Here is a 975,175-nt window from a genome sequence, read left to right as displayed (position 1 = left end):
CGCCACACTTCTACACACGAAGGGAAACGAAAGAATATACCGAAGGGAAATGCCAGCAAACTGTACGAATAAAAGCGATAAACGAACCGTAGTAGTCCCGTGTATCCGCGATTTACGACTAAATAGTTTGCAGGATGTGTAACGCGTCACGGTGCTTGCCAAAGATAGAGAGACGTCGCGTTTGCGAAAAAAGGACACGTCCCACATATAAACAGAAGGGTAAACTCGTGTCTGATTCGGCCGCTCTTTGTTTCTCTACTGCGGTAACGACCGAGTGTTCGAAAATAAACTCTAGATGGCATCCTAATTTACAGGAACTCTATTAGTCGAGCAATAGAACCGCACATTCTTCTGAACCTGATTATTTAATCGTATACACACGGCCGCGAGCCGATATCCGACACACACACGCACTCGGCCCAACATCACAGTCACACGTAATATACCACACCACGTACACACACGCGACGCGTATCTCCACGCACAAGAAAGGGGTTAAGAAATAGAAGGGGGAAAGGTTTCAGAGAAAAATGAATGACCATCTTACAAAACAGGGGAAACGTTTTTGATCGCTCAGTGTCAGGATTTCTTTCGACAGATTCTCTACTCTTTCGTTATGGAAATGAAAATTGAAACTCGGTAATCTTGAGCGAATGACATCTGTTACCTGTATTGTAATGGTATGGTAAGGGAATGGAGCGTATTAGAGCGAAAGAACTGGGGAGAAAGCGAAGAGAGGAAAGAACACATTTCAGAAACAAAAATACACTAAAGGTGAACACATAATATGCTATGTGACAGACAGGTACAACCGCGCGTTCACTGTAAATAGAGAGAATACAGCATTAATTATACGGCAAAGTTCATCTTTATTATCATAACCTGTAATATATTTATTTGTCCGATCGTGAAAATATTTTACATAGTTTAAGAACCGAGGCTTCTGTTCCGTTTCTGAATTAGCCGCTATCGCGTACTGAGAGGGAGGCATTAGTCGCGTGTAACTAGAGACGAAAGAGCGCTCTTGTTTTGGTACGACGACAAATATTTTTCCAAGCGCTGCGAATACTGTTGTAAAAGCGTATACATGTAGCCTCTCCGACTAGTGCCTCAGGATAATTAGGAGCAAAATCGGAATAGGCGACGTCACGCTTTCGCGATCGATGCTGATCGTAGCTAATTTAGTATCAATTCTTTACCTGCGAATTTTTGGTTATCCTCTGTCAGCCTCGATCACGTGATCCTGCGGAGCACAACGAGCGTCTAACCTGTCTTCGTTCCGTTTTCAATATCTCGATCGAGTCGTTCGAAATGCATTGCGGTCTAGTGAAAGACGCTCGTTGTCCAAGGACGTCGACAAGCACAGTTTCGTTGGAGATAGCGATGCTTTATAGAATTATTATTGTTTTTATTTACGTTACACGAAGTATTTCTTTTTTTTTTTTTAAGTAGATAGTCGAGAATTGATTAAATCGGCAACCCATATGCGAATAACTGCGCGCGTGTCCTTTACCAGAGACACTCAAGATATGTGTAATGTACCCGTGACGAATTGCGAAACGACGTTTGTTTTCCGTTAACTTCCGACAACCTCGGTTATTACGAGGCTTTCAAGAGAATAGTTTATTTTTAGTCACGGATGCAAAGAAAAACCCTACCACCCATTAAAAATTCCTCTTTTATTTATTACCGATTAGCATGTAAGATGACGTTCTACCGACATATGCTATAATTATAAATACACCCTATATATAGTGGAGTAAGCGTTACATTACCTACATACCTACCTACCTATCCGTGCTTGACGGGTGAAACAAACAGATGAATCACGCAATCATACATTTAAGTTGCTATTTGGCACGTATACCTAAGTAATATACTAACATAAACAGTATGCAATAATAAATATGAGAAATTAAACATGATCTGTTTTACTCAGTCGTTCGATATAACATCCTCCCCCACATATGTCATATTTTCTGCGAAACGTAATGGCCTCTTATAGTCGTACAGAAGGATGAAGAATCGTTAGGAAGAGAAGGTATCAAGAGAGATCATTTCTATTCTTGGAAATAGGGTTTTATTTCAATTTCATGATAAATAAATTAACTGGCTTCGAGTGATAAACGCAGTAATAAAAACTGTTTGTAGATGTCTATACGAAAATACTGAAATCGTTTTATAGCAAAACATGGAAACAGATATGAAATATATTACGAAGCGAAGTTTCATGAACATCGAAGACATAGTTTAGCAAAATTTCATTCGGTAATTTTCAATCAATTTGTTGGTAATCTCAGACAGAAGACCGGAAATGACGTCTTAATGACTATTCACTGAAGGTTGCTGCACAGAAGCTTGTGCAGGAGATGGGTTTGACTGACTTGGACTATTTTGTTGTGGCACAGCGTTATTGTGAGCTGTCTGTGGTACTTGATTCACGACATTTTGTTGCTGAACAGGAGCTTGTGCTTGATTATGTTGAAGTGGAACTTGTCCCTGAAGGGGAATTTGCCCTTGTTGTTGTACTGGAAGTTGACCTTGCTGCTGCGGCATTTGCACCTGCTGATATTGCTGATTAGGTGGAACTTGACCATGGAATTGTTGCTGTTGGTAATGTTGTTGAGGCATTTGTCCATGAACTGGTTGGACTGGGACTGACGGATGCTGCTGCTGGGGAACCATAACTTGCGGTTGTTGTACGTACTGCTGTGGATGATCTTGGTCTTGGAATTGTTGATGATGATTTCCAAGATTCTGATTTGGACCTCTTGGGTCGACGTATTGTTGAGGAGGAACCGCTGTGTGTGCGTATTGTGGGAACTGCAAAGTATTAAAAAAGTTTATACCATAGGTTTCTTAATTCTTGGAAATATGCTTTTTAAAAAAAGTCAAACACGCTAAAAATATAATAAGAAACTCTTTGAAGGCTTAAAAATGATGCGTACAGATGTTTACAAGTAGATTCTGAATAAAATACGATTTGAAACATTACAATTACTTACCGCCTCGTGCTGTGCAGGTATATTACCTGGCGGGGGTGGTAGCTAACAACAGCAACAAAAAGTGCACAAGCTAATTATTGTCAATTACAAAAACAATACAAACAGCACATCTTACGGAACGAATAAAATAAATAAAGACTAATTACCAACAACATACTAACCTACGACATTTCTATCTATGAACAAAATAAACACGAGAATACTATGCTGTTAGAAATAATAAAGTCAAATTGTAATTGTTAAATACGTAAACTGGGCAAAAGATGGGTGTCATAACTAATAGCAATTAACATTTTCACTACACTTCACGTACTAACTGTTCAAATTGCAGGTTATTGTTAGTGTTAAACATGCTACTTATGAACTGTGTACTAAAGCATTCAGGGGATCAAAGACAATCAATATTCACTAAGTATATATAATCAGTAAATATTTTTACTGATGAAAAATAATCTCCTTTTAATTTTAGCTAAATTACAATACTTACCATTCCTTTTGCAATCAGTTTTTGTATTTCCTCTTGCTTGTGCCTTTCAAAAGCCTCAAATTCTTCCTGAGTATAAATCTGTTGTTCATCTAAACTCTGCCAACCTTCATCTCGTTGAAAGTCTGGCTTTTTCGTTTGCTCTAAAAATTCTTCATAGCTAAAATAATATCATAAAATAATGAAGATTATCTACAATGTATAATGATGATAAATACACACCTAATCAATCCATCTTTATTGAGATCAGCCTCATTAAATACATGCTCTCTCATCCTTTCCATCTCTTCAGCACGTTTCGTCAAATCATCTTGTGGCATTCCTTGGGCATAAAGTTTATCTAATTCTTTCAAAAAAAGCGTTTTGACTTCATCTTGATCCCATACTCCGTTACCATCGATATCTAAAATATTTGTTGCTCTATACTATTTAATGTTATAAAATATATCAAATAGTAATTTAATTTACCATGTAAGAAAAAAAATGTTCTAGGATTAAAATCTTCAGCTTCCATATGATCTTGTTTTTCCCATACTTCCTCTAATTGCTGCTTGCTACCTGGATGATGTACCTAAAAACCCAAAAATGCATTAATTTAATGAATATAAATAAAATGTATCCTGTAACTTACAGGTTCATGATGTTTCTGTTTTTCTTTCAATGCCTCTAATTCTTGTTCATATTTTTTCTTTTCTTCTTCATTCATTTCTATGATATGGAAAACAGAGTGTTATAAATCTACTGTAATCTGAAGAAATATGGATTTACATGTAATTTCTTACTTCTTAATTTTTCTTGTTCTTCATATTTCTTTTCCATTTCATGCTGTTTGAATTGTTCTCGTCGTTTTCTATCAGTTTCTGCTAAATCTTTTGTAGTCTATATTAAACAATAATCAAAAAATTACTTTTATTTATTGACCGTGAATTTGTTTGCTAAGACCCTTTGCCTACCTTTGCAATTAACTTTTTAAGATCTTGTATTTCAAATGTCCGCGTATTTGTGTGGTCGAGATGTTCAGGAATCTTTAAGTGATCAATGTCTAAATCATTTTTTAATTCATTCTCCTTTGTTGCAAGATGTCTCAATCTTTCTAATTCTTCTCGCTTTATTTCATCCAACCTTGACCTGACATTATGATTAACAAACTGTAGTTCTTCTGCTATTTTCCCTGTCTAGCAAAATAATCATTTGTGAATAAATATAAAACCGAAGTTTATGTTTGAGAATCAAGAGACCCTCCTTGCCATAACTTACACGTATATCTGCTTCGTTGGCTTTCTCCAATTTTTCACGGAAATCTGGATCGCTTTCCAATAGTTGAACCACTTCCATTAGGTACCTACGGTACTCCATGTCTGCCTATTTAAAATTACATGCTGTAAGTTTCGTTAATAAAATGAAAACTTCTTTCTTTTCTTCAAAATCATACCCCTTCATCCACATCTTCAATTTCATTTTCGTGTTCTCCATCCTTAGCCTTCGAGTTGACAGGTGGTGCAACGCATAATTGCACTGCCGCACTTATTAATGCAAATAGTAGGAAGTACTGCATAATTCTGCAACAAAGAGTTACACAGTTGTGCAAATAAATATCCACATGCTCTTGTAACAATCTTGAATAAATATGTAAGAATCAAATAAAGAAATATAAAATTGGTATGTAAGAATTATATTTCACCACTATAATCCATTTATCTCAATCCAATGATCTCATGAAAGTGATCTTATCTTATTACTGTTCCCTATTTTTCATTGATTGTATTCCCGTCAAAAATATCGATAAGAGTACTAATAAAGACGGAAATGAGAACAGATGTTCTACTAAAAAGAAACAGATGTTCTATACCGCCAAAATTATTACGAGAAATCTCGTCGAGGAGTATATGCGTTTTAAACATACTATCGAATGCGCGTCAATAATTTCAACAGCTGACAAAACGATGCAGAAACATGTGGAGTGAAACTTCATGCAATAATTATACGTAGAGAAATGCGACAATGTTTCCCCATGAAAAATATTAATAATCCAATGATTAAAAAGGGTATCGAGGAATTTAAAGTCGAACAAATCGAATGAGGTCACGTACAAAAAAATACACATACAAAGAATTCTTGGTTTAATATCAGGTTTACCGTTATTTCAATTACTGCGGTGAAAGTAGTAGAGATGTGTGAATTTTCACTCGATTTACAACAGACGGCTCGCTATTCTCACTTAAAATCTAACCAATGAAAGTAGACCTTCATGCACGAGTAAGTAATCGTAATCGTATTCAATAAACTTACACGATTGATGATCAGTCGCGCGCAAAATAGTAAAGTGAAAGTACAGGAATACGCACCAGAAGGAAGTAAAAATAGTCTGTGGAAACGTTTCGGTGACGATGTATTCACGACGAACGAGCAGAGACTGTAACACGCGGCTACGACGTTTGTTTCTGAAATGAATAATGACGTGTACCTCGGGAACAGAATTTTTGTTGGACAATAAAAGATCCACGGGTTTTCCCCACTCGTCGTACTGTCGGAACTAACCACTAACGTATGTCCGAGATTGATATGGAGTGACGTCAAGACCGCAATAAAAATTTAGAAAATGCAAGGGAAGCAATACGTGGAGCGGTGGTACTGATCAGTACCGGTCAGTACTGATTGGTACTGATTTATTCACGATATTCTGTCTCAGCTACTCGTCGTCATTTCGTTTGTACTCGACTGGATGTTGCGTTACAGAACTTACGCCATTTTTGTACTAGATGGCGCAAGACGTGTCTCAGTCGCGTCGAATTTCCCGCTTTTATCGGTGAAGTATGGGTTCTAAATTGTGCAGGGAGAGAGAGAATACCTGTTTAATTGATGGTGGAGCACTAGGTATACGTGAATTAATAAGTTTAGAAATGGAAGTCTACGCAGATAGTGAAAGGATCGAATTCACGCTCACAGAGTAGAGTGTATATGGAACCAAGCCTATGACCACACCTTTAATCGATGTAAACTACCATAGAGTAAAAGAAACTTGCTCTCTTCGCAATCGTACTGCGCAAAGTGCAAGCTAAAGATTGAGAATAATTCTATACCCAAGCGCCAACGTAATTCAAGTCCTTTTTTGTTATTTTTCAGGAGAGTTGAATACCAAATGTAGTTACGTACTAATTTCATAACATAGTATTTGAAGTAATTTATACATACTATTAAATTTCTCTCACCTATAACGTAACTTAACTAAATTCCTGTTATTCTAAAAAAAAAACGAAGGAGAAACCAGTAGAATCCTATAAAAAACATAATTTGAAAAAAAACTGACTGGAGTTAGTCTGACTCTCAAGTACAGGATTAATCGTTTTATTGAAAGCATAGAAAAGCTTGCGTGAATATTACATCCTCATTTAGCAATAGAAAGGAAAATTGCTCGCGGTAAGACGCCTCTAAGACATAATTTATTGGACAATGTCGAAAGGGAAGATTTACTTTACTCGAGAGGGCGCAGAAGATAAACGAAAAGGCGCATGGGAGAAAGCCAGTGGTCCGGAAATACCGTGACGCGTAATCGTGGTCTCGCGCGCGGCTTTCAAGAGGAAAATGGCAGAGGATGGCTCGTGAACGATCGCGGCCACCCCAGCGAACACTCGAGAACCCGTGAACCTTTGAATTCCTCGAACGGTCATTAGGACGAAAGTATACCTGTGTCTACGATCCCTCGTAGACCTGTTACCCTGGGACAATGCCCGCCCCGACAAGTGTTTTTCGTATCTGATTGACCCATCTTTGGACGGAACACTCCGACAAACGGCTAATTTTTCTTGGATCTAACGACCTTCGTATACCTGACTTACTCCTCCCTCCTTCGTTCGCCCCCTTTGTCTTTTCGACTTTGTCCCCCTTTCGCCTTAGGTAACGTCTCCCCCAGGACTGCAGAGTCACGTGTGCACACCACGGAAGCAACTCGATCTCTTACTCATCGCTAGACCTTTTCAAACTTCGCTTCTCTCTTTTCTCTCCTATGCGCAGTCAATTATTTCGCCCCGTCGAACAGGATGAACTAGTTCCACGTGAACCTTATTTGTTCTCCCTTGCACTTCTGTCTTGCGTGGGCGTTGATGTCTCTCCCCTTGCACGCGGAAAGCTGGCGAAAATTCCCAGTAATCTGTGTACAATGTGTACGTTACAGCGAGAGAAGGCTGCTGGGAAACGGGTTCCAGGGAGCCGTTGTCCGAGTGTACGAAAAAATTCTCGGTATACGTCGGGATATAACGGAAGCAGCTAAATGCTTAAACGCTCGAAATTCAGGCTTAAATGCCGCTGATTACAGTAGGAGGGAAATGAGAGGTTGCACGACGGACGGACTCGTGCTAGTCGCGTCTCGCGCTTCGCGGTAGAGATCGTTGGCAAAGGCAGCCGCGCGTACTGGTTTGAATCCTTCCTCGAATCGGCCCGATAGATGATCACTCTCCTTTCGATCGTGCTGGACAGACGCGGCCCGTTTTCCGATTCGAAAGCTTCGCCTTGGCTCGATCGTTCGCCATGACACGAATCTCGATCACTGGCAGGTTTCGTTTCGTCTCAATGCACCGTGTTTTCATATTTCCTCGCAAGTGTCAGTTCCCTTCTCTCGATCACTTGTGAAGAGAAGAGCATTCTTTTGGTTCGAGGAAACCACTGTATACTTTGTACTTTATGGTGATTAGAGTCTTATTACTCTATTAAATGTATTGTATTAATAGTCATACATGTGAACAGGTTTTGGAAATTGGTTGACGTTCTTGGCATACTGTTTTAAAGTATTCTAAAGAGTTCTTAAAAGTTAATAGATGAATTGAAAAGATAATCTGTACGAGAAGCGTCATGGATTCTAAACCGAGGCAACAGTTGCGTGATGGAAAGCAGAGATCATTACGGAAGAAATTCAAATAAACCATTCCCGATCCGAGGCTCTTCAAGAGCGTAGAAAAGCGTGAAATCGTCAGCGTAACCGGAGCTGTAAACGAGCGTTTAGGATATCTATGGAAGATCTCGGGCAGAGAACAAGCAATTGCTTTCTCGAAAGAGTCGTTGCCATGAAAGAGATTTGAAGGACAGTCTGAATGAATTTCAGCGTGCTTCCTCCCTGCCCAAACGTTTTTGCACTAAGATGCTTGCGATATCCTCGCTCCTGGATCACCGACACCATCGATGAAGATAACGCACTGAACTCGTGCGTTAGTTTGATCTTCGCGGTAAGGATGAACCTCTACTCATATACTGCAGAAGAAGAAAAGAAGAAGAAGGAGAAAGACAGTGGAGGAGCTATGAAACTAAAGAAACGATTATAAATCAGGAAGCAAGAGAAAGAAAGAAGGATCCAGAAGGTGAAAAGGCAGCGGTACAGGTAAAACAAAAAGATTGGAAAAAATTGAAAACCAGTCTCGCGCGGTTGGTAGCTCGGAGTCTAGCAGACTGCGAGTGGACTCGCTCTCTTCTCTTTTTCCACCACCATCTTGCTATCAACAACCACCACCACCACCGTGTTCGGTAACGACTTACGGTAACAACGGCTGCAGCAGCAGAACCACCACCACCACCACCACCACCACGGGCTCGCTTGGCTACCAAGGCCAACACCTCCTTTTCCTCCTCCTCCTTCTCTTCCTCCTCCTGCTTCACCTCTTTCCCTTTCCGCTTCTCCGTTTCTCTCGGTCCACGTCTTTTCTTAATTCAGTCCAATGAGAGCCGCTCTTCGATTCGTCGCACCCGTCACAGATCTGTCCCTGTCGTCGACTTCCAGAGGATACCTTTTCCTCTCCTTCGTCGCTCGAGTCGACCTCGCGACCAGTGTGCCGCCGATCTCTCGCCTCGCGCCATCCTCTCGTCCACTCTGGGATTGGAATTTCGCGAACCGGTCCGAGCGCGACGCAAGGAACGCCCAGAAGACGATCGATGCACCGAGAAAGTGTTCGCTAGCGCGATCGAGTTCGTCAGTGGGTACCGTGGCTGAAGGATACTGTGTCCTGGACGAGTGACGTTGACGTTGGCGCTCCCCCGTGAGAACGTGGACAGGGAGTACTTTTCGAAGAGAAGAGGCAGGAATCTCTGTCGCGAAACTTGCAGCTACACGAAGGATACAGCTTGCGGAGGAAATATGTCTCGTAACAGTCGCAACGCCAACCGGTTGCGCGCTCTTAAAATAGTTGCCCGCGCATAGGTTTACCGCTCTATCCGCCGCGCCGCTCGCTTGCTGGATACACGTCGCAAGACTGCCAGGTAAATATCGAGGAACCTTCCTCGCCTTATTTCAAGCGAGAACTGGAGATTGCTACTTTGAAGCTGGGTATCTGGTCTCGTCGAACTAGTCCATCAAGGGGACCGATCCTCCTCACCAATTTATTCGCAATTGTGCTTTCAATGTTTCCATTCTTGCCACAATCGACCAACAATAGACTGTAATGGGCTATAAATAGAAAGCTTCTTTCTCTTCGCTGTGACGCTGTCTAAGTTAGGTTGTACTGGATTTTCTATGTCCTTCATGATTTGTGAAACATTTTCCTCTACTAGTGTTTGAAACATGTCGAAGTTTCGACACTGAAGGAGATCCATCCATGCATTTCGTAACACACACACTCTCTCTGTTGCTCCGTTCCCAGGCGATATCGGTTTCTCGAGAAACATTTATCTTGTCCGCGAGCACGCGCTTATGGTCAGCCATTTCACGATTGATCAAGTCCTCCTTTTCTAGTGCTTCCAAGAAGCAAAAGGAGGATGAGTCGAAGCGATGGTCCACCTCTGTTGCGTTTCTGGATAAACTGCGTCCATTAGAAGCTCGTCGATAATAATGTGAAAGACTGTTTTCCACGAACTCTCACGCAGTTAATGTATTGAGTCACTTGAGTCATCTGCCAGTTTCGACGAGATGTTCTTCTGAACTGAAAAAGAAGAAAAAAGAAGACAGATGAAGTCAGGTGGGGGAAGTAAAAGATTCGAAAGCTCTGTCGATGGCGAGGCGAACGTAGGTAGACGCCACGGTGCCTACCACGAAGGCGATTGCCGTTTGTTATTGAAGCTATTCCATCGCCTCGGGCCAGAACAAGGCGAGGCTGTAAGCACGTCTGTCCCTGGACGATGACGACCGTTTACGTTTCAATCCAACTGGAATTTTTCTAAAACCATTCCGTTTGTAGTCTCAATACGCGAGAGCGTGCGTGCACGCACGCGGCGCCTCCATCGTGATTCCCTCGTTGCATAGGACATCCACTGCATTCCAATTAGCTGCTCCAAGAAATAAAAATTGCAGTCTTCCCTGCGGAATCGCAACGACGTGATTTCGACTGGGCAAAGACACTGTCGCGACTTTCTTTTTTCCTAGGGAAAACTAGAGAAAAATAATTCAGAGTATATGGGGCGAAGCGAAACTCGAAAGATCCACCTGTTGCGACCGACTGAGATCCACTAACCAGGTCGGTTGACTCACTTAGTGGTTCAGGGGGGCGAAAAGTAGAGATTTAATGAAATGGCGCTTAGTCCAAGGGTGGTATAGGATTAAACGAGAAGCGACAAAGAGAATGGGCAACAATTACCTGAAAGGAGTCATCGTAAAACCGCTCCGTGCGGCACTCGTTTATGGCTGCACCTCTCGAGTCCTAAAGTGAGGACACCGCGTGAAAAACCAGGCTGGAGTCCTCGATCCTGTTAGTCGGCTAAAGTTCAGTTGCGCAGGACAGGTGTCGGCGATAAGTCGCGCGAAGACGCGCCGACTCAAATTTTCGAATTCTTTGCGTGGAACATAAGACGCAGTAGTGTGCAGATTCTGTTTCTTCGAGTGCATTACCGTCGTTGTGTTTAACGATAACAAGAGTCGCCAAGTGAAGTATTGACACAGCGAATAGAGGAGCTCGTAATAGCTTTTGCGAGGTAATGTTCGAACAGAACGCAATTTTTCCCGGTTCGACGCGCATAACGGGTCATTGGAATGGAATTCCTTTCCAATAATAATACATTCGAACTGTCGTAGGACGTAATTATGCAGGATATAAATAGCTGGCTGATTGGCGCGTTCGAAAGCTGTAATTACGACGCGCGCGCAATCATTTTGCATCGAATTAGCGTGCATTGCGTCTTCGTGGTTACTTCTGCGTTAGATCGGGATGTTATATCGATAACGTGATAATCACTTGCACAGGGAATTAAAAATTCGTTCTTCTCATCAGGCTCCTCTGTCAGCGACATTCTGACTCACATTCATGAATATTCTTAATACCCTTAATCGAGCTTCATGGTCGTAATGAATGTACGCGATTCACGATCTTCCGTAGACACGTGTCTTCTTGCTTCTTCGCAGCGTCGCATTGTTGTCAAGAATTAACACTAATTTATGCCCAATTCCCCTTGGAGGTCTAAGTTCAAGGGTCAGCCTCAGACACAAATCTATAAGGTGCAAACAGAAAGCATCACGTATGGCTAATAAAGAAATCTGTTTCCTCAGAACACGATGACGAGTTGGAGCAGGACACTGGCCGCAAGTATCATTGGAATCTTCCTTGTGGCGGCGATGAGGAAGTACACAGAGGCTTGCAACGAAGCGATCTGCGCCAGCGTCGTGAGCAAGTGCATGTTAACGCAGAGCTGCAAGTGTGATCTCGTCACCTGTACCTGCTGCAAGGAATGCTTCTCTTGCCTCAGTTATCTCTACGACGAGTGTTGCTCATGCGTAGGTGAGTCTCGTGGAGAGTCTCTCCAGATTTTCTCCAAAATAGTTTCATGACTAATGCCCTATGTCTCGGTGCTTCCAGACCTCTGCCCCAAACCAAACATTACGGACAATCCGCTGAGCAAGAAATCTCACGTGGAGGATTTCAGCGAACCAATGCCTGGCCTCTTTCAAGCGTTGACCGCTGAACCTGATCCTCACGAACGCTGGCTCACCTTCACGTTTCCGGTGGACTTCGACATGTCCCTGTTCACGCCGAAGCACGAGAAGGAAATGAAGTACCACATGCGTGCGTATCGCGATCTCTATGAATACACCATGGCTGGAGTCTGAAAATCAGCTGAAACTGCTAACATTGCTAAACTTGTATACACAGTCTTACATGATGTATATAGTATGTAGCAATTTTAGCAGTCTCATTTAATTTCGGACTCTCGCCTGTGTGTACAGCTTCATCAAGTATTAGCAGCTTCGGCTGAATTTCGGCTCTCTTCTTGCAGAAACCACCGAGGAGGAGGTGCACCCGCTGAAGCCCAACGTAATGACAGTAAATTGTACCGTTGCCTTCATGGCACAGTGTAACTCCTGGAACAAGTGTCGGGCGTCTTGCCAAAGCATGGGTGCCACCAGTTACAGATGGTTCCACGATGGTTGCTGCGAATGCATAGGAGACACTTGCATCAATTATGGTATCAACGAGTCGAGATGCATACACTGTCCGCTGGATAAGGAAGAGGATGATCTGAAGGACCAATATAATGACTATGGTCAGGACGAAGATGATCTAGCAGACGACGAGATCGATTAATGTCATCAGTTTTGACGTTATGGCAACGTTTGCGCTTATCGAAACGAGATATATGTATATTATGGCTGCGCCAACGTGCGTGAATTCCCGGTGACAAGACTTTCATCGAATCAATTACGAACTTACGACACTTGTACTCGCTCGTGAAGTTTGTGGATTCAACGAGGCGTTACGGAAACGTTTCGTTCAAGGATTTGTTGAAATGTAGATGATAGTAGTGGTGAACCAAGCTGCCTTGAAAAGGGCTTTGTTCGTTAGGAGGTGCAATTAAATTGATAACGTCCGAAGTGGCTTAAAGCCATTGATGCTCGACGTAAATAGTGATATCGTGTCGGTATTTTATTAAGACGCAGTAAAGTGTCGGCCAGATGCAGAGGTCTTTTAAACTGACTGACTACAGCATGACTTTAACGTCGTAGCGATTGAAAAGTCATCGCTCGTTCTTTTTAATTGTTACATATGTATGTAAGTAGTTTTATAGTGTCAAACGTTTTATTTTTTGTGCCATATAAGTGAAGTTGTACATGTATCGGTTTGACCAATTGACACGCATACTTTGCCCGCCGACTATCGTTTGAATATGGTTTAAATGGTAAACGTTGTCCGTATTCCTCTAACGTCTTGTTCCTACCACAAACAGTGAATAATGCATGCCCCAAGAAAAACAGAGAATATATTTAAACAAAGTCGAAAGGATAGTCAGAACGCGCAGTTTAGAGGAGCATGGACGATATGTACCATTACTGTTGTATATATGGATAGTTAGGTCGGAGGGAATTATAGTTTATATGATATGGTTTAATACTGTACTTGATTATGCCAATGCACAATATTGAGACAATACAAAGGATTTGAATAGGAATATCCGAAATTTCCAATCCATGCAGTTAAATGTAAATAACAACATTAGTATGTACGGACACTTAACACTGGAAATTTCATTAAAATTTTACGGTATTGAAGCGAAGAATAAAACCCGAGATTCCAATTTCATTATAGAAATAACAATATACTGTTCTCCCCTGCAAATTACTGACGGACTAGAGAGGGAAAACGGTATCGGTATCGAGTAATTGTTCGTCGTTAAATTAGTGTAAACAATTAAAAAAAGAACGCTATAATGAACTTTCATAAATAACTTCATTCTGTGGTACGTTTCATTTTTCGAATGATTATGTACCGATATATCGCATAATATGATATAAACACACTCATTCAACTCTACTTTGATATACTGATCGTCGAATGCCGCGTTTCACGCGGTCTCTCAACGATCACATGCATTTAATGGATAAACGCACTATAAATGCGCGTCATTGTGTCACGCTTATAAATATAATTAATGAACGATTTTGATCGTTCCCGTTTATAAACGACGACTGGATTCAAAAGAAAGCATAAATTTTGGCCCGCAAATTCTAAGTATTTATACAGGCGGATGCTCATCCTGTGTTTCACTGCTTTCCGGTAGTTTAATAAAGGGTAAATCACTACCACTCCACATCGAATACAATTGAGATCTTGCGCATTCCTGAAATGATCGAAGTTGTAATGAGCAATGAATACGTAACGATAGCTCTTAAATTAATATTCTACGATGATAATAAATATATAGTCTAATCGTATATTACCCCACCACCAGCACCCTCGGAACCAGAACGACTATGGGCTGATATGCAGGAATCTGTTGAAGAACTACTTTTACGAGATGGCAGTATATCTACGGTACCTAATAGAAAAATGATAGAATATTATAGGCAATCATCCTCCTTAATAGGTTTAACGTACACACTTACCATGCTCGACATCTCTATGATCACTATGCGAATGAATGCTATCTTTACTGTCTCCGTGACTACCACTGGCTCCACTTTGCTCTACACAAAATACAATTAACTTATTACAGTACTAAAACAAGATAGTTAAAATCGTACCTGAATCTCTTTGCTCTCCGCTGTGCGCACTTTGATCACTCTCGCGGCGTCCAGACTGATCGGAATGATCACTCGAATGAGAATCGTGCGGCCAACACCGAGAAGAGCCTACTTTACGAGATCCTGGCCAAATGGTTGAGTCATAACTCGAGTCGAAATTGCACGTTGTTAAAGTAACACCCGGAATATGCTGATTGGTGTAAGCAGATAGTTGATTTAAAGGTCTAACTCCTGTGTAGATAATAAATAACATTTATTCTTGCAATAAATAATGGTAACAGATAGCATTCTCTCTTCTTATACATACCTGGCTTGCAAGATAGCAACTGAATTGCCTCCTGTAGACCATCCTGACTAGCCATGGTAGATGTTTTCCATATAGTATCAGGTGTAGTGGACCTACTTCTATCTTGATGAGGAACTCTTAAACGCGATCTTACGTCTTGCCGCGGCCAGTCTGTGATATTTCTACAATCCCACGGCATAGACCATCTTCTCATTGTATTCTCTAATACTTCGCCTGACATTTCTGCTGCTGCTGTTTCAGACCACCTCCTCTGAACCTGTGTAGAAAATGAAGCATTTGCAGAACGTCAATGATGATTAATATTTACTTCAAATACGAGTTTACCTGCAGAGGAAATAAAGGATATGGTAAAGGTGACCTGTGACAATTTTGCACTGACTGTTGCGTTGATGATAATGATACTGGTGGTGGTGAACTATATAATCTTTCAAAACATTGCTGGAGAGACGCAATATCACACTCTGCCGTACCACTTTGAGAGCAAGAACATTCTGCCATTCCACCTATGGCAACCATTTACGAAGCATTATAAATGGAAAGATAGGTGACACAAAATTAACTCCTCTTTCCTTACCTAGGCATTCGCAGCAAGCCACACAAAACTGGTATTGCAGATTAATGAAAGTTAATAGATTATCTCTAAGTATGTCCTGAAAATGATAATGCTATAAACAATATAAAATAACATCAGGTATAGTATGTCTATTGTTACATACATGTTTATCTCCTTCGTGTTCTCTGGTATCGTGGTCTTTTAATGCTGAAATAATATGATTCTTCACTGTGTTACTTGCTATATAAGTTGCTCTTGTAAGCTCTTCCCATCCAGCAAGACACTGTCCTGTTAATCTGCATTGTGCCAATGTATCATGAGCAGACAAAAGAGTTTGTAAAGACTGAGCCAACTTTGTACCAGCTGTGCATAGGCCATTGAGCGTCTATTTTAAAGATAACCATATATTTCTTGCCTTCACGATATTAAAGGTAAAGGATAAATATGAGTTACAAACCTGTAAGTACACGAGCCAATGGCCAAGACACTCATTTACCTCCAACTGAAGTTTAGATACTTGATTGTCATTGGACTTTGGTTCTATTCCGCCTTCTGCCATATTAACATTCTTAGATTTTGGATTTTGGAGTAAATTTAGTCACCTATGGATACAACGAAACACTAACACCCCTCATTTCTGTTATTTAAAATTAATTTAGGAAGTTGTACACATAATAGAAGATGGTGAACATAAAACGATTAGCTGACAGAAAACAAGAATAAATGTAGCAACAAGAACATCTTGAAATAATTTATTCCATTCTAAAAGAGTGAACTTTTTAATAAAAAGTATTGTAAAACAGCCACTAACATGTTTTATCTTTGTTGGTGTATTCTCTGGGGTCAATTAACGTGCGAAAGAGGAATCACAGACGCGTCGGCGTCCAAGCACATTTACCGGCACCATCGTAACCCGGCTTGTGCATACCTCACCACTTGAAATCAACGATGCAAGAACCGAAATGAATCCGCGTACGCGGTTGCGCTCATCTGTGGTTGTAATCTTTTACGAGGACATTTAATACGAAATATCTTGACTAGATGCCGCCCACTGATCTGTATATACGTGTTGGAAACGGTATTCGGCTTCCAAACGTAGGAAGACTCTGTGACTAATTGAGTCGCGCCATTTTGTAGCATAAACCATATGCACCATCTGAACGGAGTCAATGGTACTAAAATTTTTTAAATTCATATCACAGTGTGTGTGTACTTGTCTATGTTTATATGCATACCTGTCACCACATTCGATGCTAGTTAATTTTCTATTTTTATTCAAAATATTTAATATCGATTAAAAAAATCGATAAAAACGAGACTAGCAAAATGATTTTTTTCAAATATTCAGTGAATCTGTAGCTTGAACTAGTCTGTGCATTCTCCAGTCACTTTTTACTTTTACTCTTTTTATCACCATCGCATTTACATACAATATGAATTGTATGGATTAGTGAAATTCTAATTTGGTATAAGTACATTCTACCTGCATTGTATATTTAATTCGACTTTCTCTCAATTAATGTAAAATCAGGGAAACAATTAGCACGGACAGAAAGTCCTCAGTCACTCCGCAATTTTGGATCTATATCAATCACGTGCTCGTTTGAACGCTTAAATTTGATTGCTCATCTTTTCGCTGTTAGAGCGAAACGTCGTGTCTTTGTTTCTTTGAGAAATCGAAAGAAGACACGAGGTTCGTCGAGGTGAAAGGGGCCTGAGTGTGGTACTGTGACGCAGCTACTGATAAGGAAGAAAAAGACAGAACAAGAGTCTGAAGGAGGGAAGGAGAAAGTTGTAGGAGAGAAGGAAAGAGGCGGGAAATATTGAAAGGAGAGAATCGTGGAGTGGAAACGCGATCGCGAACGAGGAACAGAGAGCTGATGAGTGAGAGACAAGTGGGGAGACCGATGTGGTAAGAGACAGAAGGGAGGAGCTTAACGGTAAAGTTGGTGTAACCTTATAGTGGTGTTTTTCAACCTTTTTTCTCTGCTGCTACCACCCTACGTTCGGATATCCCTTTTGCGGTATCCCTGTTCAGATAGACGGGGCACTCGCGACACGTGCTTCGTGTGGGAATAACGAAAACAATAAAGAAAGTCCATACGAACGCGCGCATGGAACAGCATTGTCTGTGATTTCCAGACTTTTTCTCGTATTTTAACTATTTACTTACCTTTAACGAAACTACAATAGAGGACAGATATTTACTCTCCGATTAAACAGTCGCTGACGCAAAAAGTCCACGAATTCTGCAATCACACGATTTGTGATAGATGTTCGTTATTACATATACTTTCTATGTTATTGGGAAACATCATGAAGTATAAATAGAGCGAGGAGAATCAGGAAGCGATGGCAACAGGAGGAAAGCGGCACATTTCAATTCTATGTGCTCTTGTTAATTTTAATTCGTGAATCGGTCAAAGTAAGCGAGATATTGGTCCAGTCAGCAATGCAAATGAGGGAACTGCGCTTCGAATTCGCTCCTTTTTCAATCTTGAAGGAACCTGATGACTGAGAATGGGGAGAGATGGAGCCTTAGGAGCAGCTGTTCCAGCAAACTTAAAAAATGAGAGTTTCGCGATTCACGACGGTTTCGAAACTGTCACAATTTCACCGCCACTGGCCACGGCTGTTACCTCTTCGAAAGGAAGAACACAGAACACGCGCAGTTGGCACACGAAAATGCAGAAAAATAAATTACTTCAAACCCTAGAATTACCCATATCCCACCGCGATATTCAGCAGAGCGATACAAAATTGGGTTCCAATTCGATGCAACAGTTGATATCTCTAATGTCATCTGTCTATTTATTCTTATACAGGAAGCAATTACCTTCGCTAAGATAATCGTTTCCCACTAACGCCCGACTCTCGTAAAAGTGACCGAGTAAAAGTCTCCATAGCCACTTGCATGTACACTAGTGTCTCACCTTGGAAATATTACGATTACGCATACAGGTACACGATCATAAGGCGCAATAAAAGTGCGTCATGGACAATCGAAACAATTTCTAGATCTCGGATCACAACATTGGACAACAAAGTTGTAAATAATCCCACCTCTGCCCATCGACTGTCTTTGAACCTCTACCTGCAGATCGTCAACCAAGGATATTTCGTCAAAGTAATTCGTAACGCGTGCATTATGTGACACTTTGGCTCGTGGACAGAAAAAGGATAAAAGACACCTCTAAATCAGGTGGTAATATTCTTGTCGTCGCTCAGCGAAGACGAAAAGTAGAGAAGAACGTAGGTTCCCCCGTAGAAGCCGGCTGAATGCACGGTACATGCAGCACAGTGTACCGTACTTTCATAATGTCGAAGGAGTAAAGGAGACCTGGGGCTCGTGGCACTCGACGGACGGCTAGTGAAGGGAACGGATCGTCATACTTGGTCGATACTCGACCAAACGGTCACCGAAAATGCCGTCTGAAAGTCGCGCTTAAAGGTCTCTGACAGACCAGATTCAAAATTCCCGCGAATCGATTGAAACTATAGTAGTGTTTCGAAAACATCCTTTCGATAACAGAGGGGACAGGAATCTGGAGCCGCATGGGTAACGAGAGACTCGACGCCGACGCTGAGAATCATGAAGGATCGAAAAGGATGCTGTGATGGAAGTGCCGCGCATGATTTCGTTCAGTGCTGAAATCGAATGGATTTAAAGAAACTATGAGAGGAGGATTGCGCGTCGATTCGATCGCATACGGTGGCTAGAGACTTATACGGTGAACAGTGAAAAGGCTACCACTTGGCGCGTATTTGGTACAACTTTGGGACACGAATTTTCTGTAAATATTCCTAGTTGAATCGGCGAAGATTACCTGCTGGTGAGGCGAGTTTCGTCGGTGCCGCGCATCGAACAAAGAAACTTCTCGTGAAAGTTGTGAAGTACGCGATTACGAGTGTTCTCAGGAGCGGTAGGTGCTCGTGGATGATCGCTGGATCGGAATTAGTGTGTTTTCAATGTGATTCACGCTTTCCACTCGAGGACTAGAGAACGACACATCGAGGATGACGCGAGAGATTCTCCTGTCCCTTTTGGGGATCCTCGTCGTGGGTGCAGAAGGCATGTATCTATGTATAAACTATTTGCTTCACCAACACGTTAAGTGCTCAATTAACCGCGCGACCGATGATTGCTCAAGACGTTTTAAGTTCATGCTTCGCTCGTCGTTCGTTTCGTTCGCTGTAACATAAAGAATATACTGGTCACATATTTCGAACTCATACGATATCTACGATTTTGTAATTATATATTACGAAATTGTTACAAAATGAGCGAAAAGACTTACAGTCTTTTGAACTTTGGATTTCATAAAATACTTTTATCACGCATCTAAAATGCGCTTCGCCTCAAGTGAGAAAAAATTGGCAAACAAATTGGAATGGATCGACGAGCGCCACGATCCTCTCGAAGTCCATTGAACCGCGTGATCGAGGTCGCAGTAGAAAGAATCGAGGCGTCAATTTGACTTTTCGAAATCCAGTGGTCGCTCGTTGTTTTCCATCTGTTCTTCGGTCTTGTCCCCGACACCAAGGAAACGAATACAGGCGCAGAAAACAGGTACCGCCCACTCGATTCTCGTCCATGCGGATTTTCTGGTGTCTCGAGGTCACCTGGTGTATCCGCTTCAAATGAAACGCGCAGGTTCCCCTCGCCTTGCATCTTGTTTCCCCGAAACCTTGCGGATTCCAGCCGAATTTTTTCATTCTTCTTCCTCTTGATGAAAAACATCTCCCTCGTAACAGTTATTTTCGTTCAAGGACACGCAGACGAGCAGTAAAAGTGATACGCGATCGTAGCGCCGAAAACGAAATCGCGAACACAATTCGGAAAGCAGCGGACCATTCGAAGGTGCTCAGTGACCGTGCAAACCGGAAGTAGGGTGCATTTGGCTTCACCCTTTTTGGCTGTCGCCCTACAGGCTACTCGAATCGACCAAACTCTGTCTTTCACTAGGACAATTTTTGCCGGTTTCCTCGATTTTAATTTGGCTGAGACTGGTCGAGCAACGTTGAAAATAGGACTCGTTCGCGAGGCGGTTGTTCGAGGCAAGTTTTGCCTCTTGTAACTCTTATTCACTTAGCTGACCTACATCAGATACCTTGGTACCGCGATCACCATACTCACTCTTGTATGCATACATTAAGAAGCGCGCCTAATATTACCTTGCATGGTAGCTAAACAAAAAATATGATCAGTGTATTAACAACCTCTGAAGAAATGCATTAAGTAACGAAGGATACCTATTTATTTTTTACCACGTGTCAAAAAGGCTTGATTACATCGACAAAAATTTCCTGCACCTGAATATAGTCCGACGCGTTTTACGTCATCTAGGCGCAAACCACAGGCCTTTCCGTGGCAAGTAGCGTTCGCTTGAACTTTCATTCGTGCCGAGTAAAAACGCGTAGGAAGGACATTTCATTGGCGTAAGAATAATTATGTACAACAAGAAAATTACACCTGCGTCATTCATAATTATTTCATAATTATACAGCTTTCGACTAGCGGTACTAGCCTCTAGAATTACTTTCTATCTAATAAATGCAGTTTTTTAGAAGAAGCAAATAGTTATTTAACAAAAACGGCTATCTAAATATTCTAAATCGATATCTCTAATGATAACTAGTATCTACTTAGGTACTTCGAATATTAATTGACCCTCAGAGTAAACAGAGCTGCTAGAAAGATAGAAATAGTATCCATATAAGTAAGAGAGTGGAACTCCCACGGGTTTAACTAGGCTCTAGAGTCTCCTATACACTATTGGCGTGAAAAGTATAAGGTGATAGGTCGATTCGCGGATCGGTCGGCCGATGGTCAGAGCGTAACGCGTCGAAGCTCGCGCCAAGGTGGGGAAGTAAAAGCGTCCTCGGGATACTAGGTGAGCGAGCGTTTTTCTTTCGTTCGCGCGAAAGAGGAAGCGTGTTGAACGCTATGGACTAGAGCGCGCGACTCACGTTTCCACCCAGCCGAGCTGAGACAGTCGTAACATTTAGCCTAACGACTGGCTAGCGCTGACTGGGACCTGGAAGCACGCTGAACTCTCGATAACCTACGTCTGACTTAGCGTAGCTGGCCATTGGGTGGGGCACCGAGCTTCCACGCCCGACACAGGTGAAATTTCGAGCGGGAACGTGGTTCCGCCGAACCACGCCAATCAAAATGCACGATCGATCGTACTCGCGTAGTTTGCTCGCGATTCAACGTTACGCCGATTACACAATCGGACATGAATTTCGCTGGAAAGTTTCTTCGAATGTTCTCAACTGCCTTGTGCCTGCGATCGTTCACAAGACGATTGAGCTACGTCTACATTAGACAAGTTTTGGTCGAGCAATTGAGTTGCTCTTCTGGTCGGTACCAGAAGTTGATTAAACTTGTCACTGTGAACTCTGATTTCAATCAAGTTGAAGCGACAATTTTGATCGACTTTGGGTTGAGCAACTCGGTTGTTCAACCAAGAGTTGTCTAATGTAAATATAGCATGAATTTTAGTTATACTATGCTACTAAAAAGTCATTAATAATTTTAACACATTGTCTGGCACCCTGTTTGCCACTGGTTATGACTGTGAAAGTATGCACGCGTGAAGATTTCGTTTCCTGACGCGTTGTGGGTGTCGCAAGTCATCGTTGATCGCGATGACAGCTGCGCCACGTGCTCCAATCTTTCACACGATGTGTTAGGAGACTGGCGGAAGAAACTCTCTACTGTTCGCCACTGATAAAACCAGCAATTGATGTTTCTTTTCGATAATACGGTCGACTTGAAATTCGAGGACTGAGGGCTTACGTGGCACAAATACCAAAGTGCCAGCGCACCGTCTGTCGCTTCCAGTCGATTCCTCCTCGTAGAACCGAATAACGATGTTAACCGGTTCCTCGATGGCCTACTGTTACACCACTGGTCGGTAGTAAAATTCGCTCTCAGTGCGTCTCGTTTGCGTAAACGCGATAACACGTAATATCTGTAATATCTGCTCCGTTTTCAAGATCAAGAAGGAACAGACGCGATATCGACGCTTGAAAAAATGTTCATCTGAAGATTATTGAAGTCTCTTGTGGAATTTGCAGAAGTAGATACCTACAGACTTAACTTTGATAGAATCAGTAAGAGTCGGCTTTGTAAATTTAACAAAGCAGCTCTTACTTTATTCAACCTACTTTTAATTTTACAAAGGTCTCTAACAGATCCTACAAAAATCTACCTTGCTTAAACCTACTTAGAAAACTTTTACAAACTCTACATGACCATTCCTTTATGTGGATTTTAGATCGACGAGTAAATGTATAATGAATAGCTTGGATTAAATTTTACTTATCGTCACGATCGATGAAAAAACCGAAAAACAGTGGAACTCGAGGAAAAAGTTCGAACCGAATCTGTCTCTCAATAGCGTCGACTACAGGTGTATCCTTGACGATCGATCTCTCTTTTTTTCTGTCAGATAGCAGTTGACCACGCCTACCTTCCAACTTCCTGACAATCGCTTTTGTACACGAGCAATACTACATCGGTTCGAGCCGACAGAAACGTGTGCGTTTCTGTTTCCCTCCCGCCGCGATGCATGCACATGGACGTAGTCGTTGCAAGAGATTCGCGTGGAACGAACCGTTCTATTTTCAATGTTCCCTCCAAAGCGGCGAGCCAGCTGGTCAAAAGCAACGTGGCTAGCGTTCGCTCGTAGATGGAGCGTGTCCAAGTAAAAATCATCTTCGGTCAGGTTTAATGACGTATTCATCGTAGCGAAGATAAGAAATATTGCAAGAGAACGACCTACTAATGCAGCAGGGGAAATAAGGATAGAATTCGAAGATAATCTTAGGCAGGAGAAGGGAACAATTGCGGAGCCTTAGCGCGGTTGTTTTAGAGTCCAACGGCAATAAAAAAGGTGAATGGCGAGATAAACGTTCCCATGGTAGGACACGTAAGATATAATCCTATCGAAAGAAGTATCTTTCATTGGCGGTGCAGGAAGCTGATAAGGAGCGACGAATTCTTGTGAATAATGAACGGTTAAGTAATACGCAATTACTTGAGTAATATCTAGAAAAAGTGTGCACATTTTTAGGATGGAAGAAAAAAAAACAGTCGTTTAACTCGAGGGAACCTGTGAACCGTCGTTTCGCTGGGCAATCGAGAGGAAGATAAAAGAAAATGGCGATAAAGCAAGAACTGTACCGTGACACGCTTCACTGGTAGTAGTCCCGATCCGAAGTAGCTCCATGTCGTACCGTTATTTCGGCTTTAAAGTTTTGTAACCGCGTGACCCAGACCCACGAGGCGATCAGCGAATGCCAAAGACTTGAGGCTAAAGCTAGCGACATACGTACACGCACGCAACCGATTAACCGCGGAACTCTCCTCCTCTTCGTCCCCTCGATCGCACAGAACCTGTCTGTCTTTCAGTCGTTGACGATACATCTACTGTACAGAACTGGTGAGGTTGCATCTAGAAAAAATCTGGATCCATATGGTTACACTAGACATAATCACCATATTTCACATGCACTTTTAGATGTCGCGTATTATCGACCAAACTGATCATACGTATCAACTGAATCGATATATTCCCTCTACACAGAAAATTCCTACGTAAAAATGTCTCGAGTGCAACCTTATCAGCTCAGCACAGTACCTCGCTTATTTCTTTCGAAGTTATACTTCCACTCATCCTTCCAGCGTCGCTTAGAGAAATCGTTAATCCTATTTTCTTATGAATTATTAAACAGACCAAAAAGGAGAAATGATATTAATTGCAAAGGAAAGGAGGTACGGAAGAATCGGTCGAACGCGTTCCAAAGTCTTGTGCGTTTGAGATCGAAATAATCGCGTAGCTGTAGTATGCGCGTGTATACTCGGTTTAATTAACTCGTTCGCACGAAACGGTAACTCGGTGTCCCACGAGAACGGGGCCTTCGCCAGACTTCGAGCCGTCTAAAGAGACAACAGAGGCTTTCACCCCGCGATTCAATGCTCGCAGACTCTCGCATTTAAATTAACGGAGCTTTCGCGGCTGGCAGGCTCCGAACGAATCGGCGAACGCGCGAGCCCAAGGGGAATGCAAATGAGGATCGTTAAGATTTTAGAAAAGTCAGAGGCCATCTACGCGTGACCGACCTTGGACAGATCACCGGAAACGTTATTCCACGGAGACGCGCGGCTGAGCTCGGCTAATCGTTCTTACGATTCTATCGCCTGCTTAACTGCATACTCGACGGATCTGGCATGCAATAATGTTACCATCGTTGCCTACTTCCAGCTTGTTAGAGTCCTTGTATTCCAATAGTCAGGCGATTTATTGACCGTGAACGAATGTCTGCTTATGCAGAAGGTTGATGTCTTGGCCGGAATCTGGACTTCAAGTTTAATAGACCAAACTGAGACTGTGTCTACACTGAGGCATCAACAGGGAACAGTTTCTCGCCTCTTGTGGGAAAACGAAGAAAAACGTGGGTTCTAGAGCACGATTTTTCAACCTTTTTTGGTTGTGTCTATGATCCTCCTCTGTCTTTCTTTTTTCCTGTCCATATTATTGTTTTCTGGTCTCGAGAATTTGGTATAGGAACCTCTAGAAGGCCATGTCACCTTTACTGAAAAACTCTGTTCTAGATAGAGACAATAAGGCAATAAGACAAGAGTTCAAGCAAGATTTGAACATTTACTCCATACTCCTATTATCAAGGTCTTGGCTTTTTAGTAGGAAAACTAAGAAATGGGTAATTCAGGGTTTGTGTGTCGATATCCCCGCAATACGTAGCAAGGAAAAAGCAAATAAATATTTTTTTGCGGTCGTAAAGAGGCTGTATCGTTTCTACTACTCTCGCGAAAATAGTCTGCGGGGAATTGCAAGCCGCGCGTGCTCAAATATACTCGGCGGTTTCCATTGCCTACCGCTAGGCTTTTCACTTTAAGAAAAAGTTTCTCAAGCAGCCGATACACGTTCCAGGCGTGTAGGGCTGTCCATAACTGTATGGCTTAATAGCTGTTCCATACTAGACCCACTAATGTCGATCCTTTTGCGGCCTATAGAAAATCCACCGCGCACGACTAATTTCCCGACTCAGAGAATTCGAATAATGGCACACGCGTGGGACTTTATCCAAGGTTTCTCTTCTCACCTCGCGTCGATGCTATTGTCCAATTTACTTTCAAAACAATTTATGGACGAGGGACTTCTAAACTCGATCGTCAAACGTAGAACCAGTCGCGCCCTTGACACCTCCCTTCTATGCACTTAACGACAGGTAGATGTTTATGCAATGAAAGTTGAACGTTTCCTTCAATGGGAGATAATTGCGGCGTGAAAATTTCAGGCGTTGTGGTTTTCCTCTTAAATCTGCCACTGTCGATATTTCTGCGAATTCAATCGTTAAAGTACCTCGTAAAAAGACTTAGCAAATTTCATTTCGAGCCATCGACCTGTAAACGATCAAAATCGCAAGTCTATTATTAAGGAAATATTAAAGTGGAAGTAGCCTATTCACCAGAGGAAGTATCCCACAAAATTGAATCTTTGGCTTGAACAGAATAAAACAGTAAAACCATCAACGAATATCTAATCCCAGAAATGCACGACATCGAAAGATCGAGCGGTTAATGAGTTTGTTCCTTTTCAAGTAAAAGTTGCTTCAAAAGCGTCTCGACTTAGTCACAGTAATTTTCTTAAACACAGGATTGAAGTGCGGTCATCCAGCGGTGCCGATGAACGCCAAGGTGTCGTTGTCCGATGAGACGTTAGAAACTGGCAGTTTGGCAACGTACACCTGCGATCCCGGATATGAGTTATTTGGGTAAGTATAACTAGCACTGCAAACATATTCCTGCTTCGCGAAACATTGATCACTGGCTTTGAGGAATTTAAATTGGAAGGAAAGTAAACGATTTACGCGATGGTACGTTGAGCACATATGTTCATAATCTAGATTGATCACTTCAATAAATCTGTTTCTTCGTATTTTAGGGATTAACTTGACTTTTTTCTATGTAGTATGTTCATTCAAACGAAATCACAAGTATGTGTATGAATCAGAGAGCAGTCACGCTCAAGCTTCACCAACGATCGTCAGCCACAGATCAAATTTCAAACAGGGAAATGACATATTCAGTATGGTAATTATATCTCAGAAGTAACTCATAGTAGATAATTTGCGAGTAACGTTTGATACTTGGTCGATGGCTGTTGATCGGTGATGATGTTCCAGCGTGACCACTCCCTTATGCAAATATTCTGATCTCTAGGGAGAGGGTTTCCTCTGTGAGTGATTCTGAAGTAAGAATATTATACATATTTTAGAAACTGCAGCCTTCGTGGATTGCTATTTGAGCTTCTACGTCTCTCTTAGACGATGCTCTAACTTAATCATATCTTTAGATACAGTAATCAAGTCTTTCACATGTGACTTGGAAGCAGGTGACCGCTCCTTCAGAGACAGTATTTTTCTTGCTCACTTCTGTACTTAGTCGCGTCTGCCCTCTGCTGTACCGTTCACGTTTGGTATGACAGTGGTCAACGGTACAGCTTATTACAGACTTTCTCCGTGTTCATACGGTTGACGATATCTACTCGCGTGCCTATCGTGCGCATCGTTTACGACAAACTAAGGAATCTCGATCATTTCATGAGGCATTTGATTGTTCAGCAGCGGCAGCCTGACGTGCAACGCCCGAGGGAAATGGCAAGGAGACCTACCATTTTGCGGTAAGCGACCTGAACTCGAATTCAAGCCATCTTTCACGGCGAATTGTAATTCCTCTACCGATGCGTTCGATAGCTCGTCTTCCTTGACAACGAGATCGGCTTTCTCCTCGCTACTCGTTCAGACTCTTTCGGAACCGCTGCAATTCGTGATCGAAGAAATTCTGCTCTTCCCTCTTAAAATGCAGCGGCGCTCGATAGAAAGCGACGTCGCGTATGTCGCGAAGCAACGTTCAAATATGCCTCTGAGCAACAGAGAAAACTCGAATTACGCGAACCGACCAGCATAACATCACTGCTCGTCAAGCCTAATATTGTGGCTTTTTCATATATATTATCAGTCCTTAAAAATGTGAGCTGAACGTATAAATTTGGAACAATTTGTATTTTTGTGTGCATAATGTACAGCAAATAAATCTCTGAAATATGTCTCGGTATCGGTCTCACCGTTTTTCTCATTCATCGCGGCGTTTCGCTTTTACTCGCGCAAAATTGGCCAAAGACGGCTGTCGAAAGAAAGTTGAATGGGCTCGTTAAAACGGGTTACGCAATCTGGGATTCGTCTTGTGACAGTCGTCAACGCAACAGCGATTGGTCGCCATCGTTTTGTGCAAACTGTCCCTGGGAATGCGGAAAAACGGTAAAACAGGAAGATTCCGAAACCAGGTGTAGGTGCAACTCGGTGAAACCAGCTGCGACACCAGATAATCGTTTCTCTCTATTACTAAACGCATCCTGTAGCTAATGGACGTTTTGTTACTCGGTCATAGTCGGCAACACCTTTCTTCCACGTTCCAAGCAATTTGCTTCCCGCCAGTTCAATCCTAGCCACCTGAACCGACTCTTTCCTTCGAGTTTCTTGTACAGGTGGATTCAGAAAGAGAGATCATAAAGAATGGAGTTAAAGTAGTGTGCGAAGCTGGTAAGGTTGCATGTGGTAGATGGAGGCCTGACTTCACACGCAATTTCAGATACATATAGAACGATGAAAGATGTTTAAACAAGAATCTTAGATATTCCTTACATATAAAAAATTACTACTATGTCAAAATGTATCCCGAGCGCAACCTTACCAGCTCTGCACAGTACGTAGTAAGAAGCTAATCCTATGCGTAATGCAACAGGTACGAATGTTGCTTTCCGCAAACCAACAAATCAGTCGACGACTGTGCGAGGCGGGGATGCCAGTCACGGGAACGATGGCGATTCGAGTACAGAACATGACGGGAAAAGGTGCACGGAGACTCAAAGTGAGCCTAGTCCTTGGTGGAAGGTCAACCTTCTGAGGTCGTACTCGGTGAAGGTTGTTCGAGTGACAACCAGAGGCTGCTGCGGTAAATTGTCCTTTATTATTATTTACTATAAACACGACGAAGTATCATTAATGTAGAAAAACACGTAAAATAATACATAAACTAGAGTTAACAAAAGTACATAATACGTAATTTATAAGGGAACGTGTTATATCACTTGTCAGTCAGAAAGAGTGTTATGTCAATCATTGCAAGGTTCTATTACTGTTGCTAGGTCACCAGCCCTTGCAAGACATCGAGATTCGCGTTGGTAACAGCAGCGTGGAATTACAACGGAACCCTCTGTGCGCCTGGTTCCCTGGCACGATCGGTAAGCAGATGGGAATTTATTCAAACACACTGTCGTGTCCCTATTTGACCGAATGGCTTCGTTGCAGAGGAGGGAATTACGAAGACTTTTGTGTGCGCCAGAGCCCTGGTCGGGCAATACGTGTTCCTGCAGCTAGTCGGAGTCGAGGGTAGCCTGAGCCTTTGCGAGGTAGAAGTATTCGCTGTTGACGGTAAGTCGAAAGTTCAACAGCGCGAATGTTCACTGGCGCCTGTCAAATAAAATTCCTGTAGAAAAGTTCTACTCGGTTCTTCGCAGAGTTCTCGACGGACAGGTGCGCCTCTGCTGGCACTCCTGCTGACGCAGACCTAGCTGCCTTTAATTCCACCTGTTACGAATTCGTGGTGAAGAAGGGAGGTTCCTTTCAGGAAGCAAGGAATTACTGTCGGGCGAGAGGCGGTGACCTTGTTCACGGCTTCAAGGTTCATATCTTTTCACAAACCGGAGTGGACTAAATTAATATTTTCTCAATTTAGATTGTGTAGTAATCCTTGTTCACCATTAATCGCAGGGTGCATCGCCAGTATACATATTGAACAATCTTGAAAGACGGAAGGATAAACTGAAAACGCAGCTGGTTTGGATAGGCGCGCAGAAGGAGCCGCTGATAACGGCGCGAACATGGCGATGGGTTGACGGTGAGTGTCCTTCTCATTTGAATCTTCGTTTCATTATTCATCGACCGTAGCACTGATGGCCAAACCCTGTTGTGGCGGTAGTCATCTTCCGCTTATCACATCCTCCATTAGAACAGTACTTCTTATTACACATTACAATTAAAGAATCACTAATGTTGGGCCCAAAGATTGTCATTAAGCTGCTACCACTTCGTGAAAAAAAGTTATAGAGCAATAAGCATGGGCTCAATTTAAAGACCAAAGCCTCTATTCTTCTAAATTGAATTTTTTCGAAGACCTTTTTATACTCGAATGTAGGGGTAGGAAAGTGGTGGTGGTTTGTTTTCCCTAAAAATTGTCCTAGGAGGATTTCCAAAACCCAAAAGCCACGCTAGGTCTCTACAAGAGTAACAGAGAGCTATAGTAACAGGGCATAGTTCAGTCGACATTTTTCCCTTCTCACGATTTATCGACAGTCCATGGGAACCAGGGCGGGAGTCGTGGTTAAGAAACGCTGATTGAGATTCGTCAGGCAAAGCCAATCAATTGGCTTGTCGATTACGCGGCAATTACAGCTCCGCTTCTGCCATCGTAATTTGCAAAGTTCGAAGCGTTTGGAAATTCGTTCTCTCTAAAGTGACTATAGAGGCCTGCGAAATCGAAGGATGACTGTCGGCGCAATCGCACGCGCTAATAAATAGAACGTGAAAGTTACCACAGTGAGGAAATCAACGGGAAGTTACACCCGCGAGCGTCTGCTCGAAGGTATAATCTTAGCTAATTGTTTGTTGCGTCTGGGTCGAGCAGATGAAAAGATTACCCGTTAAGTGATAGGACGTTAACGAAGGGATCACAGACCTCTTAACTAATGGGATAGATTACATAAAGATCCCAGGGCTAGACAAACAGAAACACAGGCTGTCGTAATAGAAGCGTGAAATAAAATTATTCGCTGCGCTGTTTTAGGCGAAGTCGTGCAGAAGCCATCCTGGGGAAAAGATCAACCAAACAATTATAACGGCGAACAAAATTGCGTGGTGCTGGATGGCGGACGTAACTGGCTCTGGAACGACGTTGGCTGCAATCTCGATTACCTACATTGGATATGCCAAAGCAGTGAGTGTAATATGCAATCTTATCTACATATAAATACTGAATGCTTACCGAAGAATTTACTTCTTGTGCGCCTTTACAGGACCGCCAACCTGTGGTAGTCCAGAGAAATCAGAAAACACGACGATAGTGGGGACGAAGAGGACCATAGGATCCACGATCGATTACGTTTGTCCAGACGGGTACATGCTGATTGGCATAACGAGCAGAACGTGCGAGCCAAGCGGATTTTGGAGCGGCGAGCCGCCCTCGTGCAAATGTAAGCTTAATCGCGCGCGTCTGTACGCGAGTCGCATAACTGTGTGGAGAAAATGATGCAGCTGGCTATTCTTAATCGCCACGCGTCTCAGAGTCACTTTTTAAACGTTCACAGTCGTTGACTGCGGCTCCCTGCCTGAACTGGAGAACGGCGCGATCACGCTCGTCGATAAAAGGACGACTCACGGTGCCCTCGCCGATTACGCGTGCAAGGAGAATTACACGCTGCTGGGTGATGCCAGACGTAGGTGCGGTGATGGGGGTATCTGGAGTGGTCATCAACCTCAGTGTTTATGTACGTGACAATTCTTCACGATAGCTTTGTGCCTTATCGAACAGATTTACAGTATATTATTTTATAGTTGACTGGTGTCCAGAACCACCTCAAATCAACGGCGGAGTGGTGTCTCTTACTGGCAGAAGAGCGGGCTCGACTGCCACTTACTCCTGCCAGAATGGCTTCATTTTATTTGGCGATAACGTAAGAGACTCAGAAATTTCTCTAGCCCTTTCTCTTGATCATTATTCGCGGAACGTTTCAAGCGTAAACTCGGTTGTGTCAGTTATTTATAAAGATTACGAAATACTTGCCTAAGTAAATGCAGTTTATTTAAACTGTCGATACGAACGGAATACGAAATAACGCTAACGCGTGTAATGGATTCCAAAAGGTTCTTACGTGCGACGTCGGCGGCGAGTGGTCGGGCAAGGCACCCCAATGTCGATTCGTCGATTGCGGGGCACCAGCTCAAATCGAATTCGGCTCCGTGTCCTTACTTAACGGCACCACTACTGTCAAAAGTCTCGCGTTGTACACATGCCAAGAGGATTACTGGCTGGTTGGCGAAGCGAAACAGGAATGCACCAAAGAAGGGAAATGGAGCCACGATACGCCCTCCTGCGATTGTAAGCAACATTTCCATTAAATTCGACGACGAACGTGTTGCAATAAGTAGGAACAGAACATTTCAATTCGCTTTCCATTGTAGTGATTACGTGCGAGGAGCCAGAAGTGCCGACAGGAAGCTACGTTGTTGGTTACGACTTGAACGTCCACAGTGCCATCGAATACCATTGCGACGCAGGGTATTTGCTTCAAGGTGAGGCCAGGCATACCTGCGGAAAAGACGGTGAATGGACAGGAGATGTACCCACTTGTGAATGTAAGTTCACCTATTTTACATTTTTAATTAAGACAAATGTCCCTGTATCTGGACACTAATGCTAATTTTATTTAATTTTGAGTTTAAATTCTCATGTACCTAATAAAAAACAATATCCACAGAACGAAAAGGGTTTCTTAAAGTACAGGGTGATCCTCTGGCTTGGAGACTCAATGACAGTGCCACCACTATAATGTGTCCAAGCGAGAGGATCACTCTCTAGAATATTCAGCTATTAGAATGCAATTCAAATATCAGGACATACAGATTTAGATTCTTTATTTACTGGGACATATATCTTAAGCGTTCAGGTATCAGGTCATTCACCTTATGCTAAAACAAATACGTATAAAAATAACTTTTCTCTGTCTCATAGACGTTGACTGCGGGAAAGTTCTGCCTGTCTTGAATGGTGCTGTGGAGTACGCGAATGGGACGACTCACCTCGGAAGCGAGATAACTTACAGCTGCACGAGGAACTACAGACTGAATGGGGTGTCTAGGCGATACTGCTTAGATAATGGTCAATGGAGCGACGCGACTCCAAAGTGCGAAGGTAAATGAACCATTCAAGCGTCCTGCTGCTCCTGCAACACGTTCCACATTTGCACAACCAGGATGTGCTTCTTTCGTTTACAGAAATTCGCTGCCCTGAGCCTGTTTACGCGGAACATGGTATTTTATCGGTGACAGGGAACGACCGGATGTATGGAAGAACGTTGATTCGTACTGGTACCCCAGAGAACTCTAACACAGGCGCGACTTCGTATAAAATTGGCGCCTTAGCGAAGTATCGATGTGAAAGAGGGTACAAGGTTGTCGGTGAGCCTCTGTCCACTTGTGAAGACAATGGAAAGTGGAGCGGCGAGGTTCCACGATGTGTTTGTAAGAAATTTGATCTCCTATGCTACCTAAGCAGTCACTGATGTTCGACTTACAATAAAATTCAACTTTTTCAGACGTCGACTGCGGGAAACCAGAGCAGATTCAACACGGACGATACACACTGACGTCGAATGCTACTTATTATGGAGCAGCTGCTCTCTACGAGTGTGACAGTAATTTCGAACTGGATGGATTTGCCAGGAGACTGTGTCTGGAAAATGGCACCTGGAGCAGCGACACTCCTGTCTGCAAAGGTACTAGTCTCGATAGGAACTGTTTTAATTATTTACTCATACATTATACTATGTTCCTATTGTACAGAAATCAGGTGCAAGGACCCTGAGAAAGAGGGGGTGCTTTCCACCCAAGTTTCGACCCACAGCGTGGGTGGAGTGGCTCACTATAGCTGTCCACGTGGATACTACATGGAAGGAAATGAAACCAGAATCTGCTTGCAGAACGGATCCTGGAGTGGCAGCATACCTGCTTGCTTCTGTAAATACGTGATCTTTCTTCCTTCGAACTTCAGTCTATAAATATATTATAAATTTGATTTTAAAATTGAAAATCTTGTTACACAGCCGTCGAGTGCAAGCATCCAGGACCTATAGAAAACGGAAGAGTGATAGTGGTGAACGGAACCACAACGTATGGTGGAACCGCAGAGTATCACTGCTTGCCACAATACGAGAGAGCTGGCCCATTTCTGAGAAAGTGTTTAGATACTGGCTCGTGGAGTGGAGAGGAACCCAGATGCGAGTGTACGTGGTTATTTCGCAACGCTATTATTCGAAGTTGAATCGATCATAAACATTTCCATTCTTTCTACAGTAATGCTGAACGAAGTGGCGGAAGCGCAAGGCGTGGGCACCAGCGTTGGCATCGGTGCTGGAGTAATCATATTTATATTAATTATTCTTGGACTCGTTTACTTAAGACTGTACGTGATAGTTGCTATGGTATCGTTTATAAATAGACTGAATGAGGAGTTTTCTGAAATAGTATGTTTTTCAGGAGAAAGGCTACCCCCGTGAAGAATACGGAAAACGTTCAAGCAGCTGAGAGAAAGGAGGATCAGAATGCAGCTGTGATGTCTTACGCCACTCTCAACGATGGAACACCTAATACCATGTACGAAAATGTTCCAGAAGACGGGCTTTACGATAGCCCTTACAGCTTAAGTGGAAGTACTTACGGGTAAGTTCGAGTATTATAATATTCTTCTCTAGACACTCCAGATAGCACAGAGACGTCTTAACAATGTCCAGTAAAGTCATAAAAAAATGTTAAAGGTACGTTTTAAGACGATCAAATTGCATCGTAAGACGTTCAAACCTAAAATGAACGTAAAATGGACGTCCTTAAGACGTCATGTGTTATCTGAGACGATGACTAACAGTATTAAAAAAAAATCGTTTCTGTTGGAAAAGGTATGGCACGAATATGAGAAGAGCCTACGGTAGATCAGGTCACTACGAAGCAGAACCAGTTTCAAGTAGAAATGGTATCACTATAAACGGGGTGTCTGTGCGATAGTTGAAGATCTAAAGGTTAGAATCGAGTTGCCTCCTAAAATCAGGTATTATTTATGTACAGGATAGAACAGTAAGAGGATACCGATAAGCGAAATATTGTTGTCTTTATTTATGTTATTGTATTCGGCGCATCGCCGATTTATGTGTAAATAAGTAAAGAAGAGAAACGCGAAAATTAAAGGTTAATCGAATCTGCATGTCAATCGTAAACGCACGCGTTGCACCAACGAATGGTTACTCGTACTTCTCTTAACATTCGTCTTCGAAATTACTCGAGATTTTCTAGTTCGTGTATCAATATGTATATAGAATGTTCGCATAATTTAGAATTATTATTTTTTAAACGTCGAATGACACGCATGTAACATAAATTCGTAAGTCCATTGGTTACACAAATAAAGAAGACCAATGCTCTTGTTTTATTTTATACTGCAAACTGCTTTCTTATAGAATCCTGCATCTCCTTTCACTTCTTTCAGTTGGACATGTCAAAATACATAAATGTAAGTAATCTACAAGCTACCTATACTGTGAAATAAAAATCATACGTTTGCCTCTTAAAAAACACCGCTTTCTAACACTTCTTTCTATTTATAAGACGATGGAAATATTTAAAATGGTTAAACGCGACACCTTATATATCAGGCTCACTTATATCCTTATAAGGCAATGATTTCTGTGTCAACAGACTGTTCCAAGTATGGTACTCGTAATGACGTGTTCTTTCGAGGGTAAGTAGGTACGTTTTCGTAACACGAACTCAAATTTCGGAACTGTTGCTTCCGGTTAAATTTATCTGTACTCCGAATCAAGAACCAATCACTATAAATCGGACAGTATTTTTTTTTGTCTCGATGTGGCCTAATTTTTGGGTACGTCTAGAAAAGGCTCGTACATTTGGTCGATCAGAGGTTCTCAATTCTTTTACGCGTCGACCCCTTTCCAAAATTAAATACGTGAACTCCTTTCTGCGATTCAATTTTAACAACGCAATTTGAGGTCGCAAACTTTGACACATTAACATTTATAGCCCACGGCTTCCTACCATTAAAAATCATTTTCTCGTCCACTTGTGTATGACAATAATACAAGCACGTATGAACGTAATAAAACTATTCACCTATTGACCTTCAAACAATGCATAGGCCTGCTTAGTTTGTCGACCTCCAAATGAGGCGATTAACCCCAGAAGGGTCATTAACGTGAAAGTTGGGAACCCCTGGAGAAAACCATTTCTCGGCAGATGGCACTACGTGTCCGGGTGTGGTGAATAACCATACAGTGACGCGTAACGTGAGTCACAGTGGTGCACGAGTCTCTGTGCTGTTCCGTAGCTTGTTATTTTTTTACATTCAGAACCTAATACTAATCAGGTTGGTATAAATTTGTCAATTTATCTTGCCGCTTCTACCCCAAAGCTTCTAATTATTAATTCACTCTTAATAAAAGTGAGATGGAAAGTGTGAAATATTTGACAGGAGTCGTTTTGCTTGCTGGAACGGCCATTGTTATTGTGTCGTCGCTACGAACAGTGTACTTCTTTTCGATACTCTTCCCGGTTTGATAAATGTTATCACTTTCGTTGTTGCTAACCGTTGGAATATCTGATTTCATGGGTTTTACACGGGTGCTATGTGTTCCTCGAAGCAAATGTTGTCAGTAGGCAAATATAGCCTGCACCAATATAGCCAACCAAAGGTTTTAAGACAATGAGCTGTAAAGTAAAATTAGAAATTACTTTCTAACAAAAGTTTATCCAATTTCGTGTGAGGGGATTGTATGAAACATGTACGATATTGTATATTATTGATTAATAACATATTAATAGGAAATACTAGAATGTACAATTGTTTCACTTTTCTTTCTGTGGTGAAGTTAACAAATAAAGCTTAATTTCGAAGACAAAAATTCATGAGTTAGTATTTTTACAACCATTTTATTTCATGTTGCACATAACATTCCATTTATCGAATGGTCTGTAATAGCTAGTCACATTTTACATTCTAGTTTTAGTTCCTTTATAATATTGTAATCAAATTGTTTACAAATAAACTAATCCATGGTATAAAAGTGTCCTATATAAAAAATTGTACTTATTTATACTTCTTAATGTAACCTCTGTTTTTTTAATTTTCTAACCTCTGCCTTTACACACTATTTTTCTGTTGCTTAATTTGTTTTTGAGTTATTAACTTTTTCAAAGAATTTAGAAACAGTGGCACGAAAGTAAATATTCATGAATGGTTAAAAAAAATGTACAAAATGACAAACATAATCTGAGTTATGTCTTTATTTATAATTCCAGGGCTACCAACATGTCTTCCCGTAAAACAGCTCGTCGTGCGACGACAAAGAAGCGTGCACAGCGCGCCACCTCGAACGTCTTCGCGATGTTCGACCAAGCTCAAATTGCCGAATTTAAAGAAGCTTTTAACATGATCGATCAAAATCATGATGGTTTCATCGACAAAGAAGATCTTCATGATATGCTTGCCTCTTTAGGTGAAATATTGTGGGTTAGACGTATATGACTTTTGACAAATTTTAGATAACATTTATTCTTTGATAATTCCAGGCAAAAATCCTACAGATGATTATCTGGAGGGTATGATGAACGAGGCTCCAGGGCCAATTAACTTTACAATGTTTTTAACCTTGTTTGGAGAAAGGCTTCAAGGTACAGACCCAGAAGATGTAATAAAGAATGCTTTTGGCTGTTTTGATGAGGAGAATACTGGGCATATTAACGAGGAACGCCTTCGTGAATTACTTACAACAATGGGAGATAGGTAACTTACATAAGTTTATAAAATGTACTATGTATTTTCTAGAGATAAACAGTGGGTTAACTTTTCTCCATTTTTGTCGTTCCAGATTTACGGACGATGATGTAGACGAAATGTATCGCGAAGCGCCAATCAAAGGATCGATGTTCGATTACATAGAATTCACACGAATTTTGAAGCACGGAGCTAAAGACAAGGACGAGCAGTGAGAAAACGTTGAATCATCCTGTACTTCGTGTTTGTGTGATCGAGCGCGTAAAGCGCTTTTTATATGGTTGCAATTGTAAAGTTTGAAATATTTACTTGTATTTTGTATCACCCTCTATTAATGAGAATAACTGAGAACCTAGGATTTATATTATTTTTAAAAGAACTGCCTCGTCTCTAGGTCCTAAAATACCTGAGCTCTGAAATCATGTATAAGCATTTACAGTATTTATTTGAATGTGTAAACAGTCGTGTACAAGATACGCGAAAGAAGTAGTAACAAGTTTAATTCATATTTTGCCAGGGATTATAATCATTGTAAAACGATGAAAGAAACATGTAATATACATATACATATATTATATGCTATATCAGCGTGTAGTTGTTGGAAAGTTGGCATTTATATTTTAATATAATAACGTATCGTAAAAAAATGTGATGTTTATCTTTATATCCAGTCAGCTTGACCTGTTATCAAACTTGCCTAGAACAAATATTAATACCTAAAGGCTTCAACTTAATGACAAATAAATCTGAAAGTCGTTACAGCTAAGGTATTAGTCACACCTAGTTAAGATTCTTTTTCAGGCTCTGCTGAACAGGAACGACCTACACTACTCTCAATTATTAATATTTCGTTATATTTACATTATACAAAATAATTATAAGTATAAATATATTATACAAAATAATTGAAAAGCGAATAGACGTGACCGACAGAGCCATAATAGAATCGCCTCGCGTCTGCGCGTGGCGTTCCTGTACAGACTATGCACAGCACAGGATAAAGTCCCACGAAGCCGCAGTATCATTTCCACTGGTGGCAGAGTGGGGTGCGCTTCGCGTTTGCTGATTCGGTTTGCTCCTGCCGCTGGCTTTCCCTGTCGCGTCCTTTCGTTCGGTCCGGTGATTCGAGTAAATAAAACAGCGACGAGAACACCGCCTATCAGCTACGTGGTGCACGCGTGGCGTCCGGGAGCATCGGCTCCAACCGATCCTCCCGCGTACGCGACCAGAATTGACGATCACGCGATCGCGAGTGTCGCTCGATGATCCATCGCGACTCCCCAGACGCAGCGTGTTTACCGAATCGGTGGCTGTCACCGCGCGTACGCAGTGAACCAAGGTGTTCTGTGTAGTCTGCTGGCTGCATGAGCTTCACGAGCTTCACCTCCATGGGATTTCCTCGAGTGTCGAAATCACGGTGGCAGAGAGAATGAGAGGCGCGATAGGGTCCGAAGCAGAGGCTGCCAGCCGCGAATTGGGTTACGTCCCATTCGCCTGGCAACGATACATGACGCAACGACCACCCCTCACGGCTAGCCACGATCCTCGTAACCTCTGCGCGCCGCTCTAACAAGCGACAGGACATTGTGTTCGAGTACCATCGCGAGTGGAGACGCGGAAAGGAAGCCCAAGGTGCGTTCCATGCGACCAGCTATCCCCGCCCCGACCTCGCTCTCGCGTCCACTCGATTGCGCAGCCAGTTTTGGAGGTTAGCCGATCGCGATTCAGAAACTCCAACGAAAGCGACACCCACCGAGCTCTGGCTGATCAGCTGTTCCCAGGACGATCCTTCGACCACTATACCTGGTGAGTCTGCACGCCTTTTCTAAGCTCTCGCATTCGTCGCGCCTTCGCCGAGCTCATTTTCATGCATTCACCGTGAACCTCGATACGCGCCTGTTTCGTTTCGACTCGATTTTGAATCGATCGCGAATCTAGTCGAACTCGCCCCGTTGCTCCCAATACTTTCAGAAACTGTTCCTGTTCTCTCCTAAGCGCGAAATTTACGTTTTATATACTCTCTCGCAGACTTTGCTTAGCGATAGGTTGCTCTTTGAGCGAAACGTATTAGAATTGTAAATTGCCAGCGTTCAAGTGTTATGTTTCGATGTTAAATCGAGCGTGTATTTTAATATCGGGTGACAAAGCGTAGAGTGTCAACGATATATCGCGGTGAACATATTCGAGCACGTGACTGTGAATGACAACATTGTCAGACGAAGCAACACGCTATGCCCAGCGACACGAAAGGCTCCTTTTCTGTGTCTCGATTCTCGAGATGATAATTATGAAAGGATAGAAGTATCCATTAGAATATGTATACTGTACGTACATAGAGACCTCTGTTATTATGCTCCTATAGTCTAGTCACGTTAAGTCTACACCAGCGAACAGTTCGTGAACACTGTTCTCAAACTCTTCATCACTGTTACTTAATTTTTCCACGAGTACCAAAATCAGTATACCAACAGAGACGCGAACAGTTGATTTCTAGGAAATTCAGTTTTCATACTGTCTTCAAACGAACACTTCGTGAGCTCTGGTGTATTTGTACCTTTAAAGTCTGTTTCAATTTGGGAAAACTGAGGGGCCACGAATCGAACGATGCGTTTTATCGAGTGGCGCGTGAAAAGGTAACCGTGCACATTGCGTATGTACGACGTAATGTGATCCAACGCTCGAACCGGTCGTATCGTTTTAATATTGCATAACCTGCCCGTACGACTATAGAAGAATATTAATGCAACAGTGTAACGAGCTGCCTCGAAGTCGGGCGAATTTAATTTGTTTACTCTTAACTCGACAACGAATTTTATCGTCAATTTGCTCCGACGATCTCGTTCATTTTCTGTAATTCGCCGTCGAAACTTGGAAAGGTCACGCTCGTCTACTCGACCGCGCTTAATTGAGAAATTACGCGCTAACTTGCTTCCCGGAAAACTCTGGGCCCTCCTATCAAAATATTTTTCATTAAAAAATGGAGCAGAGGCTCATGGTTTATGGAGGAACCCAAGGGCGTCGTTAAACTATTCAGGGATATTTATTACTACAGGAAATGGAATATTTGGCCATGTTTCTGTGCCTTTGAATTAAACTCATTTATAAAAAAGGGATTTTTATATATAAACTGAGGAATTATTCCTTTTATTTAAGCGTGCTCTTGAACGTGTAAGATTAAAAAAGAGTAGTACACTTTTAATAAAAATTCTTTTTTTGAAAATGATTTTAATGCAGAGGCATAGATTCATATTTCTATATGAATGAATATTCTAGTCGTGCTGGTCATGAGAGGATAGGGTTTAAGTGGCGCAAGAAGTTTAAGAGAGCTCTGTGTAACTAGGAAATAAAGTCATTGGGCTCGTTTTTGAACGGCAGCAATCGCAAACCGGCTTTCGGTCAAAAAGCACGATGGGAAACGACGTTAGTAGGCTAATCACATCCGAGTCAGGGACGTCTTTAATACGCAGCCATGTTTTCAAACAGGTTGCTCCAGATACTGCTAGGTAATACGTTAAATCTGTTAAGCGATTTCGCGGTCTGTGCCATACGAATCCTCGTGTCTTTGCGCACCACATTGTTTTCTTTCTCGGTAGCCACTTATTGAGGATAACATCTGACCTACACGCCTAATAGATTTATACAATTATCACTTTCTTGCGTAATGCTGTTCGACACTCGATCCCATCCTCACCTACATTTCTATAAATTTATTTGGATCGCTCGAACGTTCTGTTTCAGAAGACCTTTAGGCTCCTCGGTTCTCAGAACAATCGTGTCTTTATTTCGTAAACAAGGAACGCCTTTGCAACTGGTTACCTGTTTTATGGTCGATACGACCTTTGCCTTTTCTAGGGCACAATGAGTGCAAATGTGTTTCTCGGCAGTCGTCGTAAGAGCAGGAACACATTTGGCGGTTGACCTTTCTATGGAGGAAATCATTCGGTAATTTCAGAGTCTTTTCAAAGTGCTCTCGATCAGATGGGAATCTCCTGCCCTTGCCTCGGCTGATAAGCTCGAAGTTGCTTGTTATTACCCTTTTGAGTCTATCGCGATTAGTGGACCACCGCGTAAACATAGCGTTGTCCATTTCAAAGCACCGATAAGCAATTGAAAGGTCGCGGATATAGCTGCTGGCGAGTGCAGAAAAACTCACGCGTGAGTAACTGATCGCGTGCTGATCACGCGAATGAAATTACCCAGAATGAATGATAGCTTACAAGCAACTACGCTACGTTACACGCGGACAAACAACTGGAAACGTTGATCGACATTCATGGTAGATTGAAGCGACGTCCCTTCATTTTCCTTGAGTAAAATTTGTAAACCTGTGCAACTTGTTTTAACCCTTTGTCGGTGACATTTTTATTGACGATTTTTGTATTTTAAAAATTCCACAAAAATTCTTAAGTACTCTTCCAAGTTTCTAGAATATCATACAATAGTTTTTATTAGTATATGGTATTTTAATTCCTTTGAAACAAGGAGAAACTTCGAGAACAAAAATGGTTTGGATCATAAATGACCTAGGTTGTCGTAAGTACTCCTACTTGTTTATTCCCCGAATTCATTACAATATCAATCACTCCATTGTCAATGAAAGCGAGAGCGTCAGAGGAAAACGTTTGTACTCCCACCTAAGTGAATTGACATTCCTTCAAGGACAATTGACATTCTTAAACAGCACAATACATCTTGACATTTCTCAGCCCGACTTTGTGCGCAGAAATGTCGCGATTATTATTACAGAAGTAGCTGATCTGTTAAAAAGATACGAGACGAAACGACTTACTCAAAGTCCTCGGTAGATAAAAAGTGATAAGACTCAGCGAAAAGACCAGGTAACTCTAAACTTCATAAATCAATATTTTCGCAACGATGCAATCTGGAATAGCTCCTTAATACATTTCTTCTCCTAAGATTCCCCTTCAGTGCATAATCCAATAACAGAGCAGGTGATACGTAGCTCGCAAAAACTTTCCTCAATAGGACAGCCCTCTAGCTGATACTCGAAATCGATAAATCTTCAATACGCGTTACGACCGTGTCTAACACCCGAGTAGGATCATAAGGAAGAAAACGTAGCGGTATAGTGCTCCATAATTAGTTCCGTGGAACTCGCGGCGTTCTAGCAAAGCGTTGGACGATTCTCCAAGACGCTTCGGACGCGTCTAGTAATACCCACTGTCCCGAGCCAAAATATCCGGGTCAGCCGTTCTAGAGAACGAGTGGGTTAAAGTTTGGTGTGTCACGGGGCCGTCTAGACGACGTTAGGCGTAAGCGAAAGATCGCTGTTTGCCGAAAAGCTGACTCCCCCTCGGGGGTGTATCCTGGCTCTCGTTCTAAGGCACGCGGGGGATGGCGTTTCTGTTGGCAATAAAACGCCGCGAGGTAGCTGCGACGGGGGTGCTCTCCGTTTCGATAACGAACGCGACCCGATGTCGGGGGATGCGAGAACCCCAGCTCAAGCAGGATGAACGACGATTCCAGCGGGGTTGGATACGGAGGCGCGCAGGCGTCGTATCGATCTCTTCCTTTGCCTTTGCCGTGCGTCTGCACGCGAAACAGCCAGTCGACCGTCTCACGACCATTCCCTCTACCATCCACCGACGGTCACTATCGCGGGGGATGCACCGAGGCAACCTCGAGAGAATAGAATCGTGGGGGCGGCTTGCAGCCGCGAGCTTCTTGCGGTTATTGCATCGGTTCACCCCTCGATCTTACGATTCTCCCCGTTTTTATTGCTTGAAACGTTAGAGCTGAAAGCAGAGGAACAGAGGGGATGACCCTCTGAAAGCGAAAGTTAGCTGGTTCGAGCCTTGGGCTGATAAGCCATATGGTTGGCTCTTCGCGGAGTTGCCATGTTGTACTGGGTACTCCTGTTCCGTGAGAAGTCTCATGGAAAGCATTGCTTCTGATGCTTTTCGTGAGACTTCTCGTGAGACGCGAGTAGTAGGAACGTAAATGCTCTCGAATTACCAGTTTACGTGGTAGTAATTGTTTTTCTGTTTAAAATCGTTCCTGCACACGCGAGCATAGAATTTAGAGGCACCTTTCAGGCTTCTTGTCGCCATTCCCCTCGCTAATTGAAGCTAAATCTCGCTAAAGATTTTCTTCCGGCTCGTTAACCGACGAATTGGTCGAATTCAGTGACAAATCGTGCCACACCTGTTCGCAGCGCGATCGAACGTCGAGGATTTTGAGGGTGCAGTGACAATGAAATTCGATAGTCTCGGATAACCCATCCCACGTGTTCGGTCGACCAGTTTACGGGTCAGCAGCGTCGCGACAATGCCCGAAAGCCGGACAGGGATGGTCGACGAGCAGAGAAGTGGAAGGAAAGGTATGGAGGATGAGTCGCGGCTGGGGGAGGAAAGTGTGGCGATCTTTGTGTTAAGTGCTTGAAATTCAATGCATCCTGCTTATCCTGTCTCTCTCTGCTCTCGAAGGCTCTCGGATTGTTGTGTCGTTGCCCCTGTTGCGCGCTCGTTCCGTTTCACCTACGTGCAATTCGATCGACCGACTTACTAAGCTCGCTACATTCATTAACTTCCAGTAACTGGTAATCTTCGGTTCGATATGGAATCATTAGCCTTTTGGGACCTGCGCTCCAACAAAAGTGCAGGAAATTGTAGAATAGTTTGGCGATCGAATTATCATAAAACTGCTCTGGCGAAACGAAAGAACGATAACACTTTTATGGGGTTTTGTATACCCCAGTAGCTAAATGAGACCTATCATTTATGAAGAATATTTTTCCAAACTTTGTTATCGATACACATCACGAATAAGGATTAATAATTATTAATAATTCTTTTTGTGCCACCTTAGATTTTTTCGCGTCCTCAAGTGGAATTAGCGAGGAACGCTCAGTTAAGGAATAAGGTTTCAGTCGTTGAAATTAAAATAATGAATTATTCGCAAAGTTTATCGTAGTCGACTGCAAAGTAGTGTTGTGAGGAATTAGCGAGAAACGCGGCAGCGCTCAAAATTAGATTGAAAAGCGAGCAGAGCGGTGTGCACGCGGATGACGCGTTACATAAGCCTACGAAGACGGAAGCGAGTGCAGCCGAGTAATCGTACGAGGCGATTTCGATGGCTCGATAATAAAAGAGAACAAAGGATCGAGGGGAGAAGGCTCTCGAGGCGCACAGTAGCATCGTTAGAAGTTGGTGGTGTGCGTTGGAAGGTACATACCTCGTTAATAACTTAAGGGAGGAAGAAAGGGTGAAAAAGAGTGGAAAGAAGGGAAACTGAGGAGCGCAAACAGGAGATAACTAGAAAATAAAATTGTCGCGACAAAGAAACAACCTTCATGACCATTACATTTCTATGTCCATTGCATCTGAGCGCTTCTTCTCAAACGAAATCTTCTTCCTCGAGAGCGAATACTTTCGTTGAAATCTCGCGCCTCGTCACACGTATAAAGTTTACATCTCGATCACATGCACGCATCAGATTTTAAACTCAGGCGTCCATCATTCGCTCGTACGTTCTAATTCTGGCGAATGACTTAACTCCACGGCGATGTATGTACATTAGTATACCTACGTGGGTGCACATTGTGTGTACCCATTTTGCGTCGTAGTTTTGCTTCACAGTTTTCCTCGTGACGTCTGTATCGATCAAAATGTTTGCCCTTGACGAGAAAGATCCGCAGCCACATGTGTTGGATCGAACTTTGCACCGTCTCGTTTTGCCCGATCAGCTTGGCGATTTATCCTCGAACCATCGGCGTTCGCGACTTCCATGCGAAAGCGAAACATGTTCGCCAGGAATCAGTGGAAAACGACTCCAAAGCGGACTCGCGGAGGTTTTCGAGGAACGTGGCTGCATGCAGAGTATATACATAGATAGAACCGAGGGTATGGGAAGCATGCTATGTTGTACGCTTCCACGACCGTAAATTAGGCGTAGCGCGAGCTGAATTAAATCGTTGAAGTATGTAGTACATAATGCGAAGTACACTCGTTCGATCTCAGTAACTTGATACACCGATAAGATTGAGATGCATGGATAAGATCGCGAGCGAAGTCTGTGTCGCTGTACTTTCTTTCTCCCTCAATTTTCGCGCGAGACAAAATCGATGGTCATCGCAGTCTAGGTTGGGTTTGTATGCTCTTGACCTTGTGTAGCTTCGATTTTTCCCATTTACCAACAGTGTTGCGCTCTTCAGCGTCTATTCCCAGCACTTTCTAGAAAACGTGACTCTCGATTGACAAAATACTGAAAGAAAATTGTCAGGAATTGTAGTTTACAGATTCATCGTCCAAGCCGCGATCAGTTTACTTGTTACTCTCTGCTTTTTACCATCAACAACTCGCTAAAGCGATCATGAAGCGTTGTTCGTAACAGCACTTGCTCTCCTCCTTTCAAACGCAACCTGCAATTTGCGCGAGTCTATCATCACTGCACCGTCATTACGTTCCCCGATCGTTTTTGCGAATATTTTTCAGAGTCCTTCTTCAGCCCTCCTGGCGAGTTGTGAATGGACTCTCGTCAATGCCTGACTCATTATCAGACGCTTTCCGCAATTATTCCGTTAGGCGTTGCTAGCACGACTACGCGATGACTCATGCTGGTTTACGCATCTTACGTACGAGCTGTATATCAATGTTATTCGCCGACATCGATATCGTACACGATTCACGTACGATAGCTGTTACACGACCCAGGACATGAGACGTTGAATGGGCTACGCTTTGCCGCTGTGAACGATCGAACGCTCCAAACAAGTTGTACTACCGTGCATGTACAACGAGAACTCCATGTGCTTATCTACGATTAAACTCGTGATAATCGATAGGATATTTGTTGAAAAAAAAAAAAAACAAGAATTTTGTTGGTCTAATTAAAGGCCAGTTACAAACTTAACAGAATTTTCTGTATCAATTATCTTCTTATCCATTGAGCTCGTTTACTTTAGACAACTTTTGATGAGAAAACCGAGTTGATCAACCTAAAGTCCCCCAAAATTGTCGTTTCAACTTGCCTGAAACTAGGCTGACACGAAGAACTTTGATTAACTCAGTTGCCTAATGTAGACGTAGCTTTAGATAGAAAAATGATCGTTCAGTCTGTAATCGGTTTTCAGTTAGACCAAGAAATCGTGTCGCGTCTACTTAGGATGAAACATAGGCGACTCAGCGAGACGATGTGCATGTGCACTTAGTTCTGCGTGAAAGTACGCTAAGGGAAAGGAGGCGCCTAATCGAATAAGAAGTAGGTTTTCGCGAGCGCTTCGAAGCAAGGTTCGCGACAGATGGCAATGAGTTTATTGGATTACCTCACCGCGTGGCGCATCGTTGCAACTTGACCCATCCAATTCCGACGGTTGACACGGCAGCGACGCGCCTACGCTCCCCCGAAGCCGAGGATATTCGACGAGCCTCCGGCTGTGTAATACAGTTTATCCGCATTCCAAATTATCCCAGGCTCTCGAAACGCTCGCGTATCATCTACTGTTCAGTAGGGCACCTCCAATCGGCGTTAAATCCTATTTACAATGTTTGAGAACTGTGAATGGGTTCCTACGAGGATCTATTTTCATTAGAAAAATGTTTGAATTAGCAAGACTGCTCAGTTCACGAGATATTACAATTGATCATATTAGAAACATGGCCTTATTTGATACCTTGTCCTTATACAGTATCTGAATTGAAATTTCAAAATTACTACGCAGGAAATACATACAGCAAGAGTATCCCAGTGGTTATAAATCTTTTTTAAAGCATCGATTCAAGGACGTCGTGGGCGTTCCTCGGCGTAGAAGGTACACTAAAGAGATTGAAAAATCTCGCTTTGTCCCGAGCGAATCCCTGAAACGATTCTCGCTGGAGGGGACCGAGCGAAGGGGACGAAGAAGGAAACAGAATGGCACGGTTGAATTCGCAACGTAGCCAGCTGTGGGGAAAAAAGAGTCGTGGGGTCTTGATCGCGCGAACGAGGGCCAGGGAGAATGTCGCGTGCACGCGTCATACCTCAGACCTGCTGGTACGCAATCGCAATCTACCTGGCCCCCTTCGCACCTGCTTCTTCCCCACAAGTCTCCCCGCTAGCTTCCTCCTGCCAGCGAAAAAACATCGTTACGAATGTGAAACACGCGCGAAACGTTTTGCGTGAGCTAATTGATCTCTCCCATTGAGCGGAAACGAAGCGGAACCGAGCCTCTAGCTCTACGCGCACACGTAGTCAAGAATCCGTGCCACGGTTGACCTCACAAAAAATATTGACTCTCAGCGATTCGGTACGTTTGCTCGTTCCCCCAGAAGAGGAATGAAACGATTCAGATATGTGTACTAGAATTCAAATCTATCCTACTCTTCAGAATATTTCAAGTATATTAAGTATTTTACCTAGTCGAATTATCCAGGTCGACGAGTCTCATTAGGAAAGGCTTGCCAGGCTAATATTTGAAATACTTGTCGACCTGATTCTTTGTTTCAATGCAAATTTCTGATAACGGGAGGGAATGATGCTAGTATCTAAGGCAAGGGATCAAGGCAAGCGAAGAATCTGTCATGGAATTTGGTAGAGTAGCCAGTGGCGACGATGGGGCATCGCGAAGAGAGAATTGGAACGAATGCGAGGTGGCGATGGGATGCAACAACGATGGCCGAGCGAAGGGGAAGAGAGAGGCGATGTGTCCCCTGGTCGGGCGCACATCTTCCTGGTTATAATGCCAGCGGACAGCGTCGGGAAGCATAGACGTTCGCTGGCACCCAACCAGCTGCCAGAACCCGTACGGGTTCATCCGTGCAGCGTCGACCTCACGACACGGTACAGTGCGCGGCAAGTAAGTAGACAACGCTGCGGCAAGTATTTCACAATTGCTCGCTCGCTAACTACGCCCGAGAAGATTAATGCCTCGAAGAGGCGCGAGAGGCCAGCGGCGCTTCGAACCAGGATGTTGACATCGCGAATCGCTGCTGAATGTTTACGCGAATGCCACGGGGAAGTTACAGGATTACGTAACGACGTGGTTAAGCCTCGATTAACAGACTTAATTGAGCCTGAGGGAGCTAGACTAAACGGAGACTCCCCTAGACAGACGGAACTTAAGTGGAAATTAACTACGCAATCTTTTCTTTATCCTGGGTCATCAAGACCTATTGTTATATACGCACGAAACATATTATTATAGTTGAGCTAATGAGCGAGATGTGTCCAAGCGCTTAGAATATCTGCGGGACTTGGTACTATTTGACATCCTGATATTTCTGTACACGTGTCAAGCTATTTCAAGATATTTCGCAATGCGGAAAAGTTAGACTCCCCAGAATGTTTTCGAGTAACGTTTGCGCGGAAAATTGAGGCGGCGTTGTCTTTCGTCACGCTCAATAGCGCCTCTGCTACGTAAATCCACGCTTCCTGGATCGGGGAAGTCTGCCGCTGAACAACCACCCCTTGTTCTTTTCGTTCGTCGACCTCCACATTGCAGCGAGCTAATTTGGCGAATATTGTCCATGAAGCAATGTCACTCTCTGGTTTTCTTTGAAGGTTATAAATACGACCTCAGGACCCAGGATTTCTCAGTTGCTTCCCTGGCTTCGTTGAGAATGGACCTCCCTTGGACCCTGGGAATCCTTTAGTTGGGGACAGCAAGGGTGCTCAGTTGCTCGCTTAAGGGACAGGGGTCTGCCTGTCCTCTGACCCCTGTCCTTTCCACCCCCGTAAGGGTGGTCGCTGCTGATCCCTGGCCCCTTCCTAAGAGAGCACATGGAAACAGAAACGCGGATGTGAACCAGTATCTCGAGCCTGAGGGTGAGAAGAAAAATCCAGCGGACTCAACCATGGAGAACGACATCGGATATCTAATTATCCGGAGACTCGTTTCTCTGGCCTATGACTAGAATGAACACACGTGCACGCACTGCGTTCGCTTGTATAGGGTGTAGAGGACGTAAGGCTATGACTATACTGAGGCAACAGCGAGGAATATTCTATAGCCTCTTGTGCAAAAAGTAAGAAAAATTTTTGGAATACTTATAGACACGTAGGATAGGTCCTAGATTCTAAATACAAAGACAATGAAAAACTCAAATACACTTATGTCCAAAAACGCAAATCTTTAGTTACACTCTATAAGCAATAAGAAGTCACAAAATGTTCCTAGTTGTTGCCTCAGTTTAGACATAACTTAACCCTCGAAAAATCGACTATTTAAATCCTACATGGGGTCTAAAATGTCCCTGCGTTTCCTAGGCAAGAGTTAACAATCTTCTTTCTCATTCTTTCGAGATACTCTGCTGATGGGATCTGCGTCAGCAATACTTTATTCTACTTAACAGCGGTGATTTTGGAAAACATTTTCAAGGAATCTTTCTCTATGCTATGGAGATCTGTCTATGGAAATTGGAATCGTTATTTAGCGTTCACACTGTAGGCGAACAACGAGAACGTGTGCAAAGAGCTACACACCGCGGATCCGCAATCCTGGCGACTTAGCGTGTGTCCGAGGATTCTTACTTGTGCGAGAAGAAGCGTGCTCTCGTATTACGGTTCGCTCGGTACTACAGTTACGTTAATACCCGTGATGGCGACATGTCGTGCAGAAAGAAAAAACGCTAAAAAGAAGAGGAAACGGATAGAGAAGCAGGAGCAACAGGGCAGAATAGACGAGGAGACGCGAGAAGGAATATGACAGACGGAAACTCTAACCGATTATTACATTATGCACTCTACTATCGAAGAACAAACTTCCTGCGCTCGGTCAATGTGCCTTAGTTAATTAGCGAACGAACGATCGTTTGCTATCCGCTGTTTGCTATCGACTCGCGTGCACCATTAAGACGTGCCACGCGTGGAAAGATGTCGGGAAAAGAGAGAACAGAGGGGGATGACGTTTCAGAGAGGCATAAAAGAGAACGTAATTTCGCGGGGAACAAAAGAAAGTAAGACGCGGCTTAAAAATTTATCGCCGACTTAAGAAGGAGCGGAAGATCTTCAGGGGCGCGGTTTTGAATTTACGGCGAGTGAATCACGTCGGATGTTACGGGGTTCCCACAACCCGTGAGAAGCGTGCGTTTCCTCTTCGTGTTGCAGATTAGTGCAAGTTCACCGCGAAACAACTTTAAGGAACTCCATGTCGGTACTCCATAAAATTTTGTTGTTTAACGACAGGCCGAGAAGGAAGACTGGAATTACATATCTGTGCTTTTAATTTGCGCGTAGATGTATTCTGAGAAGTCCGTATCTAATATACCCTGGATTAAAGATTTATTTTCCCGCTCGTTGCTGCGCAAGCAGGTTTGAAGCGGCGAAGGTGCAGAACTGTTAGCAGCGGGAAGTCACGTTACCGGAAATCTCGTTCGATGTAACGTTAGATGCTCGTGGCCGGAAATGAAAATCTTTGAATTGTTTCTTCGGTGATGATTTCAAGCGAAAAATGCCAGTTTACGGCATAGGTAATTGGAATGAGTATCAAGTGTTTCGAAATCAAATAACGTTGTATACATATAGTCTGGCCTGCTTTTGAATCGTATATTTGCGGAAGTATTTAAATGACCATCGATCGATTTTTCTGGTCTCGGATGACGGCACGGAAATTGTTGTGAATTTCTCGCATGAGCAAACACCTTAATTGCCTCATATCCTCTGATTGTGTTTGGTTTTTGGAAACTCTTGACGATCGCTGATATATCTACGTTTTCAATATCCGCCATGCTTGGGGAAGTAATAATATAACGAAGATTTCGTGCGAAATTTTATGACCCCTAGAAGCTGATAAAATCGATAAACAAGATAATCGATACAGATAAGACGTTAACTGCTGATTACTGACTCAGAAGATGCAGAAAATAATCTTTAACTGGGAAACGGTAGTTCTTTAAGTGTTTGCTCGCTGCAGTAACGTCTTCAGTTGTCAGTTTTCTTCTGTCAATAGTCGTTTGCATTAATAAGAAACAGTTTAACGGCCCTGTAGAGAGGAACGTAAGTCGTTAAAGTTATATTTAAACCATAGAATGACACATACCAGATTTTTTGGAATCACGAAAAAAATTCATGGACAATAATCCTTTGTTTTTATATTATTTGCGTATCGAAAGCAAGCAAATCAGTTTCGTTTACGCAACAGAAAATTGCTTTTTACTCCAATTGGGAGGCGGCGAGAGTGTACAATAACCGACTCGTTGATTGATCCCAGTTGAAACGAGGCAGAAACTCGATAAAAGGAGAGCTGCTCGAAACGAGCTCGTTGATGACTCGCAAGAAGAGCGGACCATTCCTACGTCGCAGAACCACTGCTGTCCGCGAATAGCGGGTCATGCAAATTTATCAATTTAGTGCCCCGATGCGTCGAACTAGATTGCCCTGTTGTCGCAATCGCGACGCAAGAGCCACCAGTAATTGTTCCTATACTTTCTATTGCGTACAGCCAACGATTCGACAAAATCGATCCATAGGATTAAACTGTGAACAACAGGCAGACGCTCGGAACACGCAAAACTGGAATTATAAAGAGACGAGACGGCAGAACGCACTTTTCAGAGGATCTGCTCGCCACAGAGTTGATTCTGCAGTTTCTGCATCTCCCTGAATCTCAAGAGAGGAGAGCTTATTTAGACAGACGGTCGAAGGTGGTTTTTTCAAGACGACCGCGTCGGCTCCGAGGAAGGTTCTATTCGATGTCGACATTCGTCTGTCGGCGCACCCGCGGTGTTCTAGGAGTCATTGCCCTCCTCGTTCTATCCGGAGGTTCTCACGCGTTTCCATGCACCCGCCGTTTGTTCGTGTTTGTCGTGTCACCTGTCTGCGAAAACAGGTGCCTATTCAACCAGCGAGATCGCTTCCTCCCGCTCGTCCCGTCTGCCACGCCTGCTGACGCATTGCCCATTGAAAAAGAGCGACTCGACCTCGCTCTCGGCCAGGGTTCAACGCAGAACGCGCAGGGAGCATCTCGACTAATGGGCTTTTTAGAATAGCCTCGCGGCTAAGTCTATACCGCGATCCGCACATTTTCTAATCCTCTCCTTCCCTTGTTCCTAGTCGAGATTCCCTGCTGTTGGGCGTTAAGATACCTCCTAATAGTTTAAACGAAGTAGGTCTCGCGACGGGATCGTAAGCGACACTTTAACACGAACCATTGCATTTGTGTTGCAGGTTATCCAAATGCTAGCCCAGCACGGGAGTCTTTTAAAAAGCACCGTCTCAAGAGCTCCTTCTTGCTACCGGCGTAAGTATCCAGACAACGAGAAATGGCAGTCGGTTCTTTCGTTTTTCGTCCCGAATTCTCGAACAGCTTTCATCGAGACATTCTGGATCACAGTGTTTACCTACAATCCTCGTTCGCGTAATTTGATCCACTCGAGATATTGATTTTGGCAAAAACCACTGCCCGATGCGTTCTCCTATAATGCAAACGCAACCCTGGGACGAATTTAACCGCGTGGAAATAATATCGTAAACATGCTCCTCGAAGTATGCCTAATTGCGTCCTTTCCTGCGACAATCAGCCCTCGATCCTTTGCAATTGAAATCTCGTTTGTTTCGTATGCATTTAGTATCTAAAATTAAGCTTCATTATGAGGATGAGAAATTGGATATGTTGAAAATACTGAAGCAATCTGTCCCCTTAACTGTGAGGCATTGTTATACGAAGGGAAAAGCGTCGAGTGGATGTTGCTTAAAGCTAGGGGAAGCGAAAGACCTCGCGCGAGCGTTTAAATGTGATGTACGCGAGTTGAAGTCATGAAAAATGGCGACGCTTAAACTTTAAACTGTGTCTGCACTGAAGCAACAGCGAGGAATGTTTTCTCGACTCTTGTTGCACCTTTCAAGATGTTTCCAAGGAGTACTGACTTATAGAAACATTTTGTCTACACTGAAGTATCATAACTCGAAGAATGAATATTGCCTCTCTGAATAGAAACTGGCGACACGCGGCGACATTTGCTGCTGGCAGCAGAAACACGCAGAAACTAGAACTAGAAAAACATTCGGCAACAAGCGTCGACTTTTCAGGCTACATGAAACAGCAACAAAAAGTTCCTTCTTGTTGCTTCAGTGTAGACAGTGGTGGACTGTGTCCAAAAATATTGGTCGTCAGAAAATAAAGAGCATCCACCCACAACTGTAAGGCTACCACTTATAGTACTCGATAACAGTACTAGAATTTCTATTATATTTTCAAGCCACTGAAAGGTCATTGACATTTTTAACACATTGTCTAATGCCTAAGCAAGCTGACACCTTGGTCAGTCCTCCACTTGATATAGACATAGCTTAAGGTATGTGGCGAACTGTATCGGTCGCGGAATGCGCAAAGCCCTCTCGAGAGTGCATCGGGAAAGCTCGAGCGAAGATTGAAAAGGAGCTGGGGCGAAATTCACGAGCTGCACGTGGCTCTCGCGAACGAAGTGCGCTCTGGATCTGATACAAACGTAAAAGCGTCTACAGGCGCGCGAAAACGCATTTTTGGTAGAGCACAGTAGAACAGGCTTAAGTATAAGCGTCCGAGGCCGCCATTCCTCTAACCTTTGGGTCGGTTTTGCGTCGCGTCTCGCACGACGCTCTCTCGGCCAGTTGCAGTCAGGCCGTTCTCCCGACGAGCGTGCCAGCCTTTCTTCCGCGTTCGATTCTTCCTCTTCTGTCGAGCCCGCCTTTTTTCCTTCCCTCGCCCACGCTCGAAGGGCGCCAAGGTGCACGAATTACGCGCGCCTCGAGACGTAACTCGGAAGGGAAATTCGATCGACGTCAGATGGAAAGCGATCGCTCGACCATTGAATTTTCTCGTGCCCGATGTTAACGGAAACCGAGGAGCAGTTTATAGTGTCGACGAGCGAAAAAGAAGAAGCCGAGGAGCTGAACTGGCGAGAGATACAGTCGGTGAGTCTCGATATCCGTCCTGGTCTTCTCGAACCGCCGCAGAACTCTGGTGTCTTTGTAGCTGCATCCTTTGAGCGCGAACGCGATCTACTGTGGTCAGGCATGATCCAACGTCTTGAATTCCCGTCACGGTTCTCGGGATACTTTGTTTCTTCCTTCTTCCCTCGAACTGCATCTTTCCCTCTAGTGTACACGGTGTATTGCCAGAAATTCAATGGTCGAGAGGCGACTTGAACTCGCTCCAACTTCTTAACGTTCTTGCCTCGAACCTGTGGCGCATCAAAGAACATTCAATCTCCTCGCGGACTTCTTTTCGTGTGATTCGATGTTGATGGAATTTCGATTGACATCGGGGACCGTGTTCTCGAGAGATTGTCTTCGTATTTTCGTATTGTTCGATCGGTTACGAGAAAGAAAACGTTTCGCAGAGACCGGTGAAGCGTTAACAGATATTAACTCACGGCGCTTGGTGTAATTAGTTCCAATTGATGGTTCAAGAGCGACCTCCTTACTGCTCGGTTCGAATCGAGAGCGAAGACCGGATGAACAAAAGTATAGACTCCGACCGACTCGAAGCGCCATCGATTTCACCGCGTCGCGTCGCATCTCGTCGAGCACTGTCACGTGCTTTACATAGGAGCGACGGTGTCAGAGATCTTGGGGGAAAAAGTTAGCCCCTTCGCATAATTTAATTCTACCCCTTCCGCTTTGAGAATACCTTCGTTGCCGATCACGCACCATCGCGTGATGGATCTATATTAAGTTAACGGGAAGCTGTACGGCTGGCAGTTTAAAGTACTCTGACGTTTCGGATCAGCAGTGAAGGTAATAAAATTGCAAAAGAAAATTGTCTATAAAATAGCAGCCACAGTTATACTGGTTTCACAGGGTAAAATTAGTGTTCGAACATTATCGCCACGATTTCTGGCATCCCGGTTATCGTGCGTTGGCGTCGCGCTGAGCCTCGACGATCCTGTTTATTCCACACTTCCGGCGCGAGAATCAGTTCACTTTCTTTTTTTCTCTGCCTGTGCAGGTGAACGGAGGAAAGAAGACGATGCTGTCGTACATGTTGCCGACGGAAGACAAGCCGCCACCGGGAGACTCGAATCAGGCGAGCAACTATCGCGCTAGTAAGTCGCAGAGGAGTCCGAGGGAACGTCCTCCTCTGACGTCCGCCTCAAAGCACACAGTCGCCGTTTCCTCGAAGAGTCGCGCCGACGCGAGCAGAACAATGATCGTTCCTACGAAAATCGAGGAGCACGGTGACCACCAGCATCCCCGACAGCAGCAGGACCATCACCACCATCATGGCCTGCTGCCGAGCGAGAGCTCCAAGCCCAACGGCACTGTCGTCAAAAAGTCGACGCTGCACACGTCCAAGGTCACCAAGGACGACAGCTTGTACAGCATTAACAGCGAGGCCAGCACGGTCGGGAGCGACCGGAAGAACAAGATCTTCAACGGGGCGAAGCACACTAGTCTAAAGAGGTGAGGAGAAACAGAGCGACGATTATTACAGGGAGACTAGAGAACAGTTGTGGCAGGCAGGGGTCGAGGGGAAAGAGTTCAGGGGTCATTCGAGACCACCTTTCTAATTCGGTTCGCTGGGTCTTTAACCTTCTTCCGTATCAAACTCGCAGCATCGATTAACTCTCTCTCGGAGCTATCGCTATTTCTAGTCATTTTCGATCGTCGCGTGTTTTCTTGACCCTGAGTTATCAGTATGGATCGCTGCTTTGCTTTATCGTCGACTATAGATCCTTACAATAGATATACCGAGACGACAGATCATCGATTCGCCTTTGATTCTTCTTCTAATCGCGATACGAGTTATTTGAGCGTATGTTGTACGTTTTATCGTGAAAGAAAAAGTCTATTCCGCGTGTTGTAGGTACGAATGTTTGACGTAAAATGCACCTGGCAGAGGTACGAAGCGGTCGCGCGAAAGCACGCGGAACGGAGTCGTTCACTGTCAAGGTGGCACGTTTGGAAGCGTTACTGGGGGTTAAAATTATCCGCTGCTTCGAAAAACAGCGCGGTATCGTACGTCACCGTGTCTTTTTTTACTTCCTACTCGAGTGACACTTCTCCTTTGACGTTGACTTCAGTTTCGATCAACGATCAAAGCATCACTGACGCGTTGTCCTCGGAACCCGTCGCAATAAGTTTGAGACAGTGATTCATACGTTAGTGCGTCTCGAGTTCGCGAAAATCAACACGATCGAAGAACCCATGCTATGGAAGATATACCATACTGGCTGCGAGCTATCTTTTGCGGCACGTCCCACTGAAACTCCCATGACATTTACATGTTGGGTAGGTCACGGTCATGCAACGATCTTACGGATCGTTGTCGAACGAAGCTTAACATACGACCAGTCTTCGACTCCAGATATATTATACATGTCGAAATGCATCGTCGACTGCATTTATGCAAATCGTTGCTTTAGCTTACTGAGTGCGTTACTAGGTACATTTCAGTTTAAATTTCTGAAACTTAATACTGTGAATTTTGAAAATTAAAATTTTTGAGATTTGAAAATTTGAAATTTGAAATTTAAAAATTTGAAAATTTGAAATTTGAAATTTGAAAATTCGAAATTTGAAATTTAAAAATTTGAAAATTTGAAAATTTGAATTTCTGAAATTTCTAATATCAGAGAATTTTCACAAATTTGTCTGTCGATTCGTTACCCTCCTGAGCACAGTTTTCTTGAGCAGTTGTTCCACTACGCGGCAGCACTGTTCAGTGAATCACTCCAGCTGGGATCAGAACCCTGTTTTAATAAAAAGTACAGAAGAAACTCAAACGTCCTAGATGAATCATTACAGTTTGTTATATCTTACAACATTAGAAGCTTCCTTCATCAATTTCTTCTAAACGACACTTTCGAATAGTGCTCTGGCCTACGCCGCGCAACATATAACATGGACATACTCGTATCAGAGATAGACATACTTTTAATCTCGGCTGTGCTTGATCGCCGTAACCCGATAACTCGATCACAGGATTTCAATTTTGATATCGGACCGCCCGCTATTGCGGTTACCGAGTGTCCGACTCGCTTGCTCCGAGAGCTGTCACGCGATAGGAAATTGAGGTTTACGGCAACTATTTTTTCCGGCTTTCCACGCGGGTGACAACCATTTTTACGCCGACAGCTGTCTCTTTGCCGCATCGAATCCACTTATATGTGTATTTATTAGTATTATAACCGTTAAATTGAATCCACGCGGCGTTACACTTACAGAAAAGTAATATAATGTTTTCGGCAGTGGAATGCCTCTACACAAGTGCTATTAGATTTTTAATAGACGTTTCTTTACATTCCAGAGTTTCCTTTGGCTCGAGCAAAGGATCGATGGTAGAAACTCTGGTATACGAGACACCTGTGCAAGAGGAGCCAGAAATCAGTCGTTTCATGGATCACAATGGACGCTTACCTCCCCTAATTACATCTGTACCTGATACCGAGTAAGTAAACTGATTTTCATCGCCCCCTACTCGAGTGCATGTCGTGCATGTCACAATTTGTTACGCGTCATCTGCTGCGCTATGTAGATACCGATATAACGTTTCTAATCATTCCGTGTATTTAACTGTGCGATCAGATGTTAAAGCTAACGCGTTACGATTATTGCTGATTAGATCATTTCAGTGTTCAGCATAGAAGATAGGGAAGGAATATGTTTTTTTATTAGAACTTCTTTTTTTTTAATTTAAAATCGTAATCCTCAAAGTCATAGTTTAGTACTCGAAGCATCGTCCCACACATGCTTGCTGTCTCTCTAATAGACTTCTATTTATCACCCAGTGCAATCATTATCACGTTTAATCCGCTTAAACGACCCTGCTCATGCATGGAATACTTAATACCCGTGTTTTCGACAGCTTCAATGTCAGGTGCAAGCTCAGGTTTCGGTTAATGCGAAAATTACGACGTTTATTTTTTTTTTCCCTTTCGTATCACGCTGCTGAAAATCCTCAATTTCAAGATAAAAGTAGCACGTTGACATAAAAGGTAGCCAGATTGACATCACTCTCGAGAAGGTTTAAAGCACATACGTTTCTTCAGCTTCAAGATAAGGCATGATGTCATCCAAGAAATTTACACATCCATGAATATGAATGTACATATGTACATAGTACAAATACCTCGCGATACGTTCAACCATTTTGCATACACATATTCTTATAAGCAGCTTCCAAAAAAAAATAAGATTTACTCAGCTCTTAATGTACATATACTAATTCTATTTTACATATTTTAAGAAATATATTACTTTTAAATAAAAAAAGATACCGATGAGGTTAACAGGTGAACATTGAAAGACCAAGATAGAATACAATCAAACGAGTCTTTTGGAAGCACGGAACAAAATATGTAGCGAGAGCAAGCATTTACAGTGAAAAGTTTTTTCTGAAATCTATGGTTATATCTAAAGCAAAATGATCTATGTCATATCCATTTAAAGTCTTCAACTTGAATACACTGTCTCATGGACTTCTGTTTTCTCGAAACCTTATTTTCCCTAGGAAAAATTCCTCCACTGTTTTCTACAAATTCAATTTTCTTCTTACAAATATAACCTCTATATTCTAGATCTTTATTAAGCCCTGACCTCAAACTTTCGAAAAACGTGATACACATCGTTTCATCTCACAACCACAGAGATCAGTGGGTCTCTAGACAAATGGGGCACCATGAAAAGAAGCTGTATGGTACAGTATGGTAGACGGAAGTTTCGCAAAGTCGATGAGAGAGGGCAGCAGCGTCGCGGATTAGTCTAGCGCGTCCTCAGTCCTGGCCTGTTCAGTGTAGAACGCGACCAGGTGGAGCCAAGGGTGGCCCATAAACGCAGGCGTGGTGCCGAGGATTTACGATCGATTCCGCGACTTGTGCGACGAGGTTCACAGGAGGGACGAAGTTTAGTTCGTGTCGTGCTCGGGTATCGGTCAACAGCCTCGCCTCGCGTTTTCGCGAGTGCTGTTCTATCGCGTCTAAAGTGTGATCGCTGATTCGAACTCGATCGAAGTTTAGGGACACAGGACCTTGCATGCCAGGAGTAGCCACGGGAGCATCTCGTCTTCGTTCCCGAGTCGCAGCCCTGGGAAGCTGACGGACTCTCATTCATCAGGTACTTCCTATTCCTTCAACCAGTCGTCTAGACGGTAGATAGCATCAACAGTCGAACGATTTCGCTTCCAATCGAAGTTGCAACGAAGAGTAGAGACTCGGAGCGAATCGAGTCGACTCGAACGCTTTCCTCTCGACGTTCCTTCGTTCGAACTATTTTAAGCGCGCTACGATAGGAGATTAGCAGCGTGCGTTATCAATCGTGTGCCTCTGCGTAGCCTGTATGCTTAGGCCTGGCGAATTACGAGCTGTGCGCGTCGCGTGTATCGTGCAGCCGGTAAATCGATCTGTTTGTCGAAAGGCTCGTAAACGGTGGAGAAGTAGCGTGATGTATCGTAGAAGGTGGAAATGTGTCGCAGTTTACCCGGGCGGGAGAGTAAATGCAAAAGAGACCGAGTACTCTCGCTGGCCAGTTACCATGGCAACGAGCCATCTTGACACACTACCGACCCTTTCTTTCGAACCTTTGAATTCGCCTTTTGTTAACTCGCCACCTACACTTCTCGAGCAGGTAACGCGGCTCGTTTTCGCGTTAACCGACTGCTTCTGTTTTTGCACTTGCTTCGCAACGAACTTAATCTTCTAACGCTCCAACCTCTCAGCTTGCTAATACTAATGCTTTAAAAACGTTTATGGAGCAGACGTGATGGTAGAAAGTGGATGAAAATGAGTAGACTTGCTGTTTGTACTCTGAAAAGTTGGGGATATAAATGAGAGGGCGCCGAAACGGGAAGTTGCTTGTTAACCTCTTCGTCTACAATTTTCTTTCGTAATGTTATCGCTAGACTGGATTTTTATGGAATTTCATGTTTTTGTAAGCACAGTTTTAGATGAGAGGTTGTTTCGTGTCTGAAATACTATCATTTACACCTTCGTTTTCGTACTTTCTGTATTTTTGAACATTATATGCATTCTGTAATTTTGTACACGTTTCAAATTTCTATAAATGCATAGAAATTTGCAGTCTAGTTATCATCATCGCTGCCGATCTGAGACGATAGACTATCCCAAACTGCCAACCACAGAGCTCTTGTTAATTGAACATAGATTCATCACGCGATGGTGCGTGACCGGTTATTTGCGAAGAAGCTTCATCACGCGCTGACGCGTGATCGGCAGCGAGAGCATTATAAAAAGTGCAAGAATCAAAGAACGTGAAGAGGTTAAAAAATATTCTTAAAGTCGTTAAATCTGGTAAATCAATGTGGTTGCATAACTCAGAAGCTCGAACTGTGCAAACTGAAATATTTTTTAGACTTATCACCGGTTAGAATGAAATTGACTCGCTAACTTAACATGTTATCGTTTCTCGACTGATTATGTATCGCCATTTCTCCGATAGTGCTCGTAAACCTATCGAGAACTAACAGTATAATAAATAATGTAACGTTTGCTAAATCGCTTGCATTTTTTCCACAAGTTCCATAATTTTTTTTACCGCGAGCCTACACAGAAAGAATAAAAACTGAGTAAATATCGCGACTGAACATTCCTTCGCGCGTTTATCCCGCTCTCTTTCATAACAATATAAATTTAAGCGCGATATCGACGCTCGATGATAGTCATGCAACAGCAGCGTGTGTGACACATACATCTGCGTAGAATACCCAACGTATCTCATCGCGCAATGTTCTTTTTACGTGCCAATTGACGCTCATTTTTTCAAAACTGAATGATCCTATTTCATTTCCCAAATATTGATTGTCGATAAAAATTTCATCAACGTAAATTCATAATTCTGATGTTAAAACGAAACATTCGTAAGCATCACGCACGTTCGTTCGGTTGTCGCGTCGTTTCCTCGAAAATTGGGCAGAAAATGCGCGGTCAGAGGGGAACAGGGTCAGTTTCCAGTAATAAATTCCTTCCAGTTATAAGCGCAAATTGAAACGGCGGTGAGACGCTTGTGTGGGTGTTGGCGTCGCAGTTCGAGCACTCGTGGCGATTCCATTTGACTTTTCCCGCACCCGTCGTCGCGGCACGACCGATCGGATACGCTATATCGTTACATAAATTCCGACGAACGTAAGGAGTTAAAAATACATCGGAGCAGAAACCGAACAGGCCTGCCGCTCCAAAATGGAAAGCATCGAACAGTGGCGAGAACGTTTTTGCAGTCCGATCGAGCAACAGTATTTATACAGGAAGCTAATCGTCCTCGATACGCCTCTTTCCTACAATATTATAAGCGATGCTCGACTTTCTAATTCCTGGTACAATTCGAAATCCCTTCTCCAGTGAGAAAATACCGAATGCCGCAGAATTTCTTGTGCGCTCTCTTTTTCTGCGACGCTAAAACTCAGTGGCCACGCAAAAGCAAAGCTTCTACGCAGAGACATACAACACTAAGTATATAGAAATTCTCTGATCTTAGTTTTGACTACATACCTCGTCACAGACAATCGTACAAGGTTTAAAACTTTAGAAACACCAAAGGCAGTAGTATTTAGTATCAATTAGTACGAATAAAGAAGAGTATTTCATACATTCCTAATGATCTGAAAGTCTCCAAGTGCTTATGCTGAGTAGAGTCTAGGTACAAAGTGAATTCAATGAAACAAGCAGAGCTCTGTAATCATTCTAAAGTAGATTCTCCTTATTCACTGACCGTTCTCACACAGCGAAGGCAGAAAGCTCGACCTCGTGGGGTTACAGACGCAATGGCGCCCACGTACTCTCGCCGCCCGTCCGCCCTCTACTCGAATGATCGATGCCAATACTCTCGAGTATCTCTTCGGCGTAGCGAAAGACGAATCTGTCTACGCGAAACTGGGTTAACATTTCGTTAAACATTCTTCTGCGTCCGCCGCCACGCACGGTGGCCATTGTTAGGCCTTTCGCCGTCTTTTCACCTCGTATTAGCGTTTCCAGCGTGGATGGAAAGAACGCGGAGATTATTGTTCCCCGCGGCGAACAAAACGTTGAAACGACTACCGATGAAAGCGTTCTGGGGTGGCGTGCCGTGAATGGCACGCGGGTAACAGCTATTAGCAGGCTCGGTGATTCGTAGAAAAGAGAGCATTTGCTGGTCCGCGGGGAGCACGAGAGGGGGAACGATTCGGAATGTCGACGCGACACGGGATGATATCACGGGCTCAAGGTCTAAACTTTAAATCGCATATACAGGAGGTGTTTAACTGGCTGGTGACGTCAGACCCGCGTGCTACTGTGGACGTGGGTGTTGTAGGGAGAAATATGACGCAGCAGGGAAAAGAAGCGTCGCTTGTGGAGTAAACAAAAAAGTGATAGGAGATGAAATATCAGAAATCGATCTTTGCTTGCTGTTCACTTTTGTCTCTTTTCTGAATGGAGAAGCTTAAATACAAATGAAGAGCGAAAATAATAAGGGAAACAAGTTACTAGCCTATATACATGAGACGTTGACAAGGGTGTGTGAGAGAGAGAGAGAGGAAAAGAGTAAAGAAAAGTATTTCGCCCTGGGCCTGCTAGTGGACTCATCAGTAAGGCTACCTAGCAGATCCTGTCTTAGACGCAGGGCTGGTCAGGTCAGAAAGTTGTATTTGTAGGAGAGAATAGTTAGATGACTACTTTCAAGAAAATGGAAAATAGGAGAAAGTACCTTCAATAGCGAAGTATCTTGTGGAGGAGTTGCCACCATATATAAAATTTTTTTTTTAATGGCTCAGACTTTTTGATTTCCACTCTCCAAATCTCGTGGACTGTAAAGTAGCTTATCGAGGATAATCCTTCATTTGCCCTAGCGAATATCTTCTCTCAAGCTTTCGAAGGTTGGATTATGGATTTATGGACACTCTTTTCATGCATGCACATACGTATGCGTACATGCTATCGCTTTTGGTGTATCTCGTTTCCTCCACTTGCGTACCCGTGCATGGCGAAACGATTTCTCTGACTGAGCGCGCGTAACATTCGTACATTATCGTCGTAAGATCGATTTCTTCGTAACCGGCTGCATCGGCATAAAAAGTCGCGTGACCGTGGCACAGTGAAACCGGTTTCGAGACAGACCTCGGCTTCGTTTCTATGTCCTTTCGGTTTCTTTCGTTTTCATTGCGCGAATCTCCCCTCGCGTGCCCCCTTTTTACGTCTTCTCTAGAGCAAGGGTCGAAATCACCCCTATCGATCGCGCGAGGGGATGTCTCCATGCTATTGCGTCTGTTTCTCGCGTTGCAGTGTTTCATTAGGGAATATTCACAGGTTCGAGAAAGCTAGAAAGCTCTTTTCAGAGGTTCGAATTTGTTTCAGGGCTGTTTGAAATTGAATCGCGTCGCAGAGTACTCTTGATGCGAGGTTTAAGTGTTACTTCCAATCAGTGTAGGATATCCTCGTCAGGAGACAGTTAATTTGCTCGACCTTTCCCTATCGCATAAAAGAGGGTGTGTTGCTCCTCTGTGACCCCGAAGGATATTATACACACGAATGTCAGCTACGTCATTGCCGCTTCACTAATAGAATTGCATGTACCTTTTAAGAGGCAGACTCGTTATTCGATGTTCACGTGCATTGGATGTATGCATAAGTAACTTCACGCTTAGTTAACTGTGCATCGATACGAAATATTAGCACGTCCATTTATACTTGGATACATGTATACAAGGTTTACGTGCATTTACTAAATACCTGATATATATTTACTCGAATCGTTCAGAAAATGGCGCTATTTTTAAAGCACCTGTGTAAAAGTAATTGAAAACGTTTTGAAAAAGATTCAGTACACTAGTTGTAGACCAAGTTTCCGCCGATTAATGCTGCACGTATTCGTTTCTCATTCACCTTTCTCGCCATTACATGCTTCTCGCGATCGAACATTAATCTAAGCGACAATCGTACTTGTCAGAAGTATGTACTTTGCAAACTGTAATTTCTAACGTTTTTTGCCACGCAATTGTTGCCGAAAAATATCGATCCAACAGTTTGTATTGAAACGAGCACAGGCGGCTGTTGAATGGTAAGAGGGTCACCGTTTTCCCCGCAGGGGGTGGGATTCCAAGGGGTGGTAGTCTGTCTCGAGGCAAATTCCTCGCTCCACCGTTCCCGAAGGTCGTTCCGTTGTTTCGCATTCATTGGTTTTTGATCAAAGAGCACGGTTACTTTTAAATACTAGGTTCCACAGTACTCATTCAACGAGACGTATTCAGCTGTTCGCGAGCTTCTCTGTCGAGACTCGCGTGCCTAATGAAAACCTGTAAATCCTTATCGAAACTGATGACACTTTTGCGTTCGGTTATCGAGTATAATCTTCTGAATTGGCAAGTGTCAGCACACTCTCTTTGGCACAGTGCCATTCGTGCAACACGTGAGGCCAGTGGAACAGTTAAAGACTGAGGCAACGTCGCGAAAGTAAAAAGTTCAAGACCTTAGCTCTGTTAACCCGTATTAAGTTAATAACGTTTCAGCCACGACTCCCACGACTGACGTAGCATCTGTTTCTCTTTCTTTTCCAGCGAAGGTAGGGAAATGGTACGCGTGTCGTTGCTAGGACCACAACCTTCACCGACAACGCCCGGCGTATTTCAGGTGCAGCCTATCGCGATATCGAGGACCACTCAGCCGATCGACATGGACACCGTATCAGCGGAACTCCTCACCACGCACACGGAACACACGGCTCCCGCTTATCACACGCAAATCAGGTAACCAAAACCGTGCCCTTTCTACTTTACATATACTTCGTTTCGTTCAATTCACTCTCGTCTTGGCCGCGCTACAATATTCCTTCGCTATCGTCGCTATCGTTCATTTATCGATCTTATCTTTCGCGATTGGAGCGCACACAAATCCGAAGATAGATCGCTAATCTGTATTTGCACAAATGCACAGATAGTCTGCAGGTCGTGGTTATTTGATCTCTAAATATGTTCCTCAGAATTGACCACAGATTTCTTTCGACAGCGTCAAACGATTAGAAGCATCGCGATAGAGAAACTATTAAGGTACGTTCTCACGTGATAATAAAAGTCTTAATCGTGTCATTATTTGGAGCGAATGAGAGCCTCTGTCTTTTTCTTATAATTAGCTCCCTACGTGCTACACCGTCGAGCCCCGTGTTGCTCTTAATGGACCGGAAGTGACGTACCATCGTCCCCTCAAGCTCTCCGCTTTCCTCCGTCTCGTTCCCTCCCAAATGGTATCGCGGTGCTATCAATTCGCTCGCGATTCTTGGCGAGTGTTACGCGTGTGCAATACGTGGCCCTCGGTGCAAAGTAAACTGAGTAACCGTTACGCATTCGCACGTGCCTCCAATGTTACAACGCGATCGTTTCATGAATCATTTCTCCGACCGATTGTTCTCCATCTCACTCCGATTTTGCAACTCCTCGTAGCACGTCTCGCCCAGAATCATAGGAGTTAGACGTAGAAAGGTCGAGGAATTGGTACTGGGAAGAACAGATAGGGTAAGAGACCCTATTACTGCGTCTGAATCCATTACTATACTTGAAATCTATACACAGATTTTGATAAAATCTTTACATAGATTTTATATGAAAAGCACAGTAACAGGTTCAGGCACAGCAATAGAGTCTTTTACCCTAGTAGTCCTACGTATGAAGCAGAGGCTCGTAATAATTAATCCCTCAACGTGGGAGCAGTCTGCTGAAGAGCAAGTCGTGCTGCGTGTAATTTCCAATTGGTGGAAAAGTTGAACCCTCCGTCGAGGTCGTCACTATGTAGTCGGTCTGGGAAAGTATTGGCATATTTGAGTAGTATTGTCGACCTGGGAAAGTATCACACTCGAGAACCATTAGTCGTCTCGCTGGAAAAATAAATGTACAGGCGGAGTTGAAATACATACGCCTTCTCCCAATAGACGTTGGGCCCAGCCACTTTCGCTACGCCTCCACTTCAAACGCTTTGACGAGCAGGACTCGTCATTCTGTGACCTGAGCCACTTTTTCTGTGACGAGTAAGACTCATCGAACCACATTGAGGGGTTAAAGACACAGTAATTTTATTAGTCCCTTTAGTATGTCTCCTTCAGCGCGATTGCCGAGAAATCGACACGATAACGCTAGTTCCATGAAAACTGGCGACGCTGTGGAATCTATCGCGCGAACATAGGACGTTCAAGAGCAATACACGCGGTATATTCGACCACCGATCTTCCTGCATCCATAACTCGTCTAGCGCGTATCGTTTTACCGCTCAGCTACTCGTTTTCACGTCTCAGAGCAAGTAGGCGTTGCGTAGTCGTTCTACGCCGAGAGACACGTTCTCGCTGGAGGAAAACTGAAAAACAGGGCGGAAAAGGGGGCAGGAATCGCGCGATCGATATCCCTCGGAGTGCAACGTCCCCTGCCACGCATACCTATGCCACCGTGCCTTTTTCTTACGTGTACCTTGTTTAGATGATACAACGGTTGTCTTTAAATAGCGCGACCCTCTTACGCAAGTCGCGTTGCACGCTTAACAGGTACCTATATCAAACGTTACGAAGGCATTGCGGAGCTGCAAACGCCAGACACGAGCTGTTCGACGTGTTCGGTAATCGCTGCCTGAGGCACAGATGCAGACACTGGGCCATTGAAGGCTGACTGCGCTTTACCATCGCTTAGAACAGAGTCGAACGATGCAGTTCGGAAGTCTGGAAGTTGAAATATTTTACGTTTGGGACAGGGCAGAGTTAGTGGTTCAGGTTCTGTCGATCTACTCGCGCAATTAGCCGCGAGAGGCCTTTTTATCGCGAACGACTTACGTAACTCGATGTTCTGCGTATTACCTGCGCAACAGTCGTTGCGTAGTGTGTACAAAAGGCGAAACGAACGAGCAAGTACTCCGGAACAGCGTTCGCGAGAGTACCGCTTCCGATCATCCTTTTCGTTTCTATTGTTTGCCTTGCTGCGTTGTCACAGCGTTATCTGCGTCAACCACCGATTACGTAATCCTTGGTTCTTGACTACCGCAAACGATCAAGCGGTTCCTTCCGCGTTTCTACAAATTCTCACGCTTCTCCTTCCCTGGAGAACTAAACTGACGCATTAAATATCTCCCGCGGCTGTTTCCTCCTCGAATCGAGTAGAATGGACTCTTCAAATTTAATGAAAGATTGACTTAGTTTTCAGTTCCCAGAGAAACTTATATCAATCCAATAATGTCATAGAAAAAATGTTGAGTCGAAGTTGTTGAAGTCTAACAAGTCTGGATTTAATAGAATCAGTAGGAGTTGACTTTGGAGATCTAACAAAGCTGCTCTTGTGTAGTTAAGCTATCTTTGTTAATTTTGCAGAAGTCTCTGCATAGTCTATCTTCATAAGAAGCCTATCTCTAATTCCTAAGTAGATATGTATAATGGACGACAAACTTATAATAAAATATTCGATACATTAAAATGATATGTAAGCCTCTGAAGAACCAAATGCAGTCTTCATGATCCCCTACATCTCTAATCGTGTCAGAACTTCACCACGTTCGTTCCACTGAGGACACCTAAGCACTTGACACTCGGTAGGACTCCACTACATCCCCCAAAGATTACCTACTTCGGTGGTAGCCGGAATCAGGTCTAACGAGAACCCTCCGAGTCTACTTTGAAGGGTCTCTGTTTCGTGGTAGCAGTGCCAGCGACGTCAAGAGTGTCACTCGCGCTCGTGTAGCCAATGTACAAATAGCACATTGGCAATGGTACTATTAACAGTACCGCCACCACGAGGAGCACTAGGAAGATACTAGAGGCGGTGGCGGAAGAGAGAAGCAGTGGGAGGGGGGGCGAGAGAAAGAGAGCAAGAGCGAGTGAAGCGGGCAGGAGAGGAGGAGAGTCGATCGATATAGCGTGGGTGGATGTGCAGAGGTGCGGTAGGATAGCCGCCAGTTGTGCTGTCGGGCTGCATCAGCGAAGAATCGTGCTCTCGACCGTTTGCCAGTGCATCGCGTTCCACGTCTTTATCCGTCGTTGCGTACCGTGTGTCTCGCGTGCACCAGGAATGCATCGGTTGCACCCCTGATGGGGAGCCCTAGTGATCGCAGCCAATCGGATACGCGCTTGTTCTTTCTCGACGATCTACCCTCGATCCAATTTTCGGCCAATGACGGTGCGACACGTATGAAAAAAAAAAAAAAAAGAATGACACGAAAAGCGTGCAATCGTGCCTCTCGCTCTCGACCTATTGGAGCTGGCGAAATCGCTGGCCGATCCTTGCACGTTGCGAAACCTCTCCCTCGGGACCTGAATTCTTTGACGTTCTACTTTGTTCAGTCACGTGAATATTAAGAGTCAAGGGGTCTGAAAGGTGTTTGGTTCGTTGATCTAGTTATATCCAGGTGATCGAGGAACTGAATAACAGGGCTAGCGAGTGGGTTCATTGCTAGAGTATTTTTCATAGCCAGGAGACAGTCGAATCTGTTTTTACTATTAGGGATTATTGTTGAACAGGTGCGTTGGTAGTTGAACAGAACTGTGGAACGAAAGAATTTCTCTAGCACTGCGTGCGATACCGTTTTAGAGATAACTATGCGTGGCGTTATATTAAAAGATAGGCGCATAGTTTCGAGCAACCGTAAACTCCAGGAGCGGGAACTGAGTTGTGGCTTCTTGAAAATAGAAGCGGACTAACATTCGGCGAACAAGCGGCATAGCTGCGCGTCTCGACGGATACCAAAGATAGAAGCCAAAGAAAAAAGCTTGCCGAGAACCATGACCTATCCTTATCCGTCTGTGAATCTGCATCTCAGGGCGTACTTAAATTCGAATCTTGATCGATTCCATTTGCGAAGCTATTGTCACAGTTTTTCGTTTCTTTTCTCCGTATTGTCACATTTATCATAAAAATCATTGATAAATGTTGCTTCAGATCGTATCTCTGAACGAGCAGCAGGTTGCCCCGCGGTTTCACGAACTAGACGCAGCAAACAAACTAGAATAATGAATTCGTGCTCGATAGTGTCAGCAGGTCGCTGCGGTGGAAATCAATTCGCATGTCGCGACAGTAACGCGAACACAGTACCCTACATGGCGCCGGCTGATCCAGAGTTCACATTCGATGTCTGTGTTTTTCGCATCGTCCCTTGCCTCCTGCCCAAGTGTCCTGGTCACAGTGCACAGGCGACGACGCAGTCGCGGAAACTGCAACCGCAGCTTTACACGAGTCGATGGTGCAATTGCACGCACGCCTTGTGTACCTTCGAAATTTTGCATCTCTTCCTACGTCTCTCTATTCGTATTTACATACGTATTTACATCTAAAGAAACTTTGGCCAAAGTCTTGGAATCTTTTCGCCCATTATCCACATTCGTTTTGTCTTCTTTCTTCCTTAAATTCTTCTTGAAGCATCTTCAGTTTTCTACGAACTTTTTCTCTTTGCTCAGTCAATTTATTAGACACAGCTCATTATAAGATAAATAGATTTCGCCTTGGTGAACTTTACGGATCTCGGTTGATATATAGGTGTATCTATTACACATGCATTTCAGTTGTGCGAAACCAGTTGCTGCGAAGTCTGTCAAGTTGATCAAGGTGAAATCTATTATCTATCGAGTAGTAGTATGCTGACCATGCAGTCGCATAAAATTAAATCTGCTAAACAAGTGTGTTCTAACGGAGACAAAGATCTCTTGAGTCCCTTCGTCTAACGAGAAGATTCTTGCATCATGCTCCATAAAGGAAGCAAAAGCTTCTTTGTTATCTAGGGACAGAGGAAACTAATGGCACAAAAAAAGATACACATTGATGATACCAAAAATCTATGTCTACACTGAGAAACATTTTGCCACCTCTTGTTGCTCATAGCACGTAGTTAAAAAACTACAATCTTTGCATATATATCTCATTACCTTTGTCTCTAGAATCTATCCTCCAGTGTCCCACATTTTCTTGCTCTCTACACAACAGGCGATAGAACGTTCCTCGTCATTGCCTCTACGTAGACACAGCTTAACAGTGCAACATGTTTGCACTTATCTTTTACGCTCGCTCGTCCTGTCCTAGTCCAGCGAATCAGGGTTGAGATGAGGTCCAGCATACGTGTACGCATGTCAGCGATGAAACAACACATAATGCGTGCGGGCAGTGGGCTGGTGGTGTGGTTATCCGAGGAAAGCGGCGTGGCGCGTGCGAGAAACCGCGTATAGCCATGACCTATATACTCACCCTCGTCGCGTCACCCTTGGGCCAACCCCATCGCTGGAATCACGAGCGTACTGGGGGCAAACGAAGCCCAGGCGAACTAAACACGTGCATAAAGGCCGCGACATGTACCTGGTCCTCGTGATGGCAACCGCGAGCGTAGCGAGGTCGTGCCGCTCGTTAATATCGGGATCTTGAAAATGTCACCGCCCGAAATAACAAATTCGAGAAGCTGGGTTCCAGCCACGAACGTCGAACCTGGAGAAATTAGTTTCTGGAGATTAGATTTTTATGTTACCTTCCTTGGCTCTTCGAAGACAGTCCTCAACTGGGAATGGAAGTGTCCAACTTAGGAGTACTGTATTTGACCGCAGTTAAGGAGCAAAGTCATTGACTCACTTTCTCGCGAAGCAGTCTATCTGTTAGTTAGATCACTCTTGCATCACCAGACTTCTTTTTTATAGAGACTCACTGTATTATTATCTTGGTGTGTTGAACTCGCTGTTATTTATAACGACGTCGGAGCACGACTGTTCTAGCCGATAGGTTGCTATCAAGGAGCACGTCGATATTTTTACAAGGGTTAGAATTAGCCCGTTTTCTGGCGGTTCCACTTTCGCCACGAAACCATAGAATCAGTGGGGCAGATCGGGTAAACGAATTGGTTTGTTATCGCGTGCACCTGCGTCGGTGAGAACCGACTTCTGTGGAAGCCATACACCGAGCATGTATCAGTTATGAACAGAATCAGATCGATGGAGCTTGAGGCTGTCGCCCATGCTCGATTTGCGCCGCTGATCTGGAACGAGTTAAAATCTGTTGCTGTTGTTCGATCTATGGATGTGCATGTCTCAGTCTGATCGTGTTCGCGGTGAATCGACCTGTGGAAACATGGCGTTTCGATTTTTCACGCGATCGCCTGTCTCTGGGAAGTAAAACAGCGGCTAGGCTGTAATTTCTCTGGAGTATCGAGACGTGGGAAAGAAAGAATCCCGTTGTCGATAGCACGAAAACGGGCGACGGTAAACAACACTGGGAATCGAAGTAAATAGGTCGAGGCTTTCCAGAAATAGGTCAGCTTCGACTGCCGCGGATCGATGAACAGCTTACGCGTTTCGTTATTATACCCAGCTCTCTGTTTATTTGCTGAACGGAAAATATCGCTGCTTTTCGAAGTTCTATCTCGAGTAAGGGATATGGTGTTTCCTTTTCGTTTTCTCGTATGTCTAGTGTTGCAAGATTCTGTCGTGGCTGGATATACAGGAGGGTGTTCTACAACAGGTGTCAGGTGAAATTTTAAGGGGTAATTTTATACGTCAAAATAGGTCGAAAATGAAGGATAACCAAATTACGTTTCAGAGTCATTAATTACTGAGAAAACTGGTAACCCAAAATGTGTCTGACTTGGGACTTATTCTACTGTCAGAAGTAAGTAGAATAGGTCCCAAGTCAGACACGCTTCATGCGTATTTTAGGCCTTCTTTGAGTAATTAATAACTCTAGAATAGTGTCTAACGTATTTTCGTCTTATTTTAGTTTGAATTAATTTTTCCCTCGACAAGGAAAATTCTTTCTCCGTTGTTATTCTAAGACAATCCTTTCTTCAAATCAACGAGCCTGTCAGAGATTCACGAAAGTCGATACGCGAGAGATATGGGTTTATTACAGAATCTTGGTCTCACGAACGCCACCTGAAATAACGGGTTGCGTAGATGTATCGCGACAGGAGGAGGAAAAAAGGGGAGTCGCGGGGCGCGAGGAGGGGGATGACGCGTAGGAGCGTGGGAGAGGAAGAAAGACGACAGGCGGTAGTTGCAAGGATCTCCCGCCACGATTCCGCTTAAAAATAAAGTCTTACGTTCGCGTTCGAGCGGGTTCGCACGAAATCACAGTCGAGTTCTCTCGGTACGGCAGGGTCGAGGAGGCACTTGAATCGGTAGGGCGAAGTGACGGGGACAGGAAGGAGCGAAAAACCGGAAAAGGGAGAGAATGGACAGTGGCGCGAGTTAATCTCGCTATCGCTGAGCGTGCAACCACGCGCGTCAAGTGTCGCTTCCGCTGCGGGAAGAATAGGCGATTCACCGATTCTCGAGGGTCTTCGGGAGAGATCGAGGCGTCCGATGTTGATATCGAGCGGCGTTGATTCGCGATCGCGAGCACAATGACGACCACCCACGGAGGCCACGTGTATTACGTGATCAAAGTGCCCAAGGACACGGATGGTAATGAAAGGTAACGAGCAAAGGTGACAACCCCCGCCTTGGTAATCGTTTAACTTTCTTCGATAAACCACCTACACGCTACCATGCATATGTTTCTTTCGACTTAGTGGGCGAAATTGAAAACAATTTACGGAGTTTGGTCCGTGATGACAATAGACGTCACAGTCGTTGTTTACTTGAGATTCGTTTCGACGCACCCCGTGAGTCAGCCACGCTGAGTTTCGTCGTCATCGATATCTCGAACATTCGACCCCTTATGGAACTGCGTCTCACAGCGTTCTCTACACCCTGTAAACAATTTGTAGTCTTCGGAGTTCTGTGTTCGTTTCCATAACGCAGTGTGTTTTAACCCCTTCACCCACAATTGAAAAGGGGAAATAAAAAAGTCTGTGTAAATACTAAAATTAAAGTTCCTAGGAAAACAATTTACCGGTATTAACCTTCACATAAACGTCCCTTTTATGGGAAAAAACAATTTGTTTTTAAATGGCACTTACAGACTTTTATTCCCACTCTTAAATTTTTTGTTCCAATATTATTACCTTTGCTGCCGATCTGAAACGACAGGCTACCCCAAACTGCCAGCCACAGAGTTCCCGTTAACTGAACGTACATCCATCACGCGATGGCGCGTGAGCGGTTACTTACAAGCAAACCTCGTCACGCGTTGGCGCGTGATCGGTATTGAAGCTGTTGTAAAAAGTGTACCAATCAGGCTCGTTGAAAAAGGTGAAGAAGTTGACAAATATCTTTTCTTAAGGATTCTCAGAAAGCAATCGCCACGAGTAGGTAATAGACACGATAAACCTTGATGGCTGCACAAATAACGCGACTACTTCCTTTTGTGGACGTGAAATGGTTCCGTTTGTCGTTGACGACTCATTCATCGTGGCCAACACATCGGAACTGCGGACGAACGCGACGGAATGCGATGCGATCCGCGAAGATTAATCGCAGCGGGGAAAGCGAGGGAGCCGGCGTACAGTTTCGCAATATCGAACATTATTAGTCCGCTTGGCTCTGGTCCAACGATTCCGACGAGCCTGCTAACCATTTCGCCACGGTTTCCCTCGTCTCGGCTCGATCGAGTAGCGTATCCTCTTCCTCGTTGCTTGCTCCGTATCTTCCGGCTCACTGTCTTCAACCTCCTTTTTTTCACCAATTCTTTCCCCTTAACTATTTGAAGCATGGAATTTTAGAGAATAAAAAGGCTCAGCTTACTCAGATATTGTATTCTTAACAAATTTAATAAAATAGGTTTATTTAAATTATTACTATGTATATCTAGGTATTAACCCTGGAATGGAACAGTGTTTTTTTGGATATGGCACACTGGATCTTTCAAGTTTAGCGCCATTTTTATGCGTTTTGAATATGTAAAAAATTCTGTGGAAATTGCTTGGAATACCAATGTTGAAAAAATATGCAGAACATTTTTATTATATTACAATAGGTACATTTGAACCAGCGAAAAAACCTCGAGGTCTCGATTCGATCCGCATCGTGTAACGGTTGCGTGCGCTTTTAGTGCAGGCGCTCCATCACTACGCGTCCATAGAAAATGAAGTGCAATTATGTGCAATCCGATATCGTGGTCAATGTCATGGTCCCCAGTTAACAGTGATTATAGTCGAAGATACTTCGTCGTAATATTCCAAGCTCATCGGTAGCAGTAGGAAATGCGTTTAGATCTGTAAGATGAAAGTATAGAGAAAGGTATCAATTTGCAGCACGGACAGTGGCTGGGATAATCCCTTCAGACCGGATGGCGACCTCTCGAGGGAAGCCGATGAGATAGTGGAATTGATAAAAGGCGGGAAACCCATCACACCGACCCCTGGACAAACTGCCCCGCCGTTGCCAGGATGCGACACCGCCAGCAACGCACAGACCACCGTCGACCACGATTCCAGCTCCAGCCCCCTGCTCAAGTCCTCCGCCAACTCGACGAACCGACACGTGAATTCGTCGCCGAAGCCTGGCCAGGAGAACGGAAATGCCCATAGCACTCCAATGAAGTCTGGTACTGGAAACAATCAGCAACCTGTCAACGATAAGGTAAAGTCTCTCTTTTCTTGTACACTCTTTACCTTTCTACTGTACACGGCTGGTAAGTTGGCAGATGGACGAAAGGCTTGTCTACTTAATTGTAGTGAAATGAGTCAGTCTTACTCAGCCACAGAATCACAGAGTTAGGACTTGACAAAGGTAGCAATAAGGTGTATGTCTCAGTATCTAAACACTAATATTAATTTTATTTACTTTTATATTTGACATCTTAAGCATTTAGCTACTGGGACATTTACCTTAGGTGCTACTCCAATCAGGGGTGGTATGAAATTTGCTGTTCAGTGACATCAAGAGCTAGATAAAGAACTTCTCAGGCGTGCTGGGCATTTTAACAATCACTAATTGGTGGGGCAATCCCCACCTCATTCTAGAAGTTCCCTTTCTCCCTCCTGACATCACCGAACAGCAGCTTCATACCATCCCTGGTCCCAACTGCCAACTTACTACCCCTGCGCAGTACTTAATACTAAATTAATAGGTCATTAATATTGGATGTCTTCAGGTTGTCACAGCATCGAGAGCAGCGACTGTGGAAGTGGCTAGAATGACGGCGCAGGGGCCGGGCGACGCTTCGCAGGTCGAACACGTCACCCTGAAGAAGAAGCCTAAATGCAAATGTTGTATTCTGCAGTAATAAAAGCGGGAGAGAAAACAGGAAGGAACGACGAATGTCTCAGCAACCGATCGATATCGTCCTTGACGAGTCCTTGGTCCGTGTTTCTCTCGAAAGGTGTCGACCGCTGCGTAACGACGAGCGCTGCTCGAAAAAACGACGAAGATTTCTTCAGGATTCTCTGCTTCGGGAACTAACTTCCTAAAGGGGACAAGGGAATCGCGGCTGCGAAGAGAAGACGGTGACGATAGTCAGAGGACAGTGGATCCCGTTGCATTCCCTCTTCTCACACAAGTTCGATTTTCATCCAGGGGGAGGAGGACATAATCTCGTCGATTATCGATACGGAGGGAGTTCGAAGCAAAATCGAAAAGGATGAACGCGACTGAAGGAAGATACCTGACCGCGTGTTAAGCACCGAGCCTCTTGATGTAGCCTTCTTTGGGAGACAGTGGAGAGTGTCCATAAAATAATAGACTATGAAAGAAGAGAATTAAAGCAAAAAAATATATATATACACACATGAAACTATATTGTAGATACAGAAACAGTAGTTGTATAGCTTATATGCTTTTACTATTGTGATTAATTACTGTCAAAATTATCGTGATTCCGAGAATGTACGACGCGCGATATCGCTTGCGAACGACGACGAACGGAAGCGTGATACAAAAACAGTCGGATCTTTTATTCACTTGACAGAGTTCATGAGAAATTATTACACTTGTTGGACATCGATATAACACTCTATAGGTTAATAGATTCTCGTTTTTACCGAAACTCGAGCTTCTTCTACGGGCGATTTTTGCGAGAGATTTTTTAACGTCGCGTAGAGCATTTGCCAATCAAAAGGTACTACGATCCTAAGCCACGATTCGCTGAACAGAGCAAAACAGTAAGAAAAAAGGGGGAAAAAAAAAGAACGATACTCGCGTATTTATTTCTCGCGGTCTTCATAATCGCTTTACTTTAATTGCAATACGTTCTCCGTTGCCATTCTTTTCTACGCCTCGCATGAAAAAGAACCACACAGCGCGTATGAAAGGAGGAAAGGAAGAAGCAAAAGAAATATGTTGTAATCGCACCGAGCTGGCGCTCGGCAGTCGAGCCGCGCGAGTAACTATTCAGGATCGTCGCATGAAACGTGTAAATACCGCGATATTTTTTGAAACGTGTGCGTGTCGACGAAAGGGCGAGAGGAAACGTCTCGCAGAGAGACTGCTAGCGAGATTGCTGCCAGAGCACAAAGTAACGCGTCCACTAAAGGGAGAACTAACTCCGTGAGCGTCGATGCATGAACGATCAATTGAAATTTCACGGCCAGACCGCGTGATGTTATGAATTATTTATTGTTTTTATCGAGTAGTTGGTTTCTACCTATTCTTTCGCAGCTTTTTAACCCGTTTTTATTCTATTTCACTGTGCGTACATCAACTCGATGGGTCTTCTCGCATTGCGTGCGTGCATAAACACGACTGAACGGAAGAATGGAAGCGTAAACGCGGCGGCGCGCGTAGCATCGCAGGTATTGGTGTTCGTCAAGCGGTGAGAAGCAACCGTTGATCGGTTCCACGCGTAATTATTATGTAAGAGCCTGAATTTCGTTCTTTTCCGCTGAACGAAAGGCATTGCTTCTCGAAGCTGTTCCGTGCACGCAGAAAAGAACGAAATCCAGCATTGCGTTGAGCGGTGCTTGGGGTCGTGTCTGCTGCTCGTTCGTGTACGTGTATGCGAGTGTGCGTTTTCCTGTGTGGCTGTGTGTGGCTGTGTGTGGCTGTGTGTGGTTGCGCGAGTGAGTGTACTTTTTAATACACATATCCGCGTATTTTTCCTAGATCGCCGGGCAAAATATATTTATGAAAGACTGCAATGGTAGCTACGAAAGGAGAGAGCAGATGAGAAAAAAGAAAGAAGAAATCATGAGACAAAATGAAGAATATGAGATTTTCTTATTTTCGATCCATTGTACGCAGCTGCAATGTATTATATGATATAGAATGTAATATAAAGTTGTAAGTAATAGGACGGATCCTGAATAATTTACTCGCGCCTCCGGATACCATCGGAAAATAGGGAAGTCCCTGTATAATATATAAATGGTCGCACACGCGCCACACACTCACTCAGATACATGCGCACGCGTACACCAAAAAGAGGAAAAATGTGGTTTGTTCAACTGTTTTCGCGAATTCCATTTCGCTTGGTATTTCCTGAGAAAGTAATAATAAAAAGACCTGTGGAAATCTGAGAACATTCGAGTTTCCAACGTAGACATTCTAAGAAGATCTCGTATTTTAACAGTTCCAATCGACGTTTTTCTATTTCAGGATCAACTATTTTCCTCGTGGAAGATATTTAATCTTTCTCCTCGATTGCATATTGTAACACTAACCCTCTGAACATCACTAGAACCAAGAACCTACTTTTCCTTGATCCTCAATATTTGTGGTACTTGTAAACGAAATGAAACAATTCTCAATTTTTTCGAACATTTAAAGTTAAAAATATTGTCACTAGATGGCGCATCTGAATTGTTCAAGTGCGCCACTTATGTAGATGGCACTACTTTCTCACTTCAATCAGCTCTTCATCTTCTCACTGTAGAACTACAATTTATTTTCCAATTATTTCGTTGTGCACCTAAACGCTAATAAAGAGAGAAATATTAACACTAAGGGACGGAGTGGGACAGGGTACTTAAAAAATGGGAGTAACAGAAGGATCAAATTTTAAATTTACACGAAACTTAGCGATGGTCATCTTGGACCAGTCCAGAGAGTTCCTCCAGTTGATCCCCAGGAGGATCTTCACCCGCTGGAGGACCCGCGACGAGTGAAGCATTCGTGGTCCTGCAAGGGTATTTATACTCTCTCGAGAAAGATAGGGTACCAATGGGAGAAGTTCTTGGGGTAGTAGGAATTTCGAGATTGATCGAGCGAAGAATAATTTGCGAAAAATCAATATTTTTCATAAAATTATTGTAGCTACAATTTCTGGTACACATATTGTTAATAACAATCACATACAGTGGCATGTGCAAATTATTAACATTTATAATTGTTAGTTAACGAGTTACAAAGAAATTTGCAACCTTGTAAGTTCGAAATAATTTCCTTGTTCAGCAAGATTTTATACTTCTCGCAATGTTTAATCGTTTATTATATTTTGTAATAAAAATATTTATTGGCAAGCAAATATTATATTGTTTAAATATGCATTTTATAACTAGATTTACTGAAAAATGATATTTTATCGTTGGTTTCGATTTCATAGTAATTATTTCTCTATTACGAATTTATTTAAACAATACTCAGTGTTGAATTGTAATTATTTTCTTCTCGTGTTAATACGAGATCCCCTCTCAAATATTACTGTTTTTATTATTAGCGTTAGGTACGCAACGAACTAAGGAATTGCATCTACTGATATGTATGAAGACTTCAGAAGAAAAATTGGATCAATTATCAATCTGTCTTGTTTAATCGATCACACGAATCTTTCTATTCTTTTGTTCATAGTCTCTAGACTGCGCAATAGGAGACGAAATTAATTCAAAGAATCGTGATTAATGAACATCTCTTCGAAAAATTAAATGTATGTATAAAGACATAAATTTGTCATTCTAACTACGCACGTATTGGCTCTTAAATGATAACACACTGGAATTAACTCGATGGCTTGGATGTACGCGCGTTAACCCTTCCTTCGAAGACATCCAATCCTTTCTCTCTGCTTCGTTTCGAGGAACACGATGTAGAAGCTCGATTATGAAATCGTTACATCGCATCGTGGAATATCTTTCGCGACACACGAAGACGCGAAGAACTCTTGAAGGAAAAATCGAGACTGGTATGGGGAACTCATAAATCGTGGAAGAAGGGAAGAGTTCTGCATATACGGATCAGCTACGAGAAGTTAGAATTACTTAAAATACTTTCTAAATCCATAATCGTAACTACCTCAGCTAGAGGATTAAAAAAATTCTAAAATATATTCGACTACAGGTATATATTCATCGTTCAAGAACATAAGAGACAGAGGTGGAAGAGGAAGGGTAGTTTCGTTCCTAAAACTTCTTGAAGTACCTCAGCTAAGGAAAGAATACTCGACTGCTCTAGAAACCTACAAGTCCTTGTAAGTTCACTAACCGAGACAGGGTTGTCAATTTCTCGAGCACAGAAGTTAACTACATCGCTTTCGTCTAAGTATAGGTTGTCCCAAATTCGAAGAGGTGTACTTTTCAACAAGAGCGCTCCTCCCCGATCGATCTTTGACCACTTCCCAACAATCATCTCCAGGGATGACAACCCAGGTTCATTTTCCAACTGGAGAAATTCAAGAGAACAAATGTTAGAGACTCGAAGGTTTTGCTCTGATCAAGGATCGAGATCGATCGAGAACGAGACGAAAGGGATCATCGTTGATCGGCTACCGGTCACGGAATGCGATGGGTTCGGTGCGAAAGGACGGAATAAAAGGATAAAATGTCAGCGCGACTCGATTCTACCTACGAAAGAGCAAACGCATCCCATTAGCGGTTCAGAGATCGCATTGTTTTGCTCGTGTGCCCTTAAACGAGCGAAATCTCATCCATCGTAACGACGTTGGCCTTTGAATCGCGTGCCAAACGGATGGTGATAAATCCCGTCGTCTTCACGGCCGCGATAAAATAGTCATGAACGAATACGTGTACCACGTTCGTGGCTCTCTTACTCGGCAATCCATCCAATATGTCCGACGCAAGACATACTCGGAGATATGCAACGATAAGTCCATTCCCGATTAAACGTGAACATGTTGCGTACGTTATACGCCCCTTCCGTGGGATTTCCATCTCGTCTCGCGATCCACTCGATCGAGACACCTTCAGACACTCGACTAACTTGCCGCTAGGGGACTGAGAGCAGGATAGATGGAAGCATTACTTCAATTATTCAGAATCTTCATTTATAAATACAAATGGAAAGATCGTATATCATAAAAACGAGTAAACTAGGAATATAAACTGTGGAATTGGTCTAGAGTAGACTAAAATGGAATGAAATTAGGGATCCCAGCTGTACCAAATGCTCTAGAATCTAGGATACTATACTCGTGTACTTTTTAATGTAGAATTATTATTTTTGTTAAGTTATCAGTGTTAACTCTGTTCTACTATATGATTAACATTTCTTCTTAAGAAGATACGAAGAGGATCAAGCGAAAACGAGAACGACGGGACAGGACTCTGGATGGGATTACAATGTTCGATCCCCCGCAAGAGTGCCTAAGTCGTAGACCGATCAGAGGGGGAAAAAACCATCGTCCTACAAAGCGAACAGCATCATCGGATATATAAAAGCTCGCGGAGCGAAGGAGCGCAGATGTTCGCGACTTCTGAAATCTACTGAGTATCGTTACGAGTCGTCTAGTCGCGCGTGTACCTCAAGGGATGCCGCTTCGGATTTCGTCGATGTGACCAATTCTCTAACGACGATGACCTCCTACGGTGTCGTATCCCGATCGCTGGTACGTCTTCGAATCGGTTCATTTCGTATCTACGCGTCACGCACTCGTCACGGGTATGGGTCCAGTCGCCGAGCATTTGAGACTCGTTTTAGCAAAAGGAGGGATGTTACGCGAAGACGCGGGCGATAGCATCGACAGAGGTGTTTTTCAGCAATAGCCTCGGGAGAATCAATAAAGTAGAAAGTGCCCTTTCGGCTGAGACACGCGACCAACGCAAGCGGGTACTAACGCGGAAAGATTGCAAGATCGCAGCCGATTCACGTAACCGTGGGCTCGGGTCAAGAGGTCACCGAGAATCGAAGAACCACCTGAGGCGCATCATTTCTTCGTCCGAAAGGGACTCTCGCGAAAGTCGAACGCATCTGCTCGTAGCCTCCTGAAAATACAGGATCTATTGAAACTGAATTTTTGGATAAAAATTGTTTACCGCTAGAGAATTCTATTTCTGATCGTCTCGTCGGTCTTTTCCCAGATTCCCTGGCTGGTCGTTCTCGTAGCGAGTCATTGCTTCGGTGAAAAATTGTCACCCGATCAGAAAGCCCCTCTGTTTGCTCGTGGCTCAGGTGGACTAATTCTGAACACACCGTTCGAGGATAACAAAGCCAGAAATCAGGCGATCTCGAGTCCAAAGAGTCCCAACGTACAGGACGAGGTGCAGAGAGAGGAGACGGAGATGCTAAAAGAAGTTAACGGTGAACTAGTGCGAACCGTGAAGGGCAGCTTCGCTTACAAAAGTCCTGAGGGTCTTCCCATCTCGGTTAAGTGAGCCTCACCTTTTCGTTTTACTAAATCGTCAGTTATAGTATCAGGTATTGAACTAACGCGCCTTTTGCAAGATACGAAGCCGACGAGAATGGGAACAGAGCCAGTTTCAAATTTGGTACTGGTCAAGGATCTGCTTCAGGCCCTTCCAGTCGTCCTTCAGGGCCGAAAGGTAATGGCGATCGCAAGGGTCAAGGCAACCAGGGATCGAAGGATAGCTACTTACCGCCGAAAAACGCTGATAGAAGCTACCTTCCGCCACAGTAGAATTACCAAACGCTTACCTAACTCATTAGTGAATGCAACTTCTACAAAATAAGAAATAAAATATATTTTTTCACAAATCGTATTAATTTGACAATTTATATCATATTTCGCATAGTCTATAACACGCAATCTACAAATTTACAATTTCACATCCCTTAAGCCAATAGCCCACATTCCATAAACTTACAAACTGAGAAATCAACAAACACACAGAAATTATTGTATATTTCTCGTTAACAATTTGGGTTATAAAAATGTTTATTTCTGCGAAATTCAATAGTTTTCACAAAAAAACCAACGTAACATTTGTCTCCTTCAAGTCTTTGTCAAATATTACAATTTCATCTCTCCGAGCCACGATACGTGGTGTAACCGAATGGGCTTAACAGGACTGGTATGTGATAGTGACCACATGGATTTTTCACGTCGAAAACGATCTCGATAAATGGATACATTGTGTCTATTCTTCTTAACGTAAAGTATTTATCTACGTCGAAGTGAATCTTGTAACGTCCAGCTGTGAAATTCACTTTCATGTTATCTACCAAGTCTACACATCGACCATTCGGACTCGTATTGCTGGAAAAATATACAATTGTTAAAATAAAGGAAATACTTTAATTGCAGATATTAAAAAACCAAAAATTAAATTTTACCTTTCATTTAAAAAGGTCCATCGACCATCCATTAGTTTATAAAGGCTGACTTGTAATCCTCCAACAGGTAGACCTTTACTCGTATCTACAACGTGAGTAGAAATACGAGGCTTTTTCATCACTGGAGATTTGACAGTCTTTAAAAGTACATGCTGAAACAAATGTGTAGCTTAAAAGTTATTCTATACGAACTTTTTCCTAATAAATACATATTTATAAAAAACAATGTTGCAAGTAACATACCTTCTTCGGCATTTGATAACTAGTACTAGCTACAGCTTGATCCTTGCTTATCTGTACGCCTTTCGTGGCGTCATCTGGTTGATTAGCTGTAATTGTAGTTTTCTTATCAGCCATTACGAGCGTAGGAAGTTTACCCTTTAATTTACTCAGAACGTACTGAGTACCAGGTTGGAATGTACCACCTGTTAAAGTCAGAGTTTTACCACCCGATGACAAAGTAATCGTTTTACTTTGCGCAGGTGCAATAGGAATCGTGTTTACGGGTTGCAGTACACCGATCGTATTAGACGTAGATGCAACCGAAGGGTTTATTTGATAAGTTGTTCCTAAGATTGGCAACGAGCATGCCACAAGCATTCCTGAATCCCCTTGTTGCTTATTACTATCATCCTGCTAAAATATTACCATTAACTATAATGTCAATTATACTTAATTAGTTATTGTGTGCTATTTTATTGGATATAATATCTACCAATAATTTTGAGGACTTTCTATCTAATTTACTTTCAGCTCGTCGAACTGTCCTTCCATTTTCTTGTAATTCTTTATGGGATTCTTTATCAGGATCTTCTATGTCAGGTAAAATAGACATCACCTGCATTTCTGAATTACTTTGATCTTCTGATTCTACTACCATTTCCATTTGAACAGTTCCTTGATTGTCTGTTTCCTCTAAATATTCTCCTTGCATCTGGTCCATTGCTTCTGCCAAAGTATCTTCTTCCTAACAAACCCACTTATTATTATTGCAGAATTTATAATTAAATATGTTGAATATTACAATAAATAAAGAAACATACCATTCTCTCCATTTTAATCTTCTTTATAGTGTGTTTTACATCGTCTTCATCCATAGGCATTTGTAAATTTGTTACATCTTCCTCTTCTTCCTCTTCTTCCACTTCTTCAACTACACCACCTTCTTCAGATGGATCTTTGATTTTTGTATCGTCTAGTTCATCATCTGTTTCTAGTCTTTCAACAACATATTCTATTTCATCCTCATTTTCCTCTACTGTTTGCACATGTTCAACAGCCTAATGCAAAAATGCTTGGTCTGATTTCTACTAAATATTTATTACCATGATATTTTATCATTAGCATAGCAGGAATATTGTCTTAAAATTTGACCAATAAGAAATCACAAGAAAAAATAAAACTGAAAAATATAAACCTCAATTTCATCCATCTCCTCAACTTCAACATCCTCTTCAGGATTTTTCTTTCGAGCTAATGCCTTTTTCTTTTCTTCTGCCTCGTGTAATAGAGCTGCTCTCTGATGCTTCATTGTACACGTGTGTTTCAGTAAAGACAGTCGATGTGCATGTAGATTTTTCTTGCAATACATACAGTAAGCACGTGTTGGTTGAAATGGCACAGACGTTAACCATCCTAAAAAAAGGGAAAACAAAAATAATACATGATACAAAAATACATAAAAGTAGTTAAAAAACAATAGCAATTAAACATAACATCCTATGAATCTAAACCTGAACATCCTACTTATTTGTAAGTTTCTAAATATTTAATTTTAAATAACTAAAGCAGAGAGAAAAAAAGCATTACTTAGAAAAAACTGTGCAAAACACATTTGCATCATTTATGTTTTAACATTTTTAAAATATCTTTTACTTTCAACTTAAATATACTTTACAGAAACATACTCTATACCTACCACACATTAGCCTTCACAAAAATTGAATATACTGTCTGATTTGTATTTATTTTAGCTATAATATTCGAATGCTTCTACGAACGCGTTTATATCTATACACGCATTTCATTATTTGCAATTTCGCGCGCGCGCGCTATTCTGCAGAACTGGAAGAACAAACAATTGCGACACAATATCCCGAACGCAGCATTTCACTAAACGCGTTGCAGTCGTATGGTGATATCTACTCGAAAGGCAGTAGAATTACCCAGCAGTGCTTTTACTGGTAACTTATTACCGCTAGTAATATGGTTAGGCCATATAACAGTGAGTAAATGTCACATCGCATACACTGAACACAGCGTATCAGTCTCTCGATTTTCCACGAGGAGAACTGACTGACGTTCAGTCGCATCCATAAAAAGAAACATACGATTAATCATTTGGAAGCTTAATTTACTCGAGTTCTACATAGAGCAGAAATCGTAAGTAGCATAACGAACGCTCAGCGACGATACGCATAAGAGTGAGAAAGCATAAAAGGGCGAGAAGAATGTCGTGTCTGCTCGAGAACGTTGGAAAACAACAGAGAGTTTTCGTCGATCGTCGAATAAGTAAGAAGGAAGAAAGGTCGACGTTACGCAGAAGACGTTCTCTCTAAAAATAATTTACTGCTCGTACGTATCGGAAGCATGATCGTCGAGGCCGTGAGGAGGAAAGATAGAGCGGCCACACGATTAGCGTACAAGGCGGTATCCAGCGTGGCACAATACGACAGAAACGACGCGTCGCAATGATGCGAGGCGTATCGTTCTGCTCCTCGACGACGAGCTATTTTCGAAACAGCGACGAATGGTAATCGTGTAGTACCTTTAAAGTCTGGCATCTGTTCCCATTCTTTACGGTATCGTTGCGTGTAGACACGCGTCTTAGCATGGCTGATTTTCCCTGTTGGAGTAAGACGCTGGCCCGCGGCCGCTAAGAGGTTCGCGGGCAACAACGATTCCCTGCTCGTAATCATCGCAGAGAGCCTCTTCTTCTCCATCACTCGGGCTGATTCGAAATCGCCCGGATCTCAAAATACCCAAAATCGTAACACGAAATCACTAAATAGTTTTTTCCACATCGAAGGAGGGAGGGGGGCACGCGGCGAACATCGAGATCCTCGCCTAGCCTAGTACCGAAGTTAACTCCCTAGCAATGGCGGACAACTACACGCTGCAAAACGACGTCCTGCCCCTAACCCCCTCTGCTCTCTGCGACAGAGCTGCCGCAATTTGCAGTGGTGTAGTCAACGTTACTCTCGCCCCATCCTATTTTCTTCACCCTGAAGAAAAACTCAATTTTTCCCAGGCAATGCCTCTATATTTGACCTGTATTTTAAGTAGAACTAAAGTTTCTTTTCTAGCATTTCAATTTAGCGCTGTGTGACAGTATAACGACATGACAAGAGAAAATAGTAGTCTATACCTATTGTTAAATATAATTGGCGTTCGATTCAGTAGACAGGAACAGATGTATCAGTTTCAATTTTGATATCCTCGAATTAACATTAATGATATGTGGTTAATGAATTAATTGGGACTACTTAATATATGGAGTTCTATTTATTGTTGGCTCATTCTTAAAATTGTCGAGAATTCATTCATTTTCTTTAATAGCGATCTTGTTGATTACATAATTCAAGAAACTTATGGTAGTAGCACCCATCTCTGTCAAACGTACGACACTGTGTGTTTGTACATAATACTTGATTAAATCGATATGCGCGCGCAGACTGCGATATTCCATATTAGGCGGGAAAGATATTAATTAATCTTACGCAAAAAATATACGTTTGTTTCCAAAAATGATATACTTCTTATACGTTTGTTGCGTAAATTGTAGAATTTAAAATCGAATAGTGCGATCAGGAATAATAAAATACTATTAAATATGCTGCAAAAGTCTAGAGCGCCATCTAAACATTTGTGGGTTCGTGAATCAATACTAGCGCTACCCACTACCTTTGCGGGAGAAATGCGAATTAAAAATTATCCAGATTAGGGGAAACTTAAATAATTATAATTATTAAAAATGTTTATATAAAATATTTGTGGATTTAATTAAAAATAACTGCTATCCTACTTTTTTATGCTAATATCAGAAGAATTAATTCAAGAAAATATTACAAAGCACTTTTATGTTTACTTCACTATCGCTGTTCGTAATTTATTTTTTAAAACTTGATTTGAAAATGTCTCTTGAAAAAATATAATGAATTTCCATATTATAAATGAATAAAATAATTAAAGCTACTAGAAAATATAATATATGTATACTTCAAACGAAAAATCAGGGGGAATTAAAACGCCAAGAAACGTCAGGAAAGAAAAGGAAGACCTGTTGGCTTTCAAACAATAGCACTGATGCGCAAAGTAACGAACGAATCAAAACAATTGTTGCATTTCAATTCTTTACTAAAGTTTATTTTTGTGTATTCAAATGCATTAACGAAGATTGATGAAGACTCCAATAAGTTGTCTCTATTTTAAACAATGAAACAGACAACATACCGAGTTGAAGCGTTTATCGTACCGATAGGTAACGAATACTGTACTGATTCTGATCATTATAAATCGAGTAATATGAGAAAGAAACTTCATGAAATTAACAATACGATCTTAAATATCGAAGAAAATGATTCAGATTATACACAAAATGAAAAAAGGCATTTATTTCTCATGGAAAAGGAGAATATGCAAAACTTGAAAAATGACATAATCTCTGAAAAAGTTGAAAGAAATCTAGAAACAAGTACAGTGAACAAAAATAATCCAGTTCATTTTTATTCTACTCTTGACATTCCTAGAACAAAATATAAGGTATTATACAATATACATGATAAGTGCTTTTCTTTTGATGTACCAGATAATATTTGTAGACTGTCAACAATTGCTGAAAAAAATGAAGATTCTGTAGACAAACCTACAGAGATTTGTTATCATGGTTGCAAAAATGGATGTTCAGCAACAGTACCAGCACCTCAACAAGTTACTGAAGAAGTATTTAAAGAAAATTGGTTACAAAAATTGGAAGACATAAAACAGAGAGAAGCTTTATTAAAAAACAAGGAAATTAATTTACAAAATCGTGAGACAATACTTATTAAGAAAGAAAAAGAAATAAAAATCATGGAGTACCTTTTAAAAAATAGATTAAAACAAATAGATTTATACTCTAAAGAAAATAAACACTTACAGGACTTATTAAAAGTGAATAATTTATTGAAGAATACTTCTGGGTCGTGTACTAGTGTTGATTCTACACCAAACGATCTTTCTGTAGAGAAATCAGATAGTACAGTTGTTAATAAATTAAATTTATGTATGCAAACTGTCAATATACAAGATGTGCCTCAATATGAAACTGTACAAGTAAATAAGCATATAAATACTATAGGAGTAACATGCAAAGATTTACAACAAGAGAAAACAAATACCAATAGTTCTTCAGATAATAGTATACCTGAAGAGAAAAGATCAAAGAAACAGGTAAATTTAAAAAGTTCTATGTCTTTAAAGTTATCCTCTTCCAGATTTACTCGTAATAGTAACAACAAATTGAAGAAACCTTGTAAAGTATCTTACGAAGATTTGGATACTACATTATCTGCTGACATAGGAGATTCATCCTTTTTCCAAACTTCACAAAAATTTAATCCTGACATGTATAGGAAACCTTATGCCTTTACAAGAGCGGCCAGTGAACGCCGGGGAAAGTGTATAGCTAATGGGAGTGATACAAATCTTAAAATTCAAATCTTAAGTAATCCTAGAGAGGAATTTCAAGCAGCTACTGGTATAGAACAAAATAAAGTATTAAGAAGAGTTACTCAGAACATATCTGCTTCACAAGACAAAGGTACAAAATTTCAACACTATGGTCTTATAGACCACAATATGGATACAAATAAGGTACACAAATTAGAGAATGAGAAAAAGTACTCATACCTTAATTTAGAGACAAGTAATAGAGTGTACTCACGTTTAAAGTCAATTGAAAGCTCAAAAGGTAGACCACTATCTTGGAATGAGGAAACAAATGAATGGTTACAAAAGAAACGTAAGGCTTATAATATGACAATAAAAAAAGTAATATCAGAGGAAACTGATAAGGAAAATTTTAAACATAATGCTAAAACCAATAAGTCTGATAAAATGGTAATCAAAAATGATATTAAAAATAAAATACTTACCATGTTTCGCTGACTTACAGTATATAAAATAAAATATATAATTAATGTATTGTATTTACACATAATTATTTTACAAGTGAAGAGAATGATTATGTCCAAACTTTCACAGTCTATTTGTACAAATAAGGTTATATTTTTGTAATATTTCTAAAATAAATTTATATTAAGTCTTTAAATGTGTGTTATTATGAAGTAAACTTAATCTTAACCATTTAAATTGAAGAAACAAGAGTTTATTTTTTTATTCGAATTATATATACAAATGACATTTCCAGCTAATAGTTTGTGTATACACAGGTGTACTAGTTTTATTAAATTAACATTATGGCCAGGATGGAGGTTCTCCAGGCTTTAATTCTCTTCCATACAATTTAGATTTATCCCTAAAACGTGTCATCCTCTCTGTTTCAAGCCTATCTAGCCACCATCCAAAGGTACCGGCAGCTGTGAATCCAATAAATGCTATTGCATATGATTTTAGATACCGTGGATCCGCTAACATTTTAATTGCTATTATAATTAATATTCAATTGTAACTGCTTTTCTTTTTCCTTCTCTTCTTTCCACAGTCGAGTGTGATTCCAATCTGCGTAAATTAAACTAGCAGAAAGTAAAGGAAAAGTAGCAACTACCCAATATCTTCTGACAATCTCCTTGACACCCATCAAACTGAAACACAAACCAGGAGGTTGAAAATTACGTTTTATCATTTACAGTATCTACAAATGTATTTTAGAACTTATAAAAAAAATGATATTGATATATCACATAATTTTAGAATTTCATAGAAAAAAAAACAACAAATATATTAAATAATTACTTTATATTAAGAATTCCTTATTTTAATTTCAGAACGAAAAGAAGCAGGTCACTTGTAGAATTCTCTGAAAGAATTCCAAAGAATAGATGACATGGTTATGATCTACGGGAAAAAGGAAACTGCATCGTAACTATATAAAACCGTAATAATTATGCAGATAGAATAAATAAACTAACGTTATCAAGTTAAAGTTATGGTTTAACACTACGTAACAACGTCAAACAGATTTTCTGATTACAAACCTATGCTCGAGACAGCCGACCTGGTCGCGCTTTTACTGGCTTTTACTCTCTTATGGTAAGAGAGCATCTCTTACTGTACTCTACGATATGATGTAATTGTCAGTAGAATACAACTGAATACGACCATTCAACCTTTTTTAATCGTATCACGCAGATCTACTTACAAGGATTGTATATAACATTTACGTAGAAATTTTCTGTAGAAAATTAAGTTCTAATATATTTCAACATTTACTTACTAATTTATGAATAGGATGTGCAATTGATGTATATATGTATTCTTTAAAATATGAATATGTCTTACTTACCTTACAAAGCGAAGAAGTTACGCTTAATTAATTTTGAGATTGCTGTAATTAAAATTAATATGAGAAATAAAATAATAAAATACATTAAATAAAAACAATCTGTATCATTATTGGTTATTTATATGATATTTATTTTTATGAATAGTTTTAGATTATGTATATAATAGTAATAATAATAATAATAATAATAATGTAATGTAATGTAATATTTTTGTAATATTAAGGTTATTAAATGTTAATGTTAAATAAGGTAAAGATATTTGAATTTTGAACACTGCTTGTATTTAATACTTATGTACAATATTTTATGTATGATACTATAAACATATTATTATAGCAAAAACTTTTAAGAGAAACAAAATTTTTTGAACAACTAGGGAACGTAATCGATGAAACTCCCCCTTTGAAAAACTATACACATATTAACCAAAGCATACACCACATTAAGTTTGGAACCCTGCAATTTAATACTATCTTTTTGGAAGATCACTTTGAAAGACTATTAATGTTACTTATTCTTATAGAATTTCCTTAATGGAATGCAAATAAATTCATTGAAATACTTTGATTACATTACGATGTGTGTATACATTGGCTGAATATTATCAACGTAATAAAAATACATAATTTTCCTTTCTTGTTTGTATAGCGTCGTTGCACGAGCATACATTTAATCAAACAATAGGCACTGCACATAAGTACCTTTGCCTTATCGAACGAAGAAGCAAAAGCACCAGTTCTTTGTGAGAAATATCATTATTTATGGTGATTCTTCTTTAAGGAGCCTCGTATCGATATTATTTAAAACATTACGATATATATATGTATATATATATATATCGTTATATATGTCTATATAACGGTATGTAATACTTATATGAAACCAGGTATCGAGCGATCGAACAAAAGTTCAATCAATCTCAGGGTCTATCGACTCTGTCACTGTACAAATTATACCTCGCCTAGCTCGTCATGCAATATGCCAAACAACACGCAACAAAAAACATTTGTGACTGTTGGATTCTTATATCGATTATGCATGAATAACAATTTAAAGAAACCTTCAGTAATAATGTCCATCGAGAATGTCTAAAAAAATTGTATTTTACTTGGATATACCTGTAATCAAAACGCTGGCGACTTGAGAACATACACGTATGCGTCAAGTAATACACTAAACATAGTTGAGCGTCGATTAATTGTTTTCCTTTCTTCATTTCGCACTTATACCCTGCTGTGAAGTGGTAGTTACCCAACCGCCAACGCCATGAAGCACAATTAGTGTGGTCTAATGAAAATATAGGGACGTAATATATACTCTGATCAATCGTACAAATTTATATTGATATGATTTCCTTTGTTCTATTACAATTCCGTATTTAAGAAATAGCGTATCATTTGGCATCCGTTTGTGGTAGTATAGTTTCCGATGGCGTAATCTTTAAACTACACGAGACTTTGTGATCGTTCAAGGGTTTCTCATTTTGTACCGTAGCAGTGGCAAGTTCTGTGTTTATTATATTTTCTCCACATGTAGTTTCCCTATACAGCATGTAATATATATTATATTCTTAATTACATAATAATATAACATATAGTAATTAGTTACCTGCTATTTAAAATTTCATTAGGACTTGTATTTTTCTCAGTAGTACAGACAGAATGTGAATCGTCTTCGGTGCTTTTATGATTTGCTTCTATTGGATTTATATTTTCTTCTATTTGCGAAGAAGTACTGTCAACGGAATCTTTGACTTTTACATCGTCTGCTCCAATAGTGTCCACCATTACCTTGTTTCCCGCTACAGTTTCCATTTTATTTATATCCGGTATAATATCAGATGTCTCTTTCTTCATCTCATCACGTAATTTGTTATCTATTATCACAGTTGATGATGTATCGTTCATGTCGGGTACGTTATCGAAATTGTCGAAATTTGCCCACTCAAGAATCTCAACTGGTTCTGATGGCACACTATCCCATGGATTTACTTCCGGTAGTGCAGTAACAGTGGACAATGGTTCAGTTGCATTCCAAGCTGGTATGTAATAAATATTAATAAAGTTAATCAAGTTAAAGAATCGTATACACTAGCAAAGAAATTTTTCTAATTAAAAAGGACAATGATTGAATTAGTAAAACCTTCATCTTCATCCGATGAGTTAGAATCATTATTTTGTTGCTTCATGGGCCAGTCTTGTTTATCCACCACAGTTTGGAAAGTAAGCTCACCTTCATCACCCCATTCTACTCCTGCGCTGCAGTCATCTAGACCAGCTTTTTGTTTTTCCTGGCAAATCTGCAAGTTATCATAGATATTTCGCAAAATCGATATATTTTAAAAAGGAAATATCATTTTAGAAACATATACCGTACCTTATTGAACATATCCTCCCTTTCTTCGTGATCTTCTTCACTAAGAGTAAAGGCCAACGTTCTTAATTGGTCAATCGAGTTACTATAATAGCATTTTTGTAAAAAGAAAAAAATTTACGAAGATACGATACTAACGTTCTTTTTGTGAATATAGAGATGTGTAATGAATGCACACGTGTATGTATAATTGAATGAGATTATTAATCATGAAATGTAAACACTGAGTTACTTACTGAAGATCACCATCATTGTTAAATTTATTGTCGTAGAACCCAAAGTTTTCAGTCAATTGTGGTGCCATGTTTTCTTCCAGATAATTGGAATAAAACTGTTCATAATATACGATATTATGTAATATAACAATTCATTACAACTCATTTATAAATTATCTTGTACAATAATGTTATGATTTTATATTATAAACATGTAATATAATACTGACTTGCTGAACTCGTTGTTCTTGAAGAAATTTATCTTGGGGATGAGAATTAAATTCGTCTGGATTATCGCTGGACATATTTGCAAATTCTGTATTGCTTCCTCCCTAAAAGTTTACATCAAATATATGTAATTTAATCGTAATAAAATCGTAATTATATGCAAATATGAACATACTGTAGGTGCATAAAGTTTTCTAATTTTTGCCAATTCCGTATTCACAAAATTCTTCCATTTGTTAAGACACTCAGGTGATAAGTTAGCTTCCAGAAATTTATCTAAACCTTCGCCCTCTTTACATTGCTTATCGTTAATATCCTTTGCAATATTTATTAGATGTCCCATATATCCCTGTCTAATTCTATTTTCTGGATTCCTAAATCACAATAATGTCATATTTAAAAAGTTTTCATATTACCACAAAATAGAAACATAATATATGTTCTACAATATATGTTTAACATACTGTTTACTATCATTTTTGTCCCACGCTTCTAATATTCGTTCGATTAATCTGCATTTGATAAATACCTAAAAATGTGTACAATTAGATAAAATGTACATTTCCTTCTATATTTACAGAATAAAAAATTCAGTTTCGTTAAAAGAATACTTACGGTATCATAAATAATGTCTTTTATATCCTTAAAATCACAATTAATAGCTAAAGCCAGGCACAATTGTACTTGAGTATGTAGGAAATTGTTCCATGTATATTTAAAAAATAAATCCTTAAAAAATATAAGATTGGAGCACACACTTAAACATGTTTTATTAATATGTATGTAATTATTATAAACTACACTTACCACTAGTGTTTGGATTGTTCCTAGTTCTATTAAGGTTTCATAAATTTTTACATTATCTGTTGCCATTAATGTTGTGAACAACCTTGCCACATGAATACGTGTATATCCTAATGGACATTCTAATACACCAGTAGTTGTTTTAACAGGAGGTTTCTGTAACATAAATGTGATAAATGTTCAATACTGTAATTGAAAAATGCGTGTAGTTCATTAAAAAGTGTTTATGGGTAATACTTACGTAAGGCGGATCTATCAGAAGTTTATGAAGTTGTTCTAAATAAGGTAAGATTGCGTTCGAAATTTTTAGTTGTTTATCATCTACCACTTCTTCACCAATACTACTGTCATCTCCTTCGTTCAATGCACTGTAAATATAAACATTGTTTTTATTAATATTATATTATCATTTTGCAAAAGGAAATCATGTTTTCAAAATAATTAATGTTCTTACTTGTTAGCCTTTTTGCCTAAAAGTTTAAGAAGTACCTGAATTCCTCCTGTAATACCACTTTCTACTTTTTCTCCAGATAAAATGGTCTCTAACAATAGGGTTACTGTCTCTTCTCTGTAAAAACAAGTGTAATTTGGTTTAGAAAATTACAATTACTTTTTTCATCTTAGCTGTAGTAGCTGTAGTTGTACAATACACGTTTATTCAGTCGTACTTTATATTTATACTTACGATTCAAGAGTGTTTAAAATGGGATCGGGATCAGTGCGGTCTGTAGATGTACGTTGATTTCGTCGTGTAACAACTATCATCTCAAAAAGTAATTGTGCAGCATTTGTATGTTTATTTGGTTCAGAATTAGGAGATAGTAACTTCACCAATCTTTGTACTAATTGTTGACTATCTAGCCACTGTTGAAGCACACATATAAAAATTTCATTTTCCACTTTTATATGCTGTAAACATTGTAAATAATATAACTACTTACATTCAAAATATTCTGTCGCATGTCATTCCCTTCCACCTGAGTAACAAGTTTCAACACTAAATCCATTATTGCAGAAGTTTCTAAATGTTGCAAAAGCAAGTCAACACACGTTTGGCGGCTCTTTAAAAATTCTAATACCTGTAAGCAAGTGAACTGATACGAATACCAGTTCTAATAAAACAGATAAAAATATAAAATTTGAAGGTTCAAGCTGTGTATAAGGAATATGAAAATTAGATTTTATTAAATGCAATATATTAATTTATAATCACCTGATCAGCCTTACGAGCAACAAGTACTCCAATAGTTTTACTAAAAAATGAAGCCAATAAAGGATTTAATGGCTGGTCTGTGTCAATAAAGGAATAAAGTTTTGCCAAAAGTGTGTCATCACCTAAAGATATTTAATTTTGATTAATTATTTATAAATATTAAACTATAGATACTAATGTATGTATGTACACTTAATTTATTCACCTGCTAGTTTCTCATTCATAGCTAATACATTGCAAGTTAATAGTTCACACGCTATATTTGGATATTTATAACGTAAACGCTCATCCATATCCATTGGTGGTTCTTCAGTTATAAGTGTTATTAATTCCTCCATTACATCTGATCTTGTAAGACTGTAAAAAATATTATGTTAGAATTTACTAATTGTAGGAGTTTTAATTTTACTTACTATTCAACGAGCTTTTTATTTTGACTTTTACATTCTTGTAAGATATCTTCATCATCCATTACCTCGTGTAATGTAACATCCTAAAAATATAATCAAAATCAAATCTTTTTAAAACTTAACATCATATTAAATTGTTAAAATCCACAGTTATTCATTTATATCTAACAAGATACATAAAATATAGGTTATTAAAAAATTCTATGATAACAGCTTATAATAGTTCATATTGTTGAAATATAATATAAAACTTTACCAAATTTTTCAGCAGAAATGAAAGAAATCTTTTAAACAGTCAAAGTTATAACACTTTAGATTTGCAATACAATTTTTAAATACGCTTCATTATTATTCCTTTCACATGTTTTATTCTTCTATTAAAAAATCATTATTCTCAAATATTTTTCAACAAATTAACAATATATTTATAATGTAGCTGGTATTAAAAAACAAAAGTTCATACCATGAAATAGTAAATATTGGATGGAATAAAAGAGTAAAACATACACCTTTCATTTATGTGAAATATTAGCATACAACACATTAAATAACATAAATACCAATTTTGATACAGGATCCATAATGGATTACTAAAAATTGAAAGGTACTAGCTAAGGAGATAACAATTTATCCATAAAAAATGATTTTCATACCTCCTTATTGAGCAACTGCTCAATATGAGGTGATGACACGTAATTATTTGCCCAAAACATGATGTGACTGCGTATCACGCCTTGCTCTACTACGATACGATTAATCGGATGCGAAAATAATCACAACATTGAAGTGGCAGCCACTAAAAAAATAACGTAATGCTTCGCAAGAAGGAGAGCCAACTAACATTGCATGGGCACGTATTAAAACTTAACGATGCAGGAATAACTGCAATGACGATCGTCGTTGCTAGACCTAAAGTAACAATCGAAATGAGATCTTTTTTACAACAAAATTTCTTTTGAAAATATCACTTTTCCTTGTAAAAGCAGAAACTCTTGGATTGTTTTAACTTTGACGTTTGCCACAGAAGCGATGCTTTGTAATCGACTTTCGATTCAGCAACTGCACCTTATTTCAGAATATTTGCTTCACAATGAACGAGTTTAAGTTCTGTTCACATAACAAAGAAGTATATAATGATATGTACATTATTCTTTCCTTAGTACTTAGCAATATTTAATAAATAGAAGGGAATTATACCGAAAACAAAAAAAAAACTATTTAATGAATCCTATTTATTCTTCACAAAAAAAAAAGATATTTTATTCGTAAGCACGCCTACAATACTTTTAAAATAGAACACTTGTGTATACATATTTACTATAAAATAGTATGGAATAATTTTATAATAATCTATAATAAAGGATTGATTATACATATAGAAACAGTAATATTTCAAATGAACTGTACTTTGCAGAATTATACAACTAATGCTAATTTTATGCGTTATATTGTATAATTATTATAAGTATGATGAGAATAAAATTTCTGTTTATTGTTTTTAATATATTCATTTATTAGATGAAATAGAAAACTTGTATCTATCAACGTATATAACATTTCAAAAAAGGAATTCGATTACAGAAATGTGTAGTCACGTGGGCTAGATAAGTTCAAAAGTTAAGTTTTTGTTTCTAAAAAATCTTGTAACACAATATGGGTAAAAAAGATAAAAACAAGAAAAAAGTGAGCGGTAGTGCGAAAACTGCACTTAAAACTGAAAAGAAATTAAATGCTAAGCAAAAAAAAGAATTGGCCGCACTTGGTGAGGTTAGTTGAATACATAAAACGTAATTAGTATTGTTTTTTCAATTCTTAGCGTTAATTCTGAGTATTTGAAACATATGTCGAAATAACTGTAAGAAATTTCGTACTCTAAATTGATACTGGAAAAAAATACTTTTTTGTATAATTTTTTTAAATTATTTTAGGATGATATTGAACATGTGATTGCTGAAATTGAAAAGGAAGAAGCTCGTAGACAACGTGTAATTGAAAAGACAGTTGCACCACCGTCTCGACGTGTAAACTTTACTTTAACTGCACATCCTTTCAAAGATGAACTTATTATGCTTGGTGGTGAATTTCATGATGGAAAGACAGTAAGTTTAAATAATCTACTTGCTATCACTACATGTTATAAATTTATACACCATTACTTTTGTTTAGACAGTTGTTTATGGAGACATGTTCACATATAACTTAAGTAAAAATGAATGGACTATTATAAAAGCCCCAGGTGCTCCACCCCCACGGTGTGGTCATCAAACAATAGCAACATCTACTAATAAGGGAGAATTATGGGTATTTGGTGGTGAATTTTCTAGTCCTTCAGAATCACAATTTTATCATTATAAAGACTTGTGGGTTTATCGAATTGGAGAAAAGAAATGGGAAAAAATTCTGTGAGTAAAGGTTTTCTAAACACTATTTATAAGTTTCTTGTTTGCTTATTTTCTTTTCCTTTTTTCAGATCACCTGGTGCACCAACTGCTAGAAGTGGTCATAGAATGGCTCACATAAAAAGACAGTTAATAGTTTTTGGTGGATTTCATGATAATCTAAGGGACTACAAATATTACAATGATGTACATATATTTAATCTTGAAACATATGTATGGCACAAAATTGAAGTAACAGGTGAAGTTATAATAGAAAAAAGGGTATATTTCTTAAGCATTTTTCTATATCAAAAACATATGTTACAACACTTCAGGTACCCCTCCACCACCAAGGTCTGGATGCATAATACTACCGACACCTGAAAACAAACTTCTTGTGTATGGGGGTTACAGTAAGGAAAAGATAAAAAAGGATGTTGATAAGGGTTGTATTCATAGTGATATGTTTCTGATGACACCTGACAGTAAGTTATTTGTTTATAAAATAAAAGCTCAACTTTAATTTACGAATATTACAGAAAATGTTATTCCAGAAAATGATCAGACTGGCTTAAAATGGAAATGGGTATATGTAAAACAGTCAGGGATTAAAATGTCACCACGGTGCAGTACCTCAGCTGTTTTAGTTCAACCAAATTTAGCTTATTTCTTTGGTGGAGTTTTTGACGAAGAAGATAATGAGGAAGAACTTCATGGCACATTCTATAATGATTTAATGGCTTTAGACTTAGAAAAATTTCAGTGGCATGCAGGTGACTATCGTATTTACAACATAACATTTTTTATCTGCATTACTGAGGTCTAAATTATTCAATTCTATTCAGTAACATTATCTGGAAAAAGAGACACAACCATGCGACGTCGGAGAAGGAAGCCAAAAACAGATGGTGAAGAAGATAACAATAGCGAGAGTGACAATGATAGTGACACTGAAATACAAGAACCATCATCTGCTGCTGTTACATCTACAATTAGCGACGATGATGGTATATTTACAGTCACAATAGGGCCAACACAAACATCTAGTATACATAAAAAGGATGAGATACAAAAAAATGTGTTTGTTCCATTTAAAAGAATAAATCCTGGACTTGCTGTGAAACATAATGTTTTATATTTATATGGTGGTATGTTTGAGGATGGAGATCGACAATATACATTCTCTGATTTCTACAGTTTGGGTATGTATAATGTTATTCTATGTGTAAACAAAGTTTACGAAATAAAATTTTACTACTAGATCATTTTGGTAGATTGTCGCAAATTAGATGAATGGAAAACAATAATAGCGGATGACATATCTTCGCAAACTTGGTTTGAGTCCAGTAGTTCAAGTTCGGAAGATGAGAGCACGGATGGTACCGATGAAGATGAAAATAACTCTGAAGTTGAACATATGGAGATTGATGAAAATTAATATTATAAATTATGATTATTTTTACTGAGATGTATTATCTTCTACAGTAAAACTTACTCTTTTTTATTAAAAAGATGTTTATCTTGCCTTACTATTACTTTAACATTCTTCTTGTCACATAATTACACTGAATTATATTTGTTTATGAAGTTTTACATTTTGTTTCTGTTTTGACATTTTATTATCTAAATTCTTTTTAATTTGCGCTAAAACTGTAGCATCCTGAAAGAAAATTTATGTATAGTAAATATCATCAAATGAAATTAATACATAGCTCAATTTAAATAATTACTTCTGTAATAAAAAACAATGTGCAATCAGAAGAAACTGGATAACATATACTGTTTGAATTTTCTGTATATTCACTTTCGAGAAATATACAAATATTGCCAATTTTACTTCCGCCTTTAAATAAATTTATTGTTTCGTTATAAAGATTGAAGTCGTCGTAGTTCTTCGTTGTAATATGAACTGTAAACAAAGATCTGTTATAGTTATTGATATTCTAGTACATGTACACATGCATATGCAAACACGCATACCTTCTTGATGTAACTTTCTACTAATAGCAGCCATGACACTTCTAATTTCTAATATTATATTCAATACTTCAAGTATTTTCCTATCTAAAGTAGTATCTCGCCACTTATTAAACTGTAATGATCATATTAGATTCACAGTTACAAAATTAATTAAAGTGTGTATAAATGATGTTACCTCTTCTGGTACAGGATAAGGTGCTTCCATTAGTGATGGTAGTGATAAAAATTCTGGAAATGTTTTTGACAATCTTTTGTATAGATCATCAGCAAGATATGGCATCACGGGAGCAAGAGTTCGTAGTGAAACCTCTAAACATTTTCTTAAACTATATGTATGACTTGTAATAATGTCTGAATTTTCACTTTTGAATCCCCATTTAGTTGCTTCCTAAATAAAATTTGTTAATATCATATACTTTGTAAAAAAGAATCCTGTTATTATATTCGTACCAAGTAAAAGTCGCAGAACTCATAATATAAGAACCGTTTCAGTGACGCAATAGATTTATGAAAATCTCGTTGTAGAAACGCATCATTGACTGTAGCAATTAATGCAGACAGCCGACTTAAAATCCAGCGGTCAATAATTGTCATACCGTTTGGTTCTCGATAAAGTTTTCCATCTGTCATAATTAAGACATACTTGCTTGCTTGCCAGATTTTATTACAAAAGAACTTGTTCGTTTGGCACTCCATGATATCAAAATTGATTTTTTCATCTGGTCAATTAAAATAATTATTATATTTTGAAAACGAATTATTAAACACATACTAACTTTTAATGTTGTGGCTACATAATGTCATGCGTAATGCATCTGCACCACATTCTGGTATTCCGTTTGGAAACATTTTATTATTTCCGGATAACATTCGTTGGTACTCTGTCTGCGAGAGAACACCTGTGTTACAATTTTCTTTCATTTGTCTCGTGAGTTCCTGTAAAATATTTCATTTAAATAAGTTATATGTTTATTAATAAACATTAATACTTACATTCAAACTAATACCATTAATAACGTTTTCGGGTGAAACAATATTTCCCATTGTTTTAGACATTTTCTTCCCATAAGCATCACATAGAATACCGTGTAAAAGAACTTCCTATATGTATATGGCATAAGTATAAGTAATGTATGAAGATAGAATCAAACATATTACCAACTACATGCTTAAAAATAAAAATTTTTACATTGAAAGGTAGCTGATTAGTTAATTCCAATCCTAGCATGACCATTTTTGCAACCCAGAAAAATAGAATGTCATACCCTGTTTCCATTAATGTTAGTGGATAATAGTTCTCGAGATCCGCTGTCTAAAAGTATATTTATATTAATATAATTCTATCTCTACGTATCGTTCAATTGCAAATAATGTACCTTCTTAGGCCACCCAAGCACAGAAAATGGAAGAATTGCAGAAGAAAACCAAGTGTCTAATAAATCTTGATCTTGATATAATTTAATATCAGGTCCATATTTATTTTGTACAGCAAACTGTGCATCATTTTTAGTTCTGGCAACTATCCACTCAGTTTTATCTCCAACTGTAAAATAATAAGCTGGAATACAATGTCCCCACCACAGTTGCCTTGAAACACACCAATCTCTAAAAAAATATGGTAATTAGAAAATACATGTACAGTGTTTTTTCTCATATATTTTATACAGTTTTTCCCTTACCTAATATTGTTAAGCCAATCATACCATAACTGTTCATGGGTAGCAGGAACTATTTTCAAGTGACCCTGATGTACGGCTTGTAGTGCTTTTTGAGCCATGTCTTTGCATTTAATAAACCACTGCTCTTTTAACATATATTCTATAACATCAGAAGATCGTGAACACCTTGGTATGCTCATCTTATGATCGCATATTTTCTTCAAAAGTCCTCTGTTTGACAATTCATTTAAAATTTTTTCACGGGCTATAAATCTCGGAAGATTCTGAAATATTTTTTATTTTATTTTTAGAAGAAAAGAACTATTAGATAATTTCTACATTATTCAACCTTGAAGTTTTTTCCTGCATCTGTTATATTTCCATATTCATCAATAACTTCAATAATATCTAACTGATGATTTGTAGCAACAACATAATCCAAATGATCATGAGCTGGTGTTATTTTTACTGCTCCTGAAGAAATTTTTTTTATTATGATATATTCAAAAAAATAAAAAACTTTAGTATCTTTTAATAACTGAGTCATATTTACCTGTGCCAAAATTACTATCAACTAAAGAATCAGAAATAACAGGTATATAAGTTTCTCTTAAAGTATGCCAGACCCTTTGACCAATATACTTTGCGTATCTTTCATCATCTGGATGAACGGCAATCGCTACATCACCAAAAAGTGTTTCTGGTCTTGTTGTTGCAACCACTATTTCGTCTTCTGTAAAAAGTATCATTTTTTTATAAAATTTGATAAACACAATGGTATAAAAAATATAGGATATAAGACTTTACTGGAATCTTCAACAGGATAAGCTATGTACGCAATTTCACCAAATGTGATCTTCTTCTTATATCCAGGAACTTCTAATCGTGTTTTCTCATTAATATATAAATGTTCTACTTCTATATCAGATATTGTGCTGCGCAAGGTAGGAGACCAATTAATCAAATCTTTTTTTCTATATAGGAGATTTCTTTCATTTAATGTTACAAATGCTTCTATCACAGCACTGTTATGATCCTAGAATATTAATTAAGTATTACATTATTAAAATATTTTCTCCAGATGTACATTGTACCAAATACCTTGCTCATTGTAAAATATTCCCTTGACCAATCTAAACTAGCACCTAATGCTTTTAACTGAGATTTTATTGTATTTTCTTTTTGATCCTTCCATTCCCAAATATATGAAAGAAACTGTTCCTTTCCCACATCATATTTAGTCATATTTTTTGTTTTCAGAAGATGCTTCTCTATAATCATCTGTGTTGCAATTCCAGCATGATCGAAACCTGGTATCCACATTACAGGAAAACCTCTCATTCTGTGCCTGAATATAGAATACTTTAAGCAATATTGAGAATACCAATTACAAGAATTAAATAACAAAGATTTATAAAAAAATACCATCTTGCTAATATATCTTGAATTGTAACAGTTAATGCATGTCCTAAATGCAATGTTCCAGTTATATTAGGAGGAGGTAAGAGCATTTTTAATGCTTCTTTTTCATTGTTTTTAACAGTAAAGCATTTATTTTTTTCCCAAATATTGTACCAGTTATGTTCTACATCTTTAGATTTATAAGTTGCTGGAAAATCTGAAAAAAATCCAGTAATAGCAGTGCGTGGTATTTATGAATTTAAATTATGAAAAAATTAAAACACCAAATAAACATTAACCATCTGAAATGCATAGATACCTGATAAAACTTGACTAGAATACCTATTGAAATAATATTTACAACAGGTACTGGAACGTAACCGATCATTTAATCGTAAAAGATTCATTATAAAGTAGATAAAAAGACTTAATAAGTTTATTTACACTAGTGCTTAATGAAACATAACCAAAGAAATAGATGAAGGTAAATTATACACTTATGATCATTATAATTATTGACGATAAGTCCATATTATTACATTTTATTAGTAATACATTTCATTATGATAGGTGTCCTGGAAATCGTGCAAATTTATTTAAAATTCAAGTTATTTGTGTTGGGTATAACAACGCTAAAATATAAATTCTTAAACAGTGGTTCTCAACATTGTATGTACTCTTATTGGTGGATTTTTTGTAATTCATCCATTGATCATACGATGACGCTGTAATCTAAACGTGGTAGGTTCCTATTGGTCCATATCCTGATTTCTAACCTTATCTTAATAGGTGCTCAACGTGTTCGACTATCAATTTTATCATCTATGGATTTATAAGTCTATGGTTATATAAAAATGTCATCAGCATATGTGATAAGATGATCAGAAATTCGAATTTGGAACACTAACGATATCAACAATTTTATTTATTGCTATTGTGTCTAATTTTGTAACGCACTAAACGCTTTTAAATTTAGCGGGCAAGCATGTCTAAATTACAGAGCCATCATGTGGGGGGTGAGCGAATTAAAAAAAGTCTAAATAAGTGAACACCCCCCCACCTCGAGAGTTTCCGGGATCGTGTCTAATATCAGTGTAATATATTTATTTATAAGTAATTAACAAATAAGCAGCACATAATAAATAATAAATCTCGAAATATGGTAAACGTTCATCTTTATGAATATCTATTGATACTTTATTACTCGAGGTCAATCAAATTTTGTATTCAATAAATATAACATTCTCCTTCTACTTTGAAATGATAAAAATATAATTTTAAGTAAACAAAATTTTTTCAAGCTTTGATCGTTGATTATTAAATCGAACTTCGATGGAAATGACAAGCGCTTTAAACTGATTGGAGCACATGCATACACACGATCACTTCTATGTATACGGACTGCTTATCGCTATAAGGTGTGGTTTATCGAAAGTGGCGAGTCAAGTTTAGACGATTCGGTTAGAATATAGTTCCTTAAAGAATAAAACTGTAAACGAAACGAAGAAAACACGATGCTCGGCCGTCTTCCCGCGTGTGTAATCGATGTAGGAACAGGGTGAGGAAATTTCGAGTTTAAGAATTATTTAATTCCGGCAAAATAAATAGGCTAGGATGTGACTAATTCCTGACACATGACGTTTTATGCCGTCAGATAAATGCTTCAAAGGGAACGTAATATTTCTTACACTTGTTCGATGATGTTGAGTACAGTTTTTAACTCTCTTTTACTATATTTTTATTTATTGCAAGTGTATTTCAAAAGTGATACAATAAATGCGACTTTAGAGTCACGATTATGAAGCAGTTTGGTAAACAATTCACTGTACAAGTTTGACTAATGTAACTCCAATAGAGTCTATTAAAAAATTTCTTAAATAAGTAACTATAAATCATAAATTCTATTTTATTTGTCAATATTATTTATGTAGTTAATACTTTCTTTCTAAGCTCATGGTTTTTTATTTCTCCTCTGAACATACATTTTTGTTGAATTTTTTTTTGTATGAATAAAGAAACCATGATTTTATATTCTTGTAGGTATACCAAACTAGGTTTTGCTGGCAATAAAGAGCCACAGCTTATGATACCCTCTGCAATTGCTATTAAAGAAACAGCAAAAGTTGGAGATAACAATGCTAGGAGAATCACAAAAGGTGTTGAAGATTTGGATGCTTATATTGGAGATGAAGCATTTGAAGCTACAGGATATTCTGTGAAAGTATGTACTTTTAAATACCTATTTATCATTGATAAAGAGTATGCTAGTTTTTGTGACATATTTTTTAATTGATTTTTACACAAGAATTTTAATTTTGTTTAGTATCCGGTTAGACACGGACTAGTAGAAGATTGGGATTTAATGGAAAAGTTTCTGCAACAATGCATTTTCAAGTACCTCAGGGCAGAACCTGAAGATCATTACTTTTTACTTACGGAACCACCATTAAATACACCTGAGAATCGTGAATATACAGCAGAAATAATGTTTGAATCGTTTAATGTACCAGGTCTTTACATAGCAGTACAAGCAGTGTTAGCATTGGCTGCCTCTTGGACAGCTAAAAGTGTGGATGACAGAACATTAACAGGTGTTGTTGTTGACAGTGGAGATGGAGTGACACACGTGATTCCAGTTGTAAGTGTAGAGAAAAAGGAAACAGAGTTCCTCAGTTTTTCCTTTTACCTAAATAATGTATCAAATTTTCTCATGTTAGTCAATTTACTTTATCACCTAGGCGGAAGGTTTTGTCATTGGAAGCTGTATAAAGCACATTCCTATAGCTGGTCGTGACATTACCTATTTTATTCAGAGTTTATTAAGGGAACGAGAAATTGGAATACCACCAGAACAGTCTCTGGAAACAGCTAAAGCGATAAAAGAAAAGTATTGCTATATATGTCCCGACATTTCGAAAGAATTTGCTAAATATGATAGTGATCCCACAAAAATAAAAAAATACGAAGGTATTAACAGTATTACAAAACAACCTTTCGTCGTAGACGTTGGATACGAAAGGTTTCTTGGACCAGAAATATTCTTCCATCCCGAAGTACGCCCATTTAAATTCAAGTTCACAATAATAGATTTTTATTGTTAAACTTAATTATGCATCTTCTGTTTAGTTCTCTAATCCAGACTTCACGACTCCTTTAAGCGAAATCGTGGACGATGTAATACAAAATTGCCCGATAGATGTTAGAAGGCCACTGTACAGTAATGTTGTATTGTCGGGTGGTTCTACAATGTTTAAAGACTTTGGTAGACGATTACAACGCGATATAAAACGAATCGTTGATGCTCGTTTAAAACTTAGCGAAACGTTAAGTGGAAGCCATATAACGGTATATATTTTTCGTTATCGGATATTTTAAATATAAAAGACAAGAAATTCAATTTTCATCATACTTATTTTCCTTCATTTTAGCCGAAGCCTATAGACGTTCACGTTATATCGCATCATAAACAACGTTGTGCGGTATGGTACGGTGGTGCTTTGTTAGCAAGTGATCCTGAATTTTATACAGTTTGTCACACTAAAAAAGCTTATCAAGAATATGGTCCTGGGATTTGTCGTTACAACCCAGTATTTCACGGTATGGTGTAAAATAAATGAAAATACAACTGATACCAAGAAAACAGCATTTACATGGACCAACGGTCAAAATTTAACGTCATTTATGGCTACGTTAATAATTTATTCGACTTAAAAATTGTTTTCATCGCTCTGAGTGATGGTACATTCGATAAGATAGAATTATTATATAGGGTGTTTTTATTAGACAATTATTAATTGAGAGAGATACAAAAAACGCCCGATACTATGCTAGAATACGCACACAAAGATGTTTCCATGCTCATTGATTACTATACATTAACATGTAAGAAAAGATATTTGCATTTAATAAAGATACAGGGAGATCAATTGACAGAATGAAGTAACCAGAATTATTATACAAAGCAATTGTATAGATCTGTACATAAAATAATTCTATTGGAAAATAATAATTCTTTTTTAATGAATGCTATTCATAGAATAATTTATACTATCCCGTGCAAAATATTAACACTTTGACAACACTTACGAGATAATCGAAGCATATCTGTGCTCAAGTTTTGCAACAATATAGTTTATTCAGTATGATACATATATCTTTCTTAAATATTTACAGTTTTTTAAAAAACAAAATAAAGACAAGATTATTTTAAAAATTTTATGGAAGTTATAATAACAAATACAAGATTGAACAGTTCATGTACAATTACCTACATTGAGTATAATTTGGGAAGATTCCATTCAAAGTTTGTAAAAGAAACTTTACTATTTAAGAAAAACAGAAAGAAAAACTATAATTTTACGGTCATTACTTTTAAACGTTAAATATTACTTGATATGAAATGTACAATATCTTCATAAAAGTTTGAAAAATATGTATGCATGTATATTAGTTCCCATGATCACTACATTGACAGTAAAATTTTTATTACTCTAAATGGTAACGGCACTTCCTTTTATGTTTGTTCGTTGTCTTCATAACTAAAAGTATTATATAGTATTACGCGTTGCAATAATTTTTTTTTAGTTTTAAAGAGTTAGTGTTATGTATACTCACAGTGAATTTAGACCTTCACGAACTGCAACTTCAATTTCTTCATTAAAATCAGGGAATAAAGATGAGATAAGACGGGACAGAAAAGTGAAACGCGATTGATATGTTCTTGCATTTGTTGTAGGTCTTTTATAAATGTCAATACTATCTACGGGTGGTAGAGGATCATGTGAGAGCACCGACCCAACGTTTTGTACCTATGAGGAATTTAACAAGGATATCATATGAATATGCAATGTGCCAAAGTACTATAAAAAGTTTCACGTACCTCTTGAACATTAACAGTAACATCTTTTATGTCAGAGAGTATGATGTGTCTCAAAATATTCTTTGGCATTTTTCCTTGATAACGCTTATTTCGCTTTACTTCGCAATACTTGACATAATCGTCTTTAGAATCAACACGATTTAATACAACATGTACGTTCTCACGTAACCATGGTAAAAGTTCCGTTTCCTTCCATAAGCGGAAACTACGTACCACGTACAGATTTTGTAATTTTTCTAGGGCTGGTGGCGTCGAAACTGCTGCCTTACTGTTAAAGAAGTCGTGGCCCCGCACCTAAGAAATCGTTCTTTGTATCAATACATCTTCAAGTTTATGTTCAATTTCATTTTTATTATCCTCGATAACTGTAATACCAACATGCACTTGAAACTTACCTTTTCATCAGTTTCTATGGTACATTTATCTAACAACGGTAACAATACACCTGGAAACATTATTAAAGCATTCTGTAGAAGTTCACTAGCAGTATCTCGATTATCCAAGTGAAAGTGAGCCAAAGCTAAACTATATGCTATGTTTGGCAATTGTGTCAGATTTCTTGTGCTGTCCCAGAGATTGCAAAATTCAGTGAACCACTCAAATTCTTTTGCTCTTAAGGCATAGAAGTCCAGAGAGAGAACGACAGCGAGCGGGTCACCTTCTGGATCGAGGGATAAGAGAAGCTTGCAAAACTCTAAGCTTGTTCTGAAATACGAAATTTGTTGAAAGAGCTTTGACAAAAAGATATAGCAAACTTGAATGTCTTGTATTTTTACCTATAACACCCACGTCCACCGACGAAATTAAGATGTTTGAATAAAGTTATAAACAGTGCACGATTTTGCTGTTTTCTGTAATCCAATCTACACTGAGCAGTTGTAACATTAAACAGTGGATGGAAAGCATATTCTAAACAATACAGTGCTCGTTCTGTAAATTCTGCTGCTGTTGCTAAATCTTCACTGAGTTTACAGAGTTCAGCTAATTGTAACAATGCATCCACATGGTATGAATGTACATTGATTATATTCTGAAATAAGATTCCAGAAATTGAATTCTCATTGAATAACTTTATCTATAGTGTTTAAATAATGTACAACATACAACAATATCTTCAGGATCTAAGCTTTCAACAGCATCTAGAAATTTTAGTTGAACTTGTCTATAGAAAGGGCTGTGCTCATATACAAAATATTGCACATTAGGAACAGACTGTATGGTATGGTCCAAAGACATAGAAAGGCCAGATTCATTGATAGCTGGCCAGTTATCCTTGGGAGAAACTAAGCAAGTTTTCTTGAGATGACCAGTACGACCTCTATTTCTTCTGTTTCTGCTAACATTAAAGATGAATCAAATGAAATCACTCCTGTGTAACTCTATTTATAATTCTTAATATAAAATAAATATCAGAGACATACTTTTGCACAGCTTGCACAGTCCTACTGCCAAAAATCCTCTTAAGTTCATTATAAGGATTTAAATGTTTATGCTGCACCAACAGAATATCTTCCTTTGACTTCTGTTCTATCCATTGTACATTATTTGTATTATGGGAACTACAACTTGGGAGTGGCTCTCCAAGTAACTTATTCACTTCCCTCACAGTTCTTTCAATTTCATCTATATCTTCTGTCTCTGTGGGCTCAGTAGCTTGCTGAGCTTTGGAGCCTTCAGACTTCTTTAGCCTCTTCTTCTTCTTCTTACGTTTTCCTTCATTCACACAACTTTCTTCGACATGTTTCTCCTCCTCTACATCTTTCTCTTCGTTCTCAGAATTCTCGTTTAACTATGAACAAAAAGTTTCTGTTAAATCTCTGCGCAGAATAATTACGAATATTAAATATCCAAGAATTGAAGAAAGCATTGCAAAATTCTTTAAACCTTGATAAATCCTTTTAAGGAAAGGAGAATCCTTCATTAAAATCATGAAATAATTGAAAACGTACCACATCAAACACATTAAACGTCTTCGATTTAATGTTGCCAATTATCGAATTGTCTATTTCACTTTCATTCTCGCTGTTTTCTTTAGATAAAATATCACTTCCATACACTTTCTTCATATACCGTGTGGACATTTTGAACGAAATTAGCCTTTCTACAGCTGGAACGTTAGAACGACTGTCACAGAGGGAATCGAAAACGCATGACAAACCTCCGATCTAAGGGTAGCAAACTTTTATCGTTGGCTTGCTTTGATGTCTACAAATTTCGAATGAAACGAAATCTTATCACCACTTGTCAATTTTCTAGATCGCGAGCAAACGCACAAGCATAACTAATCGCTGGCACATAGAACACCTACTCATCGCTGTTGGAATGTCGCAACTTTTTCATGCGCGTTTGTTCATCAGGCTTATCCTTTGACTATATAATTATAGACATAGACTGCTATCACTAACTTCAGGTAACTTGTCAAGATCTCAGCGCCGCCAGAAATCAAGTTTCGGTATTGAAACTATTTAAATATGTTCTTTAATATATTATTATTATTATTATCATTATAATTTTACTATTCATTATTGTTGTTATTTATTCATTTACTTGGTTACTACTGTAAAATAATTTTACAATTTCAGTTAAAATATATTCAACTTTCGCGCCAAAAGTATACCAACAGTCCCACGATTTTAAAAGTTGTTCCATTGACAAATTCGAAAATGACACTTGCTTCGTATCTTCGTATTGGCTTTCGTATGCCACGTGCGTTGCGTCTATTGAACGTTCTCAGTTTTGGAATTAAAAAGCCAACGAAGCTTCCTCTTGTTTCGATGCACCGAGATAAGGTAACGTCTTATCGTTTTCGACTAGTTAATATTACTTTCACCCAATTTCAAACTAACATTGTGTTCCTCGCCAGAAGGTGACGCCACGAAAAATCAAGAAGAGTCAGCGAAGTCTTCCATTTTTGACAATTTTATTACCTGATTAATTGTAAAATTGTACAGTCAAAATGACTTTAAAAAACCTTAAGAATAAATTGAAGGATGACAAGTTGGATCTTAGTTTCCAGGATCTGAAGGAAGTGCCTGTTAAAGCGATCGTATGTTAAACGCACCACCTTCAAATAATAATCTGTCAAATTCATTTAATTTACAATTTTTTTGGTTGAACTTTGTTTACATAGTAACTATTGTATTTTGTAATATAATTTACAATTGAAAGCACATAGTGTTGCAAGTAGAAGTCGAATTGAAGTGATGGAATCTGCTTTATTTTTCAGGCAGCTGTTAAGCAGGCAACGTACTTGGATTTATCAAGTAATCAGTTAGTTTCTTTACCTGTGAGTTTCTCATAATGATATTTCTGTACATGTAATATTTGATTGATGAGTGGTGAATTTTTTTAGAGTACTTTTGTCACCCTCAAACAAGTTGTTAAGTTGGATTTAAGTAGGAATATGTTAACAGAAATTCCTGAAAATTTTGGAGAACTAACACAGTTGAAATATTTGGATCTTTATGCAAATCAGGTAAAGTCAATATATTTTATTTTAAATTTAAAGTGTAAGGTATTCAGGTAAATGGTAAATAATTGATTTCAGATTAGCAGGCTGCCACTCAGTCTGAGTGAATTAAAGAACTTGAGATGGTTGGATTTGAAGGAAAATCCTTTAACTCCTGCAGTGGCTAGCGTTGCTGGGCCTTGCAGTAATTTAAGTGAATGTCAAGCTTGTGCTCGTAATATTGTCAGTTATTTGTCAAACGTGAAACTTACTATTAATGAAGAAAAGTTGAGGAGATTAAATAATGCTACAGGTAATAACAAAAAAGAATTATTAAACATTTTTGCACTTTATAGCTCTATAACATTTTTATTTTCAGTGGAAGCAGAAGCAGATCCCTCAGTATCCAAAAAAGGACCAAAGAAGAAGAAGAAAAAGACAGTTGAAAAAGATGGTAAACAAAATATTGATAAAAATGGGTCTAATTCATTAAGTGAAACAAGTAAAAATGAAGTAGAAGCTTCAAAATCAACACAGAGTCATAAATATTCTGCTAAAAAACGTGCGTCGAAAGGTACTACTTTATAATTGTATTAAACTCGGTACATTTTCTATGGTATCTGTATTATATTTATTTAAATGAGTACTATATTAATTCCAGGTAAAACGCGACGGTCTTTTCTGCATTCAGTCGCCTGGATTTTCCTTTTCATTTTAGTACTTGCATCAATGGTTGTCGTTCTACCAATGTACTCCGAACAATCAGAGACATTTGTTAACTACATAGAAAACAACACAGGTGTACCTTTAAAGGCATTTCAGAAGCACAGTGTTGATACATTCCACCATTCTGTACGGACCGCGACTGAGTGGACCAAAAACATTTGTGATAATCTCTATCACACATATGAGAATTTCAAAATGAACACAAACATTGCGAGTGAATAATTGATCTACACATACACAAAACAGAGAAAGTCTCTCGGATTCCTTAAATCCAATAATAGAGAAACGTATATATATCGTTACTGAGATTTAATAAGAGACTTCAGAGTTGTATAGTAAACAGAATTTTATGTCGCATTTACAGTACGCAATTTTATATAATTAAAACGCAACTGACATATTGTTAAGAGTATTGAAAATATTTATTTTGCGAAATGAAAAAGGATTACAAATGCGAAGCATTTTCATGCAATATAAATCTTTTTATCGTAAAAACTAATCTACTATCTTTGGTCTGTGACTGTGTAACTGTTATTGTTACACATTATTAGTTACATTTGTCTTACTCAGCATCATTGACGGTGTTTTCTTGACGGATGCTTTGCCAAGAGAGTTCTCCATTTTACTAATCAATTTCTGGAACGTATTCATTCTTATTAAACCGTGTTGTTGGTCGGGATCATCCGCGTCTTCGATCTCGCTCGAACGTCGACTGTTTGTCTCTGAACTGGTCGAATCGATGACCTTCGATTTTCTCCCATTAACAAATCGACTCTTCGACCTTTTCTCCCAACCAGTCTGCGTTTTCGTGTCATCACTATCCTTCCTACCGAGAACTTCTTTTTGTCGCGCCGTGAAATCAGCAAGTATCGCTATATCGTCGTACAGTTCCTCTTGCTGATCGGTAGGAAGATATTTAGCGGGATCAGCGCGTGGTGTTTGATAGTGTTCGTTATCCTCAAACGCTTGTTGCGAATAATCGGTATTTTCGCATAGTACAAAGTTGTCAGCGTTGTCCCCTCGTCCAGGAGAAGAAACGAAATTCGACTTCTTCGGGGTTCGCTGAGAATTTGTTGGTGCTTGCTTAAAGAAGAGAGAATTTTTGCGAAATGAACATGTGGAATAATTAAAATATAAGTACTATTCGTGTAGTGTAAATACAAAAGTAAAAGAAGTATATAATCTTCAAGAGAAGGTAAGAAATGTATTTTTATCATTTAAAATTTTAATATAGTTTAAATATTTAGAACTTTTACATGTTAAACCCGCAAATTATACCTGATCCACTTTACAGGTCTCCTCCTCCTTGTACTTTTCTCGACACGAGCTAACGTCATCATAAAGTTCTTCCTGATTGACTGCTTCGACGATTGGCGGTGGCTTCGCGTAGATTGGCCTAGGAGGAGGCGGAAAAGTGTACTCCGTCTCCTCATCTTCGATGATTTGTTTGGTTTCTTGAGTATTTGCTAAACCCGACACGTCATCGTAAGTGGTCGGCTCTTGGACGGTTGAAGGAGGTGGCGTAAGAGTCTTGCGCTTCATCTTCTTCTCAGTCTTCTTTGGAGATTCCTTCCTACTCATTACTCGGTTCAGGAACGATTTCTTTTGTGGAGATTTCACTGGCTCCTCTTGGACCTCCGCTTCTTCAATCTTTTCAGTCTCTCGAGTTTTAATTATTTTTGTATTCGGTAATAGATTCTGTGCAGAAAGAAAAATATCAGTTGAAAGATGTATTATTAAACAGAACTGAAGAGCTTTAGTGAAGAAATAATAGAAGAAAAGCTTTAGAAAACTTTAGAATAAATAGGTATTATTTTCTTGTTATTAACACAATTCACTTAGTCTACTGTGTTATAAATATTCTATACAAGTCTACAATTTTTCAGCTAACTAATTACCTTTACATCGTCATAAGACACTATATTTTCTTCATTCCCAACATCCTTCGTCGCAGTTGCAGAAGAGGCGTCATCATAAGTAGTTTCGTTTATTAAATCAACTACTTTCCCCCTAACTGGATTTTGATTTTTGTTTTTTGCTTTCTGCTCAGTCCTACTGTCTTCTTTGGCATTTGTGCAAACGTCATCATAGGTCTCGAGTTCTGGCCCATTATCAACAGGTCGAGTCTCTAAAGCCTTGCCAATGTTCCCATAACAGTGTGCAGGCCCTCTCAACTCTTCTATCCTGTGGTAGATATCATCCTCCTCCTCGTCAGGACATTCGTAGGATGTTGGACCTCTCACAGGCACGGAAGGCAATCTACGAGGAATGCGAGCTGGTAGTGGCGGAGGAGAGGGATTCACGGTGTCAGGAGTCGGTTCCTTCAAGGATGAAGCTACTTCTTCACTGTTATTAACACTGACCACGACCGTGGCATCCTCGGGCGCAGATTTGTCAGTAACTAAAAGTCCCACGTCTTGGTACTGATCCTTCTTGGAGATTGGCTCTGAAGCAGTAGTTTGCGCTCCTTTTGCACAAGTGCTTTCTTTGGTTTCTCGATGAATAATCTTTGGCTGTTTTTTGCTCTCGATCTTAGATCCATTCAACTCGCAAATTTTCGTTACCCACTGTTCCATGTCTTGGGAAGTCCTCGCGACGAACTGAAACAGCATCGAATGGTACTGGGAATCGTTCTAAATCTCTAGCACTTGGGATCCTCTTCGAAGGCATCTCCCCTTAGGCTGATACCTGAAAGGTTCTGTTGCCAGGGCAGAAGATCTCGAAGGTGGCCTCGCTCTTTCGTTGGTCCCGGGGAACAGCATTGGGAGCGGGTCGGGCCATATATCCTCGGATCGGTAGTATGGTGTGAGGACGGGTGTCTCGGTCGCTGTTGTAGATTAGCAGATGGTGTCCAATCAAACCTGAGAGAGTTCCAAAGAAACAGTAATAACAATCATTTACTATTACGATTTCGTATAACGCAAATATAAGTAGATCAAAGATTGACAATCTCTCAGCCACAATTTAGTGATTCTTTAATTTTGTGGACTAGTGTACATAATTTTTTATTGTTTAAGGTTTTAATAGCGACCATTCAAATACTATTGTGAGCCACTATTTCGTAGAAGACTTTTCATAAATGATACAGATGAATGCACGAGGATGTAACTCACCAACCCAGCAGTCCCTGTACTGTTCGAAGACAAACAGCTTCTTCCCCTCCTTCCTGCTAAGAGGCCCACACTTTTGGCAAGTGCCCTTCGTCTGGGTGGCCGCCAGATTCATGTAAATCTCTATCAGCGCGTTCTCGATTTCTTCTTCATTGCTTCCATCTCGATCAGAACTCTCAATCGTGTTGCCCCTAATTAACTCCACAGCTTGGAAGGTCTCGTAATAGTCTTGTTGCTGCTTCTGCGGCCACTGCTCTTCTGCTCCCACGTATTCCTGAAGCTCAGAGTCTGCCTTTAGCACAGCCAGCAATCCACTTCGCCCAGAAGCATTCATGTTCAGGTAGGCCTCTGGTGAACCCGATCTGTCAATCCTCTCCACCGCGAACAGGGTCAGAGTCTCTTTGGATCGCAAGAGTAAGTTGTCTCGGATGCTCTCCAACGTCGCCGAAAGCTTCACTTCTCGGAGACACTCTAGGAATTGCACCACCTCTGCGAACAGACACATTTGATTCTCGTTTTGGTATGTTATTGAATAGTTCTTGTTTAGGTAAGTTGCTTATGAATTTTCTTGACTAATGTTTTGAATTCTTTTGGAGCAGTTGCAGAGTGTTAGTATAACTCGAGGAGAAGAGCATATACAGTGATATTGAAATGAGTGGTAATATTCTGGTAGTGTATGTTACTCTTTCTAAGGATTTTTAAGAAAACTAAAATTATAACAAGGTTTGAATTTTTACAATCTTTTAGAGAAAACCGATCTGTATAGGCAAACCTTTTAGCAGTCGCGCAGAGCTGGTTGCCATGGGTGAGAGGTGGTAATATAAAGTTTAGAGACTAGGATATGGAGGTATAAAAGCACTTTCTTCTTGAAGAGAACAAACTTTTACATTACATGATAGACATGAATATTTACAACAAATATCTAAGTAGACATTTAAAAAAAAATACTACTTATTCAAACCACCTCTACTATCTTTTAAAATGTTTGGCAATTTTTCTTTTGGTTTTTTGTATAGTTAATATAAATGTAGAAGTTGATTTAGGCATTCCAAGAATCACAATTCAAACAAAATATTTTCTGTTCTTTTAAGATAGGACAAAAGTTCATCTACACGTCCCTTTACACCGCACAAAAGCAGTCTACACGAAGATTACTCATGACAGAAGAAATTTACTCTTTTTTTACGCATATCCAACAAAACAAGATAAACTTACCTCGAAGTATACTGGTGAGCTCACTGTCGATACCCATCGCTTTTCCCTTATCTATTCTTATCGCTAATTTTCCAAAAGCACTAGACTTGGCTCGATTCGAAAGCTTATCGGATGCGACACTCAGTTCCCATTGGTAACAAGAGTAGAATCTCTCTCATTGTGCTCATTGCTATGTCACAGGATGCGGTGTCAGATAGGATTCATCCGATAAAACCATTTCCTCCTGGGCGTCGTCCACTAAAAATCGGCCTTAGAATCAATCGAAGTGATTTCTCAATGAACGAACGCCGCACCCATCGTTCCTCCACTTTATACAACCTCGGGATCTCCCGCCTTAACGTATCAGTCTTTTTATCGATTCTACTTCTTAAAGTACAATCACTTTTCAAACTTACAAACTCTGTACTCTGTTTCAGGACACTCAATCGACCCCTACATCGCAGTCTCATCACCATGGATCTAAAAAATTCTCAAGATCCTCGAAGGACCAATAATACCAAAAAATATCACCTGAACTCAAGAGCTCAAGTTAAGCTCAAATTAAACGCAACACAACTATCCTCCACTGAATTAGTTCATCGACAGCTGAGAATCTTTCAACACAACAGCTTTCACAGCGTTTCTCCAAAAATCTGCTGAGCCATAATCGACCAAAGGTTGTCGCACTATCGTTCTCCAAAGCGTCCACTCTCTGTCCTGCTAGCGTTCACGTAATTCGATGACTTCTTTCGAGGTATCCACGAATGACGGTTGATCAGTAGAAGCGACACGCGTAGAAGTGCTCCTATATTACCTCGTTAAGACTCAACGAGGAAAGCCGCACGTGGGAGCAGCTCGAAGGCGTCGCGGCCGACTCCCGCAAAGACTGGTCGCTCGCGGTGACGTTTAACGCTGACGTTGTCGTGTTTCGATCGAATCTTTCGCCTCGCTGTCCCCGACAGCGCTCCTTCTCGATCCTCGTCACGTCTGCGGCATCCTCCACCTCCTCCTCGCGCGCTCTTCCTCCGGGCGGTGATGTTTTAATTGATCATTCCAATTGACGGAGTAAGAAACGGCCGAGAAACAAACAGCCACTCGCATTCCATGTCGCCTGGACGCTGTGAATCTACATACACTGATTCCTTTGGACATTAGACTACTGCGTAGCGTTTATTCGCTGTGTGCAATGAGTCGTTTCGAGCCACCTACGCTCTTCTTTATTCTTCTTTTTTTATTAGTCGAAGATTGACGCCGTAGTAACAAGGTCATTAGCGACGAAGTTCTGTATGTGGCATAAAATTTGATGGGTAGAGATTTGACTCGTTTAGAAATGTAAAAAGACAAAGAGTCATTCCTATTTACAAGTATTCTTCCTCTGAAGAAATAAAACTTGAATCATTGACAAGTTAATTGACTCCGGAAAGTTATATTCTACGTTGCAAAAGCTTATTAGGAGATAATGAGAGATAGTATGTATCCTGTAGCCTTTTATGCGCAGTTTTTGTTTGGAAAGATTATCGCATAACAGGAATTAATTAGTCTCTGATGTTTCCAGGAAATATAATTTCCTTTTAAATTTTCTAGGCTCTATTGGATATCTGAAATTTAGCTGAAGTAGAAAACATGATAATCACGGAGCAGACCTAAAACTACATAAATTATAATTTTGAAATATCCTATATATTTGCCTCATTTCACGATAGTCTCACTTTCACCATTGTGAAACAGTACCACCGTAACCATCGTTAGCCCCTGAAAATTCTGTCGACCAGGCACCCTCGCGATCTTGAATCGTGATGCTCGAATATATGCAGGGAAAAGCAAGAACACCAAAATTATCAAAAGGAGTATGGAATCGTTAAGAAAATCGAGCTCGTCTCCAACGTCGATTCCCTCCGACGAGGAGCATGATCGCGAGGGATTAGTTTTGCTCAAGGAGCCAGGAAGAAAATCTGACGTAAAGGAAACGATATCGATGTTGGAGACACGAGGGAAGAAGCTCTGTTCGGACCTCATGAGCCTCCAGATGGATCGTGCCGAGCTGACGCGAGAAGTTGAGGTCCTCTCGCAACATCTGATGGAGAAGAAACAAGCAGGGTCACTGGGAAAATCGACTGCATGCATGCATCGATGCTATAGACAGTTTCCTGGGTGTGTCAATGAGAACTATAATCATCTCTTCTCGGCGGCTGAAGTAGGACTTGGGTACGTTGCTTATGTAGGTATACGTAATTAATTCAGCAAAGTATTCGAGGTCCTCGAAGTCCTTGAGGTACTCTAGTAGTTGGTGAAGAAATATTCTTAAGTGTGCAACTCTTAAATTATTTAAAAAATCTTGTCTATTTATTTTTAAAGCCCTGACTGGTCGAAGATCTTCACGTGGCCGGATGTTCATTCTTTCGGGATGGTCTCAACTGGGTTGGAAAACGAAATCTTCGGGAATTGCGAGAGGCTGCGTTGCAAATCGTGCTGCCTTAGACGAATGTGTAATCGTGAAGATATGAAATTTTTTAGGTGTTCTAAACTGAAGCGGGGCCGAGCAAGAAATTGCAGTCTTCCAAGTATATTTTAAGTTGTCGACTTAAAACATTACATTTTTATTTATACAATACACAATTTCAGTTCCACGAATTTTCTTATTGTACGCAGTTGAAATCTTAATAATTTGCAGAGATTTCATCGTGTCGATCGTGCAAGCTGAACAGGTGCAAAGGGGACATCCTTTTCCCGACAGAATTAGAAGAATTGTCACCTTTCAGCAACTGCAACTGTACATGTAATATTTGTGCCACTGAGAATCTAAACACTAGAAGTTCCTCGAGTATCTCTTGTGAACTAGAAGCTGATTCTTCCTCTGAATTTCCTGTTCTTGAAAATGCTTCCAACACGATGGAGAATTGGAATTCACTGGAGATTCATGAGGTAAAAATTTGACGAAAGTCCAAAAGAAATCAGTAGGAATCAGAAAAAATTCTTCTATACCTATAGGTTTGCAAAGTAAATCGATCTTCAGAGACTCTAAACCCTCTGAAAAGCCAAAATTACGATCCCAAGGAGTCCTCCACGAACTCTTCTTGCCCTTCAGCTTCTCTATGTTCCAAGGAACCCGCAAAAAATTACATTTCAAGCAACAATAACGAAACCTTTAGCGAGCCTGTAGCTACTGTAGAAACCTTACAACAAACAGACACCACAAAAAATGAAACAATCAGTGAAATGATAGATGACATCAAACGAGAATTGAATGAAACACGTAAATGTTTAGCCGATATCATCTCAAAATTACAAAGCCATGAAGTTGACCCACTAGCCACCATGAACCTATCGAGTCGAGAACCAATAAGCCTACTTCGAGGTGGAAGTCGAACAAGGAACATCCTCGTCGGTCTGTTGCTTCTCCTCTCTTTCGTTCTTCTTGTGTGGTTCGACATTTACAGATACATCAGCCTCGACCACGCCTTGGTTCTCGGTTACCTCAGCCACTGGACACGACACGTTCTCCAATTTCAAATTCCCTTACTATATACTCGTGCTCGACTTCGTTGAGTGTCCTGCTTCCAATGTGCATACACGCGTAAACTTCATTCACCAGCAACCTGTGTCGACACTGTGTTCAAAAGTATTGTATAGACGCACTAATAGAACCACAAAGTTAAACCAGCATCTTTTATTTCGCTCTAAGACAATTGCTCAGATTTCTCGGTGTAATCGAGAAAGAGTTTTCTAATTAATAGTTAGAAGGTAGTTACTTATATAAATCGTTATGAGACATCGCGAATGGATAACCAGTGAGAGGTTCTATGTGGTTGCGCGAAGGCAGTCGAGCGTGCTCGATGGAACCACCTGGACGAAGAAGTCGCGAGTACGTTTTCTTCGACATCCCTTGGCGAATGTAACCATGGGACTGCTCGGGAATATCTTCATCGTCCTCGTCGTCGATCTCCAGTGGAATGGGACGCAGTGCTCGGGCCAAAATGGGCGATCTTAGCACTGTGCTTGATGGGATAGCGTCTCTCCATTCGTGACTATATTTTGAATAGTTGATTAATGCTCATGAAGCAGCCGGCATAGCCTCAAAAATAGAAGAAATATTAAAGGAATTTCGGGCCTTAGAGGAAGGAAAGATATAGAGGAGCATTTCCTTGTGTGGTTCTATTTTTTTGAGGATAATTTATGCAAGATCAGTTCTCAGAAAAAATTGCAAATGTTCCCTCTCTATCTCTCTTCCCTCTAAGTTTCGAGTATAGAAGATACTGAAGAAGTTTGGTAGAATTGTTACCGATTCAAAGGCTGAATGGAGAGCAAGTTAGCCAGCAACACAGACGAAGTCTCCTCTCGCTGCGACTCTGAAGGGCGAGGGGGATGAATCTTCGACGAGTACATCGAATAGATAGCTCTCAAATCCTGCTTAAACGTAATTCGCAAAAGAGTCGTGAATCGCGTGAAGTAACGTCGGCTTGGAATAATTACCTGCCTTTTTTTGCGCTCTTGGGCGAATAGGTGCGCTCAAACGATTCACGCTCTCTCTTTGGATTCGCCACTTGCTTGATAGTGAGCTTTCATTGGAATAGAAACTCTGCGATACCTAAGTTAATGATTCAAAGGATGGAGAAGTTAAGGTGAGGAAAGAGGCTGAGGAATATGGAAGAAGAATGATAAAAAATGGAAGAAGTATCATATGAGTCCTCGTTAGGCGATTATCGAAAGAGTCCACGAGGAATCGGATAAAGGGAACCTGAAGAGTTATTTCATGGACGTCTTTCGACGTCTAGAAGATGATGTCTCTTCGGAAGAATCGAAATCGAGTTTAATTGTCTGTATTTGGCATATGTCGTTTTCCTTATTGTCTTTCTCTACCTGCGATTCCATAATATTTTCCCTGCAAGAGTTATATCGCTTATGTCGAGGACAGATTCGATTTTCCTTTGTGGTTCTGGTTAATGAAGAATGCGTGTGTGCCATTAGTCGGTCTATCTCCACCTAAAGAAAAGAAAAAGCAGCAAAGATGTATGATAAGCCTAAAAACAATTAAAGAATGGCTATAGTAAACTTTGCAAAATCTCATGGAGTTCTTCTCAATTTCTGTTCAAGGAAAAATCCTGTGCAAACACGTGAATCAACGTACAGTATTAAATCAAGACAAACCTTAAATCGTTTAGCTCGTTTGCGAGGCTCAGCCTGCGTGGACCGCTGCAGAGCTCGATCCAGCAAAACCGGCTCACGTTTCTGTCGCTGTTCATCAGGATCGCCAAAGAGTCCCTTGGATTCTGCCACCTTGATCATGAACAACGAATCAAACTGCATCATCTCCTTCCTCTTTATCACTGCGAGGAAGCAACCTGGGTCCAGCATCCTACTAGCGTTCTCTCCATAAATAACGTCGATGCTGCCTATTTCAAAAAGGTCGCTGTCTGGCACCTTTGACGCGTCGAACAGAGGAGGATCTTTTAGCGAGTAAAGAAGTTTGAGCATTTTACTGGATAATTATTCAAGTGGAGACACTCTGGGATGAATCTTACAGTAACGTTAGAATGAATTGTCAGGACTCCATCTTCTACTGACTCGTCAATCTTCTCCTGTTTACCAGGCTTTGAGGATTCTTTTCCTTCCTTCAGGAGTTTCTTCTTCGACTACAGAAGGGAAGGAGAATTCAAAATTTATATATCACAGTATACAGAATATTCGACTATAAGTGGCTGAAAATTTAAGGACTTCAAAATAAGACAAAATTAAGGCTTTTTGTGTTAATTAAATTTTTCTCATTTGTAGCCAAATACTCTGTATGTACGTTTTTCGCAAATGACTGAAAAGAGTGGACAATTTTACCGGATGATCGCGGATATGCTTCTCCAGAGCCATCCTGTTCGCATAATCAACTACCTGACGAACCATCTCCGTCGTCTCTGAAGGGAGAATCGTATGTGCCTCGTATATCAGGAACTGAACATTTGGCCTGGTCAAAGCATACTTCAAAGTGGACATTTGGTCAGCTAAGAGAGCTCGCAGCTGCTCTATCTCACGATTGCAATCATGCTCATCGTTTTGAGTGCAGCAATTCGTCAAAGATTCGAGGAGATCCACGTCTCCTCCGCGAGCTACGGCCAGATCCACGATGTCTCTTACTCCAGTGTAGCTGCAGGGTGGTATCGCTAGTACCACTGTAGCTCTCTCCAATTCAGCTGTTGCAGGAGGAGACACATACCTAGAAAAACATGAATTTTTAGTTGCATTCTTTTTTACTTAAATTTTTTAAGTAAACACTGTATAGCTAGAAAAACTATACGATCAATCATACTTTTCTGAGAACACGCGACACCGCTGCAAAGTGACTCCCAGGTCCCTCAAATATGTCTCATATTCACAACGACGTTCTCCAGCACCAAAAGCCAGGAGTCTGCCAGCATCCTCGATGTCGTCCAATAGCTCAGCCAAGTAGCCAGTGTGTCGAGGCGCAAGGGAGTGCGTAAGAACAATGGGACCGCAAAGACGACTCAAGCGAATAGCTCGCGCGAGAGCAGCCGCCCCAAGACACAGCGATCTCTCCTAATCGATCCGACAAACGAAGGAATGTTCATCGATGAAATCGTTTTATCAATCGACCGATTGATTCTACCTACTAGGACATGGAGCAGAACACTTGTGTTTACAGCAATTCAAAGTGTTTTCAAGTTCTCACGTATTTTCTCGCACACGCTGTACGCGTTTTTTTATCAGACAGTCGCAACATTTTTTGTTACACAAATGCCTTCCACATAGCATGGCCACAAGGTTCAGCTACCTACTAAAAAGATGAAACGGTGGTCGCGAACGAGGGTGGAAAGAGCCAGCGTCTCCCTTGCGCTCTCGTGCAAGTTGACTACTCTCGGGCAAATCGTGTCGAACGTGTAATCTGCCTCATCGAGCTCCTTCGTCTCCTCGTTCTCGCGGAAGATCATATTCAACTTGGACATCTCCTCCAGGAATTCCTCTTTGCTGGCAAATTTTTTGGAGTTCACCCAGCCGGAGGCAATCGCTGGCTCCTCGCCCCAAACGACGCCCTCGATGATACGCAACCGAGTGGGGAGCAGTTCGTCTATAATTCATAATCGAATAGTGAATTATTATTGCAGAGAGTAGATGAGCCTGCTAATTCATCAAATCACTCACTAAGATTGAGAGCCGATCCACGTATACGGAGACGCGAGAAACTCGCTGCAAGGTGTGTCTTCGCCTCCAAGAGAGCGTTCTCTATATCCATTAATCCAGCAGCCTGAAATTTTTCAAACAACACGTGAAATTCTATCCTCTTCATTATTTTGAATGTATTTTTCTGTGAACCGCACCTCGAAGGCCTTCTCACGCTCTTCGACATCAGCAATCTCGCCTCGTCTTGCAAATTTCCGCCCTTGCATGTCGTATAACAGTAACCAAACGATCTTCTCTTGATCTTTGAGCTCGCTGTTGCGGCCCCAAAATCCTACGTCGTTCAGAGCACGGATTAAAATTTTTTTATCTGAGGAGAGGAGAAGAAGCTGGTAATCTGATGTGAGAGAAATTAAGAAGTCTTCTTAAAGTACTGTGCTTTACAGAGATGTAAGAAAATACTGGAAACACTAGTAGAGGTAGTAACGAGTTTGCACCGAGTAAATACTCTACTCTGGGATCTCTTAACTAGAGTCTATTAGAATAGACCTCGCCCCCGCATTTTCCACCTCAACTTCTCTACATCTTTGCAAAGCTCGTAAACAGGAGCTTACATCTGAACACATCATAAACCAGGCCAAAAACTCGACGCATCTCAGCTTCGTCAGAATAAGTGGGACGATCAGGTATACTCTTGAGAACCCTGGCAGCCAAAAGGATATCGTTCACCCTCCACCCTGGCTGGACACACGCTTCCGTCATCGAGCCAACGATAGATCGAATGCTGATTATAGACCCACTGGATTCCTCCTTCCGACATTCTCTTTTTTTTGCTCTTACACGACAGCTACAGACTCTTGGCTCGCATTCCCACTCGTTCTTCTTCTCTTGCTCCAACACAGTCGACTTCAATTCCTTCTCTGTCGCGAACTCTGCTTCCAGTCCAACAGCCCTTCAATTTCACGACCTCTTTAAGTCTTACCATCATTTCCAATTGAGAAGATTAAATACTTCACTTACAATTCCATTATTCTCTGTTTGCTTGATTAACTATTAAATTGTGAGGACGATCGACGCCCAAAGGAGAACCGAGTTTAAAGAGACGAGGGTGATTTTTGGGAACTGAGGACGAGAAAGGGTGGAGATTGGAAGGAAGAGTAATAGGCAGAAGGTTACGTTTTAATAGTTTGCGTCCTCATTGTGTGTATTTGGAGAAGTGTTCTTGAGGTAGGAGAAAAGAGGATCAGAGTCTTTGACTTGGTATCCGAGGGAAGCCTGAAGAAGTGGGAATTGTACACAATAATTTTATTGGCTCGCTTTGTGAAGCGTTGATGGAGTGGGTAATGAGTATCTGGGTTCCAATCATCGGTCTAGATGCGTGAAAACTGTCCTCATTGGATATCGAATAATCGGTTTCGAGTTCGAGACACAAAGTAATACGAGGCGAGACGATTCGAAAACAATAAAAATTTTAAAAATTGGAAGGCTCGTTAATTAGCCATATTCGCATTTAATAAATCATGTGAAGGTAGTCTTTTTTCAGAGTCACCTTTTTCTCAGAAGCTCCGCGTCACATTCTCTCTGCAGCTCGACCAATCTGTAATAGACTCCCTGTCTCCAGTCCTCGTTGCTTGGTAAAATCAGCTCCTCTGTTAGACCCTGCAGCTCTTCGTCGCCAAGTTGCTTGCAGATACCCATCCATCTCGCCAAAACAATGCGGAAGAGCCTTGCGTATCCTCCAAACATACTCTTCCTTCGAGGCACAACATTCCCACTTGCCAAACTTCTCGCTGATCTTTCCGATCTCTTATCATCGACTTGATCCTCTTCTTTATCATTATTAAACAACTCTGTCGCCATTGTCTCAGAAAAGAAGAATCTTTTATGAAATAGAAAACGAAGTCAAGAACTTGAGAAGAAAAAGTTGTTATTTCATTGTTGATTTAGTAAGGTATACAGAAGTGTCTTTTTGAGCTCTTGTTTTTAAGTGAAAAAACTCTTTTAATGCCCTTTCTTTTTTTCGCAACGACGTGAAATAACAAGCTGTAAACTAGCGAAAAAACGTTGGCGCAAGACTATATCTTCAGCGTCTTCAAAAGAAAGTTCTTTCAGACAAGTCAAGGAACGAATGGAACGGTGCTAGCACGAGGTTCCGCCGCGACGTCGCGTGTTTCAGTAACATCTTCCGTGAAATCACGCCCGACCATCTGCGATCGCATCCCCGCGTGGGATAGGGCACTTGCATGATCGCGTTTCCTTCACCACGCCATGCCTAGCGATATTTCTTCGTCGCATTACTCGTCGCCGAAGGGCAGAATGTCGTCGCGTATTACCACAGAAACGATAAATCTTGGGACGTCGCGTGCATTGCTGCGAAATTTTATGCGCGTCCATCGTTGAACCCTGTCGATCGTGGATGATAAGAATCGCATGACTTTAAGCGCGTCTTGATTTATGCAGTAGCAAGAAGGGGGAGGAGGCAAACTGAGGGAGAGACAGTGATGGCTCTCTTTTATGCTTCTTTTGTATCTCGCTGCTTGAAAATTGGCTGTCACGCTTTCTTCTTTCGGTTCTTCTACTGTTCGCTGCTTTCAAGCGTATCGTATAACTGAAATATCATACAGAAGAGTAGACTGTTTTTTAATACTCTTTCGTTATATAATATTGTAAGGTAAAATTATGAAATTTTGAGGATTAGATTTTTAAATCTTTCTCTCAAAGTGACTAAGTAAAGGTTTAAGAACAATAGGAAAAATTTTAGAAAGGTATTTCAAAGTCGATCCATGAAATCGTTAAAGTTAATCATTCGTTGACTTCGTAATATAATATCCTTAGAGCCGTAATTCTTTCAGCAAATGAATCCCATTTACCGAAATCGATACGTAATTACTTATACCATTTGGCAATATTGACCTTATTTGCGTAACGATCGACATACTTCGATGTCGACGTCTTCGTTAACCCTGACATCGAAGGTCGAAGTAAGCTGAAATTGTCAAACGCAGTTTTAAAATTTAAACAATATATTTCAAAATACAAATTTTTACAAAATTTGAAGCTTTAAAATTCAGTTTAAATAACAACGTTGGAAGGATTAGTGTCTCACAAGAGTAATGTGAATTTCTTGAACGTGTTGTCTTCCTCCTCCTATTTTTTCTATCTCCTCTGACCTGCCTACTGTGCTGTTCACTCTATTTTCATACAAAAAATATACTCTTTGGTTAGTACACCAGTAAAGTCGTTAATGGCAGCGTTAATTTATGGCGCCTTGTTACATTTAGCCGACGTCGAACCGTTTTTCCGTTCAGTTGACGCTTTTGTACTTAGTGAACAAGTTGTACAATACTCGTAGAGTCGATTTTAGATCCAAATTCACAATATCTGAAAATAAGAAATTGTATATACATTTATTTTTAACAATTGCTTCACTAACGTACCTTCCGGTCGAGCTTTCGGTTTCGGTAGTCCAATATCTTGCATAATATCGAATGCAAAAGAAACATTATGCACTTTCTGGTCGTGTGAGTTTGGTGTCAAGTGAAAACTACCCAAAGGTACGAAGAAACCCTCGAGAAGTCCAAGTAGAAGTGTCAGGAATACTCCGTCGTGAAATTGTGCATCCAAATCGGTTACCTCCAGGTGTACTTTACTCAGGTGTTTGTTTACAAATGTGATCAACGACTATGACAAAACAAAACCGTAAGTTGAACACTTGCTTAAGTTAATTGTTTTGCATATTAAATGAAAACTTACTCTTTTAACCACAGCCAATTTGTCAGGCTGATCGAAAAGAGCGTCAAAAGCGTCGCGTTCGCAACGCATTCCCAGATCATCATATGTCGATGTAATCTCTTCTCTAATCGTTTTATGTATCAATTGACCACCCTTTTTCCGCACAACTACAACTTGTGCGGCAACCCTTTCGGGCAATCTCACAGGCGCGCGAAATTGCCTCGCCAAACCTACCAGTAAGTGCAAAATGGCAACAATATTCTTAGAGTGAATAGATTCCACGCTCCATTTATATGGAGGATGACAACCTAGCACGCGGTTGGCTGTCGACAATACGACTGCCAATTTCTGTTTCTGACCTTCCTCTGACTGAGTTACTTCGGGAACATCCAACTTCTCCTTAGTTAATTTTTCTAAAAGTAACAGGATAACGTGTTTATTGCTGTTAAGAGTATTATAATGATCAATTGATCATCCTGATGTGTAGACTGTGGATCTTTATGCATTTATAAGAAATCTCAGCAAACAGCAAAGTGCTAGATGAAAAAAAATAGGAATCTGTACAAATATCCATAGTCTACTAATGAGTTCCACAGTATTAGCGTACCTAGAAGCTTCTGTAATACCTGTCCATCATAAAGATCTTCAGCAATATCCTTTACAATGATACGTTGATTAGCTAACTCGTCATTGATCCATTCTATCAACACGAATATGAGCTCTTTAAGCTTTGAGTCCTCTAAGGACCTAGGTTCGATCATGGAACGTTCCTCATTTTCATCCAATGCATACTCCTCTGGTGGCATTTCTGGATTAGCTGCATATCCTGGCGAGTCAATTGCATATTTTCCTTCTTCTTGTACTTCTTGCACTACATTGAACAAATTCAAAATATTATCAGGGAATTCCAAAGATTAATAGATAAGATAGATAGATAAATAGATTAGTAGATCCTTGACTCATTGATGAAGCTACAGTCAATGATTTGGAAATATAAACCACTCATACCATATTAGGAAGTATGTTCCATGGATACAGAAAGAAATGTGAGCAAGGTTACCTTTATTGACGTTACTACCAGACATAATGCAATACCTTCTTTGATACGTTTCTTTCGGCCCAAAGTTCCAATTTTGTCCCAGAAACTTTCTTCTTTCTCATCCTTCTTTGCTGAGATCGGTGGCCGCGGAGATTTCGGGCGAGGGGACGCCATCATTCTATAACTTTACCGTACTGACTACACAACCAAGCAAACGTCATCTCTCAAAATATAAGCTTGCGACCTGATTCCCTGGAGAGACATAAAATCGACATTCCATCTCCAAGTCTTTTTCTATCTTTGCTATTAATATGCAAAAGATCCTTAAAATCTTTTCTTCTTTATTACTAATATTATAATAATAGTACTATCGCTATATGCAATTAAAATGTTAAATAATATACATCATAATACATGGTTGCCCAGATAAAGTATGACGAGTTATTTTCTCAGAAAGCAATGAAGGTATCCACTTCATTCTTTATTAAGCTGAATAAATAATTTAAAGTGACTAATTCTTTAGAGTGAAATAAATTTTTTTGAGTCGATTGTTAGTAGAGAAAAAAAGTATCTCTTGTTTTTTTAAACGAAGGTGGCGCTAATTTTTTGTTATTTGAATATCTCCCATTAAACTGAATAACATTTACTTAAACCATATTTCTGTATTCTGCAGAGTAAATGTATAAACATTTTTGCTTAAGAATAATATATTACTGGCTTCATTTCTAGTTTTCATAGAATCACCTAATTTATATCGATGTTTTTGAACGCGTAATTGAAAGGAACGCTTGGAATCGAACCAACAAGTGTTTACATCACGTACGACAATTAGGTTATTTTAGTTAGAAACACTTTTTATGAATTAACAATAAAATGATATCGTTACTACGACATTGCGAAGGTAGTAATATTCAAACAATTTCAAAGTTTATAAAACTTGGGCCATCATTCTGTACATCAACAAACAGTGGCAATGCTGAAGGTATTTGGAATATTTTTATATAAAATTTTGTTTCATGCTTTTCTCCTTCAAATAAGAGTTTTTATAAGTAATTTTCTTAAATTTCACTGTATTTGTAGAATTTGTTTTAACGTTTATATTATATTGCTTCTCCTCGTAGAATTTCGTGTATTGGAAATATTACCAAATAAAAATAAAAATGTTAAACAATCACAGAAACAGAAATTAATAATAAGACAGCCAAATAAAGGTGATGTAATGCCAACTGATCAAAATTGGCAGGCAATTTGGCCTACTGCACGTACATTTCATCCTAGTACTGTGCCACTTCCTGTACGACAAGGATATAGGCATAATAACAAACAACATCCAGATAAATATGGAAATGCAGAGCTTATGAAAATCCCAAATTTTTTACATTTAACACCACCTGCAGTTAAAGCACACTGTGAAGCAATAAAGAAGTTTTGTACTAAATGGCCGAAAGCTTTACAAACAGAGGAGGCATGCGAAAAACATTTTCCAGTGGAAATAATTTCTTCTGATTATTGTTATTCTTCTCCCACAATAAGAGAACCTTTAGCTAGGATAGTAAGCCTAAGAGTAAAAGTATCTTCTTTGGATTTAGATGCTCATGCCAAAGACAAATTGCTTAGATTGGTGGGTGACCGGTACAATCCTGAAACAGATATATTGACAATAGTGGCAGACAGATGTCCAACTAGAAAGCAAAATTTAGATTATGTATATTATCTTCTTACAGCTGTGTTTCATGTATCCTGGGTGAGTTATTATGTAAACCTTTAAGGATTTTTGATAAAACGTAAAATGGTCTATTCGTTACGTGTATAAGTAATATTCCATATCATTTTAGCAAGTTGAACCATGGGAAAAAGAAAAAGGTGAGGTAGATATGGAATACTATGACTGGGAGAAAAGTAAAAGCAGAATAAATTTAGTAACCATGTACTCTTGGCCCCAACCACCAACTAATTTAAATTATAAACATATACCACATGTAACAGAATACAAGAGTGCAGTTTCTGATTTGATAAACACTGGAGAAGATAGTTTTTCAGTAAACAAGTACAAAGAGGCTGTGAGAAATATATTAAATCTCAAACCTGTTGATAGTATGCAATAAATAGAATTAAGAAGAATACAATTATTTCGTTATAGTCATTTAATTATTAAAAAAACATTACAAGAAAAAGCCACAATAAAATTTATAACTTTCATGTAATAATATCATTCATTTATCATGCTTTAGTGTATATACATTTTGATATAAAAAATACAATTGCTTATAATTTATACATAAACATATCATTAAATATGTATAGCGAGATACATATATAACGTCATTAAATTGAAAACATAATGTGCAGATGCCTTATACATTAGTTACAGAGGAAGCATTCAATTTCGTGTACATTTTATTCCAGAAGCTAAAACGGAATACACTTAGTGACGAATAAGTAGAGCGTGTAATAAGGGTACAAATGCACTACAAAGACTATAAATATATCGGCACTGTCTCAGACAAGTATAGAGTAGAATGGATGTTGAATCTGTTAATAAATCGCTTTAATTCACAACGATTAAATATTTAATAATAACAATAGTAACGTTAAACTTTCTCAGTTATCATTCAAATATTTCTGAAGAAAAGAATGTTCAAATTTTTAGTGATGCTTGAGTTATTTAGTTCCATTTTATGCCGTGCATTGACAAATGCTTCTTACGTGGAAAACAATTTAGAAATCCGCAAATCTTACCCAATTGTTCCTGTAATTGTATGTAAAACATTATCGTGTGTGATAATAATTTTATATCTCAGAAAAATCATTACAAAAAATCATACTTTTCTTACTTATCATTTTTTCTTTAATAGACCCCTGAATATAGCAAAATATCAACAGATATACAAGGAAAAACTTACCATAGTGGATATGGAACAGCGATAACTCCTACTTATCCGTAAGTGGATATTAGTATTGTAGAATTACATCGGCTTAACTATTAGATTTTATTAAGACAAATCAACTACGTTATATTTTTCAGTGCTGTTGATCCTTTAAGCGTGTTAGCGTCGCTAGCTTTCTTAGCATTTTTGCTTCAATCACTCATACCATTGTTCGATCGTTCAAGATCAATTAGATCAGCAACAGCCACTGCTAGGCATTTTATGGAACTCAAAATATTGGCGCTCACTACACAAGTACTTCGTGCTTTAGAAAAATATGTAAGTAAATCGAGAGCTAACAAATTTCAAAAAATGAAGTAATTTAAGAACATCAATATTTAATCTTTATTCGTTATTTTATTTTTAGGGAAAAAATAGTGATGAAAGATTATTGCAAACATAAAAACGTGAGATAGTGTAATTGCTAAAGTAAATAACTCTAAAATGTGTAAAGATAATTAATTATAAAGTTAGATATTAAAACGTTGTAAGTTTAAAGCTCATGTTTTCTAATAGAAAAATCAGCTTGTCGTATTAAATACGCTAATAAAATACATTAGTATCATTATTGCATTCAAATTTAAATGTATACGCTCTTCTTAAAGAAGTGAAATTTCACTCTAATTATTCTGCTTTATACTCGAATGATTTTATTAATCAGTATTAAATAATCAATACTGTATTTTTGTTGCTATTTGATCCCATACTAGTATTTCACGCAATAAACATTTTTTCACACAAAAATTGTTTAGTTTAGAAAGTTATATAGGTAGATCTACAGTGGTGCAGTTCATATTCCTAATTTATAAGCAAGTAATTAAGTTCTTTAATTATTTAATTTTATTATTATTTTCATTTTCAAACTAAACTTATTTTGCATCACTAATGAGCCTCACAAATAACAGAGTGTATACAGATAAACTAAAAATACAGTACATCTTGTTATACATTTCTCTGTGAATCTACAGAATATACATTAGAAAAGATTAGGAAAATAAGTTACTATTGCTAGACTTATCGCTACAAATGTAATTATCTAACTGTAATGCCGAATGAATTGGTCTTGAGCTTGAGTATTTTTTTGACTATTGCACTATAGCATGCAATATCAAGTAAATACCATCTCAAATCGTATCGAAATGAAATTGTTACATTCTCTTTGTCCACTTCATACTCAGTCTTTGAAATAATTTTTGAAAATTCCGTCAACCAGATGCGCAGCACAAATCACGAATAATTTGAGCAAACAACGTATGAAAATGTTTTACATTAATACATTTTCCAAACTCTGTTTAAATAAAGTCTCAAACATTTTGCAGTGATTAGTTTCATCGATATTTTTACACGTCAATTTTTATAAAAGTACGATAACGTTGTTCTATACAAAAGATTTTCGAGATTTTATTTCGTTGCAAAGATATAGCCAGTTCCTTGCATAGTTTTTTACTGACTAAAACATAATTTCTTACGTATATTTATTCTTTGTCACTGCACTACCGATCGCTATTGATATCTCTAATATTTACTATGATGGCATTCGCGACGCAGGTGGAACTGATGCTAATCTGGAATGATAAATGATATTCAATTTTCATAAAAAAATTTTCGAAATTGTAACAGTGCAATGGAATATTAATCTACTGTTACTATTGCTTAATTTATAAAATTAATATCATACGAAAACTCAACTTATTTATACATTTTTCTAACAGTACCATATAATATTAATTTACTGTTATGATTATTTATTCATTGTATACTATATTAATCATTTATCTCTACTTTTTTCTAGTTTCCTATATGTCTAAACATTAGAGTATTTTGTCATATTTACCTTTGTTTAACATTTGGCTTCTGATATGGATGTGTTGTCATTAATCCACGCCTTTCTTTTTCTCTGACTACTTTTAAGCCTCCATCTGTTAGATCTCCATCAAGTTTTTCCCTCTTAAGCTTGTCTGCTTTCAATTTATTTAATATAGCTATACTCTTAGCACTCATTACTGGCTTCTGGACTTGTTTATTTTCTTTTCCTTTAAGTCCTACTGTGTCTAGAGCATCTTTATTTCTTGGGGATATTTTCTTAGCCTGTTTAATTGGTGTTCTTGTGTTTACTTGATTCTTGTCCAAAAGAACACGTTTTTTTGGTTTTTCCTGTAAGCAGTTTCCATTATCATGTTTTATGCTTTCCTTTGTTTCTTTTGTGTCATCATTCAAACACAAGTTTGTACTTTCTGACAATGTAATAGTAGTGTTATGTGTATCAGGGACTTTATCTGTATCTGGACTAGATGCACCAAAGGTTGTATTTAATGTCTCTTTGACACAGTTATCTTGATTTTGATCACAGAAAGGGCTTAATGAATATATTGGTATTTTATTGTTCAGAGGATCTGCTAAATGAGGAACACTAAGGCAAGTCAGGTTGTAAAAGTGTTCTTCATCATTGATTGCTTCCATGTCTGACCATTTAATATTTCTTACACCTTCTAGTAGCTTAATCAATTGTTTGAATTCATTTTTCATTGTATCTGTCATTGTTCCATGCCCCCTCATCATATTGTAATAATTTTGCAATGTTGTACTCATCATTTTAATCATTGAATAATGGGACTGCATTTCACATTGTTGAAGATTACTAATTTTCTTTGTATGTTCGTACTGCACCTGCAACCTAGACTTTTCTATTTCACAAACTCGTATCGCGACTCCATCATCCAATTTCTCAAGCCCTTTCGACTTCATTTCTGCATTCAGTTTTTGCAATTCTGTTTCTATTGAACACAATTCTTCCCATGTTGCCTCCATTTGTATTCTTAAAGAATCTCTTTGACGTTCAAAGTAATGCAGAGACTTGTTAAGACGCGTTTTGCCGCTAGCATTTTGTTCTTCGGGCATTGCAGCATCAACAGTCGCCGTTAAATTATGCAACCTCTCATCTGCTGCTTTCTTGTATTTAATTCTACAGCACAGTATTTTATCAGCACTCTCTATAGAGAGAATCTTTTCATTCAAAATCTTCTTCTTTTGGAGTAGCTCAATCAATTTATTATTCGTCATTTTACTATAATTATCCATTTCCTCATTGGTCTTTGCATCTTTGGGCTCTGGTGATGTATGCATAGATCTACTCTCTAAGGCTAACAATTTCTGTTTCAAAAAGTTTATCTCCTTCTTCTGCTCTTCCACCATTTTTATATATGCAGTTACATGCATTTCACAAGATACAATATTCTTCTTTATGTGAGTCTTTATTTTCTTTGCTCTATCTGCATATCTTAAAGTATTGTAAGTGTCTTCATAACTAATACTAGAGGGTGCAATATTAGCTATCATGATTGTCTGACAATTTCCACCTAAAGAATCTTTTAAAAGACGTGTCAATTTAGAATCTCTGTATGTTATGTGTTTTGCACCATCAGCCAAATTGTTAATACAATTTCCAAGAGCCAATAAGGACTTATTGATATTTGCACCTTCTTTAAATCTTGGTCCTTTACAACCTGTGGCAGAAGCTCTCTCAGACCCTGCTAAATCAATCATTGACAACTTGACTTGCCGCATTTGACCATCCAATTTATTTGTAATATTAATGTAAACTTGAAAGACTGCATGGCTTCTGCTACTTTCCTCATTTGCATCAGTGGGATGCTGTGTACGATTTTTGTTACCCCTTGCCAAAAGTGTTAATAATTCTTCAGCATTCTGAATAGCAATTACCTTAAGACCAGCAACAATCACTCCACATCTACCATCATCTCTCAAATGTAAAGGACCAGATTTCTGCAAAAGATCTTGTACATTCTCATTATAAATTTCTAAGTATGTCACACCCAAATTAAATTCTCTGTGTTCACCCTGCTTTTCTATTTGGGAAAATAATTCTGCAACTGTCCTATACGTAATACCAGGGTCCTCACTGCTGCCAAGCATTGTGTGAGTTTTTCCAGCACCCGTTGCCCCATATGCAAACACTGAACAGTTATAGCCATCTAAGAGACTAGAGATCAGACCTTTGGTACTCCCTTCAAACACATCTGTATTATTAGAAGGCATATCAAATACTCTGTCAAAAATAAATTGCAACTCTTTGTTCTGCTTTTTAAGCAGGTCACGACCCTTTTGAACAACGCCATGGTAAAAGAATGGATTCTCTTCTTCTTTCGGGTCGAAGATTAACATTCTATCGTCGACAATTTTAATGACAGACCTGCAATTGCCCTGGAGCTCGCGTTCATTCTGAGGTCGGACTCGTACAATCACTTTAATACTCGTTTGAGAGCCAGACTCTGCTTGTATCGATGAAGCTGTGCTTCCGCTCGTGCTGGGCTTCGGCCCATTGTTCGAAAGTCGTCTCTTCGTGAGCCGTTTAGCTTTGCTAGGCGAAAATGCCTTCGACAAATCTCTTTTATTAAACACCATAGCAAACACTACTCATTTAGATTCAAACACTCGTCAACGACCGTTGATGGTGGTCCAAGTTTTGAAATTCAAATTGATTTGCTGTGAAATTGTCTTTGAAAGCAGGCTAGCTAGCCAACAGTAAATGAATTTCAGTGGTCGAAAATCTCTATATGTAATACGATAAATTTACCAGACCCAGAAAGAAACTTCCTACAATTTCAAAATTAGAACAAAGGTATTTCTTGACAAACAGAATTTTTTTTATTAGCTATGATGTTATGAACAAAATATAAAAAGAAAAAATGCATAAATTTTCAAGATACATGAATGAAAATTCCAATCTCGTTAAATTTATTTTAATTTCAATTCCCACCATAAAAGCGCTGCAATCTGGTACTGTAGTTTATCGATAACGTTGCAAGTAGCATAAAACTGGCAACAGGATTTTGACCGTGACTTTTGCCATCTTGTAACCTTAGAGTACCGGTTTACAAAAATTTATTGAATGATAAATCTACATGTTCTTTTGATTATAAATAGTCTGTGCTTTTGCTCTGTTTTGTTGTCAATAAGATGCAAAAGTTTATAATTGACATATTGACAAAAATAAATACATATTTTCATTAATTATCTCATTGATGTTATTGAAGCATTGTATAGTTGAAAAGTAAATACATTTTATTTCTGGAACTATTAATACTTAATATAACCTAGAAAAAAATCAAAATGTATTGTAAGACAGAAAGCACGAACACGTGCTAGCAGAAGAATATCAGGAAAACGTAAAATTAGAATGGTTCTGCAGAGTATTAGCAGTACTCTAATCAAAGGTGTTGGTAATGCTTACATTAGGCAAAATGAGCGTAATGGCAACAAATGTGCCCAAAGGTTGTACATGGCACTGCCACGGCTTACACCACAAGAGGTAATTAATTCTTGATCACTTGTCTTTTAAAATTCTATGAAATTCATTGTATATTGCAGGTTACCTCAGTTTTACAAGCTAATGAGTATACTAAAGAGTTCAATGGACAGAGTTCCGTAAAATATTATGATTCAAATCAATTGGCATCTAATAATCCCATAGAAGATACTCGATCAGAAGCACAATGTTTACTCACAAAAGGTACAACAATTGTACAAAGTATTGACAAGGATATCAGTTTGCAAAATGTTTAGGAGACTTATATCTATTTTCTCTCAGAGGCATATACACTGCTACCATTATATTTACAACAAAAGCGCACATTTATTTTAGGAATTTTATTGGGCATATTTGATGGTCATGGAGGTGGTACGTGCGCACAAGTCGTATCAAAAAGACTTTTTCATTATATATCAGCATGTCTGTTACCTACAAAATTGCTTAAACAATACCTGAACACAGTTCATTCAAATAATAAACTGAAACTTCTCCAAATGTTTAATGATAAAGGGGAGTTTGTGTCAGAAATTAAAGATCTTTATCAAGCAAGTTTCTTAGCCTTTGTCAAAGAGTTGGCAGAGATAGAAAGCACAAAAGAATTTCAAATGGAAAAAGCTTTAGAGAATGCATTTCTTAGGTTAGATAATGATTTATCACAAGAAGCGCTTTTAAACTTAAATAATAAGGACACAGCTAGAACTCTCACTGTTGCAATGTCTGGTACTGTGGCTGCTGTTGCACACATAGATGGTCCTCATCTTCATGTTGCTGGAGTGGGCGATTGCCAAGCCGTGCTTGGCGTACTTTCTGGTATAAATTACTTTTATCAAAACTTTAAAGTTTCACCAGAAACAATTGAATACTCATTTCTGTTATGTATTAAATTGTAGAAGATGACGGTTGGTCTGCAAAATTAATGACTGTGGAACACAATAGTGACAATCGTTCAGAAGTCGAGAGAATTTTATCGGAACATCCACCGAACGAAAAGTCGACGGTAATTAAAATGGAACGTCTTCTTGGTCAATTAGCTCCTCTTCGGTCCCTAGGTGACTTTCGTTACAAATGGAGCAAAGAAATTTTACAGCAAGTAGTAGTACCATATTTTGGCGAAGCTGCGATTCCACCAAATTATTATACTCCTCCATACTTAACGGCGAAGCCAGAAGTTAAATATCATAGATTAACACCTAGAGATAAATTCCTTATAATAGCGAGCGACGGTCTTTGGGATTTAATCTCGCCGTTGCAAGCTGTGCGTTTAGTGGGCGAACATATGAGCGGAAAAGTAACCCTAAGTCCCTTGAGATTACCTCGTAAAAATATGAAATTATCTGATATAAATAAAATGTTACTACAACGAAAAGAGGGTTTAAAGAAAAAACCTCTCGACAGTAATGCTGCAACTCATTTACTGAGAAACGCTCTCGGTGGAACGGAGTATGGTATAGATCATTCTAAATTGTCACAGTTATTAACATTGCCTAACGAAGTAGTTCGGTTATTCCGTGATGATATCACGATCACAGTGGTGTACATGGATTCTGAATTTTTAAGGCACTGCCCACCGTAAATAATAAAAATTTTTTGTTACGTTTATATGAACTTCTGTAATTGGTATTATTATTTATCATTAATAACATATTATCGTGTACAGCTTGTTATTTATTTAGTTAACAATAAAAACAATTTACATGGAAATAGTGTTTTGCTTATTTGCAATACGTACACATATATATATAATATGTATATCACATACTACACGTAATCGCGTTCACTCAATTCAACGAACCTTTTAGATCAATTATTTGTAACTTTAATTTACGGAGCAAACGATTATAGGGATCATAGGTGATGCGATTGACATTATCTAAGCACAATCAAAATTATAAAATATACAAACAAATTACTAATCTGTAATTGTAAACATCCTTTAGAAATACTTGTAAAGCCTACATATTATACAGTTAATTTGTTAGGTACAATTATAACGACAATTATAAGACAGTTTAAAAACACGCAGTGTTCGTTACTTGCGTCATGGGCCACGTTTAAACCTTTTCTCGCACTTTTTGATAAAAAACAGTACCGTCTTTTTACCGACCGAAATCCTAACAGTATCTCGTTTCAAAATATATAGTTTACTCTATGATTCTTAGATTAACTTTGACAAATAGTATTTGTGAATAAGCATTAAGCTTAAAGTACAATTGTTATTATGTAGTGGGTGTTAAAAATGAAAAAAAGAAGAAAAGACAGCATCAGGAAAACCTGAGTTCAAGTGTTTCTGTATAAATACTGTATAGTCGTGGCGGTAATGAAATAAGACATAAGGCAAGCGTGTGTAACTGAAACGTACTTTTGGAAGTTTACATTGATTTACTTCCTTATGAAAATTCAAGTATCAACCTTCTTGACCAAAATCTTCTTTGAATTTTTCTAACTTGGTCATGTCCTCTTCGTTCACTGTAGGGCGGGTAGTTGCCAACGATTTCAGCATATCTTTCTAAATATGGAAATAAGACACCAGTGTATTTAATGTGAAAAGATGTTATAATAAAAAAAAATATATATATATATATGCAATATTTACCATAGTGACGGGAGGCTCATACAATTTGTCACCTTCGACTTCCATCCAGCTCATTTCAATGGCAGCTGGATCTCCTGGTGAACACGGTGTAAGTAAATCATCCACGATAACAGATGGATCTTTTGGTGAAGGTCCTCTGACGCGTTTAAAATGTGTTGCAGTTTGGACTTGTCTAACTGGTTGCATCAATGCATCTCGTACAATAATACTAATATCAGCTCCTGAGTAACCATCAGTAGCTGCTGCTAATTTCTTAAAATCTTCCTCTGTTAAACAATGAGAAGTACTTCCTAAATGAAGCTTGAACATTATAGCACGAGCTTGTTCATCAGGTAGAGGAATATAAATTCTCTTTTCAAATCTTCTTCTAATAGCTGAGTCTAACACCCATGGTATATTTGTAGCTCCTAGTACTAGGATACCATCATTGTCTGAGCCGACACCTGACATAAATAATTAAGACAATAATTAATAACGTAACGTTATAAATACTAATATATTACAATATATGTTTCATTACCTTGCATTTGAACTAAAAATTCTGTTTTTATTCTTCTCGCAGATTCCGATTCATTATCGGAACGTGACGAACAAAGTGAATCCACTTCATCAATAAATATGATACTAGGCTTATGTTGACGTGCTAATTCAAATAAATTTTTCACAAGCTTCTCAGACTCTCCAAGCCACTTGCTTACCAAGTCAGAAGATGATACAGAAAAGAATGTTGAATTATTTGCTTCTGTTGCCACAGCTTTTGCTAGATATGATTTACCGGTACCTGGTGGCTGGAAATATTTCAGAATTATTTGAAAAATATTTAAATAAGATTCTTTTCATGTTTCATATAAGAAGTTACCCCAAACAGTAAGATACCCTTCCAAGGGATTCGTTTTCCAGTGAAAAGATGGGGGAAACGTATTGGTAAAATAACAGCCTCTTTTAATGCTTCTTTAGCCCCATCAAGACCAGCAACATCACTCCACTTAACATCTGGCTTTTCAATAATTATTGCTCCTTCTAGTTTGCTTTGAAGTTTCTTCTTCTCAGGATCACTGTCAGTGTCACTATCCCCGCTATCACTCTTTTTGTCCTCAGGTTTAGAATTATCTTCACCTGCTTTCACTGGTTTTTTTTTATTCTTTTTCAGGTAAGCTTTCAGCTTTTCTGCTCTTTCCAGGTATTGTGTACATTTTGCCCTGATGCTTTCCTTTGCTCTGTCTCCTTGTGCTTCATCTAAACAGGTATTAACAATGATAAAGTTGTAGGTGAATCTTCTTATCAGACTATCATGAGTTATACTTATTGTAAAGGAAGCTTAGTAACTCTCGTACATTTAATAGAGTGCAAAAAATATTCAACTGCATGCTCGTACAACCTAAGTGCCTCTTCATAGTTTTTGTTACGGTCTTCTTCTGTCGCTCTGGTAACCAAATCTATGGCTTTCTATGAAATGCCAAATGGATTCATCACTGTAATTGCTATTTTAATGAACAAGTAGATACAATGAGACATACAATGTATCTCAGTGGCTCACCTGCAGTATCGTGCCTAAAGCCATTGTATTGCCTCAAAGTAAACCTAACCTTTACTTTATCTACAAGAGTTCGGATTATCCAGGGGGGTAAGTCCACCGTCACGATAGGACGCGACGTCTCACCAAAACAAAGAGAAATACCAATCGAAATGGCGACAAATCACATCGATGAAATATCCTGCGTTAACCAATTTATTTCAGTATTAAATGCCAAGTTTCCTATCGTTTGATAACCTTCAAAATTCAGTCATCCAACGTCACCGCTTGACATATCACATCCATCACTAACACACTTTCGAAGAAATTCTCTGAATTGCACTACATACTGTATACTGTATAGAAACTATATGCATACACGATATAGCATCTTTAAGTACACACTGTTAAAGCGTGTTCATAGAAACGTTAGATGAGCTGTAGAAAAATTGGTATCTAATACTCAAAGGAATAGTGTGGAAAGCATTTGAAAATTTAAAAAAAAAGTTCCAAATTTTCCCCAAGTTGTAATCAAACACCCTGTATATACACCATGAAAATTTGAGGATTGTTCAAGCTGCGCAGTTGAGAGCAAAAAGTATGGCTTTCGACCTCCTGTCGGCCTCCTCAAAACAGAAGCCGATAAATTGATAACAGAATGTGCCTTACAAGTATCTGGTATTAAAATAAAAATAGTATGTTAATAACTTCGAAACTACGATGAAACGCTAAACTAAAATGAACAAACGCTTATCTGCGATAACGAAATATTATAAATTTAAGTGAATGAGAACCAAATCAGTTATCACGTGATCCTCATCACGTGATTATTGTGTAAGGTTAGGAATAATTGGCAAGTTTGTGTGGTCCACTAAAGTGCAGTTCACAGAAATGTATCGTTGAGAAAATAGACAATGAAAACGCAGCTTACGAACGCGAACGCATGTGCAACAGCTACCTGTCTACGAAGCACCGAGTCCGAAGAGATAAAAACCTCGGGGCTACTCAGGGCTACCGATGGATCTTTTACTGTGTTTATACCTGTTTCTTATTTTTGTTTCAACAGTCGTGCTGGCCTAAATCCTCCGATCGGAAAGTTCGCTTAATTCGCATTCTAACCTAGCGAAATATCGACATAACGAAAAATGCATGCCGCGACCATATGATAGAAACATTAGTCGAAACTAAGAGATTTGGATCACCATCGTACAGTAGTTTTACAATAAGGGAGCCACCGAAGAATATCGTTTGACCTAAGTATGAATCACTTGTTCATCCCTACCTACCGAATTTTCTCGCTCGTTCCTCGTAAGAATCTCGTGCGAAATTAGGGGTGTGGCTGACCGGTTGTTTCTTTCATTATTCTAGGCTAGGTTCCGAATTCAACTTTGTTCTCGGTTCTGTCTAAGGTTAGGATTCCTATGCAGTTAAAAGATTATCTCTCCTTTATTGGATGCAACCGATGTCAGCTCGTTTTCGCTGATTTTCGCCTATATATGCTAATAAAAATTCAAGGTCCGAAACGTGTTCAGGGAAACTCGAAATAATGATCTTACTTTTTTCGTGATTTTTTTTTTTTTTTTACACACGAGCCTTTTCGCAGTTTCGTATGTGATCCTGCTAGCTTGATAAATTGAATTATAATGCGCAGATAGCTAGGCATTAAAAGACTTTGAAATAACGAATTACTTTTATGTAAGTTGGAGTATTTGATATGATCCTGTTCTTTTTGTGTATAAATATTGCGAGCGTATTTTAATTTGTCAAAGATTTTCAAGGAGAATAGAAATATATATTTTATATTTGAAAATTGATGTGTAATTTGTTATTGAATATTTTTATATGTGAAGACTGATACAATTTAGAGATAATATTTCTGCTAAGAAAGAAATTTATTTCTTTTGTCCAGATAATACAATATATCAGACATAGGCCAGTAATGTCTGTCCCTTCTTCATCATCTAGTAAAATAAATGATAATAAACCTGGTGGTACAAGTCCAAGTCCTATAGAAGGTATTGAAGGTGTTCCAGGACCTAGTTCCATAGAACCTATGCACTCTGTCTTACCACAAGATGGAGAATCTGAAGATTATGGTGATGATGGTGAGGAGGAAGATGATGATAGTAGTGAAGAAGAAAGCGATGTGAGTGCAGTTCTTACTTGTTCTTGGTGTACAATCAGAGATTTTGTGTCAACACAGTGATCAATCTGATTTTAGATCAGCGACACTGGGATATTTTGTGATGCAGATTGTGAACCTGATCTCGAAAGTAACAATTGTTCATTGTCTACATCACAATCACAACCTCTCACACAACGAGTACAGAGTCCCATTTTACACACCTGTGTACCACTGGATGTTGTTCAACCCCAAAGGAAACGTAAAAGTGAAACAGAATCAAGTTTACCCTGTAAAAAGCTTAATCCAGAAGATAAGTCACATATGTAAGTATAGTCCATGAAAAGTCATGTGCAAGGCATAGATTTTCAAAGACAGATCTCCAAAATCATATGCTCCATATTACATAAATTCTTTTACTCACAGGATTGTTAAAAAATTAGATGAAAAAAGCAAACATATGAGATGTGTTATTCCAACAAAAGATAATCCTCCACCTGAGATGAGCAATTGGCTTCTTCAATTTCAGGTACAAAGGAACAGCTTCTAAATTAGATACTTCATAAAACCATGTGGAAACTAACTTGGACGTGCTTTAATTACAGAGGTGGTCAAACGCGGAAAGAATGTTAGCTATAGACGAGTTAATCGAACGGTGCGAGCCGACGCAGGTACGGCATATGATGCAGGTGATAGAGCCTCAATTTCAGAGGGATTTCATATCGTTACTGCCGAAAGAATTGGCCTTGTCGGTATTAGCTTTCTTAGAACCGAAAGATCTGTTACGTGCCGCGCAAACGTGTCGCAACTGGCGGTTTCTCGCCGACGATAATCTGTTATGGAAAGAGAAGTGTAGAGCCGCTGGGATAGAAGACTTAAAAGACTTGCATCCAACGAAACGTAAGAACTGTAGAAATCCTGGCAACTCCTCGTCTCCGTGGAAACAAGCGTATATGCGACAACACAATATTAAAATGAACTGGAGGACGAAACCAATTCGCACACCAAAAGTTCTAAAGGGTCACGACGATCATGTAATCACATGTCTCCAATTTTCTGGCAATCGAATAGTGAGTGGTTCTGACGACAATACTCTTAAAGTATGGTCTGCTGTTACAGGCAAGGTAAATTGAAGTTTTATTTATAACTATGACAAGCATCAGAGTTAGTAAGGAATCTTTTCTAAAATATCTTTTTTCTTACGTTTTAATTCAATTCCGCAGTGTTTAAGAACATTGGTCGGGCATACTGGCGGTGTATGGTCCTCACAAATGTCTGGCACTACCGTGATCAGTGGTAGCACGGACCGTACGTTAAAAGTATGGAACGCCGAAACTGGTCAGTGTATCCATACTCTTTACGGACATACATCGACGGTGAGGTGTATGCATCTGCACGGTAACAAAGTAGTCAGTGGTAGTAGAGACGCTACGCTGAGGGTGTGGCAAGTGGATACCGGCGAATGTTTACACGTGCTTGTGGGCCATCTGGCAGCTGTTAGATGTGTGCAATATGATGGAAAATTAGTGGTCAGTGGAGCCTACGATTATATGGTTAAGGTTTGGAATCCGGAACGCGAGGAGTGCCTTCATACTCTACAAGGACATACAAATCGTGTTTATTCCCTCCAAGTAAGCGTTTAACTTAAGCGAGACTAGTACGTCGCGACTTATATGACTTGCTTACGTGTTCATGGAAACTTATTTAAGCGTAAAGTGTTAATACTTATTTAACTGTTGTACATGTAGATATTAACGAGCATCCTTTTTTTTCTTTTTGCCACCATGTCAGTTTGATGGTGTACATGTTGTTAGCGGTTCTCTGGATACGAGCATTAGAGTATGGGAAGTCGAAACTGGTGCATGTAGGCATACGTTAATGGGACATCAGTCGTTAACCTCAGGAATGGAGTTACGCAATAACATATTAGTATCTGGAAATGCGGACTCTACTGTTAAAGTATGGGACATCGTCAGCGGTCACTGCCTTCAAACACTCTCTGGTCCAAATAAACATCAATCTGCGGTCACATGCCTTCAATTTAACAGTCATTTTGTAATTACTTCGTCCGACGATGGCACCGTTAAGCTATGGGACGTTAAAACTGGTTGGTTTATGTTATCCCCTCTCCCTCATTTTTTTTTTGAACTTTTTTCCTCAACTTTTAACCCTCGGTCGGTGATTTATTGCACCGTTCACTGGCCGAGGGTTAAGGAACATTTCTTACAGTTCTCGTTGTGCTTTTAGGTGATTTTATAAGAAACTTGGTTGCTCTGGAAAGCGGCGGAAGTGGTGGTGTTGTGTGGAGGATACGTGCAAGTGATACAAAACTGGTGTGTGCAGTGGGTAGCCGTAACGGCACAGAGGAGACCAAACTTCTTGTTCTCGACTTTGATGTAGAGGTAAAATAGTGCACTTCTTCGCGGACAAAACTGCCCTCCCCTATGACTTCTGTACATATTCTGATTAGGTAGCATAACCGATCTACTGTACAATGATTCATGTATTACGTGGTGTGATTGTGATAAGAATGTATGTTGAAAATCCGAAGGGAGATCGCAAAAGTCAAACGTGGTTCCATAGTTGTTGCAAATGATCTCCGAGATGGTAGGATGTTCAAACCGAAGGCATTAATTATATTAATTATGGAGTGTATTAATCGTGGTGTACAAATATGGAAATTTCAAAGACTCAACAAATTTACGAAGAACGAGGAGCTTATCAGTGTACTATTGTATTATTGCTGTTATGAAATTTGAAAGAAATCGCTAGTAATTTAAACGAAAATCAGCCCTTCATAAGCATGATCACTTAACGATTTATATGGGCGTTTAGGAAAGTATTTTTAAACTGCAGGCAGAAAGATTTCTTACCATATTTGTCAAGCTTATAGATGAAATTGTCGCTTAAAGAATCTCAAATTTTGACAAACAAATGATTCAAATCGGGTAGGCGAAAGAAAGGAAGCAAAACAGAAGAAGACAAAAAATGGTATAAGACAGCAAATTTGGTTAAAATACGGAATGAAAATAACGAAATTCGGTTGTTAAATATTCTTTGTACAATAAGTTCTTCTTCAACTTCGTTATACTTAATCTGGCTTATTTAAATTTTTCATTTTGCGTTAATTAGATTAATTACTATGGGAATTGTGCATAATTTATTGGATGACGTAAATATTTAATAACTTTTTTTTTTTTTTTTTTTTTTTTTTATTGAGATGTACACTGCTTGTCATTTAATCTATTTGGCGTATATTCTTTTTCATACGCGTCAATTTGTATTTCATAGTCTAAATTCTTTGTAAACGAATTTTCTTACGAAATCATGAGATCGAAATTCGTTTCTTACTTTTTGACTTAAAAGTACGTCTTTGAAAATCATAGCGATTTCTAGCATTTCATCGACGCTAACGTTATATTACATTGAAACATGTAATGGTTTCTTATATTAATCGTTATTTGAATTATCAACGAACGTGTTACACGAAGAAAATAATTATTTGTGCTTCCGTTTCGTTATTCGTTACAGCGGGAAAAACTGAGATGTACAAACTTTATCATAATCACTTGATTTACTAATTTAATATACCCATATACATTTATGTATAAACGAAGGCGCTGTTTTTTTATTATTTTGCGCGTTTATCACTAAAGATGAATAGAGTGTATGCATACAAAGGAATATGCATGCAAAGGAAATTTGATGTCAAGAATTTCCACTAAATAATCGTAGAACTTTGTCTATATTGAGTCACAATATAGGTGTCCTGTTGTATCTATAATCATTACATAACTATGACTATAGATTAATGTTATAAACGTGTAATAATCGAAAAAAATTTGCAACATCAAATTATTTAGTAATTAAGTATTTTGAGGTATTTGAATGATTTTCTTCGTTGTGACACGTTCGACAAATCATTCGCTATTTGATCAAACAACCTGAGTTAATCCAATATTCGTGATAGTAATTTAATTGGATCATTGAGGAGTTTATATTTAAATAAAATGTATTAATTTTAACATTAGTAACAAGTCTGGGTTTACTATGGGGCAATAATAAGAGTTGCAGACTTTCCTGTGCAATATGAGCGAATCGATGGAACAATTTGAAATTAGTTGTGCAGGATTCAACAGAAATAACAAACCTGTTCAAAAGTATCATAGATCTTTATCTCAAAGTAATTTTACATACAAGCGCTATCATTACAGAAAGTATATTATATATATATATGTGTATATATAATATAAACAATTTGATTTCAACTGACAGCACATCTTATAAATTTTACTGTCAATTCAGATTGCGATTCGTGTAAATGCAATTTTTATTATTGAACCTAGGGTATTCTAAGAATCGTGTTTTATTTGTATATTGCTCAATAGTTTATATTTGTAATGATGTGTTATCTGTTGTATCATTTTTTATAAGAAATAGAAAATGTTGCTGCATTTTAAATGTTGTCACGTTTTATCTTTTAATTAATTAATTACTATTTCAAACAGTACCAAATTTCTAATTACAGTGTATAAATATCATGTTTCAATGACAATAAGGAAAGTACATTCCATACAAGGAACATGTATAGACTGATTCTTCTCTTGAAGGTATTCCTTCTGGATGTAATACAGACCACCACATCTACATCGATAAACAAGTGTATCTTCATTATCATTTATTGCTTCCAGCTCAGTAACAGATATCCTTGCGTATATTAAAGCAGAATTAGAGTCCAGTTCTTCTTGCTTTTGAATGGCATCGTACTCTTCTCTTGACTTAGGATCACGCAGGACATTCCAAGCTTTCAGTATATGTTGAAACTTTATACTGTCATTTTGTATAGATGTGTTCTTGTCTGGGTGGAACTTTAAAGCTAACGCATGATATGCCCGTTTTATATCTTCAGATGTTGATTCCTTGGTGCAACCAAGTACTTCATAGTAATCTACTGAGTCCATAATGTGAAGTTTATTTCAAATCTAAAAATGAATTAACATAATCGTGCTGTAACTTCATGTATTTCGTACGATGCCATTGTTCAACACAAATGGATAAGAGAAACAAATTCGATTGATCAGCATAACCTAACTAACGTTGAAACCATGATTTCTCCATCTTACAAATCCTTTATCTACATATTTACGTGTTTGCGCACGCGTCGATAGAGAGCGCTGCTCGATTAACAATCACCCGCGAACTTAAATTAAATTGTTCCTCTAATCTTTATCATTAAGTTCAAATTTAACGACGAATGCGCGCCTTGATGACTAGCTTAATCGTACCATATACAGGAGGGTAATATCTAGCTTTTTGATATACCCAACAGTTTAATTACCACGATACAAGATACAGTGAGTCAAAAAAGTATTTGCATACCCAGTTTTTGTTAAATAGAAAATTGGTATATTAGACAGCAGACTCTGAGTCCACTTTGTCTGACATAGAGTTGGGCTTTTCTCAAATGAGTTTTTATTCGAATAAATTTTATACTTAAATTCAATGTACAAATACTGTTTCGACACACTGTACATCACTGCAATCATGATGGACTTCTACTTAAAAAATGTATGTGCACCAAATCAAAAAATATTTTGCGCTATTATTTTAAATACATTACCAATTTAAATAGCAGTGTACAATAAAAAATGAGTATGAGTAATTATAGGTTTCACTTGATCAACATTACTGATTAAATTGATAATGGATTTGTTGTAATTGCACAGAATTTTTTATTTGGTGTACAGTAGATACTTAGAGATTTATATGTCATATATATTTAAAATATATTTAAAATATATTTAAAATATATTTAAATACATATGAAACAGAAAGCTCTGAGAGATGCGCGTGTATAATTATTCTCGTACAATTACGTAATGCTCGTGGTACAATCTATATTGTAAATTCTTAGTCACCAATATTCTGACTTTTATATAAACATATACAAATACCGTTTATTCGTGAAACTTACAGATTCACTGACTTAAAATCACTGTGCATCGTTGATATTTCTATTTATAATACAAGATTATCTTCGAGCAATGTAGCTGTAATAGTTTATAATTCGTAATGAAAATTTCATTGAATGAAAAACTAATTGAATTGTGTTTACGCACAGTTAGATATACTTAAGAAAAAGTTGCAGTATAGTACCGCGATCTATGTAGTATCGTGAATCCATATTTGACAACATGGTAGCAAGAAAATGAAAAGACAGTAAAGATTGTGGATCTAATAAATCAAGATATCATTAAAATGTATTGCTTCATTCGAAGGATACTGATTAGAGAATCAATATGTACTTCACGCTGTCTGTATTTATCATACAGGCACATTCGAAGGAAAAATGTTGCACATTTTGTCTACTAAAGGCTAACGAATTTCATAAAATCTATGCTATAACTATGGAATCAAGATTTCATAAACGAATCAAATCTTTTTAAATTATCAGTATCTTCGAAACTTATCATTTTCATTTAGTATTTAGCACGACGACTATATGACTTAGAGATTTGTTCCAGAAGTAATTATCACAATAAAAATCTATGCAAAACGAGATGCCATGATATAACAGTATTACAAAATTCCTTAACGATATTCTCGTCGAGCTTTCTCTTAAATTTATCGTTACGCCTATCAATGACTACGATATACATTGAAACCTGAAAATTGCCAACGTCTTTCCATGTTTGCTCCAATCCCAAATAGATCTTGTTTAAATACTTGAGGGAATCGTTGCATTAAAGCTTCTACTTCATTCGGTTTGATACCTGGTTCCATCTTTTGCAAATAAGACCACAAATAATCCACACTCGCGCCGAATGGGTGTATATGTAAGAACGTCGCAATTAATCCTAGGATGAGAGAAAAACGATTTTATAAAAGTATTAGATATATTTTGTACAAATCGAACGCTACACTTACCTATAAGCTTGGCATCCTTTTGAGTAATTTGGATAAGACTAGAGGATAAACCTAATTGTTTGGGAGTTCGGGGCTCCTCGTTTATATCATCGTCTTTATCCAACGTTATTATTTCACTCTCCCTAGGTTCTTCTTTCTTCGTGGCATTTAACTTCACAGTTAAATCTTTGATTTTCTGATCGTCTTGTGCTTGTTGCTTCCTCGACTGCATTAACTGTTCCTGCATACCTTTCAAAGTCTGTTGTAGCATCTTCATTTGTTTGTCTTTTGCATCCATTTCGCTTTTCGTCTCAGACTTAAGTAAATCCACCTATAAAATATAAATTTCTGTTTCTAGAACAATTCCTGTATTATTTTTCGAAAATATAACTTCTGTTATTTTGTCTCATAATGGACAAATATCTAATTGATTTCATACTTCGTTCTTGTATGCTTCTAACTGACACCGAAGACTATCATTCTCTTCTTTCAAAACTTGCAATCTGTCTGTATCCTCGTGCGAGTCCAATTGGTTGCGCGCTTTCTTGCGTTGTGGCTCTTCCTCTGAATCAGACACTTCCATTTCCCCTTCACCTTCCATCAAAGTTTCTTCTAGCTGTACCGCTTTGATCTCCTGTTGCCATGAAAAATTACCATCGAGTTACTTTCGATTCGAATTTAATTCGCAAAGTTAACACCAAAAAACATGCCATATATACGTATATATGTATGTACATATGTGTTCTTGAATTCTATACGGATCATATAATAAAACTTTACTCGAAATTTCATCTTACATATAATATGATCGTTTTTGGGAACTTCATGATACACGAAAAGTATATTTTCATCACTATTCGCAAAACACCCTTTCCTACAAAATGAGTATACTTTTTCTAAACGTGTTTTCAACGTGCTTACCTGAGGAAAATTTGATACAAATAAATAAATAAAATTTGAATCACGTAAAAAAATATATTTGTAATTCTTACACAGTATAAACTTTCTTTTCGTTCATAGACATGTCTTATAGGGTACGTCTGTCTTCAAAATGCAAAAAAATAATGTATTCGTGTCGAGTAACAATGTTAAAATAATTCTTTGCACGAGCAGACGTCGGATGAGAAATCCTTTCTTTAGCACGAGTTGCGTTATAGTTTAGAAGTATTTGTATTGTCGGTTACCTGTTAGCTCCGGTCAATGGTACCTGTTTAATTTGAATTAGCGTGGCTACTGATTACCTTTCGCGTTCCAATACTCCCAAAACGTTTTAACATTGATCGTATAGATAAAGCGTACGTGTCTGACCAGGTTCAAAGTCGTTCTGTACATTCTGATATCACTTACCTTCCGTTTTGAAAAAAAGATATTGGCAAAACGCGTGTGCGTGGCATATGGATGAACGTGCGATCGCATAAAGAAGCACTTTGTGACTCGTTAGAGACTTTGCCGGTGATTACTGTTGTCTAATCATAGAAAAAGGTAACGTATTGGACACGCTACTGGCGTGGGAATGCAAATACATACCGAAGATTGTTTCTTCCACATTTCGATGTTCTTCCGTTGAGCCTTTGTGAAGTGATCCCAGACCTTCTTGTGGCTGGCCGCAGTAAAGACGCGTTCAATCTGACTGACTGTTGGTGACATGGTCGCATGTTGCATACAAAAACACAACAAATCTTCTGTTGTATATACCCTGCTTTAAACTCTACGTTCGTTTTTGGTCTAATATGTTACTCGTTAGAGCCATCGCTACAATTTTTAAATACTTTCATTCTTAGCAATAGCTTTGTCTCGACGTCAGCGGTATTACCGAGGATCATCGTTCCCTGCTCATCATTCAGATCCGAACGTTTCCATCGCACATGTATTCCGACATTATCCCGTCACCTACTTGCAATTCGATCACGAGTCTTCTAAGTTATCATCGTGCTAAGGAACGATTCCAGAAAGCTACTTATCCGAATGTAAACACGTTTTCGAATACCGCTTTCACCGTTATCAATCCATTTTCGAGCTGTTCTGCTGCCAATCAGTCTATTTAACATGTCATAATCAGTGCTTATTTTCCTTGAGAAAATGTGCACTAGTTGCCTAACAACTTACAACATGTAGAGGCTTCCAATGTTAAAGATGATCTTAAGCTACGATTCTACTTGATGAACTATCTAGTCGCGTTGAAATATTCTCACACAGTGGTCATGCTTTTGCAATATTTTTTAGTATGGTAGTAAAAATCGTAGCGTAATCTCATCTGGGTAACAAATATTTAGCCCATCACCCATTATCCGTAGCATTGCAAGCATGCAACTCTTAGGTACACTATGTCTCTATGAGATGAATTTTCATGATATTTGTGCTTTCTTGTTCAATCATTAGAGCCTAGAACCGATAGACAGGATTTCTTCACCCACCTTATATATTCTCCTACTGTCTTTGATCCTTCTACCGAGCCTGTCCTGATCGTGCATTAACCACAATACACTCGTTACGTGACAAATTTCTTACGATACACCTGATGCTGAATCTCAATGAGGATGATATTTTTAAGAGACAAAATTATCGTAACTGACGGTATCGAACGGTCGACTATGTCGTTTATATAGAAATTCGGTTTGATCTCGTATATCCTTCCTTAAATAGCAAAAATGACGTACCTTTGTAACTACTATAACAACAAATTCTGTTTTTGTTATAGTACCAGTACGCTTAGTCTGAAAATGTACCAAGTACGAAGAATTTACAAACGAAAAAAAAGAGTACGCACTTTCGTTATTGTAAGACGCGCAAAATTCTGACGTAATCGCATTTTGGCATTTGTTGATTTCGATTATCCAAAGGATAACAGGATCCTTACTTTATGGCAACAAAAACTTACCAGACAAAGCAATATGTATGAAGATTTGCTCTTGTGTACACAAAAAATGTACAATGGTATAGAGCTATGATGTAAAAAAAAAAATGTGTATATGAAGTGTATAAACGTACATTGTATTAGGAGGCCCTGCATCCTGCCTTTCATTAGCTCCTTCGCCTTCTGAAGTTCCTCTTCGTACGCTGCTTTCTCCGTGAGTAACCGTCGAACGTGAGAATTAGTGGACTGGATCATCGAATAGAAGGTGTTGGCATTCCGTTTGGTGCAGTCTCCGCGCTCGAGCCATGTCACGACAACCTGAAATAATATTACGCGTTAATTTGTGGTATTATAAAATTTTCGATGCAATAGCAACTGAATATTCACTTGTACTGCTTTCATAAATGTATCGTCCTGCTTAATTTTTTCACAAATGTTTGAGGCTTCGTGATCCGTATAATGGACTACTGGAGGAGGACTGGATGGTGCCCGTTGCCTTTCCTTTTCAACCCTTTCTCTGTGACGCTGTTCCCTTTGTAGTTGACGCTGTCTACATTCCCACTCATACTGATCATCTCTGGCCTGCATTTCATGTGAATATCAATATATACAGATTAAACAAATTTTGGGCGAAAATTAGCTAACTTTGACTGACGATAACTCCGCGAAAAATCGTCGTAGAGTCATGATTTTTTTTTAAATTAGAGCCTAAAGTTTCTATTTTAAGACACTATGTCTCAATTTTAAGTTTAATACACGCCTATCACTGTATTCCCTTAAATCTGAAGGCATGTTTGTCATATTGAAAATTTCAAAGTTTATGGGTTTGCACGGTCTTATAAGAATTTTTTTCGAGAATGCCATTTATAGCAACATAAAGTTGGAACCTTCCCCTTTAATTTAAAAAAAAAATCAAGTCGCTGCGATTTTTTTTCACAAAGTTACAGCATTTTAAAGTAACCCTTGCATTTTGGTCATGTATAGCCGACATTGATACTGGCCGAAAATGCAGGGATTACTTTAGAGTGCTGTAACTTTGCGGAAAAAAATCGCAGGAACTTGATCTTTTTTTTAAATTGAAGGGGAAGGTTCGAACTTTATGCTACTGCAAACGATATCCTCAAAAAAAATTTGACCAAGTTCATCCATATCGTCAAACTTTGCAGTTTGTCATATTGAAAATTGCAAAATTTGACGGGATGCACAGACTTGGTAAAATTTTTTCTGAGGATGCCGTTTGCAGTATCATACAGCCCGAACCTTCCCCTTCAATTTAAAAAAAAGATCAAGTCCCTGCGATTTTTTTCCGCAAAGTTACAGTGCTTTAAAGTAACCCTTGCATTTTGGTCATGTATAGCCAACAAAGATACTGGCCGAAAATGCAGGGGTTCCTTTAGAGTGCTGTAACTTTGCGGAAAAAAATCGCAGGAACTTGATCTTTTTTTTAAATTGAAGGGGAAGGTTCGGGCTGTATGATACTGCAAACGGCATCCTCGGAAAAAATTTTATCAAGTTCGTACATGCCGCTAAACTTTGCATTTTTTAATCTCATAAACATAGCCTCAGATTTAAGGGGTTGCAGTGATAGAGGTGCATTAAACTTAAAATCCAGATACAGTGTCTTAAAGTAAAGATCCCAGGCTTTAATTTAAAAAAAAGATCACAATCCTACGACGATTTTTCGCGGAGTTATCATCAGTCAAAGTTGGCCAATTTTCGGCCATAAATTAGAGCACAAACCTGTGCAAAGTCTACATGCAATCTGCCAGTATTCGCAGAATCGCCACTGGATCCTATTCTAACTCTGTACCCCGACAAGTAAATAGCTGCGTCGACGCTGCTTTCAAGTACAAAACGTATATGACAAAAGTTCTTCTTAGAGAGACGTAAGGTAGTTATTTCTCCGCAACGTTCAAATATTTCTTGAATTATCGTTTCAGTAATATTTTCTGGCAAGCCTGTATAAAATTTGTAATGTATTTAGGATCTCAGAGAATGTTATAACTATACGATATAAAGCAAAGAAACGGTACCTCCAACAAAAATTGTTCTACATCCTGGAGGCCTTTCTCTAGTTGTTGGTGGTGGAGCATTTGGGTTTGGTGGGAATAAAGTACAACTTTTGCAGTGTATGATTTCTTTGGTACCTTGCGGCGTTGCTGGAGGTGGAGGTAAAGCGCCACTCATAATCTGAGCGGCGTCATTCATTATTTGTTCTGGTCCTAATATTTGTGCTCCTATCATACTACCATCATGTGACATCATTCCCATACCCATGGGCCCATAGCTATGAGTGTGTCCCATGTGTGGGCCAAGGGTCATTTCTCCCATCATGGGTCCCATGGGTCCCATTGGACCCATTCCCATGACTGGATACCCAACTCCCATTCCCCAGACTCCTGTTGCTTGCTCCATTTGTGGTCCCAAGTTTGGTGTGCCACTAGTACTTGACGATGACGCGATTTCATTGCCATTTGAATTGTTGTGACCATTATTGCTATTTGTAGAATTTATACTGTTTCTTTCCTCTGGTCTTCGTTCCTCTCTTCTGTCCCTTTCATTTCTTTCTTCTCTCCTGTCCCTTTCTCTCTCTCTCCTATCATTCCTGTCACTTCTCGATCTGTCTCAATAATAATATACGTCACTGTAATGCTAAGCTAAAGTGAGATTGTAACCAAGCATAATATTGGGCAATTCTAGCAACTAGGCCACATAAAATTTTTCTCCAGCCTAGTTGCCAGAATTGCCCTGTATAAAAACAAGTTAAAAACCTTCTATTGTCACGATTATCTCTATTATCCCTGCTCTCCCTCTCTCGTCTACCATCATTCTTTTCGTTTCTCTTATCATTATTATCTTCTGAGGTTTCTCTAACTACTGGTGGCTGATTTTTATTTGTACTGAACTCTAAAGGAGAATCATTCATTCCAGGCAGTGGCAATGGTGGTGGTAAAGGAGGGAACCCTTGGCCTGCTAATTCCATAAAACCCTGCGGACCTGCAATTGGAGCAAGAGGCCCCATAGGTCCCATACCTAAAAGTATTTATCTTACTCATAATCCAGAAAACTGAAATTTATTTATAATAACATAACACTGAAGTGCTGTATAAGTGCTTTCAAGTGTTGTATAAGAAACACTGAATTGTTCAGTCAACAATACAAGGTATGGGGAACTAATATATGCATGGTTATGAACTTGAAACCTACCTATTGGCGGCATAGCAGCTGCCGGTACACCCGGAAAATTGTAAGCCATGTTCCTCGAATTATTTCACGGTAGAACAGTTTCCTCGATAATTATAATTACAAATGGCAAGTGAATAATAAAGGTGAATTTACTTGCTAAGGGTCCTAGATCATGTCGTTGCAAACTTTGCATCCAATATGGCAGAAGGACGACTGTAACCTCTTTAGTTTCAAAACCTGCGGCCGGTTCATTTTCCTCTAAGATTCCAATGACAACTGATTTTGAATTATGAAGGACAACGAATCTGTTAAAATCGTCGGGACGAACGTTATTCTAGTACCTTACAAAGAGAAACATGTTGAAAGGCTAGTATCATTTACCTCTTATCGATTACCGACACATTTTACAATGACAAAATATCCGCCATTTTTAAATCATTTTTCTCATCTTGTTCTAATGTTGAAACTCGTTCAAATTTCATAAATTGATCACTGTTCTTAATTAACATTATCCATTAACCTGTTACTCTTTTCAAATTTCTTTTTAGGTATCACGAATGGATGAAGTCAGAAGAACTACAGTATCTCACAGGTTCAGAAGCTCTAACATTGGAAGAGGAATATCAGATGCAAAAACGATGGCATCAAGATCAAGACAGTGAGTAACAACGGTTCTATTTTAATTATACCAGTTCACTGATTTTGTATTGGTTTTTGTGTTAGAATGTACCTTTATCATTTTGGACAAAAGTGTTCTCGAAGCAACTGGAAATGAGATAGGTATGCTAAATGTTTTATGTTCGATACTATTGCTATTACTGATGCCAATGAATTTTAGAAGCTATGATAGGGGATACAAATTTATTTTTCAATGAACCTGAACAGCCAGGTAGCGCAGAAGCTGAAATCATGATAGCCGATGTTGCTCATAGGGGCATGAAAAGGGGTTGGGAGGCAATGATTTTAATGTTACTTTATGGTATGCACTTTATACAATACACCAGTTTTTACTTATTCATTTTCTGGTACCTTTAAGTAGCTTTTTCTATCAGGGATCAACACGTTAAATGTGACTAGATACATTGCAAAAATTAAGCTCGACAATGAGAAGAGTATAACAATGTTCACAAAGTTAAAATTCCAAGAGGTAATTTCTAATCTTCTTTGTAAATGACATAATACTGCACTAACTGTTATTAAAAGTTTATACTTTAAAATAGGTAGGAAAGAGTCAAGTGTTTCAAGAGTGCACCCTTGGGAAAACTGTTAGTCAGGATTGGAGGGATTGGTTGTGTTCTGAAATTAAGGGTACCATTAATTACGAGGTTTATAACGAGGAATAATTGTATTGTTTCTGATTTTAACAATAGAATTGGTACTTAAATATTGACACACTTTAATATTTTCGCATTCGAAGAACCGCGAAATTTCGTAAGCGATAAACATTTAACACGGTCAACTATTTTATGATATCGAACAATTCTCCACATCAAAGTTGCTTACAATTGATGTAACTGAGACGTGATTGGTTTTGATTAATCCTAAGTGGTCGCAGTCTGCCACACGTGTATCGCGTACATACATTTGCCGCGGGACACTCTTTCGATCGTGTCGATGCTTTTCTGTTTGTTAATTAATCGAAAATGTATTTATGATAAACTAAAAACGCACGTATATGTGAAATTCCATAGGTTAGTATCTTTATTTGTTTATTTATTTTTTAAACATCGTTTATTTCACTTAACACAAGAACGTCAACTTAAATAGGATGATAAGATGATTTCAAAATTACCTCGAAATGTGCTCTAGATTTAATCAATTAAAAAAACGATGATTATATTAATCAAATAATGTTTATAATCGCGAACTCTAAACAATTATCGCATACCTTTGATACGGAGTGATATGAGTATCTATAGTAAAAACACGTGCATCGATATTGTCCATTCAGTTCGAGCGGAACTATTCAGTTCGAATGAATGATGAAACAGAAAGTGGTTTTTGATAAAATCTATAAATACTTTTCGAATCCCATAAAGTTTCTCTCCTCCATACTCATTATCACGTAGCGAGATAAACTGATCGCGTCTCATGAAATCGTCTCCGAAAGTGTGTATTTTGAATTGTGTGAAGCGCGTGACACTCGATGAAAAATCTAAGAAACGGCAGCATAGCGATTCGAGGTGGATTAATTTCATTCTTACAAAGAAATGTTTGTGATTCGAGGTACGTATTACCACTTAAAAGAAGAGAATACATTTATGTACTCACCTGTGCGCGTTAATTTGGAAAAAAAAATATGAAAAATATTGAAAACCATTTAATACGAATTTTGGTACACTCTCGATACGAAAACTATGAATTATAACTCGCTCTAAATAGATAAAACATTTATAATTTTTATGGGATCGATTCTTGAATTCGTTTCATAGAATTGGATCGTTATCAGTCGTTATCTCGTATCCCTATTAAGTTGATAGCGCCATAAACGCACTATTAGTTCTAAATATATAAAATTACTTTTCCCTTTTCGATTATTTGTCGTATAGGCGTGTAACCTTTGCTCTGTTTTTTCCGTTTGCGAATATTGGCGCATTGCGGTACTCCCCCGTTTCTCTCCCATGCAGTTCCACATAGCTACATAACTATAAGCCACCCTATGCGCTTACACTTGTTGCATTCTAAATGAATTTTTTTAACAGACCCTTCAATCATTCGTCTAACGTGATTATTAATTTTCAGTGGACACGGAGAGTAAAACGAGCAAAAAAAAATAGGAACACTTAGGAGAAGTAATTTAAAAACAATCATGTCTATGTCGAGGATATTCCCAAAACTGAAAACCTATGCGCAGAAGAGGCCACTACTTTTTAATTCCATAATATATGGCTCTTTTTATACTGGCGCCGAATTTGCTCAACAGACCTATAACAAAGTATTCAAGGTAATAAAAAAATATAGAAATTATAAGCTTATTCTATAAGAAAAAAAGGAAGCTACTGTAAAGAAGTACTGTAATGATTTTTTTTTAATTAATTAGTTATTGTATTTATAGTTGTCCACTCCAGCGACAACAATACGAGAAAATGTTAAGGAATCGAATACGGTCGATACAGAGAGGCCGGTTTTCGTTTGGATGAAAATGTTTAACGAAATCTTAGGCTTATCAGACATAGATAACTCAAGACAGTCAGATAGTTACAATTGGGCCCAACTAAAACGATACGCTATCTATGGATGTTTTATAGCTGGACCAGTTCTCCATGGATGGTATATTCGATTAATTATCTTATTCTTTTAATACAACGCTTTTATGTCACTTATCACATATGCTTTTACGTTATATAAAGATGCACCTCTGTATATTACGCGCGCGCACGCACACACATACATTCTTTTTGCTTTTACTGTGAATCGATCAGAGACAAATTGTATATGAAAATATAATTCTATCGAATATGTGCAATGACGATCTTTGGTTTTGACGAACATTTTCTGATATTGATAGTATTTTCATGTTGAGATTCGGAGGAAGTTTTGACTTGTGATTTCATACAGTGTTTCATCCTCTCTAGCACCCATAGTCATTACTATTGCAATATATCTTTGATTTGATTCTGTGGATGTATAAGTTCCAAGTTGTTCAGGTCTTTTCTGTTCATACATGATGAATTATTTATTTGACTGTTATAATAAAGTAAATGCCTATTATGGACACCTTCTACATTATAGACACTGGTATAAACTGCCTGCCAACTGGATGACGATTGCACGATATGCATTGATCGGCACGTTGGTCTCCTCTCGATCTATCACCCTCGGTGAGCTTATTCTGCTTTGCCACTTGTATCACTGCAAAACTCACCTAAACATTCGTTGACGCGTTGCCCACGAACTATTGCGATAAACGATGTAAAAGCTATCGTTGAAAGTTCATTTCTCAATTATTAATTGATCAGCTAACTGATTAATATCAACGAACGCTCGTAAAAAAAATTAACGAATTCTTGTCTAATGTTATTTTCATTAGGTACAAATGGCTGGATGCGTTCTACAAAGGGAAAGCTATGAAGGTTGTTCTGATGAAACTGTTCGCCGACCAATTTATTCTTACGCCGCCACTGATCACAGTCTTCTTCATCAGTTCGTATCTCATTTTCACGTATCCTATATATTTAGTTTCTTCTATGCAAAACAGTACTTCATTTTGTAATACCTTTTCAGGTATGAGCTTGATGGAGGGTAAATTCTCGGATATTTTCGGGGAATGTCGAGCGAAATTTCGTCAGACGTTTAAGGTACGAAGAAATTTGTATTTTTTCAAATGTTTAATTGGCGCTTAATTAATTAATGGAATCTTTTGTTTTTAGACGTCGTGCATGTACTGGTTACCAGTGCAGTTCTTGAATTTCTTATTAATCCCCTCAGCTTTGAGAGTGTCCTTCGTTAGTGTCGCAGCATTCTGCTGGGTGAACATCCTTTGCTACTTGAAAAGCGTACCTCTGCCAGAGTGCGATAAAAATAGTAAGATAAAGTATTAATTTGATCCTACCGAGCTTGGTAAAGTCAAGCGCCCCTGCTTTGCAAGGATATGCAAGCAGGCCAGCTGATAACAAGTATAGTACAATTATTGACATATCACGCAAAAAGAATGCGATTAACATTCTGTTTTATATGAAAACGGACGAAATATTGAATACTAATTTGTTACGCATAGATTATACGTATACAGATAAATTAAGTTTACGATTAAGCGTGAATTATATGTATTACAATTATGATAATATTCATTTTCGAACACGTGAAATATACGTTCTACATCGAATAAATGACTGACTTTACGAGCTAACGCAATTAAATAGCGAATTAACCGAAATTTAATGTCATTTGAATATTCAAATATAACATAAATAACATTAAATTTCGGTTAAAATAAGAAGTGAAAAAAACTTATTACTGAGAGAAAACGATTTACTATTACTCCTAAATTGTGTTTTCAATATGTATAATTGCTGATATTGAAAATATTAAGATCCATCTTCCACAGAGTTAAAATATTTTTATTTTCCCATTGTGTATGTATGCCCGCGTGTATGCACGAATATATTCATGATGCATAGATGCTGACTGTATTGAAGTCTCTTCAATCAACGCAGTCTTCTTGGTGTCGTATGTTACAAAAAAAATCGAATTATTATACAATTATATTACTGTGATAAGAAAGGTACTTCTTATTCTAGGCAATAGAAGATTATAAGCATTCTGTATACCTACAATGAATATTATTCATACAAAAGTTAGAACAGATCGATCGTATTATACGATTCGCATATCACGCGTATTTACAATGTAGAATGTACTATAGAATCCAACTTAGATTTATCGTACTTCCACTTTTTTACAAGCATACAAAAGGTGTAGTTACTAGGCCTCACAAGTTTATTATCTCCATACAGAATTCTTATTATTTGTCGTGGCATTATTACTTATTTCCAAGAATAAACAAATGAACAATATCCGTTAGAAAGAAACGAAAAATACTGCGAAATAGTACTCAATGTTCAGCGTTCAGTATTGAAATGAAATATCTCATAGGTTCTATAGTACTCTTTTTATACATTATAACATTCTTTTCGTATATTACACTACTCAACGCTTACTTAAAAGCTCCCAAAAAAAAAAAAGAGAATTATTACGTATCTTGTAGAATTGCAAGTTTTCAACTATCAGCGAATAAATATCATGTAGGCAATATTATAGTTAAGTAAAAACTTTTCATGATATATTGTATAATACTGTCAGCTTAATTCGACAGCAAGCGAAAAGCATTCCGTGATAAAAGTATCGTCGAAGAGCGTACCATTTTACGTCTTTTCAGTCTTATGCATATATACATATATAGAATACTTTTCTATATATTCGAAACTCAACTTTGACGTTCTTTTAAATATAAATTTTGCACACACGATATATAAAGGAAGTGTTAAAATTTGAATACGTTACACGACTGTTTATGCAAAACCGTGAAAAATCGCTTTTGCATCAAAAGTTTGTTTAGTTAAAAAGTTCATAAAATTGTATATAATATATATGTATAATACGTATACATATATAATATATGTTTGTATATAGACATACATATGCATAAGATACAATGGAACGTGCTTAGTTATATGAATAAATATACGTATATATGACTCGGCGGCGTTGTGCGATTACGACACGTTACCCATTCGCCATGCATGTCGAGTAATCTACTTCCTCGATAGTCTCTTAATACAACAGCTCAATTGGTTCTCGTCTAAGTAATATTCATTTTTAACAATTAGGAAAGGCACCTAAGAGGGATCCAGCCCTACCTTGTAGAAGAAAATATATTCATTGTTCCACTAGCTGTGCGTTTTCTTATAAGACGTGCAGCCACTATAAATATCAAATCCAAAACAACATTACTATGAAAATATTATAAGCCTTATGCTTCATTTTTTTACCAAATTCAGTGACACTTACCAGTTGCATCTTGTGGCGTTAGTGGTTTTTCTATCACCTTTTGAATTACGTTCATCCACTGCGTTCTATCATCATCACTTTGAGCAGACAGCAGATAAGTTCTATCTGGTGTTTCAAGAGTAAACGAAAATCCTTGATCCCTTGCACCTGCAGGTACCCCTGTTTTCACTGCAAAGCCATCTAAACTATGACCCAAAAAGATTTCACCTTTTGGATGTGCATCCTTTAAATTGGCACAAAATGCATTTAATAAATACCATATATAATGGAAAAGAAATAGTGCAATAGTTGTTAAATAGGCATACACACCATGGGATCATCATGGTACATAAGTTTTCTTCCATCTAACGTGAACCACCGTTTTTTATAAGCATCTGTATGTCTAGGTCCAGTTTTCCATAAAAATCCTTCACGTGGAAAGTCTCTAGTAAGCTGGGACAGAAGTTCAGCTTCAGTTGCACCTGGATATGCAACCTGCAATCTATGCAGCTTTGCACATCGTATTGCTAGATACCAGTTCGTGATCACTTCTGGATCTTCATGGTATACATAGATATGTCTTGTTGTACCATCTTTCATGAATGATATTTGTAAACTATTTTGATTGCCAGTTTTAGGAGGAGCAAAAGCTACATTCAATTCTGATATTCTAAGAACAGCTTTGGGTTCCTTGCAAATGAAATAAATTTGAAATACATGTGAGACTACATATACTAATAATACTTAATATCTACTCACCTTGTTCTCTTTAACATGATACTTAAGGGTATCATCTGCTTCGCAAAGGACAAATTTTCGAGGATGATAACGCGAATCTTCTTTACCCCTTTTCATTAAAAATCCTTCCATAAACCCTGAAACATAATGATTCTGCCTCTCTGGATGACAAAACTCTTCTCTCTCATACTTTGCTCTTATCCATTGCTCCACCAATACTCTGTCAATTAAAAAATATTATCCCCAAAGATATTTTCTTCCAATTCTGTGCTTTAAGTTTATATACAAGAACCTACTGTGGTGCATCTGGGCTTGGTCTGCGATAACATGGAGGTACACGTTCCTCATAATGAAGCCTAGCAGCAACATTACCAACTTCTCTCATTCTATTCACTTGTGAATCTTCCCACCTGTCTAGTTTCAAATGTTTAACTTTGGAAATATGTGCACCCATTGATCTATGTATGCCTGCACATCTTGTGCATACAAATATTCCTATGTTATAAGAAGCCCACTCTGGATCTGGAATTTAATTCCAATTATCTGTATAAACATTAATTCTTAATCTTCCTACTTAAATCTTTATTATTTTATCTGTGTACTAGTTAAAATTATTCGTATAACTTTAATTCTTTGTAAATTAAAGTCAAATTCAACATCAATACTTATAAATAAAAAAAGAAGTGTAATAAAATATACAACATGAAAAATCTCCAAAATATATATATATATGTTAGAGAGGTAAATGAACGTAACAAATAAGACAAACTATGTGAATGAAATTTCTTTATTACTATATACATAGTTGTAAATTAAACTTTTATTATTATTCATATCCTTTCATGTTACTTCTACGCTTACACATACAGAATGTGTTCTAAGTTATGATATATCTAGAATCTACAAAACATGTTTGTTTCAGATACGATTTACAAAACGATCCCTTATAATGTTACATATTACAGACTGAACAAAAATATTTTGAGATTAACAATCACAGTATATCGAGATACTAATATAAAAAGCAATTCGTTCGACGAATTTTAGTGAAATTGCGCTAAATAAAAATGATATCATCGTTTATTGCAGTCAACAACATTTTGAATTTTATTTCAACCTTGTTGTACGGGCGATTAAACCGTTTTATATATTAGAATGTAAACGACGATATGAAAACAAAGTTTGAAATGTGATCACTGAGTAATTTAAAATGTAAACAGCGAAATTATTCGCGACTTCTTTAACATTGTAGTACACTAATGTGTTTAAAGGTTTTCGGAAAACCCACTCACTTTTTGCCCCACAATCCGCGCACACATTATTTCCAGGTTTTTTCAGGAGTTCCGCTAATAACTTCTCGTTCACGTCGGCCATGTTGAAACACTGACAAACAGTAATATGTGTATATGCAAAGACCACTCGGTACAAAGAGGATCAACTCATTAGAAAAATATTGTTAACAAGCATTATTGTTAGTTTCCAGAAGTAAATCACTTTAACGAACTCTTTTTTTTATTCAGGTGTAATGTCGCCTTATAAAGTTTATCAGTGACAAAAAAAGAAAGAAAAAAGAGCGAATTTGTCCTATAAGTTTCTTAATTTTGTAAAAAATTAATACTTTTACTTAGAAGAATGTTTAAAGTTTAAAAAACTTAGTTTTATAACTGTTTTCATATTGAGGCTTCATTTTTTAACAAAACTATGTATGAAATTAATTCAAATTGCATAGAATTTCAAAGTTAGCGCGAAAAGTACTGAATCAAATTGAAGCTTGAAAATGATCCATAAACAATTTAATATATATTTTAAAAATATATTAAATCAGTGTATCGAAGAAATATTATTTTAGAATTTGAAAATTAGTCATAAATAATTGCATTTAATGTCTGAAAAATCATGATTTTCCAGCATACTGGCAGCAACTGACAGCGACAAATTAATATTTGCTCTGTACGGTTATTTGAGTTGAATGCTTTTTGTTTCTTTCCCTTCCCTGTGACTTTTGTCACCATTCATAAATATTATATCGACAAGTTAACATCGACGACATTCTGTATCTGATTATTATTAGATTGTGAATTGTTGAGTTATGAGACATGGTACTAAAAATTCATAAGATAGGTTAGTTTTTTAAGTCGTTACTCATAGTCTTGCGATTCGCTATAATTAATGAATTTAAACAATGTAAAAGACGTGTTTTTGAAAAAAAAATCAACTGTCCATCATAGATATTTGTGTTTTCACAGATATGACTAAAAGAAAATGTGGAATATCTGCGTATAATTTTACAAATATCGTTGCAAACCATCATATATACAGTTTTTGAAATTGCTTTCAGTTGTAAAAAGAAGAAACAATAATAGGAAGTAGAAAATCAGTATCAGAAAAGGAAAAAATGGTTATGGCGATTAAGAAGGAACTCTCGAAACGTTTAACAACCCGCATTGCTCTTAAAACTGAATCTCTTTAATAAAGCCGCGACTCTATAGTTCTAATCAAATTTCGTAATTACACTGTTACTAAAGATATTATTAATACAAAATTCAGAAACAACAATTTCGACTTATATCATTGCTATCAAATCAGTGATATACAATATCCATCTATAGAGTGTTCCATAATAAGAGAGCAATAATTAATGGACTGATTCACACCTAAAAACAATGAAAAAAGTTCATATAAACATATGTTCTATTTGACCTTGTTTACAAGATATGTACGTAGAAATACTTGAAATCCCTAGCGTACACAACGCCTGTTAAAAGTGTTAAAATACTCTGATACAAAATTGAAAAAGAATTTCAACAAATTCAGTGAACATCAAGGGGTTTCAGAAGAGTGATCACATCAATGACAAGTCTTCACACCTGCATTCAAATGCAAAAGGTACTCATTTCGAGCATTACGCGTGAAGATAATCAGACACGAAGTGACAAAACCCAAAATTCACCATATCTCGCAAATAAGATGAAATAGGACCTATGTTTATACGAACTTTTTTCATTCTTTTTAGACACTGAATCAGCCCTTGAAGCATTGCCCACTAATTACAGGACACCCCATATATACAAAAAATTATCGTTTAAATTTCTATAGATAGCACGTAAAGGCACTTAACCAGGCGAGATGTATTTTTACAGCGTAGTTTTTCATAACCAATACGTCGTTGCTGTAACTAAATGAAAGAAGGAAAGTAGCAAGTAGCAAAGAAGCAGAACAGTTGACTCGGTCCTACGTAGTGATTTATCGCTCGCGTACGGGGGGCCAACGGGTGTAATAAGCAACGCATTCCGCCAGCAGCTAACCAATTTTGATTCGTTAATAGGTCGACCCGTATGACCCAAAGTGTCGGGGACTGTTAAACGAATTAATTCACCCACGTTCTTAGCGCGTTCGTCCGACGTGTGCCTTTTCCTCGCAAACACGAGATTCTGTTTATCGTTGATTGTGAGACTGCCACTCGGCGAGAGTCATCTTACCACCGCATCTATGAGCGATATATTATTCCGCTATAAATCAAAGACGATATAAAATCGTTTCGAGAATCTCCTCGCGATGTAAATGGATCTCTCGCCAAGCTTATAGCAAATCTATGCGAGATGAAGGTAAATCGATTGAGAGGGATTTATTGAAATTGAAGTCCCGTTTCTCGTATCATTGATCGTTGTTATCGATTGGGGTATAAACATGACAATTCTACGTTCTCGAGATAATTCAATGTTCTATACGTTTCAAATTCTTTTTTGCTGGAAATTTATGAATAGTAGACGATCGGCGGGCTTTTTATTTTTGGTCTGGCAAGTTTTGAAATGTTTTGTATCTTCTTTCTGGGCTTCCGATGTATACTTATGGTCTGGACGCTGATAACGTATTGATAGTAGATTTTCAGTGCCTCCTGATACGAGTATAATTACACGTTTTTGCATGTTAATAAATGCAGTTTTTTTATCGTAAATGTAGAGTACAATATGTCGTATGAGTAACATTTTTATTTGTAGATAAATTTGATGGTGTTTAAGATTTGTTAGAAGTTTATGTTCGAGTTTTTTAAATTTGGAAATATCTGTTTCTTTTGTTAAAGTTTTAGTTGATCTTATAAGAATATAAATTTGCGATATTTTGATGCTCGATCGTTTGATAAGGTTCGAAATCATTTCTTTGAATGTTATGAAAATTGAATATATCCAAGTGCAATAAATTATATTAGATATGTAAATATTTTTCCCATATTGAAGAAAAATTTCAATCTCTGTATTGTTATTAATACGTAATGCAAAATCGTAAGAAAATGGAAATTTGAAAGGATTACTATCTTCATGGTAGATTTAACTTATACAATTTTTAGTCGTATTTTTTATATGAATAACTGTACGAATTAAACAATTTCCGATCGTTAAAAAATTAAGAAGACTTATAATTAACTTAATTTTTTTTTGAACTGAGAAAATATGTGTAATAATCTTTTATTAATATACTTTTCTAATTTTCTTTAATAATTCAAAGTATTTGAAAAAGTATCTTCATTAACACCTTTTTTCTTTTCCAATTTTATACTCATAATAAAAAGTGATACAATATTTGTAATATCATTGAATTGAAACTATGTATTGTAAACTATTAACCACACTCTTATTCTTTTAAATAAATTAAATAAATTTACAGATGCAGTGGTTTGCCATTATGATGTGCTTCTATGCGGGAGTAGCAAGTGCACGGACAGAAGAAGATCAGCAAGCATCTTCAACCTCAATTACAGGAATGTCTGGTGGACTTTTGGAACAATGTTTCCACCAACAAGCTAGCGAATGCCCCAATGTTGAAACAACAGGGTGTTCTTGCAAGAAAATCATTCTTAGTCACAACAATCCTGAGGACAATGCTGTTCTTTGTTGTAACTTGGATATGAAGAACTTTGAATCAGAAATTTTATGCACAGGTCTTGTATTATAAAATTCCCTCATAGTATTATCTGAATACTGTTTTAACTATGATCCTAGATACAGGGTTTATTAAAATTATTCTGCTTTGAATATTACAGGATTTCCATCAAATATCTCTTACGTACATATAAGAAATGCAACATTAGATGTATTGAATGTAAGTGAAAAACGATGGAGAAGATTAAAGTCACTTGCAATTACTGATGGAAGGATTAATCGTGTGAAAGGACAGTTTCGGATGATGACACCAACACAATGTTTAAATCTCTCAAATAATGCTCTCATTGAAGTAGAAAATAACTCTCTTACTCGGTTAGCTCAACTTACTACTCTGGATCTATCTTACAACAACTTGACACACTTACCAGCTTTAAATACAATGAATGGTCGTGAATTTTGGCTGGATATTTCAGGTGAATGGAAAAATTTGTATTTTTTTCATTATTACTACTTTCAACCACATCTAAATAATACAGTTTTTTATGTTTAGGAACCAATACACTTTGGTGTCATGACATCTATCAATACATTAATAAAACAGGAGAAAAACAAATTAACTTCAACCGTGAAAATGAAACAGTATGTTCAGCAAGTAAAACATGGCATTGGTTTAATACCACTGAACAAGTTCCTCTTAAACAAGTTCGATATCTTAGCTTGGTAATGTTTTCAAAATTTATAATAGTGATAGTGTACTACAGCGGTTGTACAAATAATATTTAATTACTTTATCAATTTACAGTTACAAACAGAATGTCCCAAAGGGGATACTTGGCAATGCCAATGTAATTTCAGAAGACTAGATATTGTTGAAGGTAAACCACCAACTTTAGCAGTAAATGTAGATTGCAGTGGTATCCAAATTACTGAATTACCCGAAAAATTACCACGAAATACTATAGCGTTGAATGTGTCGTACAATAACGTATGTAATTTCTAAATTTTTTTGAGGTGACGTCTAAAAAATTATTCAAAAACATCTACTTATGATTTTTCATTACAGATTACTGCATTAGATGACCTCAGTACCAATCCCTGTTACGAAGATATCAGAGAATTTTATGCAGACTACAATAACATATCATCTATAAATAAACTAGAAGGATCCAAATTTTTGGATAACTACGCCTTCCTTAGTTTACGATATAACAAAATTAAATCTGTAAGTAAAAACAATAATAAAATTATCATAAATCATTTATGTGTGTATCTATAAATTATTCATCGAAATTTTTAGCTTCCAACATATATATTAAGTCCTAATACTCATGACAAAAGTTTCATTAGTTCGCGATTCGTGAAGCTAGGAGGAAATGAGCTTCATTGTGATTGCAATACAGCTAAATATTTAAAGGTGTGTATGAATTATTTAAATATATAAACGAGTGTGTGTAATATTTTTAATTATGTTGCAGGTGTGGTTACAAACGCGTATATTAGATTCGGATGAAGTGCTCTGTGAGAATGTAAAAGAAAAAGTCGTTGATTTGGAGCCTTCGAAGATGTGCGTCTATCCTGGTGATTGGACTGACTACATTTACTACATCATTGCTACTGAGGTTGTACTTTTAATAAGTTTAATAGCTAAGGTATCTTACGATTATTGGATCTTTAAAACGGCGGGTTATCTTCCATGGCCTGCGAATAAAATGCCAAAATTGCCTTGTGATTGGTTGTGCGAAACGTAATATTTTTATATATAAATTATTTACTGCAGTTATCTGCAAATATCTGATTACTATTTTTACAAGATAAAGAATTTTTTAATTATTGCATCTGAAACATGCTCCTTTGTAAGAGTCTGTAAAAATAGAAATTTAAAACTAGAAAGCATTGAGAATAATCATTTAAAGTGATTATAGAATTATTATTACTTAAATTATAACTGTATCGTATACAGTTATATAATTGAATTATTTTATACATGGCTGTACAAAGGTGACTGTTCTTGAGATTTCAAATAGTAATTTGATCGAATAGAATTTCGCACATAAGCCAATTTTAGTGCATTTTAAGATTCTCTACAAATAATTACAAGCTCAATTTCAACTGGAGTGCAAGTGATTTATATTTTCATAAGCATTATATTGAGATTTAAACGATGTGGTGACATTTTTCCAGAAACTGTTATCGTTTAAAAAGCAATTCCGTGACTAGTTCTGATTTAAAAACAAGCTATTTTACTAAATGTTAACTTATTATAATTGACTCAAGATATGTGTTCATTAAACAGGGGACATTATCGTGTTTTAATGCAGGATAATAATGCAATTCAAAAATATATCAATTAAGTATATTACTCTTGTGTAGTAAAAATGTGATATTTGTTATTAGAAATTATGTTTGTGTTCAGTATATCATGATCTTCGTAATCAGAATATATTGATAGTATATTTTAAGAATGCTTGTAACACTGTTATTTATTTTATTGTATGTTATACGTAATCCTAAGTTTTTAGACTATCAGAGAATTAACTATCAAATTGGTAAGATTAATTTAATATTTTCGTATTCAAAACCGGTTTGATAATCCTTCCATTCTTTCGTATGGGTTAAAAAATGTACAATAAATATAACATCAAAAAAATATGTCAAAATATGAGTGTTATGTATACATATATTGAGCGTGATAGTTAACTTCTTATAATTGTTACTTTGACAAAATTTTGGTTGCATTTAAGTCTGATATTTGTAATAAATAATCTGTGGTTTTTCGTAACTATTTTACATGTATAAAAAAAGTACAGATACAATTTATTCTGTTAGTCAATGTCTCCGTTTTAATTACACATATAAATCTATACAACATAGTACTGTACTTTACAAGTGATGTAATATTTTACAAGACTGTTACCAATGATAATGTTTTCATAACTCCACAAAAATTTTTCTTATTTCTGTTCCATCTTCTGTACCTGTTCGTGCGCTCTATGTTCGTATGCTCTCACTGTTCGCAATTTTAGATTTTTTAGTAAGCAGCTTGTTTTTTCGTTTCACTATTTTCTTATCTTTGCTCACACACTGTTTTAATACTCCTAATTTTTTCTTCGCAGGCACCATGCTCTTTCTAATCCGTTTAGTTTGTTTCTCTTTATTTTCAGTTCGTTTACTTGTTTTGCCCATTTCGATTTCTGTATTCGTCTTTTCTTTTTTTTTACGTACATTTTTCTGCGGTTTTGCCTCAGAAATATTTACTGGAAGTTTTCTAAATTAAACGTGAAAAATTTTTGATTTATAAAATAAAGAATTTTGTGCTATAAGAAGCGAGAATTTTAAAAATGTTACCTCTTGTTTTCTTTATTGCGCACACGCTTGAACTTTGGTATAGTGGATATTTTTTCTCTAGCAGGAGCTTTACGCTCGAGCTTCCGTCTCTCCTTTTTACTATGCTTTTTCATAGCTAACATGTAATCAGGAACATCACATCCAGACTCTCGCATTACCGCGGCTATACTAAAGAATTAATATTATGCAGTGATAGTGCAATTATTTTACTAATCTAAGAAATGATTGTATTTACCTTCTCAAATTTGTAGTGTCTTGTTCGGTAAAGAAGGTAATCGCTTTTCCTCTATGTCCAGCTCTGCCAGTACGACCTATATTAGACAACCAATGTTTAGCATCTTGAAACACGTACTTCCATAGTGAATTAAAAAATACATACCAATTCTGTGTACGTAAGAAATAGCAGATGGTGGAAAATCGTAGTTAATGACAAGGTTTACACCTTTAAAGTCAATACCTCTTGCCATTAATTCTGTACATATCAATACCCATATCTTCCCTTCTCTGAAGCAACGAACAACATTGTCTCGCTAAAATAACAAACAAAAAAAATCGGAAAAGAAATATTCTGCTTACTAAATCTGATAAAATAAGTAAATTATTAACTAACTAAGAAGTACCTGCGTCTGTGTTCTATCAGCATGAATAACATCAACATTAATTCCATCATATATAAGTTCATTAAATAGTTCTTGAGCTCGTTCTTTACTTTGTACAAACACTAGTACAGGTGGCAGTACTCCCTTTATCAAATAGAATGGTGTAGTTTGTTTTTACATTATTCACAGTTATATATACACTATATCTTACCTTTTGAATGATATTTCTGAGCGCTACGAGTTTCCCTCTTTCTGCTCCTACAAATAGAAGTTCTTGTTCTACTAAATCAGTTGCAGCATTCCTAAAATAGGGAATAACGTTATAATTATGGTACTGAGTACGAATAAAAAAATATTATAAGCAGATACAAAGTAATTCGAACCTGTGACCAACGGTGACGGTTACAAGGCCCTTCAAGTTTTGTCGACACCACTTTGTTACTACAGGAGTATTAGTCGCGCTAAACATCGCTCTTCGCAAATTTTCATTTGTACATGCTTTCGATATTTCTTCTAATTGATCTCTAAAGCTCCGGGTTCCATCTTCAAACAGTTTATCTGCCTCATCTACAATTAGCCACTCAACGCTAAATAGAGTTAGTTTCATGTACTGTATTCAAATATAACTGAGAAACAAACATACAAAATATAAAAAATATTTAATACTTACTTGTTCAAAGAAATAGCTGGAGGATCTTGATTTAAAAGAAATATTATCCTTCTTGGAGTAGTAATTAGTATGTCTGTAAGATTAAATTACATTAATGGTCTTCATGAACTGAATTACATGTATATTTTATACTAACCAAATTTCTGTGAACTTTTAGGTCCATATTTGTTTAATGCCTGATTCACTTTGCTTATAATATGAACTCTGAAATCATATCCTTCACTAAGTCGTACACATTCTCTATATGTTTGTTTAGCTAATTCTCTTGTAGGACTTAAAATAACAGCTCTGAATCCTTTTTTCTGTGGTCCACCTAAATGGTGAATTATTGGCAATAAAAAAGCAGCTGTCTTTCCAGATCCTGTTGGAGCACAAGCTAATATTTGTCTTCCCTATAACAATTTTAATAAGTCAGATAAAAAATGAATGAAGTTTTTTTGTTATTATGAAAAGAAATAATTATTTTACTTGCAACATAACAGGCATAGCCTGCATCTGAATCGGTGTAGGATGTACATAGCCACAATTCATAACATTATTTATTAATTGTTCAGGTACATGATAGACTGTTGACAATTCTATAAATTTTGATATAGGTTCAACTACTCTATTACCTGTAACACTGATACGATGTTGATTTCGAAATTGATTAATCTGAAAAAAGAATACTAATCAGTTAATCTATAAAGCTATTTGATCTATAGTATCAAAATATTTAAAACCTTTTCTTGTTGTAGCTTCAATAGCTTGTCTTCAGTTAGAGATTCTTTACGTTTTTTAGACTTTACTTTACTTCCATCTTTAGGAACAGATATTCCATTAAGTAATATTAACTCATCAGTGTTTTCTGTTTCTTCATCAACTTCATTGTATTTCCTCTTCATTGGCAAACTTGAAGAATCTGGGCTATAGGATATGTCAGCATTTTTTCCCTCATTTTCAAGCGTATTTTCAGTTTTCTTTTTAGCAAGCTATTGTAAACAAAATATTCAGTAAACCACATAAAATCGCTGGAAATGAATATTTTTAAGACTACCTGAAATCTTTCTGCATCGGTTTGAAACCGCTTCTTGTCAAATTTTACGCCAGTAGAAAGCTTTCGAAAAAGTTCGTATGCATCCATTTTCAGTCCTTTTGTCTAATACAAATTGGTTTAATTTTAACGTCATACATGTGCTTCTTCTGTCAGATAACATAACCTTTAGAAGCGGGATCTTAGTTTTTTAAACACACATGTGTATAGAGAATTCTAGGAACTTCTCTGCAGTTGGCTATACAATGAGAAGTATCGCCCATATTCATGTCTAGAAGGCTGCCAATAGGAATGCAAAAATATTCAACGACCCCACCTGTTAAATCGTTAAAATAATGGTTAGCAGTTTCTATTTACCGTCGATTGAGGTAAACAGTAACCGATTTAATTCTTAATTTTAAAAATGTAAAGGATACTTAAGTAATTAACGATATTTTTATTTTTGAGCATTTGTATTTGTCTGTTGTTTAAATGTAGATTTTATTGAAAATACAAAACGATTCATCGCCCTTTCAATGACTCTAAAAGAAGAATTGGCAATCGTTTACATTAATTGATATCGGATGTTTGTTAAAATATATAAAATGAACGTAAGTAATACTTGATAGTATTTATTAAGATTTTGTTATAATGATATACACTTTCGTAATATAAAATTTAATCAAAGTTATATCTCATTATTCTTTGTAATATTTTGCTTAATTTTTTTCAGATCACTATGTAACATTATTATTTATTTTGTTTGTACATTTGTAAATACAAACGGTATGTTTGTTAATACAATTTTTTCTGATTGGTGCGCAAATAAATATTTTATTTTTTATCCACCCTAAACGAGAACCATTGTCAGAAGATATAAACGTATTTTGTTTAATATCTGTTTTCTTTAAATATATAATTCACATAATTTTTAGCAGATCTATTTAAAAAGTTAAAAATATGGAAGGTCATTCATATGTTTCATGTATAAAAATTAATGGAGTTCCTATTTTACCACCTATGGTATGCACATTAATTATATTACATATAATACTCACCATATAATGTTTATTCTATAACAAGATTCTATCATTTTCAGATGACTAAAGATATTAAAGAGGAAATGGCAAAGTATAAACTATTGGCCATAGATATAGAAAAAAAGTTAGCAACATTACATGCTGCTAAACAGTATCATACAGAAATAATGAAAAGAAGATATAGTGATTCACAGTATAAAAATAAAGTTTGTAATTCACAAGATAATCTAATTCCTTCTGAATGTAAAGATGTTCGTTCAAATGAAACTAATGTTACAACTATAGGTGATATATCACCAGAAACTTCTGAAAGTTCCAATGAAAACATAGATAAAATATCGCAGTCTAGCAAAAAGATAAGTACAGATTACAAATCTGAATATCAGATAAACCAAGCTTCTAATGCTGCCTCAAGACCAGGGTCAATAACTACCAGCATCGATGCAGATCCTTGTTTAAACGAAACAAATTCGACGAAATCGGATACTACGGAAATAATGTCAGAGATTTGGAAACCACAAGTGCCTAAAACTTTAGATATTGTTCCATTAACATTAAATAATCCTAGTTGCGAAAAAGATGGAAAATACCAAGAGAATGGTTTGAATACTGTAGAAAATACTCCAAAGTTAGTGCGCCAGGGTTCTTATGTATTAGATACACCAAGTCCTATACTGCTAGCACATATGCAAATGGAAATGGCCAGCTCGACATGTACTTCTTGCTCAGAATACGTTCCAACACCAAGTACAAACACGGCGCGTCGAAAAGAATGGAATATCGCACAAGCCAAAATTGAATGGGAGGACGAATCGAAAAGAAAAGAATTCATTTCGGCAGAATCTTTGGGACTGTTCTCCAAGCATAAAGGTACCAGTCACTCTAATACCAATCGCAAAATACGTAAATCAGTTTCGGTGCAAGCGAAACCTGAACCTACGTATGAAACATATCCATCCACGAGATCTGTTGATTGTATTCAGACAATGTTAGCCAACGAATATACAAGTAAAAATAATGTACAAATAAATCATAATAGAGGATTTGCCATGGACAGCCACAGTGAGAAGAAGCAGAGAAATCAGAAATGGAAAAAATGCAATAGCTTTTCCACTTTCCATTCGACGCATAAACGTGGCTGTTCTTTAGAAAACTTAAGTAGTGTTAATGTGCCACCTTCCAAATCTATCGAGCAGGATCAAATTTCCGCGAATAATAATTTTGCAAAACAGATTTCAAGATATACAGAGACAGAAGACTCTGTTCCCAAATTGAAGTCTTCCATTGCATCTGATAAGCTTTTAACAGTATACAGAAGAGTGCAAGAAATGCATAAGCAGCAAATGGCTGAACTATTATTTAGACAGCAGAGAGAACAAACATTACTACAGAAAGAGTTTGAAAAGCAGCAATTACTTTTATTGACTGAGATTAAAATGTCTTTTCCAGAACTTTCAGCTCCGTTGCTTTCTGAAAATATTTTGTCTACTACTTTTAGCCCAGTTACTCCTAATAATGAACAACCTCTTGAACATGTTGATCATAGTGTTAAAAATATTAAAAACTTAAGTAATAACTCACAGGAAGAGAACAAAGATGATCATTTACAAGACAATAATACGAGGATCATTTCGTGTCCGCTTGATTATATTTATCCAGCAACAGAACCATTGCCTAAGATTGATGATACTCTGGAAGAGAAAAAGGAAGCAGAGGTGCAACTAGATAATATAGGGAGTCACGAGAAGGAATTGATCGAAGAGAATTGCAGGTCTAAACGTTTGAGCGTTAGTCGACAGTTATTTCCTTTAGATAGTAAAACTACTCATGTACCGATTCCTGAAAAGGCATTATACAGCGCCAAACATGTAAGGACTTATTTTATAATTAGGTTTCGATTTAAAGTACTAGTGAACAATTTTTAAATAGTTTTCATACACGTACACATATATGTATATTTAGATAAAAGCAGTAAATGTGATCAATGCATATGTAAGAGGCTATTTAGTGCGTAGAATGATGCAAACAGAACGTGTAATTGCTTTGAAAAATACGTACAAGGAAGCTCTACACTGTATGCTTAAGCTTCACGTTGACGCACCTCTTAATCGATCAGAATTTAATTTCCTGCATCGTCTTCAGTTGCAGGTAAGACTATTTGGTAATATTGGCAGAAAGTTTAATAGTTCATGTAATCAAGTTTTGTTTCATTAGCTGCACAGATACAGTGTAGTGTAGTGTTTATTACCTTTTTTTCGTTTTCTTCATATTTTATAGTACTTAGCTATTAAATAAAACAGAGCAAATAATTTCTACTTGGTAAAGCCTGACTATGTTGTCGTTAATCTTTAAATGTGGCTTTTAAAAGAATAATCTTGAATAAGAAAATATTCAACAAGGCAATATTTAAAGAAAAATTTTATGATTTCTAAAAGTGCGACGCAGCTTCTATGAATATAGTGGAGTTATTTGCCCAAAGTCCCAAGAAAAGAATGCAAGTAATAGCGCAAGATCGTGAAATCAAGCAATCTCGCATAGAACGTCCGACGTCTGCCAGATCGTATTCATTTGCAACTCAGCGGACCTTAGCAAGGAAAAAACTCAAGGAGTATGACTCTGCATAGTATAATTTACTTCGTTTTTCATAGAAAATTCGACAAATGCTTAACATGTAGTTTTCTGTCAGAGTAAAATAAATTATTTCATTATTTGCTGTTACTGTTGCCTTAAGTAAGTTTATTATTGTATTATAGTTTCGTAGATTAGTTTCGCATAATTCACGATTATCTCTGCGCAGCAATACTTTGCGTTCTAAACAGTTAGATAGCTTCTTTTCGTGACGAGAGAAACTTAATCACGAACTTTTGTAAATGCATTGTTTTTATTTTTGTAGTACAAGAACGCTGAAAGTTTCTATTTTTTAACGATTTATTTCTTGTTTTTTTTTGTCCTCTTACCAGGATGGAAGAGTATCAACCATCTTCGTTCGCTCGTTCATGCTCGTCTAGGTCTAGGTGTCAGACTTGGACCTCCGATGTTAAAGAAAAACTTATCTCTCCAAATGTTTTATGTAAGCTATTATTTTTTAACGTGTAGATTAGTTTAATCATTGCAATGTATGGCTATTAAAAACTAAGTATTCGAAACATACACAGATATGTTTAAAAAATAAAGGAAATGGATACAGGCTGCTCTAAGAAAAAAAACACGCTAAATATGGGTTTGTAGATCCTGTGTAACTCATAATGTATCTATGACATTTTTCAAATTCCAGATAACAGTATTAAAAGAAGTACTAGTGCTGGGGCTGTACGGAAACCATGGCGGTGAAACTGTAAATAGTGCCTTCTATTGTCCTAATTTTATTGCATATGCATAAAAATCAAAATATGTAAACACACGCTCTGTGCCTCAATTTTTAATAAAATTGTTTCATATAAAAATAAGACGGTATAATTTTTAATCAGAAAAGGAAAAAAATGACAAAAGCTAGCTAGTTCGTTCCAAGTTCACAAGACTCTAAACATGCAACACTACAAAATAAGCATTGATTCGACCCATATTACATTTAGGCCGGCGAACCTACACTATTCTAAAAAGAACTGTTTGATATCATCGATTGTTCGATACCAACAACAGGACAAGCAGCAACTCTGCATTCGAATCGTCACAGAAATAATACCACCCGACAAACGCACGAAACTACTCCTGAATTATGCATTTACTTCTTCGATTTTCCACGTAAGCACACGCTCAATTTTACCTCGGCAACTATACCTCAGGTCTGAACAGAATTTATTTGAAATAAAATAATTTGACATAAGAGTTTGTTAAACTGAATTAATTACTAAACGTAGAATTCGGAACCTTTTACAATATAATCATATTTGCCTTCAAAATTGTTTACTTAAAAAAAGGAAAAATACAATTATTTCTTTCTTCAAATAGTTTAATAAAAACTCATCTGCATTGAGTATTTGAGGAATTATTTAAAATATTTCACCAAACGAGGCAAAATAAAAAATTATTCTATTTTAAGCTCAAATAACGAAATAGTCTAAAGAAAAATCGTTTGTCTGATCAAAAAAACTGACACCTGATTGTGTCAAATAACATCCAGATTAACTCCAGATTATTTGAATAACGATTTTTCAAATTTACTTCATTAATGCCCAAGCCTGCCCGCAACCCCATCCACACATGCGCCTGTTGTCCATCCACCCGTACACCAGCCGTGCATAGACGCGAGGCGTTCGCAGTTCCAGGCTCGCCAGCGTCGCGTATTTCCGCATCGTAAATCCTTCGAGTGCTGCAGATGGAAATACACATTTAAACAATCATTGCAAACTGTGAACGCCCAGTGGCGTCGCAAATATGATCAACAGATGCGAGCAGAGGATTTTCGCGCATTTCGCCTGTCAAGAATTCTTATTCCCCCGCTCGAAGGGCTAGACATTCTGATCTAAACATCGGAGCCTGACGAACGATGCTGCCGCGCGACGCCTTGGGTGGACGTCGCTGCGACGGATCGTTACGTTTCCGCGGGAGCGAGGAACAAACTCCCCTCGTCGTAATGCGCCGCTGATAAACGTGGACACTAATGACGATGACGATCGGGACTTGTGCGCTTCTGCGAAATGGAAACTCGGGCCAGCTTCCACCGGATGGACGAGGGGAGATAAAAGACGGTGATATGTGCATCAGCTTCAGCTGTGCAGTGGCCAGGAGTGTTGCGATATTCGCTGAGCTCGGGACTGTGAATCGAGGACTGAGTTCAGGGTACGTATCCAACTGAGGGATTTTTTGGACACTTGCTCTTGAGAGTATACTTCAATTGTGTGTCGAGTAGACACTTAGGGCACGTGTACACCTGGCAAGGAAGACAGTTGATAATTGAATTGTATGAAATGTTTGGAGTAGCGAGGGTGAATTCAACAGTTTTTCAAAAATTCAGTTTCTTTATGGATTCGATTTATGGTAACAGACATTCTTATTACTGTTCCAAACGTCTTATATAGATTTTGTTGTATTAACTCGGAGGGTGTACCGCATAATTTTGAATAGATACGTGGCACAATTTCAAGGATACATCTTTTCTAAATTTATGACGAGTTGAATTAGCGATGCTTCAAGGCGCAAAGCATTTTTAACCGATGGCACACAGTATTCAAGGTGCTCTTAAAAGCAACCAGCGCCAAGAACTCTCAGATGGACAGAAGTATGTATTTTTGATAAACTTCTCTGGTGGCTGACCTGAGATAATTATATTTATTATATTTATTATTCAGTGGAAACGTACCCTTAGGTGCGATGATACGCGTGTATTGGTATACCAGGAAAACTTGAGGCCTGGTTACCTATATCTAGCCTTGCCTGGTATACCTATACGGTGACCAACACAGTGAAAAAATCGTTTCCACGTTGCCGATCGCAAGGTAAACGGATTGTTGCTGAACGATGGAAGCCACCAGACACAGTGTGGATCGATCCTTCGCGTGGATCGTCGGCGTACAGTTTCCTGTGTGATGCGACAATCAGAGGCAAAAATATGTGTTAGCAATGTGAATGAGATATCAGCTCAGGCAGTGATTGTTGAACGTCTATCATGTGTTCTTTTTTTATTGTGAAAGAAGCCGTGTTTAGACAACTTTTTTTGTAACCTGACTGACAAATCATTGAGAGTCGCTGATGTAAACAAAATCTCAATAAAAATACTTCGATTGTTCCGATGACATAAAGTATCGAAATCGAAGAAGACCAAGTACATTAGCTTAGTATGCGTTTTAGAACATTTGCGAATTGAGCATCAGTTTAGGAGTCATAGACAAATTGAAAAATTAAACCCAAAATGTACTTGGCGCGAGTCTTTACCGAGACTTAATTTGAATCGAATGTAAACCTTGTAAATAATCTATTTCAGATTGATCTATTCAGCTGTCTAAACAAAAGTTGCTTAAATTGGTGGTTGATCACTTTGGAGCAGTGCACCGATTTTATAATAGAAATATGAATGTTAGCTTCAGGAAGTTATTCTATTCGTAGATTAGGAAGAAGATTTTGTGTCAATACTGTGTTAGAAGTTTGAGAAGTCTGTTCTTCTTGTGACTTTTATAACAGAACTGTTTCATTCGACACTTTGAGAGTAATTCATACGTTCTTGTTTCGCTTCTGCTTTGCCACAGGTGAAAATGAAAAGAAATTTAAATAAAGACTCATTTCTTTTTAAGCTTTGCCTTCAGAATACAAATTCGTTGTCAGTAATCTACTCATGAATGTATGATGAGTGAATGTTATATTTTCATACATCGTTATAATTGTTATCAGTGTGTTCGTGGCAAAGCCATCGCGGGAAAATGAAGAAAAGGTTGGCGTTGTGCTTCAGCTGTGCCATTGTGCTAATCTTCATTGTGATTTCGACGGATAATGATTTTATTGAACACATATCCCCCTTCGTTGACGAAAATGTCTTAAATGATATCTCGTGCTACGAGGAAACGAACTCTAGAGGCTTTCCTGAATTTGATCCAGAATCAGGTACGTTCCTCTAGAATTACATAGTTAAATGTTTCGAATCTCTTGTTAGTTTTCCTTTAAAATATACTGTACAATATACAAACAAGTGATTCCAAAACTTCAACTGATAGTTTAAATTATAAATCAGTTTTTCTGCTTTCTTGTAAAATATTATTTTTATCGCACACGTGAAAATGGAACAAGGATATCGGTATATTTCTATCAAGTTCGTAGAGATAGAGGATGGTCACGAGACTATCATGCAAAGGAGAAACGCCGTCAAAATACATGGTTTTCCCTTCCATTAAAAGCGACCAAGGGGAAAACCAGGAGTAAATTTATCGCAGAAAGCGATCGATGAAGTACATGCATCCCCTGATTTCCGTAGCCGTGTAAAGGGACAACTTTGAATACGAAACGAGTGAAGGTGCTTAGGGGTCTTCATTAGGGAGTGTCACGTGTCTGACCATTTGCGGTTCCTCAGGCGCTGCACGATAATAGCTGAAACGCGGGAGGGTTCGACAGTTATTACAAAGAGAAGAATAAACGTGCACATAATTATTTCAACTGGTTCGATAAACTGAACTCAAAATGTCTCCACTCCACTCCACTGTGTCTCCTTTTTTTCTTTCTAGAAACCGACAAACCGATAGCAGATAGGAACATTTTCTTCCACGAAACGTCCTGCTTCGACGAAGGTGGTTTGGTCCTGAATTCTCGTCAGGCTTGTGCCGTGGAATCCGCAGCGAAAATGAATCCAAACATGAAAGTCTATCTTTTGATCGTGTCCCCTTCGGAAATCTCGAATCAGTCGAGGGAGATTTTTAACCAACTGCAGAGCTACTCGAATATCAGGATAAGGCATATATATGCGGAGAGTTACGTGAAGAAAACGCCTCTAGAGTGGTGGTACAAGAGTGGCGTGCTAAAGAGAAGTGAGTGGCCACGAAGTCACATGTCGGATATACTTAGGTATCTAACGCTGTGGAAGTATGGAGGAATATATTTAGATCTGGACGTCGTCGTCACCGCGTGAGTTCTTTTTTTGATAGTAGTAATATAGAGAGGGCAGTCTAACAGACCCTGGAAGTAAATGGACTTAAAAGTTCTGAATTTTTACGATCCTGTAAGATAAGGGATCTCATATCCCTGTTACTGTCTGCTGACTTTTTATTTTTACATAGATATAACAAGATGTAATACTAACAAACTGAAAATATATATTTTTTTTAATAAAATCAAATAATGGTACATCTTGTTATGCATACATGAAAAGAAGATACGCAGTAATTACTTAGCACACACTAATTAACAGTCCTATCTTTACCACCTTATGTTTGCAATATCTTCTCAAAAATTAATCTTTTCTTTTATCAGATCCCTCGAGCGCTTAAAGAATTTCGCTGGGGCCGAAGACTGGGACGATGTTGCTGCAGGTGTGATGGGATTTGATGTATCACCGCTAGGTCGTCGTGTGATTCACGCCTGTATTCGTGACCTGAAGAAAAATTTCCGCGGTGATATCTGGGGCAACAATGGACCTGGAGTTATCACTAGGACCTTGCAGAAAGTTTGCTCCACGAAAAAAGTAAGAGTTTTGCAGGGCCTCGATGTATCAACTTCCAATGAATTCGATCTGAAACTGAAGTGAACCCCGAAAACGATAAAACCTTTGGTTTTCCATGTAGAATTATGATCCTAAAAGAAGTACCAGCCTTAAAAAATGTTTCAAACTAGTTTTCCATGTAGAACTATATTTCTAAAGGAGACGTCTAACTTTGGAAAGTGTTTAAAACGTTTACACTTTTCTGCTAGACTCGAGACATGACTACCACTCGCTGCCAGGGGTTCAAAGTGTTCCCTCCCTCAGCGTTCTACCCTGTTCACTATAAAAAGTGGAAGATGTACTTCGAGACCACGGACAAGAACGTAACGATGAAGATGGTGGAGAAAGCCATGGCCATCCACGTCTGGAACAAGCTGAGTAAATCTAAAGAGGTCAGAGTGGACAGCGACGTTCCTTACGCCGTCATCGCGAGGAAGCATTGCCCGAAAGTATTTAACAACTGTGGGAAAGTATTCTAGTGAACACTGAGAAACGAGGTACTGTGATCTCCCGTGACGCGCTTTGTGTATATTTTTCTCTTTTTAACTGCAAACTCTGTGCTATCACGCACAACCACGCGGACTCCTTTTTGATATTGTATGATACAATAACTACTCGATATTTTTGCGCAAAGTTAGTGGAACAGAGACCACAGTGGTCGCTGGGACTGAATTAGCGAGGTACAAAACTTGTCGAGTAACTCAAGACCACGACAATACGTAAAAGCAAGAGGAAACGAAAGTAATAAGAGAAACGTATCTACGGGTACAGATACAAGAGGATATTCTTTAGAGGCCATCAATGTCTTCGCTCATTTGCTGAGGTGACCATAAGTTTTTGTAAAAGCGCCGCGAAACTTTAAAGAAGAGCTTTGTTACTTTTTACTAGTAAGCGTGACATACAGAATATTCAAAGCTATGTAAACGTATTGCGAGACTAGCTAACAATTTTGCGAAACGCGATTACGATAAGGGTAAGAATATACAATTATCGCGATTGCGTTGTGTTGAGCTGTAAAAGAGGTTTAACCTTACAGGTATAAATCTTATGCTATTACGTTATTAGATAAGCAAAACGCGAACACACTATGAAAATGCAAACATTTTCTTGTCGTCTTATTGTGCAATCCCGCGGCACGTGGTTCGCAATGGAATCTCAGCTTTAGCGATACCATATTACTTTAACAATAACAGCAACTTGAGTAATACGTACAGCTTTGTCTTTTTTATTTTATGAGAAACGGAAACAGCGATACCCAGATATGTATTATATACAGAAGTCTGAGAAATTATCGAAACAGCACTGTACATACATAGAAGTCAAGAAAAAATTGTAGAGTCTATACAAAGAACTCTTCAAATATAAACTGCAACTTATTTGAATAATGTAGACAAAATTATTTATTAAATTGTAAATAATCAATATTATCCATTCCTGTTCTCTTTATTTATATTATTTTATTTGTTTATTTAATCATTTTCTTCTAAGCTCGTAAATAGTTTCTTACATTTCTTGGAAAATTATACTTGTTTGAATTGTGATACTTTCGAAATAAATGTACGATATGATGAGCGCATAACTCGAAGTCGAATGGTTGTATCATATGCGATTAACACACGTGTAATCATATCCGAAGATATACAAGTTTACGAATCTATGCTCAAGTTATGATGATTGTTGACGGTACAATAAGATTTTATTAGTGTTATCGAAATTAACGTAGCAAGTTCGTACCGAGATCTCACTTTAATGCATTATACGAACGTTTGTATTGAAACGACTGCGAAGATTTTGTTACGCTTCGCTCACGACACATAGATATAATTTAGCATTGTAAGGTGTGAAACGTACTGCACTGGTGCAATAAATTTTTCGATACATTCGCTTTTTATATTCCTAGCGGCATTCACTGATTATCAGAACCCAACGTATCAATTTTATTTAAACACCTAGGTCTATTGTTAAGCTGTATAATATGTAATAACGTGTGTTGTTAAATCGGATTCTATTGGCAATATTGTGTTATAAATAACGTTTCTGCGGCTACAGCACGCATGAAAAGAGTCTCGAACGTATACAAGATGTTTCAGAATTACAGATAGTAAATTACAATTGTAAAAGACAGTATAAAGTTCTTTACCTATGTCTTGAATCTATAATTCTGATACAACTTGTAGGTAAGTTTCCAGACTGACTGATATCACAGATATGGAATGCATATCATGGCAAATGAAATGATCTATAACGTACAAATTGTGAAGACCTCAGCTGTGAGGTATAGTCATTTTGGAAACTGTTGATGTTCTGTCAAGATTGTGCATATCGCTCATTTACTGCAATAACATAAGAAAAAAATCATAGTTTTTCAGGAAAATGAATTAATATCTTTATTTAGAACAAAAATTCTACTTTTTATAATAATAGTTGAAATTTTTGAGTCATTATCGCAGCAAATGAGCGATATAAGTGTAAGTACATTGCAAGTGAGTGTTATATTTATACTGTGATAGTCCTCTATTGTTACTGTATCAGTTTTAGTCCCTCATCTTGTAATAAAGATTACTTGCGGTGTTGGCAAAGTTGTAACAACCCATAAAAGGACTGCGAAAGCCTTAAGAAGGAAGTTTCTCGTTCCATCAACTTATGAGGGAAGGATCTATCGATAAATTGATTAAGATGACGAAAGAAAATTCACAGAAACATACAATTATACTGTGGGTAATTGGTAACGTATGACCTGTTGCATAATAGTTGTCATTAAAACGAAATATTGAATTGAGTAAACTGCGCTGGCAGATATTTCTGAGACGGAAGTATCTTATTTAAACACCGATGCAATAAGTAATATGAAAATTCATATCGTGCTAATTGTAAGCTTTCAATTGGTTACAAATTTCGACGTAATTTTTAATGGAAACGTTTGCTGGAAAATATTGTAAACGAGAAGCGTCTAATGGCTTCTATAGCAAATAGTTTCTACGTGAAAGATATGTATTTAATTTCTAAATAAAAATTTGTTACGAAGGAAAATGAACGAAAAGAGAACATATTTTTTCATAATGCTTTCAAAGAACTGCGCTGAAAAATAAAGATATCTTGAGTATAGTTACATGTGTAATAAAAATGCCAGAGTCTAAAATAATTAAGTCAGTCTGGTGACTCACGACCATATGATTACATAAGTACTGACGTACTTGGAACAATTAATAGTTGATTTTTCTCTTGTTTTACCTTGTCTTGATTAATATTTTCTAGTTTTCATCGAAAATGTAAAAAAAATAGTCTCTTTTTTACGTGAAATATTTGTTAAAAAATGAATGTACTTAATAAATCGATACTATGTGGATGAATTTTATATCTGAACTGTCAAATTAATTCGAGAATTTCAAACTCTATTTGAAGTAGCAAACAATGAATTACAACAATTCGAGAAATTACGAACATTTTTCATAGACAGTGCAACAAATCAACCCTTTTCTGTTCTCAAAAGCAGACCCAGCGAAGGGGAACTCACCCTCTTTTGAAGGGAGCGTGGGTGAGTCTCATTTAGGGTGTCATCAACCCCTCATCCCTACATTACACAGACAAAAAGGGGCTTCAGAAATAGTAGTGTGTAGAGAGAGGGTGATCAGCTACAGGGGAAAATTTTAAGAATAATTCTAAGCCTAAAAATAAGACGAAAATTATTCTCTAAATAGTATAATATATACTTTACACATTTTATATATTTTTCCTATAATATCTGTTCTATATTTTTCGATAAATTCAAGTTTCCCTTAGGTACGTGAATATTCGAAAAAATCCATCTAATTATAAGAGTTAGAAAATCGGTAAGACCGCCTGAAACTTGGCAAACCACCTAACACCGCTGCAAGCATGAATTTTGTAGTAGGAATCAAGCATTAAGGGGCAGTTGCTGCCGCAGCTACTGGCCATCAGGTGACGCAGAATTTAATTTTTAAATATCTACATATAATTACAGTCAGAGAAATTGTAGGTTAACTTACATGCTGGTAGCTCATTCTGATCTCCCTAAAGATTTCCATTTCCTACACATGAAACTTTTCCTGTATTAACTAATCATATAAGTTAATTTAAGAAAAGTTATGACGAATTCATGGAAAAACAGAAGAGTCCAGAGGCCTCTAGTGGCGCCATTGCGTACTAACGCACACTAACGCAGAAACATGGTGGCCGAAGCTAGGGCATCGCACGAATAACAGAAAATCGTAGGAAGAATGGCGGTCGGGTCGACGAAAGTGGTGCAGGTGACCAATATTGCACCTCAGGCGACCAAGGATCAAATGCAAACCTTGTTCGGGTACCTAGGTAAAATAGAGGATATCAGGTTGTATCCTACTATCAGAGACGTCGCGGTACCTGTTCAGTCTCGCATTTGCTACATAAAGTTTCACGACCAAGGATGCGTCGCGGTTGCTCAACACATGACAAACACTGTTTTCATTGATCGTGCACTGATCGTGATCCCATATCAGAATGGAGACATTCCAGACGAACAGAGAGCCCTCGAGTTGACAAACAATGGCACTGTTGTACCAGGTAATATTTGTTTTCACTAACCCATTTGCACCTATCTCACAGTACAACTTGTTTCAAAAAAGTATGTGAAGTACTCACTAAAATGAAGTATCCTTGTTATTAACTAAGTGATAGTAGAAAACATAAACAATACTAGGAAGTAGCTTGTAATGGAATCCGATGATCTTTGATTTTCCTTAAACACATTGTAAAAAGAAGTTTCTGCTACTACTGCAATTTTTTATAAATTTTGTGTCTATTAAAGATTCTAATTATAATGTACATTTGTTTTAGGACTTTATCCATCCGAACCGAAACTGCCTCCAAATGTTGTAAATGCAATCGAAGGAATCCCTCCAAACCATGTCATCACTACGATGGATCCAAAATTGGAGGCAAATGGTTTGCCGCCTTACCCACATTTACCTGGTCACTTGGACAGCAGAAGGATTGAGGAAATTAGAAGAACACTAGTCCTTGCAAATCTAGATCCCTCCGTAACCACAGACCATCTCTTAGATTTCTTTAGTAATAATAATGTGGAAGTCAAATATCTACGCATGTGTACCAGAGATTCAGACACCGAACACTATGCACTGGTCGAGCTATCCGAGCAAGCAGCAGTGGTGTCCGCATTGATGTTAAATGGGAAGATGCTTATGGATAAACCAATTAAAATATACCATTCAACACAAGCGATAGCAAAGCCAGAAGCGAAGAGCAACGAAGCGGCGCAGAAGGAAATAGAGGAAGCAATGTCACGAGTGAAAGAAGCGCATAATTTAATTTCAGCTGCGATAGATCCGATGATCGGTATGTTATCGAAGGACAAACGAAGTCGCAGCGGTTCTCGCAGCAGGAAATCACGGTCGAGGTCACGAGGTCGCAGTAGACGATCCAGATCAAGGAAAAGGTCTCGTTCTCGCCACAGACGATCGCGTTCGCGCCATCGACGCAGATCGAGATCTCGATCAAAGCGTTCACGATCCAAAGAACGCAGACGGAAGTCACCGTCACGTAGAAGAAGCAGTTCCCGTGGTCGACATCGTTCTCGTTCCCGATCTCGACGCTCTCGGTCACGCAGATCTAGATCCAGATCGAAGGATCGCAAAAAGAGGTCCCCCAGACGAAGAAGCCGCTCCCGATCTCGAAGTAAACGATCGAAATCGAAATCCAGGCGGTCCAGATCGAAATCCAAATCCAGATCTTCCAAATCGAAGTATTCGGAGAAATCCAGAGACAAAGATAAAGAGAGGAGAAGTAAAGATAAATCGGATAATGGGAAAAAGAGCGACGGGGATAAAGGCGACAAAGAGAGGAGCGAGAAGAAGTCTAACAAAGAGAAGAAATCCGAGAAGGAATCAAAATCAGATGAGAAAAACAGGAGTACGTCTGAGACTAGCGAAACGAAAGAGAAAGCAGAGTCTGAGAATTAAACCTTGATGAATCGCGGTCTGCAGAAGGTTCACTTTGTTAATTTAATGTTGCGACACACTGTAATGCATTGATTAATAAAAAGTACGGGAATGTATGAGATGATTCCTTAACTTGTGTATACTTATAAAAAATACTAATTGTATTGGCATTCTTATAATAATACACACAGTTCACCCTTGTTTTAATGTGCTACTTTTTTTAAATACAGATTCCATTTAGGAAAAAGCCCTTGAGAGATTCAATTTTAATTAGAATAAGTGCCTATTTATCCTCCTACTTCTATTCTAAGTTGACTCTTACTATTCTTTACTAATCACCAAATATCTTGATACTTTTTTCAGACCTTTAATTAACATGGTTTCGCTTGTAATTTACTCAAACGTTTGAAAATTCGCGCTCTTTTATTGATGGCAGCACCAAGCAGTAATCATATGTAATGTAACAATCGTTGCCAGTTCTTCACACAGCTTCTCAAGTTCTGTAATCATTCGTGAATGATACTGTCATGGTATTAGAATCCCCGAAGTACTATGAATGACAGACAAATGAATTTGGTTAACTCACGAAACTAGAAGACGGAAGAAAACGGGGCAGCTGAAATAGTAAAGTAAAGTGAAATTACTGTATGGTTGGATCGTGTAACGTTGAAAACATATAGTTCGAAGTTGTTACACGTTAGGGAAGATAAAGTAGAAAATATAATTGGTCTTTAAAGTGTTCGTTAAAAATTGTATCGAATAGATAATACTATTGGAAGAAGATCCCCATTCAGGGGAGAAACCTTTATTTTTAGTTTTATTTTCGTTCACTTTTCACATTCAAACAGTTAAATGGTAAAAATGACACCTCAAGACGAAGGAAAGATAAGACAAGGTTTATCAAAGGTAAGTGTTATATATATTTCTAGTCGTATACATCTATTTTGATTGTTATTGCGTTATAATACGTATTTTTTAATTTCTTTTTAAAATAATAACCACTTTGTGTTTTAGTATCAAAATCCAGATATCACTAGAAAACATGTTATGAATGTATTAAATATTTACAAGGGTCTGCAAGGTGAAGTAGAGCAATTTGGTAAGTTTTGTGCTGATAAATTCATTAATTTTGAAGTACTTAATAAAGGAGTGTTTCATATATGTGTTTTGTTCTATTGCAGTGTTCAATGATGGATCGCGCAAAGAATTATTTAATTTGCAAGGAACAATACCTGTTTCTTACAAAGGTAATGTATCTTAACACTATTAATAAAGATTGTACTGATACAATAAGAATAATTGGAACATAATGGTTTCAGGTACTTTTTACAACATTCCTGTGTGTATATGGCTCATGGATACACATCCAAACAATGCACCTATGTGTTATGTTAAACCCACTGCTGATATGCACATTAAAGTTAGTATGTTTGTTGATCACAATGGAAAGATTTATTTGCCATATCTTCATGACTGGCTACCAGTAAGTAACTTTTAATTTTATTGTATACAATCCTATAATACCTTTGCAGTAACTGTATATTTGTATTCTAGCATTCATCTGACTTGCTTAGCTTAATTCAAATAATGATTGTTACCTTTGGAGAACAACCACCTGTTTATTCCAAGCGACGACAAGATACACCACCAAGCTCTACTCCTTATCCTGTACAACGTAAGACTACTTATTTTATTCTTTTTTATACATCAAACTGTGATACTTAAATGAAAATTGGTACAGCTTTCATGCCTATGCCTGGAAGTGGAGGACACATACCAGGTTCTAGTTTCCCACCTTATGTACAAAATTCTCAATACAAGGGTGGAAATAATGTATATCCACCATACATGTCTTCGTTTCCATATCAAGGTTACGGGTCTTATGGAGGCACTGCATCAAATTATCCAACACAAGGTTATGACTCTTACCCTTACCCTTCAACAACACAGCCAGTAAGTTATCAACACCAGTGCCAGAACTGTTGTAACATTCAACTCGAATATTAAACATTTTTTACGATTCTTAAGTCCCCCACAGTCCCAGCTTCTGCTGGTGGATCGGGCACAATTACCGAGGAACACATTAGAGCATCTTTATTGTCAGCCGTCGAGGATAAACTAAGACGAAGACTTAAAGAACAATTCTCACAATTGCAAGCTGAATTAGAAACGTTAAGTCGAACGCAACAAGAACTTACGAGTGGGTCGTCCCATCTCTCCGATTTATTCAACAGATTAAAGAAAGAAAAGGCAGAGCTTGAGAAGAATATAACTATACTTCAAGACAAAGAGGCTGAATTAGAAAAAGAGATTGCGAAACTTTCCGAGAATCAGTCAATAGACGTCGATGAAGCTGTTACGACAATCGCCCCGCTTTATAAGCAGTAAGTATTTACAGAACTGTTTGTTTTTGATTAATTCGAATAACAAATACTTTTGCTTATTTGCTTGCAGAATGCTAAACGCATTCGCGGAAGAAGCTGCCACAGAAGACGCTATATACTATCTTGGGGAAGGTTTACGCTGCGGTATTCTAGATTTGGATGCATTTTTGAAACAAGTACGACAGCTGTCACGTAGACAATTCATGCTCCGTGCTCTTATGCAACGCTGTCGTCAAAAAGCGGGACTGGCTGGTTAAATAATTTGTTTTCGATTTCTATAAAGTTGCGCTATTTAATATTTTATTTTATTACAACCAATGTATTCGAAATGAAGTATATATAAATCCCACGGTAAATAGGGGGATATAAATATATTAAAGATATAAGAAATTATTATTGCAAATTGAGAAAATACTTATGGAATGTATACCGTGCATCAACATATTTTTTGTTTCTTGTTATATACACTTAGTTCAGAACATTATATAAATACAAAGCTTTTATATACAAAAGGAAACAAAGAATATCATATATATATGTATAAAAAGAATTGAAATTTAATTGTATCAAGAAGAAATGACTTTGTTTGATGAAATTATATTTCTAAACACAACATACTCATAAATCTGTAAAAAGAAGTGTAGGTTTTAACCGATTCTTTTTATAATATAAAAACATTGTGTACATCTAGTAACACTTTTAGGTATTAAGAAATACGAAGGCTTTTTCACTGTATAATGAATGTATAAATTAATCACTGCATTGCACATTTTAGTAAAAATACATTGTTTTTATTTTTATGATGTGAAATTGTTATGTAATTACTTAAATGCTGTTACATGTAAGCCTTAGCGTTTATATTTTTTTAACATTGAGAAGTTTAATCTGAAACAAAAAAAAAGTCTTATATACACAATTAAAGACTGATAAAGTATAATATAATTACACTTATACTAAATAACATACCTATACATAAATGCCGACCCAAAGAAGTAAGAACAATACACCAAAACCAGAAAATATTGCTGCCACTAGAGAAATTAACAATTCTTTAAACATATCCCTTGTAAATTTTGTACTAGTAACTTCATATACAAAGAACCATGCTGTAAAGAATATTCCAATTCCTAGTAGCACCACTGCTAGTAATGGAAAAATTGCAGGATTTATGGGGGACACATATCTTGTCATAGACTCGATTTCCACCTAAATTAAATGAAAATAAAATTAATCAAAAAGGAAGGAAGCCAATGTTAACTTCTGGTACTTATTAATAGACTACAGATCTTATGCATACACTTAATTGTTTCGCTTTAATTTGTTTTAATTATTAAGCATGGAAATTAAAAGAAAATATTCGCGTTATAATTGAATGTTAACAAATAAACATGAGGAATATAGGTTAAAATAATACCGGTTTAAAAATCGAAGACAGAATTACACTTAATTGAAACAAACCATATTCAATTCACTAAAACTGAATGGAGAACAATAACCTATGATGTTACTGGTAAGAGTTACAAAAGTAAAACGAATACTACACTCACCATTGTATTAAATAAATATTTTGACGTGGCTCGGGTAAAGAACACGTAAAAACACTTTACCTTCACTCAACACGCGATCAGAGCTGCAATCTTTAGTATAAAAAATACTGCTGTGAACACAGTAACTCTTAACGCAAGTTATACCAATAGTTAAGCTACAAATCACTTAAATCTAATCAAAATTTTGCAGTTCGATTACTATGAAAATGAAACGAAGAAGGGAAAGTTTCCCTCATCAATAGAAAATTATGTTGATTTAGAGCGCGATACATATTTTAAGAAATCAATCGATAATATTAAGGTTGCAACCTCGAAGACGCTTTTAATAAATGTTTCTTTATTAAGTAATTTATTTCGATGGTCACGGGTTTCTCCTCGTTAAATAAACAGTGAGTACTTTAAAATCACGTATCCTGAAACAGTTGCTGTTACTCAGAAAGATGTCTGATGGACATTATAGATAATATCTTTAATTTCGAACAAGTTTGAATTGCGATTCGTTCGGTATCGATAGTGGCAGGTTTGTCACGATGGTATGATTCATAACGGATAGCAGTGCATTATCAATCTTTACATTCCTCGATATTTGTGAGTAACTTTCATGCGTGCTATATACAATTTTTCAATGCCTTGATCATATAAAAACAATAATGTATACTTTTTGTTAAAGTTCAGTGATGAGCTAAGATCCCTGTAGTATTATGTAAACAATCCTTTCTAGTATATAAAATCAAATCATAGCAATCGATATTTCGTATTTATCCGTTTTTACTATGTAAGTTTATTGAAATATGTTTCTGTAAAATTATTAGTTCTTGCAGGTAAACATGACGAATAATATTTTAATGCCAGAACAATTCTCTTTGAAATGGAACAACTTTTTTACCAATTTGTCGTCTGGTTTTTTAAATCACCTCACTGAAAATGATTTGGTTGATGTTACATTGGCTGTAGAGGGTCAGCTGTTACAGGCACATAAACTGGTTCTTTCAGTCTGTAGTCCATATTTTAAAAGTATATTCAAGGTAAGAGAAATTGATATTGTGTATTTTAGATGTATTAAGTTGTTGCACAAGTTCTGTTCGCTAGTTCTGTTATGGTATTTTATAGAAATCTTTGAATTCAGGAAGGAGAACCTCTGAAGTCATTATTTGTAGACAATTACTTAGAAACAATAATATTAATTGATAATGTAAACAAAGTTGCAGGTGGAACTTAAGCAACAACTTAATGTTTATTATGTTGCTGTTGTTCAAATGAGAGCTCTGTAGAATTATTTTATAGGAAAATCCTTGCCAACATCCGGTAGTTATTCTCAAAGATGTGAAGTACAATGAAATCGAATCATTGTTGAAATTTATGTACCAAGGTGAAATTAATATTAAAAAGGAAGATTTGTCTGCTTTTTTAAAAGTAGCACAAACATTACAAATCAAAGGACTTGCAACAGAAAAGACAAGTAATTTACAGGCAGTTAGTAACCAAAATGCCACTCAATTAAGCATCAACTCTAATACTCAAAATGTTGCTCAACCACAGTTCAGTATGGCATACAAAGTCAACAAAAACACAGATACAGTAGAAAAAAGAAAAAGGCCTCATGAGATTAAGAAAAATATTAAGAAATGTAAACAAGATGCACAGCCAGAGGGTGTTGATGATTTACCAAATGAGGAAACAGATGATAAAGATTCTTTAGTAATAACAAATAAAGATACACCTGAACTTTTAAAGGGGGAGAATGATACTGAAATTATTCTTGAAACGCAAGAAGAAGAGGATGATCAAAAACTAAATATTACCAATGAAATTGATGGACAGAGTACAAGTGAAAATGCTACACAACAAGGTATAAAAAATTTACAGAAATAGAATTAGTAGTATTCTTTATTTTGATATAGTAGAAAAATATATAAACTCTCATTTAATTGTATCTAAACGTTAGTTTAATCTTCTTTTTCACGATACTTTTAAATGAAGAGTTCTTTTATACAAATGAAAAAATAGATATTGACGATCATAGTACTAATTTAACGTTACAGCTGTGGAGCCAGTAATTTATAGACTCTCCGCACGAGGCCGACCACAGCTAGTGCATGAAGGCTATGTTTATAATTTAACGTCTCGCTCAGAAGGTTTGAATAGATCTCATTATCGATGTGCGGAACAGCATCGCGGATGTAAAGGTAAATGCGCGGTTATTGCAGAGAGATTTATGCCTACAGGTGTGCATGATCACAATCATCCACCTGGATATCAGTCAGAACATGATTACAAAAAGAAGAAGGGCTTAGATACAGATATTGCTTAAGCTTTAAACGATTTAAATTTATAAAATCACGAACTTTGATAAATTCATTGAAAAAGTTCAAACAAAAAGTCGTTGAACTGAAAAATAATATTATTACAGTATATCAACAGTGAATAATATTCAGTATTTTTAAAATAGAAAATCTTAATTTTTTGTACAGATCATCAATGAACATTGAATTTTTATAATTTACAAATTGATATAAACATATTGTTTATATTGTGAGAAATGTATAATTCTGATTAACACGTTCACTGTCTGGGTCTGTATGGATCCCACTTGCATGTGAGAGATGCAATAAATGCGAGATGGCAGCAGATGCACTGCCTTTTTTACCAAACAATGTGCTGGTGTACCTAATTCGTTGTGTACATACTATGTGTTCTTATGTATAATGAGCTCTATCCAAACAAAGAAGCAATGATATTACAGTAAAACAAAAAGTAGTCTTGTACATTTTAAAACCTGAAGGAAGTAAAGAAAGTATCCCATTAATTCCAGGATTTATGCATTTTATATCAAAAATAGAAAAACGACCTGATCGAAAAGAAGTAAGAAAGAGATGTTCCGGTTGCTATGAAGGTTTAAGAGAAAGTGGTTTCCATTGGGAAGAAGCGTCTAAAAAAGCCAGAAAAGTGAATACCGAATGTAAAATGTGCAACAAAGTATTTTGTATGAAGTGTTTTGAGAAATATCACTCTTTAAAATAAAAATTTTTTTAGCAGAAGAAACCATTTGTACTGAAAATATTGACAACCAGGTACGGACTATAAATAAAAAACAAATGATTTATATAGCAATTTCAGGGTCTGCATCATGCAATCAATTTTGACCCATAGAGGGATCAGAGGATACTGAAAGTAAATTTTTTGTGATCCCTATACAGATCAAAGAACAGTGAACGTGTTAACATATTTATATGACGAGCGAATCGTAACATGTATTTTTATCGTATTTTAATGTAACTGTGATGTTCTTTACTTTGAGATTTATAGAGAAATAATTAGAAAATGGTGATAATCACATTCCATTTAGTATTATATTTAAAGCAAAACAAAACCAAATAAGAATATTTAATTTATGTTATCTATTTACGTGTAGCTTGTTTTTGTCCATATTACAAAATTAATTCATTTTTATAAGTATATGTCAACGCACAGTTGTAAACTTGTAAGTATGTACATATGTACATATAAAACATAATGTTCTGTCTATTTACATTTAAGTTCTTGTAAAAATAACTTATATATGTACGTTCTCAGAGAGAAGTAACAGATTTTATAATATATTAAATTGAAAAGTAAATACAAGGAAAGTAGTATAGATCGCGTTAAAATTATAAAATTTATTTTAATATTAACCTTTTCATTGTATAAGTTTTTTTTAACGCTGAAGAACAGTTATTGCAATGAATATGATAACATCTTCAGAAAGATGTTCACTTTCTAAAAAATTGAGTTTATAATTTATATAAAAATTGTATAAAAGGCAATAATTTTCTTATAAACAAACGTATATGTGTATATATGAAACACAGGCTGAAACAAAGACAGTCTTGTTTCATGACTTTGCTCAAATCTATCCCACTCCCATAATATTCTTAAATATTTATTGAGAATGCATCTATATATTTAAAGAAGATACTAATATCGTCTAGCCATCTTCTTTTCCAATTTTCGTTGTTTCTTCTCACTAATCTCAGGTTCTAGAGAAGGTGCAAAGAACCATGGAGCTAATATTTGTTTCCATAGCATCCAGCCTCCTCTAAGTGGTACCTGTAACAAATACATTATAGTTAGTAAAGAAAGATATGAGAAATTAATGTTATTTCAAAAGATTCTACCATTTATAACACTAAAATATACTATTTTATATTCAACTCATTCAGTATATTAATTATACTTACAAGAAGCCACAAAAACCAAAAATAATTTGATATTAAAGAGAATACTTGTACTCCAGAAGTCAATATGATTAAATCTTTCACATGTCTGGAACAAAGAGAAGAAATGTTATACCCAAAAAAAAGAGCTTAGATCATAATAAAACATTACATTGTTTCACACTGCTATTGAAATAGTGTAGGATATTTACTCTGCTATACCTCCTTCCATGTTAAGATCTATTCCAGAATCCAAAAGTTGTCCAGATTCTGAATATGTTGTTTGAGCTATGTATTTCATAAATTGATAACTTCCTATATACACAATTCCAGAAAATATGGTTAAGGTCTGTAATTATATCATGTAATACAATGTTTTCATATTTCTGTATTCAAATGACCTATAATAACTTGTGTTTTTAAGTGCAACAAAGTCAGAGATTAGTTTATAAAAATGAAGATGTGTCTTAAAGCATTAACTCACTATTGATAATGTTGTGAAGTCAAAAAGTAACATCATAACAGTAAAATATATTCCTAATGCTCCAATAATCATGTTACGATAGAAGCTCAATGTTGTTTTATTTTCTTCAACAATCTGCTTTGCTCCTTTCGTTCCCACTTTCGTCTTTTTAGTCTAAAAAATTAATAAGTAATAAGACTTTGCAATTATTTTATTATATATGAATTTTTGTAAAAAAATCGTTTATCAAATTTATCGCATAGTATCAATCATATGGAAACAAAACTCTAGTATACTTAAATTGATTAAATAGTATTAAGGATAAAAGAAATGTATGCGATAAATAATATTTTATAAAACTTACTGTCATTTTGTATTTATAAATTGCACTCAGAGAAGTACTTAATATGAACTAACGATGAATATTTGTTCGATAATTAAAACATGACACAGACTTAACCTTTCTATAGCTATTCAAAAAACACTTATGATCTACAGAAGCCACGTGAAAGACATCGTGTGAACAAAAGTCTCTAGGTGGTTAACATTATTTGACATATATGCTTCAATAAGAATTTTATAATTAGAGATAATTTACAATGGATAACTTATGAAATTCATTCTCTATTTAATTACTTATTCTCATTTATCTGTCTAACTCTAGTTGATAAATTACAAATCTATAATAACAGATTTGAATAAATTTTATTTGGAATAAAAATAAATAATAATAGTTTGAAATAACGAGTCATTTATTTAAATTATACATTAAACGCTGTATAAATTTTAACTAAATTTTAAATTCATGAAAAATTGTATTTGTAGATATCATAAAATAAAAGTTAATGTAGTGTCTACAAAGGGCGCTTAATTGAAGCATAAAAAGAATTTTGTTTTCTAAAGAAATACATTTTATGTCTCTTTATGTTGCGATACTCCACGTATCTTGAAATTTTGGTTAAAGTATTTTTAATTAACGTCTGATCGTAAAATATAATCACAAAACGATTAATTTCACAACAAATTATCAAACCGTGGAAGCTTATGCAAATTCGTATTTTTATAAGCGCAATTTAAAAAATGAAATTCAAGTAAAGTTTTGTTTCGTCCCCTAAGTATTTTATTAACGTTTACTTTGATATATTTTATGCCATATTTTTACTTATGCATGCGCATTTTATATTTTTTCCATAATTTTCCATAAATCTATAAAGATCAGTAACCTACTGATTATATTTTTGTATTTGTTTAAAAAATGCATGATGAATCATATGTTTTCATATTACTCAACATCCAAGTTTACAAATATAGCCACCGATCAAAATATTCCTACTTAATTTAGCAATGAGATAGGTTATGCAGAGATTCGTATCTAGAATTCGACCATACAAAGCATCGTAATAATTTTTTATTGTATTTGATATTCTAATACGTAATCGATATACACATGTGTGGTCAGAGGCATCATCAGGCATCATGATAAACGTTCGAGTGACAACAAAACAGTAAAATGAATCAGAACAATGAGCTGAAGCAAAGCAATCAGTCGAAAGTTCGAAATTGACAATCTTAAGGAATTTTCAATAAGGGAATTTTCTGTTTTTCGAGATTGTCAGGCATTTATAAGGAGGGAAGAAATTAACGTCTCCATGGAAAAAGACAGAGAACTTCAGGGAAAGTTTATGTGACAAATCACCAAAGAAATGCGATTTATCATTAATCGATCAGAGAAAAACGTTTCTCTGTTTCGTTTCAGTAAAACCAGACGGTCTTAAAAGCACGTCTCACAATCGATAATGATATTCGTCGAAGCTAATACGCCGTAGTTTGTTTCGTCATTGTTTGAAGGATTCGACACTGTGCGATTGCTCGTGGTAAGTTGAATCAATTTTTCTTTGAACGAAACAGTAATAAATATATCAAATATATTCCTTTCACCGAAGTCTTCTCGCATCCTTTTTCTCCTGTAGTCGTCGCGTACGACGATATCTTTCTTTAATCGTGTATTCTCGTGGTCCAGTTTTTTTACCTTCTTTTTTGGGAGTTTAACTTTCAATGTGTTTCCAAAATGATATGTATATTGATATATATCTTTGAATGTGTTTTAGTTATATATTTGCTTTGTAAGTTTATAGAAAATTTCAGTTACCAATTTCTGATGTGATTCAAAAGTTTGTGTTAATGTTTTTAGTTATTTTATTTATCTTGTATTAAAATTATTTATTAGGTGTTTAAATTACTGACTATTTAATTCTTCTATTAATGTGTTTTTTTCAGGTCTCATCTATCATGAATCTATGATGTGATATCATCGAGGATTTGGCTGTACCTCTCAAGATTATGTATACAAACATGTAGAGTCAGTAGTGAAGAAGATGACACCTCATTTTGTAGCTCTGACACCTGTAAGAAGACGATGTTTAATCATACTTTCTGTGGTACTTGTACCGTGCGCCATTTTAAATCTTTTGTCACCATCAGACATCCGCGAAGAAACAGTATTGCAAAATAGCATTGCAGAGTTACAAGCCAAGTTGGAACACTTACATACTAAATATGTTACAAGTCAGGAAGAGATAAATCTGTTGTCTCATCAATTATTGCAACTTATAGAGAATAATCACATTTTACCAGATCTACAATTTCTACTTAACAATGCTACATCAAATGTGACCAATATAAAGTTACCATCTATTTATCATTTTCTTCCTCATTTTTTGAATGACCCTAACAGTTTACGTCCAGCATTTGTTCAAAGTAAAGGACGTAGTGGAGTGAGTATGGTGTTGGGTGTACCAACTGTAAAAAGAGAAGTGCAGAGTTATTTAATGGCCACACTTAAAAATTTATTTGACCGTATGAGTCCTGCAGAAGTAGCTGACACTTTACTTATTGTTTTAGTTGCAGAAGTAAGTATTTACATTATGGTATTAAAATCCTTGAAAGAATTTTTATTAAATTTTGTTATTACTTTTACAGACAGATCTGGAATATGTGACGTATGTTGCAAAGCAAATTGAAGTTCAGTGAGTTCACACTTTTGACTGTTTCCTTTTTTTAAACTTACTTATGTTACATTCATTTTATAATCTTTGTGTTGTTTTTATTTTAGATTTCCCACTGAGTTCGAAGCGGGTGTAATTGACGTAATATCTCCATCTGCATCATATTACCCAGATTTATCGAAATTACGGGACACGTTAGGCGACGATCACCAGCGAGTAGTTTGGCGATCAAAACAAAATTTAGATTTCGCGTTTCTTATGTCATACGCTCAGACGAAAGGAACATTTTACGTACAATTAGAGGACGATATCTTAGCTAAAAAGAATTTTATAACTACAATGAAGTCTTTTGCACTAAAAAAAATTGCCACAAAGGAGAACTGGTTCGTTTTGGATTTCTGTCAGTTAGGATTTATTGGTACAGTATACAAATGCATTGCTAAAAATACTTCTAGATGTACTCCTGTGTAACATTATACTTTTTAATGTAGGAAAACTATTTAAATGCGCTGAACTGCCATGGTTAATACAATTTTTTCTAATGTTTCATAATGATAAACCAGTTGATTGGTTATTAGATCATTTAGTGTCGACCAAAGTTTGTAGTCTTGACAAAGATAGTGTAAGTATGCATATTCTAATAGAAAAATTAGGTTGTAGTACTTACATTATCTTACATTTTAGAAACACTGCAAAATGGCTAAAGCAGAGTTATGGGTTCATTATAAACCCTCCCTCTTCCAACATATAGGAACGCATTCTTCCTTAAAGGGGAAAGTACAAAAGTTGAAGGTACGTGAGAAACAACAAATAATCCTGCAGGCATTTTTTAACTTTTATAAATATTAAATTTAGGATAAACAATTCGGCAAAATAACGTTATATTATGCACACGAGAATCCAGAAGCTATAGTTGAGACGCAAATTAAACCTTACAAGCAATATACTTTACAAAAAGCATATAAAGGTGAATCATTCTTTTGGGGTTTATTGCCGCAACCAGGAGACCATTTAAAGTTCAGATTTTCGCATCCTATTTTTATAAAAAGGTATCGTGTACTCATAGCGCAAACAAATTAACGGTAACATAGCATTCATTATATTTTTTTTGTGTCGCAGATATTTATTTAGAAGTGGAAATCCTGAACATCCATCTGATAGGTTTTATAACACAACGGTAGAAGTGTTAACAGAGTTATCTGCATCTATGAATAGAAATAATAATGATGTTACAGAAGATGGCTATATTGTTATAGGTATAGTAATCTGAAAATTACTCCTTATGTTCTTAGTAGTATATTTTTTAAATCTTATTCTTTTATCAGGAAAATTTGATGCACTGGGGATTGCTCAAGGAACAGTAGATCCAAAACTTGGAAGGATATTGATACTTCGTTTGACTGTACACAGTGAAAGTGAAAATTGGGCAATCTTGTCTGAGGTAATTGCTTGCAAAGAAATCCTTCTATTAGAAAATTAATGAAACATGTAATCGTTTTGTTCATTTAATTTACTTCTGTACTTTTTTTATTCGACAGATTCATATAGTTGAAGACCACCCTAGTTGACCCTCGAACAAGGTATTTCGAACATTTTTTCGGCACCATTTACAGGGATAATATACATAATAAATTAATTATTAAATTATTTTTAGTTTTATCCTTATTTTACTGTGTTGAGTAGGTTTTTAATTATTTTCCTTAATGCCGTCCAGTGCAAGGAAATTGCTTATGTTACGTTAGTAAAAGTAACATCATCGATGCAATGAATCTCCACAAAAGGCATCTAGTTTTTTAAAAAGAAATCGATACGACTCTGTTTTTATACGAGACGATACGATATTACACTCTGTTATCACGAAAACTTTATACTTCTAAGGTCAGTGCTAAAGCAATAATTTATTAAATTTTCGACCAATTTTAAGACTCCTCTAATCGAAACAGTACCTGCGTAGTCAATATGTGTTACTTTGTTTGTTATGGATGAGAATACGGTTTATAACTTTACGTATTTCCTGTATATTAGCAAAAAAGGAAGAAGAAAGAAAACTTTTTTTGTGATGTAGAGCACAAAGTTATTAATATTAGCAAAAGTGCAGCATGTTTAACACCGCAATAGAAGTAAGTGCCAGACTATTTTAAGAAATGAAAGGCCAATGAAATATCTTTTAATATAAAGAAAGTTTTCAATTTATGAAAAGAAAATATATACGTATTTATGATCTGTATAATTATGTGCAATTTATACGATTTTCTGTAATATATTATTAAAGGTACGATATTATAGATCTGTATTTGGATCTTTGTTAAATTTTAAGAACAAAATGGTGATATGAAATTTGTATTGTTCTTGTGTATGTATTTATTTATTTCGTATTGCTTCTTATACATATATGAATATATATACACATGTATTTTCATATAAAATGAAATATATTTTTCTGAACATGAACATGTCATTATTTGTGACTAATGTAGCTATATACACCGTTTTTATATGTTTTAGATCATTTCGTCAGAAGTTTTATTTTCGACAAATACTGAATTCATCTTGATATCTTAAAACTGTGATATAATTATTCTAATAATTATGTTTATCAACTAAACTTATTAAATTAATTAGAAATTCTAATTTACCGTCGTTTGTTTATAGTTATGCTAAATGTGAAAGCGTTGAATTATGTTCTCAGTGAAATTAATGCCCTAAAAGGTTTAGTACCAGCTGTAACACCATCCTGAAAATCATCTCTTGATGGCTTCTGCTCTCCAGGTACCGGAGTAAATGTGAATGACTGCAATAATGACGTTACTATGAGAAATATGTTGCTTCTAGCTAAATTTTCACCCATGCAACGATGTCTCCCTATAGAAAACAAATTTGATGAAATAAAAGGAGAAATTTTATAGACTTCTATAAAAACGTTCTGATCATGCATAACAATTCATTTTATTACAGTTCAGTTCTACATACCAATGCTAAATGGAAAGTACGTGTGTGGCGTAATAATGTTTCCACTTTCATCAATAAATCTTTCTGGCCGAAAATTGTCTGGATCTCCCCAAGATTCGTCCATCAATATTCCATTAAAGTTCGCTATAAGCATTGTGTCCTGCAAAATAGTGAGTTTAATTATCTTCTTCAAAATTTAAACAATCATTTAACTTAAACGAAATATAATACTTTTGGTATTTTATAATTTAAAATATAAGTATCCTTTAACGCTCTATGTGGCACATTTAGAGTCCTTCCCATGAACATTCTTAATGATTCTAGTACAATAGCGTTCATGTAAGTCATCCTGGAACAAAGTAATTTAGATAAATTTAATTCACAATCGTAGATAATTAGAAACAAAATTGGATCGTCAAATTTTAATTACTTTGCCCTGTCTTCCAAAGTGGGTGGCCTATTCCTCCCTATCACTCTGTCTATTTCCTCTTGCGCTTTCTTCTGAACATCCTGAGACAATATTAAGTTCAAGAAGCAGAATCCAAGAGTTTTTGATGTGGTTTCAGATCCTGCCATAAATAAATCCACGCAAATTGCGAGCAGCTGAGATTCTATGAGCATAATACAATATAATTATAATTGATATATATAAATCGTTACATTTTATTTCAGTCGCTATAGCACCTGAAAATGTGTTGCTGCAATCCTTCGTTTTTAGAACAGTCAAGTACACATCCATCAAGTCCCTGGGCGAGTCTGGATTGAGGGTATTTTTATGACTATCCAGCTCGTTCTGGAATAATAACATCTTATGTTAGTAGAATACATATTGTCTTTTCGCAAAGAGTACAATTACCCTGAGAAACTTCCACAGTGGCTGATGGGCACCCAGGAAAGATTTGTAGCCAGACATTTCTGGCGCGAGGAATCTCAATATGGGAAAGTGACCGAAGGGTGCGCCTATCATATCAATTTCGTGCAATAATTTTGTCAAGATTTTTTGCAAGTAAATCAGTTCTTTATCATCGATGTTGTATCTGAAACGAAATTAAAAAGATATTATTAAAGAGATTATTAATATACGATCAATATTTCATGTTACTACTGATCGAAACAGAAATTATACTGATCCTGGATTAAGAAATAACAGTCGCCGAAAAATTCTATGTTAACCAGTGGAAAATTATCAAGAAAATACGATTGACGACCCATTCAAGATTGACGAAATGAATGGAAAGAAGGGACAACCTTTTACCAGCCATCATTCTCCAGAGACTGTTCAGAACTGTGACACCGAACGCATCATGCATTGAAATCACTATTCCAGGAGATGTCTGAGCTATCTTCTTAACTTCGATGTACTCGTTCATGTTCACACACATATCAGCAGTCGTTTCCTCTTTTGGACAAGTATCTATTACTACATCTTCACTGTTCTTTGCGATTTCGCGTGTCTGATCATCATCTTGCTTATTATTATTATTGGAGCACATTTTAGGCGCACAAGTTCGATTATTATGCTGATTATTTATCAATTTCTTAAAATGCTTGACGAGCGATTGGGACTCCTCTTCTATTATCGTGGCCATGCTCTTCCGCCCAAATCCAAACTCACGAAGCTGTTTTAAAACAAATCTTCTTTGCTCGACCCAGAGATTTTCATCGACAACGATCAGACCTTCAATTAGAAATACATATGAATTTTAGTTTATTGAGGTAATAGTTTCTTTCCAATTATTTAATAATAACTTACCTCTTCTTACCCCAAGAGTTCTCGCTTCATAAACAGGCCCAATGGGTCTTCCATCGCAGTTCTCATCGTTAAGCATCGCTTTGATGCTTTCATAATTATTCAGCACCACGATGCGATCCGTGCCGATTTTCAGCCCAACCACTGGTCCATATTTCTTGCAGAGAGCGGAACAGGTTTTGACCAAGTAGCCGGTCTCCTGGCGGAGTCGTGCCACTTCCATAACCGAGCCCAAAATCGGCCACCATTTGGGACCTGATTATGCAACCGAATTTAAGTACTTCCTTATTATTATTTGGGGCACTTTCTTTTTCAAAAGTGAAAAGGTATTCACGTTTGTCACAGCTGACAGTGAAAGTGTTAAGCTCGTGAAAATATAGAATTAAAGGATGAAGGTACCTGGCGGATACCCCTTCGGCTTCCTCGATCCCAGGTACAGCAATAGTAGCAGCACTATTACTAGGAGTATTATAGCGAAGAACATTCTAAAAACGCAACAAGTATAATTATTCATTCTTAAAGTTACTTTATACATATTAGTATTTTTAATAATACAGCATGAGTTTCGATTCTATCGAGAAATAATGCAAACTTCTCTCTAATTATTTAGAAAAAGCCATCTACAAAGTTATAAGATTATGTCATAACTTCCATTGTTGATTACAAGTATATTTTTTGTAAAATCTTGAACCAAGGTCAAGGATCTTGAAGGGCAAAGGGAGTATAAGTTAATTTTGGATAAAAAAAATTATATCAGGCATGCTTCACCCTGTATATAGAATTAAAATTCAAATTATTTGTGTGCTTGTGTAAATTTGAAGAAAAGGCAAGAGAAGCTATTTTTCTTCTATACTGAATGTAATTATTTTATAAAATATGAAGGGTATATTTTTATAGAAATGGTTTCAAAGGATAAACAACCGTAGTTTTTTTCGATTCGAATAATCAGGGGCGAGAATTCATATCCGATCGTTGCGTTCGTGAAGAAGAAAGTGAAATACGCTACGGACGCGCGGAGAAAGTTGCATACGGAAGAACTGAGGCATGTACTCGCTTCCATTACTTCATAACACCTTGCGTAATCCTCAATATATATTTTTCAAGATTTATTGCGATCTGTTTTCTTAACGCAATTTGGTTTCACTTTTTTTTCTTTACCTCTTTTCAATTCTTATTAATCGATCGAAGAGAATGCATGGCCAAATAATAAAACACCACTTTCAGTGAAAGGATTGTTTATGGTTTAAATAAATACTTGTATCACTCATTACAATCTCGACAATTACATTTACTTTCTTCATATAATAATACTAAACAATTTACAATATTAATACTAATGATTTTCAGCACATTAAAAAAAAATTCAATGAAGAAAATCTCTTGTAGAATGTGTATATATTAAATTTCTTTAATTAAAATAAGTGAAATAGAATTTGGAAGAATTAAGATAGGAGTTAAAAAATTTTAAAAGAAAGGGTGGATTGTTTATTAAAATTAGTTGTTAAGTTTCGAAAAATTCGTAGGGACTGTGGATGACCACTTGTCAAAATGAATTTCGATTGCGGAGTGCCGGTATCCCCACTCGCAAAGCATTGAACCAATCTTACCTTTTGCCCGAGAGAAATGCACTCTCCTGTTGTGTAAGTAGAACTGTCCATGGACCAGTCTGCAAACGGCTTTTAAATACCCCACCTTGTCTCTGACGATCTTTTATTTTGCAAGCAAAGTTGTTGAATAACAATCTTTACGAGTAACCCAATATAAAGTCACTGCGACTCTTAAGAAATACAACGCGCGCATCGCTCCAAAATATCTGGCTAACATCTTCTCAATGAAAAGAAAATGTCTTCTAATACCAAAATTAATATTTGAATATCAATTTTACTGTCATTTGCTGCCTACTTTAATTACACGTCTCAGAAATGTACATCGATTTCTACCATTTAAAGAGTCTTAAAAAGTAATAAACGTTTGTAAAATTATATAAATATCACGGATCTGTACAGCGAATTAGAAATATACACATTAATTTATTCTGATTTTTCAGTGTCTGACGCCTCCTCTATTTTGAATGGTAAGCAATCACCCCATTTACTGCTTCTTGCGCAGCGATATGTGTTCCTAAAAATAAGAGACATTGAAATATTTTAATTTAGTAAGATGCAAGAGATTATATTTCAAAAATTTTAAAAATGCATACTTTCCGTTTTTCCATGCAGTAAATATCTGTTCTTCCAGTTTACCAGAAGCTACGCACATGCGACAGATAACGTGTTTGGAACGCTTCAGCACAGGTCTAAGGATACGCGGCCACTGAGGATCCTCTTTGGGACGTTCGCCTAGAACCAAACATATTGATGATATATATTTTTCTTAATTCAAAATCAATAACAATTTCATCTTTTACCTTTTTTAAGCACTACATATGAATAACGTTCGCGTTTATATGCAGAGGTTCCAAAGATAGGTAGCGTTTGATACACGATTTCGAAATTGCAAGGAGTATCGTCCGCCGTAAATCTGGGACATTTCAATTCGTGTGGGCACTGAAACAATTATATAACTTAATATTTTTCAAATGCCAACTACATTAAAGAAACCATTAATTAATCTGAAGATACTGAATACTCACAGGTGAAACTATATGTACACCAGATTTATTTTTTGTGTAATTGAGTACAAAATCTCGAGCTTCGTTAACTAACTGTTTGGAGGGAATTACTCAGTTAAATATATTAACAATAGCGAGAAAGAAAATGATAGAAGACAAAACTCACGTCAAATCCTGCTCTTGTTCCTTGTTCTACAATAATAAGATAGTGCTCTGTTTTGTACCACAATTTCGCTATTACTTCCATACGAGATTTCTGATTTGGTAATTCCATTAAAGAATATGCACTCACTACAATATCATAAGTTGGCTATAATACAAAAACTATATTAAGCATATATGTTGAATATATGTTGATACAAGAAAATTAATATTCTTACAGTTGAAGATGCTGGTAAAAATTGTTTATAAAAAATTTGGTTGGTACTGATTTGTGGATTAGCTCGTTTTGCGAGGTATTCAGAGAGTTCATTCATGTTTGAAGAAATATCAATGCAGACATATTCTCTCAATGATTTGAACCAGAATTGAGAAGCTGCCCTAAATAAAATTAAACTTGTATATCTCAATATTTTAGCATTGTCTTAAATATTTCCATAAATATCTTACCACATCACTGTTCCCACACCAGAACCAAAGTCAAATAATGTTTTAGGTACAAAATTGTTGTCTTTATCTTTGATTTCAGTAAAAATTTTATACAATACACTATACTCAGGTACACTTCTATTAACTAAATATGATAGACTTGTAAGTTTGTCATACAGAATTGGTGACCAGTTATAAGCAAGTTCTTTGTAGAGTTTTAAAGCTTTCTTATTTTCCTGTACGTCTTCTTTATTTAATACAATATCTGTTTTTTCTTGTTCAGGCGTTTGTAGGCGTGATTGAACTTTTTTTAATATTATTTTATAATCTTTTCCTTCTAGAGGAGGATGTCGACCTCTCAAATGTAATTCTACTTTATTTCCAGCTTCATAAAGTTGTTTCGCTGATAGAGTTTCATCTGTAGAAATTAAATTATGAATTCCACATTTACATGATATAACTTTTTATTTTCATTAACAAATTTACTTTAAAATCTAATTTATTCTAAAAAATACACCTTAATCACTCACCTTTTATAATTGTTTTGAGAGATGGCAAAAGCCAACTGGGTTGATCCACTTTCCTAGGCTTCATTATACCTGGGTGCTGTCTATGTTTTATTTCAGCATTTGAAATTTGTTCGTCTATAGTATCTATTACTTTCATTTTCTCTTTTGTGGAGTACTAATAAAAAGAAAAAAAGGAAAAGTAGTAAATAGGAGTTTCTTTAATTCATATTAGAACCATTCTAAACAAATAAATAATTAATAAGAAGGATAAACCTTCTCTGTTAATACAATACACTATCAATTACAAATTCAGTTAATTACCCATCGCATTTGTCTGCATCTCGAAAAAGTTAGTCTTGTTGACATGTTCCTTAACTTTATTTAATACTTAATTATTGTTTACAATCCTTTCCCAGGTAATAATTATAAAGCGCACGCGTTCCTAAAATTAATAAACATCGATTAAAGATTAAAGTAATAACAGTTAATATGAATGTTAACTGACAATTACAAAATATGCATAACGATATCGTGAATGCTGTACAGTGTATCGCATAACCTCAATAAATTCCTATAGCTGCTGATATTTATCGTATGTTCAATTTGTTTTTCCTAAAATAACTCGTTATGATTCCTCTTGATGAATCGTCAGTCTTACTGCTGGTGCTTTGGCGTATTCGTTGAGATACAGTCACCGTTCTCGAGTAATCTGATTTACTAAAAAGATGAAATTTGCGGAGCACTTGAGTGCTCATATCACACCCGAATGGAGAAAACAATATATAAATTATGAGGTACAGTGAATACTCCTGTCTTCCGTATTTTTATACTAATATTCTACTTATACTAACTTTATTGAATCAATGTCATACTTGAACAATATTTCCACAAATAGATAATACAATGTTCAATGAGATTTTAATAGAATAGTAAATAAGAAAACTTAATCTTCATTGTTTATTTGTAGACTGTAATAAACATATCTAAAAAAAATGGGACCTAAATAAAAATTTAATTTTTGTATTTTTTGCATATTATTATGCATTTCTATAGGTAATGTTGTTGCAGTTAATTATTAGAAGCCATATATTAAGCTTTTTAAGATCCTATTTTCTGAATGAAATAAGGTACTTTTTATTTATTAAAATAATGATGTTATGCAGGAAATGAAAGCATTGTTATATGCTGCAGTAGAGCAGGCACCAGCTGCAGATATAACAGACCCACATATATTGGAGCGTTACTTCAATAAATTTGATGAGAAGTTTTTTCATTATTGTGATAAGGAGCTAGCAAAAATCAACACATTTTATTTAGGTAAATCTTATTTTTTTATAGTTATAATATACATCACTGTAAAATATATAAATCTATTGATTTATTGTTGTAGAAAAACTGGCAGAAGCTACTCGTAGGTTTGCAACACTCAACAATGAACTAAGTGAAATTTTGGCTGTTTCTGAAGACAGAAAGGGAAATCACAAAACTCGTTATCGCAATAACATCTTGCAGAAAAAACCAGTCTCAGCACGTAAACTTCAAGAACTGAAACTGGCTTTTTCAGAATTCTATCTTTTCCTCATTTTACTTCAGAATTATCAGAATCTCAACTTCACAGGGTTCAGAAAAATACTGAAGAAGCATGATAAAGTATGAACAATACAAAATTGGTAATAAATTTACATCTTTACTGCTCTTGTTAAACTGTATTGCTTTAGCTTTTAAACATAGATATTGGAGCAAAATGGAGAGCACAAAATGTAGATACAGCATTATTTCACACACGCAAAGATATAGACAGACTTATAGCGGAAACGGAGGCATTGGTCACGCGGGATTTAGAGCACGGCGACAGACAACGCGCTATGAAACGATTAAGAGTCCCTCCACTTGGAGAACACCTTTCCCCATGGATTACATTTAAAGTTGGGCTGTTTTCTGGAGCTTTAATTGTCCTCCTTGTAGCAGTGATCATTTCAGGTATGCAACTGTTACATTTTACATAAAATTAAAGCATTTTCGACAGGTGTAACATTATGTTTTATACTTTATAGGCATACAATACAGAGACAACAATAATTGGCGAGTTTTGTGTCGATTATATCGTGGACCATTGCTCATGATTCAGTTTCTTCTTCTCATGGGTATAAATGTCTATGGTTGGAGATCCTCTGGCGTAAACCATGTTTTAATATTTGAACTCGATCCTCGAAATCATCTATCAGAACAGGTTCTTTTAGAATGTACTTTATCTTTAGAAAATTCATTTTTAGCTATTGACAAACGATTGATTTTCAGCACATAATTGAAATGGCGAGCGTGTTTGGGTTGGTCTGGTCTTTATCGGTTTTAGGTTTTCTGTATAGCGATACATTAGGAGTACCGCGGTTTGTTCAACCTGTAAGTCATACATAGTATTATTGAAAGAGAGATAACTGCAATGAGGCATACGTTTTGATTTCTGCAGATGTTGCTATACACATTGTTGGCTGTATTTTTATTCAATCCAACGAAGACGTTGCGATACGAGGCCAGATTTTGGGCCCTGCGTGTGCTAGGCAGAATATTCTGTGCACCATTTTTTTATGTCGGATTCGCTGACTTCTGGCTTGCCGATCAACTCAATTCACTTCACACTGTCTTCCTAGATTTCCAGTATTTCGTTTGCTTTTACGTACAAAATTCTTCGTGGACAGATGTCACTGGTTTGTGATCAGTCTCTTTAGAAATTTAGAAATTTGCTTCAAAATTGTTGAGAATTAATTCAGAAGTGTTTCACCGTAGACGCCGAAACTTGTATAATGCGTGAACTATCGATGAGACCCTTCGTTGCTTGCTTACCAGCATGGTTTCGATTCGCGCAATGTTTGAGACGATACAGGGATACGAGAGAAGCTTTCCCGCATCTTGCAAATGCGGCGAAGTATGCCACCAGCTTTTTTGTCGTAGTTTTCTCGTATTTACATTTAACTAATTCCAGTAAGTCTCAGAAGAATCATTTGTATAATCTATAAAGCTGTGTACTTCTAAAGATATATCTTCTTATAGAGTATTATATAATGTCTACCGAAAATCCGTACTTTTACTTATGGATAACTGCCAGTATAGTGAGTTCTTGTTTCGCATACACATGGGATGTGAAATTAGACTGGGGACTGTTTGATAGTAACGCAGGAGAGAACAAATTTCTTAGAGAAGAAATAGTATATTCTTCTCCGGTGAGTTTGAAATAAATATTTCTATTTCTCTCAACAGCTAGTGCTCTAATATGTTACTGTGTTACAGTTCTATTATTATTTCGCTATAATCGAGGACTTTATACTTCGTTTTGGTTGGGCATTTTCTTTATCTCTCACTGAAATGGGATATGTACACGCAGACTTAATGGTTTCCATAGTTGCACCACTGGAAGTGTTCAGGTAAGTTAGCAATAAGTTGATGTCGTTATTTAACAAACTATACATTTCTCAAAAGCCATGATTCTGCTCGTACGCAGTACATCCAACGTGTACTGAGTACATACATTTTAAACCGCACAATTTTTGTGGAGTATATCATTTTCAGCGAAGCTTTAATGCGTATTTTCGCTTGCATGATATTTAAGATCATTTGACATTTCAGTTCACGCAATGCCTACTCAAAACGTAATGTCTGTTGAGTGAAACTAATAAATCTTAATAAATGATACCACGTGAAACGATATTTTATTTATTCAATCTTTATTCCTACTTTATTTATTCCTACTTTATTTATTCCTTTATAATTTGTTTACGAGTCGAACATATTTCTTTCGTTTTTAATTTTTCGAATGCTCATTACATTACGCTTCTGTTCATTTCATTACGATTACTGTTTGATCGTTAATTGCATTAACGGTGATTAGGAACCACTCTACTTATACTATAAGAAACATTTATGGTGAATCCAGTTCGTCTTACTAATCAGTTGATAGAAGGTACATATGGAATTATTTTCGTCTGGAAAACGAACACCTGTACAACGTAGGCAAATTTCGAGCGGTACGAGATATCTCCATAGGGCCGTATAGACACAATGAAGACGATGAACCGAAGGCAGCGTTACGTCTTATGGATTGTACGAACGACGACGCCGATGGGCTGACCAAATTCCGTGATCGTTGAAATTCATACCTTGTAATTGCGAGTTTTACCTTCGAATTATTGGCCATACATAACATTACAGGAACACTGTATACCAATTTATTTACTCTATGAAATTATAATCTTTCTTTCTTTTTTCCTTTGAGTCGCACACTAATCTGCACGTTCAGCATGTTCAGCTCTTAATTTACTAACAGATCTGGGTAAACTATAGAGCAAGTTTTCTAGGGCTAGAACTTGAAATATTTTTCAACTTTTTAATTATCGAGTCATCTTATAAATAATATTTTTTGGAGTTGGTTTACGAAGGTATTGAAAAACTATCTAGAAGATGTAAAACTGTTATAAACATTTATATGTTTTTATATATTTTTATATAATAATTTGGTATTCATTTTATCGTTCGTTACAGATTTAAATATTCAAAAATTAGAAGAGTTATAAAGGGTTGAAAACTAAATGACATCTTTTTAATATGTTAAGGGTTCATACTTCTAAGTAACAGTCAAAAAGTATTTCAGATTCTTCAAATGCTTATTAATCGCAAGTAATAAATAATCTTAAAAACTTCACATAAAATAAAACGTACATATTTTGATAAGTTTTTGTTTGAAAGTTTACCCAGTTTTGTCAAACTAGTCCGACGTGTATTTCTAACCAAAATTGTTAGATCCGAAATCAGTCGGACAATACGATAGGCGTTGATCTATCGCGCAGATTGTGATAGTAATCGATAACCCTTTCTGACAGGAGATTCGTATGGAACTTTTTCCGCTTGGAAAACGAGCATCTAAATAATTGCGGGAAATTCAGGGCGGTCAGAGACATATCTGTCGCGCCAGTCGATTGCTCGGACCAAACGCAAATATTAAGAATGATGGACGCAGCAGACGGGGTGGTGAATCGGAAGAAAAAGCAAAAACTACCTGAGAAAAATAAACCACTACGTTCCTTCTCGAAAGGTGAAACTCTGATTTCTGATCTAGATACTTAAGAGTAACGCAGATGAAGAAAATCGAGAACTGTAAGAAAACTGATTAGCAAAACTTTCGGCGGTCTTTCGCCACAGTCCCTTGTTACGTAAAATGAAAAGAAAGTTGATAATCGTTGCTAGTCGTCAAAGTACAAAGAAATGTCGATGTGATCCTGTAGGTTAGGTTAAACGTGAAGATATCGTGTGAGTATACAATTATAAATGTTGAATTGTACGATAATAATTATAATTGAAAGCTTTCACCCAATATCCATTCGAGCACGCAACGCTCGTTCATCGAGGGAACAAAGCGAGAGAATCGAGAATCGTTTCGTTCGAGATATTTCGAGGTGATCGATTTGGCGGGAGTTGCGCGATAAATTTAAATTTGAAAGTCGAATTCTTTATAAAGATATATGCGTGTTTCTCTTCGATGCAAGAAATATTGATGATAAATTGTATTCAAAATAAACTATTTTAATGTTTTTAATGAACTTGTATTATTCTAACCCTTTCTTTTATCATATTGTTGATTTCTTAGAAGGAAATACATAATTTAAGAAAGTAAGTCTCCCAGGAAATGGGTTTGAAATTTTTTGTGATAGAAAAGTAAAAATTATTCAACCACCTGTCAATGAAATTATTTTTTTTGGTTTAAATTGTTATCCTAATTGCGTTATTATACTAGCATACATATGATATGCGTCATTTTGATTTAATTGGAGAGGTTTGGGTGTCTATTACTTTTGTTTCAAAAAAGCAGCCTTCTTATACATAGAAGGAGAAATGAAGAGATGAAGAGATGAAGAGATGAAGAGATGAAGAGATGAAGAGATGAAGAGATGAAGAGATGAAGAGATGAAGAGATGAAGAGATGAAGAGATGAAGAGATGAAGAGATGAAGAGATGAAGAGATGAAGAGATGAAGAGATGAAGAGATGAAGAGATGAAGAGATGAAGAGATGAAGAGATGAAGAGATGAAGAGATGAAGAGATGAAGAAATGAAGAAATATCTCTTCTCAAATATATCTAACTACTTTACTTACTATTAACTGTTTCGTTTTCTTCTCATGTTCATTGTTCTCACTAACAACGTCTATTTCCTTAATGGAAATATACTATACAATAAATTTCAACCGCGTCGACTCCAACCCACTCCTCGACAGTTGGAGTAAATAAATCGCTAGTGGCGAATGCATCGAACGTAATCCACGTCAGACACAGACGGCTCGTTAATACTCTCTGAACAGTCATCGTGAATTGTGTGCTGAAAGCTGTTTGAACAACACTTGTACCGTGTACGAAGTAAAAATTTTGACTTTCTTTCCTGCTTCGGTTTTACCTTGAACTTTGTTCATTCAACCGTAGATGGATAATTACGAGTGACGTTTTCTTTTCTAATTATAGAGGCTCGCGAACTTTTGCGCATGTTGATACATATGTACATGTCTGTAGTGTATAATTGTACTGTGTTGTTGAAGTACAATACTTTTTATACTTGTCTACTTTGCATTTCTTTATTGATAGACATAAGTAGAATCAAGTGAGTGTGTTAAAGTAATAGTACATTGCAGATATGGTGGAAAAAGAATGATGATTTTTTTTTGTTCTTTTTACTTATTTGTGAATGATATTTTTCGGTAATAATTGTTCAAGTCTTGAATATATTTATGTATTCCAAATGAGTTTAAAGACATAGCTATTTAAGACTAATTTCTGCTATTTTTGATCTCGTCGACCCATTATATTTTTATAATTATATACTGAGTGTTCGACTACAGGTGCACACCTAACTGGAACTTATTCTACTGGCTGAGCTATCTCTGACTTGGGTCCTATTCTACTCACTTTGGTATGCCTAACCTGCCTACTATACGTCATCAGTAGAATATGTCCCAAATCAGATACATCTAACACATATTTTAGCCGTTTCTTCAACAATTAATAACTCCAAAACGAAGATATTTTATCATGTAGGATCACCCTTAAAATCTCTGACACCTGTAATCGAACACCCCATATAGCCTCCAAAAATGAACAAACTCATATCTACCAATCTTCCCCTTGCTACCAATGTTGTCCCAGTTCACCCACAATAGAATTTCCCCAAAGATTCGACAACAAATATCCACAATCTCTATCCCAAAACCAAAGTTCATCAGAAACAGCCTCCCAATACATTTGAACCGAGCTGTACAACCCACCCTCCCACACCCCCAAAAGCAGATTCCACACACGTCGCCCTCCACCCCTCAATCCCCGTACGATGAAATCAATTTCTAATTCACAAATTCCTACGTTTACCATATTTCCTTGCACAGAGATCCGTGACCGGCGGACCAGGGATCGTCGTGGCTGGAAGCGGCGTGCAAAAGGGCAAAGAGAAGGCTCGGTGATCGCCGAGACAAATCGCGGTGGAAAGGGTAATGGCGGTATTGATTGCAGCGGAACTTGACCGCGCAAGCTCTCTGTCTGCCCTCAATGAAATGACGTGCTTACATATGGAACCACGACGGACGGGACGGCGATAAAAACCTGTGGATACCACACCTGGCGGACACCTGCCAGTCGCAATAACGCTGATGATGACACCGAACCTCTGCACCTGCACATGGCTGCTGCTACCCTGCTGCGTTCTCATCACTCTCTCCACCGGCGAGCTGAAACCCTACCGAGGTGAGCTGTTCCACGATCAGCTGAAAACATTGTCTTTTTCGGGGGTAATGACACTGTCCAACCAAGTCTATTCCTAGACTGCACACTGTCACTCGATCCCTCTTCCGTCTCCCTCGTCACCTGCAAGAAAATCGTTTCGTTAGCAAGAATTCGGTAGCCTGTCCCAGCAATTCGTCGACGCAGCTTTCTTGCTGCCGCATGTCGGTGCGTTGCAAGGCGATCGTTTTACGCTGAGTTTGCTTCCTCTTTTCAGATGGAGTAATTGTAATTAGGTTCTTAATGTTGCTTGATGGGGTCCATTGAATTTTTTATGCTCGACTGTGGGTGGTAGAGAGATGCTTCGGTTGCATATGCTTTCACATATTGCGGGGACCTCGTCAGACATTTTTGGAGTTCGTTCAGGAAATGAGGGTGCGTAGCTTTGGGGAATCTGAAGGGAGTCGAAATGATAAATAGAATTTTCGTTAGTTTTGGGAAACTTGTGGTCCTGGTATCTAATTGTTCTTGAAGCAGTTCTTATCGTGGTTTTTTGTTCCTTTTTTTGTGACAGTGTGGGTATCGAGGGGATATGATATTTTTAGAGATTCGGTGCGTCAGCATCCGATGAGAGGTCCTCCTGAACGTCTCCTGAACAGGACATATTTTCGATAACAGTTCGAAAACAGCGTAATGTCGCTCCCAAGCAAGCTCTAAACTGTAACGTGTCGGTGGAATCGTAACACGTAGACGAGTTTGTTGACTGCAGGAAATCCACATACGGGCGCTGTTTCGATAACATCAGGAAGTGGAACGATAAAAGATACGCGCTGTACGATTCAATGCCATTTTCTTTTAGCAATTAGTCTGTATTCTTCGCTAGGAACACATCGAGCTCATCTGAAACAACATAAAGCACACATTTTATTGCAGGAAATTGTAAGATTTTTTATTTAATTTAATTAGAAATTAGAATTGGTAAATAGCGCAGAGGAATTTAGGTACACACATTCTACTTTAAAATTGCAAAAATTAACTCTGAAAAAGATTCTTCTTTATGGAACTTAGAATTAAGTAAATATAATTCAATCTTTGCTTAACATAATTTTTGTCAAACTTAAAAAGAGTCTTGAAATTTCGTGGCGACAATTACGTGAAACTCCAAGTACTAAAAATTCTCTATTAGTTTCCAGAGAAGTCTATACAACTTAAAAAATATATTTCTTTAACCCAAACTCTCCTCAAAGTAGTTTTCAAATATTCAAAACTAAGTAAGAAGAAAAGAAATACACGAAGCCACTGGGGTCTAATGAAATAAAGGAAGCGTATTCTACGATGCACTTTAGACACTTATTTCTCCTTAATTGACTTCTGAAATTGCCCCTCAGTGTATGCAACAAGTTGCCTCCGTTCGCCCACACCACCCAAGCTCTCATCCTCGTTCCAGATGAAGCGGAGAAGATCGCGCTGAGGGAGGTGGCCAAGTACGTCGAGTACTTGGCGAGGCAAGCTCGCAGCAAGCAGCAGCTGGAGGAGAGCCTGGGCCAGTCCGATTGGCGGAAGAACAGGGACCTCCTGGACGTCCTGGCCAAGAAGGAGATTGCCTCAGACTTGGCCGAGTTCCACAGGAAGGCGAAGCAGAAGGAATGGAACTACCAACGAACGCGATACAACGAGCCGAGCGACGAAGGAGAGTATTATCTTCCACTTGACTGGAACTCCTATCTGCGACTGTACAAACTGAACCCCTTCGACAGTCCCTTGGAGTACCCCAGTTTTAAATTGCCTTACCCCCGCGAGGACACTGGCCCCCAGGACGAGGGCTACGATTACGATCGCAATGTGCTGGTGAAACAGTTCCCTTTCGAAGAGACCAGAGACCTTGGACCAGGAACCAGGAACCTCGACAAGGGGATGAAAGAGGAGCCGACGCTGGACTTCCATGGGAGCTATGCAAGCTCGGTGAAGGAGGAATCTCAGAAGCAACGCGTGGCCTCGCCAGAATTTAGTTTCAGGTTTGATGGCTCGAATTCGGAGGAGAGACCATTCGCGGTGAAGTCCAATGATCCTAAGTACTACCAGGATACTCCTTTTTCTTTTGGTAGGTTTCTTCTTCTTTTTTGGTGTCGTTCTTCTGGGATCTGTTAAAAGATTATCTGAAATTATATTTCGAGGTTTCACAGTAACAATAAAATGATAATGATTTGACAGGTGGTAATGAGAAGTCGAGTTTCAAGAAACCGCATATGGCCACGCCAGAGTTCACTTTTAGGTTCGATGACTCGAATTCGGAGGAACATCCATTCGCAGTGAAGCCCAATGATCCTAGATACTACGAAGACGCTCCTTTCTTCTTGGGTAAGTTACTCCTTTTTAGGATCTACTCTGTTAAGAATAGTAATAATAAAATCATGATGATGTTTTAACAGGTGGCATTGAGAAGTCAAGTTTCAAGAAACCAGAAAAGAATGAGAGTAAATGGGAACGAGTGAACACGATGGTTGAGAAAACACGTATGATGCAGGAGGACTTGAGGGATATTGAGTCGAAGCTTCTGGAGGCGACGCAAGCTGAGCAGAATCCCTTGTTTGTGCCTGTGACCCATGATTTGAACAATGATATATACTTCATAGGTGAGCAGATATGTTAGTTTAACACGTTGAATGCCACGCATATCTTTCGTTAAAAAAAGAATATAATTTGATAGCTTAATGATGGATTTAGTATTCCACATTATTTTTTTTATCGAATCGCTAAAACCTTGATCTTTGTAAAAGTATATAACTCACAGGAATAATGTTCATTTATTTATGACAAACTGTTTAATCTAATCTGAAGTGTCGATCATTGACTGTGATGGCATTCAACGTGTTAAACTATGTTTTATTTTATTGGAAAATTAGGGAAGAGAATTATTACTTGGAACATGTATAAGATTTCTGTTTTTAACTTTCAGCCATCGTCGCTGGTTGCAGTGCGGCTGCTATGTTTGCTCTTGTATTGATTACTTTAACATGGTGCAGGTAATACGAAAATGAGATAACTGTTGAAGGGAATCGCGTTAGAACCTAGAACAGGAATGAGAATATACAGGGCGGTCGACAATTGGTGTCAGCAATTTTAGAGACTGATCTTACATGCTAAAATAAGGCACAAATGAAGATATAATTCGTTTCTACATAATTGTTGAGAAAATGCCTAAAAGATATGTGTAAAATGTGTCTGACTCAGGACTTATTCTACTTGGTCATATCTGACCTGAGTGATGCACGTCGCCAGTAAAATAAGTCTCCAGTCAGACACAGTGATATCGATAGAATGGGTTCACAAGCCAGACAAGGTGATATCAGTAGAATGGGTTAACATGTCAGACACAATGGTATCAGTAGAATGTGTTCACAAGTCAGACACAGTGATATCAGTATAACGAGAAACAGTTATATCAGTAGAATACTTCACAACAAGTCAGACACATTTCAAGCGTATTTTAGGTGTTTCCTCAACAATTAATAACTTAGAAACAAAGGTCTGAAGGCAATTTGGTCTATCATTATTTGCCTCTTATTTTAGTATATAGATTCACTCCTTAAAATTTCTGACACCTATCATCGAACACCTATGCAGTGCTGATTAATGACTCCCGAATCAGCGATTTTTTGGGTATTATGATTAACGTTTTTGTGCAGATTAAAGAGAGGTGCTAAAGCAGCTGCTGACATAGAATACCCTGCGTATGGTGTGACTGGACCAAATAAAGAGGTGTCTCCCTCGGGAGACCAAAGATTAGCTCAGTCTGCCCAAATGTACCACTTTCAGCATCAAAAGCAACAGATTATAGCCATGGAAAAGTAAGTCGTTTGGATGACATAGGTAGAATATTAATTATAGTTTCCTGAATTTCGTGTATTTCAAATTCAAAAAAGAAACGAGAAATCAGTTACTTCAGTGAGTACTCCCCTTAAACTTTCGAAGGAACCTTCGAAAGATGATACTTTCCTGATTCTATTCTTAATTAGGGGATATCGTTTAAATAATAATTTGTGCAGTCGTGTTTCTGCGTCCAGAGATCCTGGCTCGGTTTCTGAGGCCGAAAGCGAAGAAGAGAACGAAGAGGGAGATTATACCGTGTACGAGTGTCCAGGATTAGCTACTGTAAGTTCCTCTCACGATTATCTTATAAATAGATTGCAGATTTTTATGCAAATTAGAAATTCGCCAGAGACTAATAAAATAATGGAATTAAATAGAAATTTATTTGACTTTCTAAATATTAAGACGTTTGCTTTATAAATTCAAGAAGATTTGCAGTCTAGTTATGAATCCTCGCCACAAAAGATAAGAAAATAAATTATAGAATTATCATTTCCTTTCAAGACTGGCGAGATGGAAGTGAAGAATCCATTATTCCATGACGATCCAACACCAGCAACACCAGCCCAAACCAATAAAGAAGAGGACCACATATAGTTTCAGTAAGAGTACATTTACTTTAAATACCTTTTCTGGTGCTTAGCTCACTGTTAATGTACCATATCGGAGACATTTATCTATATATATATGAATATATAGATATATATATATATTGAATGTATACAACTTTAATACTTATATGACGCAGGAAGTCAAGATATAAAAAGTTAACTAAAGGTCTGACGAAGGGCCAATTTTTGCGTTTTGTGCAAGGGATTTATCATTAAAAAAGAACGATGAACATTCGACGTCGTCGCGAAACTATCGTGTTTGTTTGAAAACACATATTTTTTAACTCCATGATGTACTATAGTTTGTACTTTCATAGCAAGTATGGTTAGCCATATGATTGACATTATTTTTCTACACACCATTATTAACTTGCAACATAGAGTACAGATTGGAGATCATATTATATTATGAAATTCAATATCACTTTATACTACTGAGTCCAATTTTCAACTCTATCGATGATCTTTATTGAAGAATCTCAGTGATGTACTTCCTTTTCTTGAACCGTATTTCGTGAATATTTAATTACCACTGATTCGCGAAGGAAGCTTCTGACTTTGGAGAATCGATAGTGTAAGAGATGGATTTGTATTCGATATCCCAGCTGGATGTGTACTTATAAATTTGTTATATCATTCATAGTATATTTGAGATTGAATTATGCGTACCTTATATGCTGTGTCATAATCCTACAAATTTATATTATAAGAACACATCTACACTACCGTCCAAAAGTTTAGGTACAGCGATATTTTTTTAGTTAAACAAATATCTCTTTGTTAAAAGAGTGAAAGTAACAACATATACAAATATTTTATTCTATATCAGAACTAATTTGCAGAAGAACATCTCTTTTCAATCACATATCTCAAACACTGCTTCTTTTATTAAATATTACGTATATGAGTCTTCCATTATTTTTGTTCTTTTGGACAAAACAAGAGTAATTTAGAAATGATTAAAAAAGGGTTGTCCTTTCAATAAGAACAATCCTTTTCAAACTTTTAGACGATAGTGTGTGTACTATTAGTAGATTAAGTTGGATGTTCCTCGAAAAAGGAAAATGCATGATAGCTGAAAGTTCAAATATTTTAGCGATTGAGAATGCTATCATAAGAAATTTTAATTTTACTTATAAGTCATGAGAGCATATTCAAAGTTTCCATGTGTTTAACATTTTATATGTGTTATTGTTTGTGCAATTATTTTTGCAATCTACGCGAGTAACGATTCTATATACATTCGTTACAAAGGACTCGTTCCTTTATTATATCTACAGTACAAGGGTGTTCGACAGCAGGTATCAAAAATTTTGAGTGATGATTTCACATACCAAAATAGAAAAAAAAAAATAAGGAATAAAATTGCTCTGAGGTGTCTGACTTGGGATTTATTCTACTGCCGCAGTAGAATAGCCAGGTCAGACACAGCCATCGAGGTCAGTAGAATAAGTCAGTACAGTGACTCGAGTCAGACACTATAGGTGTCTTCTAAGGGTATCTTTGACAACTGATAATTCTTCAGCAATGTTTCAAGCACAGTTCGTTTTATTTTAGTATGCAGAATCATCCCTTAAAATGTCTGACACTTATCGTCGAACACTTTGCGAATGAAATTCATTGGCACGAAAGCGATGATGTATTTTATTTTTCTATGATATGTACATCTGTTAATTATGGGACAGTCTTTATGATAAAAGAGCCTATTATTGTAAACAAGATGAGATATAGAAATGACTATTTATTTTGGCAAATTCAAAGCACTTATATGTAATCCTAGGCGCCAACTATGCAACCTACTCAGAATAAGAGTTACTATTTACACTTTTCAATATCTGTGGTGTATACTATACCCGCAAGAGGAAACTGATGATTTCGATGATGACTCGTCTCCCTAAAAGATGAACGTAGATGAAGAGATCGAGACACGTTGACAGCATGACTTTATCTCGTTAGCCTTTCAATGCCTTCACAGCACCGCATCGTCTATTAAAATGAATTCGTTAAATTTTATAGGGGCGACACTATGAAAGGACAATCTGTGTACAAATAGACAACAATTGTATAGCGATTTGTAGCATGATCGTATATGTCGTGAACCGTAGCGTAGGTGCAATGACAGAACATTCCGATTCATGTTCGCGATATGTTTCGTAAACGTGTAACGTTAACCCATTGTTATTTTCGTTCTTCCATTAATCCGAAAACTGGTGTAAAATACAGATGATAAATAATGTATTATTATTTTACTAAATAAATTGTTTATTTTATAAAGAAGTTCCCTATCTCCTCTGTGAACCATGCTTCTGTAATGAAAGAATTCACCATTTACATAATTTTGATCAAGTAGAGATCAATTTGATCTTGTTTAATCGATACTTTAGAAGTTTTTTAATTAAAAATGTATTTTACACTTTAGTGTAAGTCTAAATTAAATAATCGATTTAGAAGGCAATCAAGACATCCTGTAAAAATGAGAAAATGTGTTCAAGAAGTAGAGTAAAGGTAATCACTTTTATTAAATAATAGTAAAACTTATATAAATAAAAATTCAGAGAAATTTAAGTAGTACGATCACTCAGCTTTACATTCTTATTTATAAGTTTAATGAGTCATGGTAACCGAAAGTGGCATCAGTATTAATATTACAGAAATTTTAGTTAAAATTTATCAGAAAACGCGGTAGCAAGTATTTTTCATTAATCCTGAAAAATGTAATTTTCATTATAAGTTTCTGCTCAATAAAGTGTCAGTTTCATTTTTTCAGTATAATTAAAAAGTATCCGTGTCCTGTAATTTTATCTTTTTCCTTTAAATCTGTTCACTTTTATCAGAGTTAATTTTCTTTATTACGCCAAATTAATACTTTCTTTTTTCCATGAAACCTTTTTTTCAATTTTTCCCCTTTTTCGCTTCGTTGTTTTCCTAAAAACATTGACTACCCTTGAAACAGGATAAATTATCTCGAGTACGCATTGTTCACAAGGATTATGAATAAACCTTGTAATCGTCTCGATAGTCAGACTTCGTCCAATGAATTCTTTAAAAATTAAAGACATTCACAACGCATACGACGTATACGTTTTCAAATCACACTGCATAAATTTGAAAACACTTTTTCAGCTCCTACAATTTGTACATACAACGCTCGACGTTTCATTTCTCATCGTCTTTGTAAGATGGATTAGCTGTTCCATTCTTCACATCCATATTAATTTCCTCGACCATGGTATCCTCCTCTGGTAACTGCACGTATTTATAGAATTTCGCCATTATGGAAAATATTATTATATCGACAAGCATCAGTCCAGCAAATAGCAAGAATTCGTAAGTCTAAAAATGCAAAACGAACAATATAATTACACTCTGAGAACAAAATGTATACTAGAGAACTAAAAGAAAAGTTGAACTCCAACTATGAAAAAACATGAACTTCTTTCCTCCTTTTTATATACTGAATTCACCTCTATTGAAACACCCTGTACAAATAAATGCTTATACAAAGAGGCACAGCCTCGGGCCATTTCAAATATAAAAAGTTTGAAAACTTTCATAATTAAAATCGAAAGAATACTTGAACTTCTCATTAAGTCTGCTTACCTGGCTACTGAACCACGATCCCTCTGCAATAATGACCACGATAAGATTACCCAAAGCAACAGTGAGCTGCCAAGCGGCCTGCAGCAAGGACTTCATACTAGTCGGCGCTTGGGTGAACGCGAATTCTAATCCAGTGACAGAGAACATCACTTCACCCATAGTAATAACGACGTACTGTGGTACCATCCACAGTATGTGCAACGAATTCGGTGTGGTGACAGTCACCACGTTAGCTAAGCTGTTCGTCGAATCAACGTAGCCCACGACTGTGTACACTCCGCCCAATTTAAAGGGCACCCTTTCTTGCACTTTCTTATCGTTCACAAAGACATCATACGCCCCTGACTTGATTTCTTTCATCGAATTAACATTGACACTGGAGGAGTTCTGCTTTAGTTCAATGGTAGTACCCTCTTTGACAAGCTTCACGACAACAGAGTTTTCTGTATTTACGTAGAACAGAGCGCGTACCAAAGGATCACCTGACACTGATTTATCTACCGAGTCAAAGTAATAATCGTCAGCGATCCCTTTACTTGTGATGACCCAAGAGGTCGCCTTGGCTTCGTTTACCTTTATAGTTCCTGGGAAGAAAATGTTAATTTGGTAAGTTTCAAATTGTGGAGAATTAGTAGATGACTGTTCGTCAGAGCAGCTTCATTATGAGAATTTAATTTAATCTGAACGCCTTCAGGACTGCAACCTGATTTCCTCCCCTGCATAACTGTACTTGAAGTGTTAGGGTAACTGATGCACAGTGGTGCAAGTAGGTTGCAGCCCCAAAGGGATCATTAGAAAGAGTACTTTACAAGTACAGAATTTTGAGGAAAGATTAAATCAGAAATTGCGAACACACCATGTTGAATGCTGGGATCAGAGGTGAAGTAACCCTTGTTCTTGCATTCTCTGAAATCTGCCTCGTAATTCAGGACTTTCATGCCATTTACCTCAATATGGTCGTTTACCCACATGTTCAAGTTTGGAACAGATGCATGAATATTATGTTCAATGGTCATGTTCACTGTACAGTCTAAAGTATTGAAGACTCTTACTTGACCCAAACCTTGCGAAGGTAGTACTGGATAAGTTTTCTATGGGAAAACAGAGAAGTAGCATTGCTCTATCACATCCTTATAAATGAAATAATTCTCAACTTCCTAAGTTAATAATTTTCAACTTCTTAAATCAAGGAGCGATATAACTTCCTTTACCATCCCCAAGTAGGGCCACTCAAATGTCCAGGAAGTGAAAAATAGAAACAAATATATAAACAGTCTTCGTTTTTTTAATCAAATATATAAAAGACTTTGTAAAAAATTTGTAAACTAAAGATTTGAATATTCCAAAATTTGAAGACCTGGCCACTGGCTTAAACTTAGAAATCTGAAAACTGGAATCAATTCTACGAGAGTTCCTAAGTGGCCTACCATCCCAAATATTACGAAAAGAATTCCTAGAATAAAGAAGTTCCAAGAAAAACAAAGTTCGCCATTTCCTGAACATTTCCACGCGCCAGCGTCCTCAAAAGACCTAATTTTGTATGCCAGGGCAATAGCAATTCGAGGATAGCACGATAGATTAATTTAGTCACGTACCTCGAGCTCGATCTGAACGAAGGCCGATATGACGAAGGACAAAGCAGCGAGCAGGCCACCGACAGAGAGCTTCCTCAGCGGCGTGTTAATCCCTATCTTCGCCAAGAGTGGATAAATGCAAGTCTCGAACAGTGGAATGAACGCTAACACTAGGAAGGGATTGAACACTTGCATTTGGTCGGGTTGGAGCAAGAAGCTGCCGATCTCGCCGTTCATTCTGGACGCCTGGATCGTCCATCGTGAACCCTGCTGATCGTACAGCGCCCAGAAGATCGGAATCGGTATGAATAGCTTCATGACCTGCAGGGCGGACTTGATGTCGTTTATGAATGACTTGTCGTACTGATCCTCCGCGTGGTCGAGCCAGTGCTCCTTCTTTTGGCCCTTCTTTGAGGTGCTTTTGTTGTAAATGGCGTGCTGGAACATCCAGGGTACAAGTGAATATCAATTCGTTAATGGTATTTTTTAATATGTTGACTGACATAATAAAGAGGTGTTCGACGACAGGTGTCAGAAATTTTTAGAGGTGATTCTATATGCTGAAATAAAATAAAAATGAAGGTAGATGGGACTGTGTTTTTGTCTGACTCGGTACTCATTCTACTGATATCTATATGTCTGGCTTGAGACTTATACTACTGACTTTGCTACGTCTGACTGAGGGATTATTCTACTAGCTTTGCTACGTCTGCTTTTGGACTTATTCCACTGATTTCGGCTGTGCCTGATCTGACTGACGCAAGGGCAGTAGAATAAGTCCCATGACAGACACATAGATATCAGTAGAATGAGTTGTTTCACGCGAGTGTCAGACATTTTTGAAATAGCTTAAAAATTTAAAACAAAGCCTCTAACACTATTTCACCATTCTAGATTATTGTTGTATCTTGGTATGTAGAATCACCCTTTAAAATTTCTGACAACTATTCTTAAACAGCCTATACTATTAATACAATATAATACCATAAATAAATGTGATTCAAGAGGGTAGAAAACTTACAGAAATGCATTTGGTCACAAGCACCACGACATTGCCCGAAGGTTTCACTATCTTGTAGAGAGGCTTCCCAAGTAGGAATATCACTGAAGAAGGGAAAGTATATATTGAATTATCTGAATGGTAAATCGATGCAAGGAATGTAAATATTCTTACCAACAGATAGAGTCATGAGAACAGCCGGGACCAAGAATGCCAAAGAGTAGCAAGAGTTTTGGCCGAAGCAGGTGACGTCGCTGCGCAACACTGGCGTGAGGAAGCTCGAGATCAACGAGCCGAAGTTGATGGAAAAGTAAAAGAGAGAGAAGAACGCGGACAAGTATCGTTCCTGTTGAGGTAAGACGAATTGGTCACCGCCGAATGCCGCCACGCAAGGTTTTATGCCGCCTGTCCCGAAGGCTATAAGGAGTAGACCAAGGAACGAAAATTCTCTACAAAGTTAGACGTTTAACAGATGCTATTAAACAGCGATCTACAGGCATCTTCTTTGGGTGCAATTTAACTTAGTCACACCATGCAAAATTGGACAGTTTTTGGAGCAACTTAGATCTTGAATAAACCTCAAAGGGTTTTTCAAAATTTTTACAATTATTGGTCCTACAGCTGTTTCAAGTGGGACACTCATTTCTTCAGAAATTCGTATCTCCTGAACTTATACACGCATGGGAATTAGCTTGTGTGTGTTTATAGTGAAGAGATTAAAGTACTAAGCAAAAATTATTTCACTGGAAAAAAATTGTTTTCAACAATTTTTCTTGTAATTCTTCTTAAACAAATACAGTTTTCTTTTAGTGAACACGAAATTAGAAATCTGAGAAAAGTGAGAATATAGTCCCATTTGTCCTCTTTACAAACAGCTTTTCAAAAGGATTGGCATTTTAAAAATTGGCTCAATGAAAATTGGTTGAAGTTAACGTTGCGTCGAGGTTTACAAAAAGTGTCAAATTTCGCATTGAATGACACGCAAGTGATACCCTAACAGATATCACATCAATCATAGATACTATTTTCATTTAAAGACTGTTACGAACTTTTCGGATATCTTAACATTCTATTGATCAGAAAACTATGAAAAATAGAAGAACAAAACAGAATATCTTACATGGCAGGCAGCCCTATAGGAGGTGCCGCGCTCATTGCAAGAAGAAACTGTCCAATGGCATAAATGATGCTCAGGTAGAAGATAGTGCGAAATTTCCCAAGCAACGAGTCCGCCAGTATCGCTCCCACAATAGGGAAGAAGTAGGCGAACATCGTGAAGATGTGATATATCGCGGTGGACGTGTCATTGCTGTAATTCAGTTGATTCCGCAGATAGAGAGTCAACACCGCTAAACAAACAAATTGTTTGACATTATTCTTCGTTCTTTCGTTCGAAAGGTACCTGCAACAATTACTTGTGAAGATCTTTAAAAAGAAATCCACAAAACTTTATGGCAATCGATTCAACTTTTTACGTACTTCGCATCCCATAGAAGGAGAACCTCTCGCAGAACTCATTGCTGATGATGAAGAAGACCGACTTCGGGTACTTCAGCTTCTGAAACGTTTCGAGAAAATGAATTTAGAAAAATAGAATAAAAATAAGCCAGTAACGTCAACGTCTTCGTCAGTTAGCACAGTTAACTCGTTTTCTTCTATACGGTTTTAAAAAAGGCTCGATCTCGTTTATTGCGTCGGCAATTAGAGAAACATGTTTGACAAGGTCCAATAAAAATGAGAGTTAAAATCGTTTACTGAGTCCAATATAACACTTGCACTTAAAAGCACAGTTAGTTATGTTCAATTTATCGCTTACAGTTACGTTGAATGTGAGTGGCGTTACCACACAGCCCAATTAAGCGAAGAGATAGAAGCTGAACAAGTTTCTAGTAACGATCATTACAGGCAGTTTTAATAATTTCGTGTTAATATGTATTTTCATTGAATGTGAAGTACACCTATCGTGCACAGAGTTGAACAGAGATAGTCGTAGCGTGAATAATTGCTCGAATCATGCGACCTTCGCGTTTTTCAAGAAGAAAAAGCGATTCTTCTCTTAATCATCGAAGTTAAACGGGTCAACACGATCGTGCGACTAATACCGTTTGGTTTTCCCTGAAGATTTCGATATCGGAATCGAGTCTGATATATTTGACCTTCGTTCATTTCAGGCTTGGAAAAATTTGGTTTGAAATTAAAATAAAAAATAATATTTTGAAATAAATTAACAGCAAATCGAAGGATTTGCTCGCTCCTGTAAAGCAGGAGAATTTGATTTAAAACAGTCTGACTCTGAGGTTCAGATATAAAAAATTAGATAAGTGGAAATGTGAATGATCGGCAAAGACCTCGATTGATAAGTCTTCAGTACGACGCAACAAGGAAAACACAAGATTATTAATGAACAGTAATATAAATCAATAATATTTACCTATGATACTATGAATAACGTAATAGTAATAATAATATTTTAACATTGATTTAACAATAACGAAAAATAATATATTTCTCTTTAAAATTCTCAGTACTTTCCAAAAGTTTTCAGTTCTTTAACAATTTTCCTCGAATTATCTTCAGTAAGTTTTACATTGTAGAACTCGTTCAAACGCACGAAAACTCCGAAGCATTATCTCTCATGCATTATTCAAAACCGTACGCCAACTCGAACGTGTTTCTTTGCAATTCCAAAAGCAAGCGGTTGACTAATCCAAATAAGCACGACAAATGTTTCAAAATATTGGGTCTTTTCTGATTAGACGGCGGTCTCTGTCAAGTGGCTAAGATAAACGTTGTCATTAAATTGCATCTAGGAGACTCTGATCTGATATTTTTCCATCGGATAATCAGTGATAAAGGTACAGGCTCTGCTTACCGAAATTCGTTGAAAAGAGTAATAGAAAAAAGATTTTTAAATTTGAAAATTTGAAAGTTTGAAAGTTTAAAAATTTGAAAATTTGAAAGTTTGAAAGTTTAAAAATTTGAAAATTTGAAAGTTTGAAAGTTTGAAAATTTGAAAATTTGAAAATTTGAATTTTATTGAATTCCAGATTTGAATATGTATTTGAATATTGGATCACAGAAAGTGTAAAAAATCTGAATATTTTAACATTTGAAACTTTGAAAATTAAAATCTTTAGGTATTTAGTAACTTCAAGTACCCAAAAATTTGAGTATTTCAACGCTTAATTCACAAGTCACCCAAAAATTTAAGAAACAACTTCAATCGTTATTATACCATAAATGATTATCTACATGCCTCAAAAAATGTGAATCAGTATCATTTTCCTGGTGTTTACAAACTGATAGATCCTCTGTGGAAAGCTAACTCTTGATCTTTCCTCACCGAAATCGGATATTGATTGATTTACTGCACCTCACAATTTAACGTTCTAGGATCTCTCTAGAAATTGGAACAGAACAAGGAAAACTATACCACCTTTTACCTGACCCAAGGCAACCTCCACGACCATTTTGTTGCCTTTCGAGCACAAGCGTCACAATACAACGTAACTAGGTCAACAAACAAGAAATTCACCGATAAAAATTACGTTTCGAGACTCGTCACATGACGATCAAGGATCCTCGACAGGAACAGCGTCCCTTTTTTCGATCGACAGGCCCACGCAAGTGAACAGCGTCATTTCCCTAGTTTTTACAAACTAGTAGATCCTCTGTGAAGAGCTAGCTGTTGATCTTTTCATACAGAAATCAGGCATCGAACCTGCACCACTATAATCCATCTAAGCCTACCATAAAAAAAAGGAAACCAAGTTCTTCCTCCACTTATAGCTTCTAGTTAACAAAAATCCCTTTCACCAAAAGCAAGCACAGAAAACACATGTAAGCTAATCAAACTGACTACCCAAACCGATCTACTCCACCTCAAAATCTAACGATCTAGGATCGACCTGGAAATGGGCACAAGCCATTGGAACAGAAGAAGGAAAATTCCATCGCCTCTTACCTGTCCCGAGGCAACCTCCACGACCATTTTGTCCCCTTTAGATCACAAGCGTCGCGATGCAATGTAACTAGATCATCAAACGAAAGAATCACCGATAAAAATCACGTTTCGAGGCTCGTCACATAACGATCAAGGATCCTCGACAGGAACAAGGCCCTTTTTCTCGATCGACAGACTCACGCACGTGAACCGAGATCGCGAATCCTGCTGCATGGATCGTCGATCAATCGAGACGCCTGGCATCGATATTTCCGCGTGAAAGGCGCGCTGTTCGTCGCGATCGGCAGACGAAACCGTACTGTTAACTTTGTCGAGGCGTACCTACAATATGTAAGCAGGCTATGAAGCCAACGTCACTGGCAATGGAGAGCATTGCCCACTGTCAAGCAGCGGGTATTTGGAATAATGTGAAAGTAGCGTCTTGTGGTACAGGGGAAAGCTACGTGGAAGGAGAGTTTGATGGTTTTTCATGAAATTGGTATTAACAAATGCGCTACTATGACATCTTTTGGGAAAAGAATCTATGATATGTATGATGGTACCTAATTATGAAAGTGGTCCAAGTGAAAAATCTAAAAAAGTTGAATTTATGAGGTATTTGATGAATTCAATTTTTTTCTGTTTCTGAGTAAGACACTGAGGATTAAAGTTTCATATCTTAATTTTGCATGATTTATTTGTATATTACACTTTTCAATTAAATTATCGAATTGTTTGATTAAACCTAGGTACAGTCTTTGTTTAGGCCTGAGAGGAAAACAATTTCCTGTTGTTTAATGAACGACTTAATAACATACACCACGGCATGCGTTGTTGCACCGAGCGTTGCAGCTCCTATCTCTAAAATGCATTTCCTGTTAACCTTGCGCGATTTCCTACGATTTACTCTTAATTATCGCTACGCTGCAAACTGATATCGAGTATTACAGACGTATCAATTAAATCCCCATTTTTTTATAAGCTAGATAAATTTCATAGTAAAGATCATTCGTTGTTAGATATGTTTCACAGTTTCACGATTATCGACATTTGCAACATTGTGTTTCTTATGATGTAGAAGACGTAAAGGTGATAGAGAGGGATTGAACTAGTCACGAATCAATCGATGACAAGTATATCGTATCATATTCGTTTGAAAAAGAATTATTAAGAAATTAATCAGAAGATTTAGTCTAAACCTAGATCGAGTGATATGTAGAAATCATGATTTATCGATTTATCGATTCTTCCTAAATGATTGATTTTTATCAAAACCTAATATGCAATTCTATTTTCATATTATGTGCAGTTTTAACTGTATTTAATATGTGTGAATAATCTCAATTATACTTGGATGAATGACTATCCTTAGAGCTAACAAAGTGGACTATAAAAAAAAGTGAAATCTGTTTCAATTTTCTGGTCAAGGAATTGCGATATTACTTTGTGAAATTGGTTCATTTTGCAGAGGTGTGATTTTACGATGCTTGAATAACTTCAATGGACAATTGTGTGCTTTGCAATCAGAATTCTCATTGTTTCATATAGTACGTTTCAAAACATGTATTCCATTTCAAAATTAAAAAAAAAAAAAGGAATTAATAGAAAATCTGGAACAAAATTTAAAAATAAATTTCGAGAAGATCTCGAAAAAATTTAAAATCGATTTTCCTGGATGCAAAGACTTTTACAGGAAAATTTTGTTACACATTTCAGACAGGCTTACTTAATTCGCATCGTATCTTTTGCGATGCTCTATACTTGACATTTCCTTTCTGAAATAAATTGTCAATAAATATCAATAACCTCCTCGATGGAAGAAGTTCTTATTCCCATAAAATTCAGTTAACTCGGTGAAAGTGCAAGTTTCGCGCTTCGCCAACTACATAATTTATGTTCAAATTGTTCTGAACCTTGTAGCCACGAATTTTATTGGCTAAGTGAATTATTACAGAGAAACGAAAGCAGAAAACGCTCATCAAAAATTGTATTTACAGTTTCACACTTTGAAACTGTAAAATTATTTTGTTCTCTAAAAAGTTATATTTGCAAAAATGCACATTAAAAAGGAATTCTCAATTTGCCTCGTGAGTCGATCTCATCTTTGCAATTCCTTTTCCACACGTTAATGAATTTCTTCACCAAATCAAGTAGGTATATACTGAATCAACAGAAAACTGCGCATCGTTCGATAATGTTTATCGGAATATTCGGAATGCATAACTTTTATGATAATTGAGTAACAGTCTTTGTACGTGACGTAAGCCTTGTCTTTTATCGTAGAATGATCAGGGTACAACAATGTACATGGAAGTAAGTAAATAACTTTTCTACTGTTCACAAATTCTTCCCTGACACAGATAAAAGAGAACTTAAATATTTACCTTCTGATTGTCTTCCACGTTAGTTTCATTATCCGGATGATCTGAAAACACACGAAGACGAAATCAGGTTGATAACATTTCTCTCAATTACAGCGCTCACTCTATTATCCTAACTTTTTTATCTTTCACGATACAATCGTCTACGAGTAATTATTGCTGATCTGAGTTCACATTTTTGATAATTAGGTGTAGTACTCTTTTCAATCTGTGGTTGTGAAATAATATGTCACGAATTTTTTTAATCCTTCGTTTGCAACCTGGATCGTTCTCCAGCGTTGTTGAAAAGAATTAAGGTAATATATAGCAGTAAAAACTATTGGATAACATTTTATAAATTTGAACGAGAATTTAAGAATTTCTTTGACTTCTTTAACATACAAAAACATAAAGAAAAACTGCATTCTGTAAATGAACTTAATTTATGAGAATATATAATTTTATACGCTTTATAATCCAGTATTATCGTCAATCAAAGTGACACAGATTTTTAAAAAAATGTATTCTCAAATCAGTAAATTCTCATGCAATCAGTATGCATACTTTGCATCACTACTAACGTAGTAGGCGATCAGACGTCTCAAGATAACAACGAATAAATTAGCATCGTGAAGGCCACGTTCGTTCAGCGATGCTGGTTAATACATGTTAATGAAGAAAAAAGACAAATCTCTCTAATCCACGGGAGTCGGTCGATCCTCGTGCTAATCACGATTCCAACAGAAGGTTAAAGCACTCTGTGTTGTGTTCGTACGAGGAATGCTAATAGAAAGTAATTCTGTTATATCAACCATTAATATTTAAAAGATGGTATTATTATACATGGCTGTTTGTTACTTCAGAAAATTGGGTCACAGCTCGATTGCCAGCTAAATAAGGAGACTGTCGATTGGACTCTCACCACCCCATCAAATATGATTTGGGCACAAGCCAATTCCGGGCTTTATCGCTTTTTAACTTTGAACGTGAATGAGGTGCAATGTTAGGTCAATGTCCAATAATTTTTGTTTGTTGAACGATTTTTTTTAAGTATGATTTGTGGACTGCGGATGTTTATGCAAATTCCAGGTTTTATAAATGCAATTAGGAGAAGGGAATTTAATTAGAGATTAAGGAGTGTTCCACCTTCTGATGTGAGGATTAAAAAATTTTAATATTTTAATAGAACTTGAGTAGATATTAATAAATAGTTGCAGTGAAATAATAGCGCCTCATTCTGAGAATAGTCTCACAGGATTAGATATTTGATCAACGATAAAATACTGGGGTTTTTTATCGAGATTATCACGTACAATTTGTGACGTCTGTAATCAACTTTTGACTTTAATTAGATAACGCGGTTAAAGTCCCTCTTTTTGAGTAAAGAGACCAAGAATTTCCTGTCTATTATTTTTTTAAGTACTAATGATAAAGTACTGACCTATAAACTACAATAAACTCCAAATTATTTTTAATATTAAGTAGCATGAATAAAATTCGAAGAATAAAAACTAATCTCCATCTAAACTTATAATATACATTTTTTTTACAACACTCATGAATAAAAAATTGAAAACACTCATCATTTTAATTAATTATGCTCCATTTCTGTGCATTCAAAGCGAATAATTGTGTTGTTAATTATGAAAATAGTCTAATAATTAATCATAAATTTAAAAAAATTGAATTCATCACTCATTTAGTATTGCTTCGATTTAAGTTACAAAATAAATGATAAATTCAACTTCTTCAGATTTGTTACTCAGACCTCTTTCATAATTATCAGCATAGTTATCACTTTAGAGTCAAATTTAGTCTTCACTTTCCATAAATATTGTGATTTTTCAACTATCCCTTTCTAAGCGTTTGACTTCTGAAGCCCTTCGAAACAGATATCAAAACGTGAAAGAAATATAAAAGAACCGAATCGAATACCTTGGATTTCTTGGGCAGAAGTCTTTCCCTCGTTCATTGTTCTCTTAAAGCGAACCTGTTCCTCTAACGTTAAGATGGATACTGATCCGTTTTTTCAGTAGTTATCTTCTTATGACTATCTCACGTCTTATCAATCGAAACATAAAGTCGAACAAGTAATTCCGGAGATACATATCGCCCACTCGATAGGGTTCAATTTATTTTTGATACGAAGAGTAAGCAGTCCCGACGTAATTCGTCAAAAGACGAAGCAAAGACTGGGCGAAGACCAATTCTGAATCGGTGCAAGGGATAAAGTAATTGCAGGAGTATTGGGATCGTCAATGAAAATGACACAACACGGGCGGCAACTTTTCTACTCGATAATCCATCGTGTTTTATGTAATCAAAATATCAGAGACAGATATAATAGCGTTACTGTTTTACAAGACGGCGATAAGAGAATTATACACAATTACGATGCAATTTACTGGTCCTAACATTTGTGGTTGCAAAGCAAAAGTGAGTCACGAGTCATATGCTTTTGTTTTCGAGAGTTTGGGGCTTTAAGTTTTCAACTTTAATTGTGTCTTCATCAACTTTGACCCTTATTTATAAGTGACATCATTTTTTAACCTTTTGCATCTGAGAAATTTTGGTAAAAAAGTGATCAAAAATAATTCTTTCGACTGGATCTCTATTAAGGCCTTAAAACTCGAACTTTTTGAAAATCTGACACAGGTCGTTGTAGCTTAGCCACAGATATAATTGATGGAAATATGGAGAAAATTGAAGAAAAAAATTGCTACTTTATTAGGCAAGTATGTTGAAAAAGAAAACATTTTTTCTTAAGTTTGTTAAATATTAATCTGCCTCCACTTCCGGTGAGATATTCTGAGAAAATTAATGAATTTTATCAGACATATTGATGAAAATGAATTTTATCAGCGATAAACGTGTAAAATCGCAAGATAAATTTGTTTTGGAAAACAAAGGAAATATTTAAAGCACCTGGTGGGTTATTTACCGTAATCATCGTTCATACAAAGCCGGAAGTGCGCAACCGAAATATAATTCAGGTCTTTCATCTTTTCGAATCAATGTGCAAATATTAGCTACTGTCAAGGAATAACAATTTTGATTGTATTCGATAAACAGTAGTGTATGATTCAACGATATGACAGTTCAGTAATGTTATAATATGACGAGGTGATAATACGACGAATTTGAAACTTTCATGAATTATTTAACAAACTAATGTAAATTTCGCGGCAAGATGTATACCCGTTGGAGACTGCTTCTGTTATATTTTTATCTTTTCTGCTACTGATAGAACAAGTCTTTAACATAGTACTAAATAAATAATAAGTATAAACTGTCAAGATTTTAATCTGTTCGCGGCCAGACAACCATTTTCGGAGCACTGTGCGCAACGAGTGTTTGGCTTTGAGACTGGACGTGAGGTTTGGCCGAGCAAACACTACAATGATTTACAGGAACGGGATAATCGCGTGCATGTCGTGAACTCATTGAATCTCGGACGAAGGAGAGTACACTGGAGTACAGCCAGGTACACCGTAAAGTGCTCGATACATTTGCGAGAAGTGACTATCAGCGAGTCGCGTGCTACTCGCGGAAAGTAACGGTATACCTCTCGAGCTTTCACGTCGAACGCCATCGAATTTGTGATTCTGGATCCTCAGTGTCTCACAAGGAGAGGCTCGTCACTTTGCGCGAGAGGACGAGTGTATTGTCGCGAGAACGCATTATGGGGTTCGATGTGAACCGATTTCAGGGCGAAGTCGACGAGGAGCTTGTCTGCCCGATATGCTCTGGAGTCTTGGAGGATCCAGTCCAGGTATTATTTCTGTTTCGCTCGTTGCCCATCAAACGCTCTCAATGAACCAGTTTCTTGCGTTTACGCGAAACTAACCTCACTTCTCTCGCCTCCGCGCTCCAACGTCTCGTTTTCGTCAATTAACGCTCGATGGGATTCTAAGCTCATCGTGACCGATCGTTTCTACTTCCCACCCCACATATCGCGGTCTAATTATCGAATAACATTTATTGGGAGTTTTGATCAGTTTCGTAATGTCAGTTGCTCCAATTTTTGTGGCTTACAGTCTGTCAAAATGTTAGTAACTCGGCCTCTGAGGTTGAGCTTTGCAAGTTTGAAGACTTTATACATGAAAGTATTATAAATGTTTTATAAAATGTTTGGTTTGGCTTAAAAACTGGTAGGTGAGCAATATGTTACAGGCACCTGTATGCGAGCACGCCTTTTGTCGGACATGTATCAATGAATGGATAAACAGACAGTCGACCTGCCCCTTGGATCGTACTCCTATTACTTCTACACAGCTTAGGGCTGTGCCGAGAATTCTGAGAAATCTCCTGGCACGACTATGCATTAGTTGTGATAATATCATGTATGGATGTCAAGTAATAGTTAAACTTGACAGTTTGGTGTCACACTCTGAGCAATGCGAATATAATCCGAAGAGGCCTATGGTTTGCGAACAAGGATGTAGTCTCATTATCCCCAAAAATGAACTGAAGGATCATAATTGCGTGAGAGAGCTCAGAAATATTATAAATTCGCAACAACAGAAGCTTACAGACATGAAACGAGAATTAGGTGAACAGCAACTTCAAATAAACGAGCACAAAAGAGAGATTCATCTACTGAAAGATTTCATGCGAGCATTGAGAGTTTCGAATCCTACCATGAGAGCTATCGCTGATCAGATGGAAAGAGACGAAGTAGTAAGATGGTCTGCTACCCTTCCCAGAGCAAGAGTGACTAGATGGGGAGGAATGATATCCACACCTGACGAATTGTTGCAGGTATGATATATTATAAGTAGATTATGGATAATTCTTTGATTCTGATAAATAATGTATTGTTATGTTGTAGACAATGATAAAAAGAACTCTGTCAGAGTATAATTGTCCACCCCATGTAATTGATGAATTAATGGAAAATTGCCATGAAAGGAAATGGCCACCAGGCTTAAATTCCCTTGAAACTAGACAAAATTCTAGACGACAATACGATAATTATGTATGCAAACGAGTCCCTGGCAAACAAGCAGTGTTAGTTCTCTATTGTGACAATACACATATGCCAGAGGATATGATGGTCGAGCCTGGTTTAGTAATGATTTTTGCACATGGTATTGAGTAATGTTCACAATGCTATGCAAGTGCCAAGATGTTTTCGTGTCCAGCTGTTTTGTTGTTTGTTACATTCACCATGATTAATCCTCAAGGTGTATGAAATGTCTTAGTACTTATGTGCAGATATTGGAATATTCGCATAATATATCTTGCAGTTACAATGCAGGATATCTTCTTAAAAGTATTGAGAGGAACAAACGACATATGCCTTTGTGATAAACAATTGTACAGACGCAATTGCCACATACAAAAATCTAATCGAATGTCTGGATTGTTACACTGTGATATACTATCTCATTGAGAAAGTTCCTGAAATTGTGTGATAAATAGTGAACAATTTGTTTTAATTGTCCTCTGAATAATTGTGCTATGTACATTAATTATGTATAAATTCGAATCGTCGATGATACGTGACAAGACAGCTATTTGTCAACTATTTCAGGAAATTTTTTACATTCATAGAAGTCTGTAAGCGTTTTACTATATAATACATTAGACAAGTAAGAAAAAAAAATAGAAATTATTGATATGGTAATTGCTACTACTAAGAATCTGAATGTGTTCTAAAAGATAAATATCGAATGTCGAAAAGCAGAAACTTTTTTCCTTTCTCAATGTTATTTATATGATTTTAACAAAAGATTTCAAAGTGCATATAATGAAATAAATACTATACAACGATCGTTTTAATAAATCTATACATTTTGAGTAAATAATGGCCATAAATATTGTCTACACTTTATGAGATTCATTCTTTTCTTTCTCGAGCAACGCTTTCGCAATACTCGTTTGTGTTGTGTAATTGAAAGGAAATAACCACCGATTAACATGTTTGATTTAAAAAATTAAAAAACCATTTGCTCTTTCAGATATTCCTAAGGAAATGCATAAGAAACATATTCTAACTTTTTTGTTATTGCACAAATACAAAATAAGTTAGCCTTTTAAAATTATTATTTTGTGTAAAGCGTTTTATCGTATACTTTTTCTATTCCTCTACATCAATATTTTGTATATGTTCAAAGTATTTAACATTTCGATCGTGAGTTATTACTGCTTTGTGCTTCACATTTACGCGTAATTGTTTATTTATTTGTTTTTATATGGAAATTTTTTCAGTTATTGAAAAAAATTAGTTTGTAATCTTAATACATTGAGTACTAAGTAGTTAATATATTTTTAACAAATTTATTAAGAGTATAGCCATTGACTTAGACCAAGATAAAAACTTTTTTATTCCATATAAATTTTCGTTATTAATTTGGAGTTTCATTTGTGTAGATAATTTCATTAATCATCTTCCACTTTGTTGTAAATATATTGCATTGTGTATGTAACACGTCATTGATCTCATCTGTACGAAGAAGCGATGAACTCGACGCAATAAAATAATATCGTGAATTGTAAATACAAAAGTATATTTTAATACTATACGTATACACATACTTAGCACTCAATGAATTAAGCTTTTGGAAACATATTCCTTTCTAAAAGCTAAGTATGTCTATTTAAAAATCGTCGACAATTATATACGCAGATTGATAGTTATTATAACGACAACAAATCTGATTTTATGTATTATAAGTCGATTAATGATTGATTTTATTTTTTTGCACTTGGTAATGCATTACATAATTTTCTAATTGTGTGTCACCAAGAGTTATGCAATAAAATTAAACGACAAATTAAAGGGAGCTCTTATTTGCGCGATCCACTTTCTAGTTTTTATTCTTTGGTGTATTTAAATCTCTAAGTTTTATTCAAATCAAAATTCATAGCTTGATTAACAAATTTTGAAGTGCGTAAATTCGTAGATTAGATTGTAGCCTAGTCAGATATCATCAATAATTTTTGTACGACTCTTATTAGTAGTTCACTCATTTGGGTAGCTACTTCATTATTATCGCAGGAAGTTTGCAAGTCCAGTTCTGATTCGAGTAACAGTGGATTAGAAATACTATTGATCATTCTGCAGATTATCATCAGAAAATAAAATCATCGTGGTCTATAGTACAGATCAGAGAACAATAGAAGAGGTTGGTATCAATTAATCTTCGATATTATGAACTCTATATACAGTTACAAGCTCAATAATGAAAATGTACAGTTAAGTGACCCTAGACGACTTCCTTAGCAGGCTAATTCTATCGCTTAAGAAATTGGCTCAAGAAATCTCTCACTATCTACTACTACCATAAAAAAAACGGAGTTCACTAGTTATTCTTAGGACGTAAATAAAATTAAAATCAGCGAAGAAAGCTTGACCAATTACTAACGAGAGACGACTAATGACGCGATTTGTACAGTTTAAATTTCATTTGACCCTTTCAAAAGTGACCAGTTTCAGACGCTGCACGCGCTAAATGCAACCGATGCAGTTCTTCCGTTCGTCTCATATCCTCGTTCAAGGCTTTTATCCTTAATTGCACTTCTTGGATCGCCATCTCGGCGATTTTCACTTTCAAACGTTTCTCCTCGGTCTGCAAAGGAAATGTAAAGTTCTCAGAGTGTTCGAGTTCACCTAGCTAATTAAAAGTTTTATCTACGAACTTCCAGTTGCTGTAAAAGTAATTTATGCTTCAACTGATTGCGATAATCGGTCAAGAAAACATAGCTTCTTGGTCCAAAAGGATCGCCTCGAGTTTCTGAGCCTCTGGTTCTAACGACAGCGTCGTTCTCTTGCTTCTCTGTAAAAGTGAAGGCTCTACGCCTTTTAGAAAAATCTCTGTCTTGTTTCTCGCATACTAAATCGTTCACGCTGCATTCGAACGAATCGCAGTCCTCGATATCTGCAAACATTGTTTAAGCCATCTTTGGAGACATTTAGAGATACTACAATAGAGTCTGGATTAATCGACTTAAAACCTATTGTGGTCTTATCATAAGTTGCTTAGAGATTTGAGTGACTTTATATTTTAAATAATTTCAGGGTATAATGAGAATATGACAAGGAGCTTATAATGAGACAATAGATACTGTAGATATCTGAATAACAGAGAATATAAATAATCAAAGTCCTACCAATCGATGCTCTATTATACTTCTAATTTAGTTTCGCTAATTAAGAAACCACGAATTTAATTAACTTCTCCTTACTTGCATCAAAATTCCCACTAAAATTCTCTTGATTATTATGTTCCTCCGAGTCACAGAAATCGGATGCATCGTCTCGACTACGCTTTTCCCCTTCGACTAGAATAATAAAAAAAATCGTGCACTCTCAAATTGGAAAATTCTTTCAGCAAAAGATTTCCTTTACCTGATTTTTCCGCAGACAATGTTACGCTACTCGAGGATGCTTCAGATGTCTTACTAACAGCACCTCTGCGAGTCTGCTCACTGTCTTCAGGATAGACGATCGATACAGTGACACTGTTATTAGAAATTTTCGCGTTGGATACCACGATACGATTCCTGGTTTTACGATCTACTGCGCTGGTCGACGCTAGCCGATCCTCATTGGTGAAGATTTCTTTTTTCTCATCGAGACTGTCTTCAGGATTTTCACATTCTGAGGGATTCCTTTCTCGCCCGTCGTAATCGATCGACGTTGACTCGTCCTCGATTTTCTCCGTCTTGATTTGCGATAAATCTTAAAAACAATTCTGATACAATAACTCTGATCAACTAAGTTAATTATGGAAAGTAGAACTGATTCTCCAGTTAATTCACGCAGAAATTGAAACAGAGGTCGATTGAAAAATTCAGAAATGTACCCATGAAACCTTCCGACGCATCCAATTTTCGAGACGATCCTTCGTTATCTTCGTAGGCTTCCGATCGACGATCTGATTCCATTGGAGAGGCTCGCGAGGGATCGTGCAGCGACTGAAAAACGCCAGGGACGTCAGAGTACTTGCTGGTCGATCGATTATTAACAAAGATCTGGTATCTGTTCCATTCAGGATTCTCGTTCATTTCCAAGTCTATTCGTTTCTTGTTTTCCTACGATCGAAAGTTCTGTGAGAGATTTCTCTTCTTTAGAATAGAGAAACTTGACCACGATGGAGGAAATCTTTAAAGAATTGAATCAGTGCACAATACTAATAAAAAAAATAATAATTCCACTGAGAAGAAACGAGAGTGACAGATTTCTTTTCTTCAGAACACAGAAACTTGATTACGATGAAGGAAATCTCAACAAAAGAATTAAGTTGATGCATAATAAAAATAATTCCATGGCGAAAAAATGGGATAAGTGATACGTCACGAACTTCAACATCAACTTAATGGAATAAAACTTGAAAACAGAGAAGCGTGGATACCTTGCCCAGTGCTCTGGCCTTCTTGCAGTGGTACTTGTAATTCTGCCAGTATTTCTTAAGCTGAGCGGAGGTCTTCCTGGTAAAGCCCGCCTTTTTGAATTCATCCTCGATGGTGGTCCAGATTTTCTTTCTTGCGAGCGTAGAGGCGCTGTTATCCAACAGAGGTGCATACTGCTTCATTATGCCCAATAAATGAAGTCGTTCCTCCTTATCGAACTGATTTTTCTTCCTGTCAGCCTCTGACAAATTGCGCGGCATTCTGGTTGAGTTCGATCCAGGAAAGCTTGAAGTGGCAACGTAGTCGTAATATATGGATGGTCTGATGCGTTCTGGATCGCGTTTGTAGAGGAATATCGGTCGAAAGCGTGGCTTAAGATCGTAAGATCGTTTAGAGTCGCAGACTATCTTGGCAGAAGTGCAATCACTTTTGTTTCAACAAAACAGATCGATGCGATTCGCTCTTCTTTTCGTCGCGGTCAATCCTTAGTAGTTTTGACTGTCTTTATTCCCCCTTCGTTGCGCTGCTAGAAACAACAGACGCTTGAGTAGTGAGCGATCTTCGTGACACGCGTTTTACGACGATCTTTGGTAGTATCGAGCAACAGTGTAGTTACTTTCTTGTGAAATGGCTGCATTTATTATGCAAGTGCTGGTCAGGTAGAGAATTGCCTCGTAGTAGTATTCAATTCTTCAGGTATTCCATTTTTTAAATATTTGAATCTTCAAGTATTCAGTTCTTCAAGTATTCAATTCTTCAAATATGCAATTCTTCAAATATTCAATTTTTCAAATATTCAATTTTTCAAATATTCAATTCTTCAAGTATTCAAGTCTTCAAGTATTCCATTTCTCAAGTATTCTATTTCTCAAGTATTCCATTTCTCAAGTATTCAATTCTTCAAGTATTCAATTCTTCAAGTATTCTACTTCTCAAGTATTCAATTCTTCAAGTATTTAATTTTGAAAATCATTACGCTTCCAAATCCACAAATCTTCAAATCTTTAAAAACCATTTCTAAACCTGAATATCTTCAAACCCTTAAATCTGCAAATTTTCACTATTTCAAAAAAAAAATATGAGTACAATACCACTCCACAAAATGCCTACAAAGTAAACAAAGCAAGTTGAACATCTTACAGTTACATTTGTAGCCTCAATAACCTGTCAACTTTCCATCATTTAAACTTCGCCGTGTCTCGCCTCTGCATATCGTTTCTTATGCAACATCTACAAGCATCAGCGATGGAAGTCTTAGCGTAATCCACGCGTACAGTTCCCCTCGAGCTGGATCCACGGAAAACCCGATCCACATTGTATGCTCTAGAGAAATGTTGACTCTCGTTTCGAAACGGAGCTAGCACCGAGAGAGGATTCACTCTATTCCTTCATCTCACAGAATTAACGCTTCTGTTTCTCTACTTCAGATCCTCGATCTAAACTTTTCGTCTGTGCACTGGAGACGCCGAATTTCTCGATTGCGAAGGCTGCAAGCGAATTTCTGAAAAAGAGCGTCGCCCAGAAGCGATCAGGTCACGGTCACGCATTTTGCATTGCTAAATAGGAGGCGTTCGTTTGGTAACCAGGTAGTCGAGGCGAAATATATTCGGTCGAAAGATCTCTGGGCTGGGACAAGGCCCCGCCAGGTGGATTTTAATCCATCTTCCAAGAAAACGGAAGAGGGGCGATTCTTCACCACCTGTCGACCGCGTGATTATGCAACCGTGGTAAATAGGATAGACGATGGGGAGAAAATCAGTAATTAATCAGCGAATTTTGTTGCTCAGTCGGGCACGTCGCATAGAGTTTACGACCTTAGACGAACACGCAGAGCGTTGTCACTTTCTCGCGGCGGTTTTCAACGCGAGGGAATAAGTATGACAGTGACCATTCCTCATAAATATTACCACAGATATGGTAAGATGCATAACGTACACGTGTGCGAAGAACAATCAGAGTTTCGAACGACTAAAGTGAAATTAATTTAAGAATACTATTAGTGAGTACTAGAGTACTGATTTTAGAGATTCTTTGCGTTTTTAGTCGCTGGAAAAATTAAATGCGTAGAATGAATTAAAAGAATATCATCCAAAGTTACAGATAGAAGAAAAACAAATTTTATGAGAAGACATTAAATTAGAAAATAATTATTTAAGATAATAAATACTTGATTAATTCAAGTCTATGTTCCCCTATATTTTTACAGCATTTATAGTAAGAAAAATCGCAAAATGACTTCCAACTCCAGCATATATTACGTAATAATTAATTAAGAATGATAAATCGACAGGCTTTTTTTATTCTACATTATTAAATGACCTCAATATCAGCAAGTACAAAGCAGAATAAATTCTAAAGTGATGACAGAATCACTCCAGTTCCTGGTCAACCAGTTCCACCAATTCCCAGAATCATCGATACGATATTACATAAGAGTGACGATTATCATCTTGTTCGCTAAACTTATACAAATGTGACATTTTCAGTCCTTGACCGCCTATCGTGCGTTTCCTGTTTTGATGTACAAAAAATTGTGAAATTTTGAATTATGCACTGGGTGATTATAGAAAAACGACTTGCTTGGGCACATTTTAAATAAAAAACAATCACTTGATATATTCAATTATTTCAAATAATATTTTTGTCAATAAAATGAATCACTTGTTCAATCATTAAAGGCTAAAAAATGTTTTTCTGTCTTTTTATTGGCTATAATAAATCTTGGGTCCTATCAGCCTTATTGGCAATAAAAAATAATTGTAATAAACGCTGGAGAAATAACTAAGAAGTTAAGCTTCCGGCATGAAATAGATATTGCAACTCGTGGATATTATTATAGAAAAAGTTTACAAGTGTTTATAATTACGCGGTCATAACTCGAACGAGATATATCGGTCTCGAACTAAACCGCCATTGCTCAAAATGCTCTACAACTGAGTAACCATCACTTATATCTCGTTCCTCTAGGCTTTACGCAATTTAACATTTAGCACTGTTTGCTGTTTTCTACTACTCTTACTTTTTGTTTAATAGCCTATAATCTAGGATATTTGAGTAAAGAATTATCGAAGAATCGTTAAAAAAAAAGGAAAAAAGAGAGGGGTAGCTAGAGAAACCGCGATTCGATAGAAGTTACTTGGGTGCTCTGAATGAAGGTGGCACCATTGTTCTCGGAAAAGCGGGATGCATAGTTGTAGGGATGCCAATAAGGTAGGACATCCTTCTTATCAACTTTGATTCCACCACTGAAACTAATGCTCCAATATTATTTGTCAATTTTTCTAGTTTCGTTGAATAAAGAAAACCTTGAATCGCTCTTTTCTTGTTTTAAATCGTTTCGACCATTAGACGGAGTCCCCTTCGTTTTTGAAAGCTTGAGGCAACTTAAGTGATGTAACTGGCTCGAATCTTTAGACTCTCGAAGGTCTTGAAACGTTAACATTTCTTGAGCAGCGGTAGAAAGCAGTAATAAAAATAATGCGCTCATTACGATCTTTCAATCGTGAAGAAAGCTATTACAACAGGGACGTTTCCTTTTCTTTTTTTGCTTCTATGGTCTTCATGCGTACAGGATACCTTAGAATCATTAATCACTCAAATTTATTTCAGTTCGAATCGTGTAAAAAGTTAGAAAAGCCAACTAGAGTTCCTTTTCGAAAATAATTCCAATCTCCAGATTTCACAATTTCTTTTTTTTATCATAATGGATTCCAGCAGTTGTAATGTGTTCCTCGCGATGATTTCGTTAACATTTCGATATTAAATGCGTCAGGGTATCATTGCCACTCACAGCAAGTCTCAAACTGTCGTCTTTCCCGCCTCGAGATGGACACGAATCCGCAGGTGGATTTTCTCCAATTTTATACGTAACCAATCCCAATTTACGTGTCGATTGTACCAGGGAAAGCATCATCGCTCCTTGTAAGGGTTGCTATAATCTATCTGCCGCGAGGAACAGGTTCAAGCATTATTAGTATTATCTTCATTATTGTTGAACGTGATTTCGATGACAACTTTCATTCTCCCATTTAAAGCAGCGACTATGAATATTTGACGTAGATATAATATCAGTGATACCTTCTGTTAGTCAAGTACGCATTAGAAGATTTGAAAGGGTATAGAGTGGAAGATATGAGTACTTGACGATTACATGACTTGCTTGATTACTTGGTTATTTGAGCGCTTAAATAATGCTTAACTACTGGATTGCTTGACCACTGGATTGCATGGCCATTGAATTGCTTGACCACTTAGCTAGTAGAGTACTACACCACAAGACTACTAGATTACTACACTACTTTGACTCTTTGCTGTAACTACTTCTTTGACTCCTTAATCAGTAGTCATGTCATGATTTAAATATTTGACGATTAGGACAGACTTTTACACAGAGACTAGCTCCTCAAACACCCACAGTTAACTAAAAATGTATCCCTAAGTCAATCAATCGACAGAAGCACTAAACTTACTTCGATCAAGTCTAAAATTCCACTCGAAACTCCTCAAAAATCCAGGCCTTTCCTTGACATCCCAAAATCGAAACGAACTACATCGGCAGAACTTCTCTCAACCAAACATAATTTCTCTAAGGTTCATAGTACCCTTCGACGATATAATCATGGTGTTCAACAGTTACTTGTATTCGTAGACTAACTCCTCAAAGCCCACAGTTAACTAAAAATGTATCCGTAATCCAATTAACCGACAGAATCACTAGATTTACTTCGATCAACTTTGTAATTTCACTCAAAATTCCAGGTATTTGATCCAGACTTTTCCTCGACGTCCAAAAATCAGAACGAGCTGCTCCACCGACGCAACCTCTCTCAACCGAACATCATTTTTCTAGGGTTCGTGGTCCCGTTGATGATACAATTATGGTGGGCAACAGTGACGGCACGGTCTTTCTACAGACCGGCTAGGAAAGGGGGTACAATACCTATATAAAGCTTGAATGAAGATGCTCCCAGCTATTCACTCTCACCTTTCTCACAAGCGTGCGCGCGCGACCAGCGAACCTTCCGCAGGAATCGCGAGGGAAGATCGATCTCAGCCGTGGCCTCTTGTCGAAAGGATTTCGCTCCGAGGTGAGTCTCGATATTTTCTTCGCCTCTGCTCCAGCCTGCTCCGTTTCGTCTCGACTTCCGGAAGCGCGCCGTGCACCGGAAGCTCGCGTAACGATCGAACATCCCGAGTCACGCGGCACCGAAAAAAATAGACGAGAGAAAGTGATGTCAATGAATTTCGCATTTATAGTGCACTGGCATGGTCTCAGCGAGACCTTCGGTTTTCCATTTCCGCGCGGAAGCTTGGGAAAAATATCGCTTCTGTTTTCCCTTGTGCAAAGCGAATTACAGAATAGAATACTTGTGGATATTACAAACTTTCCAATTTTATCGCTAATTTATTTGTAATTCGGTTTCTGGTTTTTCTTGCTGCAATAAAAAGTGAGAAATCTGATAGTCTGAGGTGCTTGAAGGGTTGCAAATGTGTAGGATAAGGTCACGACTGACTCTGGTACTAATAGAGTTAAACGAAAAACAGTGACACTGCGAGAATCTGATTTTGTACTGGATAGACAGAGACACGCGATGCTGAGGACTCTTTCTATTAAATGCAAAATTGGAGTCTTGCAGTGTTACTTTTCTTCGTTGAACATCGCTGGTGCTAGAGTCGGTTATGATAAGTTTCGAGAGTCTTATGTCCTGGATATCAGATGCTTCGACAATCTTTGTCCACGATTTCACAGTCTTTACGACATCCATCATAAAGGGTGCGTTTCGTAACTTTCTGTAATGATTTTGAATACGCTAAGTGCTCGTCCTTAGACTAGAAACGGAGAAAGCGATCGATTGCGCAGTTACGTTAGTTCTTCTTCGAGAGTCATCTCGATTGTCGCGTGGCAAGGTCCTGTCAGCGTTACGCGAGTGGACCAAGGGAATTACGCGAGGATTTGCGGTAAAAGTCAGATGTCGTCCCATTTCGGGCGCTTGCAAACTGAGATTTCTCATACAAACCAAACTCAGGCTATAAAAATGCACTTCCATGTGAACTGAAATCGAGTGAGGTTTCAAATCAAATTTCCAGATTTCAACTAAATTGTAGAGCTATTTAACGAAGTACAAAGAAGCTACTATTAGTCCACGATAAATAAAAAAATTGAGGATCATCAATTTTTTAACAAAACCATATTTTTTCTTTCTTTGACGTGTGAACACTATAGGCACTAAAATTTAGAAAAATCCAAAAATGCAGTTAATCACTTTGACCAGTGACCTAGAGTCTTGCGCCAGCTTCACGAGTAGAAATCTTCCACACGTAGAAATCTCGAATCACTAATTAATCCACATTGACTTGCATAAAGCTTGATGCACGAAGTCGTGCAACTTTATTAGCCACTTCTACTGTACAGAACACGTGGACGATCGGTCGTGAGAGTTCGAATAATAGAAGAGTAAGTAAGAGCGAGGGTCGATGTTCATTTCGGTGACCGCATCTCGAAGAAAGCGAGTGCATACGCTCTCGTACGCTTAGAAACGCGCGGCAGTATGCATGTGTGACTTCCCCGCTTTGCACTTTCCTCGACCGCGAACTTTTGCACGAGTCGACGCGCGATGCTCGAGTCTTGACGTTGAACTTGTTTCGACGCATGGTAGACAGGAGTTTTATCAGTTTCCTGTTAAAAGCGAGATTGATCAAAGTTTAGAGAAATCGAATGGCATTAACTAACATTGCCACTTACATACTGGCTCTCATCGTTTCTCACCGTCTGTCTTCTGTCAACTATCTGTCAGGGTTTTAGGCGGTTCGTGCTGCTCGTTTAGCCAGAGGCAGGCAATCGCCACGTGAATCCTATATTAGTTACGCAACTTTCAGTGTATAGGTACAGCTGTGCATGCTACACGAGGTACTTGCTTCAAAACTAGAAATGGAGAGAAATATGCAAGGATTCAGGGATGTGAGAATTAGGAACTTGAAGATTTAAAGGATTTCAAGAGTTAAAGATTTGAAAATTTAAGAGTTTAAAAATTTGAAAATTTGAAAATTTAAAAATTTGAAAATTTGAAAGTTTAAAAATTTGAAAATTTGGGAACTCAAAACTTCGAAAATGCTAAAACTAAAAAATTTGGTAGTTTGGGAACTTGAAAATCTGAAAATTCGAATACCTGCATATCAGCAGTAATCTAAGCTAAAAAAGAATCTTAGAAGAAAAGAAAAGAGAACATAATTAAGTCAAACTAGACACAAGGAACACACTAGCCTAAAGAAATACTTTTCCCCAAAGAATTTTCCCATGTCCAGTTCTTTCTTCTTCAATCAGAAAGTTAACAACTGCAGATGCATCCACGTTGCATGCTACACACACACACATTTAAATCTCTTCTTTCCCCTGCGGCCCCATGACATTCATCGTCAAAACGTTTTGCAAGTTACGAAGCGCAAAGAAATATTTGTTTGCACGTCCATCGCCCAATAAAGTGGCGTAATATGCGCGATAATAAAAAAAGATCCAAGCCTTGGATGTCGCAATCCTCCTTCCCTCCAGGTACCAACGTTTCTAGGCGTCGGTGCCATTCGAAGAAGGCGTATCCGAAACGAGGCAAGACGCGTGGCGTTTTTTGATTTATGATCAGCGGCTAGGAAGACCTTTAAAGAAGTCAACGGAATATTTTCGCCGATGCGTTTCGTTTTGCAACGTCCGTCCCACTGCTCTGGACTGTTTGAGTTATCGCAATGCTAGCCTGGTTCACCTCGCGATATTTATCTTCCAAAGTTACCGAGGTATTCGCTAAACCGAGTGCTCTGGGCTTTCTCTATGTCGAAAATGATAAAAAATCTGATCTCTGGTTACCTTCCTTTTCCTTGTTAAAGGATTTATGTCACTGGAAGCTTGCATCATTCGAGGTCAACTGAATCTTTGGCTAAGACCAAGAGGTAACGATTGACTTGATGGCTATATATTTTTTTTAATTTAAGACTGATGGTTTGAATAATTGGAATGATAGATGCAATGAATTTTTCTTCGCGTAAAAATTAGTCAGTACCATTTTTAAAAGTAAAAATTGACCAGCTTTGCACCGAGCCCTTTAATTACTATAATTCTATATATTCAGGAAATTCCTACGATTCTGTACTTTAACCTAAAGAATTCTGTGTATATCAAACTTAACTATTATTTTCTTTATGCAGGAAACGATTCCCAGCTTTTGACCAGTAGTGTAAGTCACTGCAAACAGTCTCTGTTTTAATGTCATCAAAGTGGCGTAACCCCTTAAACGAATTCTGCCTCCACCACGTTTTCTCAAAGACCAAATTCCCAGCCTACGTGCTATACGTATACAATAAATCGTAAATATGTCCACGCAACTAATGAGCTACTCGAAATGCCAAAACCTCGATTCAGCAGGCCTAGACGTTTGCGAATGTGATTCAGCAAGGTTCTTTCGCTAAAGTCGCGAACGATCTTCCACTTGCGAAACACTACTTAAATGTTGTCGTAATTCGTAGAAGAAATCATCGATCCTTGTGTACCCGAATGATTTTTTTTATTTTTTGGAAACTAGGCTTCCAACGCTATTATAAGTATAATAATAACAAAAGGAAAGTAAGTGAGGGATATACAGAATATGTACAGGTTCGATGACAGGTGCCAGAAATTTTAAGAAGTGGTTCTATAGGTCAGAATTCTATGTCTGACTTGGGACTTCTTCTACTTCCTTTACTATGTCTGATTTAGGATTTATTTTACTTACTTTACTACGCCTGACTTAGAATTTATTGTACAAGCTTCATTGTGTCTGACTTGGAACTTATTCTACTGATTTCACTGTGTCTGGTCTGGCCAGTGCACGTACAGTAGAATAAGTCCAAAGTCAGACACACTTCAAGCTTATTTCAAGCATTTTCTCAAGAATATTGATAACTCTGAAACGAAGACAAAAGGAATTTTATCATTCTTAATTTTCACCCTAATTTTTCATGCAAAATTACCCCATAAAACTGAAATAAAAACATCTATTACCGAACACCCTGTATATCCCACTAGTCACGAAAGGGTTAAAAAAAGTAGAGTCAGTGGCTCTGAGAAGAAAGCCTCCACACAATGATCGGTTACCTTTCATACGTTTGATAAATGATTCTTCGCCGTGAGGGATACTCCTAGCGTTCCTCGTCGAAAGTTTTCGACGTTCGGCGTTTTCTACAGGGTACTCTGTCGGGTCTACTCTGGGCCCAAACCCAGAGGGGACTGCAGAGGGCTGCATCTCCGAACGCCGTAAATGTCAAGACCTTAAACCTAAGGACAATCGTTTCTTGCGCGTTTCCTCGAATCGATACTTTCGCCTTATTGAATTCTAAACGAGACGCGTCGTACCTCGAAGAAAGTCGCGAAAACTTTTTCTACCTTGCCCCTTTGTCCTTGTATGGGTTCGACGATGTAAGAAAGCTAATCGATCGTTCGACTTTCGACTTGGATTTTACGACCTTTTCGAATTCTGTACGTGTTACGTTAATACTTTCTGTTTCTTTTTTGCTAGAGCATGTTACAGTGACTTAGAGATTAAAAAGATTGTTAAATCTAATCGAGACGTTGGCATAGTCAACACTGATTATTTGACGGGGCTGGAAAAGTCTGAGTTTGTTTTGACCCGATCGCTTTACCCACCTCTGGCTGACATTGCGAAGTAGAAACCGCGAGCCGCAGCTTTTCTCGCTCGCGACGCATAAGGCAATCGATGTCCCCGTAACCCAGACCTATCGGACGTAACAGTTTTCACTGGCAGATCTTCTCTCGCAACTGTACTTGAGGCTCCTTTCTGATCAGCCAATATTACCGCGGTAATACAGTCGGTTGTGGGCTGAATCAAGTACAATGTTGACTTCGTGCAAATTATAGATATTGTTAAGCTTCGAAATCTTCGCGAGAACGTAACAATTGTACCAGGAAATGACACTGAGAAATTCAAACGTATGGGGAAGATTTTGAAAATATAAATATTAGAAGGTTTGAATATTTCATTTCTGGGATGTTTGAAAATTTCAATTATTTCAATGTTGAAGTAGTTGAAAATTTGAATATTTCAGTGTTCGAAAATTTGAATATTTGAATGTTTGAATATTTGAATATTTGAAAATTTGAATATTTGAATGTTTGAATATTTGAATATTTGAATATTTGAAAATTGAGTAGATTTAGCATAGTCACAATTCTCTCAGCTATTATAAAACCGAGTATTTCTATACCACAGTAAAATCTAGGGACGAGTATATTTAGACAATATTAAATTGGCGTTGCATTTACAATTCATTAGTATCAATTATAGTTCTCAAATCCGTCGAGACAAGAGAGGCTCCCGCGACGAAACGATAAGAGAAACGAAGTTAAGCGTGTAACGAAAGTGAAACGCGACGAGGGTCTAATAAGCGGGTATCTATTCTTCCGACTAACGAAAGTAAACGCGAGAAACCCGGTAATGAACGTATCATCCGCGTTCTTTGAGTCCCCTAAGTCTCAGATGCTCTAGTATTCGCAGGTCGCCTCGAGACATATAGGTCAGGGTAAATTGAACGATGATTTTTAACGATCTTTCCATCAAATCTTTTTTTTAATAGACAAAAATATGTAGGTCTACACACTTTTTATTAAAAAGTTTTGTATTTAAAAAATGTGTAGATCTCGTTGATCTACACTACTAATTATATAGTATCCAGTCGTATCTTCTTACGAAATTTGGCTAATGAACAAGTACAGAATTATTCTTGTTATTAAGCTGTCGCATCCAAACGAAATATAGCAAGTCGAGGCGCAGAAACCCCGATGAAAACCGCAGCATCTCAAGTGCACCCCACATTTGCTTAATCTCGACACCGCAAACAACCACCTTGCAGTAAGCTCTTTGTAAACTTCACCAATTTTTTACAGTCATTATGCGACCGCGTACCTTGATGCTGTCGTACTTTATTTTTTAGAACTGGCAACCTGCTACTTTTAGAACATCCCTTCACTTATGATTCAAGCTCTAAGTTGGTAAATAAAACCAAGGCTCTTTTTATGAAAGAAATTCGATGAGACTAGAATTTTCTAAGTAGTGAAGTTTGATGGACTAGCACAGTATATAATGAATTAATGCTTCTGTAATTAGAAAACGAGGCTCGTTAAGGGTGTGGTTACAAAAGAAGATTAGTTGCAGAAGCAGATTACTCATAGCTGTGATAAACGACCTTCCCATCCATTTCTTCGGTCTACTGACTATACTCTGTTCCACTAATTGAATCGCGATCTCGTTTGTGCAACAGACTTCTCTTCTAATCTCAATCTTCGCGATTTTCATTCGACAGCCTCCGCTCCTTCTCACAGTGCTCCTCAAATCGCGTCCATCTTTAATTAATTACGAGTCTTCAATGCTCAGACCTCTTTCCCTGATTCCGTAAACATTCGTTCGCTTCTCTTAAAATCTAAAAAAAAAAAATTCCTTCGAGTTGTGTCACTTTTGAAACGTGCCAGATACTCGACCATCGCAGGTACATCTCTAATTCAACAACGATAACAATCTCTTCCTCTCCCTCGTCAGATGACCTTCTAATCTAACAATTTTATCTTAAATCCAAATTCGAGCGAGGCAGCATTGTTCGCCGCCGTTCGTTTCCAGTTTAATCGCTGAATTCCGCAATTGGCCACATCCCTTTCGCAACCATCCCACGTGCATAAACGCGTTTAATAATAACGTCGCGTTTATGCAACGCGTTAACTTTCTACATATTTTAATCCACGCAGTTCGATTCCCGCACGCACAGGCCGAATCATCGCGATCTCTGTATCCCTGCGCATCGTTTAACGAACTTCGCGCTATCTTAATTAAATTGAAGCCTCGTTTCTTAGTCGACCAGCAGCCTCTTAGCGTGCTCTTCTCACGCGTCTTGTATTTTAATGACGCCGACGTGCGACTGTAGGAGCGTGTTTGCGCGCGCAATATCTGTCATCTGCCATCGAAGCTGAAGAAGGGCCCACGACTAACGAAGTAGCGTCAGAGAGCTGGGACGAGGAGAAACAAAGAGGGACTATCTGAAGTAAATGTCTCGATAGATGAACGTGTCTTGATATTTGGTCACTGATGTTAGGTTTGGTTTGTTTTCAGGTGAAATATTGATGGAGTTAATAAAATAGAGGAAAATGGTAGCTTACTGGGGCATTCAAGTGCCGAGACATACATTTTTAGTATTTTTTAGATTGTTCATTTAGTGGGACAGCGTTCAAGTATTGAAACATGTATCTTGCTTAGTAAAGAGAAATGAAAAAGATAGTATATTGAGCTACTTGGACACAATTCGAGTATTAAGATATGCAGTTTTAGTTTGTCCAGTTATTGGAACATTCGATATCTCAAACGTATAAGTATGGGGACGTTTACTTTGCTTGACAGTGAAACTGCCAGGGTTTTTGTTATTTTTTAAGAAATCGGACAAATAATTCTGGTCACACGTTTACAATGGATACAGAATGCTCGACAATAGAAATGATTCTGTAGGCCAAAAGGAGAAAAGTCAAAAATGTCGAAAATTCAAGGGTTTGAAGAAATTTGAAGCATTTAAGACTTCATTTCCAAGTTACTAGTTACTAGCAAAATGCCTAAAATACGCGTGAAATATGTCTGCCTCGAAAACCCATTCTACTAATATCGCTGAGTCTGAATTGTGACTTACTAATAACACTTAAACTCTATTAATATTACCTCGATTTTTTCCCTCAAACTGATTTTTACAATACACTATCCTCTCGTCTCTTTTCTCTACTTTCTACACCATAAAATTGATCAATTTTCGTCTCACACATCAGCGACTGATATACGAGTGACATGGCGCTTAAAGTGTGAAAAAGAACGATTACGAAATTCGATGAGTACCTAAATCATCAAGCATTACGAGAGCGATTATCCACTCACGCTGAAGAAAATAGAATCCCAGGCGGATCCAAGAGGACTAAACACGAGTGTAACGCGAGATACACGGAGGCACGAGCGCATATCTCAGCCCGCCGCGACTTTCACCTTTCACCTCGGCCGAGCACGATTCCACGATTGACTTCTCGAACCTTTGCCCAGCCGATGCCGCGAGTCCTTCCGAAGGAAGTGAAGAGGAGTCGAGGCGCGAGTGGGCCAGTACCTCCGTCACGATTCGGTTTCACTGGCCGCTAGACAGCCGCCGATGGAACCGAATCGAACCAGTGGAAAGCGTCTGGGGACTCGGGGTATCCTGCTAGTAACTTCACCTTCGTCGAAAGCGACAGTGTTTCGAGTTTCCCCGCGAAACGCTAACGAGTTCCTCCTTCGAAGCGCTCCTTGCTTTCGGGTATACTTTCTATCTTAACGATTTACGCGGAAAAGTCGGGAACAGATTGATTAATCTGTGTTTCGAATGCTGTGGGATATCTAATCGAGATTGGTTCAGAATGTGTGGCGGTAGGACTGGATTCCTTATTTCAAAATTTCATGAATTTTAGTATTAGATGCCAGGGATAGAATATGGACTAAAACATTTCCATTTTGTACACTTTACACTGTGAAGAAGAGTAGATATAAGTGATATAGAGTAAATAAAAAAGTTCATCTATTTTTGAACAGAAAAGTGGCTCGTGTCTCGTATAGAGTAGAATAAAAGTTTCCTAGGTTTTAGTGGAAATATCAATTACTGACTACTTAGGCAAACAATTGTAAATCTATTTTTAGACATCCTCTACTGAACCTCATACTATTCAGAACTCGAATTTCCTTTTTCACGCCTGTTGAGGCCAATCACCAAGGACCATCAAGGATGGAAACAGAGGCTATTAACACTTGCTTAGATTTATGGACTGAGTTTTAGCACCTAGCCTTCCACAAAGTAACAGAGCTTTGACCCCAGCCTCGACGATTACTTCTTCGAAGGTAGAATTTGGTTCGCTGAAGGCAGAACGTCAAAGAAGACAGACGCAAAGCAGAATTGCGCAAGGGTAATTAACTGCGAATCGGGCTTACATCGTGTTTCGACCGCGGTCCCGAATTACCAGACGAATAAAAGACCAAGAGGATTGCGCCTCCCCTCGTAATCTGATCTGACGAAACGTTGATGTACGTGAGAAGAGGGGAACAATCGTGGAAACGGCCTTTCCCGCCACCAGAAAACTCTTCAGCAATTGTACTCCCCGACTCGTTAAGCTTTCTGTCGAAACGGTGACGAAACAGGCGACGAAAGTCTCGCTCGGTCGTTCGACAGAGGACAGAGATAAATCTGTGGAATGATTCTTAATCAGAGAGTGCGCAGCGGCTGCTGCACGATCTTAGAAAGCTTTCACATAAGGACATTATTAAACGAGACGAGTTTGACAAGTTATTAAATGACAAAGAGAATCTATTGTACATTTATGGAACTTCGGAGGTATGCGTGTACCTATGACACCATAGTCAAGCTATTATATGCCTTTTTTTGTCACTCATTGTATCAACACAATGGTGAAGACTCGACAGATTAGATATAACTATGAAAGAAACTGCTGGCTCTGAATTGTTTTTAATATAAGACAATTTTGATGAAATAAACATTGATTTCAGACCTTCAGAGACTCAAAATTGATTCTTTTAAGCTATTTTGTCTAATTCTGAAAATGAGTATAATGTTAAGCATTCTTTTTAATAAAGTTACAGCACTATAAAAGTAACCCTTGCATTTTTACAGCACATCGAGTAGTGCTAATACATGAAAAAAATGCAGGGTCTATTTTAAGGTATTCAAGTATCGAGCAATCTTGGCACTCTTTTTAATCATAAATTAATTTGAAAAGTGAGCACTGTCCTCACGTTCAGAGAAGTTACCATCAAGAGCCAAGACCTTGCGAGGAATTCCCGACGCGCTTAAGGCACGATTCCAAATTCTCGCAATGCTCCTCCTTAATTAGCCTTTCGTGTCGAAGGTGAGCTTGCCCAGTACGCTTTCCATTGTTTTTGCGTGCTCGGTAAACCGCAGGTTCGCAGCCTTGGAACGTGTGTGCGAGCACTTCAAGGTTCCCTATCTGCGCCTGAGATCTTTGCTACATTTCGACCGAAATGTCTTCGCGAACCGACCGTGCACGCCCCTATTGTTCTCCTTTCCTTCAAGAACAAGGGTTCGAGGAAGGATCGCATCAGTAATACTTTTGTGAAATTCTGACGACGAGTTTTATTGCTCGAGAACTTTGGACAAAAATTGGTCGACTTTGACTGACGATAACTCTGCGAAAAATTGTCTTAAAATCATCATTTTTCTTCTGAATTAAAGCCTGAAGTTTTAACTTTAAGATACTGTGTGTAGATTTTAAGCTTAATTCAGCTCTACTACTGTAGCCATTTAAATCTGAGAGCATGTTTGTCATGCTGAAAATTGTAAAGTTTGACGGGATGCACAGACATGTCATAATTTTTTCCAGAAATACTGTTTACAGGAGCTTATAGTTTGAACCTTCTTCTTTAATTTAAAAAAAAGATCAAGTTGCTACGATTTTTTTTCGCGAAGTTACAGCAGTCCAAAGTAACCCCTGCACTTTTGGCCAGTGTTAACGTCGGCTGTACATGACCAAAATGCAAGGGTTACTTCAAAGTGTTGTAATTTTGTGAAAAAAAATCGCAGCAACTTCATCTTTTTTTTATATTAGAGGGAAGGGTTCAAATTTTATGCCACCATGAACAAAATCATTGAAAAAAATTTTAACAAGTCTGTGCATCCTGTCAAACTTTGCAATTTGTCAGGTTGAAAATTGTCAAGTTTGACGAAACGCACCGATCTACTCAAATTTTTTTTCACGATGCCATTGGTAGTGGCATAAAGGTCAAACCTTCCCCTTTAATTTAGAAAAAAAATTATGTCGCTACGATTTTTTTTCGCAAAGTTACAGGACTTTAAAGAGACCCTTGCATTTTCGTCATATACCGCTATTAGCTGATATATGGTCAAAATGCAAGGTTCACTTTAAAGTCCTGTAACTTGGTGAAAAAAAATCGCAGCGACTTGATCTTTTTTTTAAATTAAAGGGGAAGGTTCCGACTTTCAGGCATTATAAATGGAATCCTTGAAAAAAATTTTGTCGAGTCCCTGTATTTTGTCAAACTTTGCAATTTGTTATATTGAAAATTGCAAAACTTGACGGGATCTAGGGACTTACAAAAATTTTTTTCGAGGATGCCATTTACAGTAGCATATAGATTAAACCTTCCCCTACAATTTAAAAAAAAGATGAGATCACTGCGATTTTTTTTCGCAAAGTTGTATCAGTTCAAAGTAACCCCTGCACTTTTGGTAAGCATTGGCACTATCCGATATGCTATAAAATGCAAGGACTACTTCGAACTATTATAACTTTGCGATAAAAAATCGCAGCGACTTGATTTTTTTTTTAAATTAGAGGGGAAGGATCGAGCTTTATGCTACTGCAAATGGCATACCCGAAAAAAATTTTATCGAGTCAGTACATGCCGCCAAACTTTGCAAATTTTAATCTGATAAACATACTCTCAGATTTAAAGGGTTGCAGTGATAGAGGTGCACTAAACTTAAAATCCAGATACAGTATCCTAAAGTAAAGATTTCAGGCTTTAATTTAAAAAAAAGATCATGATCCTACACTCACTTTTCACAGAGTTATCGTCAATCAAATTTGACCAATTTCTGGCCAAATTTTCTATACCATAATTTTTTTAATCCCTATATTCAAATATACTCAAATATTCAATTATTACCATCAAAGCAATAAAATGAATGGCGTTTCAGGTAGAAAATGAGGGGGACCGCGACGTTCTTCGCCGTGGCTATCCTAAGCATAGCTGTGGCGCAGGAGTACGAAGGAGGTCATGCCCTATTCGTTAGAACGTCACCCAGAGAAGGTAAGAAAAATTCTAATAAAAGCACGTCGCGATTGAGAGAAAAAGTGAACGATAACGTACGACAGCGAGCAGCGAGTTTGATAAAAGCAATCGTTTGAAATTCATTAGCACACTCGAGAGCCCGAAGAGCAGCTCCAGTGTCGCCCGCAGACGTGATGGCGCAAAATATCCTAGAATGGATTCAGGGAATCTACCGACAGGGCATACGTAAAAGTACGTTCTCCAGGAGAGTCTCCTCCTTCTGAATAACCCTTTGACCCTTAAATGCATGACTCACACAGGAATAATGAAACACAGATTTTGTAATTACTAACTTATATGCAGAAGTTCAATGGAAAAGTACTTGCCAAGTAACTGCACTATGCATTTAAGGGTTGAATTTGAGAACCAGGAGCACCTCGACACAACGCTGTCACTCTTATGTGAATAATTATTCAGTCACTTTGGATGGAAACCTTTTTGACTGTGAAAGTTGCTTGGAGACGGTACCCTGATTTGCAGACGAGTCAGTGGCCCTAAACTGGATGTTAATAAACTTTTATAGACCAGTAACTGGAGCATAATTAACTGTACTATTGAATAAATTCACACTAATGCACGCTTATTAATACAAATCCACGACAGATGCTCATCTAGCCTACTGAACTTTCTTTTCCTTTTATTTCTGTCGAAGGCAAACAGGTGCCTTCTATAAACAAATAAAATGACAAAAGACTAATTATCACACTATAAGCTCCACTTGTCACCAAACAACTCTTATTCGAAATACTTGTTTATATAACTAATAATTTACAAGTGAATTCAGGTGGCAAAGTTAAATGACTCACCCTGTATAATATTTCAATTGACTACGTTCTACCACCACCTCTTTATGTAAACAGTCCTCCATTTTAATTCTCACTCGATAACACTCGGAAACACTTGCACCCTCGTCACAATATTATTAAATTAATAAAATCACACTGCACATACGAATGAATATTTTTGCAGTACGTCAACAGTCGGACCCAACAGGATATCTACCACCATACAGCACTCAGAGACCACCAGAGAAGCCCAGACCCTTCCAACCCCCCTCAACAGCCCAGCAGCCCAACTATTCACCCTCCGCGGCCCAGAACGAAGTGACCAGCTACCCTTATCAGAGGCCCCCGACGGGCTTCTCCCCACCAAACGTTGGCTTTGTGCCTGGCCAACCCTCTACCACCAACCAGGCCCCCACTTATACGACCCAGAACCCCACCTACCTGCCACCAAACAATCAATCGCCATATGGCCCACCATCCACTTCCTACAACCCTCGCCCCACGGCGTCTCCCTCTTACTCCAACAGTGGCTCCTCTTCCTTCCCACCATTCAGTTCGACCAGGACCTCGACGACCTATCTCGCACCTTCTGGATACTCCAACACTAGCCCCCAACCACCCTCCTCCACTTTGCAATCGGGATTCCCTTCTGCGGGTGGAGTCTCGACTAATTTTGGTTACTCTACGGTTGGAGGCTCCAGTCCTGGAAGGTTCTCCACTCCAAGTGGATTCTCTTCTACTTATGGCTACTCCACCCAAAGACCGAGTCCTAGTTTCGTTCCCACTGGGGAGGGAAGCGTTTCCAGTGGGGCGTCAGTTTCGTACCCTTCTGGCGGTGGACCTAGCAGTACTTATGGATATCAGACTGAAAGGCCTAGTCCTCCTTTCCCGACGGCTGGTTCTGGACCTTCTTATGATCAGACAGCTGTGGGAGGGTATCCTTCTTCTCCAGGTGTCGATGCCTCTGGGCCAGGAATCCCAGGTCAGGAGACTGGAGGATCTAGTGGGTCTGGGGCTGTTCAGCCAAATATTGGAGAAGGTGTGTTATTCTTTTTGGTATAGTTTCTAAACCAGGGTTTCTCAATTTTTTTGGCTTGTGGCCCTCTTCTGGACATCGGTCATCTCTATGGCCTCCTCCTCTCTTTCTTTGTTTTCTTACCCTCATTTTTCCCCATTCCCATTTTTGTTTTATCTCTTTTTTTCACTCCCACTTTTCTTCTCATCCCCATCTTCCTGTTCGTCACGTGACCTCAACAATTCAATATCAAAGCCCCTAGTGGGCCATAGAGCCTCCACTGAGAAACCCTGATCTAAATCACAGTGAAAACTCATCAGCCTCTTCTATCACAGGTACTACTGGAGGTGCAACGGTAACCGCAACAGGGGCGGAAGACGAAGATGACCTAAAACACCCTCCACACATTCACGCGCTTGATGTCGAGTGTAGTAAGACCATGATGACCATCAATATGGAGTTCAATCGCGTTTTTGATGGAGTTATTTATTCGAAGGTACCTGCACACGAGAAATTAATATTAAACGCCTCAGAATAGTATTATTAATCGATGTCTATATCTGTATAGGGGTTCTTCACGAATCCAGCGTGTAGATACGTTGAACAGAGCACTGGCCAGACCAAATACTCCTTCACAGTCAGCCTAGACTCCTGTGGCACTCAGTTTATCAATGACTTCGAGGGCGAAGCTGGACAAGCTTATCTGGAAAATGTGCTGGTGCTACAGGTAAGCATTTATGGATAAACAAGAATTAATACTTCTCTTTGTACTCTACTTCACAGTGATTCTATTTCCCTCAGAATGAGCCAGGTATACAGGAAGTCTGGGACACGGTGCGAAGAGTACGATGCCTCTGGGAAGGGAACATCAACAAAGCGTTGTCTGTGAACTTCTCTGTGGATATGCTGAGGCAAGAAATAGTAACATTCAGCGGTGACACAGCGGTTGCTAAACTGGACATCCAAGTGGGAAGGGGTCCATTCGCGCCTGCAGCTGATGGACTCGTCAAGATCGGAGAGACGATGACTTTGGTCGTTACTGTGGAAGGAGACCCTGCTTTTGATCTTCAGGTACTTTGATAGGATCCTTTTCTTAACGTCTTCACCAGGCGATAGTAACACTGGGAATATTTTCTATCGAAGAGTTCGCTGTTGAAAAAGCTAAAGAATATTCAAGTTTCTATTTGGTACTGACAAAACGTGAAATTTTCAAGGTTCGCGACTGCCTAGCTCGCGACGACTCCTCCACCAACACGATACAACTGACAGACGAGAGAGGTTGCATATTGAAGCCAAAATTATTCGGGGCTTTCCAAAAAACCAACGACACTGGTAACACTGGAGCCTCCATCATCGCCTATGCATACTTCCAAGCATTCAAGTTCCCAGATGTGATGGACCTCTTCATCGAATGCAACGTTGAACTGTGCAAAACTGACTGTGAGCCATGTCCAAATCCCAATCAAGTGAGTAATCCTGCTTCTACAACCTGAATCTCGATTTTAAAGGTGAATTCTTGAGATCTACATCTCGTGAAACTTTTTAGCAAATCGAACCAGGCAGACGACGTCGATCGGTAACTTATACACCTCCACCAAGTACAAACAACTCGGCAATGTTATTATCAGAACCTATACGTGTTGCTCGAGGCTTTAGAGTCATCATGGTGGATGATCTGAGCGAAGCCAGCAGCCAATCGTTGGAGCATCTTGAAGAGACTGCTGTCGAGGAGGTTGCAAGAACCGCGATGAACGTCTGTATGACTTACAGTGGATTTTACGCTACAATCTCGTTGATGCTAGGCACTATCGTTGTAACGACTATAAGTACAGTCGTGTTCTACGTCAAGTTGCAGAGAGTATATAAGTCGAAGTTTGTACAGTCGTAAGAAACTCGAGTCGTTCCATAGTTTGATGAAACACGAAAAAGTCGAGGTGGCAACTATGTCTTCCCCGCGGTCGATAGTCACTTTTGATAATGAATAAAGTGGCAAAGTCGTCGACGAAGTCGTGAGTACGAGTACAACCAAAAAGATATAAAAATGTTTTGTACTGTATTATTTTTCTATATCAAGTTGCTGGGCTGACGTGTTACGAAGAAACGTTGAGATGGAATTACGAGACTAGTAAAATATGTACAGCCTGAATGTAAAACAACAAATCATTCATTTGCTCTATATATATATACATATACACATTCTGATTTTTTCTGTTCATCAATCGCAAGATTACAGCGCTGACCGACTCACGTGTCGTTCTATCTGTACACTTGTCAGTCGTATGTACAATTTTTTTTTACAAACCACAGTATTAAATTATTAAAAAAGATTATTCGGAGTTTTCAATCTTCCTTTTATCAAAATAATTGTTAAAGCTTCGTTCTTTCTTCGGCAATGGCAAACGTAATAAAAAAAAACTGCTTATCAGTCACTGCAGTTACAATGATTTTGACAGAAAGGAATGTGCAATAGAGATACATATACTGTTACTTAATCTTTCTGAAACGCAAAATGTACAAGTGCTCTCCCCTGATCTTTCTTTCCGCTACTATCTTGCCTACCATACCTAAACCCTTAAAAATACGCAGAATATGTTCTGGACCGTTCTCTTTAATAACTAAGAGATAGAATGTTCCCGTGTCTGAGAGAATATCAGGAATTTTAGGGAACACACGTTCCATTACTTTCCTACCATTCGTACCACCTGCCCAAGCCTTGAACAAATGCCTATCGTTTAATATTTCTTCATCGTCCGTTATTACATACGGAGGATTGAACACCACAATATCGAAAATGCGATTATTACGCATACAACTTAACAAATCCATTTGTACAACATCTACTTTCGCCGAGTTAAGCGCCGCAGTTCGTCTCGTAGCATTACACGCGTGAATGTTAATATCGATTGCAAGGTGGTAGGACTGACAGTGTTTGCTCAATGCCATTGCGATAGATGTGATTACAATACCAGAACCACTGCCTATTTCTAAGCACATTGTGGGTTTCGTGGCTTTTAGAGTCTCTAGATCGGCTTCTAAGGCATCTATTAAGAGGAATGAGTCCTCTGCAGGTTCATAGACTGTATCCAAGTCCTTATCTGACAACTTAATTATAGGTGTATCCATGATGCATCAATGCAAAATAGAATATTTGTATAAAATTTCTCTAGATCAACAGAACGAGGGAGACGTATCACAAATATTTTACAAATGCAGCAATCATTATTCCTGTTCTGCAGGCAGCATAGCTTCCGTTTCTGACTTCGGTTGCTCCTCCTTATCCGGAACACTCGTAGGGTTGATGTACATAGAACTGTGATCCAATAAGGCCTTCCTTTTTGCTGTATTCCTTTCCACTGCTTGATGAATCTTATTCAATCTCTCTTGAGTGTTTTGTAAGATATTACTGACAATGGTAATCTTGTGTTTAGCATTGACCAGTTTCTTCACATAAGAATCCGTTTCCAAAGGGCACTGCAGTGCCTCGTTAATCCTCAGTAATTCTTCTGTCAAGGATTCGATTCGCTGCTTCAGTTCTATCTGACATATTCTACGCAAATAATAATACATGTGAATGTGTGGTGATATTTACATTCGCTATACAATCTGATTATGAAGAAAATTTGCTGTACCTCGTCGCACGAATTCTTTCGTCTAATTGATCTACCGTGGGTTTCAGAAGGCTCATAAGACCCTCTGTCAAGGCATCTCTCGTTGGATTTTCGCAAAAGTCGTCAATCTTGTCATCTATTGACGTATTATCGCTCGCCGTGTCCACATCCATGTTTCTACTTCTTCCTGTTTCGACCACACTACTTTCTTCAGATGGCACCACTTGCCACAACAAATAGTAATCGAATTGTGGCCCAAATCGACTGCCATGCAGATCTCGTATAATTACTCGATGATTGTATATGTAATGGATACAATATTTACATACTTGACTTGAAGCATTTTCTTAGAAATTGTGCAAACTAACGTGTATACCTAAACACTCGCTAAATACTGACTGTAAAATCTACTCGTACACTTAGCCAATGGTTTGTTGTTTTGACCTTCGAAAGGTCGATGTCAGTTTCTTTTTCTTCAGAAAGACATACCTCTCTTTCACTAACAATCTTATGATAATTTCGCGCGAATTTTTTTTAACTACTTATCCTCTTATCAATATCACTAAGATTTATCTGAAAGTTAGATAATATTAATTTCTATGATTTACATACGAATCTGTATCTCATTATTTGTCATTTGTTATTTAAATAATATATGGCTGTAAGAACCTAAAAAACCTTTTTGAGGAAATATAATAATTATTTCCTTGAGATTCTCTTTTGCATCTTGTGCATATTTATACGAAAGTTTACATTACATGGATTAAAATAGCATAAGAGGAAAATTCACGAATACTGATAATGTAAAGATAAAAATATTATTAACGCCATACACAGATCGGATATAGAATATTGGCTATACAATACGAGCGAAACAATGGTGAACTATAATTTTCTAATTAGTATGTATTGGTTAAAAACAGCCGTGAATAAATGAGGCAACGAATCGTATTTTTTGTCGAGTGCCTTAAATAGCCGCCTCTTTTAAATGCGGTATACGTTTTCTATTGTGATCGTGTTGTATCACTGCGTCTTTCGAAATGAAAGTCTGCTGAAAAATGCGCTGATCTCGATCAAGAGATAGCTCGTATGCATCGGAGTGCACGGTGACTGGTAAATGAGCTGACTATTAATACATCATCAAAGAGAATATATTTTTGCAAAACGAACGAACAGTCCGTTAAAACGACGAGATTAAAGATGGCCAGACTCGATACAAACAAATAGTGACCAGCGATGCGCTGGTTTTGCAGCTAGCTCTGCATATAAGACGTGAGTAAATACGATTATCGCGTGTGTTACCCTCGAATGCTTTTCTCTTTCGATTATTCTGACATTTTTGCCAAAAAACACCGTACTTTTTCGACAACTGATCAGTGGAATGCAGACACCTGTCCCCTGACCTGCTCAATAAAATCATTCATTTACGTCGCATTTACGACGAAATATACAATCATTTCGCGTACGCATTTTTATGAGTTGATATTAATATTCGAGCGAGTACATCATTCATGATAACGAAAAAAAGGATTTGATATACGTTGAAAAATGAAATATTTATATATTGTATAATTGCAACTTGAAAAATGAGAATTAGTTTTTTTGTAATATTGAAGCTGTATTTTTGCAAGCTTTTTTCCTGTGATTTAAGGGTACTTTTTGTGTGATTCTGTGGTATTTATAAATTTGTGTAACTTTATAGTGTACCTGGTTTTTATAGTAATGTGTTTTTGTTTATAGGCAGATGCTGAAAAAGTGTAATTTATTATTTCAAAAATGGCATATGATCCCCGCAACATAAAATACTCGCAAGAGATACACAATCATCAACATAACCAGTCTAATATGACTGGGTATGCATACTCTGGACCTCCACCACAACATGTTCAACAAACGGATGAAAATAGGAATGAGAACAATTGTGGGAATAAAGAAGCATGCCCACAGATATCCCATCAGTCCTCAGGGACACAGACTATACAAAAAGTGGATGCAGCAACAATGACAGACCCTTTGCAAATAGATTTTAGACTGACATCTGAGTACTTAGCACGATGTTCTAGTACATTAGGATTACCATATGTAAGTAAATATGAAGAAAATGGTAATAACTCAACGCATAATTGTCAAGAAGTTCGACCTAAAATTGAATTTGAAGTTGAGCCCCAACATATCAATGGTGAGTACTTATATAACATTCTTTTACATGCATATTCCTTTGTCTTATTCATATTTTAATGTTATATTTGTAAATGTTTAAGGTATGTTAGTCTATCATTGTCCAGAGTGTGCATACAGGTTTGAAGATCGTGAAGCATTACACGAGCACCTTGAAGACCACAGGCAACGACCTCATATTTGTAATATTTGTGGTGCAAGTTTAAAACGTAAGGAACACCTGGATCGACATAAACAAGGTCATAATAAGGACAGGCCTTATCAATGTAACATGTGTTGCAAAGCATTCAAGCGCAATGAACATCTTGCCCGTCACATGATTATTCACTCAGGTAGCAAGAATCAAGTTTGTACAGAATGTGGTAAAGCTTTTTATAGAAAAGATCACCTAAAGAAACACCTGCAAAGTCATAATAGTAGCAGAAGCAAAAATCTAAATAGTTCTCAAAATAATCAGAATAGTCAGAATAATGGTGAAGAAGGATTAAGTAGTTTTGCAATGATGATGAGGCAGGCTGGGCCACCTCCATTTTCTATTTTGCGAACTTAAATTTTTACCTTGATCTTAAGTCAAGATCGTTTTATAATTTAGGCGAAATAAATTTAAGAGGTCGATATAGCGAGCTTTATCAGAGATACATTCAGGATATAACAGAATAGTCGTTAACAGTTTTGAATTTTGCAAATTATCTTAATCTCGAGATATTACTTTCACATATAGTACATTAAGAAAAAACAGGCTCTAAAGTATCCTTACAGATTTTATATTTCTTTTTTTAATGTCTCTAACTTGCACAATATTCTTAAAATAAGAGTGTACCTGTTAAGAGCAGTTTTTTCAAATATGTATTAATATATTTACTCCTTACCGCACGAATTTGGAGAATCCATGAGCAATAGTTGACGTCGCTGGCGATTCGCTTTCTTTAAATGTTGATCTATGCTATTTGCTTCCTATCTTCTATTGAAAATAATATATCATACTTCTAATAGTGCTTCTTACACAGGATGACCTATACAATTGAAATAAGTGATGTACTTATTTGGTTGAAATTAGTAAAATATATTTTTAAAAAGTATTTGTACATGGTTCACTTTGACAAATTAAAAAAATATAAAAGGAAACAAATCGTGCGTTAAGGAGCTAATATAAAGAAATTTGAATGCAAGAATGTATGAGTATGTGTATATGTATGGGAAATGCAAGTGTACAACAATTGGAAAAAAGAATGTTCGATTTGATTGATATTGTTGATGCAGTTGTAAGTTGGCAGTGAACAACTTAGACTATGTACACTTTACTCTACCATTTTTGTAACTCTTTCACGTATAGTTCTAAGCTGTCTAGACATTTTCTGGACATCTTTAGTTATTTTAAATGATTTATTTAAACAATATTTATATAAATTATTGAAATTTTTATATAAATTTCGTCAGGTTAAACAATCCCAGTTTCATTAAATTTATTTAGGCTTTATATGAAAGTGTTCAGGGATAATACTTCTTCGAAGAACACAATTTGTTTCTTTATAATCTAAACAAATATTAATGCAGTAATTCAGTATACATTACTACGTAATTCCTAAATTGAGCTGAACTTTTTTTTTAAAAGTGAAAACGCGACAATTTTTAGGTATTACTTATAAAAAAGGATACAAATATTTTGTAATGCAATGCACAAATAATTCTTGTCATATTTAGAAAATCTAAAAATGGAAACATGTGTATTTATTACTATAAGTATTCGAATATGACACATAAAACGAAAATGAAAATATGCATTTTGGTTTTTTGCTAAAATAATTGCATAAACTTTTTGGATCATGTGCCTAAATGAACAGTATAACTTTTATCTTTCCACGTATGTGAAAAACATCATGTGAAGTTAACTTGAAGAGTAATCTGTACTCAATAAGACACAAGCATATATATTTTATTTCAAATCAGAAAGGGACACTGCAAATTCAACGTTAAAAAAGAAAAGAAAATTGACAAATAATATCGTTAAAATTGAAAATTTTATTCAAATTCAAACTATTTCAGTTGTAAAACGAACTAGTCCAAAACCTGAATTTTTGCAGTGTTCATTTCTGTCTAGTATTTAAAAAAAACACGATGTTTAAGAATGGCATATAAGTTGCTACACAGAGCTCAATATCAGAATAAATTTGTATTAATCATTAGTTTCATAGATACAGTTTATGTTGTGCATATATACTATACGTATGCATTTTATTGTATGTGTTTATACATATGTGAAGGCTCGTATATATTATACATTATACGTGCATTTACATACGAAATATTGTTATGTTGATTATCGTCCATTATTTATATTTATTAAGAAGCAGTCATATATCGGATTTATTATTATTATTATTACTATTATTATTATTACTGCTTTCAAAGTGTACATAATTGTACACACAACATGAATAGTTAAAAAAAATCAACGTTTGTTACTGATTGTAGCGATCACGATTAAAAATAATAAATCATTATTATATAAAACTATAAATTATTTAAAAACAGAAAAAAAACTGTGTTTTTTTACTAATAGGATAAGGTAATTTAAGGAATTATGAATAATAACAATCAGCAAATCATTTTTTCAGTCTGACTTTTCATACAATTTCATATATATATATATATATATAGATATATATTATATAGGGTATTACATAAAGCAGCACTGGGAAGTGTCCGAAAAAACGTTCACAAACTTTAAATTTCTATCCTCGCAGCCTAAATTCGTCTGTCTGTATTTATACCTACATCCCCCTTATACATTTCTTTCTTCTCTCATTTCGCCAACTACCATAAGTCTTGTTCCGTACCATTAAACCGTACATTTTTCATCGTCTTTACGTTTCCAGAAGATTACAAGTTTTATGCGCTCTATACAAAAATAAAACGTTGAGATCATCAGAGGGATCGCACAATTATACAGAATTTTTCTCTTATTCTTTTTCGCCCTTTTTTTCCCCCCCATAAACCACATCGTGCTCTCGTTCCTCCTATATCTCTCCACCTCCTATCCATCTCTCGTTTCCCTTTCCTTCGTTTTGATTTACACGGCATGACAAACGTAGTATCTTTATTTACTTTTGCTCTTCCCTTTGTACCCTGGAAAAGTGTGTAGAACGAAATGAACGATGGGCTTCAGAAACGAAAGACCATTCTTCCTGTACGTCTGAGTAAGATGCGCCTTGCAAATGACTATTTCTCTGTTCTCCTTTAACTGCTATCTATCGGATGTCCGGAAAATCCACAACTAGGAACGCGATTCTAATGTCGGACAAGTTGTCGGTAGCGGAAGCACTCGTCGCACCTTCAATTCACGGAACCGCATTTCAGTCTACTATTCGACGCTATTAATTGCAATCGCGGCAGTATCGATTCGTCTCTTGTCCCGCTAGATCGCAAACGAACAGCTAACGTTTGGAAAGGAAGATGAAGAAATGTAATCCGCTACCCAGAACTTAATTTTAGAATCCTTCACGACGTACACCATTGCCTAAAAGTATTAGGACACTTGATCGTATCGTGTGTACTTGAAAGAAAGAATCCCACCTAATGATAAGTATTCTGTTTTGTACCATATTCGAGTATGTATATATTCAATGAGTGATTCACTAAATATTTCATCAAGGACATCAAACACAATATTCATATTGTTCTTCATCTGTGCTTTTACAATTCTGAATATTGATCACCTATATTGTAACATAGATGTTCATTGAGGATAAGTGTCCTAATACTTTTGAGGGTGTACGTGAAATATGCATCGCTCGCAGTACGGCTAAATCTATTACAAAATTACATCGCTAATGTTTGATCGAGCTCAATGCAAGTACCCTACGGTTCACGCTATTTCGAGTGATCTATAAAAACGTCAGCCTTCTTAGTTTCATAAAAAACTGTAAGAATATCTCTCTTACGAATTGTTAGAACTATATTGCGTTTACACTATTATTCTATCATCGGCAGGCGGACAATAATCGCGTGTTTACGATTCGTGAAAAGTGATCGGTGCTTTTACAGAACAAACTCTCTAGATTCGTAACAAGTTCCTTCGTTACATGTTTTGTTTCAGTGGCGGATCCAGAGGGAGTAATACCATTTAAAAAAATTTATTAAATTATACACTCAATGTATAAACAATTCAGGTGAATTTAGCCATTTAGGTTATACTGTCAGGAAAGAGACTAAAACGTGAACTACGAATCGTGTAAAAGAAGATTAAAAAATGTAGATATTTTAAACACTTCATCCCCCCTCTTTCCTCCACCAAAAAAGGGTTTCTGAACCCGCCTCTGTCTTCTTTTTTCAATTCAATAATAATCCTCTTCCCAAATTTGTAAATTAAACGATCATGTCATGGAAAAAGATTTGTGAAGTTATTTCAGAAATGTTTGGGGGCCACCTAAAAGTTGCAGGTTATTTTTGAATACAATCGATTCGTTTTTCGAAAGATAGTGAGGCCTTCCCATTGCGTCGCGGACTCTCCGGCTACTCGGTAGATGTTTATTTAACGCACACGCGGTAGTGAGACTTATCTGTTAAATATGCGTATTTTATAATATTTCCCTAGGCTATTGGAAAAAGAGAAGTTTAAATGCTTTGTACTATGTCGAGAGGAATTTGTATATCTTTCCCATATTTTCCTTCCATTCTGTCGTTACTCGCCTGTTGGTTGGTTGTGCTGACGTCTCTGTTTGAAAAACCGGTAATCGCATTTACGCACACGCGCGCCGCGGCACGCACGCAAAAAACTTCGCACGCGCACATATACATACACGCCACACACCGACGACTGGATAAGCCGAGAAACTAAACCGCGACAGCTGGATTCTCCGATAAAATTACGCGCGCAACGGCGACCGTTGGTTCATGCAAAAATATTTTTCGCGTTCTAACCCTTTACGGTCCCCACGTCCCTTCGTAAGATTCATATTTGAACGCTGAGGATCAGATTAATATCCGAATCCAGAATGTACTAAATGGCGATTTTTCAGGCTTTATAGGGGAAATCAAAAGTGTGGAAAATGGGGATGGATTTCGACTTCGAAAAACATTGGAAACTTGAATCCACTCGAAATTCCAACAGGTTTCGAGTCTCGAGAATTCGAAACTTTACACTTTTTCGAAAATCGATCTAGATTGAAGTAAATAGACTGGATCTATAATATTTTTATGGGGCTTCATATTGCAAAAAGTATTTACTGATTTAAAATGTACTAGAATCAGGAAAAACAGACTTTTGTACTATTTGGCTTAGAATAAAATAGACTTGATATCGTTTCTGCACCGTTTCATCAAAAACTGAACGATTTGAAACATAGTAATTTTGACCATCGGAAAGACTGAAAATTTCGATGCAGAAAACACTTTGAAAAAACTATATTTGATACTCTCTGGCTCTGGAGTCTAGATATGCCATCGACCAAGTCGCTTTTAAACTGTTTTCGAAAATAGGTTAAAAACTCTCCAATTAAGAATTGCTTCCTAATTAATGTTAAATTAACACGTTCACAGCTCATCAAAAGCACACTAATTCAGTCCTATTTTTAACCTTACTTCGATCCACGAATATTTTTTTATTTAGTCATAATTATTTCTTTCAACAGCTTTAAAAAATTAAGTGAGAATCTGATGAAAGCATCGACAGAAATCGTTGAAATTGTCCTAACCCACATATGGGTCATGAGATTATGAACGTGTTAATTACAAAAAGCTCGTATACGTGATGATTCAATCATTTTTGAATTAACACACAAAATTATCTTACCCTAAAAATATAAGCAATCTTACTATAACCACACCCGCGACAGAACTTTTGTTCACTCGAATACTATACAGGTTATTTAAAAAAGACAATTTAGGCAAACTAACAACATGTTCTACTAAATGTATTATAAATTTAGGAATGCAATTTTCGTAAATATTGGAAGTAGTACCTGTATCAGTAGAATACCTCTTGTTTCGATTTGCTATTCTAGGAACACTCGAGAGTAGATACAATCTTTTATACTTCTTTTCCAGTGTTCCACTTTTGCACCATTAACCTAAGAAAGGGACGAAGTTAGACCGTGAAGAATTACACGTGTAACTAGCTGCTTACATCTAGAAGTTGCTTAAAAGAAAAAGCTACTGACTCTATAAAAAATGATGCGCCTCTGGGAAAATTATGTTCACATTTGAAGCTCCTCACAAAAAGTTCGCCTTAACTCTACTCATTCTTCTCGGTTCGTTATTTACAAAGGTATAAGCGTACCGAGGAGGTGTCTCGGCGTTTCTACGTGTATCATTGTACTTTTATCCTGCTTTTCGCATGAACCAACTCTACCTCGAATCCGCCTTCGGCTTTATTTCGATTAGTACGATTAAGAGTTTCGACACTGCGTAGAAAAATATGGTTCTCAATTGTCACCCTCATTATCTCTCAGAGAATCGCGTTTGATTTACAACAAAGTGGTTACTTAACTCTCTCCTTTCTTTTTTAGTTCTTCCCTGTTCGAGCAGTCACCTCCTTTTACGTTTGATCACTTACTGAACAGTCAGTTTCCTTTTTCACGACAACTACTGGTGAAGAAAGGAACCAGTGCTCGAAATTCACTACGTGTTTACAAACTCATCGCTCAAGGTCATCTTTGACTCTAATTGGGCAACGAACTTCGAGCAATGATTACTTTAGAACTTATTAGAGAAGTAAAGTTTACGTATTGAACTGTATCGCTGTAAATAATAGAAAATAGCAACGATAATTATATTTCGTGTAATTAACCCTCTATAGTTTGAAATATCAAAGCAAAGCAGTATTTCTTTTTTAGAATTCACTGTAATCGGTTAGAAAATTATTGTAAAAAATAGTCCATAGAGGGTCAGACGAACACGATTGCAAAATGTTTCGACAAGAAATTCAAAATTCCGTGAAGTGAGTTTCTTTTCGATCTCAAGTACTTCCTTTCATTTTTTAAATACAATTTCGAGACAAATCGCAAAAAAATCGCACGTAAAATATTCCTTTTATCCTTTCACTCGTCGCAATCGCTCTCTCTCTCACTCCTTAGCTCGTGCAACTTAGGCAATAAAGGCCTATTCCTTAATTACTACTTATGCTCTACGAAACGCAATACTTATTTCTTAATTAGTCGCTACTATCAATTACGAAGAAAAAAAGTGTCTCCTGACTAACGTTCGAAAACAGGACTGGAAACCAAATGACTCGACCATGAGATATTTGTGAATCGGTATTTCCCTCTGTACCCCTCTCAAGTGAATTCTGTGCCCTCCGAACTGACTTTAGAAAATCGACTCATTTAACGGATCAAATTTTCCAGGAAAGTTTGAAGTACTCGTGCAAAACTGTTACGAAAGATTGTTTCAAAGACGACGAACTTGTCCCTCCATTTACTAAATTTTTTCAGAAAATTATCCAATAAACGTTAATGTAATGAAAAATTTGAATAATCATACGTAGTAGATATTCTCTGTAAGTACGATTTGAATAACGGCAGAAAAACTGTTCTGTTCACTGTCACTCTCTTTGCCAGCAACGTCTCGAGCCTTTAAAACACACGTTTCCTTTTCTTCTCCCTTTGTTCGATCATTTTCGCGTTATTAAAAAATATTTCATTTGGATTCCTCTCTCCATCGCCCGTTGAACCTTTTTTCCTTTCGTCCTTTAGCTTGTTTGCGGCGCAAAAAAAGCTGGATGACCAAGAAAACGACAAAAAAGCATCCGAACGGGGGACGAAAGAGGAAAGGAGCATACAGGGTGTCTCGAAAAGAGCTACACGCACGAGGCCATTCCTTAGACTCGACTTCAGGTGGAAAAAAGTATGCAGGTGCGGAAACAGTCCAGCGCTATGCAAAGGCACCGGAGAATTGTTATCTTTTCCCTTTTTAAAGACGCGTTAACTATTTTTATTCCTTCCTTTTTTTTTTCTTCTCTCTCTAGGAACACCAACTACGCTCGCACCTCGACGAAAGGAAGCCACAACCTGTTAACTGGGTTGCTTGGCGACCAAGAGTTTGAAATATTTCGGAAAAATGATCAAAAGAAATTTAAGCTCACATATCACTAAAGCCTAAGCTCAATATGTGTAAAATGCACTGTACTATAATCTTATTTAAAAGAATTTTTTAGAATCACTTTTCAATCAAATATAAGCTCCCTAATGATATACTTTTAACCTCAAAATTAAAATAGCACGTTTCTACTAACGTACTATTTTACTATTTTATTTTGATATACTGTACTTCCGTCTTGCAAGTATAATGAAACATTTGGCAACAAGTTAACTCGTTTCGCGAAGCCCAAAGGCGTTTTCAGGAAATGAATTAGCTCATCGTTACCCCAGTTAACGAGTTAAACCATCCGTCTCGTCCAGAGTGGAAATATCATCAGGTTCTCTTGGCTACCCTTCAAAATAGACCGCTTCTTGAGCCACTCATTTGTTTTAATCTCTCGAAAAAATCGTACGCCGAACTTTGAAAAATCTCTCTCTCTCGCTCCCTTTTCCTCTTATAAACTGTAAAGCTATTTCTTATTATTTCATTTCACGTAGTTCATTTCCTGTTCGGGAAAATTTGATATTTCTTTTTCTCACAGTATATATATATATATATAACTACGTACATGTCAACGCTCTCCTTTTTTTTTTCTTTTTTTGTAACTTCTCACCGGCTGTATCTATCTCTTTTTTCCTTTTGTATTATGTACGCAAAAACACGATTTAACACGCGCGCGCACACTCGACACATCCACGCACACCCGATTTCTTCTAGTGACTGGCACACACGTTTTTCTTCATGCTTTCTTCACCTTCAACTTATGCTGTAGTAATTTCTTCTTTTTTTTGTTTTGTATACAAACTTACTCGCTAAACCGTATGACCTAAGGTATACTCTTTCTCTCTCTCTCTTTCTTTCGCTCGTTCTCTCTCTCTCTCTCTCTCTCTCTCTCTCTCTCTCTCTCTCTCTCTCTCTTTCTGTCTCCATTTTGTTTTTATGATTACAAGTACATGGCGGTAGAGTATTCTTTTTATAATAATACAGCTCATTCTTTTATATTTTTTATGTATAATATATATAATATATATTTTTAATACATCCTTATATTTGAGGTCTGACGAATCCTGAATTTTTCATATATTACTTGCTAGAACGTATCACGCTAGAAATATGATGCGGATAAATGAACGCATTGGAAGAAGACTAGCTTGTAACTGATTCAATGGATTTGGGTAAAGAACTGGTACCAGTTTCGCGTGAGAAAGAAACCTGTGTGTATATAAATAGTCACGGTTTAAGAGTTAATTAAAAATATATCAACAATCGTTTTATATCTATGTCTTCTATGTTCATTACAAAATACTTCATCTATCTGTATGTAATAAATAGCGATGAATTTATTGTATGTTAAGGAGAAAAGCATCTGTGCAAAAACGTGAAAGTAAAAAATTCTACTGACTATGCCAATAGTTGTATTTTAGATATGTGTATTCATATATCATACAGGGATTTCGGTGCTAATCAGCGTATACAAAGGAAAATTAACTTTTATTCCAAGGAAATATTCTTGTGAACATTTCGGAGCCACTGTTTAGCTAGAAAATACTATGAACAACTTTTATTCCTATGTTAAGTGACTCTACAGAGTTTTATATTTGTATGATATAAAATTACACATATTTAAATATAATTATTATAACAGAGAATGTAGTCTTTCTTATTTTCACGTCCTTGCTATGCCAATACTTTTGTCCCACACTGTCTACAACGTGTCCTTCTCCCAATGAATACAAAAGATTCAGTTTCCCTTTTTCTCTTTCCCTGGTATTGACGCATCACATTCCTAACTACATTTATACGTTTCCCTTTCTTTTTATTTTTATTTGTATATCACGTGTGAACATATTCAACGTTGTTGCGCGCAACAAATAAAAATAGCGTTGACGATCGTCTTACAGTCTGAGTACTTGTCATTTGTGTGGCAAGAAAAAGGTAAAACGGGGTGAAAAGAGGTTTGCAAAATGGCACAATAGATAATACTAAACGAAGAAGCACATGATTAAAAAAGTAGATAAAAGAACCAGGTCAGACAAGTTAGACAATCGATTCCAAGTGTCATTTTTGTCCGAAACGATCACAGTCCGCGAGGATAACTTCATAATGCGGATAAATTATGAAAAGTACAAACTAATATTTAATTATCGATTACTTGAACGTGTTATCGTATAGTAGAAAAAATAAACAAGAAAAAAAAATCAAAAGTACATTGCGCTCTAACGAAAAATCTTACTAACGTAATCAGTGCTCAACGAAAGTTAAAAAGATTTAACGAAAAATATGTATAAAAAAACAATGTAAAACGATATAAAAAACGATGTAAACTCGTAATGATCTTACGTGTAAAGGATTTTAGTACGATTTTATGAAATCGTAAAAAATATATATATAATATATATGTGTATAAATATATACGCACTTATAATATATAAATGTATACGTACAGGCAAAAAATTTGGAACTATATCGTAAAATATAAAATACTGTCAACTTTGTATAGTATAAATGAAGTGATGTTTAAAAAAGAAAAATGAAACAATTTCTTTACTGACTAAAATATTGCCACAGTTTTAGCTACTGTTTTCTAATGCTCAGTGAAAACATTAAGCAATTTAATTTCGAATAAAAATTTTGTTAAAAAGTAAGTTAAAACTATTTAAAATAACTGGGTCAGTAATTTTTTTTAAAAATGTCGCCAACTTAATAAAAAAATTGAAAGACAATATACATTAACATTGCAGGTCTTCCTTTGCGCAATTTATAAATTTTATATAGCAATCTTGCATAAGATGGCTTCAAAGAACACAATAACAAAATAAACATATAAAAATGCGAACGAAGTTTCATAACTCATTAAAATGTAATAAAAAAAAGAGAAGATAAATTTCTTTCAGGATATTTCTTTTGTCAAGCATAGCAGCTTAGTTGGCTTCTTTGTATTTGACATCAAACCTTCATAAAAATATGTTTTGTTTCTCATAAATACAAGTATGGCAAGACTTTTATATCAGGCTCTAATCTAATGTCTCTAGAGAAAATTACGGTTTCCTTTTCTCGTGTGCATGGAAACACTCTCTATGTCTTCTATTTTTTGATCATATGCGTACATATATGGCACACTTTTGGAGATAAGATCTATGCGTACACGTGTCAAAACAACACCTAAAGTATAGGTAACGAAACTGTGCATACTGTTAAGAAACTTATGTAAAAAGTCACAGCTTTTGCTCTATTGTACTATGACATAGAGAGTCAGCGGCATTATGGATAATTATCATGCTCGTAGAAAACTCACTAAAGCCCAAGTATCATGGAAAGCTGTTAAGAACTCACTGTTATTGGCGCTCGTGTTATTTTCTTAGTGTTACCTCTTGATTGAGGCCTTCCCCTGATCTCAGAAATCTTTAACGTGTCCCAAAAAACTGAGCTCGTGCGCTTGATAATGACTGGACGTGGCGAGTGGTGTGACGCTCGACTGATGAGCTACATTGACGGCCGTCAAATGATGATGATGGAGTGAATGATGAGAAGTATGCGTGTGAAGAATGTTGTTCGGATGGGGAACTTGGAAGTTCCCTGGTGGCGGGGCTCAGGACAGGAGAGGACCCGGATGTCCACCAGAGAGAACAGAAGATGCTGTCACAGCTGTTGTCTGCATATTCGACACGTTATTTTGTTGCTGATTCTGTTGTGTACCTAGAAAAAATATTACATTACTGTAGTAAATAAACACCTTTTTGTTTTCTTTATAATATAGAAAATTTGTAGCCTTACCAGCATTTTGACTGAGCTCTGCTTTCACTCTCCTCGCAATATGGCTTCTGGTATGTTTTCGTAAGTGATCTTTACGATAGAACCCCTTTCCACATTCTGTGCACACGTGACGCTTCTCGCCAGAATGTATAACAAAATGCAGCGTTAATTGTTCTTTCCTCTTGAACGCCTTCAAGCAGACAGTACAAACGTACGGTCGTTCAGGGTTATGACTTTGCTTATGACGCGTGAGGTGGTCTTTCCTTTTCAGACCTGCACCACATATATCGCAAACGAATCTTCGCTCCAACGTGTGTCCCAGCAAATGTTGCTCCAGTAATTCACGTTCAGGGTACGCCATATGACACTCCGGGCAGCAATACAACGTGGAACCATCTAACGCTGTAGTTAAACGAATTTCGCCAGGTTTGGGACGTGGTTTCTTCTCCTTAGGCGCCTTCTTCTTTTTTTTCTTCTTATTATTTGGAGACATCATTATGTTAGGTGTTGTCGTAGTTGCTACAGCTACGGAAGTAGTTTGTGCCATCTCCGACTCCTTCTTTATACTCTCTGCCGAATACTTCAGGAAATGATGCAAACTCAGCGGTAAAGTACTAGCTGGTAAATGACTGAGGTAATCCGCTACGGTGGATCCAGGAGTAGCCAAAGACTGCCACGTAGCAGGCATAGTTGCAGGCGTTTGAGTGTGAGCGTGTTGCTGATGATGCTGGTGCATCGTATAATCTTGTTGGCTTCCATTAGTCGTGCTCTCTCCATTGCGCTGCTGCTCATCCCCCTTCTTGTCCTTATTCTTATCTTTATCCTGCAGGAGATTGCAAACATCTTGTTGATTTATAGTTTCTGTAGTCTGCTGAAAAAGCAAAGTTAGAGTGAACAACGTCAAGCTTCAAATAATTGAAAGCTCAGTAGAAAGTGGTACGTTTACCTGATGGTAAGAACGCTTCTCTTGCATCCCAGGCGAATTGGAGGGTCGCTGTTGAACCGGTTGAGCTTGTGAGTACGGCACATTTGGGTAATGATGAACATTGCTGTTTGGGTAGCTCGCTTTATTGTTCATCATCACTTGGGACTGAGCAGATTGTACGCCGTTGCTTTCAGGACGGTACTTTCCCATAACCGGCACTCCAATAGGAGGCTGGTTGGGAAAATGATTGGCGTAGCGCCCACCCGCACCGCCGGAGCCGTCGGTTGCGAACTGGTGGATACTCGGAATAGTACCGGGAAAGTGGCCTCCGAACGGCGGGAAATTCATTGCAAACCGTCAATCAAATACCTGAAACGCCGAAGAAAATGAGGGTCGACATGATATCGCACACGGCGGCACTTCTATCCATCGCAACAGTTACTCGATCCCAAAAGTATCCTAGTTCCTCCATCAACCGACATCCTTTAACATCCCGTCGACCACTAATACCACAAGACGACCGAAATATCGCTAATACACTAACAAACTCTGCGAAATCTGAAACGTCAATCGTCGGCGTGCGGCCGACATCGCTACCGCCTGAACGAGCCGCGTGCCATTGTCCGAGGAGCAGAAACCGAGGACGCAGCGGCGGACTCCTGGCGACATTGGCGGTGGGCCACGCTAAAGGAAGAAAATTCGCCCGACGTCGCGCGAGACCGTGTTCCAGCGGCGCGTCCAGCCTCGAACGACGCCCGAGTATTTACTCACAGCGACGTCCCTCTCCCCATGTTTCCTCGCCGTGGAATCGAAATCCTTTCCTCGGAGGGGGGTCCCCGAGAGGTGAGAGAGCCTCGCGTAGGGGCAGATTTTTGCAGCACACGAGAGAGGCAAGACAGAAGCACAAGAGAAGCCACCAACACACCGCACCACTGTCGTCGGGGGGGAGCCGCTCGTCGCGACGAAGGACAAACCAGTCGCGTTTCCCTGTTCGATCGCAGATAGAACCGCTGTCCTCGACGCAGGGTTGCGTGGGACCTCGACGACGGGGCAAACTCGGTCCGCGAACGATTTAGACGGCCATAGAAAGGGGTAGAGTACGGAAAAAAGGCATTAAAAAACGAAGATTGTACGGCGGTCGAGGATCGTCGCGACGCGGGGGAAGGGTGGCCTTAGAGGGACGGCGGAGAACGGGAGTCGAAGGACGGGAAGAATGAAGAGCAGGGGGTGGGAAGAGGGGGGTTCGGTGATCAGGGGGATGGGTAGCGTGCGCACAGCGAGGGGAGAGACTCGGAGAGACTTTTCCCCGCTCGGCACCTAGTCGATACGCGCGGGGGCCGAATTCGCACGAAATTCAGCAGAAAATGGCCGTGCGGCGCAGCGTCGGTTTCTTTAGCGTTCACGATTCAGCAGAGTCGGGCTTACCATTTATGCGATCAGCTGCTCGTGCCACGGCCCGCTCGGGATTTTCACGTTAGCCGAGAGTCCGCCGAAAAAACGAGATCCCCCGCTCCTCTCTTCCTCTATGTGTGTGCCGTTGACACCTGTCCCTCAAGTCGGCGCCCCCACCCCATTCCGTCCGCCCTCTACTGTGCCAGCCTCTTAACTATTTTTTCTCTCGTCCCCGGCCCTCCTCGCGGCCGCGCCGGCGAAAATGCCCGAATCCATCGGGGTTTTAACTTCGAATCGCTCCCGGCGACCTGCCATTATCTCCCCCTCTCTCTCCTTCTTTCCACGACGCATTACGGCCTGGGGGAAGTGGCAGATATACAGGGTGTCCCTTTGTCCGGGAGCGATTCGGGCTTTCACTGGAGCGCTAAAGGCTTCTTCAGATTAGAGAAGTTAAATGTGCGAATTCCAGTCACTTGGGTTCTGAGTAGATTTTTATATCGAGTTTGGGATCGCGCTGGTTCAAGTACTTTAAAGGATTGTTCGGAGTAGTTGAGGTAGTTGGGTTTGAGTAGCTTTTGGTATCGGTTTGGGTTCGTGTAAGCTGAGGTACTTTAAAGGATTGTTCGGAGTAGTTGAGGTAGTTGGGTTTGAGTAGCTTTTGGTATCGAGTTTGGGCTCGTGTAAGCTGAGGTACTTTAGAGGATTGTTCGGAGTAGTTGAGGTAGTTGAATTTGAGTCACTTGGGTCGAGTGGCTCGGTATCGAGTTTGCGTTCACACGAGTCAAGTTTATTATACTTGGACTTAGTGTGGTAGTACATGTTAATTGAAATGTATTTGAAGGCAAGGAAGAGTTGAAAAGAAGCTCGACTTCGCTTGAAATGATGTTTTCAAGTAAAGCGGATGACAGATTCACAGTGGTCTAGTTGTTCAAGTAACTTGACTAATCTGGACGAGCCTTAAGGGAACTGACAACGATGCTCGAATGAATGCAGAGGCTGTGAGCTTGCTCGAATTCGCGGATTCTTTTATGGTTCGGTAATCAAGTTGTTGAGTACAGTGGGTAGTTTACTGAACTTTTTGGTCGTGTCTGGCACTTTGTATGGATGACCTTGATGATTATTTTGAAGGCTATTGTATTGGAGTTTTAGAACTGTTCTCGGGATGGGAAGGCTGGATGTATATTGACTGGCTATAGTCATTCGACTTGCGTTAAATTGCAGTTTTGATCCTCTGATTTTGTGATGCAATAGGAATTTCTGCAAGTAGTTGCATTTCGAATTTGTAATGCGAAGTTTTTGTATTTTTTTTTTTATTCTTTGTTGGGATCTGGTAAAAAATTGTAATAATTTAATAATATTTGTATATATAATAAACTTTATCTAAATAGACATTTTTATTAAGTAAATATCTACCCCTTAGTATAATAAAATGCTGTATAATCTATGTACAATCTGAATTCACTTTAGAACCAATCAGAACGTAACTTCAGAAAAATAGCTCCAATTCGAAAAATAAAGTAAATTCTATATTCAGTTCCTGAGAATGTTTGTATAACATTGAACTTATTTTTTAACGCTGTCTCAAAAGTTAGTCGTGTCAACAAAAGAACATTCCATATCGAAGCCGAGAATTAAAATACGGAACAAAACTTAATGAGCAATATTGCTATGCTTTTGTAATTATATATTTTTGTAATTGACAATTAATATCAATTATCATTAATTACAATGGTTGCAGCAAATGACATTTTGGGTTCAGTTTACAAAATTCTCAATCGAACGAGCGAGAGTTGTCATGACGGAAATACGAGTATCTGTAGACAATTATGGAACGATTTTATCAATAAAATTAAAATTGAACGTATATTAAGGTATACCATAGCACTCTTATCGAATAATCAAATTTTGCCTATCGTATAAGTATACAAATTAGAGTTAAAAAATTGTTTAATGTTTCCTCTGTACACATTACCACCAGTTAGTAATCCACTTGTTTAAAATACGTAAGTATACTTTAATCGTTAATAACATTGCACGATTAGTAAATTGACAAATTAAAAATATGAGAATTTATATAGTACAAAAAATAATTCTTAGAATTATTTGGTTAATCAATAGAAATTGTTTTTATATTAAATGTATGTTTTATTTTAGCTTTCTTCTTCTCCAATATTTATGTAAGTAACAATGAAAATGACTTATAGACTATCCATACTGATTATGATAATAATAGCTATAATAATATGATAATAAAATAATAATTATATTTCTTGTACAGCTATTACCCACTGCCTTTAATAATGATACTTACAATAAAAAGTATTCTTTTTTGTTTTGTATACATACATCTTTTTCTAACATGATTTCGAGTGTATCATGATCGATCGATATAAGTTGAGTGTGGCTCGTTCCCAACAACTAATTTGCTGTACCCGTGTCGTGCAAATTATGGTAATAGAAAAAGAACGGATTTCGTTAAGCAAGTTTCAACGCAAAGAATACGATCGCAAAATCTCACGAAAAAATGATCAGTTTAGTAAATAAAACGAATTAAATACTATACAAAATAAGTTATACTCTAACTTATTAAAGTTATAAAATTATAATTAGTGTTTGTTGTAGAAATGCTTCTCTTCCATGAAACACCGAAAATTTAAATGCACAAATTTAATCGTCAATAATATGTCATAATAATTTCAACTATACGATATGCAACGTACGATAAACGTATTATTATCCGATTCATTGGTTTTTATGTCCACAATTATACACGAAACATTAGTTCCCGATAGATTTATGTCAACAAAATGGTCAAAAAATTCACTTTTCCTTTACGAGAACGTAAAAACTGTGACCAATCAATATATACACGTAAAATATCGAATTTTACATTCATTCTCGTACACGACGTAGCATTTCATAAAACGACAGGTGAATTGAATGATTTAACGATACACTCTCTATCTGTGTCTTGATCATGTCGAACAAGTGGAATAAATAGATTTCACTTCGTATTTGCACGACAGTCTTGCCTCCTTCTTGTGCACGGTAAACCGGTTGTATTTACAGCCCTGCTTTGTATATATCATTTGTTACCTTCTGCATTACGTATTTCCATCGTTACTTGTCACCGAGAAAAAAAAGATCAACCTCAGCCGAAAACTCGATTGCCTTCTGTCTGGCGAATCCAGTTCGCGCTTTCAAAAATATATCTTTATATTTATTTATATATATATGTATATATAAACTTTTTTATCTCTAACTTGCGTCATGGAACTGGATTAGCGACAAAAACAGTTTGAATCGAACGAGCTAGATAAACTTATTCGTTTTTTTTCCTTACACGTACGCTATAACGTGTACGCAAAAAAAAGAAACGTATGTACGAACTTTGTTCGTCAATCGATTCAGTGCGTTTTCTTTCTTTTTTTATCATCTTCTGGCAGAATTAATTACAATCATTACACGTTAATCTGGCCTATACGACTTTCCTTTGAAGAAAGCTGATGGTGTACAGACTTTGAAATGCGGCGGCTCGTCGATTAAAGTATCTTTATTTCAAGATACAGTGACCTCCATTCTTCTCAACACCACTACTAGGCAACGATATAACCACCATCAACGAATTTTTCTTTTTTCTTTACACGATACCAATTTAACTATGAGATTATAGAAATCAATCGGCGAGAACGGTTTGTCTCGCGCGACCCCTAGCCTGTTGGTGATTAAAACGGAAGTACCGCCCAGTTTGGTTCGGGGCGGTATGCTGCTGCTAATGCTGCTGCTGTTGCTGCTGCTGCTGTTGTTGTTGCTGTTGCTGCTGCTGTTGTTGTTGTTGCTGCTGCTGCTGCTGTTGTTGTTGTTGCTGCTGCTGATGGAGTATAGCCATTGCCCCAGTCTCCGCCGCAGTGGGAAGAACAACCGTGGATTGTTCACTGACAGCTATTTGATGTATCTGCGCCTGAGAGCCCTGGCCCACTTGTATTTGTATTTGCTGCAATTCGGGGACCGACGATTGCTGCTGTAGCTGCTCCGCCTGCTGCTGCAACTGCTCCGCCTGCTGCTGCAACTGTTCTGCCTGTTGCTGCAACTGCTCCGCCTGTTGCTGTTGCTGGTCTGCTTGTTGCTGAGAATTTTGAGAGGTGTCGGTCGTGTTTAGAGGATCCTCCTTTATACGTTTAGCTAAATGGGATCTGGCGTGCTTTCTCAAATGATCCTTGCGGTAGAACGCTTTACCACACTCGGTGCAGACCTCGGTCTTTTGTCCAGAATGTATGATGAAGTGAAGATTCAGGTGTTCTTTTCGCTTGAAACCCTTCATGCAGACGGAGCAGATAAAAGGTCTGTCCGGGCTGTGGCCGAGTTTGTGTCGTTCTAAATGTTCCTTGCGCTTCAAACCTGCGCCACAGATGTCACAGATGAATCTCCTCTCTATCTTGTGTCCAATCAGATGCTGCTCCAATAGTTCCTTCTCCGGATAAGCCATGTTACACTGGGGACAACAGAAGAGTGTTGTACCATCCAGAGCAGTGACTATGCTCACTTGTCCTGGCTTCGGTTTTTTCGGCTTCGGAGGTTTCTTCTTGTACTTCTTTTTCCTTTTAGGTTTCGCTCCAGGCTCTTGCTCTTCAACAACGTCAGGAATGATTGCCGTTTCTCCGCCAGCGACCGTGATCTGCACTGCCTGCTCTCCCGACGTGGCAGTCCCAGACGTGTCCAAACCATCGGCCCCTAGAGGACTCGATTCGATCGTGGCTTCTCTCTTTATTGTCTCTGCCGAGAATTTTAGGAAGTGTTGCAAACTAAGGGGCAAGGTACTGGCAGGCAACCTGGACAGGTAATCCGCGACGGTTGACCCAGGGGTTGCAAGGCTTTGCCAGCTAGCAGGCATAGAAGTGATGAATTCCTCTCCGCTCTGGTTCACTTGGTTCTTGATGCTGCCTCTCTTTATAAGAGCGACAGGTGTCGTGCCTTCTTTCACGTCTTCTTTAGATTCGTCCATACCCTCGCGCAGAATCAAGTCTTGAGGAATCTGCGCGACTACGGTCAATCCTTCTGGCGCACCTGGGAGCTGCACTGTCTGTTGAATGGTTTGTTGAGACGTGGTGGTGACTGCCGTGGAGGTGCTTTGGGTTATCTGATCGGATCTGGAGTGAAAAAAATCATTTATTATTACTAGAATAACTCTAGACATTAACCTTAGAACTACTGAACCTTCAATGTTTTCATTTTCTTGGTTTAATATAGAAGTTCTAGGGTTAACGTAGAAGACCTTAGTGTATTACAAGTTTTGTACAGAACACTGTACTTCAAATTACCATCTCTTTAACTTAGCAAACATGAACTCAAATATACAGGGTGATCCATATAAAATGTTACAAGCTGTATTACTGTTTTCCCTAAATATCAATTTTTCAAACTTACTACACTCTAACAGAGAAGTCTTCTGTACCATTTTACTCGGTAATTTCAAGTACACCTATTCCTTCAGGAAACCCAATATGATTATCCTTACGTTTGCGTGGTAGCCACAGTGTTCTGCGGCTGTACTTGAATCTGCACTCCATCCGCGCCCTGCTGACTGTAAGCAACGGTGAGGACAGTGGCTGCTCCTTGGGGAAACTGTCCCAGGGAAATCGGTGCCAAGTGATACTTGGGCTGGTCGCCGTTGTTCCCACTTTGCGACACATTGGGATTGACCACCTGGATCTGGACGGTTTGCTGTTGCTGCGTGCCATCTTTACCAGGTACAGTGATGGGCAGCGTGATGATTTGCTGCTGTTGATTGTTGCTCCCCTGAGCCACGGCGAAACCGTTCGGGTCGACGGGCCTCAGGTAATGAACGCCACCTTCGCCACCCGAGAGCACGCCGACCACCTGACCTCCTGGCAGGTTCTGGGGGAACTTAGCGGTGGCGAACTGGTGAACCGTGCCCGTCGGTAGCGAGCCTGTCGTAAAGCCGGGAAAAGGTGTGAAATTCATCTTCCGCGATAATTAAATCTGTAAACCAAAAGAAGAAAATTGTTTAGAAGAAGGCTCGTCCAAATCAATTTTCGTGAACGTTTTATTAATCCTTTGAGTGACATATGTGTATACACAGTGACTTCAGATAATATTTGAGGCTAGAGGAATTTTCATTTCTAGAGTTTGTGTCTTGAATGGAGTAAAGTAGCCAATAATTGTAGTAAGTGTTTGTGCTGTTTTTTGTGTCTGAATATTAATGGAAGGCATTGTATATACAGTTATGTAACCAGTGGATTATGAGCTGTGTGTTGAACACCTATGAGCGTTGATCAATATTCAACTGCAGCGGTTAAAGGGTTAACATGCGGTGATAATTGAAGAACTTGGAAAGTAATTTAAAAATAAATATAACAGTGATATAACAGCATGTGATATTTCGTATTTAGTGAAAGTATCGGTAGACAAATGATAATATAAAATAGTGGCGGATTATCAGACAGGTATGAGAGACTTGAAATCTCAGAAAAGTGCAATAAAATTAATTTGTGATTCTATCCAATAGATATGCAATGTTTTTATCATACTATGTTTCAGTGGAATCTGCGAATGTTTAATCCACCACTGCGAAAAATAATTATAAACTGAAATGAAATATTGCTTAGAAGATATCGATTGCTTTGCCAACAGAAAATCAGGCCAAACTATTAAAATCCACGAACGAAACAGACAAGAGCACCGAATGGGTAAGAGGATAGATAACATATAGACGTATATCAGATTTATAAGTTTGCACTCACTTTGACGCATGAGTGCCGCTGTCGAAGTGCATCGACCTTCGTAACTTCGAAACAGATTCCGTGTTTCACGGAAACTCACAGATACTCTCTCTAATCCTTTAATCTTTCTCCGTCAGACATGCTCCGAAGCAAAGCAAATACACGACGTTTATACATGATCATGTTGCTAAATGCGGAAAAGAAATAGCGAGTCAATATTATAAACTGAACTTGTGCCATGTGTATTAAAATAAACATTTGGGGGTACGATGTGTTAACAACTAAGAACTCTACATTTTTAGTATTCACTCCATTATTCCAGCTCTATTACGTGGTCGAAACACGTTACTATTTTGAATATTAAAGAAGCATAATCTCTATAAAAATTCGAAATTCGTTTCCGCTGGATCTCTAGGTGGGTGTACCCCTTCAGCCTATGAACAGCCACGGTGGTCCACATTTGGGCCAGCCGTGACCAAATATGTGTCAACAGTCCCAAATGTGTGCCACTCGAGCCTCCAAAGCCCAAGCAAATCCCCACATCGAAATTCCCCAAACGCCCAACGCTACCATTCGAAAGCTCCCACAGAATCCCCGATCAAACGTGAACTCGTCCCTCTCCACGTGTCCCGTTCCTCGAGCATCCTCACCCCCCTCCACCCTGACACAGCTCTCGTCGGCGCCGAGCGTTACCATATATCATAATAAATACATCAAGATCAAGGTTGATCTCGGCGACGCATCGAGCCTCCTATTTACGCCGAAGCTATTGTGCTCGGGTACTCCGACCCGTGTCGCGCGGCGCCCCACCCCCGGTTTATCCTCCCCCACGAGCCTCCCCCCAACACGGGTGCATTCCCCCCAGCGAGCGAAAGCGACCGTTCCGCGAAAGTGGCGAGAAGTTCAAGCTCTCGCCCGTCGTCTTGCCATCTCCGCGCGTCGAAGTCTTAACTTCAGACCTCTTGACCATGTGTTGGTATGTGGGGGGTGGGGGTGAGGGGATCCCCACTTCACCCCCGTTCCCCACCTAAAAGGGATCCGGGAGCAGGGAGGATAGTCGTCGAAGTGGCCCAGGATCGCACCCCACTCCACCATGAAGTGGTGTCCCCCACAGGGGTAGGGGGTAGGAGTTCCGTCGAGGGTAGGGGGGAACCCATAGGTGGGAAAACGGGAACCCACCGCGAAATAGACCCCGAGAATTCTCTCTCTCCCTCCATCTCCCTCTAGGCCACACTAACGACACACGGAACATCGCGGCGGCGGCGGCGAGAATAGGACGGGAAGGAACGGTTAGGTCGGCCTCTCTGTGTGCGTGAAGCACCGAAGGGGTAGGGGCATGTCAAGAAAGAAGGGAGACGAACCTCGACGTACACTGGGAACTCCCCGGGGAAGGGGAACGCGAAATATCGGGAGAGAACATACGAAGCAGACATCGCGGCAGACGAAGTGGGACACACCGATGACTCTCGCCCTTGATCCACCCGTGGTAGGGAAGGAACGGGCAGGGAAAACGGGGAAGAGAAAGAGAGAGGTTAGGTTACCCGTCAGCCTCTCCTCCTTTCCACGCACCGAGGAGGGTGCCGTGTTCAACGGGACACGATTACTCCGCGCCAGCGAGCGGACGCGGGTGGTTGCACGTTCCGACACCAACGGAGGAAGAGTAGAAGAAGAGAAAAAAATAGTCGAGAGACTCGAGGCGCGAGACACGCGCGAACAAGGGCTCGCCTCGCGTTTTTCGGCGATCGCGGAATGGCGTGTTTGCGACTGACCGGTCAGCCTCGCCGACGTGGACGCTTTTGCAAGACGCGCATGTCGTAATGGCGCCGATTCTCTTAAGGTTCAACACATCTCTCTCTCTCCTTCTCGCGCCCCGTGTACGCTGTCTCGCTCGTATGCACACGTCGCGAGAGAGCATGTCTCTGAGCATTCGCGGTTTCTAGAGGAATTCTATCCAGATGTCTCGCATAACTGCACGCACACAGCTCGCGAGGACGGGGGCAGCGCACGTAGAACGGAACGGCTCTATTGTGCAATCGGATACGCTTGCTTACTGCGCACGAGACGAAAAGGCGGGCATCGCTTTGAAATGTAGTTGAGAGAGAAATGGAAAGACCTAGTTGAGTAGTAATAGACGGGGAGCGAGGTTTTCGGAGCAGATGGAGGGTACTAAGGGACACGGATATGGTATTGGGATTCGTCGAGCGAGCGAGCTGAGTGGACAAGGTTACCACGTCAGCACGTTCGGTCGCGCTGCATCGGCCATGATGGGGAATCGAGGCACGATGACGCGAGAAAATAGCACGGGTCCGCGAGACCTCGGGCTTTGTTCTCTTCGACGGTTACGTTTCCCTCTCCTCCCTTTTCGCCCTGCGTCCCTCCCTTCCTTCGGTGCTCTTTCGATCGCGCATCGGGAGACATTACGTCGGAGAGGAAGTAGGAAAAAGATCGGGCGAGTTGGCAGAGGCGAGAGCAGGGCAGAGGCGAAACGGAGGACAGAGTAGAGCCAACAGAGGCACAGGCAGGGCTGTTGTTTACACCCCCACCTCGACGGGTTAGAGGCAGCGAGATGCCACGGAGGGGCCTCCGAGACCTCGGCGGGCACCCACCACCACGCAATTTCCAACCCCACCAGCCTCTCAACCACTGTCCGCACCTCCAACCACCCCACCAAAGCCAGCCCGAGCCAAGCCGTGAGCCACGACGAGGGCCCCGCGACGATTTTAGTGTCTTGGGGTGGGTGCTCTGTGGCCACTGTTTCGCGGTTTCTCGTGTGCACGTTTCGCATTAGGAGTAAAAGCGCCGCGGGAGGCCGCGGGAGACCGCCGTCCGCGGCGTCAGCTTTCGCGTACGGTTTCCGGTTGGCGCGCGAAAGAGGAGGCTTCCCTTAAACCACGAGGAGACGCGTGCCCTACTTACCCACGAGCAGCTGTGGTCTCCCTTGTGCACTCCTTTCGACGTACTCTGCTACTGCTGGCTACTGCCTGCCTCTGATCGCCGCGTCGTGAAACACCTTCGCGTAGTACAGAGACCGTCCGCCTGGCTGGCTTCGTCGTTCTCTATCTCTTCACCGCGGCAACAACAACTTTCTCATTTCTACGTACATGGTTTTCCTCGCCACCGACACCACTCTCGGCCGGCTTTAAGAGTTGGCTGCTGCCTCACGGTGCACACGTCATGCGACGAGAGAGACGGGTCACGCAACCGTGGCGTTTTATTGTATATCGGTACGGCAGGGGACGAGGCCCCGCGACTCGTGATCAAATTCGCGCACTACTGGCAGCCTTTCTGCGGTAACGGCGAGCCGCGACGCGCACTCATTTCCGGGTTTACGACGTTCGATCGAGTATGGCCCCCCGTGCGGTAGGCAAGCGTGGGTCTGTGTCCCGAGCCGGCCAACGGGGAATGAATTCGAACTAACGGTACATAGCCACCCGACGGTGGTCACACGTTAACTCGAAGCGCCGCGATGTGCCAGGCCACTCTCCTGAAAACCACGAGCCTGTGAAAGTAGACACCCTCTCCTTCTTCGTTCTAGGGTCCGTTCGGGCCTTTTTATCTTCTACGACCTCGTCCCGCGGTCCACGTCGGGCGCATTCTCGTTCCAGAGGACGTGTGAATGGAGGATCGAAACGGTTCAACCGCCGAAAACTTGCGCCGCTATTAATATTCTATCGGAGAAATATCAACTATGGCGGCGGTTACGCGCGGAGTATATTGTGCGAGAGCGAGGGGAAAGCGGCGCGTGCGCGCTTGCCGATTAAACAGACGATTACTTGTGGTTATCGTTCTATTTGCAGGTACTGACGGTGAAGCTCGATGGTTTACGGGAGCCGCGGATCCTCGAGGAAAATTTCTAATAACGCAAAAAAACACCTGTCCGTCGCTCTGTCCTGCTCTCAGTCACTTCGTTCCTCTACCACTACGGAGCGACACTAACTCTGTGCGCACCTAGCGGAGACTGAAGTGAGGTTAGGTCGAGAATCGATACTTCGAGAGCCGTTCGAGGGCCGCCATGTTTGGGAGCACCGCGCGCGTTATTTGAATTCTTTTCGGGATTCTTCGTCAATATGTGAAAATATTCGATCGCATGCCTTCTCGGTTTCTCTTCGCTTATCGGTGAAGCATGCTGTTGTTGGATAACAGAGAGACAATAAAAGTTGAAATGAAATATGGGTGTTCTTGTTTTATTCGCAGCCTTTGTTATAAAGATCGATCGTTCCGTGATTCCACAGCTCCATAAAATACTTTTGCAACGTAATGTGTATTTATAATAAAAATATAATGGAACAAAGGCAAGTCGCTTGAGAACAGTGATTTTTATGTAATATTTTGTATATTATTCTATATTATATTAATGCGTTATAAATTACCGATTATTATTAAAATTATAAATACAAATTTTAATTCTAAGCCTTGCTGGATTAGCCATTGCCATTGGTGAATGTAGAATTTAATGTTTACTTTTTTTTATCTGTGTGTACAACTGTACTACAGATTCATATTATAATAAATAATTATGTTCTTGCTAACAGAAACTTTCTCAACGTTATATATACTTGCCATGATTCTAAATGATTAAATATCAATAAAAATGTAACGAAAAAGGAATGAAGTAATGACATGCAAAAAATGCTTAGTGATTAAAAACTATAATTTGAAAAGTAGAGATATCAAAATGGTTCTGACGTTCTTTGTAAACGTTCCATGTATAAGGAAAATAGCAACTTATTACTTTCATAATAAAAAGGGTTTTCAACAGCATCAAGATCGGGCTTGTAGTCTGCTATATAGCTACTTTGGCTGGAACTGCATCCATCGTACAATGGTGATCCTTGCGAAGGTTCAGAGTAATTTGGCGATGGCAGGCAATTCCTATTGCTCCAGTCTGTGTCCATGGTTTCAGGTCCATTTTCGTGTATACCTGATAAACTGTTTATGTGGAGATTGTTGATTCTTTTACTTAATGGTGTAAATTCGCTAGATTCCTCTTCCGCATTACGACCCCTTTTTCTAAACATTAAGAGACGCAAATGAAGTAGAACGAAAATCACAAGTGATCACGTACATTAAATAAAACAGTTATGTCACTCTACAGACACATAAACAAAACCTAACCTGTTACTTCGTGTCATATTTAAATCGATCTGACTTCCAGACAGGAAGTTCTAATGTAAATATATTTTTAACCACTGCATATTATAATATCCGTAACTTGTTTTTAAACGGTTAACGTATTGTACCATCCAGCTCACGAAATATATGGTCGTCAGGAAAACAAAGCTTGATTAGACGAATTGGCAAATCCTCGATATCTTGACATAGTAATAGTTCATTCTTTGACTGCTAGAGGGCGTGAGCTACACCATTTCCGAAGCAAATCCATGAAAAGATCTCGTGTAATAATTAAACATTACATTATCAAAAATTGGAGATTATAATTAGCATGAATATATTGCCTATGGGTTGCTTAGGACCTAATTTATGCATACAAATAATAAAAACTATACAACGCGAAAAATAATAATATCGGTACTTGTGAGCTATTAGTAATTTTGAGGTCACTGTATCAAAAATTAAAATATAAAAACAGTAGAAAAATACATGTTAGCATATTACAGATAAACAAAAAATTGCAAATTTGAAGTACAAGAAGAGTAGTACATAACAAATTCTTTGATTAAAATGAATGAAATCTCAGATTTCAAATATGTGAAGTTGTGATTCATCTGCTGCATATGCGCATTCACGTCTGATTTCTCGGTATCTTACGTGTGTTACCTACTACACACCTAATTTCTACTACTAGTATTTTATGAGTCATACTATAACCGTTGATCATTCAATTCCTAACAGGAAGTAACGTATGTATCTAGCATATTCAATATAAGGTTATAAAATATATATGCTTGTTAAAAGTAATAATCACACAATATTCACTTGTCAGCTTCATCGACGTTACGTCAAGTCCAAAGTTTCACATTTCATTTTGTAGGTGCTATCACAGAAAAATTAAGCTAAAGAAAGGACCTCAATTGCTTGAATGAAATATTTTTACAACTATTCAAATAATCATTTCAAGATGGAATATTCTGATGACTCCTAACATAGCTACTCAATTTTAAAATTAAATTATTTTCTTTCATGACTCAACCGATTTCGAAACTTATCTGTATACCTGTTACACACTTGCGTTGACAATTCGCCCTCTTAAATTGTGCTTTTTGTTACCATAATAATCGAATAGTACTCCAATTTATTTCAGTAATTCATCATTCAAATATAGAAAATATACTATTTGTATATTGTCTCTTAGAAAAGATTTACTAACAATTTAGATCGTACGAATTGCCTTGTATGTAGAACAAACGAATTACGTAACAAATCATCGACGATTTAAAAATATTGACCAACGTCATACGCGCGTGATCACGTGACCGTTAAGTAACTAATAAATAAAATTAATCGAAATTCGACCTCCTGAACCATTTAATTAGTATCAAATCCGCGTCCGTTCGTTTCATTCCTGTTTCACGGCGACCATTTTTGTATGAATGCAGCGTAGATAAAATGCACTTATTCAATGTACAAACTTGTTCAGAAACCCTGACATGTATTCTTGTATGGCAAGATACCGAAACCTATACCATATTTCGCTGCGTTGATAAATGGTACGGGATAAAATAAACCTCAAAGAATGTTGCAGTAAATTATACAACCCCAGACCATTTTATATCGTAACTACACACATTTTCAAGTATTAGAAATTAGAGTATTCAAATATTTCGAACGAATAAGCTATCCTGTTCTCTTAATTTTCAAAATCTCAAAAAACCAATATTTTCCTTTTCTACGAATCAAGTATACCATATATAATATAATTACGTCGATAATTATGAAAGTAGTCCAAGTCGAAAATCTAAAAAAACTTGAATTTATCACTCATGTTGTACTGCAAATCGATGCAACACTAAATAAGTGACAAATTCAACTTTTCTAGATTTTTTACTTGAACTACTTTTTATAATTACCGTCATAAATATATTTGTAAATATGTATATATAAAGCTGATGAGAAATAAATGACTGCATATTGTCTGCATCTGCATAGTGCGTCGTTAAGAGGATCGACACCATTTATAGCGAAACATTTAAAACCATCCATATTTGGTGCTCCTACACACGTTCCGGTTGTTACGTGGGTGTGAACGCACCCTCATTAGTTACTGCTCTGACCGAGTCGCTCCAATTACATCGTGATACGCATGTTGACGAGCTTAATTAATTTTAGAAGATCTCCCGATGCACAGGGAGAAAGAGCCTTGAGAGGCTCTATGGTTATTGGGAAGTCGGAAGCATTTGTCGTCTGGGGAAACGTTTATCGCGTAGGATATCGACATCCGTAGGATAACAAGTGTCTTACCAGAGGAAGAGGAAGCGTATTCTCAGTGGACATTCCACTGCCTTATCCTGCATTTCTAATCTCACCAAATTTCCCTACCCATTGTATTACTATGTCCCCATATCCAAAGTAAAAATATTTTATGAATAACACATTTGTTTAACTCCTTCTTTCACAAATTATTTAACAACCACAAAGGAATATTTTGAGCATTTTTGTGTTTCACGAATATATTTCAATATTTTCATATTCGATATTGTTTCTTAGCAGTAGCAAATAAAGATCTCGAATAAGGTTTTGATTTTCATCGATAGTAATCATATAGGGTTAATAGGGTTAAATTTAAGACTTTATACTAAAAGGTTAGAATCACTCTTGTGCTTCGCTTAACCTATAAAATCCATAAAAAATAATATAAGTAGAGACCATCGATTAAACAAGTCTCAATTATTCGCAGTTTCGTTTATTCAACAAAACGTTAAAGTTATTCAATGACAATAAAATTACAGTACAACATCAATTGAAAATTTTTACTTGATTTCAAGTAGTTTACCGAAAATAATACAATTAGTAATCAAAAGTATATTTTAGATTTACATCCTGCGTGTTAAGCTAATTAACCGAAGTCCTACTGTAATGAACGATGCGTGAAATATTAATTCTCAAGTATATTTACGAAAATTAACCTGACAATTGCTCGTAGGCATTCCAATCGCGCGCGCGAGTCTGTCATTCCTCGTAATTATACGTACGTAAGTACTTCCTGGGCAATTTCAGAGATTCCTCGTCCGCCAGTGGGTCAGAATATACTTTCTACTAGAGAACGATTGATCAGCACTTGGAATTGAAATTTACCCGTGACCAGTTTCTCTCAGGACACTCTTGATGGGACTGGCCAGCTATGTATATGGGCTTTTAGTCAAACGGTCGTCCCACTTTAATTCTCGCAAATCATGACAGTGTTTCGTGTATGGGATTGTGATATTGGAAAAGAGACGTCCCTTTGGCCGTTTACTTAGACGGTTTGGCGAAAATACACGTGCAGCGACCTGCATCGAATACGTGTACGACGCGGTGGCCTTGATTCCTAAAGCCGTGAAAAGATCCCGTCGTCGGGTCAATTAAACCAAGCCACGAAGTCATTGACTTCGGGTGCACGGCCAATTTCTCTTCGACAACCTGTAATGTGGCACGTCCCCAAAAAGCTTTCACGTCAAAAGCGTGCTTACATATCGCACATATATTTCAGAAGTCACTGTAAACTCAAAATGTAGGTTTTTTAAGAGAAGCAAAGACTATTTAGTTGTTTGGACAAACTTTTATACCGAAGCAATCAAATTGGCAAAAGAAACCTTATTATGTGGAAATTATTTATTTCAGCTGAACTCGAAATAAAGTTACTTTTTTACGTTATTTCTAGAATAAAAATCGTAAAGTAGTTAAAATGGTTTATTATTCGAAATGTGTGCACGGTTGTTTTAGGTTATGTTTGTGAATATTAATTAACCAATATGCAAATGTGACTTAATTTATGATAGCCACGAATTTTAGTAAAATCTGTTAACATTTAAGTAAATTTGAAGAAGTCAAGGCTTTTGCTGATGTCATTCTTGTGGAGAAAGGAAAATTGGTATGATATATAAGACGAATATTAAATTCACAAATTTTACATTTTTAATTAACCACTTACTAAATTTTTTTAGTCAATTTTATTATGCGACTATAAACGATTTTAACTTTACCACACACTGAACTGCACTGAATTCGATTATGAGTTACATAACCCTAACATAATGATCTCCAAATTAGGAATCGTGGGAGGAAACAGGTTAGTTTTACAGGATCACTTTTGCGAAAAATTTGAATTTATACCTTAATTAAAAAATTGTAACTTTTCTCTTAAAAATAATCTATGTCCTGAAAAAATACCTCGTATTTTATTAAAGGAGCTACTTCTCTTTTCTTTAACAATACTTATTTTTATTTCTGCATAATTTTATTCATGTTTTCGTTGTTTTCGCAAAAACATGGTTATTGACTAGTGCGAAGGTACATAATTAGGGGTCGATCACGTTTTATCTGTCACGCTCGACAGCTCACATTGCAACAACGATATGATAAAGTAGAAAACGAACCATCTCCATTTATGGGCATATACGGACTAATGAAAACGATTGCTCAGCGCGTGAGTAAGATTTCAGATTATTTGGCATGTTTGTTCGTTAAACCCAGACTACCCAGCAACGACAGGAAACTGAGCCACTCCCTCTGCGATCAAGCACTGCTGTCGTATGCATTTTTCAACATTCACGAAAAAGCTTATGCATACAATTCTGTTCAATTACGACTCCCAACAAAAAAGGAGAATTAACAATCAATACCCATCGGGAATATAAATGAAAGTTTAACGTCAATACTTTTTCACATGCATACGCAAGATAAGTTTGTTTCTGTCACTGCTTATTTTTAGCTATACAAATGATAAAGAGAATATTACACTGAAAGCACCATCACTAAAAAATTAATTTAGTTAAAAGAATATTCTGTAAAGGTATTTTACACACTCATTTTTTTAAAGTTTCCATACACAGAACTAAATATACCTATGGTCATAAAGCAAAATACCATAAACCATTCCTATTTTCGAATTACTATTCTCTTCTTACTTCTAATACCTAAAATACATACTTAAAAATAGTCACCCACGCTAAGCCTGAAGCCTGCAATTATAAAAGAAACTGAATAAACCACTTCCCCCAGTCTCAATAATTTCATCCCCCCAGTTAAAATCAATCTCGGCGCACAGCCTGGCGGTCATTGGCCGATTGAATAACGAATGCATTTATTGATCACACAACGATGCCGATTTCACTGGAAAGGAAACAAGACTCGACAATGTGGTCGAGTCGATGAGTAATCGGAAGGACCCCTCCTTGTCCCACCCCCGCGCTCTGTCGAATGAAAATCAAGGCTGCCCCCTGGCCAAATTGGACTAGAGTTGTTGGGTTAGGTCGACGTACGTGATCCCTTGGCGTTGGCCCCGTGTGTCCCTAAGCAAGACGGGACCCGTGACACGTTCCTCGTCCTACGTCGACGTAGGTGAGGGTGAATTTGTACGGTGGTTCGTCACTTTCAATGCCACGTAGCTCAGCGCCACGGGGGTGTCCCCACCCAACCCTGTGCCTCTCTGTATGGGGTGAGTCATGGCGCTCCCTCCCGGTTTGGGCGTGGTGGCCGTTGCAGACGTTCCTCATCGATCTCCCCGCAGCCATGGAACACCATAGAGCTGAAACGGCTCGCCAAGGTGGTCCTTTTAATACCATCGGGGGCCTCCCGTAACGAGGCGCCCTGGCCACGTTACGAAAATATTTTTCGCCGAAAATTGACCCACTCACTTACCGAATCGATTAACGCCGCGAAGCAAACATGTTTGGATTTATTTTAAATGTGACGAGTTCAGGTGGGAAAGTCGAATTTGCAGTCTGGAGTTAATCGGTTTGGTTCGTGAATGGGTCAAGTATGGAACATCACCTGGGAACTGAAAATGAAAGAAGAGAGTGGGGAATGAGAAGATGTTCGTTATGAAAACTATTTTTGAGGTGGTACGAAAGGTTTCAATTGATAAGCTCGTATTTTTTGAAAAGGGGATTTAGATTCGATTGAAAAATGTTCATGTTAAAATCTATACATGTGTAGATAAAGGTGACTTAGAAGTAAATGAAGTATACTTTGATATTGAGGAAACGAAAAGTTGCATCGTAATCATGACGATATCGCATCGTATAGTTATCTGTTTGTTCAAGATAATCCTGAATGAATGATAAGCGGTTTTGAAACCAACAAAATCAATTTAATAGTACCTTAAAGAACAGCAATTTTCTGAGAGTTATTTAACTCTTTAAATTAAACCAAGCTTAAGTAGTCTTGTACTTTCAAATTCAAAATTAAACTTCAGAGAATTGTGATTTAATAGTCCTTTTGTTATGCACACGTAATTAGAATAAATATAAATGGAGAAAACTCTACGTGTGACACGAGCAATTTTAGAATTCCCAAAAATGTATTTTTCACGCGTAATAAGTTCTATGACACGTACTAATCTTATCACTAGTTTTAACAATTAGTTCGATAATATATCATTATCTTCAACCCGCTTCGATAATGTGCAACGCAGTATAGCTACCAAGTTATGCTTATGTAATGCTTAGAATTCTAATAAATAATGTTCTTGTTTGTCAAATAATGGAACTATTTAACTGATACATAGTTAAAGTAATATTGACTATTCCTATATAAAAAAACGCACATTTTGCATTTAAAAAATTATTCTGCTGGTAAGTTTAGAAAGGACTGTGCTCCCCTACGAAGAGTCGACCGCACGTGGTGCAGTTCCATGAAGAACTAATACAAGTGTGGCTATACATATAAACGAACTGATATTCCAAAGGAAGCATCAAACTTGGAATACAAGTTACAGAGTCTATAATTAACTCTAGAAAGACTAAGAGAAGATAAAATGTTCACGAAGTTGTGAACTGCAATTCTTTGTTACGATATAATTGGTATAGATAGCGAATAATATTTCGTGATAGAAAATTATCGTATATAATTATCATAAATGTTCTATAATTGTTCCTGAATATGACCTATCCAAGCAAAACATTATCTATACCTATACAAATTATCACCAAAAAATGTGATTACATAATTTAGTAACACTATGAAGATTTAATGTTTCATTTCTTTCCGAAAATGAGAATCCTATATGCGATATAGGACAAAGTGTATTGAAAGAATAATCTGCCAATAAATGATAGGTGAAGTGATAGAGTACCGTTACAAAAATTGCAAAATCAGTTATTCTTAATCGGTTCGTCGATCAGTCTGGCGGTATCGAATGCTTGAAACACTTTAAGGGATCGCTTCTCTATTTACGCTAACAAAAAGGAGGATCTCAACGTCCACGTACATGCGTTCATAATTTCTAACAAATGGATTAAAAGTTTCACGAAGCGTCAAGGTATTCGAGCGTTGGTATATATAACGGGTCGACAGGTGTCGTGATGAAAGCAGGTTCTCTTCTACAGATTCCCCCTTGGACCTCCTCTAAATCAGTGCCGTATTTCTGCTTTACTACCACAAATTTTTTAGCTACTGAAAACGAGAGAGTATTATCTCACACAATAACTTCACAGAATCTTGACACTATTATACGTACATGTGTGTGTAAAGATTAGATATAATAGCACCTGAACCTGAATTCTGGCTCTGCATACAATTGTGTACAATGAAAGCACTATCATTACTTTATTTTTCATATTAGCACTACTAATTTGTTTTGGAGATTTCCTAATATTATACTATATAACGCTATAATTCTGTAGCACTATGATTAAACTGTGCATGTTTATGCAAATTCATGCCTTTATATGCATAACGAACAAGAAAATGGGAATTAAATGCAATTTTATTTCAGCACATTGTAATGTGTAGCTGTAGTAAGAATAATAATTCTAGTGTTTGTGGATCATACATATGCAAATACTAACAACACCTAATTCTGAAAGAAAATTATATAGGACTTCCCATGCCATAGTGTACACATAATTAGAATTATAGTTTATCGCTATCCAACAGTACAATTCAATACAAAACACAGCTACACATATTTCTCAAAAACTTTTGTAATACACAAACCACAACTGCTATTCTAAATTTCCATTGAAAATCTTCATCAAACATATATGTATATTTAACCTATTTTTATCGCTTCATCTACATTTTACACACATCATATAATCACTGCTTTTACCGTTTCCTCAAAGACAGTTTTTTCCTCAAGCCCATACCACTGCAAGCCAAGTAAAAAAATCCTCCTTTTTCGTGATTTTACATCCGCGTCCCATTAACACAGATTTCGCAGAGCAGACACCACGAAGCCTTGGTGCGTGCAAAATCACACTGCATGTGCATACCTTCGTCTGGAACGTATCGATGAACGAACGTGACGTAGTAACGTGCCTCGCTTACCTGTTTTCGCCGCTAATTGACAATGATTCGGTGGAACGTTCGCGAAGGGAGCCCTGGTCGGATGGTACGCCCCTGGACACTGTCCCTCAAGACCCGTTTCCGTGCTCCCTCGACGTAGCCCCAAGCGATACACGGGGTCCCATTCCGCGCAGAAGTGCAATGTACCCGATAATCCGAGTGTCGGAGATGCGTGCATATCTCACGAACGCAGAAAACTTGCGAGACAATACTCACGCGGGAGAATGCGAATTTTCACCTGATTACAGGAGGGGTTAAAGTTCGCTTCAAGGCACTACAAATTCTTGAGCTTTTTTGCTGTTTAATGATATTGGACGAGGAGAATTCAAGATTACTATTTAAGTAGATACTCTGAAGTTTGGGAGTTCATTCGTGAAAAAGGTTATGGGGTTTTAGAATCTAACCTATATTAACTTTAATCTATTTTTTTCTCGGTATTAGAATACTGTAAAGTTCAAGATAGTTATGAGTGGGTGGGTTGTCTGGATAATATTTTAGGTGTAGGTTATTAGATTAAGTAATTATTGTATTTTATAGGCATTTTAGGTTAGGTAATTAATGCGAAAAGAGGTTAAACTAACTTGGCAAGTATGTAAAAAACTCTAAATTTCGAGTGCAGATCATTTTTTAAGGGATAAATTCCTGGAGTTAAGACTATTCAGTATTTTTGGATTCTACTCATTGTGTACTATCTTCTGGCATAAAAAAGTCAACAATTTTTGGTACCGTAAAACGAAATTTAGCCAAAGGTGAAATTTCCAATATCTGCACATGACTGACGCTGAAATTCAGTTCAGTCAAAATCTTCGTTTGTATAGAAAAAGTAGTTCCTTGTCCCCAAAGACACTTTCGAACTTTGATGTTGCCTCGATTTTGTCATCGTAGTAGTCGTAAATCCTAGAAAAAAAAGAACATGTGGTTATTTAATTAGTAATTTTCGAATTTTCATAACTAGGTACATGATTAGTGTCTCTAAATTTCTAAATATACAGTGACGCAGTAATTCGAACCTAAGACACACGTGTGTAAATAGATAATTTGCAATAATTCATGCGCTCAGCGATCTTCTTTTTATTCATCGAATTGGCCACCGTGCACTTGCACTGTTTTGAATTTATATTTTCTTATTATCGTATCGGTATGCGAACGAGAGGATGATACTGTCGTAATGACATCACATAGTATAAATATCAATGACTCCGATGACCAGAATATTGTTGTATCAGAGAGGCCACATATGCAACCTTTGGGTGTTGTTGCTTTATAAGGAAAGGCCAAGCGTTATACATATTTGGATGCATTCTTTCGGGGAAATTATAGAACGATGATTTCACGCGATTATTATAATAATTACGACGTCTCTGGTTAATTAGTGCCACTGTTGCGACGGTACAGTTAGGATAGTTCGAAATTCCTAGGTCTTCCACTAGATCGCACATCTGTTACATTCGTAAATCAATGAATAATGCAAAAATACTCTTTTTTACGTAAATTGCTTATTTCGACGAACATCCTTTCAAATTTAATGTTTCAAGAGAAAGATCCAATTTATTATAGATTATTTGAACAGAAATTTAAGTCATTTCCAGGAGTGATTATTTGTAATTAAGAATCTTAAAATCATTAATTTATAAAGTATATTCGTGGCCATGAAATTCGTGTGGAAAAAATAATTATTACTGATTTACAATTTTTTTAACTAAAATTTATGATCTATACTCTATTCATAATGTTGATGTACTTTAAAATTTGGTACACTATGATTCTAAGAATCTATTTTCAGAGCATCGATAGAGTAGGTAATATTTATGTAGGTTGAACAAGGGGTGCTGCGAATAGTGGTACCATTATATAAATTGCAACTGATTAATTATGGTACGCATATCCGCCCTTCCCACAGAGTGAAGTCAAAGAAACCAAAGCAAATTCCCAGGCGATTTCCTCTGCCGTCTATTCAGAGCCTCCTCTGGCGTGACCTCTAAATGAACTTGAACTTGGAAAAATGTGGAGTGGTACGCGTACGAGCGTATGCAGCTACATCCGGACTTACACGCGATGGGAGACTATCTAAATCTGACTCTGCTCAAGACTCTGCACCAAAAATAGATATACTCAGGTTACTACGATTTTATAGAGATTATAAATTCATAAAAAACGATAAATAAGAAGAAATTGTTTTTAACCATAAAGTCTACTTATGAATGAATGGCGAATAAAGATCATACTAGATGCACTCACTGTGATCCAGTTGCATCTCATCAAGTATTACTTTCCATTTAAGGTATTTACTCTAACTTCTGTTTCATTATGCACTTTCCGTGGTTTTCATCAAACAATAAAAAAACACTTTTACTAGGATAACTAGGATTTGCATTTCTTTGAAATCTTCCACTAAATAGTTTATCACAGTAAAATACTCTACATTTTTGATTCTTTATTAAAAGTCTAGAGAACAGGATGCGAATCCTGAATTATTTTTCACTTTTAAAAAGAATTCCTTAAAAATGCATCGATGTAACTGCACGAATTTATTAACTAAGTACATTAATTTAAATTCTATCAAGGGAGCAGCATTTAAGCCAAGATGTAATTTATTAAAACGTAGGTGTTGCTAATTATCGGATGTTTTGCAGTGATTACGCAGCCCTACCCTCTGCAGGGGGAATGAATCAGAGTGCATCGCATGCACGCGTTCTACTCCGTAAGTGTATCGACCCTTGCATCTGTCGTGTTCATTATGTGGGGCGAGCTATCGACAAAGACCGTATTACGGATCGTGTATCGAACTCGGCGTCTATTCTCGCAGCGTGCACTCGACAAATTGTCACCTACAAACTCGTGATAACATTCATTTGCTGCAACAATGAGATGACACAAAAATCGTAATTTCTCAGGAAATAAATCTGTAACTTCGCTTTATGCAAGATCAGTTTTCTAAATTAGATATAAATAACTCAAAAACAATTACTCTTTAAGTTCTGTCATCTAATCTTTTCTTTCATTAAAAATATAGATTTTATCTTCTAGACTTTAGTTAAGGAAAAATTCAGATTTACTGAAAATATGACTCATTTCGTCTTCGTCACGCAAGTAACCGGAAATTGAAATTTTTGCATTCATGATAGTGTACTTGGGAGTATGCTATATCTGCACGATACCACGGATTATCAGTTCTTTAAATCGTATTTTTTGCATTGGGTCAGGTGACTCAAGCTGACGAGTTCGTGCGCTAGAAATGAAGAAACGACTCTCATATTTGCTTAAAAATGGTACAACTTAAGGAACGATATTTTGCTAAATATAAGTTTTTTATTTGTGTCACTTCTTAAGCAAATTTGCGAATAAACATAGTGTCTACACTGATACGTAGTATCGAGAGTCGAAGTTGGAATATCGATCGATTATTTAACATTAAATTATTTTTTAAGGGCAGTAAACCATCGACGAGGTGAACCACCGACTCATCCCGCCACTTGGGACCACGTGTTGAGCTCAATTTCTATTCTAGCAGCGCGTTCTAAACTTGGACTATGTACTTATTTGTCTTCCATCATTACCGTACAAGCAAACTTTCTATTATTACCATTTCTCGCGTTCATCCTTCCCGTAGAAGAAAATCGAAAGAAGCGAACACATCGCACGCGAAAAACACCCAACCATGAATAATCGTGTTAAGCCGTGTACCCACTGGCCGAGCAAAATTGTCGCGAAGGTTTGCAAGGTTTATGATGAAGGGGTTTCTGAAGTTCATGTATAAAGGTGATACATTATTGTACAGAAGTGTGTAGCTATGGTTACGCCTGACATCTTCATCATTTTTGATTATTTCCTCAGTGTGATCGATTCTTGACATTCAAACTTAAAAATTTGTGTAATATTTGAATATTCAAATTCAAATATATAAAAATTCTCTGAAACTTTTAAAACGTTCCAATATTCAAAAATTCAAATTTTTGAATTCGAATTTTTGAATATTTTTAAATATTTTTCAGACCAAATTTACTTCCCCCATATTATCTTACAAGACAGAAATATCAAAATAAATCATAACTCAGCTCCTCAACTGCCACTTTAAATAACATCTATCCATTCGATTGATTCACATTAATCTCCCATTCGCGAGATAAATATGTACCTCATTCATAAATCCTAATGTTTTATTACTCACAGTAGCGCCAGTGAGTAATTTGTATTCTTGTAAATGCATCAACGTCGGTACGCGTACACACCTGCAATTACGAGATATATTTGTCATGTTGGTTTAAGGAACACCCTTCAAGGGGAAGCGTTGGACTGCCGCCAATCGCGATCACTTTATTTTACCTCCTTGAACGCGAAACGCTCGACAGCGCAAGACTCGTTAAAAGCAGCTCATTCTCAGAGCGCACACGTTTCGTTCCACTTTCACGCAATAAAATATTCGCCCGACCGTGTTAAGCCGCCGCTCGCGAAATTATAAAAAGCGTAGGGGGATGTGATTCAAATAAGATGAAAAAAAAATTAGGTGGTTTCCTTGTTTTTATAAGGATTCCACAGCTCTGCACATATCCCTGTTTTTCTAAGTAACTTCGTGCAGCATGTATGTACAGTTGGTCAGAAAAGTATCTAGGTCGTTCAACCACTCTAATACAACAGTACACCCTCATCTATTTATTACTCATTTATGTGACAATATACCTATATTTAAAAACAATGCTTCATAGTCTTATTCAAGCATTTATTAAAAATTTGTTAAAAGTAAATTTCAGATTATCTTCCTCTTTATGGATATACTATAATATTGTATATATAACACTTGCTTATAAACAGTTAACGTGGCCAGATATTTGTATGACTGTTTCTACACAGTTTATCTCGCCATCTTTTGTAGAGAATTAAAACACAAAAATCACAGAAATCGAATCGTGTAAATCTCGATCGGTGTTGCAAAAGGTCGAGCGAGCATCGCTGGGAGGCATTAACGGTCCAAACGGGATTAAACCAGACGCTATATTTTTGTGTCAGTCTATTGCGTATGCAAATATGCTTCTGAACGTAAATACCATAGGGCATGGGTGAAGCTCGCTAGTCCATGGTGTCCTAGAGAGGAAATTGAGCAGAGGCTGTATTAGGTTCATCTCCATTCCTACTTTTCTCGAAACTACCGAACCATATGGTCCTATATAAATACTCTCTCCTATTATCTGCTTATGTTTCCTCTAGGTTCCTTATATGGAGGGTGACCACACCATATTGGGACAAAAGCGAAGTATGGAACGAGAAGGTCGGATGTACAAACGTGTTCGTACTTTACAATGACCACACCCACGACAGCCATTATTATTCCCTTGGAATTTTGGTAACTTTCGCTTTTACGCTCTTTGTGTGGACTTCTAGAGTCCATTGTTCAATAATATTCTATTATTTTGAATATACAGATGAAAAAAAAATAGAAACATTAATGTTCTAAATGTAGGTATTTGTCACTTGGTGAAGTTCATTATAATAGCTTCAAAACTTTTTACAGGCACATATTTGTTGTGGTCAAACAAGTGTTTTTATATTTCTTATCGAAGATATTTGTACAGAAAGAATTTCTACGATAGAACACAAACATTCCTGGATCCCAGAGCCAAAGTGCATTAACATATTAAGCTACACAGAAAATAAGTGGACTCAATACATTCTGACTCTAGAATCCAGATTTAGGACGCTAATTTTCTGATAGATTACTTAAATTCCCTTTTCTGTACCACTGAATTCTTCTCCTTCAGTACTTCCAGTCTAAATCAATCGAAAGCTTAGTTAGCCTAACAGAGATCGATTCACAAGAATCTTGAAGCTCTAAACGAGGGAAAAAATCATTCATTTGGAGTCAGTACATAACTGAAAGGATAGGAATACTTCTATGGCTCATGGCGCATCTAGTTGCACGAGAAAATTGCAAAATATGGGATGAATATTTTTCTAGAGCTATTTACAGGTTTTCCTTCGGTCTCGATAACCCGCACGCGGCCTGCTCTCGTGTCCCATTCATCCCAGATAGTCTCGTAATCGTCGAACGATTGTCGCCCGAGCAAAAAATCGGGTTGAATGGAACTGGAACGGAGTGCACGTTCGTTAAGTCGACAGGCAAAAACTGCCGGATGAATGGCTGGGATACAGTGCACAGAGCATCCTTCTCGAACGGGACGAGGGAGTCGCAGACAGAGAAGAAAGGGAGTAGGATCGTATCTGGAAACTTGAAGACCCTTCGCCTACAGAATGCTCCTACAGTCGCGCCAGTCTACGAGTATTTAACGATGGAGTATTTCTTCGATATGGACTCGTTACGTTTGCTTTTACAATATTACACAACAATATTGCAGTGACAAATACCTATTACATAGCAAGCTTGCTCTGTATATCTTTATACATGTATAGAACAACAAATTATTGCAAAAAGAATGATGTATCGATAAAGAGTACGTATTAAAATTAGTTAGTGGCTGTTAAGAGATATAACTTGCATTTATTTAGGAAATTGGTTATTTTTCGAAAATGCATGAAAATGCAATTTTCTTTAAGTGATGAATTTGTTACCATACTTGAAGTATACATTTCCTTAAAATTACAATACATTGAAACTTACAAATAGTGAAAGAGTAGCTTTAAAAAAATTGCAAACGACGAGATACCTAGATACATTGTAATTTGTAAAGATCGAATATTTTCTCATAATTAGATTGTTAATTATTTTTCTCTGCGTTTTATGAAATAAGATGAGGATTAAATTTTAGGAGTATTTTTCTGTTTAAATTGAAATACAAGGTCCACAAAGTACTGTGGCCCTCGTCCTCCGACGAAGCCAAGGAGTCAATCGATCCTGGCTACCTGACGTAGCGGAAATGGCTATTTATAACTGTGAATGCTTCTTGAATTCTTATTTACATCTCATAAGAAAAGCCTGTTAAGGGTACCTAATGTCACGGTAGGAAAAAGTTAGTTTCGCTAGAATCTAATTTGTCTCACTTGCTCAATGCTCGTTTAAAAAAAAACATTGTACGCAGTTACTAAAAATTGTTTACTTAACGAAAAAACCTGTATTCTTTCGTAGAGAACGAATATATGCGATTGAAAATTTGCAGATACTGTATGTCTCCAAAGAAGAGACGTTTGCCAGCAAGAGACCGACCCACATATTACCCACGCATGACTACACCGATAGAGAACTCTCTCGTATGTATAGGGTGATCTAATTGTAACTAACTGCAAAGTGTGTAAGCAATGCCTGCTACGTGTTTAAGCTCTCTTCCGATTAATTCGAGCTCCCTCAGTATGACACAGTTATTACGAGTAACTATGATATCCAGAGGACACAAATTCATCGCACAACGCTACATCTAAACTAAAATTTCAGCTTTCGTTTAAAGTGTAAAAAGATTCAGCAACTGTAACCGCAGTGGTAAGAAATAGAATTTTTATGCAGATTTTAATTTCAAATATAGGGTGGTGAGTAAGTCACTTTTTTGTTTAGAAAAAAGTATGTGACATGTCATTGTGTCTCACAACTGCAGTTGTGTATAGTGAAAGAACCTGAAGTGTGAAATGAGAATTATTCGCGCAATATCATTTTTTGCAACTAAAAAAACATTCAACTAAAAAACATCGCATTTTATACATTTCACATCCCCCCTCTAAAAAAGTAAATACAAATAATAGAAAATAAAAGAAATCTATTCGATCCTTAATCAGGAAAGTGACTTACTCACCACCCTATACAGGGTGTTTCAGAAAAATACGAAATTTCAAAAATCGTATTGGTAACCCAAATATCATCTTTTTCTGAATACTTGCTTTCCAAAATTTCCTGTTTATCTGAGCCACCCTGTACCACAAGCTATCAACTAATAAAAAATAACAACTGGTAAAATTTCAAAGCTGCTTCAATTGTAGGTCATCCCATGGCAGGCATTTAATATTTCCGTCGATGGTAAATGAAACGAGTAGGGGGGCCCTGGTCGAGCAGCATAGGCCTCTAACAAGCTCCAAAGTTGCACAGATAAGGAAAGACCTTGCTTCTCTCAACAAGGACACCAGCCGTCTTGTCGGCGCAGACGACGCTATATAGACGTCCCACTTTCGCATGCAACGAGAACGGTGCACTTGGCCTAACAACTATGCAAGTATGCGCCTCGTACGTAAGCGCAAGCATGAAGTCGAGGCGCACGGATACGTGGAAACTGTGGCGCAGCGCGAACTTCGCTGGATGATTTCTTTCCATTAGAAGCTTTCTTTCGCGAGATCGCCACTGTTTTCTTCGAACGCTCGAGCTACACACAATGCGACGGTGAGAACAGAAAGCGGACGATTGTTTCGGTTTTTGCCCCGCCAAGTTGCTGAAGAAACGGCGAACAGAATGACGTTCGCGAAGTCGAGACTCGTTTGTCTCTCGAAATCGTTCTTTTGTAGAGTAGACTTTGGACGAGGTCTACTTTGGCGTCTTTAGAAGGAAGAAATCGCTACTTGTAAATCGTAAAGCTGCTGCCAGTGAGTGTTGCTTGTAATTATGAAAATGGTCCCAAAGTCAGTGATCTAAAGAAATAGAATTTATCACTTATTTTGTAATATTAATCGATGATACAGCAAATGAGTAATAAAATCAATTCTTTTAGATCTGACTATTCACCTGCTATTTTCTCTAAGCTCGTCGCTAATATTGAATCACAAGTTTATAGTGAGCTTGAGAGTTCGCTGACCTTTGGTGTAAGCTAGTCTACGTTACCAGTTTCGCAGTTTTCATATAGAACATTTTTTATTGGAACGTATTAGTTTCTCTAAAAGGAGCAAGCTGCGACCAGAAGCTGACCATCGTTTCACCGCAAAACTCGACACCGATAGCTATAAGAGGAAGAGTTGGAATGGATTTAGTATGTCGCAGAACAAATAAACTTCTCCTGGAAAGGTGACAACCAGACAGATGCAAGGAGTTTAGAAAAAAATTGGCTTCCATTTTTTCTACTTTTTCAATCTTTTAAGTGATTAAAAAGAATCAGCTACTGTCAATAAAATAATCTAATTGTATTTTAACATTCTTAACTAGCCTTCTAGAAAAACTATAGATACCTAAAGAAGTAAAAAATGGTATAAAATACTTAGGCATATGAATCGTCTGCCATTTCCCTTGAAATTATTTATATAAGCCAGCCAAAAGTCGTAACTTCTGCATTACGAAATTCGAAGAAGAACCTATTCTCTCTAGAAACCTGCTCACATATAATAAACCTCTTTCTTGTTACAGCCGATTACAACACAGCATAATCTTGTCCCTGCAATCTTCACACAAAGAAGCACGCAGTCTTGCGGAATGCACGCCCATTTAAAATCACTATAGTCTAAGAAATATTAACTTTCACGAGTGATCGATGCGATACGCCTTCCTAATAAAAGGATCTATCTACTTCGTCTTACTCAGATTTGTGAACACTGAAAGGGAGTTTCACGAGATTGTTCCTGAAACCATTCGAACGCGTCGATCGTGGGAATTTCGTATATTTTCCCTTCCACGAAGAAATTTAATTGCTACGCCTTCAGAGGAACCAAATAGCAAGAACAAGCGATTAAGAGGAACAAGAATGCAGAAACTTATTGGATCGTGAATTACGCAATTAGTTTAATAACTATTTTCACCTAGAAAATGTTTTCTGAAACGAGCCATTAAATTAGCAAGTGAAATAACACTTTTTTAACACTGTTGCGAATTCCTAGGTCATTAATATTCACTAGTGTCACAATAACTCTGTGTTTCAAAATTCTGATCTTGAGTCACTTGTCAATTAAGGAACTCGTATATACACTGCAGCCCAAAAATTTGGAATCACAAATTTTTATTAAAGTTACACTATTATAGCAACGTATTTCTTACTTGTAGTTAGTACTTTCAATAATAGTCACTGTATTCTTCATCTGAGTACAGTGAAAAATATAATCATAAACAACTGTTTATTGTTACCTGGATTACGTGTTTAGAAAAGAAACCTTCGATTACTTGAGGTAGAAAATGATTCCAAAGTTTTGGACAGCAGTGTATGTCTTGCAAATTGTCGCGTGGCGATTTGAATAAGCGGAAGGACGAAATGGTCGTTTTTGGTAATCCTGGACGACCCACGGCCGTGTCCCAAATCCTTGACTTCGCGTGGACAACGCACACAAGTGCGTAAGAAAACGGAGTCAAGAACGCGAGTGGTAACGTGTACGAGCACATTCGTTTTGCCGGTTGTCTACCTGTTCTGGGTCAGTCGCGTGTGCAAGGTCAAATCCCAAGAATCCCAGACGTCACTCGTCAGAGCCGAACACCGTGGATCTCGCGTCGCCTTGCTGAGCTACGATCCTCGGTCTTACCTTCGATTCGACGATTCATCGCGAGAAAAACACTCATCGTCCATGCTTGTCGACTTGTTTCCTTTAACAATAAGTATTTCTTAAGGTCCTCAGATTTTTTTAAATGAGACACCAAAGAAGGGGCTGTCAACCCTTCAAGACTTGATTTTTTTCGTTACTCGTGAATATAAAATAGTGCAGAGTAGATGACTCAGTTAAAAGACGTTCAGTGACGACTGGTAATTTTTTAGACATAAATGAAGCGCGTCAAGGAAATTATAGCGAGGAAAGAATTCAAAACAATCGTTAAAACATAAGGCATGCGTTATACGACTAATACGATGAATGAATAATAGTGAATTCTGGATTGCAGCTGAATCAATTCCAAGTGCGTTGAGTCATCGAGAAGCAGACTATCAAAGTTTTCGTTGAACGCGCGAATAACAGGTCTACAGTCTGACAATTATCGTTCTCTTTATCATCAGCTGCTCAGAAGAACGTCACTGTTTCTTGATCTGACGAGCCATAAGTCAACACTAAATATAGTGATCGCGTATTATCGCGAGTCTCTGACTGGATTCCATGCATGCTTGACAGTCGCCAATGAGGACTGTTAGTTACTACGACCGCAAATTAACCGTGATGTGGGCTTCACCTCTTACTGGCAAGCTCTTGTGAGAGCTAGGCATTGACAGAGTTGAGAAAAACTTTGAGGAAAAATATTTGAAGCGACATTTTAAATAATGTATAACAGAAAAGATTGTATATTACTGAAATAAATTTTTGTTTAATTTAACAGAAAGTGCAGGTTGACTATAAGAAAAAATTGTTATTTTTGGGAATAATCTAGTATTTGGTAGATAGAAGTATGTTTCTGGAAACTAGAAAAAAGTATTCTGTGGTTACGAGATTTGTAGTACATTTCAGAAATTTGTAATTACATTCTGCTTCAAAGGGAAGCAAGGTATTGCCTCTGCAAAAGGGGAATCTTTTACTTCCCCTGTGGGGAAGGATTCAAGTAGCACACATGAACAGCCTCTTGGCAGTACCTCAAGAAGAACATAAGTGCCTAAGAGCTCCTTTGTTCTCGCCCAGAGAAACTAGGGAAGTATCTATGAAGAATGTGTTACGTGTGATTCAAAGGGAATTAAAGTACTACTTATCAAGTCTCTTGTTTGTATTATCTCGTGGGGATTAGACAAACTCTTCAGTGGTTCACACAAATATTATATATATATTTCTTTTCATAAAGACACGTGTTTAAAAAATTATTCTAGCGGCCACCCTATCACAACATCGAAATTTAAGAATGATTATTCTGCTGAATCTTTTGATGACACTGTTTCAGCAGAATTCACATTCTTCATTCCTGCAAGCAGAAGTTCTGAAAAACCTGCTTTTGCAACGTATATGAAACTAAGCACTCCACGAATTAAATTGTTCTTCACTCTGAAGAAACGTTCATCCCATAATACAGCTTTATCTTCACTTTAATCCTACGTCTGCAATGTATTTTCCACGAAATGCGAACTAAAGGTATAAATTACTATTCGAATATTCAAAATTTTAAATATTTAAATTTTCAAATATTCAAATCTTCGGACCTTCCAAGAAACCCTTACTTTAAAAATAATTAAAGCTACTCGACTCCCTAATCCTAACCAGGTGAAAATTAATTGCAAAACAGTAATTCAAAGTTAAAAAAAAGCTCACGTCTCCAACTCACCCCCAAGTCTCCCCATCTCGCAAGCAATAACTCCCCTTTTTAAAACTAAACCCCAGATTTCATCTCTCTCTAGGAGCTCCACCCCAAAAAAAGTCCCTCCCTCGTCCCCAGAAGATCCAAAGCAGTCATCGGCGGAAATCGTTCCTCCCTCGCTCGCCTCTCTGCGCGAGGTCTTAGAATTCGCGATAGGTGTGTCGGGTGCAAGGTCTTTGACCTCGTTACGGTGATTCCCGATAGTTTCACTGTCTGGACCGAACGCACGCGGAGTAGTCCGATGAGAAAGAGCCTTAAGCGCTCTTCTGGGTGGGTGCGTTGAACTTACCGTCGTCGCATTCCGTATTGATTTCGGTGGCACTGCGCGACCGGAGCCAGACGTTACCTACGGCACGTGTCCGTGTAGGGCAGACACGCCCAATCCCGCAGCCTCCGCGGGACGTAACCGTGGAATCGACGCCGAGGGCCCGCCAGCAGGAAGGAAAACGGCCCCTTGGCTCGTACACGCGTGGAAACTCCGTCACTTTCACTGAAAACGACCGATGACTAAAGCATCGACATAATCGGTTAATCGTTATGCCGACGGCACGGCCAGAGACTTACGCAAGGCCTCGAAGACCTTGAACGGGACCTTATTTGGTAAGCAAGGTCGAGGCTTCGCGAACCATTGGGTTTTCAGGCCGACCACGGTGCACCTTCTGTGCAGACATGCTGAGGTTGCTCCCAAGATGCGTTTTAACCCTTTGGACTCGGTTATCCCTTCTAAGGGGGCAAAATGTGTGGAAAATCAGACAGGGTATACCTTGATTCAGGTAGTAGTTGCGAGTAGTTTGGTCGAGAATACGCTATATTTGAGAGGGCGTGTGAAATTAGGCGATTCTACCTAGGGTACAGTCCGAAATTCAACTTAAACTGTGATACTGATGAAACTGTATACACCGTTTTACATGGTGTATACAGTATTCAGCTGTTGTAGGAGTGTCAGGTAATTTTGGGCTGTAGTAGGATTTTTCTAGATGCAACCTTACCAGGTCTGTACAGCACACCTTAGTCGATGGCATAATTCAGTCGATGAGTTGGAGAACAGTGCAAGTTTTAAATTAAGACGAATTTAGACCTTTCACTTTGGGTGATCATCGTGGATGAATCGTCCTTAATGAAAAGTAGTAATATTCATTATATTCAAAAAGGTTATATTCATCTGCCTTGATTAACCTAAAATCGATATTAATCTAACCTAGACATAATTTTGTACGTTTGTTATTGCGAAAGGAAGTATTCTTAATAGAAACTTGGTGTAATTATTTCCTTCAATAAATATTTTCCCTCTTATATTCGATTTATGGAAAAATGTCTGCGTAATGGAATCTGTGTATGTGTAAGGTAAATGCCCCTTTGCGACCACATCCCTTTTATCGATCGATTGTTTTTATTATATTTTATTAGAAGTGATGAGTAGATGTACCCAGCAAACTCATTGAAAAGCAGAATTAAAGAATATTTAACGATAAACTATAGTCAGTAATAAATTATAGTCAGAGACAGAGACAAGAACTGAAGATAGTCTTAACGATAAATCTTGCAATAAAAAATTAATCATCTGATAATTAAGAAAAAACGTTTATTTTAAATAATTTAAAAATAAAATGAACAAAAACTACTTTATTTGAGATATGTAATTAACATTATTTTCATCCTCCTTTATTTATACGCTCGATATGCTAATTACAGTTATTTAAACAGCTACTTTTATTGCAAGATTTATTTTTCATGTTCTTATGAAGGTAAATTAAAGTAAAACATACGGTTTAAGGGAAATAAAATTGCATCCATTGAAGTCTGTCGCACCAATGTGACAGCTGGGCGCCGGCTCGAACGTTTTGAGGTTAGGTTAGACTTGTCCAAAGCGGTTCATCCACCCATGTGACGTATTATAGTCATCGAGGCGTATTTCAATTTCACATGCGTAACACGTAGAGTCATTGCACGTACAGACAGAAAAACTGATATTAACACAATTTGGCACACCTTCGTAAAGAAATCGATGCACAACTCGAGCATGACTTCTTATTAGACACAAACGATTCACTGTCGATTGTGTCATCGAAATACTGTTTCATCAATGTGGCGTGACAGGTGTATTTATAAAACTGTCCTGTTTCTGTTCTTTGAATCAAACCTGTCGCAATAACGATGCCCCTTTAATCGATTCCTTAAATGAACAGCATTCAACAACGAAAAATAATACAGAGAGCAAAAAATAATACATAAAGATGGCAATTAAACTACAAATGTTTATGTAAATTCATATCTTTCTAGGTTATACATGCTCATCTACCATTTCTAATAATGGATTGAAGTGTTATACATAGAATTTTATCCCTAATCATTAAGGAATTACTTTCATTCACAAAACTCATGCCAGACATTTATTAAAAAAAAAAAAAAAAAGAAGAAGAAGAAATTAGAAAATAGAAAATAGTAATTTTGCAATTGCAATCAATAGGCAATACATATTTTGACAGTAGGATAATTTTATCAGAGAAACAACGTCAGAAGGTGCCGACTTTGACGTTTTCGGCACCACGTGGTTTCCCATCCACGAGCCCTGCCATAGTAGACTACACGCGACCACGCGTATCGATTTTGAAGCAGACACTGCACTGACGTACACATCGGCGACGTCTTCCGTCTGACGAGCACGAACACAGACAGGCCGATAGAATCGTAGCGTAGGGCTCGTGTGACGTTGGTACTAGTCCAGTGCACCCTTACTCGCGCCCTTGAGTCTATTTTTAACTTCCGTTTCACGAAAAAGCCGACCGAGATGACACACGGTACATAAGGTGGGAGGACTTCGTTTGGTCACTCGATACAAGTTCTTCATGCTTTCAAGGGTCGTCGTCTCGTTAACAGTAGCTATCTATCCACTTGCAAGAGTGAAACCTGACGGATGAATATGCATAAGTAATCAGACCTGACCCACTGACTTTTTAAGTCTGCTCTTGTACTCGATACTTTAAAGAAGAATTTGAAGAACGTCGAAGCGAGCAGCGTTGAATAGGGGACGTCAGTTACCGACGTGACTCATAGTCGTTTCACAGGGACACATCATCAATGACGTTCTCGAGCACGAAAGTCGATCTATGAATCGTTCTATAGATATCTGGATATCTGATAAACGACACTATTGAGGTGTCCGACAACGACTTTCTTCTTCTTTTAATATGTTGCTGACACAGAAATTTGAGAGACATGTTTTTTTGTACGTGCTGAATCTCACTTTTAAGAGCTGAAATAGCTTCTTTAAGTTCTCTAATAGCTCCTAGAAGATAAACTGTCACCTAACTGATAGTTTATCTTATAATCCATACTTTTTCTGAAATACAATGTTTTTAAGATACCTGATGCTTACCGAAACAAAACAGACTGTTTTATCTCTTGCAATTGAGATTGTCCACTTACAGAGAAATACGTATCTCTTCCATTTTTGTACTTAACAACATATTAAAAAGAAAAAAAATATGCGTTTGTGAATGTCCCTTATGAGAGCATCTATTACAGAAAATTATCAGCTGGACAGGTTCCCTGAGGTCCAATACAGAGGATCTGTCCTTACGATCTCATATCGAAGCAATGCACAATCAGACTACACTATCACTGCAAAACCTCAACGACATCGTCTCGTTTTTCAAATCCTCCTTCAAACATGCCATTCTATTTGAATGGGGAGTGTTCCGGAAGGGCAGACAGCATTCTCGGAATCACTCGAGCAATAATCATCGCATTCAACGTGAGATAAATTGGTCTACCTCAATAAGACGATAAATCGTTATCATTAACAAGAAGATAAAAATAAAAAAAAATTTGAACAATCCTATACGATCAAATTACGAGAAACAGATTACTCTATATTACAGATTAGAGATAAGCAATGCCATCGAAGAATCTAAAACTCTCTCCAACATTAATTGCCCTGCGTTACATAATTTCTCAATTATTCCTCAATTCCTGAAAAATGAAAATCCCACGAACGCTCGAGTACCGATAAAACCCACTTTTCCCAGTAACACTGCTTAAGCAGCATCTCAAAATGACTCAACGATACCTTACCCAGACTCCCTTTAAGCATCTCAGAAATATTAATCGGTCCAAAGTATGTAAGAAAAGTTTTTCTGACTCATCTTGTACCTACTGCCGGTACCGGGTCGCGCGCGCGAGCTCACACAGAGAAAAACGTAATCTCCGCTCGCGTACGTGTGCCCACCACCACGAACGTGCTCCGACGGTTAGTCAGGAAAGCCCTTACGCTAGTGTACGCTTCCAGAAGGCATTATGCTCCCCGTATCGTACAGTTTGAAGCGGCATTTGGAGAATCTAGCCGGCAGCCGGCCAGCGGACCAATCACCGAGCCTCTTTCGTTTTATGCCCATATATGGCAAGAGCTGTGAATCCGCGTGGTGGGGGAAGCCGGCTGGACGAATCCATTCCGCGCGAGGGGTGTCCCAGCGAGTCGATATTTCGAAATTGCAACTTTAAAAGAAACAAATGATCGTCGATTATCCGACATTTCCATGGATCGTTCGCTCCTCGATCGTTTCCCCCATGCAACTTCGAAAAACAGAACGAAAATACTATGGATATGAACGATGACTCTAAACGTTAGCGGCGTGTATGCCGACCACACCTTCGGGCGAGTCCACACGACACGGTACCGGCCACGATCACGCTCATAGTGCTCGCAACTCGCGGCTCTCGAGTCTCGCATCGTCGTGCCGATAGTATCCTTGCGGTGCCCCTTTGCTAAGCAACCTTCGACCACCTCGTCGCTTTCTTTCTGTACCAAAAGGTAAGTGTTTTCCCACGGTCGACCGTATCTCGCGATCGTTCATCGGTAATTCGACGCGTTTCACGGAGATCTGTCATTATTCGGGAGGAAAATGATCGGGGACAAATGCCGGTTATCGAGCAGCCATGATGGCAGGGCGTTGCTCTCGGCCGTCTCTTTGGGTCCTGTCGACGTGTAGCGTCTGTTCGATTTCTCGGAGGATCGTCGACGTTTCGAACTGTTCGTGGATTAGGGAATAACCACAGGCCACGATCCGACAGGTTGCCGTTGTCAAGTGGTTCCTGACGTGCACGGAGGCAGGTGGTCGCGACGCGTTTATTAATAGCTTTACGCTCGTAGTTGCTACGTTACAGCACTAACCTACGATTATGCCTGAAATAACAGAGTAAATCTGTCGCCGGTTCGAGGGATCTTTGGTGGAGGTTCTTGTAGTTGTAGATGCACCCCGCCTAGAGCTTTTCTTTATTAATTTAACGTATTTGACGATAGAACTATCGAGGTTGCATACGTCGATCTTTAACAAGGTTTTGAGAAAGTAAAGAACTCTCAGGGACGTCTACATATACATTTGTCTAGGATCTAGATTATTATTACTGCTACTTGAGAGAATAAATTCGCAGAGTAAAATGTGCACAAAGACTAACCACACAATTCGTTTAGCCTGCTTTGTTTCATTTGGTATTACACAAGAATACTTCCTTTCTTATTTCATATTACACAAAGACCGCGATTAGAATTGACGTTCGAACTTCCCGAATCTAAGAATCTCAAATTCATTCAAGAACAGTACTTCAAACGCATATTTCAATTTTCTAACAAATCTACATCTGAATATTCCCTCACAATTTTCAATAATAGCTCTCGTAAATTTATCTCCACCTAAGTCTACGCTCCATCTTCGTCTCTCAACTCCGTCTGCGGAATGCATTCCCTTCGTGCCGGAAATGATTATTTATTATTCCGCTGGTAAGGAAAAAAATCAGTTGACATTGACTGGTAATCGAAACAGGCAGCGGTGTAGGAGGGGGTAGGACATTGGCAAGATCGGAGATGTGGTAGTTCGGTCAATTTGGTGGATGCATTCACGAAGGGTGGTGAGACACACTTCGAAATCGTCGGCGGAGGGCGTGAGGGGAAAGGTGGCTAAGAGGGGAGAGGGGGCCATACCCCTCCGCGGCGGAGCACTTCCATATATGGTAAAGAAAGCCAGGATTGGCTGAGGGTGTCCTGCCCTTATTGGCTGATCGCTCGGTGGTGGGGGCACCGAACAACGACTCTGTTCATATAATACACTCTGCGAGCCGGCTGTCAGCTACACTCTGTGTTTGGTGCTAGATCGGTCGGTTCGTGCGGCGGTGTCACATCCAAAGATCCCGAGCTCTCCCTAACTTGTACATACAGTTTTTTTTATACGAAACGTAAGTTACACCTATCGAGTAACAGTGATAGATAATTCGCGACGTCGAGGAGAATTAGTTCTGGGCCGAGGTTATCGCTTCGATCCCGCAGTGCGACGAGTTTTTAGAAAAAAGAAAAAAAAAAAAGTGTGCGTGGGAAACGAGCGCAGACTTGCTCCTGCGTGAATTTCCGAATCGAGAAGTGGGTGGTGCTAGGCTTGACGCTTTGTTCCGTACTTGGTGTGTTCTGTGTCGCGTATCGAGGAGTCTCTGCATTTTAATGCTCGTTTGCCTGTCAAATTTTAAGATCTTTCTTGAGCCAGTGACGGTCTTGCACGTGAAAACCAGTTCCTCTCCCTGGGGAAAATACCGGTTTCTGTTATAGGAGGAATCCTGCGCGTATGAGTTCTGTTCCATCGAGAGAAACATTCATAATTTGCTGTTGGATTATGTTCTCTTTCGATTGGGGAATCTAGATTCGTTCCTCGGGGATTCAGATTCGTCGAATTCTGTGGGAATTTCGATGCTTGAAAGCCTGTGCCGGATATTGACCGTTTAACGCCGGGGAAGGGCGGGGCAGGGTGCGGTTCCAGTAACGGCAGTTGGAGCTAGGAACTTCTTCGATCGATTCTTTTTCTGGAAATTCGTTTTAGTGTCTCAGTATCTGGATTATGCATGGCTGATTTGTTTAAACCATAGGGGAACGTGTAACTTCTTATATTGAATTTTCGCTGACTTAATAGCATAATGCATGCTACGTGTCCCGCGACGCCATCTTAGAAGAATTTGAAATGTTGCTTCTTTAGGGCACATGGGATTTAATAACCTAATTTCGACTGTACGGGAATAAAAAAAAATAATGCAGTAGATTAAGGAAGTTCAAATAACTTTCTGTATTAAATATTCGTGATTTAGTGTTAGAAATAATGCACTGAATTAGTGTGCGTAAATTTTTGAGCACAACTCTCGGCGCTTTCAGTAGAGTTGTATATAGAAAACGTAGATTTTTTAATAATTGGATTCTTTAAATATATTTGAAAAATTGAATTGAATATGAACTTCCAGAAAGTTGAACTTCCCTAGCTCCCTACTATTAATAGGGAATCAATGAAACGCAAAAAAAAGATTGTTAAAAATAAGCAATTGACCCTCGTTAGATTAATCTCGATAAGAATAGTTATAATTGAACATTAGCCACTAGGAAGGCACTCGTAACTAATTGCATTGGTGTTCTTCCAGATAAAACAACAAACCAAACATGTGTGACGAAGAAGTTGCTGCACTCGTCGTCGACAATGGCTCCGGTATGTGCAAAGCTGGTTTCGCCGGAGACGACGCTCCCCGCGCCGTTTTCCCATCCATCGTCGGCAGACCACGCCACCAGGGTGTCATGGTTGGCATGGGGCAAAAGGACTCGTACGTCGGTGACGAAGCCCAATCGAAAAGAGGTATCCTTACCTTGAAGTACCCGATTGAGCACGGTATCGTGACCAACTGGGACGACATGGAAAAGATCTGGCATCACACTTTCTACAACGAACTTCGAGTGGCTCCTGAGGAACACCCAGTCCTCCTCACTGAAGCTCCCCTGAACCCCAAAGCCAACCGAGAAAAGATGACGCAGATCATGTTCGAAACCTTCAATACCCCAGCTATGTACGTCGCCATCCAGGCTGTACTGTCTCTGTACGCTTCTGGTCGTACCACTGGTATCGTTTTGGACTCTGGTGACGGTGTGTCGCACACTGTACCGATCTACGAAGGATACGCTTTGCCCCACGCCATTCTCCGTTTGGACTTGGCTGGCCGTGATTTAACCGACTACCTCATGAAGATCCTCACCGAGAGAGGATACTCCTTCACCACCACTGCCGAGCGTGAAATCGTTCGCGACATCAAGGAGAAGCTCTGCTACGTCGCCCTCGACTTCGAGCAGGAGATGGCCACCGCCGCGTCTTCGTCCAGTTTGGAGAAGAGCTACGAGCTTCCAGACGGTCAGGTGATCACCATCGGCAACGAGAGATTCCGTTGCCCCGAGGCTCTCTTCCAGCCAAGCTTCTTGGGTATGGAAGCCTGTGGTATCCATGAAACCACTTACAACTCCATCATGAAGTGCGACGTCGACATCCGTAAGGATCTGTACGCCAACACTGTCCTCTCTGGAGGTACCACCATGTACCCAGGAATCGCAGACAGGATGCAGAAGGAGATCACCTCCCTCGCGCCATCAACCATGAAGATCAAGATTATTGCACCGCCTGAGAGAAAATACTCCGTATGGATCGGTGGATCGATCCTCGCGTCTTTGTCCACCTTCCAGCAGATGTGGATCTCCAAGCAGGAGTACGACGAGTCTGGACCATCCATCGTCCACAGGAAGTGCTTCTAAGCGCATCTTTGATATTCCTCTTGCATACTATCATTCCCCGAACCCCGTGAGCGGCCTCTGTCTTATTTCGCAGGCGGACGTAACATCAACTTCCGCAATAATTGTCCTTTGGTTCCTCCGGGGCGAAGGTAGCTTTCTTTCGATTCGGATGTACTTGTGGGACATATTGATCACAGAGGCATTCCTAAACATCTCTGCTCCATTCATTTTTCATCATTTAATTAGACACTATTGTAATCTTAAACGTACCCCCCCTTGAAAAAACATCCTAAACATCCTCCTTATCCTATCGAATCCTTTGTATTATATATTCGAATAACATTTGCCTATGGTAGCTTCTAGCTAACCGCCCTCACGAAAAAACCATCTTTTTTGTATATCATATCGCGATGTTTCCACTGTACGATCGAAAACTAGTTATTTCTTTTTCCTCGTCTATGCTGTATTCACCGATTCTATGGATATTCGCGTGTTCGAGTTGATTGACATTGCGTAAATTATTCTTTTCCCCAGTATCGTTCGGTGCAGGGACGATCCGTTATTGTGGATTCTCGCTGCACGAAAGATCCTTTGATTTTTGTATCCTTACGAATGCATTCCGCTACTTCTCTGCTTCGTGGTACATATTTAAGACATTTGATCATTCCCGGCAGAGATATAGGCCTTCGACTTATTAATGGTTTCTTCTTTTTTACCGTTACCAATCGTTGAGGGAAAAAGATGGCTCTTTCCTTTTATTTCTTTCTCTATATATTTTTTTTTTTAATAATGGGGGAGACCGCTGACCCAGATAAAGTATCCCACAAACGCTCGCTCAAACGAATGAAAAAAGACACGGTTTCGACCCCGCAAGCGTAGCCAAAGTATTATAATTTATTCCCATTGTATTGTGCAAGACCATTCACATACACATCTTAAAGACTACTTTAGACTTATGGGATTATAAAATAAAACTCTTAAAAACATTATTGCTTTGATTCTTGTGTTTTTTTTTTAAGATTGCAGTTTTCCAAATACCCTTTCGCCGGATATACTCGTGTCCTTTATTAATTCCAATCTAGTATATATAGTATATATATATAATATACATATACATATATACGTCGTAGTTATATGCGCTAAAAAAGATAAAAAAAAAAGACGATCATCACTTCTCGTTTCATTTAGCATGAATTCTTACATAGTAGTTTTTATACCGCAACGTAGCTTTTGTACCGTTTGGCGTTATTCATTATTGTAACGTAAGATTTGTGGTAAAAATTTATATTACTCTAAGAATTAGGTTTATATTTTCAGTCGAATAAAAATTATTTTCAATCAACTGGTATCTCTTACTCCTGCGTTACTAAAAGATTTCTAATCTCTAACAAATTTGACAAGCTTAATTTCTTTGACTTTTCAATTTGATTTCGGTTACTGTAAAGTTAAATAGCGATTTTGTTAAAACTATAATTTTACATTTCATTTTAGAGGACTGTAGCCTTAGGTAAAGACTTAAAAGTTTAATATCTCATGTACTGATAGAACTCTAACATACTAACAAAAAATCTTTAATATTAACACAGTCTACTACAGTTTGTTATATTCAAGGTGAGACAAGATTAAAAAATCAAGATTGAAAACAATATCTAATTATCTGATTACGTACAAGTATCAGATGTCATATTCTTTTCCAACATATCAATTTTATATTTATCTGACCTATGTTTTTCGAATTAGATCTATTTGAATCTTGCTTAGATGGCAGCACAGGATATTTTAGTTACAAAACTGACCGCAGCGCGTGATGGCCGAAGCAGACAAAATGTTTGATACAAATTTAAATTTAAATTCCGATCAATGTATTTTCCACACGATAAACGAACCGTCTCAGAGCCCTGTTCGACTGATAAGGGAATAAATTCCACGATAAAGTGTGCTGCAATTGGAGGGCGGACAGTAGACGGAGGGAAGAGTAATCTGAGTTTCTGCGGAGGTTTTGTTTCATCTCAGCACAGTTACCCTCGGATGATCACTGGAAAAGTACAAAACGATAGTTAGGTCAATGACATATATTACAGCAATACAAAGGTTCTCGGACAAACTGATTCATTTCGATTTGTAACTTGAATCGAGATGCCCGAGCAAAACTCGAGCGACCAATATTCGACATGGGTAAGCCAATAATCTTGTCTGGGGTTACGGGAATTTTGACATCTGCTATCGCATAACCTTTGCCCGTAAACAAAACTTTTCTCTACTATCTATTAAGTAATTCGCTGTTGTTTTACTATTACTTTCGTTTTTATATATCAGCTGCATTTATGCGATTAATAATTTCAGGTTGGTCTTATATATGTCTTCAACCTAATTGTTGGAACAGGAGCGTTGACATTACCAGCTGTCTTCAGCCGGGCAGGATGGGCTCTTGGATTAAGTATTATTTTAATATTAGCATTCATAAGGTATATCATTCGATTCTGTTTATCTTAATGGAGCCATAGTTCATGAATTTTAATTGTGCGTTAATCCATGTCCATAGCTTTATCACAGTTACATTTGTCATCGAGGTAATGGCATCCGCCAATGCTATAGTAACTTGGCGACACATTCAGCATCGAAAACGTGTATGTTTCTCTCAAGATTCATCTTTCAACGAATCAGAATCTGAGGTTTTTAAATTTTTTTCAATGTCTTGCTGTCTGTATGCATTGCTTTAGTTTTTCTTTCTCATTCTTTGTAATGCTATGCTTTGAAAAGTTTAAACAGAGCAGAATATATTTATCTTTTAGATTAGTTATATAAAATACTGTTGCATTTGAGATTAAGTATTAATCTGTTACTTGTTAATCATAGGTACTTCAAACACTAGGAGAATCTGGTCCTTCTAACTCAGACTCTGAAGATACCCCACTTGTTACTCCCTTCTCAAGTAGCCCCGATAGAGCGGACATGACGTATCGATATTATATCATTCGCGATAAAATAGAAATGGGTCAGATGGCGTCGATCTTTTTCAACAAGTTCGGCACAACCTTGTTTTATTTATGTTTTGCTATATATTTGTATGGAGACTTGGGAATTTATGGGGCAGCTGTTGCAAAGACTTTAGCCGATGTCGCGTGTACTTATCAGCCAGTAAATTTAACATGCAATGACACGATACCAGATACTGAAATTTGTTGGGATAATTTTGCTCTGGATCGGCAGGATGCATATAGAATATTCCTTGTATGTATATGAGTAACAGTAGTGATATATCAAAATTTCAATGACCTTATATGACAATGAATTCTATTTTCAGACTATATTTATTCTCTTGTTGGGACCCTTCGTATTTTTCAATATTCAAAAAACTAAATATCTTCAACTACTAACATCGGCAATGCGGTGGCTTGCATTTACAATAATGATTGTATATGCTGTAAAAAATTTGATCATTCACGGTGCACAAGGAAATCCACCAGCGGCAAATATTGTTGGTAAGTTTTCTTTCTTTTTTTCTCTTTATTAAATAAATGATACGTATATATACACGGCTATGAATATTCCAGGTATTCCTAGTTTATTTGGCGCTTGTATTTATTCCTTCATGTGTCACCATTCTTTACCAGCTTTGGTTGCTCCAATCGCAAATAAATCGACCTTGACTCGATTTCTAGCACTGGATTACTTTCTAATAGCATTTTTTTATCTTCTATTAGCGTTAACTGGAGCATTTGCTTTTGAACATTTGGATGATCTTTACACTTTAGATTTTAGCCCCCGTGGATCTGGAGACTGTTCCAAAAGTAATAATATTTTTATCCTCATCATAGAATATTTTTTGGCACTCTTTCCAGTATTCACTTTGAGTACTAGCTTCCCAATTATAGCTATTACTCTTAGAAATAATTTGCAATCACTGTTCCTCAGCGAGGACACGTCTTACTCGTGTCTTCGTAAAATCGTCTTCCCTATATTGGCAATATTGCCACCGTATATGATCGCTATGAGTACCAAAGATCTATCTATATTAGTTGGAATTACGGGATCATACGCTGGAGCAGGAATTCAGTATTTGATCCCGACATTTTTGGTGTATTATGCCAGGCAGAAAACTAAGGAAGTTATAGGCCTCGGTGTTGTCAATAAATTCGCAAGTCCGTTCTCTAGTAATTGTTGGCTAATTTTCGTAATAGTCTGGGCTATTGCTTGCATGATTTTAGTATCTGTCAATTTTATGCAAATTCATATGCAGAATGTAGAAGTAGATTTATAATAAAAAATGATAAAATACGAAATCAAAAATATAAAAGAAGAAAAGGATTCCATAATGGTGCAGAGTAATTTGCTCTATTGTCAGGATTTCGATGATCTAGTGCATATCCCAAATGATATCATTGAATCTAAAACTGATATACTTGCAGTAGGATGTATAACTGTGATTGTGATATTCATAATTTCAATTTAAATGTTAAAGTCATAATTAAAGATGTGTGAAATTTTTAAGGATAATTTCAGTAACAAATTACCAATGATTAAAACATCTTAAGGAGCTGTCCTGTACTTGTTTAAGATATAAAATAGTTTAGCTATAAAATATATATATATATATATTAGCATAGGTAAATGGTCATTGATAGAATGTGTTAACTTTATCTATTAAACTTGGCACCATTATTAGAAATTATCCTTTTTTTCAAATAGGAAAATATAGTAATAATATTAATAAGAATACTTTGTGGCACAGTGTGTCACAGAAAATTGACAATACTCTGGCACAAGTCAGGATTAATCTTATATGTACAAGCCAATAGATAAACTTAATTTAAGTTTCGAGCTATTTTACAATATATTCTTTATCTTTTGTATATTTTTATTTGATATAAGAAATATGTCTACTGTTGATACAGTTTTTACTGTACATAAAATGTCTTTCATGTAAGTGATATTTGGTGGCCAACTATATTAATGTTTTGTCAACTGTTTAAACGGTATGAACGGTATTCACTTAAAATTATGAATCTGTGGATGCATTTAGTACCAGAAAACTATTGATGGCCTATCCAATGTTTCTTGTTCAAAATGAAATCGATTCTGCGATTTTTAGCGTACATTTTGTTGGGTTTCATGAATGCACAAGAATGTTAAAAAAAGAACTACATGTATAGCATTTACATATTAGTTGAGCAAAGTTGATTTAAACATCGCAGAACATATTTTTCTAAATGATATGCATAAAACTGCCAAAAAAGTATTCACAGTATATGCCTCTCATACCGTGTACCTGTACAAGTGTAGTATACAATAAGCAGATGTATGTATACATATATTTTCTAAAAAGTAAATGAATAAAAATAAATATGTGATTATATAAGCTTAGTTCAATTTATTTTTATATGTTATATACAGATTTCTATTTATTTGTATATCGTAATTAGTTAGACTTACGGGAACAGACTTTAACATGAATAGATTTCTCTGTAATAGTCTAACAACACAAGGTGGCACAGTAAAAGCATTGAATTATTTGAATGAAGTCTTACAACTTTACCAAATATTATTAAATATATAGACTTCATTCTTTTATATTGTAAGACACCACACAAACAACTTTTTTTTACACATTTATTACAATGGATCATTATTTAAAAAATAAGGGTGAGCAAATTTAAAATAGACAAACGATTTTTTTTTTATTTTGTATTCTTGATTTGTAATGAGCAAATGAACTGGCATAAATACACTTTGGGTTACAAAAATAAAAATAAATGTTGAGCATGACATTTATATAATTTATGTGAATTAACATTGTAGTTTTACTATAAAGTACTATTCATAAGAAATTGCATATATTAATATAAAATGATACATTATTTGTAACAAATGTGTGCAACTAATAAATACGAAATTTTGTCGTAGAAAAGAATAGACAAATATCCCAAAGTGAACACGTATGTTGCATAATTGACTGTGAAAGTTAAACAAATTTTTAATCCTTAGAATGTGTTACGTTTGATTTCTTTGGTTGATATCAGGTTAAATTTTATTACCAGATTAAGATTCATTGAATCTCTATCAAGCTGTAAAATGGCACATTATCGATTCTATTAAATAAATAACACGACGTTTGTGTAATGAAAAAGCTTCTTTTTTGTTTGGAGACTTTAAAGCTAAAATGCTTGTACTACTCCATACATCTTTGGTCATCAGTCTTTAATTGTACTACGGATTTTCGGTTAGAACTCATGATAATCATTCGAGTTCTACCTAATTATTTAGTACAGAATACTTTTTTTTTTACAGGAGTTACAGGTGTATCGTTAAAATTCTTCAAAATTACTTTAAATAATAATGAGCTGCGTAAAACGCTGAATTTTAGGATATGTCTTTCTGTTTCTTATTTGTTATAAAATTGAACTTACCAGATAGTCTTGAATCAGCATTTGTGAGTTACGAAATTACGCAAATAAGATTTGTGACAATATAAATGTATAACTTGTCTGCAATATTAAATCGATTAAGAATTTCTTCATACAAACAGTGTAGGAGTCAAACATTACTTTCAGTAACTTCTGTTATTACTTACAACATTTATGATCAACTGCGATTTATATAACTTATTTATTTTACATAAGAGCAGCATTCAGTTTGATTATTTAACGTAAGAATAATTTGAAAGCTTTAACAGTAAGATATCTTTTCATTTCTGTTAGATTAGGTCGTTACTCGTAATTGTTCAAGTATGGACATGGCGCATCGTCATGTCCCACACATTCTATAACAGGATCGTGAGTACTATCCCACATTCCTGGGCCACACTGGCGACAGAGTCCTGCCAACGTGCAAGGTAAACGAACCAGCTGACGAAAATGATGCAGTAGGCCCCTTGCCTTTCTCAATATGAGATTACCATCCATGTACATAGCTAGAGAACTGAAATGCAACAGCATTTCATCTGTTCGAAGATCTTGTGCGATTACATCATCCGCGTAAACGCACATTATGGCAAGGCAAAGAAACAGATGAAAATGGTCTGTTAAATAATTCACCCAACAAGCCTCCCACATCACCAACGCGACTTCCGTGGGAAACTCTCGTTTTAAGCATCTGTAGGATGTATAATAGTTAATGATAGTTATTTTTAAACGGTGAAGTATTAAAGTACTCACAGAAGTATCCATCTGTGGCAAAACAGAAGTTCTAAGGCATCTGTATGTTTTTGTAGATGTGCATAAAAATCTGGTACCATTATTCTAACTAATTCCCTTAAATAGCACAAATTCCTGTCCATGTCTATGTCAGTAGGTGTACATACTGCTACAGATCTTTGCATTAAACCAGCAAAACACCAGAAAGCTTCGATTTCAGAATTAAGCTCAGCCAGTAAAGGAGCTAACAGATCAGACATACCCTGTGTGTATCCCAATCGAGCATTATAAACCGCGTAATTGAGTAGAATATTCCTAAAAATATTAGTAATTATGAATATAAAGAATCAAACATTTTGAATTATTTTGGGTACATACTTCATGACTTCAATATTTGGGTTATCTTCTCCTGCATAATAGGGATTTGCTCTATCAGTACGAACAACATCTTTTTCTATAATGCACACTACATTCCGCCAAAAATGCTCTGCTTGTTCTGGATTCATGCTCAGTCTACGTTTTTGTATTTCCTCGTATTCTTGTCTTCTAATAGCATCAATTTGTTCTCTATCATCATATGTACTTTGATAGGAATAACAATGAAGCAGAAAGGGCCACACTATTTTCCTTAGGGCAGGTTCTAGTCCGCCAAAGAATATTCCTTTACGAAGAGTGAGATCATCTTCTACTTGACCTCTCTCATTCAACAAATCCTTCCATGCCAAAGATGTAATCATTGGAACTTGTCCTTCTTCTGGGTGTAACTCATCTCTGCTTACTTCTGGTCGACACACCATAAAATGCCTGAGAAAAAAATGATACAGATATATATGAAGATATATTTCACACAGCATAGAATTGATAGACTATCAATCCAGTATTACCTATAAGGAAGAGTCTCCTCCGCATCCGTATCTAATCTTGGATAAAGTAACTGATGCCATTGATGTAGAGTCGCAGCTAATCTATCCAATCCACCATGATGAAAATGAAGAATTTTATACTGACTCTCCCTACTTGCAACCACTAACTGGCCAGAGGTACAAGCTGGATCAGCGAAGAACAATCTAAGTGATCTCATCTCACTGAGATCAACCGAAAACCTCCTACACTTGTGTGCCCTTCGCAGAGTCACTGGAGAGGCTGTAGCACTTTCAGGGAACGTGAGGTTATGTTGCAAAGCCAGAAGCTCTGGCGACCTCATCCAAGACGGAATTTCTTCAGCTAAGAAGAAACAAATTTCTATTAACAACAGTTCTACTTTAAATTAAATCGGTACAATCTCGACACGCACCAACAGAGAGGCTACATGTCGAAGTCAACGACATACTCCGACTCTTAAGACTAACATCATCGCATAAATTCCTCGGCTCCTCATCAATGCTCTTCCCATCCTCCTGCGTTCCGTCCTTCGGATCTCTAAACTGCCGATTGTCATCGTGTCTCAAATCCAACGACTGAGAACGCAAGCGGTTCAAACTGATACTCTGATCGTTCCCTTCCTGCCCAGTCCCCGAGGAACTGTCAGCCTGATAATGATTCGTCTGCCGAGCGGTCTCTTTGGTCTCCGATATAAACACAGTCTGATCGTCGCACGAGTTCTCCCTTTCATTTTTCCCATCGTCGCTCCCCCGTTGCGAGCTCCTAGGAAATCCCCCGGAGCAGACACGCTCGCAATCTCCACAATTCACGGGTTCCTTCACTTCCAAGCAGACATCAACCTTCTCTCCGCTATTCTCATAATCGAACTTCGAGTCTCCCTCCTCCGATATCTGGGACTGATGGGAGCTCACGTCGGCCTCCCGCTGGCCAGCGCAATCCGACCTCCTCGCGTTTAAGTTCTCCAAGGTGGTCGGGTGTTTGCGCAGCGTGCTATTTGGGATCCAGCTGAGGTGCAACGTGGGCACGTTCGAGTTTTTGTTGAACCTGCAAGTTATGGCCATGTACCCAGGATGGTGCACCACGTCGGAGCTTTGTCTGGTCAGGGTAGGCGGGTGTACGCAAACGTTGTTCTTGCAGAACAAGGCCTCGCCATCCTGGTACATCGTGCGACGGTTGTCCTGGCTGCAGTCGCCCAAGATGTAACTGCTGGCCTTCCTCAGGATATTCGGCAGAGGCATCTTGCTTTCGTCCAGGTCATCTAATTAATTTTGCGAGGCATCGTGAGCGGAAACATCGAGACTTCCCTCGGGGACTGCGATCAGACACGGGGTTATGATTAGAGAAGAATGACGAGCATCGAGACCATCACGAGGCATCGTGACAGACAATTAGATCTGTTTCTTGGCTTATCGTTAATGGCACAATGATTGCGCGAGAGTTCGATGCTCCGAGTCCACTGTTTTCTTTCGGCGAGTTTGATGAGATTGTTTGATGGTTCTGCAGGGCATGGGAACTGCAGAGGTCGAGCTTCGTCGCGCAGAAGCGCGCGAATGGACCTGCATCGAAACGCTATGGCAAACTGGTTTCTCCTCTCGCGGTTCCCGCTATCGTTTGTTCGTTTAAATATGCAACTGTGTTATCGCGCCAATTAGCCTTGATACCAATACAGAGCTGATAATACGTACACGCATGGGAAGAAGCCGTGCATGTCAATCGCTGACTTCCTGGTCCTTCCACCTGGGGTTACCCTTATGTTAAGAGGGTAACATATCGTTAGGCTTCCGTCGACTTTAGAACACTGATTTTAGAGCTGTCAGCACTGTGTTATGTTTGAGGTTCTTGAGGGAACTTTATCGCGATCATTTTAAATGAATTTAGGAGTCGAGATAGTATCTTTGAACACGTCACTGTTCGTTGTAGGTGTAATCGAACTCTGATTGGGAAAACGAAGTATGTTGGCAAACCTAGAGAGTTTTCGTAGTATCACTCGTAGTTTACTATTGTTATGTGACGCTCATTAGTGAATTTCTAAGGATGAACGAGTTACGAGATCGAGTATCACTTGAAAGTCCGCTCCTCAGTGATGATGTAGTAAAATATGTTTGCCAACAGACGGAACACAGATGCCCCTTATCCAGGATCAATATTTCCATCTGATCGTGAACCTGGTGGTTGGCTTACTATCCAAGCCGCCGACATAGCGTTGCCCCGCGCTCTACATGCTATTTTTATTGATTTTCTTCTTGCCGTTCGTTTGAATCACTTTCCCTCGATTTCGTAATAAATCTTGTATCCTATACACATTTAACAGTATAATTTATTTTGGAATGTATTTTTCGATTGGAAATATTCTCATTTTAATAGCGACTGAAGTGCCTTAAAATTGAATAAAAAACATCATTTTAAATTATCAAACGGCTTACCACGATATTTCAAAATGCGAATATTGTATTTTTGTATTAAAAATATTTATTATCTGTGGAAATAAATTTTTCCTTGGGAGCTAATAAACTGTGACGTTTATCTGAAATGTATATTGTATAAAATTATAAAATTTACAGAGATTTCGAGCATAGCAGTGACTTTACAATTTCGTTCTGTATACTGTCTTCAATAAATACTAGTAAACTATATTATAATAAAAAATGCCTTAAAAAGAGGCATTTGGAGAAGTAAATAAATTACAGTACTTATATTCAGGAACATTCTATACTTCAACATACTTTATGTACCTCTTGAATGACAATATCACAGCCTTATGTAATGTAATTGCATACATTAGTGTAATTCGTAATTAAAAAGTATTCTGTGACTATCATCTAGTGCTAATGCTGCTTTGGGTCCACGTTTCAAATACGATATCGTAGAATATGCAGAAAAATGAAAGTCCTCTTGTATATAACCATTCACAAGTAAATGCCCTACTATAGCTTCACCTGATTGTCTTGTAAATTTGGGTACTGGTATAGAAGATACTCGTAAGGTCGGTGCTCCCTTACCATACCAAGCATCTATAAGCTTCAAGGCAGTCAGTCTTGTTTCACTTTGTACTGCTTTAGTCAGTATTTGATACAATTGTCTACAATACGGCGTTATATTCACTTCTTTTTTCTCTTTAGGCTTTCTACAATGATCACACATTTCCGCACAATCGTTCTTGTCCCAGGTTTCCTCAAAATGAGTTGCAATTAAACTACGCCTACACGAGTATTGATCTAAGCAGTATGCTAATACTTTATACAAATTTTGTAAACCAACTTTATCTTGAAATACCATAGTGCTTAATTTAAATATATCTGGTAGTCTATAGAGCACTATACATACAGACTTTTTTCCATCTCTACCGGCACGTCCACTTTCTTGGTAAAAGTTTTCCATTGATTTTGAAATGCAATGGTGAATAACGAATCGCACGTCTGGCTTATCGATACCTAATCCAAACGCAATTGTAGCGACAACAGCCTGGTATTTTCCAGATATCCATTTAGAATATACTTCTGATCTGTAATCTGCCTCTAGCATCGCATGATAGCAACCAATTTTTATGCCTAATGACCTCAAATCTGTTGTCAATTGTTCTGCATCTTTAATTGTAGTCGTGTAAATTATTCCAGACTTATCCTTAAACCTATCCTTTAATAAATTTTCTATCATGGCTAAACAAGTGTCTTTGTCCGATGGTTTACGACGAACTTCGTAAAATAGATTTGGTCTATTGAAAGTGGCTCTTAAAACTAAACAACCTTGAATATCTAACATTTTCTGTACATCTACAATGATTTTGGCTGGAGCAGTTGCAGTTAAACCCAGTATTGGTATACCTGGAAACATGGATTTCAAAATTCCTAAAAATTTATAATCTGGCCTAAAATCGTGTCCCCACTGACTGCAACAGTGGACTTCATCTATTGCAAAACGATCTAAGTGTTTTATTTCATAAGCCTTTTGTAATTTACTCATAAAACGATTGGATTTTGCCATATACTCTGGTGTTACATAAATTAGCTTAAGGTCAGATTTTTTATCTACCAGTGAATTCATGATAATTTTTACATTTTCCTTATCACACTTTGCGCTCAACATCATAGCCTTCACATTAATCTTTCGTAACCCATGTAACTGATCTTCCATCAGTGATACCAGTGGTGATACGACTATTGTGATACCTTTACTAATAACAGCTGGTAATTGGTAGCATAAACTTTTACCACCACCAGTAGGCATAACTAAAATAACATCTTCATTAGACATAATTGCATTTATACTTGGCAATTGTAATTCTCTTAATTTTTCGATTTTGAAAATATCTTTCAAAGCTTTCTTAAGATCTTTTGACCAACTAAAACTTTCTTTATTCCAATCTTTTTTAGATATAGACAAGCTTTTCTTCAAAAGTGCATCATCCTTCAATTTTTCTTTCCTTTGAGTTAAAATCTTCTTACGATCTTCAAGCTTTTGTATTTCACCCTCGATTTGTTTCAATTCATAATCAATAGCAGCAATTTCATCTTCTTCAACAACTGAAAGAGGCAATGAAATTAATATAATTATATAAAAAATTATATAATTAAAGAATAATATAAAGTTTTTGTAATAACAATTAATCATAAATGTTTTTTTTTAAACATTTATTTTCAGTAGTATAAATTGAATAACAAACCTTGATATTCATCATCGTTTATTATTATAACATCTTTCGAGCTACTCGCAGACATTGTATGCAAGTAAACTACTATTCACATGAATTAAAATATGACTAAAAAATTGTTATGTATCTTATCTATAAACAAATAGGGAATCGAAGTGTTTGAGCAATTGCCGACAATAACATAACATGCATTCATTCACGTAACACAGTGATTTGTGTAAAAGTTATATCCACCAATGTTTACATGTGTTTCACTTGATTCTTGCCGGAAAACTTGAACATTCTCTTACCCAAGTTTATTTCAAGTTTAACCATAGACGTGGTACAGTGTAGATCGATTATCTTATGGGATTTCATGTCACATGGTTTTATTACGCCCTCTATATTTAAAAATTTTGTTTATGAGGATTTTCTTTAATAATACATTTATGAAAATATTTTTAGAAAATAAATTAAACATTCATATACTTTAACAGTAAATTTAGTATATCAGAATATTTTACAAAATATATTCCTAGGATAGAAGTGTAGTGTCAATTTTATATTCAAATTCTCGCGCCATTATTGTCAACACTAGCCAACGTGCTCATTCAAATTGCGCGGGCTGTCAGTCTCTCCATGGACGCGTGAGGAATTGGACGCCTGTATCTCTCTTCGGGTTAAGCGCGTTTATTTTGATTTTTAGCGATTTCTGAGCACTAAAAAAGGTACGTGTCTTCAATTTAAACGTCCTATTACATATTTAATGAAAAATTTATCATAATTTTATTCATTTTAACAATTAATATCTGCTTGAAAAATTTGTATCTTAACTACTCAAATTCTCGATACATTTCTATTCTACATTCGAATAGTGCATTTTTATAGTTTCAGAAGCGAAATTTACTTAATATGCAATTCATTTTATACATTTCTATTGTATTTTGTGTTCTGTCTAACAGTTGGGTGGTGAAAAATTGTTAACGACATTTTTGGTATCATCGAAGATGCGCGCGCAGTCCATTTTAAACGGTTGGCGTAGTAATATGAAGCTCATCGCAAAGGTAAGTTTTCTACTATTTTCTTTAGTATTATCGCGATATTTGTCGAATTTTCGGTTATTTAGGAAATATTTAAGATATTTGTGTGTGGTTATGCAGTAAAATCACATATATGTACATCCCAATATGTTTTTAAATTACATGACATATTCGCGTCTTACTCCCTTAGAATAGAGGCGTAGTAGTCACTTGATTTCTATTGCGCAGGTGCGCTTGCGCATCTAACAGTTTTCTCGCGCCTCTTTGCACGTCGAGAACGTCTCTCGGTTTTCTTTTACTTTTCCGTAGTAAAAACTTTTAATTTTTAGTTATTTAACTTAATTTTAATTTCCCTAATTAGATTTTTTGTAGTTTTGTGTAAATATTGTGTCGGTACATTACATATTATAACTTTAATTCTTACCGCTGGCAGTGCTGCATTCTTAGTTCACGCACAGTTGTTAACGTTGGTAGTGACACCAAAATGGTAATAGGGTTTTGAGAGCCCCAAAATCGCAGATGGAAAAAAGCTTTGCTTGTCCATTCTATCCTTGTACTACGTCGACGATTTCCTAGCATCTTTTTATTTTTCTGATAAGTTGCAATGAACTTTGCTTCATTGTTACATTAATTTAAATTAAATGGTGTACCAATGTATTAATTCTAACGAGAACAGAGATAAGATGAGTGTACATTGTGTAGTAAAACAAATGTAATGAATACAAATTACAAGGAAATTGTCGCGTAAGGAAATAGTTGGCAACTGGCCAAGCAGGATTAAAGACTATTCCGCGTGTCGAGATTAATTGTATTCGATAGCAAGTTTGCATATGAAAAAGGACTAGAAACGGACAAATATTTCAATACAAGCTAGTCAGTTGTAGTTAGAATTCGAATTCTAAATTTTATATTAAATTTTACCTTATAGATTTGAATTAGTTTGTGAATTCCCTCAGTAACGTCGATTTTCTAGAAGAGTCAATTTAATTAATTTCACATCTGAAAAAATTATATATCGTAAGAAAACAGGTATGCAAAAATTAACTTCAAAAATGAGTTTTTTCTATCTCAAAGTGCGTCACTTCTGACCTATGAATACTCTTCATTATTATTTTACTATTCTAATTGAATTATTAGCAGGTTATTTACATACACAGTATCCAGTAACAGTTGATACTGATAAAAAAAGTAAAAAGAAGACAACAGAAGCAGACTACAAGGGACATAAATCTTACCGTGAAATTTAACTGCCGTGAAGAAGGAAACAAATTTATAATTCCTTACTTCTTCACACTGTTATATTGCTTTGGACTTATTCCCTTCTTAAAATCACCAACTCAATTGTAAAACAAAAATAATATTCTTATTACTAAATAATTGAGTAATTTATACTTCACATCCCTTGTTGATACTAGTCTTCTTTTCTCTTCTTCTCGATCTTTTCTTTTCCCTGCCAAAGTCTGCTCCATGTTCAACAAAGACAACTCATCTTCAACAAACAATATAAACAGCGCCTCTGAATCTGAAATTACTGACGCTAACGCATCTATCTGTACATACATTGTTCAACGACGTATTCGATTATTAAACCTAGCCGCACACAACCGACAGTTTTGTCAATTTAACTAAAGAACCGATTACACATTGAATCCTTCTTCTTCTATCCAAGAAGACAATCGATAAAATTCTGTTCAGTCTGTAATTGGCCTTTACTTTGACCGACAAAATTGTGCACACAAAAGTGTGTGCTTAGGCTAATGCAGGTTAACAACACAATTATATTACGAGGCATGCTCTTACGCTCGATAAATCGTGTTGCGCAAGTAATCTGTTCGTGAAATGCTAAGTCTTTAAAATGACGAAAGAATGTATCCTTTGATCCCCTCCTGGCGATTTGGCTCCGCCGAATGCGTCCAGAGAAGTGTATCCCCAGTCTAGTAATTAACAACGAGAGTCGATGCGATAATTTATTCTAAGGACAAAGTATTTCGAGGCTCTTTTCTCCGTTGCTCGACCCTGAAGAGAAGGATGCGCGCGAGGTATCATCTTTGGTGACCGCCTCCCAGAAGCTGAGCGGGAACAATATTTTATGAAGCACGACTGCACATATCGGCGATACGTGATCCGCTTGGGAACTGCTCGTTAGCGAATCTCGAAAGACACCTCATGCTCTGTTACACCTATATAAACTACTAGTGGCCATCATCCAGGGTTTAGTTGATCGATCACTCTAATCGCGTGTGTAGAGGTGGTTGCTTCCTTGCGATTTGTGCCACGAAGGGCTATGATATTCCTATGGTGTTCATTAAGGTGAGATTCGAGGCTGTAAATAAATTAGGGGTTTAGGCTAATGATCAGATGATTTCAAGAGTTGTACAGTGTGTTGAAGGCAATGGAGCAGCTTTGTTGAAGGGACTCAATCTCTTTCTAGTGTTACATTCTAACACTTTTTTAATTTGTTCAATTTTAATACTAGTATTACCAGATAAATATAATTACTACTTATGAATATTTTATTCTGTGAATACAGTATACTTGTTTTTCATTAATATTGATTAAAGCTAAAAAAATGTATAATCGATTAATGTTCCTATGAATTATGTATTTTGTGAAAAACCTGTAATTTCTGCACTTCGATAAAGATAGGCATATGTAGCCTCCATAGTTTTGTTAGTGTTCCATAATTATAGTGCACTGTTTACACTAATTTGAAAATGGAGGAATATATTGGAAATAAAAAACTTTTATGGAAATTATTTTAAGGTCTCTGGAATTGCGAAATATTTATGGAAGATTGGTTATGTGTGACTATATGTATAGTCTTCTAATTGTTTTGAGTTGTGTACTGTGCTAAACAAGTGTGACTTCAATGAACATAGATAATTAATTTTAAGTGCTCAGATTTAGTGAGTTATAGATAATGGCCCATTTCAGGGTACATGACCCAATAGCCCATGAAATTAAAAAATATTGATAATTAAAGTTGGTCACTCCACTTTGTCTTTTTCAGAGACTCCAAAATTAAGAAACTTGAAACCTGAAATATTTGAGTATCTAACGATTTGAACAGAATTGTTTATTAACTGAACAAAAGTGTTTAATAATTTAAAAGTTCCCAGCTATCAAAGCTTTCAAAGACATAAAGAATAATCTTAATTATTAGTATTTCATGAGCTACTAGCTATGCGCCCTCAAAACAGGCTATTGACACGTTACAAGTTCTCGACACAAGAGGTTTCAAGTAATCTCAAGCACTGATCTTTTCCCAACCAGTGCAAACATTACAAATCATCAAACTTAGAAGCAAAATTCCATCTCGCCAAATTCCCGCTCCAAAACGCTATCTCTTTCGAGGCACCTCTTCTCTTTTCACCATAACATATTTTCACGACGAAATGGCACCAGTTCAGTTTAAACAATCGCCACGGTACCAAAGATCCCCCACGAACAATCGATCGAAACTTTCGAAAGGCGCGCCTGTATCTCTTTTCGGCGATGCAATAAGATTAAAGATTGCAGTTTTATTTTCTTTGAAAACACGTGGCGGCGATTCGCCAAATCTCCGTCATTGGCGGCCAAAAATACAGACTGTTCAGCGCCTTAATAATCGTCGATGTTTTCTGAGCACACGGGACGAGTGTATGGGTGCGTGAGTTATGCGGAGGAATGTACGGGGATGAAATCTTCTACGCCTACCTTGATAAAAGGTATGACGTATTCTAAGTACACTGTGGACTTCGAACAAATCTTGAGTGGACCATAAGTATCTGGTGGGAGCGAACGCATAAATAGGCTGAATCCCTATGGACGCGACTGAGTTTCATGTTGCGAGTCTAAACATTTTCTCAAAAGTGTTCCTCTCTAACGGGAGTCCTGAAAGAGTTCGCGCGTACTCGGGGAATATGGTTGTTACTGCTCAACAAATAGTAAGTGCCCTTTAACACCGAATTCGAGTGGAAATAATGTTAATCAAAATTGAGGCGAGAAGTTACACGGGACTGGTGAATTTTTCTGTGCTTCGAAATAGAATTTTTTCAATTCGTCGAAGTGTACGTAAAAATCGCGACACGATAGTGTGATGATTATTTTTTATTTATTATCATTTTTGTTAAGGGAACGTGGTTTTGTTTGGCGAACCTTGCCCTCTCTGTTGTACAACATTATCATTCCATTGGCATGTACACGCGTGCCTATTCAACGCGTTTCAATAAGCCAATTAGTAAACCATACAACTAGAATAGTTAATGAATGTCCTTCGTCGATTATGATCGGGCTTGTTTTCGTATTAAATAACATTCAGACTTGGATCGTATAAATAACGCAAGCTTAAAAATATGATTTTTTGTAAAGAAAATAATTGAAGAACTCATAAAAAATACTATGGTATTTTTTATTGAATTGTGTCAATTGAGCGTTAATTGAGTTTAATTTTAGAAGCAAAACTGGCCAACCCCAGTTTCTGTGAAATTATGGAAGAAATCGTAAAATCTGACAAGGGCTGTTTTTTTTATGAGCTCTTCGATTTACCGAAGTAATTTTAGCAACCGTTTAAACTAGAGACACTAATGCTTGAGTCGGTATTTTTGATGAAAATATTAACATTCACTAACGAGACGTTGTGTACACGGTCCTGGGCGTCTAAATAGGAGTGCTAACAACATTTATTTTTTCGCTTTGTCGCAAACATGCAAAAATACCTAACATGGTAATAAAAGTGGAAACGGTGATGGTGGAAGGAAAATATGCGTCAGTGCCTTTTCTTAGAAAAATTACGAACATAATGTCGAAGCTTGTAGAATCTTCAAGATATTTTTATCACGATTTTTTTGGATTATATTAGACACAATTTAAGTGTATCAGCTATTTCCAAGTTTTGTATCACATCTGCTTATAAAATACAACGACAATGAAGTGTATAATGGTCACTAAAAAATATAATTTACGTGGCTTGCATAATGTTGATCGAATTCAAAATTTCAATATATTGCTGTCGCTGAATTACAAGTACAAACTGTATTAAAAAGTTGTAAGTAGGTATAATATTTAAAAAAAAAAAATGTAGTGCAACTACTTTGCAATTCTATATGCACATGTTTACTTGAACTTCCTTAACGTGTTATGCTTCTAAACACGATTTGTAATCATATTCATCCGAATGTCTGCAATCTCGAATATTACGAATATGAAAAGTGCTCAGTGTCACGCGCAGTACACATGGATGTACTACAAATTAACGATCCAGAAGCTTGATTACCTCTAAAACTATTAATATTCGGACTTTCACTGATACCTTTTTTTCTCTGACGAGTCGTAATAGGTCGTACAGTTCGTACTTGTAATGGCTTTGATACAACTTGACACCCTGTATTTTGCTCACGCGGTCCACTAATTTGCTCATGGGAATTACGCAATGGTTGTCGAATAAAGGATTTTAGAAAGTACCGAAGCGAAACACCATTGTGCTCATTATGGTATATTTTGCTTCGTTAGTGGGACCAAACACCAGGTGGGGTATGGACCTACCTCGTCATTTTGGCCAGCATTTATGTTCTATACATTCTGAAGAGCTACATCAGGTCTGTCGTATTCGTTTTGGGCTTGAGTGGCCCGAAAACTGTGCCCATCCTCGGGAATGCGAACTGTGTTCTTCAAGACAATCGTGAGTAGGGGTGCTCTTGATCTATTAGCGATTCTATGCTATCGAAGAAATTTAATCGGTGAATTGGAGGACTGTAGAGATCCAAATTTGGCTGTTTTCAAATAATATCGAAGCTATAGGTAAAATGCAGTATAAAATATATAAAGCTCTACTTGCGCAAAATGCAATTTTTTGAAGAATCTTGAGATCATAGGTTTCGAAATGCAATTAAAACTTGAGATCACAGGTCTCATAATGCAAGTAGAACTTGAGATCAAGTATCTTAAAATGTGGGTTTTGGACTTGTATTCTTCTTCAACTCACTGATTTAATTATACAGAGTGTTAGGGGTTCGATTACAGTTCCTCGAGAACGGGTTGGTCCTCATGAAAAAAGACAACAAGGATTTTGAGACAACTTATGCCCAAAGTCCAACCGGTTTCGAGAAAAGCTACGAAACATCTCCAGTTTAAACAAAGGAATCTTTTTCCTTTGGAGGATATTTTAGTTGCACAACATTTTTTGTATTATTAATTCAATATTACAGTAAATTATTATATCATCGATTTGCTGAATGAGTGACACAACTCAGAGAAGGAAATACTTCAGAAAAAAGAAATTGTTAATTATTTAGCACTGAAAAATGTGATTCATTTTCCTGGTTACAGGAAATTCTTAAAAAATCGTTAATTTTGGACCCAGTGCAATATGTGTACCTATACACATTTTTTATCCCTCTTTACGTAAATGGACTGCACTAAAATCTCTAACATTCTGTTTTTCATCACAACGAAATAATGGTAAATCGCGTTTAAAGAGATCGTGTGCAGTTCTATACAGATTAGCTCGCGAGAACCAAATCTATGGGCGCTTGATCAGGATTTGGCTGACAGGATTGCCATATGTGATACTCGTGGAACCAGAAGATATTCAGACAGTCCTCAGTAGTAGAAAGCACACGCGCAAAGTATTTTTCTACAAATTGCTGGACAATTTTCTCGGGAAAGGGTTGATCACAAGGGACGTGGAAACATGGCGTACACATCGGAAGTTCCTGCAACCAGCCTTTCACCTTCACATACTCGAGAAATTCACGACTACGTTCGCGGAATGTGCGCATCGTCTGATGAACGAGTTCCTCGAAAAGGCGGACCAGGAGATTAACATCACTAGCTTCATCAACGATTCTGTCTATGATATTTTGAGTGGTAAGCTTACTCATACGATTAATATTTATATTTTTAAGCATAGTAAATAAATAAGTATTTATACTTTTGGTGGCCCTAGATACAATACTATTCTGAGGTCTCGAGAGACTAAATCTATTTCTGTTAATCGAATTCGAAAACGTTTTTTCTTTTGAGTTCATTAAAAGTAAAAGTTGTCCACGTTTGTTTATACATATCTGTCGTACCAGGAGGCTAGGGCAACGAGATTTATTTTGAGGAATTTTATCATTCCAAATAGGCTGTTTTTATATTGTTTGTAAGGAGTGAGGTTTCAAAATGTGGCCCCATATGAATGAGGTCCCACCTTGCGCCTGATGCTATTTAAATAAATAATGAGATTAATGCCGAATGAATTTATGGATTGAGACGTTGATGTTTCAAATAAATTTTACAATCGATCAGTAATTAGTATTCGAGTGTAATAGTTAAATGAAAGAAGATAATTAAACGAGATAATCGTGGTTAAATATTTATGTCGTACAATTTGAATAATGCATAAGTATGGGACTGCATACATCTTCTATCCACAGAAAAAGTCCAAGTGGTCGATCCACCGAGTCGTTTCAAACTATTTATTAGAATTCATATTTCTTTTTTTGACTCTTTTTTAGCTCTTTATATTTGCAAATTACTCATATAGAATCGAGAAGTGCGCATTAACGAACAGTGGCTACTTCTGTTTGTGCTACTAATTGTAAGTCGACGGCGTCTGTTTTTGCTTGATTTTTAGAATTACGTACAAGTGGACTGCTGAGTGTATGAGTAAGAGAGTCAACACTTCCAGGAGCGTTCAATCTTTTGCAATTCTCTCGTCAAAATCGGTAAACCATTCGGGCTAGTTTACAGAGACGTTTCATCACGTTTGCTTATTGCGCGATCCCCTATTAGGGCAGCCGCCTATTAACCCATTTGACTTAAATCAAACAATGCAAATGACCGATCAAATAATTCATCTTCTTGGCTCATTTACATCCGAATCGAAACGATCCACGGGCCGTATTTTTGCCCAATCGTAACGCAAGTGATATTTTTGTAGCGTTTGAAAGGAAAGTGAAAATATTAGATTGAGTAACAAGTTCGTTCAGAATCTGACAGCGTCAGATTTCGAGAAGTACGGTTTTGAAATATTGCTTGCGTGACCTGAGGTTTGTAGACAACGCGTCAGCGAGCAGGTGATTGAAAAATGTTTCGCCTGCAGCGTCGGTTGTCTCTCCTTAAACCTTAAAACAGGCATAAGTTATTGTATAAAATCGAGCGAAAATAATTTTGGGCATTTTACGTTGTTTTATTCTTAGAAAGATATAAGTTCGATTCATTCTCCAAATTGGGACATAAATAAATTTTAAAGGAAAAAACAGGTATAAACCGGAACATCCATCATTGGACAACTTTGAAAGAATTCGCTGGCCAAAAAGGTTTCGTTCTCTGCGTGGTAGAATTGAAAGCCGCCAAGAAAAAAATTATTCGAAGATACGCAAAGAGACTGATGCGTTTGGATCCCACGACAGACGTATGCAGGGAGCTCGAAAGATAATAAAATAGGTGAATTATCTGAAACATGGTGAAAAAAGGTGGAATAAAATTTGGGTCTTATGAGTTGATTGGACAGCCTGCTACGTCACATTCATCAGTCGACGTCAAGATTTCCGAAAAAAGCTCATGAATATGTCGCTATGGGTGTTCAAAAGTCGAAAAGACGAGTCTTCTGTTTTCTCGTATAGGATATTTCCTCAGGCGTCTGCTTTGTAATTAAAAAAGAACGCAAGAAGAATTTGTTATTCAACGCGACACTCCGAGATCTACACAGCTTTCAAACAACCGATATATGCTAACTGTTTCATCGGATTGCAAAGTTGCCACGCTTTCAATATCAATTAGCATATGAATCGATATCAAATACACGCAACTCCTTTGTCGACCTCCCACATTACACAGCGTACAGTGTTTTAAAGCGGCTGTTTCGCTGCGAAAAATGATATTTTATTTTAAGAGTGTGTAAATCGGTAAAAACAAGCTTTATTATTGTTTAAATTATGAGTTTGAATTCTTTGAAGTAAAAATTAAATTATTTAATTGAGGAAGAGGGAGATACAGGAATTGTATTATTGAGAATTTTTCAGGCGCATGACATGTTAATTGTCTCGTAAATGATAGCGCTTAACTACTTGGAAATACTGTTACAGGGACAGAATACTCAACACTAAGTTATTTACAATAGAAATCGTGCCAGTAATGAAATTAACAGTAGCTTTTTCAGGGACGACAGAAAGCCTACATATCTGTGGCTGCAACATAGAAAGACCTGTGTCACATTTTCAAAAAATTCGAATTTAACCTTAATTGAAATCTGAAATATAGAATTTATATTTTTAGGGAAAAGAAAGGACATTAAAAGAATTTTTTTATTCTAAAATAAGAGCTCAGAAGGACACAAGTCCACGAGACGGTATTAAAATTGAAAGAACTATAATAACACCTTCCAAAAATGAAATGACAAAAAGTAGCCGAAAAACTGTCTTTCTTTTACGGCCAGAGAACCATTTCAGAACACTGTGCTGCGAGTTACGACCTCAACGACCATATTTGAAATTCTGCACCCCGCCCACCAACAGTCCTTTTTTCTGTTCATTTTTCAGAGACGGTTTTGGGGATCAACCGAACCAATAGAAAGCCCGATGAGGTCATGGAGGACGACTTGCCTTTTAGAAAGTAAGAAGAATTAAAGCACAGCGATAACGCTTTTCCTACAATCTCCACAAAAACTAAGTTCTGGAATTTCTCCTTCAGGGGTCAAATTATGCTCCTGTACCGCCTGGTCCGACCTTGGTTGTTAATCGAGTGGATCTATCGGCTGACAAAGTGCGGCCAGGAGGAGGAAAAGCAGCGAAGAGATCTATTCGACAGCTGCTTCAAAATGATGAAAGAGAAACGCGAGCAAATGCGTAGCAAAGGTGCCACCATAGACAGTGACAAGGGGGAGACGAATAAAATATCTCTCCTGGAGTACATGGTAGAGATGAACGAAAAAAATCCTTGCTTCACCGACGAGGACATCGTCGAGGAGTGTTGCACTTTTATGCTGGCTGGCCAAGACTCAGTGGGCACTGCCACCGCCATGACGATGTTCCTTTTAGCACAGCATCCTGAGTGGCAGGAGAAGTGCATCGAAGAGCTGAACGCAATATTTGAGGGAGACTCGAGGCGACCCACGATGAAGGATCTCAAGGAGATGAGGTGCTTGGAGATGTGCATCAAAGAATCGCTGAGGCTGTACCCTAGTGTGCCAATTATTGCGAGAATAGTTGGGGAAGACGTGAAAATTGGTATATTATACTTCATAGATTAGATAGATCATCCGAAAAGCTGATTTTTTTTTTCTTTTTGTTTAATTCAAAGACTTTTACTTTTACCCACTTGAAATTGTGTCAAATGCAAATGGCCTATATTTATAGAGTGAAGTACTCGGAAAAACGTTTACAAAGTAGAAGTTAAACGACTAAAGTTGAAATGATATGAAGTTTTATGAATTATGTAGATGATCCAATTATCTTGTGCACTTGAAGTTTGACATCAGTTATTGATAGCTCTAGTGCTAACTATGTAAATTTTTAGGAAAACATGTGATACCAGAAGGCTGTGGCGTGTTCATGTCGCTCTACAGCACGCACCGTTTGCCTCACCACTTTTCAGACCCGGAAGCGTTTAAACCAGAACGTTTCAGCCCAGAGAACTCCGAGAAGAGACACCCTTACGCTTATTTCCCTTTCAGTGCTGGGCCTAGGAACTGTATTGGTAAAACTATGCCCTGAAATACTTAAAAAACTAGATCTGTACAACACATGGCCGATTATTAACAACTGTTCTTTCAGGGTACAAATTCGCGATGCTTGAAATGAAATCCATGATCAGCGCAATCCTCAGAAAATGTCGGTTACAGTCGATCCCTGGTAAGGAAGAGGTCCGACCGAAATTTCGAATGACGATCAGAGCACAGGGTGGTCTTTGGATTAAAGTCGTGGCACGTGATCAAGCTCCTAAATCTAATCTCTAGTTCAGTAATTTCACGCTTCCTACCTGCTTGTTTGTAACACACTTTGATAAGACGTCCTTTAGGATAATCGTACGACTTACTGTATTATTTAGTATATATCATAGTCAAGACATTGCGACAGGTAAAAGCATTCTTTGATAGTTCCTTGTTTAGTAAGAATTAGAAGTGTATGAAAGGTTCGTTCGTAACACTTTCCCATTTCGAGCTGCAATTAAAAATGAAGTATAAATAGGAATGACTGTTTATGAAATATACGTAAAAATATGATTTTCATGGCAGTTGAATGTTAATAGAGTGGGTAGAGAAAATGTGAAGCCGTGGATTAGGCAAGACTGTAATTAGAAACGTTTTTCTACTGTTGAGTTAAGTGGTTGAAAGGATAGTTCGGTGAGGAAGCGGCCGCAGCAGCGCTCAAGGTCACTCGAAGCTTAAGAAAAAGACCACATCTTTCATGTGTCAATAAAAATTTAGCGTTTTACCCGGTGGTAAATGGATAAATTACATGTCAACAAACTCTAGTCCTTTTAATCGTTAAAGGTCAAAAATAAAATGAAATGCTTGCATAATTTATGACTTTGGACTTTCTCTACTGCCGACTATATATTACAGAGTATACTTCATTTGAAATGAAGGATGGATTTAGACTATTGTGACACTTGTATTCGTATATACCGTAGATTTTAGTAATTAAAGTTTCAATCTTTGCAAGTTATCACAGTTAAGTACGCTTACTACATATTTATACTTCACTAGATAAATTAGAACACAGATAGAGTAATTTTGTTAAGATGTTAAGGAATTGAAGAGTAAGGAAATGTACATTAAATCTGGATTAAGTTTTTAAATGAAATTTCTGATTTGAATTAAAGGGTTCTACGGTGTAGAGGCTCGAAAAAGAATTCAAATTTAGAAATTTTGTTAGAAAAAGGTACAGGTATATTTAGTTTAGAAAATTAAACTAAAATTTATATTAATGACATATTAATAATTATCGACCATATTTTTTTGTATTTCTGTAATATGTAGTCTCTTAATTATACTACAAATCTTTAGACGAAGACGATGTAAAACTCGGATATCCTAATATAAAAATTACTCTCTAAGTATTATAATTTTGTAAGATTTAATGTAAATGAATCCTTGACACACCATCTTTTCTTATTTGACAGCTCTCTATTATAGTATTAATGCGAATTATAACTTTCTGTAGCTGTATTGTGAAACAGATTCATCATTTCCCGCGATAGATGATATATGTATGCAAATGTGTATGGCATCATATACTTGAGTAGCACTGCGTAGCACATATACGTTTGTCTGACGTGGTTTTAGGAGCTGTCAGAAAGATTTGAAAACTTTCATTACAACGAAATATTGTTCGTCCAAACGTGTTTTAATAAAATTTGGTACTCGTGTTGCCTGAAAAAGTTAAGCAACAAAGATCTACTACAAATAATTGTGCAAGATGGTTTACATATCAGATGGTAATAAACTTAACCTTAATGTTCTTATATCAATATCTGCTGTGTAATTATATATTGTCAATAACTTCTAGATGGAAGTGTTTTAAACGATACTCCTTGGAGCTTGAAAAGAGTATTTGGCTTCTTCACTGGTATAATTTACATGATCATTATGTTGTAAGTTACTTACGCCAATTCTTACTTTGGTTACTTTTTAAATACGTAAGAAATATTGATTAAGTTGGTACAATTATTTATAGACAGTACTTATTCACATAATACTTTGTATTATTTATAGTTTTAAAACATTAGTTAATCCTGACATGAACAAACATGGAAGTGGTTATACAAGAGATTACAGACCTGGATTTGGGTAAGATATTTGCTGGTTCAGGTCACTGGGAATAATGTAAATTTCAGTTTAAATAAAAATTAATAATATACATTTGTCTGTAGACCACCACGTCCACCAACACGCAGATTGGGAAGACCTAACATGGGAGACACTATGCATATTCCATTTGGAGGATGTAGATCTTGTGCCGGATAAAATAAAATCTGGGAATATATTACTAAGACTGCACAAAAATTATTTTCATAAAATTTTCTATCATACTAAGTACCATATTAGAATGATCAACACATTATTCATTGATATGGAACAGTTTTATTAAACGTATTGGTTGAATTTACATTAGAAATGTTATAAATTATTATAAATATATTATACATTACACATTGGCTACAGAAAGAAGTGAGCATTTTGCAGCGAAAGAATCTTGTATGTACATATATGTTTGTATAAATTAACAAGAACGTCACAATTATGTTAATTTTCACATAGTTTCAGCAATATGTAAATACAATAATTCTAGATAAAAAACAAAATTTCTTTTTATAATTGTAACGTTTACTGCACGAGACAATTTTTATTTAATTTTTGTTACAAGCCCAGCTGCAATAGTTGTGCCTTCTACACGCAGCATGACTCTACCCAATTGTTTAATATCTTTATATAGCTCCATACATACTGGATTTTGCGTTGTAATCTCTATAATAGCACTTGAATTTTTTGGCAAGCATCGCGGTTTCTTCTTTACAACTTCACCAGTAGTTCTGTGAAGCTGGGCTACTAATTTCGTGATAACAGCAGGCTGTACTAAAGACTGTTGATGCATTATTACTGGAAGACCTTTCATGATTGGTATCTTGACTGCAAATATAACTATGTGTGCTTGGAAACAGGTAGTTATAGGAACTGGGTTTTGTGGATTGCAAATAATATCTCCAATTCCAACATTCTGTTGGTCGATTCCTGATAATGTTAAAGCAACATGATCTCCAGCAAATGCGGTTGGTATTGATACCTCGTCAATTTGTAGACCTAAAATTCAGTTTTATAATTTTTAATTAGCAACTCAAACTATGTGGAAACTAAAAAATGTTTAGAGTTCTAAATTTGACCTTTAATCATTGCCATCTCGTTTCTTGGTAGCACCAAAACTTTATCCCCTAAAGACACCATGCCTGTTTCCACGTGTCCAGAAACGCAGAATCCAGATCCAGTACCTTTAAATATGTCGTTAACCGAAAAACGAAACGGTTTATTTATGGGGCGTTCAGGACATTTAAAATTATCGATAACATTAACTAGTGTAGGCCCTTTGTACCTATGCAATTAAAAAAATTGATTAATATCCTATTAGAATAATTAAAGCACATCACTTTTTTAATGTAATAATCATACCAATTGAACAAAGGTTCTTTCGACTTTGTTACTATATTTTCACCAGATAAACCACTGCATGGAACAAATGTAACATTGTCTTTGAATCCTGCTTGCTTCAGAAATACACTCATCTTGTCTACTATTTCGTTAAACCTATCTTTCGACCAATCTACTGTGTCTAATTTGTTAACTACAACTGCTAGCTGTGATACACCTAAAAATGAATTATTTTTAAACATAAAGTGATACCATATATGAATGTCCTACAGAAATAATGTATGATGGTACCTAAAGAACGCAACAATAACGCATGTTCTCTGGTTTGCCCTCCACTATCAAACCCAGTTTCAAATTCTCCCCTAGTAGCATCCACTACTAGTAATGCCACATCTGCTTGAGTAGCACCAGTAATCATATTTGGTATGAAATCCTTGTGCCCAGGTGCATCCAATAGAGTAATAGACTTGGTGTCAGTTTCAAATTTCGAATGGCCAATATCCATTGTTATTCCACGTTCCCTATAAAAGGTATACAAAAATCGTAATTAATCATAAAAAATTCTACACATAATTTAAGTGTATCATAATCGTAATTACCGTTCTTCTCCTGTTTCATCAAGAACCCAAGCATAAACAAATGACTGTTTTCCTATCTTCTTGCTTTCTTGCTGATACTTATGAATCAGTTTTGATGAAACTTGTCCTATGTCACATAAAAGTCGTCCTAGTAAAGTACTCTTGCCTGCATCTACATGTCCAACCACCACTAAGTGTAACTGCTCTTTACTATCTCCTCTTTTATCTTTATATATTTTCAAAGCATCTATTTTTTCTTCCAGTTTAGTCTTAGGATCCGAACTGGGTGTTATGCGTCCAGATACAGGAGATTGGCCTCGTGGGCTGTTTGTACTGGAAGAAATCACTTTTTTTTCTTTCTGTTCCTTTCGTTTTATTTCTGGGCTATTATACTCAGAGTATGGACTTTGAGAGCGAGGACTTTCTATACGAGCATTCAGTTGCTCCGTATTTTCTGTTGCACTTAAATTGAAGCCTTTCACGATAGGCTTTTTTCCAGCAGGAATAATTTTCACGTTTGAAGGTGTTGTGGCTTGAAATGTAGGTTTGGGTGACAATCTTTTACCTATTATAAAAATCTATTGTGAATTAACGTCATGTTGGCATTAAATACTGAAGCAAAGTGAGTTAATATTAAAGCATAAAAATATATTATTAGTCTAAAGGTACATTTTCATTGCGAAAATTCATCAATTTTACTTAAAATGTTAAGAACAATATTTTCATAAAAATAGTATTTTACAATACTAGTAGTCAATATATTCACAAATTATACTACTTTGTTCTATATATAATATAAAGCAGATAGTTTTCTTATATTTATAAGTTCATATAGAGTCATATTCATGAAAATGAATGCACAAATATCACGATTTTAAACTTTAAAAACTTTATACTTAAATTTCATCTGCATATCATTACATTTTCTTAAGTACGATTATTACGACTATATGGAACTGAAAAATCGAATCGTTTCACAGTTTCATGTTGTTGCCTTTGAGATTTAAGAGCTGGCTTCCTTGATTTCCATGTTCTACATAATGTTCTACCAAATAAAGATACATTTTTCTTTGTGTAAGGAAGCTTAACATTTTTCAAGCTACTCAAATTTAGTGTTGTAGGAAGACAAATGTATGGAACCTCGTTATCTCGATTAGTAATGTGCAAATTCGGGTTGGAAATGTTATTTTTACTAGTTTTTAACACATTTGATTTTGTCTGGCTACTGCTGTCTGAAGCTACTAGTGTAGTTTCTTTCAAAGCAGAACTTAGATCAATCATCCAATTATCTGGTGATGGCGTTCGAGTACCATTTACATTTAACAATGAATCCTCCTTTGCTTGTAGATTATATGAATTACGTTTAATATTGGTACAATCATCCGACAGAGCAAGCATATTCAGTATACTCTTTTCAAGTGAATCTATAGAATAATCTTTCTCCTTATCATCTACTAAATCTGATTTGACATTTCTATTATTTTGAAGAATAGATGTATCTAATGTCATATCATTTAAATTATTACTTCTATCCTTTTTAATTGACAATTTTGGTATCACAAAATTTGTACTAGATGAATGTGGTCTATCAGAATTTGTACTGTTCATTATGCTACTAGTATTTTGTAAATGATGTGCTGTTAAATCTGCTAAGGAATTGAATGGCATTGTATTTGAATTAACTTTAGACTCCCTTGTATTTGAAGTTGTTTTGACATGATTAGTTATCAAATCAGATAAAGAAGTAAATTTCATAGGAGAAGTACCAATGGATAAATTTTTAAAACTTTTTAAATTATGTGTCAAAGACATATTTGTGTTATCTTCAATGCTATCTGGCTTCTTAAATGATAATTTAGGTATAATATATGAACTAGTATGAGGCTTAGTGGGTGTAACATCTTACCTTACCGATGGATCAAAAAACAGCACATGAAATAAACAAAAACTATAGGTTAGGCAATACCCGACTAGATTATAAAATTATTGCAAACATATATTTTGAATTTGTAAATACTATTATTAAGTAACATACCTGGGTGATGTTGTGAGCTGTCCTTGTTTGTGGATGGTTCTGAAAAGTTTGTCCACTTTAGTATTTTATTTATGATCGTTATCAAACTAGATATATAATCTACATACCTGATACATTTTTAGGAGATGATTCTTTTAGAACTAAATCTAATGCAGCTTCTGCATCAAAACCTGATTGAATAATTTTCTTTCTTATCTCAGAATCAGATACTGTATCTCCTATAATGTTTTTGATAGATTCCATACAAGACACAAGCTTAGCCTTTTCTAATTCTGTTAGTGCTACATTGTCTTCATTGGAAGGAATTACTGGTTCCTCGCTATCTTCATTATCTTCTACTATGTCTGGCTCCGTAATGAAAGAAGCAATATTCTGTTGTTTGCTTCGATCGAACAAAAACTGCTCAGCTGCAATTGATATTGTTTACATGTTTCCAGATGTTTGTACTCATCAATTACATATTAAGTAAAACTTACCACTGGGAGATACACAGTAGTCATCTTCCACAGAGTGTCCATAAACATCGTCATAACCTTCATATTCTGAATAAAAAATACTGTATTAGATCAGAAAATAACTTACCTTAACTAGGTGAAGTTATGGGAAAGTACAAACCATCTGAGTAATTCATGCATCGTACGTCACGATGACGAGACATTGCTTAACTTATGACAATTTTTGCAACAAAACTATAAAGAACAAATGGTTTTTTATCCTATCTTACTTATGACCTTCCATATTACATGGAAAGTTGCAATAAGTATGTTGGCAACAGCCAATAGCAGAATTGTCAATGATATTTACTCGTGTACTTTCTTTTTATCACTATCCATTAATCATTCAAGTTTATTTGTACAATTTTTTTCATCCACACAAACACAACATACCTATACGTACCCTACACGTATTGGCTTTGTCAAGGCTTATTTGTGATTGGACGATTTTGTTACTAATGTTACTATCATTGGTCACGGTCGACTCAAAAGCTGTGATAAATATGTAAATATAAATAACAGCTAATTCAGTTCAACATATATTTACATCTAATTTTGTAATTGATATACGTGGGAAAAAACCATATCTGAAAACTAGAATAATAGTAATATATTATTTCGATACTATAAAAATAGGGAAAGCAAGAAAGGAACAGTCAAAGAAAGATTAACTTTTATACTGTTAATTTAAAAATTTCATATGGGCTAAGAGGACGTCTATTGCTTTGTACTGATTGGTATAAAAATATTTATCTCGATTTAAAATATTTCTCTACAAACTAGGAACATTATTTATTCATATTCCTTAGTAGAAAGTGATTAAAAAGATTAAAAATACTAAAAAATCAGTGTTGCCTCCTACTGATACTTCTTCAAACTTAACGTACAATATAGACACACCCCTTACTGATAAGATTCACATTTTATTACATGACTGGATAAAAAATATTGTCAGTCTTTCATCTGTATCTCAAAGTGAACATTAACAATTTAATAACTACTACAATGGGCTCAGAACTTCCATCAACTTTGATAGATTTATTTAGGTATTTATAGTAATTTATTTTGTGTGTATAAGAATTTTCATTCAAGTGCATTATCTGTCATACTTGACTTTTTAGATACATTGATGATCATAAAGCAGAATATATAAATAATTTGCGGGAGGCAGTGGCTATAAAATCTGTCTCAGCATGGCCAGATCACAGAAATGAAATAGTTAAAATGATGAAGTGGGCAGAAGCTAGATTAAAAGATCTTGGTGTTACTACAGAATTAGCAGATGTTGGAAAACAGATCCTTCCGGATGGAAGTGAAATTCCTCTTCCACCAGTTTTGCTAGGAACTCTAGGATCAGATCCTGAGAAAAAGACTGTTCTTTTGTATGGCCACTTAGATGTTCAACCTGCATTGAAAGAAGATGGTTGGGACACAGAACCATTTACTCTTGTTGAAAAAGATGGAAAATTATTTGGCCGTGGAAGTACAGATGATAAAGGTCCTGTGCTTTGTTGGATACATGCACTGCAAGCTTATAAAGCTATTGGAACTGATATTCCAGTTAATCTTAAGGTAATGTTTATTATTACTAGTAAATTTTCTACTAATTGCATTTCATGAATTATTTTTTATTACAGTTTGTGTTTGAAGGTATGGAAGAAAGTGGTAGTGAAGGTTTGGATGATTTGCTTTGGGCACGTAAAGATACATTTTTGCAAGGTGTTGATTATGTGTGCATATCTGATAATTATTGGTTGGGTACCACCAAGCCTTGTATTACATACGGTTTGAGAGGTATTTGTTACTTCAATGTTGAAGTAACTTGTGCTGCAAAGGATCTCCACAGTGGTACATTTGGTGGAACTGTACATGAAGCAATGGCAGATTTGGTTTACTTGTTAAATACCTTAGTTGATGTCAATGGAAAAATTTTGATAGATGGTATTTATCATAATGTTGCTGAAATTACTCAAAAAGAATTGGAATCTTACAAGACAATAGAGTTTGATGTAGCTGAGTTTAAACAGTCTGTTGGAACAAATAGATTAGCTCATAATGAGGATAAAGTATGTAATTATAATTTCAGAAGTTACTACTAATTTTTTGTGTATTAACAAATATTAATGTTATTAGACTCAACTCTTAATGCACCGCTGGAGATATCCTAGCTTATCTCTACATGGCATAGAGGGTGCATTTAGTGAACCAGGTGCAAAAACTGTTATTCCAAGAAAAGTTATTGGCAAATTTTCAATCAGAATAGTGCCTAATATGACTCCTGATGAAACTGTTGAGAAAGTAAAAACATATTTGAATAAAAAATGGACTGAAAGAGGTAGTCCAAATACAATGAATGTCAGTATGGGTCATGGAGGGAAGACTTGGACTGAGAATCCTGATCATCCACACTATTTGGCTGGTCGAAAAGCTACCAAACACGTTTATAAAGTAGATCCTGACTTATCTCGTGAGGGTGGTTCAATTCCAGTTACTTTAACATTCCAAGAAACAACAGGCAAAAATGTATTGCTCTTACCAGTTGGGGCTGGAGATGATGGAGCACACTCTCAGAATGAAAAATTAAATATCCGCAACTACATCGAGGGTGTAAGTATTCTTAGTTTAACAGGTTATAATTGTTTTATGCTATTGTAGTAATTGCTCCTTTTTTTTCTTTTAGACTAAATTACTTGGTGCTTACTTGTATGAGGTAGCTCAACTATAATACAAGGACATGCTTGAACAAAAAATTGAGCTGAAGAATGTTTATATAAGTATTATAAAAAGCAATTTTTTTATATGCAATATACAATTATCGTTTTAAGGGGAACAATAAACATGTTTTTCAGTGGTTTACAAATAAGTTTAGTTACTAACAAATGTTTCATTTACTTTTGATTTTTAAAACCCAAGCTGGTTGTCCTTTGTGATATTCTACTGGTAAGAATATAGACACATTGTCATCATCTTGCATCCACTGCAATTTAATATTCTGTAGTAAACAAAAGCCTATATTTATATTGTTTATATTTACTTAAAATGAATTCTTACTTTAATTGTTTGTTTCGATCCAAGTAAAGAAATTTGTGTATTAACAGACACTTTAAGTGATCCCAATTTCAATACACCATCATTTGGCCAGTGAAGGATTGATGCATAGATTTGTTTCTCATTTTTGCTTTGAGTATACCAAACATTATTAGCTAAAGTATCATTTTGTACCATCCAAGGTTTGGTATTGTAAATAGCTTCTCCATTTATTGCCAACCAGTCACCTGTTAAACAAGTAGCTTTTTCAATTAAGTGGTTCAAGCATTAAAATTAATTTTTTTGACATATATTTTAATAAAAATATATATACCCATTCCACGAAGTCTTTCTTCAAATATTGGGGAAATAATACCATCTTTTGTTGGTCCTACATTCATCAATAAGTTTCCCCCACAGCTTACAGTAATCACCAATTCCTTTACTAACTCTGGCAGAGTGAAATATTCTGATAAAACAGCATTTCTACGAAATCCCCAGGATTTTCTATCAATAGTCATACAGTTTTCCCATTTATGTGGTTGAAGTATTCCTAATGATTTTGCATGAGTAAATTACAAAAGAAATACATGTTGTAATTTCATATTACAGTACTTACCAGGATTGTAACGGTCAGTGCATGTATAAAAATCACCATGGTGACATGGTATATTTTGACCCCATCTGTCATTTACAACAACTGTATCTTTTACAGGACTTTCATTATACAACCAAGATAAAAATTCTTTTGATCTCCAATAAGTATCTGATGCTTCCCAATCACCATCAGACCATATAACTTCTGGTCTATATTTCTCTATTAATTCATGTAATTCTGGTATTGTTTTTTGTTTAACAAAAATTTCTGTTGTAAAATTGTTTTCTTTATCAAACAAATAAAGAGGATTGTACCATTCATACAGAGAATGATAAAGACCAAATTTTAAATCAGTTGAACTTCTTATTGCAGCTGCCAATTCACCTGATTTTGAACGTAAAATTATCAATATTATATGCTCAGTACAGTAAAGACAGAGATTAAGTTTAGTTGATACCTATGAGGTCTCTCCGTGGACCTACATCCATGGAGTTCCAACTAAAGGAATATTTTGAAGGCCACAGTGTGTACCCTTCATGATGTTTACTTGTTAATACAATATATTTTGCACCAGAAGCTTGGAATAATTCACTCCATTGGGTGGCATTAAAAAATTCAGCAGTAAATTCACGAGCAAAGTCCTGATATGTAAAGTTAGGTGGGTATCTTTGTTTCATGAAGTCATGGTATTTAGTAGTACCTTGCTCTTCTAAAAGTGATAAGGCAGATTATAACTTTGTCATTGTATTTCAAAGAATACAAAATGAGTTACCTTGCCAATTATTCCAGAACCATTCTGAACCAAAGCTAGGAACACTGAAAACTCCCCAATGAATGAAAATGCCCAATTTTGCATTATCATACCAACTTGGAAGTGGTCTACTGTCTAAACTATTCCAGTTTGGCAAATATTTCACTATTTCTATTTCTTGAGACCAAAAGCTTTCACGACTCTTTCTCTCTGCTGTTATTACCATGTACTGATCTTCTGATGTACATAATATAAGGAAGTTCAACAGAGTATAAAATAATAGAATCATTATGCTGCTTGATCTGCACTGAAAAAGATTTACATGAAGTGTTGATAAAGTATATTATTCAATATCTTCATTATCTAATCTCCAGCTCTATTACAAATCTGTTGAATGAATATTTACAGGCAAGCATTTGAAACAAATTTTAGTAACTGTATAAAATTGTTGCATTTTTATGTTGTAAATTATATAAAACGAAAGAAACACCTATTTAGTAGTTTTTCATAAGTTTTTGAAACAACTTCAAACAGAAATAATTAACAATGTATACAATGTATACTAAACGTTAACAAAAATTATGTTGGCGATTCTATATCTTTTAAAACAAAAAACTAATGGCAAGCTTAAAATATCTTACGTCGAATAAGTTGCATGAAATATTTGAGAAAACATTCAAGAAAACAAGATTCACAGTTTTGTTGTTTTGTGTTTAAGAATCTTATCAGTAGCCAATAGCGTGTCATTGGGTCCTGGCTCCTGAACACTGATATATATATATACTGTTGCGTGTTATTTAGTGAATTGTTCTATTAATTTAAAACTGAAGAAACCTATTGGATTGGAGGAGGAAATGTGCTATTTAATTATACGTCTGGTCTGTTTGAGTTACAATTCTGGAATGCAATGATCTTTTCAATCGTTGCTAACAACTAATATTCCTTTTGTTTTTCTACTGTGTAAAATGTAAATCCAAATATGCAATTATTTAAAATACAACATTATGATTTACATTCATAGTTTATAATAATCGATTCATTTAAATCTCCCTCCAAACTATCTTCGTGATGGCGCAGCTTGAGACTTCTACCTAAGTTCACATAACTTAAACTTCAAGATATAAGAACGCGACAATACTATGAATACGAGATGCTAAGAAACAGATTGATGTGGCTTTACATGCCAGCGCCGGCAAGTAGAGACTGGTGTACTACATTCCCCCGTACTCCTCTTTACCTCGTGGTGTTAAATGCTTCGCCGCTCTTCAAGTGGCGTTGTTCGCAATGCAGTTGCGCGTTAGGGAGAACGATGACTTTGTTTCGTAGCGTAGTTTGGCGTGTTTTGGGAGCGTGTATTTACTGTTTATCGTGGTTTGTTGTGCATATTTGATATTTAGTGAACTTTCGGAGTTAGTAGGTATGTTATCTATGTATAACAATGAAAAAATTATAATAATGTTTGGCAACATTTTTAAATTTACTATTCACTTTCTGCGAACTTCAATAATCATGACTTCTGTTTCTTTTATATTACATTTATAAATTTATTTTATTATTTTCATGAATATCATTTTTTGCAACTAGTTTTTCTAATTTTAACCTTCATACAAACAGTTCTTATTACTCTGCTATATTAATACGCGTCTCTTGTAAATTCAATCTTTCGAATTTCGCACTAGTTCCGTTAGTACATCGGTGTCTAACTTGGCGGCGCTTGCATGTAAAGCCACTATCGATTCGTATCAGTCGCAACACGGCTGGCTTATGACAATCTCGTATCCATAGTGTATATATCAATGGTCCTGAATAATAAGATTTTAGTAAATTTACCGAAGTGTGATAGGGTTATTAATAACATTCAAATAATTCTTCTGTTGTGACTCAACAGCATTTATCGTGAAGAACTATTTTTGTGAAGACTGCGTCAGAAGCAGTCAGAAGTGTTTAAAATAAATTTTAACTTACCGCACGAAGCACTGCGTTTACCGATATTTCAAATTTGGATAATTCATCATGACTTCTTGGATACCATTAGAATCGAATCCAGAGGTGAGGATTTTGATTTAAATTTATATTTAAAAATGGAAAATTTATATGTTTTATTGTATTACTGATCCATTTCTGTTGTTTGTTTTAGGTTATGTCCAAGGTAAAGTATCATGATCTGCAATTATTGCTGTTACCTTTCAATTCTTTTCATCTTTTTTAGAATGTTTGTTTATTTAAATGTTAATAGTAGTCATACAATGACTTTGTATGAGTTAATTTCTTATTTGATAACAAACTTTATAGGTTTGTATTTATCACAGATAATAATTGTATGAGTTAATTTCTTATTTGATAACAAACTCTATAGGTTTGTATTTATCACAGATAATAATGTAATATTTGTTTTGTAGCTATTACACAAGCTTGGTGTACCAAAAGAATGGTGCATTGTTGACATCTACAGTTTAGACTCGGATTTATTGGCACTCATTCCTAAACCAGTTCTTGCTGTTATTGTACTTTATCCTTTGCGCAAAGAGGTTTTAAAACTATAATTATACAGCTATATTTATTAATTATTAATGTTTATACATAATAGTGTATAACTAATATGTTTCTAGGAAGTGCAAGAAGATTCAGAAAATAAAAAGGACGACGATAAAAGTATCTTAGTCCCAGCAGATAACCAGCAAACAGGATGTACTGATCCAGCAGTATACCATATGAAACAGTATATTCACAATGCTTGTGGTACAATAGCTTTAATTCACAGTGTTGCAAATAATTTAGAAACGTAAGTTTATCATCAACGGTTTACAACTTCTTTTACACAGGACATAGTACATTGTGTTTCTTCATTTTTGCAGCATAAATCTTCAGGAAGGTTTCCTGAAAACCTTCTTAGATGACTCGAAAAACCTTCCCTTCATGGAACGTGGAGAACTTTTAATGAATTCCTACGATATCAGTGTTACGCACAAAGAATTGGCACAAGAGGGGCAAACACAGGTATGATTTCTATTTGAAAATATAATCATAGAAATGTGATTGCAAATATTCCATAGGCACCAAGTGAAGAAACACCAGTGTATCATCATTTTGTAGCACTCATACATAAAAATGGATTTCTATATGAATTAGGTAAATATCTGTTTGTTAATGAACTGTCATAATCATCTGTTATATAACTAATCCGTCAAACGTTGGAATTTTCAGATGGACGTAAATCTGCACCTATCAATCACGGTTCAACGAGTCCAGAAACATTTTTAAACGATGCTGCACGGCTTTGTAAAAAATACGTGGAACGAAATCCATACGATTTGGACTTTACGGTTGTTGCTCTCGTAAAAGACGACACTGGAGCGTTTTAATTTAATCTTCAATGTGCGATGTGTACATGTTAATATAATTGTTCAGATTCTTTTGTTTGTATGTTTTATACATACATATAGTCTTCTGTATTGCATTTATTAATATTTGCTTCATACTATATCATATCGAGTACATTCATGAAGTAAGTGTATTTCCACAAGCATTCGTCCCACTGTGTTATATAAAGATATAATTTTCATACATACTTGTAATAATAAGAGCGTGAAATGCATTTTAGAGTTAAGTGAAAATAAGACTGAAATACATTTTACGCGTAAACTGTCACATTTTTCGATGCGTGGGTCGGAACGGTTCACGTTATTTTCTTAGTTCATAGATTTTATACATCTATATGAATTGTCTCGATACAAAAGGTGAACCGATGAAAACGTCCACGGTACTACTCTCTTTATGTATAAGTACTGTAATTTGTAAGTAATTCCAGACGGTCTAAGAACAATGAAGGAGGTAAAAAGGTGGGAAGAATCAACTTTGTAATAATTCACATACTTCAGGTTGGTCAGTACTACTGCAGTGAATACTAAATGAAAAATAGCTTTAAATGACAGATTTCGAAGACAGGCCAGACAAACATTTATTCATTGCTCAAGGGCTATTTGTATTTTATGTACGTACAAATATATACAAGCGTCTCCTACGAACAATTAAAATTTTGCGTATATTCTGTATTACATAAATAAACAAAACACATCGATCTGAAATTACTGATTTCCAAGTAACTCTTATTTTTTAAAGTATCTTGTAAAATTTAATTTTTCACAAGATCCTCAATATCAACAGATAATTCTTTTTTTTTTCAGTGGTAACTAAATATCATGGCTTCCCTTCTAAGATAATCAACTCAAAATATTTATATCCACGCATTAAAACTTCACTCAGCTTTCACAAAGTCAAAAGCGTCGTGAACCATTGCTCCTCTATTTTCTTTGTTATCGGAGGTCGCAAAACTTGTCGGTCAGTGACCAGTAGTTAGCAAAAGGCCTAGTTATTTTCGAATCTCTTCCGAGAGCGAGCATCTTGGCACCACTCTCTAAATAGTTGCTTCAAAACACAAAATAAAACTGAAATCCAGGTTCCCAACCGGTTGTTTATATCTTTTTATGTTCTTTACGTAATACAATAAATGGTGGTGATAAAAGAGCGGAGAATCAAAAACAGGTGCTATCATAATCACCATCGCTTTCGATTCAGCATGGATTGTCATACAGAGAGGAAAAGAGGGGGTTTATTGCTGCTGGAGTTATTAGTCATTGTTTACATCCCAGGGCCCCTTTTGGGACCAAATTTTCCACGAAAATCCATGCTTCAACCATCGTCTTATTTCTAGAAAATTTTCCATGATCCACGCCAGGCTAGCGGTGAATTCTTATCTGAAGAATCTTTGTCAGCTGGCGGATGCACAATTTTTTTTCTGATTTGTAAGAATGGTTCTATTATATAAAAGCTTTTATACCACGAATGGATCCTTGTAAATTATGTGGTTGGGGAAAACACATCGCAGAGGTTGATTAATTAGAGGATAGAAAATAACTTCGAAGGTTTTCTGCGTAATTATTTATTTGTTGCGCATAACTATTGTTCTGGAAATTGCTATTAAAATTATGCAGACGTTAATGCTTTCATACAGATAATGGTAAACTATTCGAGTTATCATTTACTGATTTTTTAAGTATCTGATATATTTTTGTCAATAATTTCCTTATACTGCATAAATAAGATTTTCATCTTTTCAAATCGCGGAAAAATTCTTATTTTCAATCAGGGTGATTCTTTTGTCTTTACATCTGGACTTTGAGAAACCCCTAAATTTTCCATTCTGATAACGCAGGGTAGAGTAGTTCAGTACAGGCACAATTCTTTCCCCACGGTAGTTTTGCACAATATTATCTACTATTAATCGAGTTCGGTTTAGATGGTAACGATTTAGATACTATCAGTATTTATTGATAAAATTCTTTACGCAAGAAATTTGTTAAATCCATGCGCTTAAGCGAGTTAGATTATCAGAAGCTAATCTGCGTTAAAAACGAAGAAAGATAACGAAAACATATGACGTTTCTTCAAAGAAGATTACATTTTATTGATCTTGAATCTTCGTGACAAAGAATGAAGATTCAACTACTAGAAAACTCGTGTAAACTTTATGGAATATTATATTATAAAAAATAGATCTAAAGTCATAATCTTTCTCGTGCAGTATTAAAAAAAAAACAGTCATAATGGCAGTATTGTTTTTAGGTAAATATTTGTTACAAAATGAAAGATGTAATTTTTCCAAAATCAGCTTAAAACAGATGTCAAGTCATTTGCTTATCGTTCATCTTATTTTTCAAATTATTTTAATTCGATTCGAGTTTCGAAAGAGGGAAGTTAACGCAGGAATTTGCCAGCCAGCACTGAAATCTTTTGCACATATCTAATACGTTCGGTAATCTTGATAATTAACATCAGTTAAACTTTGATAACAAAGTTAGCATCGAAATCATATAATTAACAAAACACCTCGTGTACTGGGCGCATTATGTATTCGTCCATGGCTGGTTGAGTTTAAGGTCGTTCCGCACCCGTAAAAATTATATGTACACGTATGACCTCGTTTCCATTTATGGTTTGCAATACATGGGCAGGATAGAGTTTAATAAATCCTTCGTTAATGTCGAATAAACTATTTGGATAATTGATAAATCTAGGATCGATAACTAAAAATGAAAAAATAGTAACGATATCATTAGTATAACTATTATTAAATGGACCATTTATTACGAAAATAGTGTAAGTCCATTTTTAAAAAAAATGAGGGAAAGAATAATTTAGTTGAATTTTTAGAAGAAAAATTAAATAAAGAATATTGGACTAACACTACTCTTGTATTATAATAACAATGTGTAACTGTAGATAAAGATATTTATGTATACAATGAGTAACTATATTTACTACATTAATAATATAATAATCCTACAATTTTTCTTCTCTTATTTTCAAGGTATTTCACAGATGTCAATCTGTGACTTTAAAATGATTCAATAAAAGATCACGTGCTGACAATGAGATAATTAATGGCGAGGATGCAACAGAAACTATTCGCCATTATTTGCACGCAAGACAGTATTTTATGTGGTCATTTTACACGCGATACCACAGCGAACAGTGAACCCATAAGAAGGATTTCCCTGGAGGTCGAACAGTCACTGCTTTATTGCTCACATAGAGTTTGAACGTCCTTAAACCTAAAGTTCTACCGGAAGTATACGCCTCACACTGTCAGCAAGGATACACGCGTTGAATCTTTAACAAATCATATCCCTTTTTGTGTTTCTTAGTTATTTCTTCACAAGCTGTTAGCTGACCAATTGTATGAGCAAAATTCAACCATTTATCCTTAAGTGTTACAAGGATATACTAAATGAGCACGATACTTTTGCCATTCTTCAGGCGTTGTTCAGCTAATGTATCACTCTTATCAGCATTCTTTAAGTTTCGAGTAAAGACTTAAAGTTACTATAAATCAACCATTGCATTAAAATGAAGATTAAATCGTTTTAAGACATAAGAATAATATAAATTTTATTCATTTTTCTCCGTATATTTAAACGTTTCTTTTAGCATATCTATTATGAGAATTAATTACAGTCAGTTATCAGCCTCCATGATAGTATACAATATCATATGTTCTTTAAAGAATTAATACATGATACTTATAGTACTGGAAAAAAGATAACTTTGCACATGTTAATTATACTATTAGTTGATTCAAAAAGCCCAGAGTGTTCAGCTACAGGTGAGAGAAAAAAACTCCAAGAAAACACCTCAGATTTTTTAATAACCAGTTAATCATTTTTTCAGGAAAATCAGGCCCAAGCTAGAAGCCAACCACATCGCTCAACAATCGGAACGAACAACCAGGATGTGTTCATGTCCCAGTCAGAGCGTGTTCGCGAAGACTATGACCGTGACTTCATCCAGTTTTTCCGGAGACCGATTTTCCGGGTAGTCAAACGTTTCCATTGACCCCTGACTGCGGCTTCTGCTATCATTGGTGACGAAATTCGAAGGGGAGTCAATAGTGAGTCGCACTTAGTTGTGTATTGTATGAATGGAAACATTAGTCAAAGCCTGGCATGTATAAAAATTTGCATAATTTCTCTTTCAGGAAACAAAGTATCCAAATTGCAACAGAATTAGGTAGTAGAAATATACAGGGTTGGATTAAGGTATTGTAGGACAAGGACCTGAGCAAGAGAGAGTGAGGGGTTGATACTATACTAAAAAAATGTCCCCTATTTTTTACGAAAATTTTATAAAGAATACTTGTTTTGAATCTTTCAGTCAAAGTAAGCTCAAAAAATCCACACAAAAGCTTAGCACAAAACAGTTCTCCGATTTCTTAAAAAAAAATCCCAAGTAGATCTCGAAAACAATTATGCGTTTAAACCAGAATCCCCACTGAATAAATCGAAAATAATTTTTTTTTTCAAGTATTTCCAGAACTTCACTGTAGCAGATGAAAAAACGAGGCCCTTTTGAAGGGTGAGTCTCAGGATTCCCTGGCTCCTCCTACCCTCCCTCCTGCTCCTACTTCTACCCCTACTCCTACCCCTACTCCTTTCCTTCGTCTGAACGCAGAATAGGAAAAGGGGAGGTAAAGGAAATATCCCAGCTAGATCAGTACAGTGACTCGGTTCCTGCTCGACGATCAAGAGCCAAGGGAGACACGGGTCGAAAGAGGCAAAGTGGCGAACAGCAAGTAGCGAGCGGTTCGGTGGTTGGCTCGGGTGTTCCTTAGTAGCGCGGCTCCGTTTCAGTCGCGCGGAAGCAGCCGACCGTTGCACGTGCTCACAGACGGGACGACAATCGCCGCCATCCATGGGTTACCAGTACCCGCTCACGCATCTGGATACTTTGAATTGACCACGAGAAAGTAAGTCGTTCACCTTGTACGCCTTGCACTATTGTGTTCTGCACTCGAGGCTCCTTTGGGCGCTTGAGTGGGTGTTGAATCTGTAGTTGAGTAGCAGAGCCTGGTATATCAGTCTTTCTTCGAAGTCGAGGTGTGTAGCCTTTGATGTGAGCCTAGGCGAGACCTAGCAGTTTGCAGAAGGGGATTGTTTGGGACTGAGAAAAAGCAAGGTGGTAGTTTATCACATGTGGGTTCACCTGACTTTGAAAGCAGTTTGCTATCTGATTAGAGAGACTCGAGGGAGGGTTTGGGGGTTCAAGGATTCTTTTAGTTCTGAGGAAGTAGAAATAGGTGGTGCTTGAACTTTCATTGGTTCTTTATTGTTTCAATTTTTATTTAGACCTGGAGGAGGATTTTTTGAAGTTACTCGAGTGCTGCAGGTCGCAGAGTAGCTGTCTGCTAGCTCCTGAGGCATTGTTCTCAGGCAGAACTCGAGTGTAGAAGCCTGTCTTCTGTATTATGAAGTATATTCTGATTGTCATTTCAAATTAGATAATTCAGTTCGTGGTACCTATTTAAGCGATCTTTAAGAATGTCTTAAGATTCTCTTTCTTATCAAAACTCCTAGGAGACTAAACATAATTATCTAAGAAATTCTCGAGTCGTTGCAACTCAGGTTTATATCACATAATTAATATCATTAAATCCAGGAGAACATTTCGAGTGCTTACTCCAGATTTCTTCATTGATCGAAAGTGACGATTCCATGTCAACTCGCGTAGCGCTCTTTTGATAACTGTTTGTGTCACAAAAGTCAAGACAGTTACCACGTTCGAGGGCCACTCAAATCCAGCAGAGGTTCGCGATCCAAAATTGAGGCTTAAGTACGGAAGGGTGCACAATATGCTAATCTACTTGAACAGTGCCGCGATTCAATCGTTCATTGCACGCGTGTCGACTTCGAGGATAGACCCTCGACGAGGGACGCGAAGCAGAGTCTGTTAGTCAGCTTGAATTACGGCGGGCTTTTAAATAAACTGGTTTGTATTTGGGACGCTCCGATTATATGGATAAATGGTCGCTTTTTGTTGGCGTTATTTATGCATCTCGCCTGGTGGGATACTGAAAAGTGATTAAGTGGCATCGAAGATCCAATGATATTTCAGTGGATCTACGTCTCTTGTCCACAGTCAACGTGCTCCTAAAATACACTGCTTTCGCGCTGTTTTCGTTTCCTGTTCGCGCCACTTCGTGTTTGTATACAGCTTCGCACTTTTATCGGACAGTGACTCTGGACTCAGCCAATGGCTCGATGGCGTTTAGCCGGGGAATTCGAATCACCGATGAATTAAATCATCGTACAGTAAAATCTATGAGAGAAATTGCTCGGTCTTTTATCGTGTCTTTAACTTCTTACTTCCTGTACTTAAGCTTCATTTTATTTAAACAACACTTATTTCTGTAGTTACAAAGCAAATTTACTTAACTCACATGTTTTTATTTCCGTGTTATGAACTTGTGTCTCTTTCATCCCTTATATTTAAGTGAAAACATTCTTGTAATGTCTTTGTTTCTGTTTCAAAACATAAATTTTATATTCTGGATCTCAATGAAAGCCTTTATTTGTTTGTAAATGTGAGATTCGTTGTCTGCTGTGTTGTTTTACGTTCTAAGGTTGTTGAGTACTTTTGTATAGTGTCCTTGTACACTCAGATTTACGATATTCTGGGAGAAGGTATTGACTTCGACCATTCATGGTTACCTGCGTGTTTACGTTCGCTGTGGTACATAGCCTCGGATCAATGTAGCATTTAAAAGACTTCGGAAGTTGAACATGCAGTTGTTTTGTGGCTGGCCACTTATCAGTAGAAATTTTAAGTTTGAGAGAAGTACGTTAGGGTCAAAGGAAGGTTCATTGAACGATAAAGTGTTAGAAATTGTAGAAATCATTTGAATATTAGAAAACTTTAACATTGAAATATTTGAATATTAGTGTATCTAAATATTTGAATATTTGAAAATTGAATATTTGAATATTTGAAAATTTGAAAATTTGAATATTTGAAAATTTGAAAATTTGAAAATTTAAATATTTAAATATTTGAATATTTGAAAATCACTTGCACCAAGGATATTTAAAAAAACTAAATAATTATATTGATCCCACATTAGTACACGAACCTATAGTTTAATGAGTATACTCTTTAACCAATGTACTACTTACAATTAATATTTCTTTTTCTTCTAATTTCTTGAACAATCTAAGATAACATAAAATAATGATCCAGTCCATAATTCCAAAGAATTAATTTGCCACTGAGGAAATATGATCTTTAAAGAATGTTGAGCAAGTGGAATATCAAAGATGACAGTATAAGATATTTAACGCAACAATGTCTTTGTCATTTGAGTGGGTAAGAATTTTAATTGTCAGGCTTCAAGTAAGATATTACATATGCATGTATATCTGAGTATGACGCGTGTCAAGGCGACATTCTATCATTATTCATAGTTCCCAAAGCGCAAAAGCACGGTTGTCGACACTAACTTCCGCTGATGAATCAAAATAATGCCCATTTGATAAGAGGATGCTGACAATTGTGCGAATGTTTCCTTTCGAAAGAAACGTGATACAAGATAAGACAGATACACGCTTATTTCCCAAACTAAACCGAGAAGAAAGATATAATTTGATTGGTATGCCGATTGAAGAGTATCGTTAATGCTATGAACACATTTTAGAACCTCTCGTCAATGTCTCTTGCTGTTTTATTTATTGAAAATGCAACAGTATAGTCATTTAGATAAAATATGTAAAGATACATGCTCTATTGGTTCAGGTTTGAAATTCTTATCTTACTGATTATGCATATTATGCTCGGGCTAACTGCTGTGCTCTCTGTCGATAATTATCTTCAAGTGCACACAGTAACCTTGTATAATACAAACCGTACTGACAAATCGATCCTCCACAACATCTTTCACAACGTGTTGATGCACACTCGCCAGTTCAAATTATAATATCATGCAGAGCAAAAATATTTAGAAGAATCCACCCTTCTCTTTAACTGATTCACCTCAATTCTTGACAAACCATTTTTATTCTAACAATTTTCGAACATTGTTAGAATAAAACAAAGAAGCAATTTTCTTTTAGAAAACTTAAGACAACTTAGGAGCTAACATTGGAAAGCAAAGGGAATAAACTAGGCAAAACGAGTTCTCAATAAAATAGACACTTTTGATTGTCTGTATTAAAAAAAGAATTGTTAAAGTATTTCGTGCTCTCTTTTTACCTAGTTTTCACAACATTCGACACCCTAAGCGCTAGCAAACCTCGCCCCTGCATATTCACATCTTTTTATTGCACCACGTGACGGCGTACACTGTACTCGTATGTGACCGATGTGGTGCAACATTTCCGTCAATTGTCTGTCACTGATATTTGGCGATAGTCCATGGCGAATGCAGCCACGTTAGATCATGCATCGAGCATCGAAAATAACATCGCGCATCGATTTTTTTGTCGATGGACAAACCTGTGGATCGACTAGGTAGTCGTCGAATCGTTTAAAAATACCACGGCGACACGAGCGCAGAGTATACGCTCTAAAAATAATATTGATTAAACCAGAAACGCCCATATTCCTCCTTCTGTGTCGCGTTTTCGTGAAATCAGTTCAGGGTTCGAACATTCGAGTGTTCCAGCGTCAGTTTCCCGCCGTTTCGTCGACCTTGCTTTCGCTCTCGATCACGAACGCAGGTGGGAAAGAAGGAAAAAAGAAACTGTTGATGCCTTGGCAAATATTGACAGGCGATTCGGCGGTGAGGAGCGTTTGACATCTGAATAATCTTGGCCGATGCATCGCGACACGTGCGGGAAACGTGCTCCTATTGCGTCGTTCCTCCCGTGTACGCGCAACTTTCTGCATTTTGCTGAATAAAAACACGCGAGTCCTTCCGTCAGCTCTGGCCAAGGATAACGAGCACGTCCCAGACTGTTGTTAAAGTGTTTCTGTAACGTGAAATATCAGGGAAATGCCAGTCGAATAGCGGCTTTTGTTTCTTCCTTTTCATTGTTTTTCTCCTGCTCTTTGCGTTGTGTTTTGAGAGACTCGGAATTGATAAAGTTGATCCGCCGCTTTGGGAAATTAGGTGTGTGTGTGCTTGTCTAAAGTCGTCTGCTTTGTTTGGATAACTCGAGTTTTTGAGGAGGCGTTGATGGAAGAATTTTTGTGTACTCGTGGATTTTAGGGTCTGTAATTTTTAGGAGAAATTAAGCTTATTTTACTTGTTGAGCACTTTATTTGTATGTTAATGGATTCACCAGATTTTTGTATATTACTATTGAAGGGTGATTAATGGCTTTCTACTGGTTTTGATGTGAGATTTTTTGGTAGGATTCGTCGTGATAACGACGTTTGACGAGATTTCATTTGGAGCATCGCAGTGAAATAGAGCTGATTAACAGCGGTTTATTGCTTTTCATGTGCCAGGGAATATTATGATAAGACTGTATGCCAATTTCTTATCGGTACTTCTGAGCATGTAGTGTAGTGTGTAATATTCATCAATCTTTCACAGTAATTAAGTTCGTTGATCTTGTATTTCTAGGTATCTTGATGAAGGTATATTATTTGATGACGATTTTTCTATTTTATTCTTGTTAAAGATCTTTAAGGTTTGTTGAATGGTAATTCAATACTATTTACAAACATTATTTCTTTATGAAATATTTAATGCTTCTTCATTGGTACACTTTTACAAACAGTTTATGTATACTAAAATGAGTGTTGGGGAATCCTTCCTTGACCTAAATTCTGTTACTTATATTTTAAAGCTAAAAAGTAGATGAATAACAAAATAGTATTTATTAAAAGAAATTATCGAATGTGCAAAATCAAACTTGTCATACGTTATTTTATTTAATTTTTTTCAAAAAAATTTGTTCAATCTTCCAACAGTCATTGCTATCTCTAGATAATCTTGTCATATAATTTATCGCAAATTCTATGTTTAACATGTGACTATACCGTGTCCTGATCCATTCGAATTAAGATCAATCGCAAAAGTAACCGACGAGTCAATATTAGTCGTCTGACAGCTTCAAGCTGACTTAAGCTCATCACTTGACATTGACTTTGGGAAAATTGACAATCTTTCAATTTCTAGATCCCCCAGTTCTCAGACTGGAGGGGACAATACAATTTGTAGGTAAGAAGCATGACGTTTGAGGTATACAGAGTAAGAGAACGCTTCTACTTTGCAGTAGATAAGTATGGTCAGTGGTCAGACTCAGTATTCCTCAAGCGCCATGCACTGACTTCAGCACACTCGTATCAGTTTCAAGTTCAATATTAATTTCCTCTACTCACATAAAAACACTTAGAACCTTGTAAATTAAAAATTTGAAGATTTTTGAAAGAGTTCGAAATTGAAAAATTTAGAAATTAGAATAACTTGAAATTGTACATGCAATACAAAATGTCTATAGGTGAATAACAGTAGAGTACGATGCATATTTTGAATTAGGAACAAAATTTCAAAACCAGTGCTCAAGCCTCAGTATGACTTTCTAAACTCGATTAAACCCTTATCGATCATTCCAGACATTTTTATCTTTTGCTTGCGCGAAATGCGACACTTCGCTATTGGTCGACTCAACTGTTTACCTCTTAAATTTCGATTTTATCTGCACATACCTTTGGGTTTTTCTGTAGCGTAACAAGTAAGGAAATTTCCTCTGATTTTCATCTTCGATAAAATAGCGATATTGGTGAATCGTAGGTGATAAAACAGACGAAACGATCGTTCGAAAATCTTTATTCTAGCATTATCACATCCGAAAGTTAGACGAAACACCTGCGCCAACCAACTAGGTCGCTATCGAAGCGCAAAAATACGAGGGAAGGAACGTTTCTTGTTCTTTTCCTCTTTATATTTCAGGCGAAGTTTATTTTGGTCGCGTCTTGTCGCTGGTCGTAGGGGCCCCTGTTGAAATCTCTTTTGTTGGGAAAAGGGAGACCTAGGTGCTTAGAAGATAACCGAATCTCGCAAAGCACTGTTTTTATATACATTATAGCTTCGAGCTTACTTAGTTTTTTGACTAAATTCGTGAACATCTTTCTTCGACTCTTTAACTCGCGGGGTCTCAACGATACTATTTTTCAAAACTTCATGAATGACCCCTGAAGTGAATGGAAGTCTATACAAAATTTCTAGACTTCCAGTAATAGCGCTGAAGTTACGTATCCTCGCGTGAAAATGAATCTTAGACTGCTTTATGCAATAGAAATTAGTTCAGTATCTATATGTGATAGTTGTACTTTAGAATGCAGTATCATGCACTGATTCACACTTTCCAGTCAATTGAAAATTTCCTCTACAGTACAAACTAACATCCTGACTGTTCTCACGAGTGCCTACGCAAACGTTCAATACTTGTGCTCGCCAATAGTCAATGTAAACATACGATCGTATATAGGGTGTTTCTTAAACGGCGTACTTCGCGTACATGGCATGGTTCCTACGCCCGAAATAGTACTACTTTCTAAAACAGTATCTCTCAATATATTATTTCCTAAACTCTTCTTAGACAATTTCTAATAAAATCTCAATCCCAAGAATACGATTCTATTTACCATTGCCAGGCGATAATAGAAGAAAACGAATTCAAAACTGATCAATAATCTGACATTTTTGTAACAAATACTTATTAGATACAATTTTGATACTCAAAATAGTACATACTATTTTCTGAAACTGTGTCTCTCGATATATTATTTTCCTAAATTTTTCTCAGACAGTCCCTAGTAAAATCTCGATCCCAAGAACGTGATTCTATTTAAGACTGCCTCTAATGACCACAGTAAGACAAAATTCAAAGTCCTGTCATGGATAGAGAATCTAAAATATTTTCGACAGTGCATAACGCTCTAAGAATAATTACAACGAAATAAAAGTAAGAGAACACGAGCCAAGGAAGGTCTATTCGAGGAGGGAGAGGTAGGGAGCATGAGCCACAGAGAGGGGAAAAGAGATACAAAGGAAGAGAGAGAGGCGACGATTCGTAACGCCGCAAAATGTTAATCAAAAACATCCATTGGGCCTGTATCAAGCATAGAATTGCGAATGGGTGAGCGTCGGGCCAACAAAGAAGGACTAATTCTGGCCAAGACGACGTTCTGGCTCGGGCGACGTGTTTCTTCCTGGTTGCACGTGGTACAGGCGCGGATTCCTAAACTTTAACAGGGCGCCGCGTTATCGAACCCAGTCGTTGCGATGTCGGAAGTTCGATGCGACAAATACCTGACATTGGTTATTTTTGAATGGGCGCCGCTTCTACGCCTGTATGGACGCAGGATGACACGTTGCACGCTGTAAAAAATGGCTATTGTATTTTTAGTGTGAAGTGTAACTGTTAGAGAGAACAGAGGAGCGATTATCGCTGACAACTCGAGGGTTCGCGACAGGGTGAATACATTATGAGAATTGATTAGATTAGACACTTTGATGCCAAACAAGGAATATATTTTAAAGAAATTGAGACTTTGTATTGATATAGAAAATAGAATGAAGGAAAAAGCAATGGACTAATTAACGCTACACGTGCCATCATTTGAAATCTCAGACCACTATCAAAAGTGAACTCTTGTGTTACTTAATTTCTAGCTTCGAAATTACTGTCACAGTCATAGTTTAAAGTGAATTATACTGTCTCAAGTATCCCATCTTCTCTATCTTGTCACGTGTTCCAAAAATAAAAGAATATTTGAATTCTTCTTATTGTTCAGCCAATGAAAGCTTTTCAGCTGTCAATTTGGCTCAAATTTGCCCATCCTTTATTCGTAGAAGTGATCCAGTCGCAGTTTAGAACGAATCGCAACGACGATTATCATAATTGTACCAAGAATTCTGTTCGTGCGATGTCAGGAACCCTTTAAAGAGGTAATTGACTTTAAAAGCATAATTCGTGCCCTTTGCCATCGTAATGACGCGAACTCGGCACTATGGATCGAAGAATGGGCCACTAATTTGTAATTGGAACCGTAGTCTCCTTTCTACCCACGATTATTTTAGTCCTTTTAACCGTGTCCACTTTATGACGACTTGATCGCCGCTAAACTTGCGATATTCGCTTCGTGGTCATTTAAATTGCTAAAGTAAATATGTATCGTTGCCTCTGCTAATAACTAAATACTTCATCGTCATTCTTTTTCTTTTATTACACTGGCCTCGAGCTTTATTTTCGCTGTATGAAATCACGCTGTATTTAAATAATTTTCCTGTCTGAAACAACTTCCTCGAATTTGATAAGATCAGTCGTTGAATCGATGGGATTATTTTCCTTTTCTATCTTGAATGTTATTTGTTTCGATCAAGGTTGGACGCGTATCACTTACTTGGGACTACGAGAGAAATTCAATGCTGAAAAGTTAGCAAAGCGAAACGGTACTGGTTGTGCCAGAGGGAAAAGAACTGGGAGATACAGGATACTTTGTTTATATGGTCCGAGATATCTGTGGTTGCATGAGAAAATGTAAATAGTCGAATTTTCGAGATAATTGTAATGCAGAATTAAGATTCGAGATTTAGAACGTGAATGCCTCGAAAATATAAATGACTTATGCTGCTTTGCCTTATAATCGTAGGTATTTCCGTTGCAGGATAAGTTTTTATCACTGTGCTCACAGTTTTAACGCTAATCCTCTCCTGCAGACCAAAGTCAATTTCTCGTGTTCGCGACATCACTGAGAGATAAACCTTAATTGCTTTTTGTTACAGCGTGGTTAGAAGTTATGTTTGAAAAAAAGAGAACGTTGGTGAATTCGTTGGGGAAGATTGAAAGAACGTTGGTTCTTAGGTTTCGCTTTGTGGTATTTAGAAATAAATATTGAAAAAGTATCGAGCACCTCGGTTCTAGCGATAAACAGTCTAATCATGGAATTAAATTGCAAATTGTAGTCAATTTGAAATTCTAATAAACGGAAATGTACGATCTAGTGTTCTGTTTTGAACTGACTACATCTTTTTTTAGTTTCAATGAACCTACTATGTAATCGTGGATTTCTTCTTTATTGAACAGTGATTTTTTTTTTTATGGTTTTTAAATTAGGACGACTCCTTTAATCCTAAGTATTATTACGGTTATGACATTTCTGATAACGCTTATCGTTGTTATCAGTAGTAAAAAAATTAAGTAACTGATCCAGGCACGCTTCGAGAAATAATTTCGCTTACACAATCGTAACCCTCTTTATTGCTTATTTATAAATATTTGTCATAATATAGTCGCGTTTTACTGAAATGAGTCTTTGAGAATGATACACGTCTTGAATGAAGGGAAATGATTGAAATAACACAAAGTAATGACTATTAGTAAAATGGTGACGAATAGAATAAAGTATCTTGAGATTGTGATTTGTTTCTTAGGAAACTGGTTTTGAATTTTAGCCAAGTATGTGTACCCTAATGTATTTAAAATATTGAAGACTAAAGGAATACATAGAGTTAAAACGCTTCAACTTCGCAGTAGATAAAGTCAGTGGTCAGACTTTGTCTTTCACTTGTGATACTCGGTTATTTAAATGTTTGAATATTTGAATGTTTGAATGTTTGAATGTTTGAATGTTTGAATGTTTGAGTGTTTGAGTGTTTGAATATTTGAATATTTGAATATTTGAATATTTGAATATTTGAATATTTGAATATTTGAATATTTGAATATTTGAATATTTGAATATTTGAATATTTGAATATTTGAATATTTGAATACTTGAATATTTGAATATTTGAATATTTTAATGTTTCAGTATTTGAATATTTCAGTATCTCAGTATTTTAAATATTCGAAAACCTGGAAATGTGTTTCTCAAATTAAAAAAAAGTTAAAAATTTTGAATTGAGGTTTACAACATACAATTTATATTTTCACTGAAAAAGGGTAGAGCTATAAAAGCCAAAATATAAGTCAAAACTTCGGATCTCGATATCTCGAAAATAAACCTATATTTTCATTGTTTTTGCCTTGCAATCACAGAGTTGTGCAAACACACTATTAATGCAGGGGTTAATGGTTTCAAGTCCTACACCATCCTCACAGTATTTTTAACGACTTCATCATCGCGTTACGTGATATATTTTAAACGGTGATTCCCCTGAAAAGAATTGTTTTATTCAAAGCACTTACTCAGTTAAGCTCTTCGAGCGTAGGACGTAATTACCCTGAAATTACGCTGACACCTAAACTGGCGTCGGCCCTTTTCTAACGCCACTATAGGACACCTGGTGTAATCGAGCATTTCCTGGTTACGAAATTTTCGACCTTGCACAACGAAACGATTGAAGTTCGTCGAACGCCTCGTTTATCGTGCTTCCGTCGTGGATAACCACTTCCTCTTTGTTGTTTGTCTCTTTTCGAACATTGTAATGTGTTTGAATTCATTGTCCAACGAATGGGAAGCCATTAAGCTTTTGAGGGATCAAAATGAACAGTGAGACGCGAATTACTAAAATTAACAGGTTAATTTCCTAGAAATCTGAGAGAAGAAACAAATTGTGTAGTGAATTTTTACTTACTATGTTATCTTATCATTTTGGTATAAAGACAGTGTACTTCATCGTTTCAAAAATTTCGTTTATCGTTATTCTGTCTCCCTCACAATTGTTTACACCAAGATTAATGCATTTTGTAGGAAAAAACTAATTCATTATCGAACTTATAAAGCACTTAGCGATGATTATTTTATCACCTCACGGTCGAGAGAGGAATATGTAAGAAATGAGTCATATATCACACTTGCCGCGTCTGCGAGTGAACTCAGTTAATTAGAATGTCCAGTTTCGTAAGAACGCGATTAGAGATGGGATGCATATATTTCATGTGATTTCGAAGTAATCGAGTGCACCCTTTATCGTCTCTCTTCTTGTCTCTTTGGGTTACGTCAGGGGCTAAAGATTACTTTATCTTAATACGCTAATAAAGAGTTATCTCGACGAAAGTTTTCCAGCGGGAAAGCGAGAGAAAACCGGTTAACAGAGAATTGTTCACGCTCGATAACGCACAACAACTGGCTGATTATTTTATTAACGTGTTGTTGTTCCCTTCTCGATCTAAACGAAGTTTGATTGCCTTTCGATACTTTCGAGGCAATTAAATTCTCCTTATTGTCACCGATCGAGCTTCGTCAGTAACCCTCAATTCTTTTCGATTTTTCAATTCTTTTCTACTTTTTCAACTCTTTTAAACTTTTCACCTTCTCAACCCTTTTCAACCCTTTCAACTTATTCAACTTTTTCAACGTGAAACTTCTCAAATATAGGACTTCTTGAATATACAACAGCATAACATAATAAACAAAACAATTTTAATTAGCTACCAATATTTCATGTACCTCTTCATTATACCACTCACATCTGAAATGGTCATTAACCCATAGGATTCTAAAAACCCTGCAAATCCTCAAGGACTCACTAAAAAGTCAATTCTACACTCAACATGTTCTCCTCATCACTGTACCCCATCTGTTTTAAGAATCATCACCATTCACACTCCTCTCAAATCTACCAAGCAAAAACCCAAGGAGGGACATTTCTCTCGAACGAACCAATTTACTTGGCGTTCCTGTCCGATAAAAAAGAATTCGTCAGACAGATGTTGAGAGTTATCACGAGTCAGTCCATGAATTCCATGTACTCGTGATTCGTGTTGCACGTGACCGCGCCGGAATTCAACGATAAATAATTTCTAATTGCCCGTGTTGAGTGCTCGCGTGCACGTGCTGTTTCTGCTCTGTGCATTATGGCGCGTGCTTCGTACGCTTCTCGCGAGGCATCGAGCCCTCCGCCTCGTTGTCGCGAAGTTAGGTCTTCGAGTTAAGAGCCGAGTCGCGAGCACGCACAGATTACTTAAGAGAAGTCAATCAATGACACACGGTCCCTGTCTGGTGCATGTTTCGCGTCGGGGATTGTTAACCAATGGAATATTACCCGATCGACGGCTGTCGGGCGCGTGTCGAACGAATTTTAACGCGACACGCGTAAATGAACGCTAATCGTAATGGGCGGGCATTCTTTGACACATTGTTCTCGTCGGCTCCTTGCCACTTGTCGACCCCTGTCTGTAAATATTGGAGTATATTTATCGGTGATTGATTATGATTGACTGTAGCATTCGGCGACTGAGTACACTTATTCTTGAATTAATTTCGTATCTGGTGGATGTCTGTTGTGGTTCGTAGATGAGATGGAGTGCAACGAACTGCGACTCTGAAATGTTTCAAATTTTAGAAATGAACTTACAAGTTTTCGCGTGTAGAAACTTTTAAATTTTCAGATATTCAAATATTCAAATATTCAAAAATTTAGATATTCAAATATTCAAATATTCAAATATTCAAATATTCAAATATTCAAATATTCAAATATTCAAATATTCAAATATTGAAAAATTCAAAAACGAATTTTTGAATTTTTTTTTCGCAAAATCACAGTACTTTGAAGTAGCCTTTGCATCTTTCTCGCAATGGAGTCAGATTTTGCATAACAGAGTTTGAATATTTGAAATTGCTGTTACTTCAAAATTAACGTTACTTCAAACTGTTCTTTCATATCCCAAATTTCAAATTAAATTTATCTAGAATTCCCTCAGTCCCTCTAACAAAGCTACTAAACAAAATTGTCCTTCATCTACTTCAAGTTCCTTCTTCCATCCATCTCTATCTTATCAACGACCATTTTCCATCCATGTTACTATACTCGAGCAAACATCCTCACCACTTAGCTCTAATAAGGTGTAATTTTTGCAAAACGAGTAACCGATTATTATTTTATGCCTGATCCCCTTTAGACTCCTCTCAATCACAGTGTTTTCCCCGGAGGTCGGGGTCGACATCCACAGCTCGAATCCTTTGTTGTTCCCATCGTCGTTATCCACGATTATTCGACGGTTGTTTGCAGCGGGTCTGCTCGTTAAACAACGGAATAATACAGCGGAGGAAATCGGTGGAACGCTCAGGACAGATGTTCGCTCGGTCACGTTTCCGTGGGAAACTGGACCGTGTATCATCCATTGAACTCGGCGCGACCTTAATTCGATCGGTTGTTGCCGACGAAAAGCAACGAGATAGACCGTGGCCTGATGCTTAATTAACGGACGCCGCGTGCCCTTTTATCTGTTATCGCGAACGCGGAATTTCAACCGAGATGATGCCCGAGAAAAAAGAGGATGCTCTTGCAGTCCTCCGCGTGAAATCGAGCCTGACACATGTGGCTCGTAAACCTTATGTCCTTGTCATCGGTTTTATGTTTTTTTTAATTTTTTGTACGTGACGATTTGTATCAGTGAAGTTGTGATTACGTAACGAGAGTGATTGGGAGAATATACGTGGTGTTTTTGGTACAAATTGAAATAGATATATACTTGTAGAGGCGATGGAACTCAAATGTAAAAGAATTGTAAAAAATGCTAAATTTATCTCCACTTTGATGTATATATTATAGAATGTAGTTCATGTTTGTAATTATTGTATCGAGTTGGAATTTGATACATCGTGACTCGTAAGATTTTCGTAGAAGCATTTTGTTATCAAAGTGAAGAGGTCAGTTCACCATTGGGTCGATGTGTTTTTGATTCGATTTTGGCACAGATCAGTGGAACTCCCTCTCCACAAAGATATTTAGAATTTCATAAAAGTGATTCTTCAGATGATACAATAAAATTTATAAATATTCGTTAACATTGAGGTATTATTACTATAGAAGATAACACAGATAACACAGTCCTAGCATCATTTGAGTTTTCCTATCGTATCTATAAATATTTTAATATGAACCAAAGACACTTTGTACCTAATTACTTATTTTTACACGCTATTTCACGATTCTTGGATATTTAGATTGAATATTTAGTTTCGCGAGTGTCTCGAGGATCCTGAATAAAAAGTTTCACAGTTCTTTCGATGCGTTTCAAGTCGAGGAAAAATGACATGCCGCGATCTTGGCACCGATACCCATATGCACCTTGGTTGTTCGCCATATCTTTCGTACGTATTACCTCGTTCAGCTCGTTACTTAAGGAACACACCTGATAAATGATGTTTAATCAACGATCAAACATAGACTCGATTGGAATTTCCCCGATAAAAATATTCTGTTAAAGTACAGATAGTTCAATATTGAGTATAATTGTTTGCCTTCGATTGGTATTCAGTGTAATAGACTCGACTAATGGGACCTTGTGATTGCTCTTGCAGATGGAAATGCACAACAATCCCAACGCAAAGAAGAATACTTTCCGCGGGGACGAGATGACGCTCAAGGAACCTCACAGGTAAATCGAATAATTAAATTCATGAGTTAAGAAGCAAGAAACGTCCAAAAGCCACGTTTTGAGATATTTCATTCTGAGTATATTAACTTCACTTGTTTTTTGGTGACTTAATGCACTTTGTCTCTTGGGTCCAGATATATTAGGTCGACCCTTGAATAATGTCACTGAAGATTATTTCAGTTTCAAGGAAATCAGTACTTAATTATTTAGAGTTATACTTAATTATTAATACCAATACAGATTGTTACTTTCTACGACCATTTTTTATCTTGCAGATAATTTTTCAACCTTTTGTTAAAAAAATGTCCACTTCCTTGAAATGAGAAACGATATTTTTTATAAGGAGGCCTAATAATTTTGAGATTGTTTGGGAATAACTCATTTTGGAGTTGTACTGTTCTTGAATTCACTGATTCAATTTCTGATTCGATTTTTAATGAATACAGACTGTATATTTAATTATCACTTAAGTAGCACTGGTTTTTGTCAGCGTTCGTCATCGTTGGCGGATGAGAATCAGCTTTCTAACGCGTGACATCATTTTTCCTACATAATTCACTCGCCATGCGACTACAATTTAATTATCTGTCACCTGGACGGTTTAATAATTCGCTGTAGCTGTGTCACGCAACTGTAGATTGCGCAACGTCGATGTTACTAATTAGAAAGTTATTACCGTAACGTAACTGTGCAGTCATCTACCGCTTCATTAATCTCATCCTAATCTTTTCCACGTATTAGAGAGAAGCGTAATCGATTGACCGATGACCACGTTACATTGACAATTTTTGCTTTTCGTAAATACTGTATCACGAAATTAAATATGGAGGAGGGCAAGATATAGATATTTAATCAATTTTAACGAAATTACTTGCGGATATTTTTAAGTTTTATGTATCCAGAATTCTTTTTATTAGATATATCTTACATAGCACAGAGACGTCTTAAGAATGTCTTGTGTTCAAGACATGCAATGAAGTCTTGAAAATGTTCAAAAGACGCTTTTGAAGCGTTAGAAGTTACAAATCAATATGTCTATAAGACGTCTTAAAAGACATTCAGAAGACGCTCTTAAAGACGTCCAAATTGGGTTTATAAGATGTTCAGAAAAAAATAGACATTTTTTAGAGTGGCTTTAAGACATCTTATGGCTGTAAATTTCAGAAGTTTTTAAGATGTACAATGTCAGATGTATCTATGACAAATTCAAATTATGATTATGATCATGACAAGCATAAAATGAACATAAAATAGACGTCTTCAAGACGTCTAGTATTATCTAAGATTACTCTATTACTTGAAGCCTCTCATAAAACTCAGTTACTAAAATTCTGAAAACTATGAAATATGGGTATTCGAGAAATCCTAATTTAAATCAAATTTTCCTTCGTCAGCCCCTTCAAATGTCCCGATTTAAAATAAAAACTCAAGTTCGATCACCCCCTCCCTCGGTCGCTATCTAGCCAGCGCCATTCTCGAACGACTCCTTTTTAGAAAGATCGCGCCTTATCCAGTTCATCGCTGCCCGAAATAGTCGTAGGAGCAGGCTAGTGGCATTAAACGGACAAATTGCGAAATGTGACGAGAGCACGTATACATACGCGTTCCTGTTTCAATGGCAAGACCAGAGCCAAGAAGTGACGTAGCTCGTTGGCAGCCACCGATGTTCCTTCGATCTAGCATCGAGCCATAAAGCATCCACAGCATCCTTCGATTCGCTTTCCACCCGCTGATCCATCTTTCATAAGGCTGAAACGGCAATTAAATGGAAATTCGCTGTCACGTTCGAGCGAATCGAGGCTTCCCCGCTTCGCGGATCTCGTTACATAATTTTTGCCCGCCAAAGGACTTTGCAAACACTGCCAACCGGACGTGGCGACGATTTAGTACTTCTTTGTAGTCTGGGATCAACTACGCACATCCTTGGGAACACTTTTTTGCTTATTATCGTGGGCATAGTTGCTGATCATCGTTGCTCTGTAATGGCCATCAGTGGATAGGACAATTGTCAATGATGTTAGACTGCGTTGTTCACTTACGGCTGCTAAGCCGGTTTTTAGTAATATTGTTCGCTAATCATTCCAGCAAGCAATCAGTTGTTCAAGGATGGAGAGATAAGAGGACTGGTTTTAAGCAGTTGCTTTTGTTTGCGAGTTTTTTAACTTGTATCTTTTGGGTGATCTGCACTTGAAATATTCTGGTTTGGAAGATTATCTCTTTCATTTCTCGATTTATCTGCGTGCTTGGATGATAGATATTAGAGTGAAGGTTGATTTGATTATTCATTGATAGCGTACTGTGAATTGGGAGAATGTGGCAGGTTTTTGTAAGTTTGTTATGTTAATAGACACATCGAACTGTTTATATTTACTTTAAATATACTATTATAATATTACATCTTTTAACGTCTTTTTAAATATTCAAATTTTCAAATTTTAAAATTTTCAAATCTTCAAATTTTCAAATCTTCGAATCTTCAAATTTTCAAATTCAATATAAATTTTTCAGTATTTAATTCTTCAAAACTTAGGTTACATGTATTCTCGTTAAAGATGTATGAATTCACATCTGCCAGTGTTACTCCATACTGTCAATATTCCCCTAAGTTATGGTATGTCTTCTACATGTAGAGGGTGTTTAAAAACATACAAGTATAACTTAAGGTGTGAATCAAGCGTACAAAAGCAACGAAAAAGGTTTCTGTAAATGTTTGTTCTCTTTGACTTTGTTCAACTGTCTATGAGTTATAGATATGTAGTATTTCGTAGTTGAATCATTCTTGTTACAAAATGAGCTAGTATGATTTCATTCAGATAATTCATCTATCATTATTTCATGTCATTTATGACCTTATCGACTGTTTCAGAAACTTCATTATACTTAATAACAGCAACACGAGTCGGTTTCCAATAGAGTTCTACAGTAATTTGCATTTCTAATTGCAGTGAAACATACGAATGCAGGAATGACAGGCATGCTCTTAATGCATATCTAACACTAGATCTGTCGCCTTGATCGTGAGACTTAAATTCATTGATCCATACATAAAACCTGACAATTTACAGAAAACCTTGTTCTACTATTTATCTGCACGTGTCAGAATTCATACCGAAGACAAAACTTTGGAGACACTGACTTATTGCAAAAAGTCATAACTAAGACTGCCTGTAACTCGAAAATAATGTATTCTTGTGTCTCTGATTCACACTGAAATATTTCTACACGTTTTGAGACGTTTTGTATAGTAACCGCTCCTCGATCGTTGAAACGACGAAATGAGTTCAATTATAGTTGCTGTTTCGTTGAATACCGCCAGTTATTCGACTATAGGCATCGAAAGGGAAATCGAAACACGGTTGGTCAAAGAATTATAAATAACGCGTGATAAATTCGACGTCGGCGGCGTCACTGAAGCAGCTCGTGGAGGAAAGTCTGAAAGATTTGATCAGAATTAAAGAGGTGCTCCTAAGGAATCAATCAGGGGTTTACCTTGAAATAATGCGCGCATGAGTCTCAGGGTTATTGAAATAGAGGCAGGATTTAAGTCACTTTCACTGACTTCACTCGTTTCTGTAACCTTCACGTTTCGATGCTACTATTTGCGAATATTTTTATAGTAGAAACGTGGTTTTTGGTCCAAAGGATAGAGCAGCCAAATATGATTTAAATATTATTTAATTTAAAGCTTGTATAGTGTCAGTGTCACTGTTGTAACACATAAAGTAGGATCATTACTCTCTTCAGAGTAAATATATTAGATAAACTGATTTATAATAATTGAATACAAAATTCGTGGATTTTTAATTTATTAGTACTTCTAACTAACATAAACTTCTAATATTAAAATACATTCTAAACATTAAGAGAGATTTTATTGTCCATATAGTAGTCTCTTATAATAGTAGCGTCTCATATAACTATACTTTAATTTCCTATAAAAATGTTTCTCTTAGGCACTACTCAACTATGCACGAGTTCAAGTGAAAGTGTATATATTTCCAAAGTAGAACGCGAATATTGCAATTCTCGTAGAACGGAGAGAACGTAGAAGCAGAAGTACAGTTCTATAAATTTCACAAACTACTTGTTGTACAGAAACAAACTTACTACCAGTACATTCTAGTTGCGCCAGTTGCATCTCAAGTTTCCTGGAAATGCAATACTCGATAAATGGAAATGTCGTTAACACCTTTCATACTAGATACTGTGATCCAAAACATGTTTCATATTTCTACTATTGGAAGGTTTCTTTAAGACACTGCATTTTTCTTTTACTGCAACATGCATCGCTGTGTTTAATGCACTTTTTAGATATTGACTCATTAAAATTGCTTTGGTTCATCTTTTGAGAGATTAGTGTTTGAAGCCACAGGCTTTGTTAATATTGTGTAACAAATATTAATTTAAACTGTTCTTTTTGCAGGAATGGGAGCACCTATGGAGCTTTCCAGTCGAAAGACCCCATTTTGGCGGTCGAAAAGGGTGGCGATCTTGAAGGCGGAAGTGACGAGCACGGGATTTCCGTTAACCATCCGACCTCGTATGTGTTACCTACTCAAAGTTCTTTTTCTTTGACTTTTACAGGGAAAGTTTATATTAAGAAATCTTTTAACCATAATTCTCAGTTAAATCTGCGACTTGTGGGAATGGATATGAATAATTTGACAAGTGAAGTGTTGCAATAAAATTTTGTAAGAAGATTACGTTTCGTTGTCCTCATGTGTGCTCGGTTTCATTGCCGCACAACCGCGAGATACGTTCCTCTCTGCGGTTTTACCTACAACCGCTTTCTGTCGCTGGTAAATCTTATTTTTATCTACTTTTTCTCATTTTTACGTGCACATCCGGGGATAGCCATGCTACGATTAAATTCATGATAAGTGAAGTACGTTTGCCTCGAAGAAGATCCTTTACCACATGTTTGCTTTAAGATTATCAATGATTGTCACGTTATCGTCTCTTCAACCGACCCTCCTTTTTTCATCATTTAGGAATTAATCTGTTAGGTTCATGGTTTATTATTAATTAAATCGACTGATCGTTACGTTTCGTATTAGTGTATTTATAAAAATTGTATTCTGTATCAGTGAATTTCTGTTATAGTCTTAGGGGATGTGGGAGTATTTGATTAAACAAAATTTGGGGATACTAAAAATAGGAAAATGATGAAAATAGAGATTACTAGAAATAGGGAAATGCTAAAAATAGAGAATACTAAAAATAGAAAATAGGCACTAAAAACAGGGAAATAATAAAACTAAAAATTCGCAAATCACCTCTCTACTTTCACTGAGAACATGCATCTTCCTCCTGGCAAGTGAACCATTTTATCTTCCAGATTAATCAACCCCTAGATTCCTCACGCATTGCTAAAATTTGCATATATCCTTCAATATGATCTGGCAGAAGTAGCTATTTATTTCTTTTACTCACGTTTCTGACGATGATGTTCCACGTATTAAGGAAGGAAGTAATTCGAAGTATCGCGATACTGCAATAAACCTATATAATCGTAGGTTTCCGTGATAATCTCGAGAGTGTCATTTTCTAAGAAGAACTATCATAAATTCGACGCAGTTCACGGTTCGTTTTTGTTCGTTTCATGCTCAGTACTTCTGAATAATTTTAGAAGTACCTCATTGTCCTGATAAAATTATTGTTCATTGCATAGCTGTGGATCTAGATTTCCTACTCAGTGTAGGTAATTGTCATGAGCAATTAAAGTGCATTATAGGCTTGCAAGAGACCTTGACGTGTCTACGTTACGCTTTCAGTAAGTGTTCTTAAACTCGCGTTTCGATTAGCGGAGGACGTTCAAATTGAAACAGCAGTTGATTGGTTTTAAACCGGATTATACTGGATTCGGAAGGATATTGTTGCAGAGATAATAGAAAATAGTTAACAAGAGTTTTCACGAGTCTTTTTCTCTAAGAATTTGCAGTTTTCGAAGATAAACTGAAGAATATTGGCATCACGGGTTTACATTGTTCATAGATTTTTAGTGAGGCAATATATCATTTTTGAATATTTAAATATTTAAAAATTTGAGAATTTAAATACTTAAAAATTTTAAAGTTTTTGAATTTAAAAATTCAAAAATTCAAATCTCAAAGTTCAAAGTTCAAAAATTCAAATATTCAAAAATTTGAAAATTTGAATATTTGCATATTTAACTATTCGAATCTCCTCTGAAATCTCTTTGCACCATTACTTTCTCTTGCTTCTTACTACCTACGTAGAGTGCATAAAATCATATTCAACGACTTAAATCTATTCAACTCTTTACTCGTCCCCTTAATAATTGTGGTGGAAGACGAAATTGTCCACTTTTTTAATAATAACGTTAATGTATGCACACTCGAAAGTGTTTGTTCCAGTACTATAATACTCGTTTAAGTATCACAGTTACGTGTGTGGGCGATTTCTCTTAATCAGTGAGAAACGTAAGCGAAAATTACTTTCCTGAAATTAACGTCTTATCTAAGAAGGTCAAGCTGTATGAATATAGGAAATTAAAATAGTAATTTTCTTACGTATCTAATCAATTTCTTAAATATAAATAGTAATAGGTACAGGTATTGTTCATTTCCTGCAATAATACCATAACTAAAATAATATCAGTGATTAAGTTATTACTATCTTTTTTTGTTTGAGCAATTTTGATCTCGAAAGGGAAACCTTTTGAAAGAAACAAACAGTTTTAGCCTGAAATAGTTATTGCCTCATTTCTCGGTAAATTATAATTTTTCAGTTACGCTATTCTTGCAAAAAACTTGAGCGATATGCTCACGTTGATAACGCGAACGAACGTGATTAACGAGGAACATTAGGTCTAGGACTTCCCCAGAACCACAGAAGTCGAAGACGAAAATGAAGACGAATCTCGAAATAAATACGCTGGCATAGGTTCTCATCGGTTCGCGTAATTTCCACATTTAACTCTTCATTTAACGAATCGTTCCTGACGTGGAACACTAATAGTATTTTAATCAATTGCGTAAAGACGAATTTCCTTGAAGCGTCAGCGAAAGGAAGCATAACTTCCTTAAACTAATAAGTTCGCAAATCTAACTCCCACAGACTTAACAAACCTGCTAAACAAAAAATACATTTCCTGCATTTCTTCTTCCCTTTCTACTACATTTTCCTTATTGCCCCAAAAAACTTATTTTTCGACCTCAAACGTACGACAAATTATGCAAATAGCCAAATTGGTCAGTTTAATACTATCGAATTTTGTGTCTGGATAGGACGTTTTTAATACGCCATCGAGGTGAATTAATGAGACGAAAAAGTGATGAGAGCTATAGTTAGACAAGTGGTATATTTTAAAAGGAATCTGCCTACTTTATTTTTGTCGGTTCGCTTCTATTTTCGTTCATTCCTGCTTATTCGAAGAATGATGGTCGCGAATGGTTCGCGATATCCACGGATTAGACGTTGCACGTGTCCTCTTCAAGGTACGAAATCGTGGGGCGAGCGTAGGAACGTTTTCAAAGTCGGTCGGCCAGTTCATTCGCCGGCGATTTTAAATTAGCTCACGCGGACGAGACACGGGAATGCTTGGAAAATCTGCTTGTCAACTCTGCCTCGGTCTTTATGGTACACGCTGACCGATGCTTTCATCTAAAAAGTCTATTTTTCTTAAATAAAAATGTTAACCTTGACATGTACAATAATTTGTACGAACATCCTTTAAGACTTTACTCGAATAAAAATAGTTTTAGAATCTCTACTTTGAATTAAAATTGATTTTCTATCCTAGTAATTTGCTATTGTTTTTAGAAAATTCCCAGAAGATTAAAAATTACACTTTTAGTTATTCAGATGAAATTTAATTATTGAGAAGCAAAATGTAAGTGAAGAAGCGTTTAATTTTAATGAGAATTGTTCAGAATTTTTTTAGTTCAACGTCAGGTGGATATAAATGAACGACAGTGTACATATATGAATATTGATATTGATAATGCATGATATTACTGACGAATAATATGGCTGATTACAGGTATTTAGAAACAATGATGCACCTGTTCAAAGGTAACGTCGGCTCGGGTATATTTGCCTTGGGGGATGCCTTCAAGCATGCCGGACTATTGCTGGCCCCGCCACTTACAATCTTCCTTGGTGTCATTTGTGTTCATGCGCAGCACATTCTAGTACGTAAAACCAACTCTATTCAATCAGGATGTTTCAGTTCTTTCTAATTCACTGCAATCCCTAAACAATCTTTTAAACAAACAATTATCTCATGATCTACTTCTACGTATTAAGACAGTACTTTCCAAGATTCCTTTAACAATATAACACTATTTTCACAATAGAATGTTTACCTAAATAATTTGTGTACTATTACAAATTTGTGTTACACTACATTCCAATTTAATTTTTACTAATCTGTTAATTCAATTATTACTAATTGCCAATTTAACTAATTACCAATTTAATTATTACTAATGTTAATTCTATTTACTAATGTTAATTAATCTGTTAATTTACTTAAAAATTACAACAGAGCTCAAGTTAGTTCGAGTGCATTTGGTTTCTTTAGAAAATTTCGTAGTTTTAGTAAATTTGTAGTTTTTTTTTATAGTCTTTCATAAACTTTGTGTTTGACTGGTTGTACATGATGAAGAGATCGTTCTTGGAAGGTGGTCTTTGGTAATGAAGATATTATTGTACGATTCCAGGTGAATTGCAACGAAGAGGTGACGCGTCGCGTTAATGATCCAATTGCTGCATCTGGATTCGCTGGTACCGTGGAAATGTGCTTTGCAACCGGTCCTCTCGCACTCCGAAAATACTCTGTGTTTATGAGGTTCGTATGCGTGTCAGAGACGAAACACGGACACCATCGACTGTTTTCAAACGTAACATTGTCGAGACAGAAACTGTCAGAAACTGAGGAAAAGATAATGAGCAGCATCCAGGAATTATCCTTTCTTTCTGCCATCTTTAGATCTTTAGATAACATAGCAGGGTTGTTCCTCTTTTATTTCTGTTATGTTATGTTTTGTGTAACATTTAGTTGAAGTACTTAATTATAATTAAATGGATTTCCAAGGCTTGAAAATATAAAAAAATTTAGATCACATTAAGTGTGAACATTAAAGTCGCTGCAATTTATAAACAGAATTTATGAAAACTTTTAGAAATAGAAATATATAATATTGTGGTTTTCTTTAAACACCATAACTTCCCATGAAGAGAAATCACTCTTCAGATTTTCTTCATCTAAAGTTCACGAGATTCACCCCCTGATTTTCTTCTGCTTTTTAAATTATCATTTACGTTTGCCTCGCTTTGTTCCAGAAAATTGGTTAATATCTTTTTATGTATCACGCAACTCGGATTTTGCTGCGTTTATTTTGTTTTCATTGCCACGAACATGCAGCAGGTGAGCACCTCCAGCTTTACACGTCTCTTATCAAATTTCTTTCGATATACTCTTCCTCTTTCAACTCTGTAATCAGATTGCAAAACCTGATATGACATTCTAATTTTTCAGTACATCGATTTTAAAGTACAAACTAATCTCTAAGTTAAGATTTAAATAAAACATGAATTGTCACCTTGCTATTCTTTAAACTACGCGATATATATTCTACTATCATCTTCTGCAAATTAAAAGATCTTATCTAGATACTCATCAAAATACTCAAGAGTATTATACATGTCTTAATATTAAAGAAAAATGATATATTAGGTTTTGCCAGTCGATTACAGAAATACAATGCCAGTATAAAAAAAGTCTTGCTTCTAACAGGTGTTGGACGTGTATGGAATCAAGATGGACGTTCATCAACACATGGCTGTGGTCCTGATTCCCATAATGCTGAGCACTTGGATCAGGAACCTAAAGTACCTGGTGCCACTCTCTTCGCTGGCGAACTTACTGGTCATAACTGGCTACATCGCCACTATGTATATAATGTGCCACGATCTGCCACCGATCCAGGAGAGGCGGTACATAGCCGATTGGCACGATATCCCTCTGTTCTTTGGCACTGTGATATATTCTTTCGAGGGTATCACTTTGGTAAGCCCCTCGTCTACACGTGCTTCCACGCATTTATGTAACCGCGTGTAAATTTGGCAGCCGCCTGACCTGTCGCGATTCGCCTTTCTCTAATAAGAAACAACTGTGAACTGTACGACGTTGATTTTAACGAAATTAACATCGAGAGGGTAGTTCTCAAGGTTGACCTATTGCGTACCAAAGAGTTCTTTCAAGAGAATGACTGGCATGGTGGTCATTATGACTGATGACCACTGTATTTTCTAAGAAAACTTATTGGAGAAAATTCTAATTTCGAAAGTATAGATTTTTTAGCATGTAAGGGTCTCTGTTGTATGCAAATTTGAAGGTCATCTATGGGGTATTTGTTAAGGTTGACCTGTTGATTAAGAGGATTAAAGATTAAATTTATTTGGCTTTTGGTGTTCTAACAATGACTGCTCTTATGTTTTAGGTGTTACCCCTAAAGAATGAAATGAAGAAACCGAGTAATTTCAGTAAGCCCCTTGGAGTCCTAAATGTTGGGATGGTCATTGTGGGCACGATGTTCGTCGCGATGGGTTTCATATCTTACTTGAAATACGGCAACGCAGTGGCTGGATCAGTCACTTTAAATCTTGAATCATCGGAAGTGTAAGTATAGAGATATATTTTTTATCACCAAGGAAATGACAATGTTTTACTTATTATCTTGTTCGATGAAATCACTGTCTTATGTGTATATAAGTACACGAGTTAATCACTCGCTAAATTTATCTATAAGTGTTACGAGTATAAATCAAACAAAATAAATTTCATAAATTCATCGAAGCTGAAATTTCAAAAGATAGTAATCGTGAGAAAATTAGGCAAGTGATTAGCAAAATTTCTGTAGCATAGCCTAGGATACGTTTGATAATAAGTCGACCCTATCTCGCCGATTTTACAGTAGATTATTATGCGTTCAGGTCGTTAAGTCGCACTGCGTTAGGAAAAATAGTCAAAATTCTGTCACACAAAATGATAGCGAAACATTGCGAGACGCAAACCTAACTAAAGCAATCGAAACTCTTTTGTAACATAATTTTCTGTTGCATACAAAGGGTGGATGGGAAAATCATCGTCCCACATGCAAGGTTTCTACCATATAATTTTATCTGTGTAGAAGTGCCGTGCCTTAAAAACGTTACTCACTTTAGGCAGAGTTTTCTTGTGTTACCATTAAACGTATTAACAATTGTGAGATTTTTACGTGTTCACGTAATCCTGCATGCTGCGTTCTCCAATATGAAACTAGAATAGTTTTACCTGTACCTCGTACTTTTGAGAGCAAAGAAACAACAAATGTATTTTTCAAATATTCACGAGGAACAATTTTTTTCTTACAGCTTGCCCCAGTGCATAAAGGTCGCCATCTCGTTAAGTATATTATTCTCCTATGCACTTCAATTTTACGTTCCCATCGCGATCATTTGGCCGAAGATTGTCGACCAGTTCGGCCCGTTCAAGTGGCCAATTCTAGCAGAGACTGTCTTCCGTTCAGCTGTGTGCTTCCTTACATGTAAGTCGAAAAGTTCAAAATGGAAATTGCATCTCCAGCAGAACTATTTTTAAAGATAGACACATTTCAATGAAAATTCCATACTCAATTTTTAAATGATTCACAAAATACTAATAATTACAGGTGCTTCGTGTATTTGGCTTTCTTAAAAAATATGACAACTTTATGTATTTAGGTCGACAAGTGGTCCAATACTCAAGTACCTTTATAGTTAAGAACCCAAGTAATCTAGTAGTCAAATAGCCAGGCAGTGTAACTAGCCAAGTAGTAATCAAGTAGTCAAGTAGTACTCCAGTAATTGTCAAACACTCATGTACTGATCAAGGAATTAGCTAGAAGTCAAATAGTAGCTAAACAATAATCAAGTACTCCTCAAGCAGTAGTCAAGTAGCCAAATACATAAATTCTACGATTGTCATGTCTTTTAAGAAGGTGAAACTGCTAAAAATAAACAACTTGCTCTACCCTTGAACTCAAACTTTAGTCTCACTCTTCCAGGCAATCATACTTCACACACCCTTCATCACGCTGCATTTACGCTTCACACACTTGCAAGTACGATATCTCCAAAAAAATGAAACTCCACTATAATTAATCTGTTGCAGTTGTCCTAGCAGAGGTGATACCCAAACTGGGCCTCTTCATATCCCTCGTAGGCGCAGTGAGCAGCACTGCACTCGCCTTAATATTCCCGCCGATCATCGAGATGGTCGTTTGCTGGCAGAACGCGACCCTCAGCCCCGTCACGATATCGAAGGACATCGTGATAGTGCTGATCGGCTTCCTCGGCTTCGCCACTGGCACGTACGAGAGCCTGACGTCGATCATCCGCGAGTTTAGCACGAAGTCTTAAGCATTAGTCGTTGCTGTATAATAATCGTTGTTAGTTTCTCTTTTTCACTCGTACACGCGGCGAAATCAGCGGATCATGACACCTACGCGAGCACATAGACAATGATTGTTGGAAATGCCGGGATTTCTTTTTTCCTTCTCAAATTTCCTAGGCTATTGTTATTATTTATTAGCGCTAACCAGAGCCTCGCTCTCCTCCTTTAGTATTCTGCCTACCGCCAAAGTTCTGGGCCTCGATGGAAATCTTGTCAACTGTGATCTGTCTGCAACTAAAATGCATAGTTAATGACCCACACTGTGGAGCGTTTAGAAATTTATTTTAGTCAAAAGCCACGGTAAATCTCGAGTTTTCGATTGTAGATGTCAGTTTGAAATATTCTTCATTGTGTAACTAGTGAAATTGTGAGTCAGTGAGATCGGAAGTAGTGTAACTCAATTTAGAATACAAAAATTGGTTTACACCACTGTCAGTAGTATCTACTGAATACAGCAAATTTTCAGGTGAAAAGTAATCAAATTATCCCTCTTTTGGGCAAGAAAAGGGAGAAATAAAGAAACATTGAGTGAGATCAGATGCTGGTAATTCAGAGTATAATTCAATTTAAAAAAACAAATTGGCTTATATCAATGTCGATACTACTGAATGCTTCAAAATTTCAAATAAAAATCATAGAAAATATATTATCCCTTTTCTAGTCCAAAAAAGGGATAAATAAAGAAAACGTGAAGAATATTCCAAAACTGTTAACTGCAATCTCCAAGTCCTCTCGTTCAAAGCCACGCTTCCACGTGTGAAACATCTGACAGATTCACAAGTGGAATCGTGACTTAACGTCTTAATATACCATTGTGAATTCACAGCGAATTCACAGCGTCAGTTGATTGTGTCCCGATGGCAACGTAAACCTAGGATTATCCTGTAGAGATATAGACTAAGATACCGAAGAAACTTGACTGTTATTGTAATTACCGTGATACGTAGCTCTAACGAACTAGGAAAGCAGAAGGAAATCGGAGGACGAACGTTGACCACGTTCATTTTGTAACCATTGTAAATTGTAAATTCATACTCGACGATCGTGTGATACAAAAGACAAGAGTGTAGATTGTTATATATAGTACGTATACGCTAATTTCTCGCCGACTATCGCTTGGACCGACGACGAACGGAATGTTGAAGGGCCTTTGGAAGGCTCGACCGATTTCTCGAGCGCATCGATTTCGCGCATTAGCTGTGAGAATATACGATTGTATCGTAGTTGTTTTAGGGTGACCAGCGCATCGATTCGACGAATCGAGACGATGAAATATATTTTTTTAAACGCACCTTTCGTAACACTTTTCTTAAAATCATTCAAGAACAACCCTAATTCGAGCATGGAGACGATGGAACGAAACATTGGTCACCCTGGGGCACAAAAAATTTGATTAATATTGATATTATTCGTCACACGCGTTGTTATTATTACGAGAAACGTCGTGAAATTGTTTCGAACGGTCGTGTGAAATTTTTATGATACTCTTGAACTGTTTGCGAAAACTTCGACCCTTAAAGGGATAGATCGTATATGTAAGAAATCGACGTGACACCGATATAATGTATATTTTATTTATTTCTTACTACTCTCGCAGTATGGTTGATATTTATAAAAGAAGAAAAGAAGACGACGAGAAATTGAACATCGTTTGATTGTATGTTATATATCATAGATGAAGGAACCTACTTTATTACTGATCTTTTTTTATGTGTATAGGATATAGTACCGAAGAAAAAAAGTCATTTAAAAAAGTTAGAAGAACATTAAAGCTGAGGAAGCGATCATCGGATAATTCGTGTTTAGAAACAGAGTTACCAGCTCGTTTATTCCTATTTGTTGCATATCATTTTACTGACACCATGCTCAAAAATAATTAAAGGAATAGGGGATTTTCAAAGAATATGTCCAGCAAAGAAAAAACGGTATTTCAGATATCGAGTAGAAATTTAGATTTGATATAAGTATTGTGAAAGAAGTTTTCTAATATTTTTGCGATTTAGTACAATTTATCAAACTGATCGAATTTATTAAATTTTATAGTCTATCGAAATGAAGTGTTTTAAATTTTAAACTCTCGAAAATTTATTCATGATTATCTTCTGTTACCCTCTTGGATCTTTCATGGACGCATTGTTATCGACATAATATTCATTGTTTAAGCGACTCATTGATGTTAGAAAGTAGAGTACTGCCTTGGAGTACAAATTCTCTCAGGGAAATTTTATACGTATAGATACTCAAGTGTCTTTTATAGGGTACTGAAGCTTGATGAACCATGGTCAATAAACTTGCGTATTGTTTATTCCTGTATCGTTGCGTTCATTCTCTGTTGATCTATGGGTTACCAATTGGCGAATGAATTATATGAAAATTATTGTTCGTACCAGGGGGATTTCAAATAAATATGAAATAGAACAAAAAATTTATAAAACTGCTGACGACATTGAAATATCTGGAACTAATTAATTATATTGCTTTTATTTTTGTTAAACACAGCTCAATAAATTTTTCGTAGAGACACTATAGTATTAAAAAAAAAAAAGGAATATTAATAATTTGACTAATCATTCTGAATTTATCTGTACCCTATCAATTCAGTAACCTGAAGTTTGAAACTAAATTATTTTTAATAACAAATTCGAGAAATCTTTATCTATAGAATGATCGATTGAGCAATGATTTGCTCAGTTAATTAGGAACTATTATTTTCGGTTTATTGGAAATGGATTGCACGAAGGAAGAGGTACATATTAATTTTGGACTTAAAGCTTCATATATTTTAAATTATTATCGTGTATTTTAGTTGGAACAGACAAATGTTTTTCAACTGAATATTCTACTTCCATTAATCAAGATTTTGGACGTTTACATGTTACTCAAGCACGAATTAAGTCCTGATGAATTTTGCATATCCTTGCTTTTTAAAAAGAAAAAGAAAGAAGTATGCAAATTAGATTCGGATTCTATGCAAAGTTACTTTAAAGATCTTGAGGATTTTAAGGTTACAAACACTCCTTTTCTGGAAAATTGTACTAAACAAAATTTGATGTAAAGTACTTTAACAATTTTTACAGACGTTGCCGATTTCTCTGCAAAATATAATCATAGATTTATTCATGAATATTGCTCGTTATGAACAATTCCTGGAAGTAGTTAGCAGGGATATTTTGGACAAAAAAAATTGTCGAAATTATGATGATTTACACCTCACCATGGGTAAATTATTTAATGATCATTATTTTAAAAAATGCCTATTATACAAATTGTGTAATCTATCGAAGGTATTTTAATATTTTTAGTATTTTTATTTGATTCATATTCGTTTACCAAAATTATTACAAAAGCTTTGACACTAAATTTCCTTCTAATTAGTTAACAAATTTATCATTTCAGTGCTCGTATACGTTCTGGCGTACAGAGTACTCTCCTTATTCTTCGAAAATTCCATCGATTGCTTCACCCATTTCAAACTGAAGAGAATGCTGTATCTGGTTTCGTATCTTCTTCGTCCAGAAACCCCCAATTTTTTTTATGACAAAAGCTGCCCGATATTTGAAGAAGATTTCGTTGAGCAGAGACTGATTCTACCATTTCTAGAAGCCACGCCATCTTTAGAGGTTTCCTTCTAAGCAGAAATTAATAAAAGTGTCCTCCTAGTAGTAATTAATTAAAGGTTTATTGATAGAAACTTCGTGATCAGCTAAAAGAACAAATACAAAAAATGAAACCATCTAAAAAGGAACCTACTGTCCCCATTATCATGAATGTCCTGAACAGAACAAGAAAAACCTCCAGTGCGCCTCCTCCTACGCCAGAAGTAAGTAGTCTCTCTTCAGAATAAAAGTCTTCCAATAAATTGAATTTTATTTACGCGATATTCTCTTCACTTTTATATTAAGATAAACAGAATCATCTATACTCCCTTAAATAGTATATAAAAATATAATTTCACCCTTCGAACGTGAACTCGTCAAAAACTAAATTGATTAACTCTCTAAAGAAAAATAGAAAAAAATAAAGAAGATTAGAAATATTATGAATATCCACAGTAGATTCTTTTTCCTAAAATTGTGAAGCTTGAAGTTCACCAGTTTGGTTTCTGACAATAAAAGAGATAAAGTAGTCCAGTTTGACTAAAAAGTCTTCAAGATTTCCTTTTCTTGAAGACTCCTCATATCCTGGGTAGGACTTGACGAAGATGAAATTCTCGCGCGAAATTCCAAGAACGAATTACACGAAGCCTTTGACGGAAGTGAAGCTGCAGTCGCTGCGAGCTGCGAACAAATTGCAAGCTATGAATTTACTGAAGGCTGCAAACGAGAATGCTCCGAGTTGTTTGCAGCGTCCCAAAGGTTTGATTAAGTCGGTGAAGCAGGAAGAATCCAGAACAATTTTCATGAGGAAGCCAGTTCCAACTTTTAAGGTTGTATCTTGGAATTTCTTATTAAACTTTCTATGTAAATTTTATCCATTGAACTTTTTACGTACATATTTTCTTATTAAATTTTTTACATAAATTTCTTCCTCTTGAACTTTTTAAATATATTTTTTACTCTGGTATTGAGTATTTTGGAGCACCACTTACCTACTACTACAAAATTTAATCTTTGGTAAACTTATGAAAACTGAAATCTCTTTAAGTCCTGAGTGATGCACTCAAAGGTTCAAAGTTTTATTTTTGGTCTAAGTGCTTATAAACAACATTGAATGTCCTCTACATGACCTTGTTCAATATTATTCTATAAATCATTTCAATTAATATCCTTTCCAATGTTGCGTGTTGGAAATTTGTGGTAACGTATACAGCGAACATCACGAGTTCTTTTAATTGAACAGGCAATTGATGTATGAACTTTGTTCAGTGTGATGTAAGACAAAGGCAAGAATGAATTTTACACAGAATAGATCTGTACGTTTTTATAATTAATTTATGCAAAAAGTCACTTGTGGAAGTACAGGACAAATGAATACAGGATTACTCAACAGTAAATAAAATAGCATTAATTTAGAGATACAAGTTTTTATTCAAACGCGATGCAATTATCTTAAATATGTTTTATCAAGGTGAGTTGTTATGGGATATTAGAATGTATAATTCATTTTAATTCTTAGATAATATACATGTACAAATGTACAAACGAATTGACTGTTTTTATATGGATATACATAACACTAGCTAGGTCAGACACACTGAAGTCAGTAGAATAAGTCTTAAGTCAGACATAGTAAAGCTAGTAGAATAAGTTTCGAGACATACAGAAATGTACCAGGTCAGACACAGAAAAATCAGTAGAATGAGTCCCAGGTCAGACACAGAAAAATCAGTAGAATAAGTCTCAGGTCAGACATAGAAAAATCAGTAGAATAAGTCCTAGGTCAGACACAGAAAAATCAGTAGAATAAATCCCAGGTCAGACACAGAAAAATCAGTAGAATAAGTCCCAGGTCAGACACAGAAAAGCCAGTAGAATAAGACCTATATCAATAGATATTAGATATGTATACAATATCCACTCGATTACCCAGAATTAATATCTGCTTTCTCGTTATATAAACATTCTAGTAATATTCTACAATTTTTGCTAACCTTTTTTACCTCTTTGTCTATTTTTTAGCCTGTCGAAGTGAAACCAACCGCAGCTTCGATTCTAAGGGAATGCGCGCGCGTAATAAGCGACGAAGAGAAAGAAATAAAGAAGTAACTATGTGAATTTGCATTATGCAGATATTTCACCATTTTCTCACTTTCAAAAATAGACGAAGAACAATACTTTTCCATTAATATTTGAACCTTTTGCCACTCAACTAACTTCTTGCATAAATTATTTCAGATTGAAGGAGCTAGCTGAGGGAGGACTGGACCCGTGTTCCATAAAAAAATTCGAAGAAGAAAAACGGCAGCAGGAAAGGGAGGAAGAATTGCTGAAAATACAAGAAAAGCATCTTCTAGCTTTGCTGACTCGCGAAGGCGCTTTTATCGCGAAACAATCGCTATTAAATGACGTGAAACAGCAGGCTGAAAACGTACGCAAAGAGGTACTTCTACTTTATCTTATGCAAAATCATGAGAAGTGGTCGTCGACGTTTATCATTACTATCCAATGTGAATGAAGAAATTGACCTGTATGTGGAAGAAATTTTTATCTCGCGTGATAAAGTTTTCCATCGATTGCTCATTTCTTCGCAATTATCTGCGGTGGCATCTTAAAGACCACCACTTCATTAATAAATACTTTAGAAGAATGTGTTGGCTCATCGTGTTACATATTTAGTTAGAAAATCTTGTAACAAATAGGTGAATTAAATATCACTACTTTGTTGTTTTCTGGTTTGTTTAAAGAGGCAAGAACTATACGAAAAACTGGAAAAATGGAGGCAAAATCATAATAAAGAGATGATGGAGATTGTTGAGAAGTGTCGCGAAATTGAGCAAGGATCTCGTGAAGCTTTTAATGCTATGATTGATGAAAAGAAGCAAAAGGGTGAAATATCTTCCTATTACATATAATTGCACAACCTCTGATCCTGTTCATCTGAAAAATATTATGTTCCAAATTAATATATATTTAAGAGCCTAAGAGAAATAATTTAATAATCATTCAAAATAATTCAAAAATAATTATTTTCTTTAAAATTTCTAGTAGAATAATAGTATAAATTCTTCTTCTATAATTAGCTGCGGAGGTTACAGAAGAATCGCGACAATTGAAGATGCAGCTGATGAAACAGAGAGAAAGTGAGACTCAAAGGAAAATAAAGATGATTCAGGAGATCAAGACGATCCAGTCATTGCGAGCGCTGCCCTTCAAAGATTTTGATCCCACAGAATCCAGCGGCTTGGGTCTTCTTTGTGAAATGTCTTTGGCAGAGGTCTCCCTTGCTCCATTTTAATTCTATATAATACATTTCAATTTTCTGTACAACTGCATATAACACATGCACTCTAATTCCTCAGCTGAAAGAAAGACTGTTTTGGATAAAAATGAAGCTGAACGAGGACATGGAAAATCGAAAAGCTATCATTCATCGAGAACGTGAGAGGCAGAAGAATATGATAGAAGATACTCGCAAAGCACTCGAAAGCTATAAAGTCAACAAGTTAGATATCCAAGAATTTTTCCTATTTTAAAGATAATCCTCTTGCAAGAATTCCATTCTTGACAAAATGAAACATCTCGTTTCTGACTTTCCAGACGAGTGGCGACATCGTCCAAACCTCAGCGAAAGTCTTCTCAGCAGAAAGCTTCTGTTACTTCGCCAGAAATCGACGCCCTAAAGAAGAAGCTGGAAGAACGTAAAGCTTTTAGACTGCAAACGCAAACAGTCGTTCAATCTAAATAAGCAAAGCATCTTTGATGCAACGATTGATGCAAAAGGGTTTGATGATAACAAATTGCGTGTCATTCATACTGACTATTCCATGATGTGTTTTGAATTGTATAATGCAACAGAATGCATTGTCATGCTATCATTGCAGTACTGATTCATGTTTACGTAAGTTCTGTCTTTTTATGTATATTCAACGTATCATCGTTGCACACAGGCTGCAGTCACGGAAAGCAGTTCTCATCAACAGTATGCAGTCTTCTGATAAAAAGAGTCATTTTCTTATCTAAATTTCAACCTGCTCACTTGCATCAAATTTTCCTTAACAGACCAAGAAACACGAGTCGCTTTTTCCTTGTTTAGGAACAATCTCGTTTACAAGCCATTACTATAGTAATTTAAATACATGTGTTAATACGATTATTATATTCTTAATTTCCAAACGAAGACAGTACAAGTATTTATGTTAATAAAAGCAGCGAAAAATGTAGAGTAAAAAGTACAAATTGTAAAAGATTGTAAAAGTACACAAATTAGAAACAAGTTTAGCTGGCCTCGTTAAGCCAGATTTGGAAGTAGAATAAACCAGTCAACAACATAAACAATTACTGTCACACTACGATAGTGTATATTTTATACAATGAATCTAAAGGAAACAGTCGTACAAGGAAAATCAAAGCAATTCACACTCCCCTAAAAGTGAAGACAAGAAAATGCGTTATCAATTAGAGAGAGGACAAATATTTTTCTAATTATCGAAGAGACACAAAAGTGGCAATCGCATACTGTGTCAACTCACGTAAACACATGGGGACAGTTGGATCGACCCTCCAACTGTAATTGTTATCATCGACAAATGATAGTCTCCAGTCAGTCATGAAAGACATAGAACGCACAGTGTTCTCTGTTTTACAATAAGAAGAAGGGAGGGGGGATCACGAGATGCACATTGACGTACATCTTATATTTCTTACGACAGTCGTTGTCGAAGCATCGTGAAAAGTGTCTGTTCGCGTTTCCACGATCTCCTCTGTCGTCGAGTGTTCCTCGAGAAAAAGGGAACCTAAAAGGCTGCCATACAAGACCATTCGCCTTCGATGCGTCAACATGGTCGCTGACGAGAAGAAAAACGATGTAAGACCTGCTGAAGATTGTTGATTATTGACTGATTTGCGAATTAGGAGGAAAATTCAAAATTTAAAAGCAATTTCTAACCCTTGTGTATTACAAGAAATTTCACCTAATCCAAATATTCTGATTTTAATGACTAGCAATTTTCTTTTAACGTAATATCACTTCGAGGAGACGAAACGCTTGGATCAAAGCTTAAATTTTCAGCGCTTTTTTAATATAATTTTGTAACAGTGTAAGTCACAGCAAATGTTTTCATTAAAAAATATTTAATCTTTGGTGTTCTACTCCCCTATTATAAAAAATATCCTAGACACAATTGTATTCGAAACACGAAAAATGCTGAAACCTTGGGGGTTGATTTCACCCCTACCTAGAGGGTTCCCACCAATGAGACTATGCTTATTACGTGAATTTCCTTGTAATAAATATTTGGATTCATGGAATATAGAATACTGAAGCGCGAGTATCTCCGTTTTAGTTTTGCCATTTATTTCATCTTGCTGGCTAGTACCTTGTCATTTACAAACAAATAGCTTTCTACATAACCGTCGTTCTTAGCCGGATTTAAAGACGATCCTTTTAGTTTTCCTCACATCTTTAGGCTCACATCTTGTGGATCCCTTGCCAAACCATGGTACCAGCAAATGGCATCCCTCTGCGATTTGGACCTTGACCTTGACGATCCTCTCCTTTCTCCTCTGTGACTGTCTCCTGCTCCTACATCAGGTGAACTCTGCTATCATCAGCCATAGGTCCACCAACTCGCTCCGTAGGGCCTCGATTTCGCTGTCCCTCGATATTTTCTGTACTTGCGCCTGCAGCATAGTCTCTCCTGTATTTTGTCTACTAAATCGGCGACTTTCTTTCTGACTCAACCGATATCTCGATGTCGTTGACCTAGTCTTGTTTTTGCATGTGTATTGTTTGGGCCCCTAATTGGGTCGACGATCTCGCAGATCTTACCGATTGCTCGTCGCGATCCTCGGTCGTGATCGGTCACGATCGGCTCGCCTCGCGTGTCGCGGGCCCGTGTGTACCGCATACGCGTTTAATATTTCGTTTAATATTTCAATAAAAAGTGACATTACACACGTAATAAATTACGAAATTTTTTTTCGAATTTCTAATTGTTACAAGATTAAAGCGCTCGAATTTCAAGGTTCCAATGTAATTTAAGATCATAAAGCCTAGCGTAAGGAAGAAATGAATAAACAGGTCATATAGAAGCTAGCAAAATGCAGCTTACGTAAATTGTCCATTGCATAATTCGACCACCTCTTGCACGAAGACTATCCGTCGAAAAGAGTTCAATTGTTCATAGTTAGCTTCTCATTAACACGTTAACTGCTGCGGAGGGTTTCAAGAGTATACCCAGAAGACAATGGTATAAAACAGTTTACATTTTATGGCTTAATACACTTTGGCTTTGGGGTCTATATACAGTTTTGAGATTATTTAGAAATGGTTAATTTTGGATTTGCGCTGCTCTTCAACTCACCTATTCAATTAAGTCATCGACAGTAAATTTATTAAAATTGTTACATGCACTTTGGCTTTACTTCTTGCCTTTACTGTCATCGCAATTGCATTGTGACCAGGATGCTCCTTTCACCATCGAAAATAACGTGCTCAAGGGGAAGCTGGTGCCCTGTATACCTCGGTACACCAGTGTCGGGCAATTATTGTTTGACACGATGAAGAACAATCCAAATATTGTGGGGCAGGTATGTCAGCCGATTTGTCCATTCTTAACTATCTGTTGATGTTTAATAATAGTAATTGAACAGCAAGTATACTAACCAAGTTTATAGGCGAGAATGGGTACTTTAGGTTTGTCTATTTCTTGGCATCAAATAGTAACTGTGCAGTTTATGATTTATGATGTAATTTTGTGATGTATTAGTCTTTTATATGAAACTTAAAGTGAATTATGCTTGCTGTTGTGTATTTACCATGATATTTATCATTTTGAATGTCAGTTTTTGAAGTTAAAGGGTCTAGAAAAAAGACAAGTGTAACGAACTTTGAATTTAAATTTATAAATTTTAAAGTTTGAATTTAAATATTTAAATTCTAACGAATTTTGGGTTTAAATTTTAAATTCAAATTCAAAAATTTTTAAATTTGAGTTTGAACTATTTTATAGCTGAGAAATGCTTTTGAATAATTCGTTTACCATATATTGACAAAGTTTGAACTTGACTCTAAATAGACTTAGTTTGAGCTTGTACTATTATTAAGGCCATTGTAATTGATTTATTGTTCGAGCGATTTTCAAATTGTTTGGTGCGCTGGAACGTTGAAGGTCGATTAAGGTTTTAAGATAATTGATTTCATGAATAAAACAGCTGCATAAAGCTTAAAAATATTAATGGTATCCGACTCGTAATAATTATTTAAAGATTAATTTACTAAAATTTGTGCAAATTCTGATTCCAAAGCTTCTAATTCCAAAAATGGAAGATATCAGTTATGGCAGTAATAAAATAACTGCATTGTCATACATATTAGTAAGTGATTAAATAAGTGCATTGTCATATACACATTTATAAGTGATTCTATGAGTCAGGAGATATTTCTGTTTATGTAATTTCTCAATTTTTACGAGTTCTAACTGAATATCTCTAACTCCTAACCGCTGATAGTAGAGTAAATAAATCTATTTGATAATGAATGCAGTTCTTGATTCGCATTTTCCACAATTTCACAAAGACAGATTATATAAGCTTAGAGACTTTACTTTGGCTCATTATTTGTAAAAAAAATGAGTTCATGAATTAATAAATATATTTATCTAGATTATTTTAAATCTACTGAATTAATGCTAGTAAAATATACAAAGAGAATGATAAAATATCTAAACAGTAATGTATACTATTTTACTGTGAAATTAAGTTAGATAGCAGAAAGTGAAATCAGTTAAAGACAAAAATACTTTTTAATTATTAAATGTGATATAATATTGTAGGTAGATGTGGCCACAGAACAGGAAGACACTTTGGCAGAGATGCTGGAGAGGGCCATTAAATGTGCCCTGTGGTTGCAGAAACAAGGGGTGATGAAGGGTGACATGGTCGCAGTTTCCACGCACAATCACTTCGATTCTTTCATCCCCTGTATAGCTTCGCTCTTTATTGGTGCTGTTTTCAACCCTTGGGACTACGAGATGAATATTCGTAAGCAATTACCTATAATTACGTGACAAACACACAACACGAAACAAATCTTAAGCTGCTTCTAAAGAGCAAATATTTTCAATGCACTTATCGTTGGAATTAGTGTTGACACCTCAATATATAATATTTATTTGAACTATTTTAATTGTTCTATTACTGATCTCCTGCAAAGAGGAATTAACCCCCTAAAATATTTCTGAGTTCAAGCAGTGAGTGTGTTAAGCAATCCAGACATGTTTTCAGCGCAATACACGTAATGCTATAATATTATCTAATGCTTTTGTCTCCAGAATCCTCTTTCTGATCAATTGGAAGCAGGTTACAGACTTATCTGTGTTCTATAAAGTGTTCTATCTGTGTTCTGTAAATAATACTATTTGCTTCGCAAATCTCTGGAGTATTTCCATGTATAGGACATTCTTTATTAATTTTTACATTTTCTACTAATAACACAGTTCTTAGTTACTAATAGAAGTTACTAATAAAAACACAGTTACTAATAAAAAATTCAACGAGGTTTTCATTATTATTATAAGAATTGTAGATCTCAAATTTAAATTTAAAGTTTTCTTAACTCAAACATTATATCATTTTCTCCATTAGTGTCATGAATATTTATCATTGATAAGTAATCCATGCAAAATATTTTACATAAGGGAGGACTTCAGAATTTTTTGAATTCTTTAATATATGAACACGTTGACAGTCACACTAACTTCACTAAAAATTCTACCACTTTAACAGTAACTTCAATTTGAAAAAAAAAAATTAATTTCAATCCATTCTTGTATTTATTTTACATTATTCCCCTTCTTCCAGCTAGATCAGCTAGTCTGACTATCTTCTCTATATTTTGTTATTCATAATTATGTACATTAATGTTACTAACAAGGCGATATAAAAAATTCATCCATGAACATTACACTGAACCTATTAACATTCCAGGGTCAACCGAACTGCATAAATCTGACCATACACTTCCACATTTGCAGAACTGGCACGTTACTTCATGAACTTAACCGAGCCAAAGGTCATCTTCGCGAACGAACAATCGGTGGGGGTGGTGCTGGAAGCAGCGAAGATCGAAACGTTTCCAATCAAAGTGGTGTGCTTCGGAGACTACCCTGGCGCGATACCATTCTCAGAGGTGTTGAACAGTCACGATAACTCAGCAGTGGAGAATTTCCAGTGCACAGAGATCGACGACCATCTTCACCCAGCGACTGTTTTTTTCTCTTCTGGAACAACAGGTTTGCCCAAGGGCGTGCAATTACCACATCTTTCGTGGCTCCACATACTGGAAGGGAAAGATGTCTTGTCCTTCAACAATCTGACGCCGCTGTGGTTCAGTTCTTTATATTGGATCAGCGGTACCCTACTTAGCATGAAGTCTCTTGGTGCCTGCACGAAGAAAATTATTGGCGGGGACTACGATGAGAAGACTGCTTGTGAAATCATCGAGAAATATAAGGTAGTGAAATCTGTAGTTGCAAGGTGAAACGACCTGGTCCACATGTCTTTCTTTCGAGATATTGGCATTTAAAATTTTCAACTTCAATACTGTCTTAGGAACTTGTATCTTCTGGGACCCTTATTTTTCTGTGGAAAGAGAAAATATTCTTTTACGACAATTTTCAATCGATGTTAGATCGATCAACTCAGTTATCCAACGAAAAATTAGGGAACTTAAAAATTTCGGACACCTGTCGTCGAACACCCTATATAGTTAATACCTATTAGTACTATATAAATCAGTTACTTCAATAGAGAAATAATTTCATTTACAATCTCACAAAATATTAGGCCATTACAGACATGTTCGTCTAGAGGTTCCATCGACCAATTCTCTGCAAATTTATTAATCATGCATGTTCCCAGGTCACGTGGTTAATGCTTGGCACAAGTATGGCAAACCGATTCGCTCGATATACTGACTTGAAGAATTACGACCTGTCCAGCCTAAAGTATATGCTGATAGGGGGTGCTAGTATGAAACAAGAATCTGAAAAAGTATTGAGGAAGAGCGTACCAAACACCTCGATCGTCCAAGCTTATGGTACGATATACAGGTTTTTTGAGAACAGGGGTCAGAAACTTGAAGGATTGATTTTGCTTGCTAAAATGAGATGAAACCTAAGAATTATAAAATTGCGTTTAGGGCTTCATTTCTGAGGTATTAGAATATGCGTGAAATGTGTCTGACTTGACTTGTTCCACTGATATCACTACGTCTGACCTAGCTGCGCGTCTACAGTAGAACAAGACAAGTCAGACACGTTTCCCGCGCACTTTAGGTGTATCTTCTATCATTAATAATTGAGGAAGGAAACTTCAAATCCAATTTTGTTATCCTTAATTTTTATCTTATTATAGTATGTGGAATTATATCTCCAAATTTTTGAAAAAAATCTTTATAGTTTCTAGAAATTTAAATATATAAAAAAATACAGAGTACGTATAATAGTAATAGTCGATTTAAATCCTATTATAAATTCATTAAATTTGACGATTAATATTCTTCTCAGGCATGACGGAACTTGGAGGCATCTGCACTGTTCAATTACCAGATAGTACTAATGGCTCCTGTGGCGTAGTTCTCGCAAATTGTGAGATAAAAATCATCGATCCAGAAACACAGAAAACTCTAGGCCCCAATCAGACTGGTGAACTTTGTGCAAAAACACCAACTATGATGACTGGCTATTACAAGAACCCTGAGGCTACCAAGAGCATCATCGACAAAGAGGGTGAGTGAAAAGAATGCTATTCGGCTACAAGAGAAGAAACATTGCAAGGGTAATTTTACACATAAAAATGAGACGAAAATTAATATTAACGAAATTGTATTTTAGTCTCATGTGCATTTAAAGTTAATTATGTCAATGTTAGACAGTTTTGAAATGTTTATTTCAGGTTGGATACATTCTGGTGATCTAGCTTATTACAACGAAAAGGGGGAGATATTTATTATTGATAGATTGAAAGAAATGATTAAGTACAGAGGGCACCAAATAACTCCTACTGAAATTGAAAGTCTTCTTCACACACATCCAGCTGTGTTAGAAGTTGCAGTTATTGGTGTTCCTCATCCTACTGATGATGAGCACCCTGTTGCCTTCATTAGCAAAGTACCAAATAAAGAGGTTTGTTCATATAATTAAAATATTAGCGTAATACACAATTTTATATGCATAAGAAAATAGTGAAGTTTAACAATTTTTTATTCGGTTAACTATTGAATAAAAGTGGGGATTCTTAAAAGAATTTAATAAGATAAAATAAGATAAACTGTTTTTATGGTAGAAGACAAAAAAATGGTGATCCATAATGATGGCTGAAGTAATTAGAATTACAATTGTAGTTTGAATTAATTTTGTTTTAGGTAAAAGCTCAAGAAATAATAAACCTGGTGGAAACTAATTTAATGGATCATTGTAAATTACGTGGCGGAGTGCATTTTATGGCCAGCCTCCCACATACACCCTCGGGAAAGATTGCGCGGAAGGAATTGAAAGCTATAGCAAAAACCCTGCGGGTTAGCTAAATTAATACACTTAATATGGCAATTGGTTTGTAAAATATATGTTTTACTTTCGAAGAGAATCTCAGTATTATAGGTAAAGGACTGGTGTCCTTACTTTGGGTTTTAATTCTGGGTATAAAATACTTTATGTTATAATTAAGTATGTTTTGCAAGGAAGGAACGTGTGTGTAACGTGATTGTTGTAAAAATTGTATATGTGTACTTGTATTAATACACATAAATGGCTGTGGTATTTATAGAAGAATGCGTCAAATTTACAATATCTTATTAAAACGTGCAATAAATAGGTAGAAAGACATCTATTGCACATTTTGTTATTGAGATGTTCTTACTGTTAGTTTCAATGACACAAAAACCAGTTAGTATTTGTGGTAGATCCGAAAAAACGATCAATATCTAATTTATCTTAATATTCTAATTTATATTGCAGTATAAAATCACTTCTTTTTATTGCACTGAAGATTTTAGCCTTGTAAAAATATTTTAAAAAACGATCAAATCCAGTATTTATACACGCTGTATACAAGTACATTAATAATTATAGGCAACAATTGATCCCCTAATGATTTTTTAATACTTACACATAAACATGAATTACACCGAAAACTCACATTATATTCCAATAGAGTTTGTGAAAAAAAGATATTCAAGGAAATGAAGAAAACAAAAGGCGCTATAAATATTTTAAAAAAATAATTAAAATTTATTTTTCATGCTGCTTTTGTAAGAGTATCTATAATAATAAATATACTAGTCGATATATTTATTATTATATTATGCGTGTCTTTTTTGTCTATTGGGATTCATTCATTTAAGTGTCTTCTGTTTATTCGTATCCTCGTGCCTTGGCTTCCTTGAACATGGCAACCAAGGAGTCAAGTGTTTCCAAAGCTGTCGGTGCAATTTGGTTGGCGGGAAGCAGGAAACCGTAGCGACCAGTGTCTCGCAATTCGTAGGTGAAGGTTACTGGTTTGTGGAATGTTCCCTTCACCCAGTCCATGGAGCTTCCGCTAGCAATGTCTGAAATTTCAATATGAGAAGTATGAACAAAAATTCTACCCTAGTTTAATCTTTTTAAGAGTGACTTTTTAATTCTGAAGAATTCTTCTCAGTGACTCTATTTCCTGTTGACATTATATTTGAAATAAGTATTTATATACTCACAAATGGTTTCAGCAATGTTTCCAGTCTGGTATTTAGTTCCATATCGTTTTGCAATCGCCTGAATAGTCTTCTGGCCAATTTGGAGCTGAAAGTAATGCAAAATAAATTATCTTTTCCTGTTAATCGTTATCAACGTTTAAGTAGTGAATTAATTGGGCGTTGCAGTCTCTGATTTTCCAGATAAAAGGAATAAATCATACATCACAAATATCAGTGCAGACGATGCGTTTCTTATCATATCACATAAAATAACGCGCAATGAAGGATATTATAAATAAAGGAAGAGTATTTTTTCCAAAATTCTCAAAGAAAAGATTGACAAAAAATTTCAAAATATTCACTATAGTAGATACTATTTATTTTACTTACTTCCTCCTTGTAGTTCTCCAAGTGATCCCTCGTGTGACCGTAGGGGAACATCAGAAGCTGCGAGTAGCTGTGGAATGCAACGTAGGCGTAGAATTTGTTAGAGATGGATTGGATGTATTCAGACATCGATTTCGTTTCTATATCAGAGAAGGCGGAGCTGCCAGCATAAGTGTCGGCGCATGGGCTGCTGCTTGCACCACCAGCTGAAAATATCAATGATTTCTATTAGTTCTTAGGAAACGAAAGTGGAAGGTGAAGAAGGTACCAAGTATGAAACTTACACATCCATTTGTAGCCCCAGTTCCTGTTGGGGTCAGAGCCCTTGCAAAGGGAGCCATAGGGTTTGCGGGTCTTCCTCCACATACGGTTCTAGAACATAAATATAATATTTGAATTATCGATAAGACACTTTGGAACTTACACATATCTAATATTGGCTCCATGACGCGTCAACTTTCGCTAAAAATTATTCGTAGATACTGTCTCATCGAATGACTTACATAGTTATCAATTAACACTTTTCATTTATCACAGATAGATATCATGACAGAAGATAGTATATTAAACTACTAGAAATGACCAACATGAGATAAGAATCAAGCCAAGTATTCTTTGAACTGTTTCCAGCTACACATTGTGACTAGCCTCACGTAATGCAAAATAAGTTCTTCTAAACGATAAAAATACTGATTTACAATTAGCTGAATTAACAGAACGAATATCAGTTTCCAAATTTCGATAACTCTTTCAATTATTTTTTTTAGAATCTCTTTAAATCTCCATAAATTTCTTGTACCAAAAGTATCGTAATATTTGGAAAAGGTTGTCTTTATTATAAACTCTTCAATTCCCCAATTTAGAATTCAACTTACGGTCGTGTGGGTGTATTCGTAGCCATCAGGGTTGAAGACAGGGAAGATGTACCACTCGTGGGACTCAGCAAGGTGTCTGACCTCGGGATCATTGCTATGCAACAGTTCGTTTAGCATGTAGAGAATGGTAGCAGGTCCAATCCATTCTCTAGCGTGGATTCCAGCCTCCAGGAAGACTCCAGGCTTGTTGCCACCGAAAGACAATTTCACACCCTTGATCTGACGACCCTCGTAGGTCTTTCCAGGGGCGATCACCTGAACCTTGCCAGGGTAGGCCTTGGCCAAGCTGTCCAAATAGGCGTAGATCTCGTTGAGCCTGTGGTAGTTGTTCAGGTCGAACGCTGCCATAGGCTGGATAGCTGGCTTCTCGTTGTCGATCAAAGTTTGAACGTCGTTGATGAAAGTCTCATACTCGATTTCAAATTTCTCCATCATTTGAATGAAGTCAGGAACCTTGTGGGGGGCAACCATCACGTCGACGATGTTGTCGACAACACTTGGGTCTTTCCAGAAGGAGTACTGTGGAGTTTATTGTATTAGAGTTGAAGAAGTAGAGTAAGTCAGAGTGAAACGATTGAATTAGTAAGTTGAAGAACAGTGCAAGCCCTAAATTAGCCATTTTTAAATAATCTCAAAAGAGATAAAGTATATTAAGCCACGCAAGTGGACTTAGAAAGAAAATAAAACTTGTTAACTAGACTTATGGGAAGATAAGTAGACTTAATGCACTTTGGCTCTGAGGTCCAGATGATTTTTGGAGTTGTCCTCCAGCTCATCGATGCAATTATTTAAAATGAAGACAATTATTTTTGATCTTGTAATGTTTCTCTTTTACTAGGATCTGGTAAAGATTCTCTCAATTTGAAACAAAGAAAATTCGCATCTATGATTTCTAGGTTGAAACAATGAAGAATAGAAAATTGACTTAACATAAGATTACTTCACATACCGAGTCAGACATGTCTTCCAGGCTGCGTACCACTGCCAATTGTTCTTCTGTGCGAGGAACCACACGATACACCTTGTAATTGTCGAATTTAGCCTTTTCGGCCGCCGCGAGGGCGACCAGCCCGATGAAAATTAACTTCCACATGATGCTCCTCTGAAAAGTAATTAGTCCCATTATTAACAACCGAAAATACTCTAAACAAATGTAATTCCAATTTTAATCGAAGATTCTCTACTATTAGGAGTTCCCACAAAAGTACAATTTAAGAATAATTAAGAATTTTATGAAATCAGACGGGACTTCAGTGGCAAAAGAAAGAAAGCACTTCTATGTCTATTGATGTCTCCAAACTGAGTCAAAAGCTCGATGTCTTACCCTTCACGATCACACGAGAAGTTTGCGTTCCAGTGTTTCCTTCGTTGTATTTAAACAGTTCACGTGCACACGGCACCAACGATCGATTCTGTTGGATGGTTATTCAAAAATCATATCGTCGATCAATTAAGGAGCCGCTTATTGGGTTTGAATGTCTGCCTTATCAGATTTGTTTCGAGTGAATTATCGCGGCAGGCCACTCCAAGTACCGTCGCAGTTTCACAATCAGTTGCAGACGACTTTTGATTCCGGTATATGTGGAGCCTTTATCGGTCCGTGATTGCAGACGTTACAATTTTTCTATCCCATTTCTGTGATGGCACGTGAGGCTTGAGCGCCAGATCGTCTATGTAGAATAAAAAGTTCGAAAATGCAAATGGTGAGCATTCGAAATTACGTCATTTTACTCTCTTCTAGTCTTCGTCCATTTTTACTTCCTGTTGCAGGAAATTTAATACCTGCTTAATATGCAAATATGACAAATTAGTCGAATATTGTTGAACGAAAGAGTTTTCATTTGTTTCCTCTGTTACTATTTGTAAATTTTATATTACTGTTCTATTGTGCACAGTTGGTTACTTCTGTATTTGTTGCAGCTTCTGGGGATTTAAATGCCATCTGTTAATGGTAATTCAATTTTTCGTCATCGACTAATTTAATTTCCTTATACTATAAGAAAAATCCATTTGTGGATTTATAAAAACTGTGTTTCTAGGAAATCCCCATATTCCAATAAAACAGTTTAATTAACCGCTAATTAAACGCGATAACACGTCAATGCTTTAAGGAAAAATCGATAATTGCAAGTTTATATTTTTAGAGTAGTATCTGAAATCAAGATAAGAGCAGTTCGTGAACAGAGATAGACACATCATGTTTGTAATCAAACTTAGTCTGTTGAGGCCGTGGTCCAAATTTTTTATTTTGGAACACACTTTATTTTACAAATGAAAGTATATTTTTTTTTAAATGTCTTGACTCGTATAAAGCTTAAACAATTTTACAGTATAAATATACATTTAATGTTGGGAAACGAAACGAACCTCCACTTAAGTCCCATTTCTATAATTCTATATAAAAAAATATGAATTTGCATAAATAACTGAAGTTTAGTTAAATACTAGGGAAACATCTTTTTTACTGGTATATTAAATAGTAGATTGAGATGTATAAGTAATGAACACTAAACAGTTCTTAAAAATAATCATTATTCTATCATTATGTCGTAGATAGTCCATATCCAAGTTTCGCAGCCTGCTGAAACATGGCAACCAAGGATTCCAAAGTCTCTTCTGCAGTTGGAATAATCTGACTCGCTGGCAGAATGAAGCCATATCTTCCCGTATCTCGAAGCTCGTAAGTGAATGTTATAGGAGTCTTGTATGTTCCCCGTACCCAGTCCATTGACCCTCCAGATGCAACATCTGAAAGAGCAGAATAAAAACGGAGAGAAGGTAACATAAAAATATACAAACATATAAATTGTCGATATTGAAACAAATGATTCAAATACGATAACACGTCGTATAAACCCAAGCATTGCAATTTTAATTTCAGTATATTCAGCACGATCTGTCAAGAACCATCAATTGGGACCTTTCCAAGGAATACAAGTCATAATAAATACAAACTTATCTACAAATATTTTTATGCTGCAATAACATGCTATACTACTTGCAACAGTTTTCTAAAAAGAAGAATCCTGTGTTGAGGCTTGGGACCAATAATAATTTTACAACAGGGCTTGGCGATAATAAACCAGACCCAAGGTTCTTAAATACGTCGAACACAAATAGATCCACCGACGCCATTTCTTCTTTAGACGTTGAAGTAAACGCGTCTAGTGATCGTGAAATCGCTCAGTTAATTCTCACACAAGTGTTCTAAACCGTACCACTCGAGGCTCTAGCCTTGCAGCATGCACATGGAATCGAATGGCAATCATAGACCTTCGTTTTAATCATTCTCCTCGCGCGCCAGCGATCTACTCACATATAACGTCCACGATATTTCCGACTTTGTATCTGGTTCCGTATTTCTTCGCCAGCGCCTGGACAGAGTAATTCCCGATCTGGAACAGGTCGTTGTAGTTGTCCAGCTTGGCGTTGGTGTGCCCATAAGGAATAAGCAGCAGTTGACTGTAACTGTGGAAGGCTATGTAAGAGAATATCTTATCGTGGATGCTGTGGATATACTGTGACATGGTTCTCGTTTCTGTTTCAGAGAAGGGCCGATCGCCAGGGTAGATCTCGCTGCAGGGGTAGGGACTGGTGCCACCCTCTGGAAATTTAATTAAGATGTTGCGTAAAAATCATTCTCAACACTTTCATTTCGATTGAGAATATCGCGTTCGATTAAGGGAAAGTGTAGAATGTCTCGGAATTGGTGGTACAAGCAGGAGTGTGGTGATTTTGCATTAAAAAATAAGCTGAAGGTATAGAATATAATTGTTTGGTACTGTGATCTACTTTCGAGGAAATTGAGTTTGAATTTTAGGGAGAGGATGAGAGTACTGAAGTAGAGTTTCTGGTATTTGAGGAGTAGACAGGGAGAGGGGAATGTGTATGGCGCACAGTAGAGAAAGTCAATGGTCAGACATGAGACTCCTTGTTCTCCTTATTCTGTGTACTCTTCAAGCAAAACTGTACTTTTGTATATTTATACCTGATTGTAGTTCTCACTCAGTCTTTTCGAAAACTAAGCACGATATTAAAAAATTTTATTGTGTATTTCAGAATTATTTTTTAATGCAAAATTATTATGTTTCTATTTGGACCAGCAGTTCTGATACACCCTGTATCTGAGGTATTAATTAATTCTGAGAATTTCAGGATTTTTTTTTTAGAAACAAATAATTTCTTGCAGTGATTGCTACATGAATTAATTTTTAGAGTACTAACTTTTAGTAGTGTCATATGAGAAAATAGAGATTCTTTTTAATTTTAGATGAAATAGTTTTCCAATAAAGGTAGGGTTTAATATAAATTAGTTTTCCAATACTACTAATTAAATGTATCGAAAGAGTTTAATTTATTTAATTTTGTTATCTCTATGAAATCATCACCTGCCCAGTGGAAATTCCAATTTCTATTCGGATCAGCCCCGATGCAGCCCCTTCCAGTAGGTCGCCTAGTTTTTCGCCAAAGTCGATTCTAAAACAAAAAATCGCACTTCGTACCGTGATTCTTTCTTCTCCTTATCAATCGACTAGATTGCCTCCGTGATATCTCACGTACTTCCAATATCTATCAATCAGAGGGACGAATGCGCATGTTACGATTGAAAAAAGGTGCAGTTGATCGAAGATCCTTAACTAATTACACGATAACTGCTCGATCACAGATAAGACGTTAAGTAGAAATTAAGATTTTCAATGATTTCGACTCGAATCACGTTTGTATACAATTTTTATCTCTTTGTACACAAAGTTATACGTCGTCTGACGTGTACCTCGCGATCAGACGAGTGACATCGAAATCTCTATTTATTTATAACTGAAATTTATTCAACCTCGTTAAAGACTTTCAGATTCGATATCTGGTATTTAAGTGTACATTGTTTTACGATGAGGAAGTGCTTATATAAGACTTATTAAACAATTGTTTACCGTGGTATGAGTGTACTCGTAACCATCAGGATTGAACACAGGGAAAATATACCAATCGTAAGACTCTGCCATGTATCTGACACGGGGATCGTCGCTTAGTATAAGTTCATTCAGGATGTATGTCACCACAGCAGGCGATATCCATTCCCTAGCATGTATTCCACCTTCGATGAAGACACCAGGGTTGCCTTCTTTATAAGAAAGCTTTACTCCTCTTATTCTTCTCCCCTCGTAACTCATCCCTCCAGTTATGGGCTTCACGATTTCAGGATGTTGGGTCACTAGTGAGTCTAGCCAACGATATATCTGAAATTAAGCTTAATTAATAATATGATACAGTGAAACTGAGATTTTTAGATGAACATGCAACGTAGTTTATGGAGTTAAATTTTAGTATAGTATTAAAGAGTATTTTAATAGATGGTATTGAACAATATTTTAATGATATTAGACTGATTAAAAGATGAACATAGTAGTATAGGTAAGATTAGTATAATTAATTAAAAAGCTTGAAATTGTTCAATTTTAAAATTGACAGCAAATCAATTCCACTTCATTCTGCTCTTACTTGTAAAGGCACATAATCTTAAATGATCTTGATAAGTGTTTGCTATCTTACTGAATCCAGTCGATGATAACCCAGCCAATTGAAAGTCTCCTTCAAATTTCCGCGAGGATTTTCAACATCGATGTATTTCTGTACATCGTCCATCATCAATTCAGAATTAATTCGCGTAGTGTTACTGATTTTCATGAACTCTTGCAACTTCGCCGGCGCTATCATAACGTCCGTGGTATAGTTGATCCTCGGCTGGCCCCAGAAATTGTAGCCATCGTCTTTCTGCATAACGTTCAGTAGTTCCAGACCACTAGAGTCAGGCACGAAAACCTTGTACAGTCTGTACCCATCGTATCGTACTTTCTCAGCTGTACAAATCGCTCCCAGGAGAAGCAGGTGCAACGTAATCGATTTCATTGTGGAATTAAAAAATCAACAAAAATAACGGAAGGCTAGTCAAACCCTTATTGAGATCTTAGAAATAGTTTACAGCAACAATCCTCATTTCTTCAACAGGATGCAGTCTTCAGACTTCAAGCTTCAGAAATTAGCAATAATTCTTAATCTATTACAGTATTTTTTTAATAGATTTTCCAGTTTTCACTTTTCCTCAATTTCCAACACTTCCTCTTCCTCTTCCTCTTCTTTATTTCGATCACAGTAAATAGTAAAAAAGGTCTTTCATTACAGTTCTTTTTTATTGTAAGTAGATTTAATCAGTATCTACTTTTCCTCAGTTTCCAACACTTCCTCTTCCTTATTTCGATCACAGTGAATAACAGAAAAGAACTTTCTCAGAACCAAGCGATAGAAAAGAACTCTGCTGGATATTTACACTTCGACTGAGGAAGCTGTTCGAGATTTTTCAATCGAGACTAACTGTCCCGCGGGTTGCTACGCCTCCTGACTGATATAGTTCAGCTTTCACGCGACGAAAGAGAACCGGAAACCGTGCGATACCGGTTCTATCGTTTCTGGTGTCGACGCAGCGTCCTCGGGATGCAGTGCAGGTATGCGCGTGTGAGGTGAATCCTCCTGCGACTTTATATAGGGAGGAGGTGACCGCAGGTGGTAAAAATATCCTGTACGTGAGATAAGTGTAAACAAAAAAAATACGGGCGTACGCATTTGCATGCAAGATGGGACATGGGAATTCTGGCGAGGTTGCGAACAACTGGAGGTTCTTGATGGTTAAAGACCTCGAGGGTACCGTTTGGAAACATCGATAAGACGAGGCTGTCGACGTGCAGTTGAGGAGGAACTTCCTCCTTCGAGATCTGACGTTCTGAAATATTTTTTTACGATTTTATTCCACTGTTTCAGTCTTAGGTATTTCACTAAGTTTCTAAGTATCTTGTTAGATATTTAAGTAAGCTACCGAGTATTTTACTTGTTTCAGTGTTAGGTATTTTACTCCAATAGTCTATGTAATATTGACTTGTATGAAAATTTAAGAATCTATAAAAATTGAGCTCATGCTTCTTATAAAATTTGGAAAAAGTTAGTTTTAACGTGAGGGCTATTATAAAATTTAGAAAATTGAAACATCCAGTCGATAAAATTTGTTTTCTGGTTTCTTTATTTCAAGCCTCAGGTAGGATTCGTTTTGTTCGAGGAGAAGGTAAACCATGTAACTCGTTACATAGTAGTAAATTACATCCTTCTTTACTGAAGAATCTTTGGATTCGATCGTTAACGTGATTTATGGATAAAAAACGCGTAAAGTTACATGTTGCGTTGAATTCTGCAAGTGCAACGAGCCATGATTGAAGACTTCCGGAAGAATTAGAAAAGACGATCGAGTCGGATAAGGTGATTCGCGTCTATTAATTGCCACAGTAATGAAACGGTGAAAACAAACAATTTTATTGTTAGAGCTTGTTATTTTGTACATTGCAGGTGTATTAAATGGGACAGTGAATATCGTAGGAACGTTTGTCCTTCTTTTCCTGTGTTTGATGGAGGCATTATCAAAATGCTGCAATATTAAGCGTACGTGGAATTAATACTAATTCGTGGTGAAACTGGTTGAAGCTTCTTACGATAAAATTTGTCCTTTATAACCTACTTAGAAATAATATCTTTACAATCAGTATCGAATTAGAAAATAATAATAATTAAATATTAAATAAAAAATAATAATTAAATACTAAAGCATAAACATTAGTAAAGAGGGAAAAAATATTTAATAAGCGGTACATAAAAAATAGAGAAAAGCAGAAGAGAGGGGTAAGGTATATATAAAATAGGGAAAGTGCAAGAGAGAGGGCAGGGTGCATACAAAATAAGGGTAACAGAAAAAATAAATTTTAAATTTGAGGAAAACTTAACGATTGTCAAGATGACCACTGGTCAAGATGGCCATTGGTCAAGATGACTATTGGTCAAGATGACTATTGGTCAAGCTCTCCACTGGCCAGGTCCAAGTGTCCAGGGTGGTCCAGGACCCAGGAGGGTCCTCACCCCCTGGAGAACCCGCGACGAGTGACATACTTCTACTCCTGCAGGGGTATTTATACTCCCTTGGGAAGATGAGGAACCAATTAAAGAAGTTCTTCAAGTGGTTGAATTTTCGAAATTGATCGAACGAAGAATAATGCACGAAAATTGATATTTCTTGAAAAATAATCATCACAACAGTTTCTGTCACATACGTTCAATGACCACCCTTGAACCTTGGACCATTCTGGACCCCTGGGCGCCTGGACTCCCCTGACCAGTGGACAGCCTGACCATTGGTCATTCTGTACCGCTGATAAGGTATTCAAATTTTCAATTTAATCATTCCCTTATCCCTATTTATATGTATCCTGCCTACCCTATCTCTTAATATTCATATTTTTTTCTTATTTAGCCGTCTACTAACCCTTCCAATTTTTAATTTCACAGGTGCAATCTGATGTGTAAACTCCGAACGAAACTTCGTTATCGTCACAAGGTAACTTATCGAGCAAACGTTTTATCTACAGAGAGTAAAGGCTATTACTTCATAATCATCAGTCTACTCTAAGTATTTGATATTTTATTTGAAAAATTATTTCAGAATTTTTTTCCAATGGAAATTAATTTTGAGTCAATTTAACTGACGTTTGTTGAAGGTATAAGATGCTCAGAAAATCAAGTTTAATTTGCAATTTTGAATAGGCCAATCTGCATACAATTACCGCTGAAACTTTCTTATTATGACCTACATTACCAAGTATATTACCAATATAATGTATATTACCAAGTCTTGAACTCCTTTGCAAACTTCAATCATGGCTTGAAGTATATAATAATGAAGAATACAATTTTCTTAAATTTATTTTCACTCTAAAAATTCTCAAGTAACAATCCTTTTATTAATATAGCTTCTTTCTTGTTGTATATACAAATCCTGCACCACTTAATCACATCTAAACATAAATGAAACTTTCTCAATATTTAAGTAATTACTAAAAATGATTAAAACATTGAAACTTATATCTAGCATTTGTAGAGTACTTATCCTCAATCGTTAGATTGTTAAAACGATTATTTTGTATTACAATTACAATTGGTCCTTGGTCCACCGCGTCCTTGGAACGATCCGTTCACCAATGATCGAGTCCTTGCTAGATTCAAGATCGATATCGATCGTTAACTACACGTGTGTACGCGATGAAGGAATAATACATGATTTGAGAACTCTAGACGCATTTCCTGTAAGAATACATAAATCGGTTACCTCAGCTGTAATATCGACGTTTCATAATTAATGCGCCGCTGATTTTCACGTGTTTGTTCGCTCGTGGTACAATGGGAATACAAAATGAGTCTGGAGTCCGTATCATCAATAGAAAGTGTCACAAAAAAATTAACCAGTTAAAAATAATTAAATCAAAACGAGAAAAACGAATGTACGTGTCGAACGTGGAGATTTATTATTTTGCAATCGATTCTTATCACCACTAGGTTTCTTCGAATTGCTGCAAAGTATGAAGGACTGTAGATGCAAATGTGAGTTATAAATGAAAATGTTCATTGAGGTAGAACGACTGATTTCTCAGTGCTACATGTTTCTAATTTTTTGGTCTCTTGTTAAGAAAGAGAATATACTATACGGTAATTATTTTGTAGAATTGCGAAAGCATATAAAAAGTTGAATAAGAAAACTCTTAAAGCAAAATGTAAAAGTGATACAAAACACCTGAAACGTGTCTGACTCAGGACTTATTCCACTAACTTCGCTGTGCTGACCAGACTAGCGCACGTTGTCAGTAGAATAAAGTCGCAAGTCAGACACATTTCACCTCGAATTTTAAGTGTTTCCTCAACAATTAATAACTCAGAAGAGAAACCTCAGACGAATTTTTATCATTCTCAATTTTCCTCTTATTTTATCATATACACATATGAATCTCCTCTTTATCTAATACTCGAAATGATCCAAATTTTTATGGCCTTGAAAAATTTCAAATCCTTACAAAATTGAGATTCGGACTCTCATGACTACCTAAGATAAATATCTCAATACCTAAACGCCTAAGATATCAAATCCCTCAGTAAATGGACAACCTTCTTAGCTATTTCTCTACACATCCAGATACTTAAAATACACCTCAGTATCTCAATATACTATTTTATAATACTACTTTTGTCTACTATTTTTCTATTACTTTTTATTAGGTGCATTAGAACCCAAGCTAAAAATGAAATAAAATTAGTTCAGGTACTGGGCATCGTCAGCTGTTCTGCCACTGACGCCCCTGGCGGCGCCTCCGCTGCCAGCGCGAAACGACGCCTCGCCAGTAGACGCCAACGACGCCGCCGCTGGTGTCACTGGTCCCGTGCGTCGGTTCGCCGCTCAGTCGCTGTTTATCAGCCGAGCAGTAACGCGATACGGAGCGGAGGTGCGCTCCCGAGGAACCTTCGTGCCTCCTCCGTTTCACCCCAGATCTCATCGTGTTCCGTCCTTCTTCGTCCTCCCCTCAGGTGTTTCTCCATCCAAGAAGGAGCGAAAGCATCGCCCTCGTCCCCGTGTCATCACGGCCACGCTTCGAGAGTCCGCTTTTTATTGATCGACCTCCACTCGAGGCGTCCTCCGAAGGGCCAACTGAAGCCGCGAGAGGGTTGCAGCTGTGACACACGTCGGGGCACACCGCGATCATGGCGGACAAGATATACTACCCTAATCCAGAGATCGCCAAAAACTCGTACTGCGGCAGTATGGAGCAGTACAGGAAGATGTACGAGAAGTGAGTGGCTCGGTGTCGAGGCGACTGTAACAGGGGTTGCAGCGCTGGCTCGACTTGTACTCATGTTACAGGGGCAACCCTTTGAGAGCAACTGGAATTGGTTTTCCTTGGGGCATCTGAGAATTAGAGTTCATTAGGTTTTGTGATTTTTTAATGTCTCTGAGGTCTCTGAAGTCTGAAGCAAGAGTTCTCAATTTTTTTTGAATATTCTTAAATTGTGTGTTCGTTTATGATTCTGAGTGGTTGGTCTCTGCAGAGATAGTTAATATTATGTGGATCAGAGTATTTACTTGAAAGTACAATTTATTATTGAGAGTTATTTTTGAGAGTCAAGTGTCCTAAAGTATGTACTGTTCATGGAGAACAATTATTCTGCCAAATTATAAATTAACACACTATTTGAGAGGACTCTTGAGAGTAGCTATTATAGAAAACTGTCAGATAGACATGTACATTCTTTAGAAATTTGACTCTGGAGAACGGCTCTCGATAATTGTACTCTTGTAATTTGGTACTTCGAGCTTTATTCTTTCTTTTACAAACAGTGTTTATCTACTTAAGTATACATTGATAGTAGCATGGGAAAAGATTCATTAAACAACTGCTAGGGTATTGATTAAGTAAAAGCAAGGTGAAAGATATTGTATATTGAGTTTCTTTTTAGTGTACCACAGTATGAATATTTTAAGTTACCTAATACATACATATACTGTTGTTTTATTTCATATGATCAGTTAAGTTTGTGGTGACTAGACTGTAGACCTTTATGTTAATTCATATTTTCCTTAAATTAGAAATTATAGAAATGAAGCTTGACTAAAAATTTCCTTGACCCTCGAAATGTCATAAAGTGCAGTCAACTTTCGATATTTATACATTTTTGTACGTCAGGATATGAATTTCATATTTTCATTGCATATTGAAATTTCCTATTCTAATTCTATTTCTTTGACAATAAAATGGTGCACAGAAAGACTTGACAGGTTGTACTTGTAGTTGTCCATGATTTCGTAATGGGGGTCGTTCATCCCCTTCGTGTTTCCTTAGGTTTCTATTAGTGTCGACTGATGATTAGGTAATCGCTTATTTTTAGGGAAACTTGAGATTGATTGCTGGGTTCCTAACCGATGGTATTCTATGTAAAAAGGATTACTTTGTGCCTAGCAGTTGAGAATATCGCGAATCAATAATTTTGGCCGAGACTCACCTGGCTGCTATTGAATGCCCTGCTTCGTAGAGGATTTTCCAGTGCTTTAGGTTTAGTGAAATTTATGAGTTCAAGAAAACACAGGTGACTTACTTGAGCATTCACTTATTTCGTAAATGAGAGTTTTGTTCTGTTTCATTTTTATAATTTCTTCAAAGATTTACCTCTAAAAAAGTCTACGATTTCTTGTAAAAAAAATTCGTTTTGTATTTACTGCAAGGGTGAAATTTTCATCAGTAAAATGTGAAAGCAAACACAATAATGCTAGGTATATTAGAAAAGGACAATAAAAGAGGGTGAACGACGACGAATAGGAACTTGACATTAATCATGAGCGTAGTACTAAGCGTGTTTATTAAGTGCATTCCCTGGGTGCTTGTTAGAGCAAGTGAGGGGAAAATTCACTCTGTGGGTGGTTCTAGGATGACATTCAAAATAAATTAATTCTTGCCAACTTGTCAGGATATGACCTAGAAATCCTATTTTCATTCTAAGATCTTAATAGAAGCTTCTTCTTCATAAGAATTTTTTAATAAATCGTGGACAATTTGATAAAGTGTAATTATATAAAAGTACAAACCAGTGGGTTTAATTCATGAAATGATTTGTCCATCATTTACATACCATCATTTACATTTGCACCTCCATTAAATTAGTAGCAATTGATTGATTTCACGATGCTTAATCATCAAGGACGTAGCTTTCAAGCGAAGATAATTAGAATAGGAAAGCAAGTTTGGAATCTTCGGGTACTCTATGCTAACTTAGAATCTACTGAATAAGACTTTTCAGAGATGCATTAATTAAATTGGGGACGCTGGGGTTCACCTTGACCCAGAGCAGAATTTCCAAAATCTGGTTACAATGTTTTATATGCACAGCAATGCCATAGGTACTTACTATGAAAATAGAACAATGATATCGATCCTCTTCAGACGTTCCAAGAGATACGATTTCTGTCTACATTGAAGTTGTAAAGCTACATTTTCATTGACCTTTAACCCTTCGTTTGCGTACATACCAATAATTGTCGTCTTTAATGAATGCTCTGTTATTACAGAATATGGAATATTGTCAATGAAACACAATTTTTAATAGAAAAAATTCGAATTAATTTTTATAATTGCAGACAGCTCGCAGAAACTAGAAACACAGAATATTTCCTTAAACAAGTGCCTAATTTAACTTCATTAATGTACTTTTTTAAATGTAATACAATTATTATTAGTTGAATATTTGCTGCAAAGTGTTCAAAAAATTCAGAAAATAGAGTTAATTACTTTGACCTGTGAATAGCTCATATTTGGTATTATCTCTAAAGGAAATTCATAAGAATTTCCATCGATTGCAACATTGACATTAGAAAGCGTTTTCTAGCCACGCTATTAACACTTTCACATTTTCGTTTCAGATCCCTGAGCAATCCAGCGGAATTCTGGGGCGAAATTTCGAAGCAGTTTTATTGGGAAACGCCAGCGAAAGAGAACTCATTCTTCTCGTACAACTTCAACCTAAGCAAAGGCGATATTTTTATTAAATGGATGGTAGGAGCGTCTACGAATATAAGCTTCAACTTATTGGACAAAAATGTGAAGAGTGGCAATGGCGATAAGATCGCGTTCTATTGGTGAGGATACTTTACGATTTGTTATTCAGCTTTTCCATAGAGTCATCTGGCTCCTAAGAAAATTAATATTCATAGTTGTACATACTTTATTCCTGATTTGTAAACTACTAAATACTTTGCACAGTCGTCAGAGTCTCTTCTAAAGAATTTAACTTAGCAATCAATTCGTTAAGAGACGAGTGTTAATTGCTATTTTATTAACGAAACCTCAGGTGATTGCATTATTGCTGCTCATGGGGGAAGGTTCATTATATACAATTAAAAATGAATTAGTTCGACAAAGAGCAATGCAAACCATGCCTATAAAGTTTGGTGGGATCGTGTTTATCAGCAACTCTGTCGCCGCTTCGTTGTTATGCAAAACACATCGGCCTTTTATAGACGCAAGTCATCCAATGGGTCGTATAAGCGATACAGAGACGATGAATGAAAGAAGCAGTCACAGTTTCCATTTCGAGGACGTTTTCCCTTTTTTACGATCTTTAAATAGAGCTTTTCCAGCTTCAAATTTTTCTCTCCGAACGTTTCATTGGGTTATTGATGCACAAACGAGGCTCGTTCAAGGTTTCTGTGCGTGACAGACAGAATTATCTATATGCAAAGTTGGCTTACTAAAAATTTTCATAATACTGCATATTTTCTTTAATATTGCATGTATGATTTTCTGAAATCAGAAATATTTTTAGTTGATTAAAGAAAGTTTCGAAATCTTCTTTTGCAAAAAGTGATTATTAAAAAAGATTACTGTTAGATTTAGTGTATTCCTTTTTCCTTTTTGTTGAAATAAAATACGATGAATATTACATAAGGGAACATAGTATGTAATACGTTTTTGTCTGTCATTGCTAAGTTCAAATTCCAAATACTGAATATCTTCCTTATATCTTTTAAATCGTATGCTTTATTTACTCCTATTTTCCATTTTAATGTACTTCGAGGGAAGGAATTTTTACAGAAGCTTGTATGCTTCTTCGAAGTAAAAGACTTCCTTGTAACATAAGTTGTACTAACTTATCTATTTTTATCAATGATGTTGAAATTCTTTACATTGTGTATTTCCAGTATTCTGTCATTTTTACTATGCTTTATTTTAAACTCAATTTTTATGCAATTTTTTTCTTCGACTGTAATCTAAAAATCAGTAAATTCTCTCGTCCCATTTTCTTCACATACTTCTCCTAAATAATACTGTTATAATAATCCTAATTCTGAAAAATAATTCTAAATAATTTGAAATAAGTCTATTTCAATCCATAGCAGCTAAATGATATCTGACACTAAAGCCTCAGTAAAGGCTTTCTTCTTTTGAAGAGAATCCCCAATTTAATTTAGATACAGTTTTTTCTCTCAGATACTTTTTTCCTTGAGATGCAATCTGACCGAATATTGCATAATAAAAGAATCTGTCATCGTCTCTTCGTCTTCATCCTTGTTGCAAAACATTTATTATGCTTGTTATCCTCCTATCTTCCCGAAAGCAGTCTGGCGATGATAATAAGGAGATTTAGAGGGAATCCCATGTCCGTGTAATCGGTGGATGAGTCAAACACTCGGCGAAACCGGTTCAATAGTCTGTACCCACATCGTACGATGTTCGCTGATTCGTCGAAATTTTGGCACAGTGCCGATGACAGTGTTCTGATAGGTAGAGTACACGTGGTACGATTCTCATTCTGTCACGTCTGACAGTACTAATTCCCTGAACAAATTCGACGTGCGAAAATTAAATGTTTCTCTGGTTACTTAGATTTGCATAAGCTCTTCCACTATTACCACAAACATTTGATTTTTTTAAATTAAAAAAAATTCATTCATTTTAAGTGGAATTATCTACTCGAGTCTTACTTTTTATAAGTAAAGTTTATGTAGTCCTAAACTTAGACTTAGATATTTTATAATATTGTTTTTAATGTGAGAAACTATTTTTATTTATAGAGTGTAGCAAGTGTAGTTGAATAGAAATGGTTAAGGAAATTGAAGCTGCAAGTGATTGGTTATTATTGAAAATTAAGAAGATTTTAGGAAGTTTTTGATAAATAGATGATAGAGTATTTGTGTCGATTTTTGTCTACAGATGTAATTAATGAAGTTTGTGAATGGTAATTATCGTCGAGTTTACATAACTTCCGACTGTGATGATTCTCTTCCCATCGCGTGACGATCGACTGGAATACGTCAGAGGTTCAGTCAATAAATTTCACAATTGTCGCTTAAAAGTTTTCTAACAATTCCAATCTCGACGTCTGGAATATTAAAGCAATCAGAAAGCATTTTTATAAACAGTTGTTTTGTTACAATTAGTTCCTTAAACAGGCTGTCAAATGTTCCAATAATTACAATGATTAAAAATACCTTGAAAGATAATAGAAAGTTTTTAAAAGGCTAGGAGACACATTATGCGAGGAAACTGTTTCGTTTCCCTGTATTTGCCACTTAATGATAATGTATTTGCACACGATCGTGGTATTACGTCAAAGATTGTGGATACTTGTAAAAATAATTATTGAAGCGTTCTAGGTCGTACTATATACACAAACAGGATACGAATGTTGAACTTTGAACCCCTTCCGTGGACACGCACGTATTTCTAGGCCTATGAGATTTTATAATTGATAGCAATAGGGAATTCCACCTAATCAAATAAATCTAAATTAAAAGCAGACGAAGTGGGTCGGTGACGCAATGCATACTCAAACGAAAAACAGAAATAAATGTCACAATATTTACGTTTACTGATTTATCTTTCATTAATCAGTCTTATCTAAACTATCAATGATTTTATGTTCGTCTGGGAGAACTTCTATGAAACTTGAAGAAAAAAAATTTAATATTTCATTTTTATTCAATTTTCTTGAGTTCAAATTTTTGTATTATATATCCAGATTTATTTAGTAATTAAATTTAAATTAATCGTATTTAATAATATTTGAAATAATTAATATTTCAAGAGACTATACTCGACAAATTTTTGTAAGTAAATTGATTTGTAGATTGAAGTAGAGATTTATTTGTAAGTAGAAAAATGTTTGTTAAAGGATAGAAAATCAATTAAACTGTATGATTTCATTTCAGGGAGGGCAACGATCCGGACGATTATTCGCGGCTGACTTACAGGAAGTTACTCGAGGAAGTATGCAGATTTGCGAACGTTCTGAAATCGAAGGGAGTGAAGAAAGGAGACCGTGTTGCGATCTATATGCCAATGATCTTGGAGCTTCCCATTGCTATGCTAGCTTGCACCAGAATCGGAGCTGTTCACAGCGTAGTGGTAAATAAATTTTATTTTAATCACTAGATCCCATTTTTTGCCTCAGTAGCTTAAAATGTTTATAGTCTGGATACTAGATCATGATTCTAGATTCTAGAAAATTATTTAAAATATCGAATAAAAAAATGGAAATAATATTCCATTATCAACGAGATCTATACAGTATTTTGTTAGAAATTGAGAATCGAATCTGAGGAAATATCGTGAGAAATCATGGTTACTTACGTCAGTAATGAAAACATCATCGCTTTTCATTTCGCATACATAGTATTAGTAATCATTGAAATAAAACAGTAAAAATTGAAGCGGAAGACAAGTGATTCGATCAATGTTTAATTCATTTAATCAGAACTTGACACTGATTGATTTCAAATGTAACAAAGTCATATGCAAAGGTCACTTCAGTTCTACCAGCAAATCTGCTCTGTGTCGAAGTCATTCATCAATTCATAAAATAAGTAATAGCATTACAATAAATCACAGACACATTTCAATAAATAATTTTACAGATAATGATCACTCTTAGTTACACTTAATTACACATGAAAAATTAGATGCTAAATAGCCATTTATTGAGCAAGAGACAATTTAGGACTATTTAATACGCAATATGTGAATAAATGAAGTTGTTAATACAACCTTCTTATAATCACTTATAATTACTTGTGTGCTTTTTGCTATATTTATACAAGAAACAGGGCTAAACGAGATCCCCTGACCAGAGTCACATTCACACTTTCAGAGGTCTAGACGCAACACTATTATTAAGTCTCAAAAAACAAGTCATCTTAAAAAAATTCAGTCAATTAAGTTCATTCATAATCTTTTCCCAAGATAATTGAAAATATTTATTGCAGATGCTAATCTGTTATTATACATTATGTAAGAAGCAATTTTTACAAAAAGCATTTCGATCAATCGTTATCAGTCTCCAATGGAAATTTTCGGTTTACACGATTGCGCGCGTGCAAATGCCCCGCTATCATTGAATCCGCACGTGTGACCAGTTCGCAGGGTACTCAGCTGATTCCTTGGCAGAACGTATCTTAGATTCGAAGGCCAAGGTTCTGATTACCACTGACGGCGTCTGGAGAGGCGAGAAGCTGCTTCTCTTGAAATCTATATGCGACGATGCCCTGAAGAAGGTCAAGAAGCATGGCCACGTGGTCGAATGTTGTATAGTAGTCGATCACCTGAAGAGGCTCAGCAATCCTCATGGCAATAAGAATAATGGTACAGGTGGGTAGAAGAAAGGACATTACCTTGATACAGTTTTGCTGGATGTGACCTTGTGATAGAGTTATCAGCAACGAGCTTGTAAAGTGAAAGAGAGTGTGAGGATAACTTTTGTCTTTGTCAGAAGTGAAAGTTAGAGGAAATGAGATATTTAGTTTTGCCAAATGGTAGATGTAGAGTAGTATATAATGAGCTTATAGCGAGAAGATACTGAAGATATCAGTGTCGAAAATTGTAAGGGCTGACTTGAGACTTGTTCTACTGGCTTTGCTGTGTCTGACTTGGGACTTATTCTACTGATTTCGTTATGTCTGACTCAGGACTGGGGACTTCTTCTACTGACTTCGTTGCGCCTGGCCTAGCCAGTTGCACATGGACAGTAGAATAAGTCACAAGTCAGACACATTTCACGCGAATTTTAGACGTTTTCTCAGTAATTATTACTAGCTCTCAAGCGAAGTTTTCTTCGCTTTCGTTCTGTTTTAACATGTAGAAGCACCTTTAAAATTTCTGATACTCTTTAAAATTGAGTAAGAAGTATGCACTAATTAAACTACTATATTTTAAAAAAGAATCGTAGGTTTTTCACGAGTTTAAAACGATTTTCTTCTGCTTCTAATTTCTAATAATTCGCCTAATTATTATTGAAAAATTCTCGTAAACAGAATCACTAAACAATGACAGCACTACGAATTCCTTGATGTCCTCTTGGGACGATGACCGCGATGTCTGGTGGCACGACGAAATGGAAGACGCTGAGAGCAGTTGTTATCCCGAGTGGATGTCCGCGGAGGATCCACTTTTCATCTTATACACAAGGTAAACTCTATTATTAAAAGGAAAAAGTCATGTCTGAATGATTTTTAAAATGCGTTTCCCCTTAATATGTGATTCCCAGTGGGTCCACTGGAAAACCTAAAGGTGTGCTCCACACCACCGCTGGGTACTTAATTTATGCAGCGACGACGTTCAAATACGTCTTCGACTATCACCCTGGTGACGTATATTGGTGCACAGCTGATGTTGGATGGATCACTGGCCACACTTACGTCGTTTATGGTCCATTGGCGAACGGTGCCACTTCGGTCATCGTAAGTCAATCGTTAAGCATTTAAAAAAATTCACATAAAAGATAAAAGTCGTATCTCAATTTATCATAGCAATTGGAAAAGCCCTAAACAAATAGTTCTTCATAAATTTCACAATTTTTTAAATAAAAATACATTCTGGTAATCAAAAAAGGAATTCTCAACAAAATGGAACCTAGCTCGTCAAAAACACTATGTGTATACTATGACGAATATTTTGTTAAAAAAATATTAATCACACTATTTCTTTTCGCTCTCTCAGAAAAAGATAGAAATTGCCATATCTCTCCCAGAAAATAATTCCAAATACGCCCGCGTTATATGTCTGCATGAATTTCTTTATTTCCAGTTCGAAGGTACACCATTTTATCCAGACAACGACCGATATTGGTCAGTCATCGACAAGTACAAAGTCACGCAATTTTACACAGCCCCGACTGCCCTGAGGTCCCTCATGAAATTCGGCGACGATCTAGTAAAGAAGCACAACTTGTCCACTCTAAAGGTACACGGGATCCACGCGAAAAAGAATCTTGAATCGGTCTCCGAACCTAAAAAATATTCTTGTTCTCCATGATAAATAACGAAAGTCCTTGTACTGTTTTAGGTGCTAGGTTCAGTTGGAGAGCCGATCAATTCCGAAGCGTGGCTTTGGTTCTATAATCTGGTGGGTCGAGGAAAGTGCAGCATAGCTGACACGTTCTGGCAGACAGAAACTGGAGGCCACGTGGTCACTCCCCTTCCTGGTGCCACGCCGATGAAACCAGGCTCAGCGGTAACCTTCGACACTTTTGCATCTTTTTTTAGTAAGAGAAGAATCGCAGAAACTAATCCACTATTTGTATTCTTCAGACGTTCCCCTTCTTTGGCGTTCTACCAGAACTTTTGGACGAAGATGGCAGGTTGATTGAAGGGGAGGGTGAGGGATATCTTGTCTTCCGTCAGCCTTGGCCAGGAATGATGAGGTCTCTTTATGGGAACCATCAACGTTTCCAGAATACCTACTTCGATAGATTCCATGGATACTATTGCACAGGCGATGGTAAGTTAAAGAGTCTGTTTGAAGGCGATTTTTCTAGAACCTGGTAAGGGAAGGGTACCAATTACTGTCTGATGACCAATAGTTACTGTACCCCTCCTTTTATTTTCACATATAACAGGATATATGTATACAGTGATTTGTCAACATACAGTAATTGACGATCTTACCCTAATTTTTTATATCTATCTCTGGTCTCAAAGGTCCAGAATCATGTGGCTAAGGGATTCCTGTATCTCTGACCAGCGAATTTTGCGTCCTTGCCGAGTTCCTCCTCGATCCTCAGTATCTGATTATACTTGGCGGTCCTCTCGCTCCTACAGGGTGCTCCAGCTTTGAACTGGCCAGCAGATAATCCCACAGCCAGGTCAGAGACGAAGTTGTCCTCGGTTTCTGCTTGGCAGGCTGACACGATGTATCCCCAGTCGCTGATTCTTGCCATTTTGGCGACGTTTACTGCCTCAGTTACGGTCCCAATCTGAGACATTCTTAGAATCAGCGCGTTGGCCATCTGTCTTTCGATAGCTTCTTCGATTCTGTCGACGTGCATCGATGTTAAATCGTCGGAGACTATTTGAATGTCTTGGTCCGCCAGAGTGAGCCAGCCGTCCCAATCTTCTTGGTCGAAGGGGTCTTCTATGGAGACGATTGATGGGAAGTCTGCCAAGTACTCCAAGTATTGATCTTTTAGAGTCTCTGCCTCCATGTACTCGTCGGGGTCGGAGTCTTCAGTCTTAAAGGCCAAGTCGTAACCCCCTAGATAGAAGATGTGTTGGGTAAATGTTTAGTGGCACTTGAGATGAGGCACTGAGGTACTCTGTCAAGGAGCACTTCGTTGAAAATGGGAAATGGATATTTTTTTGGAAGACATCTCATCGAATTCATATTTAGTCCTTTGGATTTCAGTTTAGGCTAAGGTTTAGCTTTGAGTATTGTTCTGGTTTAGGTATAGGTGTGAGTCTAAGTATAAGTCTAAGTCTAGGGCCTAGGTTTAGATCTAAGTCCAAGTCCAAGTCCAAGTCCAAGTCCAAGTCCAAGTTTAGGTCTAGGTCTAGGTCTAAGCCTGGATTCTAAGTCTAAGTTTAGGTCTAGGTCTAGGTGTAAGCCTGGATTCTAAGTCTAAGTTAAGCCTGAATCAGGTCTTTAAACGTCTACTCAGTCAAATATCGCTTTGACCAAATATCTTTCAACAAAGTGCCTCTCAGCCAAGTTTTCTTTTAAGAATAAGCCTTGCTATTAACCTTCTTTATAAAAGGCACTAGCTGCCATATCCAAAGCCATCACAATCTTCCCCTCATATCCTGCTTCTTTAATGGATTCATCCAGTAGCATCAAAGCTTCTCGATCTTCCTCAAGCTCAGGAGTAAAGGAACCCTCGTCACTAACAGGAAGTGGTAACTGAATTTCCGCAGCTGCCGCTATCTTCCTCTCCAACACTCTATACACTTCCGTCCCCATTTTCATGGCATCCGCGAAACTTTCTGCGCCTGTTGCAATTATAAAATAAATTACAAATGAAAATAAGGAAAGCAGAGGTCAAAGACTGTCTGTACCTATAGGTAAAATTAAGAATTCTTGGCAAGGTAGCGTATTGCCAGCGTGTCTACCTCCGCTGATCATGTTGAAACAAGGAACTGGTAGATAGAGTTCTCCGTTTTCTGCCAATTCCGCAATGTACCTGTAAGAAGCAGAATATTAAAATTATTGATCCTGTATTATATTAGTGTTCTACTTCTTTTATCTTAGAGTCTCAAGTATTTTTTAAATCTTCAGAAATTCTTATCCAATTTTTTAAAATTCTTTTATGTTAGGTTTTGCCCATAAATAATCTCAGTTGTTTAAAAATACAACTCATGCCATATGCATAAGTATCTATAGCTATCTTGAATAAATTAAAACTCACCTATAAACCGGAAGTCCTTTCTTCGCCGCGCCAGCCTTGCAGCAAGCAAGGGACACTCCCAGCATAGCATTTGCACCCAACTTAGATTTATTCTCAGTGCCATCCAGTCTGTTCAACAATCCATCTATCTCCGCTTGCTGACAAGCCTCCAGTCTCGATTTCAGAATTTGTGGCGCGATTATATTGTTAACAACATCGACAGCCCTGAAGACAGAGCGACCATGGTACATAGCCTCGTTCCCATCCCTCAGTTCTTGCGCCTGGTTAGGGGTGGGCACCAGGACAGACGGCACTGCAGCCCTCAGTAATCCAACGTCAGTGATTATGTCCACTTCCAAAGTCGGGTCTCCTCTGGAGTCGAAAATTTGTCGAGCTTTAATTTTCAGGATTGGCATGTTGCAATTCTTGGGTGACTTGTCTTATCTCTGATTTGGGAGGAATGTCTGATGGAGAATTATTTCAAAATTATTTCCCCTTTTCTGAGGAAAGAGGATCACGAGTAGTATGGTCGATTAAAATGCATGATTGTGGGTTTCACTGAGAATTTTTGGGTGAAGGGTTTTGTGATTCAGGCCATGATTGCAGACATTTTTTAGAAAGAATGTTGAAGATCCATATGTCTATGTTCTTTTGTCGGTTTCACGGAATGAGCTGAATGCTGCTGAAGTTTCAGAGGATTCGAGTGTTCTTTTTGACCATGGAGTTTTTAATTTTTTTAAAGAATATACTTTTATTATATTTATGTGTTATGCTTCAATTTTTAATACAAATATTCTGAACTTCAGGTGCCAGACGAGACGCAGATGGCTACTTGTGGATAACAGGTCGTATCGACGATATGTTGAACGTTTCTGGTCACCTGATGTCCACTGCAGAGGTGGAAAGCGTTCTGACAGAGCATTCTGGAGTCGCTGAGGCTGCTGTAGTTAGTAAATCGCATCCTGTGAAGGGACAATGTCTCTATTGTTTTATTACACCCAACGAGGGCACGCAATTCGATAAGAAACTTCAGGACGAGCTTAAAAAGAAAGGTGATACAGAATTCTAAATCCATTTTTTTTCTTTAGTCCTTATCCTAGGGTTCAATACAATTCCCTTTTTTACATTCATTAATAGTAACATTTATCCTGAATCTAGCCTTGCTTTTCACTAAATTGCTACAATTTTTTATTTTTTAAATCATAAACCACTACCCAACAATTCCACTTTTCTTCGTTTCAACTTCCAACTGTAATTTTATATTTCTAAAAAATTTTAAATATAAAACTGAAATCTGTTCTATATAGTGCGAGAACGAATCGGTCCATTCGCCCAACCAGACGTAATCCAGCACGCCCCAGGCTTACCAAAGACTCGCTCAGGGAAGATCATGAGACGAGTCCTCAGGAAAATCGCAGCTGGGGACAGAAACGTCGGCGATATATCGACCTTAGCCGACGAGAGCATCGTCGATCTTCTGTTCCAGCTGAGGCCGCAGGTTTAAAGAGCCCCTCGCCGACATAGCCGTCTTCGTCAGAAGATGTATCGATGAAACGTAGTAGCTTAGAAAATGAAAACGAACGACACGCTTCCTGTGGCCGATAAACGTACCTCTGATCGGTGGGAGAAGTAATTGGGACGTTGTTATTGAAGGAAAAGGCGTCAGATAACGAAGATTGGAGGATGATTTATTGTTAGTACGATAAAGGGGCTCGCGACGGGTTGCGTCTCAACAGTGCAACTTCCGTTTTCCATTAGACTTGTTTTACATTCTGTTCGTGACTAGTATACTGTGTACACTGTTGTACTCTCTGTAATATTTATCGATTATTTTATAGGTATTGCACGGCAATAGCTACAGTTCGTTTTATAAATTGCTGTTTCGTTAACGATTTGTGACGCCATCGACGATGATCGACAGACGTAAAGAATATGGGAAACGAGATAATCATTCCTGAAAGTAAAACGACGACAGTCGCTTCTAAACTAAAGATACGCTGAATCTATTTAAGATTTTACAGAGATTGATTACAAATATACAGATATTTATCGCTGCGCGCCGATCGTCTTCAGAGCAGCAATATTTTATGGATCTTATAGGCGAATTTGAAACGATGGAAACGTCGTACAACAATTGTTTAATATTGTTGAATGAACGAAGAGTTTTATAACGTGCACGCTTGATGCGCGCTTTGAAACGACTTACGATGAAAGTATCTAAGAAACTTTCCAAGAGTTTACAAAGATTTTTAATTCTATTATATTCGATTATATCGGCACATGATACTATTCTACGAGAACGAACTTTACTTTTACTTTCATTTCGAGAGCGTGGCCGAATTGTAAAACATTTTTTAATCTCGCGGGGCATCTTCTTAGAATTTATTTATTCTGTCCCTCTAACGATATTCAAAAACAGAGCTGTTCAATCCATTTCAGAATGTTCGTTCTTTGCCAATTTTATGTAAGAAGATTTTTCATCCATTCAGAAGTGATAAACACGTTTTTGAAAGTATTCGAGAAGAATCTCTTATCTATTTGAGAGAAGCCCTAGGAAGAATAATACGCAAGCGATTACAGCAATACTGCGAAAGACTCTCTGTCTAATTTTCGATTTCTTTTTAGGAGATAAGGAGCAACGCCAAAGTTTCGCAGAAACTGTTGATTAAATAGCATCGATTATTTAATTTTAGCGAATTAATTTTTTACAGTGATTGTTTCCATCTTGAGGAACGATTGACCTAAGTATACGCACGATTATTAACGCACTTGACGAAGAGCGTTTCCTATGATTTGTTTCCTTCTTATTTTTAGAATGGTCTCCAATGAATTGTTATATTATTGTAATACTAATTGTAAGCGAGCTAAACGAAGCGTTGCGTGGTGGGCCCAATTGGGTGACGTTACACATACATATCATTCCTCGCGGAACAAATCAACTATAGGTGTGATAATGATCTATATATATATTGAAAAGAATATATATATATATACATATGTATATTATATGGAATAAGGTAAAACGCATATATATATGTAAATATATCTATGTTGAAGAACGTAATCGTTACTGATCTGTTGACTAAAATCATGTTGGCATTTTTTCATTCGTCCCCTTAAGATATTTAATTTTTCATCTTCCTCATATTTTAAAAAACAGCCGAACCTTCAGAGAAACAACAAATAATAAGCAAATTTTTTAACTCCTCTCTTTAGTTCATTTTATACATAAACCTAGCTTAAAGTTTAACGAACATTTTACACCTAAAAAGTTACACAACTCTATCATACAACATGCAGTACAAACCCACTTTTACCCAATATTTTACTCTATTACTCTATCTATCAGCCAACATAACCTCAAATTACAGAAATTTAGAATACTCGAAGTTCGATCCACCAAGGTTCTCTATTTCAATCCCCCGCTCAAAATCGAATCTCCCTCCCGCGCAGAGCGTTTAAAAATTCAAACCACCCTTCGATATATCGATTCCCAATGCCAATTATAAATCTCGATTTTCGCGCGCCGCGTCGCCACTGTCGCCCTCGTTTCGCGGCGGAGCAGCAGCGTGTCGGAAGAACCGCCGTTTTAAAACCAGCTGACGAGATGTTACGTCAGTTGAACGGTAGCCGTTGCCATTGGACGTGTCCTGTTGTTGTCAGCGGTGGTTATGAGAGAACTCTGAACTCGTGCGCGTTATCGTTGCTCGAACGTTTCACTGAATCATGACCAACACGGACGACTGTTACCTTACAGTCCTTCGACTAGTGAAGGAAGCTGGCTCGGTGAGTAATTCTTCCCTCGAAGGTTTCGAAGCGAGCAGAACAATTCCGCGTATCGAGTTATTCTTGGCTGATAGCGGGCAACGTTTATCGATTTTGCATGCCGCTTCGAATTTCATTCAGCTTCATGCCTGACTAACGCGCCTTGCTTTCTACGGTGCATTTCAATCGTGTGTCTTGTTAAGAGACTATCTTGTATTTAATTCTTGAGAGAATTATCTATTTCGATGTAGAGTCACGTTTGAATGATCCGTTTAAGGATTTGTTTGAAATTGTTTCTGTCGGGCGGTGCGAGTTTTAAAGTGAAATCGATCGATTGGATAGCGACGAATTTAACGATTCGAGATATTGATTTCTATCGAGTTATGAACATTCTACGGTTGCTTGGTTTTTAGAGGTAGATAACAGTGTTAACTTGTTCTTAGATAGGAGCGTTGCATTGGTTTGGCTTCTTAGAAAAGGATTGATCGTGGTGGGTGAAATGACACGTCTGTTGTAATCGTTTACCTATGATTTCTGTAATTTATGATCTGTAATGTCTGAGATATTTTAGTATTTAATATTCGGTGTTTCAGGATTTTATTTGTAACATTGTGCATAGTTTCTGATGAAATCGGGATCCAAGATAGAGAAATTGGAATATTACTTTCTAATTCGTTTTTATTGCTTCGTTCGTTCGAACTCGGCGTGAACGAAAGAATCAGCGAATTCGAATGCAATTTAAATTTGAATTTAAACTTTTGGCGGTTTCAGATCGTCAGGGAAAAAATTAATCAGCCGAAAGATGCGATGACGAAATCGTGCGATGTTGATCTCGTCACAGAATGGGATCAGAAGGTCGAGAAATTGTTAGTCGAGGGTATATCTTCGAAGTTTCCAGACCATAAGTATGTTTTATGTATTATCAATTTTAGTGTGATTATCATTAATACTTTTTCACTTAAAAATTCAAGATACTGGATACTTTTGATCACAATTGAAAACGCTTCCCAAATAAAACTTATTTTATTTATTTCGAAATGATCTGCACTACGAAAATATTTTTTCAAACGAAATTTTTCAAGTATGTATTGAATGTTTTTCATACTCGTTGCCAATGGACAGTGATTGTACATTATAGCAACCGTCATTAGCGATACTGAACAATTACCTTGATGGTGGCTTGCTATGAGTCATCTTGTATACAACCCTGGTTGAATGTTTAATAGTCTTATACATTTCATTCATCATCTATAATTTTCTAATAGAATCATTTGTATCGCGCGATATCGTGTATTAAACACGAGCTTTCAATAAATATTTAAATGCTTGATGAGATACTTCCCATTGAATTCTTCTAATAAAATACAATTCGGTCCTGCCTGTTCAAATCTTCGTGCCACTGCATCTTGTTTAAGCTGATTAACAGCAGTCTGAGGCAAGCTACAGGCAGCAAGGACTGATAAAGGGACTCGTGTTGTAGTGAATGGAATTTTCCATTTGTTAAACAATTTCAGACTTATTAAAATACTCACTGTTTTCTTTAGGGGAATAAAAGAACAGCTTATCTTAAAAAAATATTTGCAGGTTCATTGGCGAGGAAGAAAGTTCACTTGGCAAGAAAATTGAACTCACGGACGATCCAACATGGATTATCGACCCGATCGATGGCACGATGAATTTCGTTCACGGTTTACCCCACACTTGCATATCTGTTGCATTGCTAATTAATAAAACCACTGAAATCGGAATCGTCTACAACCCGATTTTAGAGCAACTGTTCACTGCTCGTAAGGGCCAAGGTGCATTTTTAAATGGAGCTCCCATTCAAGTCTCTGGAGAGAAAGGTCACTAAATATTCATTTATAGGTTTCCACTTTTGTTTTTAATACACTCATTTTGCTAATTAAGCTATGTATTTTTTTATAGAATTACGAAAAGCGCTTGTAATGATGGAAATGGGTACGAGCAGAGATCCAAAAAAAATGAAAATCGTGTTGCAGAATGCAAATGACCTCACTCCGCAAGTTCATGGGTATCTCCTATGATTTTGGTTATTTTTTTCAAATGAAAACTCAAATTTAATAAATATGTGTTGTTATTACTGTGGGATATACTTAGAACTGGTACTTACTATTTTTTATTTTTTTTCAGGATCCGCGCCTTGGGGTCTGCAGCGTTAAACATGTGCATGGTCGCTCACGGTGGCGCAGACGTTTCTTTTGAATTTGGTATTCATGCTTGGGACATTGCAGCTGGCGATCTTATCGTGAGGGAAGCTGGTGGTGTCTGTATAGACCCAGCTGGTAATTTATTTTATTCTAAATTACTATAGTTAAGAATTCTACTAATCACTGAATTTCAGAACTTTTATTCACTGTTTTAAAATATAAAATATTTTATAATATACTTTGACGCTAGGTGGTCCCTTTGATGTGATGAGCAGAAGGGTGCTCTGCGCATCGACAATGGAATTGGCTCAGGAATTAGCCAAAATATTGGTCCAGTATTATCCCGAACGCGACTAAAAATACTTAATTAAAAATAAATTCTACATAAATAATTTCAAAAAAAGATGTTCCATGTGCCATTCGTACATATGTTTAATGTACGTGAAAATCGCATTATGTACTGGATTCTCTTTTTAGCTAAGACTTAATTTAATTGTACTGTTCAGACTCGTGGCATTTCTGTTGCTTTTGCAGGCATTTAAGGTTTATAAAGAAAATTAACAAGTATGGATGTTTAAAAATGTACCTATATTTTAACCTCTTACATAGAAATTCAGACAGAATATGACAATATGTCTGAAAGATATATTGTAAATCTAAATATAATAAATTGTAAAAATCTGTAACAATGTTGTACACTAATAGCAGAGATATATAGACGTAAATGCAATTTCTTCTTCAATATTAAATACAGGAGACTGTATTAAAATATAAATAAATTTGTTTTAGTCCATTGCATGTATGTGTGATTTATTACGAGGATTATTTCCATGTTACACATATTAAATCATAGGATATATTTCTCGTATATAAAAATCATTCGCTGTACTAGAATTATTTTCAAATACTCTGACTTTTAGTAATCTGAAAACTAAAAGCCATAAATATTAGTATCATGTTACCTTCGATAGTTCCTATAAACAGATATACAATACCTAAATGTAATTGAATAGTTCTAAAGTTTCATATTTCAATTTGTGATTTTCACACAAGTATACTTTACCTGTTTACATACTTACGTCCCATTAATCTCAACGAAATCTTAAGACAAACCTTCCTGCCGATACAAACTTAATTAAACATTTGACGATCCTGTTTACGGTAGGCATCATTTTAATACAGTTGCCAAGCTGCAGTGCCGCCAGAATCTCAACCCATTTTCTTCATCATCATTGTTTCCCACCAATTGATTTCATCATCTCTTCCATTGCCTCCCCTCCTCACAGGGAGGGCTACAAGTGAAACATCACCAAATTGCCAATTAGAAAACTATATACCAAGTCTGAATATCTGTGTATTCAATTTTATTTCTGTATTCAAATGTTACCCGATACATCTATTTCCCCCATTCTTTACTTTAATCTCACGGAAACTTTCTCACTCGAGAAAAGATATTACTACTAAAAAGAAATTCATGCTCTATGCAAAATAATGAACGTATCGATATGCATATTTTTAGTGGTTCGAAAAAAGAAATATAGCTTTATAATAAGTATCCAAGCTTGTGTTATGTCGCAAATGTTATCTGCCTTTAAGGAGAACAGTAGCAAAAGGTGATCACTAGAATGACTTGACTTTGTTCACGCAGGTTTCGCGACTCGTATGTCGTTTAATGCGAAACGGATACGCTAAATATCCCATAAGGCAGTCCCCCAAGAATACCTTGCAACGGGATCGGAGTTAAAAGCCCACGAAAGGTCCACCCGCGCTTAACGATGCTTCGAATCGAAGACTCATATCTGAAACATAAGCAGCCTCGTACAATATTGCCATGTGAAGGTGTATATACCATGAACCATTCAAACAGCATTGATGTTCTTGTTGTATCTTATTAGAAATGAGTAATGCATTATTAAATTAAAAGGAAAAAAGAAAATTCTACGGTAAATGTATGAGCACTATATTATGTCGATATAGAAATGTTAAATAATTCTCATTCATACTATAATGTGATATATCCGTTGGTAAATACTTGAAACTTCTATTTCTCAGTGCAAATATATACATTATTATTTTTCTTATGTTTTTCTTTACATTGATATCTAAATAAATGCAAGGTCAGATGTGAAAATGATTATCTGCGATTACTAACAGTCACTAATAACTGAGTGTTAACATATTGACTTATTTTACAGCACTTCCTCTAACACACGTTGTTTACCTATTATATCTCGTAACTAGATAAGAAACAGATTACAATTCTTCTTTTCTTTTTTTTTTTTTTTTTTTCTTTTTAAATATATCATTTTACGGATTGAAATACGTCTACGGTACGCGTCTCTAATCGCACGACTATCGTGCGATTAAGACTGAAAGTATAAAATACAGGGCTCGTTTCTCATTCTGTTTAAACATGTGTCGTTTTATTTCAATAACCTACTTACTATACAATTTGTTTCTTCTTTTGTTAGTACAAGTCTCCTTGCTGATAAAAGGAGATCGAGAAAAGCCATTCGTGAACCGTACTGATCATCAAAATCGTAAAAGTTTTACAATTTCACAAACACGGAATTCTTCGTGAACGCATTCATCAATGATTTAAATATATAATAATTTATAGGAGATACTATTCGTGAAGAAGTCGCGCTTTTCTTTCTTTCTTTCTTTTCTTTTCTTTTTTTTTTATTATTTTTGAAATCGAAAGATTGAGAAAAAGAAAAATACTATGTATCACCATTATGCTAAGTATCGTTGGCCAGTGCTGAAAGAGGCGGTCACTTTTCCCAGTTCATATCTCAGTCCACGGAAGAATACGATTAGCACGTAATTCGGCAAGCCTCTTCTTCTAGCGTCATCGTTGCTTTATTATTTTATCGCTGCTGTGCACAGAGAAAGAGAAGGAATAAACCAAATCTAAGAGAAATTCGTGTTCAGAAAGAAAAAAAAAAGATTGTACACGAAAAAGATCTTTACGCCCTGTGATGACACGTTATATTGTCCCGAGCCATACAAATATGTCGCTTTTTATGCGTTGGTAAATGCGTCGGTGTGACTCCCAACATTTCTATTCATCGTTCACGTACTGGCTCTAATTAATATAAAAATATTGCACTCTATTGACCTGCAATAGTTATCACTGATTAAACAATACAGTTCAGATTGATAGAGTACAACTTCATGTATGATTCAAAATGATTTTTCCCTCGTATTATTTTTCTCTCTTGTTACTTTGCTTCGAAGGAAGCGAGTGAAATGTGAAATTTTTGCACCGCCTCTTTCTGCTAAAACCGGATACAGGACACTCAATTGTAAGAAGACACCGCTTGTGTTAGTACGTTTTATAGTGTACAGCAAATTGTTAGCGGTGCCATTTGGAACATTTCTTTTTCTTTTCAGGTTTGCTTTCAAAGTTACGTCAATGAATTCTCCGATGTGGAAGGACCCCGGACAGGGTTACCTAGATCTTTTCTTGTATAAAGGGATGCGCCAGGGCGTGGTTCACAGTGATTCTCTTTCCCGCGTCCAGCGTCAACGTGCGCTCCAAAAGGTCCTTCAGCTGTCCCACTTTTCTACTTTGCTCTGGTGGCAAAGAGTTTCCACCTAATTCAGCGCTAAGATCGCGAGTGGCAGGTAACGTTGACATCACTACAACTTTTTCCTAAAAATACAGGTATTTGTGATTTCATCCATTATTCTTGACCTTAACTTGACTTAACATCATGTGTAACAGCGCTGTCCAGCGTAGGGATCCCTCACTCGCTTGCTTCCCCTTTCAATTATTGTGTTGCTCCACCAACACACGTTGTTTGTAGTGTTTCAGCTTTCTTATACAAGATGATCCTCTCGCTAGGAGACTCAAAGCAATGCTGCCATGAAGACATTGAATGGGGACTCTTGTGACGTAAGAGGCCTACAATGCTCTTATGCGATTCTTAACTGAAAATCGACAGATCCTATATACAAACTCAGTATTTCATCTGCGATGTTTTTGTAGCGACTCTGTCTTTGAGTCTCTGAGTCAGAGGATCACCCTGTAAATAGGGACACTAACATATCATGTTGATCTTCATAGCGTTTCATATGGTTTCCCTGACGATGGAAACAGGAGTAGGAGAGGCCACAGGGGGGCTCAAGAGCCCTCGCTTGGACAGCACTGATGTATAATTTCTTGAATCACTTACCACACCGGAATGAAACAAGGGTGGAAAAGAACAGTAGAAAGACAACTTACCCGTTCTGTGACTTTATCAACTTCATGATACAGGAAATTGCAGTTAGAGTCAAAATGTTGGTCCTTGAATGTGCCCTTTCTAATCAGTTTATTAGGCATTTTGCCTTTTAGGTCCATGAAGAATTTCAACATTTGGTTGTTCGTTTTCCCCGAGAACATTATTTTTCCCGTGTACAATTCGTATATGGTGCATCCCACGGACCACATGTCAATGCCGAAATCATACGGTATACCAAGAACTAGAAAATGGTAATGTTAACTTACACGTACGTGACGGCTGACACTAAATCTCTATGACAGTAGAGATCTCCCCAATGTAGGTTCGATCAATGTATCAGAGCTGTCTCACTGTTTCCATTAACGTTTCAAAAAAATACGCGACTAATGGTATTTAGTCGCTAGAAAATTACTTATTCGTATTGAGTATATGTATACACGTTCTTAAATCGTTTATACCATGTTCTAAAGGGCATGCTATTGCATGGCTATTTGTAAGCTGGTTCAAAGTAGAAGAGTAGTAAGTAAACAGAGATTAACCCCTTGAGTTATCTTGAATATTTCAAATTAGAATACGTGAGCGATATTGATAAATAACTCAAGAGATTGAAATATGTAGCTGTTTTATCTAATGAATATGTATCTATGTGATAATAGAGATAAATGATACTTACTAATTTCTGGTGCTCGATAAAATCTCGATACCAAGTACGGCGTTACTTCGTTCTCATGAGCATGGGACGCAGAGCCAAAATCGCAGAGTTTTAATACTAGCTTGCTTTCACTGACTAGAATGTTATCCGGTTTGATGTCAGCATGTAGAATATTTGCACGTTTTAGTAACTTGAGAGCAAGGAAAAGTTGCTGCGTATACGATCTTACCGCTTTGACATGTAAACCAACGTCTTTGCCATACTTTTTCAAAACCTAAATGGACAATAAACAGTAAATAATAATCACATATAATATATGCTTACAATAATTTCTAAAATATATTTACCTCTCTTAAATTCATGGCTAGTGGTTCGAATACCATACATAAATGATTTTTGTGAAAGAAGTGCCTAAATAATCGTAAACAATGAAATCTATCCTCTGGATCTGCATCGTTAAGTTTTCTAAGAATTTCTAGTTCCTTAAGACCAGTTCTATGCCTGAAACAAAAAAATGTCCATGTATTATTTTGAATCTGAGCTCTCGAATTAAGTAAGATCTGTATACTTACATTATTTCATTGTTTCTTATTATTTTTACAGCAACATCTAGACCACCTCTAGCGTTGTCTCTAGCCCTTACGACGTTACTAAATACGCCTTGACCAGTATATCCATAAACAACGTATCGATTATCTAACGTTTCCCCTACACGTACCCTAAATACAAGATTGAATTCGTATTTAATTATTCAATTTAAAAAACAGAAGAAACATAGGAATATCTTACCGATAATATCCTTCTGCGTCATCCCAGTTATCTGTCAAACTTGGATTATCAGGTCCACCTTGCCGCTTTCCTTCGACAGTAGGGCTCTGTGAAAAAATTAACATTTGAAGTAAGTGTAAAAAATAGAAAACATAAAAGATCATAAACCTACATTAAAATCGCCAATATTATCCGCTTCGGCGAACATATCCCATTCGTTTGACTTTTTCGCATTTTGCTTTTCATCCTGTTTCACTTTCTCTACTGCTTTTATATCCTCATTTTTATCACTGTCTTCAGGTGGCGCATCTTCAAACCTAGATTTCCTTTTTTTGACAGGCTGTGGTGATTTCGGTTTTTCAGGCAGTGGTGGAGTATGACTCTCCGAAGTGGACTCATTATTATTCGATGGTATCTCTATAGACTTCTGTGATACATTTGATTGACTTTCTGAAGGTGGAGTAGCAGGAACTGTATTTATGTCAGCAGACATGTTTGAATCTTCATTTGGTCCACCTAACCTCTGGATACAACCAAGAACATATAATTGTTAGTTTAGAATGTTACGAAAAGGTAATAATTAGCGTAATAATCAGCGTCTACCTACCTTGAGAAGTTCTTCTCTCTGTTTTCTTCTGCGCTCTATAATAGCTTCTTCATCCTCTTCTTCCTCTATATCAATATCTTTGATATCCTCTTCACTCGAGCTTTCCGAACGCTCTGCTTTGAGTCCTTCTGATAAAGAATCTTTATATTTATCATTGCGTTCCCTCTTTCCATTCTTCTCCCTGTCTCTGTCATGGTCTCTGTTGTGTTTCTCTCTGTCCCTTCGACTTCGAGATAACGATCTCGACGATTTGTAGCGATCGTTTCGATCTCTGTCCAACCTGCTCCTAACAGGGCTACGTGATCTCCTCGTACTTCTCGAACGCTCTCTAATTCTCTCGTGATTCCGACTGTCTCGTCGATCACGAACATCGTTACGATCGCGACTACTTCTATCTCTATGTCGATCTCTGCTAGCGTGACGCTCTTTACTGTCTCTTTTATCGCGACTGTGTCGATCTCTGCTCGCAGGTCTGTCCCGACTGCGACGATCACGACTCGCTGGTCGATCCCTGCTGGCGTGACGATCGCGACTGGCATGGCGATCTCGACTTATGTGTCGATCTCGGCTTGCGTGACGATCTCTGCTTGCATGACGATCACGACTGGCGTGTCGGTCACGGCTGGGGTGTCGATCACGGCTGACGTGTCGGTCCCTGCTAGTGTGTCGATCTCTGCTTTGTCTTTCTCGGCTTTCGCGCCTAGCTGCAGCAACTTTGTCAGACCTATCTAATGACTTGTAATCATTGCGTGGCCTGGAGTTGTGGTGATCTGATTCCCTCCGTCGCTCTTCTTCCCTGTAATAGAACAGTTGTTAAAACATTATATTAGCTTATCTCATAAACACTGCTTCTTAAAACCATTTTATTTGTAGGGAAATTAATGTGTAGTGTTACTTATAGTCTAGTATTGTAGCTTCAAGTCTTTTGTAGACAACTTACCGTCTGTCTTGTTCTCTTTTACGAGAATCGTCTTTTTTAATAGATTCTTTACGTTTGTCATCTTCTGACCTTCTTTTACTGTCTTCCTTTCGAGCATCTTCTCTGTGCCTGTCGCTAGTTTTTCGTACTTGCCTTTCATCTCTCCTGCCCTCGTCTCTCCTCGTTTCTTCTTTTGTACGAACTTTATCTTCTCTTCTCCTGTCGGAGTCTCTCCGCTTATCCTTGTGCTCTTCTCTACTCCTCCGATCCCTACTCATGTCTACTACAACTCGTCTCTCGGGTTTAACTACTTTTTTACGTTCTCTGCTACCAGATTTACTTCTAGCTCGTTTCTTAGGGGGCATATTGTCGTTTTCACTATCATCTTCTACTAATATAACATCTGGTGTCTCTGTAGCTTTTGTTTCATCTTGATCTGGTTCTTTATCCTCTTTTTCAGACTCATCAGAAAGATACTGTACTAAACATGCTTGCAGGCGTTCCTAAATATTAAAATATGATTAGAGATTTCTGCGTTAGTCAGTAGCAGTGCTTTAAATAATGAATTATACCTTTTGTTTCATTAATTCTTCAAGATCAATATCATCTTCAATGATTGTACAATCTACCTCATCCGAATCTAAATCAATTAATTTTTCATCTTCACTTTCCTCTGTAGAAACCACTTCTAATAAAGAATTTTTTACTTTGCCATTTACACCAACATCTTTCTGAACCATTCTTGATGATTTGTCATCCACTGAACCATTTTCTACTTCTCTTTCTTTTTTAGGTCGTTTATGTTTCTTGTGCCTTTTCCTAATTTGTTGTTTGAATAATATGTAGAATTAGAAATACAGTAACATGGAAACATTAAATAATATATTATATGACATGCCTACCTTTCTTGTCGTTCAATTTTCCCATCTTCTCTCTCAACTAACTTATCTTTCTTATGTTTGTGATGCTTATGTTTTCTTTTCTTCTTCTTTCTTTGGTCAGTCAACATGTCGGACTCAGAATCTATACCAACAATGTCTCTTTTGGTATCTAAACATTCTAAATCTGATGTACTGAAACATAATTCAATAATATGTCAATACTTAACATAGAATTACTACATATTAATACAATTAATCAATAGATTAACAAAATCTACAGTGAACCCCAATTCCACAAAATTATCTCCACGTCAAACATACAAACTATGCAACATACCAAATAATTACTTAGCAGCACAATATCTTTTTTTCTAAATAATGTTTTACATATGACTTATAATTAAAAATGCCTGCAAGTAGCTAACATAAGTTCCACAGACTGCTATTTACTTGGTCTGTTATGAAACATAAAATGAATAGAATAATGTAAACTAGGTTACTTTTTTTCAACGAGAAATTATCAACGAAAAAGGTGGTTCTTTCGAAAACTTATTCCATCATTTCACGCAAAGATAAAAGGAGAATAAAAGGGGTTTTCAAATGTGTAAGAAATTTGCTGCGAAAATAAACAGATCACGTAAGTATATGCGATGTAAACAGACTACTTTATACATCGTTTTATAAGTCGAAAATGAAGATTATTCGACCATTGTGCTAATGTTGGTCGAAATTCATTACTTACCCCATGATTATACTCGGTAAATTATTATTAAGAAAAAAACTACAGTATCACTGCACAAAACAACTACATGCATATATGGAGCTCTTTAACAGGCCGCCATCTTATACATTCGATCGTGTTATTTCGATATATCTCTTCAGGAACTCGAACAGTCGAACTATCGATAAAGGAGGGCTACTTCCGGTTTCAGTAATCTTTAAGATGAAGTACAAGATATGTAGATAAATCGTCACTGATCAAGCATAGAATTATAGAATAAACCTATCATTTGATACATTTTTTTATCACTTGTCATCTTATATAATAAAAGAGATTAGTGTTATAAAGTTAGGGCTTAAAGAAGAAGATAGATAGGATTTAAAATAATTTATTTTTAAGTTCAAAGAGAAGTAGAAGTTTAAAATTTCCATCCCCCATTACCAATACTTCCTATAAAGCAGATTTTAATATATTTCAGCAATAAATAAACAATTTTATTACTCAATATCGCTACACAAAAAATCGTAGAGGCTTTAAAGTAGTTATACAGCCTTAAATTATAATTAAATTAGCAAATAAAAAATGTGTCCTGTTCCCGCCGTTTTAAATGGCGTTAGTAGGTGTCGCTGCTGGCGAATATTTCAGTTCAGTCTTTAGTCTTCGAACTGTTCGAACAAATTTTCCAAATGCATTTTTTAACGATAAATAAACAGTTTTTATCGTTTAATTCAATTGCAAAATAAGTGTCTGGTTCTTCATAAAGTCTGTAGACATCACGTTGCAAACATATAATGAGTTGACAAATAAAATGGAGCTGCTTGGCTTGAATTACACTTATTTATGAAACCATTTGTCAAAGATAAATAAATATTTTTATTAACATGAAATAAAACGTAACACATTAAGCGAGAAATGTGTAGTAATGGTGGAAAATATCATTTTTTGAATTGATGATTCATTCAAATTATGTTTTATATTAGAGTTCCTAGAGGAAAAGTTCCACTTCATATTCTAGAGAAATGTGTATTTTCTAGATTAGAATATTTGCAATTGTTATATCAAGCCAAAGCATTTGAATTTAATGGTAATTTTGAATATTTATTAGAGAATTCAGTGTATGACAAAGTTGGACATTTTTCATTACGGTAAATGTTGATTTTATCTTTCTTTTTAATTTTTAAATAATTATATAAGCTAATTACTGTATTTTCAGCATTAATATAAAGAAATTTCTTTCAGGCTATTATCATCTGTATCTGAAGATTTGAAGAATTACTGGATTATTAGAGAAACATTGTTATTTCAAAGCAGACTGAATCATGTACTACCTAGGCAATTATACAGATTACTGAGAAGTATTATTCGTGAACTAAGATTACTTGGAGACAAAGAGAAGTTAATCAATAGAACATTGATTGACATATGCAATTTCTTCTCTAGTCCAACTGTTTTTAAGCACCTCATATCAAAAAATCATAATGATGAATGCACTTATTTTCAAAGTAAAGGTATGTGCATAAATAACTGCAACTGAAGAGCCTAACTGTTAACAAACTGTGCTCATATTCTTCTAATTCATTTCTAGTGAGATATGAATTAGTGCCAGACTTAATAAGAGGAAGAAAAGTAGATTTAACTGCAGGATATGCTATTGTATATTGCTCAAAATGGAGAGAAATACTCTCAGCATTATTTTACACCTACATGACCAAAGAATTAGCATGTATGAAGTCTAGAGCCCAGCACAGTATAAATCAAGACATTAGGCTTGATTATTTGTACCAAAAAATCCACTGCCAAGTATTTAAAAAAAATAGTGGATATGGATGTATAACCACAGACAATATAGACACTGAAATGAAAAAGTTTCCACTTTGTATGCAGCATTTGCATATGCAATTAAGAAGTACACATAGACTTAGTCATTATGCTCGTTTATACTATAGTCTTTTCCTAAAAGATGGTGGTATGCAACTAGAGGATGCTATAAATTATTGGAAGGAAGAATACTCCAAACCACATGCTTGTACTTCTGCGTGTTCACACAATTGGCAATCAAGTGAACGTAAATTTGTATATAGTATTAGGCACCTTTATGGTTTAGAAGGATCCAGAAAAAATTATAACTCTCCCAATTGTGAATTTATGTGTGTAAGTAGTAATCTTTTATTTCAGAGACTTCTGTTTTATGTGAAATTAACATATTTCTTTTTATCTCATTTCAGATCAATGTATCAGGACCAATGTATGAAGGAGGATGTCCATTTAAAAACTTTGATGCAAATGCATTGAAAAATCTTTTAAACTTATCCCTACAAGATAACCAAATAGCAGAATTATTAAACACTATATCTCCTCAAAATCCACGAGGTGCTTGCACTGAATTCTTTAAACTGCTTAAACAGAACAGTACTGATAACATAGTTATCAATAGTCCATTGCAGTATTATTTAACAATGATTAATTAAAGTTAACACAAAATATATACATAGTTTATTATGTAAATATCAATGAATTTTATTTATGCAAAAATATTTATCTTCAATAAATTAAATTATGTATATTTTAAAATCATACTATATCAATTGTTTTAAATAAAAAAAAAAATATTAAAAGTTTTTTAAAGCATTTTCTACAACTGCATGTGAAACACCATTTTTTACAAATATACAAGTAACAGAGAGCTTGCTAACATCAACAATGTTTCTATGTTCATCATCAAAAAACATCATATCCTTATAGTCAATACCAGAGGCTTTTTGAATCCTAAAAGAAATGATTTATCTCAATTTCTTTTAAAAGGAAAAACTACTTTAATATTCTATTAAAATTAAAATCAAACTTACTTAGCAAAGTGAGTCACTTTACTTCCTGGATATATTTCTTTATATTTAATATACTTGTCCCAATTAAATAAATCTAACAATTGCTTAGCACCTTGAATCTCCGAAGTACGAGATGCAACACCAAGCTCATATCCTTCCTCTGACAATTTTTTTAAAACTTCTGGTACTTCTTTGTAATAACGTATAAATTGACCATGAGCATCAACTACTTCATTCCCTTTCCTAAAATATTATTAATTCCAATAAACTATTCATTATCACGTTTTCTAGCTTCATAATTATAACTGAACTGAATTTACTTTCGAAAAGGAGGAGTAACATGAGTGTCAACCCAAAACGGCCACAAAGTATAATCTGAAATACAAAGTAATTAACTTCTCATTTATTTATTGATTATTCATTCAATTCTATAAATCGTCTAACCCAAATCAAAAACAATCAGTTTAGGTTTGCGACACATTTCAGTTTCTGCCATGCGATTATTATTATTCAATATGCTAGAGGAATATTTTTAGCACACAAAAATATACTATTTTATAGGCAACAAGGTTCCTAATCTTGAAACGGAAAATGACATTGCATCAACTTGATCAATATAACGCACGTGCACACGTGTCAGCACATGGCAAGTTCTATAAAATCAAACGTCATAATATCTATACAGGGTGTTCAATTTAAATCGATTCATTCAGGCGTCTTCGAAACTTGATGATGTTACAACTGCAGCATTAAAATAAAAATGCGTTTTATACTGATGACCTTTTCGCTAGGTGCATCAATTTTTTATAGATAATGATCCACTGCATTGACTGATGTATTAAAAGATACACAACTCCATTTGTAGAATTAAGCTTTTCATATGTTCTCTATGAATAAACCTAGAAAAAACTCATTTACAAGTCATGTGCACCTCAAAAAAATTCAGTATTTGTCTCAATATTTTTCGATATCATCAACAGTTTCAAAGATATTCAAGTGAATTAACATAAATAGAACACCCTGTACATTGACAATATCGACAATGCTACGAAACATTCATCTTTATATAAACAGGTTTAAAAAGAATATATTTAACGAAAATAAGTGAGTATACAGTGATCTATTTTGAAATTCCTTGCATATATTTTTTCTAAGAATTTCGTAAAGCTTTAAAGTTTCTATGTGCGCATTCAAGTTTCTTCCAAGCGTTCAGTAACCAATAACAAAGCGTTGTTTAACTTTATTACGACCAATCATAAACGAAATATACGTTAAGGCGATTTTCTAATTCGTGTAATCCTTGAATTTTATTCTTCCCGTTCCATGATAGCGTCAATCTCGTTTAGCAAGTTTGCAGAACATCGTGGAGTTTCGATTGAAGATTATTGAATTTGTTGTAAAATTATTATCTTAAATAATAGGAACGCTTGAAGGTATAATCATACGTCATGTTTCTTTGTGAAATTAACAATAATCAGTATCGGTATTTTTCATAGATCGCTGCTATTGCAAATACAGAAACCCTATTAATACACGTTATTAATATTATATTAATATGTAGTATTGTTCAATTGCATTTTTATAGATTATTGTGTCTTCTATATATTTTATGTATATTAACTAAATATATATAAAATAACATGTAATGTCATATACAATACTTAAGCATCGTTTCTTCTTTTGTATTAACGTTTATTGTTTACTGTAAATTTACGTTGTTTTCTTTATTTTTGATTGTACAAAGAAATGTATAAGCTATTTTATTTATCATGGTATTTAACATAAAAAGTTCAAATTTTTATTATTTTATGTACTATAAATTAAACATATAAATGTGTATAAAAATTAGAAAATATTTAAAATAGTTAAAATAATAATTCGTACTTTACACATTTGTGTAAACAATATTGTGATTCTGTATAATGTTTATTACATACATGTAACTCGTTTACATAAATGTGATATTTATTTTATTGCAGAAATGTCTGAATCAGATCTCTTAGCTACTGATCACATTGATGGTCTAGATGGACTTGAAAATGGACAGGATGGAGATGCAATTATGCAGTGTGATGGAGTAAAACGTGAATTAAATGAAGCAAATATTGATGATCCGGTATTTTACTTCTTTTCTGCTTTGATTAATTCATTATTATATCAAAGTTTATAAAACTTATAAAAGATCACGCTAATTTTGTTAAAATTGTTAACTACATCAAGCTCTATTTTATCTTTGTTTTAAGGAACTAGAGGCAATTAAAGCACGAGTGAGAGAAATGGAAGAAGAAGCCGAAAAATTAAAACAATTACAATCTGAAGTGGACAAACAAATGAACATGGGTAGTCCACCTGGCATAAGTAAGTTATAACTTTCTAGGAATCCTGATCATTGGTAAAGATATGTATTACATTATATTTCTCCATTTTTAGCAAGTCCATTGAATATGTCACTTGAAGATAAAATGGAGGTTGATAATAGATCCATTTATGTTGGTAATGTAAGTTGAAATCACGTGAAAGTACTAACATAAACTATATTTTGTTTTATATTGTTAATCAATATAGTATTTGTATAAAAACTACAGGTCGATTATGGCGCTACAGCGGAAGAATTAGAACAACATTTCCATGGTTGTGGTAGTGTTAATAGAGTAACTATATTGTGCAATAAATTTGATGGACATCCTAAAGGTTTTGCTTACATTGAATTTGCTGAACGTGATTCTGTACAAACTGCTATGGCTATGGATGAATCTATGTTCAGGGGACGTCAAATTAAAGTAATGCCTAAAAGAACAAACAGACCAGGACTATCAGTGACAAACAGGTGTGTATAGGTCTCTTAAATATTACACTTAAACGTTTTAATGTAAAATGAATGTTTTTAAATGATCAAGCTAACATTACTACGTTTATAGGGGACCACGGGGAGCGCGGGGTTATCGCGGTATGGCTAGGGGAATTATACGTGGCAGTGCATACTTCGGGTATAGACCAACAAGACGACCTAGGTATATTTCAAAATGACGCATTGAAATATTCAAATTTAAGCTCTGGATTCAAATAACGCGAAATCTACATTTATCTTTCGGTTTAGGAGTTATAGACGAGGATACTACATGCCCTATTGACCGTTTTAAAACGTTTTACTACTACTTTATAAATTAAGGTAAGTTTTTACATTATTATAGCTTAGATTATTGTTTATTTTACGTGTTTTCTGTGATTGTTCAAACATGTAACGTCCGACTAAAGTAAAGACTTTTTATATTACCTTTATGCATTGAATGTACGTATTTATGAGAAACTTTCTATAATGTAAATATAGAATAAAATAGTCATAGTTGATTTAAAAACAATCATTTTGTTTGAGCAATCAATTTCTGTATTTCAAAGTAATACATTTGTAGGAAAGGCTGGTGAAGCATCGAATCATTTAGGTATTATTGTTACTATTATTATTATAATAAAATTGAGATAATAATGAATAATGATGTAAAGGACTATCATAATATTTGCTAGCCATTCCTGAATGAATGTAAAATTATTTTTTTGATGACGCGTATTATATTTCAAATTATTGTTCTGATGTATCTATGAAATACTTTAAAACAAATTGTAAATTTATGATATCGGTAATTTGGAATTAAAGCTATTAAAAACTATCTAATCAAGTTTTTATAGTGGATAATTTGAAATTCATATTTAGATACATTAGCTTCATTAGGAATCTTACACTGTGCTCTAAGTTAGTCTCATTCCTAACACCTGGCCATATTTCAAATGTCACAAACAGAACGTCTATTATACACATTGAAAGCTATTTTTAATGCGAATGTGCATTTGTATTTTTACAATTACGTAGATTAATGTATTTCATAAAGCTACACAGGTGTAAAGAAAAATATGGTCACGTGAGAAAGAAACGTAGTAGTAGATACTGTAAGTTTTTGTGCATATCTTATTTGCTGGTTACACAAAACTTACGTATTTATACGAACATGCACTGCAGTATAATGCTGTTAAGGTGTTTAAGTAAATTCTTATGATATGTCCACAGAAAAAAAAACTGATACGATGGGAAAAAAAAGAGAAAGAAAAATCCTCATGTCAAAAGAAAAAAAAAAGATTGGACAAAGATGGGCACAATTAATCATATTTGATTTAATGAATCATCATATGAACATTACAAATGTAGATCAGCGATGATTTGCTATTGCAGTTCAATTGACTTTTTATACTATTCAGGTAGTTGGAATCCAACTAGTTCTATAGTATCAGCCTTTATCAGTTTCCAAGAACTTCAGTCTATCTAGATTAAAAAGGTACATAAAAACTTGAAGTGTTAAAACTATATTAACATGTGCACTAATTTCCCCAAATGTGTGTACATACATATACGTATAAATATGTATACAGACATATTTTTGCAAATACCGCAATATTATTTTAACGAAAAAAAATGTAGTATGGAAAAAAATGTGTTAGATTGTTATGCATTTTTGAGAAAATTTATGTTTGTATTTTGAGTTACTATCAAATAAAAATTATACTATTCCTTTTTATATACATCTATATAACTTAGGATATTATCACTCATGATTGATATGTGAACAGTTAGCCATTTAAAAAATATTTCAAACACATACAGACACTGATCAACCCCTTTTTTTTAGACTGACCGATTTTTCTACACCTGAGACAGATTTACATATTTTTATTACCCATAAAACCTATAATTTCTTCCCAATTTTTGTCATCTGAATAATATTAACGTAGAAAATAAAAAATTGTTTAATAAATAGAAATGATTGTTAATAGAAATACTAATAGCATTAACATATGTTAAGAAACTATAAAATTGTACTCTAAAGAAAGACAATTTCTGTAGTATACATGATATGACGAAAGCATATTAATATTTTAGGGAGTGACCTTAGGAAATTTATAAAATAGCAATAATAATTTTAGAGATATTTTGGTATCACATAAAGGCTGATATAATGATAGCAAATGAATAAAATTAATGATGTGGCAATCTAAGTATTATTACCGAAATATATTTTTCATATACCTATTAGAATTATTTATCTAAACAGTTTCATACTTTTTAATTACAGATTTTCGATTAAACATATATCTTCAATATCAAATACATAAAAAATAAGAATTGAACTGCAATGTAAATGTCTAGAGTAATATCATATTACTATAATTTATAGTAAATTTTGTATGCATAGTAAGTGAAAGTTGCTAAGATTATAAATTCTTACAATTCTTCAAGCAGAGTATGAGAAACAGTGTATTACTATTGATGCGTGCAACTTTCATTTATTTATTACTAACTATACATCCTCAATTTTATCTTAAACACATTGCTACTAATTTGTAAAATGCGTGTAAAATGATTTTGAACCATTAATCCACTATGCTATGTTAGGAGGAGAGCCAAGTTTCCACATATTAATGATACGAGCTACATTTCCGTAATGTTACTCCCATGCCGCTAAGTATTTTGCAGGTGCAGTGCAGCATCGGCATCAATTGAGAGATAATCATACAAATTTCACGAACAATTTTTACGTTCCATTAAAAAAAAGAAAAGAAAAGAGAGAAAAGAAAGAAAAGAAAAAATAATTAAGATATAAATGTAACATATAAATGTAATATGATTGGGTGGTAAATAAAGATTTTCTTGGCTTAAATTTCATATGTTAACTATCTCGTGAAGTTCAACAATCACTGAATATTATTATAAGGAACAGGTAAACAAAAATAAACTCATCAAGATTAGTGATTTACCTTTATTAACATTTAGTGGCAGTTAAATCGAGACTTTTTTACATTTCAGATCAACAGTTAATGTTATCGGAAGGATAAATTTTGCTCATACAAATTAATAGTATTTGTATAACAGATATAATCAGAATATTGTTATATTTGTTTTATTAGAAATTTGCTTTTCTTTTTATATCTTTGAAGGCATGTAAATGCACAATTAATCTCTACAGATTTTTCTGTTACTTATTTAATGGAAAGATAAGACAATAGTTTCAACAGAAAAAAATTGAAGACCTGAATTTAATTTGTTAGAAATATAACATAACAAAATAATTATTATACTTCGTAATCTATACAATGCAAAAAATGATACTTTTGAAGTATATCATGTACATGTAAGATCCTAGTCTAATCACACTATTTTCTTCCGCAATATTAACACCAATAAGCACTTAATTCTGCTATGTATAGTTTTTAAATAACATTACTAACATCAATAGTATTGTTTCAACCGTCGCGAAGATTTATTAAGCATCTAGTTCTGGGAGAAATAAAAATGCTCTAAGTGTGTCAGTAAATCATACAATCTCAACTGACATAATTAATTATGCAATTTATTAGACTAGAACCTTAAAATTAGTTGTATTTTTCAACACTATACTAGAAAACAATACAATGAGTAACAAAAATTAAGTTAATTCGAACATTACAGTTACTATTTAAATCGATTTCTTCAACTCATTAGTACAATTTAAAATCTAAAAATATTAGACACAATAATGTATTTAACAATTTAAAAATATAATAGCAATAATAGAATGTTAAAATTTTTTTTTCTTTCTAAATTCAAAATACATACATTTTCGAATGTTTAATTATACTCTTCCACGAATTTTAAAAATAACTTATGTTATATATGCAAACATGCTTCTGAACATGTATAATGTACTTCATAATATATAGAGTTATTTCTTTTCATAATTCAGGTCCTCAATTTGAATCTACAAAATTTAATAGCAATATCCTGGACTTGTTCTTCTGCGTCAGTCCCCTTTTGATAAATATCCATGTTCATATGATAGTTTTAATTATTTGGTCTAACGAACAGGATATAAGATTGCATTGAGAAAAACATTGACTAGTATACCAACTTCGTGGTACGCAAATTTTGTTGTGGAAGGCAATAGTCATCGTTAAGAATTTAACTCGAGTGTTTCAAGGATCGATCGACACAAACTTTGTAGGTTTGGTTGCGTTGTATGTTCTGTGTGTGTACTTTCCAGGTATTTCAATGTCTCTACACCCCCTTCTCTGATTAACATACTGCAATAACGTTTTGCTACAAATTATAAATATTTAAACGTGAGCGAACACTCGGAAAACAATCTCTGTTAAAACTATAATACATTAAGTTCTCTTCTCTATACTTCATTAAAATATCATCTGTAGTATTTACACAAATTAGTTATCTTTTAATTACAAAGAAAAAAAAAGAATTGTTCTACTTACGATTTTTTGTGCATACATGATGTATCGCCCAAACTGCCCAAAGCTGTACAGGATATGCATCTGAGCAACGTAAAAGCGGAAAAAATGGTTGGAAACTTCTGTATGCGACCATTTCTCCTTGAGGTGTTTGCCAATGGGTCACAGTATGAGCTAATTGCTCTAATAATTGATCTCTACTTGGCATAGAAGGCAATATCCATGCATGAGGTCCATGACTAAGTAAATGTGCAGCGATACCAGCTGCGAAATAAGATACATCAATGTGTGCAGAATCCAACAGCATAGATAGCATAGAGATGAATCTAGGTTGCATGAGCCTTGGTCTCAAATGAACAACCTACAATAAATTTTAAGACCAATTTTTAATTATAATTGCAGTTATTGAAGATTAAATTAATTTATAACTCAACATAATACTAATTCAATAGTTTTATCTTTTAAATTGTGGATAGCAAGCTACAAACCTCTGCTATATTATTTAATAAACCTAATACTTTAGTCTCAACACTGGATTCGCCTTGGAAACTTTCTAGTACTTTCAAAAATAACTCCATTCCACCTTCATCCAGAAAGACTTTACATGTTGTAGCACTTTCATCAGTTAAATTCCATAGAGCACTTAATGTAAATTTCATTGTTATATCTACTGATTTAGACTCAACCTTAGACCTAACCATTGCAAGTAATTTAGACATGTATTGTGGTTGAGCACCAAGCATAGATGTTTCTACTGTTGATATTTTTGCAGCCAATATAGAGCAAATAGCAACAGACATGCGATTCATAGCTGGCTCATTAAAAGTAGACAAGGAATTCATTACCAATCTTGCACATCTGCAGAAGTTAAAAACAGTTTAGCACAATATTAACATAAATTTAGTTGATAAATTAAAATTAAGATTGAAGGACTTTGAACTACCTGTATTTGTCGAAAGCAACATCCTGTAAAATTCGGTCGCTACACAGAGTCAGTAGTGTGTTCATTTGAAGTCTATAGTTGGTTGGATGAGATTCCATGGCTATCATAATTAATTCAACAACTTGTTTTAGGATTGAAGGGTGAATTGTGATGGCAAATTCACCTTTGGTAAGATTATAAAGACATGCAGTACATGGAATTTGTACACGAACTTCCTGTGAATGTTCTCTCATTCCAGGTAACACTAACTTTATAACATCAACCCGTGGTTTAAGAAAGTTTTGCGTTAAACGGAATAAATTAAATAAACATTTCTCAAGATAAAATGGCCTGCATGTATACCTTCTGAGAGCTTCCAAAATCTGAGATTCTGTTGCTGTACCACTAACCTGATATAAAATGAAAACATTTCACATTAACATTTTCAAATTTTTTATAATTATATTAGAATAAATTATGATTGAAACTTACAACAAGCCCAGGTCTAAAATCTTCATTTTTAGGATTTATTAAACTGTCATCATAACAAGCATCTGTACTTACAAGCCCCAAAAACTTTAAATATGGATGGGCTTTAATAAATTCTTTCAAATCTTTTGGATCTATATCACCCTTACCTATAATGAATAGATAAAAAGACCGTATGACTTATTATTCTAGAAAAAAAATGCAATGTTCTGACCTCATAATACTCACCAGATAAGTCTAAACTAGCTAGATATGGCATACAACGTACAGCTTTTAGGAAGTCTGTTATTTTTGGTTTTGCAGGCCCCAACACAGAGTTGAGAGCATGCAAATCTTTTTCATCTGAAATGTCTAAATTTCTTAATTCATTTAATTCCAATAATACTGAGATTAAATTTGCACTTTCGTTTATCTTCAAATTGTACATACTAAGAGTTTTCAAACGATTTTTACATTTTTTTAATGGTGTTATATCATCAACTTTTGTAGATGAAATATCTAAACTCTCTAAAAGGGGAAGGTCTTCAACTACTATTTCCAGACCATGTTTATTAAACTCTGTTCCTGACACATTCAATGTATGCAGTGCCCTCAATTTGCTTAATGTTACTACTACACAGTACCTGTTGTAACATATAAACATGTATGTATTATAAGTACTATCATATATCAAAGACAATTTATTTAGTACATGTATGAAATAATTAATATTATGTACCGTGAACAGTCCATAAAACTTCCTTTTGCTACGCTTAAAGATCTAAGATTTTGTAAACTCCAATCACCTAAACAGCTTATCAGGTCATTAACAGTTATTTTTAATCCATTTACTACCAGGTCTTCCACTTTATGTTGCTTTAATACTTTTAAGCCTTTTGCTGATAATGATGATGCATCTTTTAACCGTACATGTCTATAAATAATAGTCAAGTATTAGTAATGTCTTATTGTTTGTCAATAATTGAATTCTTCACTTTAATAAACATATTATTACCTTAATCTAGTGGACTTTGAATCAAATAGTGTAATAGTCAAATCAGATAATGTTTTCTTTTCACATAGGTTTGATAATAATCGCTCTGAAATTTCAGCAGGTAAAAAAGCATCTGGATGCCTAAAACTAAGTCTTGTCGCTGAACTCGATGATCCATCACTGGGTGACCTAGCTATTGTCGAGCCCAAAATATCTGTATTACTACTATTTATTGAGGAATTAACTTGCTGATCTAAAAGTTATATGCTTTATAACAATCTATTATGATAGAATAATTTTCTATAGCCATAATTAAATAGTGAAATTTAATAAGAGTGAAATCACAAATTATTTTTATAAATTAATTTTTTGCATTATACCTTCTTATCTCTGTTACTCATACAAATACTTTTATTAAGTTACTGATAATATAATTGATCTTATAAGTAATCATAGCATGCAAAACAAGATCCTGAACGGAATTAAAAAAAATTACTTTCACTTACCACAAGTAGTTGCTCCTAACGAAGTAGGAGAATGTTCTCCCGTGTCACCAAGGTGTACTTCACACAAACCCAAAACATTGTCACAGATAAAATCCATGCAAACCTCGAGCAAGCTTCTCGGAGACTCAAACATTTTATATTCTTATTTACACTCTTGTATTCCTGTTTCTGCTTTATTGCTCTCTAAATATTTGATTATTTCAAGTTGTCTAACATCTCATTCCTTTCCATTTGCTTCAACGACTTTGCTACAACATACACACATCTGTGAATTTGATGCTCTCTACACCCATCACCAAACATTCTAATATTAAACACAAGCTATACGATCAAACGAATAAACTTTCATCAAAGGCACACATATTTTTCGTTCAATAATGTCAAAGAAGTCGTACGCAAGTTAATTCTCTTACAATAATAGGATATTGCCACGTCTATCTAGCGCGCAAAATAATTTTCAATTGCATATGCTTCAGTACCTAAAGAAAACGTCAAAAAGTAACCCCACGCATAATTTTATTCTTATCACACAGGTGACAGAATTTGAAATACTGATTACGTAATGACAAGTCCACAAAATGGAATAAATATTTGTGTCACTATGCATCTAAGCACATTGCGTATACCACGTATCGATAGGAACTTATAAAACCGTCGAGCAACTTGCTTAACGGATACGAATTTATTGCACGGTTACGTTACTTCGACAGACCGATTCAATTCTCGCGAAAATCTGTTCCGCGAACAACACTAGGACGCAACTCTAAAAACAACCGCGGAAAATCGTAGTCTCTCACCTGTGGAGAGAACGCCATATTAACTTGCTAAATGTCAAAACAGAGTAAAAAGTCTAGGGTCTCGAGTTGCACATAATAGAACGGGCAACGAAGATTATTCGAAATGAATGTTACAATTTGGAATAAAAGAAATGTCACTCGTAATTCAATTAATCGATCGATGTCAACGATAGCATTGAACGATATGGAATAATTTTCGTTAGTCGCACGTACCTCTATGTCAAGGAAAATCGAAATTTTTATTTGTCTCTGTCGAAGCTATTTACCCGTTTGAAGTACATCGATATAGGTAACTTGAGATGAGCCTTGACGATTAACGAAATTTTTTCATCCCCAAAGACATTGTGCAATGTGTGGAAATTCTACTTGTGAAGGAATTTATCGGTTATTGACACATTATCAATATGGCGGTAAAGTGGAAAACGATGTGCTTTTTAGTGTGTATTACGATTTCGTTCCTCTACACTGCGAATTTTTTCCAGGTGAGATTATAATGTGACGATGGTTGTTTACGAATGTTTTTATCTGTAACTGTAACTGCTGTTTTACATTACAGAATTGCAATAATGTCCGAGTCCAAAATTAAGGGAGAAATAGGTGTCAAAGAAACTGATTTAAAATGCAAATCTCCAGTTTGAAAAGTTAGACAACTCTATATTACCTTGATTTATGTAATTTTATATACATTCCAATGTGCTAGTTTGTTTCACAAGTAGAACAAAATTTACATGTAAGGATTATAGTAATTAATCGTTTTATCCATGTGAAATTTATTTACAAAAGTATGTAAGAGATTAAAATACACAGTACGTAAGTTGTAGTTATTGAACATGCTTTTTATTTTTTTCTTCAAGGTTTAAACAAAGTGTCTTTCAAGATAGTCATGAGTTGAATTTGTTGGTAAATGTCAATCATTTTATAAAGTCATGCTTTGTGGCTATTGACATTTATTATTATTATTCTATCTGTAATCTTTAAAATTAATACCATAAAAAGATGCCAAGTTTACGAAAAAAAGTTGCTGGCTTCATGCGACAATTATCTATCAGCAACTTAGCTGGAGCTATAGAAAATGTAGGTCAAGGAGAGCAAACTTTGCGTAGTCCTAGATCATTAACGCAAGATTTTTCTAGTGGTTGTTTTATTACGCGCTACCTTGATGGGTAATCAGTTTTTAAAACAATATTTAATAATTCATACCCCAAGCAAAATATATTATACAAAGGTCATATGTTTCTAGTTTAGAGACAAAGCAAGAAGGACCAGCCATATTGCATGGTAGAAATCCAGAAGAACTGCCAATTAGACAACTTGGAAATTTTCAAGGAAAAAAGGAAGTATTAGCTGCCCATACTGGTCCAGATAATGGACTTACTACAGTTAATTCGCAGGAGAAACATTTAAGTATTAATGACATTGACATAGATTATATTGATATGTTAGAACAAGGTGAACAGTATAGAAATAGTAAGTATTAAGACTACAGATTGAATTTCAAAAATTAATAATAAAAATATCATAGCCAATAGTAATAAAAAAAATTGTTTTAGCTTCTACAACAATGAATCCTACAATTGCTGGAATTGGTGGTTGGTTTAGTCCTCATGAAACAGCATATGGAATTGCTACTACATTGTATGAAAAAAATCCTACAAATAATACAAATAATGGGGAGCCAATAGCAGATTGCTTTGGTATTGTAACAAGATCAAACTCTGCTATTTTAGCACTTGCTGATGGTGTTAATTGGGGTATGAACAATTCTTAAATAATTATATAAAACAATGACATAAACATTACAACAATGCAAAATTATTAGGTACCAAAGCAAGTATTGCAGCTAGATCTGCAGTACACGGAAGTATGGAGTACTTAAACAAAGCTTTATTTTGTTCTCCAATTGATAACGAAATAACAACGACAAAAGATGTTTTTATAGCGCTACTTTGTTCATTCCACGCAGCACATTCATTAATTCTACAAGAGCAAGGAATGCTCACAACATTAACTGTATGTGTTGTTCTTCCACTGCCAAATTCTGATTCTAATACAGATCAGAAAAAATACGTGGCATGTACCTGTAATGTTGGTGACAGTTTAGCTTATGTATATTCAAGGTAATATTCAAAAGCCATATAATTAGTTTCACATAAAATTAATTCTTGATATTAATAGGAAAACTGGAGTAAGGGAAATTACGAGGGGTTCTCACGACATTCACTGTATGCGTGACATGCGCGATGCACTTGGAGCTTTAGGTCCTGTGGATGGATCTAATCCTGAATTGAATAATTTAACGCTCGCAATGACGGAAGTTGAGAAGGGCGATATTGTGTTTCTGACAAGCGATGGAATTTCGGACAATTTTGATCCTGTGGTTGGAAAATTTGCTATTTTACCATGCCATAATAATGTACCTGATTCAGCTGTAAAGAACCATACAGAAGGAAGATCGAAAACGCGTCGAAAATCTGCAGAGAACTTGAGACACGCGGAATCTGGCAACAGCAATCGAAATAAATCTACATTGCCTGTAGTTGAAGCGTATCAAAGACATGAACTAACGCTTCTTAGAATGGAGGATTTGTTGAGAAGAGGAGTATCTGGAGAAGGTCCACCTTGTAATAGTGCCAAACATCTTTGCGAGCTTCTTTTGGACTTTGCAGTAAGTTAAATATCGTTTGTAAAACAATAAGCATGTGATGCATGATTTCAGTAATGTTTCAATGAAGAACGAATAAAACTAAAATATACTGAATAAAACAAAATACTAACAATAATTTTTATACATAATAAGGTACGCATAACTGCCGCTAAAAGACGAATATTGGAAGACACAGACTTATATTATGCACAAAGTAAAGATGGCCAATTAGTTCAGCTTTCCAAACAAGAACAGAGAACTCGTCGAATAAGAACATTGGATAAGGTTTCCATGATACCTGGAAAGTTAGATCATGCGACAGTTGTAGCATGCGTAGTTGGATCATTTGATTCAGAATATGGTTTATAATTAACCTTGGTCATAAAATACAGTTCTTATTTAATAAGAGAATTAATAAAATTGAAATGTTTTTATATAGGATCATTTTGAATTAAGTTAAAATTGCTGTTTTCAATATTAGAAAATTAAGTTGTTTATACTAATTCTTTTGTTATCTAAAATAAAAAATACATGTGCTTATTCTGTACATCGTACTATCTATTTATTTACAATCACAACTCCAGCTTATAAAAATACAATGCATTATGCATTAAAAAGATTTGTGTGTACACACAACACATGTAGAGAGACATAACACGGGTAAAGAGCATGTAAAGACAGACATGTTGATATAACAAATTTTGTCACTTCAACAACTATATTTCCATTAATGAGAATTTACGATATTTTAATTTGACATATAATGACACCTGAACGTGTTCCCAGCAGCGTAATTGATTAAAAATTCTAAGCAAACACGCGTTTCGTTCAACCGCGGCTTGAAAAAGCTATCGCGTTAAGATTACCAGCCGTTTCTGTTTACTGATTGGTTATAAGTGAACCATCGACCAATCAGGATAAAGAGTTCGCTAAATGGGTACTGCAAAAAGTTACAGTACCATAACCGAGGTGTCGCCAATGGTAAAAGCACTGGGATTTTATAGACTTGTGCTAATGGCAGCCTTGACAAATACATGATGGCCGTTGCCACCGAATAGTGTAACGCGTACATGGAACTGTCGTGTGCCAGAAAAGTTTATTATTTTAAGTAGAATATTTACCCCTGTGCGGCTCGTGTATGGTATTTTCCCTCGCGAGAAGATAAAACGTAGTGCGCGGGGCCGAAATCATGCCGATAGAAGTGTGAAAAACGGAATAGTCGCGAGAAGAAAACACGGGTGGCAAAACCGCGTTCGCGGAGGTAATATTGACAATTTTTCATCGCGACGCTACTCGCATTTTTTCGCGTCAATGTGAAATACACGTATCCAGGACACCTCCTTCGGGTTCCTCAGCAATCCGAACCGAATAATTTTTCACAGATGGTTGCTTTTTCTTTTGTTTACGCCTTGTCAGTTGGGCTTTTGTTGTGTGCATCCGCGCGCCGCTGGTACCCATAAGTGAGAGTGAGATATATGCGATTCTTGTATGCGTGTAAGTGGCTTGTGTGGCACGTATGCTTGCACACAGGCGCGCGAGTTATAACCTCAAAATATGCTTCCAGCTGTCGAATTTTTATACGAAACACATTTCTAATCGTTCAACGATTATTTACACCTATTAATATCGTTGTACCACAACGGTGTGACGATTTGTTACATTCTACGTGATACGATTTCTTGATAACGCTATGTACATGTTTCACGGTAAAAGTTCCATTAAATTTGAATATTAGCAGTTTATTATAAAGTAGAAAGAAATTGCAGTCATCTGAGTAAAATTCTGATGAATATTTTTGTCTGTGTTGAGACTAATTGAATTTTGTTTACATGTTACAGAGTACAAGTTCAGTGTAAGATCTGGGAAGCCATAAGTGTAGTGTACGTGAAGCTGTTAACAATAACTGAAAGCTAAAGGAGTCCTTTGAGACATAATTGTGAATTGAAGGCGCAATGTCCTGATAATAGTGCTATAGATATTTATGAATTGCTGAAGGATGTCTGCCGAGCGTTACCTAGAGCTGGGATAATACAAGAAATACATTATTCCTGAAGTGATATCCAGAATTATTTTATATGCACAATTTCTAATGTAATGTCATGGAAAAATGTAGTTCAATTGTGTTTATACATGGATGCAATCCTGCAACAAATGTTTTTTGAAGAGAAGTCAGAATACTTTCAAAATGCAATTGTGCAGTTATTCTTCAACGGATAATGTAGTTCGAAAAAGAACTACCTGTTGTATGAAAGAGATTGATATTCAAACATGGTTAGCACTGAAGTATGATATTAGAATTAAGTACCAACAATCCATATAAACATAAATATTCTGGAAAAACAAGAAAGTGCTGCCTAGGTAACGGGTAGAATACGAAGCTACATGCATGACAGGAATAGGAGACGTAGGTCGCAGACGCGTTGAGTGGCGCCGCAGCGCAAATACAATTTTTCCCTGTCAGTGAACTGTAGTTAACCAGTGGTAAGTAATTCATGTGTATTATTAACTTGTTACAGTTTCTTTTCAGTTACTAATTGTACAATGTGTATTGTAAATGCTTAGGAATACATAGAAGGAAGTATAAATAAACTGGAAAGGTGGCTAGACGCTGCCCAGAGTAAAGAGGGGCTGCGTGGGCATGCAGCAGCCTCAGTCACGCCCTCTTCTCGGGGACTCAGTATCCTCTACAACTTCCCCGACTGCTCGGCGCAATAATCCTGTTGCTGTTTTGACACATCAACAAGTAGGTTCATAAAAGAAGCAGAAATATAATATACAGGCTGTTTGGCCTGTGATCGAGCAGTTTGGATAGATATTGTACCATGTTAATGTTGAATTATGATTATTTCATAGCTTCAACAATTGCAACAACTGCAGGCTCAAAATTCAAGTGGTCAGTCTCTAACATTTGCACTGCAACAGACATCAAATAACGTAAGTGATTTTATTTGAGAAAAGAAGCTATGTAATGCTTGCTTACAACTGTGTGCATGCACAAGAAAGAGTAATAATTGTTTCCATTGTAAACATTTACAGCCACAAGACCAAGGAAATGGGTCAACGACTGGAAATCACATAGTATATGTAAACCAGCTAAACCATTTGAATCAGGGTACCATAAATCCCTCAGGGACTGGTATGGGCCTACCCCCGGCCACCCCCACTTTTGGGGTGGGCCTTAACATGGGATTGCCACTATCACTTCTAAATACCAGCCTCACATCCCTTACATCTAATGTTATCACTACATCAAATCCTCTGCTCAATTTGGGCCTGCCAAGTATAAATACAGGACTAACTACGATAAATCCTAGCCTGAATCACTTGAATGCTATAAACTCCAATTTAACTTCGAATATTGGTTCAAACAGTATTAATAATGGTTTACCTGGTTTGGGACAGGATCTAAATAATATAAATACGGGAATTAATAGGCTCAATACGTTAAATTCGACAAGTATCAATTCTGGACTGTCCAGCGTTAATACTGGAATTACTAATGTAAATCCGAATTTGACGAGTTTGAACTCAAACATAAACCAGAACCTCACCAATTTAAGCACAAACTTCACTTCCTCGAGTTCTGGTGTATCTGGTTTAACTACTATCAATCCAAACATAAATGCAAGTTTAAATACTACCAGTATAAATTCTGGAGTAAACCAAGGTCTTAATCGACCTGCCAATACTTTAACAACTGGATTGGCTCAAACTAGTCTGAATTCCAACAGTACGCAATTCCCATTCCAAGCCATACAAAGTATACAAAGTATTGCACCACACATTGTTGGATCAAATATTGCACATGTACCAAGCTCTGCCATATCGCAGCACCCAAATTCAAACGTGTCTACTATTTCACAAATAACGAATACTGGTACTTTGACGAGTTCCACTATATTCACGAGCACTTCCAGCGAATCGGTTCATACGACCACAGCAAATGTGAATCACGCTTCGAACGTGAATCTCACTACAAATATTCCACATCTTGGTACAATGCACTCGAACTTATCTAATGTATCAACATCTAATGTACAGCATATAACTGCATCAAACGAGCCAAATATGTCACTGAGTCATACTTCTTCTTTAAGTTCCTCTCAATCAACTGGATTTCAACCTCAACGACAGTATTCGCAGGGAATTAACCCTGGCTTAAGTTCGTCAGTAACATTAACGGGCTCGTCTCAGCCATCAAATGTGGTCAGTACAATAAACACTGTAAAATCTATGCAAAACATTCAGAGTCAAAATATTAGTTCTCCGAGTAGTCCGTTTTCGATACCACTGAAAAGTCCAGCGTCTAATATCGCACCACCCACACCAAGCCCAAGTCCTAACAGACTATTACTTAGAAGCCCGGCGTCGAATTCAATGCAGTCTAACAGAAATAGTCCGAGCCCTGTTGGGACGTCAGCTTCGAATAACAACTTTAATATACAAATGCAAAGCCCAATGCAGAGTCCAATGAGTGTTAGCCAAATACAAAGTCCTGTACTTAGTCCATATCCTCCTGCAAAAAGTCCCCATCTCTTAAGTGGGAATAACTCTCTAAATAACAGAAGTCCAGCACCTGGTGGTAGTCCTGGACCACCTGTGGTAAGAGACAATTCTATGCATATACATTTATAACTAAATAAAACTGCTTCTAATACTTAGTTTCTTTTCCAGGTTAGACCTAATACTCCGATACTTCAACAAGGTATGCAAGTACTGCAAATAATTCATGGTACACCACACCAGGGGTATCAGTCAACACCAACGCAACTGGTGACTAGAACACACCTTTTTGGAAATCAACAAATCCAAATAGCCACGACTAAACCTGCCAAGCAGCCGCCACAAATTTTGCCGAAACCTCCTAATCAACAGGCTACTGGATCGCAACAAAAACAACAACGTGTTACTACCACTATTACGAATCAAGTAACGCATTTTACTTTCGTAATTTTATAACTGTTTCAAGAATCCATTATTTATTGAATTACTTACTAGGTAACTCAACAAACTCAACCACAGTTAGTTCTTGCTGGACCTCAACCGAACCCTACAACAGCCACAATGATTCCAACCGCGCAAGGTCTTCTGTTAAACCAGGTAATTACGTCTGTGCAGGGTACTTCTCATTTGCATGTTCGTTCTCATTATGTGATCATTCAAAATATATGTTACGCCTGTTCTAGCAATTATCTACAGAATATTTCTATATACGCTTAATATCTACTATAACTGCTTATATGCATTTTTAGTGTCACAAATATCTGCTTTCTGCTTCATATGTTTATCACATTTCATACATAGGTTTTGCCGTCAACTGGACCAGTTATTGTACAGCAGCAACCAGGTGGTGTTCAGCTCATTCTAAGAACGCCAGCGAGCGCCCAGCAACAAACACATACTGCACAGGTGATGGTTTCATCCATGCAGTCATTTCAATTTCATCACATTCACGATCATTGCTTACTTAATACTTCTACGGAATTCTTTTTATATATTATTGAAAGCTACTTAAGACCATTTTGTATCATCATTCAATTTTATACGCATTCTTTGTTTTTCATTCATCTATTCAAGTTTCAGACAGATTATCTTTAAAAAATAGTGCTTCTGTAAAGTCTACAATAGTATAAAATAAAACATAAATAACGTACAAGATTTCTCCTTTTGCAGTTAACACAGCAGCAGTTAGTAAGAGTTGTCACAGCGCAAGGAGCTTTAATGCAAGGCATTACTCCAACGTTTTTTGCAGTACCTAATGGTTTTCCTCCAACTGCTTCTCCGGTGATTAGACATACTCCGTCTAGTCCTGCACCTTGTAAGTTGTACACAATCGACCATTGGTATGTTTTAAGAAAATGAAATTTTGGAGTGCTGAAATATTTTTTCTCTTTATTTTCTATGCAGCTGCTAATTCGGGGACTAGTAATTCCATAGTGATTCAAAACGCAATGGTACAAAGTCCCCAGTCACAGATTTCGCAAGTGGGTTCTGCTACTAATACTGGTAATACTCCCTGCACTCAAACTGTCGTTGAACAAACCTTACTGCCACCACCTAAGAAGAAAGCGAAGAAAAAGAAGAAGGCAAAGCGGAAAGACGACGAGCCACCGAAGTTAGATCTTGCTAGTATAATGAAAATATCAGGAATTGGGGACGATGATGATATTTTTGATACAGATCTTACAACTGAATCGGATGTCTCTTGTCAAGTTCAAGTTGAGCCGAGTTCAGGGCAAAATTTGGGACAGCTTTCGTCCCAAGTAACGATACCAACCAGTTCTGCTCAGAATCTGATACAAGTACCTGCACCGAATACAACGAATATACAAACTTCCGTGTCCCAGACACTGAATAGTCAGCTTGTTGCCCAGCTTCAAATGCCTGTGCAGAACACAACGATACAGGGCCAGTTGCGATTCGCTCTCGGGGAGGATGGAAGAGTCGTTTTGCATCGTACCCTGGACCCAAATCAACCTGAAATGGATCAAGCAACCGCTCAAGCATTGATACGTTCGCTAACGCAAGGTGGTGGACAGAATTCGGCCATTATTTCCCATCTCCTTGGACAAGTGCAAACTACGACGCAGTCTACGCAAAGTACAGTATTACAAAGACAGAAATTCGTCAAATCGCCTTTGTCATCCAGTGTTTCAACGGTTACTACCACTGCAAGTGCTGCGGGTCTTCAAAGTGTTACTTGTGCTACTAGTCCACAGAATGTGCAAGTATGCTCAAAATCAAATAATCAGCAAAAAAGTGTGAATGTTCCTCAAGAAACCAATCCTGTGTTAAACGTTTGTGTCCAAAGTAATCTTGGATCTCTACAGACATTGGATATGCAAACATCGAAAAATATTAACGTAAATCTTATACCAACGCCGAAGCCCATTCAGTCACCTAATTCTAGCCTTCCGCAACCGAACAGTAATGTTTTAACGACATCTGATGTTTTATCGGCAAAATCTTTGTGTACCACGTTCAGTGGTTCTCGGTTGACTAACACAAATCAAGCAACTAATAATCAACAAAATTCTAACGTTTCTACGCAAAAATCTAGTCAAGTGCGACTTACGAATGCTTGTGTGACTACTAACGTGCGGCAAAATTTGAGTAAAGTATCACAAAGTGGTGCTCATGTTCAAAAGTCTTTACCAAACAGTTTAACTGCGCCAACCGAGCACAGTTTGTCGAAGACTAATCAGAATCTTCCGCAAGGAACTCCGCAAGATTCTATTACATTGCAACAAGAAGCTCCAATATATCAGCATAATCAGCATCAGCAAATAACAGCGCAGACTGTGCAGACGCAAAATGTTCAACACGTTTTTGAGCAAAATCTTCAAACTTCTGGAACGAATGTTCAACATAATTCGGTGAATATGTTGCAGCAGCAAAGTTCTTGCAATACCATACATCATGATACGATGAATGTTTTACAACATTCTAGTATACAACAGAATACAATTAACGTTTTGCAACAGAACGCAACTGGTAGTGTGCAAAATATTGAGGAAAATTTGCAATCTGGTATCAATGATATTGCTCACGCGCAACAAAATGTTATAACGAATTTGCAACAACAAAATACATCTGCTATTTTGCATAACACTAGCGTACAGCAGAACGTAAATGTGCAACAGCAGAAAGTAGTTGCGGCAAATACGTTTTCGTCTGTTAATGCACAGCACTTTGAGACTCAGAATACAGCCAACACTATACAACAAGGACTCAATACACAGCAAAATAATCAGCATCAAAATATTGTTATTACAAATGCTCCTTCTAGTACTATGCAACAGCAAAATGAATCTCAGAAAGTAGAAACTCAAAGTACAACAATGCTTAATTCGGCAGCTAACAATATATTAAACAATGCACCAAAAATTACACCTGAAATTTTGAATGCATTGAGTAATTTAAATCCCAACGATCAATTGTTAATTGCAAATGCAAACGGGCAAATGCAGGTGATAAGTCAACAGCTTTTGCAGCAATTTTTGGCGGGACAGTTAAATACAACTAATCAGGTACAAAATCAAAACCAAACTCAAAAGATTGTGATTGGTGAACCGGATGCAAATAATCAGAATTTGCAAGGTGTACAAATTAATACCCCTACGAGTCAAATAATTGTAAATAGTTCTGGTGGAGCTCCCACTATTCAGAATAATATACAAAATATTGTAGTGCAAGCAGCACCTTCTCAAATGCCGCAACACATACAAATTCAAAATTCTGGTTTCCCTAGTCAATTTATTGACAATTTGAATCAGCAACAAATCAGAAATTTAGGAACTACCAATCAACCAAAGAAAGCGAAAATTGTCAAAAGGACTAAAACTGCTGCTGCTGCTACTCAGAATACTGGAAATGCTCAGGTATGTGAGAAAACTTTATGCTTAGTCTTGTATTCATTCTTCATCATCTGTTCTCAATTTGAAAATTATAACAATAGGTAACGAAAACTGTTACGGTTTCCCGCCCCACATTACTATCAACGAATGCAACTAATCTTCAGAAAGTTGATAATTCTAATAAGCCAAACACTGTGGTATCTCAGAGTACAAATCCAATTAAGAGTGAAGCTACTCAAATTGTCACAAATGGTCCTGTACTTTCGTCTTCTCCTGGGAGCCATTTATCAGTTCCTTCAAACGGTCAAATGGTTCAAAGAGTACAGACTATACAGCTTCCTGCTCAAAAGCAGCAATTACTAAAAAATATACAATCGCAGATACAAACTATATTAGCTCGAAAGTCGGGTTCACAGCCGGATCAAACTGTTTTGACAAAATTGTATCAAGAGCAAGCAAAAATTTTAGCTAGTGGAAAGATTGTTAGTACTACAACTCATTCCGTTAGTAGTGTAAGTCCTCACTAACAATATTTATACAGCAAAATAGATACAACTTTTTGGCAATATGATAATATTACATAAATTTATTTTTATATAGGGTCCGGAAACAAATTTCAATGTGAATCCAGTCTCGACTGTAGCATCGAATTTGATTTCTCAAAATTCCTATAAGAATCAGACATCGGCTGTACAGACTCAAACTCAAACGTCTACTACTGTAGTTGCTTCACAAAATTTAAATCCAAGTACACCAGCGACCGTGCAAAATAATACGACTACTACTAATTATATAAATAATCTTACAGTAAGGAATCATTCATTTCATTATAAGTTTATTTAGGATTATGTTATTGTTACTTCGATTACAAACTCGTCTAAATATTTATAGGTATCGCAGAACGTGCAAGGACAACAACCCTGTGTACAAAGTAATCAGAATGTGCATCAAACGCACACAAAACAGCACAAAATTTATCAGAACCATGGGAATCAGATATTAAGTCCGTCCTCTGCCAGTATGCAAATCTTCTCACCACCGATTACCTCTGTAGCTACTTTGCAGAGCAACGCACAATTAACTCCAATTCAAACACAACAAACAGGGATGCAACAATCGACGCAATGTCAAACGGATCCATTGGATATCAAACCGAACATACAAATGTCGAGTCCTGTTAAGCAAGAACTTTCTTCGCCTATTCAAGTACAAGTTCAAAGTGGCTCTCCTGCAGGACAGGTAGCCTCGCCAAGAATGATTGGCAAAGGACAGCAAAGGATTCAAAGTCCAGTGAATACAAGTGGAAATTCGAACAAACAGACTGCTAGTCCTAGCAGCAACTCGAGTCCTTTAGTAAGTCCGAGACAAGGTGTAAAAAGACCTGCCTCTAGCCCGATTTGCAGACAGATTAATCGTAGTGACTTGTAAGTATTATTTTTTATTTGAATAATGGCTAATAAATAAGTAATACGTATACTTAAAGATATAATTGTATTATTGTATTTACAGATTAGAGCAACAATTAAAAATTGATCAAAATGGTGCGATAAATCCGGACGTGAATACGCCATTTTTGAGTAAGCGTGATGCTTGCAAACGTCTTGTAAGATATCATTGTTTAAATGAACAAGTACTTAGTTCGAAGGATTTGGCAAAAGCTGATGAGATATTTGAAGAAACAGCGAAACACTTGTTGTCGAAATTCAATTCCATGATGAATAAGTATACATACCTTCTTCTGATGGAAAGTATGGTACGTTAATAATAATATTAGAACTTTTTAATAAATATTAATTATGAAATTTTTATTTTGGCATATCTTAATTCTCATTCAATGAATTTCATTTAAAATGACATTTCAGCGAGAAGTGAGGACGTCAGAGTTGATGATGATCGACAGAACTTTTGTTGCCGAAGAACAAAACATACTAAATAGGCTACGAGAACAAGAGGCTAAAGTTAACGGTAAGTTTTTCCAACTCAATCCATCAATGTCTTGAGACCTCCAAGCGCGGCATCATATAGTTCTCACTGTTCAGATTTTCGGATGTAAGTCATGGTTTTTTGAAAGCCTCAGCCATGAACACTGTATCACTGTCAATGAATAAAGTTTCCTTAAAACCTTACGATTATGGTAGCTATTTATACTTGATATAGTAGTTATACCATTTCGTATTGTTTTACAGAAGAATTTAAAAAGGAAGAAAAGCCATTGGTGCCAAAGGTTGAACCTGGTCTCGTAGAAGAAGACAAATTGTCGCCGTCTCTGACGAATGTATCTGTGAAACGTGAATTGGAAGATGACTTTCCAAACGACGAAATGGAATGTAAACCAGTGATCAAATCTGCGAGTTGTACAAGTGGTGATTACGACGAGTGGGTAGAAATTCAGAAAGAACTAGGTGTATATCCCGCTACCACGGACTCGTTTAAATGTAAAAATAGTAATAATAGTGGTAATAATAATACATGTGCTGTGGCTGTAACAAGGTCGTCGAAAACTGAAAGAACACGAGCGAACGGTGAATGTCGTGCGAATTTACCAAGTGCGAGTGTTTCTGGGGTTCAGAATGCAATTGTGAAGGACAGCTGCGAGCAAGATAACGCTCCGATATTCGAGAGACGTTGGAGTAGCGCTACAGATCTCGAACGGGATCTGTTAGAAGACACCGACAGCCTAGATGGACTGGCCTTGCATTCTCAAACGCAATGTCCGGGCTCTCTTCACGTAACTAACGAAAGTGGGAACGATAACGAACACGATGATATTACCGCACAGGTACAATCTGCCATTGATAGCATTCTTAATCTTAAAAAACGTCCTACAAATACGATACCTGGTAGTAGTGGTAACAGTGCATCACAGTCCAGTGAATCAAAGGACACAGTGCTTGACCAAGCAGTCCGCAGCATTTTAGGCTCGTGACCCTCCTTTAATAAAGTATGTTAAATGAGTGAAATTAATGGTGAACATTAAGCTGGTTGTTCGTTTTGAAAATTTTAAAGGGACAGACTATACATTCTTATTTTGGTGATTCTTGTGATTAAATGTGGGTAATATGCGCAAAACTATGTTTTGACATTGTAAGAGAAGTAACATTGTTTTATTTTCTTTCTCTTGTTAACGCATATCTAAAAGAAATCACGAAGATCGTTGCTAAATTATTTGTACAAATGGCGTAGCCTTGATTTTATTTACACGTAACTTAAAACAGACTAACTGGATTATGCGATTTCACGTATTTCTCTGGAATTCGTCAAAATTTTGTTCTGCAATGGCAATAACTATGCATAATATACGAGAAGAAGTATGTATACTTTCCAGTAGTCTAGCTGTAATAAAGCCATCGCGTTTATCTAATTCTAGCAGCTGTACATGTGGATAGATAGACAGATAGATTGATAGATAGATAGCTAGATAAATAAATAGATAACTCGCTCAGATTTTTCAATCTGCCACTTTGTAATGTAATTTTGTAAAAAGTAATTATTTAAAACAACTTATTCCACTTTGTCTGTAGTACTTGTAGAGAAATCTTATGGATACTTAAAACTGGGTCGGTGAATTGTACATACGTTTTTAACATGTATTATTAATATTATTAATATTATTATTACTATTATTTGTATTATTGTTATTGAGATTCACTCTCAGAATTATTATTGTATTATTATTAATATTATTATTATATTATAATTATTACTGCTATTACTGTCAACGATACCATCATCTCAAAGAATGAGGAATGTATGGTATAAAGAGAAAGTAGTGGTTTAAGAGACTGAAACGGAAGACAATGAAAACATACAAGGCAAATGATATATAAGGTGAAAAGGGAACACAAGACCTCTATAATTAATTTGAATTCATTTCTATTTAATGTATTATATGCAGTCTTTAATGCTAAAATGCAAAATCAAACAGGCAAATCTTTTTTTAAGTAGGTATAGTATTGTACAAGTTTTTTGTCATTGCATAAAATCACAATAGATCTGGGTAAAAGACAAGTACATGTGTAGAGAGCACATGTGTGGAAAAAGGGTAATTACACGCATTGGTGAAACTTTAAGTAAATAATAGATGACCGGTGAGTAAGACTTAAAAAGCAAATCTTTCTATATGTGCCTTTTTATTTTTTACATAGTCAATGACTAATAATATCTTGTATGTACACCTGACTCATAGCTTTGATTCACTCAATGCAAATATATCAAACAGATAAATACATTTCTTTCTTGTAATAGTAAATTATATATACGAAATTGTTTAAGTTGGTGGTTTTCTAAATATCTCGTATATTTAAAAAAAAAAAAAAAAAAGATTATTCATCACCAACAGTGCTTTTGCAAAAGAAAACGTTTAGTTATGCAGTCATATTTTTGCATCCTTTTCCCACATAAATTCATGATAGCTCTCTATACACAGAGGCAATGAAATGTTTTTGGTAAAAGCAATCCAAGACTGACGTATATACAGAGAATCAAGCAAAACTATGTAATGTATTACAATAAGAAATAATCATTTGTACATAATAATCATTACACTCTCGACGGCAATCGTGACTTAATGAATTCTTCAAAGATTTTAAAATTTGGATATGCTAAAGTTCTTTTGATCTTAAATAAATTGCCGATATTTCACGAGTACGTCTATGAAAACATTTCTATCCTTGTCTATGTTAAGATTTCATTTTGCAGCATGAATTTGATTTCCAATACTGACTATTCCATATAATGATAACATAAAATGCCTGACGAGAGTGGAGTCAAGTAGTTAAATGCGATGAAATGTAATTATTATTACCAATTACATGATTTTAGATATCATAAAGATCTTATGATGAACAATTCCTCTCTTATCACAATATCATGGAATTATTGATATTCCATTTTAAAGTTTAGGTGCCTTATAAAAACAGTTCAGTGAACTTTCTTACCCTGTCAGGTATACAGTATTTTAGTTAGTTCTGCATAGTTGGCATAGCTTATTGTATTTCTGACATAATTGTGTGCATTTGTAATATATTCAAATACTATTAGTTGCAACTTTCCTTCAATCTGATTTTCACAAACCATTATATTCATATAACAGTATAGTATAATAAGGCATTTTTAACAAATGCTTGAATGTGCTTTATATAAATGTCTGCCTTATATGAAATTGCATGTTTTGTGTGTATACGCGTACCTACATTACAGTATATATACCAAAGAATACAAAATTAATTCAAATTGAATTATAATACTTATGTTGGTGCTTATAGGAGCAATTACTAATACGTTTGAAATTAACATTCTCTGCTTATAGGAACACTGGAAAATCGATTTTTTGATCCATTAATCCATTGTGAAATATCTCAATATTAATTATACAATTTCTCATAATTTCATACACAACAAACTCAAAGAAACAAATCCTAAGTATACCTACAAAATATCAAAAGCCAGTTTTAAGCATTTTATATATTCCTTTCTATCACTTTTAAATGTCATATAAATAAAGATATGTAAAAGGTAAGTTGAAATAAAAATGTTACATGTTGCAATGGTAAAAATACAGTAAGTGGAAAGTATAAAAGCTATTTGTCAAGGGAAAGATATTTTGAAAATAACTTACTGAACGAAAAAATCCAATTATATGAGAAAGTTGCCAAAATGAAAAGGTACATAAAAGTTTGTTATTTTTATGGACACCATACAATATAAATGGTATACATATATGTGAATACAGTCTACATACACCTTTAGCGACGACTACGTGACTTTCAGTAACTCCTTGTAACTGCATGTGTGTGTATACTATGTATTTGGCGTATCCGTTACACGTGTACAAATGTGTACCTGTTTGTAAATAATTTTTTGTTATGTGTAAATTTAGTGCATGAAGCAATATGACTTCAGAAATGACTGTGAAAACAACTAAACACGAAGTAAACAATGCATTAGGAGACGACCCCTACGATGTGGAAAAATGTGGCAAGTGGATTGATGCGTGTAATTTAAATAAGGTTTGAATGTTTTGTCAATGTGATGGATATTTTATCAGCTAGAGGTGTACAACTGAATTTTAATGGAACATTTTCTTTTCGATCCTATTTCATTTCTTCCGATAATATAACGAAGCATTGTAAAGGTTATTGTGTTTCTATCATTGCATTTTTCATTCATTAACACTTGACAAACGATCTCACTGATCACGCATTATATTGCCGAGCGAATAAACACCTGTAATCACAAACATGAAGAAAAAAATCAATTTTATAGTTGTCAAATACTTTTAGGTGTGTCTGCAATTTCCTGATAACCTTTTAACAGACTCGGTAGAAGTTGCATTGCGTTTGGAAAGTCGTGTCAATAAGAAAGTATACATTTTGGGGGACACTTCTTATGGTAGTTGTTGCGTTGATGAAATAGCAGCTCAGCATGTACATGCCGATGGCATTATACACTTTGGTCACGCTTGCTTAAATCCTACTGTTCGAGTTCCAGTGTTTCATGTTTTGCCCAAGAAAGACATAGATGTGACAGAAGTCACTAGCCAATTTAAATCCACTTTTGAAGATACATCAAAGAGAATTTTATTTTTCTATGATATTGCTTATGCTTATAAAATTGGTAAGGTCTTTATTTTCATAAAGATTGGTTCAACTTGTTTAGCTGATTTATTGCAAACATTTTTAATTGCAGAAAGTATACAGAAAATACTATGTCCTGTATATGAGAATTTGATTTTCTCTTCTTTAAATTGTACCTCGAATGTAGAATTCACAGATACAAAAGATAGTTCATCTATAGTGACCTTAGGTAGAACTTTTAATTTAGAGGAAGGATATAAAGTAGAAGACTATGAAGCATTTTTCTTGGGAAGCGGTGGAAAAACATTTGTTACATTAACAACAACAATTCCTGCAAAAAAGTGGTACTGCTTTGAAAATAATAGCATTGTTGAATTTGAAGCTTTGAATACACCATGGTTGAAGAGGAGAAGGTTTTTGATAGAGAAATTGAAAGATGCCAAAGTCATTGGCATAGTGGCAGCCACATTAGGCATTAAAGATTACCTTAAAATAATAACAACTGTGAAAAATATTCTCAAACAAAAGAATAAGAAGTCTTATATTTTAAGTATGGGTAAAATCAACCCAGCAAAACTTGCTAATTTTCCAGAGGTACGTTAGACACTAATAGTGGAAGCAATTAAAAGCATAATAACTGACAAATATTTACAGATAGATGCCTTTGTCGTAATAACATGCCCTGAAAATGAAGTGTTTGATTCTAGAGAATTTTTAAAACCAATTCTCACACCTTATGAAGTAGAATTAGCATTTAATGATTCACGAGAATTTTCCATACAATATTGTATGGATTTTAGACAGATACTCCCTGGTGGAACAAATTATGTTGAATTTAAAGCATCAATGGACTCTGATATCTCTCTAATAACTGGTGAAATTAGAAGTCACAATGAAAATGCTCTATGTACAGATAAAATGAATGCTTTGGCAATTGCTGATTCAACAGGTACTTGCATGTTATAGAAAAAGTTATAGTTTTCATATAATAACATATTATTTTGAACTAGGTGTTGTTGCAATTGGAAAAGCAGGAGCAGAATTCTTGCAGAGTAGATCTTGGAAAGGGGTAGAACAAAGATTAGGCAAAGATTCAGTACATGCTGCAGAAATTGGTCGCTGTGGATTACCAAGCTGTTATGAGAATGAATGTGTTTCTATAGAAAAAAATAATGGATGCACATAATAAATAGAATAACTTATTCAATTGTAGTACAATTTTTTTTTCCAAAACCAAAATTTATTTATATATATTTTTATATTTTGTAGTTCTTCATCATTTAGTGTCTACTTTTCTATTTATATATTTTAATAATTCTATGTTATTACAAGTTTAATAATAAAGTTGTCGGATATAACCGAAACAGAATAACCACTTTTCATATTGAAACACGTGTTACGTTGCTGACGCAATACATAACGAGATATCGAAATGTGCTATGTGATCAGCTGAGCTCTGTCATATTCCAATGTTGAAAAAGAGTGGACTGCTTTTTTAAGTGCGACGTGATAATGTAAAAATATTTTTAAAAATGAATTTGTATCCATGTAGTAATAAACTCCAACGGAGAAGATGCACCATATTTACGATAGCTTTTGTTTTTGGTGCGTGTATCATAGCATCGTGCTCGCAAGAAACACCTAACCTCGGACATGAAAATGTCACGCTTGATAATAAGAGTATCACGTTACAAGTTGATACACAGACACATGTCACCACCAATCCTTCGGTAGAATTATATGTCTCTGAAAACTCTAATAACAGTAATTTAAAACTGAGCAGTACCGTACCAAATCTAATAGTGAATGATATTAAAACTGAGAGTACATCCATAACTACAATTCGATCTGAACATGAAGTTTCATTATTAACTAACAATCAAACGACAGAGAAAGTTGTAACAGCACCTATAAATACTGTTACCGATAAGAATGGAAGTATTGTACTAGATTTTACAACTCCATCGCAAAGTACAGATATAAACAATGCAACGAATACGAGTACTACAACTATTGTACCAGCAGAACCAGTATTACCTGACAAGGGATCTGCAGAAGAAGAACATAACAGTTCTATGTCTATATTTTTTGTTCTCTGTGTCTTAGCATTAGGCATCTTACTTATACATCTAATGTTACAAACAAACTTCAAATATCTACCAGAATCAGTAGTGATCGTTTTTCTGGGAGGAGCTATTGGTATGATTATAAATCTTATGTCCCATCAAAACATAGCTAATTGGAGGAAAGAGGAAGCCTTTTCTCCAACTGCTTTCTTTCTCGTACTCCTTCCACCTATTATATTTGAATCAGGATACAACTTGCATAAAGGAAATTTTTTCCAAAATATTGGCAGTATTCTAGTGTTTGCTATATTTGGTACAGCAATATCTGCATTTGTTATCGGGGCTGGAATTTATTTATTAGGGCTAGCTCAGGTAGCATATAAACTTAGTTTTGTTGAGAGTTTTGCATTTGGATCATTAATATCAGCAGTAGATCCTGTTGCTACTGTAGCTATATTTCATGCCTTAGAGGTAGATCCAGTATTAAATATGTTAGTTTTTGGGGAATCCATTCTAAATGATGCTATTTCCATTGTATTGACTACATCTGTGTTGGAATCAAACAATGCTTCAACTACTAGTGAAGCCATTATTCTTGGATTAAATAGATTTTGTCTTATGTTCTTTGCCTCTGCTGGCATTGGAGTTGTCTTTGCTCTGATAAGTGCATTGTTACTTAAACATGTAGACCTCAGGAAAAATCCTTCTCTTGAATTTGGTCTTATGTTGGTGTTTACTTATGCACCATATGTTCTGGCAGAAGGCATACAACTGTCTGGTAAGATTATGAACACTTAAGCTTAACATTATTCTATTATAGATAAATAAACCAGGGTTGTTTCAGGTATTATGGCAATTTTGTTTAATGGAATTGTAATGTCTCATTACACACATTTCAATTTATCAACTGTTACACAAATTACAATGCAGCAAACTATGAGAACTTTGGCATTCATTGCTGAAACTTGCGTGTTTGCATATTTGGGACTTGCCTTGTTCAGTTTTAGACACAGGGTAAATATTAACTAAATACTGTATTTATTTAAAAATCTAAAATAATTCTTAACTTGTAGGTTGAACCAGCCTTAGTTATATGGTCCATAATTCTGTGCCTCATTGGTAGAGCTGCAAACATTTTCCCTCTGGCTCTCCTCGTTAATCGTTTTCGAGAGCATCAAATAACTAGAAAAATGATGTTCATAATGTGGTTCAGTGGCTTGCGTGGCGCAATCTCGTATGCTTTGTCGCTTCACTTAGATTTTAGCGATGAAACGCGACATGTGATTATTACAACTACGTTAATTATTGTGTTATTTACAACGTTAATATTTGGTGGTTCCACAATGCCACTGTTAAAGTTTATGAGAGCAGAAAAGAAACAAAAGAATAACAGTAGAAGGAAGAGAAAAGATAAAGAGGTTTCACTGAGTAAAACCAGAGAATGGGTATGTTTATATACATATAGTTTATTATGTATTTTTAAGATAAATATATATTTATGAGTTATATTTTCACCTCAGGGACAAACGATAGATTCTGAACATCTATCAGAGCTTACAGAAGAAGAAATTGAAGTATCTTTCCTCCAGTCTCGAATTCGCGGTTTCGCAAGGTGGGATCTAAAATTCTTTATTCCATTTTTCACGAGAAGGTTCACCCAGCAAGAACTGAAAGATTGTAAATCTCAAATGACGGATCTAACAAATCAGTGGTATCAAGCAATTCGAATCAGTCCTATGGAATCCGACGATGAAGTAACTACTGCATCGACAGCACAATTAAATATAAATTTATCTGGGGAGAATGGGAATAAAATCCGCGGCAAACAAAATAAAGGACGTCCAAGTCACGGGTCTATATTAAGTATATAATTTATTGCTGTGTGGTGTGTTAAGTGTGCTATCAATGCTGTGCTTACATTAAAATGTATATACGTAAACATTTACTGATAATGTCAACTATAATTTAAAAGAAGTATTTTTTGTAACTGCAATATTTTAAATTCTTCACTATGCAGTATTTTCAATCTTTGTTTTTAAAGTATAGAGTTTATTTATGTCTCGTAATTTACGTGAAATCGAATCAGTATTTTATATAATAGTAAGAGAATATTTAAGGTGTGGATTAACACATTTTTTAATGGAAAATAGTGATCGTTTGGCTTTGGCAAATAGCTTGTGATTATTGTGTGATCGCAGAGAATCTCTTAACTGGAATCATTTGGTAAAAACATTTGCTTTGCTCTCAGGGCTTATTGTTGGTGAGGGGCTGTATTTGGTATCCAGTAGGATTTTAAATAATTAATAAATTTGCAATTGGTTTACAGAGAGGACGAGGATTGGTCCGATTGATAGTCGGATTTATGTAGATAATGGGTTCCATCGCTTAAAAGTATTATTTTACTTAAACACACGTTATGTACAAATATTATGCGGTTAAATTTGATATGGTATTATTATTGCTGGACTTGTGTACAAATAACAAGTTCCTACATTTATTCAGTAAGGTAGTAACAGAATTAATCTCATCATTGAAAGATACTGTGTTTATTTCTGTTGTTGACTTATACATTAGATAAAATACATGGAAGTATTAAATGTATACTTCAAGAACTACAATACAATTTAGATGATTTTCATTTAGTTAGTATGGAATGGAGAGACGTGTAAAATGTGATTAAATTTCTGCACAAAAACAAAAAAGAGTTATGTACAGTAAACTGCATGCTGATTACGTTGCATATCACGAAGCGTTTGTATAAATTAATAGATTTATATGGCACTAAAACTTTAATATTAGGAAATATAAATTCATAAAAATATTACGTACACGTAACATTAAATTTCAAAATATGTGATACAAATTTAATTTTATCCCTGTTATTAATCTTACAATTAGTACCTACTTATTTTATGACAGCCTATATTTGTAGATATCCTATTAGCAAAGCCATTAGCATTTGTTTTACATTTGTATATTACATTTTATATATGTATTTAATTACTGTATTTGAATTCCTCTAACGCAAAAGGTGTATTTTCATCTGGATGTATTTTATTATTATATCATCAAAGATTAAATTCTTAAAAAAAGAATTTTATTTAATAGCAGCAAGCACTTTACTAAATCTCTGAAATAATAGATGATACACACATAGACAATAAGAGTGAGATAGTTTATACACTAAACAGTTAAAGGAAATAAAGATTTTTTCCTTATGTTCGTGAAAATAATGAAAAGAAGTACCACTGGTTTTATTTTAATGTGAATTTATTTCTGTTATCATATATCGATCTTGGGAGGTGGGTACATGGGTCTGTTATCTTACTTTTTTGCGGCAGGGCACATAACGGAGGCAGCGTCTAAATATCAAATCCGTTTAATTCGTTCGACTCGTTATCGCTACTTTATTAATGTCCTACATTTTCTTTTTACGCCTTATCTGGTCGTATATCAGATGACTGGAGCACGAGACACGTTCATCATACAGTCCCTTGCAAACTCTCTTAATGCATTCATCATAGCTGATTCCCTCTCTTCCTACCTCTATTTCTTTTCAATCGTGAGAATATAAAATGCAATGGTGTAGAAGTATACAGTAAAAAGTAACTGCGTTATTACGTTCTTTACATAAATACAAAAACATGTGAAACCTAAGAAATATATATACATAACGATTTAATAGAATTTTTATTCGATGCAAGGATTCGACGCGATCAAAGTCCATCCGAGAAAGTTCGACGATGCGCAAAGTTTGTACAATTATTTTTACAAGGACTGCATTCTTTCTCCTTTTAGTTCTTCCTCTTAGTCTCTATATTCTGTCTGAAAGATCGCAATTCAAATCCTATTTAGCCAACATCAAATCGTTATCATAACTCTTGAGTCTGATAATCAACTATTGTCTAAAAGCATGGGGGGGGGGGAACACGCTTTGTCTTTTCATTCTTCGATGCTCCAGTCAGTTAATAGTTATACATATCCTCTGCTCGAACATTATTTGCGCATTTAACTACCGTTCAATAAAGTTCTAAAAATGATCATCACGTATCGCGGGCATCTATATGCGCTTTTCATCGATAATTATATTCATATTAATGCTCCGTACATGGTACATGCTTATATGTACAACATCGAGCAATCAGCTAAGCATGCAGAGTTAAATGATCCTATAAGGCTACGACCAGTATGACTATATGTACCAATCAGTAAGATTACAATATTATACCTCGATTTTATCGATTTAATGCAGAAAGGTTCCAATGGATTCTAACAACGATCATTACAATTACGTCTCGTACAATCCTATGGAACGATTTCTCGAGCGTTTTGCCTAACTTATCAAAGTACAATGCGTACAATCCGACCTAAAAACATGTAAAACCCCCCAATTACTTTTCAATATTTACAGTATCTCATTGACGTATATCCTACACACGCCATGGCCTTACATAATAACTTGGTGTTCATTTGAATTTTTTTTTTTGTTTTCGCCAACGTCAGATCTCTTTTCTCTCAATCGACTCTTATTCTTCAATCTTGCAGTATTACAAAAATGTTCTTTTTTATTCTTTTTGTGTGTGTGTTCTCTTGGTACCAATAATTTGTATTTTTGTTCTCAAGAGCGTGGTCAGTTTCTAGGATAAAAGATTCAATTATTGTTACGTCAAGATATTTTGGTTCAAATTGCAAATGGATCTTGCAAAAGGCTATGAAAGAGAAGGAAAAATATATAATAGTAATGTTTAACGCTGCTAATATAATTTTTTGAACAATTGAAATGTTATGGAAGACAATAATAGCTACCAAGTTACTAAGCAGAAATAGCAAAAAAAATGTATGTCTTTGGTTCATAAATAAAAAAGAAAGCTATGCAATATCAAGAGTCAGTCCTTAACGTGACAATAATTGGATCTTTCACCCTCCATCCAATTTCGATAGGCGACACTTTCTCAAATCAAAACGTTCTGGCTTCAACGAGATTAGATTAAAGAGAGAAGCGCTGACGCTTATTCACCATGCTTTAAACAATACCGTGCAAACTGCTCAGTCATTTCGTCGCACGTTCGCATGGCGCATAATCAGACCTACCGATTGGAACATAAATCTCTGGAAGAGTATCGAATTTGGGTCCCTATACAAGCCATGTCTTGTCTTAGTGTCGACAACTCTCCATCGATCTTTATACCTCTAATACATATGAAAGTCAACAGCTTTTACATCATTGAGAAAGAAAACGACGTATACCGAGTCTTCAGATTTCAACGTAATACTAATACAACTTTTTTTTTCTGTATATAAGAGACAGTGTGGGGGGTGGCGAAGGGCAGGGTTGAAGGGAACTTTCGTACATCAAGCTATACACATTTTCCTTTACTGTTAATATTGTTTGTTAATTTTTCATCTTAACTATCCTAACGCCAAGCAGCGATTCACACCTACGTTAAATTGTCGTTCGGTTTATTCTATGTATATTATGTATATATATATTTATATAGCGACTCGAGAAAGTATTCACACAGCTACTTCGCGTGTAATAATGTTACATAGGAAACAGAGTACTTGTCAATAAAGTGTTTATAAGAAATAAACTTAAATAAAAAGACTACTTTCTCAATTCATGTATAAAACTTCTCTTTTTATAAATAATACCAGAAATAGAGACAAGTACCCTAGGATATTAATAGAAACCATATCATTTAATAGAACCTTCCATATAAAGCTGATCTCGCTTAAAACACTCAATGCTGTACAGTAAACGATAACCGATAAATTATCATCACGCGAAATTGTCTTCTAGTACAGTATTGGATTCTCCAAATGGAAACATCATCTTGTACCACAAAAATCTATTAAACGAAGTAGAAACTACCAATATTTCTCTGTGTAACGTTACCACGTGCCAACTAGGTGTACAAATACTTATTCGATTCACTGTATAGCGGTCGTATAATCGTAATGTCCGGTTACGCGTCGAAACCACTGCGCCTTTGAAATCCGTGGAACGTTGGTGAAGAAACCGACTGTTTTTGTTCCTTGTGCAACACGATCGTTGTACGATTGGAAGATACCGTTTGCCACGGTGCGTCGTCACCCGTCGTTGTTCGACAATATGTTGTATTGTACGTTCTTCGCTGAAGCGTAAACTTATTGTTGACGCAGCATCGCATCGATGATGGGCAATTAATCAGCGATAAGGACGGCCAGGCAGAAAAGCTCGAGACATCTAAAGGCGGTCTTCCTCGTGGTGTTTCATGTCCTTGTATTGCAGCACTTCTCTCGACTCCGGATTTCATTTACTGTGTTTCATAAAACAATACCGGTATATGTATATATATACATATACATATATATATATGTATATATACGATTATAACTTCTGTTTCGTACTGTACAAATTCAACACGATTGCTGTCTTTAGTTCCGAGGTCGTAATTACGGTGGGGTCGCATGGTCACAGAGGAAGAATTAACAGAGAGCGTAGTTCGAGAAACAGAAATGAAATCGTTTAAATTCGTAGGGCATAGTCTTGCGTGTTTGCGTTTGATTAATTGTAATTTGGGTAGAAGAGGCACTTTCGCTATTATTCATGGCGTTTTGTGAACCATGATGTTAAATTTTCTTCGCGAGATAACTAGCGATCCTCTGATCGTGTTAAAAATATGAAATACAGTTTTTTTTAACACGATTGAATTTGAATCGAATTTAAAGCATGTAAAATGGGTTTGCTTCGTTTTAGGTGATTGTTTTCCCTCTTTTACCCATTGAATTGTTTCTTCAATAAAACGCTGTTTAAAAATGTCCTTTTCGGATGCGCCTCCACCTGTTTTACATAAAATGCTTTTGGTTGATTCATAGTTCTTCAATGAAACGATCTTAAACTGGCACGAGAAGCGAAACAGGATATTCGTTTGGAAGCATGAGACAGAATTCAACGAGACAAATATGTTTGTCGTGTCGAATATCCAGTGAACGTACTGTTTCGCTTTCTTTTTTTATAAAATAGAAGACAATTTACCGGCAGAGAGCTTAATAATCAGTCAACAGCTCGAAGTAAAGAAAGTTGAATATGACTTAACATCATACATCCTTTATATCCTGTATCAAGATTATTTTATGTTCACCGTAGAATCAGTCACGATGTAGAAACTTGTCTTCTTTCTTCTAATTGTACATTATGTATATGATATATACCTTAGCAATATAAAGAAATTTATAACAAATTAAATGAAAATGTGTGCCACAATCAATACCTCGCTCATCGTTCGAAATCAGACAGTGTATGTATCTCCGCGATCGATATACAGAACAAAATTCAGTATGCAATAATTTTCTTACAAATGTTTTTTTATTTTTTTTTTATTTTTAAATCAGTAAAGTGTTTTGGCTTTTTCCTGATCAATAGAATGAAATATGCACTGTCTTATTTCGAAGTGTATCGATATCATATTAGCTGTTTCACCAAGAATCTGGCGGCCAACTCTTAATCATACTAACAATATACATGTTTCTGCATTCATTAAATTTGTACAAAAATTCAGTTCCTTAGACACACGTTCCGGCGTATGCGTAATGAGTATTTTTTTCAATTAGTATCAAGATAATGATAATAATGATGATTATTATATTTTCCTGAATATTAATTAAGCACAAGGGAGATCACAGTGAAGAAACCTGCTATGAACAAATTTCGATTAATTGATGTAATGCAAAACGAATATGTTGATGAAGGTTTTCATGTTCATTGCAGCATAATATTGGGCCTGCCTTTTTCTAAAGTACATTATGAGTAGGTCCCACGACTCTTGGGATATTTCTTGATAAATTAAGTGACAAGTACAAAGGAGAGTACAACGATGATCGTGTAAAATAATAAAGTACTACGAAATTTTAATTTAAGATATCATTACTAAATGAAAAACATGATTTAACAAATTTATAAATACACAAATAGGCAGCCACTGTCGAGAGTGTTACAATCAGAAGCGTACCCAATTGCATATGGAATTTTGGTGGAATGTAGCAAGCTCTTTCTTCTTCGACGATGTGAATTTGGAATTATTTCTTTGTCAACTAAGATTATAATAATCCGTACGCGCAATTGTCAAATTATCAAATGAGAAAACTTTTCTGAATTATAAAATTTTACGTTTGTAATAATTTTGCATTCTATAACAATACATACATATATTACAATTTATTTATGCATATTAAATATTAAATAATCTTATCATGTGCGTTTTTAATAACAATGCACTTCGTTATATGGAAATAAAATATTGTATACATAATATGAAAGAACCTGACATCTCCATGTTATTGATCCTTGTTACACTCTCGACTTATGATTACATCAGGGTGGTAGAAATTCGGAGTTTAAAGAATTTAAAGAAAAAACGATAAAAAAACACGATCACTTTTTGATTTGGAGCCACGGATGTTTCAGGCACTCTGCTGCTGTAACTCGCATACTCGGGTCAAACTCGAGCATCGGAATTAGGAACTCTTCAAACTCGCGCGCTTCTCTTGGTGACCAATCGTATTTTTCTATAAGCACCTCAAACAGTCCCCAAGGTTTTAATCCAGTAATGTGTTTCAATTCGCCTTTCTTATTAAAGTATATTTTTGAGTTTTTGCCAGAAAGAGCTATGTGTTTTGGTATATCTCCAAGTAGTTCAATAATGTGTGCTAAGTGATCCTCATCCCTGTAACAAAAAGCAAATTCATTTTTGCAGAATTAATGTCACACAGTCACTAAAAAATGATGATACAAAGAAAAAATGGTAGCTTTACCTGCAATAATCTTTACCACTGTGTGGTTCAAATAAATAGTCACCAGTTGCTAATTCAAATGCCATGCAGGCAGTGGACCATATATCTGCGGAGGTATCATACCCTGATCTTAGTAGCACTTCTAGTGCTCTATATTGACGAGTTTGAATATCATCTGTGAATTTTTTGTGGACCCAACAAGCATTACCAAGATCTGCTATTTTTACTTCCACATCACATTCTACAATGGCAGGATCTAAGGGAGCTACAGAGGCTCGTTTTAATTGCTTACTTTCAGGTGGATGTAAATTACAACCTGGAAAAGAAATACATTTTTAACCCAATTAATTATACATGCAAATGCTACTTCCTAAGCGTTTTACCTTCGCTACATTCATCTGCATCTTCATGATCAGGAGGTAACACACCTTCACCACAACTTTTTTCTACATCACATAAGTTTGCATTGTCCATTTTTTCAGATTGCTGAGGTAATTGATTCTCCACTTTTTCTCCACCTGCCAGACTATCCACACCATTTATGTGCAGTGAAGATGCAGATGGTTCTGAGGTATCAGGTGAACCTTTACTTTCAGTATTATCCTCTATACTTTCTGTATTTATGTCTTGATCTGGACTATTCGTTTCCAATTCCCCATTTTCTCTTGTGCTATTTGCAAGCTTATTTTGCTCTTCAAGTTCTTCAATTTGTTCCATTTGTTTTTTCAATAGTTCATTCTGACGTTTAGCTTTCTTTTTAAGCTTTTTCTTCTTATTCTTTGACATCTTACTATTAGGAGCGGATTCTTGAAATTCCTTTGGTGCAGCTGAAATTAGCGATACTGGTAATTTCATTCCAAGAGAATGCAATTCAGTAGCTTCACATGCTAACTTCCGTATGTAAGTTTCGTCAACACAAACGAGAACGTTTTCGGGTTTGATGTCTGTATGAATAATTTTACCTGAAAAGAAAAATATTCTATAATAATAATTTAATTCTAATTTTGTTTTTTAACATTGTCCTCTATATTTGTGTGTAACTATAAATGTGGTATAACTAGGAATTAGTTTCTAAAATGTTCTTACATTTATTGTGAAGATAATCAAGACCTTCCAGAACTTGTCTGATGATACGTTTAACATTGTTTCTTGGAATTCCTCTATAGTTAGATTTGATGATCAATTTAAGAAGATTATGCCCAAGCACTTCAAACACCATGCAAACATGCAGACCATTAATGCCACTGATCTTGAAATCATTGAGCAATTGGACGGTTTTATTGCGTTTAGGATCACTGGGATCTGTGTCGCGCACATCTTTTAATAATTTAATTTCATCCAATGCAGTTTCAGTAAAATGGGATGCAGATTTTACCACTTTCAGTGCCACAAATCGTTTGTCCTATAAAATAATATTTCAAGATATACCCTAGTTTAATTCATGAATTTAATAATTCCCAAATACAATGCTAGTTTGCATCTCATACCTGAAGATCCCAACAGAGCCATACTGTGGAAAAATGACCCCAGCCAAGTTTACGTGTCACATGATAACGATTCTGAAATAAATCCCCTATTTTGACAGGATGATATCCTCCTTTGCAGTAATCACTGCTTTCCTCTTGCTCTTCATCCTCACTACTGTATACCTCATCATCATCTTCTATCGTTTCATTACTTGAGCTATGGCATGGTTCCAATCTATAAGTTTCAGTTTAAAAACGAAAGGAAGGGAAAGACACGAATCAAATATCAAGAAGACAAAGAATATTATTTAAAATTTATGTGTCTTGTGAAAAGAAGCTAGAACTATTATTGAGGAACAAGAAACTATGCTCAAGGCAGGAGCTACAAGTAAACCAACACTGAAACATTGAGAACATTTGCTTTTCTGAATTTTTGCAATCTTAAACTTAAAAAACTCAAAACCAAGATCATTTACTCTTAATCAATGCTTCATGTAACACTGCAATTAAAAGAAACATAGCAATACTTTCAATGTTATTAACAACATTGAGTTCCTAGACAAAACAACTATTATTTCTAAAAGAAATACACATATAAGATTCTTGTCTCTCATTGCAAGTGTCCACAAAGAAAAAACGTAAGAATTCCAGACCTCATTCTCAAAATTTCGCCTCCTTATCTTTCAAAAAAGTTATCACCAAATATCCCCAGTGTTTCATAATCTGTTTATATCCACCAGACTCCACTATTTGTACCCAGTCTGACTCGGTCTCGCGGAGATCGCGACCTCTCGTAAATACACGAATTCTCATCGAAAACGAGCCAGCCTAGAGCCACGTTTCCTCAACGTTCCTCATTCTTCCCTAAACTATTCCCTGGCCAACGTTTGTAACGAAACTTCACGAAAGAGGCCCAGAGAAAGTTCGATACCGAGGCACGTCGAGCCGACAAGAACCACTGAAACTAGGGACTGTCAGCGAGAAGGGATCGTAAGAGGAGGAATCGGAATGACACGTTAGAAAATAGACCGTATACCTGTTTCCATTGTCGCTCGAGTACGGTCTTCGTGCCGAACTGTCCTGATAGAAGTACGGTTTCCGTGCCGAACTGTCCTGATAGAAATACGATCCTGCACCCTGCCGCGCCGCGGCCGTCTTCGAGCACTGGGCACCCGACGTCTCGGAATCACCCTGAGAATTACCCTTCCCTTTCCGCTTGCTCGGCTTGTGCCTCTTCTTCTTCGCCTGGATCGCCAGGACCCGCCTGTTCACGTCCATCTTCGCGCTCATACCCGTTCCCTGCGCTTCGACTCGTTCGTCCCGCTTTCCTCTCGCCTCTTACGCGATCCACCCGTTTATCACCTCCTTCCCGTGTACTCGTCCGTTTTTCGTACCGAAACGGAACCACTCGCACCCCTCGCGCTTCGAGCTCCCCGAGTCGTCTGCGAACCGAGCGTAACGCGAATTTTTTTTTATTGTCGTCTCATTTCTCCGCTGTGCCGCGCACTTCGCTCGGCGATTGTTTGAGTATGGCCGCCCCCGCCGTCACACCGTGTCCTCAGCCCCTCGTTTTCGAGCGAAGCAGGTGTCGTGCCGTTTCGAGGCTATCCTAGCCGACGTCGTCCTCCTCGAGTCGGGCCAGCGGATGGAGTATGGCCAGCACGTTACGCTGACAATACGCCGCCGAGGGACATCAGCTCCTCTTCCCTTTCCGGTACACTCGCGATTTCCCACTTTCCTTCGGACTTCCTTCGTTGGTTACTCTCGCTATCGGATGCTCGCTGTCCTTTTCTGTGCCGTGGTAGCAGACGGGGCTCAAACTCGGCCAAAGCCCTTGAGCAACGATTTTGTAGTTTTCGATCCTTGTCGCTGATCAGCGGCTATATTTGCTGTGTTTCTTTCTTTTTTTTTTTTATGTGATGCGGGGTGCTTGGTCTAGTAATTTTGGTAATTAGATTCCTAGCATGGGGTTTTTGAATATTGTTTTTTTAGGGAGTCTTGTGGGTGGATTATTTTGTATAGGTTATAGTAGAGCTTCTGTTGATGGGTCTTCTGTGAGAAGATAAATTTTTAGGTTGAAAATTTCAACTTAGGAAGGTAAATAGAACAGACCGTGGAACAAGAATTTCAGAGGGAATCTAGTGATTTTGGTGACTAGTAAATTCTGTAGTTTCTATGGTCATAGAGTAGGATTATAGAAGGGAAACTCGAGACGTTTTTTGGGTCCTAATTTTCAGTGCGCATGAGCTGCTATGATGTATGTACTGAACTTAAAATTATGGTTGCATTTTAATCAAAGTTAATTTACGTTGCATGTAATAGAATTTAACCAGTAAACAGAAATACTTACATTTATCGCGGGAATAAAAGTGCCTCTTCTTTCAAAGTAAAATATCTATCACGTATCGTTTATTATTTCAACATTTTGTTATTGCGTTTCCAACTGCGCAGTTCACTCATCCTGCTTTAATTCCAAAATTTGTTGAAAGGTGACACTACCGTGTATCTAATATTTTTCTCTATATATTACGTACTCTTGGTTATAACCAAAAAATATTTTTATGGGTGACGTTTGATCGGAGAAATCGTTTGAGATTGTTCGACGTACAATAATTTCGTTAATACTTATTGAATGTCTCTGTCTTTTGTGATCCACGTTAAAAAACTGCTTGTAAAATGGAAACCATATTTCATGAGAAGGTAAATGACAATGGGTGTCAAAGGGAAAGTCTAACGGTCGTTTTACAAGTGTCGTATCTTACGGAAAAATTTGTTTTAGCAAGAGGGATATTTATGCGCGCAACATTGTTTGAACGCGCTTTTACAAGGGCCATATTTTACTGCAGTAGATCTTGCTGATATTGGTCGCCAGATGGATGAGGAGGAAAGAAAGAGAATGGCAGAATCTGGTGTTGACAGTGAGGATTATAAGCTTTTTTTAGAGGTGATTATCTGTATACTGCAAATATTTGTAATGTTTTGTTGCTGTATATTACTTGATTATAGTTATTACAAGTTTTTAACATATCTGTTACTATGTATGTATAGGTCACAACATAGTATTCTTATGAATGTTGTGTAAACAGATGCGGCAGCAAATGCATTAACTGTGAAAGTTTATATTGTCTTGTGTATTAATGTGGGCTAATAATGTTATACATCGTAAAGGGAATTAATTATATTGTAGCAACCATCAGGCAACATGGATGACAGTGGATATTTCTCAGTTCAAGTTATAAGCAGTGCATTAAAAGTTTGGGAATTAGAACTAATCCCATATAATAGTACAGAACCAGCAGCTTTGATGGCACAAAATGATCCTTCGTAGGTTATTATTTATTCCTTCATTTCTTCATTTTAAATATACTGAAAAATGTTTACATATCAGTACTAAGTAGAATTAGAATTGAAATCCTCATCATATTTCATATAATATTTCATTAAATTCTGATTTAAATATACAATAAGAGTTGTTATTTTCAGACAGATGAAAGCATATATTTGTAACTATAAAGGTCATTGGTTTACCATTAGAAAAATTGGAAAACAGTGGTTCAATTTGAATTCAATGTTAAATGGGCCACAGCTTATATCGGACACTTATCTTGCAATGTATCTAGCCCAATTATTGCAAGAAGGTAAATAACATGTATGTAAGAAAACATGAAATTACAAATACGTAATTGCACATTTTTATTATAGGTTATTCTATTTTTATTGTTATTGGTACACTCCCTCAATGCCCTGCAGAAGATATTCTAATGAAGAATCCAGTAGTTGTTGCATCAAAAGCAAGAGTGGCTTCAAAATCCGAAGCAAAAGGATATCGTTTGGGCACAAAGGAAGAAGATGAACTTCTAAAAGCTGCACTTGCTTTAGGAGAAGTCAAGGTGCCATCTGCTTCTACGTCATCAAGAACAGCAGTATCCACAAATTTAAATAATAAAGTATCCCCTACGTGCATTAAGGAATCGTCAGCTAAAGACGAAACAGCGACAAATAAGCCGCGAGAAAGAATAATTCCCATAAAGGTTGAAGGAAGGAAAGAAAACGACGATGGAAATACAGAGCTGCAAAGAGCAGTACAATTAAGTTTAGAAAATAACAAAAAAGACGATATAGACGAATCTCTCAAATTGCGATTGGACCTTCATAACGATAATAAAACGACTCACACGACAAATGTAGCGGATGACACAGACGAAGACGATGATTTAAGAAAAGCCCTTCAACTCAGTTTAGAATGTATCACAGCTCCACCGACACCAGATCCAGAAGATTTGCGTTGGCGTCGATTGAGTCATTTCGGTATCTACACACGACCGTCGAGTACAGAGACATCCCAAAAACTGAATACTTAATACGCGCAATATCTTTTTTTAATATTATTAATATTATTATCACTATTATTATTAAAACAAATTTGCTTTGTAAATTATAAATAATTAGTTACTTTGTATACTAACGATAAAGATAAAAGAAAAGATAAATGTATAAATAAAGGATCTCTATATGTTAAAATTCTCGACTTATTGAATCAATGACTTCGTTAAAGCAATCTACGTATTTTATTTGTAATTTTGCTTAACGAATATCTTTCCTCCTTAATATTCTTTAAAAAACATTAAACACGAACATTTTTCAAACATATCGTATCGTTATCATAATACGATATCATTGGACCGTACTTTTCTTTCGTATGTAACTAAAAAAACGTTGTGTTGAAAACACGCTTTTTTAATCTTTTCCCATATTTTCGAATTTAATGTCAAACAAACATTTTTAACCACCGTCAGGCGCTGTTTGCAAATTGAACACATGTTTGAGTACGGTAATAAGGGAAGGAAGAAGTATTCCTGTTTTATTTTTATCAAATGACTATGAACAGAGATTTTAACTGTAGTCACTCTGCGGTTGCTCCTGTTTTGTATGTGAATGCTGAATGTTGACATTCAACATGGCGGCATGTCGTCAGTGCTGTGCTGTGTCGTGGTGAGTTTTATAAAACTTTCTAAAGCTATTCGATTGCGAGCTTTGTGTCGAAACATTAACCGTCTACACGATCGTTCACTTCCCGACGATCGTATTCATAATCCATTATTACCGGGAACACGAATCATTTTTTAATGGTATTCAAAGAAACGAGCGACCTCATAAAAAAATTAGAATCTCGTAACTGGCGAGAACGTATGAGTTTTCAGATTTTTGTTTTGAATTCACCCCAGGGGAGTATACATTCGTCGTTTCGAATTTAAAATCGCTTATAAACATATTACATTGAACAGCGTATGCTCGGTTGTTCGCGAAGGAACTCGCGCTGCTTATATCGCTCCATATATTTCAAACATTTTCATGTGGGTGTCCCGAGTATTGTATCCTACTTATAGCAATGTATAAGAATTACGATTTAAATGGTAAACGATAATGATGCCTTGATCGTTCGCACGACGTCGATTAATGTGATATGATATGAGAGCGAAATTTGGGAAAATAAGTTGAGGGAGGCATTAAAAAACAGGACCAGTTGGACTACAAAAAGTCAATGTCAAAGTGGCAGTTAATTATTGAGAATATCTTGTTTATCCCATATCTGGGATTACAGATGTAATATAATAAATTTATTATGGAACACTATATATATCTAAATATTCCCATCAATGAGGAACAAAAAATGTATAAATAACCTATATGTACAAATGGGGCAGTAACAGTGGTAAAAATTTATTCCTTACTTAGCTTAATTGGGATATAGCTTGTTATGTGAAATTCACAGCATGCATAAGTTGTATATAGATTTCCTATGGATGACATTATATTTTACAAAGTTTTAAGAGATTTCGTATTAAAATTGAATAAATATTTTTGAAATGCAATAACATTGTTAAAGCCAGCTTGTTAATTAAAAGTAGAATTATATTAAAATAGTTTTAAAAAAACTAATTAACTTTTGCAATATTTCTTTGCTGTATTTATTTAAGTTAAACAATTTAGTGGTTTAAAATCTTTGTATAACAAAGCTCGTAATTGTTATAATTATACATATATATGTATTTATATATAAGGATTTAGATGTATGAATGGAGTAAATGTTCTACTTTTTCATTTCAGCTTGTGTAATTGTTAGTTTAGGACATTTTTGAAACCAAGGCTCACTGTAAATTTCACAATTAAATGCTGAAGAAAGAAACGCCACTATAGAAATATTGGAACAACACAATCACACTCAGCACGCATTGAAGACATCTGAGGATTTTCAAGTCAACATTTATCCTTTAAATCTCCTATGTTTTTTGATTTATGCCTTTTATAAAGGATGACTGCTGTTTAAAAAAAGGAACACGGTTATTCTCTAGTGTATGCTAAATTGAGTAAATATCAAACGGTTGTTATAACACTCGTGCATACATATGTGGAAAGTATCAATGGTCTATGATGTGCTAAGAATTTTGTACTTGTATTAATTCGTAAATCAACATTAACTATATTGTTCATTTGTATATTGTGTACACAAGCTTTGTGAGAAAGAGTTAGGTGAGCCATAAAGTGACCGTGATTGTGATTGCGGCTGAGATTGTGCTGCTCTTGATTAAGAAAAAACAAAACACACGTGTATCTGTATTTAAAGAGTGCCAATATCGCACAGAGTTGCCCAGGTACTCTCTGATAAATAATTTATGACAAACGTTGAGATACGTTCGAAACCTTCCTTCCACTTCTTGGTCACAAAGGAGTCTGCATTTCTGCAGCATTTTAAAGAGCCTCTCTTCCTCTGTATTAAGTTCTTGTAACATTATAATAGCGAACAAAGATATAAGGTACCAAGAACCGTTCTGTGATATCTATGTTAACACTTAAATAATTGAAAAGACTAAAAATTTCTAAATATAAGTATATATATATTGTGGTGAAACGGAAGTGAACATAAAAGAAATTAAGTAATTGTTTCAAGAAAAGAGGAAAACTTATACATAAAGATTACATTTAAAATTGCGCAAATTCAAGACAATGTCCAACAATCCTCAGTGGAAAACGTTCCAGCCGCCAATCATGAACTCTGACCCTGCAATACTTGATTACAAGTCTATGGCAATACCAAGTCCCAAAGTTATAAAGGGATCACATCAACCAGCAAATAATATCTATCGAAATGGTACCAACTATAGCGGTGATCACTATATGACAGATTCACCTCCTGGAAATGGGAAGAATGCTATGCATTACACAAGTTATACCAGTACCCAGTCATCACGCAATGAAGTCACTAGATTTCCTTTTGGAACATTTACAGGAATGGAAGGAAACGCTGGTTATACTGAAGAACCAGCAACAAATAATTCTACTTACCAGGAACAAACTGCAAATCAAGGAACGCGAGAAACAGGAATAATTGAAAAATTATTGGTAAAAATCTTATCATTATACTTGTAATTTTAGTGTATACATGTAAAGATTCTAATTTTTTTATTTTTTTTAGCATTCTTATGGATTTATACAGTGCTGTGAAAGACAAGCAAGGTTGTTCTTTCATTTCAGCCAATTTAGTGGTAATATAGAACACTTAAAAATTGGAGATCCAGTTGAATTTGAAATGACTTACGATCGACGAACAGGAAAACCTATTGCTAGTACAGTTAGCAAGATTTCTCCCGAAGTGGTTAGTATAATACAATTCGACTTAATGTTTAAAATTGCAAACGAGTCAAGAAACAAATATTTTGTAAATAGGTGCTAAGTGAAGAACGAGTTACTGGAAATGTAACAACAGAATTACATGCAAGTGGTGATTCACAAGGACGTATCAGTTACGAAAATCGAGGGGAATGTTTTTTTTTGCCATATACGAAAGATGATGTCGAAGGAAATGTTACTTTGCGCACAGGTGATAGAGTGTCATTTCAAATTGCTACTAACCAACGGTAGGTAGTACATTATTCTTCATAAATCATATTAAAATAAATTGATATATGAACTTGAAATCAATTGCAGTGGAAATTTGGGCGCGTGTCACGTGAGATTGGAAAACCCAGCGCATCCAGTTCGTTATCGTGGAGTAGTGTGCTCGATGAAAGAAAATTTTGGCTTCATTGAGCGTGCTGATGTAGTTAAAGAGATTTTCTTCCACTTTAGCGAAGCTAAGTCTATGAAAGAAGAACTTAGACTAGGAGATGATGTTGAATTTATAATACAAACTCGAAATGTGAGGATACGTATTTTATATAAAAGGTCTTTTTGATTGTTGAATGTACAGACGAATTATAACTAAAATTTTCCTTTTATAGGGAAAAGAGGTAGCCTGTAATATTACTAAACTACCGCCTGGTTCAATAATTTTTGAAGAAGTCAGCAACGAAGTAGTAAAAGGACAAGTATTAAAGCCTTTGGAACGAGGCACTGCTGCTCGTCATCAAAACGATCCATTACCCGGGAGAATTCGTTACAGAGATACAGATCATTCTGAAGTTGAAATTCCTTTTGGCGACAAAGACCAAAAGGGAGATTTTACTCTCAGGTATATGTCCATAAATTATTGTGTTTCTCTTCAATTGAAGCAATGATTAATTAATGAATATATTTTTGTTCAGACATGGGGACTGGGTCCAATTTCGTATTGCTACAGATACTAGAGATCAATTAAAGAGAGCTACCGAAATAATGTTATTACCTGAATCTTTTACTGTGTCCGGTGAAAGACGAGAACAAGGTATTATTGCTGCACTCAAAGATGGATTTGGCTTTATTCGTTGCGTAGATCGGGACGCGCGTCTTTTCTTTCACTTCAATGAGGTCCTTGATGTCGACAGAGAAATTAGTGTTGGAGATGAAGTTGAATTTACAGTGATTCAAGTAAGGATACTATTCTTAAAAAGTCTATTTTAGTCTGAAAGATATTTTAATTAATTATTTTCTTAATAGGATCCTTCCTCATCATTTTCGAATAACCGACAAAGTGCAATTAGATTAAAACACTTGCCAGCTGGTACAGTTCAGTTTGAAACAATTATCGAGAAAAATGTATTAGGTACTATAATCCAGGGTGTGAACGGCATCGAGCCTGGTCTTATTGGATATATGACAGAGAATCAACAAAAAAGCGTCATTTTCTTCAGCAAAGATTGCGATCCCAAGAATATTCCGAGATTAGGCGATAAGGTATACTAGCCTTTTTCTGTACAGACAAAAATCGTGAGAATACATATCCTTAATTTTCAAAAATTCCAGGTTCAATTTAGTATCTGTCAAGTGAAACGAAATAAAGAACTCGTTGCTGTTGACATATCTTTAATAAATCCTTCCGGCGAGAAGACTCCGAATGGAAATAAGAAAATAAATGGTCAGGTTTGTCAAGGCTTCATTGCTGCTCTTAAAGATGGATTTGGTTTTATTGAGACTGTAAATCATGATAAAGAAATATTTTTTCACTTCAGGTAAATATCTCGTTCTATAATTACTACAAATTCGGTTAACCTAACTTTGTAATGTGTACTTTTCCTCCAGTAATTTGAAAGGAGATGTTAGTGCATTGGAAGTGGGAGCTGATATCGAGTGTACAATCAGCTCCGGAAGTGGTAGAGGTAACGGTGGTTGTGTAGCCGCGGATTACGTGAAATTGGTACCTCGTGGAAGCATTCCTAGGCCAACACCTGTTAGTGAAGTGCTCGATGGAACGGTCATAAGACCCTTACGAAGTGCGAATCCCGACCAGGCAGAGTATGCTGGTTTGATCAAGATAAATGCTACCAGTGAAGACGAAGAAACACCGGAATACGAGTTCAGAATCATGGGACTCGTTAACAAACGCGAGCTGTTACAAGCTGGCGATCCTGTACAACTGCAGGTGGACTCAGCGGGTCATGCTTGTAACATCGTAGCAGTTAGAAAAAAGAGAAGAGCGACGGTAGACGCGGTGAAAGGTCCTTTTGGTTTTCTCGCTTACGAGATCGACGAGGGTAAGAAATTATTCTTCCACATGAGCGAAGTACGGGATCATGCGATACTTCAGCCAGGAGACCAGGTTGAATTTGTCTTGATTACAAATCAACGCACTGGTAAATCGTCTGCATGTAATGTAACACGGCTAAGGTAAACTAAAAGCTACATATATCTTTTTGCTGTTTGCTGTTTATTGATTGTATTAAACGATATATTTTGTTTCGTTTATTCGTATAGCGATGTAGCTCAACAACGACCTGAACGTTTGATCAGTCGATTACGTACTACATCTATGGAAGACACAGGTCCTAAATTAACATTAGTTAGACAACCAAGGGGGCCAGACGGCACGCGAGGATTTAGTCAGGAAAGAACCCAGCATACCCCTGGTGCCATCGAAGAATGACGTCGTATCGAAACGGTTACTGCTTATCCAAATTGTAATCTACATTACTTGTTTTTAGTCCATACACTTCGATACCGAGATTATTATTATAAGCATGATCGTAAACATTTGCCAAATTGAGACTAATGTGACAACAATAATAATATTGATTATAATCGATCAATTGGATTATGATCTTGTTGAGGAAAAGAAGAATATAAAATAAAAAAAAACAACGAGTCATTTTATCATCATACGAAATATGAAAAAAAAATAATTAGAAAGGCAGTTTGTCCGAAGTACCTAATTTATCTGAAACATAATCAGTTGAAAATCTCGTTTCGTTTGAAAAAGCGTATAGTGGATTTTGGAATGGTTGCAAACAATAGTTACGGAGTATTATTGATACTTTTAATTACTATAGTTTTCAATAAAAATTTGACAAACATTTTTTTCCAATCGATTCATTGTAACCACAGCTGTATAGATTGGAAAATAAGTTAACGTGTCGTTGACAACCTGCCTGTTTGTAATGTTCAAAGATAATGTCCCGTCTGTCTTTATAAAAATATACGTACATGTTGATACAATCTTTATTTATATTATTTTCTTTAGAATATTTGTTTTACCTATAATGTACACTACAATCAGTTAAAATGTACAATAGATAAAGACGAAGTCACATGCAAAACATCATGTGTATGTATAAATATTTAATTGGCCATACAATCAAAAGGAGTAAATGCATTCGTATCACTCGCTGAAATTTGTGAATTTAAAGAATTTTATAGTGGAAGAAGCAAAGACATGCGTTTTATTATATGAATTATTGTAATGTGTCACTTTGTTGAAGAATATGTCTATGAATTTGTAAAAAAAGTTACAACTGGCCAATTGTTTGTCCTAGATAATATATAATATATAAATATATATACATTTCGTTAAGTTCCTGATGCAGTCTCGTGTTGTAAAATCAAACTAGTATTACGAATTCAGTCGGTATATAATACAACAAAAAAAAAAAAAAAAAAAATGAAAAAAAATACAAAAAGTACTTATGTGAAAAATAAAGGAAAGCGCATTTTATAAGTTTTGCCATCAGAAACAGCAAGCGAGGTACACGTGGCATTATGTAGAAATATAGGTGAAAGGAGTAAAATAATAAAGTGCATAACACAGGCACGATACAAACTAAGCGTTCGTCTGAGAACCCATGGATCCAACACATCATGTGCATACATATTGTAAAATTATTGATGAATAAACAATAAAAATATGAAATGTATTTCTTCCATATATTTCAAAATGTATATACACAATTACTCAAGCTTTTAAACTGTGTTTTTTCAATGAATATTATTTTTAGTAGTCCGCGATATACTTTAATCACGATTATTTGTAAAAACTGTTGTGTAATCATCAACAACACTATTACGATATATACAATATATTTCTTATGTATGTACAAAGATGTGAAAATTGTTACGAACGTGTTTATGTTTTGTATTTAATATATTAGATATATTTGATTTCGAATTGATGAAAGTACAAAAGGTTAAACACAAAAAAAACTAAATTATAACGCATTCGTAGGGGAACGGTCCTCTAAGACGTAAATAGTTCAGTCTTGGGCAAGCTGTAAAAGGAAAAAGTTTAAGGTAGACAAATATGAAACTACGAAGTCGTAAAAATAGGTATCTTGCGTCGATGGCATTGTTTACTAACGTTTGTCGCAGTTTGGTCCATAATAGCCTGTTCCTTCGCAACGACATTTAAATCCAGGATCTGAAGATATCTGCAGGCACGATCCTCCGTTCAAGCAAGGCTTTAATCTGTAGCATATATCGCTACGTTTACCTGGACAAATGGTTAATACAGTGACGATAAACATTGGACACTCTACTGTGCAGAAAGTGTACAACAAATTGAAGTTGAATCTTGATTAGGTAAACGAAGATGGATAAGGGTAAGTACCTTTTAGTGCTTCTTTACAGTCGTCGTTATTGCTATATCTGTACTCAGAAGAGCAACCATAACCGCAGCTGCATTGTGCATTATGAATACGACATCCATATTGCATTTGATCCAAGTCGCAAGCCTCTGATATTGTGATTATTTCTAAAATGAAATAATATTTCTAAGAATAAATACAGCGATGTGACATAATTAATTATAAGAAAATTCGAAGAAACAGAATGTATTTTTGAACCTTTTTTCTTATATTTTCGTAATATTTTAATATTGTTTAAGTTGAAAAAGTGTTCCAATTTTTTTTTGGAAATAAATAAAACGACAACACTATAAGAGAATAATATTATTCTACTTCTCACGATAAACAAGACGCTACGCAAAGTCATTGAAACTTAGTAAAAACAAATGACAAAATAAAAGGCGTCTACAAGCATTAACTGCAAAAATCAATCATTATTTTGTGACAAAATTCGACGTATATTCGATAAGTATTTTAAAATAAAAATTAAAATATTGAATTTTTTATAGCGATTTCAAGATATATAAAGACATATTGTGCAGTGAACATATCTGCAATTTATTTACCCTAAAGAGATAAATTACGAGCTATTTGTACCGGATGTGTCCATTGCACTTCCCACTTACCTAAATTGATAAATATTTAATTAGATAAAAGTTTGTCTGCGTGGGTTAATTGCTTTCCCGATACAAATCATTTACTCTAGTTAGTAACAAATACCCTTTATCTTATTTATGTACAGATTAGTATAATAATCATTGATTATAAACAACATTTCGCGAGGTAGAATTACAGAAGAGACGAGCGACGCGCATCATCGAAAGTACACTTCATTATCGTGAGGCTTTATCTGACTAGTCGGTGAATGAACCGAGACGTTTCTTTCAAGGGAACATTCAACTTATATTTCCACCTCAAACTAATAATAGCAGCAAATTTTCAGAAAATTTCCATAATTACAATAAAAGGCCGCGTAAATTTTCATCACAGTAATTATAATAATAATTCAAACCTTCTCCACTATTTATCCACGATATACTATGTAACAAAAATATAATGTTACGTGACTTTTTATTACAATATACAATATTTTATTTCATAAACTACAGCGTTTTTCCATAAGTTTGAGAAACAAAAATCATTTTCATACCTATAGTTACAAATAGCAGAAATATCAGTAGCACCAGCCTCGATAGCATGATGGGCCTAAGGAAAGTCACAAAGTGTAGATGAAAAGTTTTGATTACGATAGTCCAACTGCAGAGGATTTCGAAAACGTAGGTCGTTGGTCGGCGCGCCTGTGGGTAGGCTTTTGTCTGAACTCTATAGGGTCAAAGGTCGCCCGTTCGAAAGGGGTTCTTCTTACACACGATTATCGCGCGAGGATAATATCGGTGCTCTTCGCGTTCACGAGGAACGATACTCGCCGAACGCGCTGACCGAACTGAACTGTTGACTCTGGCTAGCTGGAGGCGGCTGCTCCTCGATGACTATTAACTAAATACAGACTAACGCTCTTAGCTAGGATCTCACCAGCCTAAGAAACCATGCGTGGGGTGGTAATCAGACTTTGGAGCAGCGTTGGGCAAAATTTTATTTGGATAAGAGATAACAGATGAGAACAAGACATTATATTTTATTCACCAAATTTATTATTTGAACAGAGATGATAATTTACATGAGAAAATTTGAATAATGACCAACTCTGCTTACAGCCTTGATTTTTTTAAATAACTCTGTTAGAAGTATTACTTTTTTTATTTTTTAAAATGTTTCTTGGAATAATAAATAATTAAAGATTTAATTGATTTAATATATTGTAATTAGTATAATATTAGTAATTAGTATTTTGTTAATAAGTTAAATTTTTTTATTTTAATGACAAATTTGACATAGATGGGTAGCAACGCCGTATGATTAGAGAAGCGTATTATCAAATTTAAAGTTCGATAACATTTGACACTACGATCATAATTCCGGAAGTAGCTCTAGCGCGTAGCATTGAATATGCACAATTTGTTTAATTTTCTCACCAAAGATTTTGTTTATGAGATAAGGATAGTCGGCTACAAATATGCAATATAATAATCACTGAATTTTATTAGATTATGATATCAAGGCTAGTAATGGAATTAAAAAATGGGTCAGGGAAGTTTACTAATTAATAATTTATTGAAAAGAGCATAATAATCTCTCGATTGTTGGACGGATTATGACAATTTGAAGGCACTTCGTTTACATTATGCAACTAACTTCGAGTATTAGTAGTACAAATATTTAACAAGTACTTTACAATCTTAACCTGAAGTTTGATTATTAGATTTCATTTGATTTTATCATATATATAATCGATATCTCGTATAAAATTCGTGATGTATGTCTTTAATGGCAGATTTCCTCCATGATAATTTTTATATTCTAAAACGGGAATATATAGATCAAGTATAATTTCGTGTTAAATGGAAAGACATTGGAATAATTATTGTTAGTACCTTACATGAACGTTTGATCGTGTTGTTCATGAATCATTGTTGCTCGTCGAGATTGAACCAAACCACTTTGTCTATTATACAATTCTCTGACCAAATTGTCCTTTTCTTGTTCCAGTAACGCTATCCGCTGACTCTTTTTACTAACTTCCTGTTGTGGAATTGTTAATTAGTAGAATACATTTTTTTTTTATACAGTTCTTTTTTAACTTACTTCTGTTAGCCTATGATTCTGTTGCTTTAGCCTGGAAAGCATATCTTGCTGAAGTTGTGTAGAAGTTGGAGTGCTAAGAAATGCAAGATTCATGTGAAGTGGAAGACCACCACGTTCCCAGCTACTTATCAATGCAGCCAGATGTCTATTGACTTCCAACACTCTTGCTCTTTGTAATTCTAAACGTTCTTGCTGCGCTTCTGTCCACTGTTCCTGAAGAAATAAAGAAATCGTTAATACAACAGCTTTATATCAATTATATAAAGTAAAAATAAAAAATTCGATACCACGTGAGATCCCATACGTCCGAGATGTTTGATTTTTTCTTGTGTGGCAGAGATTTGCTTCAAATACCATTCCCTTGCTTTGTCAACTGCAGCTAGTCCTTGCAGTAATACATCTTTTTCTTGCTCAATTTGTTTCATTCTTTTCATCTAAAATCAAAATAATTTCCATTAGTTTCATTTCATGAAAATTGAAAAAGGCTTCCCAACTATGTAATCTATAACAATATCATATAAAATAATATTTTATCATAAGCTATCTTAGAATTATTTAATATACAGCATATAGTTATTTATTATATTAATAATCAAAAGATTTCATGCATACTCCAAACCAGTCACCAATTGTTAGTTGGGAATCCTAAAGGAAAACATCTTTACCATATTATAATCAATACCATTCTGCAAGGTATGACGTCTAGGCTCTCTACGTCGATTCAGTGGCTTCTTAGATTGAAGACCAACTTGGTTGTTTTGCAAGTCAACTGCTTTACCATCTCCCAATGCTCGAGTTGATCTCAATAATGTTCTAGTATCTGTTCTGTAGTTTGTTGGTAATCGTCGTTTTTCTAGAGCTTTATCATCATTCATTAATAAACCCATTTGCCAGTTTTGTAGTACAGTTCGAATTTCAGATTTATCAAAATTTCTGTCAGAAGTAATAGTTCTAGCTTCTAATGCAGCACCAGTTCGAGGAGGTTTTGGAGGTCCATAAGCTTTATTTAGTTTTGATTCAGCTCCACTTCTTCCATCCATTAGTTCTAACTGTGCATTAGCATCTTTACGTCCTGCTAATAATTGTGGCATACTTAAGGTACGTTGCTGAGATATGGCATTATTTGGCCTTATGGTTGCAGTATTTGGAGATGTCCATTGTGTCTTATTTTGATTATCAGGGATAAGAATTGGTGCAGATGGTGGTCTATTTGGTTGACCATCATGTTTTTTAGAATCTGATTCAGCCTGAATTTGCAACAAACAAATCTTAAGACCTGTGCAAAATCTTTCAAAAGACAATAAACCATTGGGTGGAGTAACTTTTTTAAGGCTATCTAAAACACCTTTCGGAAGACCCTGTGTTCCATCATCTTGCCATCTGCCTTCAATATCAGAAAACTTAACAAAGCCAGTATTTTGATCATCCATTATATCAAAGAGTGTACGCATAGCAGTAACAAAATGTTTTGGTAATCCATCAGCGCCAGATATTTGTATTTGTGCCATGTTTATATACAAATATGATTAAAGTATTATCAAGGCACAATATATTCATTTAAATATTCTAAATTTATACATTATTTCCTCAGCAGTGAGAGATACAACAACACTATCTCTTTCACGAACCGCTCGCTGAATTAGTCATTGTTCCATTCACCTGACAAATGTTCCTTCTTTTGCTTAACATTTGTTAATACGTGTTATTAAATTATCAATCGAATTCTCATTAACGAAGTCAACTACCTTTTTATATATATTTCCCTTTCTATACCTTGTCAATACAATCAACAATCTTCTTCAACTAACCTCTTCGAACCGTTAATTACATGCAACTAAATGTGAACACAACAGATGGGACAGGTGTGTCGAACGATTACGAAGTGCAACCGGCTCAAAGAATTTGTGCCACACTACTACAAACGCAGAAGAGTCTCCAGAAGAGGGCAGTCTTTAACAGGGATTGACAGTATCAACAATACTCTGTCGGTATTTTACCTTCTCTTACGACACCTGGTATCTGTAATGGAAACTAATTACGTATACAGTGACAGGTAATAAAATTGTAATGAACAGGTATTAACAATCTTAAAATCAAGCTCGAAGTTCAAGGGATGCTCTATTTTCTAAATTTCAATCGCTCGAATTCCCCTCTCCAACTGAATAATAAAAATGAAGATAATCAAGGCCTGATTAATTAAAATTCCATTTTATTCATATCATACTTTTGACCCCGCAAACATATAAAATCATTACGTTCACTATCAAATATAACCTTATCTCGCCCAAAACTCTTCTGATTATTTTAAGAAAACCAAGAGTCTCGACGCATGCGCGCTGGAACGTCGTCACGCTCGAGGAGCTTCAGCTGCGCGCGCACTTCGGCGCGACTCGCGGCTTTCAGGAAAAAATTGAACGTACCGCTCGCCAGTAATCCGTGAGGCTTCCAGCGATTCGTCAGGTGAAACTCCGTGACAGTCTTAAATCACTCCTCGTTCACCACTAACAATACCCACAGCCCGTGTCGTTCACCAAAGAATCACCAACGATCCAAATCAAACCTTCCACAATCGTATCGGTTAGCTGTCACCTACCACCTCACGTCGCCTAACTTCTCGCGCAACCTTGCTCGCGGCAGAAGAAAAGCGACGTCGCAAGAACAATGGATATCAGTCGGCTGTGAGCCGCGTAGCGAGTCGGATCGCTTGACTCTCTCAGGGAACCAAATGCCTCGCGCAAGGTGTCCATCGCCGTCTCGAAGACACTGATCGTCGCCTCGACATTGGAAACTCGCGAACATCGTCTCGCGCGTGCGGGCATCGCCGAGCAAGTGACATCTAGAAACTAGAATAGAAGCAGCGGCGCAAGGCCACGTGATAGCGAGGGAATTCTCGCGCAAGAAACGTGACAGGCTCGGGAAACAAACGGACGAGACGATTGGACGTGTTTTCCTGACGCGAAACGATACGTCTCTCCTCTGTTCCCAGAGAACAGAGAAGCGTGACTTCCCCTCGGGAGACGCGCAGTGAAGTTGCCTCGGTGGATGCCATTGACCGCCATATTCAGGACAATCCGAGATACAGTTTCGAAAAAAAGTTGGGTACGGCGAAGTGACAAGGGCGTCGAAAGGTTAAGGATCGGGTCGTCGAACGTGGCACGCGTGGAAATTCGCGAGACGGATAGGGCGGGCTCGTAGAGATGGAGTTCAAGTTCAATATAAATAAACTGTTACCCAGGAAGATCAACAAGGTCACGCACACCCTCGTCCCTGAGGACTTCAAAGGCGATCGTCGCGAATTACAGTGAGTACCTCTTAATTACCATTTCGATCTTTCATCAATTCATGGAATTTGTAAACTGTGGATATTTGCGTGCGTGGGTAAAGTATACCCAAATAAGCAAAAAATATGGAAGTATTGTGATAAAGTTAGATGGAATATATAGAAGGAACTTTTAAGGTGTTTTTCAGCTAGAATTTGTGAGCAAAAAATTATTTTTATACACTCCCATGTAGCACAGAGAAGTCTTAAAAAATATTCGTTCTTAAAGCCGCCCAAATTAAGTCTACAAGACGTTCAAGCATAAAATAGACGTAAAATAGACGTCTTCAAGACCTTTTAAAGATGTCGTGTGCTGCTGGGCTGATACATATTTAAATCTACTTTAGAATAGTCTTGTAGACGTACCATTCAATATTTTCACAATTTTCAGCAGAATTTTACGAACCCAATCGTATCCAGAATTTTTCGCACTTAATTATTTCTATGAAAAGATTCACCTCTTCTTAAGAAACACACTGTTTCGAGTTCTCTCGCTTTTGAAATATCTATGCATTTATACAGTATGAAAAATACGTATCTATCTAAGTAACTATGATCTATCTTATTTAAGCTGCTACTATTAAGAGTTAAAATTGAATTCTCTGAGAAACACGTACACCAATTGATTCCTTCGGTCTAAAAGCGTGCGTCAAACAGAAAATAAATGTTGACCAATCCATTGGACATCGAGTTCGCGTGAATTCTTCGTGTCGGTTACGGTAACGAGAAGAGCAGATCTGCCGTAAGAGGTTAATTATCGTGATCGTTATCTTCAAGGTTAAATTGTAACGTGTACCATGCACTGTACTTTCACTTGCCGCCGATGACACCGAGTACAGTGAATCGAAGCTGTTCTTGCGTCTCGACGACTTCCTGGAACATAATCGGTTCCCTCTGCCTTCGACGTAAATAAACTGTGCACGACGCGTCTCGGGCACGTTGACACTGTCGCACTGGCCGATATTACCGGTAAATCGATGGCGAAAGTAAATGTCAATGAAACAGACACACGCGTTGGCGTGGCGCGGATACCTTGCTGCTATTCAATGCGACGATCACGATTTTTGCAACACCTGTAAACGTGAGAATTGTGTTGTTAGACTTCATTTCTATGCATTTATGGGATATTTTAATATGAGAAATACACGATTCGTATGAACAGGTAAAAATATGCAAAATACTGCAACTTAGGTTAAGCGCAGTTTAGGTGATATCGAAAGGGTGAAATGAATCTTCGGTTAAGTTAACCCTTTTACGCACAATTTTCTGTTGCGATATCTTCGCTGCCTATCTGGAACGAAAAAGTACCTTAAACTGCCAGTCACGCAGCTTCCGTTCACTGAACATGGATCCATCACGCGATGGTGCGTGATCGGTTACTTGTGAAAAAGCCTCATCTCGCGTTGGCGCGTGATCGGCAGTGAAAGTGTAATGACAAGTGCGCAAGTCAGATTCGTTAAAAATGTGGAAGGGTTAAGCTTCGTTTCTCTAATTGTATTTAAGAAAATAGGAATTTGCATAAACGTCTGTCTTCTAGTTATCGTGTGTCTTAACGCCAAGCAGAAAGTGGATGAAGTTATCTTTCCTATTTTAATTTTTGCACTGATACTAATAGTTTTAAGGAATAATATAGAGTATGAATATCCAGCTGGACATAGCTGTATAGGTTAGACAAAGACACCTAAAGTTTTTTACGTATTTTGCATATAATGATTGTAATGAAACTCTGTGACCAATTATTTCTTAACTATCTCTAGATTAATGGAGCGTGGCGTTGCACCTGTTAAGGACAAACTTATGTATACATTTCGATCGCCACGAAATGCGTAGCGTTGACGCGTGTCCGTGTGAGAGGTCGTTTGCTTAGTCAGTACTGAGTATTGACTTCGGGAAACCAGCCAGTTAACTTCTGATTCGCCTTTACTGCTGTTGATCATTTCAAATCCGAGGTTGCTCAGTGCAACTAACATTCCATTAGTCAACGTAATAATGGGTCTACGTAATAGCACGATGCACATTGCTGATTACGTTCCTAGCAGATTTGCACCCACTCACGAAGTCCTAACGAAGCACCAAGAATATCTACGAAGAAAAGTTACTGGATAGTTTTACGTATGGTTTTCATTAATTGATTCAGCACTTAATGGTTAATTTATGAAACTCTACAAATTCTGTAATTTTGTTCGTTGCAGCGATATTTTAGACATCACTTAAAATTGGCTAGTTTGCGTCATATGATCCTTTTCTAGCAGTAGAAGATAAGGCTCTGTTTATTCTTAAGGCCTTGGAGATACCATCAAGGCAAGAGACGATTATCTCAATACAAAAACCCAAGCGCAACTCGATCGATCGTCTTGCTCTTTTTTCAATGTGGGCTGGCGGTGGAGGGCGAGTGGGCGGCTGAAAATAATGCACTAGGAGACAAATTGCAGTTGGTCCTATGCCTCTCTCGTACGTCTTGAAAATTTCACGACCGCGAATTCAATGCCAAAGGACTTCGTTTAAAAATAGCAGTGACCCATTCGCGAGCTTCTCCAGATTTCGCCTTTGATGGCATAACCTTTTTTATTTTTATTTTCGTTTAAACATAGTTGACCCTTTCTTTACAATTGCAGAAAAAGCATACAATATACGAATTATGATTAAGGCTAAGGACTAAGAAGCTAGGGAATTAAAAAAAAACTAAAAAAGAACGAAGGAACTAAGAATATAAAAATAATTCTTTTTATAATAAGTTTGTTTTCGATTATAGCTGCAATTTTAGAACATTTGAAGTTGAATTAGGGTGTATAGGTTTCGTAACTTTGAACGTTTGTAAATTCTCGAGCGATGACTCGTTCGCGGAAGTCTATGATGAAATTGTGCCGCGGTTGTTCGCCCTGTTCCCCTGCTGATTGCGACGATACAGTCAATGATTATCACCTTTCCCCTTCATGATACGCATTTCACGGTGGATATAGTTTAATGCACAGTATAGAGTTTCATTACGAGGCACAGTGGATCATGAAAGCAATCGAAACAGCGAGGAGACTTTTTGATAGGTTATGTCTAAAAGATAGACCATTAGAACTTTTCTAAAAAAGTTTTCAGGTTATAAAAGTTCCGTTCGAAATAGAGAAAAAAGATTCTAATGTAAATGAAACTTATAAAATATAACGAAACAATTTTTCTGGAACAGGAATAGATATTTTGTTCATCAATAGTAAAAAAGTTCTCAATATTAAAAAAATTTTTTACGACTACCAGTCATTTTTTATTCTCTTCTTTTTTTAATTTTAGTATATAATGCTTGATAATTTTCAGCGAAACTATTCTATGATATTTCATAGTTAATTTAATAGCATGCAGGTTAAAATGGCTTGGACCGGAAATTGAACAACGATTTCTCTCTCTGTAATTTAGTAGAACACGATCCACGTAAACTATGGGGCTACCACGTAGAATATACCTAAGTACATGCAACGATCTCCCCTACTATCGCAGGATACATTAAGTGTGCTAATTTAAATCTCGACTGCATTGTTAAAGCTAAGCGTATGTATACCAGCAAGTAGCCACTTGTAATCGTTTCTAATTGCTTCATAAAAAATGGTAATGTCCTGCTATATAATGTACAATAGCAAATTGATTTTATAATTTTTTAGTTTTCGATCGAAGCCAGGCATGTAATGAAAGGAACTAAGGAACAGTCAAGAACGATTTTCGCAGAGAAATTTATGGATATCTTAGATAACAAGTTTAATAATTTCACCATTGCGATTATTTGCATTTTCCATGCATTTACGCATTCAGGAATATTTTCCTTTCCTCGTGAAAGCAGCGTGAAACTCGAAATATTCTCTCGAGTCTCTCTTATTTCTCATTGATCGAATTACCCCGTGAGTTTTTCATTTTATTGCCCCTTAGCAGTGCTCGAGATTCGAGTTCTTAAATCAAACCTAATTAACGCAAGTTCGAACGTTCGCAGTCGACACGATAAAATATCGCTGATAAAACGTTAGCAGCGCTTTTAAATCTGCGGTATTTTGCACTTTTGATAAGAATTCATTTTTTCGTTTATCACATCGAGTGAAAATTGCTTATACAGTTTCAGTTTCTTAAAATTCTTACAGCTTGTATACAGGGCGTTTCCAAACGTGGGACATTTTTGGATAGATCCTACATACCTAGGCAATGAAAATAATTCATGTGGACTCACGTCTGGAAACGGATAGTTCTTGAATTACATGCTGTTTTATTACCATAATAGTAAAGATATAGTATTGCACATCTCGTGACAAACGAAGTGTCCTTTAGAATCGAAACGCTCACGTGGCGCTCAATGATCCATCATCCTTCGCCACTGTTTCAATGTCCTTTGCTAACATTCCGACGTTAAGTTAATCCATCGCGATTTGCATTGCAAAGTAGCCTACTGGCTCGATTCCAGTTCCAGAATCAGGTCGAATCTCCTAACATACCAACCAACAGCGCAATGATCGATCCTAGTTATCCCAAACTAAAGTGTTTTCCAAGTAATAATTTCTATTAGAAAGAGAGAGTAAACGTAAAACTATGACTCCACTGAAAAAACTGAAGAAACTGAAGAAACTCTTAGGATGCAAATACATTACTGTCATCTCATGTGACTCACGTTACATATTATAGCAAATTTGTTTCATAGTATAGCGAAATAGATCTAAAACAAGGGAAAAACCTCGGCTCACCCTATGGATTTGCTATAATATGTGACGTGAAGCTGTACAGCTAGGAGCAAAGGAGTTAGAATCCAAAGTGTACCACGAAGTGAGTGGTATGGTTCTAAACTACGATTGTATTATAGAAACTTTCTACCTATCAGATTGCTGTTAATCATTCTCGTTTCTAATATCAGATAAATCGCCAGCCAATAAACAATATTGTTTTTCACGTTTTGTGCTCCGACTGATAGCATCTGGCTTAAACTCAGGTGCTACCAGCTGCATGTTCACGTTTTCACTAGCAGGCACGTGTGGTCGCGTGGCCAGAATCGAAAGAGCTGATCGTGGTGGCTGGACACGAAGAATTGCCTATTTCCATTTCAAAGTGTCTAGCTCGTGACAATCGATATGTTACCTGCGTCGACTATTCTTTACTCAATTCTCGTCTTCAAGACCTCAGGTATGCGGAACGAGAAAATACGCTAGACTCTGAAGCTGACATGAGTCAGACGCTAATTTCGGAGCGTCGATGCATAATCGGATTGTGCGACCGATTTATGGAATTATTGTTTGGAAAAAAACAGATTGTGTTTGGTGCAGAGTGGGTTGAGTGAAGGTTTGAGGACAAAAATTAAATCTTAGTTTCCTGTAATCCATTTAGAAATGTTGTAATAATTGAATCTAGTGAGTTGAAGAACAGTGCTAGTCCAAAATAATAATAAAAAAGAATATCTGTTGCTCTTAAAATAGGTAGTACAATATAGATTAAGAAGTAGATCAATTTCATTGGCAAAAAATTAAAATTTTGGTATCTAAAGCATAATATAAAAATTATAATGTTTCTAATATTTTCATGCTTGATGTGTTTGGAAAAATCTTATCTGAGTAATGAAAAAGGACTTGATCCTTTAAAGGAAGTTTGTCAGTCTTATTTCTAAAGGCTCTGAAGCCTAGTGCTTACGTATTTCTCTAAAAAGCGATGACAAAGTAAATCGATTACAAGGAAAAAGTGGAAAAAGGAGAGGGCCGAAAGTGGAGCAGTTGTTTCGTGCTATTTAAGTAGTAAACCGCAGCTCACAGAAGCTTACGACAGCGCTAATAAATGACAGTCTGATCGAGGTCAAACTGTTGATGGTCTGCCCTCAAACTTCGCTATGAATATTTTGTGAACAGTTGTAAAAATTTATAGCAGAAAAACTTGCCACTGGTAGAAGCACTTAAAATGAGAAGTGAAGAAAAAAAGGGGCGAATGAATAAAAAAGAAATTTTTTGTTACAGCGAATGTCAGAGGCAGCTGAGCAGAATTCTGGACGACATGGGCGAGGCTTCAGCAAGGGCCCAAGGTCTGAACAAGCCAATAACCAGCTCCCTAAAACTGCGAGACACGGACCATATAGTTTATTTACTGGTGGATAACGAAGCTAATAAGTGAGTTCAAGTTTTGACACTGATAAATACTCATAACTAACAATAAGGAATTTTACAGTAAAATAATTTATCAAGACTATTATTTCTTCTAAGCTATAACCAATAACTAGATCTAAACTAGTCCTAGTTAACTCAGTGTTTGACCCAATTATTTAAAAAATTTCTCCAGGAACTGTAGCATTGGACATTAGTTGACTTCCTCTGAAAGCTCACTTGAAAAAAAATTCAAGCCTAAATCAAGCACATGGAATGGTATAATCTGTTCTTCACACCCCAAAAGAATTCTTCAGAGCATTGGTACTCGAGTGACATGCTCGATTTAATCGAAACAAAAGCGTGAGTGAGCGGCTGTGAACTGGCAGCGGTCCCTCTTAAAAAATGTAACCCGAAGCCGAGCAGCGAGCGGAAAGGAAGCTGTATTTCCCAGGATAAGGGGTTTCGTAGCGTGCAAAATGGTCGGGTGGATCGATATGTCGTGTCTGGTGTCGCCTCGGCTGCAGAAAGTCTCGGTTTTCCTATCCTCGCAGAATCCTACCGCGAGAGATGTAAATGACCCTCGAGTATCTGTGTTTACATTAGTTGCTTCTTATCCAGAGCTGCCTTATGAGGGAACTGCATAATAAGGGAACTTTGGCAACACGAAAATTCTGATTTTATTATTGAGCAATTTTTATGCCTAGCCACAGTTCGATTCTTCAGGGTGAAAACATCTCTTAGAGGTGGATAAGTGTTTCTCTATTTATCTATAGATATGTCTTTAAAACTATAGTAGCTATGAAAAAATTGTTCAGTGCTTTTTCAATGTCTCCAACAAGTTTGCAAAGTTCCTAAACAATGGGGACTTTCTGGTTGCCAAAGACCCTTCTAAAAGAATTAATACAGTGTATCTAGTATCTACACGTTCTAGAGTAATGTTTGCCCTATACAGACGCAGACACTGGCGTCATTAAATTCTATTACGATACAGGTAATTAATTGCTTGGAGTAGGCGTCTTCGTGACTACACAGATTTATGCAAGATAAGAGACTACTGCGTCCGTTTACACGGTGCATTATAACGGTCGATCTTGGATAGTGTTGATAGATCAAGAAGCCAGATAGCGTGGCTCACACGTGAAAATCTGTAATCCATTTGGCCTAATCAGTGTTCCAAGTATCGCCAGTCACCGAGAACAGTTTTTGGCTTCGTTTTTATCTACTCAAGATCGCAGATCCACCTGTAAACTAGTCTCAGGAAACCAAATTCCTATATAGGCAACCAGAAGCCACTGCACTCTGTCAAAGATGATCCCAGTGAGTCAGTTCCACCTAAATTCGGAAGTCGTTTCGCATTCCATGGTTCTCGAGCAGGAACTAGCAGAGTGACAGGATAGAATTCGAACAGTAATAGGAAGGGGTCTATTACTAAAAACAAGAACGATTCGATGACGAACGTGATCCAGTTAGCATAGCGTGTTATTAAGTTCTCTCGGAGTTACTCAGCCGTGTGCAGATGCACCGAGGCATCGTCCACTCTATCTACGTCCAACCGCATAGAACGTAGAACGGCTGGACCGCGAGTCGTGATTCATCGTCGCGTAATATTACAACCGTGCTGTATACGATTTTACAGCGGACTGGGCAGCGTGGTGGGTCTGCTGAAGACGGGGTCGAAGAATCTGTTCATGTTCGACGAGAACGGGGTCCATTATCAGCTGAAGCCCAGGTGCGTTCTGGACTTCTACGTTCACGAGTCGCGGCAGCGCATGGGCCTTGGGAATATCCTTTATCAGCACATGCTCTCTGTAAGTGATCCCCTGTTACTTATTTCAGCGCTGGGATAATAGAAGAGTACCTTAATAAAGGTACCCTAGTACTGAGACATTAGGAAAGTACTCCATTATTAAAGCAGTAGGAAAGTAGTCTAGTATTGGGACACTAAGAAAGTGCTCTAGTACTAAGACACTAGGAAGGTACCCTAGTATTTTAATACTAGTATTAAAGGTATCCTAGTAGTTTAATACTAGTATTAAAGGTACCCTAGTATTTTAATACTAGTATTAAAGGTACCCTAGTATTTTAATACTAGTATTAAAGGTACCCTAGTATTTTAATACTAGTATTAAAGATACCCTAGTATAAAATACTAGTATTAAAGGTACCCTAGTATTTTAATACTAGGGAAGTACCCTAGTATTAGGACACTAAGAAAGTACCCTAGTATTATGGCACTAGGAAAGTACCTTACTTAGTACTAGCATATTAAGAAGGTAACCTAGTACCTTTTCCTAAGTTTCCTAGTACCCTTTCCCTAAAGTACTTAAGAAAAAGAAATACTGTAAGAATTACTCTCTACTGTTAATTCCTACAGGAAAATCAGGGATAACTTCGCGAATGTGATGGAGGAAGGATTTCATGTATCAATTGGTTAGCGTAGGATTAATTTATAACAATCTCAAATGATATTTTTGCATCATCGATATTGAATAGTCCAGCCCAGTCTTTGATTATTTTTTAATTACAATTTATATAACAGAATATTTATTAACCCACACAAGTTGCTTACAGAGTCAACCCACGCAATTGATTCCCAGATTTAAAAGGAAATGTTATCGAGTTATATGTGATTATTTATCGCACACAACACTCGTGAGAATGTAGCATGAAGTGCACGAACGAATTGCCTAGAAATTATTTGCTTCCACGGCTAAAAACCCGCGCCTCTTGGACGAAACTGCTACCCACCCACGCAGAATGGAAATCGTGTCTGTGATGTAAATGAATCACGATTACTTCCTGGGTAAAAGCAGAAGGCTTCCCTGTGATCTTGATTTGAACTACTTCAATGGGAACCTTGCGTTACAGTGTTCCTTTGTTCAACTGAATCTTGTGAATAACTCAGCAGTAGAATAAGTTCACTTTTCCTCAATCAAAATTACCAATTTTTTACTCTAAATTATACTTATATAAATCATTAGTTTTCTGAATTTTCCCAAAAAACAAACCTACACAACTTTCATAGTAAACGATCTATTTGATAATGTTTCAGCCTACTGTTCGAACACTCTCGTGTGTCGTGGACTCGAAAATTAATACAGTGACTCGTAACTTTTTAGAAATGATCATTTCTCACGAAACGCAGGAAAACTTTGTTCAGTTCGCACATTTATGGTAGACAACGTAAACAGTTGTGAAGCACGACCTAATAAGCGTTAATTACGGAAAAGTACCGGTGCAGGCTGGCAATCGTAATAGATGAGAGCGTGCACGAGCCTACCAGGTGAATTCACGTGTCGCTAAGTCGACAGCACTTGCGGTGATTCTGACAAAAGTGCGCCGACCATATCAGAGCGAAGAAAAAAGATGTAGGATACGAACTACGGCCTGAGCATGGATTCCTTTCTTCAGTATTTTTTAATCTAAACGTGTTAAAACGTAGTGTGATTAATGACACATATTAACGTGAAATTAAGTCAGCAATCAGTGATTGCTAATGGCTGAATAATTAGTAATGATAATTGTAATTAATTGAATAACAAGATTGAAGCTGTTGCAATGAAAGGCTGTGATTAATCTAATACCTATTAATCATGAAATAATTATTAATAATAATAGTGATGTTGAGATCATTTTTTGGAAAATACATATTTAATAAATGATAAAATGAAGAAACAATTTTTTGCTGAGAACTGAAGAAAAGTAGAAGTATAGTTTCCTTTTAATGTAACTCATTTGAAAAATTTAGAACATTATAAATGCATCGCCCAAAAGATATGTTTTTTCCACAAGTTCAGTGCTCATTAAAAAAAATTATTTCACTGATTATATATCATTTTTTTGGGTACCCAACTCAATTGTTAAAATATTCTTAAAGTATTCATCTACGTGTTGCATCGATTTTATCTTTTTATCACCGTAGTGGTGTAATTATAACAACAGTCATTTCCTAACGCGTGCACGTAGCAATTACAAGTGGCCTTAATTTCCCTTTGTATCCCTCAATGTGGGCTGAAAGTAGAAATTATTTAAGTATTTCAATTTTCCCATCCGTTTCGGTAGAATATGAAAGTACGTCAGTCAGAACGATATCAGAATCATGTTATTTTCAGTACCGTTACAACTGCCAGTCTAAATGAAGGATTTCTTATTTTTCTGTGCAATGGGAATGGCACAAACCGGAACGTGTACGAGCCGAGCACAAAGCCAGACTTTAGGAAGAATAATGGCTAGCTTTTTCGATTTCTTTTCAGCCGACTTCTTGCGCGATCAATATTCATTTTCTCTTGTTCTTTGTGAAAGCTCTGGCATTCCTCGTTTTGGTATTAATGACAGAGAATCGAGTGTTATGAATCAAAATTGCATACTGTGGGTACAATCTTCTAATCACCAATTCCCTTGGTAACTGTACACATAACTGTCTTTTATTGAACGTGGTTCCATTTAACATCTGTTGCTTCCAATTTTTATGCTGCTTAAGGAGTATAATATGAATTAGAGGGCTGGTTTCACAACAAATTTTTTTGTGTGAAATTTGTAAAACGTAGAATTTTGTAAATATTCTGAACAGTGCCAAACCATTAATATTTATTAGGTGTTTTTTTATTGTATCACAGAACAATTTAGAATCTGTGACAATATAATCAAACATGCATGCAATGAAATAAAATATATCAGGAAATATATATCATGGTGTTAGAACTCTGAGTTTAGCCACTGATAAAAGACGATCTTAGTTTAAGCGTGCTTGAGATATATAGAAACAGGTTTCTGATATCTTCTGGTTGGTAATTACAAAAAGTTTCCAGAAATTCCAGTCCATCCCCCAGATAGAGTGCTCTTAATAGTAAATAGGCAGGGCAATAACACAAGAAATGTTCTAGAGTTTCCATCTGGTTCAAGGAGCATATAGTACGTATAGGTTTTATTAGTAGTATTGTTAATTTCAAGTCATGAATAATTTACATTGAAAGATTAGCGTGAATGCGAAGGGAGGTCACTGGAAACATTTCGTGCTGGGAAAAGTGCTTACGCGTAAGAAGTCGATTTCGTGACTACTACTCGATAAGAAAGAGCAGCCTACGGTGGCAAATTAGTGAAGGATCTTAAATAGGAGCGTGACCAAAGGTCGTTACGCGTGGGTGTTACGGTCGAAGGTAATAGAAAAGGTGACTGAACTCGTTCAAACTGTTTGTCTCGACAGTGTACATTTACAGCTGGCTTTACAACAGTATAAAAATCCTGATTCCTGAATCTTATTTCTGTATGAAGCTTGTTCCTTTTTCACGCGAACTTATTTCGATGGCAATCTTATCAACGTTGATAATATTTCTTTTTAATTTCCAGGAAGAAAATATTAGGCCTGTGAAACTGGCGATCGATAGACCTTCAGAGAAGTTCTTAGCCTTTCTGGACAAGTACTACGGTCTCTCGAAAATAATCCCACAGAATAATAAGTTCGTCGTCTTTCAGGGATTCTTCGATGACGGTGAGTCTTCTATTTCGATAAGATTTGAAAGAATTGCACGATTTAATTATAATTCGTAACAGAGGGCCTCGGCGTTAAGGAAGCACAATTAATTATAAAAAGTTTGTGAGAATGAAACGAAAGAATAGAAGACCTTCGTTCTCGCTACATCGTAAATCGCTTAAGCTTTGGGCTACGTTTCTCCAGCTCAAGCATAGGGAAACAAAGTTTGAAGAGTATAGCTCGTTAAACAATTCTCTCTCTAATTGGTTGCTCGTGAAGGTATCCATGGTTGCGTTTGTTAGCGACAACGCTGCAATTTTCTCTTATGTAAATAGATTTACTTAAATTCAGTCACGACTTTAAACATATTCAAACTAACTGAGCTATCGAGCTTTGAGCAGATTTGTATATTGAAAGGAGTCGGAAGCAGCATTTTTAGAGAAAGTGCTATTATCTTTTAGAGCGTATTGGAACAAGACACGTGCAACTTTCATTTAATTCCATCTGTCCATAATCACTATGCATCTCCATCTGCCTATAAGCAATTACCATTCGTTTGCATGCAACATAGCGCATTAATAATCCGTTCATTAAATGTGTATCGAAAAGGTGGTGTTATAAAAAGCAGACGTTCTCTTTTGCACAATGAAAGCAGTGGATAAAGAAATCCGAAAATTGAACGAAATCGGACACGTCTGTCTGGGTTTCAAGGTGTTTCCTGTAAAACTACAAGGTTGTCTGTGAACCCACTGTCGGTCTGGTTTTAAGTTCGAGGTACAAGAAAGGTGGAGCGAAGGTCAGCTCGTCTTATAATCGCGTCCTTCGTTCACGTTGCCCTAAATCGGTGATTCTTACCTGCAGAAGTATAAAATTGCGGTCAATGCTATCCTATCCACGATTAACTGCCCTATTATGCGATTCCCTGATCGATACAGAGCTGTCCTTAAACGATACACGCCCTAACTTGGTCTTCTGTCGATTATAAATGAACTGTTCCAATTTTCTTGACGGAGGTTACCATACAGCGGCAAATTGATGGCTTTGAGTCATAACATGTAGAGTCTGCTTCAAAGTTGAGTAGAAATCAATGAAGAATATTGATCTGGACTTAAGTGCTTCACCAGAAATTATTTTGTACCAATAAACCTATATTAATGAACGTTTCTATTTTAATGAATGAACTAATAATCATTTCTTGAGTTTGTATGAAATAAGACATAAGATATGATTTGTTTAGGATATAATTTCTTGTAATTTTAATTTACTGATATAGCTCTTTGTATATTATAGAACGCCAGGATGTGAGGGCAAACAGATACAGCTTGCCAGCTAAAGCAACAGTTGATCTTGGTGCACAGAGCACTGTTCACAATAATATTGGAAAAAGTAATTCTAGGTATGTAGATATTATTATGGTCCAGAACTTGACTAAGTGACTGGTTTAAATAAATTCATTTATTTTCAGTATGAATGGGATTCAGTATCCTCCATCTGTTACACGCAGTTCGTTCGGCAGATACGCTGCAGCACGACCGCCTTGTTCTATGGCGAATGTAAGTACAGAATTATAGGGAATCAGTACGTACAAGAAGCATGCTAAAACTCTTTCTATTAAAATGTGCCATACATAGTAATTGGAGCATAGTATATTCAAATAACTCTACTGTTCTCAAAAGAAATATTTCAAATATTTTTTTAATAACATTCGTCAGATTATAGATTTAATGAATACTAAATAATCAATGGAAATAACACGTATACTAATCTATTATCTTGAAATTTTTGATATAAATCAGAAAGTTTATCACCTAATACGTATTTCAAAATAAAAACGTGTACTCTAACACTTATGGTATCGCGTGACGCAACTAAAAACGCAGTAACGCTTTTTTCTAGATAATCCATAACACTGCTGTGCTTGGTCCATCCGCCGAGCGTACTGGGTGAGTAAAATCGAAAGATGTGATCATCCAGGTCGTTGAGCGATTTCGTGAACTGCTTAGATTAATTAAACTATTTTAGAGAAATGATTATAAATTATTACTAGTGTTCTCCAATAATTCGAATGTACGGTAATTCGTGAGAACACTTAATTCCTAGAATTCAAAATATAACTGGCTAGTGAAGCGATCATATATTAAAATTTTAAAACACTGATTGCTAAATGATTAAAGAAAGCCGAGTAATATGTTAATACTAAGTAAAAGCAGCTTTCATTATTTTTATGCTAAATGTGTGCACGCTATCTCTTGCCGGAACACATTTTAACGCGCGTCTAATATTTCTTAATCGATCCTGTTACTTAAACGCTTGAGTTTTAAATCAAAATTATCAAAACGAGTCTAACCGACTTAAAATTATTGTGCAATTATTTTATATTATTTATTAAGATCTCGATATCGAAGCGGTACCTTTTATTTTAATATTTATTTAACCATTTATGTGTAAGAAAATGGATCGTGTCTCTTAGTGTATCATGATTGTGTATTGTATTTAAAGATGTCGAACTGTGTTGTTCAGTGAACATAAAGCAATACTCGATAGTTAAAATATTGTAAATATAAAACTGAGACCCCTTTGCAACGTCTATTGTGAGTCGATGTATTGTAAAAATTTATAAAGATAATTTAAAAAAATCTTTGAAAGTATATGTACATACTAATCAATTTATAATACACGCTACAAAGGGTTCGATTTTTAGATAAGACAATTTAAAGTTCAAATGTTACTTAGTTTCCACTACATTTTTTTGACGCACAGACACTTGATTTACGGAAATCCATATTTTTCATTATATTAATTTGCGCATGTATGTGTATATGTACATTGTATTTATTTATTTTGACATACATACGATTATTTTCAACAGTCATTCGCACCTGTGCATACTAGTAAAAGATTTTCGTTGAACATCCAGCATGGACTTATATTTATTTCCTTTTCATTGACAGATATTAAGTGAACCCAAGTCCCTTGAAAGCACAAGCTCAATATTCCCAAAATCCTCTGCATATTGGCAACACGTTCCCTTTACTCTTATTTACAGAGTAAGTAATTTTATTTGTGTCACTCGCAAAAGCTATGGTCCCTGCATGACGTCCTTTCTGTTACATCACAAGTGTATCGCATTATCTTACTTTTCAATTGCAAAGGTATAAAATAAAAGGTGAAATATAAAAAGCGGAAATCACTGTTATTTTAATTTTCTTCTCTATTTAAAGTAACTTGAGTTTCAAATATTTTTTATAGAATCTTTTCAGAGAAGCACAGTAAATTAACACGTGATAGTACAAGATTCGGAACTGTAGTCACGGAATGCATGCTATTGTTACATAGTATGTTTCCACTACAACTTCATGGGAAGTTACATTTTCAGTGAAAACTCGAGTCCTCCGCCTGCTACACTGTCTAGACCAGAAAGGCCACGGTCATTAAGCCTTTATTCCGAAGAGGAACAGAAACAACGTACAAGCGAATTGTCTACGGTGCCAACACCTGCTTTGCCTGACCATCAACCGACTCCTTTGGCTACCATTTTACGAGAAACTGAGAAACCTGAAAAGAATATGAAACCTTCTCCCTCGTGTAGTCAAGAAGTAGCTGGTACTAATCAACACAGTCGATTGGATCTTAAATTTTACCATTCACCTTTATGGTAAAAGAACTAAAACACATGTACTTTTTTTTTAAAGACAATTATTTCTTATTTATTGACAGTCTCAAAGGCATTGCATTGGAAAATTAATTGCTTATGTGTACAAAATATTTGTGAGAAGATAAGTACTAACAAATTTCGTGATGAAAAAAATTACAGTAAAAACTGAAGTACGTTATGATAGAATTTAGTGACAAAAAAACTGTATGTTAGAACTAGACCTTCTTTTTCGTTTATGTTCAAGCAACAGTATGAACAGACAGTATTAGTGACCTTTACTTAATTTATGTATCATGAGACTGCACAAATGATAGGCAGTGTGGGAATTTTCTAATATGATAATCATAATATTTACAATTTGAAAAGCTAGATTTTGTTTAATGTAAAGTGAAATCATGTGAATGTTGTGTTGTCAGTATTTTTTTTTCTCTTTGATGTTTAATTATAGTCATAATATTAAATTAAATGTGTAGGTACAAAATATTCATCCAAGTAATTAATTTTGTCAGTTTATTTTCGCATATAACTATTGGATGTACCTTATTTTGGATTGTTTTACTTCTCAGATCGTAATTTTGCACACACAAAAATGAACTCAAATTGTAGTACACATATGATGTGTAGAATTCGTATATAAGCTGGCTTGTAATTTTATACGCGTCCAAAGATGTACAAGACGTTTTTCATATGCAAGTATAGTGATACATAAGTTCATTATATAAATGAACGTATCAATCCTGCTGTTCCTTTGGTAAACCGCAATTCCATCGCAATTTCATCCCGACGAATATTTCGTTAAAGCTAAAGATAGTTTTCGTAAATGGTAAATTTATCTGTCAGACTTTGAAAATTTTGTACTTTCTATTATCACACTTATAGAAACCAATGAACTTGAAATGGCGAGATATTAGACAAGCATAAAAGTGGAATCGTCGTTGTCAAAAGGGTAATATTACGTAACAAAGAAATAAAACAGTGAAAAATAAAATATTGCAGTTTATTTTACAGTTTAGTGACTTAGTTATCAGGTATAAACCATTTGTGTTCATATAGATTAATAAAAAATAGTTTGTGTATGTCAAACAATGTTTTCAATATTTTCCATCAACAGTCAGTAGTATTTAAAATTATAATACTATTATACATTGGTCTTTCGAATGTTTGACACAAAATCACAATAAAATACCGATTACCAAATATATATCTCTAAAATATTAGTGGCAAAAATGAAATAAAACATTTAGTGGGAAAAATCACTTTTAAACATCATATTCCGCACCGTCCAATTTTTCGTCAGTTAACCACGATACTAGACTCAAACAAGTATCAGCTTCTAAGTACAAAATACTCATAAGTATTGCTTCAGCATAGCCGAGAACTAAGCCTGCGAGAACATCCAAGATATAATGTCTTCTCATTAAAACCCTAGACAAACTTGTAGCTACAACCCATGCTAATAATGGGAGAAAAAAGAAACTAGACACAGGCCATAGATACTGCAAGAAATAAAACACAAGCACTGATCTGGATGAATGACCCGATGGAAATGAATATTTATCAGGCCCCACTGCGAAAGGATCATCTGTACACACGGGTCGCCTTCGTCTAGTTAATGCTTTTAAAAAAGCAACAATAATAATATCTAGAAGTAGGCCTAAAATGGTAATAGTACTGTAAATATGAATTCCTTGTATGTTTGCATATAATGACTACACATCATTAAAATCGCTATACTTACCTAGCAATAAATTAACTTGTATTTGATATAAACTTTGACTATTAAAAATCCAAATAGAGGCAAGTATTGAAGCAATCCAAGGTATTGCATGACATGAAATCTGTACAGATGAATGAGATATTACATATGTACAATGAAGTTCAAAAAGCTATGTGAACAAAAATCTGCAAGTGTAGAAATATTCGATAAGATTTCTTTACCTCATTTACATTCAAATATGACAAGCAAGTATTTTATTTAAGTATCTTATCTTATACTTTAACATGCAATTTGTTATATAATAATCAGTTAAAAATTGATATTGCTTCTATATAATTCATGAGATAAAAATAATAAATACATATTTTAACATACCTCCAGCGCTACATAATGTATTTTTAATTGTTTCATAACTGGCATCAGATTTTCCGTAAATCTTATAAAATTTTCTGTTAACTGAGCGTCAACTGCCAGTATTTTTTTCAGCAGTGATGGAACTTCTCTCTTGTTCTAAACAAAAAAGTCATACAATGAAATTATTTTTTTCATTAAATTGTATAAAACAAACATTAGTTACAACCGAAAAGAATTTGAAACTTTTATTGACTTTACATATTGCTGGAAAAATAATGAAATCAGCTGTTCATTTGATTCAAATAAACTATGTTGAAAACTTTTAATTCCTGTTTGACGGTTATAGTAACGGTTATGTTTAAAATTAAATTATTTAGTAACAATTGAGATAACAAGTGGATTTATAAATTTTTATATGATAAGAAAAAATTTCGAGTGGGCATAATGACATATTACAAGTAATAAATACGTGTAAATGAAGTAAAATTGATATATTAAACACTTACCTCCTCGTCCATGTTTTTTACAAATGATACACTTCAGTAATATCGAGTAACTGTTAGATAATTATTATTATTATAAGTTCAGAAACGTATCAGGCAAATTTTAGCCTGGTGCTTGCTGCGTGATGAACCTAATGTCTTGTTGCGATTCTGTGATGGGCATTACAGTTAGAAATTGGAAAATGATACTTTGATCACTAACCCCTTCTACTTATATTTTCAAGTACTTGTATTATTAGTACTTATATGCACATAACGACTGAAATCGCAAGAGAGATAAGATACAGAATGACTAATAATAATATGAAAAAAGTAGACAATAGCTATTAGAACCTGTACAGAATAATTAATTAAATTGAATTATTTAAGTCTGTTTTTAATATTACTATCTTTGAAAGCTTAATTGATTGATCCTGAAGTTTGAAGCATTCGTTATTGTGAAATTGTAACAGGAGATAAAAACGACGAAATAATTATCAATAAAAGTGAATGAAAAAATGAAAACCCAATAACTCCATTTTCCATTGGTTTTCGTCACGTGATTGATACTGTGTCGTCTGCTTGGATAAGGGTAGGTTAGTTCTTAGAAGACTCAAGTTTGCCTGATAAATCTATATGCGCTCTTCAGTAAATAAACAGTATATATTATTGTGAGCATTTGTGAAAATACTGTCGTCTACTTTGACTTACATTAGTTTAAATTTCATTTCGATCAAGTACGTATGTAAAAAGTATTGAGCATTGTAGATGGCGACACTAACAGCGGAAACAATTTAAACACTTCCAAACTTCCAACAGTCAGTTTTGCGGTATTGTAGTTTCTGTCAGTTTTTACTGTCAATTTCTTATTCGTATTACGCGGGAGTAGTGATATTGTTAAGATAAACTCTGTATTAACAAAAGGATTTGTGTTAATAGAAGGAAGATAATTCTTTGAAGAAAATGCAGAAAGACAATCATAGCACACCGACATCGCGTCGAATTAGACGGTAAGAAAGGGTATTTATTGGGAATAAGGTACATTTTATCAATTTTAAATGTCACTCGCCTATAGATTTCACAATAACATTTTGGCCATGATATTAAAAATGTATTTATACAATTGTTAATCAAAATCATCCTTTTTATGTACTAACTCTTGTTTTATTGTAGGCTACATCATGTTTCTTCGCCAGATCTGGCAGTAAACAAGAATGCAGCAGATAGTACAATTAATATTTGTACAGGCATGTCTCGTCGGAGAGCAACATTGCTGCCATCTAATTCTGCCATAGCCCAAAGTAACAAAATTCAGTTAATTGTTTTATTAATTTTCATATAATGCACAAAAATTTATAAATCTGCCTAATTTAGATCTCACAAGAAAGTTTGCAATGGATAGAACAATCTCTTTGAGACAACCATTAGAGAGAGATAATGAGAGCAAAGATACAGAACTGAAGCTTCTGTATGATGAATATTTACAGAAGATTATGACAGAAATTATCTTAAAAAAGAAATTGGAGGAGAAAGAGAAATTATTTTTGTCACGACTAGCAACTGTAGCTAAAGAGTGTGATTCCAATTTAGAGAAACTGTTTAAATTGGAAACCAGGGAAAGAGATATAATATATTTAACCAAGATACAGAATGATATAGATGCTCAAATTATAGAAGTAAATAAAGTCACTAGTAAGTAATATTGATCAAGATATACTTTTGAAATTATCATATGAATAACTTATCTTTTATTATAACTACAGAGAATGAGAATATTAAAATGTTAAAAAGTATCTCCTCTCAGTTGTATTCCCTGTTGCAATATGTGGATGTACTTCGATGTAATAATGTAATCCTTCCTGAGTCATCTGAAGAATGGAATGAATTGCACAAGACCTTAAAATCGTGTAATGAAACTCTGAAATTTATTATGGATTTGATTGGAACGAAGAGTGAAACCTACCAGAGTCTTAATAATGACATTAAAGATTTCTTAAACACGTACAATAATATTCAGGACCATCATAAAAGGTACAGTATTATAAGTTTAAGTTCATAATAATTAAATAATATTTTCAATGTAATATTGTTATGTTCCTAGGCTGGAAAAAGAACTTGGCGATTTACAAGCTCTTGTACTGAAAACTACCTCATTGTCCTTAATGTAAACTTTCAGCAAAGCAAATGCTTAATGATTTTATGATATTAAACTTAACACTTTATTAATACAATGCTAAGTAGAATAGTTATGACACATTTAATGTGTTTAATGTAAATAGAAATTACCATACTTGTTACTATTATACAAAGATCATATTTTTTATAAAAGAATTATATTTTTATATTTATAAAATAAAATTCAATTCGAAAATTTTCTATTAAATTATCTGTAAAATTTTCTTTCTTGTTGTAGTAAACAAATACGTGCAAATAGAGTTCCAGTACACTGGAATCTCAATTATCCCAAATTTAATTATGCATGCATATTTTCTGTTATAGACTAAAAGAATAGAACTCGAATCACAAACCAGATCACACAAATACCGAAACTTATAAAATCAAACATCAAAAAGAAACCTCATTTTCCAATTTGGCCTCAATCTAAACCGAAATTCTACAGCGAAAGCAATTCCAAACCAAACGTCGCCATATTTCAGAAATGACGCCTTATTAGAATCCCCTAATTGATAATCCTTATCATTTCATCAGAACCTTCGTATCCATTCCTCTCATGAAAACTAAACCCAACAGACATCACCAAAACGAGGAACCGAAAAATTCCAAACATTTCAGTACTCCAGAAACCGTAATCGAAGAACATTTCTACAAATTATTCGCGTTGCTCATCGAATTCCCGACCGAAGATAGCGCTGCCAACGGTACTTCTCCGAGGTGAACCCTCACCCTCTGATTGGCGAGCTGGCGTCGCGGTCTACGCATGACCGCGGGGTCACGCCATATTTAATTTTTCCCAAATTTTGCGAGCGTGTGTCGCAAAGAAAATCAGAGGAACGAATACCCTCCTCGCGTGGACGATACTTTCTGCTGAACGCAACGAACCCACAGAATGATCCGCGATTCCGAGGGACCCCGAGGAACGAGCCGATCGGACATTGGCGCAGGTCGCGAGGCTCGCGTGCCATCCAACCCCCGCGGATTTTTCCTCTGGCCGCGCGCGATTTTATTCTGCGCATGGAAAGCAATTTTGCCCAATCATAAATAGGGCTATTGTGGGGGGATGGTGTATGCTGCTGGCGCATTTCATACATCCGAGTGTAATGGTAACCAGATAGAGGCGTCGCGCGGGGCTATCGGCCGGTTAGCATCGTAAATACGTTATTACTTACATCCACCGAAAAATTTCCCTCTGTTAACTCGTTCCGTAAGTCCCTGTGTCTTCGTCACCATTCCTCCCTCTGTTCTCTCTCTCTCTCTCTCTTTTTTTTTTCAATTCCACGTCCCTTACCCAGCCTCCCTCTCCGTCTCTCTCTCACACTCTGTCTCTCCCCCCCCTCTCTGTCTCTCTCTGTTTCGCCCTCTCGCGTGCAACTTTTTTTCTCGCGGCGTGGAAAGCTTACGTACGACGTACTCTGTGCACGAAACGCGAGCAACGTGATATACGCGACACGTAGCGCGCGCGCGCGCGTGCCGTCGCCTTCTATGGAAGAGCTTGCGTGTGTGTGTAGGTAAATCGCGTTTGTGGCACGTGTGTGAGAGTGATCTGTGACGTCAGTGGTCCGATCGGTTGTCACCTGTCAAGTCCCTCCGTCTTACCTCTTGCCTTCGCCCCTTCGATCCCTTTTCTTCTCTTCTCTCTTTTCTTCTCATTCTTTCATTCTCTCGTGCTCTCTCTCCCTCTCTCTCTCTCCCTCCACCCACTAGTTCGCCCTGTAACGCATCTCTGTCTTTTGCTCCCTCACTTTTGCACTCATACCAACCAACCCTCGTGTCGACCACGCAATCCGATCTATTTCCCTCCCCTCGCATTCTCCCCTTCCCAAGCGTGCCCAGCAAGTAACCCCCTCCCTGTTTAACCCTCGCGGTTCCTCCCCCTGTCGTTTCTTCCACACACCCCTCGTCCCTTCGCCCCTTCGACTCTCTCATCAGTGTGCCAGCTTCCATCCTTGCCCGCCCGTTTTCTCTCGCTCTTTTTAGCGGATCCAGTGGCGTAGCCAAAGGGACTTCCCCCTGGACAGGGGCGGATTGAGGTACTGGGGGACCCTGGGCAGAACTTCTGCGGCAAATTAGGACCCCTAATAGAGGGCTAATGGTAACAAGGGCTGAGATTGATAGTGTAACTAAGAGGGCTGTTATTGAAGAAATTTTGGAGGTTAGAACGAAGAAGTAGTTGATGGGAGAGAAGTGTTGCAATTGATGGAGTTTAGTTATTTTTGAAGATGTGTTAGGAGGACGAAAGGGTAGGGGTAAGGGTAGAAAAAATTGTCTGGAAATTTTCTAGTCTATGGTCCTAGGGTTAATTTAAATACAACAGTTTATTGGATTTCTCTCTTCCAAAATTGCTAATATTCCTTCCACAGCTCAAATTTTTAATTCTAGCGGGATACAAATTTCGCAAATTTCGACTGTTCTTCCAGTGGTCCCTTTTCAAGGGGCCTCACGCGCCCTGTGCATAATCCGTCCCTGGGCCCAGGAGAACCAATTGTTCGTGGGATGCCTTGAAACAGAAAACCGCGGCACCAGAGAAACATATCTACACACATAAAAGGGACCCAGGGAGACGAAGTAAAGAATAGTGCCCAGTACCGCGTCCCAAAAAAAAAAAAAAAAAATAAAAATACCATAACTCAAAAACCGAGTAGTTCCCTTTTTCGAAAGTAAACTCGTACAACCCTGGCGGCTACACCACTGGCCAGTACCGCGTAACCGTACGCCGTCTCTTTCGAGCCGCCCAAAGTGCTCTTTTATCACGGCGGGCTCCCTTTCCCCTTTTGTCCCAGGGTGGTAGCAGCCCCGTTCGCCCTTCCTGGTCCCCGAAAACTGTGCGGAGCCTTTGAAGCCAGCGACCAACGTTCCCCCCTCTCCACCGCCCCGTCGACGACCCCTGGGCTGCCACCCACCGATATACACCCCGCTTGCTCCGCTCGCCGCGACGACCGCAGACACAAAAACAATAACAAATCGATTCGCGAGGGCAATGGGAAGGGGTCAGCGAGGTAGGACGTCGAGGAGAGGAGCAGAGGGGCAAAGGGTGGAGGAAGGGGGAGGAGGGGGTGCGTATCTCTGTCTGTTTCTGGCCCTCCCTTCGTCGCCGCCTCTCTTTTACTCCTCCTCCTCCTCCTCCTCCACCTCCTCCATCCTCCTCCCTCGTCCCTCTTTCTGGATATTGTATAGAGAACGTTATGCTAAAGTATGCATGCACGAGGGTCGGTCCAATGGTCAGGAATCTCGCGAGTTCGTTCCGCGGCGGCACGTATCCGGGCGTACGTATTTGCGCGCGTGCCATCGCGTCACTCGTCGCCGCGGCACTGCTGCGTAACTTCCGGTCACGCTGGAGATCGGCGTCGCGAGCGCGGGGTACCGTGACCCGGGGGATGATTCGCCGTAATGACGATCGGCCTGAACCGCGGTAGGCCACCGGACGGGCATCCGTAAGAGGAGTCATTTCTTTTCGTAGCCTCTCTTGTAACTTCGTAACATTTCGTTCCGGTTCTCGTAACCTGCCTTCCCAGTTTTCGCAATCCCTCTTTTCAGTTCGTTGTATCTTAACAGCTAGTTCAGACGACGCGGTTCTTTGACCGATTCGGTAACAGTCGAATCGATTATGAGGCAGTGCACACACGATCCTGTAGCTTCGCCGAATATTCTGTTTTCTTTGTTTAGACAAAATTATGGGAACTGCCTTCAGTTATTGCCGAGTCGGGAAAATTACCAGATCGGTCGAAAAATCGTATCGTTCGAACAGGCTGCGTGGCCTTCGCAGACCAAGGGGATTTTTCTGCAGCGACAGCGAGTTCGTGGCGAATTTTTCGTGGCATCCTTTTATCGTCGATGTTAATTTCTATGGCTGTTTTCTGAATTCGCTACGAATTTCTTGCAGCTGAGGAAAATTCGCGCTGGACTGTGGAAGTCTTAGGCTGGGGTTACAGTGGGTGTTTTCTGACGAATTTATTTTCTGAGGAATATGTCTGAATTTGTCTCACTAAATTGTTTGGATATATTCGTCAGAATATCAGTTCGCCAGGAAAGGGATCCACTGCATCTGCAGCCTTAAGCGGTCTCTACATGATGAGACTCTCCTCGAGGCATGCCTCGCGACAAGCAATGAGTTCGAGGCCACTTGGAATTATTTCGAGTCTCTTTGCCTCTTCGAAGGTCCAATAAGAGACGAAATGATTCCAAGTGGTCTGGTCCCATCACTTGTCGCGAGGCATGTCTCGAGGCAAGTCTCATCGTGCAGAGCTCGCTTTAGAGCCTGGTTACACGAGTATAACAGACATTACGATTAATATAACAGACATTACGATGCTCGTCCTGTATCTTTCCTTCTTTTCCTGGTTGGAAGTAACAAAAACGCAACTACAATCATCTGTCAACGCTCGTGTGACCAGGCTGTTAGGGTACGTGTCCACCTGAGAGTTTCTTATGTACCTGATCTTCAGAGGGATCTTAGTACTGTGTGCTATTGGGAGAAGACCTGCCTTGCATTCTGAGGGAAACTGCCGATTTAGCTGATGGGAGATTTGGATGGGGTGCACAAAATGTGAAACAGATTATGGGTTATTATTGGTTTTGTGTTATGGAAGGAAATATCCTCTGATGGGTTGGAGAATGTACATTGGGAAATTGAGTAAAGAGTAAGTAAAGTAATTTAGGGTAGTTGTACTCTCAGGTGGATACTTATTCTTTGTGTTTCGTTCTGTTAGGGATACACATTTTTGGATCTCCCTCCTTCATTAGTGTTTCATTTCCCTCGAGACACACAGTTTTAGTGTTGACTTTGGAACCCTTAGTGTTTCATTCTCCTGGGGACACATCGTGGGTCCTCCTCCTCCCTTAATGCCTCGTTCCCCAGCACGCATGTTTTTGGGTCTTCCCCCTCTCTGCCACCTGCTCACGTTCTGTCTTCTTATCTGCCTGGAGTTGGTAGTTTGATAAGCTTGCTTGCTCGCATGCTTTTGAATCTTGTATAAAGGTGTCGAGGATTGTACAATAGTTTAGATTTTTTATAATTCTATTGCAGCTTGCTATTTCTTCTTTTCTTCTTGGTGAGACATATTTGCATGCTGGTATAACTTCTTACTAGAGCCCTCTGATTTTTTGGAGTTATTGAGGAAGTGGTTGAAAAATAAAAAAATATCTAACTTTCACTGTTTGTCTGACAATTACAGATTTATCTACTTTCTATTAATGTTTCTTGTCATCATTTAAACATCGATTAAGACAGTATCTTGTGTTACTTATTTTAACAATCCTACTTCAAATTTCTAGTTAGAAATAGAGAGATCGGGAGATCTGTTCATAAAAGACTTCTTCTACTAGCGCGAATGCAATTTCGTTTGATATGCGCGCAGTCTTGTTGCGGATCGTGTGCTGGTATTTCCGGTGACCTAATATCGAAATTCACGTTACAGCCTCATACTTCATGTCAGCTTTACGTTATTCAAAAATAGACGGTATGAATTATTTATTTCTTCAGTATACACACTGTCATTTGTAATCTACCATTATCTCTTATATTAATTTACATAATAACAAACAGCAGAAGTGGGGTCAATCATTTCCTCTAGTATGTGCCAAGAATTCAATAATTTATTTTATTTTACATCCATTAAAGTGTCTTCTATTTTTCACAAAATTATTTGGTCAATCTGAAGATCTTTGAAAACGGCGCCTGTACATTTTACGAGCTCTTATTTTTCTCATATCATTATCAAATGAACAGGTATAACATATACTAGGCCACAGTACTATGTGAGAATATTTTTCCAAAAATAATTGTTCAATTATTGCATCATTTAACAATCCTAGCTTTTTAATGAGGAATATCATTTTTACCTTCATTCGTAAATTCTTCTACAAGTGAAAATGGTCCTCGAAGGGTTGAAAAAAATAGATATTGTAACTAAGTCAACTATAATATTATTACTATAACAATACAATAGGAAAAAATTCTACAATATCTCACGTCCCCAAACGAATTCATTTTCCACGAAAATGATCCGAATACACTTGTTTATTTTTCCCGAATATTTTAACATCCGCCCACGATTTGTTCCAATTAATTGCCTCCCCTTCGCCGTGTTCCCCAGGTATTATTCATTACATTACATCGCACCTTTTGTTAGTTTTACGTCGAGGTATCGACGAGCTGTCGATGAACGCATAACTATACGGATTAATTTAACGTGCGCGGAATTTTCGGTGCCGCAGCCACCGAAACAGTTTCGTAAAAACGCGCGATCGATGGATTTATTAGTGGGAATATTTGTTGCGTTATTTTTATCCTGAAATCCAGGCAAACCGAGCGAGACGATTCGTCGTGAACTGTCGTAATCAAAAATTCTCCAAGCTTCGAATGTTCTCTATTTCGTACCTCACTCCCTCTAAATGGAAACGGTCATTAAGATGATCACTGTTTTTCCGAGACAGTTTCCCGAGTAATGAGCGCTGGCTTTTATTTTCACAAATAACGAGAGTCCAGGGCTCTTTCGTCGCGTACTTGCCTATTAAATATTGCAAAATGCTCCGCAATTACACGTCCTAGCGGCGCTCCGCTGGAAATTTCATTCATTTTCATTTCGCATAGAGACGCAGAAATTGCATGGAATTAAATATCATTGTGACCCTTTTTCGATCGACCGAATTATGCATTACGAATTGTTAACAGTCGCGAATAAAACTCGCGATTCGGATTGAAAGGATTCCCAGCCTTGTTTCGAAATCGTTAATATCCACTGTTTGTCGCGAATGGACGTGCAGGGCTTTCAACTTTGATTCCAGCCGACAGAGGTTCTTCATGGAATTGTGTGCGCGAGATACGCGCCTCATTACGAAAATATATTGTAATTTCTCGGCGCAGCTCGTTTAGATCGTGAAGTTCCCTCCGATTTCATGAAAATTATCTACATTAATTTATTAAGTGTGCTGGAGGAATCGCTGCGAGAGCAAACACATTAATGTACAAGCGATAATTATGTTTTCCATTGTACAGCGTTGAATTATTTTCATCAATTATTGATATTCTTGGTGTGCTGCCTCCCCACCCTTCTGGCTTGTGATTGGGCCATTAAATGAGTATTTATTCCGTATGAAAAGCTTTCGTTTTTTGTACGCAAGTATTTTATTTTGTATCGTTTGTTACAGTAGTCGTAATTCACATGATCGTTCCATTGTGCAGTGATTAAACTTGATCGTATTTCTTTTTAAGGGGATATTCGAAAAAATAGTAATTTATGTGCTTGAAATACTATTTAAAAAAAATTCCAAAAACTCAGTACAATACAGTCTACTAATTTCTTAAAAAACTGATCCCAAAAACTCAATTCAACTTTTTTCTATAGTCACTGCTTTTCTCCATAGTTGTGTAGTGCACCTACTTAAGGAAGCCTCTAAGAAGATGACTCCTCATTTATCCATCTAAAATCTCCATTTTCGCTTAACAAATCTCCCATAAAACCATCTAAATAAATCACAGAAATTTGTCAGTTCTGCCGTAGGAAATGTCCAAACGAGCCCAGTACAACAGCATGGAAGACCTCATTCCTTATTAACGGCTATTCTATTCCCGTTTCACGCCTAGTCTCATCCACCTTTCACCCCCGAAAATCCAACTGCGGCAGGGATAATCGGGAAAACAGAGAGCATCGCCTTCCCCATTACCTGTATTCTCTATTTTCGGCTCGCTCGTTCATCGTATCGAACGTTTTAAACAGTGGCCATCCCTCCTCTCGTGAACGACGTTTTCAGGTGTCGCCAGAATTCCCTTTTCATCCACCTCTAGTGGATTCTAGTGAGGCAGCGAAAGGTTCTTCGCACGCTGCGGTGTCGCGGGTCGGTGATCCAGTTGAAAAGTTTATTTCAACTTTTCTAATTGTACAGGGTGGTTTTTTCGCTAGTGGACTCAAAAGCAGTGCCACCGCCTAAACATCGTAACAGAGACCCTGTCCCTCTGCGCGATAAGGTGTTGAATACATCATCGACGACGACTACTGCAGCGAAGACGTCCTTGTGCGCGTGACCTGTAACGTTTCGAATGCTAGCATAAAAGAAACGAAAGAAATCGCTGGAAAATGTTTACAGATCACACGCACACGAACTTCTTCTCTGCAGTAGCTCTCGTTACCAATGACACATTCAATACCTAATGGGACAGAATTTCTGTTGTAACGTTTAGACAGTGGCACTGCTTTTGAGTCCACTAGCGAGAAAATCACTCTACAGTTAGTAATAAAAAATCACCCAGGTCTCTTAGAAGTTTTATTGCAACGATGGTCGGTTGTCTTCTTTTTTCCACTCGTCCCTTATTGCCCACTATTTTCATCCTCATCTTGCTCTCTAGGTTCTATGGACTCCATGGAAGTGTTTACAGTGGTGTTCCTGAAACGGGGAACGTTTATTTCAGATGGAATATGGGATCTGGAGTCTTCACGCCGCGGGTGAACTTTGGGGTGACCCGCGTCTCGCCCGAAGGCACCCTATTATGCCGCCGAGCGCTACGCAGCTGCTGCCGAGGGCTGCGTTCGCCCTGAGCGCTCTTCAGCGACCAGATATGGTGCCGTTACCTTTGACCTCGGCTGGACCACCGTACGGGCCTATGGAGCTGGTCACGAAGCCCTCCGCGACCGCGGACGAGGGGAAGGCGGAGAGGAAGGACGCGGAAGGGGAGGATGAGCAGCAACGAAGCGACGACAACGAAGGAAACATCGAAAAACCTGATGAAAATGATAATCAGGTATTGTAGGGGATTTTTTTGGGGAGGATTTTGGTGGTGGTAGTTAAAATTATAGAACTGGATTTTGATTTTGACTGGTTTTTTAATTTGATGTCTGACTTTGACTCCACAGTCAGGAGTATTGGGTTCATACTTAAGTTAGTGCACTGATATGTTTCTTTTTTCTTTGGAGAATTTGTCGAGGTTGAGTATGATTTTTTGTTTACTGGAGAGTTTTTAGTTTAGCAGGAATTATTGATTAAAGAGAAATTAGTATGTTAGTATGGGGAGTGTAGAGTATAAAAGCAGACTGTACTACGTATGTTCTCTTTTTAATGAGGAGGAGTGACTTGCAACATTTTGTTTGGAGTATAGTTATGTTTTGGCATTTGAAAATTTGGAAGTTTTAGTGTTTGAAAATTCGGAAGCTCCTAAGAAATTTAAATATTTGAATACTTGAAAATTTGAATATTTAAAAATTTAAATATTTGAATATTTGAAAATTTGAATGTTTGAAAATTTGAAAATTTGAAAATTTGAAAATTTGAAAATTTGAATATTTGAAAATTTGAGAATTGTAAGCAATTATCAAATACCTATTACTATATTTTCATGTTTAAAAATTCTTACCTTTTTTAATCCCTTTGTCCAAACGATCCATTTTCGCCAGTACAATTTTCTTTAGCTCCATTTTTCATTGAATTTATGCCTCAATGAATACAACTGAATGAATGAATATAACTTCTAAATAGTACAGACGGTAGCGGTAATGATAAAAAAATCGTAACTTTTTTTTTAAGGCTACAGCGTAAATTAAAACGGAAGGTTTATGTTTCAATTGAAATTGGGTACACAATCGATTCTTTCCTTAATTATGCAGACCTCGGTACAAAAGGAAAACAACGACAACGAAGACGCCGGGGAAGAAAGCGACAGCGGCAGTACAAATAGTTCCCATCGTTCGGCCAACAATAATCTTCCAGCAAAGCTGCTCGATCCGATGGCTTACCTCGCTTTTGATAAGGTTCGTTAAATCTAATCGTTTATTTAAACAGCGCTTTTGGACTTCGTGGAAACAATACAAAATAATTCAAAAGGAAATAAAGGGACCATCATTCTGGTTAAATGATATAACTTGATTGTTCAAGAAGAATATATTCAGAACATACATTAGCCAATTATTTAATTTTGTAGATATCAATTTAAATAGCTATTCTGAGATTTAATTAATTAAACTTCCCACTAAAATTACATTACAATTACCTTTAGTAATTTACCGATTTTAATCAATATTCACGACCCTCTTACTTTATATCAAGACGAAAATACTAATTGAACAGGTTTTCAAAATATGTGAAATATTTCTTAAAGGTATCTAGGTACGTGTAAAATTTAAAATTGACATGCACAGATAAGCGTGCTGTTTGGAACATTTGTCTGTACGTCAGATTGAAGATCTACCCTTTGTCCTTCTCTTGACACGAAAACTTTTTCACGGAGGTGCTCGATCAAACATCTCACGTTTGACGCTACAAAAACTCTATAGCCCCGAGCATAAAACGTTGTGCCACGTACGCCATACTTTTTAGATTTATTTCCTGACGACCTCTGTCTTTCCGCATCGCTTAAACGATCGTTTAAAAGAGACCATTTTTACTGATTGAAGACATGTAGAAACAGAATTTTTCTAAAAATTGATTATACAAGAAACGCCTAAAAATATTCACAAATAGTCACAACTATTGCATCGGTTTTCATAAATTTTATTTAATGAGAAATTGAAGAAGACAGAAGGCAGTTCAAGTCCTTGCATAATGTCAACGTCTTTATTGTTGAACTCGTTTACGTAATACGTTGACTTCCTTGGAGATAGCTGACTAACTTTATTTATGATTCTAATTCCAAAAGTATCATACCTACTTCTTATTTAGATATTATCCAAGCTAAAAGCTTTTGTTTCAGTAGCTACTTATCGAAGACCCTCCTAGTAAGTGTAATAAATTTATAAAACTTGGTGTATCAGATAAAGGTCTCAGAGAATTAATAGTTCGACACTATTACAACAGCTGAATTACTACTTGAACAGTAGTATTAACTATTAACACTTTCCTCTAACAACAGGAGGGAACGGTGACACCAGTTCTAAATGGCTGGGTGCTCGGCGCATACACCGCCATGCTGGGAAGACTCTCAGCAGCAACCGCGGCTCTGGAGGCTACAGAAATCCCAAACATTCCCTCTGACAGCGACTCCGAGAGCGAGGATTCGTCTTACACCGAAAAGTATGCGTCGATTTATCAACCCTTTCCAACATAGAGTGCTTTACATTGGAAGTTACTTAATGCTAGCGATGTGCTGGTCCTTGAAATTCTTCTTTAGCTTGGACCAGATAAGCCAGATGATGATAAAACTACAATGTACAGCGTTTTTAGACGAAGAATTCTCTTGTATCGAGACTGGTGTCGAAAAAAGAGTGATGAATTCTTGATTTTTATGAATTCAAAAATTCCTCTTGCCTCTAGAACTGCGTATGAGAATTTTTCGAAATATGAACTTTTACCTAGCACACCAGATGATAAAACGAAATAAAAAGCTTTGTTGATTATAGAGAACGAATGGTCCTTTCTGGCATCACGATTTCAGGCACCTCGAGAATCCCAGATAAATCACAGCTGTAAATCAAAAGTCGCGAGGAATATTGACTAGCAGTGATTTATGGCTGTTTCGCGAGAATTAGTTACAGCGTTACAAAATTTTGGGGACGTTTTAATCCTACGACAGTCCAGCTAGAATTCCTCTCAGATATTCTGTGCTTTAGTCGTTCGAGACATCCATGGTCCAGGCTTGTACATTGTATTTTAACTTTGCCTAGCACTTTGGTCAACACTTTGGCGAACTTCGTAATTCTGTTTCCACTTTCTAATATGTTATGATTTAATTTTCAGGTCGAGGGGCAGCAGTCCAAACGTAAGCAACGCCCATCGTGGTTACTCCTGCGGCTCCTGCGATGTGGTTGCGCCAACGAGACCAGCTTTAAGGAAGCACATTATCGAGTGTCATCCACCCATTTCCAGCGCGGAGCCAGGAGAAACGAAAAGTTGTCCGTCCTCTGGTTGTGACTTCACGACGAACAGCAGGTGCGAGATGGAGACCCACGTGGCTTCCCATGTGGCGCAGGGGATGACACCGACGGGGAAAAAGCGAACCCTGGCATTGCAACGCGTCAGGTATAGGTATCTAGGAATTATCTGGAATTTTTTATTCATCTACCATCCCTTGAAATTTTCTAGTTGAAAAACGCGACCCTAGTTGAAGCCTAGGATGAATTACTAACTAAATGAATTTCTAACTAGTTGAAAAATCAACTAGTTGACCCTAGTTGAAAACCAGCAATGCTATCGATACTTCCCAAAGACTACTTTAACATCAAATCGTTTGAATAATATTAGTATCGCTTCATCAATAGTATCTGTACCGATCCCATCACCACGTAGCATTAGTCTTCACAGTCTGAACCAAGTAATTCCGACTTATGGCGCCTTCGACTGCTTAGGTACGAAAGGGAGGAGTATCGTTGCTCGCTGTGCTCGTACGCCTGCACCATCGAGAAGGCGTTCCAAAGGCACTTAAGGGCCCACGCGAAGGGCACAGCCCCAGAGACCAGGGTGAGCTGCGCCGTCTGCGGTGCAGACAGGTCCTCCGAGGTCGACCTCAGCAGACACATGAGGAGGCATCGCGATGACCGATACTTCTGCTGCGACATTTGCATCTTCCGCACGGTTCAATTGAAAAAGGTAATATTTCTCTGGGTGTTTGAATAGGGGGAAAGATGCAGACTTCCATCGAAACAATACTCGGTAGACGTAGAATTTCAAAGCACGGTAGCAAGCGAAATCTATGGACGTCGATTGTTCTAAATTTCATCTTTTTGTGTGCTCGAATGCCGAGTAATCCCCCAGTCGATCGTAAATCCAACGATATTCTACTCGCCCTTTTGAATTTCGTAGAATGCCTGGATATTCTACTTCGCCCCTCTAAATCAAGAGTTTCGGTTTATGTAAATAAACGACGATCGCGTTCGAGATCCCTGGATACATTCGAGATTGATATATTACGATAGTCGAACGGTGCCGATGAAAAACTTGAACAAAGCTGATATGTAAATCGACTTGGGAACCTCGGACTATTGTTTCGGTGGCATTGAGATAGAACCTCTGGGATTATTTCGGTAGAATACTGGGGAGAATCTGTTGCTATGACTTATCGTAAATTTCGGCTTACATTTATGGTGCAACTCTGTGAAGGGCATATTCTGCGGATTATGAAATGAAAAATATTATTTTTTACCTTCATCTGTATCTAGATGAAAAGTTCCTTAAAACAGGAAGTTATTGAAGCAAACAGTAGTACTATAAACAGACTAAATAGACAAGGTAGATGCCATAATTTTATTACAGAATTTCATAAACACGGATTGAAATAATAAACGTCTCGAAAACATCTGTTCTTACTCTGATCGTATTATAGACGTTTTTTTGGACACTTCTAGAACTTTATTGGATATCTCTGTGCTATATAAAATCATATTTAAAACCCACATACAGGGTATTCTCACTAAAGCAAGCCACCTAAATATCTCCTCTGTATCTAACCACACAAAAATCGTCCAAGTCATAACTCGAATGGTTTTGAAGGAGAAATACAGAAGAACAATCTTCAGCGCAAGATCATTTTTTGTAGCTTTCTAAATTTTCGTGTTATCGAAAACAGAGATACTTAGATGGCCTTCCTCAGCTTCTTTCACCCCATATTTCAAAGTCTGTTCGAATCCTCAGCTTCAAGACCCCTACTTTGCAATGCTCATCGACATGGAGAACGATTCCTTGTTTCGTTCCAGCTCATCCAACACCGACGAATGCACACGGGCGAGAAGCCGCATCTCTGTCCTCACTGCGCCTACAGAAGTGCACGCCGCGACAACCTACGAAGCCACGTAAGACGTGTCCACAAAAAGGAGAATCTCTATTGCGACACATTCAGTCCACGCGGCATGCTGCTGACGCCAACGATCGGGAGGGACTCCTCTCCAGCGCAGAGCCCAGAATCCTCGCCGTCCTCCAACTCGGAGTCCGCCAACTAGCGAAGTAACTGAGGAGGTAGATCGAACGAAGGATCGTCGTCTCACACGTCCTAACTTTGTCAATATTGCGACCTAGATATTAGTATGGAGGAAGTTTTACGTCGGCCAAGCCTATTGCGTTGTCATTGCTTAAGATACTTCGAAAATAGATTTCTTCTTTTAGATATTTCGTTGTTTAGAATATTGAGTATACAGGGTGTTTAGTAGTAGAGGTGATTTTGGATGGCAAAGTAAGATGAAAATTCTATTTGGGGGTTTCAGAGTTAGTAATTGAAGGGTCTAGTATCTAGAAGAAGGGTCTGTGTCAGATTTAGTGACACGTGAAAGCAATTGCTCATTGTAGGAATTAAAGAAGAAAGAGGTGTAATGTATGCCCTTCTTCCATTTTGAAGAATATATAATTATTCAATGAGGAGAAAGTGAGTTATGAACTAGCACACAAAATTGAGAATGGAAATTTGTAACATGTGTCTTTCTTTTAGACACTTAATTAAGTCTTAAGAAAAATGTGTCTAAAATTCGAGTAAATTGTGTCTGACTCAGAACTTATTCTACTGCCAGTGTGTATTCGCTAAGTCAGGCAGAGAAAAATCAGTAGAATAGGTCCTGAGCCAGACACATTTAAGTAAAATTTTGGTACAGTCTCTAAGAATAAAAAATAGAGACCTATCATAAAGTGATCTTCATTTTATGACATTTACTATAATTTTAAATGAACTCTAATATTTGTAAATGAACACTCTGAATTGAAATCCATAAAAAAGAATTTCTTCATTCGAAGTAGCAGAATCAGTGACAATGAAAGCAGTCAGAAACTGAGAATTCATGTTTTTTAAAAAGTATTCTGCAGTAATTCTCCATAAGTTTCTTAACAATTTTGAATATAATCTTATTTAATACGCTACGAGGTATACGAAAATGGCGAAGACAAGGAATAAAAAACGGAATTCAGTTTCTGTCTACCAGCGATAAGGCTTGGTCTCTAGGGAATAGGAAACATTTAGAGAATTGCATGCGAACGTCGATAATTTAATCTAATCTTTGAATTCTAACGAGATCTTCTATTAGTCAGTTTAATTATTAAAAATTCATTCGTTCATCGAACGAAGAATGAAGCTGCGCAATGGTGCTAGTATCGTAGACTGGATTATAGAGGAAGACTGAAAGTAGATGTGCTTCACGGTGTCTGACATCGTTCTTTCTTTCTCTTTCGCGTCGATCGCTAAGATTGCAAAAGCATCGATGGTTATTAAGACTGCTGTCCTCTACTGACGACCAAGAGACACTCGTGCTCGAAGTAGTCTCGTTATCTTAACATTTGAAATGAAAAATTGAGAAGATACCTATTATCTTTCAATCATTTCATGTTACCAATGTTTAATATAGTTTAACCCATTAAGGACCAAATCAGTATTTAAATTATTATATGTTGTTATGAAATATATTACTTTTTGAAGAAGTCTATTACAGCATATGATAAAAAAAGATGGGTTAACTATGTTGTTACGATTGTTGAATTTTTCCTGACATTCTAATTTAGCTATAAACCTCAATAAAAATTATTCTTCATATTAATTGAAGCATAGCACAGGGTCTCTGGTCTCTAGGGAAGGTGATATTTTGCATAAATAATTTTATTCCAGCGCTTTCCTACATTCGACTCCAGCCACATTAATTACGATATATTAATTCGTAATCATGATTGTTAACGATATACATTGTTATTATTGCTATTATCGCCGTCAGTATTGCTACAGTAGGACCTCGATTATCCGAAGTACCGCGAAACTTAAATCTGAAGCGTCGTTTTAATAGCTAGCTTTATTTTCTTCAGCAAATTATCACAACTTCGCTGTTTAAATCTTAATCAATGTTCTACTGTACTCTCATTGTTACTAAGCCCAATATGCGCGACCCTAAATATCTAACAAAAATTCTTAACATTCGAGGCTCGGTTAATTGAGGTTTTACTGTAATTTTAGCAGGTAACAAAGTGGGTATTATTCTTAAATATCGGAGCCACGGCAGGTGTGTAACAATGGAAGAGTAGTCGAGAGAATTTTATCGAATTTCATAGTGATAGCGATAAGAGGCTCGAAAGTCTTCAGTGCTGTCGTCAACCGATACGCTCGCCTGAATTGCGTCGAACGATATTATACTTTCGAGTAACATTATTTAACTTTTATATTAGCCGTTTAAAAGAATCGTACTAGTATATGTATGTATATAGGGAAGATAAAAAGAAGAGTACCGAATGCAGGATTTTCCAACGAACTATAACTTTTTACGTGTCTCGAGTATTTAAAGCTTAAGCAAACTCGTGAAATCGTTTGCAAGCAATCTCCAAGTACATGCACTTGCACTTGTTGCGCGTGTTCGGCTTCACTCTGTTCTCACTTTAACGTCGATACTGTAGCTCGATCCGAGAGCTAGACTGACCCAAGTCCTCTTGTTTAAAATTCAATTTTATACATTTTACTATTTTCTCTTAATTTTATTACTGTTATAAGATTCAATTTTATACGTCTTACTGCTTTCGTGAGAAGGCTTCTTCCGCGGGTAACTGGCCACGCACTATCGCGTGCTAGGTCTATGTACAGCCCCGTGGCTGGCAGTTTTAAGATGGTTCGTCATTTCAGAAGTGCAGCGAATGTGCTAAGTTAGGTTACAAGTACAGGAGATTTATTTCAGATATTATTTTACGAAACGAGCAGTCACATTTTTTCTGCTCTCCTGAAAAATAACAAAAATGGACTTGGGTGAGATTAGCTGTCAGCCCTCTATTGTAGGAATATCGCAAGTTCTTTTTTCTCCCTTCCTCGTCTTGTAGAAATCGAAGACCGTCCCCAAACGATTCCACCCTAACATTTTTGCCGCTGAACGCCAGAACAAATGGGGAAGGCGATAAGGCGGAGCCGATACATACTATAACATAAATGTGTGTCAATTTTTAATGTATCATAATTAACGTTCTAGTCGATAACGTTTTTAAGGGGAAGATAACCGTGGCACGGGAAGAGGATTCTCTTCGATGCGCAACACGTTCACAGCTACGATTCTTTTTCTCGTACGAGACGCCTCTATTCGCATTTCGGAAAAATGTTTCACGATACGTCCTCGTAGAGATCGTTTCGATTGATCGAATACTGGGAACTCTTTTTTATCTAGATCTTTTTTAAAAAATATAAAATAATTGGTGTGGTATTTTTTTTTTGGAACAACTCTTTTATGAAATTTCACGTTTTTTCAATAGGTCTTCATGACCTTATAAATAACATTTAATATCTCAAACTACTATTTTGAATATAATTTAAGGAACTATTGAGAGCCATATTTATGCAAAAATTAAAAAAATTCAGTCGGAAATTGCCTGAGAAAACGTCTGAAGTAAAATTCAGGTTCTCTAAGTAGTATAAACCAGTCATAGATCAGACATGCCCAAAATTCGATCAATAACGAGGACGATCGTGGAGAATCGATGAAAAAAGAAGCAGAAGAGAAACTGTACCCATTTTTCTCTGTGTAATTCACGTGATACGCGTCCATGTATAGTATACACGATAGTTTCTTGTTTTTTGATATTCGTATATCGTATACGGTACTTTATATTTGCGACGATGTTTATTGCGAATTCGCTCGACTTTTTATATGCATGATTTTACCATGTGCCATAGGCGGTTTTCCCTTGTCATTATCGCATAAGAGGGGAAGCCAGAGCTGAGGAGGATCGCGTCGTCTCTTTCGTTTTTTCGGGATTTCGTACGCACAGGATTGTGCGATGCTCTCCTACGTGAGATAATATTTTTGGTACCGCGTCGTTCCCTGACACCATACTCCTCTATGCTATCGAGGAACGACGATTGTTGATTGTTGGTATACTAATTCGTTGTGTATTGTACTCGTAATGATATTCTATTTTTGATAATCGCTCGATTGGTCGTTCCATAGGGGACGATCGATCAACGGCCGCGTTTAGATTATTTCTAGCCATTAAGGTCTCACGCGCCAAGTGTATTCGATACGTCTGCGTGTGCCATCGCTTTCCTTTCGATTGACATAGCTTGTACAGAACGATTTTCCAGGGAAAGAGGAAATGTTTCGGACGATGGATGATTTCAGATGTTGCGGCAAGTCGCTGATATTGTTCGAGAATTTTTTAATTTTTTAAATTTTACTATAAATCTGTCGGTGCATAAAATTATGATTTCAGTCTTTCTGTATTGGCACTTAAGTTTATTTTCTGTCATAATGAAGCATAGATAAAAGCTCCCAGTATTTTTCTTTCTTAGTTATATTTGCGATAAACTAAGTAGAATAATATTACTTTTCCATCAAAAATTGAATTTTCTAGTAACATAAAAACTTTGACTGCATGCAGACTCGAACAATATCAGTTCCCAAAAGACTCGACTCGTGAAGAGTTAGTAATCTTCACGACAAGAAACGCTCGCGGATAAAGGTGAATGATTGCTTTAAGGAATTGCCTTTCGTGAATGGACGTAGAGCCTCCTCGAGCCAACTACCAGGATTCATTGGCGTTCTGTGTTAGTATATGGTACGATAATGGTCTTTTTATTAATCGTGTCGTCCGAACGATCGATCTCAGGTGCGTCCGAGGTTTATTCTAATTAATTCTAGCAAGCTCATTGTTCGTAAATGTCGTGCCAATAGTAAGAGACAACGCGTGCCAAACTAAAGTGTACGATGTCAAGCAGGAAGCAAAGAGAAGGGAAGAGTAGCATTTTAAAAAATTGAAGGAATAAAAGGACGAAGGCTACCAGTCGAATCGTTCGATCGAACGTTTTCTTCGAGGCTCCTCTCTTAAAAGAAATCCAATTCCGAAGAGGAGCGATGGAACTGGAAGACAACGACGATCGAGCGTATTCGTCTCGCGCGATATACGAACTAGTTGTTACAATCTTTTAACTGTTGAATTTTTGCAGTAGATGGTAAGTGTCTTAACGTATACCTTATATAAACTACACGATAATATATTCTATATTAATGTTTCGTAGATTTACGTGCGACCAACCGCGATCCTTCGCTGATCATCGTCCACTCGAAATTCAATTAAAGGAAGAAAATTTAGGAAGAAATATAATAATTGTTTGATTCTCGAATTATTCTTGCTTAAAATTCTTGAGGACACATATAGCACAGATATTTCGATAGCTTTTATGTCGATCGAATCTCCCATTGCCAAATTATCTGAGACCATTGAGGGGATCGACGATTTTCTGTGCTGGGCAATCGGGTTGGTCGATTCTGGAAACCTTCGAGAAACTGACGCCTAAACTAACGATAAATCTCTGGCGAAATTAACCCTTGGTATATCAAGTGGAGTCACTTTGAATTTCGAAACCCATCACACTTCAAAATGTTCAATTTTTAAACCCTTCAAATCTTCAAATATTTAATTTACAAATTTTCAGTCATTTTATAAGTATACATTTAACTCACAAATTTTTCAAGTCTTTTTATATATATACTTCTCTCAATTTTCTGTATTCTAATTCCTGTAAATCTCTATTTAAACTCAAAGTGACTGGTACCTTGGTACAATAAGAGTTAAACAAGGCCTAACAAATTCGATAAGGGAACAGGTGTCTGTTTGTCGAGGGATGTCCCGCCAAAACGTCTTAAACATTAATACAATCTAAATGTGATAATATATTTGCTATTGAATTACGACGTAATTACTACATTATAATTATTAAATATAAAATGGAAGGAGGAACGCGCGCGAATCGTGTGGGAATGATGCGAGCGATTTTAAGTCCGTCTGATAGAGAGGAGTCTAGTTGGCGATAATTGCGGCGAGGTGATCGACGGGAACCCCCCATCGGTTTCCTTTTTGCGCCCGATTTGAATCGAGCCCTCGGTTCCAAGTGCTTCAGTGACCATCGATCGGCTTTTTGACTAGTACAAAGTACTCTGATAACTTATTTTTCGATTATCGTAAAACGAGAAGAAACCGATCAACAGAGGATGAAAGTGGTGCACGGTGCTCTTCGTGATCCAGACGGACAATTTGGAGATTATAGAAACACCTTGTACGATCACCTTGCCCGCGTCTGCGTTCGATAGCACGCATGGCAAATCTAAGTCCGGATTTACGATTTGCTTCAACACGTATATAAGTATAAATTTAAAACGAAAAAAAAAAAAAGAAGACTCTTGCGCTCTACGCATATTATATATATATTATATATATAAATGTACATGTATGTGTGTGGGTGTGCCTAAAGATTTTCTCTTCAGACTCTTCTCACTCTATACTTACAGTATTTTTCGGCCTTCGCTCTTTGCCGCGTGGTCCAACTGTGGGCGATCGAAGGGGAAACGTGGAGGGAGCGGGTCGCTTCGATTTATTCTTAACTGACCAATTAACTGTAAGCGTTTTATACGTATGCTGAATTTTATTGGAATAGGTTTGCTATATTTCTTCATTTACTCATTTATTTTTGATCCTTGAGTAGTGGTGTAATTAGTCTCTACAGTGAGTAGTTATAGTTTAATGGAACACAGTTTAATATATTTTGAAATAGAAGGGCGTTTGAGGTCTCAAGAAAAACAGCCCCTGTCGGATTTTATGATTTTTTGGTAAGGAATAAGAAAAATATAAATTTTAAATTGGAACACATTTTGGAGCTTAAATAAGAACATATTCTACAACACAATAGAATCTACGCCATTAAAAACACATTATTCTCTTAAAAAAGACATTAGAATTAAAAATACTATAGTATTTTTTGCTGTCCTAAGAAAAAGTTAATTTAAAAAGTCGTTCTTATTACGAGCAATATTTTTCAAAGTATCCCCTATGCGGTAAGACCTAAGTAAATAATTCAAAAAATTCTAAACTCATTTTATGAGGAAAATTTTATTTCTGGCGATTAACTAATTTTTTTAATCATTTTCTATCTTCACCTATCTCTTCTTCACCCTTTACAAACGTATAATTCCTACAATTGCAATGTTTCCACATAAGTAAAGAAATATTAAAATCGTGCTTTCTGTTGATTCTGAATATCCAGATTGTCTTTGTATTTCGATCCATATGGCAAAGCTAATCTTACCATCTAGAGGATGCTTACTAAAAAAAGTACAGTGTCAGTTAAGGATGAATCACGTTGTTTAACAATTGTCTCTCTGTGTTCCGGTTGTACCTACGATATTATATATTATATATATTCCATCGATCGTTCCTCTTGAATAGATGCAGTCGCGATGCAAGGACGCGCGTGCACGGTGCATCCACGATATTTGCGATGTTTGCAATATTTGCAATATTTGCAGGCAGCCTCAAGCGATCTCGTCGACGATGGTATACGAAAGTAACTACGATATTTCCAATTTCCTCGGTGATTCTGAGAATCGTATGGCGAATGGATTGGAGGAACGAATTAGAGCTCGTACGATTAAATATTTTTTTACATGGTTTCGCGGCCTAAAAGGACAGCGAAACGAGTAGAATTTTATCAAACGTTTTTTCCCCATTTTAACCCGCGAATTAACGTTACGACGAATAAGGATTTTAAAGTGATGCCTTCGAGACGCTTGCTGTCAAACAACCCCTCCTGTGCATCGAGGATAATTATGTAAATCGAGGGAAGACTTCCAGGGAAGACTTCCGCGACTCGTCGAGGAGCGCCGCGACGCTCATTCTTAAGACCGTCCCAAAGTCGACTGTTCTATCGTATTGTAGATTATTAACATTGAATAATGCGCTCGATGGATGCTCCTCTTGACGATTGCACGATGGACCAAGGATGTCACTGGTAATTTATAATTAATTGGGTTTTTTTAAAGCTTTCTTTAAGATATGAATCTACTCAGTGTTTCTACAATCCACAAGAGAAATTATGCATTTATGGAAATTTTAATCCTGCTACATACTTCTTGAAAACTTCGTACGATATTTTAACCACCAGCATTTTATTATGAATTCCATTAATGAGCTTTAAGTATAATATCAAGGAATTAGAATCACAAGTATTAAAAACAATTTCAGTTAGATTCCATTTTTCTAATCGAGCTAGTAAAAATATGAAATTGCATAAGAACCCTCAGTCTACCGATAACAGACCAGAAAGAAAGTAAAATAAATTTCTCAGTATCGAATGTTCCCATACTCAGTCCCAAACAAAAACGAAGTTATCGAGGGCATCATTGGCGCATCGTGCACGCGACAGGAACGTCATTGAAACCGATGCACGTGCACGTATACGGAATCGTCGAATCTCGTGCACGCGCGCCTCGCGAGCACGCCTTCTGACGTACGTGTAACGATCAACCTTAAGTGACATAATTAACAACAAAGTAAACGAAAATAAAACTTGTCGTCGCCATTGTGATTTAAGGAAGTAGAGATTCGTCCGTGGGCTGGTCGCTCGACAATGCAGATGCTTTGAACCGGCGAACCCAGTGGCCTCTTTCGTTCTTATAATTCGCGATAAAGTGGCCAATTGATAGCAGGCTGGTCGCAACGATTGCTGTTCGCCTCGAGAACGATTCCCTCAGAGAACTTCCATTTTTCTTTCGACGTCACCCTCGAGCTGTGACTTGTTCTCGGTTCAGAGGAACACGGGGTCGTCGGATATGCATCTGCATCGAGCACACTCTGAGGACAACGTTTACCTGTTTGTATCGCCAACAGTCACTATTTGACTTTGGCGCGATAAAGTCTTAATAAAGGTTTCATTAAAATATTCAGTTTCTTCTTGGTCTCTGTACGCAAAGGGAAGGGAAGTGGCTCAGTAGCTGTGTGATTGAGACATTAAGCGTCTCAGTAAGTGAACAAATTAAACTTGTAGGTATGTACTGACACTTGCATTATGGTATTTCAGTAATTGAGGGTACTATTTTATGACAGTATTTTTGTTTTTAATTAGTTACATTAGGTTTAAAGCTTAAAATTAAGTAAAAGTGGAGTTTGTGTTCAGGTACTGTGACTCTGGTTTTATCTGGGACAATATTACGAATTCTGAAATCGTTAACCTAATTCCCTACTAAATAAATATCGATGTGGCAATTTAAGATATAAATTGTAAATACAGAAACGAAATGATTCAAGAATAACTTTCGCTCATCTAAAGCAAGATTAAAAAGGGCACTTCAAACGCTGGAATTAAATGATAGGCATTGAAGAAGCATCTCTGTAATTATCATTCAATAATATTCTTCAAGAGTAATGAATAATATATTACCATAATTCGAAGAATAAGGACATTCAGTCAAGCAAGTTAATATTCCAAGAATTTTTCTCAATATTGATCACATATATCGTTTCTGGGAATAAACATAACGCCAGTGAATGAGTGGTGATCAAAACAGTGAATGTCATTGATTACGAAGCAATCAACGCAATTAATTAATGAACTGAGGAGAACCAAGAGATGGCATTTGAAACGAGACCCGTTTCTATCTATAGTACGCACATAGTCGTATCCAATTGTTGTACGACTGATAAAAATTATTGGCTCGCTACCATGGCTGACAATTGCGTGAGTCATTCGTGGCCCAGATGATCAGTCAAGTTTAGACTCTTGATGCCTGTAGTTGTCAGGGATTCGAGTAGAAGACGGAGAAAAGAAAACGATGGGTCACAAACAATACTATCATTCTTGCGTGAGAAATGTTTCTTTGAAAAATCATAGGGTGCTAGCTTTAGCATTTATGTTCTGTTAGAAAGGATTTGTAAAATTGTGTCTATAATCTTATATCTATGGTACGAGTGTATAAATTAGAAATGTTATTGAAATTCATCAGTGAATGCGATGTTTTAATTTAGGTACTGTAAATCTAAACAGTAATAAAGAGAAAATTGTATTGGGAGTCAGGATGAGGCAGCAGGGTACATACAAAATAGGGGACAGAGAAGAGAGGGGCAGGGTATGTAGAAAATAGGGAAAGCAAGAGAAATAAACTTAAAATTCAAAAAAAAATTACCAGTAGTGCAAGATGAGCACTGGTCAAGCTGCCCCTTGGTCAAGATGACCACTGGTCAAGCTGCCCCTTGGTCCAAGGGGTCCAAGGGGTCCAAGGGGTCCAAGGGGGTCCAAGGGGTCCAAGGGGTCCAAGGGGTCCAAGGGGTCCAAGGGGTCCAAGGGGTCCAAGGGGTTCCCAAAAGAATCCACACCCCCCAGAGAACCCGAGGCGAATGAGACACTCATGCTCCTGCAGGAGTATTTATACTCTCTCTCGAAGATGGGGAACCAATCAAAAATGTCCTTCAGGTGATTGTAATTTCGAAATTGATCGAACGAAGAATAGCTTGCGGAAAAGTTGATATTTCCCACAAAATTACAATGACATAACTCAGAGCTCACAATTTTTCAAAAAATAAACCAATAACTCTTCCCACGCAAGGTACACAGTTTCATACCAATAATTCAAAAACGCATATTTTTATAGTTATGTCATTACCGCAGCAAATGTACGATACGTGCAATTATTGATACTATACACAACGCATCACTGTCCCATTGTACACACCCACAGAACGCGCGGATCAGAATATACTCTAAAAGTGGGGATACAGAGGACAGGACAGTAAGAGTGAGAGAAGGGACGCACAGTATGTACCGCGTCTCGAATGAGCTTCAGTAAGCCTACAAGCGAAGCGTCAGTGCGAGCGCGTGAGCTGTGCCGTTGAAATCTGTATCATTCACGTTCCCTTTATCTTATCACGCTCGAGGCTGTGGCGTGAACAATCCCAGAAACCACTGTTCCTACGCTCCATCTGTGTCTTGTGCCATCGCTGCTAGTCGCAAACGAAGGAACGCCAAAGATGTCAAAAGAATGCGAGGAGAAAGGAGAGAAGCTCGATCGTGATCCGTGAATTCTGTGAGTGTGTGTGTGCTGCCACGTTGTGTGCGATCGCTGTGCCTGTGTTCTCGCCTCTATTTCGTGTCAGTGTGCGTGGACACGCCAGTGTATCTTTCCTGAAGGTAAAAAAGAGAGGATAGCGGAGGGAGATGATGACAGTGGCGACGTTCATCGGCCAGGTGGGTCTCTGACCCCGCTGGACAATAAAGAAGCCCGAGTTTAAATAGAATCGTGCATGGGATTACTCTGCGTTCTTCGTCGAGGAAAAAGGCGAACCGTTGTGAATCGTTTCGCGTCTTCTCGAGAGCGTTTCAAGGTGAGTGTCCGTTATTCGCTGCTTCTTTAAACTGTTGCTTTCCCGCTATACTCGAGGATCAATAAGTAGCTCTGGAAACTGGTCGAATCTGGTATGAGTCGAGTGGACCCTGTTGGCCTGGTCAGAGGAGGACTTGGTTATTATTTTTTTTTTAGTCTAAATTGCCTGTAGCTTAGCTTCTGATAGCTTACATGTAATAACTCAGGTCTGTAAAAATGTATATTCGTCCCTGGGCCTGATGAATGCTCAGAACTTAAGATCAGTAATGCTGCGTGTTTGATAATGGATTTAGAATTCTGTGAGTTGGGTTGGTGCTCTGTGTGCTGCTCTGAAATATTGCGTGAACGTTAAAATAAACAATTTCGTTTATCTGTGAAGAATCTAGATCTGGATAGCACTTTTGGGATCATTCATTTCTGGATGACCAGCCTTCTGCTAACATCCTCTTAGTCATTAGGTATCATTTTGATAAGCACTTCTCTTTTAGAGCAGTGCAAAACATTTTAGATACGTATGTACATACAGTTTTCACTTGAAAGAAGCTAATTTGTGCAGAAATTACTTGTCTATTTAAGATTTGAGACCTAACTACCTAAGAGAATACTCTAAAAGCAGCACATTTTATTTAGCAGTTTCCATAGTTTTGAATGCTCGTCTTGTGCTCCAATTTCTTGCACTCAGTTTTCAGTTAATTTCTATTTTTCAATGAGTTTTAACGTCGAAACCGTACAGCTGTTCGAGAACCTAGAAGCTAGACAACTCAAAAATTCAGCGAGCTAGAAATCAGATTTTATTTTTGGGATGATTTAAGTTTTATAAATACGTGGGTATTTTTAAAGGAAGGAATATTATTAAATGAGATCGTGCATCGTCGTTTTCTTTCAATGTCATGAATTATATAGAGATATGTTACGCGACTTAGGAAGATGCGCGTGTACGAACGCAGAAGCCCATTGACGTTTTGGCAAATATTTGTCTCCACAATGAATGGTTGCCAAGTGTGCCAGTTGGTTGATAAGGGTAATTGGAGCGCCTTTATTGTTGACTGCTCGAGTTGCCCATATTTTTGTTCGTGTTATTCGAGTTGCACAAAGGACTCCAACGATGTCGATTATCTCGCGGTGCATCATTCTTATGGTATTTTAGAGAACGAAAAATTAATCGCGGTCACGTAGCACCATTACTCATTTGATTCTGTTTTCAATTTTCCCCGTTTTAATTACTCAAGCTTTTTTAACCTTCTTTGAGATCACTAGAAGACAGATTTTAATCAATTTCTTACGTAACTTAACCTCAATAATCTGATAACATCGATAGAATAATAATGAGAATTTCTCCGCGGGAAAGTAGAACGTTGGGCAAAATAGAAAAATTAACGTTTTCTGAACGTAACTGTGTTACAGTATGTCAAATGAAGATTTAGGGAAAGAGATAAAATTGTAGGTTTTTTAGATCTTAGTTTTTCTTTCAGCGGGTTCATTTGAAATTTATTTTTCGAAAAATGTCTATTAACCTTAAAAAAATGATTACATATTAAAAAATAGGGGGCGCCATATTTTTTACAGAATATACAGAATGAATAAAAATGAACCAAACGTTCCAAAACGTCGAACTTCAATTACATCACCCTATCATTTTTGAGAAAAAATATCCTGAAAATAGAATTAAATTTTCTTTTTAATAAAAGTAATATTTTTCATTCATTTTTTGTCAAACTGAGATACACAAAGCTTTTTCAATTTAAAATGTTCAATCCATTTCTGTCGAGTTTCTATACGTCTGGAAACATTTTCCAGGGTGTTTGAAAAGTATTTTAGAAAAACTTTAAGGTTAGGGAAAAATGAAGGACAAACGTTTTCCTCCAATATTGATGCAATGTTATTTCAACTTTTTTTCTACTATCTTCTTATTATACAACAGTTAGTATTTTAGACAGAAATATCTTCATATTATCAGTGCTTTAAAAAAACATCTTCATCTTATCCTGTTTATGTAACATTATTATACAAAAAATGGTTATGCGAATACTTTTTGGACACTATAAGCTCGATAACGTCGTAGAAGGAAATCCTGTGCGATCAGAGGATAACGACGGAATACTTATCATTTGCAGCGGAGCTATCAGTTAATTTTAGAAACTCTAATGGATCTGCTGACGCTACTTAACCATGATTCACGTTCCGTTCTCGGCTGAACGTGGATGGAACAACAAACGACTTCGCCTTTGTTCAACAATGAGGAACATGGGAAACTGGGTCCAGGCTAGTTAGAATCGGGACCGAGCAACTATGGAAACGTCGATCTCGCGATGTACATGACTGGTTAGTGCGAAACCGGAAACCTGGCGTTGGGCGTCGGATTTCCGAACGGTGATTCATTGTCACTAGAAAAATGTCACTATCAATTAGAGTTTTTTTACATGCCAAGTATTATGATCACGTGATTCGATGATGAATTGACGTGTCACTTTACATATTTTTTCCTTTTAGAGCCAAAAAACTTTTGAACAGATGGAAAAATAATTAACTGTGTACCAAATATGTACTAATGTTAGATATTGTTCATTATTATTTTATTCTATGTCATGTTTCCCGTTCATGGAGTGTTTAGATAACAGTTACGAGATAAACTTACTAATTGCTCTGAATGTGAAGCATATGTGCTGGTCGTAAGCCTGCGCGCTTGATTTCCTAACCTAACCTAAATTTGTACAGCTAATTGCTTTCATTTAGTAGGGGAGTTTAGCTATACAGCACTAATGTTCGTAATTGGTAGTCGTTTGAATCAGTTTTTAACCTGGAGGATGTTACTAATTTTGATTTAAAGAATAGTAACCTCAATGTTGTCTGTTGAATAGCGATTGCGACATTGGCGCGCAATTTCCTTTCAAATTATTTTCTAAACGATGCATATCTGCTTCCATGTTGGGTTACAGACACTCTCAGATTTGTCATTAGTTAGAGAAGCTAGCGACATTATGAATGTATAATATTCACGAATTAGTTATAGAATTTTTTGAAGTAACTGTAGGAAAATCACGATACTTAGAAACAGAGCAGGCTTAAGTTTTTATGTGGAATAAGAATAGAAAAGTCAAGGATTCTGTATTTCAGGCATATTGATAAAAATAAGATGAAAACTTCAATCGATAAAATCTCGTAAATAAAAATATATGGGACTTAGGTAATTTTGGTTATGCACTCACAGATATTATTGAAATAATCATTGTTCAAATATTGTATTTGGGAAACGCTTAAATCTTTCAAGACGTAGAGTTATCTAAAGAAATGATCAGGAAGAGCGATCGAAATTATGATAGAATTTAATTCGACTCAGTAATCACGTGACTCGGATACGGTGATTCAACTGTACAGAAGTACTTCGCGCTGAGCTGTCTTTATTACTCAAGTAACTGTCGTAATGTACGGATCACACACTTCTTCGGTTCCCTGTTCGACGATTCACCGAGATAACCAACATGAGGAGCTGTTTTTTAATCTTACGACGTATGATCAATCGATACATATACAATTACTGCTACTTACAACGCAACAAGTGTCTAACGATCTGTCTTGAAGCTTGAGTAACTATTGGTACTATCATCACGCCCAGTTTTTTCGCTAATATCTTTTATTTATGACTCACCACTAATTTGTATGGTTCGAATGTATATATTTTGTTTCTGTTTTTACGAATTGAGGATCTGATAATAAAAACAGCTCTTGCTAAATTTTATAATCTTTAGGATCTTGTATTTTTTTTTGTTCTCCTCGAAAGAGACAAAAATTAATAAGGGTCGTTTTTGTTATGAGCTCTTTAATTGGATTTTGCTTCGATCACAGTTTCGTTATTTTTTATTTTCGTCTTATTTTGATGCCTAGTTATCCCTTAAAATTTCTCTCGCCTGTGGCTGAATATCCTCTACTTCTAGAGCAGTGAAAAAATATCCATTTATGTGTTTCGAAGCCAATATGGAAATAGATACCAGCAGGTTGCACGTGTACGTTTGCAAAAGCAGGAACAAGATCTGTTTGCTCAATAAGTTTAGCATACTTTCACTTGTTTTGCAATATCGTTCAGATTTTCTTATAGTTTTCGTCGCTGAAAATTGCTTACGAATTGTCAAATTGAATTTACATAAATTGCATATGTTTGCTTCTGTATAATTTGAAGTCGTTAACTAATTCCTGGGTTTGGCAAAAAACAATGTTGTTCTTAGAGCGTTTTAAACGATACGTAATTTAATAAAAAAGAAATATGATCCTTCTAATTCAAATCAATTTAGGTATTGATTAAATGTAAGTGCTTGTTAAGAATGAATAACAGAGAATTAAAGAACGGTCAAATTGAAACACGTCGTTGCCTTTCTGGTCACTCTTGCTGCAAGAATGCGATACCATGAACTCATTTTCGGTTGTAAATTGATGACTAATAATTTGTTAATTAAAATCGTTGAATTGGTATCGAAAAAGCTGACCGTGCATCGTGTATCAAGCACGATCATATGATCCAAATTACTGTTCGTAGTTTGAGAAATATTTTACTGGCATATAAGCAAATTCTATTTGTCTTAAAAATTCAACTGTCTTTATCCCTAAAAAAGAACTGTTCCTCTCAAAAAATAAATACAACAAAATTCAAGTAGAACAATCATCCAAAGTCTCCAGATCCAGCATGCAAATCCTGAAAATATAGAGGTCCCTAACTATCAAACAGACTTTACAGAACAAAGGTCCAAAGCTTGTATTATTAATATCTCAAAAATAAGTAGAAATACCTGAGCTATGTCGCTCAGTCCCACAACCACAGATTTGAAGAACCCCAATGTGATTCAGGGAACCAAAGTATGCAGCGCGTCTTCTGTGTACCTGGCTCATTCGGTTAAAAGAGACAGTGGCCTTGGAAAGATTCCCATTCGAGATGGAGGTGAAGCCGATTCCAAAGCCCAGATCGATGGTCCCGGAGCGTCCAGTGCCAGCGCCGAGGAGGCCACCGCCGACGCTTCCGGTTGCTCCTCGCCTAAGCAGCCAAAGCGAGTCGAGCCAGTCAGAGAAGAGTGACGACACGAGGTCGATACCAGAGACACGTTCGTCCTCGAACAACGAATTCTTCCGTACCCTGAGCACCAGTTCCCGCCAGCTGAAGGACGAGATTTCGGAGAAGGTGACGACGAAGGGTCGCGCTGTGATCTCCAGCACGAGGAACGCGAGCATTCGGTTGGAGAAGTCGGTGAAGAACCTCCTGACCCGACGACTTACCACGCTGAACCAGGACGAGCTTCTCAGGAGCGGTTCCACTGGCAGCAAGATGACGGACCCTATAGAGGACGAGAGATGCGTGTCGATGCCTGCTGACGACATCTTCAGCCGCATCTCCTTCTGTAGTCCGCTGAACAATAATCTCAGAAGCGTCAGGAATGAGGAGGACCTTTCCGGGATGCGACAGAGCCCGCCGCCTCCGGTCTATCCACCTCCCCCGCTTCCTGACGAGTCTATCTACGACGAGCTGCAGTCTGTGACCTCGGGCAGCAACCGATACGACACCATCAGCTCGATCGTCTCCGATAAGGACTCCGTCTTCTCTGATAAAGTCGAGAGGGACTTCCCTGAGGCCTCTGACTTGCTCAATTTTGCGCTGAACCAGGTAGGGGCGATGATTAAGCGTTTGTGTGGGGTTCAGGTTGCGTGGGTTTTGGTTAAATGGTTCATCTCGCGAAAATTGGTTCGTTCCTTCATCTCTTCATCTCTTCACTTCTTCACCTCTCTCACTTCTTCATCTCTTCATTTCTTCATTTCTTCACTTCTCATCTCTTCATCTATTCACTTCTTCATCTCTTCACTTCTTCGTCTCTTCACTTCTTCATCTCTCATCTCTTCACTTCTTCATCTCTTCATCTCTTCACTTCTTCACTTCTTCATCTCTTCACTTCTTCACTTCTTCATCTCTTCACTTCTTCACTTCTTCATATCTTCACTTCTTCACTTCTTCATCTCTTCACTTCTTCACTTCTTCATCTCTTCACTTCTTCACTTCTTCATCTCTTCACTTCTTCACTTCTTCATCTCTTCACTTCTTCACTTCTTCATCTCTTCACTTCTTCACTTCTTCATCTCTTCACTTCTTCACTTCTTCATCTCTTCATCTCTTCATTTTTATCCTTCTAGTATTTCTTCATTTTTGATCTCTACAGTACTTTTTCAGTTCCTTAGTGTTTGTTTTCCCAAGAAAAAAAAACTACTTTCGAGGTCCTTTATTGCACTTCTATTCATCACTATTTATAAATATAGACCAATTTTATTTTATCAAAGATTCTCCCATTTTTTGTTATCAGGCTAGCGATTCCGATCAGAGCTTAAACCTCTCAGACATTAACATTAACGCTGCTCTGTCACAAGATAAGACTAACAGCAGACGACTATCTAGATCCGCGTCCTGGACCTTCTATGACACTGCACCGCCCAATAAACCCGATGAAGTCGACGAACTAGACAGGATATCCAGCACCGAGGAGGACATACTATATCTAGACGAGCCTCTTTTAAATAGAACGTCGTCAACGTCTAACGAGAGTCAAGCCTCCATTCAGAATTCTCTGTACGAGAATTTATCGCCTCAGAAGGCGCCCCCGCAGGAGACACAGGAATCATCCACCTCGACAGACAACAGACAACAGAGCAGCAGGTCACTGCTGGTCGAGTTCGACCCGTTTGCTAAGACATCCGACGAGTATGTGTACAGTAACTATGAAAACAATGACATGATGCTGCTAGAAGCGTTTCTGGCTATCAATGACTCGCCCGGCAGCTCTGGGAGCGTCCTCGATTTCCAAGAAGCTGTCGATAATGAGGAAGAACAGGAAGACGTGGACGAGGAAGATATATTGCAACCGCAAATTTCTACAGTGCCGCCTGAACCGCCGAAAAGGTACGATTCCCTACCGAAAAATGAATACGATGAGGTAGCAGAGGCCACCTCTCAGCCTGATAAAGCTGCGATAAAGAAAAATCCGGCGTTGTTACCGAAGCTTGCGCATTTAGTCACGCGAAAGCAGCCTGCAGTGCCTCCCAGAAAATCGTCCACGAAACTTAACTCCAATACCTTGTCCACTGCTCCAGGCGCTGTGACTGCGACCACCGACGAGACAATTAGTTCCACAGGTATTGCTCTATTGATCTCTGTTCTAGTTTGTAATTGATAGTGTTTTGATTTGTGATGTTGCTTATAAGCAATGTTGCTTTATTTTTTTTAATCTAAATATTTCTTCTTTTTTCTTTTTTTCTTTTTTCTGCATAATTATTATCCTAAGATTTTTCAGATTTCATATATTTCTCTGATAGTTACTATCTTTCCTCAAATTTCAGCCACGACAACAGTCACCACAGCGCCAAGCAATCCCCAAGGGAGCCCAACGAATACAGCAAGTGGTAAGGTTGTTGAAGAGCATCCACTCGTCGGTGTAATACAGAAACTGAAGAAATTGAGGTACGAGTCTTCAGGACATGGCATCAAGCCGAACATGATCACTTTCGTGAAGAGTGGCAATAAATTATTATTGAAGAATCCCAGTCACTACGGAAGTACGGCAGCATCTGAATCAACGAAGCTAGAGAGGCCAGAGGTGAACGTTCCTCATCCTACTGTGACGCACAGAGGAATTGTTTATATTACTAGTGATAAGTTCGAAAGGACGTGCTCGCCAGGACATCTTGTACAGAGGGGGGCGGTACTGGCTGACCAGAAACTCACGTTTTACACCAATAGGAACATGTCTACTGTAAAGACGGTCATTCAACTCAATAAAGTGTACAGCATTCATCTTATGCAATATGAAGAGTGAGTACGATTTTTCCTACCATAGAAGAGCGTATCTTAAGATGATATAAAGTTGGATTCATAGTGTATGAGCTTTTGGAATGTTTGTTAGAGAGTATTTTTTTTCTAAGAACAGAAAAAAAGAGTGTTTTTTTATATATAAAAAAAAGAACATAAATGGTAATGAAATTAAAGAGGGAAAGGAAGTGTGATTTGCATACAATGGAAGTAATAGAGGATAACAACAGTGATTTTAAATTTTCAGGATAGTGGATGGCGAAACAGTACATGGCATAACACTTAGCGTGGAAGGAAGAGCATTCGTGCTCTCGTTCTTCGTAAAGGGTATCGTTGAACGAAGGTGTTGGGTTCAGAAGCTAGCACAAGCCATTTTCCCAGTCTTTCCCACGAAATATACAATGGATATGACTAGAGCGAGTTGGGCTTATTTAAAGGTAAGCAAAGTCTTTAACATTACACTCAAATATAACAATTCTAATTTTTGTTAATCTAACGACTGAAATTTTTTTTGAATCCACAAGCTTAGGAATACCTATCTTATTAGTAATTAAAAGTAAGTACGCATACTAATGTTAGATTTTTTTTATACAGTATAAAATATTCTATTATTTATTCCATAAATAATTTTTACGAAATATAGAGTTAATTAGTGTGCATTCTGAAAGCTTCATTTGTTTTAACTGTTTTTCTCGTTCCTGAAATTAGTTAATTTCTTAAAACAATCCGGAAATTCTTATTACTGATCACGCTACATTTCCTGTGAATAACTTTTCGTGTGATTAAGCGTTAGAATAAAAAACGTGTTGCGTTACACCAATTAATATTGGCCGATGCGTGTTCTAGGAAGGCGTAACAGGTGCGTGGTTTCCAGCTTGGCTACTCCTGCGCCAACAAACATTAATTTACAAAAAAGCTCTGGAGCATTCGCCCGCATTTGGAGAGCTCGATGTTCGAAAAGCACGTTGCATGGGTGAGCTTTCTTCATTAGAATTTTATAATAAGGAGATGTGTGTATGAATGAGTCATTATTATGTTTCAAAGATTCTATGTGAGTTCCATATTCCGTACGAGTCTACTGCATATAGCTCTTAATATGAATGACAATGCATGACCTTGTTAATGGTACACAATCGGGCACTATCGAGATTTACAACCAAAACAACCTTGCTCATGCACTCTGGTAAATAAAACAATCAGCCCTGTCTACGTAGTACGCAGAGGTCCAAATAATGAAAATTAAAGCTCAAAAATTATTTAACAACTTTCTTTAAAATAACACAATGGAATATTTCTATGGTATGTACCGAAGAAATAAACAATTTTATTTGCAATCATTACTTCTGAGGAAGTATCAATTGCCTCATGGTTGACTCAATTCTTTACTCAGCTAGCTAAGAAGAAATATTTTTTAGTTGTCTCAGCGTAACCGTATTTTTACGATTCCAAGTATTGGCAGCATTCCTTCTAAATGCTGTTAGCATTGTAAGTGCCTCCAGCACCCATTAGAGGGTGTCCAATTAAACTGATTACTCTGCATTTTAGTCATATAATAGACTCAATTCTCAAAGGAAAGCATTTATTTGTGCAAGGTTTTTAAGTAATAGAATATTTCATTGTTATAGTTATACGAAGGCTGGAAGGCCCAAAATCGTCTGTCATTCCAATGCTGGTCGTGGACACAGGCGGAGGCGGTGCATTGCACGTGGCTGGGCCAAAAGGCGGCGGAGTAGCTGCATGGAGGATGGCTCTTTATGTAGCAGCTACCGTCGGTGGTCCGGCTTTGGAACAGCAGCAACTCACGCAAGAGAACGTGCCTGTGATCCTCGACAAGTGTATCAATTTTATCTATGTCTACGGTGAGCATCGCGATAAATGGATAAAAATACACGTTCCTTTCCTTATTTCAGGTTATTGAAAAGTATTTCACCTTCAATGACAATTGAAGAGAAAAAATACTGTGACAGGTTTAATCTTTGTTCAATTTGTTACTGTTCTTTTTAACGAAACAGAACTCTAAAAAATCGTAAAATTTAGTAAAGCTTGTTTTCATTATGAGCTCTTCAATCATTCGTTCAAAGATAAAATTGCTTAAATAAACGACTGACTCTAAATTCAAAGCGTCCCTTGATTTACAAATATTAATATTTCATTGAAGGTATCATGACAGAAGGTATTTATCGTCGAAGTGGATCGAACAGTGCTGCAGCGAAACTCTTGGACATTCTTCGTAAAGATGCTTGGGGCACGCAAATAACAAAAGACAAGTATACGGAGCACGACGTCGCTACTGTTCTCAGAAGGTTTCTCCGAGACTTACCAGATCCATTGTTCCCTACCAGTATTCACGATCGGCTTTGTCTCAACACAGGTAAGAAACATTCGCTGTCCTTGACTCGCCGCGGTCGAACATAATCCATTATTTCCAATGCTACTGCAACAAATCTGTTCTAACTCTCTAGATTTATCACAAAAATTGAATTGCATGGTACTTGAAATAATAATTATTTAACGAAGCATCTACAATGAGTAATTAACTTGAATAATGCCAATTGAAAGTAGAATTTACCTAAGAGATTAAGGGAATTAATATTTCTGCTGATATTATCTTACAACACCTGCTCTAGTTCCTTCAGACCAAGGAACTCTTAAAAAATTGATACATGTCTTAGGTTGCAGTGTTAGAAAGTATTTCAGTACTGAAATTCTAATCCTTTTATGATAAGATTGGCTAAGAAGAAAAAAAAAACTCAAGACCAAGATTTGCCACGAGTTCCTCAAAAGAAACGGAAATATATTATTCAAACTGTTACACAAGGAAAAAGTATTCATTCGGTTTCTACGAGACAAATATGCGCAGTTCATGTCGCGAACAAAGAGGATGAGAGGTTTTCTCGAAGTGACGGCACGTGCAAATAAATCGCTGCTTGCCCCCGACTAGTCATTTGCATATTTAATTATAAAAGGAATGCCACGCTGACTGGCGTGAACACCCACGCGTACTTTCTCACATCGTGGCCCGTTCGATCGAGAATCACCTTGAATTTTCGACAGCATCAGTTATGGACTGAAATAATTGAAGTATCCTGTTTCCTGTCGCATCTCGGTTGCCTTCAAAAGGGGCGTTACATATTTAGTAGAGTGTAGACGATCGTTGAACTCGGCGATCTGAATTTACGCGGCGGATGTAGTCGTTTCTCATAATCAGTCTTCGCTCATGGCGAAACGTTGCGTGAGAATCGCACGGAGGTCATCGATGAATCACGATGGTTTTTCACTACTAGCAACAGTATCCCAGAAAAAACAACGGAGTACGCGAGCACTGCACTCGCGACTGGATAAACACAGCATGTTAGCATCGCCCCTCTCTAGCAATGATAGCGTGTTAGTATGATCACGCTAATGGTAGAATCGTTTGTGAGGTCGTTGTAACCGTGAAGAAAAATTCTACTGCGTACAAATTTTATAAATAATTAGTCGTTAATTAAATAAAGGAAGGGTACTAAAGCTGGCCCCTCAGTTTTAATTGCTCTTCGTGTATAATCTTCTCAATATTAAAAATAAAATTAATCTTTCAATATCAAAGGACTCTCATCAGTTTCCTGAAAATAACTAGGAAGTGTTTATAATATACAATTGTATTTATATTTTCAGAAAATGTTAATGAGAACGAGAAAGTGACGACATACAGGAAACTGTTGTCTACATTGAACCCAATACCAGCAGCGACAGTAAGGAAAATCCTTGCTCACCTTCACTGTCTAAGCCAACAGAGTTCCAGGAATCTGATGACTGTGAAGAACTTGTCGGCGATCTGGGGGCCAACGTTGATGCACGGCGGTGAGAACAGCGCTGAGGACTGGAACAGGGCGGAGACTAGAGTGGTTGGTGATTTGATTAAACTTTACCCGAAGCTTTATCAATTAACCGCCGCTGACCTAGAAAAAGAGGCGAAGATTTTGGAGGTTCTTGAGAAGTATCACATTTCGAACAATGGACCACGTGGAACGCCTTCAGGCGACCTCAAGATGTGGATATACATTTTCTCCAAGGAGGAAGAATGCGTGAATGTGACTGTGAGTATTAATTCTCTCTTAAATTTCAGATATTAAAAGCTCTAAATTACCTACTTAGAATTTAATTAATTGAAGGAGTAAATTTAGAGTCTATTTAAAAAATCAGCGTATTTGATTTCCTCTCTAGTTTTAATTCTTTAAAAAATGCAAGAGATTCAGTGAAAGAGATATAATTCTTCTCGCAGATCGGCCCACGAAAAACTGCGTACGATGTATGCAAAGAACTCGCGGAGAAAACCAATTTACCAGCTCATGAGCTCTACTTGGAGGAGTGTACGCTGTCTGGTGCATTAGAACGACCGTTACATTATACCGAACGTGTCCTCGAGACAGTGGCAAGGTGGGGGTACTGGGATCCCGAGGATAGGAAGGACAACGTCCTCATTCTTAAAAGGGACCAGCTATATAAAGATATAATACCTCTGGTAATTATCTTTTTTGTAAAATTAATTAGATACCTAGCTAGATTGATTTTACGGGAAAATTTGTTTCACACGAATGAATGCATGAGAATGTTTGCATGCTAGATGAGTTCAGGGTCGGGCAAGTCTGAAAATGTTTACCATACTGACTCTGACGAGATCTGATTGCGTGAGTCAGAAGGGAAAGATATGTGTATATATATATAGAAACTAAAGGCCTTGGAATAAAAAGATGTCAAAATAATAAGATAGAAATAAATCCGTCAGGAGAAATTGTTCTCTTCAGAACTATTTTTACAGTCTCATACAGTAAAATCAGGACAAAGTTTTGATAGCCTCGAAAATAAAACATATGTATGTATATGCGTATTTACTCGCCACAAAAACAGGATGTAGTTTAATTGAACTTGATCGTATTTACTGGTTTCAACTCGTTTTGATTAATATCAGACACGTCAAAGTCAGTAGAAAGAAATAAACACTTTTTCAATCTGTTTATGTTATGATACATCATACTATTTATGTTATGTTTTAGATGAAACCCCCGCTGTCACCATTTGGAGAACTTAAATTTGCCGACAGAAAGACGAAAAGCTTTAAAAACTACCTCTTCGAACTTAGTCAAGCAAAGCTTTGTTGTTACAAAGACAAAGTTTGCTCTAATAAAATACATGAGTGGAAAGTAGAAGATCTTATTTGGTATTTAGGCCATGAGCCAAAACGAAACCCACAGACAGGGTAAATATAATATTCTCTAATTTTTATTCAAGATTTCATGATAATGAAGAATCTTATTGGTATATTTTTTGTTATAGATGGTCTATTACATTTATAGAAAAAAATAAAAAACCAACGAGGTAATAGAGAATGCATACTTAAAAAATATATATTGATATCTGTTTGAATAATAGAAATGAAAATTATATTTTAGGTGTAAAGAAAGTCCATTTTTTGGAAACACATTAGCAGGAACAGTAAAGAATGACCAATACAAATGGTTAGCAGCTATGATCTTTGAGAAATATCAATTAAATCTCCAGCCTCCATCAATCAATTTAATGGATCTATGAATAAAATAACTGGTCTTTTAAGCTCCTATTGCTGCCTTAAAGATTCATTTGAATCAATGAATTTTGTATCATATATTCAGAATTTTTATAATTCATTGCCCATGCTTGCCTTACTATGAACATGATTTTAATATTTTGACAAAGCTGATGTAAGTGGTATGTATATAACAATAAACGATGGATTAAAAAAACTTTGTAAGAAAAATGAACATAACATTCAAACTTATTTTGATAAAAATCGAAAAACAAAAATTACAAATGTATTATACGCGTATATGAGAGTCTGCGCGATATTTGTACGTATTATATTTTATGCAAATACAGCGTGTAAAATAATAAAATAATTATAGGTGCAATTTTGAAATTTCTTATTTTTTAATAAATGTATTAAATTAATTTCAACTAGTTTATTTAACTCTACAATAATACTTTTTCGATTTTGAGTCTGTTCTATAGATGTTGCGTGCCTTTCTCTGTTTTTTATTTCCTTTTTTGTCTCAAGTCTTGTGACCTTTTTTCTCTAATTTTCATTTCTCATATTCTATTTTTTCCTATTTTTCCTCTTCGCCAGTAAACCGCTACATCACATTTGAAAACGACTGTAGTGTATGGATATCTCCTGACCCACGTCCCAAGACTTGGCATTATTGGATCCATGACCCAAGACCCACGAATCTCGTATCACTAGATCTGATCAATCGACTTCTGCTCATGCGTACTACTAACCTAGTTTCTTTGAAAGAAGAAAGGTACAAGTACAATGCGAACTGCAGATTGTTAGTTTGCTATAAGTTGCGGAGAGGTAATCATCTGTCTTCCACTTCTGTCGGAATTAATCGTTGCATTATATTCTACAGTAGACTAAGCTTAACTATTCCATTGTTCAACTTCCATTCCTGTTTCTTACCAATTTCTACGAATATTAACAAATATGAGCAGTTTACATCTCGGAGCTGGTAAGTTCATTATGTCGTTCATTTTACAATAGTTGAATCGTTTCGTTAACCAATCGTGTGTGATAGTTAACGAAGTAATTCAGTGTCTTGCTTAATCATCACAATTTAGCTTACTATATATAAATTCAAAGATTTTACGAAGATTTAACTACTTTTAATTTTGCTTTCATATGATAAACTTCAGGATCTGAGAAGCCAGAAGAAGTGAAAGGACAAGCTCGCTTGTATAGCATGAAATATTGTCCCTTTGCTCAACGAATTCGTTTAATACTGTCTTACAAAAAGATTCCCCATGACATTGTTAATATTAATTTACAAAATAAGCCAGAATGGTACTTTAAGGTATGTATATTTCATAAGTTATCAATTTGTTTAAAAGTACATAGGTAATTTATATAAATTAAGCATCATCTTTTGGTATTTTTCAGATTCATCCAGAGGGTAAAGTCCCAGCATTCGTTGATGCTGATGGGAAAGTAGTCACAGACTCAATAGTGATAGCAGATTACTTGGATGAAAAGTATCCTGAACCTCCTTTATATAATGAAGCTACGAAGGCTCGTGACTTAGAACTATTGGATCATTTTTCTAAAGTAATGAAAGTTGATTTATAGAAGTAAATATATATATTTGACATTATTTAAGTGTAAAGTAGTTTAAAAAAGGATTTTCATGACTATTATATATTTTAGTTACATGTATCCGATATTTTCAGATTGCTAGTGTTTTCTCAAATTGTATACATGGTAAAGACAAAAGGCCACTGACAGAAATTATTGCTGAGTTATCAGGATTGGCAATGAAGTTTGAGGAAGAACTTCAAACTCGTAAAACTGACTTCTTTGGAGGTACATGAATTAGTCTTTTCAGAGCTACAAAAATATAGTCAGTATTGCTATCCTCTTATTTTTTTTGTAGGAACTCAGCCTGGTATGTTAGATATATTGATATGGCCTTGGGTTGAGCGACGAAAAACTCTGTTTATGATTAACAAGGAATCCGTAGATGTTATTGATGGTGACTTCTCATATTTAGTAAGTATTATACTCTGTGAAAGCATTTTTTCAAATTATAATGTTAACTAAAATTGTGAATCTGTTTCAGAAACAATGGATTGCAAAAATGAGAGCACAGCCATTCGTACAAGAAAACGAGTGTTCACTGCCAAAGTTTGTTCAGCTGCTTGAAAATTTACAAGCAGGAAAGGTTGATTACGACACGCTTTAAACATCTGAATAGAGGTATAAATTTATTTCCACAATGTGTGATAATAAACAGTTTGATTTTTATATATTACACGCACAAATGTGCGCATGTTGGTACTTAAGTTAGATCTCTAAAGTAATATATACGCGATACAAGTTTAGTTACATTGATTATTCAATAAAAATTATGATGATGAATCTCGTAACATCGAACAACATTTGCTTAATAAATAGGATGAATTTACAAATAGATGTAAGATTATGAGCTTTATCGATTATGTATATTGAACCTTCTACTATAATACGCGTTTATGTAATCCATTTGATACATCAGGACCATTTTGTCACATATTCTGTAAAAATATGTGTAACTGTAAGTATTGCTGGATTGCATAGTAAAAAGAGAATTTTTCTTGAATGATGTACAATTCTTCCTCACACGTAAACACTCTCAAAGGATCTCTGAATGATTGTGTAACCGAGATCTTGAGATTACGACGTTTTCGCTTCCGCGTTATTTGCATTAGGAATGTCTCAAGAAGACTGAATTTCGTCTATATTTATGTGTACAATGAATCGTAATCTCATCTGCAAAGCTGGTCTTAATCTTCGTATAATACATTCAACTTCGTTTTTCATCGAGTCACCAACAAACATGTATTTAATGTGATACCTATTATAGTTCACATTAAGGAAAATATAAGATTTGCTTTTTCCAATAATTATGCTAGATAAATATAGTAATTAATAAAAGGATACAATAAATCACAGACTGGATCCATGTATTTTAAGTGAGACTGAAGGCGGTCTACCTGTTCAAGCATTTCATATAAACAGACTGCCAAGTCCACAACACAATGTGGTCTTTCAGCATTGAATCTTGCTAAAGTGGGCCCGATTAAATGACAGGCATATATTAGTTGCTCTTCACTGTTCACGACAGGTTGAAGTTTTTCTTTGATAAACCTTGACAAAATTGTGTTGATGTTATATTAAAGTTAGTAGCGTTAACATGTTATATTCACTTTGGAACTTACTGCGGCATAGTGGTTATTTGTCCAACACCAGCATGATGCCACACAGAATGCGCCAATGCCAACATGTAGCTGTACTTATTTTCTAATAGATTGTTGTGAGTATTATTAAAATTGAATATTTGAAATGGAGTTAAATTACTGTACTGCCAATTGGCTAATCCTGGGCTACTAATAGTTTCCACCAATCGATCGTGAAGCGCTGACCAATAGCATTCTGGTAAAGCAGCCAAGAGTAGACCCACACAATTTATCCACAAGTGGATTTCATCTGATGGTATCACTGTGTACCTAAAATATTTCAATATTCATCAGTATTATTGTTCATATATTTAAAAATATATAGTGATAATTTATTTTACCCTTTGGCAACTACATCTAACAGTGAATTAGCCACGATATTAGGCGCAACAGGGACAGCCATAAGTTCAACACAAGTAACATATAGTGCATGTGCAGCAGGGTTTGGAAATTCATTAAATCTCCAATCAGTGGCAGGAAAATGAGCCGTGCCTGACATTGCTACAATAAAAATTGACAGAATTGAGGACAGAACATTATGAGAAAGTTTGTATATAACAAAAGAACGTCGCCTACTTTCTACAATTCGCTGTACTAAACGAATATAGTAATCCAATTCTGGCATCCATGTAACAACATCGTCCGAAGATCGAGTCATATACATTTGATAAGCTTCTGAAAGTGCCCATCCTGGTGCTCTAATTTCTCTCAAGGAGCCTAAAACTGCAGATACCAGCCGTCGTTTCAGGGGAGGCCTATCTCTCAACTTACGTTCATAGTAATGCAAAGTATTGTAAAGATACGTCACAGGTCGATCTGAAATTCAATAAGTGTTATTGAAATATAAAGGCTGTATGGTAATTATAAACAGCATATACGAACCATGAAATTTGTACAAACATCCTAAATGTTCTAGCAATGTTTCTAAGCTTTTTGACACAGCTGGAATTTCTAAATACCTATGTACAACGATATCAAAAACTGGTAAAAACCTTAGGCACACATTCCCAAAGTAAACGGGTAAACTCTGATATTGACTAGGCCCTCCACTGGTCTGTTCCATAATTCCTTCAGGGGCAAACTTTTCAGGGAACTTTCTATGAAACGCAAGATGCTTCTCGTGCCAATTCGACTGCTTCCAGTGCTCGGGGGAATTCTCTTTGACGAATTCTTGGACCCTGTTCCTAAATTCGATGGCTTTGAGTAGCAATAATTGTATGATGAAGAAACATACTTGAGCCTCACTCCCCTCGTGAGTTCTCAGTACCAAGCAAAGAATCAGTCTATCGATAGTCACTATGTTATACTTCCAAATCATATCGTTAATCGTGTCGACGCACTTATTCACGTGTTGGCCTCCACCCACGCTGTTAGCGAACTCGAACACAAGATAGTCACAGAATTTCCTGAGATGCGCAGACAGAGCCCGAGCTCCGATTCTTTCTAGAATTTTGTATGCAATTGGACTAATACGATCAGTTTCAAAAATCATCTTCCACAAAAGGCACAGAAATAAAGGAGGCGTGCCAGGCACAGAAAAATGTGCTATAATATCGTTCTCATTACTCATGGAAGCCCAATTTCGGTACTCTTCTTCCACTGCCTTTTTTATTTGCTGCTTATTTTCCTTTGGAACACTGTTCTGCTGGAAAAATTCACTCAACACTGGTGGGAAACATTGAAGAGTATGATTAGCCCACGAATGTGGTGTATTTTGCATGATTGTATTCAATAATTCTTTGCACCACGTTCCACTATGGCTGTCTGATCCTGTCCCCGTGACGTGCATGGATCGTGCTAACGTTAGCACCAGAGCTCTGTTTAACTCTTCAGATTCGGCAGACACGAGAGTTTTCGGCTCTGACAAAAACCTCGATAACTGTGGCTGCACTTCAGCAGACCCTAAACCAGTAATCAAACGAAGAGCAGTACTCTCCACGCAAAGATGAAGCTGCGTTTGGTTCGTCTGCGGCACAGCTGCCAGACTGTGCAAATGGGACAGGAGTTGTACTCTATAATGTGGCTGTATATGATGCATTCTATAGCTGAACATTTCCAAAAGTGTGTACAATGTTCCCCAAGCATGAGATTTGAAAACTGTTGGAAGTAGCTGACTAATGAAACCTTTGATACCGAGACTTTCGATCTCAGTATACACTAGCAATCTACTGTAAGTCTCGACCAGTGCTGGGGCCAATGCCATGTTGCTTTTAGACTGGGCTAACTTGATAACATGGGTAACGATACTGTGTATGAGGCTCATTTTCGAATGAACAGTCAAGGAATCCAAAATCGACATAGATAACGGCGTTGTTGGGCCATTTGCAAGGGCTGCATTATTTTGCAACGTCTGCATCGGTTGCTGCTGCTGACCTTTCTGAGTGCCAAGTATGGTGTCTACCAAAGCTGCCATCGGCCTGCCAAAATATTCCTGATTTGTCGAATACGCGTTGCATAATAGGGCAATGCGATAATCTGAACCCATGCAAAGGGAAATATTAGGCATCACTAAATGCTGCAAGAATTCGTGATGGAGTTTCAAAGTGTGTGGTATCGGCCTGTGAATATTTAAATGCTCTAATTGAGCTTTCTTCAGCAAATGTATCCAGATACACGTGATAGCCATTTGGTGAGTGCATAATGCTTGAGTGTAATCGGGAACAGGTAAAGGTTCCTTTTCTGGATACAGGAGGTCGTATAATTTTAATACTGGTAAAAAGTTCGATAGTGGATTTCTTTGAATACTGCCAGAAATAAACTGCAGCAGGACCCACATCAGGTGATCTCTTCCTTTTCTCAAGTCTCTACCTGCTAATTTATCGTGTATTGCCATTACGATGCTTGGAAAGCAGGCGTATGAGAAGAGGACGAAATATATAAGCTGAGACGATAGATGTAGCCACACATAATGATTCGCAACAGTTCCGTCTGTTCCCTCTGCTGGCAGAGTTTCATTTTCCGCACGCTCCATGGCAAGGATTACGAGTTCAACTAACTGCTCTTCCAAAACTATGCAACGTTGCTTTTGCTGCCATAAAATTAATATTATGATGCATTCATTCATTTCAATGTGTAAGAGATTTAATGTATAAGATTCAGTGTACCTGTTTCTGTAGGCCAAGCATTGAGCACACCATATCTCTGCTGTAGGGTTGCTCTAAAACGTATCTGAGTAATCCAGTTTGAGGTTTAAGTAAATCCTCATCATAAGGTAAATTCCCTTTCAGTGAAAATTTTAATGTTGTTGTATCAAGTACCCAGGGGTTTATCAAATCTGCGTAGCCAGTGTGTTCAACAACTGGTAACATTTTTGAATGTCCTACTATAGACACCATTTGTGCAGTGTTACGAAAGCTTTCAACAAAATTTGAAAGTAATTTTGCTAATTTCTATAAAGGATTAGTTACATAAAGTATTACTAAATCAATGGAGTGTAAGAAGTTGATTCTTTTTTTGTTTAGTAACATACCCAGTGTGGCCAGTTTTTACCATCAGGATAAGCTTTCTGAATTTCATTCACAATGAAGTAGCTTGGTAATAGGCAAGCATTTCTATCAAAAATGTACTGAAGTACATTTTCTAAAGCCTTTAATTGGGGTTGAATGGATGCATTTAACTTTGCAGGGATTGTCTGTGCTTTTTCTTTACACCCCTGCAACATTACAATTACAATTTATCAATTTTTGTATCTGTAAGTTGAGAATCATTTCCACTAAGTTTTACCTTCATTATTTCTCTAACACCTTTATAATCTACTCCTCCAAGGATGTGTCTTATAAGGACAAAACATTCAACCCAAAAATCTTCTAACTGATACTGTAATTTATCACAACTTAAAATACATTCGCAAACAAGTCTGAAATCATATATAAAATTACTTTATTATAGCTTTGTATAACTTTACAATATATTAATTGCAAAAGGTTTTCCGCTATACTTACCTTGCCGGTAAAACATTAGATGTAACTAAATTTTCGAGCAATGACAATAACAATTGCAATCGTTTATGATTAGTCATAGCTGCTGCCATGGATAAAAATTGTCGTACAGCACTCTCCTGCTGCTCTTTGGGCAAACTTGACATAGCAGTCGTTAATTCTGTTTGCCATGTCGTTATTTTTTCGTTTTCACTCTCTGGATGATGTGCAAGTACACAACTGAATGCTTCTTCTATAGCCTCTACTGTCTATTAAAATCGTATAACATAGGTTAATACTGTCAGAAAATTCGAAAATTAGTAGTCTCCAAAATTGGGTTCTACTCTACATTTCGTTATTAAATAAGGAAAGGGTGTAGAATATACTACAGTGCAAGAAGCTCGTAATAAACAACATATTTACCAAAATATTGTTCACAATATTAGTGATCTGCGTTTCATTAGTCATTTTTTTAACGTATAGTTTCAACTCTTAAGTCCTACAAAAGTAAAAAATTATTGTATAAAAGTAGAATTGATATTTCTAAAATCCTCTTTTCTCATAGCGTTTTTTAAAAACCAACATATATTATATCATAAAACATGTTTGTAAACGCATGCCTAATTCTGTTTACATTTGTATAACCTACAAATGTATTTACATTAAATAGTAATGCACTCATTCCGTGAGATGTCGCTATCATAAGTTTTATATTCCGCGCCGAATCGAAAGATGGCGTTATTTGTCATTTTTAGCGAACATTTACTTCAAATTTCTTTCTCCTGTAGTATTCACAAAAAATCTGCGTAAAAATGACAGCTGACTGAAAAAACGCGGGAGTCTAATACTGCATTCTTAGTATCTATACGTTTTTCATAAATATTACATTTTATCAGTGATATACAGTTATTATTTTCGAAAAAGAGTTGAAATTTTTATAGTGTAAAACGCAATGATCGCATAACCTAAACATATGATTTAAAAGATCAAGAAGGGAACATGTTCTCAGCAAATCATAATGTGAAGTCGACACTGCTTTGTGGTCCTGCAGAATTAAGCAAGTCTTTTATGTTTGAGGTAAATATAGCAAAAATTATAGATATTTGCAACAAATTTCCGCATTACAATAATGTTAAAGTAGAGAAAATTGAATTTTCTAATATCAAACTACATACATATTAAATCACGATCGTAATTTCCTAAGTACCATCGCATAACTTCATAAATTCGATTCAAAACAGTAGAATAAGATATTTGGAGGGCGCTCTTAACTTAAGTAAATCTTAAAGAAGAAAGAAACAATTTTTCAATTCTTTATTTCGAAAGAATACATTTCTCAGAATAGACTGATAAAATTTCGTGTAATTCTAAACACGAAAAACAAGTGAACTTGAATAAGATAAGTAAAGGATCCACTTTTCACATCTTAATTTCTGGGTACTAGTAAATTAACTTAAAAACTGTACAATCTTTATCATCCATACACAAAGAAAACCTTAAATCTTCCTTAAAACCAAAAAATGATTAAACTGATATTTCTTTCTACACTTTTGAAAAATTCATTTTCTATTCGAAAACTGTGTCCTTTACCCCTCTCCCAGTCATTTCAACGCCCCTCCAGAGGGCTGTATCGCCCACTTTGTGGATCTATGAGTTAGCGAGTCAGTGGAACCACTAACAATAAGTGGATACGCGGCTTTAGACGGCCTTTGTCGCGCGCGCGGCGAACACTTGTCGCCAGCCCCTGTTTCGCCGCGATGGGGCCCCGAGACTTCCGGAATCGAGTTTTCCTTCGCAGGCGGCAATTTACTGGGCTGAAGAAGGACGTCGCGTCGTTTACGTTACACCAGCCCCGTTGGAGAAGCTGCCGGCGGCCTGTCACGACAGAAGTAATCCAGCACCCGCGGCTTTCAAGCTGATGAGATTTATGTAAGCGGAACACAGTTTTCTTACGGTGCTTCTGCACGTGCATCGGCCTTCGGGGTTCGTTTCTATAAAAGGAGGCGACGGACTTACGCCCACTTAGCCAAACTCGATCCTATTTCTGAATCACTCGGTTTTCGAGTTATCTCGAATTTTCGAATCCCGAATGTCGGTGAAGATCTGTCGCTTGGGAATTTGGGATTCGTTTGGTGAAGGAAATGTGGAGGGAATTGAGGGATTCATGGCGAGAGTGAACCTCGTCTTTTATGTTTCTTTATGAGAACATGTGCTGGTGACTAGAATTTCTCTTGTCTTTATGATTTTCTTTATGGAAACATTTTCTAGATCCTAGTCTTAGGATATTAGCGTAGGTTTTGTCAGAAACTTAATAACGTGTGTAGTATGATGAATTTTAGTTTGAAGACAATTGCAATGTTTTGAGTAAGAGTTAAATATGGTAGAGTATGTTTGTGTTCTCTGAGTAAAAGACGAAAGCTGACGAAGGTCGTTTTTGTTATGAGGCTCTCAATTTTTTGTGACGTGAACAAGGACTGCTGTGTAACCATTCTAAATTACCCTTTTTTTTCTTTCGTTGTAAATTTCGTGTGACTTTTAATTACGATTTAATTTAGATTATTATCTAGAGATCATAGAGGTTAAAGTTCATTTAGAGTCATTGATTTGGAAAAGAATTGCAGTCTTTATCAAAACTTTTGTTGAAAAGAAAAAAACAAGATCATGTTCGAAAATTGAAACGCAAATATCTCTGATATAAAAATCTGAAAGTGTAATACATCATTACGAATATTCGAATTAATTTGTATGTGAAAGAAACTGCTAATGATTTTTTTTAACGATCATTTGTATGGCGAGTAGTTATAGAATTTCGTATGCCATGAAACAATAGTGCATAGAATAGCTTATAGTTCGAGAACTTTGTTCGACGCACCGGAAGTGATTGATCATTGAACATTAGTTACTTTGCACGTCGCACGCGACAGGTATTGACATTCTGTGCACACAAACATTCGCGTTGTTTACGAGCGATCGTATTTTCAGAAGTGGTTGCATTAAACGGCCATAGATCACGTCGTGAAAACGTTATTCGTTCGATAGTTCGATTGCATTGTAACGGCATGAAGTACGCAGTACGTTTCTATAATACTTGCATAAGAGATAAGTCCGCCATAAACTATGAAATGAATTTATTTGAAATTGTCACTTTACAGGATAATTTTAACCTTCTGAGAGAGGAACTTTTTTTAAAGCCAAATATTTTCTAGGAAGTTTCTAGGAAATGCATACACTCAAGAGTTTTTATTGTGTTTTTAGTGATTATGCAGGAATTTAAAAAGAAGCTGTATGTTCAGGAGGTTAATTTTACACGAATATACATAAATATGCATGTAGGTTATGTGTTACAAAACCGCGAGAACTTGAATAATTGCACTTAGGCTTACATTCAGAGAAAATTTAAATGTATCAACGTATAAATACATATCATACCAAAAGGAAAGTATAGGTTATAGTATTTATGAGCTAAAGTGAAATTTTATTACTATATAACCATTTGCATAAGAATCCGCAGTCTAATAATACTTGTCGATAATTTGAATATTTTTCATAAGTGAGACACTTTATGATAACTGTATCGCGATATTGGTACAGTGATTATAAAAATATAAGAAATTACTGATCTAGTTTTTGCTTCAAACTTGAAATGAATTATGGAATCATATTACAAGAGCACAACTTTTATGTGTTACTTTTGAGTCATCCTGTAGAATGATGTAACGAAAAAATCCCGTATTTAGGAATGATCGATACGACAATTTCGAAATACTCTTTCTTCCTCGGCTAATATCTTCTTTTTTCTCTACACTCCTCGTAAAAATAATACTTTGTGGATACGTAAAGTCAAGCGAGAAAGGTTTATTCTTTCAGATCCGAGTAAACAACGGAGTTCGCAATTTTTATGCGCGATTCATCGCAGCAACAGAAGCTGGAACAAAATAAACGATCGAATGGAGGATCGCCGCAAATCAGCTGCTTCCTTCTTCTTTCGTTTATTTTTCAAAGAGAGATTCTGTGTCCGCGAGGAGCATTCGTTGAACGCAGCTTCTGGTTTCTTGCTTTTCATTGCGCCGTGCCATCTTGGTTCATTTTTCACGCGAACTCTTCTATCTGGCTGTTTAATGAAATTCCAGGAATACTCTGTCTGTACAGTATATCAGGAAAAAATGTAGAAAATATCGAAAACTATATATTTGATAATGAAACAAATTTTTAGATAACCTCTATTTTTCTATTATTTTTGAAGACAGAAATCTTCGTAAATGTCACAATCGCTACACAGTGCCAAAGGAAGGAAAATGAATTGATAAATATGGCGAGCATAATCCCTATCATTACTTCCAAGTATCGACTTCGTTTAGGTGTAACTGTAGCATGGAGAAGCACGCGAATCCGCAAGTCAGCGCACAATATTGCGTTACCATTCACGGTGCCAAACACAACAAATACACACGATTATGAAACGAATATAGAATGATCGCGAGAAATTAATACCTCAGGTACTTGGAGAACTACGAGGCTCTCGTGGAACGACTGGTCGAGTTGCACACCTTCGCCACTTTGCCATCGGTGCTGTTGATCGACGACTTCGACGAATATGTGAAGGAGTACGAAAAATCGAAAACCATGAGAGACGTGCACGTTGCCAAAATGTGTTCCCTGATCCTCGACACAATGAACTCTTGCGCGAGGATATTGAAAATGAGCGTAAGTAAGAAAGAGAAGGGAAAGAGCGTGGAAAAAGTGAGAGAATTCAAGGATTCTTTTTTTTGGCGGCAATACAACGTTTCTGTGGTCGTTTAGGTGTACGTTTGCGCATGGTCTTCGTCGGCAATGAACGATGTTAGCACCTACACGATATATTTTCACAATATCTGGAATGTGACGGAGGAAGAAGACGGTAAAACGATTTTGCTGCAAAAGTACTCGAACGAAGCGTCTACCGAGAAGTGTCCATCGTATAAGTACTGTAAACTTCAAGATGGGACGCGAATTTTGAAGCAGATTCTTTATGAGTCGGTCGAAGACTGAGGGCTGGATCTAAGTCTACTGTTTCTGGTGTATTTTACTATTATTTATTTTGTGTTAGAAATATATACTGTGTAATTTATTACAAAGGGTGGACAAAAATGAACCTAGCATTTTAAGTTAAACAAATTTCTTATATATTCGAGTTTAAAAAAAATCTATTTTTCTGGGTTTAAAAAGAAATTTAATTAATGATATTCTTAGAATGCTTTTTCCCTTGGTAGTAGTAACATGGAGTGAATCGGAGCTTGAAATTTTTGGAACCTTTGGTTCATTTTTGTCCACTCTGTATTAGAGGGTGATTGAAAAAAATGCAGACTTTTTTAGGGACAGTTTTACAGTGGTCTCTATTCTAAAATAACATTATTTTTAGATGATTATACATATATACAGAAAGTGAATGCAATCTTAAAATACAAAGAGAACTAATGTCACAAAAAACTCGTCCAATTACCGAAGTATTTCTCATAAACTCTGCCATCCATTTAAGTTCATATCTACACTTGAAAAGCATCTCATTTTTTGTGCAAAGGTTCTCAATTTTTCAATCCCAACGAAGAACACGCGAAACACAGACGAAACACCTGGACAAACGAGCAACACCGAAAAAGAGACAAATGCAGGGCGGCCTATTGTCTGGTTCTTCAGCTCGAGCAGGTCGAGGGCCGACTCTCCAGGGGAGAGTCCTTCTATAGACTGAACCGACCACTCGTTCCAATCGGTTCGAAACAATCTGAAACTGTCAGGACGACAGGGGCCCTGATGGGTTTCTTCTGGTAATATGTAAATGGAAACTTGACGTCGTGTGTACATACAGGACCGCAAGAAGATGAATTTTAACGAGCTGGGTAACACAGCCAGCGTGTAACAGATGACAACCGACATCATGACTAAAATGTAAGCAGTAGTCGAAACGTATAGAATGATTCTTCCAAGGGAATCTGATATTAATTGATGGCTGGAAGATCAAAGAAGGGAGCTGCCTTGGAGGAAAAAGGATCGTTACGGGGCAGAAAATTGCAGGGTCAGGCTGCAAAGTTACCAGCTCGATCTGCGGGTCCAGGATCATCGAGACGCAACGGTAAACCACCGTCGTGTCGTGATGAGGAGCGAAGAAAGAGACAAAAGAAACCTGGAGAAGAGACGGGGAGGCTGTTGGGAAGAGAGAGGAGGAAGAGGTGGAGAGACAGAGAGGGAATTATCGCATACCTGAGTGAACAGGTGTGCCGGAGTGGACGACGAAGTGAGTTGCTGTCGGCCAACGAGCAGCCTGTTAAGTCCCTTCGTGCACAGTGAACAGGGACGCAATCACCGACCGATTTCAGAATTCGCGACCACTTCGTGCTGGAATTCCCCCCGAGAAAGTAAAATTGGCTCAAACTGCCTGCAATGAAACTTTATCGTAATAGAACGCCTGTTCATTTATAATTAGGGTCGTTCGATTCAGGAACATCGTATGAAATTACAGGCGAACAGGGTATACTTGTTGCTAATAGATTATTATCTAATAACTAGTTATTCAAACCGGGGCGAAATGTTTCTTCGACGCTACTGTTCACAGATTACCGCTTCGAGCGAAACAATCAAGCGGTACATTGTTTCGGAGTCGATCATACGTAAAGGAACAGTTTTATTTCTTCAGTTACATCACGACGGTATAATTGCACTCACGATCGTCGCCACTTTCTCCGGTTGGATGAAGTGCATTCAAGTGGCAACAGTTGCTCTGAATGCGTTCGCCAAGTCAATGATTACGTTTCTACAATATTAAAATTGTATCCATTGTTTGCTATGAGTTGCTCTGTTCAATGGAATCCTCTTCACAGGGCTATCATTTATTAATCGACTCAAGATTTATATTGTCTGCGATATGATATTGTCTCGAGAAGTTAGTATCGCCTCGATACAAGTTCAATGGACACTTAAGTTCTTTTAGAACTATTTTTTCCAATTTACCTAGCCCTCGTCTTCGAGAAGGTAAATTCAAGCTGCTAAGACGTGAACTTATCTTAAAAGTGAGTTGTTTACATTCTTCATGCATGGAACTGTTTACAAGTGATGAACTTGTATCGAGACAGTACTGTTCTAAAGAAAACGAGCTATAAACGAGGCATTTAAAAAGCGTTCTTCGTAAACCGAGGGAGAGGCACACGCAATTCTGCTGGCAAAGTTATTCGAAGGCGGTCAACGGCGAACCCTACGAACAAATTACATCCATGGGCACGTAGGTAGCTGAGCACTAGCAAGTTATTATCTCGCTTGCTACGCCTACCAGTGGAACGAGTTCAATCGAAGAGTTCGATCGTTCGGGCCGATTAAGCACCATTGTGCTGCTTGTCTGGGGCAGGTGTCTCGAAGACAGATATTGCTTGCACGCGACAGCTTCGAGAATTATTGATGGAACTGGTTAACGTGCGTGATCGGTTTTAAATCTGGCGACAGGTTTAATTTCCTGTATCATAAGTACATGAATTACGTATAATTTAAACAAATATAATCTGCATCAATCGTTTCAGGTTTTTCAGGCAGAGATTGGTTAGACCAAAATTGAGGAACTTTGGTGCTCGAGGGCGACCCCAGAGCCAAAGTGTAAGGTTAAGTAGCTGAAGTCACTACCAGGGTTATTAAATATTAAATAGTATTTTCTCTTTCAGGTTATGTTTTAAAGAATAATCCATATTTCGTTTACAAAGCAGATGCAACATTTTGGCGATAGAACAGGTACCATAAATTCAAGGAGAATAGCCCGACAGCGAGTTATTTAATTCAGAGGACACGACGGCGGCGTTGCTCGCCGATTCAAGGCTTTTTGCTGGACTCCGAGAAGACAATCGGGTCCGTGGGGCACGGAGGAAGCGCGAAGTGTAGACCAGAGGGGAATAAATCAGTGCTCCGATTGAAATTTAATGAGGAACGTGGATGCCCACAGGTGTGCCTCCTAAACGTCCGTATAATACGCCCGTGCACCCTCTCTCACACCCTTTCCAGCCAGCGCGCGTCGTCGCTGGCTCGTTCGCTGTTAAAAGCTACATTCCATCGGCCAAACAACCAGTTCTGAATCGGTTTCGAATTCTCGATGACTCATGAATCTCTTCGATCGCGCGGAACTACCCAGGAGGGGCTCTGTCTCTGTATCAGCCGCGGAAGAGAGTGAAACTGAGAGCGCATCGGAATTGCTTGATTTGTGTCGATCAGCTTGATAACACGCGACTTTGAATTTGTATCACCCTGGAATTGTTCTTGTAGCTCCTGGATGCGAGAAAGCGACATATTTCTTGCAGAATTTTGAAGCAAGTGATGAGGTACATTACAAGGTACATTGGTATCTGGACACTTTCAGAATTTTGGAAATGCCTAAAATATACTTGAAGTAAAATTCTCTAATAGTGTATAGTGTTTACAGATGCTGATGAGGATAACATTTGATATCAATTAGTGTAAATAAAAAAGTGTATTTTATGCATTTCTAATCATGTGAATGTGTCTGAATACTTATGCACAGTAGTGTAAGCGTTTCAAAAGCCAACTGTGCTTGGTACCTGAACATTAATTTAGTATTCTAATGTGTTGAATGAAAACTAAAGAACAGTACTATAAAATAGTATATTCAGGTACTGGGTAATGGGATATTTACCTTATTAGGACTTCTTAAGGTTGATGAAAAGAAGTGGTATATTCAATTATCATTTTTTGACTGTTTTAGAGGTAAATTTTTTTGGTTTTATGTTTCAGGTCTGTATGCATGTTCTTAGTGTGAGTTTATTGCGAACGACATCGTTCAGAATCAACAATCTGAGATATTTTTGGTCTTATCTCCGACTGTCGGTGCAGTAGCATCGAGCAGTACCGCTCGGACCGAGATGCGATAAGGAATCGAGATAAAACTAATCGTTGCATAAGTCATTTCCCGAATATGAAGTATGCATACGACGAAAGAATAGGTATGTATACAAATAATATCATTAAAAAATAATTGGTTGAAAAACAATAGGCGAAATAATTAAAAGGCTTTTTATAAGGCCAAAGTAACGAGATATGTTAAATATTACAGTGATATTGCAATAAAAAGATTTCTATTTTTCATTATTACCATGCAACTCATATTTTAAGGTGTTTATTAGACTTCTATCAGATTTCTATTAACATTGAAAGTATAAAAATTTACATAAACGACTTGAAATAGACAATCCCGTTCTGTGTAGCTTACATAACGTACTTAAAGATTCTATTTGAAAGTACGGAGATCTCACATTCTTTTTAGAGTAAGAATATTTGTTTTATCAAGCCTCAGAAAGTATACTCTCCTACTTTAGGGTCAAACATAGTTACTCATATGACTAAACTTGTTTTATATCACCATTTCACTTAATCTGTTATGTAAGTGAAGTAAAAAATGATTCACTAGTTAGGTGCTTCATCGACTCATGTTCTGAAACCGAGTAGAACCTATAATATTAAAAAATTTACATTGTAAAAGAAAATTCTATTTACATTTTGTATGTCATACAAATTCTGTAGTGAATTCCCAAGTTTCTCAATTCCTGAACAGACACACTTCAACCAAACCATAGAATTATCAGATGAGTCGACTTCCTAATAAAGAATTGTAATTATGATGTAAATTAACAAAGGTAGCTTAACTACGCTAAGAGCAGCTGTGTTAAACTACATATTAATCTACACGTTCACATATTAAACCTGCAATCTTACACATACAATTAAACTTAGTCCTCTTACAGTCCCCTTAAAACCTCTGCAAGACACTTCAATAACTCCATCTTAACATTTTTTTCTGCCTACACTTCCAGCCACGGCATCTCCAGCTCGTCCAACCCTAAATCTCTGAAACTTTCCAACGCCCGAAGACCCACCCCTGCCGAGCGATAGAGTCATTAGAGCAGTCGATCCCCTAATTATCTCGAACGCCTTGGGAGCGACAAAGTTTGGAGCGAAGCGCAGCCGGTTCTCTAGCTGAAACCATCGAAATCCCCCGACAGCGTCGAGGAGCCAGCGCAACATGTAGAGAACTGCAACGGGGAGTCTGCCATCGGGCCGAGAGAGCAGGCTGCTCCAGCTTGGCCGAGCAAGTGCCAGTTGCTCGCCGGCGGTTGCCACGGCTGGACACACATTCGCGTCCTTTCATGGGCCTCTCTCCTTTGCATGCACCAGCTACCCCCCGTTCTCGTTCGTTCGGTTTGTCGCGCGGCTCCAAAAGGGAATCGTGATCCATCCCGTCGGTTCGACCGACAGGTAGGAGGGAAGGAAGGTGTCAAGGGGGGGACCGAAACGCAGTTACCCGATCGCGAAGACACGAGTTTGCCACGGCGAGACAAGGGATCATGAAAAGGAGGATGCCATGTGCCGGGGACAGTGAGTGTGTGTGAGTGGCGTGCGTGGACGTGCGTGGCGGGCCAGCTTCGGTCCTTCGACCCTCTCGAGGACGTGCCCAGGACAACGAGACGATGATGGTCCCGATTATACGTGTTGCTCTACTCATGGTCCTCGTCTACCATGCCGCTGCTAACACGTCCAATGAGGCTAAGGTAAGCGATTGACACTTTAAGCTTTCTGTAGATGTTTATTGGGATTTAAGTATCTTTGGGGAAAGATGACTAAATAGGAGAAAATGAACATTGTAAAAAAGGGGATAGTTTGTGAGTCGCAGAAGTATTATGTTTAATTATAATTGCAATTTTTGTATGACTATTGGGTATAAGTGTATAAGGAAGAAGAGAAGGAAAGAGTCCTTTTGAGATTTATATTACATATAAAACACCCCCTAATTTGTGTTTGTTATTCTTTGTAGACTAGGGGTAGACTAACTTGGGGGTCCAGAAAAATAGGAAAATTTAAAACTTCTGGTAGGTAATTACTAAGCAGAATAAAAATATGCATTTCTGCAGACATTTAATGAAATTAACATATTTTTTTGAAAGCTAAGGAGACCTTCAAGCTTTTTTCGTCTTTTATTCGAAAATGTACATAGTTTACTTGTGAAGAGTCTTGTTGCCTGAATGGTTCAGACTCGCCTTAAGGACTCTGTTTGCTTAGTTCATTCTTGGTTAATTAGACGAGTATAAGCGCGGTAGAAAGAAGGTTTAAAACAACGGGAGGGCGGTTTGCCAGTTCCTAGCTGACAGAAAAATTATTAGCACTTGGCGTGCTACTCTCGGGCTTTTTGAATGTCCCGCAGTTCCAATACAAATAGTCTTTTGTTTGGGCGAGGCAAAGTAGATAGGTAAACAGCGGTGTGCTGGATCAAAGATCCGCCGAGACACCTTGTTCCTTTTTTTAATATAATTATAAGTGCGCGGTATCTTTCTGGTTCTCTACTAATGATTAATCGGAGCCCCGCTGTATAGAGCTCGTTGCTAACTTAATTATGTGGAGCACCGATAACTCGCTGCCTTTATAGTCGTAAAAAGACAATGTAAAGCTTGAATTGTTGAGCTTGACTAAGCATTAGTCGAATATTGTTTCGCTGGAATTCGGAGTTCTCTGAGTCATACCGATTGTGAGTAATATTAGAATTCTAAAATTATAGGAACTCGAAATATTTTTTGACTTTGAAACGATTTCACTTATCATGAAAGTGGTGTAAGTCAGAAATCTAAAAAATTGAATTTATTGCTTATTTGAGGTTGGATCGATTTATAGTTCAGAGTGAGTGATAAATTCAGATTTTTTACATTTCTTAGAAATACCTAGATTACCTAGGTGTACTAGAGATTGTTCTTTACTAATTAATTTAAGTAATTTAGATCATGTGATAGTAGGAGATTCAAGTCCATTGAATTAGGCGAGTTGAGAATGAGTACAACTCCAAAAACCACATTTGGAAATATTTTGATGTTTGATACCACGTGTAGTTCTATATATTTTATATATATGAACCCCAGAAGCAGAGTGACTGAATACACTTTGTCTCTAGAGTCCAGATATCTATAGTTTCAAGATTATTCGAGAATGTCTAACATTGTTGAACTTATACCCTTCTTCAACTCAGCGATTCCATTCTATTCTTCATTCTACTTCAAAGAGATTCCAAACCAGACCCTTCGTCGTCACAGTAGCCTTTCATTATATCACTCAAGATCCATCCAATTAGCGTGCAGCAATAAAATTGTAGATTTCTTCTGGTTTCCATTACGAGAGTAGCACTATTTCAAAGTCGTTTCGTAAGTCCTCTATCGCAACACCCTGAAGCGTTCCCTATTCCTTCTGGTTTCGTTCGAAGTCTAAACGAAACTCGAGAGAATCCCGAATCGCTAGATACAGCGAGGCATTGTGCCCGACACGTATTCTCCACGAACAGAAATCGTGTAGTCTAATCAATTTCCGCGGCGATACCGCCATCGAGCATGCCTGGACGCCGCCGAAGAAGAAGAAACTCGGCATTTATTTACGCCGCGGTCATTCGTTTCCTCGTTATCGAATTAATTACGATAAAGACGCCCTCGAGCGTATCCAGCCGCGGGTTGCTTCTTTCTGATCGCGCACGATTGTTTGTAAACCGTGCCTCCGCAATGTCGAGGCAAAAGGGGTAGCTCGAGGGCGATAACAGAATTTTTCATCGTGCCTGGATAAACGACCGCCTTCCAATTATTATTTTCTCGAATCTGAAATGGAACGCGCGAACGTCGCGAAAAAGCATCTCTCCTCCGCGAACGGAGGCGATAACGTGTGACTGTTCTCTCTCGCTGTTCCAGGAACACGTTCTAGAATAGCGTTTCACGTATGCCACATTTTCTGACCTAAAAAAGTATCGCTGTGGTAAAACACGATCACTAAGGTGAATGTGCTGCCAGTGGATAATAGATTTATGAGGTGCTTTCGTTGCTCTATTTTCTGTGATTGCTACTGCGAGGGGGTTTCGACGTATCGAGCGAGTCACTTGCTAGATTATCTGGATGGAACTAGCTACTCACTTTGGGGAACCTAAATCAATTTCTACTGTAAGTGGATCGGTGAGTTGAAGAGAAATATAATACGAGGACAAAAGTAGTCATTTTTTAAGTAATTTTAAAGTTCCAGAGTCAAAGTGTATTAAGTCAGGTTAGTGTATTAAGTGTATTAAGTCAGGTTAGTGTATTAAGTGTAGTAAGTCAGGTTAGTGTATTAAGTGTATTAAGTCAGGTTAGTGTATTAAGTGTATTAAGTCAGGTTAGTGTATTAAGTGTATTAAGTCAGGTTAGTATATTAAGTGTATTAAGTGTATTAAGTCAGGTTAGTGTATTAAGTGTATTAAGTCAGGTTAGTGTATTAAGTGTATTAAGTCAGGTTAGTGTATTAAGTGTATTAAGTCAGGTTAGTGTATTAAGTGTATTAAGTGAGGTTCAGATGTGTAAAATGTACAGAGGTAGAGTAGAATCAAATACCTCGAATTGTGGTTTTAAGCTGAGTCTGTTCTTCAACTCATCGATTTAATTAACATCCTCTATTCTCTACTAAAAGTCTCACTTGAATCTAGTTACCTCCTTGCAGAGTGAAGTTTTACCATTCCTTCACTGAACACTCAATTTTTCCTTATTCCAAGGTTGGTTTCTTGCTCTACTATTTTCTTTTCTTTCCTACTGTGATTGCTCTTAGGATTGCTACAATCAGGATTTCAATACCTGAACGAGACATTACCTAGCAAGTAACATTGTGAAACCTAAATCGACATCTACCAAAATTCTGTACCTGAGAGCCAACCTGACTTACCTGGCCCAAGTACCTTTTTTATTATTGTTCAGGAGAGTAGAAACACAACTGCAATCGCACATTTTTTAACATAATATTTGAAGTAGCTCATACTGTTACATCTCCTTTGCTTGTAACATAACTTAAATAGCGTCCTACTATTCTACTAAATTGCAGAGGAAGCTACGATGCAGCAAGATGCTGCATAAAGCTTAGTCTTGAAAAAAAAGTGGACTTAAATTATTCTGGCTCTCAGATACACCATTAACTTCCCCCATTCTCCCTCAAAAAAGTCTCCTGAACCCATCCACTTCCCAGCACGCTGAGTTCTACCTTCTTCCAATGAGGATCGAGTGGCACTCGATTTTTCCTTATTTCCTGACTTAATTTCTTGGAAAAGGTGAGCTGGGGGGACGTGGGTGACCAGGCCCGTTTCGATTTTCCCTAAAGCGTCGTCGAGACTGGTTTTTGCGATGCCATAGGAAACATCGTAAACCAGTGGATTCGTAGCATAGGGGGACAGGCCACCCCCTCGAAGAAAGCACACCTGCGGAATGTGTCAAACTTTTTTCATCCCGAGTCCTCCAGTTCAGGATACCATTTACGTAGGCGCTGGTTCGCCACCGAGAGGAATTCATACGTGGGCACTCACTCGGCATCCGAGGGGCTTCTTCTTTTGCCTCGCTTCGAATCTGAACATCGTTCTCATCAGCTCCTCGTGTCGATAAATAAACAATCTATCGCTTTTTTATTCCCTTTTTCGTGGCACGCTTTGTTGACTTCGATCGATCCTCAAAGCTCGATAATTATCATCAATCGGTGAGGTACGCATCGTGCAAAGTTTTTCCTGGTTGATGATGTGTCATTCATTTAGGAAATCGAGTTGTTTTGAGAGGACAAGTGGCTGGGATTGATTTTAATTAAATTTTGTTTTAATGGGACCATTTCATCCCTTGAAGTTTCCTTATTGACTTATCCTTTTGTGTTTTGTTATTTTTAGGTGATGTAGGAGCGCTTGAAATGTGAAGTTAGTGGGACAGTACGGAGAAATATTATGAAAGATGATGTGGATTAGTCGAGAGTGATGGTGTTTCTGGGAAATGCATGGTGCAAGAAGTCAATGATTCACGAAAGTTTCTAGTTTACAGTATTAATCATATCGATGATACTATTGGCGTTATTGATAAGCAGTAGTGACGACTAGGTGCTAGATGCTTATGTTGATGACAAGATTCTAGAGATCATCGTCATAGCTGTAGATATTAAATTGCAACATTAATGACATTAACAGTATAAGTATTAGTCATATTAAAAGCATTGATGTAAGTGACATGATTGATGGAGTGGTAAAGGTATTCAATTAAAAGATATTAAACTTAGCTGAAACTTTAGAGATACTAGATAATAGTATATTGCTTGCGTTACAATGATCAATATCACTTAGATGATTAATGGTGCTTATTAGATAATGATGTGCTGTCTGAGTCAACCATGTAACAAATTCAATACTAATGTCAACCACTTCAATGAGTTAGTGTCTCAAAATACTACTTTGTCTCATAATTAGAATCCAGATTTATAGTACTTCAAGTACTGTAATTTTATGTGTACTTTATTTTTTATATTTGACATATTTTTGCATATTAAGTGCATCCTGTAACTTTTTACTCATTAAAGATTCTCTATAATAATAAGTTATAGTATTAAGAATATCTTAACTACATTTCTAATTCTAGAAATACATTTTCTATCTGAATTCTATTTATCAAATTGATGTTACCCACATTACCAAGTCAGTGTACCTCAAAATACTACTTCGTCTCATAATAGTATCACTAGCAACGCCTAATATTATTGACAGTACCATAACCACAGTAACTGCACTCTTAATTCCAGACAGCAGCTATGCATATACCGATTAAATATTAACTGAAACACACGGTCATGCTCAGGCTTGCATCATTAGAAACGCTTGCTCATCTCTAACGTCAATGGACACTTAACGCTATCATGCGCGCTGGTAACAGCATTAACGCCATTAAAACCATCAATATCGCGTCAGTGAATCTCCGTACAATGTGATCCAAGTGCATCCAATTCCCCTTATCTGCCGATCTATCTCATTACCTTCATAAAACGGCGACCACAAACTGAGATACACGCTCGGAACGTTCTCCTCGTACCCTCGCAGCTTTATCCATAATCTGGCGAACAAACGATCTTCGGTTCCATTATATATGCGCTTGAATACGCTTCACGCGTGCATACTCTCTTCGATTCTTCTTTTATTCCCTCTCTTTATTGCCCTCCCCCCTTCCCCCTGACCGAGACAGGAATTTCGTTCGTTAACATTGAACGTATGCAAATCGGGAGACAAATTCTTTTCGCTGACACCGAGGAGAGCCTGCCCGCTTCCGCGTAATCGCGACTTTCTCGAGGAGATAAAACGATCTCTAGGTCCAGGTGAGCCGGGGCCAGGCCTCCAAGGTGTCGAAAGTGCACACGTGCATCGTCGTTACCTGGAAAAGAGGCACGAGGTCGCTTCCAAGTACCAGCTATTGGCATATCTTATCCTCCCGTCTCCTCTCCCTGTGCCTCTCTCTTATCTGATTGCCATTGAAAATCGTCTATCTCGCGAGTCGCCAAATACTCCCGCCAACGGTGCTCGAGTGTTTGATCTGTACTCGACTGGCCGATTCGAGCCCACTCGAGACTATTTTGCGTCTCTGTGTTTTGCAAACAGTGCTCGATGCGACATTGTGCTTACCTGTTTTGGGAGGCCTTGTCGAGATAAGGAGCTGGGAAGTGAGGGATGCATAGATACTGTGAGTGAAAAATGTACTTGCACGCACAGTTCCTCTGTAGTTATTACACTGAGAAGTTTTATGCAATTTCATACTTTTATTGACGCAGTTGAAGAAATGAAACTTACAATTCAACGAAAATTTCTCACCACCTTCTTACCTTGAACTCTCTACCTTCACCTTGAATAAACTTCCATTACTCACGAAATGGCCTAATATTTCTCCATATAGTATCGTTGCACTCAGAGTGTAACTACTCCTTCGACGCACTGTACGTCACGAGAGGGCTTAGCCTAATGGAACACCTGTTCCAATCGCTGATAGAAGAGTCATGGGGCTCGCGTAAAACAATTTCCGACGTTCAGACGGGGATTTCTAAAACCGCCATAGACGTCGTAACTTTCGCGTCTTAATCCCCCGAAGAGGCGAGTAATAATTAATAAGAAGCCGTGGCTGCACGAATGCCGAGCATCAGGCCCAGAAAGAATGTGTCTAAGAAACCTGTTTGGGGAGAGCCAATATCTTATGAGGTCCTCTCCTCATTCCCTCACCCTTTCGCCCGATCACCTCTCCTCTCTGGCGAACACACGTGCACCTTCTCGTGCATTGCGACACGTTGAGCTTCTCTCGAATGCTTAGGTGTTGGCAGACACGCATACTCTGGTCTCGTCGTCCTTTTACCACATGGATGTGGCTTGTTTGTCACTTGATCAATGATCTATGATGATTCTTCATCGATGTGCCCTGAATTGTACTCGTTGTTGGGAGGATTGATGGGTTTTTTAGTAAGTATACTTAGGTTTTTTTGAAGGGGTTTAAAGTGAGTATACTTAGGTACCAATGGATTGGTCCAAAGCAGTTTTAACACTGGATTCTACTACCTATAGTTTGATACTTTGACAGTGGAAGGAAAAATTGTTTTTATGTCTCTATGAGTCCTAGTGATTTTTGGTCCCCATGGATTGAATCTATGAGCTGGAGAATAGTATTTTTATCTGTGATACTGACTCAATTGGTTTTGGATAGTAATATGGAGGAATACTTGTTAATACAGCAATGGAAACTGGTGCACAGAATGTTTCTAAGAGTAGACATTGTATCTAGCAATGCTAATATTAAGTTGAGTCTATTATCTTCAATTCTCCCATGGTTCTCTTCTTCACTTCTTTATTGTCACACTTAGCTTTAACTCTCATTGTTAAAGGGTGTTAGAAGTTCGATGGTAACTAGGCTGAAATCAGTCCATGTGGCATCTTATTGTGTCGTATTTGCCTACTTCATTTTCTTCATTTGTGTGCTCCACTCCCACAGTTATCAGGTAAACAAGAAAGTTGTGTTGCTCTTAAAGTCAAACATAATTTTGTTCCTCAATTCACTTTGAATTACTCTTCCCTAATAAGAAGACTATTCTCAAATTTCATTTTTACGAGACTCAGAGTCTTTATAATATAAAGAAAAAGCTTATTTTGTAGCTTCAGAAGCGAGAAAGCTTTCTTGGGTACCTAATAGTCAATAGTAAAAGAATAGAATATTAATAGGAGTTACTGTAACTCGTCTCGCTTCCAACAACACCTGGAAGCTGTAACAGCTCTACTCCTTTAACGTTCATTAAAAAAAAGAACGTCTCGAGGCCTGACACGATTTTTCCTCGAAGAGGCCTGAGCCACGTCCCATTTCCCTGGAAACCAATTCCGCTTAACAGGGTTTCCAGTATCGCTCGCAGTTGCACGACCTCCTCAATGTTAGCCAAGCTAGGGATATTTCGCTGTCTCGATTCAATCACTCGTGAAATAGTAATGGCAACTGAAACACTTCCAATCGTATCAAATCTCTATATACAGGGTGTTTCATACTAAGTGAGCAACAAATATGTGTAGTATAGCATATGTTCCTATGAACATTTTTCATTATTTTTAAGTTGCTGAATCAGTCTCTGGAGCATGGCCCACTTATTTTGGAATAGCCTGTACATGAAGAAAAATTGGATTCACTTCAAATATCCTCAAGGTTGAGAGTCCCTGAAAGTCAAAGACTTCCAAGACCTCGAATTCTATTCGAAGTGATTCAAATCTTCATACCTGGTTTCAATAAAAGACTCCTATTTAATAAATTCAAGCTAGTAACTTAAATTCGACTTCCCATCGTTCTCACGACTCCTCTTTTCCGCCTCCCGTGCATCAATCTCTCGCTGTTAACCACTTAGGCTCGCGAGTCGAGGAGGTCCACAATAAAACTGCGAAATAGCTCGCTTAATTCGATGAATTCCGGATTCGATTCGATCCGAATACCAATTACCGTGCTCGCAACGACTCGTTCAAGAAGTAATTAAATTGATCGTAATTTCAGCAATCGACGAGTATCTCTGGGCAGGACCTTGATCGTTGATCAGTAGAGGTAACACACCGAGGCTTTATCTCGCCTCAAATCAATCCAGCTACTCTATAATCAATTCTCTGGTGTCAACTACGGGGGCAAGCGGTGCCACAGGCATGGCGCCAACCTGCTGCTTGAAACGCCTCTCTTTTTCCATTTTTTTTTCCCTCCCCCCTCCTTCAGAGAATATCTCGTTTTTTCCCCTCTACCAGAGAATATCTCTTTTTTTCCCCTCGGTTCTCCTGTCCCCGCTGGCAACCAGAGTTGGCTCTCGTTCTTCTTTTTTTTTTCTTCTTTCTTTTTTCTGTACGTTCCAATTCCTGGCGCGTCATTATCGTTCGTGACGTGTTCGAAGGCGAACCTACAATTAATAGCAACTACCGGTAGAAAATGTGCTCTGATAATTGGCGCGCGTGTCAATGACGAGCGACGGCGCCGTCAAGACATGCCTCGGTAATTAACACTCGGACCGTTAACAGGGCTCTCCTTCTTGTTCCATCGGCGAATTCGAGAGCCGACTCGAGAGCTAATTAATAACCAGCCGATAGAGGCTGATGGATCGAGGCGATGGTTGTTGCTCTTGGTCGAAAATCGTTTGTCATTTTTTGGTGGTTCCATCGCGGATTGGGGTTGCTTGTGGATGCTGCCTTGGATCAGGCTTGAGTATTGTAGTGACTTTTTAGTTCTGTGGGTCTCTGAGTGTTTTAAATCCTTGGATCTTTGAGGCTTGAGTATTGTAGTAACTTTTTAGATCTGTGGGTCTCTGGATGTTTTAAATCTTTGGATCTTTGAGGCTTGAGTATTGTAGTGATTTTTTAGTTCTGTGGATTTCTTAGTTCTGTGGATTTCTGGGTGTTTTAAATCTTTGGATCTTTGAGGCTTGAGTATTGTAGTGACTTTTTAGTTCTGTGGGTCTCTGAGTGTTTTAAATCTTTGGATCTTTGAGGCTTGAGTATTGTAGTGACTTTTTAGTTCTGTGGGTCTCTGAGTGTTTCAAATCTTTGGATCTTTGAGGCTTGAGTATTGTAGTGACTTTTTAGTTCTGTGGGTCTCTGAGTGTTTTAAATCTTTGGATCTTTGAGACTTGAGTATTGTAGTGACTTTTTAGTTCTGTGGGTCTCTGAGTGTTTTAAATCTTTGGATCTTTGGGTCAGAGTGTACTGAATTATTATCTTGAAACTTTAGAGTCTTCAGATTTATTTTGAAGAGTTTGTAGGGTCTAGAGAATTTTTACTATTGGAAAGAGAGAAACATTTGATAGGAGAAATTTGTGAAATGTTATTTAAAAAGAAAGGAAACTTGAGTTGGTGTAATAGATGTGTATGTTAATTCTGAAGTACAGTTGTTATTTCGATAGCGCAGCTGTTCATTTTATGTAGGTTTTACTTGCTTAGATATTTAGGGATGTAAATATTTCTACATAGTCGTCTTGTATTAAAGGAATGTTGCAGATTTATGGTATCGGTCACAGTGAACTCGGTGATAACGATTTAGATACGGGCTGAACGAGTGGTATAATTAATGAAGTTGCTTATGCAAGGCAATTCATTATGTTGTCGGAACATTAATTCACTCAATAAATTTTAATAAATGAAAATTGAAATTTCATGGCTGTTCAATATATTCTAATCGAAATTTATTAGAAATCTCAATCAATATGCTACGTATACTCTGTCTAAAACAAAACAAAAATTAAGGCACTTTACCTAAAAACTAGCTTAACGAATCTTCAAGATAAATATTTCATTTCATTAGAGTAGAAGCGCCTGGTAAAATGGAAATGAAGAAGCAAAGCCACTTGTTCTGTCAGCCTCATTAAATCTTCATCGAAGGATGGCTATGTAGCACTTTCACCAAGATCTTGTCTCTCCATTTTGATTACTAGTAGAAGATCGATTTCAAAACGTTCTTACTATTCCATTCTTTTCGTCAAGTGAACATAAACTGCTTCTTCTAGTGTTTTAGAAAGAGACAGAAGACATTTTCTTTTTCAAATATTGAAGAAGAAGATTTTCTTCACATATTTTTCCTTCAATATTTTCTTCTTCACATGTTTTTCCCCTAACATTCTCCTCTTCAAATATTAAACTCAAGTCGAGTCCATCAATTTGTCTTCCAAAACTCTGAAGCAACGCTCCAGCGAGTTCTCAATAAGGATTCCCTCGTAAAGACGAACCACTCCCATCTGCAAGGGTGTTACCATTTCAAAGAAATCGCGTTTTGAAGAACCATCGCAAAGACTTCCCGTCACGCGATCCATTAGCAGGGAAATAACGCGAAACGTTCCATTCCTGAAATTCTAGCAAGCTTCGCTGGCCGATTTGCGGTTTCCATCTCGTCCAATTTGTTTATCGGTAGAACAGCTCCCTCCGTTACACAAGGGGCTTGTCGTGCGTCAGTCGTAAAAGTTCCAGCCGCAATTTACGAAGATATTAATTCCATAAGCCAGATCGCGCTTAATTGTCGCGTCGAATCGTTCGCTGGGACGCGTTGGCGTGTCGCGTGTCTCGTTTCACGCGTGCCATGAAAAAGTTGGAATAACCACGGTTCGGTACCGTACGAAACGGGTTTGCATGTTTCTTCCTGAGGGGAAAATAAATTCGAGCCTGTGACACAGGCTGCCTCGAACACGCTCTTAGCCAGGTGGAAATTTATATTGGCTGATGCTAGAGAAAGAGGGATACTGCTGATCCACTTGCCACGCTGAGGAGTCGCTGTGAAATTGAAGAATTCTTTTTTAGTTAGAGGCTCAAGAAAGAATTTCAATCGCGAGAAAAAACTTTTTGGGGAAGTTGAGGTCACTTGAAGTTTTACAATTTTTTAGAGAAAAATTGTTCTGCACTTTTTCAGCTGCTTGTTAGTGGAGAAATATTTTGGGGGAAATTCAATCTAGAGATATGAAAGTAGAAGGTTCAGTCTTTAAAATGATTGTAGGAAAGTTAATGTAAGTATGAAATTAGTAAAGAAGATCTCCTTTTTTCATGACATCTTATTTCCTTGCTAAAAAGATAGACAAGGGATTAAAAAATTTAAAAAGGGTAAAAATAAATTTTCACTAGCAATATGCTATTGTCTCACCTCCATCCTTTAAATAGAAGACTAAGTCATTCTAGTTCGTCTCTGATAACGATAACCCTGCTAATTCCCAATTCGTATTCAGGTATCTGAATCCTGAGCCACACGTATGACGCAACCAGCGATTGTTTAAACATTCGAGACCGATTATCGGCTACCAGTCGGCCAGGCACACCGACAGAATATTAAAGGATCGTTTGCTCGTCCTCATCCTCCGCGAGGACTAGAACTATTTGCACATTTCCCCTTCGTAACGACGATGCACTTAACGCTTTCTCTTGTTCTCTGATACATCCTCTTTACAATGCAGAGGATGAGTTCTTTTAAGTCTGGTACGCACTTAGCAACGTTGTTTCGCAACACTGTATCAGAATCGGTTACAGGCGCTATGGAGAAGAGTCTAGAAACGTTTTGCGTGGGCAGTCTTGGAAACTGCACAGCCACTGCTTTTGCACATTATTCAAATTAGCGTTAGCTTAAAAGGTATAACATTAACGAGGATATTGATCAGATATCTTGTAGAACAATTCATTAAAAAATTAGATTCCTTCTCTATGAAAAATAGGATTCTTCAAGAATTTATTCAAGAGAATCTATGCCATTAAATGATTTGTATTGTTTTTTAATTAGAAGGCCCTGTAGAAAACCTTTACAAAATTCTCTTAACACTCAACATATCAATTTTTTTTTGTTCCAAATCTAAAAAAGATTTATCATCAGTAACACTCAACAGTACCTAATGAAACTTCAAAATGCAGATTTAAAGAGTATAAAAATACTATAATATATTTCTCAGGTCAACAAAAACTCTATCAATTATATTAAAAAAGTACTGTGCACTCCTATCGCAAGACACTCGATTTTTCTCAATATCCATGTTTCTCAGAGTCGTACTAATTGTTTGTACTAGGTTCCACGAAATCTGTCCACGTTTCATTTTCTGATCAGCTGTCGAGCACCGTGTAATTCGACTCCTATAAACCAGTGATTGGATATTAATAGACACGGTCTTAACCGAACGTGACGAATGTTCCGAAGGATTTTTCTCCTGTCGCTGATAAACCGGCTCCAGTCGGGACAGGCTCGATTCGACTTCGCTCGAAACACGGGGGCAAGTCGAGAGAAATCCATGGATAGTTTAAAGGCGTCTGGACGTGTGGGTGATCGGCGACAGGTGCAACAGGCGATCTCGAGGTGGTCGATACCCATTTGTATAAATTTACATTCGCTCGTCGTTGACAGGCGCGAGCACGAGCAGTGTTCTCTTTCATCGAATTCTAATTAGCCACCTTGTAATTAGAGACTCTGGGGCTCGAGTTGGGAATATCTGGCTTGCGGGAAAAATATTAGAGATTCTTTTTTCTTAGAGTAAGGGGATTGCTTTGAAAACCTCTGGTTTTTAGTATCGCCTACATTCTTTTTTATTTTTGTTTTTTAATAAAGGATTAGAGTGTCACAGTGGCTGCTAGGTCATTAGCCACTATTTTTAGAGATAATCTAGGTTCTGGAGTAGGTTCCTAGGTTAGTGTAGACACTTTGTTAATGAAATAAAACAGTGGTTCAATAATATCAGGCTTATTTCTTTCCTCTGTAGCAGGTACTTCGTCAATTCTTCCTTTCCCAAATTATTGAACTACCCCTCAGAGAGATTCATATTTTAACCATTTTAAACGTCAAATATGTGTTCTATAAGAATACTCTAAAATTTTCCAGACATTCAAGTCCTCTTTTAACACATTGTTATTTTTCAGCAGTGTGGCAAGTGCAAAATAAGATGGCCATAGGTCTGCGTGGGGAGAAAGAGGATTAAACTTGAGTAACTTGAAGTTTCCAGTTTTCCCAAGCAGACTCCCATCATCCATGGTCCATCATCACGGAAACAGTTCCATAATCAACAGTGGCACGCATAAGTTGTCGGGTCGTTAATCCCTATTTTCAAGCGCCTTCGACGACGACCTTATAATCAGAGACACTGACAAATCACTGTGTTTCGCTCGTCGTCGGGTCTGCAGAGAGGAACAACGCCTCCTTGGATACCCAGTCATTAGACACACGTACACCAGCTCGCAACGTGTCTTTATCCTTGCTCACAACTCGGGATCCGATTTAGAATAACGCCTCGAGTTTGACTTACGAGCTTTCTACGAATAGTTGCGTAACTGTGCCGTGTAATCGCTAATAGTCCTTTACGATCGTTGATACGTTAGTGTGGCCAACAGGTCCTTTTGTAGTGCCCCTGAAAATATGCCTGTAAACGGGGAGCATCGGCGTGTTCATCGTGGAGATTGCAAGCGTAGGATAGCAAGGGCAGATGCATCGCCGTGACGCCACTTAACCACCGTAGATAATTACTAATCGTGTTATGTCATCGCGGCTACGTGGGTTCGATCGCCTGAGCAGCTTGCTGTTGCGGCTACAGGGTGGCGGGGAAGAATCGGTTCGTTAGGAGTTTAATTGATACTTGCTTCTGATGATAGATTTCTAAGATTTCTATTATAGGTGATCTGAGAGAGTAGCATTCTGAGAATTTCTTAACTGAGTATTAGGGAAGTCATTTTAGAGGAGATTGGTAGAGGAGTAGATAAGATAAAGATAAGGCAAAATCGGTTGAAGAAAAGATTTGTGAAGATCCGGAGACTTGACTGAATTTAGAAAGTATACCTTTTGTTTATTGGCCTGTAGTGAAGTAGGGAATTTTTTCGGAAAAATTCGATTGAGGAGTGGTGAAGTAGAGGCTTTGCCCTTTAAAATGAGACCAGGCTCGTTTTCGTAGGATTTTTTTTCGCTAAGTTACAGCAGATTAAACATTGACCATATTTTTGACTCCTGGATCATTGCGCTATTTTGATGTCAGAGTCTCACTTTTTACTCAAACTGCCATAACTCGGCGAAAAAAAATCGTAGGTGATTCGTTAAGATCTCATTGGATAGGGAAGGCTTCAGGCTTGAAATCTACTGTAAAAAGAGGCTCGGAAAAAATTTATTAAGTTCCTGAACGTAGTTTGAAACTGGAAAAAATTTCAGGAAAAACTACCTTCTCTTTCTTGGTTTGTAGCGGAGTGAGAAATGATCATCGTAAAAATTTAATTCAAGGACGAAAAAGTAGAGGCTTTGCCCTTTAAAATGAGACCAGGCTCACTTTCGTAGGATTTTTTTTGACAAAGTTACAGTAAATCAAAGATTGGCAATTTTTTCGACCTCTGAATTACTGCGCTACTCTGACGCCAAAGTCCCATTTTTCACTTAAACTGCCATAACTCGGCGAAAAAAAATCTCAGATCAATTTTTAAGGTCTCGTTGGAAACAGGAGGCCTCAAACTTGAAATCTGGACCATAAAAAGTTTCAACAAAAATTTTTCAAGTTCCTGAAAATAGTTTGAACTTGGAAAATATCTGACGAAAAACACTCTTCCCTTTATCGATCTGCAGCTGAGTAGAAAATTTTCTTCGGAGAAATTCATTCAGGGACTAAAAAGTAGAAGCTTTGCCCTTCAAAATGAGACCAGGCTCACTTCCGTATGATTTTTTTTCGCAAAGTTACATCAACTCAAAAATTGACCACTTTTTCGTTCTCTCGACCATTGCGCTATTCTGATCTCAGAATCCCCTTTTTCACTCAAACTGCCATAACTCGACGAAAAAAAATCGTAGATCATTCTTTCAAGTCTCGTTGGACAGGGGAGGCTTCAAGCTTGAAATCTCCTCCAAAACCAGCCCCGAAAAAAATTTGTCAGGTTCGCGAGAGTCGTCTGAACTTGAAAAAGAGTTTGCATGCGCAACACCAGTTTTTCCATCTAGAATTCTCTCTTGCCTCATTGGCAATTACTGAGCGAATAATTCTCGTCATTACTGAACGATCTAGAGGAAGGGGTATCAGAAAAATAGGAAATAACGAGTCGTACAAGGAAACGAGTGGCAAAAAAGGAAACGACCCAGGAATTTCTCAGACATGGAAAAGTCGAGTCGCGTGTGCGTGCGATCCATCGACCGATTGCTGAACAATTTCCTCGCGTCGCATCCGTCGTTTTCTCTCAATCGTATCTATACTGGCGCCAAGCGCAGCCAAGTGCACCGCCGTTCTCGCGTTAGCATTCAACGCGGCGTTCGATTATACCGTGTCCTGCACCACCGCTGTATTACGCTGTATTGCATCGCGTTGCATCGATCGCGAACAACGTTATGCATTCCACAGTACGCGGGTGTGATCGCCTGATAGTCGGGCGCCACCTTCCAGGGATTTATAGGGTGACGCTCAAGTAGGGTGAAAGATCCAATTAGGATATATTAAGAGTATATTACTTTAAGAAATGACTGTATTATTGCATAGCTCTCTTTCCATTTAGTCACCAAAGGAGAACGATTTTCTTGTCGTTTGTCTTTATTTAATTTGCTTGTGTAAAGTAAGGAAATCTGGTGATTTGTAAGCTTCAAAAACTTCTAGAGTCCTCTTCAAAGCACAAAATAAGTGTCTTCCTGCTCTAACGTTCCCCTCAACCCTAGCATAACCAAATTATTAAATGCATCCTTTCATCAAGATATGACGCAGGCATCCCAAACGTATCATTCACGCGAGGGGAAACGTCTAGAGAATGTCAGTTAAATGACGGGTAATATCTCGTACGCGATAATTAGTAGTTCTCGGCGATACACTCGATAATTTTGACGATGGTAATTACCAGCACGATCGCCCATTAAAGATGGTAAATCGGGTACCACATTCCGCGCAATGCAAATGCATGACGTAACGATTCAGGCGCCTCTTCTGATGGATCGGAGGCGCCTTCTTTACTGGACAGAGGCGCCTCCTTCGGGTTAAAGACGCCTCTGTTCCAGGCTCTTTCGAGTGAATCACTTCTGGAGCAGGGAGGCTTTCGATAGGAGAAGGGATTTGCACGATAGCTACTGCATCGAGTCATTTAGTTGAATGAATAAAAGTTGAGGAAAATTATCTCGATTTTCTTAAGATAACTATAAAATAAGGTTCTCCCAGGGAAAATTAGGAGGTCCAGGAATGAGAAAGATTGATTATTAGTGTCACGTCGAGATAGAGTTAGTGAAAGTTGAAACACAGATTTTCTGGAATTGGAATTCAGAAGATTTAAAAATATGTAAGTATACAGGGTGATTAGTTGAACTGGAAACACTTTAATGACTGTTGGCAGCATTTATTGTGAGTCCTGTTAGCATTGTAAGTGCTGCCAACACTCATTAAAGGGTTTCCAGTTAAACTGGTCACCCAGTATGAATGTACGCAAAGGTTTTGAAAATTGATTAAAATTAAAGGATTGAATATTCGAAAATTTGAAGAGTTTGAGATTTGAATTCGACTTTAAAGGCCATTGGTGGTTTAAGGACCACCAATTATGGACAAGAAATGAAATTCACAGGCAAATGGGAGAGGTCGTGACAGATGAGTAGAATGCGCTGGCAGAATCTTCTTGGAACACCAAACAATGTCTGTGAATTCAAGGAAAAATTGTACGAGAATTAGTCATGCGGCGAAACATCCGGCCAATTTTAATTTTAATCCTTTCTTTGTCGACCGATCGCGGAGGAGTCATCGTATCCTTTCAATGAGGAAACTTGAAACAGCGTTTGTAGCGTCATACTGAATAGTCGATTACGTTGAGGTCATTACGCGCACGTAAAATGATTCATGAACTCATTGTGAATTAATTAGTACCACGAAATTTAGCCTCTTCTCATTCTGATAAGGAACGCAGAATTCCAGTGATCTATTTGAATAAACTGGTCATAGTGTCTCTGTGAATATACATAAGTCGTAACTTCTAATTAAAATGAGATTTTTATTCAATTTTCAAGTATTATTTTTCTTGGATTTCAGGATTGAAAGATGGAACCTTCAATAATTATGAAAGTGGTCTAAGTCAAGACAGAGATCTGAAGAAATTGAATTTGTCACTTATTCTATAATAAAAATCAATGCAATTTGAAATAAATGATGAACTAAATTCTTTTTAATTATTGACTTGAATCACTTTTATGATTACTGACACAGTTTTATTGAATTTTTGATCATTTTATTTTGGCTTATCAAAGAAATTCAGAAAATACTACTATAGGAATTAATTTGAATACAATTGACAATATATGATTTGTGTATTTTAGGAGGATTGTAGGAAAAAGATAGCCGAGTGCACAATGAGCGACGGCGCGAGTACACCGGTATGTGGGAGCGACGGTGTTACGTATTCGAGTCAGTGTCAGGTCATTTCGAAGCAGTGTCAAGGCATGTCTCTTCTTATCAAACACACTGGCCCCTGTCCAGGTAGGCTGATACATTCTTCCTGCAACAATACCAGTAACCAATACCATATTCAAGCTAAAATTACACTTCAATTACGTTGTCAAAGCCTTCTTAACATTTCACGAGCTAATTCAAAGTTCATACCTACTTAAACACATTTCTTTCTTTACTGAACTGTACTTCTCTTTCCAAAAACAACAAAAGGAAAACTTAAGGTAAATGTTTCAATAGCTGAATATGGTCAGCTACTGGGACATTTACCTTAAGTCAATTTCGCTTCAAAGACTGAAACAGACATTCACTAACTTAATAAAATGTCCACTAATTTAGTAACTCACTCTATATAAACTCAACTGTTAATGTTACCCTATACAAGGTGATCAGTTTAACTAGAAACCCTCTAATGAGTGTTAACAGCACTTACAATAAATTCTAATGCCAAGACTAGAAAGGTTTCCAATGAAACTAATCACCATGTACTACCAATACTACTCTATACTGCCAATATTACCCTATACAAGGTGATCAGTTTAACTAGAAACCCTCTAATGAGTGTTAACAGCACTTACAATAAATTCTAATGCCAAGACTAGAAAGGTTTCCAATGAAACTAATCACCATGTACTACCAATACTACTCTATACTGCCAATATTACCCTATACAAGGTGATCAGTTTAACTAGAAACCCTCTAATGAGTGTTAACAGCACTTACAATAAATTCTAATGCCAAGACTAGAAAGGTTTCCAATGAAACCAATCACCCTGTACCACCAATCCTACTCTATACTCCCAATATTATCCTATACTACCCTGTACTCTGCTACCAATATTACCTTATACTGCTAATCTTGCCCTGTACTCCCAATATCACCCTGCACCGTCAATGTTCCCTTAGTCTGGCTCGCTAAAATAGCCACGTCTAGTAAAAAAGCCTGATTGAACCTGTCCATCCAGAGACACCGGCCTGCTTTTCCGCAAGACTGACCGCCAGGCCAGGCGCGCGACCAGTCTGTCGTCCGGATGGCACATACGCCCCGGTGCAGTGTCACGAGGAAACCGGGTACTGTTGGTGCGTGACGCCGCAGGGCAGACCGCTGCCCGACACCTCGGTAAGACACCAAAGACCAAGATGTTTGAAACCTGGTCCCAGATCTGCTGCTTCCACCAGGAGCGGGCAAAGGAGGCGCTCGCCGAGCTGGAAGCAGCGAAGGCAGTACAGCAGCAAGCACAGGAACACCTGCGACCGAGCTGAGAAGTCCAAATTCAACGAGAACCTCATCGAGAACTTTAGGATAGAATATAGGCGGACAAACATCTCCACTGACGGTGAGGCTCTTTGATAGTAGCTTCAGTGTACAGTAGAAGCTGAAGCTGAAGCTGAAGCTAAAGCTGAAGCTGAAGCTGAAGCTGAAGCCTTACCTTATCTAGGCACGTTCAGATTAGTCTATTTTATTATAGTTGAATTTTTGATTGATCATGCTATATGGTCAGTTTTCCTGTGTATTTTTATTCTACAGTTAAATAGTTATATTTCTTTTCTATTAAACGAGCCGCTTATAACTCTATTTTTTGAATGTTTTAAAATCTTAGTGCCAAAGCTCTTAAATGATGTTTAATTTTTTATATTTAAAAGAAGTATTTTTGGTAGGTGATAAGAACTTAGAGCGTGTGCTGTCGTGGAAGTTCGTCACCCTGGACAAGAATGGGGATGGGTACCTAGATAGGGCGGAATACAAAGAGCTTCGACGCCTGGCGAAGAAGGCGGTAAGGCCGAAGAAATGCGCTCGCACGTTCGCCCGCACGTGCGACCTAAATCGGGATTTGAAACTCTCCAGGCAAGAATGGGGTGCCTGCCTTGCGAACGACTTCACTCGTAAGTTTAACACGTGGTGCACGTGCTTCACACATATACAAGCGCAGGAATAAGGGAGGATTTTGGATTTGTTGGAGTGACGCTTGCATAACAGACGATCTTCGATCCTTTTCATTGCACAAATAATCATTTCTGATTGGTTAGAGTAGAGGAAGATAGAACATAGAACAAGTATTACAAACAGATACTTCAGTTTTTGTAATTTTCAAAAATCTAGTTTCAGTGTAGATCAGAAAGGAGAAATAATAACGAAAAAAGTGCTAAGATAATTTCTGGGACCCCCTTTCATGACAGTAATACGAAGAAAAGGAATTCACTGATGCAGACTGGCTAAAAAAATAGCGAATGGAATGTCGCGTTTACGCAACTTTGAGCCTTAATGGATTAAACCTTCTTTCCTAGTAAACAAGAGTTCCAAGGCCACAGCCTGAGGTTATCGAGTGCATAAATCAGTTTTTGATTATACTTTCGCGATGATATTTGCGAAGAGGCGCCACGCTATTGCTGTCCTGCAGACTGTTTCCTCTAACTTTATTTTGGCAAGCAAGGTATTCCAAAATTGCAATCAAGTGACACGATTTATGGAGAGGACCACAGAAGTCCTCCTCCATTTAATCTTCTATTTCTATGTAGAAAGTTGAAGGCTTATCAAGGTCGAAACAGTTGAAGGATCGAACATCGTCTTGCAATAACGCTACTGTACAACTAAACCATAGTTAAACTCGATTTACGACGCCATTATTCCCATTTATTCCACGGAAGCTCTCCAGTAAATCTAGTAGTCTATTTGAAAGTTCGTCTGGAATCAATTTTACAACTAACGATGGTTGCCATTGTTTGACACTAAGCAAACGAGCTACTCGATAATATCTCGCTGCTTCGCCGGCTGCTCTGCAAGTGTCGACCGTAAATTCACAGGTATGGTTGGAGTTTTATGGCGATCGTAAATCGGGATTAACAGCGGCGTTTTATACTCACTAACACCGCTTAACATGCGCTAATCGATCTACTGGCGACGCAATGCACTTGCATGCGAGCAACTGCAGAATATCCACTTCTTCTTCTGTTTCTTGGGTGAAGGTTGCTCCTGAGAGCTATTTCTGAAAGCGTACCTCGGATCCACGTCGAATTCTGTGGCATTTCCTTGGTCCAGCGTTGGTATTTTTAATTATCTTTGAGAAGAAACGAGTCTGGTCGTCTGGACACCAGAGCCAAAGTGTACTAAGTCCACTGTTCTTCCATTTGGCTTAATACACTTTGGCTCTGGGGTCCAGAAATGCAACAGGAATTAAAACTGCATAGTATGCACTGCTTTTCCTGTTTCTTGGATGAAGGTTGCTTCTGAAAGCCATAGTTTGAAAATGTACCTTTGATCCACATTAAATTGTATCTTTTTCGAGTTGGTCCAACGCTGGTATCCTCAATTATCTTTTCTACTTTTCTACACAAAGTATGCAATTAGAATCGTTGAAATTCGCTGTGGTTCCGATTACGGGTGATTCAATTACGAGCATGTTGGACACATAAGGTTATCGTAGCTTATTAGTCATAGAACGCCGCTGTATCGCTCCTTATACAACATATAGAGGCGATGTTTCTTACCGAAAGAGCTATAATTTATTCGATCTGGAATGAAGCGATCTAAACGTCATAGTCCTCTCGTTTTATTACCCTACGTCAGGACATACATATAATGTAATATGCCTGGGTCACTTGCGACGCGTACTAACAAGGGCACTTCTCGAACTGGATATTCACGATTTTGATGAAACTTTGGTAATAGGTAGTTCACGAAAATAAAGAATTCAATAAGTATTTCTTTTCACCTGTAATTGTGTAGATTCAAGAGATAAGAGTGGTATTAAACTAGGGTTGGTTTAATAAAGAAGTGAGACTAACTCTAAACCAGGACTAGTTTAATCTAAGGAGATTAATTAGGGGTGTGATACACATTCTCTTGAATATCTCTAAAATGTTCAGATACTAGACCCAGAAAAGTAGTTCACACACAAATACCAGATATTCCAAGCAATGATATTCATCTCCAGTCTCTTTTCTAAAATCTAATTTATCATTTAGCTAGCTTCCCTTATAAAAAGAATTCTAATCAGTAGCTCGTCCAGCCCCCTGCAAAGGCACACCACAGTCATTCAAACAGAACAGAGAAGGTCTAACAGCGGCGCAGAGGGCTCGTCGTTAGAAGGCAGCTATAAATAAAAATTTCACAAAGAGTTGTGCTTATTGCGCGTCCGTTCGAGGACGACGCCGGAAGATCGTCGTCGCGGTCATCGTCTCGGCGTCTAAATCGTGGCATAAATTACAAGAGCGTTGCCTGGACAGGATGTCGCGCACGCCAAGGGCCGTCTTGCATAGTCAGGCCCGCTTAACATTCGTGAATCCTGCCGGAAGTTTGCCCACACTTGCGACCGGCTACCCGAAGAATTGAAGCAATTGACCCCGTGGTACATGCTCTCTGCCAAGAGAATGACCGACCGCCCGCGCGACTCGTCACTTCGTAAATCCGCGCCCACGCGAACTATCAGTTCGTTCCATAAATAATGTCGTTCTCGTGTGAGACTTGTGAGGGTTTCTCACTGGGAAGCCCTTGATTATCTGAGATAATCGGGAGAATCTACTGTCGCTGATATTCGTCTTGGAACTTCTTTCTTGCTCTTGCGATGAAATGATTAGATGGTACCAAGGATTTATTATTGTACACCTAGGTCTCCTTTTATGTGGTGGATTTGTAAAAGAATGGACGTGGAAGAATTAGTTTAGATACTGGAATTTGGTAGTGTGATGTAGAGAAGATGATGTGAGAAAGATCCAGGTGTAGATGGGTACTTCTTGGTTCGAGTAAACTGGCTGAAAGTGAATTTTTAAGAATTATGTTCGCCAGATTCCGTATCTGGAGCGCAGAGCCAGAGTGTATTAAGTTCACTTGTTTTATCTGCCTAATATGCTTATTACTTTCACGCTTCTTTCCACTTGGCAATGCGTGTCTCGCTTCCTCGCGTTTGCGTCAGTGCTAATAATCCTAAGAGTAGGGCCACGCGTAGAACGCTACATACATAGGATTGTGGTCAATTGCATGTTAAGTAATTGCATTGCTGCGACCCAGGATTCTTCCATATGAAGTTGTATGACCCAGTAACCATCAATATCGCTCAATGTTATCACACCGAATCCTCACTAAATGGCCATGTAGTCAGCGTTCACCGTCTTTCCTTTCTTCACAGTATGCTCCCACTGTTCCATTAAAAAAGCAAGCTAGTTGTAATCTATGTGTAAGCATCACTTAGCAGATCAGTTTTTGAAACTTTGGAGCATCTTCTTATAATGTCTCTCTGAAATATAGTGACTTAAGGGAGATCCACTCAAGTGGTGTACTGGGCAACACCCTTATGAGGAGATACAAGTCACCTAATATGTTCTCTGCTACTTGACTGAGGGCTGAAAAATAGAAAATTAGAAGTACTAATAAAAAGACATAAGATATTATCATAAAATAGTATATTCAGCTACTAAGATACTATATTTTTAGACAAGATTGTCTTCTTACTGAGACATTCTACATCTCAAGCGTCCAGGTATTGAGACATTCACATATCATTCCTGAGCCTTCCCTTTATCAGATAAAGAACTTGAACCCTCGCTATTTTCACCAAGTCACTATAATTCAGGGATACAATACACAAGTACCAAAATGCATGTCCCTTAATATTCGTCGCATGGCCACAGCGACAGCATGCTCCCATTTTCACGAATGCACATACATGTAACGAATGCACAAAAACCAGATGTCCCTTTAACATCCCTGATTCACTCGAGAGACATTTTTGGCAACGCGCGTACACACGTAGAAAGTATGAGAAATAATGGTCTCTCTGGGGTTTCGCGTGACTGCTGCCTGAGATAAAGATACGTACGTTGAGAGAACCCAATTTGGTGTATTCGCCACCGCTCGCTGCTCTGCTAGAAAACCTGCGATGCGCGAATGACAAAAAAACATTGTACATATAGGTAAGGCCGGTCGGCTGAGTGACATCATTGTTATCATTTAGTACGTTTGTTCTTGTCGCTGAACCCCGCAGACGAGCGCCCCGAGGTCCCTGAGGCCCAGAGGACCCGGGCCACGGACCAAGGTGAGTCCTAGATCTGCACATCCACAGCACTGTCACGTTACTTCTATCGATCTTCCCTCTTTATGCCTCTTTACTGTCGTTCTTGGTCGTTTTAAGAGGCTGCTGCAAGAATTCTTCTGGATTTCTTGTTACAGTGTTCAGTGTACCGATGCAATGAGTCTGTGAAAGTCTTTGAGAATATTGTACTTTGATAGACTGATTAATGATGTCTTTCCATTGGTGGTGAAATGAGTCTATGTAAGTCTGCTTTTGGGGGAATATTATCTCTTGATTAATTAGATATATTTTTTAATTAGTGGAGTTTCTGTTTTTATTCCTATTTTATTGTCAATTGAATAGTGTTCCTGATACTAAAAAAATTATTACCAGCTTTTAGCATCATCCCTCTCGACCTGGAAACACTGCACCATGTTAAGAGAACAGAAGTCAAGTTCTATATCTGTTTCTTTTATAAAATATAATGAACATGGAAGCCTTCGGTATCTGGGCAACGCAAATATTTATTCAAAAGAGTTAACCAGACATTGCACATAGAAAAATCCGACAGAATTCCTGCAGCAGCTCGAGGATAATAGTTTTTCAATTTTCAATCTCTTCAGTATATTCTCATACTTCTTTAAAAATACCTGTGTTACATACTCTTCCAAGAAGATACAACTTTTCAGTTTCCTAAGTTACTATATTCGCCCGATTTTCTTGCAAACGTGGCAATGCTTTTTTATTACGCATGTCCTGAACAAAAAAAGAAATTATATAAATACTGTCGGTGCAATAAGCATCACTTCTCTTCGAATTCTCCTTAAAATTGTGTCACCACCCATTCATTAATTCTTTGTAAAGTCAAAGACTAGCCGAACACTGTATTATATCATTTGCTTTTGTTTCAATTGTCATGCATGTATTGTAAAAACGGAACCCAGATAAATGAAATGTATTTGAATGCGTCTGTGTGTGAACGACCTCCTTTTTGGGTGGTGACGGTCTTTTCTTTTCTTCAAAATTTTGTACAAAAAATACGACAGAAACGTGTGAAATTTTCATCCTCTGTGCGTGTAAATACAAATATTTTTTTCCAAATTAACGCTGGCATTAACAACCTTGTACAGTGAAACAAAATTCTCTTTGTGTATATTCGACTATAGATAAGATCTCTAAAAACGATAAACTTTGTACATAGACTATTAACATTAATCTCAGAATTTTATTCTCGGTGCAAGGGCCGATTTTTTATATAAAACTTTGTTAAAGTAATAGCGATTTTATGATCATTCTCTTCTCTGTCTTTCACAGTGCTGAAAGGCAATCCTCCTCCGATGCATCCTCGACCAACTTTCAACGATGATCCAGACACGAAGGAAGATAGCGATGGTAAATGCTTTTTATGCATTATTTGAGAGAATCTGATAGCTTAGAATTCTACGAATTTTTGTAATATATTCTAATGCAAAATTCGCAGCAAATGACTGTTTAACGGACAGACGATCCGTATTGGAGGACGAGAGGCAGCATTATCAGGAGAAGTTCTATGTACCTGAATGTACCCCCGATGGAAGATATCATCGAGTGCAGTGTTACTCTGGCTACTGTTGGTGCGTGTACCAAGATACTGGTAAACCAATCCCTGGAACGTCTTCTAAAGATCGTACTCCAAATTGTAACCCAGTGCCTACCCCTAGCAGACCCATGAAGGGTAATCTATCCACACAGATTTCTTAAGAATTAACTGAGCTACGCGTAACATATAAATAAAATATTGTAACTGTGGTATTAGGCTGTCCTGAACAGAAGAAGCAACTGTTTCTGCGAGACTTGATGGATCTAATGCAAAAGAAGATGAAAGCTTCTGGTACAGATTCAGATGAAACCACAGCGAAGTGGCAAGCCTCTAAAGAAGAGCAAATAGCGACTTGGCACTTTGTTATGCTCGATAAGAACAAGAATAAGGCACGTTGATGTAAAATTTTGATTAAAAGTTAGCACTAAAATGTCTCAGGAATCAAAGATGAAGAGTTCGATATCTTCTTTCAGGTCTTAGAAAGAAAAGAATGGAAAAGCTTCCGAACAATGGTAGCGAGTAATAAACAACTTCAAAGGTGTGGCAAAAGGTTGCCCAGGTACTGTGATATCAATAACGACAGGAGAATCAGCATGACAGAATGGCTTAGTTGTCTGAACGCGCAACATCCGACGTCATGTAACTATGCCTCCTTTTTTTTGAAAACTTAAAAACTTGCTTTAACGTATTTTTCTTATTCAAGACGTTTATTTGATTCTTATGAATGTATTTCAGCTGATAGTACGGAGAATACATCCACGAGTAAGCCAAAAAGGATGGGTCCAAATCCATTAGATCAGCTTCTTAAAAACGATGATGATTAGTAATATATGTGATATAAATAATGTGTGTTCGTCACTTCATCGATACATGTCGCAGTGATCATTCATTTAACACTCCTATCATAACACGAGCAATGGAACTTTTAAAGAAAAGCCAGTTACTGTTAAAAGAATTTTATTTGTATTTTTCTATCCGGTGATAAATACCGCTGTGTCACGTCATTTATTTTAATATAGATTGTATTTATCTGTACCTCACAGATTGATCATTTGAGAGTGTATTTTAGCATAATAACGATATAGTTTTAAAGATAAATGTAACAAAGTATTACGAACATACGATCGTGTAAATATTTAATATTTCTTCTCTCGGTGCTGTGCACGATATTGCTTTCTTCACGACCACCATGATACAGACGTAAAATTAAATGTACAATCACTGAATACTATCGAACTCGCTAATTATCACGCTTTCATTGCATGAGTACTACTCAAAATTCTTTTTAGGTTTAGGAGATATAGGTTTGTACACATTTATGACTTCCTTCACAGTTATTAACACTATCGATTCAAAGACAATTGTAAGATTGAAATTTGCTTATTAAAATAAAACGTGTTTTGACATATGTTTGACAAAGTAGATTTAAAATTACTCAAATGTGAAGATTAGCGAATTCTGAATGTGCGATGATCGCATAATTGAATAACAGCAAATATAAAATAGTGCTGTCTTCGTTAAAATGACCACAAATTATGAAAAAAAGAAATATTTCTGGAAATATAAGGCTTAAATCAGGAGACTGCTTTTGTTTGTACAAAATTTATATATATATGTATGTATATATATGTATAAGAAAATCTTACATTTTATTTCCAGAATTGATATAAATCAGACACTGAATTTTAACTTAAAAGCTTACAATTACTGATGAAGTTCAAGTATTCTGTGGATTATCAAATTTAGAAGGATGAAAAAGATGAAAAATAAAAACAGCAGTCTACATTCTTCTGAGTAGAATGTGCTAGAATACACGATCTTGATAACCACTTTCAGCCACGCTAGAACTAGGTTTAGCAGGCCCTCCAGGTACTTGGTGATGTGGGTGACGTATATGGCCAGGACGTCTCGGTGGGGCTAAGTACTCGAACATACTTTGCGTATGTTGTGCCAACATTTTGCTAAGATCACAAGGCATTGGATCGGTCCAGAAGAAATCGTGGTTCAGGGCGGAGTCCGAATCGTATCTTTTGGATGGATCGAGAATTAGGAGTTTGTCTAACAAGTCGCATGCATAAGGATCCTTTAGATAAGGCTTCAATCTATCTTTGACCTACACAGAAATGTTTACTCATTATATATTCCAAAAAAATTATGTGTTACACACATTCTACAATGTTTACCTTTCGCTTTTGACCTTTAGGTAAATCCATTTTATTAAATAACTCTAAATTCTCTACTCCAGGCCACACTTCTGTTGTTATAGAACCGCATAATTGAGAAATTAGTATGAGTTGCTGTTGCTCTGTATTTCCTTGCATTATAGGTGACCTATATAAAACCAAAAGATGAAAAAACATGTTCATCCATTGACAAATCTCAAAATCATAGAAATACATTCCTGGTCCACATTTCAGCCATTATGCATCCGGCACCCCATAAATCTACAGGAGGACCATAATTTCTATCACCAAGCAGGAGCTCTGGTGGTCTGTACCAAAGAGTAACAACTCTGTTCGTATAACGATTCGGTTGGCCATTTTTGTTAGCGCTAAATGCACGAGCTAACCCAAAGTCAGCTAATTTTAGTATACCATTTTTTGTTATTAAAACATTTGCAGCCTTCATATCTCTATGCAAAATCTGTTAATGAGGAAATTATTGTGCAAGTTTTAATCATGGAAATTATATTTTTTCTGATTATATAAATCTTACCTTATTACTATGAATATAATAGAGACCATTTAACAACTGTTGCATAACTTTTTTAATTTCTCCTAAACTAAACTTCACATTTACATTGGACAATAAACCTGCTAAATCGTGTTCACAGAAGTCAAACACAAGGTAAAATGTAGAACGATAACGATTATATTGAGTTGCTAAAAAAAATTTTCAATATTAATCACTCTGTACTTTATACAAGTATATTATTGTAAAACATTTCCATTAAAGAAAATATGTACCTCGTGTTCTACATATCTCTATTAAATTTACTACATTTTCATGCTTTAGTAACTGCAATATCCTTATTTCTCTCAAAGCAGTTATAGGAAACTGTAGAAGTAAAAAGATAATGTCATATTGTGCTCCACATTGTTTAAAACAAAAATATAGTTGCAAATATATTATTTTCAATGATTTTACTTTAGAATTAACACATACGAAATTACTGTTTCTTTATAGATGGCTGATATACAAGGTGATACCAAAATAAATGATCCCACTTTAATAACATATTTTATTTTTACTAAAGACAAATGCATGGATATGCATAGATCCCTAATTGCAAGCATTCCTCAAATATTCCACCACGAACAAAAAGTATTTACATCTCAGAAAGGGAGAGTTTCCAGACCTATGTTTACATGACCTTTTGTCATTCTGAGGACAAATTGGATACACCACCAAAAGTGAGGGAAATATTTTGGTCTCGACTAGTATTTACACGATCAGATGATGTTGAAAAAAGTGGAAATAGACGCGACAAGACACAATAACGATCGAATATTCGAAATCGTACGTACCCCCTCCTTTTCATTATCCATTAACACTTTCTTCATCGCTACAAATTTTTTAGTACAGTTCTTATCCCTAGCCTTGAACACCTCCCTACAGAAATCATCAGTGTTAAGCAAAATCGTGAAAAATCCGTTGAATCACGCAGAGACATAACCTGAAAGCACATCCTCAATTCCACGTTGGACTCACCCAAAGGTGCCCTGGCCGATTTTCGCAACCTTCTCATATTTCGAGGACTCGTCACAATGAGGAAAATCAAACTCCTCGATATACTTCTCCTTTTCCTTCGTGTTCATCTTCAATATTCATTAGGTAAACATTACTCCAGCATAACAGCATCGTAAGCGAGAACTCACGATGGTCCACGGAGCGAGTTTGACAGAACATTCTTGCACATAACCTCAAAATTAAAAATTCATCTCGAGCCTGAGCGCCACCTGGCGGATTTTATCAATAAATAATCTCACGCTTTCGCATTAAAAGAAAACAATCGTCCCTTACATACACATTTCAAACCAACAATCAAGCGTTCGATCATCATTCGATACGATCTTCCCGCCCTAAATATCGAATTTGACGGAGCGCCCTGCACATAACCTCAAAGCAAAAAAAAGAATTGATTAGTGGCGCGCCACCTAGCAGAGCTCATCAGTAAGCAGTCTCACGCTTTCATATCGGGAGAAAACGACCGTCGCATATTTACGCGTTTCGAACAACAAACAATCGAGCATTTGATATCTTCGCGCTGTTAATAGCCGTCGAATTTCGCAGGGAAAGCGTCGAGCAAGATGCGCGAGAGAACCACGCTTCGCTTGGCTGTGTGATGATGGTAAAGCCGAACCGGTGCATCCAGAACCGAAATAATGCGAGGTACGTAAGTACGTATATGCACCAAGAGCGATCAATAAATTATTGAGAAAGTCTTGTCAAAATGATATTTGCCAGAATGTTGTAGCGCGACGACAAGTCTCGTAGAATTATCACGATTCCTCTGCGATTCTCTCGAAACAGAATCGAACTGTCGTGGCCGAGTAATTCGTCTCTGTTACACGATTTAATATCCGAAACCGAGACGTGCACCTGCATCGGGATGCTAAGCAGGGATGCGTTGAATGACAGTCAACAAGGTGTGTTCGATCGGTGCTTTTTAAGTGTCAGAGAACCGTGGCTGTCTGACAGTACGTTTTGCATTTTGTTTTGCTAGTCGTAATATAAAAGTACGTCGGCTATCCAATCGATCGGCTTCATTTATTTTGTTTCAGCACCCTTCGATTTCAATTGTGAATTCTCACGTTCGGGGGTACAAAAATCGTTCGGGGTATTTTTTCGAGTTTTCTATTCGGGTCGCAACGAATTTTTCGAGTTTCGTTTTTGGCGTTTGTTGAGATGGTTTATTCAGGAATCCCATATGCGATTGCATGTCGAATTTAAGGTTAAACGTAATAATGCGTGTTTCACGCTTTCGGCGAATGTTTAACTTGCTTTTTCGGATGATATCGAATAATAATATTATGTAATGGTTTCTTGATTAGATAGTGGATTTTTTTGTAGTTCGGGGCACGGTTCATGAAGTGCGTAAATGAATTATACGCGCTGCTTGAATTTAGAGATACCGTAAGAATGGTAATTGCTATGCAAGAAGTATCTACTATGTTGACCTTGAAATTGTTGTGTACTTTGTCAGCAATCGTGTACACACGGGAGAATCGTTTATGTTTTTAACCTTGATAAATGTTTCTTTTATAGATGTTATGATAATTTGAACTTTGAAACTAAATTTGAATAGTAAAACTGTTAAAATTTAATAAATATTTACATGGGAAGGGTTTTCAATCTTTTTTCATAAAGAAAAGTCATAAATACTATATATTTATCTAATAAATTCATTCATAATTATTTTAATACGTTTGTTGACAAATACAAAATGTTCTAGGAACTAGAGTAATCTTTAATATTTCACACACAGATGTGGTACCAGTAGTGTTAGATAATTTTTTTTATGTGATTAGTTTTTTTCCATTCGAACATTTTTGTGGATTACAGGTGGACAAGTATGAAATATTAAACATGCCTCATGGCTGGAGGCAGGAGCAACAACAAAAAAAGTGGAAATTTACACAGGACACATCAATGGCTTTATTGCCATCCTCTTTATGCTTCTGTTGTGCCTGAACTTCCTTTAAGTGAAACATTCAAGAAGCATCAACGGATAGAAAAAGATCAGATTGTTACAAAAAGTCTTAGTAATCTGCAAGATAATATTTTGAGGTAAAGTAATCATTTTTCATTGTTGTATTTTAAAATGAATTTCATTTTCATTCAGATATCATTTCAAACACATGAAATATAATTTGTATAAAATTCTGTTAAATTAAAATAATTAATTACCTCAAATGTAAAAGAATTTACATTGTCAAGTGAAAGTGATTCATTTAAATTATAAGTTCTTGCATGATGTATTTAATAGTTTCAATGAATTGGCTTTGGTCATGTAATTTGATTTGTATGATTAGTATGTATGATAATTGAATACAAAATTAATTGGCATATATTATACAAAATTATAAAGTATTTGAAACTGTTAATTCCAAATTATATATAACAAGTTGGGATATGTGAAGAATTTGTTGTATTTTACTTCATTATTTGATATTTGTTGAATTCTTCTCAAATTTATCTTTATAATTGTTATACAACTGTAATTCATGAGAATGTGTATATAAAACCTTCTACATGTACAAAATATAAGTCTATGAATACATGAACTGAATAGAGTGTTTTATTGTAGAATATTTACAGACTCCTTGTATTGTGATTTTAACATAATACATGGATATAATGTAATACGAACAAACCAGTGTATTGTTAAAACAAGAGCTCCACATTTTTACAAGGTTCTTGAGCCTTATTTTGTATATACTAACAATCACATTGATTGCATCCTTGATAAACCGGAAATTTTTCATCATATCGAGGGTTTTGTGAGGTATAGCCATATCGTTAATCATTTACTTAGAAGCAGTGTCTATAAAAAATGTATAAATATTTTTCACTCAAATATTGCAGACTGTAGCTCTATGGACTTCTGTTTAATTCAGGAACATTTGTGAGAATTTACATTCAATAAAAATCTTTAATAAGTTTATCATCTAATTGTCACAATGATTTAATAAATTGAGCACACAAATTTTCCTGACTGTCTTAAGTTCAATGTATTTCGTTTGTCCAAAATGGAATATTTTTATTTGCATGTATCTTATATAAATTATTGTGTACTAAAAATATTTCCTTAAGAAATTATGAGTATGTATTTTCTCAGTGTATAGAAAATGTTTGTGTTTATTTTGTGAAGATAAGTTGATATTTGATGTATAAAAGAACATGTAGAAATTGTCCATTCTTGATAATTATTTTAAAAGTTGTAGATGTTTTCCTCTCATTAGAATGAAAACAAGTAAGCTATAATTTTTGTGTTCTGTCATGTTTTATTATTTTATACACACAGCCTTTTTAAGTGTATTTATGTTCACACTTGTGTGATACAGTATATATTATATAGTATACTCTGGTGATTAGCATAAATTACAACAATCAGCATGTGGTATATCATCAGTCACTTTTATCATGTATGTAATAGAATGCACATAATAGAATAATGTCATATTAAATATGTTTCTTTTATTTTATTCTTATATATTATTCTAACATTTATGTAATTTCAGGCTTTTATACACAAATTCCAACTTCTTACAAGAAGAAAAACTACTAGTAGATTTTATTTTGAATGTGACCTATACGTCGAACTTTGTGAATGCATCCTGTGTTAATACTATAACCAACATCGATAAAAGGTTACAGTTCACAATATTCTAAAATTTATTTTGTAAAATACTGCTGAATTACTATAATTTTTAATAGAAAAAAAATTAAGTTGTATAATTATTTTTTCATTCATATTCATAAGCTTATTTTTATGTCAAAGATATGCAGATTGCATGTCAACAGGAGCTAATTCAAGAACAAATATCAAAAACGCAAGAAATGTGAGAGAATATGCTATTGTGGATATAAGTCCCACATTATCCGATATGGCTGATTCTGGTTTAGAAACTGGTTCTGTAAGTCCGCATGGGAACACAACGTCTGAAAATTCGAGTAGCGACTTTGAGGAACTGCAAGTCACAGAATACGCATCTACGAACGAAGATTTAGATAAAGTACGTGTTAGACGAGCGAATAATAAAGATCAGAAGCTAGCAGCAGAAGGAGAGCGCTACGATTCTGTCACCAATTACAATAGCACATGTCACATAAAAGATTCGGTAGAATCAGGATTATTGGAATGCGCTTCGACCGATCACAGCGCAACGTGTTCTTCTGTCGACGCAGAACAACCCCAATTAGATTCCTCGAGTTCATCCACCGAAAATGCTCAAAAAGCGAAATTGCACACGGACGAAATTTTTCAATACGAAAATCAAGTACTTAGCGATCCATTTTACGAATCAGACTGTGGTAGCGATGAAAACGAATCGTTTGAATTCATTGACCTCGGCAACGCTTCTTCCGTCAGCACAGATGTTGAAAAGGAATACCCAAAAGGAGAATCTGCAGAGAAATCTCATAATGAAAAGATCTGTCGTTCTAATTACACTCAAACTCTAAGTGCACAACCAGAGAATGCAAGGCTTGAAGTATCCTACGACGTACCGAAACAAACAAGTTCCTGTAATACAAGCAACTATTATTTCATCGATGCGTCGACTCTCAATGATGAAATCGAAGTTCCAGCTTCAAATGTAGCGAAAAATCAATGCTTCGATGAAAAACCGCAATCGTTTGCTTCTTATTCATCCGAATATGTTACAAGTAAACCCAGCGATCCTACAGAAGACCAGTGTTACAAGCTCACATCCTTTAAAACAGCTAATTTACAAACTGGACACGAAAGAGTTGCTAAATTTGAAAGGGAGCTAAAGCTCACAGAACACTTGGAACCTTTCGCAGACACGCGTAAAATTCGAAGGACTGATTCCATGTGCGAGGATAAGATAAATATAAATGCAGAAACGAATAAGGAATCTTTAGCTGTAGAAATTAAAGAAGCGGACAGTGGTGAAAGCGCACATCCTTCCCCTTGCCCTGACAATAATAAAAATATGAACAATGATCGATACGCATCACGTATTAATAATGATAACGAAACTCCTGGCGACGTGGTGGATAGTAAAAACGAGAAAACTGAAGAAATCAGTGACAAAGATGGAAATTCAGAAGACACTGGACGACCTTCCCTTATTAGAAGAAATACATTCGAGCTGGATTCTAATGACGAAAAGTTGTCGGTATTGAGGCAAGAATATGAACGACGTCAAGGAAATTTGGTGTTTCAGAATGCTATACCTCAATACTCAGGTCATCGTGTCGATGGCGATTCATGTTTCATTCCACCTGAAGAACCTTCAATTCCTATCAGCAATGTTCTAAGCAAGTTCACTGTGGATGTTCAAATATCTACTGGAACACAGTACCATGCAATGCCCTATTTGCCATTAGATAATGGACAGTATGAAATTGATCAAACACCACCTGAAGCTAATAATACTCTACAAAATGATAAAACCAGTATAATTTACCCTGTAACAAGAAGTGCCAGTGACAAAATGGTCATGGAGTATCAAACAGGATTGGATAATGGTTCCAATTGTAGCAGCAGTTTGCCTGTTACATTGAATTCTATTTTGGAAAAGGATAGCAAGATGGACACGCTAAAAAAAAGAAAATGTGATGAGACAACACCTATTATTTCAGGCGGTGTTAGCACTTCAGATTATTCTAAGCCAACAGACAGTCCCACTGTGCGACGGAAAACAGAGTCCACTCCAATTGTCTCTGGAGGTTCTGTTATCATGAGTGAACCTGAATTAAAGGTAAAACCCTCAAGGATGTCATCTTCCATGACTGCGTGGGTAGTAGACATGAGTGATTGCAGTAAAAGCGAATCCAAAGCATCGAATGACTCCCACGAAGGCATGTCTCAAAGCTTTTCGACTTCAGAATGCATCAAAAAACCCGTTCGAAAAATAAGCAACCACGAAAAGCATGGTAGTTTGGGTTTCTTTGTGAATTTAAAGGATATGGACTGTAAACCATCTCCACAGCAAAACTGTTCAACCGAGAAACAGGAGCAAAATGGAAGTAGTAAATCTTACTGTGAATTTTATGTCGATATGTCGACTGCAATTAATGCATCGAAAAGTAGAAAGTCAGAAACAGAGGAGGCTAATGGTAAGTCTGATAAGTCTAATGAGGGAGCTGATAAGAAGAATATTTTCTCTATGTTCATCGATTTAAATGATCCACCTAAGAACACTGAAAATATGGTACAGCCTACGCATAGGAGAAGCTTTTCCACGTTCTGTGAAAAACGGATGGAAACGAAGTCAGAAGATACTAACTCTCGAGAGAGCAGCCTCACAACTAGAGAAGATGAATCGAATGAGCAAAAAAGCGTTAAAGAGAAAGCGAAGCCAAGCGTATTCATGTACATAGAGTCTGATTCTCCTGTGGTAAGAAGAAGAACATTATCTTCGTCACGGCCGACGTTTAAACGACACTCGTGGAATGTCGATAAGACGCAGAGCGTTAACAACAATGGACATGTCGCGAAGGAGATAATGTTTAGAAAAGAGCACAAGCGCGCGCACAGTCTCTCCGTGGATCGAGGAGACTTGAAAAAACTGCAGGCGAAGCCTAGCTGTTCGAGTCAGTCTTTGAACGATGCTCCAAAACAGGAGGCTATTGGTCAGAGAAACTCTAAATTACCTCAAGAAGGAAACGGTGCATTGAGTAACATGGACACATCATCAGAAGATGCTTTCGAATTCGATACAAGAGACACGCCTCCAAATTCTCATGTTGAAGTGATAAACGAAGAACTCCGTGTGAGTATAAAGCAACACGAGTACACAGAATTAAAAGCTGAACGAACTGCAGAAAATCTTAATACTACTGACGTGAAGGCTTACGAAGATGAATACTCAGAGACCTCGGCGTGGGAGAAGACGTGCACAGAGAGCACCGAGGGGCAGACACGTAAAAGCGAAACGTTTGACATTAGCAGTGGCAGTGGACCATCCCCTGATAGCGATAATCATGACTATGAATTCTCTGAGTTATTAAACGGTGAAGTGCCAAACATAGATCGACCCCAAGTAGTTCCTCCTGTAGCTAATAAGATATCTGAAACCCATAAATCGCTAAATGAGACGATCAAGAAGATCGAAAGCGAATTGAAGAGTCCAGACTACATCAAATCAGAGGCAACGTATGACAGTCATAACGCAGCACCTGAGAAGAATGAAAAAAGTGGCGGGCACAGTCTCAAAGCATCGACATCCAATTTTGTTCGACTGTCGGATCTGGATAAAACGCCAGTAACGTCTCATACAACAGATATCTTGACTATAAAAGAAGAGAGGAGTACGTATCGCATGTGCAATAGTATACCAGAGACTTCCTGGATTGAAAGTAAATTAGTTATGACCAGAACGAATGGATCGGTTAGGCCACTTCCTAGGAAATTCACTTCGGTTATGAGCACTTCCTTGCCTTCTAAGCAAAAGTCTCCGTTGGAAGAGTTAACAGGAGAATACGACGGCGAAGGCATTATATCAGAGTCAGATTTAAGCAGTATGCAGAGTAGTATGGGTCGTTCTGGAGCTGGTGCGTAATTAATCGATTTAAAAACAAAAATCTCGTAGCAAGTTATAATATTCACTAATTAATACTCCTTGTTTTTAGAAGGGAGTACAGAAGAGACGGAAACATCGAGTATAGCAGGAGGAAGACCGTACAACAGGCTTGGAGAGGATTTGCTAAGAATGTTTTTAGAAGAAATCAATCCAGATATTACGATCGACGTGGCAGGGCGCCGTATAAGGGCTCATAAATGCATATTAAGTTCTCGTTGTCAGTACTTCGCAGCAATTCTTAGCGGAGGATGGATCGAAAGTACAGGGAATGTTATTTCCTTGCAAGGATATTCTTACGATGCGGTACACTTTGCATTGTGCCACATATACAGCGGAGAAAGTAATATACCAGATTCTATCAGCATAGTTGAATTAGCTACGTTAGCTGACATGCTATGTTTAGAAGGTCTTAAAGAAGTAATAGGATACACACTTAAAACGAAATATTGTCATTTGTTCCATAAGGTATTAAGAATTTGTTTCTATATTATAAAATATTTTGAAGATTTCTTATTGATATAATAATTATGTGTTTATAGCCTTGTCAAATATGCGCTGTCGGTGTACTGGAATGCATGCCTTTGGCAGCCGCTTATGGTCTTGACGAAGTATATCGAAAATCTCTGCGATGGATTACGAGACATTTTGTGCGAATATGGCCTTGCAAAGCATTTGCGACTCTTCCTAGAGAACTTATGGAAAAATGTTATCATCAGCATATTGTTCACATGGTATGTAATTGTTAATGTACTGTTAAAAAAATTTATGGCATAGACAAATTTTTGGAAATAATTGACTAACTTTGACTGACGATTACTTCCCGAAAAATTATCGTAGAATCATGATCTTTTTTTTAAATTACAGCTTGAAGTCTTCACTTTAGGACACCATGACCCGATTTTCATCTTTATATATTCCTAATACTGTAACCCTTTAAACCTGAGAGCATGTTTGTAATATTGAAAATGGCAAAGTTTGACGGAATGTAGGAACTTGTCAAAATTTTTTTGAAGAATGCCGTTTGCAGTGGCATACAGATTGAACTTTCCTCTTTAATTTAAAAAAAAGAGCACGTCGCTGCGATTTTTTTTCGCAAAGTTACAGCACTTCAAAGTAGACCATGCATTTTTACAGCATAGCAGCTAATGGCGGTAAATGACAAAAATACAAGGGTTACTTTAAAGTGCTGTAACTTTGCGAAAAAAAATCGCATCGACTTGATCTTTTTTTTAAATTACAGGGGAAGGTTCAAATTTTATGACACCGCTAGTGAAATCCCAAGAAAAAATTTTGGCAGGTCCATGCATTCCGTCAAAGTTTGCAGTTTCTCATAGTAAAAACAGCCAACTTTGACGGAATGCAGGGACTTGCATAAATTTTTTTGAGGGATACCGCTTACGGTGTCATAAAATTTGAACCTTCCCCTGTAATTTAAAAAAAAGATCAAGTCGATCTGATTTTTTTTCGCAAAGTTACAGCACTTTAAAGTAACCCTTGTATTTTTGTCATTTACCGCCACTAGCTGCTGTACTGTAAAAATGCAAGGTTTACTTTGAAGTCGTGTAATTTTGCGAAAAAAAATCGCATCGACTTGATCTTTTTTTTAAATTGCAGGGGAAGGTTCAAACTTTATGACACCGCAAGCGGTATCCCTCAAAAAAATTTATGCAAGTCTCTGTATTCCGCCAAAGTTGACAATTTTTAATATGACAAACTGCAAAGTTTGACGGAATGTAGGGACTTGCTCAAATTTTTTTGAGGGATGCCGCTTGCGGTATCATAAAGTTTGAATCTTTCCCTGCAGTTTAAAAAAAAGATCAAGTCGATACGATTTTTTTTCGCAAAGTTACAGTACTTCAAAGTAACCCTTACATTTTTACAACACAGCAGGCAGTGACAGTATATGACAGAAATGCATGGTCTACTTCAAAGTGCTGTAACTTTGCGAAAAAAAATCGCAGTGACTTGGTCTTTTTTTTAAATTAAAGGGGAAGGTTCGAACTTTATGACACCGTGAACGGTATCTCTGAAAAAAATTTTTGCAAGTCTATGTATTTCATCGAAGTTTGCAATGTTCACTATGACAAATATGTCCTTCGATTCAAGGGGTTATAATAGTAAGGGTGCATTGAACTTAAAACCAGGCATAGTACCTTAAAGTAAAGATTTCAGGCTTTAATTTAAAAAAAAGATTATGCGTGTATGACGATTTTTCGCGGAGTAATCGTCAGCCAAAGTTAGCCAATTTTTGTCCATATTTTTTTTAAACAATTTATATTCTTTAATCATTTTTCATGATTACAATTACTATCTTTTTGTTATAAAATCCTAGTCTACGGACAACGTACTTCAAACTATGATGGATTGTGATAAACTTCTTGCAACCTTGCCAAATGTTCGCTGGGCTGAGCCAGTGTTCAGAATGGTCTCAAATCTGTTGGAAACATCAGTGAAATTCCTATCAGACAATTTCTCAGGAGTATTAGGAAATGAAAATTTCCAATCACTCGGTAGAGAACTGACATGGAATATTAGTCGTTTAGAGGATAATTTCTTAGCAGCTGCGGAACGTTTGCCTCCTGAACAAGCCTGTAAAAGTTACTCAAAGTTACACAAAATGTTAGCTTCGGCTCAGATGGACGAGGCCCAAGAAAAGATCAAATGGGGGCCTTTGTTTATTGATTTCTTAAACAAAATCCAGAGTCGAGTAGAGAAGTGTTTAGTTAGAGACGCAGCACGAGCAGCAAGGACCACTACTTGGTTGAAAATGGACTTAGAACTGCGACGTAGAATACAAGAATTGGCTTGCCTCGTGATATTACCTCATGAAAGTACTAAACGTCAATCGAGGCATTCTAATTTTGTGAAAGTAAATACCATTACATATTACATAAATAAATTCCACTATCTAGCTTGCTTTTGGTTTACAAAACTCTTCATTTCTGTTTAATTATGTCTATCGCCAGGAACCCAGGCCAGCATCCAGTCGTTCGACAACAACAAACCGCAGCTTGGATTTAAAACGCGTTAAGATGGTCATCTCTGAACACAACGATAAAACTCTAAAACAAATGACAGCAGCGCAACCAGTGAAGAAGGTTCTCAACAATAACAATAATAAACCAAAAAGTGATCCAATGGAACGCAAAATGCCTGATGATAAGCAGACTACTACTGATGCAACTAGACCGAAGTCATGGCCCAATAAAATAGAAGTAATTCTATCATTTTTATCATGTTTCTAGGATTCTAAAAATCGTAAAATAGAGTAAATTATTTTTCAAAAATGATTCACTAACTTTCAGGTGAAGTCAAGATACCTAGAACCGAGAAACAAATCTGTCCCCAAAGAGACTCCGCAGATAGTGCACCAGGAGAAGGTAATCGTTCAGCCACGACGAAAAATAATGATCTCGTCCTCGGATTCCTCACGAACCTCCAGCCCCGCGATGAAACGTGCTACAGAAAAGAAACCCCTAGCAAAGATAAAGTTACCCATACAAAAGGACGTGAAAGCTCTGTCATCCGATAGCTTAACGGAGCCTAACGCTAGCAGAACGAACAATAAAAAGGAGACAATTAGTAAGAGCTGTGGTATCACACGTCCAGAATCACCCTCTTTTAAACAGAAAAATACGGAAATAGGTTTGTCTGTAGATTCGCTGGCAGAATCGAAGAACAAGCCCGCGCCTGCTAAAAGGAAGTCGAGCAAGATGGACACCTCAATGTCGACAGACAGTCTGATGACCGAAATAACAACCACGCCCAAATCGAACACGTCGAACAAGCTTTCGCCGACTCTGGGGAAGACGACGAGCAAGACGCAGATTTACGACAGGGTGAAGAAGAACTCGCCACCGATACAGCAGAGAAGTCCTCTGACAGTGACGAGGAGACCTCTCAGGTCGCTGGAAAGCTCGACGGCGGCCAGCAGAAGCAGAGCAGCGGCTATTAGCGCCTACCATGGGTCGCCTAGTTTGCGAAGAAACCTTCTGGACGCTGCAAAGACGCCGGATGTTCCAAGTAAGTTATTGAATAGTGTGCCGAGTAAGAGTGGGAGTACACGACCTGTTACGCAATCCATGATTAATCATCCTAATGTAAGAAGAGATAAGAAAGAAGGAGCGCCGAGCTCGCAGGGCTCCGAGAGCCCTAGTAAGAGATCTTCCCCGAAATCGTCTGGTACTAACAGAATGATCAAGTCTGCTGTTACTAATAAAAGGGCAAACGGTAAGGCCATTGGCGATGAGAAAATGAAAAATAAGTGCCATAATGGGGAAGTTCCGAAACAGCCCACTGTGGGCTCTAGATCGGGAACCTTTTTAAAAGACGAGCCCACGATACTTAAGAAAGCTGATATTAAATCTTCTCAGATCAATACTTAAATTTATAGACTAGTCGCTTTGTATGGTTTCCTGCATACATCGCGCTATTAGTTTTATGAATGATATATAAAACTGACGTCTATAACCGCAAAACGTGATAATTCCATTGATGGAATCGTACTCTGTGTAAAAATAGAATTATATGATAATTTTAATTTAAAGCAAGTTGCAGTTGACAGAGAATCGTCAAAAAAAGGGAATATATTTGAAATGCATTTATTAGATATAGAAAATGTGCTATGATTTTGTTGTAATTGTTAAAGGTAACTATATGGATGAAATATGGCACTAGGTATATACGAGTTTCGTGTTAAATCGTTTTTTTTTTTTCTCAACTATATCTGATCTCGGGCAGAGTGGAAATATGGGTCTTCGAGACGTTTATGGGTATCGATTGAATTCAGTTATTATAATTGCACAACCTAGGACATTAATGAAAATATCACTTTTGGTCACGAATGCAGCTAGCTTAACGTCCCACCCAATTTTCAACCAATGTGCGCATTTAATATGTCATAGTATTACACATCACATATTCATAGATAGTAGATCTAACATGGCCAGTTAGATGACATATTTAGATAGGTCTTTCTTTCTTCCACGTTAAGGAGCCATATCGCCCAAAATTGTTTCTCGTAGAATTATATTTACTAATTTAGTAGTTGCAGTAATATGTAAAGGAATTCCTGATCTTACCATTTAATGTTGCCATTTTACCAACTAATTCTGATTGTAAGTAGAACTCCGTTTACCCTCCAATGATCCTTATTAATAAATTTAATGTAGTTATTATATTTATTTATTATTACATTTATATCTATATTTTGCAATGTACATTTCTATGCAATATTTGTATCTAGTCATTTATATATTTTAAAAATTTACTTTTATGTAATGTTAATAAATAATTCGATATAATGTTAAAGAATGGTTTAATTCTTTAAGTCATTATATTCTATAATGAGATATAAAGGAGAAAATAAGTCTAAAGTTTATAAAAAAAATTTATACAGCATTTTATTCTATCTTTTTCTTAATGTACAATCATATTTAGTATATATACATAATACTAACATAGTTCAATTTTATACATCTAATAATGTCCCTCGTGGTCTTGTTCTCTTAGGATCCACTTCGGGAGGAGGCATGGCTTTTCTCTTATTCATTCCTTTCCTCTCTAATTGTTTCTCAATTATTCGTGCATTATTAGCATATGAATCAGCAACTTCTCTCTGAAAATAGAAAATATTAATTACCTTTCGTAAGAACAGTACAAAGTTTTCATTCCAAAAGCTATAGTTACAATTAATTTTAATTTTATATTAGCTTATTTCAATGCTACTAATCGTGTACATATAATATAGAATTTGTGTTAGCTTATACAAAAATAGAATTCTAAACTTCTGACTTACAGCTTCAATTTCATCTTCTTCCTCATCAATTGTAGAAACAGTGACAGAACTAAATTTGCCCATATTCTTTGTATGTTTTGTTACCATTATCTTCTTGGGTTTCTCAATAGCCACTTGATTATATATGTCTGTCATAGGGCCTTCGCCAGAACTTTTGATCACTGCACCTTTCACAATAAATACAATATTCGTTCCTTGATCATGTTTATAATAAAGAAACAGCCCACACCTGTGAAAATACATGTACAAATTGTAACTAACTATCCTTGTTATAACTCGCAGAAATATTTTACAATGTTAAATATTACCAATTGCATTCCTTAACATTCTTTTCTAAATATGTACAACAAAAGCGTCGTAAATATATCTTTAAAACGAGTTAATATAGAGGAATATTTCTCACTTTTTACATTTCTGCCGATGCTGTTTTTCTATGCCTTCTGGTCGTTTCAGATACACAATTTCATCTTGCTCGCAAGTCATTTTATGAGCGTGTTTACTTCCATCGATAACTCGTGCACCATCTCTCTTTCGTAAAGGCAATTTTTCTATGGCACAATCTAGAAAAACATTAAAGAATTATGTATCATAGTTCACTGAATAGAATTAATGTGACAATAAAGTAAATCTAACCTAAAATCAACGTCATTTGTCCACATAAGCAATAATAAATGTGTAGAGGTTTCTCTTCGCTGTATTCTTCTTGATCCTTTGTATCGGAGCATATTATACTCCTTGAAACTACTTTTGGCATGATTACTTCAAATTACACAGTCAAAATATTAAAATCATAGCATAATTAAAACAGTATTGACAGTCCTGGATTATGTGTAGGCGTCGAATGAAGCAGAAGTTCTCAACTTTATTGATATAACAGTTTACGAAATATAGTAATTCTGAAACGTAATTTTTGTCGAAAATCGTTAGAATTTTATATTATTTCAGTTATATATACATTTTTAAGATGTCACAGTTTAAAAAAGTGCGTTAAAAAAAATTGATTTTTGACCCTTGCAAACAAAAATACTTGCTTGACCCCAAACCAAATTCGGGCACTTTTTAACAATTTCACTGCCCCTCACGCACCATCGCGTGATAAGACTCTTCCCCAAGTAGCCAGTCACGCATTATCGCGTGCTGGGTCTATATTCAGCAAACGTGACCTACACGGCTGGCAGTCTGAGATAATCCGTCGCTCAGATCGGCAGCGAAGGTGATGTTAAAAAAATCAAACATTAAGGGGTTAGGTTGACACTTCAATTAAATAATCTCAAGTTTATATTTACATGTATAATAATCATTTATTTAAAATTATTGCAACTAATACAGTACATAAACAAAGTACACTAAATACACTTGAAGATCCAACTATACTAGACTACAATATTAAATACAATTTGAAAAAGGAATACGATACAAATAAAAAAAGAAAAAAATTACAATAAAAGAAATATAACCTCAAAAAAGACACAGGTTGAGAAACTCTGCTCCTTTTCAAATCTAGTTCCAAATCCACCCTCAAGGTGGCGCGAGCGTCGCAGAAGCGCAGCGCCCCTCGCGACGAAAACGTGGAACTATTCCAGAAGGATTTTCCAGCGGCCCTCGGAAAGCTCACTCGGCCGCGCTCGGCGTACAGTGGCGGTGCAGTGTTGGACGCGCAGTCGAAGGAGGCCAGCCGAAGCGAGCGTAAGATACTCCAATGGTGGGTGGGCAATGAGTCGCGCGACGTTCGTCGGCCGAAGCGGCAGGGAATGTGAATAGTGCGACAAGTACGGGCGTAATGTGGTGCACGATCGAACAGTAACACGTCCCGCGGTAATGTGAGCTGCGACGAGGTAAACGAAGGCGAGAAAAAAGTGCAGTGACTCGACATTTGATTGGGTGGTGTGCAGAGCGGCCCTTCGCGCACACACGCACACTACACACACACGTACGTATTACACACGTTACGATACATACGAAAGGCTCACACGACGGCTCCTTCTCCGTCCTCCTGTTCCCTCGTTCACTCTCGCTTCCTCTCGCTCGACGATCCTTCTGCATTCCTGCAGTAGCTCGCGCGTAGTCGCACCTTTTTTCCCTCGTTTCACGCGAGATTTACGACCGCACCCCCTTTCGGCCCCGCGATCGACGAGATGCACGCTTTTCCATGGTATCTGGAACGAGTCGAACCGTTTCGCGGTTTCACGATCGAGATTTTCGGCCTGGCGCGCCAACCGAGCTCGAGGATCGGTTTGGTCGAGGAAGAGAGGAGGAACGGGATGGGAATGAACTCTGTGACATTCAAAACATAGCGTATCGGACGCGCAGACGAGGAAAGGGGAATTCCTGCGGGCCTGTGCGTCTCGCGAAACGTGTTCTGATCGATTCAGAATCTAATGCTCGCTGGAACGGTTGTCTCTTTGTTTACTTTCACGGTGTCGCGATTGAAGGGACGCCCGTGGTGCATTATCTGTATGCAGGCCTGAGCAAATTTGACTTGGTATGAGAATGGGAGATAGCGTCTTGAGAAGTAATGAATCATTTCAAGTACAGAGAATGCTTGTATAATATCGCATTCCTTTAACGTGGTTAGAGGGTAGAAACGACTTAGTAAGATACAAATTAGCGTGCTTTATTTGATTTTAAGTTCAGCTGATTATCGATACCTATCGTTCCTCTTCGATTGATTTTGCCTTAGTTTGTATACTTATACGTACATAGCAGTAAGCTTCTTTAAGCATCGAAAGAAGGATTCTCATCTTTCTCTCCATGTCTGTCACTGCAGAAATATTCATCTATATTCTCACGTATACCATTGAAACAATTCATTTTCCAAGTAAACTACTCAAAAGTCGAACTGATCAGCTGTTTAAAACAGAAAGCAGTTGGATGATACGATGAATGAACCACTCATTTGCCAAATCGGTTAACCTCGCGAAACAAAAATATTTTAATGTATTTATCTGAAATATAAACAGTCAAGCATCGATCAAGTGCTTCAACAGTAAAAGTGAAATTTTTACGAAAAGTGGGCCTGATCAGTTTGACTCCAGAGAGATATTTAAATAATGTCAAAGCCTGTCTCTACGATGTTTTATGGTGTTTATGATGCCAGAAAGATTTATTGCGCGATCGGGTTACACGAGTGCAGTGAAACCAGCCGCGTTCACCGTGGGCGTTTTTAGGTTACGCGACGTGTATCGGCACGCATTGGTAAATCTCGCAAAGTCGCTTGTCCGTCAGCTGACGAGAAGTCAGCCATGTCTTATTAACCTCGCGATCGTTTCCTTGTGTACCTGTCATGGAAGGCTTGATTCTACCACCGGATGCGGAAGCCTGATTACGGATTTTACTTCTTCGATCGGTTTTACGAGTAAGCGTATTACGTACATCTTATGACGAGGCTGAGACAGTAATGATATTCATGAATATCGTGAATGAGAGATTAGTGGACTGCGAATCTTTATGCGTTTATTACGTAAAGTGTTTATTTCTGTATATATTTCTATATATTTTTGTATATTTCTATAGAAATATGTAAGAAAACACTGATTTTTTAAAATTTTTGTAAGGTTAGGAATGAGAAGAAACGTCTGAAAAGGTCTCGAAAATTTAATATTTGAATATTTGAAAATTGACGGTTAGAAATGTGAAAATTTGAAATTTGAATATTTGAAAATTAAGAATCTAAGTGTCTCGATTTATTTGGCAAAAAATTCGCAACAGAGGATACAAATTTGGGACCTCTGGTTCTTTTAGAATGCTTCTTATGGGCTGTCTCGATTTTAAGAATCCTAATTCTTGAATTAAAAAATTGTTGACTTGTAGAGCAGACTTTCTTCGTCATAAAGCATATCTTCCATAAAATTTTTTTAATACTTTTTGCATATTTCTCGTACCAATGTTAATAGCACAAATTTTTCACTTGAACGGATTGAACTGGGTCGCATAAACAACTTTGTCGAGCCGCAAGTAAATAATTGGCTCATCGCCGTCATAGATACTTCCTTTGCAAGTTTAGCCCTCTCGCAATACATTCTAAAATTCTCAATCTCTCAATCTTCGACTTTTGTACGCCATCGATATCTAAGAATATCAATACAAGTACATTAACTCATCGATATCGAACGATTTGCCCACTCAAGTTTTATAAGATACGACAAGCAAAGAGGTATCGCTGTTCAGTTAGATAATACGTAAAAACTGTTACAGGGAAAGGAGTAATCATTAAATCCGATTCACAGCCTTGCATAACGATCCTTATTCAAAAGACTGGGAAAAAGGCTTCTGTGTCAGTTAAGATGTTCCGACTTGGGCTAATTGAATTCGAGCGATCGCGACTTTTAACGTCGCGAACGCGACAGCATCGATCAGTTGAATCACTGATGGACGACGTTGCTCGACGCCAGCCATATTTCATTCTTTTTCCACGCAGGAAAGTGCGTTCGCACGTTCCTCGCGCGCAATGATCGAGACACAGTATCCTCGAAGGACACTCGCCAGAGTGAAAGAACTTCTGTTTAGCAAATAAACAAGCTCGGTTTTATCTTTCAACCCGTGGCGCAACGGTGCGCTTCGCGTTCCTCTTGAAATCCCAATCGAATCTATTCGTGGTGCTCGACAGTCTCGAGTGGCTAGAAAAAATCGAATAGCTTGACGCAATTCAAGTAGCCCGAGAACTCGAATCATTCGGATGTTCGAGCAACCCCGACTAATTCGAGCTAATGGGATTTCTTCGGGTTGCTTCTGGATTTTATTTCACTCTTTGCTGTTATATCATTGTCTCGAGTTATTTCAGTATTTTGAGTCGGTTCAGTAGCTCGAGCTATTTCATTTTCGTTTAGCTTTGAAGAGGTTATGAGAGGCATGTACCTTGAGAGGCTGAAATTTTATGCTATTGGGTTTTCAGTCGCGTGGGAATTTGAGTATTTTCATTTCTAAATGCATTGAAATATTTGGGTTTAATATTCGAGTATGTTGGGGTTTTGAGTTTATTAGCCTTTGAGACGCGAAAGAGTGGAAGCTTCTCTGTTGTATGGTAGCTTTGCAAGTTTGAGCAGTTGAACTTTGAGGATCCTGCAAATGGAGACTTCTTTCAATTTTGAGCCTGCAAAAATACTCAAACTGAGTAGCCCAAAACGTACAATTTTTGGGCGACTCAAAACACAAATTTTGAGTGGCTCAAAATATTCAAGCCTTCAGTCTTAAGCTGCTCAGAATATTCAAATCTTGCGTTGCTCAGAGTAATCAATCTAAAACTCAAAATCCCTCAAAACCTCGATTTTAAATCTGTAACCTACTAAATTTTTCAAACTCCTTCAATATTCTCAATTTACTCCCCCTATTTATCCAATCTATCTGCATACAGCATAAATAACAAACAAATGCCATAAAAAATAGTCCATTTAGGAGCCCTCATCGACAAGAAACACAAAAACACCTCGCTCTTTTTTTTATGCACCGTGAAACCGAGTTTTCCTCCAGTGCATAGCGTTCATTCGGTCCCCAAACACTTTCCTCATCTGTGTACCCTCGAATCTCTTGGAAGTAATCTCTGGTCGCAGCTGTTGCTGGCCAAGACGCGCGTGGAATCCGCGCCGCGGGTCCCTGTCGTCCGTGTAAACAATTTTTATCACCGCGTGTAACGTAGGTAGCTGAAGCAGCGGTGCGCACGCCGTGTGGGCTGCGCGTACCGCTTTGCAACAGATAAAAGCCCGCACGGCCTTTGTCCTTTTTCGCGTGGTCGACTAAATTCAAGCCTCGTACCACGCCTGGCCTCTCCTCTTTAGGGAATAGATTCAAGACTCGCAGATCTATTCGAGTAACCTCGAAACCTGTGCCTCTGCTGGTCTGCTCCTGCTGAATTCGATAGCTTGGATTGAGATTTGGTGAAACATTTCTCTCTACTGTGAAAAACAAGCGAGATGTTTAAGTATACTTTGAGGAATCTGACTTATGCACTTTTTGTGATATCTTCGCTGCCAATTACGCGATAACGCGTGAGAGGATTTTCGTAAGTAACCGATCACGCGCTATCGCGTGAAGGGTCTATGTTCGGTTAATGGCAGATCTGTGGGTGGCAGTTTGGGTTAGTTCGACATTTAAAATGTGGCAAGTTTTAAGAGTTTACTATAGTGAGAATATTTTAGAGTGTATTAATTCTTATTATGTGAGCTGGAAGCTTCGTTTATTGAGAGTAATTATTAATGAGAGAAAGTCTACTGGTCTAAAATTTAATTGTAGGATTCCAAACTAATTGAAAGTATTCCACGATTCTCTTGAAATTACGATATTGAATCGACATGCATCAGAATGATTTATTCTTGTAAAAGTGAAAGTAATAATTATACCTTGAGCCTCCTTGGTCGAAAATAACATGCTTTTACTTGGAATCATTTTTATGGAGTGTATAAGATAAGAAAGTAGAGTACTTAATATGTATAGAATTGTACCGAAAATATCTTCAACAATCAACTCTCACCAGGAATATTGTTGCTAAGAAAGAAAATTATTAGACCGATTAACAGCTGTGCTTAACCTGATGCTCTGAAGATTCGAATTATATTAAGAGAAACTCTCTTAATATCTTAATCAATTGCATTCAGAATCCTTTTTATGTGCTTCGTATTCTTTCATGTGTTATATGAATTTCAAAGGCTTGGAAGATCTTCAGAGATCTCGAACGTCTTTGTAATCTTGGTAAGAATTACACTTTGTAATCGATTTACCATATATTAACAATAGAAGTTACTCCTCACATAGCATTTTTGCAATTTTAATTACCTGGTATAGTATCTCAGGATTTAAAAGAGTGAAAACGTAAAACTTTCGAAATCTCTTAAGGCCATCAAACTCTATTTAAATTCTACTTTCATTTCTGATATCCCACAGATTAGTGGAATGCACTGCTTAAACAAATTATGGCATAGCAAAATTTTGGGCAAAAATTGGCCAACTTTGTCTGACGATAACTCCGCGAAAAATCGTCGTAGGATCATGATCTTTTTTTTAAATTACACCTTGAGGTCTTAGCTTTAAAATACTGTATTCTAATTTTAAGTTTAATACACATTTACTACTGTAGACTCTTAAATCTGAGGGCATGTTTGTCGTAGTGAACTTCGCAAAGTTTGATGAAGCGCACAGACTTACTAGAATTTTTTTCGGCGATGCCGTTTGCAGTAGCATATAGCTTGAATCTTCCCCTTTAAATTAAAAAAAAGATCAGGTCGCTACGATTTTTTTTCGTAAAGTTACAGTACTTCAAAGTGGACCTTGCATTTTGACAATATATCAGCTAATGGCGGTACATGGCGAAAATGCAAGGGTTACTTTAAAGTCCTGTAACTTGGCGAAAAAAAATCGTAGCGACCTGATCTTTTTTTTATATTAAAGGGGAAAGTTGGAGCTATATGACACTGCAAACGGCATCCCTCAAAAAAATTTTAGCAAGTACCTGCATTCCGTCAAAGTTGGCTGTTTTTACTATGAGAAACTGCAAAGTTTGGCGGAATGCATGGACCTGCCAAAATTTTTTCTTGGGATTTCACTTACGGTGGCATAAAGTTCGAACCTTCCCCTGTAATTTAAAAAAAAGATCAAGTCGCTGCGATTTTTTTTCGCCCAGTTACAGGACTTTAAAGTGGACCTTGCATTTTGACAATATATCAGCTAATGGCGGTATATGACGAAAATGCAAAGGTTACTTTAAAGTCCTGTAACTTTGCGAAAAAAAATCGCAGCGACTTGATCTTTTTTTTAAATTAAAGAGGAAGATTCAAACTTTATGATACTGCAAACGGCATCCCTAAAAAAAATTTGAGCAAGTCTCTACGTTCCGTCAAACTTTGCAGTTTGTCATATTGAAAATTGCCAACTTTGGCGGAATACAGAGACTTGCTCAAATTTTTTTTCGGGAATACTGTTTGCAGTGGCATATAGTTTGAACCTTCCCCTGTAATTTAAGAAAAAGATCAAGTCGCAGCGATTTTTTTTCGCAAAGTTACAGCACGTCAAAGTAGACCTTGTATTTTTACAGCACAGCAGGCAGTAGCAGTAAATGACAGAAGTGTATGGTCTAATTCAAAAAGCTGTAACTTGGCCAAAAAAAATCGTATCGACTTGATTTTTTTTGTAAATTAAAGGGGAAGGTTCACACTATAGGCTACTGGAAACGGCATCCCTGAAAAAAATTGTAGCAAGTCTGTGCATTTCGTCAAACTTCGCAATGTTCGCTATGGCAAACATGCCCTCAGATTTAAAGGGTTACAATATTAAGAATGCACTGAACTTAACATCCAGATCTAGTATCTTAAAGTTAAATCTTCAGGCTTTAATTTAAAACAAAAACGATGATTCTATATTAATTTCTCGCGGAGCTATCGTCAATCAAAGTTGGCCATTTTCCCCCCAAATTTTTCCATTCCATAATTCTTTTTAACCCTCTAATAGAGTCACACTGACCATTCTACTGCCTCTATCATAACACTGCCGCCAGCTAGGAAATAAATTACACCTTCTCTCACCTCCACACAAGAAGAACCTCTCACCTCACAAACTTCCTGCCATCACCTTTACTCACCAACATGGCAGCCCTCTTTTAATCAGTTTCGAAGGTGTTGTCGCGTTTGAACTTCGAATCTCGACGTCTCGTGCCGGAAATTTGCTTTTTTATCAAAGCCTCGTCTATTATCAGTAGCCAACTCCAGACTATAATAGGATCCCATCACGAGGGGCTGATAATCGGTCAAACAGACCGTAACACGAGCGCAAACCTCGTAGGGCGTTTGTCTCGTTGTTTGCTCTCGTAAGTGACGCGCAAGTTGCTGCAACCGATACGCAAGAAAACTTTTATTAACTATCGGTGACGCGATCTGAATATCGAATTGTTCTTCGATCGGTGATTCATTGGCACCGAGTCGACACGTTTTAAATAGCAATCGTGAACGATATAAGCAGATGCTAGAAGGGATCCAGGCGAAGTCTTGGATTAAGCAATCGAACTTGTTCTAAATTATTGGGTCCTCTGGAACGCACAGATTCGGCCAAAAGTCAATGTCTACTTCATAGATAAGAATTTCTATCTGAGCTTCTCAGTCGAGGTGACTATCGATACGTACTTTAATCGACGAAATTATTGTTCTTGCACGCCTAGATTAAAGGATACTTTATTACAAAGGTGCATCAGTATTATATTGTCTTGACTGTCCAACAAACGGGGTGAATGGAGTGGTTTCAATATTTGTATTAGTTCGTTGGCTCTCTCTACCTGAAATTGGATCTGTAATACTGGCCAAAGATCTAAAATTAGTTCTCTCTTATATCAATAACTTTAATTATAGATTTAATGTTTACTCGTCGTTTTAGTATCACCAATCTATTTTCAGGGATTCTGTCACTATCTAAGATCACATATAAGTAGAACAGCAATCCTTTTTCCTTACCATCGCTGATCATCGAGTTATTAAGAAAACAGTCGTAAAATTTCTCGAACTATTTTCAAGTCGTGAAACTCCATTTCCTTGGAAACAAAGTTAACACCACAATCACGAAATTCCATTTTTTATCGCATCTAGATTCACAGTGAAGCTATTTTTCCAGGTAAATAGAAAATCGTGTCGAGAGAATTAGTCGCTCACATTTTTATTAAAAAGTATCAAATTGAGCGACAAATGCTGAGGAACAGAATCTCAGAATTCTCTGCAACACTTTTCATTATTACTTTTAACGCGAGAGAAATATTTTCTCGTAGTCTGCCGCAAGTACCAGCAAATCGGTTTTTCAAACCAGAGACTTTGTCTTCCTCTCGCAGCTGGTGCCAGTGCACTTTCGCGAGCTGGAAAATAAACTCAAAGAAACCATCCACACGATTCGGTGGAATCCTCCACTGTGCTTCGGCCACAATGCCTCTTGCATTCAATAGAACGCAGCCCTCTGAACATCAGTCTTTTCCTACCTGACGCGATATCCTTGGATTACATTTTTCTGGCCAACAATGCGCGGTTTCCTGGGCGAACAGTCGTTTCCTGTAGATAGCAGCCTCTGTTCTTTGTTCAAAATAAGCCGTGTCTCAGTTTCCAATCGAGGAGAAATTTATTTTTCGATTCTGCATTTTTTTAGAAGAGCTAGAAGAGCTTCTCTTTCGTTTGGTTTAACGAATTAACCAGCGTAGATAAAACTTCATTACGAGTTTCTTGAGAGTGTCTCCAAGTCTTCAAGAATTGCTGGAGTAATCATTTGTCTGAAACACGATTGGAAAGTGAGGAATAAATGAGTGAAAATGTGAAAATACGAAACCATGAAACATGGATTGAGATAATTGCGTTTCATCTTCGTCTCCTTCAGGCAATCATTAAAAACATTTTATGGAAGTATTTCAATTGAAATTTCTTTCTAGTTCTGACTTCAGTTTCAGATATTTGAAGTTTGTCTTTAATTGGGAAACGAAGGTATTTTAACAGTTTTGTTATGGAAGGCTATCAACCTTTGTTTTCAACACCCCATAGCGACTCCATTGAATCATCCTGACCGATGATTCCCACATGGAGCGAGCTTAGGTGGTAAACATCTGTTTCGAGAAAAGCACGAACAGAATTCCTCTGTCGGAGGCCAATGCATCTAAACTATTAGCAGTCTTCTTTTTTAAGAAAGGATATTTTGGCAACGCTATACATATTTCGTGGCGCGGGCCGTTTCTAATAATAACCACCTCGTGTTTTGCCCAATGATCTCGCGAATCAATCCAATGGATCCATGGACCCCATCAGACCACATCTAGTTTCTGGGAAATTTAGATTAAGATGGACCATTTCCTCGAACCAGTCGTCGTTCATCGCTGTAGAACAGAAATGGACAAATTTTGTTTGAAATTAAAATAAGAAGTCGAAATAAAGTGAGAAATACTTGAAATTAAAATAAGAAACTATTTGCAGTCATTTATTTTGAGCTATTATTTTTGATAGATACTATATTATTTGAAACTCGATTCATTGAAATAATAGGAATTTTAAATACTGAATTATTTCGTCATTTCTTTATTTCGAGTTCGACTAGTTACTGATTCCTGGGGATCTTCAGTGGCCACGAGTTCTGTAGCCTGTCAATTTTATTTTCTCTTTGTTGAAGTCTCTGTGCAAGTGCATTTCGCGGAAAAAAAGAAAGGCCACACCGAGAAATACCACAGCGTGGCGATACGTTATCGCGCCACGGTTTCCGCGGATGAAACTCAATCTGAATGTGTTCTGGATTACTCTCTGGGTTAGTAGTGTTCGTGAAATCTGCTGTACAGAGGGATTGCTGATTCTGGTGGATGGGAAATTGGAAAAGGGTTGGATGGTTTCTGTTAGGAGTACATTGAAGAGGAGAACTAGGGAATTGAAAAAGGAAATAGAGAAAAATTGGAGGATTTCTATTAGTGATAGTAGTACGTTAAAATATTTGAAAATGAAAAGAAAATTGTAGAATTTTTGTTCAGGCTAATTATTATTATTATTAGCTAGAAGCAGTTAGTATTAGTGTTAGTACCTACGCAGTGTATTATAATGAGCGTGCATAAAATATAATAATGAGGAGCTGAAAAGCTAACATGTGAACGCTGTGAGAATAAATAAGAAAAAACTGCATTGAATTGCTGTACACTGTACACATGCAAATGAAGCAAATAATTCATTCGAGTTAAGCCTGCTTCTACCTAAAAAAGTTTTGTTTACATTCAGCAGCCAGGAAGCGTGACAGACGCAAAGTGACTCAAGGTGATTATCAGGTTCAGATTATCAGGTCTAGGAATCGCGGGGTTACACGGGGTCAGTCGATTGATATCAGTCGTGCGTTGCGGTCGATCTCTGTTTTGGATCCACTTGGGGAAGTAACAGTGCCAACAGATACAAATGAGACGTGTCGCGATTGTCAAATTAATTTTCATGGAAGCCATTATGGTGAATTATTGATTTTAGAATTGCTTCTGTGAAACAGTTTACAGTTTCAATTTCTATTTCTTTAGTTCTAATTTTTCTAGTAATTTTTTACATTAGTGTATATTTTGGGAACTAAGAAGGCAACAGAGAACATTGAAAAATTAAAAATACAAAAAGATAGAAATGTGACTAACTAGAAAAGTAGTCTAGGTAAAAAAAAAACCTAAGAAAATTGAATTTAACACTTATTTTCTAATGAATATTAATGCAGCATCAAATAAGTGATACGTTCAACTTTCTTATATTTTTAATTTAAACTGCTTTTACAAATACCTTCACAAATGTCTATTAAATTTCTGTGAACAATAGTGTATAGTGTTTAAAAAAGGAAAGTGTATTGTGTTCACAGAGCCTGCTGTTTAGAGTAAAGCAATAAACGTGTTAATGTTCTGGGCTCACAAAGATCATGCTCGAATCCAAAGGGAAAGACTAACAATGGTGAGTAATTTGTTTAGAGCGCATCTGCCAGACAGAGTGTAGCTGTTAGCCTCTTTAGTGACTTGGGAGTAACAGAAGCTTGGTCATCCAACAATTCTGTTGTATACCTGGGAGGCACATTATTACTCCTTGCTAAACCTAGTATTTGACATCTTCTTTTACAATGACTGCAATCACCGCAAGATTAGCACGTTCCATGCCACGTGGGTCATTGATGACTCACGTTACTTACCAGTGGTGAAACTTCCATTAAACGATCAAACTGTTTCCGTGGAATCGTGATTTAAAGTTGAAATAAAATGAGGTAGAGACTAGAAAATTATGGAAATTTTTAGCACACCTCTTTTTATTATTGTTCTCTCTAGAAATTGTTCTCTTTACCTTGGAATATTTTAGTGTCGCCTTTCTAAAAAAAACAATTCATTATTCCAGTTGCTTAAAAGTGATATATCCCGAATCTTTAATTTATTTTAATGAAAATAATAGCACAAGGTGTTCTACTAATTCAGACGAATTTTGGAAAAATTCTCTGTTATGGAGCTTAGGCACAGGGTCAATGTTCCAAAATGTGTATCGCTTCCACACTTACCCTGTCTCCCTTATTTTCGATTTAGAAAACAAGGAAACAGATACAATCGTGTCGAACAGTCGCTCGTCTGCATCAAGCCTAATTTAACGATCGCGCAAAGAAAAGTCTAGAGGACTTTCGTTTTCGCTCGTTCCTCAGAGACTTTCTACCGTACATCAGCGCGTAATTATTTCGGTTTCAACTACGCGAATATCGAGCTGCTCTATCGAGCATTTTTCCTCACTGTTTAGAAAGCGTAAAAAGCTTGGAATTCGATCCTCGAGTTGGAAATCATTGGCTAAGGACAAATTCGACGCAACAATTGGATCGTGGCTTCGATTATCGTCGCCAGGTCGTTCTAGTTTTCTATGACAACTGTGGTTGCTTTCTCGGCGTTTTCGAGACTACTGAATCGCTGACTTCCTCTGGTTAGGTTTGTTCTTCTTTACAACTGAAAAATTAATGATTTCTCTGTGAGTATTGTACTTGGTAATCGATGGTTTTGAATGAGGAGGTTCAGTGAACTAGGTTTGGTTGAAATTGCTGAGATTGAGTATACAGAGTGTCACGCAACTGTATCATCTGAATTTTCTTTGTAAACCATTTATTGTATAAAAAAATATTTCATAATTTATAATATATTCGATATAAATTACTTTTGCTAGATTCTACTAGTTAAAGAAATGAGAATTTTCCAAAATTAAAGAAGCATATTTTGGTGGCATGTATCATTGTTGCAGCAAATGAACTGTAGCTAAAAACTGTGAACTGGTATTTAATTGTTGTTAATTATTATTCACGTTCCAGTGAACAGAATATTAGAATACTTACTACTAATAATTTAGAATACGTGGACGTGCAGTTAGGAACGTTTTCTAGCGCGCGAACGTGCGTACGTGCTACTTGGCGCTCGGCCGCTTGAAATTTAAATAACGCGCGCCGGAAGTGGGACATGAAGACTTAAATATCTCGACAATGAAGCGTCGGATCGACAAACGTTACAGGACGTTCTTGCTCTCCTTCCTGCAAGCAATCTACATATTTAAATTCATTTCATAATTCTGTGAACTCCTAGCGTCACACGAGCCTCGAAAAGGGCGCGAAATTCAAAATATTTTAGCAAATTCTTCAGTTTTCGCGAATAAATGTCAAGAAAAAAATTGAAATAACTTCACATTGGCGGAGCAGAGACTCCAAGAGTTCATCGTGCACGCTCACAGCTTGGATATTCGATTTTTCCATCCGTGATCGAGTCGTTCGCGAACAATGCAGATACGCGGCGTGTGTCGCATGCAAGACCGACCAGCACGATAGAGTCTGGTGGTCCTTATTGAACGATCGTTCCATTTTCGTCGCGTCATTGAAACGTGACCAGCAGACAGGATCGTAGACAATCGATATTCGGTTTGTGCGGTTGACTCACGAGACGATAACGTTCTGTCCGCGGTGTAATGATCGTGACGAGGATGGCGAGCTTTCTGTGCTGACGTTCGTTAGCTTTCGCCCACCCACGTGTCTTCGGTGTTTCTAAAATTGTGAGGGGCTTTTCGAAAATATCTTTGAACAGGCCAGTGGACAAATTAGGAAATCTTATGAGCAGAGTGCAGATCTTTATGCAGAATACAATTTTGGTAGCAAGTTAATTAAAAAATTGATAAAATTCTTTTAATAGTTCTTCATTGAAGAATTAGAATTAAAGGAATATTATCTACAGAGATAATTAGTTCATAGTTTGCTTCAATTTTTAGGAACTTATATTCAGAAATGGATCCAGGGTGATTAGGGGTATCATTTAAAATAGCTTGACGCAAAACATAAAAGTAACATTTCCTGTTGTCCCACTTGTGAGACCTGAATACACTGCTCAAAACAAGTGGAGTATCGTGTTTCTAGACAATTCGAGACAATGAACTTAATGTCAATAATGAGTTAAACGCTACATATTTGATACAATAATATTCTTATTAAATATTCAAGTCACACGTTGCATGAATATACACTTTGTAGCTTGTACTTGTTAGAAGTTATCACAGATACTACAAATCGAATAAAAAAATAGAGATAGTAAAATTCATAGTAACATAATCCACATATATTAGTAACTTGAGTAGTATGAAATTATATTACATAAAAAAAACAAGTTAAATTGAGATCTTATAAAATGGAAATACTGTAGATACATTTGTTAGAATTAACAAGATGCAATAGTATTCTCAGCTGCCTTTAAACAGCATGTTCCATCCACTTTTACTGCAAATAACAGTTTAAAAAGGGAAACCTAGCTGTTACATCGTTGAAAAATTCCAACGTCGTAAAGCAATCGGAGCAGAAAATATGGAAAATCGTCGATCACAGTAGGAACGCAGAATGTTACAAATTATCGTGGCTTGTGGCGTCGGTGGGGACACCGAAATAACGTTTCTAATCTCTATTCTTGGTATACGCCTCCCACGTAGCTCGACAAAAATGCGAAACCTCTCATAAGCGCTCTAGCGTTGCTCTTCTTCAGCGCTCTTCAGGGCCTCCTCGAGCATTTTTCAAAACCCCTTTTCAGCATTCAATCTCTCGGCCTACCTCCGCGAATCGTTATCAAGTTTCGCGAATGGTATCGCGGATACGTATATCTACAGCCTTTCTGTGAAGATAGAATCGATAAGGTTGCGTATCGGCGACAGATAAATTGAAAAAGTAATTTATGGCAGAGAGGTATCATACGAATCTGGAGCGTGAAGCAAAATAAAAGATTCAGGTCTGGAAATTCATTAAGCACTTGGTTATCGATTTAATTTGCAGATACCCTCGATGTAGGTACAATTTAATTTCACTCCATATCTCGCGGAGAGAATCAACGATCGCAAAAAAGCATCGTATTTTCGATGGGAAAGGCTCTTGCCTCTGGACAAATAACATTTTTATTGCATGGAGTAATCTTCATTAACTCTGCTCTCTTGCTGCGCCCTGCACACTGGAGACCCTATCTCTTTTTCTAATTACACACCGGTTCGTTTTGCAATACCTCAATTTTACAATTATCACAGACGAGTACGGTCCATAAAAACCGCGTGACTCAATCTCCTCAAACATCCCCTCGTAAATTACTTTATTTCTATCAGAGATATCGTTTCGCTCTTACAAAGAATCTCGTCGAATCCTTTCATCGAGCAAACGAGGCCTCGGCTAAAACTGGATAAAGTCGTGCACTGACTAATGACTTCCGAGTCTTATAGCGCATTATCTTCACCTTGAGTCACGGAATCTTTTTGTCTTGCTCGTACCCAGTCTCTCCTAGCCAATAACTCCCGCGAATGACCAGCGCGTTGGCATTGAGACACGCTTTTATCTACAGAATTCACTCGATCCCGCTGTTGTTTATTCCCTGGCGATAACAGACCTCTGCAGTGGACCGAATTGTGGACGGATTCCAATTAATAAATCGAATTATCGCTCAGTCGCGTGACGCAGTGTCATTGATGGCAATGATGGCTACATAGAATTGCACCCACGTTCGACTGGGATCACGCCCACGCGATTTCGAAGCTGTTCATCGTGCCGTTTAATCGGCTCCGTGGGCGAGTGGAAAAGTTGGCGATCGACGAGGAATCGACCGAGGAAAGCCTCGTGACCAATGCATTAGTAATTAATCTGTCGACTCGTTTCAATGACACTTGTGGCTAGGGGCTTTAATTATAGTAGGATCACAGTTTTCAACCTTATCCCTGCAGGATGAGCAGCAGAATTATTAAATAACATGTCTCCTCGAAATCAACGAGGTCACAGTCGAGTGTAGAAAAACAGCAACACTACTGAAGTCTGATTTTGCACTGGATAGACAGATATACACAATAATGTGTACTCTTTTTATTAAACCATGCTGAACTAAATACAGTAACACTGCGGGAGTCCAAGTTTGCACTTGATAGAAAGAGTATGCAGTATTTTATATGTCTGTCTCTCCAGGGCAAAATGAAACTGTTTTACTGTAGCTGTTTTTCATTCAGCATGGCTAGTATTACTACTAATACTAGTAATAATTTAGTTCTTAACCCTTTCCCTTACAATTTTCTTTCGTAATATCACCTTTGCTGCCGATCTGAAACGTGTAACTATCTTAAACTGCCAACAGTAAAGCTCCCATTGAGCGAACATAGACGTCTCACGCGATGGTGCGTGATCGGTTACTTGCGAAAAATCCTCATCACGCATTACCGCGTAATCGGCAGCGAAGATCTTGTAAAAAGTACACGACCCAGGCTCGTCAAAGTAAGGCAAGGGGTTAACTACCAGCTACTAAATTTCACATATAAATATCAGAATAGGTAACCATTACTCGTGTACCCTTCAAGCACCTAAAACTGTACTTCCCTACGCTTGCATCTAGCCATGATTCAACCTCAAAGTTCTCGATAACAAAACACGATATCAGAAAACTTTATTCTATATTTTCACCTTCTTTTCGCTGGTACCATAAACTCTGGACCACCCCATGGAAAAAGCATCAAAAACTGTGCCAATACGCGAGGAAACTGTTCACACGAGTCACTCGAACCTGCTTCTCATCTTTTCGCCTGGATTCGAAACGATTCGCACAGAAAGGATCGTTGTTGCGTCACGATCTCTCGCGCAGATCGTCCCGTGAATCATGTTCCGCATTTAATTGCCTCGAGTGCGCTGCCTGCGCTACGTTTAGAAGTAACATCGACGCAGCGTTAGAGTACGGAAAAGACGGAAAGAAGACGAACGCGTTTCGCGTCTATTTTTGCGACTCGAAAGGTCTCGCGTTTCTGTCGGCTTCGAGCGTGGTAGTTCCATTTGATACGCGACTCCCGTCGTTAAGATCGAGGGTTTCGATGTCGGGAATCGAGACGATCGAGGGTGAGTCTGTTCCGTTCGAGGAACGAGAATTACGTATTTAGAGATAACGAAGGCAATTGCTTTGTGATTTTCCTTGCGTTTCCTTTCGTGGCATTTTTGTGTCTTTGTTTACTAGCGAGAGACAGTCGAGGGTGAGTCTGTCCCGTTCAGGGAACGAGAATTGCGCGTTTAGAGATATCGAAGATATCAATTGCTTTGTGATTTTCGTTGCGTCTCTTTTCGTGACATTTTTGTGTTTCTTTGTTTACTAGTGTGAGAAGGGGACTGAATATTATTCTGAGTAAAATAGTATTTTTAGTGAATAGTGAAAATTGTGTGGTGAAGAGATCTGGAGGTAAAATATTTGTGGTGAAGTATTTTTTGTTCTTCTTTCTTTCTTTTTTTGGGGGTATTTTTGTGTGAGCAAGTTTGAGTTTTTAATGGTGGAAGTGTAAACATTTGAGATGACAAGTGTGGAAAACTGATCTTTAACTAATCTAGGATAAAAATGATAAAAATTGCTGCTAGTGAAGTTGTCATATAGGGTATGCACAACTTAGTTATGATGCAGCAGAATTGCATATAAGGTTCTCTATTTAGAAATGTGCAATCACGTTATGTATATTCTACAGAAGGAGTATGTGTAATAAAGTTTGAATCATCACCTAAATTACTTGGAAATTAAACCAAAATTAAGAAGTCTGATACATGAAAGAAAACCTCAAAATTTATTACATTCAGATTAAAAAAAAATCTTGTGATACAGTGCTATTTATTAAATACATTGTCTCACAACTCAACACAAAAGACTCAAGTCAAAAGATACACTTAATATTAATTAGCACGCCTAGTAACAAGTATTCATAAACATCAAGAAACTTCAGATCAATCCTCCTTCTTCACGAGTGAAATATCACTAAAAATATTAAACATGCACAGTTGTGCAGAGTAATACAAAGGAAACAACATCGTCGAAACGAAAACAAGGCAAAAGTGAAACCTGAAACATAGTCTCGTAACTATTTTAGTTCGATATTTTCCGCGAAGCTCACGTTTTCAGTGAACTCTGTTCCAAGTTCCAACTCAAACACAGATGAACTTGTTCACAAATATTTTGCCACTGTTCCAAATTCTGCTATTTCTAAAAGGTTGAATACACTGGCTTCGTATACATGGCTCGACTACAGAGAAGGGTATCTGTATCACAGGAGGGTATCTCGAGGCGCAAGTGTTGCATAAAATATTTGCCAGCGTGTAAGAGGCACTAGAATGCTCGAGAGGACTTTCCTCCGTCATTTTTTATTCAACATCCTATATTAAGGTAGACGAAATACAATTTTTATCCCTCTTTCTATGCTATCATCGTGAGAAAATCTCGCGTTTCGTCCTGCCTCCTCCTTTCGCAGATATTGCAACAATAGTTCCAGAAATACTCTCTGAATCATTGCATGCATATTTTTTGTTTGAGAATTGAATATATTATAAAGCAAGGAAGAGTCGGTGGACTTGCTATGCAAATAAGCAGGCTCCTCAGGGATAAAGTAATATTTGTCCAGTGTGTTTAAAACGAACCTTCTTCTTTCGGTAAACCTTGCTCTGTCAATAAAGGAACGTATGCAGGTGCAATTTGCAAATGAGGGAAATGTTCCACAAAAAAAGAAACTTTGGCCTTGAAATACCTTCCAAAATGTCTGCTCATCAAGCACCCAAAAGTGTCATTTAAATTTCCCCTTAAAATCATAAACCACCCCTTCCAGCTTCTTCCTATTCTTTTAGAAATCATCCACGAGATATTTCATCCTGACAGCTCATGTACCCAAATGAAACACCCTCTACATGCCCCCAACAAACACAATAACAAATCCAGCCTGAGCCCAAGTCCATCTGCTTCCTCCAGTATCTATACCCAATACTTCCACAGACTGTTACCTACTGATAAGCGTTATCGCTAGTAAGCTAGTCCATCTCGATTTTGAAGGAGGCTCGTTTACGATTTGAAATTTCCAAGTCTAGTCAGTTGCGAGCGTTGAGACCAGTTCTCCAGACTGGCCGAAGCCGACGAGACGGTCGTCGTCGCGGACGATCTAATTAACGGAGCAACAAACCCTGAAAACGCGGTGCAACGGACGCGCGAGAGGTCTCGTAGCCTCGTCCCTCTCCTCGTTTCATTCCTGTCGCATCGCCAGTGTAACGAGGACGCGGAGACGAGAAGAGGGCACCGAAGAAGCGCAAGGAGAAAGTCTGGAAAAGTCAGCACGCTCGCGGAAAAGTCTCTCCTTTCCGTCTGCTGAACCCACGACGGTTTCGAGATCTAGATCCACTTCGCCGAGTGACGACTGATTACCGTGGTCATTACTAGAGTAATTCAGGTCTTTATTCTTTCTCAGCCGATTCTTGGCTGCTACCGAGGCGCGTCTAATTTCGGGGTACGTGGGAGAGTACTTGGTCGTGGATGTGTTTAGGGTTTCTATGGTGAAATATTAATCGTGAGAGAAGATTAGGGATTATGTTTTAGGAATTAGAAGTTGGGAATTGATTGAAATTTTTTATCATTTTTTTGAAGATTAGTGGATTAGAAAATTGAAGTGGTTCGGGGTGAGAAAATTTGGGATATTTAAAGATTTGAGAGATTAAAATATTTGGAATTCTGGGAAATTCGGATATCTGAAATTTTGGGAGATTTAAATATTTGAAATTTTGGGAAATTCGAATATTTGAAATTTTAGGAGATTTAAATATTTGAAATTTAAAAAATTCAAATATTTGAAATATTTGAAATTTTAGGAGATTCAAATATTTGAAATATCTGAAATTTTAGGAGATTCAAATATTTGAAATATCTGAAATTTTAGGAGATTCAAATATTTGAAATATTTGAAATTTTAGGAAATTCAAATATTTGAAATATTTGAAATTTTATGAGATTCAAATATTTGAAATATCTGAAATTTTAAAAAATTCAAATATTTGAAATGTGAAAAAGTTTGACCACCTATTCGATCACCATAAAGTCTGAATATTTAAACATTGGAGCATTTGAATATTCAATTTAATTAAACCTCGTCCTCTGACGACCCTAATTAACTCAATTAGAGTAATTCAGAGCAGAACACCGTCCTTCGCATCGATTAAAATTAGAAAGCAATTCGCAGAGGTTTGCGAGCTTTAAAAGGGGGTAGGTGGTGTCAGATCCAGAGTAAGAGCGTATTTTCACGATGACGATGCTCATCGAGAGACATCCTTTAAGCAGTAAATGGCGTTCTCATGCAAATACCAGCGATTCCCGGGGACGTCGGGATGGTTGTATTAGATAGGGGCTGGCGGACGTTTTATTGCGACAGTCTGAAAGGCGTCTCGACGCTCGCCACCGTCGGTCGGCTCCCTCGCGTGTTGCTAGGATAAAAACACGCTCACCCAGCGACGATCAAACGTTTTCAGATTCAGCGAATTTTCCAGGCTTGCGTCGAGGATACTGTTCTATAGCTTAGTGCTACATATTCCAGATTAAATGTGATTAAATGTGAAAGAGGGGTTGGGAAAAAGTGATTTAAAGCTGGTAATTCATTAAAGTACGTCTACACTACATGTTAAATATATAATAAAGTTAAATAACGTTGTTATATAGCATATAGTGTAGACACACCTTCACATATCTCCAAAATTACGTCTTTTCTTTTTTTTAATTCAATTAATTCTCCTCAGACAAGTAAATTCAACTTTGACTGCCACTATTACTAAACACACTTTCAAAAATGAATCCAATCGTCTCCAGTTGCTCTCTCTTCTCTCCTTAACCCTTCACAAGAAATCATCCCTACACCACGACCCCTGCTCATTCTGCATATTAATTTTTCGTCACTTCTTGGAAACACCGTATTTATCCTTGGTTCGCGTGTTCCATTGGATGGAAGAGACTCACTCGCTCCCAGCTCGAAATCTCCCCCTGGTTCCCTCCTCCGCGCGCAACCCCTCTCGCATGGGGTGGCACGATCTCTGCTGCTGACGTCACTCCTTTCCCAGGACAAAGCTCCTACCGAGGGTGCGTTTATATATCCGAGAGAGCGTAGACGGGACGTCGGCCGACGCCTGGCGTCGAGACGCTTCTCAAACTCCTGCAACAAAACGTTCGTCAGCCCCCGTAATACTACAACTTCGCCTCATCCTACTTACCCCCGTCGTTGCTATCGTTTCCCCTCTTTTTTCGATTCTCATCCCCTTCGAAACCCTCTTGTGTCTGACTATCTTGTTTTGGCTTTCGGTTCACCCTTGTTTTTAGTGGTCATTTTATCTTGCTTTTTTAATCCTTCCTGTTTGGTGATTATTGTTTCTGAGGCCCTTCATTTTAACACTAGTTTCTAGCTTTGTATTTTCTTCCCTTGATTCTGGTATAATTTTTTAACTATTATTCTTGTTTATTCAATTTTTACCTACATTTTTATCTTTCTACCTTCTTCCCTTGATTTTTCTCTAATTTTTGAACCCTCTTTCTCGTTACCTCAATTCTCCCCTGAATTTTAACTTCTCCATTTTCTTTTTTTGATCCTCCCCTAACTTTTGACCTTTTCTTCATCGTCTCCTCGACCCTCCCTGAATTTTGACCTTTCTCTCTCGCTTCATCGATCCTTCCTTTTTACCCTCTTCATCATTTCCTCAATCCTCCCCCAATTTTTGTCCCCTCTTCCTCGTTTCCTCGACCCTCCCCAATTTCTAACCCTTCGATGTATCTACTTCCCTTAAGCCTCTCCCTCTTATCACCTACCTCCCCCGTTTTGTTTACCCTTTCGTCCTTGTTCAGTTCTGCGCTTTCCCTTCGCTCATCCCTTGTCAGCCAATTTCTCCCTTCCTCCAACCCTTCGTCGCCACGATTCTCGCCCCTCGGCGCGAGATTTCTTCTTCTGTTCCTCATTGTCTGCCTATCTCCTGCGCTGTACCTCTGCATGCACACACGTGTTGTATCTGGCAACGTGGTGTCGCTCTCTGACGTATCAGAGACGCGAATTCGTGACGTCTGTACGTGCTCGCTCGGGCACGAACGTCAACGTCGTTCCGAGTCATTACTCACCAGCTGTGTACAGAACAGCGACAAAGCTGAAAGAGGCAATTCGTGTGCAGCACACGGTGCAGTAATGCGCTGATGCTCTGAGCGTTACTTGTTTGTGACGTCTCCATTTTTTGTGATGAAACTCGGCTCTGGAGATGCGATGTCGATGGAAGCAGAGAGATGCATTTATTTCTTTAGGAAGGGAAGGTGAAGTGTTTGAGGCATTAATATACTTAGGTAATGTTTTCTCGTGCTCTATTATTTGTTGAAAGTTTGAAGTTTAATGGAGCTTGTGCTCATAGATATTGATATCCATAAAATGTATAGGGCTGATTGTACATAATTTAAATATTTGAAATTTTGAAATTTTGTATAGTGTAGTACTTAAAAGTGTGGAATTTTATATACTGGAATATTTGAAAATGTGAAATTACTACATTCTCTGTGAGTTATATATTTATCATAATCGCCTATTCAAAGCACTCTCAATAATTACAATTCTATTATGGTTATGACTGTATTCACTTAAATATCTAATTTATCTCATAGGTCTGTCTTTACTTCCTTCTGTCTTAGAAATCCTTGCCAAGACTCCTCAGAAACACGCAAATAAAGTTGTCGTTACAAAGGAGCGACACTTTATCTCCACCCTCACGTCTTAACACTTTGTCTTGATATCCACCAACCCCTAACTTTGTTCCAAGAACAGCCACCTTGTTCCACGAAAGGATTATGGACGATAGTCCTAGGCTCCTCAGTGTCGACCACGCGTGTGCATTAATACTTCCAAAGGAGAGCAGGATTACTCATCGGGACAAAATCTGAAAGCCCACCACTTCGGGTCTGATTCACCGAGCAGTGCCACTACTATCTAGATAAACGTTCCCTGATCGTGAGACATTTATTGCGGCCAGTGCTTTCGAGGTAAACTAATGTGTCTGGTGGCACATGTTCCTAGGCCTTGGTTGGTCACGCTCCACTTGGCTGCTTAAGAATTCAAAAAATTGGACTTTATACGAAGGAATTCAGTGTGCAGGTTGAACGACGGACCTTTGACTTCAGTAACCAGTTCAGCGCGGAAACAGATTCATCTAAATTGAATAAGTTATAGTAGTTGGAAGCTAGGTGAATGTGGTTGCTTACTGGAGCGGGAATCAGGTAGAAATTTTGAGGTTTTTTAAATTTGGCGATTTTTTCAAATATCCTGATTTTTCAAATCTCGCGGTTTTTTTTCAGATTTTGAAATTTTTTAAATTTCGCGGTTTCTTTCAAATTCCCGCATTTTTCAAATCTCGCGGTTCCTTTCAAATTTTGAAATTTGTTAAATTTCGCGGTTCCTTTCAAATTCCCTCATTTTTCAAATCTCGCGGTTTCTTTCAAATTTTGAAATTTTTTAAATTTCGTTGTTTTTTCAAATTCCTTAATTTCTCAGATTTCTTGATTTTTCAAATCTCGCGATTTTCTCAAATTTCGCGATTTTTTTAAACTTCCCAGCTTTCCCACATTTCAAAATCCTATAAGTATCTACAGAAATTTCGTAACACATAAAAATTGATCGCAATTTTTCCCTTAATTTGTCCAGAAACCTCCCTTTCACGACTCTCTTTACCTAACATCCGAAGCATGTTCCCGCGTCTCATCAATGAAAGAAGAATCTCCTGTCTAATTACCCGCGCAATTTTTTATCATTGTATGCTAAACGTCCCGCAGTTTCCCGCGTCCTTGCGCTCCTCGTCGTAATTTAAGGTGCATAGGAGGCGTTATTGCAAGCCGTCCTAATTACGATAGCATCGTTATGCCTTCGTCGAGGCAGTGTTTCCCTTCGAGACGATCGCGTGAAATTTTCACCGTTGCCAATTACCCGCACTTACGATCCGCCTATTCTCTTCGACGAGCCTCTCCTCCTCGCCTCTCACAGCCTCGCCACTCCTGCGACGTTTTTGCATAAAACCGTGAGATCGAGCTCGCTTTCCTGCCCCGACTGCGTTGTCCTTGTTGTCCTTTATATGTTAAATCGTTCCATTAAATCGTACCGCATCAGCGATTATGATCGCGGAAGATAATGGACGACGTCCCGCGGGATCAACGGTTAATTGAAACCTGTTACTTATGCAAAGCGTGTTCGCTCGAAAATGAAACTGCCTCTGTGCAGGCTGTTCTGTTTTGATCGCGTCGCAAGGCAGATTAGTTTCTTCGCTGCTTTCGTATTTGCGAGCTGGGAATTGTGGTTCAGGGTGAAGTTTCATTTTGTGGTGTGAGGTGATAAAAGGGACTCTGGATCTAGAATTGGATACTGAGAAAGATTCTCCAGCTTTTTTCACTAGGTTTGTATCTGCGAGCTGTTTCGTGGACTCGTCTGCTGAGGAGATGTGGATTCATTGAGGGGAATTGGAAGTTATGGCTCAGACAGAAATTTAATTCGTGGTGTGATGTGATAACGGGGACTGTGGGTCTAGGATTGGATACTGAGAAAGGCTTTCCAGCTTTTTTCACTGGATTTGTACTTGCAAGCTGTTTCGTGGACTCGTCTACTGAAGAGATGTGGATTCATTGAGGGGAATTGGAAGTTATGGCCCAGACTGAAATTTAATTTGTGTTGTGAGGTAATAAAAGGGATTCTGGATCTAGAATTGGATACTGAGAAAGATTTTCCAGCTTTTTTCATTGAGTTTGTATTTGCGAGCTGTTTCGTGGACTCGTCTGCTGAGGAGATGTGGATTCATTGAGGGGAATTGGAAGTTATGGCTCAGACTGAAATTTAATTTGTGGTGTGAGGTGATAAAAGAGCTCCTGGACCCAGGACTGAATATTGAGAGACGCTTTTGAGACGGAGAGAAGGTAGTGAGAGGAGAGGAATGAGCTTGGAGTTGGTTGAAGGGAACGCGATGCCTTCTAGGGTTTTTCAAATTAATTGCAACACCTTCTGGGTAGTCGAAGTTAATTGCTCTGCACCTTCTGGGTAGTGAAAATCGATTACAATGTGCTCTGAGTTCTTTAAGTCCACTGTGAGGACTTGGGAAATTAATTATGGTGTATTATATATGGCCTGAAAGATTGTTTCGATACAGTGGAGTGACTTTAAAAGCTGTTTCCGTCGACTGCAATGTATTGTAAGGCTGTTGTAATTTATTTTAATAGTTTTCAAGTTGTTAGAACAGATTGAAAGAAGTTTTATTGCAATGTGATATTTGAGTCAATTGGAACATTATTTAGTCTATGTAAATTGCATCTAATATTACTAATCAAATTCTCAATTTCTGATCTCAAAGGTCACCGATGCTACGACTCCATGACCCATGAATCATTAGTACTGGAGTGTTCTATTCAGAAATCGGTATCTCTTAGCGTAACCCTGACACCATCACTGTCTATTACCACGTGTCAGTGATTTCCTCTTAAAAGTCACTTTTCATGATTGAATTCACAATTTACACTCATCTCAATCGTAATTTTCATTCAACTTCCTTTCATTGATAATATCAAATTCAATAGTTTACCTTCCACCTGAAGATTATACCTACGTTATACCACACTATCATATCACTAAAAGAAGCCACACTACACCTCCGATTATATAACAATCGTCAACAACGCCCTGCTATCTCATTACCAAATAAGTCCATATACCATCCATAGAAACTGAAATACGATTAGAAAGGATTCGAAAACAAGACGTCTATTAATCATCGAATCTGTTATCGCGACGACAACGCAGCGAGTCTATTGCCCAGAGGGAGATAGAGAAAACGACCGTCTGATAAGCCTTATCGCGGTTACCAGTTATCTGTCTCTCCTTCGTCCCTTCCTCGAGGCTTTCGAATTAGGCTCTTCCCTTAGACCACGTTGAAATCGCGCGTTTATCACGCCGCTGAATGGCAGAGCGGATCAAGATTCATGTAAGAATAAGTGGAATCATTTCTGAGAACGTGTCCGCTCGGCGTCGAGGCAACAAATCATCGCGAGCAGCTTTTACCTCTTACCAGAGCTGACAGACAGCTCGATCGAGCCGTGATTTACATGCCAGATACACGAAACATCCGCGGGAACCTTCCAATATTCGCTCGTTAGAAAGTGTTCACACAGAAAGCGATCCTGTTGCTTCTTCCACGATCATTTTTCTGCCCCTTTTTCGAATCCAGACGCCGCGAAAACAACAGTGATAACTCGTTTGATATTTAATAAGAGGGCAGCAATTAATTGCAGGATCTGCTGTGGATTGATACCACTGACCTCTCGAGATTCTGCTGACCCTTTTCCCTGGAGAGGATCACGGTTTAATTGAATTCACGGAATTCTTTTGACGTGTATTCTACAGCCTTCTGATAAATGGAAGTGTATTTGTTGGGACGATAGTTGGGGAGGGAGAAAATATTGATTGGATTGGTTGAATGAATGGAATTGGAGATTTTGTGTTTATTGGACAGCTGAACTGGCGATTTAATTTTTTTTTATTATTGAGTAGGGTTTTCTTTATTTTTTAGTCATTTAGTTTTTGGGGGGATTTTTGTTTATGGTGAGTCCTTTTTTGTTACAAGGTTAGAATTTCTTTTTATTATGAAATAGTGGCAGAGGTTTGTGGAGTTTTTTAGTTGCTGAAGAAAGGGGATTATAATTACATTAATGTGCTCATATTGATTAGCATAGGGTAATTAGTGTGCTGGTGATTGAAAACAATTGCAACGATTTTTAATTTATTGCTGCCGATTGCAGTGACCTCAGTCGGCTGAATCGATTGCAATGACCTTAGTGTTATTTCAATCGATTGCAACAACCTTATAGTTGTTTCAGTTGATTGCGACGATCTCAGAGTTGTTCCAAGCGATCACAATGACCTGAAATTCAGTTCAGTGCTCCAATTAATCGTCTCGATTCATGAATAGCAAAACCTTCATTTCTAAATTAGAAAGTGGCCTAAGTAAAAGTTGCAAAATGTGAATTTCTTACTTATTTTGTAATAAATTCAAGATAAATCGATGGGACACTAAAGAAATGATACTTCTTCAATTTTCTAAAATTTGTCACTTTGACCATTGTCATAATTCTATAATAACAGGAGCATTTAGACTATTGCTCCTATCAAGTCCCTCGATAGAAATCCATCAGAGTCCTCGTCAACACATGAATAATTTATTCTCATAATCCCAGGTGTAGAAAGTGTTAAAATTATTAACAAACAACTCATATATTAACTTGTGGTGAAACCTCGCAGTACTTGTTTCGTTCACACTTGATACCACTCCAGGATCTTCACGCATCCTTTCCACAGATGGTTACAGAGCGACGTCGATCATCGATCAACGTCTAATAGCCTAATTAAGTCCCTCAATCATCGAGAGATTAATTCTTCCGCCACCGAGGCCATCATCGTATCGAATTTCCTCCCTCGGATTGAGTTTTAACCCTATTTTCGTTTCTTGGCAGCGCGAAGTGACGATTTATTCTTGTCCCAACACTTATTATATCATCGCGGTTTAATGATTTTGATTCATGACCCAGGTGTCTGTTTGCAACCAAGTGTCAGCCAAACATTGGGAATGGCAGCTCATTTTTTAACACACATTGTCAAAAAATAAGATATCTTTATTGTCTCAGCTTTATTCAGTGAAAGTTCTTGAATAATTAGCCTGAAAAATAGTAATGAGTTATTTGAATTAAACAATTTTCTTGTTACTATTTAAATACTAGTAATTTACATTTGAAAAGTTCTTCCAATAAATCCCATAATATCGATCTCTAACAACTCAACTTTTTATAACAAACAGAGGTTACTAAATAGAATTTATTAAACTAATTTATACCTATAATTAAAACTCACATTTTTTGAGTTGTGTCTCTTGAAATACACATGCTACATGTATAATCAACACTTCACCTACCACGTCACTTTGACATACGAAACAAACCTAATATCATATAATATTAAATATTAAAAATTTCTCCACAGCTACATAATACCACATCCCATCATTCACAAATAATAGTGTATAATTGTTGCTTTTAAATAAAATGAATCGTTCTTTAAAGAAAATGTAGGTGTCCTTCACACGTCAGACGCGTGTCTGCAGAGGCAAGTACATAAGAAATACCAAAAACCTAGTGTTAAAAACAGTAGAGCATCCAAGAGTGAAAACAGAAACGAAAGAATGGAACCCTCGATGACGACGATCCTTCAGCGCACTTTAAATAGCGTGTTCGTAACAGCCCGCGGAATTTTTAAGGCGTTCTCCGCGGACGTCATCGATGCCTCTTCTCCTCGCTGTGCTTTCGGTATTGAACGTGCCCAGTCAGGGGATGGTACGGGGTCGGGCGCAGCGCCGCGTTCGCCCCAGTTCGTCGTCAATTTACGCGAACGCTTTATTCAGCTTCTTTTTTTAACGCGTAACCACAGTGACCTATTCGAGTGCCACATCTCACTCGTCGAAACGCGTTTTTTCGCGTTGTGCAACACCCTCCACGAGCTTCCCTCGCCGACGCAAATATGTAGGACGACAGATCGCTTCGTGACTTCTGTCTGTGAGATTGCTTTTGAGCTAAGGGTGGTCCATATAGGGGGGACAGAAAAGTTTGAGATGATTCTGTATCTGTGGCGAGAAAAGTGTGAGAGAAATTAAAGTCGCTAGCTTAGAAATTGGAATTTGTTAGGAGTTGTATGTCTCGATTGAAGACTCTGGGATGAGATTTATATTTCTGAAGGGATCCTATTCTGAAGGAGTTAAATCTGAAAAAAACAGTGTTTTAAAAAATGAGGATTCTAAATTTGAATGACTACAAAAATAGAGAGAAGGGAATGAATTTTTATTTAAAGACTGTCATCTACTTAACAGCAGAGCATATGAACAGCATCAGACTAATGTCAGTATATTCACATTATATTGTATATATAGGAACTTTTAGATGCAGAAAATGTGAATACTTCGAAGTCAGTTTGGAGCTGTTAAGTGGGTGACAATCTTTATGACTGTGTCCTCTTTTTGGAATTTTTTTTTAATCAGAAGGATATAATAGTTTTAAAATGTTTTTATTTTACATATTTAAGATTCCTTCACCCTCCACTGAATGGAAAATTCATACAGCATTTTTCATTATTCGTGAGTGGTAATAATTTCTCGTTTAATTGCTTTGGTGCTTTAAGTGGCCGTGATATATGGAACGCTTTGCGCATCCTCAGATGTGTAGAACAAATTAGAATCGTTTTACAGGATATCGGACATCCATTGCACTTGAATGCATGTAGGAAACAATATGGCTCGGTTTCAGAATTGATGCATCATGCGTTTAACTGTCGATATTAGTTCCGGTAATTGAATAGTGGCGCATCGACGATAATTCTCGAGTCGTTTATTGTGGGAAAATTTTGAGAAAGAAAAACTGTGGTGGTCATACTTTCTGGTCTGTTTGTGACAGGTTTTATCCCCTTAAACATCGATTCTGCAATACTTTTTATTAGGAAGATTCTAGGATATTGTTAGACTATTTTAATCTTTGTAAAATGTAAAAGAAAATAAAACATTTAATTTTTCTAGAAAATTAAGTCACTTTATAAAGAAAATCGTAATTAGTTGAAGACCTGTACCTATATTCATTATCGAGTGAGCTTGAAAGAATGGTGCAGAGACATGTGTACATCAATCAAAAGTTTCTTGAAACCTATTTATTTCTAATTTCAATTGTGTTCTGAATCAGATTGAACAGAGTATTTGTCTTTTCACTACAATTGTGGCTCTCTGCTTAAAGATTCGCTTTCCAAGTGTATTTATTCTCTCTAATGATTTATTACACCTGTTGGCAATTCTCGAACCAGAGACCCAGCATACTAAAAAGTAGCACAATAATAAAATACAATAGCTATATAAACTGAACGAATTCCCAACAATCATTAAGCATATATTCCCCTCGTACTCCAATTAATTCGCCTCGTATTTCCGTAACAATCTTCGCCTCCAAACACCTAGGCTCTAACTGGCTCTACTTTCCAATCCAAGCGAGACGCTAACGTGGCCAGCACAGACGAACAGAAAAATAGAAATTGTGTGACTGTTTTCTAACAGCCTTCCAAATTAAACCTGTCGATCTGCCTCAAATTTCCAACAGTAATGCTTCAATGTTAATACATGCATATGTTAAACGAAGAGTCAGAAAACTCTGCAATTTTGCAGATGCATGAAGAGCAGAAACAGAGCAGAAAAGATTTACACGTCTATCATTAAGACTTGACTAGATATATTCAAGACCTTTTTAAGACTTCTCTGTGCCATTTGGGGTGCATCTGCAAGTCCCAAATAAGTCCAAAATATTTTCCCCTATATTCAGTTCCACCCTAGTGCCCAGGCATCCACCAGCAACAATTCGCTCTACACGAGTCGCTCGAACGCGTCTTTCGTAATTGCCCGCTAATTAACGACGCAACAAGAGTAACAGATAGGGAATAATTCGATTCTGATCTTCCAGGCAGAAGTGTTCCGCAAAAGTGTAACGGCCGAGCGTCGCGCATACTTTCGACCAGCGTGCACGTGCATCCACTGTGCACTCGTGGTGCACGACTTTTATGGCTCGCTCGAGTGGCCAAGGTACAAGTTAATAAACCAGCGACAGCGTTCTCTCTGCCTGCCTCGTCTGACAGTTCTCTGTATCGCTCGCAACCACTTTAATTGTCCCGTCGAGAGAATTTTAGGAGCCTCGCTAATTCCCTCGCTGACGAACCTCGTGCTTACTTTCTACTAGGAACTTCTCTGCAGTTGCAAAACTGCTGGTTCATACTCAGTTTACTGAAATGTACAGTAGTGCTCGAAGGATGTACAAGATTGGAAAATTACAGATTTATTGATAGCAACTGATGTTTATTACTTAGAGTAACTATTAACCCCTTGACGTACAATTTTCTTTCCTAAGATTTTCACCTTTGCTGCCGATCTGAAACGTGTAGCTACCTCAAACTGCCAACAAAAAAGTTCCTATTGAACGAACATAGACGCCTCACGCGATGGCGCGTGAGCGGTTACTTGCGAAAAATCCTCATCACGCGTTACCGCGTAATCGGCAGCGAGGATATTGTAAAAAGTGCACGAGCCAGGCTCGTCAAAGTACGGCAAGGGGTTAATTACTGATGTAAAGTTACTGTAATTATTATGTACTTCATTTTAAGATATAGTAGGAATACGATAGAAGTGTGAAGAACATGCATCAGCTACTACAAAGAAACTTGTATTTTTCTTAACATGTGACTGAGTACTTACAAGCGAAATTGTAAGATACAAGTTTCTGGTGTGTGATGTGTCTGATGAGTTAATTATATAAATTGCAAAAATATGGGATAAAGGTATGATTCTAATCACTGCAGCTATACTTCTTCTCCTTCCTCAATGCAAACACCTCACGATGCCCCTCCAGCTCGCTCAATTCGCGTTTCCAATTGAATGGAATATGGTAGGAGCGTCGATAATAGACCAGTGAACACGCATGGCGATACAGTGTCTCGTGGATGGAAGCTAGACACGTCCATCCAATAAAATCGATGCAACGAAAATAGTAGCTGGGCTGTTCATCGAACGAGGATCGCCCACGTGTTTCGACGTGCATGTCGTCGTGCACATGGCAGAGCGGTGTCGTTGCACGGCTGGTTAATAAACTGACAGAGGTCCATAACTCGCCAGCTCGTCTGGTGCTCGTCTATCGGCGTTGATATCGCTAATTGCCGTGAATTTATGTCCCTTGGTGCCGATAAAAAGAACGAACGCCGAGGGTACAGCGTCTATTGTCGCGGCGGTGATGATCAAAGGAGAATAGAGACTTTAGAGGTTGAGGTGGACGAGGTATTCATTGGGCCTTTGGGAAGGGAGACTTTTCATTTGCACTGTGCAAGGGGGGATGAAAATTATACAATGTGTTTCAGAAATGGGTGGACAAACTTTGGTGTAGGAGTCTACTCTTACTGAGGATGAGAAAAGGTCGTGGAAATATAGATTCAGAGACTCTTCTATAGAGCAAAGTAGAATAAGTTTTCAGTCAGACACAGCTAAGGTAGTAGAATAAGTACAAAGTCAGATACAATGAAGTGGATAGTTCAAATGATCCACATTTACACATTCAAGTATATTAAATATATATTTGTAATGGGATTTTTCAAAAACAAGCAACAATATTGATAATTTATATTGTAAAGTAGAAGTTCATTGAAGATATTAGGCGTTCCAATGCTTTTAAGCGAGAATGAAACTCACGTCCACCATCTGGCCCACCTCACAGAAGAAAATTGAGTCTGATTAGAAAATCTGGGGAACGAGAGAGGCTCTGAATGAAAAATTGAATCTCTTCGCTCTGGTAGGTTGGCTGGTTACGATCACTAGTGTCCAGGAATACGTGTGCAGTGTCACCAGCAGCTTCTTCATCCACGCCCACGAGGTCTGTAAAATTGGTCCACGACTCGGTCGCTCTAGTTCCAAAGGATTGCATCTCTCGCTCTCTGCCCACCTCGACCACATCGTATTTATAGAGGAACACTCACCCTCTCCGCTGTGTTTGTTATTTCCCACCCAGTCCAATGGCCACTGCTGTTTGCGATTGATTGTCAGTAGCTGGCCATACGCTGGCATTCTTTTCTCGAGGAAGAGATGTCGTCTTGAAATTACTTTTCTTTGGCGAAGTCGAAGGAATTGTAACCAAGTGCTCATCCATCATCTCGACACAAAAAAGGATCGTCTTAGGAAAAAGGATATTTTATATAAAAATTTCGATTCTCTGTTTCTTTTATGAAGTTATGTATTTAAAATGTGCTCGATGAATTTTTTTTAACATGAAAAAGGTAGCCAGAAGGTGTGTCCCAGTTGGATCGCTTTGTACGCAGAACGTCCAAGTTAAAACGCGTCACAGAAATTGCATCTCTGCTCTTCGCGACGATCCACGAACTGTTGCAGCTCGTCGTTGCTTGTGCATCGGCTTTTTCGCGTTCTGTATATTCAGGAGCACCGCGCGCAAAGGATTCTGGGTCAAAGAAAAACCGTATAAGAGTCAACAGCGAGAGAGCGCTGGCTGAAAATGGTTATTGATTTTTAGGGGGCGTCTACTCAGCTTCGTATGCACACTTTAAGCCAAACTTTTCCTCTCAAGTAGAACACTTCGACCTGATGCATATCATTAAAATCCTATATTTGGGTAGGTCGAAGTGTCGTCTTTTTATTCGTGAATATTTTGTTATTGGCTACTAGGTAGTCTGGGGTTTAGATGATAGATTTTGGTTGTGTCTGACTTTGGGACTTATACTAACTTTTTTGGGTCTAATTGTAGACTTATTCTACTCACTTTGTTGTGTCTAATTTTGGACTTATTCTACTAGTTTTGAGATGTCTGACTAGGGACTTATTCTACTGACTTTCTTATATGCCTGAATTGGGATTATTTTTCTAATTTTAGTATGTCTGTCTTGTGACTTATTCTACTGACTTCTCTGTGCCTAGCCTGACTAGTACATATCATCAGTAGAATAAGTCCCTAGTCAGACACACTTCATACTTCATTTTAGGCGTTTCTAAAGTATATATTTCTAAACAGTACAATAATTATTCTACATTGGCTGATAGATCCAGTTACCTCAAAAGCTTATCACTTGTATAGACAAGTTTATTTAACCTATTTATTTTTAGCTTTATTTAACCAAAGAGAGCTTTATTGTCAGTGAGGGTCACCCTCTAACTCAGCCCAATTTTCAAGCACACTTCGCTAGTTTTCCTCTATCCTTGTTCTTCCAGCTACCACCTCTAAGCTTCTTCTGTTCTCGATTGATTTCACTCGAAAAAGTTCATTAACGCTTAACAAATTCTGACGCGAGTTTCCTTTGAAAGAAGGTCAAGCAAACGACGGCGACCCAGAGCGATTCGATTGATCCCAAGAAGGGCCTCGCGAGGTTATTCCGTACTCGAGTCAATTTTTAATGAGCAACTGTGAAGAGTATCGACACTTGGTCCCGAAAAAGGCTCGTCTCGCGAGGGAAGTTTTCTGCGAAGTTCGTACAACAGAAATATTTAGTATTTATTAAATATGACTAGCAGAAAGCCTAATAATACAGAAATATACAACAAATGTATATGTATGCATAACATAGAGTGATAGAATAATTCTTAAAAGAGCTAAAAAATTAATTAGAGTCGAATATGTCAGCTGCATTAGTCGTTTTGATCACTAATTATGGGTCGAAAAATTGTCAATTTTTGAGTTGCTGTAGCTTTGCGAAAAAAAATCGTACAAGAGCGAGCCTGGTCTCATTTGAAAGGGTAAAGACTCTACTTGAACACCCCTGAGTTGAAATTTCTCCAAAAAATTTTCCTACTTGACTACAGACCGTGAAAGGAAAGGTTGTTTTCCCTAAAATATCTTCCAAGTTCAATCGACTCTCCGGAACGGAATAAATTTTTTCCGCGACTGATTCTACAGTAGATTTCAAGCTTGAAGCCTCCCCTGTCCAACGAGACTTGAACGAATGTCCTACGATTTTTTTTCGCCGAGTTATGACAGTTTAAGTAAAAAGTGTCACTTTGACATCAGAATAACGCAATGATCCAAAGGTCTAAAAAATTGCCAATCTTTGAGTTGCTGTAGCTTTGCGAGAAAAAATCGTACAAGAGTGAGCCTGGTCTCATTTTGAAGGGCAAAGCTTCTACTTTTTAGTCCCTGAATGAATTTTTCCGAAGAAAATTTTCTACTCATCTGCAGACCGATAAAGGGAAGGGTGTTTTTCCCCAAATATTTTCCAAGTTCAAACTATTTTCAGGAACTTGAAAAATTTTTGTTGAAACTTTTTATGGCCTAGATTTCAAGTTTGAGGCTTTCTGTTTCCAACGAGACCTTAAAAATTGATCTGTGATTTTTTTTCGCCGAGTTATGGCAGTTTAAGTAAAAAGTGTCACTCTGGCATCAGAATAACGCAATGATCCAAAGGTCTAAAAAATTGCCAGTCTTTGAGTTGCTGTAGCTTTGCGAAAAAAAATCGTACAAGAGCGAGCCTAGTCTCATTTTACAGGGCAAAGCCTCTATTTTCACACCCCTAAGTTGAAATTTCTCAAAAAAATTTTTCTACTTGGCTACAGGCCACGAAGAAGAAGCTTGTTTTTCCCTCCAAAAAATTTTCCCAGGATTTCCAAAACCCAAAAGCCACAGTAGTTACTCAGAAAAGTCAGCCACCTCTCACAGGCCACAGTTTGGTCATCGTCAGTATATGCTGTCCCATTTCACTGGAGACTCTTTTTCCCTTCTCGTCTACACTAGAGGAAGCGAGAAGGAGAAAGAGCAGCAGCTGAAACCGTCTCATTCGTTGTATTTATAGACTGCTGCTCTCAGTTCCTCTGATCGTTTATGTATAAAGGCCGCCGCTACTTTGTTCCACGAGAAACAGGTATCCTACCAATGATATCGCGCGTTTCGCCACACAAGAGATTCGCGGAGATAAAGCGAGTAGCGAGAGGGAAATGGTCGAATAAGAAATTCACTGAAAGCACTTCTTTCCCGAGGACCCGCGAAATATCTGCACAAAGAGGCTTCTTCTTGCGCTTCCAGCTGGCGACTGCTGGCGTTCGAACGTTCTCCCGATTTTCACGTCTTTTCGATGCTTGCGCGAATTTGGTGAGATTGAAACAGAGGGAAAATTGAATATGAGGATATTCGAGGATTCCAAGATTGACTTAAGGGTGTATTCTAGTTCAGCATCATTTTTAAGTCTCCTTTGCAAATTTTCTGTGAAGAATCCACAAGACATTTTTTATTGTACTTCTGCATACATATTTCCTCATGTTTTGGGAATGTGTACAATTTCTTTGAAGTAAAAATAATCGAAATTAAACGAAGCACAGATAAATTAGTACAGACCCTGTAGTGAGTAGTGTTTTCAGTCCCCACACTTCTGGCTGTTCCACTTATCCAAAATAAAAAATGGAGGATCGTCTTCATCAGCATGAAGACAGCTATGTATGACAGAAAATAGAGTCGTAAAAGAATTTTGAATATTACAAACCTAGCCTCTATTTCGTACAATACATACCATTAACCATGTACCATCTCCTGCCCAGGAGTGTGTCATCCCTACAAAGAGCGTGTCACAGCTACAGAATATTCTCTTCGTTCCAAGAAACGTAACGAAACCGGAATCGTTTCTGAAGATTGGCTACCATTACGCGTGCACTCTGTTCGAGACAATTGGAGCGTCACAAGTCTGGACAATTCAGCAGAGTGACCCGAATCTCGTAGATGGACATCGAGCAGCCTAGCTCGCGCGAGCTATGGTCTTCTAGGATACGAGCCTGTTCACAACCTTTCAATCTTTCCACTCGAATTCAGAGCAGGCCCAATGTCCCTCGTCGCTCGTCCCGACAGAATGATAATGGCTTCGTTCCAAGTTCCTCCAAAACGTATCGCCGGCACCTTGCTAACAGTGGCATCGTTCGTTGCTCAATAGTGTTCCAAGACTTCTAATAGATAACCCAGTGAACCGCTTGGCTGGTTAGGCTCGTTCTTCAACAGCGTTCAGCGTTTTAACATTCGGGTCACTTGCCCGATCAAGCGCTGCAGGTGGCTCGAGCGTTACGGTACATTTCTGAACGACGCTTTCGATGGGACCGTGACGATCCTGGTAGTCGATTGGTTCGATAAAACGAGAACATCTTCAGCGAGTTTCGCTCATTTCGGTTAGTTCAGTCTTGCACTTTCACTGAGATTGGATAGGGTTGATTGTAGAGTTGGTTGAGGTGCTCAGGTGAGTTTGTTTTGGGTGTTGCTTGAAGTATTGTATAGAGGGTGAGTGATGTATGGAGGATGTATTTTGAAGGGTGGTAGGGAAGCTGTAGTGGAAGGTGAAGTCTTGTATCTCAAGATTAAGATGCTTAAATACTAAAGTAATAATGAGGGATGTAGTACAGAGTAGCAATTGAGGGAGAAGGGTCTAGTTGATTTTATTGTGTCTCTTGTGGACCCACTTTTAAGCGCCTTTTGGACTCCTTAGAAGCTTCTTCTAGGACTACGTTGTGACTCATTTTGAGACTCAGTTTTGGGATGCCTTTTGAACTCGGTTTTAGGACTCCCTTTAGACTTATTTTTAGTCTTCCTTTGGGCCCTTCTGGAGCTCCTTTTAGAACTTATTTTTCGGCTTCCCTGTTGGACTCATTTTTGGGCCTTCTTTGAGACCTTTTGAAGTTCCTTTTAGGACTCCTTTTGGAGTTCCTTTTAGGACTCCTTTTGGAGTTCCTTTTAGGACTCCTTTTGGACTCATTTATAGACTGCTTTGGTGCTTCTCTCAAGACTTCCTCTAAGACTCCTTTCGAGGTTCATTTTCTAGCTCCTGTCGCAGCTCCCCTTGGGATCCTCTTATTCCAACAAAAATCAACATCACCTATCAACAAACCACCAACACCTCTTCATATCTACATTAAAGTCCACATTAACCCTTCTTGCATCGATGCCCACCGCAGACAACCTGCAGACGAAAGATAAGGAAGTCCACATTCCAACACCTTTCGTTAAGTTCACTGGTCCGCGATTTGATCGTACAGAGCGAGCGAAGCGAGAGCGAATGCTAATTTCTCCTCGTACCGTACAATGACTTGTTATGCAGAAACACGTCCTCGCGAGCCAGCGAGCGCAATATCATGCCGCGAGCACGTCGATATTGCCCGATGCTCCTCCACACGGTTCTTTGAACTTACGACCTGATAACTCTCGGCGCTCCTTGGACGCATTATGTGGCCTGGGGAAACGGAAGCACGCGAGGAACTTTCACCGATAGACGTTCCTCCGAAGATCAAAGCACCTGCAAGCCCCGCCATAATATCGGCTTTAATACCAACGCGACTCTTCTGATGGGAAGCACAGACGCTTCCCTATCGTTGATAAAAATAATCCTTGCTATTATTGCCTATCTTTCTTCTTACTCGCGCGTTGCTTCCGGGAAGGGTTTAATTAATCGTAAAGGTGGATGATCGCGGGATATAAAATTATGCAATGGTAAACAGTAGTTAATGATGGAGATTTGTTAGCTTTGTAGTGATACAGATTCAAGGAGCCTATTTCGAGGATGATTCTGAGTATGGTTGAAGGAGGAATTTCTTTTTCTGTTATTAAAAGATCTCTTTCTTTAAGATTCTTTATTGAAGAAATCATGTGACATATTATCTTCAGTCTTTCTGTACCTTTCTTATTATTTACTTCAAGTAAGTAGGTATTTATAATACCTTTTGAAGAAGGTTCTATATTCTATCACACATTTTGACTATATTCCTCTTAAACAATGTCCCTTTTTTTGCTGATATCCATCTTTTCAACGAAATAAATTCCTATGAAATAGGTTAACACGTGATTTGAAACTAGTTCAGACGATAGAATATAGGTATTCGATGACAGTAAAGTAGAAAATCTATTCTCTGAAATAAAATTTTGATGCAGGTATGTGGGTCAGGCCGCGCACCGTGGAACGTGCTAATAGGATACTGTATTACAACTGCGTGCAAATTTGACCAGCTGTTATTAGCGAGACCTCTTTGCGATGCATGCAGCTACAGAAGATATTCTTTATAATATAATTGTCTAATTTACTTGCGATCTATTAGATAGCAGTAACAGAACTAGCAAGTTTTCTAACGAAATGATGCAACAGCAATTAACACGCGTATACTTTGCTCTCGTTATCCATTAGCCGCTATCTTCTTCGGCTCGTTAGAATTTACTAAATGATTTACGACACCGTGCACGCGAAGTTATTAGTCCTGATACGCGTGTTCGCTTAGAACGTGCACTTATTATCTGGGACCCGAGTTAATGTCCGCTTGTCACATCGACACCTTTTATGAATATCAATTTTAGTCGAGTATCTGGAAAATGGGCGTGGATGTACCACATTCATATGTGTGTATACGAGAATCAGCATGAGGTTCTAAGACGTTTAATAAATTATAATGAAACGAAGGAGATATCGAATACACGAATAAATAATGAGGGGAATATCTGTGTCAATTGAAGACTTCATAAGAAAATTGACTCTTGTCGATTTTTATCTTTTATTCTTTAGGAATGAAAAAACACTGTAGCTTCTTTAATTTTTGTTCATTTGGTTAGAATTCTTTTTAATAAAATATTCATCATAGTACACGATTAATAATTACGTTTTTGGTGGAATATTTGTGAATTTTGTTTCTGGACACTAGAATGTGTTTTTATTAAAAAGGATTTTAAGACATAAAAATCGTAGAAAGAAGGGACTGTCTTTGTTACGAGCTTTACAATTGCTGTTGAATTATTTTATTAGAAGAGTTTTTTATCGACACAGCATCTGTGCAACATCGCTAGTCTTAATTACTGGAACTCGAGCAGCGCGAATTGAAGTACGCAGCGACAGCGTAGGAATAGTTTCTCTCTGTGCGCACACGATCAGCTGTTCCGGTCGTTATCACAAATTGCCCGAGCAAACGAGCGTCATCCGACGTCCACGTTTATACCTACGCTCGCATACTTCTCGCCTATCGTGCTTTCCTTCTTCTTGGAGCCTCTGGGTTCTTGAGAAACTGTGAAATCCGGCAATTTTATTGTTAACAGGCCTGTGATATACTTTTATGGGATACATAGATTCATAATGCAGTTGTTGCTTAGGAGGAATACCTTGATTAATGAAGTCGATTAAAACGATAGCACTATGAGCGATGAGGGAAGTGATCGATTAAGAATGTTAAGTGGGGTTCAGCGTGTTAGACTCGCACTGATGATACTGAAGGATCGACCCTAAGGTATCTCTTAGTGGACTCTAGTGTTAATGAAATTTGTAACCACAGAACCATGTACGATCTTGTGGGCTATCCACTGCTTCATGGTTCATTCGTAATTTTATTGAATCAATGATGCCATTGGAGTTCTCTTTGATTCCATACGAGTCTACCATGAGCTCATGGGATCCATCCATGATTTTAGGGGATTCATTACGATCTCATGGGATCCATTGATGGCACCATAGAAGTCCACCATGCTCCCTTGAGATCCATTAATGATTACATAGGAGTCTACTACGATTCCAGAGGATCCAGGTACAATTCCAAGAGATCAATCTAAGATCTCATAGAATCCATTGACGATCCCATAGGAGTCCACCATGATCCCATGAGATTCGTGAATGATTCCACAAGAGTCCACCCTAATCTCATGGGATCCAATCACGAGTTCATGGGATCCACCTACAATACCAGAAGATCCATCCACTAATCCATAGAATCCATTGACGATTCCATAGAAGTCCACCATGATCCCATGAGATTCGTGAATGATTCCACAAAAGTCCACCCTAATCCCATGGGATCCATCCACGAGTTCATGGGATCCACCTACGAAACCAAGAGATCCATCCACTAACCCATAGAATCCATTGACGATCCCATAGAAGTCCACCATGATCCCATGAGATTCGTCAATGATTCCACAGGAGTCCACTCTAATCCCATGGGATCCATCCACGAGTTCATGGGATTCACCTACGAAACTAGGAGATCCATCCACTAATCCATAGAATCCATTGACGATCTCATACAATTCCTCTATGATCCCCTAAGCATCCTCCACAACCTCACAAGACTCTTCCCCAACCCGTGGGATCCATTCACGATCCCATAGGATCCATTGACGATCTCATACAATTCCTCTACGATCCCCTAAGCGTCCTCCACAACCTCACAAGACTTTCCCAACCCGTGGGATCCATTCACGATCCCATAGGATCCATTCACGATCCCATAGAACCCTCAACAACAGTAACAGCCATTAGAAACCGTGCAGGGAACAGTCCAGACGCTCCGCGTGAATGATGGTGCTGGTATCGCGGAAGTCGTTTCTAAATTGATTCGTAAATCAATAGCCAACCGTGACCGAATCTCCCTCCGCGATGTTCCACAGAGCTGATAGGGGCGCCAGCCCATCGCCACGACTCTCTCCCACGTTTGGCCCGCGTCTTCTCGGTAGCCTGAGCACCGATGATCTATATGCCGTGGTCGAACCGCGAGAGGCACGCAGAAGGCATCTCGGGCAGCACCTCGTGACATTTCGACTGGCTCGAGGATCGCTCGAGGATGGCTCCGGGACACACGGTGGATCTGGTGCCTCAGAGAAGCGCTGGCTTCTCTTTTCTTTTCACCGTGGTGCCTCGTTATCGGGAGGGGAGATGGTTATTTGCAGGTTGGTCGCCAACCGCTCGCTGGCTGAGGCTTTCTTGCGAGGGGGTCACCGTCTCGACTGGGATCGAGGAGCTAGGAGAATGCTCGATTACTAACGCCTACGAAATTACTCGCTGAATTAGTTTACTTCAAATCTGGGATACACGTTTTTCCTTCAAAAATGTGTGAAATTTCAAATCCTTTTTTTGGGTCTCTATATACGTTTCACCCCTCCAATGAGAAGCATTTTATCTGTAAGGCTCTTTTAAGGATATCTAATCCCTAGAAATTAGGGAAAACCTCGTCCATTGTTCTTTCTAACGATGACGTTATCGGTAATTCTTTGAGACAGAAATATTTAGCGGAAATAAATCGTGGTTGCAAGGGAAACTCCAGGGTAAACCTTGGTGTCGTGGCGGAAGTATAGAAGCGTCACGCGATGCACGATGCGCAAGAGGCTGATGTGGCTAAATACTATCGATTTGTATTAAAAAACGTAGGGAGTTATTACGACAAACATTTACTGCATTAATATTTCGCATCGTTCCGCAGATATTGTTTATCGTTAATCGCTATATGCTCGAGACTATAAATTATACTTACTATTGTACGGTTTTAATTAGAAGACTTCACGCTGATTAATTTACAGTTCATTAAACGGAATTCAGTGGTTTCCCTTATTGGCGAATCTCTTCGCGTAACGTTGCCCAGCTATATCATCACGCGTAATTGCCAATAAATTTCGATTGATTTCGGTCTTCTTTGTGCTCGCAGTGTTGTTTTATATCTGGCCTGACAGATATTTTGGCGTATTTTGTTGGATTAATATTTCTCGTGAAGTATGGAAATTTTTCAGCGTTATAAAAGGGAAGGCCGCGGAGGATTTATTTTATGTCTTTTTATGAAAGCTGAAACGGCTACAGATAAGCGATAATCTTTTAAATCAATATAAAACTTTACTGCCTACCAGTTTCATCTTTTTTAACAATAAATCGTTCCTCGAGCCCATTCCTACCTAATCTCGAATGAATCATTTTGATATATTTTAATAATTTCCGTAATTCTGAAAAAATATGGATCATTTATTCTTAATATCCTCTTAATCAATTTTCATTTCTTGCTGTCATATCGCTAGCTTAATAGCTTTATTGGCCACATGTGATACTATTTATTTATGCAACCCTCCCTTTCTGTGCATCGTTTCTTGATATTATGATCGTTCGTCGCTAACTAAAGAACACTCGTGTTGCAGGTAATGACAGACTGACGGTGCCATCGTTGATTCAGATCGGTAGCACATCAGGAAGATGGATCACCAGCAGTCCGCTCGAAAGGCGGTGAACTCGCCGGAAGTGGCGATAGCCAACGAGGTGTTCGACCTGTTCTGCAACGCGACCACGCTCAAGTCCATTCTCGGACACTTCAGGCACCTGTGCGAGCTGCTGAAGATCAGGCCGAACGCTATCACTCAGTTCTACCCGAAATTGAAGTCGAAGCTGCGATCCTGGAAGGCCCAGGCTCTGTGGAAGAAGTTCGATCAGAGGGCCAACCACAAGTGTTACAATCGGGGGAAAGCATGCCCCAACACAAGGGTACGTAAGAGTTTCGATAAGGAGGACATTTAATAGGGGCCTCGGAGGCTTTAAACATTTGTTCTGTTTTGAAGAGAAGGGTAGTATAAAAATTTGAGAATTTTTAAAGGGAGGAAGGGTTCAGAGAGCTTTTCGTTTATAAAGAGAGGAAGCATTTAAGAATTTGTAAAAGGAGAGCTTAAAATTTTAAGAATTTGTAAAGAGAGGATGGGTTTTAAAAAATATTTTTCTCAGAAATGGAGGGTTTAAACGTTTTTTAATCCTTTGAGAGAAAGAGGGTTTAACATCTTTTTATTTTTGAAAGAAGAAGGGCTTAAATATTAAGAAACTTTGAAGAGACGAAGGATTTAAAAATTTGTGAGGTTTTAAAGAGAGGGAGGTCTTAAAACCCCTAAGTGACCACCCCACCTGATAGACTAGAAATAGTACCCATACATGATAAGACAAAATCATTCAGCACCTCAGAACAAAGACAATGAACCTAACAATATTGCCCCAGAATACATTAACACAAAATTATAATACTTCTGGGTCCCAGAGCCAGAGAGTATTAAGTCCACTTGTTTCCACGCGACCTAAGACACTATATCTGATGCAGAAAGGTAAATCCATCGTTGATATAGATACACCACGATTTCCTTCCAAATAAATTCACCTAAGATCCTTTTCTAATAGCCTGAAAAATTCTTTTCAGGTATTAATCATCGGCGGTGGTCCCTGCGGGCTTCGCTCAGCGATCGAGGCGCAGCTATTGGGGGCGAAAGTGGTGGTCGTCGAGAAGAGGGATCGTATGTCCAGAAACAACGTTCTTCACCTCTGGCCCTTCGTCATCCAAGACCTCCGCGGCCTAGGGGCGAAGAAATTCTTCGGGAAATTCTGCGCGGGCTCCATCGATCACATCAGTATCCGACAGCTTCAATGTATCTTACTGAAAGTCGCTTTGATCCTCGGCGTTGAGTTCCACGAGAACGTGAGCTTCGATTCTTTGATACCGCCTCCAGAGAATCAGGAAGAAGGCAGTGAGTAACTCGCCCCATTTTCTGATCTGCAATCGTAGAATTTTGGTATTAGTTTTTTACGAAGTTCCCAATTTTTTCAGAAATCGGTTGGAGAGCGAAAACGACACCTGCAGATCATCCAGTATCTCAGTACGAGTTCGACGTGCTAATCGGTGCAGATGGTAAAAGGAACACCTTGGAAGGGTTCAAGCGCAAGGAATTTCGAGGGAAATTAGCCATCGCTATAACAGCGAATTTTATAAACAAACGAACCGAGGCAGAGGCGCGGGTGGAAGAGATCAGCGGAGTAGCTTTTATCTTTAATCAGAAGTTCTTCAAGGAATTGTACCAGGAGACTGGTATCGACTTAGAAAATATAGTTTATTATAAGGATGACACTCACTACTTCGTGATGACTGCTAAGAAGCACAGTCTGATCGACAAGGGAGTCATTCTGCAGGTATTGACGTTTTATGTGCACTACTGTATATAAGTGTTTAGACACTGTGAACTAAAATATGCAGAAAGTACACTTCAAGTGAAATTCTGTAATATAGTTTTGGCTATAGACTATAAGATTGACAAATATCGATGAGAATATTTGATACTTAGTATAAATAAAAAAAGTGTATTTAATGCATTTTCAATAATGTGCAAGTGTCCAAATGCAAGGTGATCAGTTTATCTGGAAACCCTCCGAGTGTTGGCAGCATTTATTATAATTGCTTTTAGAGTTGTAACCAGATAAACTAATCACTTTGTATTTATGTATAATTGTGTATATCTGAAAGCAGACAATTATAGATGATAATTAAAACGTAATGGTGGTTTGGACGATGCTTAGGATCACGCAGACACTGCCAAGCTACTCGCCAAAGAAAACGTTGATCGCGAAGCATTGATGCTGTACGCTCGAGAGGCGGCCGAATTCTCGACCGAATACCAAATGATGGACATGGAATTCGCTGTGAATCATTATGGCCAGCCAGACGTGGCTATGTTCGATTTCACGTCCATGTATGCAGCAGAGAATGCTAGTCGGGTCCTGGAACGTCGTGGCCACAGATTGCTTATGATACTCGTTGGCGACAGTCTTCTTGAGGTATATAATTCTCTTCTATTCGCGAGAAACCTTTTACAAAAATTGACTCAGTATCCTAAATAGGATACTGAGAAATTCTGAATGCTATTAGGTCTTCAGATTGTGAAGCAAGTTGTGAAGCAAGTTGTGAAGCAATGCTTTGCGCCTAATGACAGTATCAGGAACGTAACAATTGTTGCAGCCCTTTTGGCCAACTGGCTCAGGCTGTGCGAGAGGATTCTTGAGTTCGTTAGACGCATGTTGGGCGATCAAGCAATGGGGAGCATCGATATCGCCTCTGGAAGTGATTGCAGAGCGGGAATCGATTTACAGGCTGCTTGGACAGACGACACCAGAGAATTTGAACAGAGATTATGCCGCGTACACGCTGGACCCTCATACCAGGTATAATGCACTACCTTGGTAACATAATATTGCTGCACTCTATCATTTACTCTGGTTTTGCAACGTCTCTGTGTATTATATTGGTGCAGTATATTAAACATATACAATTGCGACTGTGTGCATGAAGATTTTAGTTGTAAGCTCAGGTTACAATAAAAAAGGAAGTGATATCGATCCAGATACGTGTATATAAAACTTGTGGTTTTAGAATTGGGGATTCTGAGTAGCTTTTTCTTCTATATCTGAGTATTTCGTATAAAATTCTTTAATATTAATTGAAATGTGGATAATATCATTACTCCCGATAATCTTCTCGCTGTCTTCTCTTTAAGATATCCAAATCTGAATGTATCCTCTGTAACTCCAATGCAAGTGCGAAGTCTCCTCGATACAGATGATCCCGACAGCATCAAACAGCCTCCTATACAATCTGACGTTGATATCCCTAAGAAGCGTCGTCGTCGCGGTAAGTCTGCCTAGCATTTCACAGCACTTTTTACTATTATACGCATACACGTTCACAGTCCACCAAGAGAATACTCATTCACTTCTCAGGAAGTCGATGCAAGCTCCACAGAAGTGATTTTTAGTCTTCAATCCCTTCCTCAAACTATCCATTCAATTATTTTGCTTCAGAAATGGTTCATAGGACTGTGAATGTATTAAAAATCATCAAGATAGCTAGTACAAGTACAAAACTCTTCATCATTCTTGTTTCTCGTATAGATCTCCGTGGAGATTCTCAAATACATCCAGACATGCTGCTTCGCTGGCTCCAAAGACAGGTTGCCTTGTACGATTCTGTCCGAATAGAGGACATGGGTGCTTCCTTCAAGAGTGGTCTGGCTATCTCTGCGATCATTCACAGATACCGTCCAGATCTAATCGATTTTCATAGTCTAGACCCGGATGAAGTAGTGAAGAACAATCAGCTGGCCTTCGACGTCCTCGAAAAGGAATTGGGCATAGCTCCTGTGAGTTCAGTCACTTATAGAAATAAAAATTCTGTAAGAAATAATTCTACAACACTAATGCAATAATTTTCACAGATAATGACGGGGGAAGAGATGGCCCAATGCGATGTTCCTGACAAGCTAGCCATGTTCTCCTATTTGACACAGATATACGAAGTTTTCCGTGGTGAAATACCGTATATTAAACACCCAAAATTAGTAAGTAGATTTGTAAGATGACAGAAGAGAGTGCAAGCATCTTTAACGCATAATCCGTGTTTTATAGTATTCAGTATCATGTCTGAAATCAGGGACGAACCGTTTACCATCACCAGAATATATTCCACTGAGCGAGAAATATCCTTCGAGCCCAAGAATGTCCGATCCTTCCCATAGGAATCGTGCTCCATCACACGTCGTTTATAATCGAAGATCAGAATCACTCTCATCTCCTATCCCTCAGATAATCTCTCTGCAACCCGTGAAATCGTTAGATTATAATAACAATAGAGTCGAATCGTTAAGCGAGGAACCAGCAGAAACGGAGGACAGGTTTGCGATAAGCTGGATAAGAAATAAGCTACGGAGTAATATAGTTGCGACGTCGTTGAAGAAATTATTCGAGCCGTCAAATAGTTTCGATACGGAATACCACAAGTATTATCGTATGGAAAATAGTAAAGTTAACGAGCTACTAATATTCTGTTCTGATCTCCATTCATCTCATTGTCAGTTGTGCATAATTTGTTACTGTATAACGATTTATTGATCGTGTTTCATAAAGGAACCCGAAAACGAGGAAAGGCCCGCGCATAGTAAACAATTGAGCCAATTAACGCCTGATCAAAAAGTTCATTTGCTCGACCGTATCGTCAGACAAGACAGTGCAACGAGAACGAGACATTCACGATCGAGACATAACGAGAATTTAAACCCCGTGGACAAAAAGGGAGACACTATTAGTCGACGTTCTCGAAAGAGACGAAGCACAGAGAAAATGGGTGTGACAGTGGTAAGTTTTCTTTCGTTCAAAGTCATATAGAATATCGACCATCGTAACACGTAACATCATGAGACAGAGGAGAACTTTTTGACTACGATTGCTGGTTAATCATACACATATATTTTTTTAAGATTTTAGTTAGGAGACCATCAAAGGTTCAAGCATTCATTTTGTACTTATTTTTTACCTCAACGCTTCGCATGGTCTGATTCGAAATATTTAAAGCGATCATACGTTTGTTTCTATGTGAATTATTGTTAATAATTTTCTGGAGTGAAGAGTACGAAGAATCAGATGCAAATTCGAAGAGTTGAATCACATGTTTTACTTCTTATGGAATAAATACAGTGCTCAAAAAAGTTATGGCAGAGAAAAATTTTTGGGCAAAAGTTGGTCAACTTTGACTAAGGATAACTCTGCGAAAAATCGTCGTAGGATCATGATCTTTTTTGTAAATTAAAGCCTGAAGTCTTAACTTTAAGATACTATATCTAGATTTTAAGTTCAACGCACCCTTAGTATTGTAACTCCTTGAATCTGAGGACGTGTTTGTCATATTGAAAATCGCAAAGTTTGACGAGATACACAGGCTTGTTAGAATTTTTTTCGAAGATGCTGTTTGCAGTAGCATACAGCTTGAACCTTCCTCTTTAATTTAAAAAAAAGAGCAGGTCGCTGCGATTTTTTTTCGCAAAGTTACAGGACTTCAAAGTAACCCTTGCATTTTCGCCATATACCGCCACTAATTGCTATTCTGTAAAAATACAAGGGTTACTTTGAAGTCCTGTAACTTTGCCAAAAAAAATCGCAGCGACCTGATCTTTTTTTTAAATTGAAGGGGAAGGTTCAAACTACATGCCGCTGCAAGTGGTATCCTCGAAAAAAATTTTAACAAGCCTGTGCATTTCATCAAACTTTGCAATTTTCAATATTACAAACATGGTCTCAGATTTAAGGGGTTACAATACTAAGGGTGCGTTGAACTTAAAATCTAGATATAGTATCTTAAAGTTAAGACTTCAGGCTTTAATTTACAAAAAAGATCGTGATCCTACGACGATTTTTCGCAGAGTTATCGTCAGTCAAAGTTGACCAATTTTTGCCTGAAATTTTTCTATACAAAAATAGTATATAAAAGCTTCTGCGATTCCATTTTCTGTAATATATTCCACAAGGAGTTAAAACTGAAACACTAACATAAATCACACACGCACAAAACTTACAATACTTATATCCTATAGTCACGGTGGCAGAAGATTGAAGCACTTATGTATCATGGGATAATCGTATCGTTGTTAATCATAATTATTGGAGTTACCATTACCATGGTGCAGAAGGAAGTCGTTACGTTCTAATCACTTCGCATAGTCGCCCAAAGTATCAGTGGAAACATTATGAAAACACTATCGGTTATGTTGTAAAATTTTTTCTATATCTATATCTATGTTATAATATATTTGCTACGCAAGCTTTTGTACTTGTCCTATTTACTAAAATCATTTAGACTCATTAGACAGCGATAGAACTTTTCCCTAGTTGTTTGAAACAGAAGAATAGTAGCGTAGCTGAACTCGAGATAGAGAACCCTCGATCTTCGTCTACCCTGTGATCGTACGAACTTTAATAGGTAGTTAAACCACGTAACATAAGTTGAGTTAAGTTATATACCATGTAAATATAATAATTGGCATAATTGAGAGTTAACTTGAAAGACAAACATAACATTGTTGTGATTGTCTATGATTGAATTAATGTCAACGCTGTACATGTTTTGCGGTGCATGTAAAGGAGGAAAGGCAGAAGAGACTCGCAGATATAGAGAAAAATCGTACGGAACGTATGAGAAGACGACAGTATTTGCGATACATGGCGACGCAGCAATTTTACAAAAGTATGCAGATGCTGCAAGCGAACGCGAAACGCGAGAAAGACGAGCCGTTCGAGGATTACTCGATATTCTTATACCGCCAAACAGCGCCGGATTTCAAGGATAGAGTGAAATACCTTGAACAGAAAATCTTGTACCCAGTAAGCTGGACAGAGTGAATGATTTTGGGAGTGAATAATGTCCTTTTGTTTGTTTTGAATAAACTTCTAACAAATTAGGCGAATTTTACAAATATTATTATTGTATTCATCCGGTGATACACTGATGGATAATATAATAATAAATATTAGATATAATACTGCAAATATGTAAATGATTTTAAGCATGAGCAACTCATTTACATACAGATTTGTTACCATAACAAGTGTTATATTATTTTGTTATGTTTTATTGTAAAGGAAGGACAAGTATGTTAACTAACGATACAAAGGGAAGAGAAGACTTCGAACTTTCTGCATGGAATATGAACATCAATCATGTATCGCAGGATATAGAAATTCTGAGTCACATTACTAACTCTTCTCACATCACAAAAGGTGTTATAATATCAACAGAATGCATTTATATATTTCTAAAAGACTGTTACACTAACATTACATATTATAAATGAAATAAATTCAACCATGAAACACTAATTCGCTATTCATATTGAATGTATATTAATAAATTTTTTGTTTCTTTCCATACATGTACTATATATTATACCGCATTCTTGGCTTGTTTGTAAATTTTTATGAATTTGTGATTGTCTTAACTCACCACATCTTGTACTAATTCTATTTATTTCATCGTATGAATTCCTTCTAGGATAGAGAACCCAAGATACACGCTGGCCATCGTAGAAACAGCATAGATGAAGAGTTTTCTGGTAGAATAAAGAGTATCGAAGACAAACTCAAAGGATCTACTCCGTCTGAGAAGAAGCCTAGAGATCTTCTACGTGCCATTGGTGCGTATTGACTTCCCATGCTTTTCTGCTACTACTATTATTTTATGAATCTACTCAAAAGTAACTGTACATAATTGTTTTATTACACCATGAAGGTAAGATCGAGAAGACTGACTGGAACGTGAAGGAGATCGAGAAGAAAATCGAAGAGAACAAGATGGGTCGTTCGGTTCGCCACGACAAAGTAGAACGTGTGCCTAAATGGAGTCGAGAACAGGTTGGCATACCGAACATTAACAGTAGCCAATAATCAACCTTTTCAGATGTGTATATGCTTGATTCAGTTTTTAGCTCGACAAATCAAGATGGAGAAGAAGGGGCACGATCAGAAGGAGTCAGATAGTAAGTACGCTGATATTGACAATACCCTGAAGAGTATAGACAGGAAGATCAAAGAGGGTAATGTGCTCGGGTACAATAAAGTCTCGGCTATGGCTGAGCAGTTTTCGAATAAAAGTCAGGACGCGGAGCCCAAGGTGCAGAAATCGGTAAATACGATATTACAGAAACTTCAGTACTCGAGGATGCATAGTCAGCAAGGTGTTCGAAGTCTTTGTGACGTTCATTGTATCTCGTGCAATAGTTGGTTCGAAGAAAGTCGATTTGTTCTGTGCACCTATCTATCTGTAAATACTATTTGTCACTTCTTTACATATCACATAAGAAACACACTTAACGAATTAGTGTACAGTGTATGTAACTCGAACAACATATACGTCCCTTACAAACAAAATTATCCTTCATTGTAACTATTTACTAAAATGTCAGATACCTTGTTCCTAGTCGTATTAATATATTTGTAACGATTAACATGACACTAGAGATGATAACTTGTTTAAGGAACTACATGTGCTGACTAAAATTCTTTTGTATTGAAGGACTGAAGTTAATCGTTACTACTTCGCGTTCCCAACATTTTCTTACAGAACGTTAAACCTACGATAACGTTGCCTACTCAAGGAGGCTCGGAGATGTGTCATTTCTGCAATAAGAGGGTATATTTGATGGAGAGACTCAGCGCCGAAGGGAAATTCTTCCATCGTGGATGTTTCCGTTGTGAATATTGTTCTACCTCATTAAGAATAGGTTTGAATCTGTCTTCTCATATCAAAACACAGAGTATCTAAATAATCAAGCTTCTACTCACTGATAATTTAATTACAGGAAATCATACGTTCGATAGGGAAAAGAATGGAGGACGATTCTATTGCACGCAACACTTTGGCTTCTCAGGAACGATAAAAGCTCGTGCGGAGAAAAAGAGGCTTACTTCGTTGAATAAGGAAAATATACCTAATGCACCTGTGCATGTAAAAACACCCGAAAAGGTAGAATCGAAATTACAAGCTCGTCTGTACAAATCTCGTTCAAGATCGGTAGTATATACGCAAAATATGTTTAGGCGAAAATACCACTAGAAGGGGTTGTTGGTCTTGATCTTCTCGATCGTGGACAAACGCCAGAAAGAATAGAATTCGAAAACTTGGCAGGTATATCGGACGCTGAAGAACCTCAAAGTCAAATGGACGAGGATGAATGGACTGATAGGAATTTCGGCGCCTCCACTGCGGAAATGGGCTCCAGCGATGATATCTCAGACATGAGGTACAGTGTTTGAATATTTTTTTAGCTACACGAGATTAACACAGGGTGGTCCTCTCGCTAGGAAAGCAGTGTCGCCATGAAAACATCGCAGTGGGGCTCTATCGCAACGCAAGTGACTCACAGTGCTCTTATGCACTTTTTCGCTGCCATGTTTTTGTAGTGGTACTGTCTTTGAGTCTTCTAGCGAGGGAATCACTCTGTATAATAAATTAACAGTTTTTCTTCCCAAAATTAGTGATCCTTTAATCTTATTGTAAAGTGTATATCTTTATTGTATCTTAATAGCGATTCAGACGATGATAACGAGGTCTACGAGGAAGCAATAGACCAGCCATTGACCACTGAAGGAACCCTTGAACTAGCTAAAAATTGGACATTGCGGTATTCTCATTCACACACTGCGATGGGGCAGTCTGACACTGGAAGTAATGAGTATGAGGATTCCAGTGATGAATACACGAACGAAGGTATTATTATCGTATTAGTCTCGAGGAAAGTGCATTGTTAGTTTTTTAATAAAGCTTATTTTCGTTTAGACGATGAGAGTACAACTGCCACGGAAGACGAAGAAGACATACGAGCGCGGGAAATCAGGAAGCAAGAAGTGCGGGTGAAACATTCTACTCGCAGTACCGACACGGATAGTGGTTCGGAAACGGAGGTGAAAATCTCTCAAGATTCTGTAGATAATAGAATTCAAGAGCCACTTGTACTTCCTGAATCTGTTTCTGTGCAAGCTCCTAATTTAGTATCGTCCCAGGAGACGAACATGAATAACAGTCCCGCAGTAATTGATAAAGACATTGGCCCTAAAGGTACTCAAGACCCATCAAATACAGAGACACTGAAGACTGATACGTCTATATTAAATACAGATCATCAAGTAGGCGACATGGTTCAAACTGAAGCATGTGGAAGCGTAATTCCAATACCTGATACCTCCTTTGATTTAATTTCAAGTAATACAGTAAATAATGTCGTTAATTCGTGCACCTCTTTAGTCGCTTCAGATTATTTTACTATAAAGAATAATTTCAATAAAAGTTGCAATATAGAAGAATATATTTCGGAATATGAAAGTTTGATAGATGAAAATGTTCTTCCAAATTCGAATAAAAATCAAGAAAACATTAATGAATTGGCGAATGAAGATAGAAGTGGTCCTATTATAGGCCACGGTGAAATTGGTAGTACCGAATTAAATGAAAATATTGTTTCTATAAATAACGAGGCAAATAAAACAAGATTTTCTAATGATAAATCTATTCCAGAAATAATTCCGATAGACAATGAGCCAAGCAATATTGTTCCCTTTGGTTTAAATGTTTTAACTTCAGAGACAAATAATGCATTAAATACTGAACTGCAAACAGAGTTTGCAGGAATTATGCTTCCAGATGCTATCCCAGTTAGTCAATCTAATTACGATAATACAATGCTGCTTGACATCGGAGAAAATGGAAGTTTCAAGGAGAAGCTACCGGATCTGATTAGTTCTTCGCCAAGTCGCAGTAGAGAATCATCGCCATCTTCCTCGTCTGAGATTTTCAAATCGACTGAAACGTTGTACGATGACTTAAACACGTCCGATACGCAAGATAAAATAAGTACAGAAGGATTGGAGTCAGATGATGCGAAAAAATCGAAGGAACCAGATAGGGATTTGTTAAATGAAAAGGGAAGCAAATTAAAGTTATCCATTAAGAGCATTAAACAGATCCCAATCGTAACAGTTACCTCACCATCTCCGACGAATGAGAAACCATCTGAAAAAGCGTCTGTCGAAATTTCGAAATTAACAATTCCTAAAGAAGTTCGTCAATCAGTTCAGTCAGATGGAAACAGTGCATTCGATAAGTTGAAGCGAGACTTAAGACAAAGGAAAGCAAAGAATAAAATTTCAGTGGGTGAACTTCGTCCACTGTCCAAAGAGAGTGCTCAAAAGAAAATAACTAAGTATTTTGTGGAGGAGAAGAAACAGAAAGTTAAGCCTCGAAATAAAGATCCGCCAGAAGTGAAAATTGTTGAGTTGGATATCAAACCCAAGTTATCCAGCAAAGTTGAAGCGAAGGATATAATGAAATACTTTCAAAAGGCGAAGCAAGAATCTCCAGAGAAATCAAACGATATTAGTAATGTTGAGAAACCTAGAAATGAATGTGATCTAAATGTTAGTGTTGATAATAAGAATATTGATGCTGTTAATCAGCAGTTTGAGCAAATAGAACATGAAAGTGAAGGACTTCCTTCAATAAATACTGAAGAATTAAAATCGAAACCAGAGTTTAATACTCTGCCTATGGAATTGCATTTACAAGGCATAGATAAACAAAATACTGAAAATTTACAGAAAGTAAATGATGTTTCTATGCTTCTAAGTGAGAGGAACACAAGTTCAGGTAGCAAAACTTCAGAAAATAAATTACCTGAAGAGAAGACGGACAATTCCCAAAATAATATTAAAATTAATGTAACACAGATGAACTTAACTCAACAACTCGATAATAGTATCTCAAAAACTAAGTTAAGTGAAGATAAAACAAGTATAATAGTTGACTCCCACAAAGATACTGAAATTAAGACAAACCAAACTACATTAACTCCACAACTTGATGATATCGCCACAAATACTCATTTACACAAAAGTAAAACAGATATCTTAGCTGATTCTACTAAGAATGTTGAACTTAGTCCAACATTAACTTCTCAACTTGGAGATAAAACAGATACTACAATTAATTCTCATAAAGATGTACAAATTAATCCAAACCAAACAACACTAACATCACAACTCAGCAAATTTAAGGTAACAGAGATTAATAAAACCAATGCCTTACATTCAAGTGACAGTACTCTAAATATAAAGAAAGATGCTACAAATAGCACTGGTATATTAAATACAAACTCAAAATCTTTGTATGAGTTGACAAGCCTTCCAAATGAATCAGCCGCAAAAGTCAAAGTTGTTGAACAGAATATTGAAGTGCCGAAGAGAGTAAACAAAATAAATATCAAAATAAGTATAAAAAGAAATGTAAATAACACAGCTTTACCAGATGCATCAAGCGAAGCTCCAAAGAGGCCAGAAAGGAAGCATGCACACCATGAAATCAGTCCTTTGACGACACCTGTTATTCCTAGTGCACAGATTGTTCCTGAAGTTCCAGTAAGAACAAGATCTGCGAAAAGAAAGCCCATAGGTGCATCTTCTTCGATAGAATCTACCTCTAATATACAATTGAATTCTGCAACAACCAGTGAAAGATTGACTGCATCAGATGCAGGCAAAAATATGGTACACCCAGAGACTGACGCAAAGCATTCTGTTGAAGTGCCTAGTTATAATGAAGAGAACAAAGTTTCAAGTACGTTAGATCACTCTTCAATGGAACAAAATTATTCACATCCCACTAAGTCTCCATCAAGCAAATCCGATCAGCATGAATCTACAAAATCCGCGCCTCCTAAACCCGATCGGGCAAGGAAAGAAAAATGTGTAGTGTCTTAATATATATAAAGTAATTTCCTTAACACAACATATACGAGTGCATTACATATGGTGAAGAAATCTATGAACACGCTTGTTATATTTCTGCGAAAGTGTATTTTTCAGTTTTATGATTTACATTTAGGGAAATTATGTGAGATATGTTAATAAAGTAAAAAAAATCTAGATATTACTTATACGTTGGCTGATGGTGATGTATCTTTTTAAAATACCCAAGGCCATTGAAGAAAAGGTAAAGCATTTTTACATATGAATGGAGTGATCTATTAAACTAATTTTAAATTAACAGTGACTCAAACCAATTAATTGTTTGTGCTTGGTTTAGTGTTCATGCTAAAACTGGCAATGTAACTTACCAATTTGTATTAATTTTCGAAATTACCACCAGCCAATACTTTATTAAAAATCTCACTATCTCGTTCTGGAAAAAATTCAATCTTTTTTGTGTTCAATTTTACAGAGATGTAAGAAATGGGCGATTACAAATGATTAATAGCTCAGGAACATTATACATTTTTTTTTAGTACATTCATGTCACTTTTGAAACTCATTGCAACACTGAAAAAAAGCAGAAGTAGAAGGTAGACATTGTTTGTTATGACTGAATGCATCATGTTCCTTGACATTTTATTTGTTGTTGCACTAATATACTAAAAATGATTTTCTGTTTTTTTTCTTGTAACAACTAGCATGTCTAATATTTATTATTATCTACTAATCGGCATCTGTTCCCACAGGTTGCCTCTAATGATGCTACATCTGAGGAAAGCGAGGAGAATTCAGCCACAGAAATATCGACTGATTCCGAATTTGAGCATGATGGAGCAACTCCCACTCAGCACGAAATTCCAGAAATAACAATCAACGATTCGTACATCCGCAAGACTAGGGGGAATTACGTGGAACCCAAGAAAGTTCAAGTGAAAAGCAAAGTTATATCATCGGTCAATGGAAATCTAAAGCAAGAAAAGGAGACGGATGCAAAGTCACAGTTAACGAAAACGGACCACACCAATAATCCTCATACAGGGAAAGAAAGTAACTCGAATTTACAAGGGTCCAATAATATAATCCGAATTCCATTAATAAATCCACGTAAAGGGGACTATTTATTAAATCGAACTCATTCTACAGAAGGTATCGCGTCTAAATTGTCACTGGAACTTAAGAAAAAATATTTACTGGGCGGCACAGCTTTTGGTGGCTCTGTTATGAAGTCTGGATCAGCTTCAAATGTGGACACTCAATTACGAAATCTAACAGATGCCATTTCTCAGCACCAGAAGCTTCTGAACCCAGCTCCAGAGCCAAGTCCAACTATGCAAGCGTTCTTACAGGGTACAAGCAAGCTAAGATCGAACAATACTCAGTTGTCTCCTATATCGCCCACGAACCTGTTCTCTGCGTCTCCTGTAAAAACGTATACAGCCAACCGATCCCCTCAGAATCTACTAAATAACGATGGTCCAATTTATAAAGCTACAATTCTACCTGAAATTTCGAAAACCCATTTACCAGATTTGGTAAAAGAGTCAAGTATTCTGAAATCGAAAACTGCTCCTAATATAGTCTGCAGTGAGTCTAAGAACACAACTGATAAAGAGTTGATGAAGGAACAAGTAGCCTCTAGCCAAATGAATACAGCAGTTAAGACCTCCGAGATACTGGAAAATGTTAAAAATTCGCAGAATGTAGAGAATAATTTTACAGTAAATGTGGATGAGACGAATGGTTTTCGGCCACGAAGTCCTCTACACGAGACCTCTATCATCGTTCCACAAGTGGATTGGAGTAAAAATAAAGAAGAAGCGAAGAAAACTGCTAGTTCTGGAGATTCAGAAATAGACAGCGATTCCTTGTCTTCCAGCGACGGTGAAGTAGAAGGTCGTCAGAACCAACAATTGGCAGCTGTTAATTTATCCCCACCAAGGTTACAGATTCACAGTACAGATGGGGATTTGCTGTTAGACGAGGAAGCCGATAAGTACAAAGATTTAGACTTAGACGATGGCCAGTCGTTTGAACCAGATTCTATAGAATGTTCGATATTGCGAGATAAAGAGCTAAACAATAGGATGAATTCTGCAGCTTTGGATCCAGCTCCTTGCTTGAACAAAACATCAGTCGAGCTGGAGCTAGTGAAGAATGAAATTGAGCAGCTGGAATTGCAAGACGATAGCAAGAGGAGTGTCAGTAATTGCAGCAGCCCTACGTCAATTGCATCTGCTATATCTAACAAACACGATGACTCTGAAGATAATGATGTTACAACAGCAGCACTTACAGAGACTGAGTTCTCAGAATGGGCTCGTGATGGAGAGGTCTTAGTTTCAGATGATTTACGAGACGTCGAATTCAATATTAACCCAGAATTTATAACCACCAGAAGACACACTAATAAATCATTGTCTGACTCCACTAAGATGAGTTACACGCCTATAACAATAGCCAAAGAAGAAGACTTGACGGACATGGACTTGGATTCCTCTAGGTTGGACAAGAGGCCAGATATCCCAAGTAACAATACTTCGAAGCTTCTAGCTAATGGCGAAAACATAGACTTCATGGACACAGATAATGATTCTTTATTGGATGACAGTCTACAGGACGCTTCTAATATGGTAGTGCTTAAGAACAGAGGGTATATTGAATTCGTCGATACTATTAAAACCACGCTAACACCGACTGGTTCTAGGAATAAATTGAATGCTGATGCTCCAATAGCGAAATTGGAAGTGGAAAATGATTCGTGCTCGGAGGAAGAGGCGTACAATGATAGAAATGTGATAGAGATAAACCCAGTCACGATGGACGATGTGATGAACAAGTTAAATGGTGCTAATAAATTGAAGAACGAAGTTGAGAATATTACGGAGAAAAAACTGAAAAATGGACAGGATCAACCTGTCGTCGAAGCAGTGAACAAGGAACTATTTCATTCGATGGAGGAGGACAGTTTACTGATTGTTGAGCCAGCTGAAGATACCACAACCAGTGAAGTAATCACAGTTCTCGCTAGTCCTGTTAATCCACAAGTTTCGATAGTTCCAGCCCAAGTTCAAGAACCAAATCAAGAAGAGCAAACAAAAGCAGTCGCAGATTCCAGCAATCCTGATTACCTAGAATATGTAAAGCGTCTACAGTCTAGAATCGCTGAGTTCAGCAATGCCAAAGACTCCATAGACATCAGGAAATCCAAGAGAAAGAATTCGAAGAATTCTATACAGACTCGTACTGCTGAAATGATAGCTGAAGAGATTAAAAGTCAAGAAACGGCGATAATTAACAGTTTTAATTCTCCAGCTACCTCTAGGAAACTGGAAGAAATCACGAGGGAAAGATCTAAGCAGAAGAATGTGATACAAGACTTGTTGATGGACAAACTGGAAGCTCATAAACAGAAATCCGCAGAGAAGAAAGCAAGGAGAGCTGCTAGAGCTTCTTCCTTCAACTCTACGCCTGCGCTATCGCCAATAAAGCCACCTCTTCCTAATGTTTTATCCATTAATAAGTTTGAACCCACGTCTACAGTAACGCCAACGAATAGTCCTCTGCGTACCACTTTTGCAGAAGCTAAAATGTCTCTGGAGCTATCAGCGCCTCAAGATGCAAAACAGTTTCTCTGGAAAATGGAAACTGAGAAAGACACAAACTTTGGGAAGAGCAAAAACGAGGTCCAGCCTTCTGAAAGTACAGCTATCAAAGCAGACACTGAGATGGAGAATTCGTTTAAAACTCCAATTGCTCCTCCAAGATTGAAACATGAAGAGGCAAGGAGAACAGCAGAGAAGGCGAGGCAGGATGCTAGAGAAAGAGCCAGATTGAAAAGCGATGAAGATTTAGGGCTCAGTCCAGAGGACAAAATCAAGGAGCTGAGAATGAAAGTGGCGCGAAGGCAGCTTTCAATGGAAGAGAAAAAAGAGGAATTGCAGTCTGAACCACGACCTAGAGTTTATAGTTCTGGAGCGAATAAAGCTGGATTAAAGCTGCAAACGAGCAAGAGCACAGACAATATGAAAGCCATAACAGAGGCAATCAATTTCTCGGGTCTGTCTACTGTCACTGCAAAATCAATGGACGAGTTGCTGCACGCTGATAGCTCCCCAAAATCACCGAATAACTCCGCTACTGTTTTGAAGAGAGATAAAAAGCAGAAGACCAAGGATCCAGAAAGAAGAAAGAGCATCATTCAAGCAGTCTCAGACTTCTTCTTCAAAAAAGAGTCCTCCCCATCGCCGTCCAATCAAAAAGACAAATTGTCCATGTTCCGTCTAACATCTAAATCGAAAGGCAAAGTATGTATACGCTGTTTCTCTCTTTCTTTAGTTCCCTCGTTTCTTCTACTGTAAGGAGTAAACGTATTCTCTATCTTCTTCTCACTAATTGTATTCTAAAATGTTTCAGTTATGTAAATCGTATTCGGAAGGGTCTGATGTAAGCAACTCATAAGTCATTGATACTAAATTTTTCAGTATTAGCTTTCTTATGCCACTATTTGTATTCGCTATTGTATATCGTGCAGGTACTTTGATTTTTATTTTCCTTTGCTGCATTTGTTCACGTCTGCTTTGAAGGGGTAACATATTAATCAGCATAAGCTGTGTTATATTTTGTTTGCAGTGTATAGTTGTTAAACCGTATAGTAACAATCTTCTTTGACTAAGAGCATGTTACATTTCTGCATACACAAATTATTATTTCAGTATATTCATCTTTTGTACGCTTTGACCAAGTTGTTCTTTTTTTTAACTAAAATATGCTAATATGCTATGTAAATATTGTCACAGTATTATTTAAAGATAGATAGATAGATGAGAAACCTAATTCATCTTTTTTTATTCAGCTTTTCTACAGTGTAAATCGTCAATTTATTACTTTGTCAGTCATAAATGTATCTCGTTTAGATACTACATTTGTGTGCGTGTGTGTGTGTGTTTAATATGTCTATCAATTGCATTAATCTTACATGGTAAAGCTTACCAGTTTCTCAATAGCGTTTTTCCTTATTACAATTTTTATTCTCAAGAGTATTAATTCCAAAGAGGAGCTAATTTTTTGTATTTATCAGAAGTAGTACTATAACTATTTCTGTTTTCAGCTTGATAAGATCGTATCGCCAAAGAATAACACGAGACCAAAAAGTGTTTGCGAGGGTATGCTCACAAGAAACAGCCTTAATGAAAACCCGCCACCAATTCCACCGCCTCCGCTTAATTACACCATTCCTACAGCCCAAGTATCAGGTACAAAAAATGATAAAAATATATGAAAGTGAATGAAACTTGTTCCTCTTTTTTCATACTAAATTTCATTCAACAGATGATAGTTTATCAGAAGATGATACTAAGACAACAGCAGTATCGACATCATGTATGCAAAAAGCCGCAGTAAACGAAGGATCATGCAACAGTATTCCACGTAAATCAAAGACTACTAAACGAGTAGCCAGGCAAGCACAGCTGAAGAGGTAAATGAGCTAAGATGTTTTATATTTCCAATATGTAACGACTCGGTAATTCGTAATCATATAATATCTGTATTGTAAATGCCTTAAAGGTTGCGAATGGCTCAAGAGATACAAAGGAAATTAGAAGAAACCGAAGTTAAGCAGAGAGAACTAGAAAGTAGAGGTGTTAGCGTTGAAAAAGCTCTTCGTGGAGAAGGAGGTAAAATTGAACATTATCCTTATTGAATATCTGAATGTAAATGATTACATGAAGTGTTTCTTAAATACTCAGAATGTTCCGATCGGGAAGAAGCAGATTTACTCAGGGAATGGTTTGATCTCATGAAAGAGCGCACGGAATTGCGTAGATATGAAAAAGAACTTTTGGTACGAGCTCAAGAGGTTCAACTAGAAGATCGTCACGAGAGATTACAGCAAGAATTGCGGGAACGTTTAGCTGATGATGGTCAATATTTAAATATTTCAATATCGAGATGAATACAGTAGATATACAGCTTCTATAAAATATCTTTTTGTGAATCTTGCAGATGATAAAAAGACCAGTGCAGATGTGAAAAAGGAAGGAGAAATTTTGACGGAAATGTTGGAAATAGTTGCGAAACGGGATTCGTTGATCGCCCTTTTAGAAGAAGAGCGACAAAGGTGGTGTAAATCTACATGGCAAACATTAACTCCTTTTCCCACACACACGATTGCCTATTCCTCGCACGTACCTAATTTCTTTTCTCATAATCTGAACGACACATCTTCCGTGCTCACTCTAATACTCATTTTATTCGCCTATGTGTTCTTCACTAATGTGATAGAGTTTTTTGTTAACTTTTACAAGGAACCGTTAACATTTTCCAAATTTTGATGTACTTGTTATGTTTGCTTTTTAATGTTTTAGGGGATTATTAATCGCAATTCATAAGTGCAATATCATCTTTTACGATCAGTTTCAAATTTTTAACTAATTTTATACACACTTATATTAATATATTACTTTTCATTTGTACATGTACAGTACGTGTTTTCTATTCTAGCTAATGAAAAAAGTAGTATTCTCCATTCCATTCATAAATTCGATTTCAAGATGCATGTTATGAAAGCATGAGTTACTCTATATTTCTACAATTGTGCATGACATTCCTATATACACTATTTTTTTCGTTGTTTTACAACAGTTTTTTTTTCCTTTGCATTGTGATAAAGTGATGTGTTCATATACATACATGACTGTATTATAGTGTCAATGTAAGAATGAATATATTTTAGTTGTACTTAAAATTATTTTTAGTCATGTACAAAGTTAAAAATATAGCATCATTAGAATTATAGTGATGTAACTGTTATTAAAGTTTAAGTTATTCTTCAACGGATATTCCGTGAAGAATAAAGCATACTGTTTTATGTGTTTACGGTAATTACTTCCTAAACACATATTTTTGTTAAAACTAAAAATCATGTGGAACGATATAGAAGGTATGGAAGTATATTGTATATTTTCATAGTCTTGCTTAATCGTATCTTTATAAGAGAAATATAGGAAGAAAGTTTTTAATAAATGGTAATAAATATTTTTCATACATAAGATGATCGTTTCAGCATTTTGTTGCTTCTGTATTTAATTAATAATTATAACCCACTACCTGCACGAAATAAAGATATTATCATTGCAATGAAATCAACATATCAGTATAATATTTAGCAGTTAATAGAAACGTACTTTTCTTTTAGGTATCAAGATGAAGATCGTGACCTTGAAGCTCAAATGTTGGCTAAAGGCCTCAGATTAACGCCAATTAAAAAATGTGTTCCTAAGTATTCGGTTTAATAGGAATCACATTATTTGTACATATTATTTTATTCTATATTTTTTAACATTAATCAATTTTAACAGATGATTAAATTAACGACATTGTAAATAAGGAGCACATGGTAACTTATACAGATCAAGTCTTAAGTTACGTGTAATTTTTAATGCATACTGAAATATACATTGGATTATGAGTCTTTCATCACATATAAATAACTCGCGTTTATTTGAACTATTTGCAAATACGGACCAAACGTGTTCTGGTGTAGATCTTTCAGTTAATAATTAATTTTTATCTTGAGTCATGGACATTGTATACGTTTTTAGGATGTTTAAATTAATTTACAATACATATATATATTTCTTATGTATTATGCATTATACATTTTTAAATTATCCATGCACATGAAATTGTATCATATATGAATCCGTTTAAAGATTAAGGTAAGACTAATCATGAATAATAATAAGATTAATATTTATATGATCATGACAAAGATTATTGCACATATATTGTGTAGTCTGTACACAATAACTGTAACTATATAATGTGACATATGGATTTGAGAAGAAAAATGTGAATACATATATATTTTGTCATTGCGAGACATTTACCATAGTTGTGAAATAATAATTTATCATAGAAAAAACATTCTGCCTTTCCATGTGAATCAATCAAAATGTAATCATTACACATACATAAACTTGATTATCACAGACACAAAATGTATTTTGCAATCTAATAGAGTAACTAAAGATAAAGTGATATAGCAAATATCTTTTGCATTATAATGATTATTATTATGTATAGTGTCTTGTCATATATGTATTATTCACATGTGTATATGTGTATGTACATATATGAATAATATGTACATGCTATAACTCAATGAAATGTAAAAATCTATTTTTATGTTTACAAAGAGACTGCTGAGCAAAATGTATGGAAAAGTATGAAATATTAATAAGTCACAAACGTGTAAAGTTTTGTATGAAATATATCTGCAATTGGGAAATGAACTTATATTTATGATCAAACAAAAAAAAAAGAAAAGATTTTAAAATCAGCCTCTAATTTCCTTCAACATGCATAATAGTTTATGCTATTAGTAATATTGAAGCAAGCTGCCAATTTTTTAGATTTTAGAAATTAGATATTTGAGCAAGTAATTGATGTAGATAAACGCAATAATAGAATATACTAGATTAGAAAAAAGTTTCTAAAGCCAACAAAAAATTGTACGAAGTGTAAGTAGAAAATATAATGTTGCATTAATCATCAATGCCATTTAGTTAAGAATTGAATTATTAATCTACTCTGTAAAATATATATAACATAAGTCATCTATAGTAAAGTTGAAGCAAACAATATAAAAGTGTACAAATGTTTCCTTTAAATTTGAGTCATTATAAATAACAGAAACCCAAAGCAAAAGCTAAGATACAATAAATATTACTGCAGTTAGTATCACTTAAACTGACTAATTTAATAATTATTTTTTCATGTGAACTATTTGATACTAGTCTTCTTGTGAATTCTTATTTTTTTGAGAACATTCATAACAGTTTTCAATTATAAATTTAATGTGTTCTCATAACTAAAAATATTTTATAATACTATGTGCCTCATATAATTGTGAAAGAAGATAATTAACTGCTTTGATTCAGGTCTATGGATTATAATGTCAAATCTGATTTGAGAAATTCTATTATAATTTTATCAATTGTGTGTGCCTAGAAAGTGGAATTGTGTAACATATGTAATCGAAAGTAACTCATACTGATAATAAACCAGAAAACCATGTGTTCAATTTAATTTCTTATAAAAGTCCTCATGAAGATCACTTCTATCAAAAATAAAACTAATCTTTCAAAAAGAAAGGAAACATAATATTGCAGTTTACGTAAGATTTATCAACAAATCCATTAATCAATGACCACAATATTCTGATTATGAATTTTTTCACTTGGAGAGGGACATACAAATACATAAGTTTTTTAATTGATTTTCAAACTAGCTCCTATAAATCCATTGAGTAAAAAAAACTACAAATACATTCATTTTTTAAAAAAAGTTAAGATCGTTAATTGTTTTAGCCTCTTTAACTGTATATCTCTTAATTATACTGATATGCATGGTGAATTACATGTATAACTGTTTCTTGTCGCGATAAGAATAAAAAATAAATATAGCTACAATTTTTCTAATACATATTAGAAAAAAACGGTTAAAAAGAACACATACCTCGAAAAAACGTTTCACGGCCATTCAAATTCTCAACGTACAAACACACCATTTCAAACATTCAAATTCAAAAAATTTTCGCTTACACTCACTACTGTTATCAAACAAACGCTTCAATCAAACAATACTTTGGAACTTATCTCAAAATTTCACTACAAAAACAAGGTCAAAAACACAATGCCCAAATATTCAAATACAACAAGATCTGGATTATCGGAAATACTACAATGTTCAAACGTAATTTCAGTTAATCAAATTCATACCCATTTTTTCTCAAGTTCCCAAAAAATAAAATTCAATATTTCCACAATAATAATCCACCTAAATAAAATAAAAATACCACAAAATTGGTATACACATTTGCATTAAAAAGAAGCATAAAAACGAATTAAAATCAAATTGAAATTTAAAAAAAAAGCAATAACTGAATGACTCAGTTAACATAAAACATATCTACAATGTATCAAGGGGCACGACGAATGAGACCCATGTTACTCAAAAATTATCTGTAACTAAGCTATACTGTTTTTATATTTCATTATTCATAACATGCATATTCTGAAATTGTAGCTTCATCGTGGGCCAGAATGAGGCCCCAAGCTCGCCTCTGACCCTGACACCGTGCTACGATTTTTTCCTGAGAGGTCAGTCAGAACATTGAAATACTGTACTGTCGTTATATTTTTGAAGCGCGCTGTATCCTCATATTTTTAGCGCGCGTCGTTCGTATCGCGAAGGTGTTGGGATCGGGCCAATAGGGAATCGGTATGAAGGCACTCGTTAACCGCGCGGTGGGGAAAGGGAGTGACGAGCGACTACGAATTACAATTAGCGACACAACAGATGAAAGCGTGACGTGAATACGTCGGCTTGCCACACCGCGTCGAGATAATGTTGTTCGAGAAGAGAAACGTTGTTCATTTGTAAAAGCAGGGTAGGAAAAAAGGCCCCCGCAACCGTGGTCCCGGCACTGTTTTCCCACGCAGTTGCCAGAAAATGGAAGCGGACTATCAACCGACGCTAAGCCCGTCGCGAACTTTGACAGGTGAGCCTGCCCGTTATGATTGTTGACGCTACCCTTAGGTGTCAAGCGAACGTCACGTCAACTACGTATCGCCGCGCGGATCGCGACCGAAAAGTTCACCTGGCATCGACATTTTTCATCCTCGTTTCGCCCGTTTTCGCGGGCGAGCCGTTTCAGCGATGGATCTTTCGATAAAACGAGCCGAGGAAAACACGTCGACGAGAGGAGGAATAAGGTTCGCGTGTTTGCGCGGACAGCGTAGATTGTAGAATCGAAAATTCGGTTGGAACTCGAGACGAATCTGTCGGTTGAGTCATACAGAGAGCGATGGGAAATTCGTTTCCTGAGGCCTCGCGATTCCCATAGCGGTTTGTAAACACCGATGAGGAGCGTGGAAATGTTTGACCGAGATCATGTGCCGTGTAATATGATAGGGGGAATGATATATGACAAGAAACCATGAGATGTATATTAGTCGTTCATTTATTATGATACCTCTTACGCAAACGTGTTTTTCCTCTGATCGCTAGCGCTGAATTTTGAGGTCTATTTGTGAAGCAGAGCCATTGATCGAATAAAGAATCACAGATGGCAATGGCAGTGTCCTGCGATTCATTGATACATATTTGGTGTGGGAATTAATGCGCATACTTTTGTTTGTATAATAGCAATAGGTAATGACGTCGAAGACCCATACCCAAGTTTGTCCGATTATCATGATTACGAGCCCAACTTGGAGTTCGATGATACAGAGCTGCAAACCACTTCAAATAATGGTAAGATATCTTGAAGTATAAGTGTGATTTTAAATGATAGTTATTTGAATTTAATAAGAGGTTTGTGAACTATGATGTTAACGTTCAGATCTGTGTTTCTTCATGTAAAATGTAGAGTGAAATGTAAAATCATCAAACTATTCTAAAAAGGCATAGGATAATTTTCATACTTCTGAAATATTTCAATTGAATTATGTCTGTTGATGTGAAAGATCAGTTATTTTCTACTTGTACTACATATTGTATTTTTCGCTATAAATTTTGAGAAAGATAATTGATTGACTATGCTATCATGACTTCTGGATTCTCTACAAAACTACCTTAAATGTAGTTTTGCATAATAATTGTAGAATGTAATTAAAATAATCATTTTGTAGCTGTACAGCTTTTAGAAGAAAAATTGGATTTGATTAGCAGTGGTGCCGGCACTGGGATAGATTACTTGGAGAGTCCAGTAAGCGACGGGACGATTGAAGAGAATTTTGAAGAAGCTTTGGTAGATGCTCCAGTTATCGAATCCGGTGTGTGACCTTTTATCTTCTGTTAGTAGCCACTAAATGTCATGGCATTTGGGGCATAGCAGGTGAATTATGTAGATCATTGTACAGTTTATTATTGCATGGTATAACGATGCACAGAAGTGAGGAATAGAAGACTTTATTTTCATTTGTTAATATTGAGTTATTTTGGGTATTTATTTCATTTAAAAAAACAAACAAGAGGGAAAACAAACAGCTTTGATTATAGTAGTTATTATGATAATTATTTTTTATGATAAACAGCAGAGGACCTTGCTGCATTGGATAGTGAACTTGCAGATGAAGAAGATTATCTGGATATTGCAAGATATGGTATTGTAGAAGTGGTTGGTGATGACAGTGCTGGGCGTAAAGTAATAGTAGTGTCTGCATGTAAATTACCTCCTATTGGGAAAGAAGCATTTAATCATGCTAAACTTCTCAGGTTTGTCCATAAAATATCTTAAATTTCAATATTCTTGTAATATTCTGTAATTTACAATAAAATATTTTTATTTATTTAACAGGTATCTTACACATACGTTAGATACGTTTGTTGAGCAAGACTATAGCCTGGTTTATTTTCACTATGGTCTTACCTCAAAAAATAAGCCACCATTATCATGGTTGTGGCAAGCATATAAAGCTTTTGATAGAAAATACAAGAAGAATTTAAAAGCTTTATATCTAGTACACCCAACCAATTTTATTAGAATCGTATGGCAAATATTCAAGCCAGCAATTAGGTAATTTTTCTTTCTTTTCACTGTTCATCTATGTTCTCCTCATTTTGTCGTATTAAAATTGTATTAGCGTCGGTTTTATTTTTTCAGTGCGAAGTTTGGTCGTAAAATGATGTATGTGAATTATTTGGAGGAACTAGCACAATATATTAATCTTGATCAACTTATTATACCTCCTCAAGTAATAGAGTAAGCATATTTTCTGTACAAAAAAGAATTCGAAATCTGTTTTTAATAAGACATCCTGTGTTTTAAGTGATTATTTTATTTTTGTAGACACAATGAACAGCTAATGTTAAAAAACAAAAAGAATTTGCCAACGAGTCCACCTCAGAGTACGGTAACAACGCCAGTTGGTACCACTCAATTTGGAGCAAGCCTCCTATTCATCAAAGAAAATAACAATGGCGATCCAATACCGCCAATAGTGCGACAGTGTGTCGAATTTTTAGATACGCCTGATGGTGCGTTAAACCAGCTGACATTTTCCCAATATTACATATTTTCTTTTATAAGTGATGCAATGATAGTTTACTGTAAATTTTCAGCACTAGAAACGGAAGGAATATTTAGGCGATCAGCCAATGTAGCAGTAGTGAAAGAACTCCAGAATCGTTGTAATCAAGGATTATCTGTTGATTTCCAAGGAGATCCACATATAGCAGCAGTCCTTCTTAAGACATTTCTTCGTGAGTTAGATGAACCTCTTATGACATATGAATTGTATGATGAAATAACACAATTTCAATGTAAGTATCGTTTATGAATCGATCTCTATTCCTCCCTAATTTAATGTACATGTATTTAAATATTCATATTTTAGCTTTATCGAAAGATGAACGTCCAAGAAGAGTGAAGATATTAGTGCTCGAAAAACTTCCAGAAGATAATTATCATCTTCTAAAGTATATTGTACAGTTTTTATCGAGGGTAAGCTATAATCTCAATCTTTCATTTTTTGAAAATTCGAGTCATAATTTAGATACCAAATATACTGTTCCTAACAGGTAATGGATAGATGTGATTTAAACAAAATGACATCGAGTAATTTGGCTGTGGTGTTTGGTCCAAACCTTGTCAGGGCACCACCATCACGTGGAATGTCGCTTTCTGCGATAGGTCCTATTAATCAATTCATAGATTTTCTATTCACTCATCAGGATAAAATATTTATTATTTAAAGGGAACGTAAAGTGCCGAGGGCCTAACACGAAACGAAGTTAGTAATTTATGTGTATGTTATAGAGAAGAAATCTTATAAGTCTGGCTGCCAAGTTTGATATTGTATAAACTAACACGAAGTAACTTCGAAGAAAAATTTTATAGGATTTTTAATGAAAAGTTCGACAAGTTTCTGAAATGTTCATCTTAGGGTGTAAAGAACGAAAAAATTTAATTTCTCAGTTTTAGATCTTCGAAGTCATATCAAACTTGTTGAAACTTGAAGCGAACGTAACAATTCATGTATAATAATTCATATTTAATTATAACATCCGTACTTCGTTAATTAAAATATTTTTATATTTGAATATATGGATAGAGAAATATTTGCATACCTATTAATGTCACAAATAACGCTAAGTTATACAGCCTGCACAAGATTTTTTAGTAATTGGTATAATTTCAAAATAAAAATAATGAGAAGAACTCTGGATACTAGTTTGGAAATAAAACAAGTAAACTTATATGGAAATTGATGGTATACCAAAGATACATGAAAATGTCATGCAATTATTGTAAAACTTAGGATTATCTAGAAATAGCGTAACAAAAATAGAGAAGCAGAAATACGATGGTGTACAGGATGCCTTGCTCGCATATTTTTCTTAATTTAAGGAGAACGAACATGACAGCATTCATAAAAGTCATAATTATTTAAAGATCGATTATATCTTGTTATAGCAGATTAGCATAGCCAAAGCAACACTTGGTAGTAACGAATTAGTAATTATTAATAGTATATGGCATCCTTTATATTAAAATCGTGTACATAAGTACGAAAAACAGCATAATGATGTATAAAATTTTAGTCTGATTAAATGAAACTGTCCTCTTAACTAATATAAGTATGATGAAAGATCTTAACGAATTTTTAAAATGAATACATTACACCACAGAATTAAGTTTTAATTGCTAAGTATCACGAGATAAATTGTCAATGTGATTAGCATGTTTGTGATGTTCCGTCTGTAATTCAATATTAATTATAGTCTATGAAATAACAAATTCGTAAGAGGAAAAAAGAATAATTCGCATGATTATTTTCTAGTTCAGAATAGTAGTGAAAATTATAAAAATTGTTATTAACAATTAGATTGAAATCTTTGTCAGGGTAATGTGTAATGTAATATCTAGCATAATGTGTCTGTTATCATTGTAAGGATAAAAGAGTTACACTAATCTTTTCAGGATCAAGTATATGTATCTTTGTACATTTTCTTAAATAGTCCTGCCATGATGAGGTTCTGGGATGAAATAGAGGCTACTCGCCTAATACATTCTTTGTTATCGGAAAAAGACTAACCCAGAACTATATAGAACTGATATAACTCAATTACATTCCTTGTTATTATTGATAGAATGAAATTATTGTAATAAAGCATGATTATTTATACAAAACTTAGGATAATCAATGTCATGAAATGTGTATTATACAGTTCATAACTTCTTTCTATCCAGTACTCTATTTTTTCTTACTCACGAAAGACCAAGGTCAGACCATATGTAAATTTATACTTTATTTAGTTACGATTGAAATTATGTCATAACGTAACAAATCATCATGATGAAATATTTATGTTGATACAATAGATGAATTTGTGGATATTTATGATCCATGTATGTACCTGTGATAGAGTAGAGTATTGTATCTTAGTCTTATAAAACATTATGCATGTAATTTAGGATATTTTTCAACAATTCTTTAATTTGTAACTAATTATAAACTAATCCAAATTGTGAACTACAAAACAAAGCATTCCCAAGAAATAACATTATATTACATATATACATATGTATATGTATACGTTATTAACTTTTTATTAAAACACAATGATATTTAAATATACATACATTTATATGACAGAAATAGATACATCTGGTAATTATAATTAATCTTCCGGCCATATGATATATATGAATAACAAGATATTTGGTTTATGAGTCAACTGAAGATTTGTCAATGTAATGAAATATCGAAATACAAGTCCTAAAATATAATCAGTATTTCTTATCTTGCGCTCGATTAACTTATTTAGGCTTCGCGTTTTATTATCTATATTATCGTCCTTTTAAACAAATAAAATATTACAAATTTCATGATACATATAGCTCATCAGTCGCTGCCTTTATAAACTTTGTACAATAAAATTACCAATATCAGTATGTACATTATTATAACTGATGTTTGCATATGAAATTACACTAATTCAACTTTTTTTTCTAAAATATTATAGGTATTTCAAATAAGTCCTTACTTACATATGTATAAAAATCTTTAAATTCATAATGTTCACAGAAGATTTTTGATCGTTGCAATTACAAACTATTAAAAAGTTTGTGTTCATTTTACAAGAACACTGAATTCTTTTGGTACTTCAATACTTCTTTAGTATTTATTCATTGCTCAGTTATTTAATACAATAAAATAATATTAAAAAACAGCTGTAATATAAGTCAGGTTTTAATAAAAATAAAACAACAGTATTCGCGTTACTGTTTAAGTATATCATAAAGTCTAAACAAAAAATATATTTGGTTTTGTATTGAAACATCATTGTTCACTTTTTGCATTGCATCAATGCAGATTCGAACAATTTTTTAATGCTATCTCATAATCATTACATGATCATTAATTCTAAAAAAAAAGCATATTGCATATGAAAAAATAATGTTATATGTTGTATCCAAGATTACAATTATTAGATTCTTGAACACGTTCAATATTAGGATACAACAAATCGAATTATTGACTGCAGAAAATATTCAAATTTTAAATTCAAATTCAAATTTCAAATTTCAAATTCAAAATTCAAATTCAAAATTCAAATTGGGACACAGCAGGTCCTAGGGCCCTTTTATAAGCAAATGTAACGGAAAGCTTGGAACAATCAATAGCAATTCAGTATTTAGAATCTTGACGAATTGGACACAATGGAATCAGACAAATCAAATTTCTTCTTTTCTTCTGTCACCCTTAACATGATTTTCAATAAATTTTGCAAATAAACATTGTTTCAGTCTAGTACGAGTAAATTCTTCTAAAAAATTGTTCACATAAAGTTAAATAGGCGCGTGAGGTACGCAAAAGTATCTCCGAAATGTCGTGAGAACAACGCGTACACAACATTACAGTAGCCTGCAAAATGGCAAAGATGTTTAGATGTATATACATTTATATATAGAATTCGTTCAAGTGTAGAATTCATCTTAAAATAAATATTAGAAATTAAGATGCTTGCGAAGAGCCACCACAGCAGGAACTCTTAACTGGTTCTGTTTCTTCAGCTTCATCTTCTACCACAACAACATTGCGACGTGTACTGCTTGTCCTTGTTAATGTAGACTTTTGTTCTACCTCATCTGCATGTTGCATCATTCTTCGTGTTAAATCCAAAAACATTTCTTCAATATTTTGGTTTAACTTAGCAGAGGTATGATAATGCATTGCTCCAACTTGCTTGGCATATCTAATGATAAAGAAAGTTATACAATGCTTCTATAATATAGTGAAAATGGTATAAAGGTATAGGAAACTTACTCTTCAGCTTCTTCTATAGAAACACTTCTATCTTTCTCCAAATCCATTTTATTCCCTGCTATTGCTAAACAAATTTCACTGCCCAACATTTTCTTGAGCTCTTTGACCCAATTTTTTACCTAAAAAATGAAGTGTTAGCATAAAACTCTTACAAAGAAGACACGAAAATATCTATCTTCTAATCGAAACCTTTTGAAAAGTATCCTCATCTGTAATATCATAAACCAAAATGGCACCATTAGACATTCTATAATAAATTGGTCCTAGTGCATGAAACTTTTCCTGACCAGCCGTATCCCATATCGCCAAGTTCACTTTCTTTCCATCTATAGTTAACTTTTTATTTAAAAATGAGGCCTGAAAAAGAAAAAACCCTTAAAGACAACTTCTCACAAATATTGTGTACAGTCAAAAATTGATCAACTGGTCATGCAAAAGCACTTAAAAATGCAATTCCAAGTGAAATAAAACAGGTAAAATATTATGTCAAAAAGAGATAACAAGTGAATACAGTATTTTGTACCTGTAATGTGCTGATATGTCTATCGTTAAATTTATCTTCAACGTATCGTAACGCAACAGAAGTTTTTCCGACGCATCCTTCGCCAAGTAAAACCACTTTGAAATTATAACCATTACCAGTGCTAGTAACTGAACTAGCCATAATTTACAAGTAACTAATATATATATCTACACGAAGGACGATGTTACGTTTACGATTACGTAGAACAATTCTTTGTATCGTAATTTACAGAATATATCGGCAAGTGACGATCATAACGATCCGGAGCCGACATAGACTCGCGATGATACGCAGTTAAATTTTTGTCCCCGCTGAATAACGTCAAAACGAAACGATCAGCTGTTTTCATTTCAATGACCAGCGAGCAACAAAAAGCAAAAACATCTATTCCTGCTTCAAACGCATTGCCGATAGATGGCAAATAGCAAGGATTCATTAAGTGTTCGTCTTATGCTTTGAAGTTCAAACAATGTTGTCGAAGTATAAATACAAGAAAATTTCTTGTAATTTAGAAAAGTATAATATAGATATACCAGGCAAACTTGGAGTAGCTCGCGAGTCTGCGCAATTGAAAGCTAAAAAATTGGAAGGGTATCAGCCCCCTCTAGACATGTTTAGATGAATTTCGTTTAACAGAGATTCTCATGATAGTCGGTCCCTTTACGCGTAGTGGATTAAACTGTGAATCATATTTAAAGAATGATAGTAGGTTTGTGTTAAAATGTTGTCAAAATGAAGATAGTACGTTAAAAATATTGAAATCATGGTTAAATACATGTTTAGTCGTGACGGCTAAATAATAATAAATATAGATGAATGAGAACCAATTCGATTATCATCACGTGACCGTTATCACGTGATAGTCGTTTAAGTAAGGTTAGTCAGAAACCCCAAGTTTGCCTAGTATTTCTGTATATGCATATTCAATCAGTTTACACAAGTCTAATATTTTTTAACCTAATTCAACGTTACGAATATCGATAAAATAATTCTTTAATTTCTCGAATTTAAAAGATCTGTATCTACGCAGAATTCGTTTTTTTGCGACGTTCGTTACAACGCAGATGGCGCTACATGCATTGTTACTAAGCCACCGCAATCATCTTCGAATAATTCTGACAAAAGATATTTTCCCACAAATCCCCCAAATCTGGTCGCTCATACGTAAACCAGCAAGCCGAAAGGCAACGATTACAACCAATTCAATTATATTTGTATCTTAAAAACTAAATTTTTACGGTTTCGGAACCCTGGTGGTACTTCACCGAACTGACGTCCGACAAAAATCAAATCCTCGAGCGGAAGTCAAAACCATTCAGATGAAGACAAAATTCAATATCGACTTAAACGTACCGTGAAAACGACCGAAAAATAATAAGCAAGAAATTGATTCCTTGAAAAATACAGTGATCGAAAGTAGTACAAAATTTCGACACACGAAAACAGTAATATTCTATCCGTTCCCTTCAGTCGCTCGCTTGACCAGCGCACGCAACACAGCCAGCGCCGTGGGCCTGCGCAAAGGAGTTCTCAAATCTGGCCGTCACCTGTATTGAAAAGGTAAGCAAGTCTGCTGTCATTAATCTCGTCATCTTAATGTGAATTTCGCGAGCACACGCCGCGAAAACACGTCGTATTGATAACTCCACGCGTTGTCAGCAGCCTGGCGGATTGTCACGCGGGATTACTCACGCGTTACGCACAAATATGTTCGGAGATGTCAGGCGTCTTCGGCTCCGTGGACAGAATCTGCCAGGCTGTTGCTGTATCATCCTCGACACATTTGACGTTTATCCATCCGCTCGGTACCCAAATTCGCCGTTCTGTCGATTCATCCTCGCTAACTATTCCAATGATCCCAGTCGCCGCTTTAGTTTATGTCAACTGCCGCGGAAACTTTCACCAGACCGCTGGTGCTCGCGTACCGTCGCCGATTTTTCATTGTCGGCACTGGACGAACGTATTGACAGGACGTCGAATAACGCACAGAAAAGATCCCCCGCGTGGCATCGCGGCGATCTAACGATCGTCGAACGTTATTCATCGTTCGGTTCGACGCCGATTCCCGCGTTTTTACCTGCGTGGTGTTCCACTTGGCAAGTGGACTTGTTTGTTTGTGCGTGCCGTATCATCTGTCATGGCGTGCCCGCTTGTGGCGGGTATCGTGTCGCGAACTTTTCGCCCCGCGATTCGCTTAAGGTCCGTGTCAGTCGACGCTGTCACACGGCCCGTTCGATGGGATTCGTTCGTGGAATTTGTCAGGGATCGGCGGATCGGGGTGTTACATTTATTCCAGATTTATCGGTGGGCATACTGTGCGCTGGTCGGGACAGGGTTGGTTAGGACGGTGGGAAGGGAAGGAACCGACCATGGCGGCGACCGTGCCGTGCCACGCGCCATGTCGTTCTCTTGCTTGCGCACGTCCTTCGCTCGGTGCACCGCGTTTGTCCCGTGGATTTCTTTTTTTGTCTCTGCCTTCGTGAAAATGGCACACGACCTGTCGCGAGCGATCTTCGCCAGGGGCTCGACGGGCTTGTGAAAGAGAGCCACCGCGAAGTCGCGCTTCGCGTTATGTGTGCCCTGAAAATTGATAGCTTTTTTACCTCCGGCACGATGGGAGGAAGAGAAAAAAAAAACGAGGGACATTTTTAGACGGTCGGGCTCTTGGGCTTACGCACTTTTTCGGGGCGATGGGATACGCGAGCCGCTTTCTCTGTTTACGTGATATCATTGAAACTTTTGCTTTTGATGGAAATATGCCGCTTTGTCGAGGGTATTTTGGACGAATTTTTATTTCCTTAATTAGTAATGGATGAAGACTTTAGTTTCGAGTAGGCTGAATTATTGATACATAGAATGGAGGTAACAGAGATGGATGTAATTAGGCTTTTCATTTTTGGTAGTGTATGAATTCAGTTTATCTAACGGTAGTGTGAAACGGAAAGGAGATTCGGTTGAATATGAATTAAATTTTGAATCGTTTGACACGTTCAATAATGAACTGTTTTTTCATATTTGTTATAGCTTCTTCTTGCAAGAGTTTAAGTCCAAAGTTTTGGCCATTAGTGACCATTATGACACTGAACGCGTTCAAGATTTAAAATTACATATTTACGCAATTTGTAACGATGATTGTATGTCATTTTGAACATACGTGCTAATCATAAAGATACAGTGTTCCTTAACACATGCGCCACCTCCGTCACATGTGTCACATCGACTCAGATTTATATATTTTTTATATTGTTTATAAGATACATATGTGACAGTAATGATTGTTTCTGTTTATGTTTACATAAGCAGAAGTCTACAATTTCTTCATACAAAAATACAGAAAACAAGAGCTGTTTTTCAATCTTCGATAGTAGGGAACGTCTTAAAAGCGATTTATATTTAATTATAACGTTTTGCATAACGAACTCCCAAAAATGGTCGCAATTTGTCCAAAAGTGTTATCGTTAATTGATAGGGGGTAAAAACATGTGACGTTTTGTTTTCATTACGATTCGATATCGATGATAATTGTAACTCGAGATGATCAGACGTTACTTGAATGTAAACAAGTGCAAGTAACAATTTGGACAGAAGCTCACGCATCGCAGAGGTGGAGAAATGCGTCTCGATATTTTTATTCCGACCAAAATACCGGAACCTGTTTTATCATAATGTAGGTCATCTCGATCGAGATACTTGCGACATCGTTAAACATCGTCTCGAACGAAATCGAAGTCACCCGAACTGAAATGAGTTCTGTTGTTAGCTCACCTTCTTAATTACTTGTTCCTCTATGCACGAAGAATGCAACAGTTGTTTAGTGTATTCACATGGAGGGAGGATGATACGCCTTCTTCTATTTTTAAAACCTTAAAGCACCTGTAAAAGTGAGAACGAAAGTTGAACTACTGAGTTACCGTGTCAGGGACACGCGTTCTTCGGGCCAATGGTGCATTTTTGTTTCTACTCTGTTTGTCCTCCGAAGTAGACCAACTGTGTTTTATCACAGAAACATTACATAATTAATATTAATGAAGAAAGTCTGAAAGCTTCGTTAACATATAAGGGAATAATCTGTTCGAATTAATCAGGTTTTGTCTCTTCTTTCATACAAAATTTGTAGATAAAATTCCTGGTAAAATGAGACCCAAAAGTATCTCGTTTGATACATTTTAAATATAAAATTTTATCTTCAAATTACATCAGTACATGATAATATTAATCTTAGCGCGGAAAAATAATTACTGATCTTTGGAATTCGTAAGAACTATCTAACGAAGAAGAATAGAGTCGTAGTAATAACGGGGTTTGTTACTTGTCGGTGTTAGCTTCCGCCATTTGTATTGATAATTGAAATTTGTACAAATCGGCGCAGAATATGAGGTGCCACTTAATATGCGCGCAGTGAGGTCAGAGATCCGAGTCGTATCGGAATAAAGAGGCAACCGATCAACAAACCACGTGGCAACATCGCTATACCCTCCTCTTTTTTTTCTCCCCCTTCCTGTTGTCTGATGTCCCTTACATCGTCCCCCACTATAATCATCGACTGCAACGAGGCGAAAGCACATTTACATTTTTTTGCGTTCGCGAGTACGTTGCAACATTCTTGCTTTGTGGTTTTGACTACCGATGGCGCCACTCCCAGAACGTCCGGAAAAAATGTGTCGTGCATCGAGTCTGAGAAAAGGCGTTAGTATATTTCAGGGCTGTAGTAAATAGAAATCGTCAGGCTTAGGGGTACATTGTACTCGTTATAAGCTCGCTTCCTTATTTTCGAGATTATCTTATTTCAATTAATCTCTTGGCTAGCGCCTTTGTATTTCATAGGGAGTCCCACATTTCTTGCAACATTTTCAAATATGTATCTGGATCATAAAACCAGAGCATATTAAGTCCACTTATTTTTTGAGTGATTTAATACACCATAATATGCACCCTACTACTAGTCCACTTAGCAAAGTTCTTCTAAATGATTCTTGATTGATTACACAGAAAACGCAAGCTTTCTAGTGTTCTAATTTTCGTTTCCATTTGCATAGCGCTTCTTCATGCAAAACTGCAAATAAAAAGAGATTTTTAGTAAAATCGTTACGTTATTCGGATTAACTTCAATTTCTGCTTCCAATGGAGGCAGTGATGAAAGTAACAGTCGCAGGAACTTATGCATATTTTTCTATCTTCTTGGCCTTGGTGTTTCCTTAATTAAATCCATACAGAGGTGGTTCGTAACATAGTTGATGATTGCGTGAGAATCCCCATTAGGATGCAGTTCAATGGAACGTTAATTCTGTTGGGATAACGTGGGCTTGGGGTGCTGTGGCGTACGTGACATCAACGTCACGATCATGACGGATCGTTGAAAGTGCTGTTACGCTCCTGAGTAAAATAATCCTTGAGAAAGACGAGGACGGATGGGTATAGAGAGCAAATTCGGCATATCGAAGGAAAACTGGTTTGCCTCCGCGCGTTGCACCTACTACTGTTATACAGGGTGTCCTAAAATCAGTGATACGAACAGATACATGACTCCACATCAGAAAAATCAATTCGAAAATATACAATAAAATCTTCTGATATCTTATTAAGGTCGAAGGAAGGATCGACAGAGTACGAATGCACCGAAGTGCAGTTATTCTTTTATGCAGAATTTCTATCGTCCTGGACACTCTGTATATCTTGGACGAACGCAGTCCCGCGTATAAGCTCCTAAGCGACCAACGATGTTGTCGAGGCAAAACACGCCCCTCCATTGCAAATCTTCATTGGTTGTTTACGATCCATTGAGCGACGCCACTGACCTGCTTTAAAAATTTGATTAAAAGCGGTGTAAGATGGAAACTAAGTAAATACAAGAATGCAAGAAATAAATGAGTGTCTAGAAAGAGGGCATATGTTACAAATTTTTCGAAATGGGTCATTTTAATGATTAGGTTATTCCATGAAAAATTCCTAATTCTTCATTTTTCTGTATATTTTATAAAATGTGATATACGACCTTCTTCTAGACAGCAATTTCATACCAAAATTGGGGCGAAATTGAGATCGAGATGGAGACTTGGAGAGATGGGGTCTCGTTCTCGGTTCCCATCTCGGCGACAAAGTAGAACAAGCCTTGCGTTAGTATATCTGAAAGTACATATTAAATGTTTATTGAACAACCGAAGCAAGTCAACAAATGCACGCGTTTGTTTGTCGGTCTGGGTCGATTAACATTACAGACATTTTTTCAAGACGATATTTCAAGCATTTCGTGGTTCATCATATTAGTCGCGCGTTGCACTTTGTTGTGGTTTCACGCTTCCTATTTTTAGAGATGTTTTGTCGGCGCATCGACGCTTTTCTATTCCCTCGTTCGTTCTCTTTTTGAATGAAAAAAACAGCCATATTATTTTTAATTTACTCGGTTAAGATAATACTTTATTTAGATAATTTCCAAGCTTGTGAATAACTCACTCTGCAATCAAAAATTGTTTCTATAATCATATTGTATACGTAACAAGGTAATAGTAGTACGTGATTAATAATTGCTTCATTCATATACATCAATCGGCACTAATCCAGGAACATGAATTATTTATATCGTATAACGCTAAACCTGGCATGCTAAAAGTGAAGAAATGCCATGTTTATCGAAGAACCACTCATTTCCCATACAAGTTGCATTTCTTGTCTGATGTATACGTGTTCGTAGTTTTAGTACAAATCATAAACGATGACGATTTTGTAATATAAGCGACAGCCTTTTTGGTGATTCTATGTAGAAAAAGAATCGTTTGTGTCGATTTCTTCTAGCACGTTGTTTTTCTTTGCAGTTTTATCGTGTGTAATATAAAGTGGGGATTCGTGAGATTATGGACGCCCCCTAGTAGCATGCGTGCGTCACGGCGCGTAGCGTCTCGCACGTATACACTGTCAAGCCGAAATCGCGGTGTTAGTTACTGAGAACTGGCAACGAATCGATGTAAACAAGTATAATAAAGATGGTGATGATCTGTGGCATTTTCGTGGCGACGAATTATCGCGGTTCCATTTTTACGTGATTTTTATACATGTACTGTACGGACAGAACGGAGCGAGCTAATTTCGACTACTGTCACGAGCATCGAAAACATGCTGTGTTCAGTGAAGGTATCATGCTTTTCTGGATACCGCGTTAAACATACGGTTGACAATTATCATTATCCTGATACCAATATGCAATTCTTCTTTGTAGGTAATTACTTACAGTTATAAACCGATAAGATATTCTGAGCGAACTCGGAATGAATATGGTTGGGAATGTGTACTTTTGTTGCTTTTTATGAATTTATTGTCATGAATTGTGATGTGGTTTATTTATGTAAGAGTTCACTGAAATTATAATTGTATCGTTTTTAGTTTTACTTAAAAGTGTGATTTTTACGTTTCCGTTTTTACAGAGGGAGTCTCAAAATAACATGCAAAATGTTTAGTTTTCACAAGCCAAAGGTGTATCGGTCTAGTACCGGATGCTGCATTTGCAAAGCCAAGTCTAGCAGGTAAAGAATACAAGATTTTGAATGAAAGTGAAATGTTATTTTAAAAACAGGAGATTAGAGCACGGAATAACACCTTTTCTTTTTCTTTTATTTGTGTATAGCTCAAGATTTACTGACAGTAAAAAATATGAAGACGATTTTATGGAATGTTTTCAACTTGAGGAAAGACGAACGGGAGAAATTTGTAATGCATGCGTATTATTGGTGAAACGATGGAAAAAATTACCTGCAGGAAGTAACCGCAATTGGAGACATGTAAGAGGAGATATCTAACTAATTCTACATTGCTCAGTTATATTAGTTAATTAATTATAGAGTTACCCATGAATTAAATTTTTGTAGGTTGTTGATGCGCGTGCAGGACCTGGTATCAAGTCATTGACAAAATTTAAATCAAAAAATAAAAAGAAAATAAAAGATATACCAGAAAAGTTTGAAAAGATTATGAAAAAGAAGCACATCTATCTGAAGACAGATAGAGATCGCGAGCAAAGTCCAGCAATGAGCGACGATTTAACAGGTTAATATTTACACGTTTTATCATTATTGGTCAAATTTTTAATTCAAGATTTTCAAAGTATTTAATTTTTTATTTTTTATAGAAGATTATTTAAATGGAAATGGCAGTAAAAGTTCAAGTCGCGCTGGTAGTCCTATAGATAGTGATGATATTGCAGTTACTGAAAAGCAGTTAGATATGCAGGATGTCTCAGAATCAAAGGATGACTTAACTGTTAATGGTTTCATTGATTTATCATACTTCAAAAGGTCAGTGTCATCGTTTTCTATATTTTCCATATTTAACACAATGTTTGCTTAAAGATTAACCAGGTAAATGTTACATTTTAGGGAGGTCATTTGTTGTGGAACAATATTCAAAGGTCCCTATGGCGAAGTAATAGTGGATCCTTCATTGATAAAACCTTGTATTGGTTGTATAGCTAGACAACAACGACAGCAACAAACAAACGCATTAAGTTGCAGTCCTGTGCATAGTTCTGCATCAGCCAGTCCTGTTCACAGTTCTGCGTCTGCTAGTCCTGCCCATAGTGTAGAGTCTGGTACAGAGGCAACAGTCTCTAAACAGACTAGTAAGATGTTTAGTGACTCATCGTCAGATTCCGGCTATGATGAATCTTCCAACCAAGGAGTTGGTGAGAGTAAGATTACCAAAATTATTCAAAATACAAGTGCTACTGTTAAACCGGCTGTTAAGATACAACCACTGAAAAGTGTTCAGTTAAAAGCTATACCAGTATCGGAAGCTGTCAGGTTAAAAGCAGATGTGCCAATCAAATTGGTACCAATCAAGCAAATCGATCAACTATCTTGTAAGCCATTGTCTTTAGTTTCGTCTGCCAATGTTACTTTAAGCAGTAGTACTTCACACTCCATCGTTACCGTCCCAAGTAATCCACTCGTCGACTTTGCCATGCACGCAGCCTCCTCCAGGCAATCAGTCTCTAATTAATGTCAGTCTCTCATAGAGTTTTAATTTATTTTTTTCTTATATGTAGGTAGATGTACGCTACGATGCAAAATTGTGTGTTAAGTATGCTACTATTTACTATCCCAGATAACAAAGGCTCTGGATGAGAGTGTTTAAGTTTTATCATATCGAACACAGAGAGTTTATAATGTTGCAAATGGTGAAAAAATAAATTCTTGTAATTAGAGTAAACTGTTAATGATGTACAGTAGATATATGGTGCTCTTTGGAGAGGTTTCACGGAATTCATGTCTTCAATCGTTGATTGTTGAAAAAGAATGTATATATACATATATAATTATATATATGATATATTGTCTTTGCGGACGTGAATTCTAGGGATGTATTCTACGTTAGATGATGCTTAAGACAGATAGTTGAGAAAGAGCACGATGTTTCTACTGAAGAAATTTTTAAGTATATATACAGAATACTCATAAACTGCCATGTACTTGTAATTGTTAACTTTCCACGGAGAATTCTGTGTGTGGAAGGTTATCAATTACTTTTTAAGCTTAATGATTAGCTATGTACATCAAAATACTGTGATGACATTGTAATGTAACATGAGATATAAGATTTATTATTCGGCAAATGGCAGTTTATGATATCTTCGTCCTAAGCATTAGTTAAAGTACTGTATGGTATAGAAAATTGTCTTATCCATAGCTTTTCGTTTTCTGGGTTGCCTATCATTGCAATCGTGTATATGTGAATACTTGTATAGAAGTTCCAAGATGCCAATCATTTTTCAAACATTTGGGTCCAAAAATTTTTAACAAAAAATTCACTTAGGGTCATGATAACTACACTGTACCAAATGCATTTGATACGATTCATTCGAAGATGTCCATGACGTTAAAAGTAAGTAATTCAACTTAAGAAATGAATGTGTTCGGGTACTGAAAATCCTGACCCTTTAATAGCAATAATATGAAGAGTAACTTTATACTAATGATAAATGAAGTTTGTTGAATAGCATCATATCATTATGATGATATATTTAGGCAGTATTAGTAGAGAGAAATTGAATGAGAACATGGCAATCAGATTGGCAAACTGGACCAGCAGACTTTGTTATAATATTTCAGGGTGACTGCAACATTAATGTATAAAACGAATCGATTAACAGCAGATTATTGACATACAAAATAAGTGTAATGCTAAATAAGTGAAAACTGTTAGTTCCTAGTTTTTAGAGATGGGCACATGAACGAACAAAAGCACACAAAAGTACCTGTTGGAGACAGAATACTGTGATCATTGGATTGTTTACTTTTTTTTAAATGTTTTCTTTTTGGTCAACGCTTAATATCATACGCACAAAGATTACCCAAATTTAAATATGATGTATCTTTTATGGAAAACCCAGGAGTGATTAATCATAAATAATTTTTTAAAATCATATTTTATAATACCGTACTTCCAGTAAAGTCAATAACGTCACTAATAACTTTAAGCATAATAGTAATTGTAATCGTAAAGGTGAAACCAAAGATATGCGAAAGATACGCATTTGTTTTATATCAAAGACAAGTAATTTGGTGACCACAAATTTTTATTGGACTGTAATACTTGACTGCGGTGAAAAGTTCTATATGTGCAATACATAATATTAATTTTATACCATATCAAATATGATGCAAAACTTTTAATTTTAGTTTAAAAAAAAAAAAAAAAAAGTAAAAAATATAAAAATTAAAACATAAATAATCTACTTCTGGGATATTGGTAATCTTCGTAATAAATTTTCATATTTGGTTTTCAATGTAAACTGCCGCGTTTGCTGCCCATCTGGCTTAAGCTAAATGACAATCGTTATATAACAAGGAAACGATAACAGTTTTTCATATGGAATCAAACATCGAAACCACAATTTGTTCAAGGACAATGTTGACCACCTTGTCCTTTGACAAATTTGAATTGTACATTTCTTTGGACTAGGAGACTTTATGATCTCTTTACTGTGAATATTAATAGCTATGTTTTTGTTGTAACTCATACGTTATGATTTATAATAATTAATATATGTCAAGAATGAAAGGATGGATCATAGTTGTCAACAAGCCATATATTTAATACTGTCATGTAAGATAAATCGTTTAAAAGTCAGGAATAAATTTTGCAACTCAAGAAGCTCAAATTACAGTTAAGATTTCTATAATATACTCGTTCAGCGTATAGCTACTATAATTTTTTAAATGATCTTTATAACTTTCTATGATCCTTCCTCTGAAAGAAAAAATAAGAAATACTTGTTTAACTTATTTATTTTGTAAGTTTATTTACTTGCAATATATATATATATATATATATATACATATATATAATATTCCTTTTCTACATAAATTTATATATATATTTTTATACAAATTAATCTTTTGCTTTTTACAAAATAAACTTTCTGTAGCACTGCCAGGGAAGAAAGACGTGAAAGAAAACGTTTGATTCCAGGTCAATCTGCTGGCAATATTCGATAAATTATTTATTTTCAATTAGCATATATATTGATCGATTACTGATTTGTTTACGTATTAAGAAAATCTATAATGGTGCCCACAGATTGATTAGGCGCTAGAAAAAATTAAAGTAAGCGTGCATAAAGAAAGTTTTGTAAAATGAATACAAAGTGGTGTCATTTAAAAAAGTAACATGATTGCGTGATACGTAAAAATATATAAATAACTGCGTGTGTTTTTAAACAAAAAGAGGATGATAAATTAAAACTTTATTAATAAAAGAATATAAATGGGTATATTATAACGTGCAGCTATTTAAAGTAGTAATATTTATGAATATCACGAATAGCTGCGGAAAAACATCAAAATATCTTACCATAGGTATTCTGATGTTATATTACAGTTAAGAAGCACATGTCATTTCCAGTATGTTTAGACGTCCTTGACGGAACAAAGCTGTTTGAATAAAAAATAAGATCAATCGAAATTCCCGTGCATTGCTATTATGTCATTTGAATATGACGTTTTCATACAAAGGTATACAACGATAGGGAAATACTTAATATCTTCCGATTTATTAGAGTATATCTGAAGGAAATACGGTTTTAAACGATGAAGTTTGTGAGATCTATTGAAATAGATAAGTTAAAGAAGAGACAGCAAGATGTACTTAACAAAAATTCTCATCCAATTTTCTTCTATATTATTTATGAATATATGAATAAATATAATATATGAATTTTCAGTTATCAGAATAGAAGCATGGATATTTGTTGGCAGAGTGGCGGTTTGGACCTGGATGATTAAAGTGGCAGTTACATGTATTGACATCTCCTCGCTGTACAATAATTTCAGTAAATCTTACAAACATTCCCAGAGAAAATTGAAGGAAAGCATCACGTGAAATTCCTTTTGATGTGTGCATTCTTGAAAATTTTCACAAGATCTACAAAGTGTCAATTTTTTCCCCTGTTAGAGGGAAGAGAGAAACTACCTTTGTAAAAGAAAAAGAAAATCAAACTGAAGAACGATTAACACACGTTGCTGATTTTTATATACATTTTAATAGTAGTGTATATACAGTAACATGAGAGACCCAGGGCATGTGTCGATGAATAAGTCAAACATTAGCAAATGTTACAAAGGTACTCAAAATGTGCAAAAACCAATATATTATATATAGTCTATAACATCGGTAAATGTGATCTGCAAGATCTGCGTGACTTTGGGGGAATCACTGATCGAATTGCATTCTTCATCTCTGCATATGATCATTTCTCTAAAATATCCCCAGCTGAGAAGGAAGACGGTAGATGAATAGAATGAAAAGAAAAAGAAAAAAAAAACAAAGTGGTGCAAGTATTTTACTACAGTGACCTGGCAGACTCCGATATTAAATATTTTGCGATGAAAGGAAACGGTAAATGTGAAAACGTACGAACGACTCTTCCCGAGAAATATTCTGCAAGCTTGTTTTCTACATCAGTCTTTTTATATCCGAGATTTTTAAGGGATTGCATCGACACGAAGCATAAACGATATAATCGTAGAATTCGCAAAGCGTTGTCTGTCTGGATAAAGGATGATCGTTTTTCTCGCAGTGATTCCGTGAGTCTTTTAATTTTAAGTATTTGCCAAGGCATGGCATAATTTACATAATGTTTGCATTTATCCTACGGTGTGATTCTCAGTCTAGAATTCAGAGTATTTCTGTACACACTCGTTACTTTTTTGTTCCTTCTTTTTTTCTGCCCTTTTTTTTTTTGAGCGAATTCATTAGAGACTGTTATTAATAATATATTCTGTTCAACGAGTCGAGTCGGTGATTGCAAACAAACGCACGTGGCAGTCATTCAAATAGGGCAGTTGGCTAAATAATATCTGCCAGTCTATCGCGTGGGTACTTTGTTTCTGCTGTCTCGACTTGGAGGAGGAGGTACAAGATTTTCCTGAATTACAAACTGAGAGAAATAGACAGACAGGTATAAGGAATAGGTGATGAACATTTTGAGGCATGACAAGGATTATGCATGTATACACATGTGTACATGTGTATGTATGTATTGTCATATGTTTTAAAAGAGAGTTGGATCTCGTAAAAATATCTGTAAATTTATAATGATTAAAAACTTATTGTGTTTTCGTGCTACAAAGAGAGATGGAATGTGTGTGGGAGAAGAAAGGAAACTTTTACATGCGATATTTAAATAACGATTGTGAGACTGATCGATGTATTTAGCAGATAACTTTTATTTACATACACCTATTAAAAATAGGCGAGGATATGTTGTATCATTCGTGCATATATATATTAATGAAATTCTAATAATTAAGGGAATGACGACTGCCGCAACAAATATATCTCGTTATCACAATGATTATTATTATATATTATACCATATGATACATTTGTACATACATACATATGTTAATCTAAGAACTTAACGCACCGATTCCAATCATTGTACAATGATCGTGGAAGTATTATTACTAACATTGGATCGATAATCCCATGAGTTCTAAATAGATCATAATCTATGGGATGATCGTTCCGTGATTCATACAGACGAAACGAAATATTGCCACCTTTGAAATTATGTACAACTTTGTAATAAACCAGTTTACTCATAAGAATCCATTAGAATAATAACACGATATATATGATTACATCGAAGACGATCTATATTTCAAAACATTTCCGTTTCTACGTCGATTCAATTTCCATGGAATCTCGTCCTATCATGCAATCTCTATCGTATGTCGTTGAAAAGAGAAACAACAAGGAGAATTAACAAATCAACACCAAACGTGAATTAATGATATAATATAAAAGTGCATAAACGAAAATGAATATAATATATGATATATGAAGTATATATATAGATCATATGTGTACGCATATATAGAAAAGTCTGTGAGATACCAAATTTTGATAGAGATAATTAAATGATAACGCATATATATACATATATACATAGAGACATTTAGGGGTCACAGTTTTTATACGAGTGTATCTCATTTTATGTTGTTCATTTTATATATATAGATTTATGAGACAAAGTCTATAAAAATTATTTTTCTGTTTTGTTGTGATTGATCAATATGACGTTCGCTTTCAATAATTCTGCGGGGATTTCAAAGTTAGATCGAATAAGGAACACCGAGCTCATAGATCATTTCAAATTGATCGCTCATCATAAAGCATTTTGCATTCAGCAATTTTATCATCTTATACCCTTCGAGTTGAACCGAGGAATTTTGTTAAACCTCTAGGCAACGCGTTTATAGTATAAGCGTGTACAATTGAATAATTATCGAAGCCGAAGAGACTCGAAATTCTCTGATCTCTTTGTAAATATCTAAAAAATGATAAAAGTGCAATTAACGACGCTGTGGTAAAAGTGAACGTACTTCCCTACAGAGGGTTAAATATCGAATATTTTCGAGTAATGATATTATAGTGAAGATAACGTAATTGATACTGAAAGTGCAAAATGCTTATTTGAAGATATTCTATGATAATATAATTCCATACAAGAAGCTTCCTGTAAAAGCTCCTTGTATAATATGTTCATTTATCTTGAATAAAATAAGAAACTAATAATAATGAAAGAAGTAGTAAAATTCAGTAGTATAAGTATAATTAAAAATATATTAAAAATCACTATGATAAAGATGTTTAACAGAGAGACAGGAAAAGGTATAAGGTAGTTTGAGAAACTCTGCTCTACCGAATTACATATGTTAGGAACAATACTTTCGTTTAATCAATTTATCAATTATGTCGATATTCTCCTAATACCACGTATATAACAAAAATAAAATTTTATGAGACCAAAAAAATCGATTATTTGAATTTAATTCCAGAATTTTTATTTTTCTATATTTCTTTAATATAATAAGTGGTTTTACTTGCAAATATTTCTCTTTCTAAATTGCTCTATGTGATATTAAAATGGAGGATATCGATATGTCTCGTTCATACAGAATTAAATAGCAATACAAAGGACATCTCCCTCATTAAGATTATGAATGAGCGTTCGAACGTTGGAATCAATGGTAAATGGTGCGATTAAGATTGTAGAATCAATATATGTACGTAATATCTAGGATTGCTGGCATGCCACTGTTCAAATGGCCAAACTTTCACTGGTAAATTTTTTTTTTCTTGAATACCGAATGAATGCAATAAAATCCTTGCATTTACCATTAAGTATCGTTAGTAATAATGTAAGTAGTACATATTACGATTATATAACTTTACAAAAAATACTTGAAATAGCGACGTTTTGTAATTTGTATCTTTACACATCTATACGTATATTATACACGTCTATATCGATATATATATACATAATATAGAGAGTATAATTGTACATAAAGGTTTTTTACGTTATATACTATATGCAATACGTATTATATATCTTGTGTACATTCTATACTAAATAATGAATGAACATTTTTATCTACTGCGCCGTGATTAAACTGCGAAAAGTATTATGTACTTATTCCAATTGTTAAATATTGATTAAAATATTGTAATATAAATTTCGTATGATTCTTCTCTCTTGCTCCATGTAGCAGTTCTATATAAACTTTATTCAGTACTTCTACATAACTTTCCTGTAAACGAATTCTGAATCATTAGAATATTTATCATTTTCTTCTATCATTTATTTAGCAATAATTCATAACTTTGTTTCGAGTATAAATGACTAGTCAAACGGAGTTGCAATATAAAAGAAAAGCTTATGCAATTTATCTAAATATATCGACCAAGTTTTATTACTGTAAAGTAACGTACAGCAGACAGATATCTAAAAGTAATGATTTATGTTTCCAGCCATTTTAGGAAGAAAGATAAACAAGGAGACAATGGTTACTCAGTATTTAGCATTATTCATGTGCTTGTATCTTGCATCGGGGTAAACGTCACGTGCCAACGCCGTGAGAACAGTCATACTTTTCTATCGAAAGCAGGTGCACGAACTCCTCCAAAACGCGCAATTGTTACACAGTTTCTACTTCCACTACTTCCTACATCCATTTCATTCAGGTAAGCCTCTGCATCTCGAACTAAAGGTTAATAAAACAACACCTCGACTTCTCGATACCCACAGCCACAGTTTCTTTAATATTTCATCGTACCACAAATTACATACGATAATACAGAATCCTTTATCGGGCCCCAAAGAATTCAGCCAAATACAACGAGAACATTTTACAGCATCGATATCCTAATTGCACGTTAACAAACCCATCGACGCAGCGAAAAGAAATTAAGAAGAGATATCCTGAAAAACACGTTTACGCGAAAAAGCGTCGGGCCGATGTTTTCGTACGATTAAAATTCGAACTGCTGTCATCTGCTGGCGGCGCTCGGTGTGTTAAGAAAGCTTCCCTCTGGCATGTCGATTGGTTAGTGCTGCCCGCGTCGCGAACGAGCGTGACTTTTCTTCTTCGGATGTCGTGTTGTAGAAACGATGTTCTAGATATTCTGGTGTCCCTGTTCGAAGGTACGATTTAACGATGAATAAACTGATTCGACCGCGGCTGATAACGTTCGATGTCACTGGGACGTTGCTCATGACGAAACTGGAAGAGCATTACGTCGAAATCGGATCCCAGCACGGCCTGTCGGTTGATCCGCGCAAATTGGCGGGAAGCTTCAAAAGCAGCTTCCACAAGCTCAGCGTGGAGCATCCTGTTTATGGGAAACACACGGGCATCGGATGGGAGAACTGGTGGCGGAAGATTGTTCATAATGTTTTCAAGGATCAGCATAGCTATGCTTCCGACGCTACTTTGGACAAGGTGATACTTGGCGCTTTATGAGAGAATGAATTCCATTGGATGTAGACATTGCTTGTTGCAATCGCATCGCTCGAAAATAATGTAACTTTTTTTTTGTATTATTTTTTTTTAATTTTTTTGTATTAGTATAACAGGAATTGGTTCTTGCTTGAAAAACTGCTGTTTCATTTTTTGAAAATTATGATATTTTAGGTGCGCCATTGTAGCTACAATTGAGTGAAATTAGTTTGGCGCTTTCTTTCGTGAAATTCTGTTTTTATGGAAAACTCTTGTATAACGTGATAATTCTATAAATACGGTTTTTTTTTTTAATGTGGATCCAGGATAGAGAGAAGTTTAAAACAATTAATGACACAGTGAATTTTCTCGTCACAGCTAAAAAAAACTTTCATCGTACATTAAAAAATATTGGACTAAACAACTAACCAACTAATATCAGTAATATTAAAAAATGACTAAAATAACTAAATTTCTTCAAGAACGCAAGAATTACATACATAGATGCTCAGAAAAAAAAATCGTTGAATTAGCCCATTGAACCGAGTCCATACCTACTATCGATGACCCTTGTTTATCGTTGTAACCCTTAGGTTGCTACCAGTCTGATAAAATGCTATGGCACGAGCATGTGCTGGCACAAGTATCCAGGGACGATCGAGTTACTGGAGTATCTGCAGAAAAAGGGCCTGATCTTGGGGGTGATATCGAATTTCGATGAGAGATTGGAAGCGATCCTTGTGGACACAAGGATACGTTTTTACTTTTCGTTCGTTTTAACGTCGTACGATTTCGGCGTGGAGAAACCGAACACCTCGATATTCGACCAAGCGCTCAGGTTGACGAAAGAAAGGCACGACATCGACATTGCCCCCCAGGAGGCGATACATATCGGCGATTCCATCAGCAATGACTATGTTGGCGCCACAAACGCGAAGTGGAACGCCATACTCATTAAACGCGATAACGATACTCTGAGCGAGGAGCAAGTTCCTAAGCGAGACGTCTTTAAAAATCTTGAAGAATTGCGAATACACTTCGCCACGATTTTTGATGGGGAAGTGAAATGCTAATTTCAGTGAGATATGATTGTTATACTCATGTATAATTTTAGGAAAGAAGATGTGCCATATTTGAGAATTTGATCGATAGTTTTAATTGTTGTCCAGGAAACTATGACTGTATAGTTTTTTACATTATGTTTTATACATGTTAGACTGTGATACGGTTAGATTGTTGATTGTAGTATATGTTTGTATATCGTAATAATTGTACATATACAACCAATATACAATAATTGTATTTCTTATGAATATAAGTGTGTTTAGGTCATCGTCTAATATACCTATGTTTACGATACAGTTAATGATACAGAGAATATTTTTTCCGAAAGGGTTTCCAGCAATAGTTACAATTTTTATTGTAAGATGAAACTTTCAAATTTTTGAATTCTTCAATTCTTATCGTTAGATTTTTAAATATTTAAATATTTGAATTTTCGGTTTTTAGTCGTTTTTATCTTTGTAGCTTCTCATGTGCACCTGAAAAACGTAACTATAACCGAATACCTCTTCACATATGACTCAACGAATAATAATTTCGTATTGTACATTTTTATTATATTTAACACATCGATAATAAATAGTAACATTATATATATGTTTAGTATATAATTTTTTGACGCCGTTATCACAGAGGAGAATACCAAAAATTGATATGATGTTAAGCGTACGTATATGTTTATATTTTTATATATGTATAACTACAATTTTTATGTGCATGCCTTTTTTATTCATTTCTATTAAAACTGTGTCTTTATAAAATGTGTCTGAAATAATTCCTGATCAGTCGCTAAACTAATTATACTAGTAAAGTGCCTAGAAATCAAAGAATAATATGTGTGTGGGTGATCCTACGGTATCGCTCCACACTTCCTGGTAAAAAGATAACTGTCCAAGCATTTCCCAAGTGATGAACAGTGAACTGTGAACACTAAAATCCTCTACAGATAAGTAGAAAAATAATTTACTAGACTGTAATTCTACCAGTATTCAAAAATTTATTTTTTCCTCACTATTAATCGATGTAAAAAAATCATTTCATAACCCCTTGACCTATAACAGCGTGCCAGACACGTGCACTTTTTGCAACACCTTCGCTGCCGATTACGCGATAACGCGTGACAAGGATATTCCACAAATAACCGATCACGCACCATCGCGTGAGTAGTCTATGTTCACTTAATAGGAGCTCTGCGATTGGCAGTTTAAGATAGTCACACGTTTCAAATCGGCAGCGTAGGTGACAATATTCCGACAGAAGATTCTAAGGGAAAGGGTTAAATACTATTTTATTTCAATTTTAACGTTCGATTCCTACCAAGAAGCCCATATAAAATGAAAAATAAACTCCAGCATAAAACTAAAACAAAAATAGAGACTCTGCCCCCTAAAATACATACATAGAATTTCAAAAATTTCATTTGAAATAGTTTTTCGAAAATTTCGTCTGACATAGTATACCAGTTTACTTTCTTATTTTGGTTTAAATTTTAAAACGGGTGTTCAGCATTTGCTATTCGAGATATGTACATAATTTTACGCAGCCCTGTAACCCCAGCGATTTCATCGCTACGCTCCTCTTGGCCTGTTCTTGGCCCGTACTTTCTACCACGAGTGGCGGCATGTTACCACCACAAACGCCTGGCATCGGCACACTCGACTTCCCCACGGCCTCGCTCACGGCTCCTCTGGTTCAGTTTCTCAGTGAACTGTCGCGTGGAGAGAGCCTTTCTTCACGGTTTCCCCAGCCTCCTATCGGCCGAAGAGGTTAGAACGAGAATTCATTCTTTGGCATCGCCGATAAATCCGCGATATACAGTGCGTGCGCGAGCAGCTTGCGATCTATCTGTGTTTCCATGCGATTTGTGAATCCTAATCGTCTAGAAGATCCCACTGCCTTCGTAAGAGACGCGAGATTATTCTCTTTTTCAGCTCGAATTTGTCTGCTCGCGATCGCGATTCCGCTCGCGTAATAACAAGCTTCTCGTTCTGAGTTTTCTTTCGAGAAGTTTTCTAATCGCGACTCAAATCGAGTGGGATACGTTCAGTTTTTTGTATCGCAGAGTTTGAGAAGATTTGAAGCAATTTGGCGTGGTTTGTGAAAGTGGTCATTGTTTGAAATAGTTTTCGATTGTCGAGATTTGTTACTTGAATGTCATTTGTTAAGTATCTATTTTTTATGGAGACGTATGCCTACATTGAAAATTGTTTTTAATTATATTTCTGTTCCTTTAATTTTACATTCAGACGTCAATTTCCCGTGGTAGTTTATCTAAACCTAAACCAATATTTATATAGAATTCTACATCCTTGAAAAAAGCGCGAAATTTAAAAAGAGGATCTACATTCCCAAACTGTTTTTAAAGAGTCAGTAGAATAGCAAGGAATATCGCTAATTTAAGAAACTAACGTTAAGATTAATGAACGTTAGGGAGATAAGAAGACGTGAACCGTTCGCGGAATGCAGCCTCGGCAGTAAAAAATAAAAATCATTGTTGCGAATCGCCTCGTTCCCGATGGACCCGATCGAGAAACAGTGTTCTCCTTAATCGTTAGAGAAGCCCGAAAAAGAGTGAGAGTTCCAAGGGAGCCTTGCGGTGTCGTCGCCTTCGTTGACCGAGATTAGAACAAAGAAGGGGTTGCCGAACGAAATTCAAACATGACACGAGGAAGGCACAAGGAGGCATTGATATTCCTCGCTGTATATTTGGTAACAGTTTTCGCGGAGTCTGAAGAGGATCTCTACAGCGGATTTCCAAGGCTTCGGGAAGAAGATAAATGCTACGACGACAATGGAAGGCCCCAGGTTTGTGCTGTCACGATTGAATTTTTATTTCCTATACTTGCATTGTCGTTTTGCTGCTTCTGTAGATCGTTTGTATCTATATGAGTAGCTACACATAGTAGCATTCGTGTAAAAGTAGAAGAGCAAGAACAGGCTTCTGTTTATTCTTAGTCATCGGCGTGTCGGCTTTTTTGTGGGATGTTACTACATTAGGTTATCACAGCAAGGTTCGAAGTTACATCAACTTTCCACGATAGCTTGGAAAAGATAAAGCTGGAGGGATACTCTAAGCGAAGGAATTTCGAAAAATTGAAAATTGAGAAAAAGTCGTTTCTACAATGCTTTGAAGTTTGTACTGAAATATTGAGTAAACTTGCTACTATCGTTCTCTTTGTATAGTAATGTAGAAACAAAGATGGCGGCGTAGCGGAAGTGATCATTCGGAGTCGCAAATTATTTTAAATTTGGTTTTATGTTATTGAAATTCATGTATAGGGTGGCTCAAATAAAGTGGTCCCTTCCTAGAAGCTGGGATTCATTTTTTGTTACTCGAGTAGCTCAGAAATGTCTTTTAGATATTTTTAGGACTTTATTCGATGTCTTTAAGACGTTTCTAAGACGTCTCTGCGCTATATAGCTTAGTGCTTCTTTTATCACAAGAGCAATTGACAGAATGTTTCATTACCCAGCCCACAGCCAAAAGTGCAGAAAATTTAATTTCTTACCATAACACTTTAAGTGCAACCTTAAATCGCCATTTCTTTCTAAAAAAACAGCTGTTAACACTTAATTTGAGTCACCCTGTACATCGATTTATATAGAGTTTATTATTACTGCAATTCTGAGAGTAGTAAAGTCCACTCATGGTGCATTTAGGTACCCTTGCAGGCCTTTCCAAAGCAAAATTGTTCCCAGAAATGTTAGGGGACGAAACTACCTGCGGATTTCTGACCATAGTGGCATGGCCATTCTGAATGACTCTGAAACGCTTTGCAGCGACACTTTGCGCGCTTATTTCGCGTTCAAAGATTCATCGATGATTTCTAAAATTAGAATTTTGATTTTAGCTGCAACTGAAAAATGCTTTCGATCGCGTTCTGTTGTAGAGGTGTATACCGCCTTTCGAGAATGCAGCGTTCAATGTTCTCATGGAGGCGACAAACACGTGCGGTCAGGATCGGCCAACCGAGTTTTGTAAGCAAACTGGCGTACAAAAGAAGTCCTGCGAGATGTGTCGTTTCGGGGATCACCCTGCCACGTTCCTTACCGATCGCGATAATAACGACAATGCAACTTGGTGGCAGTCTGAGACAATGTTCGAGGGCATCGAGTACCCGAATCAGGTCAATCTCACTCTGCACTTAGGTAGGATATTAATTATAATATCAATGTATTACTAGTATTTTAGTATTAACAATAAGTGTACTGTACTTGCATTTGTTTTTCTAATTTATCAAGTCTACTGGCTTATGTTGGGACAGTGATGAGTAATTCACAGCTCTGTCTATTGACTTGTATTCTACCAAAGCTGTTTGTGTAACCCACTTTAATCAGCTAGAATGAAGAGTTACTGTGATTAACATGATAAATGAATTTGTGAGATAATATTGGATATTTTAGTTAATAATACTGTAAACCTTTTGGAAGAGGATCTTCAGAATATCGTGTGTATGGAACAGGAAAAGTAGAATACTTTTTGGCAGAAATAGGCTGGATAATGTTAGCAAACCAAATGCTATAATTAGGGAAGCAGAGTTCATTCATATTCAACAGTATCCGTGATGAACTCTTAACACGTCCTCAATGTTTGTCGCTCTCTTTCGCGCCATCGCTTCTCGACTTCTTTTTCCATTTTACTTCCTTATCAATCAGGATGCGTGTGAGATGAGATAATTCTCGGAACACGAAGAGCGATGGAGACACAGGCGAGGCACGAGTTGGAATCAGAATATTTTATTTTTCAACACGAGGACTTCTTTTTCTCCTTACTTCCTGAAAGTTTAAAAAATTCATTTAAATCTTGTTTAAATTCATTCAAATCAACTCATTTAAATTCATATTATCTTCAGTAATAATTTTTCTAGTTATTGACAAATTTTTAGTTTCTAGACTTTTTGTTATTAAATAATTTGTTTAGTTACTGAAAAAAAATAATAGAACAATGTTCTTAGACAGTCAGTTAGAGCTAAAAGAATTGTCTTTCGTGTATAGTTAGTAGTAAACACTACTTCAGCGATAAACCTAATCTCTAGAAGAATGCAAACTATATACAAAGCTGAGGAATGCAAAGTGAATGTTAGATTGCATCTTCAGAATACGCTAATAACTTAGAAGACGCAAGCACCGTTACAAGACGTTTCGAACTGATCTGGAGTTACAGATACACTCTGTATTTAAGCTTATAATAATCTTTTTATTTAGGGGTGAGTTGGATCCTAATTTTTCAATTCTTTAAACTCGAAACTTTCTTGAGTTTCGAGGGATGTCGAGGATTCAAGTAACCTATTTCTATTTTTATTATTATCTAAGAATTAAGTTACACAAATGTGAACTGGTTTTAGCAACGCCTCGAGGAATCCGGATAATAGTAGCTCCTCCTCAAAAATGGGAATTGTATAGAATCTCTGTCTGTGCACCACATGTTCATTTACGAAAGAATCAGCCACTTGCACCCCACTGGCTTTGCAGTGGAGAATCGCATTGGCGTAGACCAAGCTTCCTTCACAATGAATTCAGTTTTTGTTCAATTAAACCATTCCTCGTGTTTGTAAAATCTACTTAGCATAGTTTCTATTTAAATATACCGCGCGTGTAATTCAAAAGTGACACACTTAAAAAACCGCGATTTTTGAAATGTGTCTATAAAGCTGTCTATTCAGAAAATTCTTCTGAACAAAATCGTTTTCATATAATATTGTATAAATATTATGTAGATATTAAATAACTCATTACCGTGTGTTCACATTTTGGTTTTATTACATGTAGGAACACCTTGGTCTCACTTGATCATGTTTTAATTTGCATCTTTTCTGTTTCCTTTTTTTCCATGAACATGATTACAGGGAAGACATTCGATATAACATACGTCAGAGTGCTTTTCGAGTCCCCACGTCCAGAGAGCTGGGGCATTTACAAGAGGAGGAACGAAGACTCGCCATGGGAGGCTTATCAGTTTTATTCCGCGTCTTGTCGAGATAATTATGGCTTGCCTGACTTGAAGGAGACAGTGAGGGGAGACGACACCAGGGTGCTGTGCACCTCGGAATATTCTGATATATCGCCCTTGACAAAAGGCACTGTCGCGTTCTCCACTCTGGAAGGGCGACCTTCGGCCTACTACTTTGAAACTAACACTGCTTTGCAGGTACAACGTCACTTCTGTATACACTATAATTAAATAGAAAAAAAGAAGGATCCTTCTGTGATTTTGCTATGATAATTAAGAGGAGATAAAAGTGTTTAATACTGAGACTACCGAAACTAAAATATGTTTATTTTTATCAGGGTGCTAAAGTTACAGGTTTCTGAGAAAATATATGATTCAGAGAAATAGAGTTCATTCATACATTTGTCTGGTTTTATTAAGCTGGGTCTACGCTACGACTTTTTTCTGTGTCCTAAAAAAGGTATATAACTTTGGTATATAATATGTAGTGTAGACCCAGCTTTAAGTATTGATGAAGGAAGAAAGATAGGATACAATTTTAACTCCTCTGGTATATCTATCTATTGTTGAGGAGGATAGGGTTAGTGTAAAGTGGATAAATAATGATATATATCATTCTATTTTTTAGGAATGGGTACAAGCTACTGATTTGAGAATCACGCTGGACAGATTGAACACGTTCGGTGACGAGGTGTTCGGCGATGATCACGTACTGAAATCCTACTACTATGCGATCGCTGACGTTGCTGTTGGAGCACGTTGTGCCTGCAATGGCCACGCTGGAGAATGTGTAAACAGTACCAGTGTGGATGGTAGAACTCGCAGAGTATGTAGGTAAGATAATTCATAAATGTGGTTCACCTGAATGGGTATTCGATGCTTCAAAGTAACTACTAACGATTTATCCTAGTATCTATTCCCATATCATCGTGACTATTTACTGATTATTAGTTTGATCTTGTTAAAAATTCCATTTTAGTAGCTCAGAAAATTTATACACTAATTATGAAATAGTCACTATTTTTAATTACATAATCCTTATTATCGAAAATATATATTTACTAACATCTGTGCGCGGTAATTTGTTTTTAAAGATGTGAGCATAACACTGCAGGCCCAGATTGCAATGAATGTTTGCCATTTTATAATGATGCACCCTGGGGACGAGCTACCACTACAGACGCACATGAATGTAAACGTGAGTATTAAGTTCTTTTGTTTTTATTACTTTTCAGGATAATTAATATAATATTTTTGTAATATTTACTGTTTTTCGTTTATTTAAAAAATCTCATTTACCAAGATTTGGCTAAATTACTTGAAAAGAAAGACAATTATTGCATATATTGTTTAAACCCTGTGTATCTTTCATTTAATAGAAATAGTTATTTAGTAATCTGTGATGCATTCAATAAAAATGAACAAGTTGATAAAGTATAACAGCTTGCTGGTGTCTGTGGCTATCTATACAAACATATATGCTAGTTATATGGTTGATGGGAGAGGATATCTTTGAGTCGACGTCCTGGACTGTGTAGGTGGACCTTGGCAAACCTGCTCTTCAAACAGCCGTTTTTCACCGTTCTATATCCGGTGACTAAAACGCTGCGCTCACGATCATCGTATTTTAGATATTGAAAGAAACGTCAGTGATAATTAAAAAGGTCTCAAACAATTTTTTATATATTAAATATTATAAATATTTAAAGCATTAACTTTTCAATAAGGTAAATCCTTACATCATCAATCTCTTAAGACACTCTTCTTGTTCTTTTCAAAATTATTTTTACATTAAAACTTAGTGTCTACATAGATCTCATTAGTTCTCACATTAATGAGGTATTAGGGACATTGATATCAAAGATATTCTCGAAAAATGTAGAATTAAGGGTTCATGGACCTTTGGACAATTGATTTATGGATCACTGAGGCGCTCCTAATTTAACATTCGGAATAGTGCAGTCTGCAAGGGTGAAGCATTTCTTCAGTATTATAGGCATCGCCTTTCCAAGCGGCCGAAGAGAGTTTGCGTTCACGATCACGCTGGCATTACCTAACCAGCTTTACCTTTTACGTTCATTGCTCGTTCTGAAGTGGGGATTGTTGGCAATGCAGGGGCACACAATGCAGCTTTTCTGTAGACCGCGAGAGCTCAGTGCTCAGGATACAACGATTTCAAGCGAGACATTTATTTATCTTGTTGATTGGCTTTGTGCAGTTACGCGATATATTGTATGTACAATCGATTTAACAACAAGAACACGATTATGATCCTGGTATATGTGGTCCAGCACGTACTAAACTGCTAATGAAACCATCAGATCGCTGATACATATTTGTAGAACGAGTTTATTTAGATTCAAAGCTTTGATTAAGCCTCTAATGAGTGATCAATGTGGACTAATAGCAATATTTATTTCATTTCTGAGCGCTGTTAAATGTGTTTAATATTGTTCTTAGTTTTGTAATTACGTTGGGTACACGTTTGTGAATTATTAAATCAAGAATATATGCAAAATATACTTAATGAGAACCTCTTGATCTTCGAGATGAATAACTATTCATTTAGTAAGTAGGAACAAGCGAAGTGAATTGTACTTGTATTTTATTTATAAATTTTGCAATGGAGCGGCCGTTAAAAGTGATAGTAATTGTGACTTTAACGCTATGGAACGTAAAGATATCCACAACTTCAGGATGGGACGGAATTCTTCCGTGGTATTCTGGATCCAGTAAATATTTAAATAGACATTAATATTAATTTTGTAGTTCTAAGTTTCTGTGTTTCAAAATTCCTAAGTTTCATCGTCTCTAAATTCTACAAATATATTAACACTGCCATGAAATTTTTCAGCTTGCAACTGCAATGGTTATTCAGAGAGATGCTACTTCGATAAGGAACTGTATAAGGCGTCTGGCCACGGTGGTCATTGCCTGGATTGTCGAGCTAATCGTGACGGCGCGAACTGCGAACGTTGCCGAGAGAATTATTACCAGCGTCCAGAAGACAGTTACTGCGTTGCCTGTAACTGCAACGAAATTGGTAAATTAATATTTTCTCGATATCATACAGAGATGAAAACTTAGAATAATAAATGGTTCTATATCATATTCACCTAAAACTATAGAAAGCTCTAAACCATAAAATTCAATGAACAAAATATTACAGGTTCCAGAAACTTGCAGTGTAACAGTGAAGGAAAGTGCCAGTGCAAGCCAGGCGTCACTGGCGATAAATGTGATCGCTGTGCGTCGAATTATCACAACTTTGGCCCATATGGTTGCACTTCCTGTGAATGTGCTGTAGCTGGCTCTCTAGACAACACTCCAAACTGTGATCCCGTCAGTGGTACCTGTAGCTGTAAAGAAAACGTTGAAGGAAAGCGGTGTAGAGTGTTAGTATAAATTACAGAACCAGAATTTCTCTTGTAATTCGTTTGAATTATATTCAGTAATATGGTATGCTTAATAACAGATGTCGACCAGGGTTCTTCAATCTTGCATTAGAGAATGAATTTGGTTGTACGCCGTGTTTCTGCTACGGCCACTCCTCGGTGTGTAGACTGGCGACTGGCTACTCTAAGTTCGTAATCGAGAGCATGTTTGTGAGAGCAGGAGAGCGATGGACAGCTACTGTGGCTGGTAACCCAATGCCGCTGCATTATGATCCTCTGACACAAACGATATCTGTCACGGCCATAGATCGAGATAATGTCTATTTCGTTGCACCTGGTAAATATAAATATACAGGGTGTAACATCTATGCGTTTCAATACTCTAATGGGCGGTAGAATATCTCAATTGGATTACATTGGTTTTCTATTGCTTCCCCGTGATGTATCTACAAAATTATAAAATCCTCTGACTCATGATGTATTTTGAAGTTATGTTATCCATTTGAGGTCCCTTACCACTCCTTAAAATATTTAAACGTATACGTGTTACACCCTGTATAGTTAATACATTGCAAATAAAGAATTTAATATTTCTTATGCAGGAGGGAAGGTGTTAATAGAAAATTGACTGCCCACAGATAGATTCCTCGGTGACCAACGAGCATCCTACAATCAAGATTTATCTTTCACACTGAGAATTGGAGAAACTGGACCCGCACCCACTGCTCGTGATATTATTCTCGAAGGAGGAAACGGTGAACAGATAACACAGCCAATATTTGGGCAAAATAATCGTTTACCTACTGTTACAGTAAGTAATAGAATTAGGGATGGGTTTATCGAAACCTTGAAACCTTTCTAAACCCAAAAAGTTTCGAGTTTCGAGGTGTTAAAAGTTTGATTTCGTTCCACCCCTAAATATCACAGACAATTTAATAGAATATATTCTTCACTAATTGAAATTGCGAATTGTTTCAGCCACAAGAGTACCACTTCAAATTGCACGAGCATTTTAAATACGGCTGGGAGCCACGTCTGTCTTCCCGAGCTTTCATGTCGATATTGTCAAACCTGACGGCTATAAAAATTCGTGGAACTTATACTAATCAAGGTACAATACTCAGAACTTGTTAAAATTATATTTTTTGCAGGCTTGAATTTTTTATGTATTTTAATTTCGCAGGTCGAGGATTTTTGGACGATGTCAAACTGGAAACAGCTCATCGAGGAGCTGCAGGTGACCCAGCTGATTGGGTTGAGCATTGTCAGTGTCCTCACGGTTACGTAGGTCAATTCTGTGAATCCTGTGCACCTGGATTCCATCATGACCCGCCAAACGGTGGTCCCTTCGCTCTCTGCGTTCCTTGCAACTGTAATGGTCATGCAGATATTTGCGAAGCCGAAACTGGTGTGTATTTAAAGAAGAGATATCTTTAAAAACTGTATGAAATTTATTTCTAAAGTGAATTTCATTCACTTCAGGACAATGTATTTGCCAACACAACACGGCTGGTAGCAATTGTGAGTTGTGTAAACGAGGATATTATGGTCATCCATTGAAAGGCACTCCAGATGATTGCCAACCGTGTCCTTGCCCAGATAATGGGCCTTGTATATTACTCGGCAATAGTCCAGATCCTATTTGTTCTGAGTGTCCATTAGGAAGAACAGGTAAAAGCAGAAGCTTAAGAGAAGTTGTTCGCTATTTTTATTACGAAATATATAAAAGATCTGTTCTATTATTTTTAGGACCCAGATGTGAAACCTGCTCGGATGGATACTTTGGAAATCCTGAGGAGGGTATAGCTTGTCGGCCCTGCGACTGTAATAATAATATCGATTTGAATGCTGTTCGAAACTGCAATCATAAGACTGGAGAATGTTTGAAATGTGTGAACAACACAGCTGGTTTTCATTGTGAGGAGTGTCTTCCAGGTATAAGAAATATTGATCGGTTTCATAAGCTTCAATTTCTGTTAAAAATTCTGGTTAATCACGTTTCTGTATTTGTTACCAGGATATTATGGAGATGCTCTCTCTGATCGTAAAGAAGACGGATGCAAACTGTGTCAGTGTTATCCACCAGGTACTATTGAACTTGATGATGGTCGAGTAGCACCTTGTGAACAATTGACAGGACAGTGCAAGTGTAAACCTCATGTGATTGGTCGCAATTGCGATAAATGTGAAGACGGGTACTACCATATACTTAGTGGAGAGGTATTATTATATACATTTTTATAATAACTCCTTAAAAAAATTATGATACTGAAAAATTTTGGGCAAATAATGTCCAACTTTGACACATTAAAAATTGCAAAGTTTGACGAAATACACAGGGTAGGTAAAATTTTCTAGGAGGATGCCGTCTGCGGTGGCATAAAGTACGGACCTTGCCCTTCAATTTAAAAAAAAGATCAGCTCGCTACGATTTTTTTTCGCAAAGTTACAGCACTTCAAAGTAACCCTTGTATTTTTGTCATATACTATCACTACCTGTTGTGCTATAGAAATGCAAGGGTCACTTTGAAGTCCTGTAACTTTGCGAAAAAAAATCGCAGCGACCTCATCTTTTTTTTAAATTGAAGGGGAAGGTTCGAACTTTATGTCACCACAATCGGCATTCCAGGAAAAAATTTTGGTATGGACCTGCATCCCGTCAAAATTGACAATTTTTAATAAAACAAACTGCAAAGTTTAACAGAGTGCACCAACTTAGTAAAATTTTTTTCGAGGATGCCATTTGTAGTAGCATATAGATCAAACCTTCCCCTTTAAATTAAAAAAAAGGTCAGCTCTCTACGATTTTTTTTCGCAAAGTTACAGCACTTCAAAGTGACCCTTGCATTTCTATAGCACAACAGGTAGTGATGGTATATGACAAAAATACAAGGGTTACTTTGAAGTGCTGTAACTTTGCGAAAAAAAATCGTAGCGAGCTGATCTTTTTTTTAAATTGAAGGGGAAGATCCATACTTTATGCCACCGCAGACGGCATCCTTCTAAAAAATTTTACCTACCCTGTGTATTTCATCAAACTTTGCAACTTTTTGTATGTCAAAGTTGGACATTTTTTGCCCAAAATTTTTCTATGTCATATTTTTGTTCAAGCAATATGGATTACTGAGAATATAAGTAAATAGTAACTATCCCATGTCTGTTTATTTCAGGGATGTGCTCCTTGCAATTGTGATCCAGAAGGATCTTATAATCGAACTTGCAATGCTATTACTGGTCAGTGCGAATGTAGACCTGGTGTTACTGGTCAACATTGTGACGCATGTCTTCCTTACCAATATGGCTTCAGCAGAGAAGGTTGTAAGCCTTGTGATTGTGACAGCATCGGTTCTCAAGATCTGCAATGTGACGCTAACGGACAATGCCCAGTAAGATTAGATAATTCCATCTGTAAATACATAGTCATAAAATTTCAACAGTTTAATTATTTTCTTCCTTACAGTGTCTTACAAATGTGGAAGGAAGACGCTGTGATCGCTGCAAAGAGAATAAACACAACAGGCAAAATGGATGTGTAGATTGTCCTGACTGTTATAATCTTGTTCAAGACGCTGTCGATGGTTACAGAGAACGTCTGTCCGATCTAGAAAGCACGCTTAGGAAAATTAACAATAGTCCAACTGTAATAAAAGACTCCGAGTTCGAACAAGAATTGAAAAATGTGCAAAGCAGAGTGAGAAACCTCCTTCAAATCGCGAAACAGGGATCTGGCAGTAAGTATAGATTTTGTTAAGCTTATATTTCTGCCGAACAGATATATAAATGAAAATGTTGCAGGTGAGAATAAAACTTTGGTGGAGCAACTCGATGAATTACGCGACCAATTAAATGAAATAGGCGAGATCTCACAGACGGTCGACTTGACTGCCGCAGAAGCGAACAAAACTATCTCTGAAGGTCTGACGACTATCGATGAAGCTGGGAAAGTGCTCGATAAGATCCACGCTCAGTTAACAGTAAGAAAAATCTTATTTTGTTAAATCTGAAATTGAGAAAAACAGAAATGGCTAAGCTTCACTTTTGAATATTAGGATGCAGAAGACTATTTAGCCACGGATGGAGCAACTGCATTGGCCGATGCTAAAAACCGCGCGGAACAAGTTGGTCAACAAAACAAGCAGATGACTTCGATTGCCCAGGAAGCGCGGGTGCTAGCTGACATGTAAATAATTTGTGATATACAAAAATTCAGTATTAAATTCATTATGATACACACTGATTTATTTACAGAAACGTCAACGAAGCTAAAAAGATCCATGCACTGGCAGAACAAGCTAAAAATACAACAATGGAAGCTTATAATCTTGCGAAACAAGCTATCTCAAAATATTCTAACATGACGTACGTATTACTTTAATCCAATATTTCTCAATTAGAAATATCCTCTTCTACATCCATTTCATTTGTAGCGAAGACATCAGAGGATTAGAAAATAAACTAGAATTACTAGAGCACACCATGGGTGAAGTGAGAAACCTAACTAGTATAGCAGCTACTAAATCAGCTGCTGTTTCGCAAGAAGCGATTAATTTATTAATTCAGGACTTGACACTTCCACCTATTGACATTGAACAGTTGCAAAATCAAGTCGAGGATGTTAACAACGAGGTAGATTGTGATAATCGACAAATATTTTTGATAATGGCTGAACATAATAGCAAGGATATAAATATTGCAGGGATTGCGATTGAAAGAACAAGCGCAATTATTATTAGATGAGAACGAAGATCTGATAAACGAAATGATGGAGAAGATAAGGAAGAGCGAGGAATTAATCGAAAGAGCTCAGGATCAGCAGGCTGCTACTGCTGAACTTCTGGCAGAATTGGATGGAGCGAATGAGAAAGCGAACGATGCTGTGAAACGGGGAGATCGGACCTTACAGGAAGCTCAAGAAACTTTGAAGAAGCTGGGTGGTAATTATCTTTTTAAATTAACGTGGATAATACGCTTGTACCTGAAAAAAGAATTTCTTTTCTTATTATGGTAATACGTTTAGAATTCGACGCTGAGGTGCAGCGTGAACGTATTAAAGCACAAGATGCTTTGAAAGATATAAAAGATATCGAAGCATTAGTTTCTAAGGCAATACAACAAGAACAGCAAGTAGAACAAATATTAAATGGCTCTGAAGACAATGCCACGTACGCTCGTGAAATAGCACAAAATGCTCAGGTAAGTTGAGAATTTGTTAAGCATGTAACCTAAAATAACTAGTGAAACACTAATCAAAGTGTGCTATTCCTGTATCAGACATACGCAGAGGAAGCGAGTACAAGGGCCAATGCTATCAGAATCGAAGCAAATAAAACTAAAGTAGAAGCACTTCGTGTGGGAAACGAGGCTGAAAAGTTACACCAAAGGGTTGATACTACAGATTCTATGATCAAGAAGTACGAGATTGAAATTGGTCGAGATACGAATGTTACAACAAAAGTAAGAAACTTATATAATTATACAGCCCTGACAATTAAGAGACGATATACTTAATGTATTATTTTCTTTAAGGCAAATCATATAGTTGGCCAAGCTATGATCAACTTGACTGCAGCTTCCCAGCAAGTTGACAAAGCTTTGGCTGAAGTGGCCGAAATAACAAAAGAGCTTGATAATCTACCAGAAATAGGTAAGTTTGTTATTGCATCAAATAAAATATTTTTGAAACACTCTTTATATTAAAATTTGTCGTAACTTAGATGATGAGGCATTGGATCTTTTGGAGAAACGTTTAGTAGTAGTTGAAAGAGAGATAGCAGCAGCGAATTTGGATCAAAATATTCGGGCATTGACAGAGGCAAAGAATTTGCAGACTCAATGGGTTAAAAACTACGAGGACGAGATCAGTAGACTAAGAATGGAAGTCGAGAATATCGGTGACATAAGAAAAGTTCTGCCTACCGATTGCCACAAACGTGTACGACTGGAACCGTAAATATTAATATATTCTAGAGTATACGATACTTAACGCGATTCTATTTTCTTTTATTACATCGTTAGTGATGCCTTACATGCATTAAGAAAAAAAAGAGAAGTTAAGAAAGGTCTGAATGCGTGAATATGTGTTTAGAATGTCTTTATGAACGATCATATTTCTAAGACAAAAATGTACTCTTTAATGATGGCTTTATGCTCGGGGACCATAACATTTAAACAACAAAATTCGGTAACACATATCACATTAGCAGGCAGGATAATGATGTTATATGTACACGTATACATAGATTATTTTATTTAATGAATCATTTAGAATTGTTTTGCATTTTTTTCTTAAAAGTTACTTTCATGCGCGTACACGTACGCGTGGTTGCAATAACGAACACTATACCAAAGATTTTATATAGTAGACATATTTTCTCTGTGTCATTACCAGGCCATTTTGCATTATTCAATTCGTCTAACTCTATTTTTTTTGTACCAATGTACAAATATGTATATAGTATCTATATACGCATACTTTTTACTGTAATTGCCATGTTTTTTTAAGTCTTTTACATTCTAAGAGCTTCGAGAGTTCCTCCCATGGAAAGTCAAGTCTCCATTTTATAAAATTGAGCGCATCACACATTGTGCGAGTTATTTGTATGATTATTAGAGTAACATAATGGATTATGCATTTAAGAAGTTAGAAGATAGAAAAATCTGCAGGGAGATCGAAGGGAGAACAGTAGAAGTCATGATATACCTTATAAATAATATGTATCGTCCTGAGACGTTTATACATATAATTGTTTTATAAGATACCATCTCACATTTAATACGAATGAAAAGAAACATAAACGCTGTAACGCGATACATTGATATTCCATCAACTAAAAACCGTAAAAGTGTAAAGTAGGCTAATAATATAGTATCTTTTTTTAAATACTATAACATTCGAAAATGAATAAAATTTTTAGAATTTATATTTCATAACTGCAAAATTAATTACAACCTGCTATCGGGAAAGGTGATTCACAAAGATCCTATAAAAAATATAATAACCGTAAGTATTTATTATAATAGATCATAAAATATCGCTATCAGTAGTTTTCCATTAAAACAGAATTTAACATATTCAATTAAGTGCTATGAAGAAGAACCAATAATTCTTAGGGAAGCTAAGAAATGAAATAATTCACTTAATTATGAACAAAATGATTAGAAACACCAATATAGCTGTCAACACTCCAATGGCTACCCATTGTCTCCGATCTAAAACAAACGGAAAGTAACATCACATGCGTCACTTATAAAAAAAGTTAGAATCGAATGATTTTATCGTCGTTTATTCAACGACAATAAAATTGAATAAGTGAGATGTATATACTGTATAAGAAAAATCAATACTTATATATTTGGCCCTTCTTCAAACAGTGAACATTGTACATTATTTTCAACATGCATTCTTTTAACAAGCATTTTATAACAACACTAGACAGTTTTTATTGATACCTTGCACTCAGATAACAAGTTAGAAATTTGACATGAGAACTAATATAAATTAAATACTTGCTTTTTATCAAATCTTATCTGATAGAATAGGTTCCATATTTTACATGCATTACAAAATACTTCACCAATGTTAAATTCGTAAAAAAAAAATAGAGTACAAGGGACCAATAATAATAAAATTATTCTAGTATTTTATATGATTTTTAAAAATTATGTATCAAGTTAAAATTATTCATAGTCAACGATCAGTAATTGTAACATTGAGTTATAGAAGCTCCAAAACAATTCTTATATGTATTAATTTTTTTAAAATTGCCATAACATGTATATAAAAATTATCGTACAAATTGATATAAGCAAAAACAAGAAAAATGGCACAACTATAAACACACATTCATAAACATATTTCAAGTGAAAGATTATATTCCATAGTTGAGAGATTTTATATCCATGAAATTTACAAAAAGAAATAATTGAATAAATTTATAGAACATAATTCTGAAAAATAATTTACAGTTTAAATTAAGTTGATCTCTCTCAAGCACAGAATTTAATATAACAAGTTCTTATACAAGTTTACTACTATAATTAATATTTGAATGGTTGTAGTGGGTCAGGAAATTTGTGGTACTTTACAGCAACATGTACAGTATAAATAAAGTCGCAAATTTTATTCATTAGTATCTGTTTTCACAATTGGTCATTTATGAGAAATAATAAAGTATATTTTTTTCCTTTAATTTCTTTTTATATACTATATTAAACAATATTTATTTTAGTATGAATTCACAACATTGTATTTGTAACATTCTTCTAACAATGAAACAAATGTTCCATTTCTATTTTTCAATTGTTTACGTTACGTCTAATGGAGCTTCAAAGTACTTGTAATTGCTACATCTCAACAACTTTGTTCGCATTGTGAAACAATCAGCAACCATCATACGTACAAATAATTGTTTTTACATGTTTTTCTTCTTTTCTTTTTAACACTGTTTTCTTTAAAACTTTATATATTTTTTTCATTTACATTCATTGCACACATAAACTGATTGGTACTTTCGCAATACCATGTAAGTATTCCACAACACTGTGTACTAAACTATCTTTATCTACGCATTAATTAATATAGTAATATCACATGTTGTGTACATTGGAAGTAGAAGTATCAGAGGTTTTAAAATATACTGAAAATGTTTCTCTAATATCATACATATGTGTCTATCTACAAGTCTATCTCTGTTAAAATTTTCTCAGGCACAAGTTACTTGTGCTACCTCTTTCTTATTTGACACATTGCCTTACAATATTTGGCATAATTTCTCGAAATTTATACGTAAATAAGATACTTAATATAATTCATTATTTATCTACAGTTTTTTTGATACATAATTTAACAATATATATCTGATAATACTATCAACCAATTACAATATACTATATCCTTTAGTACCTATTATACTACATATGTAACAATTACTTTACTCTGAATAGCTGTACTTTAAAGTTAATTCATTACTGTTATGACTGCAACTGGTCCATTTTCATACTATATTTTTGGCATTTACTGAATTCAGAAGACAAGATATCATTTCTTTTTATATTATCGATTTCTGAACTATTTGAAAATAAATATTCTTTATCTTATTTTAGTAGAAACATAGGCAAATCTAAAGTTTGTAACATAATTATTTAAAGCATCTTCTGCAGAAAAGCATATAAAATGTAAATAATACAAATGCAATTTTGATTTCTATCTTACTATAAAGTTTTACAATTCAAATGTTATAACAAAGATAGCAGAGAAAATACTTCAGTATTCAGGTAATGATCACTACTAAATATTTGTAGTAATTAACTTTTATTTTATGTTTATAACATATTTCACCTACACTATTAACATCCTCTTAAAATTTTAATTACCTACTATTTTTTAAAGAAGACAAACATAGCTTTTTATATAAAACATTTTCAAGCAAGAAAAATGAAAGAAGGGAAATTTGAAATTTCTTTAAAAGTTAATCTTAATTTATTTCTGGTTATGAATTAAATGAAGCATACAAATGTTAATTTAATCTAATGAGACTTCTACCTTCCAATAGATCATTTTTTGGATTAGTCGCATTGTCAATACATCCCTACACACATTATAAAAGGAACTCAAATACTTAAAGTGCAGCTGTGCTAAATACAAATTTCAATTCAGTTCAGAAAGTGTAAAAAAAATGAATTGTTATTAATGATGGTGATATGCAATGTTATCATAAAAACATGACAAAAGAGGCAACAGTAAATTTCTTTCAGAGTCCCATAATTTATCAGTAGATGCTGTAATTATTAATTGCATACCCCACAGAAATCAGGCACAAATAAAGTGAGATGAATGTCTTAAATAAATTTAGAGAAAGCGATTAATAAAGCAGAGAAATGTGTCATGTTTTATAAAAACTTTCACTGAGTAAATATAAATGAAATTATGGTAACAATGCCTATTTAATCTCCAGAACATAAAAAACAATTGGTTATTGTATTCGATAAGGATGATAAAGAAGAAGGTTTAGGAGCAAGATCAGAAACACTAGATGTTGCAGTAGTAGGAGCAGGAATGTAATTGTTATAGTTACCATTACTCATGTGAAGAACTTTGGCCATTTTTTTCATTGTTACATCCAGTTTGGAATCTGTCACTTCTAACTCATTACCAAATTCATCTAACATACTGAAAAATATACAAATAATATTCATTAGGACAAATTATGGTATTGAACAATATCAGTGTACAATTAGTGTACAATTCATCAACAACTGAGGGTCTTAAAACTTAGAGAACTGAATCAAAAACTTACACTGCTTGTTCATCTAACTCTGTATTGATTTGTCTAGATACTGTTTTAAGTGTTCCAATGCTTTCTCCTATCATATCCAATTGTTCGTCTTGTTGTCTCATCATGTCATCCTGTTGCTGCAACGTGTTTCCAAGAAATTGCCTATTCGGACTATCAATTTCATTTTCCAATTTACTGTATTTAGTGGTACCATGATTCACAGGAACACGGGCGGGACTATTGTCCAAAAGCGGCTGTAACACACAGAAATACATAAAATTGAGAAGGAAGTTCATTGAACTCCAAGATATCATGAATTGAAATCAACAATTTCGTTACTGATTCAGAGAATTATAGAGAGAAGAATATTCTTTAATCAATGATTCGATGAATATGCAGATATTAAATGTTAGTACTACGTTGTAAATAGAGTATTAAGCGAATTTATTTTACGCCTGATTAACGATAAGAAGTATTGATTTACCGTATAAACCATTTTCTCTGTTTGATAATGTTTTAGAGAATATTTATATTATACTCGAATCGAGACTACTTTATTTCTAAATTTACTGAAGAGCATGCTGAAAAGAAAAAAGGTAAACGCGATTCATTTTTCGCACTACTATTCTGACTATACAAGTTTTCACAGCTGATTAGCATTATCGGCAAATTGACAGTTGCTCATAGATGTCGCAACGTTCACGATTCTTATTTACGAGCGAAATTTAAACGCATGCAGAGCAAATTGCAAGAATATTTCTTTTTGGTATCCATTAATGTTGAATGTTTAACATTAGGCAGTTAGGTGATTAGTGCGTGTAAAGAATATTTAATTAAAACATACCTGTCTTGCTGTACTGTCACGATCTCGCCCCCTACTTAAATTCATTTTATCCTTCATGATCTATAACAAATTAATTGCAAAATCGGTTACTCAAGTAGGCTTATCATTTTAATTCAGAATTTTAAGTTAAGACTTTCTTCGTTGATATTTTAGAATTTGCAAGTAATTTAAAATAAGAGTGAGGAGTAGCAAGGGTACTAGTCAAGTTAAATTTCACAGAAAGAATATAAATTTTAAATTGGTAGAAGCAACTGCAAGGAACTTGAGATCTTACGTAAGAATATCTGGACTTACCTTAACTTCTTCCCGCGTCTGTTCGATAAAACTTCGTTGAACCGTTAACTCCCTATTATCTATCTTAAACTTCGTCGGATTTTTCTCTACGATACGTATATATTCGCATATATAGAGCGTTAAGATTAATATAGGAATTGAAAAATGAACAAAAATTGTGTGAGCGTGCTTTATATATTCTATATTCTACTCTTCACTACTCTACATTATTCTATATTACTCTATAGCACATTATACTATTTTTTATATTATTGTACACTATTATACAGTATTATAAAGTGATCTGTAGATGGTGCAGAATAGTATAGAATAATATACAGTAGTGTATATTAGTGTAGAACAGTATTATTAGTTTTATAGAATAGTGTAACATGTAATATGTAGGATAGAATAGTGTAGAATACTGTAGAATAGCACAGAATATTGTAAAACACTGTACAATAGTGTAGAATAGTGTGCTTTGCTCCTATTATACGTTATTTTTCCTATCCCATAAAGTTTACTGTCACGTAAATGATATGCATTATAATGTCTATGTATTAAAGGATATGGATCGTATCCTCCAGATCATCCAGATCCCATTCGATCGACCTTAATGCTTTCCTCAGTTCGGTGGTTGTCCACTCTAATTCATCATGTGAGATTGGGATTCCCCCACTCACAGTGGGACTTGTGACAACAACATCCTGCAACTCCGTCCACCGCCCATATAATCCGCGATTTTTATTTAGGGCCTTACAAACCTCGCTGTAAGTTTAAAAACGAAAAAATGTATAATACTAGGTTATATTACTGTAAAATAGGTTGTATACTGTAAAATATACAGGATGTTCAGAAAGGTCAGGGCCAAATTTAAGAGTTCGTTTGCTGGATGTGTTACTGGAGTATGTAGCTTCTCGTAGTATGTATGTAGTACACTCGTAACGATTAAAACGCTTATAATTTTGAGAAAAAGAGTATTACGATATTGATAAACAAAGCGTATACCAGGTTTATTGATAAGAAATATCAATCATGCAGTATCTTTCTATATCGAAATATCTAACGAAGATTATTTATTATTTTTCTGTATAATCATGACACGGCATACTTTTTAAAAAAATGTTACACATGTATTTTAAAATATGTTAAAGCGGGAAGATAATTAAAATCAATTTAGAAAGATTCAACGATATTTCTAATGAAAACAGTAGATTCTATTAAATATAATGTAATATCAAGCACATTTAAGTAGCCGAGAGGAGGTGTCTACAATTTATGTGCGTGAAGATAAGATTCCGGATAGAGAGATCGTCATGAAACGTGCACAAGTAGCTTCCCGTAAGCGAAAGTTCCTTCGAAACCTTAAAACTAAAGCTTTCTTTGTAATTTTGGTTCGTGACTATTTTTAATACAGAGTGTTAAAAAAAAAGAATCTAAGCTTCAAGGTCTTACTCGTGGTCCTCACTAAGAGGAGTAAAAAACACTTAATACTTTGAGCGTCACGTTAAATTCGCTAACAATTCTCACATGGGCAAAAGAAAATTTAAAAAATTCTGTGTTTAATTAATCTCCATATTCACTGTGTAGAACTTCTCTTTTTCAGTATATTTCACTATAATTTTTCATCAGTATCGCTCATAATCATGTAAATGAATGTCACTAGATTTAGTAGACACATTTTCTTTTATCTACTGTCAGACTATATACATTATTCAATTCTTCTATGCTATTTATCGTATTAGTAAAAATATACTTAATCAACATAGATCCCAAAATCAATGCCTCAGAATTACTCCTGAATAAAATTTACTTTTATGTTTACGATCGTTCGGTAATTCGAGCGTCTACGTAACATAATGAGAAGAAGAATCTGTCTATCATTACTCCAAAATTACACGATAACAGTAGATTACATGAAACGCGGCAGGAATGCCTTAAAATGCATTCATCAGTCTCGCATTCAAACAAAAAGAAGACACATGGTACATAAATTTCACGCGAACACAAAATCAAAATTTCATATCTCGCAGCACAAAAATATAAGCCAAAACTTCGTTAATGATTTTTTATTTTCCTCAGTGAGCGACTACCATGAACTCAGTTTCAGACCCTTTCTTTTCACACCCTATATATAAAAGCAATGTCGCGAGAAAAAAAAAACAAGAACTCAATCTTAACAACCCTGTAAATTTGATTAAAAAATTCATTAGAAACTATGTCGATTATTCATTTTTTATTTCCCTCGGTGCATAAGCCCCCAGATTCTTTTCTTTTTGACAACCTATATGGAAGAGTAACAGAAACAACAAAGCCTCGGTCTTGACGACACTGTGTAAATTTTGTGTCATCGATGTCATTCGATTGCGGAGGGCTCGAGCTCTCTGACCGTAACGCGAAAATGCTCCCGAGCGTATGCAACTTCTACTCACTCCTTGACGACAAAGAACGGATTCTCCAACGTCATTCCTTCTTTTAATTTAAAGAGGTGGCCTTTCTCGCCGCCTCACGGCACCCACAGGAATACGTATGCTCGATTTGCCGATCATCGGTGGAAATTCCCGAACGGTCCTGACAGAAGGCACCCGATGCTTGTCGCGGACGATACGACAGTAATCAAATTGACACTTGCTCGCGCCCCACTGTTATGCTACCACAACGTCGCGGTGTATTGTGACGTCTGCTCCGAACTCTTCCTGCAGACGACTATTTATTCGATTTTAACGTTCGTGCGCAAACACGCCTCTCTAAGGGCCACTCTAATATTGATTTCGCGTTGAAACGTCTAAAGCGCGGTTCACATTCGCCTAATAACGAGTCGTCTATTAAGAGAGATTGTAATTAAATGAGAGAGATCGAGAACCGAATAGCAATTCCTGATTATGTTTTGCTTCAGACTTTTGATAATATGTAATATTCAGGTTTTTTAATAAATTACCGAAAAAGTTTAGTAGCTAGGCAGTACTTGTGTTTCTATGATCATAGACCGAAACCTGCGCAGTAGAAGCATCCCTCGGTTGCGCGGTAGTTTTTTAAAAGAATCGTAACGGAAAGTGAGGACGTGATTTTGTCGTTAAATCGGTAGTTAACATTGATTTTTAGGTGTGTAATTTGTTGATTGTTTGTTACTTTATGTGTGAACGTTAAATGATGTCTGGGAATTTTATTCTTTTTTGTTTGATAAGCTTGAGAGGTCGGTACGTTTTTTTGACGTTTCAAATTATTTCGGGATATGATTCGAAAGAGATCGACGATTATTTAATTATGAATTAAAATGCAGTGAATAATTAAATATTTTTAACCTAGTTATTAGATTCGACAGCTAGTATGTGCTTTTGTGAATGATGAACGTCTTTCTCTGTCTTGCCAATGTGATTCCTCTTTTCGTTAGTGTTTCTGTACCTACGCGATTTCGCGGCAATCTTTTGAAAACGTGAATTTAAATAGTGAAGAACGAGGGAATATTAGTGTGAGAATTTTTTTATCAGTCCTTTGGAGATTTATTGTGGAATAGAACAGCGCAGTTGTCATCGATATCTACGGTCTGGTGAGTAACATTCTATATCTTGCGTGTATATATTTACGTTTGATCTACATAACCTATCTTTTGACATATACATAAATAAATTGATCTTTGATATTTAAATGAATTAACAATGACATGTTGCTCATATGTTTGCAATAATAGTTTATTTTGTTGCACGTATTTGTACAGTTCACGTTGTGTAGACACTAAATTGGATTATTAAAATATGTGTTTCATATATATTCTTTATTGACATAAGAGTTTACGATTATATGTGAACTCTTACTGGAAGAGTACTATGAAGTCTAGAAAATATAACATTTACAAAGCTGATATCAATATGCGAATAATTTACAAGTTTTAAGATTGTTGTACTCTATTAAACTTAAATGCATGTATATGTTACATATTTTCATTTTTTTATGGTATTTTTAAAATATTGTAAGTAACTGTAAGTTTAAATAAATAAGGTTCCACTACTATCACATTTTTGGGAATGTTTACAAGAACAAAACATGAGTTTTCTTGAATAATTAGAGAGTTTCTTATGAAGCCAATAAATGTGTAACGAATTATTTAACAAGTTAAGGACTTACACTTATGCATGTAAGCATCTTTGCATAGAATATCTTTAGGCATTATTATATATATATATCTCTCTGAGTTAACATGATACAATATTTTTCATAAAATAAAGTTTGCTTATGTCTTAAGATATAAGTTATGGGCATAGATAATCAACATAGACCACCTTCATAATCATCTTCCTCTTCTTTTTTAATATTTTGAGATGTTGTTGGCTCTTGTTCTTTTTCAATATTATCTTGTGATGGTTGTTTAATGGTCTCTTCAGATGATTTATTACCTGAGCTCTAAAAACAATGTACATTATGATTAATTTGAATAAACTTTTTCGTCAAATTATTAAGCTACTACAGATATAAGATACCTGAGCTTCACTTGTGCTTTCATCCATTAATTTCGTTGCATTAGGAGATGTATATGACTCTGCTGCATTTGCTCTTACTCCAGGAGGTGGTAATGCATATTCTTGTTGTGGTAATGGCAAACTTCTAGCAAGTCTAGCATATTCCACATCCATATGTTTAATGAAAGGATCATTCAGTGCTCTCTTTGCAGCATCTGCATCTTCATTATCATATGCTTGCAATAACATCTCTAATGTTTGGACCTAAATAAACAGAAAAATTGCATTACATTTGTTAGCAAAGAATACTGAATTTCTGAGTTTCATACCTCAGGAGCTTCACAATAATTTCCCCATTCTTTGAAAGCTTTCTCAGCAGCTACCTGATCACCTCTAGCTAACTGTACCAATACCAATGCCACTGTTAATCTTCCCACAGAAGGTGCATGCTCTATCTGCTGATACATTTCAATTTCTCTGCGGATTGCATCTGCTGCCTCATCATACATCTGTAATTTGACTAACAATCTTGCCACTTTGCTCATATATTCTGTTGCTTGATGTGGACTGTCTTCACCCTTTACCAAAATAAAATACTAGATACAGTCTGTACTTAATATTTCCATAGATTCTAAAAACAAATTATGTCTAACCATAATAATACTAGATGCTCGTTTATATAATTCTAGTGCATCATGTGGTTGTTTAGCTTCTATCATTTTTGCTGCTTTGTCAAGTACAGATGCTCCAGCGTCATGTGATCCATACATTTGATATAAATTACAAGCACTATGAGCAAGCTTTGGCACATCTGCCAAATTTCCCATCTCTTTGCTGATTAGTATAGCCTGTTCAATGCTCCTAAAATATTCACTGCCTTAGTAATATTTCTCAATAAGTGAAGGTAATTAAAACCATGAAGAACTTACTTTGCAGCATGGAACCATCTTTAAAAAGATTAGAGTTAAGGAATAATCATGACAAGACTTTGAAATCAAAGTATAATGATACTCATATGTTTCACGAAAACTACATTTATTTCATAAGGATACGATTTGTTTTGCTCGTAACAAGCAGAAGCTTTCATCAAACTGTCTTTACACTGTTGGTAGGACTCTGCTATTCTAAAGCAGGTTGCTAAAATAAAACGAATAAGGAACATGTATTAGGTGTAGGATATTAGGGCCCAATAAATTTCTGGATATTTTTACCTGCACTCATGTATAATTCGGCCGCGACGTCGAAATGGGGATTCCATTTTAATATTGATGTTTTTAAGCTATAACATACAATCGTCTTACTCTTCCCGACAAATGAATCGATAAAAATTGTATCATTTTTATATCGCGATTAATGTATTTTGTCTGTTTCATATACGAACGTGACGAAAATCGAATCAATTGTTGACACAATTTTCCATGAAATGTCATTCTTCGGTGACAGTACCTTTTTTCAGCTTGCCGTATATGCGCATTCCCCTCCTCGATTTTTGACATTTTTTTCTGAATGGTGGCGGCGTTTGGTTACTCTTAAGTGGAGAAATTGTAACAGCGTAGCTGTCACTTTCGGGATCAGTTTGATATCGATCAGACCTGATGAGACCCACCGGGAAAGTGCAGGAAAGTATCTGCTGGAATCAGTGGCATCTACCAGCGTAGCGAATTTACATCATCCTAGGGTGGGGGTAAGTTGTAGTGGGGAACTGTGACTAGAGAGGGGATTGCTTGACATTGTAGTGGGGGGAACGCGTCCCTTGATATTGTAATGCAATGATAAATAAAATAAAGGATCAGAATGAGCTGAAGAACTTAGAAACTCATTTTGTAGTGTAGGGTAGTGTAGAATAATATCTTTTCACGCCAAGAAAACATTACTAAACTTTACTAAAATTGGCTTTTATTACTTTAAAATTGGCGCGCAAAAATATAGTCTGAAGTTACTGCGTAAATGGAAGCACGCCATAACTTCTCGCATCGTAAACCTTAAATGAACTATCGGTCCTCAAAAATACGAGTCTATACATACAAATATTGATATAATTCATTAAACTTTACTGCATAACGATAAAAGAAAATTAATTTTATGTTTGTATGATATTGTATCGAGTATTTTGTGTTGATGTCACTATCGTTTTTCATTGTTTTCGCCTTGTTTTGCGTGTGTGTACAATTGGATGAATTGGCGGGAAATAGGAAGAAAAGCTTATTGAAAATTTACCATTTTTTATGACGATTCAGTTCTAATTTCATTCGAAGAATTAACGAATCAATCGCCACAACGTTTCCAAGGCAAGGTAAGTAATAATATCAATCTTGTGTAACTTTTTGCGTTCCTTCTGTACGGCAAAACTTAACCTTAGTTTGTAGCGTCATGTATACATACGTTAAGTATTGTTTTAATAGTTTTTCTAAGACACTTCACGACTAACGATAACGTCTTTCGTAGAATAAATAGTCAAAGAAATCCGATGGCAGAACGACTAGAAGATCTGAACCTACCAAATGCGGTTGTGACAAGGATTATTAAAGAAGCATTACCAGAAGGTGTTACAGTAGCCAAAGATGCCAGAACGGCTGTAGCAAAAGCTTCGTCAATTTTTATATTGTACTTGACATCATCTGCGAATTTAATTGCTAAAAAGGGGAACCGTAAAACAATAAGTGGCCAAGATGTTATTCAAGCAATGAATGATATTGAGTTCGATCAGTTTGTTGATCCTTTACAGGAGTCATTAGAAAATTTCCGTAAAGCACAAAAAGAAAAGAAAGATGCCACATCAAAGAAAAAACAACAGAAGAAAGATGAGGATGATGTAATAGAAGAGGAAGATGCGGGAAGAGAAGTTATGGTGTTCTGATATGTTTTGAACATGTGAATATATACATATTTATACATACATATATAAATAAGTCCACAGAATCACACTATTTTACATAATTATCATATAAGTCTGAAAAGTTTGTCACATTCTATTTATTATTATTACATGAAGATGAAAATATATTAGTAAAAAAGTTAGACAAGTGTTTCAGATGATATTGCCTCTAATATTATTGTATATTTTAAGAAAAAGTGGTAAAAGTTATTCAGAACATTTTACTTATAATGTTTTTTATTTTAACAATTCTTGCTTGAACGATACACATAAATCAATAAAATGTTAATATCTTATTAACAGATACTTTTAAGATACTATATTTATATAAGAAAGTTTCTTTTTATAAAAATTCACTTCTATAATTTATAAAAGCTTGCTTGCTAACTATCTTGACTCTTACATTATTAACTCTCAACTACTGTAGTGAATTAAAATGTTTTAATCTGTATTTTTAAGGCTATTACATGTGTAGATATGTCAGTGTTCATTTTATATAAAAATTAGTTATTGTAGTTGAGTGTTAATAAATGTAATTCACCCCTATTTTATTTTTAAATATTTGGTATTTGCATTGTAGATAATATTAAAAATGTTAGGCAATTTAAACCTATGTTAAATATGTTTACATTACTTCAATTATATAAAGTACTGTCATTATGGCACTGAAAAACAATAGACTGGATTAAAAGAATCCATTTATCCAGTTGAAACTTGCTGTCCTTTAAAAGGATTCTTTAAATAGCAATAATAATCGAATATAAAAACAAAATGGTAATACTAAACATGGATTACAGTATGGAAAAAGTAGTATATAGTCAAAAAACACTTACTAGATAAGTGTAAATATTATGCAAATGTACATCTCACGGAATGCTAATTTTATACGTGAAAACGTTTAAAATATATAGGATGACGAAATAACGGAATACTAGAGATAAATAGTCTAAGTGGAATCATTTACAAAACACATTGTTCATATATTAAGGCTTTACAATGTGAATTTTGCGATCTATATTACTTCTACACATTGGACAACTTGCAGAAACCATATTTGCACAACCTGAACAGCAACAAAGATGTCCACACGGTAGAAAAATGATCTCACACTATAAAAAATACAAAATTATCTAAAGATTATATCTGTTTTTATTAGAGAAGTCGCCAAATAGAATGAAAGTTATGCTTACTTGTAAATCAAGGCAAATTACACATTCGGCAGTATTGATACTCTGAGTTGTATTATATTCTGGATAGTTGACACTCGTGCACGCTTCTTCAAGCGGTGCAGAAGGCGTTACAGGTGTTCTAGTTTCGTTGAGTTTCACTTCCGCCAAGTAATTTTCGACTGCAAGTCTTATAGCAGCACGATCATTTTCGCAATGTATGCCAATCTATAAAATAAAAAAGCAAAAAAACGTATGAACGGTTTCAAAATAATATATTTCTTTATACGATAAAAAAAATTCATGCTTTTACATACACTTTTCAACTGTTCGTCACTAATATCCGTACTAAGTAACGACGGTAGAGAAGCTAAAAATGGCAAACAATGTAATGCTCCTGCTATTGCAACGTGCCGCACTAGCATAGGCTCTAGCATTTCTAATAAACCCTGAGGTCGTGCTTCCATTAAAGACTGATATTGCATCAACCAAAACTGACTTTTTCTTCTAAAATTCTTTGAAAATAAACAGACAATTTTATAATGACTGGTAGTAAAAAATTTACAAATCAAAAATGAAACCTATACTTACGCTAATACAACGTTGTTGCTCTATGTTATTAATTGTATCCAAAAGTTGATCTCTTCTATTCTTTTGTTGCTCCAATAGATTTACCAAAATAGCACTCAAAGCCACTCTTTTCTCAGCTATTTCATTCTACCATGTAAAATATTAAACCGCTTATAAAAAAATAGTAATAGGATATAAAAAGTTTAATAATTCACGAATAAATACATACAAGTTGTTGATTCATTTCTAATTTTCTCTTTTCCAATTCGATGTTTGTGAGAGCAGCTAACTGTGACTGCACCAGGTTGACTTGTTGCATAATACTCCAACATCGAGCATCACTACGTTCTAATAATGCCGCTACGGCAGCCTTCTGCAAAACTTCATCTTGCCTTAACGTATCAATTAAATTTTGTCTGTTTTTCTCTTGGTTTTGTACTATTTGTGCTAAATGATCATTATTCCTTACTTCTCTGAAATATTTATAAGATTAAAAGTGTTTTATGTTATATTATGTAATTAATATCTTACTAACAGTGTGAGCAAAGATTGCGCAGCATAGTCTCTGTATTTACTATGTTCTTCCAACTTTCTGGTTCTTAGAAGCTCTTCTTCTAATAACTTTTCCATTGAAACTGTAAAACCATACACGTTAAATAAGTATACAATCACGGAAATATAAAAGCATTGATAAAATTAGTTTATTACTCGATACTCACGGAGAGTATCTTTTGTACGGAACATAAACTGTTCTGAATGGCAGGAGGAAAGTAGTTGCATTTCTTCTTGTTTTTCTCGTTCAAACAATTCAGCCTGGCTTTGTCTTTCTTCTTCACTATTCCTTAAAAATTCTTTGATTACATTATCCGCTTCTATTTCAGCTAAAAGTAGAATTTAAGATTAATCAAAAGAATGATAAAGTATTTTGTTCCTTTTCATACAAATTAGTGTACCATTGTAAATGTAGGAAAGTAGACGTGCCCTATTAGAATCTCTTTCTTGTTGTACTTTTTCTAGTTCATGTTCTAATTGTGTTTGTTGTAAAGCAAGATCCTCAAGGAGCTAGAAATAAAAATGTTTCAGTGCAAAAAGTAATGACAATGTCTGTGTGAAGTTAGAAAATAGTGACTGAAATATTTGTATTTAATATACCTTCTTTCGATGTTGTTTTAACATGGACTGAATTCCTATTTCATACTCTTGTTGCTGTTTGATATTTTTTTCTACTTCCAATAGTGCATTTTGACGATGTTCCTGAAAAACAAAACTAATTATTATAGTGTAATATTAAAATTACATACTACCTTCATAATTGTGTGAAGTATTACACAGATTTTTAAATAACATAAGCAAAATTAGGCATCTTTTAAACTTATAAAAAGAATATAAATATACGTTTAATAAATTAAAATAAGTTTCACAATAAATAAATATTAAATGTGCAACAAGGCATATCTGAAAGCATATTAAAATAAAAGAAGCATCCACATGCCTTCATTTTTTCTAGCTTCTGTAATGCTGCCTAAAAATAAAAATGAAAAGATTTAAGACACTGTGCAAGTACAACATCAAAATTAAGACCCTAAAATGCTTGGTACCTGTATATCATTACTCTTATGATATACTGCTTGCATGTTCTCTGAATTTATGTCTTTTGTTAAGTTTGTTTCTGAAACAGACTCTTCTGGTGAGTATTCAATACCACTTTCATTTGCTAGGAATGCTATGATAACTATAGTGCCTCCTTTTACAATGTCTTGAGGTGGATACAACAAGTTCAACCCATCAATGTTTAACTGTTGCAAGTGCTGCACATAACCCAATGATTTAGGAAGCTTCTGAAGGGACTTATTTTGGCTTATATCCAATGTAGTTAACTGCTTCAATTTCCCCATTGTTTCTGGCAATTGCTTCAAATTATTCTTAGCAACATTCAAAATGGTTAATTTATTCAGCTGTACTATTTCATTTGGCAGTTTCCTTATATTGTTATCTTGTAGATAAAGTTCCTAATACAGATGAAATAATAGAATCAAAATAACTAAAATATTATATATTTTATATGAAGGAATTGAATATTATTAGGCTCTAATTACCTCGAGGGACACAAGACACATTATATCAGAGGGTAAATTGGTAAATTCATTTCCATGAATGTCTAACACAACAAGTAACGACAAATCACTTAAGGCACCTCCACCCGACAGTGAAGTCAATTTATTATCGTACATCCATAGCATCTTCTTCCTGAATACTTTGCATAGCGAGTAAATACCAGAGGGTACATGCTTCAAAGCGCATTCTGATACATCAAATATTGGTTCAGGATTTTCTCTGGCCTGTTGTCATAAAAGAATAATATTTTTGATCAATTATTTATTGACTCAACATCAAACACAAAAACACAACATTAAGTGTGCAATATTTTTGATCGTTTATATTATTTGTATGAAATATCGTGAATATTATCACGTATACGATCGCTAGGTGCAAAGTCGAGAATGATTAACCTCTATTCATTAAGAAACATACCAGATATAATTTGTGCTCGAGTCGTGCTTTGTAATCGACGTTAACCTTGTTCCCATGCTTTCTCGGTAGAGACATCCTTAATCGTGTATGTCATGACAATAAAGGAATGTACTGAATGCAGATCATTCTGCCATCGATTTGTATTAAATCATCAACACATGATTCTGTCGTAGTTTGCAAAACGCTAACCAATATCTGTCAAATTGACAGGCACTTGTGAAATCGTATGAAACAGTAGCGTACGTCAATGTTATCATTCCCGAGGCAAGGGAGATTCTATTTTATCTTAAATATTTTCGAAATCGAGGAAACGAGAATTTTGAGGAAGTTAAGGAAAAAATGATTTTTATTCGTACAATTAGTGTACAATCAGTACACTAGTAATCAGTGTATAATTAGCGTACAATTATTATAGAAGCTGTGTTGGCTGTTAAAAAGAAGAAGAACGTAGTATTCTTATTTTTTACGTCTTGTGCACTTGATTAAAAAAGAATGTCACGCGATACTTCACACTTCACACGTTCGTAGATCTATCAACGATTTGGCAAATTGCGCGGAATCAGATATACATAGAACCAATCGTAGGTTCGCTTCACAAGTTCTATTGAATTGTGTGTATGTAGAAGTTCTAGTATTGACACATAGGTGTGATATGAAACACAAGTATCCATTTTATAATTGAACCTCTCATTTGCTAAATCGATTAACTCCACAAAACAAAAGATTTATATTTGTTTTAAATGTAGAAACTTAAGCACCAATCAAAATTTGAAAAAAATTGTGTCAAAATTGTGCCAAAATGGTGCCAAAATTTGAAAAAAATTCAAAATTGGTAAGGGTTTAGAAGACAGAACATTTAAAGTGAAAATTGCATGTAGCAGGTTTCTCTTATACTAACTGTTACTAACAACAATTAAAATGTTTTATTCAACTATACAATGCCATACAAAGGAACAAATCGTAAACATCATATAAAACATTGAATACGTGAAAATACGATAGCAATTGAGTACTTCATTTCAAGCGTTTATGTATACCTTATTGCAATGATTAACAGTGACGATGACCTCGCGATTTATGAACATCCTTCCATAAATTTGTTTATCTTCTAAGATTATCTCAACCACTAGTATCGTAACGAATGATGTATGTATAAATGATCTAAAAAATAGGCAGTTGGTACGGCCATACGTACTTACGTCTACAAACTCTGTAAAACTAATTCGGATATTTCATTCGCTAACAAGTAGTCTTTCTCGCGAGTCCTAGACGATCTGTATCTAGTGTTTGAGATTACACAATACTGAGCTAAACCATTCGTTAGCTACGAGCTCGTATCGCTATTCGATTTTGAGCCCCTTCTTTCTTTAACAGTTTATCTTGGCGTGGGGTCTTTTTTTAAGCTCGGGATTCTGTATACTATTCGAAGTGTTTGCATAAAAATAGCAGTCGGTTGCGATTCGTCACGAAAATACCAGGGGCGTAAACGAAAAACAGACAGAAAATAATCTTTCAGTGACTGTGTACTTTGTTACAAGTCTTGCAGGAGCTCTCTCTGTCTTAATCGGTACTCTGTTGGAGTGAGCATACCCCTGAAAAAAATATAATTCTATTAATTTTATATAGTAATTTGGAATATGAAAAATGTTGAAAGAATTAAGGTTACTGAAATCCTTTATATTTATATAAATAAAGGGTTTTTTAGGGATTTCACATTCAAACCTCAAGACAGTGTCGAACGACACACAAACGCCTTTATCGCACATTTTTCTATATAAATGCCAGCATTCTTTCTCCTTATTCGTTTGGAATTGTGGTTCCATTGGCATCGACTGCACTTCCTGGGCAGCCTCCTTCGCGGTAGCCACGAACGCCTCTTTCGTCTATAAATTTCATTAATTACTTCAGGACAATTGCGTTCGACAATAAGGTATCTGTCTTACATTCGAGGAGGAATTCATGGGCGTTTTAAATTGCTGCGTGGGAGCTTCCATTTTCTGGGGAACGATTCTTGGCGAACTTTGCAGCCTCGTCTTTGATGATATCTGTTTCTCGATAACGCTGTGAAAAAATGTAATTTAAATTGCATTCTTTTTATGTATCTTTTATACAGAGTGCTCGATAATAGGTGTCAAGGATCTTGAGAGGTGATTCGTGTCTGATTTGAGACTTCTTCACACTGCCAGTGTGCAGTAGTTAGGTCAGACATAGCGAAATCAGTAGAATAAGTCACGAGTCAGACATGTTTCACGCGAATTTTAAACGTTTTCTCAACAATTAATAATTCTGTTATGTTCGTCTAATATTAGTATATAGAATTAATTTTTAAAAATTCTGACATCTGTCGTTGAACACTCTGTATAACATTTATTGTTCAATATTTGAAAATGTGACGAGTTTAAACATTTAAAAGTTCTTCGAGTGATTTTTCTCCATCATTTCCTACAAATAAGATATTCAGTATATTCAACTTAGATGGAACACCCTATATACTTATTGAGAAACTGGATAAGTGATGCAGAAAAATGGATCATCTTCGATTTCGTGGTCCCTAAATAAAAAAGGAAATCGCATTTAAGTAAACCATCGTTTCGTTCACGATCGTACCAGCCTCTTCGTCTTTATCATCGCAGGTCTCTTATCGTCCAATTCTTTCCCCTTCCATCGATACTCCTGCACATTTACGAACAATCGAGATCGTGCCGTGATTGTCAAACACTAACCGAACGAAAATTGCCATGGTACATACTTTGTCGCGAGCAGATCAGAACGCAGAAAAAGGATTCTCGTCACGCGCGCGTGATAAAACCACAAAGTTAAAAAAAGAAAATTGACGGAAGATCGATCGTTTTATGGTTCAAAAGTCTCAACATGTAAGGTAAACCTTTGACGAATTGCTTGGTGCAATTAGTTTACGAAGAAGTCGGTGAACTTTGACTGCATTTTGCTTCTTTCATTATGGACGTTAATGCGGAAAAGACACGATAAGAACAGGATGTAGTTCTGAACCACATTTTAATGCGAAACGTTCCTTTTATTGCAAGCATATCCCTCTTTCCTGGCAGAATAAGATCGAGATTATAATGTGGCATGATCCAAGCTATTACGTAAAATATTCTTTTACGATTTTTAACAACCTTCGCCTGACTAATCCAGGGTCGTTAGGAAGATTGATTTGTTGCACATTTAAGGACATCTATTAATTGAAAAAATTACTGTGTTGTACATTTTCTTTTTCTATTTCTCTCATTTCGAGTTTCAGAAACACTGGAATTGATGTGTATAGTTTCTCAGAGACTTATTTATATTGAACTAAGACAAATATCCTAGTAGTCGACCATGTCTCACTACCTGAACACTAACGCTAATTTTATTTAATTTTGAACTGAAATACTTGTGTAGCTAATAAAAAACAATATCTACAGAACGAAAAAGGTATCATAAAATAGAATATTTAGCTACTGGAATGTAATTCAAGGCATGCATTTGTAGACTGTTCACTTACTAGGACATATATCTTAAGTGTCCAAGCATTACGATATTCATCTTACTATATCTTCGAAAGAAAAATCAAATTTTCGGTACTCACGATCGTGACGGCGTGCTACGCGTTTTCAAAAGCTTCCGCTTCTTGTCGTGTAAATCACCGATAGGCACGGCCAGGCATCTCTTCTCGCGATCAGTCAAGGGGATGTCAGCAGTCTCCTCTGAATCGTGAATCAGTGCCAAGACGGGCAGTGCCAACCCAGGAATGTCCGTTCTCCAAGTCACTGTTTCCTCGCTCGACAAAGTGCCTCCGTTTCCACGGTGGTTAACGATCGCGAGCCGCCCCGTGGTCGTTTTTCTCTCCTCCCTCGCTGGGGGTTGTTGCTCTTTTGGCGGGTCCTCGAAGTCGAGGGAATCTCTCTGAAACGAAACTATGCGACCGGTTCGTTGCGTTAATTCTTGAGCTTATTCAAATTTTTCTGCTCTCTCTTTTTTAATTTGAGTTTTTGGTGAGCATTCATCTCGATACAGTGAATACGAGTATGATAATAATTTTTATTTTAAGAAATTAGTCTTGGTTTTATACATGTGCAGGGTGTCAGTGGTATAGGTAGCGAGATTTTAAAGGGTGCAAGGGAGTTCAAATGGGACACAAAATGTCCTGGGACATGTCTGACCTTGGACTTGTTCTACTAGTTTTACTATGTCTGACTTGGCACTTATTCTACAGATTTAGAATGCATGATTAGTGCCTGGCTTAAGCCTCATTCTACTTATCTCTCTGTGTCTGATTTGCGGTCTTATTCTACTGATTTTACTATGTCTGACTTGGATCTCGTTTTACTGATTTCTTTGTGCATGGTTTAAGCCTCATTCTACTTATCTCTCTGTGTCTGATTTGCGGTCTTATTCTACTGATTTTACTATGTCTGACTTGGATCTCGTTTTACTGATTTCTTTGTGCATGGTTTAAGCCTCATTCTACTTATCTCTCTGTGTCTGACTTGCAGTCTTATTCTACTGATTTTACTATGTCTGACTTGGAACTCATTTTACCGATTTCTTTGTGCATGATTTAAGCCTCACTCTACTTATCCTCGGTGTCTGACTTGGGAACAAATTCTAAGTCAAACACATTTCACACAAATTTTAGACATTTTAAGTGTAATTCGTTATTACTTTCAGAACTTTTTCCAAGTACATATGACGTGAGCAAACAAGTGTTCTAATACTTTTGGACGTGGGTGTACTATTACCCTCAACCTGATTAATCGAACTTTTACTTTATTCGACGTAAAATTAGAATTCGATTACATATCGTTTGAATAATTAAAAACAAACTTCTCTGTTCGTGACTCTGATCCAGCGACCACTGACGTCATTTAAGTAGTTCCCCAGCTATGAATCATTCTTCTTTCCATTATTGCACCGTGCATAGGGTCCGATCGAAGCCGATTCAATCGAATGGAAATAGTATCGGCCGGGGGAATTTTATAGCCGCGGTACGTGTGTTTACCGAGTAACCTGATTTAGCGGGCCAGCAATCACAACACACGGCCGTTTGCCGAAAACTGGGCCAAACGATAGCTCGTGTCATCGATTCGGTTCCGCGGGACCAAACGAGCCCATTAATATTTTCCGCGAACTGCATTTTTTCGAATGTTCCTCTGCATCTTTTCGCCCGCCGCTCCTGGCTCGTTGTGAAGAGGAGTTCGATCGTTTGGAACAGCTGTTGCCTTCATCGGAGCAGGGAATGGGAGGAGGCACGGAAGGAATAAAGAAAAGAAACTGAGTCACTTGCTTTTCTATGATATGAAAGCGCATGCACGTTCGTATATTCAGAGAATTCGCGATACATTTAAAGTGCTTCTGAAATTAAGATCGAATTAAAAATGTTGAGAACTGAATTATTGAAAGGTTTCGAACTTTACTAAATATAAAACTTCCCAGCTCTGCACAGTAGACATAGCTTAACACAGAGCTATGATCTCGCGTAGCCCTGGATATATCACATCGCCTAAAATTCTCCAAGGTTCGATCTCAGGGACTTCTACTGTCAGATCAAAGCACTCGATTCGTGTCAGCGGCTAGAACCGCCGACGAAGAAGCGTGATTATTGCAAACCGATTACGCGGCAAGTTTCAATGGAATATTTTGCTTCAGGGTCGGCGTGATACGAAGGGAAGAAGTTTGGTCGATTTAACGTGTTCGATCCTATTGTCTTTACGAGTTTCATGTCGCTGCGCGATAGAACTTTCCTTTAATTAAGTAAAGGATGCAGCCACGTGCATGCATACGTGTGTGCGAAAGAACGAACACGTTTTCGAGTGTACCTGAGGAGAGGCGATAAAATCAGGAATTTATAGATTCTGCTCGTACTTGACATTACTTACGGGAAGTATTCCCAGTGATAAGGGATATAAATAAAAGTGGCAGGTCGATTAGAAACGGGCAGGATTTATGGGGCGCGAAGGGGCTGAGTTTAGAAAATGATTGAGTTTGGGGGAATTGAGATTTTCAGGTGGAAAATTCAAGAAATTTTGCTCGTAAAAATCTAGAATATAAAAAGAACTAAATCTATGATACGAGATTGAGATTCAGAACTGTGCCAATATTTCAAAACCAAAAGTATCTACTTGCTTTACCTATGACGAAACATTTATACTCAATTTTCTTCGTGCTGAAATATGTACGTGAAAAACTATGTACGAGAAAAATAATTTTCTCGTAATTTTGCTCTTATTTCTTGGCAAATTTAAAGTATTAAATATCAGAGCTTCCAATATTTGCATAAGGTAATATTCTCTTGCAACAAGTTTTAGAAATTCACGAGCAAAGGAGCGCGTGCATGTTCGCGACAAAAGCAATTGCGATAGTAACGTCGCCTTAAACACACGTTTCTTCTGTGCTACGTAAGGACAATTACAAGAAGACGAAGAATGGATATTTCGACATTGTTCACGGTATGCGCAGTTCGCGTGTCTCACGTCGTATCTAATTAACTCGTTCAATTATCATTCCGTCGGCCTCTTGCTTACGCGCGCGCGTGTGCATTATTAAATTCCTGCACGATATTCGTCAGCGAGCGCTAGAATTGATGTCGTTGATAATATCTCTGAGTCCATTGATAAGATGAAATGAACTTTAACTATTAAAACAGTTTATCCATACTTACGTAATTCAAATTAGAGAAGTGTGTTTTTATATTTTTTAGATATGATAAAAGGTCGATATCTAACTGAAGTGTTGTACATTTATTAAAACAATGTAATGATAGCGTATCACTGAGTGAGCATGCTTCAATGTTGCTGATAATTAGTGACTCAACTAATGAGGCAGAGTTTAACGCGTACATGGTTCTGTAACCCATGTATAGGTCAGAATAATTTGAATAGTCAGATATATTTTTAGTAGGCCATGAATGTGTTAATTCACCAAAAATATAGAGCATCTTACCTGACTTGATGGGTCTTTTCGCGAAGCTTATTGGATTCGCGGATGTTTTGATGATCGACGTGGTGGGCAATTTGCTACGTAATTCGTCGATCAGTTTATCATCCCCAGGTGAATTCTCTGTATCGCTGTCGCTGTCTGCCGAGCTGACAAGAGACACCATCGTCACGATGTCGATCGCTTTAGAATCGATCGAGTTCCTTGCACGACCAGCCGATCGGTTTCGCGATTTCCTATCCTCATCAGTTTTGCCCCAGAAACGTCTCTTCGCGCTCCTCGATCGTCTCTTTAGGGGTGCTGACCTCACTGATCGCCCTGGTACCTGATTCTGTATAGTAAAGAAGAAAAATTATGTAATAGTTTCATACTTCTATGAGCCACTTCTTCTTCACTTTTTTATTCGAATATCTTAAAAATTGAGGGAACTTCTCTCACTTTAACCCTTAATTGTTCATATGGGCTCCAGTGAAATGTTTTATTATCTCTTAAGTTCATTTTGTGTATTAAGTATTGAATATTATTAAAATTGCAATTTAAATACTGAACACAATACATAAAACCTGGTTGAGAATCACTGATACAATTACTCATAGTAATAAAAACCTTGCAATTAATTATCTTTAGAAACAGTATCTACACACATCAGAATCTCTAAAATAAAAACTTCACCTTTGTCGCATCAGGTTTTTCCATTGCGTTATCTTTGCAGTCCATGTTCCTTTCCTTATCACTTCTCCCCGTCGTCGGTGTATCGATCACGATATTAACTTGCACTCGATTGCTCGAAGCATTTCCCAAATGCCTCTGCGGCGGAGCTGAGCTGGTCCTCCTCGATTTTTGATCGATCCTCGCGTCCATCTTCTTCGCTGGATTCCTCTCGATCACCGAGCTGCACCTCTCTTCCAGCATCTGCCTCGCGGATGGAACTTTATCAATGGAACCTTCTTTGTTCTCCGCGATGCTACTCGCCGCAGATCTCTTAACCAAAGCGACTTTATCGCCATTGTTCGCCTTCTGAGTCACTATTTTATTGTCCACCGAAGTGTCTTTGCTCTCTGGCGTGGTCCTCAAGCGAGCCTTTTCGATCGAATTCGATTTTCCATCCACGATGGTCTTCTGAGCCACAGCTTTTTCTGGGGTCGTGTTACATTTCGTTTCTGGAGTAGTTTTTGAGACTGTAGGTTTGTTACTAGCGTTATCCCTGCTCTCAGAGCTTCTTGCTTCTACTTTCTGCTGCACTGTTTTCTCTGATACTGGGTTCCACCTAAATTCTGTTGCAGACCTGACGGGCCCCAGAAAGGCTCTGTTCGTGCCACTGTGGAAGCTGGCTCGCTTCTGTTTTGCTGAAGAAAAATCCTCTTTTGAGGTTTTAGAGGCAGTCGATGTTGAATTGTCTAGTTTGATTGCTGGCAATGATGTGGACTGGACTCGAGGGTTCGAGGAATCGATGTTGGCTGGTGTCCTCTTTTTAGGGTTCGGGGAACAGTCGGTATTGGGACTACTCGATGGCTGCTTGAATAGAGAAAGATGAAGTATAGATGAGATTAGATGACATCTACATGGGACAATATTAACATAGATGAATTTAAAAATTAATTTTCCATATTTACAGTATTGTTCGAATTAATAATTAATAACCACATACTATTTTATTGAAAAATTCATGAATTCATTTTCGTCACATATAAAAATCTCAAATAATCACTGTTTTTACAATAATATGATCCAAAGTATATAGTACCTCGCTTGTTTCGGTGGCCTCCGCGATGGAATCTTTTCTCTTCTCATTTTTAATCATTTTATCTTCTTCTACCACTTCTGTTCGTCGCGTTTCAGGGCAAGGATCCTCTTCTTCTAATGCTACCTCGTGATAATCCGTTTTCGAGACGCTCCTGTTACCATTTTCCACAGAAATGATTGATTTCCCAAGTACACTGTCCTCGCTTCCTTTTTCACCATAATCTCCATCAAAAAACATGCAAGGTTCCTCATCTCGAGTCGCTTTGCAAGTGTCATAACTTGCTTCTGGAGTCTCTACTGCTGTGTTAGATCTTGATAGAGGTGTCGTCGGCGCAGTGATAGTCACTGACATCTCGGAATCGCATCGTTTTTCCAAAGTACCGTGGGCCAAGAAAATATTGATGTTAGCTTTGTTCTCCTCGCGATGCTTCCAAGCGAGCCTCAGCCTCTCCGCCAGCTCCTGCCTGGTGTAGAGGATTGTCGGCTTCTCGATCCCCGCGAAACCTCTCGATCTTCCTGTGATCGGCTTCGATCGTCCAGGTATCTGGCGAGCCACCACCTCCACGTGCTCCAGCTCTTTCTCATTTTTGCGACGGCCTTCGGTCCATGCCACGCGAACCTGGCGAATGTGGGAATTTTGTAGAAAATGTTTGCAATGGTGGGAGAAACTGTGATGGAAGGTCACTGAGGAATGAGAGGGTTTTAAGTTTTTACGGTTTTATATTGTGTGAATATTTAAAAATTTGAAAATTTGAATATTTCAGGATTTAAGAATTCGAAAGTTTGAATATTTGAATATTTAAAAATTCGAATATTTGAATATTTAAAAATTCGAAAATTTGAAGATTTAAAAATTCGGAAGTTTGAATATTTAAAAATTCAAATATTTGAATATTTGAAAATTTAAAGATTTAAAAATTCGAAAGTTTGAATCTTTAAAAATTCGAAAATTTTACCATTAAAAAATTTGGGACTCTGGATCGCAAGGGAATGACAAAATTAATCCTTGTCAAGAAGCAAGATGTAGGCAGACAGTATCGAAGACAAAAAAAAGCTCCTTTAATATACAAATGTTTGAACATTAATTTAGAAAGGGAGTTCTATAAAATTAGTACGAGTTACTAATTAATTAGCACTAAATTAATTACTAGATGAAGGTACCTTGGGTCTTTCAAAACCAGGTTTACCATGGGTTCCTCGTTTACCACGTGCAAGAGGGCTGGCGCAGATCTGCAGCGATTTGTCATCCTCCGCGGATCTTTGTCGCCTAATTTGCTGTCGACGAGGTGCAGGTGGCTGCAGGGATAATTGTCTGACTGGCTTCACCGATTTCCCGGAATCTGACATCCCGATACTCGAAGGGACTCACTGACACTACATTCTGTAGTAATTTTCTATTTGGTGAATCGAGTACTATGTTTCCAATAACTTAGTAATAAAGCTAAACTATCACACAAGATGAACGAATATAAAATAAGGTAAATGTCCCACTAGTTGACCATGTCTCGATATTTGAACACTAGCGTTAATTTTAAACTTAAATTCTAATAAAAGGCCAGTACCTACCATTAATAAGAAACGAAGAATATTATAATAAAATAGTTCAGTTACTAAAACGCAATTAAAGTGCTGGGATATGCATTTTTCAGTTGTCCACTTACTAGGACATTTGTTATCTTAAGTGTCTAGATATAGAGACATTTACCTTAAGCAAAAGGAAGGTAGTTCAAAGCAACAACCACTGATAGCTTTATAAAATTAGCATATAAAATAAATAAGGATGAGTTTCTCAGAACCCCTTGAAACCCAAGAAAGTTTCTACTTTCAAAATCTTACGATCTTTTCCGATTCGAGATTTTATAATTAAAAAAATTAGGCTCCAATTCACCCCTAAAATTAAATGCAAAGCAAAGTGAACTATCTCAGAACCTAAAAGCTTGAGTACTACTCACTCGTGCTTAGGATCGTCGAAAGGGAAGCACGATGGATGAACTTCCATCGTGTTGGCGGCGCGAGCGAGCGCCGACTGACTAACTTCATCCATTGCCCTCTGACACGATCGTTCGCTACCACTGCCATCTTACCGATCCTACCCTCGTGTTAGGTATCCACCGCCAGTGGACTGGTGTTCGTGTGCAGCGTTCACCACCAACACAACTCCCACCACGCCAGCTGTAGAGGGGTAGTTGAACGATGTATTGCTCCCTTTAATTCGAACGACGCCCGCGATACTACCACAGCTGAACCTGGCAGACTGATACACCGTCATTTCGATCACTGCACACTGTCAGATCGTTGATAGGGTGGTCGAACCCACTTGCGTACACAGAGGGTGTTTGGCTACAGGTGGGGGGAAATTTAATCCTTAAACTTTATTAGAGTAATGTATATAGAAATTTGAAAGACTAATTGTATGTGCTAAAATAAGACGAAAATAAAGATAGTCGTTTCTGAGGAATTAATTGTTGAAAAAATTCCTAGGTGTGAAGTGTGTCTGACTTGGGACTTATTCTACTGCCGAGATACATTAGTCAGACCAGACACAGCGAGATCAGTAGAACGAGTCTCAATGAGGATACAGAGTGTGATCTAAACGCGATCTGAAACTCCCTCTTCTTAGTTTCCTAATTGTCCAGCTAACCAATTAAAGAGACTTTGATGAGCAATTAACTGAAACAAGCGACATTCTTAAATACTGAATCACCACAAGGCACACACCACTATTAATATGTCATTCGAACCCTTAATATAACTAGCTGCAATGTTTCTGAAACATTAGGAAATTTCTTCCAAAAGGACAAACTTACTCTAGAAAACCTCAACAGTGGAAAGTAGTAACTAACTATAACGCTAGACTATGTAAACCTCGAATCTCTGATTCTTTATAACTTGTTAATACAGAGTTACAATTCTATGAGCCTCTGATTTTATACTTGAATATCCTTTCTCTCCTAACAGATTCCCACGTCCTTGACAACTCTACACCCCGCCTCCCCTTTAGTTAAAAGACAGTAAGATATATACTATTTTTAACTTAAGAAGCAAAGTATCCTAAAAAAATATTCAAATACTTCCCCCTCGATCCAAACTCAAAATCGTGCTCGAGTCGAGAAAGGAGATCCATTATTCACGAACATCTAGGTTCAAGGATGTTCGAGCTTCGATGGTTCAGCAGGAACATGTCATCAGGGTACCGAACCTCGAATTCGCCTGGCAGTCAACCGGTATTATTGATCAAAACTTTGCCTATCATCTGACAGCTTGTTGTCCAGTGTTACCATGGCATCGCCGATCATTCGAATCCGCTTTTCTCGTTCGTCTCTTTCCTGCTCGTTCCCTCGCCACTCCACCGTGGACGGTCTAAAGAGGAAACTTTTGCCCTCCACATCGGAACTCGGCCACGTCGAACCCCTGGAAATTAAGAGAGCCAGCCTGTTAGCGCTCCCAGCCTTAATTACCACTCCCTATCAGCGACTTCGACGTGCAATAAGTTTGAAGGGAATGAAGTGGTGAATGAACCACCCCACAGTGCATTAGCTGTGGGACAAAAATAATTCAATTCACTTTTCTATTGATGTTAACGAGCTCTAGGAATGTTTCAGGATTATTGTTAGAATTGAAAAGAGTAAATAAATGAACTCAAGATAAATAAAAGCGTTCTTCTGCTCCCATTTTTTTAAGTTTTTATTTTAATTATAATTTGAAGCGGCTCATTTTTCAACAACTAGTTTTAATCAAGTTTTTATAGAATAGTCTTCGAAATTTCTCTATGATCTTAAATGGGGAAATGATTTTAGATATAACTTACAAAATTATATTTATTATTTAGTGAGTTTAGTCAGTAGAAACTCGTCGTTAATTAAGATCATAGTATTTATGGCATCGCTATCTAGAATACTCGTCTAATTTTGCGTTTTACTATTATGAAATTAATCTTTAGAATCGAATGCTATTTTAGCTTTTGCTAGACGAACAGGTCTCACAGTTTCATGGTCTGGTGGAACAGTTTGGCAATTCCTGCTCCCGTTTCGGGAGGAACGACTGTCTATCGTGCTTGATCGGGACTGAAAAGTTCGGTTCGCGAGGCTTGCCAAGAAATTTTCGAGCCCTCGTTCCGCGATCTGACCGATTGATGGACGGTCGATTCACTTACGACACGTGAAATGGAGTTACAAATGTACTAGCTGTTCGATGCAACTGACATCATTAGTATCCTCACATGTTAACTCGTGAGGCAAGATGTAGGTCACTCTTATTTTCAAGATGATACAATATAATCATAAACATACATTCTTTCAGTGAAATTATTTGCAATCTTCAGTGACATTATTTGTGAGATAATCTAATATTATTCAAGGCAGAACTGTCTTTAAATAAATGAATAATTTTTTAGAAATATTAGGCACTATAAATACAGCAAACGTGATGCTCTGAAATTACAGGAAATGATGAATGAAGATTCTTTCGCCTCTCTACTGGAGGACTCCTTTTCTGATGACGATGAGGACATTGTAGATCATACTTCAAAGTTGAAAATATCCTTTTCAATATTTTTTGCTATTTATCCACCTAAATTTTATTCTTTCCATATTTTCTTTAACTTTATGACCCTCACGATGTTTTGGAAAATTTGAGGCAGAACTTCGACTCGCAAACTTTGCAGCAGGTTCTGCAAGATTGCTTGGCCTCTTGCCCAGAGAATCTACTGGACGAACGAATTTTCAGGGAAGCGCTTCCCATAGCTTATGATCTTTTATTCGAGGTAAACTACAGAGGAAATTACTCTTAAAATTATGCAAGAGTGTAGTAAAATATTAATAGCGACTAGACATTCTGTTAATGTTTTATGTAACAAAATAAGCTCTCTTTCGATTCAATGTACCCTTATTTGCAAGGCCTTCAAGCAAATCGAGGAACTGGTGAACGCGAGCACGAATAGAAATGCTTCAGAAAGCGTAAAACAACAATTATTAATTTGTCACGAATTGCTGATCATATGGGAGAGGTCCATGGAGCGTGTATCGAAGCTTCATAGAACATCCGCGACAAATGTCAAGTCCTTATCAGAACAGATACCTGTTACGCTTAAATTGATATTCGAGCACTGCAGAACAAGGTAAATAAGTAACAATTGAACCATTTCTAGCCTGGAAGCTACAATTTCTTTTTCCAAGCCAGAGCGTCGATCTAGTGTGACAGAAAAATCATTCTACACCCTTTTTATGCTCTAGTTAAATTATGATATGAGAAAATATAATGAGAAATGAGAATTTTTTAGACCAAAATAATTCTTCTCTTAGTAGTTAGAATAATTGTCCCCTTATGTCGATGTCTTTTTACCTGACCAAAGAGAAGAATCTCCCTTACAGTCGAAAATCGTATGGAAGTTTGTTCGAGAGTGCATCAGAGAAACTGACGAGCCTCTTTCGTAAGGCGAAAACGATTTTGAATCTATTCCTGGCCACTTTGGACGGAGTAATCGTTTTCGACACGGATACGGAATCGGAAACGGGGCTGTTGGTAAAAGGTGAGCGATCCTATTACGTCTTAACGATTCTTTAACCCGACCCATTACATCCGTTTCATCGAATACAAGGGAACTATGGCTGGCCTGTAAGATTTAACAAAATTTATTTTGTTGTAATAACTATTCCTCGCATATTCAGCAAGATTTAATTAAAATACTAAAGACTTTCCATTTTCATCAGGAGGAATTCTTTCTTTGTGTTAATTATTCATAACAAAAATTATTTTCCTTCTATTTCCTGTCTCAGTGATAAGTGGAATCGGGTCTTTGGTCACCATCGCTCACGAATTGGATTTGAAGACATACGTAGAGGCCTCGAAAACGTTTGGCAAATTGGCGATCACGTATCAGCACTGTGTTAAACAGGATCAATCGACTAGCGTTACTTTGCATCTCGAACAGATGACGAGAAATGTGTCCTCGATGCTCTCGTTGCTACAGGTACACTTTAACTAGTGCCAAATTGTGATTTGGAACAATGTTTTATTAAGCTTACTAGACCCGATTTTATTCGTCTAAAGAATGGCTTCTTTAATGAATGATTAATGTCGACCTTAGCTTTGCAATGAATATTCTAGCAGCAATTGGCATACATTATTAAGTTTATTATTAATGAATGCTTATGTGGAAGTACTCTAACTATAGATAAAGTGTTTTTATAAGGTCTCTAATGATCAAGGATTCTAAAAGACACGTGTATTTCTAAATTCCTAAAATTAAAATTGATAAACATTCCATCTTCCATATGCTCCATTCAGGACTCCCTTGAGAAAGTCGACGAAAGAAAAGTGAAAGTTATCAATCATTCGCTGAAAATATTGGACCGATTATTCGCAGCTTATTGTTCCTGCCTGAACAACGAAAGTTTCTCATGTGTGATCGAACTTCTCTTGCAAATGCACAGGTATTTAATTACTCGTTTACCTTTTTCTCTTCTTTTACCATCGTTTTCAAGTATCCAAGATGTTCTCCACGCGCAGGTGCTCCCCTTCTTGTTTGCAAAAATCGCAGGTGGACGATAAAGTGATCGAATTCATAAATACTCACATTTCAAGGGGAACAGATTCATTAGTGAATACTGTATTCACAATTTCTGATTTTAAACAGGTTCGTTCATCACGTTCTATAAATGCAATACGATTTTTCTTCGAAGGATATTCAGGGCTCGTTTTGTGATCAAATATTCTAGGCGTTCTTTGATTATGGAAACCAACCAGATGTAGACACGTTAGGCTACCATTTATTGACAGTCAGTGTCATGAAGAAGTTGGTTAAAATTCCATACGAGCACCACTGTAAATGGACACTGGGTGCAGAGTCTATTATCGACGTCGCGATAAGGAATGTCGACGGAAGTAAGTATAACGATTCATGGAAAACCTATCAATGTATATAGACAGGATGTATACTACAATTTTTGTAGCATTAAGCCACGTTCCCACATGTGAGATTCAGGATATAGTCAATTCGAGGATTTTTAATTAAAAAATACATATAAGAGGGATTAACACATCCAAATGCCTTAAATGAGTTTTGCTTCATGAATTAGACAAGTGGAAATGTGGCTTTAATTTCCAATATGGCATGAAAGTTAATAATTTTTTGACTAATATCTCTAATAATACATTCGAGATTAAATACTGTTGCTCAAGGAAATGAGTAGAGGCAAAATCTCTAATTTTCCTAATGTTAAGCCACGTTCCCACGTGTATGTTACAATGTAATTAATTCTAGTAGTTTGAAATGAGTACCTTTCGTGGAACACACGCAGGAGCATGGCTTTAGCCTGCAGCTTGATATTAAAATAAATAAAGCCTTCGTTCACCGAAATCAAATAAAACAATCAATTGCTTTGGAGTTGAATTTTCATTTCTATGTTTAAAAAGTACAGGAAGAGATTTGCACGGGCGAAATAAGGTTGCCAGGTGTGCATGAAATCGGGGAGAGGCCACGACAAGCCACGCTGTACGAGGCTACCTTGGTCCCGATTTGTGGTCTTATCAGTCAAATTCCAGCGGACGGAGTTTATGCCATCGAATTGATTCTACTGAAACACTTGCTGAGCAGTCGCTTTTGGAGCTCTTTGCTCAGCTCGGATGTTTGGTGCTTCATAGGCCGGTTCGTCTTAAACAGTCAATTTATTTATTATCTCTTGACGCTAGAAAATAAATTGGAACTATATCCTCATATCTCTTCGCAGAATCTAGAATCCGCGATAGAATGATTCGTACAGTAAACCCTGATAGAGTATCTATCTTGTATGATGATATCAATGCACTTGCATTGCAGTGGATACTATAGACATAACGATAAGCAATATTCTTTTAGATCTTTTTAAGAGTAGGTTTCTCGAAACGTGAAAACTCTTCGAAAGTCAAGAAATTTTCGAGAGTTTCAAGTTTTTAAAGTTTCTAGAGTTTCAATTCAGCTCTAATTTTTTTTTTAAATTATGTTACTTGTTTGTCTACTAAATTACTTAAATCTAAAACCTTCCATTAATTTATTCTCTGTAGAATGTATCATGCACATGGAAACGTAGCTTAAAAAGTTACTCTCCTTTTCAGTATCGGTTCCTCAGATCTATGCGCCAGCCACATAAAATATTTATTGAAACTTTACGCCACTTTGGCGAAGCGATATAACAGTCTCGAGGTTGTTATGTTAGAGAACCTAATCGGAAGACTGTATAATCTCCTGGCCGAAGAAAGAAAACATTCTTTGGTGATGGAACTCGATGACCTCGAGAGCCCATCGTGGACTCCCATCGCGCGATTTTTGCCATCGAAAACGAAATCATTTCTGCAGAATCGACTGGCTTGTATAGTTAACGAAATTCCTAAAACATTCGCGGAGTTACAGCGACAGCCCACTGTGCAAAATTGGCATAGAATCGTAAGTCGGACATATGATCGATTTTACTACTTGAAATGTTGTCATAACTTCTTTTTTGTTCTGCTACTTCTCCTATTTTATTCTTTGATTAAAGACCACTCTGATGGCGCTAATTGGGGCACTTAATTACGTGGGAGAAAAAAACACAGTCGATATTTTGTCTCAAATATGGAACTCGGTTGCAAGTACAATTGAAGTTTTCGAAGGCAGGCAATTGGATATACTGTCAGAATTTTTGTGGAAGCTTTTCGGTGCTTCTCAACCTGGAAAAATTCAGGATGACGTCTATTTTACGGTATGCACGCTCTTCTTGTTACGTTTCAGGAATTTTAGAATATTTAGAATTACTTCGAGCTCTTTTAGGTAACTTTATATTGTGCAAAGATGATAAGAAAGGGCCTAGCTGTTCTTAAGTACATAGTTTATGCAAACAAGTTCCTTCGTTTTGATAGATGAGAGTGCGTGTTACCTGCATGCATGAGATTAGGAATTTATTATTAATTCATTGGCAAAGGCAAAGTCATATGGACTTCTCATCTCTGCAAAATTGAAGAGCTCATAACGAAAGCGATCCTAGTCAATTTTTTTTTGTTAGATGAACAAAAAAATACTATAGCATCTTCGATTCTTGTTCAATTGATTAGTGTTCTTTTCAACAAAATGTTCAGCAAATGGACGATATTGTATTTTTGATAAGATTATAAGATAGGTTCCATTATATTCCAAATTTCGCTTCTAGCCACCAGAATGTGTATTCATAAAAAAATCACGAGGGCTGTTCTTGTTATGAGCTCTTCAGTCCATCAAACCTGTTTACCCACCTTCCCCTAAACAATATCAAAAACATACAAATTTGCAGATCTTGGAAGCAGTACTATCATCATTCTTATGCTTTCCTCCGCACATAAAAGTGATCGCGTCCCATTATCTCAGGGACAAGATCGACTCCTTCGACAGCTGCAATTTGAAAACAGCGAACGCGTTGGCAGAGCTGAATTGTCGACTCCTGGAGGACGAGAATCCATGGGTACGACAAGAGGCCCTCGAGGCCTTCGACTACGTCGCCCACATGTGCCCAAACGAAGATCTGGTCAGGAAGATGGTCGATGCTGTCGCAAAAAAACCGTCCCTAAACGATTCTGTCCCTAAATATCTTTCAGGAACATCCTACTACGAGCTCCACGATTTCACGAACGTTCAGCATTATCTACAATCCGTGGCGAATCATTCTCGAAACTGTCACCATGTCTGCTACCATTACGAGGAAATTCAGAGGGTCGAGAAGCTAGCGAAATTGGAGGAGCAATCCAGGGACAGTCCTGTCGAAAGTACACCATCGAATTATCTTGACGAATCGGTGTACACAGTGTGCGACGAACTGAATGCCATTTTAAAACAGAGCAACGATATCAGCGAAGATGCTTTGCGTAAGTTGAGGCTCGTTTGCGCGAAGATTCTGGACGTGACAGAATCGCTGAAGTGAAGATTTTTCGTTTTATCGATTTCTGTGATCTATGCATAGTTTTCTAGAAACATGAATGAACAAACAGAGAGCATGGAACATGCTAATTACATTGTCCAGCTGGCTGCGATGATTGAAAGTTATTGGTGAAGTTAAAACGAGTTGAGATTTTAAAATGTAAATTATAACTAATTCGTTATGCGTCTGTAGTTTTTTAGTTAAAATTTGTTGTCTTCTGTGCATAATTGACTGAAATAGTGTCTTGTACTGGTACATTGATTGAAGGGTCGACTGGAAGGAAAAACTGCGATTCAATCTTTTTTAATATGCGATTGTTTGTTAGGAAATATATTAACTATTAGAGAGATTCAATAGTGTATAGTATAGTCGATATTCGACTGAATTTTGAACAGTTTTTTTTTTAGTATTTAAGATATTAAATAGCATGCCTCTAAATAAATTTTCGAAGTCTAACGAGAGAAGTGATTAATGCCCAGACTTTCGCGGGGAATATTGAATGATGGATTACGAAACCTGTATAGACATTTGAACATATGTATGGTACAACTCAAAAAGCAAACAACTTTTTAAGAGCTTAGAAGAGAAAGAAAGTTAACGAAATGAGTAGAATTATGAAATAAAGTATATTGGTTTGTGTAATTCCTCTGAAGAATAGTCACTTTTTATTTGCAATATAAGCTACAAAATTGCAATAGTTTAGAAAGTACTTAAAGAAGTATAAGTCTATTACATTCAGCTATCTAAAGATTAAAGGTCAGAATACTTTGACTTCCGAGAAACATCGTACAAGCAATAAAACACAATGTATAGTTTACATACTAATTCGTTTTTATATAGGTGCAATTAATTAAATAAATCAGTATTTCGGTAATTGACTGTTACGTTCTGTTTAGATTTCGTGTTTGAATTAACATACAATTTCAGTAAGAAAAAACGCTAAGTGTGCAACGCATACTACAAGTTATTTCAGTACAACTTCTGACGCGTATTAATGCAGCTACACTGTCACGTGTATAGTAAGTTGATGGAGTGTTCGGCACACGATTCTTTAAACTGGACTTCAGTTAACTATAATTCCAGTTGCAATAGCGTATCGGCACAGTAAGTGCGTGTGTGTGTATTCTACACGATATATACTCTTTACAGTGATTATTTCTTTTAATATTTTTTAATAGTGATACTAAAGAATTACTGTGAAACGATCACTAAATAGTTCCTCTTCAGGTTCAGTTGTAAAGGGAAATAAGTGAACATATGTAGATACACTCAGGTACACTAGGTATGTACATACTAATTTAAACTCTACAATGAGACTCTCGAATTCAAATGGACCTTTTTATTAAAATATTTTGCGTGAGTGTGCATTTTTTTATTTCGGATGTTTTAATTTTATTATTTGTATTTTGCGAATTCTTCAGATGAAATGTTCTACAGGATTTCAGCATATTAGCTTCAGATATATTCTGTAAAATTTTATAAAAATCTTAATTAATTGGTCATGAGCAAGAGGTACAAATAGTTGGCAAAATAATATTGAATATATCTTCTTGTTGCAGCATATTTATTGTAAATATTAAAAAGAGAAGATTAAAAATACAACTTACTTTTAACGATAAGAGAGATATAATTGTATTACAGAAAAATGCAAAACACAAATATTGATAAGTATTTGTCTGATGATACTGTATTTAATATAATAACTAAGAAGTTTATATCCTTGCCATCTGAGAAGGTGGAAAGGAATAATGTTTATTTAACAGAGGTATATGTTTCAGAATACTATATAAATGTATTTCTTTCAGTAAAAATATGGCACATGTGTATTAAAAATTCTTAAAAATATAATGTACTTACTTTTTTAATAATTCTACAGGTAATAACAACTTTAATAAATAAAATGAAATTGACAGATCCATTATTTGCAAAAGCATTTAAAAAAATTATTTTTTGCGGTAGTTTCTACAAAGGTACTAAAGTAGGCAGACCAAATGAGTTTGATTTAAATATTGTTTTAGAACTACCTGTCCCTCCTAGTGCTATAACTGTAAGTATTATGTAATTTGTTTTTATTGTAATTGTCAGGTCATGTAAGCATATACTTTATTTTTAGCTCAGTACAACTCAACCAGCATTCACAAAAATACAAATAAACATGCAAGCATTCAATAATACTTCTTCAAAGTATATTCTATCAGATAAAGAGAAAAGGTAAGAATAAACATAATATTTCTATATTTACACTTTTCCATTAGGTGTACTATTCTACTTGATATTACTTTATCATCCTCAGGTTGTTACATAGTCTTCTTATAAATAATTATCTTAATCCAGATAAATTTCGTTCATGGATTGAAGGAATACTAAGTAAAATTATGAGTGAATTACCAAAGAATGGAAATTGGCATGTATTAATTTCAAAAAATGAATTTGGTACTTCAAGAATATGTAGAATTAAAAAAAGTGGTCCTGCATTTACAGTAATGTTAAATATTCCAAATGAGGAAGAGATATGTATTGATTTAGCTCCTGCATTAGCTTTCAGACAATTTAACATTATTGGATCCACTGCAAAAATAAATACAATTGACAAAGTTGGTGTATTTTGCCATTAGATATCCTGAATAAACATTGGTATCATAATATATAACAACTTCTCTGTTCCCTTTTAGTATCGAAATAAGGAATGGTTTGCAATTCCATTACCTTCATTTAAAAGTAATTTCGGTAAAGATGATTGTTATTGGAGACTTTCTTTCTATTTGCAAGAAAATGAAATTCTTGCAGAAAATGGTCGTGTAAAAACTGTTATACGTTTGATAAAGGTCTTGAAATTAATTTAATATTTTTTAAGTCTTTTATATGACAATATTAATATATTTTCATTCTTCTTTTTATTTTATAGAAAATGAGGGATGTGCAAGATTGGAAGAGTATAGCAAGTTATTTCATAGAAACGTTATTCCTGAACAAATTGTCAGACTTACGAGAGAATTTAAATAAAATATCTATGACACTATTTTTTTACAGGGTGACACATTTGTTAATAATATACATAAAAATGTACATAGAGCTAAACTATTCATAGATTTTATTTTCAGATGTTAAAGGAACTACAGCATGCATGTATACAAGGTAAAATAGAATACTTCTGGGATCCAGGATATAATTTACTAAGAAAAATTAGTACAAGGGAACTAGATAACATAGCTAATCGTTTGAAAAATATCATACAAACCATTGAAAAGAATATAATGTTAGATAAATTCATATTAGCTAGATATATTTGTGAGTTTTTACCTTTTTAAATTATGTTGAATTATAAAATGTCTGAAAAAAAATAATTATACTAATTGATAGTTTTTCCTCAAAAAATTAGTGACTGAGGAAGAGTTAGAATTATTAAAAGAAGAATATAACAAACGACAAAATCCACAGCAAATTGAAAATAATGGTAAAGAAAATTGATAAAAATTATTAAGTAGTAAAAATACATTTAGTGTAAAATATATTCGTTCTGTTTAGTTCCAGATGATACTTCTGTGAAGTCTACAAGGTGGTGTATTCTTCAATGAGGCCTTACAGTGATTTTATAATAATAGTGATGTCTTTAATACATACTAGTGAAACAAACATTACAAAGGATTTTACAGTAGATTCAATTTTTTACTTTTTGATGTTTTATTTTTACTTTATTTAGTATATATTTAATGTGATATGAAAATTAGTTTATAACATATTATAATATTATAGAATAAAAATATAAATATGTTAAAAAGATACTTGTAAAGGTCATACCAATAAAATGTAAGTTTATTGATTTCTACTATGTGTAATTAAAGGCACCGCTTTCTTATTAGCCCATTGCACAAAATAATTTCCTAATCTAATTGCACAGCGTATCATTAGTAGGCAGTCTCCTTCTGCATTATGTGCATTTTCAGGAATAGCACCAACAATATGTTTACAGACAGTTGTTAATTTAAAATTGGATGGTGGATCGTTTGTAAAATTTAATCTTCTTTTTATATTTCTTTTCTTATCTTGCAAATTTCCAGGTGAATGTTGTAGTTCTTCTTGCTCTAAACTATTAAATCTTGTTTTACTAGAACAGTGTGCAGCCACAAACTTTTGACTCTCAGGTGTTTTCTCATTTATTTTTTGCATTTTTTCATAATAACTTGTTTTTGGGGTATCGAGATTAAAATATTCAGTTACTTCTTCTTTCATTATCATTTCAGAATCATCAGTATTGTCTGAATCTTCAAAATTTACATTATCTAATGCTTTAGCTACTGTTTCATCATGACCATCATTTAATAGTATATTATCAGTTTCATTTTCTATTGGATTATACTTGTTTGCAAAGTAATCTTTAACTAAATAAAGCATGTCAATACTTAGGACTTCCTCACTAAGAACCTTTAATAAAGAAATCAAGCTATATGTGAACTTTTAAAAATAATCATAGCTTGATATAAATCTACAAATACCTTCTGAGTTTTGAGAATATCTTGAAGTTCCCATAAAAATATTGGATAGTCAAAAGCATTTCCATTGTATGCTACAAAGCAAACTGGCGGTACTAAGCTTTTTAAGAAATTGGTAATTAAAGAGCATGTCACAGAATCGAAGCATTGAACATTTTCTAAATTTGTAAGAGATAGACCTATAAAAACAAAACTTTAAAATAAAATAAATGATACAGTAAAAAGCAATCTTACCTGTTATTTCTTGGACTTTTGGTGGGATTTGTTTACACGGGAATATTGGTAATACTAACTTGTGTAAAACTCTTGGCAAATTCTGTTCAATATCACATATAGCAGTACTTGATACTGCAACTAGTGATAGTTCTATAATTTTTGGCATAGTTTTCGTAATGAAACCAGTTGTTTCCAGATCGAAGAATATAAATGTTCTTATCATTTTAGGTTTTCAATGATACAATAACAAACCAACAAGTATATATACAATAGAATATATAACTGAATAATTTTAACTCAGCAATGAAGAATAGTTTATATTACTAATTCTAATTTTTTAATTTATATTATAACATAGAATGTTGTTCATGCACTTTGTGTATCACATTGCTAAATGGACATTGAGATTAAAATATTTATACTTTATACTTCATAAAGTTTAACAGAAGAAATATTCCTTTATCCATAACAGATAACAATAATCAATGTAACAACAATAATGTTAATCTTTGATAAATGTTTCTTTTCTAAATATCACGCACAGATTGTACACGTATGACATGATGGCAGTAAGCTGTAAAATAAAACTTTTATTAAATGCGTGAAGGCGTGAAGGTTACAAAATCAACGTATGACTCAATCATAAAAATGACTCATTATTACAATACTATATTGCATATAGTATTCACTGATACCACAGTAATCAGTATCATCAAAGAGCATTCCTATTATTATCAAAGGATATGAGTAAGTAGTAATCAGTAGTAATGCGCGCCAAAAAGAATTGAACAAAATTTATAATGAAATATGGCGGATTGATGTTGCGATTCTCGCCTTTAGGTTGGTCGCAACGCAGTGCATTTTCTATTATAAATGAGTTTATTATGTTGGCGATTAAATAATAAAATATTGCTTACAGTATAAACGAAGTTTTGAAACAATAGACATAATACAGGGTGTCTCTGTTATTATGACAAAAATATGATGAAATATGAGAGATCCCTTTTGCGGTGAAATTATCAAACTAATTCTGTTTTGTTATTTTGTTTTTTGTTTGTTATATGTTACGTACAATGTAAACTTGTAAACACGTGAGCATAGGTTCTAGCAGCACAGTGCAGAAGAGTGTATGAATAATCGCGTACCTGTCTGTGGATTAGTTTTCCAACTTTTCATCTTAAAAGAAAATTTCTGTTTTCATTAACGATGAAAAATGAGTAATTTATTATAACTATATGTATATATATGATATATTGTACACTATGGCTACGGATTTTGTGAATATTGATGGTAATATAAAAAGGGTTCAGAAAGAAACTTTAACACCATATAAAATAGCAACTGTTATTTTAATTAAGGAATATTGTAATGAAACAACGAAAGGTAATTATTTGATAAAAGTAAAGTGTCTGTTTAAAAGTATATAAACGTACAAATATCAGACATATGATAAATTATATTTTCATTTATGACAGGAATTGTACATGAATTAATTTGTTATTTCTTAATCTACTTTTTTCCAGCAATTGTTGAAAGACGTGATTTTTGTTTAGCTGCGTTAAAACTGATTCAAGTAAGTATCAGTTTAATGGTTATAACAAAACTACTGTTGCTATATAAGTTAAATATGAATATTACTTTTAACTTTCTTTTTTTTTCATTTTTTTTTTCATACATTAGTCACCAGATATGGAGTTTAATGCGCTCCTAAGTATATTATACTCTCCTGAGTATATTTTACATCGATTTGCACATAAGTTGGAAGTACAGTTAAATGTACTACGAGGAAAGGGAGTTGAAGGTCTGTTAGATTTATTTGATAGTGTTGGACATCTAATGAAACCAACGTTAGATCATTCCCTCTCTCTACCTGCATTAAACAAAAATTCTGTTCTGGGATTATATATAAGGAGAGTGATTATATTTTTTGAAAAGCTACCTTTCGATCAAATTGTAGCACTTTACGAAGCCTTAAAAAAGTATTTAGATAGAAGGGTCAACAGCTCTGAAAGTTCTAACACATCTACAAGCTCTAAAGCAGAAGATTTGTGTTCCAATGAGTATGTAATGCTAAAAGTACTTTCATTTTATATCTTTTCCTTCATATTATACTTTTCATTGTACACTTGAAACAGAATTAGAACGACTTGGGGTGGAAGACAGGCTGAATTGCTTGTTGCACAGCAAGCTCATGCACTACAGACAGATGAACACAAGGCAATGCCCCCAGCAGAATTACAAGCTCTTGTGCGAGAGCTTTTAAACTGTAGTCCTTACTATGCTGAAGCTGTGAGTACTGTGTGGTGAGAGAAACATTTTTTTATGTTTAAGATTTTACAATGCAACTGAAAATTTCTTTTATACTAATTAGTTTCTTTAATATGTTTTAGCACTATTTGAGCTACTTAAATTGCTTAAGAGTCAATGAATATTGTGGAGCTATAGACAGCCTCTATCATTGTTTCGATAGATTGGCCCCTTTAGAAAGCCGTGCTGCGCCTGAGGATAGGTCTCGAAATTTCAGATATGCAGCTTTGAACTTAGCAGTTTTACATGCTCAATTTAACCATAAGTACGTTCTTACACGAATTTCGCTACTTTATTCATTAAAAAGTGTGCTGATAAGTATTTATCTTTATTTAAAGAGAAGTAGCACAGGCTGCTTTGAAAGAAGCTATTATGATGGCTCAGGAGGCTGGGGATAATGTTTGTTTGCAATTAGCACATGCTTGGATGTATCACCTGACTACTGAACAGAAGTATGTTTTAAAATTCTCTGCTGTGTGCTGCTATACATACTGACTATCATATTTGTAATATTTTTAGGGGACCTTTAATAGAAAGATCAGTTGGAAAAGCAAGTATGTTAGGAATAACTCACACAACTGGGCTAGGTCTTATTGCGTATGCTCACAATTCTGCTTTAGAAGCGAAGAGCCCTTCGCAAGTGTTTGAAGTATGACTACAAATATGACTACTATAATATTAAGAATGATGCATTTTCTAAAAACTTGGTTGTGCAATCGTAGACTCTGATGAAATCTGACGTTTTAAATTGTCAACATTCCATGGTTGATCTAATGTCTATGACGTATGCCGAAAAATCCGCATTGTGGGCGTATTATGGCAAAACCGAAATGTCTTCAGTTTGCGCACAGTTACTGCTTCTACACAACACAGGAGACAAAAAGCAGCACATGTTCAATGGACCCTCTACTTGCCAGGCGGTTGTCAATGTAGCAAACATTTTAGTTGAGTACGGCGAATACTCTTTGGTTGATGTTGTACTCGCTCACGCTAAAGAGAGATTTCCTAATGAACCATGTAACAAGGTACTTACGCATTAATATTTTTTCCCATGTCATATGTGAATCTTTCATACTTCAAATATGGTCTCCAAGCATAGGCAGCGTTTGACAGTAACTTAATTTCTATCATATTCTTCATGCCATAGATATGGATGTTGAGCGAACAGCTTTATGTATTCACGCAACTAATCAGACACGAGAAGTGGAGCGAGGCTGAGACAATAGCGTTAAATATTTCGAGTTTGGACCCCTTAGAGAGTAAATTCAGGTACAGTGTTTTCTTGCTGGTTATATTTATTACATATCGATGTTATATCACAATTGGAAAAATGAACATTTTCAGATTAGTAGAAGTGTGTTTAGAGAAAGAGGATTATTTGAAAGGTTTAGAGCATATCGACAGTATCGAGGCAGAAAAGCTGATAACTCCGCAAAATAAAATACGATCCATGATTCTTTCAAGTCAGATAATGTGCGCTTCTGTTTCATTAGCAAATGGAATGGCTGGAGTTAATTCGTTATTGCTTCTTAGTACAGCTTTGGAACTGGCTGTGCAAAATCATTTATCTTATTACGAAGCGTTAATTAAAATGCATCTTGCTAATATTCAGGTGACTGGATTAATTAATATAATCTTTTAGGTGATTAGTAGACTGCGGATCTTTATACATTTATGGGAAACTTTAACATAAATATCTGCAGTCGAATAAGTGGTATCGTTGCTAGAAATATAGTATCGATCAAGTTTTTATCGATATTTTCAGTTGTTAATGGGCACGTCGACTTTGGCACTAAGTTTAGTGGAAGAAGTTATTGTCCAAATTTTAGCCCACGGCGGATATTACGATCAAGGTAGAGCGTTCGTTTTATACGCGAAGTGTTTAGCCGCGACTGCGCCCTCATCTGGTAAAGCACGAAAGGAAGTAATTTTGAGAGCCATCAAAGCTCTTTCTAAAGCGAAAGACTACTTCACTAAAGTCGAAGCATACGGAAGACTAAGGGTCACTTTATGTCTAGAATCATTATTTTGCCACGAGATTGATCTCAAGATTGAACGAAATCAGTGCGCTTTTGAGTTTCGTCAGCTCGACGAACAGTTCTTCACGAAACTAAATAATTTATCCCTGTACTGAACAGAAAAGAGAGAACTGTACATAAACAAAACTGAAACGTTGCTTCCTTCTTTTTTATATTAAAGAACCACTCATTTTTAAATCATATTTCTTTAAAAATTCTGCCCCTTTATTTATTTTATACTGAATCCCCGACCACGAAGCATCACCATGCATTATAGAAATTACAAATGCGAATGTTCATATTTTATACGAGTTAGTGAAAGTTAAATAAAAATACTTCGATATATTTAATCCTCATTTTTATTTCATTCTTTACCCAAACAATTTTTCAAGTCGTCCTGAATACCTGGCTCTGTTTCAGGCGATTCCTTCGAGTTTCCTGGAAAAAGGGGGCTTTGGCAAAACAGACGAGGAAATGACAAGTGTACAATAGAAACATTTATTCATAGAGTCCGTTGCGAAAGTACCAACGGCATTTCTGATATTCTAAAGTTCCATACCGACTCCCAGTACACGGGAGCCAGGTAGAATCCATGCGAGTCGCCTTCGTCTTCGTTCCTGTTACGTGGCAATACTTCTCGAACGTTTCGCCGAAGGCTCGACTCGCACGGATCGCATAATAAGTGCACACGAGACACAGATAGGTGAACGATGCCACGCAGAAATCGCAGAGAAATTCGAAAGGGAAGTCCCCCTCGAGGGAATCAGTCTCAGTGATTTCTCGTGAACCGTCGAAGACTTTAGATGATGCTTTTGCTTCGAGGAAAACTTTGGGCTTGTACAAGTGATAAGATACACCCGTCACAACGATTCGAGAAACACGCATATACGTTTCGATTACATCGACGACGTTCGTTTCTTGTGAGCAACAATCCTTGTTTAATGATAGACATCCAAGACTTTACTTCGCGAGATTCGAGTGGTCTTCGATCGATGTGAAATGTCGGAACTCTTCGAACGTAATTTGAAAGCAGGAATTGTCTTAATAAATTTTGTAAGAATTTTAAGAAATCTTGAATGGCTTAGAAATTTTTAAACGAAATTTAAGGTTTTGAGAATTACTCTGGAACATTTTAAGAGTATTATAATTGACAACATTTTAAAAAGTTTAAGAATTTCTGATTTGGAATGTTTGAAATTTTTATACAAGGTGGGGCATCTGAAACAGATCATTTAGATAAGTAGTAGGTCATTGTATTCATTTTAAATCGAGTTTTCTGAAAGTAACTAAACAAATATGGTAATATTAATTCTTGGGTGTCTGACTCGAGGCTTATTCTACTGACTTTTTTGCGTCTGACTCGTAGCTTATTCTACTGATTTTTCTGTGTCTGACTTATTCTACTTATGGACTTATTCTACTAACTCCATTGTGTTTGACTTCGCTAGTGTATGTCGGCAGTGGAATAAGTCCTAAGTCAGACACATTTGCTTTTTACTATTTTAGGCGTTCTTTCAAGAATCAATAACTCTGAAACAAAGTCTATTTTGTCATGTAAAATCATCTCTTAAAATTTCTGCCGCTTGTTGAACACACTGCATTTAATTTCAACTAAAGAACCGAAGTTGTTCGTTGCATCTTCTTTACTTTTCCACCTCTAAAAAGAACTATTGTAATCAGATTGTTTGCCTCGAAACTAACCATTTTTTTCTATCATCAAAAATAAGTTACACATTTAGGCAGCCTGTTTCATAAATGCCTCAACCTGTACACGAGTACACTCGAAGTGCTCGACAGTCTATCACTATCTCCATTCTGGTCTTTCATCTCATGAAAAACGTTTGATACCTAATCGATCCTTCCCCTAGAACGCTAAACAAAACGAATACCGTTTTCGTTCGATCGGATATGTGTTCTCTCTAAAACATCGTCACTTTCTTCCTTTTTGCTTGAAACACGATTACAATGCTGTACCTGAGAGCCAACGTGATCCAAGTTCTTTTTTACTATTTTTCAGGAGAGCCGAAAAATAAATACGATCACCTATTTGTTAACATGATATTCGAAGCAGCTTATACTATTAAATTTCCTTCACTTGTAACACAACTTAAATAAATTTCTATCACTCTAATAAAGTGAAGAGAAATGAATGAAGAATCCTCTGAAAAAAATGAATAAAATAAGAGAATCCTGTAAGAAACCTAATTTTGCGAAAAATGGACTTGTCTAAAAAGTGAATTACTCTGGCTCTCAGGCACAGAACGATTCATTGTTTTCCCGATTAAATTATCGATTTGCTGGAGTGTGACTGCTCACCTTGATTCCTCGACTTTGGACGCTAAGGTGCACGTGTTGTCTCCGGTGCAATGAAAGGGTGAGAAGGGAGGGAAGACGTGGGAAGATACACAACCGGTTTCACACACAATATTCTTCTTTAAAATACAAGCGTGCCACGGTTTAGAGATGTCCCTCTATATTGTCACGATCGGTTTCTGCGTTCTGGATTGCCGAACTTACGCGTAGGTGAGCATTCCTGTTTCGCTGGCATCTCTCTTCTCTCGTAGGAAATCGAGTTCTATCATTCTCTATCATTCTGCAGTGACGAAAACACTTTGTCAGAATAACAGCCTCTTGTCTGCATTATGGATCGATAAATATTCAATTTTTTATACAGTTCTGATAATTGAGCTGACTGTCGAACTCGCTCGTATAGTATACACGCGATGACAAATAAAATTCATAATTTACTATCGATTAGTTTCCTCGAGGAACATACAATACCGCTCATAATTGCTCGAACGTAAGCTTCCAGGTTTTTTAAGGAATATAGTTGCCTTTGTAATCGCAAAGGGTGAAGTTAAATTGTAATTTAACTGGTGTATAATTATAAAGTAAAGTTGCTCACGTGGAGTTTAGGAACACACAGTGGAGCCAAAATCCACTTAGGATGTGTTCAAATATTAGTTGGCACACGCATGTATTTACGCTATGGCTGGTATAACAAAATCGATTGACTAATCAAAGTCCCTTTTTTCTTGGAAAGTAAAGAACATATCTGTATACTTTGGACATGGAGTAGTCTTTTAGCGACTCTGAGGGGCCAACTGATTTTGCTTCGACTATAGATACCATTAGAGCTGCCAATGTCCATTTTTCTCAGTAATTAAATAAATAATTCTCATACACTCCACGTGGAATTCTTTTTTCTTCACTTGGCACATAAGTGGTAAATCCTAGGTAGGAATAAAGAAATACTTGATTCGAGAGTTCCCATTAGTAATTACCGTGTTTGACAGCCTGCATGCTCAATGTTGGCCACTATTTGACGAAAGTAGTGATGTCTTTCTAAAAATTCTGACTACTCTTGTTTGAACACGTAAATGGACCTTGAGTATCGAACGAAATACTCAATACTTATGAATACACGTGGAACTCGATCACAACATTGAGCAAAGATTTAACGTAGGTATACAATTATTTGTTACCCTTCATTCTTTGGAATTACTTAATATTACTCATACTTAACGATCTCATTCGTCAGTCGAAACGAAAACGATGTCTTGTCAGAAATATTAGATCATCCCATAAGTAGTGATGCTTCTTACTTCACGTTCTGTCTCAAGTCAGTAGAATTTCTTTGGAAAAGGGGTTGGAAAGAAGAAGTCTGGAAGATAAAAAAGGGTTGACACTATATCAGTAATCAAGTCTGATTTCCTTGAAAATGAGATTATCTCCAGCATTATTTATGGGATGACTCAATACACACGTCAATAATATTCTCTACTAAGCGTATGAAAAACTTATAAAACAATCTAGTACTCCAGGAGAATATTTCTTCAGTCAGACTACTTTTGTCACGCTCAAACTATACGTAACAAAAAATCCTCCTTAAACCTAAAACAATCCCAATAATCCAAGTCAATTATCCTACAAACTTTCCTACAAATATCGAAATTCTCAGTCATCAACGGTCTGTCGTTCGAACAATTACGAGAGCTACCGCCAGTCCTTAAACGTCCATTAAAAAATAACTTCACATGGTCTCGAAATGAAAGCCCCCGTCGAGGAAATTAGAAAAAGAACTCGAAGCCGTGTGTCGTGTTCGCGGGACTTCGTTCGAGGTAGGTTTCTTCCTTTACACAATTATGTATTCTGTTTGAGCATCTGAGCGAAGGATCTGAGCATCCTCTCGTCGCGATCGTTCACGGACCACCCTCGTTACGAGCGATCGTCGGTGTCCACTGTCGAGGGTTTCACAGCGGGGAGAATCGCGAAGAAGTGATCCGAATCAAGGAGCATGATGGAACGATCAATATTCCATGACTCTCGGCACAGAGTTGATGTCGAGAGCACAGCTTCCGGTTGTGTCTGGGGAGTCCTTGAGGTACTCTTCCGATGGCGTCACCCCCGCTATTCTCATTTTGTCCCTCACGTTCTCCACCTGCAACGAGAGTTCTTGGATAGACTGTTTGAAAAAATTGGGGGCGGAGATGACAGGGGGCTGAACAACAGGTGTCAGAAAGGATAATATTAAGTTTCTAAGGTGAGAGCTGTCCCGCAGAGTTTACAGTAGGATTTACAGGGTGAGTCACATGACTGTATTGTTTGAAGTTTCTTGTACACTATTTATCGCATGAAAAACAGTTTCAAAGGAAAGCTGCGACTATAGTTTCCTTTTTTAAGGATTCTGAGAGTTATTAAGACTTTCTTCTGATAAACGCTTCTTGAAACGTTAATTCTGTGGCTATGAGGCAAGATACTGCCACAATTTCAAGAAATTACAATTTCTGCTTTAATAATATTCAATTTATACGTATGAATTTTTAACTGAAAAAATTGAGTCAAAGAAACTTCTCTCTTAAAAAAAAGAAATTTAGAAAACGTAAGTTCATGACACAGAATTCAGTTTTTTGAGATTGTGAATGTTAATATCTCGAAAATAAATATATGTGACTTATGTTGTTTCGTCTGCTTCTTGTGCTATTTTCTCACGAAATAAAGAATGCAGGCACAGAGGTCAGATTGTAGTGGAAGTCCCAACCTGTCGGAGGACCCTCAGCAAATTTAGACCGGCGACTTTCTTCAAATCGATCACGTTCCATTTCCCGCTTCGCAGGAGTTCGGCGAACAATTCTGGATACTTCGAGACATCCTCGAGACCTCGGGGTGTTCTGTCAACAAAATCGATTATACTCTTGCATCAAGTGCAACATCGACCGAGTTTGATAACAATCGCTCTGGAAATAGCTTTTCCCAACACTTGGTTTCACCAGTTCTTTCGTTTCGCGATACGTTGGTCGAGGGATTCTGTTCTGAACTAATTTAGAAATATAATTATTTTATACGAATTAATATAACAGTGAGTAGTCTATATTTTCGGTATAGTTAGTTCTGAATAGTTTTGATGAATATTTTAACTGGTTTTGGAAACAGCTATTCTCCGTGTATTTATGAATATATAATTAGTATTAACACGTATTCTTAGTGCAACGTAATGAATTCATTAAAAATTCTATCATATGCACAGTGATTTTGACTTTAAAGTAAAGTGATTTTAACTCATTTATATAGGTACTTATTTTACAGTGCTACTTTTCTTTTAGTAGTTCTCACTATAACTTTTTATTCGTATAAGGGAAGTACTATTATTTAAAGATGTCTTTATTATTATTAGTATAATCTAGCGTAAGCCAAAATCACTGTTTTCTTTTCTCCATAAATTTTGTAAAAATAAATCAAAATATAAATGATCAACTACTAATTTAAATAGTAGGCATATTAAATTGTATAATCAATAAAATCAAATGTAGTCTATTCTACCAAACAGACAATCAATATAAATAAAAATCAATTCGAACAGTAATACCGTTTCTCCACGACTATCTTCGTATTTTATACTTTTATAGAGAAAAATACTGTGGACGTGAAACATACACGTCGAGCCACCGGGGTTTTCCCATTTGGATGAAAAATGGTTCGAACAAACACGCTTCCATCCCCTCCCATTATTAAAAATCAGCATAGCAGCCCGCTAAGTGGTCTCCAACAGAGAAAGGGAAAAAAATGAAAAGGATTTACGATCGTATAATTAGATTTACAGCGCTATTCATTTCCTGTTCGCCAGTTTACAATAACTTGTATAGATAGGATGAATTACGCGGGCCGACCAGTAAATTCTGTCCACAGGAAGGTGTACCCTGGTCCCGCTCCACCGACGCGACGATAAATCTTTTTGGCTAACACTGCTACACCGAAAGGGTTAATTAGAGCCGCGAGTACTACCTTGATTAAACATGAAACTCAAATTTGATCTCGAATCCTGATGTCTGATGCATTTGATCGATGCAAAGTAGATTTCCTCTGTCGTCTTCACTATCAGCGGTTTTTGTATTTGTTAGAAGGTTGAATAAATTCACAGCACATCTATCGCATGAGTGATCGTTTTACAGAATTAATTTCGTACTTTTTAAAATGAGTTCAATTCTAATTAAATCAGTTAACACATGTTTCACACTCTAATATCTAATTTCTCTACTTCTTCTTATTTTAACATATACAGTCACCCCTCAAAATTCCAGACATCTGTTATCGAACACCCTCTGTCTCTCTTTTCATACTAAGACTCCATATCGAAAACGAATCGACTCGGATGCGTGGGGTCGTCACACCCAAAGGTCCCTGGGTCACCAGGTCCCCTCCTGCGCTGAGATGTCCTCGTAGAAAACATGCCACACACGCCACGCTCCACAAAACCAAATATGCTATATGTATAAAGCAATCTACACATACTTGTTGATACCATCGAAGTCGCCACCCACGCCGATATGGTCCACGCCAATTAGGTTCCTAATGTAGTAGATATGCTCGGCGACGTCCGAGACCGTCGCCTGCGAGCCACACTTGACGAAGTAATTATAAAACGTCACCATCACCAGCCCACCGTTAGCAGCCTGCGAATAAAGAGCCCAGCATCGCCTCTGTACACCATTAGACAGTCTGTCGCCCCGCCTTCTAACAGTCTTTCGGAATAGGATCGCCGCAAGGATGGTAATATTTCACGTTCGCGTGTGCTGTCGGTTGAAACGTCGATGGGTAATATGGTTCAGGGATGATTGATGAAAAACCGAATCAGTTTTCGGTCAGAGGCACCCCTCAGACGTTAACCGCACTTCCTGCTCGCTGCAGCCCCTGACCGCGGCTACTGCGGCACGTTCTTCGACCGAATCTACTGCAATGTTCTCTCGTCTAACCGCATTTCGTCTCGACGTCTCACTTCCCGCACGCTGTTTCTGATATCTGTTTCTGTTTTAGGGTCGGGAGGCTACTCCTGAGGGAATTCTGTGATTCTTTTCAATCGTTTTGAAATTTTGGAGCTCGTTTTGGGGCTAATTTTGGAGATTGTTTTTCTGTGATCGATTGGAGATATTTGGGTATCCTTTTTTGGATTTTCTTGGGGTATGTTAAGTCTTGAGGTATTTATTTTAAGGAGTCATTGAAGTTTTATGGATACCTGTATTTTAAGTCTTTTCTTGTATTTTTATTTTATTGTATTTTAAGTGTTAAGTTTGAGAGCAAGATAAATAATGATACTATAATAGTATAAATTTTGGGATTCAGTATTTACATGAGTGCTGAAGCTTTTGAAAAGTTTCGTGTCGTGGTTCCTTTTAAATGTCAGTTTAATAGGAAGAGTACCTAATGAAAAATGTGAAAATTGAAGAAGTAAAATTTTGAACTTTGTAGATTGATGTAAGTTTTAATCGAAATAAAAGCGCACATTTATTTGCCCCGTAGCAAGAAACTATCGATTTAGGAAACAGAAAAGATACACAAGTTACGTGGTACAGTAACAGATGGATCTCTTAATTTCGTGTTCTACTAATTCGTTCTTTAACGGGAGGATCCTCCTATAATGGAGTGTAACACTGCGCAATAGAAAGGAATTGTCGGTGGTAAATGTTTCGAGCCCACTGAAAGCCCAACTGCTGAGCCGAGATAATTATCTATCCCCTAGAGAGGAAGAGAAATAGGGCATTTCGAGAGGAAAGCGTAGGCACAGTCGCTTTTCCTTTCATTTCGAAGCGAACCTTTCTCTCAGAGCAAATGTCTCCCTGCAGTATTACAAGTATTCTGTAAAAAGAGTACTGTGGATTCTGGAGTATGTGGATGTTCGATAGGAAATGTAAATTTGGATTATTCCACTGTTTGGTTTCTGATTTTCTCGTTATTTCAAAATTACAGAATTATGAGACACAAGTCCAGAGTTTCTAAAATTTTCAGATACTCTACCATTCAAACCTGGATAGTCTCATAATACTGTCATCTTGAAAAGAAGGAATTCTCTAAAATTTCCTCTAATTAAATCGAAAATACAAAGCTTGACTTTGAAAACATCTTACATTGTCTTGTGATCACAGAAGTATAGATAAGATTAGAACCTCGTTTAGTCTAGCTAAAAAGTGTACGGTGTTCTGTGTTTAATCGTACGTACCAGCTGCTTTAGGATGTCGTCGGGAACGTTCCTCGAGGAATTACAAATGGCAAAGGCCGAAGAGTGGGAAAAAATGAGGGGTGCTCTGCTGACATTCAGGGCGTCCCTCATGGTAGCTCTTGCTGTATGACTAAGGTCTATCAGCATCCCGAGCCTATTCATCTCCTGGACCACCGCTTTTCCAAATGCTGTCAGACCGCCTCCTGGAACAAATGATGGTCTCACATACCTTATCTTTAATTACCAGTGAATAAAAATCGCAATTCTTCAGAATACTACATCTCTTACAAATAGACTTGTAAAATCTTCTATTTTAACCCTTTAAGCCCTGAACTATATTAGCCTTATTTTTCCCCGAAATTTTTATTCCAAATACTTAAAAATTGTTCAGATAACTCACACTCTAATTATGAATATTTTTTACCAAACAAGTATTATTAATCGATATTAATTATTAGCTTAAATGTTAATATTCTGTATAATACTATAAGGAAATAGGTTTTTAAGAACCAGAAGGTTGTAAATTTACTTCCTCTCTAATAATTTAAATATAAATGGTTCTGCAAAGTATTATAAGGGTGTAAGGGGTTAAGGACACAAATCTTCAGATATTGGATAACGCTCACCCTCCTCGTCCTCGCCCTCCACCGATGAACTTTTTGCCCAAGGCGTGTTGCAGGTGTGCGTGAGGGTGAGATACCGCACCCCCAGTTGATACAGTGTCCTTAAAACGGCTAAACTACTTCCTAAGCTATGTCCACCCTCCACCCCAATTAGGGAGGCTATTCTGCCACTTTCGTGCGCCTCCAAGATTTCTAAAAACCAAAAATTTACGATTTGCAGAGTTTATAGGTAGACTGCAAATTCTTAGCGTTATGAACGAAATGAAAGAACAAAACCTAATAGAATCTAAATAGAATATTTTAGATGTTTTCATATTTTTTAGTATTACGTGCATTTTGTGATTTTCTGTATATTTAAATTCCACAACTTGCATAAACATCCACAGTTGAATAAAAAGGTATTCCTAAATACTGGAAACACATAGAGAGATAGAGAAGGGTTAGACAAGAGAATACACAATTTCCTTCGTATTAAAAACTTAGACATTTTTAATCCTTATTGTCAGCTCAAACACTTAAAGCTTTCCAATACTAAAGTACTTCGTTCATAAAAGTTCACTCTAGTACGCCACTAAAAGCATCAACTTCAATAGAAGCTCTAAAAAGAATTCTACAGGTAGATTGAATTTTTCCGAGAGGCAAAAATTCAACGAATCAACTCGAAACCATTCACCAGCTCGCTCAATGCGGTTAACAGTCAACTGTATTTTATTTGATCCCCCCGAAAACCTGGATCTCCGTGCGTATTAAAACTTATTCAGAACGACTGCGTTTCAGCCGAATCGACAGGGAAATACTTTTCGGTTATCGAGCTGGAACTAGCAGTGTTGCGGTGAAAAAGCAAACTTCTGCGTTTCGAGCGGGGAATTTACGAGTTCCGCTTTTAATGGGAGCTTTTCGGCGTGCTTTTTTCTCTCTCAATCTTCCCCTCTCTGTCTCTCCAGCTCCCCCAGAAAAGCCAGTGAAAACAGAACGTTTCCGTGTCGCGCGGCCAGGGGTTGCGCAACCAGGTCGTTTCAGATAATCGCGAGAGATACCCACCCCTCGAGGATGCAGCGAACTGCATGTGTTGCGAGTACTTCTCTATGAGCCTCTTAATGAGGTCCACCTGCTCCAGAGTCAGCTGGACCGCGTTGAGATGCTGCGACTCGCACGGCACATAGGCAGCCCAAAACTGTGGGGAAAAAAAACAAGAGGAATGCGTCACGTTAATCTTCGGTTAATTAAAACAAAGGAGGCGAGAGATGAGGAGCCTTACTGCTGGTGCGTGGACACAGGTTTTTGTGTACCTTTTCTAGGGAGGCTCGCAATCTGTGGAGATTTATGACGGGGCTTTGGCTCGATAGGCTTTTTGCGGTGCACGTTTTCGGGAGATTTGGGGATTGTTTTAGCCTTCGAGCCTACGTCATATGGAAATTCGGTAATACGTGAGTTGTGTCTAATCGCAGAGTTGTGATTTGTGGAATTTTAGGATTCGATTTCAGGGGAGTGAATCGGAAATTGTTGAGGTCGATGGGAAAGTTGAGGTTCTGTGTTTTCATGCTGTTTTTCTCATTTTCAACAGTTTAGTTTCTCATCTCGCCTAGTCAAATATTTGTAGTTTCTACTGCACATTTGTTGCGCTGCAGTATCGTGTTCGATGAATATTTCATTAAACGAAGTTCGCGGGAGCAATGAAATCGCAATTTGAAACGCGGTTCAATTAAAACCGCGAGACTATATTTGGTCGATCGCGCTGGAATTTTAGTTAATTATTGTAGTTTAATAAGATCGCTGTCCATTATTGTTCCCACGAATTTATTACGTATTATTTCACTCCTGTGTAACCGTGACAAATTTTATGATCGTGGTCTACGTCTGTGATTTACTGTGCCGCAAATATGGTATCACGTAGCATCTATAAATAATCGTTGGCATGAGAATTCGCAGTAACTTATAGTTAGTGGGATGTAGTTGATTGTAACGCTAAAGAAACGTGTGCTTTTTAAGTAAAATTATTGCCTCAACCTTTTTAAAAACCCAATTTGCATTCTTACTTTTTATTCTTATCGTTATTATAGATAGACACTCTAAGGTTTTCCAGTTTGACTGATTGCATCTTCAGCTTCTTATGGACGTTGCATTCAAATTGGAAATCTAGTAAGATGAGGTGATTCTTCACAAAACTACAGGAAAATTTCTAACTTTAGAGAACGCCAACACAAGAGAAAATTGAAGAACACTTTTGGGATTTCTTCTACTGCCTTCGCTGTGTCTGACTAGGGACTTGTTCTACTGATCCCTCTGTATCTGACGTGGTACTTATTGTACCAATTTCTGTATGTCTGACTTATGGCATATTCTACTGATTTATCTGTGTCTGGCTTATGACTTATTCTACTGATTTATATGTGTCTGGCTTATGACTTATAGCTGCTTCGGGACTTGTACCACTGACTTTCCTGTATCTAACCTCGTTAGTGCATGTTGACAGCTGAATAAGTCCCAAATTATTCACAGAAGAATCATGTATATTTTAGATATTATTGTATAAAAATCTCTATGAGTGAAGAAAGACAATTTATTATTATTAGAAATATAATTAAATTCGTAAATCTTGTACACGATTTTCTGTAGTTTTAAACTCCTTTTGGTTCGTTGTTAGATTAATCGATCCCGTTTCTAAAACCAAGGTGATAAACCCACGCTTCTAATTCCCCATTCTGTGGTACCTTCGAAGGACCGTAAAGAAAGAACCTTTAACCGCGCGCAATCTACTGCCTCATCGAATCGTTACCCTCTTCACGATCGCCACTGATTTAACATCGCTATACTCTTATCTCCTCCACTTGCCCCTGAGGATCAAGTGCCGCGAAAGTCCTCCTTTTGCCCCATAAATGCGTTACACTCGCGTTGATGACGGGGATGGAGGCTCATGGAAAAGTGCCACCGTCAAATAAGCCAGAAGCTTGGATCCCCTCATGTTTCCTCCTTTCGTGCTCTCCCTGTTCCCCTAGCTATCGCAGCGGAATCTTAATACTGAAAGTGGCGCGACTTAATCCGAAGATGCGGTATTTTACGCTCATTTCGTAGCTATTAAATTATAATTAAGTGAGATGGTGACGATAAATATTAAGAGAAATTTAAGTATTGTTTTGTAAGTACTGTCGTTTCGAGCTGCGAAGTTGAACTTGCAGAGATGGAAATATATTGAAAAATGTGTTCAAATGTTAAAAAAATTGAAAAGTAATTATATTGTAGTTTTAAATGTCACAGAAAGATCAGTTTGATACGTAATAAGTCAGACACAGAGAAACCATTACAATAATTTCCAAATAAAACGCGAAAAATCAGTAGAATTAGTCATAAGCCAGTAGACTAAGCCCCTAGTCAGACACATCCTACTATTCAACTATTTCCTCAACATTTAACAACTCAAAAACAAAACAGATCTAATTTCCTCTGCCTTCACTTTCATCTCACTTTATCACATACAATCGCCCATCACTCGTCTCCACCTACAGAGACCCAAACAGTAGCACACTGTCACATACTCCAACGCAATGACAAAGGCACCCTTTCACCCAGAGATCATTCAGTTCTGGTCGAAGATCTCGAAGAAAGTCGCGTGTACGTCATCGTTCCTTTCCTCAGAGCCAGAGACGCCTTCTCTTCGAGGTAATGGCGTATCCAGCTTGAGCGTGTCGCAAGAAACGAAAAAGAGAAACACGGTGCCAGGAGGAAGGGGCGGCGGGGGTGGCCGCGGAGCAAAAAGAAAAAAAACTGGCCAGAAAGGCTGGGCAAACGGTAACGAGCTTGCGGTCGAAAGCGTGTAGAAGCATCGAGCTTGCGTTTGTGGAACGTAATATCGGAGCGTCTCCGTGGCCGTTCCTATTTCGTTCCTCGACAGAGAGCTCTGGTCGCGGGACTGCGTGTTTCATTACGTCTGTCGCGCTGTTACACAGTTACCGCCGCGAAGAAAGGACTGCTGGCGGTTTCTGTGTCATCTCCTAGACCAGAGGGTCCCAAACAAGTTTGGTCTACCACCCTCTTTTTAGAAAAAAATTACTTAGCGACTTCCTAGAGATCTAGCTTCTTTGATCCTTTTAACTCTGAGCTCTTTATTTGATAAGTGCTGTGATAGTGAACTCCTGATCAATTTTCGATATGATGTCCACAATAATGGTGTTTATTTACTCATTGGATTAAAAAATAATGTAATAGATAGTAGGTATACATCTAGTCTTATGTAACAGTCACTTGAATTTGTAATATTTTGTAGGTAAAAAGTATCTTCACTTTTCTAATATAGAAAAATCGAGAGAATCAGTTTTGAAGTGTGAAAATATGAAAATATAAAATCTTTAAAATGAAAGATCGACAATTCTTTGGTCAAAATTTAGTGCCCTTTAATGAAGTATTTGTGAACCACCATTCACTACTTTCACATTAATACAAAAGGAGAAGAAGAAGATAGACAGATTGGATCTTTTAGTTAAAAATAATCAAATATTGACAGTGGCTGTTCAACTCACTCACAAATATACTATAATACACTGAATCACTGAAATCCAGCTGCTTGTGCAGCTCATATAAATAATGTATAGTGCACATCTCTCTATCTCTTCTCGTGGAAAGCAGTGGTCTAGATAAAAGGTTTATGGAAATAGAAGTGTATCGTACCCACTGTGATATCTCCGAGCGCGAGTGTGGATATAGGGTAAATTCACTATGTATTCACTTTCCTTGCGCGAACACATATATTACTACCTTGTAAGTACAATATTATATTACACACAGACACGAAGCCACCGATACAGCGTATGACCCTCTTGCGCGACCGACGATAGTCAACTGACCCTGTCGTCGCGGTATACCTCGAGCCTCTGGGCCTGGTAGCTACCCCAACTACCTTCATTGCCACCACGACCCCTACGACCCCCACCTTAGTTATTACTTCACACGCTCTTTTCTGACGAACTGAGAATTTCATTCGAAAGAAAATTCTGAATAGGTTTGAAACTTATCGACATAAATTATTTTTTGGAAAATGATTAAAATAATATTTATATTGTTTGGCTGGTTACTATTTTTTTTCAATAATCATGTGTTAGTTTATTCGAACAGATCAATTATTTAGATTCTATAGATTATCTTGGTGTTTGTGAAATAAAATAATCTCTTATTTGATAAATAAAAGAGATATTTTTTTCTATCAATTTCGAGAGCAACTGTGGTTACATTGTAAAGCTTTAGAGATACTGACTTTAATAATTAATTTAATTCAACAACCTCTCATGTTAAATTATTTGTTACCTCGTTTCAGTGAATTAGCTCAAACATACAATTATTTGAAAAGAATGGTTCAGAAGTGAACATAAAATAGAGCTACTCTATTTCACAATAGACTATCGAAAAGTTCAACATGGCTAATTCAAAGTCGAAACACGAAAATTCACTTCCCTCTGCATAAATATCCCACTTTCACGAGGCCTTGGTAGACACTGTACGAAGAATCCACCAAGGGAAGCAGGATTACATCGTGGCGCGAAACGAAGGCAGGGAAAGTAAATTACCGCGAGCCTCATGGAAATTCGGGAATGCGTAACGAGCTTATGGCCAAGGGCTGGCATCTGGCAGACTTCCGGTTGCGCCAGCTTCCCTCAGCCGTTCTCCATCGCGGTTACAGATCCCCGAGCCGCAAGCTCGACGCATACACGCCTGCACTTCAGCGATCCTGCGCAAGACGCGATCGAATATATGAATTTGTGTACACCAGGGTTGCCGAATGAATTCCCTCCTTGAGTGTAATGGCGAAATTGGAAGGTGGGGGAAGAAATCTGGGGTAAGGAAAACGATCTAAGCCAGAGGTTTTTTTTCATGTTATATATCACGTTATATATTATATTATATTTGATATATTATAGCTAAGCCATGGTGTGATCAGATATTTTTTCTTTATTTTAGATCTATTTTACTGTAAAGTCAACATTTTTCTTTACACTTTTTACTGTGGTTGAAATGCAGAGGAAAGCAACCTTTACACTTTTCGCTGTGGATGAATCATCCACGATGGTTACACAAAGTGAAACGTCTAAATTCATCTAGTGTTTTAGCACTATTTACCCTTAGTATACAAGTATGGTGTAGATAAGTAAGATAAACTCAATAACAGCATTTAATTATTGAGTTTGGAGTCCTTATATATAAAATAGTAACAAACATTTTGCTCGAAACTCTCACAGGGAGTAAAGAAATCTAATACTGTATTCAATTTACTTACACTACACCTTTAGCAACACAATGTAACAGGACACCTGTTACTTATTTTCACCTCCCAATTTCCTCCGCTATTTTCAAAGAGGGAATTCGCGCGGCAATCCTGGTGTACACTTGAGGTCCATATAGATGATTTAAATCCGCGTGGGTTATGGGGCATCTTTGATATCCCCTCTGGAGGGCGATTACTTCAATATCGTGGGATTATGTTCGCGCACGGAGCCAACATCCCGCTGCATGGTGTAAATAATCCGAACTGATTGGATATAGTTTAATGGGAATTTTTATTTCGCGCCTGTGAGCCGTCTGGTCTCGAGGATTAACGAAAATCTGTTCGAGAAGAGTATTTGAAGTTATTGGTGGGTGTGGACCAGGGGACTGGCTTAGCAAGTATGTGAGGGATCATAAATGATTACAGGGTGGTTTATGGAGGGGGTTGAGAGCTCGAATATCGAGGTGGGGATGTAGAGGGTCAACTGGAATTGCAACGATTAGTTCTGGGATTATGATGCGAGATATTTGTCAAAATTCATGAGTAGAGGAACTGTGTGACTTAAATAGGAGATGTTATTATTTTTAAGAGTATTAGAAATGTACTTTTATACTTTATTATTAGGTGTACGAGTTAATTTGGTATTCTCAAAACTGAACCAATTATGTCTCTATTGGAAGTTATAATCTTTATGTCACATTTTTATAATTTTTAAACGTCGACCACTGGATGAGGTAAAATCACTGAAAGCGATGAAAATTGTTTCGAATATTAAATTATCTCTGGTTTTTTATAGAATTTGTGCACCTGCTATTTTATATTTTTATCTACTTCATTATTTTTTAAAATTTATATTACAGTTATGTTCCCCTAAAAAAAGCAATTTTTCTCATGTAAATTTTGTGAGAAGAGGTCTCCACCATGTATGTACTTAACTTTATTATTTTTTTAGAACATTTTAATACGCCCCGAAAACAATTTGTTTTTACGTAATATTTCTTTGAAACTTATTGCATTAGAACAATACAACACACACGAGGTGAATTAAAAAGACTCCAAACTAAATATTTTCAGAATAAATTATGCAATAATCAAACAGTGTGTCGACACACGTTGCGAAACCTGGGAGCTTTTTATGGTAATATAAATGTTGTTTTGTACAAATAAAATGCTATTCGATAAAAATGTGAGAGTATTCGTTTCCCCTGTAGAATGCAATTTATTATCAGTGTATTCAACGCAGCTTCGCTTATTTCATTTTTATTCAACCAGAAAAACCTTTTGTGTACCCAGTTACTGCGATTTCCGTTTCAGCAGCAATTTTTAATACTTTATTCTCGATGGGGATTTATTTCACACACAATGCAGAATGCTAGACATTCATATGATCGGATAGACGACAATACTGTTAAATCAATAACGAAAGACAAACGAAAACGAACTCTCCCCAATTATCGAATATCGAAATAAAAATCAAAACGTGAGGTGAAATTTTTTTATCGTTGAATGAATCTCATACTTTCCTCATTTTCGTTTCAGAAATTTAAGTAGAGGCATTCAGGTGAAAATCAACCAGGTGTGAAAATCACAGACCAATTTTTTTTTACTAACACATAACTTAAAAATAGTTATTTTTTGAGTTACGCCATCAGTGCAGCAATGAGACTAAATTACTGTTACTTTCGCCTGAGCGCCCTCCACCCCTTAATTAACGCGTCTGACATATGTACAAGCACGTTCGAAAAGTTGTTCAGAAAGAGGAATGCAGCGTCCTGGGGAAAAAGTCCCAAATTAATTACATCGCTCCTTCTAGTTGGCTAAATAAAAAGCTAAGTGAATTTCATGGGCGGTGAGCAGCTCGACTTAACAGTTTTGTTGTTTCGCTCTTTAACCAACCCCGTCCACGTAATTTCTCAACTTTCGCGAGAAATATGCGCGGACGTGCCATGAAAATATTTCTCCTTTAATTTTCCTTAACTCCCCCGTTCTGCGTGGGTGTGTTCACGCTCGCTGGATCAGAAGGGCGCAGAAGTACACGCGAGGGCGTGCACACATGCACAGCTTGTCCCGAGATAAGCTCCGCGTGATATACTTGCTGAATGATAGGAGATACGAAGTGGCACGAGGAAAGGTAAACTTTTCTACACCATCTCTTCTGGTAGTAAAGAACATCCATTTTTACCATGATGACTTTTTTCATATTTTTTGTATCTGTTATTATGAAACACGATCGTTCGCAGAGGCGGAAGAATTTCTGCTTTTGATTAATTCTGAATATTCCCGGAGTGATGCTCAAATTTATTTAATGATTTTTAATTCTGCTCTGTGTTCGAATCGACGTGATGAAATGTAGAATTCGATTTAAAAATGCTGCAGCAAATGGAGCTCGTGGAAATATGGTGGAATTTTTAGCCTGGATATTGCATGGAAATGACGAGACAGTGCTCGCGTTCGTATATGACCAGTTTCGATGGTCTTACGATAATAATTGAGGCAATCTGTCTATCTTGGAGCAGTAATCCGGAAGTGAAGTCTCAAGTTGCTCTTTCGACCGTGCGTAAAACCCTCATTCATCTCCGAGGAACTACTCTGTCACTTCAAACCTGCGGTACCAACAGGGGAAGCAGCTAACTTGTCTTCCCTTTCATATTAATACTTCCCTAGGTAGCACGCTTTACTCACTGAGGTCTCGTTCGAAAGGGAGACTTCTACTTTTTAATTTTACCCGAAATGAATCACAAAAAAATTCATGAAACTCTGTACAGGCGCTTGAGCTAGAAAGATGTTTAGGGAAGAAACCACCCTCTCTTCCTTGGCGCGTTACGGAGTGGAGAATTTTTTTCCAGCAAGTTCAATTTAGGAATTTAAAAGTAGAGGCTTTGCCCTTTAAAAAGAGACCAGGCTCGCTTCCCTGCGATTTTTTTTAACAAAGTTACAGACGCTCAAATATCGACAGTTCTTCAATCCAAAATTAGTGATCCTTTGATTGCTAAGTGTACTAATTTAGAAACTCGAAACTTTTAATTAATGTTTCACTTTGAATCGACTGTCTGGCACACCTCTCTCCATCCACTGTCACCAACTTACTGCTTACATGTAATTACGTATAATTACCTGTCCGCCGACCATGCCCTGACGAAGCCTGACCAGATCGGTCTGACTCCAGGCGCTCTTGCTCCAGGGCGCGACCTGTCGTAGATCCTTGTCGAAGTCGAACTCTGCCAGCTGATTGTGGACGAAGTTTCGAATGTTCCAGGGTAGGTCATTGTGCCCGTCGATCAAAGGCACCTCGGAAAGAACCTGTCTCACTGTCTCTAGTCTCTCCTTCGGCGATGTCAGGTGTGCAATTTCGCCATCGGCTGGTCGTGGACCAACTTCGCCTATCCAGCTCCCAATTGACAGTATGATCACGCTTGCTACCCAGACACCGCTGTGACCGCCACACTGAAACATCGATAGTTTCGTGGTTAGTTATAGAATCACCGAGGGACTTCGTTCGAGGCGAAGAGAAATAAAGGCTAGGCTATTCAACGACCATTGTCGACGAGTTCTGCTTTTAATTGGGGATCGAAGAGGAAAGATTTCTAGGTTGAGCTGGAAATAGAGTTTGAGTTATCTTGGAATAGGGGTGCTTGGATGTTCGAGTATGGCCGCCGAAAATTGACTCGATCGAAAGTTCAGGTACTAGAATTTTCAGTGGAACAAGAGTATGGCATCGTGGAAATTTAATCGGTTGGAAGTTGGACAGGTTTCAGCTCCCTTGGAACTGAGAAGGAAGTGGTGCAGATACGTGTTTGATCGAGGTAGATTATTTTACACTGTATTTATGGAGCTAGTTTGTTGCTTTGAGCTTTCGCGAGTTCACGTGGTAAGTACATATTTCCAAGAGAATTGAAAGACTATTCACGATGTGGGGAATAATTCCATTAGTGCTTTAGTAAATCTAGTAAATATAGTAAATGTTTTCGGAGAAACAACCTTCTCTTTCGCGGCCTGTAGCCAAGTACGAAAATTTTTTTAGGAAAATTGAATTCAGGAGTGGAAAGGTAGAGGCTTTGCCCTTTCAAATGAGACCAGGCTCACTCTTGTACGATTTTTTTTCGCAAAGTTACAGCAGTTCAAACATCGACATTTTTCCACCCCCTGAATCACTGCATTACTCTGATGAAGGAGTCACACTTTTTATTCAAACTGCCATAACTTGGCGAAAAAAAATCGTAAGTCATTCCTTAAGGTCTCATTCGAAAGAGAAGGCTTCAAACTTGAAATTTACTGTAGTATGAGTCGCGGAAAAAATTTATTTCGTTTCAGAGAGTCGATTGAATTCGGAAAATATTTCTGGAAAAACAACCTTCTCTTTCGTGGCCTGTAATCAAGTACGAAAATTTTTCTGGGAAAATTGAATTCAGGAGTGGAAAGGTAGAGGCTTTGCCCTTTCAAATGAGACCAGGCTCACTGCCGTACGATTTTTTTTCACAAAGTTACAGCAGCTCAAAGATCGATCTTTTTGAGGCTCAAAATTAGTCAATCTTTAATTTTGCAAATTAATACTCTTGAAATTGCAGCTTTCAGGTATTTCTGATCAGACGATAGACGAAATGTGGCTCCTCTAACACTAGGTTTTGGCCTCCACTTTCTATCCACAACCGACAGACTCTTAAAAGTAGCCTAATCCAATCCAATCCTCCAAACACAAAAACCCATGCAACCTAATCCATCAGATTAATTTCCTAGCAGAAAGGCTCAGCTTCCCCATCAAGTACGATCATGTCGCCGATGGCAATTCGTCTGAAGAGTGAAGGATCGCTTCCTCCCGGGACAGAAATGATTGATGGTCCCGTCAAGCTGATTAAAAAAGAAAATCAGCTGTCAAACTTTTGCCAGGGTCGAAAGGCAGTCTTCTCTTTTCAGTGCAGCCAGGAGACAAAGCTGAATTAAATCTGCGACGGCGAAACGGTGGTCTGAACATCGAGAAAGGAGAAGTCTCGCGAGCAAGCCGCACGTTTCAGACGTGAACCTCCATTAACAGATTCCTTTGGCCAAGCTTTCAGCAGTTTCGCCTCAATACAATGAACCTTTAGTCTTTCGAATTATCGGGAAACTTCGGACCTCGGAGAAAGTGTGCCGCAATGTCGGAAACCTCTGAAACTTGGCACGCCAACACTCGGGTTTCCCTGGGAAACTTTAACAGAGACTGCCTCTGTAGAGGGAAAAAACATTTAGGTTCCTCCCTTGCACGGTGGATAAATTTTTGAGGATTCTTTAGCGATGGAGTTCTCGTATACTTGGGAAGAGAATTGAAATTATTAACCGAGAAATTTTTGTTTCAAATTGTGGCCAACTTTCTGTTATTCTTGTGAAGAAAATTGGGTTTAGGAAGTGAGAAATTTCATTTTTATATCGTTTTATTTAAGAGCATTAGTGAATTTATTGTATTTGTATGAAAAGAAGTAGAAATATCGAGTGGTTAATTTTTGTTAAATTTGTTGAGAATTTGGGATCGAAATTGATAAGGTATATTGATTCGTATGACGTAAGGTGGATTAGCTCTGAATCAGAAGAGGAAGACTCACAAGAGTGCTGAACAATATCATTCTGCTCCGACTGCTGTCTGAGTAAACGACGATCTATACTACTTGCTCGCTGGACTGCAGTAACGTCGTTACGTCTGACCCAACAAACGATATTCCACTGGCACTGGACCGAAAGCTGAAAGCGCACGAATCCTTCGAATTTCCTGGCATCTTACGGGAATATCCGTGAGATACAAATTTTATTTCGTCCCATCTTCGAAGCACGAGGCACTGCGAAAACGTTTGTACTTCTACTTTGGGAGAGCGTAAAAGTAACTCCATATTTATTACTCTTCCTGAGTGATAATACAAATTCTCTGGAAGTGTCTTATGCCTCACGAGCTACGATATCAATCAAAAGTAAAGTTTTCATCGAGCGAATAAATACATTCATGTATTTTGATCAGAAATAAAATGAGGAAAAGAGAAGGGAGTAAAAGTTTAGAGCCTCAATTTTCTAACCAGCTGTTTGGAATTCTACTGAAATGGTGGAATAAATGTTTGTAGATGTAATTTAATTTTCACAGAAAGTTTTTTGATCAAAAAATTTGTTTCCTTGAAAATATTTTTGTACCAAAATTTCCAACCCTGAAATATGGAGAGTTGATTTGAAAATTCGACGGATATTTTGAGGCAAGGTCTGTCACGTCACGATAGACACGTTTTCGGTCTCGATTTTCCTGTAAGCAGCTTAGACAAAACGACCTAAGTTAGATATCTTAGTTTTCGAGATATTGGTATCTAAAATTTTCAATTTCAGTACTGTCTCATGGGACTTGTGTCTTCTTAAACCCCTATTTTTAAGCGAAACAATCTTTTTAATGCCCTCTCTTCTTTCTAAAAATATAAATTCTATATTCCAGATATCAATCAACCCTTTAACTTGAATTTTTCAAGAATGTGATTTAGAACATTTTATCTTACAGCTACTCGAAAGCTAGACCCCACGCTCACCAATCAAAAGCACAATTAAAATTCCATTCCTTCCCCAAGTCTCTCAAAAGAACTTCAACAGAAATCAATTCGCCCCTCCTCCAGAAAACGCCAAAAAAGATCACGAAGAGGCCACCGAAAAAATTGCCGCGTCCTCCCCTATGAAACATAACTAAAATTTAATCAAAGTTCCCTTGTCGAAAAATACGTAGAGGGTCCCCGAAATGAATTTCATCCCGAGCAAGCTCCCGATCCAGCGTCCCGATTAACACTCCTCCCTCGTAAAAATTCCAATATCGGCCGATGTCGACGGCGTCGCCGACAAATCTCTCCTGATTCGAGCATCGACGCGGAATCGCGATTTACATACCGTCGGTTTTATTAAAAGACCGTGAAGCAACGTCGTCGCCCGATTCCTCGTTAACGTTCGCCGCGAGGAGAACGTTGACGAGAGAAAAATGCAGGTGGCCAGTCGAAGAACGAGGGCAGAAAGGTGGAGGGTGGGCGCCTAACGACGCTGGTTGGGGGAGGGAAGGGAGAACTGGCCAGCATCCAAAACGTCGAGCGTAATAAAAGGTCGTATTAAAAGAATGCGCTCGAAGGAAGTCGAGGGCGAGGGCAACAAAGGCCGATCGATCGATCTCGAGGTGGATCGATGCGATGCGCGTTTGGCGGGACCACAATGGGGCAGTTACAGTCGTCTAACTCGCTAAAGACCGTCCCCGACCTCCGCCACCCTCTACGCCCTCCACTCGCTACCGCGGGCAACTTAGATTTCGATCGTTCCGTTCGGGGCCACTTATATCGTTACCTCGAATACACGCTGGAATTTAATGCGTTCCACGGATTTATCACCGCGCTGCTCGAGACAGCCACTTCGAAATCCGCGGGGGGAAAACGAGAGGAGATTCGGAGTGACGTACTGGGTGATACTGAAGTAGACGCTTCTACTTTGGTGGATTGTTCTGGGGTTAAAGGAAGGTTAAAGATCGTGTAGAGGGTATTTGGTATGAGGCGAGGGATGATTTAAGGGGTGCTGTATGGTAAAATATTAAAAAGGTTAAGAATAGTAGAGTTGTTGCTGAGTATTTGTGAATCAGTCAGTGACGATTTTAATTTATGTAATGGGAAGTTTAGTTTTAGATTGAAGTTTACTAGGTAATTTGAAAGTTATAGAAATTTACTATAGTAATGATGTTACTGTACTATGCATGCTACTATATTGCTCTTTTGCTGTGGATATTTATTGTCTGACCATATTCGAGGTTACACTACTTGCTGGGCGTCTGACCATATTCAAGGTTGCACTACTTACTGAGCGTCTGACCATAGTCGAGGTTGCACTACTTACTGCATGTTTAAAATAATCAAGGTGATACCAGTGACTATATGTCTGACCACATTCGAGGTTGCACTATCTACTACATATCTAGTTATAGTAGAGGTTATGTACTACTGACTAGACGTCTGACCATATTCCAAGTTGCACTACTCACTGTACGTCTGTAGTCATAGTCGAGGTTTCACTATATTTGTGGTCGTATCACTTACTGGATCTTTTATAATATACGAGGTTGCACTACTTACTACATGTCTAATAATACTCGAGTTTATACTACTTGCTGTTCGTCTAACTGCATCTGAGGTTGTACTATTTACAGTATATGTCTGGCTATAATCGAGGTTATATTACTAACTGGGCGCCTGACCATAGCAGAGGTTATACTACAAACTTCTATACAGAACATCATTTCCTCATTAGATCATATCATACAAAAATGAAGAACCTCTGAGTTTTTGGACCAAAAAGTATGCAAATTGCCATCATAATTACATGAGGCAAATGCTCCCTTACGACAGCGACTCTAGTAACCACTCCTTTAATTTAAACACTTCTAGTTAATAAACGAAATATCCTCTAAATAATAATTTGCAATAGTAAAATTTACAATAGCGTCTCCTATAAATATTTCAATATATCTCGTGTTTATACCTAGAAAAAGGAAGACCTGCTCTATGTTTATATCACCTTTCTTCATCCTTAAGCGCAGTAGAATATGTTACCAAAGTGGGACCACCTATTTTCGTGCCAACCTGTATATTTCCGACCACGACGCCCACCACCCTTCGCGCGATGGCGTATTTTTGTTTTACCTTCGGTGTGCTTTATGCCAGCGTGCATGCAGCAGAAGTGTCGCGTACGTTTGGAATTTTGATCAGTCCGCCGGTTTTATCCCCCCCGTTTTACATATTTTGCCTTTTATGCGACAACGTTACGGTCTTGTTTCTTGTTTGGGGAGATTGGAACGACGTTATCGCGTGTGTGTGGTCCGAGGGTGAATGTACTAGAGCAGTCTGGTGTAATTAGATTTAATGCAAGGTGGGTGCTGTGAGAGATTGGGAAGAATTTGTGTAAGGTGGAGAGAATTATGAGAGCTTTAAGCTGTGGGACACTTGCGACGAAATGAATGAAGTTTCATTATCAAAATCTAATATCAACAAGTCTTGACTTCTGTTTTCCATTTTCTGAGTAGTATCAAGACTTTCTTAGATCTGCTAGGATTTTTTAACATTATTCGACATTTTCTCTCTTTCATTTAAGGTACTCAAAGCTTATCACGAGGTTTATATTATGAAGAATAAAGTACAATACATGTCGACAACTCTAACAAAATGTTGACAAGAGCTCACCAAATATATTTCATTTGAAATGTTTCAGGGTACTCCAAGATCTCACACATCTTTCCTTTAAACCCTCGCTTTAAAGTACTCTCTAGATTGATACCATCAGCTATCCACAGAAGTTCACAATACTAGTGGTGCAGTGTATTGTGAAATTTCTTAAGCGGTCTAAAGCGCAGATTTAAAAGGAAGAGTAGATCGTTTTTAAGAGGATTTGTTCGATTTTATGGGAACACGTGCATACACGTATGTACGGATGTATCTGGGGATTTGGTAAGAACTTAGTGCAGCAGAGGGAAGCCAGGAAAATGGATTCCAAAGACGCTCCCGTATCGTCTGTCGTGAAAACAAGAGATTACACGTAGCATTTTACCACCATTTAAGTGTTCCTCTGAGTTTCTAGTATTTTAGCTGAACGAAATATTAGAGGCAACGCAATGAGCAGTATCTAGGGTAGACTTAATATAAAAAAAAAATACTTATGGTCAAGTTAATGTGGTCAGTTGTATAAATATATATTTCATAACTAAAATTATTATAAAGAAATATTTTAATGGTAGTCTTACACTGAATATATAACATCGAGTAGCTATATCAGAAAAATAGTAAAAGGGTTCACGAGCCTTTGAATGCGTGACACAAAAATGCATTGGGTAATAGGTTTATCCTATATCGAAGCCCTCTTTTTTGTCACTTTTTTATTGACTACCACGAGAAACAACTATCTACAGAAATTGAGTTCAGCTTTTCAATTGATATGAAAACAACGAAAAGAAAACATTTTATCGTGACACGGTTTTATCGATACGATTGCAGGATGATTGGTAAACTGTCCTTTATTGGGTACTGAGTTTCAATATCGTTTGCTAAAAACAGTGACGCAGATTTCTATCAAACGTGAGGGAAGGTATTATTCTTGCCTTCTTTTTCACCCCTTTGCTTGCAAATTGTGCTTGTCAAAGTAGTGGGCGATTCTTTTTTCGAAGCGATTTCGGGGCCAACGAGGTCGTGTTTATCGTCGATGGAAGAATACAGGTCAGTGATCACGTTTATAAAATATTCTGATCTCTTTTCGTACGGGCCGATGTTATTCCTTTCATAATTGACGAGGCAATTCTGTCGATCGCGAAAAGCCTCGGGTTGTACGTTGATAGGGTAGCAATGAAACAAGCAGCATTTACGCAAAATATGAATCGATTGTGGAAACTACTATAGTCTATTTTTCCTTTCATCTGCACTACTTTAACTACTATTTTTTGCACAGAAATGTCGAATATTGAACAAATAGACACACGAATTTAATAATCTTTCGTGAAAAAATTGATGAATTATTTTCTATGTTAAATATTATATAATAGAGTAAACTTGGTATACTTTTTTAAAAAACGTAATGATAAAAACTTCTCATTAAGAAGTCAAGTCTGAAGTCCTCTGAGCTTTGCAGATCTGCCAACAAGGTATACGTATTACATAATTATCTGATTTTATTTCCCTTACTAATTGATTTCATCTGCAATGTACTGAAAATTCTCGAATAAAAAATTCCACGTTACCGTGGAATAATGTTTAAACGATGAATACACAGAATTAGAAAAATAATATATCTAGAGAAAGAAAAACTGTTGCTGGCCAGTTGAATAACAGCCCTTGTTACTCCATAAATCTAGCAAGTAATCACGAACTTTTGACACTGAAATATAGTCTGCAAGAAACGCGTATCTACGAAACAGAGGCGTCGAAATGTGAATTTAATAGGAGAAAAATAACACCTGAGGGGTGCAGCAACCTTTGAATAATATTTACACCTATTCTTTGCACGTACGCTTCAGAAGTCTTTTACACAACTCTCGTTCTTACAACACGCTACATTCATTGACGTTTCTAATGACGATCTACTCGAGAAGGAGTCGAAAGAGTCGTTTTCGCGGTGGAAATGTAATTTTTACGCGCCCTTCTCGTGAACCTCGAGCACCATCGAGAAAGGGGGAAAGAACTTTGCTGGTTGCTAGCGAAAACGGCCTCGTAACGTTCGGAATCGCGCGATCGTAAAAAAAAATTCTGCAAAGCGATCTCATGTTCGAGCGACTTCTCGTATTCCTCGCGGCGTTCTTCCGCTAAACTTCTCAAGTAAAAGCGTAATTTACCGCCCCTGCCTTTGCGACTGTTCCCCATTTCGAGGCGAGGTACAATGAATTCGAGGGTGCGCTTAAAAATGGCAAAGCACGAGTAGGGTAAATGTTAACGAGCTACGGGGAGCTTTAGAACTGCGGCTGTTTCGAGAAAAAAAGGTATTTTAGATCAGACAAATTTGTTAAGCTTCTGTGTTTTGAGCACCCTTTAGTGGCTTCGTGAGAAATTCTTTTTTAATGAGAATTAGAGAGGCACGCGTTGGTTTCTTTTAGTATGTACAGAGATATTGTCGAGATTTTGACAATAGCTGCTTTATTTTTGTATAGAATAGCTGTGCTGTGATTCACATATGCGTCAGGGTAATTTTGGTAATGATTTTTGACAATACTTTCAGGAGATTTCGAGACAATTGAGCGCTGCATTTATGAAAAAGGAATGTTTCAATTTTGTTAGCGTGGGAATGTCCTCTGCATTATTTTTCAATTAAAATTATTGATAATTAGGTTTTCGAAGCTCGTATTATTTTCCTGAGTATATAAGTGAATCAGTATATTTTTGATGGCCTCTGATGCTAATTTTATATTCTTGAAAATACTGTGCTTTCTATGTTACACACTTTTCAGCCATACTTATCTAATAATCCCTCTGACCAAGTCGTCAAAGTGTATTGAACTTGGAAAGTAGACGAACAGAATATCCAAGATGAGTTCGAATAGCAGAGAAGCGAGTTAAGATGAAAATCCCTTCCTTTTGTGGAAAATTATTCCATTTCGACAAAAATAGGAATCCTTATCTGGTGCTCTTATCTACCCTCCATTTGTCACTAGTTCGCCCAGTTTCACTGTAATATTTCCAAATTATCGAATCACGTACCGACGACTTCCCCGATAAAGTGGATGCAAGTAAGTGGAAATCTAAGAGTAAATGCTAGGGCCATAAGGGAAGCGAATGGAAATACCTCCGATCGCGATTCGCGTTACGTGACCGACTATACAGTATATTTCATGGAAATTTCTCCAGGGGTTGGCTACAGCTATTGAAAAGGCGAGGGCCAACGTAAGATGCGATGATTCTTCAACGTTCAGCGAGTATTACCGATTTTTTGACCCTTTATGGGGGCTTGAGACGAGAATGCATCGTGAGTTACTCGTAGAAACGTGGACAAGAAAAATGATTTTTTATCTAAAAAATAAGTAGCAGTAAAACGAGGGGAAAATTGCATATAAAAACTTTAGTGTCATAAAAAGAAGATACGAAGAGAAATTCGGTCAATGGTAAGAAAATACTTTGTGATATAAAAATATAAAGATGCCTGCAAGTCTTATAATTAAAGAATTATATCCCGAGAAATAATAGGAAAAATATTCCAATACAATTTTTGAAATATTCACTGCACGAGAATTGTAAAAAATATATATATTAAAATTTACTGATATTTAAAGTAATATTACATTTTTAGATGGTAAATTTAATATCAGAGGATCGAGTGGTTAAACAAACGTCGAAAGGTGAGCAAACAAAAATGTCGGCAAAAAAGATCTGCTCACTTCAATTGCTTCCTAACGCAGTGTATGCATGTTGCGGAGCACTCGTTTTACCCCTCGCATATCACAATTTATTACTTTCATATGTCACAGCGACGTTGGCGCTTTTCAAACACGCTCTAGCTACTCTAGATTCTATTTCTCGTTGATTTAGAATGAGATCGTTTACGATATATTTTCGAGGAGAAAACCAACAATTTTATGGATTTTTGGAAAAAGTAGATTTTTCAGAGGAAATAAGATTTTTCAAAGGGTAATTATGTAATTTCTAAAAATTACATAACGATAGAGAATGTTGGGAATTGTTAAAAGAATCTGTAATATTCATATTGAAATATTATATTTACTTTCTGACCATATACAGGGTTATACTACTTGCTCGCGTCTCGTAATATTTGAGGTTATACTACTTATTGGATGTAAGCTCATAATCGAGGTTATACTACTTTCTATGCGTCCGGTCGTATTCGAGGTTGCACTACTTACATGTCGAGCCATAGTCGAGGTTATACTACTTGCTACATGCCCGACCATATACGAGGTTATACTACAATATTTCATACAGGTATAATACATCATTTCTTCATTACATCGTATAAGACGAAAGTAAAGAATCTTCCAGCTTTCAAATAAAATAGTATGCAAATTCCTATATAGTAATTAATTCCTAAAAATTCTCTTCGCAAAAGGATCTTCCACCATTATTTTTTTCTGTAATAAAACTGAATCCTCCTCTTCCCACTATAATTTCCTCTGTATTAAAACGTCTCAATTTCCCAATTCTGACACAATATTTACAATTTCATTCATGGCAAATAATTATTGTACCACCTTAGACCATTTTAGCGTTCCTCTTGTTATATGCCGAAAACTAATCCGTAACTTATTATAATAATTTCATATTATTAACCCTTGTAAACTAATGAGTTATCCCGTCGACTAATAAATAAATAAAAACAAACTGAATCAACCTAAAATACGTAAAAAAAAAAATGTTGAAATATCCACTTATAGAAACACGTTCCAGTTTTCCTACCCTCTATTATTATCTCTGCGATTGTTCGTACGTTTCGATGCCTCGAATAAAATAAATAACACAGAAATGTCTATCGAGAGCTGGGATGTTTCCTCGAGCACCGCTGTTCCTGGGAAGAGGCACGCGTCTATTTTACGCGATCGCTGGCCGGAAAATATCCTTGAAAAAGGAGAGCCTCGGCCTCTGACATTTCTGACCGTGCGTTCCGCTCCTCCCCATTTATCCTCGCTTTGTCGGCGAGCTTCGTTTGGCATCGTGGAATTCAATCTGCTTTCTGCGCGATATACGTTTCGACGCGGTGCCATTATAAATTTGTCAGCCATTGTTATCAAATTCCCTGCATTTGCTTGCCCGTAGTCCGCGCAAGATCGAACAGCGGAATAAAAAAAAGAAAATAAAAAATGCAAACAGTACCTCTATCTATCCCGTGGACCAGCGCTAACTCGTTTCCTGTTTTTGGATTTTTGCTTTTCAGTTCGCTCGTATTTATGATTTCAGATGGAACGGCTATGAAATTTACCTCGTCGCTGTGATATTTGCCTCGGCGCTATAATTTTTTAGCTGCACTGCCACTGAGTTCGCGGTACCAGTCGTTATTTTATGAACACCTTTGGGTACGTTATTATACAAGTTATTGAAGTTAGGTGTACATTAAACACCTTTTGATGTGATTAACATCATGGAGGAAATTTCGTTCGTAGGATACTTATGGTAATATGTGCAGTATTATATATAGATGGTACTGATGAAGCGAGCAGAACTAATAGTGTAGTGAATTTCATGAGTTAATGGCAGAGTGATGACTTTACGTGAATTATTTTTTCCTATAAAGAGCGAATAAAAATTGGTTTTATCATGTAGGGTAACATGGTTGCTGGCTGTTTTTGCATGGGATCACAAAATTGCGTTTTGGAGGAAAATATTTGCTTCGACAGCTATCGGCAACGTGAAAGCGTCTCGTTGGAAATGCAGATGCATCCTAAGCATAAGCTCGATGTATAGCAAATATAAATACTTTCTATGTACAGGAAATACATATAAATACTTCCTATACACAGGGAATACAAATACTTCCTATATACATGGGTCTGTATTTTCTCTTTCCTACAGAAATTAGAGTTTCTCACCTATGCAACCAGAAATATGATTTTCCATGTTTGAATATGTTTAAACGTGCCAAAATTTCTAACCTTCAGCTTGGTTGCAAATCTATCGTAAAACAAATGACAGAAATGAATCCTAACGATCGCAAAAACCTAGTAAGAAAATGATTTCGAATGAGTCCCTAGAGCACCCCTAAGAGAACTCGATCTCTGCGCGAGAAGCATGGAAAAAACCAGCCACGAACTGTGCATTTTCGCACAGTTCCTGACAAGCGATCCGAGCAAAAAACAGAGGCGAACAAATGGAAAGGCTTCGTGAGCAGTCTGAAAAAACTGTTAGTCGTGTTGGGTCTCGTTTCGCGAGATAGTATCGTGAGAAACAGCGATACGATTTAGCAGTAGGAACCGCCTGTACAACCATTCTCTCTTTCCTTTTCCCTCTTCCCCCTTTTCCCTCTCTCTTGTGTCGATGAGCACTTTTCTTTTTCGAATTTCTGGTTTTCCATTGGACGAGGAAAATATACCTTTGATTTTCACGGTGCTGAGGTTTCATTAGAAATCTGTGCAGGCGTTAATGGTGGAAAGAAATAATAATTGGGGGTTGACATGACTTTAGCGTGGAGGAATCTTTGAGGGAGTATGAATTTTTGTTTCTATAGACAGGATTGATTGCATAAAAGTCAAATTGAATTGATTAGTCCATGAAAGTTAAATTACATCTACAGTCTGTCTTAAATTGGTAACTTTTGCGTATGATTTATGCAGGGTTGTTCGATAAGAGATGTTAGAATTTTTAAAGGGTGGTCCTACATGCTAAAATAAGAGGAAAATGAAGATAGACGAAATTGTATTTCAAGCCTCTTTTCCTAATTATTAATTCTTGAAAAAACGCGTGAAATATGTCTGACTCTAGACTTATTCTACTGATTCCAGTAGTAGAATAAGTTGCAAGTCAGACACATTTCACGTGTATTTTCCTCATTCCCCCCACAAACAACTCAAAAACTGTACCACATAAACTCCCCTCAAAATATCTACCACCTGTATTTGAACCCCTATAGTCTCCATCTCCATAAAACTCCCCGAAATTCCCGAAAACTTAAGAAGCAGCGTAAATCCACTCACAACTATAAACCTGACCGTCCGAATGCACCCTCGACCCCCCGAAAAACAAGCTCCCCTCGCAATTTCCACCCCCGTACAACAAACCCGAGCGAATAACCGATCGAAGTCTCGTCATGATAGAAGCTTCTCGCCAGACCACTTCAGCCCCCGAAGCACACGGTGCCATATGTACGCGCGCTCAGCAAGAAAGTTTCGATCGTTTGATTTACGAGAGGTCGAACCGAGAGGGAAGAGAGGGAAGGCTGTGGGTCGCGTGAAAAACAGCCAAAAAGGCGCGGGCGCGGAGTGGGGCTCAACGAAATATTTCCAATCTCCAAGTTTCACGCCCGAAAGTTCCTCCCTGGCAGCCACGTCACTGGCCCAGCTCCATAGCTACTTACTACGTATGAATCTTCCTGGCCATGGAAATAACAAAGTTCCCGCGCTCGTCCGGAAACTTTCCCAGCAGTTTTATCATTTTTCCTCGAGCATCTCTGCCCCCTTTGTTTCCCCGAGCACCGCGACCCGTTCACACCCTCCCCCAGCCGTTTACCCGTTCAACCGAGCCGAGGGGTGGGGCGTCGCGTGATTCAACAATGAGCGAGGGCGCCGCGGAATTGTTTCACGGGGGAAAAACAGGGGCGAAATAAAAAGGCCTCGGCGTAGAAGCTCGCCGAAGGCGGCGTCGAGGGCGACGCTTTCTACTTTCCATCCCCCTCGAGCCACCCCTCGCGCGTCGAAAATTAAACGGACGCGTGTTCTCTCTGTTGCACGCAACATCTCGTCTCCCCGTTCGTCGTTTTCGCTTTCTACCGCGATTCTTCTGCGGGCTTTTTGTTCCATGGACGGATCGGGGGTATCGGGTACGTGAATCGCGTACTACTCGTTAGGTTTGCAGGGGTGAGGGTCTTTTTGCGAGGAGCGAGGGAGGTGATTTTGGGGGAGGTGTGGGATGTGGTGTTGATTTGGGAGAATGAGTTGAGTTTGGAATAGTATGGGGTAGGTGCGTTGGAGATTATATTTGGAATCATTTGCAAATTCTTGTGAAGGCTACAGGGCATAGTACAATATTTTTCATTTGAAGTTAGTACTTATAATAATGGTTACAGTATTTTTTATCTGAGTACAGTGGGAAGAATTCATACAGTTGTTTAGTGTTGCTTCAATTATGTGTTCAGTAACAGATCTTTCAGTTCTTGAATGTAAACAGCGATTTCTTATTTCTGGTTGGTAGTGTATATTTGAAAATTAATATATATACAATTTTGTATGTCTACTTGATGATTCTGATATTTGAACATTAGAGAATTTAGACTTGAAAGAGTACTCGAAGATTTGAATATATGAAAATTTGAAAATTTAAGGATTTGAATGTTTCTGTATTTGAATATTCGAATATTCAAATATTTAAATATATAAAAATTTAAATATTTGAAAATTTGGCAAGACACGTAATATCGTTTTTCGATTTTCAAATAATAACTATCTCGTATATAACTGTTTTGTTCGTTTCACCAATTGGAAGATGTCTTTGAGTATTTCCAAACATCCAATCGAAGTCTTTTCTCTGGGTGAATCGACGTTCACCGACACAGGGAACGCAAGTTTGAAATCGTTCTTAGGAAACCACATCTTTCGAGTACGTACGTATTTGGTGATTCAAAGTTTGGCGAAATGGCCCCAGGCTAAGGAAACTTGATATTCGATAAATTTGTAGAATGCAGTTTAGAAGTGAAATGCTATGGCTAACCAACAGGGCAGAAAAACTGATAAGATTTCTCTCGTGACTCGTACTATAGTAGACGTTTATTTGCTGTCTTCTATTCGTTTCTTTAGATTGAATTTCAGTCAAAATTGAACTGATTCCAAGAATAAAGCTAAAAGTTTTGATTAGTATTTCACAAAAATATTCTATACTCAATTTAATTTTTCAACTTCTGTCTCTTAGGTGAAGCCAAATTGTCTAACGAAAATGTGAAAAAGTCAAAACGCAGAAAAAAGTCGAGGAAAGGTTATTTTACTCTCATTCGGGTTTTCAACTCGGCTCTTAAACGAATTACGAATTAATGCTCCCATTTGAAAGAGCGATTAAACAATGACAAAGGGAGAGACACGCGAGGGCTCTTCGAAAAATGGAGAAGGGAGGGTTGAAAGGGCTCCAGGGTCCCGAACCACTCAGCAAACACTTTGAAGGTAGACTACCGCGTGGCTCGTGTGATCCATTAAAAAATGCACGTGAATCCTGGTTAATATTGAAACCTTAATTAACGCTCTGTGGGCTGGGTGGTAAATTCGCAGAATTCAAATTGAACGTTCTATTGCATTCTCAATAATGCATTTCAATTTTGGATATACTGTGGGGACCTTACAAGTAGTTAAGGTAAACGAAACGCGATTCAGGTGTCAGTGGAAATTTATATTTTCAGTTCTGCTATATAACTTTGTATCTTTCTTATTAATTATCTACTAGCGATTATTCTATTGTTTAAAAGAAGTTGTACTGAAGCGATATACTTTTCACAAAATGTAATAAAAATAATAGAATATTGCAAGAAACTTAAATGATACCTACAGAATTTGTAGCTAATACAATTAAGTTCAAAGCGTCATTAAAACTTTGGGTGTCTTACAAATCTCAAACTGCTGGCGTAATGAAGAACAGGCGAGACAAACAATAGTCGTTAATTCGCTCCATCCATTGTAGCTTACATTCAACAATAGAAACCCTTACCCAACCTTTACGTAATAACACAAAGCAGAGTTTCCACTTTCCATCAAATAAGTAAACCATTACTAATTTCATGATACAATAACAATTCAATTAATTACCTATCGCATCAAGCACAACATATAATATAACAAAGTTACATAACTTTCTAGACAACAGAAAAAAGACATTCTGTTTTCTGAAAAGTCATATAACTATGTTATAAGTCTATCCAAGCTGAAGCAGGCCACCCAAATATTTCCTCTCTTTTTAATAACACGAAAATTTAAAAACTAAAAAGAAAATAATCTTCCATGATATTCCTCCTTCGAAATCATTCAAACAATGTCATAGACGATTCTCATGTCATTAAAAACACAGGAGATATTTAGGTCACACCTTCAGCTTGAATACACCAGCAGTGTCAGTACATAAAATAAGGGAAAAAATCAAATAGTATTTTAAAAAACACATCGACAATAGTACCTCCAGAGCTACACAGAAATATATTGCAATCAAGTGTAATACACACTATCTAATCATTTCTCTTATTTATATGTATCAGAAGCCACCCTTATGCTCTTCACCTATCCTCCCCTGAGCTCCGATCGTCTTACATCGCCGCAAGGAGCCAACGCACTGCGAAACGATTCGAGTACCTAACAACAGTAGGTCGTTCTCCCGAAAGTATAGCGAAAAGTTGAGACTCTCTGCAACCCTGCCATACATTATAAGAAGGGTGTCATCTTCCCCCGATCCCTCTCAATTTACAGGCCATCCAAAGAGCAACCACTTCCAACTGCAAGAATTACGCGGCATCGCAGGACCACGGCCTTTAATTTTACTTAGCGTTATCTGGCATCGGCTCTGCGCGAGGAACAACAGACTCGTTGCACCCGTGCTCCAAGTTATGCACAGCATTTGCCCGCGAGGACATAACTCGAGGCGCAAAGTTGGCAGGGAGCAACGTCGGAATCCCTTCTGGGCTGGAATAACGCGAAGCCTGCATAACAAACCACCTATGTTACTGTCCGACCTCGCCCCCAGCTCTCTGCGAGGCTGGACGCTGAATTCGATTTCGCGCGAACTCGAAGGACCGAGCTACGCGCGCGGAAGTGCCGGAAGCGCTTGGAATCCTTCCTCGTCTGGCAATCCCTGACTAGTTGATGATCAATTCCTTTGTATTTCGCGTCGTGGGACATTGGGAACTGTGTGGATTGGTATCGCTGGGTTTTGTGGGGATTGCTCCACTAATATGTGATTGCTAAGAATCCCTACTTCATTTGAAAACTTCTCAGTCTACCTTGTGACATCACTAGACAGTAAGTTTCATACCATCTCTAATTAAGCGTCTTTAGAGTACAATATTATTATGTGACAATATAGTACAATAATATTATTTGTGACATTCTAATTTCTATACATAAGGAGCATAATACTGAATACTACTGTAGCTTTTCAGAATTCTGGTTCCTTAAGGAATGACGCTAAAATACCAGAATATGAATATTTGAAAACTTTAGTAATTGAAAATTTCAATAGATAGCTATAATTTAAAAGATGTGTATGCTTGAGCTCCTTCCAAAAAATATGGAAGGGGAGACACATAATCTCTGGCCACATAAAATGCATAGAGGCAACAAAACGTTACTCGAGGATTATCTCTGGCATTTGGCTGGACCGATATTTCGGTAACAGCCAGCAAAAGGTAATTATTCGTGGTCCCTCGAACCATCTCGTTCCAGTTCTCCCGCGCGTAATGGAAAAGTTTCTTTCTCGCGGAATGTGGTAACGTGTGGGCGTCGGTCCCGCACGAAACTTTTATTTACGGAGCTGGGTAATAAAGACGATAATAGAATATTCTATAAATGGAGAGACGCCGCCGGTGGCGTGCTTTTCATAACGTATTCCATTAGCGGAAGTTGCCACGGAGAAGTTGTAGAATACCCCAGCTTCCGGAAAAATGATAATGGAGTCGGGGGTACGTAAAGAGTTCTCGAGACCTTAGGGGTCGTCAAAGGAAGACCATCGATGACCAGTTATACTGGAGTTTTTCATACTGTCCCATCGTATCGGAGTTTATTCTCGAGGAATTTTTTAATTTTACTAACCCTGCTGTTTGGGAAATTGACTCGTAAGCGAGGGAGTTGTATTTCGATTGGAAATGTTAATCAGAAGTATAGATGAATGTGTATAAGGGAGGTCTGCTTTTGGCGAATGTTTGAACAGACAGGAATTTCAGGCGGAATTTTTATGATAAATTTTGCAGGTGAAATATGGAGGAGGAATCAGAGGAGTCTAGTGTTCGTGGATGCCATCCTCGTTTCTTGGAATGTTTGAAGAATAGTAATTCAAAGAGTTGCGCTGTGCGCACCTTTGAGCTTGGACGCTTTTGAGCTTAAAGTATTTCAGAGACAGGCTCTGCTTGCTACTGGAGAGTGCTTCGAGATCTTGTGCACTGCAAGGAATATTGCATCTTCTTTTTTTAATTCCTTCTGCTCTGCTTCTTATATTTGTCGTTCGCCAGTTGCCTTTCTTTTCCTGCATTTCCTGATACTTTTTTCGCGTTTTTGTCAACTGTTTTTTAAGATTTCTTCCGCGATTTTACCTTTTCCCTCGATCTTGTTATACCTATTTTTGATTGTATTTCTTAGTCCAATATTCTGTTTTAGTTACCTACATTTTTTGCGAATACTTCTTCCTCTTATTTTATTTCTCTTTAACCTATTAACGTTTCCACGTTTCCATTCCTGCTGTCTAGTTATTCTGCTGCTTCAATCTGTCTCTGTTTCCCCCGTCACTTTTTATCTCGCTGCTCTCTGTCTCTTTTTACGTATTCTTCTGTGCACCTTCTCCTTTGTCATTTAATTCACAGATTCTGTTTCGCGTCTTCTAACTAAATTTCGTCGCGCTGCTCCCATTATTCATTAGACACGTCTTTCCCTTTTGTTAATAAATCTACGTATTTGCGTTCATACGCAAGCGTTAACATCCACTTTTTCCCATTTTATATCTACGCTTCACTATTAACCGTGAAAAACATTATTCCAGCTCGAGTGCTCCAGGTTTGAACACAAAAGTCAGGAGAGCCTAGTCCTGGTGAAGAGCGAAGGCAAGGGCAAGATTCATGGAACAAGTTGCTAAGCTGGCGCTGCGAGAGTGCCTACAGGCGGATCTTCTACCTCGTTACCGTGTCCGCTAACGAGAAATTTCGCTGTCGAGCGGAGAAGCTCGGCAAGAAAGCCGACTGTCGAGACGATAATAATCGGAACTGGGCTAGGTCTCTAGAGGGGAAACATTCGCTGGATGGAGCCTGAGTAATTTAACCATTGGAAGGATTCGTCATGAACTTGTGTATCGTCCGCGCCGTAACCAAGCGCGATCGCTGGCCTGGAAAATTTAATCGTGCTTGAACTACGTGCTCTTCTATTTCTTTCTTCACGGATGGACGAAGTGCTGTTACAGATTGGTGGCTGAGGAAGGCACAATGTAGGTGTGCAGCTTGGGGGCTGAGTTTCGACCTGGTTCTATTGGTTCTTTATGGGTGGAAGTAAATTTCTGGGAGGATGCGTGGAATTGTGGAGGTGGAGTTTAGGAGAATTCTACAGATTTCTCTATAGAATTCTTCAGATTGCAGCTTGTGAGTTCATTGTAGATCTTTTGGGAGGAAGGTGGGAAAAAATTGGAGGATTGTAAGTTGCTGGAGATTATAGTTAGAGATTCTATTTTCTTGTGGACTGGATAATTGGTGAATGTGGGTAACATGCTGTATTTTATATAAATATTTGAAGAAGAATTTGCAGGAATAGCTTTACGAAAGGATCCATGAGACTTTGAGATAATATGATATATTTTAAATAAATATTTGAAACAGTATCTACTCCAGCTGTGAATAATTACTGTCTTTCAAGAGGATACAGAGTTCATCCATTAAATTTCATTTGAGAATATTGTAACACAATATTAGCTAAATATAGAATTCATACAACACATTTCAAGTGTCAGTTCTCTGTCCTTAATACGATTTCTGCTCTCTTAATAATTGAATTAAAATATTAGCAATGCCAGTTTACATTCAACAACAAATGAAACTCGAAGCTAAAAATAAAAACGCAATTTTCCAACAATCACTTCCAATTTCCCAGCATCAGCCTACAACTGTATTTTAATAGGTGCATAAAGCGCTCCCTAAACAGAAGATAGTTAAATCTATCTCGTGCTAAGTTACACACTACTTCCACGAACGATAGGGACTTGAAACAGAGTAATTGAACAGAGTTTGGAGGATCCCATTCATTCCGTTCTAAATCGTTGCATTTGGAGCTCGTCATTCAATTATCTGCTCCTTGATTCCACATCCCCTCCCACTAAACAAAATGAATGTTTCAACTGCAAGCGAATTAACCTAATTACGCGAAGAATTCCTCGACTGTGTCTGCCTGACACCAAAGTACATACGACAAGCACAGCAGGAAATTTAATTGAGTCCGATTCTCAGTTTTACGTCCCCTCCCGAGAAAATCCACGTTGGGGAACGTTTGACAGAAACGGGGATGTAATTCAACTACACCAGCTGGATCCTATTCGCCGATGAAACTCGAGAGTGGCATCGAATTTGACTATGGTCACGGAGCGAGAGAAATTTAATTGAAATAACGAGATGATTCTACTCTGTTCTTTTTTTACCTTGGATAATGTATTACGCTGGGTACTGCGCTTTCACTCTGGTCTTTAGAAATTCTACTAGAATCCCTCATATTTGCTCCAATTTTAAATAAAGTCATTTCTCAGAAATTAGATACTTAATCCCAGGGTTCACTTCCCTTAATTTGCTAGACTCTACTAAACTTATTAAGATACACAATTGAATTAGTGAGTCGAACAATAGTGCAAGTCCAAAATTAGCCATTTTCAAGTAATCTCAAAATTCCCTCTTAACAATCCTCTTAGCATGTTCTCTAAATAATCAGATTCTACAAAAAAATCTGTCCAATCCAATGCACTGTAGTGCCTCTAAATACCACCCCTTAAAATCAACATCCTCACTTCATTATTCTCCTCAGTCCCATCCCCAGCGTTTCCTCTAAACAATCAAACTCTACCAAAAAAAGATCTCCTCAACTCAACTCACCATAGCACCAATTAATATCGCCCATTAAAATCCACTTCGACAACCATTTCTCAAACACTTCACCATCCCCAGCATCCTTCCTCCCCACACCCCAGTAAATCCCCCACCCCCTACATCAGCCCCAAATTCCAATCGCCATTCCGCAACACCAGTAACACCTCCAATCAATTCTCTCAAGCATCATTTTTCCCCCGTTTCCGTCAGTTCCTCGAGCACCCCCAACAAACGGTCCATAAAACGAGCTGACCGCGTCGATTCCCCTCGAAACAATCTCTCCCAGAGGATCATCCCACGAGCTTCATCCTCCATCAGCGCGGTTACTGCGCGAAGAGAGAGCAGCGGAGGCGCCTAGAGTCAATCGGTGGCTCATAAGAAGGAACGTGCTGCCGCATCGACGAATCTGAATCGTATAAGGAACCGTATTAGGGCGCTGTCTGTGTTTGTGTGTGTGGGGGATGGTCGAGGCCAGTGGGAGGGTGGAAAGAAAAACATTCGTGCGCCGTGTACGCGATGCCATTCCATTGTGTATTCCAGCGCCGCGGCAATATTTCTCCGAGTAGAATCCTACGTGCCTCTGCGCGTCTCTGGGCCAATGATACCAACAGGGGCAAGAAGAACGCGGCTCGCTGCTGCCGTGGGTGGGGTCGCTCGCAGCGTCTTCGAATTCTGGTCACGCCGGACAGATCTGCGCTGGAAAGGGGTTACGTCCTGACGTTACATCCTCTTCCAGGTATTACATCGGCATTACACGGGTCTCACCTGCGCGCGCGTGACCGACGCGCGAACGAATCGCGCGTGCACGCGATGGAGCTGGAGGGGGGGGAGGGGGTGGTTTCTGGTTAGAGGGGTTATGGATCCCTGGTGATTTATGGGGGAGGAGAATGGTTGGCGGAGCTTCCTTTTGGGGATTCGTGGAAAGTAGTATTCGAGGGGTTTGTGTTGGAATTTGTAATGGTATAATTAATTCGTGTATGTGTAAGGGCTGGTAGTATGAACTTGAATGTGATCAGACATTTGAGAGGTAGGGTAACCTCGAATATTGTTAGATAGTATTTTTTTAAGTAGTATGAGGCGAGTTTAGAGAGCTGGTAAGTAGTATTACCTCGTATACGGTCAGACATCGAGTAAGCAGCTTAGTATGGAATGTGTTCAGTCATTGGATAAGTAGTGTAAGGTTGAATGTAGTTAGCCTTTATGTAAGTAGTATAACCCTAAATATGGTGAATCATCGAGTAAGTGATATAGTGTCGTATGTGGTCAGCCAACGTGCAAGTAGTATGAGGTCATCTGTGGCCAGTCGTGGGGTAAGTAGTATAAGATTAAATATGATCAGCCAACGAGTAAGTGATGTAGTCCCGTATGTGGGCAGTCACTGGACAAGTAATTTAAGGTCAAATGTGGTCACCCTTCGGGTGAGTAGTATAATGAAATATGTGGTCAGCCATTGTGTAAGCATTAGAAACAAATTCGCTATGAGGTTTACCCTGATAGAAATAAGCACATGCGCGTGTAAAACAAAATCAAAATTAAATCAAAGAGTATATTGCTACCAAACCCAACATCGAACCTTTTGAATTCAATATTAAAACAAACCTGAAGCCCTGAGTAAATGCGATTCTCTTGACAACAGTAACGGAGTCTCAAAGCTCTTAAGTATTCTCCATCTGTTAAAGTCTCCTCTGTGGACGCAAATATGGTCACAAAGGATACATGAAATATGATTCCACGGAACCATGCCAGTGAACCTTCAACGACGAAGGCGCTTTCCCAGGGACAAGAGGAAGATTCACAATCAAAAGGGAGAAGGTAGTTGTTGGTGAATGTTTGTTATTTTAATTAGTGACACGGTTTGAATACGGTGAATTACACGGGGAAAGGTATGCCCCGAGGACGTGGAATGCGTGGAACATAGAAAGGCAGAGATGTGGCTGGGGGTTACGCACGGAAGTTAACGTAACATCGCAGAGACTTTACAAGTAGCTTGTTTTGCTTGCATTAAATATCATACGTATGGAACGCCATGTCGCGTGGAAATATTTCTGCGAAATTGTGACCAGCAGGACAGCGAACAGTTGTCGGATTTCGCGTTGATTAAAGTAATTGAATTCAAACTCGTACGTTTAATTTCTGTTCGCTTCCAAATCGATTGGAATGTAACGCTGAATTATTACGTTCACCCTCGCGCTGGGAACCGTCCCGTGAAAACTCGATTACTGGGGGATGTATGTGGAAAATAAAAATAAATATTGGATGCTGTGAGAGTGAACTTCGCAAGGAAAACACCTTCGACTGGTTCAAGTGAATAGCGAATGATCAGGGATTTAATCCCTCATGCCTTGATTAATAAAAAGTATAAGTCTAAAATATGTCTCTACCCAGTACATCAAATTTCTTTACACAGTTAAGCTTGCATGAACCTATATACACTATACTTCACCTGATTACTAGTAGCACAGTTCTCTAAACAATTCCCTAAACCATAAAAACGATAAGAATTATTTTCATCTTACTTATCATCGTTTTAACTCATCACTTCACGAAAACACTGACCCACTTTTCTGCATAAGACAGTAATGAAAATGGTTCAGGTTTGTATTTCATATAATTAATGAACCTCGGGAACATCATTCTTCCATCCCCTTTCTCATCATCCTCCCCTAGTTTCCAGACCTCTTGAAACGACCAGTTGTTCGCCTCATATCGCGAGGAAATCCCGAACAGCAAAATCCACAGAAGGAAAAAGCAGAAGAGAGCTCATCCAATCCGTTAGCTGTTCCATGGGGGGACTGTTTCCATGCAAAACTCCCCGCGATTCCGCGCAATCAAGTCCCGCAGTTGGTTGTTTTGCGCGAACTCCGTGGGAATTGGTGGATAAGTAAGACCGTGTTAACATTAAACGCAGTGAAATTGTTTGTAAATGTCGGCATCGCGGCGCTTGAAACTTCCTTTCCAAACGATTCAACTATTCCCCTTTGGCGGAAGCGGTCCAGGGGATACAGTGCTGCGTAACGTTTCCAGCTCGTTGTCTTTCTTCGTCGCCGCGGTGTCGTGACATTAGCTGGCAACGAGACCTTGCCACTAACGAGCCGGAAAGTATGGCAATTTGGGAGACCTTGCGAGCAAATACTAGGAATGAAAATGTTTGCTCCGTGACTGGTATACCTTCGCGATTGTATTAAGTGGTATTTGGTCTAGAATGCTTTGACCATTCTCAGCCACGGTTGCCATATGAATTCCCTCTTTAGGAGTAGAGGGGGGAAAATGGAAGGTGGAGGAAGAAACAACAGCTGTTCTATCTGGAATCTAGGGTCTAGGGCACAGAAGATTTTAATAGTTCAGGATTTGAATAGATGGTATGGTACCCTGAGTGAGACTCAGGGTTCAGATTGAGGGTTTAGATCTTGAGTTTACACCTTGGTTTAAATCCAGAGAATGATCTTTATGTATTGAAATCCTCAGCTATTCAGATCCACTGTATACAAATCTTCTACCTAGTTACCAGGTCTATTCTAGAAGTACACCTCGAATTTAAAACTCGGTTTGGGTTTAACCCTTGGCTTACAATAGACCTTGGATTCAGATCGAGAATTTAGACACAGGTTTGACCTGGGATTGACCCAGGGTTGACCCACGATTGCCCAAGAATCGCCCCAGAGTACTTTCCTACAATTCGGTTCTGCATCGAACTCGCCATGATTCTGAACTTTAGATTCAAACGCGAAAGTTTGAAAGCGTAAAAATTGTAAAATTTCCAGTTTTTTAATTTGGGAAATTAAGAGCTTAAGATCTTGGAAATCTGAAAGTTTTTCAGCTTCCGAACTTCAGACCTCGAAACTTCGAAGCTTGAGAGTGAGAACTGAAAGAAGGAAAGTTCACCAATAACAAGTCAGAAAATGCAGCTACTTGAAAAAACGACGCGCGCGATAATACTGGCGAAGGAAACTGCCTCCTCCACGACTGGTCTACTTTCGCGACTGCATCAAGTGGCATTAGGTTCGGGGGAGGCCACTCGAGGGACGATAACAGCCATTTTTAATGACGCCGACCTGTAATTCCCGTTAGCCGGTTGGAAACGCGGTCGTCGAAACGAATTCTATTCCTGTCGCCCATTGCTACCCTGTAATTTGCACGTTACGTGCTTGCTCTACCCTTTTCTCGTGCTTATTTCCCTTTTGGTCGTGACGGGGAAAATCTTTTCCTATGAGATCGCGGTGGAGGCGAGTGAAACGATTTCGTGCCACTGGGGTGAGAGGATGAAGCAATTCAGCTAAAGAATTATTAGATGGACGGGGAAAAAGAGTTCCTTTAGGGTTTTTATCTTCATTAGGGGTGTACAGAAAATTGTGAAAATGTATCCTCTGTTTTCGTAAAATAACGCTGCAAGAAAAATGATTATATCTTTGTGAAAAGAGAAATATCAGAATATTCAGTATTCGTATAGTAATTTTCTCCAGAAAAATATTGTTAGAGAAACTGAAACATGAGTTCTATCCTCAACCATGTTTGAAGATCTAATATAAATCCAAATATGTCCCTATACAAATAAATTTCCATCGACAATTTTCACAGGACACAGAAACACATCTAGTCTAAAAACGTCACCCGTAATCAGCCAATTTCGCGAGCCCCTCAAAGTGAGAATTAATTATCCAGAAAGCCTTCCCCGAAAACAAAGTGACGATTGTACCAAGTTTCCCCGACGATCGCGAGTCTCCCACGCAGATTAATCGTTTCCTCCGCTCTTTTCGAACTCGTCCAAGTTTTAATACGATCTCGACGAATCGAATGGTCTCTTCAGCACGACCAGGTAATAGCGTCTAGAGTAAACGTCGAGGAACATCTGTCGCTGGATGGTTATTATATTCTCTCCGCGGAAACTTCTGGGACACTTCTAATCCGCGACGACGACGTCCCCGGTTGAAGGTGTTCGCGAAATCTCCTTCTATCTCTCTTCCCTCCCCATCTGCCCCTCTGCCACCCCCCTCACCTTGTTCTACCCCTCAGAAGTCGTTTCACCTCTCATTATGGCAGAACCGTCGAGTATTTCTCGTTACGGTGAAATAACTCGACGGTCCTCGCGAGTTTCCTGAAAACACTCTAACTTGCCTGCGATCGATCTACTCGGATTCGCGCGTCTGTCCGCTCGAATTAAGTGGCGGGACTTAATTATTCAATCGCCCCGCGGCTGTAAGAGAGAGAGAGAGAGAGGGGGAGAGAGAGAGAGGGGAGAGAGGGGTGAGGGAGAGAGAGAGGGGAGGAGAGAACATCGGGGAGCATCGAGGAACAGAGAGAGGTGTTCGAGTTATTGGAAACGGAAATAAAAGCTAAGTTGGGTGGAGAATGGCAGCGGTGCAAGTAGAAAGGATGGAGAAGCGGCCTGGTGGAATGGAAAAAAGTGAAAGGGAAGAGCGGAGCTATGAATCGGCAGAGAAAAGGGAGCCTAAAGAATAGTGGTTTACTAGGGGGATGGTGAAAGTGTAATAGTGCTTGAGACTAGGGAAATGTTGTGAGTGTTTATGCTGGGGGTTTGATTTTAATATTTCTTGTACCTTTACCGAGATAATGAAGTAGTTGAGAAGTAATGAAGTGGTTGAAGGGAGATTGGGCCCGTAGGTTTGGTAGACATTAGGAAGTGGTAGATTCAGTTTAAATATTGAAAATTTCAGTATTTGAAAACTGTAAAATTTGAAGGTTTGAGATTACGAGAATTCAGAAATTTAACAGTTTGAAAAAGTGGAGAAAGTGAAAATTGGAGAGTTCGAAAATCTAAGTGTTTGAATATTTAAAAATTTGAAAATTTGGGGACTGGAATTTTGAAAATTTGAATATTTGAATATTTGAATATTTGAATATTTGAAAATTTGAATTTGATTTCCTTCGCTTGAACACTTTCGAGCGTTCATTTATCACATACTCAACAACACAAAACAAGTACCGAGAAAGTTTCCCGTGGCAGCACCGTTCGACGAGCCCATCATTGCATTCTGCAGGATTAAATTATAACGTCGCCACTGATTTACATCGATAACGCTGGAAACTCTCGGACGGTTCGTTAGAAAGTTCTCCGGAAGTGTCGCAGTTGGCGTGTTCTCAGTAGTGGCACCCCGAGCAACGATTCCCATGCAAACACCCACCGTAACGCATACACGTACCGACAGCCTGTCTCCTCCCAGCACTATTTGTTTTCAGTTACTTTTCCACTAAAGTTGCGCGTCGATTCTTTTTCCTGATTTAGAATTCTCGACCTTCTTCGACCTACTAGTCGCTGGTCATGCATATTTAATCACTAGAGGACCATCGCTGGATGGAGTTTCTTTAGAGTGCTGCTCTGTGGAGACTCGAACGATGCTTTTATTCTTTTTCTTAGTGTTCTCCCTCTGGTGTATTCTTTACGACTAACCAGGAGCTTAATTGGGAGGTTTGGTCTCTTTGGTTTCAGGGTTCAAGGCTTGATTACTAATTGAATAACTCTGAAATGTGTCTGACTTGAGGACTTGTTATACTACTGGCCCACTGTAGTCACGTCAGGCGCAGCGATATCAGTAGAGTGAGTCAGTGGAATAGTTTACGTCAGACACATTTCTTAGGCGTTTCTTCTATGATTAATATCTTGGAAATGAAGCTTCAACACAATTTCGTGATTCTTCTTTTCTGTCTTATTCTGGGATGTAGAATCAACCCTTCAAGTCTCTGACATCTGTCGTAGAACACCCTACATAATTTCAAGATAAAGAACAGAATTTTTGTATGCAAGGCTCTGTGTGCCAGAAAATCCAGTTTATTTACTCGTTAAGTATTTTCAGAAATTAGCAGTAGCTTGTAGCGTGGAACTACTGTTCTGTTTCCTGATTACCTCTCATTATGCTCTGGTGCTCTTTCGACTCCTATTTAATTACAGAGAACGAAATCCCTTTCGCTCCTGTTATCCACAGTAATTGAAGAGACGTCCAATGCAAGTACCGCTTATTCCTGATACAATGAACATTATTCCATCTACTATGAACACTTCCTGAAACTTCAATATCCCCCAAGTTCAAAGTATCCTTAATATTGTTAATTCTAATCTAGCTTTGAACTCTGCTCTCCAGAGAGCTAAGACTCGTCTAACTCATTAGCAGTTCCATAGCCTCCGTCGAATTCCGACATCATCTCCTAGATAGATCTTACGTGGCAAAGATGTCAGAGTCGTAACTGCAATACGTGGATCTGGCTTAAGAGCGTCGACAACTCGAGCTGAATTTCTTGGCTGCCAGTCACGACTCGCTGCGCGCATCCTATAAGAGGGAATAATCGATCCAGGGTAACAATTTACACATCCTGCCGTTTCCCTCCGTCCTTTATCAGCACGACAGAGAGTTACTGAATCATTGAACAGCGCAGCGAGGGAATATTACAATTTTCCCATTCTCCTGGAAGAACTGGACGTCAGACAAGCGAGGTAACTAGCCTCGTGACCGTTCGTAGCCTCTCCAAAATATTCCTCTTAGACGTTTGACTGCGCGGATTCTGAATTCGCCTAAAGGCGATTTCGTCGACGGCGTAAAAGGGGCTGAGCAAACCTCTCCTCCCATCTCGATCGGTGGCGCATCTTCAATTCGTAATCAGGCTGGATTTGTCCTCCGTTTCCTCGGATAAGGCTCTCCGCCGTTTGGAACGAGGCTGGCACGGGTCTCTTATAAATAAGGCAGAACGAGCCGAGCAGACGACAGATGGTGAACTTCGGAGCGTAGGGTACGCCGTCGAGTCTTCTCGAGCTACTTGGGGTTAAACGAAAATCGTAGAGGAGACCTTCTTTGTGGAACAGAGGGAGTTGTTGTTTCAACGTCAATCGTTCGGTGAATATTTTAGAAATAATCCGAGCCAGGCGCGAGAGAAATTGGTGATGGAAGAGGGAGAAAGAGTATGGAAGTGGTGTGTGACGTTTTTTGGATCGAAGGTGGTTGATACTTTTGTGTGTAGATTTCTCAAATTCTTAGGGTTCAAAAATTGCAAATAGTTTCATAGTCAAACATTCAGATTTTCAGGGGTTTCGAGGGTTTTAGAGGATTCAGAGGTTTTGAGGGTTCCAGGAAGTTTCGAGGGTTTCAAGGATTTCAGGGATTTCAGAGATTTTATGGGGTTTCGAAGGTTATAGAGCTTTCGAAGGTTTAATGGGTTTCAGGTATTTTGAATGTTTCAGAATTTTCGAGCGTTTCTAAAGTTTCAGGGTTCTCACGATTTTCAGGTTTTCAGGTTTTCAAGTATTCATATAGTCAAATATTCTAATTTAGAATAAACCCTCACACAACCCCCAAAAAACGTAATTACAATCGATCATCTCTACATATATCGATAGATTAAACTTCATGAATTTTCGGCAGTCTAACTGCTCTGCATTTTAATTGCCATTTTGCTCGCCACGGAAAATGGACTTCACTATATCCATTGTATGTTATTAATATGCTGTTTGATACTGTAACAGGATTTTCCTTAAAAAGTTGAACATGCTGGTAAATTGAGATTCAGTTCCCTTTCCACCGCTTGATGGAATATTATTATTGGATACATTGTAATTATTCATTCAGCCGTAACACGGTTCCATCAAACATGACGAGTAAACTGAAACAATGCACAATGAACTCACAATAATAAAAAAAAAAAAATAATAAAAAACCTCGCGCGAAAAACATTTTCCCTTCAAAACACATTACTTCCCATCGAATACAAATTTCCTATTCAAAGAACAACCTCAAAGTAATTTCACTTTCAAATACAAGTGCAAATACAATTCCCGACTCTGACACTTGCCATTATTTTCAAAGAAGTACCACTGAAAAATTATCACGAAATTCCTCGAGACATCGTAGCCAGCGTTGGCAGCGCAAGGCAAGGTATCGTTTATCAGAGGCAGGATGTCGATTCGAGTGGCTTAACTGCACAGTTTTGTGTAGCGCTTTCACGGAGTGGAGGAGGTAATCCTTTTTAGCGCGCTTGTCAGGGAATCTTCCGTAGCCCACTGGTATCGGGGTCCTTTAAAAGGAAGTACGTTCTTCCTGGCTACGCCACCTGCAAAGGTAATTCTCTTAAGGACCACCCCCGCGTTCATAAATCTCGCCGCGCTCCGTTGTGCGTGGCTGTGAGGGTGTTTGCATCCGAGGAGCCAGGGGCAGGCGACCAGCCACTGCACCCAAGGAAAGATCGAATATCCTGGTGAATAATACACGCTCGAGGGGCCGCGCTTTCTTCCTGGTAAATCAGGAAACGCGCATGGAAATATTTTCCATGATAATGGCGTATCCTTCGAGCACGGTTTCGCGTATACACGTCGAGTTACTTCAACTATTTTCTCCTTGTATTTTCGTGTTTTACGGGTTCGTAGAGCAGGTGAGAAATTAGTTGCTGGAATCCCTTTCTGCTGGGATGAACTCTATTTTTAATTATGCCACTTCAGAGACGATAAGGAAATTAATGCAGTAAAAAGGGGATTAAGTTTGTTGTATAACTAGCCTGCAATTTTTAGATCGAGGTTCTTCGAGTAAAATAGTATGTATTGCGTTCAATTTCAGTGCCACTTCGAGGTGAAAAGAAACGAGGAGGTGATCGTGGAACGTGCCTCTAGTGCTAGTTCTTCAATGGTGAAGAAAGACGACGAGATGTTTTAAACCTTTTCTTCGTTTCACAATAGGTGCTTAAAACGTGGCTATCTTCGGTTCAGGAATCGGACTGAGGGGTTGCTGAGTATGGTAATAACTATCCATTTATTCAGGAGAGTCAATAAGTGCGACACTTTGTGAGGAATATTGCTGTTTCAAGGCACAGAAAGCAGTCAATGACTTTTATTACTTTAAGGTTGGCTAGCTTTGTGAATTTAGGACTGCTTTTGGTAGTTTCTAAGTCTTGAGGTTCGTTATTACTCAATTTTAGGATCACTTGGAGACTTTATGGGAAAATGAAAAATTTTAGAATTTTTAAGTAAGCGTTAGAAATATTAAGTTTAATTTGCATTAGAAATCTGCCCTTAGAAATCTTTTAGATATTAAATTATTTATTGTATATTTGTTATTTCTTGGATTATGCAACTTGTTGATTTGAATATCCTCAGACAATAATTTTCCTGAATATAAACAAGGATTATTCTACTTACGAGATGTCTGATACATCGCTGACCTACACTACTTCACCAGATGTCAGCCCATATACGAGGTTATACTACTTGCAGGCGCCTGATAATGCACGCTATTAGCTAATCCCAAGAGATACGGGTCGCCATCATTAACTCTAATTTAGGGAACTGTCATGACTAAGTCCTGCGACTTGATATGCACGACTTGAAAGTATATGTATTTAACTTCTATGCTTTTGCTGCTAACGACAGTAACAATATACGAGTCAACAATGTCAGCTTATTACATCTACACAGTGGTGTCACAGTTCTCTGGATAATTACTATTGTGCAATGATTTGGTTTACTATGGGGAGCTTCCGAGATGCAACTGTATCCGTATTAAACTGTAATTAGCTGAGAGACGTCAATTTCAGAGCTGGTGACCCTTGAACCACTGATAGCAATTTCCATAGTTATTGGTAGTAAATTAGTAGTTACTGCTAGATACATTTCGCATTCTGATGTAGAGGTTTAAACTAGCAAAAAATGTTTCATTTCATTGTCAAATTCTGCACAATTGGAGTTACTTCCCGTGATTCTGTTTATGTGCAAACAGATTATGCTTGACTGAGCGTTTCCTATAGAGCACTCGTTAGTATTTTTGTACAAGCCGTTTATGTTAAACTCGAAAATGAAATAGAGTGGATATGAAATAAGAGTTCCCTGACCAAAATCAGGGATTTGTTTAATAGCTCCTCTCAAAGCAACTTCTGAAGGAATTTAAAATAAATCACTTCCATTCACTGATATCAATTATTTAAATATTTGAACCCTTACAAATTTCGATGCTAGCTCAAAAATTGAAGCACACAGATAATTAAATACATGAATACTTAATACTTCCAAATCCCTCAGAAAGGTGAACTCCCATCATTACTCCCTCTGTCTACTCTTCTCAATTTCACCTCAAAAATCAAGTGTCACAAAACAAGCAAAGTGTTCAGAAATCGCAAGATAAATCCCCTTGTGCTTGTATGGACCGTTCAAGTTCATCGGGCTGGCCTTTGTCGGGGTTGAAAGATCACGATCGTTCAAGACGTGCCGCGTAGTTTAACGAGCAGGGGCATCGTTGGTCATCTTTAATTCAAGCGATGATCAAATACGCTCCGATTCCTTCGTTTCATCTCTTTGATCCTTCCCGCGTTGATTCTCCCTCTCTCTTCGACTGGAATCGTTGTCAGGTAGAAAGGATCACAGCCGGATGCGGGCTCTCGTTTTCATCCCCCTCCGCCTCGTGCTCGTCACGGTGGAATCGATAGCGCCAGTATCGTTAAAGATCTATGAACTTTTTCTGCCGCTAGGAGCTCTCGACATTACGCGCGAGGGGAAAAAAAAAAAGAAATATCGCGAATGGTATGGCGAGTCGTGTCGAGCTTTCCCCTGCGAAATAAAGTCCCCTTTGAAGTGTTGACGCCACTCGACGATGTGCCACCGTTGCGCTGCTTTCGAGTGTTAAGCGTCACCGTTTAATGTTTTATCGAGATGCTGCCAGTGATATGAGCGGACGCGTGATCTCACGGGGCAATGTTATTTACGACTTCTTGAATATTCCATGACTACTTCTCTTCGCTTGCTTTTATGGAAGAAGCGGGGAAATCTCTTTTTTTGTTCCTTCTCTATTCAATATTAACCCTGGCGACGCTATATTTTATGGAAGATGCGGAATGAGACTGGGATATCTCTCGAAAATGTGAATTATTTTTGCCAGTGGAATAGCCCCCTTAATATGAGACGTAGATATGAAGTATATTCGCAATTTTTAGTACACGAATTATTATGCTACATATCTAGTCTAGCTAATATTTTCGGGTTCTCACACACCTCGGCTATTAAATCATAATTCACGCTTGAATCGATGGTCCATGATCCCCCTCTTGTCGTTACAGTAAACAGCCCTAAGTCTAAGTAAACCAGACTGCGCATAATTGAGGTCCAGTTAATTGAGGATCTAGTATGTTAATTATTATTCTAAAGCAAATGATGAAAATATTATTCAATCCTCAGCTGATATCACTTCTAGTCACTAGAATACAATTATATTAAATAGAACTAGGAAAATTTTACCAGAAGCTATTTTTCTCATAACCCTCTCAATTTTGATATGTGTAAAACATTTCACCAATCTAGAGATGAAGTCTAATTCCTTCTTAAAAAAGGCAATTTCAATTATAGAAACAATAATCGTGCGAGAAATTCAATCTATCTGGATTAAAATCGAGTTCTTTTCCTAATCCCTCAAATTTTAAGCGCATATGAAGGGATCGTGTGTTTGCGGAGCGCGGAACGCAGGTGTTTGTACCATTTCATGGGCAGCATATTAATGGCTGGTATTAAAACGTTACTTTCATGTCTCGGCCAAAAAGCGACGCAACATTTTTCAGCGGACACCGAGGGCAGGCTTAATCCGCGTCGTAAAACGCGTACGTCTGACTTATCGCGAGCTCTCCCTACTGAGGTCCCCTCTGTCCATCATCCCCGTGACCTACGCTCATCTGAGCCACGAAGCTGAACTATCTTTGGCAGGATCTTGCGATAATTCAATTCACAGACGACGCGGCTAAGTCTGGTTGGCACAGAAATCGGGTTTACGTCGCTGTTTGCGTTCTATCATCAGATATACAGGGTGCAAAATGAACAGAATTACGCAGCAGTATGTCTGAAGTTATGAGCAACACAAGCTTGCAGTGGACTGTTTATTGTGACAGATGTTTATGCGTTTATGTGAAGCTTCAATTGTGTAAGGAAGTATAACAAATAACAAAAGGATAAATAATATATTTTAAAATACAGATTGAGTAAAAACATAAAGGATGTCATTTAATGGATGATCAGATTTTTTCTGAGATATTACTGTGAGAATTTAAAATAGTAATATATTAAAATATTAAGTTGGAAATATATTTGCTTAGAGAGTATATAAGGTCTACCTTTCTGAAGGTAATAATTTGAGAATTTATTGTTCAGAATTACGTCTGAACGTCACATCATGTGGACATAAGAGTTGCTCAATTTTTCCTTGTGGATTTAAATCCACATCCACAATTTACATCTCTTTGTCACAGAAGACGAATATGTTTCTTTCTTGGGTTCTATCCTAGTTCAATCCTAGAGGGTCATTTTTCAGCAGAATAAGATGCTGTCTACTAGAATTACGACTCCTCGACATATGAGCTTGCCTTGTAGTCCAATTTACACTCCTATATACAGGGCACAAAGAGCCAAACGGAAACGTCCGCTTCCGGGGCTAGTTGGCTGTGTTGTTATGCGATAATGGAATGCACAGTCGGCGTATATCGGGCTGGAATTGGGCAATCGAAAATCGGGAATTGCAGGATCTCAGACCATAGACCACGACACTGTTACACAGAATTGCTGGAACGTCAGACTATTTGGAACGCTATGCCAGGGGGCCGTCTTCGGGACTCGCGCATTGCAATTCGATCCCTGAATCTTTCATTGGGGCTGCTTACCTAATGGTGGTGAATTTTTCATTGGGACTATTTATTCACACGGTGGTTGGAATTTAAGATGAGATGTGGGTGAAATTTTGATTAGTATTTATGTTGCTGTAGGAAATTGGTGAATTACGAGTTCTTCAAATTTAAAGGGGCTAATTTATTGAGCGTGTAAAGTCAAATTTTAGTTAGAAAATTGAGTGATGTAATTTAGGATAGAAAAATGGTTGAATATTTGAGTAGTGTAAGAAGCTTATTAAAGAAAATGCAAATTTTCTTTATGGAGAGTGTAATGTTTATAAGGATTAAGTTTTTCCTTCTTTGATTTCCTTCCTTTGCTTTGTCTTTAGTCTGACTTTTTTTACTGATTTCTCTGTGTCTGACTTAAGCTCATTCTACTTAGTTCTCTGTGTCTGATTTGTGACTTATTCTACTTGTTTTCCTATGTCTGACTTGGAACCTATTCTATTTGTCTTACTATGTCTACCTTGAGGCCTATTCTATTGGTTTTACTATGTCTGACCTGAGGCTTATTCTACTGATTTTTCTATGTCTGACTTGAAGCCTATTCTACTGGGTTTACTATGTCTGGCCTGAGGCCTATTCTACTGATTTCTTTATGTCTGACTTGAGACCTATTCTACTGGATTTACTATGTCCGACCTGAGGCCTATTACACTGGTTTTACTATTTCTAACTCGAGGCTTATTCTACTAATTCCTTTGCGTCTCACCAGATGTCCCACATCAGTAGTAGAATAAGTTCCAAGTCAGACAAATTTCACGCAAATTGTAGGCGATGCAAATGAAAAATCGCATCAGACCCTTGCCTTAATTCGCCTCAACACGTTCCCGTAATCACCGTCACGATATCGGTATTAAGTTTCCAGGCGTAACAGGAGCGTCGAGGTATTACTTGCAATTAAATCGGCTCGAGCCGACCACAGTGGCGATGCAATCCGTAGTTTGCAACTTCGGGGCAAGTCGTTCGAGGTCCGCGCTGGCTGCTGCATCGCGGTTTCGGCTTCTCGTTGGGAGCCACACGAACGAGCACGTCGCTGTTTGATTGTACAAACGTGTGCGCGGAACGCAAAACCCGCGGCGGGATCTTCCCTCGGCGGCCAGCGGGGAATCGAGCCACATGTTCGGCAAGTTCCTGATTCCGAACTTGTTCCTAGCTTGCCCGCCTACACCCGTCTGACCTGCGGCTCTCCGCTCACATTATGACTGTCGTGATTCCACTTTCAACACGTTCGATTGTGTTATCGACTGCTTGCGCGACCACGCCAGCCATCGTGGCTGGATTGTGAATTTCGGTTGTGGAAGTGGTGCTGTGCATCACGCGTACTTGCGATCTTCTGCCTGTATGTTTCTTTGTATGTTTCTCTGAGTAATTTTCACTGTGATTGTATTTTTAGTTTTTGTGTTTTCCTTCTGTGGAGTGTTTTTTATGATCGATGTACATACTAGATACTTATGCTTATATTTTTCCTTTGGGTTTTAAAGAAATTGAAGCCTAGAATGGATAAGATTGTAGAAATTTCTGAAATGCTAGAAAATTTGTTCCTAAAGGATATACCTAAGATATACCAGACTGTAAAATACTCAAAATTCTAACATAGGAATGTATAATTTCAAAATAATTTAATATTGCAAAAAATAAAAGCTGCAATTAAAATATAATTGAAGCTTCTCAGTGCTGTAATATTTACATGTCGCAAACAAACTTTAATAAATAATTTTTTAGAAATTTCATTTTTGTTTTATATCCTTTTTGTTTCTCTTTACCAACATTTGGCAGGATTTAATATGTAAATATACCTAAATCTCTGAAAATGTTTACCAGATCGTGTAACTCAGATATGTAAGAACAGATCAGATCGATTAAATTCTGCGACAGTTTACAAAGAAGATTCAAGACACTGATAGATTTAAGGCAAGAGCTCCAGGGTGTATGCAAGACATTGATGGATTCAAGAGAAGATTTCCTAGATCTGACCAGGACATTGATAGATCTGAAAGAGTTCTATCGAGGAGTTTTATCGAACCGAAATACATTGCATTACAATCACGACTTGTTGACTTGGTACACTCAAATGCAGTTCAGAAATAAATGAACTAAATCCAGAATAACATTACGAAATAACATTCATCCTCGACTTATTTTTTCCTTTGCTTTCTGAGCTGGCAATTGGCTTAAAAAGTTCTGAGGCATTAGCAAGATTCGTTTTCAATACTAAAGTCCACGAGTACTCATATAGAAATGGATCTGACACAGTTTCTTTTTCTTCTTCTTACACCGACGATCGCTCAGGGTCGCTAATTAACCTTCTTCGGGGTTAAGATCCCTCCTTGCCCGAGAACTGAGAGAGTTTCTTCAAAGTTTGGAACTTCGAAGCGGGGTAATTCGATCCGAGAAAGGAACAGTTTTTGCAAGAGCATCGGGGCTAGCGCGGAGTCGAATCCTTGGCTATCGGATCGCCAAGAAATTAATGCAATTCCCGTAGTGAGAAACTCGGGAAACCTTCAGGCTGAATAGCTTGTTATTGCACGGTTTTAATGGTGCTTTGTAATTGATTCACTTGTGGTAGTCTCTCTTTCGAAGTGTTCAGTTATTCATGGTATCTTAACGCAGAGGAAACCTTTAGATAAGGGTTAAGTTGAGGAAACAAAATTGTAAGGATATTGAACAAGCACAACAAAAAACGTAGAAAATAATTCCATTTAAACCCTTACACTAAAACACTTTCAAACAAAAAAAAAGACGATGAAAATAATGAGCTATGGAGTACTCAGAGACACTCAAAAACTAACCAAAAATAAATCAACCTAAGACACACATATCTGTACAATCATTTACCACTGAATTGCCCACCACTGTAAAACTTTCCCCATAAAACCCTCCACCCCGAACCTCCCTCGATCCAAAGAACGCCAGCAGACCCAGTATAAACTCGCGAATCGATAGCACCAATTACACTATAACAAAACGTCCCTCCTGCGCAGGGTTCCGTAAACTAATTAGCTTACGATTCGACGCGGGGTTGGTCGGCGCGCGACGACGATTAGCGCAAATTAATGCAAATCTCGAAGGCAAACGTGTCATTTACATGCTTGATTACAGCTGGCGCGCTCGCACGCGTCCCTCCCGTTCGTTCATCATCGATTTCGCCCTCACCCGCGAGCCATTGTGTTTTTGCTGGAACGTTCAGCGACGAATTCCACGGCGCTGGACGACGAGGGCTCGCGTTATTCGAACAGTTCTGAAAACGCTTTGGCCGCGAGTCCACAGAGCGCCGTCGCTTTGGTAAAATTTCGCGGTCTACCGCAAACAAACGTAATCATGGCTGTAGCTGTGCAAAGGGAAAGACAAAGAGACGGTGGAGGAGGGGTGAAAGGGGTTACCGGGGTAAGGGTTGGGATAGAAAATGAGAAAGGGGTGGTTGGTGGAGGGGGCGAGGCGCGGCGGATTGCGACGGAGAGAGATAAAATTTTACATGAAAAGAGATCAAAATTCAAAAGAACCAGCAGGAAGCTTGTTAGCTACAAAGAATAATGAAAATGAAAAATGAGGTTGGAGGTTCGTGAAAGGGGCGAGTATGATAGAGGGGGACACGAGCGAGGGGGAGGGGAGCTCGAGTCGTCAGAAGATGAAATAACGATTGGCCAAGGAGGTGCTGATATGTACAAGTGAGGTGTCATTTTTTGAGGGAGCTCAGAATTAAGTGTGACCTATTCGTATGGAAGCTTTCTGCCCTTAGTGACTATAATGTGGATGTTTATGGACTTAAAATAGTATGTTCATAATATTATTGTGGAGAACGTATGCAATTTGAGTTAGTTGTTAATCAAGGAATCGCTGACATCTTACGCAATTAATGATTCAGACTGTTCCTTCTTTAAAGTTATTACTCTCGACTGATTTTTAATCGGCGTTCAAAGTGGAAACTCGATGGTGCACGAAATAACTTCATCGTTAAAACGCCGATTGTATTTTAACGAAACGAATTCTTTCTGCGACCATTGCTAGTTCTCCACGGCGCACCGCAATTCAGTTATGCAGCAATTTAGCGACGTCTAATTAAATTATATAAGCGAGGAGGATAGTACCTATTGGCGTCGCTTACGCGATCAAGAGTGTTCGAGCCTCAAACGAGTAGACGTGATCAGAACGCTTCAGACTGATCCTGTAGGCACTTCGATCGTAAAACTCGAGCTGTTTCATGAAGCAAATACACCAAACTTTTTAATCCTTCTGATCTGTTCAGGCAATTGTGATCTTCAATATTTTCTTAATAGGGAATTGAATTCGTACATATGAATAGTTTTACAATGCTGTTTGCGCAACTCTGACAATAAAAGGCTGGAAAAGGGAATTTCAACAACAGGAGTTAGTGAACCTTGTACACTTACTTAGAGATAGTGGAAAGATGATAAATATGAATAGAAGAATATCTGGCGCAATAAAAAATTGATGGTTCAATGAACTTTATGAGAATCGATTCGATTCTTTGATAGGAACTTTCAAAAGGTTTTTTCGTGCCCATTTTTATCCTCTACATCTACTTCACGCGATATCCTCTGCTATTCCGAAAACCTGGCTGAAAGTTCAAAGTAAACTTCGCGCGTCTCGTGAGATTCAATTATTCTGCTTGATTTGTGTTTCAAATGAGCGTGGAGTAGTTGCTCGTCGAACTTCCGATCGATCTTGCGCGAAAAACCGTGACATGCTTCTGAGTTCCTTGATAATCTCGAGATGTAACCTTCTTTGTTGTCTTCACTCCTACTAAACTTTCTTCAGCGATATAAACTACAGTGATTTACGAATTTGTTCACGCGAATTTAAGTAGAATTGGATTTAACTTTGACAGTGTTTTTAATCTGAATACAAATAGTGATTAAAAGGTCTTTAGAATAGGAATCAGAGATACAATTGAATGTTTCAAAATTTGAATATTTGAAAATTTGAATATTTGAATTTTTGAATATTTGAATTTTTGAATTTTTGAATTTTTGAATTTTTGAATATTTGAATATTTGAAAAATTCAACAACTGTTATAAACAGCGATAACAAAGTTTAAATTACATATTCATCTCACGTGGAAAAGTTTATGTCAGACAGACGTCCCGTTAAAAATCAGTGTCTCTCGTTACTCAATCGAGAGTTGTTACCCTCCATTAACACATAGTGGAGAAATTTCATTTTAGAAAAAATACGACGACTTCGAGTGCCCAGTTACTAAAGTCGGGTCAAGAGGTCGTCGTTAAAGAAAAAGATTGGAGAACAATGAAAGGGTAACCGTAAAAGACAAAGACAAAAAGGGAAGAGAAATGCTGAAGGGTGAATTTGGCAGGGACATTTTCTGATTAATTTTACGAGGATAGGAGCCAGAACCTACGTGTAGCATCCACTCAGGGACTTTCGACCGTGGGACGTAATAAATATTTTTGGAGGAAGTTTAGAGCGGTCGCAGGCCCGAGAGAAGGACGGAATGGAGCAGAGCGAAAGAGAGACACGGTGAAGAGGAGAGAGCAGATCGATCGAAGCAGTAGCAGGTGCACTCGATAATCGGCCACGTCACACCTTCACGGATTCGACGGGCACTGGTTCGTGCCCTAAGTGCTCCCAGTCAGTTGCCCAGGTGCAATTTTGTTCGACGTTCAACCCTCCTCCCGTTTGCTCTCGGTCGCCGCGACGGAGGGACGCTGCCAACGCGTCGAGTTTCCACTTTCCAGGCTGCTTCTACGTGTGCCGACTAAAACTTGGATTAGTTTGCTTTCAGCCTCGGATGTCATTTAAACTGGCTACTCACGGTAAGACGCGGGACCCTCTGGCTCTTCGCTGTTTCGTACTTGGGGACGAATCGCGCGACGTTCTATTACGTGTAAGTACCGCCCGTGACTTCAATGGACCAACGAGGGAACATTTACATGGATACATATGGGGTGTTCAACGATAGGTATTAAAAATTTTAGAGAACGACTCTATACGATACAATAAAACGAAAATCAGGAATGATAAAATACATTTGTTATCCATACGTGTTAAGGATGTAATAAATTTGTTCTTGTATCATATACCACGACTGGTTACTTAAGTTAAGATCCTCAAACTGCTACTGTCATACTATTCCTAGACTTTACTCCAACGATGCGTTTCAAAGACAGAGCCCATAAGATCACACGTCACATCCTTTATCCCTCGAACAGACTCTGGTTATTAAGTATTAATCTATTCCTAAGTGCGTCGCGATTGAGGTAAGTACCTGCTGCAACATTAAGTGTCTGCTTCAAAGAGCAGACAAACAACAGGTACAATGCTCCAGTAAACAAGGAGAAAACTCTATCACCGAGGAAAATTACTTCGAGTTAACAGAAGGAATTCATTTCTCGACTTAAAATCACATTTGCGAACTTTTAATCAACTTCGATCGAGATTCGTATAAATCCTCGAAAGAGGATGCCAACTCTAGGTCCTGTCCCAGAAGTTCTAAGCAATTACTGACTCGATTAAGACGTTAATGTATTTCTCGCAATTTGCAAAATATTATAGCAGAATCTATCGAGTAAATGACTCTGGGAGCGAATTTCCATTGAGAATAGAGGCGTTTCGTGTGCCCCAAACTGGCTGGCTGATGGGAAGCGAGACTGCTCGACCTGCCAGGGACGTTCTCCAGGTTCTGGCGGGGTTTCAAATTTTCTTACGACCTCGCGGTGCGCCCGCACTTCTATCGGCTTGCTTACGAGGCAATTTAAGTCGTACCAACGGTATCCGCGGCATTTTCGGTGGATTTGCAAGCTTGTTACCGAAGTCTCCCAGGATATAACGCGATGTCGCTAACTCGGTTGTCAGTGCTCCAGTCTCGTGGAGGACAGCGCGACACCTTTTAAAATTACACGTCTGTGGTGGCTTGGGTACAGGGAGCGTCTGTAGTCTGCCAGAAGTGCTTATCCAAGTTGCTCTCGAGGTTTCGTTTCGTTTGGATGGGACCACCAGATTGGTAGCTTTGGACAAATTCTTGCTATTTTTTTAATTTCATGGATAATCGTTGGTAATGTACTAATGTTGGGGATAATTGTGAGAGTGGTTTAAGACAGAAATTGATTGATATGTATTATGAAGTAGGTGAGAAATTCAACTTTTATGGAGTTCTTCTTTAGACTAGTTTTATAAGAGGCAAAATTGTGATAGAGGATGGAGAAGGATTAAAAGGTTCGATGGTACTCGAATTGAAGATGACAGAGTGCAAGGGAGGCTAAGGGTTGAATTCTGCAGGGACTTCTACTTAGAATAGAAGTTTTCTCATCTCTCTTGACTAATTTTTCAACTTCTCAAACCCTCTCAAATCTCAGACCTCCCAAAATTTGAAGATCAGCATGACAAAGTACCAAAGCAGAAATGAATCGTGAAGAATTTAGCTTCGTTTTTCCCAGAGTAATCAAATTAACAACCTCTCTCGCAACCTTCTAGCACCTTCAAAGGTCTTTTAGAATCCTCTCACGCGATTTGCAATCAACTCGGTTCCCCTCGCAATCGCTGTCTGTATCTTTTCCATAACAGAGGTCTTTGATTTAATTAGCCCTGGTGTGACGTACTTTGTTCCTGGACAAAGGAGCTTGATCTGGTTGTGTATTTACGACGTAACACGTTCGTGCGTTTATACTGACAGCTAGTCGTGCCAAAATTTCCTTGGGACAGGGCTTTTCCGCTGCCCTTTGTGAAAGGGCTTCACAGGTCTGTTAGCTTTCGGGTAATTATCGTTTATCGATGTAGCCAGCGCAGTGGCTCGATCGGGAATGCTTCCAAGATGAGAGGGAAGTTGATTTAAAACACGTCGAGATACCTCATAAAATTCAGGGCGCAAAAATTGATGAGAATCGGTTAGAGAGGGGAATGAGAAATTACAAGGGTTAGGAAGCAGTTGTTGGATGGAGCGTATGCGCTCGTTTCAGAGGCTGCCTGCCTGAACTTCGCAGCTTCTTATTAGATCTTGAAGGGTCATGTTTGTGTCCTGTTAATTAAATGATGAACTTGCGCGCACGGTTTATTAAAAGACTTCAGCCTGTCGCTTGTACTTTCTTAGGGGCTGTTAACGAACCTTTGTTAAAGCAGCGATATCGTAACTAGTTAGACTTTAACTGTGCTGTATGTTTCTGGAGCCTAGTGTCGAGGAAATTTCTTAAGATTCTTCGTGTAAGGAGTTAAATACTTCATAAGGGAAAATAAACTATTTAATATTGCGTGATGCATAAGAGATTCCTTTTGTAAAGCTAACGATAAAGTTCTATAGGTGTAGTCTAGAATTATAGCTACACTATTATGGAAATTAATTTATAATAAACAGAAATATGGAAAGTTTATCATTTTTTAATTTATTGAGCTGTGTACCATACCAGCTGAGAGTTAATTTAATAGAAATTTTACGAACCAATTATAAATTCATGAGGAGTATAAGGTAGTAAGGGGAAAGACCCACTCACTGGTCAGACACGATCTTAATATATAAATATTCACGAGTGTTTAAAGTTGTCACTTCGAATGCTTCCACAAAACGATATTTTGGAGCCTCTATAGAAGTAATTATGCCTTTTTCACTTGTAGTTAATTATCCAAAAACATTTGTCTTGGTCTTTGCTTTATTTTATTCCCGAAACTATTTTGTATACTGTCACGAAGACCAAACAATTATAATAACTCTTATCCTAGCTACAATAAGAACTTCTATAGAAGTTCGAAATCTAACATAAATCTGATACACGAATATACAAACCACTGATCACGCCATAAATTCTAAATCAAAGTAAACATTCGAGTTCCTCCTAACAATTACATTTACCAGAATCAGGAGCAAACTACACAGACGTTTATGTTCAACACCGTACCTTAATCCCTCCTCAGCTTAACCTCGTATTTCCTGCTCGCGTCCTCATTTAAATCTCCCCTCGACTTTTCTCGAACGGTGATTCTCAGCCGCGCCATAAATTCGCCGAGTTTGTACGCGGTGCAGATCGTTCGCGGGATGTGTCAGCGACAGACGGAAGCTGGCCAAAGTGCGCGGGAAAAAGGAAGAAGCAGTTTACGCGGACAAGCAAAGCGTGACAAAGGGATCGCGCTGGGACAGGGAAAATAGATGAGCGTGCTTCGGGTATGGAAGATAAAACGGCCAAGAAGCTTCCTGCGGGGCAACGTCCAGAGATTTTTAATTGCTGGCTGGAGAAACCAGAGGAAACAGTGAGCCAGAAGGTATTCGCGAAACGACGCGAGAAACTTTGCACGGTTTTGGAATTGTCGGTGCTCAGATTTCGCGACTGATATGAGATAATAAAATGCTTGGGCGTCGCGTTTTTTACTGGGTACATAGTGCTCGATTTAACGATTACGAGATTGGGTTTCGATACGATTCTGTTCGGTTCAGATGCGCTTCAGATTCTGTTTCAGTTCGGTTCAGATTTGATCGTTAATATTATTATTAAGGCAAACTAGTCTTTAGTTGAATTACCTAGAATTCATTATGCTTTTAAAAGAAATATTCCATAGTGATTAAATTTACTCTAAATCGATCTCCAAGTGTTTCTAGTATACTTATAACAGGACAGTAAGTATATCAAGCACAAAACACTTGAGAGGTGCTCCATATTAAAAAGAGGTGCTTCACGCAAGGTTTCCACTTAAAAATCTTCATGTTTGCCTCTTCAATCGAAAGCTGCGCCACTTTGTATCCGCATGGTACACGTAAGGAAATAGAAGCGAACACTTTCATGTCTAAAAATGTTTGATGCTTCGGGATTTGAAGTTTCACGGTTTCAAGTACACATGCACGCGAGCAAATATTTTTTCGCCCAATGCACAGGGTTCTTCGCGTTTGAAGTCAGCGATGTGCTTCCGACGATTCCAGAACGTGTCCTCGTATTTTAGCCCGCAACCTGAACGTCGTTCCTGGTGTTCGTAATTTCGCGATAAAAAATGAACGCGCAGGGGGATGAAAAACGGGAAAGGGCGAGCCCTTCGGAGGGTGAACGAGCCTCTCGTAAATATTTTCCAGCTGGACAGGGCAGGGCTAACGCGATTATCATTCGGTGTACCAATAGGCAGGCTTCATCGATTTTCGATCGATTCTCGTTTTTGCCTGAAGCTTCCTTCTCCATATTCTGTGTCCATTCGAGTATTTGCGCGAGCGTTTCGCCTCGAGGGTGAGAGGGGCCACGCGGAACAAAGAACTATTAATTCGTGTCTTTCACGTCCCGTGTCGACTGATTTCATTCGATTTTCGAGAAACAGAGCAATCATCGCTGCACGGGCACAGTTTATGGATGAAACACGTCGAGCCTCTCTTGCCCTCGCCAATTTTTATTTTCCCGACTAATTGATTCTACTCATCGAGTACTCCGAGCGAGCCGCGCAAATTAGGGCTAATTCTATTTTTGACGGTGCGAATGAACCTCGATTCTCTACTTAATTGCTTGGAACTGTGTTTATACTGAATCGATGTGTGCAAATTACGTTTATTGTAGGTAATCGTTTCTTTTTTGCTGTATCTCTGTCATTGATTTTCTTTTATACTGGATAAAAACAACTGAAGGATTATTGTTGATCTCTACCAAATAACAATTATAAACACAGCGTATTCCATTTACATTTAAACAGTACACACTGTACACACACTTCAACAAGACTATCTTAAAGTCATAAAAAAGATGTTAAAAATCTACCATATGTATACAACTCTCTAAAATGAAATCAACCCAAATCCTTTCATCAAGTCCCTTAACCACTCCCGATATAAACGTTCTCTATACTTCACCCACCTCAGCGTGTCTCATTTATAGCACCCCATTGGCCACAAATTTAAACAAAATCCTATCAATATCGCAGAGACTAGTTACACGCTGCTCCCACCATGCACTTAACCACTCTGCCTCTGGAAATAAAACGAGGCTTTTCGAATTCCCCTCGCGCTAAATATCCTTCCGTGTGCGCAGCGGCGGTGGCGCGTAAATCCCCGAAATTGTGGTTGTTTATAACAACGTGTGCCGACATGGAAAGCGGCAATAACGCGGAGCTATTTAATTACCGCGAAATAATGTCGCAGACGGGAGGTCGCGTTACGATACGGTACACCGTGGCGCGTTAATTCCACTCAAACGAACGCCGTCCCTCTGATCTAATTAATAATAGTCGTAGTAATAATATTAACGACGTTGGCGCGATAAGCAGGAATAAAAGGGCCAACCAATCTCAGTTGCTCCGTTCGCGAACGACTCCCCAGCTCTCGGTTCGACTGACTCTCACCTGGACCTTGCGCGACCCTTCGTCCTCACCCTCTCCTCGCTTAATTACCACTGTTAATTATGATTTACGTTATTAGCGACTGGCAACGCGTGCATTGTCTATGCTGGACAGGCAGCGCGGCCCGCTAATAGGACAGGCGTTAATTGACGGTCTTTACGTGTCTAGTTAATAGGACACCCAGCATTGACCGAAGAACTAATGACGAACCGGCGTTATCGCGAACGACAGCGTTCGATCGTAGCTCCTGATCGACGAGCTCGAGATAGCAGTCGATCACAGGGGATCGATTGAATTCATTGCATGCGCCGCTTCGTGTCTTAATTATGAAACAATTGCGCTCTGGTCAATGGGGTCCAGGGGCGCGGGAATTCGATTGGGCTTCGTTGCTGAATCGATCCTCGATTAACGTGAATATTACATTCTGATGTTGGGGCTGGGGATAGGTGTGGAAGTATTAGGGAGTTGAGTGGTGGAAAGGTGGTGGCAGGGAATTAGTGACTGGATGCAGTGTGTTAAGAGAAGGGATTGGGAAGTTTCTTCTCTCTTGTTGGACACGTGATCGAGATGTCAAGGTTAGCATGTTGCGTGCCATCACTGCAAGGGATGTTTAGGGATAGGAAGATCTTGAGAGGGGGGTGAAGAAGCTTGGATCGTGTAGAGGGGTCAGAGTATTATGATGGTTGGAGTATATTGCTCAAAATAATTATGGCACAGAAAAATTTTGGGTAAAAATTGAGTAACTTTGACTGACGATAATTCTGCAAGAAATCATCCTAGGATCATGATTTTTTTTTAAATTAAAGCCAGAAGTTTTTACTTCAAGATAACATGTCTTTATTATACGATTAATGCATTCTAGTTATTATAACCCCGTAAATATAAAGACATGTTTGTCATGTTGAAAAATGCAAAGTTTGACGAGATGCACAGACTTGTCTAAATTTTTTTCCGAAACGCTGTTCACAGGAGCATAAAGTTGAAATCTTCCCCTTCAATTTAAAAAAAAGATCAAGTCGCTACGATTTTTTTTCGCAAAGTTACAGTACTTTAAAGCAACCCTTGCATTTTTGCCGTGTATTGACACTATCCGATATACTGTCAAAATACAAGGGTTACTTTGAAGTGCTGTAACTTTGTCAAAAAAAATCGCATCGACTTCATCTTTTTTTTAAATTGAAGAGGAAGGTTCAAGCTATATGCTCCTGTAAGCCACAACCCCCCAAAAAATTTAAGCAAGTCTCTGCATCCCATCAAACTTTGCGAATTTCAATATGACAAAGTGCAGAGTTTAACAAAATTCAGGGACTCGGAAAAAATTTTTTCGGGAATACCATTGACAGTAGCATAAAGTTGGAACATTCCCCTGTAATTTAAAAAAAAGATGAAGTCGCTGCGATTTTTTTTCGCGAAGTTACAGCACTTTAAAGTAACCCTTGCATTTTTACAGCAAACCGGGTAATACCAACACATGACAAAAATGCAGGGGTTACTTTGAAGTTCTGTAACTTTGCGAAAAAAAATCGTAGAGACTTGATCTTTTTTTTAACTTAAAGGGGAAGGTTCCAACTTTATGCTACTGGAAACGGCATATTCGAAAAAAATTTTTCCAAGCCTGTGCATTCCGTCAAAGTCAATCAAAGTTCCATGGAGCTCTGTCTACTACTCTTTCTATAGTTTTAGTACTAATCTATCATATCACCATATGAAAAAATGGAAAGTATCCTACTGGCGTTTAATCACCCCTCTTAGGATAGAATAGTCCATAGCATATACAAATAAATCATCATTTTCGAGAAGAGAAATCTTTCGAATCTTCAGAGAAGTTCCTCGGGAGATTTACTGGAAACGTTTAGCGAGCAGAGATAGCAGTAAAAGCAAAACTACAACATCAATTTTGTCATGAACCTCCAGAGACTCAAAGAGATTGCCTGGAGCTCTGTTCAGTCAGTGAGTCCCAGATCTCGAGGCAAGATCTAAAATATGCTGAACATATGTTCACAGCCCCTCTACTTTTCCTTCCAACTGTAATATCTTTAGAATAACTATGGATACATTATACGAGGCCACTTGATTCCCCATGCTGCAAGCCATTTCTCAAAGGAAAAGAAGTAACATCGTCTTCAAACTTGGTAACATTGGCATTCATGACTTGGGACAACACGTTAAGATTCATGTGACTATTACAACAAACATGCTGAAGCATCATGTCCTCCTACAACTTAGAACCCATCGCGTAACTTTCAATTACCTTTGGATCGTTAATTTATGCTTTTACGACTAACCTGTCGGTCACTATAGGCACCTAGAAAGGACTAAGTGAGGCATGCTTTAATCGAAGAGACTATAATTACCCATAACGTGGTCCAAGACAACGCTCTAAGTTCCTCGACTTCACTAAGCAAATATAGATTATTAATCATCTCGGTGTATATTCGACCCTTTCCTTCGTCGATACACTTTTGTTACCCTTGGATACACGATCAAAATGTAACCTAATCGGTGTAAATAAATAAATTCCTGTTGCAGCAAAATTATCAGTGAATACGAAATTAATACAATAGTATTGATCGATTGAAACAGCTTGTTATGGATTCGACACACGTGGAAGAGAAGAACGCAGTAAATTTGAAATCGGGGCTTAGCATACATGATTCCAAGGAGTCCGTGAAAATGACTGTGAAATCACATCGGCTTTTCCCACCATTCTTGCAAAAGGAAGATAGCGATTTGGTCCAGGACAAGGATGCAAAACGACGCGCGAGCTTATTCGACGAGACGCAAACTATCTCGGCGAAAGTCACGCTCCAAGATCGTATCACTATGTGCACAAATATTGAAGACGAGATTCTCGAGTCAGAGAGCGCGAATCTTGGTGAAGAAATTATGAGGACACCTTATGTTTTTTGTGAAGACGATTGCAGAATGAATTATTTAGCTTGCGACGAATTGGCGGAGGAAACAAGTGAGTTTTAGATTTATTAAATTGATTCGCTTGTGTCTATGGAGTTGGATCAGGTTTTCCTGAATGGTTAATAGATTTTGGAGAGATTGAACTATGATTTGTCTGGATTGTGAAATATTTGGTAATGATGTTATTGACTATAGAATAAGAAAGAATTGTTTAAGGTTGAGATGTAATGAATAGTGACTGAAATGGAGCATAGAGTTCTGTATATAAAGCACGTGGAAATATGGGACTTTTAAAGCTTACTTTGTTACACGTCACAGTTTGATTAAAATAATCGTAAAGTTTTTATATTCGACCTTCCCTGGACCTCTTGATTATCACATTCTCACAAAAGTGGATATTCAACTCGACACCCCTTTTAGTCACTTTTTACGACTTGCAGGTGTTTCCGTGGCCACGTTTTAACACGCGAATTTCACTCGTAGAAGAAGAATAAAATAATATTGTAACGCGCAAACTTTAGTGTCAGCTGGTTTAAACAGTTTCTACGTAAATGAAAACTTATGGATTTTAATATTTATTTCTTTGTTGTTAAGGGGATGTGAATAAATATTGTAAATTAGCACAATTTCAATTAAACAATCAAACGAGGAAAGGTTTTATCGAAACGTCATTGATATTAAAATAACTTCAGTATTCAATGACGAGATAATTGTTTAATTATCTTGCTAGTAATTGTTCCTCCATCTCAATAATTATACACGCAATAACAGAAGATTTAATGAAGGTAAACAATCCAGAATATAATAGCTATTATTTTAACGAGACCTATATTATATTAATATATATAATAGCCATGAGTTCATATCAAAGCGTATTACATTACTGTACACGTTTATATGAACTCAGTCGATTTGATTGAAAATATATTTCATTGATCTTAAAATCACTTTTAAATAGAATATATTAATTTTGGCTATACATAGGTAAAAATCTAAAATATTTGCTGCATTCATATTAAATGTTAAATGTGCACTTGCATATTTTTTAAGTTTCATTTCGTTTATCCACATTAAATTCTACAAGTCTATTACAGATAAAATATTAATCAATTGCAATCTAATTGATTAATTAACGTCTGCAGTGTTCACCATTTTCCTCTAGTGTTTGCCCCTTTTCCCAGCTAAAAGGAAATGGGCTATAGACCCATTTAGGGATCAGCGGGTGTTTATTTCAGTACAGGCAGCGAGTCATCAATCGTCATTCGTTGACGGAACATCCATCACGATTTAATGCGATTTTTGGAACTCGACGCGTTCGTCGATCACACGCAATCTCCGTGGAGAATTCAAAGCTGGTCAAACCGTTTCGCTGGATCGCGTGGTCACGATGATGCGTTCACCGATCCATAAATGCTGTTTCCATTAATAGTTGCCAGACGAACGGTTCGTTTCGTCCCTCCGCTGATATCAATTTTTTGACTGTTTCACTTTTTCCACTCCGTAACTTCCCACGGTGCCGCCCCAACGAAAGGGCGGAAATCGATTTGCATTTTCATGCTGGAGCATGGACCATAGTTATTTTCGAATATCAGCCCTGGATAGGGGGCGTCATCCATCTTCATCCTCAACATTCTGTGAAATTTCATTCATACGAGATGATAATGCAGCGCAATGTATCATTCCTTCACTCCAAGAATTTGTAGGTACTTGATTTTTCAGAATTTTATCAACAACTCGTGGCTCGACTTTGCTTTACCATGGGAGTAGAAGTTGGAGTTGGATTGAATAAATGATTTCGTGATTTATGAGCTGCAACTTTCACATTAGGATTTTTTAAATAAAATTAGAAGATTCAAAATTCACAATTTTTTAAATTTCTATATTAAAAAGGGTAAAGAAACTTGGTAATGAATTCAAAAACGTGAATATTTCCGAATTCGAAATTCCCAAGATTGAAATGTTAGAAAATAAAAGAAGATTCAAATATTCCAAACACTTCCACACTCTGCCACCTCTAAACCCTCAATATCCCCATCCCCTAACACCTCTGTACTCTCTTCTCACGACAATTATACCCAGTGGTCACCGTCTGCAATTTTTCCTCCCCTTTTTTTCCACACACTGTCCTGCATGCCTCAGCGCCAGCGATTTACCAGAATCCAACGAGGCTCGACCTGAACTGTTTATATTGCGTGCAGTGGGGTAAGAGGGCGGTCCTGGTCGCTCGTGTTTTTCCTCCCTCCTGGTCGAGGGTGAGTGCAGCAGGTTACTGCGTGTCGTTCACGTGTCTGTATGCATACGGCTTTCATTTCCGCTTTCAGAGAGCTTTGTGGAGATCACCGACAGCGAACTGTACGACGTTCACGAGCTTCGCGACGAGGATTATCAAGGGTGGGACGAGGACGAAGAGGACGAGGGGGAGGATGGACGACACGAGGGGAGGAGAGGTCCGCCGTGGGCGTTCGTTCCCTGCGAAAGTTTTTCCTCCTTGAGCGAAGCTGAAGAGGATCCAACCGATACCACGGATCCGTACTTGTCCCACAAATTGTAAGCATCGATCCGAGCCCACCGAACCGTGCTGAACTTCGCGTTTTCACAACTTTCGCCCAGATTATACCATCGATCCCCTGCGATCAGATTTAATCGGACTGAGATTTAATCGGACACGGTCTGTTCCTTCGATAATTTTCTTTCACTTGAAGCTTAGCTTCGATTGAGCTGCTGGTGGTGGCAAAGTGCTGATGGAGTGTGGCTTTCTAGGGTTGTTTTCTGTATTTTTTTTAGTATGATTTTGTGGTGCCTCTGGATGCGTTTTGTCAGAGATATTTTGGTTTCTTTTTTAGGAAGCTTGTGGTGTCTTTTTGAGAGCTTTGTTTGATGAAAAGTGGAGTTTGGTAGTTTTGGGTTCCTTCTTTTTTTATATTTTTATTGTAGGTGTTAGTACTTTATAGTATACTTAGTCTTTGATCACTTTTTAGTTACCCTTAATTTTTTCGTAAAATAATTTATCTGAGCTTTCAATAAATTCTTAGCGTATCGAGGAGTACACTATAGTTAAATTAAGATTGAATATACGCTTTTCAGCATATCAAGCCCTCAATGTAGGCTTCAAGAACGTCAAATTCTTTCATCGAATTCCCACTTACTACACACTTCATGAAAAATGGACGTTTTAGAACAGTAATCGATTGTGAGAGGCTTGCCCAGGAAATCCGTAAAATCAGAGATCCTTTGTCTGAGTCTAATGAGGAGTGATTGTCCTTAGGAAACTATAAGAATGTTTCATTACGATGAGAGACATTCTTCTGCCAGCTCTCGAACGATTCTAAGTGTTTTCGAGCTGAAGAATCCTTAACGAGTAATTTGGAATTGAGTTCAGGAACAATCTTCACGTTATAATAGTATTTCCTCGCCAATGTCGCTTCATCTATCCACGGTTATCTTTTCATTATCCACCTTCGCTTCTTACGTATTCCATCCGAGGGTGACCCAGCCAAGGCAACAGGGTTTCAATCTTCCCATGAAAAATATTCGGCCACCCTTCAATATCGCATGATATATACCCCAGGTTCTCGGCGACTTCTCGATGGTAGATCCACTACGTCCTCCATACGGTACGTCACGGATGCATCTGCAGCAGGATGGTGAATATTTTACAGAGCAATATGTCGTCATCCGTCGGATTCATAATTCCAGGGTTACTTCACCTGCTCCTCCCTGCGACGCTCGAGCGCCAGCGAGCAAAAATGATAGAATCCCTAATTCCTGAAGGACCAGCTAAAAAGCAACTTACCCGACAGTCGGTTTAATATTTCAGCGCAGGTAAATTAATTAACCGCGCGACGACGAGAGAGACAGGCGAAAGTTCCAGCATTCGAAAGTACGCTGAAATTTCGACCGAAATTCGAAGTCGCGCAGGTGTGCTCCCTGCCCATTTAAAATTAAAGCGCTGATAGCTTGCTCGACCGAACGACTAGAGTGGGCGTACCCGTGATAGTTACTTTTCCAGCAATTTCCGTCCAATCACCAGCTATCAAAGGGGGCTGGCAAACCGAGAAGGCAAAGTCGCAGGCGTCTCCGAACGGTCAGCCAGCGTAATTGAGCGAAGCCATTGCAGTTACATTTCCCGCAATTTCCGTCTAGTCGTCGCCCAGCAAAAAGTCCAACAAACTGCCCAAGATGGACGCTATAATCTTTTCGAACGGCCAGGGAGCGTAAATGAACGGAAGTCGTCGGCAAGGTTGTCCTCCTTCGTTCAGCGATAGCCACCCATTTCGGGCTCTCTCTGCACGCGGTGGGAAACGAGTTTCCACAGGGGTAAATAAAGGTGAATTAAACGATCAGATTTCTTCTATTTCATTCATTCCAGTGGGATCCTTTTTTAAGTCGTTTTCCACGGTTCGTTGGCTTTCTTCAATTAATATTGCTCTAATACTGAAGTGTTTCAAAGTTTTCTGTGTCATCAAGTCTGCTAAATCTGTGCTTAATTTCATTACTGGGGTAGCCTAATTTGGTTTCGAAATTTTGGAGCTTTTTAGGTTTGCTTCCGTGCTGGTTGAATTATAGGTTATTTCGTTAACAATTATATTACAGAAAATACTAATTATACAATTCCTTCCCCTTTCTTATCTTTCAGGAAACTACCATACAGTAAAACCATCAGGCCAAGATACTACAAAGTTGACGAAGATTTTCTAGACTATATTCCTATGACCTTACCCAGAAGACCTCGATCACCAGTAAGGTTAGTAGCCTTCTACAAGCTTTCACGAATCTTTCTACTCTGCAATGTATCACAGTTCTCAATGAAGCACCATCTTTTCTCTCTGGAAAAATACCCGTAATTTTCATATTCCCCAAGTCCTCGTCATCAATCGTCTCACTCTGCCATCCTCTTCCATTCCAAAGCAACCATAAGATAAATACTCGCACGAACTAATTAATCAAAACGAGCTTGAAAGTGTGCCATTATTTCGGTGTCCTTTCCTCAGCGTCTCTCCGATCCACCGAATTAACGAGAATTTATTTGAAGAATATTCTCGGGAAGATCGAGCCAAGAAAATAAATTATTCAAATTTTCTCACAGCCGTTCGCCCTTCGTTTTTTTTCCCCTCCCGTTTCTATTGCCCAGCTCTCGCTGCGCTAAAAAGCGAGCCTCGTAAATTTTTTAAGCATCATACGAACGCAGGTGAATTCATTACCAAAAGAGCTGACCCGACCCTCAAACTCTTCCCCTCCTCGCGCCTTTTCCCCGACTTCGCCGCTCGCATTTTAATTGCTCCACGAAACGGACAGGAAAATTTTGCCGGGTATGTTCGATCTGAAGAGCGCCTACGAAGCATGGAGGAAGAAGCGACGATTAACGGAGGTCAGGAGATATTTGAGGCAGTCCAAGGATCGTATCAGGCAGTCGATCAAGCAGCTGTCCGCTGAACAACTGGTGGGAGACAATCTGATCAGCTCTGTGGTTCTTGAAGCGGTCTGCGAACAGGTCACCTTGACCCTGACAGGCGTCGTGATCAATACCGACGTTCACACCTTCGTTAATATTGCGGTGATCTGGGCGCTGACCGAGCTGAAGCTTTTCAGTCTCGACATGCTGACCAGCGAACAATCCAGATTGTCCAGGGATTTGGGGCTTTTCGACGGACGTGGTACGTTCTCAATACGTCCTAGTCAATTGGTGACTAGTATCAGTGGGCATCTTCTTAGCTACGAGTTTATTGTAGATTGAAAATCTAATTCTTTCTTTTTAATATGCCAATTTTAGGTGAGATTTATTTTGGGAGTAAAATATATTCAAATATTCAAATATTCAAATATTCAAATATTCAAATATTCAAATATTCAAATATTCAAATATTCAAACACTCAAATATTCAAACACTCAAATATTCAAACACTCAAATATTCAAACACTCAAATATTCAAATACTCAAATATTCAAATACTCAAATATTCAAATATTCAAATATTCAAATACTCAAATATTCAAATACTCAAATATTCAAATACTCAAATATTCAAATACTCAAATATTCAAATACTCAAATGTTCAAATATTTAAATATTCAAACACTTAAATATTTGAAAATTCAAATATTCTAGCTTTAAATATTCCTAGTCGATTCATAATTAAAATTCTTAAAATATTTAGTTCTTTGTATTAGAACTGTAGAGTCTAAGCAAGAGATAAAGACTTGAGCAATCGAAATGATATCAATAATAGAAAGCCTTCACCATAGTTTTCATAATATAATTACCTAATATTCTAAACAAAACGAATCTATAAATATATTTGCTAGAAGTACATAAACATGATGAAGAAATATCAATATTTTTCATTAAAACTGTTTCAGGCTACATCTAAATCATTTGTAGCTCTGCGTCGCGTCTGACGCAACACGAGCAATTTCACTTACAAATTCTCGCTAATATCCAAGTACCTACGAATAATTCCACAGCAAGAGCCGAGTCCGACGATTTGGAGTCTGATGGATTGCGCAAAACCCTTCTGGGAGCATATCGTGCGCCATTCAACCGTGGCATCGACACAACTTTGCATCGCCGTTTGCCGTGGTCCTACGTGGGCCCCTCTCACCAAAGAGGTCACACGAAATTCTATCCAAACGTGCGTGAACGGATAGACGAGAAGGAGCCGCGAGGAGAGGAGGACACTTCTGTCTACGTTCCCGACGTCAAGTGCTTCCACCTCAAGGAACTTCTGGACAAACCTTATGTAGCTTACAGGAGAAGATCGAAATACTTCAATCCACCTACAACGTCGTCTATGAAGCTACTGGAACAATTGTTCGTGCAATTAATCAGTTTTATGTGACTTGAGATACTTCTGATGGAAAATGAAAAAGTGAATCAGATTTTCATATGTACAAAAGTTCGAACACGAGAACCAAGTTTTCACAAATCAATTTCTGTATTTTTACACGTCTGAAAATAATGGAAAGAGTTCGTACACACGTCTATTGTTTGTCTTATATTTATTCTATAATAGCACGCGCCTCAAATATTTAATAATATCCCGAACAAAGATAAACAAGCCTAAGTAAACTTTACCAACGAACAAGGATCCTCAAATAACTTATCCCGATATTCCATCACCTCCCCTGGCCGTATCCTGCTTTTGATAATATTTGCGTAACTCCCTGAACGATCCTATCCAAGAGGGAAACAGTTCAAACGACTGTTCCTCCTCGAGGAAAAAAGTTCCTCGTCTGCCCCGAACGCAGCATTTAATTAATTTTTACGCGAAGCTCTCCCAGCTGTTTGATCCGAAGCTGTCTCCGCGAACAACTTTACCCTCGTTTAACCTTTCACCCCGCTGGCTGGAGACGGAGGTTCCAAGGTACTCGCGAGCTGATGTTTAAATAACAACCGTCTCTTTCGCCCGAGGATGGAATTAAATCTCGTCTGAAGGGTCTCCTCGCTCTCGCTGTTCTCGCTTTCTGCGTGACCTCTTTGGGACAAAACCAGTGGCAGTCAGTGTTGATACGACCCAAAGACCTCAGGCACGTCTAGACTGTTTCCGGTCACATCCTTTCGCTGAAGTATTTAAACTATCTACAAGCTAGATCTATCAATGGGGAGAGGGTCAGGGAGGATAAGTTATAGAGGGATTGATAGGGAATTAAGACTCCTGTTTTTGCGAAGATTTTTATCTGTGAGTTATGAGTTATGATATCTATGAGTTATAAATTATTATTGTTGAATTTTGTACTAGTGATTACTTTTGTGTAGAATTCAGGGGAAATTTTCTTTGCCCAGTATGAATGTTATTATAAGTAGAAAATATAAGAGTTCTAAAAAGAGTGGAAAAGTAAATTTCATCTCAAACGAATGTTCAATTAAGTCTCGCCCAACCTTCAAGAGATAATTCCAAAACGATCATAATTTAATCGTCTCCTCTATTCTGCCCAACTACGTAGAAAAGCAGCATCTACTAAAAATATTTCACTGCTATTTTGCCCTGAAACAAGGCGCAAAACGTTCAAAAGTATCCAAGGCTGCAAAAACTAAATTTCACATTTTCCTGTAGTTGCTGCCTTTCTCCACACTTGGGCAGTATTGTATTTCCAACGAAGTTTCAATGTATAGATGTGACTTTAGCAAAACAGGGAACTCCAGTTTCCCATTAACCCTCCCGAGGTCATTCCAACAAAATAGCCAGACTAAGGGGTTGAAAGACTTCGCTAGACGCACTGTCTAAGAATTTTCGCTCGCTGCAGAATCGAGGGGAGGGCCAATTCGCCCAGGCTGAAGCTGGTGATCGACCGTGTGACGAGAATCCACCGAATCATCGTCGGAATCGGGGCAAGAAATTACGTCTCGTGGCCGTATCGAAACGTATCGATCGATAGGGTGAATCCGCCGCGCGGAAGATTTAGCTGATCGTTGTTTTTGGCTCCTTCTATTTCCTGTTCCTCCATTTCCCGGGCATTCGTCTTCGGTGCCGAATGCCCCGTTTGTTGTTCGTGAAAATAACACACGGCAGCGGCAGTAAAGGGACCGTCGACGCGCGGGGGCGTTCTAAGGCGAGTCAGTGAAATCGAATTCCGGAACAAACTTCCTTTTTCGGCTCGACTCGCTCTAAATCGTCCCTCTGCGGTTACGGGCGATTTTCCGCCGTGGAAAAACCACCTTTGAAGCTTCCCCGGGAATCATAGTTGCTTTATTGTCGGGCTTAATCGGCCGTGTCTGCCCGACGCTTGGGAAACTTTGCTGGACGTAAATATTGTTCGCCAGGCACAAAGGTTTCGACAGGATTTCCTGCGCGGATGGATTGCTCCGTTGGGTAATGAAAATATTAATTTCATGGATTCGATATTTTCGGTGGGTACGAATTGCGTTGTGAACAGGAAGGATTCTAAGCGATATTGATTCTGAGTCGAATTTCAAATTGGAAATATACTCTCTCTCTGTTTGATAATAGTCGTCAGAAATTTTAGAATATTTCTATATAATAAAATAAGACAGCTGAGAATAGTATCTGGATTATCTGCGATGAACACCGATTTCTTTTGACTTTAATTAAGTTAGTAATTTCTAATTTTCAATAGGTATATAGAGAGCTACATAGAATAAATATATTAATAATAAAAAAGAAAATGGATATAGAGTAGTGAATAGTTTCTACGTAGCTTCATTTTGGCTATTGTAACAGAGTCAAGCAAACACGAGTAATAATAATACAATATATTCTCCAAAATTCGCAAATTGCATCCACTCGAATCTAAGGCCCTGTTGCTTGTAGATCACCAAAAAACCTGTCACCATTATCACGACCCTCTTATCGAGAACTCTGACAATATTCGATAACGCGTAAATCCCGCGAACGATGACGAAGCGAGTTCATTCGAATTACTCATCGATGGTCCAGACACGTCGGCAATGTGAGTCCCCTCCGTCCCGTTTTCACGCTTTTCGCCGTTGCAGGGTAGAATCGCCTATTAACTTTAATTGAGTTTAGAGTTATCTGCTGTTCAACGTACGTGAATAATTCATGGCGGCGCGCCTGCCCATTAATTATTACTCGATAACCGTGTTTCGGTTCTTAACCGGACCTCGTTGCCCCGGAGGCTTTTAAACAGTTAATGGAACACCCTTTCGAAAAAGGTCAGCCAGACATCGAGACCGAGCTAAATGCAATTCTCGGGGACTGAAAAATCGTCGACCCGGAAAAGGGAGGCAAAAGTTCACTGCTATTCGCCCCCCCGACTCGTCCCTGCGAGGGAGAAAGAAAAGGGTTGCTTGTGGCCTTGAATTCGACTCGTGTCCTGGAACGGTTTTATCGAATCGTGCAGGATCTACGTCATCAATCCTCTCTTGCTGGACGATCGATAACACGGCTCTGGTTCGCAGTTCGCGTTAATGGAGACAAGTTTGTCACTGTCTCGATGTTTCAGGCTAATGTAGCCATTTGTGAATCTAACTGGTCTTGTTTGATGGATTCAATGAATGTTTATGCATGGCGATTCCAAAAGTACGCGTGTCGAGATGTTATTGCGCCGAGAGTAGTGGGTAATGTCGAGGGGAATATTGACTGTCTTATAAATGGAGTGTGGATATTTACGTGTTCACAGGAAATTTAACCCTTGCGTGTCTGAGTGAGCATTAGATGCAAGCGTGGTTTTGTTCATATAGAAATAACAGAGGACATATTTTCATGATATGAGAAAGGAAAGTCTCAAGAAATTATGGAAAATTGAAATTAAATTTGGGACCAAATTGATCTAGATAGTGGGAAAATGAGTGATCTGATCTCGTTTCTTAACAGTAATCATTCCATATGAATCATACGATTTTATAACACAGAATATATTGAAATAAATTATTGAAGCTTACGGCTCTTCAAAATCCTCTGTGCATACTTTAGGAAGCCAGTCAACTCGACAGTCATGGAAAGTTTAGACTACTAAAGTTTATTGGGTTTCGTTAATTACCTTGAAATTAGTAGACTCACCTCGAAGGCTTCAGGACGCTAAGTTGTTGATACAGCACACAAACACGTTTCCTCGAAGTTGTCACTTACACACGAAGGTATTAGAATATGGAATAATTATTGAAAATATTAAACACTTAAAGCACTGAACTAATTTTCACGCACAATTAATAACTGAGACGACACTGTTTGAGAATTAATAAGCAGTCACTGTGATTAAGAGCACTATTTGTTTCAGAGGTACCACTGATAGAATGGTAACCTAACACTGTGTAACATGAGGACACACAATGATACACAACAAACATACGAACGCACGGGAGTGCCACGAACGACTGACCTCTGTTGAAACCCGCGCAAGGTCTCGATTATTGCTGACAATCCTCGAAGGGTAATACAAGGGTAGGGGGCCAATCGTGTTTCAGAAATTAAGGACACCACTTTGCTGGGGAGTAGGGGAGTCTAAGTCACTCAGTTCCACTTCTATACGACCTGCTGTTGTTTCTACGTGGCGATAGACGTGCTTACCAAAATCCAAGAATTTTAACACGTTACAGATGGTTTAATGTAAGAAAATGATAACACCAGACGAAAATAAGTGTAAATACAGCAGCCTCACATTCAAATGCTAAATAAACATTTATCAAATCTAATGCCAACTCGATCAACCATTACTGTCAACTTAATTCAAAGCTGGAAGCCGAAGCAGAGAACTACCAACCTCCTGAAAGGTTAAATTCCATGCGACCCACTTTTATCAGCCTTTCCCTATTTCCTCTGTAATCTAATTTTTCCTCGTTTCTTTCTCCCACCCCGAGAAATCGAATATCCCAAATCTCCCGTGTCCGATTACCCCGAACCGTTCGTTGCTTTGCATTTTAAACTGGATACAAGCCAGTAACCCAGAAATGCACTTTCGAGCACCGTCCTTACGACATTACCAAAGGGGGACTCTTTCAATAATGATGTGCAAGTTTTTGCTATGAAGAATCGATTACCAATCTCCACTGCAGGCCAAAAGTATGAGAGATAAATTTAATTATTAACATTATTAGTAAAATTTTCCTTAGCAAAATTAGGAAAAAATATTATACTTCGAATAAAGATTCTTCTTTAAAACTGATTTTAATCTATAGCCACAGAAATAGATTCAAGCACAGAGATGTGAAGGAGTACTCTATATCGTCGCGAGAGATCAACCTAATCGACTTTCGGTAGTCGGTGGGTTAAGTGATCCACTATCGCGAGACGTGATTATCGTCGAGTGGTTGTCGTCGACCTTCGTGTCCTTTCAAGACGACCAGCCAGTTCGAACACGATGAATATTTATCGAACCACAGGATTAGCCGTCGCTGGTTCCCTCGCGTCAGGAAGAATTTGATATTGTTACTCGGGATTATCAAAGGGACCAGAGTAAACGCGTGCTCGGGATTATACGTCGTTCAGAGAAAGAGGCGATAATCGATTTAAGCGGGGTTAAGTTGTTGGAGACTTTGATCCCCGAATTATTGGGTGTATCCTTCGGACGATCAGCGTGGGAGTAACAGTTAGTCGCCTCGCGATTTTGGCAAGCCTCGAGTGAGAATCGATCGAGTGGTTAACGGTGGACTGAGAGTCTGGCTATGCCCCTTGACGCGAGAAGACACTCGATTCTCATGCCCTTGGAGCTCGTCCTGAGTGTCGCAGTGGGCGATGGCTCGATCGATCGGTCTTGTGTAAATCCGTCTTTCTACTGACCCGAAAGTAGGGAACGTGTTCTCGTGAAGCTAGTCGACCGTGTGGTGCTCGATTGTTTTGGGAAGTTTCACCCAAGGCATTATTAAACTTCGGTCTTCTCACCTTTGACTCTTCTATCGAGGGACAGTCATCTCGGAAGAATAGAGGGCAAAGGGTACTATAAATAAATGGGAACGAATGACAAGGAGGAAGGAGGATCGCGACACCTGCGATGGGATCCTGACGTAATTTTAGCGCTGAATCAGCAACTGCCGCGAGTGAGCTCGGCTCGTGAAGTGGAAAGTCCATTAACCGACATCCTGCTGGCCCCCTTTTTTTTTCTTCTCTCCTTCTCCGCCGTCGACAACCTCCATTACGATAATACAGAGTCCTTGTACTTCGGCCTGACGCTGGGAAAGATTAGGAGCAGCTCTGAAGTAATAGAACGGGAATGCAGTGAGAGCTTTCAGGGGATGCTGTATCAAACTCTGCCGATACTACAGACGGCACAGAGGAAGCTTCTTTTTGATGCAATTTGTTCATTTTGGAATTAGCTGTTTTTCAAAAATCTTTTCTTTGAAGTTCTGCTTCAAAGGGGGCGTTGCAGGGAGAGAAGACTGAAAAGTATTTTAGCGAAGAAATCATTTCTTGAGAAAATGATGCAGGAAATTGTTTAAGTATAACGTTGGTCTAATTAATCGTGTATTTTCAATGTCATAATCAACCCTTAATTGGTATAGTAGATTCACAACATTTATATCATCTCACTTTGTATGTTACCTGTTATATAAAATATGAGTGAATTACTTATAGGAACACTGTGAAATGCTGACAGCTTTCTCTTTACAATATTATCAATATTTCTCATTTCATTCTACCTTCTCTATCTCCCACTCTTAACCCCTTCACCTACAAATTTCCTTCCTACTGTCATCACCTTCACCACCAATCTGAGACATACTACTACCCCAAAGTACTGAGGTGAATGACGTGGAGATTAATAATTAAACACTATGTACCTATCACTAATATTTATTTATACTATTTACAAGATGATTCAAATACAATCTATGAAAAGTAATGTTTTACTTTCATGAACCGACCCTTGCGTTAAGGGCAGCGCAGTCGAATCGTTTGGTGTTTGACTCTCGAAAGGCAACCACGGAATGCCCACTCTGGTCCGCAATCCTTGTCTCCGTAAAGGTCGCTTCCCATTGCTGTAACAGGCTCGTTCGGTCATAAATTGTGCGTGCTCGGCGAATTTTGTTCGGAAAGACGTTCCCACTAGGCGAGCATAGGTGCATGGTCGCTTTGGGTCTGCTGGGCTCGTTTAGTGATTAAGCAGATCACGGTGCAGGCTCGCTGGGTACTTCAGGCCCTCCTACTCGTAGAGTTGACAGTTTCAAGTGGATGACGAACGCGCTCGCGGCCCAAACTTACAGCAATGGGAAGCGACCTTTAGGAAAAACCATGTCGTAAACCAGAGTGAGACTTTCCAGACCCGAGAAACAATTTTCACCCAAACATCTTGACTGATCCTTGCACATGGCTGCAAGCACTTCAAGGCCCAAGGCCTTTCCTTTAGCAAATTCGTAGGCCCTAAATGGCTAACAGCCGTGCGCGTTCGCTCGACCCAACTACCTGGTCGAGTACGTCACAGTACCAACCAGAGACTTCCCACTAATTGAACACACATCCCTCACACAACGATCGGTTACTTACAAAGAATCCTCATCTCGCCAAATCGACATCAAAGATATCGTAAAATGTACACGAGTCAGACTCGTCGAAAAAGGCGACGATGTTAAATTACTCTATTCATCCCAGAAACCACCTCTGCAATTTTCCAAATAATCTTTAATTCAAGTCCCACCGCTAGTCGATCGCCAGTTCGCCCAGCCCCACCCGCAAGATTCGCAACACGACTCCGATAATTAGTTTCCTAAACTGATTCGACAACAGTAGCCCGACTATTTACGAGCGGAATAATCGAGCTCTAACAACCACGTAGCCGAGGGTACGCGGTCGACGCTCCTCGTATATGCTTTCGCGGTAACGCGTTACATTTTAATCCGGTATTACGGCGCAGACTGTACATCATAATCTCGGTTCGAGCAGCCAGGGCTAAATGCATTGCACGTGTAACGGCGGCGACTTGGTGGCTCGTCGAGCTAACGTGCCCCGTAACCGGAACTAACTGTCGCGAGAGCCGAGGCTGTCGCTCGGCCACGGTATCACGGTTCTGGTCAAGCCGTCGGATCGAACTTTAAATTTATACCCCGGCGACTGGCTGGAATTACAGTTGTTCGCGCAACTGGCAAACTAGTTGCTCGTTAGTCCCGTAACGAGCATTATTGAAAATCCGCGGTCGGTGCTGTGCATCGTTCGACTCGACTGACGATTCTTTATGAATAGTGTATGGTCACTTACGTTACTGTGCATGAGTATTTGGATTGTTTATTGAAGTATGTAACACTAAGTGGAATTCTACAGAGTTAAGAAAAGGGTTCGAGAGTTTGAGGGCTTATAGTACTCGCCGAGAGAAGTAAAAAATGTATGACACAGGAGTCCTAAAATCAATCCTTTAGATGAAGAATTGAATTCCATTTGAAGTCGATTTCCATTGAATATAGATTCGACATAGGATGGAATTTACTTTGAGACTGCTTTTATTCATTGCCAATGGAAGTATTCAATTGATTAATTTTATTGATGAAAGTATTTTCTGGGAACATGATAATAGGATACCAATGGAAGAATTGATTTTAAAACCCCAATCCTTGATATGAACTGGTCAATGACTCATAAGTTTATTGCGAGGAAATATTGGATGATATTATTTACAAATTAAAGCTCTTTTAACAAGTCTGAAAATTGTAGAAATATGAAGAAGTAAAAGGTATTGTTAATTAGCTCTGCTTGAATTGAAGATCCTCTGGAAATGATCTCAATTTGCTTGCAAAGTTTAAAAGAGTCCTTCAGCAAATTCTAGGACTGTAGAGTAAGTAGCTGCTTTAACGAGCAAATTTTTGTGCAACTGCAAGAAATTCGTATGCAGACTCGGTTCGTTCAACTTACGTGTACGAAAGTTCGCGTAGAACTAAGAGAGGTAACAAATTACCAGTAATGAGGCTAAATACACTCGAGAGTATTTATCATCTCGAAGACAGATGCTGCTGACACTGGGGATCCCTCGCTAATAGCTATCGTTCGATTGTGTTGGACAGCGAGTGGTACGCGAGACGGATATTTGATGTAGGAAAGAACGATAAGAGGAGAGCCAGAAATAATTCTCTACAGATAGCAGGAAGTACCAGTTCGAACGATGTCTTGAGAAATTTGCATGGAAGTGTTAGATTGATACCGAATATTCATGATATTTGCCTTTACTGTTTGATATGGACAGAAACTAGTACAGTATTTGGAATATCAAACCTCCAAAATCTGGCAAATGTGTAGAGACTATAATGACCAAGATACCAGTCCAAAGTTGTTGATAGTATCTTGCGACAGGGAGATCATCTTTGTGGAGTCTAACAATTGGATTCCCTCAGTAGTATTGTGTTTCTGCAGCCCTGCTTAAGTCGGCGATGGTTACTATGATTTGAATGTGCTCAGTCTCTGTGCCTCAGTCGTCGGTAGTGTGCGTAACCCAAATGTCTACGTTGCGAATCCCTTGATGCCTGAGCGTGGCAAATTGCTGCACTCATGGTTGCTAATTGGTCATTTACATGAGTACATAAAAAAATACATAGTTCTATAAATGTGTGTGTACAATTATCAGTATTTTGTATTATCAATAAATGATAATAGAAATTTAGATGTTGCAGTTTCTGATCAATGAATGCTCGAATACAGTCGATATGCAAACTAAACTGGCTTTGAAATTTTACAGAATTCCACGTTACATGCTATAATGAATGAGCAATTGGAGCTATTGGGGATCCACAATGGAAGCATTTGGGAACGAGATCATTTCATAAACCGAAACAACCTGTAGTCTATTGCGCAGAACCACGAACATGAACATCCCAAAAGCGGTATGCATGCCTGACGCATTTATCATCATTCTTGTGGAGACGTAACATCTCTGACGTTGTTCATGCGCCTGATATCGTCACGGGCCATTTTAACGCATACAAATGGTTTAGCTGCACATTCTGGAGTTGTACGCGGCTAAGGATATTCTATGCATTAGCATATATGCATCTGGTAATGGCTGTATAAGATATATATATATTGGTCGTGAAACTGTGTTTTCAGGAATTAATTAAAACATTTCAAAATTTCATACCGCAAATTTAGAAAGCTTTAAGTCTTCATATTTTTAAGTATTCCCATTTTCAAATATTGAAACTCTCTAATTTCCAAATATATCAACTTCTAAAGTTCTCAAATATCCAAATTATATAAATTTATAAAATCTGTTATTTATTTTAAATTCTTCTTCGAAGTTCAACATTCCTCTCATCAAATCCATTTTCACGCGCTACAAATTCCAAGCTCTTACAAAATACTCCCTTAAGTGCCACCCCCGTCACACAAAAAACTCCAACCCCTACTTCATCCTCACAATTTACATTATCATCCAACATTCTCAAATTATAATGACACGTACAAAATGGAATGCAGCGTAAAACACGTGCATAGCTAGAGACTGTACGAACAGAAAACACCCTTGGCAGCCATTTCATATTTTTCCTTTTCCCACAAAGGCTGCCGTCCTTATATCAGCCGCTGAGGGAAATATAAGCGGCGCAGTGTATGAAAGTTCCGGTAATGTTCGCGAGAACGACAAGATTGTCCTGGATATTACTTTTCACGCAGCGAGCTATCAGCCTAGGAACCGTCCTTGTAATTGACATTCTCGAGAACGACTACGGTGGAACACTTTCAGCTAGAATTCACGATAAGAGGTAATGAAATGAATAAGGAAATTTCCTTTGGTGTTGCAGCAAAGGGGACGTTACATCGTCGTTGAAGGAGGCTGGAAAGAAGCTCGCTAGTCGCGAGTAGAGGGAGCGAGAATGGTGGCTGGAATTATTCACTTCGTCTTTCATCAACTTTGTCCTCGTTCTTCAACCTCGCCTTACCTATCGACCTTTTTCTACTCACATGGCAGAATATGAGAATTTCGTGGACTCGAACCAGGAAAATGAAGGATCTTCTTTTTTGGGAAAGAGTGAATATTATATGCTCTGGTTTCAAATATGCACTAGGGTATTTGTTCATATTTCTGTGCCCTAGGATTAAAATAATTTACAAAAATGTCTTTTATTAATAATATAATACCTTTCTTTAAATCTTATATATGAGTAAGTAAACTTAGATTTAAAAAAGAATTCCTTAGTTTAGGTACGTATACAAGTTCTTTCTTCATAATTGATTTTAATCTGAAGGCGCAGGAGACTTAAAGAGAAACATCCTCAAATTTTTATCACTCAGTACAAACCCAAACGTCATTACCAATATCCCTATCATGTCACAAAACCTTCTAAATTTCTCTTTACATCACAAGTCCTGCGTTATCAATAGTAGACATTGAAACGCAACCAACGAAAAAGAATTTTTACACGACAGAGGCCGACTATAGCCGAACAATATTCATTCCCTAGGGAATACCTAACAACAAGCCACATTTGGAAAAAATTCGTCCATTGTGCGGAAGACAAAGTCGAACAGCCCAGCCTGTCAGCTACAAAGAGTCTCGAACGCTTCGTACGCTGAAAAGTCCACCAGCGATGTATGACCGCGACGAGGCGACTGTTACAAACCCTTCAACGTTTCCTCGCCAATTCATTCCGACTTCCGCGCATCAATGTACGTACCTGCTCGAGAGGAATATCAAAATCGATAAGGGACTCCCCTTGCCCCGTCCCAGCCCAGCATTCAGACCGCACAGAGCCGTCATATAAGCGCGCAAAGCGACCCTCGGCATTGCAGATTCGAAGAGACGCGCGCCAGGAAGACTCGGAAGTAATGAAAAAAATGCAGCAGACGCGAATCTCCCGCCTTTCACAACCCTCGCGACCTCTGCCCTCGGTGCACTGGCAGGCGACCCTTTGACAGGGTTCGCGCAGCTCCTAACGAGAGAAAGGACATTGTTCTTTTCTTGCCTCGTTCGCTAGCTACCCTTCGAAGAGTCGACGCTGATGCACACGTGTCGCTTTGAATGGCGTTCGGGGAAAAGGGCAGTTGGATCGAGCTGGCAAGCAGGGTTGCCGCAGGAGTTCCTACCTAGGGTATAGTGGGGGAAATTGAAAGGTGGGAAAAGAAATAACGAGTGTTCTATTTGTTAGCGATGACGCATTTTTAAAGGGAGAGTTAGAAGAGGGATGACCAAAGAGTGCTTGGTCTTTTATGGATTTATGATTAGGTCTTAGGAAATGTTTCCCTCGAAAGGTGAATGAGTGAGAGTAGACAATCCCATTTGCGACAGATGGCTGCTGGCTAAGTTGGGCTTCTCAGGTATCAGGTGTCGTGTGACTCTTTGGAAGAAGAGCGAGTGTTTAGAGGTGGCAAGCGGTCTGACACTGTGTAGCTAAAGAATGGGAATATTGTACCTAAAGTATCTGGTAATGGAGTGGGAAAGGTTATACCTTTTGGTAAGAGGACTGTGATGAACCCCATATCACTTACCTCAGAACCTAGAAACAGGACACATCGTAAAAGAATTTTAACATATTGCTATAGGTCTATGTATTTAGAATAGAATTCTAACATAGTACTCTAGATCTTATTTGTTCTCACACCTTCCAATCTTGCTCGCTATACTCAAGAAGGGAATTCGTGCGGCAGCCCTGTTTGCAAGCTGGTTGAAGGGACTGAAGCGGACGTGACGTGGATGAAAGGTGGTTCACGCGTCATTTCGCGATTCCTGGGGACAGGTGGAGGTGGTTCGCGGGACATTGTCAGGGCGATTTGCGCGTGTCTCGCGAGGAACTCGACCGTGACGTTTTGCAACGGGGTGGTAAGAGAAATTACGAGGTGATTGGCCGACGTCGCTGGTGGGGAGTCAGGGAAGAGTAGAGGGTGAAAATTGGATGAGTGTGTTTAATAGTCCGCCGGCGAAGATGGGTCAAAACTAAATAGGATTGTGGTTTTGTCGTGCCAGACAATTTAGAGATTATTTGTGCTATTTTTTCAGAGCTTGAGAGCAGTTATAACTTTTAGTTAAGTTAGTGTTGTGACATACCGGGACAGAATGTCTTCCAGTGACGTCATGGAGTAGAAAAGTGGGGGGTATTTGACTGAATTCTCTACAGTACCACTCTTCTACTCTGTGACGTCACTGAAAGACATTCTGTCCCGACATATTGCAATATGAGTTAGGTAAATATTTTCTTGGCAGTGGGTTGAAAGTGAGTGCACATAGAAATACTATAAAGTGTATATATATATATTGAAAAATTTAGCAGCAAATATTCCTCTTTCTAAGCATCTTTATTTTCTGTAATATTATGAGCTTTTTTCTTTTGGATAAAAAGAGCATTTCGAAAAGAATAATGTCCTGTAGAACAATTTTGTCTATTTCTCTAGGAAAACTGATTCATCATAAGTTCTTTCACTAATACACAAAATACGCAAAAGCAGCCACAGTCTAATTCTACCTACTACTACCACTACAATATCTAATTAAGATTTAACGAGAAAACCACTCTCGAAAAAGAATTCCCCAGAAACCACGGAAGTGGGCGTGCTAGGAGGCCCGCGTGAAATACTTGATACGCAAAACTGCAACAATAGCACCCCCAGTGTCAAGAATATCAAAGAATCGAATCCATTGCCACCCGTCGTATATTAAAAATGTGATAGCCGTATTACGTTTTATCTCCGCTGGGTGAAGAATCGCAGGTTCGATGGCGGGCCGTAAATAAAAGAATTTTCAATTCGCCTCGGTCCCAAGCCCCCTTTTTCCCCTCAACCCTGTCACGAATTCCACTTTTCCATCTGATTTTTTCCTCTCCTTCCGGCAGATCCGCGAGCGTCGAGATTCATGGTACTTTTTCGAGAACGACTTTTACGAGTCTCCTCCTCTATCCCCCCCCTCAGCTGCAACGAAATGAATGGCCGATAATATTTTTCGCGGTTGTTTCGGCCTTTACGATCACACGGCTCTACTGGCGACAGCGGCCTGCAAGAAATACGATAGAAGATAATCGACGGAGAAGAAATACGTCCTGGCTGCGCGTGGATACGCTGTCGAACGTGTTAGCCACGTTTTGCGAACGTTCTTACGACCCTGTCAATGGTTAACGAGAAGAACTTTGTTCGAGCGATGTTTCAGGAGGCTGACAGCTTCGTTTTTCGAAGACGGAAAATGATAAGTTGAGAGATAAATTTTGTAATGTTGACAGAGGGAGTAAAAAGGTAGACTACTGGGAGCTGGCCTGCTGAGCGGTGTCAGTGTCATCGTGTAACATGGGAGATCGCTATAATGCTATTAACGAAGAATGATTTATAGTAAGTAGTATAGAGTTTATTCGCTATAAATTCATTGCTCTGATTCATTGCCCTATTTCTTTTTAGCTTTATCTCTGATATAAGAACGAGTTTTTAACGCATTCGGTGACCTCAGGAACGTGCATTTTTATGAGCTTGTTGCTGGTAACGAGTCGCGAAATTATGAGGCGTAAAGACTGTACGGAAGATTCATGATCATGACTTCTTAGTTTGTGAATTTTTCCAGGTTACTCATGCACATTGTGCTCATAGCAGAACGTAAAGATTGAGATAGTATATGTACTGTGATTCCGCTAGATCAATTGAGGATTCATAGAGGGATTCTGGGTATGAATGGAACAGTGAAGTGAAGAGATAATAATGGGGGAACCAATAATGAAAGACGTGTAGTAGAGCCTGGAGAACTAATTATAAGGACCTACTGATTAATAGTGAGAGTAAGGATTATTCCCCAGGATAATTTGGAAATGACAATTACATGTATTTTCCTCTGCTTATTAACTCCTCTTACTATCAAATTCATCATCAAATTCTCCTAATTCCGATAAACATACAGCAAGCTTAAAAACCCAAAAATTAGAACACACATTTCACTTGTGTGCACTTTTACTTGCATTTGCTTCGAATGCAGTTTTGAGAAAAATGTATCCAGCCTCACTCAACTATTTTCTCTAACAATAACTTCATCCTTCCATGTCTAAATCTACGAGTAAGAAAGCAATAAAATGTCGTCAGCTTCACGCTACATTACCTCCTCAAATTACAACGATTTTATCTTCCTTTTCACTTCTGAACCCTTCCACTTGAGGTCATTCCCAACGTCAGGGGTCCCTGACCTTTCGAACTGTGCCACTCGAACAGCAACGATCGCATTCCCGTCAGATTCGCTCCAGCTCCGTCGCGAAACAACAGATCTCTATCCCCGACGACGCGAAATTTCTCATTCTCGACCGTTTAAAAGCGCCTTACGTCACCAGCGTAAGGAGGACGCGTCTGCGTGAGTTATAGGCCACCTTCAATTCCGTTCGCATTACACCAGGCACGGACCCACCCTTTCCTCTATTTATCGCGGCTCACTATGAAATATTACTTGTGTCTCCGCCGCGGCGAAGGAACATCCATACCAGCCGCGGAATAAAAACGAGACTCGTAGGAAGAGCAGCTTTTCTGCTTACCCCTTGTAGCGTCTACGTAACTGGGACATTATTTTATTACTCTGTTATTTTGTTGCTTGAGAATGTCCATAGAATGACGATATTTTAATTTTGATATAGTCTTACGTGGATATAGTATTTTTTCAATTTCTGAGGTTGTAAGACAAAGTAGTATGAATTATATGCATGTTCTGATATTTGGAAAAATTGACGTTCCAAGTTTTTAAAACTCTAGTGGGATGGTCACAGCATTTATAGCAAATATTGAACTTATTTGAATACTTGAACATTGGAATGTTTGAGAGCCAAGTTTCAATAGTATTTTTAAACTAGGCCATTGCGTCATTCCATAAATAAAGTCACTTTTTATTTACTACTTCGTCTCAAGAAACTAGAAATTTTTTATAAAGGAATTAGGCAATTACCTAAGACCTGAAAAAAGAGAATAATGTTGGAAAACAGTATTTTATATATCTGTCAATAATTAAAAATAATTCTCAATATTAATTTTCTTCAAAATAAGAGCTTGTGAGCAGGTTAATGACAGCATAAAAATTTTTCAACCCTGACAGCTCGAAGATTCGAGGAGAGGACAACGTCCTAAGGGTGAACGCGACAATGTCTGATCGCGAGGGCCGTCTGGCGCGCTCTGAAAGGGGCTGCGCTTCATTCGGCCGTGAATATTGCAGCGGCCATTACGACGACACCGTCCCTAGCCTCTTTTTTGTGTTTGTTAATTTTTTAGCCCTGTGTCCCGCGTATCCTTTCGCATATTTATTACCGAGCCCTCGGCGACCACAGTTTCGGTCACATTTATTGTCCAGTCGCTTTTATGCTCTGCAGAGGGTGGAGCACACCACGCGTGGCTCCGCTGGTTTATAAATATAATTTGCCCTCGGTTAGGGGCTCCCCATTGGGTCGGTCTCGGGTCACTTGGAAATTGGTTTCTTGTGTTCATTGGTTTCCCTCTAATGAGAGAGCACGGAGAGAAACTGCTGACGTTTGCTATTGTATCGTGCAAGAGAATCCTTTTTAATTTTGATTTATTGCTGTACTTCTCTTTGGTTCGAATGATTTTTATGTTATTATATTATATTAAGAAACTGAGAAGTCTGTATAATCATAAAACAGAAAATACGTAATGCAAAACACGCGAAATTTGAATTACCGAACGACCCCAAAGTATTTTTGGTAATTTCTGCAATGAGTGATTAAAGAACAAAAGTTTCTATTACAAAAGCCAGAGTTTTCGAATGGTTTCAAGATATTTGAATGATATTACACTGAAGAACAATTATCGAGTTCTGTGGAGACGTTCTTTAGGTAAACGCTTTTATCGATGCTGGGGCAAACAAAGCATAAAATAGAGATAAAATAGAAATAAAATGGCGAAGTGTTGGAAAAGGATAGTCATGGGATCTCCGCTAGGAATCATGAGCGATGCTAAGGAAATGAATTATAGATAGCGCAACCGAAGTGCGATAGGGGGTGGGTACGAAGGGGACAAACGAACAGAAACTGCTCCCTCGGGTATCTGAAGGCAAAGGAAGCTCACCATCCCCCCTCTGGACCGAGATTCCATGTCTGCGTCGTGCAACAGGAGATTAGAGCTTGAAAATTCCAGGAAAAGTATATACTTCCTGCTGTATCTCCTCCCGACCTTCCTGTGGGAACAACGGTTCGGCTACGATTTTATGGGACTTCGCTGTGCACTGATATAATGTAGAAGTTGATAAATTTATGGGTACTGTGTTGCCATAAAGGGAGTTTCAAAGGCCACGCGATGGGTTCCTGTTCGTTCCTAAATTGAAGATAAATTGAAGGTGTGACACAGTAGGCCTTGAAACTTTTTACAGGTAACATTATTGCGTACATGTTGCCTTTTCAGGACGTTCGAAGACTTGAAAATTGGAAAAATCGAACACCTGATATTTGAAGCAGTTGCATATTTGAAAATTTGAATTAGTGAATTCTGAATATTTGAAAATGTGTATAACTGACATTTTGAATATTTGAAAATTTATATAACTGACATTCTGAATATTTGAAAATTTGTGTATCTGATATTCTGAATATTTGAATATTTGAAAATTTTAAACTTCCTAAATTTCTAGTCTGTTTATTTCCATAAAACAACAACCGCTGCTAAAATAATGTAGAAACTTTCGAAAGATACTCTATTACCTAATTAATCTAGTTTATTAAAAGAGTTTTAGTAGCAAAACCACTGAAATTGTTGTAAAAAAAGCAAGGTAAATTTTTCGAGCCTCGACCGTAGATAGACTGTAACTTTCCTCGACATGCTCTGTATGAGAATTTAATTACGTGTCCACGCGCCTCGTACGTCTGGTTTCGTATTTTACCCTCTTTAAATAATCAATATTGACGTAATAACGTCGAAACGTCGATGCTCGTCCCTCCAGCAACACGGACGAAAGATTTCGCCTGGAGTTTCAGCATAGACCGTTGAATAATAAAATGGGTATCGTTGAAACTTCTGATGCGAATAAGGAGAGAAAGAAGGCCAGTCGTTTCAACTTCAAACGTTTTCTCAACCCAATCTTCTCGGCTTCGTCAATATTTGATTTTGTAACGAGTAACTTTTCCCTGTCGAATACCTTCGGAGAATTCTAATCGCGAAGTTACACGGTCCTACAATATTTAAAATGTTATTGGATCGTACAAATTTTGGGAAATTCCTACCAAAGAAATTGATACTCTCCTGAAACACGTATGAGAAAAACGAAGTAGAGCATTGAATCGAGGGTCATCGTTTATAGTAAGTAGGCTCGAATCTGACTGGATAGTTTCAAACACTTCATGAGCACTCCCAGAAATTTCACGATTGGGATACTACTTTTAAATATTCAAATATTTAAAATGTCAGTTACACAAATTTTTAAATATTCAAGTATTCAAAACGTCAGTTATACAAATTTTCAAATCTTCACAAGCTCAAATGTAAATGTGGGAACCTTAAAGAGTATTTAAAATTATCTACACTTTCAGAACTTACTGGTACCCATTCTGAGATTCAAACCCTGCTTATACAGATCACAATTATTACAAATATAATCAATGGAACACCATATCTCATGAATAACATTCGAAGCCTGTGAAACACATGTTGAATATTAAAATTGACTCAGATTGGTAACCACGTAGGTACATATTGAACTCGATACCATCCTCAGTTTCACCATCAGCCAGATCGAAGGACCTCGATTGTACTATTCTTCAAACGAGCTTATGAGGTTCGTAGATTAAGCGTAAAAATTAATTCTATTCCCCTGTCTAAGCGTTCCCCTCTTCCATCCCTTTGTCTAGGTTCCTTTACCCAGGATCGTGAATCACATTTGCGACTGAACTCTGAATTATTAAATTCCTCGGTGTAATTCCTTTGGAGGAATTAAAACCGTAGCTGTGGCCCCTTTCTCGTCCCGCCGTGTGAGAAAGATCAACGCGGCATTCTGACAATGACCGTTGTGCTTTTTAATACCGAGCTCCACCTTTGCTACAAAGTTCGCTGGAGCTTGCAGAAATTCCACTGGAAATTCTGTTTCTCGTTAATGCTACGCACGTTGGTTACATTAAAAAAATTAGCGACACGTGTTGCTCGCTGTGAAAGAACTTTATTGGACAGGGCCAGGGACCTCTTTTCTGGGGAACTATGAACTGCGCTTGCCATATATTACGAATGATATTGCTCGTTGGGACTGGACCATGTCCATGAAATATGCAGAGGCTGTTAAATACGATCTACTTACTTCATACGGAGTGGATGGCAGTGACAACCTTTATGGAGTATTAAGATATAATTGGAGAAAATTAAATGTCGTTCAGAATTGCTGATAGACGAAATTTGAATTTACAGGATTTCTAGGATAATCACTGGAAAACTATTACCTTAAAATTCTTAATATTCATAATACTACTTTCATTGTTTAAGTAGCAGATTCAATTGAAATTAACTAATTTAGACACAATTCTTTCTTCTACTTCTTAAATCCATTTGGATTAAAAAGTTACATTATTTAAACAATAGTTTAAATCCTCCAAAGTATTGTGTTAAAGAGAATCTGGTTTTAGATACTTGAAACCAAAGACAACCCAAAAAAAGTGTTCAATTTTCCCGACAAACAAGCAGCTATGCAGAAGCTCGACTCACGAATCACCTTTCGTTTTTCACGGAACAATGGCCCGCGTGAGGGTACTCAGTTCCGTTTGGAACACGAACGCGTGGACGTCGCGTAATTTATGCGTACCTGTGTGGACGATGATGTAGCCAGAGATTTCAGTAGTGAAGTCCAGTGCACGATCAGACTTCATAAACCTCGACGAAGCGTGCGGCGAGAGAACTTTCCCCGTCATTTGCTTTTGTCTGTGAGCTGGGCTTTTTCACCCCTTCTCCCTCTATTATCTTCCCTACAGCTTCCCCGAACCGCATCCTATTATATTCGCCTGTCTATAATCTTAAGTTTTATGAAAATATCAGTTGGAGGCTTTGGAAGCCTGTAATTCAGCCTCAATGGATATCCAATTTAAAACTGGCGTCGTTAATGTGGTTATTTGATTAGCGTGGACGACGAATAAATACGACGGTTTGGATTAATTCATCACCATGTCCGTTAAGCGAATTAGAATAAAAATTCCGCGCATGAAAGGGCTCGCCTAGTCCAAGTTTTAATTACACTCGAGAAGCACTTTCGCGAGCCCACTTGTACGCTTCCTCGGTGAGCGTGCATTTTCCGCCTATGCCAGGAATAAAAGTTTCGATGGGGTTCGTTGAAAAATTCAAGACCACTTTTCTGCTTAATGCTCATTCAAAAGAACGTCTCGAAAATCCTCGTGCGTACAAAGGAAATTGGAGATTTTTAAAACCCCATTGCCTGTCTTACTGGCAAGTGGCGTGCACTTCAGCTGATCAGGCAAGACACAGTGCTTATAGTCAAAGTGAATTCATTTGTTATGGAAATGTAAGGAGCTTTCGAACGAGCATATTTAGAATTTCTTGCGAGAGCAGCTTTGGGGCTTAGCGATACTTTTCAGTGTTAGTTGAACAGTTACTTTTAAGACAGAATCAGAAATTTTCCTATTTTCTTATAATGGATGAAAATTGGAATGACAAAATATTAGGTTTATATAAAAGTACCTAATGTTGGTAAATTGATGAAACTGAAGGGTAGGTACTACAGATTTGTCGCTTTTGTTAATTCAGGTAAAATTGTTATAGAAACAGGAACATTAATTTCTAAGATAAGAATATTGTAAAGAATATTTCAAATTTATAAAGAATGTGCATTTGAAATTGTCATGAAAATGTAAAAGGAGTAGGTGTATGAACCCCAAGACATACGATGAGTAGTATAAACTCGAAAATGATCAGACATCGGACAAGTAGTACGCCCTCGAATATGGTCAGACTGTTAGAAAGTAGTATATCTTGAATATGGTCATCCATCTAGACAATAATATAATCTCGAATATGGTCAGAAATCTAAGAAGTAGTATGCCCGCGATTGTAGTCAGACATCTAACAAGTAGTATGACCTCGAATATGATCAGACATCTAACAAGTAGTATGACCTCGAATATGATCAGACATCTAACAAGTAGTATGACCTCGAATATGACTAGACATCTAGAAAGCAACAGCACCTAGTATACTACAAACTCCTCTACAATTCAACAAATATTGCAACTGTTATGCATAGTTGTCTACATTACAAGCTCCCATAAACAATGGCTACAACCAAAACTAGAAATGAACGAGTTACGTTGAGAAGTAGTTCTCTATAAAAGTTGTCTCTAGAATAAGACGCTCAGCACTGCGTCAGGCTTCTCGAGCTGAACAAACAGTAGAAGCGCATCGTATCGCGTGGCATGTAAGACTCTTCGGGACGAACGTATCGTGTACACTGTCAGAAGGGACGTCTGATATCGGTGTTTGACCTTGTCCGCGCGTCGCTCAACCCCGAGGAAGATAAAGGGGAAGCTATCGCGTGGTGGCGAACAGACACGATGGGGCAAAAACTCCTGTCGCCGGCAGGGATTACGTAGACCGCAAAATGAGCAATTGGAAAATGTCTGTAGGTAATCCGGATGTTCTTTGCAGGCGTCAAGAGCTCGAAACGGGCGGGAGTCGCCTGGGGCCTGTACCAGATTCAACGATATCCGCGTTATTTCCAAGTGATGTATATCCAAACTTGACTCCATAGTCGGCTATCTACGTATCAAGACTTGCCGCTTTCCAGGCCATTATCTAGACACCCCTTATCTAATGGGAAGGAACATAACTTCGCACAGATGTATTGCTCTTCTGGGTTCTCTGCACCTACCAGATGCATGAGACTTAACTTTCTCAGGATTCACTGCCAAGACTGGAATATTATATTCTGGTTTCATTTATTTCTGTGCTCTGTGAGATTACTACTTTTACTGTTATATTACTACTTTTGTGATTTCTGTATTCGTGGTATACCAAATGAAAGTTGCAGGGTGTTTACACAACCGACGAGGTAAGTGGGCAGATTGTGATTATCTGTGAAAGCATAGGTCAATATAATGACGTAGAATTATTTGTTTAAAAAATACAGACTATCTTAGTTGAACTTTATAAGTGACAGAATTTTCTTGGTTACCTAATATTACAGAATCACGAGTTTTCTACTTGAGCTACTCATCTTGGAACACTTTAAATATTCTATTACTATTTATAATATTCATACTTCACGAATCCCAAGAAAAGTAGCTTCGCTTGCTAACTAGACAGTTCAGCTGTAATTTTAATTGAAAGGAGAGCTTAAAATTACTGCAGCAAAAGTGCATTAGGTGCATTCTTGCTACGAACACCATCCTACGCATGCCTTCTTGCAAATTTACATAATCTCCTTCGTTAATACCCATACAACAATCCAAGCAAATAAAAACGCAACCCTTTTACCACATTCCTAATTAACTCGCCTAGAATTATGCTTTTAATTTAAGGTACTCCACTAGTCGCAGTTTATTGCAACGCAGTCCGCGATAAAACCGGAACGACTACAGCCAGCATGACTTTTGGCCTGGTACCAAGTCAGAGCGTTATCCGCGGTTGGCGTCAAACAATAAAAATAACAGTAACCGCGTCGCGGCGTTAATTTATTGCAAGTGCTGCGCACATGTGAGGATCACGGTGTTGTCTCCGAACTTCGTGTACATTAGATTAGAGCTGGGAACAAGGATAACTTGGCGAAGTCTTAAGCCTCGGGGTGGAAGAGCGAGAGAGGATCCTGAGAGGGTGGGTCGTAACTTTCCGCTGAGACTTCAAGGGCCGAATAAATTCGATAAACAATAAACTTCGTAATGCGTGCAAACTCTGAACGCCTGCGTGGCAACGACAGGATAACTTTCCAACAAGCCCTGCTATTTTAATATATTAGTTCTCGAATATCCTCATTTAGAGGAGCCAAAAAACTGACCTTTTTAATTTTCCTATTCTAGCAGAAACGATAATGAATTGTGGTACCTATTAAAACAGGTATATTGCTAACAAGATGCATCAAGTTGGTTAATGTAAAATATAATTAGAGAAATATTTCACTATGCTTTCTCGAAACACATATGAAACATACGAAAAATTCAGTTGTTTAATTCACGAATTTTTCAAATTGCCAGAGAACAGAACCTCTAAATAGGAATACTCTTTTAATCAAATTTCATCCCTTGCTTGAGCATACAGTATTGCGTTAAGAAAAGATTGGTCAATTTAAAAGAACTCACGAAATTTCGAAGAGTATATCAGTACTCAAAAAAGTGTATTAATGAAACTAATACATCTAATCTGACGAGAATCTCTAGCATTGCGAGTAGCAAGTTTTTCGATTCAGTATTCACAGGAATATTAATTTTGAATGGCAGGGTCTATTCGAACTTCGACAGTTCATCGCGCCTGGAACGTTTCCAGGGATCCAACTGGCGGGCTAAGTTGCGTAACTTTATAAAATAATATTGATGTTGCATCGTAACTAACGTAGCTAACAGAGGAGCCGCTTTTCCAAAGACAAATAGATCCGCGCGACGCTGCAACCGGAGATAATTCTTGAGCGTTCCGCTGTAGCTCCACCGTCTGCGAGGTTTCTATTTCTGCGGCCGCGTTTCAGCCACCCTTACAGAACCCTCTCTCTCTCGCGCTCGCCACCCAACCGCCGTCTGCTCTCCCTTGTTATTATGATATTAATGACTTGTAAAGTGTAGCAAGTTACATGATACCATAAGCAGTTTCGCGCTTCTTGGAGCGTGAAAAGTAACCCCGTGTTCGCTGCTTGTTTGAATGGGAACAAATTTCTTCGAACTTGGAGAGTTGGTATCTTTCTACAGTCTTCTTTGTGGGGATTTAAAATTAAATTTGCAAGAACCGGAAGTTTCAGTTATTTTAAAATATTGGTGTTCTTGAGGTGCAAGGTAATGTAATTTGTTTATAGAGAAGATTAAAATTTGATTTATGCTTCAGGGGATATTTATTATTTAACTAATAGTTAGTGAAAATCAAAAGCTACATACCCTGGGCAATTGGAAATTTTCAAATACTGAAATATTCAAATATTCAAATATTCAAATATTTAAATATTCAAATATTCAAATATTCAAATATTCAAATATTTAAATTTTCAAATATTCAAATATTTAAATTTTCAAATATTCAAGTAATAAAGATCTCAAATTTATAAACCTGTAAACCTCAATTTTTCTAATACTAATACTAGTACTAAACCCTGGGATGTGTACATAATTCATGCATTCTCTTCCTATATTACCTAACTCCACCATATTAAAGATTAAATTTCTGGATCAACTGGATCTGTAATTTATGGAAATGCAATTGCAGTCAATGAAACTTGAAATCAATGAAATCAATGAAAGCTTCACGTTTTATAGTTATATTTACAAAACTCCGATGATAATAAAACTTATAAAACACTGACAGGTTGTGTTTTCAATTACTGATTTTCGTGCCTTGAATTTCATCAAAAATTAATCGGCGATAAATACTACACCCAATTTCGATAAAATAGAATTCTATTTCGACTGGAGGCAACCTGTTATTTTTCGGAAAATTGATAGGAAACGTAAAATCGTTGTTGGTAATGCACAATTACAATATTTCAGGCCTGTTTAATACACAGCCAGTAATGCATTCCATTCGGTTACATTTTTGACGATAATTTCGATCGTTCCCATTCCCAGACTGTCTGATATTCCTATTTATGGATCGTATTTAATACACTCGGGAGGTTCGAGTAACTCAGTGTAATATGGTTACACACGGTCCAGATGTGCGAAGCCAGCGGTTTGTACGAGTAATTCAATCTAGCCACGATATAACACGAATGTTTGCGTCCCAGCTAATCAGTTCCTTTTCAAATTATACGAAGCTTTCGCAATATTCTCCAAATAGGATGAAACTGAACTTTTGGGATCGCTTTCAATTATACCGACATTAATGTTAAACGTTGAGACATAATTCTACGTACGATAAGCGCAGTAAAGTATAACAGTGAAACAGAAATAAAAATGCAAAGAACCGTAATGCAATCAAAATTGCAGCTGAAAAGTTATTATTTCCAGTTACTGGGAAATAAGACACATAAACGTGAAATTTAGTTTGAAATGAAAATTGACTGATCGAAAGAATTCAATTAAATTAAATTTCGAAGTGAATTAATTTCATCGTTTCGTGTCAACGATGGAGAAACTTTTCAGCTTAATCTATTGTTAACAGTCGCGACGGGTATAATTCATAGTCGAACTAACCGTACATATATCTATAACGCAGTTCTGGAGAGTGCATAACTCAAAGACAGACTCGCACTTTGTCATACTCCCACGGAAACTACCGTCTCGTGGCGAAATAAGATAGATCTCTGCGAACCTTAATATCCCAACTATGGTGGAAAATAAAATTCTGAAATTGATAGTCTAGGCAGTGCACACCAAATAGAAATACTAACAAAAATATTGAGGAGAAACTAAAAAAGATATCCTGTACCGTTAACCCTCTTTTTGATTTTTACGCTATGAAAAGACCCATCGAAATAGTTTAGAGTGGAGAAATTAATAATAAAAATCACGCAACAATAAAAACAAGCAAATATTACTTTCACACCATATTTCGTCGAACATATGGAAATACATATAGAATTTTAATATTTGGCAGCGATTTTCACGATGCATAGGTAATTTTAGCGACTTTATGGGCACGTATTTCCATATTCCTGTTCATGAACCTCGATTCGACGTGTATCAACGAAAGAATCTCCGTCAGCGTAACACAGTGTCGCTCGAAGCAGCGAAAATATTCTGATTAACACTCTAATTATGAATACGCTGTATATCGTTTCTCGGGCGCGAAAAACGAAACCTGTGATACGAAGCTCTCAATTTAAATATAGAAATCCTCGCGCTACTGTTTAATACGTATTACGTTGATTTCCACTTACGCAGCTTATCGCGTATTAAAATTTCCTCATTGGGTTTGCAAATTGTTTTCACGCGAAATTCATATCTCTCGATTTTGGATTTGGTAATAATTGCGATAATTTCTTCACTTGCTTTTACAGTGGGTGCGTGAGAGGAACTTCATTAGAGCAAATAATGACATGTATAAAATAAAACTGTTCTTGGGAATTTTTATTTTTTAGGTTTTTTGAAGAGATTTGAGAAAAAAGTGTAACTACAATGAATTATTATCACTACCCTCCATATCACTACCCTTTCTTTCCTTCCCTCTCTCCTCTTTTCTCTTCTTTCCTTTTTCCCTTCCAAACCACATAAATGAATTTAATAGAACATATAGATTTTTATCTTCTCAGCCCTTGAGACGTAGAATTGATTTCCCACAACGAACCAATATTAATCCGAAGAAATTTGCACTAGCCGAGTTCGAAAGGGTCTTTCAGTCATCTCCTTTGAGTCTAAATCCTACGAAAACTTTTATTAAAGATCGCAGCGTAGACGATCTGCTTGAGAAGATTGAAGAGTGAAATAAGGGCCCGAGGGGTGATCAAAGGTTTCGTTGATGGCCAGTAAAAAGGAGCTTAGGTTCTACGAGGAGGACCTACCTTCGGGTCAAGGGTCTTTGCATATAGTCAGGATCTTCAAGGTTCGCAGGTGGTTAGCTCAAAAACTCGTTTTCGAGACGGTGTCGTTCTATCGCGAGGTTCATTCGAGATACGCAAGGTGGAGATTTGACAAATAGGCCACTTGTGGCAGGGTATGAATTCTTAAGGACATGTGTTGCTTATTCAGTATACATACGCTCGGGGGTGAATAGATACAGTTCAGGGAGTCAAGAGTTTAGTGTTTCTTATGTTAATCTTCTGTGTAGAGGGTGGAACGTTTTGGTGTGTCAAGGGTTACAAGTTAAACGTCGTTTACTATGTGGAAGTTGGAAGAAGCAACATTAAACGTTGAATATTTGAGAATGCTTGCTAGTGACTTTCAGGGACTTTCAAGACAAGAATTGTGGAAAGATTTATAGTTATATACTATTTAGAATGCATGAATTCATAAAATAGATGATTTTTTATTATTAAAAAATTTGACTTCAATTTTTCTGTCTAGGATAAATCAATAAGAAAGAGCATAAATAATAAAGAATCATCTATAATTATTTCGTCACACCCTATTCTATATGTCTAACTTTTTTAAATTGTACTTACTCGTAAAGTAAATTTAAGATTGGTGCAATTTTGGTTGCAGAACAGTTCCCAATGAAGAAAATGAAATAGTTACATAGTCACTCACCTGTAACAAAAACGAATTAAAATATTAGAACACGCAAAGAAATATTAAAATATTTTGTATACAATAAGATTAAAATTATCCACAGAGAACCACTCATGAAAATATTCTTGTAGCCAATTATAAAATTATCGTTTATACCATGGGTTTCTCGACACCCTGTACACTGCGAAAGAACACCTAATTACCTCTCTGAAATCACACCACGTAAAAAGCTATACGCACACCCTCTTCGAGATCTCATCACCTCCGAATATTAACCATACGAAGAGTAACACACACACACACCACCTTACGTTCACAATTTCGAGATCCCCGCGTTCATAATTCTCGCTCCGCTTCGCCCTTTATTCGGTCGAACGCTATAGCCTAACTCGTGCTTCCCAGCAAGAACGTGTACCGCGTTTTCTGACCGCTCGCGGTTAAACATGGCCAATCTTTTCCGAAGATATGCACGTTCACGTGCAATCAGCGTGCATCGACGATAATAGGGACGAGAGGTCTTCTTTCCCCGCTCGTTCCAGCGTGAACAGTGATTACTCCAGGAAAAAGAATTTTTCATTAGCCAGTGGCGGCATTCCTTCACCCGCCTAAAACGCCGCGGCGTCGTTTCACGTCCTGGACAAAAAGGCAAATAACCGACGAACCGTTACTTCTGCGTGCCTCGTAAAGCCTGGTCGCTAACTATTTAATTCTATTCTTTCGGCTGGTCCAGGTGAAATTCTCGTACGCAACGTCACGTGTGCGCTGCCTCGCGAGCTGCACAAACGAGCTTCATAAAGGAAAGACCCTGAGAAATTACCCAGCATTACGCAGTCTCTTTCGACGGTCGACGTCCCCACGTGTGGCCACTCTACACGCGATGGTACTCCCTTCGAAGGAGATCTGGAGTGTATGTTTCTTGGGAAATGGTTTCTGAGGAGTTCAAAGGGAATACGCTACGACGTGATGTGGTGCGTTCTGGGGTCATTACTGGGCTATTCAAATGAGGGAAAGGGAGCGTGTGTGTGAATGTTAGAAGTGGCGAATAGAAATTTATAATTGTTCGTTTTTGGTAAGGATTTAAGGTTGCATTGGCGAAATTGTGTGCTTCGTAATACAGTAGGAGATTCTAACTTGAAGCTTGAAGTAGCCTGCCGATAGATAATTCTATTGTGTTCCTCAGACTGCTACTGGATCACTGATTATTTGAAAGCCACAATTGGTGGCTTACTCTATTGTTATTATTACCACTCTGAAAGTACATAATACAGAGTAGTAGAGACTGTGAATAATCAAGATTTAACTGAGATTTTACTCTACCTTGCACTCTTACACAAAAGGTGTCACAATCGAAAAAAATTCCAATTTCCTTAAATAACTAAAATTCTCAAATTATCTGCTATAATAACAGTAACCAACAAGAAACACAATTTTAATATAAAAAACTGTTAATAGAATCTACAGTTAACGAACATAAAAATGATCAGAAAAAAACTTACTCCGCAAAACATGAGACCTAACTTTGGTGTTAGGCGTAGCAGTTAGATAATCATGGAGGATTAATTAAACCCAGAGGACAATGCGAGATGTTTTTCTGCAGCGTCCAGCCAGCAGGACGGATGCGAGAGAACCACTTCCGTGAGCGCGACCACTTTTAACGTCCGGTTATTCGTCCTGGAAAGTTATTAATGGTCGACGGCCCAACCTCGAGCTGGTAACAGCCTTTATTCAGTTGCAATAACAACAGTCGAGTAACGAAACATTCGCCACCCTTGCCAGAGAATTCGATAAGAGGTCATCGGTTTTCGATGGCTCGAGGAAGTGTTACTTTTCCAGAGCACGTCTCGTGTCTGGCGTTACGAATGACCTTTCCACTTGTTTTGAGTATCAGTGATCCGAGTCAATATGATTGCAGGCAGAACTTACTTCTCCTTCTCTTGTGCTTTTTCCTTCCTGCAAACGTGTTTTAAGGATGTATTTCGTGCCATTTCATGGAAACTGATATTGGAATGTTCGAGTAGGTTATTAAAGGAAATCGATGCAATTGGAAATTGAGATATTTTTTACTGAATTGGTGGATCTTTATTAAAGCTTGTACGCTATTAAGGAAAAGAAAGTTATTGGTATGTTTTCTGAACTTTCCAGAGAAACTACGTATCAGAAAGTTAAATTCTGTCGATCGATTATTTTTTGCCATAATCCTCTCATTTTTTAAATAATTTTTAATATTTTTTTCTTAAGAAATCCTATTCTTTTGGATCCAAATATTCACACAAAGTAATATTACTAATGAAACGACCTGATACTCTAGAATTAAGAAACGCTAGATTCTTATTGGGTTGCTGAGGGTTGAGGGATGATGATGAATAATTCCTGAATATACCCACGCACCTAATCTTATTATTTTTGTCTCTCTGCCGAAATTGTGGTCACGATTTTCAGTTCGTTAAATCGGCGAGGGCAAATGTATTCTCCGTGGAATACAAATTATTTTGGAGAATAGAAGTCAGTCTTGACCGTACACAACAGGAGAAAAATGAATATTTGAACGCGGGTACAAGCGTCCCAGTTTCTGTATTCTGTTTGTTCGTTCAGCTAAAAGGAATTCCTCCGGTCTTATTGCTACCGCCCTTCTCGTGATACGCATAATTATGAAGAAAACAAAAAGGCTACGGTCTCGCCTTTGGAAACCATCCAGGTGAGTTCCGAGATTCATGCTATTAACATCACCCACGGTGCACTTGTTCTGCCATTTAGTAGCACGGCTAACGTAGGATATTTTCTCTGAACTCTGGTGGAAACAGGTGATGTACTTTGTTGCTGAGTTCGTTTGTGCAAATTAAATCTGCAAAAACACGTTGCTTTAGAGTTATCGTAAAGCATGCAAATTGGTGAGTGCTGTTTATGCATTTATGGAAAATTTGAATGAATTACTGAAATGTGCATAATGTGCAAAAATATACAAAATATTCAAAGTACCTATCTACATGGTAAAACACTCAGAGAATTTTTTTTAATTTTCTACCTTTACAAAAATACGTATTTGTATAAATACCTTCTCTCTAGTGATCTAGCAAATATCTTTAGAATTCTGTCTTCCAAAATATTTCACCTTCTATTTCTAATAATTTACCTCATAAGCATTAAGAGTTACAATTATATTGTACCTAGTTTTGTTCTCAATATTACAATGTCTCACCACAATTTCCCTTCGAGTAGAAAAACAAGGGAAACTTCTCCCTTAATAATATCTCTTCGCTTTAACCAGACAAATAACAACGCAATTCACCAACGACACGCTAGATTCTCGAGATGCGTGAATCATGATACTGTGTAAACAATTTGCATAAGTAATTGCCGCGTATCAAGAGACTGCTCACGTCTCCAGCGTGCACTAGCGAGCCACTGAAACGACCAAACTTGCAGGGAGAGTTTTCAATAGACCGCAGAGGGTGCAAGATTCGAGTGCTCCCTTCTTTTATTCTACGTTGTCACGAAAATTGTTTTCCACCCTTATTGCCGTGTCGCGACGAGAAAAAAACAGTCAGTGCCCAGCATCCCTGGTATTTTGTAACACGCGGATATACTTGAAATTAATAATACACTCTCGTCGCGTCGCGTCGCGCCGTGAGCAAAAAGATATTTTATGAACAGCGATGAATACGCTGATTGTGGGCAGAACGAGGTCTCGGAACAAGATGAGCAATCTCAACTGGGTTAACAAGACTGTGCTGACTTTTAGGAGGACCTTGCTTTTGTTAAATCGAAGAATCCAGGGAGCAGACAATCTTCGACCTAGTTTAAAAAAATGCTTAAATATATACATGTTTGTTCATGAAGAATTCGTGAATTCATGTTTTCTAATTCTAAGGATCTCGAGATAGCTTTACATAGAAATTGACATGGTAAAAGAAATTCAGTATTAGAGAGTACTGCAAAAATTAAAACAGGATTTATAGTGTCGTGAATATATTATCAGCCATCTTTAAGAAGCATGTAGATACTTATAGGTAATTGATTTTTAGTGATAGTAATAGACAATAATATGTACGATTATTATTATAAATCTTTGAAGATTTATTCCCCTGTATTTAGAACCACACAGTAAACACTAGAATAAAATGTACATAAATATTTCAATCAAATAAGTTCCTCTGTCGAATGTACTCAAAATTTTTAATAAAACACTAACTGGATCAAAAAATTTTCTCTCCACTCCAGCAGACTTTCTTAATTCCTTCTCGCGCAGGATGAAAATGGATGTTCCCTTGCAAACCATAAAATATACGTTCGACTGTCATACGTGGCCCATAAATTTGGCTCTCGCGTCTCGTCAAATTGTCGCGAGGATGTACCCCTTCATCCTCCCCCCTGTATCGGGGAAAAAATTTTGTAAAATACGAGTAGCACGTTACGTCACCGAGGACAGGTTACACGCCAGCGAAGCCCGTTGTCGCGCATGTTTGCCGAAATAATGTTGATTTAAGCCATGGGATTTGGCGATGGAGAGCTCGCACGGTTATTTAAATACTAAAAATTTGTCGTGGCCCGCGAGATTGGAGTGTTTTATGCGCGGGATTGTTCGAAGCTGGGACCAACCCTAGCCCGATTATTTATCCTGAATTAAATGAACGATCGGCGCGCGTCGAGTGTTTTCATTGTAACAACTGGCCGAGCGTGTAAAAGCGACAGATTGTGCTCGGCTTCGATTGAAATCTGGGAAACAGCCGGGGACATTACGTCGCTGGTTCGTCATAATTCTTTAAAGCGCATTTACGTGTACGCCAGGTGATTGATGATTGTTGACGATGCCTGACAGTAATTGATTGTTTTTGCGGGGAACGAAGGGAGGCGAGTAAAATATTCCACATTGCTAGTTTTTATTGGAAGAGGAATCGAGATAGTAAGGTTTCACTTTGGGAAATTTTTGTGATTGAAATGGCTTTTGATAATTGGAGAGTAGGGAGCCTAGACCAGCTATAAATTTGAGTTACTTTTTGTCGTTTTATTGAATGAAATATGCGCAATTCTTTTATTGCAGCGGATAATTCCTTTACTGATAATGGAGAGAGGATAAGCCGAGCAAGGTAATTGAATTTTTCTGTCTTCCTTTCTTTGTTGAATATTTATATCCCAATAATTGATAAAGAGTAGGAATAAAAACAGAGAATTGTTTCAATAAAAGTATCAATACAGAGCTCGAGGAATTGGAAAGTTAGAGGAGTCTCTCATTTTTCATGGTCCAAGCCTTTCAAGAAGCTACCTTGTGGAGATCAAATATATTGATTCGTGTAAGCCTGAAAGTATTACGTTGTCAATAGCTGGAAACAATGTCATTTAGTAGAATGGACTCTTTAACTGACTGACATTAATGGACGTCGTTATTTTATTCAGAAGTCAAGAAAAAGAGCTGGAGAAAGTTAGACTTCTGAAGTTTTTTTACTCTCACAGTGCGTGGGAGGAATTTACCCTTTGAACCTGAATGGCATTGACCAATGATCCAGCATTCTTTGAAAGTCGAGTTCCTTGAGATTTGTTGGAAGGAGGAGACATCTACTGAATGGCGAAGTTTCTTGAAAGGGTTGCAGTTAATGAGTTCTTGCTAACACATGCATATACATACAAGGATAATGATAATATTACGATGAAAAAAACAGTTAAAAAGTAGTAAAAATTTATCTTAAAAATGGGTCCATGTGAAACAACGAGAACTTAAAACTCGACAAGTATTAAAAGTTAAAATTTTGAATGAAAATCAAATACCTGTATGCTTACACAAATTTTGTTATAGAAAATATAAAACAAAATGTGAAATTCCCATGCCTCTAAAAAAATAACTTTTGATTTTTTACATCGTCCATCCTTTTCCCTAAACCTTCATAGGTAAGTATTTTTATCATCAGAACGATTTACTCATTTTCTCCCCATTTATGCAAAATCAAAGAACCACCTGATTATCGATAAGTGTTAAAAATATTCCACGCTGAATGCGGAAGACACAGAATATTTTTATCAATCACCGTTATAATTAGTATCGTTAGGGAAGTTGAACTTCCAGCGACCAGGGAGAATATCCGATCCTCAAAGTGAATTTCCACGCGAAAGGAGTGGAAAATGACTTCCAAGTTTAAACAGTGGAAAAGGGCTTGAAAAATACACGTTTATCGTATCCCAAATGGCGAGCCAGTGCAAGGTTTGGTCACTGCTCTCCATTATGATTGATTTTCTATGCAAAAATGTGCAGCGAAAATACAGGAAGGATGTCTCTGCCGCCTGGGTAGCTCGCGGGGGTTTGTCGCCATTAAATGGCATCGCTTTCCCCTCAATTAGTTCAACCTAAATAATCCAACCAAGTCTTCATCTGCCAGCTAAGCGGAATATGATCCAGAACGATGAAAATGGGGCATTTCGAGGAACTGTGACTTGTTAATCTTTTACTTGTGAGCGAGTGCAATGTAGGAGGATTCGAGATTTTGTGGAATTTATTTGGAAGATCATTCTAGTCGAAATAGTGAAAATGTTGGGTTTCGAAAATCGAATGGACACGAATAACGAAATTGCTTTCCTCTAGTGAGATAGTGTTGCGATGAACGAAATGGGTTGCTAAATTTAAGGAGAGTATTCTGTTTCTGTGGCTGAATCCTGAGATTGATTGTGAGACTACATATTGAACGTAAGATGGTGTCTGGGTCACTTGCGATTCGTTCCAATGTACTCCAATACGCTTGGATGTGTATTCTTTTAGCTTCGATTCTAAAGCATTTGAAATTGATTAGAATTCTTTGATGATACAATTTTCCTATTTATTTAAACATTCAAGACTTTCCTCTTTGTTTTAGTTCTTTATTTCTACTCCTAAAACGAAAGTATGTACCTTTCTGTCAATAGCTTTTCGTGCAGACTCGAAAAAGGTAACTGTAATAGAGCATCTCCGCACACTGAAATAGTATTTCAACTCGGAAGTCACGTTAGAATGCTTTTGGAAAGATTGCCTTACAAGATGTGAGACGGTGCAAGATGAAAAAGGTCGCGCTGCAGTCGATTTTTATTCTGGTCCCGATATATCGCAAGTAGCGTTCGGTCTGCTTCTGATACCGAAGATTTTATTTGGTATCGAAGTAAAGTAAAGTGCAAAGGGTGTTTACTTTGAACAAACACAAAGCAAACGGATGGAATTGATAAAATATATCGAAACATACGAAATTTCTCACGATATCTTATCAGTTTATTATCGAGGATCTATGCACTCTAATAAATGAATCTTAATCCCTTACTCCTCAAGTATGTACACTCATCACATACTCAATTAGCGTTTCAACGTCGAAAAATATTGCCTTAAATTCTATTTGATATTTAAATTCAGCGAAAATAAATTTCATCGAATAAAACACTCTATAATTCTATTAGACAAAAATTAAATGTTCTTCTCAAATATGTTCAGTCATCTCTAAAGGAATTCTTAGATCCTTATCAAATGCTTCGCCTGGTTATTAAGTTTAGGTAGCCTAGTTACAGTTTCCTGCCTCGTCTAAGTTAAATAGGGCATCGTAAAATGAAAGTATAAAGTGGTGAGTGAAAAGTTTCGAATGCTTTCGAGCTCCACCTGTTCAAATACCCGGTTGTTTGAAGGTGCATTAGTTGGAATACAACTTGTCAGAGGGTGCAGTGTCAAGGAACTCACGAAGGATTTTACTTTGATTATCGTGAAATATAGGCAAATTCCAGTTTGCTTACACACAGCTGACGAATTTCATAAAATCGTAAACAAGATTACAGACGTCCCTTTTGCTCCTGATTTTGAAGCTATGCGATTCTGTGACCCAAAAAGCATTATTGATCTCACGTGAGGACCACCAGCTTCTATTAAATTAGCGCATGTTAATACTTTCATTATATTGAGTCATTACAGACACGTCTGAAAGCATGTACTGTATAATCGATCTCGTACTGATAATTCTCCAAATTTATTCAAACTGTCTATCATCTGTCCAATGTAATTAATTATACACAAAAGTAAAATCGAGTGACATACTATAAAATACGATTCCTTTCCCTTCATTTCTCCTCCATTTAGCAAGGCCACTACCTCTGATAATTCTGCTCGATTTACATTCAACTTTCCATATTTTGAAACTGTTCTAAGGTACTCTACGCTCTAAATCAAGAACTCCCAAAGATCACGCGAACTGCTCTCGCTAGTTCATCCGTTCTCCGTTCAACGTCACCCAGGTAATCCTCACAATCGTAAGTTTTAATCTAATACAGACCTCGAGCAGAATTTCAGATTCCCAACGCAAGTTGAACAACGCTCGCAGGCGTCAACCTCCAAGGACAGCTCAGCAAATTTCGGAAAATTCCATCCGGTTATCCCGAATTCCATCCAGGAAGACGCTACGTGTCGCGTCCCATTCAATTCCAAGTTCGACCATGGAAAATTGGATGGCGGGATGCGTGTCAGGCGACTCGGGCGAATTTAGTGACTGGAGGGCGATTATTAGTCGCGTGCCACGAGCTATCGGTTCGCTGGCTGAATTTATCGACCCATACTCCTGATCACGGCCATTCCAGCCAGAGGTTTATGACACTTTCGGCACCTGCTACCCTTCTCGCCAGTGCGTCACGGAAGAAGAGGAGAGTGGACGCGCAGCTCCCTTTTCCTTCCTTCGTGTCGATCCTGGGGAAACTTGAATCGTTAAACTTTACTGCATATCTTGCGTATTTACGAGCCGAAGGTTTCTTCATCGCCGTCGACGTCACGGCAATCTTCCTTTGGGAACCCGTCGGGACGACGTAAAATCCCCGAGAAAGGTCTACGGCAATGCAGGTGACGCACCACGACTGCAGAAACGCGGACAAGCCAGGCGGCTCTGTTCAACAGAGGAATGGGATGAATGGCCTTCCACGAGTTTGGAATTCAAGGAGGCCAGTTGCGCTGTTAGATTACGAGAAAAATTTCTTTACGTGTGTTCTTACGTTTTGAATGGGGATACAGTGGAGATCTTGAGACAGTATTTTTAGAGGCAAGGCACTAGTGTTTAGGGATTCAGGGATGCATGTAGCACTGACAGATTATGAGAGAAATTGCTCTATGTGAGCTCTTATGTTTTGAATGGAGATATAGTAGGGATCTAGAGACAGCTTATTTTAGAGGCACTAGTGTTTAGGCATTAAGGGAGGCTTGTAGTACTATTAAATTATAAGAGACATTGATTTTATTAATGATATTCCATGTAATTCGATATTTAAACAAAATACTGAAGCCTCTATACCTAGCTAAGTTTAGAACATGTGGACCATGGCTTCAAGAGTGAATTGAGAGTACAAAAAGCAGTAAAGTGTTCCTATAAAGGTTTCCTTGTTTGTACTAGCTTTCGAGGTACTACATAAGAAATGTTGTGTAGCCATAATTTTAGGTGAAGGTAGAGGAGACACTCTAAAGTTGTTTTTACTGTGGTACATGGTTACTAGGTAAATTCTGCGTATCCTGTGAAGCTATCGCTAACTCAACTTCAGAAATAGTAATTTTATTTCAGATCGAGTGATCCAAAAGAACAGCCATTCCTTTGACACACTACCTTCACTTATCTACTCGTACTATCAAACTATATTAAATAAACTCGAGAAAATATCCCTGAATTTTTCTTACGAATAGGCTTTTCTATTATTTTCTAGGAAATACGACCTCAAAACCATATTTTCAAGAGTCACATAAAGATTCTGATCCCCTTAATAAATTCTTCAGCTTCAAGGATCACGAAGTCTCCTTGTCGTCGAATTTCTTATACGTAGACTGAAAATTCACGCAAGCATGGTTCGAGCAGCAAGTCGATTCCATTATCGGAAATTGGAAAATTTATGCGTGCTTCCAGCGATCCATGGAAATCCCCGATCTCGTGGAATAATTATTTCGTTACTGTCGTGGCAGCGACTAATTCGATCGAGTGATTTATTTAGATTCCAAGACGTGTAAGAAGATTTATTACCATTAAACACTGGCACCGGTAATTAAGCTGGATGAGATTCCGCGATCTGATTATGTGATACACTAACTAGGAAACATCTCAAATTAATATTAAATTACATGAACATCAACGACCTCGTTCAATCGAATTTGACGTGCACTCTGAGCTCGAAGCAAAACGAGCCTGAAGAACAGGCATAGATTCCAAAAGCCTCGGTTCTAAAAAATATAATTTCATAGAGTTTATTTTCGTCGTAAAGAAAAAATTAATTTCACTTAATTAGAAGTTATTTCTTAATTTCTTTACGTCAATTCATTTGCATAGAGAATATTCAGAGAGCGTTCCATTTGAAAAACGGGGCACAGTTGATATGGTTAGCAGAAATTAGACCTCTTTATGGCGTACAATTTTACCCTCCGCCATTTTCCTTAATTGCAACCAAACCAGAGATACAATTTATCTCGATTGCATGGAACATTTTGCATACGTATTCCAGATTATAATACGTACCAAATTATTGGCATTTTGCTATGGAACCTGGCATTAGCACCTTATTCTCATTCCCCTTCAAACGTATATTACAGATAATTATATGTATTCACAATAGCGGATTATTAAATTTAATACATTGAAATTTGATCCATGTACCTGATGTATAGGATCCACTTATGAATAATAATCGAGAGGACTTTGAATTGACTGAATTGTGTATCTACAGAATTTGACCCTTCAATAATGCCATATTATTTTGCATAAACCATAAAGCTTTGATAATAATCTTTCGTTTCGAGACGAGAAGAAATCACTCCTTATCCTCGATTATCCTTATATGCGGGTACTTGAGATTGAAATGAAAAACGTCAGCGATAAATCATTGCACCGCGTCGAGACGTGATCGATTATCGTAGCAGTCGGCGATTAATTGTCACGGAAATTAATGGCTCCCAGCACGCTATAGCAGAAATATTTCTAAGGTTATCATGATTTATTCTTAATCAATATGTGAGACCTCCTTGTATGCTCTTTATCTTCTATGGCTGTGCACAATTCTGTATGAAACGAATTGAGAAGATTTGAGAGAATTGCATTCTATGTAAACGCTGGAAATTCGATTCAGGCTTAATTGATTTTGCTGGTAATATGAAAACATTTTAGCGAGTAAATCGCGTGTATTGAAACCAGAAATGGTGAAAGATTGAATAGCCTACAAATTGAATCTTTGAATTTCGTAACAAGAGAAGTACGATTTTGTGCGACGTTCATGAAAAGGGAATTAATGTCAGCGGAATTTCTGTAAGAGAATTATGAAAAATTCTACTTATTTAATATGCTTCTTTCGTTTCTTGATAAAATGCAAGAATTTAATGCGCAACTCTGTAGAATCCAAATCAACGCGGGAATAGTCGACACACTGTAACGAAATCAGCATCCAAAGTAGTTTAAATACTGTAGGATTAAAGCATAAAAACCGTCCCTGCAACGAAAGTTTTGTAATATTATGCAAAGCCTGACGTCAAACCCTACGACCCTGTGCCTGTGATGCGATTAACGAGTGCAGCGTAACGACAAATTTGCACAGGGTTGGTTTGTACTCGCCCCGTGACCAGGCGAATTAATGATATTTGCATGTAATAATCTTCGAAAATGCGATCGTTGCAGTGGAAATATTTACTTCGAGATAAAAGCATTCTCCTCCCACCGTCACGCATAGATGTATGTATTTACGCATACAGCATATATACAGCCAGGTAGGAAATGATATTCTCGCTTAGGTACGTCTCGCTGAAACTTTACTCTGGTTTATACAGTCTACGTATAATATGGTGAATAATGATGATGTTTCTATGTTGTTAAACATAACTGAACAAATATTTAAGTTTTCTAATTTTCAAACATTTAAATATCTAAATTTTCAAATTTTCAAAAATTCAAGTATTCAAGTATTCAAGTATTCAAGTATTCAAATATTCAAATTTTCAAATATCCAAATTTCAGGTTTCTAATCTCTTTTCACTTCTTTCCATCACCACAGAAACTGTTTTCATTTCATGTAAACCGTTATTTATCCATATAAAAAAGTTTCGTGTGTTCCATTATCACGTGACTTCAGAGAACTGTAACTACCACCAGTCTAAAGTCGATACCTACACACAAATAACTTCCTCCCCATGTGTTTCTATGCATGTTGAAGCAATATCAAATAAGCCACCAGAACATACACACCGATTTGGTAGTTTGACCATACGCGCAGTCAGTCTGCATAGAAAAATATTTGTTTAGCATCTGCATCCGGGATGAATATTACAAATTCCCGTGGCGAGTCCTCGCAGTGATTTCACTGTTCGGTCAGGCAGGAATCTCCGCTACGCCGGTTAATCGGAACTCCGTACACAGCTGAGAATTCATTTCGTAATTTCATCCTGCGCGGAAGCAGGACGAACGTGCAACGATGCTTATCTTGTCGTGAATTTCGCGCGCTCGTGTATGCTTTTTGGTAGCTACTCGAGCACCCAGGGGCGATACCGACAACGCTCCCTCGACGATCTCCCGGTTTATAAATGCTTATCTAAAGCGCCTCGACGGGGTCCTGTTTTTGCGTCGCGCGAGAGTTAATATCTCGTAAATTCTCGATGAAAGCGTTTCTTTGCCTCAACATGCGATACCATCAGCGTCGCCGATAGCCGATTTCACGCGCCCTTCGGCGAGTAACTCGCTCGAGACGACGTTGTTTCGTTCACTACGCCTTTAAATCTTCAGGAGATTCTTCTGCGCTTTGTTACGATAACGTGAGGGTGTAGCTATGGCCATGAATTTGGGATGATATGTTCAAATGTCCATTCGGTCGAGTTCTCAAATTTTCATATAAATTTGTGGTTGTTGAATTTTTAATTCCCAGTCTTTTCGTTCATAGTGCGATAAGTCGGTGCAAAAAAATCGTAGATCAATTTTTGAGGTCTTGGTGGATAGGGGAGGCTATAAGCTTGAAGTGAGCTGTAAAAAATGTCTTGAAAAAAATTCATTCAGTTTCAGAAGATCCATTGAGATTGGGAAATATTTTGCGAAAAACAACTTTCTGTTTCGCGACTTGTAGGTGAGGAGGAAAATTTTTCTGAGAAAATTCAATTTAGGTATAATAATATAGAGGCTTTGCCCTGTAAAATGAGACCAGGCTCATTGCCGTACGATTTTTTTTCGCAAAGTTACAGCAGCTCAAAGATTAACCACTTTTTCAACCCCTTGATGACGGCGCTATTTTGGTGCTAGAGTCCCACTTTTCGCTCAAACTGCCATAACTCGGCGAAGAAAAATCGCAGGTCAATTTTTCAGGTCTCGTTGGATAGGGGAGGCTTTATGCTTGGAGTGAGCTGCAAAAAATGTCTTGAAAAAAATTCATTCAGTTTCAGAAGATCCATTGAGATTGGGAAATATTTTGCGAAAAACAACTTTTTGTTTCGCGACTTGTAGGTGAGGAGGAAAATTTTTCTGAGAAAATTCAATTTAGGGATAACAATGTAGAGGCTTTGCCCTGTAAAATGAGACCAGGCTCACTGCCGTACGATTTTTTTTCGCAAAGTTATAGCAGCTCAAAGATTAACCACTTTTTCAACCCCTTGATGATGGCGCTATTTTGGTGCTAGAGTCCCACTTTTCGCTCAAACTGCCATAACTCGGCGAAAAAAAATCGCAGGTCAAGTTTTAAGGTCTCGTTGGATAGGGGAGGCTTTAAGCTTGAAGTGAGCTGTAAAAAATGTCTTGAAAAAAATTCATTCAGTTTCAGAAGATCCATTGAGATTGGGAAATATTTTGCGAAAAACAACTTTCTGTTTCGCGACTTGTAGGTGAGGAGGAAAATTTTTCTGAGAAAATTCAATTTAGGGATAATAATATAGAGGCTTTGCCCTGTAAAATGAGGCCAGGCTCATTGCCGTACGATTTTTTTTCGCAAAGTTACAGCAGCTCAAAGATTAACCACTTTTTCAACCCCTTGATGACGGCGCTATTTTGGTGCTAGAGTCCCACTTTTCGCTCAAACTGCCATAACTCGGCGAAAAAATATCGCAGGTTAATTTTTAAGGTCTCGTTGGATAGGGGAGGCTTTAAGCTTCAAGCTAGCCACAAAAAATGTCCCGGAAAAAATTTATCCATTTCCGTACAGATGATTGAAGTTGAAAAATATTTTGACAAAAACCATCTTCCCTTTTCGCCTCGCTGTCAGGTGGAAAATGATCCTCGGAAAAATTGAATGCAAGGACGAAAAAGTAGAGGCTTTGCCCTTTAAAATGAGTTCAAGCTCACTACTCTACGCTTACATTTCACAGGGTTGCAGCAACACAAAGATTAACAATTTTTTCGCCGAAGCAGAGACTGCTACAGGAAAAATAGTAAGAGGAAATCTTATTCCCAAGATAATACGAAGAGTGTCATGCAAAGAAGCTGCATTGTACGCGGGCCATTAATGTGCTTGAAACAACCAAGACGCACTTTATCCATCGGTAAACTACCACGACGTGAAGAAAATAGAAGAATCCCTTTATCCGATCGATTTCCAATAAACCTACAACATCACTGCCGAGAGATATGCCAGCGAAATAATGGCGAAAGGAGACGGGTGTTCGTTGGAGAAAAGGTTGCAATAAGACGAAATAAGACGTAGACGAGTAGGGGCGAGTGGAGGCGAGTACAGGATAATTGTTATCTCGATGGGAATAGCTCTCGTGTAAGTTCGTTTTTAGTAGCGCAATTTTGCGAGCCGAGCTTTTCTGATACTCCACGCTCTACCGCCCATATTCCCCTGATGACCTTTGCCTTTGCGAATGCTCGCCTAAATTACGTCCACAATGCTGCTCCCGTGCAACGAGCCATTCCTTTCTTTCCCTAAACAGTAACTTAATATCTCGCGCGAAACGCTCTGTGATTTCACTATCGTGCCATTAAAGTCTGTTCTTTTTTTTCTCTCTCGACCACAGCTATGCATATTGCCTGAAATTGGTCGAACAAACAACCGTAGTTACTCCGATATTCTGTGTTTTATGGCGTAACTACAAGCTGCAATAACTCATGTGCTCTGTTCGAAAAGATGTTTGAAAATAGAAGGTCGAATATCGTTCGAGGCTTTATTGATGCGCAGTGATGGAAAATGTATGGTCGATCGAATGGAAATAACTTTAAGGACTGCTGGTACGTTTGAACCCTACGCTTACCTTTTCGCGCAACCGATATTGTTTCGCTTATAAATTAAGTGGCTCTGTGTGTTTGTTGCAAAATAATTTACACATCGTAAACAAGCAGCATGCTTCAAAGCGACTCGTTAAACAGATAGTACACGTATATTCGGGTGATTAATTCTCTCGCGGTCGAGTGCTGCGTATTCGTTGTTAATTGAGATCGATGCAATCGTTCGCGCATACAGCGTCAATCTTACTTTGAATGCGGTTTATCCGTGGATCATTTAACTGGGTTTTAAACCGTTTGCATTTAGGACGATAAAGCTCTCTGTGTCATTCAAAATCAACCGATTAGTGCGATTTATCACCTTTTTGCGATGCTGAACATTTCAGTGAAATATAAATTTTTCAATGGTAGAAATGCATGAGGGGAGAGTCAATTTATAATTGAATAATCGTAGGGCAGTTGTGTCAACGATAACAAAAATAAAAAGAATGTAAAAAGACGCACTAATGAATTCAGAGTTTTATCTCTCATAATATTCAAATATTATTTCCTGTACTTTTAACTATATCATCTTCACTGTCAGTGAGTTTATCTCAAAAAATAGCTACATTAATCTGAACGAAATGAAATGAAAAATTTAGAAAAAAGTAATTCGAACTTTTGAAAATTATTCTATCGAAGAGAGAGATAAACTTTACTTCAGTATTTGAGCAATAAAATAAAATTTCTATATGGTATAAAATTCCATTAAAAGGATTATTTCAAAACAGTAGCTTCATTTCACGAACCTATTCCACGTACTACTCACATCTTGCTCTAGAGTTACACGTCCATCATTTGCAGCCTCAGCAAGCGAAACCTGTCATTCGTCGAGCATCGAACCCAATCGCCGTGAATCGTATTTCTGAGCGAAAACGTTCCGTGTTTCCCTCGATCTCGAGCTTTCAAGTATTTGTGTTTACAAACGTATCGGCGAGCGAGCAAGGTTTCTTTTGTGGAAGGAGGCCATAGGGTCACAAAGACGGAAACAATCTAGAGGGCTGTCACGATGTCAGATCTTAAATAGGCACTCGAGAGGCTGACTGCTCGCCGACAGGATCAAAAGGCTATTTCCCACGGGATCTCGAGCCGCTTTCCGATCGGGTTCAACGTCGCTCTAAGTGTATAAGAGATCGGCGTATTGCGCTTTACGCGTAACAATGTCGCGATAGGTGCTTAAGGGCTCTTCTGGAGGAAACAAAGGACGTCCTCGACGAGCTTCCTCTCGTCCTTTCGGCGGCCCCGTTTGATCGAGCGTTCCTCGTAACTGCGCCTGCCTTAAACTTCGCCTCGCTCCGCTAACGCCCTGAATAAAAATGATCCCGCGAGCTTCTCCAGGATTCGACCGGGAGTTATGGTCTCGTTAAAAGGATCAGTGTAATGAAAGCGCGCCACTAACGGATCTCGAATCGAAAGCTTCTTCGAGTCATTGGTGGAAATGCCAACGCTGTTGAAATAGCAGCGTTGAGAGTTAACGAAGTCCTTTTGGAGAAAATGGAACGGTTGTAATAATGATGGCTAGTTATTCGGTGAGTAGAGTAAACTGAGGTCAGACAGCTCGTGAGTAGAATGAATCACTATCTTTACTTGTGAGTCAGCCTTCTTAATTTCAATGTACAATGGTTGAAAGAAATAGCATGGGAAAGTTTTGGGCAAAAATTTTAGGAATATAAATACAAGAATTTGAAAGTTCTTCATGAAAAAATACTAAGTTACTGTAACTTCCTGTGCTGAATCTCCAACAAGTAGTATGTAAAATTAAACATCTGGAAAGTAGTATAACCTCATGCATGGTCAGCCTAATGTATGATTAAACACTCAGCAAGTAGTATTATCCTGCCTGGTCAGACACCCAGCAAGTGAAATAATCATACATATGACTTAGGCCCAAACAAGTAGTATAACCTTATATATGATCCAAAGTCCACTAAGTGGTATAACCCTATGTATGGCCCAACATTCATAAAGTAGTATACCCCTCCATTTATCCATGTACTCAGCAAGTAGTATATCCCCCTATCTCCTCAGACAACTGAAAACACTACAATCACTAACATATAAATTTCCATATCAATAAATCAAATAAACTGTACCCAACATCCAACTTCTACTCGTTTCGAATTCCCGCGGAGCCCAGATTAGCGTCGCCATTTCCGCGCAACTAATCCACATCTTCCGTATATCGCTCAGCCACGAGTTTTATTTGTAGACTGACAAAGTTTCCAGCGTAAATCTAACCGCGATTGCGTCGACTCCCACCGAGCTCGATGTTAAACGTATCGAACGCAAATCGAGCGTGCTTTTCTCAACTCTCCAACTAGATCACGTAAATCAGTCCCCTCCCAGCGAGATAAATATTTTCCAGTATGCACGGAGAATCCCAGAAGCAAGTTCACTGTGGAGCAAAGCTTCGAGAGGGATCACGGTTGACCTACAAAATACCACTCTGATTTTTCTATGTCCGCATTCTTAACCCCACAACGTGGGAGCAGTCTACCGAATTGCAGTGTCGTGCTGCGAGTAATTTCCAATTGGTGGAAAAGCTGGACCCTCCTTCGAGGTCGTCTGGGAAAGTATTGGCATATTTGATTACTATTGTCGACCTGGGAGAGTATTATCACACTTCAGAACCATTAGTCTTAAGATGGCAAGTGTCCCAGTTGATGAATAACCGAAAAATGCACATATCTCAACACATAAATTACATCCTAATTACTGAACTATTTTACGATAATATTCTTTTTCTTTTTCTTATTAGTAATACAGGTTTTATATTAAAATTTAAGCTTGAAATGAAATAGAATTAGCGTTAGTGTCCAGCTATCGGGACATGGTCAGCTACTGGGACATTTACCTCAAAGGCAGAACCGCGAGTGCAGAATACGACGCGCGCGAGCAGCGCTCTCGCGGGGCTAAATTGCTCGCATTCAATCTCGCAGGGAGAAGTTCGCTTGGCTGGCAGGCGCCCCGCGCCCTAATTCCTCAAAAATCGCGGCGAACCCAAGCAACTGCTGCACAAGTATTCGAGGTTCGCTCCAGCGCGGATCGATTCTCGAAAAGCGCCCAGCCACCGAGTCGGTTTGGCGCCGACCTCGAAAAACCGAGGACAGACGTAACGATCTGTCGGGCCCTGCAGCTAAGGACACCCCCTCGCTTCATTCGCATGTCCTGCACGTCTTGTCGCGTTACATATGTATGACGTACATCTCGCCACTTCTGCCGCAACGACGACCACACGTATGGGAATGTGCGCGTCTTTCAATCGAGTGCTTCGTGGGAGGAGACATGTGGGAACAAATGTTTTGTTCAGTGAAAAATTTCGTCCTGAATCGTTTGAACTATGGTGAAGAATGATTCTTATGGTGAGAGATAGAGAAGAAAGAGAAGGAATTTTTTTTAGAAAGGCAAAATTTGCTAATCATGACAAAATTATTATACTGTATTATTACTGTTATTTTCTATTATAACAATATTATTCTAATAATAATAGTAGGTTTAGTGTACACTATTTTCTCGTTACGAGTTCGTCAAAATATTCCTCCATATTATAAGGTCACTCAGAAAATCTGGTGTTCCTCCTGAAAATTCATTTACTTCTTGAATATATACAATCAATTACTTTTCACAATTAGGAAAATTTTCTATTTCTCTACTTTTTCTCCATTTCAATAAATAAACTTAATCAACAATTTTCACCAGAGAAATCCAGCAGTATTTTTCACTGAATCTACTATTTCAAACAAACAACTCCCACTCTACGTCTCTGTCTTAAACTTCAAGAAGCCAATCCACGAAGCAATGAATCAGTCTCAGAAATAAGTCTCAACGTTAAAACGTCGCACATATCGTCATCGTCGAATCCACTTTAAGACCGACTTTCTCACCCGCCATTTCGTTCACCCCAGGGGTGTTAACTTATCGTTAAGGAGACAGAAGACGGGCAAGTCGCCAGATAAGATCGAACCACAACATCCCATTCGCGAGTCTGCACCCAAGAAGTCACAGGTTCGATAGCGAGATTCGAGATCTTGATTTACGTCCCACCACGAAGAAATTCCTCCTCCTCAGTGGAAGCAGCCTTCCAATTCCCTCCCATTCCCCTCGTTACTGGGACACGTCGAACTTTTACAGGGCGCGAAGTTACTTAATGGAATTCCGAGACGTGGTCACACGATGCGCTCGGAGGCGTACGAATAATGTCGAGGAGTTCGAAACAACATCGGTTAGGCTGAGGCAACGGCTGCCATCGTATTATTAAGTTCTCGATTCGACGCGCGAATGAAAAGTTCCGAGTCGAGGGAACTTTAAATTTGAAGGAGGAAAGTTGAGTAATTTTCTGGGGTATTATGGCGAAAATAACACTGGAAATGATTTTATCTCGATGAGAGGACGTGTCTGATACGAACCATGGCTACTTCCACTTTCCAGGCTGAAATTTTCAATACACTATTCCCTCGTTATAGATTCATGCATCACTGACAAGTTTATAACGAGGGACACGTTTCTCAGGTCAACTTGCGCAGTGTTGGGCTAGTTTAGTTATATTGAATACGTGAGTGACGGAGTCTGAGGGAACAAAATATGTTCGAGGTATTAGCTCTCAGGATAAACGATGCTATATGTAACTATTAGAAGATATTCCACACAAGTGAAATGAAAATTGAATATTTTTTACTCCTGAGAGAAGGATATTATAATTGATTTCTGATAGCTTCATGTTACTACTGATTCACTCGAAAAGCTACAGTATTTAAATAGACTCAGTATCAGATCCGATGTTATCGATGTGCCGAGCTCCAGTGGAATCCAGAATGATACCTCGCGACACCTAGACAGTCTTAAATGAATCAGATGTACATCGTTTCGAAGGATCATCCGATTCAATCCGTCTTCGTGTATCGGATTTCGTAAGTATGCAAATATCGTTCGGTGTATATACTAGTATATAAATGACAGTGAAGAGCTCGACGTTCCTCGTGGAACGATTTATCCGTTTAATCGAGTAAAGAAGTTAGATTGGGTTCGGTCATATTTTCTTTTCGTTTTTTTCCCTCGTCCTTTCCGCCACAAATCCTCGTTTCACCAGCGGGCGTGGTTTTGCTAGATAAACGTTGAGAAAAGTTACAAGAAGCTGAAACAGTATTATCCGTGAGCGGAGCTTCACTCTCGCGGAGGCTTCGTTCCATATAATTCCACAATCGATAGCTCGAATAAATGGAATTTCTTATAAAAGAGGGCCTCTGTCCGCGTCTATATTAAAGGCTAACGCGTAACGAGTTACGCTTTAGAGCAGGAGGAAGAAAGCCTGGCTAAGAACTGTCGTTGACGTAGTATCTTTCAATATCCGGCTTAAGGCGAGCGGGAGGACAGAATAAATTTGCCTTGTCATCGTTCTTTCCACTTCTCGAAACAAAAGTACCACAATGAAACGTTGATCCACCTCTCTGTATTCCTATTGTCCGCCGAACTCGTTAAAAAGTTTCAATGCTGCCAAAACTTGCAGACTATCCAGCTAGGGCAACTAGGAGCGTATTCTCTAAATTCGAAAAGAAACTGAAGAGAGGGATGAAATCGAATAGAAACGAAACTTTCTGAAGACTTTCAATTTCTTCGTATGGAAGACGTGAAAGGCGATCGAGTTGACTACAAAATTTTTACAGCTCGTGGGGAAATCTTTTCGAATTTCTTGGAGGGAAGAGAAGCATCGAAGTTGGGATATTTTTGAAAATTCTTTGATCCCATTTTCAGCAGCGCGTGAAGAATTTTAAGTCACTGAACAGATTTCATTGAACGTGAAGGTATGTCTTCAGATTTCGAACAGCAATAGAACGGAATATCGAAGTTAAAGTATTTTTTGAAGGCTGTCGAATTTACTTTTCTACGTGAGCGGAGAACAGATTGTCTAGGAAATCCTACAAGTCTCAAGTGCTCTAAAATCGTGACCACCTTGAAGCAAGAAACTTTGGGCTTCAAGGAATAACTGTAAAAGAAACGTCGAAGCTGAGGCAGAATGCTCTTTAAAATATTTCAACTTCTTCCCCCTTTTTGTATACGGAAGAACTGCAATAAATCACGAAGTCCCCTGAAGATAGCGCGAAGATAGTGAACAGCGTGGTACAAGCACGAAGGACTTCTTCAAACTTCGGAGATGTTTTAGAAAAAAAGTTGCAACTAGCAGCATAACATTACTCAAACTCTTAATTTTCCTTTCAATGATATACTGCCTAGGCGCGTTCATAAATCACACTCATGAATCTCAAAATTGCTAACAATCTAAGGAAAGAGTAGGTGTACTCTTCAAGCTTTAAAGAAGAAAGCGTAACACCTGGATATCGCTTAGCTAAAGAGGTACGTAGCTGCCTCATTTACATAATTATGAAACATAATGAGAAGAATTTTTAACGAGGATTATTAAAAGAACAAGTGCATAATATAATAACGTCACAAAATAATGCTAAAATAAAATGGAGATGTAAGCCTGTAAGTAATGGCATTAATTTATTAAAGTTAAGATCCCTGGATGAATCTTCAAAAATTCCTGGCGAATATTATTCAAGAATATTATACTTCGTGCGATAGAATTATTCCAGGATTTTTATCTCAAGGTTTCGAATATTACAATTTAAAATAATTACTAAGAAAATTAAATACAGAAGTGAATAGTTAGAAACTTAGAAAACTTGAATTCGACTATTCTAAAATTCCTCAGCGACGTAGTTACATATATTTATACAACGAACAAAGGATCGCCTTATAAATGATTTCCCATAAAAGAATTCAATGATGCCAAATGGCATCGGAAAATTGGCCTGCATGAAATAGAGTCCCACGACAGTGGTCTCCCGAGTGATGCTGGGGGTCATGTAGCTACACGAGTAGTATAGGAAAATATCACGAGTGGGAATTCGCGTGTTCTTCTCACCCCTGTGTGGGGTGTCGACGGTGGCGTAAAGAAGCGTTCCCGATCCCTCGGGGCTCGCCGACCATTCTTTCGTATCCGAACCACCGACCTATAACTCAGCCCCGTCCGAACAAGCCAGTTTCGTCCTGCTTCCTCCACGTTCGGTTCCGCGAAGGGGTGGCGGGCTCGCGCCGCGAGAAAAACGCTCGCGGACGTGCCTTGATAAATCGAGGCGAGTGAAAATTTCAAGTTCTCGCGCGCTGCTTCGAGGCGCGGGTCGCTTGATAAATAGCGTGCTCTTCGCTTAAGCGAAATTAACAGTTACACGGGGGGAACGAGCGCCAGCGGGTGATTAATAAAAAATGCACGGCCGAAGGGAGGGAAGGAGGAAGCCGTGTCTCGTCGAGTCGGGGATCAAGACGAGTTTCCCGCGAAAGAAAGGGAGCGCCGGGGTGATGAATTGCCGAGCTTCAGGGCGTGTTCTCGCGAGCTCGGGTTTCAAGTTTTCACGTGGCTGGAAAATGTTTATTGTTGATCCCACGGGACCTGCTGAGCCCGCGCCACGAAATCAGGGCAACGCTGGCGATCCAGGGAAGGGAATTCGCGGGGTCGCTTCAAGATGAAAATTGATACTCGAGGGGAGGGAAGTGGATGCTGATTGCGGGGGATGTAAGGCACCTGAGATCTTGTAAAGTTTAATTAATATCGCTACTGCGAGAGGCTAATTTCTAACAGAGATTAATGTTATACGAAGGTGAAACTTTTTTATAGTGTACCTTGAAGAATAGAGTGAAAATATTCTAGACGTGAGATACAGTTTTATGCATAAGTGTGAAAGTGATTGGGTGTATTTATAAGAGATGATTTTATTTTAGAAATTGAAATACAAATAGTGGGAGAAATAAAGAAATTTGAGAATTTGATCATTTGAATATTTGAAATTTTGAATATTTAAAAGTTTGAAAATTTGAATATTTGAAAATTTGAAAATTTGAATATTTGCATAATTGTACCCATACACTCCTACAATCACTAAGAGAGCACTTAGAAAAATTCTCTTAAATAGAATAAAAGAATGATACATACTGTATGCATTTTATGATGATATTTGAAAAGACGAGGGTCCACATAGTTCGCGGTCCTTCAATTCAGATGCTCGAAGAGCACCAAGGCTCGGATAGTTTTGAAGTTCGACGACTCATGTGGTGGAACTAGAGGTAATTTCGATTTCACAGAGGCAATCAGTGGAATGTTCCGCCATCGACAACCCACCCATCATCGACGGAAACGATCAACGTTTTCTCTTTCGCGGCAAACCCAAGAATAGCCCGTAAACGTAAAGGAACGCAATTCCATCTTAAGGAATACTCTCGCGAGGGGCGAGGATTTGCAGCTCGTTCGAAAGGACCATTTTCCTTCGTTTGATGATACTACGGGGTCATAGATACCTTGAGTGAATTTTCCACCCCAACTTTCTTTCCCAGTCTGCCTGGAGCCACTTATAACGACCTTCGATAGCGCGTTTTATGAAATCTGATAAATTAACCTGCGATTACAGATATTTATTGCGCTTTGAAATTAAACTTGCATTCCTTAAACAAATATTGTCGATTGTAACGTAAGATTTCTTTCCACAAAGTATATTTTCATTTTTTTCTCTGATAAAGAAATTTGGAATAGTTATCATGTTGTGAATAAAAGAGATTAAAAAAACTGTTGAGAAATTCAGAAAAAACGTTGGTGTGATTAGAGTATATTTAACTGGAAAATATTGAATTTAACTAAAAAAATTGAATAGCTGTTAAAAATGTGTGGATGCATGCTGGATACTTAATCGCTTACGAATATTTGCCTTGGCAATTACTACTAATGAGTAATTTGAGCGATTTTTAACGAGTGACGTTGATTGAAATGCTTCTAAATAATCCGGGTTAACCGAGGCGATAGATCCACGCCATTGGGTTTGCGCATCCATCAGCTCCTGAATGCAGGTTTTCGCGGTTACTTGGTTACCGAACAAATTAATGACCATCGAATTTGCAGTATTCCGGTGTATAGCTACGAATTTAGCCATGTATACATAGCTGCATATGTGATCATGTATTGTGTGTGCCTTTATCGACTCACGATTTTCACCCTTCCTCTAACCCTACCTTTCTGAATAAACACATAACTAAATCAAATTTTTCTTCAAGTCTTAAATATCCTGCACCCTGTTTCTATAATAATACGCATCGGAAAATACCAAATTTTTCAAACTTAAAGAATACTTTTTATTCACAGTCTTCAATTATTATTTATTTCCCATATTTTCCTACATTTTTTGAATTATTATTCCTCTTCCTGGTTGGCCTTAACAAGACAAGTAGAACGAAACAGCTGACTACTGAGCATATTTAATAACGGAATGAAACTCGTGACGAAATTTGCATTAATCGATGACTCCTGCTAACCACGAAATATAAAATGACTAGGCGAGCCGAAACGGCCGCGAATCAATTTGCAACGCAAATACACGCGCGCCCGCGGAGAATTCCACTTTATACCTGTTATTCAACGTTAAATGATGCGGTTTAGCCAATAGTTGTCGCGTCATCGTGTTGATTTACCGTGACTTTGTCTGTTCTTTTAGCGACGCTATTTTGCGTGATTAGCTTCGTTCGCGGAAATGCACCGTGAACGCTGATGCGATAATGCAGACTGGCTGTGTATCGGTGTGGATACACAATTCACCGTTCGCCAGTCGGCGAAGCTCCATTACCCAAGGGCTTAAAAAGAGATCGTTGAAAGTCAATGATAGATATCGATGTATGCTAATTATAGCCGCGGGAGACTAACCTTATCCCTAAATTCAAACGAAGTAGTATAGGTTTTACACTTGATTTATACGTTCTTCATTTCCGAATGAAATATTGCAGAACGATACGATGGACATTCATGGGAGTTTTAGCCACTTTTCCCTAATTATAATACAAAAAATACCTTACATATTGATTTTCTTTTTTCACAGGTATACACAGGTACTTGTCTATAATTTGAATAGATAGGTACCTTTTACACGTAACTCAAAATACGTGAAAATGATTAATAAAAGTTACTACAGAGTTGATACTACTCAGGATCTCGAAAAAAGAAGTGAGATAAAACACAGATGAACAATGTTAGCCCTATAATTTACATACTATTCAACTTATTGTACAAAAATAGTAGCAAAGAGTGTTCAGAATTTGTCAATGAAATAATAAGCTAGTTTCAAAGTATCCATATAGGCACACCCTCGCAACTGAAGCAACTTCTACTCCTTAATGCTTCTTAAGGAACCGTTCCACTTGTTGCACGTTTCGTCTTTAATACCTTCGCGGAATATCGTTTTTCCCAGCGTAATCTTGAGCGAGCTAGCTTCTCTACTAACGTTCGCAAACGAGCGTACAATGTACAATAGGAGGGAGGCGATAATGTTGCGGCGCATCATCGCGTGCATCGATGCATACGTGCAGCCTACAGATACCATTTGTATTCCATGGCTGCGATCCCGTGCGGCTCGCGATGACGCGTACATTGAAAACTATTGATGCCCGCTGTAAATTATGCCTTGATGTGTCCACCTGTCGGATACTCTGATCGTGTCCCACGATCGGGACTTCCTTCAAAAGCTAGCTTTAATATGATTAATGAAAATGAACCTTGACAAGGGTGCATACAGTTCCATTTACTGTACAGGAATTTACTCTGCCTATTGTGGAACAAATATGAATTTCTAGCAATATGAAATTTTTTGTTAATTTGTACTTATAGGGTAAATGTCCTGATATTTGAACATTTAAGATGGTAAACGTCCCAGTAAGTGGACAATCTATAAATATATATTTCGACACTTGAACTGTGTCTTACTAATTGAATAAATTTACTGTTTTATTATACATACGATTTTTTATTTCTTTTTTCATTAGGTGTATTAGAATGTGAGACTGAAAATAAATAAAATTAGAGTTAGTGCTCAGCCATAGGGGCATGATTGGCTACTGGGATTTACTTTAATAAAGTATACTAAAAATTCCAAAAAGGTCGATGAAGTAATTTCTAAAAAAAAGATTTCAAAAAATCAGCAATTTTTTAGAGCACAGCAGAGGGTTCTCCTCTTAAAGAGGATCTAGTAACTTTAAATCTCTTTTCCTCTTTTTTCAATAACCCGCGCAATTTCAGTCTCTGGCTACATAGGCGATAGTACAAGAGCTATCCTCTTTAAAGGGATCAACCTAAGCCTGCCTTTATTCCCCTTCGCCCTCTAATCTGATGTTGCACTTAAGTAAACTCCAACCGTAGAGATTCAAATCGAATTACGTCCGATTACTTTTTAATCGCGTTCGCGACTTCATTGGCGTTCAGTAACGCTGGCTCGTGCTCGTTCTCCCAGTGTCGTGTTTCCACGTGCATGCACAAGGACTTCACACGAGCCACCGCCAGGTATTAAGCCGTTTTAAATGAAAGGGAGCTGGTTTGGTTCGCCCGTGATAGCCAATTGTAGGAATTCGATCGAATTTTTATCAATTTTTTAGTTGCTCTCAGCGAGCAAGAGTATAACAGAGACTAAATAGGAACGTGTTCGGTAAATCGCTTACGCTTTGAGCCTTTAGTCTGGGGATATATCAGAATTTTTCAATATTCAGTTTCACTGTCCAGTCTACACATTCTTATTTTATACTTCCTGTGGTTTTATGCATACAGGGTATCCACTGAAGCAGACCATCTGATCTCTTCTGGTTTTAATCTGAAGCTCCAGAATTAATCTACCCTGCAAATTGTATTAAAAAAATTCTATACACGTATAAAACCCCTCCAATTTTCTTATTCTTGGGAGGACATGAAAAAGCTATCTACAGAAAATAACCTTACTCTTCAGTTTTTCTATTCCATGGAATTCATAAAACAGAGACCCATAGTTCCAGAAGAGTCCCCATAAGCAATCAAGTTCCAAGCAATTCGCCCTTGCGAGGATGGGTCCAAAAATGGGCAGTTCTTTCAGAAAACTGCAGGAACCATAGCATCGAATCACCTGAGCACAGAGAAGTTTCTTCGATGGTTGCCACGCTCGGGTTTCTCGAAGGCTTTTCCTGCGGCCATTTGATATTCGAAGGTATTTTCGTGAGAGCGGAATTTCGTGTAAAGAGCTGATCGCTCGCGATACACAGCCACTTTGCTTGCGGCTTTTCGACGGGGCGGGAGGGGAGAAAAAAAGAATGCAGCGAGGGTTGAAAGCGCGTTACATCGACCCGTTGTTTATTCAGAAACGATACCCTGACCCCGTGTTCGACAAAACTCGCGGAAAATTCGAAAAGAAAATTCTGCTATCATCTCTCGCGTGAAAAGCATTCCATCCCTTTGCGCAGTAGTTTGAAATGGACTGTTCCTTTCCTGAGATCCAATTTCTCGACTCTAGCCATTTTACAAAATTGATATTTTTATATTTTATTATGGCAAGTTTGAAAGTTCTCGGTTTTCGCGAAATGCAATAAAGAAGTTGTAGCCTTCTCGCCTCTGTTTTATATCTCCAGGAAATTACAACGCAACAGTAAAGCTGCCTTTGCTGCTGCTGTTATTCCTGCTTATTTCGACCCCTTCTCTTCGCATTAACGAACTTTCTGTATAGTAATTGCCGTCAGAGCTTACACCGCGAGGCGAGGCTGGCAATAACGATAATTCGAAACTTTCCGCGTTTCAGTAGTAGTCCCTTCGATATCGTTTAAAGAATGCAACGCGAGGGAAAAAGTTTCGAGGCTGTATTCCGAATAGGATGAGGGTGGAGAGTAAACGATTGGTTGAAAGGTTGAGTTTGAAAGGGACAAGAGGGTTGAATCGCAGGCTGTGTACTGTACCCGAAAAGTTTCGAGCACTACAATGTAGTAAACTGAATATTTCTTTTTTTAGAAGGAAAATAATCTTCACAGACGAAGAGAATTTAATTACTACAGAAGTATAGTCTATTAAATCATATGCCCTGTACTTTTGAATAACAATATGTATTGATTGTGCATCGACTTACAGGTTGTGGATATCAGATTACTAATCGCGTATTGCATCGAGGATTATCTATGAAGCTGTGGATTATTTATTGGGTCATCGATTAAATTTAGTCCTGGTAGGTTGAGTCATGGACAGTCTATTGAGCAATGAATTGTTCAGTGGGTCATGGATTACAAGATTGGAGCCCAGTTTGGGGGTCGAATGAAAAAATAATGTTAAAAGAGAACAATAAATTATGATTTATCGTAAAATACACGGGTTCATGAAATTGTTGAAATTCGTGCGATTAATACCACGCTGTTGGAAAAAACAAGAGAGTAAAATAGGCTGCTCGCTGAAGTAACGTGGAAAATAAACTTATTTTTTTAATATATTTTCGACGCTACATTGTGATCATTGAATTTAATTTACATTGAATTCAGACAATGGCTGCCGGATGAAGTAGAACAATTATTTGTATTTCATTTAATTATAAGTTTTGATCGCTAAAAAATATTTTTATTACTTTCTTTGTGAGGCAGCAATATAATAAAAGAATCAGTCCAGATAAATGTACAGTGGGAATACGTTCTCACCTTGGCCAAATATTATTCATCCAATATGAAACTGCACGCAATTGTTTTCATTAAAAATCACATGTCACGAGGTTCCCAGTAGCAAACACAAAAGCTTTTAAGTTAATGGAACGCACAAATGAGTCGGAACATAGGGGAAAAGTTATGGTGCTTCGAACACACCTTACGCCAGAACGAAAAAGTCCAAACGAACTTATTACTCAAGCCAACAAATTCCAATAACCACGCGCGATAAACCACGAATAACGATCCTATAAATCGTTAGCATGGTAACCGAGATTTGCGGCAAACGAGCGTGATCGAGCCGTGACGGAGGTCCAACTGAGACGCTTCTGTAAATCAACCCCTAACGTGGGTCATTTACTTAGAAACGAAAATACAACTCGATGATTTGTCAAATGGGTCTGACAAGGAGGGCTATCTAAATCTAAATGTAATGCTCATGTTTCAGTCTAGAAAGTTAAGGAAAGTTAAGTAAAATTTTGAAAACTAAAAAGTTCGAATATTTTAGACTTTCAATTTTAAAGTTTCAAAATGTGGAAGCTTTAATAGACATTTGAATATTTGAATATTTGAATGTTTGAATGTTTGCATGTTTGAATGTTTGAATGTTTGAATGTTTGAATGTTTGAATATTTGAATATTTGAATATTTGAATATTTGAATATTTGAATATTTGAATATTTGAATATTCGAAAACTTGGAAACATGAAAACTTCAATAATCATCTAAAAAATTGGATATTCAAACAGTTCCATACTTGAATATTTGAGAATCGTCAATTCCTCAACCCTTGAAGAAGACACACGCAGAGTAGCTCCAATCGTCTCGCCAAGTATTGACGAGACGAATAATAGGATCGTTACACCAAAGTGGCTTCTCTCCAACGAGAACCCTTCATTTACAGCACCTGTAAACCTGCACCAGAATCCCTCGCATATCAAGGGTATTTATTTCGAAGATTTCCGACTAAGATGAAGGAACCCCTCTGTTGCACGAGAGCTGTGGGGTGCCTCTGGACTAATGGAACCGACGATGGATTCGCGTGCGTTTCGGTGACACGTAGCTAGGCAGAGAGGTCGCAGCGTCTCTACATGCTTTCTCCATCGGTTTATCGGTAATTTAATTATGTCGTAGAGCGACCGCGCTGGCGGCAGCATTACGCAGCACCGTAATTACTATCTCGCCCCTAATAATGTCGGATAATGCCCTGGCAGTGACTCCGCGACGCGCGCAAGTTAGTCTGTAAATTAGAGACGTCCTTTCGGCTTGCCTTGTATTCCTGATTTATCGAACGTGCCCCCGTCGTTATCGTAACCCGCACACTCACGCGACTCGTTCGTCTATCTCGCAAGACACAGCGATTCGGAGTAGCTGGATCGCTCGAGGAACCGTCTCTGCTGTGCTCTATTTTCATACACGAGGGATTACGAGGATTTCTGTGTTTTCAGTTCATTGCAGAGTGTATTAGTCTCCAATTACAATAGCGATTATCTGTTTTCGATTGTCTGCCTAAAAAGAGCGTGTGAATATGTCTAAGAGGCGTATTCTATTGACTTGTTCTACTGCCATCGCTGTGTCTGGCTGATGTGCGTCGACAGTAGAATAAGTGAGTCTCTAGTCAGATGAAATTGAAGGAGCTTTAGGAATTGAAGTAACAATTAATAGATTTGAAACGAGATCTCAGTCGTAGATATTAATTTTAGTTACTTGTACCAATTACTAGAAGAAATGAATATTATTGAAGTCTCTACTTCATTTTTCCTTTTATGCAATCAAATTCGGATACCGCTTTTTAATTAACACTTGAGAAGATCTCTATTTCATGAACCTCTTGATCAAATATGAGATTACAGGTGGACAGCGTTCGCTCACAGAGAGATTTTAATTTCGATAAGAATTTATGAAACCTCGAGAGCATAATCCATCCTAAAGTTTTTAGAAATAATGGCCTGGGTAATTGGATCGTAAGAGGATTAAACGAAGCCGCTTCGTTGATGGATCAACCATCGACACGTTTTATTAAAAAACTGTATAAAGCTAACAAAGAGCCGTTCTTGACGTAATTACAGTGAACGTAACTGGGAAGCGAATTTTTTAGTGAATTTCCTTCGAAGCTATGTGTAGATTAAAATATGTTACTGAGAAAAAAGAACGACTTCTGATGTGTACAAGACTGATTCAATTTATTTAAACAGGGAGCACGAACCCTTTTCAGTGCAACTCACACTGTAATTTGTGTACCGAAGATCGTACGATCCTTTTGTAACGTTTCAAAAGAATTTTGTTAGTTAATCCATCTCGGAATTTTCCATTAAAGTTTTACTTTCACGAAGGCTTTTACAACCAAGAATTTGCATCAGTGAACCGCCAAATATATTAAATTTTCCAGCGAAACGGCCAGAGTTTGCCAATGAAACGTTAAATAGGTATTCTAGCACGTTTTCAAAACGAACCAGTAAGTGCTTCCGTTCCAGCAGAGCCCAACAGGAAGATCGTAATCATAGTTCACGTTCGATACCACTGCTGGCCATTATATTCTCTTTCTCAGCAGTTCCGTCAGCTGGAAAATGATTCCATAGGAATTAAAAGGCCGCAAAATTGCGTCAAATTATCGTTAATCCCGCCGTATAATTCACCTGTCCAGAACTATGAAAATAGACCTCTGACCTGTCGATTCGGTTCAGCTGCGAGGATCGACAAGTCGAGAGAGCGAAACAGAATACAAATTTTGACGGTGTCGCAATTATGACTGCTTTCCCACGAAACAGTCTCATTAATCCAATTTCCCGCTGAAATTGTGTGAACCAAACAGCATCAGACCCCTCTAATTTCCTTTAGCTCGTACGATAATTACCCTGAGCAGTAGATTACTCATTTCTCTCGTTTCCTGATTGGTCGTGCGCTAGTAAATTTTACAGTCAGCGTTCGCTGCCAGTGGAAGAAATTTCTCTCGTTTACTGATACTACTATCGCAGGAGCTCACGGAGAAATATAAGAAGAAACAGGGAGAAGAGATAAAGAGGAGGGGGATCGCTCAGTTAACGATTAATCTAATGTAATGGGGAGGAGGCGAAACTAAGTTGGGAACCGTTTAATAGATATTCCTAATTAGATTGCAGTGTCGTGGTGCTTTTAGAAAGAGAGATATTTAGTTCTAGTATACGTGTAAATTAATTAAACGAATATTTAAAGAAAAATGAAACCTATTTTAATGGATGATATAACATGTAAAATTTAATGAATAATTATAGATATTCGTGTAAAATATCTACGATAAATTAAAATATGTATCGCGTGCCTCTGAAGTTATTAGAAGGCGGGAGAATATGTGAATTTTGAATTGAAAATAAAAACAGGCGACCTAATATTTATTGCACAACCAACCCTTATAGACTACCATTCTACAATTCTTTAAAGATCCATTACTTCTACCACCTACACGAACGAAACCCTCGCTCAGATCACTATTTCTACTTTCAAGGAATTGAAATTTAGAGGTGTAGAACTCGTACGTATCCATTTCTGAACTCCACTAAATTCGTGGGACCCCATATGATCTCAGATTCAGTTCACGAATGCTCCCTGGCCGAAGGGACAGAAATATAAACAACCCTTTGCTCCAGATTAAAACCGATGCAATTTTGCATTCTGTCACACATTATTAGAAACCGAGGAGATTTATCGCGCCACAGTAACTATATGTACATTCCAACAGACCACGGCGTTCTGTAAGAGTTCAGAATTTAGTTTTAATCCCCCACCCGCAGGTTCAACTACGCGATCTCGCTCATAATTTATCGTCGCTGATCGGCTTTTCCAAAGAAATGTGGTCACTGCTACTTTCGAAATTATTTCTCGTTACACCTGCAGACCTCGCGAAGGAAGATATTGCTCGATAAACGAGAATACTCGCTGAAAACGTAACCGTAGAATCGAGCCACCCTCGATTCACGAAGAACACCCTTCCAGGATATCCATGATCACGTATTCTCCCGATTTCTCGTTTTACAAGTAGAACGAAATTTCTGAAAATGAATTCGATTAACGACTAATCTAAATTCAAAGCAGTTACCGATAATCGAAATCGCCGCGTCGAACGCGATCCCCGACGATTTTTCGAAATTGCACCGAGGTTCGAGCCACCCGCGGGATATCTTGCGAGTTCGTTCGCAAAGCGAGTTTTACTGTGTATTTCGAGTAATTGCAGGGAATTTCTGGGGAGTCGAACGTAGGGAGTAAAACAGGAAGAGAATATAGCAGAATTTTCGCAACTCGGTTTAGTTTCAGTTCCAGCGTCCTGTTTGCCTGCATTATTTAACGTCTTCCCATATGAACGTGAAAATTATTCAGCTACCGATGCAACGTTTACTTCGGCAGCGTCTATTTTTCTTCCGGTCTTGATAATGAGAAGCGTCCCTTCGCGGTAATGAATGCTTCGGCTATTCGGTTCGTGGTTTGGTATTCGTCGGGATCAACGAAAATTGAAAGTTGGAAGCGGCGAGGTGGAACGTGTTATGTATGATTGTGAAATTGCGTCGTATCGTGGAATTTATGCTATAAAGTTATTCGTCGACTGTACGGAATTCTTATGAATTTTTCAAAAGTGTAATGAAGCTCCATGCATATGGAACGAAACTGGAATCGTCCTAAAAATGTTCAACGGTCACCCTCGCCGGTAATTTCTGTTTAATTAAACGAATTTCAGCGACACGGGACTGAACGTCGTTGAAATTTCAATTAACCGAGTGAAATTTTGATAAAATCTTGATAAAACGGTTGAGGTTGTGAGAAGTTTTGTTCTATGGAGTCTTTCTCGTTTAGTAAGAGAGCTGGGAACCACGTTTTATAAGTTCAAGTATGCATTTCTCTAATGCCTTTCTAATTTCAGTTTCAATTAGGGTTCAGAAATGCATGTTATACGAAATGAATTGGGTCACTTAATCAGAGGATGTACTAACGATTAGTAATTACGTCTCGTAGCAATTAAAAGAGATTATTCCTGTTACAACATAGCATTTTAGGGATTGAATGGATTAGATAATTTCAATTTTAAATAATTCTTTATCTAAATAATGCACATCTGCTATCGACTAGAGGTATAAGTAGAATTACACTGTTTTGGTCAGCCGTGTCTCAGGTATTCAACGAAACCTAAATTCTACAAATTTTTCGGCCTTTTCATGTCCAGAGACATCAAAACCTCTTCCATTTTCACTCCTCATCCACAACAACACAGAAATTACTGAGTCTCTATTGAAGATACATCACAAGTTGTAGTCGTAACGCATATAATAATGCTTCAAGTGAACAGTTATTATAGGAAATTCCTTTGTGTACAATCATGCTAGTCTACGCCGATAAATTACATCTTCGTTTATTATGCGGCTCCCTGTTTAAACGGATATCGCGTGGATGTTCTTTGGCCAGCCTGTATGCATATGTATTTAAATGAGGCTTAGCTGTTTCAGAGTTACATAATAAACAGAGATAATGCAGTTACCCAGCCAGCATAATGCTGTTCGAGGAACATCATATAGACGTACTGGACGTTTAGACAGACAATAGGGCATCTAGTGGACATTCTGTAAACGTTTGGGACACTTAGGCGAACAATGGAATGCCTGGGTCGCTTCCTGAGGACCTTTGTGAATCTACAGAGCCAGCCAGGGTCTACCATGAAGAATTTGCCCCGAAGCAAATAGTTCTCGATCGGAGGGGAGAAACCGAACTGTTCGCGATCTTAGAATCGTATTTGCGTTTGAGTTCGGGCTTGATTCGTCCGAGTTATTTGATCTTTAACGATCGTCTCTTTTTGTAGACAGACCATTCATGAATTTTATGAATTTTCATGTATTCATAAGCTGCTTGGCAGCTGAGAAACTTAAAAAACGTGAATCTTATAAAAGGGATAGTGAAAATTGAAAAATCTTTTAATTCGTGGAATTACATATTTAAATATTTGAAACTTTTTAAATTAAAAATCTAAAATCATAAAGCTTTGATATTTAAATATTTGACGAACTAAGTATTTCAGCATTTGTATGTTAAAAATTGGAACAGATATTTCGCGTATCTAGTATTTGAATATTTGAAGATTTAAATATTAGAGTTTTAGAGTCACCCACGCTGAGAGAATAAAGAAAGTGACAATGCTATCATGCATAAGAATATATAAAAATGAAGAGGTACACAATGTTCGAAGGAAAACACGACATCCTGTCAATTTCACAAGCACCATATCTGTATGGATACAAATTTATTAACATTTTCATGGCTTCATTTCCTGTATTTGATTTATCGCATAAAATTACCATAAATTTTGACGTTTCGGAACGGTTTCGGAACAAGTAAAATTTGCCATCGTCGGGGGTGTGATACTGCTAACAGATGAATGAGAATCGTCAAAGCGTTCATAATACAAAGGAACTCCGTATACGTTTGGACCCATTCGAAAATTTATAAGGAGGAAGAAATTTCTCCACGGAGGACGAATGTTCTCCAGCCACGTCAAGGATTTATTACAGCATGTGCCAACCGTGTTGCCCAGAAGCTTGGTAAATATTTCCGTGCATTCACTTTTCCCGCCAGGAAGGGAAACTGGCAAGATCGATTTATCGAACGGTTCAGATGTTGAATGCTCGTGGAACGTCTCTTTGGAACAAACCAGACTATATTGTCGTTAGAAAAATTTAATTTGTTAATTTTCAGGCACCGAAAAATATTCAAATATTCAAATATTCAAATATTCAAGTATTCAAGTATTCAAATATTCAAATATTCAAATATTCAAATATTCAAATATTCTAATATTCAAATATTCAAATATTCAAATATTCAAGTATTCAAGTATTCAAGTATTCAAGTATTCAAGTATTCAAGTATTCAAGTATTCAAGTATTCAAGTATTCAAATATTCAAATATTCAAATATTCAAATATTCAAATATTCAAATATTCAAATATTCAAATATTCAAATATTCAAATATTCAAATATTCAAATATTCAAATATTCAAATATTCAAATATTCAAGTATTCAAATATTCAAATATTCAAATACTCAAATATCCAAGTATTCAAATACTCAACCATAAATTTATTAATATATTATTTACTCTGATAAGAAAATACGTCGTCTTGTCGCACACTTCTAAGTGTAATTAGCCTCGAGATCCGATACAATTCTCCAGACGACCATTACGTCTCGTTCGGCTAATAGATTATAATGGATGGTGTCGCAGCATTAGGAACATAATGCGTCAATCTATTTTTGGCGAGTGATTAATTGATATCTCAACAAACGACTCGCTGGCGCGCTATAATCCATCCACGACAGATAATCAATCTCAAGCAAGCAGAAGCACCAGAGTACGTCGTTTGAACGCAAAAATTCCGAACTAAAAATACACTCGAGCTCCTAAACATTAATCGAGCATTCACTCTCTTCCCCAAAACAAGAACATAACTCTCAATAAACACCCCTCGGTCCTCAACATCAAACCGTTGCTTACCCCACCGTCTCCATTCAATCCGTTCGCAATGGGATTAAATCACAGATAACGAGGGGTTTGTTTTAACCGAAACAGACCGACCGAGGGTGCAAAGCGACGACAGTGAAAATTGAATTTTCAGGAACGAGGGCGACCGATGGATCGCTGGATTTCCCTCGCGAAATCCCAGAGACTCGACATTACAAGTGTAATGGATTTCCATAAGAGGCGACGACCAGGGGCAGAGGCTCCGCGACGAAAATCTTTTTCGAGCCATTTCGCGGCCCGCTGCAGCTACGCGTCGCGATTCATGAATAAATAAGAAACAACTTCCGAAACAAGTTGACTGAAGGGTACGAGGAGCCCTGCGACCCGAGCGCGTCGCCGAGCGCAACAAGGATTCGAGAAACTCACCGACTCTGGTCGCCAAGCAGCTTCTCGCGAACCCTCTTTATTCTTCGACCTCCTTTCACCTCCGATGTCGCAACTTCCTCCGCCCCCCGACTCGTCCCCCCACCCCTTAGGCTGATCTTATGATTCCCTGAGAGAGTGTCTTCGAAATTTTCATACATTATGCAAACACCGCATTCTACTCGCGCCCCAACTTTTTTCTTCGCTTTTATTTATCCCATTGCTCCTCCGACTTCTACCATTTTCTTCTGCCATCCCCCACCACGGTCACACACCCCCTGTCCAATTTCCTTTTTCCACGGCTGTGCCGTATTTCTACCTGTTCTTTCCACGCGAACGCGCGGCTTTCTCACTAACGAATTCATCGCGATTCGGCAGAGAACGGACTCGATCGACTCGAATAGTGGGTGTATACGTCGCCACAACGAGACACCTGCGGCAAAATGGCTGGGATTTAGAGAGATATGATTTTGTTTGTTAATAGATGTTGGGTAGGGTTATTGATGGCGATGGGGGTTAGGAGGGTGAAAGGGAAATTCGATTATTTTCTCACGATTTTGTATGACCATTTTTACCCTTTGGACAGTCCATACGGGGTGATCAGGTTATCTGGAAACCTTCTGAATGTTGGTAGCATTTATTGTAATTGTTGTTAGCATTGTAAGTGCTGTCAACTCTTATTAAAGGGTTTCCAGATAACCTGATCACCCTCTATATTACTGTGTATAAGTATTCGAAGACTTTCACATTGTTATAATATATAAAATACACCAAGGAAACTTCTATGATATACTTTTGGCTACAAACCTTATCTCAGACGATTCTATAAGGTCTACAATCACTGATGAGTATAAGTTAGTGTAAATAAAAAAAGTGTAGATATTTAATGAATATTCAGTCTTATGAAAGTGTCCAAATACTTATGCAAGGTAGGGTTTATTCACATTTAAGTAATAAGTAATAAATGATAGTTTTTCTCAAATCCCCAGTTGTGTATTTGTTATTTCAATTTTTCACCAACAAGACCACCATCTTTTTTCTCATTACTCTCTGTTATGTTTCACTGAGATCCGCATCGCGAGTCGCGTCCCCAAACTTTGCAATCGAGTTTCCCAACAGTTAAATTAAAAATTCCGAGTGGATATAATATTTTCTCGTTATTCTCTGCCGGTATCTCGTTTAGTAGATATTAGTTTCTACTTTGCGTCTGTCAGAGCTATTTCCACTGGTTAAGGAACTGCGAGCTAGTGCATATGTATTTCTCTTATTTGTTTCAAATAGTAAAAAAGAAAATGTCGACACCATATTGCGAATTATTTTGTTCTCTGTTTTCCTTCGAATTCGTAATTTGAAGTTGAAATGATGACTATATATGATGAGTCTGAAATTTTCTTATATTCACAAATGGATACGTACTTATATGTGGCAACTAAAATCTGATTACATGTTGACAGTATTTGTAAAAAGATAGTACCTTTTTTTATTTCTTGTGAAATGTGTCTTGAGCATATGAGAAGCGAGAAGGTTAAATTCGAGGAACCTCAGTTACAAGAAAACAGGCGCGTTACTTTTATCTGCTATATAAAATTTCTTTCAAATCGTTGCAGGGTAATCCACCGATATACCTTCTTAGAAATAACAATTTTACGAGTTTCATCTCACAGTATCGACTTTCAAAAGCTACTAACACTCCCGAAGCTATTCATAAAAATTCACATTTTTATCTGCCTTACTTTCAGTCCAACTTTGTAAACTATTTCATAGTTTCCTAGTAAAAAAGAAACTGTGCTAAGTATACAACTTTCTAAGACTGCATTAAATGAGACGAAGTATAATCCAAGAAACATGTACGACCTCTATACATTAAAAATTGGCAGTGCTAAAAAATTAAGTCACGAAGCAAAAAAATCAGCAACGAAGGAGACAAACGAGGGTCCCTTGATTAAGTTAAAATTTAGATACGATAATTCAAGAGGGATCATGTAAATCTCTTCCTCGGAGTCTCCCTGAACTCGTTTCTGTAACGTGTCGCAGATACGGCGAGGACATTCGTGCGCCGCGTTCTTCTTCATTTCTTTCACGTTTCTCGCGATAACTACCCCAGAAGTTGAGGTCACGTTCAACTTTTCAATCGGATCTGATTGCCATGAATTTAAATGTTACTCGTTCTGTTCGACACGCCAGTTGCAACGCGAATATTCCGAAAAGTTGCCGCGTCTTCGTCGTGGAGCTTTCTCGTCGGTTATAGGATGCTTACCAGCCTTCAAAGACCGTGCCCGCTTCTCTTATAATCCTCCCTCTCTCACCCTCATCCTACCCTCGTCTTCTCGCCGTTCTCTCCACGTTGCACGATGAAAACTTTTTCATCGATTAGCATGATTACATTAGGCATGCAAATCCAGCCTGGGTGATCGCCTCTGTCTCGGCACGAAGGATAACTCTACTTTCAATAATTCGATATGTCTATTCAGGAACATCCGTGTCACCCCGTACCTTCGTGGAATTTTAGTACAGAGCAGCTTCTGCAGGATATTGGGAGTATATTAACCTGGTCGTGGCGCACTGTAATCTTCTCTGCTTATTAAATTGTGCTGCGAGAGCGGTGTAAGTGTCTCTAGATTGTGTTTCACGAGCTTGTTCGAAGAAGCTTTTTAATTTTAGATATTAATTTTGAGAAGATTCTGTATATTTAGTCAAAGAATACAATCTGGTTGAGTGAGTAAAATTATCTTGATTAGAATTGCTACGTTTCGGGGATTACTGTAGATTTAAAGCTGCGGAGTGGGACGTGCAGAGGTGGAGAGATGCAACCAGTAGAACAAACAGAATATGATCAGACAAGTAGCGTATTCGTAAGTCCATGGTAAACAGGCTAGAATATTTCACGAATAAATTGAAGTGAACTTCATTTCTGTTATTTAACCACACTAGTATTGGACCAGCAATTCAACTATCGAATTCCTAAATCGGTTACAAAGAAATTCTGAGCGCCCATTTCAAAGTGTCTGAATTTATAAAATATCAAAAGTCCTATATGAACTACAAAAACCTGACGATATAATTATTCTTCTCTTAAATACCATATATTTATTAGTCATACTCTATTATACAATATTTTCACTCTATATGCAATCTCCAAAGTAGAACCAGGAAAGCATAAACTAAATATCTATAATTATAAACTACTCTACAACTCTAACCACTTCAGAACCCACTGAAATGCTTTACCTCTAATCCCTAAGTCATTGGAGCAGCATCCCATTTACATTGCCTTGAACACTACTTCGTTATCGATCGCGACTGAACTTTCTATTTGGTCAGGTCAGTACCAACGCCTCACAGCTGCGTTAAACCCAAAGGTTACTAAATATTTGCGCACGAACGATAATCTTCCTGCGCAGGTACTTACTATTAGCCAGCGTTTATTAGCAGACAAACGTTTCCTAACATTAACAGCCAGCGAACGACCATTAATGCGAATTCGATGTCACGCATCGCGTGGTCATATTCCCGACAGGGAAACAGCGAGCGTTGTTATTTCCGATAATCGGATCATTTTTATTCGCCCGAGGATTTTCGATAGAGGGTGTGATTCCTCGACGCATCGAACCGATTTATTTTTCTCTTGATCGTGCAGCGCACGCGTCTCTCTGTTGTTTGCCATGGAACAGACAGGCGTGAACGCAACGATGTATAATTTCCGACGACCCAGTTAACTGAAAATGTAAGAGGATTATGAAAACGTGGGATGCGCGCCAATTTCGACCATTACTTCGCAGGCAGCTGTACCATGGTCTGCCTCGCTCGGGAACGTATCAGTGTATCTTTATATTATACATGTTGCTGCTACAAGCACGCTTCATCTGGTGAACCGTGTAATTAATATTGTCAGCACTCCTCATTTGAGATTGCAAATTAAATAGAAATATTAAACAGCTTGTAATTATTTCAGATATCAGAAGTTCATTCGGTAATAACTCAAGTGGTATCGGTTGACGAGTGAGGCCAAAAATTTAGTAACAGAATTTATCTGTGGAAATAATAACGAGAAGTGTTTATTAACGTTTGAAAATTGATTTATGGAGAAACTGAAAGACTTCAATTTTGAGATTCGTTCGCAGTGAAGTAATTTACAGAGAGGGTAGATTAGAGTAGTTTAAAGTCCAATTTTTTCTTAACACTCTAACTCAGTTTCATAGTTTATTTTTCTCTAAATTAATATTACTCGTATTACTGTCTGAATTTAATACCTACAGAGAAGTTTGCGCTTTCTTTAGAGAAACAGTAGAAGATTAAAAAAATTTCATAAGCTCCATAACGTTTACGCTTAAGCTGCACACTCCATACGAAATACCCAGAAATTTTTTATTTTGATAATTACCCTGTGATATCTTGCTTCAGAAAACCCTACTCTCTCCTCTGCGCTACCATTTTAAGTTAAAATCTCACGTCTCGAAATCGAGTCACGAAAATCTCAATTATTCATACCAGGCTGAAATTCCCCAAAAAGGCTCCAAAGTAACATCAATGCACCGTCGCAAGGATTCCCAAGTGCCTTCCATTTGGTCGTTCCTCAAACCTCATTATTCCAGGCTGCTTTAAATAACAATGACCGTCCGAAAAGTTCGAAGACGCGGCCGTTCCAACTCCAGACTATTACAATAAAAATGCAAATACCGTCGTGGGTCTGACATTATTTGTAACGCGTGCATTAACGTTGCAGCAGCCGAACCTACGCTTGGAAATTCAAATATCTCCGCGATTCCCACGTATCATTACTGGCGCTTTTTCTTCGCGCGTCGTTACGCGGTCGCGGCAAACAGGGAACAGGAAAAGAAGCAGCGGCAATGAGAAGAGAGAAAGGGACGAAGGTGGAAAGGTATCCAAACATCATTTTACGAGCAGCTTTTTTCCTGCCATCGATTCACAGACTTTTCGTTATTTCGCAGTTCCCACGTATTCCAAATCGAGCTCGTACGTTTCCTTCGCTCGGGCTGGGGTCTGCGCCTCGACTTCTACGTGATATTTTCTCGCCGCGAGGAGATCTTGTTGCGTGGATATCCGCGCGTGCCAACGAGCCCCGTTTCTCCCCGACCAGGATTTATGGACGCCCGAGAACCGATTTCGAGTGTGTCTGTAACAACGTCGAGCTGGCTCGATCGAACGGAAAGCACGGATACTGATCAACGAGGACACGGATAATTAGAAATGGGCATCATTAATTATCAAGGTGATTGATCGTTGGCGGTGGCTACGGTGGCGAGCGCCAAGGCGAATGGGAAACGGATATCGAGACTCGTCTGCAGAGAGGAAGCTTTGAGAGTGGAATTTTGCGTCCCATTTTTGGGGAGATTCATTCAGATAAATTCATTTCAATTTTTTAAGTCTTGCGAAGAACGCTTATTTTCTGAGAGCAATTTATGCGCTACTCAATTTCCTCTTATGTTATTAATAGAAGGAGATACGTATCGAATGTTAACTATGAGATTTAGATTATGAATAACAGATTTTGAGGAGTGGTATTATTTACAATGAATGTAACATTTGTTGAATGTAAATGATATCAATAATTCAAATTTAAATTGCCTCATATATTTGTAACGTTCTATTTCTGAAGTTATGAATAAATCAAAACCTTATACGCCGCAATTTCCACACTTTCATTCATGAATAAAGAGAAAAAATATTCATTACGTGCAGTGAGTCACGTTATAAATCACCGCGATGAATTTTGATGTTCGATTTAATGAACTATAAATAATTGAACGCCAATCGCTACTTTGTCATAAGGAAATGGGAAGTTCGCACAAAGCTTCAGAAACTGTACGATTTTCTTGGATTCCATTCAAATTCAAAGGTCTTGCACAGCAGAGGCTGTCAAAGGAGAATGGTACAAAGGGAAACGTGGAACACAATTTTCGTTCCATCGAAACGAAATGCACTCGCTTCGAGAATTTCCCTTGCGATAGTTTTACGAACCTCTTTCGTAAACTATTCGAAATCCATAATCCTAATTTAAGTGGAAGGGAAATCAAAGCGTACTAAAACGTTGAGCGAGCCCTCTGGTTAAAAGAGCAAAAGTAACAAAGAAAATAAAAACCATATGTCACTCGTTTTACCACTAACTCTATCCAACTAATAATTTTCTAAATTTGAAAAACACAGTTAGATCTGCACAAAAATGAACCATACCATTTATCGAATCAATATATCCTAATAGTACCTTCACAGCCAGTTTTAATTCCCTTTTCAAACCCAATTAGTGCATATAATCCCCCAACTATGCTCTTTCCAAATCCATAAATTGGCGATTTGAAAAAAAAAAGAAATAAAGAAAAGAAAAAACAAACAAAATTCCTCTCGATTTGCATATATCGTCGCAGTGCCCAAATTTTTGATCAGCAGAATATTTACGCTACCCCGTGGACTAAGATCAAAGGAAGCCCGAGAGGATTGTTTAGCGAGCCAGAGGCTCCCATTTTATCATATTTTCCGAGGTAAACGTATCCAGGATATTTACGGTTTACAGGCAGCCGCGTAAGTTTACGGGCGTGCAAGAAAATTGCTTGAAATGACTTGCAAGAGAGACGATCCGTAACTCGGGTCGTCCACTGAATGAGAAATAACACGGTCGTCATCGTCGAATTTGTCGGCCCGCTCGAGGGCCCGTGGTGTTTCGCCCTCGTTTACAGTTGCCAATTTTTAGCGAACATTTCTTCCTTTATTCCCCGAATTCTGCGACCGAAACGTGTTGAAAATTTTGTGCGCGGAATTTTTACGCGAAAACGTACTGCTTTACGCGCCACAGTTAATTAACCCCCTTTGAATGCCAGCAAAAGTGATGAAGTGTTCGCGAATGGTGTAGCACAACTTTGATTGTTGCGAAAAATGGAATACAGAGTATGTGGAAGCATCGATGTGTAATTGTAAGTGTTAGTAATCATGGGGAGAGTTGATTGAGTGTTTTAATTAATTGCTGTAGAGAATGCATTTGTATTTTCTGAAACAGATCATCTAGATATTGCAATGAAAATCCCTGAAAATTCCAAACATCTAATACCACAAATTTAACCCTCAATTCTTTATCTAATTATCACAATTTTCATGATATTTTGCAATATCAGATAACCCTATTTCACATCTAATTAAACATCACTCTAATTTAAAAAAAAAAAAGGTTAGTTAGTCGTAACGAAAAACCCGTAAAAAACTATACAGATACTAGAGCGCGCTAGTAATCAAAGTCTGAGGAACTTTTATAAGAAAACTGATACCAATCATTTTAACTGCTTTGACAGTCCCAGCGTTGCTAATGCAATTAAGCGAACTAAAGTGCACGATCTCGAAAGTTCCGAGTTCAATTTACAAACCGACCGTCCAGTAGCGTCCGAGTTTAGCCATTTTATCGGACGCTCTCGTCTTTTAGGGTACTTCGTCGCTATCGCGAAGCTGACGCAGTGAAAAACTTTTCGCAAGATTATCGCGGATGACTCGCGAAATTACGAAGACGCCTCTCTTCCGTGTCGCCGCGGTAAACGCGTAAACTGGAACGACTAGGACCGTGATTTCGGATGGTGGTTGTTGGTTCGTGCAACTTTCAGTTCTTGGAATGCTCGCGCGTGAATCGCTGCGACTTAATCGATAATGAGAGGTGATTCACGATAGTTGAACCCGCAGCTGTGTTCGGCGAGGACAATAATCAAGACTCGACGGAAGTCGTAGCTGGTACGTGAAATTAGGAGAAATCTTGTTACCTCGAGCTACGATATGCCATTCGATTGAGTCGTGTATTTTCCTTGGGAAAATACCAATTACGCGCACCTCATTGCCGATTTAATTGCTTCGGGGAGATTTCATTTGCTTGGCATACATGGGTGCGAGAGAGGACTTGATTCTTATCGATTGTCAGTCATTAAACGTTCGTATACCGTTTGTTTCAGTAGTTGAAAGGTGGGGATCACATTATGAAGGGAGGGAATCGAAGAGTTTCTCATTGAGTAAGTAGATTTAGGTAATTACCGATAAGGCAGTTGTGTTTGTTTTTGAATGGCATTGTAATGGAGAACATTGTTATCGCCATTGAGAAAAATATCCTTATGCAGTATGGTTGTAATAAAAATTGATAAGTAGTTTCAGAGTATTAACTGGAGTATGTGACATACCTAACATTTTATTGAATGATTTAATTAGAGACATGTGAAGCAGGTTTTGCAAAAAAATTGGGAAATAATGAACTGATTATTTATGGAACTATAATTCACGTTACTAAGGCATCAATTAACTAGTGATTAAACTATACAAATAAATAGATAAAAGCGAAACAGATGGCAAAGTAGACAAGAAAAGCATCGTATGATTGAGAGACACTTTCGAAGGGTAATTTATGCATACAATCAAGGGAACAATACATTGGATACTATACAATTCCTTCGTGGGAAACAATCACTGCCCTCACCATAAACTCGATGTTCTAGGGGCCAGTTTATGTGGAATGTGCTGTAACATTCAATTGAATGTGTTGTAACACGAGTTATAGAACAAACTTAGTCTTACATACAAACACAGGCTACAAGTAGTATCATACAACTATGTCGTGAACATGTTGCTAGTGTACCCTTGCTGACTATTGAATGTTTAAATACACCCTTGCTGCAAATGTCTTGCATTTCTGCGTAGTTCTGACTGCATGCAATGCTATTTTTGAGGATAGCAATTCCTCATTTACAAATTTATATAAAAGCATAGAGTAGGATCAATTTTATACAAATATTTTATTGAAAGCATTAACTATACTATATGCAAGGTATATTCATTTATCGAATATATGTGGACATGAGAAGAAAATTGGTGATACAAAAATAAAGTAATTTCGAAACAGAATCAAATAGGACAAATATTTAAAGACAGTGCTGCCATTATCTCTTTGCTACTAATTTGCTTCTGTAATTATATACACGTGTTTTGAAATACCTTGCATAATTCAATCTAAATATTTTCCCTTGTAAAAGTGTCCCCAAGGCTCAACGTTAATATGCAATGAATCCTTGGCCAGACACAAGTATATGCGGTGCCCGACTGGCCAAGGATTCCAGATTATGACGCTGTGCGGTGTACTAATTTCCGAGGTCCTGGCACCTACATGTACCTCGCATGCTTAACAAGATTCCACGGGCTCTCGCGGAGTCAAAGTTCTTTGAAGGAAAAACGGGAAGGGAATTCTGGAACGCACATGGTACCAACACAGCCTTTCGCAAGGATTTTGCCATCTGTTCCTGTCATACGGTTAAAAAGCAATTATCGATTTCTCATAACAGGAAATGGGTTACACAGAAAGCACTGAAAATAATACGACAGCCTTGGATCCTATTCAAATCCTATCTGAAATGAGCTTCCAAGGAACATTAGAACGAAGAAAACAAATATATTAAGGATATTAATATCCAGAACTCGATCTTAATATTTCATAAAGAGTAAGTAATTCTAGAAATTTCAATTTAAATTTATGATTTTTCAGGATAGTGCAAAAAATGTAAGTAAGCTGAAGTTATTGCCAAACCAGTGAACATACTGCAAGTCATTCAAATTGTGTATGTATGTGTATATGGGTGTGAGTATTCAAGAATTCTAAGCTATCACTTAGCATAATAATAAACTACTATATTGCAAACCACTCGCCTTTACTGCTGGTTTGATGTAATCAGTCTTCAGTCTAGTACTATCAGAAGTGTAAAATCCTGCACAACCATCACAATAATTCGATTTACGATAGCCCATAAAACAAGACACAGCACAAACATCCTAAAAGTATTGAAAGCACTCCCTCCGACCTAGCAATATCCAGAACCGTCAAAAAGTGCCTCTGCACTGTAGATAGAAATCACCTTTCATGACCTCTGCGCACCAAATCCTCACTACAATTGTGCAAACAGATAAACCCAGTCCAAAATCGCAGGGGATCAATCAAAGTCCTCCTAACATCAAACCCTCCTCCATCCCCCCCAAAAATACGTGAACGATCGTCGAGCTAATACGCGCCGCCACAGGCGCAACGCAAAAACGTGTCCCTTAGCGAGGGAGTTTAATCCCGACAGCGGTCACGTGAAAATAATTACATCCAAACGCTACGTGGCTCGTTCGGCGAGCAATAAATCAGCGCACGCAACGGGTGGGCTTAAACGGTAACACCGTGCAAACGCGGCAATACAGAAAATTCCGACTGACATTTCATCGACCTCTACGAGGTCAGCATCGACACCGTCCAGGCATTCACAATCCACTTAAAAACCAGTGTTTTACCATAAATCGTCCCTATACATTGTCTGAAAACTTCCGTCGCGATAAAAAAGCATGAAATCATCGAAGTAAAAAAAGAATATAACCACAGAAATCACTCACCCTCATGGTCGAAGCCTCACATGGTTCCCCCGTAACCGAAAAACACCTTGAACCCGCGGTGGATCACGGACCTCGTCACCCATTCGCCATGCCGAAACGATTCATCACCTCGCAGGGTCTGCTGCAGCGTTCACTTCCTGTGTACTGGTCTCCCTTTAGCACTGCTTCCAGATTCGTTTCACTTTCACAGAACAGCTCGCACAAAGAACTTTTTTCCTGGAATCGTTAAACAATGGACGTCACTGGGGTAGGTTCGATGATAATAAAAAAAAAAAAAATGTAGGGGAACTGGCTCGGTGATTTATGTTTCGAGTGGATCACGGTGCAGCCGCGAGGATACAACTGTTAGATCGAAGCGTGGTCGCGGTAGCTCAAGGTCGAGAGGGACGAGCCGGAAGAGACGCGAGGTCGTGGCCCGGCAGCCGGCGACTGGCTGCTGCTCTAAAGCTCCCAAGCTCGAACCAGTCGGCCTGCCTAGGCGCAAGCTCCCTACTCGGCCTCGAAAACCCTCTCCCTCCCCACCCTATACGGACCACCCTCACGGTGCCCGTGAATTTCTTCGGCGTGTCACTGCGAAAAATGCTCCGCGCCCTGTACGCGCGCTACCAGCTCGCTCCACTCGGTCGCGATAACAATGTGTTTTTGTTGCCCTCAGACCGTTCCAGGGATCCTTTGCTGTTTATGCCCCCTCCAAGGGCGGTTTAATGTTTACGAGTGGGGGGAATTGAAGCTGCTCCTTGAGCACATGTTGACTGCGTATTAACACTTTCAGTGAAGTGTTACTTACAGAGTTTCGTTTGGATGAGAGAACGTTTTGGTTTCGGGGATTATGAATGATGGTCATTTTTGAGACTACTGAGGGAGTTCGTGAGGGTTAGTAAGGGGTTTTAGGTGGTTAGAGAAATTAGTTAGGAGTGGTTGGAGTTTCAATTGTTTGCCTGTTTGAAGAATTGTTTATGTTACAGTTGAAGATGTGAAAAGTATGAAATGGTCTGTGTACTTTGGAAGGGTGGAAATACTTCACTTTCATGATTTTAATTGTTTCGATATCGTAATGAGACTACACTCTTTAGATGAATATTAATTGATAAGTGTATTAAGTGTTATTCCATTATGTAAAATATATTTTTCCTGAGATACTTTACTGTTAAAGAGTTATTTGGGATTTCTAACAACTCATAACATGTTTAATATATAAATAAATTGATGGGTCGGTTAACAGACACGAGAGTTAAATATATTTGTTGTAATATGTAATATTGTGTGTACTCACGTTAGTTTCAATAACTGAATCGACAGCACATTAAATACGTAACTCGTATTTATGAAAATCCCTCTGAAGATCCTCTTAACGCAAGTAGGAAGAAACAAAACGACCTTCCGTTTTCTAACTTTCTGTTTGTACCTGGAGAATAAAAGTATTATGCAGCACATTATTAAATATTATAAACAGTTTCTTGTTTAAAAACTTAATTTACTTTTTATAACCTAAACGCGTTGAACACCCAAAAATTCAAGTATAAAAATACTGCAGCAGAAGAGTTTAATACCTGATTCGAATTAAAATCCACGATCCGCGCGCCAAAAAAAATAACCTCAATCTCAATTTGAACCTACCCGCGACAGCACGCTAAAATTACAATCACACGTGTGCTAAAAACAATCGGGCAAATTAATAAACCAAGGTTACAAAATGTGCTATTTTGTAAGACTACTCAAAACAGTGTTTCCCAGATATTAATTCCTCTCTACTCGATGTTCTGTATACAGTTTAAATTCCAAATACAGCATCACCGAGGCTAATGGTAACTGCAAACAGCGTTCTAAATAGTAATGCGTATGATTACCGAGACGTGCATAGATGGCGTCTATACATGTGGTGTACCGAGCGATATGAGTTTTATTCGAACGTATTTCAATGCAGTACCGACTGAGACAGTTTATGACAATCTATGAACAACTGACCCTGCGGGCTGTTCATCTGGACGATGAAATCTTTGCCAAACATGCTACTATACATTATCTTCGAAATCGGAGTCTATAGACATGTTCGAAACTGGAACTTTATTCTCTACGCGGAGCTCAATCTATTGTAATACAAGGAACGAATGTCATTTTCAAAGAAGGCGTATGAATACATAAAGAACAAGACAACGAAAAAGAATGAGGGAGGGGGAAGAGTATTCTAAACCCTTTGAATTATATTACGCTCTATTTCATGTTATCTGACTATTTCTCTCGCGCTTATTTGCTATTTTCCTATTTAATTTTTGTTTGTGATGCTCGTTATTGTGAAATATAAAAAAATATTGATATATACCTTTGCGATAGATGAAACAGTCTCGCCACTCGTGTGTGCACCTTGGAGAGAAACTTTGGTAGAAGTAGAATACTGCCCAGCATATTTGACTCTCCCATATCAGTGACGACTAGAAACAACCAAGAAGAACATATTATATCAGTTTTTAATGATAGATATTATTTATTAGGATTAACAACTTACTTAGAATCGGAGCGACCTGACCGCGCGTCTTCTCGTGGCGCGTATTCTTTCAGTGACGCTACGTGAGTCAAGTGAGGTTAAGCATCACATCAGTCAAATCATGTATTACAGGTCAAATTAAATAAAAGTGCACTTCCGGCGCTACTTTTGAATTTGAATACTCCAGCTACGATTTCTTCACGTATTTAATCTGTAATTCTCGATTTTTTATTGAAACTGAACAGTATGTATTACAAATTATATAACATAGTTGAGAGAGTAAGTATATGTTATTATATGAGGTATATAAAGTAATTCAGTGCCTTTAGATTTATTTATTTCTAGTAATTATGTATATTTTTTTAAATATCCCTTCTCTCATGATAGTTTTATTTATAGTTATTATAAGGTTTTATAAATAAAATTCGAATTTCTTTGAAAAAGGCACAGAAAGAATATTTTATGCGTAGCAACAAGTGTTACTCCTCCATTTCGAAAATAAAAAAATAGTCATTACTATATACTGTAATTAAATTTCATATACATACCTGTACACGAAATCCCAGCTTAAGCAGCTTGAAAAATAAACACGAGTCTCAGGATCCGATAATTGTTTCAATATCTCACTCAAGGTAAAAGTTTTTAATGCACACTCCACTAGGACGTCACACCTGTCACGTGTTTATTATTATTCTTTCCATGATACGCTTTCGCTTGGAACTCTCATTATGCTCTACGTTAGTCAGCTGTATACACAGGGGACGTCTCTCCAGCCGGATCTCGTGTAATTAGAAGGGACGCTTGGTTTCACTTATGCACCATGACAGGCTTTAAACGAGTCTTCTCCAGACGCTACCCGACCCCTTCAAATTAAAAATCAATCTCCCTTAGCGTCAAACGCGAAAACATAAACACCTCTTATCCTTCTCTCAACCGAATAATCGACTGTCTCAAGGCGAGTAAGTCGCCATTCCATCCTTTTTAACTTCAGTTCAACGCCTTTCACTGTTCCCCACGGTTCATGAAATTTTACGCGAACACGTGACTCCGTTCGCTCCGCGTTAATCCTCTGTCGCGAAATTCGACGCCTGCCACGAATTATTATTATTACATAATTCCAGGATCCGGTTGCTCGTACGTCTCCCAACCGAGGTACGCTCGAGTGGCATTTATGACAAGCGTAAAAAGCTTTATGACCGCTTCCCAGGGACGAAGGAGATAAGCTGGACAGACTTTATGCCTCAATCCTGGGGGGGTGCAACTAATTTCCATTAATTATTCTCGCCACCCCCGTGAACTTTTCACAATGGTCTCGTGAACGGAAGCTCGGCAAGGACCAGCGGCGACGAGCTTGCGGCTGGTCAAGAACAATTGCGGGTCGACAATCGGCCGCAAACAGCTTTAATAGCGCGCAAGGACGTCGCTACGGCCAATTTGCTCACTTTGATTAATTTCGTTTTAGTTACAGGTCCCTCGTCGCGGTCCCAGCCCCCAGAGATTCCAAAGCCAAGGGACACGTCGACAATCAACTACTGTGTATAACGGTGAATTTTGCTTGCTTGTCCTCTCTTCATGACTAATTCCACGAGGCTTGCTTTGCTAGACGCGAACCTCATTAGGGTTGGATCATTTGGCGTTTGACAGTAAAGTGCAAGGTTTCCTGCCCGCTTAATGTTATTCGACGTGCCGCTAGAATTCGGTCTTTGAATTTCACGGTTGCCCTAGAACTAACTTTAATATTGTGCTTCGCGATTACTAAGGGATTTATTTATGTTAAGCTGAAGTTGAGGAGTTGGAGTTATTGACTTTGGTGTCCCCTGATTTTCTGATGACGCATGTGCCGTGGTGGTTGGTGAGTGAAATTATTTAGTATGGTCTTTTGAGTTCAACTTGATGTGTGAGGTATTTTTGAGAGGTTGCATGGTTGCATGGGAACATGGATACAATCGATAACCACGTAACAGGATGAAACGAACTCGCAACAAGCGGTCTCCGCTTTTTCGAAATTCCTTTTCATGTTCCTCGTTCAGTTGGAAATCCGTTCGTCTGTTCCAGGCTTTTCCCTCTCTTTCTGTCCCTCTCCTCTGCAGTTTCTCGAAAAGTGCACGCACAGATCGATACTGCGTTTAATCACCGAAGCATTAACGCGAATGATTTGATTGTGCCGCTGCAACGTCTACCTTTTTTTAATCACTTCCGCGTCTCAGTTGTCTACGCGGAAGCGCACAATCAAATTGACGAAATTCATTTCGTTAGTTTCGTCCTGTTCTAGAAATACAATTGCAATTAGTTTCTGCAATTGGACGACGCCAAGCGGCACTTATAAAGTCTCCAGAGTCCTCTCGACGTTACGTCTCTTTCAATCTTCGTCATTCGCGTGAACGGAAGCGTGGCAGGTTCAAATAAGTAGGCAGAGTCCTTGAGAAATCGGTCTAATGGAATCGTATTAATTACGTTAATTGAACCTCGATTTTACGGTTAATTAACAGGTTGCGATCAATCATCGAGGCGGACTTTAAGAAATCTGACGGAGGATTATAAGCTCGTTGGTGCTCTCTCCGCTGCCAGTACTGATTAATCTACGGGTTTGGAAGGGTTCCAGCGCTTCCGCGAAATAACTGCTAACGATCCCTTCAATCATTATATAAGGTATCGTACAGAAGCGTGTGATGGTCAGATATATTTATGTGGGCGTTCTGAGTGTTCCATATAAGCTCTTCTAGCTATTATCAATTTGAAATCTGAACAATTTCAAAATTAAAATTCTACAAGTCAGAGCTTTATCTTCTCAATTCTTCATCTCTGAATCTCTTTTCAGTAAAAATTTGACTGTTTAATCTCAAGCAATTTTTCCAAAAAGATCGAAAAAGAGAAAGAAGTTTCAATAGCTACTGAGATGAAAAAATAGCATTGACATCTTGGAGGTATAGGTTGCCTAAAGTCTGTCTTAAATATCAGCAGAATAAAACACAATCATCCCTGTTATTTCTATAAGAAAGCATTTGTAAATATCGCTACAGAACCCATTACATCCTCAGTAAATTATTACCTCACCCCCCTTTCACAATACCATCCCCATCACCAAAAACCTTCAGCAAGGTTCCTTCTCCTCACGGAGACCATTCACCTATCCTCTCTTCCAGACTCTCGAGCATACGACAATCTCTCATTGTTTATTGCACCGCAGACGTCCTCTAATAATACCCCACAAAGGAAAACATTCGGTCTGGTTTGCTCGACCCAAATCCTCGGTTGTTGACGGGACGGCCAATAATAGCGTAATGCTAGCCGGAATGAAGCAGGGTATCGCCGTCAAAGAAAATCCCTCGACGGCGACTTTGATTTTGGACGACGCTTCCTGAAGCCCGCGCAAATACGGCCAGGCTGTAAAGCAAAGAGGAGGGCTCTTCATCACGAGAGGCTGCCCATATCAAAATTCTCTGGCGATAAATGGACGCGCTATACACAGGGAGACGTCCAATTCCGTTTCCTTTGTATTTCAGTGGGGCGAGTTTCGCAAACTCCATTTTCGCCTGGCTTCGCCTTGCGTTCTGCCAGGTTAGCCGTCTAATCCTCGCGGATGAAGACCTCGTAAATATGATCGAGGATCTTCGCCGATGGCGGGGGGACGTTGATCCTTCCCTCATCGCTGGCTCGTTCGTCCGAGACAAAAGAGAGGGGCAGAGGGGAGTTCGAGGGAAAGGTCAGTGACGCGTTTTTCCATTGCCTCCTGACGAATGAAGCGTAATCGGGGAACGTCTGGGCAGGCAACAGGCCTCCGTTTAAATTTCCCTCTAATGACAAATGGCCGCGTCGCGTCGTCCGCGGAAACTCGATTCAGTTTCTATCGTCTCCGGAGACGATAGTTTCCTAAACTCCATTTTCCTTCTATCCGCCGTCTTGGCAGATCGGCGAAGACGATGATCGAGGATCGGGGAATATTCGCGAGTAACCGTTTATCCATCCATCCGCGGGCCAACGAGGGAAAGTCAGTCGTCTGCTCTTCCTCTGTTTCTGTCACCGTGAAAAATGGAGCTGACTACGCTCGGAACGACGCCGTGCCAGATGAGCTGGGGATATGCAAAGGTTTCTGGGACGTCGTTGCTTTTGAATTATCTTGCGACGAGTTTGGTTACATATGGAAGTGGTTTGCTTCGTCTTTTGTTTCTGTTGGGAGTCTTGTGGCTGTGATATTAACATTAAATCTTGATCTATGCCCTTAACACCTTTCAGTTTCAAATATTACATTCTGTGTATTGTGAGTTCAAGGATAAAAAGTGTGTCTCTGAATATTAAAGTAAATGTCCCTGTAGCTGACCATGGCCCAGTACTTGGACACTGACGTTGGTTTTATTTAATTTTGAGCTTGAATTCTTGTGTACCTAATAAAAAACAATATCTACAGAAGAAAAAAGTATGATAAAGTAGAATATTCAGGTACTGGAACGCAATTCTAGTATCGGGACATACATTTTCAAGCATCCAGGTATTATAATATTTACAAATGATGGAAGAAATTGCTTCTCACATAAGTAATATCTAACTCTGTTAAAATAGAACATCCATTAGATTGAATAAAACTGACTGATAATATAAATCCAAGACAAAACTCGATAAATGACTACCACCTTGCAAAGCTCGGCGAGCAAACGTTATTATTCCCTTGTCCATAAAGGAATTTTTAAGTTACGCGGTGAAACGAATTACTCCACTTTACCATAATTGGTTCCGACCCCATTTTTCCATCCCCCGAGACCCACCATATTTCAAATCGTGCTACATCAACCATGCGATCCTCGTATGCGTGATCAGGGTATCCTGGGAAGACGGAAAATTAGGAAGATTCACGAGCACTTTGGCTTCCCTCTATTCGTTTATCAGCCCTAAGACGCGGAGAAGACACTCGTGTGAGAGAGGACGCGGAAAAGATTCGAACAGGAACCGAAAGAAGGTCCGCGCGTCCTGTGTTCCTTTCTTTTCACGTCTGCCGGACCAGAAGGACATTTTAAAACTGACGCAGCCTATTTGTCTGCGGCGACCTCGATGGTACCGTGACAACACACCAAAGCTCCCGAGTACGCTCAGTTTTTTGATATTTTTCAGGATCTTCCTGTCTTCTCTCCCCTTTCATCTTGCCCCTTTCTTCTCTGCTCCTCAGGTTTTGCCATTCGCAGGAGGTAAAAGCGAGTCCATCGCGTCTTTTCTGCTTTTTTCACTGGCTCGCGATTAATGACGCTCGTTTTCTCTTCGGATGGCCACGGCGAAGAGGAAAGGCCCTTCGAGATATTTCTCCTTCTCTTACGCTGGCTTTGCGATAATGGACTTGCGGTATGAGAAACGGCGCGGGGAAATAAATTCTTTTTTGAAACCACGATAATTGGCACGTCGTCGCGGTAGGTACACGGACTCTGTATTTTAGTCGAGTACTGGAACGTGGTTTCAAATAGCGGTGCAGTGGAAAGAAATTTGATCCATACTGTTATTATTGGAAATACTGTATTTTCTCGTTATTAACTTGTCGGTAAATTCTTCCTTGGAATTCCCACCATCTGCTTTCTATTTTCTCTTAGTAGCTAATCTTCTGAGTCCCGCTTTCGTTATTTTCTTTGACAAGAACACATGAATACACTACTTGACTTAAAAAGTTTATAAAAAAATTGATAAAAAAATTTATCATGCATTGCAATAATATAAAACTGTCCAAATACTTATGCACAATAGTATATTTATTATACCTTTTTATTAATACTTAGAAACTGTACAGTACTTTTGCATTATAAACTCTTCATTATTCCCCCGCTATTTCCTTTTATATTCCACATAAAAGCCACAAAAAAAAGAATAAAGCTGAGAATACTTCCAAATAAAAGTTCAAAAATTTTACCCATCCTCAAACACCTCAGACTGCTATATCCCTTAACCCAATATTCCAAGACAGTATCATCAACTATTTCGAGATAGTCTCTCCTTTCGCAAGATCCGATTTAATAGAAGTGGCGATTACCATCGGCGTGGGAGTCTGCTATGCTCCGCGACATGTGATTTTCACCTTACACCGTCGGTCCCTAACTCTCCTGGAGTGGAAAAGAATTTTCGAGATAATGGCGCGTGGCGTGAAATCGGTGGATCCTTTTATTCGCGCAATCTCAGGGATGTGGAGCAGGAAAGCGATATGAGGGCGCGGGAGGAGGACTCAGCGAGGAGGAAAAAGCCGAAGGCTCTCGTAGCCATCGACCTCCTACCCCGATCGTCAATTTCCATCGATTGCTCTTATTTCGTGCGCCAGAGACCCCATAAACATCCCCATCCATCAAACACACCGGCGCGTGATATCATAACTCTATACACACAGTGTGCACGCGATAGTTTACCTTCGGAATATTGCGGACTTCCTTCGGGTAACGTCGATGCTTAAACTTTCCCCCGAAAATTTTATTCGATGCACGGGCTCCTGAGAGGGACTAGCCACGTAAGAATTCATTCGGGAATGTAGAAAGTTTCGGAGACGGAACACTCACGAGGGTGAAATTTTTCCGCGTAACTTTGTTATGGCGGCGGCCAGGAAGCATGATATTGTTGCGAGTTACGTGCATTCGATTCTGAAAACTTTGTTTCATTTGGCCCGCATCCGTGACTACCGAAGGAGGCGAAGTGATCCATAAAATGTTCATGGAACTTTGCTCACGTCGTGTGGTACTACTGAATGGGAAATTCTAACAAGGTACAGCTATGGTACAGTGTGGTACCTCTTTCATTGTGGTACAGTGATTTTTTTAAACTGACGTGGATGTTTTCTGGTGAGGGAATCTTGGTAGAGATTTCTAGAATCGTTGAAAATAGCAACTAAAGAAAGAGGAACAATGAATGCACTATTCTTGACGTGAAATGAGAAAAAATGTAGACTTTCAGGCGCCAGTTGTTTGGACCCAACCCTTGGTAGAAGTCTAGACTCACTTTTGAGATCAACTCTTGGTAAAAGTCTAGACTCACTTGTCTAGACATTCTTGGGAGTTTGAAAAATATAATAGACTTCCCGCGTAATCAGTCTTCTCAGGAGAATACTTTACCTCTTTTTCAAAATCTAAGAGGCTAATGTAACAAGCAGTCATGCCTGGAGAAAATTAAGAAACCAATTTTCATGATGAGAAATTACTAACTCTATATCTAAAACCCACAACTTTTCAGTTGCTTAATCTTTCTTGAGTTTATATTAGATTAGACTTGACTAGGCGACAGATGAAGTCCATCTGTAAACTTTCAACGCTGTCATTCTGAAAGAATAATAGCACTAGTTACTTCATCGTTCACCCACTACATATACGCTGCCATCTCTTTATATCTTTGTACTTGATAACGTGTGCACGTTTACACCCACACTGTACTCTGTGTATCTGACTTCTCTGGTAATGGACTGATCAATGAACTTGAAGTTCTTCGTTCCACGAGGAGGAGATGGATCTTCCGGCAACCAGGTCGTGAGTCCTTTACCAGCACTACGGGAAGTATATACATGACAGGAGATTAAGCTACTAGAAAGAAGGGTTGTGGTTCTTCTATTTTCAGAATGAAGTCGATACCTATTGATCCACCACAGGCGACTGTATACAGTATACTAGAACAATATTAACACAGGGAGCTTGGATTTTTTGTACTTGCAAGTTCTATTGACTTCACTCACAATCTATTGGAGCCATTTTGAGTAAGGAAAAAAAGTTTGAGAAAATGTGAGGAAATTTTTGTTCTTGTGAACAGTGAATCCAAGGAAATCTTTATGGCAGTATTTTATTGCTTTAGAGAACCAAGATTCAATTGTAATGAATTATTTATAATCCTTAGGATGGTGGTATCGTAAAGTTTACTACAATTTCTGGCTGATGTAGCAAAAACATGCGTATCGCGGTTTGGCTTTGAGTAAGACATAAAGTTCCAAGGCGGAATGATACCGGAGTTTACTGGTTCATCTGCCACTATAAATGCGAAAGCAGTTAAGGTTTTACAAGCCCATCTCTTAAACGTTCCCCGTAACAGTCAATTCCAACCAAGTAGAGCACGTCCTTCGAAGAATACGTTGTCTTTTTAAAGTTCTTTCTGAAATACTTACGACCATGGCGATGGTTTCTACTTGGCTTAAAGTTAGCTGAATGTAATCGTAAAAATCTTACGTGGAATACGTGAGACTTCGAGAAAAACTAACTTTACGTTAAAATAGTTTTACTTGAGCTTTCATTCGGCTTTTACGAGTTCCATATTTTACTTATCAGATTACTTACATATGGAAATAACTGAAAATTTTCAAATTAGCCAGTTCACAGTCACAAGCTCTAGACCCTGGGTCCACCTTCTGTGAAACATCAGTAAGATGCCTCCTGTTATCTGCGTCTCGTCTTATTGTTAGTCTGTTATCAGCCATAGAATCGGTTGAGACTAGTGTCTTAGTGTGCAAGCGACCGCAGACTGTTCGAAGCTCATTTATCCGTGTAAATTGCATTGCTGGGGGTGTTCTTACTGCCCCTTGAGGAACTACTGAACCAAATCCAAATTACTCGTATCGAGTGAGGTAATTTCGATTACGTTCCACCTTATCTGCATCTCTACCTGTCTACAATGAAAACGATTCAGAAGGCAATCAACTAAATAAGCACCGATATGCTCCAGGACTTAACATAAATCATAGAAGTATAATTTCGTTATGAAGTCAACTTTGTCTAACTCTATCACACTATGCTTTAATACTAACAGTAAGGGTAAACACTAAAACTATTTATTCTTATCCAAGCCTCCAAAAATCGAAGCCAGATATCTACTAAGCAATGCATCATACACTAAAAAATTCAGACACTTTAAAATATGCCTACTACTCAAAATCAAATAAACCCTATATTCATAGTTGTCATATTTTCCCTGTTAACATCAGTCTTCAGCGCAAACTAGAGCTCCCTGGAAGCTCCAAATTGCTCAAAGAAACAGCTTCAGTAGTTGCAAGCCTGGCCCAGCCAGCTCGCGTATCCCATGAAGGTAACATTCCCAGAGAATCGATGGATTCGCGGGTTGCTCCACCGAAGCCTCTGAAGAATCTCTCATTAACCTTCTGCGCCCAGGAGAAGCACGGATGCGGGGGTGGCGAAGGCCTCCTACATCTGCTCGCGTGACGGCGCGACGGGATATTACATCGGCCGCGTGTAAAGCTAATAAATGGCTGATCAGATGAATTAGCGCGGCAATAACAGGGGCGACCGCCGAGCAACAAAGCGGGCTCGCATAACGAAACGTCACAGTATAAACGCGCGCAGGAGTCGTTAATTAATCAGTCCTCTCGCGCGCGCCGCCTCTGTATTGCGCTCCCTTGAACAAATGGCGTAGCATTGGAATCATCTCTACCAGTCGGTGATAAATATCACTGCATTATTCGTTATTCATATAACATGCATATATGCATATACACGGGGATATGCATTGTGCCACAGGAAAATGGAGAGGCAGTACGCGCCTCCCCACCCCGGTTAATTCGGTATAAATTTACATGTAGTAATATTTCCGTTCTGGGAGACGAGACACGACAATTTTTCCGTGACGCTGACGGACGAATGGCTTCGCGCATCAGACCGACCCAGGAACACGCGTGGAACCATCGGGACGTGTTGGATACTGACGTTCGCTTTGTTCTGAAATATCGCGGATGGAAAATACTATGACGTTGTGATGGGCAGACAGGGTGAATAATGTATCCTTATGTAGGTATATGAAGAGCAGGTGAAAAAAATAAATGTGGAAAGGTCTGATTTTAGATGTATGTTAAAGTTAAGGTACGTGTCCATTTGAGAGTACAACTATCGCGAGTTGCTCTCGAGAGTACTCTCAAATGGTGAATCTATCTTAGATAGTATTTCTCAGTTATTCTCAATACAATGTCAGATAGTAAATATACTATCTGAGAGTACTATCGATAGCAACTCGCGATAGATTTACTATCAAGTGGATACGTACCCTTACCTACGATAAAGCAGTAGGATAGTTTAATCCCTAGCTCATGTGGTAACAGTTGCGTCTATCAATTCAATCTTCAATATTAATCTGTCACTCGATGGAACTTCTTTAAGCAAGAATCTGGTGAAAATATTGCCAGTAATTATTGTTCAAACTGTTCTCGCTCGATTGTGGGTGAGGGGATTGCAACGCGTCAAGCATATCCGTGATTTTAAATTAATATAAAATGGAGCAGGGATTTTTTCGCGATAAGCGAAACGGCTTCACACAGTGACGGGAGAGACGCGAAGAAAGAATGGCCTTGGAAACAGAAAGGAGATTGGTCAGGTAGCAAACAGAAGGAAGAGCGACAGGATAAAATATCTCTGGAGGAAATTAAAATGCCAAGCTGCTGCGGAAACAGAGGCTCGGCGTACTTATTTATTCCATTATAAAAGCTTGAGGTGTTCCCTTGCCGAGGGCAAAGGTGTACATCGAAGCTTCCCTCGTTGCTTTTTAAATTTCGTCTTTAACGTCTCACTAGGGAATACAGGATCAAAAATTATGTTTACTGGAAAGCGTGTGCTTCGTGCAACGCTGATGGTGGCAGAACTAGGGGTTCCAGTGCTTTTGTGGAAAAGTTGTAAAATAAATTACGTGATTCAGGGCCTTATTTCATAGAAACCTAACGTTCTGCCAGTTACCTCTTTCAGTGAAGGTGAAATTCACTGATTCTTAAAAATGGGAGCAATTTCTATTAAAATTCTACTATAGAGAATACAATACCTTACAATTGTCTAAAAATATGTGACTATCAATTAATACTTAATTGCTTTTATATTACTTCTGAAGTAGTAATCTCTGAAAACCTCCTTTTAAAGTAAAAACTGTGAAACCAGATTTCACCAAAAAAGTCTCCATGAAACCATAATTCACTGAAAAAAAATCTATTTCACACTTCAGGGTATGTTCACACAAAATATCTCCTCGTTCCCAGTTATATCATCACCATAGCTCTCACCACTCCGTCGCCACCCCCATTCCATCTCGCACAATCGTGTCGCGTCGCTCCTCTGCCAACAAACGATTTGTCTATGCAGTTTGAACATTCGGTATCTTGCATCTTTATTGCATTCGGGACACCTTATTTGTCATAGGGAGCGCGGAGTGTGGGACGTGGCTGAAAAATTGCAGGAACGTCAGCCACACAAAGCCGGGGTTATTTTCTGGGGGCAGAAGTAACGGGACAGGTAGTGTCCAACAATGGAGCTAGGCTGGTGAGAGAAGGAAAAAAAGAAAATTAGAAGTCCTACATATGTCGCTGCTAGCGAGGCACAAAGGGTTAATGAACAGTCAAGGCAATGATTGAGAAGGCCTGGGCCAGAAAAATGGTAATAGGACATTTTCCGCGGGCTACGAGTTCCTTTTGTCGAGCGCTGCCACCTCCATCGGTCCCGCGTGCAGCTTCATTTCTTTTGCGTCTATTACGTGTCATGGGCCTTGACGCATCGCGTTTTGAAATTCTTTACGCTTCCACGCGCCCCCCGCGACCTGCTTTCATTATCCTCTCGACGATTTCTAGAAAACTATTTACCCCTACCTCGTCCCAGGTCTTGCGAGACCTTTTTCCTCCCCCCTAAGAGTTATTCGTGAATTTCTGAAAGGAGAGAAAGGAAACGGTGGTTTTAAGTCACCGAGACAAATCGTTTTACAGTTTCCCCCCGAATCTTCACTTCGAGGCTTGCCTCGGAAACTTCGTTGACGTTGCGAAAGAAATTAAAAAGAAGTCTGTTTCCGCGCCAACTGAGCACTCCCTTTCTCTCATTAATTTGATCATTCTTCTGTGAAGATAAACTGAGTTTCTCTGTAAAAGAATTTCTTAAGATTCATTTCCATACGCTTCTACATTCATCTCCGACTGAAAACAGTGGCTAGAAAGTTCACCCTTTCGTAAACAGTAATTAGGCACTTCCAACATAATGCAGTTCTTAACGTCTTCCGTTCTCCTTGAGAGAGCCCTCAAAATAAATTCTCGTTGACTGTGTACGGTCTGCGCTGCTAAAAAGGTTGCAGAATGAAGTCGCAGGTTCGAAAGGGCACCGTGTTTTCTGCATCGATACGCTGACACGATGATAAAACACGAGTTGATTCTGCAAAACGCGCAACAGAACAGTGAATTTGATCTAATCCTTTTATCCAATTTTCACTGTGCACTATGTTTAAAATGAAAAAGGAAAAACGACGCACGAAAAAATTGTAGATAACAGTAGAATGAAAAAGGGATTTCACCGTGGATGGTTGTTAGAACTGGTCAACTGAAGAGGTCCATCCGATTGGAAATCAGTTTTTCAATTGTTTAATCTACTCACTTCGATTTCCATGGCAATCTAAAACTTCTCGGTGAACGTCGGTATTTATTGATTTCCGAAGTCGGCCCCGCCACTCTTATTATTCAAGACAGAGTCGATTCGCGAAGAGGGTGTTAACATCGAATATCCTCGGTTCTCAATTACCGTCGCTTTACTGAACTCCTTCTCATCGAAGTATCTCGGCAGCCTACTAACCCATCACCCGATAAAACTTAGGGGGGGAGGAGGAGGGGGAAGAGTTATTTGAATGCTTCGCACCCGAGCCGAGCGTCGAATCTTGCAGAGTAATGGTGAACGATTTCAGTCTTCGTTTCGTGGGGATCGATCGTTTTTCCTTCGCTGGAATTGTTCTTGCTATTCAATGTCGCTTGGAGCACTCTGGAGGACGAAACAGAAATGAACTGTGACGGATATGATTTGATTACCGTTCCCGCTATTTAAGTTAACAATTCATTTTGTTATTGCATTACTTTGTCCTTAAAAGTTCATTTCCGCTGCTTCTTGGTTCTTTTAGCTCTCCCTTTTGTCTTTTGCTCTTTCCGGCCAGTCTTGAGTCTTCTTGACTCTTCTTGGCTCTTCAAAGCTTGGTGCAGGTTTCTGTCTCTCCTTGTCAGTCAGTGACTTTCAAAGGCCAGCGTGCGTCTGCAAAATTTCGCTGTTCAGATCTCTCCCTCTGTCGCATCAGCAAATATCAGACTAAGGTGTCGCTGGGGGCTGTGTTAACTAATCGTCTTGTGAAAGCAATTCCTTCGGACATTTAATGCTTTATGGGAAAACGAATAAGAAAATATGGCAGGGTAATTACGGTTTTATTGCACATAAAATTAATTAAATGTCAAGTAAATGAATATAAATACTAATCGGTAAAAAGCGAAATTAATATGTATATACTCCTTATATTCTATTTCATTTAATTCTATATTAAATATAAAAAATGTACAGTGCATTTATACAACGAATTTATGTGCTAAATGATCTTTATAACTAAGCATATCTTTGATACAAGAATTACATTTATTTGAATACTCTACAGATATTTAAATAGTAGTCACGTGAGTGCTTTTGCGCATGAATACAGTCTCGCAGCAGCTACGGCGCATTCGCGTAGTCACGTGATTCCTACTGCGCATGCCCAGAGTCACGTGGTGGCTACTACGCACGCGCATTGTCTCCTGGCAGAAACTGCGCATGCACGAACGTGCTTCCAGCCATTTTCCTGCGCCCGTTCAAGCATCGAGCTCGTGTTGCCAGTTTTCATTTAGTTTTCCATAAAACAAGTGTCTAATTGATTGTGATTCAGTGCATTTTTGCTTTCCGTAACCTCAATGTTTCAATTCTTTGTGTTGTTATGTAAAAGTTCTGGTTATTGTACGATGGAAGTGGTTCTGCTGGAGAGATATAGATACGCCATCGTGCCAAGTCTATGATACGGTAATACTCGCCATTTTTATTATTAAATATAATTTTGCATGCTAGCATATACATACATTAACAGATACGTGGTTTCATATGCACTAATGTAGCGAAGCGCAAATTAAGTGAATCGTCATATTTTGCTTTGTGCAGTCGACATTGGCGATAGCCATACTCTCTCGCTTTGAGAATTTCTCGCACTCATTCTGCCATTATGCATAATTTTAGTATGTAATATAGTAATATATGGTAGCGTATAGCAATATCGATATTCTGACATTTAATTTCAAATGGAATAGCACAATAGCTTTGACACAATGAGTAAAAGCATAATTTTAAACATTTTTTATATTTATTCTTCCATTATGCTATCATTTTTAGAGCTTAGATTTCATTATATTAGATATTCTTTTATCTGTTTCAATGAACTCCTTAGAATCAATGAAAAATAATTGATATATATATACATATTAAATCAAGGAAAGGATATTAAAAATATAATATGTAAATTTTTTAATTGTCCAGGTTCAAATAAAACATGGGAAAAAGGAAGGCCAATCTGTTTCCACTACTATGTGTTAAAAAGAACTTCGAAAAGATTTTCCTAAATTCAATGGATGTGTTAACTGTGCTGTGGACTGAGTCGCTGAAGCTAATGTAAGTCCACATTATTATACTTTAACAAATATCATTCGTTTGAAAAAAATATCACAATGATCCCACTATCTTAAAAAATATGAAATTTGAAAAGTAGTAATTGAAAAATCATAAAGGAAAATAATATTTTTAAAGTATTATTTGATCCAATCGTGGTCACAAATAATTTGCAACAAAATTTCTAATAAAGGTGCTCCTACATTAGGAAACAAGTTGCACGATTGTTGCAAGCCTACCACTTTTCCCAAACAAATATTACAAAAGAAGTCACGCAACACACTGCAACTTAGTTTCACGACAAATTTTCCACAACTTGTCTCCTAATGCATACACACCTTTACGGAAATGTCAAGTGACATTTAACATTCGGTGTCTATTTGGAACGGCAACGTTCCTTCCACACAGTGTAATAGCACTTCCAGAAGGTAAATACTACGTAATCCTTCGGCAAGTTAATAGTAATCTGAGGTGTGTCGAGCGTGCACTGGAAGAGAGTGGTTGTCAGCTAAGCCACAGATACAGCGTCAGGCTAATAGGCCCGCGTAGCAACTGTTCTCCTAGTTGTCCCGTCTGTTAATTGTCGCGGTTGCTTTGTAATTTCAAGTTTAGAACTCTAAACGCGTACAAGATGAACTATAAGTAGCTCCTAATGAAATGGTACTCGAAAATGCCCGCGTTTGGAGCGTGTAAGTAGGCTTCCGCTCGAAGAAAGCGAGTCCGAGTGATCTTGATCTCTTGAAAGTGAAACCAGTCTGAACTTTCTGATTCAACTGGCCGAGTCGTTTATTTAATCGACACGAGTTCCTCTTATCGGATCGAACCGGTACTCTCGTACTGAATTTTAACTCCTGGTTGATTCGATGCGCGAGAATTTGCACGTGACTTTGCACCTTGTACATTTGCATTCTCGTTATTTAGTTTCCTTATAAGGTCACATTTTTTGTCGAAGTTTTAATGTGAAAGTTTACGCGTGAATTTCTCCAAAATATTATAACTTATTAAGAGGTCTCAAGCGAGTATCCTCATTAAGTTAATATCGTGTCAAAGTCAGTTGACGAATCTGGAAAACGAAAAGAAAATGGGTTTATTTTTTAATTTTAGATTAAGTTTTATTTTAACTTTCTGCTGGCTTCGACAATATTTTCGAGGTACATTCTAATAAGAATCCAACAGTGTAATGCTAAGAGAAGTAAATTCTAGCGAAGGCACGGAAATTCTAGGTCATCTTGTGCCAGGAATGTGGCTATCGGAAAAAAGAAACGATAGCCTTCGGCAGTACAGAATTGTGTAAACTAAAATAATGGCAAAGCTCGTCTTTGCATTTCCTATTTATTTGTATGGTCTGTGCAGCTATTAATTACGAACTGCATTGCGACATGGTATCTCTAGGTAGAATTTATTCTACAGTCCGCTTAAGATGTGTCTTGATAAATCTATCGATAAGCTTGAATTTATGCAAATTTGACGTGATGGATTAACCGAACATGTTGATCTCTCAAGTTTTTTGGCAGACCTCTTAATATGTTACAAATTCTCAGATTTGATGCGGTTCTTTTAGCAGTCTTAAAACACTGAGGCTGAACAAATTTGTGACACGGTGTATTTATGAAATCGAGGTCGCGATGAATCACTTAATTAAGGTACCTTCGTGTTTGCTAATTTTGTGGTTGCAAAACAAAAGAGCATAGCCCAAATAATTTTATTCCTGAGATATTTGCTTTAAATGTTCGAGTCTTAATATTATCTCATGGACTTGTGTTTTATAATCTGATTTTTTAGAAGAAGAAAGTGTCTTTTAAAAATACAATCCTATTTTACAGACTTCAATTAAGGCATAAATTTAATATGATCGAAAATATAATTTTCATCAGTTTTATATCCACCATCAATTACCTAATCGACATTTCATTCCTCCAAACCTTTAACTCCAACAACTTGTTGAAAAAAGTCCAGACACTCCACATAATTTATAGAATTCAATTTCATCCTACATCAATTCAAACGTCTAACTCAATTAGTGCCTACATCTGAATGCTCAATAAGCCTCGAGATTCGAGGTCCGATAAGATTGATCGACAAGATTAAGACCGATAAGATTAAATATTTAACGCACCGCACAATTGCGTACAGCAACAGCAACGCAAACTCAAAGTCCATCTTATTAATTAGCCGACTCATCGGATCTCATGATCCTAATTATATTCCAATCCCGATCCCCACGCATGCATCTATTACCATAAAGACAAGCCTCTGGTAAATCATTCACCGAACCTCTCACTCTCTCCCCCCTCTCGCTGTGCCTCACCCATGTGGAACCGCGACAAGGGGGAGGGAGAAAGGAGAAAATCGTGAAAAGCTAGCGCGAGCGGGAGACGAACGACGTCGACGTTCGTAAGAGGGGCAGAGGTGGAAGGCTCGATCGAGAAAGAGGAGAAGGTGAGATCGGGAACGGTGAACCTTTCTTTCTCTTCCTCTCTCTCCCTCTCTGTTTCTTCGTCACTGGTTCACCCGAGAATCGGGGAATGTCCTCGTAGCGAGAGTGGACGCCAGTGTCTCGGTAGACCTCCATCTGGAGCCTAGCGCTCTTCAGGAAACGATCGACGGTTCGTTCGCGTGCCAGCGCTGTCACGTGCGCTATCGAACACGCTGTCCACTCTTCAGACGGAAACATTCTTGTGCCCCATGACACAGGGGATCCAGAAGGTAGAGGGTTTACGTCGACCACGCAATCGCCCGATTTCGTGAGCTTCCCGCTCGATTCTTCGGTATCCTTCACGGCTTGAGTTCTGTCCTTGATCTGTGATGTCGAGTGGTCGCGTGGTTTGGGGACAGACCGTGTGCAGTGACATTTTTTAGCAGTCTTTTTGGCTTTTGTGGCTCGGTTGTTGGTCTTCGTTTACAGTTGATAGGATTTGGGAGTCAGAAATCTGGGGAATACGAACGAGTAGTAGATTCAGATGATGTATAGACCTGTATATTAATATTCTAATAGTGAGCGTTTAAGAAGGTCAAGGAGTTTTGTAACGGAACTTGTGTACTTACAGTGACTCACGAGTTTGTTCAGGAAGAATTATTAATGTAGTCCACTAAAGAATTTGTGAAGGTATTAAGAATTACTAAATGGTAAATTTGGTATATTTACATAGTTAAAGTTACCTTGACTCACATATGGGTCATAAGATTGTGAACAGGCTAATTTACGTGTTCAGTTTTTGTAAGTATTTTACTTTTCATTTAGAGAATTAAAAAATTAGAGAGTTAGACTTGAAAAAGTTGAATATAATAACTGGAAATGACAGAAAGTACAGTAGATACTATTATCTATCAGAATCTACCTCATTATCAACTCTTACGTTCATCTCTTATTCAGTGAAACTTGTAAAAATCATTCTTCCTAACCAAATTCGTGAATAGAATTACCCATCACAAATATAAAAAACTTATCACTCAATAGGTGCTCATAAAAGAAATATAACTAACAAAAAAAAAAACTAAGTACAGACATACACATGAGGCGCACTCCACATTAGTACAATAATCCTAAGCAGTAGGTACCATATATCACTGAGAAGACCCTCAAGTAGTACAAGTACCTCGATACCAAGGCTGAAGGGTAGCACCCATTTTCAGCGCCTCTTCTAATGGCGCGTCGCAAAGTTTTAACAGGCGATAATTAGTGAAAAAAGATATGTACTCGTGCCTTTAACGATGACAGTTACGGTCAATTGATGAGTACCATTGTGCGGGTAACAGTCGCCTGGTCTGACATTAAACGAGGCATAACTCTCCACCGCGATTTGATGACGTTACATCAGCAAGGTGCTGGGTCACGGGGCAAACGCGACGCGGTCACGAAGGAAATTGTTCGAAAAGCTCGGGGGCGGAGGTCGACAGTTCGCGTGCAATTTAATCGAACGAATCGACTGCATCAAATCTGCTGGATGATGCCGCGCCACTCTAATCGGCCGGAAATAATTTGTTTGGTCAAGTACCAGTTACGCGGAATCTGATTGGTTGCAGATGATCGATCGGTTTACAGGCCGCGTCGAGGAATTAGGGCCCGTTTGCTGGCTATCATTGCTAATCGGTCGACCGTGATACCCCAGCTGGAAACCACTAAGGAATACGGTCGTCGAAAATTTTCGGTGTCTCGTAGACTCGCGTGATTATTCTCTTGAGTAAACTAGAGAAAAAGGATTCTGTACGCTAGTCTCTGTTAGTATTTGTTGACCGAGTAATTGGAAATTGAACCTGCAATGTCTCTGGTAACCTGAATAGTGGGATATCAACTGTGTTTACAAATTGTACAGTGTACCATTTAGTGTTTGCAGTTCGTAACATTTACGGGCGTATGTCGAGTAAAAATACGTGATTAATGTATCACAGGTGGGGAACAAGCATCACGATACTGTGAAATTGATGATTTTATGAATAGCCCGAGGTGTGAGTTGCATGTAGTGTCACGATGCGGTTGAAGCATTTAATGCTATAAATTCGAGGGTTTGGTGTTGTAATCTGTATTCATATTCGTATACAATTTTTCAGATATTCTTCCTCTAATACAATTCATTAAAGACTTTGTCTTTTATAAATGCAATCGCGTTTCTGTATTTATTCCACGGAGTTAATGAGTTTAACATCAAAGTGGTTCACTGCGTTTAATTCAATTCGAATTTAGCGCGGGTCGCTATTGTTAATAATTGTGTTTACATTGATCGACGCGCTGCGACGCCCTACATCAGTAATTATACCTCCACGCCTCTGTAAATATTAAGTTTGTATCTCCCACGATCGCGTCAATAAATTCTCGCTTCGAGCTTCGCTGCAATCGTGACGCTGCAAAATTCTTTCTGAAACGCCAAAGCAAATAATATTCAACGATGCTTCTCGTTTCGAAAAATTCGCTGGAAAAATTCTCTCTAAGCAAGCGATCGATCAAAGTCCATTCCAGAGTCCTTTAATTTCTAGTTCAGTAAATCGTTGCTAGTTGCGCAATAATCGTCTGCTCGAAAACGACGCTACGTGTCGTTTGCAGGTCGCGTCGTCTGTTACCGATTCCCGTGTCCCCCTTTGAGCTCCCGCGGTAGCAAAAATCAGTGACTTTGTCAGCTCATGCCAGAAGTGCCTGTGCTGTATTACGCGTTCCGCAACGTTCCGCGTGCTACAGCTCCTACACGGGGTCGTGAAAGGGACGGAAAGCCCAGAGGATGAAGAGACTCCGTCTCCCTTTGATACCAGGATTTCTCCTCCATTTGGGAATCTACTTGCGCGACGGCTAAATTCGCGGAAACCTTCGTTGGGAATTCGTTTCGCGACGCAAGATAACTCGTTCGAAGCGTCCTATTTCCGTTTTCTTCGGCTCACAGTGACGAGATGTCGAGGCTCGCTCGAGTCATTTCATACTAAATACCTCGCGAAACGTGGAAAACGTTCGAGTAATGGGAGTGCTGTACAGGGATTTGTGGCGTTGCTAATAGGTCATGTTGCAGTTTTGTGCGGATTTTTCGCAATCTTTCTCCAACTTGAAGGTTTGAAATATCCATAAATGGTCCATTTCTGTCTGCAATTTTCTTTTAAATTTTATATTCGTTTTCTATCGGTACCATCTCTAGAGTATTTTTATTTTGAATACACATAGAGGGTGTTTGATAAAGAATATTAGGATTAGGATTAGGATTTAGGAAGAATATTATAAGAGGTAATTCTACTTGTCAGAAAAGGACAAAAATTAAGACTGAAGAAATTGTCTTTGAAGCTTTCTTTTAGAGTTATTCGTTGAAGTAACTTCTAAAATTTTCGCGAAATGTCTGACTCGGGACTTATTCTACTGCCGCCATGCGTTAGCCACTGACTACGCCAGGCACAGCAGAGTCAGTAGAATAAGTCCCGAGTCAGACACACTTCACACATATTGTAGACCTTTCCTTAAATTAACCCTTCATTAACAATCATTTATTTCACTAACATCGTCAGCAATCTGAGTCGTCTAAGTCCATCAAAAATTTCTTTAATTTTCTAGGCTTTCAAAAAATCTACAAAAATTCTATGTTACTTCTCAATGTGTCTAGAATATCATCTAATGATTTTCATCCATAAATATTACATCGTTTCTTTTTAATTCCCATGTAGAACCTCAAAAAGATAACAAGTCCTCTAAAATACTCAGATTGTTGAAACAGTGATAATTAAATATATCTATCAATTGAACCCTACACGTAATTCGATCCACTGTCGAGTCATCGAAACGTCGCGCACGTGAATGTATTCCACTCGCGAGTTTCGTTCCCATTGAGATCGTCGTCAAATCGTTCCATTGCAGTGCTGCACGCGGGTGCGCTCTAGCTGAGGAAAGTGTATCGAGGATTGTTAAGTGGAGTTGGTGGTGACGCAGGTGCGAAACAGTCTCATGTGTCACAGCCTGCGCCAGTGGACCAGCTAAGAGAGAAGGGAAGAAACGCCGGGAGAAATTCCTGCAGCGAACTCGAAGAAACGGTGAGTCAAGCAGCAGGATAAAGTTTAATGGGCCCTCGCCCTCTCGCAGAACTTTTGATGCACGACCAGCTAGGAAGTTGCTGTTGCAGTTTTCAAAGTGGTAACTTCTCTCGCCGTGTCGTCGGCCCATTTAACGTCTATCAATTCTGCTGACGCTGTAGCGATTGCTGACTGACGAGTCGTGAAAATGAAATAGCACGATTTTTTTTAGATACGAGAAGGGCGGAAGGGAGAGGGCGAGGGTTGCCAATTAAGTGTTATAGATATTGAATTTCCGCAGGGAAACAGAGTCTTGCTTAATAATTTTGATGTATGAATGGAGATTGCTAATTACTTGTTCTCTTGGAAATTAATTTCTACTAGGCGAGGAAACGGTAATGTGTACGTAGAGTACGGGAACTTCCTTTACATTGGGGAATTACTTGGAACAGACGATTTTCCAAATGAGGAAATGGGCGGTGTAGATGAAAATATGTACAGAAGTTAAGAGATATCGCACATTTGGGGCAATGCATTGTTTTCTTATTTTTATTTTAATGATGACTAAAGAGACGAGATTTTGTTTCATGACGAGGCTGAATTCGCTTAATCAAATAAGGGATAATTTAGTGTCGAGAATATTCAGTATTTCATCTTATATTTTTCATCAAAATCTTCCACACATTTATAAAGACACTTAAAAATTTATAAGAATAGTTAATCATTTCTACAAACGTCAGGAAATTGAATTTCCAGCTCCCAGTATTTAGGGTCATGAAATCGAATTAATTCAGAAGATTACAATTGCTTAGGAGGTTTCTAGAAAAATGAACTATGAAGTTCTCTAATTTTCGATACTATTTTCAATATCACATATGGATTTTCTTAAAGTCCCTTAAATTGAGAAAAAATACTAATCCCACAATTTCACTCTGCGCCTCCCCAACAATTAATTCTGTTCATTACTATCCCGAAAATTGTTAATCGTCCAGTATATTCGCTCATCAAAACCACAGAACCCTGCTCTATAATATTACTAATTATTTTCACCGACACTTGATAATTCTCATTAAATATTCCCTCCGAAATCCGACTGTTTCGATTGGCATTCATCAAAACGATCGAAGCGTGCACGGGGACCGTGGACGTATCGAAGTCAGAGCAACGAACGAATTTACCGAACGTTTGGCTGCTAATTCACCTATGCAACCGATGTAATCCGGTTATGTTGCTGAAACCGCAGGTATGCGCGGATACGTAGCTGTGCGGCTAATAGAACCTCGCCTATCCTACGTAGCCACGTGTTTCCGTGTGTCCACGCTACAGTATGTGGTAGGATCGGTGGTAGGATCGGTGGTATGCGCGGCTCCAGCCATGAACAAAGGGGCGAGAAAGAAAGGAAGTGGGTCAATGTGATCCCGCGAATTCTTTTCCTCCCGAGCTATCACATTCGCAATTTAACTCCTTAAGCCATGTTATTCCGTACTCGCCGCGTTTCCCCAACTACTATGTTTTTTCACGCGTTCCCTGAATTTTTACCCTCCCCAGTGTTCGAGTAACAACCCCCCTAAATGGGATTAATGCAGGGTCCCACGAAGAGTGGCTGATTCAAATTCTAGGATAGAATTTTTGGAAAATACTTTTCTGTCTGCCGAAGTCTCTTCGTCATATTACAGTTTGATACTACTCCTTCAAAGATTCAGTTCACTACTACTTAAAGATATATTTAATCTAGTTCTAAAGTATTGGATATTGATTTTAGATTCCCATACAGTCCAATTTAGAAGTCACTGAAATTATAATTTCAAAGCTGACACTCCAGTGACATCAGTTTCCTAGAGACTCCCAGATTCTCTTCTACAATTTCTTTACCCTCAAATGAAATTTAATATCTACCTTGAAATCGCCTGTAAAAATGGGTTCCTCAAATTAATTCTAAATCTTTTAAAAGCAGCTTCGACTTACTAAAACTTGCGCTTCCTACGAGTGGCGCATACTCTGATTAAAACTTACAGGAAGCGGGAAAATATTGAAATCTAAAATAGTTGTTAAAAGCAAGTAAATCCAAAAGCGCCGAGTTAATCCACGTACCCACTCGTTAAAAATTCATCCCCAAATCCATCTTCAATCCCCATTTGTCCCCTTCCCATCGTTCTCCTCGCCTCCCCATCCATTACCAAAAAATTGATTTCGTATTCCCGAGTTAGAAGCAATCTACCTGATGGAAGGGTAGGTCGGATTGCGCCGACAATGTCGAAGACGAAGAAAAATCACGAACGGGTTGCGCATAGACGTCGGGCACCTCGGTTCGATTATCGATTCCGTGGCCCCGAACTCCTCGCTACGTGTCCCGCAATCGAATTGGCCGGTTTACTGGGGCCTGCCGAACGTTTGCCCGCCAATTTACTTAGGCACGCCGTGCGTGAACCAGCGACAACCTCGTTAGCGTTATCGGGTACACGGTAACGCGCAAATGCGCCGCGATTATCGGCGGATGCAAATTGCATCGGGGCGCACTCTTCCCCATAAGATTTAGGTTTTGTGCTCGTCTGTGAGCAGGCTGGGTTTAGGGGGGATCTGAACCTAATCGATGAAGTCATTTAAAAAGCTGTTGTTATTTCATTATTTGTTACTTTCTTGGTGTGTGGCTTTATGAGAAGGTTTAAATATTATATTTTGAAATTATTGTTGTTAATATATGAGCTTTTATATATAGGGAGCTAAATTTGAGTATTTAAGTACCTAGGTATTACGACATTCAAATTATTAAGGATCTTAATATTGAAATGTTAATGGCCCTGACATCACTCTGACATCACTATGTCGTCACTCTGTCGTCATTCTGTCGTCACTCTATCATGTCCCTCACGTCACCCTATTCGACCATATTTCAGATGAAACGCTGCTTGAGTAGAAAAAGTATCTTCATTCGTCAGATAAATTCTCGTCCAAGAGATCGATTTATTCGTAGCTCTTAGAATAAAGTTAACTTTGATCTTTATTCGACGAATAGCAAATATGAACTTTCTGACTTTTACTTGATCTTACATATTTTTATTGAGATCAAATTTTGCTCATCTCTGCGACACAGGCCTCTCTCACAGATCGAAACTGCGTTACGAAAATACGGTCGAATGAAAAGTATCGAGGTTGAATCGCCAGGTCGATCACAATGAAAAATCACTGTTGCCACTCGAGCAGGTTTCGGCGAATTTGCCACGGGTCCAGGTTCTACGTAAATTCCATCGATCATTAGGACATTCGCGCAATAAGTTAAAACCCTGCCCCGATTGTTTGACGTTGTTAAACATTTATAACTGATCCAGCCGCCACGTGTTTTTTGGTCGATACGCGCCGTGTACCAAATATGCGCGTCGTTTTTCATTGGAAACGAGGAATTTTGACTAGAAATCGACCGATCGCTGTTTCAACGATTATAGACAGCGTTCATCGCGCGTGTGAACATTTTTATTTCAAACAGAAAAATCTGTACGTGGAGCGGCAACCACATTGTGTACGTGCATTCGCGTATTTTTTGTAAAAAGTGAAACGGTACACGCGCTACTGAGCAAACGGATATCCAAAAAATGAAATGTGCTTTTTAGATCACTGGTTTTAGCACTTTTCTCCTTCAGTGAGAATACCATCCTAAAAAGTAACTTTTCTTCGATATCATGGAAAATAACTAATAGGTAAAAATCTATTCCTATGTACATGTCGTTCCATTCAATCTAGATTTTCGTTGAAGTTAGTTCTTAACTTTAATTGCGTTGTAAAGTAGATTACACTGGTCATTAATATAGTGGCGCCCCTCTTAATAATTACTAGAACCTAATACTAAGTACATAAATTCCATAGTTATCGCCTAATTAATTAATTTAACGCAAAGTTAAATTAAGAGACGAGTTGCAGCCCGAAACTGCTACCATAATTAACCCTAAATTATGATTTACGACATGAACGTTCCTTCTTCGTAGAAATCTTCCAACGCCTCACTATAATGATATCAAAACTTGCAGCTGAGAATAAGAATTGTGGACCCCGATAAAGCATTCCACTTTATTACAAAAATACGAGAAAAAATCAATCACAAACTTCAATCAGGGAGCAATGCAAAAATCGTTCGATTCCTCTCCTGGTACAAATTACAGTACGCATCATAAATTCGTACAAAAAACGCGTCGGAATAAATTCAAATTGATTCTCCGGTTCGATGGTCAACGATTCGACTGTAGGTCGCATAACGTTGACCACTGAAAAATTCATGAATATATACTATCGACCAAAAGTTCAGAGTCGCTTTGTGAATTAGAAGCGTGAATCGCTTCGTTAAACAAACAAATTTCAATAACTACAGCTGCATTTATTTTTCTGGAAATAATAATGAAAACGAAATATTCAGTAGAAAATATCAATTTCAAGCAAAAGAAGTGCCGTAATAATAAATATAATTTGAATGATTATTAGCAAGTGATATTCAATTTTTGATTGATAGTGTATATGTGGAATAATATTTACCATATTATTGAAATTCATAAACACATGTTCATTACCTATTACGAAATATATTCCAAATCTTGTTTACCACAAATATTTTATTAACGCAAATAATATTAAATTCATCTAGAGCCAGTTATAATCGCAAAAAGCAATCATGCAAAAACTATTATAGACGTTAATTTCTACGCTAGTCATTAAAACCATAATTAAATTAAATATCCCAATCCCCGCGCAGCCAGTCCACAGTAAGAACTTTCAACAAAAACTTAATGACTGCATTCAAAATCAGAAGCAGAACTCCTGAAACAAAGTCGTCTGCATAAATCAATTTTCACAATCGATACCGCAAAATCTACGAATTACATTAATTAGTGTTCTTCAACCACTTTTTACTCTCCCCTCAAGTCGAACAGATTAGCTGTCGATTCGTCACAAATTAATCCATAAAAATTGAAACGTTTGCTCAGCAGCAGAGCGATGCAAGAAAAAGGCCTGCTTCAGCAAAACCCTATCTTTGCGCAGTAGCTTTCTTCGCTCGTTCGGGAGGCGATATCGTCGAGGCACGATTCCGAGGCCTAATTACGCCGACTTAACTGTCTCGATGCTTAACACTAATGCTTTCTAATGACCATCGGCAGGGCGCATGTGTTCCTTTTGTTCCAAACAAGGAATGCAGCCACCAGAGGGGAGGGAAAAATTGCGCACTCGGCGCTGTATCCGTCCTGAATTTCTGCAACGTTAATTATCCTAGATGCGCGTGATAGGCGGCACGCGAACAAGTGCCCCCGCGAAGACGTGGTTAGAGGCGTCAGGCAATTAGGTCACTCGGTATATTTTGAACCAGATCCAGCCGTGAAATCGCGTTGATTCGTCCTCCGCCAGCCGGAATAATTTCGTTGGAACGGCTTTGTTTTTGGCATTAACGCTGCTGCAGCGCCAGCCAAATTGCTCCGTGTTTTCGTAATTAATTGCAAAAACAGTTTAACATTTGGATGCATATTAAACGTCTGAAGGATATGGGGGAGACTGATTCGGTGGCTTTAATGAAATTTTGCAGATTTGTGGAATAACTGGAAAGGAGCATCTCTTGACAAAGTGAATGTTTGAGGGATGAAATTGCGTTAAAAAATGTGCTTCTTTTAACCATTTCACGAACACGTGAAATTTCGTTGAAAACAGATGGTTATTGGCAATGTTTAATGAGTAAACCAAAGGTGATTTAGTAAGCAGAAATAATAAGGAAAGGAGAAGGAACGAAGTGAAAGAGTAGGGGTACAGTAGAATCCCAAATTTCCAGACCATCGTTGGACTTGCAAATGATGGAATTTGCTCGTTGTTAATTGGCGATTGCTCGGGATTCGCGATATAGTCAGTGGTAAACTTCGAACCACGAAGATACATCCTTGCTGAGGGAATTTTCAGGAAAGGTATCGAGTTACTAAATAAGCCTATGTGAACGGACAATATCCTGTTTCCGATAGAACGTTTAACGTTGGCCTGATTGCGTGGCATTACGAAACAGTTATTTAAGGTCGTCGTGTGACAGTGAATGCAACCAGGTGGCTATGTTATTGTTCGAAGGTATAAAAGTACTTCCTTTTCCCCTACTTATTGTGAACGTGCACTGTTGATGCTAGGTGTAGCTGTTCGTCGATTTATTCGCCTTTGAGGTCGTGAGAAATTGTCTGTTTTTAAGAGCACACGGGTGCACAGTAGGCAGTGCTGCGTTTACGTAATGCAATGTAATCTGCAGCAGTTCGTTACCTAGTGATGAATGTGCGTCGTTTGTTAGTGATAGACGCTAATATCTTTTCTAGTAATTATAATGAAAATGTCTTTAAAATGAGCTTCTGTGATACCTCAAAGTTTGGACATTTTTAGTCATATTTTTTTATTAATTAAGCGACTAAGGACACTTATTTTATTGAGCCTAATCGAAGATATCCTTGCCATATATCCAATTAAAGTACGGAAGTGAGGACTAAATTGGAATAGAAAAAATTATTTAGGAATTGAGAATCAATTTGCAATTTTTGGTACGATTAACTGTCTTAATGAATGTTTCGTAATTTAATTCATAGTACCAATTAGAGTTCGCTTCGCTAATTGACATACTCTTTTGACCTATGATTACGTCCTTATTTCGAGGAAAACAATTCTACCATGCCATAATTATAATTGAGATTTAATCGAATATCTCTGGGCTGTAATTAATTACGCGTCCCGTTGTGTTACATATTGCAAAACAACATCGATTTGAAAGTTGTTTAGATCATCGATAACTTCAATCTCCACATAGATTTGTTCCTAATGAACAGCAGACTACTAGACAGTCGTAAAACAAGTGAACGTTGGATAAAATAAAGTATTCCGTCATCAAGGATCTCGAGATCATTAGAAGTATTCTAATGGTAACAGGATTAAGGGTGGATCCTGCTGCAAAATTCATGAACGCTGTATCGCCATAAATCTCCTTGCAAGAAAAGGACAAACTCACGTATTACTTTCTCGGCTATAAAAGAACCAGCTGCGAGCTGACAGAACGTAAATGAAGTCGCCAAGTATTCTGCAGTCTGTGTCGTATAATACCATTCGGTTATACACACATGTACCACTTGTGAGAAGCTTCATAGAACTCCAATCCACGTTAACACTCGAACAACCAGGTGATATCCCAAATCTAATTGAAACGGGAAGCAATATGGCACTAATAAATTTATTGAAGCTTTAGAGAAGCTATAGTGACTCGCTAATTCGTTCACCACTAGTTACTATAACTTCACGTATTTGAATTCCCGAGGTATTTTATATTCTTCGTTAAAATTGAGTAAATTGAAGAAAAGTTGGGTGTAAAAATTGAAGTGAAAATATAGAAGACAAAAATATGTAGGCAAGTTGGAGACAAGGCAAGTTGCAGTGGACTTGACTATTTACGTAGTTGGTGTTGGTAAAGATGGTCAGTCGTAGACACGTTGGAAGCTAGATGGATCGCCCTGAGGACCGTAAATGATGGTCAAACTTCAACAATCGCGATAGTAGCCAGGTAGATTCGCTTAGGGATCGTCAAAGTTAGCTGGTCCATGGTGAACATGGCAGAACTGTGGTATGCACATTCCGATCTTGTTAAACTTGACTGAACTGCGACTAATTCTGGGGTCCATTAAGGTTCTACCATACGTTCCATCCGTTAGTTAATACTTGACTATGAATCCGATACGAGCGGAGCTCATTTCGCATTTCACTGATGTCCATAACACGTCGATGGCTCATTTGCAATAATGCAAATGATGTATTAATATCTCAAAGCACAAATGTTTCAAAGAGACGTGTAATCGCGCGTCAGTCGATCATAGGATAACTGTGTAATTAGTGCGATGAATGCATTAAGAAAGGCCTGTGTATATACAATATTAATCTTCTAATACAGTGCAGTGTTATTGCATTAATGCACTGTTAGATCAGTACGTCTTAGCAACATTGCGTTAGTGCATTAGCGACATTAAACCAATGCTTATAATGCAACACAGTATTGTTGCACTGTTCGGTGCGTTAATGCGTCAGTGAATCATTGCAATTACAACAGTGCATCTGTGCATCGATACACCTATATATCATTACATTGTTGCTCATGAATTGTATTGTAAGTACATTTGTGGTATGCATTGGGTCGATCTATTAATGAAACTTCTGTTTACATATTATATGTATTACACTATTATTTAGTAGTTGTGTACATCAGTGCATCAATGCAATAATGTACTACTGTATGCACAATACTGCACTATTATATGTGATACAATATTTAGCCCTTATCTAGCCAATGCCAGGTCATTTTTCATCTATTCAATTATTCAATTATTCAATTATACAGTTCAAGTATTCAATTCTTCAAGTATTCAATTCTTCGAGTACTCAATTCTTCAAGTATTCAATTCTTCGAGTACTCAATTCTTCAAGTATTCAATTCTTTAATTATACAATTCAAGTATTCAATTATTGAAGTATTCACTTAGCCAAGTAATTATTCAAATAATCAATTATTCCAGTATTCAATTACTTAACTAACAAACTGTTCGAAAACATGTCATACACTCTCAGCACGCTCTGCAAGACCGATCAACGACCCCAATTTTTCATTTCCCCTAGACACACACTTAACAATCCTCCACTAGAGCAAACAAAACCGAAACGACAATAACCCACGCTCGCTCGTGTTCTATGGGAAGATAAGCTACCGAACGGGATGCATCGTTAAAGCATTCATTAATGGAAGTCACTGGAGTGGCCTCTTCTCCCCTTCTTTCCCCTCACGCCTCTTTTCCTCGACTGTTTTTCACGCTGCTCCGTAGGAGCTGGTATCGGGAGCTGTTCCAGCAGCCGATTCCCGGGCAATTTGCAACTAATTGAAACGCACGGACCTCGAGACCCGGCGTAAACTTTATTAACACGAGCGGCAATGAAAGTTTACGTCGGGCGTTATTCTTTTAAAACGAGCGGAGAAAGTTCCCCGTGCTCGCGGGGAACGGCCATGCTGTACGTAGATAGAGTACATAGCCCCAGTAAAACCTATGCCTGTTACGAAATCGGCGAGGTATTGCAACGATGCGGAAGTCAGGAACTAACGTGTCGCGGTATAAAACTGGCTTTCTTAAACTCCCGTGTCTCCGCGTCTCTGTATTTGGCCTTTGACGTGCTCGACATTAAAACACCTCGCGTAAAACTTGGGAGCAGGTACTGTGCTCAAGAGATGATCCTCGAGACGTCACAGGGGCGAGAGGAGCTTCTCGATCTACGTTGTGTGTGTGGCTGCTGTGGCAAATCGTATGCCTTGACTGAAAATATATGTAAGACTGGGCGTGTCCTCTTCCAGTTTGACCAATTAGCCTGCATACCTTGCAGGGATCATCTCTTGAGGGAAGCACAGTATTGTAGGTGTCCTGTGAGTAGACTTTTGAGATGGCACAGGGGCAAGAGGGGTCCCTCGATCTACATTGTGTGTGTAGCTGCTGTGGCAAATCGTATGCCTGAGCAAATCTTCATAATTAGATCGTGATTGCTCGTCGTTGTTCCCTTACTCGTGAACATGCAACAGGACCATGCAATTTAAAGAAAATTTCGTTCAGGACATATTTTGTACGATTTTACAGTATGCTCGGTCTTTCGCGTTATTTATTGCTTATAAGACACATGCTGGGCATTCAAAAGTATAATCGAAAAGCTTGAATTATTACTCGCGTTTTATAATGTATCGTGCTGGAGGGAACGGCGCGAGTATAATAAATTATTTCAATGAATATTTATTAGTATTTGAGCATTACTTTATCTTCTGTTATTGTTTAACTGCCTTTTGTTTATCGACAATCTTCCTGGAACATTAATCGAGATTATATTATACATATATTTCTTTCGTTAACGTGGAAAATTAATGTTTGCTTATTTTTTTCTTCGGAATCTGTGACATTTAATACAAGCGGGAACATTAGAGGTACTTTGAAATTACTGGTGGTGTTTGTCAGTGAAAAATATTGGAGCTCGAAACTTGCCTGTTTTTTTCATGTCCGTGAGTTGAAGAGGAACCTGGAAACAGAAATTCACGGTGGAATCGAGGCGCGGAGACTTCGTTAGCGTCTATTTTCGAAGTTGTCGCCGTTGTTATTACGCCTCGTGGCTACCGTGCAATTAGTGTTTCTTTATTGCGCGGGACGCGAAATGTGTGAAATATATTAGTAATATGAATCGACACTGGGAAGACAAAAATTATAGTTTCAATAGGTTTCTGCTTTTTCTTGGAACATTAAGTAATTCATTTTTGAAATCATAGAAACGCATTGCATATTATTATTATTCTATGATTTGTAGTAGAAGATTTAAATATAAAAGATTGGAGTCCTGTGAAGAAAGATGTATTACATCTTTGTCGAATATTCGGACTAGGCTTCAAAAATTAACCATATTTTAAATAAAATGATCATTATAGCACACATAGTACTCCACACAGATTGGCAATTGTCAGATTTCGAATCTTCTACTATTTTCATTGGCATCACAGAGCATACAAAAAGTTCTTTCTCCCCTGGTGAATTGTCTTTCGACTAATGAGCGTTGGATTTCGCGAGGCGAATTCGCTTCATTAACACGAGTCTATTAATCTGTCACAGATCCACAAAATTCCCAAGCACAGATTTGCCAAGAATGAATCCCATCGAGTACCCACAATCTCATCGCTCTTTGATTCTCAATTCCTACATCGAATTCCTTCATGAAAATAAATCCTCTTGCAGCTCGTCAAAGAAAGAAAAGAAAGAAGAAAGAAAGCAATAACGCTCCCAAAATGTAAATAGAAAGTCGACTCATCGAGAAGAGGCCCCTGCGAATTTCCACGAAAAAGAGAGAAGAAAGCTCTCCACTCCCATCGATCGAAAAAGAAAAAAGATCCTCTCATCGATCCATACGAAATCATCAAGAGGAGAATCCTCCTCTCGACCCACTTTCGACAAGAGCATCGATCGTCCCGTTACGAGGCGAAGACAAGCGATCTCGCGAACCGATTGGTCGAGAGATCGAGGTATTGACCTGCGAGTCGAGCAGGCGATCAGCAGACGCAGGAGATGGCACACACCGCTCGTTTTCACCTGAGCTCAGGTGTCCACGAATTCCCTCGCGCCCTGTCCAAACACTGGCGACTCCCCTTCGTCGATTCTCGCGGCTCGATCGACTTTTTGGCGTCGATCGCCCGACCGCCCTGGAAAATGTAAATCCTGGCTTCAGGTGAGCAAACAGGTGCATTCGACCAGGGGATCAGGTTACGCGAGAGATCGACCAGGTTGTGTTTCGAACCGGTTCTCCGTGCTGGAATCTCAGGTGGACGATAGGTACGCTGCGTTCGATCGGCTGGCTGTTTTGAAATGCACGAATTTAGCTCCAGCCACTTCGACTGCCTGCAATCCCCTCTTATCTGGGATCTCTCCCCTAGCACGCCGGTGATTCGACGGTTTTGTTTCAAACGCTCTGGCTGAACTACCGATTTCGACAAATGAGATAGAGGGACTCTGTAGCGAAACGCTGAGATCGAAGCTGTCAGAAGATCCATTATTTCTTCTATTCGTTTGAGTTTTGGAGACTCGAGTGAGTAAGACTTGGGTTATTTAAAATTGACAAAAGGAATGACTAAGTTGTAGAACTTCTACTCTGTGAGTAGAAGTTTTAGAAGGTCTGTTTCCTTGGGAGATCTAGTGCTACTGAAATAAGACGAGAATGAAGATAGACTTGGAGATGTGCTTGACTTGGAACTTATTCTTCTGAATTCGCTGTGTTTGACTTGATTAAGGCTGCAGTTATGGTGGATACATTTCTGACGAACTGGGATAGGATAAATAATTCGAACATATTCATCAGAACATCTGTTCACCAGAAAACTCATCCTCTGTAACCACAGCCTTATGTATATCGACAGTAGAATAAGACACAAGTCAGACACACTTCAAATCCCTTCTACCATAAGTACAGAATCACTACATAAAGCCTCTGACCCTCTTATCAAACACCCTCCATACATTTACATAACACAATACCGAATTCTTGAAAGATGTAGTTCCCCTGTACACCCTAAAAAGAGCCCATGAATACTTCAAATCCTCGAACTGACGTAATTCCTCGAACAGAATTGTCGAATTCATAATGGCCCATAAATAGCACATTGAATTCTAAATTGCCAGGAAGGGATATCGTTTCCCGATATCTAAATTCAGGGAAAGGAAATCTGACCGTTTCTGGCGAGCCAGCGATATTAACCCCACATATTGTATCGCCAAGTTGGGCGTTGAGACGCAAGTGGCCGCATTGTCGCGTGAAATACTGTCCCGCATAAAGGTCGTCGGTGCTTCGAAAATACGAGCGGCGCACGGGACCCGGTGCTAGGCAGTTTCGTTGAAATGCGAACGAGAAATGAAATAGGAGAACTTGCGTACACAGTCGACGATTCGGGACGGAATCGCCGCGGCAGTCGAGGAGAAAGAAAAAGTGGGCAAGAACGAGGCTCGACGCGGTCCTCCTCCACGCTTGCTGTCCTGATATTGAGCACCTGCTCGCGCACCTGAATCACCTGGAAACGTGCGTTTATCTGCGCATAGGACACAACCAGTACTCCTCCTCGCGCTCTTTACCACTCTGGTAGCAGAGCTGCTGTTTTGTTTTAACCCTTTCAAACCTATGACTTCCCTTTCTCGGATAACTTTCTGAGTGATCAGTGCCAGCGTGGGCATGTCGATCTGTCCTTGTGAATTATGAATTTCTTCAAGCTGAATTGGAGATTGGGTGTGATAAGGAATTGAATAGTGGGGTTTAGCTTCTTGCTTCTAGTTTCTTTCGTGGCTTCCAGGTCAGTCGAGAACAATTTCTCCAATTTATTTGAGAATTTGTAATATTGAATGAATTTTAATTTTAATAGGAAGTGACTGCTTCAGGGCTATGAATTTAAACAAATTTTTTTAAATTAGGGTATTAAGATTCTTTTGGAGAATCTGTTTAATTATATGTTCATGTAATTGACTAATTAATGCTGAGTTTATACGCACTATTATGGATTGAGGATTTAAGAATTATTAAGAGATCGATAAAGGAAGAGAAAAGTCGAGGAATTTTTTAAAATTATTTATTTCTGCTTCTTAATTGTAGAGAAAGTTGCCTATATTAGGGATGCCATTTTAATTTTTCAATTAGTCGAGATTTTTTTATCACTGTATTTATTATCGTTTTACCAGATATTCAGACATAGTCATAGTAGTTATTTATCACTTTGAAAGTGGTTATTCACAGTCATTGATATTCTGGTCTATAATTACCTGTCATTAAGGTCAGCTCTAACTAAAACATAACTGCAATAAAAAGTATATGTATGATATATAAAATTTGATGAATAAATTATCACGTAAAGAGTGACAGCAGCTCGACGTTTACAATTTTATAATTCTATAATCAATAATTGTCAACACGAAACCGAGCGATAATATGTGCATATTCATAAGTGAAAACAGCTCTTTATCATTGTGGGAGCTAATTTTAATCTCGGTAATAATATTTGATGACCTTCGAGATAAAACACGTGCTGGTAAATCAGTAATTCAGAACAATTCAATTCGTACTTCTAGTCCATAATACATTCAACTTTCTATTCTTTCAACAATCGCTTACTGTACATAAGGATTCATAAATCATTCATTAATCTATTAGAAATTCAGAACTCAACTGTTTCGCAAATATGACAAACAGGAAATGTTAATTTGATAGTAACTGTTAGTCAACTTGGAACTGTTAAATAAATATTCTGGTTTTCAAGCACTTGAATCACTATCAGCGTAAAAGCTACTCGAGTAAGAGAAAAACTGATTAAATTAAAAAAAAGAAAAAAAGAAAAATAGGTCACGCTGTAGATGTAAAATAGATATATATCAAGAATTTACACACATTATTATACATACACAGAAGGAATAAGTTAAATACCTCTAATATTGTAGAACCCCATAAATGGGAAAATATTCCCTTCCTCCATCCTCACTTCGTCAATTCACTCCCAAGTATACAATCGAAAAACTTGTTCCACCTCTCTCCTTTAAAATATCACAATCCACCACCCCTCAGATCAATCTCAATTGCCCCCAACACCGAGTCAGCCACCCTCCAACAACAAAGACCCGCGCTACATTAATTTCCATCGATTTCCCCTGTCGCCAGAGGCGTTATCACTCAACGCGATGAAACGGGAGTAAAATACGTCAGCGTCGCCTCGTCGACGTATCCGATCCATTCGATCGTGGTTCTTCAATTCAGGTATATCGGCCGATTCCGTATGTCAGGAGAGCAGCAAGCGTAAAGACGTGCAGGTTGCACGATTACGCGCGTCCCACCTGGGCCGAGTGCACCGAGCGGATGGTGCAATGTGTCTTGGTGCACTCGACACCGCGGATATCGTTGTAGTGCATCTCGGACTAGGACAGCATACCTCGGCCCATTCGTCGTCGTTCTGGTTCTGTCACTTGCGTGCCCTGAGCCGAGGCGAAATTGCACGGGGGAATATACTGTGTCTACTTGCTGCGTGCTTTGCGCTGCCATTAGCCAGCGCGAAAACGAAGAAAAATGGAAACTGATTCCTTACGCGCGATTAAACGCTTTACGACCACCACCGCGCGTTAAGATTGCACTCTACATCTGATGCCTTAAAGGAGAACCGATGGAATTTCGTGGGAGCCTTTCACGCCACTGCGGTTTCGCTTTGGAGCTCGGCTTATGCAAATGTCGATTTCTTTGAGAATGAGGGATAAATAGGTGTTGGGTACGAATTTTTTGGGGCCATGTGAGGGTAATTGCAGTAGTGTATGTATTGTGTATTTTAATTGGGTTTGAGGAGAATCAGTTCCTGGAGGGTTGTTTAGCTCCAATTTTAGGAAAAAATGATAGGTACAGTGTTTATTTGAAATTGTAATATCAAGTAAGTGAGAATTATAAGATCAACTTATTTTTTGATGTTTTAACAAAAAGAATTAGAAATGAGTCCAAATCTTGTGAATACTTTCTGACTTATCTAAGTTTCTTAGAATTCATGAGAATATTAATAACTAAATTTTAAATTCATGAATTCTAATTCAATATTTAAACATTTTAAAATTCTTCAGGAACAAGGTCCTCTCATTTCTGGGTCAGCAGATAAAGTAGCCAGCTTATCATATGTATTACAGTTGTATAATTGGTCTCCTATTCTCCTCGTCCTCCTCCTTTTAATATGCAATGCAGTTGCTCTGAGACTTGGCTTGCAAACCAAGGAGTATTCTGATATTCATTGTACTCTTATATTGCGTTTGATTTTCTTTCGCAAAGCACTTTTTGAAAAACATGCAATTTAGCATCTCCTTAGAAGATAGTACCTATCTTCCTGAAAGGTACTGTAGTCTATGTATAATATTTAATAAGGTCAGAGATATAGGATTCTCCAAGGGAATTGCAGAGCGATCTTCATAATCTTAAAACTCCTTGCTCTTCTACATCTTCATGAAGAATATAACTAGACCAATTTATTTATACGAACATGCACCCAGTTATCTTCCCTCTCTCTGTTTTATCTCAGCTTATATTGATTCTGTACGTCCAGGAAACCTGATTTTCAGTTTATAAAGAATTCTGAGGACATAAATTGAAAATTTTTTTATTTATAGGGAAGAAGTGGATTCTACGTTAAGTAAAGCTAAGATTATTCAAATATTTCATACTTTATGAATAAACTTCAAACAATTCAGTACTAATATTTGAATATTATTGGAATAGTATTAGGAACTACTGAAGTATTCCAAAATTGAAATGAAGGAAGTTCAAGAAATAGTCTCAGTCCCAGTACCAAAGCATTACTGATTACTGTAAGCTGCGACGTTGAGACAAAGGAAATTGCATGGAACACACGGTTCACCGTAAACGTCAGTTCAAGAACGGGGTCACTTCGTTTATGTCGTGCGCTTTGAATTCCAGGAAGGGATACGACCAGCTCCAAGAGCAGTAAAAGAAGCCTGAAAGTGTTCGAAACACGCCACTAAAAGCTTTAACAACCTTCTAACTGGAACCCCTCAGACGTATTACGCTCACGTCGTCGCGTTAACAGCTCGTTGTCAAGAATTCCCCCATCAATTTGACTGTAAACGCGCTTTGAATTCGGCACTGTTAAAAACTGGGGAGAACTCTGGTATCTCTTAGCACGCTCTTGAATGACAAAAGCTCGACTATTCTGTGCCACTGCTTGGGAATCATTGAAATCTGGCAGTCTCTCTGTCATCGTATTCTATCTCTAAATTCACTTTAAAATATTAAAAAATCCCAAAAGTTACTATCTCAGTTTCCTAATGAAAAGTCAACTCCTGAAATTCTGGTGACCGATGATAGTAATGGATACTATCATCCGAATGGATTTGCAACTCTGGTCTAAGAGCTGCTTTCAATGTCTTCTATGATATTGCTGATATCTCATGATCATTGATAAAAGATTCTGATACAGAGCAGAAAACTGATTGCACACCATGTTCCAATGCGAGTGATGGAAAGAAAAATGTACAGAGATCCATGTATCCCTGGCTGTTCGTTACATAAATAGTAGTCACTATTGATTTCCTGTCAATGGGAACGTCCGCTCTGGGGAATAGTACTGTCGAGAATGATGGAAACGGAAATTTTGACGGCAGTGCTCTGGGAGTATGTCCCCTTTCGTTTGCATTTCATGCAAATGGAATAAAATGCTCCTAGGAGAACGAAAGGTCCGCGTTATGAGCTGAGACAACAGCTAATTCAGGGATCTGTTGTGTATTGCTCATTGTCAGTAACTTGAAAGTATTCTAATTTTTTAGTTTCTTTTACTTAGAAGAGCTGATAAAGTCTTTTCTAAAAATATTCGTTTCTCATACTTCTTGTAATTAGAAAGCTTCTTGATCTTAACAATATTTAGTATAGGACTTATAGATAATGTTTCTTCGTCCTAGACTCATAAGCCAATCAGAAATTTATAGAGTTCCTGAGGTTTTATAATGATGGATAACTATACTGTTTCAGTCTTGACTGATCGTCAACTATCGGTTGTCAATCAGTCATGAGTGAAAAGAAAGTAAGAAATCACTCTTGAAAGCGCGACGAATACTGCCTGGTTCACCATGGGTACATACCAGAATGATCCATGTAATTTATTCCACGTGCATGACTGTTTGAAGCTAGATACATACCTGTTTAGTTAATAGTAACGTTACTGACAATGACACAGTAGAAAAAAGTTTCACTTCTGCTGCTTCAAATACACTAACACCGTACAAGCTATTGTGATAGATCTAAAAACTTAAAAATTAAAAAATGAAAATTTCAAACTTTAATATTTAAAAATTTTTAAATTTGAACATTTGAATATTCAAAAATACAAAAGTTTGAAAATCGGTGTATTTGAATATTTGAATTTGAATATTTGAAAACTCGAACATTTACAAATTTAAAAATTTGAAAGCCTCTAAGTATTGAAATCTCTCGAAATGACAAGCATATTTAATTATTAATACTTACTCCAATATTTGAAACATAATGTACATAAAATGTCAGCAACCTACAACTGCATTCTCCACAATCTCCCAAACAACAGTATCAAGTGTAATGAAAAGAAGCCCTCGGAACGAGCAACAAAAGACACGTGCAAGCAACCTGTGAGCAACCACCCACACCGTCCAATCACTTCATCCCCCGCGTGGCCCTAGTTGCCGCGGAACAAGAGAACAAAAGGCCAGGTAACGTTTGGCCTACGCCCACTGGTTTGTTGTTAACCTGTTACCTCGCCCTGTGGTTTACCCCTACCATGAACGTGACACGTTCTGGAAGCAGAGAAGCTGGACAGTCGGGAAGAGGAGAACGAAGGAAAGAAGATGTCGAGGGATAGCGGGCGAAGGAAGGGTGGGGGCCAAGCGCAAACTGTGACCTTACACCTTCCAGGTGCGACATCCTTGCCGCCTCTGCTGTCCTGTTCGCCCACGCTCGCGGAATTCACCTGAAAAGGAAATCTGTGGTTCCTTTACCTGCTCGCGCGCCTCGACAACTCGTCGCGTCTTCGTCCCACCCTCGACTCGCGAGGCGTCCAACGCGTTCCAGGAACATTGGCGCAGTCGCGAGAGCCGCGACACGCCAGCTGATTCTACCAGCCGCGCTTTCTGCTTGCTTGGTAATCATCAGCCGCGAAAATCATCCAGACATTACGATCAGAGCGTCAAGGCGTCAAGGTACGGCTGCTCGGATAATTTCCCTGCGACATGTCTCCGTGAGCCTTGGGTCACGAGCTGTTCCATGAGGATGACCATTTGTACGTGTGGACTTGTTGGGTTTAGAGAGCTAGGATAGAGTGGGATGGAGGGGAAAGTGAAATTTAAAGGAAAAGGGTTTATTTGGAGCTTGGAAGCGATTATTATTTTTTAGATAGGAAGATATTAAGGGATTCTTGTTCTTATATTTTTGGCTGATATGGTGGGAACATAGAATTTATAGTAACACAAAACTTTATGGTTATCGTTCTAAGCTTACAGAATTTTATTTTCTGGGACTTGAAAGCAGCCATTTCTGAGATTTATGTTTTGTTGAGGTAGGAAGAGATGAGAGTTGCGCCCTTCTTGGGAGAGGGGTAGAAGACAATTTGATTTTAGGTATTAGTAATCCTTCGATGGTGTCAATATATTATTTGACAGTGAAATACCATCAGGTTTCAATACGCACGACTGCAGTACTGATTAACAAGTAGATTAATGCTAGTACCTACACAGACTAACTCCCAAAGCAAATCGATGCAATAGAATCTCACCTTCTCGTCCTGTCGTCACCATATTAACCATATTAGACTCATTCCTAGTAAATTAGTTTCCCTTCAACTTACTGTCACCCTCTTCGTGACACGAAATTGATTTATTCACACCCTGTACTATCAACCCCTCGTTACTACATAGTAACTATTAAATACAGCAGACTTATACATTTCGTAAATGCAAAATTACGTAAATCGAGACAGCATTTATAAGAAACACACGAACTGTCCATATATGTCTATACGTCGATAGAATCAATCCTCTATGCTCATTTGTACACGTACTCGCGAGGCACGTTGGAACATTTCGGTTGCTGACGTGGGAGAGGGGAACCACGAAGAGAGAAAGCACGAGTAGGACCTTTGGAAGCAAAAGTGGGAGGTGTAGGCGTTGGGCCAGGTAAAAGGCTGCACCTCTAGTTCCCAGGCGAACAGCAGATCGAGGAATCGGTTTGCATGCAGGCGCAGGTTGCAACGTTATATCGATACTCGAAGCAGTTACGTGCAATACTCATTTTAGACCGATATTGGCCATCGTCCCGCGAAATTATCGATATAAACCTCGGAATGAACGCAATATCGAGGTCACCGATCTTGATGAAATCACGTCCCTGGTATCATTCTAGTGTTTTAGCTATGAATTACCGTGGACCATGCTTGTTGACCTCGAACGTAGCTCCAGAATGCTTCACAGTTAAAGCTCTTATGGATTCTCAATGGTAATTGCGCATTTCGCTTTATGTTCCTCTGTTCCGCAACTTAAAATTTTTTTTATTTATACGTGAATAAATATTGTTTTATATACTTCAAGTTATGCATTATTTTACTTTATACCTGTCTTGGCTGTCAACTATGGTTATTCTTGCTAAATATTCTGGAATTGGTATCATTTTTACAATTATTTCCCTTTCTGGCTTCGAAATAAGGAAATAATGAGATATGTAGGTAGTTGAGTATTTAAAATTCTTATTTTAAGTGAATCAATATTTGATAGCTTCTCAAGCAACATAATTGAAGGGGCTATAGCATTAGAAAGGCTGCTCTAATTCCCACCTTGAAAAAGATGCGATATTTGAGATAAAATACGTATAAAATCAAATATGTATAAAAGGTGTGGCTACCTTCCTATTATTGCAGTCCTCTTAATCATAAATAACAAACCCAAGTGTTACTTCAAATAGTTACTTTCTTACCCCTGATTCAAACCCAAAAATACACATGTAAACCATCACACCATACAGTATCTCCATACATCTCACCAATTCACACCTGGACCCAAAACTGATCATCTAATCCCACATTCCACGCCTTAAAAAAATCATCGAGACGTCATCTTCAACGTCAATCCAATCCACGATCGCGTCAGCCTCCCCTCTCAACCCATTCGCAATTACGCGCCATTCACCTCGACCACGTGTGACATCATTGCCCCTTGAAGGGACACGTCTCTCTAGTCCAGCAGCGCGAGCAAATCCCAGCGCTGAAAGTTCCAGATTTCCCTGTGCTACCGCGTCGTCTGTCCCCCAAAGCAAGGATGCTCATCTGGCATCGATTAATATTCATCCGACGACAACGTCTCCCGACGGACGCCTGCGTAATAATCCCGAAGGCTCGTCGTGGTGTCAGACGCGCTCACGCAGGTGCAAAACGCAGCACGTTGCCGCGATCGACGTGCGCAGAGTCGCTGGTTATTGGTATCGTGATAACAGGCGAGCAGAAAGGAGTCGAAGCTCTTTCTTGGAGACACCGGAGCGATACGAACCGAGGGGACACGCGTTTCCTTCGCGACGATCGCCGCAGACGAGGCCTGTGTCCAGTGCAGGGTCCTTGATCCTGGGACGAGCGAGGCGAGGGCACAGCCACGCTCTTGGGATGTAATTATCACCAGGAAAGGTGGACTGGTGGCGATCGATGATCAAGGTACCATCAAGAACTAGAGGTGCCTTCGTTCATATTCGAGGACCTTTCTTTGTGGATTATTAGATTATTACTCATTTTCTGGGGAGCTTTGCTTGACTTGAGGATACTTGGCCTGTAACTGCTGATGCGTGGCGGGACTGTTGAGTTTAAGGGTGGAGGATTAATGGGGAGATTTGTGGATATTGATTCTAGTCTTCTCAATATTATTTTTTTAGGAAGTCTTCTTTTTTTAGAGACCACAAATGCTCCTTCACTTACAGTTAGTCATAATTCTTTCTCCACTTCATGTGTAGGGGAACTTGCTTTTTCTATGGGATTATCTGATAATAAAATTTCTTTAGATATTGTAAGGGTTTCTTAATCGTTCTCTATAGTATTATAACAAAATACAGTTATTTAATATGGTCTTTGTCTTCTACAATATTTCAGAATAATAAAGGGTTGCATAACAAAGCTCTTGTTTAATAAAAAAGTGCATTCATCATCCTACACTCAACGCTTTTCTTTCAAACGATAAATTGTCGCTGGGGCTCTATTGTTCCTCTCGTGGTGAACTTATTCACGGAGTGTTACGTCAGCGATCATGTTTGTAAACGGTTGCAGCGTTTCCTTTCATGCGTTCGCGATGACGGAACAAGGTTGCGGTAGCGTGCAACACCCGACACATAAGAGGATACCATGAGAACGAGAAAGTGATCCCCGCGAGCAAAAACCCTGACATTCCACGCGTGCTCACATGCAACGCCACGTTCCGCAATCTTTATCACTTTCGCTGCATAGCCGACGATTATTTCACGGTGTTTCTGGCAAAGTTGCGCCGCCTAGTGTGAAACAATTCCATGGTCTCTTGGTTTGGAAAACGATAGTGACGTAATTTGAGTTTCATCTAAGCACGGTTTAGGTGGGTTGAAATAGCTCGTGGCGAAACCTAGAACTGAAACAAGGTTTAATTAGCGGAGTTCCAAATTGAAGGTATTACTGTAGGTGCTTATGGTAGCCATTTTGGTATCTATGAAAAGAAAATTCTAAAAGATTTGACTTAGGTGCTGTGATGAAAGTTGAGTTATTTAAAAAAGGGGGGAGTAAGTAATTCTTATGGAGAAAAGGGTGTTTCAACACTTGGGGTACTAGGTACCCCCTTTTACCCTAATGTAGTATTTCTTCTCTAGAAGGGAGCAACTAGTTTTTACTTGTTGTATGGTATCTCCAAAATTCTTGGCAAGGACCGAAACTCAGGTATCAACACATTAGTGAACTGTGAACCATTAAAGAGAAAACACTATACTCTGAGGTCCCTCAAAAGTTAAAGATCCATGAGGGATCCTAGGGGAACTTTAGCTCTGAAGCTCTACCAACAGTAAACAGAGTGTCGAAGTTAAAGCTTCTATAGCTGTCTCCTATGGGACTCTATTTAATACATAACACTATGTAGAGGTCTCAAAGGATTAGTTAATAAAACAGAAGGATCTTGAGAGCTTACCTCTGAGTGTTTTAATTTTTAGGTTCTGCTCAGTAGAGGTCTAGAGTCGCAGACTCACAAATTGGTCCACTGTCTTTAGACAAGGATTGAAGTTGAATATTGAAGCTTATAGTATTTTAACTTTTGACCTCTGTATTTGTCAAATCTTCAGAGTCAAAGTCTCAGCTTCTTCCATAAATTGAAGGAAAACGTCCACTGACTGATATAATTCCTTGAAAAGTCTCTGCGACATTTCCATACATAACAGAAACCATCAGAAAGTAAAAGACTTGGCACTCTGTAAACCCCTTCGAAATATTCCCCAACAACTGCAAAGTAAATCAACAAAAACGACGAAGAGAAAAAAAACACAGTCATTGATCTTTGAAACAGCACGCAATAAGATGAAAACTAACTTCCATGTTCCCAGCAGGAAAGCCTCCCTGAACTCTCATCCGATTGCTAATCCCGCATTTCATCTGAGGACAGCGGAAGCTAGCAGCGTCTCACGGCGTTTAATTAAATTCCACATTTCGAAGGACGATTGTAATCCGTAACTAATACACGTGCGGTCGCTTATGCTTACCATAAAGCCACCCCTGGAGAAATCCAGGTCCAGGTGAGCTCCCGGGGCAGGTGTATCGATCAGGTGGTTAATTAAATGCCGCGTACCCTCCCCCTGAGGATGCTCCAGGAACTGGCTGAAGCCCTGCTACTCTAGAGGAACAGCTTTCCCCGCGGTTCAAAGCGAACCAGAACTTTCAACGGGGAGTGGAATCGGTATTTTCATCGATCAACAGGTGGCTTTTACCCGACACTCGTTACCCATCGTTTCTAACGAAGAACCTTTCGAACTCGTTGCTACCGAAAAATGGTCGAGGACTTGCGTTCCTCGCATGCTGAATTTTCCTCCATGATTTTTATGGTGGCTGATGTCCCACGTTAGCTTCGTGTATATCAAAGAGTTCTTTACAATGGGAATGTTCCGCGAAATGATGCATGTACGAGGGAAGTTTTGTTGGTTGCACTTGGGAAATGTATTCGCTGAGTAAATACGAGAAAATATTTCTACCGGCGAAACCTGTGGCTTTACGGGGTTTATGAAAAATATACGGGCTTGCAATGGATATGAATAACATGGGTGGAACAGGAACATGTGTATTTAACGCGTGGAATTTAAGGTTTGGATATTTGTGATTCGGGAGAAATAAGGATGGTTTTAGAAAGTGAAATGGTGTTTTAGTAATCTGTTACAAAATTTTTACAGGAAGTTGGTTAATTATAAATCGTGTTAGAATTTTGAAATATTTGAATTAGGGAAATTTTTCTAAACCATTTTAATTTTGAACACTGGAACAAGTACCTATATCAAAATTTGAATATTTGCAAACTTGAAAATTTGAATATTTAAATTTGAATATTTAAATTTTCAAATATTTGAATGTTTGAATATTTTCATTGGAGAATTAAAAAGGAATGCTTAAAGATATCATGTATCGCATGTCACTAGAATCCTGAATGAAATCACAACCATAATCGAACACTTGTTCAACTTCATTCTTTGCGAGCCAAAAAAACGTTATATCACAGTGAATCAAAACAAACATTACACAACAAACATTCAGCTCTCTCACATTAGAGCCAAAGATGTTTCACCAGCAATGACTGCGCTTCCACGTAACACCGTGAACAGGTTCAGCATTTTTACCGTGAGACGCAGAAAGTCGGCGGAGTCAGGCGTCCGCGTTATAAAGCAGAACTTAATTCTTGTTTTGGAAGGGCGGTTAATTGTTTCTAGGTAATGCCTTGCATGAGAACCACTCGAATGCATTTCCGTGCACGTTTCGTATATGGAAAGTGGCCCCATCAGCTTCATTCGTAGACGGTCGCTGTGTAACTAGTATTTCCCAGTCGCCTCGCTAATTCACTTTCCGAACTGGTCTTACGATCGTCCGTGCCGATTAAAATTTCAAGACGTCACAAAATTGCTGGGACGTACGAGGAATTTGAATGAAGTCGATGGAGTAACGCGTATCGACCTTTCGGGTGGACACGCATCAGACTGTTAATGGGAAAATCGGATTTTGCCTTTGTATGCTAATCACGGAGCTGCTATACACGTTTCATCCTCGCTATCCTTTGAGAATATTAACGCTGTAACTACCTGTGATTAACGAGTCGCTATTATCATTGGCATACGCAGTTATGGTACCAGGGTTTTAGGAAAAGAATATTTGCTGATCGTCTGTTACAAAATAACACTTTTAAAACCTGAGGTTCTAATAAATAATTAATATGTTAATTGGATAGTTTAATTTATATTTTAATATTCTGTATACTGTCTATAATTTTCTGCAACCACTCTCGATTCTATAACTTAAAAGCAAACATCCTGTGTACCTATATTTTGGTCAGCCTTTCCAAATTAAAGTAAACTGACACGTGTACGATCAAGCTGAAAAAACTTGAAGCAGACTTGCCCTTGTTACATCAAGTTCACACTGCTAGAAACACAGAAAAATGGGTTGAGATATGTCTGCCCGAACTGAAGCGGATCAGAGCAAACAGAAACGGATCAAGGTGCCACGAAACGTTTTCATCGCGGTCACGTTCGAACTCAGCTACGTCGAGAACTATTCCTTGGCTTCACCGTCTGTTTATAGAAGAGAGCAGAAAATGGATAAAATATCGAGACATAGCGGTGCGCATTGAGGTTCTTTCTATTCCTTTTTAGCTGAAGCTCGCTTCACTGGCTTCCACCCTCTCGCTTTCCCGCCACCCTCTTTCCATTATCCCATTCCTTCATCCCTCGGGTGTCTTAAGTACATGTCGATGCTCCCCCCCTCCCATGAAACTCTGAGGCATCTGGAACAAATAAGGAATATCGCCTGGAAGGACGTGGCTCGAAGGATGAGCACAAGGGTTGCTACCGAGGATACACGTACAGCGCTTCATCCACTTCGACCTTTCGCGTCCTCCCTCCTCGTGGACTCTTCCGAGAACAGAAATCTCGTCC

General features: G+C 37.6%; 115 protein-coding genes and 3 long non-coding RNA genes across 223 annotated transcripts; 66 read left to right on the top strand and 52 right to left on the bottom strand.

Annotated features, from left to right (window-relative positions):
- Positions 1-2,057: 2,057 nt before the first annotated feature.
- On the bottom strand, positions 2,058-6,204 carry Nucb1 (Nucleobindin 1). Of its 6 annotated transcripts, XM_076392403.1 has the most exons (12): positions 6,028-6,204; positions 5,835-5,930; positions 4,922-5,048; positions 4,747-4,851; positions 4,443-4,664; positions 4,272-4,368; positions 4,121-4,197; positions 3,958-4,060; positions 3,712-3,892; positions 3,493-3,649; positions 3,006-3,047; positions 2,058-2,823 (listed from the first exon to the last, which is right to left on the bottom strand). In XM_076392403.1, the coding sequence occupies exons 3-12, from the start codon at positions 5,042-5,044 to the stop codon at positions 2,323-2,325; spliced, it is 1,608 nt and encodes a 535-aa protein (XP_076248518.1). In that variant the 5' UTR covers positions 5,045-5,048; positions 5,835-5,930; positions 6,028-6,204; the 3' UTR covers positions 2,058-2,322. The 6 variants fall into 6 exon arrangements, with proteins under 6 accessions (XP_076248518.1, XP_076248519.1, XP_076248522.1 ...); XM_076392404.1 differs by having other exon boundaries at positions 5,835-6,204; XM_076392407.1 differs by lacking the exon at positions 5,835-5,930 and having other exon boundaries at positions 5,954-6,204.
- Positions 6,205-9,591: 3,387 nt separating this feature from the next.
- LOC143187985 (twisted gastrulation protein homolog 1-A) lies at positions 9,592-12,987 on the top strand. Its single transcript, XM_076392050.1, has 4 exons — positions 9,592-9,729; positions 11,945-12,173; positions 12,252-12,458; positions 12,670-12,987. The coding sequence occupies exons 2-4, from the start codon at positions 11,951-11,953 to the stop codon at positions 12,975-12,977; spliced, it is 738 nt and encodes a 245-aa protein (XP_076248165.1). The 5' UTR covers positions 9,592-9,729; positions 11,945-11,950; the 3' UTR covers positions 12,978-12,987.
- A 1,282-nt stretch (positions 12,988-14,269) lies between these two features.
- LOC143187955 (uncharacterized) lies at positions 14,270-16,808 on the bottom strand. 3 transcript variants are annotated; one of them, XM_076392045.1, is made up of 10 exons: positions 16,583-16,808; positions 16,229-16,373; positions 15,935-16,156; positions 15,793-15,883; positions 15,543-15,721; positions 15,219-15,474; positions 14,912-15,142; positions 14,774-14,854; positions 14,609-14,706; positions 14,270-14,508 (listed from the first exon to the last, which is right to left on the bottom strand). In XM_076392045.1, the coding sequence occupies exons 2-10, from the start codon at positions 16,328-16,330 to the stop codon at positions 14,404-14,406; spliced, it is 1,365 nt and encodes a 454-aa protein (XP_076248160.1). In that variant the 5' UTR covers positions 16,331-16,373; positions 16,583-16,808; the 3' UTR covers positions 14,270-14,403. The 3 variants fall into 3 exon arrangements, with proteins under 3 accessions (XP_076248160.1, XP_076248162.1, XP_076248161.1); XM_076392047.1 differs by having other exon boundaries at positions 15,793-15,868; positions 16,583-16,807; XM_076392046.1 differs by lacking the exon at positions 16,583-16,808 and having other exon boundaries at positions 16,229-16,516.
- Positions 16,809-19,788: 2,980 nt separating this feature from the next.
- On the top strand, positions 19,789-35,240 carry Fw (CUB and Sushi multiple domains furrowed). Its single transcript, XM_076389470.1, has 22 exons — positions 19,789-19,843; positions 26,460-26,577; positions 27,427-27,485; positions 28,607-28,816; positions 29,010-29,105; positions 29,173-29,295; positions 29,382-29,545; positions 29,635-29,761; positions 30,707-30,856; positions 30,936-31,112; positions 31,227-31,406; positions 31,474-31,592; positions 31,783-32,017; positions 32,101-32,274; positions 32,651-32,830; positions 32,914-33,159; positions 33,234-33,413; positions 33,481-33,654; positions 33,741-33,920; positions 33,991-34,099; positions 34,174-34,356; positions 34,590-35,240. The coding sequence occupies exons 1-22, from the start codon at positions 19,789-19,791 to the stop codon at positions 34,693-34,695; spliced, it is 3,345 nt and encodes a 1,114-aa protein (XP_076245585.1). The 3' UTR covers positions 34,696-35,240.
- Positions 35,241-35,942: 702 nt separating this feature from the next.
- Positions 35,943-38,058, top strand: Sqh (myosin regulatory light chain sqh). The gene is made up of 4 exons (XM_076386799.1): positions 35,943-36,067; positions 37,000-37,196; positions 37,270-37,483; positions 37,569-38,058. The coding sequence occupies exons 2-4, from the start codon at positions 37,010-37,012 to the stop codon at positions 37,687-37,689; spliced, it is 522 nt and encodes a 173-aa protein (XP_076242914.1). The 5' UTR covers positions 35,943-36,067; positions 37,000-37,009; the 3' UTR covers positions 37,690-38,058.
- A 1,054-nt stretch (positions 38,059-39,112) lies between these two features.
- On the top strand, positions 39,113-75,596 carry LOC143188445 (uncharacterized). 3 transcript variants are annotated; one of them, XM_076392709.1, is made up of 7 exons: positions 39,113-39,280; positions 52,574-52,646; positions 55,335-55,789; positions 57,636-57,776; positions 64,866-65,054; positions 74,431-74,758; positions 75,273-75,596. In XM_076392709.1, exons 3-7 carry the CDS (start codon positions 55,356-55,358, stop codon positions 75,402-75,404), a joined length of 1,224 nt encoding a protein of 407 aa, XP_076248824.1. In that variant the 5' UTR covers positions 39,113-39,280; positions 52,574-52,646; positions 55,335-55,355; the 3' UTR covers positions 75,405-75,596. The 3 variants fall into 3 exon arrangements, with proteins under 3 accessions (XP_076248824.1, XP_076248825.1, XP_076248823.1); XM_076392710.1 differs by lacking the exon at positions 52,574-52,646; XM_076392708.1 differs by lacking the exons at positions 39,113-39,280; positions 52,574-52,646 and adding an exon at positions 54,093-54,298.
- A 5,262-nt stretch (positions 75,597-80,858) lies between these two features.
- LOC143188373 (uncharacterized) lies at positions 80,859-82,049 on the top strand. The gene is made up of 3 exons (XM_076392582.1): positions 80,859-80,891; positions 81,325-81,653; positions 81,728-82,049. The coding sequence occupies exons 1-3, from the start codon at positions 80,859-80,861 to the stop codon at positions 81,918-81,920; spliced, it is 555 nt and encodes a 184-aa protein (XP_076248697.1). The 3' UTR covers positions 81,921-82,049.
- Positions 81,973-85,518, bottom strand: LOC143184756 (uncharacterized). Of its 4 annotated transcripts, XM_076387231.1 has the most exons (8): positions 85,344-85,518; positions 83,994-84,211; positions 83,620-83,856; positions 83,292-83,543; positions 83,002-83,212; positions 82,820-82,905; positions 82,577-82,728; positions 81,973-82,499 (listed from the first exon to the last, which is right to left on the bottom strand). In XM_076387231.1, exons 1-8 carry the CDS (start codon positions 85,516-85,518, stop codon positions 82,262-82,264), a joined length of 1,569 nt encoding a protein of 522 aa, XP_076243346.1. In that variant the 3' UTR covers positions 81,973-82,261. The 4 variants fall into 4 exon arrangements, with proteins under 4 accessions (XP_076243346.1, XP_076243332.1, XP_076243339.1 ...); XM_076387217.1 differs by having other exon boundaries at positions 82,820-83,212; XM_076387224.1 differs by having other exon boundaries at positions 82,820-83,209.
- Positions 85,519-86,820: 1,302 nt separating this feature from the next.
- On the top strand, positions 86,821-89,068 carry LOC143184748 (uncharacterized). The gene has a single exon (XM_076387210.1). It carries the CDS (start codon positions 87,011-87,013, stop codon positions 88,721-88,723), a length of 1,713 nt encoding a protein of 570 aa, XP_076243325.1. The 5' UTR covers positions 86,821-87,010; the 3' UTR covers positions 88,724-89,068.
- On the bottom strand, positions 88,922-89,937 carry LOC143184783 (NADH dehydrogenase [ubiquinone] 1 beta subcomplex subunit 1). Of its 2 annotated transcripts, XM_076387254.1 has the most exons (3): positions 89,773-89,937; positions 89,531-89,594; positions 88,922-89,379 (listed from the first exon to the last, which is right to left on the bottom strand). In XM_076387254.1, exon 3 carries the CDS (start codon positions 89,210-89,212, stop codon positions 89,033-89,035), a length of 180 nt encoding a protein of 59 aa, XP_076243369.1. In that variant the 5' UTR covers positions 89,213-89,379; positions 89,531-89,594; positions 89,773-89,937; the 3' UTR covers positions 88,922-89,032. The 2 variants fall into 2 exon arrangements, with proteins under 2 accessions (XP_076243369.1, XP_076243363.1); XM_076387248.1 differs by lacking the exon at positions 89,531-89,594.
- A 362-nt stretch (positions 89,938-90,299) lies between these two features.
- On the bottom strand, positions 90,300-91,588 carry LOC143188136 (uncharacterized). The gene is made up of 2 exons (XR_013003485.1): positions 91,450-91,588; positions 90,300-91,368 (listed from the first exon to the last, which is right to left on the bottom strand). It is a non-coding gene; the product is annotated as an uncharacterized LOC143188136 (long non-coding RNA).
- Positions 91,396-96,361, bottom strand: Fmt (phosphatase 6 regulatory subunit 1-like protein fmt). 3 transcript variants are annotated; one of them, XM_076392210.1, is made up of 18 exons: positions 95,978-96,361; positions 95,328-95,407; positions 95,120-95,271; positions 94,915-95,036; positions 94,643-94,813; positions 94,387-94,565; positions 94,156-94,269; positions 93,943-94,069; positions 93,705-93,857; positions 93,513-93,626; positions 93,362-93,426; positions 93,073-93,271; positions 92,900-93,001; positions 92,691-92,785; positions 92,458-92,539; positions 92,224-92,380; positions 91,690-92,119; positions 91,396-91,622 (listed from the first exon to the last, which is right to left on the bottom strand). In XM_076392210.1, the coding sequence occupies exons 1-18, from the start codon at positions 96,035-96,037 to the stop codon at positions 91,475-91,477; spliced, it is 2,550 nt and encodes an 849-aa protein (XP_076248325.1). In that variant the 5' UTR covers positions 96,038-96,361; the 3' UTR covers positions 91,396-91,474. The 3 variants fall into 3 exon arrangements, with proteins under 3 accessions (XP_076248325.1, XP_076248326.1, XP_076248327.1); XM_076392211.1 differs by having other exon boundaries at positions 92,458-92,497; XM_076392212.1 differs by lacking the exon at positions 95,328-95,407.
- A 555-nt stretch (positions 96,362-96,916) lies between these two features.
- Positions 96,917-99,653, top strand: LOC143188154 (kelch domain-containing protein 4). Its single transcript, XM_076392234.1, has 8 exons — positions 96,917-97,091; positions 97,253-97,423; positions 97,491-97,726; positions 97,795-97,961; positions 98,038-98,187; positions 98,257-98,475; positions 98,548-98,904; positions 98,977-99,653. Exons 1-8 carry the CDS (start codon positions 96,978-96,980, stop codon positions 99,138-99,140), a joined length of 1,578 nt encoding a protein of 525 aa, XP_076248349.1. The 5' UTR covers positions 96,917-96,977; the 3' UTR covers positions 99,141-99,653.
- Positions 97,906-103,148, bottom strand: Valrs-m (Valyl-tRNA synthetase, mitochondrial). 3 transcript variants are annotated; one of them, XR_013003495.1, is made up of 17 exons: positions 103,061-103,148; positions 102,766-102,958; positions 102,442-102,688; positions 102,148-102,376; positions 101,894-102,073; positions 101,690-101,814; positions 101,362-101,624; positions 101,059-101,287; positions 100,872-100,994; positions 100,676-100,783; positions 100,459-100,618; positions 100,133-100,401; positions 99,858-100,070; positions 99,683-99,794; positions 99,433-99,611; positions 99,198-99,362; positions 97,906-98,082 (listed from the first exon to the last, which is right to left on the bottom strand). XR_013003495.1 is itself a non-coding variant. In XM_076392233.1 (16 exons), exons 1-16 carry the CDS (start codon positions 103,146-103,148, stop codon positions 99,273-99,275), a joined length of 2,808 nt encoding a protein of 935 aa, XP_076248348.1. In that variant the 3' UTR covers positions 99,128-99,272. The 3 variants fall into 3 exon arrangements, 1 of the variants encoding a protein (XP_076248348.1); XR_013003496.1 differs by lacking the exon at positions 97,906-98,082 and adding an exon at positions 98,973-99,105; XM_076392233.1 differs by lacking the exon at positions 97,906-98,082 and having other exon boundaries at positions 99,128-99,362.
- A 664-nt stretch (positions 103,149-103,812) lies between these two features.
- Positions 103,813-107,614, top strand: Arp3 (Actin-related protein 3). The gene is made up of 8 exons (XM_076389167.1): positions 103,813-103,903; positions 104,043-104,299; positions 104,782-104,962; positions 105,065-105,379; positions 105,480-105,794; positions 105,868-106,086; positions 106,170-106,338; positions 107,477-107,614. Exons 2-8 carry the CDS (start codon positions 104,256-104,258, stop codon positions 107,485-107,487), a joined length of 1,254 nt encoding a protein of 417 aa, XP_076245282.1. The 5' UTR covers positions 103,813-103,903; positions 104,043-104,255; the 3' UTR covers positions 107,488-107,614.
- Nulp1 (Nuclear localized protein 1) lies at positions 106,420-109,942 on the bottom strand. Of its 2 annotated transcripts, none has more exons than XM_076389148.1 (8): positions 109,570-109,942; positions 109,042-109,409; positions 108,725-108,956; positions 108,397-108,650; positions 108,016-108,325; positions 107,621-107,914; positions 107,356-107,549; positions 106,420-107,279 (listed from the first exon to the last, which is right to left on the bottom strand). In XM_076389148.1, exons 1-8 carry the CDS (start codon positions 109,699-109,701, stop codon positions 107,255-107,257), a joined length of 1,809 nt encoding a protein of 602 aa, XP_076245263.1. In that variant the 5' UTR covers positions 109,702-109,942; the 3' UTR covers positions 106,420-107,254. The 2 variants fall into 2 exon arrangements, with proteins under 2 accessions (XP_076245263.1, XP_076245271.1); XM_076389156.1 differs by having other exon boundaries at positions 108,725-108,953.
- Positions 109,943-110,312: 370 nt separating this feature from the next.
- LOC143188528 (leucine-rich repeat-containing protein 59) lies at positions 110,313-112,293 on the top strand. 2 transcript variants are annotated; one of them, XM_076392859.1, is made up of 7 exons: positions 110,313-110,409; positions 110,487-110,666; positions 110,847-110,906; positions 110,973-111,095; positions 111,168-111,381; positions 111,448-111,642; positions 111,730-112,293. In XM_076392859.1, the coding sequence occupies exons 2-7, from the start codon at positions 110,577-110,579 to the stop codon at positions 112,014-112,016; spliced, it is 969 nt and encodes a 322-aa protein (XP_076248974.1). In that variant the 5' UTR covers positions 110,313-110,409; positions 110,487-110,576; the 3' UTR covers positions 112,017-112,293. The 2 variants fall into 2 exon arrangements, with proteins under 2 accessions (XP_076248974.1, XP_076248975.1); XM_076392860.1 differs by having other exon boundaries at positions 110,362-110,409; positions 110,484-110,666.
- LOC143188524 (uncharacterized) lies at positions 112,195-117,263 on the bottom strand. 2 transcript variants are annotated; one of them, XM_076392854.1, is made up of 7 exons: positions 116,515-117,263; positions 116,120-116,452; positions 114,908-115,393; positions 114,483-114,655; positions 113,693-114,394; positions 113,073-113,492; positions 112,195-112,877 (listed from the first exon to the last, which is right to left on the bottom strand). In XM_076392854.1, the coding sequence occupies exons 2-7, from the start codon at positions 116,154-116,156 to the stop codon at positions 112,332-112,334; spliced, it is 2,364 nt and encodes a 787-aa protein (XP_076248969.1). In that variant the 5' UTR covers positions 116,157-116,452; positions 116,515-117,263; the 3' UTR covers positions 112,195-112,331. The 2 variants fall into 2 exon arrangements, with proteins under 2 accessions (XP_076248969.1, XP_076248968.1); XM_076392853.1 differs by having other exon boundaries at positions 116,120-117,263.
- A 349-nt stretch (positions 117,264-117,612) lies between these two features.
- Positions 117,613-121,363, top strand: LOC143188525 (uncharacterized). Of its 2 annotated transcripts, none has more exons than XM_076392856.1 (4): positions 117,613-118,303; positions 118,454-118,659; positions 118,770-119,020; positions 121,190-121,363. In XM_076392856.1, exons 1-4 carry the CDS (start codon positions 117,948-117,950, stop codon positions 121,211-121,213), a joined length of 837 nt encoding a protein of 278 aa, XP_076248971.1. In that variant the 5' UTR covers positions 117,613-117,947; the 3' UTR covers positions 121,214-121,363. The 2 variants fall into 2 exon arrangements, with proteins under 2 accessions (XP_076248971.1, XP_076248970.1); XM_076392855.1 differs by lacking the exon at positions 121,190-121,363 and adding an exon at positions 119,087-119,894.
- Positions 120,488-126,201, bottom strand: LOC143188523 (uncharacterized). The gene is made up of 11 exons (XM_076392851.1): positions 126,134-126,201; positions 124,770-125,828; positions 123,835-124,172; positions 123,421-123,590; positions 123,245-123,347; positions 122,881-123,170; positions 122,394-122,641; positions 121,925-122,300; positions 121,618-121,728; positions 121,244-121,516; positions 120,488-121,078 (listed from the first exon to the last, which is right to left on the bottom strand). Exons 2-11 carry the CDS (start codon positions 125,078-125,080, stop codon positions 120,842-120,844), a joined length of 2,457 nt encoding a protein of 818 aa, XP_076248966.1. The 5' UTR covers positions 125,081-125,828; positions 126,134-126,201; the 3' UTR covers positions 120,488-120,841.
- Positions 126,202-126,231: 30 nt separating this feature from the next.
- Parvin (beta-parvin) lies at positions 126,232-128,394 on the bottom strand. Its single transcript, XM_076392857.1, has 5 exons — positions 128,048-128,394; positions 127,560-127,823; positions 126,974-127,365; positions 126,658-126,901; positions 126,232-126,601 (listed from the first exon to the last, which is right to left on the bottom strand). The coding sequence occupies exons 1-5, from the start codon at positions 128,166-128,168 to the stop codon at positions 126,525-126,527; spliced, it is 1,098 nt and encodes a 365-aa protein (XP_076248972.1). The 5' UTR covers positions 128,169-128,394; the 3' UTR covers positions 126,232-126,524.
- A 250-nt stretch (positions 128,395-128,644) lies between these two features.
- On the top strand, positions 128,645-130,117 carry Mrps35 (mitochondrial ribosomal protein S35). The gene is made up of 3 exons (XM_076392858.1): positions 128,645-128,973; positions 129,113-129,735; positions 129,827-130,117. Exons 1-3 carry the CDS (start codon positions 128,865-128,867, stop codon positions 130,094-130,096), a joined length of 1,002 nt encoding a protein of 333 aa, XP_076248973.1. The 5' UTR covers positions 128,645-128,864; the 3' UTR covers positions 130,097-130,117.
- A 46-nt stretch (positions 130,118-130,163) lies between these two features.
- On the top strand, positions 130,164-131,634 carry LOC143188530 (uncharacterized). The gene is made up of 4 exons (XM_076392861.1): positions 130,164-130,748; positions 130,847-130,932; positions 131,017-131,197; positions 131,286-131,634. The coding sequence occupies exons 1-4, from the start codon at positions 130,626-130,628 to the stop codon at positions 131,319-131,321; spliced, it is 426 nt and encodes a 141-aa protein (XP_076248976.1). The 5' UTR covers positions 130,164-130,625; the 3' UTR covers positions 131,322-131,634.
- Positions 131,635-132,748: 1,114 nt separating this feature from the next.
- Positions 132,749-135,364, bottom strand: LOC143188372 (kinesin-like protein KIF18A). Its single transcript, XM_076392581.1, has one exon. The coding sequence runs from the start codon at positions 135,338-135,340 to the stop codon at positions 132,749-132,751; it is 2,592 nt and encodes an 863-aa protein (XP_076248696.1). The 5' UTR covers positions 135,341-135,364.
- Positions 135,365-135,907: 543 nt separating this feature from the next.
- Positions 135,908-137,962, top strand: Pdp (pyruvate dehydrogenase [acetyl-transferring]-phosphatase 1-like protein, mitochondrial). Of its 2 annotated transcripts, none has more exons than XM_076392839.1 (4): positions 135,908-136,247; positions 136,307-136,448; positions 136,527-137,057; positions 137,138-137,962. In XM_076392839.1, the coding sequence occupies exons 1-4, from the start codon at positions 136,116-136,118 to the stop codon at positions 137,818-137,820; spliced, it is 1,488 nt and encodes a 495-aa protein (XP_076248954.1). In that variant the 5' UTR covers positions 135,908-136,115; the 3' UTR covers positions 137,821-137,962. The 2 variants fall into 2 exon arrangements, with proteins under 2 accessions (XP_076248954.1, XP_076248955.1); XM_076392840.1 differs by having other exon boundaries at positions 135,909-136,247; positions 136,581-137,057.
- Vps4 (vacuolar protein sorting 4) lies at positions 137,898-140,664 on the bottom strand. Its single transcript, XM_076392842.1, has 6 exons — positions 140,378-140,664; positions 140,175-140,286; positions 139,700-140,076; positions 139,361-139,628; positions 138,841-139,283; positions 137,898-138,753 (listed from the first exon to the last, which is right to left on the bottom strand). Exons 1-6 carry the CDS (start codon positions 140,399-140,401, stop codon positions 138,652-138,654), a joined length of 1,326 nt encoding a protein of 441 aa, XP_076248957.1. The 5' UTR covers positions 140,402-140,664; the 3' UTR covers positions 137,898-138,651.
- A 691-nt stretch (positions 140,665-141,355) lies between these two features.
- Ago (F-box and WD-40 domain protein 7) lies at positions 141,356-158,314 on the top strand. 4 transcript variants are annotated; one of them, XM_076392829.1, is made up of 11 exons: positions 141,356-141,610; positions 142,263-142,499; positions 142,575-142,801; positions 142,902-143,004; positions 143,081-143,599; positions 143,699-144,106; positions 144,267-144,582; positions 144,723-144,877; positions 155,970-156,079; positions 156,145-156,201; positions 158,164-158,244. In XM_076392829.1, exons 2-10 carry the CDS (start codon positions 142,293-142,295, stop codon positions 156,194-156,196), a joined length of 2,097 nt encoding a protein of 698 aa, XP_076248944.1. In that variant the 5' UTR covers positions 141,356-141,610; positions 142,263-142,292; the 3' UTR covers positions 156,197-156,201; positions 158,164-158,244. The 4 variants fall into 4 exon arrangements, with proteins under 4 accessions (XP_076248944.1, XP_076248945.1, XP_076248943.1 ...); XM_076392830.1 differs by lacking the exon at positions 158,164-158,244 and adding an exon at positions 156,307-156,401; XM_076392828.1 differs by lacking the exon at positions 158,164-158,244 and adding an exon at positions 156,260-156,384.
- On the bottom strand, positions 145,998-147,436 carry LOC143188520 (chaperone protein DnaJ). The gene has a single exon (XM_076392848.1). The coding sequence runs from the start codon at positions 147,434-147,436 to the stop codon at positions 147,014-147,016; it is 423 nt and encodes a 140-aa protein (XP_076248963.1). The 3' UTR covers positions 145,998-147,013.
- On the bottom strand, positions 147,480-155,610 carry LOC143188510 (ecto-NOX disulfide-thiol exchanger 2). Its single transcript, XM_076392827.1, has 10 exons — positions 155,443-155,610; positions 155,007-155,268; positions 154,269-154,855; positions 153,976-154,193; positions 152,623-152,817; positions 152,370-152,553; positions 150,909-151,015; positions 149,821-150,015; positions 149,403-149,712; positions 147,480-149,332 (listed from the first exon to the last, which is right to left on the bottom strand). The coding sequence occupies exons 1-10, from the start codon at positions 155,489-155,491 to the stop codon at positions 149,115-149,117; spliced, it is 2,325 nt and encodes a 774-aa protein (XP_076248942.1). The 5' UTR covers positions 155,492-155,610; the 3' UTR covers positions 147,480-149,114.
- On the top strand, positions 156,229-157,590 carry LOC143188521 (alpha/beta-tubulin-N-acetyltransferase 9-like). The gene is made up of 3 exons (XM_076392849.1): positions 156,229-156,400; positions 156,474-156,568; positions 156,642-157,590. The coding sequence occupies exons 1-3, from the start codon at positions 156,265-156,267 to the stop codon at positions 156,762-156,764; spliced, it is 354 nt and encodes a 117-aa protein (XP_076248964.1). The 5' UTR covers positions 156,229-156,264; the 3' UTR covers positions 156,765-157,590.
- Positions 158,315-159,089: 775 nt separating the features above from the next.
- On the top strand, positions 159,090-160,407 carry LOC143188522 (mpv17-like protein). Its single transcript, XM_076392850.1, has 4 exons — positions 159,090-159,242; positions 159,452-159,564; positions 159,646-159,719; positions 159,792-160,407. The coding sequence occupies exons 2-4, from the start codon at positions 159,489-159,491 to the stop codon at positions 159,960-159,962; spliced, it is 321 nt and encodes a 106-aa protein (XP_076248965.1). The 5' UTR covers positions 159,090-159,242; positions 159,452-159,488; the 3' UTR covers positions 159,963-160,407.
- A 53-nt stretch (positions 160,408-160,460) lies between these two features.
- LOC143188518 (arf-GAP with dual PH domain-containing protein 1) lies at positions 160,461-166,050 on the bottom strand. The gene is made up of 7 exons (XM_076392843.1): positions 165,884-166,050; positions 163,941-164,031; positions 162,945-163,170; positions 162,670-162,868; positions 162,241-162,600; positions 161,932-162,154; positions 160,461-161,844 (listed from the first exon to the last, which is right to left on the bottom strand). Exons 1-7 carry the CDS (start codon positions 165,935-165,937, stop codon positions 161,777-161,779), a joined length of 1,221 nt encoding a protein of 406 aa, XP_076248958.1. The 5' UTR covers positions 165,938-166,050; the 3' UTR covers positions 160,461-161,776.
- On the top strand, positions 164,937-170,362 carry Hfw (leucine-rich repeat domain-containing protein hfw). 3 transcript variants are annotated; one of them, XM_076392836.1, is made up of 8 exons: positions 164,937-165,534; positions 167,311-167,584; positions 167,687-168,001; positions 168,079-168,248; positions 168,331-168,513; positions 168,592-168,750; positions 168,826-168,942; positions 169,004-170,362. In XM_076392836.1, the coding sequence occupies exons 1-8, from the start codon at positions 165,499-165,501 to the stop codon at positions 169,274-169,276; spliced, it is 1,527 nt and encodes a 508-aa protein (XP_076248951.1). In that variant the 5' UTR covers positions 164,937-165,498; the 3' UTR covers positions 169,277-170,362. The 3 variants fall into 3 exon arrangements, with proteins under 3 accessions (XP_076248951.1, XP_076248952.1, XP_076248953.1); XM_076392837.1 differs by lacking the exon at positions 164,937-165,534 and adding an exon at positions 165,700-166,253; XM_076392838.1 differs by lacking the exon at positions 164,937-165,534 and adding an exon at positions 166,775-166,790.
- A 154-nt stretch (positions 170,363-170,516) lies between these two features.
- On the bottom strand, positions 170,517-186,335 carry Ais (DExD-box helicase 52). 3 transcript variants are annotated; one of them, XM_076392833.1, is made up of 13 exons: positions 186,321-186,335; positions 173,179-173,491; positions 172,865-173,113; positions 172,611-172,796; positions 172,279-172,534; positions 172,143-172,215; positions 171,856-172,059; positions 171,684-171,774; positions 171,494-171,616; positions 171,253-171,403; positions 171,109-171,184; positions 170,874-171,041; positions 170,517-170,793 (listed from the first exon to the last, which is right to left on the bottom strand). In XM_076392833.1, exons 2-13 carry the CDS (start codon positions 173,263-173,265, stop codon positions 170,517-170,519), a joined length of 1,941 nt encoding a protein of 646 aa, XP_076248948.1. In that variant the 5' UTR covers positions 173,266-173,491; positions 186,321-186,335. The 3 variants fall into 3 exon arrangements, with proteins under 3 accessions (XP_076248948.1, XP_076248950.1, XP_076248949.1); XM_076392835.1 differs by lacking the exons at positions 173,179-173,491; positions 186,321-186,335 and having other exon boundaries at positions 172,611-172,637; positions 172,757-172,796; positions 172,865-172,911; XM_076392834.1 differs by lacking the exon at positions 170,517-170,793 and having other exon boundaries at positions 170,882-171,036.
- On the top strand, positions 173,735-177,888 carry LOC143188509 (uncharacterized). 5 transcript variants are annotated; one of them, XM_076392825.1, is made up of 6 exons: positions 173,735-173,765; positions 174,254-176,062; positions 176,157-176,342; positions 176,630-176,802; positions 177,155-177,264; positions 177,469-177,874. In XM_076392825.1, exons 1-6 carry the CDS (start codon positions 173,739-173,741, stop codon positions 177,522-177,524), a joined length of 2,361 nt encoding a protein of 786 aa, XP_076248940.1. In that variant the 5' UTR covers positions 173,735-173,738; the 3' UTR covers positions 177,525-177,874. The 5 variants fall into 5 exon arrangements, 3 of the variants coding, with proteins under 3 accessions (XP_076248940.1, XP_076248939.1, XP_076248941.1); XM_076392824.1 differs by lacking the exon at positions 173,735-173,765 and adding an exon at positions 174,058-174,177; XR_013003537.1 differs by lacking the exons at positions 173,735-173,765; positions 176,630-176,802 and adding an exon at positions 174,058-174,177 and having other exon boundaries at positions 177,469-177,879.
- Positions 178,465-185,657, top strand: LOC143188519 (lactosylceramide 4-alpha-galactosyltransferase-like). 3 transcript variants are annotated; one of them, XM_076392847.1, is made up of 6 exons: positions 178,465-178,973; positions 180,519-180,728; positions 181,343-181,739; positions 182,085-182,295; positions 182,523-182,810; positions 182,948-185,657. In XM_076392847.1, exons 2-5 carry the CDS (start codon positions 180,548-180,550, stop codon positions 182,790-182,792), a joined length of 1,059 nt encoding a protein of 352 aa, XP_076248962.1. In that variant the 5' UTR covers positions 178,465-178,973; positions 180,519-180,547; the 3' UTR covers positions 182,793-182,810; positions 182,948-185,657. The 3 variants fall into 3 exon arrangements, with proteins under 3 accessions (XP_076248962.1, XP_076248960.1, XP_076248961.1); XM_076392845.1 differs by having other exon boundaries at positions 182,523-185,657; XM_076392846.1 differs by lacking the exon at positions 178,465-178,973 and having other exon boundaries at positions 180,275-180,728; positions 182,523-185,657.
- A 164-nt stretch (positions 186,336-186,499) lies between the features above and the next one.
- Positions 186,500-188,468, top strand: Srp54 (splicing regulatory protein 54). The gene is made up of 2 exons (XM_076392841.1): positions 186,500-186,873; positions 187,147-188,468. The coding sequence occupies exons 1-2, from the start codon at positions 186,552-186,554 to the stop codon at positions 188,286-188,288; spliced, it is 1,464 nt and encodes a 487-aa protein (XP_076248956.1). The 5' UTR covers positions 186,500-186,551; the 3' UTR covers positions 188,289-188,468.
- Positions 188,469-188,806: 338 nt separating this feature from the next.
- Tsg101 (tumor susceptibility gene 101) lies at positions 188,807-191,228 on the top strand. Its single transcript, XM_076389068.1, has 8 exons — positions 188,807-189,173; positions 189,282-189,366; positions 189,449-189,514; positions 189,587-189,750; positions 189,822-189,942; positions 190,009-190,220; positions 190,296-190,651; positions 190,722-191,228. The coding sequence occupies exons 1-8, from the start codon at positions 189,120-189,122 to the stop codon at positions 190,906-190,908; spliced, it is 1,245 nt and encodes a 414-aa protein (XP_076245183.1). The 5' UTR covers positions 188,807-189,119; the 3' UTR covers positions 190,909-191,228.
- A 151-nt stretch (positions 191,229-191,379) lies between these two features.
- On the bottom strand, positions 191,380-192,286 carry Kud (oligosaccharyltransferase subunit 5 kud). The gene is made up of 3 exons (XM_076389137.1): positions 192,199-192,286; positions 191,618-191,857; positions 191,380-191,536 (listed from the first exon to the last, which is right to left on the bottom strand). The coding sequence occupies exons 1-2, from the start codon at positions 192,199-192,201 to the stop codon at positions 191,618-191,620; spliced, it is 243 nt and encodes an 80-aa protein (XP_076245252.1). The 5' UTR covers positions 192,202-192,286; the 3' UTR covers positions 191,380-191,536.
- On the top strand, positions 192,211-195,841 carry LOC143185813 (uncharacterized). Of its 5 annotated transcripts, none has more exons than XM_076389104.1 (4): positions 192,211-192,587; positions 193,020-193,223; positions 193,483-194,047; positions 194,241-195,144. In XM_076389104.1, the coding sequence occupies exons 2-4, from the start codon at positions 193,026-193,028 to the stop codon at positions 194,507-194,509; spliced, it is 1,032 nt and encodes a 343-aa protein (XP_076245219.1). In that variant the 5' UTR covers positions 192,211-192,587; positions 193,020-193,025; the 3' UTR covers positions 194,510-195,144. The 5 variants fall into 5 exon arrangements, with proteins under 5 accessions (XP_076245219.1, XP_076245195.1, XP_076245227.1 ...); XM_076389080.1 differs by having other exon boundaries at positions 193,011-193,223; XM_076389112.1 differs by having other exon boundaries at positions 192,217-192,587; positions 193,011-193,223; positions 195,011-195,841.
- On the bottom strand, positions 195,835-197,334 carry LOC143185842 (transmembrane protein 208). Its single transcript, XM_076389124.1, has 5 exons — positions 197,219-197,334; positions 196,876-197,028; positions 196,604-196,740; positions 196,416-196,500; positions 195,835-196,284 (listed from the first exon to the last, which is right to left on the bottom strand). The coding sequence occupies exons 1-5, from the start codon at positions 197,222-197,224 to the stop codon at positions 196,153-196,155; spliced, it is 513 nt and encodes a 170-aa protein (XP_076245239.1). The 5' UTR covers positions 197,225-197,334; the 3' UTR covers positions 195,835-196,152.
- A 588-nt stretch (positions 197,335-197,922) lies between these two features.
- Mgat4a (alpha-1,3-mannosyl-glycoprotein 4-beta-N-acetylglucosaminyltransferase a) lies at positions 197,923-202,310 on the top strand. Of its 2 annotated transcripts, none has more exons than XM_076385284.1 (11): positions 197,923-198,728; positions 199,132-199,763; positions 199,834-199,880; positions 199,967-200,277; positions 200,351-200,481; positions 200,544-200,651; positions 200,715-200,908; positions 200,979-201,115; positions 201,185-201,300; positions 201,398-201,439; positions 201,514-202,310. In XM_076385284.1, the coding sequence occupies exons 2-10, from the start codon at positions 199,230-199,232 to the stop codon at positions 201,425-201,427; spliced, it is 1,608 nt and encodes a 535-aa protein (XP_076241399.1). In that variant the 5' UTR covers positions 197,923-198,728; positions 199,132-199,229; the 3' UTR covers positions 201,428-201,439; positions 201,514-202,310. The 2 variants fall into 2 exon arrangements, with proteins under 2 accessions (XP_076241399.1, XP_076241391.1); XM_076385276.1 differs by having other exon boundaries at positions 197,924-198,728; positions 201,543-202,310.
- An 18-nt stretch (positions 202,311-202,328) lies between these two features.
- On the bottom strand, positions 202,329-206,287 carry Cyp303a1 (Probable cytochrome P450 303a1). Its single transcript, XM_076385267.1, has 10 exons — positions 206,166-206,287; positions 204,958-205,043; positions 204,562-204,813; positions 204,057-204,486; positions 203,665-203,845; positions 203,493-203,601; positions 203,239-203,419; positions 203,040-203,157; positions 202,830-202,968; positions 202,329-202,721 (listed from the first exon to the last, which is right to left on the bottom strand). Exons 2-10 carry the CDS (start codon positions 205,040-205,042, stop codon positions 202,537-202,539), a joined length of 1,680 nt encoding a protein of 559 aa, XP_076241382.1. The 5' UTR covers position 205,043; positions 206,166-206,287; the 3' UTR covers positions 202,329-202,536.
- LOC143183645 (ribosome assembly protein METTL17, mitochondrial) lies at positions 206,241-208,983 on the bottom strand. 2 transcript variants are annotated; one of them, XM_076385306.1, is made up of 10 exons: positions 208,826-208,983; positions 208,588-208,708; positions 208,288-208,441; positions 207,779-208,175; positions 207,550-207,709; positions 207,336-207,479; positions 207,191-207,262; positions 206,966-207,104; positions 206,759-206,897; positions 206,241-206,679 (listed from the first exon to the last, which is right to left on the bottom strand). In XM_076385306.1, the coding sequence occupies exons 2-10, from the start codon at positions 208,630-208,632 to the stop codon at positions 206,589-206,591; spliced, it is 1,341 nt and encodes a 446-aa protein (XP_076241421.1). In that variant the 5' UTR covers positions 208,633-208,708; positions 208,826-208,983; the 3' UTR covers positions 206,241-206,588. The 2 variants fall into 2 exon arrangements, with proteins under 2 accessions (XP_076241421.1, XP_076241411.1); XM_076385296.1 differs by having other exon boundaries at positions 208,778-208,914.
- LOC143183593 (solute carrier family 53 member 1) lies at positions 208,925-213,850 on the top strand. 6 transcript variants are annotated; one of them, XM_076385228.1, is made up of 12 exons: positions 208,925-209,060; positions 209,430-209,583; positions 209,657-209,916; positions 209,985-210,246; positions 210,321-210,496; positions 210,565-210,666; positions 210,734-210,971; positions 211,051-211,245; positions 211,315-211,484; positions 211,552-211,685; positions 212,219-212,420; positions 213,138-213,270. In XM_076385228.1, the coding sequence occupies exons 1-11, from the start codon at positions 208,992-208,994 to the stop codon at positions 212,406-212,408; spliced, it is 1,950 nt and encodes a 649-aa protein (XP_076241343.1). In that variant the 5' UTR covers positions 208,925-208,991; the 3' UTR covers positions 212,409-212,420; positions 213,138-213,270. The 6 variants fall into 6 exon arrangements, with proteins under 6 accessions (XP_076241343.1, XP_076241324.1, XP_076241334.1 ...); XM_076385209.1 differs by lacking the exon at positions 212,219-212,420 and having other exon boundaries at positions 213,138-213,850; XM_076385219.1 differs by having other exon boundaries at positions 212,219-213,280.
- Positions 213,851-215,724: 1,874 nt separating this feature from the next.
- Positions 215,725-222,771, top strand: LOC143185177 (uncharacterized). 2 transcript variants are annotated; one of them, XM_076387957.1, is made up of 8 exons: positions 215,725-216,037; positions 217,461-218,114; positions 218,225-218,371; positions 218,443-218,646; positions 218,970-219,036; positions 219,700-219,861; positions 220,078-220,165; positions 220,388-222,771. In XM_076387957.1, exons 1-8 carry the CDS (start codon positions 215,944-215,946, stop codon positions 220,478-220,480), a joined length of 1,509 nt encoding a protein of 502 aa, XP_076244072.1. In that variant the 5' UTR covers positions 215,725-215,943; the 3' UTR covers positions 220,481-222,771. The 2 variants fall into 2 exon arrangements, with proteins under 2 accessions (XP_076244072.1, XP_076244064.1); XM_076387949.1 differs by having other exon boundaries at positions 220,060-220,165.
- Positions 222,772-222,901: 130 nt separating this feature from the next.
- On the bottom strand, positions 222,902-230,905 carry LOC143185171 (peptide transporter family 1). Its single transcript, XM_076387936.1, has 9 exons — positions 230,633-230,905; positions 228,148-228,226; positions 227,789-228,017; positions 226,843-227,117; positions 226,690-226,772; positions 225,690-226,106; positions 224,951-225,185; positions 224,095-224,678; positions 222,902-223,827 (listed from the first exon to the last, which is right to left on the bottom strand). Exons 1-9 carry the CDS (start codon positions 230,657-230,659, stop codon positions 223,651-223,653), a joined length of 2,106 nt encoding a protein of 701 aa, XP_076244051.1. The 5' UTR covers positions 230,660-230,905; the 3' UTR covers positions 222,902-223,650.
- A 5,459-nt stretch (positions 230,906-236,364) lies between these two features.
- Elgi (E3 ubiquitin-protein ligase NRDP1 elgi) lies at positions 236,365-239,746 on the top strand. Of its 2 annotated transcripts, none has more exons than XM_076387671.1 (3): positions 236,365-236,743; positions 237,145-237,732; positions 237,803-239,746. In XM_076387671.1, the coding sequence occupies exons 1-3, from the start codon at positions 236,654-236,656 to the stop codon at positions 238,070-238,072; spliced, it is 948 nt and encodes a 315-aa protein (XP_076243786.1). In that variant the 5' UTR covers positions 236,365-236,653; the 3' UTR covers positions 238,073-239,746. The 2 variants fall into 2 exon arrangements, with proteins under 2 accessions (XP_076243786.1, XP_076243778.1); XM_076387663.1 differs by having other exon boundaries at positions 237,127-237,732.
- Positions 239,747-240,392: 646 nt separating this feature from the next.
- On the bottom strand, positions 240,393-242,588 carry LOC143188371 (uncharacterized). The gene is made up of 6 exons (XM_076392580.1): positions 242,331-242,588; positions 241,782-242,010; positions 241,325-241,657; positions 241,162-241,257; positions 240,616-240,854; positions 240,393-240,545 (listed from the first exon to the last, which is right to left on the bottom strand). Exons 1-6 carry the CDS (start codon positions 242,586-242,588, stop codon positions 240,393-240,395), a joined length of 1,308 nt encoding a protein of 435 aa, XP_076248695.1.
- Positions 242,589-247,332: 4,744 nt separating this feature from the next.
- On the top strand, positions 247,333-263,100 carry LOC143188203 (uncharacterized). The gene is made up of 8 exons (XM_076392328.1): positions 247,333-247,415; positions 259,099-259,211; positions 260,202-261,024; positions 261,318-261,528; positions 261,601-261,759; positions 261,834-262,103; positions 262,247-262,498; positions 262,579-263,100. Exons 2-8 carry the CDS (start codon positions 259,106-259,108, stop codon positions 262,918-262,920), a joined length of 2,163 nt encoding a protein of 720 aa, XP_076248443.1. The 5' UTR covers positions 247,333-247,415; positions 259,099-259,105; the 3' UTR covers positions 262,921-263,100.
- Positions 263,101-263,178: 78 nt separating this feature from the next.
- Hemk2 (HemK methyltransferase 2) lies at positions 263,179-264,813 on the bottom strand. Its single transcript, XM_076392579.1, has 3 exons — positions 264,662-264,813; positions 264,253-264,579; positions 263,179-264,159 (listed from the first exon to the last, which is right to left on the bottom strand). The coding sequence occupies exons 1-3, from the start codon at positions 264,811-264,813 to the stop codon at positions 263,517-263,519; spliced, it is 1,122 nt and encodes a 373-aa protein (XP_076248694.1). The 3' UTR covers positions 263,179-263,516.
- Positions 264,814-265,648: 835 nt separating this feature from the next.
- Positions 265,649-269,343, top strand: LOC143184362 (uncharacterized). The gene is made up of 3 exons (XM_076386546.1): positions 265,649-265,912; positions 266,381-266,819; positions 266,902-269,343. The coding sequence occupies exons 2-3, from the start codon at positions 266,417-266,419 to the stop codon at positions 267,366-267,368; spliced, it is 870 nt and encodes a 289-aa protein (XP_076242661.1). The 5' UTR covers positions 265,649-265,912; positions 266,381-266,416; the 3' UTR covers positions 267,369-269,343.
- An 8,321-nt stretch (positions 269,344-277,664) lies between these two features.
- LOC143188368 (uncharacterized) lies at positions 277,665-289,537 on the bottom strand. The gene is given in 7 exon segments (XM_076392578.1): positions 277,665-278,590; positions 278,669-279,518; positions 279,594-279,930; positions 284,705-286,111; positions 286,480-286,964; positions 287,726-287,891; positions 289,246-289,537. Coding segments are annotated over 5 exon segments (3,168 nt in total). The 5' UTR covers positions 286,947-286,964; positions 287,726-287,891; positions 289,246-289,537; the 3' UTR covers positions 277,665-278,483.
- Positions 289,538-290,443: 906 nt separating this feature from the next.
- Positions 290,444-291,876, top strand: LOC143188536 (uncharacterized). Its single transcript, XR_013003540.1, has 2 exons — positions 290,444-291,123; positions 291,240-291,876. It is a non-coding gene; the product is annotated as an uncharacterized LOC143188536 (long non-coding RNA).
- LOC143188535 (uncharacterized) lies at positions 291,873-293,030 on the bottom strand. Its single transcript, XM_076392870.1, has 2 exons — positions 292,820-293,030; positions 291,873-292,714 (listed from the first exon to the last, which is right to left on the bottom strand). Exons 1-2 carry the CDS (start codon positions 292,834-292,836, stop codon positions 292,375-292,377), a joined length of 357 nt encoding a protein of 118 aa, XP_076248985.1. The 5' UTR covers positions 292,837-293,030; the 3' UTR covers positions 291,873-292,374.
- Positions 293,031-297,878: 4,848 nt separating this feature from the next.
- LOC143186218 (uncharacterized) lies at positions 297,879-301,651 on the bottom strand. The gene is made up of 3 exons (XR_013003025.1): positions 301,133-301,651; positions 300,915-301,042; positions 297,879-298,640 (listed from the first exon to the last, which is right to left on the bottom strand). It is a non-coding gene; the product is annotated as an uncharacterized LOC143186218 (long non-coding RNA).
- A 133-nt stretch (positions 301,652-301,784) lies between these two features.
- Positions 301,785-315,395, bottom strand: LOC143188163 (uncharacterized). 2 transcript variants are annotated; one of them, XM_076392249.1, is made up of 4 exons: positions 315,014-315,395; positions 313,812-313,970; positions 313,537-313,737; positions 301,785-302,047 (listed from the first exon to the last, which is right to left on the bottom strand). In XM_076392249.1, exons 1-4 carry the CDS (start codon positions 315,039-315,041, stop codon positions 301,944-301,946), a joined length of 492 nt encoding a protein of 163 aa, XP_076248364.1. In that variant the 5' UTR covers positions 315,042-315,395; the 3' UTR covers positions 301,785-301,943. The 2 variants fall into 2 exon arrangements, 1 of the variants encoding a protein (XP_076248364.1); XR_013003497.1 differs by lacking the exon at positions 313,812-313,970.
- A 2,512-nt stretch (positions 315,396-317,907) lies between these two features.
- On the top strand, positions 317,908-322,820 carry LOC143188279 (actin-5C). Of its 2 annotated transcripts, none has more exons than XM_076392472.1 (2): positions 317,908-318,057; positions 320,694-322,820. In XM_076392472.1, the coding sequence occupies exon 2, from the start codon at positions 320,713-320,715 to the stop codon at positions 321,841-321,843; it is 1,131 nt and encodes a 376-aa protein (XP_076248587.1). In that variant the 5' UTR covers positions 317,908-318,057; positions 320,694-320,712; the 3' UTR covers positions 321,844-322,820. The 2 variants fall into 2 exon arrangements, with proteins under 2 accessions (XP_076248587.1, XP_076248586.1); XM_076392471.1 differs by lacking the exon at positions 317,908-318,057 and adding an exon at positions 319,325-319,475.
- Positions 322,821-323,679: 859 nt separating this feature from the next.
- LOC143187393 (transmembrane protein 104 homolog) lies at positions 323,680-327,181 on the top strand. Of its 2 annotated transcripts, none has more exons than XM_076391624.1 (6): positions 323,680-323,997; positions 324,166-324,287; positions 324,365-324,449; positions 324,679-325,053; positions 325,127-325,304; positions 325,377-327,181. In XM_076391624.1, the coding sequence occupies exons 1-6, from the start codon at positions 323,959-323,961 to the stop codon at positions 326,081-326,083; spliced, it is 1,506 nt and encodes a 501-aa protein (XP_076247739.1). In that variant the 5' UTR covers positions 323,680-323,958; the 3' UTR covers positions 326,084-327,181. The 2 variants fall into 2 exon arrangements, with proteins under 2 accessions (XP_076247739.1, XP_076247733.1); XM_076391618.1 differs by having other exon boundaries at positions 324,365-324,494.
- A 147-nt stretch (positions 327,182-327,328) lies between these two features.
- Tbc1d16 (TBC1 domain family member 16) lies at positions 327,329-331,917 on the bottom strand. The gene is made up of 5 exons (XM_076391603.1): positions 330,250-331,917; positions 329,840-330,179; positions 329,334-329,759; positions 328,977-329,270; positions 327,329-328,914 (listed from the first exon to the last, which is right to left on the bottom strand). The coding sequence occupies exons 1-5, from the start codon at positions 331,073-331,075 to the stop codon at positions 328,530-328,532; spliced, it is 2,271 nt and encodes a 756-aa protein (XP_076247718.1). The 5' UTR covers positions 331,076-331,917; the 3' UTR covers positions 327,329-328,529.
- A 612-nt stretch (positions 331,918-332,529) lies between these two features.
- LOC143187114 (ATP-dependent DNA helicase Q1) lies at positions 332,530-334,615 on the bottom strand. The gene is made up of 2 exons (XM_076391111.1): positions 334,498-334,615; positions 332,530-334,357 (listed from the first exon to the last, which is right to left on the bottom strand). The coding sequence occupies exons 1-2, from the start codon at positions 334,550-334,552 to the stop codon at positions 332,616-332,618; spliced, it is 1,797 nt and encodes a 598-aa protein (XP_076247226.1). The 5' UTR covers positions 334,553-334,615; the 3' UTR covers positions 332,530-332,615.
- Positions 334,616-335,441: 826 nt separating this feature from the next.
- On the top strand, positions 335,442-347,469 carry Cyp4aa1 (Probable cytochrome P450 4aa1). 2 transcript variants are annotated; one of them, XM_076392354.1, is made up of 7 exons: positions 335,442-335,528; positions 340,995-341,163; positions 341,973-342,350; positions 345,008-345,080; positions 345,159-345,694; positions 345,984-346,163; positions 346,241-347,469. In XM_076392354.1, the coding sequence occupies exons 1-7, from the start codon at positions 335,472-335,474 to the stop codon at positions 346,420-346,422; spliced, it is 1,575 nt and encodes a 524-aa protein (XP_076248469.1). In that variant the 5' UTR covers positions 335,442-335,471; the 3' UTR covers positions 346,423-347,469. The 2 variants fall into 2 exon arrangements, with proteins under 2 accessions (XP_076248469.1, XP_076248467.1); XM_076392352.1 differs by lacking the exon at positions 335,442-335,528 and adding an exon at positions 339,336-339,430.
- Positions 347,470-347,745: 276 nt separating this feature from the next.
- Positions 347,746-348,586, top strand: LOC143188220 (selenoprotein K). The gene is made up of 4 exons (XM_076392356.1): positions 347,746-347,906; positions 347,978-348,062; positions 348,184-348,258; positions 348,342-348,586. Exons 1-4 carry the CDS (start codon positions 347,888-347,890, stop codon positions 348,433-348,435), a joined length of 273 nt encoding a protein of 90 aa, XP_076248471.1. The 5' UTR covers positions 347,746-347,887; the 3' UTR covers positions 348,436-348,586.
- A 228-nt stretch (positions 348,587-348,814) lies between these two features.
- On the bottom strand, positions 348,815-353,110 carry Hbs1 (translation elongation factor EF-1alpha (GTPase) HBS1). Of its 2 annotated transcripts, XM_076392351.1 has the most exons (10): positions 352,840-353,110; positions 352,701-352,766; positions 352,332-352,631; positions 352,225-352,263; positions 352,015-352,090; positions 350,211-350,756; positions 349,903-350,132; positions 349,633-349,828; positions 349,350-349,555; positions 348,815-349,269 (listed from the first exon to the last, which is right to left on the bottom strand). In XM_076392351.1, the coding sequence occupies exons 1-10, from the start codon at positions 352,880-352,882 to the stop codon at positions 348,815-348,817; spliced, it is 2,157 nt and encodes a 718-aa protein (XP_076248466.1). In that variant the 5' UTR covers positions 352,883-353,110. The 2 variants fall into 2 exon arrangements, with proteins under 2 accessions (XP_076248466.1, XP_076248465.1); XM_076392350.1 differs by lacking the exon at positions 352,015-352,090 and having other exon boundaries at positions 350,211-350,754; positions 352,840-353,109.
- On the bottom strand, positions 350,866-352,095 carry LOC143188219 (uncharacterized). The gene has a single exon (XM_076392355.1). It carries the CDS (start codon positions 351,999-352,001, stop codon positions 351,117-351,119), a length of 885 nt encoding a protein of 294 aa, XP_076248470.1. The 5' UTR covers positions 352,002-352,095; the 3' UTR covers positions 350,866-351,116.
- A 436-nt stretch (positions 353,111-353,546) lies between the features above and the next one.
- Positions 353,547-356,049, top strand: Cndp2 (Cytosolic non-specific dipeptidase 2). The gene is made up of 5 exons (XM_076391830.1): positions 353,547-353,764; positions 353,840-354,290; positions 354,356-354,784; positions 354,852-355,325; positions 355,399-356,049. The coding sequence occupies exons 1-5, from the start codon at positions 353,724-353,726 to the stop codon at positions 355,441-355,443; spliced, it is 1,440 nt and encodes a 479-aa protein (XP_076247945.1). The 5' UTR covers positions 353,547-353,723; the 3' UTR covers positions 355,444-356,049.
- Positions 355,557-357,861, bottom strand: Fuca (alpha-L-fucosidase). Its single transcript, XM_076391836.1, has 7 exons — positions 357,736-357,861; positions 357,116-357,401; positions 356,801-357,052; positions 356,365-356,727; positions 356,080-356,298; positions 355,770-355,993; positions 355,557-355,695 (listed from the first exon to the last, which is right to left on the bottom strand). The coding sequence occupies exons 2-7, from the start codon at positions 357,381-357,383 to the stop codon at positions 355,603-355,605; spliced, it is 1,419 nt and encodes a 472-aa protein (XP_076247951.1). The 5' UTR covers positions 357,384-357,401; positions 357,736-357,861; the 3' UTR covers positions 355,557-355,602.
- Positions 357,862-358,438: 577 nt separating this feature from the next.
- Uch (Ubiquitin carboxyl-terminal hydrolase) lies at positions 358,439-361,645 on the top strand. Of its 2 annotated transcripts, none has more exons than XM_076387063.1 (8): positions 358,439-358,511; positions 358,983-359,143; positions 359,232-359,243; positions 359,494-359,622; positions 359,704-359,876; positions 359,950-360,091; positions 360,148-360,223; positions 360,299-361,645. In XM_076387063.1, the coding sequence occupies exons 2-8, from the start codon at positions 359,108-359,110 to the stop codon at positions 360,454-360,456; spliced, it is 726 nt and encodes a 241-aa protein (XP_076243178.1). In that variant the 5' UTR covers positions 358,439-358,511; positions 358,983-359,107; the 3' UTR covers positions 360,457-361,645. The 2 variants fall into 2 exon arrangements, 1 of the variants encoding a protein (XP_076243178.1); XR_013002796.1 differs by lacking the exon at positions 358,439-358,511 and having other exon boundaries at positions 358,866-359,143; positions 360,299-361,193; positions 361,279-361,644.
- Positions 361,646-365,178: 3,533 nt separating this feature from the next.
- On the top strand, positions 365,179-394,459 carry LOC143188404 (proton-coupled amino acid transporter 2). Of its 3 annotated transcripts, none has more exons than XM_076392623.1 (11): positions 365,182-365,396; positions 379,628-379,704; positions 384,128-384,244; positions 387,742-387,860; positions 388,392-388,519; positions 389,014-389,098; positions 389,468-389,740; positions 390,174-390,352; positions 390,802-390,834; positions 391,087-391,259; positions 391,865-394,459. In XM_076392623.1, exons 3-11 carry the CDS (start codon positions 384,130-384,132, stop codon positions 392,110-392,112), a joined length of 1,353 nt encoding a protein of 450 aa, XP_076248738.1. In that variant the 5' UTR covers positions 365,182-365,396; positions 379,628-379,704; positions 384,128-384,129; the 3' UTR covers positions 392,113-394,459. The 3 variants fall into 3 exon arrangements, with proteins under 3 accessions (XP_076248737.1, XP_076248738.1, XP_076248736.1); XM_076392621.1 differs by having other exon boundaries at positions 365,184-365,396; positions 387,710-387,860; XM_076392622.1 differs by lacking the exon at positions 390,802-390,834 and having other exon boundaries at positions 365,179-365,396; positions 387,710-387,860.
- A 412-nt stretch (positions 394,460-394,871) lies between these two features.
- Positions 394,872-399,909, top strand: LOC143188403 (uncharacterized). Its single transcript, XM_076392620.1, is given in 11 exon segments — positions 394,872-394,892; positions 394,953-395,150; positions 395,224-395,365; positions 395,543-395,766; positions 395,835-395,966; positions 397,765-397,847; positions 397,981-398,185; positions 398,490-398,631; positions 398,826-399,019; positions 399,105-399,271; positions 399,322-399,909. Coding segments are annotated over 11 exon segments (1,677 nt in total). The 3' UTR covers positions 399,491-399,909.
- Positions 399,910-400,235: 326 nt separating this feature from the next.
- Positions 400,236-407,627, top strand: LOC143188402 (luciferin 4-monooxygenase). The gene is made up of 8 exons (XM_076392619.1): positions 400,236-400,609; positions 402,208-402,333; positions 403,578-403,785; positions 404,778-405,256; positions 405,664-405,841; positions 406,311-406,532; positions 406,699-406,928; positions 407,168-407,627. The coding sequence occupies exons 1-8, from the start codon at positions 400,583-400,585 to the stop codon at positions 407,327-407,329; spliced, it is 1,632 nt and encodes a 543-aa protein (XP_076248734.1). The 5' UTR covers positions 400,236-400,582; the 3' UTR covers positions 407,330-407,627.
- A 450-nt stretch (positions 407,628-408,077) lies between these two features.
- LOC143188367 (zinc carboxypeptidase A 1) lies at positions 408,078-415,449 on the bottom strand. Its single transcript, XM_076392577.1, has 11 exons — positions 415,285-415,449; positions 414,666-414,971; positions 414,123-414,210; positions 413,051-413,338; positions 412,289-412,482; positions 410,684-410,836; positions 409,735-410,253; positions 409,144-409,231; positions 408,863-409,065; positions 408,494-408,578; positions 408,078-408,349 (listed from the first exon to the last, which is right to left on the bottom strand). The coding sequence occupies exons 1-11, from the start codon at positions 415,447-415,449 to the stop codon at positions 408,156-408,158; spliced, it is 2,283 nt and encodes a 760-aa protein (XP_076248692.1). The 3' UTR covers positions 408,078-408,155.
- A 4,600-nt stretch (positions 415,450-420,049) lies between these two features.
- Accoas (acetyl coenzyme A synthase) lies at positions 420,050-434,851 on the top strand. The gene is made up of 11 exons (XM_076392223.1): positions 420,050-420,440; positions 423,059-423,274; positions 426,347-426,542; positions 427,550-427,781; positions 428,444-428,597; positions 428,677-428,869; positions 429,216-429,371; positions 429,474-429,641; positions 429,719-429,908; positions 432,594-432,839; positions 433,095-434,851. Exons 1-11 carry the CDS (start codon positions 420,352-420,354, stop codon positions 433,289-433,291), a joined length of 2,037 nt encoding a protein of 678 aa, XP_076248338.1. The 5' UTR covers positions 420,050-420,351; the 3' UTR covers positions 433,292-434,851.
- LOC143187215 (enolase) lies at positions 430,117-432,203 on the bottom strand. Its single transcript, XM_076391301.1, has 4 exons — positions 431,809-432,203; positions 431,459-431,583; positions 431,147-431,392; positions 430,117-430,661 (listed from the first exon to the last, which is right to left on the bottom strand). The coding sequence occupies exons 1-4, from the start codon at positions 432,201-432,203 to the stop codon at positions 430,117-430,119; spliced, it is 1,311 nt and encodes a 436-aa protein (XP_076247416.1).
- Positions 434,852-435,406: 555 nt separating the features above from the next.
- On the top strand, positions 435,407-438,518 carry LOC143183959 (inositol monophosphatase 1). Of its 2 annotated transcripts, XR_013002697.1 has the most exons (7): positions 435,407-435,573; positions 436,324-436,457; positions 437,137-437,396; positions 437,479-437,584; positions 437,704-437,855; positions 437,971-438,157; positions 438,255-438,518. XR_013002697.1 is itself a non-coding variant. In XM_076385831.1 (6 exons), the coding sequence occupies exons 1-6, from the start codon at positions 435,514-435,516 to the stop codon at positions 438,075-438,077; spliced, it is 819 nt and encodes a 272-aa protein (XP_076241946.1). In that variant the 5' UTR covers positions 435,408-435,513; the 3' UTR covers positions 438,078-438,518. The 2 variants fall into 2 exon arrangements, 1 of the variants encoding a protein (XP_076241946.1); XM_076385831.1 differs by having other exon boundaries at positions 435,408-435,573; positions 437,971-438,518.
- On the bottom strand, positions 438,513-446,648 carry Prp4k (Pre-mRNA processing factor 4 kinase). Of its 10 annotated transcripts, none has more exons than XM_076385770.1 (14): positions 446,519-446,648; positions 445,798-445,968; positions 445,468-445,714; positions 444,917-445,398; positions 443,977-444,772; positions 443,542-443,892; positions 443,391-443,476; positions 443,174-443,320; positions 442,949-443,102; positions 442,623-442,875; positions 441,952-442,190; positions 439,443-441,378; positions 438,800-439,012; positions 438,513-438,651 (listed from the first exon to the last, which is right to left on the bottom strand). In XM_076385770.1, exons 1-12 carry the CDS (start codon positions 446,521-446,523, stop codon positions 441,178-441,180), a joined length of 3,132 nt encoding a protein of 1,043 aa, XP_076241885.1. In that variant the 5' UTR covers positions 446,524-446,648; the 3' UTR covers positions 438,513-438,651; positions 438,800-439,012; positions 439,443-441,177. The 10 variants fall into 10 exon arrangements, with proteins under 10 accessions (XP_076241885.1, XP_076241876.1, XP_076241861.1 ...); XM_076385761.1 differs by having other exon boundaries at positions 438,579-438,694; XM_076385746.1 differs by having other exon boundaries at positions 438,579-439,012; positions 439,443-439,519; positions 440,165-441,378.
- Positions 446,649-447,430: 782 nt separating this feature from the next.
- Positions 447,431-448,965, top strand: LOC143185041 (DNA primase large subunit). Its single transcript, XM_076387738.1, has 4 exons — positions 447,431-447,642; positions 447,737-448,005; positions 448,083-448,648; positions 448,723-448,965. The coding sequence occupies exons 1-4, from the start codon at positions 447,464-447,466 to the stop codon at positions 448,963-448,965; spliced, it is 1,257 nt and encodes a 418-aa protein (XP_076243853.1). The 5' UTR covers positions 447,431-447,463.
- LOC143185048 (magnesium-dependent phosphatase 1) lies at positions 448,633-449,969 on the bottom strand. Its single transcript, XM_076387752.1, has 4 exons — positions 449,767-449,969; positions 449,643-449,697; positions 449,344-449,565; positions 448,633-449,263 (listed from the first exon to the last, which is right to left on the bottom strand). The coding sequence occupies exons 1-4, from the start codon at positions 449,816-449,818 to the stop codon at positions 449,107-449,109; spliced, it is 486 nt and encodes a 161-aa protein (XP_076243867.1). The 5' UTR covers positions 449,819-449,969; the 3' UTR covers positions 448,633-449,106.
- Positions 449,970-450,631: 662 nt separating this feature from the next.
- Pabp2 (poly(A) binding protein nuclear 1) lies at positions 450,632-452,491 on the top strand. The gene is made up of 7 exons (XM_076386095.1): positions 450,632-450,755; positions 451,302-451,438; positions 451,566-451,680; positions 451,753-451,820; positions 451,908-452,149; positions 452,241-452,333; positions 452,420-452,491. The coding sequence occupies exons 2-7, from the start codon at positions 451,304-451,306 to the stop codon at positions 452,451-452,453; spliced, it is 687 nt and encodes a 228-aa protein (XP_076242210.1). The 5' UTR covers positions 450,632-450,755; positions 451,302-451,303; the 3' UTR covers positions 452,454-452,491.
- Positions 452,492-454,801: 2,310 nt separating this feature from the next.
- On the bottom strand, positions 454,802-460,627 carry LOC143184062 (protein zyg-11 homolog B). 6 transcript variants are annotated; one of them, XM_076386059.1, is made up of 11 exons: positions 459,958-460,274; positions 459,479-459,726; positions 458,994-459,225; positions 458,718-458,912; positions 458,453-458,622; positions 458,228-458,350; positions 458,003-458,148; positions 457,532-457,920; positions 457,077-457,446; positions 456,613-456,949; positions 454,802-456,442 (listed from the first exon to the last, which is right to left on the bottom strand). In XM_076386059.1, the coding sequence occupies exons 2-11, from the start codon at positions 459,609-459,611 to the stop codon at positions 456,297-456,299; spliced, it is 2,241 nt and encodes a 746-aa protein (XP_076242174.1). In that variant the 5' UTR covers positions 459,612-459,726; positions 459,958-460,274; the 3' UTR covers positions 454,802-456,296. The 6 variants fall into 6 exon arrangements, with proteins under 6 accessions (XP_076242174.1, XP_076242151.1, XP_076242157.1 ...); XM_076386036.1 differs by lacking the exon at positions 459,958-460,274 and adding an exon at positions 460,489-460,627 and having other exon boundaries at positions 458,228-458,622; XM_076386042.1 differs by lacking the exon at positions 459,958-460,274 and adding an exon at positions 460,276-460,377 and having other exon boundaries at positions 458,228-458,622.
- Positions 460,356-463,466, top strand: LOC143184088 (PP2C-like domain-containing protein CG9801). 2 transcript variants are annotated; one of them, XM_076386072.1, is made up of 8 exons: positions 460,356-460,757; positions 460,832-461,005; positions 461,130-461,438; positions 461,516-461,742; positions 461,826-462,026; positions 462,095-462,392; positions 462,451-462,940; positions 463,073-463,466. In XM_076386072.1, the coding sequence occupies exons 3-8, from the start codon at positions 461,272-461,274 to the stop codon at positions 463,286-463,288; spliced, it is 1,599 nt and encodes a 532-aa protein (XP_076242187.1). In that variant the 5' UTR covers positions 460,356-460,757; positions 460,832-461,005; positions 461,130-461,271; the 3' UTR covers positions 463,289-463,466. The 2 variants fall into 2 exon arrangements, with proteins under 2 accessions (XP_076242187.1, XP_076242197.1); XM_076386082.1 differs by having other exon boundaries at positions 460,832-461,057.
- A 1,774-nt stretch (positions 463,467-465,240) lies between these two features.
- Positions 465,241-475,920, top strand: LOC143187550 (uncharacterized). Of its 5 annotated transcripts, XM_076391779.1 has the most exons (16): positions 465,241-465,400; positions 465,482-465,662; positions 465,773-465,853; positions 465,956-467,521; positions 467,594-467,848; positions 467,918-468,019; positions 468,224-468,328; positions 468,593-468,737; positions 468,827-471,300; positions 471,378-471,788; positions 471,877-472,083; positions 472,168-472,700; positions 472,786-473,029; positions 473,139-473,241; positions 473,463-473,678; positions 473,767-474,004. In XM_076391779.1, exons 2-16 carry the CDS (start codon positions 465,558-465,560, stop codon positions 473,856-473,858), a joined length of 6,639 nt encoding a protein of 2,212 aa, XP_076247894.1. In that variant the 5' UTR covers positions 465,241-465,400; positions 465,482-465,557; the 3' UTR covers positions 473,859-474,004. The 5 variants fall into 5 exon arrangements, with proteins under 5 accessions (XP_076247894.1, XP_076247892.1, XP_076247889.1 ...); XM_076391777.1 differs by having other exon boundaries at positions 471,378-471,758; positions 473,463-475,920; XM_076391774.1 differs by having other exon boundaries at positions 473,463-475,920.
- A 143-nt stretch (positions 475,921-476,063) lies between these two features.
- Positions 476,064-479,058, top strand: Dph2 (Diphthamide biosynthesis 2). The gene is made up of 5 exons (XM_076391813.1): positions 476,064-477,284; positions 477,558-477,891; positions 477,964-478,445; positions 478,506-478,800; positions 478,862-479,058. The coding sequence occupies exons 1-5, from the start codon at positions 477,168-477,170 to the stop codon at positions 479,035-479,037; spliced, it is 1,404 nt and encodes a 467-aa protein (XP_076247928.1). The 5' UTR covers positions 476,064-477,167; the 3' UTR covers positions 479,038-479,058.
- Positions 479,059-479,192: 134 nt separating this feature from the next.
- Positions 479,193-483,170, top strand: Nhe1 (Na[+]/H[+] hydrogen exchanger 1). Of its 2 annotated transcripts, none has more exons than XM_076391801.1 (5): positions 479,193-480,695; positions 480,762-480,931; positions 480,991-481,362; positions 481,438-481,769; positions 482,244-483,170. In XM_076391801.1, exons 1-5 carry the CDS (start codon positions 479,384-479,386, stop codon positions 482,266-482,268), a joined length of 2,211 nt encoding a protein of 736 aa, XP_076247916.1. In that variant the 5' UTR covers positions 479,193-479,383; the 3' UTR covers positions 482,269-483,170. The 2 variants fall into 2 exon arrangements, with proteins under 2 accessions (XP_076247916.1, XP_076247912.1); XM_076391797.1 differs by having other exon boundaries at positions 481,438-481,780.
- Positions 483,171-485,269: 2,099 nt separating this feature from the next.
- Positions 485,270-492,322, bottom strand: Srpk (SR splicing factor protein kinase). Of its 2 annotated transcripts, none has more exons than XM_076391807.1 (6): positions 491,192-492,322; positions 490,177-490,390; positions 489,776-490,091; positions 489,073-489,651; positions 488,711-489,005; positions 485,270-488,622 (listed from the first exon to the last, which is right to left on the bottom strand). In XM_076391807.1, the coding sequence occupies exons 1-6, from the start codon at positions 491,443-491,445 to the stop codon at positions 488,331-488,333; spliced, it is 1,950 nt and encodes a 649-aa protein (XP_076247922.1). In that variant the 5' UTR covers positions 491,446-492,322; the 3' UTR covers positions 485,270-488,330. The 2 variants fall into 2 exon arrangements, with proteins under 2 accessions (XP_076247922.1, XP_076247924.1); XM_076391809.1 differs by having other exon boundaries at positions 490,177-490,372; positions 491,192-492,321.
- A 372-nt stretch (positions 492,323-492,694) lies between these two features.
- LOC143187588 (ataxin-3 homolog) lies at positions 492,695-494,670 on the top strand. The gene is made up of 5 exons (XM_076391819.1): positions 492,695-492,855; positions 492,935-493,099; positions 493,343-493,479; positions 493,639-493,793; positions 493,858-494,670. The coding sequence occupies exons 1-5, from the start codon at positions 492,832-492,834 to the stop codon at positions 494,514-494,516; spliced, it is 1,140 nt and encodes a 379-aa protein (XP_076247934.1). The 5' UTR covers positions 492,695-492,831; the 3' UTR covers positions 494,517-494,670.
- Positions 494,671-495,084: 414 nt separating this feature from the next.
- Positions 495,085-501,755, top strand: Unr (cold shock domain-containing Unr). The gene is made up of 11 exons (XM_076392357.1): positions 495,085-495,147; positions 496,264-497,556; positions 497,630-497,809; positions 497,881-498,071; positions 498,142-498,352; positions 498,435-498,664; positions 498,738-498,999; positions 499,069-499,305; positions 499,375-499,580; positions 499,651-500,235; positions 500,323-501,755. The coding sequence occupies exons 2-11, from the start codon at positions 497,161-497,163 to the stop codon at positions 500,489-500,491; spliced, it is 2,667 nt and encodes an 888-aa protein (XP_076248472.1). The 5' UTR covers positions 495,085-495,147; positions 496,264-497,160; the 3' UTR covers positions 500,492-501,755.
- A 124-nt stretch (positions 501,756-501,879) lies between these two features.
- LOC143188228 (uncharacterized) lies at positions 501,880-503,934 on the bottom strand. The gene is made up of 4 exons (XM_076392369.1): positions 503,611-503,934; positions 502,445-502,588; positions 502,196-502,327; positions 501,880-502,106 (listed from the first exon to the last, which is right to left on the bottom strand). The coding sequence occupies exons 1-4, from the start codon at positions 503,657-503,659 to the stop codon at positions 502,042-502,044; spliced, it is 390 nt and encodes a 129-aa protein (XP_076248484.1). The 5' UTR covers positions 503,660-503,934; the 3' UTR covers positions 501,880-502,041.
- A 258-nt stretch (positions 503,935-504,192) lies between these two features.
- On the bottom strand, positions 504,193-507,723 carry LOC143188223 (suppressor APC domain-containing protein 2). Of its 2 annotated transcripts, XM_076392361.1 has the most exons (6): positions 507,584-507,723; positions 505,829-507,182; positions 505,451-505,597; positions 505,164-505,376; positions 504,958-505,100; positions 504,193-504,878 (listed from the first exon to the last, which is right to left on the bottom strand). In XM_076392361.1, exons 2-6 carry the CDS (start codon positions 506,669-506,671, stop codon positions 504,872-504,874), a joined length of 1,353 nt encoding a protein of 450 aa, XP_076248476.1. In that variant the 5' UTR covers positions 506,672-507,182; positions 507,584-507,723; the 3' UTR covers positions 504,193-504,871. The 2 variants fall into 2 exon arrangements, with proteins under 2 accessions (XP_076248476.1, XP_076248477.1); XM_076392362.1 differs by lacking the exon at positions 507,584-507,723 and having other exon boundaries at positions 504,953-505,100; positions 505,829-507,525.
- Positions 507,652-524,687, top strand: LOC143188225 (alpha-tubulin N-acetyltransferase). The gene is made up of 8 exons (XM_076392363.1): positions 507,652-508,464; positions 514,440-514,589; positions 516,202-516,373; positions 519,912-520,053; positions 521,326-521,431; positions 521,501-521,588; positions 521,932-521,978; positions 523,412-524,687. Exons 1-8 carry the CDS (start codon positions 508,361-508,363, stop codon positions 523,692-523,694), a joined length of 1,092 nt encoding a protein of 363 aa, XP_076248478.1. The 5' UTR covers positions 507,652-508,360; the 3' UTR covers positions 523,695-524,687.
- A 262-nt stretch (positions 524,688-524,949) lies between these two features.
- On the bottom strand, positions 524,950-530,185 carry LOC143188226 (polyisoprenoid diphosphate/phosphate phosphohydrolase PLPP6). Of its 3 annotated transcripts, XM_076392366.1 has the most exons (5): positions 526,598-526,616; positions 526,268-526,523; positions 525,783-525,917; positions 525,429-525,528; positions 524,950-525,344 (listed from the first exon to the last, which is right to left on the bottom strand). In XM_076392366.1, the coding sequence occupies exons 2-5, from the start codon at positions 526,277-526,279 to the stop codon at positions 524,950-524,952; spliced, it is 642 nt and encodes a 213-aa protein (XP_076248481.1). In that variant the 5' UTR covers positions 526,280-526,523; positions 526,598-526,616. The 3 variants fall into 3 exon arrangements, with proteins under 3 accessions (XP_076248481.1, XP_076248479.1, XP_076248482.1); XM_076392364.1 differs by lacking the exons at positions 526,268-526,523; positions 526,598-526,616 and adding an exon at positions 530,018-530,185; XM_076392367.1 differs by lacking the exons at positions 526,268-526,523; positions 526,598-526,616 and adding an exon at positions 529,591-530,006.
- On the top strand, positions 527,556-528,883 carry LOC143188227 (uncharacterized). The gene is made up of 3 exons (XM_076392368.1): positions 527,556-527,935; positions 528,007-528,274; positions 528,345-528,883. Exons 1-3 carry the CDS (start codon positions 527,638-527,640, stop codon positions 528,409-528,411), a joined length of 633 nt encoding a protein of 210 aa, XP_076248483.1. The 5' UTR covers positions 527,556-527,637; the 3' UTR covers positions 528,412-528,883.
- On the top strand, positions 528,964-542,320 carry LOC143188222 (uncharacterized). 3 transcript variants are annotated; one of them, XM_076392360.1, is made up of 7 exons: positions 528,964-529,561; positions 536,826-537,155; positions 538,015-538,158; positions 539,256-539,416; positions 540,080-540,361; positions 540,688-540,928; positions 542,032-542,320. In XM_076392360.1, exons 2-7 carry the CDS (start codon positions 536,826-536,828, stop codon positions 542,272-542,274), a joined length of 1,401 nt encoding a protein of 466 aa, XP_076248475.1. In that variant the 5' UTR covers positions 528,964-529,561; the 3' UTR covers positions 542,275-542,320. The 3 variants fall into 3 exon arrangements, with proteins under 3 accessions (XP_076248475.1, XP_076248473.1, XP_076248474.1); XM_076392358.1 differs by having other exon boundaries at positions 540,080-540,367; XM_076392359.1 differs by lacking the exon at positions 528,964-529,561 and adding an exon at positions 532,949-533,058 and having other exon boundaries at positions 540,080-540,367.
- Positions 542,321-555,601: 13,281 nt separating this feature from the next.
- On the top strand, positions 555,602-567,174 carry Rhogap15b (RhoGAP_ARAP and RA_ARAPs domain-containing protein RhoGAP15B). The gene is made up of 13 exons (XM_076392205.1): positions 555,602-555,741; positions 558,256-559,063; positions 559,752-560,577; positions 560,782-561,253; positions 561,498-561,687; positions 562,097-562,223; positions 562,876-563,109; positions 563,409-563,621; positions 564,905-565,326; positions 565,512-565,751; positions 566,284-566,486; positions 566,564-566,605; positions 566,680-567,174. The coding sequence occupies exons 2-13, from the start codon at positions 558,341-558,343 to the stop codon at positions 566,816-566,818; spliced, it is 3,831 nt and encodes a 1,276-aa protein (XP_076248320.1). The 5' UTR covers positions 555,602-555,741; positions 558,256-558,340; the 3' UTR covers positions 566,819-567,174.
- Positions 567,175-567,617: 443 nt separating this feature from the next.
- LOC143185755 (pyrimidodiazepine synthase) lies at positions 567,618-569,397 on the top strand. The gene is made up of 6 exons (XM_076388996.1): positions 567,618-567,774; positions 567,959-568,116; positions 568,203-568,367; positions 568,490-568,622; positions 568,693-568,808; positions 568,879-569,397. The coding sequence occupies exons 1-6, from the start codon at positions 567,750-567,752 to the stop codon at positions 568,999-569,001; spliced, it is 720 nt and encodes a 239-aa protein (XP_076245111.1). The 5' UTR covers positions 567,618-567,749; the 3' UTR covers positions 569,002-569,397.
- A 116-nt stretch (positions 569,398-569,513) lies between these two features.
- Med23 (mediator complex subunit 23) lies at positions 569,514-574,459 on the bottom strand. Its single transcript, XM_076388985.1, has 12 exons — positions 574,375-574,459; positions 573,976-574,220; positions 573,758-573,890; positions 573,504-573,686; positions 573,139-573,423; positions 572,408-573,062; positions 570,917-572,365; positions 570,611-570,850; positions 570,376-570,535; positions 570,017-570,304; positions 569,739-569,945; positions 569,514-569,652 (listed from the first exon to the last, which is right to left on the bottom strand). The coding sequence occupies exons 1-12, from the start codon at positions 574,417-574,419 to the stop codon at positions 569,514-569,516; spliced, it is 4,029 nt and encodes a 1,342-aa protein (XP_076245100.1). The 5' UTR covers positions 574,420-574,459.
- Positions 574,460-574,799: 340 nt separating this feature from the next.
- Positions 574,800-579,417, top strand: LOC143187726 (uncharacterized). Its single transcript, XM_076391948.1, has 4 exons — positions 574,800-575,028; positions 575,654-575,880; positions 578,448-578,655; positions 578,752-579,417. The coding sequence occupies exons 1-4, from the start codon at positions 574,951-574,953 to the stop codon at positions 578,977-578,979; spliced, it is 741 nt and encodes a 246-aa protein (XP_076248063.1). The 5' UTR covers positions 574,800-574,950; the 3' UTR covers positions 578,980-579,417.
- A 456-nt stretch (positions 579,418-579,873) lies between these two features.
- On the top strand, positions 579,874-582,882 carry LOC143188467 (uncharacterized). 4 transcript variants are annotated; one of them, XM_076392747.1, is made up of 4 exons: positions 579,874-580,219; positions 581,117-581,565; positions 581,670-582,278; positions 582,709-582,882. In XM_076392747.1, the coding sequence occupies exons 1-2, from the start codon at positions 579,931-579,933 to the stop codon at positions 581,206-581,208; spliced, it is 381 nt and encodes a 126-aa protein (XP_076248862.1). In that variant the 5' UTR covers positions 579,874-579,930; the 3' UTR covers positions 581,209-581,565; positions 581,670-582,278; positions 582,709-582,882. The 4 variants fall into 4 exon arrangements, with proteins under 4 accessions (XP_076248862.1, XP_076248861.1, XP_076248858.1 ...); XM_076392746.1 differs by having other exon boundaries at positions 581,631-581,905; XM_076392743.1 differs by having other exon boundaries at positions 581,631-582,278.
- A 1,407-nt stretch (positions 582,883-584,289) lies between these two features.
- On the top strand, positions 584,290-610,700 carry Magu (SPARC related modular calcium binding-like protein magu). Of its 3 annotated transcripts, none has more exons than XM_076392739.1 (10): positions 584,290-584,519; positions 602,040-602,199; positions 603,135-603,506; positions 603,829-604,053; positions 608,148-608,198; positions 609,489-609,566; positions 609,655-609,888; positions 609,970-610,142; positions 610,227-610,392; positions 610,489-610,700. In XM_076392739.1, the coding sequence occupies exons 1-10, from the start codon at positions 584,439-584,441 to the stop codon at positions 610,575-610,577; spliced, it is 1,629 nt and encodes a 542-aa protein (XP_076248854.1). In that variant the 5' UTR covers positions 584,290-584,438; the 3' UTR covers positions 610,578-610,700. The 3 variants fall into 3 exon arrangements, with proteins under 3 accessions (XP_076248854.1, XP_076248852.1, XP_076248853.1); XM_076392737.1 differs by having other exon boundaries at positions 608,118-608,198; XM_076392738.1 differs by lacking the exon at positions 584,290-584,519 and adding an exon at positions 597,934-598,347 and having other exon boundaries at positions 608,118-608,198.
- Positions 610,701-611,378: 678 nt separating this feature from the next.
- On the bottom strand, positions 611,379-613,786 carry Cdk9 (Cyclin-dependent kinase 9). Of its 2 annotated transcripts, none has more exons than XM_076392740.1 (7): positions 613,465-613,786; positions 613,281-613,365; positions 612,720-612,810; positions 612,469-612,635; positions 612,157-612,396; positions 611,937-612,086; positions 611,379-611,866 (listed from the first exon to the last, which is right to left on the bottom strand). In XM_076392740.1, the coding sequence occupies exons 1-7, from the start codon at positions 613,569-613,571 to the stop codon at positions 611,558-611,560; spliced, it is 1,149 nt and encodes a 382-aa protein (XP_076248855.1). In that variant the 5' UTR covers positions 613,572-613,786; the 3' UTR covers positions 611,379-611,557. The 2 variants fall into 2 exon arrangements, with proteins under 2 accessions (XP_076248855.1, XP_076248856.1); XM_076392741.1 differs by having other exon boundaries at positions 611,383-611,866; positions 613,430-613,567.
- Positions 613,787-613,905: 119 nt separating this feature from the next.
- LOC143188463 (uncharacterized) lies at positions 613,906-625,423 on the top strand. 4 transcript variants are annotated; one of them, XM_076392735.1, is made up of 10 exons: positions 613,906-614,145; positions 615,319-615,543; positions 616,064-616,261; positions 616,998-617,126; positions 617,258-621,000; positions 621,079-621,494; positions 621,569-621,760; positions 623,362-623,898; positions 623,996-624,244; positions 624,335-625,423. In XM_076392735.1, the coding sequence occupies exons 2-10, from the start codon at positions 615,350-615,352 to the stop codon at positions 625,412-625,414; spliced, it is 6,738 nt and encodes a 2,245-aa protein (XP_076248850.1). In that variant the 5' UTR covers positions 613,906-614,145; positions 615,319-615,349; the 3' UTR covers positions 625,415-625,423. The 4 variants fall into 4 exon arrangements, with proteins under 4 accessions (XP_076248850.1, XP_076248848.1, XP_076248849.1 ...); XM_076392733.1 differs by lacking the exon at positions 616,064-616,261 and having other exon boundaries at positions 613,907-614,145; positions 624,335-624,611; positions 624,675-625,423; XM_076392734.1 differs by lacking the exon at positions 616,064-616,261 and having other exon boundaries at positions 613,908-614,145; positions 624,335-624,611; positions 624,687-625,423.
- A 981-nt stretch (positions 625,424-626,404) lies between these two features.
- Positions 626,405-627,657, bottom strand: LOC143188466 (STING ER exit protein). The gene is made up of 4 exons (XM_076392742.1): positions 627,460-627,657; positions 627,230-627,386; positions 626,827-627,055; positions 626,405-626,646 (listed from the first exon to the last, which is right to left on the bottom strand). The coding sequence occupies exons 1-4, from the start codon at positions 627,578-627,580 to the stop codon at positions 626,500-626,502; spliced, it is 654 nt and encodes a 217-aa protein (XP_076248857.1). The 5' UTR covers positions 627,581-627,657; the 3' UTR covers positions 626,405-626,499.
- Positions 627,658-628,013: 356 nt separating this feature from the next.
- Positions 628,014-691,889, top strand: Mical (Molecule interacting with CasL). 3 transcript variants are annotated; one of them, XM_076392482.1, is made up of 27 exons: positions 628,022-628,756; positions 670,091-670,430; positions 671,125-671,449; positions 671,530-671,888; positions 672,273-672,530; positions 672,712-672,914; positions 673,247-673,380; positions 673,641-673,888; positions 673,964-674,086; positions 674,652-674,879; positions 676,659-676,898; positions 677,566-677,707; positions 677,803-677,924; positions 677,971-678,195; positions 678,634-678,793; positions 678,872-679,035; positions 679,110-679,312; positions 679,598-679,779; positions 679,849-679,973; positions 683,558-687,115; positions 687,225-687,254; positions 687,919-688,063; positions 688,140-688,287; positions 688,377-688,486; positions 688,559-688,732; positions 688,815-688,929; positions 690,007-691,889. In XM_076392482.1, exons 2-27 carry the CDS (start codon positions 670,146-670,148, stop codon positions 690,101-690,103), a joined length of 8,103 nt encoding a protein of 2,700 aa, XP_076248597.1. In that variant the 5' UTR covers positions 628,022-628,756; positions 670,091-670,145; the 3' UTR covers positions 690,104-691,889. The 3 variants fall into 3 exon arrangements, 2 of the variants coding, with proteins under 2 accessions (XP_076248597.1, XP_076248598.1); XM_076392483.1 differs by lacking the exon at positions 628,022-628,756 and having other exon boundaries at positions 670,138-670,430; positions 677,992-678,195; XR_013003513.1 differs by lacking the exons at positions 688,140-688,287; positions 688,377-688,486; positions 688,559-688,732; positions 688,815-688,929; positions 690,007-691,889 and having other exon boundaries at positions 628,014-628,756; positions 687,225-687,342; positions 687,919-688,056.
- A 1,285-nt stretch (positions 691,890-693,174) lies between these two features.
- Positions 693,175-698,727, top strand: Rhogap68f (Rho GTPase activating protein at 68F). Of its 2 annotated transcripts, none has more exons than XM_076390670.1 (10): positions 693,175-693,375; positions 694,023-694,130; positions 694,508-694,651; positions 694,916-695,093; positions 695,176-695,394; positions 695,482-695,580; positions 695,668-695,855; positions 695,940-696,140; positions 696,215-696,321; positions 696,399-698,727. In XM_076390670.1, exons 1-10 carry the CDS (start codon positions 693,327-693,329, stop codon positions 696,570-696,572), a joined length of 1,467 nt encoding a protein of 488 aa, XP_076246785.1. In that variant the 5' UTR covers positions 693,175-693,326; the 3' UTR covers positions 696,573-698,727. The 2 variants fall into 2 exon arrangements, with proteins under 2 accessions (XP_076246785.1, XP_076246775.1); XM_076390660.1 differs by having other exon boundaries at positions 694,913-695,093.
- A 328-nt stretch (positions 698,728-699,055) lies between these two features.
- Positions 699,056-701,159, bottom strand: Rab21 (RAS oncogene family member Rab21). The gene is made up of 4 exons (XM_076390681.1): positions 700,674-701,159; positions 700,340-700,507; positions 700,151-700,269; positions 699,056-700,079 (listed from the first exon to the last, which is right to left on the bottom strand). Exons 1-4 carry the CDS (start codon positions 700,812-700,814, stop codon positions 699,839-699,841), a joined length of 669 nt encoding a protein of 222 aa, XP_076246796.1. The 5' UTR covers positions 700,815-701,159; the 3' UTR covers positions 699,056-699,838.
- Positions 701,160-706,763: 5,604 nt separating this feature from the next.
- LOC143184215 (SIN3-HDAC complex-associated factor) lies at positions 706,764-716,749 on the top strand. Of its 5 annotated transcripts, XM_076386281.1 has the most exons (8): positions 706,769-706,786; positions 707,483-707,798; positions 707,884-708,009; positions 708,089-708,187; positions 708,289-708,442; positions 708,530-708,707; positions 708,790-708,955; positions 709,037-711,952. In XM_076386281.1, the coding sequence occupies exons 4-8, from the start codon at positions 708,114-708,116 to the stop codon at positions 709,656-709,658; spliced, it is 1,194 nt and encodes a 397-aa protein (XP_076242396.1). In that variant the 5' UTR covers positions 706,769-706,786; positions 707,483-707,798; positions 707,884-708,009; positions 708,089-708,113; the 3' UTR covers positions 709,659-711,952. The 5 variants fall into 5 exon arrangements, with proteins under 5 accessions (XP_076242397.1, XP_076242396.1, XP_076242395.1 ...); XM_076386282.1 differs by lacking the exon at positions 707,884-708,009 and having other exon boundaries at positions 706,764-706,786; positions 707,483-707,883; positions 708,793-708,955; positions 709,037-711,953; XM_076386280.1 differs by lacking the exon at positions 707,884-708,009 and having other exon boundaries at positions 706,770-706,786.
- Positions 716,750-716,976: 227 nt separating this feature from the next.
- Positions 716,977-719,091, top strand: LOC143184263 (rhythmically expressed gene 2 protein). Of its 2 annotated transcripts, none has more exons than XM_076386299.1 (3): positions 716,977-717,191; positions 717,652-717,949; positions 718,540-719,091. In XM_076386299.1, the coding sequence occupies exons 2-3, from the start codon at positions 717,665-717,667 to the stop codon at positions 719,017-719,019; spliced, it is 765 nt and encodes a 254-aa protein (XP_076242414.1). In that variant the 5' UTR covers positions 716,977-717,191; positions 717,652-717,664; the 3' UTR covers positions 719,020-719,091. The 2 variants fall into 2 exon arrangements, with proteins under 2 accessions (XP_076242414.1, XP_076242423.1); XM_076386308.1 differs by having other exon boundaries at positions 717,614-717,949.
- A 2,575-nt stretch (positions 719,092-721,666) lies between these two features.
- Lanb2 (laminin subunit gamma-1) lies at positions 721,667-735,281 on the top strand. The gene is made up of 25 exons (XM_076392575.1): positions 721,667-721,813; positions 722,899-723,157; positions 724,855-725,156; positions 725,587-725,792; positions 726,053-726,156; positions 727,813-728,001; positions 728,128-728,353; positions 728,434-728,690; positions 728,992-729,164; positions 729,332-729,464; positions 729,537-729,761; positions 729,836-730,024; positions 730,103-730,288; positions 730,371-730,573; positions 731,524-731,739; positions 731,814-732,084; positions 732,149-732,327; positions 732,403-732,533; positions 732,602-732,712; positions 732,781-732,979; positions 733,050-733,287; positions 733,371-733,546; positions 733,625-733,807; positions 733,880-733,997; positions 734,068-735,281. The coding sequence occupies exons 1-25, from the start codon at positions 721,667-721,669 to the stop codon at positions 734,301-734,303; spliced, it is 4,857 nt and encodes a 1,618-aa protein (XP_076248690.1). The 3' UTR covers positions 734,304-735,281.
- Positions 735,282-735,343: 62 nt separating this feature from the next.
- LOC143188554 (syntaxin-6-like) lies at positions 735,344-742,455 on the bottom strand. Of its 2 annotated transcripts, XM_076392900.1 has the most exons (7): positions 742,177-742,453; positions 740,317-740,512; positions 739,766-739,861; positions 739,472-739,531; positions 738,649-738,881; positions 738,427-738,521; positions 735,344-735,562 (listed from the first exon to the last, which is right to left on the bottom strand). In XM_076392900.1, the coding sequence occupies exons 1-7, from the start codon at positions 742,209-742,211 to the stop codon at positions 735,486-735,488; spliced, it is 792 nt and encodes a 263-aa protein (XP_076249015.1). In that variant the 5' UTR covers positions 742,212-742,453; the 3' UTR covers positions 735,344-735,485. The 2 variants fall into 2 exon arrangements, with proteins under 2 accessions (XP_076249015.1, XP_076249014.1); XM_076392899.1 differs by having other exon boundaries at positions 735,344-738,521; positions 742,177-742,455.
- A 963-nt stretch (positions 742,456-743,418) lies between these two features.
- Positions 743,419-745,833, bottom strand: LOC143185187 (gamma-soluble NSF attachment protein). Its single transcript, XM_076387970.1, has 8 exons — positions 745,645-745,833; positions 745,410-745,477; positions 745,251-745,335; positions 745,128-745,145; positions 744,852-745,059; positions 744,528-744,776; positions 744,220-744,462; positions 743,419-744,142 (listed from the first exon to the last, which is right to left on the bottom strand). Exons 1-8 carry the CDS (start codon positions 745,692-745,694, stop codon positions 744,008-744,010), a joined length of 1,056 nt encoding a protein of 351 aa, XP_076244085.1. The 5' UTR covers positions 745,695-745,833; the 3' UTR covers positions 743,419-744,007.
- Positions 745,834-746,010: 177 nt separating this feature from the next.
- Chrac-14 (DNA polymerase epsilon subunit 3 Chrac-14) lies at positions 746,011-747,457 on the top strand. Its single transcript, XM_076392242.1, has 2 exons — positions 746,011-746,491; positions 746,644-747,457. The coding sequence occupies exon 2, from the start codon at positions 746,666-746,668 to the stop codon at positions 747,053-747,055; it is 390 nt and encodes a 129-aa protein (XP_076248357.1). The 5' UTR covers positions 746,011-746,491; positions 746,644-746,665; the 3' UTR covers positions 747,056-747,457.
- A 571-nt stretch (positions 747,458-748,028) lies between these two features.
- LOC143188159 (E3 ubiquitin-protein ligase LRSAM1) lies at positions 748,029-751,554 on the bottom strand. Of its 2 annotated transcripts, XM_076392240.1 has the most exons (13): positions 751,342-751,554; positions 750,906-751,148; positions 750,408-750,818; positions 750,302-750,331; positions 749,962-750,063; positions 749,763-749,871; positions 749,529-749,690; positions 749,345-749,444; positions 749,039-749,282; positions 748,831-748,956; positions 748,557-748,754; positions 748,264-748,467; positions 748,029-748,182 (listed from the first exon to the last, which is right to left on the bottom strand). In XM_076392240.1, exons 1-13 carry the CDS (start codon positions 751,414-751,416, stop codon positions 748,057-748,059), a joined length of 2,130 nt encoding a protein of 709 aa, XP_076248355.1. In that variant the 5' UTR covers positions 751,417-751,554; the 3' UTR covers positions 748,029-748,056. The 2 variants fall into 2 exon arrangements, with proteins under 2 accessions (XP_076248355.1, XP_076248356.1); XM_076392241.1 differs by lacking the exon at positions 750,302-750,331.
- Positions 751,555-752,254: 700 nt separating this feature from the next.
- LOC143186171 (uncharacterized) lies at positions 752,255-762,283 on the bottom strand. Of its 2 annotated transcripts, none has more exons than XM_076389665.1 (9): positions 761,973-762,283; positions 761,182-761,401; positions 760,022-760,639; positions 758,950-759,792; positions 758,284-758,608; positions 754,931-755,258; positions 753,285-753,402; positions 753,064-753,224; positions 752,255-752,933 (listed from the first exon to the last, which is right to left on the bottom strand). In XM_076389665.1, the coding sequence occupies exons 2-9, from the start codon at positions 761,365-761,367 to the stop codon at positions 752,873-752,875; spliced, it is 2,640 nt and encodes an 879-aa protein (XP_076245780.1). In that variant the 5' UTR covers positions 761,368-761,401; positions 761,973-762,283; the 3' UTR covers positions 752,255-752,872. The 2 variants fall into 2 exon arrangements, with proteins under 2 accessions (XP_076245780.1, XP_076245786.1); XM_076389671.1 differs by having other exon boundaries at positions 758,950-759,789.
- Positions 762,284-764,465: 2,182 nt separating this feature from the next.
- LOC143188190 (FIGNL1-interacting regulator of recombination and mitosis) lies at positions 764,466-770,248 on the top strand. The gene is made up of 12 exons (XM_076392305.1): positions 764,466-764,555; positions 764,636-764,782; positions 764,916-765,136; positions 765,390-765,547; positions 765,795-765,988; positions 766,306-766,451; positions 766,528-766,654; positions 766,737-766,902; positions 767,434-767,665; positions 768,112-768,439; positions 768,534-768,734; positions 769,299-770,248. Exons 1-12 carry the CDS (start codon positions 764,466-764,468, stop codon positions 769,920-769,922), a joined length of 2,634 nt encoding a protein of 877 aa, XP_076248420.1. The 3' UTR covers positions 769,923-770,248.
- A 438-nt stretch (positions 770,249-770,686) lies between these two features.
- Cglr1 (cGAS-like receptor 1) lies at positions 770,687-773,718 on the top strand. The gene is made up of 11 exons (XM_076392306.1): positions 770,687-771,023; positions 771,098-771,201; positions 771,479-771,684; positions 771,796-771,966; positions 772,033-772,130; positions 772,213-772,513; positions 772,592-772,744; positions 772,825-772,950; positions 773,021-773,207; positions 773,299-773,373; positions 773,445-773,718. Exons 3-11 carry the CDS (start codon positions 771,565-771,567, stop codon positions 773,492-773,494), a joined length of 1,281 nt encoding a protein of 426 aa, XP_076248421.1. The 5' UTR covers positions 770,687-771,023; positions 771,098-771,201; positions 771,479-771,564; the 3' UTR covers positions 773,495-773,718.
- LOC143188192 (uncharacterized) lies at positions 773,715-775,429 on the bottom strand. The gene is made up of 3 exons (XM_076392307.1): positions 774,644-775,429; positions 774,413-774,588; positions 773,715-774,341 (listed from the first exon to the last, which is right to left on the bottom strand). Exons 1-3 carry the CDS (start codon positions 774,846-774,848, stop codon positions 773,733-773,735), a joined length of 990 nt encoding a protein of 329 aa, XP_076248422.1. The 5' UTR covers positions 774,849-775,429; the 3' UTR covers positions 773,715-773,732.
- Positions 775,430-775,769: 340 nt separating this feature from the next.
- Ida (anaphase promoting complex subunit 5 ida) lies at positions 775,770-779,440 on the top strand. The gene is made up of 11 exons (XM_076389903.1): positions 775,770-776,008; positions 776,149-776,198; positions 776,306-776,685; positions 776,761-776,914; positions 777,016-777,197; positions 777,271-777,384; positions 777,452-777,581; positions 777,655-777,957; positions 778,080-778,201; positions 778,277-778,544; positions 778,698-779,440. Exons 1-11 carry the CDS (start codon positions 775,861-775,863, stop codon positions 779,064-779,066), a joined length of 2,220 nt encoding a protein of 739 aa, XP_076246018.1. The 5' UTR covers positions 775,770-775,860; the 3' UTR covers positions 779,067-779,440.
- A 3,758-nt stretch (positions 779,441-783,198) lies between these two features.
- LOC143186326 (dipeptidase 1) lies at positions 783,199-927,061 on the bottom strand. Of its 3 annotated transcripts, none has more exons than XM_076389917.1 (8): positions 926,576-927,060; positions 797,429-797,758; positions 789,106-789,238; positions 788,068-788,256; positions 787,442-787,644; positions 785,740-785,900; positions 783,992-784,121; positions 783,199-783,391 (listed from the first exon to the last, which is right to left on the bottom strand). In XM_076389917.1, exons 1-8 carry the CDS (start codon positions 926,579-926,581, stop codon positions 783,260-783,262), a joined length of 1,284 nt encoding a protein of 427 aa, XP_076246032.1. In that variant the 5' UTR covers positions 926,582-927,060; the 3' UTR covers positions 783,199-783,259. The 3 variants fall into 3 exon arrangements, with proteins under 3 accessions (XP_076246032.1, XP_076246041.1, XP_076246051.1); XM_076389926.1 differs by having other exon boundaries at positions 787,442-787,641; XM_076389936.1 differs by lacking the exon at positions 785,740-785,900 and having other exon boundaries at positions 926,576-927,061.
- Between the last annotated feature and the right edge of the window lie 48,114 nt (positions 927,062-975,175).

Source organism: Calliopsis andreniformis, chromosome 2 (genome assembly GCF_051401765.1).
Source record: "Calliopsis andreniformis isolate RMS-2024a chromosome 2, iyCalAndr_principal, whole genome shotgun sequence".
In the NCBI taxonomy this organism is placed as follows: Eukaryota; Metazoa; Arthropoda; class Insecta; order Hymenoptera; family Andrenidae; genus Calliopsis; species Calliopsis andreniformis.
The sequence above is the reverse complement of the archived record's forward strand: the minus strand, read 5'-3'. Positions and strand labels throughout refer to the sequence as shown.

Excerpts from the sequence above, each read along its gene's own strand:
- Mgat4a (XM_076385284.1), top strand. The coding sequence starts at position 199,230 with ATGACACCTCATTTTGTAGCTCTGACACCTGTAAGAAGACGATGTTTA. Across the intron at positions 199,881-199,966 it reads GCAAAGCAAATTGAAGTTCA|ATTTCCCACTGAGTTCGAAG; the intron begins GTGAGTTCACAC and ends TTTTTATTTTAG. Across the intron at positions 200,482-200,543 it reads GTAGTCTTGACAAAGATAGT|AAACACTGCAAAATGGCTAA; the intron begins GTAAGTATGCAT and ends CTTACATTTTAG.
- LOC143188522 (XM_076392850.1), top strand. The coding sequence starts at position 159,489 with ATGAAGGTTGTTCTGATGAAACTGTTCGCCGACCAATTTATTCTTACG. Across the intron at positions 159,565-159,645 it reads GATCACAGTCTTCTTCATCA|GTATGAGCTTGATGGAGGGT; the intron begins GTTCGTATCTCA and ends ATACCTTTTCAG. Across the intron at positions 159,720-159,791 it reads AATTTCGTCAGACGTTTAAG|ACGTCGTGCATGTACTGGTT; the intron begins GTACGAAGAAAT and ends TTTTGTTTTTAG.
- Rhogap68f (XM_076390660.1), top strand. The coding sequence starts at position 693,327 with ATGGAAGCGGACTATCAACCGACGCTAAGCCCGTCGCGAACTTTGACA. Across the intron at positions 695,094-695,175 it reads AATCATGCTAAACTTCTCAG|GTATCTTACACATACGTTAG; the intron begins GTTTGTCCATAA and ends TTTATTTAACAG. Across the intron at positions 695,395-695,481 it reads ATATTCAAGCCAGCAATTAG|TGCGAAGTTTGGTCGTAAAA; the intron begins GTAATTTTTCTT and ends TTATTTTTTCAG.
- Fw (XM_076389470.1), top strand. The coding sequence starts at position 19,789 with ATGACGCGAGAGATTCTCCTGTCCCTTTTGGGGATCCTCGTCGTGGGT. Across the intron at positions 26,578-27,426 it reads CCCGGATATGAGTTATTTGG|CAGCGGCAGCCTGACGTGCA; the intron begins GTAAGTATAACT and ends TTGATTGTTCAG. Across the intron at positions 29,106-29,172 it reads CTGGTTCCCTGGCACGATCG|AGGAGGGAATTACGAAGACT; the intron begins GTAAGCAGATGG and ends GCTTCGTTGCAG.
- Nucb1 (XM_076392404.1), bottom strand. The coding sequence starts at position 5,044 with ATGCAGTACTTCCTACTATTTGCATTAATAAGTGCGGCAGTGCAATTA. Across the intron at positions 4,665-4,746 it reads CCAACGAAGCAGATATACGT|ACAGGGAAAATAGCAGAAGA; the intron begins GTAAGTTATGGC and ends TTATTTTGCTAG. Across the intron at positions 4,198-4,271 it reads AGAACAAGAAAAATTAAGAA|AAATGAATGAAGAAGAAAAG; the intron begins GTAAGAAATTAC and ends TCCATATCATAG.
- Tbc1d16 (XM_076391603.1), bottom strand. The coding sequence starts at position 331,075 with ATGCCTCTGCCGAATATCCTGAGGAAGGCCAGCAGTTACATCTTGGGC. Across the intron at positions 330,180-330,249 it reads GACATGTAGCCTCTCTGTTG|CTGAAGAAATTCCGTCTTGG; the intron begins GTGCGTGTCGAG and ends GTTTCTTCTTAG. Across the intron at positions 329,271-329,333 it reads CCAAATATTGAAGTCATGAA|GAATATTCTACTCAATTACG; the intron begins GTATGTACCCAA and ends TAATATTTTTAG.
- Hemk2 (XM_076392579.1), bottom strand. The coding sequence starts at position 264,813 with ATGGATGTGGACACGGCGAGCGATAATACGTCAATAGATGACAAGATT. Across the intron at positions 264,580-264,661 it reads GAAAGAATTCGTGCGACGAG|AATATGTCAGATAGAACTGA; the intron begins GTACAGCAAATT and ends TTATTTGCGTAG. Across the intron at positions 264,160-264,252 it reads CTGCCTGCAGAACAGGAATA|CATCATGGATACACCTATAA; the intron begins ATGATTGCTGCA and ends TTTGCATTGATG.
- LOC143187550 (XM_076391774.1), top strand. The coding sequence starts at position 465,558 with ATGCAGCAGCCTCAGTCACGCCCTCTTCTCGGGGACTCAGTATCCTCT. Across the intron at positions 467,522-467,593 it reads GTAGTCCTGGACCACCTGTG|GTTAGACCTAATACTCCGAT; the intron begins GTAAGAGACAAT and ends TTTCTTTTCCAG. Across the intron at positions 472,084-472,167 it reads ATTATATAAATAATCTTACA|GTATCGCAGAACGTGCAAGG; the intron begins GTAAGGAATCAT and ends AAATATTTATAG.
- LOC143184362 (XM_076386546.1), top strand. The coding sequence starts at position 266,417 with ATGGCATATGATCCCCGCAACATAAAATACTCGCAAGAGATACACAAT. Across the intron at positions 266,820-266,901 it reads TGAGCCCCAACATATCAATG|GTATGTTAGTCTATCATTGT; the intron begins GTGAGTACTTAT and ends TAAATGTTTAAG.
- LOC143188227 (XM_076392368.1), top strand. The coding sequence starts at position 527,638 with ATGGATAGAACAATCTCTTTGAGACAACCATTAGAGAGAGATAATGAG. Across the intron at positions 527,936-528,006 it reads AGAAGTAAATAAAGTCACTA|AGAATGAGAATATTAAAATG; the intron begins GTAAGTAATATT and ends TTATAACTACAG. Across the intron at positions 528,275-528,344 it reads ATTCAGGACCATCATAAAAG|GCTGGAAAAAGAACTTGGCG; the intron begins GTACAGTATTAT and ends TTATGTTCCTAG.
- LOC143188466 (XM_076392742.1), bottom strand. The coding sequence starts at position 627,580 with ATGCCAAAAGTAGTTTCAAGGAGTATAATATGCTCCGATACAAAGGAT. Across the intron at positions 627,056-627,229 it reads CATCGGCAGAAATGTAAAAA|GTGTGGGCTGTTTCTTTATT; the intron begins GTGAGAAATATT and ends GTATTTTCACAG. Across the intron at positions 626,647-626,826 it reads AAGAAGATGAAATTGAAGCT|AGAGAAGTTGCTGATTCATA; the intron begins GTAAGTCAGAAG and ends TTCTATTTTCAG.
- LOC143188159 (XM_076392240.1), bottom strand. The coding sequence starts at position 751,416 with ATGTCTCTACCGAGAAAGCATGGGAACAAGGTTAACGTCGATTACAAA. Across the intron at positions 751,149-751,341 it reads TCGAGCACAAATTATATCTG|GCCAGAGAAAATCCTGAACC; the intron begins GTATGTTTCTTA and ends TTATGACAACAG. Across the intron at positions 750,332-750,407 it reads ATAAGAGTAATGATATACAG|GCAGCATTACAGAAGCTAGA; the intron begins GTACCAAGCATT and ends TTTTATTTTTAG.
- LOC143187985 (XM_076392050.1), top strand. The coding sequence starts at position 11,951 with ATGACGAGTTGGAGCAGGACACTGGCCGCAAGTATCATTGGAATCTTC. Across the intron at positions 12,174-12,251 it reads CGAGTGTTGCTCATGCGTAG|ACCTCTGCCCCAAACCAAAC; the intron begins GTGAGTCTCGTG and ends CGGTGCTTCCAG. Across the intron at positions 12,459-12,669 it reads GGAAATGAAGTACCACATGC|AAACCACCGAGGAGGAGGTG; the intron begins GTGCGTATCGCG and ends CTCTTCTTGCAG.
- LOC143184756 (XM_076387217.1), bottom strand. The coding sequence starts at position 85,518 with ATGGAGAAGAAGAGGCTCTCTGCGATGATTACGAGCAGGGAATCGTTG. Across the intron at positions 84,212-85,343 it reads ACAGATGCCAGACTTTAAAG|GATGGTTAACGTCTGTGCCA; the intron begins GTACTACACGAT and ends CCCTTTTTTTAG. Across the intron at positions 83,544-83,619 it reads AGATTAAAATGGAGAGAATG|GAAGAAGATACTTTGGCAGA; the intron begins GTATGTTTCTTT and ends TGGGTTTGTTAG.
- LOC143184088 (XM_076386072.1), top strand. The coding sequence starts at position 461,272 with ATGCCAAGTTTACGAAAAAAAGTTGCTGGCTTCATGCGACAATTATCT. Across the intron at positions 461,439-461,515 it reads ATTACGCGCTACCTTGATGG|TTTAGAGACAAAGCAAGAAG; the intron begins GTAATCAGTTTT and ends ATATGTTTCTAG. Across the intron at positions 462,393-462,450 it reads TTAGCTTATGTATATTCAAG|GAAAACTGGAGTAAGGGAAA; the intron begins GTAATATTCAAA and ends TGATATTAATAG.
- Magu (XM_076392737.1), top strand. The coding sequence starts at position 584,439 with ATGATGGTCCCGATTATACGTGTTGCTCTACTCATGGTCCTCGTCTAC. Across the intron at positions 604,054-608,117 it reads CCTTGCGAACGACTTCACTC|TACGTTTGTTCTTGTCGCTG; the intron begins GTAAGTTTAACA and ends GTTATCATTTAG. Across the intron at positions 609,889-609,969 it reads CCCTAGCAGACCCATGAAGG|GCTGTCCTGAACAGAAGAAG; the intron begins GTAATCTATCCA and ends CTGTGGTATTAG.
- LOC143188524 (XM_076392853.1), bottom strand. The coding sequence starts at position 116,156 with ATGGGTATCGACAGTGAGCTCACCAGTATACTTCGAG. Across the intron at positions 114,656-114,907 it reads GTACAGGGACTGCTGGGTTG|GTTTGATTGGACACCATCTG; the intron begins GTGAGTTACATC and ends GAACTCTCTCAG. Across the intron at positions 112,878-113,072 it reads AGACCTGTAAAGTGGATCAG|CAAGCACCAACAAATTCTCA; the intron begins GTATAATTTGCG and ends CTCTTCTTTAAG.
- LOC143188510 (XM_076392827.1), bottom strand. The coding sequence starts at position 155,491 with ATGGCTTACAATTTTCCGGGTGTACCGGCAGCTGCTATGCCGCCAATA. Across the intron at positions 155,269-155,442 it reads AGCTGCTATGCCGCCAATAG|GTATGGGACCTATGGGGCCT; the intron begins GTAGGTTTCAAG and ends AAATACTTTTAG. Across the intron at positions 149,333-149,402 it reads AAAGGATGCCAAGCTTATAG|GATTAATTGCGACGTTCTTA; the intron begins GTAAGTGTAGCG and ends CTCTCATCCTAG.
- LOC143187588 (XM_076391819.1), top strand. The coding sequence starts at position 492,832 with ATGGAAACCATATTTCATGAGAAG. Across the intron at positions 492,856-492,934 it reads AAACCATATTTCATGAGAAG|CAAGAGGGATATTTATGCGC; the intron begins GTAAATGACAAT and ends AATTTGTTTTAG. Across the intron at positions 493,100-493,342 it reads ATTATAAGCTTTTTTTAGAG|CAACCATCAGGCAACATGGA; the intron begins GTGATTATCTGT and ends ATTATATTGTAG.
- Accoas (XM_076392223.1), top strand. The coding sequence starts at position 420,352 with ATGGCGGACAAGATATACTACCCTAATCCAGAGATCGCCAAAAACTCG. Across the intron at positions 428,598-428,676 it reads CTTTTCATCTTATACACAAG|TGGGTCCACTGGAAAACCTA; the intron begins GTAAACTCTATT and ends TGTGATTCCCAG. Across the intron at positions 429,642-429,718 it reads CGATGAAACCAGGCTCAGCG|ACGTTCCCCTTCTTTGGCGT; the intron begins GTAACCTTCGAC and ends TGTATTCTTCAG.
- Ais (XM_076392833.1), bottom strand. The coding sequence starts at position 173,265 with ATGGATGCATACGAACTTTTTCGAAAGCTTTCTACTGGCGTAAAATTT. Across the intron at positions 172,216-172,278 it reads TAAAAGTTCACAGAAATTTG|ACATACTAATTACTACTCCA; the intron begins GTTAGTATAAAA and ends TTAATCTTACAG. Across the intron at positions 172,060-172,142 it reads CCAGCTATTTCTTTGAACAA|CGTTGAGTGGCTAATTGTAG; the intron begins GTAAGTATTAAA and ends AACTCTATTTAG.
- Ida (XM_076389903.1), top strand. The coding sequence starts at position 775,861 with ATGTATATATATGATATATTGTACACTATGGCTACGGATTTTGTGAAT. Across the intron at positions 777,198-777,270 it reads CATGCTCAATTTAACCATAA|AGAAGTAGCACAGGCTGCTT; the intron begins GTACGTTCTTAC and ends CTTTATTTAAAG. Across the intron at positions 778,545-778,697 it reads TGCATCTTGCTAATATTCAG|TTGTTAATGGGCACGTCGAC; the intron begins GTGACTGGATTA and ends CGATATTTTCAG.
- LOC143188220 (XM_076392356.1), top strand. Across the intron at positions 348,063-348,183 it reads ATTTACATGATCATTATGTT|TTTTAAAACATTAGTTAATC; the intron begins GTAAGTTACTTA and ends TATTATTTATAG. Across the intron at positions 348,259-348,341 it reads GATTACAGACCTGGATTTGG|ACCACCACGTCCACCAACAC; the intron begins GTAAGATATTTG and ends ATTTGTCTGTAG.
- Tsg101 (XM_076389068.1), top strand. The coding sequence starts at position 189,120 with ATGGTAAAAATGACACCTCAAGACGAAGGAAAGATAAGACAAGGTTTA. Across the intron at positions 189,367-189,448 it reads AGGTGAAGTAGAGCAATTTG|TGTTCAATGATGGATCGCGC; the intron begins GTAAGTTTTGTG and ends GTTCTATTGCAG. Across the intron at positions 190,221-190,295 it reads ACCCTTCAACAACACAGCCA|TCCCCCACAGTCCCAGCTTC; the intron begins GTAAGTTATCAA and ends ACGATTCTTAAG.
- LOC143188528 (XM_076392859.1), top strand. The coding sequence starts at position 110,577 with ATGACTTTAAAAAACCTTAAGAATAAATTGAAGGATGACAAGTTGGAT. Across the intron at positions 110,667-110,846 it reads AAGTGCCTGTTAAAGCGATC|GCAGCTGTTAAGCAGGCAAC; the intron begins GTATGTTAAACG and ends TTTATTTTTCAG. Across the intron at positions 111,096-111,167 it reads TGGATCTTTATGCAAATCAG|ATTAGCAGGCTGCCACTCAG; the intron begins GTAAAGTCAATA and ends AATTGATTTCAG.
- Lanb2 (XM_076392575.1), top strand. The coding sequence starts at position 721,667 with ATGACACGAGGAAGGCACAAGGAGGCATTGATATTCCTCGCTGTATAT. Across the intron at positions 728,002-728,127 it reads CTGTAACTGCAACGAAATTG|GTTCCAGAAACTTGCAGTGT; the intron begins GTAAATTAATAT and ends AAAATATTACAG. Across the intron at positions 730,289-730,370 it reads TTGTGAGGAGTGTCTTCCAG|GATATTATGGAGATGCTCTC; the intron begins GTATAAGAAATA and ends ATTTGTTACCAG.
- Nulp1 (XM_076389148.1), bottom strand. The coding sequence starts at position 109,701 with ATGTCCACACGGTATATGAAGAAAGTGTATGGAAGTGATATTTTATCT. Across the intron at positions 108,326-108,396 it reads GGTGGACGTGGGTGTTATAG|AACAAGCTTAGAGTTTTGCA; the intron begins GTAAAAATACAA and ends TTCGTATTTCAG. Across the intron at positions 107,550-107,620 it reads TTACTGTTAATGTTCAAGAG|GTACAAAACGTTGGGTCGGT; the intron begins GTACGTGAAACT and ends AATTCCTCATAG.
- LOC143188509 (XM_076392824.1), top strand. The coding sequence starts at position 174,115 with ATGGAAGGTCATTCATATGTTTCATGTATAAAAATTAATGGAGTTCCT. Across the intron at positions 176,063-176,156 it reads CATTATACAGCGCCAAACAT|ATAAAAGCAGTAAATGTGAT; the intron begins GTAAGGACTTAT and ends ATGTATATTTAG. Across the intron at positions 177,265-177,468 it reads TATCTCTCCAAATGTTTTAT|ATAACAGTATTAAAAGAAGT; the intron begins GTAAGCTATTAT and ends TTCAAATTCCAG.
- LOC143188228 (XM_076392369.1), bottom strand. The coding sequence starts at position 503,659 with ATGCTATCGAGGCTGGTGCTACTGATATTTCTGCTATTTGTAACTATA. Across the intron at positions 502,328-502,444 it reads CTGTAAAGAAGCACTAAAAG|GTAAACGTAGCGATATATGC; the intron begins GTACTTACCCTT and ends CCATTTGTCCAG. Across the intron at positions 502,107-502,195 it reads TGGACCAAACTGCGACAAAC|CTTGCCCAAGACTGAACTAT; the intron begins GTTAGTAAACAA and ends TTCCTTTTACAG.
- LOC143188192 (XM_076392307.1), bottom strand. The coding sequence starts at position 774,848 with ATGATAAGAACATTTATATTCTTCGATCTGGAAACAACTGGTTTCATT. Across the intron at positions 774,589-774,643 it reads AAAAGTCCAAGAAATAACAG|GTCTATCTCTTACAAATTTA; the intron begins GTAAGATTGCTT and ends TTGTTTTTATAG. Across the intron at positions 774,342-774,412 it reads ATATTCTCAAAACTCAGAAG|GTTCTTAGTGAGGAAGTCCT; the intron begins GTATTTGTAGAT and ends TCTTTATTAAAG.
- LOC143188279 (XM_076392472.1), top strand. The coding sequence starts at position 320,713 with ATGTGTGACGAAGAAGTTGCTGCACTCGTCGTCGACAATGGCTCCGGT.
- LOC143187393 (XM_076391618.1), top strand. The coding sequence starts at position 323,959 with ATGCCCGAGCAAAACTCGAGCGACCAATATTCGACATGG. Across the intron at positions 324,495-324,678 it reads TCAACGAATCAGAATCTGAG|GTACTTCAAACACTAGGAGA; the intron begins GTTTTTAAATTT and ends TGTTAATCATAG. Across the intron at positions 325,305-325,376 it reads ACCAGCGGCAAATATTGTTG|GTATTCCTAGTTTATTTGGC; the intron begins GTAAGTTTTCTT and ends TGAATATTCCAG.
- LOC143188371 (XM_076392580.1), bottom strand. The coding sequence starts at position 242,588 with ATGCCGCGCAATTTGTCAGAGGCTGACAGGAAGAAAAATCAGTTCGAT. Across the intron at positions 242,011-242,330 it reads AGGCCAGAGCACTGGGCAAG|GAAAACAAGAAACGAATAGA; the intron begins GTATCCACGCTT and ends TTTCGATCGTAG. Across the intron at positions 240,546-240,615 it reads TACTTTTACAGCAACTGGAA|ACCGAGGAGAAACGTTTGAA; the intron begins GTTCGTAGATAA and ends TTTCCTTTGCAG.
- Rhogap15b (XM_076392205.1), top strand. The coding sequence starts at position 558,341 with ATGGAGGTGAAGCCGATTCCAAAGCCCAGATCGATGGTCCCGGAGCGT. Across the intron at positions 561,688-562,096 it reads CGAGTTGGGCTTATTTAAAG|GAAGGCGTAACAGGTGCGTG; the intron begins GTAAGCAAAGTC and ends TGCGTGTTCTAG. Across the intron at positions 565,327-565,511 it reads AAGAATGCGTGAATGTGACT|ATCGGCCCACGAAAAACTGC; the intron begins GTGAGTATTAAT and ends TTCTTCTCGCAG.
- Chrac-14 (XM_076392242.1), top strand. The coding sequence starts at position 746,666 with ATGGCAGAACGACTAGAAGATCTGAACCTACCAAATGCGGTTGTGACA.
- Cndp2 (XM_076391830.1), top strand. The coding sequence starts at position 353,724 with ATGGGCTCAGAACTTCCATCAACTTTGATAGATTTATTTAG. Across the intron at positions 353,765-353,839 it reads ACTTTGATAGATTTATTTAG|ATACATTGATGATCATAAAG; the intron begins GTATTTATAGTA and ends TTGACTTTTTAG. Across the intron at positions 354,291-354,355 it reads ATATTCCAGTTAATCTTAAG|TTTGTGTTTGAAGGTATGGA; the intron begins GTAATGTTTATT and ends TTTTTATTACAG.
- Valrs-m (XM_076392233.1), bottom strand. The coding sequence starts at position 103,148 with ATGAATCTTTTACGATTAAATGATCGGTTACGTTCCAGTACCTGTTGT. Across the intron at positions 99,612-99,682 it reads TAGAAAGTTACATCAAGAAG|TTCATATTACAACGAAGAAC; the intron begins GTATGCGTGTTT and ends CTTTGTTTACAG. Across the intron at positions 99,363-99,432 it reads CATTGTTTTTTATTACAGAA|GATGCTACAGTTTTAGCGCA; the intron begins GTAATTATTTAA and ends ATTTTCTTTCAG.
- Cglr1 (XM_076392306.1), top strand. The coding sequence starts at position 771,565 with ATGCAAAACACAAATATTGATAAGTATTTGTCTGATGATACTGTATTT. Across the intron at positions 771,967-772,032 it reads TCCCTCCTAGTGCTATAACT|CTCAGTACAACTCAACCAGC; the intron begins GTAAGTATTATG and ends CTTTATTTTTAG. Across the intron at positions 772,745-772,824 it reads CTGTTATACGTTTGATAAAG|AAAATGAGGGATGTGCAAGA; the intron begins GTCTTGAAATTA and ends TTTATTTTATAG.
- LOC143188467 (XM_076392747.1), top strand. The coding sequence starts at position 579,931 with ATGGCTGGAAGATCAAAGAAGGGAGCTGCCTTGGAGGAAAAAGGATCG. Across the intron at positions 580,220-581,116 it reads GTGCCGGAGTGGACGACGAA|GGAGAGGCACACGCAATTCT; the intron begins GTGAGTTGCTGT and ends TCGTAAACCGAG.
- LOC143188226 (XM_076392364.1), bottom strand. The coding sequence starts at position 530,071 with ATGAGAAGAAAAGAGAGAAGAGAAGAAAAGGGATCGAAGGGGCGAAGG. Across the intron at positions 525,918-530,017 it reads CGAAGGGGCGAAGGCAAGAG|AACAAGAGAGAAGTTCCATC; the intron begins GTAAGACGGAGG and ends TTTTTTGTTTAG. Across the intron at positions 525,529-525,782 it reads TACATTATGTAGCGCTGGAG|ATTTCATGTCATGCAATACC; the intron begins GTATGTTAAAAT and ends TCATCTGTACAG.
- LOC143188203 (XM_076392328.1), top strand. The coding sequence starts at position 259,106 with ATGAGGGGGACCGCGACGTTCTTCGCCGTGGCTATCCTAAGCATAGCT. Across the intron at positions 261,529-261,600 it reads ATGGAGTTATTTATTCGAAG|GGGTTCTTCACGAATCCAGC; the intron begins GTACCTGCACAC and ends ATATCTGTATAG. Across the intron at positions 262,499-262,578 it reads CATGTCCAAATCCCAATCAA|CAAATCGAACCAGGCAGACG; the intron begins GTGAGTAATCCT and ends GAAACTTTTTAG.
- Pabp2 (XM_076386095.1), top strand. The coding sequence starts at position 451,304 with ATGTCTGAATCAGATCTCTTAGCTACTGATCACATTGATGGTCTAGAT. Across the intron at positions 451,439-451,565 it reads AAGCAAATATTGATGATCCG|GAACTAGAGGCAATTAAAGC; the intron begins GTATTTTACTTC and ends CTTTGTTTTAAG. Across the intron at positions 451,821-451,907 it reads GATCCATTTATGTTGGTAAT|GTCGATTATGGCGCTACAGC; the intron begins GTAAGTTGAAAT and ends TAAAAACTACAG.
- LOC143184062 (XM_076386036.1), bottom strand. The coding sequence starts at position 459,611 with ATGTTTGAGTCTCCGAGAAGCTTGCTCGAGGTTTGCATGGATTTTATC. Across the intron at positions 458,149-458,227 it reads AGCTAGTTTAGACTTATCTG|GTAAGGGTGATATAGATCCA; the intron begins GTGAGTATTATG and ends TATTCATTATAG. Across the intron at positions 456,950-457,076 it reads TATTAAATAATATAGCAGAG|GTTGTTCATTTGAGACCAAG; the intron begins GTTTGTAGCTTG and ends AATTTATTGTAG.
- LOC143185041 (XM_076387738.1), top strand. The coding sequence starts at position 447,464 with ATGTTTTATATTAGAGTTCCTAGAGGAAAAGTTCCACTTCATATTCTA. Across the intron at positions 448,006-448,082 it reads CACTTATTTTCAAAGTAAAG|TGAGATATGAATTAGTGCCA; the intron begins GTATGTGCATAA and ends ATTCATTTCTAG. Across the intron at positions 448,649-448,722 it reads CCAATTGTGAATTTATGTGT|ATCAATGTATCAGGACCAAT; the intron begins GTAAGTAGTAAT and ends ATCTCATTTCAG.
- Unr (XM_076392357.1), top strand. The coding sequence starts at position 497,161 with ATGTCCAACAATCCTCAGTGGAAAACGTTCCAGCCGCCAATCATGAAC. Across the intron at positions 497,557-497,629 it reads GAATAATTGAAAAATTATTG|CATTCTTATGGATTTATACA; the intron begins GTAAAAATCTTA and ends TATTTTTTTTAG. Across the intron at positions 498,353-498,434 it reads TTATAATACAAACTCGAAAT|GGAAAAGAGGTAGCCTGTAA; the intron begins GTGAGGATACGT and ends TTCCTTTTATAG.
- LOC143188367 (XM_076392577.1), bottom strand. The coding sequence starts at position 415,449 with ATGATAGCGCCGGCGAAGTTGCAAGAGTTCATGAAAATCAGTAACACT. Across the intron at positions 414,972-415,284 it reads GTTATCATCGACTGGATTCA|ATATATCGTTGGCTAGACTC; the intron begins GTAAGATAGCAA and ends GCTTAATTTCAG. Across the intron at positions 408,350-408,493 it reads AAACATTGCTGAAACCATTT|ACATTGCTAGCGGAAGCTCC; the intron begins GTGAGTATATAA and ends TTGAAATTTCAG.
- Arp3 (XM_076389167.1), top strand. The coding sequence starts at position 104,256 with ATGCTCGGCCGTCTTCCCGCGTGTGTAATCGATGTAGGAACAGG. Across the intron at positions 104,963-105,064 it reads CTACAGGATATTCTGTGAAA|TATCCGGTTAGACACGGACT; the intron begins GTATGTACTTTT and ends AATTTTGTTTAG. Across the intron at positions 106,087-106,169 it reads TAAGTGGAAGCCATATAACG|CCGAAGCCTATAGACGTTCA; the intron begins GTATATATTTTT and ends CCTTCATTTTAG.
- LOC143188523 (XM_076392851.1), bottom strand. The coding sequence starts at position 125,080 with ATGGCGACAGAGTTGTTTAATAATGATAAAGAAGAGGATCAAGTCGAT. Across the intron at positions 124,173-124,769 it reads GCGGAGCTTCTGAGAAAAAG|GGCTGTTGGACTGGAAGCAG; the intron begins GTGACTCTGAAA and ends GTGAAATTGAAG. Across the intron at positions 121,517-121,617 it reads CAATTCATTCTAACGTTACT|GTGCCAGACAGCGACCTTTT; the intron begins GTAAGATTCATC and ends GACGCGTCAAAG.
- LOC143184215 (XM_076386281.1), top strand. The coding sequence starts at position 708,114 with ATGTTTAGTTTTCACAAGCCAAAGGTGTATCGGTCTAGTACCGGATGC. Across the intron at positions 708,188-708,288 it reads TGCAAAGCCAAGTCTAGCAG|CTCAAGATTTACTGACAGTA; the intron begins GTAAAGAATACA and ends ATTTGTGTATAG. Across the intron at positions 708,708-708,789 it reads AATGAGCGACGATTTAACAG|AAGATTATTTAAATGGAAAT; the intron begins GTTAATATTTAC and ends TATTTTTTATAG.
- LOC143185187 (XM_076387970.1), bottom strand. The coding sequence starts at position 745,694 with ATGTCAAAAATCGAGGAGGGGAATGCGCATATACGGCAAGCTGAAAAA. Across the intron at positions 745,336-745,409 it reads CGAATTATACATGAGTGCAG|CAACCTGCTTTAGAATAGCA; the intron begins GTAAAAATATCC and ends GTTTTATTTTAG. Across the intron at positions 744,143-744,219 it reads AAAGCACAAGTGAAGCTCAG|AGCTCAGGTAATAAATCATC; the intron begins GTATCTTATATC and ends CATTGTTTTTAG.
- Srpk (XM_076391807.1), bottom strand. The coding sequence starts at position 491,445 with ATGAGCGCGAAGATGGACGTGAACAGGCGGGTCCTGGCGATCCAGGCG. Across the intron at positions 490,391-491,191 it reads TCGAGCGACAATGGAAACAG|ATTGGAACCATGCCATAGCT; the intron begins GTATACGGTCTA and ends TGAAACTTATAG. Across the intron at positions 490,092-490,176 it reads GGCTCTGTTGGGATCTTCAG|GACAAACGATTTGTGGCACT; the intron begins GTATGAGATGCA and ends ATTATTTTATAG.
- Fmt (XM_076392210.1), bottom strand. The coding sequence starts at position 96,037 with ATGTTTTGGGCAAATAATTACGTGTCATCACCTCATATTGAGCAGTTG. Across the intron at positions 92,786-92,899 it reads AAGAACAACGAGTTCAGCAA|TTTTATTCCAATTATCTGGA; the intron begins GTCAGTATTATA and ends TATTATGAACAG. Across the intron at positions 92,120-92,223 it reads CTCATCGGATGAAGATGAAG|CTTGGAATGCAACTGAACCA; the intron begins GTTTTACTAATT and ends ATTACATACCAG.
- Sqh (XM_076386799.1), top strand. The coding sequence starts at position 37,010 with ATGTCTTCCCGTAAAACAGCTCGTCGTGCGACGACAAAGAAGCGTGCA. Across the intron at positions 37,197-37,269 it reads TGATATGCTTGCCTCTTTAG|GCAAAAATCCTACAGATGAT; the intron begins GTGAAATATTGT and ends TGATAATTCCAG. Across the intron at positions 37,484-37,568 it reads CTTACAACAATGGGAGATAG|ATTTACGGACGATGATGTAG; the intron begins GTAACTTACATA and ends TTGTCGTTCCAG.
- Med23 (XM_076388985.1), bottom strand. The coding sequence starts at position 574,419 with ATGACTAATGAAACGCAGATCACTAATATTGTGAACAATATTTTG. Across the intron at positions 573,891-573,975 it reads TCTAATGTTTTACCGGCAAG|ACTTGTTTGCGAATGTATTT; the intron begins GTAAGTATAGCG and ends ATATGATTTCAG. Across the intron at positions 570,851-570,916 it reads ATGTTTGTACAAATTTCATG|ATCGACCTGTGACGTATCTT; the intron begins GTTCGTATATGC and ends ATTGAATTTCAG.
- LOC143188402 (XM_076392619.1), top strand. The coding sequence starts at position 400,583 with ATGGTCGCTGACGAGAAGAAAAACGAT. Across the intron at positions 400,610-402,207 it reads CTGACGAGAAGAAAAACGAT|GATGCTCCTTTCACCATCGA; the intron begins GTAAGACCTGCT and ends CATTGTGACCAG. Across the intron at positions 402,334-403,577 it reads ATCCAAATATTGTGGGGCAG|GTAGATGTGGCCACAGAACA; the intron begins GTATGTCAGCCG and ends ATAATATTGTAG.
- Cyp303a1 (XM_076385267.1), bottom strand. The coding sequence starts at position 205,042 with ATGTTCTTCGCTATAATACTCCTAGTAATAGTGCTGCTACTATTGCTG. Across the intron at positions 204,487-204,561 it reads AACTCTTGGGGTAAGAAGAG|GTCTGATCGTTGTCGATGAA; the intron begins GTAAGTTATTAT and ends TTCTAATTGAAG. Across the intron at positions 203,846-204,056 it reads AGAATGATGGCTGGTAAAAG|ATACAACATCGATGATAAAG; the intron begins GTTGTCCCTTCT and ends ATTTCGTTTCAG.
- LOC143188525 (XM_076392855.1), top strand. The coding sequence starts at position 117,948 with ATGGAATCGTTAAGAAAATCGAGCTCGTCTCCAACGTCGATTCCCTCC. Across the intron at positions 118,660-118,769 it reads AAGAAATTGCAGTCTTCCAA|AGATTTCATCGTGTCGATCG; the intron begins GTATATTTTAAG and ends AATAATTTGCAG. Across the intron at positions 119,021-119,086 it reads ATTCACTGGAGATTCATGAG|GTTTGCAAAGTAAATCGATC; the intron begins GTAAAAATTTGA and ends CTATACCTATAG.
- Cyp4aa1 (XM_076392354.1), top strand. The coding sequence starts at position 335,472 with ATGCGCGCGCAGTCCATTTTAAACGGTTGGCGTAGTAATATGAAGCTC. Across the intron at positions 341,164-341,972 it reads CTGTGTTCTTCAAGACAATC|TTCTATACAGATTAGCTCGC; the intron begins GTGAGTAGGGGT and ends GATCGTGTGCAG. Across the intron at positions 345,081-345,158 it reads GACGACTTGCCTTTTAGAAA|GGGTCAAATTATGCTCCTGT; the intron begins GTAAGAAGAATT and ends TTTCTCCTTCAG.
- LOC143185048 (XM_076387752.1), bottom strand. The coding sequence starts at position 449,818 with ATGGCAGAAACTGAAATGTGTCGCAAACCTAAACTGATTGTTTTTGAT. Across the intron at positions 449,698-449,766 it reads ACTGATTGTTTTTGATTTGG|ATTATACTTTGTGGCCGTTT; the intron begins GTTAGACGATTT and ends TTTGTATTTCAG. Across the intron at positions 449,566-449,642 it reads GTTACTCCTCCTTTTCGAAA|GAAAGGGAATGAAGTAGTTG; the intron begins GTAAATTCAGTT and ends ATAATATTTTAG.
- Vps4 (XM_076392842.1), bottom strand. The coding sequence starts at position 140,401 with ATGGCTTTAGGCACGATACTGCAG. Across the intron at positions 140,077-140,174 it reads TTTTTTGCACTCTATTAAAT|ATGAAGCACAAGGAGACAGA; the intron begins GTACGAGAGTTA and ends ATACCTGTTTAG. Across the intron at positions 139,284-139,360 it reads ATTTTTAGTTCAAATGCAAG|GTGTCGGCTCAGACAATGAT; the intron begins GTAATGAAACAT and ends TATTTATGTCAG.
- Hfw (XM_076392836.1), top strand. The coding sequence starts at position 165,499 with ATGACAAGTCTTCACACCTGCATTCAAATGCAAAAG. Across the intron at positions 167,585-167,686 it reads ATCAGAAATTTTATGCACAG|GATTTCCATCAAATATCTCT; the intron begins GTCTTGTATTAT and ends TGAATATTACAG. Across the intron at positions 168,002-168,078 it reads ATTTTGGCTGGATATTTCAG|GAACCAATACACTTTGGTGT; the intron begins GTGAATGGAAAA and ends TTTTATGTTTAG.
- Cdk9 (XM_076392740.1), bottom strand. The coding sequence starts at position 613,571 with ATGAACACGAAGGAAAAGGAGAAGTATATCGAGGAGTTTGATTTTCCT. Across the intron at positions 613,366-613,464 it reads ATCGGCCAGGGCACCTTTGG|GGAGGTGTTCAAGGCTAGGG; the intron begins GTGAGTCCAACG and ends TGATTTCTGTAG. Across the intron at positions 612,636-612,719 it reads AGAGATATGTAGAACACGAG|CAACTCAATATAATCGTTAT; the intron begins GTACATATTTTC and ends AATTTTTTTTAG.
- LOC143188190 (XM_076392305.1), top strand. The coding sequence starts at position 764,466 with ATGATGAATGAAGATTCTTTCGCCTCTCTACTGGAGGACTCCTTTTCT. Across the intron at positions 764,556-764,635 it reads ATCATACTTCAAAGTTGAAA|GATGTTTTGGAAAATTTGAG; the intron begins ATATCCTTTTCA and ends TATGACCCTCAC. Across the intron at positions 768,440-768,533 it reads TGCAAAATTGGCATAGAATC|ACCACTCTGATGGCGCTAAT; the intron begins GTAAGTCGGACA and ends CTTTGATTAAAG.
- LOC143188223 (XM_076392361.1), bottom strand. The coding sequence starts at position 506,671 with ATGGCACAAATACAAATATCTGGCGCTGATGGATTACCAAAACATTTT. Across the intron at positions 505,598-505,828 it reads ATGGTATTGATTATAATATG|ATGAAAAGAATGAAACAAAT; the intron begins GTAAAGATGTTT and ends TTTTGATTTTAG. Across the intron at positions 505,101-505,163 it reads AGAATCATAGGCTAACAGAA|GAAGTTAGTAAAAAGAGTCA; the intron begins GTAAGTTAAAAA and ends ATTCCACAACAG.
- LOC143188373 (XM_076392582.1), top strand. The coding sequence starts at position 80,859 with ATGACCTCCTACGGTGTCGTATCCCGATCGCTG. Across the intron at positions 80,892-81,324 it reads GTGTCGTATCCCGATCGCTG|AGAATTCTATTTCTGATCGT; the intron begins GTACGTCTTCGA and ends GTTTACCGCTAG. Across the intron at positions 81,654-81,727 it reads GGTCTTCCCATCTCGGTTAA|ATACGAAGCCGACGAGAATG; the intron begins GTGAGCCTCACC and ends GCCTTTTGCAAG.
- LOC143188554 (XM_076392899.1), bottom strand. The coding sequence starts at position 742,211 with ATGACGTTGGAGAATCCGTTCTTTGTCGTCAAGGA. Across the intron at positions 739,532-739,765 it reads AGACGCGGGAAGAAGTTAAG|ATCATGAAGGATAAAATGAA; the intron begins GTAAGTCCAGAT and ends AATTTGTTATAG. Across the intron at positions 738,522-738,648 it reads GAGTTAGATGAACAAGCAGT|TATGTTAGATGAATTTGGTA; the intron begins GTAAGTTTTTGA and ends TATATTTTTCAG.
- LOC143187955 (XM_076392045.1), bottom strand. The coding sequence starts at position 16,330 with ATGGCAGAAGGCGGAATAGAACCAAAGTCCAATGACAATCAAGTATCT. Across the intron at positions 15,722-15,792 it reads GGCTTGCTGCGAATGCCTAG|GTGGAATGGCAGAATGTTCT; the intron begins GTAAGGAAAGAG and ends TGGTTGCCATAG. Across the intron at positions 14,707-14,773 it reads TCATAGAGATGTCGAGCATG|GTACCGTAGATATACTGCCA; the intron begins GTAAGTGTGTAC and ends TTTTTCTATTAG.
- Rab21 (XM_076390681.1), bottom strand. The coding sequence starts at position 700,814 with ATGGCTAGTTCAGTTACTAGCACTGGTAATGGTTATAATTTCAAAGTG. Across the intron at positions 700,270-700,339 it reads ATGAGGATACTTTTCAAAAG|GTAAAAAATTGGGTCAAAGA; the intron begins GTTTCGATTAGA and ends TTCATTTTTTAG. Across the intron at positions 700,080-700,150 it reads TCTATAGAAGAAGCTGAAGA|ATATGCCAAGCAAGTTGGAG; the intron begins GTAAGTTTCCTA and ends CTTTATCATTAG.
- LOC143187114 (XM_076391111.1), bottom strand. The coding sequence starts at position 334,552 with ATGTCTGCGAGTAGCTCGAAAGATGTTATAATAATAAACGATGATGAA. Across the intron at positions 334,358-334,497 it reads AAACGATGATGAATATCAAG|TTGTTGAAGAAGATGAAATT; the intron begins GTTTGTTATTCA and ends TGCCTCTTTCAG.
- Mical (XM_076392482.1), top strand. The coding sequence starts at position 670,146 with ATGGATCACCAGCAGTCCGCTCGAAAGGCGGTGAACTCGCCGGAAGTG. Across the intron at positions 673,889-673,963 it reads AGGAATTGGGCATAGCTCCT|ATAATGACGGGGGAAGAGAT; the intron begins GTGAGTTCAGTC and ends TAATTTTCACAG. Across the intron at positions 676,899-677,565 it reads AACAGAAAATCTTGTACCCA|GATAGAGAACCCAAGATACA; the intron begins GTAAGCTGGACA and ends AATTCCTTCTAG.
- LOC143185177 (XM_076387949.1), top strand. The coding sequence starts at position 215,944 with ATGATGACACCGAACCTCTGCACCTGCACATGGCTGCTGCTACCCTGC. Across the intron at positions 216,038-217,460 it reads CGAGCTGAAACCCTACCGAG|ATGAAGCGGAGAAGATCGCG; the intron begins GTGAGCTGTTCC and ends TCCTCGTTCCAG. Across the intron at positions 220,166-220,387 it reads AGTGTCCAGGATTAGCTACT|ACTGGCGAGATGGAAGTGAA; the intron begins GTAAGTTCCTCT and ends TTTCCTTTCAAG.
- LOC143188163 (XM_076392249.1), bottom strand. The coding sequence starts at position 315,041 with ATGGATGCAATTTTATTTCCCTTAAACC. Across the intron at positions 313,738-313,811 it reads CAAGGTCTTCGAGGCCTTGC|TGAAAGTGACGGAGTTTCCA; the intron begins GTAAGTCTCTGG and ends GGTCGTTTTCAG. Across the intron at positions 302,048-313,536 it reads CAATACGGAATGCGACGACG|GATTTACGACTACTACGATG; the intron begins GTAAGTTCAACG and ends TTTTTTTTCTAG.
- LOC143183593 (XM_076385209.1), top strand. The coding sequence starts at position 208,992 with ATGAAATTTGCGGAGCACTTGAGTGCTCATATCACACCCGAATGGAGA. Across the intron at positions 210,247-210,320 it reads TGTAGCAGTGATCATTTCAG|GCATACAATACAGAGACAAC; the intron begins GTATGCAACTGT and ends TATACTTTATAG. Across the intron at positions 211,246-211,314 it reads TTTACATTTAACTAATTCCA|AGTATTATATAATGTCTACC; the intron begins GTAAGTCTCAGA and ends ATCTTCTTATAG.
- Parvin (XM_076392857.1), bottom strand. The coding sequence starts at position 128,168 with ATGATGGCGTCCCCTCGCCCGAAATCTCCGCGGCCACCGATCTCAGCA. Across the intron at positions 127,824-128,047 it reads AAAGAAACGTATCAAAGAAG|TGCAAGAAGTACAAGAAGAA; the intron begins GTATTGCATTAT and ends TGTTCAATGTAG. Across the intron at positions 127,366-127,559 it reads GGTATTACAGAAGCTTCTAG|AAAAATTAACTAAGGAGAAG; the intron begins GTACGCTAATAC and ends TGTTACTTTTAG.
- LOC143188445 (XM_076392708.1), top strand. The coding sequence starts at position 54,212 with ATGTTAACGGAAACCGAGGAGCAGTTTATAGTGTCGACGAGCGAAAAA. Across the intron at positions 57,777-64,865 it reads ACATCTGTACCTGATACCGA|CGAAGGTAGGGAAATGGTAC; the intron begins GTAAGTAAACTG and ends TTTCTTTTCCAG. Across the intron at positions 74,759-75,272 it reads AGCAACCTGTCAACGATAAG|GTTGTCACAGCATCGAGAGC; the intron begins GTAAAGTCTCTC and ends GGATGTCTTCAG.
- LOC143186171 (XM_076389665.1), bottom strand. The coding sequence starts at position 761,367 with ATGTCAGATTCCGGGAAATCGGTGAAGCCAGTCAGACAATTATCCCTG. Across the intron at positions 758,609-758,949 it reads AAAAACCTGATGCGACAAAG|AATCAGGTACCAGGGCGATC; the intron begins GTGAAGTTTTTA and ends TTTACTATACAG. Across the intron at positions 752,934-753,063 it reads TCGTTCGACACTGTCTTGAG|GGGTATGCTCACTCCAACAG; the intron begins GTTTGAATGTGA and ends TATTTTTTTCAG.
- Fuca (XM_076391836.1), bottom strand. The coding sequence starts at position 357,383 with ATGATTCTATTATTTTATACTCTGTTGAACTTCCTTATATTATGTACA. Across the intron at positions 357,053-357,115 it reads GTTCTGGAATAATTGGCAAG|AAGAGCAAGGTACTACTAAA; the intron begins GTAACTCATTTT and ends TATCACTTTTAG. Across the intron at positions 355,696-355,769 it reads GATCGAAACAAACAATTAAA|TGGATGCAAGATGATGACAA; the intron begins GTAAGAATTCAT and ends ATTAAATTGCAG.
- Dph2 (XM_076391813.1), top strand. The coding sequence starts at position 477,168 with ATGACTTCAGAAATGACTGTGAAAACAACTAAACACGAAGTAAACAAT. Across the intron at positions 477,285-477,557 it reads ATGCGTGTAATTTAAATAAG|GTGTGTCTGCAATTTCCTGA; the intron begins GTTTGAATGTTT and ends AAATACTTTTAG. Across the intron at positions 477,892-477,963 it reads TGCTTATGCTTATAAAATTG|AAAGTATACAGAAAATACTA; the intron begins GTAAGGTCTTTA and ends TTTTAATTGCAG.
- LOC143188225 (XM_076392363.1), top strand. The coding sequence starts at position 508,361 with ATGGAGTTCAAGTTCAATATAAATAAACTGTTACCCAGGAAGATCAAC. Across the intron at positions 516,374-519,911 it reads TTTATCAGCACATGCTCTCT|GAAGAAAATATTAGGCCTGT; the intron begins GTAAGTGATCCC and ends TTTAATTTCCAG. Across the intron at positions 521,432-521,500 it reads ATTGGAAAAAGTAATTCTAG|TATGAATGGGATTCAGTATC; the intron begins GTATGTAGATAT and ends ATTTATTTTCAG.
- LOC143188530 (XM_076392861.1), top strand. The coding sequence starts at position 130,626 with ATGTTCAAATTTTTAGTGATGCTTGAGTTATTTAGTTCCATTTTATGC. Across the intron at positions 130,749-130,846 it reads ACCCAATTGTTCCTGTAATT|ACCCCTGAATATAGCAAAAT; the intron begins GTATGTAAAACA and ends TTTCTTTAATAG. Across the intron at positions 130,933-131,016 it reads GCGATAACTCCTACTTATCC|TGCTGTTGATCCTTTAAGCG; the intron begins GTAAGTGGATAT and ends TATATTTTTCAG.
- LOC143184748 (XM_076387210.1), top strand. The coding sequence starts at position 87,011 with ATGAAACAGACAACATACCGAGTTGAAGCGTTTATCGTACCGATAGGT.
- LOC143188519 (XM_076392847.1), top strand. The coding sequence starts at position 180,548 with ATGAAGAAAAGGTTGGCGTTGTGCTTCAGCTGTGCCATTGTGCTAATC. Across the intron at positions 180,729-181,342 it reads TGAATTTGATCCAGAATCAG|AAACCGACAAACCGATAGCA; the intron begins GTACGTTCCTCT and ends TTTTCTTTCTAG. Across the intron at positions 182,296-182,522 it reads AAGTTTGCTCCACGAAAAAA|ACTCGAGACATGACTACCAC; the intron begins GTAAGAGTTTTG and ends CTTTTCTGCTAG.
- Nhe1 (XM_076391797.1), top strand. The coding sequence starts at position 479,384 with ATGAATTTGTATCCATGTAGTAATAAACTCCAACGGAGAAGATGCACC. Across the intron at positions 480,696-480,761 it reads AGAAGGCATACAACTGTCTG|GTATTATGGCAATTTTGTTT; the intron begins GTAAGATTATGA and ends GGGTTGTTTCAG. Across the intron at positions 481,363-481,437 it reads TGAGTAAAACCAGAGAATGG|GGACAAACGATAGATTCTGA; the intron begins GTATGTTTATAT and ends TTTTCACCTCAG.
- LOC143185842 (XM_076389124.1), bottom strand. Across the intron at positions 196,741-196,875 it reads ACTTCACAACATTATCAATA|ACCTTAACCATATTTTCTGG; the intron begins GTGAGTTAATGC and ends ATATAATTACAG. Across the intron at positions 196,285-196,415 it reads TTTGGTTTTTGTGGCTTCTT|GTACCACTTAGAGGAGGCTG; the intron begins GTAAGTATAATT and ends TATTTGTTACAG.
- LOC143183645 (XM_076385306.1), bottom strand. The coding sequence starts at position 208,632 with ATGTCAACAAGACTAACTTTTTCGAGATGCAGACAAATGCGATGG. Across the intron at positions 207,710-207,778 it reads GGTGTGGGAACAGTGATGTG|GGCAGCTTCTCAATTCTGGT; the intron begins GTAAGATATTTA and ends AATTTTATTTAG. Across the intron at positions 206,680-206,758 it reads ACTGCATGGAAAAACGGAAA|GAACACATATCGCTGCGCAA; the intron begins GTATGCATTTTT and ends TCTTATTTTTAG.
- LOC143185813 (XM_076389104.1), top strand. The coding sequence starts at position 193,026 with ATGACGAATAATATTTTAATGCCAGAACAATTCTCTTTGAAATGGAAC. Across the intron at positions 193,224-193,482 it reads ATTTTAAAAGTATATTCAAG|GAAAATCCTTGCCAACATCC; the intron begins GTAAGAGAAATT and ends ATTATTTTATAG. Across the intron at positions 194,048-194,240 it reads TGAAAATGCTACACAACAAG|CTGTGGAGCCAGTAATTTAT; the intron begins GTATAAAAAATT and ends TTAACGTTACAG.
- LOC143185755 (XM_076388996.1), top strand. The coding sequence starts at position 567,750 with ATGAGCAGTTTACATCTCGGAGCTG. Across the intron at positions 568,368-568,489 it reads TATTGGATCATTTTTCTAAA|ATTGCTAGTGTTTTCTCAAA; the intron begins GTAATGAAAGTT and ends CGATATTTTCAG. Across the intron at positions 568,809-568,878 it reads ATGGTGACTTCTCATATTTA|AAACAATGGATTGCAAAAAT; the intron begins GTAAGTATTATA and ends AATCTGTTTCAG.
- Prp4k (XM_076385770.1), bottom strand. Across the intron at positions 445,399-445,467 it reads AAGAATTAATGAAACAAAAG|GAACGCCTGCAAGCATGTTT; the intron begins GTATAATTCATT and ends TTTAATATTTAG. Across the intron at positions 444,773-444,916 it reads AAAAGAGAACAAGACAGACG|GGAAGAAGAGCGACGGAGGG; the intron begins GTAAGTTGTCTA and ends GTTCTATTACAG.
- Pdp (XM_076392839.1), top strand. The coding sequence starts at position 136,116 with ATGGTTCTGCAGAGTATTAGCAGTACTCTAATCAAAGGTGTTGGTAAT. Across the intron at positions 136,248-136,306 it reads CACGGCTTACACCACAAGAG|GTTACCTCAGTTTTACAAGC; the intron begins GTAATTAATTCT and ends TGTATATTGCAG. Across the intron at positions 137,058-137,137 it reads CGTGCTTGGCGTACTTTCTG|AAGATGACGGTTGGTCTGCA; the intron begins GTATAAATTACT and ends ATTAAATTGTAG.
- LOC143188518 (XM_076392843.1), bottom strand. The coding sequence starts at position 165,937 with ATGCGTTGCTTATTACACCCGTTGGCCCCCCGTACGCGAGCGATAAAT. Across the intron at positions 162,869-162,944 it reads CCAAGCCCAGATGCACCACA|AGTATTGGTGGAGCAATGGA; the intron begins GTAGGTTCTTGT and ends TTTAATTGACAG. Across the intron at positions 162,601-162,669 it reads ATCATGTTAAAGAGAACAAG|GAACCCAAAGCTGTTCTTAG; the intron begins GTGAGTAGATAT and ends TTCATTTGCAAG.
- LOC143188372 (XM_076392581.1), bottom strand. The coding sequence starts at position 135,340 with ATGGTGTTTAATAAAAGAGATTTGTCGAAGGCATTTTCGCCTAGCAAA.
- LOC143185171 (XM_076387936.1), bottom strand. The coding sequence starts at position 230,659 with ATGGTCGTGGAGGTTGCCTCGGGACAG. Across the intron at positions 228,227-230,632 it reads TGGAGGTTGCCTCGGGACAG|AAGCTGAAGTACCCGAAGTC; the intron begins GTAAGAGGCGAT and ends GAAACGTTTCAG. Across the intron at positions 225,186-225,689 it reads TCGTTCAGATCGAGCTCGAG|AAAACTTATCCAGTACTACC; the intron begins GTACGTGACTAA and ends GTTTTCCCATAG.
- LOC143184263 (XM_076386299.1), top strand. The coding sequence starts at position 717,665 with ATGAATAAACTGATTCGACCGCGGCTGATAACGTTCGATGTCACTGGG. Across the intron at positions 717,950-718,539 it reads CCGACGCTACTTTGGACAAG|GTTGCTACCAGTCTGATAAA; the intron begins GTGATACTTGGC and ends TGTAACCCTTAG.
- Mrps35 (XM_076392858.1), top strand. The coding sequence starts at position 128,865 with ATGATATCGTTACTACGACATTGCGAAGGTAGTAATATTCAAACAATT. Across the intron at positions 128,974-129,112 it reads AAACAGTGGCAATGCTGAAG|AATTTCGTGTATTGGAAATA; the intron begins GTATTTGGAATA and ends TTCTCCTCGTAG. Across the intron at positions 129,736-129,826 it reads CTGTGTTTCATGTATCCTGG|CAAGTTGAACCATGGGAAAA; the intron begins GTGAGTTATTAT and ends ATATCATTTTAG.
- LOC143188219 (XM_076392355.1), bottom strand. The coding sequence starts at position 352,001 with ATGTCTTTGACACATAATTTAAAAAGTTTTAAAAATTTATCCATTGGT.
- LOC143187726 (XM_076391948.1), top strand. The coding sequence starts at position 574,951 with ATGTTCTCAGCAAATCATAATGTGAAGTCGACACTGCTTTGTGGTCCT. Across the intron at positions 575,029-575,653 it reads GCAAGTCTTTTATGTTTGAG|ACGGCCTTTGTCGCGCGCGC; the intron begins GTAAATATAGCA and ends ACGCGGCTTTAG. Across the intron at positions 578,656-578,751 it reads CGAGGATATTGAAAATGAGC|GTGTACGTTTGCGCATGGTC; the intron begins GTAAGTAAGAAA and ends GTGGTCGTTTAG.
- LOC143188222 (XM_076392358.1), top strand. The coding sequence starts at position 536,826 with ATGGAATATGGGATCTGGAGTCTTCACGCCGCGGGTGAACTTTGGGGT. Across the intron at positions 540,368-540,687 it reads TTGCAACGCGTCAGGTATAG|GTACGAAAGGGAGGAGTATC; the intron begins GTATCTAGGAAT and ends TCGACTGCTTAG. Across the intron at positions 540,929-542,031 it reads GCACGGTTCAATTGAAAAAG|CTCATCCAACACCGACGAAT; the intron begins GTAATATTTCTC and ends GTTTCGTTCCAG.
- Srp54 (XM_076392841.1), top strand. The coding sequence starts at position 186,552 with ATGGCGGTCGGGTCGACGAAAGTGGTGCAGGTGACCAATATTGCACCT. Across the intron at positions 186,874-187,146 it reads CAATGGCACTGTTGTACCAG|GACTTTATCCATCCGAACCG; the intron begins GTAATATTTGTT and ends CATTTGTTTTAG.
- Ago (XM_076392829.1), top strand. The coding sequence starts at position 142,293 with ATGTCTGTCCCTTCTTCATCATCTAGTAAAATAAATGATAATAAACCT. Across the intron at positions 143,005-143,080 it reads ATTGGCTTCTTCAATTTCAG|AGGTGGTCAAACGCGGAAAG; the intron begins GTACAAAGGAAC and ends CTTTAATTACAG. Across the intron at positions 144,878-155,969 it reads TTCTCGACTTTGATGTAGAG|GTATCACGAATGGATGAAGT; the intron begins GTAAAATAGTGC and ends ATTTCTTTTTAG.
- Elgi (XM_076387663.1), top strand. The coding sequence starts at position 236,654 with ATGGGGTTCGATGTGAACCGATTTCAGGGCGAAGTCGACGAGGAGCTT. Across the intron at positions 236,744-237,126 it reads TCTTGGAGGATCCAGTCCAG|GTGAGCAATATGTTACAGGC; the intron begins GTATTATTTCTG and ends AAAAACTGGTAG. Across the intron at positions 237,733-237,802 it reads CACCTGACGAATTGTTGCAG|ACAATGATAAAAAGAACTCT; the intron begins GTATGATATATT and ends GTTATGTTGTAG.
- Uch (XM_076387063.1), top strand. The coding sequence starts at position 359,108 with ATGACTTCTTGGATACCATTAGAATCGAATCCAGAG. Across the intron at positions 360,092-360,147 it reads CACAAGAGGGGCAAACACAG|GCACCAAGTGAAGAAACACC; the intron begins GTATGATTTCTA and ends AATATTCCATAG. Across the intron at positions 360,224-360,298 it reads TGGATTTCTATATGAATTAG|ATGGACGTAAATCTGCACCT; the intron begins GTAAATATCTGT and ends TGGAATTTTCAG.
- LOC143188404 (XM_076392621.1), top strand. The coding sequence starts at position 379,628 with ATGGAAATGCACAACAATCCCAACGCAAAGAAGAATACTTTCCGCGGG. Across the intron at positions 379,705-384,127 it reads ACGCTCAAGGAACCTCACAG|GAATGGGAGCACCTATGGAG; the intron begins GTAAATCGAATA and ends TTCTTTTTGCAG. Across the intron at positions 387,861-388,391 it reads TTCATGCGCAGCACATTCTA|GTGAATTGCAACGAAGAGGT; the intron begins GTACGTAAAACC and ends GTACGATTCCAG.
- LOC143188521 (XM_076392849.1), top strand. The coding sequence starts at position 156,265 with ATGATAGGGGATACAAATTTATTTTTCAATGAACCTGAACAGCCAGGT. Across the intron at positions 156,401-156,473 it reads GATTTTAATGTTACTTTATG|GGATCAACACGTTAAATGTG; the intron begins GTATGCACTTTA and ends TTTTTCTATCAG. Across the intron at positions 156,569-156,641 it reads CAAAGTTAAAATTCCAAGAG|GTAGGAAAGAGTCAAGTGTT; the intron begins GTAATTTCTAAT and ends ACTTTAAAATAG.
- LOC143186326 (XM_076389917.1), bottom strand. Across the intron at positions 784,122-785,739 it reads GACTTCGATGGTATCAACAA|AACACCCCGAGGTCTCGAGG; the intron begins GTATGTGTAGAT and ends TTTTGTTGACAG. Across the intron at positions 783,392-783,991 it reads TGCTGAGGGTCCTCCGACAG|GTGGAGAACGTGAGGGACAA; the intron begins GTTGGGACTTCC and ends CTCTCGTTGCAG.
- LOC143183959 (XM_076385831.1), top strand. The coding sequence starts at position 435,514 with ATGACCAACACGGACGACTGTTACCTTACAGTCCTTCGACTAGTGAAG. Across the intron at positions 436,458-437,136 it reads TCGAAGTTTCCAGACCATAA|GTTCATTGGCGAGGAAGAAA; the intron begins GTATGTTTTATG and ends AAATATTTGCAG. Across the intron at positions 437,397-437,478 it reads TCAAGTCTCTGGAGAGAAAG|AATTACGAAAAGCGCTTGTA; the intron begins GTCACTAAATAT and ends ATTTTTTTATAG.
- LOC143187215 (XM_076391301.1), bottom strand. The coding sequence starts at position 432,203 with ATGCCAATCCTGAAAATTAAAGCTCGACAAATTTTCGACTCCAGAGGA. Across the intron at positions 431,584-431,808 it reads AAAGGACTTCCGGTTTATAG|GTACATTGCGGAATTGGCAG; the intron begins GTGAGTTTTAAT and ends TGCTTCTTACAG. Across the intron at positions 430,662-431,146 it reads TAGTGCCTTTTATAAAGAAG|GGGGTTACGACTTGGCCTTT; the intron begins GTTAATAGCAAG and ends TCTTCTATCTAG.
- LOC143188463 (XM_076392735.1), top strand. The coding sequence starts at position 615,350 with ATGGCTGGAGGCAGGAGCAACAACAAAAAAAGTGGAAATTTACACAGG. Across the intron at positions 621,495-621,568 it reads ATTGTCATTTGTTCCATAAG|CCTTGTCAAATATGCGCTGT; the intron begins GTATTAAGAATT and ends ATGTGTTTATAG. Across the intron at positions 623,899-623,995 it reads GGCATTCTAATTTTGTGAAA|GAACCCAGGCCAGCATCCAG; the intron begins GTAAATACCATT and ends GTCTATCGCCAG.
- LOC143184783 (XM_076387254.1), bottom strand. The coding sequence starts at position 89,212 with ATGTTAGCGGATCCACGGTATCTAAAATCATATGCAATAGCATTTATT.
- Hbs1 (XM_076392351.1), bottom strand. The coding sequence starts at position 352,882 with ATGTCTCGTCATCGTGACGTACGATGCATGAATTACTCAGATG. Across the intron at positions 349,556-349,632 it reads AAAGAACCTTTGTTCAATTG|GTACAAAGGGCCTACACTAG; the intron begins GTATGATTATTA and ends TTAATTGCATAG. Across the intron at positions 349,270-349,349 it reads CGAGATGGCAATGATTAAAG|GTCTACAAATTGACGAGGTA; the intron begins GTCAAATTTAGA and ends ACTGAATTTTAG.
- LOC143188154 (XM_076392234.1), top strand. The coding sequence starts at position 96,978 with ATGGGTAAAAAAGATAAAAACAAGAAAAAAGTGAGCGGTAGTGCGAAA. Across the intron at positions 97,424-97,490 it reads AATTTCATGATGGAAAGACA|ACAGTTGTTTATGGAGACAT; the intron begins GTAAGTTTAAAT and ends ACTTTTGTTTAG. Across the intron at positions 98,188-98,256 it reads GTTTCTGATGACACCTGACA|AAAATGATCAGACTGGCTTA; the intron begins GTAAGTTATTTG and ends ATGTTATTCCAG.
- LOC143188520 (XM_076392848.1), bottom strand. The coding sequence starts at position 147,436 with ATGGACTCAGTAGATTACTATGAAGTACTTGGTTGCACCAAGGAATCA.